Source organism: Heloderma suspectum, chromosome 3 (assembly GCF_057233095.1).
Source record: "Heloderma suspectum isolate Gila_16-S chromosome 3, 16-S_ref, whole genome shotgun sequence".
Taxonomy (NCBI): Eukaryota; Metazoa; Chordata; class Lepidosauria; order Squamata; family Helodermatidae; genus Heloderma; species Heloderma suspectum.
The window spans coordinates 269,547,265-270,700,697 of record NC_139460.1 but is presented as its reverse complement, the minus strand read 5'-3'; the positions used below and the strand labels follow the sequence as shown (position 1 = coordinate 270,700,697).

At 45.6% G+C, this 1,153,433-nt stretch overlaps 5 protein-coding genes and 1 non-coding gene across 26 annotated transcripts; 4 read left to right on the top strand and 2 right to left on the bottom strand.

Annotated features, from left to right (window-relative positions):
- Positions 1–21,224: 21,224 nt before the first annotated feature.
- Positions 21,225–30,589, bottom strand: ANAPC13 (anaphase promoting complex subunit 13). Its single transcript, XM_084846945.1, has 3 exons — positions 30,553–30,589; positions 27,343–27,451; positions 21,225–23,221 (listed from the first exon to the last, which is right to left on the bottom strand). The coding sequence occupies exons 2-3, from the start codon at positions 27,439–27,441 to the stop codon at positions 23,096–23,098; spliced, it is 225 nt and encodes a 74-aa protein (XP_084703071.1). The 5' UTR covers positions 27,442–27,451; positions 30,553–30,589; the 3' UTR covers positions 21,225–23,095.
- A 13-nt stretch (positions 30,590–30,602) lies between these two features.
- On the top strand, positions 30,603–110,805 carry CEP63 (centrosomal protein 63). Of its 21 annotated transcripts, XM_084846935.1 has the most exons (17): positions 30,777–31,132; positions 34,768–34,873; positions 42,309–42,377; positions 51,278–51,458; positions 53,076–53,171; positions 56,338–56,460; positions 61,949–62,062; positions 64,096–64,329; positions 64,622–64,767; positions 70,095–70,214; positions 70,686–70,800; positions 72,759–72,956; positions 73,287–73,352; positions 75,435–75,640; positions 76,141–76,426; positions 79,312–79,371; positions 110,404–110,520. In XM_084846935.1, exons 3-17 carry the CDS (start codon positions 42,334–42,336, stop codon positions 110,452–110,454), a joined length of 2,040 nt encoding a protein of 679 aa, XP_084703061.1. In that variant the 5' UTR covers positions 30,777–31,132; positions 34,768–34,873; positions 42,309–42,333; the 3' UTR covers positions 110,455–110,520. The 21 variants fall into 21 exon arrangements, with proteins under 21 accessions (XP_084703064.1, XP_084703063.1, XP_084703048.1 ...); XM_084846921.1 differs by lacking the exons at positions 30,777–31,132; positions 110,404–110,520 and adding an exon at positions 30,642–30,754 and having other exon boundaries at positions 79,312–80,874; XM_084846929.1 differs by lacking the exons at positions 30,777–31,132; positions 110,404–110,520 and adding an exon at positions 30,657–30,754 and having other exon boundaries at positions 56,338–56,433; positions 79,312–79,867.
- KY (kyphoscoliosis peptidase) lies at positions 89,554–130,102 on the bottom strand. Its single transcript, XM_084846944.1, has 11 exons — positions 129,887–130,102; positions 122,035–122,097; positions 116,047–116,094; positions 112,975–113,049; positions 110,492–110,548; positions 106,272–106,354; positions 103,621–103,729; positions 101,401–101,518; positions 95,696–95,884; positions 92,754–92,944; positions 89,554–91,080 (listed from the first exon to the last, which is right to left on the bottom strand). Exons 1-11 carry the CDS (start codon positions 130,026–130,028, stop codon positions 90,176–90,178), a joined length of 1,980 nt encoding a protein of 659 aa, XP_084703070.1. The 5' UTR covers positions 130,029–130,102; the 3' UTR covers positions 89,554–90,175.
- A 125,309-nt stretch (positions 130,103–255,411) lies between these two features.
- Positions 255,412–807,770, top strand: EPHB1 (EPH receptor B1). Its single transcript, XM_084846918.1, has 17 exons — positions 255,412–255,484; positions 438,942–439,006; positions 474,678–475,359; positions 659,203–659,358; positions 691,242–691,577; positions 711,954–712,135; positions 716,613–716,775; positions 723,405–723,513; positions 725,634–725,698; positions 741,557–741,679; positions 744,943–745,190; positions 746,821–747,036; positions 759,457–759,606; positions 765,158–765,351; positions 766,933–767,088; positions 768,239–769,488; positions 807,363–807,770. Exons 1-16 carry the CDS (start codon positions 255,412–255,414, stop codon positions 768,345–768,347), a joined length of 3,027 nt encoding a protein of 1,008 aa, XP_084703044.1. The 3' UTR covers positions 768,348–769,488; positions 807,363–807,770.
- Positions 807,771–992,173: 184,403 nt separating this feature from the next.
- On the top strand, positions 992,174–1,034,632 carry LOC146351249 (uncharacterized). Its single transcript, XM_084842011.1, has 4 exons — positions 992,174–992,309; positions 1,011,966–1,012,117; positions 1,029,077–1,029,130; positions 1,034,393–1,034,632. Exons 1-4 carry the CDS (start codon positions 992,204–992,206, stop codon positions 1,034,501–1,034,503), a joined length of 423 nt encoding a protein of 140 aa, XP_084698137.1. The 5' UTR covers positions 992,174–992,203; the 3' UTR covers positions 1,034,504–1,034,632.
- Positions 1,034,633–1,058,531: 23,899 nt separating this feature from the next.
- LOC146351248 (U6 spliceosomal RNA) lies at positions 1,058,532–1,058,634 on the top strand. The gene has a single exon (XR_014789781.1). It is a non-coding gene; the product is annotated as a U6 spliceosomal RNA (small nuclear RNA).
- The last annotated feature ends 94,799 nt before the right edge of the window (positions 1,058,635–1,153,433 follow it).

Genomic DNA, 1,153,433 nt, shown 5'->3' with positions numbered 1-1,153,433 from the left:
GAGAGGCCATGTATCTGCTAGCCTCTCTGTCCCAGCCCCCCGCCCCTTGCCGGAAAGTAAGCAAGCTAGATGGGCTAGGAGGCCCATTCAGTTCAAGATAACACAAATGAGAAAAGGGAGGTGAAAATGCCTCTGTTGTTCCTCCCACTCTGCCTGGCTGTTGCTGTTGGAGCCAATCTGCAGCATCCTCTCTCTCGGCTAATGCTCTGCCACGAAGAAGGAAGAATCCCATCTCATACTGACTTTAATGGGCTTTTCTCTATAGATAGGTTGAATGATATATTTATATGCCCCTTTTGTCCCATGGCAGTCCCCATACCTCACTGCATCCACCTCTTTGTTGCAGAGATTATGGTAGTTTTAGAAGGCATTCATAGTATTCTGTGACAATTAAACTTGGGTTTAAACTGGTTCTGAAGGTCCACTTCTTACATTTGGAGGAATCGCTCAGTGTGCTGTGCAGCTTGAGGTTCACATGAAAAGCATGGGGTGAAAGCAGTAACAAGGGCTTCTTCTCTCCGTTGTTGGTAAGAATAAACTCTGCTTTGTCTTCATAACATTCCGAAGCAGTAACCTGAATGTGAGAGATGCAGGGAATGTACCCAGAGAGGCTGTTTACTCCCTCTGGACATGACCAGTCCATATTTTGGAAAACATTTACACATTAGAAATGAGCTGTGAAGCTGCTTAGAAATGAAGCTGTGAATATTGTGCCGAACATAACAGACTGTGTGTAGCTTTCATCTGATATCCATCTGTTTTTTTGTGGGAAAGGGCACCCTAGTGTGGCATAAGTCCAGTGGTGAACACATTTGTATGCCTATTAGGGCTGTCCACCAATTAAATAATTTTGGTTGCTTAACCATTTGCCTTTTAATTGGTAAACTAAATTTTAATGAATATCTATATCTATATATCTCATATGACCAAAGCAATGCCTTTTTGAGATATTTTAAGAACTTGTACTCTCTAATCATAATCAGAACATAAGAAGAGCCATGCTGGATCAGACCAAGGGCCTATCTAGTCCAGCATTCTGTTCTCACAGTGACACCAGGTGCCTATGGGAAGCCCACAAGCACAATATGAGTGCAGTAGCACCAACCCAGTCATGTTACCTCAGTATTAGAGAGGCATACTTCCTCTGATGCTGGAGGTAATATATAGCCATCATGACCAGCAGCCATTGATATCCTTATCCTCTGTGAATTTGTCTAATCCCCTTTTAAAGCCATCCAGGTTGGGGGCCATCACTACATCTTGTGGTAGTGAATTCCATAGTTTAACTATGTGATATGTGAAGTGCTTCCTTTTATCCATCCTGAACCTCCCACTTCATTGGATGACCCCAGGTTCTAGTATTATGAGGGAGTGAGAAAAACATCTCCCTATCCAGTTTCTGTTCCGCCTTTCCAAAAATGAGAAGGTTCAAGAGCAACTTTTTGAAGTGCCTTTTTCAATAAGCTGTTTGTTGACAAGTGTGCAAGTTGAGCAGGTGGCAATAGGTTTGAGGCCTTTTCAGGAAACAATTCTCTCCCCCTACATCATGAAAAAAGAGCCCCCATTTCAAGCAATCTTTCAGCAGGGAACAATCAAACAGGGGCAAAAATATTCACCTCATTTACAGCACTAAGAGCTGCGTAACCCATCCACCCACTCTGGCCAACAGAGATGCCGCATTGGGCTCTATGCACTGTTGAGGATTATTAGCCCCTCTTAAAAGTGGCTGTTGGGAGCCAATCTGCAGCATCCTCTCTCTTGGCCAATGTATTGCCAAAAAGAAGGAAGGATCCCATCTCATTGTCATGACAAAAGGTGATTCCCCCCACCCCCACTGGGAAACTCAGATCTGTCAAATAAAACTTTGTGTTCCCCAAAATGGAAAAGATCCTCACAAAAAATTCAGCCCTAACAGGCAGTGCTAGCCTCAAAGTAGCATCAGGACTGCTTCTGCTAATCAGCTCCAGACACCTTGAACTGAACTGCATTCTTTTTCTGGCCATATTAAAACCACTTAAAAAAAAAAAAATCCTTCTCCTGATACTTAAACTTTTGCAGTCTTACTCAATCCGAGGAAATTCTATACAGTTACCTGGGAGTAAGACCCACTGAACTCATCAGGGCTTACGTCTGAGTAGACATGTATAGGATTGCACTGCAAATATGTTTCACAGCCTAATCCAATGCTGCAGATGGGTGTTGCTTCCAGTAACTTCCACAATAGGCTATAGATAAGATTAGCCTGATGGGCCATTGGTGGCCATTGAGGAAATCTAGGGTGCTTAGGTGTTTACTGTGGAATTGTCTGCATCTTCTTCACTCAAATTTTATGGGGGGCCCACACCTCCTGTGTTCTCCCATGCTGCTTCTGTTCCCCCCACCCTGTTACTGCATAGTCTAACTTCTCTGAAAAGGATGGAAGAGTAATGACATCTCCATAGGTATAGACGCCCTTAGTACTATTCTTGTGTTTTTAAGGGGGCACCTGAACCTATTGCAGCTTGGCAGATGTTCACTATAGCCTTTGCAATGGGCCCCATTTTATAACCTTGCTAAGATAGATAGATAGATGTGTGTGTGCTAAAATGCCTTTCCAGCTATAATTTTAAAAATATTAGTGGAATACTGCATAATTTAAAGAGTATTTTAGTGTTAAAGCACTATAGTGTTACATTTTAAAGTAAAGAACAAATATTTTTGGTTGCTGCCATTTTAGCAACATTTTTCTTTCCCTAATTAAACACTTCTGACACTATTGTTCCAAAACAAACATTAAACACTTTGGTTTTTTTAAAAAAATATTTCATAGGTAGTTATGGGCAATCATGCTTAGATTAATGGGTGTTTAGTGCTAAATAAATACTTGTACTTTTTTTTAAGGTTCGCTCAGAATTTGTTTTCTACAAATGGCCATTCAGGTGAACTGGACCTTCCCAACCCACAGTGGCTGTGTCAAGCCTATTGGTACAGATGGAGCTTAATAGAACAAACATACAGAAGAAATGCAATTTCCCTGATAGTGTGGAAAGTGAATTGCAATTCCGCTTGTAACTTACAGTGGAAGAACACTGTTTTATTAGCGCTAGGAGCCACACATCTGGAAGCAGCCCTATTATTCATCAACAGCAGACTATACAACAACCAATAAAGAAGTGTAACTCTTGCTCTCCCCTTGGCATGACCAAATAGCACCGTTAGACTAATTCACAATCCCATTGCTAGACTCATTCACAATCCCTAGTTAAAATCAGAGCTTCCTATCACACCCTCATGCTTTTCTATAAGATGAGAGAATGTCTCTAACCTCTGATTAAGTTTATAGCCCATGCTAATCCATCCTGTCTTTAAATTCTTCCTTTTGTGTCTGTCAGAAGCAGATATGAGCACTTTTTGGAAGAAAGTGGTATGTGTCAACACAAAGCCATTAAAGGAGGTTCAAACAGGGGCAGAAAAGTTAAGTAAGGCACCAGAGTTACAGTTCTTAAAGAACACCAATATAAGGCTGAAGAATAGATGAAGTCAGATAGTGAGCACCTTAGGGATTTGTGTAATGTCCAGCCGCTCTGTCCAAATTTACTGATGTATAACAGATCTTTCTGAGAAACCCCATATTATTACTTTAAAATCCTCATGGATCTCCCCCAGCTCCAATGAGGAGCGTAACAAGGAAGTCCATGAGGATATATTTGGACCACTGCTGCTGTTGATACTTGACCCCAGCTCTTGCTCCAGTTCCACAATTCTGACCATTAAAATTAATTTAACACTTCATCCTCCCACCTCCCAGACTCTAGATCAGAGGTAGAGCAACTTGTGGCCCTCCAGATGTTGTAGCCTACAACTCCCATCAGCCCTAGTCAGCATAGCCAATGGGATGATGGGAATAGTAGGCCACAGCATTTGGAGGGCCGCAGGTTGCCCATCTCTGCTGTAGCTCTAAAGAGAACACAGCTGTTCCCCAGTTCTGAGGAACAGGGCCATCACTGGTGATGCAGGATCGCTGTTCAAATAAGATTGGAGATATATATATTAGTTGGATCGGAAACTGGTTACTCTGTTTCAGCCCCGGGAGCTGTAGCACTGGAACATGAATAAGAGGGAAAATACTACCTCAAAATCTTGGATTATCTGGAGTTGGAGCTTAACTAGGGCAGGGGTCTAAGCTAGGCAACCTGATTGTTCCTCCTCCACCCACTCCATCCCTTTTTGGCTTTAACAACTATGCAGCTTCCTCAGCCTTCTTTCATTTTGCCCAGTGGAGGCTGGTGGCTCCGATTTGGCTGGGGATGTGAATCCATTCTGGGTTTGTCAGAACCAGCCAAAACTCTAAAGGAGCTACCCAGGTGCTAAACCCACCGAAATCAGAGCCACCGGCCTTCACTGATTTTGCCCAGTAATAAAGAGAAGTGGGCAGTAAAGATTCGTAAGGCTCAGTCTTCACAGGAGAATTGACTCCCCCTACAGCAGTAGTCCTCCAACGGTAGGGCAGGCTGCCCCTGGGAGTACCTGGCAAAGATCCAAGAAGAGTTAGGGTCCCGAGTCAGGTGGAGCCTTCCTACCCTTACACCCAAGACATGGGTGAGTTAAATGCCCTCCAGCAGAAGTCCATCATTGATTCAGATTGGATTGGTAAAAGAGGCCAGCTCTCCCACTTGCTCCATCACCCCAAACTTTGGGCAGAGCTACTATTTTTCTACTGATGTTCTCCTGTGTGAGCGGTTGCAGGAGGAGTCAGAAATGCCTTGTTCTGTTCTCCCTCTGTAATGTCAATGTTGGATTACTGTTCTCTGCCACAAATCAATGCACACAGCAGCAGGCTCATGTATACATGGCCAAGGAGAAGGATCTGTGCAACCACTGCTGTGGAACAGATGGCTGGAGCTGGGTTTGAGGGGCCCAGAAGGCAAAATAACTTTAGAAGAGGGTACCAAGCTCAAGAAGTCTGAGAAACACTGCCCCACAGCAACACTGTACTTACCAATTCCACCCTCTCCATGCTTCAGTCCTTATCGCCTCATTTCCCCTTTCCCATTCTGTTCTTCCTTTGATCTCTTAACACCCTCTCAAATTGTAGCCTTTCAGCTAGTTAAAGAGCCCTTCCTCTGATATTCCCTTTCCTGTTTCCTACTCCCCCCACTACCTTTATTTCAAAATGATCAATCACTTGCACCTCACTGCTTCCTTCAGTACTGCCCTCAGACAGCCAACAAATCCTGTCAGAGAGAAAACACACATACATGCTAACTTCACTTAGCCTCAAACTACCCATGATGGCAACAGGCCCATTTGTGTAAATTCCCAATCTTGTATGGAGCAGGGGGTGGGCTCTGATTTTTGAGAGCAGACGGGGCACATGGGCGAAGAGATCTGAACCCAACTCATACCCACCATTCATTCCCCACCCCATAGTCTCTCTCCCCACCAGGCTCACTTCTGGTTTCAGAGCTGTGCAGAGATGGCGCTGCAGCCAAGGCTGAGGGAAAATAAACAAACTGGTCAGGATTCGTCATGGGGCAGGCTCCAAGTAGTTACGTTTCAGGGCTCCAGGAGAACCAGCTGTTAGCCCAGTAGCCCAAGAACAAGTAGCGTGGTCCAGGAGAGGCAAGGGCTAAGTTCTGAAAGCGGCAATGTAAGATCAGAAGGTCTGGAAACAGGTAATGTAACCCGAGGCAGATAATTCTGAACCATGAGGGAGGGGGTGCAGATGCGTAGCCTGGCAAAATCCTCTTTCAGCAAAACAAATTGTTTAGACTAGCATTAGTGGGCAACTTGTGGCACTCCAAATGTTCCCACCAACCCTAGCCAATGGTGAGGGATGGTGGGAGTTTTGTGGCCCTCCAGGGGTTTTGGCCTACAGCTCCCATCAGCCCTAGACCATATAGCCAATGGCAAAGGATCATGAGAGTTGTAGGCAAAACATCTGGAGGGCCACAAGTTGCCCACTCCTGGACTAAAGGGAAAGCTCTGAAGGTAGAGCTTTATAGGGCCTGGTGGAGCTGGATTGCTTCTTGGAGTCAGCTGACAGAGAGCTCAGTCAGGTAGGTGGGGTTTGTATTGAAGTGTACATGACTCCCTTGGGGAACACAGCTCAGTCTGTAAAGTAGGGGTGGGGAACATAAGAGAAGCCATGCTGGATGGACTAAGGGTCCATTTGTGGGGCATTCTGTTCACACAGTGGCCAACCAGCTGCCTGTGGGAGGATGTGGTGCTCTAGATGTTATGAGACTGCAACTTCTATCTCCCCCAGCAGACATAGCCAATGGTGAGGGATGTTGGGAGCTGAAGTTGAACAATATCTGGAGGGCCATGTGTTTTCCCACCCCTGCTATAAAGCATGCAGCAAAAAACAGGGTCCTGGTGGTGGTGCATGAGGCAAGTCGCTGAAGCCTGGCTCAAGACACACACATACCAGTCCTTACAGAAACAAGGGCTGGATCTACTCTTACCACCTTTTTTTGCTTCCAATGAGGTTTCACCACCCGCCTTTCAAACTACACAGCACCCGCCTTGAATTGGAACCGGAATTTCCCACTTCCGTGCTCCTGCTTTCAATACCTGAATATCCCAGTATTTCCTCTTAATGTGCTCTGATTTTCCGCCTTTGCTACCATATCCGGTCGTAGTCCCCTCCCTCGCCTGTCCATATACGGCAGTGTTTGTATTTCCCTCCTGTCCAATCACAGCTCTCGACGGCCCCATGTCTTCTTCCGGCTACTGATCGCACAGCTTCCTCAGCAGCCCCCATTTCCTCAGCAACAAGCAAAGGGCTGGATGTGTGCACGCTTGTCTGATCTCGGAAGCTAAGCGGGGTCGGCCCTGGTCAGTAGTTGGGTGGGCGACTGCCTGAGAATCAGGCTTGCTGCACTGAGCAGGGGGTTGTTCTATCCCTTCAAATGAGATTAAGTTTTACCCCCTCCTGTCCCCAGCTCTGGATTTTTTTTTTAAATTAAGGCGTTATCCTCGCAGAATCGGGGCTTCTTTGGGATTTTTTTTTCTAATTGAGGCATGATCTTCGAAGATTCGAAGTTATGAATGCCCATAAGTGGGCATTGGCTGGTAATCTATATTTCTGAGAGGCTGGAAGCAGGCAAAATTAGGAGCTCTTTCCCACAACCCTTTCTCCTACGTTATTAAAGAAGTATAGGGCCTTGCAGGTAGTGACTTGTCCAGACTCTACCATTCCTCTCTTCATTGCGTAACTGATCAAATGTCCATTTGGTGGTTCATGCACAGATGTAGCAACATGAGCCTCTAGGGATGCAGTGTATGTGGATGATTCTGTATTGGGTCATTTTAATATTTCCATCTGCCAACATTGCCAGTGAGATCAACAGCAACAAAACATGAACAACTCAATAATGGAGGTCATCAATTATTTGGGTGGGCCTGATGTTACAAGGTATCTTGTCTGATTACATTAAGTTTACATGGGTTCCAACTTCCTCTCCACTGAGTGACATGTCTTCCCACTTGTCCCTCTGTATCATCAAATAAAAAGCAATTAGCAAAAATATTTAAAATGCTCAAGATTAAACTACATTCCTACATAGTAAAATCCAACCTAAGGAGATAGATATGTCACTGTTGCATGAAGGTCAACAAACAAGGACTCCGTCAGACATTTCCTGCTTTTTTATTGTGAAGAAAAATATGAAAACCTGACCACAGAATGAACTCTAAACATTCAGAAAGCAGAAGACATTTAAAAACACACAAACACACCCAAGCCCTCTATTCCTCAGGTAGAATGAAGCTGGCAAACCACTCCTCTGGTTAGCTTTGAATTAAGGTGGTTGTGGGAACAATGGCTTGGATCCAACATCCTCTGTTCTCCTCTGCAGCCTCTCAATGCACCCTTCAGATCTGCTCCGAAGGGTTTCCCAAACCTCCAGAGCAGATTTGGGGGCACACAGGGGCTTCAGGGGGGAGGGGAAATCCATTCTGTGAGTGGTTCCCCTCCACTGGTGGAATGATGACATTAGATCCAAGCCAAGCTCAGAGTGATGGAGCAGAAAGAAACTGGGGGAAGAGACCAAAAGCAAGCTAGACATATGAACATCTTTTGTGTGTGTGTGTGTGTGTGTGTGTGTCTAAGAGTCTGGCATCTGTTGCTACAGGCACTTTTCTCCTTTCCAGGTTCACTTCTGGTATTGGTCTTGGAGCCAGAAAGACAGAGTTACGATGCAGGAGGGGAGAAGGTTGGCTACCCTCTCCCATGCACTCCTTTTACCATTAAAGTAATATACACACCCCTCTACATATTATTGGGGTAGACATATGAATGACAGTCTTGTCACGTCTAGGTCTACCCTCGGTCCCTCACTCTTGATTATGAAAGGGGGATCAGCCCATTAAAAGACAATTTTACTAGGTGAGTGGGAAGCGTTTGTTTTTACAGGCATGTGTAAAACACACGCACACAGTAGGAAATGCAAACATTCCAAACATTCCAAAGGATCCATGGGATTATCGTTCTCCAAACAGCTCAGAGAAAAATATTTCCAGCATATGGAAGCTCAGAGAGAGAGAGAGAGAGAGAGAAATAAAAAGGATTTGATTGTCTTACTCATGGTTGGACATGAATGCTGGTAAGGAGAGCTTGAACTGCATGTGAAAAATTACCTGGGAAGAAAAAAATGACCCACATCCCTTTGATGCCCAAGGAATTGCTGTTCGTGTCATATTAAGGCCCCACATTTTTCTGGCTAATTTGATGGGAATTTCTATTGCCTCAGTTCCTTAATGACTCAATGGGTGGTCACTGTTGTGTAAGCCTTAAGGCTCTTCTAAAGCCTATTGATGTCAGTGAAAACATCAATGTTTTTTGCACTAGGACATCATTCCAATTCTGTGCAGATGGCCGGGCACTTGCTACTGCATTCACTGTCACCTCCATCACAGAGAGTGAAACCCTGGCTGTGGTAAGGGACAAGAATTCCGCACAAGTCCTGCACAGTCAGCCCAACAATACTGGTTTTCGCTTGCATTAATACCTTGTCAGCAATTAGGATTGGCAACTTTTTGTGGGAAGAGCTCCTGTGTGTTTAACAGCTGCCTGACACACAGAAGCTTATCAGGTGAAGCTTTCTCCATTACTATATTTCCATGTCAGAACAAGGATCAACATCATCAATCCTACTGGCAACATTTATGACATAAGTAGAAGGCATCTGGGATTGCAAACAGCCTCTGCTCTAGTGTATCTTTTATTCTTAAGAAAGGGTGTTTTTTTTTTTTAATTATACTGAAGAGGCTGAGAGCGGGATCACGCAGTCCACTCTCTGAGACAATGGCAGATGGTGCTCATTGGGGCTGGTGGGCAGTGGGCAGGGATACTCAATATTCTACTGAGATTGTTGGAGGAAGACAGGAGAAGATAATGCGTGGCAATTGGCAACTACATGCCATGTATTGGAGCAAACGTACCAGGTTGTGGGGGGATTTTTCTGCCACTAGTGGGTGGGGGAGAGGCAGAGGGTCGCTGGCCTATTTGCCCCCAAATACAGAGCCACCTCTCCTTTGAGCAGATTTCAGGCTTACATGATCTACTTTGTTTTTTACTAGAACCACGAGGTCCACCAACTGGAGCCTGGTGCAAAATCGTGGGTCAGACAGGTGGACATATGCTCAGAGTTAAGCAACAGGGTGCCTTGGAGCACATGCCCAGCCCAAGAATATGTGATCAGTAGCAGAACTAAGACCGGAAGTCCTTTTACACACAAATCCTGTTTCTCCCCAAGTGTTCTTTTTCAACAACCTAATTTAGGGGCGCGGGGGACGGACGGACAGACACTTTTTAGTTGTTGCTATTGTTAGTCAGTTGGAAGTCAGAAGCCTTTGCTGATCTACTACAAAACACCCAGTCATCTACCATCCAATCCCAATACCTTCTGCCCACTCTGGGTTGAAGCGTTGTGCTAGGGCTGGGGAAATCCAGGTACAAATCCCCACTCAGCCACGAAACTTGCAATCTCTCAGCATAACCTATTCCACAGAGTTGTTGCGAGGATAAAATGATGGGGAAGACCTTGTATGTTGCCCTGAGCTCCCTTGAGGAAGAATGGGATTAACATATAATACTCCAAGCAGTTTTGGATGAAACTGATTATTTAGATCCATTCCAATCAGGCCTGGTTATGGGACGGAAACAGCCCTGGTTGCCCTGGTTGATGACTTATGCTGGGGAATGGACAGGGGGAGTGCAACCCTGTTGGTTCTTCTGGTCCTCTCAGTGCTTTCTATACCATTGACCATGGTATCCTTCTGGAGTGTTTATCTGGAGTGGGCTTGGGAGGCACAGTTTTAAAGTGGTTCTGGTCCTTTCTGGAGGAGCGGTTTCAGAAGGTGGTGCCGGGGGATTTTGGTTCAACCCCATGGCCATTAGCCCGTGGGGTGCCACAAGATTCTATCTTGTCCCCAATGCTTTTTAACATCTACATGAAACTGCTGGGGGAAGTCATCAGGAGGTTTGGGCTGAAATTAGGGATGGCGGAATAACTGGAGTCCGTGGCGGAACAGAGCACTTACCTCCACCTCCCTCCGGAATCCTCTTTGGCCGGATCCTACTTGTGGCGATCCTGTGGAGCTGCCGGCCGGCTCTGGAGCACCAGTGATATGGCTGCCATTGCCATATCGCTTGCTGAGGGGGACTGTCTCCGGATGCAAATGGCATCCAGTATGCCATTTGCGGCCATAAAGGTCTTAGATTAAGGTAAATGCAGCCGTAAATGGCGTACTGCAGCCATTTACAGCTGCATTTACCTTAAACTAAGTCCTTTATGGCCGCAAATGGCGTACTGGACACCATTTGTGTCCGCGGTCAATCCCCCTCAGCCAGTGATACGGCAATGGCAGCTGTATTGCTGGCGCTTAGGAGCTGGCTGGCAGCTCCGCGGAATCGCCACGAAGTGGAGCTGGCTGGCCAGGATTCCGGGGGGAGGAACGGATTGCCTCCCCCCCATGAGTGGATTCCCTCCGGAGCAGCAGGTAGGGAATTCACCCATCCCTAGCTGAAATGTCATCAGTATGCAGATGATACCCAGCTCTACCTCTCGTTTCCATCTGCACATCCCAGGGAGGCTGTGGAACTCTTGAACCAGTGTCTGGAGGCTGTTTTGGGACGGATGAGGGTGAACAAGCTGAAACTTAATCCACACAAGACAGAGGTACTGAGGGTTGGGAAACCAACTACTTCAGATGGATGTTTACAACTGTCAGGGATGCTCTGACTTGGATTCCTGCATTGAGCCGGGGGTTGGACTTGATGGCCTTGTAGGCCCCTTCCAACCCTACTATTCTATGATTCTATGATTAACTGGTCTCAGATGGGGTTGCACTCCCCCTGAAAGACCAAGTGCACAGTTTGGGAGTCCTGTGAGCTAACTGCGGAAGCCCAGGTGGCTGCAGTGTCCAGGAGTGCTTTTTACCAGCTTAGGCTGGTACGCCAACTGCGGCCCTATCTGGAGAGGATAGAACTTGCCTCAGTTATCTACGCACTAGTCACGTCCAGGCTGGACTACTGTAATGCGCTATACATGGGGCTGCCTTTGAAGATGGTTCAGAAACTCCAGCTTGTGCAGAATGCAGCTGCCTGAGTAATGGTGGGGGTGAGGAGATTCGATCATACGACGCCCATACTGCGCCAGTTGCACTGGTTACCAGTGCATTTCCAAGCCCAATTCAAAGTGCTGGTTTTGACCTTTAAAGCCTTAAACAGTTTGGGACCAAGTTACTTGAAGGAGTGCCTACACCTATACCAGCCTGCCCACACTTTTAAGATCAGAAAGAGAGGCCCTTCTCATTTGCCCACTCGTGAAAGCAGTGAGGTGGGTGACCACACATGAAAGGGCCTTCTCTGCAGTGGCCCCACACCTTTGGAACAAGCTGCCATCGGAGGTCTGCCATGCCCCGTCATTGCAGACTTTTAAGAAGGCCTTGAAAACATATTATTTTACCTTGGCCTTCTCTTGAGATGACTACTATTGTTTCTGTTATTGCTGTTAACATTGCTGTTGCTGCTTTTAACATTGTTGTTGGTTTTATCGTTGGCTTTTATTGTTGCTTTATTGTTTTTATATTTTTATCACTTTTAATATTTTAATTAGTTTTATGTATTTTATTGTTGTAAGCTGCCTTGGGAGGGCTTCTGCCCTGAAAAGGGGCCAAGAAATATTTTAAATAAATAAATAAAATAATAATAAAGAAAACAAATAAAAAGAAAGGAACTGTTCCTGAAACACAACGGGGCATTGCTGTGGTGAAGTGGATGCTGTTGCTTTCTTTTAAGAGGGCTACATGATCACTCATGAAGATAAGCGGATATGCACACCTCCATCATAATATATCAGCACAATCTAATGACTTAATAATCAGAAGCATGCCCTATTGAGTTCATTGGGGCTGACTTCCAGGTAAGTGGGTATAGAACTGCAGCCTCTAAAAACTTTACAAATGTTGGGACGAGGGTACAGAATGTTACTCATCATCAGTGCCTGTCTAAGGCAATAGGTGTCCATGAAAGCCACATGTACATCTATTACAACAATGCTGGGAGCTAGATTTGGCTTTTCCCCCAATCGTACCTGAAACACTATCAAAAACTGCAAAACTAGTTTGAACTGAGACCATGGTGAGAAAGAAAAACTTGAATCTGCCCTGTGGACAATTATGGCTCTACAATACCATCATCTACTACAATACCCTCCTGTGTGTTCTCCTCTGCTACTGGGGATTCCCAGTGGCATGAAGCAAGTATGTATGTGCCACCATTTTGCCACTGCGATTTTTGTGGGGTGGGTTATTTTGACCACCTGTGATTGTTTGGTATAGTTAGGGGCCTCTAATGTAGGGGATCTCTACCTCTCCTACCCTGCTCTGTGGATAGTGGGCTCCAAAAGGCTCTTTCTTATTTGCAACCACAAGGTGGCACTGACTTTAGTTATATCTGGGTGGAGTCAAGAACTTCCATGTTGCTATTCTGTTCTTTTTAAAAGGAGACAATAAAGCTCTTGTGTAACTTCCTGACTATTATGTCCTCTAAGCCTTCCATGATCCCTATCAACTCTGCCCCTGACAGTTGCTACCTCCTGCACTGCATGTAGATGTCTGAGGTCAGGAACAGATACGTAATGTCCCTACCACTAATGCTTTCGCCTACTTATAAATCTCCGCCAACATCACAATGTCACCTGACCCCACTCAGTGTAAACCTTAACTTTTCATTAAAGATGTATTAATATGGACTAAATGGGGTTAAAATAATAATATAAAGGGTTTTTCTGGAGCCGCAAGATTTTGATCCCAGACAAGAGTCAGTCTCACTTTAAGGGTGCAATCCTATGCATGTTTAGACAGAGAAAAGGCCTACAACTCCCAGCATTCCCCAGTCAGCCTTGCTGGCTGAGGAATGCTGGGAGTTGTAGGCTTTCCTCTGTCTAAACATGCATAAGATTGCACCCTAAATCACTCTGTAGGATGGTCCTTAGGTCATCTGACACAACCTCTCTACAGACAGGCATGTTTAAGCTAGGGGTTCCTGGAAGAAAAAGAGCAAGAACCTTCCATCCGTATTACACTGCATTTAAGTGATTTTGCTTAGTAGTGCTTCTGCCCCCTATGTGTTCATTGGACAAGCTTTTATTTTTCTTCATTTTTAAAAGAGAACTTTTCTTGTTCCAGTGAGGCCTGGCTGGCAATGCTGAAATTCCTTTGCCTCTGTTTGTTGCTCTCCTCGTGGCCAGTTTCCATGGTGACCCAGATTCCATGCGAGCTGGCTGCAGGCCTAGCAAAATCCCATACCTCAAGGTCTCCTTGGAAAAATACCTCCCCCATTCCTTCCAAAGAAAGCGCGGGGAAGGGAGAAGAGAATAAATACATATCCTCGCCTTCCCCACTAACATACAAACACTGTCATCTTTTTTAGTTTGTCTGCCTGGAGTAACATAGTATGTTGGTTGCTGTTATGTTTTAGGGCAACAAGTACCAACAGCTCACTCCCCTGTTCCCTGGCGTACACTTCAAAATTACCACATCATGCTAATATTTCAACATTAGCAAATACTCCAGATGGTCCACATTAAAATTCCAGTACTGTCTCATTTGCTGACAACAGCTTGCTCCTTAAATTATCTCCCCAAATAAAAACCATACCTAAGCATTTAGCAACGTTTGGTGTGTGTGCGCGCGCGCATGCAAATTTTCACTGTACAGTGGGCAGAAATTAGGGGTACTTGAGTACCACAAAGCTTCATGGGAATTGTCTCTGCAGAGGGTGAACAATAGCCATGTATCAGGATTCTAGCACAACTGGAATTCGTAACCACACTGGAATCAATTTTGAGGGGCAGGCATACTTCAGGCATGTAGGATCGACTTTGTTTTTTTGCTAGAACCCTGAGATCTACTAACCAGAGCCAGGTGCAAAACAGTGGCTCAGGTGGTTGGACATAAAGCTAAAAATTAAGGAACAGGGTGCCTCTGAGCATGTGCTCAGTCCAGAATCTGTGATAATGTACTAGAAGCAAGCTCACAAGTCCTCTTACACACAAATCCAATCCTGGTTTCCCCCCAGGTGTTCTTTTTCAACAACATAATTTAGGGAAAACACTTTTTATTGTTGCTATTGTTAGACAATCTGGAATCAGAAACCCTTGCTGATCTATTGCAAATCAACCAGAGATTTATCAGTGGTAGAGTGGCCACTTAGGCATCACTTAGGCATCAGCAAAAAAGAGGACAAAAGAGGACACAGATTTGCATAATGTTTGAATATGCTAATTTATATTTATAGATGCAAATTTAGACAAAAAATCTATAACTTAAAATAGAAATACAATACATCTGACCATAGTGAGGAAGGCTGTGACTAGGTGACTGTTGTGCCTCCTCAGGCAGCTGTTGTCCAGGTATTTACTGGGTTGGTTTGCCCGATCACCACTGCCCACCATGGGTTATTTAAGCCATGGTGTATTGCAGTGTGTGTGGGCGGCCATTTTGAATATTCAGCTCCCTGAGGGGGTTGCCCTGGTTTGTTGTGTCATCTGAACCTGGGCGGCAGGGGTTGTTGGAGGAGGAAGCAATCCTCAAATAACCCTACAATAGACCATGGGTTATTTGAGGGTTGTTTAACCTTCAAACAACTCCTGCTGCCCAGGTTCGGACAACACGACAAGACACAGATGGTTTTTGAATAGGCAATCTGGCGCCCATGAGCACCACATCTCATTGTGGCTTAAATAAGCTGTGGTGATCGTGTGAACCAGGTCCGCCTCAATGGGTGACTTCAAGGCCCCATTCATTCCCTGCCCCTCCTGTCTTATGCTTCTTTATCTTTAAACAGGCTTTGGACTGGGCAGCCCTTCAAATAGAGGACTGTCCTGCACAGCCCTTCAAATAGATCACTGCCCTCTGTAAAGTAGGAACATGGCCATCCAAAGTAGATTGAAATCTACCTTCCGCCTGCCCCTGATATATAAATATTTTAAATAAAAAAATGTCCTCCTTTAGTCTGAAAACAGAAGGAGAGTCCCAGAATATATATTCGAATTGCACCTCTTTTATAGTTAAGGTGTCTGCTTTCTCACTATGTACATTGTAAAGCACCTCTGCTCACACAAAGCAGGGTACCCTGTTTTAGCTAATCCCTCCACCTACTGCAGCACCCCGCGCCCTCCAGAAAACTGTTCCTGAGGGTTGGAGGACCCTCTAGAACCATATGGAAAATGGTGTGGAAGGCTTCAGTTAGGGAGTATCAGTGAAAATTACATCTCCTGACTTGCTTTCCTCTAGTGCCAAGCCACCATTGGATACAACCCATTGTTGGTATGATGCACACCATATAAATGTACCCAGTGCTAAAACACAAATTTCTGACACTGACATGTGAAAATGTATTTTCAAGATTGAAAGGGAGTGTATAATTTGGTGGGGCTTCCCTCTCCGCCCACCCCCACATGGAAGTGGCTTGCTCAATTTGAAGATTCATATCCATACAATGAATCTTTAGTCTATCTAATGTAGAACAAGTTTGCCTGTTTTCCTCTGCCAAATATTGGAGGATATGGAATATATGCATTGCTTTTCCTATGTCTTAGACAAGAGAGCCAAACTAATTTTGATATTGATAACCTCCTGTTTTGCTGCGTGTTTTGGTAGCTAGAAGTGACTATTCCTTTCTCTCCCCCTGAAGTTCCCCTTCTGCAATACTGCCTTGATGAACCGCTGTGGTACTACCACTATGATTGTGAAATATGACTAGCTGGGAAGGGAATCATTTTAGAAGAGCTGTATGGAGGGAGAGAAACACTTTAAGGATTTACATGGGAAGTGTGACACTTTCTTTAGCATCTGCTTCTCTAGAATCTAGGAAATGATACGAGTGATTATATCACAGGTAGTTATTACTCAGCTGTTGTAACACCTCTGTCTCTCCCTTCCATCCATAACTTGGCTTTGAATCTTAAAGAAGCCGACAACATCAGCAGGAACAAATGGACATCTCATTTAAAAAAAAATAAATAAAGAGGTGGTGTGCACTACCTCACAATTGCCTTTCTCAGCTGAGATGGGAAGCCAGATTGGTTCCAGTTCCAACCTTACAGAAGAAAATAAGTTGTTATTGAAACATCTTTCATAGCTTTTTTTTTTTTTTGCTAGGAAGACATTTGATCATAATGCACAACCTGCTGCCTGGAATACAAATCAAAAGAACAAAACCAGAGCAGCAACATTGAAAGAGAATATGTTGCTACCTTGATGATTTAACAATGGAATGTTATTTCCTACACTTGCCATGTAAAAAGCAACCCAGAGCATTAGGAAGATAGCCAGGGGAGCTGGAGCCATTTTTTTTCCAATTCAGCAACCTCTCTTAATTTTGCGCATCCGCTAAAATGCTAAGAGCTTATGTCTAGGATCCTACATGATATAATTGATATAAATTATCTACATTTCTCATTTCCTTAAGAGTGGGTCAGTTCAGATGGAATGCCAGATCACGTTTTGGCAGTGCACGAACAAGCCACCTTCTCCTTCCTCCCATCATCATTCTTATTTTCCTTCTCCCTTCAGATTTAGTGGCATAGTTCACCACTACATCCAAACGAGGTAAATGATGGTTTCCCACTAAATCTGAAAGAAAATAACAGCATTTGAGGCAGGGGAAGGAATGTGCAAGCACAGGGCAAATTAGTGCCAAACCATTGTTTGGTGTTATGTCTGAACAGATCCAGTGTCTTTATTTAGGTATTTATTTATTACATTTCTATTCCACCCAATAGCTGAAGCTCTCTGGGTGGTTCACATACCTAAGCATTTAGCAATAAATCTTACAGATTTCACAACAGTTTGTGTGAGAAAAGTCCTATAGACTTCAAAGGTACATAAACTGTCACCAAGGCCTCATGTGTGCAATCATAAAAGTGGTAATAGCTGTTATGTTTATGAAATTTTATACACTGGGTTGGATCCAAAGTTGACCGTCACAAGTGCTGCTGATTGCCCCTCCCCATTCCAGTGCGCCATCTCCCACATTGTTCTGGAGGATACCTCTACCCTCCAGAGCAGTTTTATGTGAAGTAAAGGGAGGAGCAGGGGGAAGGAGGAATCAGTGAGAATTGCCTCATTCCTTTCTTCCAGCAGGAGTGTCTGGTGAGGAACCTTGGATCCAACACACCATTTTTGCATAACTTTTACAATTATGAATAAATTAGAAAATAGCTTATAAAAGAAGTTTGAACAGATCTCTGTTGATAATCAGTATGCTAGAGCTGCTCCCTTTCCTCTTTCCTTCATGCCACATTATCAGTGGTTACACACTCCAAACTCCCAGAGACAGAAAAGGATAAAACCTTACTTTGGGCCACTTCACAAATCACATTGTAGCAAACACAAATTGATCACATTTACATGCAGCAGGATGCTACTGACACCCTCATAGAATCATAAGGGTTGGAAGAAGCCACTTAGGCCATTGGGTCCAACCCCCCTACTCAGTGTAGGAATCCAGTTTAAAGCATCCCTGACAGATGGCTGTCCAGTCTTTGCTTAAATACTTCCAGTGAAGGATGGTGAGCCGACCACCTCCCTAGGCACTTGGTTTCATTGTCTGACTGCTCTGACCATTACGAAGTTTTTCCTGATGTTCAACTGAAATCTGCCTTCCTGTAAATTAAGCTCATTATTGTGTGTCCTACAATGTTGGCTGATAGAGAACAGGTTGTGGTCCTCTTCTGTGTGACCACCCTTTAGGTACTTGAGACATGCTATCATATCCCCCCTCAGTCTTCTCTCCTCAAGGCTAAACATACCCAGTTCCTTCAACCTTTCCTCGTAGGACTTACTTCTAATCCCCTGATCATCTTTGTTGCCCTTCTCTGAACTTGTTCCAGTTGAGCTGAATCCTTCTTAAAGTATGGTGTCCAGAACTGGACACAGTATTCAAAGTGAGGCCTGACCAGAGTAGAGTGGAAGTATTACTTCCTGTGATTTAGAAACTATACTCCTACTAATGCAACCTAAAATTGCATTTGCCTTTTTTGCAGACACATCACAGTGCCAACTCATATTTAGCTTGTAATCGACAACTGCAAGATCCCTTTTATGCGTATTATTGTCAAGCCAGGTATCCTCCACCTTTTACCTGTGCATTTCATTTCTCTTTCCTAAATGAAGTATTTAGCACTTGCCCGTGTTAAATTCCATTATTCTTTGCCCAGTTTTCTAACCTATCAAGATTGTTTTGAATTTTGTTTGTTTCTTCTGAGATATTAGGTATCCCACCTACTTTTGTGTTATCTCCAAATGTGGTAAGCACAACTCCCACCTCTTCTTCCAAGTCATTAATACAAATGTTGAAAGGCCCCAGGACTGAGCCCTGAGACATCTGACTTGTTAACTCTCTCCAATTTGATGAGGAACCGTTAACAAGCACTTTTAAAGTATATTATACTACACACAAATCTGGCTTCTGTGCATGCATTATATTATTTTGCATACTTGCAGGACATTTTGTTTGTACATTTCAATATGTAATGTGGCCCACAGCTGCCTGTTGGAGATGATCAACAGAAAGATGGGAAGAATTCACAAAGAAATACTTCCCTCCTCACTCTTGGCCACGAACACAGAAACTGCTAAAGGTGGTATCACTAAACCAAGACAACAACCCCCCTCCAGAATTATGCTTTAAAGGTGCCTTCCAATTTTAAATGCTAAAAATTTTGAAAACATGTATTGTGAAATAATACAGCAGAAAGCATTTTAATGGGGAACTGGCCAGAGGCATCCACTGTTTCTGACAACTTTCCTGGACCTTCTAAGCTGTCCATGAATCTGAGACTTGTATCTAACCATTCCCACATTAGTAAGACTTCTGTACTTGATGAATTTCTAACCACATCCATATACATGATCTCAAAATGTGAGTTAGGAAATCTCATTTGGCACAAGCAGCCCATCAATCTTTTCTTTGCATCAGTCCCTGCATTACATGGGTCACTTCACTAGTTATGCACTAAGCCCCTAGAAGCAACACCTGTTCACATTGATAAAATCACACTGCCTCAGCCATAAATAGGCTGTTGCTTCCAAATTCACAATTTGTTATACTTCTAAATTTATACAATAAAATATTACTCCTTATTAGGAAAAAATGTCTTTATATCTTCAGTGTGTAACTGAGAGGTGCAATATGGCATAAAAGTTGCATATGTTTTATAATGCAATGATTTCTAATTTGCATAATAGCACTGAGAATGTAATACTTGTAATTATCAACAATTTTGTATATCCAGATTGTTGATTATATGGCATAACTAATTAGTCCTTTTGCTTAATAGATGCTGGTTTGGAAGCCAAGTCTTGCACTGCCACTGACTCTCAATGCCTTTTTCTCCCTCTAGTGAGGAAAGAGCTTGCATGAAGTTAGCAACATTTGTGCACACTTCATTAATTAGATGCATACAGTTGAATTCTATTTTGCAGTTACTGAAATACAGTTGTAAGTAGAAGACAGTTTAGGCTGCTGTGCTGTCACCATGGAAATTCTTTTTTAGAAATATACTTAGAGGCACACATTACAAGAAACATTAGAAAATTCAGTGCTATCTACCCACAAATCTTATGTTTCAGGAAACCAATGGCAAATGCCAGCTAGTTCTTACAATTCTGAATCTCAAGGCATTCAAGCCCCTCTGGTAAATGCGCAATTTTCATTCTCATTTCCATCACTTATTGATAGATAGCATTTACCAAGGCTACATTGTAAATGTCCAAAATAATTGAGTAGGTGGACTGGTGGGTAGATTTGTCAGCCTGTTGCTTGAATTGTGAAACTAGATGTTTACTGACAGGTAGATTTGTTTATAGATAGGCACAGTAGAAAACTGCTTGAAATGCCAGACTGGGGTGCTTATGTGTGGGATGTGATTACTAGGGGTAAGCATTCCAGCATGTAACTTGAGCTTTCGTGTTGAGGGGCTTATATACATGTGCCTGTCTACTGCTTGAAACACTAGACCAGGGGTGGGCAACATGCAGGCCATATGCACCTCCCTGGCCTTTTGGGGGGCACCCCACTGCCCCATCACCAAATCTGTTGCGGGCACAGTGACAAGGAAAAATAGCCTGCTTTTAACAGCCAAATGTGTGGGGTAGAAGTGGCAAATATGGAGTGTCTTAAACAAACTAGCTCCTTCTTCCTGCTGCACTACCAAAATTTGATGGCGAACTGCACACTTGGCTTCTATTTCTCCTTGCAGCAGGGGCAGGAGTGCAGCCCCCAGTGGGGTCCCCACCCCCCAACTCCTGGAAGTTGCCCATTCATGCACTAGACTGTAGCACTCATTTGTGCACTGATTGGAATAGAGCCTCAGAAGTGGATCTCTGGAGGAAGAACCTTCCTACTAAATCTTGTTATCTCATTAGGGGGGCTGAGGAAGATCTGGGATTGTTCCACACCTGGCCTTTTTCTTATGGTCTTCAAATATATATCCCTCAGGAAAAAGGCTGTAAGAGTGAAGGGAAGAAGGCTATTTCCATGCTTCACCTCCTGCATTGTACTGTCTTCACCATTTTTTCTGAATTAGGGTATGAATGCCTCCAGGAACTCATGTTGCCTTGGACTGCCTCAGAGCAGGAAGCATGTTGGATGTACTGCAACGTTTACAACAAACCCAAGGTTTTTTTTAAAGTAAGACTACAGAACATTTTTCTTAAAATAAGGGAAGTCCTGGGAAGAAAGTGGTTTATTAAAATTGCACGCAAATTTCAGTCCAACCAAGCACACATTAATACTTTCCAATATTATGTAAAGGGCAAAGTATGTTGCATACTTAAACACAGAAGCCACAAATCCCGTGAGCCCCTTTAGGCATGTGGACGGCTTGTATGTGCCCAGCAGGCCTTTCAACTATTTTCCTTCACAGCTACTCCCCAGTGACATAAAGCAAACTATTTTTGAAGTTCCTCAGAGTTGGAAAGAACAGCATGTAATATGGAGCTGAGAGGCTGCTATTAGGGAGAAAAATTTAAGAAGCCTTGCTAGTGGTTCTGAACTAGTTGTACAGATTGTGGCCTTACGTGCCAAGGTTTCACGCACTGTCCTGTGGGCCCTCAGTGGAATTAGTGCCCAACATATTCTGCACTTGGTTTTCAACAAGCAGAATCTTTGCAGTCAGTTACAAAAGCCAGGTACCTATGGAGCACATTGTGTGCAGAACCTTTCACACCTCTTAACTCTATAGAAAGCTCACCCTATGACAATTACAAGTGTCCCCACAGGGCAGTTGAAAATGGGTTATCTGAAGGCAGAGCTACATGACACATACTAATATGTGTGATAACACTCTGATGGCTGCTTCTAATAGGCAGATGTGCTTTGGGAAGGGCAATATGCACCAAAAGGAGAGTGGAGGGTACTTAACCCCCTTCCCCTGCAACTCCCGGCCACTAATCTGTTCCCTGCTAATGCGGTTCCAGATGAATGCATAAGGTAAACATGCACCTGGAACTTCATGGAGGGGGGTGGGGAAGAATTTGGGGTGAGTTGCAACAGAAAATCAGTGGGTGGGGAAAGGGTTAAGCATCCCTCCTGCTTCTCTGGTGCAAAATCTCCTCCTCCTAAAGCTGCTTTTCTCTAGAAGCAGCAGCCATCGAGTTTTATTATGCACATTGATGTGGAACATGTAACACCCAACTAAAGGGCTTTGACCCAGCAAACATCCTTGACTTCCCATGAAAGCAAATTCACAGTCCTATGAATTCACTGGTAAGGAGAAAAACAACAGGTAACTCCCAACACATAAGAGTTCATACAATATGATTTTGTAAGCTTACCAAAAGGCTGCCTCATAGCCACTGTTCTACTTTTGCGACCTCTGCTGGATAGTTCAAGGAAGTGTTTAGCACTTGAGTAGCAAGAATTACAAAGGTTGTGTGAAACAATTGCACAGCACCCCCTGCTGTATTTTAAGGTACTGCTCTGGCTAAGCTTAAACCCTTTTCTTATTTATTAGTCCAAACTCTCAGATCAAGAGAGTAACAGGCCAGATCTATTTTTTGAGCCTGCTATCTGAAATTGGTAGTAGATCCACCTGAATCCAAACTGGAGCTCGTCTCTTCAGAAATGGTTCAACCTCATTAAAGCATATCTCTTTCAGAAGCACTCTTCCTGAAGGACAGATTCATTAGAGACAGTAAAGGGAAGTTCAGACTGCTTTTCTCTTCTACTTTGATCACCAAGCCCAATATAATATAGCATGATTAATTTGGCAACCAAGTGCCAAACTGTGGCTGACATTAACCATACGGTTAGGTCAATGTTTACTACTATTGCGACAGATTTCACAGAAACTAATATTGAGACATTATTTAAAAAACACTGATACTTGAACTATATTTTAAGAAATTGTCACTTAACACATGTTGACTGTATGTAGATGTTATGTGCGGATATATCTTCAGGGATCCAACCAGTGACCTAGGGCTAGATTTTTTACAAATGTTTTCTTTCCATCTTGAAACAGGTTGATATAAGCTGATGAAGAGCTGCCAGAAACATCTTTGCAGAGAAATTACTCCATCAAGTATCACTGAAAGACTAGTTTCCTGTTGGAGGAATATTCTCATGAAGATACTGCAAAGCCAGGTCAGTCCATTTCATTTCTTGTTCTTTTACTGATTCTGTTGTTCCACCATTGTCTTGTTCTGGTTCAGGAAGTTCATTCTGAGAACAGAAAATATATTGAATCCTTCAAAGTGTCAAAAAAGCAATAGGTTAGAAATACCTAACACCGATGAACGTAGGGACCAATACATATGAAATAGGAAAGGAAGAACAGCAAACCTGCTATGCATTGAGTTTACGTAATATGCCAAATAACTTACTTTCAAGTAAGCATGCTTAGAATGCAGCTGTAGTGGCTTACTGGTTCAAACACTGTACACATAAGGAAAGAAGTTTCCCAATTAAGGTTGCAATTCTACGTAGACTTACTAGTGAGTATGCCCCATTGATCTTGGGGGGTTTATTTCTGAGTAAATATGTACAGGATTGTGCTGTAAGATTGTAATCCCATGCACACACACTTGGAAATAAGCCTCACTACAGAATGTGCTGAGCAAACATGCATAGGATGATCCTTCCAGTTAAAAGTCGTATTATATTCAATGGGACTTTCTTGCTGATACTCATGCTTATGATTGCTGTCTAAATATGAAAAAATACACATATGTATTATATTCTACTTAAGTTAAAAATGCTTATGACAACCAGTTTCTTGTACAGCACAGGTATACCAGTCCAAAAGATGTGCATAGATACAATGGCACATAACATGGCTCTTGACAGTGCAGCTACAGCAATTCTTGTAAGCCAATTCTGACCTATTTAATTATAGCTACATATACAGTATATATACGTAGCCAAGTCCCTTCTCAGCATGTGTAGATCTAGCTATACAGTACATTTAAATATGCTTGCTGTGGCATTACCTAGTAAATTAGGTAAGAGGGACAGGGGGAGTGCAACCCTGTTAATTCTGCTTGATCTCTCATCAGCTTTTGATACCATCGACCATGGTATCCTCCTGGATCGACTCTGTGGGATGGGTATCGGAGGCACTGTGCTACAGTGGTTCCAGTCCTACCTATGGGGCTGATTTCAGAGAGTAACATCGGGTGACTATTCCTCAGCCCCTTGGTAACTGAGCTATGGGGAGCTGCAGGGTACCCTCTTGCCCCTAAGGTTGTTTAACATCTATATGAAGCCGCTGGGAGCAGGCATTAGGGGATTTCGAGCTAAATGCCATCAGTATGCTGATGACATGCAGCTGTATCTCCCTGTGACATCTGAATCAGGAGAGGCTGTGCAAGTCCTGAATCAGTGCCTAAACTCAGTAATGGGATGGATGAGGGCCAATAAACTGAAGCTGAATCCTGGCAAGACGGAAGCCCTGTGGGTGAGTGGTTCCCGGGTCTGGGAGATAGGCTCACTGCCTGTTCTGGATGCACTCCCTCTGAAAGATCAGGTCCATAGTCTGGGGATACTCCTAGATCCATCATTGTCGCTGGAGACCCAAGTGGTCGCAGCGACTTGAAATGCCTTTTACCAGCTTCGGCTGGCTCACCAGCTATGGCCTCTCCTGGACAGGGATAGCTTGACCACGGTGGTACAGGCATTAGTAACCTCAAGACTGGATTACTGCAATGTGCTCTATGTGGGGCTGCCCTTAAGGCTGGTCCAGAAGCTGGAGCTAGCGCAGAATGCAGCAACCTGGCTGTTGTCAGGAGCTGCCCCCTTTCAGCATGTAACTCCTCTGCTGAGGGAACTGCACTGGCTGCCTATTCGCTACCGGGCCATGTTTAAGGTATTTGTACTAGTGTACAAAGCCCTAAACAACTTGGGACCAGGATACCTGAGAGAGCGCCTCCTTCCTTACCAACCTGCCTTGTCACTGAGGTCATCAGAGGGCATGTTCCTGGTGGCTCCACATGGACCCATGGCCTGGTTGGAATCCACCAGGAAAAGAGTCTTCAGTGTGGTGGCCTCCTTCCTGTGGAACACCCTGCCTTTAGGGGTCAGGCAGGCGCCAACATTGTGTTCCTTCCGGCGCCTCCTGAAGATGTTATTTCAAGAGGCCTTCCTTGCATGACCAGCTGTGGTTTTTTAAATTCCGCTTTGTTGGGGTTTGTCTTTTTTTTTTTTTTTTTTAAGTTTTAACTCTTTTAACCTGTTGTTTTATTCTTTTACCATGTTGTTTACCGCTCCAAAATCTTCTGATGTGGAGTGGTATATAAATATTGTAAATAAATAAATAACTCATTTTACCATTACGAGGCAATTATTTGGTTGCGAGTCCTACTGTTGCCATTTCACCCATAGCCACAGGGCATTTCATCTGACAGAGTTGTTTATAGGATTGTGTGCATACTGCTGAATGTACTGAACTCCCCTAGTATAAAATGGCTGACAGCAGTGAGCTTGGACAATATCAATCACCTGATGAGGAAGAAGGTGGACAGGAATCAGTCCCTTTCCTCAACCAGATTGGCACTGTGAAAGCTGACACTGGCAGCCATGTGGTTAGTGATGTATGCAGGATGCATGACCTTCGTGCATGTACTCCCTTAGATACTGGATGCAGGACCCTACCCTAGTGCATGCAAGCAATCCAGAAGAGCAATCTGTCCATGGATGCATGTATTTTCATGCACTGACTATCCTTGCTCAACAGAGGTAAATATGTAAGAAAGTACACTGAAGTGGAGCTATTGAAGCTATTACCTCCTTAACTGTGCAAACCTATACATGTCTATTCAGAAGCAAGTCCGATTGAGATCAATGAGGTAAGCAGAATAGTAGGTATAGTAAATAGGTATAGGATTACAGTCTAAACTATTTATGTTAGTAGGCTTTTTTTTTTTTTACTAGCCTGCTAAGAGGATAGAACTCTGTGTTTCCACATGTGTCAGAGAGGTAGAAGAGTAGTATATTTTTTGCAGGTTAGGAGGTGATCTCATGCATGTTAGGAGGCAATCCTGTACAGCCATGCTGGAAAGGGAATGCTGGGAGTTAGAAGACTTTTTTTCTCTCTAAACATGCAGAAGTTTGTACCCTTAGTATCTACTGTGGGTTTATTTTACAAGGCTGATTTAAGGGCCGTATAGATACACACACAATGGATTTCTAAAGTCCATGAAAGAGATGAGAGATTCTAGATCGGGGTGGTGACCGTGTGGCCCTCCAGATGCTGTTGGATGGCAACTCCCACCAGCCCTCATGTGAGAAGTCATTGGGGTCACTGTGCAATCCTCCAGATGTCCCTGGTTGCCCAACAACAGTAGTAAGCCATAGTTAAGACTGGGAATAAGGACAACAGCCTTTTAAATGGCTCAAGGACTCCAACCAAGGAGGAGGAGGCAAGGCAGAAGCACAGCATAAAAGCCTGAATGCTGGAAGCTCAAAAGAGAGAAGGTATAACAAGGAGTAGTGGAAAAGGGAAAAGAGCATTAGTAGGCCAAAGAGCTGAAGCAGAGGTTAAAGCAGAGGAGTGGCCACTAGGAAAGATAGGAGAGGCATTCCAGTGCAGTCAACAGCAATCAGGAAAGCATAAAGATAAGGCTACAAGAAAACCTGCTCAATTCCATAGCAATCTCAGTACCAGATCATCCTGATTCTACAACGAATCTATGCCTGGCATCACTACATAGGCATTCCCATTGACCCTGCAGCTACTTATCTCACTCTGCAAGAACCCATCCTGGTCCTGCAGCCGCTTACCAGTATTGTTCTGGTGGTTTTCCATCTTATCCTGCAGCAACTTACTGTGATCCTTAAAAAGTGAGTCTGATCCTTTAACTACTGACATGAGTGACCTTGTGGTGTAACAAAGATTAATAGTCCATAGCTGTTGCATTTACATGGTCCCATTATTTCTTTGGCATGAAAACTGTAGAAAGTGACATTTCCCCTGTGGGAGGGGGCACCCTTGTGACATCTAGTCAGTATAGTCAATAGTGAGGGATGATAGGGAATTGCTGTTTAACCTCTGAAGGGTGTTGGACATGTTCCCCATCCCTGCTCTAAGTAACACACACACATGTGGCATCTATGAGCTACCCATTTGATTATGCATCTGTAGTGCTATGTTTTTATTTGTTAAGTTCTATTAAGTTTTTGGAATGCTACTTCTTGACTGAATTTATATTCGATTCTTACTGTACTAAGCTACACTGAGATCTTCTTGACACTGAATGGTGGGATAAATGGTTTTAAGTAAATAAAAGGAACATAAGTGCCTGACATAGGGAAACCAATCCAGGGTCATTCTTGGAGCAGTTACTTACCAATGGTATTGCCACATCTTCATATGGTAACTTATCTTCCCTCCATGCATCATCAATCAAATCTAGGATCCTCCCATCCCTCTGTACTTCGCTGTCCATCTTTGTATAGCTTAGAGAGAATGAAGTGTGTGACACAAATAAACCATTAGAATACACTTCTTCAAATCTCACATCCCACTCCTAAATATATTTCCTTGAAATGAGGTACCATATATGTCAATGGAACTTACTTCTAAAGTAAGGGGGTTAGGATCACACTCTCTGATCCTCTCATATGGGGTGGAAAAATAATTTCAGCCCAAGGACTGAATTCCAATCTGACAAGGGTCTTGGGGGTGGGGTGCATTTCATCTGCAGTCTAGCCAAAATGTGATTGTTACTGATTTAAAGCATACTCAGAATTAAGCACAAGCCTCTGCATGCCTACTCAGAAGTAAGCAAGACAGAATCACTCTAGAGCACTTTCAACTTGCATCCCAAACACCAAGCCTTTGCATGTCTACTCAGAAGTAAGCAGGACAAGCCTCAGAAATGAGCAGGACTAAATTACTTAGTAGCTCCTTCCCCAGGCCCTGCCCCCTCACTTCAGCAGGTAAAAGGGCTTATCACTGATCAGCTGCTGATCAGAGCTTTTCCCTGCAGAGAGGACAGTGCCTGGGGAAGAAGCTGGTGAGCCAGATGGGGAACACCTGTGAGTCAGAGGTTCCCCATGCCTGCTCTAGTACTTAATACAAAGTTTACTCAGGCAGAATTTAGTTTTCAGCATTGTTAATTCTTGCTATTTTTCAACTGGAGGGTCAGAAATTAGACAGTGAAACCATGGGAATTCTTAACCTAGATTGAAAGAAAACTGCCCTGCATAGCTATATTCAAGCAACAACAAAAAAACATATATTCCTCACCCCCTGTTTTTGTTTTTAATACAGTTTCAGTTAGGGGCATTAACAGTACAATCCTATACATGTCTACTCAGAAGTAAGTCTCATTGAGTTCAACTGGGCTTTCAGGTAAGAGTGTTTTGCATCTTAGGAAGTCGGAGGCAACTGCCTATCCAATGCAGGGCAGGAGAAGCATGGAGGGGATTGTTCCCTCTGCGCTTCTCCTGCCCTGCATTTCCAGCTAGACAGCTGATTTTAGCTATCTAGCTGCAGGAAGGCGGAGCTGGGGAGGAGGCTTCTGGACGACACATTTTGTTGTTCAGTCGTGTCCGACTCTTCATGACCCCATGGACCATAGCACGCCAGGCCTTCCTGTCCTGTGCTCTCTCCCGGAGCGTGCTCAAGTTCATATTCATTGCATCCGTGATGCTATCTAGCCATCTCATCCTCTGCCGTCCCCTTCTCCTTTTGCCTTCAGTCTTTCCCAGCATCAGGGTCTTTTCCAGGGAGTTTTCTCTTCGCAAGGACGACACATAGGATGTGTCATACTGGCATTTCAACCTTCCCCGCCCCAGAATGCTCCATTTTGGCTGCTTTGCGCTGCTCTTCCGAGCATGGGGCCATTCCACGCTGCCTGTGAGCAGCGTGGAAGGAGGGGAAGGTTGGTTCCCAGAAACCCACATATCCTATGGCCATCTAGCTGACTAGCGGCCATTGGATTGCTCCCTAAGTTAAATATCCTCTGTGTGGAAAGGAGACTCTCTTTTCTCTCTCCCAAATCTATTACCAGTCAATTTTACTGGGGGAATCTGAATTCTAGTACTATAGGAGAAGGAGAAAAAAATATGTTCACTTTCTCCATGCCATGTGTAATTTTATAAACCTGTATCATGCCCCACTTTAGAGGGGTTTCCCCCCTAAATTAAAAAAGCCCCAAATGTTTTATTCTTTTTTCATAATGAAGGTGCTCTTAACCCTTGATAATTTGAATTGCCTTTTCCTGTATCTTTTCTGGTGTTAAAATAATACTTTTGACACAGAGTGACCAAAACTGTAATGTGGCCACGCCATAAGTTTATATAAAGGCATTACAGTACTTGCCATCTTATTTTCAATCCTTTTCCTAATAATTGCTATCACGGAATTTAACCTTTTCACTGCTGTCTCAAGCTGTTGACATTTTACTGAACTATCTACTATGGTGCCAAGATCCCTCTGCTGCTAGTTCACAGCCAATCATCTTTTACACATAGCTGAGGCTCCACCCCCTTCCAACTTTACACTTACATGTAAGTGTACACAGTAACGTACACAATTTGCTTTCCTATGTTACCCATTCAGCCAGTTTAGAGAGATTGTTTGGGAGCTCTTTGTAGTTTGTTTGGGTTTTCACCATCCTGCATAATTTAGGGCACAATCTTATGCATGCTTACACAGAAAAAACTCCTACAACTCCCGCCATCCCCTAGTCAGCATGGCTGGCTGGGGAAGGATGGGAGCTGTAGGACTTTTTTCTGTCTAAACATGCATAGGATCGCACCCTTAGTGTGATCTGCAAATTTGGTGGCCTAACTTCACTCCTAATTTTAACTTACTTAAATAGCACCAGTCCTTGGGCACCCTCAGCAGGTCCTTTGCCACCCTCAACACTTACTTCCTCCCATTTCAACAAGCATTCATACATCCCCTGTTTCCTTTTCTTTATCCAGTCACAAATCTATAAAAGCATCTGTCCTATTATCCCCTATCTGTTAAATTTATTTAGCATCGCTAGTGGGGGCATTTACCAAGAACTTCTTGGAAAAATGGGCCTTTAATGCAGCCTTTCCCAACTTTGTGCTCTCCGGATGTTTTGAACCTCAACACAACCCATGATCAGGAATGCTGGGAGTTATAGTCCAAAATATCTGGAGGTCACACCAGGTTGGGAAAGGTTGCTTCAATGTTTTCAGACATACAATGTCTTCATTCAGTAAGCATTTATGGGAACGTTAACAATACAATGATAATAATGCCAATTTACTGTACACAGAGTTGCTTATAAGGATTAATTAGATAAGGCTTATGAAGCACTGTGAACACTTGGAAGAGTTATTATTATAATAATATATTATTATTTAAAGAATCGTTTAGGACCGCTTAACAGCCCCAAGCAAAACTGGGCAAGAGATGGGATCCTATCAACTTCTCTACCCTTATCACGTCTGCTGCGTCCTCCTGCCCCCTCTCCCCATATACGAAGCTTACCAAGCTACCCTCCCGTCATTTGCACTCTGAAAAGGGCAAACAGGTGAGGACAGCACCTCCCATCTCTCCCGCCCTCTACTCTCACCTGAGGCGCCCAAGTTCCACCGGCTATTTTCCGCTCTAGGTCGGAAGCGGAGGATGTGACGTCACAGGCGGCTGCTCTAGTCAGTGGGCGTAAACCATAGAGATGATCGTGATGGGCGGGCGGGAGAGGAGGGGGCTTTGCAAGTCTTCCCCCAACAGCGCGGGCGGGAGTCCCAAACCGGGAAACGACTTCCAACTCTGAGGTAACGGTTGAAGCCCGGGGGCGGGGCTAATTGGCTGGCGTGGGAGAGAGTGGCAGCAGCGTGAAGCGCTTCAGCGGGTGTGAGGAACTTGACTCTTCGTTTGCCGTCCCTTACCCTGGCGCGGCGTTTATCGGCCGGGCTTCTTTTCTGTTTAAAGTATATTCGAGGTTGGCGCGGCGTCTCCTCCTTCCCCGTCCAGACCCTGAGCCGGCCGTGGCCGCGGGAGCCGGACCCCGCTTGTCGTGGCGCCCTGTTCCTCGACGTCGATGGCGCGTTGTGCGGAGACTCTGTAATATACGCCGGGAAGCTCGGTGACAAGCGTGTGTGAAATCGTTGCCTCTTCCCCGCCCGGCCGGCCGGCCGCTGCTGCTCTAGGCGGTGGGGCCGCTTTGCTCTTCGGACCTTCTCCGCAATCCTTCCTCACAGTTTGTGTTTCCTCAGGGCTCGGGCCGCCGATCGACTTTCCAAGCGGCCCCTGGAAAGCGGTGCCTTTAAGGGCACAATCCTATGCATGTTTAGACAGAAAAAAGCCCCACAGCTCCCGGCATTCCCCGACCATAGCCCGATTTGCACAGTTTGCTTTTTCTGCTGGTGATTCAGCTGTGATGAGCGGGAGGGGGCACAGGGCTAAGGTGTAATAATGGCTAGTTGGCATGCAACGCACCACTGATAATTGGGGCACAACCCAAACAGCTTGCATTTATTAAAAATGTTTCGTTGAGCTTCTGAAGTAGCAATGCATACCTACATGTTTCAAAGCAAATTTATTTATTTTTAGGCTGCCTTTCAGGGCAAGTCCTCTCAAGGTGGCTCGCAAGTGTTTAAAATGGTAAAATACAATTTCAACAACTAATCAAACAAGTGGCAGGAGTATGTGACCAATAACATTTTTGATGTATGATTCAGGAGGTGCCCACATTGCAACCTGGTTCAGATGTGTGATGTGCCCCATATAATCATTTGCAGGAGTCTGTGTTGGTCCTGCCAGATTCATGACACAGCTGCAGTTGCATAGTGGCTCCAAGTGCATGAATTGGCATGACCATGTAGTTGTTGAATCTCTTTCAGCCTGAGGAGCAAATTCAATCATGGGGAGGTGCTAAGCATGTTTCAGCTTAAAGTTCTTACTACCAGTAACTAAGCCTTAAGAGAAGCATTTTAGCCTTTTTAGAATGTGTGAAAAAACCACGCAAAAGCCAGAAAACCACCAAATGATCAAGGTGGCAGTGGGGAGGGTGTGTGACCCTTCGGGTAACCCAGGATTTGGCCTGCAGGCCTGAAGTTCTGCATCCTTGATGTTAGAGCCTATGTGTGCAGCCACCAATTCATAAGTGCGAGTGTTCACTCTTGACAATCTTGGGGACAATACATGTTATTTGTGTGAGGATCTTTACAGGATCTAGCAAATGCTGTTCTGTAGTCTCCAAAGACAACTGATACATGCTTCAAATTAATCTCATTGCAGCATTTTTTACTTGTCACCTATGCTCCATATATAGAAATTTCCTTCATTTCTTTGCATGATTGCCTCATTATTTAGTGCATCTGGCTTGCATGCACACTTCTCTTGCATGCTGCAGTTCTCTCCGTGTCTTCCTAATCTGGGCAAACTGCAGTAATATTCGAATTGGGAAAACGATGGTTTTCCACAGAAGCAGAATTGGAAACCATCTTCAAACCATGGCTTCCAGTTCTGCTTTGCCCAACATTATAGCAAACTATGGTTGGTTAAATAAAGAGAAATGGGAGGGCTTAGGAGCATGCGAAACTAAGGAAAGTTACATTAGCTACCAGCCAAACTATGGTTTGCCTGTTAACTTGTGAATGTCTGGGTACTCATTGGCAAGCTGTCATGTGTTATCAGCTTCCTGATGCATAAAAACACTTGCATTGCCACTGGCATATTTAAAAAAAGTGTTTTTCTGTGCTGGAAGAGTCATGAATTATGCCTCATACATGTGAATATGATCAAGAGGTAGATGAAAGCAAAACTAACTCGTGAGCCTTTTTCACCCTTTACTATTCATGAAAAGTTCTGGCTATGGTGCATCTTAAATCATTCTAATGATCTTAATACACTACAGCTTAAAATAGGATAGCTGTTTATATACCAGCTAGTTTGCAGGTGATGGAAGACCTAGTACCATTTGATTTTAGTCACTAAGGTCAAAATCTTATACTCAAGATCTGAGGAACAACAGGATTTGGTGTAACCCCTGCTATACTGATAGAATTCAAGATACCACTAGCACAAAAGATATGCCAGCAAAATGAGATGGAATTGTGAGTAGCACAGGGGAGGAGCACGCTTTACCTATCTTTCGACCCATAGCTATGTCTCCATCAGTGGGGCAACTCATCAGGCCCAGGCCTGGCACAATGAATTTCCCCCCTCCCGCTGAAGTCAATGGGAGTAGAGGAAATTCAATAGCTGCCTCTGTGTTAACAATTGCTTGGCTGATGTTGCCATGACAGAAGATAAGATGTGGTGCAATTCAGCACCCAACCACAGAAACCACTACCAGTATATAAATCCCACATAGGGAGACCATAACTCCGATGACATGGCACACGGCATGGGGCTACATCTCTTTGGCTCCCTGTCTTAGAGTCCACAAGGGAGAATATTGGGGATGGGAAACTGGAGAAAGGGCAATTTGCAAAAAAACAGCCTGGCCCTGCTACACACAGGGGAACATGAGCATATTGCTAACATTTTTGTAGTTAAACTAGGGATAGGCTACTTGTGGCTTTCCATGTGTTTTGGCCTTCCACTCCAATCAGCCCTTGCCAGCATAGCCAATGGTGGTTGATGGAAGTTGTAGGCCAAAACGTCTGGAGGAACATAAGTTGCCCACCACTGGCTTAAACCTTGGTGGGTCTCAAATACCCATCTGCTGCTTCTCAGTCCTCTGCAATGAGCCACTGAAGGTTGCTGCTGTCAGTGTGTGTATGTGGTTGCCCTTGGTGCGTATCCTGGCCCTTGCCATTGCCTGATTATCAACAGTATCTTTCCCTTCATGGGTGTTTCTTTGTTCTAGAAGGGCTATATGTGTTTGTCCTAGAAGGGCTGTATGTGCTCTCTGCAGGTACCCTGCTCAGGGTACTGTCTTTTGTGGATTTTCTTTCCTCCCATTTGTGTATCGTGTTCAAAAACAGAGGTTGTGAGGAAAATAAGGGGCTCTGAATCCTTTCCTGTTGGGGTGTCTAGAGACTTGCAGTAGGAGATTTGTTGCTGGCTGTGCCACTGGATTTAATAGATTGGAGTCCTCTAGCATCATCTTATCAATATGGTTATGCAGGGTATGTACTGAGGGTGTGTTTCTGTCTTGGTGAGTTTGTTGGCTGCCTCTGTCTGTGTGGGGCATGTGGGTGTTGCTGCCCGCACAATTACTGATTAGTGGGCCGTGATGCTGTTTCCAGGACACTCTGGGTGTGTTGGTTTTTTTTTTAACATTGCTCTTGTATTTTCAAGCTGTGTGTTTTTCCCCTTCTGTGATGAACATGTATTGTATATAGTGGCTTTTCTACGGGCATAGCAGCAGCATATCTCTCCTCTGATGTAATGTAATGTAGGATTTCTCTGAAAGTCATAAAGTTTATGGAAGCAGAATTGGCAATTGCAAGGACTTGCTATATCCTGGGTCTTATCGGAACTAGAATGGATCGACATTCAGTATTCTCCACAGTCTTCACAGGGACCTAGTCAGAGTATAAACATAGCCTGCAAAATGCCCTTTCTGCCAAGGTGATGTCTTTTCGTATGCACACTATAGTGATGCAGCCAAAGTTGGCAGTTTACAGGGGAAGACTGCTTTCAGACAGGTCACCAATGAGTACTGGATTTTATCAGATTATTCTTGGGTTTTGGTGGAAGCATGAGAAAACAAATATGAACAATATATTAGCAAAAAGGATTAAAATATTTAGCTATTGAACTCTTAAAAGAAATAGGTTCAAGTTCATACTCTTTCTTATTGTTATATGCTATTATTATATTTCTACCTTAACAGAAATGAAACTTAATCGCTACTGCACAAGAAAAAAAACTGAGCAAAAGTGAAATGATGCCTCTGTTTTGGACTGCCTAAGTATTAAAAGCTAGAAGGCAGCATTCAGGTAACTTCTGAATTTGTGATTCTTTATTAAGCAGTGAATATTTAGTGTTCAGGTTTGACAAATTAATAACAGGTTTACTTCTAAGCAACTCAGGGCTGATTCATATGTGACTGGCTAAGGAGTGCTATTCTGTTGGAAGAAGCAGACATGCAAGATCCTTCCCACAGTGTGTATATGGCTGTGAGCAGAGCACTCTAGGTCCAGGTTTATGTATGCTTGAGTTGTGTGATGTTTTCATAGAATCATAGAATCATAGAATCATAGAATAGTAGGGTTGGAAGGGGCCTACAAGGCCATCGAGTCCAACCCCCTGCTCAATGCAGGAATCCAAGTCAGAGCATCCCTGACAAATGGCTGTCCAGCCTCGTCTTGAAGGCCTCCAGTGTGGGAGAGCCCACCACCTCCCCAGGTAATTGGTTCCATTGCCGTATTGCTCTGACACTCAGGAAGTTTTTCCTGATGTTCAGTCGGAATCTGGCTTCCTGTAACTTGAGCCCATTATTCCGTGTCCTGCACTCTGGGATGATCAAGAAGAGATCCTGGCCTTCTTCTCTGTGACAACCTTTCAAGTACTTGAAGAGCGCTATCATATCTCCCCTCAGTCTTCTCTTCTCAAGGCTAAACATGCCCAGTTCTTTCAGTCTCTCTTCATAGGGCTTTGTTTCCAGTCCCCTGATCATCTTTGTTGCCCTCCTTTGAACCCTCTCCAGCTTGTCTGCATCCTTCTTAAAGTGTGGTGCCCAGAACTGGACACAGTACTCCAGATGAGGCCTAACCAGTGCTGAGTAGAGGGGAACTAGTACTTCCCGGGATTTGGAAGCGATGCTTCTATGAATGCAGCCCAAAATAGCATTTGCCTTTTTTGCAGCCACATCACATTGTTGGCTCATATTCAGCTTGTGATCGACGACAATTCCAAGATCCTTCTCGCTCGTAGTGTGGTTGAGCCACGTATCCCCCATCTTGTAACTGTGCATTTGGTTTCTTTTTCCTAGGTGCAGAACTTGGCATTTGTCCCTATTAAATGCCATTCTGTTGTTTTCTGCCCAGCACTCCAGTCTATCCAGATCACTTTGAATTTTGTTTCTGTCTTCCAAAGTATTAGCTATCCCTCCCAATTTTGTGTCATCTGCAAATTTGATCAGCATTCCCTGCACCTCCTCCTCCAAGTCATTAATAAAAATATTGAAGAGCACTGGGCCCAGGACTGAGCCCTGCGGTACCCCACTCGTTACCTCTCCCCAGCTTGAGAAGGTCCCATTGATAAGCACTCTTTGAGTCCGATTCTGTAGCCAACTGTGGATCCACTGGATCGTTGTTTCATCTAGCCCACTTCGAGCTAGTTTGCTCATCAGGATATCATGGGGCACTTTGTCGAAAGCTTTGCTGAAGTCGAGGTATATGATGTCTACAGCATTCCCACGGTCTACAAGGGAGGTGACTTGATCAAAAAATGAGATCAGATTTGTCTGGCAGGACTTGTTTTTGACAAATCCATGTTGGCTTCGAGTAATCACTGCATTGTTGTCAAGGTGCTTCCAGATGGATTGCTTTATGATCTGCTCCAGAATTTTCCCAGGGATTGATGTCAGACTGACTGGTCTGTAGTTCCCAGGTTCCTCCTTTTTACCCTTTTTGAAGATAGGGACAACGTTAGCCCTCCTCCAGTCATCTGGCACTTCCCCGGTCCTCCATGATTTCTCAAAGAGAATAGACAGCGGTTCTGAGAGCTCTTCTGCCAGTTCCTTTATGACTCTAGGATGCAGTTCATCTGGCCCTGGAGATTTGAACTCATTCAAAGTAATGAGGTGTTCCTTGACCATATGCCTGTCGATCTCAAGCTGCAATCCTGCCCCTTCAGCCTGTACTTCGCCTTTGCCAGGGGGGTCATAGACCCTCTTTTGGGAGAAGACTGAGCCAAAGTAGGAATTGAGCACCTCTGCCTTTTCTATGTCCTCTGTTATCATTTTGCCATCCTTATTTAATAGCTGAACAACCATTTCTTTCCTCTGCCTTTTACTATGCACGTAGCTGAAGAAAGCCTTTTTGTTGTTTTTAGCATCCCTCGCTAACCTCACCTCGTTCTCCGCTTTAGCCTTCCTGACGCCATCCCTGCAATTCTGTGCTACCTGCCTGTACTCTTCCTTTGTTACTTGGCCTTCTTTCCACTTCCTATATGTGTCCTTTTTTGTTTTCAGGTCATCCCTAAGCTTTTTGTGAAGCCACATTGGCTTCTTCTGTTGTCTTCCACCTTTTCTTCTTGTTGGAATTGTTTGTGATTGTGCCTTGAGAATTTCCTTTTTTAAAAGTTCCCACCCATCTTGGACTCCTTTTCTCGCTAGCATTGCTTGCCATGGGACCTTACTGATCATTGTTCTGAGTTTATTAAAATCAGCTTTCCTAAAATCCAGGGTACGCGTTTGAGTACACTCGGCTTTTGCTTCCCTTAGAACCAAGAACTCAAGTACAACATGGTCGCTTTCCCCCAGAGTTCCTGTAACTGCTACTTTATCCACTAAGTCATCTCTGTTGGTTAGGATCAAGTCAAGGATAGCCGATCCTCTAGTTCCTTCCTCTACTTTCTGTAGGAGGAAGTTATCCGCCACACAAGTCAGGAATTTCCTGGAGGGGCCATGTTTTGCAGAATTTGTCTCCCAACAAATATCGGGGAAATTGAAGTCCCCCATTACTACTACATCATGCTTCCTTAAAACATTGGCTATTTGCTTTTCAAAAGTTTCATCCTTGGCTTCTCCTTGATTGGGTGGCCGGTAGTAGACTCCGACCACCAGGTTCCTTTTATTCTTTGCTCCATTTATTTCAACCCAGATGCTCTCGATGGGGCTACCAAGCTCCTCCTCCTGTATTTCTGTGCAGAGATATGTATTTTTCACATACAGTGCAACCCCGCCTCCCTTTCTGTTCCTCCTGTTCTTTTTGAACAAGTTATATCCTTCAACTGCTGTATTCCAGTCATGAGAGTCATCCCACCAAGTCTCAGTTATACCTATCAAGTCATAATTTCCCTCCTGTATTAAGAGTTCAAGTTCGTTCTGTTTGTTTCCCATACTCTGGGCATTAGTATATAGACATCGAAGACTATGTGCTTCATAGTCTGGCTTTCTTCCTACATGTGTCTGAAGACTATTATTGGGCGCTATCAGCGCTGTTCTCTCCATTGCAGTGCATGCGCCTACGTCCATTGTTACCCCCAACATTACATCTCCCTTCCCCGTAGGATTCAGTTTAAAGCCCTCCTGATGAAGTTCTTCATGCTGTGGCCAAACACGTTCTTCCCAGCCTTTGTGAGGTGCAACCCATCCCTAGCCAACAGCCCATCTTCCAGGAAGTATAGCCCGTGGTCCCAGAATCCAAATCTCTCTTGTCGGCACCACCTTCGTAGCCAGTCATTCACCCGGAGTATTTTTCGTTCCCTTTCTATCCCTCTTCTAACTACTGGAAGGATGGATGAGAAAACTATCTGGGCCCCAAAGTTCTTGAGTTTCCTTCCCAAAGCTTCAAAGTCTGACGTGATCTCTTCGTAGCTCCGCTTGGCGGTATCATTTGTTCCCACATGGATGAGAAGAAAGGGATACCTGTCAGTGGGCTTTATGAGTGCAGGCAACCTTTCAGTCACGTCTCTAATCTGTCCTCCCGGGAGACAACATACCTGGCGAGTCCATGGGTCTTCGCGACATACTTGGGTCTCGATCCCACGCAGCAAGGAGTCTCCCACTACTACCACTCTTCTCTTCTTCTTCTTGTAGGCCTGGGTTTCATCGCCTCTGTTTGACTGACCTTTAGCCTCTTGCTCACTCTCATGCAGGTTCCCCTGTGATTCTTCCTCTGCAGGCTGTCCTCCAGTCTCATCTGCAAGTACCTGGAATCGGTTCCACAGCTCCACCGCTTCCACTGGTGCAGAGTGGTGTCTAGTTCTTCTTCTCCTAACTGTCACCCTTTTCCAAGGAGTATCCTCTACTCCATTTTTCTTCACCTCAGCATTTCCCACTGCCTCATCTTGCTGTTGCTCTTCAAGCTTCTGGTCTGCCCTTTGCTGCTGTAGTTCCCCCATTCTGTTCAAGAACTCTTCGTGTTCTCTTATTCCCCGGAGGGTTGACAGTCGCCGCTCCAGTCCACTTACTTTTTCCTCCAGCAGCGTGATCAACTTGCACTTGTTGCAGGTGTAGGCCATGTTGTTCTCAGGCAAGAAAACAAACATTGCACACACCTTGCAGGTCACCACCACTGGAGAGTCTTGTCCTTCCATTGCCTCTTTTCCCTTTTTGTGTCTAGCTTTGTGATTGTTCTAGACTAGCCTGTGCCTGCTCCTCTACTCAGTAGAGGTTAAAAGCAGAGTCCCACTGGTGTGGAAGTGTGTGTTACAAGACAAATAAATGGAAAAAAGTTAGTAAAGAAAAATAAAAAAAAAATGTTAGGGGCCTCCCCCTTGACCTCCCCTGCCGAACTCCCCTGGCCAACTCCTGTTTGCTCCCCCTGAAATGTTTTCCGCATTTAATGTGGAGCAAGGATTGTCTGAAATGGGCTCGTACAGGTATAGACCTATGTGGGGCTCCATTGACAATGCGATGGGGAGAAGTATATCTTATTTCTCATTTCTTCACCATGGTTGCTGAACCTTGACCAGGTGAACCAGCTCCTAGCATTGTCAATCCTGACTAGTAGCGGCCTAGCTCTGTTACCTGAGATCCTTGTAATCCCCTCATTTGTACTTAACAGCTTGATCTTCCCAACAAAGGCTATTATTCTGGAAAATTGTGTCACATTGAAATGTTTTTTTAATTACAAAGACTATAAAAATATTATATATATGATGTAGTGTTTTAGCCCGCATTCTTAAATCATCCTATTAAGACAGGCATATGGAATGTACATCAGGCGATGCAACCAGACAATACGAGATGCAAAAGAAGAGCATATCACTAATAATATCAAGGCCAACAATAAAGAATTCTTTAAATATATCAGGAGCAGGAAACCAGCTAGGGAAGAAGTTGGACCATGGGATGACATTGGAATTAAAGGAGTACTGAAGGAGGACCAGGAGATTGCAGAGAAGCTGAATGAATTCTTTTCATCTATCTTCACTGCAGAAGTTGTAGGACAGATACCTGTGCCTGAACTGATGTTTTCAGGAAGGGAGTCTGAGGAACTGAGGCAAAAAGCAGTGACAAAAGATGAAGTTCTCAGTCTTATTCATAAATTGAAAGCAAATAAATCACCAGGCCCAGATAGTATCCATCCCAGAGTTCTCAAAGAACTCAAATATGAAACTGCTGATCTCCTAGCCAAAATATGCAACATGTCTGTAAGATCAGCCTCTATACCAGAGGGCTGGAAGATGGCCAATGTAACACCAATTTTCAAAAAGGGATCCAGGGGGGAATTGGGAAATTACAGGCCGGTTAGTTTAATGTCTGTTCCAGGTAAATTGGTTGAAGGCATTATTAAAGATAAAATTAGTAAGCATATAGAAGGACAAGCCCTGCTGAAAAAGAATCAACACGGCTTCCGCAAAGGTAAGTCCTGTCTTACTAACCTTTTAGAGTTGAGAGTGTCAATAAACATGTAGACAGGGGTGATCTGGTAGACACTGTTTACTTGGACTTCCAAAAGGCTTTTGACAATGTCCCTCACCAAAGACTCCTGAGCAAACTTAGCCATCATGGAATAAAAGGACAGGTCCTGTTATGAATCAATCACTGGTTAAAGAATAGAAAGCAGAAAGTAGGAATAAATGGTGAATCCTCCCAATGGAGGGAAGTAAATAGTGGAGTCCGACAGGGATCTGTATTAGGACTAATGCTTTTCAACCTGTTCGTAAATGATCTGGAATTAGGAGTGAACAGTGAAGTGGCCAAGTTTGCTAATGATACCAAATTATTTAGGGTGGTTAAAACAAAAAGATTGTGAAGAGCTCCGAAAGGCTCTCTCCAAACTGGGAGAATGGGCATCTAAATGGCAAATGCTGTTTAATGTAAGCAAGTGTAAAGTGATGCACGTTGGGGCAAAAAATCCCAACTTCAGATATAATCTGATGGGATCTGAGCTAGCCGTGTTTGGCCAAGAAAGAGATCTTGGGGTTGTGGTGGACAGCTCGATGAAAATTTCAACCCACTGTGCAGCTGCTGTGAAAAAGGCAAATTCCATGTTAGGCAGAAGTAGAAAAGGAATTGAGAATAAAACTGCCAATATCATACTGCCCCTAAAGCAATCTATGGTGAGACCACACTTGGAATACTGTGTACAGTTCTGGTCACCACACCTAAAAGAAGATATTGTAGGGCTAGAAAAAGTGCAGAAAAGGGCAATTGAAATGATCAAGGGGCTGGAGCATCTCCCCTATGAGAGAAGGTTACAAGAGCTGGGATAGTTTAGCTTGGAAAAAAGGAGGGCAATGGGAGACAGGACAGAGGTGTACAAAACGATGCATGGTGTGCAGAATGTGGACAGGGAGACATTTTTCTCCCTCTCTCAAAATACTAGAACCCGGGGTCATCCCATGAAGCTGATTGGTGGGAGGTTCAGGATGGATAAAAGAAAGTACTACTTCACACAGTGCATAGTTAAACTACGGAATTCGCTACCATAGGATGTAGTGATGGCCACCAATTTGGATGGCTTTAAAAGGGGGTTAGACAAATTCCTGGAGGAGAAGGCTATCAATGGCTACTAGTCTTGATGGCTATGTGCCACCTCCAGTACCAGAGGCAGTGAGCCTATGTACACCAGTTGCTGTGGAGCATGGGTGGGAGGGTGCTGTTGCATTCATGTCCTGCTTGTGGGTTCCTAGTTGACAGCTGGTTGGCCACTGTGTGAACAGAATGCTGGACTAGATGGACCCTTGGTCTGATCCAGTATAGTTCTTCTTACGTTCTTATCAGAATCTCTTGTATTAGTTGGATTTCTTCTTCTTCTTCTCTAAAGTGGTCTTGTGATTTTTTTCTTGACTACTTGCATTAGTTCTGTTTTAAGACCAGCCCATTAGTGCCTAGACGGGACATGCCTCACAGGGAGAGAGCAGGACACAAACATAGCAAAATAATTGTGAGTGGTCCCATATAGTTGGCACTGGCACTCCTGATTTTGGAATGCTGTGGCCATGTAATATCCCCCATCTTTTTGTTCTGAAACAGTGCATAGAATTAACTGAAGTGCTAGCAAATTCTGGTGTTAAGTGAACACTGTTCTGTTATCTTGTGATTTTTTTAATGTATAACCTGTCCAACATTTGGCCTGTAAATTTATTGAAGTGACAGCTATTCCCTCCTTCTATACTATAAATTTTGTAATTCTTCACCCTTTCTTTCCTTTCACAGTTGTCAGACACATCTCACACATTTGCAGTTACCTAGAGAGGGATTGGATATAATGATGAATTGCCATAGCATAACCTTTGCTTTGTTTGCTTTCTCAGCTGCCCCGAAGGATGTGATTTCAGGATGGAGGCATTGCTAGAAAGAATGAAAAAGCAAGGACAAGGCAGGTATGTGTATACTATTTTTAATTTTGTTAAAACACAAAGTTGTTTTGCATGTGGGCTTCAGATATCAGCCACTTCCCCTCCACCCCCAGCATGATGTCTTGCTTCCACATTATTGTGCTCAGATCTCCTCCTTTGCTGGCATTATCTGAAACCATGATACTGTCTTTCAAATGTGTACTCTTTCTGGTGGGTGTTGCCATTCTGACAGAAAAATAACAGCAGCAGCTTCCAGAATGTTCTTACGAAGCTGCTCTTCTTTATGTGAAACCCTCCAGAAATTGGATTCCTCTTTAATAAATTAGTCCCAATTTATTAATTGTTTTGATACTATTGTTTTAATTATGGCTTAAACCTGTACTCTAATTTAGTGGCAGCTCAGTCTCTGCAGTATTTTCCTGCAATGGCCCCTGGTACTTTTCTTTGCCTTCTAATTCCTGCATATCAAACCTTTTGTTAAAGGTACAGCTGCAAGAGTTGGTTGAAAATTTGGTGGCACTGTGAATTACAAAGCTGCTCTGAAAAAGAGATCAGTTTGATTATAGGGAAACTTTTGCAGTCCAGTCTTATGCATGCTATATTTAATTAACCTTATTCCAAGTAAGTATGCTTAGAAGTGCGGCCTTACAGACTTCCTCTTTCCTTAAATAGTAATTATGTTACGTCATTCTGATGGTTGGCATATCTGCACTCCACTGCCCAATGTATGAAGATGTTTATCTTGTTGAGTTTGATAGTTAATCTGGTTGGTCTAATTTCAGTAACAATGCAAGAATAAGTCCTTACTCTCTACAAACATCATGAATTTTTCTTCAGTTGTGGAAGGAGATGAGGAGAGAGAATGAGAGGAATTGGTCTTATGTTACCAAAGCACTCCCAATACAATTTGGAGGATACAAAGCTATAGTTCAGTGGAAGAGATTGTGCTTTGCATGCGGAAGGTCCCTGGTTCAATCATCAGCATTTCCAGACAGGGCTAGGAAAGTATCCAACTTGAAACCCTTTCGTATCGATGTTACTGGCCTCAATGGACCAATGGTCTTGCTCAGTATAAATCCTATGTTCTGTACAACAGGACAATACAGTGTGTGCATATTTATGTTCACTGACAGTGGTGGAGGTAGATAATTTTAGATCCTGGACTTAATGGTTTTACAGGCTCCCACCTCTAGATGCCCATGTGTATTACTTCAGTGGTGAAGCACACAGCTAATGTTTATCTTCTCTCCTCCCCACCCACCGCCATTCTATGCTTTACAACTGCTTCTGCATTCCTGAGGTGTTTGAATAAAAACACAATAAAAAAACTCCTTTCCAACCCTGAATAAAAAATAATAATACTTTGAGCATGTGCAGCTTTGCATTTTGAACTCAAATCATAGCACCATCACGACTCCAGATATAAAATGAAGTTTGTTCTTGCTGCTCTGATACTTAACACATTTACTGGATATAAGCACCATTTTGTTATAGAAACGGATAATGTATTTTTTAAAAAAAGAACAACGTGAATATCTAACCATGTACTTGCCTGGTCAGCTGCCCTCTGACTATGAAATGTTTTTTAAAGGAAAGACACTGTGGCATGCTAGCCCAGGTACTGGAACTGGAGCTGTTTGCTGCTGTCTCCATCACCTGCCACTCTCTGGGAGATCATTTGGTGGACGGTGGACTTCGGTCTCATGGTCCAGACCTAGCTGCACCACTGTTCACTGTGCATGTAACAATTTGTTTTGGCTTTTAAAATATTAATCAAGCAGAGACTGCAAAGATTTAGCCAAGGTTTTCAGGAGATTGGGACACTGTCCAGCTTCAACTTGAATAGCTTCAGTTTTTTCTTCCCCTCACTTAAGTCTCATTCCCATTTATCCACTACTAATCTGCCTGGCAGACCGCCAGTCCCTGCAGGACCAGGCCCCCAGGTACCGAGCCAGCTGTGCTGCTCCACCTGCCCTCCCTGGAGGGGCTACATAAGCTGGCTGGCTGAGGTGGCCTGGGAGAGCCAGGGCCTGCAGGAGAGGCCACCACCACCACCGGGGAAGAGGCGTGCCTGCTGCTGCTGGGCCTGCTGTTGCTGGGCCTGCTGCTGCTGCTGCTGCTGCCGCCACCACCACCACCACCTGGCCTTCCCTGTGGACTCCGGCCTGGCGTTATTTTTAAGGGGATTTTTAATTGTTTTTTGTGTGTGTGTGTGTGTGTGTTTTTCCTGGGGGATTTTGTTGTGGTTTTAGGGGTGGGTAGCCTGCCTGATAGGCGGGAGCAAGGGGGCATGTGTCCACCTGATGGAGGCAGTGGGGGGAGTGTTGGGGGCCAGAAGATACCGAGGCTGGGCGGCAGGCGCTGGTGGAGCGCTAGGGGCAGGCCATGCCAGGTAAGGGGAACAAGGGAGAGATGTGTAGTATCTGTCCCCTGCTCTGGGCCTGTCCAGAGCCAAAGGATGGCTGGGGGAGGCGTGACCCCATCTTCTGGTCTTCATTTCCTGCTCTGCAGTGCCAGGTCTGTTACCCAGAAAACCTCCCTCATCCATGACATGATCCTGGACGAGGGTGCAGACCAGGCATGTATTACGGAGACCTGGCTGGCCGAGGCTGCTGCTCCAACCCTTGCAGCCATGTGTCCAGCTGGATTTTCATATGCACAGCAGCTGAGGGCTGGGGATCGGGGAGGGGGAGTGGCTGTTATCTACCGAGAGTCCTTGGTCTTCACCAGACCCCCTCTCCTGGAGACCAAGGTTGCTGAGTGCATGTACTGGAGGTTGGGCCCGAAGGGCAGTCTGGGGATTCTGCTCGTGTACCGTCCACCCCGCTGCACGACTGACTCCCTGGCCGAGGTGCTTGAGGTGGTCTCTGATATGCGTGTACAGTCCCCTAACTTACTGGTGTTGGGGGACTTCAACGTACATTCGGAGGCCATCCTCACAGGAGCACCTCGGGACTTCATGGAGACCATAGCCTCCTGGGAGTTGCACCATATTCTAACTGGGCCCACCCATGTAGCTGGTCATGCACTAGACCTTGTATTTGTTTCTGGAGAAGTGGGGAGTGATCTGGAAGTCGGGGGTATATCCACCACCCCCTTGTCATGGTCAGATCACTATCTGGTGACGTTGGACTTCTCGGTTCCACATCCCCTCCGCAGGGGTGGAGGACCCATTAAAATGGTCCGCCCCAGGCGTCTTATGGATCCAAATGGATTCCTGAACGCACTTGGGGATTCTCTGGGGCATGCCAACGGCCACTCGGTCGAGACCCTGGTGGGTGGCTGGAATGCCGCAATCACTGGGGCATTAGATCAGGTGGCTCCGAAACGCCCTCTCCCCCTGAACAGGGCTTGGACTGCACCGTGGTTCTATCCGCGGTTACGAGCTCTGAAACAGGAGGTGAGATGGATAGAGCGCCGGTGGCGGAAGTCTCGCTCCAAAGACGATCAGACACGGGCTAGAGCTGTATCTTCAGCCTATCACGTGGCGGTGAAGGCAGCAAAAAAGGAATATTATGCTGCCTCCATGACGTCTGCAGAGTGCTGTCCCAGGAGGCTGTTCCAAGTGGTCCGGAGCCTGGTCGGTCCTGTGGCTCCGGAACCACTGGAGCATTCTAAGGCCTCCTGTGAGGCCTTGGCAAGGCACTTTGCAGATAAAATTGATCAGATTAGGTGTGTTACTCTGCACGCTGTGGATACAGTTAGTGAGCAAGAGGCGGCCTGTGGCAAACCGGTTTTGTGGGATCGGTTCCAGCTTCTTCCTCCTGATGAAGTGGACAAGGTGCTTTCATCGGTACGGCCAACCACCTGCTTACTTGATCCTTGCCCATCTTGGCTCATTATGAGCTGCAGAGAGAGACTGGGTGAGGGGATCAGGGCGGTGGTGAACGCCTCCCTTGAGGAGGGAGTGATGCCATCAGCCCTCAAGGAGGCAGTGATAAGACCGCTCTTAAAGAAGCCCTCCTTGGATCCTCAAGTTCTGAACAACTTTCGCCCAGTCTCAAATCTGCCATTTTTGGGCAAGGTGATTGAGCGGGTGGTGGCGGTTCAGTTGAAGGCACACTTGGAAGAAACTGATTATCTAGACCCATTTCAGTCGGGCTTCAGGCCTGGGCATGGGACAGAAATGGCCTTGGTCGCCTTGGTAGATGATATGAGGAGGGCTCTGGATAGGGGTGAATGCTCCGTCCTTATTCTCCTCGACCTCTCAGCGGCTTTCGATACCGTTGACCACGGTATCCTCCTGGACCGCCTGGAGGGGTTGGGCATTGGGGACATCGTATTGCAGTGGTTCTGGTCCTTCCTCTCCAGCAGGTACCAGAGGGTAGCACTGGGAGAGGAGGTTTCTGACCCGTGGCCACTTGTGGGGTGCCACAGGGTTCCATCCTCTCCCCGATGCTATTTAACATCTATGTGAAGCTGCTGGTGGCTATCATCAGGAGGTTTGGGGTGCAGTGTCATCAATATGTGGATGACACGCAGCTCTACCTCCCGTTTAAATCTTCACCAAGGTTGGCCATAGAATCCCTGCCAAATGTCTGGAGATGGTGAGTGGCTGGATGGGGAGGAATAGGTTGAAGCTGAACCCTGACAAGACCGAGGCACTTTTGGTGGGAGACAAGAGGAGGCTGGGGGATGTTGACCTGGTGTTGAATGGGGTACAGTTACCCTTGAAAGACCAGGTCCGCAGCCTGGGGGTCATTTTGGACTCCCAGCTGTCCATGGAGGCTCAGGTGTCAGCTGTGAGCCAGACAGCGCTGTATCAACTCCATCTGATACGGTGGCTGCGCCCCTTCCTTCCCGACCATCTGCTCCCATCGGTAGTACATGCCCTGGTCTCCTCTCGTTTAGACTACTGTAATGCGCTCTACGTGGGGTTACCCTTGAAGATGGTTTGGAAACTGCAGCTGGTACGGAACGCGGCGGCTCTCCTGATTAAAGGCAGCCGCCGGCGAGATCACATCACTCCAGTGCTGAAGGAGTTGCACTGGTTACCAGTTGTTTTCCGGGCCAAATTCAAGGTGTTGGTTTTGACCTTTAAAACCCTATATGGTTCCGGCCCAGCCTATCTTAAGGAGCGCCTCCAGCAGCACCAGACAGGCCGCTTAACAAGATCAGCCTCGGATGGCCTTCTCTCTGTCCCATCAGCCAGGACAGCTAGACTGGTGGGGACGAGGGAGAGGGTCTTTTCTGTGGTGGCCCCCACTCTGTGGAACTCCCTCCCTAGGGAACTCCATCATGCCCCCTCTTTAATGAGCTTCCGTCGTGCATTAAAAACGTCGTTGTTCAGGCAGGCATTTGGGGTGGGTTAGGGTATTTTAGAAAATGTTTTTATTGTAGAATTTTATTGTTTTAAACTGTTTTTATTGTATGTTGTACATTGCCCAGAGTGGCTGGGTGACCAGCCAGATGGGCGATTAATAAATTTAATAATAAATAAATAAAATCAAATCTGGTCTTCACCAAAAACTTCAAAAGACTCTGAAAGGCCACCCCTTAGAAACAGATCAAAATATGAAAAATAAATATGGAAAGGTTCATGATCTATGTCATATAACAAATATGATTATTGTTTTTAGTGCCCTTAACATAAACATTGAAATCATTAGTATCTAGTGTGAAATCTTTACTCCGAGTTAGGGTGAATACAGTGGATCTTACAGTGTGATCTGCAAATTGAAAGACACTACCCTTTGTTAACATATTTGTCATATCTGAGATAAAAAAGCAGATCTACAATAAAAAAACAAAGTAAAATACCGAGTACTTTGCATAATGTGTTAACCGTGTATGAAAAGTGATTGCCAAGTTCTAAACATTGGTATGCTCTAAACATGTTTGTCCTGGCACGCCTCAGAACTTGAATGTGAATTATGTAACCACATTTTGGGGGAGGCGTTATTGCTTAGTGCCTATGGGTGTCAGGTTGCATATGCAACCCCTGCTTGGGGGTTGTCGTGTCATGCAAACCTGGCAAGCGTGGGTTATGCAAGGCTTAAAATAGACAGAGACTGCATTTGCACAATACACTAACCTTCACCCAGTGGTTGAGTGTGGGTTGTTGTTGAACCATGGGTTAGCGTGTTGTCTGAACCCAGGACATTTTCCACAGGGTGGCTTGTTAACCATGTAGTGTGGCTTATTTTTCTTCAAACAAGCTGAGAACCCATGGTTTGTTGTTGGGTTGTTCAGGGTGGTTAACAAGCCATGCTACATAGTTAACAAGCCATCCTGTGGAAGATGTCCTGGGTTTAGACAACATGCTAACTCATGGTTCAACAACAACCCGCACTCAACCACTGGGTTATGTGAGGGTTGTTTACCCCTCGCATAATCCACATTTGCATAATCCATGCCCAAATGGGGGTTGTATATTCAAAGTGGCTGCTGCTTGCATTGCACCCTCACTTTGGGTTCAATAACCAAAAGTGAGCTGTTGTGTCATGCAAACAGCCCCACTCTCTGCACTTGAACTCCCACACCCACTTCCTGATTAGATTTTACCAGCATCTCCAGCTAAAGGGTTGAATGTAGCGGTTCTGGGAGAGGCCTCTGCAGAGACTTGGGAGAACCGTTGTCAGTTATCATTGACAAATAGTTGGCCAAACAGATTAAGTATAAAGCTGCTTCTTGTATCTGAAACTGAAACGCCCAGTTTTGAGCATGATTGTAGCTTGTTCTTAAGTCCTCTGGCACAACAGAGTAAAGTTAGCTTCTTTAAAAGTATTTTTCCTTGTAGAAAATTTGTCAAGTTGTAAAAGTATTATGGACACTATGGGGACAATGAGGAATTTCAGTCTCTTAACCTGTTGATTTCCATTTCTTTTTAGACTTTTGTATTTGACAGGCAAATTAAAAAGGTAAAGATCAGCAAGAGCTTCTTTTCTGCAGGGCTCTATCTTGCAATTCTGAGTGTTGTCCCTGGTCTAGCAACTTGCATAGTTCCAGAGAAGTTAGCAGAGCAACTTTAACTGATTACTGTACCAGAGTGGAATCTCCAAAGCTCTAAGTTGCCAACCCTTGCTGGCAATTTAGAGCAAATGATTGCAAATGTATTTTGTCCCATTATTACATTGTCATCCTTGCTGCTGTATTTAAGAACTTGTCAGCATATATGTTTTAAACCCCTGTTTGCAAAATTGATAACTGGGCTGTACACTGTCTCTTGTGTATTAAACTTGGTGTAACCCCTTCCCCTTTGTGCTAGAGGTTTTGTATAGAAACATTAAAAACCTCCTCAGTTAACTTGGAAATGGTAAGTTTCCAGACAGTATTTATGGTTGTATTTATGATCTTAGGTACTAATTTAGCTAATAACGTTTCCATTTCATTAAGCAAACTTTTGCCTTCAATGAAGCATTCTGCTTTAGTTCCTGTCAAAATCAATTGGAAAACTTCCATTGACAGTGGTAACATCCTATTTTATGTAGAATCCGAGTGTTCTTGTTTAGCTGCAAAATCTTACATATGGGTTGTATTTAAGTGTCCTGCTAGGTGAACCCACACTGCAGGTGGATTGGATTTCTCCTCCCCCCTGCGGTCCCCTGTGTGTGCCCCACATCTTTTAGAGGGTTGGGGCCCCTCTGGAGGAGATTTGAGGGGCAAGTGGGGGTAGGAAGGGAAGAGAAACTCCCATTGCATGAGCAGAAGTCAGCTTGCATGACATTGGATTTAGCCCAGTGTTTTATTGGTTCAGGATGCTGAAAGGTGTAACATGGTCTTCTGAAGAATAGCATGGAGTTGCTGGTAAAAACTGAATTCTGCCCTGACACACCTCTCCCTGAAATCACTGTTTCTGGCTTGTACTTTAGGGTAGGGGTGAAGAGGGAAGGAATGTCATCTTATTTTAAGATTTATATTTGGAAGTATTTTGTTTTCTCAGGGCAGAGATCTTAAACCTTGAAAACAGCACAGGTCCATATAGTCTTGGTCTCTTGTCTTTTAATTGTAGTTACACTTTTTAAGAGGCTGAGGATGCAATCCTGTGTATATTTAGACAGAAAAAAAGTCCTACAACTCCCAGCATTGCCCAGCTAGCCATGCTTGCTGGGGAATGCTGGGAGTTGTAGGACTTTTTTCTCTGTGTGCATAGGATTGCACCTTAAAACACAGAATGGTCATAAACATGTTTACTCAGAAGTCACTTCCAGTTAATCAGAGGGCTTTACTTCCAAGTTTAGGATATGGAAAGGAAAATAAAGTTGGCACTCTTGGATTAGATAAATTCAAATTAACTGATGCCTTCAGGTCATTTTTATTTTCTTTATTTAAACTTTAAAAAATGTTTTAATGTTTATATAGAATGGGTTAAACCCAACTTCCATTAGCACGCCCTTTTCCCCCTTTGCAACTCTCCATGCTGCCTGAAAATTTCCTACAGATGGTTTTCCTTTCCCCCTCCCGGTTCTAAGGGGGTGTGTGTGTGTTTATATATTTGATTGGCATTTGTTTTAGCCATGGCTTTTATGTCGGGGTTGGATTTTATTTTTACTTACATTTTTATTGTTTTGATTTTGTTTTATATTTGATTGTGTGAGTTGCTTAGAGAATATATTTTATAAATTAATGAACAAATACAACAAACAAAATAAATGATGTTTGGTGCTGTGCCGGTTTCCTAGCTTTATCCTTGTGCATGTGTGTATCTGTTGTACCAAATCCACAGTATGCTCAAATTATATCACATTGCCCTGTCACATGTTTTTTCTGAGTGCTGTCCTTACTGCTTTTGGCTGAAGAAACCCATCTCTTACCATTGAAATTAAGGGATCCTGGTAAGGGATGGTCAAGGAAGCATTACTATTACCCAGAGTGTGGTTATGGTGTTTAGGAAAAAGAGAGACTGACAGACAGAAAATGTTGCTTACCTAGCATCTCTATTCTGGTATCTACTGTATGGTCCAAATAGGCTCTTTTCTTGACAGCAGAGGCTTCCTGACTTCATGTGAGGCTGAACTGCAGGAGCTGATGAAGCAGATAGATATCATGGTGGCTCATAAGAGAGCAGAATGGGAAAGCCAAACTCAGGCACTGGAGTCCTGTTTGGATATCCGAGAGCAGGAGTTGTCCACTCTCAGGAATGCGTTGGATGAGAAACGCAAAGAGGTACTTTTATGGGTTTTGTGTTACATTCATTTGGCTCAAATTCCTTTCTCTATAAAATTTCAGTATAGACATTGACCCTGCATAAAATTGTACCCTCGTAACATTGCCAAATGCCTGTATCAGCATTTTTACAAATGCAGAGTAATTTGAGGGGGGCAACTTCTAAATAAGAATACTGTAAAAGAAATGCAACGTATCTACTAGCTGTAGTTTGGCAGTTGTGCAAATGATATGCAAATCATATTCATTTTACATTGGCAAAATTGGCAGATGAGCTGTGGCTTATGCTTGTAATGGGCTGGTAGGTATGCTTGTAATGGGTCTGGTAGTTGTCACAATCCCCAGGCTCCAGGAAGGACTTTAGTAGTGGCCTCACAACAAATTGCCCCTGCCTACACTGACTAATCACAGTATCTAGAATTGGGAAAGAAATTTCACTCTGGTTATATTGGGTAATGGTTCCAGTAATTGGCTTAGTTGTTGCTTTTCCCATTAGGGTATGACACAGCATTTGTTCTACATACTGCATTTGTTTCATTATCACTGTGTATAGCTGGCATAGACAGTACATTATTTTCCCCTGTTCTTTATTTGTGATAGCCCCCTGTGTCTATCTTGAGAGGGAGAGTATAAACTGTGTTCCCTTCTTCTGGCTCCCAAACAGTAACTGGATTTGCCTGACACACTGCGGCTCGTCATGGCTTACTTAAGCCATGATGAGCCATGGTGCCCACAGGGGCCATCTTGAATATTCAACCCCTGACCATGAATTGTTGTGTTGTGCAAACTTGGCCAGCGGGGCTTAACATGGGCTGCTGTGCCTCCTCCTCAGTTGTGTAGATTTTTGGTGCTGTGGTTGGACGGTGTAGCAATTTTTCCTTTTTTTTTTGCGTATTTTTTTTTACTCCTCTGTCCTTGTGTTGGGAGCCTTAAAGTGCATCACGGGCCAAAGATACTTTTGTTCCATCCTGTTTCAGTGATCAGCCAGATCAGTCTTCCAGCTCAGTTGTCGTTTGTTTTCTTTGTTTCACCTGGGGAGTCTCAAACCCTTCAGCTATTTGAGGTGGAGCAGCCACTGTAGCAGGGTTTGGGTTAACTTCTGAGGAAAATGATGTGTAGAAAGTCCTACAACCCCCAAACAGCAGCCCTTGGCTTAATTGCATGCAGGTGTGGGGAGACAAGAGACAAAGAAGGACGGCTGGAGGGAAGAAACGGTGGTGGTGGGGAAACAGACAGAGCAGTGGGAAGGGGGAAGTGGAAGAAAGACCTATGCAAGTGATGAGTTCTGACCTCTGGCAAGACCGGTCTGTCTTTCCCCCAGCAATCTGCTGGGTGGAGAGGAAGTGGGTGGAGACAAAAGGAGTTATCCTGCTCACTATTGACTCTGGCCCTGCCCATGGCTCCGACAGATAACCCCTGAGGAAAAGCGACCCTTGGCAGAAAAAAAACCATTCTCCACTCCTAGAGTGTAGAAGATCCTGCCTTGTTTGTACAGAACAGGATGATTTTCACATCTTCAGTTCTCTTTTTCTGTCTCTTTTTCCCCCACTATCCACTGAACATTTGCCAGTAGGGATTTTCTATACTGTAATGCTAATGTGTTCTGATTTCTTTCAGATTGAGAGGTTGTGCCAGAGACTGGAAGGGATGGAACAACTGAATCATGACATGACTATGGAATATGAACAGCAGTTAACAAAAGTCCAGGAAGAGGTGAGCCTCCCCAAGCCCAGCTTTATACTGTTCGATATTTGCCTTTTAATGTAATTTTTAAATATTTCCATATCTGTAATGTTGACATTGATTGTGTGTGTGTGTTTATGTATATATGTATATATATGCGCTACTGACAAAAGCAGTAAAATGAGAACTTGTTGGAGACAAAAAATGCACATTTCACAACACTTGTCAATTTTTCCTAAAACTTACACTCGTAAATTGTCGGAGAACTTGAAACAATTATTTTAAATGGTTTCAATGTTTTGTGGTTATATCATTGCATTGCAGTGGGCACAAGGAGGTACCATTCCTTTACTGCACAATCACTGTGAGGTTTAAGGTAGCCTTGTTTATATATCAACAGTCTACTACATGAAATAGTTGCAGTCTTTTCCCTGTGTAATGTAGTTATATATCTTGGTACAGAAGAAAAGTTAAACTGAAACCAAAAATTGTGTATTGTTTTCAGATCAACAAAGGCAAATGGTATTAACAAGAGCAAATACAGCCGACATGTAGCAGAGTGTATTGATTCATTTTTGAGAAAATATAGATGGTATATGTATTTCACTTTAAAGAAATGTGTCCCTTGACTTATTCCTTGCTTTATTCTGTTAGTAGAGAAGGAAAGCTCTTTAGGGTGCAATCCTGTACATGTTTAGACAGAAAAGTCTTACAACTCCGAGGCTTGCTGGGGAATCCTGGGAGTTGTAGGACTTTTTTCTGTCTAAACGTGCATAGGATTGCCCCCTTAAGATCCTCCAACAATAGAACCCAGCCTTGGATGTGAAATCCAATGCATTTACAGCAGATGGACTCTACACATATTAAGACCTCATGAAAAAGAATGTTTTCCTACCATTTTCACAATCTGCTTTAGAACTTAACTTTTCCTTCAGGATCTGGTAACTAATCACATTCAGTCTAAGAGGTGAGCCTTTGGTTTAGTAAACTTCATTGTTAGTAGCCTGAAGCCCAGATTCATTATGTTCTCTCTTCTAGCTAATAAGATACAGCACTTTGCATCTCCACTCCTATTTGGTGGTGCTTGTATGTCATTCGAAATGGCTGCTAAGTTGCCTTTGCAAAGTCGGTAGTTTCAGATCTCTTGTCTACGTAATGGATTAAGCATGGATTCTGCTTTCCCTTAGGCTAGTGTTCCCTATAGCTGGAAGTGGTTGGCTGCTTATACCACAGCAGTTCTCTGTGTATTCTTTACATGAGGAACTTATGTATATTCTCCTTGTGGGCATGATAATATGGCATTCTTAGAACACAGGGGGCCTGATCGTATACACATTTATTTGGAAGTAAGGCCTGTGTTCATTGAAGCTTGTCCCCAAGTAAATGTGCATAGAATTGCAGCCTAAATGTGTTTAAAAAAATATTCATTAAGAAAATTAGAAACAGACAGACTTGATGTACTGCAACTATTTAATTGTAAGGTCTCAGATGCTGTGACAGCATTTCATGTTTGGCCTTCACTTTTTGTCCTCCCTCCTCCTCGCTTGTCAGCTGTGTGAAGTTAAATGCCATCAGAGACTAGTAATGCATTAACCTTTTCTCTCTGGAGAGTTGGTTCAAGTCCTGCTTACTGTAGGCCATAAACAAAATTAATTTTGTGCTCTTTTGCAAGCTAGGGGCATCTATCTACATCTTAAGTCTTTTCATTTCAGCATGAGTAATGGTTCTTGTTTAGGAGGTGCTGCCACAGGGATAGTAAAATTCTGCCATGTAAAACTGAGGTGCTGTGGCAGATCTTTGAGAAGATTGGACGCTGGAGTGGCAGCACTATGGGACAGTCAGGAAGGCTGAGGAGCATCAGCAACTCAGGAAATATCATAGCAGGGCAGTCTCCAAGTATATTAGTTCTAGTGTGCTGTGTCGTAATTCCTGCTCTAGCTTGGTCCCTTTTTCAGAGTAGCGAAATAGATAATAGCAAAATAGTAGATAATTCTGTCTGAATTTCCCAAGTTAGAGTTCTAGAATTACTGATATTTATAGAACTTTGTTCACAATTAAAAACAAAGTTGCATATGCAACGTGCACTTTTCTCCAATCTGCTTCAGGGGTGTACAACATTTTTGGCCCTTCAGGGTGCCTGCTGGGGTGCTAGGGGCTATGCACAAATGCTCATATGCTCAGACAGTCATGCACATCCCCCAACAGGGCTTTCCCTTGATAGCGTTAGTAAGGGAAACCATTTCCTTATCTCTGAGGAGAGAGAAAGGAGATACTGGAGATAAGAGAAAGGGTTCCCTTGCCAGTGATAGTGCTGCCAAGGGAAATCCCAGGCTTTCCTTAGCCAGCGCTAGCAAGGGAAAGTCTGGGCGGGATCTCCACAGTTCCATGAGCCACACTAGAAGTGGCCAAGGCGCCATGGGTTGTACACCTCTTCATCCCTCTCCATTCTTGTTGCAGCAAAGAAGTGTGACTCTTGATAGCAGACTAGATCGTTCTAAATCAAATTTCACATTTTCAAATATATATATAGTTTTTAAGTTTTAATTGTAAGTTGCCTTGGGTACCCTATCTGGGCCTAAAGGCGACTCATAAATTTATAAATAAAAATAATACTAACCGGTTGCTATAACAATTAAAACATATTGATAATTCATATTTGCCTGCCATTTCCCTCTCCTCTTCTGTCTGTTTGGGCTTTGTCCTAATCATTCTTCTATTTCTGTTCTATCTATTCTCCATTTTCTCTTCCCCTTCTTAATTTATTAGTTTGCATTTGGTTTGTTGGGAGGATGGGGGTTTATGGGGAATATTTTTGTGTTGTGTTTCCAGTGAGAGGTGGTTAACATTTTTTCATTTCTTATGATGAAGAATATTCATTAAACCTTCCAAATAAAAACAGAAATTCTATAATAAAAACATATCATCTGTAAACTGACAGCTCCTAAACACAATTACAAGACTGTGAGAAAAATGTTCCTATCATTCCTGAACTGAGTTTTGACCCTGACCCTAATTAAACCATTTTAGGGATTCGGTCAACTAAATTTTTCATCATTTGTGGTATATAGTTCTTCTTGCACTTGATGTGTAAAATATAGATTTTTTGGATTGCTAAATGCTAACATTTGATTTTTAGGGAACCATTGTCCCTCTGCTTCAGCACTTACTGACAGAAATCTCATTGCTTTTCTTTCAGCTAGCCAGACTGAAAAGAAGCTATGAGAAATTACTGAAGAAACAACTTAAAGAAGCTAGGCAATCTTCTAAGAGCCAAGAGGAGGATCAGACTGAAGTAAGCATCCTGACCAAGAGGTTAGAGGTAGGTGGGTAAAATGCAGTCCTGGTCAGGATTTTATAACCTTGTGTAGCCCTGAATAGTTGACAGGATTGGAGAAAATTCAAGATGGATTACTTGCTTGCACTTAAATATATGAGAGACTTACCTGGGAATAAGTCATGTGAAATTAATAGGATCTGCTTCTGAGTAGACCTGTATAGGACTCCTCTGCAAAGCAAGTCAACAACAACAAAGTTTACTACCAGTATTTTCTGTTTTCAAGTGCTTCCTGAGCAAAAGTGTTGTCAACTCTCCTTCTGTGTATGTGTTTTTATATATAAATATATATATATACACAGACACACACACAGTCAGGGCCAGAAAGATAACTGTTTTGGCATTTGGCCTCTGTACACCACCACATTGAAGTTGAAAGGAAACACACCCAGATGGGAGCGAAGTCAGGACTTTCAGCTGTAATTCAATGGGTTTGACAAAAGTGGGGCACTAACCATTCAGGAAGGACAGCCAGTGGCACCCCCCCCCCCATCGTTGGTGGCTCATAAGTAATGGAACAAATGGCTGACAAGTAGCTGCATGCCCAGGTGTGGCCTGTTTCCTGGGTACCCCATGACCAATCAAGCAGATAAAAGCCTGGAGGTGGTTCTGAGTGTTACATTTGCATTTGATAGCTGTTCACTGGAACTCCCAACATGAGGTCCAAAGAGGTGTCCATACGAGTGAAGGAGACCATCATTAGGCTGAGGAAACAAAATAAACCCATCAGAGAGATAGCAAAAACAGTGGGAGTGGCCAACACAACAGTTTGGAACATCCTGAAAAAGAAGGAATGAACTGGCAAGCTCAGCAATAGCAAAAGGCCTGGAAGACCACGGGCAACAACTAAAGTGGATGACCGCAGAATTCTACTCATGGTAAAGAGGAACCCTTTCACAACATCTAGCCATGTCAAGAACACTCTTGAGGAGGTAGGCATGTCATTGTCAACATCTACAGTCAAGAGACGGCTTTATGAATGTAAATATAGAGGCTTCACAACAAGGTGCAAACCACTGGTAACGCTCAAGAACCGAAAGGCCAGATTAGCCTTTGCCAGCAAACACCTAAAAAAGCCTGCCCGGTTCTGGAATAAGATTCTTTGGACTGAAGAAACCAAGATTAACTTGTACCAGAATGATGGGAAGAGAAAAGTATGGAGAAGAAAAGGAACAGCTCATGATCCAAAGCATACCACATCATCTGTCAAACATGGTGGAGGCAGTGTTATGGCATGGGCATGTATGGCTGCCAATGGAACTGGTTCACTGGTGTTTATTGATGACCTGACTGCTGATAAAAGCAGCAGGATGAATTCTGAAGTGTGTAGGACTATACTTTCTGCTCAGATTCAGCCGAATGCTGCCAAACTGATAGGAAGCTGCTTCATATTGCAGATGGATAACGACCCAAAACATACAGCAAAAGCTACCCAAGAGTTTCTGAAGGCAAAGAAGTGGGATGTTGTTCAATGGCCAAGTCAGTTGCCTGATCTCAACCCAATAGAGCATGCTTTTCACTTATTGAAGTCAAGACTGAAGGCAGAAAGACCCACAAACAAGCAGCAGCTGAAGGCAGCTGCAGTAAAGGCCTGGCAAAGCATCTTGAGGGAGGAAACTCAGCATTTGGTCATATCCATGGGTTCCAGACTTCAGGCATTCATTGACTGCAAAGGATTTTCATCCAGGTGTCAAAGTTGATCCTTAAGTTTGAAATGATGTTGGTTTGTTCCATTACTTCTGAGCCACCAACGAAGGGTGTGTGTGTATGCCACTGGCTGTACTTCCTGAATGGTTAGTGCCCCACTTTTGTCACACCCCTTGAATTACAGCTGAAAGTCCTGACTTTGCTCCCATCTGGGTGTATTTCCTTTCAACTTCAATGTGGTGGTGTACAGAGGCCAATGCCAAAACAGTTATCCTTGTACCAATATTTCTGGCCCTGACTGCGTGCACGTGTGTGTGTATGTGTGTGTGTGTGTGTGTGTATATATATATATATATATTCAAAAAATATAAAAAAAATATTCACGTGCATGGCTTCTTTGGAGTCAGACCTACAAGCATTGGCAAGTATAGTATTCAATAAGATTTCAAAGAATGTTTAGAAGAATGTTTTCTTTTGATTCAGTTTGCTATAGGATTGCTCTGTAAACCAGTGATTTAAATTGTCAGGTTTTAGATCACATATGGCAACCCATGGGCTGCATGTGACCCTTGCCCACTCTCTGTGCTTCCTGTGGAACCTTGCCCACTTTACGCATTGCCCAGCTGACAAGCTATTAGCTGAGGGTGGGGAACAGATTGCTGCTTACCTTCTGCTAATGGCAGTGGGAAACAGTGATCAGGATTGCTGCTGGTGGAGGGAGGCTTTAACCCCCCCCCCAAGATCCAATCCTTTGATCTGTGATTCCCGATCCACCACCTGGCACTCCATGCTGCCCTTGGGGCCAAAAAGGTTGCCCACTCCTTGCTTAGATCAGTCCACCCTGCCTGATAGTCCCTAGTGTTATGCCATCCCTTCACAATAGACATGGAGGAGCTTAGGATACAATCCTGATTTCAAGGTACTTGATATTTGGATGAACTGCTCCTAGGTTGTGATTAATGAAACACTGGTTTTAAGGCAAGGTAGGGCCTGTTCACACATCATGACAGCTCAGCGTGACTTAATTTACCCACGGGGGCTGTTGCATTATGCGGGGCACCTGCAGGTGCCATTTTTGCATGGTGGCTGCCTGGCTTGCCATGGCTTGTCACATTGTGTAAATTCAGGCGGCAGGGGTTGTTTAAGGGTTACACAACCCTCAGATACCCCTAAAACAAGCCAGAGGTTCACATGACATTGCAAGCCTGGGTTCACCTGATATTACAAGCTTGGCACTTGGAGATGCTCGGCACACTGTGACAGGGGCTGTGTGTCATGCGATCCAGGTCGTCATATACACATTTTCCCCTTCTACACTGATAACTGGTATGAGAGTGAACTGCACTTTTGATCACTTATCTGATTTCATCAAGGCTCATTTTGAAAGTCCTGTTTTAAAATAACTTTTGATTGCTTATGAAAACTGCATAAATGTGTTGGTTTTGTTTATAAATGACTGGCTTTATTAATGAACTACTTCAAGATATGTAATAAGTCACAAACACTTTTCAGAGCATTTGTCAGTTACCAGTGTATTACTGCAACACTTAATAGAGGGTGTGTGTGTGTGTGTGTGTATTTCTCTCTCTCTCTCTCTCTCTCTCTCTCTCTCTCTCAATAAGCAAGAATAATATGCATGGAGTGGTCTCTACTAAGGGTATGTCTGCACCAGCCTCCGCGCCCCTCATCACATTTCATTTGCATTTCATCCTTTGCCTTAGTACTGCATTTTACATATTTCCAGTACATACATGATGCTTAGGGGCTTTGTTTAAAAATAATAATGGTGAATTAGCACAGTTACAGGTGTGCACCCTTTTTTCCATACATGAAAATAACACAGATGCTGTGTATAAGAAATGTGTGTAAAATAATCTCTAGTAATGGAGAAGCAGAGACAGAATGAGGGATATTGTAATACAATATCACAGTTTACCAGACTGATCAGGGAGGCATAGTACCTCTTTACTTGAGGTACCAGTTGTCATGTGATGAAACCAGGAAGTTGAGAGCTAATTATGAATAGTTTGGGGGTGTTCTTGGACCCAGAACTGTCACTTGAGGCTCAGGTGAACTCAGTGGCATTGAGCACTTTTTATCAGCTTAGGCTGGTATACCAACTATGCCCTTACCTGGACAGAGATAGCCTAGCTACAGTTATCCATGTTCTGATAACTTCTCGTCTGGATTACTGCAATGCATTATGCGAGGGGCTGCCTTTGAAAATGGTCCTGAATCTTCAGCTAGTCCAAAATAGGGCAGCAAGATTGTTAACATGGACTGGCCTACGAGATCACATTATGCCAGTACGTTTCCAGCTGCACTGGCTGCCAGTCCATTTCTGGGCCCGATTCAAAGTGCTGGTATTAGCATTCAAAGCCCTTAATGGCTTGGGGCCAGGTTATATGAAGGATCACCTCCTATATGTGCCTTACCGGACCATAAGATTATCCTCAGCGGTCCTTATCTGTTAGCCCCTGCCAAAGGAAGTGAGGCGGGTGGCTACCAGGAAGAGAGCCTTTTCTGCTGTGGCAACCCGGCTGTGGAAAGAGCTCCCTAGAAAGGGTCACCTGGTACCTACATTGCATTTCTTCCGGCGCCAGGTAAAGACCTTTTATTCTCCCAGGCATTTTAGCATTTTAGCTTCCTAGTCTTTTAGCCCGGCACACTGTGACAGGGGCGTGTGTCTTTTAGCTTGGTGTTTTAAATCTGTATTTTAAATCTCTGCATTACTGCTAGGTTTTATTCTGTTTGTTTTAATGCTTTTATATTTTTATTGTTTTATCCTGTACTTTTTGGTTTTAAGTTTTTGAACTGCCCAGATAACTTCAGCTATTGGGCAGTATAGAAAGAAAATAAATAAAAAAATAAAAAAGAACATGGGATGAGGTATCTCTTGATTGTGCCAAATCCTTGCCCTATTTTTTGTGATAGACTACACAAAAATGAGCTGGTAAAGGTATATCCACTGGATCACAGCCCCACTGCTAATTATATTGCAAGCAGTATTTAAGCAGCCGACGGCACACAGCCACACTTCACAGATAATAGGAATGAACAGAGCACTTATGAGGTGTTGCAGATTTCTAGGTACAAAACTTCGTACATGGAGCACTTAGACAATGTGATATACTTGCGACAAAAGCACTACCTTGGGGGAAGATGTATGAATTGTGCACAGCACATGAGGAAGCATACATATTTATATATGAAATGCTCCTTGTATGGAAAGACCTGTAGCAGATTATACTGAAGTGTGAGATAAATAGAGCTTCAGCTATTGTGTGGTATAGAAATGTAAGTAAATAAATAACTAAATAAACATGGATAAATACATAACGGTAGAAAATTCAAAGAGCTGGGGGCTGCTTCCTTCCAATAATTTACTACCAACTACGGGAAGCAATTTGTGGTGTTTTCCAAGATCACCATATTCTCAGTCTTCCTGCCATAATTAATTCAGCAGTGTCTGATATCTGGATCTTTCCTTATTGCAACAGTAGACAAAGTACATGATTTTGTAGCAGACTCTTTGGAAAGCAGAACTCTTAATCTCTGTAAAGTCAGCCATGGGTCTCTTAGTGTTCAGCATCCATGCAAGCAGTAATTGACATGAACATTTTAACTCGGGAGGGGAAGTCAAAATAAAATACTGTTCTTCTGAGCGGTAGCATTAGATGCCTGGTTAAGTGATGTACCTGCCATGGATAAAAGTATGCAAGGTAATAGGGATGGAGTAGGAATAGGGAAAAGGCAAAAAATACCACATTTGAAATAGAGGACACTTTTCAACCAGATGGATAGTGAAAAGCAATTGTTCTTACAGGAGTTCCGCCAAAAATCTTTAGACTGGGAGAAGCAGCGCTCGCACTACCAACAGCATGTGGCATCACTGGAAGCACAGAGGAAGGCTTTGGCTGAGCAGTCTGAGCTTGTTCAGGTAGAGTAAATGGATGATGAGTTGTTTGCCTTGGAAGGAGAAAGGACTTATGGCAATCTCCTGGTTCTTAGTACAATTCAGGCTACCATTGAAATGACCTTGAATCTCCTGATGGAATAACCCTGTCCTGTCCAATATGTACACATGTCTGGGAAATCTGTTCAGTGGCTGGAAGGCAAATGCTCCCCTTTGTTCTTAAGTGCCAGTATTGGAAAGGCCATAAAATGATTCTTGTAGGGGAAGAGCATGGTGTGAAATTTCTAAAATATATTTTGTTAAAGGCTGTGTAGCTGCCAGGTGCCAGACAACATGCCACAAAGTGTGCACGATAGGTTTAAACAGTGCTTTTCAAAAATTGTGCATTTCCTACAAAATGTGCATGTGGCAAGATAACCAAAGCAGTGTAAATTCATAGCTCTGCTGTTTGTGTCTCTTGAAGCAAAAGCATAATGCCTCTGCTGTTTCTGAAAAAATTAATCTGTTCATTGAGTTAGTGTTGCTGTGGCTTAGTTTAACCGACCAGGTGCCAGCTGTGAAGAAGCTTGCTCTGACACAATCACAGCAGACACTGATAAGAAGCTCTTGCTGGGAGCTTTGCACTTAATGGACTCCAGAGTTGCCACTGAGTGGAAGTTCTGCATGGCAGAATTTGGTAGTGATGGGATTGAAGCTGACACTGATGGCGGTTTGTAAAAGGATTTGCTTGAACAAAGTGTGAGCCTTCTTGAGACAAATGCCTTGCTGCAGCTGTGCCTGTGTTCTTGATGGCTCAGCCTTCTGAAAGCAAACTGTCTTGGGGCCTTGGCTGGCGTACTGTCAGTGAGAGGGCAATAGAAAAACAGGCAATAGGATAGGATTTTGAAAGCTATCAAAGAGTTTCTAACTGTAGATATGCAGTTACCCTATGTGTGTTGATTTCGAAGGATTGCTCCTTTCCCCTCAAAGCACTAACTAACACTACAATTGGACAAAAGTAAAACTCAGCACATCTCATTTATGCTCATCTGCATGCCTCCAATAATGTTTGTGTCCTTTGCTCCATCTTGTGAGGGTTCCCACATTCACTCTTGCCAAAATGGTGATGTTACCTTATTGGCTGCCACAGCTATGTCAGTTTTTTTGCAGCTTCCTCTGAAGCCCTGGAATGTTGTCATCCTCAGTTTTCTTTTTAAGCTAATAGGTGAACAGTGTGAGGAAAAACTGTGAATTTGTGAACAAGCAATGACAAATAATGACTGTGACATGTAATATTTCCATGTCTTTTAGAAGAAATACTCTTTACAAAGAGATTCTAATCCGAATTTCTGAAATGCTAATAGCTGACAATCTAGCTTGTGTCACGGTAACTTTTATTTTTAAATTCTGAATTTGTATCTATTTAGTGGGTGAAGCCTTTCTTATGAGTTTTATTAGAAGATGAACCTACTGGTCTGTGGTAGTCCAGGGATCTAGAAATTTTGGCAGGCCTTGGTAGCCAGTCAGAACTTGAGCCTGTTCTCAACTCTGCCCCTCTCCTGAAGGGGGAGGAGTGGGTTATTGTCTCTGATGTCACCCTGTGTGCTGTTGAAGCCCAGCACTACAGTGATAAACCCCCTCCCTAGCTCTAAGGTGTTGAGGAAAGCAGAGATTCATCCTTGTTTTGTTCAGCTTTGGAGGCACTTCTGAAGCCCTGCTCAACTGCGGGGAGGAGAGCAAGGGCTGCCCCCTGCAAACACTCCACACCTCTGGCACTGACCCTGGAATTTCCAAATTTCCCTCTGAAGGACCTAAACTATGAATAGCAGATGATAGCCTAAACGGATATGATTTTAGTCTTGGACATGGACAGGCAATGATCTGGCCCAGTCATACACAAGCTGGGTGGCCCTGAGAAGGTGTTTCACCCATGTCTCATTATCTCTACAATTGAAGTAAACTCTGGAAAAGTTATCTATTATAATGGAAAATATGGTTATGAAGGTCTTAAGTTCTGAATCCAGCTTCGTTTTTGCTCTTGTGGCATATTGCTAATTTTAATTGGAACTATGTTACAGACTCAACTGTCTAGTCGGAAACAAATGTTTGAGTCTGTGGAGCTGGCAAGCCAATCTGAAATCCATCATTTAACCAGCAAGCTAGAAAGGGCCAATGACACTATCTGTGCCAATGAATTGGAAGTGGAGAGGCTGAATATGAGAGTGGATGATTTGACAGATACCAACCGGAAGATTCTGGATGAACAACAAAGACTCCTAGATGAGCTGAAACTTTCCCGAAACTCACTGGAGGTCTGTGAGTGAATTGCTTGGAAGCAGTGAAATGTGCTGCTTGTAATGGTAGTGGGCTGGCAAATTTCTATTTAAAGAGGCTTTCTCTCAGCTTTATGCTGAGCCTCTTGGTGCAAAGATGCTCCTGATTGAGAAACAATGTCTGGTAGGGGAAGGGGCTGTTCCAAGTTGTCCTCCACTTGGGGTGTATGCACACACAGGCACAATTAATAGTTTTCTTAAATGTAAGGTTGTTACCTTAATCCCTTTCATTGTGTCTCTGCGCCAGTAATTTCTATCTTCTCTTCTGAAGGTCCTACATGATGAAAAGATGGAACTCAGAGCCACTCTATTGTCTCAGGAGGAGTTCCTTAACAGCTTACAGTTTCATAATGAACAGTTACAAAAGGAGGTGTCCAAACTAACTGAGACTCTGCACACCAAAGAAGCTCTCATCAGGTATGGTTCTTGACATCAAAGCCTACCCAAATTATTACACTTTGCCTGAAATTTAGATGTTGTACCCTACCAAGGAAGACTCTGTAGTGCATTTATTTTTCCATCCCACATCAAGAATACGTGCCCAACCCTCCTTAAATGTAAAACAGAGATTAGAATGTAGTGTTTGGTAAATATATTCTCCAAAAAAGAAAGAGGAGATTATATAGGATTATATGGGCCCTCCACATGATTTTATTGATTGACTGATTGATTTGATTTGAACCCTGCCTTTCTACCAAGAAAAATCACACTCAAGGCAGCTTACAGTCATAAATGAAACTCAATTAAAACAATAATAAAACAAATGCATTAAAACACAAATTTTAAGTTTTTAAAAAAACGTTTTAGTGAGAGAACAAATGCATTCTCCATCAATCAGTAAGAATAATCAACAGAACTGTGGCCTCTCTAGGAGGGTCTTGGTGAAGCATCAGACTTCTGTCTCCTATGGGAAGTCCACCCCTCTCTTCTGAGAATTCTTCTGGTAGCAAAAGTGTAATTGTGTATAAGGATAATGTTTAAAAACAATGTTATATTATGTCTCTGGTTATTTATTCTCAGCATCATTAATCCTACATCCCTGGGTTTAAAATTCCCAATTCAGCAGGTTTATGCATTTTGAATCACATTTTTTGAAAATACATTTTCGCTGGATAGGATTTTGTACTGTGGTCCAGTGAAATGCATCAAAATTCAACTGAATTTATTTTCCCCTCTAGTGTTGTTGAATGTCTCATTCGTCCCTTTACTGCAGGGATCCACAAATTTTGTCTGGCCTTAATAGACCGCTTGCCACTGACACTATCCCTCACCTGAGGGAGGATAGGTGAGGTGTTGTCTCTGACATCATGTTGAGCTTGAGGTGCTTGGAGAGCACCTGAAGCCCAGTGCAAATGTGGGGATCAGCTTCCCCTCCTTTGCTTCGGAGGCAGGGAGGGGGTCAAAGGTTCATCCCTGTTTCCCACACACCAAATTGGGGCACAGATGTCTGCCAGAGCAACTCTGGCAAACAAATTTATGGACTGCTGCTATATTGTATGACCTAATTTGTAATAGAAGTCACAGCATAGTTAAGAAAATCCAGCTTTTTGTTCTTAGTAATTCTCACTCACTTTATGGCACAATTTGTTGTTGTTCAGTCGTTCAGTCGTGTCCGACTCTTCGTGACCCCATGGACCATAGCACGCCAGGCCTTCCTGTCCTGCGCTCTCTCCCGGAGCGTGCTCAAGTTCATATTCATTGCATCCGTGATGCTATCTAGCCATCTCATCCTCTGCCGTCCCCTTCTCCTTTTTCCTTCAGTCTTTCCCAGCATCAGGGTCTTTTCCAGGGAGTTTTCTCTTCGCATTAGGTGGCCAAAATATTTGAGCTTCAGCTTCATTATCTGTTCTTCCAATGAGCAGTCAGGGTTGATTTCCTTTAGGATGGACTGATTTGACCTCCTTGCAGTCCAGGGGACTCGTAAGAGTCTTCTCCAGCACCACAATTTGAAAGCATCAGTTCTTCGGCGCTCAGCCTTCCTTATAGTCCAGCTCTCACAGCCATACATTACTATTGGGAAAACCATAGCTTTGATTAGACGGACCTTTGTCGGCAAGGTGATGTCTCTGCTTCTTACTATGCTGTCTAGGTTTGCCATAGCTTTCCTCCCAAGGAGCAAGCGTCTTTTAATTTCATGGCTACAGTCACCGTCTGCGGTGATCTTGGAGCCTAAGAAAGTAAAATCTGTCACTGCTTCCATTTCTTCCCCTTCTATATGCCAGGAAGTGATGGGGCCAGATGCCATGATCTTCGTTTTTTTAATGTTGAGTTTCAAACCAGCTTTTGCACTCTCCTCTTTCACCCTCAACAAGAGGCTCTTGAGATCCGCTTCGCTTTCTGCCATTAGGGTGGTATCGTCTGCATATCGGAGGTTGTTGATAATTCTCCCAGCAATCTTAATTCCGACCTCTGATTCATCCAACCCGGCATTTCTCATGATGTACTCTGCATATAAGTTAAATAAGCAGGGTGACAATATGCAGCCTTGTCGTACTCCTTTCCCAATTTTGAACCAATCGGTTGTTCCATGTCTGGTTCTTACTGTTGCTTCTTGACCCTCGTACAGGTTTCTCAGGAGACAGGTAAGGTGGTCTGGTACTCCCATCACTTTCAGAATTTGCCACAGTTTGTTGTGATCCACACAATCAAAGGCTTTAGCGTAGTCAATGAAGCAGAAATAGACGTTTTTCTGGAATTCTCTTGCTTTCTCCATGATGCAGCGAATGTTGGCGATTTGATCTCTAGTTCCTCTGCCTCTTCGAAACCCAGCTTGTACTTCCGGTAGTTCTCGGTTCGCATACTGCTGAAGCCTAGCTTGTAGGATTTTGAGCATCACCTTGCTGGCATGTGAAATGAGCGCAATGGTGCGGTAGTTTGAACACTCTTTGGCATTGCCCTTCTTTGGAATTGGAATGTAAACTGACCTTTTCCAGTCTTGTGGCCACTGTTGAGTGTTCCAGATTTGTTGGCATATTGAATGCAGCACTTTAACAGCATCGTCTTTTAGGATTTTAAATAGCTCGGCTGGAATACTGTCATCTCCGCTAGCTTTGTTGTTACTAATGCTTCCTAAGGCCCACTTGACTTCACTCTCGAGGATGTCCGGCTCAAGTTCAGTGACCGCACTATCATGGCTATCAGGGACATTCAGATCTTTCCTGTATAGTTCTTCTGTGTATTCTTGCCACCTCTTCTTAATCTCATCTGCTTCTGTTAGGTCCCTGCCTTCTTTGTCCTTTATCATGCCCGTCTTTGCACAAAACGTTCCCTTGAGATCTCCAATTTTCTTGAAGAGATCTCTAGTCTTTCCCATTCTGTTGTTTTCCTCGATTTCTTTGCATTGTTCATTGAAGAAGGCCTTCTTGTCTCTCCTTGCTATTCTCTGGAACTCTGCATTCAGTTGGGTATATCTTCCCCTTTCTCCCTTGCTTTTCGCTTCCCTTCTTTCGTGAGCTACTTGTAAAGCCTCATCAGACAGCCACTTGGCTTTCTTGCATTTTTTTTTCTTTGGGACGGATTTCGTTGCTGCCTCCTGAACAATGTTACGGACCTCCGTCCATAGTTCCTCAGGCACTCTGTCTATCAGGTCTAATCCCTGAAATCTATTCCTCACCTCCACTGTATATTCAGAAGGGATATGATTTAGGTCATACCTGAACGGTTTAGTGGTTTTCTTGACATTCTTCAATTTAAGCCAAAATTTTGCAAGAAGCAGCTCATGATCTGAGCCACAGTCAGCTCCAGGTCTTGTTTTTACTGACTGTATGGAGCTTCTCCATCTTCGGCTGCAAAGGACATAATCAATCTGATTTCGATATTGACCATCTGGTGACGTCCATGTGTAGAGTCGCCTCTTGTGCTGTTGGAAAAGAGTGTTTGCTATGATCAGCATGTTCTCTTGGCAAAACTCTATTAGCTTTCGTCCTGCTTCATTTTGTACACCAAGGCCATGCCTGCCTGTTGTCCCGGTGATTTCTTGACTTCCTACTTTAGCATTCCAATCCCCTATGATGAAGAGGACATCTTTTTTTGGTGTTAGTTCTAGAAGGTGTTGTAGGTCTTCATAGAACCGATCAACCTCAGCTTCTTCGGCCTCAGTGGTTGGGGCATAGACTTGAATTACTGTGATGTTGAATGGTTTGCCTTGGATTCGTACTGAGATCATTCTATCATTTTTAAGATTGTACCCCAGTACTGCTTTTCCCACCCTTTTGTTGACTATGAGTGCTACTCCATTTCTTCTAAGGGATTCTTGCCCACAATAGTAGATATGATGGTCACCTGAATTAAATTCGCCCATGCCTGTCCATTTTAGTTCGCTGATTCCCAAGATGTCGATGTTCAATCTTGCCATCTCATGTTTGACCACCTCCAGCTTACCTTGATTCATTGATCTGACATTCCAGGTTCCTAAACAATATTGTTCTTTACAGCATCGGATTTTCTTTTCACCACCAGACACATCCACAGCTGAGTGTCCTTTCGGGTTTGGCCCAGCCGCTTCACTCTTTCTGGCGCTACTTGGAAATACCCTCTGCTCTTCCCCAGTAGCATATTGGACACCTTCCGACCTGAGGGGCTCATCTTCCGGCGTCATATCTTTTAGCCTTGTGATACGTTCCATGGGGTTTTCTTGGCAAGAATACTGGAGTGGGTTGCCATTTCCTTCTCCAGTGGACCACATTTTGTCAGAACTCTCTGCCATGACCTGTCCGTCTTGGGTGGCCCTGCATGGCATAGCTTATGGCTTCACTGAGTTACGCAAGCCCCTTCGCACAATAGAGCCATCATAAAATGCTTGCATTTGTTTTTGGTGATGTACAGCTACTTGGAATATCACACATACATCTACTTTCAAACCCTTTAAGATGGTGAACTCTTCTTGGATGTGGGTCTTTTTGAAAGCTGAGCACTTTTCTTTTGGCAGAAACTATATGAGGTGGATGATAACACTGGCATTGAGCCATGATTTTCATTCTGTTTCCTTGCTGATCAACACCTAGAACTTAGTTTTAAACAAGGGGTGGAAACTTTTTTTCTTCTGTTGAGGGTTAAATTCCCACGGGGATAATATGTTGCAGACTGCATGCTGGCAGTGGTTTGAACCAGAGCCAAGACTGGGTGGAGACACCCTTTCTCTTTTTCTGCCACCCCCTTCCCTTATGCTTTTGTTCCCTTTCTGTCCAAGAGGATGCTGGAGGAGGGACAGATTGCTCTTGCCAGAGGTCTGAAATTATCCCATGTAGAGGGTTTCACCCCCTTCCATCGCTCTATCCATTTCAGCTTCCCATCACATATTTTCCCCTTCCCACCCTCCCCTCCCTTTGGGTTCCCCACACTTTCATAAAATTAGGTCAAGAACCCAGCACCTAGACTCCTAGTAAGATGCCTTGAATCACTGTTCTAAGATTAGGAAAGTCAGTAACAACGCATTGTCAGAAATGCTAAGACAGAGCTCAAAGTGGGCAATGCAAAGACTTGTGCTGTTGCCTTCCTCAATTGCAAGGCTGATAGGGAGAAAAGTAGTTTGCCACTGTTGTTTCATTGACTGACAACTTCTATTCATAGCTGTGTTAAAAGTACTTTTGTTGTTAATCATATATTTGGCACTTTGGAAACGCAAACGATATTGTAGTGTCATGTGTCCACCTACACTTATGCCTCAGAATAGAACTCGTGTGGCAGATGTTATTTGGCTGTTGTGAGACTAAAATCTTCAGGGGCTGATCTGTGTTCCTGTACAGGTCACTGGAACAGCGGCTGCAGAGCAGTGAGGGAACCAAAGGAATCTACCACAATGGGGCAGAATTGGACCATATACGCCTGCAGCTAGATCATCCTGAGGTGACTCATCTTGAGGGCAGGTAAGTGATCATCTAAATTTTTTTCCATCTTTAGAAAAGACTACGTAGGAAACAAGATCTGCATCTTTAATGTGTCTGGATGCTGTGGTGGTGGTTTTAGAAATATTTACACCTTTTAAGCCATTTCCTTTGGGTCTTGAAAATGTGATCTTCCTTAGAGATAGCTAATTAGGGTATTTTTATATCCTACTAAGGTCCAAGAATTGTATTAAGGTCCACTGTGGACTTGTTACAGTGACCAAAATTATAACTGCTTTTTTCCCTTCTGTTCATTTGTTGAGCTAATGATAAGGTAAAGTCTCCATATCTTGGACATTGCTGGGTAGGATTTGTGCATCAAAATTATTTGGAGCTCAAGTAAAATAGTAGGGAAGCAAAAAAGCTGCCCAGTTCTTTGAGCTCTGTATTATGCTGTTACAATAACTTACCAAATATTTTGTTAACTTCTGCCTATATGTTTTGGGGCTCTAGCCTAGGATCTGCAAACACAAAGGGCATCCAGCCATGTGAGGAGCTAACTAAGAAGTGTCAGGAGCTGCAGCTGGCTGAAGAACATCTCTGCCAGGCCAAGGCTGAAATTAAAAAGGTGAGGGCCTCTTGTCGAAATAAATAGAAACTGTAGGCTGGTATATAATAAAATAGATTTGGGCACTGTGGGAATATATTGTTACTGAAACTTAAATACAGGGCCTCAGTAGGTGAGGTACAAAGTAATAAGCTACAGAATGTATAGATATAGACTGCCACCTGCTTGGTATCATGGGTTGTTTTCCTAAGATTGTCCACTTGAAAAATACTGTCTATAGAAACTGGAGGGACTTGCCTGAATGTAATATGTGTTAGTATCAGAAAGTCAGCAAAATTTACAAAACTCCAAAAGAATAACTGAATGCAAAGAACTGTGGGGTGGGGTACTAATCTGGCATTGACATTAGAAGAGGAACAGAACAGGTCCCCACTCATAAAACCACGCAAAGTGAAATATGAATAGGACCAGGTGATGGGCCAGGTGGAGGACCTGTCATGCTTGCATATCCATATGTGGATCAATGTTAGGGGACGTACGGAGAGCACAGGCATATCTACCAAATATTTATTATGTAGCCCTTACCAACACGACTCTCTCTTTCTCTTCCCCTCCAAGACTAAGAGAAATTTTGAATAATTTGTGGGTTTTCCATAGAAGAGACAGGGACAAGTTTGTGAATGTGAGCAAGTTTAGGAAAAAAAAAATAGCAACAGAAAGAGGCTTCCATTTACTTTGAAGAGAAATTAGATCTCTAATCTTCCATGAGTGAAGTCTTTAAATGTAGCCCCCTCTCCCATAATGTCAGTTGGGGATCTTTGTGTCTCCTTTCATCTAGTGACACAAGAGCTCAGGCGCTCTCCCTCATTTACTTCCTTTGCAAACCTGCCTCCAGAGGAGACTTCCGGGTGTCTTAAGCCATAGTTTCCCAGTTTGGATGTCGTAGGATTCCATGGTTTAAGAAACAGGAAGTCTCTGCAGTTGGGTGCGTGAGAGGAGAAGGAAATTTTAAGCTTGTCCCTTGCTCATGCTCAACAAAGTGGTTTGTTAGTGTGGTCTCATTACATCTAAACCAGGCCTATGTTACCCACTTACACTTGTAAATGCTAGTCCAATAAATGTCTTACATTCTCCTTAGCAGTCCATATAAAATGTCTAGCTTACAAAAAGAGCCCAGTCTGGGTGGGAGATACTTAGGTTTGGTCTTCTCAACTCTAACATTCTTCTGAAGTATTCTGGCAGTGGTTCTGAAAATGTGGGGTCAGTTTCCCTTAGGGGGCATGGAATATTGGGAGGGAGTAGGGTGTTGGGTTCTAGGGATGGATAGGATACTGAGATTGGTAGAGCCTTCCTCCCCTTGCCAGCCAGGACGCGGGGTGAGTTGCATGCCCTTAGCGGAAAATTCTCAATTGACCTGCACTGGAGTTTTAAGGATGACGGCTCTTCCACTGGGCCCAACATCCTAGCCTGATTAGGAAGAGCTGTTGTTTTGTTCCACTGATGTTCCGCTGTGTGTGGTTTTAGGAGGGGGTTCTGTTCTTATCCTCTAATGCCAATGTTAGATTTATGCCCCAACCCAAAGACATTTAGGAATGCAAAGCATTTTCTAAATGTAGTTTGTGTTGTCTTATTTACACCTTTTTTATGGCAGTGTGTGATAGAAACCCAGGAGTAGTCAAATGGCAGTTCTGTGTTGCTGTTATAACTGTGAGGACATAAATAATGCGATTTGCCAGTCAATTTGTAGGTAATTTGCTAATCCATTATGAATGAGTCTCTGATTCCACTGCGCACAACTACCCCAGAATGCAGAAGATAAAAACATATAAACTGAGGTCAGACAGGACTATTATATCAAATAAATTCTGAAACTGTGTTTCAGACTAGGATTCAGTAGGGAACTGGGAAAAGGTATCCTTCCAGAGACCCTGCTATCAGCCTCTTCGGAGGTTCACCTCAGCTACTTTCTGAACATCATTGAAATGTTAACCTGCAATTTCATATACATTTCTGCCCAGCTCAAGGAGCAGCTGTCCCACAAGGAACAAAGTCATAGCAGCGAGTTGGAAGGAATGAAGCAGGAGGTTACCCAATTAACACAGGAACTGCACCAACGTGACATAACAATTGCCTCATCCAGTGGTTCTTCCTTGGGCTTGGAACAGCAACTAAGAATAGAAATTGAAAAAGCAGAGCGAAAGGCAGTGGAGCACAGGGTAAAATGGCTGTTGTACCTTGAAATGGTTTGATGTATAGATCTGTAAACCATGAGATTAACAGTAACGATGTGGGACTTTTCGTTGGTTGTGTGCCTGTTCGAGACCCTTTAGCACTGCTGGCATCACACTTTCAGATCTAGTTATGAGGGTTAGTAACGTGCTAAAATGAAAGTTGGGATTCTGACATTTGGACTTATTTATGGACTGAATAACACTTGTCTTTGTGGGAGGCACGTGGCCAAAGGACTATATAGTTCCTGCATCTGATTTATACTACTTGTTAGAAGAATCTGTTGGTAACTTTTGTTTTTAAACCTATCTCTTAAGGCTATCCTGTCTCAGTTGGAAGCTCTCAGGCAAGAAAACCACCATCTCTCAGAAATGCTGCAAAAGGTAGAGTCTGGTGTGACTGGGATGTGTTATTTCCAGTGTTGTGTGTTTGTAGCCTCTTGATAACACTTGACTATTGTGTGTGTTGTGCAGACAAGTGCATTTTTCATATATTTATACAAAACTGAAAGCTGGTCTGATATTTTTCTACTGAAGTTTGCAGGTGAAGGCACTGTGTGTGTGTGTTTAAGTGCTCAGTGGTGTTTAAGTGAAATTGGTGGGGCTTACTTCTCAGTAAACCTCCTAACAACTGGGATAAAAAAAGACATGGACAAAGTAAAATATGTATGCATTTTATTTGATGTGAACACTAGGTGTCAGTGCAAGTTGTCTTAGTGAATGTTAGCGAAGAAGATTATAAGGAGGAAACATTGCAATAAAGGGGGCATTCTAAGCCTGCTGACACAATGCTTTGGTTAAACTGCTATACACTGTCACTTTGAAGAATAACATTTGGTTTGTCTCTACTTTTTATAATCAAATGAGATAATGCGGCTGTCCAGACATTATATGATCCTTTCTACACATGGTGAGACCAAGAGTGGGCTTTTGGCTTTTGTGCTTCCTCCTACCTCATCCCCTACTTCTGTCACCAGATACAGAAGTGAGCTCCCAAACTGATCCTATGTTTGTTTGAATGGAGGATCTCCCTGGACTTAAGCAGGATCATCCAGTTCAAGTGTTCACATATGCATCTGGTGGGGAGCAGGGAGGAAGCTCACAAGTATCCAGTGGCCCTTTCTCAGTCTCTGCATAGAAGAGAGGGAATCATGTCCAAACATCCTCCATGTGTATGCTTGTGTCTAGGGTTTCCCTTTTCGGTTTACAAATGTATCATATCTGAGTTGAAATGAACCTAGACTGAACCATATTACCATACCTTTATTAGGCCATCTCAAAGATCACAAAATACTGTGTAAGCTTTTGAGTCTTCGGAACTCTTCTTGGGGCAAGATGGTAAGCAAAGCAGATAAAAGGTGTGCAGGGGAAGGAAAAAAAGTGGCTGATGCTAAAGCCATGGAGTCTGCATTTGGTTACAGTCTTAAGATGGAAAGTAAAAGGAGACTAAAGTCATACAAATCAGGCGCTGCCAGTGCTGAGATGGTTTCAGCTCAGTAAATAGCTGGATTTTATAAAATACATATTATTATGTCTTTCTTCTTCCCAGCTACCCTTGGGAAGGTCCCAGGTATAAGTTGAAACCATCTCAGTATCTGGTAGAGCCTAATTTGAATGTCATTAGTCCCTTCCCACTTGCCATCTTAAGACTGTAACCAAATGCAGATTCCATGGCATTAACATCATCCTTTTTTCCCCCCTTTCCCAGAACCCCCTCTTTTTTGGTTTGTTTAACATTTTGCTTGATGAAGAGTTCTGAAGAACTCAGAGATACGTTATGACCCTTGAGTTGGCCTAATAAGGATATTACGCTAATATGGATTTTAGCATTTTTCTTTTATACTTTTCCTAACTTACCTTTGAAACCTTGAGTAAAAAATTGGAAGTGGCATTTCAAAAATGGGTATTTTTGCTCAAGGTCTCTGAGCTGACATTAGTCATGCTTTGATTTGTGTTTGCATGTGTGGTTAGTTTTGTCTGTAATAGAATCTTGGACTCATTGCTCAAGAATGGTCAGTCTCAGCTGGTTATTTAAGCTTTTCTCTGCAGCTGGCAAATACACTAATCACACAGGAGTTTCAAATGAATGGAGTGTCAGGAGGTTTTGAGTATACCCAACTATAAGCTGGCAGTCCCATTGGCTTGGATGTAAATGGTGAGCTGTACAGCTGGAACACATTTAATGGGACTGACGTTTAAGTGATCACAAATTGGTCTTGAAGTTCACACCCAATTGAGACGAATGAGGGAAGCTTGTACCTCTGTAGGTTTGATTAGTTCAGTCTGTCTAGATGTAGACTCATTCAGACAGTTCGTGATTGATTTACCCTCTGAAGGGATTTTTTTCCTATTAGGAGGCTTGGAAATTTTACGTCTTAAATTTGCAATACAGAAGCAAACTTTAGGGAGACTTAGGCTTATGAACATACAAGGCAGCACTGACTAAAGCATTTCTGTCATCCTAAGGCAAAAAGCACCCCTGTAACAGAACTCCAGGAAAGTTATGCCAAGGCCCTAAATAAAGTGGAGTCTGAGAACAAACGACTACAGAAAGAATTAGCAGAAACTAGAGCAAGCTTGGAAGCCTCATCTTGGGTCTCTCAGGATAAATATGAGAGTATTGTGCAGCAGATGCAGAATCAGGTGACAGAGATAACGAATACAGAGAACAGGTAAGAGTCTACAAAGCTTTGGAAATGGAGGACAGTAACTAACAAATATTTAGGCTTATAGCACTACTGGTTTTAGGGACTCGTAAATGCTAAAGCATTCTAAAACAACTTGAGTCCTTTTATTATCTCTAGCCATTTCCCAGATTGTTATCCTTTAACTGTAGGTGAGCCCTGATTAATTCTCTTTGTGTGTTGCCACTATTGTCAAAGCAGATTAAGAGGAACATTGAAAGGGGATGCCTGCTTTAAACCAGTTTTTCTCTTTTTTCTTCTTCCTGGATTTTCTGATGCCAGAGGTAGCGGTAGTATAGTTCTTATTGTACCACAGGTGGTCATTTCACTATTACACTTAGAATTTTCTGTTGACTCTATGACCTCCATGAATTTTCTGCTTGGAACATGTAGAGCACTGACAGCATAGGTTCCCTAAACATTCTTGTGTATTTGCAGCTGAAAAGAGCTGGTCTGTCTTTCTAACATAGTTTCTAATCAATGCCCAGGAGGTTGCAAGAGCTACAATGCAAGCATGAGGAAGAAATGAGAGCACTTAAGGCTAGATTTGACAGGACTATTCAGCACTATGAAGAGGAAATCCAGAAAGTGCAACATTTGTCAACCAGAATGGTCCCTGTTTCTAGTACAGTTGCTGGATTGTCATCTCGGATCAGCAGGAGCAACTCTGTGGAGTCTTTGTCTTATGATCAGAGATCAGAACCCTTACCATGTGGAAACAAGGAAATTCGTTATGATGTGTCAAGAGAGTGTGAGAGAGAATTTTTGCATTTGGTAAGCATAATAAATGAATGAATTATATGACACCAAAGTGAGTATGCTAAGATTTGTATTGTCTCTTGAGTAACGTATTTGAAAGGGTTTCACTCCCTGGTGCCGCAAAACTTCCTTTCAAATTAAGACTGCAAAGTTTCTATAGTATGACACTTGGTGGCAGCAGCTTGCTGACACGAGGGCAAGGGTTAGTATTAACAACTAGCAAGCGTAGCATAGCAAAGCATAGCAAAGTGCTGGTATTAACATTTAAAGCCTTTAACGGCTTGGGGCCAGGTTATCTGAAGGATCGCCTCCTCCCATATTTGCCTGACCAGACCGTAAGATTATCCTCAGTGGCCCTTCTCCGTGAGCCCCTGCCAAAGGAAGTGAAGCGGGTGGCCACTAGGAGGAGGGCTTTTTCTGATGTAGCACCCGGGCTGTGGAATGAGCTCCCTAGTGAGGTTTGCCTGGCACCTACATTGTATTCCTTTCGGCGCCAGGTGAAGCCCTTTTTATTTTCCCAGGCATTTTAGCTTTCTAGACTTTTAGCTTTGCTGTTTTAAATCTGTATTTTAAATTCCTGCACTGCTGCTAGGTTTTATTGTGGCTGTATTGTTATATTGTGGTTTTAATGTTCTATATATTTTATATTGTTTTATTGTGTGCCATTTGGGCGGTTCACAAAAATTGAAACCAGAGAGCTTTGGCTATTGGGCAGTATAGAAATAAATAAATAAGGGTTGTCCCAACTTCAACTGACTGCTCCTTGCCTGAATGCAGGCCAGAGACGCATTGCCATTCAGGTGATGGCAGTAGAGGACTGGGCTCATGTCTTATCAAATCCAGGGCTGTTAATTTTAGATGGGTGAAAACATAGGAGAGCAGGGAAGACTTGCTCATAGAGATGAACTGATCAAGCTTTACATTGAGGGACAGAGTGGGGCGGCGGGGGGAACAACTACGCGTTTCCCCTGTTTGGGGATGGGAGACAAGAGAAACTGGGTGAAGGGTGGAAACATGCAATACTTTATCAAACCTAAACTTGTTTTACTTCTTTAACAACATAAAATGCATCACTGATAACTTTTCTACAAGCAGAATTGTGAACATACCCAATACTAGATAGAGGAAGCAAGCTGCAAACTAATGCACCCTGTGCTACCTAAACACATGCATTTTAGCTTTTGCCATCTGAGGAGTATAGGGGGAAAGTTGAAATAGAAACCACACATTTGGTAATAAACAAAGAGGTGTATTATTTAAAAGAAACAGTTTTATGCCATCACAAACTTAAGGGCTAGCAGAATATCTGGATATCAAATTTTGTAACATTGAAAACACTGAACTCTACAGTATCAGTACACAGGAATGGTAATTTTCTAGTGCTGTTGATTGTCTTACATAAAAAACTACATACCACACATTTTGAGTGAGTAAGAACTTGTCTTAAAAAGCATTTCACTCATTCTAAAAGAGAAGTATGTCACTCGAGGCATTTGTCAGTGTTCCCCAAATCTCCAATGTTTCTGTTGAAAATACCCCCCCTTTTTCCTCTGGGCTTCATATCTTTACTCTTAAGTCCTCCTTCTCAAACATTTCTACTCAGCTACTGGTGCTTTCTTTTATAGGGGTTTGCATGCATGCATATGCTGTGCTGAGATACGCCAGTACAGCACCCTGCTGTATACCGTGGATGAGCAGGCTCCTCCAAGGGAGGATCCAGATACTGTAATGGTAGCTCTTGCAGTAGAGCATCACATGGATGTGGACACAGGAAGGGCAGGTGGAATTTGAGGAGCCTCCCACAATATATAGTATTATGAAAATAACAATATGGATAAGGTGTTCCCCTACACTGAGGGACAAGAGTTTTAAAATGAATGCAGGTTTGTGATCACATGGACTAATTATTTTGTCTTCAGCAGGAGGGCAGGATGCAGGAATCAGTCTTGTGCTGAAACTAAATGTTTATACCAAGAGTTTTGACATGAATTTGATGGCTTTCTTTGCTACTATACTGGGTTATTAACACATTCACATGCAATGTAAATCTCTCTAGTAGTTCCAAAAGTGGCAGAATGTGTCCCCTTACTCTTCTGCACTTTACATGGGTTGTGTATGAACTTTTAATACGATCTTGCACTTCTTAGACTTGATTTTCACAAGGTGTGCCTTCTAGACTATATGGCTGCTGAGGTATACTGATGAGGGAAGTGAAAGGCTTGCAGCCCAATCCTGACCGTGTTGTTTTGGAAGTCAGTCCCATTGATTTCAGTGAGACTTTCAATCCCAGGAGCATTTACCTAGGAAGCCAAATGATCATCATTACTGTTTTCAGTTATGATTTCCAATATGTAACATCCTCGCATCCAATTTTAACATCAAAGTTTTTCAAAAGATGCAAACTTATACTTAGAAGCAAAGTCTAGTGAAATCAATGAGATTTGCTTTCAGTGAGATTTATTTCCAAGTAAACATGTTTGGATAATGGTAAAAACTATACATTCCATCATTTTTCACACTTTAACAGGGCTAAATATTTTTTTTCTGAAACAAAGTGTAAAGCGTAAAACCAAAATTGTCTTGCTATTGGTGCATCAGATGAAATACAAGTTTGAAATGTTCTTTATTATCTAAAAAGAAAATGTTCCTTTTCAAACTTAGTAAAAACAGATTGATTTTTAAAAAAATAATTGTAGCTATGGTTGTAGTTAGCATTGGTAATAGGAATTTCATTTGTATTTTAAGTATTAAATGCTAAAATGAAGCTTTACCTTTTAGATTTCTATCAATATACTGTAAAGTGGTGTTGATAGTGTAATGCATTCTTTAGAAAAACTTAGCATTAGGTCAGAAGTCTCCTTCTATTTCAGAGTCCTATTCAACATATCTTTTCTTTTTAGAACCCCCTGCCTACTACAAACATTGGTGCGATTGCTGCTAAGTTCCTGGAAGAGGAAGAAGTAAGATCCCACCATATTTTGGAACGCTTAGATGCACATATTGAAGAGTTGAAACAGGAGAGTGAAAAGACAGTGCAGCAGTTCACACACCAAAAGTAACATTGCTTCAAGGTCCAGGGATTGAAGAGGTGGCTTATTTAAATACTTCAAGTAATGGGTAGGGAGTGCCTGTGACCCAAAGACTCTCAGGAGCTAGCAAGGGGCTTCCCTTCTTATTTGTCATAAGCTGTTCAGCAATGGTGAAACCAAAGGAATGAAGTTGGTCTGGAGCAAAATATTCTGTCTGGTGGCAATAATTGCACTACTACAGATAATCTTTTTGGCTGCCTTAATTGTGTCCTGCTGCCCCAGAGCACGCAGTGACTTTCAGAAGGGAATGATGTAGCCTGCTGTACAAGGAAAATGTAAAGCTTATTTTATGTATAAATGTAAAAAAATAAAACGACACATACCCCATCATCTTCCTTTCATATCAATACAAACCATGCTGCTGACCATCTTGAGTGTCAGATAACCCTCTCCTTCTAAATTTGCTTGCTCTCTATTCCATAAAACATGTTCAACAGCCTTAGAAAGCAAGAAAAAGATTTGCAGTTTTGCTTCTTTTCTAGTCAACCTGTAATGTTGGTGAGTATTTCCTCTATTGGTCTCACTTGCATCCAAACACCAAATTAATGATTGGGTAGTGGTCCCATTGGGATTCAGTTTTATTACTGTATTGCTTTCATAGCTGTATATGAAAAATGGGCAAATAGCTATTGCTTGAAAAGAGAGGGTTATAGAAAATGTTGGGTCAGAAAGTGAATTCAATGCAAGTAATAAACACCTATACATGAGATCAGTTGTACATAGACAACAGCTGCCTTATGAAGTACTAAAGCAGCTGTTCATAGCCATAAGAGCAGATTTAGGAGGGTAGTTGGTGTGCCAGACAGCTTTTAAAAAGTTGTTTAGCTTCAGCAGGGAACACAGAACTTTAAAAAGTATGTCCTTGGGCAAAAACCAAGAAGCCAGGTGTTGTCCTTTCATACTCCCAACTTATCCTTTCTGCCTAGTGCTCTTTGGTAACTCACTTTGAATTACTAGTATGATTTCAAGCTTTTGAATGAATCTTATTTTCAGTGAAATTTCAGAAATGTGGAGACTTGTGCCACCTGAATCTTTGAAATAATTTCATTGTTCAGCTAAATTCATAATTCCTAGCTTTTCCTTTTCAAACATGTCTTTTAATCTGCAACATGGTCTAATATATACAACTTATGTTGCGTTTCTTCCACAAAATGCCCTTGTATGTGACCAATAATTCCCCTCCCCCACCGCCTTTCATAATGTATGACCTGACCTGAAGTCTCTTCCCTACCATAAACATAATATTATTCATAATCATTTTGCTCTGCTGGATAGTGATCTAGATAATATGTCATCTTGAGAAAGTGAACCACCCAGAGAGCTTCAGCTATGGGGTGGTATAGAAATATAATAAATGGAAATGAAATGAAAGTGAGGGATGTCTATATTTCTAGATGCAGTGAATCTTGGTGCCAAGTCCTGGGGATATTACAGCTGCTGGAGTGCTGGGCATTGCTTGGAGTTGTGCTCCAAGAGTATGACTTAACGTATGTCTTCAACTTATAGGTAAATCTCTATAGATCACTATCCTCTTTCCAGCTTACTGATGTGTGTGTGTTGTTTACTATGTTTGTTTTTTATGGCTTCTTGCCACTCTTCACCAACACTTTAGCCTGACACTGATATACAACATGAAATCAACCGCAGCATGAAGACATGCCAAAAGAATAACGTAAATTTTGATTTATACTATTCTGCAGGGATGGTAAATAATGCCTGTCATAGCACACACAGCATTTTATTTGGTTGAAAACTGTTTGTTTTCCACCTGCAACAAAATGAATGTGCTCTACCATTTCTTGTGTGAGAGTACCGTGTTAAATTTTGTGTAGAGAGACTGAAAGAACAGGAAACGTGTGCCTCTTGTCTCAAGCAGCTATGATTCCACTCTGTGGAAGGCAGGACGGGCAGGGAGAAGACTGCATTTTGAGCAAGACACTTCTGCTATAGATCCAGAATCTGAATGTACACAGTGGAATTAACATTTCCTACACCCAGCAGGTGAAGTCCATGAGAGTGACCAGCATACAAGTAACAATTTCCAGAGGGGTAGCCATGTTAGTATGTTGCCGCAAACACAACAGTCCTATCCCACCTTTAAAAACAAACATATTCATTATGGGATAAGCTTTTGTGGACCAGAGTTGCATCTGAGTGAGCTCTGGTCCATAAAACCTTATGCCTTAATAAGTTTGTTCATGTTTAAGGTGCCACCAGGCTTTGTTGTTTCAACACACAAGTTATGGATTCCTTCTAGCAGCAGTTTCAAAGGCAGAATTCTGTTGTTGTTGTTCAGTTGTTCAGTCGTGTCCGACTCTTCGTGACCCCATGGACCATAGCACGCCAGGCCTTCCTGTCCTGCGCTCTCTCCCGGAGCGTGCTCAAGTTCATATTCATTGCATCCGTGATGCTATCTAGCCATCTCATCCTCTGCCGTCCCCTTCTCCTTTTGCCTTCAGTCTTTCCCAGCATCAGGGTCTTTTCCAGGGAGTTTTCTCTTCGCATTAGGTGGCCAAAATATTGGAGCTTCAGCTTCATTATCTGTCCTTCCAATGAGCACTCAGGGTTGATTTCCTTTAGGATGGACTGATTTGACCTCCTTGCAGTCCAGGGGACTCGTAAGTCTTCTCCAGCACCACAGTTCGAAAGCATCAATTCTTCGGCGCTCAGCCTTCCTTATAGTCCAGCTCTCACAGCCATACATTACTACTGGGAAAACCATAGCTTTGATTAGACGGACCTTTGTCGGCAAGGTGATGTCTCTGCTTCTTACTATGCTGTCTAGGTTTGCCATAGCTTTCCTCCCAAGGAGCAAGCGTCTTTTAATTTCATGGCTACAGTCACCGTCTGTGGTGATCTTGGAGCCCAAGAAAGTAAAATCTGTCACTGCTTCCATTTCTTCCCCTTCTATATGCCAGGAAGTGATAGGGCCAGATGACATGATCTTAGTTTTTTTAATGTTGAGTTTCAAACCAGCTTTTGCACTCTCCTCTTTCACCCTCAACAAGAGGCTCTTGAGATCCTCTTCGCTTTCTGCCATTAGGGTGGTATCATCTGCATATCGGAGGTTGTTGATAATTCTCCCAGCACTCTCAATTCCGACCTCTGATTCATCCAACCCGGCATTTCTCATGATGTACTCTGCATATAAGTTAAATAAGCAGGGTGACAATATGCAGCCTTGTCGTACTCCTTTCCCAATTTTGAACCAATCGGTTGTTCCATCTCTGGTTCTTACTGTTGCTTCTTGACCCTCGTACAGGTTTCTCAGGAGACAGGTAAGGTGGTCTGGTACTCCCATCACTTTCAGAATTTGCCACAGTTTGTTGTGATCCACACAATCAAAGGCTTTAGCGTAGTCAATGAAGCAGAAATAGACGTTTTTCTGGAATTCTCTTGCTTTCTCCATGATGCAGCGAATGTTGGCGATTTGATCTCTAGTTCCTCTGCCTCTTCGAAACCCAGCTTGTACTTCCGGTAGTTCACGGTTCGCATACTGCTGAAGCCTAGCTTGTAGGATTTTGAGCATCACCTTGCTGGCATGTGAAATGAGCGCAATGGTGCGGTAGTTTGAACACTCTTTGGCGTTGCCCTTCTTTGGAATTGGAATGTAAACTGACCTTTTCCAGTCTTGTGGCCACTGTTGAGTGTTCCAGATTTGTTGGCATATTGAATGCAGCACTTTAACAGCATCATCTTTTAGGATTTTAAATAGCTCGGCTGGAATACTGTCATCTCCGCTAGCTTTGTTGTTACTAATGCTTCCTAAGGCCCACTTGACTTCACTCTCGAGGATGTCCGGCTCAAGTTCAGTGACCGCACTATCATGGCTATCAGGGACATTCAGATCTTTCCTGTATAGTTCTTCTGTGTATTCTTGCCACCTCTTCTTAATCTCATCTGCTTCTGTTAGGTCCCTGCCTTCTTTGTCCTTTATCATGCCCGTCTTTGCACAAAACGTTCCCTTGAGATCTCCAATTTTCTTGAAGAGATCTCTAGTCTTTCCCATTCTGTTGTTTTCCTCGATTTCTTTGCATTGTTCATTGAAGAAGGCCTTCTTGTCTCTCCTTGCTATTCTCTGGAACTCTGCATTCAGTTGGGTATATCTTCCCCTTTCTCCCTTGCTTTTCGCTTCCCTTCTTTCGTGAGCTACTTGTAAAGCCTCATCAGACAGCCACTTGGCTTTCTTGCATTTCTTTTTCTTTGGGACGGATTTCGTTGCTGCCTCCTGAACAATGTTACGGACCTCCGTCCATAGTTCCTCAGGCACTCTGTCTATCAGGTCTAATCCCTGAAATCTATTCCTCACCTCCACTGTATATTCAGAAGGGATATGATTTAGGTCATACCTGAATGGTTTAGTGGTTTTCCCGACGTTCTTCAATTTAAGCCGAAATTTTGCAAGAAGCAGCTCATGATCTGAGCCACAGTCAGCTCCAGGTCTTGTTTTTACTGACTGTATGGAGCTTCTCCATCTTTGGCTACAAAGGACATAATCAATCTGATTTCGATATTGACCATCTGGTGACGTCCATGTGTAGAGTCGCCTCTTGTGCTGTTGGAAAAGAGTGTTTGCTATGATCAGCATGTTCTCTTGGCAAAACTCTATTAGCTTTTGTCCTGCTTCATTTTGTACACCAAGGCCATGCCTGCCTGTTATCCCGGTGATTTCTTGACTTCCTACTTTAGCATTCCAATCCCCTATGATGAAGAGGACATCTTTTTTTTTGGTGTTAGTTCTAGAAGGTGTTGTAGGTCTTCATAGAACCGATCAACCTCAGCTTCTTCGGCCTCAGTGGGAATTCTGTAGTGATTTGCTATTGTGAAGCCCAAGACTTCAGAGCAGAAAATATACTTTTTTGTTAGTACCACGTAGACAAGATAAAAATTTTAAATTAAGTAATGAGAGACATGATGAGAGGTAGAGTGGCCACCTTTCTTTGCTACAACTTCTGTGACTTGTGAGTCAGGAGGTCAAACACTTTCTATGCCAAAGGGAATTCAGCAGCCATGGCACATGTATGATGTGTTCTGCTTGGCAGAGTTTGCTGTTTGAATGGAGTATAGCTATGACTGCTATAGTAGCCTCACCCACTCCTGGTTGTAAGTTCTGAAGTGTAGGAGGCCATCGCGTTTATCTCAGTGAGGCTAACAGTGAGAGCTGTGCCCTTCCATTTTCATCACCGGGTTGTTCCCCACATTGCATGAGGCAATTGTATCCTGTTGGGTAGAGGCGCCGTCAAGGCAGCATTGATGTCAAGCTGCAAGTCAACTAATTTCCTATGTGTATGTATGGTGTTCTTTAAGTTAAGTCCTGTATGTAATGGGTAGAAATCATGTGGAACCAATGGATACTGCACATTGTACAATGGCAGCTGTTTTTACCTACATTAGATGGAAGCAGCATATGTGTGTGGAACATTATCAACCAGAAGAAAAAAAGTTTAATTCGTAATAATTTGATTTGAAATATAAAATACACCTCCTTACACGCATGGAAGCAAGCATGTAAACTAAGACTGTTTACATGATTTAACTGGAGAGGAAAAAGTTGTGGAGCTGCAAACCCATGGTTGCTGAATTCCCTTTGGCATGGAAAATGTTTGACTTCCTGACCCACAAGTCACAGAAGTTGTAGCAAAGAAAGGTAGCCACTGTACTTCTCATAATGTCTCATTACTTAATTTTGAATTTTTATCTGGCTAAATCCAGAAAAAATGTCAAGTATGCAACCATAGAGTTCAACATAATTTCCTTTGTAGCATTCATAACTAGTCAAAGATGATAGTGCCTAAGCATCCCTCTTATAAATTGATCTTGAGCAAATTTAGCTATCCCTTGCACATGCTGGGAATCTCTTGTGATCCTAAAGAGGTACAAAAATATATATATTTTAAATCTTCCCTGCCTTGTGCCACTTCATGTATTTGCCAACAGTAACAGAGTTAGTCGCTGTTCTTTGATTCTGGGGAAACAGTAGTTCTTTCTTGGAAAGAGAGTTGTAATAACAGGTGCCAAGAACCTGAGACAGTTCTGTACTTTGGCAAGGCAATCTCATAGTCCCAAAATGGACAGCAATCTGAGATGAGCAAATTGCACAAGGCGGTTGGAATTCCTGTTCTTTGCTTCCCCACATATGTGGGATACAGAAAATGCTTGATAGAATTGATTGGTTAAGGATAATAAATAAACTCGGAAATATGTGTGGCTCATGGTCTACATCTTCAAAATCTCTCTTTAGTGGACTTAAATATGTGTTGAGACTGTAAATATGCATGTTTTGGAGTGGAGGATGGTTGTTTATCCTGGAGGGTGATGGCAAAGCTAGTGCAAATTTCTGAGGCACTTTTATCTGTGGCTGCAGGGTTTCTATACATTCATCCATGCCTTCAGAATTTTGAGCATCCCTTTGGAATAATCAGTTGGTCTTAACAGTTTTATAATTAATGAAGCTGGAGGGGAGTTTTGTCTTTGAACTGAGCCTTTTAATAATACCAAAGAGTTTCCTTTTTGCTTGCAAGGCTGAGCCAGATGTGCATCTTCTATTTACATACTTAAAAAAAATATTTTGGAAATCAACTTGCAGTATTTTGGTAGATTTAATTGGTAATCTGAACTATGAGCTCAGAGAAAGTTTAAGGATTGCACTCTGGCTAGTATTCAATATTACCTGCCCTCATCAGATATAGATGTTATCCAGCAGCCTGGCTTCGTTGTCCATTAAAATCATTAGAGACAAGCCTGCATCAAGTACCATCTTTGCGCTTCATACGATCTATTAGAGCCCAGAATAGGATCTTTTAGTATCGTGGTCCCTATTGTTAAACCCAGGAGGCCTAGCTGCCTGGATGTGGTAACGGGCTGGATGAAGACCAATATACTGAAGTTGAATCCTAACAAGACGGAGGTGCTCTGGGTACTTGTTCTCAGGTCTGGGAAATGTTTCTCCTGTTTGGGACTGGGTTGCATGTCCCCCTGAAAGAAGAGATGTGTGTTTTGGAGGTATTCTTAGATCTGGGTTTGCCTCTAGACTCAGAGGCCTTGGTGGTACAGAGTGTCTTTTGCTTGCTTCAGCTGGTTCACCAGCTGACGCCATTCCTGAACAGAAATAGTTTGGCCATGGTTATCTACGCTCCAGTAATCTTCTGGTTAGATTGCTGCAATGCGTCATACATGGGGCAGCCCTTGAAGATTACTCAGAAGCTTCCATTAGTGCATAATAGAGCTGCCAGCAGCTTGACTGGAAGGGCCAGGTTCATCATACATATTATGCCAACTCTGAAAGAATTTCATTGGCTGTCTATTTGCTTCTGGCCCAATTCAAGGTGCTAGTACTTGCCTTTAAATCCCTAAATGGCTTGGGCAGAGTGCCTCTTCCCATTGCTTTAAGATCTGCTGAGGCCTTCGTCCAGATGCCTTGTTTGTTGGAGATATGCTATATATCATTCAAGGAAAGGACTTTCTCAGTAGTGGCATCCCACCTGTGGAATGTCTTCCCTGAAAGAGGCTCATATAGCACCTATGTTGGCATCTTTTTGGTGGCAGACAAAAACATTCTTACTCATCTAGGCTTTTTAACTTGCAAACTTTTTAACTGTTAAGGATTTAAATGGTTTTCTAATATAAGTGAATGTACATTGCCCTGAAATCTTGATAGGATGAGGGGTGGTATATACATGTTTTTAATTAACTGAGCCCTAGATCATAAGCCAATAATGTTAATATTGGACTGCACTGTTGGAGAAATAATGTTGGACTAGATGGGGTTTGGTCTGATTTAGCAAGGCAATTCTTAAGTACTTTTGACTATTCTGATAGATTTTTTTCTACTGTTTTGAGCCATCTACATTCAGTACTTGAGGAAGGGAACAGTCCACCCTGAAGCAATTTCAATTGCTAGGGCATCTTCTGTCCCAATTATAGAGCTGGTTTTGCCAGCTAATGAGTTCTCACTGGCAGTGTTTAGAGGACACGATATGGTATATGGTATAATCCAATTTTAAGGATGATGGTCCTTCATTTAGAAGAGTGCACTGAATGGAAAATCCTTGGTGAGACCGCTGGAAATACATAACATTTTCCCTAGGGTGTATAGGTGGTACTTTTCGGTACTGGTCATAGTCAAGTCCAGTGAAGTCCACATTGTTGCTTGTTAACTAATTGTAACAATTGGGGCTTCCTAATAGAATCATAGAATAATAGGGTTGGAAGGGGCCTACAAGGCCATTGAGTCCAACCCCCTGCTCAATGCAGGTGAATCCAACCTACCAATACTAATGGTATGTATTAATACTAATACTGGTAAAAATCAAAGTGTGGTTGTTTCATCCAAAACACACATTTTGTAGCTCATTCTCCAAATAGGTTAGGGTGGTATACATTTTAATGCATGTTAAGTGGGCATACTTTAGTTTTAAAGCCAATCCAAGCTCCCTGCAGCATATTTCTGGGGTGTACATTCTGTGGTAAAAGGCATGTAACTGCCTTACAAGTTGTGTGGTGGAGGTACGCTGTGTAAGTGTGTGTGTGTGTGTATACTGTGTGTGTATAATTAATATAATATAAACTTGTATCTGCTGCTGCAAGGTATGAAGCAACCCCTTAGATGCTGTTCTCCAATGAATGCCTGAAGTTCTTAATACTTGTCCATATCTATGTTATCATTTTGGGAAAGCAAGAAAAAAGGGCAATTGTCACTCATTTGTTGGGGAAGTTATTTCTGTGGCCAGCAAGATTGTGCTTCTGTTGCTGTGCTGTCCCACCATTCCCAATACTGAAAACTCACCTTGGTTGCTAGGAAACTGCAGTTCTTTGAGCCCTTCTCCCTGCAAAATACGGTATCTAATGTAACTACAGCATGGAATGTGGATGCACAATGTATAAAAGTGAAACAGGCACATATTGGAGAGTTGTGACTCTTGAGAGAGCCGAAATGTTCCTTGTGCATCATTAAAAAAAAACACGTTTCCTTATTACTTACTCTTTAAAAACAATTCTTTGCTAGATGAGTGCTGTCCTTCTTTACAGCTGCTGAAAGCTCATCTTGCAATGTGGTTTAAATTATATATATATGGTCTCAGTTATGCTGCTCCACTATGTAGCTCCATCACTCTTCAGACCCAGTCAGGTATTGCAGCTGAAGTCTTTCCCTGAACTTCCTCCACTGGTTATGTACACAGCAGTACAGTTTAAAGTGGGTGGGTGGGGAGGGAGGGGCTTGTTTGAACAGCAGCACAGCCTTGCTGTGGGGAGATGCCAATCTTCCACTCTGCTCCCAAGCCTGCATAACAAGGATTGCAAATGGGAACTACTAGCTTACTCATGCAAGTTGCTATGGGGAACAGCAGTTGGGCATGTATCACTTGATCATCTGTATTAATACTTAAACTGGTGTCTATTAGTGACATCCAAGCAACGGAGCAGGAAGAACTAGTTATTTGAAAAGATCTTTTTTTTGGTGAGAATCTACAGTCCTGAAAAAGCTGCAGTAAAACAAACTATTTAATACTATGGTATTCTGGAAAGTGAATTGCTGATTTTTTTTGGCTGCGGCAAGAAATCCATACTGTTCAATAAATGTATGAAATGTATAATCAAAAATTAATGTTGTAGCACTGGAAAGACCTTCAGGGCTATCAAGTCAACTCCCTGCATATTTAATTTGATATACTTAAAAAAAGCAAAAAGCAAAATGTAGTCTATTTGATCACACAGTAGATTATATAGATTATAACTTCTATTTGAAAGACATTTATTTTCTCTCTCAGTAAAACCATAGATCGTTGGGGGATTTTTAACCTTCCATGTTTAATTTAAAGGATTCTCTATATAAATAGGGCACCTATTTCAATTATAGGTTTCTTTCTGTGGTGGTCACCAGAATTTGCTTTGGGCATCGTATTGCTCCAAGTCTTGAAAGCTACACTTTTTGAAGTGATATTTCCCAGAGCAAGCAATCTTTTGTGTACATTAGGTAGAATTAAATTGTCCTTTCCCCCAAAAAATGTTTCTTCAGCTTGATACTATTTATTTTAAAAAACACCATGGCCCAATGAGATAAAAACTAGTATTTAATTTCATTTAAGATCTGGTGTAAAAACTTATTTCGCAGTATCATTTCGTATTTATAAGACAATGAAGTGCACACAAGAAAGCTTTCACTTAGGATCTAAGTCTTAGATGATCCTGTAGCCACTCTCGCATTGATGCTCAGAATGCATGGTCCTTCACTTTTTCTGGCCCAGAATGAGTTATAGAATGCCCCCTTGTTGTTCGCGATAACATTTTTATTGAACATACCCATTCAGAAATCAGCAGTTATGTCCCAAAATGGTGGCTGGGTGAGTAGGCAGATGTGCATAATTGCCTCTTTAATGTGCTAGGCACATAGCACATAAATCACTATATTGAAATTAGTTATATGAAAAACCTTGTTTGACTTTACATGGGTAAGGAAGCTACATTTGCTATAAACTTCACTCAATATATAATACCAGTGAAAGGCCATAAAGGGAGTTTTGATCAAATTACACTGTTTTGCTGCTGCTGCTGCTTCAGAAGAGTGAGCATTGTCACCAAACTTTAGGGTGAAAGGAGTTGCTCAGTGTGGTATGGATTGTGGATATATCAAATACTGCTGCTCATGTGGGCAGATGAGAAGAATAGGAGTGGCCTCTTACTGTGGTTCTACTTCATATTTCAAAATGTGTGAGTAGAACTTGTGGTTAGCATTCTCCAGCACCATCACATACACTTCTGTGCAGCCAGAAGTGCTACAAGATCCCTCCCAGTAACCATCCTTATTCAGAGATAAGGGGTAGGTTTTTTCACATTGAACAAATGCCTTGGCAATGCTATGAAGCCTGAGTTTAAACTTGATGTTGCGGTTGGCTGGCAGCAATCCAGCTAGAGGCTCCACTAGTTCATAGCCTTCTGCCCACTTGCTATAATTTTGGGGGAAGACTGGCCACTTTACCTTGGTGTTTGGGCAACAGATGAGGTAGTTGAAGACATAGTTATAATTGCCCAGATCGGACTTCTTCTTAGCAAAAATTTTGAAAGCAAAATTCCCAGCGTGGGGAAGATGGATCTTAAAGTCTACCTGATTCCCTTGACAAACTTGCAAGATATGCCGTCTTCTTGTGTCCTCACTGGAACTTGTGTTGTCTGAATGAAGTGAGGCTAAAACACTCAAGTCTTTACTGAGGATGAAGCTGAGGTCACAGCGCCCTTCGCTGGTATGAATAATTGGGCCTTTTTGTGAGGGCTTGAGGAACCCTTGCCTCTCTGTGAACCAGCTGGGTCCAACAGGCTGATGGAGTTCCTTTGGAAAGCAAGCATTCCTGTCTACAGAGCTGCATTCTATGGTGTATTCAAGCACACAGTTGTAGACTTCATCTGATCCTGTGGATGGTTTGGCATAGATCTGTAGCTTATGACTCCCTGTTTTCTGCGGATAGAGCTCCAGATTCATCCCACTCCTCTTCAGAGTCATCAAGCTATACTCCTTCGCCCCTTTCAACTCAAACATGAACAGCAGCGGGGAACGGCTCTCCACCTCTACTGTTACTTTCCCATTTACTGTGACATGCAAATAAAGAAGGCTGGTTAGGATGTTTCCCACTATTTACTAAAAAACACAAATCAATCAAAAGGCCTGTAGAAAATTACCTGGAAAATGGAATATCCTGCTGTACTGTCAATCATTTTGTCAGTGAAAGGAGAATATTATGGTTGGCTGGCTAGAATTTGTCAAGCTTCTGTCAAATCCAAATTCACTCAGCAGAAATAGCAAGAGGGCTGAGGGTGGGGAGGTTTCAGTTTGGGGTACTTGTTGGCTGCTAATTTATTACAAATGCAATAGAACTGCTCATCTTTCTGGGAAAAGATGAAAGCATATATGGCTTTCAGTTACAGCTCTCAAGTTGCTTGCACTTTTGACTACAACTCCTTAGAAGCTGTCAGTATACAGAGTAGGGTTGGCGGAGAATTTCTCCCTGAAACTTTGGGGGGCCGAGCGCCAACGTGTTCGGCCCCCCGAACAAGTTTCAGGGAGAAATCCTCCGAACCCCCCCCCCGCACCCCCCCCGGGACAGGACTTACCTTCGCCGAATGTCCCTCCCGGCGGTGGGTCCGGCGGGCGGGAGCGGCAGCCGGTCTTTTGACCGGCTGCCGCCGCCGCCGCCATTGCAATAAAAGAAAAAAAACAAACGCCCCCTGATAGGCTATGTAACGATTAACGTAGCCTATCACAGCTAGATTTGCAAAGTCAGCTGTGATAGGCTACGTCAATCGTCACGTAGCCTATCACGGGTGACTTAAAAAAAAAAAAAAGTGTACGGATTATGGCGGCCCCCATAGGGAGCCGCCATTCCCGTTCCTTATTTGGTCGCTGTAGTCTACGTAAACATTTACGTAGACTACAGCGACTAAATAAGGAACGCGAATGGCGGCTCCCTATGGGGGCCGCCACTAGCGTACGCGCGCTTTTTTTTTTTTAAGTCACCCGTGATAGGCTACGTGACGATTGACGTAGCCTATCATGGCTGACTTTGCAGATCTAGCCGTGATAGGCTACGTTAATCGTCACGTAGCCTATCGGGGCGTGTTTTTTTTTTTTTAACTTTCGCGTTCGCAGCCGGGTGAGGCGGGAAGCCTCCTCCCCGGCCTGAATTTCGGCCGGGGCGAGGCGGGAAGCCTCCCCCCCGGCCTGAATTTCGGCCGGGGCGAGGCGGGAAGCCTCCCCCCCGGCCTGAACTTCACGGGGGGAGCAGCGAAGCGCCTCCCCCCCACCGCGAACGTCCTTCGAGGACAGGTAAGGGACTTTCATCCACCCCTAATACAGAGAAAGCCAAGAGAGTTCAAAAGAGAAGATTCCAAAATTAGGTTCTTCACTCTATAGTTAGGTTCTGAATGACACCAAAGGGAGTAAGTAACTGGGAGGTTCTGAAACCCAATGTACTTCTATGCACCCACATAAGGCTCTGAGTCTCAGATCCCCATTTTCTGAAACATTTTTGGAGTACTGCTTTGGATTTCACACAAATTGGGATTCCAAAGGTGAAAGTGATTATGCCCAAGAATTGCTGCAGAATTCTGACCCCTTGGTTTAGTCCCACTGAGATAATCTTTTAAAAGTAATAAAGCACCAGCCTAAATCCTAACCTTTCTTACTTTATTTTTTTTTCCTGCTAAAAGCTGGAACTGTTCCTCACGATAATATCGGTGTGTGGCAAGAGCCTTTACGACTGTACCTGTTTGAATAATTGGTGTTTCTGGACGTGCTGCCAGCAATCCCATCTTGTAAAAGTCACTCTTGTATAACATGTTGCGCTCAAACTGTTTTAATGTCACTGTTGGTTTGAGTAGCTGCCAGTTGCTGTTGTCTGGGAAATGATTATTAATAAATAGGGCGGGGTGGGTGAGGAAGTAAAATTCATTGTATCTGGAACAAAAAGGGAGAGGTTAATATATCATTGGCAAGGTACACAATTTTCTTAACTATTCAGCCTTGCACCAAAGCTAACTGAGTCTACAGTCCTAAGCATTTATCTGGAAATAAGCTTCACTGTGAAATCAATGGCGTTTGCTTCCAAGTATACATAGGGTTGGACCGTAAGAAGCACAGCAGAGTCCTAGAATGCAATAGCAAGAGAAGAGATGTGTAGAATTGAGGTTAGATCAATTTGGGTAAGAATACTGTAGAGTAGCCGGTGTAGGTGAGCTAGGTGATCTATTATAGTGTAATTTATTGATGGTCCAGATCAAACATAAATGTTACTGGCTTAATAATAGTTTGCATACTGGCTTCAAGACTTCAGTCCTAGTCTTTGGAAAGTAGAGTTTCCCATTATGTTTGAAATGGGAACTTTAGTTTAATGTCAGTTTACTAACCAGGATCTTAACATTAAGCTGCAGTTCCCCATTCTGGATGCAATGGGAAATTCTGGTCTAAACAGATGGGGATTGATGTGCTGAAGCTGGTGCACCAAAGGAGGTGGCAAGGGGCAACGCATGGGCCTGACACACATTCCGGGCTTAATAAACTATGTTTTACTATGGCAGGAAGGTTACACCCCAAAATGCCCACATTAGCTTGGCTTCCTTCCTGTTCTGGCTTCTTAAGAATTTTCTACAGGCCAGAATATGGTGGCAGTTTCTGCCTCAGATTCAGCCTAGCAATTGCTACTTCTGGAGAGGTTTGAATCACAGGCAGATTACCCTCTATGGAAGCCACAACAACTAGAGCCCCATTCAAGCATTGTTTTCTTGTGTAAAATTGACGCATGAGGTGGGTGAGAGCAGTGATGAGAATGCTAGCTCTGCCCCCTTCCGTCGCCATCCTTGCCGCCCTCTGCAGCTTGGAGGCAAATGTCAGCAGCAGAGAGCCTTCTCTACTCATGTAGGTAGGTTTCCCATATGATGTAGGCACCTGATTTTCCAGGGTTCTGAATCATGTGGGAAGCCTACATGAGTTACCAAGGTGTCCTGCGTCAGAGATTATTCCTCCGACTTGTGGAGCGTGATGGAGATGGAGGGGCGGGGCCAGCTTTCTCATCCACGCTCCCCTCCCTCAGTGTATTGATTCTACCCAAAAGAACAACACCTGAATGAGGATTATGTGCTCTGTAGTGCAGTTGATTTGAGGAGTGGGAAGACAGCAGAAGAGTGCATGCTTTTGTAGAACTACTTCCCTGTACTTGTATACAGGAGGAGCGACTGAGTCACAGACTTCATGCAAACAAAAGTCTGGTTATGCAATGGGACTTCCCAGTCCTCTCCTCCCTGCTGCAGCCCCCTGTGTGTGCCCCAAATCTACACTGGAGGGTCCCCCAATCTTCCAGAGGAGAGTTGGGGGAGCTGCAGGGGGGGAGGGGAAATGGCTCCTACAGCAGCTCCCTTCCATTGGTGGAATGACTCCATCAAGTACAACTCTAGGGCAACCTTCCCTAAACAGAAGCCCTCCAGCTGTTTTGGACTACAGCTCCCAGCATTCCCGAACATTGGCCATGCTGGCTTGGGCTGATGGGAGTTGAAGTCCAAAACATCTAGAGAGCATCAGGTCGAGGAAAGCTGGATTAGGGCCTTAGGATGTTAGTCCTTGTGTACTCCAGTTACGTGCTATCATATTCTATGGGTTTACCAGATTAGTAATTATACAGAATAGCAGGGGCAGTATTAAGGGTTCCAGCAGGGATTTAGGCTAAAAAGGTGGTTCAAGGACTCCGGTCTAGACAGAAAAAATAAATCTGTTGCTAACAAAATCCAACCTTTGGAATCTCTGTGATTCCAAGCATGCAAATTTGCTTCCACTTTCGATCTTATTTTGTATAATTCAAATTCTACTTCAGTAATTCATGGGGGACATGGAGGGAACTGCAACCCTTATCCTCCCAACTTCTCAGATTTCACCAGGTGTTGCCCACACACACTTACAAGCTTACCTTTGCAGCCTTGAGGGCTAGAAGCTTGATTTTTAGAAACAAAAGCTGGATGGAATTCTAAGGTTGTGGATTCTGCTCCGAATGACCTTTTAAAATGCAGCACAAGGGGGATGGGGAGAGAAGGCACTGTCCCTAGGCGCTGGGGAGTTAACTTTTCAGAAATATGGAACTGAGGAACTTAGGTGGTCAAGTCACCATTCATTCATGTTGATATACCCTCAATTTTTAACGGACTGCACCAAATCTAAGTGGCATGATATCTGAATTAATTTTCAGCAGAATCTAGTGAAAATATGTTTTGAAGCCAAAGCTTTCCTTAACTGTCTCATTCCCACAACCATTAAAATAAAAAGTAAATGCATTTTACCTGATATTTTATCTGTCACTGCAGTATCAGGAAAAACAAGAACACCAAAACACACTTTCTATAGATCCAAATTTCTTTTAAAAAAAAAAAATGGTTCTTTGGCCTTTAACACTTAAGTGTTCAAGACACATAACTTGGAATAGTGAAGTAAGTGCTCATCATGACTGAATAATGAAGACTGTCTCCCCCCCCCCCCCCAACATTTGTATATTTAAAAAATCTGAAACATGGCATGGATTTTCTTTTTTAAATAGACAAATATATGTGAAACAAACGAATCAAGTATTGCATCTTGGGCATTAAGGTGAATAAAAAGAGTTCACCTCTTTGCATGATCCAACCTTTATGCCCCAGAGCTATTGATAAGGGGGAAAGAGAACTGTACCTGAAGGTAAATTTGCTGAAGCAGTCATCAATGGAGCCACTGCCCCACGTGCTGTCCACCAAGTGCCACCTTCCATCAAGGTAAACGGCATTCCAGGCATGGTCATACTCTCCTGTAAAGGTCTGCCCAGTCTTGTAGCCATGGCCTTTGGAATAGCCAGATAAATTCATGCACTGCACTCCTGCAATGCTGAGGAGGAGAAAGGAAAGAAAGAACGCAGAAAACAGCATTTCATTTCAGAAGGGCTGCCTTTCTATCATTCAAAAATCACACATTTTGGAGTGCTTGGGTCTTTCATGCTCATTGCAGACTTCCATGAAGCACTCTCCAAAGGATGGCTATTTTCCTACATTACTATCTTTATGCAATAATAATCCTAATAAATATGTGTGCATCAACTTTTGCTTGTTGTGCTTGCCGATGTGTATTGCATAGGGTGTTACTTTAGGAAGAGACCGTTTATTAGCAGGTTGCAAACTATTTGGTGGATGATCGACTGCTGAAAACAGCAGCCTCAGTTTCGTGAAGAAAAGCAGGAGGGTCAAGATGTTTTCAAAGGTCCAAGTGGAAAGAAGGAAGTGGTCTGACTTTCCTCTCGGGGGGTTGGACTCGGTGGTCTTATAGGACCCTTCCAACCCCACTACTGTTCTATGATTCTCCCTATTCTGGAGCAATGGCTGTGGCAGTTCCATCTGCATGTTTCCCACCAGCCTCCAGCAGTCAGTCAGGATAATGCTGTAGTTATCTCCTTTTTTTCCTTCCTGCCCTCAAAGGAGGATGTAATATAAGCTGGAGCTGCTTGCAGTGATTCAGCACCTACATTCATAGCCTCTAGCAGGCAGTCCCAGCAATTGACCTATGTACTACAATGGACGCTAGCCTTAACCAGCTCGGAGGAACTTGTACAAATGCCATGAGCAAAGATATGCTGCCTAAAGCTCTTGGTACAAGTACCATGTACTGGTTTGTATTTGCCACTCCAGATTAGATTACCATAATTCGCGTTACATGGGTCTCCCCTTGAAGACAGTCTGGAAGTGACAACTGGTCCAGAACATGGCTGTGAGGGTTCGGATGGAAGCTGCTTGTCCAGATCATACTATACCTATCCAGCTTCACTGGTTTGCTTCCACACTCAACTCAAGTGTTGGCTTCGACCTTTTAAATAGGGATGTACAAAAGTCCCTTACTTGATCCTGAAGCTTGATTCGCGGTGGGGGAGAGGCGCTCCATCCCTCCCCCTGAAATTCTGGCCGGGGGGGGAGGCGCCCCGTCCCTCCCCCCTGAAATTCTGGCCGGGGGGGAGGCACCCTGTCCCTCCGGCTGCGAATCCTCCTGTCCTGCCGGGACGCAAATGGCGGCGGCTGTAGCCGCCGCCGTTTGCATCCCTGCAGTCAGCCGTGATAGGCTATGTAAATGTTTACATAGCCTATCATGGCTGAGTGAAAAAAAAACGCGCGTATGCAAATGGTGGCGCCCATGGGCGCCGCCATTTGCGTTCCTTATTTTGGCAAGTGTAGTCTACGTAAACATTTACGTAGACTATGGCGAAAATAAGGGGAACACTATTTGTGTTCCCCTTATTTTCGCCGTAGTCTACATAAATGTTTACGTAGACTACACGTGCCAAAATAAGGAACGCAAATTTGCGTACGCGCGGTTTTTCCCCCCCACTCAGCCGTGATAGGCTATGTAAACATTTACGTAGCCTACCACGGTGGTTTTTAAAAATCTAGCCGTGATAGGCTACGTAAATCTTTACGTAGCCTATCACGTTCGTTGTTGTTGTTGTTTTTAACTTGGAAATGGCGGCAGCGGCAGCCGGTCGGAAGACCGGCCACCGCACAGCCACCGCCGCCGGAGTCGCCGCCGCCAGGGACATTCGCACAAGGTAAGTCCCGTCCCGGGGGGGGGGTGCGGGGGGGGCAGACCGTTTCTCCACCAATTTGGGGGGCCGAATCTGTTGGCATTCAGCCTCCCCGAGATTCGTGGAGAAATTCTCTGACATCCCTACTTTTAAAGCCCTAAATAATTTGGGACCAGAATGAACGAATGAAATGAAATCACAGGAACCACATCCTTCCGTGTGCTCCTGCCTGGGACCCTCATTCCAGGTCCCAAGGCCATCTAAGATAAGGCGCATGGGTATCCAAGGAGAGGGACTTTTCAGCAGTGGCACCCAGGAACGGCTTCCTGAGAGAAGTGTATTTGGCTTCCTCACTGCTTGCCTTCAGGTGGGTAGTAAAGATGATTTTATTATAAGTGGGCTTTTGGAAGATTCTGATTTTATCATGCACCTTTTCTTCTATTTCTGCTGTTCACGTGTAAGTGCCATTGATTATGTAGGCAAAACAGCATCACCCATGTTCAGGAGGAAACTCAAGCTTGGGGTTTCCACAAGGATTGCAGAAGTACAAAAACACTTGAGGAAAATACCCTAAAGGGCAGGGGGACCCTAAAACAGCCCACTGAGGACTGAGCATGCTCAGTGGCCACAGAATGCCAGCTGACTGTTGGAGGGGAAAAATGGAAAGCCAGGGAGATGGGATGGAATGGACTGCCCTGGAAAGGGGTATGGCTGGCACACTGAACAGAAGCATGCCACAGTGTAACATTTTATCGCAGATCTCACTGTTTTATATTGCTGTGTTTGTTATTTTGAAAATGTGTTGTTTTTAGGTGACAATTCTCTCTTTTTTGGTATTTATATCGATAACTTTGTAAACAGCCTTACGTATTCTGGTTTAAGAAAAGACAATATAAATCCATCAGTAATAATAATAATGGACAATACTATATGGTGTACAGATGATCTAACCAGGTTCTTCTCTTTACTGTTAACAACTCATCAATAAGAAGCAAGTGGCTAGCAGAGGAATGGGAAGAGCTCCCTCGGCACTTAACAGAGTCAGTAGCTTGAACAGTGCGATGGTAGATGAAATTAAAGTTGTGGCAACATGGATTGAATGAAACAATTGGAATTGATTGCCGACGCTGATACAATCATTGCAGACAGTTCAGCGAAAGCATCTGCTCAGTGCATGGAGATGATTAAAAGCAAATAAGATGTTAGCCTGTGTTTCAAAAGGGAATAGAAAATAGGCTGGAAAACGTTACAAATTACAATGGTACTCTGTGAATGGCATGACCTTCCCTTCAACGCTGTAGACTGATTTGGTCACTTCAGTGTGAATAAAGGGAGTTGAAAGAAAAAGAACAAAAACAGGAAGGGCTTGGGGAAGGGGCATGAGGGAAGAGACTTACTTCAGCAAAGCATGTGGAGAAATGAGATAATTGTCTGTGATAAAGGGTATGGCTGGAGATGAGGCAAATCAATATAATCAATGAAAGAAGAAAATGGCCACTCAATTGGCTGGCTGGTTCTTTCCCAAAATGTCTCGTTGGGTCAACACTGATTTTTTTTTATTATTATTAAACTGCTGAAATCTAAATGTTTCTGCTTGTTGCCATTTTCCCCTGCCAAGCTGGTGTTTTGTTCGCCCAGTTAGAGCCGCCCTTAGTCAATTAATGCTGTTGTTGCAAATTGTGGGGTTGCCAACCCAGACAGCTGCCCAAGTCAGCAAGGCTCTGGAATTTGGGGCAGGTTTTGCCTCAATATGCCAAACTGGCAGTTCAGCATCATTTTAACAAATGTATTTAATGAGATGGGGCGGGGTTGATAATACTATTTATGTCAACAATAGAGATTGATGCTGTCTTGTCAAATCCATTTGTTTCTGAGACTATTTTTGTGTTAACAATTGAGAGGGGCAAGGGGGGATTTGTACTGTTCAATTCTTTCAGAGAATTTATTATCCTCCCTGAACATCCTTCATCTCCCAACTGTAATCAGCTCCTTGCCAGGCCTGCCAAGTAAAGCAGCTGTCGGAGCAGGCACACCACCATCACGTCAGTGCTCTTGGACTCTACTCAAGTGCTGAGGCAAAAACGTATCTGAGATTTGAACTCTGGATCATGTTAGAGGGTGCAACAGTCTTAGGGATAACGAGCCAATCTCAGGGCCTGGCACTGAAAATCCATTTCCCTAAAACCACTTAGATCAGAAATGTGATGCTCTCCATCCACCGTCATGGAGATGAATGGCTTGGAGGAAAATGTCACCATTGCTCAGATCAGGGGTGAGCAGACTTCAGGCTTGCTGGATCTACTTTATTTTTTACTGGAATGGCAAGATCCCCCAGCCAGAACCAAGTGCAAAGGGGCATACGCTTAGAATTAAAGAATAGGGTGCCTGTGAGCACATGCTGAGCCTAGGAATTTGTTTTCAGCACCTGAAGAACTGAACTCAACTTGGAGCCCTTTTACACAACCATGCACATGGGATTACCCCATATTTCTTAATTTCAGCAGCCTAATTTAGGTGAGAAAAGTTGTTCTGTTAGTGCTGTTAAATAACTGGGAGTCAGAAAGCCTTGCCAATCTATAGCAAATCACCCTATGGCAGTAGATCCTAACCTACTTTCTTCCCGACCCTAGCTTTGATGCATAGTGAGACAGTTATGAAAGGCTGGGAGAAGACCTTTTTGCTACATCAAAATTATCTCCCAGATCATTAGAATAGCAATTGTAGACCATTATTATGGTTAGCTTGCTCTTGCCAAGCTAATGTGCTCTTATTTTACAACCACTACATGTGATCACCCTCGAGGCTTCTGATCCAGAATGTGTCTCAATTCACAAAAGTCTCAATGCTTGCAGGGCATGCAAAAACCTAGCCAAGAGTACATTAGCTTCACCTCATGCCTTCATGCTTTTGGTTGGGAGACATAGTACAATTTTGGAGTTCAGTTTCAACTGGCCATTTGTCACTGTTTGCCATGGGAAAAAATAACAAAGGAAGTTGGGGTGTTCATTTCATTAAAAATAATTTAGACTGGATAACTATGTGAAGGCAGAACTCAGTACTGCCTTGATCCAATGGGAAATGGCCTTTTTTTCTATACAAGCCCTAATTCATAAAACCAAGTTCACAGGAAAGTTCTACTTTTGGAGGAGTTAGTTGGATGTTGACTGCCTTTATTTCATGAGCGGTCGGATAGAAGTTCTTCTGGCTGAACATCAGGAAAAGCTTCCTGACTATTACAGCAATACGACGATGGAACCCATTCCCTAGGGAGGTCATGGGCTCTCCCATACTGGAGGCATTCAAGACGAGGCTGGACAGCCATCTGTCAGGGATGCTCTGACTTGGATTCCTGCACTGAGCAGGGGGTTGGACTCGACGGTCTTATAGGCCCCTTCCAACCCTACTATTCTTTGATTCTAATAACAGGGCTTGCACAGCCAAATCATATGCCTGTAATTTATGAGTGAGAGTGCTCTCACTTGAGGCGCTCCCCATTTTTTGCTTGGGATGGGCTGTGTAGGACTGACTATAGTCTTCTGGGCTGCTGTCCTTTTAACCTTCAGATACTCCAGGAAAAACACAGCTTCTAACTAAATTATCCCCATGTACTCATCTGCCATTATGTTAATGCGATGTGAGCCTCAGCAGATGGCGCAAAGTAAATTGTGTTGGGGGTGGTGGAGCAAAATTGACCTTTCTAGGACTTGCTGCAATTCAACAGTACAGCTTCAAAATGATGTTCAAAATCCTACTTGGTGTAAACGGAGACAGAATTAGTACTCGGGTGACATGGCAATTGAATCTTTCTGTAGGTTTGATCATTCTGCTCTTAATGTACCTGCACATTTGTTCAAAAAGTCCGGCATATCCTTCGCAAATGCTCTTTCCACTCTGAAGGACATCCTTGGGCTTGAACGACTGCTGGTCTTTGTTAAAGAAGCCCACGATATCATATTCTGGGAAAAGAAAGGTGAAAGTTCAACCACACATGTAAAGCAAAACAAGCTATGGGAAGTCACAAAATTTGCTGTACCCTGGGGTATCTCCAACTACCAGGATCCAGTCAGTACAGGGCATGCCGACCTGGGCTGAGTAACAACAAAGTGTTCAAACGACATGCTTCCTCTATAATTGTCTGCCTTTTGAACCTTATCATATTTAAGGATGGATTAACTTTCAGCTTCAGTTTCTCTCAGTTGTTTATTAAATCTTAAATTCATTCTGTCCTCTTTTCTGCACTGGTTTGCGGAATAATTTTTTGAAAAAAAGTCCACACAAAATTTTGTATGCATTTTTTGCATATATCCCCTAATGCAGGCATTTTTCTATGCAATTTTTCTTAATATAATGCATTTTTGTACATTGTTTTCACAAACATATGCATTTCTGTGCACACTTCTCCCTATTCCCCCTAATATATATATATATATATATATATATATATATATATATACACACACACACACACACACACACACACACATACACACACACACACACACACACACACATATTTCTATGCATGTTTTGATCAGAGAACTGCATCACAAAATTCAGGGAAGTGTGAATACTGAAAGAAACTGCATTTCGGTTTGCTAATTGGTTCAGTAAGTGTGAACTAGATAGGTTTGTATTAAGAAACAAACTGGACAAATTTCTCTCCTATCCCTAATCATATGTCAAGATTTACTTTGGGAACAGATTTCTAAAGTCCCCAGTAATTTCTGCCTGCTAAACTTTCCTACTCTTTTCTGTCAGGGTCTTAAGTGTAGATATTATCTTTACAAATCTCCCCTTAAATTTGCAAACTTGGATTCTCTGTGCTGTCAGACTTCAACAGTTGTCCTCTAGGGCAATGTAGGATTTTCCAGAGCTCAGTGGAATTTTCTAGAACGGACATAGCAAGATCTAGCATTATTTGAGGGAATTGTGAAATAAATATGGTGCTGGTGCTGGGTTAAGAGGTGGTGCACCAAAATGCTAAAATATTATTGGTGGCTGGAGCACCAAGTAAGTTTTTTATTTATTTATTCTTTATTACATTTATATCTCACCTTTCTTCCATTGTGGAACTCAAGGCAGCCACATGGGGTTCCCTTTCTAAGCACTGACTAGACCTAGACCTGCTTAGCTTCAGCAACATCTCATGTGCCTTCAGACTATGCCTCAAGACCAACTTTTTGCATCTCCAAAAACATAAGGATACAGATTTGAAAGTATTCCTTCAAGCCCTTCTCTGCAATTGTGAAGGCTAGAAATTTGCTCTTTATTTCTGATATGAAGTCTAGGATTCTCATGACCACCATAAATGGTGTGATCCCCCTGCCCGCCCAGCTCTTACAAAGTCTCTAAAACTGCAGGAATTGACACCAGTGATAATAAACTATCCAGGTATACCCTTGCTGCTGAGTTTCAGGTGTCTAGCTGATGACAAGATGCAGGATTTCAGTCTATACCCATGCTGAGGCCCAAAATAGATATGCATGCTGTTGAATGTACCTTTCCAGTTACTTTTTTTAATAACCAAAAGCAATTATAGGAGGCTGAGAGTTTGCACAGAGGAGTGAGGAGACAGGAACTGTCTAACCCTTTCCCCTTTGGCCAGTTTCCACCTAAATTGCTACCCCAACTGTTTTTCTCTCTGCAGGGGAAAACGTATAGATACCAATACAAATTCAATAACCTGGCCGGACTCTTTAGTATGATGTCAGCTGTTGCTGAAGGGTGCTGTCTTCACGGCCAAATTTGGGTTGGGATATGAGATTCACGATGGCTCAAAGGAAGACAATATTTTACGTACGCGGTTCCTGGGAATGGACAATTCTTGGAATGGCAAATGAACATGTAGATGACTGAGTGGAGAACATTTCTTTTTTTCTTTCTTTGCTGGTTAAAAATATTTTACAGTTTCTCAGAATGCAGATTTTCCAGGCTTGCAGGCACCTTTCCTTCACATGCTCCCTCCCTATAATACCCACACCACGTGTTCAGTAAAATTTTAGAACCACCGTTCAGCATTCCCCACAGGTTCCACAGAGTGCAAGAGTTCTCTGCTTACCTATATGGTGGCATATCCACGTCCAAATGGCCCTAACTTTTTCCAGGTCAGTACGTGCTACACGGAGCAAGGTTTTCACCAGCTCCTCTATGCTGCTCTTGGCAGTTACCTGTATCATAAGGAGCAAAAAGATGGCTGGTTTCAAATTAGACAATACTATGCAGCCAGCAGGTTAACTTCCTTGCCTTCCTTCTAAATTCAGAGGAGTCCATACCAGTGGAGGCTGGTGGCTGTGATGTTAGTGGGTCTGTGAATCCCCTCTGGGTTCTAGTCAGAACCAGTCAGAACTTTAAAGGAGCTCTCCAAGGTGCTGATCCCTGTCACCAAAATGAGTCAAACACCTTGGAGAGCTCCTTGAGAGTTTTGACTGGTTCTGACTGAAATCCACTTCCCCACTGACATCGGATCCACCAGCCTCCACTGGTCCAGACATACATCTTGGTTTCTGTTACCTAGCAGAACCACTGGGTTGGCCAACAAAGTTCTTGCTATTTTTCACAAAAATGCATTTGCTTACACAAGTCTTCCCCAACCTGGCCCCTCCAGATGTTTTGGATGACAACTCCAATAATTCCTGACCATCGGCCATGCTGGCTGGGGCTGGCTGGAGTTAAAAGTCCAAAACATCTGGAGGGCACCAGGTTAGGGAAGACTCTGTCAGTGAATGGATTTTCTGTGAAAAATAGACCTTTTTTGGCCAAACTGCTGGATAGCGTTAGGAGCCAACATACTTTGTTTAGGAGCCTAATTTATTAGTCACCAGGTTGGTTGGAGCAGGGCTTTCCTCGGCTGTGTCGTGCTGCTCTTGGCAGCTACCTCTCCTTTAGGAAGCAAGTCTTTTACAAGCTTCAAAGATACTGTCGGGTAGGATTACTCTCTCCTGTTCTGCCTGTGCCCTTTGGATACGTTCAGGCACTAACTAGTCATAACTAGATTCTATTTAAACTGTTTCCTTTCACATGGTATGATTGTTGGCAGCCAGACATGCTCAACCCTCAGGCCAAAGATGAGATTTTATGACAGTACCATTTCCTCTGCCAGCCAATGAATTATTTGTTCTGAAGATTGGGAAGCCCATCTCATCCTGGACTCCTGCTTTTGTAAGAAATATTTAGCAAGTTGTTTTCAGATCAGAGTTGCCCGTGAAATCTGGCATAAAAAGGAAGCAGGTTCTGGAGTTTCTCCTGAAGTTCAACTTTGAGGGTGCGGGGGACATTTTGGTAAGGCTTATGAGGTTTCTCAAGAGGATTCAGCAGCTCCTTAGGGTGCAATCCTATGCAGATAGGCAGTTGCCTCTGAATTCGGAGGTGACCGCCTATCCAATGCAGGGCAGGAGAAGCACAGAAGGGATCGTTCCCTCTGTGCTCCTCCTGCCCTGCATTTTCAGCTAGACAGCCGCTTTCAGCTGTCTAGCCGTGGAAGGGCAGAGCAGGGGAGGAGGCTGCCATAGATGTGTCGAACAGGCATTTCCACCCTCCCTGCCCCAGAACGCCCCTTGGAATGCCCTGTTTGGGCCGCTCCGCGCTCCTCTTGTGAGCGTGGAGCATGGGGCTTCTCTGCGCTGTCTGTGCGGCAGTGCGGAAGGAGGGAGGCCAGTTCTCCAGGAACCGACCTCGGAGCACGGGCTCCAAGGTTGGTTCCTGGAAAGCAAGATATCCTATGGCCATCTAGCCGTTGACTAGCAGCCACAGGATTGCTCCCTTAGATTGTCATCAGATAGGAATTTCTAGGGGAAACAGGAATGGGAAGCCATTCCTGTTGCTCACTGCTCACTACATTGCTCACTGCAGACAGAAGTTGCCAGATTCAATCACCGCATCTCCCATTAAAAGGATCAGGGCAGGCTGAGAGATGCTACCAGTCAGAGCAGGCAATCCTGTGCTAGATGGACATCTGCTATAAGGCAGCTTCTTATATCCCTACATAGAGTTTCAATAAGACTAGTAAAATTTCTTGGGGAGGGGGTGGCACTTGTTTAATTAAGGTTGCAATCCCAAACACACTTACAAGGAAGTAAGATCCATTAAACACTGTGTGACTTACTTCCAAGTCAACCCCCATAGGATTGCACTCTAAGCTAACCTTTCCCTGCAGCCTGTATCTCTCTGGAAATCCTGTTTCCACTTGGCTGTCACATCACATTTAGAATTATGAAGATTTTGGATTGCTCTTCTCCTATAAGAGGGAATGGCCCTGTTAAGATAATTGTTAAGGGATATATTCGATATAAAATCTGAGATGCAACATGGGAGCACACAGATTAAGCTCAATGTAAAGATGGATGACTTCTGTTGTGAATGCTGTTCAAGTGGAACAGGTTGTCTGAAGGAGTCAATGAGCAATGGACACTGCTGCCATAAGACTTAGCAAATTATATTTTAGAACTTGTCAAATGTCTGGTGACTGCAGAGTCTGTTTTGTATGGATCACTCCATCAACAACCCAATTTCCAGGATCCCCAACACATAAATTTATGCCAAAGGCCAATTCCAACAATCTTTCTTCAGAGTAGGTTGCTTTAATATATATATTTAAATTGACACCATGCAGTGGGATAGACAATAATACATATCTGGTGCAGGAGTTCTAGAGCTGGTGGAAGCTCAATTTGAGCTCATGATGTAATGACCTTCGTTATATATATTTTTTACCTTTGTTGCATATGCATCCAGTTTCTCAAATTGCTTCAGGTCAAAAGGCATGGATTTCAAGCAAGACTTGTCCCATGGGTAAACTGGAAACAAACATGCAATCAGGAATAATTAGGGTGGCCAAATGCATCAGACCAAAGGTTAGGATGGTCAGATGCAAAAGAGGACAGGGCTTCTACAACTTTAATAGTTGTATAGAAGAGGGAATTTCAGCAGGTATAGCTTGCATTTCTGCTTCTATTCAACTATTAAAGGTACAGGAGTCTTGTCCTCTTTTGCATCTCCCCGCCCCCCCACACACATACAACTCAGGGGTGAGCAGAAGGCAGATTTGCATCTACTGGTACATCTCTGTCTGATTTGCAGTAGACCAGCCAGGATGCCTCATTCCCAATTGTTTAACAATAGCAGCCACTAAATGACTCCTCCCTGCCCTCAATTATACTGCTGAAATGAATAAAGCTTGGAATAACCAGGAGTGGATTTTTATGTGGAAGGTTTGGGAACTCAGGTCGGGTCTGGTATTCAAAACAAATTCCTGAGCTCAGAATTCTTTAATTCTAAATGTATGCCTTTTGCACCAGGCTCCGTTTGGTGGATCTCAGGACTCTTGTAAAAAAACGAAGTAGATCCCACAAGCCTGAAGTCTGCCCACCCCTGCCCTAACATTTGGTCTGATCTACCAGGGCTCTTCTTATGTTCATATATTCCTATAGATCTGCAGAGACTCAAATCTGGAGATCACTATTATATTCGCTGCTCATAGATGCCCAACTCATGCACACCATGGGTGCCATGTTGTCAGTCAGCTATAAATCAACTGATGCACATCTGAGCTCAATGATCTGTCTTGCAAGTGGTGTCTTCATGAAGCCAGGAACAATTCCTGGAGTTGTCTAACTGTCATACCATTCCTAATTTTAAAGCCAGGTAGCACACAATTCCTTCTCCCACTCTCTTCTGTGTCTGAGTCTGAGCTTACAGGGAAAGGGCAGGCACAGCTGAAGAAAACCCAAGTGCCAGAAGCCCATGTATCAGAATTCCTCAGGTTTGGTTCAGAAAACTCATTTCCAGATTGTGATTAGTGAAGGAGCAACCATAGACAAGGGGTGGGGGGCTGTCACCTAATGTGCTGGGTAGCCATCTGTCTGTCTCAAACTAGCACTCAAACACATGGCATCTATCTCTTTAAAAGGCTTGTTTGTTTATCTGGCCTTTCGCTGAAGAGAGCTATTACAGTGACCTAAAGAGAACTAAAGCAGATTTACGCACTTAAAAGGTTCCTGCTCCATATAGCTTAGAAAATTACTTTTTGCCATTTGGGAGCCAGGCAGTTTCTTCAAATTGGTGATCAGTTTTAGTCTTTTGTCAGGCTATAACTGAAAAGGCTCCCTACAGCTGCAGAATTCACAATAACTTACAGTCATATACTGTTACCATTAGCGGCTTGAATCGTGTACCAGGCTGCAGGTAGGCTGCATTCACTTGAGCATGGTCATCATATTTAAACATGTCTGACACTGGCAAGTCCTGACAGTCCTGATTTCAAATGCTTAATTGGAGATCTGTCTTAAAAGTGGCATACTCTGCTGAAACTCTTGCCCACTTACAAAGGAATCTTCCTCTTGAAGACAGGTGCCGGATTATATCTGATTATCAGACAGATTATCATAATGAACATCTCCCTACCAGCTAATTAAGGAGTGGACAGCGGTAGATCACATTTCCACCACGGTTGTTGTATTTGATACCCTTAGTCACTTATAAATGGCTGTACCCGTGACCAGGAAAAGTGACGGTCAAGGACAGGGAAAAGGGCATGATGGTGTAATCTGGCTTTGCAAATAAACCAACAAAAGCTACTAGTCTGCAAAATATTTTACTAGCCTGCTAATAAGCTGGTAGGCTGTGTTTCCATGCTGGTTGCAGAGGAGGAGAAGCCCCTACTTCATGGCTAGCATGGAAATGCAGGCTATTAGCCTCTTAGGCAAGTAGCACAAATTGCCTTCTCTCAAGTGGACTGGTGGAAGAGGGATGGAGCGATCTACCTCCTCTGCCCTCTTCCAGTCTACTGCACTTCCATGCTGGTTGTGGAGGAAGAGGCATTCTTTCTTCTGGAGCTAGGCTGGAAAGCAAACAGACTGGCAGAGGAGGCATGGAGCAATCTATCTCCTCCACTAGCCCGCTCACTCGCCTGCATGGAATTCCTGGTCACCCATGGCTGCCAGGCAGGTAGTTAAATACAAGACTGATATAACTGAAGAGCAAGATTTCCCCATCAGCCAAAATGGAACGCATGCTGCTGACATGCCATGGCAATGATAGCATTTTCAAAATACAAATTTGCCCCCCTGGAATTCATAATTCTCCTGAATACCAAAATAAAAGAATAAAATCATACAATACTCCTTGCTTTGTGAGGCATTAGACAAGGCACTGCCCTGATACAGATGTCCTGGTAGGCAGCAGTTGGCTGCATGGAGGCCACTGCTCATGAAGGCTTCCCCACTAAACAGACAGTAAATGCTGTTGCCTAAGGTCACTGATCATCTACCCTTCAGGAGTGGGGAGGTGCAAGGGGAATTCAGGATTCTGTTCCTCCGACCCCCTCCAAACAGGTGTTCAGAGCTGCCGACTCTACAAAACTGTTTAGCAGGGCACACATGGAAAGGAGCACACAACTCATGGGCAAATTTATCTGCCAAGAACTCAGTTTGTTCTGTGTGCACAACCCAATAGGGTAGGGTGATCAGTGGGAAGACATCTATTTCCACACACATATTGTCCTTGCATTCATTTTTCACACTTGGAAATGGAGACTATATAAGTATATATCAGGGTAAAATTAAAATCTCAAGGAGACCAGGCCTCCTAACTCAATGAAGACTAGTTGGTAATTCTTGGAGCACTTATTTGCAGCTAAACTGATATTTATTCAGACACTTCAATAAACAGGAAGATTCTTGCCTGCAGAGTCATATTTTGTTTCCTGAACTATCGAAGTAGATGGATTAATTACAGGAAAAAACATCTCTAGTATGTGTGTGTGTGTGTGTGTGTGTATATATATATATATATATATATATATATATTTGGAAGAGTGAGAATACTCAACATATTTATGTTGCTGAAGAAGCAGCATAAATGGTCAAAATATGTCCAGCAAATTGTAATTCAAATATTCAATATTGTCAGCTCTGCTCTGTGCAGCCAGCATGCTTGTAAGCAATATGCCCAGTGCTGATACACAGCAGGAGTGCTGAATTGCTTTTGGTCTGAGGGCTGGATTCCATTTCATAGAAGCTTTGGGGGGCTGCATTGCAGGGCTGAAGGCAAAAGGGGTGGAGGCCAAAGTACCAGAATATTTTAGCTTTAGGAACTTGCTCCCAGTAACTAATCCTTAGGAGAGGCATTTCCGCCTTTTAGAATGAGGAAAAATGGCACACTAGCTAGGAAACCACCAACTGATCAGGCGTGTGGTCAGGAGAAGGGTGTGTGGCCATCAGGGGAATCCCAGAAGGCAAAATTTGGGACCCCAAGAGGGCTGGATTTAGCTTCCAGGCCTGAGGTTCTGCACCCCTGATATATAGGGTTGTATCCAATGCTGTTCTTTCATTCGCAGAAGGTTCTTTGGTTCAGCAGAGGTTTTCATCAATGAAAAGGGAAGGCAGGGGATTTCTGCGCATTCCCCATTTCTCCTGTAGCCTCCTATGCCACCTCCCTTGCTGTTTTGGAAAGTTCCCCAGCTTTCTGGAGCAGATTTGGGAGGCGGAATTTGTGAAAATCAAAACCACCTCCCTTCCCCTTTTGTTCATGGAAGCTTCCACTGGATCAAAGAGGCATCTGTGAATGGAAGGGGCTATGTTGGATACAGCCCATGGTTTCTTGGGTTATGATCATCTTTGACTATGACTGAACAGGATCCCCACAATTCCAGAATTCACAAGAACTAATGCACCATTCATCACCATCACCATCGTCATCATAATCATTTTAAACGCGTATATGTCACCACCTGTAGGTAAAAACTCCCAGCACAGCTAGCTGTTATGACATAATATACTTAAATGTAAGTTTGTCATATTCTGCCATGTGATACATAAGTGCTTTTTTTCTTTCCTTTTCTTAACAGGATGCTTCTGGTTCTGAATACTGTGTTCCCTCTGTGAAGACTGCACTGTAGGACTGGGACAGATGGTATAGCACAGCTTTGTAGTTACCGTGCTGGTCTTTCAAGCCAGGTGGACGGGGTCTGCGTTTTCCATTCTCTTGAAAACCTACGAAATTGTGGGGGAAAAGTGAGATAGGTGGACAGACAGAGAGAAAATGAATGGCTCTGTAACTGTTTGCTTAGCTTTGCCCAGCATGAAGATTGGACAATCACATTAATGCATGATCTGGCCCATTTTGCATCAGTCTTCGATGGTCTTCTTGACAGGTCTTTGATGGAATGATTTGCTGTTGACTATAGCTGTAATCAATCTCTATATTCCTGAAATGGGAGGCCAGCCGTGTTGTCAGACATGACCATGAGGTGAGCGGTGTACATTCATTCCTGTCCTGTAAAAGGGCACTACTTTTTCCCCACCCCATACTATCCTTTTGTTCACACCATACATTTGGTGAATTAGGGCTCTCTCTGTAGCCCTGGCACAAGCTCTCTTGCTGCCTAAGGCAGAAGAGAACATGTTCTGCCACCACAACATCATGCCCCCCCCCACCTTTGCTGCCACCTCTGTTTGCCTTGGTGTGTGAAGAGCCACGCAGCTAGAAAAAATGGTTGCGGGACCCCCCGTGGGATCCTTAACAGCTGCTTCTTCTGGCTGTGCGGCTCTCCATGCAACAAGGCAAACAGAGGGCAGGCTGTTGCTCTAGAGAGCCCCCCCAGCTACTCTCTCACTGCGGCAAATGCCAGGGCGGGAGAGTGGCTTGCATGGCTCTCCAGAGCACCTACGAAAGGCAGTTGGGGAGCAGTGGTGGTGGCGGGCCCTCCCGGGGGTGGGGGCAGGGAGAGAGAGAGGCGCAATTTGCTGCTCCTTCTGCTTTGCTGCCTGATGCGGGTGCCTCACCCTGTTTCATAGGAAGGCCAGCCCTGTCTTTCTGTGCACCGCAAAGCACATGGCCAGGTGTGAGGGGGTGGCAAAGCCCCAATAATCTGTTTTGGCAGTGTGTATTTAGGGCTGGGCCTTGGGGACAGAGTTCAAGGCCCTGCAGCCCAGGATGGCGGGGGGGCAGGGAATGACGACCCAGAGAGTGGCAACTGATAGGGCATCAAGGTAGCAGAAGCAAACTCCATTTTATTATTGTAGTTGTAGTGGTGCTGTCATTTAAGTGAGCTTAAAATGCAAATCTGCATTTGCTCAGCATATTTTTTTTTTAAATCAGGGTTGGCAAACATTGTAACATAAAAGGACTGTAGAAGCAGCTGTAAAGCATGGAATGGTGGTTGGGCGGCGGGGAGAAGAGAAATGTTAGTTGTGTGCTTCACAACTCTAGTAACAGAGTAATAGAGTGGCAGGGTGACCGGCCAGATGGGCAATTAAGAAATTTAATAAATAAAAATAAATAAATAATAGCATGTAAACCACTTAGAGATTTTGTTATATCAAGTGGTATACAAGTAGTATAAATAAACAGCCTGTCTAAAAGTGACCCCCATGAGACGATTAAGTCCAGGGTCTAAAACTCCCTAGCTGCACGCTTGTGTTTTGGGCCTGGGAACACTGAGTGGAGGCACACTTTGTCTCCAATGGATGATCCATGCTGAGACTGTCTGTTTAGTGGAGGCATCTTGGCAGTGGAGCTTGCGTTCAGCCTGTTGCTGTACACCACAAACTTTGGATCTGGCAATAGCCCAGAAACAGCCCCTTTCCTGCCTGTTCTGCAATGCCACTTATGTTAGTGTTATTAACAACTTCTACGGCACTTTCAAGTGTTCAGAGTGCTTCATATGCTTTATCTAGTTGTAATCCTTACAACAACCCTGTAAGGTAAGACAGTATTATTATCCTCCATATTGCAGATGGGGGGACTGAGGCTGGGAGAAAACAACTTCTCTGACGCCACCAGGTGAATTTGTGGCAAAGGTGAGATTTGAACTGGGAACTTCCTGATTCATAGCTCAGTGTGCAATCCTATGCATGTTTAGGGAGCAATCCTATGCATATTTAAGGAGCAATCCTATGACTTCTAGTCAGCAGCTAGACGGCCATAGGATACGTTGGTTTCCGGGAAGTGACCTTCTTCCCCTCCGCACTCAGAAGAGGAGTGCGGAGCGGTAAAAACGGGGCGTTCCGGGGCGGGGAAGGCGGAAATGCTGATATGACACATCCAACGTGTTGTCCGGCAACTGCTTCTCCCACTCTTGCCTTCCTGCGGCTGGACAGCTGAAATCAGCTGTCTAGCCGCAAATGTGGGGCGGCTGAAGCACGGAGGGGATGATCCCCTCCGCGCTTCTCTTGCCCCGCACTGGATAAGTGGTCGCCTCTGAGTTTGGAGGTGGTCGCCTACCCCGGTAGGATTGCACCCTTAGACAGAAAGAAGACCCACAGCTACTGGGAGTTGTAAGCCTTTCCTGCGTAAACTTGCATAGGATTGCATCCTTAACCACTACGCTACACCAGCTCTCTACTACAATTTGATATAATTTAATCTAATACAATTTACCTTTTAAAAAATTCTTGCTTTTATAAAAGCTACATACCTTTCCCAAAGGAGAGTTTCTTGAATAACTGTGGGGTGGAATTTCTAGCATGTACTTCCACTGTCACATGGGTTCCTATAACAAAGAACAATTTTGAAGATGGTCGATCCTGGGAAAAATAATTCAATATATAAGCATATATTGGGCTGTATATAAGCTTACTGGGTTGTATCTGCAAGGGCACAGACACTTCAACCTCTCTACTGCAGCCTCCCGTGTGCCCCAAAGGGATCAGTGAACTGGGGAAGACCTGGGAGGTGGGGAAGAGAGCTGCAGTGGGAGGCGGGGCTTGCCGGAAATTGGGCGGCAGCAGCAGCTTGTGTGAGCAACTTCCTGTTCAAGCGAGCTGCCTCTGTCCAATTGTTGGTGATTTCCTCCTTCCACTGCAGCTTTCTATGCCCCATTCAAGGACTTCAAGAGACAAAGGAGGTTACAGTGGGCCTAGTCTGACCATATGTCATACTGTATAGAGGATAGTCCTCTATTTGCAGACCGGTCAGAGGACAGTGCTCTATTTGAAGGGTTGTCCACTCCAAGCCCAGTTTAAAGATAAAGAACCATAAAAAGGAAGAGGAAGGGCCTTGAAGTTATACCTGGATAGCAGGCCGAGCAGGTACACAGGTCACCTGGTCACAGTGTTCCCCACTATGGTGAGATTTAGTGTATTTCTTTAAATTTAATAATGATTTCTAAATATGTAGAGATATAGATATAGATATAGATATCGATATAGATATATATTAATAACCAAAGACTGATGTAAATCTGCCCTCTTTTTTGGTGATGAGTAAGCAGCCATCCTATTCCATACACACACACACACACACGGAGAACACAATTTCTCCAAGTCACAATTTTATTTCTTAATATTCACTTTTTGTTAAACAGACCAAAACCTCAGACCATCTCTTTCTTCCCCCATCCTCATTGTTTATTCTCCTGCCCATCACTTTAGTATTAAAAGAGACAGAATTACCTTTTATGAGCCGATTTCCCATATAAATATGCTACCTTTATGCATGCTTTCAGGATAAGCTATTCAAAGATTTAGGATGTGCCTCTATCTTAAGCCAATGCACATTTCTCAAACTATCTCAGAAAGGGGCCACGAGAGACTCAGTGCCTTCCGCAAGTCAAGACATGTTATTATGACAGCTGTCCCCACGCCCCTACCCCTTTGTGCTTGATATCACCTCATCAAACAGGGAAATTTGCCTGGGAGCTGCTGGGCACTTGCAAATGTACTTCACAATTTTCTGTAGTCTTTTGGCAGGCAATGAAGTCAAGTAATTGCTCTGTCAGTCCTTCATTTTTCCTCCTTCCATTTAAAGAAGCAAATGCTGTTCTTTTTGTTTTCATTTAGGAATTCTTTCTAATCTTTCTCTGCAAGGCATGGTTTACAATCATGCCTATAATACTACTACTTTGAGAAAAAGGTTTGCAGCAAAATGCCACGGGATCGCTGAAGTTTTGCAGGCCCATCAACAAACAGGAAACAGAATAAAAGCCAGCCACCAAATTTTGTCTTCATGACTTGAAAATCATGTCAGGAAGCTGCCTAATACCAAGTCAGCCCATTGGTCCATCTAGCACAGTATTATCCACAGCAGCCTTTCTCAAAATTGCACCACCCACATGTGTTCGATTACAACTCCCATCACCCTCAACCAACACTGCCATTGGCCAGGTTGGTTGGGGATGATGGGAGCTGCAGTCCCAACACATCTGAAGGATGCCTTGTTTGGGAAGGTTGGTCTTTTGTGACTGGCAGGAGCTCTCCAGACTTTAGACATGAGTCTTTCTCAGGCCGACCTGGAGATTCCAGGGATGGAACTTGGGACCTTTTGCATGCAGTGCAAGTCTTGTACCACTGAGCTATGGCCCTTCTGTCTCCATCATGCTCTGCTTCCCAGGGACATCTGGTAAACCTCTTATGGATACAGAGTGTTGGACTAGCTGGCTCTTTGTTCTGGTCCAACTAAACAATTCTCATGTTCCCATGAATATTGTGAAGGGAAGATTCATGGTGGACATCTGGAATGGGAGAATTCATTTAATGGAAGGTAGATTCCAGATGTGTTTACCTTGGGTGCTCTAACAATCTGCCTCTATTTGAAAGTCATTATATCTTTATAAATGTCATCCCTGGATAGAATATGCATTTGTTTTCATTAAGGATCTCAGGTATCAGTATAAATTAGTGGTCATCACTTTGCAGACCAGTATGTTGTACGTCACCTCTAAATATTAAGAGCCAGTTTACACGTAATTATTGCTTGGTGTGATAAAGTAAATGCAACAGTACTGTGGTTAGGGAAGCGTTAATATTTATAGGAGAGGGCAATCTGCCTCCCCAGAGGCACCGTGGGAAGGAGAACCCCTGTTGTTGTTACTGTTAAAATGGATGACTATAGTTAGAGGCTCTAAGCCTCAGTTGTGTTTTGAACGTAAATGGTTTACATTAATTCATAAAAAGCTGTGCCTGTCCTTGGTGGATGTCAGTCTCTCACACTGCTGAATTACTATTACGTTTGGAAGCCACTCAGAACAGCCTCTGTGTGGCAACCGCACCATATGACAACCATGACTGGTTCCATTGCAGATGTGGAAATTAATAACCATGAACGTTGCTGAAATATGTCCCAGGTTATCTTCATTTTATAGTCTGAACATTTTCATTAATGAATGAAATTCTTTAATTCTGAATCCTTAAATGTTTGTTATATTAACAGGTCATATGAGAAAAAAAATGCAGCTTATAATGCTTCTGAGATTGCATTACATAGCTCTCTATCCCATCTTTGGGACTATCTAGATTAGCAGCTAAGATTTTCCCTTCTGCCTTCCCACGTAATGCAGTGTGTGTGTGTATATATATATATATATATATATATATATATTACAACCAGAGATGACATGGTGACTTTCCAAAATACCTTGCTGTTTTCAACTTATTAAATCATCTCCAAGTGCATTACAGTTCTTATAATATTCTGTGGTAAGGCTTTTTTCAGAAAAAGTTGCAACACCAGCATAGGAAGCTATCAAATAATTCATCCCTTTACCACATACCTTGGGCTGAGCAGGATGTAATGACTTGCTTCATCTGAGTTGCACAGCCTGGTGATAGAAAGGAAGCATTGCAGTGAGAAGGGGGCTATGAAACTGTGGTGACTGGATCTGTCCTTGCAAATGTAGGTTAAATATTAGAAGAAACAAATCTCCTCAACTCCCAGCAGGGCTAGTTCTTGCATGTATATATGTATGTATTTTGTTTCTATACTGCCCAATAGCCGAAGCTCTCTGGGTCAAACAGAGGCTGAAGGTCAGTCAAACAGAGGCGATGAAACCCAGGCCTACAACTAGGGCTGTATGAAACCCCGCTTACCTGGCTCCACTGGGTTCCGCAGGTGGGGGGAGGCGATCTGTTCCTCCCCCTGGAATCCTTGACAGCGGGGAGGCGATCCCTTCCTCCCCCCCGGAATCCTGCCCTGCTGGCTCCGCTCCGCAGCCAGGCCAACCTACAGCGGGGCCTCCAGCCGCTGCCGGGCTGGTGCGGACGCAAATGGCGTCCTGTGTAGGGGACACCATTTGCGTCCCTACGCCGGCCTGTGATAGGCTACGAAAATATTTACGTAGCCTATCACAGCTTCCGCAGGGATGCAAATGGCGTCCCTGCGTTAGCTGTGATAGGCTACGTAAGTATTTACGTAGCCTATCACGGCTATATGGAAGAAGCAAAGGCGGTCGCAGACGCGGCTGCCATTCGCAATGCAGTGCAGATGGCAGCAGGTAGATGCTCCGTTCCGGGCCCATTTCACGGGGTGGAGGGGTGGGGTGGGGCTTCGTTCCGCCATGGATTTCGGGGGGCCGAATGCACTGGCATTCGGCCTCACCAAGATCCGTGCCGGAATTCTCCGCCATGCCTACCTACAACAAGAAGAAGAGAAGAGTGGTGGTAGTGGGAGACTCCTTGCTGTGTGGGATCGAGACCCAAGTATGTCGCGAAGACCCGTGGACTCGCCAGGTATGTTGTCTCCCAGGAGGATGGATTAGAGACGTGACTGAAGGGTTGCCTGCATTCATAAAGCCCACTGACAGGTATCCCTTTCTTCTCATCCATGTGGGAACAAATGATACCGCCAAGCGGAGCTACAAAGAAATCATGTCAGACTTTGAAGATTTGGGAAGGAAACTCAAGAACTTTGGGGCCCAGAGAGTTTTCTCATCCATCCTTCCAGTAGTCAGAAGAGGGACAGAAAGGGAATGAAAAATACTCCGGGTGAATGACTGGCTACGAAGGTGGTGCCGACGTGAGAGATTTGGATTCTGGGACCACAGGCTGTACTTCCTGGAAGATGGGCTGTGTGCAAGGGACGGGTTGCACTTCACAAAGGCTGGGAAGAATGTGTTTGGCCACAGCATGAAGAACTTCATCAGGAGGGCTTTAAACTGAATCCTATGGGGAAGGGAGATGTAAAGTTGGGGGTAACAATGGACGTAGGCTCATGCACTGCAACGGAGAGAACAGCTCTAATAGCGCCCAATAATAGTCTTCAGACACATATAGGAAGAAAGCCAGACTATGAAGCACATGGTCTTCGATGTCTATATACTAATGCCCAGAGTATGGGAAACAAACAGAATGAACTTGAACTCTTAATACAAGAGGGAAATTATGACTTGATAGGTGTAACTGAGACTTGGTGGGATGACTCTCATGACTGGAATACAGCAATTGAAGGATATAACTTGTTCAAAAGAACAGGAGGAACAGAAAGGGAGGTGGGGTTGCACTGTATGTGAAAAATACATATCTCTGCACAGAAATACAGGAGGAGGAGCTTGGTAGCCCCATCGAGAGCATCTGGATCAAAATAAATGGAGCAAAGAATAAAAGGAACCTGGTGGTCGGAGTCTACTACCGGCCACCCAATCAAGGAGAAGACAAGGATGAAACTTTTGAAAAGCAAATAGCCAATGTTTTAAGGAAGCATGATGTAGTAGTAATGGGGGACTTCAATTTCCCTGGTATTTGTTGGGAGACAAATTCTGCAAAACATGGCCCCTCCAGGAAATTCCTGACTTGAGTGGCGGGTAACTTCCTCCTACAGAAAGTAGAGGAAGGAACTAGAGGATCGGCTATCCTTGACTTGATCCTAACCAACAGAGATGACTTAGTGGATAAAGTAGCAGTTACAGGAACTCTGGGGGAAAGCGACCATGTTGTACTTGAGTACTTGGTTCTAAGGGAAGCAAAAGCTGAGTGTAGTCAAATGCGTACCCTGGATTTTCAGAAAGCTGATTTTAATAAACTCAGAACAATGATCAGTAAGGTCCCATGGCAAGCGACGCTAACGAGAAAAGGAGTCCAAGATGGGTGGGAGCTTTTAAAAAGGGAAATTCTCAGGGCACAATTACAAACAATTCCAACAAGAAGAAAAGGTGGAAGACAACAGAAGAAGCCAATGTGGCTTCACAAAAAGCTTAGGGATGACCTGAAAACAAAAAAGGACACATATAGGAAGTGGAAAGAAGGCCAAGCTACAAAGGAAGAGTACAGGCAGGTAGTACAGAATTGCAGGGATGGCGTCAGGAAGGCTAAAGCTGAGAACGAGCTGAGGGATGCTAAAAACAACAAAAAGGCTTTCTTCAGCTACATGCATAGTAAAAGACAGAGGAAAGACATGGTGGTTCAGCTATTAAATAAGGATGGCAAAACGATAACAGATGACAAAGAAAAGGCAGAGGTGCTCAGTTCCTACTTTGGCTTAGTCTTCTCCCAAAAGAGGGTCTATGACCCCCCTGGCATTCCCTGCACCTCCTCCTCCAAGTCATTAATAGAAATGTTGACGAGCACTGGGCCCAGGACTGAGCCCTGCGGTACCCCACTTGTTACCTCTCCCCAGTTTGAGAAGGTCCCATTGAAAAGCACTCTTTGAGTCCGATTCTGTAGCCAACTGTGGGTCCACCTGATAGTTGTTTCATCTAGCCCACTTTGAGCTAGTTTGCTCATCAGGATATCATGGGGCACTTTGTCGAAAGCTTTGCTGAAGTCGAGGTATATGATGTCTACAGCATTCCCACGGTCTACAAGGGAGGTGACTTGATCAAAAAATGAGATCAGATTTGTCTGGCAGGACTTGTTTTTGAGAAATCCATGTTGGCTTCGAGTAATCATGGCATTGTTTTCAAGGTGCTTACAAATGGATTGCTTTATCATCTGCTCCAGAATTTTCCCTGGGATTGATGTCAGACTGACTGGTCTGTAGTTCCCAGGTTCCTCCTTTTTACCCTTTTTGAAGATAGGGACAACATTAGCCCTCTTCCAGTCATCTGGCACTTCCCCTGTCCTCCATGATTTCTCAAAGAGAATAGAATAGTTCTCTCAGTGTGATCAGAAATCCTGTGAAAAGTAGGGTCCATGAACATATGTGTAGTTGTATAAGGGCTTCTGCACACGGGGCTTTTATCCTAGTATTGAGATTGGTTACTTATTGGAAGTTTGCAGGTTCTTTACATGATATCATCAACTTCCAGTGCGTCTCCCGTGCTAAGTGACCTTTATCCCATTTTTTAAAAGATCAGAGATAATGAGCTATCAGACTATAACGTGTTGCGTTCCCTCGTGAAAAGAGGAAATCTTGCAATAAGAGGAGCTAGACCACATCACCATCTAGTGGCTGTGTAATGAAACATATAGAAAAACACAGATAAGGGGGGAAAGGGTGTGGGGGAAGGGAAGCGCATGTAAAGGGAACCCGTCATGATCCTGCATTTAAAATGGAAGCAGAAAGCCCCAGTAAATTTGTGGGATTTTAGCCTGGTGTAGAAATGCAGTAAAAGTAGACTCTGTTGTTCAGACTTCAGATGAATGCATGCAAGTTGGTCCAGGAGACAGCAGGCATAATCCCGATTCCCCTTCCATTCATTTGCAGAACACTTGTAAAGCAGGGGAGGGTAGAAGGTAGATCTCCAGATGTTCTGGGCTTCAATTCCCAGAAATCCCTGTCAGCATGGCCAATGGTCAAGAAACCTTGGGAGTTGAAGTCCAAAAGATCTGGAGAATTACTTTCTGCCCACCCCTGTTGTAAAAAGGGCCAGTTGCTCCAGCTGTTGTTTGTTTAGCCTTATATTTTAACATATACATTATTCTAGATCTGATTTTGATTTAAAATGGTTGTCAAACCTCACTTCCACTCCCCGAGCGCTCAAGATGAATTGGTCTACATAAATGAATACCTCAGGTTGTACTCATACTCTTTCAAAGATCTGTATATTGACAGTCACCAGAGAGAAGCTGCAGCATTTCAGAAATGCATTTGCCATTCTGGGTCCCACATATCTTATGGCTGGCATGGCTCAGACCCATGAATGATGAGATATCACTGCAATGTGTGTGATGGCCATGTGTTTGTTTTAATATGGCTCAATCTGCAATTACATCATAGCATTCAGAAATACTGTAGGACAACCGGCTGCTTCATTGTGTCAGACTTCACAAGTACAGTAATCCAGCCACAGTGCCTGAAATTGATTTGTTGACACCTCTGTGCTTGGTGCAGGAAGTTTTTTGGCGATTCATTATGCAAATGGAGATCAGCAGCTGATAATCTGAGAGGCGGTGGAAGCTGCTGTGTAAACTCAAGTCAGATTCAGTGGTAAAGCCAAACAGCTGTTTTCCCTTTCTGATCTGAAAATGTCACACCCGGACTCCTGGGTAATAGCAAGGTAATTGCTTCGCTAGGATCCCCACTCAGTCACTGCTTGCATAGAAGCAGGCAAAAGATACCTGTCGCCTGTACTGTGGTTTAAGATTAGCAGAATGGGAGCGTCTGTTACATGATAGGGTTGCGTGCGAGGCCTAATATTTGGTTTTTACATTCTGGTTGCTAATATCTGAAATTGGTTGTTTCTGTACTCAGGGCTTTGGGAGTCCTCTCCCTGAAACTGACACCCCTGCCCCCCCGGACAAAAATTGCTGGCTCTGCCAGTGCCCTGGGACCTGCTCCTGTCAGTCCTGAAGAATTCTGCCACTGCTTGCTCTCTGCTATGTTTTTTCTTTTTTTTTAATGTGCATGCATGATACCCAAAGGTGCTGCAGCCATCATGTTGCTGTGCATATCAGGGCCAGCAATACCATTAGGCAGGATGAGCACAGATTTTGCAGTGCCATTGAAGGTTAGCAGATTGTCAGTTATTTAGTTTATGATTATATTGTTACCACTCTCTGGGAGGAGAGGCAGCATTTGCACGAGAAAATGGTCAAACCTCACTTAACATAGTACAATTACATCTCTAACCCAGGAGTGTCGAATCTCATTCAGCCTAGTGGCCAAATTCAATTTTGGGGAAACTGTCAGGGGCTCCATTCCAACTGTGGGTAGGGCCAGAGGCAAAAGGCCAAAATACCAGCATATTTTAGCTTAAAGATCTTACTTTCAGTAACTAAGGGCTTTTCTACAGGAGGCTTTTAGCCCACCACTTTACCGAGGCTTCTACTTCTAGATTATTTGTGGGATTAAGCTTGGCTTTTTCCAGGGGTTTTCTTTCTCTGCCTTTCTATGTGTTCCATTATGCAACCACTAGGTGGTGCTCTGGTATAGCAGAATTGTGCAAAAACAGGAGGGTTTCATGCCACCATTCACAGAAATACCAGACATTCCTCGTTAGAGCCCCCCTCCCCCCGTAATGCTTCCAAAGAATGGGAGAGGCCCGGGAGAAGGATGACGTCATGTAAAGCACCCACAAACTATTGTGAGGAATCGTGGGCGCACAATAAATGCTTCGTATAGAGAGGCCTTACGAGAGGCATTTCAACCTTTTAGAATGGGGGAGGAACTCCACAAAAGCCAGGAAACCACGAAATGATTGTCCCTTGGGCACAAGGGGGTATGGCCCTCTGGGGAACCCAGAAGGTCAAATTGGGAACCTTGGTGGGCTGGATTTGGCCCATACGCCTCAGTTTCAACACCCTGGCCCTTACCAATATTAGAATATAGTGTGACAAGGACTGCATTTCTCACATGAAAAGCCAAAGGCTGTGAGAAAGTGACATACCATGAAGGTCCTTTCCTTGGTATTGTTCTAGTTTGTTGTTTCCATTGCCATCCCCTTGAAAACCTAGAAAATAGTAAATAATAGCATGAGAGTCTAAGAGCCCATTCAAGTGTGCAGAAACAGCATGTGGTTCAGTCCATCCTGGCTTCTAACAACTTCAGAATGCAGGTGAGTGATTGCATACTTGAGTGCCATTATACAGTGCAATCCTGTACATGACTACTCCAAAGTAAATCCCACTGAGTTCAATGATGTTTATACCTAAGTGGGTATAGGATTGTAGCTGTAAATCCCCACCTGCTGCATAGTGCCCATGGAAAGCTAGCATATCAGTGAGAAAGATTTTAGCTTAGCTTTCTTGCTGGTAACTGTACTAAAATTTCATCCCCATACCAGGGTCAGCCCAAGACATTTTGCTGCCCAGGGCAAAGGATAAGACCCCTCCCCAGCAGGTTACCTTAGGGGTCGCAGAGTGGGCCATGTGGCAGACACAGCTCTGCCTCCGACACTTCACTACCCCCCAGCATCTGCCACTGGAGGCAGTTGCCTCACTCTGCGTAATGGTAGGACCGGCCCTGTCCCAGATGAAACTTTTGACATAGCTTTTCATGTTGGGCCACCTTCTGAGATATGGCTTATGCTGATTTTTTATTTACTGTTAAGAACTCTGAAATTTACTTTTAAGTGCAATTGCCAGGTAATTTGAACATCAGTCATGTCACACTGATGTAATGGATAACCCAGGTGATTTGGCCTTTGATTCCTACAGAAAACAGCAGCCAATGCTTAGAGTTTGTTTCCTTTGCTATTTTTGAAGATATTCTTGTTCCTTAAAACCTGTTCCTTCTTTTTGCTCCCACAATTAAAACTATAGTCATGCCCTTCAAGTCCAGCCCGACAACTGAAACTATATACTCTGAGGTAATATCGATTATGTTTTCAGAATAAAAACATGCAGACAAACTTGCAGACACATTTGGAATATATAAAAACAGCAAGCTTTTGAATATTTTGGAAAGCACAGAGGTGGTAGAAAGTGGAGAAAGATGAGGAAGAGTAGGAGATAGGAACAGCAGTTAAGGAAGACATGTTCACAACTAATGGAATCTCTTCTCAAAACTCTCTTGGCTTTTAGAAACTTCTGCAGATAATACATAATCATGAGGATGATGAAAATGCTTTTAACAAATGAACAAGCTTTACATTCTGCAATAGTTCCTGGTTTCCATATATTGCATGCAGCACGAACACTTACACTGCCATGGGATTTAGATATCAGAGACTGGTTTGGTGATAGTCCTCGGACTCACAAAGGGTGACACAGAACAGCATCTCTAGACTCAGTTCCCCATTTATAAAAAGGAAACTGCCTCACCGGGTGGTTGTTAAGAGGACTGAGATGAAAATGTGAAGTATTTTTTAGATAGAAAAACTATATAAATTATTAAAGGTAGTCACCTACTTACAGACATTTTTGCTGGTCAACTGTATGAGTTTAAAGGCACAATCCTATCTGGATAGTCGATAGTTGGCAGCCTCTGAAATTGAAGGCTGCCAACTATCCCATGCAGGGTGGCTGGAGCACGGAAGGGTCCTCTCCTCTGTGCTCTCACTGCCCTGCATTTTTGCCTAGGCATGACTTTGGGGAGGGGGAGGGAAGGGGCCTGGAGACCCAATAGGAAGCTGCATAAAGCAGGTTCCATAGTCTCCTCCCCTCCCCCAGGACCGCCCCCTTTCCCTTGTCTCCATGCTCTGTGTCTGAGCATGGAGACATAGCAGGCTCGGAAAGAACTGCAGCCGCTACGAGGGGGAGGCGAGCGCGATTCCCAGAAACTGAACAATCCTGTGACTCTCTAGACAGTGTCTAGTGGCCACAGTATAGCTCCCTCCGTTGCTGAAATCAATTAACTTATTTAATCTGCATACATTTGCACATGAGAAAAAAACAGTTATAAACAGCAAAGAAAAGTGTATTTTGTTTTTAAATGATGCACGCCTGTGTTACACCAGATATCATTTTAGAAGAAGCATTCCCTAATCTCTCTCACAAACAAGGGAATGCCCTAAAATGGCATTTGCCATTCACAATTTTCATAACTACATGCATTAAATGTAATTAAAATTGTTTTGAAGTCTGCCGACTGATTAAGCGAGGGCACCTTTCTTGTCAGCAAAATGTTTCTAATCAATTAAATGTTGCAGCTTTAATTAAAAGCAATATTTCATATTTTGGATTAATAAACTAACAAGCTAACCAAACTGCTTAGAAATCCAAGCCTGAAGAATGCTAGGCTACTGTAATGGATTCCCCACAGCCCAGGGAACTCAGTCTTGGACATGCAAAATCCATGTTTGCTACCTCTGTGCAGACATCCCAGAGTAAGCAGGCTCTGTACATATAATCTACTATTAGGACTTGCTCCTCAAGCATGCTTGCAAAAGCTCACTCTTCTCAATATGTGGATGCTTGAATGAAGTCAGAGATACATTTTCAACCTGGCTGTGTTTACTGTTTTTAAAAAAGATTGTGCCAAGGAAATTGAATAATTTGCCTTGTCTTGAATCATTTACTACATGCAAAGGACAATGCAGGCAATGAAGCACTGTTTTATATTCAGTGAAGTCCTGCTCAGCTCTTTGTTTTTTTTCCTCTTTTCCTCTTTTTTTAATGTACATTGTGGTGGCCTATGGCTTTAAGCAATAATCTATCTATCTATCTATCTATCTATCTATCTATCTATCTATGTCTGAACTCTGAGATTTCACTAAGAAATCTCTTTGCAGCTGTAAAGGTGTGATCCCAAGATCATGACACAGCCCAGCTTGTAGAACTGGTGATAAATGCTTGACTAAAGAGCCAACAGTGTTTGGAGAGTTTGGAGATCTCGGCCCATAACTGGCCATTTATTTCCATACAAGATGCTTTCTAAAAACTGTGTTTCTAAAATGCTAGGGCTGTTCTGTTCTGTGTTATCTATACAGCTGGTAATTTAAATCATATACACCTCCATCTGAAAGGAAAGAATGCGTGACTGTTTGGCCAGAAACAAGAACAAATATCTGCAGGGTAACTTCTGAAATATGTTAGCTCAAGGGAAAATTGCTTTCTGTATTTGGTTCCTGAACCCATTCCTGTCACTCTTCCTTGTTTGGCAACAAACACACAGCCCAGCTTGCTTTGATTGATTCATCCTGCTGCAGCTGACCAGGGCAGAACCCTGGGAGCAATGAGTGAACAGGCTGCTGAAGGGACATTGGAATGGTTTGATACTGCAAATGAAGCATTTCCATTTCAAATAATGGCCACTAACCAACACAGAACCGGCCTTTTAATATATTGCCCCCCTTTAATGCAATGTCCAAATCTGCCCCAGGCAGGAGATGGAGATCCAGTTTAATGAGCACTTAGGTGAGGGGGTCTGAGCCGTCCCTGCACTTTCTGCTTACCTCCCTACAGCCCCTCTCTCCAGACATTGCTGCAGTCAGGGAAGGATTTTGGGGAAGAAGTCCAGGACCCCACTCTGAGGAATGAGCTGGAAGGGCCCCAAACACAGCAGATCTGGCTTACCACATTTAGAAATATGAGAAGTAAAACACATTGCCATCTAAAGTCCCTTGCACGCACGCATGCACACACACGTGCACACACACACACACACACACAGAGCACAATCCTAGGCATGTTTAGACAGAAAAAAGTCCTACATGCAGCCAGCATGGTTGGGTGGGAAATGCTGGGAATTGTAGGGCTTTTTTTCTGTCTAAGCATGCATAGGATTGCACCTTGAGGTCATTATTTCCAGTGTCTAAAATTGCCCAGCTACACCACTGTCTTAGAGTGTAGGACTGGGAGCCGGGAGAACCGGGTTCTAGTCCCCACTCGGCCATGGAAACTCACTGGGTGACTTTGGGCCAGTCACAGACTCTCAGCCCAACCTACCTCACAGGGCTGTTGTTGTGAGGATAAAATGGAGGAGGATAATGTAAGCCGCCTTGGGTTCCTTGCAAGAGGAAAAAGGCGGGATAGAAATGCAATAAATAAATAAATGAATAAATAATCATACATTAAGTTGGGAGTTCCATGTTTGCGGGCTTCTCTACATGAAGCTGCTTCTGGATTCCTTGTAGGGTTACAATCGGCTTCTTTCCACATGTTTTTTTCCCTTTTTCTTTCTTTCTGGGCAAGTTCTATATGTTTCATTATAAAGCCATTAGGTGGTGCTGTGATATTGCTGCAATAAAGCGCCAATTCATCAATACACCATAGATTTACCACAGTTCATAGCAGGAGGAGGGAAAATGCTGGACTTTCGTCGTCATGAAAAAAGATGCAGTAAAGGTTGGAAAGAGTGGGAGGTGCCCTGGAGGATGATGATGTTGTGTATAGGACCCTTGAAGTTCTATGGGTGACCAGTCACAAGCACACAATGAATGCCTCGTGTACAAACAGCCTGGAGCTCTCGACTTCATTCTCTTTGTAAATACCGTTGCTGAGCCCCCAGAGTTTGATCGAGGCTAGATCTACACTAGTGGTTTTTAACGGTATTGAAGTGCACTGATACTGTCGGGGCACATTCTGCATTGCGTATACTGCTTTTTTAGCATTATTTCTCACTTTTTATTCCGTATCTAAAATACTGCAACAGATGTCATTGTGTGTACTATGAGGTATAAATGTGCAAGGGGGATATTGCATCATCATGATGGGATTGTATCGATATGACACGAAGTATAGATCTGGCCTGGGGCTGAGGAGTCAGAGGATCTAACCCTTTCCCCCTGCATCACAGCTCTGATCCAGATGCTTCTCCACCTCCAGAGATGCTATTAGACATTAATAAACATTAAGCTGGGATGACTTCTGGTATTAAGAGTCCAGCTGTGGGAAAAGTGACACCAGGGGGTAGAATATCCAGGGAAGTAAGTCATGGGAGGGGAAAGGGTTCTACACCTCTTACCTACATGCACCCTGTTTTCTACATGATTGAGACAGATCTGGGTTTACACACAGGGACCTGCCATTTTCAGATGTAGTTTAAGCTCCACTTGAGAGGTAACAGTGAAGTCCCTGGTAGTGTTTAGACTACAGCCACACTGGAATAAATGATGTCTCCCCTGCTCTTGTGCAGACCAATCCTATGCAAATTTACTCAAAAGTAAACCTCAGAGTTCAATGGGGCTTGCTCCAAAGTGTGCGTAGGATTACAGTGTGGCTGTCCTGAATGGAGCTTAGCTGCAGAAACTCTCCATAAACTCTTTATCTGGAATCCATACAGTGTAATATCTTTATGAGGCCAACTCAAAAATAACAAAAAATGTGCAAGGTCTCCAGATCTCTTCATCAGGCTAGATCTTGAGAGCTTGCACCTTTTTTGTGGTCTTTGAATTGGCCTAATAAAGGCATTAGACTATATGGATTTTGATTTTTTCTTATGGCCAACACAGCTGTTTTTGCTTTTTATGTTCCTTATCTAGAGTAACCCCACAGAGACCAATGGGGCTATTTAAAAGTAAATAGTTTTAAGAATTGCAGTTTAAATTACTGTTGGATCACAATGCTAGTGTTTGCCAGTTCTTTTACCCAGCAATTAAAAATGTTTTGTCTGCTCTTAGGTCCCATGAGCCCCTCCCTCTCCATCAGTTCCCCAAAGGTTACTTGAGGTGAATGACGGGGTGGGAGGCAGCAAACTGCAAATAACAGTAGCAACTCCCTTATCATTATCCCATATGTGAGCATAAGCCTCTATAAATATTGCTCCTGATTAGTCAGATTTGTACTTGCCTGATTTAATTTGGATATCCCTGGTGTTAAAGTGACTAAGAGTGTAGTCTTATATAGTACATTTCAGCATAAACAGTGGGTTGTGTACATTATCTTGGAAATCCTTACTACCACCCCAAAAGGTAGGCTAATATTATCCCCTTGTTACAGGTGAGGGGCTGATTATTATATTTATTATTATAAATATAATAATATTTATGTATTATTTAAATACATAAATGGTGTATTTATGCCCACGTAGTAAGCCACCTAGTAGAAATACTAGTATTAATTCACTATTAGTAGTGCAGTATGCAAAATTACAGGTTCTCCTCAGGTGTAATTTTGGGATGAAAATGGGGGGGGAGATTTAACACACACACACCGGATCACAGTTGTCCCAATCCAAATTGGGGCCATGCTTACACTGGAGTAAAGAACCCTATCATACACAGCTTCACTCTGTGTGATTAGAAGAACTTTTAGTCTGGCCCTCCGTCACTTGCTTTAAATCCTTCAATAGCTCAGCTGATAGAGCAGAGGACTGCAGAATACTCAGCAACCCAGCTGACACGTAACATCCAACCACGTGCTAATTAAACCACGGTTGATTGGGGTTGCGTGGGAGCAAGCCCACTGTCTCCCACCCATTCGCCGCCTTCACTTTTATCTGGTTTAGAAAACAACCCAGGCACACAGCATTCTTGGGTTGTTTGGCATGATGTGGGAACCCAGAACTCTGGGTTGTTGAGGGGGAAACAACCCAAGAGTTTTAACCCAACAAGAAATCATGGCTTCAAAGTCTGATGCAGAGTGGAAGCAGCAGGTGGGCAGGAGGCAGTGCACTCACTCAGTTGTCCAAAGCCTTGACAACCCATGGGTTAAACAAACCATGGGTTGTTGTTACATGCAAAGTAGGTCAGTGAGTCATCCTTAAGTTGGTGATTCAATTCTGCCTCAATTTTGAGAGCCTGTATGGTATTAGAATGTTGGACTAGGACTGGGCTGACTCCAGTTCAAATCCCTGCTCAACCATGAAGCTTGCTGGGTGGACCAGTTGCTTCCTTTCAGCCTAACCTAACTCACAGGGTTGTTGTGAAGGTAAAAGTGTGTGTGTGTGTGTGTGTGTGTGAGAGAGAGAGAGAGAGAGAGAGCGCGAGAGAGAGAGAGAGCGCCACATAAGCCGTGTGAGCTCATTGCGGGATGGTGTTAGGGCAGGATATAAATGCAATTAATACATTGCTGTTATGCACTAGCAAATGGAAATGCCTGTTCTGCCACTTCCAAGATCAAGTATCTTAACCTCTATTATTGTTGTTGTTATTTGTTGTTGTTGTCGTTCCCTGAGGTCACCTGTTTCACTGTTTTCTGTATAGTGAAAGAAGGGTACTTAAGTCTCCATTACAATTGTGTCCTCTGCAAAATATGATTCAGGCTTTTTGTTCGACTGTAGCTATAAATGGCTCATTCTGATGTTCCTTTTATTAATCGCACACATGCAGGCTAACACACACATGTGGACGCACACACACAGACCCGCAAGCATTTGTTCCCTTTGTTTATGATGGCAACAGACTGGGGATTGAATTACAGCATCACTGTCCCTTTCAGCCTACTCCCACACTGGCTGTGTCTGCAGATGGACCTTTTCTGAATGAGACTTTGCAGGTTTCTCACACTGCAAAACCTCACGTTGAGATAGGACAGTGTGCACATATTACCCACGTAACCACCATACACTTCCTTGTGCTTATTCTTTATGTTCTGCTGCAAGGGTTTGCCCTCAACTATGTGCCACACAGAGATGCCTCGTGCTGCTTTACATGCTGTTCAGTACACAAACAGCATTCACCTCGTCAACTTTTTTTCCTTGAAGGTTGGCCAGAGGAACTAAGCCAAAAGTTTGCAGAAGGAACTAAGAGAAAGGGATGTTCCAAGTTTGATTAAATTAAATTATTGTTTGTGGGGGTGTATGTGCAAAAATTGCTGCCTCCTTTCCCTTGTCACCCCCCCCCCCCCGCTATGTTTGCTACTGAATTTGCATGCACTGCCCATCCCGGCACACTACCCAGTCAATACAGATTTCTTTACCTTGACTTTGGTGTGAAGCATGGCTCTCTGTCTGTGTGTCTATCTGCAACCTCTGCACCATCTTCCTCTTCTCAGGCTGGACTATGAGAAGCATTTCTAGAGCTACTGCACTGGAGTCCTTTTGAAACTCCATAGTACCCATCAGAGCATTGCCTCTCCTCCTTTCCTCCCAGAGTGCTTATTGCTGTTACTGCTGCTGTTGCCGCTGCCAAGTGCTGTAGGTATTCCCCCACCCCCGTTTGAAAAGCAAGTGCTTCCCCTCACTCAAATTGCACACACACATACAGACCTGCACGCAAACACACACACACAGCTTTTGGCTGGCCCTGCCAAAGATGCTGTTTGTGGGTGCCCTGCAGAAATCTGCCCTAACGAGAAGGTTACAAGTCACCTCTGAAAGGAAATCCCAGCAGGGATCCGTTTCCTAAACTTGAGGAAGGAGACACATTTCACAAAGTGAGAGAGAAGGGTCTAGTTTCAGAACATGTTCTCTTTGGAACCCCCCTCCCTTTCTGGCTGCCCTTTCAGCATTAAGCCCTTGCCCACATGTAAATCCTGCTAACACCACCGTTGCGGAGAATTTGCTTTGTGAAGCTTCTACATCCCCTAAAAGGACTTCTCCTCGATTGCCAAACCCAATCTGGAAACTTAAAACAAGAGCTGAGCAGGAGTGGGGGGTGGGAGGTGGAATCAATTATTTTAAAAACAGCAAAAAAGGGCAGCACTCATAGGAGACGCACTTGTGATGGAAAGTTCTTGGTGTCACACCATGGGATAAAATGGGCAATCCCCATCATTTTTAGAAGCCACCTCGTTTTTAAACCATAAGGATCATATCTTTGCACATCAAAAACACACATGCTGTTTCTCCAACAGTGCACTGTTTCTGCAATGACTTGTACACTTGATTCCGTTTTTGTTGGAGACACAGGCTGGGAACGTGGAAAAGCTGGAAATATCAACCATTTTCACTTTCCCCGGTCCAACAATCCAGGTCCAAGAAGGAACACAAGCAGTATGGTTTAGCAATTATGAGCGACCTACCAGCAACTGTAATGGGGAAAGTACACTGGCTTAAGAATCCTTTCTAAATATATCCTGGGCCTCCATCCTGTCACAGTCCGAGCTGGCAGTTGAGTGATCTTTGGCTCGTGGTCTCAGGGGGGTGCGCGAGGGGGGGGATTTGGAACACCTGTGGGTTGAAGGACTATGAAACACAACTATCCAGTTGTTTGAACTTTTGCAGCACTCATTCATCGACTGCATGCGAGCCCTTGTTGCTGTTCGGAAATTACCCAGGCTTTACCTTCTACTAGTCTGGAGTCCTCATGTACCAGTTGCTGCTGGAGTTTGGGACAATGACTGTTTGCATGTGTAAGTTCTGTCTTCTGTGTGCTTCTTAGAAGCTCATAAGGAGGACATGAAGGTAATAACCCTCAGCCATTGTTGCTTCCAGGAACTGGTACTCATTCAGAGACATAGGGCCTGCCTCTGAACCTTGCATATAGCCATCACGATTAGGAGAGGATCTACACTAAGGTTACTTTTTTTTTTTTTAAGGTTACTTTTTTTTTAAGGTTACTTTTTTTGCATATTTCTGTAAAAAGGATTAATTGGTGTGGTGACACATGCTAGTGAATACAGTGCAGTATCCACCATGTTTGTAACACAATCAAGTGTCACACATAAATGCAATTGCAGGAGAAGTGGTAGGAGGTTTGGGGGGTTATTTTACTCAGCTGACCACATGCACGCCTTTGATGGTGCACAGAAACAGAAGTTTAAAAATAACAATTCAGAGCTCTGCTCCACTGTATGTGTGTAGTCAGAAGTAGCCGCAAAAATAAAATAACTGAGGAGGATGAGAAAGATGGGTGATGGTGGTTTTGTTGAGCTACTTCAGCCTCCTCCTCTTCCTCCTGATCTCATGCCTTCAGCATGCCAACTGGCAAGGAACCCGCCACTCAGCCCCAATTTCCTCTTCTTTTCTCATCAGCTCCTGTGCAGCAACACCCAGCAAAATGGCCTGTTGCCACTACTGGCAACCCAACCCCCATGTCTCTCTCCTCCTCCTCTTGTTCCCTGCTCTTTCCTCAGTGACGGCAGCAACAAGGGGCCATTTTGCTGGGCAGCCATGCAAGAACTGCCCATTGAGCTTCGGCTATTGGGCGGCATAGAAATGAAATGAATGAATGAATGAATAAATAAGAGCAAGTGAGAAAGGAAGAGGACATGGATAGGGTTTTCCTGCCCACAAATCTCATTAAAATCAGGGTGAGGAAAGAGCAGGGAAAAAGAAGAGTAGGAGAAAGACAGGGATGGGGTGGGGAAAGCTTCACAGCCATTCCTACCAGTAATACTTGTAATTTATTTATTTATTTATTTCATTTCTATACCACCCAATAGCCGAAGCTCTCTGGGCGGTTCACAAAAACTAAAACCAAACAACACACAATAAAACAATTTAAAATATATAGAACATTAAAACCACAATATAACAATACAACCACAATAAAACCTAGCAGCAGTACAGGAGTTTAAAATACAGATTTAAAACAGCAAAGATAAAAATTTAGAAAGCTAAAATGCCTGGGAAAATAAAAAGGTCTTCACCTGGCGCCGAAAGGAGTACAATGTAGGCGCCAGGCGAACCTCACTAGGGAGCTCATTCCAGAGCTGGGGTGCCACAACAGAAAAAGCCCTCCTCCTAGTAGCCACCTGCCTTACTTCCTTCGGCAGGGGCTCATGGAGAAGGGCCACTGATGATGATCTTAAGGTCCGGGCAGACACATATGGGAGGAGGCGATCCTTCAGGTAACCTGGCCCCAAGCCGTTAAGGGCTTTGAATGTTAACACCAGCACTTTGAATCGGGCCCGGAAATGGACTGGCAGCCAGTGCAGCTGGAAAAGTACTGGTGTAATATGAGCTCGCAGGCCAGTCCATGTTAACAATCTTGCTGCCCTATTTTGGACCAGCTGAAGTTTCCGGACCGTTTTCAAAGGCAGCTCCACGTATAACGCATTGCAGTAATCCAGACGAGAAGTTATCAGAGCATGGATAACTGTAGCTAGGCTATCTCTGTCCAGATAAGGTCGTAGTTGGTATACCAGCCTAAGCTGATAAAAAGTGCTCCGTGCCACTGAGTTCACCTGTGCCTCAAGTGACAGTTCTGGATCCAAGAGCACCCCCAAACTACGAACCTGATCCTTTAGGGGGAGTGCAACCCCCTCCAGAACAGGTTGAATATCACCTAGCCGGGCAGACGAACCACCCACTAACAGTACCTCCGTCTTGTCTGGATTGAGTTTCAGTTTATTAGCCCTCATCCAGTCCATTACCGTGCCCAGGCACTGGTTCAGAACAGCCACTGCCTCACCTGGTTTTGATGAGAAAGAGAGGTAGAGCTGGGTGTCATCCGCATATTGATGGCACCGCAGCCCACACCTCCGGATAACCTCCCCCAGCGGTTTCATGTAGATGTTAAACAGCATGGGGGATAGAATAGAGCCCTGTGGAACCCCATGGCACAATTGCCATGGCACAGAGCAATAATCCCCCAGCACCACCTTCTGGAATCGGCCATCCAAGTAGGAGCGGAACCACTGTAGTGTAGTGCCTCCAACTCCCAACCCAGACAACCTATCCAGAAGGATACCATGGTCGATGGTATCGAAAGCCGCTGAGAGGTCCAGGAGAATCAACAGGGTCGCACTCCCCCTGTCCCTCTCCCGGCAGAGGTCATCCCACAGGGCGACCAAGGCAGTTTCCATTCCAAAACCAGGCCTGAAGCCCGATTGAAATGGATCTAGATAATCCGTTTCATTCAAGAGTGCCTGGAGCTGTCCTACAACCACCCGCTCAAGCACCTTGCCCAGGAAGGGGATGTTGGCCACTGGCCTATAATTGTTAACATCCTCTGGGTCCAGGTTAGGCTTTTTCAGGAGTGGTCTAATTACTGCCTCTTTTAAAGCAGCAGGCACCACTCCCTCTCTCAAGGAGGAATTTACAACCTCCTGGACCCAGCCGGACAACCCCTCCTTGTTTGATTTAATAAGCCATGAAGGGCAAGGGTCAAGCACACAAGTGGTCGATCGGACTTGGCCAAGCACCTTGTCCGCATCCTCAGGCCTCAGTAACTGAAACTCATCCAATAAAACTGGACCAGACGGTGCTCTGAACGCCTCTACCAATGGAACTGCATTAATGGTTGTGTCCAATTCATGACGAATCTGAGCGACTTTATCCTCAAAGTGCCGCGCAAACTCGTCACAGCGTGCTACCGAGGGTTCCACCATCTCTCTCCCTGGCCCAGAATGTAACAGGCCGCGAACCACTATAATACTGCTTGATTGGAACTAAGGATGTCTGTTGCCAGAAAATCTGGCCCTTTTAGGGCCCGACAGATTCCTCAGTTACTTTTGTGATCCTAGTGGGGATTTGTTCCTGAAATATGGGAACTTTCCCTACTTTTGCGGAACTGCGTTCTGCAAATTACAGCTGTAATTTGTGCAAAGGATGGCCACAATTTGCACAAATTAGGCAAATTTGGTGTGTAAGTGGGTTTGCTGGGTTGGCTGCTGTTCTTATTCGGTTGTTACTGTGTTTTCATTGTATCATAATGCATTTTTTAATTCTTTTAATCTAGTTTTATTTATGAGTGTAAGCTGCCTTGAGTGCTGTATCTCTTGGCATAAATACATACATAAATAAAAATAAACCTTGATTATGTTGTTCCCCCACCACTACCTTCCTGCCCTGTAGTTGCCTTTTTTTCTCAACTAAAGTCATACGGATGATTCTGCTGAGAATTTTGGTTGCCTTTTTCTGCACCTTTTCTGTTTCGACTTCTAGAATATTTTCTCGAGATGTCAACTGGAGCTGTACTGCACACAGTCTTCCAAAGGTGGCTGCTGCATTAATTTATTTAAAGGTATTATGATACTGAGAATTTTATTTTCACTCCCTATCCTACTACTCCTTAGTATAGTGTGACAAACCACTACTTCTGATGTAGATCCACGGTGCCCCCTAGAGCATCTGGTCAGCTTGCACCCTGCTGAGCAACCTGAACAGTTTTATCTAGCCTTGTATCTCATGTCTTTGTTCTCCAAAATGTGAACAAAGCCTTAGGGTGCAATCCTATGGGGATAGGCAACCACCTCCGAACTTGGAGGCGACCGCCTATCCAATGCAGGGCAGGAGAAGCATGGAGGGGATCATTCCCTCCATGCTTCTCCTGCCTAGGGGTATACGGAACTCATCTCCAAGTCCGCCGGGGGGTCCGCGGGGGGGAGGCGATCTGTTCCCCCCTCCCCCCGGAATCCTGCCCACCTGGCTCCGCTATGCGGTGAGTCTGCACAGCCTCCGGCCGGGTCTGTCCACTGCCACCCTGCCTGTCTTCGGACGCAAATGGCATCTGGCGTAGTGGATGCCATTTGCGTCCCTGCCATTTGCCGTGATAAGCTACATAAATCTTTAAGTCTTTGCGTCCCTGCTCTTTGCCGTGCTCTTTGCGTCCCTGCTGTGTGCCATGATAGGCTACGTAAATCTTTACGTAGCCTATCACGGCACACGGCAGGGACGCAAATGGCGTCCGCTACGCCGGATGCAATTTGTGTCCAAAGACAGGCAGGAGCACATGGGACAGGCGGCAGCGGACAGCCGGCAGCAGGTAGGATCCGGCCCCGTGCGGATTCCCCCGGGTGGTGGAAGTGAGTCTTTCATTCCACTGCAGACTCCGGGGGGGGGGGGGCGGATTCTTAGAACCCGGCCTCATTGGAGTCTGTGGCGGAATTCTCCATCATCCCTACTCCTGCCCTGCATTTGCAGCTAGACAGCTGATTTCAGAGCAGGGGAGGAGGCTGCTGGATGACACATAGGATGTGTGGTACTGACACTTCTGCCTTCCCCACCCTGAAACACCCCCCCAGAATGCCCCATTTTGGCCACTCCACACTCCTCTTCCGAGTGTGGAGTGCGGGGCTGTTCTACACTGCCTGTGAGGCAGTGCGGAAGTGGGGGGAGGTCAGTTCTCCAGGAACCGACCTTGGAGCACGGGGTCCGAGGTTGGTTCCTGGAAACCCACATATCCTATGGCCGTCTAGCTGCTGACTAATGGCCATAGGATTGCTCCCTCCATCACTTTTCTTGAACAGGCTGACTAGTGCCAACCACCTTGGGCTTTTGAGCTGGAAGTTACCCTCGTTAAGAAGGTGGGTCCAGCCACTAGGTAATTTTCGGATTTGCTGGCTAGACCACTAACATCAGAAATGGAGGCTATCATGTTATTGGACAGACCAGCCATCAGTCTTTGCAAAGGGGCTGGCTTTTACTGAGCAGAGATCCCTATAAAAAGGATCCCCTCAGTCCTTCTAGAGCTTTTCCTATATACCATCTAACTGGAACCCAGATGTGCTCTGTCTCTCAGACTGTCCTCTCAGCAATAAACTCAGCTCTGGGACCCAAGACTGTACTCAAGTAGATAATGTGATTAGAGATGTTAGACTGATTTTTTTAAATTTTATTTGGAATTCTATGCATGTGTGTGATTGTTACCTACCTTGATTTCCCCCCTCCCTCCGCCTGCATTTGTTCTTTGACTCCTTTCCCCCCTAAATAAGCTCCTTTTTACATTGGACATTCAGCTGTGTTGTTTTAAAAGGGATTTCTCACTGAACTCTTCCCCACATGAAAGGCTGCATGGTTACAATGCTACTGCTTGTATTTTAAGATTTTCAGAAGGGTTTTGGAAAGTTTTCTGTTTCTGGGCTTGGGGAAGGAAAGTCCAAAGCACCTTTCTTTTTCTTCTTTCCTAGGTCTGGGCTGAAGGAAGAGATCCTTGGCAGTAGGGCTCAGAAATTCCCCAAGCAGCTGGACAGAATAGGGTATGTCAGGAAGGTCATCCTGACTGGTGGCAGCCTATCAGATTCTTTTCCTGGGGAACCCATATAAAGAAGGGGTCAACCCAGAGGAAAAGTTATCTCCCCTCCCAGTATCGTAACATATGGATTTTGCCTTTTTCACTGCTGGCACCACATGCTGGTGTTCCTTCCACACTACAACCCTTTGGTGCTGCTGAGGCATTGCTTTTCCAGGTCTTTTCCAGTGTTAATTAAAAGTTTCCTGTTCACAGGTCCTACCTGTTCTATTGCTTCCTGTTGGCTGGGGATGGCCACTTTTGCATCACCAAAAAAGAGGAAATGCATCATCAAAAAAAAAGAGGACAAAAGAGGATACAGATGTGCATGAAATTTGCATGGGCTAATTTATATGTATAGATGCAAATATAGAAATAATTACTATAATTTAAATAGAAATATAGGACATCCCACCATTGTGGGGAAGACTGTGATCTCAACTGCTGTTCAGGTGCTAACTGTTGATGGGCAACTTCAAGGCTTGGCTCTTCCTTCTGATGGTTTTTTATCTTTAAACTGGACTTGGATTGGACAGTGCTTCATATAGAGGGTTGTCCTCTGTAAAGTAGGACATATGGCAACCCTACAGGGGAATGATTGATGATTTGACTCGTCATTGCCCTTTGAACTAGATTCAATTGCCTCAATGCCAGTTTCTGTTCCGACAGAGGTAGGGGGTGGTTTAATTACTGGTTCCCTTGCATTGTTTTTCTTTTCTTTTCATTGTTTAATGTGAAATAGCATTATTTAACTATACAAACATAAAAATAATGAGAGGAAATTGGTAATAAACTGATCAGTAATCAGTTCTCCTCCTTGCAGAACAGAAATTGACATTAGGGCAATTAAGAGAGGATATTCAAGGGACAAATATGATGCTATTCATCATCACTAATCTCCAGCCACAGTCAACAGGAAACAATAAGCAGGCAGAATCTGAAAGACAGGAAACATTTATTTAAAAGCACAGGAGCCCTAAAAAGCCTCAGTATTTGCCTGTTCACAATGGACAGTTTAGTGCTACAGTTGCATTGTAATGCAACCTCCCTTCCCCCAAACAGGAGGGTAACACCGAAAACACTGGACTGTAATGATTTGACAGTCATAACATGAGTGATCAAAGGATGGCTGTTCCAAAGAAAAGGGAATTTGGAAGAAAGCTTTGAGCTATCCATTATGCCACCAAGATCTTCTTCCTGATTAGTCATCACCAGTTCAGACCCATCAGTGTATATGTTAGGATTATTATTTTTTTGGCCCAGTGGCCATCGCTTTATGCTTATTTACACTGAATCTCATTTGCCATTTCGTTATGCATTCACACAATTTGGAGGGATCCTTTTAGGGATCTTCACAATCCACTTGGGCTTTCATCATCCTGAATAATTTGGTGTCATCCACAAATTTAGCCATTTCGCTGCTCACTCCTGACCCGAGGTCATTTATGAGTATATATTCTACTTGTGCTGCTGTTATTGTGTTTCAAAGAACCCCCAAGCATGCTGGAAAGATCTGATGCTCTTGGCTCTCCCTTTCAACTTCCTTTTAACTAATCCCCTCACTAAAATGGATTTACTTCCTTTCCTGCTCAAACACATCATAGCTTGCTTCTATTGACACCACTATTTTGGTAGGAATGGCAACAGCTATCCCAAGATTCTAACATTCTCCCGGTTGTGGTCCTTTTGCTTTCCACAGCAGATGAATGGATAAAAACTGCATATCAGTTACAAACTTTTGATGCATCATGGAATAGTGATCCCTTGGAGGACAAAGAAGTGGGAGGTACCAATGAGGTTAGAGGGAAACTATTACATACTTCCTCCTGTCACAGAAGACAGGGAAGTTATAATATTGGGGATGGTACTTCTGGTATATGTGTATATGTCACTTCTCATGCTAAGTATGTCCACAACGCAGATCTCCAGGGATGTGTGAAATTGTACCTCTCTCTGGATATCCAGGAGGCAGTGTGAGGCATGTGCTGACTGTGAACCACAGCTTCCTTTTTCCTTCTTGAATATCTGATGCTTTTGCACATGGCAAAACATTTCTTTACTCAAAGGGAGAACGACGATATGAAGAGATGTGACAAATCTGTATAGTGTTCATTTAATGTATGTGACTTAGGTTTGTTGTGAAACTCAGATCAAATTTATTGCATGCCCTAGGTCAGCCCACACATCTGGAGGGCATCAGGTAGGGGAAGGCTGCACTAGCTAATTTGGAGTTCTGCCTCTGTAAAAACTGCTTGTGTGTGTTAATTATGAATGCAGTCTAATGTACTCTGGGTCAAAATCCTAGTCCAGGCAATCATGCATATGGTCATTGATAATTGTGGAGATTTTCCCTGAATTAATGAATCCAGGAAGGAAGAACTCAGCAGTAGACATCCTTAGATAACAGGACTGTGAAGGCCAGTTTAGACATCCTGTAAAAATGGGATCCTGTCATGGAAACATTTGCTAGTACTGTGGCAAGCATGAGAGGGAAGGATGTAGCCGTTTATAAAAGTCTGACAAACAGGTATTTCAGCTATCTAGGGTGCAATCCTATACATGTCTAGACAAGAATTCCTACAACTCTCAGCATTCTCCAGCCAGCAGGCTTGTATCCCTAGTCAGTTTATAACCATCCCCCATATAACCTCAAAAAAGAAAGAAAGTAGGGTCTTGCTATCAAGCCAGTGGAGACTGGATCCCTGAAAAAGGCAATTGAATATAAGAACATTGGAAGAACCATGCTGGATCAGGCCAAAGGTCCATCAAGTCTAGCATCCTGTTTCCCACAGCGGTCAACATGATGGCTCCAGCCAGAAATGAAGGGAACAGTCCTCTTGCATTGCTGCTCCCCAGCTGCTGATATACTGAGGTACACTGCCTCTGAGCATGGAGGTTCCATATAGCCATCCTGATAACCAGATATCAATAGGCTTATATCCTCAATGGAATTTGTTTAACACCCTTTTAAAGCCATCTCAGCTAGGGGCATCACCTCAACTTGTGGCAGCAAATCGATAAATCAAGTGTTGTGTGAAGAAGTACTTCCTTTGTCTATCCTGAATCTACCGGAGAAAGAAGCAAAATAGGTGTAAGGAAGCTGTAAAGCATACAAAATATAACTGCGATAAAAAAGATTTTAATACAATGACTAATATACCATACAAAGGCTGCCTTTACATTAAAGAAAAAATCCGCAGACCTACCATTGTGGAGCCTTTCCACCTTTACAGTGGGCTCCCAGACAGGGACCACATGATTGCTGAGAGGGGAAGTTTTTTCAAGGTTCTATAGAACTCCATGAAACAGCACCATCTAGTGGCTGTTTTAATAGCACAACAATCTGACATATTTTAATTCTTCTTTATTTCCAGATCTATTTAACATGGAATAACCAGGGAATACCTCTGGATGTGCCCTGGAGGTTGACAATGTCATGAAAAGGACCCACAAACATCCATGAGTGAGCAATCTCAATAGCAGGATAAAACCTCCATGTGAAGAAGCCCAAAGTTTCAATAATTCTTTTAAAACTTTGTATGATATATTAGTCACTGTATTAGAATCTATTGTGGTTATATTTTTTATTCGTTAAAGCTTCCTTATGCGTGTTTTGCTTCTCTGTTAAGTTTGGTTAAGGACAGAACCATTATTGGTAATTATCCTGAATCTATTTCCAGTCCATTTCATTACTCTTGAGTTCTGGTATTTGAGAGGGAGAAAAACCTCTATCCACTTTCTCCACACTGTGCGTAATTTTATAAAACTCTACTGTGGTATCTTTTTTCTTACCCTGGTTCTATATTTTTCTAAACTAAAAAGCCCCAAGCTTGTTAGCTTTGCTTTATAGTGACAGTGTTCTAACACTTTGATTATTTTGGTTGTCCTTTGGGAGGCAGCGGAGTACTTTCCCAGCTGTACAATATCCTTTTTGAGATGGGGCAAACAAAACTGTACTCAGTATTTCAAGTGTGTGGCACTTGAAATACTTTATATTCTATATAAACTGTAGATTTATATACAGGTGTTATGACACTGGCAGTTTTATTTTCAGTCCCTTTCCTAATCATCTCTAGCATAGAATTTGCCTTTTTCCTTGTTGCCACACATTCGCTCCTTTCACAAGTGACTTTGAACATGCATGCAAGGGGTAGAAGGGTTGCACCAGCTTGAAACCATTGGTCCCATCCCATATGTGCATTTGGGCTAAGGTGTGAAAGGGATAACCTTCCCTGCCCTGGAGTCTGGATCCCATGGATCAAGCCTTCTTCAGCCTCTTTTTATAAAGGGACAAGGCCAGTCTCAGCACATTTTTGAATGACATCTTGAAGTTGCTTCTAATTTGACCTTCAGTTGGCATTTTCATTAAGTTATGGAGCACAACACAAAGATCTTTTTCTGAATGTGTCATGGCCAGTTCAGACCTCATTAGTAAATATGTGAAGATAAGACCCACCTCCCCATGTGACCACTTTACACTAACTTACATTGAACCTCATTTGCCACTTTGTGGCCAGTTCACCCACTTTGGGGTAAGGATGTGCGAATCAGTAAAAGCCAAGCTCACTGAAGTTCTCCAGATTCTATCCTGAAGCTTGTTCTGACTCAAGTCCATACCAGATTGAGAGCTGGGGGGGGGGGGGTTTAGCATGAAAATCCATGGTTTTTAGCATGAAAATCCAGTGACTAATTTCCAAATGTACGCATCAGTTGTGCGCATCTTTCAGACGTACACATTCTTCTCCCACTGATTAAAGTGTATTTGTGAGCATTTTTCAAAGGTGCACATTTTTTTGTGCACATTTTTCAAATGTATGAATGCTTCTTTTTTTTTGGTCCACAAATTGCACTGCAAGCTCCGAAATGCACAGACTTCGACTGCAGATTGCATCTGAGTTCCCTGTTGGATCTGGAAGGCGTGAACTGGGTAAAACCTGATCAAAAACCAACTGAAACAAACTTCTTATACACCCCTACTTCGGGGGGATCATTTTGGAACTCACCACAGTACACTCAGGTTTTCACCATCCTGAATAATTTGATGCCATCCATAAACATGGCCACTTTACTACTCACCCCTAACAAATTAAACTGCACTGAACTATACTTGAGAGTCTCCAGCAACCATGGCTAACCCTTGTCCTCTGGCACTATGTCATCACAAGAGCTTTTCAAACCCAAGAACACGTGATTGGCTAAGTATGATCATCTGAGCAGTTACTGGCTACTAGATATAGTCAACCCCTTCATGGATCACTGCCTTGTTGTGGCGAAGGGGCTTGCGTAACTCAGTGAAGCCATAAGCTATGCCGTGCAGGGCCACCCAAGATGGACAGGTCATGGCAGAGAGTTCTGACAAAATGTGGTCCACTGGAGAAGGAAATGGCAATCCACTCCAGTATTCTTGCCAAGAAAACCCCATGGAACATATCACAAGGCTAAAAGAGATGACGCCGGAAGATGAGCCCCTCAGGTCAGAAGGTGTCCAATATGCTACTGGGGAAGAGCAGAGGGTATTTCCAAGTAGCGCCAGAAAGAGTGAAGCGGCTGGGCCAAAGCCGAAAGGACACTCACCTGTGGATGTGTCTGGTGGTGAAAAGAAAATCCGATGCTGTAAAGAACAATATTGTTTAGGAACCTGGAATGTCAGATCAATGAATCAAGGTAAGCTGGAGGTGGTCAAACATGAGATGGCAAGATTGAACATCGACATCTTGGGAATCAGCGAACTAAAATGGACAGGCATGGGCGAATTTAATTCAGGTGACCATCATATCTACTATTGTGGGCAAGAATCCCTTAGAAGAAATGGAGTAGCACTCATAGTCAACAAAAGGGTGGGAAAAGCAGTACTGGGGTACAATCTTAAAAATGATAGAATGATCTCAGTATGAATCCAAGGCAAACCATTCAACATCACAGTAATTCAAGTCTATGCCCCAACCACTGAGGCCGAAGAAGCTGAGGTTGATCAGTTCTATGAAGACCTACAACACCTTCTAGAACTAACACCAAAAAAAATGTCCTCTTCATCATAGGGGATTGGAATGCTAAAGTAGGAAGTCAAGAAATCACCGGGATAACAGGCAGGCATGGCCTTGGTGTACAAAATGAAGCAGGACAAAAGCTAATAGAGTTTTGCCAAGAGAACATGCTGATCATAGCAAACACTCTTTTCCAACAGCACAAGAGGCGACTCTACACATGGACGTCACCAGATGGTCAATATCGAAATCAGATTGATTATGTCCTTTGCAGCCAAAGATGGAGAAGCTCCATACAGTCAGTCAAAACAAGACCTGGAGCTGACTGTGGCTCAGATCATGAGCTGCTTCTTGCAAAATTTCGGCTTAAATTGAAGAACGTCGGGAAAACCACTAAACCGTTCAGGTATGACCTAAATCATATCCCTGATGAATATACAGTGGAGGTGAGGAATAGATTTCAGGGATTAGACCTGATAGACAGAGTGCCTGAGGAACTATGGACGGAGGTCCGTAACATTGTTCAGGAGGCAGCAACGAAATCCATCCCAAAGAAAAAGAAATGCAAGAAAGCCAAGTGGCTGTCTGATGAGGCTTTACAAGTAGCTGAGGAAAGAAGGGAAGCGAAAAGCAAGGGAGAAAGGGGAAGATATACCCAACTGAATGCAGAGTTCCAGAGAATAGCAAGGAGAGACAAGAAGGCCTTCTTAAATGAACAATGCAAAGAAATCGAGGAAAACAACAGAATGGGAAAGACTAGAGATCTCTTCAAGAAAATTGGAGATCTCAAGGGAACGTTTTGTGCAAAGACGGGCATGATAAAGGACAAAGAAGGCAGGGACCTAACAGAAGCAGATGAGATTAAGAAGAGGTGGCAAGAATACACAGAAGAACTATACAGGAAAGATCTGAATGTCCCTGATAGCCATGATAGTGCGGTCACTGAACTTGAGCCGGACATCCTAGAGAGTGAAGTCAAGTGGGCCTTAGGAAGCATTAGTAACAACAAAGCTAGTGGAGATGACAGTATTCCAGCCGAGTTATTTAAAATCCTAAAAGATGATGCTGTTAAAGTGCTGCATTCAATATGCCAACAAATCTGGAACACTCAACAGTGGCCACAAGACTGGAAAAGGTCAGTTTACATTCCAATTCCAAAGAAGGGCAACGCCAAAGAGTGTTCAAACTACCGCACAATTGCACTCATTTCACATGCCAGCAAGGTGATGCTCAAAATCCTACAAGCTAGGCTTCAGCAGTATGCGAACCGAGAACTACCGGAAGTACAAGCTGGGTTTCGAAGAGGCAGAGGAACTAGAGATCAGATCGCCAACATTCGCTGCATCATGGAGAAAGCAAGAGAATTCCAGAAAAACGTCTATTTCTGCTTCATTGACTATGCTAAAGCCTTTGATTGTGTGGATCACAACAAACTGTGGCAAATTCTGAAAGTGATGGGAGTACCAGACCACCTTACCTGTCTCCTGAGAAACCTGTACGAGGGTCAAGAAGCAAAAGTAAGAATCAGACATGGAACAACCGATTGGTTCAAAATTGGGAAAGGAGTACGACAAGGCTGCATATTGTCACCCTGCTTATTTAACTTATATGCAGAGTACATCATGAAAAATGCCGGGTTGGATGAATCAGAGGTCGGAATTAAGATTGCTGGGAGAATTATCAACAACCTCTGATATGCAGACGATACCACCCTAATGGCAGAAAGCGAAGAGGATCTCAAGAGCCTCTTGTTGAGGGTGAAAGAGGAGAGTGCAAAAGCTGGTTTGAAACTCAACATTAAAAAAACGAAGATCATGGCATCTGGCCCCATCACTTCCTGGCATATAGAAGGAGAAGAAATGGAAGCAGTGACAGATTTTACTTTCTTGGGCTCCAAGATCACCGCAGACGGTGACTGTAGCCATGAAATTAAAAGACGCTTGCTCCTTGGGAGGAAAGCTATGGCCAACCTAGACAGCATAGTAAGAAGCAGAGACATCACCTTGCCGACAAAGGTCCGTCTAATCAAAGCTATGGTTTTCCCAGTAGTAATGTATGGCTGTGAGAGCTGGACTATAAGGAAGGCTGAGCGCCGAAGAATTGATGCTTTCGAACTGTGGTGCTGGAGAAGACTCTTACGAGTCCCCTGGACTGCAAGGAGGTCAAATCAGTCCATCCTAAAGGAAATCAACCCTAAGTGCTCATTGGAAGGACAGATAATGAAGCTGAAGCTCCAATATTTTGGCCACCTAATGCGAAGAGAAAACTCCCTGGAAAAGACCCTGATGCTGGGAAAGACTGAAGGCCAAAGGAGAAGGGGACGGCAGAGGATGAGATGGCTAGATAGCATCACGGATGCAATGAATATGAACTTGAGCACGCTCTGGGAGAGAGCGCAGGACAGGAAGGCCTGGCGTGCTATGGTCCATGGGGTCACGAAGAGTCGGACACGACTGAACGACTGAACAACAACAACAGATATAGTCAAAGGTAGTTTCCTAGCACCTGCATATGCAACAAACAACCTGCATCAGTGGGGTCAGGTATGTGATTTTTGTTCCACCTCTGCACAGAGCCAGGTCCTCCAGCTCATATCTACCTTACCTTTTCTAGCTTTCTAGTATTCATTCTTGCTCTATCATGAAACTGATTTATTTATTTATTAAATTTGTTAATCGCCCATCTGGCTGGTCACCCAGCCACTCTGGGCGATGTACAGAGTATACAATAAATCAGTTTTAAACAATAAAATCCCACAGTAAAAACAACACATTTCTAAAAATACCCTAACCCACCCCAAATGCTTGCCTGAACAACCACGTTTTTAATGCGCGGCGGAAGCTCATTAAAGAGGGGGCATGGCAGAGTTCCCTAGGAACAAGTCTACCTATCTTCTACAAGCCTACCACTAGTTTCTCATCAAGACTGATAGTTTTAGATATCTGTCTGTTTTACTCTTCTTTTTGTTTCACTTGATTTGTCTTCCTATGATCCTTTGGCTTGAATCACTGTACCTGCCCTGTGAATTAGAAGTGCTGTAACCTTAAGGAAGCAGTCCTAGGTCCCCTAGACAGCATCTGGGGGACATAGGATTTTTTGGTTTCTTGGAGCCCAGAGACCATGCTCCCCACCCCCTCCTCCTCATACCCAATGTGGTTCTCTCTGCACGAGCTACATCTCCACACTCGGAAACAGAGTGCAGAGTTGGGGAAAATAGGGCAGTCGTGGGGGCCAGGAGGGAGTAGACCACGGAAACCACATTATTCTGCTTCCTATGTGCTGCATGACCTCCCCACCATTCTGAAGGTGAGGATTGCCTCCGTGCTCCAGCTGCAGTGCATTGGATAGTTGTCAGCATCCGAGTTAAGAGGCTGACGGCTATCTCTATAGGATTGCGCCCTAAATTTAGTTTAACAGAGCAATCCTACCTGCTGCATCCGGGAGATCTGAAAGTGGATGAACAACCTCATCCAGATCCCTTCTGGGCTTGCATTGGAAGGGAAGAAGGATGGGGGAGAAATGAATTAGGTTTGTATTTTTAATGCATACATATCTAAGTTTGCACATCTGAACCAAAACTCAGTTATCCTTCAAAATTCACACTTTTCCAGATTTTGCAATGAAGTTCTCCAATCCAGAGGCCATACAATGCATACATTGGTGAAAATAACATTAAAATGCATTAAATTAGGCAAATTGCTTGCAAAAATGTGTATATTAGACAAAGTTGCATACAAAGTTAGGAGAAAAGTCCACAAAATGCATAAGGATTTTCATGCACCTTTAAAAAAATCTCATTTAAGATTGGAAAAATGGGAAATGCAGAGAAACCAAAATAGGCATTTTCATCCATCCCTACGGGGGAGTGAGATGGTGTTTTCCTCCCTCCCTCCCTCCCTGTTCGGGGCTTCCCCACCCCTTATTTGTTCCCTCCCATTGGTTGCAAAGGGAAAGAAATTAGGTATGCCAGCTCCAGGGCTAACATACATGTAACATACATACATGTCTTGATCTGCTCCTTTTTTGCCTCTACTGATATTGGAGCTCTGACATTGGAAAGGCAAGCACTGTGAAGGTTTCTGAGGGGGCTGGGAGGAGGGTACAAGGTTGGATCTCCCCCTCCGGGGGGTTGGAAGATCCAAACTATGCTATGGTCACTGGGATGCTTTCCCAGGGACTACTGGATTGCAGCCTAAATGAATGTAACTACTGGTCAGTTAAGACCTTGGTGCTTCTGCCTCATTCCTGGTTCTCAAGATCAACTTCCTGGGAGCTAAACTACATGCAGATGCATGCACCCTGAACCCACGTATAAACAAGATTATACCTCTATCTTCCCTCCAGACATGATTTTGACCTGAAAAAGCAGGAAGTTCAGAGGCAGTGCATGCTGATTTTGTCTTTGCAAACAGAGAGTCACAAAACTCCATGTTGTTTGAACCTTAGCCCTGTCCTAAGCATGTTTACTTGGAAGAAGTAAGTTCCACCAGGTTTAATGGGACTTACATTTTTAGTAACTATGCTTAGGATTGCAGCCATGGGCCTCTACCATTATGACAAATTAATTTATATGTAGAAGAAGTTGATTTGGTGCTGAATTCTGACCTTCTGGGGTTCAGACTGAATTTTTAAGGTAGAATTTAACATCCAAATGAAGGGGAGGAAGAAATTTTTCTTGAAGTTGCTTGGGGGCTTGATATTCCAAGTAAGAAGTCCCAGGGAGATGGATTAGTGAGTAGGGGAGGCTATCAGGGCACACGATAAATACATTTATCTCATAGCAGTATCATATTTATATACTGATGTCTGAGAGAGTAAGTGAATGAGAAAGGGGGAAACTAAATTTTTTAAAATCCAGAAGGAATGGAAGAAAAGTTTGTGGAACTACTATGTTTTGGAGAAGAAAAAAGGCCAGTTTATTAGGCCTTCACTGTTAAACAAGCCCCCATGATTTGTAACAGTACCATCCTGCAGCATGGTATGAAGGATTAGCCCAGAAAACTAGGGTTGTATGGTGGCTTACGGAGTTGTGAACTAGAAGGTCTTGGATTCAAATCTCTCCACTGCCATGAACTTTATGGGCTGATTTGGGTGTAATTCTAAACCATGGTTGTTTAGATAAACTATACTTTGTTTATATGTCTGAATACAATCCAGCTCATTAGTCATGGTTTGGGATTAACAAACCAAGATCTTAAACCATGGTTTGAAGTTGGTTTGTGACCCTCAACTTGCCCTAACTGTGGTTTTCATGATGTCCAAACCTGGACAACTTGAGGTCTTAGGCAAACCACTCTCCCTCAGCCTCCCATCTGCAATATGGGGATAATAATAGTGACTTATTTTATAGGGTTGAGATGCTGGGAAAGACTGAAGGCACAAGGAGAAGGGGACGGCAGAGGATGAGATGGCTAGATAGCATCAGCGATGCAATGAATATGAACTTGAGCACGCTCTGGGAGAGAGCGCAGGACAGGAAGGACTGGCGTGCTATGGTCCATGGGGTCACGAAGAGTCGGACACGACTGAACAACTGAACAACAACAAAGGATTATTGATGGGAAACACTTTGAACCCTCTAAAGCACCACATAAATATTTAAGCGTTATTATCACAAGATGGTGGACTATCACAGGCTGTGGCATTGATACCCAGGAGAACAACTGAATTTTCATTTTCACGCTTAGACCACCATCTTGAAAGACAATCAGGTCTACATCAATTTCGAAGTCCCCATCAAGAAACACTTTAAAGGTACACAGCTGTAAAAAGGTGAACACCTGTCTGTCTCTCATGCCCCAGGCTGTATGAAAACTAAGAATGATTAGTCGCTAGTTCAGAGGTGAAAGATATCCCTGAACCACTGTAAAAAAAAAGTAGGCCAAGGTCAGTTCATGGGAAGTTAAAACCAGGAATGTGGTCAGATAAACACGGGGGGGGGGGATGTTGTACTCCTAAGTGATCTCTTGCTTCCTTCTTTTTATCCAAAGATACTGAAGAAAGGGAGAAAGAGAACTGCACCTAACTACCAGTAACATTATGTTCCATAACTTTGGGAATGTATTGAATCTATTACTGATAGCTTGGCAGGCTTCAGTTGCATGGCTTGTGGTGGGAAGGGGCAAGAAGGGTACAGGATAGAGACATCCAGGCTCACCTGGGGCTAGGGATATTGCAGAGCCAGGAAAATAGGATCACACATAAATGGACTTTGCAGTGTTCTTCACAAAAGCCCACTGATTGCTTTCTGTTTTTTTATAACCATCAGTCAGCCAGCAGGAGGTACAAAGCAGACTGGAGAAGAGCTGAGAGAGAATTCCCTTACAGGTAATGATCAACATTCCTATCCTGAATTCTCCATGGTCCAGGTTGTAATTTTGTGAAGCAGCATGCTGCCTTATACAAAACTGGAACCTTCAGTGGCCTTCAGACTAGGCCCTCAGAAAGGAGACATTTCTCTCCCTGCTCCCCAAAGTTACTAATCATGGCTAAAGTGTTCAGACTTTTACTGGGTAAATTCAACAGCTCAGCCAAATGCTAGAAAACTATTTCATTTGAGCATCCACAGGTTACTTTTTATTTTGCTAACTTTTATGAGTCCATTGGAATTTTTCCGCTTCCTTCACTGTATAGCTCAGCCTTCCTCAACCTGATGCCCTCCAGGTGTGTTGGACTACCACTCCCATCATCCCTAGCCAGCATTGGCCATGCTCAGCCTCATACTGAAAAATGAATGAGTGAATTTATTTTCCAGCCAGAGGACCTTACTGTATGGAGTTCTCCTATGCCTACTCATTTTGGAACCATCTTCAGGTCACTAGCTATATCTTATGATCTCAGACAACATCAGAACTTTCCATTGAGCTATAAACCCATGTCTTCCATTTCCTGGTATCCATTCCTGGCATTTAAGTGATGGGTGGGACAAAAGAGAATGAGGCATATTTAGATCTAGGAGACAATGAAATCTCATTATGTACCTCGGGCTAAATAAAAATGCCCCCCAAACTGTAGGTTTACTGCATGAGAAACAAATTAGTGTGTATGTGTATTTGTGAGGGAGAGAGAGAGAGAGATTGGGGTGGCATTTGCCAACTGTCCAATACATGTTCATCATTTCATATGATGAATGTGTATTGGACAGCACCAAACAATACTGAATGTGTGGAATGGCCACAACATATTAATGACCACAGTCAGAGTTTTCACAGCAGAGGCCAAAACAGGAGTGGGAGGGAGGAAAGTACCTAAAATGCTGGCACAGAGATTACTGGCCTCTTGCATCCTAGATGTATCTGGGATGGCCATATGTCCTTTGTAAAAGAGGACACATGGCCAGCTCTTTGAAGAGCTGCCAGAAGGCTGTTTTCTATTTGAAGGTGTCCTCTCTTTGAAGGGCTGTCCTGTTCAATTCCAGTTTAAAGATAAAGGACCATAACAACAGTTGCCCATCAACACCGAACACCTGAACAGCAGACTGAACAGGCAGGCACACAGGTCATAGTCTTCCTCACTATGGTAAGATATACTGTATTTTTTTATTTAAATCATAATAATTATTTCTAAATGTGCATCTATACATATGCAAATGTTATTCAAATCTGTGCCTTCTTTTGCCCTCTTTTTTTTGGTGATGCATTTCTTCTTTTTTTGACTATTCATAAGTGGCCACCTTAGCTGTACCCTCCATCTTCATCAGCAGCAACTTATAGCAGCCAAGGGGAGAAAACTCTTGCTGCTACTCAAGCTGCTGGTGGCCAGGTCAAGTCTCTGGAGATTCTGTCCTTCCAGCTGCAGAAACATCTCTAAAATTTATTCCTTCCTATAGCCAGATTGATTCCTCCCCACTCCCTGAAGAAGTAGCTATCAGGGACCTCTGGGTCAAAGAAAAAGGAAGTCTTTCATTAAACAGAAGCAGGGAGAGCCTTAAAAAAAAAAAAAAAAAGGACAGAAGAGTAGTTCTAGGAATTTCCAAAATTCCACAAATTTTCCCCATAGACTAAAGCAGGGGTGACTTAAATTGTGCACATTTTGAGAAAGATGCACATTTTTCAAGCACACATTTTGTGAATGTGAAGGCATGTTCGGGAATTCGTAAAGATTTTTGGAGAAAAAGTGCTCCTGTTCTCGTTTGGGATTGCGAATGGGGCATTTTTTCAAGTGATTTGCGGACTGAAATGAAATTCTCATACAACTCTAACTAGACGCCTCTGAGCCAAGATGGGCGATACAGTGGGCATAATGGAAACCTGGTGGAATGGAGAGAACCGGTGGGATATAGTCGTTTCTAGGTACAAACTATAAGAAGAACAGGAAAGGGTGTACGGAAGTGGTATTGCTCTGTACATCAAAGAGGCCACAGAGTCAAACAAACTCCAAATCTCAAAGGGGGCCAACTCCTCTACAGAATCATAGTGAGTGACAATACCAGGCCCCAAAGGTAATTTAGTACTGGGGACATGTTATGCTGCCCTGACCAAAGTGCTCATGATGATCTTAAGATGGAGAACGAAAGTAAGGCATTCGAAAGATAAAGTGTGCAGTAATGGGTGATTTCAATCACCTTCACATAGACCGGATAAATGCATGTTCTGGTTATGACAAAGAGACTTTCTAGATATTCTAAATGATTGTGCCCTAGAACAGTTGGTTATGGAACTGACTAGGGGAGGAGGTGACCCTGGGTTTAATCCTAAGTGACATCCTGGGCCTAGTGTGAGATGTTGAACTGACTGGAAATAATGGCCACAGTCCTATGAAATTTAATTTATCAGTGGAACATTGCCACGGAATTCCAATGCAGTCACATTGGACTTCTTACAAGGAAAGGTCTAAAAAATGAGGGAACTGGTAAAAAAGTTAAAATAGAAAGTCAAGAGTGTTAAATCTGTCCAGAACAATTGGGACTTGGTGTCAGGGTGGAAACTGAGCCCAGAGAGCCCCAGAGCAGTTCTGATTTTGAGGAGGAACAGCAATCCATGGGAGTGGAGCCAGCTCATCCCTCACAGGCTCAGCACCTGGCAGAGATTCCTCCTCCCGGCATTCCAGAGATACTTAGTGACCCGGGTAGTGAGGGAGTACGGGAGGGGGACTTCTTAGATGCTTGACGCAGACGCAAAGAGCGACGAGTGATGGAGGGCGCGGAAAGGAGGCGTAGCGCCCATTTGGCGCGCAAGCAACGGCCGCCTCCCACGGACCCAAGGGAAAGAGGGAGGATCTCTCCCTAGCCCATAAGTTCTGGGTCTTCAAGTGACTCCCTTTCAAACAGGGATCAACTACTTGCCTGAAGCTTAGGCCACGCTCCTGTCCCTTGCTCTAGCTGCTGGTGATTAGCATCTGAAAGAGTCATTAAGCTGTAATGGGATTAAAGCTTTGAAAATAATTCCCTTTCGTCTGTGTCTTGAGTTGGCTATTGGGATCTACTGGGGGAGGCCGCCAAGGTATTCCTGACACTTATTCAATAATAGCTCATCTGGAATATATATTGCAGGTCAGGGATGATACCACCAAGTCCAAGAGGTCATTGGTGTAGTTAACCCGCAATCTCAATGAAGCTATTAGAGAAAATAAAGCTTCCTTTAGAAGATGAAAGTCATGAGGGGAGCAAATGGGAACACAAACGTGCACTAAAGAAATGCAAGCCCTCCCAGTTTTCCCACCATGTCTTCTGTCTTTCCACAAAATTTTTTGGAATTTGTTTTCCCTCTCTGAGGGGAGGGGAATACAGAATAGCTGCACATTCCCGGTTGATTGATAGCACTAGAAGCCATCTGTCTGGAAGCGCTGTGAGACTCTTGAATGTTTTCCAAGGAACAGGTCACTATATCATGCATCTATGATATAGGAAAGCAGCCAGTGCTCTTGCTAAAAAAACAAAACGAAGTCCTACTACCCCTGTTTCTGCTTTAGCATGTCACTTCTCCTGTTCAAACTGGTCACCTGAATTTACTTAGAAGATCCTTGGAGAGAGCAATCTTATGGTCCCCGGGTGACTGTCCCAGGGACCACAGGATATAGCTTGGGAAACGTTTCCAAGGTCAAAGTGCCCAAAGCGCCCTTGCTAGATGGGCTAAAAAGCCCATCTAGCAAAAATACAGGAGATCAAAGGATGGGGAGGTGAAGATTGCCTCCGCTGTTCCTCCCACCCTGCTGGCTTCAGCCTAGCAGGGCATAGGAATCTCAAAAGCTTCCAAGCAAGGGGCTTCCAAGTGGTGAGGGTGCAGTGTGTGTGCATGTGCGTGCGTACGTGTGTGATAGACTGAATATGTGAGAGAATATACTTTGTGCCACTCCTATGCTGCTTATAGATGCCAGGTTAACCATGGAGCCAAGCAATGATGGGTGTGTAGTATTCCAGTGATACTGCCCATCCATTTGTTGTCACTTGGTTAATTCTTTTAACCTTGGAAAAAGGTTAAAAGGTGATGGATGCTCTGTAATGGATGTAAACTGAAATGCATGCTGTAAAAACTTTGTAGATATACATTCCACCCGTTATTACCACAAGCTAGGTCATACTGTTTCCATAGATAATACAGGTTATCACACTGCCATCTCATTTAGTTATGCTGCCAGTGCCATAGGTTTAAGTCATGGCAGGTCATCTGTCCCAAGCAGGAAAGCATGCACTTTACATCTTAATACAGAGAAATAGTGTCCTATTCCTGGTTGCCCTTCCAATGTGCAATTCACAGCATAATATTCATCCTGTGCCCTGCCTCATAGTGATGGACAGGACAATCAGACCTTAAAGCATTTCAGCAAGGCAGCCAGTTCAAGTAAAATTGCCTTGTTAAGTCAGCAGGTCACCAATTAAATGTGCTGGGAAGGGAAACCATTTCCCCCTCTGTTTAAATATGCTCTCTAAATTAACTGCAGTTCACCCGCTGAGCTTCAACTCTACAAAGACTAGCTGAGGACAGAGGAGTGTGTAACATGAGCTTGGAAGAGTCTATTAAAGCAAGCTTTAACTCCTGTCTTCTGACTGGCTGCACTTTCTCTTCTCTTTATGGATACAAAAGCAGTTTCCAGCTTGCTTCCCTGACTTCCTGTTGAAGACTTCTGACATCCCTAAGATCTTTGCTGGGGTTTGCCTTCACTTTCTTGGGCATCCACTGTGACTAGTCTGACTTTCTCAAGGCCTTATCCTCTTGTACTAGGAACTGGAGGAGATACATGGGGAGGATACCTGAAAGATCATCTCCCCCTGTATAGCCAGATCACTACAAAGAGTGCCAGTTCCAGGCTTTTGAGGGCCCTGGGGCATGACACCCCCCATGGGCTCCCTCCCTCAGTGAGGCTACCTTCTCACAGACCTTGTTACCAGCTGCTTTTGGTCTTCATCTTCTTTTTCATTACTGCTACCATTAGCTGGCTTGACAGGCAGGTGAGCCAGATAGCAAGTAGGCAGTAGCATCTATTGCTCCTCCTTCTCACCACCTGGGCCAGACCCGGGGCCGATCTACATTGCGCCCGCCATCGCAATGAATTCGGTGTCCTGTCGGGTTAAACGCTCTCACGTTAAAACGTGATTATTCACACTCACCCATTTCCCCCGTTGCAGTGCTTCATCGAATGCGCAAGCCCGGTTCACACTCGAGCGCTGTGCTGTTTTCCTGCATGCACTTGTCTGATCTTGGATGCTAAGCAGGATCGGCCCCGGTCAGTAGTTGGATGGGCGACCGCCTGGGAATCAGGCTTCCTGCATTGAGCAGGGGGTTGTTCTATCCCTTCAAATGAGATTAAGTTTTACCCCCTCCTCTCCCCCGCTCCGGATGTTTTTTAAAATTAAGGCGTTATCCTCGCAGAATCGGGGCTTCTCCGTGATGTTTTTTTTTTCTAATTCAGGCATGATCTTCGAAGATTCGATGGCTGGGGAATGCTGGGAATTGTAGGACTTTTTTCTGTCTCAACATGCATAGGATTGCACCCTAAGTTGTTTTATGCCTTAAGAACATAAGAAGAGCCTTGCTATTTGTAATACAGCTGTGTTTCATAGTGCTTTATTATTTTATCAGTTGTTGTAAACCGCTTCAGGCTTTTTAGAAATGGGAACCAGTATATAAATACTGTAAAATTTAAAAACTTTGAATACATACCGCTTGTGCACAGTCCTGAAGTAAGAGGCAACTGTTAAGGCTCCATATCTGAAAAATGTTTGGCCCATATCTTACATCACCCTCAGCAGCTCCTGGTAAGGTGGTGCTATGGGAAGGAAGGAATAGCAAGAGGACACCACCACTACTGAACAGTGACTGATGGAGAGGTGAGGACTTCCTGGGGAGAGATGCAAGGTAGAGCTAGAAGCAAGAAGTGTCTGGATTTGGCACGAATCGGGTGCATGATTCCTGACTGGCTAGGAGCACAAAGAAGCCTCTTCCTACTCCTGTCTACCTATCATGCTACCTCGCTGGTTGCCACTGTTCACCCCTACAGTTAAACTTAGAACAATTACAAGAGATGAAACCGTGACATTCTATTTATGGTACATGCCCTATGACTGTCCGAAGACAGTCTTTTGTTACTGAGCAGAGAGAAAACAAAGTTCATTGCCCAAAGGCATGTTTAAACCCAAGGGCTGATGAACAGCTGGTGCTCTCAACTTTGCCGTTTGTTGACATGTCTTTTTTCTGGTATTTGTGAGCGCATTTAGAGGCACACATTTAAACTGGATGGCGTGTGAAACAACAGAGTAATGCCATTAGAAGCAGTTGTTAATTCTGGCAAGCGTCATCCAGCTGAGTGGTGCAATCTTATTACCCTTGCCCCGTTCAAATGACAGAATCTTTATTCTGGGCAGAGAATGGGGGAAATCCAACAAAATGGTCATATGGTTCCCAACTGGCAGGCTGTGAGCATGAACTTCACAAAGGATCCTGAATGAGCTAACGGGGGAAACAGAGGGCATATCTACTACAGCACACTGGTGCACTGGTCATTCCCTCTCCCCAGGGAACCTTGGGAGCTGTTGTTTTGTGTGAGGAACCAGGGATCTTAAACGGAGCATTCTCAGAGCTTCATAGGGTACTTTTGAATGTTAAAAAATTCTGCTACTTGAGCTGGGCCAGGGGTGGAGCCTGAGACAGGTCAGGCAGTGGTGCAGCTAGGTAATTTTAGACCCTGGACTTAATGGTCTTATGGGGCACCCCTTTAGAAGGTCATGTTTTCTGTTATGAGTTGCGATACTGATTCAATCTTTGCTAGTGTCTGGGTCTGATTTAATTATTTATTTAATCGTAAGTGTGCTGCCTTCTTAGAATCAAATCTTCACAAGGTGTGTGCGTGGGTGTGCATGCGCGCGCGCACGCACACACACACACACACATCTTTGGATCCACGCTCTGCCTTCCATAGACAGAAGGGTTCTGGTCATGTAATGTGTCTCTGCCTGATTTTGAGGGTTTCCTCACGCGCTGCAGCTCACTGAAGGGAATTAGGCAGGTGGTTGCAGCAGAGAGGGCCTTCTCAAGTTGTGTCACCCCGTTTACCTGGCACCCACACTGTTATCTTTTTGGTGCCAGGTGAATACTTTTCTTTTCTGCCAGGCATTTTAGACTTTAGTTTTTTTTAGATTGTATCGCTATTTGATATAGTTTATATTTCTCCCTGTACTGTTTGTTGTTTTGTATAGTATTTGATTATTTTAGCTGTTTGTAATCTGTCTAGAGAGCATCTGTTATTGGGCAGATCAGAAATACAAAGAAGCAAACAAATAACATATTTAGATGCAAACTTGGAAATAATTCCTATAATTCAAAGAGGAAAACAGCACATCACACCATAATGGCGATGACTGTGACTGGGTGACTTGTGTGCCTTGATGTCCAACTTCAAGGTCCTTCCTCCTTATAGCTCCTTATCTTTAAACTGGATTTGGACTGAACAGTCTTTCAACAGCAGATGTCTTAAAAAAAAAAAAAAAGAGCACGGTCCTCTGACAGCCCTTGAAATAGAGGACTGTCCTCTGTAAAGTAGGACGTATGGCCACTCTATGGGTTGGTGAGTGGGGGGATGACAGGGCTGGGGAGGGAATGGGCAGAAAACCCAAAGCTCCATATCTCCTGCTGTGTTGGGAAATTTAAAGGTGTATGAATATTCTCTGGCTTTCAGTTTGGCAACCCTGGGACCGAGAGAGGGTGAGTGGGAGAGTGCTTTCTACCACACTAACTGACAGGGGTACTGTGACATATAACAGGCTTTCCCTGATGTGTAATTGTACTGCTCTGTTTTACTGTTTCTGTAATGTTTTTAATGTATTTATTATTTTAATTTTTATATTGACTTTATGTTGTATTTTATGTATTTCTTATGTACACCACTTAGGGAGCAATCCTATGGCCCCCTAGACAGCATCTGAAGGGCCATAGGATACTTTGGATTCCCTGCTCCGAGGCTGGAGACAGCGCTCCGACCTCAGATGGCAGAATTGTAGTTTCGCCCCCTCCCCCTCACAGCTGGCATGGAAAGAACTGGTGCTGGCTGCTCTCCATGGTCGGGAACTCGACCTCAGAGATGGGGAGAAGGGGGCATTCCAGCGGTCGGTTCGGGGAGGAGACTGGAGAGGCCGGGATATGAGCTATCCTGAGGTCTCTCCAGCCTCCTTCCCTCCCCCTCCAAAGTGCCCCAGCTAGATGGGCAAAAAAGCCCGTCTAGTGCAAAAAAGCAGGGCAGGATGATGGGGAGGCGAAGATTGCCTCTGCCACTCCTTCTGCTCCATGTGGGATGACGGTATGCCTCCGAATTCAGAGGATTACAATCAACACAATAGGATTGCGCCCTTAGAGGTCTGATGATATCAACCGATGTATAAGTAGCTAAATAAATAACTGGTGAAAATGCGTATTAACTAAAATGGGAGAAAATTCCTGAGTAATTATTCAAGCACTTGAAAATTAGCATGTGATTTCGGCCCTATCTGCTGCTGTTTGACCCCCTCCCCCCACCTCCTCAGACTTCCACAGAGCATACACTTGAATCTTCTCCCCTTTCGGAAATGCACAAAACCCCCAGTCGTGCCAGGGTGGAGACGTCAACACTGCCTCATTGCATTAGCCCCTTGTTAACCCCACCCCTTTCCAAGAAACAACAACAACAACAACAGTCTTTTATATCCATCACACCACCTAGATCAGAATGCTACATAACCTTTAGGAACTGGACCAGGCACATGTCTTGTGGTGCCGTAGTCACGGAGGACGGCCTGGACAGTAATTTTGTATGCATGCAGCAAAGCACTTCGCACTCCCCAGGTGGCATTTTTAAAATCATGTGAGACAGGGGGATCGGTGGTGACAGCTCTTCTCAGCCAAGTCATTATGACCATCTGCTCTCAGCTGAACTGAGCCAACAGCTTCTATAAAGAGAAGGCATGCCACAGGATGTTGGGGCTCTGGCAGTAACAGGATCTCTGGAACTTTAGAGAGGAGCTGACTCTGTCTTTTCTAGTTATGGGTTTTGGACTTATCTAATTTTCTAGATTGGAATTGTATATAGAGAGGTATTAAGCTTGCTCCTTAGCCAGGCAGGGTAGCTGAGGACCAGTTCAGAGGTTGAACCATTCTGCTAGGTATGCTATAGAAGAGGGACAATTCCAAATTGCAACACTTATAGTAGTATAATTATTTGAGGACAATTTTGTGGAGGGTGGGCCTATTTTCTGTACTCTGCTGAATTTCCTGCAGCTTGTAATACTGTAGCTAATATTCCTTCATCATGTGAAAGGAACAGTATAGGCTTTCCCAGGGGTGAAATTTTAGAATACTCATAGCCTGCTAGACATAAAGAACAGAATAATTATGCGCTTTCCACCATGGCAGTTTTCCAGTACTTATTTATTACACTTCTATACTGTCTAATAGCCAGAGTTCCCTGGGTGGCTCACAACACATATATCAGGACAGAGAAAGAGCATCTAGCTTGCTATGTGCATGACTGACTCTGCGTTCCTGTGTGTGGATAGGCAGAGGAAATAACGTGGCATGCAGTCTTCTTGCAAATGTTTATTTTATTGTATTCTCCTATGGTGGGTTGCAGATATTGTTAACATTGTACTGTTGTTTTTATGTTGTTACTTTTGTGAGACACCTTGAATGTGATGGATGAGGCAGGATATACGTTACTTAATTAATAATACAGATCACACAGGTGTGTGGGTTCCTAAATATAGTTCCATCTCTTAATAGTGGTGACATTTAGAGATTAGTTGTTTAGCAGCTAAATGCCATCATTAAAATAAGCAGGATGTGTGTGTGGAGGCAAGAAGGCCTGTATATTCCAGGACCTCACTGGGTGAGGGAGTTCAGTGTATCTCCACATCTCTTGTAAATAGATACCTCATTGAGTTCCTGTCTGTGAAGGCCAGGCCATCCATTGCTTTGTATCCAGCAGTGGCTTTTGCTTTGTGAAAAGCACTTCTGCTTGCACAAGTTGGGCTGCTCAAATGTTTGTCATTTCCCCCCACTCACTGATATCTGATCCCTATAATGCTGTTTCTGAGGGTTGGGGGACCCTCTGGAACTGAATGGGATATGGCACAGAGGACTTGCAGTAGGTAAGGGGGATCAGTGAAAATTGTATGTGCCAGCTTAAGTGAATGAAAGCACTTCCTGCTAAGGAAAAACCACCACTGGATACAACTCATTGTCTCGGGTAGTGGGCACATTTTGCTCCCATGCAACATTGCTAGCCTACCAAAAATGTTACTAGCCCACTTGCTACATTGCTAGCACTCTGTGGCACATCAACAGCCTGAAAGCAAAGAAGAACCAACTGTTATTTCATAGTTCCATGAAGACACTAGATGAGATAGCCAGTCATTTTGGAGTGTGGTGTCATCAGCATGTTAATGACACCCAACTCTTCTTTCTCGTGACACTCCAAAGTGGCAGTCACTTCTCTACACTAGTATCTGAATGTTCTTCTAGGCTGGATAAAGGTAAACAGGCTGAAACTTGATCAAGGTAAGACTGACATGCTGGTGGTTCACAGCCTGTGTGATTTGGGTGAGGTGACTACATTTGTTCTTGATGAGGTCACACTCCCCTTGCAGGAGCAGGCTTGCAGCCTGGGAGTTTTCCTAGACATGGCCTTCCTTCTGCCTGTGGAAGAGAGTACTTTTTATTAAGTTACACCAGCTGTGATCTCCTCAACAACAAGGATTTATAGAGCAATCCTATACTCGCGTTCAGTGGTGTAGCGGAGGCAGAGCTCACTGCAGCACCAACCAGCATATATTTATTAGCAGAGATGCTGACCTCATCTGCCGCCCTGCTCAGAACTCCCTGTTCCCTCTGAACTTAGCTGCAACCCTCGCAATCCAGCAGCTGTGGGCGGGGGGCATGGCAAGAAGAATTTTTCCAGCAACAGTATATTGTTCCTTGTTGTATCTAGAGTATTGTGGGCTGGCTTGGACGTGAATGGGAAATCGAGACCCATTAGCTTTACAAACCACCAGCTCCTGGTGAGGATGAAAATGGCTAGAAATGGTTTGTTGATTTGAGTGAACACAGCCAAACCGCCTGCAATTTTTGGACTCTCCTTGGGGGCGTGGCTGTGTCATGACTGTCATGATGAGCACCTGCACTTCAAAACTGACCACTACATCACTGCTCACATTACACTGCTGGAACCAGAGATAGTCTGTCACTATACTGGTAGAACAGCTGCTGTGTCCCGTGTGTGCTCAGCTTGGCAGGGGAGGGGAAAAATGCACTACTAGAAAACACAAAAGTAACATTAAAATGACAGGAATGGCTCTCATGTCCTTGGATACACTACCACAGCTTACCAATCAGTGTCTGTGCCGGTGATTATGCCGATATGCCGCCCTGCCCCCCCCCACACACATACAGGAAGCCAGTGAACTTAAAATGACGGGGAAACATCTCCAGCAGTCACCCCTGTGGGGAGGGAGCGGGACACAATGATTCTACAGGACCACCAGTCTATCAGCCTCAGCGGCACAGCTAGCAAAGATGCTACTACTGCTATTCCACAGGCATCCCTTCAGGCAGGGGTTCAAATTCACTGATGCTCCTCACAACCACCATTTAAAAATTATTATTATTAACAGTTATATCCCACCTTTTCCTCCAAGGAGCCCAAGGCAGCATACATGAGCCTCCTCCCCCTTCTCTCCATTTCATCTTCACAAACAACCCTGTGAGATAGGTTAGGGTGAGAGTCAGTGACTGGCCCAAAGTCACCCAGTGAGCTCCATGGCACGTAGGGACTAGAACGTGGATCTCCCGAGGCCCAGTCCAATACACCACACTGGCTCTCACCATTTTGGAACACCACCCAAAAAGGGGAGGAAGGATTGCCCATACAAGACAGCACCCACACAGCTCCCTGAGCAGGACTTTGCAGAGAGCCACACAGCCCTCTTGGGACAACAATTAAAGCCACTCCCTCCAGGGAACAGAAACTGGCTGACTCAGGGCAATTGAGGATTTCATTTGCTACAGCCGTAACAGCAAGCAAGAAATTAGCCATTTTAAAATGGCAAGAAGGAAGCTACTAATCAGGGGACAGCTGCAGGGTGAAGTAGGACCTTGCATAAATGGGACTTCCTTCTGATTAAAAGATATAGTGGGATCTTGCCCATGAAGACAACAAGTCTTGCCAGATTTCATTGGGAAAAATAGTGCTGCATTCACCATTTTAATTCTGCTTCCAGCTGACTGTGGAAAAGCAATGCCTCTGCAGAAAGCTAAAAGGTCCTCCTAGTTTGGAAGCAACCCTTCTCATCCTGTCCCCTCTTTGTCAGCCCATGGAGGCCACCTGCCTGTCAGGTCTTCAGCTAATAATACAAAGAAGTGGGGGGATTAAAAAAAAGAATGACTGTAACAATCCGGAGAGAAAAGGAAGCACAAAAAACCCAGCAAAGATTGGTAAATCCCCAATGCATTATGAACGTGTCTTTATCAAGGGGTGGTTTTCATATTTGCTCCTTCATGAAAACTGCTCAAAAAGGATACATGCTACAGTTGCCTGAAGCAGGTCTGTCTTTTTGCATTTTCTTTGTGGCTCCTTCCAGAGTCAGCAGCAAGGGTAGGCACGGCTGGGCACTTGCAGAGTGCCCACTACAAGTCCCCTGGAATTGCTGTTCTTCTTTACCATTGCAACCTGCTTGTTCATTTAAATAGGGATGTACGGAATGTGTAAAATCCATTCCGTCTGTTTTTCACAGACTGTCAGGCGCCTTGTGTTCCATCGTCTGCCTGTCAACGGAATTGGAGTTTTTTTAGTTGCTGATTTTTTTGCGCAATTTAACACATGCAGAAATGCACAAATCCCACCCAAATACTCATTTTCCCGCTTTAGCCAATGGGGGAAATGCACATTTTTGCCCTGGGGGGGGGGCGTATTTTGTATGATGAAAGTTAGAAAACCAGTCCTCAAGTCTGTGGACTCCGCCCCACAGGGGGAAAGCCCATCTGCTGTGGAATCCGCAGGTCAGATTCATAAAATCCAAACTAATTTGGTTCCATTGTGGATTTCCCCAACATCCCTACATCTGAATCTTGCCCTTGCCTAGATAATGGTGGTGGTGAGAAGGAAGAGCAGCAGATGCTCCTGCCTACTTGCTCGCTGGCTCTCGGTCTGTCAGGCAAGCGAGCGATAGCAATGATGAGAAAGAGGAGGAGGAGCAAAAGCAGCTGGTCGCAATGGTGGTGAAAAGGTGGTCTCACAGAGGGAGGGGGCCCATGGAGGGTGTCTTGCCCAAGGGCCCCCAACAACCAGGAGCTGGCACTGGCCCCTTCAGTTCCCCATCCTACTGTCCAGGTGATCAGGTATGCTATGTTCTCCCGTGGCATTGGTGTTAGGAGCTGATCATAAGAGACCTCATAGCCACACCCCCATGGAAAATCCACACTCATGCTCCCAGGATGGAAATATAAATATATCTATATCTATCTATATGTACACTGCTTTTCTATTACACTCAGAGGAGCTAACACTCTGGTTAAGGGCATCCAAAACAAACAAACACACACACACACACACACACACAAACAAACACATCACCAATAAAATCTCCCTCCATGACACCAAAGGGCAAGAATCTCCTCCTTGCTGCAGCAATCAAACATGGCTACTCTTCACTGCAAAGTACCCTAGAGCAGTGATCCCAACAGTTTGCTAGAAAGTGGTTGCATGTGGATTGCTTTACAGCCTTTCGTGGAAGAAATCTATTTCCAAAAATAACTAGCACAAAGCAGGAAAGTGTCACAGCAATGACAGCAAAGGATATGAAAGTTAGACTAGCAAAAGCCATAAAACATACTTCATGTTTTACAAAATACAACAATAACCCTGTAGCTTTAAGGCACAAACAGGAGAATAGTTCAGCACTGGAAAACAGCCGGAAGGCCAGAAACGCTTCTTGTTGCAGTTCTTATTAAGCCATCCTGATGGAAAGAGAGGGGGAAAAGACGGGGAGACCTGCACCAGCCACCAGAATTAGAATATTGGCAGAAAAGCTGAGGAGGACTCCTTATAGCCAGCCCCCTGGTGGTCTAGAGAAATAATCAAGGTTTTTGTTCTATAAACTGTAACAATTTTGACATACATTTCAGAAAAATCGGAGCCAATCCAGACAAACTTAATTTAAGGATAAAGCATTATTCAAGCAACTTAATATTCATTAATTTGAAATATAAGCCCGAAAAATGCAACAACAACAACAAAACAACAACAATAAAAGGTTATTAATATGGCATCAACCCAGGGCAGAATCACAGCATTTAAAGAATTTAGAGTAAGTTGGGCTCAGTAACAGATTATTTGGATAAAGTGCATGCATGGAATTGAAACTGGCCATATCTCGCCTTGGCCTTGTTGCATCCTCTCCATCTGTCTGCTGAAGGCTCATCTCTGACTCCTTCCTCCCTTCCAGGTTGCCCCCTTTCCCCCTGGATAGAAGTTTTGTGCTTCCAACAGCTTCCTGACAAGCAGAAACCCAACAGGTGCATCTTTTCCTCACCACTATTCCATGCAAGGAAATGGCACACTGGTTGAATTTATGCCTATCCTACTGCGGTTAAAGGCAAGGTGTGGGGGAGGTAGCAACGTACATTCAGCATCTCCACATACTGATTTTGCTCCTACAGCTTCCGTTCCAACATGTGGGTTTCGCTTTCCGCCTTCATGTTTTAAATATGGAAAAGAGAATGCTTTCTAAAAGTGCTCCTGGTGCCATACATGGTCAATAGTTGCATTTGAGAAACACTGCATAAGGCAGCCATGTTTGGTTTTTGCTACAATTATGCGGAGTAACTTTTTTAAAATTGAAAAGCTTACCGCTCCAGCAGCTATCCCAATTGCCCAGATAAACTGTTCATTTACTTTCCTATGATGACTTGGGATATTGCATGTTGCATTATATTATCCTTTCCATCTTTCTCTACCTGCTGCTGGCCACAGTTACAGCCAAAACAGATGTGACATTAAATGCATGAATGAATGTGTTTAATGTATCTGTTGGTTTTCCTTTAACAACAGCAGCAATGCTATTTTTAAAGGGGCCTGAACAGGACTGGGATCATTGGAAGTAGGATGGTGGGTGAACTCCCTCCCCCATGCCACAAAAAATCCCCCCCATTGCTATTAGCCCCAGGAAGGAAGCTTCCATTGGCTTCATTGGGAGCTTTCCTCCCAGAGCTAATAGCAGATTGTGGAGGGGGTGGCGAGGATTTTTGGCAGGACTGCAGTGAGAGGGAAATAGTTAAACCCCACCAACTGCATGCTGCAGTCCCAATCCTGGTCCATCTCATGGTTTGCATTGTTAAAGGAAAAATCAGACACATTAAATACATTCATGCACTTGACATCATGTCTGTTTTGGCCATCATCATCTTATTTATATACCGCCTTTCCTCTCAAGGGAACCCAGGGTGGTACACAACATAATTTTTAAAAATCAATTTTACATAATTAAAAACACTATAAAATACATCAGTTATACATGATTAAAACATCAACCATAAAGCTAAACATCAAATACACATTGGCCTGGTTCGCATGTAAGAACAACCCATGGATTGTTTAAACCATAGGCTGTTAGGGCTGAGTGTGGGTGAGCGCATGTGCTGCCTCCTGCACTTGCAACTTCTGCTTTGCATCCGCTTTGCTAAACAAGCCAGGAACACCCCATTCTTGGGTTGTTAATCGTGTCGTCCAAACCCAACAAACACTCTGGGTTGTTGAAGGTTAAACAACTCAGAGTTTGAACCTATGGTTTGTTGTTGGGTTAAAACTCTGGGTTGTTTAACCCAGAGTGTTGGGTTTGGATGACATGATTAACACAACTGTTTTGGAAAGCGGATGCAAAGTGGAAGTGGCGAGCAGGTGGGAGGCAGTGTACTCGCTCACTCCCATGTGGTCCAGCCAATTCATGGGTTGTTTAACCCATGAATTGGCGTTACATGCAAACCAGGTCACTATCTTAAAGCATTAAGTTCCCAGGGCCAAGTTACTTAGTATAATGAAAGATACTAACTAAATTATATTGAAGCTCTGACTGACCTTGTGTTGAAATCATGGCTCAAATACTGAACTTTGCTGGTAGCCTTGTAATAAATAGGGACTGAATGGATGCCTTAAGTGTAAATGTTGAATAGTACCCTTCCCCATGCACATGCAGTGGGGAAATCTAAGGTGATCCATAGTCTTCCAGATCAGTTAAATGCTCTGCATTAGCCAATGGTGAAGGAGGGGTAGACTTATAAAGCCTGATGATAAAAATTGCTACATAAATTAATTCTGTAGTAAAAGCATCATTGATCAATTTAGTTATTTAGTACCGCATCTAAAAGGGTGATGATTTGAATTAACTGGTCACAGACAAGTCACCAAGACATCTAACCTCTTGACTGTTCGGATACATTTCTAGCACAGCATAGCAGAGAAGTACCAGGAGGGGTTCTGCACCAATTGCTTGCACTGTGCATACTGAAAGCCACTGCAATTAATCCTTTATCTTGGTAAACCCCTAATTAACTCCCATGCTTTTAGTTAAATGAAACAACACAGCAATCTGCCACCAGTGAACAATGAGATAATGCTGATGTCACCAGCTAATGTTTCAAGCGGTAATGTCATACTTAGGGTGCCCATTGTTTCACCACGCAATGAATTTGTTACTGGAACAGTCGGTGACAGTGTCATCCTCCCCAGGGCTGCTTTTGCAAATGTTCACACAAGAACTCCAGTAATGCACAGGGAAGAAGCAAAAGGACTTTTCCTTTGAAGCCTGAGTCACAAGAAGTGACTTGCATGGATTTTTGCCAGCCTGGCTGAGCTATGCAAAATTCATAAAGGCAATGTCCTATAGACATGGTCAGCAGCTAACTCTCCTGGAGGGTCATCTTGATGATGGGGAGAGATGGATGGGCCATTTGCCCTTCTATTACTCCTTGAAGTAGGTTGCTGGCAAGTCCCCACATTGCAGCCACCACTGCCTCCATACCTCTTGCCTCTGGACTGACTCTAAGGGGCCAGATGGCACCCCTCAACGGGCTGGATTTGGCCAAGAACTTCCAGTTGCTGAACTCTATCCTATAATTGACTGGGATGGTGAGTGAGAACCAATGTGATCATGATCATAGAATCTCTTGGACTTTGTTTATTTTGTTTTATTGCAGAGATTTATGCCCTGCCTTTTAATTTGTTAAAATTCCCACGGCACCTTCCAAATCAAGAACAAGAATATTAAACACAATATTAAAACACCAACATTTAAAAATACAAGCAGCAGCTGCTGCAGCAGCAGCTCTTCTTTGTAGGTGGTGAGTTCTTTGGATCTGGGACCACATCTAAAAGTGACAGGCCTTGCTTTGGCTGTGACTCTGCATTTAAATTCCCTATTGAAACAAGAGACAAGGCAGCTGTGGTCCCAATTTTGCCATTCCTTTCTTGGCCCTAGCATTTGTCCCCCTGTTTTATGAGTGGCTTAGCATAAAGAGCTTTTGCCCTGCGGGCTTCCTTTTGCACTTATCCCCACTCCCCTTAGAATGCCTGGAGTCTCTTGCACAAGGTCTTTCGTGGCGGCAGTAAGGGAGAAAACGGTGGCTGCATCATGATGAAGAAGTGCAGGGAGATGTCCGTACATTTTGCCATCCTCCAGGCTGCTGCTAGTTGACAAATGTATGTCCACTCATGGATCCTAGCCAGGACTTTTGTACCCCCTGCTGCTGGTGTTGCAGACATTTTAAATTTCTTTCTGCCTCTGCTGGTGCTGCATATGACTCTCTTTTCTTTGCAGCTTCCAGTGAGAAGCAGTGGCAACGAAGGAAAAGGCAGGGAGGAAAGGCAGCACTGGCGATGTTCTTTCCATTCCTCTTACAACCAGTACACCAAAGACATCACCACCTGGACTCAGCCACTGTAGTTGATACGCCACTTTGTCCTTTGTGGATGGATAAGGAGACCTTGTTAATCCTTGAATGATGCGGACTTCTAGGTTGCTCCTTTTTCCCATTGACAAAACAGAGGAAGAACTATGTCAACAGATGAAGAGGAAGTGTTTGTTCATAATTACGACTTCCATTTGCCCCCTAACCAGATCAAGGATATCACCACTGCTCTAGTCTAGACTTTCAACCTCATAGAATGGGCGGGGGGGGGGGGAATGGACAAAAGCCAGAAACCACCAAACAGACAATGGTTGGGGAAAGGAATTGGGACCAGGGAAAGGGTCTGTGGCTACCTGGGGAAGCCTGACGGGCTGGATTGCGAGCCCAAGAGGGTCAGATTTGCCCCCCTGGCCTGAGATAATAGAATCATAAAATAGTAGGGTTGGAAGGGGCCTACAAGACCATTGAGTCTAACCCCCTGCTCAATGCAGGAATCTAAGTCAAAGCATTCCTGACAGATGGCTGTCCAGCCTCATCTTGAATGCCTCCAGTGTGGGAGAGCCCACTACCTCCCTAGGTAACTGGTTCCATTGTCATATTGTTCTAACAGTCAGGAATGTTTTCCTGATGTTCAGCAGGAATCTGGCTTCCTGTAACTTGAGCCCATTATTCCGTGTCCTGCACTCTGGGATGATCGAGAAGAGATCCTGGCCTTCCTCTCTGTGACAGCCTTTCGAGTACTTGAAGAGCACTATCCTATCTCTCCTCAATCTTCTCTTCTCAAGGCTAAACATGCCCAGTTCTTTCAGTCTCTCCTCATAGGGCTTTGTTTCCAGTCCCCTGATCATCTTTGTTGCCCTCCTCTGAACCGTCTCCAGCTGGTCTGCATCCTTCTTAAAGTGCGGTTCCCAGAACTGGACACAGTACTCCAGATGAGGCCTAACCAGTGCTGAGTAGAGGGGAACTAGTACTTCCTGGGATTTGGAAGCTATACTTCTGTTAATGCAGCTCAAAATAGCATTTGCCTTTTTTGCAGCCACATCACATTGTTGGCTCATATTCAGTTTGTGATCTACAACAATTCCAAGACTGTTCTTGCTTGTAGTGTTGTTGAGCCACGTATCCCCCATCTTGTAACTGTACATTGTTGTAGGTGGTAAACATTTGTGGGAAATGACTGTGTCCAAAGTAACGGCCTTTGTCTCAATCGGATTCCATGTGCTTTACTCAGATAGGTAGATCATAATACCTGTTTTACTGTGTTTAAAACCTCAACTTGCTTTGAGACATGTAACACTTTGGAGTTGCCAGCAACAGCAATTTCATTCTATCCCTTTCAATGTGAGCTGCTGCTGACATTCCCTTTGAAACTGGTGTGGCGTAGCCTGAAGATACTCTTCACAGGAGAAGGAACAGGACGTTTGGAGTGATTTTTTTTTTTCCCAGTTGTGAGTTGTGAGCCAGATTAGAAATTCAAAGTCATCTCATCTCACCAACTCTGCTACTACTTGCAGCATGTCTTCCAGCAATCCTAGGGCTTTTGTTCTGAAGAATGCAGCCTGCTCCTTAGTGCCTGTTTTGCTACTATAAAATGGAGGATGCAGTGTTTTTTAAGGCCTGGAGCATGCTGAGATTTCCAGAACCTCTCAGTGAGGGGGCTTTCTTTGTTCTTGTACCTTTTTTTGATAAGATACTGGACTTTCTGCGGGTGTTTCCCATTTGGCTAAAGATGCAAAGATGTAGCCTTGGGCTCCTAGCCATTTCTGGAACATATCTCATCTTTGCTTTTAGGTTGCTAGAAGCACTTTGTAAAAAAAAAAAAAAAAAACATATGCAAATAGGAGAGTGCTTAAAAACAAGTTGATCTTTATGGTCTAATCAATCCACATTCACTCCAGCATTGTTGTGGGAGGTAATGTGAGCAAATCTGTTTAGGTAGCCAGGTTTTCTGTAGAGGCCTTGCTGATTTTTCTTGTAATTCTCACTCACAGCTCACTCAGCTACTCTTCTTGTGTTCACACAGAACAGGCAGGCAGCATAGCCAATATATTTAGAGTCAGTGCAACACTAAGTATTCACAATGGTCCCTAAGATAACAAAGCTATTACAGTACGTACGTCTAAAATAGAGTGGCCACTTATGAATTGTGGCAAAAAAGAGGACAATTTTTTTTACATGTGTTAATTTATATGTACAGTTACAAATTTAGAAATAATTACTGTAATTTAAGTAGAAATACAGTATATTTCACCATGGTGGGGGAGACTGTGATCAGGTGATTTGTGTGCCTGCACAACCTGTTGTCCAGATTCTATTGATGGGCATCTTCAAGGCCCAGCTCTTCCTTCTGATGGTTCTTTATCTTTTAATCAGACTTGGACTGGACAGCCCTTCAAATAGAGGACTGCCCTCAGTGAACAGGACCCATGATCACCTGAAAAATTGGCTTGTTGGGATGAACTAAGGTCCATGTAGTCCTGATTTTTTTCCCCCAACAGTGTGTGTATATGTGTGTTTGTGTGGTGTGTGTGTGTGTGTAGAAAACTGGCTACAGTTCTTACAGTTTGGAATTGAGGGAGAGGGGCAAAGTCAGAGCTGGGAGGAGAACTCTCTATATGCTGGACTCTATAGTTGCATTTGGATGAACATAGCTTAATAACCCTTGTAGCTGCACAAAAAGCCCCTTCACTCCATTTGCATAAGCCATCAAACAAATGATAAGTAAAGTTCCACGGCAAGGGACTCTAATGAGAAAAGGAGTCCAAGATGGGTGGGAGTTTTTTAAAAAAGGAAATTCTAAAGGCACAATTAAAACAATTCCGACAAGAAAAAAAGGAGGAAGACAACAGAAGACGCCAATGTGGCTTCACAAAAAGCTTAGAGATGACCTGAAAACAAAAAAAGACACGTACAGGAAGTGGAAAGAAGGCCAAGTAACAAAGGAAGAGTACAGGCAGGTAGCACAGAATTGCAGGGATGGCATCAGGAAAGCTAAAGCTGAGAACGAGCTGAGGTTAGCGAGGGATGCTAAAAGCAACAAAAAGGCTTTCTTCAGATACATTCATAGTAAAAGACAGAGGAAAGAAAGGTGGTTCAGTTATTCAATAAAGATGGCAAAATGGTAACAGATGACAAGGAAAAGGCAGAAGTGCTCAATTCCTACTTTGGCTCAGTCTTCTCTGGAAAGAGGGTCTATGAGCCCCTGGCAAAGGTGAAGTACAGGCTAAAGGGGCAGGATTGCAGCTTGAGATCGATAGGCATATGGTCAAGGAACACCTAATCACTTTGAATGAGTTCAAGTCTCCAGGGCCAGATGAACTGCATCCTAGAGTAATAAAGGAACTGGCAGAAGAACACTCTGAACTACTGTCTATTATGTTTGAGAAATCATGGAGGACGGGGGAAGTGCCAGATGATTGGAGGAGGGCTAATGTTGTCCCTATCTTCAGAAAGGGCAAAAAGGAGGAACCTGGGAACTATAGACCTGTCAGTCTGACATCAGTCTCTGGGAAAATTCTGGAGCAGATGATAAAGCAATCCGTCTGTAAGCACCTTGAAAACAATCAGTGATTACTCGAAGCCAACATGGATTTGTCAAGAACAGATACTGCCAGACTACTCTGCTCTCATTTTTTGATCAGGTAACCTCCCTTGTGGACTGTGGGAATGCTGTGGACATAATATACCTCGACTTCAGCAAAGCTTTCGACAAAGTGCCCCATGATATCCTGATTAGCAAACTAGCTTAAAGTGGGCTAGATGAAACAACTATGTGGTGGATCCACAGTTAGCTACAGAATCAAACTCAAGGAGTGCTTATCAATGGGATCTGCTCAAACTCGGGAGAGGTAACGATGGGGTACTGCAAGGCACAGTCTTGGGCCCAGTGCTCCTCAACATTTTTATTGATGACTTGGATGAGGAGGTTCAGGGAATGCTGATCATATTTGCAGATGACACAAAATTGGGCAGGATAACTAATACCCTGGAAGACAGAAACAAAATTTAAAGTGACCTTGATAGGCTGGAGTTCTGGGCAGAAAACAACAGAATGAAATTTAATAGGGATAAATACCAAGTTCTGCACCTAAGAAAAAGAAACCAAATGCACAGTTACAAGATGGGGGATACGTGGCTCAACAACACTACAAGCGAGAAGGATCTTGGAATTCTTGTAGATCACAAGCTGAATACGAGCCAATAATGTGAAGTGGCTGCAAAAAAGGCAAATGCTATTTTGGGCTGCATTAACAAATATAGTTTCCAAATCATGTGAAGTACTAGTTCCCCTCTACTCAGCACTGGTTAGGCCTCACCTGGAGTACTGTGTCCAGTTCTGGGCACCACATTTTAAGAAGGATGCAGACAAACTGGAGAGGGTTCAGAGGAGGGCAACAAAGATGATCAGGGGACTGGAAACAAAGCCCTCTGAAGAGAAACTGAAAGAACTGGGCATGTTTAGCCTTGAGAAGAGAAGACTGAGGGGAGATATGATAGCGCTCTTCAAGTACTTGAAATGCTGTCACAGAGAGGAAGGCCAGGATCTCTTCTCGATCATCCCAGGGTGCAGGACATGGAATAATGGGCTCAAGTTACAGGAAGCCTGATTCCTGCTGAACATCAGGAAAAATGTCCTGACTGTTAGAGCAATACTACAATGGAACCAATTACCTAGGGAGGTAGTGGGCTCTCCCACACTGGAGGCATTCAAGATGAGGCTGGACAGCCATCTGTCAGGAATGCTTTGACTTAGATTCCTGCATTGAGCAGGGGGTTGGGCTCGATGGTCTTATAGGCCCCTTCCAACCCTACTATTCTATGATTTTATGAAATAAGGAAGTCTTTTATTAATTATAGTTAACTGTACTTTCCTGTTTCATCTGAATCAGGAAACTATGATTAACAGCTTCAGAACAAGCCAGGATATTAAGCCAGCATCAAACCATGGCTTCATATCCTGGCTTATGCCAAAGCCATTAACCATAGGTTCCCAGTGGGAAGTTCCAGACTTCCTGGCTTGTTCACTTGCTTATATGAGGGGAGGAGTGAAGGGGCTGTGCGCATAGCCAAAGAGATTGTTTATATCTCGGAAAATTGAGCTAAATTATGATTATCTGAATGTGGCCGATATCATAACCAGGCTTATCAATCCTCCTGCTCCTTTCCAAGCGTGCCATAAACTTCAGTTGCTTATTCAATTTGTGGTACCTGCACCTCAACTTGGCCACGTTTGTATAGAGCTAAATGCCACTGAATATGTTTGATTTTTTTTTTTACATAGAGTAGCAGCCTCACTGAAGACAAGCTGACCATTGTGTGCGTGCGTGCGTGCATGTGTGCACACACACTTAGCCCTATTACAAATGTTGGTGTGCAAGGGCCTGAAGACTAACAGCACACAATACAAGCTGTGTTTATCGGCCGTAGCCTCCCACCTTCCCCCTTCTCAGAGTATTATTCGATTCTATCATATCACCAGTCAAGGCTGGGTGGGGGCTAAAAGATTGCTGGCGAACGTCAGCCGGCTCTTGCTGTGTCTGCTCAAGCACTCTCAAAGCTTGGCTAAAATCAGAGTATAAACTCATCTTCTTTGGACCAGGGAATGTAAACTAAATTAAAAGAGCTTCCTGTTCCTTAGGATTATAATTATCTTTAACATCTTGATAAATTATTAGCACCTGCAGAAAAGCGATGAACAGAAACATTTACTGGCTTTCCTGTTCCTGTACCTGTTGTGCAACTCTGGGTGCACTCTGGTTAAAACAGGCACAATTTAGCATGTAAATAGTCAAACAAACTCTGACATCATACTTCTGTACAGCAGCCATATTGTCTCCAGTTCATTAGGTTTGAGAATACATTTTGTCGTTCAAGGGCAATGGGAACCTATTACTGAATGTCATGTCAAGTAGGTAGGATTAACAGAACTACTCTGGATAAAACAACACTACATCACCTCCTAGGACGCTGGGAATATGCCTTCATTCCTCAGTTAATAAAGATGCGGGGCTGTCAGAGGCTAAGGTATAATACTGAGCGATGCCAGAGCAACCCGATGAATTAAAGCACAGCAAATTATCAGACTTGGATCTTATACACCTACACATTTTCAAGGACCAGCAGAAAGGGATCTCATTAAAACCAGCAGCTAGGTTGATAAATGATGCATCTGGTTTTTGTTTCCAGAGGAGTTTGAAGCAAGGCCAGCTTGGTGGCACAAGAATATGGTTGCTTGGGGCGGCAATATTTTAGGTATGCCAGTGGAACACTTCATGAGAGGTGTGAACACACATGAAGTTACATTATAATGGACTTAACTCAGACCCCCCTTCATGGATCACTGCCTTGTTGTGGCGAAGGGGCTTGCGTAACTCAGTGAAGCTATAAGCTATGCCGTGCAGGGCCACCCAAGACGGACAGGTCATGGCAGAGAGTTCCGACAAAATGTGGTCCACTGGAGAAGGAAATGGCAACCTACTCCAGTATTCTTGCCAAGAAAACCCCATGGAACATATCACAAGGCTAAAAGATATGACGTCGGAAGATGAGCCCCTCAGGTCGGAAGGTGTCCAATATGCTACTGGGGAAGAGCAGAGGGTATTTCCAAGTAGCGCCAGAAAGAGTGAAGCAGCTGGGCCAAACCCGAAAGGTCACTCAGCTGTGGATGTGTCTGGTGGTGAAAAGAAAATCCGATGCTGTAAAGAACAATATCGTTTAGGAACCTGGAATGTCAGATCAATGAATCAAGGTAAGCTGGAGGTGGTCAAACATGAGATGGCAAGATTGAACATCGACATCTTGGGAATCAGCGAACTCAAATGGACAGGCATGGGCGAATTTAATTCAGGTGACCATCATATCTACTATTGTGGGCAAGAATCCCTTAGAAGAAATGGAGTAGCACTCATAGTCAACAAAAGGGTGGGAAAAGCAGTACTGGGGTACAATCTTAAAAATGATAGAATGATCTCAGTACGAATTCAAGGCAAACCATTCAACATCACAGTAATTCAAGTCTATGCCCCAACCACTGATGCCGAAGAAGCTGAGGTTGATCGGTTCTATGAAGACCTACAACACCTTCTAGAACTAACACCCAAAAAAGATGTCCTCTTCATCATAGGGGATTGGAACGCTAAAGTAGGAAGTCAAGAAATCACCGGGATAACAGGCAGGCATGGCCTTGGTGTACAAAATGAAGCAGGACAAAGGCTAATAGAGTTTTGCCAAGAGAACATGCTGATCATAGCAAACACTCTTTTCCAACAGCACAAGAGGCGACTCTACACATGGACATCACCAAATGGTCAATATCGAAATCAGATTGATTATGTCCTTTGCAGCCAAAGATGGAGAAGCTCCATACAGTCAGTAAAAACAAGACCTGGAGCTGACTGTGGCTCAGATCATGAGCTGCTTCTTGCAAAATTTCGGCTTAAATTGAAGAACGTCGGGAAAACCACTAAACCGTTCAGGTATGACCTAAATCATATCCCTGATGAATATACAGTGGAGGTGAGGAATAGATTTCAGGGATTAGACCTGATAGACAGAGTGCCTGAGGAACTATGGACGGAGGTCCGTAACATTGTTCAGGAGGCAGCAACGAAATCCATCCCAAAGAAAAAGAAATGCAAGAAAGCCAAGTGGCTGTCTGATGAGGCTTTACAAGTAGCTGAGGAAAGAAGGGAAGCGAAAAGCAAGGGAGAAAGGGGAAGATATACCCAACTGAATGCAGAGTTCCAGAGAAGAGCAAGGAGAGACAAGAAGGCCTTCTTAAATGAACAATGCAAAGAAATCGAGGAAAACAACAGAATGGGAAAGACTAGAGATCTCTTCAAGAAAATTGGAGATCTCAAGGGAACGTTTTGTGCAAAGACGGGCATGATAAAGGACAAAGAAGGCAGGGAACTAACAGAAGCAGATGAGATTAAGAAGAGGTGGAAAGAATACACAGAAGAACTATACAGGAAAGATCTGAATGTCCCTGATAGCCATGATAATGTGGTCACTGAACTTGAGCCGGACATCCTAGAGAGTGAAGTCAAGTGGGCCTTAGGAAGCATTAGTAACAACAAAGCTAGCGGAGATGACAGTATTCCAGCCGAGCTATTTAAAATCCTAAAAGATGATGCTGTTAAAGTGCTGCATTCAATATGCCAACAAATCTGGAACACTCAACAGTGGCCACAAGACTGGAAAAGGTCAGTTTACATTCCAATTCCAAAGAAGGGCAACGCCAAAGAGTGTTCAAACTACCGCACAATTGCGCTCATTTCACATGCCAGCAAGGTGATGCTCAAAATCCTACAAGCTAGGCTTCAGCAGTATGCGAACCGTGAACTACCGGAAGTACAAGCTGGGTTTAGAAGAGGCAGAGGAACTAGAGATCAGATCGCCAACATTCGCTGCATCATGGAGAAAGCAAGAGAATTCCAGAAAAACGTCTATTTCTGCTTCATTGACTACGCTAAAGCCTTTGATTGTGTGGATCACAACAAACTGTGGCAAATTCTGAAAGTGATGGGAGTACCAGACCACCTTACCTGTCTCCTGAGAAACCTGTACGAGGGTTGAAGAAGCAACAGTAAGAACCAGAGATGGAACAACCGATTGGTTCAAAATTGGGAAAGGAGTACGACAAGGCTGCATATTGTCACCCTGCTTATTTAACTTATATGCAGAGTATATCATGAGAAATGCCGGGTTGGATGAATCAGAGGTCGGAATTAAGATTGCCGGGAGAATTATCAACAACCTCCGATATGCAGACGATACCACCCTAATGGCAGAAAGTGAAGAGGATCTAAAGAGCCTCTTATTGAGGGTGAAAGAGGAGAGTGCAAAAGCTGGTTTGAAACTCAACATTAAAAAAACGAAGATCATGGCATCTGGCCCTATCACTTCCTGGCATATAGAAGGGGAAGAAATGGAAACAGTGACAGATTTTACTTTCTTGGGCTCCAAGATCACAGCAGACGTTGACTGTAGCCATGAAATTAAGAGACGCTTGCTCCTTGGGAGGAAAGCTATGGCCAACCTAGACAGCATAGTAAGAAGCAGAGACATCACCTTGCCGACAAAGGTCCGTCTAATCAAAGCTATGGTTTTCCCAGTAGTAATGTATGGCTGTGAGAGCTGGACCATAAGGAAGGCTGAGCGCCGAAGAATCGATGCTTTCGAACTGTGGTGCTGGAGAAGACTCTTAGGAGTCCCCTGGACTGCAAGGAGGTCAAATCAGGGTCTATAGTCCATCCTAAAGGAAATCAACCCTGAGTGCTCATTGGAAGGACAGATACTGAAGCTGAAGCTGAAATATTTTGGCCACCTAATGCGAAGAGAAAACTCCCTGGAAAAGACCCTGATGCTGGGAAAGACTGAAGGCAAAAGGAGAAGGGGACGGCAGAGGATGAGATGGCTAGATAGCATCACCGATGCAATGAATATGAACTAGAGCACGCTCCGGGAGAGGGCGGAGGACAGGAAGGCCTGGCGTGCTATGGTCCATGGGGTCACGAAGAGTCGGACTGAACGACTGAACAACAACAACAACAACAACTCAGACCACTGCTCCACCTATCCCAGTATTGCCTATGCAGGCTGAGACCAGCTCTCCAAGGATTCAGAGAGGGATTTTCCCAGCTCTTCTACCTGAGACCTTTTAAAGTGGAGGTATCAGACTGAACAACAAATCAGGAACTGAAACTCAGAACTTCTGGGTGCAAAACGTGTGCTCCATCGCTGAGCTACAGCTAAGGATGGATGAATCTGTCAGGCTCACTTTTCACTTAGTTTCTCATTTTTTTCACAACAGTTTGCAATTTTTTTAAAAAAGAAGTCAGCATGAAAATGTGCACATGTTTTCATGTGCATTTCTTAAAAAATGCACATTTTTGTACACAATTCCCAAAATACACACTTTTGTGCACACTTTCCCGTAACGTCCAGATCTTTGTATGTACTTTATATTTGTGAACTGGATCACAACATTCTGAAATGTGCAAATATTGCCGTATAACTGCGTTTTGGTGTGTGTGGAGGTTCGGGAAGTGTGAATTTGGTAAGTTCACACTGAAATAGAAACTGAATGAACTTCTCACCCATCTCTACCTACAGCCCCTTTACCTACAGCTCCTATGTTGCAGACAATGTTGGAGCACCATTCTGGAGCATGCTGTATGCCCTGGGTCAGCATGGCCACCCCCATTGTGAACTTGTTTAAATATTGATTAATCAGCTTTTGTTGGTATCCTTTTCTTATGAGAATGACTAACAGTATGTTGTAATGTGAGTATGACTGTAGTTTTCCCTGTCCCATTAATCCCACTCCTGTAGTCATCCGTATCTTTGAGATATTCCTGAAAACATTGCATATTTGTTGCATACTTGTATTTTCCCTAACATTCTTCTGGCAACCCTTCAAACAGAGAGCCACCCTCTATAAAAGAGGTCGCATGACCACCCTAGATTCCTAGATTCAAATTCTGTCACCACCATTAACCTTCGGAATAGTACTGGGCAGCTCACTATCTCTAAAATTTAAAAACAGGAGAGTGATGTGCCTTACAGTTCTGGTGTAAGAATAAAAGTGAAACAATGGAATATTGTTATCTGTCCTAAGCCCTAGGGATGTGGGCGAGTGCAACCCTACATTAATTGGGAGGATACATTTAAATTGGGGAGCTTGAGCACAATGCTGTAAGTTCTAAAAATATGAAAAAAAATTGAAAAAAAAAAGAAATAATGGGTTGGATTCAGGCTTAGTCATACTTAGAGTTAGTGACTGGGTTCATACAACACAAAAACTCACATTCAGTGGTTGAGTTTGGGTTGTTTGTTGAACCGTGGGGTTAGCGTGTTGTCTGAACCCAGGATATTTTCTGCAGGGTGGCTTGTTAACCATGTTGCGTGGCATATTTTTCTTGAACAAGACACCTCAAAAGCCGATGGTTTATTGTTGTGGATAACAAGCCACACTGCATGGTTAACAAGCCACCTTGCAGAAAATGTCCTGGGTTTAGACAACATGCTAACATATGGTTCAACAAACAACCCATGGTTCAACAACAACCCACACTCAACCACTGAATGTGGGTTAGCATGTTGTGTGAACAGTGTGACCAACTATGGACCCAACTCATTATATTTGGGGCATGCATTTTATTACAATCACATTTTGAAAACCAATATTATATAGCAATGTTATATGTGGGAAGTGGCAGTTTACCACACAGTGAGATTCTACCAAGACAAGAAGTTAATTAAAATAATTCTTTGAACACCACACAGTAGTATACAGAGGATAAAGCACCATATGGCAGAATCCTCAGATGGTTTAAGGATTATAGTGCCTAAAAGGAAAATTCTTTGGCTAGAGCAGTCATAACATCAGGGATCTGTCTGCTAGTAAAAATGCTATTTGTTCCAAGAAACATAGCCTTCATAACATCGTCAAGTTAGAAATTATTGACAAGTTAAAACAATTTGCAGTCTGGATTCATTATGTAGCTGTAGCTGCCAATATGGATAGATATTGTTCTGCAATTTAAATAAAACTACAGACTTGAACAAGATTACTGACAGAATATTACTGAAGTGGTAACAATTCTCAGGAATACTTGGACTATTAGATCCTTGAAGTTTCTGGAAAGCATCGTTAGAGACAGGATTTAATTTTTTCCCCAGATATCACAAAACCATACCAGTTAACTATTCACCATACTAACCTTGGAGCAGCTGATAGTTTTTGCACACATAACCTGGAGTAAATGTCCGGAACTATCTTAGTATAGTAGTTATTTGATTATCAATGAGCAAGGAATTAATTTTTGTGAACCGCCCAGAGAGCTTCGGCTACTGGGCGGTATAGAAATGAAATAAATAAATAAATAAATAAGGAATTTCAAACATCAGCAAACTGCCTCAGAGCAGCCCTTTGCTTACTAAGGGTGCAATCCTATGGAGATAGTCAGAGGCTGATGACTAATCAATGCAGGGCGGCCAGAGCATGGAGCCAATCCCCACCTCTGTGCTCTGGCTGCCCTGCATTTTTGACTAGACAAGTGATTTTGCCTGTCTAGCCGGAGAGCTTCAGAGTGGGATGGAAGGAGGCACATAGGAACCTCCCTGCCCCAGGACTGCCCCCTTTTTGCTGTCTCCATGCTCCATTTCTGAGCGCGGAGACATAGCCGACATGGAGAGAACTGTGCTGGCTATGAGGGGAAGGCGGTGGGCAGCGAGGTTTCTGAGAACTGTGGTTGGAGCCGTGGCTCCGACCTTGGTTCCCAGAAACTGAAAAAGCCTATGGCTCTCTAGACAGTGTCTAGTGGCTGTAGGATTGCTCCCTCTGGGGATGTGGTCTGAAAGGGTGCCTAGGCTCTATAACAAGCTATACCAGGAATTCTAAAAAACATATTACACTGAGTCCTCCCAATACAAGAAGAGAACTGTTCTAGCTTTGTGAAGGATTTTGGGGAAAAATTCACAAAGTCTGGACTGCAAATAGATAGCATGCAATGAGAGGAAGGAACAGGGCAACTTGGCCCTAGATTTTTGACAAACGGATCTTGAGGGCTGCAGCTTTAGTGTAGATTTTTGGGCTCACTGTAAGGTTTATTTTCACTGAAGGACATGCGTGGATGAATGCCTCCCATAACCTTGGCAATACAGATGCTAAGTTCGAACTTTGACCCACAGGCATACCTCAAGGTGCTGGGAATGCCAGATCATCTCTTGGATACCAATCTGGTTTGCCTCACCCCTTGCCACTTGTTTAGGCCTCAGGATAGACCTCTGGGGAGCCAATGATTTCTTTTATAGGCATCTTATAAATATAATACACCAAAAGAGGGCTTAAAAACACTTCTAAATTATTTTACTCCTCACCTCAGCCCTTGAGAAGGTCATTAGACTTCAAAATTATGTCATGCTAGCTTTGCTTTTATTCAATGGATAGAGATTATAATAACCATGGGAGCGGCTTCATCCCAGACTGCAGGACACGGAATAATGGGCTCAAGTTACAGGAAGCCAGTTTCCGGGTGAACATCAGGAAAAACTTCCTGTTAGAGCAATACAACAATGGAACCAATTACCTAGGGAAGTAGTGGGCTCTGCCACACTGGAGGCATTCAAGATGAGGCTGGAGAGCCATCTGTCAGGGATGCTCTGACCTGGATTCCTGCACTGAGCAGTGGGTTGGACTCAATGGCCTTGTAGGCCCTTTCCAACCCTACGATTCTATGATTCTATGGTTTCTTTCCTGTTCTTCAGGGGTGAAAAGTGCTGCATTTCTATAGGAGGCCCAAAGACTAACATTTGAACATAGGTACATAGGATTCTGCTTTATAACAAGTCAGACTGTTTGTCCACCTAGTCCAGTATTGGGGCCGGCCCTACCATTAGGCAGACTCAGATGCTGGGGTGGGGGCACAGAGCAGCGGCAAGGTGCTGGAGGACAAAACTGTGTGTGTCACATAGCTTGCCCTGCACCCTTTAAACTAGCCGGCTGCCTTCAGATACAGTGGATGATGCTGTACCGTCACCTTGTTGAAGTCAGATTCAACTGCCAGTCCAGCCAGCTTCTGTGTGTGGAATGGGGGGTGGGGGTAGTATCTTGTCCTTTGCCTCAGGCACCAAAATGTTTTGGATTGGCCCTGTCAGTATTGCCTACGCTGACTGGCAGCAGCTCTCCAGGGTCTCAGGCAGAGGTCTTTTCCATCACATGATCCTTTTAACTGGAGATGCCAGGCCTGGCCAATGCATAGGTTTCATACTGCCTGCAAATCACAGCAAACATAGGATGCGGGCTTCATATTGAGGCAGGCCATTGGTCTATCTACCTCAGTATTGTCTACTCTGACTGACAGGGCTGCTCTCCAGGGTTTCAGGCAAGAGTCTTTCCTAGGCCTACCTGGAAATGTCAGGGATTGAACTGGGGATCTTCTGTATACAAAGCATGTGCTCTGTCATAAAACAAATTGGCATTGCTATACATTTAGATGGGCTAATCATGAGAGAGAGGGAGAGGGAGGGAGGGAGGGAGAGGGAGGGATGACAAACACACCACGGTACTCATGGACTATTTTAAAATAGAAAATTATTTGCTGAAACAGTTACTTTATTTGCTGTGCAATTATCCTTCACTAACTGCTCCCTTAAGGTAATATCTTGTGAGGTTTAATGTCCAGCGTAACAGTTATTGCACCCGTACCGGTGCTACATACTTTGCATTTTTAAACTGAGGTAGACTAAAGAGTTAACATTTTAAAGGACAGTACTAAAAAGGAGTTCCTTACATAATTGCAGGGGCAATATTTTAACATTTATCTACAACAGTATGTCCAGTGTTATTTATGCATTTATTTCTGAGGTAACTGGAGACAAGAAGAGTAGCACACATTGCACGTAACGAACCCTTGAATGTGTGCAAAAGGCACGTACTGTTGCTTCAGAAATGTGCTCTCTAGGCTCACTCTCATGGCATGTTGGAGGAGGGCCTATACATGACTTCTAGTGAACTGTCAATCCAAGTGTACCTTTTGGTTTTATAAAATGAATGACATCTTCTGTTGCATTTACAGAATAAGTCATATTTTTTTGAAATGGACTTCACAAAGAATGCAGGCAACACAAACTATATTGAAAAGCTCTTCAGGGAGCAATACTATGGTCTCAAGACATTGCCTGCGGGGCCATAGGATACTGGGGATTCCTCACTCCAAGGTTGGAGAGTGTACTCTAACCTTAGAAGGGGGAGTTGGAGATCCAACCCCCCCTCCCCCGCCCCCTTGCAGCCATCGCAGAAAGAATCACACAGGCTGGTCTCCAAGGTCAGAAAAGTGACCTCGGAAAGGGGGAAAAGGCGGTGTTTTGGTTGGCACGAAGGGGAGGAGACAGGCCAGGATATGAGCTATCCTGAGGCTTCTCCAGCCTCCTTCCCTCCCCCTCTGAAGTGCCCTCACTAGACAGGAGAAAAAACCTGTCAAGTGAAAAATGAAGGGCAGGAGGACAGGGAGGTGAAGATTGCCTCCACTGTTGCTCCTGCCCTGCATTTGATGATCGGAACCCTCCGAGTTCAGGGGCTTCCAGTCATTGAGGGCTCAACTGATAGGATTCTGCCCTTATAAAGTGAGGATTACTTTGATGATAACGAGAGAGAGAGAGAGAGAGAGAGAGAGAGAGAGAGACAATACAATATGGGCTTTGGGGGCTATTAACATGTATAGCAAATAGTAAGTTATTTCTTGCTGAAATCATGCAGCCATAGTTATGTCTCAGTGGTACAGCATGTGGTTTGCTTGGGCAAGGTTCCCAGTTCAATCCCTTGTAGTTCCAGTTAAACTAACTTAAATATCAGGGTAGGGAAAGCAAAACCATCAAGAGCAGCTGCTTACCAGGATAAATGTACTCGGTACAAGGCAGTTCCATAGGGGTGTGTGTGTGTGTTGTGTTTTGATTTATTGAAATCAAATCTGCTCAGAGTCTCTGGGATAATGTGGGCTAAAATTCCCAATAAACAACTAAATAAACACATTCATATGTGGGCACAATCCTGTGGATGGAAACCCCAAGAGGGAAGTATATTCTTTATCAGGGAAGGATAATTTCCACCCTGTTCCCTGGGCTGGTGGTGTCTGTGGGAGTCTTGCATTTCAGGGGGTGGGAAGTTCACTAAGTCCAATTCTGCACCATCCCTGCATTAAACAGACAGCAAAGTGATGGAATTAATTTGGACAGTGGAGCGTATTCTTAAAACTCTTTGGTCTCTTGATTATATTCTAAACTTTCACCTGCAGTGCTTGACCAATTCATATTTGTTTCTAGGTGTGGGCAGCAGCACTGCATTAAATGGCCTGTAATGAATATTCATAGCAAATCATCTGCATACATTGTTCATGTGGCCTTATTTAAGCTACTCCGTGCTTCTTAAAGGAACAGGAGCAAACAGCCTCTGGAAGACTTTGCCCTCATGGCACACATTATTAAATTTTGAGTGAAAGTTGACAGCACTGAACATAAATTTAGCACTGATAAATAAAAGCAAGAAAGTAAAGAAAGCTTTCCTGGACTCTCTGCAAGATGAGACAGATATTTGTTTTCAAAGTATCCAAGCTGAGAAATTACATGTATGTTAAGATTTTTATTGTTATTTTAACAATATGTTTAATTAGGAAATGTAAGGTTTTGTAAGAAGATACTGATTCAGACATAACTCAAACCATAGTTTATCATTAGGAGAATGGACCTAGCCTCCCTCACCTGGGCTCTTGCACTCCCACCCCCTCCTCTGGTGTTGCCGCAAGGAGTTTGGAGGCTTTTGCTTCAACTTCTGATTAACTGCAGCATGCCAGACACATTGTGATTAATCTTAACTATGGTTAGTGGAAACAAGCCAACTTCAAACTACAGTTTATGAAGCAGGGTTGTTTTCATTAGCCATAGTTAAGATTAACCACAGTTTAGGGTTCAGATGACATGCTGAACTCAGTTCATCTAAAACAGAAGGAGAAGTTTTTGATCTCTTCATGGCTGCACTGAAGGAAGAGGAGGGAGCTAGTCTCATTCTTGTAAGACTAAATCATGGTTTATGTCTGAATGCAGCCAATATCTCATGGGGAAAAAAAAACCTCTTGAGTTATTCATTCATTCATTCATTCATTCATTTAGTAAATGTGTATTCTGCCCTCCAGCATTGCCACTCCCACAGGCAGCTTACAAAAAACCTGGTGTGCTCCAGCTGTTTTGGACTATAACTCCCAGCATTCCCAACCATTCACCATGCTGGTGGGGGCTGATGGGAGTTGAACTCCAAAACATCTGGAGCGCAACAGGCTGGGGAAGGCTGCATTAAACCATAGTTTTGTGTGATGTCTGAACCAGATCAGTGTGTAAACACTGACACAGGATGTTGTTATAAATATAGCGGTGATAATTAGCTATGCACTGGGATCTTCACAGAGTACTCTTTCCTAGCTGATGAGATGAGAATACAGCCTGCGTAGGCTGACACCCCCCTTCCCTTTAATTTGCTTTGCTCCTGTAGAATGAATGTATAGTTTAAAATCTGACAGTGAACTACGAGCACACAACTGAGGATTTTTATTCACACATTGATGCTTGCAGAGATGTTTACCTTTATTTGTTTTGAAGCAAATACCAGGTTTGCTTTCTACGTCCTGCATTTTGCATACCTGTTAAAGTCAGGGTCACCACCTGGCTGGTGTTTTAACAGATTGCCTGTCTGGGGTTTCTCAGTCCTGATCAGCCCTTCTGTTTTGCTTTTAGTTCAGCCTTAATGTTAGTAACACAGGCCATTTTATAAGTTCATGCCTCCATTTAAATGCATCAAGATACACGGGAAGAAATAGCTTTTCCTCTCCTCTGGGAATGCAGTGAGACTGTATTGTGGCAACATTAATATTGTCGCTATACTTGGAAATGAGGTTTCTGCTGAAAAGAATAAAATAAAAATAAATCCAAAGTTCTTTATTCACTTTCCTTGCATTAACAGGAGAAAGGGCAGAGCAGCCTTCGAAAATTCTTTGGCCAGTATAGATATTTACACTCCCTGCCCCTTTCTGCCAAATGCTGAAGTCAGACAAATGGCTCAGATTCATTCCAGCTACAGTTGCTCACCCTGGGATTAGCACGAAGCTGTGTTCAAAAACACACAGTGGAGAGTTACTGTGGCCTTTTCTCTCTTACTGCTCTGGCTACAGATTGCAGTTGTTTGTGCAAGAAGTACATTTGGAATACAGCTTTGGCTTTGCAAGTAGTTTTGCAACCTTTCTTCCACTTTTACAGATGACCTTCTGGTTCAAAATAGCAACTCCCTCAGTCACATTCTCTGCCCCGTACTACAGATTATGTATGTGTATATATATATATATTCCAGTAAAATGGAAGACGAACAGAATCAAATTCAAACATTTACATTCTTTTTTTTCTTTTGTCAATCTTTCATTTTTTAAATTTTAAAATGTATCTGGGCTCTCTTGGAGAAAGTAGGAATAGTCTTCAAAGTTTACTCCTGCTAGGGGTATTGCTAGGCCTGGGCCCATGTATCCCTGGGTGCCCAGACTGATTCCATAGTGTCTTTTTCTGCAAATGGAAAGGTGGTGGTGGGGGTTTATGCATAGCTCAATTGCCATGCAGAGGGTGATTTTCAAGGGGGATTGCAGTTAGAGAGGTAAGGGTTAACTCTCCCCCACACATTGCACCCCCTCCCCAAATCCCTCTCCCTGCATGGCAATTAAGCTTTAAAAACTCTTTTCCATTGGTTTGGGATGATCTGGGGCAGGGTGCAAATTAATTGAAGATTTTATTTTATTTGAGATAATTTGGATGAGAAATGAATTGGCTGGCATTGCATCCTGTAAAATTTAAATAAATCCCAGTAATTATTTCTAAATTTGCATATATAGATATAAAATAGCATATGCCAGTTTTATGCAGATTTGTGTCCTATGGGCCTGGCCCTGAATCTTTTAAGTGTCTAGTGATGCCCCTGAGTGTGATCATATCAAAGTGTGAAAATACATATTTACTTTAAGGGCACTTTCATGCACAGTCGTAGGATGGCGTATAGCCTTGGCATTACTCAGTGGTTCAGCCTGGCTCATTCGAACGAGTTAACCTGAGTAATTTTCATTTCAGTTATTCATTTCAACATGCACAATCCTCTGCATGTTTACTCAGACGTAAATACAGCTCTGTCCAGTGGGGACTTACTCCCTAGAGCTTGAGCTCCCAGAGACAGCCAATGCCAAGGAGCCACCTCTGTCAGGAGATCAAATTTATCAAATTGCCAAATTTACCCACAGTTCAAAAAGGTTGCCTGCCCTTGATCTGAAGCAAGCTTCCCCAACCTGGTGCCCTCCAGGTGTGTTGGATTAAAACTCCCACCATTTCCAGCAATCATGGTCCATGGCCATCTGGCTGAGGGTGAAGGGAGTTGTAGACCAACAGATCTAGAAGGCATCAGGTTGAGGAAGGCTGATTTAAAGTAATGCCCCCCCTCCACCTTATAGGGATGAGTATGTACAGAAAACATGGTGTATGAGTTGAAATCATTCAGTGTGCGGATGAATGTCACAGGAAAATCCATGAGCAGGTGTTGCCTCAAGGTGTTTATTGTGGTAGGCCTGGTGCCTGTTTCCTTATTCAAACAATACAGCCACAAAGCACTCCTATCTAAATTTGGGGCCAAACTAGTCCTTTATTCTTTCCCTTTGCATAAAAGCAACAATGAGGGGGAGGGATTTTAATCAGCATGCTCCTGCTGGGGGAGGGGAAGCGAATTCTTGTCTCTGCATCATTTTCTCAACTTAAATTTCCCCAGTGAAACCACTATTCACTGCAGAGGGGGGAAAGAGGTAACAATAAAGACACTTGACTCTTTCCTTCTGTGCCACTAATGACAATTTATTTATTTATTTATTGCAATTATACCCCACCTTTTTTCCTCTTGCAAGGAACCCAAGGCGGCTTACGTTATCCCCCCCCTCTCCCTTTTATCCTCACAACAACAACCCTGTGAGGTGGGTTGGGCTGAGAGTGTGTGACTGGCCCAAAGTCACCCAGTGAGCTTCCATGGCCGAGTGGGGACTAGAACCCGCATCTCCCAGCTCCTAGTCCAACACTCTTGCCACTACACCACAATGTCAGGGAAACTGCGCAGAAGAGCCTAAAATTCCTTCCTCGGTTACTGCAGTTTCAATACAAATCCCACCATCCTCTACAGTTGCCTTTAAATTAAACAAAAAACCTCAGCAGATCCTACTGATGGGTCTTCCTCATTACATCTAGTTTGGCCTTGAGTCAAGGCAAGTAGACATTTATCAGCTAATGACAAATCTCCCAGAAGCTAATGTCCCAGCCTATCAGTTAAGTGACCACAGAGTTAGTAAAGCTGAGAGGATAATCTTGGGCACCAAAGCTCCCATCAGGATGACTAGTTTTGTTTCAGAGTCTCAGGGACTGTTCTGCTCATTAGAATGCAGAGTTAAAAGACGGACAAACTCTTTTATACTAGTATGTCTTCTGAACTAGTAATTTTCTACTGTTCACCCTAATTGGTCAGTTCCAACCCTTCCCCTTTATATACTCAGGCTGCAATCCTACACTCACGTGCCTGAGAGTCCCATTGAATTCAGGGAGCACACCAGATGAGAGGCTGCAGAATGAAGGCAAAATGCCTGTCTTCAAGCCAGAGGGTTTGTCCTTGAAGAATCTGCAATTCTCCAAGAAAAGGGGCAGAGCATCGGAGAGGGGGACTGGAGGCTCAAAAGGCCTCAGTGTTTATTAGAGCAGGTTGTTAGCTTTGAGCTATCTGGGATCCTGCAACCACACCATGGCCTTGTGCCTTCTTGCTGGGACCAGGACAGGACAAACATGTATATCTGTATACACATGGGGCCCCCTTCAAACTGATACTGATTGCATATTGGCCAGGGGCATGGCTGCAAGAGCAGCTGGTGGATCCAATTTCAGGGGGGCGGAGATTCCATTCTGGGTTTTAGATACAACCAGTCTGAAGGAGCTATCCAAAGTGCTCAACCCTAGCCCCAAATAAATCCAGCACCTTGGATAGCTCCTCTAGACTATTGGCTGGTTGTAACTAACAGCCAGAATGGAATCTTTGCCCCACGGAAATGGGATCCACCAGCCTTCCCTGCATGGCAGATGCACATGCTGGCACTTAGGGGATGGGACTAGCTAGTGTTCTCAGTAGGGGTGTGTGAGTCAACAAAATTGTAGCTTGCTGAGTTTCTCCAAATTCTTGCTTGACACTTGTTCTGACTCGTGTCCATATCCGATTGTGAGCTTTGTTTTTCTTTTTGCATGTGTGCATATTTCCGTGCACACTTCTCCAAATGTATGCATCAGTTGTGTGCATTTTGGAAATGTGCACAAACATGCTTTATCAACAGGAGAAAATGTGGACATTTTTCAAACATATGTATTCTTTCATATGCATTTTCCAAATGAATGTATTTTTCAAACACATTTTTTTTGTTCCACAGATTGCATCACAAATTAGAGACGTATGGACTTCAGTCGCAGATTGCATTTGGGTCTGCATTCGGTTCCAGGAGGTGCAAACTGGGTAAATTCTGGTCAAAAATGAACTGAAATGAATCTCTCATGCATCTCTCATTCTCAGAAGCCCTTTCATGTGTTCACTACCCATGGGTACTAAATATCTAAAAAAGGTTCAAGGGTCTTAATGATGGAGAGAGAGATCCTCTGTAATTCAGCTGCTGTGAACAGCATATTTTCATGTTTTGATCAGAGTGACAGTTTCAGTTTGTCTGGGATGTGAGCTGGGCTGGCAAACATTTTCTGTGGTGGGCTACATGCTGAAGATAGCGCCCCCTCTTTTTCTCTAAGAATCTGTTATTTGTTGCAGGCCGATGTTTAACGGAGGCAAGAATAGTACTAAATGGATTCGGAATCTATTGTGCTAACTACTTTGTATGCCAAGGGTGTTGAACCTCCTTCAGCCTACTTTCACTTCAGAGAAGCTCGGGGGAGGGGGGGCATTCCAGTGATGCGCAGGGCTAAAGGCAAAAGGGGTGGCAGCCAGAATACCAGCATTTTAGCTTATAGCTCTTATTGGCAGCACCTAAGCTTTAGGAGATGCATTCCAACCTTTTAAAATGGGGGACAAAACTGCAGAGAAGCTGGGAAACTGGCAAATGATAGGTGGTCAGGGAAAATGGGTGAAACCAAGGGAAAGGGGCATGGCCATTTGGGGAGCCCAGGCAGGTCAGATTTGGCTCCTGGGCCTGAGGTTCTACACCCCTGCTGTAAGCTTTAATTTGCCAGATAGTTGAGATACAAGGGTTCACAGCACATTTTGAGGCTACATAAGTTACTAGTCTCCTGCTTGGGTATCTTTCCTGCAAAATTTGTGTGGGTTTTTATCATTACGGTGTGCACTTTCCCCATGTACATCAGCCTTAGGAGGGGGAAAAATCCTACATTGGAATCAGATCCTAAGAGTACTGACCAGAGCAAGGCACAGATGAAGCAAACACAGTTTTAATGGAAGCCCCCATGGCTCCCTTGTGTCCTATCACTGAATATGCCAATCATGCTTAATTGTCTTCAACTGTGCTGTGGTTTGTGTTAGAGACAACTATCCATTAGGGGACAGACCGAGACTGCTCCATTAATTTCACTTGTGTCTGCAGTAACATTGAACGTGGGTCTCTAAAACCCAAAGGCTAATGCATTGGCCTTTTACACCACTATTCACTTCCTTGCTCCCAAGATAGCCATTTATGTTTTATTTATGAAATTGTCTTAGCTGACTTGATTTATGAAGGCAAATTTACCAATACAGTATTTGAAAAAGGAATGATACAAGACAGAAAAGCCAATAGCAAATACTCAGGGCTTGTCTTGAGATACCTTTTAATTGGCATCATGCCATTGATTTCCAAAGAGCAAAGCCAAGTTGTATTAGACCTGGCCCTAAGAATTCTTTACAATCAATCCAAAACTCTGGAAAATCTCCAGAAAGCTTAATATATCATATATCCCAATATCCTACATTCTGTTTATATTAACAATATGACTGGTATTCAAATGCTATTGTATTTATAGAAAGATGTGTGGTATTAATCCTGACTACAAAACCAAACTGGCTGCCCCATACAACGTGAACTGTGTGTTGTTGTGGAGCTTGCATTTTGACACAATTGTTTTGCTGGGATGTGGACTGGGTTCAAGACAACACATCGCCATTTTTTGCTGTTGTTGCCTAACTTTAAAAAAGCAGGAGGGTAAATGAAATACCAGATACGAAGAAGGTCAGGATTCCTGTGCTTCAATATACTTTTAATCTCTAATAGTAGCAGAGGTGATTTTAGCAGGTGCAGCTTTACTCAACCCTGCATATCAAAATGAACCAACTGGAAATCCCTCAGCAGTCAGTCAAAACTTCGGGAATCTTGTACTCCATCTGATCATGCTGGAGAGGAAAAGAGAAAGGTGGACCTGTGCAATGATATGTTTTTAATTGGATGGGTCCCATATGGCAGGCTGGTTCATGGATCTGATAAAGTCTGATGAAGCTGAAGACTGCTGGTCTAGCAACTACCACACATATCTTGAAGATTTTCTTTATCTCTGTTTGCCGCAAACAGTGTTTAGATGGGTGGAATCTATGCCACTTTTATAACGCTCAGCCAAATTATACAAGCAAATAAGTTTAAAAGCAATTAAAAAGTAACATCCTGCAGTCAAACACTGATAAAGAAAGATTCCAGATAGAAGTACAAATAAATGATATACCATTTACTTTTTCCTCTCACTGAACACCCAGCTATATTTCTATTTCTGCTAAGTTTATCTTCACCAAAGGAAACATGGTCATATCAAAGTATAATATCCCATTAACCAAAGAAATAATGCAAACCAATTAAACATGGATTTCCTTACAACAATTTTTAAACAGCATAATGAGATTTAGAGTTGATGTGAATGACCTTTCAGGGTTCCCTTACAGCCTAGTGACTCTTGGGTATAAAAGATTCTGGATTAGTGGGAGGCTAAAATGAGCTGAGCAACTTTAGCGAGGTAGATCTGCATTGTGTTAGGCCAATGGCTCTTAAATGGGTGTTAAAGGCCAACAAATATTGGAAGACATGCCTCTTCCCCAACCTTCTCCTCTCTCCTTTAAGGAATGTTCTAATTAAGTGAGCATCTGTGAAAATGCAAGCAGTTTTTTGGAGTGGAAGAGACACAGAGAAAGCTGAATTACCTTCTGCAAGAGGTGGCTTCCCTAGAAATCTGATGGGGGAGCAGTGTCTGTTGGAGTGGGTTTAAGCTGTCAGCACAAATATGTGTAATTAAACAATACATCACAAAATGCCAGTCAGTCCCCAGTAATTTCATTCCAAGGAAACCAAAAACTGGGTAAAATTATTGCATCCCTGGGGTTCTTACCAGGAGAACTGGATTGCAAGGGCATAACAATATTCTCTCCCACTCCCTCCCACATGCACTTGGATGTCCATGTCCTCTGAACATGGTGATGAATGATCTCTCTGCTTTTCCATGTTCATAAGCTGTGGATTGCATGGATCCTCCCCACGCTCTTCTTGTTCTTCCTCTTCTCTTTTTCACAAGCTAACCTAGGCATTGCCTTACAAAAGCTGGGCTAGAAGTAAGATGAACAGATGTGCACCAAGAGTCTTGTGCATTAGCACACAGACTTGGGGCTGAGCTCCTCAGCACAGTGTTGGTATAACATGCCATTTCTCGTAGAACAGCAGTGCTGCCCACATTGGCCCAGCATTGCACAGAATTCTCATGAGCAAAGAGTCAGCATTGATGTCACTGGGATGCAGACTGCACCCTCGCTCAAACTCCTCATAAATAAGACTCAACAAACCAGTCCTCAACATGTTCTCAAAAAATATAGCTGTCACAACCAACATACCTTTAAACCAGGGGTGGGCAACTTTGGGAAGGCTGGGAGCTATTTTTACACACACACCTTGTGGGCCACCCCCCTGCAGGGGTGCCCAAAAAGGGCATCTGGAGTGGCTACGGAGTTAATTTTTGGCACTCCAAAGCCATGATGGATGCCATATTTTTTCTAAAAAAAGAGACATTTGGGACGCAATGGAGGCAGCAGTTGGGGGTGGGACCACATGTGACCTGTGGGCCACATGTTGCCCACGCCTGCCTTAAACACTCTGAAGATCAAGTATACACTTGTGGCCAATTTGCCATCTATGTTTCTCATGTCAGTGATTAAAGGAGCAATCCTGTGGCTGCTGGTCAGTGGCTAGACAGCCATAGGGTATGTCAGTTTCCGGGAACAGACCTCGGAGCCTGCACTCTGAGATTGGTTCCCTGACAACCGACCTCCCCCCTCCCGTGCTGCCTCAGGCAGCTTGGAACAGCCCCACACTTGGCTCTTGGAAGAAGAGTGTGGGGTGGCAAAAACGGAGCATTTCTGCGGGCTTTCCGGTGTGGGGAAGGTGGAAATGCTGGTACGACACATTCAACGTGTTGTCCGGCAGCCGCTTCCCCCGCTCCGCCTTCCTGTGGCTAGACAGCTGAAATTGACTGTCTAGCTGCAAATGCAGGGCAGCTGAAGTGCATAGGGGATGATCCCCTCTGCGCCTCTCTGGCCCTGCATTGGATAGGTGGTCGCCTCCAAGTTTGGAGGCGGCCACCTATCCCGATAGGATTGCACCCTAAAAGAACAATCCTGTGATCCCTAGACAGTGTCTCAGAGGCCATAAGATTTTTCGGAGTCCCCCCCGCCCCCCGAGGTCAGAGACAGTGCTCGGGTCTTGGAAGGGGAAGTCAGAGATCTGATCCCGCCTTCCCCACCCCCTTGCAGCTGATGCAGAAAAAACTACACTGGCTGGCCTCCAAGATCAGACAAGCAAACTCGGAGAGGGGGGAAAAGGGGTGTTTTGGTGGGGAGGTGGCTGGAGAGGCTAGGATACAAGCTATCCTGATGCGTTTCCAGCTTTCTTCTCCCTCCCCCCCAAGCGGGGAAGAAAAATGCAGGGTGGAGATGCAGATCGCCTCTGCCACTCCTCCCAGCCTGTATAAGATGATCATAAGCCTCTGAGTTTGGGGGCTTATGATCATTGAGGGTGGAATTCATTGACATTAAACCATGCCTCTGGAACAGCAGAAACTCCCTTATTTTGATTCTGTTTTTCCCTCCACTCCTCATATGCAGTCTTGGAATTCTTTCTAAAACAAACCCCAAATAAAACAATGACTACCATCCAGATACTTTAGGCATGAACAAACCTGTGCAACGACATCAAGCGGGCACAGCGTATTTACATTCTGTAACAGTTGTCAAGGCATCACAAAACATATACATTTTTAAAACTAAAGATAATACCTTAAGACCTAATTTTTAATGTGCCAATTAAATTCAAACACATTTCCTCCTACACACCACCTTCTTTTCCCCATATTAAAACATTTAGATCTATTTTCTTTCCTTTAATCAACATACACATTCAGCTCTACCTTCAACAGTCGAAAATGTGTCAAACACATTAACTATATTCTTTACTGGCTACAATTATAATATAGCCACATTAAATTCTCCATCCATCCTTACGAAGCCTAGCCCCAGGCTTTTGACACTTTAGCAGAGGTTCCTGCACATCTTTTGCTTCCAAGGTCTGAACATGGACATCCTGCCAGGTGAGAGAGAGAGAGAGAGAGAGCCGCACCTGTGGCTGCCGAGTGACTTCAGGTCCTTCTCCATGCCCGGTCTTAATGGCCCTGGCCCTATAGGTAGCATCTAGAAAAGTAGCAAAGGCTCAAGGGCAACTTCAGCTTCGGGAACATCCTATGGAGCTAATTGGTGGGAGATTCAGGACAGATAAAAGGAAGGACTTCTTCACACAGTGCACAGTTAAACTATGGAATTCGCTACCACAGGATGTAGTGATGGCCACCAGTTAGGATGGCTTTAAAGGGAGGTTGGACAAGTTCCTGGAGGAAAAGGCTGTCAATGGCTACTAGTCCTGATGGCTATGTGCTACCTCCAGTACCAGACACAGTGAGCCTATGTAGACCAGTTGCTGGGGAACATGGGTGGGAGGGTGCTGTTGTGTGTGTGTCCTGCTTGTGGGTTCCTGGCTGACAGCTGGTTGGCCATTGTGTGAACAGAATGCTGGACTAGATGGACCCTTGGTCTGATACAGCATGGCTCTTCTTATGTTCTTTCATGTGCATCATTTGCCCTCTGGCTAGGTTGGCTTTCTTCATACTTCAATAGAATCACAGACTCATAGAATGGTAGGGTTGGAAGGGGCCTATAAGACCATCGAGTCCAACCCCCTGCTCAATGCAGGAATCCAAGTCAGAGCATCCCTGACAGATGGCTGTCCAGCTTCATCTTGAATGCCTCCAGTGTGGGAGAGCCCACGACCTCCCTAGGTAATTGGTTCCAGAAGTTTTTCCTGATGTTCAGCTGGAATCTGGCTTCCTGTAACTTGAGCCCATTATTCTGTGTCCTGCATTCTGGGATGTTGGAGAAGAGATCCTGGCCTTCCTCTCTGTGACAACCTTTCAACAGTGCTATCCTATCTCCTCTCAGTCTTCTCTTCTTAAGGCTAAACATGCCCAGTTCTTTCAGTCTCGCTTCATAGGGCTTTGTCAATCAGTCCCCTGATCATCTTTGTTGCCCTCCTCTGAACCATCTCCAGCCTGTCTGCATCCTTCTTAAAGTGCGGTGCCCAGAACTGGACACAGTACTCCAGATGAGGCCTAACCAGTGCTGAGTAGAGGGGAATGAGTACTTCACATGATTTGGAAGCTATACTTCTGTTAATGCAGCCCAAAATAGCATTTGCCTTTTTTGCAGCCACATCACATTGTTGGCTCATATTCAGCTTGTGATCTACAACAATCCCAAGATCCTTCTTGCTTGTTGAGCCACATATCCCCCATCATGTAAGTGCACTCTGGGATGATCAAGAACAGATCCTGGCCTTCCTCTCACAATAGCTCATTATATTTATACCTCACTGCAATCTGCTTAAAAAACAAACAAACCACAAAGTTAGTGCACTGCTGATCAGGATGCTTTGGAATCAACTATATTGTTATGAATGCTGGCAGTGTAGAGCCAGCCATATCCTTTGTTAGGGAAATTGCAGCTTAATGGCTTAGCATAGCTGGATGATGTTTCCCCAATAGGAATAAATGGTTCAGATATACAGGGATCATCCCTGGAATGTGAAATGTATAAGAACCTGAAAGGTTACTCATCCTTTTCCCCCAAGAGTGAATCTGTGTGCAGGAAGATGTCAGTTTGCGGGGGGGGGGGCAACTTTCTTCTTGCGGGCTGCATGAGGGCCCCCATGGCCATTTCTGTGGGCCCCACTGTGTTCCCCTGCCACTGCATTTGCTGCAACACTGGCAGTGGCAATCATCACAGCACTTTTGCAGGGAAATGAGGCATGTGGAAAGTGTGTGCCTTGTTGGCAAGAAGAATCATACTCCTGGAAGCCACCCGGAAGCATGATTCTGCTTGGAAACAAGGCATGTGCGCCTCACATGCTTTGTTTCCCTGCAAAATCATGGTGATATTTGCTGCTGCTGTGGCAAATTCAGCAGCAGGGGTGGGATGTGGCCCGCATTGGGTTCTGGAGGGCAATGCATCCCCTGACTCCTAGACATTGCCCATCCCTGGCCTAGAGAGCAGAGAGGCTGAGACACACAAAGTGAGACAGGAACTGAAGCAGAGAGTGAGATCTTTAAGAAAAAAGTATCTTGGGGTGCAGGTACCTCTTTGGGGATCTGATGTGGGGTCGGGGCTGGCCCTACCATTAGGCAGAGTGAGGCATCTGCCTCAGGTGGCAGATTTTGGGAGGCAGAGGTGCCAGACCCTGGCCATTCCCTTTTGTTGGAGGACAGAGTTGTGTGTGCCACATGCCCTGTCCTGCACCCCCTAAACTAGCCTGGTGCCCTCAAGTGTGATGCAGAACACTATGTCATCCCCGGTATCCAAGTGCCAGTATAGGCAGCATCTGTATGTTGTATGGGGCAAGGTACCATCTTGTCTTTCACCCCAGGTAGCAAAATGCCCTGGGCTGGCCCATTGTACCATAGCAGGTTTGCTGCATGCTAGGAGTGCTTATGCTGCTTGCCTTCATTTATTATCTACTTGAATAATTCTAAATGAATATTATGAATTCTAAATGAAATATTACAGAACTGCCTTCATTTTCCAGTGATCTCGCCTCCAAAAGGAAGCCAAACCCTGAAAGCACCCACCTTCTCACCCTGTGAAGAGGGGAGGAGTGTATAACAGTATGGTTGAGCAAGAAACGTGCACATGCCCTCCCTGAATGGTTGTTGCACTTCAGTTTGCTTTCTATATCTCTGTAAGTTTGGTGTTGTATTGTTGTATGAATGCTTCCAGCCTGATTGAGTTGGTTGTCTGTGCAAGAGGGTCAATATAGCACAGACTGTAGTGGCTTACAGTCGTTTTGGTCTTTCTGGGAGACTGCAGCTTTCTCTCTGCAGTTTTTGCCCCTCCTCCCTGCAAACTCTACAATGGCAGAGGGGAAGCCTGAGTGAAGGGATGGGATGTTAGGAATCTTTCACAAGCAATGCAAGGTATTTTATTCTAGAATTAAATATATTGCAGTTTATGGGTTCTCAGCCAGTTATGGTTGTTGACTTGCCACAGATGGCAAGTGGAGTGATGACTCTCTTTTTCTTTCAGTGTCTGTTCTTCCTTGTTCTGTGGAAGGGCATAATAGATACTCCTCTTTCCCCAGTACCCAAAGCCACAGTGACTGTTCTGTTCTGCCGGAGCTTGAGGCTTGCGGAGGGAGTGGAAGTGATCAGGCTGAGTCTCCTCTGAGAAGGTCATGTCAGGCAGGGCAGGTCCATTCATCCAAAGTCAAGTCTCTCTAAGCAGAGATCAGGGGATTCAGGACTGTGGACAGCTCCCCAGTGCCAGGTGAAGGCCTCCCTGCTGCTTGGAGCTCTCCCGCTGTTGCCACCATGTAGGGATGTTGTCTCATTAGAGAGCTGAAGCCATCTGAAGTCTTATGTAGACTGACAAGGCTTGCATTGTAGTTGGCCATCCTCCCTGGAGGAGCTGCTATGTCCTTTGAAGGGTTAAAGGGCCCTTGCCTGATGTTGTATCAATTGGCTCCTGCTAGGTTGGGAAACTCATCTTCTGAGGACAATGAGGGCCACATCTGCTAGTAGGTGGAGGATGGGAAAGAATACTGGGTGGAGCAGCCTAAACCTTGTTCACATCTGGGTCTTTCTCAGGGTGCTGCAAGACCTTGGGGCTGGCAGGTCATGACAGTGACTCCCCTTCACTTTAGCAAATTAGGCTGTGAAGGAAAGTATACCCTGCCTTTGGCATTTCTTTGGTTTTCTCAGGGTAAATGACACCTGACTCATACATTAGTTCTGATAAGCTGCCCTTCTACATAAAGGTAAAAGAAAAGGGAAGGGAAGCAAATTAGAAGATTTTCCAGCTTGTTACATTTTGGGTTTCCGTTTGCTGAAATGAGCGGAAGCAAAGTCTAACTTTCTGGTGAGAACAAATAGCATCCCTACAACTTGATGTCTTCCTTTTAGGGGCATCGTCCAACATTTCAGAGTAGTAGCATTTGCTGGCTGATCCAAACCTTCCCCCATCCATCACCTTTCCTGAAATTCCTGCTTTTTGTGAATCTACCTAATTCAAAAGCAACAATAGAGAGAAAGGGAGTGTGTGCATGTATGAAAGAGAGTGAGAGTGGGAGCAGAGCCAAATTCCACTTGGGCTAAATTTGCTGTATATTAAAGAGATGTTGATGGATTGGAGCAGTTACTGTGATCAGTGACAGCCCCGCTGTTGGTTAATCAAAGCACCCTGCAGTCAGCACCAGGCGATGTCGAAGGCTTGTAGCAGTTAGGGCTGGAATTATAAACAGGTGCATTTCACACCCTATCAACCTTTTCTAATTTCACAGCCTTCACTTGCAGAGAGCACCCTATATTGTGTGGAGCTAGAGTAACAGCCAGAGAGAGGGAGGAGGTGCTGTCCTCACAGCTTTTGTGCTATAGGAATATACATGCACAAAACTATTTGAGATTGAGGTGATGGAAGAACCAGGGCCCTGATCAGCATGGCACACACTCACACGTTATGAAGATAAAACCACTGTCATTGTCCTGCTTACGCATATTGGTCGGGGTTGACATCCTTTTTGCCTCTCAGAGTTCCCCTTGCTATGTCCAAAGATTTGTCTGTTCCCTCAAAGCCTGCTGAACATCTGGTATTCTTTAGCCATCACCTGCAGGAAACACTAGGACAGTTGTTGTTATTATTGGCTGGTCCAGCTATCCTTAACTGTTACTAAGGGTCAAGCAAGTTGCCTTCCTAGGAGCCAATGTACTGGAATGTCATAGCTGACTTATGCCAGGTTAGCAGACTACCGACTGAAGTGACTTTACACATTTCCTGCATCCTCAACATGTTTATTCCGAAGTAAGTCCCAGTAAATTCAGTGGGGTTTACTACTTAGTAAATGTGCTGAGAGGATTGCAGCCTTTGATTTAGATCTACATGTAAACCATCATATGGTCTGTGGCAGCAGCTTAGACATGGGATCAGATCTCCACCCTGACTGCTGAGGTTTGCCACCAGTGCTCTCTGGTGACTTAATTAGTATGGGAGCTCACGCTGAGTAGTCTGTGCTGCTCAGTATTCATTCTAATCGTGCAAGAAGATTAAAGTGGAAAATAGCCAGCCCGCCTCTCTCCCCGCCAACCCCAGTTTCACCCTGCAGTGAGAAAAGGCTACTAGGGAGCGGGGAGTGATACATCACAGAGGATGGGTGCCAGGCAAGAAAAGCACCTTGCACTGAGGATCTCATTAGTGCCATTAAAATGTAAGCCGCTGGAATACAGATGGGTGTTCAGCATGTGCCTCTGGCCTGAACTTGTTGTTTTGTCCTTTTGAAACTCCTTTCTTGAAGCTACTTATGTTCCCATTTGGATGGTAGGTTGGCCCTGCTATGTTACTCATAGCCCAAGAGCCTGTGTCAAAATACTTATGTCATAAGCTACAAAAGGTTTCCACTATCTGGACATCTTACGAAGGCTGTGGCATCTCCAAAGCTGCCAGTCTTATGAGCAGAAATCTTATGCTAGGGTGTTTAGTGGGTGGCCACCCCCCCACCTCTTTTTGAGGTCAATAATTACATCATAAAGTACATGGATGAAACAAACAGCAACTATTGGAGAATAGCGTACATTGTCCCAGACTGTTCAAGCTGACTGACTTTGTTGCGGCATACTCTCTTTCTGACCCCTCCCCAAAGGGGAAACTTAATTACATCAAAAGGTAGATAGCCAAAACTGGTATTATTTGATGGAGATCATCTTCTTGTATCATAAAATATCTGATCTGACTGATTTAAGTGGGGCCAACCAAAAATCAGAGCATTTCATATGATCAGAGTCATAACAATTTCCAATATACGTACTTGGAACTATTATTGGTTCCATGGGGCTGTCTCAACGTGTCATTGGCCCAACATATGTAAGAGGACACACATTTGATTTGGTTTTCCTGACTGGGCAGGAAGATGGTAATCTGAAACTGGGGGAATTAACAATTGTCCCATTATCATGGTTGGATCACCTCTTATTGAAGTTTAGACTCTCAGCACCCTTTTCCCTTTGCAAGGGCAGGGGACTTACCACCCACTAAACCTACTAAAATGGTCCACCCAAGTAGGCTAATGGATTCCAGAGGGCTCTGTGGGATTCTCTTACTGGTCTGGCTGGTGCTCCTGTTGAAGCCCAGGTCACTCTGTGGAATGCAGGGATGACTCGGGCAGTTGACATGATCATGTCCACATGCCCTCTCCCTCTGAGCAGAGCCCGGCTAGCTCCTTGGTATACACCTGAGCTGAGAGCAATGAAGCAAGAGGGAAGATGGCTAGAATGTAGGTGAAGAAAAACCTGTGCAGAGTCTGACCTAGGGATGTCAGAGGAATCCATGTGGGGGATGGAGCTCAGTGAGCTTTTGCCGGCATGGCCCCCCCGGACTCTGAATTGACATCCACCAGCTGGCCCACCTCAATCCTCACCGAGTCGGGCCAGCTTGCGGATTTTTGGCCTTTGCATGGCAGAGAGAAAAGGTTGATGGTTGTGTGTTGCAGTGGTGGAAGAATAGGAGGGGAGCGTTTCCCTCCCACTCTGCCACCACTACCGCAGCAGTCCCTCCATCCCTGGCAGGGATGGAGGGAACATTGCACTGCACCAGTGCAGCAGCAGAAGAGCAAGAGGGGAGCATTTCCCTCCTGTTCTTCCTCCGTGCTGCCCCTGCCCCCTCCATCTCCTAGCAGGGACGGAGGGAACATTGCTGCCACAGGGGCAGTGCAGGGGGAGTATTCCCCTCCCACTCCTCTGCTGCACCACTGCTGCTCCCACCACCATGGCCACAATGTTTCCTCTATCCCTGCCAGGGATGGCGCGAATGTTGTGTTGTGCCTCCATGGCAGAAGAGCAGGAGGAGGAGTGTTCCCCTCCTGCTCTTCCACCGTGTTGTTGTGCCAGCGGCTGCCATGGCCACAACACTCCCTCCGGCAGGGTGGTTGTGCTGCTGCAGAAACTTGGGGAGTTTTTTCTTCCTGTGTGCACATTCCAGGTTGGGGGTGGGGAGAAAAGAAAACCCAGGCAAATTCCCAGATTTTGCAGGCAGAAGGGCATGCTGAGCTGGAGGCTGTGCGGGAATCCAATGGGCCATAAAAGGGCTGGATTCCTGTGTGACAGACATCCCTAGTCTGACCAGACACAGGTTAGAGCTCGTTATCAAGCCTACTTCGGGGCAGCGATGGTGGGAAAAAGGGAATTCTTTTCTATTACATTGGATCTTCTCAGTTTCATCCACTGGAGCTTTTCTGAGTGGTTCATGGCCCGCTACAGTCTGCACCACGGAGAGAAAGGGTGGAAACTTCAGTAGCATGCTGTGGCAAGTTGGTGTGGCATTTTGAAGATAAAATCGCTCAATTCCATCATGAATTGGGCACCACAATTAATGCAGTTCTATTGGTAGAGGCGTCCAGAACACCGTTTGGTCCACTTTTATTGCATGAGTTTCAGTTATTGAGGCCCGAGGATGTGGACAAGGTGCTTGGCCAAGTCTGGCTGACCACCTGCGTGCTTGACCCTTGCCCTTCATGGCTTATCACATAAAACAAGGAAGGGATATCCAGCTGGATCCAGGAGGTTGTAAACTCCTCCTTGAAAGAGGGAGTAGTGCAGGGCTCTTTAAAGGGGGTGGTAATTAGGCCACTCCTAAAAAAGCCAAACCTGGACCCGGATGATGTTAACAACTATAGGCCAGTAGCCAACATTCCCTTCCTGGGCAAGGTGCTTGAGTGGGTGGATGTTGGCCAACTCCAGGAACTCTTGAATTAAACTGATTATTTAGACCCTTTTAAATCAGGCTTCAGGCCTGGTTTTGGAACAGAAACTGTGTTGGTCTGTGGGATGACCTTTGCTGAGAGAGGGACAGGGGGAGTGCAACCCAGTCGATTATCTTGGACCTCTCAGTGGCGTTCGATACCATCAATCATGGTATCCTTCTGGATAGGTTGTCTGGGTTGGGAGTTGGAGGCACTGCGCTGCAGTGGTTCCGCTCCTACTTGGTCCAAGGTGGCTTACATTACCCTCCTCTTCTCCATTTTATCCTCACAACAACAACCCTGTGAGGTAGGTTGGGCTGAGAGTCTGTGACGGGCCGAAAGTCACCCAGTGAGCTTCCATGGACTGGGGACTAGAACCCAGATCTCCCGGCTCCCAGTCCAACACATTCACCACTACACCACACTGGCTCCTGCATATCTACTTGAAACCGCTGGGTGAGGTTATCTGGAAGTGTGGGCTGAGGTGTCATCAATATGTGGATGATACCCAGCTCTCTCTTTCTCATCAAAACCAGGTGAGGCAGTGGCTGTTCTGAATCAGTGTCTAGGCATGGTAATGGACTGGATGAGGGCCAATAAACTGAGACTCAAACCAGACAAGACAGAGGTATTGTTAGTGGATGGTTTGTATGCCTGGCTGAGTGATGTTCAATCTGTTCTGGAGGGGATTACACTTCCCCTAAAGGATCAGGTTCATAGTTTGGGGGTGTTCTTGGATCCAGCATTGACACTAGAGGCACAGGTGGACTCTGTGGCATGGAGCACCTTTTATCAGCTTTGGCTGATATACCAATTATGCCCTTATCTGGACAGAGATAGCCTAGCTACAGTTATCCACGTTCTAGTAATCTCTCATCTGGATTACTGTAATGTGTTATAAATGTGGCTGCCTTTAAAAATGGTTCAGAAACTTCAGCTGATTCAAAATAGGGCAGCACCATACCTTTCCATCCACAGTGGCTGCTAGTCCATGGCAGAGCCCAATTCAAAGTGCTGGTATTGATATTTAAAGCCCTAAACTGCTTGGGGCCAGGTTACCTGAAGGATCATCTCCTCCCACGTATACCTGTCTGCGCCCTAAGATCATCTTCAGTGGTCCTTCTCTGAGAGCCCCCACCTAAGGAAGTGAGGTGGGTGGCTACTAAGAAGAGAGCCTTTTCTGCTGTGGTACCCTGGTTGTGGAATGGGCTTCCCAGGGAGGCTCACCTAGCACCTACATTGTGCTCTTTCCAGTGCCAGGTGAAGGCCTTATTTATTTCCCCAGGCATTTTAGTCTTGCACTTTCTGCTTGAAATCTATTACTGTATTTTAAATCTTCGCATTGCTGCTAGGTTTTATTTTGGTTCTGAGCTTTATTTTATACTGTAGTTTTAAACATTTATATTGTGTCTTACTTTGTATTTTACAGTTTTCATTGTTGTGAAATGCCCAGAGAGCTTCAGCTATTGGGCGGTATAGAAATGTAATAAATAAATATTTAATAGATTTATATACCACTGAACATATTTAAAAATATCTCTAAGTGGTTCACATAAATACATTATAATATACGTTGAAATACAATTGAAATACATAAAACTTGCTAAAACATTAATAAAAGTTTTAATGTTATAAAGCTGCCTTGAGTCCCAGTTGGGAAAAAGATGGGATGATGATGATAATAATAGCATTAAAATCAATTAAAACCAACACAACACCAGAACTATAATCAAATAGACTAGGCAGCACATTCACTCAGGGAAGGCCTGGGTAAAGAAATGGGCCTTTATTTGGTACCTAAAGCATGATACAGTTGGTGCCTCCTGAATACGAGGGGGGAAGATAATTGCATAAACTGGGCATCACCATAGAGAAAGCCCGCTTCCTGGTTGCTGCAAGAAGGCAGCAACCGGCAGGTTGTAGTACAACTAAAAAGACCTTCACCAATTATCTTAATGTTCACACAGGTCTGCACTGGGGAAGGCGATCTGCTAGGCAACCTGGTCCCAAGCGTTCAGGCTATATATGCCAACAGCAAGACCTTGTACTTAGATCGCTAGCTAATAGGTAGCCAGTGCAGTTGCTTTAACACTGGTGTAATGTGTTCACAGCCAGGCACTCCACTCAGCATCCTGGCTGCCTCATTCTGCACCAGCTGCAGCTTCCTGACCAAGTATGAGGGCAGCCCCGCATAAAGTGCATTACAGTAATCTAAACATGAGGTCACCGATGCATGGACTAAAGTGGCCAGGCTATCCCTGTCCAGGAAAGGGCGTAGCTGATATACCAGCCTAAGTTGGTAATAGGCACTCCTTGCCACAGAAGTCACTTGGGCCTGTAACCACAATGACGACGTCAGCAGCACTCCCAAACGATGTGCCTGTTCTTTCTGAGGGAGTGCAACTCCATTTAGAACAGGCAAACACCCCACTTGCTGTTCCTTGGAACTAGGGATGGACAGACTCATCTCTGTCCAGTCCTGTTGGGTGATTGATGAGCCACTGTTGCTGCCTGCCCAGATGAGCCACGCCATGGGAACTAATGGGATGGCTTGGCGACCGCCCAGGAAATGATGCGGGGCCATCCATCGCCTTACCAAGTTGCTATTTTTCCTTATCAAGTTGCTGTTGCACGCAGAAATCACGGCTCAGTTACCTTCGCAACTCTAATATTGTGTCTATGGCTGCCTTAAAGGGGTGATGACTCAACATTACAGGAATAAAGGGCTCTTTATGCCTGTAATGTTGAGTCATTGCCGCTTTAAGGCAGCCATAGATGCAATATTAGATTTGTGGAAGTAACTGAGCATAATGAGCACATTTCTGTGCACAGTGGAGACTTGGTTAGGCTACTGATGGCCTCACAGCACTTCCCACCATTCGCTGAGCATGCACGCAAGCCCCACAGGCCCGGTAGTCAAGTGTGTGTGTGTGTGTGTGTGTGGGTTGTTGGATACCCCCTCTCCTTGGACTCTAGCACCATCCTTATTTGGAACCACCCACCCATAGAAGCTCCATTCAGTGTCAGTTTCTTGGTCCTCATCCAGAACCAACTATGCACATTGGTTCTGAAATTATGAACTATTTTAGCAGTAAAGTCAAAGTAAAGTATTATTTTTGCTACAAGAATACTTTTGTGTTTATTTAGTTCAGTTATGAAAACACAGAACTATTAACTTGCAACCCCCAGAAAAAGCCCAACATAAACTCCCTATTCTCCCCTCATACTCCAGCTCCAAAGCCCTAATGAAAAAAAAGTGGCTGCATTCTCATTGATGTCCAGAATCTTCCCCTTTCTTGAAAAAGCTGCTGTGTAGTCACATCCTGTGAAGCAGTGAAATCCAGGTAGGGATTTGCACGTTGATGATCCTAATGAGTCTGCTACCTTTCTCACACCTGTGTCCTTCAAATTGTTCTTTGACTGCAGGCCAAACTTCCATCTAAACATTTACTTCATCATTTAAGTGTGAAATGTTTCTCAGAAGAACGATCAACCCATCTGTTCTATTGTGGTGTATGATAATGTTACTTGGTGAAGTACATGACATTGTGAAGCGGTAGATCAGTTGGGAATCTGCCTTTTCATGGGTGCACATGAAAGAACTCTCTTCACTGCACTGCGTACTGCAATCCACAGTATGATAAATATCTTTTCTTTTAGGATTCCATGCAATAGCTTTGGACAAATAATTATGTAATCATCAGACCTTCATGCTTTCGCTAGAAACAGCACCAGAACCTCTTTCAAGTTATTGTTCCTTAGTGCACCAATGAAATCAGAAGGTCATCTAATTTCTACTCCAGAAACTGCATTCTGCTGGTCGCAGCAGCTAATGGTGGCTCTTCTGTCTCATTTAGGGACTTCCATGGGGTCACGAAGAGACGGACACGACTGAACGACTGAACAACAACAACAACAATTGATGGAATAAATATCCTGTCCAGTTTTGATATATGCCAGGCAGATGTGAAGTCTACCATACATTAGGAACAACTGGTCAAACTTAGGAATTTTATCTGCTTTTATTATAAGTGAAGTTTCGCAATAGCCAAATTGTATGTTACAATAAAATGCCTTTATTGGCACTTCTCAGCTATTTTGTGGGACCCTTTAATTGTTTCTGCCACAACTTTCAGTGAGGTTGGGTACTGGTTGATTTGCGGGAAATACTTGTCTTTCTGTTGTGAATGTTTATCCATTGAAACTTTGGAATTCTAACTTGTCCACATTGGAGTTCCCTCTGCCTTAAACACCAGTGACATCATCCACATAGTGACAAGTGCAATGAAATCATCATAATTACCCAGAATCACATGTCTTTTGCCATCATCAAATGATACAAATCTTAATAGTTCTGGGATGCTACCAGCCAAGGCTTTTATTGTGAATCACTCTGCATAATTTATGGACTTTTATAGGGGGTTTGGATGTCATCACCTTCTACTTGTAGCCCTCCCATGTATTCCCACCATTTCTTCCACCTTTTTTCTTCCCACAATAAATCCATAAGGAGAAAAGACAGAATAGCTGCACAATATGTTTTGACTGGTAGTGCTAGTAGCCCTCTGTCTGGAAGCACCCTTGGTCTATTCCTGTATGGTTCCAGTTCCAAAGCAGAAGTTGTGAGAGGTCTTCTCTTCCTTTTCCTATTGAGGGCTTTGGTAAAGTGTCAACAGTTTCTTCTTCTCAGGGTTACCTTACAACATTTTGAAAACATGCCATCTCTGTCATAGAGAATCCCCTTTTAATCATAGTGTTAACGCTATGCATCATATCCCAGGCAACTACTGCTATTAACTTTGGCGATAATTTCATTCCTTCTGGGGTGGCCCACTGATGATCAAGTGATGCAAATGTTAATTCAGTCCCTATCTTTTCAACAAAGGGTTAAAAAGGAGGAACCTGGGAACTACAGAGCAGTCAGTCTGACATCAATCCCTGGGAAAATTCTGGAGCAGATTATAAAGCAATCCATCTGTAAGCACCTTGAAAACAATGCAGTGATTACTCGAAGCCAACATGGATTTGTCATGAACAAATCCTGCCAGACTAATCTGATCTCATTTTTTGATCAGGTAACCTCCCTTGTGGACTGTGGGAATACTGTGGACATAATATACCTCGACTTCAGCAAAGCTTTCGACAAAGTGCCCCATGATATCCTGATTAGCAAACTAGCTTAAAGTGGGCTAGATGAAACAACTATATGGTGGATCCACAGTTGGCTACAGAATCGGACTCAAAGAATGCTTATCAATGGGATCTTTTCGAAGGTGTGAATTAGTTACTTCTGAACAGTGGAGAATTGCAGCTTTGAGACAGTGCTTTACAGCCTTTAGGGAATTAGTGCTTTAAAATGTGCTATTTTGATTGAGGGGGGATCTCTGTAAATTCCGAAGTGCGCATTCAGGGGACAAGCCTCATTGACCACAATGGGAGTTACTTCTGAGAAGACACTAATTGGTTCATGCCGGGAAACACAGGGACAGGAAACACCCCTTGACCAGGGTCACAGTGAAAGGCACACCCTTGGGCAGGGCTAGCATACCTGAGGCAAATGCAGGGTTTGGGACACACAACAACTGTACTGAGGAGAACCCAACTTAAGGAAAAGGATCAGACTTAAAGCAGCCTCAGGAAATCTGGTTTTTCCACAAAAAGCTCCAGGGTGGCTGCAGGATGGCCACGACATCAGGTGCTCCGAACAACCTCGAAATGGAGCCAGCTCACAGCAAATGGACTGTGGAGACACCCCCCCCCCCGGACTGTTTTACAATTACATAGAGCCTATAGCTTCTGACCATCAGCTATATGGTTTCTGAAGAGTGTAACCATTAAGCTTTTGCTGTGGGATTTCCTGCAATAAAGAAATCTCACTGATCTAGGTATCCGGTGTCAGAATGCCTGAGCATCATGTGTGCTGTAGGGATCGGGAAACCTGACAGATAGATGCCAAGCACCATATCTTGCAGAAAACAAAACACCCCAAAACAAAATGAACACCATGAGCATAGGTTTGAACATGGACATCCAAATCCAACACTCTGTCCACTACGTTCCACTAGTTGAGATTTAACTTTTATCCCAAAATGTATTGTTTGTTTTAACTGGCAAAATGTACTCTACATTGTGGAGGTGTAGAGTAGAGTAGTAGAGTCTCTCTTTATGAGAGATGTTAATTCTAACTAACCTCCATCTTGGTTGACAACTCAGAAAGAGAAAACAGAAGATCTGAGTGGATCCTTGCAAAATCATCAGAGTGTAGTGTATACCGCCGTAGTTGACTTCCTTTCCCTTGAGGCTTTGCAAAGAGGTACAGGAATTTCTAATTTAGGTAAATCAAGTTGTCTTTTCAGTACTACAATTTTAAATGAAGACTGTTATCATGGTTCATGATAGACACCCCAACATTTTTTCCTCAAAGGAACTGTATTGAGACTGTTTTTTTCAGCTGGAAGAACAGTCATCGCCAGCTGATGATCTCTCCTATGTATTATGCGAAAGGCTTTGTCCCTGGGCAATTGTAATTATTCATCTTGCTAAAGAAATCTTCAGTCTTTTGTGTGATAACACATTTTTAACATAGCCAGTATTTCCAGTCGCTTATGTCTGGGGTTCATGAATATTTATCTGGGTATTAATGCATAAATGCAGGTTTGGCGAATGCAGTATGATCTGGCTGAGGTCTGCTTAGACTTTTCTAGAAAGAAAATCTATCATTATGCTTCTGTAATGCCTGGAGGATTAGGCCCCATGTTTGTGTGCCAAGTCTGCAGGCGAGACATTTTTGCCCTTGGATGCAGTCATCCATGTAATTATCTCATGAGTGATAGGAAAGGGGCAAAATCACATTATCGTTATGATAGCAAGAACAAGGCCATTGATCAAGGTGACAATAAGAAATTAATCATAGAATGGAAGGAAGGAAAAAGAGGAAGGGGAAGATGTAATTGATTCAGAAGGCAGCCAATCCAAGCTAGCCTTCTTGCCATGGCACGAGCCACATAGGAAACCATCTGAAAGAAAAGCAGGCCAGAAAAGTAGGCAACACGGTGGTGCATGTGTGTCTTCATCCTAATATCACACTGCCTCCTTAGATGCAACTCTTAAAAATATGTCATTTTTATAACAGACAACTCTATGACTTGAAGAAATGTCAGGTTGACCAGAGCTGAATGCTTTAAAATATATCATGAGAGACTCCTGGGATTGATTCAGAAACTTTTTTAAAAATTATATTTTTCTACCAGAGAAGGAACTGTTCGTGGAGAAAACCATATGGGTTCAATCCAGACTTAGTTATACTGGGTTAGATCCAATGCTGGTCATCTGCTGGCGGAATGGAAACCACTAGTATAATGGATTCCCTTCCTCCTTGCAACTCCCCCATGCCCTCCTAATTTGCTCTGGAGGGTTTGGGGACAGATATGGGGCTGTAGGGGAAGGAGAAGAGGACGGGGAAGTCCCACTGCACCAGCAGAAATCATGTTGTGTGTGTAGAAGTAAACTCATGTGACAGTGGATTCAACCCACTTAGACTAACTTGTTCCATTGGTTTCAGTGGGTTTCCTCTAAGTATGCCTAAGTTGGGATCCAACCCTATTTTTTTTTAGGGCTTTTGCTTTTGGAAATGAGAAGGAAGTCCAGTTTTTCTGTTAAATCTTGACTTAGAATGTACTTCTGTTGAGCTGTTGCTTTCTTTGCTTTGGAAACTCTGACTACACCCAACCAACAAATTTGTCGACATCAAATGTTTCTTTCATTACTTCTTTCACTACTTACTTTTAGCCCTTCCATAAAATGTAAGCTTGAGATACAAATATTTTTTTTAATGTGAAGGAAATGTAGGTTGAAGCCAGATTAGGGGAGAAAGCCGTATGTTTCCAGAGGAAGTAGGTTTCATATTTACACCTGCATTTAATAATCCTTTATCTTCAAAGAGAACAAAAGATTTTTACCTTTATCAACAGGAAAAAAGCAAAACCAACCATTCAGAGATGAACTCAGCTGCAGAGTGGTATGATAATCATATGACCGAGGCATCCAATGGGAAACGTTAGTCATTACAGGAAAAATGTCACTGGTTGCTAATTATAGAGGGAAGCTGGAACATGTACTTTGGCTAGTACATAATGTTATTTTTGTTTTGGTTCATGGGATAAAACTTTCTGTAGTAGGTAGCCTAAGGAACAGACAGAATGATATCTTTTATTTAGGTCTGTCTACTGATTAATATTTTTCTTAGGTAACTAACCATTCAATTAAACACACACACACAAACACACCTTTTATGTGCAATACACTAGAGGGCTTTTTTAATTTGCGTTCACAGCTGTGGAGCAAAAAAAATCCTCATGGCCTAAGGAGAACAGCCATCACAGTTGGGACTTGGAACACATTTTGTGCTTAAGGGAGCATCCAGATGTTTGAGTCCAGGAAAAAACGTGGGTTTTTTTGGATGAAAGCCCTACAGTTTATACATACACAGCGCAACCCCATGCATACTTGGGCCTTCTTCACACAGAGCTTTTATCCTGCTATTGAGATTGCTCACTCATGGAAGTTTGTGGGCCCTTTAGATGACATCATCCACCTCCAGGGCATCTCCTGCACTAAATGACCTTTATTCCGTTTTTAAATAGATTGGAGATAATGAGCTATCAAATTACCCCACTTGTGTTCTGCTTGAGTTCCCTCCATGAAAAAAGGAAAAGCTGCCAGAAGGAATGCTAGACCACAGCGACATCTAGTGGCTGTATAATGAAACATATGGAAGACTCAGATCAGGGGACAAGTGGGGGGGGGGAGGGAGTCTGTTGTGATCCTGCATTTAAAATAGAAGCAAAAAGCCCCATTTTAAACGCAGGATTTTAGGCTGGTGTAGAGATGCTCTTGGAGATAAGCCCCATTGAGTTCAGTAGGACTTCCTTTCAGGTAAGTGTGGATTGCAGCCACATTCTCCCTGTAGTGCGTGGGGTGGGGGTGGGGGTGGGGGTGGGGGGAGAGACAGTCCTCAGAACCAGGATCCCAGTCTGGCCCCCCTGGGCTCCCAATCTAACCCTCTGAAGTTCCCCAGATGGCCACACCCCCTTTCCCCCAATCATTTGGTGGTTTCCTGGTGTTGGCGCATGTTTTCCTCATTCTAAAAGGTTGAAATGCCGCTCCTGTGGCTTAATTCCTGACAGTAAGGGCTTTAAGCTATAATAACACTGGTATTTGTAGTTTCTATTTCCCTCTGACCCCATTTGCCTTTGGCCCTGCCCACCATTGGAATGCACCCCCCAAAGAGCTGCTATGAAACTGAATTCAGCCCTCAGGCTGAGTTTCCCCACCCTTACTGTAGGGCCTTCATGACTGGGTCATTATGTCAGCACCCCCTCCCATTATCATAAACTTAAATAATGTTTCAGTAATAAATAGGTCCATGATGCTAGAAAGTAGACCCAGCCACCCCCTTCCCGGCCTCTAATATGAAGAAACTGAGCAGGTGAAATTGAGTATCTTTCTAGCTTGACGATAGAAGTGATAACAAAAGTTTGACTCACAAAATGTCTGCATGTCAGCTCACTGTTGAAGGTACAGGAACCCTACTAGAAAATAAAGCTGGCATTCCCACTGGGATGATTTCATGCCATGCTTTACAGTGGTATAGACTCTTGTACCATGAGTAGCTCTGTTGACTTGGGGCACGGAGTGCTTTTCCAGACCCCTGTGAAAGCATAGCACTGGAGTGCTAGTGGAGGGCAATAGTGCACTTGTGCAGACTAAAGGGGAGAAAAGCTCTCTGAGCCAACGGGACTGATAGCAAGTCAGCAACACTAGCTAAGCTGATCAGAAATGATGGAACATGCAGGATTCTCAGCTGCTCTCCAACTAGCTTCCATGACTGTCCCCTGCCCCTGCAATCCAATATGAGTTTGATACTTACGTGGTTGTCAGTTTTATTTGCTTGCTTTCTGCAATCCAAAGGGAGGCAGCTTCCTGGAGGGTTCGGGAAACCAATATCTGCAGCATGGCAACTGAGTTTTGCTATATTGAGGCTGGATCTACACTTCACAACCTTGAAGCTTCGAAGATCATGCCTCAATTAGAAAAAAAAACATTGCGGAGAAGCCCCGATTCTGCGAGGATAACGCCTTAATTTTTTTAAAAAAAACATCGGGAGCGGGGGATAGGAGGGGGTAAAACTTAGTCTCATTTGAAGGGATACAACAACCCCCTGCTCAGTGCAGTAAGCCTGATTCCCAGGCGGTCGCCCATCCAACTACTAACCAGGGCTGACTCTGCTTAGCGTCCGAGATCAGACAAGTGCGCGCAGGAAAACAGCACAGCGCTCGAGTGTGAACCGAGCTCGCGCATTCGATGAAGTACTGCAAGGGGGAAAATGGGTGAGCGTGAATAATCACGTTTTAATGCGAGAGCATTTAACCCGATGGGACACCGAATTCATTGCAATGGCAGGTGCAATGTAGATCGGCCCTGAGTTGCATGGGGATGGTCTGAAAACACTTACAACAACATGCAAATGTGCCCCCCAAAGGAAGGTATCTATTTATTTATAGATTTCTTTTAAAATATATATATCCCACATTTCTCTCTCAATGAGGCTCCACCGCATAGCATAAAACGAATGTTCCTAACTTCAGTTCAGAAAGTGGTGACCTCCAGATGCATTGGACTATATTTCCCAGCACTCCTCTTTCCCCACCAGGCCTAAAGTGTAGAAAAGTTGCCCAGCTGCTTTTCTAGGCCATCTGTCCCAACCCTGGTACAGTCCCTTCCCACTAGTCATGTCCTGATGTCAGAGTGGCAGGACCCATGTGCACGGCAGGCACCAGACTTCAGGGTGCCCCTGGACAGAGTGCTGCCAAGGAGCCCCCATTGCCAGATTAGTGCCCCATCCATACTAGTGGGCTGTCTCCCATCTCCCTGCCTGCCACCACCACCAGCCCAGCAATCACTCACCTCACTGGATGTCAATGGGGCTGTTCACACACCATGACAGGGAATTGTGGGTTAATTAATCCACAATTTGCTGTGGTGCGTGCCAGGCGCATTCCACAGCCTTTTTGAATATTCAGCGCCCACCTGGCCTGATAGGGGGTTGCTACGTGATGTCTGAACCTGAACACTAAAGGCTTATTGTGGGTTAAACAACCCACAGTTCACTTAACTACTAATTGTAGGTTAACTGTGGGTTGTTTAACCCACAATTAACCTATAGTGTCGGCCCAACCAGGGGTTGAATATTCAAAATGGCCACAGCATGCACCCGGCATGTACTGTAGCAAATTGTGGGGTAATTAACCCAAGATTTGCTGCCACTGCATGCAAACTGGGTCAGTGTGTTTTCTCAGCGGGTGACACCAGCACTTTTGTATGGGAGCCTCTGCTGGTTGCCTGCCGTGTGAAATTACTCCCAGATGCAATGCTTGGCCTGATGTTGATGTCAGGTCAGGCATTGCATTTGGGGTAATTTATCATGGCAGGCAGACTCTGCAGGTGGGAGCCAACTGCACCAACTTGGTTCCCAGGCAAAAGCTCTGCTGCCTGCCAAGAAACTTCACTTGCGGGGTTATGAACATAGGAAGCTGCCTTAGGCTGAGTCTGACCATCTAGCCCAGTCTTGTTGACACTGACTAGCGGCATCTTTCCAGGGTTTCTGGCAGGCTTTTTTTCCAGGCCTACCTGGAGATGACAGGGATTGAGCCTGGGACCGTCTACATGCAAAGAGGTGATCTACCCCTGAACCATAGCCCCTCCCCCATTCAGCTGGGTTGAGGATGGGCCCTTATGAGCCCATGGGCCCTTGGCAGCTGCCTGTACATGCCAACCCCTGAGGCTGGCCCTGTTCACTTGGCTGACTCCAATTGATAAGTACTCTAGTATTTCTTTGGCAACGAAGACTGTAGAGGGGTAAACACATGAATTGTAGGTCCCCCACTTCCCAAGTCTGCAAGTGCTAGTGGGATGCTTTTCACTGATTTTTTAAACCACTATTTCTTCTTTGTAGAACTGTGGTGGGAAATTAACTACACCAGCCATGTGAGGGGAGCAAGGGGCCTTTGGATCAAATAGAGCCAAGGTCGCCCCAACATATTCTGTTTCACTTCCTACCGCCGGCAGGAAGAGCAGTGGCATGGCTCCTACACCCACGGAGCTTCTCACGGGCATACCTGGGCCTCCAGCGCAGGAGTGCCCTTCGGCTGGCAGAGCTGCACTTCCTCCCCATCCTAGCCCCCTTTGGCTGGCCTTCAACAGAGGTCAGGGCTGTTCTGCAAGTGATGCTTTCAGCCTTAATTTCAACTTCAGTTGTTCGATTGTACAAGCGATTAAGCTTCACTGAGCAGCAGCACATTTTCAGGTGCCGCCTATTGCGGAGCTGACATGGTTTCTCTTTGTGTGCTAGCTGCCTGGATCTTCTTGTTTCCATGAAAGACAGGTTCATCTATGCTCTTCAGGAGTGACAGCAATGAAGAGGCTTTTTGTACCTGGTGTAAATGGGCAGATATATGGAAGGTCTGTATCTGTTACCTGGCTTGACGGTTTCGGCTCAGCTGCGCTACTTTGCAGAGTTGTTTTTACCAATCAAATAAAGTGCTAATGTGTGCCAAAGTTTCAAAAAAACTTCAAAGCTCTTATCTCCACATCTCTTCCGCATCTGCACTTGGCCCCTCAAGCACATTGTTACAAAGAAGGAGGGGTTCTCCCTTTATCTTTATTTTCACTGTCAAAGGGGCAAAGTTCCTCAGTTATTGTTCTAACAGAATTTCTCTTTACGAAGGGAATTATTGGATTTTCCTCCATCCTAGATTCTACTCTTTCTCTTTGTCTACTTGCCAAATTAACCTTCATCTCACCTAGTTTTCTTTCGTGCTGCTTTTCAATTTAGTCTCCAAATTGTTCAGGCACCAAGTAATTGTCCTCCGAAGCTGCCCCTTTCGCCAAGATAAGGCATTTGATCTCCTCCAACAGCAGTGAGTGAGGTTAGCCCTCCTATTCCAAGCCCATATGTCACCCTGAGGCTGTTTCTGTCTGGAGTATCTTTAGCAATTAACAGACCAGCCTGTGAAACCACAATGCCTTCTTGGCAATACACTTAAATTACAAGCACTAATTAGTATTAATATCATAATTTATCAACTGAGGTTCTAAATATTGGCTTGTGGGAAATGACAGTCTAATTTAACACAAAGCCAACTGTGTAGAGAAAGAGAGTTGATTTGGGGTGGTTATTCCCTTCCCAATTCAGGAAAATGGGATTTTCTTCAAATGCTCATACAGTATTCCAAACTGACCCCAGCTGCCTAGGTCTTCACTGTCCTTCTTTTATTACTTTTAAAAAATATATGACATTTTATTTTGCTTCCCAATTTAATAATCTCAAACCAATTACAATACTTCAACTTAACACACATAGTGCCTGTTTGCACATCACTACAGTCCATCATGGCTTAATTTACCCATGGGGGTTGTTGCGCTGGGCCGAGTGCGCAAGGGTGCGTGGATTGCTGTGGCTTGTTGTGTCGACCCAGGTGGCAGGGGTTGTTTGAGGGTTAGGCAACCCTCAAATAGCCCTACAACAAACCATGGCTTATTCAAGGGTTGTCTAACCCTCAAACAACCACCGTCATCTGGGTTTGCACAACATGACAAGCCATGGCAAGCTGGGTGCCATGCAAAAATGGTGCCCACAGGTGCCCAGTATGACACAACAACCCCCGCAGGTAAATTAAGTTATGTTGGGCTGTCGTATAATGCAAACCAGGGGGTGTTTCCACCAGTGATTTACTCCAAACTGGCTGCGTGAGGATCTCATTAGGGATAGATGATATCATGGCCATCCAGCAGATACCCAGGAGCTTATCAGGGAAAAAACCAGATTTCCTGAGACTGCTTAAAGTCCAATTATTTTCCTCAAGTTGGGTTCTCCCTGGTATAGTTGCTGTGTCCCCCAATCCCCACATTGACCTTGGGTATGCTAGCCCTGCCCAAGGGTGTGCTTTTCAAGCAGTGTTTCCACCCATTGTGCTGAATGAGGCTTGCCCTCTTAACGCCCACAGAACTCACAGAGAAGTAAGTAAATAAATGTCCCCTCAATTGACAAGGCACAGTGAGATCTTGAGGCTCCAATTCTTCCTTGTTTGGTTTATTGCCTTAGGAAGAAACTTCGACCCTTCGTTACAGAGATCCTGCGGGCTAAAATGTGGGCTGGTTTCCGTCTTTGTGTTTACTGCTGTCTTTCCCACAACAAACGCATTAGTGTCTCCTCAGAAGTAACTCCTATTGTGCTGAATGAGGCTTGCCCTCTGAATGCCCACAGAATTTTCAGCGATCCCTCTAAATTGACATGGCACAGTTTAAAGCCCAAATTCTCTAAGTGCGGCAAAGCGTGATGTCAAGGCTCCGATTCTCCTTTGTTTGGTTTATTGCATTAGGAAGAAACTACTTCCACCCTTTGTTATAGAGATCCTGTGGGTTCAAATGGGGGCTGGTTTCCATCTATGTGTTTACTGCTCTCTTTCCCAGCACAAGCATAGGTGTGTCTACTCGGAAGTAACTCCCACTGTGGTCAATGAGGCTTGCTCCTGAAATGCCAGTGCATTTGGACTTTCAGAGGAGGGGGGGGGAAGCCTCTTTTGCTTGTTGAGCAGCCCCTGCCAGTCAGATGATGTTTACTCCAACCCCCAACCCCACCAGGAAGTATATTCTGTGAAGCTTTTTTACTGCTCCGGAGAACCTGCTCGTGGAGCCCTGCTCACAGCAAAGCTGATTCCTTTAAAAAAGTCTGGTACTCCTCCATTAGCTTCTCCTCCCATTGTCATGGAAATATGGCCCAGGTCATAAAGTATATCTAAGGCTGCTAGATCACTTGGCCTCAACCTATTTCAATTGATAAACACTATCCAGCATTTTGAGAAAGTCTGGATGAAATATATTATTCCCTTATTACAGGTATTGTCTTCATCCAGAAGCAAAAAATGCTTGCATTGTGATCCTGCCCATCCTCCAAGGAGATTAGGATTCTGTACACGTTTTGCCTCTGCACATTTTGTTATCAAAATGACCACTCTGTGCTTCTCTCTGCATGGAGAATGGGGGTGGTTGACATCAGAAGGTGGGGCATCAGAGAAGGGGTGGGGTTTCAAGAGAAAGGCTTCCGCCCTGACATGATTGACCCTCCTAGATTGGTCCTGGAAGGCAATCCAGCCCTGGGGACCAATCCAATTCCCCACCCCTAAAGTATCCTGGGTGAAAACAAACAAGCTGCTGAAATATAATGCCCAATGAATAACAGATTTCCTTAGCACTGGTCCCATCGATGGGCATGATGGGTGCACTCCCATTTCACTCAGCAAATATTGTTACAATTAGTAGAGCAAATGATCAGTTTTGATTTAAGAATAGGAAGGCACAATAAGATTGCCTTCCTATTCAGTCTGGGACTATGACTCTACACATAGGATTTTGGTGGTTTAGAGAGCAATCCTGTGGCCGTTAGACAGCTTCTGCCAACCTAGCAGTTCGAAAGCAAGAAATTGCAAGTAGATAAATAGGCACCGCCTCGGCGGGAAAGGTACCTTGGTGTTCAGTCATGCCGGCCACATGACCACGGAAGCGTCTTCGGACAGCGCTGGCTCTTCGGCTGAGAAATGGAGATGAGCACCACACCCTAGAGTCAGACACGACTGGTTGGGGACACCTTTACCTTTTTTTTTAGAGGGCCATAGGATATGCTCATTTCCGGGAACTGACCTTGGAGTGCAGGCTCCGAGGTTGGTTCCCGGAAAACCAACCACCCCCCTCATCTGTGGAGCAAATGAAAAGGGGCGGGGCTGGGGGGCGTTCCAAGGCAGGGAGAGCAGAGCTGCGCGTACGATGCATCTGAAAACGGCTGTCTAGTGGAAAGTAGCAAGGCAGCAGAGGCACGGAGGGAACAATCACCCCTTGACTCTCCTGCCCTGCTTTGGATAGGCGGTCGCCTCCGAGGCTGGAGACGGCCGCCTATCTAGTTAGGATTGTGCCCTTAACCACTCAGTCTTCATTTCTGACCAAAACCAAGCCTAAATAAAGATGTATTTACATTTGTTTTCCGATCATCCTTGCCTCTCCCCTTCCTTCACTCCTCCCCTCTCTCTAAATTTAGATTGTAAACTTTTGGGGGCAAGGTCTTGCCTTTTGCCTTTGTCATTTGTAAAATAACTTGAACATTGATGGCACTATATTAATCATCATCAACATGTTCTGGACAGGGATGTACGAAACACCTACCTGGTTCCATGCTGGGGCATCCGTGGTGGGGGGGAGGCGCTCCGTCCCTCCCCCCGGAATCCTCCCCGGCCGGCTCTGCTCTGCGGCAGGTCTGCGGAGCCGCCGGCCGGGGCCAGCCACAGCCGGAGTTCTGGCCGCGGCTGGGCTGCTGTGGCCGCCATTTGCGTCCTTCCAGGCTGCCATGATAGGCTACGTAAGTATTTACGTAGCCTATCACGGCAAAGGGCAGGGACGCAAATGGCAGCTGCTATGCCGTTTGCACTCCAGCTCTTTGCCGTGATAGGCTACGTAAGTATTTACGTAGCCTATCACGGTAAAGGCAGTTATGCAAACGGCAGCCACTACCATTTGCGTGGCTACCTTTACTGTTTAAGGCAGCTGCTACGACGGCCGCTGTTTGCGGCCGCAGCAGCTGGCCGAGAGACCAGCTGCCGCCTCCACCTCCACCCCAGGTAAGCTTCATCCCGGGGGGGTTCCGTGGGGTGGTGAGGGGTGGGAGGCCATTTTCGGGGGGCTGAATGCCAGTGCATTCGGCCTCACTGAAATCCGTGGTGGAATTCTCCGCCATCCCTAGTTTTGGAGGCAATGGGACATGTTCCAACAAAGAAGGGAACAATATCTCACTCCTCTCTGGCCAGAAAGAACAGAAAAATGACTGTGGGCTTCCAGACTAAGGGCTCCTATCGCTAACCATCAAAAGGCATTGTACAGCTATTTGCCTTTTCTCCCTTAAATGATTTTTTTCTGGTAGGAAAATTTATGGAAGTGGTGGGAAAATATAGGATGATGACAAATGGAAGACAACATCATTTGGACTTCCCCCCTGTAAAATTCTGTAAATGAAGCAGTGTAATTGCACAATAAAAGCACATTTGTGAACAGCTTCAGATTGGGAAGGAGGTGAGCATGGGATTGTTACAGCCCTTGGAATTCTGGGTCAAATGAAATTATTCTACTATTTAAGAGCTGCTTGTGGAGTTTGGAATAGTAAGATAATTGACCTTGATTATCCATTGCAAATGAAATGGTTCAGAGAAGCGTTCTTGTGGGCACAAAACAATTTCTCAAGCATTCTTAGGCCAGTTTGATATTCCCACTTTGGAAAGAGACAGCTGGTATATTACTAGGTTAGGTCTCTTCTGCAGAAAGTATCCTGTAGTACAGAGGGCAAGCAAAGGCTGAGGAGCTCACATGAATGTCATGAACTGTATCATTATTGCCTGCAGGTAATTAAAATGGATTTCCAGGAGCAAATGCTCCCTGCAGCATGTATTAACACTTCACATTTCCTTTCATCAGGTGTCCATATCTTAATCCTCTGGAAATGGCTTGGCATCACTTAAAATGTCATCACAGAGCAAAAGCAAATCTATTAAGACAGAGCTGGTTTTGACATTAAACCACTGCTGTCTCAGTTTGCTGACCTTTGTTTGGAGTCACAAATGTACAAGTCTTCTCTACAATGTTGCCTGGGTTACTAAAAGTGGATGGAATTGTGAGGCCATTCCTGGAGAAAATTGGTACAACTTACAATGCATTGCTGAAAGACCCAAAGACCTAAAATGTTACAAAGGCAACCCTTATCACCAAATTATACCAACATTCAGTAGAATCTTTTCCATCTGATATGAGGAAATCACTGTCTGGAGCAGTTATCAAAAGCTTTTATTTTCTATTTTCTTTATATTCCATTTATATCATTAAAAAAAAACCCAAGATGGGATAGCATCAGCACTCAAATATCCAACAATAAAATAATAAAAACAAATAAAGCTCTAATAAAACCAATTAGTCAGGAGCAGAGTTAAACACTCATAAATGATCAGGTAAATAAATGGACTTAGCCTGGTGCAGAAATGATAGTAAGGGTGGCACAAGGTGTACCTTTTCGGGGAGGGCATTCCAAAGTCGAAGTGCTACCATGGAGAAGGCTCTATCTTGTCTCACCACCTGATATATTTCCCACTGTGGTGGGCCAACAAGATGACCCCCCCCCTCACCGATCTGAGAGCACAGACAGGCTGGGTGAGACAGAGGTGTTCTTTCAGATTCCTGGGTCCCAAGTCATTTAGGGCTTTGTAGGTCAACACCAGCATTGTGAACTCAGCCCAGAAACAAATAGGCAACCAATGCAAGCCCTATTCAGGTGTTCTGGACCTGAATAGGGAAAACACATCAGGAGAAGGTGCGCTCTATCCCTGCCCCTCTCCTTTATCACATTTGTTACCCTATACTTGTGAATGGTGTCTGAAGGGCAGAGCCTCCTCTATCTCTGGAGGCTCTCCGTGTGAGCAAGAATGCTGATTTTCCAGCATTCTCGCTCATGTGAAGAGCCTCCATGGATAGAGGAGGCTCTCCTGTTCAGATAGTCACCCTCCACCAGTTCAGAATTCCTGAACAGGGCAGCAGCCCCTTCCAGATCAGTGTTCTATAATCCCTGACAGCTGTCCTTGTCAGCATCTGGTGAAATGTAACTTCTGTATCGTCTTCAAGGGCAGCCCCATGTTGTAAGCATGCTACAACAATCCAAACGCAAATCTCTCCACACTACTTGTGAACAACCCTATCTTACAATGTATATTCCCCCCAGGGTCGTGAGAAAGATCTGGGCCTATGAATATTTATCCTGGCCTTTGCACCCGTTTGGATGACCATGGGTGCTTCCAGACAGAGGGCTCCAAGCGCTAGCAATCAGGTGGCTTTGTGCAGTGCTTCCATCTTTTCCTTCTTGATAGATTTTTTTTGTGGTAAGAGAAAAAATGGAAGAAATGATGGAAAAACATGGGAGGATTACAAGTGGAAGATAACATCATCTGGACCCCTGTTAAAATTCCATGAATGATGCAGTGCAATCGTGTCATAAAAGCCTCATCTGGAAGCACCCAAGAGTTCAAATATTAAATTCAAATATTAAAAGTTGGGAAGTGTGTAAAGATTGTTGGCATCAGTGATGCTATCTAGCCATCTCATCCTCTGCCATCCCCTTCTCCTTTTGCCCTCAGGGAGTCTTTCCCAGCATCAGCGTCTTTTCCAGAGAGTTTTCTCTTCGCATTAGGTGGCCAAAATATTTGAGCTTCAGCTTCATATCTGTCCTTCCAATGAGCACTCAGGGTTGATTTCCTTTAGGATTGACTGATTTGACCTCCTTGCAGTCCAAGGGACTCGTAAGAGTCTTCTCCAGCACCACAGTTGGAAAGCATCAATTCTTCGGCGCTCAGCCTTCCTTATAGTACAGCTCTCACAGCCATATGTTGCTACTGGGAAAACCATAGCTTTGATTAGACGGACCTTTGTCAGCAAGGTGATGTCTCTGCTTCTTACTATGCTGTCTAGGTGTGCCATAGCTTTCCTCCCAAGGAGCAAGTGTCTTTTAATTTCATGGCTACAGTCACCGTCTGCGGTGATCTTGGAGCCCAAGAAAGTAAAATCTGTCACTGCTTCCATTTCTTCCCCTTCTATATGCCAGGAAGTGATGGGGCCAGATGCCATGATCCTAGTTTTTGTAATGTTGAGTTTCAAACCAGCTTTTGCACTCTCCTCTTTCACCCTCAACAAGAGGCTCTTTAGATCCTCTTCGCTTTCTGTCATTAGGGTGGTATCATCTGCGTATCTGAGGTTGTTGATAATTCTCCCAGCAATCTTAATTCCAACCTGTGATTCATCTAACCCAGCGTTTCTCATGATGTAATCTGCATATAAGTTAAATAAGCGGGGCGACAATATGCAGCCTTGTCGTACTCCTTTCCCAATTTTGAACCAATCGGTTGTTCCATGTCTGGTTCTTACTGTTGCTCCTTCAACCCTCGTACAGGTTTCTCAGGAGACAGGTAAGGTGGTCTGGTACCCCCATCTTTTTCAGAATTTGCCACAGTTTGTTGTGATCCACACAATCAAAGGCTTTAGCGTAGTCAATGAAGCAGAAATAGACATTTTTCTGGAATTCTCTTGCTTTCTCCATGATCCAGCGAATGTTGGCGATTTGATCTCTAGTTCCTCTGCCTCTTCGAAACCCAGCTTGTACTTCCAGTAGTTCTTGGTTCGCATACTGCTGAAGCCTAGCTTGTAGGATTTTGAGCACAACCTTGCTGGCATGTGAAATGAGTGCAATTGTACGGTAGTTTGAACACTCTTTGGCATTGCCCTTCTTTGGGATTGGAATGTAAACTGACCTTTTCCAGTCTTGTGGCCACTGTTGAGTGTTCCAAATTTGTTGGCATATTGAGTGCAGCACTTTAACAGCATCATCTTTTAGGATTTTAAATAGCTCAGCTGGAATACTGTCATCTCCGCTAGCTTTGTTGTTACTAATGCTTCCTAAGGCCCACTTGACTTCACTCTCTAGGATGTCCGGCTCAAGTTCAGTAACCGCACTATCATGGCTATCAGGGACATTCAGATCTTTCCTGTATAGTTCTTCTGTGTATTCTTTCCACCTCTTCTTAATCTCCTCTGCTTCTGTTAGGTCCCTGCCTTCTTTGTCCTTTATCATGCCCGTCTTTGCACAAAACGTTCCCTTGATATCTCCGATTTTCTTGAAGAGATCTCTAGTCTTTCCCATTCTGTTGTTTTCCTCGATTTCTTTGCATTGTTCATTTAAGAAGGCCTTCTTGTCTCTCCTTGCTATTCTCTGGAACTCTGCATTCAGTTGGATATATCTTCCCCTTTCTCCCTTGCTTTTCACTTCCCTTCTTTCCTCAGCTACTTGTAAAGCCTCATTAGACAGCCATTTGGCTTTCTTGCATTTCTTTTTCTTTGGGATGGATTTCGTTGCTGCCTCCTGAACAATGTTACGGACCTCCGTCCATAGTTCCTCAGGCACTCTGTCTATCAGGTCTAATCCCTTAAATCTATTCCTCACCTCCACTGTATATTCATAAGGGATATGATTTAGGTCATACCTGAATGGTTTATTTATTTATTTATTTATTACATTTATATCCCGCCTTTTTTCCTCCTTAAGGAACCCAAGGCAGCTTACACAATCCTCCTCCTCCATTTTATCCTCACAACAACAACCCTGTGAGGTGGGTTGGGCTGAGAGTCTGTGACTGGCCCAAAGTCACCCAGTGAGCTTCCATGGCCGAGCGGGGACTAGAACCCGGATCTCCTGACTCCTAGTCCAACACTCTAGCCACTACACCACACTGGCACTAAACCACTGGTTTAGTGGTTTTCCCTACGTTCTTCAATTTAAGCTGAAGTTTTGCAACAAGCAGTTCATGATCTGAGCCACAGCCAGCTCCAGGTCTTGTTTTTACTGACTGTATAGAGCTTCTCCATCTTTGGCTGCAAAGGACATAATCCATCTGATTTCTATATTGACCATTTGGTGATGTCCATGTGTAGAGTCGCCTCTTGTGCTATTGGAAAAGAGTGTTTGCTATGATCAGCGTGTTCTCTTGGCAAAACTCTATTAGCCTTTGTCCTGCTTCATTTTGTACACCAAGGCCATGCTTGCCTGTTATCCCGGTGATTTCTTGACTTCCTACTTTAGCATTCCAATCCCCTATGATCAAGAGGACATCTTTTTTGGTGTTAGTTCTAGAAGGTGTTGTAGGTCTTCATAGAACTGATCAACCTCAGCTTCTTCAGCATCAGTGGTGGGGCATAGACTTGAATTACTGTGATGTTGAATGGTTTGCCTTGGATTCGTACTGAGATCATTCTATCATTTTTGAGATTGTACCCCAGTACTGCTTTTCCCACCCTTTTGTTGACTATGAGTGCTACTCCATTTCTTCTAAGGGATTCTTGCCCACAGTAGTAGATATGATGGTCACCTGAATTAAATTCGCCCATGCCTGTCCATTTTAGTTGGCTGATTCCCAAGATGTCGATGTTCAATCTTGCCATCTCATGCTTGACCACCTCCAGCTTACCTTGATTCACTGATCTGACATTCCAGGTTCCTAAACAATATTGTTCTTTACAGCATCGGATTTTCTTTTCACCACCAGACACATCCACAGCTGAGTGTCCTTTCGGGTTTGGCCCAGCCGCTTCACTCTTTCTGGCGCTACTTGGAAATACCCTCTGCTCTTCCCCAGTAGTATATTGGACACCTTCTGACCTGAGGGGCTCATCTTCCGGCATCATCTCTTTTAGCCTTGTGATAGGTTCCATGGGGTTTTCTTGGCAAGAATACTGGAGTGGGTTGCCATTTCCTTCTCCAGTGGACCACATTTTGTCATAACTCTCTGCCTTGACCTGTCCGCCTTGGGTGGCCCTGCACGGCATAGCTTATGGCTTCACTGAGTTACGCAAACCCCTTCGCCACAACAAGGCAGTGATCCATGAAGGGGTGTAAAGATTACACACACACAAATAAATAGTGGTCTTGAAAAGCAGCTTGAGGTTTCTTTTCATTTCCTTCTGGTTGCATTCTCAGTTTGAAACTTATTATTGTATCCTTCTCAAGCTTTGATCTATTTAACTAGTTTAACTGGTAGCATTTGGGAATATATATTATCTGTTAAGATGTTACTGGCCCTCATACAGTGAAGGCTTGCTCCTATTTCAGTGGGGCAATGAATCTGCTCTGGGTTTCAGTCAGAACTCTAAAGGAGCTATCCAGGGTGCTGAACCCATTTGGGGGATAGAGTTGAGGACTTCAGATAGCTCCTTTAGAGTTCTGACTGGTTCTGACTGAAACCCACAGCAGGTTCCACAGCCCCACTGAGTAGGAGCCACCAGCCTCCACTGCCCTCAACTCATTCCTCATTTTCATATTATCTCAGGTATGGTGTTTCAGGAGATTCTCAAACTATAGCACCAAGCAACTGGGGAAGTCTGTCTAACATAAGTTAACAAAGAACAGCTTTTAAGACATCAGTGAATCTGCAGGTGAAGGGAGAGCTACAGGAGGGCCCATCCAGCGATCCTCTGCGATAAGGAGACAGATGCGTGCAAGTGTTTGCTATGTGGCTATCTAGCCAGCTCCTATTTGACAGGCAAAGCATGTGAAGGCCTAGGTAAATCCATTGAGTTAAGCCATTGCAAATCTGCTTTGCATATATACTTGTATGAGTTTAACCCTTAGTAGTGTAACAACAGGGGATTCACTGATGAAAGATGGCATGACTTAAATATTGTTCCATCCTATAATTGCTTTGCAAAAAGGGAATAATTAAAGCATTTTCAAAAGATGAGGGAAAAATCTGTTCTTCAGCTGTGTGAGAGAGAGCAAGAGAGAGTGCAAGAGCGAGTGAGAGCACATAGCAATGTTAAAAAAGAAGCTACTGATTAGCTTGCTTATTTATTTATTTATTTATTTAACCTACATTTCTCTTTCTAGCATGCTTTTTTGGGGGGACATATGTACAAAAACAGCACAATGTATACCAGCTGTAATGGAAGTCACTTTATCTCTTTATTCTTATCTCTTTACTCCTCCCTTTTTTCTTTTTTTCTAAGAACAAAAGGGAGCTGAACTTTTAAAGTGTTAACACCAGTCTCACCATTATCCCATTTCCTGTGGACAGACTACATAATCCTGCTGTGCTATTTGTTTCTTACATGGAGTCCTATCCCTAGATCTAGGAGGTCAAAATGATTTACACAGGGTTTCCACTGCACAAGTACCAGTGTTTTACCTTATGAGGCAAATATAGGCGCTTCAGAATGGGTGCTATTCAGATAGGAAAAATGGTGCTCAAAGAAAGAATTAAACTCTCTCTCCAGCATCACAGTCCTGATCTGAACTGGCCCCTTCCCCCTGCAGCTTCACTTACCTTTAAAAACACTCCTTTGGTAGGTTAACCATGTGCCCTACTTTACTGAGGACAGCTCTCTATTTGAAGGCATCCTCTATTTGAGGGACTGGCTAATCCAAGTTCAGCTGAAAGATAAAGAACCATAAGAAGGGGAGAGCAGAAGCCTTAAAGTTGCCCATCAACTGTTGGCACTGGGCAGCAGACTGAGCAGGCACACAGGTCACTTGGCCAGAGTTTTGCCCAACCTTGTGAGATGTATTTATATTTAAAATATGATTATATCCAAATCTACATCTATACATATAATTTAATGTATGCACTTTTAATGCAAATCCATGTCTTTTTTGTTGTTCTTGATAATGTGGTCACCTAACCTTTGGAGATCTTTTAATTTATATCCCACTGTCTTGTTTGGCCTTTCCCAGGTTTAGATCTGCTGGACTTCATAAAGAGCACTACATCTTCAGACCATTCTCTGGATGTGTCAGAGGAGCAACTTCACCCTCCCTTTCTGGCCTTTTGTAGGCCTTGGTTTCCATTATCTCCCAGAGACTTGTGCCATGACATCAGGTTATACAAAAGCCATGTCACAGTGGCTGAATATTCACTGTGATGTCATAAAGTCCTGTCCCTTGGCAACTAGACATAAAGACAGGGATACTGAACTGGCCAGCTCAGGGAGATCAGCCGTGGTCTAATCCTGATAACTTCACCAACTGAGCTTCATTCCCACCTTCTAAAAGACTCTGTTTCTGAGGCGAGGGGGAGAGAATATTTACAATTTTTCGAATTGATCCCTGTTCTATAGGCTAAGGAATTAGAAGGGGCTGTTGCTTTGGGTTGCAAGGGAACTTCCAGAGGAGACATAAGTAACCCTGAAGATACAGGGATGTCGTAGACCTCTGGCGCTCAGCTACCAAGTCGGCAGTCGCAGTGCTCCTTTTTATTATTACAGTTCGTGAAGAGAAGGCCTTCTAGCAGATGATTTTTTTAAAACACAGCCAACATTATTTGTATACTCCAAAGGACTAGAATTTTGAATAAAATGTCTGATGGGTGAGTCTTCAAGTCTGGTTTACAGACCATGTATATTTGTAGTCTTCTTTTTAGGAACACTGTTATTCAGCTCTCAGTTCACTGTCTGTGTTTGAGAGACTGATGTGCCTGTGCAGCCAATGAATAAGATTCTCAGTAATATAGCTGAGCTGAGCTGTGTTTCCATGGTCAGTCGGTGGAATCACTTCTATACATCATCATCAACAACTTCACAAAGTACAAGAGGACTGGGCCCTGCCCCAAAGAACCTACAATCTAAAATAGCCTTCCCCAACCTGGTGCCCTCTAGATGGGTTGGACTGCAACTTCCATCATTCCCAGCCATGCTGACTGGGAATGATGGGGGTTGCAGTCCAACACAGCTGGAGGCACTAAGTTTGGGAAGGCTGATAATTTGACATGGGGGGGACAACAGAGGAAGGGAAGGGAAATGGAGGTGGGAGTAAACAGAGGAAGAATATTGATTTATTTCAGATACACCTATACAAGCTTAGTTACTGTATGAGACAGGGACATAAAAAGCACAATGTTTAGATCTTAAATATCATATTCACTATAGCACAGCAATGACAGACCTAACTAGGAATGTGCTGTTACTAATAAAATCCAGCAGCAGAATTTTATAAGGCAGCAAAGCAGCCAGTCTTGAATGTGTACAGGGGTTTCCACATTTGCTGTTGTCATTTAGGAAAAGCAATACTTGCCCAAATGTCTTCCCCGAGAAGAAAGAAGGTGTTGTGGCCTCCTTGTACAGATGGAGATCTTTGATATTGCAGTCCTTGAGTAGACATGCATAGCTCTACGGCTGCAATCCTATGCATACGTTATTATCAATATACCCTGTTGAACGTAGAGGGACTTACTGTCAAGTAAACATGGATAGGATCATGCTTTTACTGTAGTCTATAACTTAGTTGTATTTATCTGAAATATGGGAGTAATACTGACCTACCTTAAAGAGTTGTTGTAAGGATTGTTTAGATAAAGCATATGAAATGTACTGATCACTCAAACAGTGCTGTATAAAGACTAAGGAAGATGATTGGGATTTGAACTGATCAGGTCCCATTGGCTTCACCAACGCACTGCAGATTTGAGCCGTATGTGAGGAGCACAGCTCAGAATTGTAGCTTTGTCGTTCTGAGTTTTATTACCAAACTACCCTGCTAATTCTGCTACAGTGTCTTAACAGCTGTTTAATTTCCCAAGGAAAGTGTGAAATCCTTCTCTAGTGACTGATCTAAAGTCTCTGTCATGTCATGGATGTTTGAAAAGGAGATTTGATTGCTTTTAATTGTAAACATTGGCACATTTCAAAGGTTTATTTACAGGAAAAATGGGAACATTTTGCAGATGCAATCCAGTACAGAATTAGGCATATTCAAGTCATGGTGATTTCATGAGTCTTTAACTGTGCATTGGATTGCACCCTGGGCTTCTGAGGTGACTTGTTCTCTTTTTCTAGGATCTGAACAATTTCCCATAAAAAATAAGAGTTTTGAGTTGCCAAATAATGTTCCCTTTTATGACGTGGTTGATTGCCAAAAGACAAAAAGCCATTCATAGAGTTGGAGAGAGTAGGGATGGACAAAAGTCCCTTACCTGATCCTGCAGCTTGCTTCGCGGTGGGGGGAGGTGCCCCATCCCTCCAGCCGAAATTCTGGCTGGGGGGAGGCGCCCCGTCCCTCTGGCCGCGAAACCTCCTCTCCTGGCGGGATGCAAATGGCGGCGGCCGTAGCCGCCGCCGTTTGCATCCCTGCAGTCAGCCGTGATAGGTTACGTAAATGTTTATGTAGCCTATCATGGCTGACTTTGGGGGGGGGGGAAGCGCGTACGCAAATGGCGGCGCCCATGGGCACCGCCATTTGCGTTCCTTATTTGGGCACGTGTAGTCTACGTAAACATTTATGTAGACTACGGTGAAAATAAGGGCAATGCAAATAGTGTTGCCCTTATTTCGCTGTAGTCTACGTAAATGTTTACGTAGACTACACGTGCCAAAATAAGGAACGCAAATGGCGGCACCCATGGGCGCTGCCATTTGCGTACGCACTTTTTTTTTTTTCAAAGTCAGCCATGATAGGCTACGTAAACATTTACGTAGCCTATCACGGTGTTTTTAAAAAATCTAGCCATGATAGGCTACGTAAATCTTTACATAGCCTATCACATTTTGTTTTGTTTTTTTACTTGGAAAATGGCGGTGGCGGCAGCCGGTCGGAAGACTGGCCGCTGCCGCCGCCGAACCGCCACTGGGAGCCGCCGCCAGGGACGTTCGCACAAGGTAAGTCCCATCCCGGGGGGGCGGGCGGGGGGGCAGACCATTTCTCCACCAATTTCGGGGGGCCAAATGCATTGGCATTCGGCCTCCCCGAGATTCATGGAGAAATTCTCTGACATCCCTAGGAGAGAGTCCAAAGGCCACCGAGTGTCACTCCATGATAGGGGGCAGGACCATCCATCAACAGCCATGCACAGATCAACACACACAATCCACATTTGGGTGTCACAATCAGATATACTGCAGAAGCTGCCCTCAGACCAACTATCTTCAAATGTGCATATCAAATGAGGAGGGGCCGTGGCGCAGTAGTAGAGCACATGCTTTGCATGCCAGAAGGTCCCAGGTTTGATCCCCGGCATCTCCAGGAAGGGTTGGAAAATCCTGGCCTGAAACCCTGGAGAGCTGCTGTCAGTCAGTGTTGATAATACTGGACTAGATGGACCAGTGGTCTCACCAGGGGTGTAGTGAGACAATTTTCATTGGGTGAGCAGAGACAAAAATTGGGAGGGGGGAGGGTTGGGGCAGCGGTCACTATAAAAGAGGTTTCTGGAGAAAAAAGTGTTCATAGGTGATGGCAAAAATAAAGTCCAATTTTATGTGGAACTATGACTTGTGAGGTTTACAAAAAAGCAAACAATTTAAAATACAATATTTTCCACATGCAAAATAGTTGTGTAAACTAAATAACAGTGACTAGGAAGTAAATGTATATTGTGCAAGTCATCCTATCATAATGATCTGAACGGTTAATAAAGTCTAATGTGCCATGATTTCTCTGCAAACTTGCGGAGGAACTGTTCACTCAGAATTCCTTCAAATATGTTACTTTCAGAAGCTGAGATTACAAAATTTGCTGATGAAGCATTGAACGCCTGTATGGTGTCAGCACGTGTTGAAGTTGAAAATGAATTTTCACACACAGCTGTATATGCACCAAAGGTAAGTCCTGCAGCATATAAAGTGTACGTTCGTGGAAAGGCTTGCTCATATAGGTACAATGTTTTACTAAGCTAGTGAAGTCTTGGGGTTTTGGACACGACTGAACGACTGAACAACAACAGCAATAAAAGCCATATCCTTGTACTTCCTCAGTTGATATGTTTGAAGTTTCTCGATTTCTGGAGCGCATCTGGAAAGTTCACACAGTAGTGTAAGCGTGCTTGGGTCAAGAAAGTTACCTGTGTCTATGTTCTTTAGAGCTCGTATGGCAGCTGAAATGTGTATATTCCTTTCACAAAATCAAGCTGCCATTTCACCTTTCACTGTATCAATTGCACTGAAATATATTCTCTTAAAAGTCTCATCATCTGTGGAATGGTTCTCACTCACAGCCTGGACAACGTTGCCTTTGTACATCAGCATATTTTGTAGGCAAGAAAGAGCTAGATGTACAAACCCTCTTTGGCACCGGTTTTATTTCATTTGCCTGATCTGATTGGTCTCCTTCATCTATAGTCTTCAGTCTCGCTTCTTCAAGAATGCTTTGAAAACTGCCATTTTGCAGTGATGTAATTTCTTCTGAAACTGCTGCTATGACATCAAGTGCTTGGGAAATCCACTGAAAATGACTGCAGAATAGCATTTAACAATTTAAATGAAATTAATTTTTAGTTTTAAAAAGGAACAGCCCACATGATCATTCCATATAGTCCTGTATTCTGTTGCCATCAGTGCAAGTACAACACACGCAACAATCTGCCTCTGTGGAAAGACTCTGTAAGGTGGAATTTGTGAACAATGCACATTCTGGCTGTTTTCTACTAGGCATTAACTGCCCCACAACTGTGAGTTCACAGTTCAGTTCTCCTGAGGCAGCTGCTTCCCAGAACTAACTACCCATGTCTCTTTTGCCATGCCAGGGAAACAGCTAAGAAGTTTCACTTTAAAATTAATACCTACAAACATCACTTTTCATAAGGAAATGCTTGACAGCATGTTACATAGGAACTATATGCCTCTCCAAACTACAGGTGCTAGAATTAACTGTATAAGCACACAATCTCTGTTCTACATAAAGGTCCTGGGCCAGCCAGCTAACACTGGCTCACTAGCAAATCTCACACACCCTATTTTAGTAGCACATAAGTTCACATGAGAAAAGTTAGATAAGGTGAATTATAATGATCATTTGCACAATTGGGTGGAGGTCTAAAACTGTTGCAACAAAGGCTCTAGCCACTTTATATTCTTTAAAACCATTTTGAAATGGAACCAGCTTGAAAGGATATATTATTTTTCAACTTTTTTTTTTTTTTTAACATACTAGGGAAGAAATCCCCCCGCCCCCATATTCCAGCTCCCCATTGCCTGGTCTAAGTTAGTAAGGTTCTCATTAGGCTTCCTGGGCCTTGGAGAGCCAGCTCACTCAACCCTCTGCGTCTTCTCAGGTCCTGCCCTCGACTATGCTAGGCTGCTGCACAGTGGAGGCCCGAAAGCCTAGGCTCACCCACCAGATTCACTAATAATACCCACCACCTACAGAGGCTGGCTGAGCACTGCAGGGGAGGGGGGAGATGCTCTGCAGTGCATAACAATATTATCCTTCTCACCTTTCCTCCCTCCAATTGCAAACTCCACTCCATCAAGATTTGTGTTCCCTTCACACCTATTCATCTGAATGGGCCAAATTAATTCCAGTCTCATCTCTTCATTTCCTGCTGTCTTTCTGTAGTAATGGTCCAGTTTGTTTTTCTGCCCCAACTTTGGGTGCATGGATTGATCTTATTTCTCTGAACTTACATATTCCTACTTCATTTTACAGTTTCTTACATGTAATTCTCATTGTACTGTGTTGTAACTAAAGACCATCTCATACAGACACCAAATATTTGCTGTGTTTGCATTCCCTTGGAAACTTTGCCCTGCCACCTCTCTTTGGATGCCTCAACTGTAAACGCTCAACTGAAGTTAAAGTTACTGCAATGCTAGAAATTTGGGGACTGAAAGAAAATTTCATTTTGGGGAGGGGGCAGAATAATCATTGGGGGGGGCAATGCCCTCATTTCCCTCCCCCCTCTGGTCACTACACCCCTGGGTCTCACTCCGTATAAGGCAGCTTCCTATGTTCCTATGACATGAAGCAAGCCAAGCCAAGCCTGTGCTATAAGGGAAGGCAACAGAACCCATACCCCTGGACAGAATTATTTCCTGATCCCATAGAGGGTGATCTATCTGACCCTGAGCATAAAGAAGACCTACTCATTACACACACACACACACACATGTAAGAAAATCCCACGGGCCCACTTCTTCACTGAAAAGCAGCATTGAGAGGCAACAGTTGTCAGAGGAGAAGCAGAGGAGAAGCACTGCTGGGGAGGTGCTAAACCAGCCTTCTCCAGCCCGGTGCCCTGCAAATGTGTTGTGCCAGAAAACCAATCATCTGCAGTGAGCTGTTGGCTGGGGATGATGGGAATTGAAGTCCAGCACTTCTGGGAGGCACTGGGTTGGGGAAGATTGTGCTAAAACCTTGTTGCAATTGCTCAAACCCGTCTCCACCTCTCCCAGTAGCTTTTCCCTATACAGGGTTCTAAACATGTGATTTCCCTTGCAAACTCACATGACATGGAGCGTGGCCCTTATCTCCTTAGTCTCCCCATAAGAAATGTTATTGAGGCAGCTACTGCCCTACCTCTGCTCTTCTATCAAATATCAAACCCCTACATAAGGAAGTCATTGGTGCCCTACAAAATTGGTATTTCAAAATCAATATTTTTGGATTTTTTTTAACACAAAGGGAATAATCATGCTAATTTTGGGGTATGAAAATATATTTTAAGACTAAAAATCGTATCTCAGGACAAGCATAGACCAGTTTAGATTGGACACAACAATGGGATTGCCTGATTACTACATCTGCTTAAGTATTTTAAACATATATTCCATTGTTTATATTCTTGCAAATGTCTTATGAAAATTGTAGGGCTGGGATAGCATGTTATTAGTTGCCTTAGCCCTTGGTGGCCCTTAGATGACAAGTACTGTGCAAAGCAAATGATTGTTTTTATTATCCCAGCTGCTACACTGGGGCCAGGAAGGACCTGTCATTATGATTTTTTTTAAAGCAACACAGTATTTCTCTCCAAATAACTGAGTTGCATGGGCAGTAACTGCAGTCCTGCAATTGTGCTAAATATTAAATCACAAAAGACCCACTTTCTTCTAATACTAGAGAAGAAAATCTCTGTGAAAAGTATTTCTGTGGACTTACGCTAAAGTTCAGTTTCTCTGAAAATCACAACTTAATAAGTAAAAACCTGTAATAATCCAGCTACTCTTTGATCAGTGCAATTCTTTGATTCTTGCTGGCAGCTTAGTCCTGCATGAAAAGGATTGGTGCATTGGGGGATTGACCTATTCAGCACTGTATGTGCATCTTCCAAGATGCTAACACAAGCCCCTGGGCTATCGGGGTAGAGACTGGCAAGTGGCAAGGTAAACGAAAATGTCTGTAGCAGCCAGGAGACAAGATCCATTTGCAAAAGCAAGGTGACCATCTGGTTGCATGGAGAAGCATAGAACAAGGAACTTAGGCTTCTTGGTCAACTTGGGAGCAGATTCAGATGAACATCTGGAGCCTCTCAGCTTGTCATCAGCTTGCAAGGCCTTGTATTTCTAGTGTACTGCTTATGTAAGTGGTATAATGCTTATATATACCACTACTTTCCTGAAAGCCCGGGGAGGGGGCAGCGATGTGTCCAGCTCCAGAAACAAGGTGGAGCTAGTGCTGTGCCAAAATCTGTCCTCCAATTTCCTGAAAGTTTTCTTCCCCCATGAAAGAGGCTTCCATTTTTCTGCCTCATTCTCAAGGCATTTAATAATTTCTTGTGGTGGCGTTTTTGAGCATGCCTAAGCACTGTGAGGTGGCCAAGGGTGCTGTGTGTGTGTGTGTGATCTTTCTATTATAAATCTCTCCATTGCTCTGCATCCTCTCAGGCGGACTGTCCTTCCTGATCTGAAAAAGCCCTGTGGGAGGAATTCCCTCATGCTGTCTTCCCCTGGGCTTTAACTGAAGTGTGGGAAGCAGAGGAGGCTACAGGCTGCCAGAGAGATGATTGTACAATGAAAGACAAGACACTCACACATGCTTCTCAGCCACCTCATAAGTAAGGTAAGCACAAGAACCCTTAACCCAGCCCATGAGAATTTCTCTGACATTTTCTTCTCCTTTGAATTTCTTTTCAAAAGCAATTTCTTTTCTATCAAATTGAATGAGAATGGTTGAAAAAATTATGGGAGAAATTTTCGGCACAGCACTACCAAAAATCACTGTGAGCTTTGCAATGAATGGGCTATGAATTGCACCCTGTGTGTACTTGCTCTGGAAAATCTGTACTTGACTAGCCTAGTAAAGACACTTGGTCTGTAGTGGCTGACACCATGGAACTTGGTATGTATTGGGCCTTCTCAGTGGTGGTACCCACCCTCTGGAACACCTTCCAGTACGTGGTTTGGGAGGCAGAAAATGTGGTGAGTCTTAAACGCTTCCTGAAAATATGCAAACTTTCCCTGGCTTGTAATGGATCATCATGACACTGCTCCATTTGACGGTTTCTTTTTTATTTTATCTTTGTTATTATAAGGTATAATTGTTTGGTGTTATACTGTATTATATACTATTTTAACAGTGATTTTTAAATTTTGTGTGTAAACAGCTTAGTGATTTTATTATATGAAGTGGTGTACAACTACTATGAACTTGAGCACACTCCGGGAGAGAGCGCAGGACAGGAAGGCCTGGCATGCTATGGTCCATGGGGTCATGAAGAGTCGGACACAACTTAATGACTGAACAACAACAACAATACAACTACTACTAATGAAGTAAAATAAATATTGACAACTTTCAGGGTAAGTTTTCCCCATAGCCAAGGAAAGTCAGGGATCATATGAAAAAGTTTTGCAGTTGCCTGGCTAGCTCAGCAAAGGCTGCCTGTGCTTGGGCACAAGAACATCAGCATAGGCATGAGTGGATTTTGACCAGAGATAGCACATGGGAAATGTGCCTTTAAAAGCACACACACACCGGATGTGGGACAGGAAAATCCCGTTCGCACAGTGTACAGCTGGGCTGCAGAACCTCTGTCCTGGGTGCCAAATCCAGCCCTCTTGGAGTCCCAAATGGGCCATGCAGGATCACCAGGTGGCCCCTTTCCCCTGACCACCAATCATTTAGTTTTGTGCAGTTTTTCCCCCATTCAAAAAGGTTGAAATGCCTCTCCTAAGGTTAGCTGCTGGCAGTAAGGGCTTTAGGGCAGGGGTCCCCAACCCCCGGGCTGCGGACCGGTCCCAGTCCCAGTCCGTGGCCTGTTAGGGACCGGGCCACAGTAGGGGTGTGGGAACCCCCCTTACCTTGGGTCTGCAGGGGGGGGAGGCGCTCCGTCACTGTCCCCCCGGAATCCTCACCGGCCCTGGCCAGCTCCACTCCACAGCGAGTCCACAGAGCTGCTGTCCGGCTCTGGCCCTGTTCTTTGCAGTAATAGCCTATTACTGCAAAGAACAGGGATGCAAATGGCGACCACTGTGCGGACGCCATTTGTGTCCCAGCAGCCGGAAGTCCTCCCCCGGCTGGAGCTGGCCGGCAGCTCTGTGGACTTGCCACGGAGCGGAGCTGGCCAGGGCTGGCGAGGATTCCGAGCGGGGAGGGACGGATCCCCCCCCCATGGACCCAAGGTAAGGGGGGTTCCCACACTCCTACTGCGGCCTGGTCCCATCTCCCCCCCGGTCCGTGGAAAAATTGTCTTCCACAGACCGGTCCCTGGTCCCAAAAAGGTTGGGGACTGCTGCTTTAGGGCACAATCTTATACATGTTTAGACAGAGAAAAGCCCTAAAACTTCCAGCATTCCCCAGCCAGCCATGCTGGCTGGGGAATGCTGGGAGTTGTAGGACTTTTTTCTGTCTAAACATGCATAGGATTGTGCCCTAAAGCTACAATATGCTGGTATTTTTGGTATTTTGGCACTGACCCTTTTGCCTTTCACCCCACCCACCACTGGAATGCAGCCCTGAGACCTTCTCCAAAATGGAATTCGGCCCTTGAGATGAAAGAGGTTCAACACCCTGACTCACAGAAAGGCATGCACATAGCATTCGCTCTTCTAACCCCTCTGCCTGAAGTGCCAACAGGCAAGGAAGCAATGGGGGCTGTGCAGAGGTGTCTGAATTTTGAGGGAAGATGGCATGAATTCCTCTCCCTACATAAAACCTTCATGCAGATACATCCTAACAGGAGAATCAGGCCTGCCTGAGGCTGCATTCTTTTATGGGTTTTAAGATGTAGAACCAGCCCAAAGTTTTCAACAGGAAACTCTTTGCTTGACGGTTATTAGTATTAACATTACCAAGGCTGAATCTTTAGGGTCCAGCCTTGAATCAGGGTTACACTGGATTTTGTCATCTTGGCCAGAACATTCCAGAATCAACTGCAGCAGTAAAGAGACAAAGGTCCAAAAGGACAGATACAAATTTAAGGTACTACTGCCTGTTTCGGCCCAAGGTTTCCTGCATGAAGGGAGGTTCCAGTCTCTTTATTTGGATAGTATACCACAGGGGTACCTGTCAAGTTTTCCCTGAAACTCAAGGCAGCATCACAGACATCCCCCAGTGCAACACTGGGAACAATTGTCAGAACATAACTGAGATGTCCTGGTGCATGCATACAAACCCTTACATGTGTGTAAAAAAGGATTAGGCAACGTGGTGCCCATGGGCCCCAATGTGCCCCCAGACACTTTTCTTGGTGCCCATCGAGACACCCTACTCCTTCCAATTTTTATTTAAATTTTTTTTTTTTTCGTACTGGCAGCTGGGCTTGCTTCAAAGTGAAGTGGGAGCCTTTAGTTGCTGCCATCTTAATTTCCCATGAATGCCTTGTGTGTGCAGGTTACATTACATGTCCTTTCTGACTAGCTGTGCCTACCCAGGGCAGTTTCTCAAATTTCCAAATGTACCCCCAGGCCCACAAGGTTGTCTACCCCTGGCCTTAAAGGACTCTTTGTGTTTTACCTAATATCTTTATATGGCCAGGTTAGGAAAATTGTTATGGACTGTTACAAAATGACACATTATTCATCCCTGTACTTCTGTTTAGCTGTGGTGAAACTATCTTTGACTGTACCTAACAGCCTTTCCTTTGAAGCATGTGTCAGCCAAGAGATAAACTGTCAGACTGTAATAGGCTGTGGCATAAAGCTAGGAAATATGTTATATTAGAAATAGGATGATCTGTATTTTAATCTCAAATCTCTCTTTACCAAAGGGGACTCATGATGTCTGTTTCGCATCAAGTGAAAGCATCCCTTTGTTCTCCCTGACCTGTTCCTGGCAGGCCAAACCACGCCAGCCACAACTGCCATTTGTTTCTGAAGGTCTTTCCCCTGATCAAAGCCCTCCAGTCATACAGATAAAATGTCTGCTAAATTCCTTTCTTCCTGACCAGATGATTATGGCCCATCAAGCCTCAAGTACTGCCTATTTATTTGCCATTGCTGGCAGATAACCTCCAACAGGAAGGAATGTCTATTCCTTGCTGCCTTATCTTAACTCCATTGTTGTGGAAACTCCTGTCACTTGGTAACCACATGGTGTCTATACGGAAAGTGCTAGGATTTGCCCCAATTTGCATGAGAAGGATGGGGGGGTAGCTTTCTGGGGAACTCTGGAAAGTCAGATTGGGACCCCAGGAGGGCCAGATTTGGCTGCAGGCCTTGGGTTCTGCACCCCTGGTTTAAAGTGTAACCTTAAAGCAGTATTTGCCACCATTGCAGTAAAGTGTTGTACTCCTGGGGGACACTTTGCCAACAATGCTTTGCTCTGAGAAAGGACCCCTTCCTCAGAGCATGGCATTGTTGAAGTGTCCCCAGGGATTCCTTCCTCAGAGCGAGGCATTGTGGGTGAAGTGTCCCCAGGGACTCCTTCCTCAGAGCGAGACATTGTGGGTGAAGTGTCCCCAGGGACCCTTTCCTCAGAGCGAGGCACTGCAGGGGAGAGAAGGGCCTGGAAATCCTGGGACTGACAGCAGTGCCACAAGTAGTGCATGGGGAATAATTAAGAAGGCAAGGGGGGAGGTGGCGGCGGCAGAGGGCTCCTTGCCCCATGTGGCCCAATACCTTCCACCAGCCCTTCGTGTTACAAACGAAATTGAAAACATCTGTAAAAGTGGCCACGGTCTCCCTGAAGCTGATTTTCAGTTACTTCAGTTCAAGGTAACCAGCCATTTCAAGGGCTCCGGCAATATTGCACTGGGGAAAAGGATCTGCTTATCTTGCAAATGCAATGAGAAATAGTGAGATGGTTAGTGTGTGTCGTCCCCCCGACACACACATCTTCAGGGCTGGCTCACTCCCGCTCTCCAAAATCACATAAAGACAGGGATGCTCAAACATGTAATTTAATGATTTTTCAAAATTATTATTTCTCTTGATGGTGTGGAGAAAGGATTTCTTTCTCTTTTTCCAGCCACGACAGCACAAGAGCAATCAAAGAATGAAATAGTCAGGTGTCCCTGCCCGCCTGCCGGCATTCATAAGCAAATATCCTGGCTCTTCCTGTGCCAATGGTTGGAAATGGGCTCAGCAGAGTTTTCTGAAGACAAGCCTTCTGATGGGACTCAGACTGTGTCCAATGATTTTTGGATGGCTTGAGATCTTGAGCCATTTTGCACGACAAGGGAAAACAGCTTGGGCTTCAGATGCAATTCTCGGATCAGCCCTGGCCAACTGCTTTGATGCAGTGCTTGTCTCTTTCTTTGGGAGTGAAACTGGTGATGCCCTTCTGCAAGACAAATGAAATCTTTTGATGCCAAACAGATGGTCCTTGCTCTGTGGCCACATGTATTGGCCTGGAATACATTGCTTGGATTAGCTTCCCTTTCTGGGCATGGGAAGGCTAAATAGACTGATGTCAAATGCTCTGGCAGTCGCAGGCAACAATAATGGCTTGCTATGGAAGACTGTTTGTTGGGGTGGGGAGGTTGAACTTTACATGCATGACAGTTGTTTGGGAAAAGAAATTGGCCAGGAATCCTTAGTGCTTCTATTAATTTAATTTAATTTAAAGTATGTATGTATGTATTTCATTTCTATGCTGCCCAATAGCCGAAGTTCTCTGGGTAATTCACAAAAATTTAAACCAAAAAGCACAGGATAAAACAATATAAAATATAAAAGCATTAAAACCACAATATAACAATACAACCAGAATAAAACCTAGCAGCAATGCATAGATTTAAAATACAGATTTAAAACACCAAAGCTAAAAGACTAGGAAGCTAAAATGCTAAAATGCCTGGGAGAATAAAAAGGTCTTCACCTGGCACCAGAAGGAATACAATGTAGGTGCCAGGCGAACCTCTCTAGGGAACTCATTCCACAGCCAGGGTGTCACAGCAGAAAAGGCCCTGTTCCTGGTAGCCACCTTCACTTCCTTTGGCAAGGCTCATGGAGAAGGACCGCTGAGGATGATCTTAGGGTTCGGTAGGGATGTACGAAAGTCACTTACCATTTTGCGGATCTGCTTTGCGGTGGGGGGCAGGCGCTCCGTCCCTCCCCCCCGGAATCCTCGACCGGAGCAGCCGGCCAGGCCCAGGCCAGAGCCGTCCGCAGCTGGATTTCCGGCCGCGGAGGGCTCTGGGTAAAAAAACAAACCGCGTACGCAAATGGCGGTGGCTATGGCCACCGCCATTTGCATTCCTTATTTTTGGCCGTCTTAGTCTACATAAATATTTAGGTAGACTATTACGGCGAAAATAAAGGGGAATGCAAATAGCGCCTGCTACGCTATTTGCATTCCAATTTATTTTGGCCATAATAGTCTACGTAAATATTTACGTAGACTAAGACAGCGAAAAATAAGGAACGCAAATGGCGGTGGCTGTAGCCGCCGCCATTTGCGTACGCGTTTTATTTTTTTTTTTGCCTGCCGTGATAGGCTATGTAAATACTTACGTAGCCTGCCATGGCCTCTGCAGGGACACAAAAGGCGTCCCTGTGTTAGCCGTGATAGGCTACGTATGTATTTATGTAGCCTATCACGGCATGAAACAGGAAGTGAATGGCGGCCGCAGGGCGGCCGCCATTTGCAAATTGGCGCTGACGGGAGCAGGTAAGTGCTCCATTTCGCGCTATTTTCGTGGGGTGGGGGCTTTGTGCTGCCCGACTTTCGTGGGTTGGGGGAGGCGGGGGCTTCATTCCGTGATGGATTTCGGGGGGCCAAATGCACTTGCATTTGGCCTCACCGAGATGTGTCATGGAATTCTCTGACATCCCTAGGGCTTGGGCAGGCACATATGGGAGGAGGCGATCCTTCAGATAACCTGGCCCCAAGCTGTTAAGGGCTTTGAATCTTAATACCAGCACTTTGAATTGGGCCTGGAAATGGACTGGCAGCCAGTGTAGCTGGAAAAGTGCTGGTGTAATGTGAACTTGTTGGCCAGTCCCTGTTAACATTCTTGCTGCCCTATTTTGGATCAGTTGAAGTTTCTGGACCATTTTCCAAGGCAGTGTCAGGGTGGAAACTGAGCCCATAGAGCCCCCGAGCAGTTCTGATTCTGAGGAAAAGCAACAACCCATGGGAGAGGAGCTCGCTCATTGCTCACAGGCACAGCGGCTGGGAGAGATTCCTCCTGCCTGCATTCCTGAGAGATAGTGACCCTGGCAGCGAGAGAGCGGGGCATGGGGCCTTGCTGGATGCTTGGTGCAGACGCAGGGAGCGGCGCCAGATGGAGGGTGCCGAAAGGAGGCGCTTTGCCCGCTTGGCGCTAAAACAACGGTCACATCCTGAGGACCTACTGTAAGAGGGAGGACCTCTCCATAGCCCATAAGTTCAGAGGTTTCCCACTCTTCTCCGGCAAACAGGGACCAACTGCCTTACCTGGAGCTTAGGCTACTCTGCTAACTACCCCAGTGCAGTTCCTTGCTTAGTCGCTGGTGATTAGCATCTGAAAGAGTCATTAAGTTGTAAAGGAATAAAGCCTTGGAAAGAATCCTCTTCGTCTGTGTCTTGAGTTGGCTATTGGAGGGGACTGTAAGAGGCAGCTAGGGCGCTCCTGACAGCTTGGTCCCCATTCCTCTTTTTTCTCTCTCTGCTCCTACTGCCTCTGGACGGTGCCAAGGACTCAGTTTCCAGCTATGCAACGACTTTTCGCTTGCTGATGCAGGATTTACAGTGGTTTGATGCAGCGCTGGTGGCTCAGTTTTTGGACAGTTTGAACGATGAGATCTTGGATGAGTTGGCACGCATGCCTAGCCCACCTACGTTGGAGGACCTCATCCAGGCTGCCTCCAGATCGATAGTCGGCTGGAGGGGCACCGGCAGACCCGGTGGGGCGCCAGGGGCCGAGATTTCCCTCCTCCCATTCCCCCACGTTTCCTGCCCCCTCCCCCACCCCTGCGGTGGGGGTGAAGGAGACCCTGATGCAACTGGGAGCTACCCGAGCTCTGCTGCCGCCACAGGAACTAGAGCGGCGGCACGCGGAGTGCCGATGTTTTCGGTGTGGAAAGCTGGGACATTTCACCAAAACCTGCCGCACCAGACCGGCAGCCCCACTGCCTCCTCCTCCTCTCCTTCCCCCTCCTCCTCCTCCTCATCCCCAGGCCTGACTAGGCTGCCCCCCAAGCCTGTTGGGAGTCTCCAGTGTGGGGGTTGGCTCCCCACCAGGCAGGTGCCTTCCACAACCCCCCCACTCTCCCATCTGCTATTGCAGGTTCACCTCCGCTCCTCCCAGTGGGGTGGGGTGGAGACCCTGGCTTTAGTGGACTCTGGGGCTACGACCAGTTTCATGGATGAAACGTTCGCTCACCTCCACAAGATTCCTACCCTACCTCTTCCTGCCCCCTTGGCAGTGGAGACCATTGATGGGCGTCCTCTTTCTTCAGGTGCGGTGACCCGGATTACAGCTCCGCTCACTCTGCGTGCCCAGTCCCACGTTGAGCAGATTCAGTTTCACTTGGCCAAGGTTCCACAATACCCAATCGTGCTGGGTGTTTCCTGGTTCTCTAAGCATGATCCTCAGATTTCTTGGGGGCTTCAGCAAGTGGAGTTCTCATCTCCCTACTGCCAGCAGCATTGCCTCCCAACCGAGGCACCGGTCCCAGCCCAGGCCTTAACCCTTTCCTCCCCCTCCTCATCTGTTTCTGGAAGTTCTTCAGCTACCGTGATCCTCCCAGAAAAGTATGTGGCTTTTCGGGATGTTTTCAACAAGGAGGAGGCCGACCAGCTCCCCCTTCACTGCCTTTTTGACTGTGCCATTAACCTGATTCCCAGGGCTACCATCCCCACTGGCTGGCTGTAGTCGATGTCAGAGCCAGAACTTCGAGCTCTGCGGGATTTTTTGGACATAAACCTCAGCTGCGGCTTCATTCGCCCTTCCTCCTCCCCCGCCTGTGCCCCTACCATGTTTGTTCACAAAAAGATGGGAGAATTCTGCCCGGTGCACGACTTCAGAGTGCTGAATTTGGTCTCGATCCCTGACAAGTACCCCCTCCCCCTCATACCGGAGATGCTGGAGCGCCTGGGGTGAGCCAAGATTTTTACCAAGTTGGACCTGTGTGGCACCTACAACCTGATTCGCTTCGGGGAGGGGGATGAGTGGAAGACCTGTTTCGGCACCCAGCACGGAGCGTATGAATACCTAGTGATGCTGTTTGGGCTCGCCTGCGCCCCCCCACGTTTTCGCTTTTTATGAATGCCATCTTTCAGGACTATTTGGACACTTTCATCATTGTTTATCTTGATGATTTACTTATATTTTCTGAGGACCCCCACGACCATCAGCACCATGTCTCCGCCGTCCTCCAGCGCCTCCACGAGCACCATCTTTATTTATTTATTTATTTTATTTATTGCATTTATACCCCGCCTTTCTCCCTCTCGCAAGGAACTCAAGGCGGCTTACATTATCCTCCTCCTCACCGTTGTATCCTCACAACAACAACCCTGTGAGGTAGGTTGGGCTGAGAGTCTGTGACTGGCCCAAAGTCACCCATTGAGCTTCCATGGCCAATTGGGGACTAGAACCCAGATCTCCCGGCTCCCAATCCGTCACTCTCACCACTACACTACACTGGCTCTCTAATGCCAAGCTGGAGAAATGTGCATTTGACCTAACATCTTTGGACTATCTCGGCTACATTATCTCAGCTGATGGTATCAGGATGGACCCTGCAATGGTCCAGGCTGCCCTCCCCTGGCAGGCTCCTTCCACCAACAAGGACTTGCAATGTTTTCTGGGCTTTGCAAATTTCTGCAGAAAGTTCCTGCCCAGCTTTGCTTGGCTGACATCTCCTCTCATGGACCTCCTTAAGGGCAAGAAATCTCCTTTTCATTGGACGGCATCTACCCAACAGGCTTTCGAGGAACTTAAGAAGATTTTTAGTTCTGAGCCGATGCTGTTACATCCCGACCTGAGGAAGCCTTTTGTAGTGCAAAGTGATGCCTCTGACTTTGCGGTGGGGGCTGTGCTTTTTCAGCCAGATCAGGCGGGTGGCGGGTTGCAACCCTGCACCTACCATTCCAGCAAGCTGAATGTGTCTGAGAGGAATTATACCATCTGGGAGAAGGAACTGTTAGCCATCAAGTCTGCTTTGGAGACCTGGTGTCATCTTCTGGAGGGGGCACAGCACCCAGTCGAAGTCAGAACTGACCATCGCAACCTGGAACATCTTCAGACAGCCCGTGCCTTAAACCAGTGGCAGATTAGGTGGTCACTTCCCCCCCCCCCGGTTCCACCTTAAGATTTTCCATGTGAAAGCCTCCGACAACCTACAAGCAGATGCTCTTTCTTGTAAGCTGGACCTCCAGCCAGGGGGTTAGGACAGTCCTTCCCCATCTCTGATTCTCCCCCCCCCCGAGTCTGGTGGCGGCTGTGGTTCCTCACTCTTGGGAGGAGCTCCTTCACTCTGAACAGGCTCAGGATGCTTTTGTCCGCACAAAGGTGGAGGAATTAGGGCTAGCCTCTGCCCCCCCAGTCTACCCCCTTCTCTCTGCGAGGTGGCCTGCTTTACCATTCTGGACAGGTCTATGTGCCTTCTACACCCCTCCATGAGAAAGTCCTCCATCAGTGCCACAACTCCCCCACTGCTGGGCATTTTGGCTTCACCAAGACCCTGCACAGAGTGACGCGGGATTTTTGGTGGCCTCATGTATGTCGGGACGTCAAGACCTATGTCGCCTCCTGCCCAACCTGCCAGCGGGCAAAAACCCTATGGGGGCCGCCATTAGCCGTACGTGCTTTTTTTTTTTTTTTTAAGTCACCCATGATAGGCTACGTGACGATTTACGTAGCCTATCACGGCTGACTTTGCAAATCTAGCCATGATAGGCTACGTTAATCGTCATGTAGCCTATCATGGGGGCGTTTGTTTTTTTTTTACTTTTATTGGAATGGCGGCGGCGGCAGCCGGTTGAAAGACTGGCTGCCGCCTCTGCCCCTGTCGAAGACCTGCCGAACCGCTGCTGGGAACCGCCGCCGGGAGGGACATTCGGGAAAGGTAAGTCCCATCCCGGGGGGGGGGGGTGCGGGGTGCGGGGGGGTGCGGAGAATTTCTCCCTGAAACTACTTTGGGGGGCCGAACACGTTGGCGCTCGGCCCCCCAAAGTTTCGGGGAGAAATTCTCCCCCATCCCTAGTTTTCCTGCACCTGCATTCTAGCCTTCTCTCCTCTTGCTTCATTGCCCTCAGCTCAGGTGTATACCAAGGAGCTGGCCAGGCTCTTCTCAGAGGGAGAGGGCGCTTGGGCGCAATCATGTCAACTGCCCGAGTCATCTCTGCATTCTACAGAGCGACCTGGGCCTTGATAGCAGGAAAATCCCCCAGAGCCCTCTGGAATCCATCGGAATCCATTAGCCTCCTGGGGTGGACCATTTTAATAGGTCCCCCACCTGTGTAGAGGAGAAAGGCTGCCAAGAGTCTAAACCTCAGCAGGAAGTGATCTGACCATGACAAGGGGGCAGATGTTAATTCCCCCACTTTCAGATCACCATCCTCCTGTCCAGTCAAGAAAACCAGAGCAAGGATGTGTCCTTTTACATGTGTTGGGCCGATGACATGTTGGGACAGCCCCATGGTAGCACTTTAGGCAGCAAAATGTCTTGGGCCAGCCCTGACTGAATTGCACAATAAGACAAACATTTTTTAGCATCTGAGTGTTACTACGATACATTCTGAGGTGTGGGAAGAATGGGTGAGTCCTTGGCTGGGCCCAGGTTGAAAGTCTGAGGGAAGGGTAGTTGTGGTCAAGTAGCAAATAGAATTGGGATTATCCTTCATTTGAAGTTTTGGAGTTCTGAACAGTCTTAACAATCTTGGTTGTTCCAACTGGGACTTTTTTTTTGGGGGGGGGCTTTTTTATACTGAAGTTTTGCTTAGTAACAGAAAGGAGAATAAACCTTAAGGAATAGGCAACATCAGAAAGGCAATAACCCTTTTATAAGGGCTGTAACTTTTGCTTCCCCTTGGAAATGCAAAGTGCTGGCATGTTTATCTCTCTGTGTGTTTATGCCTCAAGGGCTTCTTAGTTGCAAGGGGGATAATTATAAAATGGACATCCTGATAAGCTTTTGGGATACATGGTGTTCTTCTGCAACATACATGATGCCAAACTGTGGTCTCCCAACCAGCGTGTTTTCAGCAGGTCTTCATTTTAACAGGGTGCATCCTCCTGTGAATGATGGGAAATCAGGCAGCCACCCTTTTTTCCTGACAGAACCTCTGTGCCTTTATTTATTATTTATTTATTTGATTGATACCCTGCCTTTTAACCAAAAATGGCACTCAACGCAATTTACAAAACAATGTAAAATAGATTAAAATAATAAAACATATTAAAATATCATAAAAACATAATGATTACAGAATAAAGACCTCATCCAACCCACAAACCCACTTCCAGGCCAAAGGCCTTTTTAAATAAAGTGGTCTTTGCCTTCAGTTGGAAGGACAGCAGAGAGGGAGCGAACTTAGCCTCCCTTGGGAGGGAGTTCCACAGTGTGGGAGCATTAATGCTGTTAATGCATTAATAGCATTTGGTGCAGCTTGACTCAGCATAGTGGCATGATGGGAAAAACTACCTTTGAAGTTTTGCCTGTCATGCAGCCAGTAAACACAGAGACTCAGTAGCAATTGATAGCCTTATTCTCCATGAATTTGTCTAATCTCCTTTTAAAGCTATTTCAGTTAGCGCCCTTCACATCTTGTGACAGTTAATTCAAAAGTTTAACTATGCACTGTGCGAAGAAGTTATTTGTTTTATCTGCCCTGAATTGCTCACCATTTAGTTTCATGGGATGACTCTGGGAGATGTTTTTCTCCCTATCCACTTTCTTCATTCTCATGCATAATTTTATATACCTCTCTCCTGTTCCCTCTTACTCTCCCTGGGATATTTATTTATTTATTTTACAATATTTGTATAGCACTCCATATCTAAAACAGATTTTGGAGCAGTGAACACAAAAGATAAAACAGTAAAAGAATAATAATAAAAAAGCCACCTTGAAATCATGCTTTTAAAAAAACAACAGAATGCCAATAGAAACCGTGACTGGTCAATTAAGGAATGCCTCCTGGAACAGTGCTGTTACTTTTCAGGAGGTGCTGGAAGCAACACAGTGTTGTTGCCTGCCTGACCTCCAGGTGCAGGGAGCTCCAAAGAAGGGAGCCACCACACTGAAGGCTCTTCTCCTGGTGGACTCCAATTGGGCCATAGGTCTATGTGGGACCACCAGGAGCAACCCCTCTGATGACCCCAACGACCAGGCAGGTTGGTAAGGGAGAAGACACTCTCTCAGGTATCCTGGTCCCAAGTTGTTTAGGGCTTTGTACACTAGTACTAAAACCTTAAAGCTGGCCCAGTTGCGGATAGGCAGCCAGTACAGTTCCCTCAGCAAAGGAGTTACATGCTGAAAAGGGGCAGCTCCCAACAACAGCCGAGCTGCTGCGTTCTGCACTAGCTCCAGCTTCCAGAGCAGCCTGAAGGGCAACTCCGCATAGAGTACATTGCAGTAATCCAGTCTTGAGGTTACTAGCATCTGTACCACTGTGCCCAAGCTCTCCCTGCCCAGGAGAGGCTGTAGTTGCCGAACCAGCCGAAGCTGGCAAAAGGCACTCTGAGCTGGCATGGCCACTTGGGCCTCCAGCAACAGTGATGGATCTAGGAGTACCCCCAAACTATGGACCTGATCTTTCAGAGGGAGTGCAACCCCATCCAGAACAGGCAATGAGCCTATCTCCCAGGCCTGGGAACCACTCACCCAAACGATGTGCCTTTTCATCAGCATGTGGTTGTCAATAGCCTCAGAAAACTTTATGCCAGACAATCTGTAGGGGTCCTGGATACCTGGAATATGTGAGCTAATGCCATAACACACTGAACGCTCTATGCATGTTTAGGCAGAAAAAGGTCCTACAACTGCCAACATCCTACAAATCCTAAACATGCATAGGATTGCACCCTAAGACATTTTCATGCACAGACTATTGGCAGAAACTGTATTGCATCATAAAATGCCACTGATTTCCCTCTGTGTGGGCTGCGGACCATAAAGCTTAACTATCCTTATTTGAAAATTCAGGAAGTACATGTAGAATCTTTACTGTGATACCCGAAGACTTAGTCATAATCTCAAATAAATCCAACAGAACTAGGTGAGGTACTTTCAGGCTGAATCTATGGCCTCTCTGTGCCACGCAGCTACAATGCCAGTGTTTTTCTGGCACAGTGTTTTTCTGGCACAGTGTTTTTCTGGCACAAAATCTCTCTGGTAGAGAGATTCAAAAGCACAAGAATAACCATAGAAATAAAAGCTAGTGTAGCAATGCCTGCAGAATCTATGACAATTTTGTCACCAGCCACTGATCATGATGCCCCAATATTACCCATGCATAGAAATCAGAATGCAGTAACTGCAGGGGTGATGCGATGTCATCATGGAATCCATCCTGCACACATTTTTTTTTTTTTTACATATCTATATCCCATCTTTCTTTCATCATGTAACTCAAGGTGGCATAGATAAGGTTCCCACATGATCTCCCACTCAGGCCCTGAGAAAGCTTGTTTAGCTTCAGCAAGACTGCGGTATCATGTACACAAGATGCACAAGTACACTCCAGGAGGAGACCACAGTGTCCACTCTGCTGGCGTAATGTATTCTTCTGCCAGCATAAGATTTAGTAGCAATCCCAACCCACTCAGCAGGTGTAACTTGTGGACAGGGTCACACTGTTTGCTCTTTGCATTCATTTAGATTATGTTTCTAAAGTTATTGTAACAGCAAAAACTTTATGACTCCTACTGTCGCTTCTTTGAGAATAAACCTGTAGATTTAAGACTCCTTTTTCAGCTGATCTCTTGCAATCCTCACTTTGTCCTGGTCAGTTTCTCTGTTGCTGTTGTTATGTTAATTTTTAGCTCAGCCTTGGCAAATGCGCTAAACTATCTTAATTGCAGTTTACACACAAGAGATCTTTTTTACAACAGTAAACACTTGGTGGCAGAGATAACAGCTCATTTGCCAAGTTTGGAACAGCACAATAACTGTGTCTCGTTGCTTTCTCTTTTTGTCCTAGCCTGTTTCTTCCATACTCAGGGATAGCACACAGGACAGAGCACCTACAGGATGAAACAGTTAATGGAAGCATCATTAAATGGCTCCCTGTCCTGTCTCCCACTGGTGAGCTATTCCGTTTTCACCACGTCACTACAGCCTCCATCCCCTATAGCCTATACCATGTTTTGTAGATCTCGTGTAGCATGGAGAAAACAATTCCAATCTGTGTGCATAATTATGCACATGAATCAGTGCGCATCGTTCCGATCTGTACGCGTAACCTTATGGAGACCTCCCCCATGGGAAGCAGTTCAAAACATCCTTCACCAGCCCTGCCCCTAATGGCCGAGGCCTATCATGGCTTCACGTGTCTTTCTAGTATGAGTGAGTGTGACTTCCTTCCAGCTATATACCTGCTGTGCTTTGCCATGCTTCCTGATGTGGGTATGAGTCAGGCTCTTACCTGATAATGACATCCCGTGGGAACATCTGGGTCTGTAGGCCAGGCTTTGAGTGAGACACCAACGGAGGAGGCAGAAATGTGGTGGAAGGCTGTGTGTGTGCACAGTTGCAGAGGGTGAGATATCGACATGGAAGGCAATCAGGAGCAGGGAGAGAAGAGGGCGAGCACAAGTTGTGCTGGCTACTTTTGAGCAGGAAGATACTCCTGCCTGCTGCCCAGAGCCTGACCAGTGGAGCTCCTAAAGGTGGCTGTCCAAGGTGCTGAACCTATTTTAAGGCTAGGGTTCAGCACCTTAGAGCCTCGTGTGGCGCAGAGTGGTAGGCGGCAGTATTGCAACCGAAACTCTCCCCACGACCTGAGTTCGATCCCAGCGGAAGCTGGGTCCCGGGTAGCCGGCTCAGGTCGACTCAGCCCTCCATCCTTCCAAGGTTGGTAAAATGAGCACCCAGCTTGCTGGGGGAAAGGTGGTCACGACTGGGGAAGGCAATGGCAAACCACCCCGCTATAGTCTGCCATGAAAACGCCAGCGCAAGCAGGCGCCCCTCTAGGGGTCAGTAATGGCCCGGTGCTTGCACAGGAGGAACCTTTCCTTTCCCTTTCAGCACCTTGGATAGCTCTGTTAGAGTTCTGGCTGGTTCTGACTGAAACCCGGAATGGATTTACAGCCCCACCAAAATTGGAGCCACCGGCTTCCAATGAGCTTGACCCTAAGCCGTTCCGGATAAGGAATGCCCACTTCCAGAGCCTGACTGCAAGGGGCTTCCAGAAGAGGCTTTTATTGCACCATCACCCTGCCTCATGCATGGACTTTTGCAGGGGCCCAGGTGACGTCATCTTCCACTCATAATACCCTTCTCGCATTTTCCCACTGCTTCTTCCATCTTTTTTCCCCTTACAGCAGAAAATCCATTAAGGAAGAAAAGATGGCCTTCTGATTGCACAATGCCTTCCTATCAGTAGTGCCAGGAGCCCTGTCTGGAAGCACCCCCAGTTGGCTTCCCTCCCTTGTGGGTGATGAAAGCTGGGAAACTAAGGCAAGGGAGATGAGGCTGGGGGGTTGTTGGAATAGGGGAAACCCTCCTCTGCTTCATATATTCTGCCTGCTCTAGGGATGCAACTAGGGTTGAGGTCAGTGAGCTGCACAGAACCCAAGACAACATTCAACACTGTAGCCCTGCTCACCTGCGCTGTTGTACGTAGGGAGGTGGGACCACACACCCCTCCCAGCCAAATCCAAGGAAGTGGCTCTGCCACATGAGGAGGGCAGAAGATTTAAAGGCCTCCAGAGGTGAACTGAGCTTGGTGCTGGTGGGAGTTGGGCTCTTACTGTGTGCTGCTTTTTATTTATGCATTTTGATTGAACAGAAAGCATCTAATGTCTCTCTATCATCATAAAACACATGTAGAGACATAAAATATCCCCACTCTGTTCAGCAGCAGCTGATTTAGTGGCACCCTTTCCCTTCTTCTCTTGGGAGGGGCATGGAAATCAAGGCACACCACACACATATTAATAAGGAGCTTGCAATCTGTCACCCCCAAACTCGCATCCTTGGTCAGGCTGTCCTCTAGACAGAGAAAAACCCACTTTGCTCCATGTTTGGTGAATCCTAGAGCTAAGTTGTTTCTTCCCACTGTAGATGCAAGTGAGGCTGCAACCCTCTATACACTTACCTGGGAGTAAGGACCAAGCTACATGCTACTTTTGTTCTTACTCTAAAGTAAGTACAGGGGTACTGATCTGCCTTGGGACTGTAACGTGTGTGTGTGTGGGGAGCTTGAACCCTTTTGTTTCAATGGATCACTTTTGGGCAATGAAAACTACAGGTGCAGGCCCTCCAATCTGGATCAAGACCACAGTGGAGAGCAAAAGGTTAACTCTGCCCCCATGCAGTGGTCCAGACTGGGTCCCCTGCACTAACTTTAAAGTAAGAACGCTAGTTACACCTTCAAAGTCATGTGTAGATTGAGTCTAAGTCCCACTGAACTCAGTAGGGCTTACTTCTGAGTAGGCATGTATAGGATTGCACTGCACATGACTTCTGCATATTTTGGCTCAGTAGTACCAATGGAACACAGGCAGCTCTGACCTCTCTCAAGTTAGCATAAAGAGAAAGAGCCTCAGCAGTGAGAAAATAGATGGGGTGTGGTGTCTAGAGCAGCCTCCCCCCAGTCTGTACCCTCCAGATGTTGGGCTGCAACTCTCAACATTCCAGTATCTGGAGGGCACCAGGTTGAGGAATGCTGCTTTGGAGTGTTGCACCTGAAGCACCCCCAGCTAGGGTGCAAATTGTGTGGCCTGGAAAAGCCATGCTCTGCTTGGCAGGCTTGTGAGGATAAGACACGGCTTTGAACTGCATGAAGGAGTCATTCATAAAGTATGCCACAGATCAAGGGGTTGCGGGGGTGGATTGTAAAATTGTATGGAGCGAGCTCCATAGGCAGAGAAGCTGGCAGGGGATTGGCTGATGCTCCGAAGCAGGGCGTGGATTGCGATCCTAGCGCGTGGGTCAGTGGACTGGCTCACACGATCGCCGTAGCCCACCGTGACTTATTTAATAACCTATGGTCTGTTGCAGAGTTATTTGAGGGTTGTTTCTCCATCCGACAACCCCTGCCTGGGTTCAGACAACACAGCAAACCATGGCAACCCTGCTGGGGGTTGAATATCCAAAATGGCCGCTGGCACATGCCACAACCCACCGTGGCTTAAATAAGCCATGGTAGGCTGTGGTGATCATGTGCACCGGGTCACAGACCACACTACAGGGGAAGGGAGGGGGGTCCCCAGACCAGGGGAGGACCACGTGAGTGCTGCCCACCATCTGAAGGGTCTGGTGGGCATAAAGGTGAAGAAACTGCCCCAACCTGGCAAGTAGGCAGGCTGTGTAGGGTTGGGAGAGGATGAGAAAGACATAATATGCCCACCTTGTTGCGCTCTGAGCTTTGGTCAAAAGGGCAAGAGCTGAGCAGGTTCTTTCTGTGGCTGTTGGAGAGAGGTGTGTGGTGTGTGGGGAAAAACAGATAACCCAGGACTGGCATTTCTGCTTAGCTGGCTGCCCCGCCCCGCCCCGCCCCAGCAGTGTGAGAACATAGCAGCTAAGGCCCGTTCCTTCACCTCAGATATGAAAGTGAACCTGGGAAGGTTCTGCACAACCACATCAGATTAATAGGAAATTAATCTAAGTTGCTGCAGTGCCGTCATGTTGGACCTTGATTAGCGGGAGCTGGTGCCTGGATACCTGTAAGGGTTGCAGGAAGAGAAGCATCAGTAATGTCTTCTTTTTTATGTGTGTTCAGCTGATAGGCTGTTTTGTCCAAAATGCTCCCTTTGGGTGCGAACACAGGAAGCTGCCTTCTGCTGAGTCAGACCCTTGGTCCATCTAGCGTAGTACTGTTGACGCTGACTGGCAGTGGCTCTCCAGGGTTTCAGGCAGGGGTTCCTTCCTAGCCCTAACTGGGGATCGAAATGGGAACCTTCTGCATGCAAAGCAGGTGGGCTATCACACTGAGCTGCAGCCTCTCCCAGAATGCCCTTTCTCCATAGATCCCATCACTAGAGTTCTCCCTTGTCTGCTCTAAGAGCCAAACTACACGTTATGCTAAATGCGTAGCATGTAGCTGAAGGTTAGCTTTTTCTTTATTCTAGTGTAAGCACACTCAGCTCTGATTTGCATCAGGACCACCATGCACTGGGAGGGGAGGATTAAACCTCCCACCCACCATTTTTTCCTAAAATCCCCTCATGGAGGGGGGGGGGATTGTGTAAAAAAAAGTGGGGGGGGGAGCCTCCATTGGCAGTTTGAGCCATCTCCACATGTGATGGAGACCTTCATTCTATAATACCGTCATTTATGTGACTTTAATTATGATGTCACACACTCCAGAACATCTCAAAACCAATCAGGTGCTGGAAGACAAATGGGTAAGTGGGCCTACATTTCATTTTTGAACCAACCATTTTAAAAAGCAAACAATAAAACAATGGATACATGGTGGCATTGTCCATTGTCCAATCCCCCAGGGGTCACCTACCATCTGAGGTAAGGCAGGTGGTGACCAAAGAGAAAGTTTTCTCAGTGGAGGCGCCCCATTTGTGGAACTCCCTCACCAGGCACCAACATTGTTAACCGTTCAGTAACAGGAAAAGGGCTGTGAGAGCTGGATTATAAGGAAGGCTGAGCACTGAAGAATTGATGCTTTCGAACTGTGGTGCTGGAGAAGACTCTTACGAGTGCCCTGGACTGCAAGGAGGTCAAATCAGTCAAGCCTAAAGGAAATCAACCCTGAGTGCTCATTGGAAGGACAGATACTGAAGCAGAAGCTCAAATGTTTTGGCCACCTAATGTGAAGAGAAAACTCCCTGGAAAAGACCCTGATGCTGGGAAAGACTGAAGGCAAAAGGAGAAGGGGACGGCAGAGGATGAGATGGCTAGATAGCATCACCGATGCAATGAATATGAACTTGAGCACACTTCGGGAGAGTGCAGGACAGGAAGGCCTGGCGTGCTACGGTCCAGGGGGTCACAAAGAGTCGGACACGACTGAACGACTGAACAACAACAACAACAGGAAAAGTTATTTTCATTCTCTTTTCAAATGCATTTAGTAGGACAGTCCTATTATATGGGGGGACGGGGAAGATTACATGATGGAGCAACCACCATGAAAGCCCTGCTGCCTTGCTATAGGTGGAGCACAAGTTGGAGGGGGTGACATCTTCCTTTCCCCCACTTTTTTCCTCCTATTGCCTCTAGTGGGAGGTAATTCACTACGCTGAGTTGAGGTCACTTTGGGGGGAGCATATCTGTGGAACAAGTAGGCCTTCTGTGGATCCAAGAGCGTCCCTGTTCTACCTCCAACACGACTTGTTTTGGGCCTTGCTGCTGGCAAATACTGTCCAGGGCTGGTAGAGCACCACTTGTGCCACTTCCTATTGCCCCTCAGGTAAACTTTGGTCAGCTTTAAAATTACAGCCTTAGGGTGCAATCCTATGCATGCTTAGCCTGGCCTGGGAATGCTGGGGCCTGTAGGGCTTTTTTTGATGTCTAAACATGCATAGGATTGTACCCTTAGGGTGCAATCGTAAGTCGATAGGCAGCCGCCTCTGACCTTGGAGGTGAAAGCTTCCAAAGCAAGAAAGGAGAGGCATGGGGGGGGGATTGTTCCCTCTGCGCCTCTCCCGCCTTGCTCTTTTTTGCTAGACAGCTGTTTTTGGCTGTCTAGCGGCGGGGAGCCGACCGAGAGAGGAAGCTGCCGTACGACACATTGGACGTGTTGTTTGTGCAGCACCACTCTCCCCACCCTGGCTGGAATGCCCCCCAGAACGCCCTTCGTCAGTCGCTCCTTGCTCCTCTTCCGAGTGTGGAGGATGGGGCTTCTCTGCGCTGCCTCTGAGGCAGCATGGACAAGGGAAGAGGTTGGCTTTCCGGGAACCAACCTCAGAGTGCTCCGAGGTCGGTTGCCGTAATAGAGCATATCCTATGGCCTTCTAGACAGTGTCTAGTGGCCATAGGATTGCTCCCTTGATGTCTTCCCCCCTTTTCTATTTGTGTATTTTAGCTTTTTTTAATAAACTACCCTAGAAGCTCCACCAAAGGGTTTGGTGACTGAGATCTTTTGTAGTACAGTCCTATACATGTCGACTCTGAAGTAAGTCCCAATCACTTCAGTTGGACTTACCTGCCAGGTAAGCGGGAATGGAATTGCAGCTGAAAATAAACAAATACATACAAGGTACTATTTAACTCAGGTGGACAGTAGCTGGCTCCAAGGCTTCAATAGAAAGAGCCGGATTAAAATGGTGAAATAAATAAATAGATAAATAGATAACAAGCAGCTCTCCCTGTATGCCATAGTTGGCTAGAGTCGGAAATGTTGTTTTGTGATTCCCCAAATGCAAAAATGAGTAGTGCCCACCCCAATTGTAAATTAAAATGAGTGTTGGTTTTAAAGAGACATTTGATCCCAGGAGTTATTTGTGGGATTAAAATGGTCCAGAGAGGCAAGGAGCAACAACAACAGCAGGTTCAGGAAATCTCTGGGCCCTGGAGACCAGGACTAGGCAAAGCCTGCCGATGGTCTTGATATTATTTAGCATGCAAGTTCCGTCTTCATGTTGGACAGGTCATGTGTACTTGGGCTGAATTATAACTCTGTAATTCCTCCCCCCCCCCTTTTTTTTTCTCACCAGTAAAAGAAAAACCTTCATTCAGGGAACAAGACATCTCGCAAGACAAGGAAACACGCTGTAAATAAAAGCAGAACCCGAAGACAGAAATAGGTGGATTCTCGTTAAGGAAAAGGCGAGGCCTGCTTTTGCGTACAGTGACCTGAATTAATGCTGTATCAGGGAGAAAAAAGGGAGCGGTGTCGCCGAAGAGTCACTAGGGGGCGCTCCTTCCCTTTCTTGCGCGCGCTCCCTTCGCCCTCGTCCTCTCTCCCCGCGGTTTACAGCAAAAGTTTTTCTTAAAACTAACAATACCAGTGTAAGGGACTGCTCGCCGCTGATTGGCCGAGGGATTTTGGTGGGTTTGGTTCCTTGATTGGACAGGAGCTGCTGGGGGTGGGAAGAGTGTTGATGGTGCGCGCGGGGGGGGGGACACCCTCTCTCTCCCCCCTCCCTCCAGCTTCAGTGGCTGGTCTTGTTCTCACTGTACACTTTACTACGGCTTGCAATGTGACACTAAAATATAGACTCACTCTCTCGCTCACACACACACATCACACCTCATACACACACACACGCACGCACACAGACACAGGCACATACCTACACACACACGCACACACACACAGACACGCATGCACGCACGCACACACGGACCCACGCGGAGGACTGGGTAATCCGGAGTGGAGTTCTAAAGGATATTATATTGTGAAAGAAAGGAAGAAGAAGAAGAAGAAGAAAAACAAGGCGTCGAGAAAGGAACTAAATCTGGTCCAACGAGGAACTATTTTTTTTTATTACTATTACTATCCATCCCTCTTTCTGCATCATGTTTGGGGCTCCCATGGCACTGGATTTTGTAGTGCTTTTCTGCTTGGCATCCGCAATCGCAGCTGTGGAAGGTAACAAAATGCGAACAGAAGAATGGGGCGGGGGGAGGAAGCAAACTTTTGGTGGTTGGGGAAATGGATCGCTCCGTGCGTGGCTGATGCTTCGGCGGGTGCGCGTCAGCGAGCGGGTGCGCGACCCGTGCCGTGTCCTGCCCGGCTGTCCCCGCTTCGCTGGGAGAAAGGCGGCACGGTCGCAGGGGCGGCGGGGGCTGGCTCAGAAGGCGCCGGCGAGCCCTGACCCCGACGCGCCGCCGAGCGGGGCCCCCCCTCCAGCCCGGCTGCAGTGCAGCTCGCCCAGCCCGGGATCCGCGGCGCGCGGGAGGGGGAAGCGATGCCCGGGCAGAGCCCTTCCCGCTTGGGAGGCTGGGGCGGCTGCGTGGGGCGCCCAGCTCGCGCGTGTTGGGCTCCCGGCGCCGCGGCCGGCGGCCCGCCTGCCCCTCGGGCGCCGCTGCCCTCCTCGCACGCGCGGCCGCGAGCCTGAGCCGCGACAGCCGCGGGAAGGCGGGGGCCGCCTCGGCCTCCGGGCCGGTGGGCGGCGGGCGTGTGCGCGCCGCGCGAGCCGGGTCGCGCAGCGGGCTTGGCTGCAGCCGGCGCTCCCGTCCCGGAGCCGGGAGCGACGCGGCTGCCTTGGGCTGCCGCGGGCGGTGGGCGGGAGCGCCTCGCGAAGGGAGGCGTGTGGACGGGCGGGCGAGCTCGGTCGCGAGCGAGAGACGGGAGCAGCCAGGGCAGAGCGACGATTCCATCACCTCGCCCGCCCCCTCTAAGGCGCAGGGCAGCCTCCCCCGACCTGGGGCCCTCCGGATGTTTTGGGCTACAACTCCCAGTATTCCTGACCGTTGGCTATGCTGGCTGGGGCTCATGGGAGTTGAAACCCCAACACATCTGGAGGGCACCAGCTTAGGGAAGGCTGACAGTTGGGGTTGCGCGTGGATTGGCCACAAACCCGGGGTGTGCAGATCGGGACCGGTTTCTCTCTCTCTCTCTCTCTCTCTCTCTCTCTCGGTGTGTCCACTTACTGGGAAGTAGTAAATAAATACATAAATAAATAAATGGGGGGGGGAATCTTGTGATTGCTTTTAGCTTTGAAATATTCCAGATGTGTAACTCGCAGTCCCGCGATGCCTCCTTGGCGTGTAATTCCGTCGCGCTCTCCATAGCGGATCGCTATATATCACCAGACCAGACTGGAGCCGAAGCGTTTATTGTCGCAAATATATCATCGTGATCTGAAGTCCGCCCCCCCCCCCCGCTCTAGTCTTTTCCTTCCTCCTCGTGTTTGAGGCTGGAAAGAGAGGGAGGGAGAGAAGAAAACCTGCCCCGGCCTTCTCTCGTGCGTGCATCAAGACTTAAGTCACATTTTTGGCTTTTCTCTTCTCCGCTGCCTAGAGTGTGGCTGGGGGTTGCTTTCTCTCTTTCTCTCAGAATGGCGTTATTATCGTGCAGATCAAAGAGGCACCAGCGAAAGAAACTTTCTCGTTTACACAAAGGAGGAAAGGGTGGGGCGGGGGTGTCACTTCACCAGCCTAAATGAACGGGGAGGGGCACAATCATGAATCGCTCTGAGTCTTCACGTTAAGATGCTCCTGTTTAGTTGGGAGAATCTCTATAAAGAGTCACGTCTGCATCCACAGGAAGAAAACGAAAAGAGGAGGAGGAAATGGTGTCAGTCCTGCTTTGATGATGAATGACGAACGTGACCATTCCAAAGATGTTCACCCGGTGCAATTAAATAGAACCGCGAAACCGCTTAGCGGCTTGCTGCCTAGATGCAACAGGGTCGTGAAACTTCTGAAACCTATAAATCTAATCCCTGCCTCCTCAAACCCCAGGAACCCTGTTATTCTGGCGACTGGGGCCGTCTTCTAAGAATAGCACGGTGATAGTCAGAATCCTTCTCCTTTTTGTTTAGGGCTGCGGGGGTCCACCTTTCAGTCCCTCTCCCCTGCTTTATCCGTGATGTAACCGAGGGATGAGATTAGCTGGGAGAAAGCATTTACCATCTTTCCCTCCCTCCTCTTTTTCTTTTCCAAAGGCGATTTTCTTCTTCTTCTAGTGATCTTCTCCCAGCTGGTTGTCTTTGCAGGGGCTCATTATTATTATTATTGTTATTATTAAAAAAGCTAGATGGAAGGGCGGAGTCTTGCTGCTGCCCACTGAAAGCAGAAGCGGAGCTTCTCTGAATGTTGCTGGACTCTTTACTGCTGATAATTAGGTGGCTGTAGGAACAGGGGTGATGATTCTAAGCAGGCACTAGCAATTGAATCCTTAGCTATTGGTATCACTTTTGCTAATCCCAAAAGAAAACAAGGAAATTGATGACGGGCTTTTGGCAACATGCAAATTCTGCACGGGGGCGGGCGGGGGAGTAAAGACTATCTCTTTAAGAGTATAGGACAATAGCTGCTTAATTTGTGCAACTTCTCTCACTTTGCAATTACTGTTTTGAATCTGGTGGACCTGAGAGAGAGTGATTTACATGGCTGGGATTTTATTGATTTTATTCCATCTTGGACTTGTTCAAGAGGAGGTAGAATGCTTTTAAAAGATGTCCACGCATATACAGTTTGATTGGGAAAACAGTTATAAGATCATGCCACTTCCATGGAGAATGCACAAAGGATCTGTCATGTTTCATATGAGAAACCGTCCTTCAAATTTTGCCCTACAATCTTTGGAAGCACTGTTTTGGAGTCATGTTCCTTCCCATTATATACCAAATACCATCTATGGTTAGAAGGTGGGTTGGGTGGGTATATACACTTTCTGGCTGCATTTTCTAAATGCATGTAGTCAATTCATAAAAGGCCCAAGTAGGTATGTATAAGAGATTTCCAGAAAGCTTCCTTAAAATTGCATTAAAAAAAAATTCATTCAGTGAACCATTGAAACAACTTGCTGTCGAAGCAGTAAAGCCACCATTCATGTACCCTTTCTCCCTAGTGGCATTGTGCCACACATAAAACTGACCACAGTCTGGCAGTCTTGTTATCTGTATGGAAAGCAGACATATGAATCAACCTGTACTTCAGTGCCAAATTATGAAGGATTGCAGCTGATGTATTTTCCCTTTAACCCCCCCTCCCCTCTTTTTGTTCTGAAAATCTCAGGAGTGTAGAATTAAGCTAACACCAGGACAAACAACTTTGCTTACCCAGCTAATTCCTAGTAACCACGCTGAAAAATGTCTTAAATCTTGGCAAAGCAAAAAATGGCAATAGCTGGGAGTGGCACAGGCTGGATGTGCAGAAAGGTTTTCACAACACCAGCACCATTGCTTGGGACTGGGATGGCTTTAGGATTATGGCATAGACTGGAATGGTATTGTAAGGAGAGAGGGCGTGAGACCATTGAAGGAATGAATGCTGATGATACAATATTACATTGGCATGACTGAGCATGTGGCAGAATAGTATCGGTTAGTATTTGTAGAAAACACCGGGGGGGGGGGGGGAAGCATGGCACTAGATATTATCAAGCCAGGCTGTGATGTCTTCATATTTCCAGGACCTGATCCACCCAGACCATTGCAATTAATGGGAAAATTTTTGAGAGGTGCTGTGAAAGCTTTTCCTGTTACAGGATAGGCAACTTGGCACCCTCCAGATGTTTTGGACTACAACTCTCACAATCCCTCATTATTGGCCATGCTGGCTGGGGCTTCTGGGAGTTGTAGTCCAAAACATCTGGAGGGCATCAGGTTGTCTACCCCTGGCATAGGGGATGAGGAGGGAGGAGCAGGGGCTTTGCTAGGCCTGGGCCTAAGGGGGCCCGGCCCCAAATCTATTTCCTAGGGCTCCGGACCTCTTACCTAGAACCCTGTGGATCCATTCTTGCCAATGGAAGTTTTTTTGTTTAGCTTAATTGCTAGGCAGGGGGTGATTTCAAAGGGGTGATTTTCATTGGTGCCAATGGAAGGTTTTTTTGTTTTTGCTTAATTGCCCAGCGGGGGGTGATTTTCAAGGGGGATTGTAGCTGGAGAGGGAAAAGTTAACTCTCCCCCACATGTTGCAACCCTCCCAATCCCTCCCTTTCTTCATGGCAAGTAAGCTTAGGAAGAAAAACCCTTTTCCATTGGTTTGGGATGAGCTGGGGCAAGGTGCAAATTAAGTGAAGCATTTCTTTTATTTGAGATGACTTGGATGAGTTACTACCTAGCATCTGAATGCCAGTAGGGTGGGGGCAGGGAGTTCCATAGGCTGGGTGCCCCAACCAGTGCTTCCCTGCTGTCAGTGTGTTGCCTTCCCTCTCACCCCATTGCTGCAGCCGCCTGCCCTCTGGCTCACCCTGAGGATCCTCTCAGTGGGCTCTCTGGAGCCAGGGGGTGGGCTGGGGAATACTCCTGGGACACCCCTCCTCCAATGCCTGGGTCTGAGGAAGGGTCCCCGCAGAGCCAGGCAGTTTGAACCTGGCTGTCAGGAGGTTGCCCCTGCCACCTTCTGAAATCCTCAGGTAGCCAGAATCAACACGGAGACAATAGGGCTCTTTTCCAAGGCTTTATTCCCATTCAGCCTAATGATGCTTACAGATGCTAGTTGCTTGATCTTATGAGTGAGACTTAAGAGACCTGCCTACTCGGGGGTTCTAACCTTAGGCATCAGTTGATCTCCATTTGGAGGGGAAGGCAGGAAACCTCTGAACTTATGGGCTAGGAGGAGAGAGTCCACCCCTTTCCTGTGGGGCATCGGGATGCTGCTGTTGCTGTCGCACCAAGCGGGCTGAGCACCTCCTCTCAGCGCCCGCCATCTCCCGCTTGACGCTGTGTTGGCGTCTAGCATCCAGAAACTGCTGTTGCGCCTCCCTCTCCCTGCCAGGATCGCTATCATCATCACTTTCAGGAATGTGTACCAGGACAGACTCTCCCCCTGGCTGCTCCTCTGAACAGCGTGCGTGTTCCTCTCCTGCGGTTTCTATCTCTTTCTCAGAAATGGAACTGCTTTGGGGCTCTCTGAGGTCTGATCCAACCCTGACACTGGCCTGCTCTCTGAAGAGCCACGCCAGACGCTTTCTCTGGCCGATGCAGCTCCCCAGGGAGCCCGCAGAAGATTCTTAGTGTGTGCCAGAGGGCAGGGGACTGAGTGCAGCTGCCTGGCCTCTGTTTTGCTCTGCAGACCTTGCCCCCCCCGGAGTGAGCTGAGGGGGTCCTCAGAGCAAAACAGCGCAGGTGGCTGCTCCAGAAAGCCCCCCCGCCCCTAGCTTCTCTCTCAATGCAGCATATGCCACGGTGGGAAAATGGGAATGGTGGGGTTCTCTGGAGCACCTGCTGTAATGCTGCTGGGTGGGCAGCTACCCCAGAGAGACCCACCAGCCCTGCTGTCTCGCGGTGGCAAATGTCATGGCAGGAGAGCAGCTGGCGGGGCTCTCCAGAGCACCTGCTGCAGTGCTGCCTTGCTGAAGCAAGTGGGTGGCCCCTTCGAGCGGAGGGGTGTGTGTGTACAATTTGCTGCTTTCCCCGCTCCACCACCTGAGGTGTGGGATTCATCCTGGCTCATGGGAGGGCCGGCCCTGGCCACAGTGAGAAGGCTCTGTCTTGTGCACCAACTAGCTGCACCTCTGTTGTGCTGGGATCCAGAGAAGGGCCTTTACGCCTTTGAAGAGTGGACTCAGAGGGCAGGTTTGAATTGTGCTTGCAAGCAGACCAGAAGCCAACAAGGGCGGTACAATATCAAGAATCCCATACTCCAACAGGCGTACCTTGATCAGAACTAAGGCTACAGCAGTTACTAGACCCCTTTTACAGACTTTACCAAATGATCCAGAGGAGTGTTTCTGAACCTGTCATATAAAACAATTTTTGTGAATTGGAAGTTTAATTGATGGTACCTATCTGACATTTTATTTCTTTTTTCCTAGTACTATTTTACCTATACCTTTTATTCCCCCCCCCATAAATAGTACACTACACTGGCAGTATTTTCTTTGATTCTATATTATTTTTCTGCATCCATGTTTGTACATACCATTATTTTGTTTGGCTTTTTGTACTGGAAAAAGAAAATCTGAAAAAGATCAAAATTAAAACTTGTTTATTCTTTGTTAAGGGAAAGCATTTCATTTGAAGTGATATGGAAGTTGGGTCTGTGGTGCTTGATCGGTACTGGTCCATTCACACATGCAATCCATCCCTTGGTGTTAGAATCATCAAGTTTTGAACATGTCTGTATGAAGCCCATGGGAAAATTCTTATTAGGTCCTTTAGTCCAACACCCTCATTTAAAAGAGGACACTCCTTCCTTAACAGTTTCCTGTCCAGCATGTCCTTGAAAAGATGCAGGAAAGAAGAGTGCACAACCTCTTTAGGTGGCCTATTCCATGGAATCCCATTTCACCAAGCCATATGGGTTACTGTTGCAGTCCACACTTGTAGATCATTCTCACACACTGTTTGGCTGTAATGTGCTTCTGCTGTATTCTGCCAAGATCAAAATGACTGGGCCCTGAGGTTGACCTGAAGCGCTCTGGGTTGGTTTGTGTGTGATGTTTTGGTTCCTTTGGTGATGCCTGGAAAATGTTAATCTCTCAAAAAATGGAATATTAGCACCTTGGACTGTTACTGGAATCCCATTGGGCTCTTGTGTGGCTGGGTCTCATCTGCTGTATTTCTGCAAATGCAGCCCTGTAAGAAGGGGGAATTAATAATAGTTGAGCAGCCCAAAGGATTGATGGATGAATTCACCTTTGTTGTTCAGTCGTTTAGTCGTGTCCGACTCTTCGTGACCCCATGGACCATAGCACGCCAGGCCTTCCTGTCCTGCGCTCTCTCCCGGAGTGTGCTCAAGTTCATATTCACTGCATCGGCGATGCTATCTAGCCATCTCATCCTCTGCCGTCCCCTTCTCCTTTTGCCTTCAGTCTTTCCCAGCATCAGGGTCTTTTCCAGAGAGTTTTCTCTTCACATTAGGTGACCAAAATATTTGAGCTTCAGCTTCAGTATCTGTCCTTCCAATGAGCACTCAGGATGGACTGATTTGACCTCCTTGCATTCCAGGGGACTCGTAAGAGTCTTCTCCAGCACCACAGTTCGAAAGCATCAATTCTTCAGCGCTCAGCCTTCCTTATAGTCCAGCTCTCACAGCCATACATTACTACTGGGAAAACCATAGCTTTGATTAGATGGACCTTTGTCGGCAAGGTGATGTCTCTGCTTCTTACTGTGCTGTCTAGATTTGCCATAGCTTTCCTCCCAAGGAGCAAGCGTCTTTTAATTTCATGGCTACAGTCACCGTCTGCGGTGATCTTGGAGCCCAAGAGAGTAAAATCTGTCACTGCTTCCATTTCTTCCCCTTCTATATGCCAGGAAGTGATGGGGCCAGATGCCATGATCTTCGTTTTTTTAATGTTGAGTTTCAAACCAGCTTTTGCACTCTCCTCTTTCACCCTCAACAAGAGGCTCTTTAGATCCTCTTCACTTTCTGCCATTAGGGTGGTATCGTCTGCATATCGGAGGTTGTTGATAATTCTCCTGGCAATCTTAATTCCGACCTGCGATTCATCCAACCTGGCGTTTCTCATGATGTACTCTGCATATAAGTTAAATAAGCAGGGTGACAATATGCAGCCTTGTCGTACTCCTTTCCCAATTTTGAACCACTCGGTTGTTCCATGTCTGGTTCTTACTGTTGCTTCTTGACCCTCGTACAGGTTTCTCAGGAGACAGATAAGGTGGTCTGGTACTCCCATCACTTTAAGAATTTGCCACAGTTTGTTGTGATCCACACAATCAAAGGCTTTAGCGTAGTCAATGAAGCAGAAATAGACGTTTTTCTGGAATTCTCTTGCTTTCTCCATGATCCAGCGAATGTTGGCGATTTGATCTCTAGTTCCTCTGCCTCTTCGAAACCCAGCTTGTACTTCTGGTAGTTCTCGGTTCGCATACTGCTGAAGCCTAGCTTGTAGGATTTTGAGCATCACCTTGATGGCATGTGAATTGAGCGCAATTGTGCGGTAGTTTGAACACTCTTTGGCATTGCCTTTCTTTGGAACTGGAATGTAAACTGACCTTTTCCAGTCTTGCGGCCATTGTTGAGTGTTCCAAATTTGTTTGCATATTGAATGCAGCGCTTTAACAGCATCATCTTTTAGGATTTTAAATAGCTCAGCTGGAATACTGTCATCTCTGCTAGCTTTGTTGTTACTAATGCTGCCTAAGGCCCACTTGACTTCACTCTCTAGGATGTCCGGCTCAAGTTCAGTGACCGCACTATCATGGCTATCAGGGACATTCAGATCTTTCCTGTATAGTTCTTCTGTGTATTCTTTCCACCTCTTCTTAATCTCATCTGCTTCTGTTAGGTCCCTGCCTTCTTTGTCCTTTATCATGCCCGTCTTTGCACAAAACGTTCCCTTGAGATCTCCAATTTTCTTGAAGAGATCTCTAGTCTTTCCCATTCTGTTGTTTTCCTCGATTTCTTTGCATTGTTCATTTAAGAAGGCCTTCTTGTCTCTCCTTGCTCTTCTCTGGAACTCTGCATTCAGTTGGCTATATCTTCCCCTTTCTCCCTTGCTTTTCGCTTCCCTTCTTTCCTCAGCTACTTGTAAAGCCTCATCAGACAGCCACTTTGCTTTCTTGCATTTCTTTTTCTTTGGGATGGATTTCTTTGCTGCCTCCTGAACAGTTTTACGGACCTCCGTCCATAGTTCCTCAGGCACTCTGTCTATCAGGTCTAATCCCTGAAATCTATTCCTCACCTCCAGTGTATATTCATAAGGGATATGATTTAGGTCATACCTGAATGGTTTAGTGGTTTTCCCTACGTTCTTCAATTTAAGCCGAAATTTTGCAACAAGAAGCTCATGATCTGAGCCACAGTCAGCTCCAGGTCTTGTTTTTACTGACTGTATAGAGCTTCTCCATCTTTGGCTGCAAAGGACATAATCAATCTGATTTCGATATTGACCATTTGGTGATGTCCATGTGTAGAGTCGCCTCTTGTGCTGTTGGAAAAGAGTGTTTGCTATGATCAGCGTGTTCTCTTGGCAAAACTCTATTAGCTTTTGTCCTGCTTCATTTTGTACACCAAGGCCATGCCTGCCTGTTATCCCAGTGATTTCTTGACTTCCTACTTTAGCATTCCAATCCCCTATGATGAAGAGGACATCTTTTTTGGGTGTTAGTTCTAGAAGGTGTTGTAGGTCTTCATAGAACCGATCAACCTCAGCTTCTTCGGCCTCAGTGGTTGGGGCATAGACTTGAATTACTGTGATGTTGAATGGTTTGCCTTGGATTCGTACTGAGATCATTCTATCGTTTTTAAGATTGTACCCCAGTACTGCTTTTCCCACCCTTTTGTTGACTATGAGTGCTACTCCATTTCTTCTAAGGGATTCTTGCCCACAGTAGTAGATATGATGGTCACCTGAATTAAATTCGCCCATGCCTGTCCATTTTAGTTCGCTGATTCCCAAGATGTCAATGTTCAATCTTGCCATCTCATGTTTGACCACCTCCAGCTTACTTTGATTCACTGATCTGACATTCCAGGTTCCTAAACAATATTGTTCTTTACAGCATCGGATTTTCTTTTCACCACCAGACACATCCACAGCTGAGTGTCCTTTCGGGTTTGGCCCAGCCGCTTCACTCTTTCTGGTGCTACTTGGAAATACCCTCTGCTCTTCCCCAGTAGTATATTGGACACCTTCCGACCTGAGGGGCTCATCTTCTGGCGTCATCTCTTTTAGCCTTGTGATATGTTTCATGGGGTTTTCTTGGCAAGAATACTGGAGTGGGTTGCCATTTCCTTCTCCAGTGGACCACATTTTGTCAGAACTCTCTGCCATGACCTGTCCGTCTTGGGTGGCCCTGCACGGCATAGCTTATGGCTTCACTGAGTTACGCAAGCCCCTTCGCCACAACAAGGCAGTGATCCATGAAGGGGGAATTCACCTTAGCTTGCCTCAAAAAACACCCTCGACACACACAAATGTTCCTTGAGAATACTCCACCCCCCCAAATGTTCCCTCTACCTTGAGTATTCCCTAGGAGTGCTAAAAGACATAAAAGGACAAAGCATAAAAGTTGGTAAAGTGGCCAACTTCCTCCTCCTCCCAATCAAAAACCAACAAAACCCCTTGCCTTTGAGAAGGGGAAGGGAATAAATGGCAAAGGAGAGGGCTCATTTAGAGACAGGAGAAGCCTTAGCACAGGGGTGGGCAACTTGTGCCCTTCCGGCTGTTTTGGCCTTCAACTCTCGTCATCCCTGGCCAGCATAGCCAGTGATGAGAAATCGTGGGAGTGGTAGGCCAAAACATATGGAGGGCCACAAGTTGCCCACCCATGCCTTAGCAGCCCTTCCATAACTGGAAAGCATACTTGTGAGAATGCTCAGGAACATGGTTTCCTGATAGGGAGCATGGGATCTGCAGTTTCCTCTGCCTCTCAGATTGAATTGGGAAGCAAGGAAAACTACAGTCTCATGCTTCCCAGCAGGAAGCGATGCTCCTATGAATGCCCGGGAGCATTGCTTCCAGTTTGAAGAGGCTGGGAAGGTCTCTCCTGTCTCTAGTGTGCCCTCCCTGTCACAGGTTATATCCTCCCTCTTCTCAGTGGTAAAGGCTTTTTTGATTGGGAAGTGGGGGGCTGTCTAGGGACAAGGGGGTCTGGCAATGAACAGGGGTGAGGGTGACTCCTATTCTGAGCCAAATCCAAATTCAAATTGATCTGGTCCCAATCTCCAAAGGACAGGGCTTTTCAAATTGGGAATTCATCGTCTGAATTCTCACATTTGGAAATACATCCCCATCACTAGTCTGAATTCACATACATCAGGAGGACCAGGATACTTAAGAGATGGCTTGGCCCTCTACCTACCTGTTTGGTTGTTGTGCTCATCAGGAGATACCCTCCCAGTGGTGCCAAGATTTCGGCAGTCTGGTCTGTCATGGCTTGGAATAGGGCCTTCAGTATCATAGCTCCCACTCTCTGGAAGTCCCTACCACTATAAATTATACAGGTGCCAATGCTCCTGGGTTTTCAGCACCTACTGAAAACATACTTTTTCCAACAAGCATTACTAGGAAGGTAATCTTGTCTTCCATATATAGTAATATACAGAATTTAATTATGGTCTTATACTGTATTCCTGTACATCACTTAGACATTTATTTTAATGGAAGCAATTCATAAATAATTGTTAAATAAATAACATTTTCCTCTCAATTGTGTCAACTGATTTGATAGTGTCAACCATGAATAATCTGTATTTCACTATAGTATACTTAGTGTTGCCCTATTCATCAGTTCATACTCATGTGTTCCCCATCACGTGAAAGGAGAGGGCAGGGCTCTGCTCGCTGGCCACACTCCCTCTATCGTGTCCCCCCCCCCGCTGCCTTCCACGTGTTGGAGGGGGAAGTTCTGAAGTGGGGATCCTGCTCTGTGGGTGTAGACTCTCCACATGATTTAGAACCCAGCACGATCAGAGTTCTAAATTGCACTGGGAGCCTGCATGTGCAGGCAAAAATACTGTTATTCAGACTGGCTTTTGGCATCTAAACTGATGTGCTGTTGAAGCAGCTTTTAATCTGGTGGGTGCTGTTTTCCTTGTTGATGATGTGTTTTTAGTCTATGATTTTATTGGGATGTGTTTTTATCAGATGAGTTTTAACATGTGTGTGTGTGGGGGGGGGGGGTTGGTAAATATTTTACTTTAAATTTTGAAGTATACAAACCAACTATCAAACACAAACAGCCTGTTCAGATGATCAAACAGCCCACTGTGACTTATTTAAGCTACGGTGGGTGGTGGTGCATTCTGGCGGCCATAACCCTAAAACAGGCCATGGGTTCTGCAAGGATTGTGTAACCATTGCACAACCCACCCCTGCTGGGTTTGGATGACATGACAAGCTACAGTAGTGGCTTGAATTTTCAGGATGGTGACTGAGAGTGCTGTGGCTCGCCATGTTTTAAATAAACCATAGCAAGCTGCACCAATTGTGTGAACCCTGAAATGGTCCCCAACAGTGGAGCATTTTAGAGAGCCAGTTTCACCAGACTGATCAATTGGCATTGCCAAATAAGTCTCTCCACACATTTCCATGAGGCTGAGGGTTGCTTGTCCCTTCTATTGGTGTTGGCAAATATGATAAATGCATTTAGGGTAGAAGTATTAATTATATATTTGTTATTGTATTTGTATGTTACAGGTAGCTAGCTTGGGCACTAATTTTAGCAGAGAAATGGGGTATAAATTTAATAAACAACCCAGCAGTATCTCCATGTCAGAACTTCCACACAAACATGTGGATGGAGGGGGGTGGGACCGGTTGGGGACATGATGGTGGGGATGGGGCTAGCACATGAGGTCCCATGCTCCCCCCTCATGCAATGTGGGGTGCAAGAGTAGGAATGCATGAACAGAGTATGTAATTTAATAAAGGAAAAACAGGGCTACGAGTACTTTCACCTGTCTTGAAATGAGCACAATTCCATTCCATTTGAAAAGCGTGGTTAAGAAACAAGCACAGGGAATGATGGAGAATGGTTGGTTGATGGATGAGTTAAAAGGGTTTGTGGCTGGAACAGTAGAAGCTTCTTCTACTGTATGGAGAGTTAGACTTAATGCAGGACTTGAATGCCCCTTCTCCTCCTCTGTTGATGCGTCCATTACTTGGCTGGCCCAATGCAATCCAATTGCTATGGCAATGCTGATGAAACTTAAAGCTTGTAGTTTTTTGCTTTTTAACATATACTTACCACCATTACATTCTAGGCAGAAAGTGGAAGCCAACTGGGATAAACTGGAACAATACTTTATTATAATGGAATCTCATCAGCCTTCAGCTCATTTAACTTTTGTTAGTGATCTTAATGCAAGGAATGGTTCAGATAATCATAGATTATATTCTTCTAAATACTGGCATTTTAGGGATTTGAATGGCTATCCAAGGAACTCTACCAGATTTTTTAAGGATCAAAAAAATGAATTAGTTGGGTTCCTGTTTAGCTCATTTTATTAGATGTACAGGTCTGATACTTTTAAATGGTAATCAGCAGATTGATAAAAGAGGAGAATATACTTATATTTCTAGTAGAGGAAGTAGTTTGTTGTTTATTCGGTCAGTTGTTTCCGACTCTTCGTGACTTCATGGACCAGCCCACTCCAGAGCTTCCCACATAGTTAAAGAGGAAGTAGCACAGTTGATTATGTGATAGTTTCAGGATCAGTGTTTGATTTCTGTAAAAAAAATTGAAATGGGTGATCAGCTTCATCGTGATCATTTGCCACTGATTACTAATTTGGCTATCCCTTCGTCCATTTATTTAGCTTCAAATCAGTGTTCTTATTCTGGATTATTTTTTTAAGGAATTAAATTTATTATTTATATTTATTTTATTCCTTAAATTTATATCCCACCTTTTTTCCTCCTTAAGGAACCCAAGGTGGTGTACATAATCCTCCTCTTCCTCCTCTCCATTTTATCCTCACAACAGCAACCCTGTGAGGTAGGCTGGGCTGAGAGTCTGTGACTGGCCCAAAGTCACCCAGTGAGCTTCCATGGCCGAGCAGGGACTAGAACCTGGATTTCCCGACTCCCAGTCTAACACTATAGCCACTACACCACATGGGCTCTCTTAAATGGGACTTAAAACTGGAAGAGAAAATGTCATTATTACTTAATTCCTCTGAGTACATAGTCCTGGCCAGCAATTATATCTCCAGATAGCGATGTTAACATGCTACAATCTTTTGATCATTTAATGCTTGTTCTTCAGAAGAATATTACTGCTGATAGGGTCCAACCAAAGAGAAGCCCAGTATTTCCAAATAACTGGTGGTTTGATCAGGAATGTGCCCATATGAAAAAAACTACTGAACAAAGTCTATTGACAGTAGAAAAAAGACAACGTTAGAATCTTACCAAATTCCTTCTTCCAACTAAAGAAGTATAAGTCCCTAATCGCTTAGAAGAAACAACTGACAACGCAGGAATCATGGAAGTTATTGATAGCTGCCTCCTCCAATAAAGATAGTAAAGTATTCTGAGAAATGGTTTCAGGTAGGCTGAGAGGCCCATCTGGAATTCCTGACTATTGTATTCCCTCATGTGTCTGGGAACAACATTTCTATAAGATCTGTAAAGACATGAACACCCTCTTTATTGACCAAAGAGTAGCAAATGTATCTGTGCTCCCTGAATGGGCTCCATTCAGGAAGTTAGGGATTGGATCTTAAACCTGAAACCAGGGAAAGTGCCTGGTCCTGAGCTTATTTTCCCCCACCCCCCATTACTTAAGGTCATTTTGAATTGGTGGGCCCACTCTTGTCTGCTCTTTTTACCTTTAGTAACAAAACTGACTGTATATCTGAAATTTGGTGATAATTATTCCAATTCACAAAAAGGGGTGTAAATCTGACCCCTGTAACTACAGACCAATAAGCCTGCTAACTGTCATTGGAAAACTACGTGCCAGCTTTCTTTATACTAAATATGAGGCTTGACTTGTGACAGAAAACATCTTAGGCGAGGAGCAGGCAGGATTTAGAAAAGGTGGTTCTACTATCAATCACTGCTTATTCTATTTCTGCCAATAAGAGGCTATTTGTAGCCTCTGTGGATCTTAAATTGGCCTTTGATCTAATACCCTAAGAGCAGCTGTGGGCTAAGTTAAAGACTACATCAATTGACAAAAGGTTGCTTTATCTTACAAAGCAATTATATTTGGAAACTTTCATGCATGTTCGAGCTGGAGTTGGTGGCCATCTTTCAATTCTATAATGTCATCCAGAGGAGTGCATTTTATCTCCCCTTCTGTTTAATCTTTACAACAGTGAACTCGCTTCTTGTCTTAACTCCTCTGAATTTCATACACTGAAACTTGCAGAAACACAGGTACCTTTATGCAAATGATGCAGCTGTTCTTTCTTAAACTCAAATTGTTTTAAAATGTTTATTAAAGAAATCCTCCAATTATTGTAAGAATGAGGCTCTTTCAATCAACTGTGATAAGACCATGGTTAGTATTTTCTAAAGGTAGCAAAAATATAGTTGGTCTCTAAATGGACACCCACTTGAACAAGTCTCAGCATTTAAATATTTAGGAATTTGCTTCCATTCTTATTTATCTTGGACATTTCATAAGGATTATGCTATTCATAATGCACATAACAGTATGTTTGCCATTCAGCATTTCTTCTGCTCTAAAAGGGGCTGTCATATCCCCTCAGTCTTGCAAGTTTTCACTGCCAAATCACTTGCTAAGCTCCAATACGATGCTCAAATTTGTTTTTTAAGCTACAATTCAAATGATGAAAAAGTCCAAACAGCTTTCTTAATTTTTGGTGTCCCCAAATGTGTGGCATTTGTGCTCTGAGACTTGAGGCAGGCCTGGACTCTATAGAAGCCATGCTTCGTCTCCAGCTCTGAAACTTTGGCTTTGCTGAAAGTTTCCTGTTCCTTTATCCAATTACGTAACATTAATTCACTTAGATCAGCATGTAATTTTTGGGTGAAGATGCTAAATGATAAAGTATATAGTCTAAGGTTTTCACCATCACTGCTTTTCTCATATGGCCCCAATAAGGCTAGATCGTATATAATCTAGGATATTCAAAATATAGATTTTCCAGATTCACTTGCAGCAGCAAATAAGAACTGCTCTCCCTTGGCATCTGGCATTCATCTGGCTTCTGTTAATTCTCAAGCCAAATACTTGCAAGTACTCAGCATCTCAAAGGATAGGAAGGTGTTTACTCTTGCATATTTTAATGCAATATTCTTAGCCCTTTTGGATGGGGGATTTAGGGCGATACTGTATTTCAACAGACTATGTCCTTGTGGCTCAAAAGAAATTGAAACAGTAAGCCATGTTTTTCTTTTCTGTAATTTTACCGAGATCTCTGTAATGCATTACTCAAACCACTAATCTATTTGTATCCTGGAAAATCATCTGAATACTATGTTCTTATTTTTTACACAAAAGTGTCTGTTGCAGAAATTGTGGCTAAATATTTGTTGAGTGCAATGAGCATACGGTCTAAAATATTATCTAACTAGACTAATTTTTCCGCTTGTTTGTTTTCTGGCGGGTTTTTTTTTTGTACTAATGGTGTTATTTGATCTGTGTTTTAGGATTTTACTTCTTTAAGTCAAGCAATGGCTTTGTTTTTATTTTCCCATGTCTATTATTGTATAGGTCTTATTGTGAAGTCTGCTGACTGGATCAATAAACGGATGGATGGATGGATGATTGACTGACTGCTCAGTCCTATGTACATTTACTGGGATGTAGGTCCCCCTGTGTTCAATAGGTGTTACTCCCGGGTAAGTGTGCATAGGACTGCAGCCTCAGTTTATTTGTGAAAAAAGTGCCTTTGTGGAGCTGATGGTCCCCTTCGTTACTTAGTAAAGTACCTGTTATTATATCCTGTTTCGGACCATTCAAATAAGCTAAATCTGGCATCACGCTTGTTTAGCGCCAGGCATCTTGCTGATTCTGCAGGTTGTATGCATGCGCTGACACCTGGGATATGTAGACCAGGTGCCTCTTTGCGAACTGATGGGATGACAACTTCGAGGCGGCCGTCTGTTTGGAATAAAAAACAACTGTCAACTCTGGTGTATCTATAAGTTAGAAGGCATGAATGGGAGAAGCTGCAGGATAAATATGCAGAGAACCCACCATGCCAAGTAGTATGTTGTGAAGTAGTGGTTCTCAGGTGGTGATTCAGAAATCACTGAAGGACTTCTGGAGACTTGTGGCCGGGACAGAGTCAGGTTGTCAGCTATGGCTACTGGTCTCCGGTTTTATATGCAGGGAGAAGGGAAATTAGGACTTCTGGATCGACAAACTGGACCAACAGTTTGGTCAGACAATGTTTAAAATTCCATCACTTGTTCCCCATAAGCTTGAGAAATACTGTCGTGAAAATTTTGTGCCCTGTTTGGTGATGTTGCTGTTTCAGTCCCAATGATAGAAATGGGTACATCCCCATTCATAAAACTAGTGAAAGCTTGGCAAGACTCGGTAGTTATATCCCTTTCCCCTCTACTTTTCTGTCTTTGCACTTTTTTTTGTTTCTCTTTGATTTCCCCTCCCCCTTTCTGAAATGCATTTATTTTAATTGCCAGGGTCTAAATTCTGCCAACTTAATTTAGGTAAATGAGCCCTTACTAAAACAAACAGCCCTGTTGGCTTCAGTGTTGCTAATTAGTGCTCACCAAAGTGAGTAAGGATTATGCATGCTCTCCCTAGAAGACACAGCCTTATTTGCACGTGCAGAGGACAACAGGCTCATAAGATACCCTTGAAAGTCAACTTAAGAAAAAGCTTGAAATTGTATCATGTATGAAGTGGTGGTGATGATGATATAAGTTGCATTTTCTGTAAGATTCCCAGCATGCATTAGGGTACTTCTGTCTTTGGTTATTAGTCATGACTTAGGTTTAAAGAGAAGTATGTTCAGGCTGCAATTCTGTACAAACTAGAGGTGCAATCCTGTGCATGTTTAAACAAAAAAAGGTCCTACAATTCCCATCATTCTGGAATGCTGGGAGTTGTAGGGCTTTTTTCTTTTAAACTTGCATAGAATTGCACTCTTAACCTGGGAGTAAGTCTCATTGAAACCAATGGGACTTACTTCTGAATAAACATGTATAGGATTGCTCTGTTAATATGTTATATATGAGGAACACATTCTATCCTTCACAGAATAAAATAGTTTGGGGAGAACTTTTGAACCACAGCAGAAACATGGGGTGAATTAAAAAATGTGATGATTTAAAATAAAAATGAAAGGGTTTCTTTCTTTTCTTTTTTTTTTACATTTCTGTTAGAATTTGTCCCCTTTTAAAAATCTAAATTGTAATACAAACATGTTAAAGTGTATACAAATAATGATCTCAGGTGGAAACCCTGTCCCTGCATGAGACAAGTGAAGTTAAAGCCTGCTTTGTATGTAAAAGAAAGAACCTGGGAATAATTACTGACTTCTGAGGGTAAGGCATTAGGACACAATATGACAGAACAGTATTGCATTTATAAGTGTGGCCTTTCTAACAAGGGAACCCTGGTGCCCTCCAGATGTGTTAGACTACAACTCCTAGGGATAATGAGAGTTGTAGTCCAACACATCTGGAGGGCACCAGGTTGGGGGAGGCTATCTTAGTGCATGAGCTCAGCAAGATGTGGATTCTGGTCCCACATCCATGCAGTGGGAGCTGGTGGCTCCAATTCTTGTGGGGCTGTGAATCCATTCCAGGTTTCAGTCAGAACCAGCCAGAACTCTAAAGGAGCTATCCAAGGTGCTGAACCCATTTTGGGGATAGGGTTCTTTAAAGGATAGCTCATTTAATGTTCTAGCTGGTTCTGACTGAAACCTGAATGGATGCACAGCCCCACCAAAATTGGAGCCACCAGCCTCCACTGCACCCACATATCCTGCCTCCCCCCGCCCCCCGTGCTTTCTTGGGTTTGTAATGGATGTGGCAAGCAGCAACACTGGGAGGGCTATTTTGGTCCAGGGGCCACTAGCTGCTGGCCACTATCATAGAATATTTTAAAAGAGGTTCATGGGTCGTCCCAAATCTACCACCCTAAGGTATCCTGTACACAGGAAGGTGCCTTCTATGGAGGCAGACCATTGGTCCATCTTGCTCTGTACTGTCTACATTGACAGGCAGCCCCCCACCCAGGGTTTGAGAGTGAGACAGGGGTCTTTCCCTCGCTATCTGGAGATGCCAAGGACTGGGATCTTCTACATGCAAAGCATGTGCTTTGCCACTGAGCTGCAGTCCTTTCCCCCAATAACACAGCCCCCGCAATACTGCCCCCGCTGTCTTTGGAAAACCTCCAACAAAGGAGATTTCACAGTTGCCCTCGATGTCTTACTCCATGCCTAAACTGCTTGTTTGGAGCAACTAAAATCGGAGCACACAAATGGTGCAAGGGCTGTGCAGTTGCGCAGCTGGATTTACAGAGGGCTTTGGTTTTTCAGGATCTGCAAGATGTGTTTAGAGGAGCCCACTTCCCCTGTTTTGTGAAGCAGCTTTGGAAATAGTAAAGGGGGATGAGGAGGGGGGGGCAGATGGATGAATCTTCAGTAGCATCTGGGCTCTTTCTTTATAGCCAGAAGAAATAGTGGAGCAGCTGAGCATGAGTGAAGTCGTCAGACTCGCTTGGTTGCCATTGATTTCTGATAGAATTAGGTTCCCAAATGGTGCTTTTGTTGAGTTTAAAGGCAAGATTGTAGGAGGATTCTGTGTTCCTATAAACATTAGCGCAGCATTTCTTAAACCTTTGCTACCTAGGGCACAATTCCCATCCTACTTCCCAGATTAAAATGGGAGATGCGCTTCATTCTTGCACCAAAAAAGATACATCTATATCTTCTCAATCAACTCTCAGAATGATGAGCTGGCATCCACCTTGCAAGTGTGCGATAACCCAGGGAATATTGCCTCCTGGTGTCCTCCCCTGTCCTTTGCTCCATCAGATCAGTTGGGGATCAGGGATGGGTCCATATTATCATACTGGGCCATGCCGATGCCGTGACTCAGCCTCTGTGACTGACGGTCTGTGAACAGCAGTAGTGTGGCCACTAAGGCATCTCCAAAAATGAGGAAATCTATCATCAAAAAAAGAGGACACATTTGCATCAAATGTGCATATGCTAATGTCTATGTATGGGCACACATTTCGAAATAATTACTATAATTTAAATCAGGGGTGCAAAAAGTGCAGGCATGAAGTCAATTTTGGCAGTCTGCCAGTCCTGCCCTCCCTGCATCTGCCCCCCCCCTTTGCTGCTCCTATTCAGAGCAGTTATTGCTGCGGTTTCTGTGCTTCAGTGGATGTGTGCAAATCTCTCTGACAGTTAAAAAAAAAATCCTGAGAAGGCAGCTGCATGGGACAGAGAGAATGGGGCCCCATTAGTGGTGGGTGTAAGTACTGCTGGTGCAAGCACCCCATTTGCTCCATCCCGTCCAGCCATCCTCTAACTGTTGGGAATATTTGTGCAAATTTAAAGGCTGCAAAGTAAATGTAGGGGAAAATTGCTCAAATTTAAGCGCTGGGAAGTACATGGGGGGAAATTTGTGCACCTGCAGTAATTACAAAAAGTGGGGGGAGTTAGTATCTCCCCTCTCTGGATTAGCTGGAGACTCAGGGAAGTGCCGAATAGTTGGCAGACACTGAGAACTGTCAGTTCACACTTAAAAGTGAGAGGATCGCATTGCCAAGGGGGAGATATTGTGCCCCACCACCTTTGGTGTACTTGCTCTGTTCGCCTCCCCCTACCTATTTTTGGTGCTTCTGAATTGCACTACTGGGTCCCTCCTTCTCAATTGTGTGCAAATTAGTAGATATATAGCCTTGTCTTGTCAGTTTCCTTGTATGTTACCTACTGCACTTTGGTGTTCCCATTGACTGCTGCAATATACAAGGACATTGACAAGGCAAGATACTGGACAGGGGAAAGTGCGCTCTTGCACACTTTTGAAAGAATGGGGAGGAAATACTTTAAAAATTACAAACACATTTGCATACACCTGAAGTAGCAAAAAAGAAAAAGTGGCAAACAAAAAAGGGTAGTGCTTGGAGAGGGGATGGTGCTGGGGCAAGGAGACAAGACAGGTTCTGCAGCAGAGGCACCTGGGATACATGCCTGAACTGGCTGGAGGCCTGAGGGGGAAGAAAGGGGAGAACAAGACACAGCAAGCCATATCGTCTGTTGGGTGTAGCATGGGTTGTTCAGTGAACAACCAACCCACCGTGGCTTATTTGCAGGGTTGCTTAGTGTGAAACGTGAACCTGCCCACTGAGGAAAAATGCCCAATGTGGCCCAATTGCAGGCCTTCTTCCAGGGGAGAATAATTTTCTGTGTTTTCCTATGCCAATGAAGTATTCTCTCCTAAATTTTATTTTTGGAAACTAACAGAGCAAGAGAGAGAGAGAGAGAGAGAAGGGGGATGTGTAGGCCATTCTGTGTCTGGCTGGGTTCTACAGCCTTTTTTTTTTATCCTGAGTCTCATAAATACAGAGCTAGTGGTGGTAGCCAGGAAGGTTGGGCAGCTGCCAAGGCCTACAATGCCCCTGCAGGGCCCATCAGTACTGCTGTTTGGCCACCCCTTGGCTACAGGCTTATGGCAGGATATGGCATCATCCAAGAGCATTGCATGGAAGCTAAAATTTAAAATGGTGAGTGGCTTCCCAGACTCAGCTGCTGCCACCAGGCAAACGCGTGGCCAGGGGAATGAGCAGGTGACCTGGTGAGCAGCTGACTGGGTGAGCAAGCAGGGGGCAGGCCTATTAGCATAAGGAGGGGAATCCCCCCAGGGCAATTAGCCAGGGACCCTTTCTGGCCTGGAGCCAGCCTTGCATAAATATGACAATAGCTCTCCAGAAAGCTGATGCATTTTGATGGAGGCCTATAAACCAATTAAGCAACTTTTGATCAAGTTCGTAAGTGGGACTAAAATGAGTTTAGGTCAAATACTCTCATTTAGAGTTATAATTTATAATTGACTGTCTTGCTTGTACCTTTATCAAGGGGTTTTTAACACAACCTTCAAACAGCAATTCTTACTGCAACACAGTTAGATGCTTTAACAGTTTCTCTTTGTTGAGCACATGCTACAATCTTTCATGCTCCATGTGAAACAGTTGTGTCTACATTCCCTTGTCACCTGCTGGTTCCTTTGTCTAGGATCCGGAGTCATGGGGCCTTTAAATTAGTTCCAGAAGCTTCTTTATGCCCGCCTGCACTGTGTAGTCCCTGTTAGGCTCTTGACAAGTTTAATCGTAACCTTCCCAAACTTGACAAAGTAGAGTGTTGTTATTTCTACTCTATTGAGGAAATTACTTTGATAGTAAAGTAATATCCTGGGAGAGATTTCCAACTGAAAGGGAAATTTTGGATGAAGTATGCCTGAGGTATGATATAGCAATTAATTCCATCTGATCTGATTTGAAGTCAAAGTGAGTGTTTCCCTCCCAGGTCCTATAAAGAAAACACCACTTTAGGATACTTATTTAATTCTTTTAAATTTTCCTTGACTCAGGAAATTTTCCTACTTACTCAGTAAAGGATTCAGTTAAGGCTGTAGGGGACTGTGTCAGAAAACTCCATGATTTGCCCATTTATTTTTAAGAATATAAGAACATAAGAAGAGCCCTGCTGGATCTGACCAAGGGTCCATCTAGTCCAGCATTCTGTTCACACAGTGGCCAACCAGCTGCCCACAGGAAACCCACAAGCAGAACATGACTGCAATAGCACCCTCCTACCCATGTTCCCCATCAACTGGTGTACATAGGCATACTGCCTCTGATACTGGAGGTAGCATATAGCCAACCGGGACAAGTAGCTATTGATAGCCATCTCCTCCATGAATTTGTCCAGTCCCCTTCTAAAGCCATCAAAATTGGTCACCATCAGTACATCTTGTGGAAGTGAATTAGTTTAACTGTGCGCTGTGTGAAGAAGTACTTCCAGGTTAGTTTACTGCAATGTGGTAGCAAATTCTATAGTTTAACTACGTGCTGTGTGAAGAAGTGCTTCCTTTTATCTGTCCTGAATCTGCCACCAATCAGCTTCATGTGATGACCCCGGGTTCTAGTATTGTGCGAGAGGGGGAAAAATGTTTCCCTATCCATTTTCTCCACACCATGCATGATTTTGTACACCACAGACAGAGATGAATAACCAAAGTGCAACCATCTTTGCCTCATTTTACAGTACCACCAAGTGGTAGGTTTGCTGTTAATTCTCCTGCAGTGGTGGAGCTTGGCCTGGACTTTGGGGTTCCAAAGTCTAGGGGCCCACAGCCCAACCGCCACCAAATAACCATCCAGAGCCCTGCAGGTAATGCATCAGGGCAGCAGAAGCAAAATCTGTTTCATTCTGTAGTTATAATGGTGCTATGATTTAAGTGACTTTGTAATGTGAAACTGCACCAACTCAGAGCATTTTTTTAAAAAATTAGGGTTGACAAATAGGGTAAAATCCAACATAAGTTCTACTTAGAGTAGAACCATTGAAATGAATGGGATTTAAGTTAGAGCATTTCTACACGAGGCTTTTATTGTGCACTCATGATTGCTGACTCATGTTTTTTTGCGGGCCCTTTACACAATCGTATCAACCTCCAGGGCCCTACCCAACCTTTCTGGTGATTGTTGTTGTTGTTGTTGTTCAGTCGTTCAGTCGTGTCCAACTCTTCGTGACCCCATGGACCATAGCACGCCAGGCCTTCCTGTCCTTTTCTGGTGATTATAGCAGCTTAATTCTCTGCAGGGGAAAATGTGATAAGGGGCTTCAAAGCACGATAAATTTCTGGTGAAATTCTGGCGTTGTGCTATATTGCAGCACCATCTAGTGACTGAATAATGAAACATATAGAAGTTGCCCAGAAAGAAAAAAATACAACAGATGAAGCCACATGAGAAGGAGCCAAACTTAATCCCGCAAGGAATCTGGAAGCAGAAGCTGCCCCAGTAAGGGTGCGGGATTTTAGCCTGCTGTAGAAAAGCTCTTAGTCATGATGAACTGAAGTACCATACATTTCAACGGGTCTACTCTAAGTAGGACTTAAGTTGGATTGTATCTATAGTTTTGTTGTTCTAACGTATCAGGAATGTTGAAACAGTTGTAAAGCATGGAATTGCAGTCTGTGCATCAGAAAGTACATAAATGTTGTGTGCCACATAGCTAAAGTAATGCACATGATCTCTAAAGGGAGCCTCCATAAGAACAGTAAGTCGAGAGCCTAATATTACCTAGCTGCCCCACTGCTTTCCTGGACTGGGCTGGTTATCTAGCATCATTTGGGGGGATTGTATGTTTGAATGCTCCCTCCCTCACAAAACAAAACAAAAATCCCAGTACATAAAACAACTGGCATGTGGGGAAGAAGGTTCTAGGATAGTCTTCTCGGTCTCTTACTTGTTTACTATATGCAGAGAGACAGGTTTGGATTTCCCCACTCTAGGTGGGGGGAGCATTCAGTCATGCAGTTCCCCATCTGCATCCCAATATGGTACATTCCAAGGAAAGCACATTGTGATTCAGAAGCATGTGTCCATCAGCTGTTGCTTCTAAATGTTTTATGTTCCATTATTGGTTCTTGTTCTACTTCCTGTACTAAATAAATGAGTCTCAATATCAAGACTTCCTCCCACTATGTCACAGTCAAGATGAAATAATCTGTTAACTATTTTTCATAGCAAAAAAGGTTGTATTGGATAGATCTTCCGCTAGGAGACATGTCTTCTCACCTTGTAACCATTCTTGTATCTCTTTTCCTTCAAAGCTTCCCAGGTTTCTTCTTCTTTTATAAAATATGGATGCCTGTTTGTGTAGCAGTTAAAGGCTCAATCCTATGGCCGCTAGTCAGTGGCTAGACAGCCATACGATAGGTTGGTTCCCAGGAAAAGACCTCAGAACCTATGCTCTGAGGTCAGTTCCCTGAGAACCGACCTCTACAAGGCAGTGCGGAATGGCCCTGCGCAATGTGCTCGGAAGTGCGGAGTGGTGAAAACGGGGAGTTCTTGGGGGCGTGCCGGGGCGGGGTGGGTGGAAGTGCTGTTCTGACACTTCCTATGTGTCGGCCGACATCAGCCCACCCCGCTCCAACTTCCCATAGCTAGACAGCTGAAATCGGCTGTCTAGCTGCAAATGCAGGGTGGTTGAATTGAGGAGGGGATGAACCCCTCTGTGCTTCTCCTGACCTGCATTGGATAGGCAGTTGCCTCCAAGTTCAGAGGTGGCTGCCTATCCTGGTAGGATTGTGCCCCCCGAGTGCTAACAAAAGGCTGAACTGCATAGTTATTTTTTCACCAAGTAACCATTATGAATGGACAGCTTTCTTTTCTTTTCTTTTCTTTTCTTTTCTTTTCTTTTCTTTTCTCTTTTCTTTTCTCTTTTATTTTATTTTCTTTTCTTTTCTCTTTCTTTCTTTCTTTCTTTCTTTTCTTTTCTCTTTCTTTCTTTCTTTTCTTTTCTTTTCTTTTCTCTTTCTTTCTTTCTTTCTTTCTTTTCTTTTCTTTTCTTTTCTCTTTCTTTCTTTCTTTCTTTTCTTTTCTCTTTCTTTCTTTCTTTCTTTTCTTTTCTCTTTCTTTCTTTCTTTCTTTCTTTTCTTTTCTCTTTCTTTCTTTCTTTCTTTTCTTTTCTCTTTCTTTCTTTTCTTTTCTTTTCTCTTCTTTTCTTTTCTCTTTCTTTCTTTCTTTTCTTTTCTCTTTCTTTCTTTCTTTCTTTTCTTTTCTCTTTCTTTCTTTTCTTTTCTTTTCTTTTCTCTTTCTTTCTTTCTTTTCTTTTCTTTTCTTTTCTCTTTCTTTCTTTTCTTTTCTTTTCTTTTTTCTTTCTTTCTTTCTTTCTTTTCTCTTTCTTTCTTTCTTTTCTTTTCTTTTCTCTTTCTTTCTTTCTTTTCTTTTCTTTTCTCTTTCTTTTCTTTTCTTTTCTTTTCTCTTTCTTTCTTTTCTTTTCTCTTTCTTTCTTTCTTTCTTTTCTCTTTCTTTTCTCTCTTTCTTTCTTTCTTTCTTTTCTCTTTTCTTTCTTTCTTTCTTTCTTTCTTTCTTTCTTTCTATGTTTTGTGGTATGTTTCCAACACTGACTCACCATCTTCTGGTTGAACTCCCATTTCCAAACTTGTTAAAGAAAGTGGTAATCTCAGCAACTGTCATAGATGTGTAGGAGCATTCACAAAAACAGTCATCATGCTGAATGAGTCAGCTTGTGATGATGGTCTTGCTATGTAACCACAATCTAGAAATGGTTGTGAGAATTGCCCACACTGAGCATAGCTGAAGCTTCTGAGATTTGCAGCAGTTACGGACACTTCTTTATTGTTTTGGGACTGGTGCCCGCCTATCCCAGTGTTCACTCACCTGATTCTCCTCTCCCCACTATCTGATTGCATTCCTCCTTTTCCCCTCCTTATGCCAACATGCGGCTGAGGTAGTATTGCAACTGTTTCTGTTCTGCACATTGTCCACGAACAGCAGTACAGGGCTGTCCCTAGGGATGTATGGATTTTGTTAACTCCATCCCATCTGTGTTTCATGGATTGGCAGTCATTCTGTCATCTGATCATTAATGGAATCAGATTTTTTTTTTTTTTAACCAGAATGTCTTTCTACTTGAGCTAATTTGCATGAGCGCCAATGTGCACTTGCAGACTTGGTCTGTGCTGATTTAAAAACACACCCTCACACACAAATGTGCTAATCTGCATTAGTTAATGTGAATTAGTGTTAATCTGCATTAGCTATGCAAAACATGGCCCCTCTAGGAAATTCCTGACTTGTGTGGAAGATAACTTCCTCCTACAGTAAGTAGAGGAAGGAACTAGAGGATCGGCTATCCTTGACTTGATCCTAACCAGCAGAGATGACTTAGTGGATGAAGCAGCAGTTACAGGAACTCTGGGAGAAAGCGACCATGTTGTACTTGAGTTCTTGGTTCTAAGGGAAGCAAAAGCTGAGTGTAGTCAAACGCGTACCCTGGATTTTAGGAAAGCTGATTTTAATAAACTCAGAACAATGATCAGTAAGGTCCCATGGCAAGCAACACTAACGAGAAAAGGATTCCAAGATGGGTGGGAGCTTTTAAAAAAGGAAATTCTCAAGGCACAATTACAAACAATTCCCACAAGAAGAAAAGGTGGTAGACAACAGAAGAAGCCAATGTGGCTTCACAAAAAGCTTAGAGATGACCTGAAAACAAAAAAGGACACATATAGGAAGTGGAAAGAAGGCCAAGCAACAAAGGAAGAGTACAGGCAGGTAGCACAGAATTGCAGGGATGGCGTCAGGAAGGCTAAAGCTGAGAACGAGCTGAGGGATGCTAAAAGCAACAAAAATCCTTTCTTCAGCTATGTGCATAGTAAAAGGCAGAGGAAAGAAATGGTTGTTCAGCTATTAAATAAGGATGGCAAAACGATAACAGATGACAAAGAAAAGGCAGAGGTGCTCAATTCCTACTTTGGCTCAGTCTTCTCCCAAAAGAGGGTCTATGAGCCCCTGGCAAAGGCAAAGTACAGAGGATTGCAGCTTGAGATCGATAGGCATATGGTCAAGGAACACCTAATTACTTTGAATGAGTTCAAATCTCCAGGGCCAGGTGAACTGCTTCCTAGAGTAATAAAGGAACTGGCAGAAGAACTCTCAGAACCGCTGTCTATTCTCTTTGAGAAATCATGGAGGACGGGTGAAGTGCCAGATGACTGGAGGAGGGCTAATGTTGTCCCTATCTTCAAAAAGGGTAAAAAGGAGGAACCTGGGAACTACAGACCAGTCAGTCTGACAGAAATCCCTGGGAAAATTCTGGAGCAGATGATAAAGCAATCCATCTGGAAGCACCTTGACAACAATGCAGTGATTACTTGAAGCCAACATGGATTTGTCAAGAACAAGTCCTGCCAGATGAATCCGATCTCATTTTTTGATCAAGTCACCTCCCTTGTGGACCGTGGGAATGCTGTAGACAATATACCTTGACTTCAGCAAAGCTTTCGACAAAGTGCCCCATGATATCCTGATGAGCAAACTAGCTCAAAGTGGGCTAGATGAAACAACGATCCGGTGGATCCACAGTTGGCTACAGAATCGGACTCAAAGAGTGTTTATCAATGGGCTCTTCTCAAACTGGGGAGAGGTAATGAGTGGGGTACCGCAGGGCTCTGTCCTGGGCCCAATGCTCTTCAACATTTTTATTAATGACTTGGAGGAGGAGGTGTAGGAAATGCTGATCAAATTTGCAGATGACACAAAATTGGGCGGGATAGCTAATACTTTGGAAGACAGAAACAAAATTCAAAGTGATCTGGATAGACTGGAGCGCTGGGCAGAAAACAACAGAATGACATTTAATAGGGATAAATGCCAAGTTCTGCACCTAGGAAAAAGAAACCAAATGCACAGTTACAAGATGGGGGATACGTGGCTCAACAACACTACGAGCGAGAAGGATCTTGGAATTGTTGTCGATCACAAGCTGAATATGAGCCAACAATGTGATGTGGCTGCAAAGAAGTCAAATGCTCTTTTGGGCTGCATTCATAGAAGCACAGCTTCCAAATCCCAAGAAGTACTAGTTCCCCTCTACTCAGCACTGGTTAGGCCTCATCTGGAGTACTGTGTCCAGTTCTGGGCACCACACTTTAAGAAGGATGCAGACAAACTGGAGGGGGTTCAGAGGAGGGCAACAAAGATGATCAGGGGACTAAAAACAAAGCCCTATGAAGAGAGACTGACAGAACTGAGCATGTTTAACCTTGAGAAGAGAAGACTGAGGGGAGATAAGATAGCACTGATCAAGTACTTGAAAGGTTGTCTCAGAGAGGGAGGCCAGGATCTCTTCTCGATCATCCCAGAGTGCAGGACATGGAATAATGGGCTCAAGTTACAGGACTCGATGGCCTTGTAGGCCCCTTCCACCCCTACTATGCTATGATTCTATGATTCTAAGTGCATTTGCACAAAGTGCACAAGTGTACATTAATGCAAATCACCCCCAGAAGACAAAAACGCAAATCTGCGGAATCCATTTGACTTGGAAAGAGCTGGTTCACTGCAGAATCCACAGGTCAGATTCATAGAAATCTGTTAAATCTGTTGCAGATTTCTCCAGCTTCCTTAGCTGTCTCTGCAGTTGCTTGCTGCCAGCCTTAAATGACAGGGAGCTGTGATAGCCCTACATTACTGCTTCTAGTCAGGGGCAAGAATACTGTAATGGTGGACGTGTGGGTTCTGGCTGCAATGATATTTCCTCTGGCTGGAAGAGCATGTGGGTGGGCAGGGGTACAATTTGCCACTTAGATGTTTGTCCCAGGTGAGTAGGTGACAAACTGCACTTCCCAAATAGTATCACTTTCATGGCTACTACTAATGCAACGTTTTTCCTGCACAATAAGTACTTCCACATAGCAAGAAGCATGCAAACCACATACAGATTACCACGTATGATTGTTTTGCACACATCCGTTTTGGAGTGTGTGCACAGACCAAATAGCATGGATGTGATACATATGCTCATCACTTGTGACAATTTACACATGGTTTACCTAATTCTTCCCGCATGAAAGTAGTATCTGTAGTATCGGAAAGACATAGTGTTCAAACTAGACGGAGCATTTATTATGTGCAACGAAAACCTGATTTCACTTAACAAGCCACTTTTAACCAGAACACCTCACTTCAAGATTGTGTGTGTGTGCGTGTGCATGTGCATTGTGTCTGTCAGTGTGGGCATTTTCCCAGCCACATTTAAAATTGCTTAACTTTCTCTGCTTCAGCACTTAGATCATAAAAAGGTAAGAAGGATATTCCTATGGGTGGTCCTTATTCCATTGCAACCAAATACTCCTTGTGCGTATGTTTAAATCAGCAAAGGCCAAGTCTGCACATTAGGCGCAGCAAATTAAGGTAGGCTATAATATAAAATGTAGTGCAACTTCTACAAGGCAACTGAGATGGCTTTCACCACAATTAATTATAGTCTCCCTCCCCACTGCCTTAAACAAAGGGCAAAGAACACAAAACGCTCTGCCAGTTTCTGAGCACCTCCTGAAATTATAACACCCCCACTTCTTGTAAACTTTAGTGGGACTTGGATATTTTGTGCATTTTTTCAGCAATTAATTCCTGAGTGATCTAAGTACAAGCCTGAGGGTCTCTTTCAGTTGTCACATAGCACTCTTGGCGGGAGCCCTCTGTTTTTGCCATGAGTCATATGTATGTATATCTGTATGTATGTATATCCTAAGTTAGCAAGATACAAAGAGATCTGCTGAGCACAGCAATAGCTTTGAAGTAAATCCAAGGGGATCTCACATTGCAAATTCTAGGTGATACATCCAGTGCCTGAGGAAATAGTGCAGCTGGCATCTTGAACAATTCCCTGTCTAAAAAAGCTTCTGAATTGCTATTGTATATCGAGCCTGGGCTATTTATATTGTTTCCATTTCCAGCCTAACATTGTTAAGTATTTGTAGCTGGGAATGAGAAGGCAGCTTAGTATGTGTCCCTAGAACGAAGCGTGTGATCACGTTTTATTTGGAGGGATGGGGAGGAAAGGATGATCAAACAGGCAAGGTGATTTCACCTGGTACTTGAACGTGTGGCCCAAAGAAGCACTCGGATGCAGTGGTGCTAGTCTGCTCTGGTACGAAAGAGGAGAAATGCAACGGTGCTTCTCTAAGCTACGGATGACCCTGGTGACTCATTCTGTGTACAGTGTTATTAAATATTGCAAAGGCCTCATCTGGAGTACTGTGTCCAGTTCTGGGCACCACAGTTTAAGAAGGATGCAGACAAGCTGGAGAGGGTTCAGAGGAGGGCAACAAAGATGATCAGGGGACTGGAAACAAAGCCCTATGAAGAGAGACTGAAAGAACTGGGCATGTTTAGCCTTGAGAAGAGAAGAGTGAGGGGAGATAGGATAGCGCTCTTCAAGTACTTGAAAGGTTGTCGCACAGAGGAAGGCCAGGATCTCTTCCTGATCATCCCAGAGAGCAGGACATGGAATAATGGGCTCAAGTTACAGGAAGCCAGATTTGTGCTGAACATCAGGAAAAACTTCCTGGCTGTTAGAGCAATACAACAAGGGAACCAGTTACCTATGGAGGTGGTCAGCTCTCCCACACTGGAAGCATTCAAGACGAGGCTGGAGAGCCATCTGTCAGGGATGCTCTGACTTGAATTCCTGCATTGAGCAGGGGGTTGGACTCAATGGCCTTGTAGGCCCCTAGTATTCTATGATTTTATGATTCTGTGAAGCATCTTGTTCTGACATTCAGAAATCAAGAGTCAATTTGATGCAGGGATGGCCTTGATGCAGCCATCGGTGAAAGAGTGGCAAATTCATATGCAGATATCTGTTCTCTTGATATTGCCCCTGATGGTGTAGCAGAGAGGGAACATAAGGGAGTGCAGGTCCAGGACCTTTTTCCAAGCAGGAGTGATGAATCCTCTGTTGGAGTCAGTGCTGGCTCCAGGTTTTTGAGGGCCCCTGGGCAAGACACCCTCCATGGGCCGCCTCCCTCAGTGAGTCCACCTTCCCACCGCCATTGTTACCTGCTGCTATTGCTCCTCCTCCTCTTTCTCATCACTGCTAGCACTCACTTGCCTGACAGGCAGAGAGCCAGGGAGCAAGCAGGCATGGGCATCTCCTGCTCCTCCTTCTCACCACCACCATTGTCTGGGCCAGAGCAAGAGGCAGGCAAACAAGCAGGATGCAGTGGTGAAGAGGAAAAGCAGGTCCCGGGGGCTCATATCAGCGGGCCCGTGCTGGGGTGTGGGCCCTCGGCAGGTGTTCTACAGACCTACCCTTGACATTGGCCCTGGTTGGAGTGTCAAGGTAATGGACAGACTCTCCTTGCTCTGGCAAGTTAATGAGATGATAACAAGGCTTTCAAGTTTTACTATTATTTGTGGCAGATTAGCATATAGGAAGTCAGAGAATGAGGACAATATCTAAGCGGAGGCTAGATATTTCTTTTCTTTCAGGGGGTTCTTACTTTACTGTAGCAGTTTAAATGGTAATACGTCTTTGCCCGATAGTTCACATTTCTAATTAAAAGCTGAAGGTTGCATTTCAGTGGGCTGAAGATCAAGCTCAATCTGTTTTACAAGTTAAACCTATACAGTCAGATGTAAGCACCACTGAGTTCAATGGAGCTTACTCCCTGGTAATTATGCATAGGATTGCAACCATGCTGATCCTAATAAATTGGGTATTGTACTATGTACTGCTGCCCTTTGGTGTGTGTGTGTGTATGTGTGTGTGTGTGTTTTGGGGGGTATACATACTGTCATTATGAGCTTCTGCACTTAAGTATTCACCACTACCCCACTGGTTGCCATGTACAACTGACACGGCTGGCTAATGCCAGCTCAAGTGCAGATAATGTTTAGACTCCCTTCCATGGCACTGGCTGATTAATGGGATTGTTACTTCACCATACTCAGTAAATTCCATTGGTGACTTGGGCAGCTATTGGATTCCCATGTTTTCCCCACAAAGGTGAACGGTTTAATTGAAAAGCTGCGTTATGCTTGCAATCTTGTTGACTTGCGGAATGAGCACATTAAAGATTTAAAACCAACGTCAGGTGTAATTGCTCTCCTGTCCCTCATGCAAATTGCGGTGAGTGACATGACTTGAAGGTGCAACCTTCTCTTGGTCTCTCTCAGCTCATACTATCAGAACACTGGACCTGCCTTGCGGGATCTACATGGAAAAAAGGGGAAGACATCCTAAGAATTGGATGCATTCTTTGCCTCAGGAATGATCCTACAATAAGAGCCCTGGCTGGAACTCATTTCAGCCTGCAGTTCATTTATAAGTTCATGAGGTGTATCAAGATGATAAAGCTGAAAGAGAATCAACTGTCCTTGGCAGGATGTGATACTCCTGACTTCCCATTCTAGAAATGATAACTTATCCTAGTTGATAAAAGCAACAGCAGTGTTGTTCTCTCTGGCTCACCGTTCCCTAGAGGGGAAAAAAGTGTCCTCTGAATGACCTAAGAAGAATAACAAGGGTGTGTGGTAGAAACATGCGGGAATTCCTTGTTTGTGTAAACACAAGTTGTCCGAAGAGTATCAAACCTGGGAGATAATGGGTTGTGATGAAGGACAGTGGGGGTGGGGTTGGCTAACCTTTTACTGCATATCTCCTCAGCATCAATTACTGTCACCTTCAGAAGCCTCTGGAGAATTTCCTCCAACCCCTGCAACCCTGTGTGCACAGTGGAGTATGCTTGTATGATGGCACAGTACCTTTCCTCTGGACTTGTTGGTCATGACAAAAGCTGGTGTCTTGTACTGGCTAAGAGTGTGACCCAGGAAGTCAGTAAATCTCACCCCAATTAAGAATTCACTAGGTAGATGTAGCAAGCCACTATTCTCTCAGCCTGACCTTTAGATATTAGTCTAGAGGAGAACGGAAATATAAAAACAAGCAGAAGTAGAGAGAGAAGCAGCAGCAGCAGGATGGGAGCATTGTCACATTCTGTCAAAGCCCCCTCGCCAGCCTCCAGAAGGTCTGGTGGGCCTTCACCCTGTAATAGGGCTAGGGAGGACCTCAAGAGGCTCCACCCCTGGTGAGGCACTACCTGTCACTGCTCTTCCACCTGCTTAAATGCATTGATGGGGATATGGATTGAGGTCTAGCGCTCAGTCAGACCTCCCCTGCTGCAGTTCTGGTCAGTGTTTGTCTTGTAACTGGTTCTTCTAGCTCTATTACAGGCCCAGGCCCACCAGACCTGCAACAAGATGTGTGTGTCGTATTTTAAGTATACTTAGGGTGCTTCAAGACAGAGAGTTCCTAGCACTACCGATGCAAAGGAATTGTGCAGCACTTTTGTCTTTTCTTTCTTAACAGATTTTCTGTGGTAAGAATAAGATAGAAGAAATGATGGAAGAACACAGGAGGGTTGTGAATGGAAGTTATAGTAGTCTGGACCACCTGTAAAATTCCATGAATGAGAGGCAGGGCAATGGCATGATAAAAGCCTCTTCTGGATGTGTCCTTATTCTGAGCAACTGAGATCCAAGATGATGTGCAACTGATATTTTTAAGACTTAAACTGAGGCTGATACTTGAAATGTTGCGCATCTGCACAAGGGAAGGGTGCAGTGAATTCATGAGAACTGGAGTGCAGTGACATATATAAAGAGGTACGGTATTTGATAGAAGATGGACATAGTGCCATAATTTAGAGGAATGTGAAATGAAGGAGTTCTGTAGGGTATTAAGCAGGCATATTTTGTGAAGAGAAAAATAATTGAAAGAAAGAGTAGTATGATGTGGTATGTGTGTGTATGTGTCTGAGAGAGAGAGAGAATGACAGTACAGTGCCTAAGCAAAATGGAAATGATGGGCTCAAAAAACCAACGATTCGTAAATAATCTGGAGATAAGAGAACTGAAAATGGAAGGCCATAAAGCTATTCTAGACATTAGATATATAGCAGAACACTAATTTCATTAAGAAGAGATATTTTGGAAAAAGTGGAAAAGCAAACAAATAATTGACCTATCAAATAAGAGAAGAAAGTTTTTAAAGACAATACCAATTTAAACAAAAAATCAGAAGGGAATATGCCATAGAAAATAACAGACAAAATATTTGAATCCAGAAATTATTGTAAAAATTATAGTCAAGAAACAGTCTGAGGTCAGAAGAAATCAAGGAATGCTTAAGTTCCAATCTCAAAATATAAGATCAAGATAAGCAACATGTTTTTATTGTTATTGTACACTTCCTGGATATGTTGTACATGACAGGCAGTATAGAACTATTTTGAAATAAAACTTTTAGGAAAACCAATAACAGGGGAAAAAGTAGTAAAAAGTGAGTTAATCACCAGATGAAGTTATATGACAGTTATGTATTATAAGACATTTATAGTGGGATCCTATACATGTCTAGTCAAAAGTATGTCCCATTGAGTTCAATGGGGCTTACTCCTACGAAAGTGTGTCTAGGATTGCACTGTTAAGAAAGTGCCTGCTAAGCCATTAACTGCTTTAATGAATGAGTGTTTATATAGTGGAAGCATCCGAAAGTACTGGAGAGAAGCCAAAATTTGAGCATTATCAAAAACAAATAAGGGTCCATCAGTCATTTCCTCTTGCAGGCTTATATCACTATTGAATAATTATTACAAAATATTTACTGTTCATTGCTTTAATCTTGTCTTGTTTTGATAACAGATTAAACTAATTCCTAATTACATACATAAAGAGACCAAGCAGGTTTTTATCCAGTCAAAAACTGAATGACAATATTTAGAAAAAAATATAAATCTTATGAGCCATGCACAATATAACAATGTAAAAATTACATCGCAAAGTTCCTAGATTTATTTATTTCGTATCCAGATCAAACTTTGCTCTGCCAACATGTAGCCACTGCCACAGCTTTGTCATTAGCTTGCTGCAGATCATCAACAGTACAAGACTCCGGCAGTAATCGACACACCATCAGATGTGCTGGGTCTTGGATTTCTCCACATTCACTTAATATATTGTTGTCAGCCAACAGCCCCCACTTAAATAAATTCGTCTTCCTAGATGTTCCTAGATGCTGAAAAGGCATTTGACAATGTAGAGTAGCCTCTCCTGCATAAAGCCCTCTTGAAGCTTTTAATTTTGGTACCCACTTCAAAAGCAGGATGAAAGCTATATATGCCCAGCATGAAGCAAGCTTCACTGCAACTCTTTTGTGTTGTCAAAGGGACTGCATAAGGCTGTCAGCACTCTTATTTGTTTTATGCCTAGAGCCATCAGCAGTTAAAATATGAAATGATGAAAACATAAAAGGATGTAAGATTATGGATAAAACATTCAAGCTAAGCATATATGTTGATGATACTGCGCTATCCCTGGTCTGTTAGAATAGCTGAAAAGGATTCACTATGTTTTTTCTGAACAGCCTATCTGGAACCAAAATAAAATTAAAATAAGACAGAATTTCTAAATATAGGAATCAAAACTACAAGAAAATATGTGATTAAAGGGAGGTCATGGCTACCACTGGAAGAATTATGTATGTTGGTAATATGTGTGAAGTAGTAGTTGGAGTGTGAGAGTAGGGCTGGAGAGACCCAGGTTCAAATCTCCACATCTATGAAGCTCATTGGGTGACCTTTGGCCAGTCATGGACTCTTAGCCTAATCTACCTCATAGGGTTGTTGTGAGGATACATTGGTGTTTTGGGGGATGCGGGAGAAACCCATATAAGCCACCTTGAGCTTATTGAAGGAAGGGTAGGGAATAATAATAATAATGCTGAACTGTACAAACACAATTCTGGAAAGATTTGTCACAAAACAGTGATCACTGTAGCCTGATTTAGCCCTACTTGGAAGTGTGTCGTTTAAACGTGAGGAAGGGGAGTGCTCCAACCCCCCCCTCCATCGTCACTCTGTACAAATGGAGGGTGACTGAAGAGGAGAGCCTCCTCTATCCGTGGAGATGTTCCATGCAATCCGGAATGGTGGGACAGGACTGGAGTGCTCCCGCTCCTCACATGTTTAAACAACAAGCTTCCAGGAATGCCTGAATAGGGCTACTGAGAGTGTCTTATCAAGATTTCCTGATTATGCTGAGACTTCTACTCACGTTCAAGTGAACACAAGTATAACTCCCTTTCAAACCTTGCCGGGACAACATAGCAAGGTCTAAACTGAAGGGGGCGAGGCCAGTGCACACAGAGACATAGGGGGTGTGGCCGGCGTCCCAGTGCCCACTTTGAGCCCTCATGCCTTTCAGGCTTTCATTCTTTACCAAACAAGCACACACCCTGACTTTCCATAGCATTGGCTCCCAGTCAATAATACAAATATTTGGAGTATTGTTTTACCTAGGAACATAGGACAAATGGCCTCATATCAGGTCAGACTATTTGTCCACCAGTGGCTCTCCAGGCCCCTTCATGGATCACTGCCTTGTTGTGGCGAAGGGGCTTGCGTAACTCAGTGAAGCCATAAGCTATGCCGTGCAGGGCCACCCAAGACGGACAGGTCATGGCAGAGAGTTCTGACAAAATGTGGTCTTTCCCATCACCTGCTCCGGATCATCTTTAAATGGAGATATCCGGGACTGGGACCTTCTGCATGTGCAACCACTGAACTATACTCCCTCCAGTGCTCTGGTATGAGCATTAACTCCTGTGAATGTGAGCTGCCTTGAGCATCCTGAAAGATGGGATACAACTATTTGTAATAAATAGATGATGCTGTCCTGATATTTCAGACTAGAACTCCCAGCATTCCTGGCTACTGGTTGAAGTCCAAAACATCTGGAGGACACCAGCTTGGCGAAGGCTGGTGTGTTGTATCTAAGTTCCAACTTGGGAGCCTTTCCTTCCGGCCCGCATTTCTGTCTGTCTATGTCCTCCAGCCTGGACTGGGACTGAGGGAGGTGGATTCCAGCTCTATAGGCTGTGTGGCTGAGAGTGCCCCAAGGTTGGAAGGATCGGTGGCAGTGGAGGCTGGTGGCTCCAATGTCAGTGAGGCAGTGAATTTGCTCTGGGTTTCAGTCAGAATTCTAAAGGAGCTATTCAAGGTGCTAGGTTCACCTTGAATGGCTCCTTTAGAGTTCTGACTGGTTCTGACCAAAACCCAGAGCGGATTCACTGCCCCACTGACATCGGAGCCACCAGCCTCCACTGATTGGTGGCTGTTTGTGTGAGATGTGCAGAAGGCCTGGGTTTGTGGCTGAACCTGGATGGGTGTGGTGGATGAATCTACTGATCGAGTGCACCAGAAGGATCTGATCTGGCCCAATAATGTTGAGACGATTGGGCCAACCTGATTAATTAGGCACTCATTGCATAGTTTTCTCTCATCTTTCAGCGGAATTAGCCTGAGCAGGCTTGAAACAAACCCTGCCCATGGGCTAGCAGTGGCATATCATTTCATGGAAGACATTTCATTCCCCTGCAGAGCTCTGCATCTGTTTCTGATTGCGGCAAGACCCATCAGTCCACCAAATGGGAACAAACATAGGCACCCTGTCCTGCTTGCCAAGCAAACTTTGGTAGCTTCCAGCCATGACTGATTGCAACTTTCAGCACGGCCAATTTCCCAGGAATATACATAATGAGAAATGGTAAGGAAAAATGGTACAAGCATGAAAGGGCTTTGGCTTTTTTATTTTATATTTATGAATTATTAAAGAGCACTGGATCGAGATTAACTTCCTTTGTTCAGTATTTATTGCTGTTTCATTTCCCTGGAAGTGGGAAACTCTATGGGTTCTGATAGATAGCACTGCATTTCCATGATAGTCAATTCAAATACCAGCCTATCCGTGGCTGAAAAGCTAATTTCTAATTTCCTATACAGTATTGCCACTTTGTGAATGCGCTGCAATGATACACTTGGGTCTTCCTTGCCCCCTCATTTGCCTGCACTTAAAAAAAAAAAAATTGTGGAGAATTCATGCCACATTCTCATTGGAGCAATTTGGAAACTGTCAATTTGTCTTGCCATTAAATTGTCAATCTAATAACAAAAATCCAGAAAGCATATGGACAAGCACCCCCCTCCCCGTTGCAACACACTCTTGTGTTGGAAAGTTTCCATGTCCTCGGAGCATGTGTCTTCAAAATGGGTGGATAACATTGGCCATGCTGGCTCGGGATGATGGGAGTTGTAGTCTAACACATCTGGAGGGCACCAGGTTGGGAAAGGCTATAGGAGGTGGTGGCAAGGCTCTATATTCTGCTGTTTCCATGCTCAGCAAACCACCAGAACTGAAGCTTGATAGGGGATCTGATCACAATCTCTTGCTTCCTAGATTCTTTTCCTCACTGGCTAGCATCCTTGTGGCAAAGGCAGAACACACTGCTTGAACGTATGGTAGGTCAGCCTCCCCCAACTTGGTGCCCTCCAGATGTTTTGGACTACAACTTCCAGGATTCCTGACCATTGGCCTTGCTGGCTGGGGATGGGAGTTGAAGTCTGGAGAGCACCAGGTCGGGGAAGGCTGTGATAGATATGCTGTTGCTGGAACGCCTAGGATCCTGATTAAGGATTTCACGAATACAGCTGCAAAACCACTAGCTCTGCTTCTATCCAAAGATCCAGTGCTGGCACAGCAGTTAGCACATAATGGTAGATTGCACAGCACTGTCAGAGGTGTGGAGGCAGGTAGGTCCACTTTGACCATGTACAGAACGACTTCGAGAGTCTTTTGGCACCTCTGGACTGGCAGAACAATCCGAGTGTTCTAGGCATTGTTCTGTATTCCCAACCGTGGTGCCTGAAGCAGAAAGAGCTAGTGGGTGAATGATCATAAGACCATACGAAGCTGCCTTGTACTGAGTCAGACCACTGGTATCCATCGAGCTTACCGCTGTCTGCACCAGGCGTGTTGCACCTTTCAGCACAAGGGCCAAGCCACGTGGGACAAGCTCTCGGGAGCGACGTACCCGTGGTGGATGGGGCCAAGGGCAAAAGGGGCTGGACAAAAGGCAAAAGAGGAAGGGCCAAAATGCAAAAGATGCCAGCATATTTTAGCTTAACACTCTTCCTATCAGTAACTAAGCCTTAGGGGAGGCATTTCAACCTTTGAGAATGGGGGCTGGGGGAACTGCGCAAAAGCCAGGATGCCAGCAAACTATCAGTGGGCGGGGAGGGGGTCATGGCCATCTGGGGAAGCCAAGAGGGCCAGATTGGGATGGCAGGAGGGCCCCCAGGCCTGAAGCTCTGCACCTGGGCCTGGTCTCCACTGAGTGGCAGGGGCTCTCCAGGATTTCAGATGGGAGTCTTTCCTAGCCCTTCCTCGGATGCCAGGGATTGAACCTGGGGCCTTTGGCATGCAAAGCAGGCACTCGACCACTGAGCTACGGGCCCTTCCCCAGTGTACATAGTGTTTTCCTTCTTGGCTGCTGCATGAAGGAGGTAACCCCAGTGTTGACCTCTGGATGGGTGCAAACTTTCTTCTCAGCGGTAAATAAAAGACCTCAAGGTAAGTGAGGATATATCAAAGGATAAGTAATGAGAGTAATGCTCATTTATCCTGTGGCCAAGGCTGCAGGAAATGTAATATCTTTGCACAAGTCCCACGGAAAGATGACGCCCTCTGTAAAAAGAGAAAAGGCCTCACATCACTGAATGCGCAGTGTTTGGCATGCTGCTATCAGAGCCTTGTGCAACAGGGTGTGGGGCCTGACTGCTGCGGTAGGCTACTGCTGAGGGCTTCTGAAGTGCTGCTACCGAGACCTGTAACTCTCAGCTTCTTGCTGCTTGGAGGCCTGTTTTGCTGAAAGTAATATAATATTCATGGGAGTCTTGAGGCGAAATCTCTGTGCATCATAATGAAAACATGCCAGTTAGTGTCAATTTGCGCCTGCCAATAAAACACAAAGAGAAAAGCATCTGTTCAGCTGAAGAAAGGACTAATGATAAACAAAATTGTTATCCTTGCCTTGAATAATTGAACAAGAACACCATTGAATATTTCATTTTGATAATATTTAGTTAGCATGAGCCCCAACCTTCTTTCAAATGCAGGATAATCGGTACAAAGGGGAGGCGGTGGAGGGGGGGGGGGAGAGAAAGAAACCTCCTAGAAGAAGATAATTTCATTGTAGCCTACTGTGGATTTTTATTAATCAGTTTTTAGCTAAAATTGGTTAATGAGCTGAGCTCAATTAAGAAGCACAGACACTGGAAACTTGATGTGGCTAAATAATTATTGCTTTTGTCTACAAAGCCGGTAACCCCAGGTGACCCAATTATTATGAGAATTCATGTGCTCTCTTCCTATTTTTATAATTTGGCTGAGAAAAACTCTTTAGTTAAAAAGTCTTGGAGTGGGTGGTTATTTTTTGGATAACAGAATACAGAGTCCTGGATTTTCTCTTTGTAGGATCATTATTTGGAGTGCACACCTTTTTCTTTTCTCTCTCTCATACGCACATGCACGCGCACACAGACACACCTGCACACACTGAGTTCTGGCACTAACCAACGGGAAAAAAATAAACTGACAAGAACAACATAATATTTGGGTGAAATATTCTACAGGGGTAAATTGTGTGTTTTGGCAGAAATAACATGGAAATATTATTTTGGGTTGCTTGTGCAAGTTTCAGCAGACTTACTATCTGCATAGGGTAGCAAATGGGGCATCTGCTAACTGGACTAATAGAGCACACGGTTTGCAAACCTACTTCTCAGTCTTTAGTTCATCAACAGTCTGGGAGACCTTGGGAATCATGACTGGGAAGGACATTCGTAATGGCTAAACCATGCCTTTGCCATCATGACTGTGCATCAGTTTTGAATGCTTTCTCCTCCCCCGCATTCCCTTGCATGTTTCAATTCCCCCCCTCACTTCCTGGTTCAGGCTTGCATGGAGAGCCTCTGCAGATAGAGGAGGCTCTTATCTTCCTACTGTTATCCTCCATGAATTCAGGGCGACAGAAACACCCAAGGAGGAGTGCAGGGCAAGGCAGGGCTGGAGCACGTCCTCTTCTGTATTCGGGCACAGAACACCTGAATAGGGCTATAGCCTACTGCTATATTCAAATCAGGAAACTGTCGTTTGCCTTCATGCCAGGACTGGAAATCCAGTTTGTTGGGGGCAAACTATGGCTTGCTTGATTTGAGTGTAATGATAAACTATGGTTTGCCCAAACCAGGAAGTGAGAGGGAGGGGATTAATGCTTGTAAAGGGAGGAAGGAATATGTGAACTGGAGGCACACTCATGATGGGCAAACTATGGTTTGGATGTTACATGTTTACTGCGCTCATCTGAATAGAAAGGCTGGTTTAGATGGGCCAATGGTGGGCTCCTGTATTCAGGGCTCTGTATACATGTGCTCTAAATAATCAAAATTCCAAGGTAATCCATATTCAGTCTATATCAAGAAAAGTTGATTTTATTTGCTAAATGACATATAATCTGCTTTCATTAAGTATGGAACGGGTCAAGCCCTGGTATGGGCCCCACAGATTTATTTATTTATTTAAAATATTTCTAGGCTGTCATTCAGGGCAGAAATCCTCCCATAACAAAACTGTTACTTAGAAACTTATACAGCGGAGATTTCAAAGTTCTGAATTCTGTGTTTAATCCCAGATTTCATATTTGTGCAACACAGCTGCAGAATATATACAGCTTAGCCAATAATGACTATACATTGCAAAGGTAAAACCAGGTCACAGTGCCAAGTGATTTCTGCCTAATTTCTCTTAATGAGACTGTGTGAGCTTTCAAGCAGGGGTGGGCAACTTGTGGCCCTCTAGATATTTTAGCCTACACTCCTATGACCCCTCACCACTGGCTATACTGGCTAGGCCAGGAGGGAATTGCAGGCCAAAATCTGGTGGGTCATAAGTTGCCCACCCCTGATTTAAAGCCTGAAGAAGAGCTCTGTGAAACCTGAAAGCTTGCATACTTTCCCCAGCTGAATTTGGGTAATGAATCACAACTCCATCTCTACTTTGAATCTTCTTTGGAAGAGAAAGAAAAACAAAGCGAGACACCTTGGCATTCTGCCAGCACAAATTCTTACCAGGTTCCACAGCCACCCCCTTCCTGAGAACCAAAATAATTTATCTTTCAGTGAGAGAAGTGTCATTCTTAATACGTGTGCTGCTCTGAAGACAGGTGGAGAGCTAAAAAAAAGTGTGAAGGGAGGGGATGAGGAGCAGTTTCAGATAATGACAGTAATTTGTTTATCTTCTTTGACAATCATACCCCTAATAAGCAGGTGTCTCCCTTTCAAAGATTTTGCTGTGAGAAAAAAAGAGAGAGTATTAAATTTATTTTGCTTTTTCCGTCCCTCATTGTGCAATTGAATGGCAAATCGATATAAGGAAGAACTGCTTCTCTTATTTTGCTAGCTAGGATTGTGCATATAGTGTTTAATATCTGAGCACCATCCAGGTGTTATATCTGGCATATGAAGCCAAAGATACTACAACACATTGGTAAAATGGGGGCGTTGGGGATTGGGAGTAAGATCAGGGTTGCTAGGCCACATCTGAGAGAAACCATCCTGTCTCTTTTACAGCCCCGGAGCTGCAAAGGAAAATGGAACAATCTCCCCAATAAGTGCTTTTCAGATGTATCCTTGGATATCTAGTGACAAGAAACATAATTTTCCTTCCAGTTTTAATTATGGCATTTGGGGGTTCCTGGATACTTCTGGCCTTTTAGCGTGGAGTATCCATTCTGCTTTGCATCATATATTTCCCTATGTCCATTCATTCTTCTCATCTCTAAAATATTTAAGGACTTTTCCTTCTTGGGTTTTTACAGAACCTTCTTTTTATTATGCCTCCCTCTCTCTCCCCCCCCCCTCACTCACACACACACACTCGACTTGTTTTGGTTCTGCTATACATTCCACCTTTCAGATGGAGGCTGGAACAGAATACAGTGCTCCAGGTCAGGCTGTACCAGTTGGCTTGTAAAATGGCACACCTTTGTACCAGTTACCATCATAAGCAGAAACACGTTTCAGCCTGTTTTTCATAAAAGTCTAGCACCACATTTCTTCTAGTTTTAGAGCAACATTGTTTTGGGAACATTCATGGGTATTTCAGAATCCAGTAGAACACACTTGCTGTTACTTGCAATCAAATTATTCATACAGAGATGACTTAGAGGATAAAGTAGCAGTTACAGGAACTCTGGGGGAAAGCGACCATGTTGTACTTGAGTTCTTGGTTCCAAGAGAAGCAAAAGCTGAGTGTAGTCAAACATGTACCCTGGATTTTAGGAAAGCTGATTTTAATAAACTCAGTACAATTATCAGTAAGGTCCCATGGCAAACGACTCTAACGAGAAAAGGAGTCCAAGATGGGTGGGAGCTTTTAAAAAAGGAAATTCTCAAGGCACAATTACAAACAATTCCCACAAGAAGAAAAGGTGGAAGACAACAGAAGAAGCCAATGTGGCTTCACAAAAAGCTTAGAGATGATCTGAAAACAAAAAAGGTCACATATAGGAAGTGGAAAGAAGGCCAAGTAACAACGGAAGAGTACAGGCTGGTAGCACAGAATTGCAGGGATGGCGTCAGGAAGGCTAAAGCTGAGAACGAGCTGAAGTTAGCGAGGGATGCTAAAAGCAACAAAAAGGCTTACTTCAGCTACGTGCATAGTAAAAGGCAGAGGAAAGAAATGGTGGTTCAGCTATTAAATAAGGATGGCAAAATGATAACAGATGACAAAGAAAAGGTAGAGGTACTCAATTCCTACTTTGGCTGAGTCTTCTCCCAAAAGAGGGTCTATGACCCCCTGGCAAAGGCGAAGTACAGGCTGAAGAGGCACGATTGCAGCTTGAGATCGATAGGCATATGGTCAAGGAACACCTAATTACTTTGAATGAGTTCAAATCTCCAGGGCCAGGTGAACTGCTTCCTAGAGTAATAAAGGAACTGGCAGAAGAACTCTCAGAACCGCTGTCTATTCTCTTTGAGAAATCATGGAGGACGGGTGAAGTGCCAGATGACTGGAGGAGGGCTAATGTTGTCCCTATCTTCAAAAAGGGTAAAAAGGAGGAACCTGGGAACTACAGACCAGTCAGTCTGACATCAATCCCTGGGAAAATTCTGGAGCAGATGATAAAGCAATCCATCTGGAAGCACCTTGACAACAATGCAGTGATTACTCGAAGCCAACATGGATTTGTCAAGAACAAGTCCTGCCAGACAAATCTGATCTCATTTTTTGATCAAGTAACCTCCCTGGTAGACCGTGGGAATGCTGTAGACATCATATACCTCGACTTCAGCAAAGCTTTCGACAAAGTGCCCCATGATATCCTGATGAGCAAACTAGCTCAAAGTGGGCTAGATGAAACAACGATCCGGTGGATCCACAGTTGGCTACAGAATCGGACTCAAAGAGTGCTTATCAATGGGATCTTCCCAAACTGGGGAGAGGTAACGAGTGGGGTACTGCAGGGCTCAGTCCTGGGCCCAGTGCTCTTCAGCATTTTTATTAATGACTTGGAGGAGGAGGTGCAGGGAATGCTGATCAAATTTGCAGATGACACAAAATTGTCATCTATCTAATACTTTGGAAGACAGAAACAACTTTGTTTCTGTCTTCCAAAAAACTTTGGAAGAGAAAAAAAACTTTGGAGTGAAAAACTTTGAAGTTTGCTTGTTTGTGTCTTTATTTATACATTTATAATAAATAGTTGTCACAAATCACCAAACTCACTAAGAGCCAAACTTAAACAGCTGCTTGTTTCTTTCCCCTGACTTTAAAATAAAAATAAACCTTGGAATTATAGAATAGTAGGGTTGGAAGGGGCCTACAAGACAATAGAGCCTAACCCCCTGCTCAATGCAGGAATCCAAGTCAGAGCATCCCTGACAGATGGCTATCCAGCCTCATCTTGAATTCCTCATGTGGGAGAGCCCACTACCTCCCTAGGTAATTGGTTCCATTGTCATATTGCTCAAACAGTCAGGAAGTTTTTCCTGATGTTCAGCCGGAATCTGGCTTCCTGTAACTTGAGCCCATTATTCTGTGTCCTGCATACTGGGATGATCAAGAAGAGATCCTGGCCTTCCTCTCTGTGACAACCTTTCATGTACTTGAAGAGCCTTATCGTCTCTCCCCTCAGTCTTCCCTTCTTAAGGCTAAACATGCTCAGTTCTTTCAGTCCTCATAGGGCTTTGTTTCCAGTCCCCTGATCATCTTTGTTGCCCTCCTCTGAACCCTCTCCAGCTTGTCTGCATCCTTCTTAGAGTATGGTGCCCAGAACTGCACACAGTGCTCCAGATGAGGCCTAACCAGTGCTGAGTAGAGGGCAACTAGTACTTCCTGGGATTTCGAAGCTATGCTTCTGTTAATGCAGCTCAAAATAGCATTTGCCTTTTTTGCAGCCACATCACGTTGTTGGCTGATATTCAGCTTGTGGTCTACAACAATTCCAAGATCCTTCCCGCTTGTCGTGTTGTTGAGCCAAGTATCCCCCATCTTGTAACTGTGCATTTGGTTTCTTTTCCCTAGGTGCAGAACATGGCGTTTATCCCTATTAAATGTCATTCTGTTGTTTTCTGCCCAGCGCTCCAGTCTATCAAGATCACTTTGAATTTTGTTTCTGTCTCACAAGGTATTAGCTATCCTGCCCAATTTTGTGTCATCTGCAGATTTGATCAGCACTCCCTGCACCTCCTCCTCCAAGTCATTAATAAAAATGTTGAAGAGCACTGGGCCCAGGACTGGGCACTGCAGTACCCCGCTCGTTACCTCTCCCCAGTTTGAGAAGATCCCATTGATAAGCACTCTGAGTCCGATTCTGTAGCCAACTACAACCCACTTCCACCTGATAGTTGTTTAATCTAGCCCACTTTTAGCTAGTGTACTAATCAGGATATCATGGGACACTTTGTTGAAAGCTTTGCCCTGTGTAGCTGCCATCAGTAAAACCTGTGTGGCTGCCAGCCGTAGTGGAAGAGCGGCGGCACCAGCGGAGGGGAGTGGCTGCTCTTTCCCTTCCTTCTCATTGTCTTCTCAAAACCACCCTCACCCCAACAGATTTCCCACCTATTGATTGTATCCAATGACTTGTATTCAATGTTAGTTTAACTAAAGTCCCATTCATTTCAGTCTACTCTAAGGTGGGAAGGGAAAGCAGCTGAAGGGGGCAAATGGCCAGAAGGGAAAGGGTGAAACAGTATCCAAGGCTTGGCATCTGCCACGTCTGGGGGTCTTCGGCTTGGGGGTTTCTGGCTCAAGGTGTTGGTTTTGGGGGTCATGTTCAGAGTCAGGACTCAGGCCTAGCACCTCCGCAATTTGCATCCCTGGCCTTGACTCAGCCGGCCACTCACCTTTGTGTCTGTGGCTGGTCATAACAGGTCCTAAGGATCGGCCCTGGTAAATCTGGCTTCACACTTGAGCCCTGTGATGAAGCATGTGGCAATATGTGCACTGATGATGCCACAAAAAAGAATAACACAAAATAGATAATGGCTGCCTGACGCAATCCAACATTTCTTAGGGCACTGATTCTGTCTGATGCTCCAGCCCTGGGATCAGCAGTAACACATTTGCTTTACTAATTGCAAGCCTGGGGTGGGGTGGGGTGGTTATGGCCTATTTTATACATCTTTTGCCTTTGTTGGGGTTCTATTAGGATTAATAAATAAATAAATTACATTTTATATACTTCCCTGGTACCATAAGAAGAAGGGTGGTATATAAATATTTTAAATAAAAATATTTTTTTTAAATGCAAGAAAACCTCACCGTCTACATCAGGGCTTGCCAACTGTTGCACAGGCTGCTTCTGGTCCCCACCCTGGGTGCCACTGGCACATTTCCCTCAGCCAGGCTGCGAGGAGGGGGGAGGACAAGGTACACCGCTGTTTTAAACTTGGCAGGCACCTCTGTTGTTTTCTTGCAGGAGGGGCTCCTATTAGGGAGTGGCAATTGTACCTGCAATTCTCTCCTCTCTAAAGCAGCCTTCCCCAGCCTGGTACCTTCCAGTTGTGTGGGAGCACAACTCCCAGCAGCCCCAGCCAGGTGTGTGGGACTGCAACTCCCAGGCTGCTGCTCTAGAGGAAAACGCGACAATGCATCTTGTGGAATTGGCATAAGCTATCCAGAGAAGGTGCCCAGGATTAGCGTGAGATGTCTCCACATGTACTTCTGCTGGATATGAAGGCCTGGACGGTATTTGGGTGGTCTCAAATAGTTTGGTTCATTTCATTTCACATATTTCAACTGCCCCATAGCTGAAGCTCTCTGGATGGCTCACAAAAACATCCTCTGGTTAAATCCCCTGCTCTGCTACAGCCTCCTCCTGTAATCTGGGACAGACCATTCAGTTTTCCTAGGCCTCAGTTAGCCAGGCCTTGTCCAGCACAGGTGTGATGCAAGACAACAGGAGAGTTCACACAGACCTGTTTAGTATTCAGTGGCTGCAGGATAAATCCTTTACATGTGTGAACAAGCCATCACAGCTCAGCCATCGCAGACAGAGCTTTTGTATCACCTGACATGACCTCAAACGGTGCCTGTCAGTAGAAGCAGTAAAGAACATAAGATGAGCCCTGTGCTGGATCAGGCCAAAGGCCTGATCCTGTCCAGCGTTCTTTTTCTCATATTGGCCAAGCAGATGCCTCTTGAGAAGTCCACAAGCAGGACAGGGAGGTGAGAGACCTCCCATACTGTTGTTCCCCACCAACGGGTATTCAGAGGCAGCATGCTTTGGAACCTGCCATCATGACTAGCAGCTTGTTGTTGTTCAGTCGTTCAGTCGTGTCCGACTCTTCGTGACTCCATGGACCATAGCACGCCAGGCCTTCCTGTCCTGCACTCTCTCCCGGAGCGTGCTCAAGTTCATATTCATTGCATCCGTGATGCTATCTAGCCATCTCATCCTCTGCCGTCCCCTTCTCCTTTTGCCTTCAGTCTTTCCAGGCATCAGGGTCTTTTCCAGAGAGTTTTCTCTTCGCATTAGGTGGCCAAAATATTTGAGCTTCAGCTTCAGTATCTGTCCTTCCAATGAGCACTCAGGGTTGATTTCCTTTAGGATGGATTGATTGGACCTCCTTGCAGTCCAGGAGACTCGTAAGAGTCTTCTCCAGCACCACAGTTCGAAAGCATCAATTCTTCAGCGCTCAGCCTTCCTTATAGTCCAGCTCTCACAGCCATACATTACTACTGGGAAAACCATAGCTTTGATTAGACGGACCTTTGTCGGCAAGGTGATGTCTCTGCTTCTTACTATGCTGTCTAGGTTGGCCATAGCTTTCCTCCCAAGGAGCAAGCGTCTTTTAATTTCATGGCTACAGTCCCCGTCTGCGGTGATCTTGGAGACCAAGAAAGTAAAATCTGTCACTGCTTCCATTTCTTCCCCTTCTATATGCCAGGAAGTGATGGGGCCAGATGCCATGATCTTCGTTTTTTTAATGTTGAGTTTCAAACCAGCTTTTGCACTCTCCTCTTTCACCCTCAACAAGAGGCTCTTTAGATCCTCTTTGCTTTCTGCCATCAGGGTGGTATCATCTGCATATCGGAGGTTGTTGATAATTCTCCCAGCAATCTTAATTCCGACCTCTGATTCATCCAACCCGGCGTTTCTCATGATGTACTCTTCATATAAGTTAAATAAGCAGGGTGAAAATATGCAGCCTTGTCGTACTCCTTTCCCAATTTTGAACCACTCGGTTGTTCCATGTCTGGTTCTTACTGTTGCTTCTTGACCCTCGTACAGGTTTCTCAGGAGACAGGTAAGGTGGTCTGGTACTCCCATCACTTTAAGAATTTGCCACAGTTTGTTGTGATCCACACAATCAAAGGCTTTAGCGTAGTCAATGAAGCAGAAATAGACGTTTTTCTGGAATTCTCTTGCTTTCTCCATGATCCAGCGAATGTTGGCGTTTTCATCTCTAGTTCCTCTGCCTCTTCGAAACCCAGCTTGTACTTCCGGTAGTTCTCGGTTCGCATACTACTAGCTTGTAGGATTTTGAGCATCACCTTGCTGGCATGTGAAATGAGCGCAATTGTGCGGTAGTTTGAACACTCTTTGGTGTTGCCCTTCTTTGGAATTGGAATGTAAACTGACCTTTTCCAGTCTTGTGGCCATTGTTGAGTGTTCCAAATTTGTTGGCATATTGAATGCAGCACTTTAACAGCATCATCTTTTAGGATTTTAAATAGCTCAGCTGGAATACTGTAATCTCCACTAGCTTTGTTGTTAGTAATGCTTCCTAAGGCCCACTTGACTTCACTCTCTAGGATGTCCGGCTCAAGTTCAGTGACTGCACTATCATGGCTATCAGGGACATTCAGATCTTTCCTGTATAGTTCTTCTGTGTATTCTTTCCACCTCTTCTTAATCTCATCTGCATCTGTTAGGTCCCTGCCTTCTTTGTCCTTTATCATGCCCATCTTTGCACAAAACGTTCCCTTGAGATCTCCAATTTTCTTGAAGAGATCTCTAGTCTTTCCCATTCTGTTGTTTTCCTCGATTTCTTTGCATTGTTCATTTAAGAAGGCCTTCTTGTCTGTCCTTGCTATTCTCTGGAACTCTGCATTCAGTTGGCTATATCTTCCCCTTTCTCCCTTGCTTTTCGCTTCCCTTCTTTCGTGAGCTACTTGTAAAGCCTCATCAGACAGCCACTTGGCTTTCTTGCATTTCTTTTTCTTTGGGATGGATTTCGTTGCTGCTTCCTGAACAATGTTACGGACCTCCATCCATAGTTCCTCAGGCACTCTGTCTATCAGGTCTAATCCCTGAAATCTATTCCTCACCTCCACGGTATATTCATAAGGGATATGATTTAGGTCATACCTGAATGGTTTAGTGGTTTTCCCTACGTTCTTCAATTTAAGCCGAAATTTTGCAACAAGAAGCTCATGATCTGAGCCACAGTCAGCTCCAGGTCTTGTCTGTATAGAGCTTCTCCATCTTTGGCTGCAAAGGACATAATCAATCTGATTTCGATATTGGCCATTTGGTGATGTCCATGTATAGAGTCGTCTCTTGTGCTGTTGGAAAAGAGTGTTTGCTATGATCAGCGTGTTCTCTTGGCAAAACTCTATTAGCTTTTGTCCTGCTTCATTTTGTACACCAAGGCCATGCCTGCCTGTTATCCCAGTGATTTCTTACTTTAGCATTACAATCCCCTATGATGAAGAGGACATCTTTTTTTGGTGTTAGTTCTAGAAGGTGTTGTAGGTCTTCATAGAACCGATCAACCTCAGCTTCTTCGGCATCAGTGGTTGGGGCATAGACCTGAATTACTGTGATGTTGAATGGTTTGCCTTGGATTCGTACTGAGATCATTCTATCATTTTTGATATTGTACCCCAGTACTGTTTTCCCCACCCTTTTGTTGACTATGAGTGCTACTCCATTTCTTCTAAGGGATTCTTGCCCACAATAGTAGATATGATGGTCACCTGAATTAAATTCGCCCATGCCTGTCCATTTGAGTTCACTGATTCCCAAGATGTCGATGTTCAATCTTGCCATCTCATGTTTGACCACCTCCAGCTTACCTTGATTCATTGATCTGACATTCCAGGTTCTAAACAATATTGTTCTTTACAGCATCAGATTTTCTTTTCACCACCAGACACATCCACAGCTGAGTGTCCTTTCGGGTTTGGCCCAGCCGCTTCACTCTTTCTGGCGCTACTTGGAAATACCCTCTGCTCTTCCCCAGTAGTATATTGGACACCTTCCGACCTGAGGGTCTCATCTTCCGGCGTCATCTCTTTTAGCCTTGTGATACGTTCCATGGGGTTTTCTTGGCAAGAATACTGGAGTGGGTTGCCATTTCCTTCTCCAGTGGACCACATTTTGTCAGAACTCACTGCCATGACCTGTCCGTCTTGGGGGGCCCTGCACGGCATAGCTTATGGCTTCACTGAGTTACGCAAGCCCCTTCGCCACAACAAGGCAGTGATCCATGAAGGGGTGACTAGCAGCTACTGACAGCCTAACCTTCTGAGAATGTGTTTAATGCCAATTCAGTCCCAGTTCTCATGTTCAGTGGTGAATTATTAATTGCTGAGTGAATGACTGATATATATTGATGTGTGAATCTCACCCAAAGGCTGTCTGTTTGTCTGTCTGTCTATCTATTGAGTGGCGATATGTCCTATTTTACAGAGGATAATCCTCTATTTGAAGGTGTCCCTTATTTGAAGGGCTGTTGGCAGCCCAAGTCCTATTTAAAGGAGGAAGAGCAGGGGCCCTGAAGTTGCCCATTGACAGTTAGCACCTGGGTCTTTCCCACTATGTGAGATACACTGGGTTTCTATTAAATTGTAATCATTATTTCCAGATTAGCCTCTATATGTATAAATTAGCATTTATCCTCTTTTATGGCGACACATTTCCTCTTTTGGGGCAATGCATATATTGCCTACCTATCTGCCTATCTATCTACACACGTAACCACTGCTAAGCTAATAAAAATGTCTTTAATTCCAAGGCAGTGGACAGCACTTGTCTCATTCATGTTAGTATTGAATTCTAGCTTGGATACAGCTGGAGCCTTAGAAGAGAAAGGAAAGGGATTGCTGCGACGGAGAACAGCAGCTTTTCATGGGATCAGAAGCAGGGGGACAGACTTCCTTTGATTATTAAAGGCCTGCACTTGGTCAAGCCACTCTCTTGAAATGCTTAGCTGCAGGGACTAAAATGCCTCATTATCATTCTCACTGGAGTCCTGTTGATGCAAGGATAATTGCTTTTGTTCAGAAGACTAAAATCACCACAGTGGATTTGGACTGGTGCAAATTGCTCACCTCTTCATCCCCTTGCAAACAGAGAGCTCAAGGGAAGAGCTATAAATAGAATGTTGCACCTGAGCGCTGAGGTTTGTAAGGCTTGGGATGCCGGAGGGACTTATGCTTGGCATGGCTCCCCTCCCCCCGCCATAAGCACTTAGAATGACAGAGCTGAAGGGGGCTTTGTAGGCCATCTAGTTTAACCGCCTGCTCGATGCAGGAAATTCAGAGCTAGGCCATCCTCAACCGATAGCTGTCCAACCTCTGCTTGAAGATTTCCAGTGAGGGAGAGCCCAACACTTCCCTACATAATTGGTTCCATTGCAAATGGTCAAGAGGTTTCTCCTAACATCCAGCCAAAATCTACCCTCCTGTAACTTAAACCCATTAGATCTCGTTCTGCCCTGAGCAGTAGCAGAGAACAGTTGCTTGCCTTCTTTAGTGTAACAGCCCTTCAGGTATGTAAAGAGTGCTATTGTGCATCCCCTCCCCCTTGCCCTTCTAGATTTGCAGTTATGTTTTGGCCCTTGTAGATGAACTAACTAGTCTTAAATGTATTTCAGGGGTAGGTCTTAGTATGTCTGTGGTCCAGTAGCCAAATTCTAGGCCTGGTTAACCCTAGCTGAATACGCCAAGCATGTGCAACTACAGCAGCTGAATAAGAACACCAGAATCAGATGTGGCTAGGAACAACAGAGGAAGGAGGGAATACATGTGTCCTGCAGGACGCTAGCTGATCTCTGAGGGCAGCTTATCACCACTGCCTTGTCATGGTAGCCACTGCTCGTGCTGATTTCTACCTGCTGGTGCCACACATGAGAGCACTTGCACAGAACTCGGTGCACATTTTTAACACGCCACTGAGAGCCCCCGGTAAGCCCTGTTTGGAGCGGAGTGCTAAAAAACTTTGCATGCAGAGAGAGATCAGCTGACTGCGTGTCTATCACATTTTGGAATAGCTTTTCCAGCACCATTCAAAGTGTTCAGAGCTACTTGCCACTGACTCATGCTGGTGGCCTGCAGAAAATTGTAATTTGCCTTGCCTTTGGAGCATCGTGCACACCATTTGTACACATGGTGGACACATGCGCAGTCATTCTGTATGTCAAGTTGCGCTCCGTTGGCGCACCGTTGGAGGATGCCCATGTGCAGTGTGTGTAGCTTTCGAAGCAGCATCCAGGGATGATTCTCATGACTACCCCTCGTTTGGCAGCTGCTGGTAGCAGTACTAGGGCTGCAGGTAGTCTTCCCGTATGTGTAAATGCTGCAAAACAGGTTGTGGGTCTGTGTATGCATGTGAGATCATTACACATGAGAGCACTATCCTTGAAGGAAATGTGCAGGCCCTGTGCCAGGGCTTGGCACTGCTGGACTAACAGGCAGCTTCCAGGGTCCCTGGCCGACTGGCCCTCTCTCGATTGCTCTTGACAAGCAGTGCCAGCAGCTGCTGTTGCTCCTCCTCCTCATCACCAGTAAGGGAGAGGACTCAAAGAGGGGGTGGGGCTAAAACACACCCCGCCTCCACATATTTAAGCTTAAAGCTCTGACTGCCAGTAACTAAGCCTTTCAACCTTTAAGAATTGTGTGTGTGTGTGTGTGAGTGGGGACTACACCAAACCTGGGAAGCCACAAAACATTTGGTGGCAAGGGGGTGTGCCGGGGGTGGGCTGGGATTGATGGGATTATTTGGTATTGCTGCCTCCTCTTAAAAAGGCAGAGAAAGACAAAAGGCAGGACAGAACAAGTATTTACCAGTCCCACATGCACACAAAGGCTAAAAAAAGGTGGCCACGCCGGTGCTTTGGTGCAGAAAAGGTAAAATGGTTTACTCACCAGTATTCTTTCACCTACAAATGTAGGCACGGTGTAGGGTTTCGAAAAGGAGTTTGTTCCGTCCGTTTCGTGTTGCATTACACAAGCAGGAGACAGAGCGCGTGCAAGCCACATGCTCCCAGCGATGGTGGAAGGCAGAGAGGCACAGGGGAAAGGGAGGGGAGGAGCAGGAAGCCACACTGTAGGCTATGGAGATGCTAAGGCTAGCTATGCCCGTGCATTGACTAACTAACTGCAACACTGCCCCCTCCCTGTAACTTGTGGACAAGGCTGCAATATTCCCAGCAAGGGGAAGGGGGTGTAACCTTCTGGGGAACCCCAGAGGGCCAGATTGGGACCCCAGGAAGGCTGGATGTGGCCCATGGGCCTGAGGCCCCCCACCCCTGCTCAAGGCCTAATGTGGAGCAGCAGCGGCTACTCTTCAGTTTCCTGGCAACAGGGTGGATGCTCTTGCTCATCCTTGCTCTTGTCCCATTGGGCCTAGAGGTTGGCAACACTGGGGAGGAGGGAGTACTTGCTGCTGTGATGCTTGCCACCATCACCCATCCAGTAAGTGAGCCCCAATTCTTCTTGCCTAGCTGCCCCTATGTGAGTATGTGCAAGGAAGGATGAGGATTACTGTCCCCATCCAAGCACATGCCCCCAAAAGGCTTCAGCTGTTTTCCACATCCCTCCCCAGCCTTGCAAGACCAACATGTTTTGTGATAGTGCTTGAAAGTATCCTCGATACACATAAAAGCAATCCCCCATCAGCACAGCAATGGAGCTGGAGCCAAGGTGTGCTATTTTGCCCAGCCTTGCTGCTGCCAGGGTAACTCAGTTGTCACTCTGATAGAGAGGCCATGTGTCCTACTTTGCAGAGGACAGTCCTCTATTTGAAGGGTTATGAAAGGACAATCCTCCATTTGAAGACATCCTCTATTTCAGCCTTCCCCAACCTGGTGCCCTCCTGATGTGTTGGACTACAACTAACAGCATGGCTGGCTGGGGGATTCTGGGAGTTGTAGTCCAACACCTAGAGCTTCTCCACATGAGGTTAAAATCCTGCAGCCTTATCAGGGCTTCTGCTTCTGGATTCCTTGCAGGATTAAGATTGCCTCCTTTACATGTGGTTGTTTTCAGGTTTTATTCTTTCTGGTAGGGATGGCGTAGAATTCCGCCACGGATTTCAGTGAGGCCTGAAATCCGTGGGAATCCGCCACGGATTCCCCTGAAATCCGTGGTGGAATGGCCTGCCCCCCCCGCCTCCCCGTGCATTCCCCCCAGGACGAGGCTTACCTGGGGCGGATGTTCCGGACGGTGGCAAGTCCAGCAGTGGGTCCGGCAGCGAGTCTTTCGACCGGTTGCTGCGGCCGCCATTTGCATCATGGTCTTTGCCGTGATAGGCTACGTAAGTATTTACGTAGCCTATCATGGCAAGCCAATCAAAATTTTAAAAAAAGTGTACGCAAATGGTGGCTATGGCGGCCGCCATTTGCGTTCCCTATTTTTCGCCATTTTAGTCTACGTAAATATTTACGTAAGCTATTACGGCGAAAAAAAGGGAACGCAAATAGCGCCCACTACGCTATTTGCGTTGCCCTTTTTTTTCGCCATAATAGCCTACATAAATATTTACGTAGACTAAAACGGTGAAAAATAGGGAACGCAAATGGCGGCCGCCGTAGCTGCCGCCATTTGCGTACGCCATTTTTTTTTATTGGTTTGCTGTGATAGGCTACGTAAATACTTATGTAGCCTATCACGGCAGCCTGGCTGGACGCAAATGGCGACCGCTACGGTGGCCACCATTTGCATCCGCACCAGCCAGTCCGTAGCCGGAACTCCGGCAGCGGCCGGTCCTGGCCAGCTGCTCCGCGGAGCTGCCGCGAAGTGGAGCCAGCCGGCAAGATTCCGGGGGGAGGACCAGATCGCCTCCCCCTGTCAAGGATTCTGGGGGGAGGGATGGAGCGCCTCCCCCCCACCGCAAACACAATCCGTGAAAAGGTAAGTGACTTTCGTACATCCCTACTTTCTGGGCAAATTCTATATGTTTCATTATACGGCCACTAGATGCTGCTGCGATAAAGTAGGATTCTGGAAGTTCACCAGAAATTTATCACACTTCAGAGCGTGATAAAATCTCTGATTGCATTCTCCCCATTGAGAATTACACTGCTATAATGGCAAGACAAATAATGAATGCACAATAAAAGCCCAGTGTAGAAATGCCCATAGGGAGGACACCAGATTGGGAAAGGCTGCTCTGTTTGAAGATCTCCCCAATCCAAGTCTGTGTGAAAAATAAAGGACCATAAGAAAGGAGGAAGAGGCAGGAGCCCTGAAGCTGCCCATCAATACTTAGCATTTGGACAGCAGGTTGAGCAGGAGGGGTCATAGCTCAGTGTGGTAGATCCCATCTTTTGCATACAGAAGGTCCCAGATTCAATCCCTGGCATCTCCAGGTGGGGCTAGGAAAGAATCCTGCCTGGAGCCCTGGAGAGCTGCTGCCAGTCAGTGTTGACAATTCTGGGCTAGATGATGGACCAATGGTCTGACCCAATATAAGGCAGCTTCCGATGTTCACACAGGCCACTGGATTGCCCACATGTCTTCCCCACTATGGTGAAATGTATTGCATTTTTATTTCAGTTATAATAATTATTTCTCAATTTACAGCTAAACTTATAAATTAGCATATGCAAATGTTATGCAGATCTTTGCCCTCTTTTTTGGCAACACATTTCCGCTTTGTTTGGCAAAGCAGAAGTGGCCACCAAACACGGGTAACTGAGCTGGCATCTTCCTCTCCACTCCCCTCCAATAGCTGCTGCTTGCCCTTGTGAAGCTCCCTGGGAGTGGTGGCCTGTTCCTGCACAGCATCTGTGTGTGTATGCATCTATGGAGAAGAGGGGGTTAACTGCAGATCCCCTGCCCAGGGCCCACAATAACCTGGGACCAGCCTGTTTGCAAAGTATGAAGCAGCCCTGATAGGGAAGTGGGTCTGAAGCAAGAATGATAGGATGGGGGGAAAAAAAAACACTCACCCTTCCAATGGTTCTGCAAAACATTTCCCCTCCAAGAAATTCCTGACTTGTGTTGCTGATAACTTCCTCCTACAGAACATAGAGGGAGGAACTAGAGGATCTGCTATCCTTGACTTGATCCTAACCAACAGAGATGACTTAGTGGATAAAGTAGCAATTACGGGAACTCTGGGGGAAAGTGATCATGTTATACTTGAGTTCTTGGTTCTAAAGGAAGCAAAAGCCGAGTGTAGCCAAATGCGTACCCTGGATTTTAGGAAAGCCAATTTTAGTAAACTCAGAACAATCATCAGTAAGGTCCCATGGCAAGCGATTCTAACGAGAAAAGGAGTCCAAGATGGGTGGGAGTTTTTTTTAAAAAGGGCACAATTACAAACAATTCCAACAAGAAAACAAGGTGGAAGACAACAGAAGAAGCCAATGTGGCTTCACAAAAAGCTTAGAGATGACCTGAAAACAAAAAAGGACACACGTAGGAAATAGAAGGAAGGTCAAGCTACGAAGGAAGAGTACAGGCTGGTAGCACAGAATTGCAGGGATGGCGTCAGGAAGGCTAAATCTGAGAACGAGCTGAGGTTAGCGAGGGATGCTAAAAGCAACAAAAAGGCTTTCTTCAGATACATGCATAGTAAAAGATAGAGGAAAGAAAGGTGGTTCAGCTATTAAATAAGGATGGCAAAATGATAACAGATGACAAGGAAAAGGCAGAAGTGCTCAATTCCTACTTTGGCTCAGTCTTCTCTGGAAAGAGGGTCTATGAACCCCTGGCAAAGGTGAAGTACAGGCTGAAGGGGCAGGATTGCAGCTTGAGATCGATAGGCATATGGTCAAGGAACACCTAATTACTTTGAATGAGTTGAAATCTCCAGGGCCAGATGAACTGCATCCTAGAGTAATAAAGGAACTGGCAGAAGAACTCTGAGAACCACTGTCTGTTATCTTTGAGAAATCATGGAGGATGGGTGAAGTGCCAGATGACTGGAGGAGGGCTCATGTTGTCCCTATCTTCAAAAAGGGCAAAAAGGAGGAACCTGGGAACTACAGACCAGTCAGTCTGACATCAATTCCTGGGGAAATTCTGGAGCAGATTATAAAGCGATCAGTCTGTAAGAACCTTGAAAACAATGCAGTGATTACTCGAAGCCAACATGGGTTTGTCAAGAACAAGTCCTGCCAGATGAATCTGATCTCATTTTTTGATCAGGTAATCTCCCTTGTGGACTGTGGGAATGCTGTGGACATAATATATCACGACTTCAGCAAAGCTTTCTACAAAGTGCCCCATGATATCCTCATTAGCAAACTAGCTCAAAGTGGGCTATCAGGTGGACCTACAGTTGGCTACAGAATCGGACTCAAAGAGTGCTTATCAATGGGCTCTTCTCAAACTGGGGAGAGGTAATGAGCGGGGTACCGCAGGGCTCAGTCCTGGGCCCAGTGCTCTTCGACATTTTTATTAATGACTTGGAGGAGGAGGTGCAGGGAATGCTGATCAAACTTGCAGTTGACACAAAATTGGGCAGGCTAGCTAATACCTTAAAGACAAACAAAATTGAAAGTGATCTTGACAGACTGGAGTGCTGGGCAGAAAACAACAGAATGACATTTAATAGGGATAAATGCCAAGTTCTGCACCTAGGAAAAAGAAACCAAATGCACAGTTACAAGATGGGGGATATTTGGCTCAACAATACTACAAGCAAGAAGGATCTTGGAATTGTTGTAGATCACAAGCTGAATATGAGCCAACAATGTGATGTGGCTGCAAAAAAGGGAAATGGTATTTTGGGCTGCGTTAATAGAAGCATAGCTTCCAAAACCCGGGAAGTACTAGTTCCCCTCTACTCAGCACTGGTTAGGCCTCATCTGGAGTACTGTGTCCAGTTCTGGGCACCACAGTTTAAGAAGGATGCAGACAAGCTGGAGAGGGTTCAGAGGAGGGCAACAAGGATGATCAGGGGACTGGAAACAAAGCCCTATGAAGAGAGACTGACAGAACTAGGCATGTTTAGCCTTGAGAAGAGAAGACTGAGGGGAGATATGATAGTGTTCTTCAAGTACTTGAAAGGTTGTCACAGAGAGGAAGGCCAGGATCTCTTTCCCATCATCCCAGAGTGCAGGACACGGAATAATGGGTTCAAGTTACAGGAAGCCAGATTCCGGCTGAACATCAGGAAAAACTTCCTGACTGTTAGAGCAATACGACAATGGAACCAATTACCTAGGGAGGTAGTGGGCTCTCCATTTTGAATGCCTCCAGTGTGGAAGCTGTACAGACATCTGTCAGGGATGCTTTGACTTGGATTCCTGCACTGAGCAGGGCATTAGGCTCGATGGTCTTGTAGGCCTTCGATGGTCTTGTAGACCCCTTCCAAGCCTACTATTCTATGATTCTTTAACACTTGGGTCAGAGGATTTGACCCAAGTGTCAAATCCTCTGGATGCCATTGACTCAGCTCCTCCATGTGGGACAACCTGTGGGCTCACAGGGAAGTTTGGTCTAGACAGCTGGGTGCTTTGGGGACAATGGCGTAATCTTTAAATGTACGTTCGGAGGTGCAGAAGCGATATTTGCTAAATTGTATGGCACAGACATACATTCCTGCCAAAGGCTTTCAAATGATACCTTGGTAGTGCAAATTGTTTGAGTGGGTTCAGAAGCTTTTAAGGAAACAGGACGTTATTCTCTTGCCAATGCAATACTATCATTACCGTGTTCATCCATGGTGTGTCAGCATGTAATGTATATTTGCTCTTCTTGGAAAGTCTGTCCACAGAAGTGGCTGCAGAGGGACTGAGAGCCTTAGTATTATTATCATAACATTTTGTGATAGGATCTCTGGTCTTGGCAGTCACGTGCCAGTAGGGCTTCTTAGTGGGGTTTTGAAGCAGGAATCTCCCAACCTATTATTTTAGTGAATGATACTTAAGAGGTGTATTAAGGAGAAGCAGTGGAATGCGATGGCCTTCCAGGCCAGGTTTCAAAACGATTGCAATTACTTTTTCAAAGCAGCTGAAATAAAAATAAATATTTTGCAAAGAGAGTTAACGGGCACTGATTTCTGCCCAGTGCTGCTGCTGCTTAATTATTTATTTTTTCTGGGAAAAGCCAGAATATAAAAGCAGTGTAAAAAGTGAAGATAAATAAAAGACAATTTTTGATAGAAAAGCCAAAAATTGCAAACAAAAATTAAGAGATTTTAGTCTTACATTAAGCATCCCAGAACATAAGAAATGGCTTCCATCTTGATTGGAAATGGTCCAAAGTTTGGCTCCCTTTGCAAACCCTTATACAATAAGTCAGCTTCATTTTTTTGGCAACATCCCATATCTTGTAAAGCCATTTATTAATTCCTTGTGTCTTATTGTTCCTCCAATATTGTGCAGTTAAAATGTTTGCTGCTATCAGTAAATTTATTGTCATTTCCTGTTGTTCCTTAGAAACAGCATCTTTAACATAACCAAACAGTAGTATAATTGGATCCCCTGGTAAATTAATTCCCATTATCCTATTTATAAAAACAAGAGCTTTGTTCCAGATGTCCACAAGACTGCTATATATGCAAAAAGCTCCCTTTCCAGCCAATAAAAGTTCAGGTTCTTGCTAATTTAGTGGATCTTTGAAGAGCAAAGGTATCACTGAACTATCTTAAAAGTTTTAGTATCTATAAAGTGCAAATATATATCTTGAGGTTCAGATTTAATACCACAGTTCCATGAACAATTGCTCACCTGGATTTCTGTTTTGATCTCTGGTAAAAGTAGATAACATTTCCCACTTATCCTTAAAGGAGTTTGTCAAATTGGGTTAATATCCCATTTTCATATTTTCTTGACTGACTTGGCCTCAATATACCTCCCCTGAAAGTGCATGTGAAATGGTGATGTCTCACCAAACTTTTGAAAAATTTCAAAACAAAGTGTCTTGTGGCACCTTAACGACTAACACATGTCATCATACCTCCATATCTTATTACATCCTTCTTCGACCATGCCAAAACACTCCCAATCTATCACCTCGGTTAAAGTCTTGTTGAAACAAATATACTGCTTAGAGTGATTTCTTTGGACTTAAGAAACCCCCAATAATGGGGAAATTACAGAACTATTGGAAAATACACATTGTCAGTTCTTCTTATTAATCTATAATAGATAGTCTAGAAGTGTCTTAAGAGCTCATGTACATTTTCTTTCATTTTACCCCACTTAGACACTTCAGAATGGCCATAAAGTGGGAGTCAATTACATTCTGAAGCCCTTTAATGATGCCCATATGGCCTTATTAGAAATGGTCCACATGTGTTCCACATGCATACATGAAACAGATTTTTTTTTAAATCAGCGCTGGTGGGAAAGGGCCACAAAATTGGGTGTATGTATATATACTGATATCATGTTCTTCAACATTTAATAAAGGAAAAGTATACTAGTTTTACTTGTACACATTTTAAGAGAACAGGAGGTTCGCATGTAGTAAGTAGCTGAGTGACTGAGTGAGTGAGAGAGAGGGCATTTGCTAATTCTGGATGTTGGTATGGCTACCCCTTTGCACAGAGCAGCCAGGTGTAGTTGTAAAAGCAGCAGAAACTGTTTCCACATTTGGAATGCTTTCTCTGGATTGAGGCCTCTCACAGTTTTACAGGAGATCTTGTGAGCTTGTATTTAAATGTCTCAACTGCAGGAATGATTAAAATACCAGAGTTGTTTTTTTTAATTGTCTAATCCTCATTGTTAAAGAGAACATGTGGAGGAAATTAGCCTCAGAATTTTAGCATGCTTTCCTGTTTCAGGACAATCGGATGGGCCCTATTGTCCTTTCTTTTGCATTTGGGGCAGTGTATTCATATTGGATGGCAGGTCCAGACCAGGCTCAGCCCAAGGGTTGTTGACACCTCAAGCAAGTGGGAGTGCTGCTGCCCGTCCATCTGCCTCCTCAGGCTGGCGGCCACCACCCACCTTGTGCATCCACTCACCCAACCTGCTTGGCCAGCCAGCCAGCCAGCCAGCCAACCTGGCTCTCCACTCGCTCCTGCCTGCCCAGCTGCCACTCCCCCTTTGTACCCCAGCTGCAGGGTTCTTGGAGGAGGTCACCTGAACTACTGCAGGAGGTCATGTTGCCCAGCCTGTTCAGGAGCCCTGAGGCTGGGGCACAAGGCAGGACTGGCAGCTTGGTGGGCAGGAGAAACCGGCCAGCTGGGTTGATTGCACGGCTGGCCGGCCAAGTGGGCAGGGTAGGCCGCCAGCCGCCACCAGATTTGTGGTGACAGTCAGAAGAAGTGGTGGGCCTTCTGGGCCGGGGGGGGGCAGAGCGGAGCAACTTGCCGCTCTTCTAGTGCTCCGCTGCCTGATGCAGACACGTCAGGTTGGCTAATGACAGGGCCAGCCCTGCTCCAGACGTTTTGCTACCTGAAGTGTTGGGTAAGGCTGTCATAATGTAAAAACCTCATCAGGTATACTCACTCAGTTTCTATCCTTGTTGCTTCTTCTCCCTCTGTTCATCTGTCTGTCACTGTCTGTCTGTCTGTCTGTTTCTCTCTCTCTGTCTCTCTCTCATACACTCACACCTCAGTGTTTTACCTTTGTGTCCATCTCTAACCCCAGCACCTGCACTATTTATCAGGTTCCTGTGACACTTCCTCTCCATCATGTGATACGGGGCCTTTTTAACAAGGGTTATTTCATACCAATTTCAGCACAGTTTTAAGGTATTGAGAAGGATGGGCAGAGGATGTGTGGGAACTTTTGGCTGTCGCAGTCTAGCTTGATCAGACTGGTGGACTCTCAAGACTTTTGTCTGCCATGCTAGTGCTAACATTGGCATAGTGTCCTAAGAACAGTGACACATCTGTTCTCCATTGTCAGGTTTTACTCCCTTCGGTGTTTTCAGTCATATTTTGCTGTTATGTTCTTAAGAACCAGAATGCAGACCTGTATGCACTGGAGATACTATTCTGGGTCCCATTGGAAGGCTACTGCATCAAGCCTGGGTGATGTCAGTAAACAAAAATTTGAATGAAAGGCTTGTTGGTCCCCCCCTCCCCAAGGCCTTTGCTTTCCTTAAAGGGGTGCCAGATTTTGGCTGCATAGTATCTGTAGAGTGGGGAGAAGCATCGCAAATTCTCAGCACAAAATCACATGATCTGTGCTCATGAGCCATTGAGTACCTTTGCATAACGGGTTTAATGAACTATTTAACAATGAGTACATTTCCACTACATGTAAAAGGAGCCAAATACGCTCAATATGCTTGAGATAGAATTACCTTTCAATTTTTTTATTGCTTAATGGAAGAAAAGCTCAGGTAGGCAGGATCCCACCCCCACAGTATGAAAAAACATGCTGAAATATTGGTCTAGAATACTGGGACTAGCTCCTGAAGGGTGTCTTTCAAAGAAACCTGCTCAGTGCTTCCATTCCTTATTTGCATTTCCCCTACCTAGGGTGTGTATAGGCCTTTGCATTCCACCTTAGACTTATACCAAAGGCTTGGTACAAACTTTGTCATCTGCCATGTCATCTTGCCCCAGCAGGGAACCAGTTGCCATGTGGAAACTGGATGATTGCATAGTGCACCTAGATGGATGAGGCTCCAGATGGATGGTGATGGTGCAACCTTGGCTTCCACTCTTGCTATATGTCTCCCTTGATGTCTTCTTCTCTTCCAACACAGTTTCCCACTCGCAATGGGAAAAGCCACTTTGCTGCTCATGACCAGTGAGATTCTTTTTCAGGTTCTCGGGGGTTTTCTTTGGAGCGGAGGCAAAACATTCCTAAAACATTTTGGATGTTGGTGCTGTTTCCATTAAAGACAAGGTGACCGTAAAACATTGATTCTGTCTTTGGTTCATTTGTTCTTTCAAAAAAAGCTTTGCAGCTGCTTCGAATGACAGTGTTCCTGGGACAAAGCGCCCCATGGGAATGGTGCTACATCATGGCCAGTGAAGGTAGCTATTTTCTCCTCTCACCCCCTTCAAGAATGCCCCTGATAATGTAGTTACATCATGGCATAGTGTGATTCCCACTGGGGCATTCTGTGCCAGGAACATTGCTGGCCTGCTAAGGGCAGCCAAGCAACTGCTTAAAGGGGTAGTGAGGTTTACGGACATAAGAAGAACCCTGCTAAATCAGACTAGAGGCCTATCTAATCCAGCATTCTGTTCACACAGTGGACAACCAGCTGCCTGTGGGAATCCTACAAACAGGAAATGAGTCCAAGAGCACTCCCCTGTCAGGGCAGGCTCCTCAGCAACTGGCGTACAGAGGCACTGATTTTGCAGGGTAGAAAAAGAAGAAACAGAAACAGAAAACCCCAAGCCACCTCATCTTTAAGAGTAAGACTCTGAAAATTCTTAGAATTCGCCCACCCCTGAGATTCATTACATATCCCCCCACACTCTTCATGGGGGATGCATGGTCCCACAAAAAGGGGGGTGGGGTGGATATTTAGCCCAGTCTTAATTGAAACCAACCACGGTAATATATATAGCTTCTTAATTCATGAGAAATGGACAACTTGCTGTCTTTACATAGTTCAGGAAATGTTAATGGATTTAATGGTGAATGCAACTTCAAGTGCAGATGGAAAATGAAGGTATTTTATGGTTTACACATGAAAGGCTGCTTTCAGAAGGTACAGCCCACTAGACAGAGTTATGTGAGACTACAGTCTCCTAACGCTGGCTTCTAAAAATTTCTCTTGATTGACACAGCTTTAATTACACATGCCTTTTGAATATAAGCTATACTTTTGGCAAGATCCCCAATTTAATTCAGGGATTCTAATGATCAATTGATTTAAACTCAGTGCACTGGGGTGGGGATTTGCATATTAACAGTATGTAAAATCTGACATCCATAAGTTTGCTTGTTTGCTTGCTTGCTTGCTTGCTTGCTTGTTTATTTATTTATTTATTTATAGAATGTATATACCGCTCCACATCTAACAGATTTATCCACAACATACATGCAAAGGAGTTATGGTTATTCCCAGTATCATGGCTGTGGATACCAGCATTGCATTAAAAAACAATCTGTATGTGTGGTAAAGGAACACCATATATAACAAGCAGACTGGCAGATAGATAGACATTGGCACATAGCATACAAATGTAGCCATAACTGGAGAGGCTAAGAAACGGCAGCGGTCTTTTAATTCTCCTTTAAAAATGTTGGTGGGATTTTGGAGCAATTTTATTGGCACAGTAACATTCTTTCAGATGTTATAAGCTCACTTGGTCCTGAATTGAGGGCTTGGATCACAGAGTGCTACAGTATTTAATTGTATGCTATATTTAAACCTATTAGAAAAGCAATTTCCTTGCTTGTGTGTTTAAAATTCAGTGGATATTTGATGTAGGACCAAGTCATTCAAAGAGGTGCACATGGCAGTGTCCTAGAGCAGCCTTCTCCAACTTGGCGCCCTCCAGCTGTGCTTTACTACAACTCCCATCATCCCCAGCCAGCAAGACCACTGAGGATGATGGGAATGTTGTCCTAGAATATTTATTATATTTTTAAACTACATAATAACAGATGTTCTCTAGGCAGACCACAAAGAGGAGCATAAAATACAATACAAATAGATAAAAAATACAATACAAAATAACAAACAGCATAGGAATATATAAAGATAAAGATATGTAAGAACAGCCATAAAATCTAAAAATTTCATCTCTAAATGCCTGGGAGAAAAGAAAGTTTTTTGGCATTGAAAAGTTAACATAGGTGCCAGGCAAGTCTCCTTGGGAAGGGCATTCCATAAGGCGGGGTGCCACCACTGAGAAGGCCCTCTCCTTTGTAGCCACCCGCCTGTCCTTTGGTCGGGGCACCCAGAGGAGGGCTTCCCAAGATGATTGAAGGGTTGGAATATATGGGAGGAGGCGTTTCTTTAGATACTGTGGTCCCAACCATTTAGGGCTTTAAAGGGCAGTTCCAACACTTTGCATTGGGTTCTGAAATGGACTGGAAGCCAGTGCAACATAATGATATGTGATGGTGACAGTCGCTTTGTTTATGCCTAGTCTGCCCCAACCACATATAAAATGCATGTCTGTGTGAGACGTTTGACTTTCAGAGCAAAATGGATGCATGGAGGAGGAGAACCGCACCCTCCCTATGACCAATACTTACATCTCCATAGCTTCTCCTCCAACTGCTTTTCTCCCAGACAGGCTTACTTCTGGAACTGAAGACCAGCTATGGGAAAAGGGACATTGGGTGAGAGGAAAGCTTAGCATCTCCCTCCCCATGCACTCAGTTTGCTTTAAAATGGCTCTCTCAGTCACTGCTTTATTCGTAGTGGGGGCAAAGGAGCCAGGCTGAAGCAAACAGGGCTGCTGCTGTCACGTGGTGTTGGGCCCCCACAAACTTCAGAGGGTGAGTTTGTGCCACACCTTGTGCTTGAGGATTTTCAGTAAACGGTTGCATGTCCCCGTCCTCCATTGCTTCAGCTTCTCAATTTCGCACTACTTAGAACAAGTGGAACAGAAATTGTCACAGCCACGTGACAAGCCATTGTGATGTTAAAATGGATGTACAATGCCTGTGAGTTTGCCCAGTAGCATTATAGTGGGGGTGTTCGGACGATCGTGGGGGGAAAAGAAGCCATCGTGGCTTCTTCCCCGGCTTCTGTGCTAGCTGTGCGCATGCCCGTTGTTTGCATCATTACCCATGCTGCAGTGTGGGTTGATTGGTGTGTCGTGCAACCCCGGTGCATAGTGCGGTTGCTTTGTACGCACTCTACAACCCCTACTGCACATCGTGCATTGTAGGATGGGCATGAATCCACCCCTGCAGCACCATGTGCTGGGTTGGCATGACCCGCTGACCTGCTCTGCAGCATGGGTAGTTATTTAAACAACCGGCACATGTGTCGCATACACGGGGTGAGGGAAGAAGCCACAATGGCTTCTCCCCCCCCCCCCCGGTGATCATCTGACCCTGTACAGTGTCTTCAGACTCTTGGAAGTCTGAAGTAGACCTTTACTTTTTGAAACCTGATAATCCACCTTTACCCACCCTTAGTCCAAACATGAAATACAGGACTCATTTTTTATCCAACGCTCCCACCCCATATATGGGTATCGTGGCATCACCACTGGTACAGCCCACCTTAGGACAGGCTGTGACTGAGCTGCAGCTTTAAACGATAAAGTCCAATGACTTTATCCATTAAAGCCCTAACTGATTTGAGACCAGGCTATTTGAAGGATCTCCTGCTTTCATATGAATGGGCCCAGGCTTTAAGAGCAGCCTCAAATGCCCTGCTCACTAGCTCACCATCAAAGTCCATCAGACATGTGCACTAGAAACATGGTCTTTTCTGTGGTGGCCCCTTATCTTTGGAACTCTCTCCCAAAAGAAGTGTGCATGGCCCCACCTATGTCAATTTTTAAATATTCAAAAACATTTATGTTTCAGTCTGTGCTTTATTTCTTATGTGCTGGGTTGTTAGACTGCTGCCTTTTAATTGGATTGTTTTTATATATTTAATGTGTCATTTTAATCAGTTTTTTAAAGCCATTTTGGGAGGTGCCATATACATTTCTTAAGTAAATAAGGGCACAATCCTATCTAGACAGGCAGCCGCCTCTGAACTCAGAGGCGACTGCCTATCCAAAGCAGGGCAGGAGAAACAGAGAGGGGATCATTCCCTCTGCACTTCTCCTGCCCTGCTTTTTCTGCGAGACAGCTGAGCTGATTGTGGCTGTCTAGCCGCAGGAGCACGGAGTGGGGAAGGAGGCTGCTGTACGACCCATTGGATGTGTCGTCCAAGCAGCTACGATCTCTCCAGCCCAGAACGCCCCCCAGCCATGCCCCTTTTCCGGCCCCTCTGCGCTCCTCTTGTAAGCACGGAGGATGGGGCTGTTCCACGCTGTCTCTGAGGCAACACGGAAGTTGGGGGAGGTCAGTGTTTCAGGAACCGACCTTGGAGCATGGGCTCTGAGGTCAGTTCCTGGAAAACAGCATATCCTATGGCCTTCTAGCTGCTGTCTAGTGGTCATAGGATTGCTCCCTAAGATGGTCAGTGATGTATCTGTACACAAGCTGGTGTGGGAGCAGAAAATCATATTTCAAAGCCAGTCATTCTGGAATAACTTTTTAAATAAATTGTTCTATTGGATAATTGAAGGTAAAATGAAGAAAAGTTGAGAAGGGCCCTTGAGGAGCTTTTCTCATTTACCTTGCAACATTCTCACATTTGTTTCACCGTTTGGGATCCTGAGGAGTACAGAAAATATTTTAAGAGTTCACCTTGAAATATATCTTCAGTCTTGAAGGACCAGAAGAGGGATTTTATTAAGTTAGGAGAGTCAGAAAATAATAATAAAACACGGTTTATGAAGTTGGCGAGAAATTTAGAAATGAGATGACGTTTTATAGCTGATGAAATTGATATAAGTTGTAAATTTGAATTCCCAGATGACTCCTTTCGATGTGGTCTTTATTACATGAAGTAACATTTTCCACATTTAATAGTTTGTCTCTGCACACTGAACAGGGAGTTCTGCCCTTCTCAAAGGGCTGTTTTAAGATTTCTGTAACTGAACATTCACCTTCCTTTTAAGGCTCTGTTGATTACTTTCATTGGAAAAGCCCAGTCCCTTTTTGATTACTGACAAATATCTATTACCTGATGGAGGACACAGTCCTATAGATGGCACCCTTGCTGCTTGGAAGCCCCCAAACTCGGAGGGTTCCAAGATTCCTATGCCCTGCCAGATGCCAGACTGAAGCTGGCAGGGCAGGAGGAGTGACAGAGGCGATCTTTGCCTCCCTGTCCTCTGATCTCCTATATTTTCTCTAGATGGGTTTTTAAGCCCATTTAGCAAGGGTGTTTGGAAAGGGGAGGGAAGGGGGCTGGAGGAGGGTCCTCCCCTTTCTGCCCACTGGAATGCCAAGTTTTCTCCCTCTCCGAGGTCGATTTTCAGATTGGCATGGTTCTATTTGCATTGGCTGCAAGAGGTCGGGGTGAGGGGTCAGATCTCCAACTCCCCATTCCAAGGCCAGAGCACCATCTCTGACCTCGGAAGGGTTTTCCGAGCCATCCTAGGGTCCCTGGGACACTCACTCAGGGACCATAGGATTGGTCTCTTATTGGTGTGGAGGTTATAGAAGCAACATGGGATGTGAGACACTAATGCAATCCTAGTAGGTTTCAGATAACTCCTTTTATTGTTGTCTTTCCATTTCTACTGGTCACATTTAGGTCAAACAGGAGGATTAATGTTTCCAGGGTCGAGATATATTTTGCACATTGTCCATCATAAAAAATATTCCCCTAGGAACCTATTAAACGTTTCAGTTGGAATATGCCTGGAAGAGTAATCTCCATAATGAAATGCCCTGAGTGGTGTCGTGAAACAACATTGAATTATTGGCTTGCAGTAATAGCATTTCATTCCACTAGTAAGGAGTTCTTGCAGAACAGCCTCCTTCAATCTGGTGCCCTCCAGTTGGACTGTGTCTGCCTGGCTGGGAATGATGGGAGTTGCAGGCCAACATAACTGGAGGGCACCAAGTTGGAGAAGGCTGTTGCAGAGGCATAGTTTTGGGGAAAGTGCTAGCAGCAGTGGTGACAATATGTGATGGTGATTTCTCCCTTTTTTCCTGTTGAGGATATGGAAGGAACTGTAAACCCAGATCATAACATCAGTTCAATTTTTAAAATTTTATTGGCTCATTTAATTTAAAGGAAAAGCATATCATAAGACTTATTGCCCACCCCCTAACCTTGCTGTGAGAAAATGTATTATCATTCATTCTGTATTTTTCTATTCCAGTGTACCATTTCCATTAAAATTTTCCCCTACCCTAATAAAGTTCATAAATTTGACCATGCCCACAACATGCCACACATAAGATAACCACTCTTTTTGCTATAGAATGCCAGTTTTCCTCCTGATGTTGGCAACTCAAATCCTTCTAATGTCAATATGTTTAAGACAAGTTAAGCATCAGAGGGTGATATGCAATGCTGTCTGAGTGTACTTCTGCTCACACAACACAACTTCCTCTCCTCCCATTGGAGCCCCTCATCTGGCCTCTGGAGCAGGGCTGCACTGGGGAGGTGGAATCCAGGCCAGAATCTTTAACTTTTGCCTGAATAAGTCAAAGAAAAACAGGTACCATGTCCAATGGGTTTACTCCTAATCCAGATACGATTTTAATAATGTGTAAGACCCAAAGCACACATTACTTTAAAGATGTAGCAAGCAGCTACATCTTTTTTTTTTCTTGTTTACTCTAGACCAAGTGCAGGGCTTCTAATCCAGATTGGGGCCACAGCAGGGGGGGGAAAGGTTAAAGCCCCTTGCATTTATTCTAGATGAAAAAAAGGAAAAGATGTAGCACCTTGCTACATTTTTAAAGTAATGTGCAGTTTGGAACTCAAGACAACTCTAAATGCTTAATAATTGGTTGCCAGTTCTCAACCCAGAGCTGGTACCTGGCTCTTTAAAAGCTCTGCAGCATATAGAGACTGTGTAGCTGCTTTACTGCCTCTCTGCTCCTCCATTCCCTTTGCAGGGTTAATCCTCTCCCACTTGTTGTGCACCTAAGCTGGAACCTTGTGGTGTGATCTGTCTGTGGAGGAGCGGGAGTGGGATGGTACAGCAGCTGCAAGTTTTCTTGGAGTCATGCATGGAGTTTTTAAAGAAACAGGCAGCATCTCCAGTTTGAGATCTGGCTACCCTGCTGAAAGGCAACAATATTCAAATGCGGAAGAGAGACTTGTAAGGTGGTTTCCAGTCTCTTTGTTTTATACCCATCTCATCAGTAACCATGAGGACTTCTACGTCCGTCTCTCTCTGCCTCTTCTTTCAGTAACACATAAAAGGCATTTACTAAGGGCATAATCAACCAAAACGAAGCATTTCTTAGCCTCATTGATTTCAGTGGGAAAACTTTCCCACTGCAATCAGTGAAGTTTAATAGTGCTTGACAGTGGTTGGCTTGTTCTGTAAGGCTGGTTCCAAAGAAGGGAAGAGAACAGTGTGCACAGTTGAAGCTCTACTTCACTTTATGCTGGAGACTTCCTACAGCTGGAGAGACAAGCCACTATTTGCTTTAAAGTGGCTTCTCTCTTTGGCGATGGGAACCTCTACAGTGAAGAGTAAAAACAAAGGACTGGCTGCTCATATGGCTTTCTTCCTCTTATACATACCACTTCTTTGCACCCCTAGCCTTCAGTTTAAAGAAAGCTGGACAAGAAAGATAGGAGATGCACAGAGAGATGAATGGTGAGTTAAATTTTTCGTTATGATGCTTCTGTTGCCTTGCCTGTATGCGTACATACCAAAAATCAAAGTCAGTGTGCAATGTATTTGTAGCAATATAATAAAAGAAGTATTTGTAGCAATATAATAATTTTTTTATTATATTTGTAGCAATATAATAAAAATGTAATAAAAAGCAAGAGCAGAAAGTAAAAGTCTTTGGTAAAAAAATAAATAAATTTGAACTCATACAATAGCCAACGAGAACAAGTGCTTATTTAACTGTCCAAATGATTAACTGATTCATCATACATTCCTTCTGAAGATGACGTTCTTATTCAACATATTTCCACAAATGCATTATTCCTTGGTTCTTCTGGGACGTATATACAAGCAGCAAGTATATGTGTACGTATTTGGGTTCTAATGAAGCTTTTAGAGTAGGAGCATTGTCAGAAAATTGAAACCAGACAAGCAGCTGTGTTGTTCAGACATTTCCTACAAGGCTGTATCTCTTTGTGCCACCTTAAAGTTGACCTCAAAGGAAAATAAAATTGGATTTGTCCTTTTATGTCTGTTTGTTTCTTTATGAAGTGTATTAAAAGAGGCCTGCTTGTGTTCATTCTCTCTCTCTCTCTCTCTCTCTCTCTCTCTCCAAATATATATATATATATATATATATATATATATATATATATATGAACATCCCCATTGTACAGAGATTAGAAAATTATTGTGAAATGGAGGCTCCACAGGTGCTGAGAAACTGAGCATGGGACTGAAAACAGAATGGATCAGAGCTTTAGACCCCCATCAGCCTTCAGTCTGTCTTTAGTCCAGAGAAACTCTTCCCAAGGGTGGAGGCAGCCCTGTGCCAAGTTCCCCCCCTCGCTGTAATGTTTAGTCCAGAGGTGGGGCAACCTGTAACCCAAGGGCCACATGCACCCCTTAGCCTAATTTCTTGTGGCCCTCAACCTAGTCTGAAAAGCCCTCTTCATGAGATCAGTTCAGGTCTCTGGCAAGAGTGATCTGTCCCTTCCTGGTCAGCCCACAGCATGGGAAGGAAGAGGGAGAGAGAAAAGAGAGTGGCAGAAAGAGGAAAGGGGTGACCCACCCACTTTTGGCTTTGGCCCTGCCCACTTCTGGCATTGGTCTCTCACTGCTGACATGGGGCCCCCAACAGATTACCTATGAAGGAATGCAGCCCTTAATAGAGACAAGGTTGCCAACCCTGATGTAGGCACAGTTTCTGGTCTTGTGATACTGTCATTAGGGCTGTGCAGGGACCCCCCCCCTCCAGAGGCCAATTTGGAGCCTCCAAATCGGCCCTGACCCACCTCAGAGCTGGGTCAACCCACTTTGGCCTCCAGATCCAAAGCACGATCCAGACAGCCAAAGTATTGCCCCCCGCACAGCCGCAAGAGCCCCGCGCTTGCACCCACCCCCTGCCCAGCCACACGAACCCCCTGCTCCTTCTTACCTGGATGTGTGGGGAGCACCTGCAGCTGCTGCCGTCTTGGAGGGAGTCGCCATTTTCTTTTTCAATGGCAGCTCTTTTTCTTCCGGTAAGTAAATGGTGCGTAGATTGCAGCCATAAAGGGTCCATCTACACGATATTACAGGCGTAAATGGCCCATTTATGCCTGTGATATTGTGTAGATGGCCCTTTTACAGCTGCAGTCTATGCACCATTTACTTAGCAGAAGAAGAAGAGTCACCATGGCGACTCCCTCCAAGACGACAGTGGTTGTGGGTACTCCCCACTTATCTAGGTAAAGGGCAGGAAGCTTGTGCAGCTGGGTGGGCAGCTGCCCAGATTGGGCCAAAGTGGCCCAAAATGCTTCAGGAGTAGTCCAACCCACTTTGGGCTGCTCCCACCCGCTCCAGAACTGGGTCGCTTCAGCCCGAATCACCCCGATCTGCTTAGGGATTCAGGCTGAAGCAGTGCACAGCTCTAGCTGTCATATTGTGCATTTTTCCATCTCTACTAGTGGCAAACTATTGATGTGGTGTGTCATGTGACTGTGACAAAGAAATGTGACACAATAGCATCAGAACACAACTAAAGGTGCTTCCAGACAAATAGGCTACTGATCAAATGGCTTTATTTATTTATTACATTTATATCCCACCTTTTTTCTCCTCAAGGAACTCAAGATGGCGTACATAATCTTCTTCCTCCTCCTCCTCCTCCATTTTATCCTCACAACAACAACCCTGTGAGGTGGGTCGAGCTGAGAGTCTGTGACTGGCCCAAAGCCACCCAGTGAGCTTCCATGGCCGAGTGGGGCCTAGAACCCAGATCTCCTGACTCCCAGTCCAACACTCTAGCCGCTACACCACACATTTTGCAGCTGTTCTGTCGTTCTCTCCTTAACGGATTTTTTGTCGAAAGAAAAGAAGATGGAAGAAGCAGGGGGGAAATATGGGAGGGATACAAATGAAGGATGACATTGACTGGGCTCCTGTAAAAATCTATAAATGAAGCAGGGCAACTGCACGATAGAAGCCTCATCTGAAAGCACCCTAAGAGTTACAAAATGTTGCCGTTGCTTTTCTTTTTGTTGTTTGGCTTCCAGAGGGCTAGCCATGCAAAAATAACCAAGGTTCTTGTAGCACCATAAAAACTAACGTGTTTATGATGGCACAAGCTTTCATGGACTGGAGTCCACTTCATCAGATGCACTTCATTTCATTTATTACATTTTATACCACCCAATAGACAAAGCTCTCTGGGCAGTTTACAAAGATTAAAAACTCTAAAAATACCAGTATTATACATAATATCAAAACAAGCTACAAACATATAAACAGAGCACACACACACACACACACACATATCCAGACAATATCCCATGACCTATTTGAAAACCTATCCTATGCTTCCAAATGCCTGGGAGTAGAGGCAGGTCTTAATCTGGTGCCAAAAACATAACAATGATGGCACCAGATGGGCCTCGCTGGGGAGTTCATTCCAAAATTGGGGGGACGCCACTGAGAAAACTCCCATGTTGCCAGCTTCTGAGCCTCCCTCGGAGGAGGCACCTAGAGGAGGGCCTTAGGTGATGAATGTAGGTTCATGTATGATGCATGGCATGTTATCCTGAGTTACATGGTGGTGGGGAATTGTAAACAGTGAGATCAGAAAGAAATCCAGGAAGTACAGACAGTGATAATGTTTAACAGTGGCTGTTTCAGTCATTCAAAGTACATTCCACGAATGCACATGGGGGTGGGATGGCAGGTTCTGACCCGAGCCTATGTGCATTCATTGAACACTTGAAAACACATCCCCGTATATACATCAGTATGCATGGGTGCTCTGTTCACGTGTTAAATAAATGCTCATAGGTTGAGTGTGGTGGAGCCTGCCACTGTGGTATGGGGCTGCCCATGTGTTTATTGAACATGTGTTGAATGTCTGGATGGCGCTCTTATTATCTAATTCTCCTGTAAGTCAATGAAACTATAATACACTGATTACTTAAAATGGTCGTAAATTTTCCCAAGCTGCTTAAAAATCCCTCTGTGAATGTATATGATTATGCTCACGGCTGTTTCCCTTCTTTATCTATTGAAAAGGGTTAGAGAAATCACCTGGGGGGGGAAACTCCACAGCGACGGGTTTAGTTCGCTCTCCATTTTGCTGCACTTATTACTGGAGTTGAATCTGCTCTGTCTGGGGACATGGTGCTTGAAGCCTGGATTATTCCAAAGCTAGCTTGAGGCAGGTCACACGGCAATTTACTGGAAATTGTTTGGGTGGCAGCTGGGTGGAGTCTTGTCCATGTCATCATTTAGAGAGCCTGTCCCCTCTCTCCCACTCTCACCTTGGTCCACCCCTTCTGCTTTCTCTGGCCAGTGTGTGTGTTAGCACCCCCACCCTCCCTCTCCTATGTCCGACCCTCCCCAGTACCACCCAATTTTTAAAGCAATTATTTTCCCTCTAAAACTGCAATAGCAACAGGACTAAATGCACAGACCCATTGCTTTAATTTTACTTGGGGTGTTGGAACCATCAGGTGAAGTAGTTCTTTCCCGGGGGATTTTGCCCATTCCTTCTTGTTTCCCCAATGGAAGTAGTTTTTCCCATTCCCATTGAGAAAATCCCCAGGAACGCAGCAGTGACCCTTCACATTACCACAGTAGTGGGGACACTCAATCACTTTAGGTAATCTGGTTTCATTCTTTAACACACGCCCCTTCTGTGCATGTTTATTCAGAAGTAAGAAATAGAAATAAATCTTGCTCCTCTGCAGTGAAAGGGTTAAAGGTTAACTTTAGTAACTTGTCCTAAAGTGCACTTTCACTTCTCCGATGCTGTCTTAGATTGCTATTGTGATGTTGTGCTTCTTTGATGTTCTGTAGTTTCTCTGTTGTTATGTAAAGTCCCTTCTCCACTTTATCAGAGTAACTATCTTTCCTTCTCATTGCAAGCAGGGGGAAGGAGAAAGGGAGAAAGAGGGGTGGGGGTTGGAAGCAGTAGGCAAAAGTGCACTCATGGGGAAAAATGTGGTGGGGAGCAAAAACTCCACAGCAGATTGCTGAGATGCAGTGAAATTGGGGTGGGGGCTCTTAGGAGCCTTCAGATGCTGCATTGGAGGACTAGGGATGTTAGTTTCTTCAGGGAAGTCTGCACACATGGGGAAAATTATTTGCTTTCCATTCATAATGTAGTAGCAGTGGAGAGCCTGCCAGCAGGGGGAAGGAGAAAGGGAGCAGTGCCCCTCGCATTACCACAGTAGTGGGGACACTTAATCACTTTAGGTAGCCTGCTTTCACTCTTTAACATACCCCCCTTCTGTGCATGTTCACTCAGAAGTAAGAAATAAATCTTGCTCCCCTGCAGTGAAAAGGTTAAAGGCTAACTTTAATAACTAGTCCTAAAGTGCTCTTTCACTTCTCTGATGCTCTCTTAAGTCGCTATTGCGATGTTGTGCTTCTTTGATGTTCTGTAGTTTCTCAGTTATGTGAAATCACTTCTCTGCTTTATCGTTTTATTGCAGAAACTTCTCATTGTGAGCTGGGGGAAGGAGAAAGGGTGGTGGTGGAAGAAATAGGCAATAGTGCACATATGGGGAAAAAATAGGGTGGGAAACAAGCCTCACCCATTGGTCTCCCCACTTCTTTTACTCTATGTCCACCCACCCCGTACCCCAACTCCACTCCCCCCACCTGGCAGCTGTGGTTGGTGAAACTGGAGTGCCTACTTCAGGTTCACAATGCAGTGGCAATGAGCTATTTTGACATTGTGCTTTTATGCAGTATCGATTTAAGAGGACTTTTTAAAAAGGTAGAGACTGCCGAGCAGAGCATACTTGTATTTTTGAGGGGATGGCTGCCAGAGGTTAGTGGTAGGCAAGGTGAAGTAAATACCATGAGGTAGCTCAGAACTCCTGAACAGCCAGCTGCAAAATGGCAGAAACATCAGGGAAACACAGTAAGGGGAAACACTGGGGGAACACTCCTTGACTGGGGTCAGTGAGGTCACGGCCAGGTGAAAGACACACCCCTGGGCAGGGCTATCATGGTGAAGTAATGTGGAGGGTTGGTACACACTGCAACAGAAGTGCAGACAAGCCAAATTAAGCAAAAGAATCGGACTAAAAGTAGTCTCAGAAAAACCATTTTTTCCATGAAAATCTCTAGGATGGCTGTGGGATGGCCACAATGTCATGTGCCCCGAATGACCTCTAAATGCAGCCAACTCGCAGCAAATGTCCCATGGAGACAACCCCCCTGGAAAACTAATGCTCCTTTACAAATCTGAAATCTTCATTCAGAGTCATGCAGCCCTGGTACTTAAAACTGCTGTCTGTGGGTTTCATTCACTAGAATATGTTTGTTACTATGCTCTCCATTGTACTATATATGATGATTCAAGAGAAAGAGATGCTGGAAACCTTTTATCTGATTTGATAATAGTGTTGATCTTTATAAAACGGTTTGCTGTCCAATTACGATAAATTACTTTTAAGTTCCCCTTCATGGATCACTGCCTTGTTGTGGCGAAGGGGCTTGCGTAACTCAGTGAAGCCATAAGCTATGCCGTGCAGGGCCACCCAAGACGGACAGGTCATGGCAGAGAGTTCTGACAAAATGTGGTCCACTGGAGAAGGAAATGGCAACCCACTCCAGTATTCTTGCCAAGAAAACCCCATGGAACGTATCACAAGGCTAAAAGAGATGACGCCAGAAGATGAGCCCCTCAGGTCGGAAGGTGTCCAATATACTACTGGGGAAGAGCAGAGGGTATTTCCAAGTAGCGCCAGAAAGAGTGAAGCGGCTGGGCCAAAGCCGAAAGGACACTCAGCTGTGGATGTGTCTGGTGGTGAAAAGAAAATCCGATGCTGTAAAGAACTATATTGTTTAGGAACCTGGAATGTCAGATCAATGAATCAAGGTAAGCTGGAGGTGGTCAAACATGAGATGGCAAGACTGAACATCGACATCTTGGGAATCAGCCAACTAAAATGGACAGGCATGGGCGAATTTAATTCAGGTGACCATCATATCTACTACTGTGGGCAAGAATCCCTTAGAAGAAATGGAGTAGCACTCATAGTCAACAAAAGGGTGGGAAAAGCAGTACTGGGGTACAATCTCAAAAACGATAGAATGATCTCAGTACGAATCCAAGGCAAACCATTCAACATCACATTAATTCAGGTCTATGCCCCAACCACTGATGCTGAAGAAGCTGAGGTTGATCGATGCTATGAAGACTAGGGATGCACGAAAGTCACTGACCTGGTCTTGCAGCTTGCTTGGCGGTGGGGGGGAGGTGCTTCGCTGCTCCCCCCGAAGTTCAGGCCGGGGGGGAGGCTTCCCGCCTCGCCCGGCTGAAATTCAGGCCGGGGAGAAGCGCCCCGTCTCCCCGGCCGCGAACTTCAAAAGAAAAAACAACAACAACGCCCCTGTGATAGGCTACGTAACGATTAACGTAGCCTATCACGGCTAGATCTGCAGAGTTAGCCGTGATAGGCTACGTTAATCGTCACGTAGCCTATCACGGGTGACTTTGAAAAAAAAAAAAAGCACGTACACAAATGGCGGCCCCATAGGGAGCCGCCATTCGCGTTCCTTATTTGGTCCCTGTAGTCTACGTAAAGATTTACGAAGACTACGGCGAAAATAAGGGCAACGCTATTTGCGTTGCCCTTATTTTCGCCGTAGTCTACGTAAATCTTTACGTAGACTACAGGGACCAAATAAGGAACGCGAATGGTGGCTCCCTATGGGGGCCGCCATTAGCTGTACGCGCTTTTTTTTTTCAAAGTCACCCGTGATAGGCTACGTGACGATTAACGTAGCCTATCACGGCTAACTCTGCAGATCTAGCCGTGATAGGCTACGTTAATCGTTACGTAGCCTATCACAGGGGCGTTGTTTTTTTTTTTTTACTTTTCTTGTAATGGCGGCAGCGGCAGCCGGTCGAAAGACCGGCTGCCGCCCCTGCCCCTGCCGAAGACCTGCCGAACCACCGCCAGGACCTGCCACTGGGAGGGACATTCGTGAAAGGTAAGTCCCATCCCGGGGGGGGCGGGGAGGGCGGAGAATTTCTCCCCCAACAACCTTCGGAGGACCGAATGCGTTGGCACTCGGCCCCCCAAAGTTTCGGGGAGAAATTCTCCCCCATCCCTAATGAAGACCTACAACACCTTCTAGAACTAACACCAAAAAAAGATGTCCTCTTCATCATAGGGGATTGGAATGCTAAAGTAGGAAGTCAAGAAATCACCGGGATAACAGGCAGGCATGGCCTTGGTGTACAAAATGAAGCAGGACAAAGGCTAATAGAGTTTTGCCAAGAGAACATGCTGATCATAGCAAACACTCTTTTCCAACAGCACAAGAGACAACTCTACACATGGACATCACCAGATGGTCAATATCGAAATCAGATTGATTATGTCCTTTGCAGCCAAAGATGGAGAAGCTCTATACGGTCAGTAGAAACAAGACCTGGAGCTGACTGTGGCTCAGATCATGAGCTTCTTGTTGCAAAATTTCAGCTTAAATTGAAGAACGTAGGGAAAACCACTAAACCATTCAGGTATGACCTAAATCATATCCCTTATGAATATACCGTGGAGGTGAGGAATAGGTTTCAGGGATTAGACCTGATAGACAGAGTGCCTGAGGAACTTTGGACGGAGGTACGTAACATTGTTCAGGAGGCAGCAACTCAATCTATCCCAAAGAAAAAGAAATGCAAGAAAGCCAAGTGGCTGTCTGATGAGGCTTTACAAGTAGCTGAAGAAAGAAGGGAAGTGAAAAGCAAGGGAGAAAGGGGAAGATATATCCAACTGAATGCAGAGTTCATCCTTCTTAAATGAACAATGCAAAGAAATCGAGGAAAACAACAGAATGGGAAAGACTAGAGATCTCTTCAAGAAAATTGGAGATCTCAAGGGAACGTTTTGTGCAAAGACAGGCATGATAAAGGACAAAGAAGGCAGGGAACTAACAGAAGCAGATGAGATTAAGAAGAGGTGGCAAGAATACACAGAAGAACTATACAGGAAAGATCTGAATGTCCCTGATAGCCATGATAGTGCGGTCACTGAACTTGAGCTGGACATCCTAGAAAGTGAAGTCAAGTGGGCCTTAGGAAGCATTGCTAACAACAAAGCTAGCGGAGATGACAGTATTCCAGCTGAGCTATTTAAAATCCTAAAAGATGATGCTGTTAAAGTGCTGCATTCAATATGCCAACAAATCTGGAACACTCAACAGTGGCCACAAGACTGGAAAAGGTCAGTTTACATTCCAATTCCAAAGAAGGGCAACGCCAAAGAGTGTTCAAACTACTGCACAATTGCGCTCATTTCACATGCCAGCAAGGTGATGCTCAAAATCCTACAAGCTAGGCTTCAGCAGTATGCGAACTGAGAACTACCGGAAGTACAAGCTGGGTTTCAAAGAGGCAGAGGAACTAGAGATCAAATCGCCAACATTCGCTGGATCATGGAGAAAGCAAGAGAATTCCAGAAAAACGTCTATTTCTGCTTCATTGACTACGCTAAAGCCTTTGATTGTGTGGATCACAACAAACTGTGGCAAATTCTGAAAGAGATGGGAGTACCAGACTACCTTATCTGTCTCCTGAGAAACCTGTACGAGGGTCAAGAAGCAACAGTAAGAACCAGACATGGAACAACCGAGTGGTTCAAAATTGGGAAAGCAAGGCTGCATATTGTCACCCTGCTTATTTAACTTATATGCACAGTACATCATGAGAAACGCCGGGTAGGATGAATCACAGGTCGGAATTAAGATTGCCGGGAGAATTATCAACAACCTCCGATATGCAGACGATACCACCCTAATGGCAGAAAGTGAAGAGGATCTAAAGAGCCTCTTGTTGAGGGTGAAAGAGGAGAGTGCAAAAGCTAGTTTGAAACTCAACATTAAAAAAATGAAGATCATGGCATCTGGCCCCATCACTTCCTGGCATATAGAAGGAGAAGAAATGGAAGCAGTGACAGATTTTACTTTCTTGGGCTCCAAGATCACCACAGACGGGGACTGTAGCCATGAAATTAAAAGACGCTTGCTCCTTGGGAGGAAAGCTATGGCAAACCTAGACAGCATAGTAAGAAGCAGAGACATCACCTTGCCGACAAAGGTCCGTCTAATCAAAGCTATGGTTTTCCCAGTAGCAACGTATGGCTGTGAGAGCTGGACTATAAGGAAGGCTGAGCGCTGAAGAATTGATGCTTTCGAACTGTGGTGCTGGAGAAGACTCTTACGAGTCCCCTGGACTGCAAGGAGGTCAAATCAGTCCATCCTAAAGGAAATCAACCCTGAGTGCTCATTGGAAGGACAGATACTGAAGCTGAAGCTCAAATATTTTGGCCACCTAATGCGAAGAGAAAACTCTCTGGAAAAGACCCTGATGCCTGGAAAGACTGAAGGCCAAAGGAGAAGGGGACGGCAGAGGATGAGATGGCTAGATAGCATCACGGATGCAATGAATATGAACTTGAGCACGCTCCGGGAGAGAGCGCAGGACAGGAAGGCCTGGCGTGCTATGGTCCATGGGGTCACGAAGAGTCGGACATGACTGAACGACTGAACAACAACAACAACTTTTAAAGTTGTGAAATGTGCTGCAGCAGCATAGAAACGGATGATGTATTTTGTAGCAATTTATGCAGTTAATTGTAATGACCTATATATTTTCCTTTATAATTTTTTTGGTCTGATCTGTAAAATGTTACTGTTTTGAACAGTAATTGGCTGCAGCAGTACTGCACTGTCTTTGTTCTAATATTTGGACAGAGCTTTGCAATGACCCAAGTCGAAAAATAACACTTCACTGGTTGAATGACTGGCCTAAAACTCTAAATCTAGCTTTTGGGAACTGGAAAATGTCTTCTTCTTCTTCTTCTTCTTCTTCTTCTTCTTCTTCTTCTTCTTCTTCTTCTTCTTCTTCTTCTTCTTCTTCCCATCCTTGCTATTGAATATTTGGTGTTACAAATTGGCAGTGAGCTCAGGATAGGAAAAGAGCTGATCCCAAAATATATGGCCTTCCTTGAATGAATCTTAAATTTTGACAGATTATAATCTTAGCAGTTGACGGCAATATTCGAACAAATCTCAGGAATGCTAGCGATCATCTCTGAGAATTCTTGGGAGACTATTGAAGTTCTAGTAGATTTGTGAAGGGCAAATGGTCCCTAATCCTTAAAAAGAAAAGAAAAAAAAGAACAGGAATATGTAAGCCCATTCGTTAAAGCTGCCGTCCCTGGAAATTATTTAAAATAATTATAAATCTATTTCTAGAAGATCTTGGCTTTAGCATTTTTGCTCTTTCCTGCTGCTATTCATCGTGGTACTGGGCCAAGAAAGCAAATTTTGGAATCTTCCCTCGCTAGAGAGATGTTCCATATTTTCTCAATAGTGATATGCAGCCTTGTTTTTAGGATGGCTGCATCGACATCATCAAACAAGAGGAAATGCATACCCCTCCCCCCCAGAGGCCCAAAGAAGACACCAATTTCCATAGCAAGTTTGGAAATAATTACTATAATTTAAATAGAAATACAATATATCTCAACATAGTGGAGAAGACTGTCTGGTTCTTTGACTTTAAACCAGAGTTGGACCAAACCACCCATCAAATAGAGGACAATTTCAAATATGTAGGATAGCTGGCCACCCTATGTCCTACTCAAAAGCAAGTCTCACTGTGTTCAGTGGGGCATACTCACAAGTGAGTATGATAAATGTGCAGCTTTAGGGTATTTTCACATAAGGTTTAGGCTGTTTTCTGACATACATAGCTTCAGTGATGAGCCTACTTGAAGTATATAGATTGTAGAGACCACATCTATGGCTGTCTTGCCTAGATTGGGCTCAGCAGAAACTTGCTCTAGTTTTTAGAAAACCTGGATTTGTACAGCAGTGATTGGCTGTCCCTTGTATCAATCATGAAGCTACCTTGACCCTTTTCAGAGTAGGACTGTGCACAGAGCTAATTGGTCAGGCCTTATGTAAGTCATGAAGCCAACATCCTCCTGCTACAAACAGTTTGAAGCCTTTAAAATAGTATTAACACCTTTAAAAATCTTCTTTAAAAGCACCAAATAAATATGTGATTGGACTAATGTGTTGAACATGAAGAAAACTCAGATCATAAGAAAAAATCCAAGATGGACAACCTGGCTGTCAGCATGGGAAGAAAGTAAATAGGAAGAGGGAGTTCAGATTCAATCCAGAGGTTGCATGTCTATACACCTGAGGTGGGCAGGAGGTAGATATCTGGGCAATTTGCAGTAGATCATAGAATAGTAGGGTTGGAAGGGGCCTACAAGACCATGGAGTCCAACCGCCTGCTCATTGTAGGAATCCATGTCAGAGCATCCCTGACAGATGGCTGTCCAGCTTCATCTTGAATGCTCACCACCCCCCTAGGTAATTGTTAGAGCAATACAACAACGGAACTAATCAGGAAGTTTTTTCCTGATGTTCAGACGGAATCTGGTTTCCTGTAACTTAAGCCCATTATTCCATGTCTTGCACTCTGGGATGATCGAGAAGAGATCCCGGCCTTCCTCTCTGTGACAACCTTTCAGGTACTTGAAGAGCGCTATCATATCTCCCCTTCTCAATGCTGAACATGCCCAGATCAGCCAGGGTTTTAGTCTCCCAATCACTGTTACAATAGCAACAACAAAAAACTGACTTTTTTGGAGGGTCTTCAATTGGGCTGCTGAAACCAAGAAAGTTCTGGCAGAAACCAGGAGTGGATTTTGGTGTAAAATGGCTGTGAGTTCAGTTCTGGAACTAAAAACAACACATCTGGTCAGAGGCATATTGTTCCCTACTTCTAAGTATGTATCTGCTTTTTCTCTCACACACCCCCATCACTATTTTGACCTGGCTTTGTTTGGGCCTTGGGGTTCTAGTAAAAACCAAAGTAGACCCCAGAATCCTGGGGTCTGCCCATCCCTGCTTTAGAAGAGTGAATACAGGGGAAGGAGATGTCACACCAGGGTCAAAACCCCCTATATCCATTCTCTAAGCCCTATTGAAATGCAAAGGTGAAACTGCTTTGGCTGGACTGCTCATTTATATTACAGATGCCTCTCTTCTGCTTTCTTTTCCCCTTTAATAAGGATTAGACTATAACATAAAGAGCACACAAGGGGCAGAAAGGTGGTTTAAAATCTCCTGTGTGGAAATGCTCTTGCTTGAGGAAGTGGTGGCATTGCTCATATGTGCAAGTGACATGAATCTAGAAGGAACTGATGAATGCATAAATAAAAATAAAGAAGATTGGCTAAGCTCTATGCCCACTAAGTACCACCTAGGGGGCTATATTGGATTGCAGTCTGACAGCAGTGTGAGGCTATTGTGAAAAGGCATGTGGCATTTTGCCTTCTATTAACAGAAGCAATGGTACTTAATACTAGTTAGGAGGAGATGACTGGAGCCTTGTGGCCAGAAGTAAACACACATTGGAGAGGATTCCAAGAAGAACAAAGGTGATAAAGAGTTTGGAATGCAGAATGTTCATGGAAGGACTGAATGTCTGGTGGTGACATGAAGGAGATTCTCATGTAGCAGAAAGGCTCAAGAAGAGCAGCTGTTTACTCGAGGTACACATAGAAAGGCAAGATAGATGGATAATAGAAAGTTTATGGTGTAGACCAGACTTAGGCTAGATATCAGGGAAATGTTCTTTTATGCAAAAATAGCAGGAGAATGAAATGCTCTAGGGAATTGTGAAATCTCCTTTCTTTGATGGCTTTTCAGGAGGTAGGATGAGCATCTGTCAGGGATCTCCCTCCCTCCCCCCTCCCTCCCTCTAGTTTAAGGAAACCTGACATCTCAGAAGGCTGGACTGGATAGTGCTTAAGGTATCTTCCTAATTTATGATTCTGATGTGTAGCCGAGCTGGCACCAAGACAAGTGTAGAATGATTTCCTTTGTGGGCTAGAAGAAGATACCTGGCAACTGGATGTTTGATGTATTTGCCGTGCTATAAAATCAGATGGTGAAGGGGGCACCATTTCCCTCCATTCATCTAATCTTCAGGCTGCCCCCACCTTAGAAGTTGCTCTGACTTGGTTTCCTGCACTCTAGGTTGAGCCACATCACACAGGCTCTTTCCCTGACTCTGAGTGATGATTTTGTGAAAACAGTCTGTTTGCTCAGCACTGATAGATGATTCACAGGGGCCATCCTGGGTTATGTTTTTTCCCTTCCTGTAGCTAGAGCATACACACCACCTCCTTCAGTTAGTGCATGAGCAAGAGGGATATAATCCTCTTCTAGCACAACCTGGGAAGGCCAGAGCTGGAATTTCTCATTTCACTTTTAAATTAAATTAACAAAGGATTTTAATGAATGAAAACAAGTGTACCTGCTAATCTGCCATAAAGGGATGATAGAAAGTAAGGAACTAGCCAGCTTTCTGCAGCCCATTACAACAGGCAGGTTGTGCAGGCATGAAAGCTATTGAGTTTCAGTGCCTTGATTTCCTTGTGATTTTTCCATATGTTTCCTTTTTGTGGTCAGGAGTGTGTTTGTTTGGATGTGTAGGGCAGGTCAGTAGATTCCATAACCCACTCTGCTAAAAAACCCAAGGGTTATACGAATTACACAAAGTGCAGAAAAGGGCAACTAAAATGATCAAGGGGCTAGAGCAACTCTCCTATGAGGGGAAGTTACAACAGCTGGGATTGTTTAGCTTGGGAAAAAGGCGAGTAAGGGGATACATGATAGAAGTGTACAAAATTATGCATGGTGTGGAGAATGTGGATAGGGAGACATTTTTCTCCCTCTCTTATAATACTAGAATCCGGGGTCATCATCCTGTGAAGCTGACTGGCGGGAGATTCAGGACAGGTAAAAGGAAGTACTTCTTCACACAGCACATAGTTCAACTATGGAATTCACTACCACATGACATTGTGATGGCCACCCATTTGGATGGCTTTAAAAGGGGGTTAGACAAATTCTTGGAGGAGAAGTCTAACAATGGCTACTAGTCCTGATGGTTATGTGCTACCTCCAGTACCAGATGCAGTGAGCCTACATACATTAGTTTCTGCTTTCTGGGGGACACAGGCGGGAGGGTGCTGTTGCACTTGTGTCCTGCTTGTGGGTTCCCAGTCGACAGCTGGTTGACCACTGTGTGAACAGAATGCTGGACTGGATGGATCCTTGGTCTGATCCAGAAGGGCTCTTCTTATGTTCTTATGTACAGTAGTATGGACTTAGAAGCGAGTTTACTATCTCTCTTGAAGTCTTAGGGTGCTTCCAGATTAAAGTTTTATTGTGCAGTTGCCCCACCTCAGTCATGGAATTTTACAGGGGGTCCAGACATACATTTGTAACCCACCTGTGTTTTCCCACCACTGCTTCCGTTAGGGATGTCAGAGAATTCTGCCACGGAACTCGGTGAGTCTGAATGCCAGTGCATTCAGCCCCCTGAAATCCATGGCAGAATGAAGCCCCCGCCCCCCAACCCACAAAAGGCGCGCGAAACAGAGCACTTACCTGCCGCCGCCGTCCGCGCTGACTTGCGATTGGCGGCCGCCCTGCGGCCACCATTGGCTTCTTCATCATAGCCGTGATAGGCTACGTAAATACTTACGTAGCCTATCACGGCTAATGCAGGGACGCCTTTTGCATCCCTGCAGAGGCTGTGATAGGCTACGTAAGTATTTACGTAGCCTATCACAGCAAGCCAAAAAAAACACCAGCGTACGCAAATGGCGGCGGCTACAGCGGCCGCCATTTGCGTTCCCTATTTTTAGCCATTTTAGCCTACGTTAATATTTATGTAGGCTATTACGGCGAAAACAAGGGGAACGCAAATAGCGTAGTGGGCGCTATTTGCGTTCCGTTTTTTTTGTCGTAATAGCCTATGTAAATATTTACATAGGCTAAAACAGCTAAAAATAGGGAACGCAAATGGCGGCCGCTGTAGCCGCTGCCATTTGCGTACGCTGTGTTTTTTTTTGGCTTGCCATGATAGGCTTCGTAAATACTTACGTAGCCTATCACGGCAGCCTAGCAGGACGCAAATGGCAGCTGCTTTGGCAACCGCCATTTCCGTCCACAGCAGCCCGTCTGCAGCTGGAACTCTGGCTGCGGACGGCCCTGGCTGGTGGCTCTGCAGAGCTGCCGCGGAGCAGAGCCGGCCCAGGGAGGATTCTGGGGGGAGGGACGGAGCACTTCCCCCCCACCGCAAATCCAAGCTCCGCAAAGGTAAGTGACTTTCATACATCCCTAGCTTCCATATTTTTTCTTACCACAGAAAATCCAGTATGGAGAGAAAGGTGGAATAGCTACACAATGCCTTTTGACTGGCAGTACTAGGAGCGAGGGATGTCAGAGGAACCCGTCCAGGGGTGAGCTCCCCAAGCTTTCATCAGCTCGGACCTCTGGACTTTGGCTCATTTTCTCATGAGCTGGCCCAACTTGATGTGCATCGAGTCGGGCCAGTTTGTAGATTTTTGGTTTTTAAAAATTTGTGTAAACAGCAATTTGTGGAAATTGCAGGTGCAACTTGTGTAATTTGTGCAAATTTCAGCCAAAATTTGCTTGAATTGCTATTGTCAGGAGCATCCTAGCTGCCTCTTGCAGTCCCCACCAATAGCCAACTCAGGACACAGACGACGAGGAATTCTTTCCAAGACTTTATTCCTTTATTACTTAATGACTCTTACAGATACTAATCACTAGCGACTAAGCAAGGAACAGCACTGGGGTAGATAGCAGGGTAGCCTAAGCTCCAGGTAAGGCAGTTGGTCCCCATTTGAAGGAGAATCTCGGGAAGACTCTGAACTTATGGGCTATGGAGAGATCCTCCCTCTTTCCCTTGGGTCCTTGGGACATGACTGTTGCTTGCACACCAAACAAGTGCTACGCCTCCGTTCTGTGCCCTCCATGTGTCGTCGCTCCCTGTGTCTGTGCCGAGCCTCCAGCCAGCCCCCCTCCAGCACTCTCTCACTGCCAGGGTCACTATCTATCCCAGGAATGCTGGCAGGAGGAATCTCTGCCAGCTGCTGTGCTTGTGAGAGATGAGCGAGCTCCTCTCCCATGGATTTCTGTTATTCCTCAGAATCAGAACTGCTCTGGGGCTGTATGGGCTCAGTTTCCACCCTGACATCTATTTACACAAATTTTAAAGACCACTGAACAAGTTTGTGGATTTTGGGTGGAAACCTGTGGCTCAACTCACAAATGCAAGCTGAGTTGGGGGCACCACGGAAATCTGGAGATCCCCCAAAGGGCCAGATTTCCCAGCGATGGACATCCCTACTAGGAACTCTCAGTTTGGAAGCACCTTTATACAAACAATGTTGTTGTCATATATTTTTAAGCTCAGCAAAATGAGAATGAAAAAATTGTGTGAGTGCACTCAAAGTATGTGTGGATGCAAACCACGGGTGGGAAACCTCAGGCCCAGGGTCCCAAGCCAGCCCTCCAGGGTTCTCGAGCTCACCATGCCCCCTTCCTGTGGATCCACCCCTTTTCCCCAACCACTGACTGCTTGCTGGTTTCCCAGCTTTTCTGTAGTTTTCCCCCATTCTAAAAGGCTGAAATGCCTCTTTTAATGCTTACTCATTGGTAGTAAGACTGTTAAGCTACAATATGCTGGGCTTTTTTTGTAATTTGTGTGTGTGCTGCCCCACCCCTTTTGCGTTTGGCCCCACCCACCACTGAAATGTGGCCTCTAAGAGCTTCTCTGAAAAGTAATTTAGCCCTCAGACGGAACAAGGTTTCCCCACCCCTGAGGGAGACACTCGCACAATGTGGTGACTGTTGTCTTCCATAGCTCAATATTCAGTTATACAGCAGATTCCCCATTAGATTATGGACCCAGGCAGTTGTGTTACAAGAACAAGGCATTAGAAGTAGGGCTATGCACTGCTTGGGTCCGAAGCGTGAATAATGAGGCGAAGCGGGCTGATTCAGAAATGCCTCATCGTGCTACAAGGCAGATTGGAACAGCACCAAGGTATCCCAAAGTGAAGCAGGTCACCTACAAGGTGCCTCGGTCCTCCTTGTATATTCGGAGCTCTTCTTATGTCTTCTGAGCAGCCCAGACAGGCTGTCTCCAAAATGTATCAACTTGTGAAACATCATGCAGAAGGTGAGGAGGAGGGAGGGGGAAGGGGAGAGGAGGTGGAGGCATCACATGTATCAATTTGAGAGAGATTCAGCCACTGGGAGGGGCAGAAGATGAGGAGGGAGGGGGGAGGGAAGAGGAGGTGGAGGAGGAAGGAGTGAGCTTTGCTGTGAGTCAGCCTCAGTTTGCTCATTGTGAGAGAGGTGGTGTTACTGGAGAGGAGAGGATTAGAAGTTAGAGCAGTGGTCTCCAAAGTTGGGTGTACTCACCCCAGGGGGGTGCACAAGACGATCCATTGGGGTGCATGAGCTGTCTGATAATTGAGCTGCCTGCCACTGCCCTGATGAGCTGCCATTGTGGGTGGTGGCGGTGGCGGCAGCAGGATGGAATGGGAGCCGAGATGGGAGCTCCATGGCATTTCTGTCCTTCCCAGTCCTATCCTGCCTCTGCTGCGGGCACTGAGAGTAACTGCGCCAGTCTCTGCCAGGCCTTAACCCTTCCCACTCTCCTTTGGCAGAATGAAGCTGAGAAGAAAGCGCATGCTATGACAGCTATGGTAGTGTTTTCCCACCCCACCCTTCTGTAATAGGTTCGCCATTCATTTTTGTTGTTTGTTCATTTAAAAATCCAGAACATTTCACTGTAGTTGCCCCCCCTTTTCAATTCTCTCTCAACCATTAGTTTGCCTTTACTTTGATTCTGTATGTGTGTGTGTATAAATCTATCGTCTGTCTGTCTGTCTGTCTGTCTGTCTATCTATCTATCATCATCATCATCATCCATCCTTTCCTTGTTCTTGGCTCCCCTCCACCTCCCCTTCTCATTTCCTGTATTCTTTCCCTTCCCATTTTTGCTCTCTTTTTACATATATATGTGTGTGCATGTGTGCGCAATCCCTTTCTCTTCTGTTAGGATTATAGCTATCCCCCCCACCCCTTGCTTGTAGTTTATTATTTGCTTTTCTTTTGCTCGTGTGTGTGTGTGTGTGTGCACGCGCACTTGTGCTATGTGGACAAGCAAGCAGTGTGTGTCAAAGGAGGACGCACAGTCCACATTTCCAAAAACAGTTGGCAAAGGACTAGGGATGTACGAAAGTCACTTACCTGTAACGAAATTTGATTCGCGGTGGGGGGGAGGCGCTCCGTCCCTCCCCCCGAAACTCTGGCCAGGGGGGGAGGCGCTCCGTTCCTCCACCCCCAAATCCTGGCCGGCCAGGCTGCAAATGGCGGCGGCCGTAGCTGCCGCCGTTTGCGTCCCTGCAGTCAGCCGTGATAGGCTACGTAAATCTTTACGTAGCCTATCACGTTCCACCCCCTGGAAATGGTGGCGGCAGCCGGTTGGAAGACCGGCCGCTGCCAAACCGCCACCGGAGCCGCCGCCGCCAGGAGGATTCGCCCAAGGTAAGTCCCGTCTCGGGGGGTGGAGCGGGGAGTGGCAGACCATTTCGCCACCAATTTTGGGGGGCCGAATGCGCTGGCATTCAGCCTCCCTGAGATTCGTGGTGAAATTCTCTGACATCCCTAAGGACTACACACATTAACTGACATTATTTAAATAATATAATACTACCCTGTGTGTTGCAAAGCAAGCAAGCCCAGTATTAGGGGTCTTCGGGGTCTTGGCAGGGGCAGAGGTGGGCGAGGTGCTGCTGTGCCCTCCTGGCATGGTTGCTGTGTTGCTTCCTTCCTCTGTCAGTCCAGCAGACAACTGTTGTTTCTCTTTGTTCAAGTCAATGTGCCTACCTGGCAGGGTTGCAGTCTTTGTTTTCTTCTTGCCTACCAGCCAATGTTTTCCCAGGCAATTCAGCCAAAGAGACCATGAGGTCTCTTTGCAAGTGACTGTAATGAGAAAAGGAATCCAAGGTGGGTGGGAGTTTTTAAAAAAGGAAATTCTCAAGGCACAATTACAAACAATTCCAACAAGAAAAAAAGATGGAAGACAACAGAAGAAGCCAATGTGGCTTCACAAAAAAGCTTAGAGATGACCTGAAAACAAAAAAGGACACATATAGGAAGCAGAGGGAAGGACAAGCAACAAAGGAAGAGTACAGGCAGGTAGCACAGAATTGCAGATGGCGTCAGGAAGGCTAAAGCTGAGAATGAGCTGAGGTTAGCAAGGGATGCTAAAAGCAACAAAATGGCTTTCTTCAGCTATGTGCATAGTAAAAGACAGAGGAAAGAAATGGTGGTTCAGTTATTCAATAAGGATGGCAAAATGATAACAGATGACAAAGAAAAGGCAGAAGTGTTCAATTCCTACTTTGGCTCAGTCTTCTCCCAAAAGCAGGTCTATGACCCCCTGGCAACGGCGAAGTACAGGCTGGAGCAGGATTGCAGCTTGAGATCAATAGGCATATGGTCAAGGAACACCTAATTACTTTGAATGAGTTCAAATCTCCAGGGCCAGATGAACTGCATCCTAGAGTAATAAAGGAACTGGCAGAAGAACTCTCAGAACCGCTGTCTATTATCTTAGAGAAACCATGGAAGACGGGGGAAGTGCCAGATGACTGGAGGAGGGCTAATGTTGTCCCTATCTTGAAAAAGGATAAAAAGGAGGAACCTGGGAACTACAGACCAGTCAGTCTGACATCAATCCCTGGGAAAATTCTGGAGCAGATTATAAAGCGATCAGTCTGTAAGCACCATGAAAACAATGCAGTGATTACTCGAAGCCAACATGGATTTGTCAAAAACAAATCCTGCCAGACGAATCTGATCTCATTTTTTTTTTTATCAAGTAACCTTCCTTGTGGACTGTGGGAATGCTGTGGACATCATATACCTCGACTTCAGTAAAGCTTTCGACAAGTGCCCCATGATATCCTGATGAGCAAACTAGCTCAAAGTGGGCTAGATGAAACAACCATCAGATGGAACCACAGTTGGCTACAGAATTGGACTCCAAGAGTGCTTATCAATGGGATCTTCTCAAACTGGGGAGAGGTAATGAGCAGGGTACCACAGGGCTCCGTCCTGGGCCCAGTGCTGTTCAACATTTTTATTAATGACTTGGAGGAGAAGGTGGAGGGAATGCTGATCAAATTTGCAGATGACACAAAATTGGGCAGGATAGCTAATACTTTGGAAGACAGAAACAAAATTCAAAGTGAACTTGACAGACTGGAGTTCTGGGCAGAAAACAGCAGAATGACATTTAATAGGGATAAATGCCAAGTTCTGCACCTAGGAAAAAGAAACCAAATGCACAGTTACAAGATGGGGGATACGTGGCTCAACCACACTGCAAGCGAGAAAGATCTTAGAATTGTCGATCACAAGCTGAATATGAGCCAACAATGTGATGTGGCTGCAAAAACGGCAAATGGTATTTTGGGCTGCGTTAATAGAAGCATAGCTTCCAAAACCCGGGAAGTACTAGTTCCCCTCTACTCAGCACTGGCTAGGCCTCATTTGGAGTACTGTGTCGAGTTCTGGGCACCACACTTTAAGGAGGATACAGACAAGCTGGAGAGGGTTCAGAGGAGGGCAACGAGGATGATCAGGGGACTGGAAACAAAGCCCTATGGAGAGCGACTGAAAGAACTGGGCATGTTTAGCCTTGAGAAGAGAAGACTGAGGAGAGATATGATAGTGCCCTTCAAATATTTGAAAGTTTGTCACAGAGAGGAAGGCCAGGATGTCATCTCAGTCATCCCAGAATTCAGGACACAGAATAATGGGCTCAAGTTAGAGGAAGCCGGATTCCGGCTGAACATCAGGAAAAACTTCCTGACCATTTGAGCAATACGACAATGGAGCCAATTACCTAGGGAGGTAGTGGGCTCTCCTACACTGGAGGCATTCAAGAAGAGGCTGGACAGCCATCTGTCAAGGATGCTCAGACTTGGATTCCTGCACTGAGCAGGGGGTTAGACTCGATGGTCTTGTAGGCCCCTTCCAACCCTACTATTCTAAGATTATATGACTCTAGGTTATTGACTATGAATAGGAAAACAGTTCTAGGGGAAAGGGGTTATTTGCACTTCAAAGAAACCTACAGCACCTTCTCACTGCTTCAACACCGAACTTGATTATCTGTTTATGAACTTTGGTTTGAGTTTCTGAGAACAGTACATTTTACCTGCACTTTGCACAAAAACTAGTGGGCCAAACTGTCTGAGAATTGGCAGGTGGGATGCCCTCCAGGGGGGCTCTGCATTCCACAACATTCATGCACTTCTGTGCAAGCAGTGAAAAGTTATAGCTCTTTGCTTTGAGAGATATCCTTGAAAAAATCAGATTTCACCAGCACCTAGCATAAAAACTACTTGGGCCAAATTGCCTGAAACTTGGCAGGTGGACACCTCTCCAGGGGGGCTGAGAATTCCCCAAATTCCATGTACTAGGGATGTTGTGGGTGCCGATGTATTTCGCAAATCTGCCAAACTGCTGGCGCCCGCGCTCCCTGAGCTGTGCCCTTTGAACCCCCCCCCCCAGCTCGCTGGGCTCTAGTCTACCCACCCCCTGTGTTCGGTGACCGGCTCAAGGCTTACGTGGACCCGTTCGCCTCCCCGCCGATTGCCATGTTTTTAAAAAGTGTTTCCCTCTTGCCTTTCTCCTCTTGTCAAGCTCTTGCCCGCATGTAGCTGGCCCGGGATGCAGCAGGGCAGGGGGGAGAGACTGTTTTCACGTAGCTGGGACGAGAGGAGGAGAGTGGATCGTTCCACTCTCCTCCACCCATCCTGGGCCAGCTACGTAAATGCAGCTGCTTGACAGGAGGAGGCAGGTGAGAAGAAAGCACCTCCTGCCTTCCTCCTCCTGTCAAGCAGCTGCATTCATGTAGCTGGGATGAGCAGAGGAGAGTGGATCGTTCCACTCTCCCCCCCTTGCGTCCCAGGCCAGCTACATGTGGGTAGGAGCTTGACAAGAGAAGGAAGGCAAGAGGGAAATGCCTCTTGCCTTTCTCCTCTTGTCAAGCTGCTGCCCCTGCGTAGCTGGCCTGGAATGGGAAGGGGAGACTGGAATGATCTATGGACACATAGACTTATACGCAAGATTCACGGCTCTATTCTGCGTATAAGTCTATGGGCACATACTGCTGATCGCCACATTTTTAAAAAACATGGCGATTGGTGGGGAGGCGAATGGGTTCGGTAAAGCCTCAAGCCAGTCGCTGAGTGCAGGAGGGCTCGACTTGGAGCCCGGGGGCTGGTGAGCAGGGGCAGGGGCTGGGTGGGTGCTCAGAGAACATGAACAGGGGCATGCCTGCACATCCCTACCATGTACGTATCTTGAAAAGTGAAAAAGTTATGGCTGTTTGTGTTTTCTCATGCAAGTCAATGGGAAAATGCCAAAAACAAGTGATTTGGATGTCCAAATCTCACTTCGGATTCTGATCTGAGTCAAAGTGTGGTCTGAATTGGGTTGAAGTGAAGCAGAGCTGCTTCGGAAGGTCCAAAGTGGCATCCGGAGCGAAGCGGGGGTCCATGCACAGCCCCAATTAGAATGTGTTTCACCAGTTTGCAGTTATGTGAAATGGCCTCACATGCAGGGATCGATGAATCTGTCAATTTTGGTTTCACTTTTCATTTTTCCGTAAGTTCAGTTTGTGCCATTTCTGCAAGAGTTTGTGAACAGCACATTTCTCCAATATATGCCTTTTTGTATGCACTGGTTCCTAATATGTACATTTTTTGCAAGCAATCTTACTCAACATAATGTGTTTTTGTATGCTGTTTTCATGAACATATGCATTTTCCCCATGTTCTTTTATGCACTAATACACACATTTTCGTATGTATTCTTTTGATTGGAGAATGACAGTATAAAATTCAGAAAAGTGCGATGATCAAAATATAACTGTTTCCCTACTCACAAGACCTTATGCTGAAGGATGTGCGAACTCACCTGAGTCCGCCCCGCAACCTGCTCACTGGATCCCTGCCCACTGCCTGCCTCGGCTTGGGATGCGAGCCGGCTGGTGGTTCGCAGGAGCCCGGTGAGCACTGTCACTGCCCCCGCTGAGAGCAACTGCATCCCTCTCTGCCGAGCACCAGCAGAGAGGGGCACAGTTGCTCTCATCGGCAGCAGCAGAGGCAGCAGGATGGGAACCGAGAGAGGAACGCATGGTACTTCCCCCTCACTTCCCATCCTGCTGCCGCCGCTGAGAGCAACTGCATCTATCTCTGCTGAGCACGGGCAGAGAGGGGCGCAGTTGCTCTCAGTGGTGGCAGCAATGGCAGGATAGGAACTGAAAGGGATCTCAGCACCCATCCTGCCGAGAGCAACATTCGGGCAAGGAGCAGGGGCTGCCGTGCTTGCCTGACTTGGCATGTGCCGAGATGGGCAAGAGCAGGGGTTCGTGGACTGGCGTCTGGGGGGCTGAACTGGCAGGAACCCATCGAGCTCAAGCCCCAAAATGGACATTTGCAACATCCCTACTTAGGCTATCCTGCATGCCTGGAGATCTCTTCTCTAGTACCCCTGCATCACCAGGGGCCCTGAAAGGGAGGAGAGAGCAGGCCATATCCAGGGCTGATGGGGCCATATGGAATGGTCAGAGAGGAAGCTGGTGAATAAGGAACAGAAGAGATATGTCATGGAAGTCCCATGATTAGGAGATCTAGTGTCTTTTTCTTTGCTTGCGGGAGAGAATTTGGATTGGAGCCATGGCATTGGGGGAGGGGGTTAACCCTTCTCTCCCCTCCCTGTGCCATTTCCTTGATTTAAATTGCCCCTTAAGATGATATTAGCTGTCAAGGGGAATAAACGTAGATACAGTACAGGTACCCATCTGTCCATTCCCTTGACCATGGCTAATGGCAGCATTGGGAGGGGAATGATTTAAATGTAAGGAACCTGGTGGTGGAGCAGATTAATGCCCCCTCCCCCAGTCTGATCCAAATTCTACCACATCCATGGCTACTTTTATGAAAAGAAAAAGACATTAGGAGTTCAATGATCAGATCCATGATCAGATCAGTTCCATGATCCAACGTCTAGTTTGGACCTTAGATACTTCACTTTTTTTTGGTAAGAAATGTTGGGACTAACCGCAATGAAGTTCTGAGCTACTCATTCCTACGCTCAGACTAGCACCTCTCTGTAATCACTAGTTTTTGGACAGCAACCAACAGTGATATGTCTTTGTACCTCTTTCCTACTGTCAGGGTGGAAACTGAGCCCATAGAGCCCCAGAACAGTTCTGATTCTGGGGAGGAACAGCAATCCGTGGGAGAGGAGCTCGCTCATCTCTCACAAGCACAGCAGCTGGCAGAGATTCCTCCTGCCAGCATTCCTGGGATAGATAGTGACCCTGGCAGTGAGAGAGCACTGGAGGGGGGCTTGCTGGACGCTTGGTGCAGACACAGGGAGCGACGACAGATGGAGGGCGCCGAAAGGAGGCGCTCCGCTCGTTTGGTGCTAAAACAACGGTCGCATCCCAAGGACCCAAGGGAAAGAGGGAGGATCTCTCCCTAGCCCATAAGTTCAGGGTCTTCCTGCGGTTCTCCTTCAAATGGGGACCAACTGCCTTGCCTGGAGCTTAGGCTACTCTGCTATCTATCCCCAGTGCAGTTCCTTGCTCGGTTGCTAGTGATTAGTATCTGTAAGAGTCATAAAGGAATAAAGGAATAAAGCCTTGGAAAGAATCCTCATCGTCTGTGTCCTGAGTTGGCTATTGGAGGGGACTGCAAGAGGCAGCTAGGGCGCTCCTGACACCTACTTACTTGCTGTGGGCCTAGAGTTATTTCCTCTCCCTCTGATCATCAAAGGCAGGGAAGACTGGGGGCCATTTTCACTCTTTGAGCTCCCAGCGTAAGCTACAGTCTGTGGGGCACCCCCAAAAACAAACAAAAAAGTGCAGAAATTGATGGTTTGCCACCAAAATTCACTACACAGCACTGCAGTTGTTACATTTAGCTTGCAAACAAGCTAAATTTGGCCTCTCCATAGCCAGTTTGGATGCCATTTTTAAAAAAATCTTTTAACTTTTTTTTTGGGGGGGGGACATGTGTTGCCCACCCCTGACCAAAGGCAGGTGAACCAACAGTCTTTTCTCTCTGGGTAACATGCAAGGCATAATTTGATTGACTGGAATGATAAGACAGTGGGCGTTTACAACTGATACAAGGTGGTATGTGAAAGCTTCTGTGGGAGCAAGTATGGGTCTTCCAGTTTATGCCAGAATCAGTAGAGTTGTCATCAGCTACTCTTGGGAAAGTATTCCCTGCAATTAGATCAGATTTGGTTGTCAGAAAGTGATGTAATTGAGCAAAAGTGTCATTTTTTTTTAACTCATTGTTACATTCATGAGATCCGGTGAAAATGTAATGATCAGGGCCGGCCCAAGATATTTTGCTACCTGAGGTGAAGGACAAGGAGGCCCTTGTCCTGACCCAGGGGAAGCAGACTGCAACATGGTGCTCATGGACTGTTCTTGGGTCACATGAGGGGCAAAGCAGATATCAGGACCTTGGATAGCACACTGCAGGAGGTGCTGGCTGGAGAATTCTCTCAAAAGGACCTGTTGTCCCAGCAAATGACAGCAAGTCAGCTGAGCCCTAAAGAAGACTGGAGAGCCTGCTGGTTCTGTGGCTCTAGCCCTGCTGGATGCTGACTGCAGTTCTTAAAGGACTGTTGTCTGCTTCTGCAGTCTCATGCTCCTGCATAGCTGAGGGACAGGAGAAGCTGCAGGGGAGTCACCCTTAGAGTTGGACATTGACTGGAGATCCATGTTGTCAAGCCAGGAAAGCATAGAAAGGCTCCTCCTGAAGTGGGGCGATCTGTGACCCATCTGAATCTGAGTTCTCCTCAAGGTAATGTGGAGCCCTAGAATTTGGGGACCCTGGGTTCAGCACCTTGGATGGCTCCTTTAGAGTTCTGACTGGTTCTGACTGAGGCCCAGAGCAGATTCACTGCCCCACTGATATCGAAGCCACCAACCTCCACTGCACCCCTTTCTTCCATGTATGGAAACTGCCCAGATTCGCAGCTGAATCTTTCTTTTGCACTGGCGATGGAACAGCGTCCTCCATCCCACTTGACATCCCACATTGACAGCAGTCATGGGCCAGGTCACATAGGGGTTCAGGGCAGGCCGCCTGGCACACACAGCTTTGTCCTCCAGCCCCTTTCCCCCTGCTCCCAACATCTGTCAGGGTTGCCTCTGAGCATATAGGGTGCCAGAGAAGTTCAGATTCTGAGGAGCTGCAACATGTGGGGGAGGAACTTTCCCGGGCTTCAGAGGCACAGCTGGACAGATAGGCCCTCCCTTCACACTCCCCTGTGAGTGATCGTGAATGGGGGGAGGCGAGGGAAGGACCACCTGAACTCTTAGATGCAAGGCGCAGATGCAGGCACAAGCGGGAAATTGCAGGGGCTGAACTTAGGCGCTCTGCCTCATTAGGGATGTCAGAGAATTCCGCAATGGATCTCAGTGAGGCTGAATGCCAGTGCATTCGGCCCCCCGAAATCCATTGCGGAATGAAGCCTCCGCACCCCCAACCCATGAAAGGCACGCAGGGCGAAGTCCCCGCCGCCCCCACCCGACAAAAGGCGCATGAAACGGAGCACTTACCTGCTTCCATCCGTGCTGCTTTGCGAATGGCGGCCGTCCTGCGGCCGCCATTCGCTTCCTCCTCTTCAAGCCGTGATAGGCTACGTAAATACTTACGTAGCCTATCATGGCTAACGCAGGGATACCATTTGTGTCCCTGTGGAGGCCGTGATAGGCTACATAACTATTTACGTAGCCTATCACGGCGGGGGGGGGGGAACCCAGCATACGCAAATGGTGGCAGCTACCACCATTTGCGTATGCTGGGGTTTTTCCCCCTGCTGTGATAGGCTACGTAAATATTTATGTAGCCTATCACGGCTCAATACAGGGACACAAATGGCGGCGGCTACGACAACTGCCATTTGCGTCCCTGCAGGGCTGCCCAGCGGCTGGCTGTCCGGCTGCGAGCAGCCAGAGCCGGCCGGCGGCTCCACGGCTTGGCTGCAGAGCGGAGCTGGCCAGGCAGGATTCTGGGGGGAGGGACGGAGCGCCTCCCCCCCGGTCGAGGATTCTGGGGGGAGGGACGGAGCGCCTTCCCCCCCGGTCGAGGATTCTGGGGGGAGGGACAGAGCGCCTCCCCCCCACCGCAGATTGCCCGGCGCGGAGCCAGGTTGGTGTTTCGTACATCTCTATGCCTGATTGGCTCGGCATCAACAGCTGCGCCTAGAGGTGTCACGGGAAAGGGGGAGAATTTCCCCTCCCACCCCTTAAGTTGAGAGAGTTTGCCGCCCTTTCCCAAACAGAGACCAACTTTCGTAGCTCCCCTTTGAACTCTTTTGAAAGCTTTTCCTTTGTAGTCTGTGAGCCTCTAGCAATTTGCATCTATATGTCTCATTAGGGTAAATGGACTTAAAACCTTGGAAATGCAGCCTCTTGTCTGAGTGTTGATTTTGGCTATTGGGGTTTTCAGCAGGGCAAAAGGGGAATCCTGTCAGCATCTGTTTCTTGAGGCAGGTGCCTCACTCTGCCTGATGGAAGGCTTGGCCTTGCATATGATGATTTCATCTTGTTTGAAAATTACTTTTTAAAATATGGAATTTGAAAAATTAAACTTTATCGTTCATAAAATTATAAGACAAACCCAGATGACAATCCTGAAAAATTAATATTTTATATTTCATCTTGTAAAGTAATAATCAGTCTTTTGTATCTGACTGTCAAATATCTGGAAAAAATAGCGTTTGAGATTTTTTTAATTATCCCTTTTAAAATGTACAACAATCTTAACACTTGAACCTTGGATTTTTGCTAAATATTTGTCTCAAAATCAATCTAGTTGTTCTCTTTCTTCTGATGCCAAGTGCGCAATTCAGACAAAGCAGGTCACTTTTGAAACAAGGTTGCTCTCATGTTTTATTTTCTCTTCTTAGTCTGAATTTATTTAAGAGGCACAAGATGGGGACTGGAGATGGTCTGCAGGACTGAATATGTTTTTTAGAAATTGAAATTCAAAGCCATCTGGGTATTTATATCGCTAAATCTTCCAGATGAAGAATAGGCCAAGGTAGTCCCATAGCTGGGGCCAACATGAAACAAAAGAATCCATTTATTATTCCGGCAGGAAATTTGTTCTTCTCAATGTTGTAGCTGCAGACATAATGATTTCATTTCCTTCAGTTTACTCAGATTAATTGCTGTTGTGTGTGTATGTGTGTGTGTGTGTGTGTGTATGCCTACACTCATATTTCTAAGTATTTTCCACCTAGGTGTACTTACAAACTCTTAAAAGGTATATTCTGAAGATGCGCTTAGACATCTTCAGAATATATTTGTGTGAGAGGCCTTCTGATTTTACAGACGTCTGCTTTGGACTCCTCTCATACACTTACAGTGGGAGATGAGTCCTAAACATGCATACCTACCTGAGGATATCAAAACAATGAAGAGAAAACAACAGAAAAGCTATAGCTAAGCTTTGGCAAATCTAAACCACATCAGAGGATAGTGATGAAAACCCATCAAAGTCTGGATCGGGAGAAATGTACTATAGAAGAGTGCTAGGAGCTCTCTGTTGTGCATGCAGTGCTCCTGCGCAAGAAGGTGGATGAGACTGGGAATCAGATCAATGAAGGGACCCAATCTGAACACACAGAGGAATGCTCGCACAGCTCAGTTTCATGGGAATCACTGCTCTAACCCATAATTGGCCACAGACTTTAACCCATGCATAGGGGTTGGGTAGTGTTTTACACACATCTGCCATGGTTTTGTCTGGCCTTAATAAATTATCTGAACACATTTTTCATAATACAGGGTTTCAGTAATGAAGTCTCTTGTGGTTTCTCTGAAATCTGTGCTTTCCCTGCTCAGTTCAGTTATAGGGAATCTCTGTGGCATAACATTTGTTTTTTTGTGAATTACCACGGCCTCAGAGCAGTTGTGGTCTCAGTGGAAATAGGGGAAATGGAGACATGCATAAACTGACGTTGAGGTTGTGAGGTTTTCTGTGTGTGAGCAGAGGGCTGCTGGCAGAGGAGTTAACATAGCGGCATCTTGGCTCCAAAACCCATCTTACAAACTGTTCAGTTGTGTATTTATTTTAACTTTTTACAGGGAAAAGGATAGTCTTTTCAAACACGGTAATAAGCTGTCAGTGCACCCACTCGTTGCTTTTAGTCTGCTGAAACTAAACTTTCCTGCAGCTACACTAACATTTACACAATTCTCTTTGAAACTAAGTATATTTCCCCAGATACTCCTAAGGGGAACAGAGGTGCAATTTGGGAATGGAGAGTGCAGAGTTTTGTTGCCACCTTTTCCCCAGAGATAAGGTGAGGAAGAGAAAAGGTTGTGCACAGGGTGTGTCTGCCTTTAGCGTGGCAAATGTCCCACTTCCCCAACAGTGAGAAGGTCTGGGGTGATGCTGCTCTGCTTTGGTTTATCAGGGGCCCCATCTACATGGGTGATTTAGTGCAGAGTGAGAGCATATCAGGGTCGTTTATGACAGATGCTGCTGTGGCCAGTCTGCAGCAACCTTGCAGCTTCCCTCTGGGAAAGGTCACCTTCCCCAAGCTCTGATGGCTTTCCCATTCAAAACTCTAGAGAGATCTGAACCATGAGCTCCAATTGAACCAAGCTTCAGTTTGGTTCAACCAAGCTTCCTGGTGCATTAACAAGCAATCCTCCTGACAAAGGAACAGCTGGTTGCAGCTCTAACACCATGGTGCTGTACATCAGGGATGAGCAGAAGGGAGCTCAGGGTCTACTGGCAGATCTTATGCAGTGTGTTTCTGACCTCCAATTGTTTAACAATAACAATAGATTCTCCTCCCCGCCCCCATTACATTCCTGAAAAAGAACACTTAGGGGGAAACCAGGAGAAGATTTTGTGAACTTTGTTCTAGCATTGATCATAACATCCTGGGTTGAGTATGTGCTCATAGAATCATAGAATCATAGAATAGTAGGGTTGGAAGGGGCCTACAAGGCCATCGAGTCCAACCCCCTGCTCAATGCAGGAATCCAAGTCAGAGCATCCCTGTCAAATGGCTGTCCAGCCTCGTCTTGAAGGCCTCCAGTGTGGGAGAGCCCACCACCTCCCCAGGTAATTGGTTCCATTGTCGTATTGCTCTTACAGTCAGGACGTTTTTCCTCATGTTCAGCCGGAATCTGGCTTCCTGTAACTTGAGCCCATTATTCCGTGTCCTGCACTCTGGGATGATCAAGAAGAGATCCTGGCCTTCTTCTCTGTGACAACCTTTCAAGTACTTGAAGAGTGCTATCATATCTCCCCTCAGTCTTCTCTTCTCAAGGCTAAACATGCCCAGTTCTTTCAGTCTCTCTTCATAGGGCTTTGTTTCCAGTCCCCTGATCATCTTTGTTGCCCTCCTCTGAACCCTCTCCAGTTTGTCTGCATCCTTCTTAAAGTGTGGTGCCCAGAACTGGACACAGTACTCCAGATGAGGCCTAACCAGTGCTGAGTAGAGGGGAACTAGTACTTCCCGGGATTTGGAAGCGATGCTTCTATGAATGCAGCCCAAAATAGCATTTGCCTTTTTTGCAGCCACATCACATTGTTGGCTCATATTCAGCTTGTGATCGACAACAATTCCAAGATCTTTCTCGCTTGTAGTGTGGTTGAGCCACGTATCCCAAATCTTGTAACCGTGCATTTGGTTTCTTTTTCCTAGGTGCAGAACTTGGCATTTATCCCTATTAAATGTCATTCTGTTGTTTTCTGCCCAGCGCTCCAGTCTATCCAGATCACTTTGAATTTTGTTTCTGTCTTCCAAAGTATTAGCTATCCCGCCCAATTTTGTGTCATCTGCAAATTTGATCAGCATTCCCTGCACCTCCTCCTCCAAGTCATTCATAAAAATGTTGAAGAGCACTGGGCCCAGGACTGAGCCCTGCGGTACCCCACTCGTTACCTCTCCCCAGTTTGAGAAGGTCCCATTGATAAGCACTCTTTGAGTCCGATTCTGTAGCCAACTGTGGATCCACCGGATCGTTGTTTCATCTAGCCCACTTTGAGCTAGTTTGCTCATCAGGATATCATGGGGCACTTTGTCGAAAGCTTTGCTGAAGTCGAGGTATATGATGTCTACAGCATTCCCACGGTCTACCAGGGAGGTTACTTGATCAAAAAATGAGATCAGATTTGTCTGGCAGGACTTGTTTTTGACAAATCCATGTTGGCTTCGAGTAATCACGGCATTGTTGTCAAGGTGCTTCCAGATGGATTCCTTTATCATCTGCTCCAGAATTTTCCCAGGGATTGATGTCAGACTGACTGGTCTGTAGTTCCCAGGTTCCTCCTTTTTACCCTTTTTGAAGATAGGGACAACGTTAGCCCTCCTCCAGTCATCTGGCACTTTCCCCGTCCTCCATGGTTTCTCTAAGATAATAGACAGCGGTTCTGAGAGTTCTTCTGCCAGTTGCTTTATGAGTCTAGAATGCAGTTCATCTGGCCCTGGAGATTTGAACTCATTCAAAGTAATTAGGAGTTCCTTGACCATATGCCTGTCGATCTCAAGCTGCAATCCTGCCTCTTCAGTCTGTACTTCGCCTTTGCCAGGGGGCTCAAAGACCCTCTTTTGGGAGAAGACTGAGCCAAAGTAGGAATTGAGCACCTCTGCCTTTTCTTTGTCATCTGTTATTGTTTTGCCATCCTTATTTAATAGCTGAACCACCATTTCTTTCCTCTGCCTTTTACTATGCACGTAGCTGAAGAAAGCCTTTTTGTTGTTTTTAACATCCCTTGCTAACCTCAGCTCATTCTCAGCTTTAGCCTTCCTGACGCCATCCCTGCAATTCTGTGCTATCTGCCTGTACTCTTCCTTTGTTGCTTGGCCTTCTTTCCACTTCCTATATGTGTCCTTTTTTGTTTTCAGGTCATCCCTAAGCTTTTTGTGAAGCCACACTGGCTTCTTCTGTTGTCTTCCACCTTTTCTTCTTGTTGGAATTGCTTGTGATTGTGCCTTGAGAATTTCCTTTTTTAAAAGCTCCCACCCATCTTGGACTCCTTTTCTCGCTAGCATTGCTTGCCATGGGACCTTACTGATCATTGTTCTGAGTTTATGAAAATCAGCTTTCCTAAAATCCAGGGTACGTGTTTGACTACACTCAGCTTTTGCTTCCCTTAGAACCAAGAACTCAAGTACAACATGGTCGCTTTCCCCCAGAGTTCCTGTAACTCCTACTTTATCCACTAAGTCATCTCTGTTGATTAGGATCAAGTCAAGGATAGCCGATCCTCTAGTTCCTTCCTGTACTTTCTGTAGGAGGAAGTTATCCGCCGCACAAGTCAGGAATTTCCTGGAGGGGCCATGTTTTGCAGAATTTGTCTCCCAACAAATATCGGGGAAATTGAAGTCCCCCATTACTACTACATCATGCTTCCTTAAAACATTGGCTATTTGCTTTTCAAAAGTTTCATCCTTGTCTTCTCCTTGATTGGGTGGCCGGTAGTAGACTCCGACCACCAGGTTCCTTTTATTCTTTGCTCCATTTATTTCAACCCAGATGCTCTCGATGGGGCTACCAAGCTCCTCCTCCTGTATTTCTGTGCAGAGATATGTATTTTTCACATACAGTGAAACCCCACGTGCCTTTCTGTTCCTCTTGTTCTTTTTGAACAAGTTATATCCTTCAATTGCTGTATTCCAGTCATGAGAGTCATCCCACCCAGTCTCAGTTATACCTATCAGGTCATAATTTCCCTCTTGTATTAAGAGTTCAAGTTCGTTCTGTTTGTTTCCCATACTCTGGGCATTAGTATATAGACATCGAAGACCATGTGCTTCATAGTCTGGCTTTCTTCCTACATGTGTCTGAAGACTATTATTGGGCGTTATCAGAGCTGTTCTCTCCATTGCGGTGCATGCGCCTATGTCCATTGTTACCCCCAACATTACATCTCCCTTCCCCGTAGGATTCAGTTTAAAGCCCTCCTGATGAAGTTCTTCATGCTGTGGCCAAACACATTCTTCCCATCCTTTGTGAGGTGCAACCCGTCCCTAGCCAACAGCCCATCTTCCAGGAAGTATAGCCCGTGGTCCCAGAATCCAAATCTCTCTTGTCGGCACCACCTTTGTAGCCAGTCATTCACCCGGAGTATTTTTCGTTCCCTTTCTGTCCCTCTTCTAACTACTGGAAGGATGGATGAGAAAACTATCTGGGCCCCAAAGTTCTTGAGTTTCCTTCCCAAAGCTTCAAAGTCTGACGTGATGTCTTCGTAGCTCCGCTTGGCGGTATCATTTGTTCCCACATGGATGAGAAGAAAGGGATACCTCTCAGTGGGCTTTATGAGTGCAGGCAACCTTTCAGTCACGTCTCTAATCTGTCCTCCCGGGAGACAACATACCTGGCGAGTCCATGGGTCTTCGCGACATACTTGGGTCTCGATCCCATGCAGCAAGGAGTCTCCCACTACTACCACTCTTCTCTTCTTCTTCTTGTAGGCTTGGGTTTCATCGCCTCTGTTTGACTGACCTTTAGCCTCTTGCTCACTCTCATGCAGGTTCCCCTGTGATTCTTCCTCTGCAGGCTGTCCTCCAGTCTCATCCGCAAGTACCTGGAATCGGTTCCACAGCTCCACTGCTTCCACTGGTGCAGAGTGGCGTCTAGTTCTTTTCCTAACTGTCACCCTTTTCCAAGGAGTATCCTCTACTCCATTTTTCTTCACCTCAGCATTTCCCACTGCCTCATCTTGCTGTTGCTCTTCAAGCTTCTGGTCTGCCCTTTGCTGCTGTAGTTCCCCCATTCTGCCAAGAACTCTTCGTGTTCTCTTATTCCCCGGAGGGTCGACAGTCGCCACTCCAGTCCACTTACTTTTTCTTCCAGCAGCGTGATCAACTTGCACTTGTTGCAGGTGTAGGCCATGTTGTTCTCAGGCAAGAAAACAAACATTGCACACACCTTGCAGGTCACCACCACTGGAGAGTCTTGTCCTTCCATAGCCTCTTTTCCCTTTTTGTGTCTAGCTTTGTGATTGTTCTAGACTAGCCTGTGCCTGCTCCTCTACTCAGTAGAGGTTAAAAGCAGAGTCCCACTGGTGTGAAAGTGTGTGTTACAAGACAAATAAATGGAAAAAAGTTAGTTAAAATAAAAAAGAAAAAAAAAAGAAAAAAATGTTAGGGGCCTCCCCCTTGACCTCCCCTTCCGAACTCCCCTGGCCAACTCCTGTTTGCTCCCCCTGTTTGCTTGCTCTGTTCGCTCGCTCTCTGGGAGCTTGCCTGCTTCTGTAGTCCCTGGACCAGCTGGAGCAGCTTGCTCTGCTCTGCTCTGCTCTGCTCTGCTCTGCTCAGCTGGGAGGCAGGAAACAGACTCAGAGGCGCCCTGTTCCTTAATTCTTAGTGTGTGTGTGTCTGTTTGGCTGATACACTGTTTTGTACCTAGTTCTGGTTGGTGAATTTATGCAGGGGACTGAAATGCCTCGAGAAAGTAAACTATGTTGATGTGCTAGCCAGATGCAATGATGCTGAAGACAGGCTACAATTGGAATGTAAATGATTATTCTTGTATATTATATTTATTCATAGCCTATGCTGGTGCTTTAGGTAATGAAGACTATTTTTCAAGCACATTAAATCCTGTTAATTGAAAGAAATCCTGCTATCAGGATTGGAACATTTCTGTTTTTTAATTGCAATGATCATGGCTTGGTTTGTTCCAGCCTTCTGTAGATTCTTTCTTTTTCTTTTCTTTTTTCTGCTCTGTGTCAGCAAGCACGATTATTTTCTGGTATGTGTGTGTTTAACTTTCATAGCCTTTTAACTGTTACATTCAGATAATTAGGGTGCAATCCTATGCAGATAGGCAGCCGCCTCCGAACTCGGAGGCGGCCGCCTATCCAATGCAGGGCAGGAGAAGCATGGAGGGAATCATTCCCCCCATGCTTCTCCTGCCCTGCATGTTCGATTAGACAGCCGTCTAGCTGCAGGAGGGCTGAGCGGGGGAGGAGGCTGCCATACAACTCATTGGATGTGTCCTACAGGCATTTCTGCCCTCCTCAACCTGGAATGACCCCCTGGAACGCCCCAGTTTGGCTGCTCCGCACTCCTCTTGCGAGCGCAGAGCATGGGGCTTTTCCACACTGCCTGTGAGGCAGCGCAGAAGTGGGGGAAGGTCCATTCTCCAGGAACCGACCTCAGACTGCGGGCTCTGAGATCGGTTCCCAGAAAACCAGATATCCTATGGCTGTCTAGCCTCTGACTAGCGGCCATAGGAATGCTCCTTCTGTTACCTTTTCTTTAATAGTTTTCCCCCAGTATCACTTATGATATAAGTAGCAGTACATACTATTATAACACACAGTGTGTCTGTTCACAAAAATAACATCAAGTCTGGGGGTGCAATCTCCCCCCCCCCAGTGTAAGAGCAGTGAGATTTTCTAGGGTCCACATCAGCGGAGGCTGATGGCTCTGATGCCAGTGGGGCAGTGAATCCACTCCAGGTTTCAGTCAGAACCAGTCAGAACTCTAAAGGCGCCATTCAAGGTGCTTTTGCACCTTGGATAGCACCTTCAGAGTTCTGACTGCTTCTGATTGAAACCCGGATTCACTGCTCCACTGACATTGGAGCCACCAGCTTCCACTGGTCCACATAGGAGTGGAGTCCTATGTCCTGACAACTCTATCAATTCAAGTATCAGTTGCTAGGCCCAATATTTTAGTGGCCCTTTCCTCATGGCTGCATCCAGTCTTCCTCACTGCCACATTTCCACATGAGCTTCAAAGAAATGAATGGAAAACCAGTGATTCCTCATAGCCAGGCTTGCAGCCAGCACATGGCATACTTGGGTAAATGTCAGGGCCTTGGTAGGGCCCACCACAGCTGATGCCAGGGTCTTCTGGTACATCTTTTTGTCTGGCACAGAAAAGTTCTCTTTCATTGACTATGATTTCCTAAGGAAACGAGAGGACTAGCTTGCTTGAAATTCAAGTCATCTGCAGATGCTACTGCAGCAGTCATCTCTTCTCTCCCATTATTGCACACATCCCTGGACTATCACATGAATCTTTTTCTTCTCCCTCACATTCACCAGCTACACTCATACTTTTCCTATTTATCGAGGCTAGCACATGTCATAATATCAATTTCCAGTTGGAGCTAGCTGACAGATTGATCTAGTTCTCTGAAGTTGTGATGTCTACTTGTTGAAATTTGAAATATACAGCAATCATGTACAACTTCGTTTGGCTCTTTTTACCTGATACAGCATATTCCTACTTCTTTAATATGTGAACGATGATTGATTCTTTTTTTAAGAAAAGCAGTACAAGGATGGGAAAAACGTTAACTGTTTTTTACATGCTGTAAGTGTTCAGAAACATCCTGTTTGGTTGAATGATTGCAGCAAATGCTCTCTCTTCATAAAATGTCATATATTGCTCCATGTTTAATTTGTATATTTGACTGATTTTGATGGTAATATCTTACCATTCTCGTGCAGAACACACTGATTTAATCCCAGGTATAGCCTGTAGATATGCGGGATGTTAGAATGAATTTGGAAGCTGGAGTATTAGAGGAATTAACATATTCAAGATAAAGCTGCCTTTCTGCTGTGCATAATCTAACAACCCGCCCATATGTGTGCAGAAGAGCTAGTACTATGTTAATGAATCCAGTCATTGCTAGCAGGATTGGGGGCATCTAGGTTTCTGTAGCTGGATTTTAAACAACTTTTCTTTGTAGGTACCTTTTTATGTGGCTGTTTATGATCTCCCTTTTCCAGCACTGAGAAGAGAATTTAATTTGAACTACACAGAGTATTGTTTGACAACTGTAGCAGTCAGACTTGAGCTTGGCTTAGAAAAACTGCTCACCCTGCCAGTTTCTGAAGACAAGAGAGTTTATGACAGTCATAGATCATAGAACAGAATCATAGAATCATAGAATAGTAGGATTGGAAGGGGCCTATAAGACCATCGAGTCCAACCCCCTGCTCAGTGCAGGAATCTAAGTCAAAGCGTCCCTGACAGATGGCTGTCCAGCCTTGTCTTGAATGCCTCCAGTGTGGGCGAGCCCATTACCTCCCTAGGTAATTGGTTCCATTGTCGCATTGCTCTAACCGTCAGGACGTTTTTCCTGATGTTCAGATGGAATCTGGCTTCCTGTAACTTGAGCCCATTATTCCGTGTCCTGCACTCTGGGATGACCGAGAAGAGATCCTGACCTTCCTCCCTGTGACAACCTTTCAAGTACTTGAAGAACACTATCATATCTCCCCTCACTCTTCTCTTCTCAAGGCTGAATATACCCAGTTCTTTCAGTCTCTCCTCATAGGGCTTTGTTTCCAGTCCCCTGATCATCTTTGTTGCCCTCCTCTGAACCCTCTCCAGTTTGTCTGCATCCTTCTTAAAGTGTGGTTCCCAGAAATGGACACAGTACTCCAGATGAGGCCTAACCAGTGCTGAGTAGAGGGGAACTAGTACTTCCCGGGATTTAGAAGCTATACTTCTATTAATGTAGCCCCAAATACCATTTGCCTTTTTTGCAGCCACATCACATTGTTGGCTGATATTCAGCTTGTGATCGACAACAATTCCAAGATCCTTCTTGCTTGTATTGTTGAGCCAAGTATTGCCCATCTTGTAACTGTGCATTTGGTTTCTTTTTCCTAGGTGCAGAACTTGGCACTTATCCCTATTAAATTTCATTCTGTTGTTTTCTGCTCAGTACGCCAGTGGAGAAGACTTTTGGGAAAGTTGGGGATTGCTCTCCCTTGTCCTCTGCTAGCCACCAGTGAGAGCTTTACATTTTGGACTAGAATGCTGATCATGTCTGGGAGCTCAAATAAATTTCAGTGTACTTAAACTCCTTAGAAAACTGATAGAATCATGATTTATACTGGATGGTAACAGTGAGTTACATGTTATATTTATGGTGTAATGTTCACAGTATCTTTACTTCCTTTCTTCAGGTGCTGTCATACGCAAATACATAGTTGTCATGTAGCAATAAAGTGTTTTGCTTTTTTTAAAGAAGAAAAGAAAAGTGGAATACTGTTTGAAGCTAGAATCTCTTCCCATATTTATTGGATTAACTCAGGTGATGATGGATTTAGAATCTGGCCAGTGAGACTGTTGCCTGCTTTCATGCATGATGTTTAAATCAGTTGTTAACTTTCCTGCATTTGTATATAGAATAAATATAAGTATTTCACTGATGGAAGGCAGGAATCTATCTTATACCAAATCAGAACATTGGTCCATCTAGCTCATTATTGGTTACATCAACCTTCCCCAGCCTGGGACTTCCCAGTTGTGTGTGGACTACATCTCCCATCAACCCCAGCCAATGGCTGTGCTGGCTGGCGATGATGAGAGTTGTAGACTAATACATCTGAAGCGTGTCAAGTTGGGGGAGGCTGGTCTACACGGATTGGCAGTGGCTCTCCATGTCTGCCGACAGGAGTCAATCCCAGCCCTACTTGGAGATGCTGGGGTTTGAACCAGGGACCTTCTCCATGTGAGGCACATCTATCCTTGAGCTGCAGCTCTTTCAAAGGGTGGCTCAGGACAAAGTCCAGCACTCTGAGTGGAATTTTTATGGAAGGCATAAAGTTCCCAATTAGAGATGGATGGATTTTGTAAAATCTGTTTCGTCTGCGTTTCATGGAATGTCAGGTGCCTTTTGTTCCATCATCTGCTCATTGATGGAATCAGATTTTTTTCCCATTTCCCAAATTTGTGCAAATTCACAGATGTGAAAATGTGCAAATCCCCCCCCCCCAATGCGCATTTTCATGCTTTAGTCTATGGAGGAAATGCACATTTTCAGCTGGTGTGTTTTTATTTTTTGTATTTTTCTACAACTAAATTTGTATATAATTCTGGACAGTGAAAAAAAAACAGTCTTCAAGTCTGCGGAATCTGTGTGACTCAGGAAAAGCCAGACTGCTGCAGAATCCACAGGTCGGATTCATAGAAATCCGAAGTCATTTGATTCCATCTCAGATTTCTCCAACATCCCTGCTCCCACTGAAAATGACTTCCCATCTGTAACACTTACCTTGGGGAGATTCACCCCCCCCTCCCCATTCACTGTCGTGGGGCCGTGTAGGTTAGCCCGGCTGCTCCTGTCTGCAGTGGCAATGCTTTCCTACTGTCCGTGAGTTCAGCTAGTGTGGGAAAGAGCTCTCTGACTCTGTGCAAAGGGGAAGTTGGCAGCCCTGCCACCCCCCCCCCGCATTCTTTCAGTGCTTGGGGCATGGGGTAGTGGTGGTTCACATGAGCCTCATTCTTGTGTTATGATATTGTGTGTATTGAGTGGCAGCCAATGATGTGTGGAACATTTACAATATCATAATGTCATGACATGGGGTATTACAGCACAGACCAGAGGGGGGAAAGCTACACATGGGGATGCCATTGGTTGTAGAAGCCTACACTTCCATCCTTTATCTGCACTGGTGGCCAGCCAGATGCCCCTGTGAAGCTTACAAGCAGGAGGGCGATGGCCATCCCTTCTTCTTCACCTCCAGCATCTGCTCTCTGAAGGTGGGAAGCTGCACTAAATCCATTCAAAATGGCCCTCTTCCACTTTCTTTATCTCATTAGCAGTGAACATAAGTACCTTAGAGAGGGTTAAAACAGTGCCAATAAATCTGTTAGAGAGCTATGTTAATTGAGTCCAGGTGCCATTCCCATACTGCACAGATGGCCGGCGATGATCAGTATTTGGGGTGGGTTACCTGCCTGCAATTTTTCATCAGATTACACTTTTCAGTCTATGGTGCTGTATGTGATATACTTCTCTCTGTGTAAAGGGCTCTTGCTCTTTGTGGAAGGTGTTTTATCAGGGGCTGGGTGGCATCTGCCAGGGATGCTGTCGCTGTATCCTGCATTGCAAATCCTGCATGGAGCAATGGCGTTGAACTAGCTGACCTCCAAGGGCTCTGTGCTCTCTGACCCTGGAACTACTTCCCAGAACACTGTCATCATACCAGCCTCTCTCTTCAAATCTTTCCTCAAAACACACCTTTTCTATGACGACTTTAGCGTAATCCCTTAATTCTCGTCCCCTCTGTCTTCTTCCTCCTACTGCCTCCACTGTGTAAAATATTAGCCCACAACCCTCTCAGGAAAGGGCTATATTTTAGTTAAGAACATAAGAATGTAAGAAGAGCCCTGCTGGATCAGACCAAACACCTACATAGTCCCACACCCTGAGTCCCACATCCTGTTTCCCACAGTAGGCAATCAGATGGCTAGGGGAAGCCCCAAAGTAGGACAAAGTAGGAGTGTGAAATAGCACACTCCCCCTGTTATTCCCCAGCAGCTGGCATTCAGAGACATGCCACAGACTCTGGTCCCGGAGGCGGCATATGGGCATCATGGCTAGTAGCCATTAATGATAGCCTTACCTTCCATGAGTTTGTCTAATCCCCATTTTAAAGCCATCAAAGTTGGTAGCCATCATAACATCTTGTGGTAGAAAATTCTGTACTTTACCCATGCTCTGTTATACTGTTGTTACCCTGTACACTACCATGCGCATTGTAGCATTAGTCGTAGAGGAACTGCAGCAAAGAAGTGTGGTGGAAACTGAGAAGACTGAGGACATGGCTAAATTAAAAAACATGCTTATCAAAATAGGTTGATCAAAATAGCTTGTTTTAAAATGAGCAGAGCTCTCAGTGTGTAAGGCAGAATAACATTGACTACAAGGCTTTGCTTTCTCCAAACCATCTCTAATTTGCTGTAGATTGTAGAGACAGGCAAGTCCAGGGGTCCATTAGCTCTGGTAATTGGGCTTGTAGATTGCAATAGAACAAGACGCTTTATGTCTAAAGGTGTTCTTCTTGTTGTAGTGCAGGAAAGGTTGCTCACCAGAGGGGAAATCTGAGCCAGCCACCAACTCTAAACTAAATAAGGAACAGCCATATATTATTAAGTAGAATTTCAGAATTTATTCCAGACTTTCCACTGGCTTCACTCCACATAATTTCCCTTTAAAAATAACCCCGGGACAATATCTAAGTGTAAGGATGGCGTCTTCATGCCTGATGGCTATTGGTGTTTTCAGCTACTCCAAAGCCTTGTGAAAAAATTGGCTTTATGGGGGTTCTACTTTGAGGAAGGGGTGGAAGGGAAATGTACTGCCAGCAAGTCCCGCTGGCATAGCCACGGTTCAGTCATCACACCTTGCTGATCTTTGGGTTGGCACCTGCAGATCAGTTTGTGCCAGTGGAGGATGGTGGCTCTGATTCCGATGGGGCTGTGAATCCATTCTGGGTTTCAGTCAGAACCAGCCGGAACTCTAAGGGAGCTACCCAAGGTGGTGAACCATATCCCCAAACTAGGTTTGGCAACTTGGATAGCTCCTTTAGAGTTCTTGTGGTTCTGACTGAAACCTGGAATGGATTCACAGCGCCACTGAATTCAGAGCCACCAGCTTCCACTGGTTTGTACACTCTGGGAACTGGATTCCCAGTCACTAACCCTAGTCTAGATCACAATTTTGGGGCTGGCCTTGGTAGCCAAGCCAAGATTTATGGTCACCAGTCCCCCTGTTCTTGTTCCTGACCTCACACTGTGCTTCTGCACAAGGTCAGGGATAATTCTTTGCTCCCCTCCTCCTCATCTCTGAGTTTGGAGTTGGAGAGGGAGTGGGGTGGAGATCATCCCTGAGTTCCTTCAGGGTTTGGAAGCATGTGGAAAGCCTCAGTAGCGATGCACAACTGCAGGGTCAATCTTTACCTCCCCCAAAACTGGCTCCAGAGTTGGATCTGGGGAGGGGAACAATGGCTTGTTTTGGCCCTGGGCTGCCAAGATGCTTGTAGCACCTCAGACTCAAAATAGCAACTACAGCCTTTTCCCCAGCTTGGAGCTGAACAGAGGGGTGGATGAGACCTTCCCCATAATTGAGCCATGCTTCCAAGCACAGTACAGTGAAGGGGATTACCTCCTTCCCAGCTCCAAGCTGGAGAGAAAGACTGTGGCTCCCCTTTTCATGCTCACCGGAGGAGGATGAAGTAGTCAACGTGGAGAGCACGGTGAGCAAAATCATGGCCCTCTGACTTTTGGCCTTTTCCAATTAGTTTACTCCAATTTTTCATCTATGCATTTTCTTGCATTATAGCGTATGCATGACCGACCTACTGTGGTGTAGCAGCCACCCAGAACCCATGGGCTGCTGTAGGGTTCTGGGTGGCATGGCAACAAGCCACCCTGGCCAGGTTCACATGACATGACAAGCTGCGCTGCCGAGGGTAATTACACAAATCCCCCAGCAGGTGACCAACACATGCAGTGACTGTGGCGGGGTAACTGCAAGCCAATTGTGCAAACCTGGTCACAGTGTTGGCTTTGAATGAAGGAAATCCAGGTTCAAATCCCCCCTCAGCTAGGATGCTCATTGGATGGTCTTGGCAAGTTACTGAGCGGCATTGCATGATCATGGAGGGAAAATAAGCCATGGTGGCTTATTTTCCCTCCCCATGTGTGCCGGCCGCAAACTGCCTAATTAGTATAATTACCCTCGCTGGGTGTGGGTTGTCATGATGTCCAAACCCAGTGAGAGTGGCTGGCTGGGGTGGTTTACAAACCACCCTGAAACTCTAGAAGAAGGCATGGGTTTCAGGGTGGTTTGTAAACCCTAGAATGAGCTATGAGTTTCAGGGTGGTTCGTAAACCACCCCAGCCACCCAGCCACCCCTGCCAAGTTCAGACGTCATGACAACCTGTGCCCAGTGAGAGTAATCATGCTAATTAGGCGGCTTGTGACTGGCACATGTGGGAAGGGAAAATAAGCCACCGTGGCTTATTTTCCCTCCATGTTCATGTGAACCTGGTCTCTATCTCCTAACATATCTTGCCTTACAAGGCTTTTGTTGTGAGAGTATGTGACAATCCTAAACTCCTCAGAGGAAGGGTGGGACAGAAAGGGGAGAAATAAGGCTGGTATTCAAGCAGGCCCACAGGTTGTCTTTTTTTTTGTTTTCAGTGGCAGATCTTCCTGTCTGATAAGATACTGCTTCAAAAGATCCCCGTCCTTTGGGGTGGCTGCTACTGAAACAAGGAGGCTGAAAAGCCCCCAGGCACATGTAGTGGGTCACATTCAGCCCTTTGGGTTCTGGCGGAAGTAAATCAATGTGTGCCTTGGCAAAATTATTGCTGTCAGCTCATGACATCTGTTGCACCCAACGTGTACTGAAACTGTACTGAGCAATTACATCAGAAACAACCTTGCTGCCTTCTAAAAGCAACTCCTGCAAACCACCTTTTATACATGAAAAATTAATAAAAATAAAAGTGGCCTGAACACCCATATTCAGGTGTTTCCATCCTTCAGTGGGTGACTTGGAACCTGAGGACCAACAAAATAAGAACATCAGACTTATTTGTGGCCAGATGCTTTTTAGCCGGCATCCCACAAGGTGTTAGATGTTCAGTAATGCAGCAATCCAGCAGCTAGTTAGGTATGCTTAAACCATATACCCGTCCATGGGACTTTGGCCTGTTTCACACATTGAATATCTGAATTTGTAGGACAGGAATATGTGTGTGTGTATGTGTGTGTGTGTGTGTGTGTGTATATATATATATATATATATATATATATATATAAAACAAAAAGGTGCATGTGACAGTCATTAGGAATCTGGGGTTGTCCCTGGCTTCCCATGGAGGGCCCACAGGGTGACAAGAGTGAAGTGCTGCTGTGTCATGTGTGAAGCAGTCCTGAAGGACAAGTGTCTGTTTGCAGGAGGATTGTATCCACATGCCGTTTTACATCCACAAAGGAAACTCTTCTCACAAATAAAAGAACTGCCTTGGCCCTGGTCCCAGAGTGCAGATGGTTCTCCCCATGCTTGCTCCTTTGGAGTCTTTTTCTAGCTGAGGCTTGCACAGGCGTCTAGGCTGGAGGCAGGAGTGTGCTTTGCAGGAAAGGTGCCAAACATCATGTCCTGCCAGCTTTTTCTTACCAGTTCCCCAAAGATTATGGACAGGAAGGGCTGGTAAGAAGCCAAAGCTGTGTGCGTGGAGTAGGGAGAGGCGATAGTGTGTGTGTGTGTGTGTGTGTGTGTGTGTTGCAGCATGTACGGTGCTCCTCATTTGATCTCTACCATAGTGTTGCTTCTTAAAAATCACTGTGCCAAGGTCCTTCGCAATGTGTTTGCGTTCCACATGCAGATAGTCCTCTTTTTCATCTTCCCAAGCTGTCACAGAGCGCTAGTATAAAATCCACATCGAAATGCCAGATCCCCAAACTAGTCTTGGATTCTCAAATGCCCCCCTTTTGTGTTCAGATGAACAACCTGCAAAGCTCAAGGAACAAAAATAGAAAACCAAGGTTTGGTCTTCAAAGTAGGGTGGCCATGTGTCTTACTTTTCGGAGGACAATCTTCTGTTCGAAGGAAAGGAGGAATTTACTCCTTTTCCCCCCCTTTTTTTTCCTTTTCCTTTTTTATTTTTTTAACTAACTTTTTTCCATTTATTTGTCTTGTAACACACACTTTCACACCAGTGGGACTCTGCTTTTAACCTCTACTGAGTAGAGGAGCAGGCACAGGCTAGTCTAGAACAATCACAAAGCTAGACACAAAAAGGGAAAAGAGGCTATGGAAGGACAAGACTCTCCAGTGGTGGTGACCTGCAAGGTGTGTGCAATGTTTGTTTTCTTGCCTGAGAACAACATGGCATACACCTGCAACAAGTGCAAGTTGATCACGCTGCTGGAAGAAAAAGTAAGTGGACTGGAGTGGCGACTGTCGACCCTCCGGGGAATAAGAGAACACGAAGAGTTCTTGGCAGAATGGGGGAACTACAGCAGCAAAGGGCAGACCAGAAGCTTGAAGAGCAACAGCAAGATGAGGCAGTGGGAAATGCTGAGGTGAAGAAAAATGGAGTAGAGGATACTCCTTGGAAAAGGGTGACAGTTAGGAAAAGAAGAACTAGACGCCACTCTGCACCAGTGGAAGCAGTAGAGCTGTGGAACCGATTCCAGGTACTTGCGGATGAGACTGGAGGACAGCCTGCAGAGGAAGAATCACAGGGGAACCTGCATGAGAGTGAGCAAGAGGCTGAAGGTCAGTCAAACAGAGGTGATGAAACCCAGGCCTACAAGAAGAAGAAGAGAAGAGTGGTAGTAGTGGGAGATTTCTTGCTGCGTGGGATCGAGACCCAAGTATGTCACAAAGACCCGTGGACTCGCCAGGTATGTTGTCTCCTGGGAGGACGGATTAGAGACATGACTGAAAGGTTGCCTGCACTCATAAAGCCCACTGAGAGGTATCCCTTTCTTCTCATCCATGTGGGAACAAATGATACCGCCAAGCGGGGCTATGAAGAGATCACGTCAGACTTTGAAGCTTTGGGAAGGAAACTCAAGAACTTTGGGGCCCAGATAGTTTTCTCATCCATCCTTCCAGTAGTTAGAAGAGGGATAGAAAGGGAACAAAAAATACTCCGGGTGAATGACTGGCTATGAAGGTGGTGCTGACAAGAGAGATTTGGATTCTGGGACTACGGGCTATACTTCCTGGAAGATGGGCTGTTGGCTAGGGATGGGTTGCACGGTGGACCTCACAAAGGATGGGAAGAATGTGTTTGGCCACAGCATGAAGAACTTCATCAGGAGGGCTTTAAACTGAATCCTACGGGGAAGGGAGATGTAATGTTGGGGGTAACAATGGACGTAGGTGCATGCACTGCAACGGAGAGAACAGCTCTGATAGTGCCCAATAATAGTCTTCAGACACATGTAGGAAGAAAGCCAGACTATGAAGCACATGGTCTTCGATGTCTATATACTAATGCCCAGAGTATGGGAAACAAACAGAATGAACTTGAACTCTTAATACAAGAGGGAAATTATGACCTGATAGGTATAACTGAGACTTGGTGGGATGACTCTCATGACTGGAATACAGCAATTGAAGGATATAACTTGTTAGAAAAGAACAGGAGGAACAGAAAGGCAGGTGGGGTTGCACTATATGTGAAAAATACATATCTCTGCACAGAAATACAGGAGGAGGAGCTTGGTAGCCCCATCGAGCGCATCTGGGTTGAAATAAATGGAGCAAAGAATCAAAGGAACCTGGTGGTCAGAGTCTACTACCAGCCACCCAATCAAGGAGAAGACAAGGATGAAACTTTTGAAAAGCAAATAGCCAATGTTTTAAGGAAGCATGATGTAATAGTAATGGGGGACTTCAATTTCCCCGATATTTGCTGGGAGACAAATTCTGCAAAACATGGCCCCTCCAGGAAATTCCTGATTTGTGTGGCGGATAACTTCCTCCTACAGAAAGTAGAGGAAGGAACTAGAGGATCGGCTATCCTTGACTTGATCCTAACCAACAGAGATGACTTAGGGGATAAAGTAGGAGTTACAGGAACTCTGGGGGAAAGCGACCATGTTGTACTTGAGTTCTTGGTTCTAAGGGAAGCAAAAGCCGAGTGTAGTCAAAAGCGTACCCTGGATTTTAGGAAAGCTGATTTTAATAAACTCAGAACAATGATCAGTAAGGTCCCATGGCAAGCGACGCTAACGAGAAAAGGAGTCCAAGATGGGTGGGAGCTTTTAAAAAGGGAAATTCTCAAGGCACAATTACAAAGAATTCCAACAAGAAGAAAAGGTGGAAGACAACAGAAGAAGCCAATGTGGCTTCACAAAAAGCTTAGGGATGACCTGAAAACAAAAAAGGACACATATAGGAAGTGGAAAGAAGGCCAAGCAACAAAGGAAGAGTACAGGCAGATAGCACAGAATTGCAGGGATGGCGTCAGGAAGGCTAAAGCTGAGAATGAGCTGAGGTTAGCAAGGGATGCTAAAAACAAGAAAAAGGCTTTCTTCAGCTACGTGCATAGTAAAAGGCAGAGGAAAGAAATGGTGGTTCAGCTATTAAATAAGGATGGCAAAACAATAACAGATGACAAAGAAAAGGCAGAGGTGCTCAATTCCTACTTTGGCTCAGTCTTCTCCCAAAAGAGGGTCTTTGAGCCCCCTGGCAAAGGCGAAGTACAGACTGAAGGGGCAGGATTGCAGCTTGAGATTGATAGGCATATGGTCAAGGAACACCTCATTAATTTGAATGAGTTCAAATCTCCAGGGCCAGATGAACTGCATTCTAGACTCATAAAGCAACTGGCAGAAGAACTCTCAGAACCGCTGTCTATTCTCTTTGAGAAATCATGGAGGATGGGGGAAGTGCCAGATGACTGGAGGAGGGCTAACGTTGTCCCTATCTTCAAAAAGGGTAAAAAGGAGGAACCTGGGAACTACAGACCAGTCAGTCTGACATCAATCCCTGGGAAAATTCTGGAGCAGATGATAAAGGAATCCATCTGGAAGCACCTTGACAACAATGCCGTGATTCTCGAAGCCAACATGGATTTGTCAAAAACAAACCCTGCCAGACAAATCTGATCTCATTTTTTGATCAAGTAACCACCCTTGTAGACTGTGGGAATGCTGTAGACATCATATACCTCGACTTCAGTAAAGCTTTCAACAAAGTGCCCCATGATATCCTGATGAGCAAACTAGCTCAAAGTGGGCTAGATGAAACAACAATCCGGTGGATCCACAGTTGGCTACAGAATTGGACTCAAAGAGTGCTTATCAATGGGACCTTCTCAAACTGGGGAGAGGTAACGAGTGGGGTACCGCAGGGCTCAGTCCTGGGCCCAGTGCTCTTCAACATTTTTAATAATGACTTGGAGGAGGAGGTGCAGGGAATGCTGATCAAATTTGCAGATGACACAAAATTGGGTGGGATAGCTAATACTTTGGAAGACAGAAACAAAATTCAAAGTGATCTGGATAGACTGGAGCACTGGGCAGAAAACAACAGAATGACATTTAATAGGGATAAATGCCAAGTTCTGCACCTAGGAAAAAGAAACCAAATGCATGGTTACAAGATGGGGGATACGTGGCTCAACCACACTACAAGCAAGAAGGATCTTGGAATTGTTGTCGATCACAAGCTGAATATGAGCCAACAATGTGATGTGGCTGCAAAAAAGGCAAATGCTATTTTGGGCTGCATTCATAGAAGCATCGCTTCCAAATCCCAGGAAGTACTAGTTCTCCTCTACTCAGCACTGGTTAGGCCTCATCTGGAGTACTGTGTCCAGTTCTGGGCACCACACTTTTAAAAAGGATGCAGACAAACAAACTGGAGAGGGTTCAGAGGAGGGCAACAAAGATGATCAGGGGACTGGAAACAAAGCCCTATGAAGAGAGACTGAAAGAACTGGGCATGTTTAGCCTTGAGAAGAGAAGACTGAGGGGAGATATGATAGCGCTCTTCAAGTACTTGAAAGGTTGTCACAGAGAAGAAGGCCAGGATCTCTTCTTGATCATCCCAGAGTGCAGGACACGGAATAATGGGCTCAAGTTACAGGAAGCCAGATTCCGGCTGAACATGAGGAAAAACGTCCTGACTGTAAGAGCAATACGACAATGTAACCAATTACCTGGCGAGGTGGTGGGCTCTCCCACACTGGAGGCCTTCAAGACGAGGCTGGACAGCCATCTGTCAGGGATGCTCTGACTTGGATTCCTGCATTGAGCATGGGGTTGGACTCGATGGCCTTGTAGGCCCTTTCCAACCCTACCATTCTATGATTCTATGATACTCTGGGGATTTCTACACCAGCCTAAAATCCTGCATTTAAAACGGGGCTTTCTGCTTCTGTTTTAAATGCGGGATCCTAGTGACTCCCTTTTTCACATGCTTCCTTTCCCCCCTGCCCTTTCCCCTCACCTTCTCCCCATATCTGAGTCTTCCGTTATCTTTCATTCATCTTGTTCTTCTTCTTGCCGCTTTTACTCTTTTCACAGAGGAAACTGAAGTGGAACACAATGGGGTAATTTGATAGCTCATTACCTGAGATCTATTTAAAAATGGAACAAAGGGCATTTAGTGCAGGAAATGCCCTGGAGGGTTACGGTGTCATGTAAAAAGCCCGCAAACGTCCGTCCGTGAAGGAGCAATCTCAATCACAGGATAAAAACTCTGTGTGAAGAAAGCCTAGGACCGAAGCTCCCGAAGTCTTTCTTCCTAAAGGGGCTATTTTCAAAACTAAAACATGCGTTACAGAATAGTTGGAGCACCCAGCAACTGTATTGGCACTATACCTATTAGTCAGAAGCATTATGTCAGAAGTGGGCATCCTGCGGCCCTAAGGCCTAATTAGCCCTTGGCCCAATTTTGAAAGCCCCCTGCAAGTAATGAGTTCAGACTAGGGATGTACGAAAGTGACTTACCTTTCCGCGGATTATGTTGATGTTAGGGGGGAGGTATTCCGTCCTCCCCCCGGAATCCTGGCCGGGGAGGGAGGCGCTCCGTTCCTCCTCCCTGGAATCCTGGCCGGCCGGCTCCGCAGCGATTCTGCGGAGCCGCCAGCCGGCTCCGCCAGCAGCCGGACATCTGGCCGCTGGCTAACAGGGATGCAAATGGCAGTGGCCGTAGCCGCTGCCGTTTGCGTCCCTGCAGTCAGCCGTTATAGGCTACATAAATGTTTACGAAGCCTATCACGGCTGATTTAAACAAAAAACAAAAAACGCGCGTATGCGCCGCCATTTGCGTTCCTTATTTTGGCACGTCTTAGTCTACATAAACATTTACGTAGACTAAGACGGTGAAAATGAGGGGAACGCAAATAGCGTAGACGCTATGCTATTTGCGTTCCCCTTATTTTCGCCGTCTTAGTCTACGTAAATGTTTACGTAGACTAAGACATGCCAAAATAAGGAACGCAAATGGTGGCGCCCATGGGCACCGCCATTTGCGTACGCATGTTTTTTTTTTTTTAATCAGCCATGATAGGCTACGTAAACATTTACGTAGCCTATCACGGTGTTTTTTTAAAATTTAGCCGTGATAGGCTATGTAAATCTTTACGTAGCCTATCACTTTTTTTTTTACTTGGAAATGGCGGTGGCGGCAGCCAGTTGGAAGACCGGCTGCCGCCGCCGCCGCTGCCATACTGCCGCTGGAGCCGCCGCCGCTGCTGCTGCCGCCGCCAGGAAGGTCCGGCCAAGGTAAATCCCATCTCAGGGGGTGTCGGCGGGGGGGTGGCAGGCCGTTCCGCCACCGATTTCGGGGGGCCGAATGTGCTGGCATTCAGCCTCCCCGAGATCCGTGGCGGAACTTTCGTACATCCCTAGTTCAGACCACTGGCAAGAGTGATCTGCCCCCTGGCATCCTGTTGGGCAGGGAAGAAAAGCGGGAGAGAAGGGAGTGGTATAAAGAGAGTGAGAACAAGGGTGGCCCTGACCACTCTTTTCTCTCTGGCCCCACCTGCCTCTGGCTTCTGCTCTGCCCACTGCCGGCATGTGGCTCCTGACAGATTACCCTTGAGGGAATGGAGCCCCCAACAGAAAGGAGGTTCCCCACTCCTGTGTTATGTCAAACATTGGATGAAAATGACATTTTGAACTCAAGGGTGGCATGCAAGGGCTTATGAAAACTTAGTGTTTTGTGAACTTCTCTTTTAAATGCAGGATCACAACTAATTCCCTTTACATGCACTTCTTTCTCTGTAGATGGCCATTCCCATAGTGTTGTTTCTGTGAAGGGGCAGTACACATGCTCCAGGTTCAGCGAAACTTTCTCCTGGGTTCCTGCCCCTTTCCCTCCCCTTGCACATTACTGGCGGATGGGGACTGACATGCGGACAGCCCCCCCACGATCTCCCCGGGCCCTGCCTCCTTCTTCCATGCCTTTGGCCAGTCCCTGCCGCTCAGCCCCTCTGATGCTCCTCCGCTCTGCTGGCCCCTCGCTGCTGCTCTGCTGTTCTGCTGCTCTGCCATTCTGTTTTGAACAGGCGGGCTGAAAATGGTGAGGAGCCAAAATGGCGCAGGAGCGGGAAGGCTGAATGCCCATCAGACCTTTGTCACCACCTTTGACATCATGACCATGCCCCCAGCAACCACACTCAGCGCTTCATTCACGCTAGGGGAGAAATACACGGGGAGGACATGGTGCGCCATTTGCACCATTTGGGAAAATACCCCCGTTTTTCTGTTTGAGGAAAACGTGGGATAGGTGGGAGGAAATAGTGGAATAATGACTGGACAATGATGGTGTAATGTAATAGACCTGTACAATTCAGTGAGTGAGCAACCATGAATGCGCAATAAACTTGAGGTGTACAGATCCCCTCTGAATTAGACTTGGAGGTTAAGATAAGTTAACAGCGCAATCCTGTGCATGGGGTTCATCGCACGGAGCTTTTATCGTGCTACTGAGATGGCTGTCTCTTGGAAGTTTACGGGCTCTTTAGATGACTCCATTACCCTCCAGCCTATCTCATGTTTTTCCCAAATGCAAAAAATGTGGTATTTTTCCCAGCCCATGGAACAGGAGCGCCATGACCTCCCTGTGAAATGTGGGCAGTTGTTTTTGGTTGTTGGGGGCGCAATCAGGATGAGATTTGACAGGAGTGAGGGCAAGAATCGCCTGCCAATTGCATCTCCTGCCTCTGCATTTCTCAACTGGAGGGAGAAGAGGGTAAAATGCTCCCTGCAATGAAGGGAGACACATCCGATCCCCCACTCCACCAAGCTCAGAAGCAATGTCCTTTGTTGTTTCAGAGCACCCTATTGACTTCAATGGGGCTTACTCCCAAGTAAGTGTGCTGAGGGTTGCAGACTTACAGGGTGATCTTATATCTACTCAGAAGTAAGTCCCATTGAGTTCAATGCAGCTTACACCCACAGAAGTGTGTCAAGGGTTGCAGACTTACAGCACAATTTTACATTTTATGTCTACTCAGAAGTGAGTCAGAGGTTTCCTGGGGGCTGTGAGAATACAGCAGAATTTAAGCTATGAAAACAAGACTCCCCCCACCTCCTTTGCACACATGCTAGGGAGGGAGGGAGGCACTCCCTCAGTTCAAACCAGTGGCTGCCGTGTAAAGAAGCCCTTCCTAATCCTGCAAAGAAACCGAAAGCAGGAAGCTCTGGAAAGGATGTGGGTTTTTTGCTTAATGTAGAAACACCCTATGTCTACTTGGAAGAAATCTCAATTGAGTTGAGTGGGTTATATCCAGGAAAGAGTGTACAGGATTACAGTCTTTTCACAGAAGGAAAACGTTGTGTACCCCACTCCTCCCAGCAACCTCCCCATGTTCCATCCTGTGTTGTTCAGGAGGGCCCCCGAACCTGTGAGACAGGCTTTTAGGGAGTGCAGATGGCTGCGGGGGGTGGGGGAGAGAAGGGGATGGGAAAGTTTCCTTCCATGAACTTCCTGAAGTTAACAATGGCTTGGATCCTAAGTTAATTTCTTTCTGCAAACCTTTTAAACAGCTGTGCAGTTTTTATAATTGAGTGTGTTTCGTCATAGCTTAGTTTTGAGGTTCATATTAGAAATGTAATAGCCCAAGGACAATGACTGGGCAAATAAAAGAAAGGAAAAGTCTGCAAAACCTGATACCTCTAATGGTTGTACATTGGCACTGGGATCACTGATTTCCAAATGACAGAAACACAGACATATTTGGATCTGTGGGATAAGGCCATCAGCTCTACACTGGGGCCCATGACCCTTCTGCTATGGGGTGGGTCACAATTCTTTCTGAAACTAATATTTTGGGGTCATAGACTCCTTTTTCTGCATCTGAAAACTGCCATGAAACAAAATAGGAGATATCTGTTCAGATGACAATGGTATTTGTCAGATACTGAGTTTCCTTCCAGGTGGAATTTAGGAAGTACTAGCTGTTATTCTTTTCCTTAAGAACAGGTTCTTTACAATACTTGCACCATTTTTTTGATTGACCCTTCTCTTGAATGTAAATCCCAGAGTCCCAAACTATTTCAGAAGCTACTTGCGTCTACTTTTTAATATGTTTCGTCAGTTCCAGGGCAATTGCCTTGAATGTAGCTAACACAGAGTTCAATATGAGACAGAGTTTTTGTGCAAAACATTTGCATGGATGGCAGAATTTGGATGGCAGATGTGTTGACATGGCAGTTCACAAAGGAATCCTGCTGCACAGAAATCAGTTCTAGGTTACCACCAGTGGCTTTTATATACACTTCCTTTTCCAAAGATTTGGGCTTGTATATACATGTAATATTGTGGTTTGTGGTTGGGTATTATGTGATATCTAACTATGATCTTGCAGTTTAGGAAAGATAATGGATTATAGCTATTGAAAAGACTCATTGGTGAAGCAGTAACAGGATTTAACCACAACAGATGTTAATTGCAAACCATCACAAATGCAAAATGTGTGGAGACTTCACAGGAGTCATTGCCATCTTTTTTTCTGGAAGAGTTGTGATGAGCTCTTCTACAAACATAAGATATGAGTAAGGCTGTACTTCAGCCTTCCCCAACCTGGTGCCCTCTAGACATGTTGGACTTCAACTCCCATCATTCCCAGCCAGCATGGCCATTGATGGGCAATGATGGGAGTTGCAGCCCAACATGTCTGGAGGGCACCAGGTTGGGGAAGCCTGCTGAACTGCATCAAGGGCCGTGTTTCTGTTTTTATCACCAGGGAGCCCAAGAGGAGAGGTGGTAACCTTTCAGAACATTTTTTTGTAGTCTGCAAATAAGTGATCAGCAGTTGGAAGGAAGCCCATGGACCAAATGCAGTCAATGGTTGACCAGCAGCCAGCCTCTCAGGGTTTTTCTATGTGAGATGTTAAACCTGCATCTTTACCAAAGCTTCTGCTTCTAGATTCTTTGTGGGATTAAGATTGGCGCCTTTACACGTGTTTTATTCCAGGGTTTTCATTCTCTGCCTTTCTATGTGTTCCATTACATAACTACCAGATGGTGCTGTGGTATAGCAGAATTGTGCAGATATACAAGGCTTCTATAATGCCATTGAGAAAAATACCAGACTTTCCTCATTAGGAAAAAAAAGTGCGATAATGGCTGCAAAACTCGGGAGAGTTTCTGGAGGATGATGACATCATATAAAGGAACCGCAAACTACCGTGAGTGAGGAGAGCACAACAAAAGCAGCATATTGAAAGGCTCTCACTCACTTTTATTTTTTGTGGCTAAATGAAGTCTTTTGGCACTAACCAACATCCTAGATTCAGGAGCAGGGGGTGGAGGAATGACAAAAATGTATGCACTTTATGCCATTCGTATCTTTCCCTGAAAACTTTCATCTCCACCTGGGACAGTGTTGTGTTGAGTCTGAGTAAATAAAGAGCAAATCAGAGGAAGAAGGAAGCATCTTGATTCCTCGACTCTTTTGTGTACTCTAGCCTAGCCTAGCCTAGCTGCCAGTCTAGTTTCTCACCACTACCGTATATGCATACACGGTGGGGAATGTGAAATGGGAAGGAGAAAGAAACAAGCATCAGAACATGGACTGCTTGAAGCACAGTTTCAGATTATTTGCCAAAAGCTTGTAAAAGGGAAATTTAATGCCACATCAAATGGACACATTTTCACCAATACGCATGAATCCTGTAACCTTCACATTATCATACAGGCCTCTCTGGCCCATCCCAACCCCCTTCTCTGCAGAAGGCCAATCCTCATGTATTGCCTTGACACTTGTTTACATTGTGTCACTAGCGAAATGGAGGCTGCCGTGATCACTCTCTTTACTGTCTGAGGCTCCTTTGGCAAACAGAAATGGAGATGGCTTGGCAGACCTTGACCACTGTGGAGAGCCATAAACCTGAGCGAATGGGTTGTATAGGGGCTTGAACAGAGGAAATCCCATATTGAGATTTTCCATAAATTGCAATAAAGTATAATCTCCAAGGCTTGGAAACACCTACTATAATAAAAATATGTACCCTGGAAATCTATCTAGAATGGAAACTTCACAGCTAGCAGACAAAATAAAGTTTCACCCCAAAGAAGACCTATAAATAGGCTGACCGTATTTCCTTGAGACAAAAATGGGATATTTGGATGACAAAAACAGGACAGGATTATGTAATATTCCATATTCATGAAAAAGTAAAACGATAACAAAAGTTTTATTAGAGAAAGAATCTCTATGGGGGAAATGTAGGGGTGTACGAAAACCCCACTTACCTGGCTCCGCCGGGTTCTGCTGGGGGGTGGTGGTGCTCTGTCCCTCCCCCCAGAATCCTTGCCGGGGGGGAGGCGATCTGGTCCTCCCCCCTGGAATCCTCGAAAGCCAGCTGTGCTCTGTGGCGGCTCCACGGAGCAGCTGGCCAGGCCCAGGCCAGGGGCGTCCGCAGCCGAATTTCTGGCCGTGGAGGGCTCTGGATAAGGAAAAAAAACAAAAAATGCATACACAAATGGCAGCGGCTACGGCCGCCACCATTTGCGTTCCTTATTTTTCTTCGTCTTAGTCTATGTAAATATTTACGTAGACCAAGACGAAGAAAAATAAGGAATGCAAATGGCGGCGGCTGTAGCCGCCGCCATTTGCATAAGCCTTTTTTTAAAAAAACTCAGACGTTTTAGGCTATGTAAAAACTTACGTAGCCTATCACATCTGGGTAAAAAAACCACGTGTACGCAAATGGCGGTGGCTACGGCCGCCACCATTTGCGTTCCTTATTTTTCTTTGTCTTTTTTTTTACAGAGACGTGATAGGCTATGTAAAAACTTACGTAGCCTATCACGTCTCTGTAAAAGAAAAAAAAAGACAAGACTGCAAATGGCGGCGGTGGCAGCCGGTTGGAAGACCAGCTGCCGGAACATCCGCCCCAGGTAAGTCTTGTACTGGGGGGGATCTGCGGGGGGGGGGGGCAGGTCGTTCCGCTACGGAGTTCGGGGGCCCGAATGCACTGGCATTCGGCCTCACCGAGATCTGTGGCGGAATTCTCTGACATCCCTAGTGGAATGATGGTAGAAATAATTCACCCTCCTGGCTCCCACAGGCTGAATGAGGCTTAGCGACTGCCTCTTGAATTCCCTGCCACTGCAGGCAAGCAAGGGGGCGTCGTCTGATCATCGCTAGCTCAAGACACCTGGCCCTGACTGGATAACGTAAATGGAACTTCTTCTTTCATCACACTAGTAGTTTTGCTGCATGCATTGATTAGCATACAGCCTTATGATAAACGCGTTCAGTTTTTTTACAAAAAATTAAAAATGGGACAAAATTGACATTTATATTAGAATGATGGGATGGTCGGGAAATAAGAAAAAAAATGGTACTGTCCTGTTTAAAACGGTACGTATAGTCAGCCTACCTATAAAATAAGATGGACTTATCTTAGTAAGTTAATTTAATGGGTTTGCTGAGAGGGAAAGGTGTTGTGCTGCACCAACCCATTTAAACGGCAAAGCTACTGTCTTTGCTGCTGCAGTGGCTGCTACCACCCCATCATTTCTTGAGGTTCCAGTGGTCAGGTCCAGGATGTGTTGCAGTCCTGGATCAGTGGCACCATCTAACCACCACCCTTAGAAGTGCCCCACAATGTTGTGGAGCTGAATATAAATGAACAAAAGCAGACAGTTTATTTGAAGTTGTGTACTCTCTCTCCAGGGCACATCTGCCTTTAAAAAAATGGCACCGGGGGGGGGGGAGAGCATTACTGTGTTCTTGGAACAAAGCTATCGCTCCCCCACCCCCCGCATCTGCTACATGTTGGCTGAATAGCCTGCTGCTGCCTATGAACAAGGATTAGTGTTGCAGGGAGTAGCTGTGGTTTGGGCAGCATTTGCTAATTATGAATGCATGTTGTTGTGTGTGTGTGTGTGTGTGTGTGTAAGGATGCAGTGCAGTGCAGTCTGGTGGCTCCGATGTCAGTGGGGTGGTGAATCTGCTCTGGGTCTCAGCCAGAACTCTAAAGGAGCTCTCCAAAGTGCAAAGCACCTTGGAGAGCTCCTTTGTTTGTTTGTTTATTTCATTTCTATACCTCCCAGTAGCTGAAGCTCTCTGGGCAGTTCACAAAAATTAAACCCACAAGGTACAGCACAAAACAATATAAAACTCCTTTAGAGTTCTGGCTGGTTCTGGCTGAAAGCTGGAGTGGATTTACTGCCCCACTGACAGCAGAGCCACCGCCTCTGCTGCTGCAATGGCAAAATGGTGCTCTGTTGAGCCACAGCCGTCTACAGGTGCAATGTACAACTGGGTTCTGCAACAGAACTCTGCTTAAATAAGAGGTGGTGTCTCCTGCTATGCCTTAAAAATATACACCTTTATTTTGCCTTTGTTGTTGATGCACTTTATTTTGTCTGCAACAATTCAGAGTTCTTGGCAGATGTATTATTTACTCAATAAACCAGCTGTCCTATAAATACATACCCAAAGACTACTTCAGTTGACAATAAAAGGTATAGGAAGTGAAGCTGCATAGCACAGCCCTCTAGAGCTCGGGGCCATATTTTCTTCTTTTTTTTAAGAGCAAGTCATAATGTTTCCCACTCTAAAAGGCATCTCATCTCACCTTGTTGAGACCTGTAAAAGAGAAACATGGAACATATAAATTAATTCATGTAAACTCTCTCTAGGCCTTGTAGTTTCCAGCTAAGAGAATCCACCCCCATCCTCCCATCCCTTCAGAAAATACCTGAGTATTTTTCACCTGGTCATCTGCACTGCCTTTTGCCTCCAGGCAAACTAGGAGAAAGCAGGCCAAAAGGCAGCATTTCTGCCCAGGACTTACAGTTCAGGCCTTGGAATTGTGTCCTCGCATCATTTCTGTAGGCCCACTACAAACTTGCAACATGTGGTCTTCTCCTTACCAGACAGGTCTAGTGAAAACTATTTTGAAGATCTGTGTATGGTGGGGAGAGGGCGATCCTAATGGACCATGTGCGTGGCAAAAGGAAGCATTTTGTTGTGCACTCGTTCTTCCAAGCTGCATTGTCTGGGTCTCCTTTCCCTGTCACCATAGTACCCTGAAGCCTGAGAGCAAAGAGTGGGCTTGCAGTGCCTGGAGAGGCCAGAGGGACCTGTGGGTAGGGATTTGTGAACCCATCCCCATCCAGGTTCTCCAGGTGCCCCCCCCAGCCCCTGCCCCCACTTGCTGGTCTCTGGATCGTGCTTGAGCCCCTCCTGCACTCACTGAGCAGCCTGCACTCACCCCAGCGGCTTCATTGAGCTCCGCGGTCGCCATCTTTTGAAAAATAAAATGGTTATCACAAAATGCTCATATTTGCGTATGCGCAAAATGCATATTATTGTGAATGTGCATATTTGTATGTGTGAAAATCTGCATTTTTGCAAAAATGCACATTGCCACGCATACGCAAATATGTGCATTTGCAAAAAAGTGCATTTTTGTGTTATTTTATTTCTCAAAAAAAATGGTGACCGTGAAGCTCCACAAGGCCACCAGGGTGAGTGCAGCCCGTTCGCCAAGCATGGGCAGGGGGTGAGCAGGGGCAGGGGTTTGGCAAGCGTGGCTTGGAGGTGTGGGCAGGGGCAGTTCCGCTGGATTCCCGGACAGAATCAGGTGCCTGCACCATCCCTGCCTGTGGACCACATGGGATGATGTTCCCCACCATTGGCTTAGGAGATCTGCAATGGCTGGGCTGATCTCCAAGATCTTTCTGTCTTCCTTGTCTATAGGAGGACCTGTGGTGGCAGTTCACTATTCAAGCCCTGTTCAGGCATTCTCCACACTTAGAACCTATGTGTGGCGAAGGAGACAGTGGGATTGCACTACTGGCCATGCCCCCCAGACATCCACGCATTGCCACAAATGCCCGCATGCTAGGCTTTCCCTATGAAGATGTTCATGCCAACATGTAGAGGATAGGGATGTCAGAGAATTTCGCCATGAATCTCGGGGAGGCCGAATGCCAGCGCATTCGGCCCCCTGAAATCGGTGGCGAAACGGTCTGCCCCCCGCCCCCCCGGGACGGGACTTACCTTGGGCGAATCCTCCTGGCGGCGGCGGTTTGGCGGTGGTTTGGCGGTGGTTTGGCGGTGGTTTGGCGGTGGTTTGGCGGCGGCCGGTCTTCCGACCGGCCGCCGCCGCCATTTCCAGTAAAACAAACAAAAAAACGTGATAGGCTACATAAACATTTACGTAGCCTATCACGGCTGAGTAAAAAAAAACACACAAAACCGTGCGTACGCAAATGGCAGCGCCCATGGGCGCCGCCATTTGCGTACGTGCGGGTTTTTTTTTTTACTCAGCCGTGATAGGCTATGTAAACATTTACGTAGCCTATCATGGCTGACTGCAGGGACGCAAACGGCGGCGGCTACGGCCGCTGCCATTTGCACACCCGGCCAGCCAGGATTCAGGGGGGGAGGGACGGAGCGCCTCCCCCCCCCGGCCAGAATTTTGTGGGGACGGAGCGCCTCCCCCCCACCGCGAATCAATTTCGTGAGAAGGTAAGTCACTTTCATACATCCCTAATAGAGGATGCACCTGATTTCGTCTGATCTAATAAGCTAAGCAGGGTTGGCCCTGGATAGTACTTGGATGGGAAACCGCCTGGGAATCAGGCTTCCTACATTGAGCAGGGGGTTGGACTTGATGGTCTTGTAGGCCCCTTCCAACCCTACGAGTCTCTGTCTCTGACCAAGGCCATGGTCAGTGGCATGCAGGACACTGGGGTCAGCCAGCACCACGGACTCAGTTCCCCTTTCTTCATATGTAGATTCTATTCACGGAGAACGTCTGAATGTTCAGGATGTTTCTGCTCTGTTCGGACACTGCTTTGGACTGGCTCTGGCAAATCTCACAATATAGAAAACAAATTGGCATGAAGGTGCTTAAGTGTTGTCTATAATTTAGCCTCCATTTTTCCCATATGGTAATCAGCTTGCGCTCAACCCCTCCCAGTCCCCAACCACCAGGTCCAGGTAAATGGTCCACCTTTTCTCTCTCCCCCTTCCTGTTTGGAATGATTTGATTCCTGTTTCAAAAGAGCCCTGAAAAATTATCTGGAGCCAGTATTTGAATATTGGGGTCTGCTGGTGAGGTGAAGTGTGTGTGTGTGTGTGTGTGTGTGTGTTTTCATGTGTAGGTAAAGGTGAATGTTGAAATGTAATTCCTGCTTTAGTGAAAGCCTGTTAACTGGAATGTGCTTTATTTCACTTGCAACCATGTATGAATTATGCTACAAGGGGACATAATTCATACCTTGCAGATGCATACATAATTCACTGCAAGCCAGACTATGTTTACATACAAATATCTAATCATAATTGAATCATATGCTATATCTGCATGCTCCAAAGATCAAAGCAATGCTCTATTTTGTGATGATGTTTTCCCATTGGTCCTAGTTCTACATCCTGTACTCTGCCCTTGCTGCCCCTGAAACCCTGAGACACATGCATGGCTGGGTTTTTGCCAGCAAGGGTATCTTATTAAATAACTGCTGTTGCAGGAGATTCTCATGCTGTGGTTTATGAGCAAAGATTGGTTTGTGGCAAAGCAGTTGTTTTGAATGCTCTGACCCTTTATAGGAACAGCTGGTTCTCCACTGTTCCTGTGGCTAATGGAGGTCTTGCTGGCGGCATGCATGGCCTTGGAAGGTTTGGTAGTCTCTTGCCTCTGTCCCTGTTGAAAGGATGCACAGCTCCCGGTGAAGAGACGAGAGCAACATAGGGATGGTAATGAGTAATGGGCAGCAGCTGCAACAGATGGTTCCTGTGACTGGCTGCTCATTCGTTGTTGAGTAATTGGGAGAGGGTGTTGCTGCCATTTAGGTACTTCCCAGTTCTGTATGCCTTGACCCAGCTATCCCCTCTCCCATTGGTTGTGCACTCAGTTTTCCTGCTTGTTATCTGCATGTGAGAGAATTGGTTACTCTTGGGACAATACTCACCCATCCTTTTGCAGAGATAGAAGCCTGCAGTTCCAGCTTGTTCCATTACTGCAAACCTCTTTGCTCTTCTCTTGTAAAGGAAGAATAAGTCAGAGGTGATTATATGTGGCCAGCGGTACCAATAGCTGGAGTAAAGTGCTTGGTGTTCACCAATAAATGTGGCTGTGCTCCCTAGAGTTCTTTTGAGCGCATGATGATGAGGACTTAGCTGCATTTGAAGGTTTGTGTGCAACAACCCCTGCCCCCCCGGCAAACAGTATATTCATTGTCCTCTCTGTTGGGGACACTACTAGTCCTGGCTGAGTAAGTATAAGTTGATAACTGAGTTCACAGTGGGAGACCCTCTGCAGCCATGGGTGGTTGAAGATGCCGCCTCCTGTCTCTTCCTTGGAAAAACAATGGAGGAGATGAAAGGTCCTGCTTTGAGGATGCAACAGTCTCTAGTATTAGGTATATTTACAATTTGTGTGCACAAAATTAGGGAATTTGATGTTTGGGGCTGCAATCTGATGTGTGTTTATCTAGGATTAAGTTCCACTAAACAGCGTGGGCCTTACTTCTCTGAGTAAACATGCATACGATTCTTCTGTATAAGCCACCATGGGTAGGTTTTTACCATAAAAGGTGGCCTAGAAATACTCAAGCAAATATTCAAACAAACAAATTTCATACAGTTTTATATGCTAAGTTGTAATGATTCACTTTTTTTGTTAAAGCAGTAAAAGAAGTTGAGGTTTGATTAAGAAGTAAATATTACATGTATTTGATTTTTTTCTCAAATTTTCCACCCCCCTCCCATATTTTTCCCCTTTAAGGCTTCAGAATTTCCAGAAATGTTACATCTCTAGGGAACCCTCTGATCCTTGCTACTGCACCCCAGTTCTGCCCCCCTTTATGCTGTCATAGTTAACGCCAGGAAAGCACATACACTAACTTAGGGAGCAACTAGACAGCGTCTGGGGGACACAGAATTTTTCAGTTTCTGGGTGCTGAGGTTGGAACTAGGGCTCTGACTTCAGAGACCAGAAACTGCATTCCCCACCCCCTCATAGCCAGCATGGTTTTCTCCACACCAGCTACATCTCCATGCTTGGAAACAGAGCACAGAGACAGGGAAAAGGGGACAGTCCTGGGGGTGGGGAGGGGAGGAGACTGTGGAAGCTGCATTACTCAGCTTCCTATGCAGCGCATACCCCCCCCCCCTTGCTTGGAACTTCCCTGGCTAGACAGGTGAAGTTGCTGGAGCTCAGAGGCGAGGATCGCCTCTGTGCTTTGGCCGCTGTGCATTGGCTAGTCATTGGCCTCCGAGTTCCGAGGCTGATGACTACCTCCATAGGGTTGCTCCCTTAAAGTTATAATGGCTCTCAGTGGCTTTCAGTACTATTAACCATGGTATCTTTCTGGATTGTTTATCTGGATTGGGCCTCGGAGACATGGTTTTAAAGTGGTTCTGGTCCTTCCTGGAGGAGTGGTCTCAGAAGGTAGTGCTGGGGAACGTTTATTTCACCCCATGGCCATTAACTTGTGGGGTGCTGCAAGGTCCCATCCTGTCCCCCATGCTTTTTAACATCTACATGAAGCTGCTGGGGGAAGTCATCAGGAGGTTTGGGTAGAAGTGTCATCAGTATGTGGATGATACTCAGCTCTACCTCTCATTTCCATCTACACATTTCAGGGAGGCTGTCGAACTCATGAACCAGTGCCTGGAGGCTGTTTTGGGGTGGATGAGGGTAAACAAGCTGCAGCTTAATCCAGACAAGATGCAGGTATTGTGGGCTGCGAAACCAACTACTCTGGATGGAGGTTTAAAACTGATCTTAGATGGGGCCTATGCACAGTTTGCAGGAAACTGTGTTTTAGGGCAGTATTTTTTAAAATGATTGTAGAAGGTATACATGCGGCTGTTAGTTATAGCAGGCATTTTGCCCACTTGCTGCCACATCATGAAATGACGATCTTCTTTGTGGAACCTAATTTCACCTGCTGAATGAAATACTGGAAAATATATTAGAAAACATAAATTTTCCTGGAAAAGTTAACCTTACAAACATTAGTCAATCTCTGACAAATTGGCTAGTTGGTTTTCACATTGTGTGGTGATGCACAGTTGGCTGATGTCACTGGAACTGTGTTTTGGCTTAGTTGTGCATTGGTTGCATACTGATATGCAACAAAGCCAAGAAAATGTGCATATTTATTAGTTATATCGCACCTTTCCACTCAAAATCCGTGTTCAAGGTGGCTAACAATAAAACACAAATAAAAACCAATTTATAATTCAAACATTATCACTCGTCAAATAAAAACACATCCCAATAAAAGCACAAAATAAAATAAATCAATATGAAGGAACCCCCCCCCCCCAGTACCCACCAGATTAAAACCTACTTCAGAACACATCCGCTTAGGGTGCAATCCTATGCGTGTTTACACAGACAAAAGTCCTACAACTCCCAGCATGCCCCAGCTAGCCCTTAGATGATCATCAGTACATCAGCCAAAAACCTGCCTAGATAAAAACGTGCACTAGATGGACAATAGAATTGGAGTTAGCCTGGCTTCCCTTGGCAGGGAGCATCAGAGCCTGAGAGCAGCCACCAAGAAGGTCCTCTCCCATGTTCCGATAAATGTACCTCTGATGGTGGCAGGATTGAGAGAAGGGCCTCTGTTGAGGATCTTAAAACACAAGCAGACTTGTATGGAAGAATGTGGTCCATCAAATAGCCTGGTTCCAAGTCATATACATAGCACATACATGGTAGGTCTCACCTCTCCAGGCATCCTGGCCACATTCTCAGGCAGTACAAATGGAAAAGTATCCATTATAACTGGACAATCAGAGGCCAAAGTTACATCCACTGGAACAGTATTAGCTATGGCATTGTTCTTCACTGAAAGGCCTGCGGGCCACTGACGGTTCCCAAACACAAGTCCCTCCACACCCAGATCACCCTCTTCCCACCTAGTACAGAAGACCAGGTCCAAAGTGTGCTCTGCAGAATGAATGGGGCAAGTTACCAGCCCATGGTTGCCATGGAGGCCAGGAAGTCTGAGCCACTCCAGACAGGGCGGTTTCTGCATGCATGTTGAAGTCCCCCAGCAAAACAAACCAGGGGGACTCCAGCACCACTCCAGAACATTTTGACAAGCTCAGAAAGGGAGACTGTTGGGCAGTGGGGTGGGTTGTACACCAGCAGAATCTGTATTCTATCTTGAACACCCACCGTCAGATGCACACACTCAAAATTGGAAGATTGTGGGATGGAGCACCTGGTCAGGGTATAGAGTCACTGCCTCCTAGCCCTTGCCTGCTGCTGCACAGAGAATCAAAGTGGGTAAAGCTGGGAGAGATTCACCCTCATCCAGCCAGGTCTCCATGACACAACCCAGGTCAGCAGGCTTAAGTCTTGGATGGCTGTTCTTTTCCCATTCACTGTCTTGGCATCCAGCAGCAGTTCCTTCAACCCAGGAGGTTGGAAATGCAAGCTCTTGATGCATGGACTAGCCGTGCATCTGACAACAACAAAGATGTGCAAGTTCCCCTTAAAAGGTTGCCCCCTAAAAAGCGCCACCAGGAGACTGCAGAAGCAACTGCGCATTGGTGCTTCTCCAGTTACGTTTGAAGTGCTCTGGTTGCTAAGCATTTAGGTGATACTGCCATAGATTTTGGTACTTCAGTCAAGTGCAGATAGTGGTGTGGTTGCTGGCTGTGCCAGTATCTGCATCCCACCAAAAGCACTGTTGGGACTGGGCCCTCCCTTGCCATATTGTTCCTCTTTTAAGAAATATAGAGCATTGTGCAATGAAGGACACCTTATACCCATTCTACTTCTTACACTTTCAAGCTTTTACTGCTGAATTTACAGTGGAGATGCTGCCTTAGATATGCCTCCTGTTCTCTTCTTTCCCTCCAGGTTCCAGGTTTGAGGTGACCCCTGGCAAGATGGACCACCTTCCACATTGCTGAGTCTCTGGCTGCCATTTTAAGCTCCCACAATGTTCCGGAGCATCACTACATAGGGAAACGCTACCTCAGGACGTTGTGGGAAATTTAAAATGGCAGGTGGTTCTTGGAGAACAGAGCCCAGCATGGAGGGACTAAAGCTGGCATTAGTGGGGGGCTCTGCTGGGGCCTTGGTAACTGCCCAAGGAATCCAGGTGGTGATGTTGGACCTAGTTTTAGAGACCACTATGAACAGACATGGGAAAAGGTGTGTGTGTGTGTGTATAGTATTTTGTTTTCCAGTAAAATACTGAATTTGTAAAGCCTTTAAAAAACCCAGTACACTTAAAATGCATATACCTTTTCCTGTTTGGATGCTGCTGAGCTGAGGCATTTCTCTTCGTTGCAGCTCTTCTGGCCTTGGATGCAGTCCGTTTTCTTTGTTCAAGGCCTCAGTCACTCCCCCCCCTTTAATCCCCTGTTCTGCAGGTTCTGATTTGTGCTCAGCAATCATGGAATGTCAGGGAGGGAGAGCTCCGAGGGCTCATGTTTCATTAGCTAGGCGTCAGGGAGAATTCCTTCACTTTGAACGGTTGCAGCCTTTTCCCCTTTCTCTTGCTCTCCTCTTTGTTCCTTTCAGATGCAGGCTATGCCAATATTCTCCCTTCATCCCCCACCCATCTGGATTTTCATTCTTGTTGGTTACTCTCAGTTTCACTTTCTGCATAGGGCCACACATTCACTCATTTGTTTGTTTAAGCAATTCTAGAAACAGAGAGCGAAGCAGCCTCTCTTTGTACGTGCACACCATTCCCATACAAACCTAGCAGTGGGAGGGTGTACCAAAGGGTCATCTAGACCAACTTATCTGCCCACAGGTACCTGCAATAATGCAACCCGCTCCTGCAATTTCATTCATGGATGTGATCCAGATTTCAGCATTCTACTAGCAGGGAAGTAGTAAGAGGCACAGAGCTGTAGTTCCAGATGACATGTACTGCAAGGGAGGGACCCCCCCCCCCAGTAGTTGCTCTCTCTGAGCTGGGAGAAAATGCTTTCCTAATTCCAAATAAAGCAATCAGTCATCCTTGAGGATGAGTAAAACGCATCTGCTGGATCATCCTGGGAAACTGTATTGGGAACAACCACTGAATATCCTGCCTCTAGTTGTAGCAGGGAAATGTCTTGGATAGTATCCAGATTTGCCAGGCTGCTGACACCTGCCAGTTCCCTCTGTTCATGGCCTTGCTACCTTAGGGCTTCAATCTTATGCACATGGGAATAAGCCCCATTGAATGCAGTGGGAGTAAACATGAACACAGTTGCATTGCACACAGAGTTATGAAGACTGGGCGTGGCAGAACATGCAGGCTGTGCTAAAACCAGCCTTGGTTATGGATCTGTCCTTCCAATATTTCACATAAGGTGATAGCTACGGCTCCTGTTTTATGCATGGTGAACAACACTGCTGTAATCTCTGTGCTGAGGAAGCCAAATGAGTGAGCCTTGTCCACACAGTCTGGTGATGGGCCGCACTAAGGACTTTGGGGATGGTTGACTTCAGAAGACCTTTTCCTAGAATCCAGATAGTACTTTTAAACACTTAAGTATTATAAGCTGATATGAATTTTACTCCTCCAAATGGCCAGTGTTCCAGCATGTCTGAACCCAAGGCAGTCAGGCCCAGTTTGTGTGACCCAAACAAGAGACAATATTGGCAGGAAATGTTTGGTGTGCAATAGCAATCTCTCCCGCACACCTACATCTCCAATTGAAAGAATGAGAAAGGAGATACTGTTCCTAGAGCCAACATTGAGAGCTAATGTGGTGTAGTGGTTAGAGTAGGGGTTTGTTGTTGCTTATTCGGTCATTCGCTTCCGACTCTTCGTGACTTCATGGACCAGCCCACGCCAGAGCTTCCTGTCGGCTGTCACCACCCCCAGCTCCCCCAAGGTTGAGTCCGTCACCTCCAGAATATCATCCATCCACCTTGCCCTTGGTTGGCCCCTCTTCCTTTTGCCTTCCACTTTCCCTAGCATCAGCATCTTCTCCAGGGTATCCTGTCTTCTCAAGTAGAGTAGGGGTGGGGGATCTTTTTTCTGTGAGGGCCACGTTCCCAGGAGGGTAATCTGTCGGACCACATGCCAGTGGTGGGTGGGTGGTTTCCAGACCCAAAAGTGAGTGAGACCACCTCTTTCCTCCCTGCCTGCCTCCCTCCCTGCCCACCAGGCTACTGGGGGAAGGACAGATCACTTTTGCCAGAGGCCTGAACTGATCACTTGCCAAAGGCTGCATGAAATTAAGCCAAGGGTGCACATTGCCCACCCTGGGCTAGAGTGTCTTCTGAACAGGCCTCACTCCTCCATGAAGCCTGGTGACTTTGACCAGTCACTTTCTTTCAACCTACCTCAGAGGGTAGATGATAAAACGGTGAGGGGGAGAGAACCATGCATTCCACACTGAGATCTTTGGAGGAAAAGCGGGATAAAAAATTATACTAAATAGGTAATAAGTTATTTAATATGTACATTTGGAGGATATGAACAGAATCTCAAGAGGGGGAAAACAAGGAAAATGGAGGCACAGAAGAAGCTTCCATAAGGCTCTGCTGTCCCTTCTGTTGCTGCTGGGTTTCACACAGCAGATAGTAGTAAGTGCTGGGCCTTGTTGTCATCACGCTACCAGGACAGATTTATTTCTCATTGCTTCTCATGCTCCTTGCCTCATTTGCACTCTCGCACTCGCTCCATATGGTACAGAGATTGAAAGATGTTTGGAATGCTCGCCAACTTGCAGGAACTGATAAAGCAAAAATGGCGCAGATAACGGAGACAGGGAGCCTGTTCGCTCCAGGATCTTGATGAAACTGCACAGCTCTTTCTGTTTCATTGTTTTTGTTGCTGCTGCAGCATTTCTGTTTCTCACTGTCCTTCCATTTCAAAGTTTCATCTCTTATTACTTGAAGGCACGCATCACGTCATGCAAGGTGCTGGGTCCTTCTGGTGGGTGTGTGGACAGGAAGTAGTATTTAGCTACTTCTTCAGCTGTAACTTGATTAAGGAAATCCTAGTTGATTAGTATGAGTTTAAGTTGATTAGTCAGTTAATGAAATTTTTATTTATTTTATTTATTAATTAAATGTATTAATTGCCCATCTGGCTGGTCACCCAGCCACTCTGGGCGATGTACAACATGTAATAAAACAGTTTAAAACAATAAAATTCTACAATAAAAACATTTTCTAAAATACCCTAACCCACCCCAAATGCCTGCCTGAACAACCACATTTTTAATGCACGGCAGAAGCTCGTTAAAGAGGGGGCATAACGGAGTTCCCTAGGGAGGGAGTTCCACAGAGTGGGGGCCACCACAGAAAAGGCCCTCTCCCTCGTAGCTGTCCTGGCTGATGGGACAGAGAGAAGGCCATCCGAGGCTGATCTTGTTAAGTGGTCTGTCTGGTGTTGCTGGAGGCACTCCTTAAGATAGGCTGGACTGGAACCATATACGGTTTTAAAGGTCAAAACCAACACCTTGAATTTGGCCAGGAAAACAACTGGTAACCAGTGCAACTCCTTCAGCACTGGAGTGATGTGATCTTGCCGGCGGCTGCCTTTAATCAGGCGTGCCGCCGCGTGCTGTACCAGCTGCAGCTTCCGAACCGTCTTCAAGGGTAACCCCACGTAGAGCGCATTACAGTAGTCTAAATGAGAGGAGACCAGGGCATGTACTACCAATGGGAGCAGATGGTCGGGAAGGAAGGGGCGCAGCTGCCATATCAGATGGAGTTGATACAGCGCTGTCCGGCTCACAGCATGTCCTCCATGGACAGCTGGGAGTCCAAAATGACCTCCAGGCTGCGGACCTGGTCTTTCAAGGGTAGCCATAACCCATTTAACACTAGGTCAACATCCCCCAACCTCCTCTTGTCTCCCACCAAAAGTACCTCGGTCTTGTCAGGGTTCAACTTCAGCTTATTCCTCCCCATCCAGGCAGCCACTCACCATCTCCAGACATTTGGGATTCTACAGCCAACCTTGGTGAAGATTTGAACGAGAGGGAGAGCTGAGTGTCATCTGCACACTGATGACACTGCACCCCAAACCTCCTGATGATAGCCCCCAGCGGCTTCACATAGATGTTAAATAGCATCGGGGAGAGGATGGAACCCTGTGGCACCCCACAAGTGAGTGGCCACAGGTCTGAAACCTCCTCCCCCAGTGGTACCCTCTGGTACCTGCTGGAGAGGAAGGACCGGAATCACTGCAATATGGTGTCTCCAATGCCCAACCCCTCCAGGCGGTCCAGGAGGATACCATGGTCAACGGTATCAAAAGCCGCTGAGAGGTCGAGGAGAACAAGGAAGGAGCATTCACCCCTATCCAGAGCCCTCCTCATATCATCCACCAAAGCGACCAAGGGCGTTTCTGTCCCATGCCCAAGCCTGAAGCCCGGCTGAAATGGGTCTAGATAATCGGTTTCTTCCAAGTGTGCCTTCAACTGCATTGCCACCACCCGCTCAATCACTTTGCCCCAAAATGGCAGATTTGAAACTGGGTGAAAGTTGTTCAGAACTTGGGGATCCAAGGAGGGCTTCTTTAAGAGCGGTCTTATCACTGCCTCCTTGAGGGCTGATGGCATCACTCCCTCCTCAAGGGAGGCATCCACCACCGCCCTGATCCCCTCACCCAGTCTCTCTCTGCAGCCCATAATGAGCCAAGATGGGCAAGGATCCAGTAAGCAGGTGGTCAGCCTTACAGATGAAAGCACCTTGTCCACTTCATCAGAAGGAAGAAGCTGGAACCGATCCCACAAAACCGGTTTGCCACAGGCTGCCTCTTGCTCACTAACTGTATCCACAGCATGTGGAATAACACTCCTTATCTGATCAATTTTATCTGCAAAGTGCATTGCCAAGGCCTCACAGGAGGCCCTAGAATGCTCCAGTGGTTCCGGAGCCACAGGACCGACCAGGCTCCGGACCACTTGGAACAGTCTCCTGGGACAGCACTCTGCAGATGCGATAGAGGCAGCATAATATTCCTTTTTTGCTGCCTTCACCACCACATGATAGGCTGAAGATACAGCTCTAGCCCGTGTCTGATCGTCTTTGGAGCGAGACTTCCGCCACTGGCGCTCTAGTCGTCTCACCTCCTGTTTCAGAGCTTGTAACTGCGGATTGAATCATGGTGCAGTCCGAGCCCTGTTCAGGAGAGGGCATTTCGGAGCCACCCGATCTAATGCCCCAGTGATTGCAGCTTTCCAGCCACCCACCAGGGTCTCGACCAAGTGGCTGTTGGCGTGCTCCAGAGAATCCCCAAGCGCATTCAGGAATCCATTTGGATCCATCAGACGCCTGGGGCGGACCATTTTAATGGGTCCTCCACCCCTGCGGAGGGGTGTGGAACCGAGAAGTCCAACGTCACCAGATAGTGATCTGACCATGACAAGGGGGTGGTGGATATACCCCCAGCTTCCAGATCACTCCCCGCTTCTCCACAAACAAACACAAGGTCTAGTGCATGACCAGCTACATGGGTGGGCCCAGTTAGAATATGGTGCAGCTCCCAGGAAGCCATGGTCTCCATGAAGTCCCGAGGTGCTCCTGTGAGGATGGCTTCCGAATGTACATTGAAGTCCCCCAACACCAATAAGTTAGGGGACTGTACACGCACATCAGAGACCACCTCTAGCACCTCGGCCAGGGAGTCAGTCATGCAGCAGGGTGGACGGTACACGAGCAGAATCCCCAGACTGCCCTTCGGGCCCAACCTCCAGTACATGCACTCAGCAACCTTGGTCTCCCAAAGAGGGGGTCTGGTGAAGACCAAGGACTCTCGGTAGATAGCAGCCACTCCCCCTCCCCAATCCCCAGTGCTCAGCTGCTGTGCATACGAAAATCCAGCTAGACACATGGCCACAAGAGTTGGAGCAGCAGCCTTGGGCAGCCAGGTCTCCGTAATACATGCCAGGTCTGCACCCTCGTCCAGGATCATGTCATGGATGAGGGAGGTTTTCTGGGCAACAGACCTGGCATTGCAGAGCAGGAAATGAAGACCAGAAGATGGAGTCATGCCTCCCCCAGCCATCCTTTGGCTCTGGACAGGCCCGGAGCATAGGACAGATACTACACATCTCTCCCTTGTTCCCCTTACCTGGCATGGCCTGCCCCTAGCGCTCCGCCAGTGCCTGACACCCAGCCTCGGTATGTTCTGGCCCCCAACACTCCCCCCACTGCCTCCATCAGGTGGACACATGCCCCCTCGCTCCCTCCTATCAGGCAGGCTACCCACCCCTAAAAAACACAACAGAATCCCCCAGAAATTAAAAAACAACAACTAAAAAATCCCCTTAAAAATAATGCCAGGCAGAAGTCTGCGGGGAAGGCCTGGTGGTGGTGGTGGTGGTGGTGGTGGTGGTGGTGGTGGTGGTGGCGGCGGCGGCGGCGGCCCCGGCACACCTCTTCCCCCGTGGTAGTGGCTTCTCCTGCAGGCCCTGGCTCTCCCAGGCCACCTCAGCCAGCCAGCTTATGTAGCCCCTCCAGGGAGGGGCAGGTGGAAGCAGCACAGCTGGCTTGGTATCTGGGGGCCTGGTCCTGCAGGGACTGGCGGTCTGCCAGGCAGAAGTCCGCGGGGAAGGCCTTGTGTTGGTGGTGGCAGCAAATTATGAAATTTGCATAAATCTGCATTTGCATAAAAATTATGAAACAAAAGGCTTAGTTTTGTATTTGTTCTTAGATGATGCACAAGTGTGTCACAATAGTCATCATCTTGGAAGCAGCATTCCCACCTGCTTATGAGAGAGGAGGAATGCCTTTTTAAGACACGTGCAGGTTTCTTTTTACAAGTATTTGTGCTAAAAATAATAATTTTATCTATAAAATAAATTCTGTCCCCCAGAATTTTCAGTTAATCAAAAGTAGTTTTAATTCCTTAATTTACCAATTAATTGATGAAATGCTGCCCTATTTACTTGCCAATTACTTACTCTTGCAATGCAGTCTTACACATCTTTACTTGGAAGCAAGACCTGTTGAGTTCAATGCTACACACTCCCTAAAGCTGTTACCTCATACGTTGTATTAGTAGGGAAGGAGGTGCTAGTGTGATTTCACTAGGAATGTAGAAAATTGTGTTCCTGTTTGCAAATCATGCAAACATGCCCCATTTGCGACCCTGAACACAAATGCAATCAAGAACGTAATTGTTGGGAAATGTTTGCAATTTTCCAAGCTTGCCTTTGCATTTGAAAATGTGCACCCCCCAACCCCCCTGCATATGGGGGAATTGTGCACTTGAGATGCATGCTTTGAAACGTGTGCAATTTTTGTGTTAAAATATGAACACTTTTCCTGATCAAAAAAGAAGAAAAAAGGATGCTCACATGTGGGAGTGAGAATGAAGTGAGATGAGCATCAAGGTGGAAAACAGCGACCCTTGACAAGCTTGAATATCACTCATTCTCCCATCCCTAGGGTTGACTTAGTGATTCTTAAACTTTTGCACAATAAGTACTCCTCTTCATAGCTATCATGATTTGAGGAAGTATCTCACTTTACTTCATCAAAAAGCTTCTTTTGTTTTGGTAGCAGTTCAGAAGGGCCCCCCCCCCCCCCCCGGTACTTTTACTGGTAGTGGTTGTAGTGTTAGTAGTGGTTCCCTATGATGTTAATGACAGACACTCTGCACTCCTGCAGCCATAATTCCTTAAAATCAATGAGATTGCTTCAGAGCAAGGGCCACGTCACATGATGGTGCTTGATGATGCAAATCTACCAATATGGCTGTGTGTCACAAGGAGCTGTGACCATTCGGAAGCTCCTGCATCAACTCCGTATTTTGAAACACATTACATTGTCACTTTACATTGCTAGGATGTGTGGCATAGATGAGCCTTCCTCAGCCTGATGCCCCCCAGATGTCTTGGACTATAACTCCCATCATTAAGCTGCTGTAAGTGACTGAGGCCCCATGGATTTCTCTGGAGTAAGTGACTGTGGGTCAACTGCTTAATCAATCACAAGGAAAAAATCTGGAAAGGTTTGTTAGGTTTGCTGCCCTGCACTTGGACAACATAAAAAATGTAGATGTTTCCCCAGGGCTAACTTTTGGAAGGGACCAATATTGTGTTAGAAAATATCAGAGAGGGGAGTGGTTGAATAGCCTTTGTTGCTTGGAGCCTCAAGACGTTATCTGGCTGGAGATGAAAATTTAATGAGGGCATGAGAATGTTTCTGCTGACAATAAATCTCTAAAACACCATGTGTATGCTGTACTTGTACTGATCTTAAATATTGTATATACAGTAAATGCTTCATGCTCTATTAACACCAGTTCTTGAGACTCTTTTTGATCATTGTATTTACAAGTTTCAGGGGTTATACAGTACTGCTGATGAAATCACCAAATGCTGCCCAATCATGATGAGAGGAAAACCATCTGTGTGCCACCACTTGCATAAGGAGAGCCTGATATTATATGCATATGTATGTATATATGTGTGTGTGTGTGTGTGTGTGTGCGCGCGCACGCGTGTGTGTGTGTGTATATATATATATATATAGTGTTTGTGCGTGTGCATGCATGCTGCATATCTGTGCACTGTGCAATGCAGCTTTTGGACTATAGAGCCTCCTGTGATGCTGACAGTCTCAGCTTTTTGTTGTTTTTATTTCACTTTAGGCTGTGTTGTTATAATAGAGAGAAGGAATGAGAGGAGCAAGAGGAAAACCCAGATAAATATATAAAGCAGATTAGAACAGGGAGAGAAAAGGGTAAAAACAATTGCTGACTTGCAAAAATTTGCTCCAGATAGAAAAGTATAGAGAGTTGTCCGAAACCAATTTACAAGCTGGACCCTAAAGAGAAAGAGAGGAGTTGTAGAGAAGAGTTTGACCATGTAGGCTGGGTTTGTGGTCTCTGGGCCAGGTTTCAGGCTATGCCATTATTGCAGTCATGAAATTTGGGTCTTCTAATTGATGTTAGTGTATGAATTGCACTGCATTCTTACGTAGATTCTTTGGTGAGCTATGGGTGCATGTAGTTATCACAATAAAACTGATCACCTCTATAGACACAGCATATCTGAAAGGTGTAGAAAGAATGGGTTATCTGGTAGGGCTGTGCATCACTTCAGTGCCAAATCTGAATACTGAAGCTAATCGGGCTGCTTCAGGGGTGCCTCGGTGAGATCCAAAGTGGATCAGACCAGCACCGAGGCCATCTGAAGCGTCACCGCCAAAGCACCTCAGTCTGTCTCAGAGATTTGGAGCTATTCTGATGCCTTTTGAAGCCCAGACAGCCTGTCTCCAAAATGTTTCAACTTGAGAAAGATCAGGGAGGTGGTGTGAAGAAGGATGGAAGGGGAAAGGGGGGAGGAGGAGGGAGGGAGTTTTGGTGAATGGCAACTCCAGCTGCCAAATTAGGGCTGAACTTAACCCAGCAGTCTCCAATCAGTGTCAATGGTGACGGTGGGGGGAATATTGTACATATTGGAGATCAGCCTGCATTTGTTTCATTGTGTGCGAGAGAGCTGGTTAGAATTTGGTTAGTTAGCTAGATCTGTGCGTTGTGTGTGTTGTGTTGTGTGTGTGTTGTACTGCAGCTTTGTCCTTTTTCTTCTTTCCTATCCAGCCCTTCTCAATTCAACTATTCCCTTTCTTTCTTTTCTAGATTCTTTAATTAAAAAAACCAAAAACATTTAAAAAGTACCTTAGTTTTCTCCTTTCCTTGCCTTGTCCTTTGCCTGCCCACCACCCTTCTCATTTCAACTATTTCTTCATAGTTTCCTTTCTTTCTTTCTTTCTTTCTTTCTTTCTTTCTTTCTTTCTTTCTTTCTTTCTTGATCTTTTATAAACCTGCCATACTCTCTCTCTCTCTCTCTCTCTCTCTATCACACACACACTCACACACACACACACACACACACACGTATATAAAAAAGAAGTACTTTCCTTTCCTTGATCCTGGCTCCTCCCCCCCGCCTTCTCAGTTCCCGTATTCCTTCCCTTCCAAGTTTTGAACTCTTTATCTTTTCCCAAAATAAAATAAAATAAAATACCCTTTTCTTTGCTTGCAGGTAATTCTGTATTTGCTTTTCGTGTGTGTGTGTGTGTGTGTGTGTGTGGGGCAAAGGACTACACACAAGTCCATATTTCAAAATACAGTGGGCAAAGCACTATACACGTTAACATATTATTTAAATTTAATACTACACTGTATGGCAAAGCAAGCCCAATATGAGGCTTCTTCAGGGTCTTGGCAGGGGTAGAGGTGGGGGAGGTGCTTCTGGGACCCGTCTGTGCAAACAGTGAAAAGCTATAGCTCTTTGCTTGGAGAGTTTTTGTTGAAAAAAGCACATAGCACAAAAACTACTCTGCCAGCCTGCCTGCCAGCCTGTTTTTCCAGGTAATTTCTATTCCATTCAGCCAAAGAGAGCCTGAGGTCATCCACTGTGAAGCTGAATAGGAAAGTAGTACTAGGGGAGAGGGGTTATTTGCACGTCAAAGAAACGTACAGCAGAGATTAGGGAGAGTGACCTCCTCCTACTCACGGCTTAAACACCTAACTTCTCTGATTATCCCTTTATGACCTTTGGTTTGATTTTCTGAGAACAGCACATTTTACCTGCACCTAGCACAAAAACTACTGGGACAAACTGCCTGAAATTTGGCTGGTGGAATCACCTCCACGGGGGCTGAGAGGTCCCCACATTTAATGTATTTATCATGAAAATTGAAGAAGGCATGGCTGTTTCTGTTTTCCAATGCAAGGGAAAAGTTAAATCCAAATAATTTGGATATCCGAATCTCAGTTTGGATCTGAATCCAAAAGGTTCGAATCAGTCTGAAGCAAAGCAGGGCTGCTTGGGAAGGTCTGAAGTGAAGCAGGGGATCTGGGCGCAGCCCTGTTATCTAGTCCATACAGGAGTCTTCCTCAGCCTGGTGCCCTCCAGATGTGTTGGACTACAACTCCCAGAATCCCCCAGGTCAGCTAGGAATGTGTGTGCAGTCCTTTTCAGTCAGAGGCTGGAACAGGTGTATTCAGCATCAACCTATAGCTCAGTGGGAGAGGAAATGTTTTGCATTCAAAAGGTCCCAAGTCGAATCTCCTGGCAGGGCAGGAAAAATTCCTGCCTGTGAAACCCTGGAGATCTAGCAATCTTTTTTCCTTTTATAAATGTCATCCAGAGAAGTAAACACACTGTAGCTTTGCCCCCCCCCCAATTGTACCCTTTTCTCTCTCTACCCCCACCCATTTGTATTCTCTTTTTTGTCTTCATGACTGCCAGTATGTTTTTTTTCCCTCTGAGGCTAATAGCCCCAGCATGTAAGTAATGGCACAGAAGTGTTTGTGTGTGGAGGAGGGTGGAAAGAGTAACCCCTTTCCTTGCAACTCTCATCCAAATCCTCACACACAATTGCTTGTAGGAGACAAAAGTGATATTGAGAGATCCATTCATGGATCTCCCAGATTGTATGTAGTTTGGCCCCAAGTGATAAAGAGTAGCTAGATGGTGTTTGCAATAAAAAGTTGTGATTCAAAGTCTAGGGGCAGAAATGGTTCAGGCTTTGATCTGTTGGAATTATGAGTGCAGCCCTCCTGCTGCCTCCCCAGTAAAATTCAGATCGTATTTCAAGACAGCAGTGGAACTTTCAGAAAGGGGAATGAGAATCACCAGTTGGCAGCTAAGCTCTTCGAAGCCTGCACAATGCTGCCAACGCACTACAAGAAGGCTATAAACTGCAATAAGCTGGCTGAACATTTTTGCGCCAAATAAAGAGGATACAAAATCTTTGTTAGTGTAGTCCATTGTAGGTAATGGAATTACCTTTCATTTGCATGCTGCAAGGTTAAGCACAGGTTAAGCACAAATGGAGACAACAACTGATTTTAACATTTAAAAATGTGGTTTGTGACCATGTTAAAGGCACAATCCTACACATGTTTAGACAGGAAAAAAAGCCTACATCTCCCCACGTAGGGAGGTTGTAGGGCTTTTTTTTCTGTCTAAATATGCATAGGATTGCACCCCAAATGCGTTAAACTGCCGTTCTAGCCATGTGCTGTTTTAACTGAACAGCAAGAAAAGAAATTTCAACCCACTGCACTGGAGAGTGCGGCCCCAATCCAGAAAAGGTGATTCCTGGTGAGAAGCAGGAGAAGCAGGCTTCCACTCAAGAGGTCCCTTTCTGGATCACGTTCTGCTGACAGAAAAGCAGACTGCACTTGGGGTTGCTGTTGCTGGCTCCCTGCTTACCCCCACACCATGCTGTTATGAGCTTGCATAGCACTGGACAAGCTGAGTGGTCAAGTTGGACAATTGTGGTTATCTGTTTGGGAGGAGATGGTTTCTTTTGAATATTGGTTTTCTTCTTTTTGATAATCATATCTAGATGAACATATTTGAAAGCCACCTTCCGTTAAGAAAAAAGTTGATTGCTTAAATTGATGCCATTTCCCAGAGGAGTGGCCATATTAGTCTGCTGCAGCAAAAACAACAGAGTCTAGTGACACCTTAAACATTAACAAATTTATCTGAGCATGGGCTAGCCTTCCCCAACCTCCACATATTTTGGACATTCTTTACCATTGGCCATGCTGATTGGGGCTGATAGGAGTTGAACTCCCAAACATCTGGAGGACATCGGGTTGAAGAAAGCTGGTATAGACTGACATGGGCACCATCTCCTTCATCAGATTAACCTCAAGTTGGCAGATTTATATCTAATGCACTAGTAATGTTTGCTGTGAGTACATATTTGTTAGACTGATGTTTTCCCACAGCAAAGACATAAAGTGTGCATGACAGGAGTGCATAAACACCCAGATACACATGTGCACATTTACACAGGCATTTTTAAGAATGCACATCTGTCATTCGCATAGTACATGTTTTCTGTGGTGCATCACCAGTGTACCTGTGGCAAACACCATTGCCATATACAATGTAAAAGAGCCAGTCTTGGATACAAGGACTATATGTTTTGGTTACGCACTTTCGTTTATTTGTAGGATCACACTACCCACTTGGATTGAAGCAACACTTAGTTGCGGGCATGCCCTATGAGCAATTTTTTTCTCTGCATTTTGTCCCCCTTTCTGTGGTGTAGCACTGACAATAGTGCGTGTGTGTCTGTGTATATGTAGGGGGAGGTACCCGTTTCTGAAGACACCGTGGAGCCTTTCTAGACAAAATGGTGCAAGAAAATGAATCATTCTGAATTGCTAAGTAAACTGTGAAATGCCAGGAAGCTCCAGATAAATGTTTTGACATCTCTGTACTCCTGACAACCTTCTCTTTGCTGGCACAGGCCAAGAGAGTGCTGCTGGGGGGTGGACGGGAGAGGGAGGGAATGGAATGAGGCTAACATGGTGTAATGGCTAGGGTATTCGCTTTGGGCATGGAGGGACCAGGTTTGTATTTCTGCTGAGTCTTAACAGGTGGAACGTTGTGGGAAACACTGATAAGCTGAGAATTCTAAAATACTTTATACATGGAAAGCACTGTGTTAAATACATTCAAAATAACAAGAAGGCTCCTAATGGCTTTTGTGTGGGGCTCAAAGCCCTTTAAAAGAAGGGAATCCATTACACTGAGGTGTCTTCTTCCTGGTAGAGAACAGACAGAAAAAAAGTAATGTTCTGTAGTTCCTCTACATCGTGGGTGGGCAACTTGTGGCCCTCTAGATGTTTGGCTTAAATTCATATTAGTCCTAGAATCGTAGGTCAAAACATCTGGAGGGCCACAAGTTGCCCACCTCTGCTGTCCATGAAAAGTTGCCTACGGCATACATCCCCATCCTGATTTCCCAGAACTTCTACAGCAGCCTTTTCCAACCTGGTGCCCTCCAGAGTTACAGTTTAACATTTCTGATCATCCCCAGCCAGCAGCCCACTGGGCATTCTGGCTGGGGTAATGGAAGTTGCAGTCGAACACATTTGGAAGGCATCAGTTTGAAGAAGGCTGTTACACAGCATATTGGTTTAATAGTATGAGCTGCAAGAGAAGTCCTTAGTTCAAATCTCAGTTAAGCCATTGGTCTTTCACAAGTGATTTTCTTCCATCTTCTCTGCCTCCCAATCTGCAATAAGATAATAATACTAGCCTGCCATACAGGGCTGTTGTAAGGATTACTGAGATTGTATGTGAAGCACCTAACATAATGGGAGTTACTAAAGAAGTACTGTTTTTTCAAAACCTCTGATAGAGTGCTGTCCATCTTCAGAAGTCAAGATGAAACATACATTGCTCTCTCCCCAGGTGATTTATTGGTTGTTTAGGGAAGGAACACACTGAAATATATTGGGGTGGCGGTTCTTTGCAAAGACAATATATGCCACTAAACCTCCTTTGTAAACAGATGGTTATTGAAAAGGCCACTGAACAGCATCAGCAGGTCCAGAAAAGTCTGCCATTTGAGAGTGTGTTTGAGCTGTGAGTGAGGGCCATTCATGCAATTAAAAATGGTGTGACTGATTTTTAAAAAGTAAATAGCAGGTGCAGGGCCTTGATCCAGATGAGGATCCTGGTGGAGGGGTCCCCACTGTGATCCTGATGCGATCGCTGCTGTTTGTATTGGAAGGAAAGAATCCATTGGTGCAAATGGGAGCTTTCCTTCAACTAAAACAGCAGGAATGCGGGTGGGGGGAGATGTCAGAGAAATCCACAACATTGTCAAATGAGTTTGGATTTCTATGAATCTGGGCCATGGATGCCACACCAGACCAGATTTTTCCAAGTTATGCAGATTCTGAGGACTTGTGGCACTTTTTTTGCTTTCTGGAAATTGTACGCAAATTAAGTCGTACAAAAAATGAAGGAAAAACACTGACCAAAAATGCTCATTCCTCCTTATAGGCTAAAACATGAAAACACGGATTTTGTGGGGGGCATTTGCACATTTTTCATTCCCCCCTCCCACTTAGGGGGAGATTTGCACAAATGTGTTTTAGTGCTAATATGGATTAGTTAATACGAATTAGCACATTTGCACACTTGTGCAAGTGAACGTTAGCACATGTACAATTAGCGCAAGTAGAACAAAATTCTTCTACAAAATAATCCAATTCCATCAGTGAATGGATAATGGAACAAAAGATACCTGACAATCCACAAAACACAGACAGAACAGATTTAACAAAATCTGTACATTCCTAATGGCAGGGGACGCTGGTGGATCCAATTTTGGTGGGTGGAACTTCCATTCTGGGTTTTACTTACAACCAGCCAGGAGTCTAAAGGAGTTGTCCAAGGTGCTGGACCATTTTGGGGGGGATAAGTTCCAGCACCCTGGATAGCTCCTTTTGACTCCTGGCTGGTTTTAAGTAAAACCCAGGATGGAATCTCCACCCCACCGAAATCGGATCCACCAACCTGCCCTGCCTAATGTGGGGAAATCCAGATTGGGACTGCAGCAGGGGCAAAGGGTTAAAGTGCCATATCCTCCCAGCAGGGTCCCAATCTGGATTAGGAACCCCATGTCTGCCATTAAAAAACAACAACCAGACATTAGCAATTACATGAATATGTATGGCTAGAGCTTGAGTTACAGGTAAGAAAAAACATCCCTAAGAAACCAGCATCATTTTAAAAGGGATGTTTAGGAGAGGTTATAGTTGATAAATTTTTATTTTCAAAGATGTCGTCTCCTTGTGTTCCTTATGCTGGGGTGAATAATGGAATTTGTTTTCTATTGATTACATATTCCTGGCTATAGCTTACCCCATCTGTATAACATGGTCTGAAAAACATGAATAGCTCAGCATAGGTCTCTAGTGAGGGATCTTAGATTGCATTTCTTTTACAAGACTCCTCTACCACAACCCTTGAGCTTTTTATCTCCATGAAGATTATTATCTTAGCCCTAATTTAATGGAAAGTGACCTTTTTGTGCCTCAGAGATAGAAAACACCCACTTATTTCAGAATCTATTTCATATTTTACCCATTTTTGATAAATGCCCAAGGTAAAGCAGTATTGGCTGTCTCAAGATAGATTTCTTTAAGCTGTTGCAATGTAACTTGCACTAGTAGAGGCAGTCATTTATTATTTTTTTTCCAGGCAACGGACATTGTCCATTCATGGAAGTAGAAAATAATTCGAAGTCAGAAGTCCTCTGTATCACCAGCATTATATATGGTTTGTCCCCCTTTGTGCAGTCACGTTACCATGGGATCCATTTTAGAGCTTTCTCTAAAGGGGTACTTTGCAAGATAGACTTCCATATGTGGAAATAGTGGACCCCTTTTGATGCATCTGTGGAATTTCACCATATTGTCTTCATGTGATGGGAAAAGCTGTCCACTAAGAAAGTGGAGCACAGAAGGTAGATCTTCAGATGTTTTGGACTTCAACTCCCATTAACCCCTGTCAGTGTGACCAGTGGTCAGGAATGCTAGGAGTTGAAGTCCAAAACATCTGGAGATCTACCTTCTGCTCACCCCTGCTCTAAGACCACTCTTAGTATAGAATATAACATGAATTAAACAGTATTCTCTGAATGGTTCATATTTTGGTTTGAAGCATCCTCCTCCATTTCTCTGTGGTATTTTTTTTGAACTGTTCTTCATCTCCCTTTTTCTCCCAAGATGCATTGTTTCTCAATTTTCTTTCTTCAGTTTTCCTGCTGTTCTCTTATCACCCCCTGTCTCCAACACCTCTCTTTGTAATTTGTTTGTGGGCAGGTTGTCTCTTTGATTTACTGTGTCTTTTCTCAATAGGATTATGATAAATGGATTGCTTTGCTCAGCGAGAACTAGACCAACACTATTTACTCAGGCTAGGTCAAGCCCATGTGAAGAGACGAAAGGCAGTCATCCTACTGTATACCTGTAATTTGCTCCCATTTTCCTATGATGAGCTGAGCTCCCATTGTAAGGTACTGTAGCTCCCCAGCTGCCATCATATACAGAATCCTGAATATCACACAGGTTCGGACCTTTATGAACAGAACCTTATACATGTTGCATAGTGCATCCCCCTATGGAGAGAGATAAACATGGTCTAACTTCAAACAAAATGTTACCTTATGGCACTGGATAAACATCATGCTCTTACAATTCTGGGTCATCATGGGAGTACCTATGTATGAAGATCAGCCTTGACTAAAGCAAAACCCAAATTAATGTAACCAAGTACATATAATTGGAATATGATGGTTTGGAGCAGTTTATCAGTTCCAAAGGTATGAAATCCAGATGATTTCCCATTCCCCTGGCACCCAAAACAAAAATGTGCCTACATGTAGGGTTATCTTTTCCTCAAACCAAACTCACTGTTGTGAACTCACATTGGAAAAAATCTCCCTCTCTGGGCACAGCAGTATGGTTCAACTAAGATGGCTACCACTACGGCAGAGCGGATGCTGTGACATAGTTTGTCAGTATCCTCTGCTCCCCCAGGGACCCACTGCCTCCGAATTTAGAGGTTCCATTTTAGCTATTGCATCTAATACCCACTGCTTAACCCAGACTTCCCCAAACTGGCATGCTCCAGAGGTGCTGGGCTACAACTAGGGATGGTGGAGAAATCCGCCATGGACTCCAATGAAGCCTGATTCTTTAGAATCCAACCCCCTGGAGTCCGCGGTGGAACGGACTGCTCCCCCTGCCACCCTGCAAAGGCCAGTCAGGACTGACCCTACCTGACAGCGGCTGGTCTGGGTCCGTTGTCTTCGTTCCGCAGCCATCTGCTGCCGGGCTTCAGACACAAATGGCGTCCGACGTAGCAGACGCCATTTGCGTCCCTGCCCTTGGCCGTGATAGGCTACGTAAATATTTCCATAGCCTATCACGGCCAACGGCAGGGACACAAATGGTGTCCACTACACTGGACACCATTTGTTTGGCAGCAGCCAGAAGTCCAGCTGCGGACGGGCCTGGCCAGCAGCTCCAGAGACTCACCGCAGAGCAGAGCTGGCCAGGGAAGATTCCGGGGGGAGGGATGTATCGCTTCCCCCCCACCCGCGGACCTCTTCAGCAGACAGGTAAGTAGGTTTCATACACCCCTAGCTACAACTCCTATCATCCCCACCCAGCATAGCCACTCTTTCTCCTGCATTGGCTGTAGCAGTCTCAGTGACAGGGCTGACCACAAGGCCAAGTAGTAAACCAGGCCAATGTTCCAGCAGCTAGGTTTCAGTTCAAGGGAGTAGTGATCAAGGTAACAGGCACAGGGTCAAAGCACAGGCAATCCGTCCAGGATAGGGAGTCAGGCAAAGCAGGAGTGGTCAAACAGGCAGCAGCCCAACGCAGTCAGATACATACACCGTCCAGTGGCAGAGTCAAGCAGGAGTCCAAGGTCTGCAGCAGAGAGGTTCAATCACAAGGCAGGGCCAAGAGAGCCTGCAGGAGGCGCTGGTGAGATATTCTTTCCAGCAGCTGGAGTGGAAAGCTCCTCTGACTGAAGGGTTACACAAAGGCTGCTGAGCCCCACCCAGGCTCAGCTGCTGTCCATTAGAGCTCTCTGGTCAGAGCCCTACTCAAGAGGAGTCACTTTCTCCCAAGGAAACTGTCTTTGTAAGGGAGCACTCCTTTTTACAGGAGGCCTACTGGCTTGTCACTTGAGGCGACGGCGCTGCTCGGGGTCAGGGGGTTGCTCAGCATCTGCTCCAGAGTCAGAGTCTCCTCCCCCTGACAGGGATGGACCTGCAGCGGTCTCCCCCGAAGGCCTGGGCTCCTCCTGGCCTGGTGCCAGCGACCGATCTCGTGTGCCCTTGGTTTCTGGAGGCTCTAGTTCTTCCTCTGAGGAGGATTCCTCTAGTGAGGGCATGACATTTAACCTATTCTTCTTTAACCTATTCTCCTTTAAGCTAATAGTCATCATTGGGTTGTATCCAGTGGCAGTCTAACTTCAGCCCCATTCATTTCAGTGGGTCTATTCTAAGTAGGATTAACATTGGATACAACTCATTGCACCCTATGGGCTGTGCAGAGAATCCCACAAGTTAACCACATGCTATGTGAAGATGTACTTTGCTCCATCTCTCCTGAGCCCACTGTTAAGGATTAGATGTCTCCACCTTCAGGTATTTTGAGGGATGTTGAAAAGCTTATTTCTACCTGCTTTCTTCACAGTGTGTTCTTAATTTTGTTAACCTCTTGCACGTCTGCTCTTAGTTCTCTTTTTATAACCTCAAAAAGCCACAATTAACTTCACTTTAGTCTTTGCTCAGAGGCAAGATACTCCACTCCTATGACTTGTTTTTCTTCCTCTTTTCTCTACTGTTTCTCCCCCTCCATGTTCTGTGAGCTCATGTGTAAGGGATCATAGTCCACGCAACTCAGACCAGTGTATTAGGGCACAATCCTATGCATGTTTAGACAGACAAAAGGCCTACAACTCCCAGCATGCCCCAGCCAGCCATGGCTGGGGCATGCTGGGAGTTGTAGGCCTTTTGTCTGTCTAAACATGCATAGGATTGTGCCCTTAATGATGCAATCATAGCCTCTCATCCTGCTCTTTAGAAGAGAACCGATAATAGATCCACAGTAAATATGAGATGTTAGAAGATTCCTGATGCATTTCTAAAGGCTAATGAAAACAGTTAGTGATGGTGGGTAGAGGTGTTTGAAGCTTTTGCCATCACTCTCTGAACTTGTTTGACTATTCCGGGGATAATTCTTGATCATAAGGAATCCACAGGAGATTGATGGGGATGGCATCGTTATGTACTTGCTGAGTTGTTCTGCAGTCATTCTGGAGCAGGAAAATGCGCCATTAAAGGCAAAGAGCCATGGGAATGATGGGCCGTAATTAGTTGTTGCCGTAATAGTTTTGATTGAATGCGTATAGATATTGTAAGCAGCTCTTTTGGGCACGGGTGCTCTCAGGGAACTATTAAGCAGAGCGGTGCTTAGCAAATGAAAAAGGGTCATCCTGCTCTTACCCAGCCTGCCTCTCCAGAGCCATAATTAAAATGTCTGGCAGTTACAGGAGAGCTCTGGAAAAATCATGTCAAAGTGCTCAAAACATGCTATTCTTTAGGAGAGGATGGCTCATTCAGAATGCAAGAGATGGGTTGCCGATCGCACAGCTGCACTCACTCTTCCTCCAAATTAGGACAGAGGGGAAAAAAACCTCACCACTGTCTTTTCTGCTGGAAACATTCTTTCTGCTGGTCCAGAGATCTGAAAGTCTGGGGGGGCTTTTCCTGGGGGGAAAATGTATTTTTTCCCCTTTTTTTCTGAGGATTAAAAACAACAACAACACAGTTCCGATGGAACATAAAAACACACACACCAACCTCTTATGAAATGTTTTCTGTTTTGGAATGAATGAGGGTGCAATCCTATGCATGCTGGCTGGGGAATGCTGGGAGTTGTAAGCCTTTTCTCTGTCTAAACATGCATAGGATTGTGCCCTGAGATGCTTTTTTTATGACAAGGTGTTTACTCACTCAAAATGTGTAGCATGAAGGTTTTTATGTAAGATGGTCCTACAGCAACCTTCACCAACCAGTTGCCCTCCAGATGTGTTGTACTGAAAGTCCCATCCTGCCTAGCCAGCAGGATGGGAGTTGGAGTCCAACTCATCTGGAGGGCACCAGGTTGGAGAAGGTTGATCTACAGCACCATAGAATGATAACACTCTATTGACGCGTTCAGTGTGTTCAATGGCATTATCAAAATTAAACTTGATATTCAAACATGCTGCTAATCTTTAATATTGTGATTGTATGAGACTATTTCTAAATAAATAATACACTTCTTGTTTACTACAAAATCTGAGGTTTCTGTTTTCAGCTTTTATTTTTTTCCTCCTTTCCTGATGGCAAAAGCTCAGATATATGTGCTTAGGTAGTGTAGGGGTCTGCAGCCCACTCTCTAAGTACTGGGAATAGTCACACGTTTGCTTGTACAAAACTAAGACATTTGTACTTTTGAGGCTACAGTTCTAGCTCCTGGGAGTGAGATCCATGAAACAGAGTGAATCTTACTTCTGAGTAAATGTGAACAGAATTCTTTTATGGAAGCCAATTTGGGAGGGTTTATACCTGAAAAGTTGGCTTAAAACCAGGTAAATAAATAAAACTGCTCTGAAAAGTAAATATGCCAAATAGTATAATTTTCTATGCTAACTAAATTCTAAATAATGATTTAATGATTTTAAAGCAGTAAATAAGTTTAGATTTGATAAGAAAGTAAATATTGCATATGTTTCAGTTTTCCCCCAAATTTCCATCTCTGTGGAACAACAACCAGAAAAAACTTATTCCCCCCGGCTTCAATTTTGTGTGTGGAAAGTGTACATCTCTGTGCAGGTAAGATGTATCTTCATGGATACCTGGCATCCCTTGTAGTGACACATAGATGATTGGTCCATCTGGATTTATTAATTTTCTCTTATCTGTCTTAGGACGCAATTCTGTGGCTGCTAGTCAGAGGCTACATGGCCATAGGATAGGTTGGTTTCCGGGATCTGACCTCGGAGCCCATGCCCTGAGGTCAGTTCCCAGAGAACTGACCCTCACCCCCTCCCACACCACCTTGTAGGCAGTGTGGATTGTCCCCGCGCTCCACACTCGTAAGAGCAGCACAGACAGGCAAAAATGGGGCATTCCCGGGGGTGGGCCAAGGCGGGGAGGCCGGAAATGCCAGTATGATGCATCCTATGTGTCATCCGGGTGCCGCTTCCCGTGCTCCGAGGTCCTGCGGCTATACAGCTGAAATCAGCTGTCTAGCCGCAAAAGCAGGGTGGGAGAAGCAAGGAGGAGATCCGCTCCTCACCACTCCTCCCACCCTGCACTGGATAGGCAGTTGACCCCGGGCTCGGAGGTGACCGCCGATCCAGATAGGATTGCTCCCTCCTTTTTTTTTTTTTTTTTAAATGTATGTGCTGCCTTTCTTCAAAACGTTCCTGAGGTGGGGTGTCCAAACTGCCTACTGGTTTGCATATATGTTATATCTCCAAGTCTGTTAGAGATCAGGCTGAACTGAGGGAAAGAATTTGAGGCTCAAATGTTTTGCACCCCTTTTTAGCTAAGAAAAGGTGAAGCCCAGCTGACACTAAGATGAACTGTGGTGATAACATCAGTTGTGTTGAGAACTATATTTTATTTTGATCTATTCACTTTTTATTGGTGTCGTGCTACATTTAGTGCTCCTATGTCCCCCTCCCCCATTGTCATTCAGTTTGATAGAAAAGAAATTGGTTCTGAAAATAAATTCAAAGGAGAAGAAAAGTTTGGAGAAATTCTCATGGGATGGGTTCAGGGTTCTTGTGCTTACTTATGAGGTTGCCAAGGAGTGTGTGATTGTCCTGTCTTTCATTGTATAATCATCTCTCCAGCAATCTGTCAGCTCCTCAGCTTCCCACATTTCAGTTAAAGCCCAGAGGAAGACATCATGAGGTAATTCATCTCATAGGGCTTTTTTCAGATCAGAAAGTACAGTGTGGAAGCAGCCTGGGAGGCTGCAGAGCAACGGAGAGCCATGTAATAGAAAGAAGAAAAAACAGCACTCTCAGCCACCTTGCAGTGGTTAAGTAAGCTTAAAAAAACACACCACCAAAACAAATTCAAACTAAATAATAACATAACATGTCCTGAGAATGAGGCAGAAAAATGGAAGCCTCTTTCAAGGGGGAAGAAAACTTTCAGGAAGTTGGGGGACAGAGTTTGGTACAGCAATACCTCCACCTCTTCCCTGGGCCTGGACACAACACTGCCCCCTCACACCTGCTACAGGGCTTTCAGGGAAGTATTGGTAATATAAGCATATGTATTACAGACAAGACATATCCACAGTTACCCCTCAGAAATTTAAGACCCCAGGAAATGTGCTGAACCCTGAAGAATTACAACCAGAGCTGAGATGAAATTTCATAGAAGACATTTTTCTCAGAAAAGTTCAGAGATTTTCCTTTTCTTTCCACCCCCCTAGATATAAAAGTCTACTTTTCAGAATTTTCTCCAAATTTTCTTCACCTGGGGGGGGGGGGGATGGCAGTTTTTACCCTCACCATAACACTGTCATCAAATGCAGTTCTTTACTTTTCCCCATAGGATTGAATGGCAACCATTTACCTAGGTGGGAGAAAGTAAAACAGTGTGGTTGGGGATGCCACTGGGATGGGAGCTAATTACTTGCTTCTTCCGTACCCTTGGTGACTACAGCTATTAAGTGTCAAGTCTGGTTCTAACTGTAAAACCTCCTTCTGGTCATTTGAGAGCAGCCTTCCCCAACGTGGTACCCTCCAGATGTTTTGGACTGCAATTCTCATCAGCCCAAGCCAGCATGGCCAACGGTTGACAGTGATGGGAGCTGCAGTCCCAAACACCTAGAGAACATTCACCATGTTGGGGAAAGGTGTGAGTGTGGTGGAATACTGGAACAGTAAGGTGGAATGGGGTAGTGGGGCCGTATCCAACACTGCCCTTGGGACCCACCACTACTGCAACGGGAAGCTACCGGATCCTTAAGCAAATGGAAATGAGTTTTAACACTCATTTATAGAATGGGGCAAGTCAGCAGAGCTCTCAGAAGCGAGCTCCACTGAGCTGTCCCATTCCAGAAATGAGTATTGCTTTAGGATTGCTTTGGGAAGTGCTACCTTCCTGTTGTGCTAGCGGTGGGTCTCACTGGTGCAAGAGAAGCCGCAGGAGGCCCCTGGTGTTTAAAGTACTTCATTTGATAGCTTAAGGGAAGTGTAAGATTATGCCCTTCCCACACACACACTTGTGAGCTGAGGGCAATTACAAAGCTCATGGGAACCATTTGCACTGGGGTTCGGCTGCAGCATCTCTTCTTGTTGCCACTTTGAGGTGCCAGAGAGAAGGACAGTCCACAAGATACCCTGTGTCTTGGAAAGAAAAAATAGTGCTGGCATCATTTAGTGGAGAGACTCCCCTTGACAGGGAGACTGGCCAGTGCCATCTTGGAGGTGGAAAATGTCTTCTAGAGATATTGCTTACCCCTCTGAAAGAGGTGGTAAGACCTCTCCTGAAAAAGCCATTCCTAGATCTTTTATAGGGAATTTATAGGCCGGTCTCCATCTTGCCATTCTTGGGTATTTCTCCCACACTTTTTTCGACCATTCTCATTCAAGTGAACCTTCTTTCTTGCTATCCTCAGTGACTCACCACATGGGGAGCAGAGGGCTGGATGTGCGTGATCTCATCTGATCTCGGAAGCTAAGCAGGGTCAGCCCTGGTTAGTACTTGGATGGGAGACCGCCTGGGAATCAGGCTTCCTGCACTGAGCAGGGGGTTGGACTCAATGGTCTTGTAGGCCCCTTCCAACTCTATGAGTCTATGATTTTGATAGAAGAGAAATTGCTTTAGAAAAGAAATTAAATGATAGAGAAATTCTCATGGGATGGGTTTGGGTTTCTTGGGCTTACCTTACTTAAGAGGTGGCTGAGCACAAGGGTCCTGTTTTTTATTGTGCAGTTATCTCTCTGGCAGCCTGTAGCCTCCTCAGCTTCCCACACTTCAAGTAAAGCCCAGTTTAAGGCACCATGAGGTAACTCCTCCCATAGAGCTTTTTCAGATCAGGATGTGCAGGCAGCTTGGGAGGCTAGCTGTGATTAGGGAAGCTCAGAAACACAAAAATAAATTATAAAACATCCTGAATGAGGCAGAACAATGGAAGCCTCTTTCATGGGGGGGAAAACATTCAGGAAATTGGAGGACAGATTTTGGCAGAGCACTAACTCCACCTCATCCCTGGAGCTAGACACAACACTGCCCCAACCTGCAACACATTGGATGCAAACTGGGGCCGTGCCTGCCAAGGCAGTTGATGCTGTTCCAGCATGAAAAACCCCCAAACCCTTACCAAAAAAGAAAGAAGCTGTGCTACAAGCCTTGCCAATGGGGAGCTCTACCTGGGAGAAACTGTTGAGACTTTCTCCTCCCCCTAAGGAAATCCGATGAAATTGTCTCCCAAATTTCTCTGCCCACAAGTAAGGTGGAGAATTTCATGTGGCCATTTGTGCACAGCTCTGCTTTGTAGTAATGATGTCACGGAATTTTGTCATTAGTTGGCTCATTGGTCGAAACTTGTGTGTTCATAATGTTCACATTTGTAGCAAGCTGGGATTGCTGTCTTACAAATTTGTTATTAATTTTAGAATAGATTGTGAACTTCAGAGCATGTGCAGTCTGCATCTCAACTACAGCATTTCTGTGCATGCACTGAGTTGGTTGGTTTAACGCTTTTCTTTCAGGAGGAAATGTGATGATGTCACTTTAACCCTTTAGGGAAAGGTTCACATTTGAACCCTTTCCACAATCTAGTCATGTTCAGTCATATACACCTCCATATACTGATCCATCTCTCTGTCCTCCATATAGCCATTACATAGAAACACCACATGGAAACAACCAATCAGAAAAGGGTACATAATGTGGTGATGCATGATGTTATAAGGCATCAAGTGTTTCCAAACTATAGTTCCCAAGATGCAGTTTAATCTTGCACATGCACAAAAACTTGTTTACACAGAATGAGAACTTGAATTAAAGGAGAACTCTCACCTGAGATTACATGGGTGAAGTTGTTACTTTCTGAGGAAATAACACATTCATTTGGGGTTAGTTCACCCATTGCTACTTTTTAGTGGTTCTGCCCCTATCTGGGCAGAAGGTGGTGTTGGGAGACTACTACTAGACCTTATCCTTTGGGATAGTGGAGGGGGTCCATGTTGGCTTCCATGCTGTTTGACATCTATATGAAACCACTGGGTGAGATTGTGAGGGGATTTATTGTTATGGCATATCGATTTTACTGTAGGCCATCATGCAGGATATGTCTGCACTGAAAGGCAGGGTACAAATTGCTTAAATGACAACAACAACAATGGCGATGATAGTAATATTATTCTAGCCATCCTGCAGACTTTCTGTAATTAAAGAAAATATATTTTTAAAATTGCTTTTCTTAAAAAAAAGCAAAGAGAAAAGAGACATATTTGAGTTCAAAATCCATTCACAATGTTTTCATTGACTGAGGGCGCAATCCTATGCATGTTTAGACAGAAAAAAGTCCTACAACTTGTAGCATTCCCTAGCCAACATGGCTGGCTGGGGAATGCTGGGAGTTGTGGGCCTTTTCTCTGTCTGAGCATGCATAGGATTGCACCCTTAGAAGCCAATTACATTTGTGTAACTTTTTAAAGTGGACTAATCTTCCTGTCGTTTGTAGGTCTTAAGTTTTAGCTACACTCCCCCACTTTAGCCCTTGTATCCTATCCTAGCATCTCAGCCTCTTATTCTGGCAGTTATGTTCCTTTAAAATTAAGGACTTTCTGTTATCTAAGTCTTCATCATGATTGCTCTAGGTTTTTTTTTTAAGTGCTGTGAAAATGGAAATGTTTTTGAATTTCTTTTTTAAAAAACTTTTTTGAGTTCAACTGAAATTTTGAATTGTTCAGACACATTGATATATTTACTAGACCGTTGAAGAATGAATCATTACTCTAATAAAATGTGATGCAAAAAACATGATACAACTCACAGCGTTAGAAAAACTATTCTTAGAGTTTTCAAAAATCATTATTCTTTACTTCATTATTAAATTTATGCAAGTGTGGTCTGCAGTTCTTTCCAGAATACATCCTATATAGTGCAGTAAGAGTTCCCCACCCTCCCCCAGTCCTTCCCCAACCTGAGGATGCTTACTATAGACTGTTAAGGGCAGGAGAAGGCCAATTTCTTTTTCTCTCCCCTCACCACACTTGCAGTTTCCCTTTTTTCCATAAAGGACAGCCCAACATTCTGGAACCTCACAGGCCATTGTCAGGCCATTTGAGTTTCTTAACATTCATTTTCTTTGAATTTGTAACTTTTGCATAACCCTGAGTATGTAGGAACCGGTACCTTATTTTTGGGTGGCCCTTTTCTTTCCAAAACTGTTAGGCATTCAGACCACCAAGTTCACTATTAGAGGGAATGATCCTGTCTTTCTGTTATGGAATGTAAGATGACATACATGGGGTTCCCAGGCAGTCTCCCATCCAGGCTCAAAACTTCTGACCAGACTCAGGCCAGCTTTGCTTTGTTATGTGTGCTGTATCATCTGCCTTCAAACCATGCTCTGGACCCCAAAATTGAATCTATAAGATGTGTCATTTTGTTGTTGTTGTTGTCCAAAAGTGTATGACCCACTTAAATGATCAAAGGCTGTTGAAACACCCACAGATTATGAATTCTTGTCTTGTGTATGCATAAGTGGAACGCTATTGTCAAAAATTAGTATTAATTAGTATCAGCCACATTTTAGCTGATATCAGCCAAGTCACACACAATTACATTTTCCATGCCTCTTTTCTCCTGATGTTTACTCAAAGGTCTATGGATCACTGCTTCTTTTTTTCTTCTTGGACTCTGTTGTCTGTCAAATTCCAAAGTGTTCATGACATTGTCGTGCTCCATTATTCTCCCATCTGCAGTTACAATCCATTCCTTCCCTGTAACTGCCAAACTCAGTCTAAATGAGGGAAACCTGAAATATAGATTTAGGCTGCAATCCTATACCCCCCTACCAGGGAGTAAGGCCCATTAAACATAATAGGGTTTACTTCAGGGTTGATGGGTATAGGATTGTACTGTTAGATATGCAGTCCTTGGAGTGGGCCATAGCGTATTATCTCCATTTCATTGCAGTTCCTCAAGGAAAACATACATCCTAGCAAGATTGCTAGTTGACAAAAGAAGAGGTAAGATAAAGCAGGCTTTGCTTTAGCTGTTGTATACTACATGATTTGTACCAACCGGCTCTATTTGGCATTTGGCAATTCTTTGCTATTCCTGCTGACATCTCTTCATTCACCTGTGTGTGTGTGTTACACCTCTGTACCCTCCATGACCTTGACGTATTGACTGCAGTAGTAAGAATTTTCACAAGAGCCCAGCCAAGCTTAGCAGAACTATGAGAAAAGGACGCTACTTTGAGGAAGTCATGCAAGTTGGCGAAAAGCTTTATTCCTCTTGGGAATGAAGCGATCCCCCCACCAACACTTCCCCCCAACACCCTGCCTCCCTCCCTCCCAAACTGATTTGTGTCTGGAACGTGAGAATAACATCACAGATGGATATTCTGCTCCTCAAAGAGTATGTTCGTGCATTTTAATTGCCGGCATCTTTACTTGTTACTGGTGTAATTGTGAGTAGACTTTGTTTTTGTATTGATAATTAGGGAGTAGAACAGATGGCGAAGGCTTAGTTTAAAGTAATGTGTCCATTAAAGAAAATCTACTGTATGCAGCTGAACAGTCTTCACTCTAGCAGAACCTAGCTGCTTCTAACGGCATTCGTATCCCTGGCAGAACGGCTCGAGATAGGCAAAGGGTGGAATCTGTTCCTCCCCAGTGAACGTGATATGTAATCTCAAGGGACTGGATACTTGGAATAAGGGGAATGGGCCATTTATCCCCCTGCATTTACTGCAGGAGGCCAAAGCTTATGTAGGGGCTCAGAGGCAGGCGGGCATCTGTAACTAGTTTCTTTAAAGGGATTGGTTTTATGTACCACATGTAGCAATGGCATGCAGCCTGGCACAGAAAGCACAGAATCAAGCATAGAGAGAAAAGGACTGTCCGTTCCAATTTTTCTGAGTTCCCCAAGTGAAAACTATATTTACACATATGCAGAAGTTTAATGGAGTGCTCTCTTGTTCATCGTCCTTCGTCAAATCCTATGTTTGTTGCAGTGCTCCAGATCAGAACAGCTCAAGATGTACCCCATCATTATGTCAATGAAGTCTGGATCATCCACAACCCCCACAGTTGTCTAAAGCAGAGGCTACTGCAAACCAGCCAGAGCCACAAGCAGCCACATGGAGATCATAACCACCCAAGCATGAGGTAGAATTGCTAGGGAGGATAACAAAACAGAAAACCACACTCCAGATCTCCAGAAAGCACTGGGTAAACTCTCTTCAATTTGGGCTATGACGTAAAGAACGGGTTTAGTTTCTGCATTTGCCACTTTGCTTAGGGTACCCTGGTATTTCCTCAGTGGCTGCATATTTTACAACATCTGGGAGGTAGGAAAAAACATCCAGAAGAATTGCAAAGGATACTAAGATACCAGTCCCCTGCCCCATGCTCTGATGGTCTTGTTTTTTCAAAGCAATTCATGCCCTGATCAAGTTACCAGGAGTGGGAGTCTGAAGGCAGAGAAAAAGGAGGGCTGTAAGCTGTTTCTGTGATGTGGCAGACTACAGAGAAACTCTGAATAATCACTTTTGCCTTCTGGGCTGCTCCATTCAGCAGAACCTCTGAATTGTAGAGGAGGAAGGAGAAGAGAGATCACAGTCTATTTCCAGGGGCATCTCTACACCAGCCTAAAATCCTGCATTTAAAACAGGGCTTTCTGCTTCTGTTTTAAATGCAGGATCACAATGACTCCCTTTTGCAAGTACTCCCCCCCCCCCCGGCCCTTTCCCCCTCTTTCTCCCCATATCTAAGTCTTCCATTATCTTTCATTTATCTTGCTCCTCTACTTGCTGCTTTTACTCTTTTCATGGAGGAAACTGAAGTGGAACACAACGGGGTAATTTGATAGCTCATTACCTGAGATCTATTTAAAAATGGAACAAAGGGCATTTAGTGCAGGAGACGCCCTGGAGGATCATGGTGTCATGTAAAAATCACAGGATAAAAGCTCCGTGTGAAGAAAGCCTAGAACCGAAGCTCCCAAAGTCTTTCTTCCTAAAGGGGCTATTTTCAGAACTAAAACTTGCATTATAGAATAGTCGGAGCACCCAGTAAGTGTATTGGCACTATACCTATTAGTCAGAAGCATTATGTCAGAAGTGGGCATCCTGCGGCCCTAAGGCCTAAGTAGCCCTTGGCCCAATTTTGAAAGCTTTCTGCAAGTAATGAGTTCAGACCACTGGCAAGAGTGATCTGCTCCCTGGCATCCTGTTGGGCAGGGAAGAAAAGCAGGAGAGAAGGGAGTGGTATAAAGAGAGCAAGAACAAGGGTGGCCCTGACCACTCTTTTCTCTGGCCCCACCTGCCTCTGGCTTCCGCTCTGCCCACTGCCGGCATGTGGCTCCTGACAGATTACCTTTGAGGGAATGGAGCCCCCAACAGAAAGGAGGTTTCCCCACTCCTGTGTTATGTCAAACATTGGATGAAAATGACATTTTGAACTCAAGGGTGGCATGCAAGGGCTTATGAAAACTTAGTGTTTTGTGAACCTTCTTTGGAGTTATAATTAATGACCCATCTACATCGAAGCATTGCTGTTGGTTGTGGTCAGCACGACAGGGTACTTCAGTATCTGTCTCATACAGTGCAATTCTGTGCATGTTTTCTCAGAAGTAGGCCTGGCTGTGTTTTGTGGGGCGTACTCCCAGGTAAGTGTGCATAGGACTGCAGCCTCAGTTTAGTGTTAAATGTCTTAGGGCACAATCCTATGCAGGTTTAGACAAAAAAAAGTCTTACAACTCCCAGTATTCCCCAGCCAGCTATACTGTAGGGCTTTTTTCTGTCTAAGCCTGCATAGGATTGTGCCCTTAAACATATTTAAGAGCGTCTTCACAAATCACACTAATAGTGCCTTTGAGCCCCCTTATGCTGCTTGTGTGCATGCGTGAATATTGTTAAAATGAGATAGGAAGCGGAAGAGAGACATTTTTATATCTCTTGTGTATTCTCTAGCTTTTCGTACATTTTATGTTTGTGCTACAGATGCAGGAAATGGAAATGCCCTTGGCTTGCTAACATATGTTGTTTCATCAGTAAACGGCCCAAGCTGCTAGTGCACAACAATAGCAAGCTTTCTTTTTAATGTTGTGGAAAAGGAGGATCATGTGGGAGAGTGTGCGTGGATGATTTTGGGGGGTGGCCATTCAGATTTGCTGTAGGATACACCTGTATCGTTCCCTCTATTTATGGACGTGGGTGGCTGAGAGCCGAAGGTAGTGGCTTCTAGTAAACAGGGGACTCCCTAGGTATGCAGAGGGATCTGTGTTTGCAGATTAGTAGCATTATGGGGTTGGGGTTGGTCTGAATGATCTTTCAGGGATCTCTTACAGCCCAGTGCCTTGGATTGTAAAGAAATTCAGGATCCCTTCCAAACAGAGCAAGACTTCTGAGTGTATGCTGTTTTTTGTCTTCTCCCCAACTCAAGCTCCCTCCCCTTCCTCCGAGAGCCGGGAACAGCAGTACAAGGCACCTGTTCCAGGCTGGCTGTACTTCTGAACAGAAACACTCCTCCTAGGGCAGGAGTGCACAACCTTTTCAGCCCCAAGGGCCACATCAAGCATCTGCCAGGATGCTAGGGGCCACACAGGTGTGCATTCACACATGTATTCGCACATGCATGCACACACATTCATTTATATCCCGTCCCACCTCCCTCCCCCGCACACACATATACTCTTCCCCCACGATCTCTCGTCTCCTACCCCTCTGCCCCAGACAGGGCTTTCCTTTGCTAACTCTAGCAAGGGGAATAGTTTTCTCATCTCTGATCTCTCAGGAAACATTGGAGATAAGGGAGGAATTTCCCCTGTTGGCACTAGCGCTGACAAAGGAAATCCCAGGCTTCCCTTCACTTTCCCGTGCTGGTGCTAACAAGATAAACTCTGGGTGGGGTCCCTATGCTCTCTGCGGGCTGCACTGGAGCAGGCTGAGGGCCTCATGTGGCCCATGGGTTGTATAGCCCTACCCTAGGGTTTGTGGATGCACTGCAGGTCCCACTTGGTTTACATTTGAACAGCATGTGGGTGATTCTCACGCAAATCTGTGTATGGATTATGTAGTTTCAAAGCTTGTTTCCGGTTGTTCTGCATCTTTCTTCCTTCTTGTTCCTTCCCCAAGCTGGTGCCTCCAGATGTGTTGGACTGCAGCTCCCATCTTTCCCAGCCAATGAAGCCCATGTTAGTAAAGTCGCCATGTGTTGGTACATGGTGGGCTAATGACTTCTATTAACCCTGCTCTGCTGCAATAGGTAGCAAATCCCCCCAAGGGTTTAGCCAGTTACTCAGACAATTTGCCACTTTGGGAATAATCGCATTGTTTTTCATCTTGGCTTTCGCTGTGTTTGTATTCCGAATAGCATAGTAATCTCTGGCACCACTTTCAGTATAGCAGACATTTTACAGAACAGGGAGATCTGCTGAGCTAGTGATTGTGCAAGCATTTTAGTGCTCTCATGTTGGTGCTTGGAGTTGTCCTTTGAAAAGCAGCTTCCTCTACATCAACCAATCCATGATTCCTATCTAAGGGAGCAGCACCTTTTTGGCTGAATGTCTAATATACATCACACAAGCAGAACATCTTGTCTGCCAGCCATTCGGGCCTTTAAGTTTGCTAACTAGTTTCCAATTGTCTCTGTTTAGTGGAGGGCAAGCTTTTTGCCTCTCGAGGGCTGTCTGTGGGGATGGGCAGTGGGCTGGTGGCTGCACCTGTGTGTACGCATCCACACATGCATACACAGTCTTCCCTGCTGCCCCCCCCCACATGCACACACACACCCAAGCGTGCACACCCTCCCATCTCAGCATGCAGTGATGCAGAAGTCTGAATCTCCCCTTCCTGCATGCTGCAGTCACTTTGCACCTGTCCCCCCAGCACCAATCAGTTACACGGTAGTGGTGGGAAGATGTGCAATTTAAATGGGGCAGACTGCACATTGCTTTCCCCGCATGCCTACTTCTCCACTGATATTGTGTCCCCATCAGCCTGCCAGCCAGCTGTTTGGGGGACTGTCAGGAATGTGTTTTTGCCAGGGAAGACAGAGCACAAGCAGAGTCATCGCTCTCTGCTCCATTTTGAAATCATGCCCCTGAAAGCTGCAGAAGGCAGTGCACTGGGATGACTGGCCCTGGGATGATTCTCCTTGTGTGCCGTCTCCACAGCAAAATTGTAGGCACAGCACGTGGAAGCAAACTTGGCAGTGGGAGTGGTGGCAGCTTGGGCAGCTGGAGCGGGCCCCACAGAAAGCCTCTGAGGGCCAGATGCGGCCTACGGGTTGCCCATATATGGTTTAATGGCTACAGTTCCCATACAGAATGTCTGCTTAATGCTGAACCTTATATGCCAGCTATGCCTATTGGACTGCTACAGCTTTGTCCACCCTGGGAAATGGATCTTCTGATCACTTTGCTAGTGTGTGCTGAATGTTGATTTATAATATGTGATGTACAAATAAATGGCTACACACCCATTTTTCCTATACTAAAACCAAAAATGTTTTTTAAAATCCTTTTTTTAAACTGCTCCAAGCATTGTGTGTGTGTATGTGTGTCTGTGCATGACTTGTCTCAGATGGTTTTGTTTATTTAAAGTATTTATATCCCACCTTTTGAACTAATAAGATCTTCAAGGAAGCTCACACATTTTAAAAACCCAAATACATATTAAAACAATCAATAAAACAAAATTCCAAAGTGAAACTGAAGCACCAACTAGCAGCAGATTTTCTCAAACTCCGAAGGCCCCAACGGCCCCCTGAAAAAGCACAGCCTGTCCTCAGCAACTGCACAACAACACAGAGTGAGTGGAGAAAACCTCCCTAAGGAGAAAGTATTCCTCAGCTCTGGGCCCATCCAATAGGTTGCCTGTGACAGCCATGCACGCTTTACTTGCAGTTATGCTGATCATGCTCCTGGGAGCTAGTATTGGCATACAAGGCAGTGGGAAGGGGGGGAGGACCCCCCTTTTATGTACATCCTTGGCTAAATTAGCTGCTACCATGAAAGGGGGAAAAATTTCGGAAAGGATTTTTTGTGAGACCATCCGGCCATGGCATCCCGTCAACAAATCAGCAAATGTGTTAGAGATTTTAATTAAAGAGTTAGAAAACAGACTATGAGAAAAGGCATAGAATAGACGGGATGCAGAAAAGCTGGATGGAAATTGGGGGTGCACGGGCGGGGGGAGGCAGTGAAACATCTGACAGCAACAAAGCAGATGAAAGAGCTACTGAGAGTGAAAGAGCAAAACATAGAAGGAGACTGGAGATGGCTCTGAAGCTCCTTGTCTGATTAATGATGCTCAGGCTGTGCTCCATTGTAATCCCCTCATTAGCAAGCTGAGAAAAGTAATTTTACACTGGCCCCTGACCACCTTTCCCACTGCTCTTCTCCCCCGCCAGTGATTGATTGTCCTTGTGAGCTCTTTGTTGTCCAGATGCACACATGGCCAAGTGGCCCTTTAGGTGGGGCAGAATGTGGTTTCTCCCCTGGAAAAGTGCCGAGATTTAGGTCAGCTCATTGTCCACTGTTTGGGGACTTTGAAATTACTGGATGTGTGTAGCAGGACCCAGCATTGGAGATGGTGTGTTTACCCAATTGATTGTGCGCTGCATCTTCCACCCAAGTATGCGGCACTCTGGGCAGCTCATGACAAATAATATAAGAGAGTAATACATAATGCACACAGCAGCAACGACATAAGAAAACATAAAAATGGCGGCCAGAAAGAAAACTGGCCCGCGTAAAGTCCCATAAAATTGATATTCACACAGCACTGCTTTCACCTGCCATCTGAATGCACTGAAGGAGGGAGCTAGCCAGGTATCTCTGGGCAATCAACAATCTGGGTGCTGCTGTGGAAAAGGGCTGATCACATTTCCCCACCTCCTGGGCAGAGGGAGGTTCAACAAGGCCTCCTCAATAGACCACAGTATGAATGCAGGCTCTTGCAGGGGGAGCCCATCCTTCAGATACCTAGGTTCCAAAACGTTTAGGGTTTAAAAAGTAAATGACCTTGAACTGGACCCAGAAACAAATTATCCATCAGTGCGGCTGAACACGTAATACCTGTGTAATAAGATCAGAAGCCCAAGCTCCTGTCAGCAGCATTGTTGCCGCATTTTGCACCAATGGCAGTATCCAGATGTGTTTGAAGGGCAGCCCTATGTAAATCATTTTGCAGTAATCAGCATGCTCAGGCAAGATCATGAGGCAAGATCTGCCTACTCAGTGACAACACACCAGCGGAAGTTATGCAAAGCGCTCCTGGTTGCGGACGCCACCTGTCTATCCAATAGCAAAACTAGGTCCAGAACTGTACACCCAAATGGTATACCTGCTGCTTCAGGATACAACACTACCCAGAGCAGGTTGAGTATCTCTTCCCGGATTGTCCTTTCCTCCTGCCATCAGTGCTTCTGTCTTGCCTGGATTAAGTGTCTGTTTGTTAGCCGCATCTAGTCCTCCACTGATCTCAGATACTGATTTGGAGACTTTCACAACTTCCTTGGAACTGGATGGAAAGAAGAGATAGGGCTGGATGAATGATGTAGTGGAGTCAGGGCTCACAGGGACGCAGCACCGGCACTTATTTATTAGCAGGGATGCTGATGTCATCTGCTACCTTGCTCAGCATCCCCTGTTCTCTCTGAGCTGAGTTGTAAGTTGTGGGGGAAAATGGATTTTCCGAGCAGCAGTATATTGTCCCCTGCTGTAATGCAAATTATTTTGGGGTGGGGTCTTGGGGTCTTGACGGGGCAGCTAAGATCCATTAGCTTTCATAGAATCATAGAATCGTAGGATTGGAAGGGGCCTATAAGACCATTGAGTCCAACCCCCTGCTCAATGCAGGTATCCAAGTCAGAGCATCCCTGACAGGTATGCTTTACAGATGTCCTGCTCCTGAAGGAGCTGAAAACTGCTCGAAGTGGTTTGTTGATAAGGATCAACACAGTTGCCATTGCATTTTTATACTCTCCTTGGGTGTGTGGCTATGGGACTGTTAAGACAAACACTTGCACTTTAACATTTACCACTACACCACTGGCTGGGTGTTCGTAGTGTGCTGAGGGCACCACCCCCCAAAATGCCAGATGAATTCTTCCAGCAGGTTCATGTAGATGTTGCACAGGGAAACACAGAATCCTGTGGGACTCCTATAGGTTAGTGACTGACCACAGGGTCAAACAGTGGCCCCTTGGCACCACCTTCTGGAACCTGCCCTCTAGGTAGGAACAGAACCACCCAAAACAGTGCCCCTAAGCCTCATTCCAGAGCCAGGTAATCTAGAAGGATCCCATGGTCAGTGACATCAAAAGCTGCTTCGAGGTGCAGCAGAAACAACAGTGACACACTTCTCTTATCTAGCTCTGCCCCCAAACCAGACTGAAAACATGTTAAAAAGATCTAAATCATCAGTATCACCCTGAATCCCTGGAGTTGTAAGGTAACCACACACTCCAGTACTTTAGCCCCAAAATGTCATATTTGAGATGAATAGTTAGCTACATTGGTGGCATCCACTGAAGTATTTTTCCAGTAGAGGCTTTGGTACCGCTGAGTGGTGAGGCATTAACTACCTCTGCCACCCAGTCTGCCAAGCCTCCTCAGGCTGCTTTTATCAGTCATGACATGCATTGCATGGGTCACATACATACGTGGCAGTCCTCACCTCTCTAAGGATCCTCTTAATGTCCTGAGGCTGCGCAAATGGAAAAGTATCTAAGAGTACCCACCCATGCAGAAAAAGGCAACTAAAACGATCAAGGGGCTGGAGCATCTCTCCTATGAGGGAAGGTTACAACAGCTGGGATTGTTGATCTTGGAAAAAAGGAGGGTAAGGGGAGACATGATAGAGGTGTACAAATTATGCATGGTGTGGAGAATGTGGATAGGGAGACATTTTTCTCCCTCTCTCATAATACTAGAACCCGGGGTCCTCCTATGAAGCTGATTGGTGGGAAATTCAGGACAGATAAAAGGAAGGACGTCTTCACACAGCGCATAAACTATCGAATTCGCTACCACAGAATGTAGTGATGGCCACCCATTTGGATGGCTTTAAAAGGGGGTTAGACAAATTCCTGGAGGAGAAGGCTATCAATGGCAACTAGTCCTGATGGCTATGTGCTACCTCCAGTACCAGACGCAGTGAGCCTATGGACACCAGATGCTGGGGAACATGGGCGGGAAGGTGCTGTTGCACTCTTGTCTTGCTTGTGGGTTCCTGGTTGACAGCTGGTGTCTGTCAACCACTGTGTGAACAGAATGCTGGACTAGATGGACCCTTGGTCTGATCCAGCATGGCTCTTCTTATGTTCTTATGTTCATTAAACACTGTCAGGTTGGAACCATGGTGTGAACCCAAAGCATTCTTGCATTCCATGCCCGGATGGCAGAGCTGGCTGAAGACATTTTGCTGCCAGTATGGAGCAGTCAATAGCACCCCCACCAAGTCAAGATGTATAGTACCCAAGGCTAGCCAAGTTCTTTTGGCCCCTAAGGTAGAAAATCCTGCAAGCACCTCTCCCCATTCCAGGCAGTAAAAATACAATAATAACTAGTTAAATAACCTACCATTTGCTATGCTTTCATAACACCTAAAGCGTGCGCCTGAGGTGACCACCTCACTCTACCAGCCATGCTGGATGGCCCCCTGTTGGGGGTGCTGCAGTAGTGGATTTCCTGGGTTAGCAAGGGGCTAGACTAGATGACCCTTGAGGTCCCTCTATGAAGCTCCCCTCATTTCTTTTTTCTTCACACAGCAAGAAAAGCTTCACCTGCTCAATTTTTGCATTTTGAGCGGCTTTTATAGGCATGGCAGCAGGGCCAGTAAAAGAATTGGCGATGCTGTTTGTGTCTCTTTAAAAATAAATAAAAGAAAAAGCCAAAAAGAGAGGACCTTCCTTCACAATGAAGTTCAGTTCACTGGGAGATAAACCCCCAGCCTAATGCTGTACAGATGTTCTGTGTGGCGCCCTGGAGCAAAGGGCACTTTAATTGACTACAGGTGTGACCTGTGACCAGGTAACATCCTTCCCTGCCTTGGAGAGGCTTACCAGAGGTCAGGTTCTAATCCACTCTCTTCAGAAGCTTTTATCCATCATAAATGAATGGGCCTGAGGAGGCTGAACAGACGAAAGGGAAGAAGAAAAGAAGAAAACCGTGCAGTAATAGAACCAAGCGTTCATTTGTCATGTTAGAGCAAAGCTGTGTGACAAGCTGTGGCTGCTAACACTAATCCCCCTGTGTATTACAGTCATGCACCATGGCACAGATAAGGAAGCGAGCTCTGAAGAAGGCAACATCAACCTTCCCCCTCTTCATGGCGGGGGATGATGGGGGAAAAACACACACACACATTTCTTCAGCAGGGATGGTTCCCCCCCCCTCTGTTTTTCTGCCTGAACCGCACGAGTCGATGGTTTCAAAGAACACCAGACTCCTGCCAAAATCGAGAGTCTGCAAAGCCCGGCGTGCGGAGGAAGCACCTTGCCGGCTGGCTGAAGTTTATCATAAGTACATTCCTGTGTCAGTGCTAAGCCAGAAAAAAGCCCTCTAGGGAAGCAAGTCAGAAGTGTGCTGAACGGCTGGACAGGAAGGGAAGGCGGAGGAGGGAAAATCCTTTCGACATAAACAATTGTTGTTGAAGAAGAAGAGCCCAGCTGGTAACTGGACTGGACACAGTTGATTGACTTTAAAAAATAAATAGGAAAAAGATGATGGGTAAATAAAACAGATTCACTGGTATAGAATCACCACCTCTTAGGCTGTGTCTGTGCCAGTGGATTTCTATCTTTCTTTTCCCCAGAAGATTCTTGTGCTGGTCTCTGTGCACCTACAGTTCATAGGTATAAAGAACAACACAGGAATTGCTTCTGTGTTACTGCTCAGGCTTGCTGTGTCAAGTGGCGAGCAGGCGTGCTTGCTTATTCGATCAGATGCCGCTCGTATGGAAGGTTCCAGCGGTGACTTCCCTGCTAGCAGATCCAGCCGAAAGGGAGTATCGTTGCCTGTGTCTTGGGCAGACTGAAGCGCTTGTATGTCTTCCTGGTCCGGAAACCAGCTTGTTGTTTGGCACTGCAGGAGGACAGCCTGGTTCATCAGTTGCTTTAGTTGCAAGGAGGTGCTCTCTAGCCCACTGTTTTTGTCCACAAACTTTCAAGGCACAAAGAGGAAATTTGGGGACACCCCCCCCCCACTAGTAGAATACTAATCAGGGGCAGAACATGGGATAATGTATAGACTGTACCATTTGTTTCCAGGATCAATCCTGAGTAAAATGGCTTGTGACAGAACATGCAGGAATACAGCTGATATGAACACATGGTAGTCCATAGCAATAGAGCATATTAGGGAGAGCAGGTTGGGGAAGTCAGAACTGGCACTGGATGGGGCTGTGTGAAGGGCCTACTTATCTGGAAGGCTGTACCAGGAAGCAGTTCAGGGAGGTAACTTCCCCTCCCAGGCCCACTCCCATGTCTCCATGCCCTGGGAACCCACCCACCTTGCTGATTGGTTGCCAGAGGAGCCACCAGCATGCTGTGCAGCTGTGCTGCCTGTTGGGCATCCAGGGAATGGGGTCACAGGTAAGCAGGGACCTGGGTTCATAAGTACATTAATTAAGAACATTCCTGCAGTCTGTTCCCACAGTGGCCAACCCGATGCCTATGGGAAGCTAACAAGCAGGACATGAGTGCGATATCACCCTCCCACTTCTGTTCCCTAGGAACTGGAATTCAGAGGCATACTGTCTCTCATACTGAGGGTGATGTATAACCATCGTGACTAGTAGCTATTGAGAGCTGTATCCTCCATGAATCTGTCTAACCCCCTTTTAAAACCACCCAGGTTGATGGCTATTGCTACATCTCATGGTGGTGAATTTCATAATTTCACTATGTGCTGTTCAGTGCATCCAATCCCTGCAAGCGAGACGTCACCCTGGGACAATTTGGCACAGATCCCTCACTTGTCTGCATTGTGTTACCTTCTCTTTCTCTCTCTTGCATATACTGTTTCCTGCACTTCTGTTCGTGAGTAGATGTTTACAGCCAGGAGCTTCAGAAACTACTGATAAGGCTTGGGTCTTAAGATAGGCTCCTCTACATCTAATGCATTCCTGGCAGGTTATTGTGAAGTCTTTTCTTGTAAATCTCCAAGGAAAGAGGTTCTATGCCCTTTCGAGGCAGCTTGATCCATTGCAGCTGTTGGCTTTGCTGATTCAGCAGTCCTGTAACCCACTCAGTGTTGAGCTGTGCTCAGAGAACATCCATCACGGTCATTGTTCATCCCTTTCCATTATCTCTTAAGTATTTGAAAAAGTCAACATTCCTCATTGATATAAAAAGCCAGGTGGGGCAGTCATATGCTGGTCAGGTAGCAACCCTCTATCTACTGGTAACATGAACAGTTAAGAGCTCAGAGCTTTCCAAATTTGAGGCTCAGCCTCAATGGGATTACTAAAAAAGAGGAGTGGTATGGCAACTGCCACAGGCCTGGATACTCATGGCTAGAAGAATGCATTGAAGCCTGGGTTGGGGTGGGTGGAGGGCACAGATGGTTTTGGGGAAGGAGATAGGCAGGGGCACAGGTGGTTTGGGGGCAGGAGATAGGCAGAGGGCCTAAGCACTATATGGTGCATCTAGCAGCCAGTCCAGTGGGAAAGATGTAGCATGGGAGGATAGTGAAGCTGGATCATCGGGACCAGCCCCACCATTAAGTAACATGAAGCAACTGCCTCAGGCAACATATTTGTGTGTGTGTGTGGGGGGGGGATGTTCCCTGGCAGTTCCCTGGCCATTCATTTTGAGCTTCTAGCCATTCACCTCTGTTGGAGGACAGAGTTGTGTGTGTTACGTGGCCTGTCCTGCATTCCGTAAACTAGTCTGCTTTCCTCAGGGCCACAGCTCAGTGGTAGAGCATGTGTTTTGCATGCAGAAGATCCCAGCTTCAATCCATGGCACTTCCAGGTAGGGCAGGAAAAATTCCTGCCTGAAAGCCAGGTGAACCACTTCTAGTCAGTGGGCCAGTTCGCACAATCGCCACAGCCTACTGTGGCTTATTTAAGCCATGGTGGGTTGAGGCCTATGGTGACGGCCATTTTGAATATTCAGGCTATGGCAGGCAGGCACTCTGGCTTATCACGTCATCCAAACCCAGTGAGAGTGGGTTGCTGGCATGGTTAGCAAACTACCCACAACTCTAAAACAGCCCAATAAACCACCCACAACTCTAAAACAGAAGCCACAGTGGGCTGTGGTGGTTGTGCGAACTGAGTCATTGTTGACTAGGGGTGTACGAAACCCTTACCTGGACTCTGTGGGGGTCCGCGGGGGGGGGGGAGGCAATCCGTCCCATCCCCCCGGAATCCTCACCGGCTGGCTCCGCTCTTTGGCAAGTTCACGGAGCCATCGGCTGGCCCTGAAGTGCCAGTGATATGGCCGCCATTGCCATATCGCTGGTGGACCGGAAATGCATTTTCGCTGGTGGGCCGGAAATGCATTTGGGTGGGCCGGAAATGCATTTGGCTGCATTTACCTTAAACTCAGGCCTTTACGGCCACAAATGGCATTCTGGATGCCATTTGCGGCCGCAGTCAATCCGGCCCATCAGCGATACGGCAATGGCGGCTGTATTGCTGGCACTTTGGAGTCAGCCGGCAGGGAGGATCCGGCTGGCGAGGATTCCTCGTGGAGGCAGAGGTAAGTCTTCTGATCCTCCACGGACTCCGGGGGGCTGGATTCTTTTGAATCCGGCCTCACTGGGGTCCGTAGAGGATTTCTCTCCCATCCCTATTGTTGACACACTAAGCTAGATGGACCAATGGCCTGACTGAGTATAAGACGGCTTCCCAAGTTCCTAAGTAAAATTCACCTTCCAGTCCAGTTTCCTTCTGTGCATGGAATTGCAGTGGGGTACCATCTTTGTCCTTTGCCTCATGTAGCAAACTATGTTGGGCTGGCCCTGTGGATTGTTTCTGGATGGAGGGAAATGGTGTACTACTGAAGATGTTAGGGATGGGTGGGTGCCCCCCTGTCTGGGTTCTCCAGGCACCTATCCAGCCCCTGCCACTGCTCAAGTGTCCCCGGACCTACTCTTGAGCTCCTTGCTGCTCACCGAGCTTCCCGCACTCAGTCAGGTGGCCTCATTGAGCTCTGCACAGGCATTTTTTGAAAGATAATATGGTGATCATGAAAATATGCATATTTGTGTTTATGCAAAATGGTGTTGTGAATTGTTGGTATATGCAAGATCACAGGCATTTACTTGTCTGAAATCTTGTGTATATGGGCCATTCATGCCCCCATTTTGCATATATGCAAATGTGCAGATTTGCAAAAATGTGAATATTTACATATGTTTGAATATGCACATTTTTACAAATGCTCATTTTTGCGTATATGCAAAATGGGGCTGTGAATAGCCCATATATGAACAATTACAGGCAAGCAAATGCCTGTAATCTTGCCTATATGGGATATTCACGGCCCCATTTTGTGTATATGCAAATATGTGTTTTTTCATGATTGTGATTTTTTCCTGAAAAATGGCGATCACGGAGCTCACTGCTGCTGCCAATTGAGTGTGGGCAGCTTGATGAGCAGGGGCAGGGGGCGAATGGGGGCAGGGGCTTGGCGAGTGTGGCTCGGGGGCACAGGCGGGTTGTGTGTGTTTTCCACCATATTCCTGGATGGAATTGGGCATCTGCACCATCCCTAGAAGACGTAGTACCCTGAGAAAGCTGTTGCTGATTTCACAAAGTTTGAAACTCTGTCTTGAGACAAAAAATGGGGACGTTGAAGCTGTCAAGTCTCCCTTAGCCCCCACTTCACTTCAGTGCCAAAAGATACACAGACGAGAGGCTTCAGTCTACAGCTTTTAATCCATTACTTCATGGGGTCATACAGATGCAAATTCTCAGAGAAACTCTCCGTCTACAAGGAATGCCTTCAGGGGATCCAAATGGAATTTACGAGAGTTGCCGGCTGTTTGAAGAGGGATGCGGTCTCGCTAGCCTAATTTAAGGGGGGGTCCCTCTCTTGTTGTGAGGCCTCTAAGTGCAGCTTCTCACACAAGGCCAATCAGGTAGACCGCCTAAGTTCCTCCCACCTTCTCTCTTTTTGCTCTGCGCCTGCGCCTGGCATCTATTAGGTCAACCTCCTGTTCGCCGCCTCTCACGGGGGGGGGGGGAGGTTGGGTTTAGGAGGGACCCTCAAGCTCAGCCATCTGCACGTTTGTAACCTGAGAAGCAGGCCTACTTGTATCTAGACTACCCTAGGAAAACACCTCCCCCATGTCTGATAGTTCTCCTTCAAAAATCTGAACTGCTATCTCACTCCCTGCACTCAGAAACACCCCTGACAAAAACACAGAACCATCTGAGCTTTAAGGAGGAAACAAAAAACAAAAACAAAGTGTCCAGAAAGAAGAAACAGGGAGCTGCTTGACCAGACATTAGTGACAAATGTAATTTCTTTTCCCAGCGTTTGATGGAATCGCAGCAGACAAGCAACTTAATATGTTGAAAACAAACAAATAAAAACCTGGAGGATTTCCCTCCCCCATCTGTCTGTCTGTGTTTTTGTTGCTATTATTGTTACTCAAAAAAAGAGAGACTGGGAAAATATTAACAGTATTACAGCTCTTCCCTGCTTTCAACAACAACAGCAACAACCCTCCCTTTAAAAAAAATCATAATTTGGAGAACACATTCTTATAGTATTGTTTAGCATTCATTCTTCTGATTTTTGCTAGCTTGGGTAACATATTAAGGGCACAATCCTATGCATGTTTAGACAGAGAAAAGTTGTACAATTCCCAGCACACCCCAGCCAGCTGTGCTGACTACAGGGATGCTGGGAACTGTAGGACTTTTCTCTCTCTCTCAACATGCATAGAATTGTGCCCTTAAGCAACAAATCAATATATCTAGCAGATGCCACTGTAGACAATAGAAAAAAAAATAATATTACTGATTTGCTCAGGCAGCTACCAACTACTCATGGAAAAGCCAATAACTGGCCACATTCATCCTTTTCACTGCTGGGCAAAACTATGCAATTTGTAGGCAGAGCTGCAGCAGCTGACATATTTATAGCCTCTCTTCTGGCATTTTGAATTCATTAGACTTGCCTCATGTATCTATTAAAGTGCTAGAGGTGTGGCAATAGAGATACAGGCGTAAGATAATTGGGGATCTGATTCACTTACCTCAGCCTACCTCAGCCCCCCCCATGTGCTAGACTACAAGTCCCATCATAGTTAGCCAGCTTGCTAAAATGCAGTCCAACACATCTGGAGGGCACCAGGTTGGGGAAGTCTGCTTTACCTGGGTCACATTTTCAAAAGGGCTTTGGATGTTAAGTTCTGGTTGAAATCTGACAAGTATTTAGGTGCCTCATAGACCAAATCTAGAACCCTCTTAAAATGGAAGTACTAGAATTTAGTAGGGATGTACAAAAGTCACTTACCTTTCTGCGGATTATGTTGATGGTGGTGGGGGGAGGCGTTCCGTCCCTCCCCCCAGAATCCTCGATGGGGGGGAGGCGATCCGTTCCCCCCCTGGAATCCTCCACGGCCGGCTGTGCTCCACGGCAGCTCCGTGGAGCAGCCGGCCAGGCCCAGGCCAGAGCTGTCCATAGCCAGATTTCCGGCCGCGGAGGGCTCTGGGTAAAAAACAACAACAACAAAAAAACGGCTACGGCCGCCGCCATTTGCGTTCCTTATTTTTGGCCGTCTTAATCTACGTAAATATTTACATAGACTATGACGGCGAAAATAAATGGGAACGCAAATAGCGTAGTGGGCGCTATTTGTGTCCCTTTTTGATTCACCCTTTTAGCCTACGTAAATATTTATGTAGGCTAAAACGGCGAATCAAAAAAGGACGCAAATAGCGCCCGCTGTGCTATTTGCATTCCCCTTTATTTTCACCATCATAGTCTATGTAAATATTTACGTAGACTAAGACGGCCAAAAATAAGGAACACAAATGGCAGCGGCTGTAGCCGCCGCCATTTGCGTATGCGGTTTTTTTTTTTTAACCCAGCTATGATAGGCTACGTAAATCTTTACGTAGCCTATCACGTCGTTTTTTGTTTTTTTTACAAGACAAGACTGCAAATGGTGGTGGCAGCAGCCGGTCGGAAGACCAGGCGCTGCCGGAGCCGCCGCTGCCCGGAACATCCGCCCCATGTAAGTCTCGTCCCGGGGGGAATCCGTGGGGGGGCGGCAGGCCGTTCCGCCACGGAGTTTGGGGGGCTGAATGCACTGGCATTCGGCCTCACTGAGATCCGTGGTGGAATTCTCTGACATCCCTAGAATTTAGAACCATTGATTTTTGGGGAGGGCGGAGCATCTTAAACCCAGGTATTTCATCTCTCTGCATCAAATTAATCCTACGAAGATGTATGACAGTTGCTCTGCATTTATGGAACTACCTTTCTGTGGAGGGATTGACTAAAGCCCCAGCCCTTAGGCTCAGGTCGTACAGGGCCCAATCTACATGGAAACAGAATGAGAAGTGCTTTCTGGTTCTATCTTGATTTTCATGAAATCGCTTTAGTCCATCAGGGTCACACAAGGCAAGAAAATCAGCGTATACACTACCTAAACCCCCACTTTCATGGGTCACACAGCATTTGAAACCCCCATACTTCAGGGTTGCATGGGCGGAGTAGAACTGAAGATCATCAACCCTGTAGGTTCTGCTCAGTGAATGAGAGAGGCTTGTTCCCCACCCCTGTCCATGCTCCCCTGCTCAGGGAAGTTTACTGGAAGCACTGAATTAAGCCCCTGTAGTTTACCCCACACCTCTCCCCTCTTATCCACCATTGAGATATTCTGAAAGATTAAAAGATACTGTGCTATTGGGAATGGGGAAAACAGGCTACATAATTTTGAATGGGTGAAGCAGCTACTGCGCTATTGTGAATGCTTGAAACAGCGCTACTATGCTATTATGAATGGGAAAAACAGGCTACATACTGTGAATGGGTAAAGCAGCTATTGGGCTATTGTGAATGCTTGAAACAGTGCTACTGTCAATGGGGAAAACGGGCTACATACTGTGAGTGGGTAAAGTGGCTACTGCACTTTTCTGAGTGATCAAAACAGTGCTACTGCACTATTATGAATGGGAAAAAGAGGCTGCATACTGTGAGTGGTGCTACTGCGCTAGGCTACATATTGCGAATGGGCTGGAAAACAGCACTACGGAGATATAGTGAAAAGATGAAACAGCATGAAGTAGTATTAAGTGGGAAAGAAAGCCTGTGTCCAAAAGCTCCCTACTGTGAATAGGAAAAAGAGGGAATGGGAGGGAGGGGGGAAGGGGTGGCCCCACCTCTTGGCAACATCACTGCCAGGTCACAGAGGTCCAGGATTTAATGCAGGGGGACAGGGCACACTATAGCAGAACCGCATGGGAGCCATGTTTAAGGAAAAAAGACGCACTAAAAGGACTTCCTGAAAATGCGCCTTTTCCAGAGGAAGCTGCGGGTTTGCTGCGGATTGGTAACAGTGTCATCGGCACTAAATAGGCTGTGTAGGTTGCTCCCATATGAGGCAGCCTTTTGCGTTTGGGATCTTGAGTAGAAAGCTCAGTGTGAATTCAGCCTTATAGACATAAAGTCCACAATGACTGGTAGCCATTTCGGGGCCAACTGGGATCATCAGTTGGGGTTGAGCAGATACTAAGTATTTATGTACAGTGTTTCATTTTCTGCAGGCTGGATCCAGCCCTTAAATTGACTTTACCTGGCTGCTTGATGAACCTACCAAATTTTAATCAAGTTGCAGCAGAAGATAGGTTGGATTCAGACCAAGCTGAACTTGGGTCCCATTGAAAGCAGTAGGATAAGTTAGCCATGGTTTAATTCCAATTGATTTCAATAGGAACTAAGTCCAACTTGGTCTGGATCTAAGCTGTGGTTCATAGTTTTACTTAAAAGGAAAAAAAGCAGTGAGCTTCCAAGTATATATATTTTTAAAGACCCTTATTATACTGTTGTCTCTTGTGCATTCTAGAAGGGCAACAACAACAACTCACTGCTGATCTATGACTTGTTGGGATCTTTCAAGAAACAGTAGATCTTCAGCACCTTTTTCTTATCAGATGACCTTGTACCATCTGAGCATGGGTGCACTGTATTTGTAAAACCCTTACTGCTGGGAGATGGCAACTTTATTATAGAACCTAAGCATCCTTAGCTATTGCCTGGAACATAGACTGGACCTTGAAAACAAATAAATCGTTGATCAAAAGGAATGTGTGCATTGTGCATCAACTTCTAGATAGGTAGCCCTATTAGTGTGTTGCAGCAAAAGGAAGAGAGTCTTGTTGCGCCTTAAAGAACACATTTACTATGGCGTACACTTTTCTGGAACAGAGTCCACTTCATTAGATATGTCTGAGGAAGTAAGGGTCTAGCCCACAATAGGTTATACATAATAAACTTGTTGTTCTTTAAGGTGCTACAAAACACGTTGCTATTACGTATTGAGAGACACATAGCCAAGCTTCCAAACCACAGTGAGTGCTTATTGAATTAATTCATTTATTAAATTTATATTCCGGCCTTTCCACTAGGCTGAAGACAGCTAATAATAAAATACAAATAAAATACCAAAGCTGTAATTAAACATTAAAACTCATCAAATAAAAACACATCCTTTGGGCACAATTGTGTGGAAAAGCGGCATACAAATAAATAGATGATGATGGCATCCCAATAAAAATCCCAATAAAAACTGAAAATAAAAATAAAAATGTCAATAAAAATTCAAACAGTTAATTTTTTTTATGGATTTTGAGTGGACACAGATTATCTCCAGATACACTTTGTAGTATCCTTGCAGTTTTGTTCAGACTCCTGATTTGCTTAGTAATTCATGTTTTATTTTTATTTTTGTGAACACTCAGAAACCCTAATGGATACTCGGACAGCCACAGCTGAACTTGGATGGACAGCAAACCCACCTTCAGGGGTAAGTGGATGTCAAATACTTGACACACCATTTTGTATGTTAATCGGTTTTTTGGAATTGGAGTGGGGATTGTCCTTATTTTTTATTCAAGTGGCTAATTTGTGTGGACGTGTCTGTGCGTGCGTGTTTGTGCGTGTGTGTGAAATCTGCTTCAGCCTGATTAAAACAACACTTCACTAATTTATCTTTTTTGATGTTGACTCAAACAATGGCAAAACTGGCATGCTTAATTTTATGGAAACAAAATTATGTATCTTTTCCCAACAGGAGGACAGCTATCATGGCGAGGGTGGGCTGGGGAGCGCTTTTCTTTCTCTTTCCTTCCAGTGAGCTATGCATTTAAAAAACAAACAAGCAACCTTATAATTTGGGGATTGGTTCATGATTTTTTTTTCTCTGAAAAAGAAGAAACTGGAGGCTCTTGATGATATTAAAACATTCCAAGTGGTGGATATGATGGAAACCTGACTCATGGCTCACAGTCATTGGGAGTGTAAACATTGTTGTGTGTGTGTGTTTTCTATGTTGAAAAAAGTTGAAAATGGAAGGAAAAGGCCATTTGCTCTGTGGATTTCAAGGCAATAACAGGAAGTGCCTCCCTTGGCAGGTTCTCTGGCTTCATATAGCAGCATGATATGGCAAGACATGTCACTATGATAGCCTTGACTGTTGCACGGTGCCGTTGCCCCGAGAGTGATGGTGCTCTGGCAGGTGTGTGCCGCCCCCTTTTCATGCCTGCTTCTTGACACAGCAGAGGCAGACTGGGCACTGCCTATTATGTTCTCAGGCAACACCAACACAGTGATCTTTCTGTGATGTAGGAAGTCAGCCATGCAAAGCATTTGGTTTCCCCCTGCGTGGCTGTTTTGCCTGCTCGCGCTCAGATGGCAGGCAGCCCCCATGGATCCCACTTTCTGCTGATGCACTGTGTGCGGCTGGGGAGAGGCGGGGCTGTGCCAGCAGTTGCTTGGGAGATGATTTGGACTCCTTTTCCACACCACTGTTTGTGTTTATATACTCCAAATTGTGTTTGGAGTGAGCCAGCCCCTGCCTGGGTCTCTTAACCATGCAGGGAAGTATCAGTTAGAAGGAGAGCAGAAACAGGGAGAATGGGAAATGGGGAGCCATGTTTGCAGTCAGGGCTGGCCATATCATTAGGCACTGTGAGGCAGCAGACGCAGGGTGGTAGTGGCAGGGGGCAATGAAGTGTTGGGGGCTGTGTGTCGCACAGCGTTCCTGGCAAACCCTCACCTAGCCTGCTGCCCTCTGGTCCACTGGAGAAAACTGTCCCCTTGCTCGTGCTCTACTGCCGGCCTCATTGGCTTCTCTACGTGGAATGGGGATGGGTGCCATCTTGTCCTTCGACTCAGGTAGCAAAATGTCTTGGGCTGTTTTTGTTTGCTGTGGAAAATGTGGGATACACAAAGGCTTGTGACCATGGGACTGAAGATCGTTGGGAGGAGGAAGCTAGTAAGATGGGAAATGGAGGGAGGGAGCCAGGAGCATGAACAAGGTGGAAAATAGCATCTTCCTCAGCACAAGCCACCTGGTGCCCTCCAGATCTGTTGGTTTCTCCTTTCCACCTCTCCTCCCTGGTAGAAGTGGGGCTTAGAGATGGGTTAGGGCCTGTGGGGCTGGGGCATGGCCATGCAGACTGGGAATGATGGGGGTTGAAGTCCAACGTATCTGGAGAGCACCTGGGTGGGGAAGGCTGCTCTAAACACTGCACCACACTGGCATTCTGCTGCTGCTGATACGATGTGAGATGTTTTTAACTGATCTTGGTCAGTAAAAACTGCCTATGGTAGCACTGTCAATTATAGCAGATGGGAGGAGAGGGTAGGCAGGTGGATCTAAGATATTCTTACAATAGTAATTGTAAGGGGTGGTGCCATATGACATGCAAGATGGTGTTGTACCTGAAACATCCATTCTAGGAACATCTTAGATTGTCCTCTTTCCTGCTCCTGGGGCGTTGATGCTGTCAAAGGCTCCTTGGAGGCCTCTCTCAGTCTAATCAAGTAGCCAAGTCCAGACACAGACAAAGGGATTCTTTTCAAAGCTTTATTCCTCTTTTACAACTTAACAACTCTACTGTTAGCAACTAGATATGAGCAGCAGAGTACCTATGCCCTAAGTTGGAACAGTTGGTCCCCATTTGAAAGGGAATTATTGGCAGACCCCTGAACTTAAGGACTAGGGAGAGTCCCTCCCCTTTTCCCTTGGATCCTCTGGGCGCAGCCGTTGTTTGCGCGCCAACTGGGCACTACGCCTCCTTTTTGCACCCTCCATTTGGTGCTAGGGATGGCGGAGAATTTCTCCACGAATCTCCGGGAGGCCGAATGCCAACGCATTCCCCCCCCCGGAATGGGACTTACCTCTGTCGAATGTCCCTGGCGGCTCCCGGCGGCGGTTTGGCGGCGGCGGCGGCGGCCGGTCTTCCGACTGGCTACCGCCGCCGCCATTTCCCAGTACAAAAAAAACAACAACAGCAAACGTGATAGGCTACGTAAATCCTTACGTAGCCTATCACGGCTGACTTTGGGGAAAAAAAAAAAGCGCGTACGCAAATGGCGGCGCCCATGGGTGCCACCATTTGCGTACACACTTTTTCCCCCCCCCAAAGTCAGCCGTGATAGGCTACGTAAGGATTTACGTAGCCTATCACGCAGCTGACTGCAGGGACGCAAACGGCGGTGGCTATGGCCGCCACCATTTGCGTCCTGGCTGGCCAGGAGGATTCGCGGCCGGAGGGACGGGGTGCCTCCCCCCCAGCCAGAATTTTGGCCGGAGGGATGGGGCGCCTCCCCCCCCCCGGCCAGAATTTCGACAGGGAGGAACGGAGCACCTCCCCCCCACCGTGAAGCAAGCTGCGGGACCAGGTAAGTGACTTTCGTCCATCCCAATTTGGCACCGCTCTCTGTGTCGGCGTCGTGCGTCCATCAAGTCTGCTTCTTGTGCTCTGTCACCCCCAGGACTGCTATCTAAGCTAGGAATGCTGGTGGGAGGAATCTCCGTCAGCTGTTGGCCCTGGGAAAGAGGAGTGCACTCCTCTCCCAGGAGCAACTCTTCTTCCTCAGAATCAGAACTACTCTGGGATTCTATGGGCTCAGTGTCCACCCTGACATCATCCCCGCTCCCATGAGGCCCCCCCTCGTGCTCCTCCCATGGGGCCCCGGGTTTGTGGGGGTACAGCTGGTGGAAGCGCCTCAGCAGCAACGGAGCATGCACATTTTCCGTGGGTTCCCAGGATCGCTCATCAGGCCCGTACCCCTTCCAGTCCACCAGATATTGCAAGAGGCCATGAGAAAGGCGGGAGTCCAGAATCTCCGCGACCTCAAACTCCTCCTCCCCCTCCACCAGCACTGGTGGCAGCGGGGGGGAGCTGACTGAGCGATGAGGGTTGCCAGAAACCAGGGGGGAGAGCAAGGACCGATGAAAAACAGGATGGATCTTCATGGAGGGCGGGAGAGCCAGGCGAAAAGTAACAGAGTTAATCTGGGCCATGCGGCAAGGTGCGAGCTTCCTTGCGGGCGAGTGAGAGGGGAGGTATTGAGTGGACAACCAGACCCAGTCCCCCGGTTGCAGAGACGGACCCGGCTGGCGCCGCCGGTCTGCAGAGGCCTTGTAGGCTGTCTTGGCTTGCTCGAGGGAGTCCTGTAAGAGGTGGTGTACCGCTCGCAACTCCTCTAAAAAGTCCTGGGCCGCTGGCACTGAAAAGGGAGCTAGGGTGGACGGGAAAGCCTTGGGGTGGTAACCAAAATTCGCAAAAAATGGAGTTTGGCAGGTGGAAGCATGGCAGGCATTGTTATAAGCAAATTCTGCGAGAGGCAGCAAGGAAAACCAGTCATCCTGCTGGTAACAGCGCAGATATTTATTTATTTATTTATTTATTTCATTTCTATACCGCCCAATAGCCGAAGCTCTCTGGGCGGTTCACAAAAATTAAATCCAAGCAACACACAATAAAACAATTTAAAATATACAGAACATTAAAACAACAATATAACAATACAACCACAATAAAACCTAGCAGCAGTGCAGGAGTTTAAAATACAGATTTAAAACAGCAAAGATAAAAATTTAGAAAGCTAAAATGCTAAAATGCCTGGGAATATAAAAAGGTCTTCACCTGGCGCCGAAAGGAATACAATGTAGGTGCCAGGGGAACCTCACTAGGGAGCTCATTCCAGAGCCGGGGTGCCACAGCAGAAAAAGCCCTCCTCCTAGTAGCCACCTGCCTCACTTCCTTTGGCAGGGGCTCACGGAGAAGGGCCGCTGATGATGATCTTAAGGTCCGGGCAGGCACATATGGGAGGAGGCGATCCTTCAGGTAACCTGGCCCCAAGCCATTAAGGGCTTTGAATGTTAACACCAGCACTTTGAATCGGGCCCGGAAATGGACTGGCAGCCAGTGCAGCTGGAAAAGTACTGGTGTAATATGAGCTCGCAGGCCAGTCCCTGTTAACAATCTTGCTGCCCTATTTTGGACAAGCTGAAGTTTCCGGACCGTTTTCAAAGGCAGCCCCACGTATAAAGCATTGCAGTAATCCAGATGAGAAGTTATCAGAGCATGGATAACTGTAGCAAGGCTATCTCTGTCCAGATAAGGGCGTAGTTGGTATACCAGCCTAAGCTGATAAACAGTGCTCCGTGCCACTGAGTTCACCTGTGCCTCAAGTGACAGTTCTGGATCCAAGAGCACCCCCAAACTATGAACCTGATCCTTTAGGGGGAGTGCAACCCCCTCCAGAACAGGTTGAATATCACCTAGACGGGCAGATGAACCACCCACTAACAGTACCTCCGTCTTGTCTGGATTGAGTTTCAGTTTATTAGCCCTCATCCAGTCCATTACCGTGCCCAGGCACTGATTCAGAACAGTCACTGCCTCACCTGGTTTTGATGTAAAAGAGAGGTAGAGCTGGGTGTCATCTGCATATTGATGGCACCTCAGCCCACACCTCCGGATAACCTCCCCCAGCGGTTTCATGTAGATGTTAAACAGCATGGGGGATAAAATAGAGTCCTGTGGAACCCCATGGCACAATTGCCATGGCACAGAGCAGTAATCCCCCAGCACCACCTTCTGGAATCGGCCATTCAAGTAGGAGCGGAACCACTGTAGTGCAGTGCCTCCTACTCCCAACCCAGACAACCTATCCAGAAGGATACCATGGTCGATGGTATCGAAAGTCGCTGAGAGGTCCAGGAGAATCAACAGGGTCGCACTCCCCCTGTCCCTCTCCCGGCAGAGGTCATCCCACAGGGCGACCAAGGCAGTTTTCGGTCCAAAACCGGGCCTGAAGCCTGATTGAAATGGATCTAGATAATCCGTTTTCATATTCCTTCAGAGTCGCATTGGTGCGCTTGGTCTGACCGTCCATCTGTGGATGGTGGGCGGAGGAAAGACGGAGCGTCACATGGAGCAACGCAAGTAGCTCCCTCCAGAAATGTGCAGTGAATTGGGTCCCCCTATCCGAAATGAGACCCTCGGGCCATCTGTGGAAGTGGAAAACATGCGCCACGAACAGCTCTGCCATCTCCCTGGCTGTGGGCAACCCCGAGCAGGGGATGAAATGGGCCATCTTAGAAAACAAATCCACCACCACCAGAATAGTGGTCTTACCGTGTGAGCAAGGCAAGTCAGTGATGAAGTCAAGGGAGAGCAGTTTCCAAGGTCCTGAGGGGTAGGCAGGGGGTAAATCAAGCCTGTGGGCTTGCCTGAGGGAGCCTTCGCCCACTGGCAGGTTGGGCAGGAGGCGACATAGGACTTGACGTCCTGACACACACGACGCCACCAAAAATCCCTCGTCACTCCCTGCAGGGTCTTGGCGACGCCAAAATGCCCAGCTGTGGGGGAGTTGTGGCACTGATGGAGGACCTTCTCGTGGAGGGGTGTAGAAGGCACATAGACCCATAGGCCGGAATGGTAAAGCAGGCCACCTCGCAAAGAGAAGGGGGTAGAGTGGGGGGGCAGAGGCTAGCCCCTATTCCTCCACCTTTGTGCGAACAAAAGCATCCTGAGCCTGTGCAGAGAGAAGGAGCTCCTCCCAAGAATGAGGCACCACAGCTGCTGCCAGGCCTTGGGGGGGGGGAAGAATCAGAGGGGGGGGATTTTCCTCAATCCCTGGCTGGAGGTCAGGCTTACGAGAAAGAGCATCCACTTGTAGGTTGTCTGAGGCTTTCACATGGGAAATCTTAAGGTGGAACCGAGAAAAAAAAGCGACCACTTAATGTGCCGCTGGTTTAAGGCACGGGCTGTCTGAAGATGTTCGAGGTTGCGATGGTCGGTTCTAACTTCGACTGGGTGCTGCGCCCCCTCCAGGATATGACACCAGGTCTCCAAAGCGGACTTGATGGCCAACAGTTCCTTCTCCCAGATGGTATAATTCCTCTCAGACATGGTCAGTTTCCTGGAGTGGTAGGCGCAGGGTTGCAGCCCACCGCCCTCCCGATCTGGCTGAAAGTGCACCTCCCCCACTGTGAAGTCAGAGGCATTGGTCTGCACTACAAAAGGCTTCCTTGGGTCAGGATGTAACAGGATCGGCTCAGAACTGAAAAGCTTCTTAAGTTCCTTGAAAGCCTGTTGGGCAGATGCCGTCCAATGAAAAGGAGATTTCTTGCCCTTAAGGAGGTCCGTGAGAATAGAAGTCAGCCGAGCAAAACTGGGCAGGAACTTTCTGTAAAAATTAGCAAAACCCAGAAAATGTTGCAAGTCCTTCTTGGTGGATGGAGCCTGCCAGGAGAGGACAGCCTGGACCTTTGCAGGATCCATCCTGATACCGTCAGGCGAAATAATGTAGCTAAGAAAGTCCAAAGAGGTTAGGTCAAACACACATTTCTCCAGCTTGGCATAAAGATGGTTCTCGTGGAGGCACTGGAGGACGGCAGAGACATGAAGCTGATGGGCATGGGGGTCCTCAGAAAATATAAGTAAATCGTCGAGATAAACAATGAGGAAAGTGTCCAAATAGTCCCGGAAGATGGCATTCATAAAATGTGAAAAAGTGGGGGGGGGGGGCGCAGGCGAGCCCAAAGGGCATTACTAGGTATTCATACACTCCATACCTGGTCCTGAAACAGGTCTTCCACTCATCCCCCTCCCGGATGCGAATGAGATTGTATGCGTTACGCAGGTCCAACTTTGTGAAAATCTTGGCTCGCCCCAGGCGCTCCAGCATCTCCAGTATGACGGGGAGGGGGTACTTGTCAGGAATGGAGACCAAATTTAGATTTCTGAAATCGTGCACCAGGCGGAGCTCTCCAGATCGTTTGGCCACAAAGAAAGTAGGAGCACAGGCGGGGGAGGAAGATGGGTGAATGAAACCGCGTTTGAGATTCTTGTCCAAAAACTCCCGCAGAGCTCAAAGTTCCGGCTCCGACATCGAATACAGCTGGCCAGCGGGGATGGTCACCCCCGGAATGAGGTTAATGGCACAGTCAAAAGAGCGGTGGGGGGGAAGCTGGTCAGCCTCCTTCTTGTCAAACACATCCCGAAAAGCTGCATACTTCTCTGGGAGGATGACGGTAGCTGAAGGACTGCCAGAAGCAGACAAGAAGGGGGAGGAAAGGGTTAATGCCTGGGCTGGGACTGGCTCCTCCTCCAGGAGGCAATGCTCCCAGCAGTAGGGAGACGCAAACTCCACTTGCTGAAGCCCCCAAGAAATCTGAAGGTTGTGCTTAGAGAGCCAGGAAACACCCAGCACGATTGGGTATAAGGGAACCTTGGCTAAGTGAAACTGAATCTGCTCAATGTGGGACTGGGTGCGCAGAGTGAGCGGAACTGTAATACGGGTCACCACAGCTGAAGAGAGAGGACGCCCATCAATGGTCTCCACTGCCAAGGGGGCAGGAAGGGGCAGGGTAGGAATCTTGTGGAAGTGAGCGAACGTTTCATCCATGAAACTGGTCATAGCCCCCGAGTCCACTAAAGCTAGGGCCTCCACCCCACTCCACTGAGAGGAGTGGAGGTGAACATGCAACAGCAGATGGGAGGGTGGGTGGGGGTTGGGGAAGGCACCCACCTGGTGGGGAACTGACCCCCACACTGGAGGCCCCCAACAAGCTTGGGGGACAGTCTAGTCAGGCCTGGGGACGAGGAGGAGGAGGGGGAAGGAGAGGAGAGGAGGCAGTGGAGCTGTGGATTTAACTTGGCAGGTCTTGGTGAAATGCCCCAGCTTTCCACATCTAAAACATTGGCGCTCAGCACGCCGGCGCTCAAGCTCCTCTGGCGGCTGTGAGGCTCGGGTAGCTCCCAGCTGCATCGGGGTCTCCTCCACCCCCAGTGCCGGAGCGGGGGGTGGGGGAGGAGGCAGGAAACGTGGGGGAATGGGAGGAGGGAAATCCCGGCCCCAGGCACCCCGCCGGGTCTGCCAGCGCCCCTCCAGCCAACTATCTATCTGAAGGCAGGTCTGGATGAGGTCCTCCAAAGTAGGCGGGCTGGGCGTGCGCGCCAACTCATCTAAGATCTCGTCGTTCAAACCATCCAAAAACTGAGCCACTAGCGTGGCATCATTCCACTGTAAATCCTGCATCAGCAAGCGAAAGGTTGTCGTGTAGCTGGAAACTGAGTCCTTGCCCTGCCGGAGGCGGCGAATCTCCTGAGAAGCCATCTGCGTGCACAGGGGGTCACCGAAAAAACGGGCCATTGCTGTCATGAAACCTTGATAGTCCCTGAGCCGGGGGTCATTAGCGAGCAGGAGCCCCGAAGCCCATCTAGCTGCCATGCCTGACAGTAGGTTAATGATGAAACCCACACGAATCTGTTCCATCTGGAAATCCTCAGGCCTAAGATGCATGTACAGCTCTGATTGGGCCCTGAAAATCTGAAAAAGTCCTTTCTCACCAGAAAACTTCTCTGGCAAGGCCACCAGGCACTTGCAGCGGGGGGGAATTGGAAGTGGAGGGGGTTGAACCACAGCCTGTAGATTCTGCACGGCAGCCGTCAGTTGAGCCATCTGATCACGGAGCATCTGGTTCTCTTGTGCTAGAGCTTGCACCGCTGGGTCCCCGGCACCCTCCATAAGGCAATAGGAGAAGAGAGAGAGAGGAAAAAAAAAAAGAGGAATGGGGACCAAGCTGTCAAGGGCTCCTTGGAGGCCTCTCTCAGTCTAATCCAGTAGCCAAGTCCAGACACAGACAAAGGGATTCTTTTCAAAGCTTTATTCCTCTTTTACAACTTAACAACTCTACTGTTAGCAACTAGATATGAGCAGCAGAGTACCTATGCCCTAAGTTGGAACAGTTGGTCCCCGTTTGAAAGGGAATTACTGGCAGACCCCTGAACTTAAGGACTAGGGAGAGTCCCTCCCCTTTTCTCTTGGATCCTCTGGGCGCAGCCATTGTTTGCGCGCCAGCCGGGCACTACGCCTCCTTTCTGCCCTCCATTTGGCGCCGCTCTCTGCGTCGGCGTCGCGCGTCCATCAAGTCTGCTTCTCGCGCTCTCTCATTCCCAGGACTGCTATCTAAGCTAGGAATGCTGGTGGGAGGAATCTCCGTCAGCTGTTGGCCCTGGGAAAGAGGAGCGCGCTCCTCTCCCAGGAGCGACTCCTCTTCCTCAGAATCAGAACTACTCTGGGATTCTATGGGCTCAGTGTCCACCCTGACAGATGCATGCCAAGGGGGGTCAGCTTCTGGGCAGGAATTTAAACATTCGTCCGATGGTTGACTGGGCAATGCCCCTCTCAGGGGTATTTTTCTACATCCCCAGATAATCTCTTATATGGCTGTCTTGTATTACTCAATATGACAGACTGGCTATAAACCAAATGTTGTTGTCGTCGTTGTTTCTCCTATGCTTTTTGTTCAGGCACATTTGCCTTGACTGATCACTTGCTTTATCAGGTAGCTGTCCATGTGGAAAGGATTCATGCTCTTCTGCAGTTTGCCATGTGTCTTTGGCACAATATATTGGTATCAGCAGCATGGTATCAATTGGCTCAACATGTCAATATCAATTTCACAGAGGCCTGCTGCCTTTCAAAAGGAAATAGCCAAGGCCTCCCCACATCTTCGGAGAGATGGACAAATTTGTCCGTTTCATTTTCCCCTGCATTTGACTTTTAAAATCTCATTTTCCCCCAATTTTGTAACTGAAAAAAAGAGTGAATCTTGGTACTTTCGTATAAAAATGAACCAAAACGAAATCCTCTCCCATCTGCCCTGGCCAACTTCAATAGGCACAGCTATTCCCAACTCAGGGAGGACTAAGTTGTACTTGCCTGCCATTTAGCTGTTAAAGATGAGGAGGCTGTCAGAAAAAAGCCCTGTTCCTGGTTGGACAGAGCTGTCAGTTTTGCTTTCTGCCACATTTATTTGTTTTAAAATCTCAAGTTCTTTCCCTCCCATTTAGGAAGAAATTTGCAAGTTTGGGGAAGTTCTTATAAAAAATAATAATGAACCAAATGAAATGCTCACCTATCCCTACTTGTTCCTCCCTGGCTGTTTTATCATCTTATAGTCCAGCCTTCCCCAACCTGGTGCCCTTCAGATGTGTTGGACTACAATGCCCATCATTCCCAACTGTTGCAGACCAACGCATCTGGAGGGCTCCAGGTTGGGGAAGGCAGCTCCAGGTGAACTAAGCAGGCATATGTCAGGCATTCCCTCTTCCTTCCTTGTCTTCCTTGTTCTCACTCTACCTAAAGGCTCATAATTAGGAAACATTAGCAGGCTCAAAGCAGCTTTCGTACCTGAACACCATTCATAATTGCACTCAGCAGTGCTCTTGTCTGGCTATTAATGTCACTTCTGTGAAGTAATGAGGAACAAACCACCTTCAGGCACTTAAAACATCTTCTTTGTACAATAGGAGTATTTGACGAATGGGAGCATAAAATAACCCAACTCGCATTCCCTTGACAGAGAAAGTGATCAACAAAGACTGGGACAGGTGCATGAGAAAAAGATCACTTAGAAAGATGGTTGGTGGTTTAATAGGTAGGTTTAAACAGTTGATAGAAGACTAGCTAGTTAGGGAGAGAGACAGAGAGATGCCGCACTGGAGAAGATGGTTTTATCAAGCCATGGAAAGACCAGTGGGACAGTTAGCCATGTCAAAGCAACAAAGATAACTGAGGACTCGTAGTCAAAAGGAAAACAAATAATTTGTGTTAATTGATCTTTGTCAAGGTTTTCTTTTCCCTATATAGTTTTGAAACACCTTGAAGGCTATGGCTTATGGTTCTTGCAACCATGCTTCATTTTTCTGCAATGCTTCACCCTTTTGGGCCAGCTGGGATGCAGTTCCTCCACAGGAGTGCTTTGGAATTGTTCTCGTGGAGAGAAACACACCTGGAGAATGCTAGATGAGAATGGAAAACCCACATGGATTTTGCTGGAAAGTTCCACATTGGCTGGAAACAGGATTCTGTGTTTCTCTCTGCAGGAATCGCCCACCAGTGAACTCTGGTGAAGGAATGCTGTCATGCTTGAATCAAACCATTCATTTATGTATGTATTTGTTTGTTTGTTTCAAAACATTTATTTCTGTCCAAAAGAGTTCAGAGTGGTGTGCATGAAAAACAGTATTTAAAAAGTATAAACAAGCAATACTAATCAAGGAAACTCACAGCAGCCAAAATATTTAGGAGGTATCAACAGCCTGATTAAAAAGAAAAGTTTTGATTGCCCACCTAAATGGAAGCAGTGAAGGAGCCATGCAGATCTCCCAGAGGACAGAGGTGGGGGGCCAGCAGAGAAAAAGGTCTGTGTGGAAGATCTCCGTTTCTGAGCAGGTTTATATGGAGGGAGGCCATCCTTCAGGTAACCTGCCCCCAAGCTGTTTAGAGCTTTATTGTTCAAAACTGGCAATTTGAATTGTGCTTGGAAACAAATAGGCAGCCAAGGCAGTTGATATAAAATGGGGGGGGGGAATAAGCCCTATATCCCACCCCCATATGAAGCCTGGTTGTAGCATTCTGAACTGGTTTAATTTGCTGAAAGGCCTTCAGAGGCAACTCCATGTAGAGTGCATTACAGTAATCAAGTTGACATAAAGCAAGTGGACAAAACACACACACATCAAGAGGCATTGCCTCGAATCAAATAAGCCCACTTGGATGAGCATGTTATTTCATTTTGCTTGTTTTAAGGAAGAGAAATTACTCCCATTCAGACTGTGTAGCTATGCACCTTAAGGAAAGCCAAGGTGAAAGTTTGTTGTTGGGACTCATGGAGAAAAAGATAATCCATGAAACACTGGTTTCCTTAGTCAATAGAATTCACAACAAAGGATGTTCCATGGGAATACCGAAAGAAGTGTTAACACCATACTCAAGATTTGGGGCACCAATCTATACAAAATAGGTTTATTCAAAGTCTCAGTTTACTGAGCTGGTTTGCATGTAATGCCAAACCATGGTTTAGTGTAATGAGAATGAGCCACAGCCAGCCTCAGGCTCTTTCCCTCCCCTTCTTCCTCCAGTGAGGTTAATCTAAAATGGAAGCAGACATTTCTGATCTCCCCACAATCCTGCTGGAGGAGGAGAGGGGAGGGGGGAAGCATGCAAGACAAAGACTCACTGTGGCTTGTCCCCATAATGCTAAACCATGGTTGAGTGTGATATGCAACTCCCATTATATTAATCATCCCTTAAAGTACAGAATATCTATTAAATACAGTGTTGCATGTACAAATAACAACAACAACAATAATCTGAATAAGCTTTGACTTGTTAGCCTACAGTTCTGTAGATGCAAGAGTAACGAAGCAGACATTTATCAATTTGCAAGCAAATACAAATAGAATTGTCAGTGTACAATGTAATTTGCTATATTATATTGAATAGATTTTTCTTTGAAGGGGTGTTTTCAGTAATCTCTTACAACTTGGAATAAACTTATTTTGTATAACTGTGTTCCTAAATCAATCGACCTTCAAAGCTATTTCAGTGTGTCAGAGTGTAAATAAGCTTTGAATCTGAACACTGGGGTGAGTTTTTTTAAAAAAGGTTTTCTCCAAAGATTCAAAAATAAGAGGCTTTCCACAGTCTTTCTTCCTGTCACTTTTAACTCTACTAATTATTTTAAAAGCACCATTAATACATGAGATAAGATTCACAGGATGTAGGTAGCAGAGATTAGGGATGTCGGAGAAATTTGCATGGATTCAAATGAGTTTGGGTTTCTATGAATCTGACTTGTGGGTTCTGCAGCAGACCAGCTTTTCCTGAGTTGCACAGATTCCACAAATTTGTGGACCAGTTTTTCACTTTCAGGGGGATTTGTACTAGCTTGTATTAGTGCTAATTTGTATTCACTAATGCACATTAGCGCATTTGCATATGTGTGCATTAGCGCTAATGTGAAGTAGTGCAAGTAGAATAAAATTCTGATTTAAAAAATCAGATTCTGTCAATGAGTGGATGATGGAATGAAAGACCCCTGACAATATGCGAAACACAGACAGAATGGATTTAACAAAATTCATACACCCATAGCAGAGATTCTCCTTATCTTGAGATCCACATAAAGTTCAGGGTTTTTAAATTAGGTAAAATCTTTGACTCATCAAGTTCTAGCATAAGAGAAGAAGACACAGTCATTTAAAATGAAAGGGATAAAATATGAAATAAATGCGACTAAACGCTTCCCCTTGCTCAATCATTTGAAATTCATGCATTCTGAAAACATCCTGAAAATTAGCAGAGAGTTGCATAGTTGTACATTGCATGAGAAAATGTCTAGTTCTGTTTGTTTTAAGAGCCAAATTATACATTTGGCAGAGACATGGGTCTGAGCACCAGTCTCCACCAAATATCTAAAAAGCGGTAGCAGGAGGGTGCATTTACAGGCAGTGGCATTGCTAAGGCTGGACCTCCAGGGTAGAGGTTGAGGGCCCCACAACTTGGAGGGCACGGAAATGTATTCTCCCCCCACATGCTCACTTACTGTCCCTCCCCCCACACTCTGCTCTCTTCCCCCTACTAGCATTCCACTTACTCTCCTTCACCAGATTGGCACTGTTTTCTCTTCCTTGCCCTGTCTTCCCCTCAGGAGGAGGCATTGCAAAGGAAGCTGCAGCCTTTTCATTTACCAGATGGCCCTTAGATGTCCACCTGGGCCCAAAGGCATGCTGGGGAAATAAATGTGCTGGGCACCCAGCAGCTTTGTGCTGCAGTGTGCCTGATCTCTTCTAAAAGTTGAAAAGGGTGTGTGGTAAGAGGGGTGGGGGAGGATAGTGAGTGGGAAGAGCAAGTGCTGTGGGGGTGGGGAGAGAAAGAGCAGAAGGGGGTGGGGAGAGCACTGTATGGTGTTGGGGGAGAGCCTCCTAGGAGTGTGCTTGTGGGCCCCTGGAGGCCATTTTGCCCAGGGCTCCCTCAGTCCTGGCAGAGCCACTGTTTAGAGGGGAGAAGCAGTGGGGGCAAAGGGTGTTTAGCCATTTCCCTGCCCACTGCTTCTCCCCTGCAGTTCTCCACCAGCCATTTTGATTCCAAATGCTGCAAAGTTGTGTTTGAGAACCCCAGCTGTGAAAAAGCAGCCATAGAAGGGAGTACAGGAGAAAGGCAAAGGGCACTTGCGCTTTCTCTCCTGCAAATCCGCTCCACCCAACTTTTTAGATATTTGGCAGAGACTCGCGTTCACTTTCTAGAAGTGTTCCTTCTCCCTGCATATGCTGTTCCTATAGGGAACTAACATTACTTCCTTTGCCCATTACTTGGGGTGGGGGTGGGGGTGGGGAAGCTATTAGTGATATGAAACAGAATTTGTTTGTTGCTGTCTCAAAGACCGAGATTGCCAGGAAAATACATAGTCAACTGCGTGGCAAAGAGAGAGATGTAAATGCAGACAAAAGACAGAGCAGGTGGATAGATAAATATGGTATCTAGCAACAAACATATGGATAGGCAGACAGATCCTATACACAGTCAGAGGCTGCAGAGGGAGAGAGGAAAGACAGCTCGAAGGCAGATGGATGATATGCGAAAAGGGGACAGGTAGAGAAGGGGGAAGACAGCAAAGAACAGAAGGGGAGATGGAGAGAGAAAATGCAGCATCCCTATCCTTCCCTTTCTTGTGTACTTCATTTGGATGCATAGATGTTAGTAGTCCCAGTGACACTGGCATTGTTGGAAGTTTGGTGAGGCCCACACCCCAGCAATGGGCTCACCACCACTGCGCCTTCCTCCGTCACTGCAGTTCACCTTCACTTCCTCTCCCTCGCTTCCCAGTCCCAGCTGTTGCTGACTGCAGGCAGTGCAGCACCCTTCATGTAGCACCTCTAATCTAATTGGCCAAGGATGGGCAAGGAAGTGCTGGCACCTGGTAGCAGTGGTGGCTTAGGCACTCAGCACCAGTTGGGATTGGGACGTTAAGGAATGAGAAGGGAAAAGAGGAGGTGGTGGTGTTGGAGGAAGAGGCGGCAAGACTAAGATGTTACTTCATAAAGAGATTAGTCATCTACCATTCCTAGGCTTCAGGTGACTTGGAAGCTTCACGTGTCAAGTGATACCTGTCTTAGCTTAGGGCCAGCTAATTATGATTAAGATGCAAAGATGGAGCCCAGCACCACAGGATCTTCTTTGCCAAAGACTAAGAAGCTGGTCCCATTTCTTTTCCCCCTCCTTTGTTCATTCTCCCAGTGCTCCCATTCCACCCACCAATTCCATCTCTTAGCTTGGCCAACTGCAACTTTGTGTTTTTTTCTTTTTTCCCAGTGGAGCATCACCAGAGGCTAGAGGAAAAATAGCATTTCAGTCTGTCCTGCTAGTCACGGGAGCTGAGGAAAACCCATCTTGTGCTTGGTGTCAGTTGTGTTTTCATGTTGTATTGTTCGCTGATGAAGTAATTTTTTTTAAAAAAATGTAAAGAGCAAGTCCTCTGAAAACCCAGTGAAGACATTAGTTTCAATTTATGAATGGTAGGAAGCCACTTCATATGGAATCCTGAGCAAGGAATGATGTCACTGCTGTTTTACCATCTCATCAACTTTGGACCTCTTCTGAGTTTCCACATCTCTCCCACTGTTGCCCCGATTAGAAGTTTTCCTCTCACCTTTTCAAATAATACATGGGGAGACATTCCCACTGGCTCCATCACAGACCTTCATGTGTTGAGTCCAAAGGTCTAAAGGGGGATTCTTCATATGTTCAGGTGATTGCATTTGGAATCCTTCACATGATCAGAAGGATTGTGTGAAGGATTCTTCCTATGTTCAGGTGAACACCTGAAGAATTCCCATTCAGACCTTTGGCCTCAATACACTGGGTGAAGCTGGTGGGGATGAGAATGTTGTGGGCAGGGCTAGCATGCAGGAAAACCTCTGAGAGGAGCTACAGGCACTGTAAAATTGAAGCTATAGAGGGATGAGGAATATCCCTACGCAAAAAAGCCTGATGAGGTGGCGGATGATAATTGCTTTTAATGATTGTGGTGTTTGCTGCAGTTCCCAATCTACTCCAAAGAGGTTCCTCTGGATTGCAGTCTCAGGGAAATATCTCCAAACCTGTTCACCCAGATTATGCTGAGCACTAAGATCTCATTTTCATGACCACTTTAAAGATGTATAGTCTTGATATACAAGGAGCAGCAGAGGGGCATGTTCTCTAGGTCAGGAGTGGGCAGAATGCAGATCTTCAGATTTCTGGACTTCAAGTCCCAGAAGCCCCTGTCAGCATGGCCAATGGTCAGGAATGCTGGGAGTTGAAGTCCAAAACACGTAGAGATCTACTTTCTGCCCGCCTTTGCTCTAGGTCATGTGGAACGTTTACAAGAAGGTAAAAAAAACCATCCCTAACTCATGGTGCTCCCCTGTTATAGGTGCAGTTGTAGGCAGGGTCAGAAGAGTAGTGCGAAAATTCAAGCAAAGGAGCAGGACCCTGGACTGGAGCAGGACCCAGGGCTTTTAAGCAAGGCTGGAAAAGGACTGTGGGAATACAGGCAAGAAGCAGGACCTTGGAGAGCTCCAAGCAAAGCCATGTGTAGTTCCAAGCTGGACCCAAGCAGAGCAGACCCAAGTGTTGTTCCAGCAAAGTTCTGGAGCTTATTGAGGATTGATAAAGGCAGCTACCTAGTCAGGATGGTCAGCTCCACGTACCCCAAGCCCCCACGGGGAACCTCCTATGGCTTAAAGGGGCACAGTGTGATTTTTCAAGTATTGTTTCTCTGGCACCACTTAGGGAAAATGGAACTGTCAGCAGAATCCAAGCAAGAAGGCGAAGTGACCTCCTCAGGCTGTGAAGGTGGTGGTGGGATGGTCTTCTGGTGTTCTTCTAGTGCAGGGGTTCATGGTGCAGGGAGGCCTCCTGGAGGGAACTATTCCTCCAATCCCTCCTACCATATGTCAACCAGTAATGGATGTTTCAGCCAGTTTATCTTAGTACACATATGTGCCTGTGCACTGAATTAAATCATTACCAGAGATAATGAGGTCAGAGAACCTTCTTTCTGTTTGCATGTGTTCAGAAAGGACCACAAAAAACTGCATTAAGATGGGAAACCTAGTGATCTGAAATGCCAGAACAATCTATCCTTAAATTTTGGCAATGGGGTGTTGTGACAATGGTAAATTTGCAAGTTTGGATTCACAATTCCATGTTTTCCAGCAATGCTCAGGTTGTGGTAATGTTATTTGACCATGGGGTAGTGGTGGAGGAGGGGAAGATATCACAACAGTATGTCAGGTGAAAACTGTATATGAAGTATCACATCAAAAGTGACCCTGAGATCTCACCTTAGAATGTCATTAAGGGAGCAATGCTATGGCTGATAGACAGCGGCTAGACGGCCATAGGATATGTTGTTTTCCAGAGAACTGACCTCCCCCCACTTCTACTCTGCCTTGGAGGCAGCATGGAACAGTCCCGTCCTCTGTGCTCGCAAGAGGAGCATGGAGCAGCCGAAAAGGGGAGTGGCTGGGGGCGTTCCAGGGCAGGGAAAGTGTAACTGCCTGTGCAACACATCCCATGCACAGCAGCCTCCTTCCCTGCTCCATCCTCCCACGGCTAGACAGCCAGTCTAGCTGAAAAAGCAGGGCAGGAGAAGCGTGGAGGGAATGATCCACTCTGCGCTTCTCTGCCCTGCTTTGGGTAGGTGGTCGCCTCTGAGTTCAGAAGTGGCTGCCTATCTAGAGAGGATTGCTCCCTAACCCAACTTAAGCTGTTGCACGGATAGAGGGTTAAGTGTACGGGTTAAAAATGCTAACCACAGGGATCCATTTTTGAAAATATTGTCTATTATTGTGCAAAAGCCAGATCCACCTGTTATTTGGTTATGCTGCTGCAGAGAGAAATGGTTTACGATTGGGACAAGCATTCTGTAGGGTAATCTTATTTGAAATAGTCTTTAATTATCTAGGGGAAGAAGTCCAGCTTTTTCTTACATGACATTAATGATCATAAAATGGTCTGGACTGCAGGAGGAATCTAATTGGTCAATAATGACATGGAGCATAGCTGCCTAGGTAAGGACTCGATAACTAGATTATGTGTGTTTATCAAAAGAGAGACAAAAATAATAACTCATCAATCCTCCTATCAATGAAGTGTGTCTTGCTTGTGGACATGACGTGCTGGCCTCCATAGTAGGTGCAGGAAGCGAACTGCCATGGGTCCCAACCCAACGGAAAGGGGCCCCAAGGTATTGCAAGAAAATGTTGTGTTTTGAGATTAGGCCCCCAGCTTCCCCCAAGCTCCCAGAATGTGAAAAATTGGCTGAACATGTGCATTTGAAAGGAGCAGTGGTGGCTAAGGGCAGGTGTAAGATGAGGGTTCATTGAACATCTATAAAATGGTTTGCCTGAGTAAGAAGCTGAGAGAGAGAGAGAGAGAGAGAGAGATCGTACAGTGTCAGTGGGGCAAACAGGAAAGCTGAGGAGAAACCAAACAAAGTCTACCCACACTCCTGAAAGTTGCCTCCTCACCCCAAAAATGCAAACGTTCTCTTTTGCCCCTGAAACTGCCCACCACCCATTTGGCCAACAGTTCTCATTAGAGAACTTTTCAGGCCCATCCCTAGGAAATGGAAGTTTTACTTTCCTTTTTGCTTTTGTTGTTAATAAAAAAGCACCTCTGTATTTTGGTATCCTTTTGATTGCTCCCCTCAAAATTTAGTCATTGAATTCCTGGAAGCTAAAGCAGGTATTTTTTTGTTTTGTTTTTAATAAAGTTCCATAGAATTACGCAGTCCTTAAATGTTCCCCAGGGCACTGCTCAGAGAAGCTCCAAGCCTTGGGAACAAAGGAGTGTGGGAAACTCCCCATCCTGACTGAACTAAAGCTTCAGGCAAGTCCCTTTATATGCTGTATTTAAGCCTTTCCCACCCAGACCCTGCCACAGACAGTAGCCTCTCTCCCACCCTGCTTCCTGTCACATAGGCTGAGGGATGTTTTACAGAGAGTGCATAAAGAGACTCTGCCTAGGTCTTAGTTCAGGGGGGTTGGGGAGCTTTCCCAAGCTTGGTCAGACAAGCACAGGGATTATGCAGTTCCCTTGTTCCCAAATCTCAGAGGCTTTCCTGAGCTGTGCTTAGTTTGCAAGCTCAGAGACTGTACAGTTCCCCAGAGCCTTATAATCGGCCTTTGAAAGCTTTTGCACAGCTTCATCTGAGCTGCTTTTAGTGTCCAGGGCTTGGGCAAAAAGTGAAGAAATGGTTTCAATTTTTGATGAAAAAAGAAGTTCCCCCTCATCATATTTTGACATGAAGATGAAAACTCACACCAATGGGCTTAGCTGTAGAAAATAGAACACATGATAAGAAAGACAGGAGTGCACATGCCCGAATTTATGAACATAGGAACATAGGTCTAGCAGCATCACTCAAAAGGCCTTCTTGCTGTGGGATCCACCAGAGGACAGCTTCTGAAGCAGTTCTTTCAGGCAAGTTCATATGAGAGGATGCAGTCCTTCCATTATGCAGGTCTCATGCCATTCAGGGCTTTAATGGTCAGAATCAGGATCATCAAGAGGTACAGGAGAATCAACAGAGTCAAAGAAGAACCCCAATCTATTTCTTAATGTAGGTCATCAGCCAGAGGGACACAGAAAGCTGCCTGATACTGTTTGTATGTGATACTGTTTGTCCATCTCACCCAGTATTGTCCCCTCTCCAGGGTCACAGCTCGAGGTGTTCCCCCTTACCTGCTACCTGAGCCTTTTTAAAAATAACACCAACCCGGAGATGCCAAAGATATGGGACCTTCTGCATGCAAAGCATATGTCAGAGATCCCAAACCTTTTCAGGTCGGGGGGCACATTTGGAATTTTGAGGGTGTTGTGGGTGCTGTCACAAAATGGATGCCATGGAGGAGCTTGCCCATTCATAAAACGGGCAAGCTCATGGTGGGCATGGCCAGTCACAAAACATTCAGTGGGGTCTGAGCTCAAAAACACAAAAACTGTTTTGAACCAAAATAAAGATGGCACTGGAGGACAGCACTTTGCTTTGCAGCATGTCTGCCTCTCAGTTTTTTTTAAAGGGAGGTTTGAATAAAAAAAAAACCCTTAAGAAAAAAATAAAAACCAAGAGGGGTAGAGCGCCTGTGGGGCGCCACGCTGGAGACTCCTGCTGTATGCTCTTACCACTGAGCTATTGTCCCTCCCCAACCAGTGTGAGCAAGGCAGATTCTGTTTGAAAAATTACATCATTGTTTCAACTTTGGGATATCTTAATATGAGGGCATCATTTGGGCAGTTCAATGGCACGAGAATCCAGTAAATGCAAGGTGAGAAATCGTACCTCTTTCCCACCACCCAGGAACCACCTGACCTCCAAGAATACTAAATACATGCTCAAGAAACACAGGCTGAATCAGTCCAGAGATTAATGTGTGACATATGCAGGACATTAACTGTCTGGCTGCTTTTCATGCCTGTGCTCTTTACACAAGGTTGCCAGAGAGGCCTATTAAGAGCCTTTCTGAACGGCTTCTTGCAATACTGGTGTCTGTGTAACCTGGATTGGTGGCAGACCTTAATTCCCAGATAGGGTGTGAAGATTAGTTTTCCATAGGTTGTAACACTTTTACAGCTGCATTGTGGCTGATGTGTGCCTGCTTTATGTGGTAATATATTACTGGGTTCTCCGTGCTGTGGACCATCACCATTCTGATTGAGCAAACCTAATGCAGCCTACTGAGACTATAATAGGAATTAACATCTGTGTCTTTAAAGTGAAGCACAGCAGCAACACCTAGCCTTAGGAAATAATTATTCTCTTTAAAAATAATAAAAGCCAGTCAGATCAGCATAACCATCTGCTAAAGGAGAAACCGTCTCTGAAGGGTTAGATTCTCAAGTGGTACAAATGAATAGCAGAAGGAAGAACTTGCTTAGGGGAGGGTTTGATGCTTGCATTTGAGGGAGATGACTGGCATCAGGGTTCCCTCTATACTGTTCTGTGGTGCTCTTGACTTGCTCAAAGGCACAGGTTGTTTTCATTCCCACAAGCTGTTTCATATACCTGTATCTTTCACCTCATACCTGTAGCTCTTTGGACGAGTCTCCTTTGCCACTGAAAAGCAAACATGGGTTAAGGCCTTTATAGGGCATCTTTATGTGCATAATGCATCTCTCGCTTGCTTTAGGTTCATCCCCATTTACAAGATGGGAAACTGACACTAAGAGACAACAACTAGTCCAAGCCCTTTCCCAGGGCGTCTATCGCTGAGCAAGTTATTTGAATCCATGTCCAACTCCCAATGCAACAACCCTGTTAACCAAAAAAGAGATTTACAGGGTGTGGGGAGAGGAAATCTAATGCATGTTCTATGTAGAGTCAAGACCTTTAAGGATCTGCTATTGATGGTGAGAGTTGGATGCGTATTTGTAGTGAGAGGATCAGGCTTAGTTCAAGACAGGTATAAATCACAAGGGAGGGCACAGGTAGTTGATCTGGATCCCAAGGTGTAAGTATTAAAGTTGGGTAATCAAGCAAGACTGATGGCTGCTTCATGCATGATAATTTTCCTAGGCGGCATACATGCATACAGTAAAAGAAATATGTATCTGAAAAATAATATGAGTGTCTGTTTTGCAACATGCACACACGATGAAAATTTCTAACAAATTATTGTTTCCCAATACATGTGTGTGCTGCAAATCAAACTCTTGCACAACTTTCACGCCTACACCTCTATGGAGAAAATGTCATGTGTACGGTGATGTACATTTTGACTTTGAAATGATTCGAGACTTCATCTTTCCGTGGATTGCTTGCACTAGATGAGTTCTGTGAAACTGAAGATATGCAAAGCTCCCAAGGCATTTGTCACTGAAACATTTTGGATCCTGGCTGCCTTTCATGAAATTAATGTTGCTAATCCTTCAAAGATTCCATTTGTAGCCATGTGTGCATGCGTGTGTGCGTGTATGTGCGCGCGTGTACACACACACACATATAATGTGTTTGGGTACTAAGATGTTCTGTTAGTGCAACACCTTCTAGTCCTCCCCTTATTTTGTTTTTCTTCAATCTTGAAGGACAAGAATGATAGACAGCATTTATCTGATGGCTTAGATAATGACATGTATGAACCTTTGAAATAATGACAGCTGAATAGCATGGCTGATATTTCCATGGTTACCAGCCAAGCTTTCTACCCCCACACCCTCCCCCCAATAATTCTCCTTCTCCCCCTCTGAAATTTCCTGTGTATGTTATTGTTTAGTGGGCTTTTGTGGGGTGGGGAGCCAGAAGGTGGAACAGTCCATTATAGTCTTTTAAATCTCCCAGCTGGAAGTGTTTTAAATCTCAACAGAGACAGAGAAAAACACTGTCTTAATCCCCAGCTCCCCGTGAATTATTTAAAGGGATCTTGTCGGAACAATGAATTTGTCACTGTTAGAGTGTCAACAGCAGAGGCAGCTGTCGGAATGTCTGTAGGTTTTTGTCACAGGTAGGACCTGCTGGTTGGAGGAGGGCATTTGCAGGCCTTGTGGAAGAGACGTGGGATTGTTGAGGTCTATAGGCTTCTTCAGATTGCTTCTTTGGAAACAAACACATATTCTCTGCCCCAGGAATATGCTTTCGCTGTATGGCTTGCCTTGCCATTCGCCTAGGGAGGCCTAGGCTGTACCTTCACCAGTGGCTGTGTTGATGGAATCAGAGGAAAAAGTACCTCATGGCAGAATGGAAAGAGAAAGAACATGGTACAAGCAAACCCAGCACATTCCTGATGCATTGTGCATGCAGATATGTGCTGCATCCATTGGCACTCTAGATTGTACAGGCTAGTTTTGCACTTAACATGCAGCCAATCCATAGACCAGCCTTCCTCAACCTGCTTCCCTTCTGATGTTTTGAACTGTATCTCCCAGCATCCCGCAGTCAGCATGGCAGACTAGGTATGCTGGGAGTTGTAGTCCATCCATCACATCTGGAGGGCATCAGGTTGGGGAAGGCTACCACAGAACAGTGCTGGTACCTTGGGATGGATGCACAGTGGTATACATGAGATGTGTTGTTTAATTGACCTCTGGATTTACAAGTAGGTATCAGCTCTTTCCTCATTGCAAAATTCAGGGCCTCTTCATTCCTCAAAAATGATCTTCTCCCACTCCAACTGTTATCATGACTCTCTCTTTCTCTCATCTCCCCAAGTTCCATGAAGTGAGTAGCCTGCATTTGATGTTGCATTTTCTTTTTGACTCTTTTCTTGGTTCTCTTCAATTTGGATTCTGTCCTCTCCACTTTACTCAGGCAGCAGTACAAAAGTTACTGACAATCTCCCTGTTACGCAGCCTAAGGTTGTTTATTTTGTTCCTATTTTACGTGGCCATGTTTTTATTCACTCTTACTTTTCCAGCCTTTGTCAGGGGCAGCATTTTCCAGATTGCTATTCAGAGTTCGCCCCTATACCGTTGCTTAACATTCACTGGAATATCTCAAGAACAATTACTATAAAAGGATGGAAAAATCCAAAATTGTACAGAAATGAATTGCTTTTCAGACATTTTCTTGCACTTATTATGAGTTCTCCAAGGGCTAAATTACACATCACCCTAATCACACATTTAAAAAAAGCATGCTTAACACTGCCACTTTTATTTTGAGGAAAAGTAGCTGTGATGCCACTAACCAGTGCCACTTTCCTAATCAGTATTGGGGTCCAGTGATAATTTCTTGCCAAAAATTCACCCCTACCTGCTATTTGCTCCTAAAGCTGAAGTTCATATAAAGAAGGCCTTTGAGGACAAATTACAGTGGGGAAGAGGTTTGGTGGGAAACAGGCATAGGTCCTTAATCTGGATCACAGCACCAGATCAGGGCCATCTGGCAACTTTTCCTTTAAAATAAAAGTGGCAGCATTAAGCATGCTTTAAAAAGGAAAAGCTTGGTTAATGTAATATGCAGCTTAAAGTAATTGTAGATACGTGTATTTATTCCAGAAAACCAGTGGCATTTGCAAAGGAAGTTGCAGGGATAATTGAGGGACAAGAGATGAAACAAGAGACTTACTTATTTTGGGTGGCCTTTTTGAGATTTTAATGTGGCTGGTTTTTAAGGACTGAGTTGTCTTAAAAATGATTTTAATGCTGCTGTTTTATTAATGACTTATTAAAACCATAGTCTATCTGGCCTATGTTAATTTCTATGCTGCCATTTTAAAACTGTTCGATTCTTTAGGTTTTAATGTTGTTGTTGTTGTTGTTGTTATTATATTGTAAGCCATCTTGTGTGGACTATGCCCCAAAAGGCATAATATAAATACATTTTTAAAAATGGAAGGGACCATTGAGGTATGCAAGAAAATGCTGCCCCCCCCCCCCAGTCCTCAAAAACCAACTGGGATTGAGGGGTGGAACAATACATGGTGGAAGCCCTCCTCTGCAAGAGTTGGATGAAGGGAAACAGTTTTTTTGTTACTTGCTTCCCATCAGCTCTGAGGCCTAAAGTGAGGGGAATTGTATCTGAAGAACGTACATTGCCAGGCACACATTATCTGAGCTCAATTCTTCCTCCACAAAAGACCCTTTAATCTGTTAACAGTTCTGGCTCCAGGTTTTTGATGGCCCTTGGGCAAGATACCCTCATGGGGCTCCCTCCCCCAGTGATTCTACCTTCTCACCACCACCATTGTCACCAGCTGCTATTGCTCCTCATCTGTCAGGGATGAGTCCAAGCCCCTTGAGATGTCTGACAGCTCTGATTCTGAATCAGAGTTGGAACAGCTAGATCAGAACCCAAGGGAGGAACCTTCCCTAGAGCCCCAAGACACTGAGAGAGATTCCTCCGAAAGCCATGACAAACAGATGGCCCAGGCTGAGTTGCTGCCTCCTTCCTCCACCGTCATAACTCAAATTTCCGAGGAGGAGGAGGAGGAAGAGGGGCATGACTTGACAGACATTAGGGTGCATTGCAAAACAAAGCAGGAAAAGTTAGGGACAGGGCTCAAATGCTCTGCCAGGATAGCCACTCTTAGAAGCCAATGTAGGAGGGAGCCACCCTAAAGGAGGGGCATCACTGCAAAGCAAATTTGGCTGTGAGGTTCATGGGCAAACTGTCAGCAACTTCACTAGCCTCCAGTTTGTCTTCTCTGATTAGAGATCGTAGAGTAGTTGTTTAGGGCCTGGGGCAGTCTTGAGAGCTTTCTTGAATCTGCATTTGTAGAAAGGCTAGTCTTTAGCAACATAAAATTGTAGCAGCCTGAAGCTTTGATTCTCTGTGGTATTGACTGCGAAGGGGGAGGCTGATCTATTCCTGACATCATCCTCTTTTTCATCACTTGCTTGCTTGACAGGCAGATAGCCAGTGAGCAAGTAGGCAGTAGCATCTACTGCTCCTTCTCAGCACCGTCATTGCCTGGGCCAGAGCAAGAGGCTGGTGAACAAACAGGTTGTGATGGTGAAGAGGAGGAGCAAATATATGGGGCTGTTGTCAGTAGGCCCCTGCTGGGATGTAGGTCCTCAGCAGGTGCTCAACCATACCTACCCTTGATGCTGGCCCTTCCTATGAGGGGGAAACAGTCATGTGTGCATTCTCTGGGCTCAACGACATTTTAAACTGTGAGGAGTAATACCTTGTTGCAGTTTAAAGAGCCACCTGGAAAATCAGAAACATATCCACAGGAACATCTGAGTGCAAATGCAGTCTATCTGTACCGTATTGCTTTCAATGGTATGTACATTCAGATGTGTGCATTGCAATGTGGATGGGGATGTGTATTGGAGGGGCCATACTTAGCTTAGTGGTAGAGCACATGTTTTGCATGCAGAAGGCCCCAGGTTCAATCCCTGGCATCTCCAGGTAGGGCTACGAAAGAAATCCAGCCTGAAACCCTAGAGACTTGCTGCCAGTCGCTGTTGACAATACTGGGCTAGATGGGCCAGTGGCCTGATTTCAGTATAAGGCAGATTCCTATATTCCTATGACATTTTCCTCCTACCTGTAAAAGCACTAGGCTGGAGTAAAATACACAAACTGTGAAAGTTTGCCTGGACTCTATACTTGTTCTTGTTTAATTTGGTCATCTCAACAACTGATTGAGGTAGGTTAAGCCAAGAGACAGTGCCTGCTGAATGGTCCTCATACCTAATCTGAACCTGCTCCTGAACTCACATTTCAATCCACCATAACTAAGGTAAATGAAACCCAAGTTATTATCAAAGTGATAAATCCATATTATGAAAATGTCATAGCTGCCAGTGTTTCATTATGATTCGAACAAAATCAAATCAGCTCTGTCAGACTTCTGTGCTGGTATTCCCATCTGATTGCCCAATGGAAAAAAATCACAACTGCCTTTGAAATGCTAATTGCAACAGAAGTTTGCACAGCACAAATGTACCAAAGCATAAACCCCAACCTTTTTGAAAAAGTCTGTATGTTAGTATCAGTATTCCCAAATAAATGAAGTTAGTCCTTAGTGTAGCAGTGTGTCTTCATTCTTCTGCTATTTTTGCATTTAACTGTTTGGTCCTCAAGTTGCCCCTCTGAGGCCAGATAAACTGAAGTGGTGCTTAACATGAAGATGCATATAATTATCCATTAGACACGTCTTCCATTTGAAGAGGTAGATTCACTTGCCAGGTCTCTGGTGTTTTCTGTCCTTGCCACCATGAAATCTAGAGATAGTATTGCTGCAGTTATCCATGCTCTTATAAGAACATAAGAAGAGCCCTGCTGGATCTCACTAAGGGTCCATCTAGTCCAACATTCTGTTCACACAGTGGCCAACCAGCTGCCCATGAGACACCCACAAGCAGGACATGAGTGCAACAGCACCCTCCTGCCCATGTTCCCCAGCAACTGGCTTACATAGGCATACTGCTTCTGATACTGGAGGTAGCATATAGCCAGTCAGGACTAGTAGCTACTGATAGCCATCTCCTCCATGAATTCGTCCAATCCCCTTTTAAAGCCATCCAAATAGGTAGCCATCACTACATCTGTGGTAGTGCATTCCATAGTGCATTCCATAACTATGAACTGTGTGAAGATGTACTTCCAGGTTAGATTACTGCAATGTGTTATACCTGGGTATAACAGAAGAATGAGCGGAGGAATGATCGGCAGGAGGGGCCAGAATAGGATGATGGGTGGAGTGTCAGTTGGAAAAGTTGAGGGCACCATTACTTGCAGAAGCTTGTTTCTCAGGCACGTGTGAAAGGGCTTTCTCCTGTGTTGCCCTCAAACTATGGAATGTGAAGAACTCTGATTGGCCTTAACTCCCTTGGCCTTTAGAAAGGGCGTTGTCAAGTTTCCACTTATGATTTGGACCCCCTGAGCAACCCCTTAAGGATCTCTTGCCTCCTTAAGAGTCCCACCTTCCTTCTTTTAAACTTCCCCTTCCCAGTAACACGGGGTTTAGGCTATAGACATGGGGTGACTGACACTTTATACACAGGGTTTAACCACAACAATTTACTAGTAATTTTAAAACCAGCAAATTACAACCAAAGGTATTTACACAATAGAGCTGAATGATACAAAAGGCATTAAAAGAACATAAAAGTTGCAAAATGCAAGTTCCTTTACCCTAGTTGTCCTTAGACTTTTCTAGGATGCTTCTTCCTTCTCACTTTTCAGACTCTGCTCTCATTTCCAGCTCTGGCTGTCTCTGCTTTTACTGGCTCTCTTGCTGTCTTTATATACTCTCCTCCCTCAAAGCCTTCTAGGGAAAGTCTCGACTCAGTGACTTCTAGGGTCCAGGGCCATATAGGGGACCCCTAGATACATCAGAGTCAGATTGCCCTTGAGTAGACTGTTCAGAAACCTCAGCTGGGGCAGCGTAGTTCCCCTGGTTTAAGAGTTTCATTGGCTCACACTGTTTTTTTGGGCACAGGTCAAGGTCCTCTTTTTGACTGATTAAAGCCCTGAATGGCTTGAGATGTGAATAATGGAAGGACTGCATTCTCTCATATGAACCCACCTGAAATCTAAGATCTGATCCAGAAACTCTCCTCTGTGGCCCCCGCCTTCAGAGACCTGGTGAGCCACCACCAGGGAGGGGGCCTTTTGAACGATGGTGCTAGGCCTTGTGTCAGCAGAGTGTTCCTTGGGCCCACCATGGATGGCAATGCTACCAAGCCCCCTTCTCTGGTGTTCTTTGAATGAATGCTTCGTGGTTGCCATTGTAATTTCCTACAATGCCCAGAGTGACACTGTGTAGCTTGTTCTTGGTAAGGCCTACCCATTCAATCCTATGGCCAGGGCCGGCCCTACCATTAGGCAGGGTGAAGTGCTCACCAAAGGCAGCAGATATGGAGGAGCGGAAAATGGCAAAGAGGCATTGGAGGACAGAGCTATGTATGCTACTCAGCGTGTCCGTTGTCCCTAAGCTAGCTTTCCACTCTCAGGTGTGATGAAGGACGCTATTGATTGCTAGTGTTGAAGTAAGATTCAACTGCGAGTCCAGTCCAGTCGGCTTCTGTACATGGAAATGGGGGGCACTATCTTGTTCTTCGCTTCAGTCAACAAAATATCTTGTGCCAGCCTTGCGTATGGCCAGCAGAAATAAGTAGAAAAGGGCAGGAGAGAGACAAGACTGGACTTCCTGCTGCCTACATCAGTGAGGGAAGGCACCACCAACGTGGGGGACATGCCAAGGGGCCTTCAGCCTTGGAGCTGGCACTTTGGTGGTACCCTCGTTAGAGACTACCCTCCCCAGGCAGGTGTAGGAGGTGCTAACACTTTTATTTTTCAGATAACAGGTCTAAGACTTTTTAAAAAATCCTCCAAGGATTTTAATAAATGATCTGTGGCTGCTGTTGCTCCATTGGGAGTTTTCCTCCCTAATTGCATTTGATTTTAGACATCATCTTTGGTAATTTTTATTACTTGCCTGGCACATTCTCTGAGGTCAGTTTGGTACCTAGCAAAGATCTTTTTTTATTTTTCCAGGCTTTTAATATGTGAATTTTTATTCCCTTGCGACTGGTTTTCATGCTGCTCTTCTTATCTTCTGCATTTAGATGTTACTGTTTGAATGTATTATTGCTTTTATTTTTGCAAGTTGCTGCTGGAAAAAAAGTTTTTTGAGGGGTGGGATAGAAAACTTTAAAAATAAAATTTTAAAAATTGAATAAAACATTGCTGTTTTAAAAGATGATACATTTTTAAAAAAGGTGTACATCATTTTGGATATTTTTAGCAGAAAAGCAGTATATACATATTTGGGAATAAATAATTAATAATTCTAAGTGATGTTACAATTCATGCCATCTATTTTTAGAAGAACTGCTGAAATATCTGGGTTTATTTGAGGTAGATTCAGTTTAGTGATAGACTTTAGTGTCTGTATTAATCTGCCTTGAAGAACCTGTGGTGAGAGGCAAGGTATAAATGTTTTAAATACATTGATTGATAAATATAATTCTTAAGTTAACTTAGAAATTCTTTGGATTTCTGATGGCAATGGGGGTCTATGTGTGATCTGCCTGTTTCCTGTTGCACACAGAAATAAGATGGAGCCCAGATTACCTACCCAATGATCTGTGACTAGGCCAGGAGGATAAACTGCGATCCACACAGAAGTGTTACTATCATCATTATCATCCTTACCTTATTTTAATGGGACTTTATTGTAATAATTTTCATCATATTTGATCTGCCGGTTGGAAAATTGCAAGTCCCTTTACAAGCAGGTCATAACTGTAAGAGAGGCCTGGGCAGATGTATAACGTTTTTAGAACCAGATTTTTTTAAGGAAACCTCTTTGGACAAGTCAATGCAGAGCCAAGCTAAAGAAAACAGGAATAAGAGTGGATAGGTTGTGACTTCAGCATTTTCACAGCTAGGGCCAGCTACCCAGCTATTTACCCTGGGTTGTATCCAGTGGTTGTGCGAATGGAAGGCAATTTGTACAACTGATCTTTCTCTTTCCCTTGCATTCCCCCTATAGTTCTCTGCCAGAGGATCAGGGAACCCTCCTGAACAGTGGAGGCTGTCACCTTGGGGGATCAGTGCAAGGGGGGGGGGATCACTCTAAATTGGATGGAGGAATCTTGCTGCCACCATTTTTGCCCTCAGCCCAATCTTAGCAAAGATGTCAGGGAAGGAATATTTTGCCAGATCCCTATCTCACCCCCAAGGCTGGCTAAAGATCAGATGATAATCAGAAATTATTTGAATTACAGTCCATTGGATTTAATAATAATAATAATAATAATAATAATAATAATAATATAAAATAATGATGATGATAATAGCAGCTTCTGCATGTGATAAACAGTCAGAAAAGAAAACAGTTTTTGGGGACACATTCCAGTGGTGGATGGAGCTGAAGCCAAAGGGCTAAAGACAAAAGGGGTGTGGCCAAAGATTCATAAAAATGCCAGGATCTTTTAGTTTAAGGGTGCAATCCTACGCATGTTTAAACAGAAAAGAGTCCAACGACTCCTAGCATTCCCCAGCTAACATGGCTGGCTGGGGAATGCTTGGAGTTGTAGGACTTTTTTTTCCTGTCTAAACGTGCATAGGATTGTACTTGTACCCTAAAGCTCTGACTGCCAGGAACTAAGACTTAGGAGATGCATTTCATCCTTTCAGAATAGGGAAAAAATGGCACAAAAGCTGGAAAAACATGAAATGCTTGGTAATTGGGGGAAAGGGGGTTGGGCCAGGGGCACTGGGTGTGACCATTTGGGGAACCTCAGAGAGCTGGATTTGGCCCCGAAGACAGAGGTTCCCCACCCCTGACCTAAATTCCGCCTTAGGTGGTGATTGTTGTTGTTGTTGTTGTTGTTGTTTTTAAGGGACATGCAGTGCAACCCTAAGCCTGTTTACTCCAAAGTAAGTCCAACTGTGTTGCAGGGGCTGCATTGGGGGGAGGGGCAGGGTGGTAGGGGCCATGCCTACCCCCAGTTTAAATTGTAGTAATTACTTATAAGTTTGCATCTATACATATAAATTAGCATATGCCATTTTTAAGCAAATCTGTATCCTCCTTTGTGATCTTTTTGGCCAACATGTAGGTGGCCTCCCTGGTGACAGGCACTTTCTTAGATGGCTTTAAAAGTGGATTAGACAAATCCATGGAGGATAAGTCTATCTACAGAAGTTAGCAGCAATAGCTATTTGGAAGCACTGAGTTCAGAACACTGTGCACTGTGCACTGGTTCGCACAACACAAGTGTGATTAACAAGCCACTGTGACTTGTGAACCCCCCTGCATGTACCGGTTGCGTGCCGCACAGTTTACATAATTACCCTTGCCAGACACTGCTTGTTGTGATGTTTGAACCCAGTAAGGGTAGATGGTTAACAAGCCACCAGAAACCATGTGACTTCTGAATCTTTGCCAGGTTCGGATGTCATAACAAGCTGTATCTGGCGAGGATGGTTATGTCAGTCAGGTGGCGCATGACATGCAGGGTAGTTAACAAGCCACTGCAGCTTATTAACCACCCTATGATCGTATGAACCAGGTCTGTGCCTCTGAATGCCAGACGGCAGCAAATCATGAAGGAAGACAGTTGTCTCAATGCTCTGCTTGCAGTGGGGCCGTTAGATAATTTTAGACTCTGGACTTAATTGTCTTACCTCCCCTCTCTGGAGTTAATGGTCTTACTGCCCCTGCCCCCAGAGATAATGGTTTTGCATAGTGCCCCCGTTTAGATGGCAATGCGTACAGTTCAAAATGTGGTAAGCCAGCCTTGCTGTATTTGGGCACTCTCCTGTGATCATTCTGCTGAGTGGGTCCCTGGATTTCTAATGGCCCCACTGCCTGCTTGTGGGCTTCCCCAAGGTATCTGGCTGGCCACTGTTGGAAACAAGGTTCTGGTAGGTGGACCCTTGGTCTGATCCAGCCATGCTTTTCTTATATTTATGCGTGCAATTCCTGGGGGCATCTGGCTGTATGCTGGACTAGTTTGACTCTTGTCTGATACATCTGGGCTATTCTCACGTTCTTAAACTGTGAATGATACCTACTTCCAGGAAAGAAAACGCAACGAATTAAAACAAAAAAAATCCTTTATTTAGTCAGAGCCTGGCACATCTTTGGCATCCTTTTCTTGAAATCGTACTGATGGGTAATTTGTATGTATGCAGAGAAGAGAAAGAGATAATTCGTGTAATAGCCCCATCCTCTCACCTTAATACCTCTGCAGTTTTAGCTGGCAAATAATTGATTTCTTCTTTCCTGCTTAAAAGTTGTGCTGATCCCAAATGCCTGCAAAAATAGAGGTTGCATTTCAGTGTGGGAAGGTGTATGCTTCCCAATAATACACCTCTGTAAAGTACTCAAGTTCTTTCTTTTGAATGAATGATAAACTATATATAAATAAGTTATTGCAGTGGCTGGAAAGAATGCCCTTATCAGCAGATGCACTTCCCAGAGAATCCAGCATAAATGTATGTGTATAAATGTACATGCTTCTGAAACAGTTTTGTGTTGTTCCACATATAGGCAGAGATAGTACCTGTTAATGGTACTGTTGTTATCATCACCCAGGAAGGAAGTAAATGGTTGATTGGTAGCTATGTTACAGTTTTGTGAGCCTTTGCCATTGCTCAGCATTTTATACTAGAGCTGCAATTTTGCAGGGAAAATACCGTGTTGACTTTTTAAGTGGAGTAATAGAAGAACTTAGAAAATTCTTCAAGTGACTTGTGGTTTCAGACATGCGCATTCTCATGTATAATAATCTTCTGCTCCCATGTCACCCTGTGTTCATCTTCAGTTCATCTGCAAGGCAGTCTCATATTTTACACCATACAGTTTTGCTTACATATGTAATACTCTCATCTCCATAAAAAGAAATATTAAAATCCTCCTGATAACGTGCTGCGATACAGCCATTTAATTCATGCTTCAGTGGCACTGGAGCACCTTAGAATTATGCATCACATCCAGAGCAGCACTTAAAGATGGCTGAATGAATAATGTGGTTGCAAACAATCAGCCTGTAAACACAGAGCTATTTGGATGGCTTATAAATTGGGCAGTGATACTCTAATGCCATCATAGGCACAGGCACACTTTGTTCCTGCCCCTTAATTGCCACAGTAGCCAACATTACGTTAATTCCCTTTCATTAATTCACCTGCAAATTGGCACACTCTCTCTGCCAGTTTTGATGGATGTGCTGCTCATAAAAGTGAGACATGGAGAGACCTGCCTGGAGCAAGTTTTCTCACACTCCCCCTCCCCCACTTCCCCCGAACCACATGTGGGCCACAGTTTTGTTTGCCATTTCCACTTTTCACACGTGACTGCACAGATGACCTTTCCCCACAATTCCTGATCATATAACACCCACTCAGTGCAGTCATTACTTGGGGAAAGACATTTGTGTTTTAGCATGTTAGCAGATGGAGACCAGGAGGGGAGGACTCCTGAATTGCTGGCATGGTATTTAACAGATGTGATCTTCTGTTTGAAACTGGCTTGCTATAGCTTAAAGCCCTTCAGGTATGACTTTTCCACAAATAGCTATAACTTGAGTGAAGTGGTTTCTCTCCCCTCTCCCCACTGAAGTATGCTGGTTCAGATCAGTTTATTCACCACTTCCAAGGGGTAGCCATGTTAGTCTCTTGCAGCAAAGAAGAAAGACTTGTGTGACACCTTAAAGCAGAAGGGTTTTTTGTTGTTGTTTCTTTGGAGAAGGGAAAGTAGAGGTTGAGGCACTCCAGAGGTGTGAACAGAGTCGAGATGGGTCCCCAAGTCTTGTCAGGTTTTACTGACAAGACTTTGACCAGCGGTTCTTGTATATTTGAGCATCCATACTTCTACATCTCACCCCAACCTTAAAAAGAATAATACTACAATATCCCCTTAATCCTTGATCCCCATCCTTCCAATCATAAACCACCCTAGTCCTCTTATCCTTCCTCATACCTTCATCCACTCATGCGTACACAGGCAAAAGTACACACAGTACATATAACCTGTCACTTCACATGCTGGCGCAGATCCATTTTGGACTGTTGATATGAGATTGTAGGAAAATTATGTTTTTCCAGCGCATCTTTAACCTACACAACAAGTCCCTTCTTGGCTTTTAAAACAGAGCTGGGCAGACTGTTGCAGAGAAAATTAATCCAATGTGCAGTTGGGGCAGGTGCTGGTGAGACTGGGTTGGGTGATAATCCTAGGCATAAGTATGAGGATGTAAAAAATATTTCCCAAGGTTTATCTGAAATGTTGGACGTCATGGACGTTTATCTGACACCATCATTACTATGTTTTAGACATCATGTTTGCACAGGCAATAGCGGGTTTATAATGTCTGTGGAGAAGAACCTGAACACGTTCAATGAGATTTACTCCCAGATAAGTGGCTACAGAATTGCAGCCCAAATGTTTTGTCCTTAAGTTTCTGTTTTGGATGCCACTGTTCTTTTTCTGGTATTCACTGCTAGTATAGTATTGATTTATTTGTATTTATAGATTATGTTGTTTTTATTGCCATTATTATGAGCCACTTTGGGAGCATGAAGTTGAAAGGTGAGGTATAAATGTTTCAAATAAATAAATCTAATGAATAACATTTTCCTTATTTGGAAGTATTTTTTCCTGGTTGATACCCCCCCCCCCCGGCACTCCCAATAGCAACTTTAGGCTGAGGCACTTTCCTTTCATTTAAAGGAAACACACATTATGTGACTTGGAAGGAATTATTGGGTCACCACTTAGTTTTCAATAATTTGGATTAGACCAACCTGTTAATTTTACTGAATTTAAGTCTGGCTCAATATTTTGTTTTTGTTGTGTTGTTTTTAAAATGAAACAGCATCCTGATATTTGCCAGCTCCGTCCAAGATAAATGTTTCTCAGGAAACTGCCAAGCTTACAGTGGCTCTGCCAATTAGGGGTCAAAAGAGGTTACACTACCAGAAGACCAGAAACCTGTTGATTTCGATTAGCTTTGTCACAGAACCTGAAAGACATGAGATGGTTCAGAGTTGCATTGGTTTGAAGAAATGGGTTAGCATGTGAGGAAAAACTAAATGCGTATGCCATTTTGGCGGCTCCAAGCAGACCGGTGTTTCTGTGCGTGTGTGCGTGTGTGCGTGCATGTAACTGGGCCAAGAGCTTTTAGCTTCTTGGCATTGTTTTTCTGTTGGCTGATTCCATGCTCATGTGTATTGGAACAGACCCTAACATTAGGGATGTTTCTCACATTTTCAGAACTGAAAATAAAGCACACTAATTCTCTAAGTCTCTGTATCCCAACCTAGCTTATTGTGATTAATGGCCCCCTGATTTAAAGTGCCATCCTTGTGTTTCTTTTTCTTCATCCCTTTTAATTGCCTGATTCCCCCCCCCTTTTTAATTTGTTCTATACAGTGGGAAGAAGTCAGTGGCTATGATGAGAACCTCAACACAATCCGTACTTATCAAGTCTGCAATGTCTTTGAGCCCAACCAGAATAACTGGCTTCTCACTACATTCATCAACCGACGGGGCGCCCATCGCATTTACACGGAGATGCGCTTCACTGTGCGGGACTGTAGCAGCCTTCCCAACGTCCCAGGTTCCTGCAAGGAGACTTTCAACCTGTATTACTATGAGACAGACTCTGTCATTGCCACCAAGAAGTCAGCCTTCTGGACGGAGGCCCCCTACCTCAAGGTGGACACCATTGCTGCAGATGAGAGTTTCTCTCAGGTGGACTTTGGCGGCCGGTTGATGAAGGTGAACACCGAGGTGAGGAGCTTTGGGCCCCTCAACCGCAATGGCTTTTACCTGGCCTTTCAGGATTATGGGGCATGCATGTCACTGCTGTCAGTGAGGGTGTTCTTTAAGAAATGCCCGAGTGTGGTGCAGAATTTTGCCATCTTCCCAGAGACTATGACAGGAGCAGAAAGCACCTCTCTAGTTATTGCACGGGGCACATGCATTCCCAATGCTGAGGAGGTGGATGTGCCCATCAAACTGTACTGCAATGGTGATGGGGAGTGGATGGTTCCCATTGGCCGCTGTACCTGCAAGGCCGGATATGAGCCCGAGAACAATGTGGCCTGCAAAGGTAAGGAGATGGTTTGCTGAGATATTGTTTTGATGGCCAACTAAAGAACTGTCTAGACGTCCTTGAGATGGAACACCTGAGCTCATGAAAAGGGTCTGACTCTAAACCAGTTTCAGCCAGTAACACATTAGAACCTTGAACCTGCACTAAAACCAGTATGGTTGGGATTACCTGGGGAATTATGAATGCCATAAGTTTTTTAAACTCTGAGCTGGGTCCTCTCCGTGTCTGCTCCTCTTACAACAAAGGTTGCTAAGGCTTATCCTCAAACTGTATTTGCCTTAACCTAAATTAGGCAGCAAATATGGTGGAACTTAATTAGTGAGACAAAGATAGAGACAATGCATAGCTGTGGCTATGATTTCCTTGTAGTGGTGGTGGTTAATATTGCTGTTGTTGTTGTTGTTTCTATCGCTATTACTACTAAAACTACTGCTATTACTATTATTGTTGTTTTATTGAAACATGTTGAACTGCACTTCAGTCCTTGTGGATACAAGGGCCGTGTAGAAAAGTATGACTATGATCCCGCAAAATACAACACTGAAACAACATGATCATAATCAACTGATCATAAACTGAACAGAAAGATCATATCAACCAATTAAAATCAAAATGCCTGGGCATACAAAAACGGTTTAGCTTGCATTGAAATGATTGCAATGTGGAGCAAATGGGACGGTGACAATAACTGTGTCTACAGATCTCTCTTTGGGTTTTCATAAGGCTCAAACGTGACCTCAGCTCAGCTCCACCCAGAGGGAACTTAACCTGGCTGAAATCTCTCCATCAACTTTTGGACGTATCTTTACTGAGTATCTCACAAAGTCAGACCCAGGGTGACCCATGTTGGGCTGACCCAGTGATATTGTTGTGACATGTAAACATACCTGTTGTGTCAGGAAAGTTCACCTGGCTGCCTGCTTCACAGACTCGGTGAGAATGTGAAGAACATCATTAACCATTCCGTGGATATGCTTATGGCCTTTTGGTTTCTTGCTCAAGGAAAAGAAGAAAAGAACCCACCTCTCCTGCTCTCAAAATCTGGACTTCAGATACTAAGAACATAAGAAAAGCAATGCTGGACCAGACCAAGAGTCTATCTAGTCCAGCATTTTGTCCACATGGTGGCCAACCAGCTGTCTGTGGGAAACCCACAAGTAGGACATGAGTGCAATAGCTTGTGTTCTGCTTGTGTTCCCTAGCATGCTTCCTCTGATACTTGAGATAGTATATGATAGTATACGGACATCATGACTAGTAGCTACTGATCCTCCATGAATTTGTCTAAACCAAATTGGTGGCCATCACTTCACCAATCAGTTTCGTGAGATGACCCTGGTTTCTAGTGTTATGAGAGAGGGAGAAATTTGTCTTCCCAATCACTTTCTCCATACCATGCATAATTTTGCTGGGAAGGAGCCTGTGGGAAGGAGGACCAACCAGCTGTACCAGGTGGATCCTGAGCCAGCTTCTGCCCCCGCCAAACAGGTTCTTAAGGCGGGGCTGCCAGAGGCAGTGCCTCGGCTTCACGCCAAGTGCGACGCTAAGTGCGCACTTAGCATCACACTTGGAGTCGCATGGAACAGCACCTGAAGACCCACCCACCTGCCTGTCCAGAGACACCAGCAGCCACAGATACCAGCAGCAAATAGCAGCAGCAGAGGGTAGCAGCTTTAAAGACCAGGGAGAAAGGGGCAAACGTAGATTTTATCTGCTCCTTCTTAGCTGCTGTTCTCTTTTATCTTTTATATTCTTTTATACTGTTGTATATTTTATATCTTAACATTTTAACATGTGCCTGGGAGGACTATTTAGCAACTCAGGGAGTTGGGGAGGTGCCACCATAACTGTGGTCACGGGCAGGGGGAGGTATGGTGTTGGGGGATTAACAGCCAAGCTGAGAAGAAGAGGGGCTAGACACCTTACAGCTGTCCCCTCTTCTGGTTCTTCCCCCAACCTGATGGTTCCTGGCAGCCTTACCAGTCTGCCCTCGGGCCTGGTGCTGCTGCTGCTGAATGCCAGGTTGGCCCAAAATAAAATCTCCCTCATGCCTCATCCATGATTTGATTGTGGATGAGGGGGCTGACCTGGTATGTATTACTGAGACCTGGGTGGGGGAACTAGGAGGGGTCACTCTCTCCTGGCTGTGCCCTCCTGGGTACTCGGTGCAGCACCAACACCGAGTTGAGGGTCGGGGAGGGGGGGTTGCCGTGGTCTATAGGAATTCAATCTCCCTCTCTAGGCTCCCTGCTCATTCGAGTGCAGATCTTGAGTGTTTGTACCTTGTGTTGGGTACCCGGGACAGATTAGGGATTCTGTTGGTGTACTGCCCACCCCGCTGCCCATCAGACTCCCTGCCTGAGCTGATGGAGGTGGTCTCAGACTTGGTGTTGAGGATCCCTAGGATGATGGTCCTGGGGGATCTCAACTTCCATGCTGAGGCTGTGTATCCGGGGCGGCTCAGGGCTTCATGGCCACCATGACAACCATCGGGCTGTCCCAACATGTCATCGGCCCAACGCATATAAAAGGACACACACTTGATCTGGTTTTCTCCACTGGGCAGGAGGATGGTGATCTGAAAGTGGAAGAATTAACATCTGTCCCTTTGTCATGGTCAGATCACTTCCTGCTGAGGTTTAGACTCCTGGCAGCCTTCCCCCTCTGCAAGGATGGGGGACCTATTAAAATGGTCCACCTCCAGAGGCTAATGGATTCCGATGGATTCCAGAGGGCTCTGGGGGATTTTCCTGCTGGTATGGCTGGTGCTGCTGTTGAAGCCCAGGTCACTCTGTGGAATGCAGAGATGACTCGGGCAGTTGACACGATCGCGCCCAAGCGCCCTCTCCCTCTGAGCAGAGCCTGGCCAGCTCCTTGGTATACACCTGAGCTGAGGGCAATGAAGCAAGAGGGGAGACGGCTAGAACGCAGGTGGAGGAAAACTCGTGCTGAGTCTGACCGAACACAGGTAAGAGCCCACTATCAAGTGCACTCTGTGGCGGTGAGGGTGGCAAAGAGACAGTTCTTTTCCACCAGCATTGCATCTTCTCAGCGTCGTCCAGCGGAGATTTTCTGAGTGGATCACAGCCTGTTACATCCTGGGCCAGGGAGAGAGACGGTGGAACCCTCGGTGGCATGCTGTGATAAGTTTGCAAGGCACTTTGAAGATAAAGTCGCTTAGATTTGTCATGAATTGGACACCACGATTAATGCAGTTCCATTGGTAGAGGCGTTCAGAGCACCGTCTAGTCCAGTTTTATTGGATGAGTTTCAGTTACTGAGGCCTGAGGATGTGGACAAGGTGCTTGGCCAAGTCCGATCGACCACTTGTGTGCTTGACCCTTGCCCTTCATGGCTTATTAAATCAAACAAAGAGGAGATTCCGGCTGGGTCCAGGAGGTTGTAAATTCCTCCTTGAGAGAGGGAGTGGTGCCTGCTGCTTTAAAAGAGGCGGTAATTAGAACACTCCTGAAAAAGCCTAACCTGGATCCAGAGGATGTTAACAATTATAGGCTAGTGGCCAACATCCCCTTCCTGGGCAAGGTGCTTGAGTGGGTGGTTGTAGGACAGCTCCAGGCACTGTTGAATGAAACAGATTATGTAGATCCATTTCAATCAGACTTCAGGCCTGGTTTTGGAATGGAAACTGCCTTGGTCGCCCTGTGGGATGACCTCTGCCGGGAGAGGGACAGGGGGAGTGCGACCCTGTTGATTCTGCTGGACCTCTCAGCAGCTTTCGATACCATCGACCATGGTATCCTTCTGGATAGGTTGTCTGGGTTGGGTGTTGGAGGCACTGCACTGCAGTGGTTCCGCTCCTACTTGGATGGCCGATTCCAGAAGGTGGTGCTGGGGGATTATTGCTCTGTGCCATGGCAATTGTGCCATGGGGCTCCACAGGGCTCTATTTTATCCCCTATGCTGTTTAACATCTACATGAAACCGCTGGGGGATGTTATCCGGAGGTGTGGGCTGAGGTGCCATCAATATGCGGATGACACCCAGCTCTACCTCTCTTTCTCATCAAAACCAGGTGAGGCAGTGGCTGTTCTGAATCAGGGCGTGGGCATGGTAATGGACTGGATGAGGGCCAATAAACTGAAACTCAATCCAGACAAGACGGAGGTACTGTTAATGGGTGGTTCGTCTGTCCAGCTAGGTGATATTCAATGTGTTCTGGAGGGGGTTGCACTCCCCCTAAGGGATCAGGTTCATAGTTTGGGGGTGCTCTTGGATCCAGAACTGTCACTTGAGGCACAGGTGAACTCAGTGGCACGGAGCACTTTTTATCAGCTTAGGCTGGTATACCAACTACACCCTTATCTGGACAGAGATAGCCTAGCTACAGTTATCCATGCTCTGATAACTTCTCATCTGGATTACTGCAATCAATGCGTTATACAGTCAGGGCCAGAAATATTGGAACAAGGATAACTGTTTTGGCAGTTGGCCTCCGTACACCACCACACTGAAGTTGAAAAGAAACACACCCAGATGGGAGCGAAGTCAGGACTTTCAGCTGTAATTCAAGGGGTTTGACAAAAGTGGGGCACTAACCATTCAGGAAGGACAGCCAGTGGCATACACCCCCCCATCATTAATGGCTCACAAATAATGGAACGAATGGCTGACAAGCAGCTGCATGGCCAGGTGTGGCCTGTTTTCTGGGTACCCCATGACCAGTCAAGCAGATAAAAGGCCTGGAGGGAATTCTGAGTGTTACATTTGCATTTGGTAGCTGTTCACTGGAACTCCCAACATGAGGTCCAAAGAGGTGTCCAGGCGAGTGAAAGAGGCCATCATTAGGCTGAGGAAACAACATAAACCCATCAGAGCGATAGCAAAAACAGTGGGAGTGGCCAACACAACAGTTTGGAACATCCTGGAAAAGAAGGAATTAACTGGCAAGCTCAGCAACAGCAAAAGGCCTGGAAGACCATGGAAGACAACTAAAGTGGATGACCACAGAATTCTGCTCATGGTGAAGAGGAAACCTTTCACAACATCTAGCCAGGTCAAGAACACTCTTGCGGAGGTAGGCATGTCATTGTCAACATCTATAGTCAAGAGACGGCTTTATGAATGTAAATACAGAGGCTTCACAACAAGGTGCAAACCACTGGTAATGCTCAAGAACCGAAAAGCCAGATTAGCCTTTGCCAGCAAACACCTAAAAAAGCCTGCCTGGTTCTGGAATAAGATTCTTTGGACTGATGATGAAACCAAGATTAACTTGTACCAGAATGATGGGAAGAGAAAAGTATGGAGAAGGAAAGGAACAGCTCATGATCCAAAGCATGCCACATCATCTGTCAAACATGGTGGAGGCAGTGTTATGGCATGGGCATATATGGCTGCCAGTGGAACCGGGTCACTGGTGTTTATTGATGACCTGCCTGCTGATAAAAGCAGCAGGATGAATTCTGAAGTGTATAGAGCTATGCTTTCTGCTCAGATTCAGTCGAATGCTGCCAAACTGATAGGACGCCGCTTCATATTGCAGATGGAGAATGACCCAAAACATACAGCAAAAGCTACCCAAGAGTTTCTCAAGGCAAAGAAGTGGCCAAGTCAGTCTCCTGATCTCAACCCAATAGAGCATGCTTTTCACTTACTGAAAACAAGACTGAAGGCAGAAAGACCCACAAACAAGCAGCAGCTGAAGGCAGCTGCAGTAAAGGCCTGGCAAAGCATCTCGAGGGAGGACACTCAGCATTTGGTCATGTCCATGGGTTCCAGACCAGGCAGTCATTGACTGCAAAGGATTTTCATCCAGGTATTAAAGGCGATCCTTAAGTTTGAAATGATGTTGGTTTGTTCCATTACTTATGAGCCACCAACGATGGGTGTGTGTGTATGCCACTGGCTGTCCTTCCTGAATGGTTAGTGCCCCACTTTTGTCAAACCCCTTGAATTACAGCTGAAAGTCCTGACTTCGCTCCCATCTAGGTGTGTTTCCTTTCAACTTCAATGTGGTGGTGTATAGAGGCCAACTGCCAAAACAGTTATCCTTGTTCCAATATTTCTGGCCCTGACTATATGTGGGGCTGCCTTTGAAAACGGTCTGGAAACTTCAGCTGGTCCAAAATAGGGCAGCAAGATTGTTAACAGGGTCTGGCCTGCGAGTTCATATTATGCCAGTACTTTTTCTGCTGCACTGGCTGCCAGTCCATTTCCGGGCCCAATTCAAAGTGCTGGTATTAACATTTAAAGCCCTTAACAGCTTGGGGCCAGGTTATCTAAAGGATCACCTCCTCCCATATGTGTCTGCCCGGACCTTAAGATCATCGTCAGTGGCCCTTCTCCGTGAGCCCCTGCCAAAGGAAGTGAGGTGGGTGGCTACTAGGAGGGGGGCTTTTTCTGCTGTGGCATTCTGTGCTCTGGAATGAGTTCCCTAGTGAGGTTCGCCTGGCACCTACATTGTATTCCTTTCAGCGCCAGGTGAAGACCTTTTTATTTTCCCAGGCATTTTAGCATTTTAGCTTTCTAGACTTTTAGCTTTGCTGTTTAGAATCTGTATTTTAAACTCCTGCACTGCTGCTAGGTTTTATTGTGGTTGTATTGTCATATTGTGGTTTTAATGTTCTATATATTTTAAATTGTTTTATTGTGTGCTGTTTGGTTTTAATTTTTGTGAACCGCCTAGAAAGCTTCGGCTACTGGGCAGTATAGAAATGAAATGAAATAAATAAATAATAAATAAATAATTTTGTGCGCCTCTATCATGCCCCACTTATGCACACTTAGGGCGCAATCCTATTCAGATATATGGCTGCCTCTGAACTCGGAGGCGACTGCCTGTCCAATGCAGGGCAGGGGAAGCACGGAGGGGATCATTCCCTCCGTGCTTCTCCTGCCCTGCATTTTCAGCTAGAGGGCTGAGTGGGGGAGGAGGCTGCTGTACGACACATTGGATGTGTCGTACAGGCATTTCCGCCCTTCCCGGACTGGAACCCCCCCCCCCGAACACCCCTTTTTGGCCACTCCACACTCCTCTTGCGAGCATGGAACATGGAGCTGTTCCGTGCTGCCTCCAAGGGAGCGTGGGAGTGGGGGGAGGTTGGTTCTCCTGGAACTGACTTCGGAGTGCGGGCTCCAAGGTTGGTTCCTGGAAAACCAGATATCCTATGGCTGTCTAGCTGCTGACTAGCAGCCTAGGATTGGTCCCTCCTTTGCTTTTTTTCTAAGCTAAATAGTCCCAGACATTGTAACCTCTTCTCATAAGTTGCTCTAGCTCCTTGATCATTTTGGTTGCCCTTTTCTGCAACTACTCAGATTTAGTGCATTATTCTCCCATTATAGATGGTGTGTACTTTGGCTAAACTGAAACAAATGTGGTTGTGCTACTGTTTTAAATGGCATGCATGGCCTTTGCCCCTCTATATGAAGTGAGCCTCAAATGCTATTTAGAGAGTTAGCTTCTCCAGACCGGACAGAAATCTGAGATGGATAAGATAGATTATGTTGGAAATGCATGCTGTTTCCTCCATTGGTGTTGAAGGTGCTCTACAGAGCTGGGGAGATGATAAAGCATGGACCATGCGTTGGGGAAGTGTCAGCATCTAAGCCACATGGTGCAGTCTGGCTTTGGGAGGTGCAAGGCCACAGGCTGGGGATCTTTCCTTATGGAATGAGTGCTGTGCATGAAGATAAGCGTATGTCACAATGTCAAGCCTAAAGTGGATTAGAATATGCCAATGGCCATGTGCCCAGCGCAGCGCATTTGGAATACTCCTTTCACAGAATGTTTGCAGTGTATGCAGGGAAACCCTGAGAGCACTGCCTGCAAATGTTTAGTAAATACATCAAGTAACACAAGACTCTTATATACAACGCACTGTGTAAAAAGTGACTGACCTTATTTTCTCATTCACACTTCTACATTCTCTCTAAAACATTCTCTCTCCTGCCAACACAATCTAATATTAGAAATTATACTGCGTTGCTTTTAGTATGTTTTCTAAAAGATATTTAACAGCTTGTGTCATTTTTAAAAAGGTGAAAATAGTATCTGAGGAAATTGAATCTAACAGCTAAAGCAGATATGATGCAGTATATCTGTGTTTGTGTTTCCAATGTTTTTTTTTTTTAACTTTAAAGCATCCAAGGGTGTGTGTGTCCAAGGGCTTTTCTACATGAGGCATTTATCATGCACTTGTCATTCCCTACTCATGGTTGTTTAGAGGTTCTTTAGACGATTACATGACCCTCCAGTTTTGTCTAACCAGCACTTTCGATGAGGTTGGGGGGGGGGAGGGAGGAGGGAAAATGTGGCATTTAATTGTGAAAGCGAAAGAAAGCATGATTTCCTCTTGTGTATTTCTACTATTCCACTATACCACAGTGCCACCTAGAGGTTATGTAGCAGAAAAGCAGGAAAGGAAATGCACTTTGTGTAGTGCTCTGATCTCAGTTCTGCCATGATACTGAAAGCAGATACAATGGATTAACAGCCAGTTAACAGCCTCATGTAGAAAAGCTCCAAATTTAGGAACAGTAGTGCTGGGGGAGAGTATGAGCGCTTCCAGATGAGAGTTTTGTTGTGCAATTGCCCGGCCTGATTCATGGAAAACAGGGGGTCCAAACATCACTATCTTCCTTTTGTAACCCTACTGTATTTTCCAACCACTTCTTCCATCTTTTTTCTTACCACAGAAAACCTGTTAAAGGGGGAAAGCCAGAATACCTGCACAATGTCTTTTGATAGATAGTGCTAGGATCTGTCTGTGTGGAAGTACCCCTGTTTTGTTTTGTTTTAAATCCCTGCATTGTTTTCCCAATTTAAATTCCCTCCCAGCTACTGAAGTCATAGGAAAACAAATTTTGCCTTGATAATCTGGGGGTGGGGTGGGGAATCCAGGCATGTTAGAGCAGGCTGTATTTTTGCACATCACAGCTAATGGCAGGTTGTGGGTGGGGAGATTTAGATCACGAAAATGGCATGGGGGAAGTGTTCAATACCCTTTCATCTAGTGCTGCTATTTCAATCAAACGCTGAGCTCCTTGCAGCTGCTTTATAACTAAAATTTAAAATCAATCAATCAATCAATCAATCAGGACATCTGATTATAGATTTCCCATATCAGGTTTATTTTGACCCTAATACGAGCAGCATTGTCATTTGCTTTCTGACTGAGGAAGGCCTGAGTGCCATAGGATAACTGAAAGAACTGAAGATTCCTACTTTTTTGATTACATGACCAGTGTGACTGAAATTTACAATGGCCTCTTCATGGCTTCCCTTTGCTTCTCTAGCATTGTTGTAAACGGTGGTAGTCTTTCTGTGAAGTCAGAGGAATACAAAGGTTGCCTTGATAACCAGGCCCAAAACATCCCTACTCCCAGCACTACAACAGCATCCTCCAGCAGCAGTTAGACAGGTGCTCCAGGAAGCTCACAAACAGGATATGAATGGAGATATTATCCTATGGATTGTCCCCAGCATCTGGTAACAAGAGAACCCAATGGATCATATTTATATGGCTCTCCAAGTTCCCCAAAGGCAGGATACTTCTCCCGATTGCAGAGCTTTAGTATACTCTGTGTTAAGAAGGAAATGGAGGCTGTTTACATTGCTGAAGCACCAACAGTGTTTATTGGGTTTAATAACTGAAGTTCAAGATCTCTAGCAAGATAAGGTGCACTGAAAGAAAAAATGTAAAATAACAGTGATAGTTCGCCATATATCTGATGCAATGTTATGTAATACAGTCATAAAGGACAAACGCAATAATTAATGACCATATCATACTCATCATCTAGTGGTATAATGAACAGAGGCTTAAATAATTTGAAAACAAATTATAACATACAAAGATTAATTATGAACAATGGCGAGGAGTTAAGCTGATGGAGGAGAAAGGGAGAGGAAGGATTTTTGTCCTTGGAAGACGCTAGCATTGAGCTAGGGTTTTGAAAAATGGCTTTAATTAGCTTCCATCAGTCCAGAATGGAATGACCCGAGCCTCTGAAGTCTAAATGGCAGCTACTTGGCAGGGACTATCTTCTTTGTTCATTGATTGTAAGCCGCTCCAGGAGCCTTTTTTGGCTGAGGAGCAGGATAAAAATACAATAAATAAATAAATAAATAAATATGCTGGAATGTGGTCTACTTTCACACATCACGTCAAGAAAATGTGCTTTTCCATATGAACTGTAGGAAGCCATCGTTAAATGTACATTCCCTCCATCTTGCCTGTGATTTGGAATATAAACTTTCCATTTTTGCAGGCACAACACAAGTAGTACACACTTTTAAAATGTTAATCCTGAAATGGTCTTCGGCTCGTCATGTAACTTGCCAGCAAGCAGGATTTTGCATGCCTTTGAAGAACTTTCTCATGGGATTCTCTCTGGAGCAGCTCAAAATTTTGACATAGCTCAGTAGTGGAGAACCTGCTTTGCCTGAAGAAGGTCCCAGGTTCAATTCCTGGCATGTCCCAGTAGGGCTGGAAAAACTCCTGCCTGAAAGCCTTGAGAGCCTCTGCCAATCAGTGTCGACAGTACTGGGCCAGATGGACCAATGATCTGTCTCAGTACAAGGCAGCTTCCTAACTTTTCCTTATGTTTGTGCTCATGAAATAACAAAAGGAAGAGGTAATCCTGGCAAATGTTGCAAAAGGACTGGCACTAGCTCTTTTCCTTATCCAAAGGAGAGTGGCCATCTGGGTTCATAGCCTGCCCTGAAGATTCTTGGGTATGGTCTCAATGGGAAAACAAAGACCTTATCAAAAATAACATTGACCCTTTGACTGCTAATGTTGACAAGTAGTAGAAAAGAATGGGAAATGGAGTCTATTTGGGGCTGATCTACATTGCACCCGCCATCGCAATGAATTTGGTGTCCCGTCAGGTTAAACGCTCTTGCATTAAAACATGATTATTCACACTCACCCATTTTCCCCGTTGTGGTGCTTCATCGAATGCGCGAGCTCGATTTACACTTGAGCGCTGTGCTGTTTTCTTGCTGTTTTCCTCCATGCGCTTGTCTGATCTCAGATGCTAAGCGGGGTTGGCCCCAGTTGGATGGGCGACCCCCTGGGAATCAGGCTTGCTGCACTGAGCAGGGGGTTGTTCTATCCCTTCAAATGAGACTTAAGTTTTACCCCCTCCTATCCCCTCCTCTGGATGTTTTTTTTTTTTTAATTAAGGCATTATCCTCGCAGAATCGGGGCTTCTCCGCAATGTTTTTTTTCTAATTGAGGCATGATCTTCGAAGCTTCAAAGTTGTGAAGCCCCAACTCTGCAAGGATAACGCCTTAATTAAAAACACACACATCCAGAGCAGGGGATAGGAGTGGGTAAAACTTAATCTCATTTGATGGGATACAACAACCCCTTGTTCTGTGCAGGAAGCCTGATTCCCAGGTCTCCCATCCAAGTACTGACCAGGACCAACACCGCTTAGCTTCCGAGATCAGACAAGTGCGTGCACATCCAGCCCTTTGCTTGTTGCTGAGGAAGTGGGGGCTGCTGAGGAAGCGATGCGATCAGTAGCCGGAAGAAGACATGGGGCCGTCGAGAGCTGTGATTGGACTGAAGGGAAATAAAATTTTATTGTTTTAAACTGTTTTTATTGTATGTTGTACATCGCCCAGAGTGGCTGGGTGACCAGCCAGATGGGCGATTAATAAATTTAATAATAAATAAAAAATAAAAATACAAACACTGCTGCATATGGACAGGTGGGGGAGGGGACTATGACTGGATATGGTAGCGAAGGTGTAAAATCAGAGCACATTAAGGGGAAATGCCAGGATATTAGGGTATTAAAAGCGGGAGCACGGAAGTGGAAAATTCCGGTTCCAATTCGAGGCGGCTACTGCGTAGTGTGAAAGGCAGGCGGTGAAACCTCATTGGAAGCGAAAAATGGCGGTAAGTGTAGATCCAGCCTTGGTTGTACTGATCAGGAGAAGAGGAGAACTGGCACCCTGAATTGGGGTGTGGGGGAGGGCTAATCCACCAGTAGCAGATGGTGATCAGGATTCTGAAGGGCCAGGAGCTGCAGCTGGTAAACCAGGGGTGCACAAGCTTTTTGGCCCCAAGGGCTGTCGGTGATTCTGGCTCAGAGGTCAGGGGCTGCTTGCACATGCACACACACGTGCACACTCATGCACCCATGTACACTTAGATGCACACAGATGCACCCCCCCCCCCAGCAATTATGATACAGAGAGCTCTTTGCTCAGTGCTAGCAGGGGGAAATTTGGCCTGTATAAGGATCTCTGAGGCAGGGAGTGGGGAGTAGAGGTGGTGGTGGGGAATTGGCAGTGGGGGATTTGGCAATAGTTTAGGGGCATCAGGGTACCCTTTGGGAGCCTCAGAAAAGGCCTGGGAGGGCTCTATGTGGCCTCCCAGGTTGTGCACCCACTGGTATTGGAGTACCAGCTGTTGTAACTTGCCATTCCACTGTGGATTCTTTTGAGACATCCCTTTTCAACAGTCTCCTTTCATTTCCCATTGCTTCAAAATCCCTGATTAAACAGAGATGGAGGGTGGAGACACACAGTGAGTTTCCTCCTGTGTGGGACGCTGGCTGAGGAATGCTGGGAGTTGTAGGACTTTTCTCTGTCTAAACTTGCATAGGATTGCGCCTGTAGTTCAAAAGGGTGCAACACACATTTAAATGGCTTTAAGTTCATAAAGCAAGAAGTAAAGGCTGGTAATGTGAAATAATGTACGGCTCCTCCCCCCTTGGATAGAGTTTTAAATGTTTGGATAGGTATTTGTGAAGATACTCGCAAATATCTTTCTGTGGCCCAAGCCTAAACACATTCTCTGAGTTTGCTGCTTTACCTTTTTCCTGCCCTCCTTTGACTCCAGTTACTTGCCACTTCCTTCTCTTCTTGTACCCCATGAATCTCTGGAATTTGCATGAGCTTATGAAATGGTCACGAATGTAATGGAAAAAATGCATTGTAAGGCAAGAGATGGCAAAATACCAATGGCTTCTAAACTCTAGGGCCTTTATGATACCAAGAACAGAAACAATAATGGGATGGGTGAGAATTTTGTTCCATTTGTTTGTTTTAATAAGAACTTACCAGAACTTGCAAATTTCTTTCTAAACAGGATGGAAAGAACTTGAGTTTTTAGAAAAATTAATATGGGAGAAAGTGAAACTGACAGATTTGTCCATCCAGGCAGAGGGGTTTGAGCACAGAACTCTTAAAAGTCTTGGTTTGAATCCTTGTGTATTCACTTACGTTGGAGGTGCTGAATTAGGGTTACCACCTCTTTTTTTCATTCATTCATGTATTATATTTCTATATTATCCAATAGCCAAAGCTCTCTGGGCAGTTTACAAAGAGTAAAAACTATTGAAAATACATTATAAAAACCATTTACATACAAACCTATAAACAAACACCACACACAAGAGACACGCATATATCTCAAACAATTTTAAAAAGTCAACAATAAGAAACACCCAGAACCTGTTTAAAACCTCGTCATATGCTGCCAAATGCCTGAGAGAAAAAGAAGGTCTTAACCTGGTGCTGAAAAGACTGCAATGTTGGTGCTAGGTGGGCATCATCCAGGAGATAATTCCATAATGGGGGGGGGCACCACTGAGAAGGCCCTCTCCCTTATTGCCGCCTTCTGAGCCTCTTTTCTGACAGATTCCTCATGTTTAACAGCTATTGGCATGCAGGTACAGCATGATCCTCTCCATGTTGGGAATAGTTGTACCTATTGAATTTGGTGACATGCAAATGGGTGAGAATTTCATTTGGTTCATTTTTTTATAAGAAGTTAGTGTCAAGGGCTCCTTGGAGGGCTCTCAGTCTAATCCAGTAGCCAACTCCAGACACAGACAAAGGGATTCTTTTCAGAGCTTTATTCTTCTTTTACAACTTAACAGCTCTACAGGTAGCAACTAGATCTGAGCAGCAGCATCCCTATGCCCTAAGTTGGAACAGTTGGTCCCCGTTTGAAGGGCAATTACTGGCAGACCCCTGAATATAAGGACTAGGGAGAATCCCTCCCCTTTTCCCTTGGATCCTCTGGGCGCAACCATTCTTTGAGCGCAAACCATTTGGCGCCGCTTTCTGCGTCGGCGCCGCGCATCCCCCCCAGTCTGCTATCTGTGCTGAGTCACTCCCTGGACTGCTTTCTAAACTAGGAATGTGGCTGGGAGGAATCTCCGTCAGCTGTTGGTCCTGGGAAAAAAGGAGTGCGCTCCTCTCCCGAAGGAGCAACTGCTCTTCCTCAGCATCAGAACTACTCTGGGATTCTATGTGCTCAGTGTCCACCCTGACATCTAGCAAAATTCACACATTTCTTCATAAACAGAATGTAAACAGATGGAAAGGCCTTGAAGTTTTTTTTTAAATGAATGTGGGAGAAAGCAAAACTGACAGATTCATCTATCCTTAGATGAGGTACACGGTGAATACAGCTATAATAATAATCCTGAGACACATATGAACATAACTTCAGCTGCCCTTAGAAATTAAACCAATTTGGGGCCTATCTCAAAGTGCAGGCTGTATATGTGGCTAGGGATGTACGTCTGTGTTTTGTGGATTTTCAGGCATCTTTTGTTCCATCGTCCACTCACAGACGGATGCAATTTTTTTTTGTCATGAGGAAAAATATGCAAATAATTACATAAGAGGTTCTCTAACAATTTACATAATTTACCTTAGTACGTAACATTTAACGTATTGTCCCCCATTCCATTAAACTTCTCCTCAGCAGAAACTTGTGTATTTTCCTACAAATAAATATGCGTACATTTTGGGAAAGTAAAAAAATAAATCAATCCAAAACTCCACAGACTCTGCGCAGCCTGAAGAAGGGGTTGTTCCGCAGTGAATTCCGCAGATTGGATTCGTAGAAATCTGAGCTCCTTTTAGAATCATAGAATCATATCATAGTAGGGTTGGGGCGTATAAGACCGTTGAGTCCATCCTCCTGCTCAGTGCAGGAATACAAGTCAGAACATCCCTGACAGGTGGCTGTACAGCCTTGTCTTGAACGCCTCCAGTGTGGGAGAGCCCACCACCTCCCCAGGTAATTGGTTCCAGTGTTGTATTGCTCTAACAGTCAGGAAGTTTCTCCTGATGTTCAGCCAGAATCTGGCTTCCTGTAACTTGAGTCCATTATTCCGTGTCCTGCACTCTGGGATGATCGAGAAGAGATCCTGGCCTTCCTCTCTGTGACAACCTTTCAAGTACTTGAAGAGCGCTATCCTATCTCCCCTCAGTCTTCTCTTTTCAAGGCTAAACATGCCCAGTTCTTTCAGTCTCTCTTCATAGGGCTTTGTTTCCAGTGCCCTGATCATCTTCATTGCCCTCCTCTGAACCCTGTCCAGTTTGTCTGCATCCTTCTTAAAGTGTGGTGCCCAGAACTGGACTCAGTACTCAAGATGAGGCCTAACCAGTGCTGAGTAGTAGAGGGGATTTGAATCTGTGTTGAATTTCTCCAGCATCCCTCTTTGTGTCCTGACCAATGTTGATGCTCCTCCATCAAAAGGCTGTGGATTTTCCCTTCCTGCTTGAAAACCCATTGCCCATGCAGCCCAGCCTTGATTGTTTGTCAGCACTAAGGTGCAGGAGCTACAGTAAAGAAAAATCAAACCTCAGAAGGCCATGCAACAGCTGCTACATAAACACAAAAGTCTCCAAAGCGATATTTGTGATTTCCTGGCTTCAAAGGATCGTGCATGGCTGCCTTGGCTGGCTGGGCCTCTTTCATCTTTCTCATTATTTCCTGAGCGAAGCTGCAGGAATCAGAACAAGGCTTGATTGGTTCTGATTTAAATGGAACTCCAGGAACGACACTCTGATTCTTTCTCTTAATTGGAACTTTTCTCTCTCTCGTTTTGGGCTTTGCCATGCGTGCTGTCAATTTGATTCCGCCTGCTGGAATTGTCAGAGGGGTTGGATGTATAAATATGGAAATTATGTGATTTCTTCTTTTCTGTCACTGCTTTCTGAGTTTATATTAACATTGCTCAAATTTCTCTTAATGCCTAGTGGCTTTACTTACACTTTTTGTCTTTTAAAATAACATTTCAGTTTAAACAGACAGTTCAAATTTGCCAGTAGACAAGGCAAACGTGTGTTTTGGAGTTCTGGATGTGGTGACACTCAGACACTACTGAGGGCAGCTTTCAAACAGTAATAGTCAAAATCTCACTACTGGCCTGCTAATATCTGAATTCTATATAAAGACTAATCTCCAAAAGTTCTGATTACATGAGAATCCTCTCTCTCTCTCTCTCTCTCTCTCTCTCTCTCTCTCTCTCTCTCATGTTTGTAGATCAGTTGGTTGCAGAAATTGCTTCAAAGTACAACTTGCAAGTTTCCCCAAGGAAAGCATTTCCAGTATTTGAAGCATATCACTTCTAGCAGAGCAAGAAGTATCTTTGGATACTATAGTTTGCTTACACTATATAGAGTCACTATTAGTGCCACAGATAGAAGGATCAATTTCAGATTTAATTTTTGAACATCAATTTGTAGGCCTTATAAATATTTCAGAACATTGGATTTAGTGGCTGCAATGTGCCCTAAAATTAACAAGAACATTTTATTACTTTGATGTTCTAACCACCTGATCTTAGATGGATAGATGACAGATTTTCTTCCAAGGTATAGCTTTCTCCTTTTCACTTAACAGCAGAGTTCCTTGGCTAAATCTCCACAAATATTACCCATTTTAGATAAAAATGTAAGTTTTATTTTGTTTTGATTACAAGCGGGGGTGTTGATACCTTGTAAACAAGATTGCAGTATGACATTCAGTCACTAGATGTCTCTGTGTGCTCTGTGGAGTTAAATAGAGGGTGTGTCCTTTGTAGACAAAGAAGAGTAAGACACAGCTCAAGGTGTGTGGAAGCCTTTTTTGTTTACAGGTAAATCTGATTATCAGAGACTTCCATGCCTTACACAATGATTCGTCCAAGACTTGGGCAGACTTGCATCCCTAAAAGCTTGAATCTAACAGAACATCAGCAGTCTGTGTTTGTATTTAGTAAAGGATGGAAGGTATTATCCAGTATATTTAATTATACAATCAATATACCAAACAAGTGTGATTCTGTGCACATATATACATTTCTTATAGGCCCCTTCCAACCCTACTATTCTATGATTCTATGATTTCCAAGATCTTCCAGTCTCCAGGGAACAAGGCAAGGCGTGAAAGTATAATCTTCTTAAAAGATTTATTTCTGTTTCACAAAGAAGACTAAGGGTGTAAAAACTGACAAAAGGGCCCTACTGCAGCTCATCTTCTGGCTTTCTTTCCATCTGTCTGCACTTATCCCATGTCAATGACCACACAGCCTCAGCATGCTACTCACAGCAGCGCAATTACACTTTACTGCACATTTGCACAAAACTAATGACATTTTCACCAGTTTAATCCAGGGCAAAAGGTTCTTCTTATAATAGAGAATAGCAAAAAGGGTTAAATTGCTCATCCTGGACAATTACCTCTTTTAGTATAAATAGTGTATGAAATATGTCATTTATCTATAGCAGATTGTTTGTTTTAAGTTGCAAAAGGTTTTACCCCTTTGGGGTAAAGAACTAAAATGGATTTTTTTTAATAAAAGCATTTTTGGAGTGGTGGCACAATTTTGCAAATGTTTGCTAATAATTACTTTCAATGATGTAGCCCCCAAAAGCTGTTGCTGTGTATTATACCTGCATGACGGTATGGCATATGGATTCATCCAATCCACTTTACTTTCCTCCCTCTCCTGCCTTGGCTGACATTAATGGGCATTAATAGAAGGAAAACATTGACATAGTTTGCAAATAAAAAGCAAAGGCAGCCAACTTAAAAACCTCCAGCTCATGTTTCCAAACAACTGGTATTCAGAAGCATACATGCTTCCCCTGATACTGGAGGTAATATATAGCTCTCATGACTAGTAGCCATTGATAGCCTTATCTTCTTTGAATTTATCTAATCCCCTTTTATAGCTGTCCACATTGGTAGCCTACATATCATGGCAGCAAATTCCAAAATTTACCTGTGCACTGTATGAAGAATTACTTGTTTTATGTGTCCCAAATCTCCCACCATTTCGCTTCATTGAATGACCCCAGGTTCTAGTATTAGGAGAGAGTCAGAAAACTGTCTTCCTGTCCACCTTCTCCACACAATACAGAATTTTATACACCTTGATCACATCCCCCCAATGCACCTTTTTTTTCTGAGCTAAAAAGCCCCAGATGTAACCTTTCCTCATATGGGAGTTGCTCCAGCTCCTTGATCTTTTTGGTTGCCCTTCCCTGCACCTTTCTACAATATCCTTTTTGAGGTGCAGTGATCAGACTTTTGTACAAGTGTTGTTGCACCAGAGATTCGTATAAAGGGATAGGGATGGACGAAAGTCCCTTACCTGGTCCTGCAGCTTGCTTCGCGGTGGGGGGGAGGCGCTTCGGTTCTCCCCCCGAAATTCTTGGTGGGGGGGAGGCGCCGCGCCCCTCCTGGCCGAAATTCAGGCCGGGGGGGGAGGTGCCCCATCTGTCGCTGCCGAAATTCTGGCCGGGGGGGAGCACCCCGTCTCCCCGGCCGCGAAATAAAAAAGTAATGGGGGAAAAAAAACACGTGATAGGCGGCTACGTAACGATTTACGTAGCCTATCACGGCTAGATTTTCAAAGTCAGCCGTGATAGGCTACGTAAATCGTTACGTAGCCTATCACGGGTGACTTTGGAAAAAAAAATGCGTACGCAAATGGCGGCGCCCATGGGCGCCGCCATTTGCGTTCCTTATTTGGGCACGGGTAGTCTACATAAAGATTTACGTAGACTTCCCGTGCCCAAATAAGGAACGCAAATGGCGGCGCCCATGGGTGCCGCCATTTGCGTACGTGCTATTTTTTTTTTTAAGTCAGCCATGATAGGCTACGTAAAGATTTATGTAGCCTATCACGGCTGACTTTGAAAATCTAGCCGTGATAGGCTACATAAATTGTTACGTAGCCTATCACGTGTTTTTTTTTTTTTTAACTTTACGGGGAAATGGTGGCGGCGGCAGCTGGTCGGAAGACCGGCCACCGCCCCTGCCTCCACCGAAACGCCGCCGAAACGCCGCCGGGACCCACTGCCGAGAGGGACATTCGACAGAGGTAAGTTCCATCCGGGGTGGTGGTGGCGGGGGGGGTGGCGGAGAAATTCACCACCAATTTCGGGAGATTCGTGGAGAAATTCTCCACCATCCCTAAGTGTGATATTGGCACAGGGGTGGCCCTAGACTAGCTGCCAGCAACTAGTGCCCTAGGCGAGCCATGCAATCGTGCCCCCACCCCCAAATCCCAAGGGCAGATTTAGGCTGAGGTTTTTTGTAAACTGGGAAACATTTTGCCCCATTTTCTGTTTAATGTGTTTTAGGCATATTTATTTAAACAGAATCATAATTATTCCTTTTTCCATCTGTCCAAACAGTGTTTCTGAGATTAGATAAAATAGAGACACAAAATTTTCATTTTTATTTGTCTTTTTAAAATTCATACTCTTTTCCTTGGATTTGGCATGCACTTAACTTGGTGCCCTAGGTGACCACATAGTTCACCTGTATGGATGGGCTGCCCCTGTATTGGCATGAGAGAAGCTACAAAAACCTCAGGTGGGCAATACCTTATTAGGACCAACTGAAATGTCACAAACAATGCACAAGCTTTTGAGCTTTCTAGAACTCTTCAGTAGGTTGGATGGTACAAACATATGCATGAGGGGAGGGGGGAAAGCTAAACAACAACAAAACAAAGTACAAAAATTTGGCCAGATGTTGTAGCCATGAGGACTCAGTCTCAAAATGAAGACTGCGGACTGACTGACTGGATAATTTGTCTCTAGCTTTAGCAAAATACATGGATTCCTAGTTACAGAGAGAAGAAATAAGGAGAAACATTACAGACTTTATATTAGCATAGCCAGAGATTAATCCTGGGTAATCTACTTGGTAAAAAGAAAGAAAAAAGTCAGTTGAAGCCAAATTGTGTAGTATTCCCTCATGGTCGGAGGGAACAGAACCCTCTGTTTCTTTTCTTGTCTGAATTCTTTTTACACCAATTGCAAATCATAAATACACAGGGTCCTCAGATTACAAGAATACAGAAAACACAAAGTGGAAATAGAGGTTGCATTTACTGTTCGCAAGGCCACGATCCTGTATTCTGGATCTGTGATAAGAGTTCTGTGAAACTGATTCCCACTGTCTTTTCTAAATAATTTTTATTTGTTTTAGAAGCTGATATTAGTTGGTGACTAATCAGCTGCAATATGCAGCTTGTAGTAAATTGTATTTATTTATTTATTTATTTATTTATTTATGTAGGTAGCGCTCTGGATTGTGCTTTACACAGTATAAGAGAACAGGTCCCTGCCCTGAGGAGCTTACAGTCTAAAATTTGACACGGAAACCAGCAGGGGAGGGAACTGGAAGCAGGGGTAAACAGTGAAGTGTTATGCCATTGTTTTAGTTACATGTGCTTAGGATAGCTATCCTAAGAAAAAAGGGCTATCCTAAGATGGCTCAGAAAACCTCTCCAAGGTTGGAGACAGTGCTCTGACCTTGGAAGGGGGAATCAGACATCCGACGCCAGACTGCTCCCCCTCGCAGTCAGTGCAGAGGGAACTGCACCAGCTGTCTCTCCGAGGTTGGAAAAGCGACCTTGGAGGAGGAGGAAAGGGGGTGTTCTTATGGGCGTGGAGGGGAGGAGACCAGAGAGGCCAGGATGTGAGATATCCTGAGCCTCCTCCAGCCTCTCTCTCTTTCTCCCCACCCCCACCCCAGTGCCCTCATTAGACAGGCTGAAAAGGCCATCTAGCGAAAAGTACCAAAGGTGGAGGACGGGGTGGTGAAGATTGCCTCTGCTGCTCCTCCCCCTCTGCCAACTTCAGCCCAGCAGGGCATAGGAATCTTGGAAGCCTTCGAGTTCAAGGGCTTCTGAGCAGGTTTACCTAGGTTTAGGTAAAGGCTGAGTTACAGTCAGGCATGGGAGCTAAGGGATTGTGCCAAAGGCTTCATGGAAAAGATGGGTTTTGAGGAGGGATTTTGAATGAATTCAGAGAGACGGAATCCCATCGATGTGCCTCCTGGTTCACAAGCAAGGACGAGTGGCTTCCCAAACTGTGTTCTCAAGGGAGCCTTGTTGCCAGCTTTTTCTGATGTGTTGATAGCCACTGTCTGATTCCAGCTTCGACCATAGACACTGAAAATGACAATGTGCAAAAAGGGTACAGATCAATGAAGGTCTGGTGGCCATTTCTCGTAAGACCACTGTAAACAGCTGGGGGCAGAGGAACAAAAATGATTCAAAGTGGAAGAGGATGGTGTGTGTGTTCTCTGAGCGCCAAAGCTAAGGGTGCATTTAAAGGGTGCCCTCAGAAAAGCAGAGTGCCCTTTAAACATCTGCTCACATTGGCACAGGAGGCTTGCTCCCGTGGATTGTACTTGTTCGTTTCATTCTGCCAGGACTTGGAAGTGAATCCAAAGTTCTCACAGTATGGGCCATGGATCCTTATCCTGCTGACAGGTGGGGGCATGGTAAGATTCAGCAGTCACAGCAGATGGGTCACACCTTGGATAATTTTCTGGCCAAGGACTTTTACAGATGAATGGATTGCGTGAGCTGTGCCAAAAAGAAACCCTTGCTTGCTTCCTTTATTACAGGGCGGGGGTGGGGAATGACACCTCCACAGCAACCCTCTGAGAGCAAAGTCTGAAAAGGAAAAAATCAAGCCATTTATGTAATATTCTCCTGGCTTTGCAAAAAGCTCCTGATGTCATGACATCATTTAGTGGGCAGATTTCTCTCCCCACTTTTACCTTGGCTTTAGAGTCACATGCATTAAAATGATGTTTAGCAAAGAGAACGATAACTGATTTCTCGCAATATTGCACAAAGCTGCATTGAAAAAAGTAACTTAAGTGAACATTTCATATGATCCGTTCCTGATCAGAGGCAAACTATTTTCCCCTTTGAGCAAACTGTGCTTAGTTGGCTCCCATGTGTGTCTCCAGGGCAGCCTAGGAATATAAAATTGCAACACTTGTGTCCGCTGAAGTAGATTTCCCCCTTGGTATTATTAGCCCTTCCTTGCCAGCTGACGTATTTGAAGTGTTGCAGTGGGCATTTATCTTTCTTTTGAGTTAATTGACAATACCCATGATTTCATCATGACTCTTGCAGATTCTGTTTAAAAAGAGCAAACCCCAAAATGTCTAGATCATTTTGACAGGCGCAATAATAACATAAATGTCTATAGGGTAAAAGCCAAAGTCCCTGAAAGCAAGAGACCAATGAGAAGTAAACCTACATGTCTCACTTTAATTAGAAATGGCATTTTTTTAAGATGGGTTATGAACGTTTTGACTTGTTGGCCACTGTGCAGGGGCAGGAGGATACAAAATTTCTAAATGAACTCTGGTAACGTCATTCGACTGTTGGATGTACTTCCTCTGGTCAATTCAGTCTTGGGGCAGTATCCTATTGTGTCCATGTGCCAGCAGGAGCAACTGCTGGTGCGGTGGGATTTTGTGGTTGTACAAGTAATCTGGAACAAGCAGAAATGTTCATTTCCAGATTGGGGCAGGTCAGCAGAGCCTGCAGAAGGGAGCTCTGCTGATCTGCCCCTATCTGGAAATGAGCATTTCCACTCATTTCCAGGGTTATGTTTAGAACACCCAAATCCCCATTGTATGAGCGGATGCTGCTGCTGGCACAAAATAAATACTGACTGCACAGCAGTGGTATCGGATACTAGGGATGTACGAAAGTGACTTACCTTTTCGTGGATTCTGTTCATGGCAGGGGGGAGGCGTTCCGTCCTTCCCCCCGGAATCTTCGATGGGGGAGGAGGCGATCCGGTCCTCCCCCCCAGAATCCTCGACAGCCGGCTGTGCTCCGCAGCGGCTCCACGGAGCAGCCGGACAGGCCCAGGCTAGGGCCACCCGCAGCCGGATTTCTGGCCGCGGAGGGCTCTGGGTAAAAACAAACAAACAAACGCTTATGCAAATGGCAGTGGCTATGGCCGCTGCCATTTGCATTCCTTATTTTTCGCCGTCTTAGTCTACGTAAATATTTACGTAGACTATTACAGTGAAAATGAAGGCGAACGCAAATAGTGTAGCTGCCGCCATTTGCGTATTTTTTTTTTTTTTAAACCGGGATGTGATAGGCTATGTAAGTCTTTACGTAGCCTATCACATCTCTGTAAAAAAAAAAAAAACCCAAAATGACAACACTGCAAATGGCAGCGGTGGCAGCCGGTCAGAAGACCAGCTGCCGAAGCCGCCGCTGCCGAAGCCACCGCCAGAGCCGCCGCCGCCCGGAACATCCGCCCCAGGTAAGTCTCGTCCCGGGAGGGGATCCGCAGGGGGGCAGGCGGGTGGCAGGCCATTCCGCCACAGATTTCGGGGGGCCAAATGCACTGGCATTCGGCCTCACCGAGATCTGTGGTGGAATTTTCTGACATCCCTATCGGATATTGCTCTTGGTCTGTGCTTACTGGGTTCTCTTCCCAGGTGACTGGAAACAGCGTGGTTTCTTTATAGGAGTCTGCTTCTGGTCTGGCACATTGGCTTCTGCACACTGATTGTGTCTCGCCCGCTATCACAGTCTTCCCCAACCTGTTGCCCTCCAGATATTTTGCACTAAATATCCCATCATCCCTGACCATTGGCCATGCTGTTTGGAGCTGATGGGAGTTGTAGTACAAGAAAATCTCAAGGATGTTTCAGACAGGCAGTTTTCAGATGGAAAATGGCATACAGATTATTACTTTATGGGCAGAGCAATCCTATGATCCCTGAAAGAGTGTCCCAGGGACAATGGGATATTTTGGATTCCCTTTCCCATGGCTGTAGACACTCCTGATTCAACCTTGGGAGGGGGAATCAGACAGTGAATCTCACCCCCTGCCTCGTAGCTGCTTTCTGAACTTGCACAGCAACCTCAGACAACTTTGTAGGTGGGTGATGGTGGAGGAGAGGCCAGGATCTGCAGAATTCTAGGGTCTCTCCATTGCCCATCTCTGCCCACTGCTGGTAAGTGAGCTAGATGGGCTCAGAGGCCCGCCTAGCTGGTTTTTGTTTTGTTTTGAGGAGGAAAAACGGGAGGTGAAATCACCTCCATCCTCTGTCTGCCCTGCTGGCAAGAGTCTGGCAGGGCATAGGATTGTCAGATGCTTCCGAGCTCAGAGGTTTCCATCCAACAGACAGCAATCCCATAGGATTATGCCATTAATTGGTAAAACACTGGGTTTTTTTTGGTAAATTGCATGTCTATTTCAAACAGCTCTTGTGAGTTTCAGTGAGAGTGAGGGAGTAGCTATGAAATCTTCTATGCATGCACCTACCAAAGCAGGTGATCCATTCACATACATACAGTCAGGGCCAGAAATATTGGAACAAGGATAACTGTTTTGGCAGTTGGCCTCTGTACACCACCACATTGAAGTTGAAAGGAAACACAACCAGATGGGAGCGAAGTCGGGACTTTCAGCTGTAATTCAAGGGGTTTGACAAAAGTGGGGCACTCACCATTCAGGAAGTACAGCCAGTGCATATACCCCCGCCCATCGTTGGTGGCTCATAAGTAATGGAACAAACCAACATCATTTCAAACTTAAGGATCGCCTTTAATACCTGGATTAGGGGTGGACGAAAGTCACTTACCTGTCCTCGAAGCTTTTCGCAGTGGGGGGAAGGCGCTTCGCTGCTCCCCCCGCGAAGTTCAGGCCGGGGGGGGGGAGGCTTCCCGCCTCGCCCGGCCGAAATTCAGGCCGGGGAGGAGGCGCCTCACCTCTCCCGGCCGCGAACTAAAAAGGTTTTTTTTTTTTTTAAACGCCCCTGTGATAGGCTACGTGACGATTAACGTAGCCTATAACGGCTAGATCTGCAAAGTCAGCCGTGATAGGCTACATTAATCGTCACGTAGCCTATCACGGGTGACTTAAAAAAAAAAAAAAAAGCGTGTACGCAAATGGCGGCCCCCATAGGGAGCCGCCATTCGCGTTCCTTATTTGGTCACTGTAGTCTACGTAAATCTTTACGTAGACTACGGAGAAAATAAGGGCAACACAAATAGCGTTGCCCTTATTTTCGCCGTAGTCTACGTAAATCTTTATGTAGACTACAGCGACCAAATAAGGAACGGGAATGGCGGCTCCCTATGGGGGCCGCCATTATCCGTATGCGTTATTTTTTTTTTTTAAAGTCACCCGTGATAGGCTACGTGACGATTTACGTAGCCTATCATGGCTGACTTTGCAAATCTAGCCATGATAGGCTACGTTAATCGTCACGTAGCCTATCTAGGGATGGCGGAGAATTTCTCCCCGAAACTTCGGGGGGCCGAGTGCCAACGTGTTCGGCCCCCCGAACAAGTTTCGGGGAGAAATTCTCTGCACCCCCCCACACCCCGCACCCCCCCCGGGACGGGACTTACCTTTGCCGAATGTCCCTCCCGGCGGCGGGTCCGGCCGGCGGTTCGGCGGGTGTTCGTGCGGGGCGGGAGCGGCAGCCGGTCTTTCGACCGGCTGCCGCCACCGCCATTCCAATCAAAGAAAAAAAAAAATGCCCCCGTGATAGGCTACGTGACGATTAACGTAGCCTATCACGGCTAGATTTGCAAAGTCAGCCATGATAGGCTACGTAAATTGTCACGTAGCCTATCACGGGTGACTTAAAAAAAAAAAATGCACGTACGGATAATGGCGGCCCCCATAGGGAGCCGCCATTCCCATTCCTTATTTGGTTGCTGTAGTCTATGTAAAGATTTACGTAGACTACAGCGACCAAATAAGGAACGCGAATGGCGGCTCCCTATGGGGGCCGCCATTTGCGTACGCGCTTTTTTTTTTTTTAAAGTCACCCGTGATAGGCTACGTGACGATTAACGTAGCCTATCATGGCTGACTTTGCAGATCTAGCTGTGATAGGCTACATTAATCGTCACGTAGCCTATCACGGGGGCGTTTTTTTTTTTTAAACTTTCGAGTTCGCGGCTGGGCAAGGCGGGAAGCCTCCCCCCCAGCCTGAACTTCGCGGGGGGAGCAGCGAAGCGCCTCCCCCCCACCGCGAACAACCTTCGAGGACAGGTAAGAGACTTTCGTCCACCCCTATGCTCTATTGGGTTGAGATCAGGTGACTGACTTGGCCATTGAAGAACATCCCACTTCTTTGCCTTGAGAAACTCTTGGGTAGCTTTTGCTGTATGTTTTGGGTCATTCTCCATCTGCAATATGAAGCGGCGTCCTATCAGTTTGGCAGCATTCGGCTGAATCTGAGCAGAAAGCATAGTCCTATACACTTCAGAATTCACCCTGCTGCTTTTATCAGCAGTCAGGTCATCAGTAAACACCAGTGACCCGGTTCCACTGGCAGCCATACATGCCCATGCCATAACACTGCCTCCACCATGTTTGACAGATGATGTGGTATGCTTTGGATCATGAGCTGTTCCTTTCCTTCTCCATACCTTCCTCTTCCCATCATTCTGGTATGAGTTAATCTTGGTTTTATCAGTCCAAAGAATCTTATTCCAGAACTGGGCAGGCTTTTTCAGGTGTTTGCTGGCAAAGGCTAATCTTGCCTTTCTGTTCTTGAGCATTACCAGTGGTTTGCACCTTGTTGTGAAGCCTCTGTATTTACATTCATAAAGCCGTCTCTTGACTGTAGATGTTGATGATGACATGCCTACCTCCGCAAGAGTGTTCTTGACCTGGCTAGATGTTGTGAAAGGTTTCCTCTTCACCATGAGCAGAATTCTGTAGTCATCCACTTTAGTTGTCTTCTGTGGTGTTCCAGGCCTTTTGCTGTTGCTGAGCTTGCCAGTTAATTCCTTCTTTTCCAGGATGTTCCAAACTGTTGTGTTGGCCACTCCCACTGTTTTTGCGATCTCTCTGATGGGTTTATTTTGTTTCCTCAGCCTAATGATGGCCTCCTTCACTCACATGCACACCTCTTTGGACCTCATGTTGGGAGTTCCAGTGAACAGCTACCAAATGCAAATGTAACACTCAGAACCCTCTCCAGGCCTTTTATCTGCTTGATTGGTTATGGGGTACCCAGGAAACAGGCCACACCTGGCCATGCAGCTGCTTGTCAGCCATTCGTTCCATTATTTGTGAGCCACCAATGATGGGGGTGTGCGTATGCCACTGGCTGTCCTTCTTGAATGGTTAGTGCCCCACTTTCGTCAAACCCCTTGAATTACAGCTGAAAGTCCTGACTTCGCTCCCATCTGGGTGTGTTTCCTTTCAACTTCAGTGTGGCGGTGTACAGAGGCCAACTGCCAGAACAGTTATCTTTGTTCCAATATTTCTGGCCCTGACTCTAGCAGCCTGGTAACTATTACAGGCAGCCGGGGGATTCTGGAGGTTCCTACTTCACTCATTGTCAATGCATTATAAGTGGCACCAATCTATTTTCTAGACTAGATCATTATGGGATCCAGCACCATCACTACTATCCATCCCTGGCCCAAGGCTTCTCAAACTTGTCAGAGATAACCTTGCTAAGGCATGAAAATTAATTTTTGAAACTTCCCAGGTGTAATTAATCATTGATTCACATAACCACTTGAATGTGATGAGATAGGAAATAGATGACTGCACTATTGATACCATGTCAGTGATGATTAGAAGATGGGAAGGGGCACAGAGCTCTTGTATGTTACAGTCGGGAAGGGCTTGGGACGGCTGGATTCTCTGTTTACATGAAGACGTGCACATACTGGACCACATTTCAGGCTGTATATCCAGACAGCACCTTCTTCCGTTATCAGCAGAATGCTGTAGTGTGCAACTGAGTGTGTGAGAAAGAAGGTACCTTTTTCCTGGAGACAACCCACTTTCTCCATCCCCCACTCTAGCAAGCTGGAAATGCAAGCTATGAGCTAGTACTTGTTCTTGCCAGCTCCTATAGAGCAGGACAGGCTGACGCAACCTATCCATCTGAGCAGTGGAAGTCAGATCAGCTGGAACTGGTCAATCTGGTACCTAAGGTTCCAATGGACAAACTCTAGATGGGCCGATCACAACAACCAGCGCTATCGGGTTAAGAGTGTGGTTAAAGGCTGGCGTGTTTCAGCTTGTTCTTCACTGATTAGCGATAAGCTAAGGTGTATGGCAACACTGAGAAGCATGTAGATCTTGGCTTGCTTTGATACTGGGCGAGTAGCACAGAGTCTGCAAATTAGTTTCATCAACGGGGCTGTGTGGACTGCTTTGGAGATGCTCCTCTTTCCCAGCAAGGGCAGAATCCACCTTGTGCATTAAGTCGGCACATTCAACCCCTCCCTTCCACAAGCTCCCAAGAGACGCACATGGTCTGACATCTGTTCAAAGCCATCATCAACCTGAACAGCTGAGATGAGCCACTTAATAAGCCTGGGGGAATTGTCACTAAAAAAAAATCCTGGTATATGAAGGCTGAGAAAATAGGCCTAATTCCACTGCTGGGGGAAAAAAAAAATAGGCCTGCATTGTTTAGCTCTCACTCTCTTCCTGTTTCCCCCCAACCCTAGAACAAAAGCAGCAGATATCATGGTGCTATTAGACCAGAGCGCTTCATGCTGACAGCCAAACTCAGGGGGCACTTAGGGAGCCATTAATACCAGCTTTTATCGGCACTTAGCTGTTCACTCAGAGCCCCAAAGAGAAAAGCAGAGGGAGAGCGCAATCTTCATCAGAGGTATTTTTCAAATCCCTGGGAGATTTGCTGTGTGACTTTGGGTTGGAGTGACCAGAGCCATTACCATGATGGCCCTAGAAAGAGAACTTGTGTATCGTTTTATTTTTCCCTCCTCTTGTTTATATTTTGTATTTGTCCATCTCGCTAAGGTGGCTGGTTTTAGATTTTATGATATAAAGGGTGGGTGGTCTTCAAACTTCTTAGATCTTCATTGTTCTTTGCTAGAACCCTAAAATCCACCAACCAGAGCCTGATGCAAAAGACAAACATTTAGAATTAAAGAACAGAGTGTCTTGGATCACATCCTGATCCTATTATAATTCTTTTTTTTCAGTCCCAGAACTGAACTGAGCAGACAGTCCTTTCACACAAAAGTCTACTCCTGGTTACCCCAAGCTCCCTTCATTCCAGCAGCCCAATTTAGGTGGGGGAAAAGTAATTTTGTTGCTGCTTTGGCTAAAGGATTGAGAATCAGAAGCCTTTGCTGATCTACCACAAATCATCCTGACATCTATTAGTAGATCCTAATCTATTTTCTACTCACCTTTGGTATAAGCACTCCTGGTATCTTTCTTTCTTTCTTTCTTTCTTTCTTTCTTTCTTTCTCTCTCTCTCTCTCTCTCTCTCTCTCTTTCTTTCTTTCTTTCTTCTTCCTGAAGTTCATAGCTTGTGGATCCTGTCAGTCAGGAATTTAAGAAGTGCTAAGCATGCTTTTGAAACATATAACTTTGTGATGGCCCAAAATGGATTATAAAGGTTTCTCTATGAGCAAATCAAAGCAGTGTCCCCAAACCAACCAACCATGCTTCAGGCTGATTGGCATTCTCCTCTTGGTCTTCTAAGCATAGCATAAATAAGGACCATGATGTGCCACTTCCCCTTTGAATGTTTGAATGCCTGGCTAGGTACAGTTGCAGCTATAGGATTAAATGACATGTTATACAGAGATCTTGGTTTAAACCCCCCAACTTTTTTTTTTTAAATGGAAATGTAGCTGAAGGGGGTTGTCAGTTGTTTTGGAGAAGTGGGGTGGTATTATTGTTCATCCTTTTCTTCCTGCCCCATGTGGCCTCTAAGTGGAGAAAACTTGGATATTGGCATTTCCCCCCAGCAGGACATGCAACAGCAGGAGCGGGGTGATTTTGGTCAGGAAAACAGCCTCCCACCACTTTTTGAATAAACTGCCAGCCCCTTGCTAGTTGCATTTTAGTAAAAACAAACAAACAAACAAACAACAACAACAACGAAGGAGGAGGAGACCCAATCATGAATCTCCTACATCATTGATGGGTAGAAAGTAGATTAGGATTGACTGGTAGATCTCTGGGTGTGGTAGATTGGCAAGAGGTTCTGAGTCCCAATAGTTTAACAGCAAGTAAAATTGAAAGTTTCTTTTTCTTTTTCCTTTAAACCCTTTGCCACGGTGGGTCTTGTGCCAATAGCTTATCTCTTGGCTCAGTGTTCCTCACCTGTAAAACGGGTGTATTAATAGGTTGCCATTGACCAGGCCTTGTGCAGTTCTGCAGGCCACTTTGAGAGTTTTGTGTTAGAATCCTTGATCTTTAATAACTCATATGTAGTTTTGTATTTGAATATGCAGTGAATGCCTCATGGAGTGCAGTAGATGACTGACAGTCAATTTCTTTCCTTCTTCCCTACCACTATTTTGGATCTTTCTCTGATTAGTAGATTTCAGGGTTCTATTAAAAAACCAAAAACAAAGTAGAGTCCACAAGCCCAATGTTTGCCCACCCCTGTCCTGCATAACATAGAACACTGTGACACCTTAAAGACTAACAAATTTGCGATGGCTTAAGCATTTGTAGACATGTAGTCAGGATCTAACATTGTAGTGTAAAGGGTTGATGCAGTCACAGGAACAAATTGATACAATGTCCATAGGTTTTGTACAATGCTATCCTATGCAAGTTTGCTTGGAAGTAAGTACTGCTATGTTCAGTGGGGCTTAATCAGAGGTAAGAGTGTATAGGGCCACATTTTTATCACCGTTATTGTCCTCTGGATTGTAATTTGTGAGCATTAAAAGTGATAAAAAGGATAGTCTAAGGCAGGATTGGTACCAACATCATCTGATCTCCCTGTAAAAAGTGAGTGAATGAAGGACAGCAGTTCTGGGCTGAACAGGTAGTGTGGAACCAGGCTAATGTGATGACTAACATTCAAGGCAACTTTTTACTTCAGCCTTCCCCAGCCTGATGCCCTCCAGATGTCCTGGACTACAATACCCCTCACCCTTGGCCATGCTGGCTGGTGCTGATAGGAGTAGGAGTCCAACATATCTGGAGAGCACCAGGTTGGGAAAGACTGGTTTAAGGCAATGTTGGATAAGTTATCATTAGAAGAAGATATTGTATTAAACTGAAAATTGAGGTTCAGTGACTGCTGAACTTCAAATGAGAAACAGAACCCAGGCTGCATTTCACGCACTGTTTATTTTGATATAAAAGTTGTTTTATTTTGCTCTGGAACTTGCTGTCATATTTGAGGTTTGGAGTTTGTTTGCCTTTTGAAATTCATTGATACATTTTGCATGTGCTGAAACTCAATTTGCATTTGGACTTTGAGAGACTGTCATGGGTAATCTCACAAAATGCCTGCTCTGGTTGGCATGCCTGGTCACAAAACACTCATTTCCCAGAAGGCAAACTGGTGATACTAAAAGAAAAGTAACTTCCCTTGTAATTAGGTTCTTGGGCAGCGGTGTTTTGTGCAAAACACAAAAACACTCTTTGGAACCCAAATAAGGATGGCACTGGAGGGCAACACTGCTTTGCAGCATGCAAGCTTTGCATTAAAAAAAAGTTTTCATTTGAAAAATCCTAATAAAGAAAATTAAAATCAGGAGGGGCAGGGAGCCTGGTGGGCACCCAGAGAGATGTCCTTGGGCACATTGGTTCCCATGGGCACCACATTGGAGACCCAAAACCTAAAGTACAAAGTGGTGGACAAGATCAGGGGTTGCGGCTCCCTGGTGTGTATTTGTTGAATGTTCAGAGAGATGCATGTCTCTCTTTCACATTGCACTTGTTTACCACAACACAGCAAACATAATTGCTGCATGAAATATGAAACAATTTTTAGTTTGCTGTTTTGAGCGCAAAAAGAAAAGGCAGAGAATGAGAGGGCGGGCTCTCCCCCTGACGCCCACTTCTGATTAATTCTTGTTGTGACACACGGAAGGACTTTTGAATGATAAACCGCAGAGTAGAAGATAGATTTTGCTGCCCAACACAGCTGGGTGTTTAAATCAATGGGGTCAGTAAATTGAAAAAAGTGTGCTACTGATCTGGTCTGATTCCACTCGGAGCAAGCAGGTGATTCTGTTCTTTTCCTGCTGCCTCAGGGTGTACCCTGAAGCAGACATTTTCCAGTGCTTGCCTTTAACATAAGAACAGGAGGGACACCTTCTTTATCTCTACAGGTGTAAGTCAAAGTCATTCTGATTGCTGTTCAATCCTTATTGTTTGGCTGTCTATAAATAACATTATTTCCCCCCTTTATTAATCTCATGTGATTCATATGCAACACCCCTTCTCCTTCTCCAACAAGGGCTTTTATTTCATCACTTGAGATTCAAAGCGCACAGCATCATGCTGTAGAATAATTGGCTATTTTCAGTGGCTTAGGGTTATTATTAGCAGTAGTCTGGAACCAAAGTGGCATTTCCAAATCTTCCCCTCTACTTTCTCCACACCCCAGGTTTTAGTACTGTTTGAGGCCTGACTGATGATCTTTGAATATGTCACGGGAAGCCAGGCTGGTGGTGTTTAGGGAAAAGCTCTGTTGTTCTGCCACAGTTCTCTCCATTTAGCTCCAGACAGCATGCTCAGCATCTACTGCTAATTTTAGTAACTGGCCAATTCTAGGAGGTGGGTTCATGTGCACCTTTAGCATGTTAGAAGCCATGGCTCCCTATGCTGTGCATATGGCCACACATCCAAAGCAGTAATTTCTTGCTCCTTCCAGCAACACATGTGAAGATGCCACATGTCACTGAAAAGCAGTTGGGTGACTGCTTTTTAATTTTATTTATTTACTAATTACATTCATATCCCACCTTTATTCCTCCTTAAGGAACCCAAGGCGGTGTACATAATCCCCCTCCTCCTCCATTTTATCCTCACAACAACAACCCTGTGAGGTGAGTTGGGCTGAGAGTCTGTGACTGGCCCAAAGCCACCCAGTGAGCTTCCATGGCTGAGTGGGGACTAGAACCCAGATCTCCCCACTCCCAGTCCGGCACTGCCGCCACTACACCACACTGGCTCTCTTATTAATGCCATAGTATCCTGATGCAGATAGCTGTGAGACCACCAAAACTGCAAGGGCTCCTGCTTTTCCGATGGGTTTAGATACCCACTGTGAAAGTTAGGTTAAAACCTTTAGAACTGAACAACAAATATAATGTTAACCCCAAAGTGCTTTGCGGTCATCTGAATTTCACCTAGTCCTGGTGGAATGTGAATAGTTGAGTGGTTGATACTTTTTTCTCCATACCTTGGATCAGAAAGTTGTATGATGCTGCATCTACACTTAGTCATATTCCTCTGCTTTGGGGTTTAAATTCTTTATTATTTTATAAGCTTGTTTCATCAAATTTGAGAATGTGATTGCATTCTACTTCTACATGGACAGGCATTCACAGCAGCTGCTGTTGGATCATGAGCTCTTCTCACTGCTGAAGACAAGTATTAGTCAATTAAGGCTGCTATCCTATGTTTACCTTGGAGAAAGCCCCACTGAATTCAGTAGGACATACCTCTGCATTGACATCCATAGGATTACTCTATAAATGGCCTTGTGGGCTGCCTCTCACCCTCCAATCATGGTAAGAAAACATGGCACTCAGGATTAGGCATGGACAATTCTGTCTATTTCCACTCTGTGTCACCTTCACATGTGTTTACTCACATGTGTTTCCTTCACATTTCTGCCTTAATCTGTGATTTTTTAAAAAAATCCAAAAGAAAATATGCATTTAAATAAGTTTTGAAACATGGAGGCCTAGTTTGCCTGTCACAGCAACCCAGGTTTTAAGCCCTGGGTTGTTGGGAATGAACAAGTGTGCTCATGCACACTGTCTGGTTGTGCCCGCTACAAGCAGGAGTGGTTAATGCTCCATCCCTGGGTTGTTTCGCATTGCATCCAAACTCTGACTTCCGGCTTGTTGGGGGAGAGACAAGCCAGAGAAACAATCCTTCAACAAACCATGGGTTATTTCTTTGGCTTCTCTTTCCCCTGAAGAGCCAGAGGTTTGAGATCAGACACAATGCTAAACAACCCAAGGATGGAGCATCCTTGGGTTGTTTGGATGCTCCAGCTCACAGTGGGAGCAACAAGCCAGATTTTAAACAAACCCTGGGATGTTGTTGTGTGCGATCCAAGTCACTTTCTCTCCCATCCAAGTACTAACCAGGCCCGATCTTGCTCATGATCTCCTGATTCTGGCTGCCAATGGGGTGGGGGGAGGAAGAATCCTTTTTACTAAATTACAGAAGGAAGACAAGTTTCATACGATTTGGCATGATTTCTTGGAATTACGTATATGCAGAAGAACTTGAGTTGGGCTGACAAGCAATAGGGACACATTGCATAAATATGGACAACAAGTGCGTTCCTTTTTATTTTCCCCATTTAAAATTTAGTGTTTTCTTATTTCATGTTTCTCTTCTTTGTTTTCTCCCCCCTCTTTCATTGTAGTTGCATTTGTTGTTGGGGAAGAGGAGGCAGGACAGGGGTTATTTGAGGTAGGAAAAGAGGGGATTATTGGGGAAACTTTGTGTAAAAGTTTTTTTTTTAATTGAAGTAAATTATTAATAATTTTAAAGCATATTTTTCTCTAAGAATATGTATTTATTTATTTGTTACATTTATATCCCATTTTCTTCTCCAAAGAGCCCAAGGCTCTCCTCCTCCTCTCCATTTTAACCTCACAACAACCCTGGGAGGTAGGTTAGGCTAAGAGTCAATGCCTGCCCAAAGTCACCCAGTGAGTTTCATGGCTCAGTGGGGATTTGAACCCAGGCCCCCCTGCCCCAGTCCAACACTCTAACCACTACACTACAATGGCTCTCTGATATATAAAATATGTATTTTAAAAACATATTCTGCTACTTCTTTGGAGCTGACAACCACACCAATGGATTTTGAAAGTGCAAAAGCTGGTGGATAGCTAAGTTCCTATCTGCACATTTGTTCAGGAGTTTTGGATCAGGTTAGCTCATATTGGAACTCACAAAGATCAGATCCCTACTTAGATCTGATGTACTTAGAGCAGCAGATAGTGGGGCAGTGCAGTGGTGATAGGAGAGGTACAGGCTTGGTACCTCACTTGATATGGCTTGCTGAGGAATAATTCTGGAAGGCTAGATGAAAATGGCCCAGATGGCTGTAGGCAACAGTGCCCTTCCTCCTCTTCCTCCTCATTGTTGTTGGGGAGGATGCAGAGCTCATCCATGAGCTATGTGTTGTCTCTTGAATGTTTTAACCTGGAAAACAGCTTTTCCCTTCCTTTTTCCAAGGGACAGACGACCATACCTACAAGGGGTGATTGTGTAGGTTCGTGTCAGGCTTCATCATGCCCCCGCTTGACAGCACAATTTTGATTTGAAACATTCCCCTTCTTTTGCTGAGCTGCAAATTGGGAAAAGAAATGTCTTTCCTGATGATGGTCAGTGGGAGGTGCTTGGAAGTGTGTTCTTGACCAGGTTTCCATCCCCTTGTGAAAACAGTGTGGGCTCCAATGTACTCTAACTTGACGCCAAGTGATAACAAGCTCATCTCATTTTGCTTACCTCTGCCATTTTTTCTTCTCCTAACCATGATCTCATTCCTGTCCATAGAAGTGAACGGACCCCACTCCACCCCACCTGAGTTTGGCTGTACAAAAACACATCCATAACTTTCAGTTGGCCAAATTTGGGGAGCATATTAAACCATCACCACCACTCCCATCTATTCTACCATCACAAAAGTTATATTAAGTTGCATCTTAATCGCCTTGGCACATTTCCCATCCCCTTGTTCTTTAGCATTGGCTGTAGTGTGCTTTCTCTTTGCCCTTCTAGGTTTCATGTTAACTGTCTCCCTTTCTGCATTTTTGCAGTGTGACTCTTCTCTCTCTCTCTCCCCGCCCCCCATTCATCCCCCAATGGCTTTGCTGTCTTTGTCTCCCCTTCTCATTTGTCTTTTTCTCTAGCCTGTCTCTGGTTCACTCCCAAGGCCAGATTCATGAAAGGGATAACGGGACAACATTTTCCGTTGGCAGAATGTTAATGACAGGGTGGCCACATTCCTAGCCTATCACTTCCCCCTCCCCAACATGCTCAGGAATGGTGCTGGTGATGACTGATTTCCTACATTTATAGCTCACAGGTGGACAGAAACAATAAGAAGGGTAATAGTTAAAAAGTGGCCCTTTGAATTTGCTACAGTAAAGATTAAGGATGACTGAGGATTTTGTTCAGTCTGCATTTCAAAGCAAACTAACCTGATCCTCACCTCCCAGACTCATGTGCAGATCAGACCACAGTAATCCTTCAGATTTTGCACTTCTCTGGATTTTGTGTTCCAGTTCCCAGCTCAATACTGTGTATGACAATGCATATTTTAGGATTAAATATATTTAGGGCACAATCCAAGATGGAAGCCTCCGAGACTGGAGGCTTCCAAGTATCCAATACTGTTGTCAGTATGACATGAGGAGTAATGGAGGCGTTTTAGCCTCTGCCCTCCTTTCTGGTATTTTCTGCTGGACAGGCCACTGGGTCCTTCTAGCCAATGCGTGCATGTGGGGATGGGAGCTGAGAGGCTTGTGGATCTGGTGGATCACCTCACTTACGCACCCCTAATATGGATCCCCCCACCCTTGGGATGTCACCACTTACCCACCTGTCTCCCCCTACTTAACCACCCCTAAGATGTCTGTCTCCTCCCATCCTGCGGTTGCAACACCAACCTCTGGATAGGAAGCTGCCTTGGAAGTTTTTGTGGTGGCTGGGAGGGGTGGGGGGAAAGGGGGGAATCCCCACTCAGCTTCTCTCCCCCCCCCAGTTGTAGCATTTTCTATGGCCTGGGTGGGGAATCTTCAGCATCCCATGACCCCTCAGGTGCTGTCTAGGGGCCACAGGATTGCTCCCTTAGAAGTGCATGCTTCGGGTGAAAGTAGAAATGTGTATCTTGTGATATTCATATTTAAATACAATTGTGTATGTTGATATTCTTTAAAAAAGAGAGCAAATTAATGTGAAACAGGCTTATGAATGCCCACGTGTAAAACTGACACAGACCTGAAATAGCCTGAGCCATCCATCCCTAGTAAAGACGGATATTCTGTACTTGTCAAGGGAGCAGTTTGTTATTAGCTGAAAGGAGAAAATCATGTCTTTACTTCAGGGCATGCAGTCTGAAACTCAAGGCTGGCTTCCCAACTTTTCTTCGTTGTGGCTGAATTTCTCCTTCCCATTTTCCATTTGATTGGGGTTTGAGTGTGTCTGTGGTTCTGCATCGAACTGAAAGCTCAGGCACGCCTCTTATGAGGAGTGGCAAATGATTCAGAATCTTAGCCAGTTTCATATGCTTCCCCTTGGTGGAATCATGCTGGCCAGGGTTGCATAATAGCCCCGTTACCTTGCTTTCGGCATAGAGTTGAATCATGCCAGCATGCTTCTGTTATAGTTCTCAGTGTTTTATTTCTTAGCATATTGCTCAATATTGTCTCCATACATCAGTATATTTCTTGTGCCTCCAGGAACCTTACATATTGTGCTGTGGCTGACAGTACATATTAAATCCCCCTTCCCATAATCATTATGTTGCTCTTTGCAATTTGTAGGTGGTGAGCTTTAATTAAAACAATCAAAACATTGCCATACATCAGCAGCAGGGAACTGATTTTTCTATCAAGGGTCACAGCCCCTCAGGGATAATCTGTTGGGGGCTGTAGCCAGGGATAGCGGGGGCCAGAGTAAAAAGTGGGCAGGGCCATCCTTAGTCATTAATTTTCTGATACTCCCTTCTTTGTCTCTCTCCCCATTCCTTCTGCCCTACATTGCCTGTAACAGTCTCAGTGATAGGGCTGTCCACAAGGCCAAGTAATAAACCAGGTTTCTCACCTCAAGGCCAAGTAGTAAAACAGTGTTCAAGCAGACAGGTTTCAGTTCAAAGGAGTTCAGGCAAAGGCAGAAGTGATCGAGGTAACAGGCACAGGGTCAAAGCACGGGCAATCCATCCAGGATAGGGAGTCAGGCAAAGCAGGGGTGGTCAAACAGGCAACAGTCCAACGCAGTCAGATACATACACCGTCCAGTGGCAAAGTCAAGCAGGAGTCCAAGGTCTGCAGCACAGCGGTTCAATCACAAGGCAGGGCCAAGACAGCCCGCAGGAGGTGTTGGTGAGACATTGTTTCCAGCAGCTGGCAAGCTCTGACTGAAGGGGTTTAAAACACAAAGGCTGCTGAGTAGGGCTGTGCACTGCTTTGGCCCAATGCCTGAGCTCCGAGTCTAAGCAGGGTGCTTCAGGAGACTTCAGGCTGGCTCTGAGGCAAAGCAGAGGGGGCACAGAGTGGCCTGAAGCGAAGCGGGTCGCTCTGAAGTGCTTCGGTGTGCTTTGGAGTGATCCAGCCACCACAGCTGCTGCCCAGCCCTCTGCTCCTTACCTGGGTCCTCTGGTTGCACCCCAGCAGCCATCTTCTTGTTCTGGAGGGTGGGAGCCATTTTTAAAATGGGGAGTCCCTGTGTTTCCAGAAATACAAGGAGTCACCATTTTAAAAATGGCTCCCCCTCCAGAACAACAAGATGGCTGCCGGCGTGTGTCCAGAGGGCCGAGAAGCTGGTGGTGGCAGCAGCTCCCCAGTAGCACCGGCAGTGGCAGCTCCCCTGGCAGCCCCGGTGCCAGCTCCCCTAGCAGCACTGGCAGCAGATCCCCTGGCGGTGGTGGCTCCCCCTGGTGGTGGCAGCTCCCCCAGCAGCAACTCCCCCATGGTGGCGGCCTCCCTTGCATGGAACAAGGGCCCAGGTAAGGAGCAGGGGAATGGGTGGCATGTTGGGAGGGGGTGAAGCAGGATTCAGATGTCCAAATCCCACTTCAGTTTCATAGGCCGAAGCAAGTTGCCTCCCCCCCCCCGAATCAGCCCGAGTTGAATCAGGCCCACCTCAGAAGCCCCAAAGTAGCCTCCAAGCTGGATCAGGTGGTCTATGCACAGCCCTACTACTAGGGATGTACGAAATTGGCCTTACCTGGCTGTGCCGGGTTCCGCTGGGGGGGGGGAGGTGCTCTGTGCCTCCCCTCCTGGAATCCTGGCCAGCCGGCTGCGCTCTGCGGGGATTCCGCGGAGCCGCTGGCCGGCTCCGCCAGCAGCTGGACATCCGGCCGCTGGCTAGCAGAGACGCAAATGGCGGCGGCTGTAGCCGCCGCCGTTTGCGTCCCTGTAGTCAGCCGTGAAAGGCTATGTAAATCTTTATGTAGCCTATCACGTCTTTATGTAGCCTATCATGTAGCCACCCGTGTATAAATATACACCCCCCTGTATAAATATATTCCCTGTGGAATTTTATTTGGTTTTGAAATAAAGTTAAAAATACAGGCAGCAAAAAAGAATGCACATAATAATATGAGAACTCAAAAGAAGTAAAGGAACGCACTGGGTCGTATCCAATGTTAGTCGGACTTAGAGTAGACCCATTGAAATGAAATAGACTTAAGTTAGTCATGACAACCCATTCATTTCAATGGGTCTATTCTATGTTGGACTAACATTGGATACTACCTACTGATTATAATCCTTAGTATATCATGAAAATTATTCTGGGACAACTAGAGTAAAGCAGCCTAAGAAGAAGATCAATATCTAATGAAACATTGGATAGATACATATAGATATGGATATGGATATAGATCTATCTCATGTATAAGGGTGCGTGTGCGTGTGTGTGTGTGTATATCATCATGATCATGATTTCATAGCCAGAACAAATACATAGAGGCCTCTGTAGGTGATTAGAATTTGATCAGAAGTTTGAAGGGCTGCCATATAATACATGGAAACCATGGTGCCATAATATCTCATTAAAAAATCAGATTCCTTTCTTGCTGAACTTGATAAATAAGTATGTACATAATCATTGTCTCCCAAATGGTATCAGTCCACTGCTGTTTAGAGGGTTGCTTTGGAAGCTTCCAATCACATGCCATATATGACAGTGCCACTGTATACACTTGCTTGCTTGGGGAAAGGTAGTCATGACTGGGGAAGGCAATGGCAAACCACCCCGCTATAGTATGGATGCACGAAACTCACTTACCTTTTTGCGGATTGATTCGCGGTTGGGGGGGGGAGGTGCTCTGTCCCTCCCCCTGGAATCCTCGATGGGGGGGGCGATCCGGTCCTCCCCCCTGGAATCCTGCCTGGCTGGCTCCGCTCTGTGGTGCAGAACAGCAAAAAAAAAAAAAAAAAAAAAATAGTGCCCACTACGCTATTTATGTTCCCCTTTTTTTTGCCATAACAGCCTACGTAAATATTTACATGGGCTAGAATGGCGAAAAATAGGGAATGCAAGTGGCGGCCGCTGTAGCCGCTGCCATTTGCGTATGCTGGTTTTTTTGGGGGGGTGTTAGCCGTGACAGGCTACATAAATACTTACGTAGCCTATCACAGCTGCAAGGACGGCAATGGCGGCTGCAGCAGCCCGCCCGCGGCTGGCCAGGAGACCAGCTGCCGGAGCCACCGCCACCGCCGCTGGAGCCTCCGCCACCGGAACTGCTGCCGCCGAATCCGCCACATCTGCCCCAGGTAAGTTCCATCCCCGGGGGATTCTGCGGGGGGTTGGGGGGCAGGAGGCCATTCTGCCACGGATTCCGTGGTGGAATTCTCTGCCATCCCTACGCTATAGTCTGCCATGAAAAGTCCCCTCACCCCGCGGCTGGCTTTCCTGGCCACGGGGGGGGGGATGTTGTGGGTGGAGGGGGAAGGGCGAGATGAGATTGAAGGCCATTTCTCGACGTCCAGGTGCACCAGGGGCTGAGCTGGCCGATATTTAGGCCGCCCCGCCCCCTTTTCTCATTCATTCCGGCTTTTCTGGCTCCCCCCCTCCTGCCCAACATGCAGTGTGGGTTGTACTGGTTGCCCTATTGGGGGCCGAGTAGGAATTTTGCTCTTAGCCAGATTGGCTGGGCTACTTCATACTGCAGGTGGGATAGGGAGTAATGTAGGCTAATTGGTATCATCCGATTGCTGTTTTTATCTGGTCACATAACTGTACTGGCGGTTCTGGGCGGGCACTCCACTGGGGGGAGGACAGGTGAGCATTTGTGGGCACCATTTCAGGTGACTGGTAAGGCCTGAGGCTCTCAGCTCCGGGTTTTGTGGCCCCAAGTTGGGAGATACGGCTTACCTCTGAGGCCGACCCTCCTCACCCACTCAGGTTCCGTGGCTCGAGGGGTGGTGACAAGGGAAGGTCTCCCAGCCCAGAATTGGGTGGATTGATCTGCAGGGTGGCTATGGTGGACGCAATGCCTCAGACGACGAATGCCTCACTCGATAGTTCTCATGATTACTTGTTTTCTATGTGCCCACTGGTGCTTCCTTTGCAGATTGTAATATGTCAATAAATGTGGCCCAGTTTTATCCCAACTCTATTTGTGTCATCTCGTCATTTCTCCCCCCCCCCCATGCACCTGCAACGCCAGCGTAAGCAGGCGTCCCTCTAGGGGTCAGTAATGACCCGGTGCTAGCACAGGAGGAACCTTTCCTAAGAAGGCCTTTATGCAGAAATCAAGGGTCATTCATTTCAAAATGACGAGGAAGCATAGCTTTAGGAGTTATTAGTGGTCTAATGTGGAGAAATTCCTCACATGTTCCAGTGACCATGTCACTGCCTGCCACATATTCCTGTTATATTTTCAAACTGTCTATATTGTGGCTCCAGGGCTGGCCACAGAATTAAAGATTTAAGCACAGATTTCAAGTATTTTCAAGCAAAATCACAAATGGAAATATTGTTTATTTATTCAATGTATGACTCACCCTATAACTGACATATGAAAACATGCAAGTGGGTGCAGGTTTTTCTGTTTTGTTTTGGTAAACTGCTTTGGTAGCCTTGCTGAGAAGCTGTCTAAAACTGATTGATTGAATGAAAACATATATTCATACAGCATTTTGTATTTATTTTTTGTGCACATTTCTCCTAAGATATGCATTTTTATGTATTTTTGCCTAGTATATGAACTTGCCGCAAACAGTTGTCCCTTTATAAGAATTTTTTGTATTTTTTTTATCATGCATATATGCATTTTTGTGCACAGGTTGCTCTAATATATTCTCTAATTTCATTTGCTGTGCATTTTTTTGTTTGGAGAACTACATTTCAAAATTCTGAGAAGTGCAACTAGCAAAGGATAACTGTATTCCATTTGCATATTCATTTGGGAAGTACCAATTTTGTAAATTCTTATCAAAACGCCAACTGAACAAAATTCTCCACCTTTCGGGTTTTTCACAGATTGTCAGGCACCTTTCATTTCATCATCTGTCCATCACCAGAATTTGATTTTTTTGTTTCCAAATTTGTGCAAATTTGCATTTGCATGAATGTACATTTGCACAATTTTGCACATGTGAAAATGTGCAAATTCCACCCAGATGTACATTGTCACAGTTTAGCCTATGGGGGAAATGTGCATTTTTGGTTTGTTTTTTTAAATGTGTATTTTTCAACAATGCAATTTGCACAAAATTTGGTACAGTTAGAAAACCAGTCTGCAAGTCTGTGGAATCCACCAGACAGGGGGAAAGCCTGTCCGCTGCGGAATATGCGATTCATGAAAATCCACTTGGTTCCGTTGCAGGTTTCTCGGACGTCCCTATCCACCATCCCTAGCCTCCAAAGCAGCTCTGACTGTGATATAGAATCACAGAATCATAGAATAGTAGGGTTGGAAGGGTCTTATAAGACCATCGAGTCCAACCCCCTGATCAGTGCAGGAATCCAAGTCAGAGCATCCCTGACAGATGGCTGTCCAGCCTCATCTTGAATGCCTCCAGTGTATTCTTGCCATCTTTTCTTTATCTCTTCTGCTTCTGTTAGGTCCTTGCCTTCTTTGTTTTTGATCATACCCATTTTTGCCTGGAATTTACCTCCGATGTTTCTAATTTTCTGGAAGAGGTCCCTTGTCCTTCCTGTTCTATTATCTTCTTCCACTTCCGCGCATTGCTTGTTTAAAAATAATTCCTTATCTCTTCTAGCTAACCTCTGGAATTTTGCATTTAATTGGGCATATCTCCCCCTATCACTGTTGCCTTTTGCTTTCCTTCTTTCTTGGGCTACTTCCAGTGTCTCAGCACACAGCAAATAGCTGAGGACCACACACATTTTGTGGGGGGAGAAATTGTGTGGGAAATCCCTGCTTGCAATTGTCATCTCAGAAGCTACCTCCCTTACTTTAGAGGAGAATGGTGGGCCCAGCCTCCCTTCATCCCCATTGCAACGGTTAGTGTTGCAGAGTTGACTTCCATATAACATAAAGATCAGTAATATCAAAAGCCTGGATTTGTTTTCCTCTTTCACCACAGAAATGCAGAATCTGGCTTGTGCAGTGCAACCCTATGCATGTTTGCTTGGAAGTAAGTCCCATTGTTTTGAATGGACCTAAGGGCACAAGCCTATGCATGTTTAGACAGAAAAAAAGTCCTACAACTCCCTGCATTCCCCAGCCAGCATAGGATTGTAGTCATAGAATCAGAGAATCAGAGAATAGTAGGGTTGGAAGGGGCCTACAAGGCATCCAGTACAACCCCCTGCTCAATGCAGGAATCCAAGTCAGAGCATCCCTGACAGATGGCTGTCCAGCCTCGTCTTGAACGCCTCCAGTGTGGGAGAGCCCACCACCTCCCCAGGTAATTGGTTCCATTGTTGTATTGCTCTAACAGTCAGGAAGTTTTTCCTGATATTCAGCAGGAATCTGGCTTCCTGTAACTTGAGCCCATTATTCCGTGTCCTGCACTCTGGGATGACTGAGAAGAAATCCTGGCCTTCCTCTCTGTCACAACCTTTCAAGTACTTGAAGAGTGCTATCATATCTCCCCTCAGTCTTCTCTTCTCAAGGCTACACATGCCCAGTTCTTTCAGTCTCTCTTCATAGGGCTTTGTTTCCAGTCCCCTGATCATCTTTGTTGCCCTCCTCTGAACCCTCTCCAGTTTGTCAGCATCCTTCTTCAAGTGTGGTGCCCAGAACTGGACACAGTACTCCAGATGAGGCCTAACCAGTGCTGAGTAGAGGGGAACTAGTACTTCTCAGGATTTGGAAGCTATGCTTCTATGAATGCAGCCCAAAATAGCATTTGCCTTTTTTGCAGCCACATCACATTGTTGGCTCATATTCAGCTTGTGATCGACAACAATTCCAAGATCTTTCTCGCTTGTAGTGTTGTTGAGCCAAGTATCCCCATCTTGTAACTGTGCATTTGGTTTCTTTTGCCTAGGTGCAGAACATGGCATTTATCCCTATTAAATGTCATTCTGTTGTTTTCTGCCCAGTGCTCCAGTCTATCCAGATCACTTTGAATTTTGTTTCTGTCTTCCACAGTATTAGCTATCCTGCCCAATTTTGTGTCATCTGCAAATCTGATCAGCATTCCCTGCACCTCCTCCTCCAAGTCATTCATAAAAATGTTGAAGAGCACTGGGCCCAGGACTGAGCCCTGCGGTACCCCACTCGTTACCTCTCCCCAGTTTGAGAAGGTCCCATTGATAAGCACTCTTTGAGTCCGATTCTGTAGCCAACTGTGGATCCACAGGATCGTTGTTTTATCTAGCCCACTTTGAGCTAGTTTGCTCATCAGGATATCATGGGGCACTTTGTCGAAAGCTTTGCTGAAGTCGAGGTATATGATATCTACAGCATTCCCACGGTCCACAAGGGAGGTGACTTGATCAAAAAAAGAGATCGGATTCATCTGGCAGGACTTGTTCTTGACAAATCCATGTTGGCTTCGAGTAATCACGGCATTGTTGTCAAGGTGCTTCCAGATGGATTGCTTTATCATCTGCTCCAGAATTTTCTCAGGGATTGATGTCAGACTGACTGGTCTGTAGTTCCCAGGTTCCTCTTTTTTACCCTTTTTGAAGATAGGGACAACATGAGCCCTCCTCCAGTCATCTGGCACTTCCCCTGTCCTCCATGATTTCTCAAAGAGAATAGACAGTGGTTCTGAGAGTTCTTCTGCCAGTTCCTTTATTACTCCAGGATGCAGTTCATCTGGCCCTGGAGATTTGAACTCATTCAAAGTAATTAGGTGTTCCTTGACCATATGCCTATCGATCTCAAGCTGCAATCCTGCCCCTTCAGCCTGTACTTCGTCTTTGCCAGTGGGCTCATAGACCCTCTTTTGGGAGAAGACAGAGCCAAAGTAGGAATTGAGCTCTTCTGCCTTTTCTTTGTCATCAGTTATCATATTGCCATCCTTATTTAATAGCTGAACCACCATTTTTTTCCTCTATCTTTTACTATGCACGTATCTGAAGAAAGCCTTTTTGTTGCTTTTAGCATCCCTCGCTAAGCTCAGCTCGTTCTCAGCTTTAGCCTTCCTGATGCCATCCCTGCAATTCTGTGCTACTTGCCTGTACTCTTCCTCCGCTGCTTGTCCTTCCTTCCACTTCCTATATGTGTGCTTTTTTGTTTTAAGGTCATCTCTAAGCTTTTTGTGAAGCCACATTGGCTTCTTCTGCTGTGTCTTCCACCTTTATTTTTTGTTGGAATTGTTTGTAATTGTGCCTTGAGAATTTCCTTTTTTAAAACCTCCCATCCATCTTGGACTCCCTTTCTCATTAGAGTCGCTTGCCATGGGACCTTACTGATCATTGTCCTGAGTTTATTAAAATTGGCTTTCCTAAAATTCAGGGTATGCATTTGACTACACGCGGCTTTTGCTTCCCTTAGAACCAAGAACTCAAGTACAACATGTTCGCTTTCCCCCAGAGTTCCTGTAACTGCTACTTTATCCACTAAGTCATCACTGTTGGTTATTTTATTTATTTATTTATTTATTTCTATACCGCCCAATAGCCAAAGCTCTCTGGGCGGTTCACAAAAATTAAAACCAAACAACACACAATAAAACAATTTAAAATATATAGAACATTAAAACCACAATATAACAATACAACCACAATAAAACCTAGCAGCAGTGCAGGAGTTTAAAATACAGATTTAAAACAACAAAGATAAAAATTTAGAAAGCTAAAATGCTAAAATGCCTGGGAAAATAAAAAGGTCTTCACCTGGCGCCGAAAAGAATACAATGTAGGTGCCAGGCGAACCTCACTAGGGAGCTCATTCCAGAGCCGGGGTGCCACAGCAGAGAAAGCCCTCCTCCTAGTAGCCACCCGCCTCACTTCCTTTGGCAGGGGCTCATGGAGAAGGGCCGCTGATGATGATCTTAAGGTCCGGGCAGGCACATATGGGAGGAGGCGATCCTTCAGGTAACCTGGCCCCAAGCTGTTAAGGGCTTTGAATATTAACACCAGCACTTTGAATTGGGCCCGGAAATGGACTGGCAGCCAGTGCAGCTGGAAAAGTACTGGTGTAATATGAGCTCGCAGGCCAGTCCCTGTTAACAATCTTGCTGCCCTATTTTGGACCAGCTGAAGTTTCCGGACCATTTTCAAAGGCAGCCCGATGTATAACACATTGCAGTAATCCAGACGAGAAGTTATCAGAGCATGGAGGGGCCATGTTTTGCAGAATTTGTCTCCCAACAAATATTGGGGAAATTGAAGTCCCCCATTACTACTACATCACACTTCCTTCAAACATTGGCTATTTGCTTTTCAAAAGTTTCATCCTTGTCTTCTCCTTGATTGGGCGGCCGGTAGTAGACTGCGACCACCATGTTCCTTTTATTCATTGCTCCATTTATTTTAACCCAGATGCTCTCGATGGGGCTACCAAGCTCCTCCTCCTGTATTTCTCTGCAGATACGTATTTTTATCATATAGTGCAACCCCACCTCCCTTTCTGTTCCTCCTGTTCTTTTTGAACAGGTTATATCCTTCAGTTGCTGTATTCCAGTCATGAGAGTCATCCCGCCAAGTCTCAGTTACACTTATCAAGTCATAATTTCCCTCCTGTATTAAGAGATCAAGTTTGTTCTGTTTGTTTCCCATACTTTGGGCATTAGTATATAGACATCGAAGACCATGTGCTTCATGGTCTGGCTTTTTTCCTACCTGTTCGTGAAGACTATTATTGGGTGCTATCAGAGCTGTTCTTTCCGTTGCAGTGTGTGAGCCTTCGTCCATTGTTACCCCCAACGTTATGTCTCCCTTCCCCATAGGATTCAGTTTAAAGCCCTCCTGATGAAGTTCCTCATGCTGTGGCCATACACATGTAGGGATGGCACATAGGTTTCTTGTCTCTGATGTTCCAGGGCTATCTACTCTTCATTGTTTCCTGGGAACCTGTTGTGCTTTCCTTGGAAATTGTTGATACAGACTGGTTGCTTCTGCCTGTTCCTCTTTCATATAATGAACTTGGACATAACAGACTTCACCATAGAATGATTTGACTTCTAGGAAATAACTATGACATGATACCATGTACTCATGCCACAGGACTCGAGAGTCTGTAAAGGTGATTTGTTAACAACTGAATGAAGTGGCTTCTTTACTGGCTGAAATCCACACTTCAGCCAATACTCTGATTTTTATTGTAAAGTTAAAGAATGTTTTCCACCCTTTGTGTAGAATGTGGTGACCAATTCCACATGGTATTTTTAGTTCCTCAACATTCTTTTGGGAGCCTCAAGGAATCCTCCTGAATTTCATTTTCTTCCACAATTTTCCTCCTGTCAGTTGAAATGAGGTCTGCTGTCAGCGTCTCCATCTAGTTTTGCCAGCAGGCCATTTCGATAAAGGAAGCGGTGGGGCAATGAAAAGGTCATCCTGCCAAAACCTTTTGTCCCAGATGCTCTTCATCCATACCGCTGTTGTCTCTGTATGATGGCAATTGTGTGATGGCAGGTTGGGAGAAAGAGGCGGCATCATTCAGGGAGGTTGGGGCCTACTGGTTGCTGACCTCCCCTGTCAGTGTAGGCTGGTGGCTCCGATGTCAGTGGAGTGGTGAATCTGTTTTGGGTTTCAGAGAGAACCAGTCAAAACTCTAAAGGAGCTATCCATGGTGCCTCACACTTTTTGTGTTCTGACTGGTTCTGACTGAAACCTGGAGCAGATTCACTGCCCCACTGACATTGGAGCCACCACCCTACACTGACTGTCCACTGTAGAGACTAGGGAGGACAGTTAAATAGCAAGAAGCAACGAAGCAGCTACAGTATGCAGTAATGCTGGCTCACCATCCCAACCGTAGTTGAGTCCATGACCAAACATGTAGAGGCAAGGTCATCCATTCACTATTTAGGACACTTGGTTAAACATAGTTTAAAAGATGTACCTGTACATGTAACCCAAAGCTGTTGCTGCTGGGGGATACCACAGTTTACCGAGGGAGTTTAGGACCCACAAGGAACACAGTCTATGTCCACAGCTATAGGTTTATTTTGAAGGGTGCCCTGGGCCTCTGCTTTTGTGCTGGTGACCCACTTCTTCAGAGGCAGCTGAGGAGCAACTCTGTTTTCAGGCCCCCTCCCCATCCCCTCCCCATCCCCTCCATTCATTCCTCCCTTTCCATGTCTCCCCATCATAGCTTTTCATTTTCCCTCCTGCTTTTGCCGCCTGAGCGGTGCACAGCCCACCCCAGTCCTGCTCGCCATTGCTGCGCTGTGATCTTTAGATAGACATTGTACATTATTTGCCAACAGGATGGCTCAGGCGCAAAGGGGAGCTTAAGAAGACACCATCTGCCTCTGTCTTTCACACACATTCTCTGCTCTTTCTCTCTGGTTGTGTGTGTGTGTGTGTGTACATCCATACAGAAAAGCAATTGCTAATTAGAGCGAGAGAAAGAGGGAGTGGAGAACAGAAAGAGGGGACCTGGGAGTAATTCTGGCTCCATGCAAATCAATCCGTCTTTAAAGGCAGAGGAGAGAATAATGGGGTGCAGGCCTTTCTTCCAAAGGAGTGGGAGTGGGGTATTTTGACAAAACAAGTGACAGAGGTCTTTCTTATGTGAAAAGATGGCTTTAAGAACAAGTTTTCACCATAAAAAGGGGGAAGGGATAAAAAAGAAGCAGCAGCAAAAGAGAGTGTTCCTTAGAAACTCCCACTGTTAAACTCTCTCAATGGGTCCATTCTGCAATTGTCTCTATTAAAGGGACTGTAAAGTGTGTCATTTTCCGGAATGCTTTGTGAGTACATGTTATATGTGTGTGGATGCCCCCTCCCATCCACTCCCAAAACCTGGCTGCAAATTTGAATAAGAGAGGAAGTGTAGAGAGCCCCCAAATATCAGATCTACCAAGATGCTGAGAACTGGCTGAAATCCCAGCACAGAATATTTGTTCAGCTCTTTCTAAAACAAAATTTGGCTGGTGGCTCCTGCTCCATATTTTCTTCATAACAGTAGCATTCTTTGCATCTGGTGCTGGGCCGCAGGTGTCCACAACACCTCCTTCCATTGCCATCGTGATCTTAGCAGGAGACTGCAGTGTTAGTACTCTTTGCTTGGAGCGGAGCTGAAAAACCTTGCCTCCACATTTGATGCATTTCTAATTAAGTTTGTGAGCCTTTGTGACTTGAGATAAGGACTACTGTCATCCATTGGGTTCCACCTCCTCTCATCATGAAATCCTGGCGTCCTCGGTGATCTGTCATTCTACATGGCTGTTCTCATAGCAGGTCTGTATTTTGCCAGCTCTCATGTTTCCATTTCGGAGCAAGCGGCAGGTGCTCATGCCTTCAGTATCAAGGCTGGAATACTGAAATGCACTATATCTAGTGCTGCCCTTGATGGCTTCATAGAAGCTTCAGGTGATGCTGAATGTGGTGACTTGTCTCCTCATAGGTTTAAGTCACTGGGAGGATGCCCGTATTCCAGTTACTGCTCTCCTGTTTTGTCCATCCTGAATCTAAGGTGTTGGCTGTAATTGAACAATGCCTTGGGCCCTGCATACCTTAGAGATTGCCTCTTTATCTTTGTATCATTTTGTTCCTATATCTGCAGAGAATGTATAGGTCTGCTGAGAACACCCTCTCTGGTATTTCACACATCGTATTTGGGCAGCGTGTCGGAGCTGAATTGAGTTTATTGTTTAGCTGCAAGACCTTAACAATTTTGAACAGCATGTGGAGAGGTGTTCTCATTGGCTGACACACAACCTGTAACTCCTCTGCTTCTTATCTTGAAGGCCATTTGCACAGTTTGTAGATTAAGCTTCACTAACCATTTACCACCCCAATGGTCATGTTGTTATCTGTTGAATACATATATTCTTGGGTCAGTCCAGGGCACCATTTTGGATGTGAAATCACTTGCCCTTTGATAAAGAAGAGACTACTTAATGGGTCTGAGCAGTCCTTCCACATTTTTCAGAGTGACTACGAAGCACCCTATGAGTAGCCACGGTGTGTTTATAAGAATGTAAATAATCCAGGCATCACTAGTCAGCTCCCTGTTTAGTCAGGGTGTAGTCAACGTGACATTTCCCTTGGGCGATCTCTTGTTGGAACAATCAGGAACTGCTTACATCACATCTTCAGCACCCCCAAATCAGCCATAATAATGTCCATCTTGAAGTAAGAGGTAGCTAACGAAGGTAATAATAATACAATGTAGCATTTGAGTAGTAGATTGTAGTGTATAAAAGATCGTAGTTGTAGTTGATACACCAATCTTGTGTTGGTAATGTCAGTGTTATTATCCCCAGTGTTGTGGGAAGTGAGGCTGAGAGAGAATGGCTCATGAGCTCATGTCAGATGAGAATTGAATTGGAGAGTTCCCAATTCGTAGCTCAAGCTTTGACCCAAGGGTGCAGAACTTCTTTCAGCCCACAGACTATATTCCATTTTGGAGAAGCTTTCGGGGGTCGCATCATAGTGGAAGGGGGGGGTCCAAATACACAAGGGGTGGGGTCAAAATACCCCCAATAGCAGCATATTTTAGCTAAAAGGAGCAACCCTATGCATGTATAGACAGGAAAAAAGCCCTACAACCCCCAGCATTCCCCAGCCAGCCATGCTGCCTGAAGAATGCTGGGAGTTGTAGGACATTTTCCTGTCTAAAATATGCATAGGGTTGCACCCTAACGCTCTTACTGCCAGTAACTGAGCCTTAGGAGAGACATTTCAACCTTTTAGGATAGGGGAAAAACTGCACAAAAGACAGGAAACCACCAAATGTGGGTGGCCATCTGCAGAACTATGGAAGGCTGGATTGGGACCCGAGCTGGGATGGATTTGGTTCTCTGGACCTGAGGTTCCCCACCACTGTTCTAAACCATTATGCTATGATTTAATTATTAGAGGCAGTTACTAGATTTCTGAAACTAGCCCCATTGTGGTTGCAAACCTATACATAATTATCTGGGAGTTTTACTGAATCCATTGGAACTGTCTTCTAAATAAAAGGGCACAGGGTTTTACCGCATGTATATTTTAGCCTGGGCTGAATTTTAACTCCACTTTAAACCAAATGATACTAATTTCCTAATCTTTAGAGGTTAGCTACCGTTAAAGCAACATCCATGGAGACCACATTTTGACTTGTTTTTGCCTGCATTGTTTTACCACATCCTCTTTGACTCCATATATCATTTCCAAAAGATGAACCTTTTTTTCCTGTCTCCTCCAGGATCCTATGCTAATCCTGACATAAGGCTTTTTGTTTGGATGGTCCTTTGCATGTTATCTTCATGTGATTCCAGGAAAGAAGAGGAAATGGCCTAGTTGTCACACTGTCGTCTCTGTTGGAGGCACTGCTGTAAAATTATTTGACTATGAAGAATGGTAATGACAAGCCTTAAATCTCCTGATAACCTTCACTGTTGTCCCTTTTTCATGCAATGTTTGCCCATTTTCACCACTGGGTGGAACAGGCAAACCACTTTTCCTGGCTGTCTTTCAAGTTTCAGTGAGATTTAGGTAGTGGATGACTTTGAGGCACCATATTCCAACCAAAGTAAAAAAAAAACAACGCATTCACAAAAACCCACAGTTGTAATTCTTCTTAAATGATGCCTTAATGAACACATCCATTAACACGTAATAATTTCATGAGGAAAATGGCCAGGAAAACCTAGTTACCATTTTTACTAATGAGTACAAAGAGTTTTAATGGGGGTCTTAATTGGACATTATTAGCACAAATGTTACACTAGTGATTTGAGGCCTTTTCCCATCCTGTCCTTGGAAATGTATGGTGCACACCTTGAAAGATTTAGTTCATGGAGATACTTACTGCTGTCTTTATTAGTATGGCACTGAATGGAAAGTGTGCTTCTGGTATCCCTTAACACTCAGAGCATGAGAATTAGGGCTGTGCAGGGACCCCGCAATCCGACTCAGAAGCTGCTTCATGGCTTCGAAGGTGGTCCCGATTCGGCTCGAGATAATTCGGGGGGCGGGACCCAACTTGGCCTTAACCTGAAGCGGGATTGGGATGCCAAACCCCGCTTCAGGTCCCCCCGACACCCCCGTGCACCCCCCCAGCTCCTTACCTTGCCCTCCTCCTCCTCCAGCGCCGCCGCCTCTGTCACCGCTTTCTCCACCACTGCCTTCGCTGCCTTCGCCACCGCCTTCTCCGGCTTCTCCACCTTCTTCGCTTTCACCGCTGCCGCCTCCTCCTCCTCCACTGCCACCGCCTTCTCCGCTGCCACCACCACTCACTGCCGTCATTGCTGCCACCAGCTCCCTGTCAAGGGCTCCTTGGAGGTCTCTCTCTGTCTAAACCAGTAGCCAAGTCCAGACACAGACAAAGGAATTCCTTTCAAAGCTTTATTCTTCTTTTACAACTTAACAACTATACCGATTGCAACTAGATCTGAGCAGCACAGTACCTATGCCCTAAGTTGGAACAGTTGGTCCCCGTTTGAAAGGGAATTACTGGCAGACCCCTGAACTTAAGGACTAGGGAGAGTCCCTCCCCTTTTCCCTTGGAGCCTCTGGGTGCAGCCGCTGTTTGCGCGCCAACCTGGCACTTCGCCTCCTTTCCGCGCCCTCCATCTGGCGCCACTCTCTGCGTCTGCGTCGCGCATCCACCAAGTCTGCTATCTCTGCTTGGTCACTCCCTGGACTGCTAACTAAACTAGGAATGCTGGTGGGAGGAATCTCCATCAGCTGTTGGTCCTGGGAAAGAGGAGCGCGCTCCTCTCCCAGGAGCGACTGCTCTTCCTCAGAATCAGAACTACTCTGGGATTCTATGGGCTCAGTGTCCACCCTGACACACCCGAGGCTTGGATGTGTGCTGACTCTTATTGCAGGGAGTCGCCATTTTTAAAATGGCAACCTCCTGGAAGTTGCCATTTTTAAAATGGTGACTCCCTGCGATAAGAGTCGGCACGCATCCAGGCCTCAAGACCCGGCGGCGGCAGCAATGACGGTGGCAGCGGTGGTGGCGGTGATGACGGAGGTAGAAGTAGAGGAGGTGGGTGGCTCAGGTAAGGACCTGGAGGCACCGGCGTGGCTGGGCCAGGGGTGCCGAAGCTCCGAAGCACACTGAGTGCTTCAGAGAGCCCTGACCCACTCCAGGTCACTTCGTGCCCCCTCCGCTTTGCCTTGGAAGGGGTTCAGAGTGGCCTGAAGCAGCCCATTTTGACTCGGAGTCTGGGCCTCAGGCCGAAGTGCACAGCTCTAATGAGAATAGAAGACAAGGAATGTGAGGCAAACTTAAAACAAATTGTGTTCTTATGTACTTATTTGCAAGCCTGCAACATAATGCCCTAATGAGGCAAATGGTTTACTTCAGAGAGATAATGGCCATGTTACTTTTACATTTTCAATTGGCTTCTTTTTGGTGCCCTGTTCCATAAGCATCCCAACCACCCAGAGGACCAAATAGGTGGCTCGTATTTCAGAGCACTGGTCCAGAATGCTGCAGCCAGACTGTTGACCAGAATTGGATACAGGGAGCATGTTACTCCCTGGTTGAAACCATTTCACTGGCTACCAGTCTGTTTCCAGGAACAATTCGAAGTGCTAGTTCTGACCTATAAAGCCCTTATATGGCTTGGGACCAGGCTACTTGAAAGACTGCTGTCTCCCATATGATCCTACCCTGTATTTTCAGGGGAAGTCCCTCCCTTGGTACTGCCACCATCAGAGGCATGTTTGGTGGGGATGTGAGAGAGGGCCTTCTTGGTGGCTGCTCCCAGGCTTTGGAATATGCTTCTGGGGGAGGCTAGGTTGGCTCCCCCTCTGCTGTCTTTCTGCCAGCAGGCAAATCCATTTTTATTCAAGCAGGCCTCTGGCATGTAAGCTGGTCTGTTGGCTTGGGTGGTATTTTTGTTTTTTTATTGTTGTCTTTTTAATTGTATTTTTAAGATACTAGATGTATGATTGTTTAAAATTTTTATCTAAATTTCTGGTTTTTAATCTTGTTAGCCACCTGGAACACCATTTCCTGGCACAAAGGGGTGTGTGGGGGGTATTAAATAAATAAATAAATAAATGCTACAGTTCCAGTGAAGACCACTGAGGAGATAGCAGATTTCTGAAGCCTCCCTTCTGTGTCGCTGCCTGCATATAATGCCGGTGCCTGCAAAATCTGCTTACATTCACCATCTCCTCGGTGGAAGTAGGGATGTCAGAGAATTCCACCACGGATCTCGGTGAGGCTGAATGCCAGTGCATTTGGCCCCCTGACATCTGTGGCGGAACGAAGCCCCCGCCCCCCAACTCACGAAAGGCGCGCGAAACGCAGCACTTACCTGTTGCCGTCTGCACTGACTTGGAATGGCGGCCGCCCTGAGGCCGCCATTCGCTTCTTCATCATAGCCATGATAGGCTACGTAAGTATTTACATAGCCTATCACGGCAAGCCAAAAAACCCAAAACAAAACAGCATACGCAAATGGTGGCAGCTACGGCGGCCGCCATTTGAGTTCCCTATTTTTAGCCGTTTTAGCTTATGTAACTATTTACGTAGGCTATTATGGTGAAAAAAAGGGGAATGCAAATGGCGTAGTGGACACCATTTGCATTCCTTTTTTCCCCGCCATTTTAGCTTATGTAAATACTTACGTAAGCTATTATGGCGAAAATAAAGGAACGGAAATAGTGCCCACTACGCTATTTGCGTTCCCCTTTTTTTCGCCGTAATAGCCTACGTAAATATTTACGTAGGCTAAAATGGCTAAAAATAGGGAACGCAGATGGCAGCCGCCATGGAGTGGAGCCGGCCCAGGGAGGATTCTGGGGGGAGGGACGGAGCGCCTCCCCCCATCGTGAATCCAAGCTGCGAAAAGGTAAGTGACTTTCATACATCCCTAGGTGGAAGACCGAATAAAGGCGCAGTCCTACGGCTGCTAGTCAGCAGCTAGACAGCCATGGGATAGGTTGGTTCCCAGAGAACCGATCCCTATCCCCTCCTGTGCTGCCTCACAGGCAGCATGGATTGGTTCCGCACTCTGTGCTTGTAAGAGCAGCATAGAGCGGTGAAAATGGGATGTTCCTAGCAGCATGCCGGGCTGGGGAGGTCAGAAATGCTGGTACGACACATCCTATGTGTTGTCCGGCCACCGCTTCCTGTGCTGTCTAGCCGCGAAAGCAGGGCAGGGGGAGCAAGGAGGAGATCCGCTCCTCACTACTCCTCCCGCTCTGCACTGGATAGGTGTTTGCCCCCGTGCTCAGAGGCGACTGTTGATCCAGATAGGATTGCTCCCTTATTGTATTAACAATGTCTCAAGCTGCCATCAGGTGTGGCTTCAGCAAATCTCCCTTTATTAAGCAAACCTGCCTGTTCTACACTGCCAGTGCCAGCATGGCAAACTCCAGTGTAAGAGAATATGAGAGTTTGTATAGGCTTCCATAATGGTGGCATACCCAGCTGGGTTATTCTTGAAACCTCACCCTCTTTTGAGTAGTAGTGCCTGGTATCAAAGTGCATGTCCCTTTCCCACTTAGATACAGGGGCCTAAAGGTCCCACCATGATGCCTTTCTTTGTTGGTCGTATATGTGCCATGCAGAGTACATTATGGGAGTAGGTTTCTTCTCTTGCTTAACTCATAGTGCTTTACTATGCAACACAGTGGGCTTAAACTGGGTATGGTTTGGACACAGGATACAGCAGTACATTCAGTGTTGTTGGTTGTAGACACCTCTCATCCCCCCCCTTGCATCCTAATCTTTGGTTCTGAACTTCCTTTTCTGCCCTTGTATCCCAAAATAGGTCATCACAGTTCAAACGACTGAGCATAGAATTCTCCATCTGCCAGGGCTGTAGGTGGGACTGTGCATTACAATAAAATAAAATAGTGGGGCTGCTGCTGAAAACAACATCCCAATATCAAGTTCTTTCCCTCCCCTTCTGCAACAGGTAATATCACTTCTCTCATGTCATGATGACTTAGTGCATCTACCCACTGAATTGTTAAGGTATAGCATCCGTGTATTATTCATAACTTGTAGTTTAGGCCAGCACGATTGCCATTTGCTCTTAATATAATCCTTATTTAAAGTGGTCACCACATCCCAGGAGCAACCTGGAGATGTTCCCGTAACTCTGCCTTCGAGTCCAAGCTTTGTCAAGATCAAGGTGTGTGTGTGTGTTGTGGGGGAAGGGATGCTCTAAGTTGTCCTTGGTTTTTAAGCTAAAACCTGAAACAAACAGTCTAAGCAGAGTAGTCTCTTTCATGTTGCAAAGCTTAAAAGGGGAATTCCACAAGGCAGCCAGTCCTGGGTGCAGAAGCACGTGTTTTGAGTCGAGCCAGTGCTATAACGTGGGCGCCTTTGATCATAAATGTGTCTGTCTGCTTTGAAGAAGTGAAATCAATGGTAAGACGTTGCGGAGCAAAATAGTCTCAAAGTTTTTATGTTGCTTTTGCAAAATTTTATTTTGTCCCTGTGAGTCAGAAGGATGACCTGAAAGGTGGCTTTACAGCTCCCCACCCCCACCCCCTGGTGCTCTTCTCAGTGGAGCAAAAGACTGTGGGGGCTTTTCTCTTGTTTTAATGAGAACGTTTGAATGTCATATTGATTTCTAGCCTTAAAAAGGCTTGTATTGATTTTTTTTTCCAGGGGACTTTTCACGAGCTTATTTTAAAAATGGTGGGATAAAGCTGTTTCAAAACGGTTGACTTTGTTCTATTGAGTCAGCAGTAGACATAAACTTTTTTCTGTGGTAGTTTAAGTGGTTAGGGGAACTTTCTTACCTTTTCTAATACTGTTTGAATTGCGGTTCAGGTCTTGGACAAAAGTTGCTAGCGACTTGTGTGCTGACATAAGCTAGTCATCAAAGGAGGCATCTAGCAAAAAAACAAAGCCTACCTGAAAGTCATAGTTGTCTCTTTGGAATTTATTAAAATATAAGAAGCATAACCTTGTGGGCAGGTTGGTTCCATGCTTGCTGGGGATTGTTGGGGTTGCAGTCCAACATATCTGGAAGGTGCCAGGTTGGCATGAAACAAAGGTTTTGTGAATAAGACCCAGCCTAAGATCCATAGACACAACAGGTAGATTCCAAAGTGTTTCTCAAATTCCCAAATGTGCCTACAGGTCCAAGAAGGTTGGGGACTCCTGCTGTATTTGGTGCAGAGGTTTCTTACTGCCTGCCCATCAATGAGGACAGTGTTGGGAGTTTCTGCTTTGGCTGGATCTGAAGAAAGCTCTGAGCCTTGATCACATATGGTCCTAGATGCCTAGGGCTTGGACTTCTGGCAGCTTATTTTTTCATCTCTGTTTAAAGTTAAATATGCTGCTGCAGTGCTGTTTTCATTTTTTATTTATTGTTTTACTCCCCTCTCTGCCCACATACACACTGTTTTATTTGTTCACTATATTTAAAACAACAACAGCTCCTTTGTAAGCCACTCTGTGTCCCATGGGAACTGAAGAGCAGGATAGCAAATAATCCAATAAATAAAGAAATACTACATCATAGTTTTGGTTGCAGGCCTGTTACCCCCCTGATAGGAAGGCCCAGTGTACTGCTTGTATTTGTGATTTATTTAGCATCAAAATCATGTGAAGTATAGCCAAAACATTGTTGGTTAGCTGGCTGCTTACAGTCTTTTAGTCTTGACTGGATGAGTGTGAGCACTAGGTAGTCTGAAGGATCTATTCCACCCTTCCCCAACTTGGTGCCCTCCAGATACGTTGGGACTGCAACTCCCATCACTCCCAGCCAGTATGGGCATTGGCTATACTGGCTGGGGATGATGGGGGTTGTGGTCCCAACATATCTGTAGGGCATTAGATTGGAGAAGGCTGGTCTATTCCATTATTTAGTCAGTATGCATTCCTCTTTTGCAGATTTGTCCATCCTAGGGAATGTAAACCTTCCTCCTTTTTAATCCAAATGTCTCGACATGTAAGGTTCTGATATCTGTTTTTGTTAAGATGTTTGCTTACTTGAAAAGCTCCTTTCCATTTCATTCTTCTTGTACCTTCCCTATGACAGAAATCAAGCAAGCAAGATCAGGGTGATTTTCTGAGCCTGTTATCCAATATTCCTGTATTAGATGGGCTACCAAAGTTTTCAGGGACAGGAACGTCAAGAGGCAAGAGTGAGAATACCAAGAACCCCAAGGAGATGTGACCATAGACTCCGAGTTCTTGATCATTTGGCAGAATGGAGCTCTCAGTATTTTGTTTTCAGTAATTACAGAAATTTAAGCTGGTGCTTCCTTTACTCATACAGCCTCATTTATGGCCAGAGTATAAAAGCAACAGCATTTCCAGCTGCGATTAAGCAACAAAGTGAATGGATGTGAGCTGGGATCTGTTAATGGGCTCTGCCACTGCTGATAAAACACCAAGCAGAAGCGCTGAGACATTGGCATTTTGATGCAGTCATAGCCTGTAATTGGACCAGAAACTCAGGTTCTATTAGCATGATTCCCATTATACCAACACTAATCGAGGGTGGTGGTGGTGGGGGAATGGACCTTTTGTATATTTCAAAGCAGCTGCCAAGCATCATTCTGAATGAGGAATGATTCCACACAGTGGGTTATGGGGCAATCTGCAGATCCCATTCTGAAGCACGCTTATGGCTTCATTTTGGCTTTACAAACAATGTTTAAGCATTAGAGTCATGCAATTTTTGGTGGCAGGCTGAAGGCATTCATATCCTTTTCATTGTCTTCAACTGACACTTCCCTATCACAAAGAAAAGCCCACCACAGGTTAACTTGGAATTCTGCAGAGCAGGCTGGGGAACCTGTGACGCTCTAGATGCTGTTAGACCAGTTCCTTACCAGCCAGACCAGTGGTGAGGGATGATGCAAGTAGTAGTGCATCAACATCTGGAGGGATTCAGGTTCCCCAGCCCTGTTATAGACCATCTCCTGGGCTATCTGTTGGGAATTCTCCCTTATAACAAGTGTGATACTTATCAGCATGGGAGGCTTTCAAAGGCTGTTTGATATGATGCTAGTTCAGCCTTCCCCAATCTAGTGTCCTCCCAATGTGTTGGACTACAACACCCATCATTCTGAGCCGGCATGGGCATTGGCTAGGGATGATAGGGGGATATAACACAACACTCTGGAGGGCACAAGGTTGGGGAAGGTTGTGCTGGTTGCATGCCCAGCACAGGGGAGGGTGGGTCAGAGGTAACATTTCCATGTCAGCTGTCATTTTTAGAAATCAAAATCCATTTCTTCAATGCTCAAATGCATTAAGGTGTGCAATAAAAAGACATGGGAAATGGGATAGGCGTGAGGTTGTTTTAGATGTACAAAATCTGAAAGTTTGGTTACAGTTAAAACATCTCGGTCCATGGTAGAGCTCCAGAAGGGAGTTCCAGGATTAAGAATCTGCCACTGAGAACAATTCTCTGCATGCATATCTCCATTTGTGGTGGTTGCGCTGGCAGCAGTACTGAGAGACAGCTGGCAACAGCCTGCAGAGATGACAATGGGATATAGGAGAAGAGGTGGGGGCATATGGTGTCAGGCACTGGGTTGTGCCCTGGTTGGTGCTGGCCAAAAGGCTGCCCAAAGGCCCCGCCCCCCAATATGGAGCAAGTCCTGCTCCCAAAGCCATCTTTCTATCATGAAATGTGGAAGATGAAATGAGTGCCACTGATTACATCAAGCTGTCTTCTGTGTTTTTAAAGGAAGATTTGAGGTGCTGTGGAGGTGGTGCTGGGAAAACCTGAGACTTTCAGTTGGGGGAATTATATTTTAGTATACAACGTTTAATTAAGGTTTTCTCCAAAAGGCAAACTGTTTCTCTTTGGTTTCCAAAATGAAGGTGCTAAACAAGAATCCTGCTTATCTGGTGGGTATGTCCACAGTTCCCTCGAGAGTACATTCAAGGAGACAATAATTAAACAAAAGGGATGTTGAACAGGGTGTAACGCAAAGTAAATAACTGAACTGCAATGTCAAGCCGAGGACTTAGCATTCCACTTGGAGCATGAGAGCAGTGTTTGCAGTGTGTAAATAGTTATTGGAAGACAGGGCCAGTTGTCATGCTTCTGGGAAAATACATGTTTGAGAGACAAGGAAGAGGAGCTTTAAAGCTGCCAGCTCCTTTGTTTTAAAGATATTCTTTCTGACTCTGGGGGTGATGACATAGGGTAGTTTCAGTAATAAGCTATTGTTGATTGATTTCATGCATTGCTGATGTTGGCCAGCCAGATGCAATTTCTCTCTTCATTTGCTTATTCACCCCCCCTGCCCGCCTTCTACAATTTGAAGGACACATTTTAAAAATCAATGAGCCAATAAGGGTTCAGTGAACACTGTTTTATTGGAGGGGGGGTTGACATATTTGCAACAGCATGCAGAAAAGGAAAATGTGATTTAATGTGCCCAAGTCCAGCAGATCCAGATAATGCAACAGAGTGCTTCCCACAGCGGTGACAGGTTGCAACAGAATGGCTGTGCTTAAAATGCAGCCTGCCAAGTCTCACTGCAGCAGGGGAGTTCAATGTGATCTGATGGGGCCGGCTGCAAGGAGATGTCATGCTGCCATCTTATCTGAAATGCTTGCCAAAATGCAATCTGATGGGCTTTGCTGCAGGGGTATTTGTCATTGTGAAACAACCTGACGGAAACAGCTTGTGTCATTGCTTAAATCTTGTTCAGTCAGTTAAAATTGTGACGAAATGAAATGCTTTGGTTGAGATGGCTAACATTGTTATGCCATACAATCATGACTATGTGCAAGATTCTGTCGTATGGTCAGATTGTCCGCCACCGGGGGGTGGGGTAGGCAACATTTTGCCCCTGGACAGGGCCAGCCCTACAATGAAGCAGAATGAGGCAGTTGCCTCAGGCAGCACAGCAGACTTTGGCTATCATAAGAGCAGCAAATGGTTAGCAATTTAATTTGTTATTATATTTTATTGCCAAGGATGGGGTGAGGTGCTTATGGGCTTTTCTGCCTCATCTGCCAAAATAACTTGGCCAGCTTTGGACACTATGCACCTTGACTTGGGTGGCTGGGAGGCGCCATTTGCTGCTTTGCTTCAGGCAGAAAATGCCTTGGTCTGGCCCTGCCCCCAGACTCTTTTCTTGTCAACTGCAAAGGTGCCCTACCCCTCCCACTTTAAAAATAACAACACATTTTCTTACTGGCTGCCGGGATCACCATGAAATAGGTTTCCGTTGGTGCTAAACTGGGTTCAAAGTTTTGTTTACTGTGTTATGGCTCAGACCCCACTTCTGCCTTGCATTCAGTCTTTTGGGCTGGTTACTTCTCCTTTGCTGTGCATCCCAAGGCAGCTATTTTGTGGTGGTGCCCAGGACAGTTTCTCAAATTGTCAAATGTGCCCATAGCCCCAAATGTTTGCCTATCCCTGGTCTACCACTTTAGGGAACTGCTGGCTGTGTATTCCTGGACAAGACATTGGTATAGTTCAGCATGGAACAGGACTCTGAAACACTAAGGGCTGCATCACACAGGCGGAGAATTCCATATCAATGCCCGTTCTTTCCCCATCCAGTATCATTGCAGGACTGGCTGTTCACTTTAGATGGCTGTCCCCTTCATGCTATTTCTTGTGTGTGTATGTATGTATGTATGTATGTATTCATTACATTTATATCCCACCTTTTTTCCTCTTGCAAGGAACCGAAGGTGGCGTACATAATCCTCCTCCTCTCCATTTTACCCTCACAACAACAACCCTGCGAGGTAGGCTGGGCTGAGAGTCTGTGACTGGCCCAAAGTCACCCAGTGAGCTTCCATGGCTGAGTGGGGACTAGAACCCGGATCTCCAGACTCCCAGTCCAACACTCTAGCCACTACACCACAGTGATTTCTTTCCTTCTCACAGGGATGGTGATGCCACTCAGAGGCATCACCACCTTTCCTCAAAAAGCATTACACCTGCTTGGGGTGTGGCGACACACAGCTCCTCCCTGGTTCCTGCCCCTTTCCCTCCCCTGGCATGTTACTGGTGGATGGGGACTGACATGCAGGCTGTCCCCCCACCGATCTCCCTGCCCCCCCACCTCCCTGTTCAGCGTTTTTGACAATTTCCGCCATTTACTCTGCCGTTTACTCACTGGGAATGCACAGCGGGGGGGGGGGGAGCATCCCAGCAGGTCGGAATGGTGCTCTGCCGACCTGCCACTCGGCTAACCTGCCTGCTGCTCTGCCGCTCTGCCGCCTTGTTCAGAACGCTGCAGGCCAAAAATAGCAAGGACCCAAAGTGGTGCAGGCACGGGGAGGCAACATGCCCCACGGCTCATCATCGTCACCTTCACCACCATGACCGCACCCCCAACAAACCAAAGCAACTGCCCACAGCCACCAACACACAGCAGTTCATTTGTGCTCGGGGAGAAATACACAGGGAGGTCATGGCGCTCCATTTGCACGTATACATATTTGGAAAAATACCACATTTTTTCCGTGTGAAGAAAACATGGGATCGGTGGGTGGAAATGCTGGGATAATGACTGGACGATGACGACGTCATGTAATGGACCTGCACAATTCAGTGAGTGGCCAGTCATGAATGTGCAATAAACTGGAGGTGTAGAGACACCCTAAGTAGTCCAGGGAAAAGGAAGAGAGTGGAGCTAATATGAGTTCTGCTGTTTTTGGAGGGATATAGCATGGTGAAAGCTACGCGATACTCAGTGGCAACATCATTGCTGTCCGTTTAGTATTATCTAGGAGGGAGAATGTGAGCAGATTCCTCTTTGGCTTTCAGCGCTGCTACGGCTGCGGAAGACCAAACTGCACCAGTCAATATTCTCCCTGTGATACAGCAGGGCACAAAGGACCTGGCCGGTGCCAATTATGGCAAGTTCCCAAATGGCAAATCGCACAAGAAATCCTGGAACTCATTTAAGCATCTGGGAAATGACATATGCATCTCATCCTTGGGAGGCTCATTGCAAATCCCCCACTGCCTCCCATAAGGATATTCTCACCTGCAATTAGGTTCTGCTTTTTCCACAGAGGGTTCCAGGGTGGCAGCAGAAAGGAAGTCCAGTGCCTTTGACCTCTCCACGCATGAATCAACAACACAGTGGTGGCTATGGGAGGTTGTTTTACTATTTGGCATATTCTCCTTGCCCTCTGTGCCCCCTTTCCCAGTCTCTTGAAAAGATGCCTGCCTGCCTGCCTGCCTGCCTGCCTTTCTTCTCTTCCCTTTCCTGGGATACAGCCCAAATCCAGTTATTTTCTGCCTCTGAGCTCCATTTATTTACTGGGTCCCTGGAATGCACAGCCCTTCCTGTCTAAAGCACCAGTGGGCATGGTGCAACTTGGAGGTGCAGTGTGACTGTACAACTCTCAAACCTCACAGCCGACAATCACATTTCTTTTTGCGGGGAGTTCCTTTAGAGATTTCGTAGTGGATCAGCCTGCTGTGTCTGAACCGTTTGGCAAGGTAGTCTATACCAAGATATTCCCAGGGGCCCTTTACAGTTTCTCTCCAGGATCATTGCATTCAAGCTGCGTCTGTATAAAACGTGCACAGCCCACTGCTAGGTCCCACATCCTCAACTCGGTGGGGAACTTGCACTATTCAAACATGCAGTTGTATTCACAGTATATAATAACGCTGCTTGTGGGGAGTCTGTGCTTTACTTGCATGTAAATGTAATTGTGATTTGTTGGAAATCACTTGATATGCTGTGCTTTGATCTCCTCCCCCCACCCTTCCCAATTACTAAAGGAGAAATCTCTGTGAGTGTGTGTTTAATTTCTCCTTTGTTATAAATTCCTGGTTTAAAAGACAGCCAAAAGTGCCACAACCAACTGCTGTGACAAAATGCACAGAACAAAAAAAAGGAGGCTATTATACATTATATTTTTACATTGACAATGCAGAGAAGGGGTGGGAGGAATGGGTGTATAATACATAGTTAGCTTGATTGGCTCCCCCTTAGGTCCCATATCCATCAGGTAGTACCAGAGATGGTAAGGAAATAAACTTCTCACCTTGGCTATTCTTCCTTGTCAGCTTATTAATCAGAGATAGGCAACATAAGGCATGTGGGATACATCCACCCATCAAGAATGCTCCACCAGCTGTCTTCCCTTCCCAGAGTGACCAACCTGGAAGTAAATAGCCACACACCAGCAGAGGACCATGGCATAGGCAGAGGACCATGGCATAGGCAGAAGAAAGGCCTTGATGGAACAGATTGGGCTGGTGCGATTTTATGTTGTCTATACCTGGCATATAAAATAATGCTTGTTCTGTGAGCATGTTTAACTGTGCTTGCAGTGTTATGACCTTGCTTGGTCACAGAAAGACTCCTGGCAGGTGCCATTCAGTATTGACGTTTGGCGTGTGCAAGACTGACAAAGCAGTATCTTTTATTAAACAATTCCTTTCCACACTGGCGTGTGTAGACTTCAGTGATATAAAGAAACCTTCATCTAGAATAGGGGTGGACACACATGGCCTGTGGGCTGCATGCCCCCCCAGCCTTTTTTGCACCCCCTGCCATGCCCCCCCCCCAGTTGCCACTGAATTTTGGAAGCGAGGTGGCAAAAAATCTGCATTTTCATTTTAAATCAAGGCCTTCTTTAATGCACATTCATGCTCCCTGGGCAATTCAACAAGTGGCTTTTTTTGTTCTTTTTTTGCCACTGCAGAATTGCTGTTGAATTTCAGCGGAAATTTAGTGGTGGTGGTGATTTCAGTGGCAGTGGTGTATAGCCCCCAGTGGGTTCCAGGTGTGGGAAATTGGCCTCTGGATCCTCTGAAGTTGCCCTCTCCTGTCCTGATCTAGAGGAATGGAAAGATTTTATGTCTTGGGTATATTAAAAAGCCTGGTTAAAATGTACCTGTTTTCAGCCACTCACTTAAGCCAGGTTTATCACCTGCCACACCACACAGAGTGCTGTGGGTAATGTGGATACGGAATATGAATATTAAGCAATGGGGACATAATTGGTTTTGAAAATGTTTGCATATTGCTGGATAGCACCTTCTAGACCTGTAGTTCTAAACTGTGTTCTGAGGAACCCTGGCATTGAAGCTCATGAGGATCCCTCAGTTCAAAGGCGAATGATGGTGGAAACCGTCCCTGAAGGATAGGTGCATCATGTTGTGAGCATTTGAGCAAGATCAAGGCAAGTACAGCCCTGCTCACAGGACAGTGGTCCCCTTAATCCTGCAAGTTGATGCCCCCCTCTTTCCCAGGGCCCAGAATTTGGCTTAGGGCAGAGAGAGGTAGTAGGAGAGGGTGCTCTCATTCCCCAGTGGAGAGTCTTTCCCCACTGGAGATTCCGAGACGTCTAGCACTAGTCCAGGTCTCAGAATCTACACTGGAAAAATACTCTCTACTAGGGCCTCAGAACACCCTCTGCTACTACCTCTCTCTGTCCTAAGATACATGTCTGCTGGGCCTTGGGAAAGGGGGAGGTGCCCACTTCCAGGATTGAGGGTAGCAACAGCCCTGTGAGCAGGCTTGTACTCCCCTCGATCCTCCTCAAATGCTCACAACACACCTATCCTTCAGGGAAGGTTTCCGCCATCATTCACCTTCAAATTGAGGAACCTCTCTGGAGAAGACACAGAGTGCTCGCTGCTGCCTCCAACAATGCTTTTCCCTGCGAACTGAGCAGACACCATAGAATATGCCCCAGGAGCCTCTGCAGTATGCAGGGTTTCCATGGCAGACATACAGGGGTTACTTGGAAGAAAGGTCAAGGTGGAGAATGTTCCATCAAGGTAGAAAGTTCAATAACCACTGCTCAACTCAGGAAAAACTTCCTGACTGTTAGAGCAATACGACAATGGAACCAATTACCTGGGGAGGTGGTGGGCTCTCCCACACTGGAGGCCTTCAAGACGAGGCTGGACAGCCATTTGACAGGGATGCTCTGACTTGGATTCCTGCATTGAGCAGGGGGTTGGACTCGATGGCCTTGTAGGCCCCTTCCAACCCTACTATTCTATGATTCTATGATTCTATGACTCCAGTGGAGGCTGGTGGCTCCTATTTCAGAGGGACTGTGAATCCGCTCTGGGTTTCAGTCAGAACCAGACAGAACTCAGTACCTCAGATAGCTGCTTTAGAGTTCTGACTGGTTCTGAATGAAACCCAGAGTGGATTCACAGCCCCACTGAAACAGGAGCCAACAGCTTCCACAGTTGTATACCAAATATATCATCTGTACTCAGCTCTTTTTGCATAGGACAGAACATGACCCATATTTATGAGAATATTCTCCCTCATCAAAAAATGTTCTCTCTCAACCTAATCTAATTGGAGAACTTGTTTTTAAACCAGTTTAATCTTGTTAATGCAAGTGAGACTAAAACTAAACCAACTTAAATTTGAGTATCCTCCTGGCTTTATTGGCTTGTGCGGTGAGGCTATAAGATTTCCTAACTGTATGATTTTGTTTTTGTTTTAAATAGTTCTTAGCAAGCAAGCTCAAAATGCAAGTTACATTTCACAACTAAGAATGGGTTGCAGAGCTGCCTGTGTGTACTAAATCCCCAAAATCTCATATGGCTTTATCACATGGGCAGCAGATGATAAATGAGAGCAGAATCCACCCCCCCCCCATATTGCCAAGCAGAGCCAGTTTGCTTTCCAATCCTCCTCAGAAAGAACATGACTGGAAATACTCAGGTACTGCTGTTACTGACATTTGCACACCGGACAGGTCTATTACATTTTGGTGTCCGTGTTAAATATTAGAAAGGCTATCCAGTCTTCATGCTGTTTCCTGAAGATTATGCTAAGAAATGACAATTGATATGTTGTGTATGCATAGGAAGGGAATCACATTAATGCAGAAAGAGCCATTCATACTATGTTAAGCAGAGAGAAAATGTTCTTAATCCTTCTGTAAACTTGCTGATATATGCTTTGCCCTTGCAGTTATATACTCCTGTGGGTCTACCCAGTTAAGTATCACCTATAAAAACCACTAATGTATTCTTGGTGTGCAATGGTCTATGCTATGTTTAAATATTCTCAGGGGCAAGTAGATTTCTTCTGTATATATACCTGGCTTGGCTTCAGATTTCAATGTCAGGGAGACTGTAGTTGTCTTCAGGCATTCTCTTTTGCATGCATGAAGGTGCCAGCAGGAATGTGCAGGGCCTCTGCCCCCTCAATGACTCTGCATGCACCAGCAATGCTCCCAAACTGATGTACAATTGGCTGAGTGTGAATGGAGCCACCTTCATCACACATAGAATTTTCACCATGAGGACTGGAACCTTGATTGGCCATGGATCCCATCCCCAGGGTTAAAACCCTGCATGCAATGAAGGTGGCCCCTTTTAGACACAGCCAATTATGCATCAGCTCAGGAGTATTGCTGGTACATGCAGGCTCATTAAGGGGGTGGATCTAGCCTCACACATCCCAGCAGTCCCCTTCACACATTCAGAAGTGAATGCCTGGAGAGGGCTTTTAAGGCTCTTGTATCTAGGGATGGATGAAAGTCACTTACGTGATCCTGAAGCTTGCTTCGCGGTGGGAGGGAGGCGCCCCATCCCTCCCCGCCGAAATTCTGGCCGGCGGGGAGCGCCCCGTCTCTCCGGCCGCGAATCCTGTTGTCCTGCTGGGATGCAAATGGCGGTGGCTGTTGCCGTCGCCGTTTGCGTCCCTGGCCTGCAGTCAGCCGTGACAGGCTACGTAAATCTTTACATAGCCTATCACGGCTGACTTTGAAAAAAGAAAAAAAAAAGCACATACGCAAGTGGCGGTGCCCATGGGCGCCGCCATTTGCGTTCCTTATTTTGGCATGGGTAGTCTACATAAATATTTACATAGACTACAGCGAAAATAAGGGCAACGCAAATAGCATTGCCCTTATTTTCGCCATAGTCTACATAAATATTTACGTAGACTACCCGTGCCAAAATAAGGAATGCAAATGGCGGTGCCCATGGGCGCCGCCATTTGCGTATTCGCTTTCCCCCCCCCAAAGTCAGCCGTGATAAGCTACATAAAGATTTACGTAGCCTATCATGGTGTTTTTTGAAAATCTAGCCGTGACAGGCTACATAAATCTTTACGTAGCCTATCACGTTTGTTGTTTTGTTTTGTTTTTTTTTACTTGGAAATGGCGGTGGCAGCAGCCGGTCAGAAGACCGGCCGCCGCCGCACCACCGCCGGGAGCCGCCGCCGCAAGGGACATTCGCCAAAGGTAAGTCCCATCCCAGGGAGTGGCGGGGGGGTGGCGGTGGACCGTTTCTCCACCAATTTCGGGGGGCCGAATGCATTGGCATTCAGCCTCCCGGAGATTCGTGGAGAAATTCTCTGACATCCCTACTTAGGGATGTATGAAAGGGACTTACCTTGTCCCGCAGCTTTTTTCGCGGTGGGGGGAGGCGCTTCGCTTCTCCCCCTGAAGTTCATGCGAGGGGGGGGAGGCTTCCCACCTCGCCCGGCCGAAATTCAGGCCGGGCGGGAGGCGCCCCATCCCTCGCCAGCGAAAGTCAGGCCGGGTAGAAGTGCCCCGTCTACCCGGCCATGAAAAAAAGAAAACAAAAAACCACCCCCGTGATAGGCTACGTAACGATTAACGTAGCCTATCACGGCTAGATTTGCAAAGTCAGCCGTGATAGGCTACGTTAATCGTCACGTAGTCTATCACGGGTGACTCTGAAAAAAAACAAAAAAAGCACGTACGCAAATGGCGGCCCCCATAGGGAGCCGCCATTTGCGTTCCTTATTTGGTCCTTGTAGTCTACGTAAAGATTTACGTAGACTACGGCGAAAATAAGGGCAACGCTATTTGCAACGTTAATTGTTACGTAGCCTATCACAGGGGTGGTTCTTTTTTTTTAACTTTCCTTGTAATGGCGGCGGCGGCAGCATTACCCCCGCCCCTGACAAAGACCCGACGAACTGCTGCCGGGACCCGCCGCCAGGAGGGACATTCATGAAAGGTAAGTCCCATCTCGGGGGGTGGCGGGGGGGTGGCGGAGAATTTCACCGCCAATTTTGGGGGGCCGAATGCGTTGGTGCTTGCCAACCCCGAAGTTTCGGGGAGAAATTCTCCCCCACCCCTAGATCTATTTAAAAATGGAACAAAGGGCATTTGGTGCAGGAGATGCCCTGGAGATTCACAGCGTCATGTAAAGAGCCTACAAACTTCCATGAAGCAGCAGGATAAAATTGCAGGATAAAAGCTCAGTGTGAAGAAAAGCTGTAGTTGTTCCACCAAGTGGACAAGGAAGGTAAGAATATACATGGAGAAAAGTTTAGCTTAAGTACAAACTTAGATCCATCATCATTATAAAATGAAAATAGGAATGAGAATGTTCATGACAATAAAATCAGAAAGTGACATTAGAAACCATTAAAAGCTTGATGGAACCATATAGTCTTCATGCCCATCTAAAGTATTAGAGTGAGCTAGTCTGACCTCCCTAGGGAGGGGGGAGTTCCATAATTGGGGTGCTGCTGCAAAAAAGTCCCTGTCTCAAATGCCCACCAGCCTAACCTCTCTAGGACAGTGGTGGGGCATTTACAGGGCCTCCAATTACAATAGCAAATTATGGACCGGTTCGTAAGGGAGTGTGACCTTAAATTGCAGTTTTCCCCAACCTTCCCTGAAACTTTCTTGGATATTAATCATATTGTGTGTCTCATTAGAAAGAACTCTTTCGCCTATCTGCTTATTTCTGTTTTAACAGAAACAGGGTTAACACTCCTATTTCTTTCTCTCTCAATTTTTTAACAGATAGCTGGTAAAAAAATATTAGCAATTAGTAAGCTTTCTTTCAATAGATTTGGCAGACAATTAGTCCTTACTTGGAACACAAGGTATAATTTTGAATTTAGAGCTCTCTAGTAGGAACACAATTATTTGCTGACAGAATAACTAAGAGTGCGGGCAGTGTGCATAATGTTAGTCGTAGGACCCAGTCTGTGCTCTGCTCGTTCACAGCTCTCATTCATTTCATGTGCTGGAGAGTTCCCTGGTGGATCATGCCTGTACTTAGTGCTCTCTTAGACTGAAATCCTATGCGTGTTTACTAAACTCAGTAAGGTCCCATGGCAAGCGATGCTAACAAGAAAAGGAGTCCAAGATGGGAGGGAGCTTTTAAAAAAGGAAATTCTCAAGGCACAATCACAAACAATTCCAACAAGAAGAAAAGGTGGAAGACAACAGAAGAAGCCAATGTGGTTTCACAAAAAGCTTAGAGATGATCTGAAAACAAAAAAGGACACATATAGGAAGTGGAAAGAAGGCCAAGTAACAAAGGAAGAGTACAGGCAGGTAGCACAGAATTGCAGGGATGGCGTCAGGAAGGCTAAAGCTGAGAACGAGCTGAGCTTAGCGAGGGATGCTAAAAGCAACAAAAAAGCTTTCTTCAGCTATGTGCATAGTAAAAGGCAGAGGAAAGAAATTGTGGTTCAGCTATTAAATAAGGATGGCAAAACGATAACAGATGACAAAGAAAAGGCAGAGGTGCTCAATTCCTACTTTGGCTCAGTCTTCTCGCAAAAGAGGGTCTATGACCCCCCCTGGCAAAGGCAAAGTACAGGCTGAAGGGGCAGGATTGCAGCTTGAGATCGATAGGCATATGGTCAAGGAACACCTAATGACTTTGAATGAGTTCAAATCTCCAGGGCCAGATGAACTGCATCCTAGAGTAATAAAGGAACTGGCAGAAGAACTCTCAGAACCACTGTCTATTCTCTTTGAGAAATCGTGGAGGATGGGGGAAGTGCCAGATGACTGGAGGAGGGCTAATGTTGTGTCCCTATCTTCAAAAAGGGTAAGAAAGAGGAACCTGGGAACTACAGACCAGTCAGTCTGACATCAATCCCTGGGAAAATTCTGGAGCAGATGATAAAGCAATCCATCTGCAAGCACCTTGAAAACAATGCCATGATTACTCGAAGCCAACATGGATTTGTCAAAAACAAGTCCTGCCAGACAAATCTGATCTCATTTTTTGATCAAGTCACCTCCCTTGTAGACCGTGGGAATGCTGTAGATATCATATACCTCAACTTCAGCAAAGCTTTCGACAAAGTGCCCCATGATATCCTGATGAGCAAACTAGCTCAAAGTGGGCTAGATGAAACAATGATCCGGTGGATCCACAGTTGGCTACAGAATCGGACTCAAAGAGTGCTTATCAATGGGATCTTCCCAAACTGGGGAGAGGTAACGTGTGGGGTACTGCAGGGCTCAGTCCTGGGCCCAGTGCTCTTCAACATTTTTATTAATTACTTGGAGGAGGAGGTGCAGGGAATGCTGATCAGATTTGCAGATGACACAAAATTGGGCGGGATAGCTAATACTTTGGAAGACAGAAACAAAATTCAAAGTGATCTGGATAGACTGGATAGACTGGAGCACTGGGCAGAAAACAACAGAATGACATTTAATAGGGATAAATGCCAAGTTCTGCACCTAGGCAAAAGAAACCAAATGCACAGTTACAAGATGGGGATACTTGGCTCAACAACACTACAAGCGAGAAAGATCTTGAAATTGTTGTCGATCGCAAGCTGAATATGAGCCAACAATGTGATGTGGCTGCAAAAAAGGCAAATGCTATTTTGGGCTGCATTCATAGAAGCATAGCTTCCAAATCCCGAGAAGTACTAGTTCCCCTCTACTCAGCACTGGTTAGGCCTCATCTGGAGTACTATGTCCAGTTCTGGGCACCACACTTTAAGAAGGATGCAGACAAGCTGGGGTGGGTTCAGAGGAGGGCAACAAAGATGATCAGGGGACTGGAAACAAAGCCCCATGAAGAGAGACTGAAAGAACTGGGCATGTGTAGCCTTGAGAAGAGAAGACTGAGGGGAGATATGATAGCACTCTTCAAGTACTTGAAAGGTTGTGACAGAGAGGAAGGCCAGGATCTCTTCTTGATCATCCCAGAGTGCAGGACACGGAATAATGGGCTCAAGTTACAGGAAGCCAGATTCCTGCTGAACATCAGGAAAAACTTCCTGACTGTTAGAGCAATACGACAATGGAACCAATTACCTTGGGAGGTGGTGGGCTCTCCCACACTGGAGGCGTTCAAGACGAGGCTGGACAGCCATCTGTCAGGGATGCTCTGACTTGGATTAAGCAGGGGGTTGTACTTGATGCCTTGTAGGCCCCTTCCAACCCTACTATTCTCTGATTCTCTGATTCTATGACTACAATCCTATGCTGGCTGGGGAATGCAGGGAGTTGTAGGACTTTTTTTCTGTCTAAACATGCATAGGCTTGTGCCCTTAGGTCCATTCAAAACAATGGGACTTACTTCCAAGCAAACATGCATAGGGTTGCACTGCACAAGCCAGATTCTGCATTTCTGTGGTGAAAGAGGAAAACAAAACAAATCCAGGCATTTGATATTACTGATCTTTATGTTATATGGAAGTCAACTCTGCAACACTAACCGTTGCAATGGGGATGAAGGGAGGCTGGGCCCACCATTCTCCTCTAAAGTAAGGGAGGTAGCTTCTGAGATGACAATTGCCAAGGAGGGATTTCCCCCACAATTTCTCCCCCCACAAAATGTGTGTGGTCCTCAGCTATTTGCTGTGTGCTGAGACACTGGAAGTAGCCCAAGAAAGAAGGAAAGCAAAAGGCAACAGTGATAGGGGGAGATATGCCCAATTAAATGCAAAATTCCAGAGGTTAGCCAGAAGAGATAAGGAATTATTTTTAAACAAGCAATGCGCGGAAGCGGAAGAAAATAGAACAGGAAGGACAAGGGACCTCTTCCAGAAAATTAGAAACATCGGAGGTAAATTCTAGGCAAAAATGGGTATGATCAAAAACAAAGAAGGCAAGGACCTAACAGAAGCAGAGGAGATAAAGAAAAGAAGGCAAGAATATACAGAAGATCTGTATAGGAAGGATAATAATATCAGGGATAGATTTGACGGTGTGGTCAGTGAGTTAGAGCCAGACATCCTGAAGAGTGAGGTTGAATGGGCCTTTAGGGATGTACGAAATGTACTTACCTTTCCGCGGATTATGTTTATGGTGGGGGGGAGGCGTTCCGTCCCTCCCGCCGGAATCCTTGACGGGGGGGAGGCGCTCCGTTCCTCCCCCCCGGAATCCTCGATGGCTGGCTCTGCTCGGCGGCGGCTCCGCGGAGCAGCCGGCCAGGCCCAGGCCAGAGCTGTCCGCAGCCGGATTTCCGGCTGTGGAGGGCTCTGGGTAAAAAAACAAAACAAAAAACCGCGTATGCAAATGGCGGTGGCTATGGCCGCCGCCATTTGCGTTCCTTATTTTTGGGCATCTTAGTCTACGTAAATATTTATTTAGACTATGATGGCGAAAATAAAGGGGAACGCAAATAGCGTAGCGGGCGCCATTTGGGTCCCTTTTTGATTTGCCGTTTTAGCCTACGTAAATATTTACATAGGCTAAAATGGCAAATCAAAAAGGGACGCAAATAGCGCCCGCTACGCTATTTGCGTTCCCCTTATTTTTGCCATCTTAGTCTATGTAAATATTTACATAGATTAAGACACCAACATTTATGTAGACTACGGCGAAAATAACGGGAACGCAGATAGCGTAGATGCTACGCTATTTGCGTTCCCCTTATTTTCGCCATCTTAGTCTACGTAAATGTTTACATAGACTAAGATGTGCCAAAATAAGGGGAACGCAAATGGCGGTTGCCCATGGGCACCGCCATTTATGTACGCGCTTCTTTTTTTTTTTTTAATCAGCCATGATAGGCTACGTAAAGATTTACGTAGCCTATCACGGCTGACTGCAGGGATGCAAACGGCGGCGGCTACGGCTGCCACCATTTGCATTCCTGCTAGCCAGCGGCTGGATGACCGGCCGCTGGCGGAGCCGGCCGGCGGCTCCGCAGAATGCCTGAGGAGCAGAGCCGGCCAGCCAGGATTCGGGGGGGGGGGAGGGACGGAGCGCCTCCCCCCCAGCATCAGCATAATCTGCGAACAGGGAAGTGACTTTTGTACATCCCTACTGACAACAAAGGTCCGCATAGTTAAAGCAGTGGTAACCCCGTAGCAACCTATGGCTGCGAGAGCTGGACCATAAGGAAGGCTGAGCAAAGGAAGATAGATGCTTTTGAACTGTGGTTTTGGAGGAAAATTCTGAGAGTGCTTTGGACTGGAAGAAGATCAAAGCAGTCCATACTCCAGGAAATAAAGCCAGACTGCTCACTTGAGAGAATGATATTAAAGGCAAAACTGAAGTACTTTGACCACATAATGAGAAGACAGGACACCCTGGAGAAGATGCTGATGCTAGGGAAAGTGGAAAGCAAAAGGAAGAGGGGCCGACCAAGGGCAAGGTGGATGGATGATGTTCTGGAGGTGACAGACTCGACCTTGGGGGAGCTGGGGGTGGCGACGGCTGACTGAATGCTCTGGCGTGGGCTGGTCCATGAAGTCATGAAGATTCGGAAGCGACTGACCAAATAAACAACAACAAAGCCCAGTGGGATGAAAACATCTGGGACTAATTTGTAATGATGAAGGTATACAAAATTTCAGTGGCCATTGCTGTGCCTAGTTTTGCTGTGTGTTTATTCCCCCTTTTCCTTTTCAGTATGGGCTCCTGCTGACCATAGCGGGTGGGCGAGTGTGGAAGACTGAGGCTGGTGGTGCTCCATCTATAGAACCTCTGATCATATAAAAATAGTGGCTTTGTCATTTGGACAAGAACTTGGCAGCCCAAGCTAGGCTTCAGGACCCAATTCATGCAAGTGAAAATTGGCCCTTGTTGCCTTATGGGGCCAGTGCATATTACAGCTGGGATCATAGCCAAGCACTCTTCTGCTGGTGCCTTTTTCTTGTGGTCTGATGCTTTTCAGTTTACGGTGAAGTAACGTCTTCCATATATCACAGGCTAAAACCCAACCTGGCCAAGGGAAATAGAACAATCAGAGGGCCACTTGGCCAAGCAGCCAAAGCAAATTATTTTTCAGTTGTAGGAATCAGACTTGAGGGAAAAGAGAATGTAAGGAGAAAGGGTTGTTGTTGTGAGGATAAAATGGGGAGGAGGAGGATTATGTACACCACCTTGGGTTTCTTAAAGAGGATAAATGGCGGGATATAAATGTAATAAATAAATAAATAAATAAATAAATAAATAAAGGGGAGCATGTACAAAAGCTGGGAACCCCCCCCCCCATTGATTGGCAGATGGGGGAAAGAGGATGGGGCAAGCGGGAGGGGATATGGCCATCTGGGATACCAGGGAGGGCTAGATTTGGCCCCCCGGGGCTGAGGTTTTACACCTGTGCTGTATGGGGGAAACTCCTGGGGATTTCTACACCAACCTAAAATCCTGCATTTAAAACGGGTTTTCTGCTTCTGTTTTAAATGCAGGATCACAACTGATTCCCTTTACACGCGCTTCTTTCTGTGTAGATGGCCATTCCCATAGTGTTATGTTTCTGTGAAGGGGCAGTACACACGCTCCAGGTTCAGTGATACTTTCTCCTGAGTTCCTGCCCCTTTCCCTCCCCTTGCACATTACTGGCAGATGGGGACTGACATGTAGACAGTCCCCCACTGATCTCCCCGGGCCCCTCCTCCCTCTTCCATGCTTTTGGCCAGTCCCTGCTGCTCAGCCCCTCTGCCTCTCATCCACTCTGCCACCCCCCTCGCTGCTGCTCTGCCACTCTGCCGCTCTGTTTTGAACAGGTAGGCTGAAAATGGCGAAGAGCCAAAATGGTGCAGGAGCGGGAAGACTGAACGCCCATCAGACCTTCATCACCATCTTCGACATCATGACCACGCCCCCAACAACCACACTCAGTGCTTCATTGATGCTAGGGGAGAAATACATGGAGAGGACATGGCGCTCCATTTGTGCATATCTGGAAAAATACCCCATTTTTTCCGTTTGAGGAAAACACGGGATAGGTGGGAGGAAATAGTGGAATAATGACTGGACAACGATGATGTCATGTAATGGATCCACACCATTCAGTGAGTGAGCAATCATGAATGCGCAATAAACTTGAGATGTAGAGATCCCCCCTGAAAGTAGAAAAATAGCACAGCAGGAAGTGGGCTGGGATAGAATCTTTATTCTTGAAGTGCTAGGTTGTTGTTGTTTTTCTTGCAACAAAGGGCAGTTTGTTAAATGGGGGAGTATTCAATATGGCAACCTTTGACTTTATTTGAAAGTGGGCACATCCACTGTACAACCTCAGGGTTTCCCCATTTCATTTGGGCTGCATGGATAGTTACAGGGCTGAAAAATGGGAGATGAAGGGGCTGGACAAAAGACCATCATGCTAGCGGGAACTAGAAGGCATAGAGTGGTAGGTTTCCAGCTTGGAAAATGGAGACACACCTCCAGTTCTGCCCCAGGACCTGAGCTGCTGAATTCTTTGTTTACAAAGAATAGGCAGAGAAATTTCCTGTGTGGTGAACTGGGGAGCTTAAAGGGCAGGCCAGATGGACTGCAGATAATCTGGAGAAAGGGAATGATATTCATTGGTGCTGAGTGACATTAATGCCATCTACTGTACTGAGGGGGCGAAATAGCCTGAGAAGGAAAACGTTGATAAAACCTGCCACAAGAGTTAATTATTAAAGTTAGGAAGCAACCAAGAAACTCTTCTTTTTTCAGCTGTGGTGCCCACTATTAGTTTGCACAGCAATAATTTTCAAAGGTCTGTCTCTAAACTTGGAAACAGAGGCTGCCTGCCAAGGAAACACAATAAAAATATAATGAAATATAGGAAGAGCAGCATGAATAAACTCAATTAAATGTGGTAACTTAAGGGTCTCCCTGAATGAGGGAAATGACCCTATTCAAGGATCCTGTCAGTGGAGTTGGCTACAAGCTTAGCTTTGTTGAAAATCTGTCTACATGTTTTGAAGCCAAAAGATAAAATAAAATCTCTACGTATTGGCTTCCAAGCTTAGGATAGTTGTGTAAAAGTAAGTTTTTTTCTGAAAATAAAGTTGAGATATGGTGCTGGTGGTATACTCCATTCCGTTCTTCCTTTCCATAACAGGAGAATGATTGACAGCAGGGGATTGATCTGGGATGATGGGTAGCATCAGAGTGGATGACAGACAGACAGAGAGTTGTGAAGGTCATTTCCAAGGGAAGAGTGAGAGAGACTGGAGGAGAGAGGAGGACTAGTAAAACGGCTGGGAGTTAGGATAGCTGTTAAAGAGGGGAGTCTATATTAGGTTAGGGCAGCCTCCAGATGTGTTGGACTACAACCCCCACAATCCCCAGCCATCATGGGGATGATGGGACTTGTAGACCAACACATCTGGAGGCTGGTTTACTCTATTCTTTTCTGGCTTTCTGCCCCAACCCTTTCAAAGACAGCATACATTGTGTTCACATGCCAGGGAGGGAGGCTCCAAAGTCAACAATGCCATTGGGACCTTAGGGTTAAATTTCTCAACTATATTACCACCCCCACCCCGGCCTGGGATAACGTGTTCCCACATACCCATATTGTATTTTGTCACACCACTGCAAAGCTTCCAAAAGTGGCCTTGAGCAAGAGTGCACCAAACCATCTTCTGAGCCTCTTGCACCAGGAGTACAATGCAAAAGAACTGTAACCTGGGTGGGGGAGGGTAGAGGGGAGAATCACATGGTAATAAGGGTGAAGATCAGCCTTCCCCAACCTGGTACCCTCCAGATGTTTTGGACTATAGCTTCCATCAGCCACAGCCATTATGCCAAATGGTTAGGGATGACGGGAGTTGTAGCCCCAAACATCTGGAGGGTACCAGGTTGGGGGAGGCTGGTGTAGATGAGTAAGAGTACTTATAGGCATGGGAGACAGGTGAATAAGTTGGAGCATCCCACAGTTGAAGAAGTAGTAGAGAGGGAGGGGAAGAAGTTCCAAACTGGCCACAGGAGAGAGGAAGACCTCCTTTGCTGGATGCAGTTGTTGTAAGTATGCACTTGCCTACATGCCCATCATTGCCATGAAGCAATGATGATATTGCAATGTGCTGGGTGATTATAGGCTTGTGTGCATGAGCAGCTTCAAAGAATGGGGTATGTGTGCAAAGACTGTTGCCTCCCTTCAAACCCCTTCAAATGGCCAGTGAAAAGGGGTATAGACCAGTTGTGCAAGAAAAGGTATTAGGGTTTGGAGAGACAACCCACCAGTGACATTTCCTGTATTGCCATTTGTCTTGTCTGCTTAGCTTAATATGCTTGTGCTACTCACTAGCTATGATGGCACTGGGATATAGGATGCCCTATTTCAGAGCTTCAGGTTGACCTAGGTGAGCCACTGGGCACCTTCTTATGAATCTCTTATTCTGTCTAAAAAGGGCATGAGTTGCCCATTGCCTGTTTATTTCCTAACTTGAACATGGCAGTTACTTTTGTCTCATTAAGAAGAAGCACATACCACACACTTCCCAAGGCTGTATCTGACCTGACACCCCAAGCCAAGACTGGCATTTTAGGGTGCAATCCCATGCATGTTTAGACAGATGAAAGTCCTACAACTCCCAACATTCCCCAGCCGGCTATCCTGGGAGATGTAGGACTTTTTTCTGCCTAAACATGCATAGGATTGCACCTTTAGTGTCTTGCATCTTAGTGTCACCTACAGAACTCTTAGGATCTTAAGAATCCTTTTAAAATGATTGTTCAAGATGCTTCCCATGCTTGTCCAGTAGTCAAACATTTCTTAGGAACAATCTGCTTGGGAATTTCTATTGAGTTTTAGTACTAAACTGGAGGTTTGAGAATGGTTCTCCAATAGATGTAGAAGTAGGCATGAAATAACACTGGAGTACTCCTCCAACTTTGCATATTTGAATATGTGTCCAGAATAGCCACACTTGCTACAGTACCTTTGTTGGGCTGTGCAGATGGATGGATGACCAGCGTGAGTTCAGCTCAGGGTGCATACAGGGCTCAGGTGCCTTTAGTAGATGTGCTCCCTATATCACAGCCTTTTGGCTCAGCTTCTCTCTCTAGAAGGAGCTTCAGATAAAACTACAGTTATAGTGACATAAATGCTAAAGGAGAAATTTCCTGGCTGGTGGATGTATCTTTCACATTATGATAATTATATCTTTTAAAGTTAGTAAGGTGGAGACATGGCCAACAGCTTAATGGGCAAAGGTCCCTGTGAGTGAACTATCTTGGCACTGAAATGTCTCTCCCCTGGCAAGAAAGCCTACTGTTGCTTAATGCAAAACCAAGGTGACTCAATGGCAGCCTTTGAAGGACAGGGACAGGAGACAAGGTTGGGAAGAGAATAGTGTGGCCTAATTTAAGAACAGAACCTCCTGTTAAATAACTCTGTGGATGCTTTTCTTCCTGCCCTTGTCCCCCCCCCCCACCATATCTTTCTTTTCCATTCAGTTTCTCTGTATTTTGCTCACTGTCTCTCAAGTTTGGCTGACCTATGTAATCTCCTGATCTTAAAAAAATAAATAAAATAAAATACATGTCTGTAGTGCCATTAGCTTTGCTCAGTGCTGGTGCAGAGAGGGAAAAAGTCCTGACCCATGCCCCATAGGTAGTACCTTTGAAGGGGAATAGCATGCTTCTAGTGCAACCACTTCAGTCCTGAAGAAGAGAGCATTTCTCCCAGGGAAGCTTACATGCAGTGACATTCTTTGAACAATTAAATGTATAATTAAATGTCCAGTAAGTGTGGGTTATTCTTATTACTGAAACAGTGGAAACTGGTGTGGGGCATCCTTAAGTGTCTCCATCACCCTTGGCATCTGTTTTCAAGCTGAGAAATCTGAGATCTGGGTTTCCTGCAGGGACCATTAGATGGGGAGGGGGTGGTTGCAACAGCAGTAGGGATGTACAAGAATTTTGTTCCTGTTTGCATATTATGCAGACATGTCCTGTTCACAATCCTGAATGCAAATGCAAGCAGGAATGCAATTCTTGGGATTTTTTTTGCAATTTGCCAAATTCACATTCATGCTTGAAAGTGCACATATGCACAAGTGCACACTTCCGAAAACGCCCATTTGCACATGTGCCCACTTGCACACGTGTGCAAATCCCCTCCAAACTCACATTTTCACACACTAACCTACGTGGGGAATGTGCATTTTCCATCAGGAAAGATGCAAATTTTCCCCGATGGGGGAAAAAAAGTGCTGCTCATGCTTGGGAGCACAAATCTGGTGAAACAAGCTTTGAGGAAGAATTTGGAGAACTTCAATGAGTTTGAACGTTTCATATTTGCCCATCCCTAAGTTGCAGGTGAACCTCATCATGTGTGTCCCCCACACTTCTAAACCTGAGGTGCTGCATCCCACCTCACTTCCCCTGCCACTTTGGGTAACCTTTTCTTAATGTATCTGAAGTTGACCAGCATTTTAGCCCTCTGCTTTTAGCTTATTGCCTGTAGTCTGGGAGTACTTATAGGAAAGTGACTGGTCAGGTTGTCATAAAGCTGAGCTAAAAACTTAGTTATGGCAAGAATCCTAAAGGAGTGCAAAATGCTTTTTTACATGCTGGCCAGAGAGGGCCTTGAGCCAGAAATCCCTGAAAGAATGTTGTTGACCTTGATAGAGGAGAGCGAAGTGTGACAAATCCCATCCTCCGTAGAGGCAAGCTAGAAGCACTTTAGTTTATGGGCCCTGGTAATGGAGAAGGAATAGAGCACTAAGAAGCGGGATGCAATTGGAAGAAGATTCTATCCTCTTTTTGCTGAGAAACGTACATGCATGTTGGGTCCAGCCACCATGCTGTGTTAATCACTACTGCTAAGTATGTAGTAGAGTAGGGTGCTCCTATGTACTTCCACAATTCAGAAAACAGTGAAACCTCTTGCTTCACAGTGTGACAGGGGAGCAAATGATGGGCTTAACTGCAGAGCTTCATATAAAGTAGCAACATGGATGAGAGTGGCTCTGATCATGTATGGAATGCTTTTCACTTACCATTGACTAAACACCCCCAGCTAAGACTAGGGGGCCAGGGCTTTCAGCACTGGCGGTGTGGCTTTCAGGTGAGCTTGAGCTTTGGCTGTACTCTGCTCTTTTCAGAAATGAAGCACCAGGGAAAATGCAAATACTGGATTCCTGAAAACTGGATTGGGGAGGAAGGTTTTGCAAGCACTGTAGTTGTTTCATTGGTATTAGTCCTGGTCCCAAGATATTGTTCTGTCTTGGTACAAAGTGTTAGCATTCCCTTCTACTCCAGTTTCCACAATTTTTGCTTCCTCAGTAGTATCCATCAAGGTAAGCCACACCTAAGCTGAAAGCTTTGACCCATAAATACACATACGTAGAAATCTGAGGCATGATCTTCGAAGCTTCGAAGTTGTGAAGCTTCACAACTCCAAATCTTCGAAGATCATGCCTGAATTAGAAAAAAAAACATCGCGGAGAAGCCCCTATTCTGCAAGGATAACGCCTTAATTAAAAAATACAAAACAGGAGTGGGGGATAGGAGGGGGTAAAACTTAGTCTCATTTGAAGGGATAGAACAAACAACCCCCTGCTCAGTGCAGGAGGCCTGATTCCCAGGCGGTCGCCCATCCAACTACTGACCGGGGCCGACCCTACTTAGCATCTGAGATCAGACAAACGCACGCAGGAAAACAGCAGGAAAACAGCACAGTGATCGAGTGTGAACCGAGCTCGCGCATTCGATGAAGCACTGCAACGGGGAAAATGGGTGAGTGTGACTAATCATGTTTTAATGCAAGAGCGTTTAACCCGACGGGACACCGAATTCATTGCGATAGCGGGCACAATGTAGATCGGCCCATGGTGAGTTCTGGCTCAAAGTGAGCCCTGTTGGTGAAGCTGACATGCAAACGTGTCTACTGTTACTTAAGAGAGGCTCCTTCTATGATTATAACACCATTTTATGTGACTCTGAAAATAATATTTCACAATAATTGCTGGCAAGATATAAAAGGGGAAGAGGGAGGTATGGGTGAATTTGTCAAGCTTAATTTCACTCTGGTTTTAACTTTTCCACTACTAAATTTGTTCCATCTCATTTCCACATCAGATTGCTGTTTTGTTTAGTCCATATGAACATACATATGTATTTGCATGCACATTTTAATGTGTTTTTTTCAAATATCTGCATGTTTGCAAGCAATCTTTCCATTGTATAAAATGTTCTGTGTGCAAATATACGCATTTCTTGCAAACGTGTGTGTTTTTTTACTCATTTTTGTGTGTGTGAGCTGCATTCCAAACTTTGAAAAAGTACAGATTCGAAGTTTGTGTTTCAGTTTGGGAAGTGAGAATTGGGTAAGTTTGCACTGAAAGGCAAACCAAACGAGTGTATCATCCCTAGGAAGTGGTGCAGAGTCACTCAGGGCAAATTCCTTAATGCTGCTATGTAGCAAGTCCCAGATAGGCAGGAATTGTGTCTCAGTGCTTTGAAGGATCACATTGACCCTTCTAGTTTTGCTTATTTCCTGTTTTGCTCTACAGTTGGAGCAGGTTTACACATACTTTTTTTATAAGCTGAAAGAAGGTACGCATAAGATATGCTGAAAGTAGAGAGAAGAAGGTGGAAGCTGCAGAAATTGTTTTTATGTATTTCCAGGTTTAGCACCTAGTTGTTCCTGAGATTAAGGTTGATAATAGCTTCTCCATGGGAATAACTGAAATCAATGGAAGTGGCCACCAGGCAAGTTCCATTTACCTGCTTAGCAGAGAAAACATTATTTAAAAAAGGGACAAATTACACAAAATCTATATAAGTGATGTTCATATGTGGAAATAACAGGGGGAGAATAAATTGTACACAGTTGCATGAAATAAGGCATCATTTTTTTTCTGGAATCATGGAAAACAAGATATCAAATCATGCAGACAATTTTAAGAGTTCTGCACGTATCTCTAAAACAACAAAAATACAGCTTCATATTGTGTTCATATCGAGATAATTTATCATGCTTAATACTGATGGGTAAAATAAAAGCATTAATGACTGCATGTAAGAGAAATATGAGCCATGTAAATCTCACGAAGAGAATTCTACGTTTCCAAGTAAACCTATGGATGATGGATGGATGGTTGCATAGATAATTGCTTGGATAGGCAGTTTCCACAGATACTATGCCACAATGTTTCAGGAACTAAATAGGTGGCGTTAAACATTGGTGAGATCTAAGGAAGATGCCTTTGTTGTGAAGATAATGGGTAGAATTAAATTGAAATGGGGGCTGGTTTTTGTGAACATTTTGCACCCACAGAAAAGCAGCCCACCTTTTGGCAATTTTTCAGGAAAAGGAGGTGGAAAGAGCATGGAAGACAAATGGCCCAATGCTCCCTGCTTTGTTTTGCTGTACTGAACCCGCCACAGTGCAGTACACCAAAGCAAAAGGCAAAGGCCTGTGTTTTTTTCAGTAAGAGGAATGAATTCCCTTTACCCCCATTTAGAGTGAGAACACAGTGATTTGCTTCAGGGCACAATCCTAAGCAGATAGGCGGCCGCCTCCGACCTCGGAGGCGACCGCCTATCCACAGCAAGGCAGGAGAGGCACGGGGGGATCGTTCCTTCTGCACCTTTCCTGCCTTGCTCTTTTTTGTTAGATAGCCATTTTTGGCTGTCTAGTGGCGGGGGGGGGGGGCTGACCAGGAGAGGAAGCTGCCGTATGACACATGGGATGTGTCGTATGTGCAGCTCCACTCTCCCCACCCCGGAATGCCCCCCAACCCCACCCCTTTTCAGTTGCTCTGCGCTTGTCTTCTGAGTGCAGAGGATGGGGCTTCTTTGTGCTGCCTCTGAGGCAGCGCAGACGAGTGGGGAGGTCGGATTTCCAGGAACCGACCTCGGAGCGTGGGCTCCGAGGTCAATTCCCAGAATAGAGCATATTCTGTGGCCCTCTAGACAGTGTCTAGTGGCCATAGGATTGCTCCCTCATTTGCCCTTGCTGATGGCATCACCTAGCCAGATCTGATTGACCATGTGTTACCCATGACATCATCATGTTTCCATGATTCGTAATTGACTGGGATCATGTGAAGAAGAAAGAAGAAACTTTATCAAGTTAAAATAATGGTGCTGAGGCAAAAGCAGAGCAAGCAAGTAACAAAAAAGAAAGAAGAAAAAAAGAATTATCTGCTCATGCTAATTTTTTGAACATGGGACACACTTATAACAGGAGATGGCAGTAGTGGGTTTCTCTGCTCAGTAGATGGAAGTTCACTTTGGGCTTGTCTATAAGAGCTGTTAATCTGCTGTATCTACTTTTGGTTTCGTCGCGGAATTGAGATCCAAGCACTACACAAATAGCGTTTCCTTTCTTGCTTATCTGCTACATAACCTCTAGGTGGCACCATGGTATAGCAGAATAATGCAAATACACAAATGGAAAAAATAGTTTCCTTTCACTTTCACAAATAATACCACAATTTCCCTGCTCTAAAAAAAGTTGCCGAAAGTGTTCTTTATAAACAGAAGTGAAACTGGAGGCTCACAATATCTTTTAAAGATGTTGTAAACAACCATGAGAAAGGAATCACGAGTGCACAATAAATGCCTTGTGTAGGAAAGCTTTCTGATACTGGAATATTGGAAAGTGCTTTAGTTTAATCCTGTTCACAGGATCGTTGCAGTCTTTGTACAAGTTGTATGCACCAGGATCTCAATTTTTGGGTGCTTTTTCTAAGACCACTCCAGTTATTCACCCTTTCCAACAATTGTGGTGCTTTGCTTGGGGGTGTGTGTGTGACTGGCATCCTGGACACTTACAAGCTAAATGTCAGCTGTGCCACTCTCCATGCTGATTGCTGCTAGTCCCAATGTACTAGCTAGAGCTGGATGAATCTGTCAGTTTCACTTTTTCCTTCCTTCAGCTTTTTTAACATCTCAAGTTCTTCCTGTTTTGAATATAAAGGAATTGGCACATTTCTGTAAATTCTTATAAAAAATAAAACAAAACAAAAGTCTCACCCATCTGCACTAGCCAATTTTCGATAGGTTCAGCATGGAAAGAACAGCATGGAGAGAACAGCATGGAGAGAACCACCTTGTACCTGCCTGCCATATAGCAGTTAAAGATGAGGAACTTGTCAGGAAAAAGAGGTGGCAACCCTAATTCAGCATCAGAAACATGGTTGAATAAACAGGGACTTCAAACCCAGGCTTTTAAGATGCCAGTACTGAAAGCCCTGGGCCTGGATGGATGAATCTGACCTTTACAGTTTCTCCCACATTCAGTTTTTTAAATCTCAAGTTCCTTCCATCCTAAATATGAATTAATTTGCAAATTTGGGTAATTCTTATAAAAAACCATCTGGAACAAAATTCGCATCCTTGGTACTAGCAGGATCAGCTCAGATGGAACAGCAATGGTTGTGCAAAACCAGGTATGTTAGTTCCAGCCCCCTGTTATCATAACAGGCACCTCTCCTATGTGGTACTTCCTGTTTCACTTCTAGGTTTGTATTTACTGCTGCTGGTGAAGCTGTCATCTAAAAGCACCCTAAACGTCACTTGACTCAGCTACAGGAGCACGGGACAAGCTCAGAACTCTTTGTTTTCTATTTCCACTGGTGACGTTGCCTATTCCAAATAATAACTTTGTAACTGTTTGATACTTTCAAATATACGGGCTCACAAGGCTGCTTGTGATGAGTCAGTGGACATTTATAAATGTTAAGCATTCAGAAAAAAAAAAATTATAATATACAATGTGCTTCTGTTAACTGAGGCTTGCCAAAGTTAAATTCCTTGCCCTGGGACACACAAATGGGCAGTCTAGTATTATAAAACCATTATAGCTGCCATGGAACAACCAGTGACCAGTTTTTCATGATCACTGCAGTGCACTGTGGCTTATTTAAGCCATGGTGGGTTGCAGTGCATGTCGGACACCCTTTTGAATATTCAAGCTGCAGCAGGCAGGCACTGTGGCTTATCGTGTCAGGCGAACCAAGCGAGTATGGCTCATGCAAGGGTTAGACAAAACACTTTGTATATTATCATATTTTTCCAAAATGCTTAACATTTGTAATGTCTGCTGTCTCATCACAAGCAGCCTTGTGAGGGTTAAACAACCCTCACATAACCCTAAAACAGCCCATGGGTTTAACCCTCAGATAAACCACCCTTGCCAGGTTCCCATGACATAAGAAATCAAATCACAGTGACTGCCTGCTGAGGCTTGAATATTCAAAAGGGCAGCCGGCATGCCATGAGACCCACTGTGGCTTAAATAAGTCATGGTGGGCTGCAGCCTGCAGCGACTGTGGGAACTGGCTCAGTGGTTTGCTTTGCAGTAGCTAAAGTACCATCCTATGCTTGGCAAGGAGTTGAAACAATTTAGGTGATGCAAAAAATCACCCCCCTCCACCCCCAATGACAGCCCTCTGTAGAAGAGAAAGCCGGGTGTGGAGTTACATCAAGAAATGAGCATCTAGGCTTCTCAAATTGCTCTTAGGATGCCACATGTTAGGGCTGCCTCCAGCATCGCCTCCACCAATGCTACATGCAGATCTTGTGTGTCAATGTTTTATGTTGTCTTGGAGCACACCAGCTGAGCAAGGCTGATGCACCAATGCCATTGACTGCAGGTGTCTTCACTGTGCCTTTGCACTCCAGCACATTTATCCTGCTCCTTCAAGATGGTGCACATGGAATCATTCATAAGATTGGGTTGTCCAAGCAAAAAGTATTGAAAGTGACAGGGCATTGCAGGTTATCAAAGGTTGCCTGAATGTTACTATTCTGAATATATTTGAGAATGAGATATTGCAACATCATGTGCTGAGCTAGCTCTATGGTGGCCAAAAGGTCCTTAGCGTAGTGTGCAAATCCCACCTGTGCCCATTCCATCGCTCCCCTCTCAGTCTCTTTTTATACTGCATAATTACATTGTGTGCTGCGTAATGGTGATTGTGGGTGCTGCTGTCACTGTAGCATCGGCTTGAGTTGCTGCTTTGGTGTAACATCGTGGCTGCCTTGCAACGTTCCTACACCACCGTATGCTGTTACATAGTTCATCTGGAAGGTGCAACAGTTCTTGAACCCAGTCTTCTTAGCCAATGCTTCTCTACACAGAAGCAAATGCAATCTACATGTGCAGTGCTGTAGCACTGAGCCGCCTAATTCCTTCGTTGGCTGGAAGTGAGATCACTGTGCCTCCTGCACCGACCTCTTCTCGTGAGGGAGGCGATGGGGATTCCCACTTGCCTGACTTGCAGCCTGTCCACTCCACAATACTTCTGTTTATGCCAAAGCTAGATGGGAGTGCTGCATTTGTTACGTGCTTTTTGTTCGCTTGGAGTTTTTTTCTTTTCTTTTGAAAGAGTTTTGCAATAAACACACTGTGAATGCATCAGTCCTAACCTGAGGGCAACAGAAACTTCCCTGCACTGAGAGCCTTGAGATGTCCATTTTGTACATGGACTCCATCCAAAAGCACTGATGCTGCCTGGTGAGGAACAGCTCAACAGCTCCTTCCTCTGCTTTCCCTTAGTAGCCTCAGGCTGTGCATATGGTTTAGGCTTGCCACTGTAATAATGAGAAACAGCAGCTTTTTCAGCACCATAGTGTTTCTTAACTTTTTTCAGGCCAAGCCCAGCTGAACCCTCAAGTCACTCTGCACAGGCATTTTCAGTGTTGTGTCATCTGACTTTGCACATGTTTGTATGATCTGATGGTTTGAAAAAAAGTGTCCATGCTAAGCTAAATTAGAGCTTCCAGCAGCAGTGGCAGCCTGTGATAAATGGGTTGCGCATGCAAGTGAATAAATTACAGAGCAATAATAGTCATTTTGCTGCTCTGATCACTCGATTAGCTCGACATTCCCCCCTTCTGCCCCCTCCTTAAAAAAAAAAACCTCCACCAAGTTGTTCCATGTAATAACAATTATGGCTTTTTCCATTATTAATATTCATGGGGGAACGTTTCTTAATTATTTTAAAATTAATTACATAGACGGGGCCTTGTGGGAAGGGTGAAAAATGTGGGAGAGTGATTATATCCCAGATGATTAGTTCCAGCCCTGGTGAATTAATCCTGTCTTTAAAATCCTCAGCAGTGTGCTGGCAATAAAGGCAGATATTGCAGCCCAGTTGTTGGTGATCTAAAATGGAGAAAGGCAGCACCATTCCAAATCTTGCAGGAGCTCCTGAAACATTGCTCCCCACAAAGATTTGTGCTGCGGCCAGTGTGTACCATGTACCTTCCCTTAACTGGCCTGTTTAGGCCTCTGTCAAACTCCCAGAGGCAGGGCAGAGCAAGGCGAAGCCAGTGAGACAAAGATAATAGTTTTAATGCATGAGAGCAGGAGCAAGAGCTTGAGATTCCATCATTTGGAAATAAACATGGCAAGCTACGGTATCTGAGACTTAACCAGCCATCACTGAAATTACTAGCCACGAGAAGGCCATGGTGGATGCTTGTAAGTATATGCTGTCTGACTGATTTGTAATGGACTGTTTACAGTCTGTCAGCTGCTCAGTGGATTGAATGCTCAGTGTCTTTCAGAATGAAACATAAGAACATAAGAAGAGCCATGCTGGATCAGATCAGAGTCTAGCATATTGTTCCCACAGGGACCAACTAGATGCCTATGGGAAGCCCACAAACAGGACATGCATGCAATCATGGCACCCTCCTACTCATGTTTCCTAGCAACTGGAATTGAGAGGCATCTTCCCTCTGATACTGAAGGTAATATACAGCCATTATGACTAGTAGCCATTGGTAGCCTTGTCCTCCTTGAATTTGTCTAATCCTCCTTTAAAGCCACCAAAGTTAGTAGTCACCACTACAATTCTGGTAGTGAATCCCATAGTTTAACTATGTGCTGTGTGAAGAGGTACTTCCTTTTATCCATCCTGAATCTCCCACCATTCATCTTCATTGGATGACTCTGGGTGTAGTAGAATGAGTGGAAGAAAAACGTTTTCCTATCCATTTTTTCCACATCATGCATAATTGTATACACTTCCATCACGTCCCCCCCTTATGTGCCTGTTTTCTAAGCTAAAAAGCCCCAAACATTTTAACCTTTCCTTGAAGGGGAGTTGCTCCAGCTCCTTGATAATTTTGGTTGCCCTTTTCTGCACCTTTTCCTGCTCTACAATATGCATATCCCATATGAGGTAGGGTTGAGTTGACGCTACTTGTTTCATATTCTGGTCAAAAAGTCTTTGCCGATTTCAGCACTTGTGCTGAACACATTTTACTTGCTTTGATGCTGTGTTTTGTGTGTGTGTGTGTGGCATGCAGGATTTCTTCCTCCTCTTCCTCCTCTTCTTCCGCTTCTTCACCATCACTGGACTTGGCTTCATCTGTGCATGCTGACACTGCTATTTAAATATCATTGTTTGTGGCAACCCATGTTGTTTTTTTGTTGATGACGTCACAATCCTGCTTCTGACATAATGATATCAGGAATAGTCATAAATTAAATCACATGGATTCCCACAGCCAATCAGATTAAACAGCAGTGTGGGCAAATGAGGTCAAGGGGCAGAATCCAATGCTACCCTTGTGCATGCGGCCAGCCCCGCCAATTCCGGAGCTTGCATAAGGGAGTGCAGCTGACCTGCCCCTTCCAGAAATGAGTGTTTCCAGGCTTGCACCCAGAAGCACTAATTTGCCATTGCGCAAGTGGTGGGGGCCGCTCATGCAATGGAATTGGCAGGGCTGACCATGCATAGACCAGGATCAGTGGCCAGCTCTGCTAATGGCAGCAATGGATTCTTGAGGAGATGAAAGTTGGTGCAGGAAGATGGTGCAGAGAAGCAGCAGCAGCCAGGAGGAACAAAACAGTGTCAAAAAGTATCATAACATTGCAAATATTTGTCATTAGAGGTGTTCCCCCCTAATACGTTGCTCAACACAATTGAACAATGACACTGAGCATTCACTTCAAAGTGAATATCAAAATTAGATAGTATTTGATGCAGCCCTCGTTGGAGATGAAGAGATAAACTTTGTGAAAACCAAAACCTTCAGAATGAAATATAAAAACTGAATCTCATTTCAAGTGAGATAGCACTTGGGTTGTCACTGGAGCAAAATAGCTCATATGGACAACTGTACCAGGCTTAAACTGCTAAGAAATGGTGAGTTTCAGAGTGTGGTTTTTCCAGAACATTTACCTCATCTTGACCTTCAGATGGAGGAAGACTTCTTAAGGGAATGGAATTACTTGACCCATCTCCAATGAGTTTTTCTTCATTACATTACTCTCCTAGTAGACCCTCAACTGTTTATGGCAGCATTACATTACAATGCTTTGTTATCTTTTACCAGCTTATCCTGCCCCCCCTTTTTAGGAAACTCCTGTACACAAGGGCTTGATATCAGAGCATACATACAGTTCCAAGTTGCAGCATTCTATTATTTTACCATCACAAGCAGATTTTATTAAAACACATTTCTACTTGGGAAGAAAAATGATATATAATATATTCAGAGAAACCAAGGTAATCACTCTTTGCAATTTCTGTGGCAAACTTCTACAAGTAAAAAGATGTTCCCTCTCACCTGCCAGCACAGCTAGGAATCTGGAGTCAGACACAATAATGCACTGCTAATGCTCTTTCTGCCCTGATCAGCACACTTGTGGACTAGAGCAAACAGATGTCCCTTCTCAATCTCTCTCTCTAAGAAAATAAATAAATCCTTATTTCAAAGGCAACCCTTTCTATTTCCAGATCATCTTAGTACCATATAACATCATGCAGCCTTTCCCAAGTTGGTGCCCTACAAATGTGTTGGGCTGCAACTCCCATCATTCCTAGCCAGCTGGGAAAGGGCCACATTGTCAGTGCTTTTTTTGAAATTCCCTCTGTTTGAGGGATGCATGAAAATTCATGCGGAAAGGTCTGCATGAAAATTCATTTGCATGTTTGTCTGCATTTCCTCCAATGCATACATTAAGAGAAATGCATACAAAATGCATACTTCGGGAGAAATGCATATTAAAATTCATTCATTAGGAGAAATGCATATATTTTTGCACCCATTGCTCTTAATGAATGCATTATTGTGCACTATTTCCCCTAATATAAACAATTTTGTATACATTTTTTGATTGGAGAATTGCATCACAAAATTTGGAGAAGTGTGAAAACTAGGGATGGGTGAGCCCCCCATTGTTTGGTCCAGCCACCATTAGCCTATTGCATCTTTTTGAAAGCTGGAGAGGTGCCCTGCAGGACCTCCTGTGGGTGCGGAGGTGAGTGCGGCCGGTCCACTGCAGACTCCAGATGTCGGATTCTTTGGAATCCAGCCCCATTTGAGTCTGTGGTGGATTTGTCCAGCATCCCTAGTGAAAACTGAAGGATAATTGCATTCCATTTTGCATATTAGTTTGGGAAGTACAAATTAAGTCAGTTCATATTAGAATGCGAACCAAATGAATTTCTCCCTCATCCCTATCCATCTACTGCTTCATGAAGTACTACTGCTGCATCTGCTGCTTGCAGTAGACGGTGTTGCACATTTGCTGCAGGGGACTGTATATGACCAACTCTGCATATGCAAACTCTGGTTGTTAGCAATTTAGTTGATGATGTGCAAAGCACAAAGACAATCCAAGCTCTCTCTCCTAGAACTCGGCAGGGTCTGCAGTGCTGACAGGGGGAAAGGGGAGTCAAACCATACATTTTTCACCATCGTCAGCAGATCTGGCCAAATCCATAGAGGGAGTCAAGGTGACGAGTATGACTCGGCCAGCTGTGCAGGCCATCTTTCCCCATACAAAAGCCATACTCTGCACTTGTGCATATAAGAAGGGTTTCCCCTCCCCAGCCAATTGCTGGCCTATGAACAACTTCGTCCTCCTCCCCATCCAATATTTATATACTGCCTGTAATACGCAAGGCTTTTACCAGGCAAAACATAAAGAAGACCTTGCCCGCAGGCTCACAATTTAACTTAAAAACACAAGACAGTAGGGAAGGGCATCTGGAGGGAATCTTAGCTGAGCAAAGTGAAAAGAAGGATAGAACCGGTATAGCAAGTAAGGAAATAGAAAATAATGCATTAAATTAGCATGCCTTGAAATGAATTAGCATATGAATTTAATTGCCATGCATTTAAATGAATTAGCAAAGGGGAGAGTGCAGTTGTAGTGCCGGTGACTCCAGTTAGTTAGGTATCTGCCAGCTTACAGAAGTAGGGGACACAACTACAGATCTAGATTGCCAGGAAGAGAAGGAGCCCAGAAACAACACTTTCCCAGCTCTTGTGCATGGGCAAAGATCTTTGGTATTCTGTCATTTTCATCTTTCACACTTTTGGGGACATGGGGCTTTTCCAACCATGGAATCTGCCTCAGCGCACATTCATCCCTCTCTAGCTGGTTTATTTTCTTTCAACAGGCATCAAAATCATGTGCATGTCAATTATTAGTTTTAAAAAGTATATGAAAATCAAGATTTCTGTGTCATCACATGACAGCATGAGCAGAGCCTTTTAAAATGGAATGATCCTCAAATTGAAAGTATGAGACTTGAAGAAATGAGTATGTGTATTTCCAGGAGATTGATCCTGCGATAAAATATTAAACTCAAACTCAGTTGGAAGGATCTCAGCATGGAGACAGGGAGAAATGCAGAGCCTGATCTTGACACCTTGTATTGCCATAATAATGGTATGAGTTTATTAAGCATTCGTTAAGATTGTTATAAAAATAAGGAAGGGCTTTAGCACTGCAAGCAGTTGATTGTAATTCTGCATGGAGGTTCTGACGTGCTGCCCGGATAATTATACATCTCAAGTAGAACATGACTAATCTCTAAACCTGATAATTATAAAGGAGACACCTGGTGGTCTCACTCTACTTCTCAGTGAAGGTTTGGTAAAACTGTGTAGTGATGGGATTTCATGGTTCCCATGCTTTCCCCCTCTCTCAGTACATTATCTCTGGCACATCATTTTAGCTGTGTGCTGCAAGTAGATCTGCAGAGTATATTGCGTAATGTAGCTTCCTTGATTTCTTTAGTGATGGGTGAGTTTCCCCCCGTTCTATTTGGAACAGGCTCAGCCTTTATGAATTCTGTTGGTAAGCATTCAGAAAAGCTTGTCAGCTCGCCCCCAATTCTTTCCCAGCTTGTCCTGATGGTGCATGTGTGTTGATGGTGCTGCACATATGCACATCAGTGTATCATTCATTCCCTGGGAATTGTGTGCCTTCATCTGCCCTGCACCAGCTTTAACCAGCCACAGCAGGGAGCTCCTTGGAAATTTAGGGCAGTATCCTATTCAACACTACCACTAACATAGATTTAATTTTTGAGAACCGCCCAGAGAGCTTCAGCTATTGGGTGGGATACAAACAAACAAACAAACAAACAAATAAAATTGTGCTAACTTAAGCAACCTCTAGCACAATGCCAATAATGTTTGCTGGCACAACAGGTTTTCTGAGGAAACCCATTGCACCAGCAAATGCTATTGGTGTTGCACTAGAGGTGACTTATACTAGTGCAACGTAATTTATGTTAGCAGTAGTATCAAATAGGTTACTTGTCTCATTTCCCTCTTTTTGTTGTTGTTGTTCAGTCGTTCAGTCGTGTCCGACTCTTCGTGACCCCATGGACCAGAGCACGCCAGGCCTTCCTGTCTCATTTCCCTCTTTTATGTATGTATTAATTATTATCACAAGTATATCCCGCCTTTTTTCCCTCTTGCAAGGAACCCAAGGTGGCTTACATGGTCCTCCTCCGTTTTATCCTCGCAACAACCCTATGAGCTGTTGAGAGTTAGGCTGAGAGTTAGTGACTGGCCCAAAGTCACCCAGTGAGCTGAGCTTCATGTCTGCATGGGGACTAGAACCCAGATCTCCTGAGTCCCAGTCCAACTCCCTAACCACTCCACCACACTGGCTTTCCATTCAAAAACAAAAAAGCCCCACACAAACACGCTTTGCTGGGAGAGCAGCAACTATACAGTCACATTGGCAATAAATGATTAACAGAACCGTTCCGTATAGAAAAGATATTCACCGACAAAAAGCTCCTTAGTGAGGTGGTCTGGCTACATAGTTATTAGCAGTGGGGAGTCTTGACTATTTGTGTACGCTCCTGTCCTGACATGATTCAGAATCCTGGAAAATCAGGGTTCTAAGGTATGTGGGAAGCCTGCACAGATAGGAAAGGAGTTTGTTTATTAAACACTGTACAGATTTGTTTATTACCTTTGTATAGCACCTTCCTTCCATCGTGGAACTCAAGCTGGCTACATGTGGTTCTGAGGTGGTCTCTCCTCCAAGCACTGAACAGACCCAGACAATGGTGAGCTTCAGCAAGGCGGCTGTCTCATGTGCCTTCAGATCAGGCCCTGGGAGGTGATCCGTCAACATGTGGGGGCTGACGAGAACTGTGACGGAAGGGGCTGGCAGAGCTCGCATGCTTGTCTTCGCTCTTGCCCCTCATGTGTTCATAGTACCCAAAACCAGAGCACCTGAATAGGGCTAAATTTGTATCAGGAACAACCATTTCAGTGCCTGCCATCAGTATTTGTTAATGTGTTTTGTTTCCTTCACAACATGAAGAAAGCCTTGGTGAATTTTCAAAAATTTCTGTGAGTTGGTGGGATTATATATTTTACTGGAGGCATCAGCACAGGCAACAGCTTTTAATACCATAACCCATGATCCAGTTTACTTTTGTTTTACATCTGTCCAAGACCATTGATCTAGTTCCAAAAGTTGTTTATGGAGAGGGCAAATGTGTGCATAGCCTTGGCAAGGAGCTGAAGACTCTTGCTCTCCTCATTTGGAATGTATAAGCTGGTGCACACTTTTAGCTTTCTGCTGATTGCCTGGAGTGCTGACATCCTTCCTTACTAACTCTGATCCAATGGGCCTATTGTTTCATGCAAGGTAGAGGGAGGGACTGCAACCTGTGTTCACAACAGCATAATGAATTCTGTGGTGCTGAGCTTCAGCTGCCCACTTTTACTAGCCTGCACAAACTGGGTTTGAGCTGTGATTTATATTCATTCATTCATTCCATTCCATTCCATTCCATTTCTATACTGCCCAATAGCCGAAGCTCTCTGGGCGGTTCACAAAAATTAAAACCAAAGATCACACAATAAAACAATACAAAATATATAAAACATTAAAATCACAGTAAACAATACAACCAGAATAAAACCTAGCAGCAGTGCAGGGATTTCAAATACAGATTTAAAACAGCAAAGCTAAAAGTCTAAAGAGCTAAAATGCTAAAATGCCTGGGAAAGTATCTCATGAGATTTCTCTCATGTCAGGGCTAACAGGAGCTGCTGAGCTCTTTTGCCTAAATGCATGTCTGAAGAGATCAGACAGGTGAGGAAGAGAAGCTGGTTTGGAGCAGTGGAGGCTGGTGGCTCCAATGTCAGTGGGGCGGTGAATCTGCTCCGGGTTTCAGTCAGAACTCTAAAGGAGCTCTCCATGTGTGAAGCTCCTTGGATAGCTCCTTTAGAGTTCTGACTGGTTTTGTCTGAAACCCAGAGCGGATTCACTGCCCCACTGACATGAGAGCAACCACCCTCCACTGGTTCAGAGCACGTGTAGAGTGCTGCCCTGTGGACCTTTGCTGTGCAAGTTTTGAAAAGGACATTCAGGGGGTCATTCCTCAGACTCTGTTTGACCCTTGTGGTTTCTGCTTTGCTATTTGGTGTTTTCTGTAACTCGGAGCAGCAACTGTTGTCAGGAGCTGCCCCTTTTCAGCATGTAACACCTTTGCTGAGGGAACTGCCCTGGCTGCCTATTTGCTACCAGGCCAGGTTTAAAGTATTAGTACTAGTGTACAAAGCCCTAAACAACCTGAAACTAGGATTCCTGAGAGAGTGTCTTCTTCTTTACCAACCTGCCTAGTCACTGGTGTCATCAGAGGGCATGTCCCTGGTGGTTCCACATGGACCCATGGCCCGGCTGGAGTCCATCAGGAACAGAGCCTTCCCCATGGTGGCCCCCTTCCTGAGGAATTCCCTGCCTTTGGAGATCAGGCAGGTGCCAGTGTTGTGTGTTGCTTTCGGCACCTCCTGAAGACATTGTTATTTCGAGAGGCCTTCCTTGAGTGACCAGCCATGGTTTATATGGTATTTTATTCTTTTATCCTTGTTGTTCACTGGTCCGAAATCTTTTGATGTGGAGCGGTATAGAAATATTGTAAATAAATAAAAATAAATAAATAAATAAATAAACTTCAGAGTAAGAAGACAGCCAAGCAGCCTCCTATTTGGGGGCTAGATTGGGGTGGCACCATTTCTTCCCCTGCATCAGTCCTTGATCATAGGGCTTAATGAATGGACCGTTCTGCACCTGGAGTGAAATGACCTGCTTACTGTATGGCTGTTTGCCTCTATTGATATTTTGTGACTTCTCAGGCAACACAAAAGAAAGAACTTTGACAGATTGATATGGATAGAGTCCATGAACTGCCACTACAGCCAGGCACCCACCCAGCTAGCGATTAATAGTCACGGCAGACACCGAAATTCCATCCACAGATGCATAGGGTTGGCTGGTCCCAGCACTAAGGTGAAGACATACAGATGGACTGATGGATGGCACTAGGAGATGTAGATTGATTGGGAAGCAGCGAAATAGACCAGTGAGCAGAGACAGATTTATGGATAGCTTTTAAGTAGATAGATGAATCATTGTAGTCTGACAGAGATAGAGTCACTGAGCAATTCAGCCCTCTCCAGTGTCTGCCAAAGCCACCATACTACATAAAGCGGAGGCCAACCCCATGTACCTGCTCTTCACTCAGGCTTGGAGAATGAAAAAACAAACATGGCCTGCTGTCAGACATTCAGTGCAAAGGAGCTCCATTTCTCTGATGTAAGGTGATATGAGTCAATAGGCAAGAATGGTTGTGTGAACTGCCCAAGGTCATGAAGCTATAGCAGTGGCAGAATGGAAAGTAGAGAGCATGATATTCTCCAGCCCTGTCCCCTTGTGTCTTTTTAAAAAAATACTTTTTATTCTATTTTTTATATTTATAAATGAAATAAACAGTACCAACAACCTAGTCATTATCTACAGTTTCCAACAATACAGTATTCTTAGGAGGACACAGCAATTTCGAAAAAGAAAAACAGAAGGAGGAAAAGGAAGAAGAAAGCAAGAAAGAAAAAGAAAAAATATATAAAAACGTTACTTAAAAAGATTAAATTTAAACTCCATTACACCCTGTCCCCTCGTGTCTTGATCATGCTGACTTCATGAAGGACTTATTTATGGATGGTTAGTGTGATGATTTGGCTCAACTGTGTGGCCATCTACTTGTCTGAAATGCACAATCATGTTGAATCCTATCCTGTTTCACCACTCTGATCTTACAATTGGTGTTCAAGTTGTGATATGGAGACTCCCATCGGTAAACCAGACCCAACAAAGAACAGGTCAAAAGGTAGTTTTCAGTGTTAGTCCTACATAGAGTCCTACATACTCATGAGTAACTTAAGTCTCATTCATTTCAATGGGTCTACTTTATGTAGGACTAACATTAGATACTACCCAGCAGCAAAGCTTACTCATGTTCATTTCCCACCCTGTGAATGAGATGTTATAAGGCAGCCTTCCCCAACCTGGTGCCCTCCAGATGTGTTGCACTGTGAGTCCCATCATCCCTTGACCAGCATGGCCATGTCGACAAGGGATGATGGGGCTTGTAGTCCAACACATCTGGAGGGTGTCAGGTTGGGGAAGGCTGCCCCAAGGCATCGAGCATCTTGACTTAGGGTTTATGGAGGAAATAAACTACACCCTTCCAATCATACTGGGAGGAAATGAGCACATGCTACCCATTTTCCACTCCCACAAGAGAAGATTCAATGAGGCAATGCAGTGTTGCCATGTGTGTGTGTGTGTGTGTGTGTGTGTGTGTGTTTAATCAGTAACAACACTGACTGAACAGGGAGGACAGTGTCCCATGAGCAGCTGGGGAATGGCTAGCTATCACTCATCTTTAATGAAGATTTGCCACTGAGTGAAGCATATGTAGTTATGGATGTGTGTTTTTAAAACAGCATGTTTCAAATCAGCATGCACTGGCTCAGGAGATGTGTCTGTGCAAACATGAACTTAGGGCGACCTGGATGAAAGGGAAAACCTGAAGTGAGGGCAATGAAGCAATTTAGTAGTTGTAATTGTTGCTGTAATTAGTAGTTGTAATAGCTCTTTTTGATATCTATCCATATATTAATATGAACCTGAGAGCCTTTGTTTGGACATTACTATAATGACTGCATTAGCTTTATGCAGTCATTTGCCTGCATGTGCTAGGGCTAAAACAGTGTAGAGGGGTGGGGGTGCACATGGAAGCCCTGCCTCCAGTATCCCCAGATGCATGGGTTCCTCTAAAGATCTTTGCACCTTCAGTGCTAAGGTCTGAAGGTGACTTGTAGGGAGGTTTGGTTGAACGCACTAATCATGGGGTGGTTTCTAAGTGCATTCAGCTTAGCTAATTGCATGAAGTTCTTTAGAGGAATCCACCACACACCTAGGGACATTGGGGGCAGGTCTTGCATGAGCTATATTGTCATAGAAATTCTATGGGGGTCCATAGCTCAGGGGTAGAACACATGCTTTCTGTGTTTAAGAGCCCAGGCTCAATCCCTGCCTGGCCTGGCATGCCCAGCTAAAAGGATCCTAGGAGCAGAGCTGGGAAAGACGTCTACTTGATAGTGGTGAATGCTGCTACCAGCTGGAATAGAAAAGACCAGGTCAAATGGACCAGTGGACTGGCTCAGCATAGGTCATTTTCACATGATCATAGAAGGAAGTATATTTGGAGCATGGTTTCAGGTCAGGATTTGGCAACCTCAGAGGTTGGCGCTAAACATGGTTCCCCCCTCTTCCAACTGAGAATGAGCTAGTCTTTGAATTGACATGAATTAGTCCTTGGAATTATGCCTCATTCGGCAGAGAACTACCAGCCTTTGCGGGAATACCTTTCTTGCATCTGGTGGATGCAACATGCATGGAAATACTGGAGAAGGGTGTACATGGGATTATGGCCTTGATTTGGAAAATGCTGACCCAGAAGACTTGGGCAGTGGCTGACATTTATTGCAGCAGGGAATCCTCCTGCTTTTTGTTTCCTTAACAACCTCACTTGTAATCCCTTTGTTTCACAAACATTCCTTGCCTTTAGGGTTTACTACATGGGACATTAAAAATCTGGCATTGTGTACAAGGTGTGAGTGAGCTTTTCCATTTGAGGCTACCAAGGGAAATACCAGATGCTAGTAAATTTCCATGACCATGAAAGAATAATAAGGGTGAGGAAATGTGTCTCCCTCCAGTCTGAACGAGAGAGAACTATTTGTTGGCTTTTACCATGACTAATGAATACTCAGGAGAACAAAGGTGTGAGACTCCAGGTGAAGCTCTATATCAGTCTTCCCCAACTTGGTGCCCTCCAGATGTGTTGGACTGCAACTCCCATCATTTCTAGCCAGGTTGGGGAAGGCAGCTCTGTCTACTTCCCTGTTACCATATTTCTGCTCAGGCTAGTCCCGTGTAGGAAGGCAGGGTCCTGGCAGGTTCGTGGAGAGGAGGGATGGGAGGAGGGAAGATAAGAATGACAGTTCAGACAATCTGAAGAAGGAGAATGGTTGTATGAATCCAAGCAGGCACTCTTTTCAGGAGTTTGCTGTGGAAACTAAGGAAGACTTTGAGCAGAGAAAAAGGGAGGAGGAGGAGACTTGGAGCAGAGGCAGAGGGTGCAATCCTATGCTAGCCAGATAGTGTCTGGGGGACATAGGATATTTCAGATTTCTGGATCCAAGGCCAGAGACAGCACCCTGGCCTTGGAGCCAGGAAACCGAGCTCCCCACCCTTGCCTTTTTGCAGCCGGCAGGAAGTGATAAGGGTACACACACACACACACACACACACACACACACTTTTGATGAACTTCACTGGCCTTTAGATATTCCCAGAAAGGAGTGAGAAAGGACCAGAAACTGCCAGTATTTGGAATTCCCCTAGGAGGCAAGCCTTGTGTTGCACAAGCTTGGTTCAGACTTTATATATGTTTGCAGGCAAACATCGCTATTGGCCGGAAGTGTTAAAAACCCACTGAAGAACTTTCTGTACAATGTATAGGTGAGTTGTGGCTCAGAAATGATGGGCGGGCAGGATGCTGAGTCTATCATTAAATGGAGCATCACAGGCTTTGGGGAGGGGGTATTTCTTCAGCTGCAATGCATAGTTTGACATGGAAATAGCTCTCAGGGATGTCCAGAACTATGAGAAGAGATTAGACAAATAGCTTAACAATACTGTGAGGAAGAATGACCTACTGAATGAATTGCATAATGAGAGAGAGAGAGAGAGAGAGAGAGGAGGCTAAAAGATGATGTACTGAAGAAGAGGTGCAGAATCTCTTTTAGCCCGAGGTCCAAATTCCATTTTGGAGAAGCTCTCAGGGGGCCACATTCCAGTGGTGGGCAGGCCAAGTGTGAAAAGGACAAGGCCCCAAATCCCAGCATATTGTAGCTTAAAGCTCTTACAGTCTTAGGAGCCTTAGGAGAGATATGTCAACACTGTAGAATGGAAAAAAAAACTGCAGAAAAGCCAGGAAACCACCAAATGATGGTTGGTTGGGGCATGTGCGTGGATCCAAGGGGAGGGTGTGTGGCCATCTGGGGAATCTCTGAAGACTGGATTGGGATCCCCCAGAGGGCTGGATTTGGTCCCTGGTCTTGAGGTTCTGCATCCTGTATTAAAGGAAATAGTAGACACGGATATTAAAAATAATGATCTTTGTAGGAAGCAGAAAAGGCTATATCTCTGGACCAAGTGCCTCCCTCCCATTGTAGTCACTGGAATGTTGGGTTTGCTCATTTGCTTTGTGTGATGATGTATGTGTTGCTTCCCCTTTGACACATTGCCAGCCACCTTAAAATTACAGGCTTCTCTTGAGTATCACCTTAGATGTGTGAAGACTGTTAGTTAGAACTTTTAAAATCCAAAATGCAGGAAGTTTTATTCCCAGCATTTTTCCATTAGAAAACATAATTTTCAAGATAAATTCTTCCAACCACCCCTAATTGTACCTCACCACTAGATGGGATCATGCAAAATACCCCTTTTGTCTGTTTTTAAAAACTGGAACTTTTCCAGGGCTACCACGTGTCCTGGCCTTTAGCAAGGAACTTCTTATTTTGAAGTTTTGAAAGTATATCTATACTTTCTTAATTTATGATTTGTAAAAATCCCCAATATTGACACTAATCATTTTAAAAACAAACAAAACAACCCCCCAGACCATAAAGATAACCTTGAACACATGAGTGCATTATATCTGAATTGCTCAGGAGCCAAATTTACCCCCCCCACACACACACACACACTGTAATTCAAAACTGGACTGGAGAATGACAACTAATCAACATAAGAAGTGATTTCCTGAACCCGTCCCTGGGTGATGTCACTGGTGTGAAAGTGCTGTCTGGTAATAGCAGACCAATGAGTTAGCTTTAGCTAATCACCTGTTTTGGACTCAGTGTACAGTTCCCCTTCCTTAGTGCTATTAATCACAGGCATAGGATTGATTCATCGCCTTCCAATCCATTTGAATATGACTATATGCAGAGCAAACAGCAGGACGCTCAAAACGGCTACACCAGCAGAGGGGTTTCCTCTTCAATCTGAGCATTAATGGACAAAGCATCAGAGTTATGGGTTTTAATTATGGAGGGGTGCCGTATATTATCTGCCTTTTCCACCTGCAAATTAATCTTTTTTCTAGTTCTTTATCATCATCACACTGGAGCTGAAGGAGCTTTGTCAGTCCTGTGCTTTTGGTGGCAGTAGTTGCAATTTAAGGCTGCCTGCAAAGCAATGCATTTACTGTCCCAAGTTAACATCAACTTGGTAGGATACGTTCTGAATATGCATACTTAGAATTCAGCTGCATGAGTCTTTTGGCAGCTGGGCCACAAGGCACCATATAGTTGACTGAAAAAGAGAATGTGGTCAGGCTCACCTAGTCACATGGTGACAGACACAAGACTTGAATGCATACTAGTATCTTCCAAGCAAGGCCTCCATAATCCCTGCAATGACTCTGTCAAAAAGTAGAAGGAGAATGGAATCTAGCTGTGCTGCTGAGCACCCCTTTCCTACACCCATCCTTGCAACCACAAATATGGGAGCTCTCCCTGTATACCAGCATCCTTCACAAGGATATGAGAGGAACATAGTCCCTGATGATGAGGATATGCACTGGTCACTGAAGATGACTGCCTCTGTATTGTTTGTCCCAGCCCTGCTCCTCTGCTAATTCCTAAGGGCACCCAGCCAGCCCAAGACATTTTGCTGCCTGAGGCGAAGGACAAGATGGTGACCCCTCCTATTCCATGTACAAAAGCTGACTGGACTGGCAGATGAATCGGTCTTTTACTTCAACACTAACAATGGGACAATGTTCTCCACTGAACCTGAAGGCAGCAGGCTAACTTGGGGGATGCAGAGTAGGCTGCAACGCACACAGTTTTCTCCTTGAACACCTTGCTACTGCCTCCCACTTTCTGCCACCTGAGGTGACTGCCTCATGCTGCATAATGGTGGGGCTGGCCCTGTGACCCAGCTCACAAGCCCCTCCCCCTTCTCAGCTGCTGCTGAAAGGCCGTGGCCAGGTGCATTGCAACCCCCTTCTCTCATATTCTGCTATCATTTTGCTTCGCTGTGTGAAACGATGGCCTCCTGCGCTGCATAAGCCCACCACATTTCCAGGCCACTTTGTGTCTTTGGCTGTCGCTCAGCCTTCTCCAGCTTGGTGCCCTCCGGATGCGTTAGACTGCAACTAAAACACCCATGCTGGTTGGATATGATTGGGGTTGTAGTGCCATGTAATTGGAGGGCACTGGGTTGGAAAAGGCTGCTGCAGCTTATTAAAGTTCATGGCCAATTGAATGTGTTAGTCTTAACATGCCACAGGGTCTTTTGCCATTTTCCCCAGCACTCATTTTCTGCCGGTAAGAGGGGGAGAGGACCAGAGGAGCTGGATCTCCTGTGTTGCATGGGCCTCTCCTTCGTCTCACTATGCAGAACATTCACCAGATCTGTTAATGCTGACTGATGGGAGGGTGACTGTTTCTTCTGCACTCTCTGACCTCCCTCTTGGCCACATTAAAAGGGTCAGAGAGTAGAGGTGCAGGGCAGGGCCAGTGGCAGCACAGCCGTGCAGCTGAGAGTAGGGATGTATGAAAGTGACTTACCTTTTCATGGATTCTGTTCATGGTGGGGGGGGAGGCGTTCTGTCCCTTCCCCCGGAATCCTCGACGGCCGGCTGTGCTCCGCTGTGGCTCTGCGGAGCAGCCGGCCAGGCCCAGGCCAGGGCTGTCCGCAGCCGGATTTCTGGCCGTGGAGGGCTCTGGGTAACAAAAACAACACGCGTACGCAAATGGCGGCTACGGCCGCTGCCATTTGCGTTCCTTATTTTTCTCCATCTTAGTCTATGTCAATATTTACATAGACTAAGACAAAGAAAAGAAAGGGGAACGCAAATAGTGTAGTGGGCGCTATTTGCGTTCCCCTTTCTTTTCTTCGTCTTAGTCTACGTAAATATTGACATAGACTAAGACGGCGAAAAATAAGGAACGCAAATGGCAGCGGCTGTAGCCACCGCCATTTGTGTACGCGTTTTTTTTTTTTAAACCCAGATGTGATAGGCTATGTAAGTCTTTACGTAGCCTATCATGTCTATGGGGGAAAAAAAAAGACATTGACTGCAAATGGCAGCGGCAGCAGCCGTTCGGAAGACCAGCCGCCGCCGCTGAAGCTGCCACTGGAGCCGCCGCCATCCAGAACATCCGCCCCAGGTAAGTCTCGTCCTGGGGGGGGGATCCGTGGGGGGTGGCAGGCCCTTCCGCAATGGATTTCGGGGGGCCGAATGCACTGGCATTCGGCCTCACCGAGATCCGTCGCGGAATTCTCTGACATCCCTAGCTGGGAGATTGGGAGCGCTTGGTGGCGTCCTCATGCACATCTGGCAGAGGCTCTGGGGATGAAGGTATGACTTCTGGCAGATGCGTGACCTCCCTGGCTTTTGTTCTGACTGCCTCTGTGTAAAAAGGTGAAAAAGGGGACTCAGCAGGTACCAGTCTAACCTTCCACATACTGTTGCTGATTGGTTTCTCTTAGCACACTTGCAGTATGTGTGCAGATACACTTATGTGTTGTGTAGGCATGCAGTCTCAGAGGGCAAAGGTGTCAAGGAGCAAACATCTGAGCTTCAATCCTGCATCCAAATACACATATTTAAGTCCTATTAATACTGGCAAGACCGAAGAACTTCTAACTGGGTGAAGGATAGAACCCTGAACATATGAAGCTGCCTTATACTGAATCAGGCCATTGGCATCTACTATGGCTGGTAACAGCTCTCGGGCATAAGTATTTCACATCACCTGCTCCCTGATCCTTGTAACTGGAGATGTCAGGGATTGAACCTTCTAAATATAAAGCATGTGCTCCACCACTAAGCTGTGACCCCTTCTTAAGCTCTGCTCTATGGGAAATACAACTAACTGTGCTGGCTCTAGGTTTTTGAGAGCCCTTAGGCAAGTCACCCCCAATGGGCTCCCTCCCTCAGTGAGTCTGCCTTCTCACTACCATTGTCAAACAGCTTCTATTGCTCCTCATCCTCTTTCTTACCATTGCTACCACTTGCTTGCTTGACAGGTGGAGAACCAATGAGGAAGTAGGCAGAGGCATCTCCGGCTCCTCCTTCTCCCCAACATTGTTGCCTAGGCCAGGGAAGAGGCAGGTGAACAAGCAGGTTGCTTGCAAGGGTGAAGAGGAGGAGTAAGTCCGGGGGGGGGGGGGGGCTCTTGTCAATGGACCCCTGCTGAGGTGTGGGCCCTTGGTAGGTGCCCGACCATGCCTACCCTAGACACTGGTCCTGAAGACTAATAACCAGCATGGGTGAGGGATGTGTCTGGAAGTATGTAAATGCACAAAAATTACTTTGGGACATGTTTTCCTAAGAGACAAGACTAGAGGTTCGCTTCTCAGCTCCCAGCAGAGCTGGCATTAGTATGAAGCAACATGTAGCTGTTCACTGTGGGAGCCAGGTTCTAGACAGGTGCCATTTTCCTGCTTGCCAACTACTGTGTCACTTTAAAAAAAATCTAGGCCAGAGCCAGTGGAGGCTGGTGGCTCCAATATCAGTGGGGGAGTGAATCCACTCCGGGTTTCAGTCAGAACCAGTCAGCACTCTAGAGTGCTGACTGGTTCTGACTGAAACTGTCAGGGGTGCCTCTGAGCATAGGCAATGGCAGAGTAGCTCAGAGTCCGAAGAGGAGCCCTAGAACATGGGGGAGAAACTTTCCCAGACTCTTCCAGACAGGGAGAGACAGAATCCTCAGGTTTCAATAGTCTAGCTGGATGGAGAGAGCCTCTCTTCACACACCCCCATGATAGTGAACAGGGAGAGGTGGGGCTTGGACAGCCTGAATTCTTAGATGCCAGGCGCAGACACAGGGCCAAGAGAGAGATGGCAGGGGCGGAGCTTAGGTGATTTGCCCGATTGGCCCAGCAGGAACAGCTGTGCGCAGATACCTCACGAGACAGAGGGAGACCCCCCCCTTAAGTTAGGGAAGCGTGCCCGCCTTTTCTGAAATGGTAGGCAACTTTCTACCTCCCTGGTTTCCCTTTGAACTCCCTGAAGGCTTTTCCTTTGTAGACTTTGAGTTATTGACAATTAGCATCTGTATGACCCATTGAAGTAAAAGGATTAAAGAGTCGTGGATAGAAACCTCTTGTCTGTGTTTTGATTTTGCTATTGGAGCTCAGTGGGGACAAAAGGGAAACCCGACAGCAACCTGGAGTGGATTCACTCCCCCGCTGACAGTGGAGCCACCAGCCTCCACTGGCCAGAGCAGCGGATACCATTTTGAGATCTCACTTCAGGCCAAGGATATCACCAGTTCCATTCCACTCTAGGTTCTGTACTCTCTTATGCAGAAGGAAAAGAAGAGTAGCCTGGAATGTTGAGAAAAAGGAAGATGGACGATACATGGGAAGCAATATAGAAGGGAAGGCCTTCGTATCTGATTAAGGAGCAGGGCTGTGGTGTCTCTTCATGGAATAATATATTCTACTTGCTTCTGTCTGTCCTGATGCTTCTCTGGGCTCATTTACCTTCTATAGAGTTCATAAAGGGAGATTAGCTGACCCTCATCCTTCATCAAAAGCTCATACCTCACCCTCCTTCCTTGCTCTGAATGCTGATCGCTTTTATCATCCTGGCTCTTCACAGCTACAATGAGCTATTGCTACAGTCCCTCCTTGGTCAATATTTACCCAGCAGTCATTGTGCATGAGTGAAGATGAAGTCATGGCAGCCGGGCTTCACTGAGTGATAGTTTTTTTACTGCAGTAACAGCACTGCCACAATTCTTCCCTGTTTCATCTTACCCCGTTCTTTCTGGTAATACCTCAACTCTTTGCTTTCTTTTTTATATACTTTTTATATCACTACATTTCCCTCTATTTACATTGATCTGGTTCACGTGACATGACAGCCCACCATGGTTTAATTTACCTGCAGGGGCTGTTGCACCATGCCGGGCACCCAAGGGGACCATTTTTGCATGATGCCCGTGAGCACCTGGCTTGCTGTGGGTGTTGTGTCATGCAAACTCAGGTGACAGGGATGTCTAACCCTCAAACAATCCCTGCTGCCTGGGTCTGCATGGCACAACAATCCATGGCAAGCCAGTCATCTGCGGGCGCCATGCAAGAATGGTGCCCATGGGTGCCCGGCACAACACGACAGCCCCTGCAGGTCAATTAAACCATGGTAGGTTGTCACGCGAACCAGTTCATTATGTCTCTACATTTCCCACACATACATGGTCATCTTTTCTGGGTGATGACCCTGCAGATCTGTGGGATCAATTTCTCCATCTCTGTGTCTCTCTTCCTACCACTCTAAATAGCACCGCCACCACAGCAATTCCCTCTGTAGTGTAGTGCAGCTTCTCATGCTCGCGTATACATGCTACACAATCCTTCTTGTAATCTTTTGCAAGAGGGAGTTAGCTGAAGCCAGGAGTGTGGATGAGCAGGATAAGGACTTCGTGTCTCTTTCTGCCCAAGAGATTCACCAGCCACTTCCTGAACACCCAGCCTTCTATTTCAGAATCTCTGCTGATAGCACAGAGCTCTGCAAAACTAGTGCTAGGAAAACGGTCCAATTTCTAGGTAGAGTGGCCACTTATGCATTGCCAGAAAAGGGGAAATATTTCACCAAAAAAGAGGACACCTATTTGCACATTTGCATAGGCTAATTTATGTATATAGATGCAAATTTAGAAATGATTACCATAAATTTAAATAGAAACGCAATACATCTCAACATATCAGGGAAGACTGTGACCAGGTGAATTGTGGGGATGGGCAAATCTGTCTGTTTCCCTTTCTCCTGCATTCAGCCTTTTTAAATCTCAAGTTCTTTCTCTCCCAAATATGAAGAACTCAGCAAATTTTGGTAAATTCCTATACAAATGCACTGAAACTAAATTCTCATCCACAACAGCCAGATTCAATACATACAGCTATTCCCAGCATGGAAAGGATGTTCCTGCCTGCCATTTGGCCATTCAAGATGAGGATCCTGTCAGAAAAAAAGGTGGTAGCCCTATTTAAGCATGATTCAGTACCCTAACATGGTTGAATTCACAGGGATTCAGACCCAGACATTTAAAAGCAAAGCACTCAAAGCCCTGAGCCTGGATGGATGAATCTCTCAGTTTCAGGTTCTCCACATTCAAATGTTTTAAATCCCGAGTTGTTTCCATCCCAAATATGGAGAACTTTGTGAATTTTGGTAAATTCTTATCAACACCAAACTGAAATGAAGTTCTCACTTACCATGAGTAACCTGCATGCCTGCTCAATCTATTGTCCACATGCTAATTCTTGATGGGCTTGCTGCTCATTTTGTTCAAGCTAAAATGTGTGTGTGTGTGTGTTTGTTTGTGGGGGGGAACTTTGTAACGGATACCTGTCAGAGCCCCCATCCATGCAAACACCATAATATTCATTATGTTGTTTTTTATTTTATTTATGTTTTATTTATTAAATTTCTTAATCGCCTATCTGGACAATCACCCGGCCACTTTGGGCAATGTACAATAATACAACAGTTGAAAACAATAAAATTCCACATTAAAACATCATATTTCTAAAAGTACCCTAACCCACCCCAAATGCATGCCTGAACAGCCATGTTTTTAATGCATGGTGGAAGTTTATTAAAGAGGGGGCATGGCGGAGTTCCCTAGGGAGGGAGTTCCACAGAGTGGGGGCCACCACAGAGAAGGCCCTCTCCCTTGTCCTCGCCAGCCTAGCTGTCCTTGCTGATGGGACAGAGAAGGCCGTCTGAGGCTGATCTTGTTAAGCGGCCTGTCTGGTGTTGCTGGAGGCACTCCTTAAGACAGGCTGGGCCAGAACCATATAGTGTTTTAAAGGGCAAAACCAACACCTTGAATTTGGCCCAGAAAACAACTGGTAACCAGTGCAACTCCTTCAGCACTGGAGTAATGTGATCACACCGGCGGCTGCCTTTAATCAGGCAAGCTGCTGCGTTCTGCACCAGCTGCAGCTTCTGAACTGTCTTCAAGGGTAACCCCACATAGAGTGCATTACAGTAGTCTAAATGAGAGGAGACCAGGGCATGTACTACTGATGGGAGCAGATGGTTGGGAAGGTAGGGGTGCAGCCACCGTATCAGATGAAGTTGGTACAGCGCTGTCCAGCTCACAGCTGATACCTGAGCCTCCATGGACAGCTGGGACCCCCTAAAATGACCCCCAGGCTGTGGACCTGGTCTTTCAAGGGTAGCCGTATCCCATTCAACACCAGGTCAACATCCCCCAACCTCCTCTTGTCTCCCACCAAAAGTACCTCGGTCTTGTCAGGGTTCAGCTTATTCCTCCCCATCCAGCCACTCACCATCTCCAGACATTTGGACAGGGATTCTATGGCCAACCTTGGTGAAGATTTGAATAGGGATGGCAGGGAATTCCGCCACGGAGCTCGGGGAGGCTGAATGCCAGTGCATTCAGCCCCCCGAAATCTGTGGCGGAATGGCCTGCCACCCCCCCGCGGATCCTCCCGGGATGAGACTTACCTGGGGCGGATCTTCCGGGCGGCGGTGGCTGCAGCGGTGGCTGCGGTGGCTGGTGTTCCGACTGGCTGCTGCCGCCGCCGCCATTTGCAGTTGTTTTTTTTTTATCACACACACGTGATAGGCTACATAAGTTTTTACATAGCCTAAAACGTCTGGGTAAAAAAAAAGAAAAAAAAGGCATACGCAAATGGCGGCGGCTACGGCCACTGCCATTTGAGTTCCTTATTTTTGCTGTCTTAATCTATGCAAATATTTATGTAGACTAAGATGGTGAAAATAAGGGGAACGCAAATAGCATAGCGGATGCTATTTGCGTTCCCCTTATTTTCGCTGTCTTAGTCTATGTAAATATTTACGTAGATTAAGACGGCAAAAATAAGGAACGGAAATGGCGGCGGCCATAGCTGCCACCATTTGCGTATGCAGTTCCCCCCCCCAGAGCCCTCCGCGGCCGGAAATCCGGCTGCGGATGGCTCTGGCCTGGCTGGGCCTAGCTGGCTGCTCCGCGGAGCTGCCGCGGAGCACAGCCAGCCACGGAGGATTCCAGGGGGGAGGAACGGAGCACCTCCCCCCACATCCAGGATTCCGGGGGAGGGATGGAACGCCTCCCCCCCATAAACATAATCCGCAAACAGGTAAGTGATTTTTGTACGTCCCTAGATTTGAATGAGAGGTAGAGCTGCATGTCATCCACATATTGATGACACTGCACCCCAAACCTCCTGATGATACCCCCCAGCAGAGAATTCTGCCACGGACTCCAATGAGGCCAGATTCTAAAGAATCCAGCCCCCCAGAGTCCATGGCAGAACCGAACACTTACTTCCGCCTCCCCGCGGAATCCTCTTTGGCCGGATCCCCCAGCTTTGAATTTCCAGCGATACGGCTGCCATGCCGTATCGCTGGTTGAAGGGGACTGACTGCGGATGCAAATGGTGCCCTGGATGCCATTTGAGGCCCTGTTTATTCATGTGATATGCTACACAAATATTTGTGTAGCCTATCACGTGAATGAAAAGCACGGACGCAAATGGCATCCAGGATGCCATTTGCGGCCGTAACGGCCTTAGTTTAAGCTAAATGCAGCCATTTATGGATACATTTACCTTAAACTAATGCCCTTACAGCTGTAAATGGCGTCCTGGCTGGACGCCATTTGCATCCACAGTCAGTCAAGTCCCCTTCAGCCAGTGATACAGCATGGCGGCTGTATCACTGGTGCTTCGGAGCTGGCCGGTGGCTCCATGGAATTGCCATGGAGCAGAGCCAGCTGAAGAGGATTCCGGGGGGAGGAACAGATCGCCTCCCCCTGCGGGCGGATTCCCCACAGACCGGAAGGTAGGGATCCACCCATCCCTAGTGGTCGGCTTTACAGATGAAAGCACCTTGTCCACTTCATCAGAAGGAAGAAGCTGGAACCGATCCCACAAAACCGGTTTGCCACAGGCTGCCTCTTGCTCACTAACTGTATCCAAGGTACATGGGATAACACTCCTAATCTGATCAATTTTATCTGCAAAGTGCCTTGCCAAGGCCTCACAGGAGGCCTTAGAATGCTCCAGCGGTTCTGGAGCAACTGGACTGACCAGGCTCTGGACCACTTGGAACAACCTCCTGGGACAGCACTCTGTGGATGCGATAAGAGGCAGCGTAATATTGCTTTTTTGCTGCCTTCATTGACATGTGATAGGCTGAAGACACAGCTCTAGCCCGTGTCTGATTGTCTTTGGAGCGAGACATCCTCCACTGGCACTCTAGCTGTCTCACCTCCTGTTTCAGAGCTCGGAACCATGGATTGAACCATGGTGCAGTCTGAACCCTGTTCATGGGGAGAGGGCGTTTCGGAGCCACCCAATCTAATGCCTCAGTGATTGCGGCATTCCACCCACCCACCAAGGTCTTGACTGAGTGGCCATTTGCATGCTCCAGAGAATCCCCAGGCACGTTCAGGAATCCATTGGGATCCATAAGATACCTGGGGAGGACCATTTTAATGGGTCCTCCACCCCTGTGGAGGGGTTGTGGAACTGAGGAGTCCAACATCACCAGATAGTGATCTGACCATGACAAGGGGGTGGTGGATATACCCCCGACTTCCAGATCACTCCCCGCTTCTCCAGAAACAAACACAAGGTCTAGCGCATGAACGGCTATGTGGGTGGGCCCAGTTGGAATAGGGTACAGCTTCCAGGAAACCATGGTCTCCATGACGTCCTGAGGTTCCCCTGTGAGGACAGCCTCTGAATGTACATTGAAGTCCCCCAACACTAGGGATGGTGGAGAATTTCTCCCCGAATCTTCAGGAGGCCGAGCGCCAACGCATTCGCCCCCCCGAAGTTGGTTGGGAATAGGGATGTACGAAAGGGACTTACCTTGTCCCGCAGCTTTTTTCGCAGTGGGGGGGGAGGCACTTCGCTTCTCCTCCCAAAGTTCATGCGAGGGGGGGGAGGCTTCCCGCCTCGCCCGGCCGAAATTCAGGCCGGGCGGGAGGCACCCCATCCCTCGCTGGTGAAAGTCAGGCCGGGTAGAAGCGCCCTGTCTACCCGGCCGCGAAAAAGAAAACAAAAAAACCCAACCCCCGTGATAGGTTACGTAACAATTAACGTAGCCTATCACGGCTAGATTTCCAAAGTCAGCAGTGATAGGCTACGTTAATCGTCACGTAGCCTATCACGGGTGACTTTGAAAAAAAAAAAAAGCACGTACGCAAATGGTGGCCCCCATAGGGAGCCGCCATTTGCGTTCCTTATTTGGTCCCTGTAGTCTACGTAAAGATTTATGTAGACTAAGGCGAAAATAAGGGCAAATATTTGCGTTGCCCTTATTTTCGTCGTAGTCTACATAAATCTTTACGTAGACTAGACGTGCCAAAATAAGGAACGCAAATTTCCGTACACACTTTTTTTCCCCCCCCAAAGTCACCCGTGATAGGCTATGTGACGATTTACGTAGCCTATCACGGCTGGCTTTGGAAATCTAGCCGTGATAGGCTACGTAAATCATCACGTAGCCTATCACGGGGTCTTTTTTTTTTCTTTTCACTTTTTGTTTCGCGGCCGGGGAGATGGGGCGCTTCTCCCCGGCCTGAATTTCGGCTGGGCGAGGCGGGGCGCCTCCCCCCCCTCGCCTGAACTTCGGGGGGAAAAGCGAAGCACCTCCCCCCCACCGCGAAGCCAGGCTGCGAAAAGGTAAGTGACTTTCGTACATCCCTACCCAACACCAATAAGTTAGGGGACTGTACACGGACATCAGAGACCACCTCAAGCACCTCGGCCAGGGAGTCAGTCATGCAGCGGGGTGGGTGGTACATGAGCAGAATCCCCAGACTGCCCTTTGGGCCCAACCTCCAGTACATGCACTCAGCAACCTTGGTCTCCCAGAGAGGAGGTCTGGTGAAGACCAAGGACTCCCTGTACATAACAGCCACTCTCCCTCCCTAATCCCCAGCCGTTGGCTGCTGTGCATACGAAAATCCAGCTGGGCACATGGCCGCCAGAATTGGAGCAATGACCTCAGCCAGCCAGGTCTCCATAATTAGAGATGTCAGAGAATTCCGCTACAGATCTCGGTGAGGCTGAATGCCAGTGCATTCGGCCCCCTGAAATCCGTCGCGGAATGAAGTCCCCTCTGCCCCCGACCCACCAAAGGCGCGCGAAACGGAGCACTTACCTGCTCCCACCCACACTGCTTTGTGAATGGTGGCCGTCCTGTGGCCACCATTCGCTTCCTCCTCTTCATAGCCGTGATAGGCTATGTAAATACTTACGTAGCCTATCACGGCTAACGCAGGGATGCCATTTACATCCCTGCAGAGGCCGTGATAGGCCACGTAAGTATTTACGTAGCCTATCATGGCAGGGGGAAAAAAACCCAGCATACACAAATGGCTGTAGCCGCCGCCATTTGCATACACTGGGTTCCCCCCCCCCCCGTGATAGGCTACGTAAATACTTACGTAGCCTATCACGGCCTCTGCAGGGACGCAAATGGCGGCTGCTACGACAGCTGCCATTTGCATCCCTGCAGGGCTGCCCAGCGGCCGGATGTCCGGCTGCAGGCGGCTGCGGGCGGCTGGAGCCGGCCGGAGTCAGCCGGCGGCTCCGCGGCTTGGCCACAGAGCGGAGCCGGCCGGGCAGGATTCTGGGGCGGGGAGGACCGGATCACCTCCCCCCCGTCGAGGATTCCAGGGGGAGGGATGGAGTGCCTCCCCCCCACTGCAGATTGCCGAGCGCGGAGCCAGATAGGTGTTTCGTACATCCCTATCCATAATACATGCCAGGTCTGCACCCTCATCCCAGATCATGTTATGGATGAGGGATGTTTTCTGGGTAACAGACCTGGCATTGCAGAACAGCAGACGAAGGCCAGAAGATGGAGTCATGCCTCCCCCAGCCATCCTTTGGCTCTGGGCAGGCCTGGAACAGGGGACAGCTATTACACATCTCTCCCTTGTTCCCCTGACCTGGCAGGGCCTGCCCTTAATGCTCCGCCCATGCCTGCCACCCTGCCTCTGTATATTCTGACCCCCAACACTCCCCCCACTGCCTCCGTCAGGTGGACACATGCCCCCTTGCTCCTGCCTACTAGGCAGGCTACCCACCCCTAAAAACACAACAGAATCCCCCCCCCCAAAACCACCCCCCACCAACAATTAAACAAAAATCAAAACAATACATCTCTCTCACAAATACTGCCAGGCAGAAGTCCACAGAGGGAGGGACTCCCTCTTCCCTGGGTAGTGGCATCTCCTGCAAATCCTGGCTCTCCCAGACCACCTCAGCTAGCCAGCTTATATAGCTCTTCCAAGAATGGACAGGTGGAGGTGGTCAGCACAGCTGGCTCAGTACCTGGGGGCCTGGTCCTGCAGGGAATGGCAGTCTGCCAGGCAGAAGCCCACAGGGAGAGCAGCGGTGATGATAGTGGCACCAGCAGCAGCAGCAGGCACGCCCTCTTCTCTGGGTGGTGGCTTCTCCTGCAGATACTGGCTCTCCAGTCCAGTCCAAACAGCAAAGGCTGCAGCATAAAAATTATTCTTACATTCTTTCACACGAAGAAGCAAAGGGCAGGCAGTGGGAATGCAGAGCACACCACCTACTTTGTCTTTTAAAAAAGAAGAAGGAGGAGTGGCTTTTGCAAATCTAGGCACATCTGAAATAAATCCCAGATTCTGCAGAAAACCCAGCAATGTAAATGGGAGAAACATCAAAAAATTGCCCAGGGAATCCCACTTGTGCTTAAGAAATCACAAGTTATTTGTATGTGATAGCAGGTACATTCACTGTGAGACTTACCACTGAAAGCTGGCGATGCAAGACTGATGCTCCAGTACGTTTCAGGCCTCGGCCGTCAAAATAACAAATAAATAAAAATCATTCTCTGTGTGGGGCTTGTCTTGCTGCTGAGCATGGAAATATAGGCCCCATGATGGATGCACTTCTGATTGAGCTGGATGTACATTGCAGGATCTCAATTTCGTCTTGCTTTTAGACACAATCATATTGTATGCAGCACTTCAAACACTATTGTACTTAAATGGCAACATCATCCTGAGTAGACAGGCATGCACGGGTACAATTGCTCTGAAACGTGAAGCCTTGCTAAGACATAAAATAAAAAACCCACACACACATTGTGCTCGCTTTCCTTAACCTTCCAGGCCATGCTGATTGACCGCTTTTATAACAGGACACCCCCTCTGTTGAGATGAAGAACAGCATTTCAACTACTGGCTCATCTTCGTTCAGTCTGGCAAGCTTCTGATGACCGCCAAATCCTGCCCATGTGCATTGCATCCAAGGCAGCCCTCATTCTCAGCTGATTGCAAAGGTTGTTTCATTGGGACAACAGGAAGTGAGGAGGATTTTAAAAAAAGACTCCTTGCCTGTGAAGGAGCTTACTTTCACAACAATTGGGTCAATATGCTTGTTCCTTACATGTTCATCTATCATCAGCAAAACTGAGCTCCCTGATTGCTGCTCATGCTGCAAAATGTGCAGGGATTTGATGAGCTTATGGGATGCCAGGTAATCCTTTTCTCTTCTGAAGGTCTTTTTGATGTTCCATTTGCACCTAACCCCTGGGACCTACTTTTTTTTTTTTTTTAGTTTTAGAGATGCTTCCTTCCCTGCATCATAGAGACTTTTGGCATCATGGCTTTTGTAGTCCTAAGGTTGCATAAGCAGACCTTTGTGTGCATATGGGTTTTGTTCATGAGAAGAACAAAGTTTTGTTCTTTTGGGGTGAAAGGGGAAAATATTCAAACATTGGGTTAAGAAGTTTAAAATATTGTTCAAATATTATGCCAGGAAAAGGCTGAAATATCACAACCAAGTATTAATATGATTTTAGTTATCATACTAATAGATAATGATAGTTCATGGAAACATGAATTTTAAGTGGATTGGTTGAAACCATGATGGAGTTCAAAAGGGATTCCACAATTTCCAGATCAGGATTTAGAGGTGATAGAACCACAAGTTTTCACATTTTTAAAAAAAATCTGTGGTAAATCTAGCTAGAGCCCCCAACTGTCCAACTGAATCTAAGTCCCAGAATTTGGTGACAAAGGGTCGCACAACTCTTCTGAATGATACTTAGTTGTCTAGAGGAAGGGGTTCCATTTTGGTAGGGCAGCAGGCAGAAATACATCTTTATTTCCCCAATTGTCTTGACTTGGTGCACATATGGTAATGAAGAAGCACAATTTTCTTGAAGATTATGATGGAATGTGAAGAGTAGGCAATTTCATAATGATTTTATACTTGGGTTATACCCAAATATAAAATACATGCATAAGTTATGAAGGACACATCAGTATATAAACATACAGATTTTCCTTCTAAATAACAAACAGTAAAAAACTAGGTTCCCACTCACATGCATTTAGAAGAGAATTGCTACCATTTGTGCATATATTCCGTCATACCTGATGCAAAGCATGTGAATTATCTACTTGGATGTTGGAACCTAAGTACAAAACGTCACATTAAGAAGTGGCCATTAGATAAGTTAGTACTCGGTTCGCTTGTTGAAGAATACATTAGAATACCCAAAAGGTAATGGGGCAGGATTGTCAGCTGCTGCAAATCTACTATGGTAGGCAACCTTTTTGGCTTGTGGGCACATTTGGAAATTTAGGAAACTGTCCTGGGCACTATCACAAAATGGCTGCTATGGTAGGCATGACAAAGGACAAATACCCTGCCTGAAAGAAAGACTGAGTACAAGGCAAAGGTGGGGGCTGAGCGCCAACACACTAAAGAACTCCATTGAACTCATAGTTTTGAGCATCAACAGAAACCTATTTCACTGTAATCCCAGCTGCCAGTAAGAAAATGTATTATTATTTTTTAAGTGAGAGGGGCAGGGCACCTTGGTGGGCACCAAAAAGAGTGACTGGTGGCACATTGGTGCCCACAGGCACTATGCTGCCTCCCTCTGGTGTGGAAAATAGAAAGCTGCCTTATACTGAGTCAGACCGTTGGGCCATCTAGTGTAGCTTTGTCAACACTGACTGGTAATGGCTCTCCAGGGTCGGAGGCAGAGGTCCTTCCCATCTCTTGCTACCTTAGGGATGTTGGAGGAATCTGTTTGGGGGGGTTTAGCTTGATGAGCTTTTGTTGTCTCAGCCTCCTAGATTTCATTCCATTTCCCACTAACTGGCCTGACTCGGTCTGCAATGAGTCAGAACATTTAGTGGATTTTCCATATTTTGCTATTTGTGCAAATTGCAGCTGCAATTTGTGCATGTTGGTGTAATTTGTGCAAATCTTGGCCACAATCTGTGCAAATCTCTATTTGCACAAATTGTGGGCTGACCAAAAAAACCCCTGCAAAATGTCCCCAGAGTTTGGGGAAAATCTGGGGACTTTCCGCAGCTTGGCTTGTGAATGCAAGCCAAGTTGGGTGGGCAGCAGGAATCCATTGAGCCCCAAAAGGGGCGGATTTCCAAATGACAGACATCCCTATGCTACCTCCATTTAAATTGGAGATGCCAAAGATTGAACCTGGTACCATTTTCATGTAAAGCAGTTATCTCTACCACTGAGTTACAGCCCTTGCCAAGATTGCTTGTTTACATTACTGGCACCAGAGTGTTATTGGGCTTGACGAATCAACCTTGCACCTCTGGCACCACTGAGCCAGTCAAGATGGCCATAGGCAGCTCAGTCCATCAGAGTGTGAAGGATTAATGCTCAGTGAATGCTGTTCCTTCATTTTATGAGGACGGTTCACAGAATGAGGGGCTGACGATCTTGTATAATTGGGAATAGCCATTAGAAGCCAGAGGAGGCCATACTATTCTGCTGAGCTGGGCTGATTAAGTATATATTACAGAACGAGAAGGTTAAGTGCCCCAAAATTGTCTCTGAGAACTTCATCACTTGTCCTTTGTTGATTCAGATTAATAAACCTGGTCAGTATTAGAGCAGTTAGCAAAAGCAGATGGTAATCATTGCTGTTGCTAAGCAGCAGCCATTTATTAAGCTAGGAGACAGGCTGCAGAATTGCACTGAATTATATAGCATTTAATCAATGAAGCTGGATGCTGTAAAGAGTCCAGCACCTCCCTGTTTCCTAAAACACTGTGTGTATATTCTGGTATCTGCTCCCTTATGGAATGTATCTAAATGTGCAAAGCAATAATAGTCTAGCATCATAATTATTTATGACTGAACTGGATTAAAACTGCTAACCAACCAACAAACCAACCAACCAACCAACCCTGTTTTAGTAGATTCAACAAACCTGTAGTCCTACAAAGCACATTTTCGTTCAAGAACAGCTTTCTTCAATTGATCAGGCATATTACAGAGATAGTAGCTAGTGAACTGATGCCTAACAGTGCAATCCTATATATGTCTACTCATAGAAAATAAGGGGAAAATAAGTCCCACTGGCCCTTTTCACAGGTAGTGGCAGCAAATCGTGGGTTAATTAACCCATGATTTGCCAGGTCACATGCCCAGTGCTTGCAACTGTGCTTTTCATAATCCACCACTGATGGGCCTGATCCGAGGTTTTCATGACATGCAAACCCAGACACTATGGGGTTATTCGAGGATTAAACAACCCACAGTTAACCTAAGAACTAATTGTAGTTCTTAACCCATGATTTGCTGCTGTTATATGTGAACTAGGTCACTGAGTTCAATGAGACTTACTCTCAGGTAAATCGGTATAGGACTGTAGCCTACTACTCTGATCCTATGAGGAATTTTGCAATTCATCTGCTAGCATTTGTCGGCCTTGCATATTGGCATTCTCACATGAGAAGCTTAAAATGTGCCCCTAAGCTTCAATGGTGCCATTTCTGGCATGTGCAGGTTTGAGAAGAACATTTATTGCTTTTAATCAAAATGTGCATGCACAACAGGGGAGATTCGTTTTCCTTTTTTGTCAGACCGCTATGCAAATTATTTGAAAATCGAAACTCTTTCACTCCCTCTGTGTTGTCCAAATTTGGGATGCAAGTTATTGCTCACAGTTAGGGATGTACGAAAGTCACTTACCTTTTAGCGAAATTGATTCGAGGTGGGGGGGGGAGGTGCTCCGTCCCTCCCCCCCGAAATTCTGGCCAGCCGGCTCCGCTCCGCCGGGACATCCGGCCGCTGGCTATCAGGGACGCAAATGGCGGCGGCCGTAGCCACCGCCGTTTGCATCCCTGCAGTCAGCCGTGATAGGCTACGTAAATGTTTACGTAGCCTATCACAGCTGATTTAAAAGAAAAAAAACACGCGCGTACGCAAATGGCGGCGCCCATGGGCACTGCCATTTGCATTCCTTATTTTGGCACATCTTAGTCTATGTAAACATTTACGTAGACTAAGACGGCGAAAATAAGGGGAACGCAAATAGCGTAGACGCTACGCTATCTGCGTTCCCCTTATTTTCGCTGTCTTAGTCTATGTAAACGTTTACGTAGACTAAGACGTTCCAAAATAAGGAATGCAAATGGCGGCGCCCATGGGCGCCACCATTTGCATACGGGCATTTGTTTTTTTTTTCCTTTTAAATCAGCCGTGATAAGCTACGTAAACATTTACGTAGCCTATCATGTTTTTTTGTTTTTGTTTTTTTTTAACTGGAAATGGTGGCAGCGGCAGCCGGTCGGAAGACCAGCTGCTGCAGCCGCCACCGCTGAACCACCGCCGGAGCCGCTGCCGCCAGGAAGATCCGCCCAAGGTAAGTCCCGTCCCGGGGGTGGCGGGGGGGTGGCAGACTGTTTCTCCACCGATTTCGGGGGGCCGAATGCGCTGGCATTTGGCCTCCCTGAGATTCGTGGCAAAATTCTCTGACATCCCTACTCACAGCAGAAAGGTCTGGGTAAGGCTTGAAGGACCTGGGCAGTTCCTGACATAGTTTGTAAGGACTAAAGATGCACTTAACCTGCCTGTTCCTTTTCTGACTGGCAGTAGTATCAAGAGTGCCTCAGAATTCTATCCCATTTCAGTTACTAGGTCCTTTCTTTTTAAAAGCAAACCCTAATGTTACTGAGCATCCAAGTTCAGGCACATTTCTTATCAATCCTTGCCCCTGACTCCAGATTTGCTGGACCCACTTGCTGCTGGCATTCACTGAAGAAATTTCAGTGAATGCCACTGAACTTCAGACTTTGAAGCTTTGGGAAGGAAACTCAAGAACTTTGGGGCCCAGATAGTTTTCTCATCCATCCTTCCAGGAGTTAGAAGAGGGATAGAAAGGGAACGAAAAATACTCTGGGTGAATGACTGGCTATGAAGGTGGTGCCGACGAGAGAGATTTGGATTCTGGGACCATGGGCTATACTTGCTGGAAGATGAGCTGTTGGCAAGGGATGGGTTGCACCTCACAAAGGATGGGAAGAATGTGTTTGGCCACAGCATGAAGAACTTCATCAGGAGGGCTTTAAACTGAATCCTAAGCGGAAGGGAGATATAATGTTGGGGTTAACAATGGACGTAGGCACATGCACTGCATCAGAGAGAACAGCTCTGATAGCACCCAATAATAGTCTTCAGACACATGTAGGAAGAAAGCCAGACTATGAAGCACATGGTCTTCGATGTCTATATACTAATGCCCAGAGTATGGGAAACAAACAGAACGAACTTGAACTCTTAATACAGGAGGGAGATTATGACTTGATAGGTATAACTGAGACTTGGTTGGATGACTCTCATGACTGGAATACAGCAATTGAAGGATATAACTTGTTCAAAAAGAACAGGAGGAACAGAAAGGGAGGTGGGGTTGCACTGTATGTGAAAAATACGTATCTCTGCACAGAAATACAGGAGGATGAGCTTGGTAGCCCCATCGAGAGCATCTAGATCAAAATAAATGGAGCAAAGAATAAAAGGAACCTAGTGGTTGGAGTCTACTACTGGCCACCCAATCAAGGAGAAGACAAGGATGAAACTTTTGAAAAGCAAATAGCCAATGTTTTAAGGAAGCATGATGTAGTAGTAATGGGGGACTTCAATTTCCCTGATATTTGTTGGGAGACAAATTCTGCAAAACATTGTCCCTCCAGGAAATTCCTGACTTGTGTGGTGGATAACTTCCTCCTACAGAAAGTAGAGGAAGGAACTAGAGGATCGGCTATCCTTGACTTGATCCTAACCAACAGAGATGACTTAGTGGATAAAGTAGCAGTTACAGGAACTCTGGGGGAAAGCGACCATGTTGTACTTGAGTTCTTGGTTCTAAGGGAAGCAAAAGCCGCGTGTAGTCAAATGCATACCCTGGATTTTAGGAAAGCTGATTTTAATAAACTCAGAACAATGATCAGTAAGGTCCCATGGCAAGCGATTCTAACGAGAAAAGGAGTCCAAGATGGGTGGGAGCTTTTAAAAAAGGAAATTCTCAAGGCACAATTACAAACAATTCCCACAAGAAGAAAAGGTGGAATACAACAGAAGAAGCCAATGTGGCTTCGCAAAAAGCTTAGGGATGACCTGAAAACAAAAAAGGACACATATAGGAAGTGGAAAGAAGGCCAAGTAACAAAGGAAGAGTACAGGCAGGTAGCACATAATTGCAGGGATTGTGTCAGGAAGGCTAAAGCTGAGAACGAGCTAAAGTTAGCGAGGGATGCTAAAAACAACAAAAAGGCTTTCTTCAGCTACGTGCATAGTAAAAGGCAGAGGAAAGAAATTGTGGTTCAGCTATTAAATAAGGATGGCAAAATGATAACAGATGACAAAGAAAAGGCAGAGGTGCTCAATTCCTACTGTGGCTCAGTCTTCTCCCAAAAGAGGGTCTATGAGCCCCCTGGCAAAGGCGAAGTACAGGCTGAAGGGGCAGGATTGCAGCTTGAGATCGATAGGCATATGGTCAAGGAACACCTAATGACTTTGAATGAGTTCAAATCTCCAGGGCCAGATGAACTGCATCCTAGAGTCATAAAGGAACTGGCAGAAGAACTCTCAGAACCGCTGTCTATTCTCTTTGAGAAAACATGGAGGACGGGGGAAGTGCCAGATGACTGGAGGAGGGCTCATGTTGTCCCTATCTTCAAAAAGGGTAAAAAGGAGGAACCTGGGAACTACAGACCAGTCAGTCTGACATCAATCCCTGGGAAAATTCTGGAGCAGATGATAAAGCAATCCTTCTGAAAGCACCTTGAAAACAATGCAGGGATTACTCAAAGCCAACATGGATTTGTCAAAAACAAGTCCTGCCAGATGAATCTGATCTCATTTTTTGATCAAGTCACCTCCCTTGTGGACTGTGGGAATGCTGTAGACATCATATACCTCAACTTCAGCAAAGCTTTCGACAAAGTGCCCCATGATATCCTAATGAGCAAACTAGCTCAAAGTGGGCTAGATGAAACAACAATCCGGTGGATCCACAGTTGGCTACAGAATCGGACTCAAAGAGTGCTTATCAATGGGACCTTCTCAAACTGGAGAGAGGTAATGAGTGGGGTGCCTCAGGGCTCAGTCCTGGGCCCAGTGCTCTTCAACATTTTTATTAATGACTTGGAGGAGGAGGTGCAGAGAATGCTGATCAAATTTGCAGATGACACAAAATTGGGCGGGATAGCTAATACTTTGGAAGACAGAAACAAAATTCAAAGTGATCTTGATAGACTGGAGTTCTGGCAGAAAACAACAGAATGACATTTAATAGGGATAAATGCCAAGTTCTGCACCTAGGCAAAAGAAACCAAATGCACAGTTACAAGATGGGGGATACGTGGTTCAACAATACTACAAGCGAGAAGGATCTTGGAATTGCTGTCGATCACAAGCTGATGTGATGTGGCTGCAAAAAAGGCAAATGCTCTTTTGGGCTGCATTAATAGAAACATAGCTTCCAAATCCCGGGAAGTACTAGTTCCCCTCTACTCAGCACTGGTTAGGCCTAGGGATGGACGAAAGGGACTTACCTTGTCCCGCAGCTTGCTTCGCGGTGGGGGGGAGGCGCTTTGGTTCTCCCTTTGAAGTTCAGGCGAGGGGGGGAAGCGCCCTGCCTCGCCCAGCCGAAATTCAGGCTGGGGGGGGAGGCGCCCCATCCCTCGCCGGCGAAATTCAGGCCAGGGAGGAGCGCCCCGTCTCCCCGGCTGCGAAAAAAAGTAAAACAAAAACAAAAACACACACACACGTGATAGGCTACATAACGATTTGCGTAGCCTATCACGGCTAGATTTCCAAAGTCAGCCGTGATAGGCTACGTAAATCGTCACGTAGCCTATCACGGGTGACTTTGGAAAAAAAAAAAAGCGCGTATGCAAATGGGGCGCTGCCATTTGCGTTCCTTATTTTGGCACGTCTAATCTACATAAAGATTTACATAGACTACGGCGAAAATAAGGGCAACGCAAATAGCATTTGCGTACGCACTTTTTTTTTCCCCCCCAAAGTCACCCGTGATAGGCTACGTGATGATTTACGTAGCCTATCACGGCTGACTTTGGAAATCTAGCCGTGATAGGCTACGTAAATCGTTACGTAGCCTATCACGTGTTGTTTTGGGTTTTTTTACTTTGTTTTGTAATGGTGGTGGCGGCAGCCGGTTGGGAGACCGGCTGCCGCCCCCGCCCCCGCCGAACTGCTGCCGAACCGCCGCCGGGACCCGCCGCCGAGAGGGACATTCGCCGAAAGTAAGTCCCATCCTGGGGGGGGGGCAGGGGGCTGGCGGAGAATTTCCCCAACACTTTCGGGGGGCCGAATGTGTTGGCACTCGGCCTCCCGAAGATTTGTGGAGAAATTCTCCGCCATCCCTAGTTAGGCCTCATCTGGAGTACTGTGTCCAGTTCTGGGCACCACACTTGAAGAAGGATGCAGACAAACTGGAGAGGGTTCAGAGGAGGGCAACAAAGATGATCAGGGGACTGGAAACAAAGTCCTATGAAGAGAGACTGAAAGAACTGGGCATGTTTAGCCTTTAGAAGAGAAGACTGAGGGGAGATATGATAGTACTCTTCAAGTACTTGAAATCTTGTCACAGAGAGTAAAGCCAGGATCTCTTCTTGATCATGCCAGAGTGCAGGACACGGAATAATGGGCTCAAGTTACAGGAAGCCAGATTGCTGCTGAACATCAGGAAAAACTTCCTGACTGTAAGAGCAATACGACAATGGAACCAATTACCTGGGGAGGTGGTGGGCTCTCCCACACTGGAGGCCTTCAAGACGAGGCTGGACAGCCATCTGCCAGGGATGCTCTGACTTGGATTCCTGCACTGAGCAGGGGGTTGGACTCGATGGCCTTGTAGGCCCCTTCCAGCCCTACTATTCTATGGATCTATGAAATGCAGTCTGCACATTCTCAGAAGTTCTAGAAATAGTGTTGAGATGGTTTCTTCTTGCTTTGCAGTCATTCCCCAGAGCGCTTTTAGTTTGGGTACCCTTGGCCTAGTCCTGCTACGCCCAGATCCGAGTGCTTACTATGAGGTTCTGTTGGCATTTGTGGGCTGTGACCAGAAGAAAGTCATTTATTATTTATTTATTACATTCATATCCTGCCTTTTTTCCTCTTTCAAGGAACCCAAGGCAGCTTACATGGTCCTCTTCCTCTTCATTTTATCATCACAACAACCCTCTGAGGTAGGCTAGACTGGGAGTTAGTGACTGCCCTCCAAACCACCCATTGAGCTTCATGGCTGACTGGGGAGTAGAACTCAGATCTCCTGAGTTCCAGTCCAACACTTCACGACACTGGCTCTTGTGACATCCATCCCTGATCAAAAAATCTTGCAGCAGTCCTGTGCTTTAACAGCTGCATGGGAAACAGAAATTTGGCATGTGAAGCTTTTCCCGGTAGCTAACAGCAAGTTATAGGAAAGTTTACCTGTTGAATTGCTTCCTTTTAAAGGCACAAAGGGCATACATTCAGGAGGGTTTAATGCAGCCTTCCCCAATCTAGTGCCCTCCAGATATTTTTGACTACAACTCCCAGGATTCCTGACCATTTACCATTCTGGCTGGGGCTCATGAGAGTCCAAAACATCTGAAGGGCACCAGGTGTTGGGGAAGGCTGGTTGAATTGCTGAAAAGAAACCTTCTACCTTGGAAATTGCATTTTCTGAAATAAATGTCTTGATTAGTAAAATAATATAGCTCAGTGGAATGGCCATAGAGTGAAGAAGAGAGTCTGGAAAGAGTTAAAGTAACATTGCCAACATGTTTTCTAGAAAGGCTCCTTTGCCTTCGATAGTGGTGTGTGAGACAAGAAATCAATGGGTGCCTTATTTATGGTATTTTTCTCCCCCCCGCCAAGATGGTCTGAACCATATTGTAAAGAAATGGGACAGTGATTCCTCTCCCCATCTCTCACCCACTATAGATATAGATTGTTTTCAGTCAATTAATAGTGGATATACATAACTTCCTTGAGGAATTTTGCTAATCTTATCATCATTGAGCTTACCTCAAACGTACATACACATTTTGCCCAAGGAGGAACCTCCAGTTTTGTTCTGAATTCTGCTTTGTGCAAAGTTCTGTAGCAATACCGGAGGCCCAAGTTCACAAAAGCTGCCCTACCCACCTGTGCAAAAGCTTGGCCAATCTCCCTTTATGCCAGGGGTGGTCAACTTGTGGCCCTCCAGATGTTGTTCACCTACAACTCCCATTATCCATCCCCATTGGCTATACTGACTAAGGTGGGAGGGAGTTGTCATCCAACAACATCTTGGAGGGCCACTGCTTGCCCTCCTCTGCTTTATATTCTCTGTGTAAGCCTTCATCCAGCCTGTGCACTCCTATGTGACTTAGCTCAGAGACTGTAAAACTTCCTGGAATAGAAGAGAAAGGAGATGAATCATCTCTTCCTCCTCCTCTCTTGTGACTTATTAAAGAAGACATGGAGAAAAAATATGCTTTTGATGATAAAATCAAAACTGCATTGATAGTTTGGGCTTAGTCCTAGCCCAATATTGCTGAATATTGTTAATGTAGGACAGGAGGAAGAAAATAAATCACTTGTACATTGTAACCAAAGTAGGCTACACTGATGTTACTGACCAATTCAAACCAAAACTAAACTACTGTAAGCTCCATGTGCAAAACACCTTCTATGATATTTGGAAATGGCTGCAAATCCATGATTGACACACTCCAGGCTTTGCAGCCACTAACTTGTCTCTCTGACAGAGATTGATAGGTTTGCTGACATGTGAAAAAGAAGAACAACCTGAACTGGCTCATTGAGTCCTTTCTACCTTATGCTCTTCGAGATTATTCTTTTGATTATGATTCCAGTGGCTTTGAATGATAATCAGACTTTAGAGAGCATTTATATAGTGCTTCTACTGTTCAAAGTAATTTATGTACATTATCTTAGTAAGGATTGCTCTGTAAGGGAGGCCAGTGTTGTTATACCCACATTGCACATTGTGACCCACATTGTAACCATCTTGGGTGCTCTTGGCTGTTGGCACTGTTGGGATGGTGAACTCTTTGCTGCTCTTGGGGCCCTAATACATGTCTAGTCTCACCACCATCTTCTGGAGCTAGCCCTAAAATTAACCCAAATCATGTTGACATTGTTACAAAACTGCTTATGGCTTAAGGAAGGTGATAGGTTGCTTCCACACTAGAGATTCTTAGCTGGAAGTGAATTTAAAAGTTTGCTTTACACTAGCACTTAAGATAGCACTATTCTCCAGAAAATGTCCTTCCCATGGCAAAGAGCCTCCTACACTGTTTACTCAGAAATAGGTCCTGAGAACCTTCAGCAAAGGTTCCCTGCATTAATTTAAAAAATTGCTACTTATAAGTTCAGCCCAATTTATTGCTTCCTGTTGGGAATGGGTAGGGGATTAGTTGCCCCTTGAAAAACTTCTCTTAATTGCCCCAATGTCAGTTTCTGTTCCAGTCTGGCTGGCTGTATGTGTGATGGTGGCAGTTTAAATTACTAATTTCTTATCTTTTTTACTTTCTACTTTTTAAAATAGCACTATTTCACCTTTTTTTAAAATCTTTTAAAAAAAATGCTGGCAGTCACCTTCCCATTCCAGGGAGTTGCTGCTGCTGCCTCCGCTGTCACCAGCTCCTGGGCCCTCGGAACGTGTGCCAGTAGCCTTCTTCCTGTTCCAGGGAGTTGCCATTTTAAAAATGGTGACTCCCTGGAACAGGAAGAAGGCTGCCTGCGCTCATCCGGAGGGCCCAGTAAGGAGCTGGGGGTTGGGCAGTGGCAAAGCTGGGCTTCCGGATCACTCTGAAGCACCACTGAAGCAGAATGACCCAACCTGCTTTGTGCCCCCTCTGCCTTGCTTTGGAAGTGGCACACAGTGGCCCAAAGTGTCCCGCTTTGTCTTGGAACTCGGGCTTTTAGCCAAAGTGATGCACAGCCCTGTGGGGTACCCCTTTCAGCCTAAAAGCCAAATACCATTTCAGAGAAGCTCTTTGGGGCCACATTCCAGTGGTGGTTGGGGCTAAAGGGGAAGGCCCAAAATGCCAGCACACTTTAGCTTTAAGCTCTTATGGTCAGTAACTAGGCCTTAGGAAGCATTTGAGAATGAGGGAAAAAATGGTACAAAACCCAGGAAATCACCAGATGATGGGTAGTGAAAGGAATCAGGTCATGGACAGATTATGTCATGCCTCCCTTGGACTGCTCTGAGGATGAAGGGGAATGGTAGGCTCCAGACCCAGGGGAAGGGGCCAGCACAGAAGGAGCCTGAGCCCCCTCACCTCCTGTAGATGTTCCTTGCCCAGCTGCAGCCTCTCCAGAGGGTTCAGTGGGTGAAATGCCACCGACCCCAGCAGAGCAAAGGCAGTGTCAAGGGCTCCTTGGAGGCCTCTCTCAGTCTAATCCAGTAGCCAAGTCCAGACACAGACAAAGGGATTCCTTTCAAAGCTTTATTCTTCTTTTACAACTTAACAACTCTACTGTTTGCAACTAGATCTGAGCAGCACAGTACCTATGCCCTAAGTTGGAACAGTTGGTCCCCATTTGAAAGGGAATTACTGGCAGACCCCTGAACTTAAGGACTAGGGAGAGTCCCTCCCCTTTTCCCTTGGATCCTCTGGGCGCAGCCGTTGTTTGTGCACCAACCGGGCACTACGCCTCCTTTCTGCGCCCTCCATTTGGCGCCACTCTCTGCGTCGGCATCGCACGTCCACCAAGTCTGCTATCCGTGCTCTGTCACTCCCTGGACTGCTATCTAAGCTAGGAATGCTGGTGGGAGGAATCTCCATCAGCTGTTGGCCCTGGGAAAGAGGAGCGTGCTCCTCTCCCAGGAGCGACTGCTCTTCCTAAGAATCAGAACTACTCTGGGATTCTATGGGCTCAGTGTCCACCCTGACAGGTGGCTGCATATAAAGAACCGTGTAGGCAGGCCTCTGTCCATTTAAGACAGAGAGGCTCTCAGAACCAAGAAGACTGATTATATGCAGCTGCTTCAGGGTGCTGCAGTTAAAAGCAGGAAGCAGGCAGGGGCAAGGCTGCTGGAGAACAATGTTGGTTTCACATGCTGGATCATGTCAGCTTTGCCTTGACCCTGAAGCTGAACCTCAGCTGTGCTTGTGTTTGCTTGTGTGTTGGACTTGGGGCTGGAAAATGGACTGCTCTTTGCCACATTGCCTTGGATTGGAATGAACTGGTAAAGTTTCCTGCTTCAGCCTCCTTTCCCCTCTTTCAGCCTTGGACAGGTTTACGACCCTGTTATCAGCTAGTGAGTCAGTGCTGCCAGCTGGAAATAACTGACAGATTAGGACTCCTGGAGAGCCAGATTTGTTTCCCAGGCCTGAGATTCTGCACCCCTGCTATAAACAGTGATTGAACAAAGACAGCAATTCCAGAACAAATGGCTAGTATGGAAGCAACCACAGGCCTGTAAAACAATGTTAGCTATCTCTATATCTAACCTAGGCTAGATGTGTACATATATCAGTAAGTGAATGAACAATCTCTGAGTGTCTTACATTTACTGTAACAATGCACCAATATATGTACACATGCAAATGAAGTGCTCAGTCTGGCAGGTGCTGAATGCTTTTACTGCCACTGAAGTCAGTGAGAATAGTAGGTGCTCAGTACTGTGGCTGAGTCAGCGCATTACTCTTGATTTAAAGCCTTTTATAGTCTTACAAATTATACTACAGTCCGCTTACACATGTGCTATGGAAGTGTTATCATTAATAATTGAAATTGCTTTTGTCAAAATAAATGAACAATGTACTCTTCCCCGATGCAGTGGCTTAAAAATATGCAGACCCAAGGAACTGTAGGGAGATTGTAAATGGCACGCAAGTATTTGTTCCATTGTCTATTTCCCCTTACCCCACCCATGCTTAAGTGTTCCCTTCTGCCCCTCACAAAATTGAACAAATAAGTGTTAACACAGCATCTAGACCTTAAGATGGAGGGCTCAAAAACTAGGGATGGGGGAGAATTTCTCCCCGAAACTTCGGGGGGCCGAGTGCCAATGTGTTTGGCCCCCCGAAGTAGTTTCGGGGAGAAATTCTCCTCCCCCCGCAACGGGACTTACCTTTCCCGAATGTCCCTCCTGGCGGCGGGTCCCGGCGGCGGTTCGTCAGGTCTTCGACAGGGGCAGAGGCGGCAGCCGGTCTTTCAACCGGCTGCCGCTGCCACCATTCCAATAAAAGTTAAAAAAAACAAATGCCCCCGTGATAGGCTACGTGACGATTAACGTAGCCTATCATGGCTAGATTTGCAAAGTCAGCCGTGATAGGCTACGTAAATCGTCATGTAGCCTATCACGGGTGACTTAAAAAAAAAAGAAAAAAGCACGTACGGCTAATGGCGGCCCCCATAGGGACCAGCCATTCGCGTTCCTTATTTGGTCACCGTAGTCTACGTAAAGATTTACGTAGACTACAGAGACCAAATAAGGAACGCGAATGGCGGCTCCCTATGGGGGCCGCCATTTGCGTACGCGCTTTTTTTTTTTAAAGTCACCCGTGATAGGCTACATGACGATTAACGTAGCCTATCATGGATGACTTTGCAGATCTAGCCATGATAGGCTACGTTAATTGTCACGTAGCCTATCATGGGGGCGTGTTTTTTTTTTTAACTTTTTATTTCACGGCCGGGCGAGGCGAGGCGCCTCCTCCCTGGCCTGAATTTCGGCTGGGCGAGGCGGGAAGCCTCCCCCCCGGCCTGAACTTCGGTGGGAGCAGCGAAGCACCTCCCCCCCACCATGAAGCAAGCTGCGGGACCAGGTAAGTGGCTTTCGTGCACTCCTATCGAAAACATAATGGCATTCAATTAGCTAAGGTTGATGTGGTGGGTAGTGAAAGACCTTGGTATGTTAAAATTCATTTGGTATCTTTAAACTCTGTTTCCTTTTCCTATATTATCTGTGATGCTAATTTCCCCCACAAACTCTGCCCAATCTGTTGTACCAGAAGAGGAAACTATGGAATAACATGTTCATGGGGGTGCTTGGATCCTACAGCATTATCTTATGAGCTGCTACACTTCACTGTACTTGCAGATTACTGTCTGGTTGACTAGAGTCCAACTAATAATACCTAGATTCTTTGGAAAACAGCAAGGGTGTAATCCTATGCATGATTAGACAGAAAAAAATGCTACAACTCCCAGCATTCCGGGAGTTGTAGGACTTTTTTTGTCTAGATATGCATAGGATTGTGCCCTTAGTGACCTATCAGGGTTGGCCAAGTGAGGCAGAGTGAGGTGGTTACCCGAGATGGTGGATGCTGGGTGGGAGCAGGAAGGGATGGCAAGGTGATGGATAGAACTATGTGCCACGTGGCCTGCCCCATAACCTCTAAGCTATCCTAGTGCACACGGGTGTGATGGAGGATGCTGTCCTGTTGCCAGTGTTGAAGATTCAACAACCCAACTAGTCAGCTTCTCTACACAGAATGGAGAGGCGCCATCTAGTCCTTTGCCTGAGGTTGCAAATGTCTTGGGCCAGCTCTGTGTTTCATGGAATGGCTCTTAACCTATCTTCAGGGGGAAGTACTCCAGTGGCGTACTGAGGTATCCATTGAAGTTAATGTGGGGCAGAGCAGAAGCTTTGAGGAGTGGGTCCTGATGACCCAGTGGTAAACAAACAGACCTTCTGTAGGCTTCATCACCTAACACAGCTGTCTTATATTTCTCAAAATGCCACCCAAAAGCTTCTTAAATGAACTGCACATGCTTTGAAATAGGAGAAATGTAGAAAATTCTGCTTGGATGGTTAGATTTTATACATGAAAAAGCATGTATGGGAGACTGAGCTGAGAAGCCTATTGAATTCACTTGTAACTCAAGGCGGAATTGAGCCTATTTTTCTAAAGGGGACATGGCTGATTTAATTAACCCACTGTGTGACTTAGGGCAGGACCTCTTCTTCCTTTTTATATCTTTGATAAATATATGCCATACCCTGTAGGGGACAAAACCAGATGCTCTAAGACTCATGTTTATCTTAGGAGTTTCTGTGTATATCTTTTCAAAATATGGAAACAAAAAAAAATATGCCATGAATGAGTACTGTTTGCAATTATATGTCAAATAGCTTTTTGTTCCAAATTTGCAAATGGCTCCTGGTAATCAGCTTAGCCTAAAATAGTTTGATGTAGTGCTAAGTTATATGTTTCGTATGGCAAGTTTTCCATGACATAAAACTAGAACATCACATATAATGTGTTTTTAAACTGCTGTAGGTCTCAGATGGCAGCTGTCCAAAGGGACCACACATGGCAGGAGATCACCGAATGTCAGTTCCCCAAATGTAATACTAGGCCTTTTTCTCTTTGTCCCTTTATTGTTTGTATACTAAATTTACACCAGGAGTAGATTTGTATGATTAAATTGACCAGTGGACTATAGCCAAGACCACAGTTTCTCTCTCTCTCTCTCTCTCTCTCTCTCTCTCTCTCTCTCTCTCTCTCTCCACACACACACACACACACACACACACACACGTGATGTGGGGAGATACTTCAACATACCTCTGACATAGCTGACATGCTTCATTAGGAGTGGGGGAGAAACTTTTTCCCTCTCCCTGCTCTTGAAAAAGCCTTGCATTACTTCTGGGTGAAAAACACATTAATTATAATAATATTTAGCCCTTTGTCACAGATGTGGGGAGCAAACCACAGAAATTGGATTGGGTGATGGAATGTTGGGACAAAAAAGGGTAAGGTGGGAGTTTAAACCCTCTTCTCCCAAAGTGCCATGGTCCCAATCCAAATCAGGTACATGTGCACTTACAGGAGAGTAGGGAAAACAATCATGCATAGCTCCACTATGTGTGATTAGGACAATGTTTAGTTTGGCCCTCACAAGTAAGCATGGGGGGCCTTAATCTGGAATGAGACCACCGTGCACAGGTAGGGGAGGTTTAAACCTCCCCTCCCCCACACAGAGCTTGTTTTTCCAAATTAGCTCCCCCCCCCCCCCGACACACACATGGAGGCTAAAAAAAGAAGAAAATCTTTTGTGCCAATGGAGGGTTTTTTCCTTTATTTTCAGCCCCCACATGGTGGTGGGATGGTGGTAGTGGGGAAAGAACTTTGGAAAATAAGCAGCTGGCGAGGGAGGATTTAAATCTCCCCTACCTGTGTGTAGCAGTTTCATTCCAGATTGGGACTCCATGTGCTTACTTGTGAATAAAAAACAAAGGGAGGGTCAGCTGCACAGTACAATTTTAACATAACATGTAGTTTGACCCTGAGTGATGCTGTTACAGCAGCTTTGGAAGATGATAAAATTAGTAATGAACTCTCTTGGTTTAGGTTTGGATCTTTCTTGTAAAGCTGATAGTGTATTCATGAGAACAACCACTGGATTGCCAGAGTCATATTCGAGTCAAAGTAATGAAAGGGCAGTGACAGTCACATAAGAGGTTGCAAAGGGCTGAACTCCAAGGCAATGACAACAACAGCTCCCTAATCCTTATCACATTTGCTTGAAATGAAGCCCTGCTGTTTATGCATTGATTTCCCTCTCCTGTTCCTGATCTGTTTTAAATGCTAAATATTCCATCTATTTCTGTTAGCTATACACAGGGTTGCTCTGCAGGGAGGAATATTTCAGAGTTGCTTTCTTGAGGTCTTGGCATGGTTGCCCATTGCAACCGAAGCCTGACAAATCTTGCAATCTCCATCCTGTTATCTCTGCTAGCAGTGTGTGGTGCAGCATTGTCAGTCCTGATGGACTTGGGAGTAGGCAGGCAGTAGTTGGCCAGAAATGAAAGGGAATCAAATAATTAAAAGGTTGTTTTAAAAGAAATGTAATTGTGAGGAACCAGAGCAGTGCCTTCCTAGAGTTCCAATTAAATCCTCTCCAATCAGGTCCCTCAGTTCACTTCTCCTATTCTGTTGGAAAAATAATGAGAGAGATGAAAAAGACCCAGGCAAGTGAAGTCTTTCTGCTGCCCTTTGAAGATGGGGAAATGGCAAACATTGCCTGGGAGAAGTTCTACTTATCTGACAGCTGCTCCTGGCTCTTTAACACCAAGGGAACTTGATGGAAGGATCTAGATGGCTTGCTTCTAGAACTCTTCCAAATAAAGGCATCCTCAGTAACTGGAGTCTAAAAGTGCATCTTGAGTCACTCACAAAGTTACATTTTAGCAAGGAAAGCTCAGTTCCTGTAAATATGACTAAACTAACAGGATTTGCTTGGCTCCCCATACCTAATGGTGAGGTCATCCAGAAAAGCTTTGATTTGTGCTGTTGTGTCACTCTGGGCAGAGATTTAAAGTTCAGGTGGGCAGACTTCAGGCTTGTTGGATCTAGGGAGGGATGGGTTTGTCAGTTTTGCTTTCTCATGCATTTGAAATTTTAGAAATCCCAAGTTTGTTCCATTCTGTAATCTGTATACAAAGACGTTTGTAAATGTTGGTGAATTGTTATCAGAAATGAACCAACATGAAATTCTCAGCCATCGGCACTGGCTAAATTCAATAGGTACAACTATTCCCAACATGGAGAGGACCATCCTGTATTGGGCTGCCATACACCTGTTGAAGTTAGACGCCTGCTAGAAGAAAGAAGTGGCGACTCTAACTCGCCACCACAAACACAACTGAACACCACAGGGATTCAAACCTAGACTTTTAAGAGCCAAGCACTCAATGACATGGGCATAGTTGGATGAATCTCTCAGTTTTGTTTCTCCCACATTCCAAATGTTTCAAGCTCAAGTTTTTTTCTGTCCTTTTTATGGAGAAATGTGTGAATTTTGGTAGGTTCTTATAAAAAAACAAACCAAACAAAATTCTCATCCATCTCTACTTGAATCTACCCTTTTTGTTTGTCTGTTTGTTTTACTAGAACCCCAAGAGCCACCAACCAGAGTCAGGTGCAAAAGTCATATGATTTACAATTAAAGAACAGGGTGCCTCTGAGTGTGTTCTGACTCCTGAGCCTAAATTTTCTTTTCAGTAACAAAACTGAACTGAGTTCACCGTAGTTTCACACAAAAATCCATGCCTGGTTACCCCAAGGTTTCTTTATTTCCACAACCCAATTGAGGTGGGAAAAGTCATTTTGATGTTGCTGCTGCTGCTAAACAAATGGGAGTCAGAAATTCTTGCTGATCTAGTGCAAATTATCCAGAGATCCATTAATGGATCCCACTCTACCAACAGTCCTACCCTAATTTAGAGCACAATCCTAAGGGATTGATGCTCTATACATGGAGAGCTCCATTAAAGTAGAAATGGAAGGTGGGGAGAACTGTGAGGGAAAGCAGGTGTGGGATGCACCCTGCATTTTTGGAAGACTCTCTCTTGCTCTTTGTGGGCGTGCATGACTGTTGTGGGCGTGCATGACACAGGGATGGAATGTGCTTTGGATGCACTCTATGCTCTAGCCACTTTATGTTTTATATGTAATTACGGATGCCAGGAAAGCAAAAAAAAAAATTATTTTAATTTAATGCGTGAGCATGCCCATGCTCATGATCAAGGTATGGTTTCTTAGAGAGCAATCCTATGTCCCCTAGACAGCATCTGGGGGAGATAGGATTTTTCAGTTTCCCAGCTCCGAGCTCATAGACAGCACTATGAGCTTGTAGCCAGGAAACTGTGCTCCCCGCCCCCTCCACCTCCCCCTCTTTGCCAAGGCAGAGAGAACTGCAGTGGCTGCCCTTTGTGTCTGTACGTGCTCATAACACAGAGCATGGACAGGACGAAAAGGGTGTGTTCTCGGGGGCAGGGAAGAGAGGAGACTGCAGAAGCTGTTTTAGACAGCTTCCTATATGGTCTCCAGCCCCATTCCTGCCCCCTCCCCGAAGCTGCACTTAGATGCCTAAAATCGGGTGTCTAAGGCAAACTGCAGGGCAACCAGAGCACCGAAGGAATCCACTCCTCCATGCTTCAGCCGCCCTGCATTGGATAGGTTTCAGAGGAAGTCGGAGGTGACTGTCTATCTCAGTAGGACTGTGTCCTTAGTAACTCCTAAGGATCTGCTTGTGTTGCAACTTTTATATCGAATACAAATTTAACATTTCAAAGTGTAGCAAATGCAACTTGGGGCCTTCATGGCAGGAGGGATTGTGGGGGAGGAGAAATTGCATGGTAAGAAATAATTAAAGTGAAGACTAGTGATCAGTTTAGAAACTAGCTTATGATTTGGTCATTATAATTTCTGTTATTCAACATACATCCCCCCATGGGGTGTGGTGTGTTAATTTGTATGAGTTAGCATGGGGTGAATTTGACTTCACAGTTAGGGATGGCGGAGAATTCCACCACGGATCTCGGTGAGGCCAAATGTCAGTGCATTCGGCCCCCCAAAACCCATGGTGGAACGAAGCCCCCCCCCCCCCCGCAAGAGGCGTGCGAAATGGAGCACTCACCTGCTACCGTTCGCGCTGCTCTGCGAATGGCAGCTGCGTCTGCGGCCGCCATTTGCTTCACCATTTTAGCCATGATAGGCTATGTAAATACTTATGTAGCCTATCACGGCTAATGCAGGGACGTCATTTGCATCCCTGTGGAGGCGGTGATAGGCTACGTAAATATTTACGTAGCCTATCACAGCAAAAAAAGGGACGCAAATGGCAGCTATGGCGGCCACCATTTGTGTTCCTGCACAGCCCAGCAGTGGCTGGATGTCGCTGTGGGCTGCCCCGGCTGGTGGCTCTGCGGAGTCGCTGCGGAGCAGAGCCGGCCATCAAAGAATTTTGGGGGGAGGGACAGAGCGCCTCCCCCCCCCACCATGGATGTATGAAACAAAACAGGTAAGTCATTTCATAATATCCCTATTCACAGTCCTTTGGGGATTTGCACCGTTTGCATGCAAGTTTTCCCAAATGACTGTCACTTATAATTATTGGTCTAGCATTTTAGGTATTCACAATTTCTTAATTCATGAATTTACTACTTATCACTCAGTGCAAATCTCTCACTCGCTTGATTAAAGGTGACTGAACGTTACTAGATATTAGAAAATGCATGCAAACCAACTGGAGTTTATAAATGTCTTTGTGAACTATGCAAGCATATGGTAATGGATTAGATGTGCATTCTTCTGAATAATTACAAGATTTGAATGGACTCAATTTCATAATAAACACTTCAGAAAATTTTCAGTCAGTGCAACTCTTGTTGACACGAACATATTCTGTAATGTTTCTGAGTCTAAATAAACTAATATGCATTCATCAGCTGCAAATGGTATGAATCATCCTCCAAATCCAGTTGAATTATTATTAAATAATTGGTTACCTACTAAGTGCTTTATAAATGCATGGGGTACATTGATGTTGTATGCCCCTTTTTCTATCCCTTTCTGAAGTGTACCTTCATAGCCTCTGTGAGTTCCCTTTGTTTCGGCTTCCAGATAGAGTGGGAGAGGGTGTGCAGCAGACCTGGGTTCCGTAATGTACCCAGAAGGAAAACTTTGTTTGTGCCAGTTTGTGTAGTCCAGTCCTGTGAATTGGCTTTGGGCTGTGGCAGTAAGGGGTATTTTCACTGCAGGTTCGCTTGCCCAAACCTGGCAAGTAGGGCAGGTACATTATCACATTATTAATGCTAGGAAGTAGCCTGGCTCTGCAGCCATTCATTCCCAAGAAAGCTTCACCAGCCCTTCTCCATCATGGTTGTATAACATGGTGCAGCACAAGTGCACCCTAAGTGAAATAATGCTTAGTGCCACATAAACGTTGGACAAAAACAGCATAACGTGAAATAACACTTGGTTTGGCTCCTTCTGGTGCTGGGGCCTATATGCCTGATCTTTGAGCAGCAGCTCATAAAATTGTGCTATCAGGCTAGGGATGGCTGAATTGGTAAAGCTTGATTTTGCTTGGGTTCTCATTTTTCACTTTTAAGTTCTGTCCCGTTTCCACACTGGATTGTGAATTTTTAAAGTCCGCACAAAAATTTGCACACATTTTTATTTATGGCATTTCTATACTATTTCTATGGCATTTGCCCAATAGCCAAAGCTCTCTGAGCAGTTCACAACAATTAAAACCATACAATACAAGATGATAAATGCAATGTACAAGTTTAAAACTGCAGTATAAAAATAATAACCAAATAGCAGTAGTGCAAAGATTTAAAACACAGTATGAGATTTAAAACAGAAACTGAAAAACAGAAATGCCTGGGAAAATAAAAAGGTCTTCACCCGGCGGCGAAAAGAGTAGGTGCCAAGGAAGCCTCTCTGGGAAGATCATTCCACAACCAGGGTGCCACAACAGAAAAGCCCCTCTTCTTTGTAACCACCCACCTCACTTCCTTTGGTGGGGGCTCCCAGAGAAGGATTGCTGAAGATGATCTTAGGGTCCAGGCAGGTCTATACAGGAGGAGATGATCCTTCAAGTAACCTGAGCCCAAGCCGTTTAGGGCTTTGAGTGTTAATACCAGCACGTTGAATCAGAAATGGACTGTCAGCCAGTGTAGGTGGAAAAGTACTGGCATAATATGGTCACATTAGCCAATCTCCATTAACAATCTTGCTGCCCCATTCTGGACCAGCTGAAGTTTCTGGACCATTTTCAAAGGCATCCCCATGTAGAACTCATTGCAGTAACCCAGATGAGAGGTTATGAGAGCATGGATAACAGTAGCTAGGCTATAACTGTCTAGGATAGGCTATCTCTGTCCCAGGAGCTCTGGGACACTGAATCCACCTGTGCCTCTAGTGACAATGCTGGATCCAACAGTACCACAAAACTATGAACCTGATCCTTTAGGGAGAGTGCAACCCCTTCCAGAACAGGTTGAACATCACTTAAGTTAGCTGGGCAGACAAACCATCCACTAACAGTACCTCCTTCTTGTCTAGATTGGCAGTTTACTGTCCCTTATCAAGTCCATTACCACACCCAAGCACTGGTTCAGAACACGTAGGGATTGCATGGGCACCCAATTCAGCTCGGGAATCTGGTGGACCTGCTGCTGCCCGCACCCCCGAGCCCCACTTGCTGAGCCCTGCCCCTGCTTGGTGAATGGCCTGCACTCATCCCGGCAGCCTTGTTGAGCTTCGCGGTCGCCATTTTCTGAGAAATAAAATGGCGATCGCAAAAATGCGCATATTTGCACACACGCAAAAATTTTGCGAATGTGCATGTTTGCATATGTGTGAAAATGCGTATTTTATAAAAAATGCACATTTTTGTACACACTAATGTGTGCCTTTGCAAAAATGTGCATTTCACACATGAGAATATGAGCATTCACAAAAATGTGCATTTTTGCACGTACAACAACATGCCCGTTTTTGCGATCGCCATTTTTTATTTTTTAGAAATGTTGACTGCAGAGCTTGACGAGACCACTGGGGTGAGTGAGGGCTGCTTGCTGAGAGTGGGAGGGGCTCGAGGGCAGTCTGGGGACCAGTGAGTGGGGGCAGGGGATGGGCAGGGGTCTGGAGAACCTGGATGGGGGTGAGTTCGCACATTCCTAAGAACACCCAATGCCTCACCTGGGTTTGATGAAAAGGAGAGATAGAACTGGGTGTTATCTCCATAACTCTGGAAAAGCTCGCCCAGCAGTTTCATGTAGATGTTGAACAGCATGGGAGATAACAGAGTCCTGTCACACCCCATAGCTTAACTGCCAAGGAACACAGCAATAATCCCCCAGCACCACCTTCTGGAATCAGCCATCTAAGTAGAAGTGGAAGCACTGCAGTGCAGTACCACCAGTTCCCAGCCCAGATAGCCTATCCAGAAGGATACCATGGTTGATGGTATTGAAAGCCGCTGAGTGGTCCAAGAGAATCAACAGAATCACACTCCCCCTATCCATCTCCTGGGAAAAGTCATTCCACAGGGTGACCAAGGCAGTTTCCATCCCAAAGCCAGGCCCGCAGGCTGATTTAAATGGATCTAATCAGTTTAATTCAAGAGTTCCTAGAGTTGGCGAGCCACCATCTGCTCAAGCACCTTGCCCAGGAAAGGGATATTAGCAACCAGCCTACAGGTGTTAATATCTTCCAAGTCCATGTTAGGCTTTTGCAGGAATGGCCTAATAACTGCCTTCTTCAAAGTAGCCAGCAATACTCCCTCTCTCAAGGAGGAGTTGATAACCTCCTGGACCCAGCCGGACATCCCCTCCCTATTAGATGCAATAAGCCCTGAAGGGCAAGGGTCAAGCACACAGGTGGTTGGCCGGACTTGGCCAAGGACCTTGTTCTCATCCTTGGGCCTCAACAACTGAAACTTATCCAATAAAACTGAACCAGATGGTGCTCTGGACACCTGTACTAATGGAACTGCATTAACTATAGTGTCCAAGTTGTGACAAATGTGAATGACTTTATGTTCAAAGTGTTGTGCAAACTCATCACAGCGTGCTACTAAAGTGTCTGCCATTTCTCTCCCTGGCCCAGATTGCAAAAGGCCATGAACCACTCAGAAAAGTTCTACTGGATGACGCTGAGAAGATGCAGTGCTGGTGGAAAAGAACTGTCTCTTTGCCACTCTCACTGCCACAGAGCAAGCTCGATAATGAGCTCTAGTCTGCGCTCAGTCGGACTCGGCACAAGTCTTCCTCCTAGGGATGTACGAAAGTGACTTACCTTTCGCGGATTATGTTGATGGTGGTGGGGGGAGGCGTTCCATCCTTCCCCCCGGAATCCTGGCCGGGGGGGAGGCGCTCCGTTCCTCCCCCCGGAATCCTTGAATGGCCGGCTGTGTTCTGTGGCAGCTTCGCAGAGCAGCTGGTCAGGCCCGGCCTGGCCAGGCCAGAGCCATCCGCAGCCAGATTTCCGGCCATGGAGGGCTCTGGGTAAAAAACAAAAAACCCACCGCGTATGCAAATGGCGGCAGCTATGGCCGCTGCCATTTGCATTCCTTCTTTTTGGCCATCTTAATTTACGTAAATATTTACGTAGACTATGACGGCGAAAATAAAGGGGAACGCAAATAGTGTAGCGGGAGCTATTTGCGTCCCCTTTTCATTCACCATTTTAGCCTACGTAAATCTTTACGTAGGCTAAAACGGCGGATCAAAAGGGGACGCAAATAGCGGCCGCTATGCTATTTGCGTTCCCCTTTATTTTTGCCATCATAGTCTACGTAAATATTTACATAGATTAAGGTGGTAAAAAGAAGGAACGCAAATGGCGGCGGCTGTAGCCACTGCCATTTGCGTACGGGTTTTTTTTTAACCCACCCCCAACCGTAGGCTATGTAAAGATTTACGTAGCCTATCATGTCTTTCCCCCACACACACACAAGCCTGGAAATGGCGGCTGCGGCAGCCGGTCGGAAGACTGGCCGCCACTGCCGCCGGAGCTGCCACCGCCCGGAAGATCCGCCCCAGGTAAGTCTCGTCCCGGGGGGATCCGCGGGGGGGCGGGGGGGGCGGCAGGCCATTCTGCCACAGATTTCAGGGGGCCGAATGCACTGGCATTCGGCCTCACCGAGATCCGTGGTGGAATTCTCTGACATCCCTACTTCCTCCTCCTGTGTTCTAACAGTCTTCCCTTTTGCTTCATTGCCCTCAGCTGAGGGGTATACCAAGGAACTGCCTGGGCTCTGGTCAGAGGGAGAGAGTGCCTGGGAGTGATTGTCTCAACTGCCCTAGTCATCTCTGCATTCCACAAATTAACCAGGGCTTTGACAGGACCGCCAGCCATACATGCAGGAAAATTCTCCAGAGCCCTCTGGAATCCATCAGAATCTATTAGCCTTTCAGGGTAGACCATTTTAATGGGTCTCCCACCCTTACAGAGGGGAAAGCCTGCTCACAGTCTAAATCTCAGTAGGCTTTTTCTGTGCATTACACACACACACCACTTTTGTATGCATTTTTTAAAAACAATTCTGCATATTTTGGTGAAAAAGTTTGCAACTGTATGAATTTTCAAGGAATTTTTCAATGAATAAAGTGATGTTTATACAGTATACAATTTTTGAAATGTATACCTTTTTATGTGCATTTTTTGAAATGTACACCTTTTTTTGGCAAACTTCATTGCAAACTTTGGAAATGCACAGATTTCTGCAACAAACTTTGTTCCAGTTCATGTTTAGGTTAGGGAGTTTGCATTTGGTAAGTCTGCAAATCTAAAAGAATTCTCACCTGTCCCTATATCAGGCATACATCATTCCAGAAATACTTTGTGCAGTCACCACAGGCTGGTCTTTGCAGATGTTCTCCATAGGGAAAGATCCATTTAAAACAGCTGGAATTGTGTAATGAGAATCATGATTAAGAACCTTTCCCCCCCTGTAAAGTTATAATTTTAAGCAACACATCTTGAGATTCTCCCCACCCCCCATGCATTATATTTGACTGTCCCTATTCCAGGAATAGGTTCTAATTTTTCCAGGCAACACAACACAGTCATTACGCTGGCACATTGGAGGTTTTAGGACAGGGTGGGCACCTTGTGGTGCTCCAGATGTTTTGGTCTACAACTCCCATCAGCCCTAGCCAGCATAGGAAATGGTGAGGGATCATGGGATTTGTAGGCCAAAACATTTGTAGGCCACAAGTAACCTAGCCCTGTTTTAGGGGATTGAAGTTGAAAATAAGGTGACTCAATGCTAACTTTGATAAACAGATTTTAAAGGGGTTGGGTGGGGGGAGTTTTCAAAACAAAGCAAAACTCTGACATTTATGGGTTGTGCTTTTTATTTTTTATGAAGATAGAAATGCAGCCTGAGCAAAAGCAGCCCATCTCAGGCTTGCAAGAGGTTGGCTGCTTCCAAATCCTGATGAAACTCCCCTAGAACACCATGCTTTTATCCTGATAACAAATCCAAGATTTACGGAGCTGGCTACCTAGGTAGGAGTGCAAGGGTGGCTGTTACTCTAATCAGCGCTTTGGTTTTGCGGCAAGACAGATGGTTTTACCATAGCAATCTGGCTTCCCTCTAGTATGTTGTGTTCAGAAGGCCATTGCTCATGCCCCACCACTGTGATTTACCTGCTCTCACTGCTGCAGTAAGTGACTGAGAGCATTACCTCAGCCCTCCAGCCGTTGAGCCACAATAATATTTGTCAGGCATGAGAGGCGGGTGTGAGGGATGGAACCAGCAGGGCAGGGGGCACACTTTTCTTTCCTGTGCAGGAGTTTGCAGTAAGGGGAAAACTCAAAAAGAATATTGTGCTGTACCCTGTAGGTCAATAGCTGCCTCATTGTTGCAGAGCACATTTTCCTTTCTGGACCCCAGTTTTCATGGAATGATGCGATGTATTTGATCAGAGAACAAGGGGAAACCAAATAGGTTGCCTGTGATATAAGGTAGGTAAGTGCAATGACAGCTCTGGATCTGCAGGACCTGAGAAATAAATAAACCGGGAGCATCAGCAAAACAAAAGAGGGAGGCTGAACAGAGGAGAATGAAAGTGTCATGTCCTTACATATGAGTAGCAATGCAGGCCTGGTTTATACGTCTAGCATAATGAGATGGTACCATACTCATGTGGTAGAATGTACTGCACTACTTCAGGTTGCCAGTAGGAAGCACTGTTTTGAGTGCTTTTCTGTGTGGAAACTCCCTGAAGGTATAAATCAACACATCAGGATGAAAGCTGTCTCCCTGCTGTGCTACGTTTTCTACTTTCATTTTACTTTCTACTTTTATTCGTATTTCATTTTTGGGGGGTATGCGCGTGTGCATGTGTTTTTCCATAGGGGAACATTCAGAAATGTCATTCCCCACATTTGGAGTAGGGCTGGGGATGCTCAGAAGTTATAGAGCACAATAGAAGTGCAAAACTCCAGACATAATTAGGGCTGTATGGATTTTGTTAGTTCCGTTCCATTTGTGTTTCGTGGATGTAGGAGAATTTTGTTCCACTTGCACTAATGCACATTAGCACTAATTAGGGATGTGTGGATTGTGTAAAATCCATTCTGGCTGTGTTTCATGGACTGTCAAGTGTCTTTGATTCTGTCATCCACTTATCAATGGAATTGGTGTTTTTTTTTAGTTTCTGAATTTGCACAAATTTGCACTTGCAAAGATGCACAAATTCCTCCCCCCAAATGCGCAAATTCCCCAAACATGTGCATTTTCACGCTTTAGCCTATGGGGGAAATGTGCATTTTTGAACATTAAAAATTTTTTTTGTGTATTTTTCTATGACTAAATTTGCGCAAAATACCCAAAGGTTAGAAAAACAGTCTGCAAGCCCATGGAATCCGCCTGACAGGGGAAAAGCTGGTCTGCTGCGGAAACCGCGGGTTGGATTAATAAAAATCCAAACTCATTTGAAACTGTTGCAGATTTCTCCAACATCCCTGGACGTAAGCACGGCCCCTTTAAACCCTGTTCACTCACTACCGAGGAGCAAGTCTTGGAACCTGCCTTCAGATATAAGGCTTTAGTTTTGCTCTCACTCAGCCTTTCCCAACCTGGTACCCTTCAAGTGTGTTGGACTACAACTCCCATCATGCCCAGCTAGCATGGCCAAGATGTCTTCTGCCCCTTGGAGCTGTTCAAGGTCTAAAAGATTCTACATCTGACTAGAGTAACTTTTCTCAACCTGGTGTCCTCTAGATGTTTTGGCTTTCAACTCCCATCAGCTTCAGCCAGTGTAGCTAGTGGCCAGGAATGCTGGGAGTAGTAGTCCAAAACAGTTGGAGGGCACCAGGTTGGGGAAGTTTGGGGAAGAGGCTATGTCGTAATTCTCAGCAAGGTGGTAAACCTATGCCTGTGCAGGATGACTTCAGACTTCAGATGGAGGCTCACTTGAATGATTCTCTATACAAACATTCTTTAATATTCCCTGTGCATGTCAAGTAAATGTGAAGAAGAAGGCTAAGTTACAGCCCTTCTTCTTGACATCTAGTTTTCTATTTGGAAGGAGTATTGTAGTAGTATGCAAGGGCATAAGCTCCCACCTGCAATCTGAAGCTAGGGATGTACGAAACTCACCTTTTTGCGGAATTTTTCACAGTGGGGGGGGAGGTGCTCCGTCCCTCCCCCCAGAATCCTCGATGGGGGGCAGGCGATCTGGTCCTCCCCCCGGGAATCCTGCCCGGCCGGCTCTGCTCTGTGGTGGCTCCGCGGAGCAGCTGGCCAGGGCCGTCCGCAGCCGGAGTTCCGGCCATGGACGGGCTGCTGCGGATGCAAATGGCAGCTGCCGTAGTGGACGCCATTTGCATCCAGCCAGGCTGCCATGATAGGCTACATAAGTATTTATGTAGCCTATCACAGCAACCCCCCCAAAAACAAAAAACACGGCATACGCAAATGGCGGCGGCTACAGCGGCCGCCATTTGCGTTCCCTATTTTTCGCCATTCTAGCCTACGTAAATATTTATATAGGCTATTACAACAACAAAAAAGGGGAATGCAAATAGTGTAGTGGGTACTGTTTGCGTTCCTTTTTTCCCCACTGTTCTAGCCTACGTAAATATTTACGTAGGCTAGAACGGCGAAAAATAGGGAATGCAAATGGCGGCCGCTGTAGCCACCGCCATTTGCATACACTGGTTTTTTTTGGGGGGGTAGCTGTGATAGGCTATGTAAATACTTACATAGCCTATCACAGCTGCAAGGACGCCAATGGCGGTTGCAGCAGCCTGGCTGCGGCCGGCCAGGAGACCAGCCGCCGCCGGCGGAACTGCCACCGCCGCATCCGCCGCAGGTAAGTTCTGTCCCAGGGGGATTCTGCGGGGGTGGGGGGGGGCAGGAGGCCGTTCCTCCATGGATTCCGGTCTCACTGGAATCCATGGCGGAATTCTCTGCCATCCCTATCTGAAGCGGTACAGTGCGGACACAGCTTTACTACCTCAGGGAGAACAAGTCCCAGGTCTTTCTGTTCTTCTCAAACTCTGCCTATAGCCTGCTCAGCAGCTACCAGATACATGCTCCAGTTACTAACTGCTGGGCTCCTCCCCACATGCCCAGTCAAGCCCAGTATCTGTCAGTGTCTATGCTCAGTACGAGCAGGGCCCAAGCAGCCTAAACAGAACAGGAAGGAGAAACAGGAAGAGCAGAGATAAAAGATGGTGGCCACAGAGAAGAACAAAACATCTTGTCACCAATTTCTTCCTTGGTGCTGAAGAAAAGTGTAGTTCATAAACTGGCTAATGGTACATATACCTCCCATATAGCATTAGGAGAAGACTATCAATGGTTACTTGTCATGATGGCTATATATAACCTCCAGTATCAAAGGGAATATGCCTCTGTATACCAGTTGTTGGGGAACATGAGCAGGAGGTTGGTATTATGCTCGTGTCCTTGTGGGATTCCCACAGGTAGCTGGTTGAACATGGTGTGAACAGAATGCTGGACTAGATAGGCCCTTTGGTCTAATTCAGCATGGCTCTTCTTATGTTCCCTACCTCTCTCCTCTTGTGAGCTAAGCAGCACAAAGCCTTCCTCATATGAACCTCAGGCAATGCACAGAGCATTGATAAAGTGTGATAAGATCATACGCTGGGTTGTTGTCAAATTCTGGCAACAACACCCAAAATTCATCAGCAGATTTAGGGTTCCAGCTGGATGGAACCTGTCACAGAATGCACTCTTGGGTTCCTTCTAGATCATACCCCCCATTGAGCTAGAGTTCCTCTGAGCCTTGGTGTACACAGATGACATTCCTTGGGCCAGGTCTGTCAGTTCACCAGACTAGTAGAAATCTGGAAGAAATAATTAAATAAGCCTGAACTAAAACCGGATCAGTCAGAGTGATCACATTTTACTCTTTTGTCATCTTATTGCTGTTAGGTTAGAATGAGAAAACCACTAAGCTAGGGGTGCAAAAGCTCAGGTCTGGGGGCCACATCTGGTCCTCCAAGGGTCCCAGTCTGGCCTTCCAAGGTTCCCAGATAGCCACACCCCTTCCCCTGGCCCAACCCCCTTTCCTTCAAATACCAATAATTTGGTGGTTTCCCAGCTTTTGTGCAGTCCCCCCCTCCACATTCTAAAAGGTTGAAATGCCTCTCCTAAGGCTTTGGTTACTGGCAGTTAGGGATGCTGGAGGATTCCAAAGAATCTGACCTCCGGAGTTCATGGTGGAGCAGCTGCACTTACCTCCAGGTCTGGAGGACTTCACGCGGGGTGGCTCTCCAGCTCCCTATAAGACACGATATGCTAATGGCGGCTGCCATTAGCTTATCACAGGAAAGTTACAGCTGTAAATGGCATATTGTATGCCATTTGCAGCTGTAAAGCAGTTACTTTGACCTAAAGAGAGCTGTAAACACCTGCAGTGTAGGTCACAGTCAGTGCTTTATGGCCACAAATGGCATACAATACGCCATTTATGACTGTATTTTTCCTGTGATAGGCTAATGACAGGTGCCATTAGTGTATTGCACCTTATAGGGAGCCAGAGAGCCACTCTGCTAACTCCGGTGGATGCGGCTGGGCTCTGGAGGATTCTGCATGGCACTGAGCGGCCTGAATTGCCCCTCCCCGGACTCCCCCCTCCGACCGGATGGTGGTGGTGGGGTTGTACATCCCTACTGGCGGTAAGAGAGGTAAGTTACAACATGTTGGTATTTTTTGTATTTTGGCCCTGCCTGTTTTGGTTTTGGCCCTGCCCGTCCCTGGAACACGGCCCCTGACATCTTCTCTGAAATGGAAGTAGGTATGCAGGCTGAAGGAGGCTCCGCAGTCCTGCACTAAGCATGTAGTAGCCTATCCTGTTGTGGCTTTAACCACATGAAGGGGCACTTGGGCTAAGCCCAATATTACCATGCTGCTGCAGCTGCTAAAAAACTGTGGAAGCTGGGGTGGTGGGAGAGCAGCACTGGGCTTGTAGCCAGGAGCTGCAGACATCCACACAGTAAGATGTTTTAAAGAGCTGGACATCATCCCACTCTACCCTTAGTGGTTCCAAGAGGGAAAGAGGCTGGTGTTGAGTAGCACGGGAAAAGCCCACAGAAACAAAAGGAAACTATAAAAGTTTTAATGGCTTCTCTGAGGCTCGTCAGATCTGAAGGGGAAATGTGTTTTTGTGGGTCAGTGTCAGATGGCATCGTTCTTCCTGCATGATTCAATCCATGTGGCTACAACTGGCACTGTGGGGATATTAGACCTGTGAAAATTGCAAACTGCTAGACAGGCTTTATTGGTTTCATCACAGCAAGGGACAGGGGATGGGACCTCGAAGATGGGGTGTGGAATTGCCAGAGCAAGCAAAGCCTTTTCCACAATACATTTCTGTTTTAGAAGCTGACAAGATAAGATACCACTCCGTCCTCCCTAGAGAATATTATAGAGACATTATATTGATGTGGTGGGGTAGGAATGGGGTGAGGTCTCTCCTTTGTAAAGCATCCCTGTGAGATTAACAAAAGTTACAAAGGAAGATTCCTTTTGAAAAATACGGAAGTTTGATTTGCTGAAGAGTTCCATTCTCTGTTCACTGCCCTAGAAAAACAAATCCAACTCCCTCTCTGGGAACTGTCCTGAAAGTTCAAAAATGCATTATATTAGGAAATTAGCTTGCAAAAAAAAGTGTATATTAGACAAAATTGTGTACAAAAATACATGAATTTGGAGAAATGTGCACAAGACTGCATACACATTTTCATGTGAACTTTTTTTAAAAAACTGCTCAATGTTTGGGATGAACTAAATTTATGATTGTAAAACTGAGAAACTGACAGACACCTAAATTGACAAATTTGTCCATCTGTACATTATAGGCTAGTTTAAGGAAACACTGCTTTAAATCTCATGGGTGAATATGCTTTCTGCACCTAGGAGAGCAATCCTATGGCTGCTAGGCAGTGTCTGGGATGCCATAGGATGCTGGGAATCTCCTCCACCATGCCAGTAGACAGATCTATGAGCATGGAGAAAGAGATCTGATTGTGGACCTTCCCTCCCTTACCCCCACCCAGCTGCTGCAGAAAGCTTCTCTTATGAGGTCACAACTGCAACCTTGAAAGAGAAGTTGGAGAGGGAGAAAAGGAGGTGTACTGGTGGGTGGGGAGGGGACAGGCCAGGATCCCCTCCCCGCCCACTGAAAGATAAAGTCAGCTAGATGGGCTCGGAAGCCTATCTAGTCACTTTTTGTACTTTAAATGGGGGTGAAATTGCCTCCATCTTGCCCTGCTTGGCTCTTGCTGGCAGGACACAGAATAGGTGGAGAGCTCTGAACTTGGAGCCTTCTGTCAATCAGGGACGCAACCCATAGGATTGTGCTCTAGGGGTGCAATCCTATGCATGTTTAGACAGAAAAAAGTCCTACAGCTCCCAACATTTCTCAGCCAGCCATGCTGACTGGGGCATGCTGGGAGTTGTAGGACTTTTTTTCTGTCTAAACTTGCATAGGGTTGCAGCCTAAGTCATATTTCTTGACATGTGTGTTGGTGTCTAAAGAGGATATATACCATTTTTAAACCCTAAAAGCTTCTACTGGTGGATAACCTGTTCACAAGTATGCCATAAGTCAGGTTCAAAGTATGAGATTACTAGTCTAGAATGCCCAACACTACTCATCCCCCACACCACTCCCTTGGTGGTGTTTTGGGCTGGGCTCTAGTCCACTGAACTGGAGTTCAGGCCTGGCCTGGTGGCAATGCCAGGCTTACAAATCTTTCTGCTCCTGTTTAGGTTTGCCACAGCCTCCTGCAGTCTGTACTATAGGTTGGCCACCCATAGGCTGTGCAATAGGTTGACCACCCACCTATAGCTGTCAAGTCAAAAAGTTGAAGATGTAAATCCAAATTTGTGTACAAAATGTGTGTATTTAATACTATGGCAATGGCCACGTTGTGTCCTGCGTTCAGTTGCGTTTGTTGTTGTTGTTCAGTCGTTCAGTCGTGTCTGACTCTTCGTGACCCCATGGACCATAGCACGCCAGGCCTTCCTGTCCTGTGCTCTCTCCCGGAGTATGCTCAAGTTCATATTCATTGCATCGGTGATGCTATCTACCCATCTCATCCTCTGTCGTCCCCTTCTCCTTTTGCCTTCAGCCTTTCCCAGCATCAGGGTCTTTTCCAGAGAGTTTTCTCTTCACATTAGGTGGCCAAAATATTTGAGCTTCAGCTTCAGCATCTGTCCTTCCAATGAGCACTCAGGGTTGATTTCCTTTAGGATTGACTGATTTGACCTCCTTAAAGTCCAGGGGACTCGTAAGACTCTTCTCCAGCACCACTGTTCGAAAGCATCAATTCTTCCGCGCTCAGCCTTCCTTATAGTCCAGCTCTCACAGCCATACATTACTACTGGGAAAACCATAGCTTTGATTAGACGGACCTTTGTCGGCAAGGTGATGTCTCTGCTTCTTACTATGTTTAGCTGAGTGTCTCCCACTGGTTTTTGGTTTTACTTTAATGCAGGCTTAGCAGGGAGCAAGCCATATTTAACTTAGCGAGGCTTCTTGTTGTTGTTGTTCAGTCGTGTCTGACTCCTCATGACCCCATGGACCATAGCATGCCAGGCCTTCCTGTCCTGCGCTCTCTCCTGGAGTGTGCTCAAGTTCATATTCATTGCATCGGTGATGCTATCTAGCCATCTCATCCTCTGCCGTCCCCTTCTCCTTGTGCCTTCAGTTTTTCCCAGCATCACGGTCTTTTCCAGAGAGTTTCCTCTTCGCATTAGGTGGCCAAAATATTTCAGCTTCAGCTTCAGCATCTGACCTTCCAATGAGCACTCAGGTTTGATTTCCTTTAGGATTGACTGATTTGACCTCCTTGCAATCCAGGGCACTCGTAAGAGTCTTCTCCAGCACCACAGTTCGAAAGCATCAATTCTCCAGCGTTCAGCCTTCCTTATAGTCCAGCTCTCACAGCCATACATTACTACTGGGAAAACCATAGCTTTGATTAGATGGACCTTTGTCGGCAAGGTGATGTCTCTGCTTCTTACTACGCTGTCTAGGTTTGCCATAGCTTTCCTCCCAAGGAGCAAGCGTCTTTTAATTTCATGGCTACAGTCACCATCTGCGGTGATCTTGGAGCCCAAGAAAGTAAAATCTGTCACTGCTTCCATTCCTTCCCCTTCTATATGCCAGGAAGTGATGGGGCCAGATGCCATGATCTTTGTTTTTTTAATGTTGAGTTTCAAACCAGCTTTTGCACTCTCCTCTTTCACCCTCAACAAGAGGCTCTTGAGATCCTCTTCGCTTTCTGCCATTAGGGTGGTATCGTCTGCATATTGGAGGTTGTTGATAATTCCCCCAGCAATCTTAATTCCAACCTGTGATTCATCCAACCCGGCGTTTCTCATGATGTACTCTGCATATAAGTTAAACAAGCAGGGTGACAATATGCAGCCTTGTCGTACTCTTTTCCCAATTTTGAACCACTCAGTTGTTCCATGTCTGGTTCTTACTGTTGCTTCTTGACCCTCGCACAGGTTTCTCAGGAGACAGGTAAGGTGGTCTGGTATTCCCATCACTTTAAGAATTTGCCACATTTTGTTGTGATCCACACAATCAAAGGCTTTAGCATAGTCAATGAAGCAGAAATAGACGTTTTTCTGGAATTCTCTTGCTTTCTCCATGATCCAGCGAACATTGGCGATTTGATCTCTAGTTCCTCTGCCTCTTCAAAACCCAGCTTGTACTTCCGGTAGTTCTCAGTTCACATGCTGCTGAAGCCTAGCTTGTAGGATTTTGAGCATCACCTTGCTGGCATGTGAAATGAGCGCAATTGTGCAGTAGTTTGAACACTCTTTGGCATTGCCTTTCTTTGGAATTGGAATGTAAACTGACCTTTTCCAGTCTTGTGGCCATTGTTGAGTGTTCCAAATTTGTTGGCATATTGAATGCAGCACTTCATCTTTTAGGATTTTAAATAGCTCAGCTGGAATACTGTCATCTCCGCTAGCTTTGTTGTTACTAATACTTCCTAAGGCCCACTTGACTTCACTCTCGAGGATGTCCGGCTCAAGTTCAGTGACCGCACTATCATGGCTATCAGGGACATTAAGATCTTTCCTGTATAGTTCTACTGTGTATTCTTTCCACCTCTTCTTAATCTCATCTGCTTCTGTTAGATCCCTGCCTTCTTTGTCCTTTATCATGCCCGTCTTTGCACAAAATGTTCCCTTGAGATCTCCAATCTTCTTGAAGAGATCTCTAGTCTTTCCTATTCTGTTGTTTTCCTCGATTTCTTTGCATTGTTCATTTAAGAAGGCCTTCTTGTCTCTCCTTGCTATACTCTGGAACTCTGCATTCAGCTGGATATATCTTCCCCTTTCTCCCTTGCTTTTCGCTTCCATTCTTTCCTCAGCTACTTGTAAAGCCTTATCAGACAGCCACTTGGCTTTCTTGCATTTCTTTTTCTTTGGGATAGATTGAGTTGCTGCCTCCTGAACAATGTTACGGACCTCCGTCCATAGTTCCTCAGGCACTCTGTCTATCAGGTCTAATCCCTGAAATCTATTCCTCACCTCCACTGTATATTCATAAGGGATATGATTGAGGTCATACCTGAATGGTTTAGTGGTTTTCCCTACATTCTTCAATTTAAGCTGAAATTTTGCAACAAGAAGCTCATGATCTGAGCCACAGTCAGCTCCAGGTCTTGTTTTTACTGACTGTATAGAGCTTCTCCATCTTTAGCTGCAAAGGACATAATCAATCTGATTTCTATGTTGACCATCTGGTGATGTCCATGTGTAGAGTCGTCTCTTGTGCTGTTGGAAAAGAGTGTTTGCTATGATCAGCGTGTTCTCTTGGCAAAACTCTATTAGCTTTTGTCCTGCTTGATTTTGTACACCAAGGCCATGCCTGCCTGTTATCCCGGTGATTTCTTGACTTCCTACTTTAGCATTTCAATCCCCTATGATGAAGAGGACATCTTTTTTTGGTGTTAGTTCTAGAAGGTGTTGTAGGTCTTCACAGAACCGATCAACCTCAGCTTCTTCGGCATCAGTGGTTGGGGCATAGACTTGAATTACTGTGATGTTGAATGGCTTGCCTTGGATTCGTACTGAGATCATTCTATCGTTTATAAGATTGTACCCCAGTACTGCTTTTCCCACCCTTTTGTTGACTATGCATGCTATTCCATTTCTTCTAAGGGATTCTTGCCCATAGTAGTAGATATGATGGTCACCTGAATTAAATTCGCCCATGCCTGTCCATTTTAGTTCGCTGATTCCCAAGATGTCGATGTTCAATCTTGCCATCTCATGCTTGACCACCTCCAGCTTACCTTGATTCATTGATCTTACCAGGTTCCTAAACAATATTGTTCTTTACAGCATCGGATTTTCTTTTCACCACCAGACACATCCACAGCTGAGTGTCCTTTCGGCTTTGGCCCAGCTGCTTCACTCTTTCTGGCGCTACTTGGAAATACCCTCTGCTCTTCCCCAGTAGTATATTGGACACCTTCCGACCTGAGGGGCTTATCTTCCGGCATCATCTCTTTTAGCCTTGTGATACGTTCCATGGGGTTTTCTTGGCAAGAATACTGGAGTGGGTTGCCATTTCCTTCTCCAGTGGACCACATTTTGTCAGAACTCTCTGCCATGACCTGTCCGTCTTGGGTGGCCCTGCACGGCATAGCTTATGGCTTCACTGAGTTACGCAAGCCCCTTCGCCACAACAAGGCAGTGATCCATGAAGGGGTCAGTGGGTTTACATCCCAGTAAATGTATAGAGGATAGGAAGCAGTATACAGAAAGCAATACCAGCTGAAAGGAAGTACAATGTGACCATGGAGCCATTTGTTTTTGGTATGACCGCATCACTTCCCAACTGTCAGATGGGCAGTATGAAATCTCCCTGGACTCTGCATGGGGGATGTATGGCTTGTTGAGACTTGGGTGTGCTGAATAAGCTGATACTTATGCACACACTAATTAGTAGCACTTAGAATGTGGTTTGGAAGGTAGGAGACACAAATGTATATTGCCTAAACACCAGGTGGGAAACTGATGTTGTAGCAGCACCGGGGGAACCACTTTTCTGTGAGTTAGACCAACGTGACTGCTGTAACATTAAAAGGTGACTGCAGTGGCTACCCGGAGCTGATAGAAAACGTGAAGAAAGAGTGCTCAGGGGTGGGGGTATAAGCAGGGGCTAAGGTGGAGCGAATATAGAGTAAAATGTGCTTCAACGCTTTTATTGTGTAATCCTTCTGCCGCATTCACGGAATTTGATGAGGAGTCCAGATGACATTGAGCATCTCTACACCAGCCTAAAATCCTGCATTTAAAATGGGGCTTTCTGCTTCTGTTTTAAATGCAGGATCATGACGACTCCCTCTTTCACGTGCTTCCTTCTCCTCCTCCTTCTCCCCGTATCTGAGTCTTCCATTACCTTTCATTGATCTCGCTCCTCTTCTTGCCGCTTTTCCTCTTTTCACAGAGGGAACTGAAGCAGAACACAATGGGGTAATTTGATAGCTCATTATCTGTGATCTATTTAAAACTAGAGCAAAGGACACTTAGTGCAGGAGACACTTTGGAGGTTCATGGCTTCATGTAAAGAGCCTGCAAACTTCCATGAAGGAGCAATCTCAATTGCAGGATAAAAGCTCTGTGTGAAGAAAGCCATTGCCTTTCACTTGTAACTGTCCCATATATTCCCAATGCTTCTCCCTTCCTTTTTCTTTCTACAAAAAATGTGTTGAGGAGAAAAGGATGGAATAGTCGCACAGTGTCTTTTGATTGGTAGGAGCCATCCATCTGGAAGCACCCATACTTGAATGTGCCCAAGGGGAAGGGGGCTGAGCTACAGATTTACAAATGGAGCAGGAGGTGTATGGATGGGTTAGAAGTACTATAGTGTAATAGATGTAAGCTACTAGAATATTTTTAGTAGTATTGTAAAGTAATTTCCATCATATTTGCAAGACTAACTTCTGTAAGAGCTACTTGGAAAATAGGAAGTTGCCTTATATCAAATCAGACTATTGGACTGTTTAGTATATCTTCAGCAGCCTTCCCCAACCTGGAGCCTTCCAGATGTTTGGGACTTCAGTCCCCATCAGCTCCAGCCAGCATAGCCAATGGTCAGGAATCCTGGGAGTTGTAGTAAAAAACATTTGGAGGGCACCAGGTTGGGGAAGGATGTCCTACATCAACTGGCAGTGGCTCTCCAAGCTTTCAACACAGGAGCTTTTCCCAGCTCTACCCAAAGATGCTTGGGATTGAAGGGGGGGGGGACACCTTTGGCATGCAAAGCATCTGCTCTACCACTGAGCTATACAGCCCACCTCATGAGTTTTGTTACGACAAAATGGAAGTGTTCAAAGCACTTCCAATACATTGTCTCAGTAAACCTTACAACAATCCTGCAAGACTGGTCAGGATTGTTGCCCCCATATTGCAGAGACAGAGCTGAGGCCAAGAGATGATGGCTTGCCGAAGGCCACCTGGTGAATTCATGGCTGAGGTAAGATATGAACCTGGCAGTTCTTGACTGATAACCACTTGTGCTAATCTAGCTGCGAGGAATTCTTCAGTTGGCTTTGCGCTTTTTTAATGCCAACTGAAACTGGTGGGGGGGGGGAGATGGGAGGGAGAGAAAGGAAATGTGTCAAGCACTTTATCTTGCATTTGTTTCCACATCTGGATATATGAAACTGTTGTTAAAAGATGAGTTACCCCCAAGAGTAAATTTTACCTGCCAAGATTTCCCCTATGGCAGAATAGTAATTGCTATGCAAAGGCCTCCTTGCACCTTTTAACAAGCTCTTGTATCCCCAGATTTATAGAGACCTCACAACACTGAATCACCCTGACAAATATTTCAGAGGCTCTTGATAGTTAAGGCTGGTGGTAAGTTAAAGAGGACATATCACTGCTTGTTGGCTGTGGCTGCAGCTGGCTTCCATTATAAATCTTAGCACTGGTGAGAAAGTTTCTAGAGAAGCTGGATTGCTCATCTCACTATCCCCGCTGCCGGCAAGGGGCTATTCCATTAAAATACAAACGTGTATTTCATGCTTCTTTAGCCTTCTCTGGCAGAAAATACTTTGCTCTTTCTCTCTTTCTCTAGGGAACTTAAACTTCTTTTGCAACACTCATTAGTTACATGGAAATTTACTGGAGAAAGTGAATTCCCAATTCCAGTTCACACATTCCCTCCACCCAATAATACTTTAACAGTGCAATCCTATACATTCAGCCTAAGTGGGGGAGTAGAAGTCCCCCTCTCCACTTAAAAGGATCCAATGGTAATGGAGAAATGGAATTGCAATTGTCCTGGGCTTCCCTTTAGCCACCCAAACTTCCAGCTGCAGCTGGCTGAGAACTAGCAAATGTGAGCTGGGTTTTTTTTCTCTAGCTGCCAGGAATATTGTTTGGCAGTGTGCATACACAGCTATTGGCTCCTGCCAGTTTGGGGGCCTTGGGGAAGGCAGGCGTCAGACTTGTAATTGGATGTCCTGCAGTTTTAAAAAATTCCCTAGAAGCTCCAGGAGAGGCAGTGGGTCAGTTGAGGACTGCGGTGCTGGAGGAGAGGGGCTTAACCCTCTCCCCTGTGTTGTATTTCTGATAAAAATCAGCCCCTTAATCTATTCACCTCACAGGGTGAAACTTTCTGGGACCATACTTGTGCCTGCAAGTTTCTCCACACAGGGCAAATAGAAGCTTCAGATGGGTGATTTTTCATTGAGAAATTGGCTCAGGGGAAAAGATAAAGCTCTCCCAACACTGGGGGTTCCAATCCAAATTGCCCCTATTTGCAGACATCTGTGCCTAGCAGAGGGAACAGTGTGAGAGAAGGTCTCTACCAAAGGTAGAATAAGGGCACAGCTCAACATATCTGTCATTTTTTAGTTGGATAGCAGCCACTTTAGAGGTAGCAAACCCAAGAGGAGAGGGACACAGGGCTACCAGAGCTATGAAAGTCAGAAGCACTTTCCCAGGCAGCATTTGTAGCCTGCTCATGAGTAAAGGCCTACACATATGAAAGGACCTACTGGCAAGTGAAGTCCTATGTGTGAATATTATTTATTACATTTCTATACTGCCCAATAGCTGAAGCTCTATTAAGGGTAGGGGGTGGGGAAGACAAGCAATCAGAGCTGCCAATAAAAGGCAGGAGGAGAGAGAGGCTGAGGAGGAAAAAAAAGATCTCCCTAGCTTCTCTTCAGAGAAAGCCTCATGATGAGGAGAAGGAAGGTGGGTGTTTTCCAACCCCCTTCCTTACTTCTGTGGATGTCGGCAACTGACTGGTTTGGTCAGAAAGGCCAGTCTAAGGGTTCTCTTCACCCCACACATGTAAAACTGATTTACTTCCATAGTATTTCTGGCAAGGAAGAGCAACTCTGCTGTTTCGCAGCGCTTATGGTTAAGTCTTACTGACAAGTGGAATGCGTTTGGAAAATTTTGAATACATTGAGAGAATTAAAAGACTTTCAGGTAACTCCTTTCTGAAATGTTGTCAGAGTGTCTAATGCTTCTTTGTGTCCTTCTGACTTACAAACAAAATCACATTACTCTACAGGATTTGATGCACAGATAGATTCTGACACTAATTCATGCAAGAGGTAGTTTTCAAGGGCAGAAATGGTAAGCTGCTTAAGAAATTGCCATTAGTTGAAAACTAGACCCAATTTTCTATCATTGAGGCTGATAGAAGAGAAGGACACCCCCCCTACACACACACACACACACACACACACACACTGCAGCAAAAAAATTACATTAACACTCTCCAGTGGAACTTTGGCCATGTTTTAAAAGAAAAAGGAAACACACATGTCTGGTGAAAGAGGCACATCAAAGTGAACAGTACATATTTTGTGTAGTTGTAGCCTTTGTGTAGGGACAGTCATGGCTTAACTCAGCTGTGACTGGGCGCACCTTTGGTGGTGACTCAGCAGTGCTGCTGTGCACAATGACAATCCACTATAATATGACAAAGAAAATCCCATACCAAGAACATAGTTTAAGGGTGCGATCCTTTGCATGTTTAGACAGAAAAAGTCCTAGAACTCCTAGCATGCCCCAGCCAGATTGCACTCTAACTTTCTGGACTCATATAAGGGACTAGGCCAGCCATCTCCAACCTGATGCCCTCAGATATATTGTTCTACAACTCCCATCACCTCTAGGGATGATGGGGGATATAGTCCAACACATCTGCAGCCCACCAAGATGGAGAAGCTGACCTAGGATGTTGGCTGTAGATTTGGAGACTTTGAAAAACGTGTATCAAATCATTTTTTGCTCATCTCCTTCCTCTTGATCTACCAAGTGCTTCAAGCAACGAAGCATCGCAAGTGTGTGCTTCCCCAGCATTGTGGATTGGCTGTTCTGGGGGTCAGTCCTATGTAAGTGCATTTTTCATGGAAAATGCCCCTTGACCATAAAGCAGGGGCGGGCAAATTGTGGCCCTCCTAATGTTTTGGCCTACAACTCCCATCATCCCTCACCATTGGCTATGCTGGCTAGGGCTGATGGGAGTTGTAGGCCAATAATCTGGAGAGCTGCAAGTTGCCTACCTTTCCCATAAAGCAACCCATGTGACCCTTTTGCTTCCCCCCATCCCAGGGTTTACCCTGCTTGGGGTAGGCTGGGTTAACCTGGTGTTGCAGAGGATCAAATTACTTGTTTCTTGACCGGGGGGGGGGGGAGGTGTTCCACCATGATAATGTTTGACATTTTCAAACAACCATTTCAGTGGTTTTAATCTATTGCTTCTATTTGTTTTATATTGTTTTTGTTTGTATTTTATTCTTTTAATTTTTTTATTGTATGCCTTCTTGAAGCTGCTTTGAAAACTGGCAGGGTATAAAGGCCATTCAGTAACGAAATAAACAATGAAATAAAATGTCTGAGAACCCCTGAAATATTCTCAAACCTGTATCTAGGCAGGTGGAGTCACCTAGCAATTCCTAAAGAAAGGAAGTTTCTCACACCACATTTTGAAAAAATGAAACCAGGGTGACTGTTCTTAAGCACTTATTCTAAATTTCCAAGTGCACACTTTGCTTCCCATCTATGCCAAACTGTGTGGGTTTTCTAGTGTTTTAAGTGCAAACAACAACTTGCTACATTTTCTATTACATCTTTGTTATCCAAATAAATAATGGTTAACCAAAGAAAGACGTGTGAAATCTCAAACATGTCATTATTTGGATATCTTAAAAAGTTTCTTCACTGACTTTACTAGCTTCATTTTTGTCTTGATGGGCCCTTATGTATACATCTACTGTTGGTATGGTAGGCTCTGCGTAGTTTTATCACATAGCTGAGACACTTCAGCATGGAAAAGGTTACACTTCATGTAAACATAAAGAGGTTAAAGACCAATAAAAGATACAGCTGTATGTGTTTGTGTACACACACACACACACAGTGAGTTTGATCCGGGTTTGTTTGATCTAACTGCAGTTGGAATGAGCCACTGTATCTCAGCTTTGTACATAACAGTTATAGGGATGTATGGGAATTTCATTTGTTTGCACATCATCTGAAAATGTCATGTTCACAATCCTAAACATGACCACACGCAGTAGAATGTTTTTCAATAAATGTTTGCAAAGTTATGAAAATTGTGATCACATTAAAAAGGGGGACTTTTTCAAAAATGCACATTTTTATGTGTTAGTCTATGTGGAAAAATTATGCACTTCTGATAAATATGCGCAGAAATATGCATTTTTTCCCATTCAAAATGCACACTTTTCCTGTATGAACAAGCCAAAAAATAGATCAAAGGTGAAAATGGGAGCCAGATGAAACAAGCTTGAAATTGTATTTTGGAGAATTTTTGTGAGCTCAAAAATAGCTGGTTCTTCCATCCTTTAAACAGGAAAGTTCAGCTTGTTCAAAGCTTTTGATATCCTGTGAAGGTGGAAGAGTGGGATGGGGGAAGCGTGCAAGCCCTACGTCCAAACCAGGCCTTGGGGGTATCTCCACAGGCCTGAGATTTGGTTCAGATGCTGCTTCCCACTATACAAACCAATGTGTTAAATTTAGGACACAATCCTATGCATGTTTAGACTGCAAAAGTCCTACATCTCCCAGCATTCCCCAGCCAGCTATGTAGGACTTTTTTCAGTCTAAACATACTTAGGATTGCGCCCTTAAGGAAGCAAATATATTTACTAGCCTGCTGTCCCCCCCACCTGCAAATGTGTTATTAAGTGCTGAATATTTATAGAAAATGGTTGCACATATTTAAAAGTCTCCTAGTTGTAGACAGGCTTGCCAAAAAAACCCACCCCTCTTTAAATTGCCAATGAATTGCTAGATGTGAGTAAGGCTGATTTAGCTTTTTTTGGTTAAAGCACACTGTCTTTAGGGATTAAAGGATTTTTCCTCCCACCCACAAGTCCTAATAAAAATAGAAAATCAGAGGCCTTTGTTTGTGGTGAGAATATTTTCTATAAGTAAAGCATCACTGATTAATTTGCATTTTATATTTTGTCCCACAAAAGGGACCTTCTCTTCGCACGAGTATACGTGGCAATTGTACACACCGGGCAGGGTTTTCAGTCAGGTTTTCCCGTAGCAGTTGTGTGATGGTCATTGTGCAGATGCTGCTTTTAACATCACAGTGTTGTTTCCATAGCATAAGTGATTATGTGACACTCACTGTCAGCTTGCAGCAGCCCTTCATGCTTAAGCCATTTCGTTTGATGGTGTTTAGATGGCTGGTTAACCTTTTTGGATGTCAGGAGCTTTCTTTTGCTGTTTTTGTGTTTAGCATATTGAAATTCCAGACTACACAGAAACATATTTTGAAGGTTGGGGCAGGGGAGGGAGGGAGGGAGTAAGCAATGACACTGATGTTGAAAAGAAAGGCAACATGTTATGTTCCACTAGCTGTGACATATCTCTGACTTACGGAAGTGGTTTCTTTATGGGTGTATTCATGAAACCGTTTCTCCATACTTTTCAATACAGGTGAACAAAGCAGTGAAGAAGGACCCTTTAAAACACTAAAATATAACTCATAAAACAGCACATAGCAGCATATAGTAACAGTTAAGAGCAGCAGTAAAACCACAGGAGCCATTAAAACCACGCAATGTGCACAGGATTGTGCTGTTAGGTCGCAACTCTGCACCCCACGTGAGCAGAGCAGGGTGGTGAATCCCCACCCCCCACCCCCACACAAGAAGCCAGTGAAACCTCCCCACTCCCATTAGGACACTCCTGAGCTTAGTGCACCATCAGCACACCAGACTGTCTGTCTCTCTTGGCTGTCCCATCCCTCTAGATCAGTGGTTCCCAACCTCAGGTCCCCAGATGCCACTAGACCACAACTCCCAACCAGGGATGTTTGAGAGATCAACAACTGAATCAAATGAGTTCAGATGTCTGTGAATCCAACCCGCAGATTCCACAGCAGGCTGGCATTTCCTGAGTCACATAGATTCTGTGGACTTGCAGACCAGTTTTTTTTTTTTTTTACTTTCTGAAGTTTTATGCAAATGTAGTCATAGAGAAATATGTAATTTTTAAAAGAAACACTTTTGAAAATGCACATTTTCCCCATAGGCTAAAGCATGAAAATGCACATTTGGGGTGATTTACACATTTTCACAAGTGTGAATTTGGGGAAATGCAAATTTGTGCATATTTGGGAAATTGGGAAAAAAAGTTTCTGCCAACGAGTGAAAGATGGAACAAAAGTCACCTAACAATCCATGAAATGCAGACAGAACAGGTTTTACAAAATCCCTACATCCCCACTCCCACCGTCCCTGACCACTGGGTCACCAATCCATTCAAAGTTAGGACTTGGATCCAGAGTTAGTCATGTTTGGCCTTGACCCACTGAAATTAATGGGACTTAAGATAGTCATGACTAACTTAAGTCCCATTGATTTCCATGGGTCTAGTCTAATTAAATCTGGATCCAACCCTAGGGAAATAAAATGGTTTGGGCACCTCAAAACCATCAGATTAGTTGCCAAGCAAATAGCAAAGGGAAGGGAGTTCCACAGCTGAGGAATGAAGATCCTAATTTTTAGCTCACCTTGAAAGGTGGAGGGCCCTTCAGTGGCAGCTTGTGTGGCAGGCCAAAAATCTTTCTGTTTTGCTGTCATTGCAGGCTGAGGGTGCAACGCTATCAGGATAGTTGGCCGCCTCCGAACTCGGTGCCGTCTGACTATCCAATGCAGGATGGGTGGGGCACGGAGCCTGCATTTGCGGCTGGATAGCTGATTTTGGCTGTCTGGCTGGGGACCTTGGAGTGTAAGAGGAGAGGCCACATGGCACATAGGAAGCATAGCAATATACACTTCCATGGTCTCCTCCCCTCCGCACCCCCGGGAACGCCCGGAAGCTGAAAAATCCTATGGCCATGTAGACACTGCCTAGCAGCCATACGATTGCTCTCTTAGGGTGCAATCCTATGCATGTTTAGACAGAGAAAAGGCCTGCAACTCCCAGCATGCCTCAGCCAAGGCATTTTCTCTGTCTAAACATGCATAGGATTGTACCCTTAATCATTTATTGTACAGACTGCAATATACACTGTATAGGGAAAGGAAATGACCTCTCTCTGAAGACAGATGAAGCAACAGACGGCGAAGAGCGAAGTTTGCAAAAGGAGTAGCAGGATTAGAAGAGGCAATGGTGGGTTTAGCATGAAGACTAAATCAGATGCTCCCATGTAAGAGAATGTGAAGGCTCTTCCTGTCACATGGAGCTTTATGGAAGAAAGGGGAACCCAGGTGGAACAACAGCAGGTGGAAAAATAAAGATGAGAATGGTATGAGATGACGTAAAAGTATGGGAGTGAAGGAGAGAACTCTCATTTCCCTACAGGTTTGGGCTACCTGTGCTCCTCCAGATGTTGCTGGACTACAACTCTCATCTTCTCTGTCCATGATGGCTGGGGCTGATGGGAGTGGGAGTCCAGCAATATCTGGAAGGCCATAGGTTGCCCATCCATGCTCTAAGGTTTTATTTTTCTCAGAGAGGAACATTCTTCTCAGATTTTGTGTCTGACTGACATTCAGCCCTCTTCATCTTATGATGCAAGCTCCATGGATGAGGCAGAGTTAGGGATGGGCGAACGAGCGATGTTCGAGATGGCAACGTTCTCTGAATGACCTGGGAAAGTTGTGCAAATCGAACCCAAGCACATGTCTGGCCATTTTCATTGTCGGTGCACATGCACTCACAATCACATTTGGGGCTTCAAAGGGGGCACCCTCATTTTTGTGAGCAAAAACGAAATTGCCATACACCCCTAGGCAGAGGGCATGGAGGCAACAGGAATAGCTGCAATAGTAATATGGAAACAGTGGAACTAGTGAGTGGCTGTGAGTTCCATCTGCTGTGGAAGTCCTTTGAGCAGAGTGAGCTGGCCAGAAAAGATGACTGGTTCCAGAGAAGGAAGCAGAGGTAGGCTAAAGAGCAGGGATGGGGAACCTCGGCCCTCCAGAGCTTGCTAGACTCATTCATTCCATTCCATTCCTACACCATCCAATAGTCAAAGCTGTCTGGACAGTTCAGAGCAATTACAAAATATAATATAATAAAAATATAATATGACATCTTCAGCATATTGAATGTTGAAACAATTTAAAACAGCTAAAAAGCAGTTCTAATGAGATAAAACAACTGACATTAAAAGCCCCATCATATGCCATCAAATTCCAGCGAATAGAGGGAAGTCTTAACCTGGCACCAGGCAGACCTCAGTGGGGAGAGCATTCCACAAGTAGGGTGGGGGTAGGGGGGTGGCCACTGACAAGGTCCCTGCCCTTGTTGCCATTCTCCAAGCCCCCTGCAGGGGAGGGCCTCAGATATTGATCGTGGTGTCTCAGTAGGTTTATATCAGATGCTCCATGAGCTATTACAGTCCCAAGCCATGTAAGGTTTTATAAGTTAAAACCAGCACCTTGAATTGGGCTCAGAAAGGTGCAGGCAGCCAGTCCAAGTGGGCCAGAATGTGAGTTATATGCTTAGACCTTCTAGTCCCTGCTATCAATTTGGCTGCCAGTTTGCACAAGCTGCAGCTTCCGAACAGTCTTCAAGGGCAGCCCCACATAGAGTGCATGGAAGTAATCTAACTTGGACTCAAACTCCCATCAGCCCCAGCCAGCATGGCAAATGGTCCTGGATGATGGGACCTGTACTACAACAATATCTGGAGGGCCACCACTGCTATTGAAACAGTGAAAGACGGAAGAAGGGTAAAGGAAGCTAATGGGCAGAGTGGGGGCAGGGCTTGTATTACATCCACATGTTGGCAAGGAGTGGAACCCACTTTGTAATGGAAAAATTTCCCAGAGATCTGATTGCCATTTTAGATGGCATTGGTCTCTTTGATTTTTCTCATGTTTACTGCATAATTCTTCTCTTCTCCTCTGTGTTCTGATAATGATTTGAAATGCTGCTTGTAAAGAAAACCACTCATTTATCATTTTCCCATTTCTGCAAGAATGACATAAACAAGACACCTAAGACACTTCCTGGAATTCTGGAGATGAGGTTTTGGCTCAAAAAACCCAGCATTTTTTCTAGGGCCTAACACTACTTTTGGCCACAATCCATTGGGAATGTCTTCTGTGCAAGCCCGTTTGACATGAGTGCAAAGAGTCAGTGATGTCCTAAAATAACAATTAATTTGAATAAGGTCTGTGTGGGAGAATGTCCAGCAACAACCAATACTGAATTAATTCTATACTCAGAGACTTGGGTCCCATGTTCTGTTTGTGGACATGTTCTGAAAACGTGAAAAACTGAGCTTCCCTTTTTCAGATGGATGCAACAGTCAAACACTGTGTTCATATTACAAGGAGACAATTAGGTTACTTTGATTCAGCCCCCAAAGACAAGAGTTACAGTTGTTTTTCAATTTGTGATAGATATTTGATTGATTGATTGATTGCATTTTTCTCAAACTGTACCTCCATTTCCTTTTCTTTTTTCTTTTTGGTTTCTTTCCCTGTGCTTGATTTTGTGTTATAAACTCCTCAGGGCAGGAATCTGTACTCTGTAAAGCACCATGTACATTGTGGCGCTATATAAACAATCACCACCACCACCACCACCATTCTACTACTTATCTCTGCTATTATTCTCCTTTACCCAGTTCTTACAATTCTTGTGACTGTGTCCAGGCAGTCCGCCGTCTCTATTCTCCCCCCTCCCCATATTCACTACATGGTCTGCTCTCTGGTGAGAGCCTTAGGTAACTTCTGTCTTCTACATGGTATTTTGCACAATTGGCACATGGTTTAGGTTGGAGTAATACAACTCTACGTTGACCAGTTTTGTCACCTCTCTCCAGCACCTTTCCGGCAGGTTTTACAGTACTCTCATATGAGCAGGTAATTTACCTGTCAGTAGTTACCTGGCTGGAAAGGTGCTGGAGACAGGGACATTCTTCATCAAGGCAAAAAGTCATTCTTTGTCATGAAAGGGAGCTAACCATGCTAGGTTTTTACCACCTTACCCTTTCATATTGAACAGAAACATTATCATTGGCTTAATGGGAGTTGAATGTAAGGGCTTTGACAGCCCTCTGCAGCAATATCAAGCAATTTAGGACAGGAAGTGAAAGATGATGTACTCAGCTGAAACTACACTGGAATGTAGGCAGACAGACTGTAATTATCGGATAGAGATGCTAATTTGTAATAATAACTAAGCAGCACGTTGCAGATTGCAGAAATGTGCAAATGAGCAAGTTAAGTAGTAAAAGAAACCCATGCATTGTGTAGCACAAAGTGTACTTTTGTTGGTTTATTTTGACAAGAATCATTCAGATTAATTGTCATTAAGAATAAACAAGCGCAACCCGTTAACGAAGCCACCAAGTAGTCCATATGGCAAATCAGGTGGCTCAGTGTAGCCCTGTTGTCCTTCCCACCACGCCTCTTCCTTCATTGTTTGCCATCTAAATTTAACCACCACACTCTGGACTAAGGGAATCTTTTGTCTTTCTCTCCACCCAGCTTATTTTCACAAGTGTCTTGTCCTGGACTATTCTGAGTACTTTTCAAAGATGAAATAAGGATAATTTAATTTTGCAGAAATTATGAAGCTACTCAGCAAACGACAATGCAAACTGCTGCATATCTAGGCTTTGATCCTGAGAACCAGAAGTGGAAGGACGCTTGCAGAAGGGGATCCCTCTACAGCTCCTGAAAAGTCTCTTTGGAGTTTTTGAGAAACCCTCCTGCACAGAATCGGATGGGCTGCAGTTGGAAGGAGGAATTGCCCAAATTGGGTGGAATTGACCTGCATGAGCAGCACTCTGCTCACACAAGATGTCTCTGCCCAGTTTGGTCAGATTCATCCATCAGCCCCCTGTGCTGCATCCCATGTCAGGATGGTCTCCCAGCCCTTCAGAGATGATTTATCAAGGGCTGCAGAGGGGAGCAGAGGATGGAAGAAGAAGGGATGGGAAAGTTTCCTTCCACTCAGTCCCCCTTCAACTCCCCCTTTCAAAGCATGAATGGAAGGAGACCAAGCCCCTGAGCATAGAGTGGAAAGTTTAGAAGGAGGAACCACATATGTTTAGCTGAGTGTCTCCCACTGGTTTTTGGTTTTACTTTAATGCAGGCTTAGCAGGGAGCAAGCCATATTTAACTTAGCGAGGCTTGTTGTTGTTGTTGTTCAGTCGTGTCCGACTCCTCATGACCCCATGGACCATAGCATGCCAGGCCTTCCTGTCCTGCGCTCTCTCCTGGAGTGTGCTCAAGTTCATATTCATTGCATCGGTGATGCTATCTAGCCATCTCATCCTCTGCCGTCCCCTTCTCCTTGTGCCTTCAGTTTTTCCCAGCATCACGGTCTTTTCCAGAGAGTTTTCTCTTCGCATTAGGTGGCCAAAATATTTCAGCTTCAGCTTCAGCATCTGTCCTTCCAATGAGCACTCAGGTTTGATTTCCTTTAGGATTGACTGATTTGACCTCCTTGCAGTCCAGGGCACTCGTAAGAGTCTTCTCCAGCACCACAGTTCGAAAGCATCAATTCTCCAGCGCTCAGCCTTCCTTATAGTCCAGCTCTCACAGCCATACATTACTACTGGGAGAACCATAGCTTTGATTAGATGGACCTTTGTCGGCAAGGTGATGTCTCTGCTTCTTACTACGCTGTCTAGGTTTGCCATAGCTTTCCTCCCAAGGAGCAAGTGTCTTTTAATTTCATGGCTACAGTCACCATCTGCAGTGATCTTGGAGCCCAAGAAAGTAAAATCTGTCACTGCTTCCATTTCTTCCCCTTCTATATGCCAGGAAGTGATGGGGCCAGATGCCATGATCTTTGTTTTTTTAATGTTGAGTTTCAAACCAGCTTTTGCACTCTCCTCTTTCACCCTCAACAAGAGGCTCTTGAGATCCTCTTCGCTTTCTGCCATTAGGGTGGTATCGTCTGCATATCGGAGGTTGTTGATAATTCCCCCAGCAATCTTAATTCCAACCTGTGATTCATCCAACCCGGCGTTTCTCATGATGTACTCTGCATATAAGTTAAACAAGCAGGGTGACAATATGCAGCCTTGTCGTACTCTTTTCCCAATTTTGAACCACTCAGTTGTTCCATGTCTGGTTCTTACTGTTGCTTCTTGACCCTCGTACAGGTTTCTCAGGAGACAGGTAAGGTGGTCTGGTACTCCCATCACTTTAAGAATTTGCCAGAGTTTGTTGTGATCCACACAATCAAAGGCTTTAGCGTAGTCAATGAAGCAGAAATAGACGTTTTTCTGGAATTCTCTTGCTTTCTCCATGATCCAGCGAACATTGGCGATTTGATCTCTAGTTCCTCTGCCTCTTCGAAACCCAGCTTGTACTTCCGGTAGTTCTCGGTTTGCATACTGCTGAAGCCTAGCTTGTAGGATTTTGAGCATCACCTTGCTGGCATGTGAAATGAGCGCAATTGTGCGGTAGTTTGAACACACTTTGGCGTTGCCCTTCTTTGGAATTGGAATGTAAACTGACCTTTTCCAGTCTTGCGGCCATTGTTGAGTGTTCCAAATTTGTTGGCATATTGAATGCAGCACTTTAACAGCATCATCTTTTAGGATTTTAAATAGCTCAGCTGGAAGACTGTCATCTCCGCTAGCTTTGTTGTTAGTAATGCTTCCTAAGGCCCACTTGACTTCACTCTCTAGGATGTCCGGCTCAAGTTCAGTGACCACACTGTCATGGCTATCAGGGACTTTCAGATCTTTCCTGTATAGTTCTTCTGTGTATTCTTTCCACCTCTTCTTAATCTCATCTGCTTCTGTTAGATCCCTGCCTTCTTTGTCCTTTATCATGCCCGTCCCTTGAGATCTCCAATTTTCTTGAAGAGATCTCTAGTCATTCCCATTCTGTTGTTTTCCTCAATTTCTTTGCATTGTTCATTTAAGAAGGCCTTCTTGTCTCTCCTTGCTATACTCTGGAACTCTGCATTCAGTTGGATATATCTTCCCCTTTCTCCCTTGCTTTTCGCTTCCCTTCTTTTCTCAGCTACTTGTAAAGCCTCATCAGACAGCCACTTGGCTTTCTTGCATTTCTTTTTCTTTGGGATGGATTCAGTTGCTGCCTTCTGAACAATGTTACAGACCTCCATCCATAGTTCCTCAGGCACTCTGTCTATCAGGTCTAATCCCTGAAATCTATTCCTCACCTCCACTGTATATTCATAAGGGATATGATTGAGGTCATACCTGAATAGTTTAGTGGTTTTCCCTACGTTCTTCAATTTAAGCCGAAATTTTGCAACAAGAAGCTCATGATCTGAGCCACAGTCAGCTCCAGGTCTTGTTTTTACTGACTGTATAGAGCTTCTCCATCTTTGGCTGTAAAGGACATAATCAATCTGACTTCTATATTGACCATCTGGTGATGTCCATGTGTAGAGTCGCCTCTTGTGCTGTTGGAAAAGAGTGTTTGCTATGATCAGCGTGTTCTCTTGGCAAAACTCTATTAGCTTTTGTCCTGCTTGATTTTGTACACCAAGGCCATGCCTGCCTGTTATCCCGGTGATTTCTTGACTTCCTACCTTAGCATTCCAATCCCCTATGATGAAGAGGACATCTTTTTTTGGTGTTAGTTCTAGAAGGTGTTGTAGGTCTGCACAGAACCGATCAACCTCAGCTTCTTCGGCCTCAGTGGTTGGGGCATAGACTTGAATTCCTGTGATGTTGAATGGCTTGCCTTGGATTCGTACTGAGATCATTCTATCGTTTTTGAGATTGTACCCCAGTACTGCTTTTCCCACCCTTTTGTTGACTATGAGTGCTACTCCATTTCTTCTAAGGGATTCTTGCCCACAGTAGTAGATATGATGGTCACCTGAATTAAATTCGCCCATGCCTGTCCATTTTAGTTCGCTGATTCCCAAGATGTCGATGTTCAATCTTGCCATCTCATGTTTGACCACCTCCAGGTTACCTTGATTCATTGATCTGACATTCCAGGTTCCTAAACAATATTGTTCTTTACAGCATCGGATTTTCTTTTCACCACCAGACACATCCACAGCTGAGTGTCCTTTCGGCTTTGGCCCAGCTGCTTCACTCTTTCTGGCGCTACTTGGAAATACCCTCTGCTCTTCCCCAGTAGTATATTGGACACCTTCCGACCTGAGGGGCTTATCTTCCGGCATCATCTCTTTTAGCCTTGTGATACGTTCCATGGGGTTTTCTTGGCAAGAATACTGGAGTGGGTTGCCATTTCCTTCTCCAGTGGACCACATTTTGTCAGAACTCTCTGCCATGACCTGTCCGTCTTGGGTGGCCCTGCACGGCATAGCTTATGGCTTCACTGAGTTACGCAAGCCCCTTCGCCACAACAAGGCAGTGATCCACGAAGGGGCAGCGAGGCTTACTTCTCGTAAATAGGTTTAGAGTCATGCTGCACACAACCTTCAACAAACCCACTTGCCAGCAGGCTGGGGCAAGAATGCTCAAGAAGGGAGGTTGTATTACAGCAACTCGGGAGGTTGTATTACAGCAGCTCGGTAAATAATCTGATTTATTTATTTAGTACCCTACCTTTCTACCAAAACATGCCACTCCAGGGGGTGCACAAAGCCTTCTCTGTGGGCCATTTTCCTGATCAAAATCACAACCTCACAAGCAGCTTGTGAAGGAAATGGTACATAGACCCAGTATCTTTTCAGTAGAAGTTCAACAATAATAAAATGAACAAATGGCGGCCGGGGGGGGGGGAGCAGCATTGTGGTGGTATGCTCTTCCCCAGTCCAGTGGGTGTGTTCATGAGAACAGCTGTATGTACATAGGGACCTCAGCTCATGATCAAGAAATTGGCCTTTGCTGGGTTCCCAATTGTGCAAATACATGTGTGCAAAACCTCTGGGTTCCCCCCTTCCCACTTTCTACTGTGGGAAGTGGGAGTATGTGTGAGAGAAGCCAGTTGCAAGTGGGGCTGGGGAACGGAGAAAGGCTGTAGAACTGGAGATACAGAGGGAATAAGGGTGCAATCCTATGCATATTTAGACTGAAAGAAGTGCTAAAACTCTCAGTTTTAGGGGTTGTAGGTCTTTTTTTTCTGTCTCAACATGCTAAGGATTGTGCCTTAAAGCAGACACTAAGCTACTGAGGAAGGAAAAAGGGAAGTCTGAAATTGTCCTCTGTCTTCTCCCATGTAGTTAGTTGAACAATTATCAAAGCAAACTTCTTGCTGTTCTTAAAAAGAAAAAGAAAAAGAAAAAGTCACCTTGGAATTAGAGTGATGTGTCAGGGGCTTGTTGGCTGAGATGCTGTTTCAGGAGGAGGATAATGCAGTGGGGAGGGAAGCAAAAGAGACTATGTAGGGCAGCTCCAGATGGTTTGGCCTACAACTCAACTTCCATATTCTCTCACTATTGGCTATGTTGGTGAGGGCCGATGGGAGCTGTAGGCCAAAGCATCTGGAGGGCGACAAGTTGCCCACCCTTGGTGTATGGGAAGGGCAACTTTGCCCTTTGCATGTGGAGATGGAAAGAAACCAAAACACAATATTGAGCAGCACCAGAGAGAGACTGAAAATGCAAGATTCCCAGAAACCACCAGATCTGCAGTATTCCCAGAAAGAGAATGGAGAGGAAAGGGAATGGAAGAAACCCTTGCCATCAAGAACTGGAGAACAGACTCTCTCAAATTCTGCTCCAGGTTTTTCTGGCAACTTAACCAAGCTGCTGTAATACACCCTCCCTTCTTGAACATTCTTGCCCCAGCCTGGCACGTGGGTTTGTTGAAGGTTGTGTGCAGCATGACTCTAAACCTATTTACAGAGAAGTAAGCTAAGTTGCTAAGTTAAATATGGCTTGCTCCCTGCTAAGCGTGCTGAGCATTGCATCTTAAGAATACCTGTGTGTCAGTATTGTTTCTTCTGAATGTATATTTGTTAGAATGACTTTTGAAACACTCCATTTAGCATTTGACAGAAATTAATAGCAAATATATATTTGTTACCTATAATAATATAATTGTCAGTATGGTATAAAACGGACAAAAAAGACACTTGCTTCTGCAGTTCATGGGTGACTGTGTTCTGTGTTCGGTTTTTGAAACCGAATCGGCAGATACTTGAAACATGAGGGTTGGAGTAGTCTGACCAGTGACACATTGATTGCCCTAAATATCCTCATTGATTGCTATAATCGTAGCCACTTGTTGCAGCATTAGTTACATTGCACTGTTCCTTGCCTGCCATTAGAATAGCAGCCGAAATAAATAAAATGCAATAGTCATAAAAGCAAAAAATTCCACAGTGTAAAAGGCAAATGGAATAAATGGTTTTGGCTGGTATTTGACTCTGGATTGCTAACAAAAGAAACAATGTGGGGAACAAATGGCAGTTTCATGCAAAATAGGTGCCTTTGTTACTCGTCCTGCAGGTTCTTTCACACTTTGCCAGAAAATAGCTATGGTTAGTAATGTCTAGCAACATGGAGACTCTATTAAAAAAGACACTGTTAGATTTTGTTGGCTGTTGCAGGAATGTGGTGGTGGTGGAGGAGGGGAGGAGACTAGTCAAATACTAAGTCTCAGGGGATTTGTGGCAGGGACCTGTCCTTTGCTTATATTAAAAGCACCATGTACACTGGTGGTGCATTGTCACTATGGTTATTATTCAGCCATTGCTCGTATAAGCAACAATAATTGGTGGATAGATTTGGTGCCTAACCAACCCCACCCCCCTTAGAATAGCCATCCCCAACTTGGCACTTGTAGGCCCCTTCCAACCCTACTGTTCTATACTGTTCTATGATTCACCCTCTGGATATGTTGCACAGCAACTTCCACAGTTCCATCCAGAAAGACGTCCAACTTCTGGAGGTGGCACCTGGTTGGGGAAGGAGGCCTTAGAAGAGTGTTCACTACATCGGGATCCAAGCCCTCATAAGCCTTCATTCTAGATGGCTCTCTTTCTGGCCTTCAGCTGTGCTGCTGTCATTAGGATGGCCATGTGTCCTCTATCCCAAGGGTTGTCAGAGGACAGTCCTCTGCTTGAAGGTGTCATCTATCTGAAGGACTGTCCAGTCCCAGGCCAGTTTAAAGATAAAGACCTGTACAGAGGAGGTGCAGGAGCCCTGGAGTTACCCAGCAACAGTTAGTATCTGGACTGCAGACTGCATAGGCACACAGGTTACCTCATCAGAGGTGGGAGGAATTCCTATTTAAATAAAATGAATTATTTATAAATTTGTGTCTATGTATATCAATGCGCCTCTTTTGTTCTCATTCTCTCTTTTTGGTCTTCCATTTCCTTTTCTTTGGCAATGTGGAAGTGGCCATCCTCACGGTCATTTCTTCCTAGATAAGGAGATGTCTGAAATGCCTCTCAGATGAACCTAACCCAAGGGCACTTGGATCAGATTTTATGACCTGTATATTAAGTGCACATGTGACAAAATAGCATTTAGGTGAAGGAAGGCTAATGGATGAGCCTGTTTGCAAACAAAAACCTAGAAGAAATTTATTTATCCATTGGCCAAGTACCATTGGATTGTTATCTTCCTATATAAATACTGAGTATACATGCTGCTAAATCTAGCCCATTTCCCCCTTGTTAGAGCAATCTGGGACATATTTTGCGACACCCACAAGTTCCATCTGAGCTGCTGCTGCTGCCGCCGTCTGTTTCAATTGCCTTACAGCAAAGCTACGCAAAAGAGACCTTAGGCCTCTACCAAAGCTTGTGAGAACTAGCGTAGCATTGCGGCTAAGTCTGTATGAGCTGTGTAGCTGAAAGTCCCTTGTTCGAATGTCACCTCAGCCATGAACTCATGAAGCAGTCCTAGCCAAGAATTATTTATTTCTATTTTCTTTAGGATACTTGATATACTGTATCACTCTTCAATCTCAAAGGGGATTCCCTGGGTGCCTAAAAAAAAGAATTAAAAAAAATGGCAAATGATTCCCCCCCCCCCCCGTACACAAGTAATGAGGATAAAAAAGGATACAACTACAGGATTTACAGAATGACAGTGGAGATTAAGAATAACATGTCAGAGATCTTTAAAAAGCCAAGACAAATTAAAAGATTTTCACCTGCTTCCAAAAATACATCAGACTCTGCACCCAGCAAACCTCACTTGCGAGAGCATTCCAAAGCTGGGGTGCCACAACTGAAAAGGCCCTCTCCCCAGCTATCATCTGCCTTGATTTCAAAAGCAGGGTAAGTAGAAATGGGCCTCTGAGAGAGATTTTAATACTCAGGCAGGTTCATGTGGGAGCAGGTGAACCCTAGGGCTGCAGTGCCATGTATCTGGGAGTAAGTCCCACTGAAAAAGGGACTTACTTCTGAGTAGGCACATAGGATTATGCTGTGAGATACCCATGACCCCAAGCCATTCATTTATTTATTTAATCGATTTTTTTCATGTTCATGTATGTAATTGATTTTCTTCTGAGACCATATGCCAGCCTTCCCCAGCCTGCTTTGGACTACAGCTTTCTTCAACTTGGACCACTGGTTGTGCTGACTGGGAGTGATGGGAGTTGTAGTCCAAAACATTTCCAGGGCACTATGTTGGGGAAGGCTGGTGTATACAAAGCAGTTATAAAAAAAGATTATATTATATTTAGTCCCCTGCCTGTGATGTGGGTTAAGAGCAACTTACAGCAATTTTTTTGGTTGTTTTGGCCACAACATAATTTTTTCCCCATTTCTTTTCACCTCCCTCTCCCAATTCTGAGACCAGAAATGCGTAAGAAAAAGAGGATAAATAAATGCATGTAACAATATATATTTTAAATGTATATTTTAATCTTTGTAAACCACCTAGACAGCTTCAGCTATGGGGCAGTGTAGAAATGTTGATGATAATAATAACAATAATAATTAAAATAGGAATTCTAGAATTCCCTCACCACCCTCACTTCTTAGAAAGGGGTATTTGGTTCTTTAACAGCCTGGTATGAAAGGGAGGGGCCCAGTACAGCAAAAAGGGACATTTTGCTTTGAAAGTTACAACCATCCCTTTGAATTTAAGGCTTAGAAACAGACCGGAAGCCAGCATAGTTGTTTTAAAACCAGCAAGATATGTTCCATATGCCTGGCCCCAGTCAGTAATCTGGCTGCTGTATTTTGAAGCAGGTGGAGTGTCTAAGCAATTGTGAAGGGTGGCCTACATACAAATGCAATGCAATTTTCCACATGGAGTTATAGCCAATGTTGGTCCTACTTAAGAGTAGACCCATTAAATGAATGGGACTTAAGTTAGACTAACATTCGATCCAACCCAGTGGATGTTATCAGGGCATGGATAACCACGGTCAAGCTATCTTTGACTGGGACAGGCCACATGGTTGGAGTGCAAGCTTCTGTTCTCTCAGCCTCAGCCCCTTGTCTGCAATAGCACTGTGCTGAATTTTTTAACCTATTTATTTTTGTCCACTCATTGGCATGAGGCGAGGGGTGAAAAGAAACTGCACCTGCAAATTGTGGGAAGGGGTGAGAATTTTGAGAAATTTCTCAGGGTGCAGGGCTTCAGTGCTTATCTTACTGTAAGAAGGTGGCTGAGGGGTGAGTGTGCTCTCTCTCTTTTTACATTTTCCTCCCGTTCTGTCCTTGCAGCGTCCCAGGTTGCTTGAACTTCATGGAATGGCCCCCAGAGGACTTAATCAGGACTTCTTTGTTGTTGTTAAAAGGACTTTGGGAGGAGGAATAATGGGAGTTGTAGGCCAAAACATATTGAGGGCCACAAGTTGCCCACCCATGAATATGAATATGTTTCCCGGAGCAAATATGGAGTTGATTATTTTGTTTTGTTTGAGGGGTATATATACACCACACCCTTTACTAAATTTCCCATAGTGGCTCACAAAATTTTAAAAACACAATGATGCACCAGACTTTATGGAATGCGCTAGGCATATAAGAAGCTACTATATCACTGTGTGCCCCCAATAATGCCAGTTAGAAAGAACCCCATTAATAGCTGTAGTGAGAACTTGGTCTGTTCTTCTCCATGAGCCTTGTGCCCACCTTTTGGTGAATTTTGTACCCACCTTATGACAGATGGTTTGTATCCTTTTATCACCTGAAAGAACTGGGAAAGCCAGAGACCTGTGTGTGTTTTGAATTAGAGGTTAAAGGACTCCAATAAAGATTAGTTGGCCTGCTATCTCCCAAGGAAATTGCATCAAAGTGGATGCTCCAGCTTGCTCCTGTTAATTTCCTCCCCTTGGCTGTGAGGAGATGCCTCATATCCTGATGCAGCAGGCAGGGGATAAGAGGCACTTTCCATTATCTCAATCACTGCACTGTTTATGAGACACTTAATACGTTTCTTTACAGAGTAATGTGACTGTGGGTGATGGATTCTGTGTGGGTGAAAGAATGTGTGTGTGTGAGGTGGGGCCATGGGAGAGTGCTAGAAAAAGTAGCACTGATGGCGTCTTGAAGTGAAGGGTTGTACAGAATACATTAAAAATAAAGACGCCGTCTGTGTATTTTGCTCCTACTTTTTTTGTTAGATCCCACCACCCCTTTGTGTTTTTCTCTGTACATTAAACACAACATCTATTTGGTTTTAAATATTGCTTTTAAAACTATAATTTGTTGGTTACCCTTCATACATTTCTTTTTGTATATATATAGAATTCTTTTTTTTTTTTTTGGTAAATTATCTATTTTGTATTGAAGACTTTGGAAATATTCCAAACTTTTAAAAGTAGAGTATATTCAAGCATTAGTGCAGCAGGTGTGTACTTATTTCTTATTTCCTTTCTGAAAAATACCCATCTTCCTTTAAAGTTACTGTTATCTTCCTCCAATGGCTCTAGTTACCTTTCTAGTGAATGAAACGGAATACTGTCAAGTTCAGGTTGATGCTTCCTGAAATCTGAATAACGAACAGCCTCCGTTTTTGTATGTTTCCAGCATCTTGTTGAGAAAATCTTTTCTGTTGTTTATTTACCCTTGTCTTTGCCAAGTGCATCGTGCATTACATCTGCCTTTTCTGTTTATTGAAAACAGCATAATCAATATATAGGTCCATACTAATTTATGTTTTTAAATTAATAATAGTTGTTGTTATTATTATTATTCCAATAATATTGTTTGCATACTCCCTCCAGGAATGGTACATTACATTTCCTGGTTCTTGTAGATAGTAATGTTCTGTTTTATGTTTTTCGTCCTTTTGTTTTCTCTTTTTTTAAATCTCTTTTTTATTGTTTTGGGGTTTCCCCCATCACCTTTATCCATATTTAGTAATGCATATTATGACTTTGCTATCTTTCCTCATTCATACATTTAAATTTATTAAGATATTTTGTATTTTAAAGTGACAAAATCTTCAAGTTATGTTATCAGAGAAGAGTCTGGGCTTCTTCACACAGAACTTTTATCCTGCTATTGAAATTGGTTACTCATGGAAGTTGGCGGGTCCTTTAGATGGCATCGTTAACCTCCAGGGCATCTCCTGCACTAACTGACCTTTATTCCATTTGTAAAGAGATCGGACATAATGAGCTATCAAATTACAGCGTTGGAGTTCCCTTGGTGAAAGAGGAAAACCCGCAATAAGAGGAGCTAGACCACAGTGCTATCTAGTGGCTGTATAATGAAACATATGGAAGAATCAGATAAGGGGGGAAAGGACGGGAGCGGGGAGTGCATGTAAAAGGAGTCCATCATGATCCTGCATTTAAAACGGAAGCAGAAAGCCCCATTTTAAATGCGGGATTTTACTAGGCTGGTGTAGAGATACTCTCTGACTCACATAAACTACAGCTCCAGGGACTGGCTTGCTTCATAGACTTGGGGTTTGAGCAGAATGCTTCCTCGCTTATATTCCATGTGATCCTTCCACTACTAGCCATCTCCACTCTCCATGCACCTGTAAACAACTTTCAACTGCTGTCATTCCTTGTCTTAATCATCCAGCTGCCCATGCGCAGCCCAATCAGGAAAACCCTTCCTGGTTTTATTTAACAACAAAGGACACTTCTGATGTGGGTGGTGGGTGGGAAGAGAATTCTCTTGCAAACCTCCATCTCCTTCTGTCCGCACACACACATCTGTACACAAGTCACCTCCTTTACTAACAGGGCAATGATTTGTTCAGGCCCAGGAATGAATTCCCCAGGGAATTCAGTGTTAATGCATCCCAGCTCTCACCTTCTACTTCTTAAACGCCAGCCTGCCTCTCTCCCTTGATCTCTAGGCACTCTGCCCATGCTGACTTTCTCCACTCTTGGGATCTTCAGGAGAAAAGACTGAAAAAGAAGCAAACAGGTAGATCTTAATGACTAGGAACATAATTATACATTGTGAAATCTCTGGCTCAAGTGTCAGCTGAAGCAGGGATACACTGGGTGGCCTGAGGCAAGTCATTAAGTCCCAGTTTCATGAATACATACACGCACATGCACATGCACACACACACACCCCGCATGCACGCACACAGACTCACACTATGTGGGGAGGATTATTCCTGCCTATTGCACAGGTGTAATGATTCCTGCCCAGGATTCTTACATTTTATGTTGGGCACCTCTGTGAGTGTTGGGGCAGAGAGAAGTGAGTGCCTGGAATCTCAGAGTAATCCATACACCAGTTCCTGGGGAACATGAGTGGGAGGGTGCTGTTGCATTCATGTCCTGCTTGTGGATTTCCCTTCTGCAGCTGGTTGGCCACTGTGTGAACAGAATACTGCACTAGATGGACCCTTGGTCTGATCCAGCATGGCTCATCTTAAGGAAACACTTCTCTTTATGGAGTGGTGAGGCAGCTGTGATGCCATCATTATTTTATTTTACTTTACTTTATTTATCAATACCTTATAAATAAATTTCTCTAGCCACTGTACAAAACATAATAACATCAGTGATACAAATACCATCCCATTAAAAAGAATCAGCAATATAAAGCTAATAAACCTACCAATGCAACTAAAATGACCATCAGATAGAAAAGTTAAAACCACATTGCAGGGCTTAAATAATAAAATTTAATCCCTGCAAAAAGAGAAGTGTTTGCTTAAGAAGAGCCATGCTGGATCAGACCGAGGGTCCATCTAGTGCAGCATTCTGCCTACTCAGTAACCAACCAGCCACCCACAGCAAACCCAGAAGCAGGACATGACTGCAACAGCACCCTCCTGCTCATGTTCCTCAGGAACTGGTGTACATGGGCATACTGCCTCTGACACTGGAAGTAGCACATAGCCATCAGGACTAGTAGCCATGGTTAGCCTTCTCCTCCATGAATTTGTCCAGTCCCCCTTTGAAGCCATCAAAATTGGTGACCATCACTACATCTTGTGGTAGCAAATTCCATAGTTTAACTACATACTGTGTGAAGAAGCGCTACCTTTTATCTGTACTGAATCTTCCATCAATCAGCTTCATGGGATGACCCTGGGATCTAGTATTATGAGAAAGGAAGAAAAATGTCTCCCTATCCACTTCCCGCATGCCATGCATAATTTTGTACACCACTATCATATGCCCCTTCACTCACCTTTTCTCTACGCTAACCTGTCCCAGGTATTGTATGATCCATGGTTCTCTAAGCGTAACTTGAAGGGCATCTAATGCATAAATAGCTCCACAAATGTGCCCTATATGTTTTCAAATTTATCTGGGTTCCCCAGCCTTGCAAAAGCCATTTGTTCCAAGGCTGCCTGCTCTAGCATCTCCACCACCCATTTCTTATGGTCAGGACTGGCTCTACCATGAGGCAAACTTAGCATCTTGTCTCAGGCAGCAGGTAGGGAGGGATGGCAGAGTGAGACCCCATGCTTGCCCAAGCCCCTGCCATGGCACTGGAACAAACAATTCCCCTCCAGTTACTGCCACACCACTCACTCCCCATGCACCTGGTGTTGGACTCGATGGTCTTATATGCCCCTTCCAACCCTATGATTCCCCTGCCACCAGCAGCTATGCCCCAGCAGCTGGCCAGGTCATGGAGTACTACGGGTGGGTTGTCGCTTTCTGTTTTGGCTGGCACCTGGCCACTCTGGTACCTGGCCAGGCCATGAAGCACTATGGAAGGGTTGCTTTCTCTTTTGTTTTGAAGTGCAGCAGCCACCACACTTGAAACAAAAGATTAAGGCATGTGGTGGCAGCTACCCAAGCAGACACTCCATGCCTGCTGGCATGCAGCTAGGCTGGCTAGCAGCTGGAGTCTTGGACCAGGCAGTAGCTGCCCACAGAGGGAGGCTGTGCCACATGGGGAAAGGCCTTATATAGGCCTCACCTGCCTACGTCTCATGAGTATTCACAAAGTCTTGAGCCTCAAGGAATGTGGGGCTGTGGTGTCATGGCACCTGTGGTAAGTCGTGTCTGCCAGCAGTGCAGGTTGGGGGTGTGGTGTGTGGAAGATGCTTTCTCAGACAGCAAAATGGCTTGGGCCAGCCCTGCTTGTGGTGTGGTGTAGATTGCTTTTCATTTTTTTTAAAAAACTCTAGGCTTTGTTGCATGTGTAGATAAGGATATGAAGGATGTGTAGATAAGGTCCGACTTTCTTTCCTCCCTTCTCAATTCCATTCCATTATAGACCTCCAAGTTTCTTATTGAAGAATAAAGGGGAACGCAAATAGCGCCCGCTACGCTATTTGCGTTCCCCCTTATTTTCGCCGTCTTAGTCTACAAAAATATTTACATAGACTAAGACGGCGAAAAATAAGGAACGCAAATGGCGGCGGCCGTAGCCACCGCCATTTGCCTACGCGTTTTTTTTTTAACCTTTAAAAAGTCTGTACATAGTAAAGTCTTTACGTAGATAGTCATTTTATCTTTACGTAAAGATAGTCTTTACATAGCCTATCACTGCTGAATACAGGGACGCAAATGGCGGCAGCTACGGCAGCCGCCATTTGCGTCCCTGTTAGCCAGCGGCCGGATGTCCGGCTGCTGGTGGAGCTGGCTGGTGGCTCTGCGGAATCCCCATGGAGTGGAGCTGGCCATCGAGGATTCCTGAGGGGAGGGACGGAGCACCTCCCCCGCTGTCGAGGATTCCGGGGGGAGGGACGGAGCGCCTCCCCCCCCAGCGGGTGCCCCAACTGGAACAGGTAAGTGATTCGTACATCCCTAGTGCGGGGGCAGGGGGAGAAGAAGGCACGATGGCTTCTTTTACCCCGTGATCATCTGAACCCAGTCAATGTATGGGAAGTGCTTTGGATGCTAAATAAAGGGTTACATGTTTATTTATTTATTTTATTTATTAAATGTATTAATCACCCATCTGAGCAACCAGTTCCATGTTCCTGATTGACCATGACTTGGGGGTTGCTGCATTTGCTTCTAAAGGTGCTGCCAAATGAGGTTTGTATTGTACAATTGCATTGCCTCATTCATGGGATTTTACAGAGTGTCCAGATGCCATCATTTTCTACTTGTAACCTTCCCATGTTTTCCCACCACTTCTTCCATCATTTCTCTTACCACAAAAATAATAAATAAATAAATAAATAAATAAATAAAAGATCCATTAAGGGGGGAAAGGTGGAATAGCTGCCTAATGCCTTTTGACTGGTAGAGCTCAGAGACATCTTTCCGGAAGCACTCTAATTTCTATGATCCGTAGAGCACCCCAAGATATACTGGGAAGTCAAAGTGTGGCGAGGAACAGCTGAAGTCACCTTGTATAATTTCTGTCTGTAGTGTCCTAAAGGTCACTTTAGTTTGCCTAGCAGCCCTTGAACCGTTGAATAGCTTGGGGCTCCTCTGGGTAAGGTTTGAAGGATGTGTAGATAAGGTCCGACTTTCTTTCCTCCCTTCTCAATTCCATTCCATTATAGACCTCCAAGTTTCTTATTGAAGAAGCACATAGACACTCAGTCAGATTCCTTCTGTTCTCGTCTCACTTACTCAGCAGAATCTTTCTGTTTTCTCTCCTACTGAGTTACACATGTAGTTAAAAATGTAACTCTGAGACCTATCCTACAGCACCCTCAGTCCCTTGTTTTTCATTCATGTCAGGGAAGACTTTTGGGAGCAGAGATAGAACTAATTCAGCTTTGGGCTGTATGTCTTCCATGTATGTTGGAGCAAGCGATTCTCTGTCAGTACACTGATACGTTGTATATAGGATCACAAGCCATGCAGAGCTGGTTGATTAATGATTCCTCACACTGGCAAGGATTAAAGGATTATTATCGCTCTAGTTGGAGGGGGCTTCCTATTTATGAATTAATTGCTAGCTTCTGGTTGAATGAACTTTGAGGCGATGGCCTAGAAATGCATTAGCCCTGGGTATAGTTTGCAGGGAGATTATCAAAAGATGCTTCAGGTTGTTGTCGTGAGAGTACAGGCACTCTAAATGAATGATGAAAATGTATTAAAAAAGTGATGTGTGAAGTGAGTTCTTTGAACAGCTGAAGGCTGAATGTAAGTAGCATCCCTCCAGTTATAGTCTTGCCTCTCTTTTCTCACCCTCCTCCTATACCTTCCTGTCATGATAGGGGTTGGGAAACCTCATCAGCCATCTTGGTTGCTGTCATGGCTCAGATGTTCTGCATGCAAGGGCATATTACTGTTCAGTGATTATGCAAATCAGACATCCACAGCCAATCAGAGTGAAGAGAATTGTGTAAGTGAGAGTAAGCTGTATGATTTTCTTCCTTTAATGGCGCACCATCCATCATTATGATTAGATGAGACAATTCTATGTCAAGCTAATGCTTCTTAACTTTGTTTTAGCTTTATACATTTATTTCAGCTTCTAAACTTCCCACCCTTAGACTGCTGCATAAACAACTAGCTATTATGCAAAGATTTCATACTGGACTCATGTCAAGAGACCATTTCAGCTCACCCGTCTCATTAAGACAAATAACCTGGCTGCCTCAGCCCACTCTATATCATTCCACATTAGCATGTTAGAGTTAGAAGCCTAGAAGCAGCCTTCTCAGAAAACTGAGTCCCAGCGGCTTGGTTAAATTTTGCCCACAAAAATATGCTCCTGTACCAACGGTTCCAATTAGACTGCAAAGAGCCCTGGTGTTTATGATACAGTCAACTGCGTGAGAAGAACTGGACTGAGGCTACCCATTGATATGCCAGGCCACTTGAACCGTGACGGCTGGTAATCCTTCCCAGTTATTGCCAAGGATAATTGGTGAAATATTATGGCCTAAAACTCTACTGCAATGTGACATTTTTTTAAAAAAATAATCCATTTATTACTCAACCTCCTGTCCTGAAGGTTTAGGGCTGATAACAGTAATTTTGCATAGATGTTATGGATACCTGAATCTAAAGGAAGAGAGAAAGAAGTAACAAATGAGTCCCAATGAACACAAACAGGGAATGCTGTTTAGTAGGCAACTAGGCAACTGTTTGAGGGCATCGATCTGCCCATAGGGAAGGGCCTTAGCTCAGTGTGATAGAGCACATGCTTTGCATGCAGAAGGTTTCAGGTTTGATCCCTGGCTTCTCCAGTTAAGTAAGGTTCCTGCCTGAAACCCTGGAGAGCGGCTGCCAGCCAGTGTCGACAATACTGGGCTAGATGGACCAGTGGTCTGACTCAGCATAAGGCAGCTTCCGATGTTTCTATAGTTAAACACAAGCAATTTTTATTAGCCTTTGAGGTTAGTACAAAATGTTTAGCAACCTATACATTTTATGTATGGACATGTCATAGAACAACCTGATCAGTGGGTCTGGCCAGCAGCAGCAGCAGTCTTAGGGTGCAATCCTATGGCCACTAGACAGCAGCTAGATGGCCATAGGATTGGTTAGTTCCCAGAGAACTGCCTCCCCACCCCTCCCCCGCTGCCTTGTAGGTGGCACGGAATTTGTCCCCGGGCTCTGGGCTTGTAAGAGCAGCACGGAGTGGGGCAAAAAGCGGCACTCCCAGGGGCAAGGAGTGCAGAAGTGACGACAAGATGCATCCTATGCGTCGTCCGGCCTCTCCCCACCCCCCCTCCAAGGTCCCACAGCCAGACAGCCAAAATCGGCCATCTAGCTGTGAATGCAGGGTGGCTGGAGCGCAGAAGAGAAGATCTCTCCCATGCCCTGCCTGCCTTGCATTGGATAGGCGGTCGCCTCTGAGTTCGGCGGCAGCTGCCTGTCTCAATAGGATTGCTCCCTTACTTTGCAATAAGTACCAAATGTTATGAACTTGAGCACACTCCAGGAGGGAGTGGGGGACGGGAAGGCCTGGCATGCTATGGTCCACGGGGTCATGAAAAGTTGGACACGACTTAACGACTGAACAACAACAAACCAAATGTTACCAACCTGCCTGCACATTCCAGTGTGTCAGGGGGCATCTTGAATTGTAATTCTAGCATGGCATCAGAATGGGAATAATTCATTATAATTTTGGAAATTCTCTTAGACCAGGAGTCTTCCAACTCTAGGTTAACTGGCTCCCTTTCGGAGCTAGGCATTGGTGCGCAGTGTTGCTGTCCGCAGATGTGGTTTGCAGAATGTTACAGTGATAAAATGAATGGAAGTTGTACTGGAGCAATGCTTGAAGAATTACAGGCTGCCCCACTGAGTTGATCAGACAACTGTCTTCAATATTACGAGGCTGGAAGAATTACCAAGGGGAGATAGCCCCCGAATTATTACTCACAAACCATCACAGCAAAAAGCACTAGAGAGAGTCGGAGCCACTCCAGAGTAGACTTACGACTGCTACATGCATGGTGCTTTCTGTTGATCCCTCTTCTAGCGTCTGTGTTACTTACTGCTTCTTCAATAATAACTATGTACGCCGTCTTTGTAACAGTGCTGCTCTGTTCTAAACACAGGCCAGGCTATGGAGGCTTGCAGACATCACTTTGGCCCTACAGCAGGGGTAGTTTGCTGACTGGTGTTCACATGGGGACAGTCGCAACTTACTAGAAGTGAACAAACAAGTGGTGAATTTCAGCAGGGCTGTAGTGACCTGTATAGACATGTTACCTCACCAAACAGCTGTGAAACAGGTAGCCTGTACATTTACACAAACCCCACCATCTCTGCAAATGATTCATGCTCAGTCCAGTAATTCACACTTAAGTCCTTTAGGGCACAATCCAATCGATTGTGCCCTCAGTGATCATAAGCCCCCAAACTTGGAGGCTTACTATCATCCTATGCAAGTCTTCCCGCCCTGCAGATGGGCTTTTTTGCCCATCTAGCTGGGGGCACTTCAGAGGGGGAGGGAAGGAGGCTGGAGAGGCCTCAGGATAGCTCCTATCTTGGCCTCTCCAGTCTCCTCCCTTCCTGCCCACCAGAATGCCTCCCTTTCCCCCCTCTCCAAGATTGTTTTTCCAACCTTGGAGAGCAGCCGGCATGGTTCTTTCCATGCCAGCTGCAAGGGGGGAGGGGAAGGGGTCAGATTTCTGACTCTCCTTTCTGAGGTGAGAGCATTGTCTCTGACTTCGGGGGGGGGCGCTCTGAACAATCCTGTGACCCCTCAGATGCTGTCTAGGGGCCACAGGCTTTCTCCCTTAATTAATTGTGTCTATTCTCTTGTCTGGCTTTGTAGAACTTGCTTTTGCTTCCTGACATGCTTTGTCTGTAGAAGGATGCTAAATGCTACATTATTATTGACCATAGGACTGTAATACTGTCTCGGTTAAATGCAAAAAACTGAGGTTAATTCACTCCCTTGCTTGATAAAAACTAAACACCTCTTCTTTCCTTCTCTCCTATGTTGTTCCAGCTTGCCCAGCAGGGATGTTCAAGGCAAACCAGGGTGCAGGGGTTTGCACACAGTGCCCCTCCAACAGTCGCTCTACATCAGAAGCTGCCCCCATCTGCACTTGTCGCAATGGTTACTATCGTGCCGACTTTGATCCATCGGACGTGGCTTGCACCAGTAAGCAATTACATTTACTGCTGAAAATACATAGGCCTCAAAACTCAGCTTGAGAATTTGTTCTCTGAGGGACTGTTAATAAAGATTTAGAATGAGTCTTCAAAATAATGTCTGTGTGGGATGTTGCCTCAGTGGATCCATTCTTACTAAGTGGACCTGATGGACATCATTCAGAAATTGTCTACACTGATATTATGTGGCACCAAATTATATCAGTTACGACATCACCTCCTTTTATTGTCATGAAAATGCCCCAACATGTTAATCTGTAGTCTCCAGGTCAACACATGAGCTAGGTGTTCTTTGTAGCAGCATACAAAGGCAAGATACCCCACTCAAGAAAAATCATTCTTTGACATACTCCAACAAGAAAAAGAAAACTCAACAAATTGAATGTGCCACCATAAAAAACAGAGCCATTTACTGTATTATTAGTCCCAAGGAGCAGACCTGAGAATATAGGATTCTCGTGACAAACCATCCTATTCACAATTTAGGGCACTGCTGGAAGATATTAACCCTTAATGCTGATGATAGTCTGAGATACATTTATATAATAGAGGAAGAGTGGAGATTTTTGAGTCCTCTGGCTAACTGCCACTCATGCTAATGGCAAGTGTTCCATATCCCAAGTGTCCACATGATGATACATTCATGTGCAACTATAATGACAAACGGGGAGAAATCTGTCCTGGGGTCCATTATGTGTCTAGACACCAGGACAGATTTCTCCCCATTTGCCATTATAGTTGCACATGAATATATCATCATATGGACACTTGGGTTGTTGTTGTTCAGTCGTTAAGTCGTGTCCGACTCTTGGTGACCCCACGGACCATAGCATGCCAGGCCTTCCCATCCTCCACTCTCTCCCAGAGTGTGCTCAAGTTCATATTCATTGCATCAGTGATGCTATCTAGCCATCTCATCCTCTGCCGTCCCCTTCTCCTTTTGCCTTCAATCTTTCCCAGCATCAGGGTCTTTTCCTGGGAGTTTTCTCTTTGCATTAGGTGGCCAAAATATTTGAGCTTCAGCTTCAGTATCTGTCCTTCCAATGAGCAGTCAGGGTTGATTTCCTTTAGGATGGACTGATTTGACCTCCTTGCAGTCCAGGGGACTCGTAAGAGTCTTCTCCAGCACCACAATTTGAAAGCATCAATTCTTCTGCGCTCAGCCTTCCCTATAATCCAGTTCTCACAGCCATACATTACTACTGGGAAAACCATAGCTTTGATTATACGAACCTTTGTCAGCAAGGTGATGTCTCTGCTTCTTACTATGCTGTCTAGGTTTGCCATAGCTTTCCTCCCAAGGAGCAAGCGTCTTTTAATTTCATGGCTACAGTCACTGTCTGCGGTGATCTTGGAGCCCAACAAAATAAAATCTGTCACTGCTTCCATTTCTTCCCCTTCTATATGCCAGGAAGTGATGGGGCCAGATGCCATGATCTTAGTTTTGTTAATGTTGAGTTTCAAACCAGCTTTTGCACTCTCCACTTTCACCCTCAACAAGAGGCTCTTTAGATCCTCTTCACTTTCTGCCATTAGGGTGGTATCGTCTGCATATCGGAGGTTGTTGATAATTCTCCCGGCAATCTTAATTCCGACCTGTGATTCATCCAACCTGGCATTTCTCATGATGTAATCTGCATATAAGTTAAATAAGCAGGGCGACAATATACATCCCTGTCATACTCCTTTCCCAATTTTGAACCAATCGGTTGTTCCGTGTCCAGTTCTTACTATTGCTTCTTGACCCTCGTACAGGTTTCTCAGGAGACAGGTAAGGTGGTCTGGTACTCCCATCTCTTTAAGAATTTGCCACAGTTTGTTGTGATCCACACAATCAAAGGCTTTAGCGTAGTCAATGAAGCAGAAATAGATGTTTTTCTGGAATTCTCCTGCTTTCTCCATGATCCAGCGAATGTTGGCGATTTGATCTCTAGTTCCTCTGCCCCATCGAAACCCAGCTTGTTCTTCTGGTAGTTCTCGGTTCACATACTGCTGAAGCCTAGCTTGTAGGATTTTGAGCATAACCTTGCTGGCATGTGAAATGAGCACAATTGTACAGTAGTTTGTACACACTTTGGCGTTGCCCTTCTTTGGAATTGGAATGTAAACTGACCTTTTCCAGTCTTGTGGCCACTGTTGAGTGTTCCAAATTTGTTGGCATATTGAGTGCAGCACTTTAACAGCATCATCTTTTAGGATCTTAAATATCTCAGCTGGAAGACTGTCATCTCCGCTAGCTTTGTTGTTAGTAATGCTTCCTAAGGCCCACTTGACTTCACTCTCTAGGATGTCCGGCTCAAGTTCAGTGACTGCACTATCATGGCTATCAGGGACATTCAGATATTTCCTGTATAGTTCTTCTGTGTATTCTTTCCACCTCTTCTTAATCTCATCTGCTTCTGTTAGGTCCCTGTCTTCTTTGTCCTTTATCATGCCCATCTTTGCACAAAATGTTCCTTGATATCTCCGATTTTCTTGAAAAGATCTCTAGTCTTTCCCATTCTGTTGTTTTCCTCAATGTCTTTGCATTGTTCTTTTATGAAGGCCTTCTTGTCTCTCCCTGCTATTCTCTGGAACTCTGCATTCAGTTGGGTATATCTTCCCCTTTCTCCCTTGCTTTTCGCTTCCATTCTTTCCTCAGCTACTTGTAAAGCCTCATCAGACAGCCACTTTGCTTTCTTGCATTTCTTTTTCTTTGGGATGGATTTCGTTGCTGCGTCCTGAACAACGTTACAGACCCCCGTCCATAGTTCCTCAGGCACTCTGTCTATTAGGTCTAATCCCTTAAATCTATTCATCACCTCCAGTGTATATTCATAAGGGATATGATTTAGGTCATACCTGAATGGTTTAGTGGTTTTCCCTACGTTCTTCAATTTAAGCCAAAATTTTGCAATAAGAAGCTCATGATCTGAACCAGTCAGCTCCAAGTCTTGTTTTTACTGACTGTATAGAGGTTCTCCATCTTTGGCTGTAAAGGACATAATCAATCTGACTTCTATATTGACCATCTGGTGATGTCCATGTGTAGAGTCGCCTCTTGTGCTGTTGGAAAAGAGTGTTTGCTATGATCAGCGTGTTCTCTTGGCAAAACTCTATTAGCCTTTGTCCTGCTTGATTTTGTACACCGAGGCCATGCTTGCCTGTTATCCTGGTTATTTCTTGACTTCCTACTTTAGCCTTCCAATCCCCTATGATGAAGAGGACATCTTTTTTGGGTGTTAGTTCTAGAAGGTGTTGTAGGTCTTCATAGAACCGATCAACCTCAGCTTCTTCGGCCTCAGTGGTTGGGGCATAGACTTGAATTACTGTGATGTTGAATGGTTTGCCTTGGATTCATACTGAGATCATTCTATCGTTTTTAAGATTGTACCCCAATACTGCTTTTCCCACCCTTTTATTGACTATGAGTGCTACTCCATTTCTTCTAAGGGATTCTTGCTCACAGTAGTAGATATAATGGTCACCTGAATTAAATTCGCCCATGCTTGTCCATTTTAGTACGCTGATTCCCAAGATGTTGATGTTCAATCTTGCCATCTCATGTTTGACCACCTCCAGCTTACCTTGATTCATTGATCTTACATTCCACTCCAGGTTCCTAAACAATATTGTTCTTTACAGCATCAGACTTTCTTTTCACCACCAGAGACACATCCACAGCTGAGTGTCCTTTCGGCTTTGGCCCAGACACTTCACTCTTTCTGGCGCTACTTGGAAATTCCCTCTGCTCTTCCCCAGTAGTATATTGGACACCTTCTGACCTGAGGGGCTCATCTTCCGGCGTCATCTCTTTGAGCCTTGTGATACGTGCTATGGGGTTTTCTTGGCAAGAATACTGGAGTGGGTTGCCATTTCCTTCTCCAGTGGACCACATTTTGTCAGAACTCTCCGCCATGACCTGTCTGTCTTGGGTGGCCCTGGACGGCACAGCTTATGGCTTCACTGAGTTACGCAAGCCCCTTCGCCACAACAAGGCAGTGATCCATGAAGGGGGGACACTTGGGACATGAACACAATCTCTTTATAAATGATGTATCAATAACTTTAATCGTAGAAACTCAGTTCTACTTGCTTTCCTATGTTAGAAACTTGGGATCTTGATATATCTTGAATATGCACACAGCTGGACCCTGCCAAATATATGGTATGGGCTGATAAGATATAGGAAGTGCATTCTCTGCCAGGTTATATTGGGATGATTGTGGGGAGCTGGACCTGATATGTGGAGGATCCTATGTTGCGAGAAGAGCTGGACTATGTAGCTGTCTCAGCTTTTCAGTGAGGGTGGAAAGGTGGAGAAGTAAAAACAGTCAACTTCCTTATGTTTCATGATTATCCCAGATATTGTATTTGACATTTCATTTATAATTTGGGGAGCAATTGGGAGTAAATAAGAATGATTTTTTAAAAAGAATACCTGGTTGGTTTTACAGAATAACATTTTCCAAAATTGTGTTTTTCCTGTGGTGTGGTTACTTGGCTACCCTGCGCAGCTCCAAGGGTGGAGGCTGGCCTCTCTATTCCTTATGACTTCAACTGCAGCTTGCCTGCATAGGAGGGCTACGTATATTAGCATATTGCTTTCTGCAGTTATGCTTTTGTAGGTAACTATGCATATATTGTTATGAGAAGTCTAATGTGTGTCTGGAATAAGAGATTAATTTCCATATTCTGCCTGATCACTGGTAGCGGGAAGTGTAGTAGTAAATAAATCTGTTTTTATTGCCTCTTGTTATATAGCTGATTTACAGTATGTCTCACCATAGGAGTACTGTATAAAAAAGTCAATTTGTTGATTTTTATTTCTTCTCGTTAAGGCTTAATTTTAAAATGTTCTAATTTGAGGTGCCAGCTGTTCCATTTCCAAGTTGTTACATGTCATAGGAATAAATAAATTTAGTATTGTATATCTGTGGGTGCCTGCCGTTCCCTGGTGTAATAGAAACATGTATTTGCCTTTCCAATGCATATTTCCTGCTAGGTAGAGCTTTTCAGCTGTGCATTAATGAAGTCCCTACAGTTGGCACAATGTACACAATTTTCATTTAACTTCTGTACATTACACAGGAAAGTTACTCAAAAGCAATAGTGACAGTTTAACAGATACTATTTTATGTGTGTTTGATGTGATATTGAAGGATTTGCACAGATTGCTCTGATCTTGTGAATGGTCCAGTGCCTGTCTAGATAAAAGCCCTTCTCTCTCACCTTCATCTCTGCATTCACAAAACAATTATGCTCACTTGGCCACACTCTTCACTTCCACTGATTCAGCAGAAGGTGTCAACAGGACTCTGCCTGTACACCTGAGTGCATGATTGGAACAGTTGTGTGAAGTGAGAATAGGGCTACTGACACATGAAAAGTCTTTGAAAAAGAGGTTGATCCCAGATGGAAAAGAAGATGGACCCAGATGTATAAAACCAATCATGAGACCAGTCGAATATGTGCAAGTTCACAGAAAAAGCCAACTTATATTGACTTCAGTTTCATTGACTAACATATAGATCTCATACATCACCCTTCCCAAATTTTGTACCCTTCAGATGTGTTGGACTACACATTGGCCATGTTGGTTGTGGATGATGGGAATTGAAGTCCAACATATCTGGAGGGCACCTGGTTGAGGAAGCCTATCTTACACAATTCTATATGGAAGTGCACTCTCTATACAGGCATTTTTAAATGTGTGAATTGGTCCCATATATATTGTATTATTAGCAGCAACTTGGCTATTTGCACCCCATGGAATGAAGACACTGGAGACATGGATGGGATAAAGAGCCACAACTTTATTGAACATAAGGAAAATCTACAATGAGGCAAACCAGAAAATCAGGTGAAGTGTGGGCACCATCTCCTTAGGGAGGCCTTAATAAACATCCAAGCCTCACAAGGAGCGATTCTACCCCGGCTTGAAACACTGGTAAGCTCTGAAGGCTGTCCAAGCTTCTCATTACCTGTTCGCCTATGATTGCCCCCACCCATCACCACTGGCCAGCAGTCGATGACCATGAACCTGCATGTGCCAAGGGCAGCTTCCAACCCAGTGCACTCTTGAGCTGAATGGCAATGAAAGGTAGGTTGAGCCAGCATCCCCTCACCTTTCAGATGCCACAGGGGACTCACCAGGATAGCATCCCTCACCTCCTTTTGTGCCCACTCCACCCACCATGAGGGAGTCAACTGAAAGCTTGGCTCACCTTCCCCACCAACCAGGTAGGTCACACAAGCCTCACTGCAGACCCTCAAGGAAAGCTGCACATCCCTCAACAATGCACCCCATCATCACGATAAAGCCGTGGCTGATCATGCCGAATGGGTGGGTGTGGGAGGTAGACTCCCCCATTTGCAAACAGCCAATTCTTTATGTCATGGTTTACCCTTCGCCTGGCCCTATCCACTCTATTGGGATGAAGAGCTCCTTGCCACACTCTTCTCTCCAGCATCTCTGACCAGACCAGGATCACACCTGGTCCTGAAGTTTTAAGCTCCTGGAGATCTTGCCTTACTCTGAAACTAAGGGCCAAACCCATGGATCATTTTCACCCAAATGAATAACCAACACTACCAGGCAGCATAGGCATGCTAACAATTTGGACCAGTGTATTCCATGCTGCCCCACCCACTGGATAGAAGCCACAGCTAGGGACAGCTGTGATCCAAAGCTGGATCTGAAAGCCTTCTTCCGAGCCCAGAAGATGATGGAATGACCGCAGACGACTACTCTAACCTGGGCAGGCTGAGGTCCCCGATCTAATGTAAAAGAACAACCATTAACAAGTGCTGTAACACACTGTACAACCCACAGGGTGCAAGTTGCTGACCCTTAATGGATACAACATCTAAACCCAGTCACCCGCCAATGTGCTTTATCTCCACCTCACCAAAACCTGACTGAGCCACCGCTGAGGCTGCGCTGAAGTGGACAGAGTAGGAGCCAAAGACCCAGTAATCCAGGCCTGCTGCTGCTAATGATGAACATATCACAGGCAAAAACTGAAATTGCGTCAATAGGTGGCCATCCTGATGGTGAAACAGAGGGCTGGAAGGGGGCCCATACAACACCAAATATTGCCTAAGGGCTCTAGCTGGACAAAGGGCAGGGGTTGAGCGTTTTGCAGGTTGTCAACATCCTGCTGATGGGTTTTAGAACTCTGAATCCTAATCCGATTCCTGACCCTGTCTGGGGAAAGGTTAACATCTCTGACTGCCAGAGCCTTGCCAGAACTGTCCTGCCAAGACTTCACCAACAGCTCACTATACCGTAGTGCAGTGAAAAATGCCAGCAATGCTGAAGCTGAAAACAAAACTGTTTCAAAATGGGAAGGACAAATCTTAGTGAAATGCTATGACATTGGTAACAGGATGTCCAGAGTAAAAGGGTGTCTTTTATCAGGTGAAGGTGGGGAAATCTATGTTCAGCCCTCCAACATTTTTCTAAGTCTATCTGTTCTTGAAGCTGGTGCAAGGTGATCATCTTGGCCACGGAAACAGCTGTCAGCTTTGCCACAAGACCATGACCTTCTCCGTTGGGAGCCGACATGACTGAGCAGTGGTGTCAAGCTCAACTCCCAAGAAAGTAATCTCAGAGGCCGGTCCCTCAGTCTTCTCAGGAGCCAAAAGTACCCTCACGAAATCAGACAGACCTTGGAAATGCTGCATAAGCTGAGAACACTGGGGAGATCTGGCTGAGCCTGCAAAAAGGAAGCCATCTAAGTAATGGGCAAAGCCTCCTGACCCTGTTGCATCCTTAAAGGCCCGTTCTAGAAAACTGCTAAAAGCCTCAAATGCTGCACAGGAGATTGAGCAGCCCATAGGCAATGCTTTATCAACATAATATTTCCCGTGGAACATGAAGCCGAGTAAGTCAAAACCCTGAGGATGTATAGACAGCAAGTGAAAGGTGGCTTTGATATTGTGTTTACCCATCAAGGCCCCTCTGCCACAGGACCTGACTATGCCGACAGCTGTGTCAAATCAGGTATACCGGATAGAACAAAGCTCTTCTGGGATTGCCATCACTGACTGACGCCTCCTTTGGGTAAGGCAGGTTGTGAAGCCCCCCCCCCCCCCCGGCCTTTCTTTGGCATTATTCCAAGAGTGGAAATTGTAGCATTGGGATAGGCAAAGAGTCAAAAGGACCAGCCACTCTCCCTGAGATAACCTCCTTATGGATCTTAGGAGGCACCACCTGTTCAAAACCCCAAATAGACTGTTGTTTCCTTGCCAACATATGCAGCTGTGGGCTTTCAGAGGGGATCTTGAAACTCTCCAAGAAACCATGCCACAAATAACTTTCTGTCCCTCTGTCCGGGTACTAGGCCAGGAGTACAGAGAGAGGTCCCAGCCTAACTGGGCTGGGTCCCTTGCTGCAAAGCACTGGGGCCAGAACCCCCCCCCCTCCTTGGAGTACTTGTATCTCAGAAGGGTCTGAACTGCTTGCTCTTGGGGCATGAAGCACTGGGATGCGATCCCCCGCATACGGCACAAGCGTGCTGGAACTTGCAGGGACAGTGTGAACTGTGCCCGCTGCTGTTATAGTCCCAGCACATGAGGTGGGGCTGAACCCACTGAGACCTAGCTGCTTGCTGAGCCATGCTACTTTGAGTTTTTGAAACAAGATAGCCACTCTTGGTCCCATTGCCCGAAATGGGCCTAGCTGGGGTCATACATTGGAGCCAGAGGCCTGGATGCTCCCTATCCCAAGGCAAGGAGGGGTCGGATGCATTTCTTATACAAAATGTTTTGTTGTAGCACAGCCACGCCGACCCTGCGAAGTCCACAAACGCTCGTTGGATTAAAATATTTCACTAAGGCAGGGGCCCTGTTAGGATATACCTGAAGTATAACCCCCATGTAGACTGTAAAAGCAGACAGCCAATTGGCCTGATTTTTGTCCACCTTTTTCTTCTTCAACTCCTCTTTATCCTTGCCCTCCTCCCCTGCTTTGGGTTTTACTTCCGTCTCCCTAAATAGCAAGGAGGCACCGGGCATGGACGTGACTCCTGCAGGATCTCCCACCGAAGAAGAGGCCAGTTGCCATGGCAATACCACCTGCACTGGCCACTGAGGAAAAGATGACGTACTAGGCCCACAGAACACATTTACGGGGGGCGGGGGACATTGGAGCCCCACCTCCAAAGTGGGAGGGAACCTCTGCCTTTGTTAGCAAACCCTGTTGAGTTGCAGGATGTCTCCCCACACACTCCCCCGCCTGTGAAAAATTAAATAGTCTGGAAGTGGGGGTCACCACTGTGGCTGGAGATGCCAACTCTGATCCAGTCTGTGAGGTGCCTCCACTCCCCACAATCTCACCTGTCGTTGCTGCTTCATCCTTCACTAATGCTGGAGCCTCCTCAGGTGGCAGCAGTCCTGAAGGGCCTGGCTGCTCCAAGGAGACAGATTTCCCGAGTGCCTGCAGGCGAGTGGTAACAGATTTTAAAACATTAGCTCCTGAGGCCTTTGCAGATGGTTTAGGAATCTTCTTCTGAGGAGCCTCCTGCAAACCAAGCCCTCCTTTCCCTTGCCTGAAGCCTAGTCAGCAAGGCCTGCACACCAGATACCTGAGCCTCCTCAAGTGAGGAATCAATAGGGTGCTGTTGTTTGGGGCACAGCTGGGCACTTTTCCACATCAATTCTGCACGACCTTTGGGGGCCCATGATTCTCACACCTGGCTAAACAATTAAACAAATGTGGTGGTGGGAATTTGCCCAACCAAACACACACTCCTTACCCTGGTCGCTCATAGACAGAAAAAAAGCGCGGGGGGGGGGGGGGCAGAAGCACAATGCAAGCAAAAAAGGTAGGGGAAGGGTTTTGCACCAGTTGGCAAAACCCACCCCTAAAATGGGCCCTATCTTGGACCCAACTATCCTCCCCCCACCTGTGCACCACCACTCAAACCAGGCCCAAAGGGCTGTAGAAGCAACCCTCGCCTCTGTAGGATCTTTGCTGCACTTTGTGCCACCATGGAATCCTGTCAAGCCCTGGCACATTCCCTGCTGCTCCAATGCTGTAGAGATTGGGTGCTCACCAAGCTGCTGCCATCCCTGCAACCCGCTCTCTGCTGCCCCTGAGTTGGCTGGCGCCAAACCACTCAGCAGCCACTCCTCTGGGTCAGCTAACATGTGGCCTGCTCAGATTAAAAACGGCTAAACAAACGGCCGCTCAGAAGAGATGCTCCAAACTCCTCAGCTGCTTATTTGAAACAAAGAGTCCATTAGTATTGGCGGGAACGCCTTATAAAGGCACCCTGGTGCTTCCACTTCCCCCCTCAAATGCCCACATGGACCTCGGTTCAAAAAATCCTGTGTGCTTTCATTCCTGCCCATTTGGGCGGGAAGGGGAAATCCTCCCGCAGCTAAGTCTGGAGGAGCGGCGTTAGTCTAGTCGCTGGCCTGCTTTACACAGAACCACCCCCCGTAATTATTTAATCATTTATTATTTCAATGTATGTACCGCTTTTCTACCTAACAACACAACACAATTTGTAAAAGTCAATAACAACGTTTTTTTTTTTAAAGTCAATACCAATTAAATAAAATTAAACATCAGAGATAAACCCAATCAAAAACATCAGAGCAACCACATTATAACATATTAAGGAAAGCTGTAAATAAAAAAAGACAAGTCAGCTCGAAGCTACAAGGGCTGGTGCGTGTAATTAAAAAAAAGTATTTGCCTGACAGCAGAATGACATCAGAGAGAAGCCAAGGAGGTTTCATAGCCTGGGCCTAGGCACTGAGAAGGCCCTTCCTTGAGGCCCTACCAAATGTGCCTCAGACGGTGGTGGCACAGGGAGAAGAATGTCGCCAGGAGATCTCAGAACTCTTGTATAGGAAATGGTAGCCCTTAATAACCTGGTCCCAACCCAAGCCATTTGGGGCGTAGAAGGTCATAATCAGCACTTTACATTGTGCCTGGAAATGAACACGATGTTCATTGTAACGTTAGGGGAAGGGCTGTAGCTCAGTGGTAAAGCACATGATTTGTATGCCTGAGGTCCCAGGTTTAGGCAGCAGCATCTTCAGGCAGGGCTGGGAAAGTATTCTGCTTGAAATCCTGGACAGCTGCTGCCAGTCAGTGTCGATAATACTGGGCCAGATGGACTGGTGGTCTGACTCAAGTAGAAGACAGCTTCCTATGTTCCTAGGGTCACTCTTGTGTTCTCTGTAACTGGCCCCAATCAACAGTCTGGCTGCAGCATTCTGAACCAGCTGAAGTGTCCAAACACTCTTCAAAGGCTGCCCCATGTACGGATGTACGAAAGTCACTTACCTTTTTGAAGGGTGACATTCGCGGTGGGGGGGAGGTGCTCCGTCCCTCCCCCCGAAATTCTCCCTGGCTGGCTCCGCTCTGCGGTGACTTCGCGGAGCCGCCGCCCAGGGCCGCCCGCAGCAGGACATCCGGCCTTTGGGCAGCCTGCACAGGGATGCAAATGGCGGCCGCCGTAGCCGCCGCCATTTGCGTCCCTGTATTTTGCCATGATAGGCTACGTAAATATTTACGTAGCCTATCACGAAAAAAAAGGAAATGCAAATGGCGGCGGCTACGGCGGCCACCATTTGCGTTCCCCCCCCTTTTTTTTTTGCCGTGATAGGCTATGTAACTATTTATGTAGCCTCTCACGGCCTCCGCAGGGATGCAAATGGTGTCCCTGCATTAGCCGTGATAGGCTACATAAGTAGGGATGGCGGAGAATTCTGCCACGGATTTCAGTGAGGCCGAATTCACTGGCATTCGGCCCCCTGAAACCCGTGGCGGAATGGCTTCCCACCCCCTGCCACCCTGAGGAATCCCCCCCAGGACAAAGCTTACCTGGAGCGGTTGTTCCGGCAGCGGTGGCAGCTGGTCTCTTGGCCGGCTGCTGCGGCTGCAAATGGCGGCCGCCGTAGCGGCCGCCATTTGCATCCTGCCAGGCTGCCATGATAGGCTACCTAAGTATTTACGTAGCCTATCACGGCAAAGAGCAGGGGCGCAAACGGCGTAGCGGCTGCCATTTGCGCCCCTGCTCTTTGCCGTGATAGGCTACCTAAGTATTTACGTAGCCTATCACAGCAGCCTGGCAGGACGCAAATGGTGGCCACTACGCCATTTGCGTAGCTGCCTTTACCATGATAAGCTACGTAAATACTTACGCAGGCTATCACAGAAAGAGCAGTGGTGCAAACGGCGTAGCAGCCGCCGTTTGCACCCCTGCTCTTTGCTGTGATAGGCTACATAAATGCTTACGTAGCCTATCACGGCAACCTGGCAGGACGCAAATGGTAGCCGCTACGGTGGCCGCCATTTGCGGCCACAGCAGCCAGCCGAGGCCAGAAGTCCGGCTGCGGATGGCCCTGGCCAGCAGCTCCGTGGAGCAGCCATGGAGCAGAGCGCCTCTCCCCCACTGCGAATCAAAGCTGCGAAAAGGTAAGTGACTTTTGTACATCCCTATACATAAGAATTTACATAGCCTATCACGGCTATAATTAAGAAGTGAATGGTGGCCGCAGACGCGGCTGCCGTTCACAAAGCAGTACGAATGGCAGCAGGTAAGTGCTCCGTTTTGCATGACTTTCGTGGGCCAGGGGGGCGGGGGGCTTCGTTCTGCCACAGATTTCGGGGGGCCAAATGCACTGGCATTCGGCCTCACCGAGATCTGTGGTGGAATTCTCTGACATCCCTAGTCCCAGGTAGAATGTATTTGTAGACCAAACAAGATGTAAATAATGGCCCTTGGCCAGATCAGACAGCTCTAGGAACAGGCGCAGTTGGTGTACCAACCTGAGCTAAGCAAAGGCACTTCTGGCTAGGGATGGACGACGGACACATCTCTGTCCATCTCTGCTGGCTGCTTGCCGAACTGATGCCACTGCCCATGCCTGCTTGCCATGCGCAAGCTGCTGAACAACCCAATGAACACCCGGTGCCTGCCCATCCCCTCACCGAGCCTCCATTTTGCGAAAAAATGGCAGCTTGGGTTTTCTGTAAAAGTAATGTTGTGGAAATGGCAGCTGTAAAGGGACCATTTATGCAACATTACAGGCCCTTTACAGTGGCCATTGACGCCATGTTACTTTTAAGGAGAACCCCGAGCCACTTTTTTTTTTTTTTTTTGCAAAATGGTTGTTCGGTGAGGAGATGGGTGGCTGCTGGGCAGCCACAGACTACACAGCACTTGGCGAACAGCCTGGTAAGTGCAGTGACAGCTCAGCGGGTGAGTCTGGGAGGCTGAGCAGGGGGGAGTCCGCCAGATGCCACCCCCCTCTCAGACTCCTGTGACATCCTTACTTCCAGCCTCTGCAAAGACCTGGATATCCAGTCTTGCATGTCCCCCCCCCTTCCTTTGCACAAAAGGGGAGTATATTTAAAGTTTTCATTCCTCATTGAGAAGAAATTATGCTTATTTATTTATTTATTTCATTTCTATACTGCCCAATAGCTGAAGTTCTCTGGGCTTTGCTGTTGCATGCAAATTCAGCATGTTTGCTCAAACCACAGTTTAAGAAGTCAGGATGAACAAATTGCCATTTGATGAGTTCACATGCAACAAATAAACAGTTGTTTCTTCTAAACCAGGAATGGAAGCTTTAAATATTCTCCCCTCATTTACTAAAGGGAGGGGGGAGCGAACAAACTCAAGGCTTGTGCCATGCTGTTATGGACATGAGCTGGCAAAGGCTTGGGTTTACATGCTCCCCGCTCCCTTCCCCTTCATGTGTGAGGAGAGAATATTTTGATGGACTGAACCAATTATGTATGTACATACATACCTATATATATTTGCAGAAGGGCAAACTACATGGCTCCAACATTGAAAGGGAGTGATCCATTTACATTTTAAAAGTTGCAGGGCTTCAATGTGCCTGAAAGCTCCGATCCGGAAGCCCTTTCTGTTTATCTCAAGTGTGCGCACATCTGTGTTTTCGAGTGCAGGGCTGTGGTTGCTCCATGATGCACCATGTGCTCAGAAGCCTTGCAGTCATAATTTCAGATGTCTCAGAGCTGAGACTTCATACTGAAAACAGATTCTAGGGCTGAGCCTTTTCGCTTGCATTCAAGGCTGTGATTCCACCTGGTTTAAATCTTGCATAATGCTCCTCAGAAGGCTTTCAGTGTTTCTGAGAGATGGCTGTCCTCTCCTTGGCCACATTTTACCATTGTGCTGACATACGCTGGGCAACATTCCACCAGTAATTCAGTGGGAAATTGCAGGTGAGGATGACAATAATGTGCTGTAAAAACCCTCTGGTAAAATCAGTTGTATTTGTTACTTTTTTTCTGTGGTTCCAGGCATGAGTGCTGCAGATAAACTGAACAGTGTCAGGAACTCTGCTATAAAATATGTTCCTACACCCTAGGGCATTCTCTTTCAAGTAGTGTCATTTGCTCTGGGCTACATTGGTATGTAATTGTTCCCTGTTTGGTAGATAGTAGAGAGAAGGATTTGAAAAACATCATGGTTAAGGTCTTCCCCCATCCAACCCCAGCCAGTTGCCAGGCAGGAGCTTAATCCTGTGGACCAGCCTTTCCCAACATGGCACCCTCCAGATGTGTTGGACTACAACTCCCAAGTCCCTAGTCTAACACATCTGGAGGGTTCTAGGTTGGAGAAGGCTGCTTCTCACACTTTGACAAATGTTTCATTGTAGCTGTCAAATTCAAGAGATGGGCAAATACCTTGGGAAGAAGACAGACTGGCAGACTGAAGGCTTGAGGTTGATGGCTGTTGATGTGGTTGAGATTTCAGGTGATGGAAAAGATCTCTGCCTGAGACATTGAGAATTGCTGCCAGTCAGTCTGGACAGTACTAGGCTAGATGGACAAATGACTGGACCTGATATGAGGCAGCTTCTTATGTTCCTTCACAGGACAAACGTGTGTGATCTGCAATGGCATGTTGCAGCGTGGAGTGCTCCTGTTCAGAGATCCAGGAAGCCATGCCCTCTTCCAGGATACGCCAGACCACAGAGCATTCTGTGGCCACCGAACCTTCTCAGTCCTCATTAGGGTGTGGACTCACCTTCCCTTAGGGTTTTTTTTCCTAACAGTTTTTGTACTTCTGCAAACCTTGGGGTTCCCCTGAGCATGATACCTCCCTCTTTCTTCTCAGTGGCCCCGTTTTGGCTACAGTCCTGTCTGCACTGAACAGCTGAGTTTCCTATTAAAAGGAGTGATTGGTAGTGGCTGTGCAAAGAAATAACCTGGTCATCTGCCTCAGCAACATTGCCTAGATCAGGGGTGGGCAACTTGTGGCCCTCCAGACCTTTTAGCCTACAAGTTACCCATCCCTGGTCCCAGTTGAAGGGAAAGCACATCAGCTCTGGGAGCTTTATATCAGCCAGTAAAACTAGTCTGGCTTTCTCATGCCACCTGACTTCCCAGGCCAGGAGGATTATGGGCTGTGATGTGAATGCTCCTGCTGGAGTTGCCCATAATGCCCCCCTCTGACTAGCAGCCCCATTAGTACAGGGGCAGAATGCCAAGGCCTGATCCGCAGGGCTCTCAGTTTGAGCCTGGCTTCACCTAACAATAGCAAGAGATTCCCCATCTCCTCTGGACTCGCTGTTTGAAAGATACATGACACACCATTTGAATCCTTTTTATTACGTAGGAAATCAGAGCTTATTGACCAGTATCAGAAATACAATATATCTACCCCTTGGATTTTATATTCATAGTTATTGTCAAGGAAGGCAATGGAACTATAATGTCTATTGCTCAGCTGTCTGCCACTGGAACCCTCAAATAAGTTGATAAAAGGCTCTGCCTTTTGATTAATGGCATTATGTTAAAATAAGTCTGTCTCAGATCAAATCTCTGAAACCAGGCAAGAGGCTAGTGCGATACACAATCAAGCCTTGAAGGCACAGGCCATAGTGGTGCAACAAGAAGTAGCTCAGCACCACCAGCTTCCTTCTGGCCATTGGCTAACCTGGTTTGGATGTCACAAAAGGCCAGAGATGAGGATGTGGAGACTGGGAAAAGGCTGAAAAGCAAAGGGCTCTGATGATATTACATTATATTATATTAGGTTAACATTCATTAGCGCAAGGCTGAGTATTCACCATAAACTTCCTCAGTTATATATTTGGGAGGGGGAGGGCTAAAGAAAACATCATTGTTATTCAGTGGGAAGACAAAATCTGTACATTTTCCAGGGCAGGAACTTTACAAGTTTGAGAGGAAGTAGCAGGAGGCTTCACATTTCTTTCAGCCACTTAACTAAAAAATGCTCTGTCTGTGTCAATGCTTCAAGTGGCAGCAGATGCCCTCTGCCTCTCAAAACAGTAAAATCCTGACCCCTCAAAAACGTATAGATTTTTCCCTCCCCCATGAAAACTGCCAAGAACGCCCCCCAGCCTCTATGAAATTTGAGGGGAGTTTAACGCCCCCCCCCCCTTGGCTGAGAGTTAAGCTTTGGCTGTTGGGGAGTAGAGAAATGTAATAAATAGATACGTAAAGAAATAGATAAAATATGTACCATTCTTCATCATATTAGATTTCAGGATGGTATACAAAGCATAAAACAAAGAATTCAATAAAGCACAGAGCAAAGATAAAAGCAACAGATAAAGCCTCAAACCAAACTAATAACATCTGTAAAACTCACTCCTGGCTGAAGTTCATATGGCTCCATCATTATCATTTAAAAAACCAAAAATGTCTTTATTTCAATCTGTATTTTATAAACTCCTGTCCTAAGGATTTTTACTACTGTTCATTTTAAGAGCTGTATGTATTTATACTTTTAGGAAAGGCAGTTTTTGCATATTTGCATTACTCCTGTTGTTGTTGTGTTTTAGTTACCATTTGTATAGTGCCTTTTGGGGGATTTTAAGTCCTGAAACACAGTTTAGAAATCTGTTAATTAATAAATTAAAATAAAATAAATTATATTTATTTTAAAATGGGTATTTAAACCAGTGTTTAAACCTGGCACCTAAAGAATAGCACTGTTGGCACCAAAGGAGAGCATTCTATTGTTGGGCCTCTGGAATTGGGCTCAGAAGTGGACAGGTAACCAGTGTTGCTATTTTGGAACTGTATATTACAAATAAGATGATACATACAAGTCAGAATTCTGGCCATGGTATTTTATCATGTACCATAGATGTTAATGACAAAAGATGATCTGATGAACAGGTGGAGGAACAGGTGGAGGAACAAGGAGTTTGGTTACATTTTAACAGAGCCTCCACACATCATGTGTATGCTATTGTTGAAATGGTGTGTGTGTGTATCTGTGACACACACATGGTAACACTTTTAAGTGCAGCATCAGTTTAGTACATCACATTTGGTACATCACCTTTCCACTGTGTACAAAGCAAAGCTTTTGCTGCTAGATGGTTCATGACAAATACTTTAACTGTGCTGACAGGGAAAAAAAATTAAATGAAATAGAATTTTCGTTAAAGGATAGCATTTTTCCAGCAATTTTAACAAAATGCTTTCATCTGCAGTAACCATGGCAACAGATCAGAGAAGCTCTCTCAAAGTGCCTCTCTGAATGTAATTATGAAAAAAAAGGGGAGAGAGAGAAGGGAAGCGGGGAGTTTGGAATGGGGACAGCAGCTGAAAAACCCTCAAGGGCTTGTGCAGAGGTAGGTTGTGACAGATTCAGCAGAACTGCCTTGGATTCATTTTCTTCCAAGTGAGGTGCTGAACCTCTTGCCTCTTAATTATATTCCCTGATCCCAGCAGTCTGGCCAGTGTACATCTCTGCCATCATTGCAGCAGCACATTGTGCTCCAGCAGAGCTGTTCCAAGTGTTGTGGGGATTGTCACGTGCTAGTTCCCAAAGCAATGAGGAGAAATCCTAGGTAGTCCACTGTGACCAGTTGGTTTGTAGAGCACTTTGCCAATACAGTCGCTCTCATCCATTCCAGCTTAGACTCCACATTGAGAGAAGAATCTCTTGGCTGTGGCTGAGGCATCTGCTTGTCCTATTTTGATGGATACGTTTCAATTTCTTCAGGCTGAGGATGTGGGCAAGTTGCTTGGAAGATTGAGGCCGACCAATTGCTCATTAGATCCATGCCCGTGCTGCCTGATCTATGGTGCCAGAGGGGAACCAGCTACGTAGGTAGTTAAGATTGTAAATAGTTCCTTGGAAGAGGGTTGTTCCTGTGTTATTAAAGGAAGCAGTGATGAGACTCTTGAGAAAAAAAATGACTTGACCCTGCTATCTTGGATAATTATCCACCTGGCTCCAATGTACCTTTTGTGAGTAAGGTATTAGAGTTCATCTCCAGGCTTTCTTAAAATAAACTGATTATTTAGATCCTTTCTACTCTGGGTTCTGTGGTGTGGTGTGGTGTTGTGTTCTGTGTTGTGATGGCTCCAGTCCTATATGGTTCCCCAGACGAGGGTGCTGGGGGGTTGCTGCTTGGCCATTTGACTGTGGGATTCCTCAAGGCTTGATCTTGTCCTGCATGCTATTAAACATGAAGCTGATGGGAGAATTCATCTGGTGTTTTGGGACTGGGGGTCATCAATATGCTGATGACTCCAGACTCTATTTCTCCTTTTCCACTGGTGTCAAGGAAGCTGTGGAGATCCTTAATGATACTTTGGGCAATAGTGGATTGGATGTGCACTAAGAAGCTGAGGTTTAATCCATTCAAGACAGATATACTGATGATCAATAGACAACTTGATCCAGGATTGGGAGTACAGTCTGTGCTGGAAGGGGTTGCACTCCCTCTGAAGACTGGGGATGCTCCTGGGCCCAGCGGTGCACCTGGATGCCCATGTGGCCACTGTGGCTAGGAGTGCCTTTGCCCAGTTTCATCTGAAGCACCAGCTGCACCCTTTCCTGGGCAAGATGGACCTAGCCACAGTTACACATGCCTTTGTCATAACCAGATTAGATTACTCAGTGCACTGTATGTGGAGCTGCCCTTGAAGAGTGTTCAGAAATTGCAGCTGGCACAAAATCTGGCAGACAGAATACTTACCAGTGCTCAGTTTTCAGATCATATTACACTATATAGCCCTAACAGCTTGGGACCAGAATATCTAATGGACTGCCTCCTCCCACATGAATCTACCTATTAATTCAAGTCAAATTTGGAGGTCTTACTCCATGCCCTACCACTGAGAGGTGTGGCTGGCATGAACATGAGATAGGGCCTTCTCAGTGGAAGTGCCCTGGCTGTGGAACTCTCTACAAAGAAAGATTAGACTGGTTCCTTCTTTTATGCTTTTTCGGTGGCAGTCAAAACATTTTTATTTTACTAGGCATTTAAAGTATTTTAAAGTATTCTGGATTTTTAAATGCTTTTGAAGTTTAGTATACCAAGTTTTTTATTGGTAACTTGGGGGCTTTTCACAGTGAAAATGTTTCTATAAATAAAGTTTGATGGATATGCGTTCCTCAAGGAACTAAATAGGCATGCCAGTTTGCTTTTAGATGATACGTTATTTCAGGAATGTGTCTGTCTGTCTGTCTGATTTATGAAATCATGCCCTCTGCCTAGTAGGTGGTTGGGGAAATGTACAATAAAAACATTAAAAACTTGACATAAAACCCAAGGAATAAGGGAAGAAAGCCATATTGGAGGTGTCATGCAGCTTCTTAAAGGAAATGTTATATGCAGCCAGTAAAGGAGTGGCAATATATTTAAAACAGATCGAGGAATTTTGGATGATGAAATAGGCTAGAAGATGGCTGGAATGACTCATCATGAGGGTGACCAAACATGCATGAGAGCACGTAACTGTGCCTGCTGCATGGCAGTGAAGAAGGCTTGCTTTGCCACTTCCAGTGTGTGTCCTAAAATAACCATCCAGCTGAGTTCTTCCAAGTGGTTCAGGGGTTGGTTTCATCTACACTAGTGAATTCAGTGCTGGAGCCCTTGGAGGCCCACTGTGATGAGTTCGCCAAACATTTAGAGGATAAAATCTCTCACCTTCATGCCAACATGAATGCCACAGTAGATGCAGTGTCTGTTGGGTGTCCAGTGCATTGTCTAGTCCTGTATTTTGGGACCAGTTTCAGCTCTTGAAGCCTGAGGAGGTGGACAAGACACTTGCATTGGTGTGAGCCACCACATGCTCTCTTGACCTTTGCCCATCATGGCTTCTTCAAGCTAGCTACTAAAAAGCCAGTGTGGTGTAGTGGCTAGAAGAGTGTTGGACTGGGACTCAGGAGATCTGGGTTCTAGTCCCCACTTGGCCATGAAGCTCACTGGGTGACTTTGGGCCAGTCACTGACTCTCAGCCTAACCTATCTCACAGGATTGTTGTGAGGATAAAATGGAGTGGAGGAGGAGGAATAGGTAAGCTGCCTTGGGTTCTTTGCAAGATGAAAAAAGGTGGAATATAAATGTAACAAATAAAATAAAATCAATATGGGGGACTGACTGGCTGGACTGGGGAGTGGTGAATACATCATTGCATGATGGTGTGGTTCCCACTGCCTTGAAGGTGGTGGTGGTGTGACCACTCCTGAAAAAAACCCCTCCTGAAAAAAAACCCTGGATCTCCCTTGATCCAGAGATTTATACTAACTAGTGGCTGGTCACCAATATCCCCTTTTTAGGTAACATGCTTGAGAGAGTGGTGGTATCTCAACTGCAGATGCTCTTGGATGAAACTGATTTTCTTGATCCATTCCAGGCAGGGTTCAGGCTTGGTTTCAGGATGGAATTGGCCTTAGTTGCCCTGATGGATTACCTTCTTCAGGAGAGGGACTGTGGGAATGTGACCCTGTTAATTCTGAATCTTTCAGTGGCTTTGATACTGCTGACCATAGTATCCTCCTGGGCCAGCTCCATGAATTGGGAGTTGGAGGTACTGTTCTGTGGTGGTTCGACTCTTCCTTATGGGGTTGATTCTAGAGAATAACATTGGGTGACTATGCCTTGGCCCCCTGGCAGTTGAACTGGAGTGCCACTGGAGTGGGTGTTTCCAGGGCACTCTTCTGTCCCCAGTGCTGTTTAGCATTTATATGAAACTAGGGCTGGCCCTATCATGAAGCAGAGTGAGGTAGTTGCTGCAGACAGCAGATTTTGAGTGTCATAAAAAGGCAGCACATTTTTTTATCATTTAGTTTGTTGTTATTGTATTTCTACCACCAGGCATGGGGAGAGGTGACTGTGGGATTTTCTGCCTCACGTACCAAAATAACTTGGCTGGCTTTGGATACTATGCACCTTGACTTGGGTGTGCGGGGTGTGTGTGTGTGTGTGTGTGTGTGCACTCGCATGCCATTTGTTGCTCTGCTTCTGGCAGCAAAATGGCCAGCCCTGTATGAAGACATTGGGAGCAGTTATTAGGAGATTTGGGGCAAGGTGCCATCAGTAAGCTGAAGACACTCTCAGCTCTATTTCTCTATAACATCTGAATTGGGAGAGGCAGTGCACACAAACACACAATCCCAACACATGTGCACATGCATGCACGCACACACACACACTTCATGTTTTTCTTACCTGAAAATTAGTCAGTCATGGTTTCACCAAATATGAGCCATGACAAGCTGCAATCCTTACCTTCCATCTCCTCTACTCCATTATGTGTTTACCCAGAACCCATCACCCAGGTGGGATCCCCAACTCCATGTGGATGGGAAGGCACCAAATGCATTTGGAGGGGGGATAAATTTTTTTAGTTGGCATTTAACATAACTAGTATTGTACCATTGAATCAATACACGAACCAAAACTCAGTTATCCTTCAAAATTTGCAGTCCTCTGAATTTTGCAGTGTTCTCTGATCAAAAGAAATACATACAAAAGTGTGTGTATTAGGGGAACATGTACACAAAAATGTGTGAATTAGTGAAAATAGTGTTAAAATGCATTATATTAGTGAAAATTGCATGCAAAATGAATATATTAGGAGAAATGCACACAAAAATGTGTACGAAATTTCATGTGAACTTTAAAAAGAGATCTCAAAGGTTGGGATGAATTGAACTATAGATTGGAAAACATTAGAAAGTGAGAGAAAACAAAATAGAGAGATCTGTCAATCCCTAAACATGCAGGAAATGAAATGGAAGGAGACTTCAAAGGTGTACAGAAGACATTTTTTATTTCTTCTTGAAGAGTTGCCCCGCTGGAAGAGTTCTAACGCTCAAAATGCATTTGGCAATAAACAATCTTCTGTCCATTTTTGAGGTCTCCTCCTCCTCCTCCCCCCTGTTAAAAAAGGCCTCAGTCTAACTGTGTGAATCCCTTCAGAAGCCTTTTTATTTTCAGTTCCAGTTTCTTCTGCCCAAAGTATTTCTTAGCAGAAATCCTTCAGTCACTATTAAACCATCATTTTTTTTATTGTTTACAGTAATACAAAGTCCCATTTTTGTTTTGCACACAGTTCATTTGAGAGGTTTGTAGTTTTACAGTTCTGTACACATACAGTCATTTTCATGCAAGTCTTTTCACTCCAGGTCACACACTGCACAATTGGACGGATAGTTTTAAAACTTCAAAAATTACTGAATCATTCTCAGATAAGCACATATCATGGTATCAGGCAAAGGGATATCTCAGGATTTGGTGAAATTATGAGAGATGAATTGGCCCAGGTGTGTTAAAATATTATGCAAATGTAAATGGTTTGGAGCATATAGATTAAAATATTGCCAAAATGTAAATTTTGCAATAATGTGTAATCCTCGTGGATGTAGTCATGACAACCATGAAAACTGTCTTGTCCAGGATCTGTTGAAAGCGTGATGGATTTCATAATACCAGAATTTGGAATTGGAATTGCCAGAAACTGCAATATTTGGTCTCAGTTTTAGCTTTGAGAATTTTGATGGCAAGTTTGCACTAGCCTGAGCTCTGTTCTCTGGCTTAGGAAACAGTAGCACTGCTCAGACTGAATCACTATTGTGCTTGTTTAATAGAGCTTGTCCCATTATGCTGTTTGCTTTACCTGCAGTTTGGCCACACTGTGGACTCATTTTATTGGTCATTCTTTGTAGCCCAGAGATGTGGCACAATGGCCTGCTCAGAGTTCATGTTATATATGTGTGCCTGTGACTAATCTTTCCAACATGATCCACACTGTATTTGTTCGTACTGAATTTCCATTAATTGATTCCTGCCCCATTTCCTCAGCATATAAAAACAGTATTGCACTTAATTCTTTCCCTGCAAAGCGCTTGCAGTCACTCCCAGAATGGTGCTGCCTACAGATTTGATATATGTACTCTGAACTCTGGTGTCCATGTTGCTAATAAATAATAACTGCATAGAGAGTAGACACAGAAGGAGACCCTGATAGGACCTCACTAAATACCCATCTTTTCAGCCTGACATATTGAACCATTAATAACTGTTCTCTGCTTCTGGCATTTTCTGCTAGTCTGTGTCTGTTTTTACAGCATGTAGGCTTTTCTAATCCTAACGATATGTTCCATGGAGTTTTTTTTTTTAATGTACTGTGTCACTTCTGTTTTATTTGTCCAAGATGAAATGATTTGTGCAGATTGGATTTGGCTTTCAGTGGAATGTGGTTGTGTAGGAGACTTCCAGCAGTATACGCTTGCAGTTTGAATTCTCATCACAGCTTAGAGTGTAGTGTTAACAACACAGATTGGCTGAGGACGAGTTGATATAGCAATGTAAACAGACCAGATTTCTTCTGTTCACATGATGTCAAAATTGAGATGGGGGCAGTGCTTGGAAACACCAGAAATGAAAGACTCCAGTTATTATTCTACTAGAAGGTTTTGAGTGGGCAGAGAGTGTTAAATTTGCCCACTGTGAATTGCCTTTGTCAGATCTTTCATTTTCTGTATTTGATTTGCTCTTCAAAGTCTTATAGTACATGTCCCTCAACCTAGGATTCTGAGGTGAGGGGTAGTGCAGCACAAATGACAAAACAATGACCCAGACACAATTTATTGTGAAATCAAGGATACAATACTGGTTACTGATATTTGTTTTCCATGTCAAACAGTGGACATTTATAAAAACTAGAATATAAGAGGGTATTTGGGGTGCTTCCAGATGGGTGGCTCCTAGCTGTACCAATCACAAAACATTGTGCAGCTCTTCCATCTTTCCATCCTTAATAAATTTTCTGTGGAAAGAAAAAAAGATGGAAGAAGCAGCTGGAAAACATGGGAGGATTACAAAGACAGGATGTTATTGTTTATACCCCTATAAAATTCTGTGAATGAGGCAGGGTGATTGCAACATTTGGGGTTCTAGCTTAGAAAAAAGGTGAAAAAGGGGGACATGACAGAGGTGTATAAAATTATGCCTGGTGCGAAGGGAGTGGATAGGGAGTAGTTTCTCTCCCACTCTCGTAATACTAGAACTTGGGGTCATCCAATAAAAATGAATGGTGGGAGGTTCAGGACAAATAAAAGGAAGTACTTCTTAATATAGCACATAGCTACAGTATGGAATTTGCTGCCACAAGATGTAGTGACGGCCACCAACTGGGACAGATTTAAAAGGGGATTAGACCAATTCACGAAGGATAAAGCTATCACTGACTACTAGTTATGATGGCTATATATTAGGGCTGTGCACCACCTTGTTACAAAGCCTGAATAACAAGGCAAAGCCTCCTCATGATAGGAAGAGGCTTAGAGCAGAACCAAGGCACCCTGAGGTGAAGTGCCTCCTCCATGAAGCGCCTCCTCTGCCTCGTATATTCAGACCTCTTCTGAGCAGTCCAGACGAGCTGTTTGTATCCAAAATGTATCAGGTTCTGTAAGCTCATGCAGAGGGGCAAGAGGAGGAGGGAGGGGGAAGGCAAGTGGATGCAGGGGGAGGTGCGGGGGCAGGAAGACGAGCGAGGGAGGAGGAGGGAGTGTGCTTTCATGAATGGGAACTCTCAGGCTGTACCTACACCAGCAGTCTCCAATCGGAGAGAGTGGTGGAGGAGGGGGGTAATTCAGTGAAAGGCTGTGGGTTTGTGTGTGCAAGCTGTTTCTTTCGGAGAGGGCTGGTGTGTGGTTAGATCTGGTGTGTGTGTGTGTGTGTGTGTGTGTGTGCGCGCGTGCGCACAGTCATTGCAATTCTCTCTAAGATTCCTTCGTTAGTTCTCCATTGCTATAAGACTTTCCTAGATTTTTAAAAGCAAGCAACTAGCTTGCTGTAGGATGATTCCTTCGCTCCTTGTGTGAGCAGTCCTTCTGGGACTGTTTGTTTTTTGGGGACCCATTAAAGCTTTCTTCCTTTGAGTCATTCATTCCGTGTATTCATGCCACTCTGTCTTTTCAAGATTTTTTCAAAGAAATATAGCTTTTCTTCACTACGTTGCTACGCTCCCCCCCGCACCTTTCCATTGCACATTGGTCAAGTCGCTCATTTGGGGACTCTGGAAAAGGCTCTGTTTGTTTTTAAGTTCAGCCGTCACTACTGCTCGCTGTAGTCCTTGTCGTTTTTTCATTCAACTCTGTCTTGTCTTGATTTTTAAGAACCCAGTCTTATTTTGATTTTTAAAAACAAACAATGACTTCTGGACATGTTTCTCTCCCCCCCCCCCCACACACACTTTTTAATTAATATTCAACCATTTAGTTTCTTTCTTTCTTAATTCTTAAATAAAGGCATATTATAACAGCCTAAGTGTTTAGTGTTTGGCTCCCCCCCCCCATTCTGAAGTGAACCGTCTGTTTCTTTTCTGTCTCGATCCTCCCAAAACAGAAATTAAAGAAGGGTTTTTTTTTTCCTATTCTTTGCTTGCTCTTGGCTGTTATCTTATCACCTTTGCCATTCTCCTGTATTTCTTGAACTTTACTTTTGTGAACCGCCCAGAGAGCTTCGGCTATTGGTTGGTATAGAAACAAACAAACAAACAAATAAATAAACAAACAAACCTGCCTCCCCTAAAAGAAAACTAAATATAAAACAATACATAAAAACCCTTTTATTTGCTTAGGTAGTTCTGCTTTTCCTTTGGTTATCTGTGTGTGTGTGTGTGTGTGTGTGTGTGTGTATACGTCCTTTTGCTGCTTTGTTTGACAAAGTAATACATTCACATCACAAGAAAGTGGTGAAAGCACTACAGACATAGTATTTATTAGGGATGTATGAAAGTCACTTACCTTTCGCGGATTCTGTTTATGGTTGCGGGGAAGGCGTTCCATCCCTCCCCCTGGAATCCTTGCCGGAGGGGGAGGCGCTCCCCCCCCCCGGAATCCTAGCCGGCCGGCTGTGCTCTGCAGAGATTCTGCGGAGCCGCCGGCCGGCTCCGCTGGCAGCTGGACATCCAGCCGCTGGCTAGCAGGGATGCAAATGGCGGCGGCCGTAGCCACCGCCGTTTGCGTCCCTGCAGTCAGCCGTGATAGGCTACGTAAATGTTTTTCTACATAAGTGATAGGCTACATAAATGTTTTTCTATGTGATAGGCTACGTAAATGTAAATGCAGTCAGCCGTGATAGGCTACGTAAAAAGCTGGACGCTACGCTATTTGTGTTCCCCTTATTTTCGCCGTCTTAGTCTACGTAAATGTTTATGTAGACTAAGACGTGCCAAAATAAGGAACGCAAATGGCAGCAGCCATGGCCGCTGCCATTTGCGTACGTGCGTTTTTTTTGTTTTTTTTAAAAGTCAGACATGATAGGCTATGTAAAGATTTACGTAGCCTATCATGTTTTTTTTAAAAAACCTAGCCGTGATAGGCTACGTAAATCTTTACGTAGCCTATCACGTCTTTTTTTTTAAAACTGGAAATGGCGGCGGTGGCAGCCGGTCGGAAGACCGGCCGCTGCAGCCGCCGCCGCTGAACCGCTGCTGGAGCTGGAGCTGGAGCTGCCGCTGCCGCCAGGAAGATCCGCCCCAGGTAAGTCTCGTCCCGAGGGGGGGAGGCCGTTCCGCCACTGATTTCAGGGGGCCGAATGCGCTGGCATTCGGCCTCCCCGAGATCCATGGCGGAATTTTCATACATCTCTAGTATTTATATTAATTAACTTCTTATTCCCATAACACTTCATTGTGTGGCAAAATAAGCCAGCCCGATATGAGGCACCTTCGGGGTGTTGGCAGGGGCAGAGGTGGGTGATGAGTGATGCGCTGTTACTCCCTTCCCCCCCCCACCGGCCTGTTGGGACTTTTCTTTCTGTATCTGTCTTTCATTTGCTGTTGCTGTTAGCCCAGGGCAGAAGAGCCACAGTCTCCCCCCTTGGTGGGCTTGACTTGGTTTGTTTCTGTCTTTCTGGCTCTTCCCTAGAAAATATGTCCTGGGGTTTTCTGGTTTGCGGCCCCAGGCCGCTCTTCCCAACACAATATGCCCTAGTGGGCAAGGCATTGCACTTTGGTCCATTCACTCCTCCTTCTTTCTTTCTTTCTTTCTTTCTTTCTTTCTTTCTTTCTTTCTTTTTTAGATCCTTCATTTAGAAAACCTGTGTAACTAGTCCCAAGGTCCATGGCCGTTCCCCAGGTAGCTCTTCCCTATAGAGGTGCTTGTTGGCATGTAGTAGCTGTAGAACTACCACAGGTCCTGCCTGGCAGAGTTGGTCTGTCTTCCTGCCTCTGTCAGAAGACCACTGAGAGCCTGAGGTCATAGGAGATCACCAACTGCATAAACTGGAAAATTATGTGCACTTGCTACACTATCAGTTGTAGGGATGTTAGAGAATTCCACCACAGATCCCAGGGAGGCCGAATTCCAGTGAATTCAGCCCCCCAGAATCTGTGGCAGAACGGAGCAACCCGCCCCACCACCCTGCGAAAGCCCCGCGAAACGGTGCTGCAGCTCCGGCGGCGGCTCCGGCGGCGGTGGCAGCTCCAGCTGCTGCTGGGCTGTGGCCGCAAATGGTGGCCGCTATGCTGGCCACCATTTGCGTGTCTGGCAAGCCGTGATAGGCTATGTAAGTATCTACGTAGCCTATCACGGCTCAGGGCAGGGACGCAAATGGCGTAGCCACCGCCATTTGTGTCCGTGTCTTTAGCCGTGATAGTAAATATATACGTAGCCTATCACAGCAAAAGACAGGGGCGCAAATGGCATAGCTATGGCAGCCACCATTTGCATTCTTCCCTATTGCCGTGATAGGCTATGTGTATATTTATGTAGCCTATTATGGCAAAAGATGGGCGCAAATGGCGGTGGCTACGGCAGCTGCCATTTGCGTCCCTGTGCAGTCCAGCGGCCGGATGTCTGGCTGTGGGAGGCCCCGGCTGTCGGCTCCATGGAGTCGCTGCAGAGCAGAGCTGGCCAGAGAGGATTCCGGGGGAGGGACGGAGCACCTCCCCCCCCACTGTGGATTGCCCGGCATGGAGCCAGGTAGGTGTTTCATACATCCCTAATCAGTTGCCTCAGTTCCCTAGAATCAGGTTTTTAATTAAAACCTGTTTGAATTTTGGCAGGAGTGATGTGGCCAACCCCCGCTACCCAAACATTAAAATATAACATACATTCAAAATACTCATTTAGTGTGTGCTAGAAATAAACAAAAGCAGATTTAAAAAAGGACCTCTTCCAGCCTCCCTTCCAGGTAATGTATGTATTCAGCCATAGAGAGGCTGAGCCAGTGATTCTTCTGAATAAGGGATGTTTTGCATTTCAAAAAAACCTGCAGCAGAAATTAGGGATAGTGACCTCCACTTCAACAAACTATCCCTTCTAAGTTTGGTCAGAGTTTCTGGGAACATCAAATTTCACCTGGGCCTAGCACACAAGGCAGTGGGCCAAACTGCCTGGACTTTGGTGAGTGGGATGCCCTCGAGGGGGGCTGGGAGAGCCCAAGGTTTCATGCACATCTGTGGACACAGGGGAAAGTTATAACTGTTTGCTTTGAGAGTTTTTGTGGAAAACATCAGGTTTTAACTCTGCCTAGCACAAAAGCCACTGGGCCAAAGTGTCTGAAATTTATAGGTGGAGTCCCCTCCAGGGGGGGCTGAGATGTCTCCAAATTTCATGTCTGTATCATAAAAACTGAAAAAGTCATGACTGTTCATGTTTTCCCATGCAAGTCAATGGGAAAATGCCCCAAACAGGCAATCCGGATATCTGAATCTCACTTTGGATTCAGATCCGAGTCGAAGTGGATGGGGTCCAAATGAGTCCGAGCCAGAGTGGGGTCACTAAGGAGTATCCGAAGCAACATCTGAAGTGGAGCAGAGGGTCCATGCACAGCCCTACTATATATTACCTCCAGTTGCTAGGGTACATAAGCAGGAGGATGCTGTTGTACACATGTCCTGTTTGTGAGCTGCGTGTAGGCATATCTGCTTTGCCACTGTCAGAGCAGAATGCTGAATTAGTTAGGCCTTTGGTCTTATCCAGCCTTGCTCTTCTTAACATTCTTGTGTTCACAGTAAAAGCCATGTCTGAAAGCGCCCATCGATTTTGGTAAAATATGTTGAGTGATTCCGGGTGTTGCAATAATCTCTTTGTGTAGTGTTTGCATAACAAAGTCTTCATGTGATCAAGGCTGGGCCTGCACAAGATATTGCGCTGCCTGAGAAGTGGCCTCCCCCCCCATTAGTTTACAATAGTTTTTGCTGCTGCATTAGTGGTGTCAGTGCAGGTGCTCCCATAATTTCCTAGGCCATGTCACCCCTCAGTGCTGCACTCTTTAGGGTGAGGCACTGTGGGTGAGATGGCCCTAGATAGCACCTGTACCACTTTGCTTCAATGGCAGCAAATACTGTTCCAAGTTCGTTGAAAGTATTTTAAAGTTGAACACATTTTAAACAGTACTTGCCCCTGTCACGACAAAGCTGTAGCAGTGCAGGTGCTCTCGGGGGCCACTTGGCCCACAGCACATTGCTCCGAGGATGGACACCTTCTTCAGTGTGAAGTATGGGCCCATGCTTGAGAGAGCCCCGTAGAAGTCTCTCTGGCTGCTTTCCTGCAACAAGAACAGCATTGGTGATGCTCTAAGCCTTGCTGGTAAGCTGGCTGGCTGGCAGGTGTGTGGGTGGCAGCAGGAGTAGCTGCTAGGGGGTGTCGTGGTAATGGCAGCAGTGAGCAGCCCTGTGGGTGGCAGATAGAGAACACGATTCCCTGTCCCTCCTGATCTGCTGCCTGAGCCACGTGACTCACCATGGTTGATTGTAGGGCTGACTCTGGGTCAAGAGTTAGAAAGCACAGAGTCCATGTCTCCCCCCACCCCCGAAATCTTCTTTGTAGCATCCATCTCATTTTCCCCACCGGCAGCCATTCTGCAGTTCTGTCTTCTCGCCTCCTCCTTTGTCTCACTCTTACTAGTTGTCCCAGTAGTAGAGTTTGCTGCCATTTGCCTTCTCACATTTTGAAGCATACAGTACTCATCCTTCTTTGAGCCTAGACATAGCTGGGAGCAGAGCTGGGGAAAGGGCAAAAGGGCAGCTTTTGGACTCCCAAGTGTAAACTCTTATTTCCTTCCATATTCCTCCCTTCAGAAAGGGTATTATGGCCATTTTAACTGTATTTTGTTTCCAGTTAAGAATGTAAGAACAGCTATGCTGGATCAGACCATGGGTCCATCTAGTCCAGCATTCTGTTCACACAGAGGCTAACCAGCTGTTGACTGGGAACCCACAAGCAGGGCATGAGTGCAACAGCACCCTCCCATCCATGTTCCCCAGCAACTGGGGTACATAGGCTCACTGCCTCTGGTTATGGAGGTAGCACATAGCCATCAGGACTAGTAGTCATCGATAGCCTTCTCCTCCATGAATATGTCCAACCCCCTTTTAAAGCCATCCAAATTGGTGACCATGACTACATCTTGTGGTAGCGAATTCCATAGTTTTAACTATGCGCTGTGTGAAGAAGTGCTTCCTTTTATCTGTCCTGAATCTCCCACCAATCAGCTTCATAGGATGACCCTGGGTTCTAGTATTTTGAGAGAGGGAAAAAATTTCTCCCTATCCACATTCTCCACAGTTGCTTGAATATGTGGTGCTGGTGCCGGGGTGGCTGCCGCTGATGGAGCTTAGGAGCCTCATCCTGGCCAGCCATGTGTGTGCGTGTGCACACAAACATGGTTTATATGGAGGAAATCAGAAGCATTTGGGGAATATAGAGATGTGAGTTGGGAGTATCTCTGTCAGACTGACCATTAAAAAGAACCAAGGATCTCTTAGAGTTGAGACGGTGGTGCTGTATGACTTGAGAGCCTCTAGCAACCACAGCCAAATCCAACAGCCCATAAACTTTTAGTGAACTGGTGGGGCCTATAAAGCTAAGGAGGGAAAGTGTAACAGCTTTGAAAATGTGCAAGATACCTTTCACAGAGCAGGACCAGCTGAGTGGTATAATTTGATAGAATCACAGTAGAAGGGACCAAAGGCCATTTAATTTAACCTCACGCTCATGCCCAGAATGAAGCAATCTAAATAACTTAGGCCAAAGCAAGCTGAAGGCATAGAGCAAGCGCTCAAGAGATGAAGGTGTCTGCAGGACAAATAGCTCTTGGTGATCCAAACAGGTGAGCCAAGGTAAGGAGGAAGGCAACATTCCTACTGTTCTGTCCACACACATAATCATTATCCTAAGTAAACAGGAAAAAAACAAAAACTTTCAAATGTGGCAGATTGGTATGTGCAGATACCAAATAGCTGAAGATAACTCAAACAAATTACCCAAGCCACTCTACAAAAGAAGGCAAAACTCTCCTAAGACCTTTACTAGCTAATCTGACCTGGAGGAAATTATTTTACAGTTAAGGTGATCAATGAGATTCTATGTGAGTTAAACATGTCCATCCAGTCTTCTAACTGGAACTTTTGGGAGAGGGCACAAGTGGGAGAAATGCTCAAGATTATTAGGAGAGCAGGAAAGCCTTCTTGATCCTGGTGGTCCTCAACAGGAGCACCACAGTAGAAAATCACAAGAGATATTTCTTAATTTATCCATAACTGATGGAGTTGAGTCCCTGTTTTCTAATCTTTGCAGCATCTCAGCAGAGATATACATTGTATCACAAACAGACATTTACTTGCATAACATTTTCCTGCAAATTGTGTTTTAACAGGTGTTCCTTCAGGGCCCCGCAATGTGATCTCTATTGTTAATGAGACATCGATTATACTAGAATGGCATCCGCCTCGGGAGACAGGAGGCCGTGATGATGTGACCTACAACATTGTCTGCAAGAAATGTCGGTCGGATCGACGTAGTTGCTCCCGCTGTGATGACAACGTGGAGTTTGTACCAAGGCAGCTGGGCCTTACAGAAACCCGGGTCTTCATCAGCAACTTGTGGGCCCACACACCATATACCTTTGAGATCCAGGCTGTCAACGGAGTTTCCAACAAAAGTCCATTCCCGCCACAGCATGTGTCAGTGAACATCACCACCAACCAAGCTGGTAAGTGCCACAATAATAGCTCAACAGCTGTGTGATTTTCTTCATGGTAGAAGAAAAGGAAGCTTGAGATTGCTTTAAGACAGGGGTGGGGAACTGCAGCCCTGGGGACCAAATCTGGCCCACTTGGGGTCACAGTCCAGCCCTCCGGGGTTCCCCAGATGGCCATACCCCCTGGAGAGTGGATGCAAATCCACATGAGTAGCTCCAAGTTTCTTTAAGCTGCAATAAATTAAAAAGTGACATGATCAGAAGCCCAAGAAGTGCTATTCTGCCATGCTGTGTGCTCTTTGCACTAACGAAATGTGTTCTTTAAGAGCACACTAATTTGAATGGTCTTTTAGGTTAGCTTTTTGCAACCAAGTGTGATAATCTTGCATATAAAATAAAGTCTTTTTAAAGGTACTGTTAGAATTAAATTGTCTCAGAAATATGGATAGTCATTTCCCCTAAAGGCTTAGAGTGGGAATGGAAATGTGACTGCTCTGCTCTAGGCCTTTTCATTTCTGCTGAGAATTTGGGCTCTGGACTGATGTCACTAAGGATCCATTCTAAGTGTATTCTCAGTACCATAGGATAGCTAAGCAGCATGGCCATACCTGAAAAATGTAAAAGTGGGGAGGGCTTGTGCTATGCCCCACTAGTGATTATGCAGGAGCTTTTCCATTCTGGCTCACTCACACAGCCACATTACACTCAGCTGGGGGAAGAATCCCATCTTCCCAGATAACAAAATTCTGTTGTTTGAGTGCTGGGACTATGAAATTCCCACAGCAGAAGCACTACCTTCAGGGATGACATCTGGATCTACATTACAACTGTGTAACAATGGTGTAGTTAGTGCACTAAACAACAACACCAACGAAATCATATAGAAAGGCCCATAATTTCTTTCAGAGTGTGTCTCTCTCTCACAGATTCATTTTTAATAACCAGGAGGAATCCCGAATAAATGTATTGCTGAGTGTGACCTGCCTTGGCAAAGCAAAGGAGGGGAGGTATAGGGGAGGTGGAGTGGGTAGCCAGATGGTGGCAGATCTGTGAAAAGCATGAGCACGTGTGCATGCGTTCGATATGAGAGGTGGGGAAGGCACAGCTACCAGGTGGTGACCCTGGCCTAAAGCTTAATGAAGGGAAGAATTGACAGTAGACAGCAACAATAGAGGACAATCTGTTTTGGTTTGGTTACAGAAGGGGGGAGGTAATTTCTGCTTTGTATGATACATGTAAAATGGGAAGTGTTTGCTAATTCCACACCCATGGGAGCATTTGCAACAAAAACCTGGCGTAAATATTTTAGCGTCCCATCTACAGGGAATAAGAACGCTGTCAGGTTGTCATGTTCGGTTTGTGCCTGGATGTCATTTCCATCTCTAACCAAGTACAATCCAACCTACTCCTTGTATCTTTGCTCTGTTGTCTGTCCTCCTGCCTGCTTACTCTTCTCCCTCCGTTTTGACATCTACCCACCTGCCCATCTGCTGCTCCATTCATCTGTAGCTGCCTCCCCTCAGAAAGCAAGGGGCCTCAGGGTGGCCTCAACATGAACAGGTCGAACACCCCTTTGGTCTACTGTCTGAGCTTGCATTCCCCAGAGCACTATCTAGCCCTGCTCTGCCCATCCTTCTCTTTCTGCACAGATCCTTTGCTTTGTTATCCCTTTAGGTGTTGTTCCCTCTGCTCCTTTTTGTGCCTGCCTGTCAGTCAGTCTATTCCCCATCTGTCCATCGACTCTTTTCTCCTTCCCTATTTCTGCCACAAAGCCATGATGATTATTAAGAGCTGGTATGTTTGCATTCTATTTGGACTTGCTCTGTAATCATCCAGCAGAAGCACGTTTGCTCTCAGTGCATTAAGGATGTGAACAATCTTTGAAAGGCTGCAAAGAGAAAATACATATTTGGCAGTTAGATATGAGGTGTTAGCATTCAGCACTTGTTTAAGCAGGTTGAAATCGGGTGCCAGCCACTGGAGGCATTTAAAGCGAGGTTAATGGGAATGCACAGGTGGAATAGATTGTGCAGATTTGGTGCCAACTCAGACGCTGATGCTTAACAATGTAGTTTTGCTGGCCTCCCTTCATTGTTCTGTCGCTGACCTAAAAATGCAATATGTTTCTACCTGCAAGAGTTACTGCCTAAGCAGACAATAACAGGAAAACCATGTTATTATAGGCAGCTGTATCTGCATACACTGTCTTTCAATGGGAGTGTGCATTGTGAATCTGCATGGGGCTTTATTAAAAGCATGCATGAAAGGAAAGAGAAAAAAGCAGATTCCAAGTAATGACAAATGATGGAGAAAATTGCATGCTCTGAGTTCAGACAAAAAATAGTATTTATGTCAATTCTCTTCTCTTTAATTAGTCTAATTAAGCATTTTTTAACAGAAACAAACTTGGATGCCTTTCTCAGGTTCATAAGAAGTGATCAGTACCCTCATCTTAGCCATCTGTCTGCCCATTCACCCATACATCCGTCTCCACACTACTTCTCTTTTCATCCCTCTATAGCAGCTATCTCCCCATCTGTCCATCTCGCCATCCAAATAACCCTCCACCCAATGAGTTTCTATTTAATTGCTTGTATCTTCAGGGCTCTCTTCTGCTTCCTCCCCGCCCAACTTTTGTTGGTATGCCTGGGTGCCTCTTTAAACAGTCTTGAGAACTTCGGCATCACTCACAGTTTTGCCCACTCGCCTGAAAGGTTATTGCTGTATGAAATGTTGCTAACTGGGTCTATTCCCAGAGCAACGGGGCTGTAAAATACAAGAACAGCACATTGAATTTCCTTTGTGAGCGAGTTGTAATCATGGGTGCAAATGAACACAAGGTGGCCTTGTTGGCGATGTTTTGTTCTGTGCGTGTGTGTGTGTGCGTGTGTGTGCGTGTGCACGCGTTTGGCTATCTCTGGCTATTGGTCTCTCTGATATAGAGACTGCTGTCGCTCACGTCCAGTAATGCTGTCTGGATTTTGGCATCCAAGCAAAAAAGCGATTTTTCATTTCCTCCAATTATTTTGCAGATCTCACCTGGGCCAGTGGGCATTTGTCACACCTTGCCATTTCAGACAAACGGCAGTTTTGATATTTTGCTGAAAGATTCGCACCCGCCACATGCACACACTGCTACCACCACCACATTTTGGTACTTGAACATATTGGTTTCATATGGTAGGGTTTTCCAACATGCTCAGTACTGACTTCATTCTACCCTTGTGGCAGTCATGTGGTTATCTATTATAGAGCAGCCTTCCCCAACCTGGTGCCCTCCAGATAGTTTTGGATTTCAACTCCTAGCATGACCAATGGTCAGGAATTCTTGGAGTTGTAGTCCAATACATCTGGAGGGCAAAGGGGGGCTAGGTGTCCTGTTTTTCAGAGGGCTGTCCTCTATTTTGGAGAGCTGGCAGAGGACAGTCCTCTATTTGAAGGGGTCCTCTATTTGAAGGGCTGTCCAGTCCAAGTCTGGTATGAAGTCAAAGAACTATCAAGAGGGGGAGCAAGAGCCTTGGAGTTGCCTATCAACAATTATCACCTGGACAGCAGACTGAACAGACTGATGGGTCACTTTGTCTGTCTTTTCCACTATGGTGACATGTCTTATATTTTTATTTAAATTATAGTTATTATTTCTAAATTTGCACCTATACTTATACATTTGCACAAGCAAATGTCATGCAAATTAGTATCCTTTTTCATCCTCTTTTGGGGTGATGCATTTCCTCTTAGTTTTTTGGTGATGTATAAGTGGCCACCCTAGGCGAGCACCTGGTTGGGAAAGCTTGTTATAGAGCTTGAGGGCTCAGCCCAGCTTTAAAACAATAATCTAGTCCATAGCCCTTTATTTTGGCAAAGGAAGGCCCAGGCTAATGCAGTGTTTTGGGTGCATTGACTACAACATCCTTCCCCAACCTGGTGCCCCCCTTGCAGATGTATTGGACTACAACTCCCATGCTGGCTGGGGACAATTTGTAACTGTCCAACACATCTGAAGGGCACCAGGTTGGGGAAGGTGCACGTTTGTTGACAATTCCTTCAATTCAACCCCAGCAGCCCTGAGTTGTCATGCCAATTCTGCTGCCCTGCCCTTCTTTATCTATTTTATTTAGTTATTGCAATTATTTATATCCTACCTTTCAGAAAGGAAACAAGTAAGATAATAAGGTCATTGCGGACTATATTTTTAAGAAGCCTCATATGAATCCATTCGCTAGGGCATCTAATGGTAGAAGGGAAAGGGAGGGACAGTACAGCTGGTGTAGGGCCTTGCATTCCTGGCCTTTGCTTGGGATCCTTGAGCAATCTGGCTAGTTTACAACATGCAAAAGCTGATGGTAGAAGATGGTACTGTCAAACTGGAAGGTTCTTTTTCCGTTTTGGTAGGATGGAATCCTGAGAGACAGTTTGAAAGACTGTGAGCTCGATCTGCTTACCCATTTAATACTTTTTTTTTTTTTAATAAACATTGCTGGTCTTACTTGCTTAATATTCATCCTGCTGGCAAAGCGGTTCACACACGTGTAGACACACACACACACACACATTCGAGCACATCTCTACACAGAGTTGTATGTAATCAAATGCAAAAACACAAAAGGAGATTGTTCTGCTCATCCACACTAAAGTATACAGTGTCATTGGAATGGTTATTGGTCATTCTGTTTGGTTTTGGTAGTGGATTATAGGGCTATGCGTAAACCTGGATCTGACTCAGAGTCAGAAGCTGCTTCAGGGCTTCTGAGGTGGGCCTGATTTGGCTCAGGCTGATTTGGGGGTGGGGGACCCATCTCAGCCTACGAATCTGAAGTGGGATTTAGACATTCGAATCCCGCTTCGCCTACTCAACACACCGCGCAGCCCCCAGCTCCTTACCTGGGCCCTTATTCCATGTGTGTGTGTGGGGGGGGTGTCACCGCCGGGGGAGCCGCCACTGCCAGGGTAGCTGCTGGGGAAGGTGCTGCTGGGGAAACCTTGGAAGGAGGGGAGGGCACCTGGTTGGAGGCCAACTTCTGTCTCTGCTCAAGCCTTCATGGGTTCCTTGCTTGCAAGGAGCCCGTGAAGGCTTGAGTGAGGCCAGTGACGGCAGCTTTCAATGAGGGCGGGCCGCCGCTGGGGGAGCCACTGCTGCCACCAGCTCCTAGGCCCTCTGGATGCACACTGGCAGCCATCTTGTTCTGGGGAATGGGGGGAGCCATTTTTAAAATGGTGACTCCCTGCATTTCCGGAAATACAGGGAGTTGCCATTTTTAAAAATGGCTCCCCCCATTCCCTGGAACGAGATGGCTGTTGGTGCACGTCCAGAGGACCAGGTAAGGAACTGGGGGCTGGGCAGTAGCAGCAGTGTGGCAGCTGGGCCTCCGTATCACTTTGGAGTGCACCGAAGTGCTTTGGAGCAACCTGATCCACTTTGGGCCGCTTTGTGTCCCCTCCGCCTTGACTTGAGGTGACCTAAAGTGGCCCGAGTCACCCCACTTTGACTTGGAGTTCGGGCTTCGGGCTGAAGCAGTGCACAGCCCTAGTGGATTATGTAACACTATTTCAAGGCTGGTTTGGGGAACCCCAGTCGTGAAATACATAGAAGGAACACCTATGTATGAAGTGAAGATTATATTAAAAGGATCTTACCATTTCCAGGACTATAAAAGCAATTGCTAATGTTTGGGTTCCCCTTATATTTTACAAAAAATGGCCATGTCCATTTACTGTGCCTTCCTGCCCATTAACTTATTTGTTGCTATCTGAAACATGTTCATGCCAGTGTTTTCTCTCTTTCCTTCCTACCATCGTTGTTCTTAATGTTCAGACAGGCCTTGCCAGTTATTGTCTGTACCAGGTTGAATAGGACAGAATGTTTCTGCCAATACGGTCATTTACAATTTCCTTTTGTAGCCAGAAACGGTCCATAACAAGGATTTTTGGAATTGTCCCCTTTAAGCATTGAGCTGGTCAGAGCTCAGAGTTTTCATATCTCAGATCAGGTCACTAGGATTTTATTCAATTTTCCCCAGTATCCATACATTCCAATAGAAGGTAGAATCTGGTCTTTTCAATGTTGATAATTACAATTTGCCTTGCCTTGCTAAAACAAAATCTGTCCTTATACCTAGATAGTATTATAATGGATAATTTATTATCCTCATTGACGGTTGCCACAAATTGCTGCTTTGAAGAATAAAATGAAGAAATTTGATGGCTAAAGTACCCTACTTTTAAAACTACTTAGACATGCCTGTCTGATTTCCTTTGCCTTGAAGACCACTCAACCAATATTCACTCACAAGGTATCATTAAACGAGCCATATTTGAGAAGGCTTAATGTTCCTCTCAGCATTAAGCTACCTCAACCAAGCTTGACCAAGAACCACTGAGACGTTAGAGCAGGATGCCCCCCTGGTCCCCAGTGGGGCTGCATCTCTGTCCCCACTTGCCCTGCTGCTGCTGCACCACCAAAATTTGGCAACATGGTGGCAGGGGAAAACAGCCCCTTTGAAAAAGCTATTTTGCTTTCAAATAGTACCTTTTTGCTGCTGCCATGCTACCAAAACTCAGTGGCAAACCACCAATGTTCCTTTTAAAGGATCCCCCCCCCCCATTGCCATGTTGACAAATTTCAATGGCACAGGAAGGAAAGTGGGTGCTGGGGGGGAAAAAAAAAAGCTATGGCAGGGGGCATGTGGCTCACAGGCAATATGTTGCCAACCCCTGCTTTAAAGCAACTGAGATAAGGGCACTGAGACAGGGTGTGACATCAGAAGGCCTTATGTAGCAGCAGGTAATTGACTTGCAAGAATAACAGGCAATTACATCAAGAGAGGCAGAGAGAGTAGGCATAGAGATCGGGGACTCAGAAGAAGATAACAAGAGTATGTGATTTCTTACTTGTGTTTTGGGCTGTGGCATGTATTGGCTTAAGTCCATCCAATTATTTTGAGGAGCTGCCAGTATTAGAGGAAATAGAAGTACTAGATTCAAGCCAGAAAATCTGTGTTAGTTTTAACATTTCTTCGAGGGTGTTTTTTTTTTTTTTTTTTGTGGTTCTAACTTAGTGTAACCAATAGATTATGATGCTGATAGCCTGTGGGGAGAGATTTTCCATGTTGTTTGTGCGATTTAGAAGCTTAACCGTCCAGTCTTCAATGAAGTTAAACCATAACACTTAGATTTCAGATGACATAGTTAGTTGGCTTCAGTTTGAGTTCACTGAGATTAAATTGGCCTAAATCCAAGGACTTAAGTGAATTTGTGCATAAAGCTGCACATCCCATTTTATCAAGTAATGCAAACCTTTGGGCTGGAGTCTTCCAAATGTTTACTCTGGAACAGTCAAGGGAACATTCTAAACTAGATGGAGGGACAGGTAAATTAACAGGACTATGAATTCATAGGAAAATGAAATCCATATCATGCCTAAGACAAAGGCCATGATAGACAAAAGCATGTGTGTGTCAGATCCCTATGCAGTAGGGGTGTTGAACCTCTTTCAATCCAAGGGCCATATTATATTTCAGAGAAGCATTCCAGTGGTGGGTGTGGCCAAAGGCAAAAAGGGGTGGAGCCAAACTACCAGTGTACTTTAGCTTAAAGCTCTTACTGCCTGCAATTAAGCCTTAGAAGAGACAGTTCAACCTTTTAGGATGGTGAAAATGTGCAAATGCTGGGAAACTACCAAATTATGGGTTGGCAGGGGGAAAGGCGGTGGGAGAGTGGCACATGGCCAACTGGGGAACCCTGGAGGACTGGATTGGGACCCCAGGTGAATTGGCTTTGGCCTGAGACTACACCCCTGCTTCACAGGGAGTGTCAGCCCCTCCCCACACCACACTTTGGAACATGCCTTTCCACCCTGTTTCACATCTCAACTTTTTAATATGGTGGGAAACTTTCAACAGAGGCTTGTGGTAGGAAAAGGTAAGGTGCTCTCCCCCCCCCCCCCAGGCAAGTGGGTGGGATTGGATTAACATCCGGATATTTACTTAAAATCCTGCAATAAAAATACCTCAGCTGGCTGGGCTGGCATGAGGAGATCAGTACGTTGTCAGACATCTGCTGTGGTCCAAACTCCAGTAGGGGACCAAGTGCTGCTTCTTGGAGACGCCTGGTCCTGCCGCTCCCTCCTTGCTTCTACTATGTGTTCACCTGCTTTCTCCAATTGCCCAAGGAATGAGAGGAACAAGGAGAAGGGGCAGTAAGCTCCACAGCCTTATCCTTTCCCTCTGGAACTTGGTGCAGATTCGACCCAGAAGGAGAGACTAAAGAAAGGAAGGAGTGCAAGGGATTTGCCAACAGAGAGCTTACGTGTGTGTGTGTGTGGGGGGGTAGTGGTGGTGGGGGTGCTGCTGCTGCTGAGTGCCTCCCTCTGTGTGGAGGATATTGCTTCCCACTGCTGAGGGGAGGAGAAGAGTGTTAGAGCAATACAGTTCAGACAGGAGACAGTATTCACTTATGTTTCCCCTTCCCTTCCTTACCTGCTGTGTGGGGTTCTCTGTCCTGGCACTCCTAGTTGCTGGAGTGGAGTTTGGTGGTGTGTGGTTGTGTCTGGGAGCAAGGTACTTGTTAGGGCTCTAGGCTGAGAAGAGTTAGCAATGTGCTCAAGTTCTCATGTGTGTCATCTGGCCAGGCTCTTTTGTGCAATGTGCTCCTTTTGTGTGCAAGATGCCCTTTCTCCATCCTTTCCCATCACTAGAGGTCCTCCTTGTGAGCTCATAATTGTGTGTTGGGGCCAGAGAGACACAGCCCCACACCTTGTCATTTGAGGGATGGTCTCTCTGTGTGGGGTTTATATAGTGGTGCTGGTTTGGCAGTGATTGGATGCTGAGTTACACCATATCCTATATTCTGTTGTGGTAATATGGGCAGGGCAGTTGATGCAGCATGGCTATTTTGGGATCCCCCCTCCCACTGAAGTCAATGGAAGGTACATTTCCTGTGCTAGGTCTGGGACTGGTGTAAAGTTGCACCGTCAACAGGGGTGCAGTCCTGGTCTGGAGGAGTATGGGATATGGTGTAAGGGTGCTCCTGCCCTGTGCTGCCCACATTCCCTCTATGACTCCATCCCATTCAGGCATTCTGCCAGTGTATCATTGCTGGAGGAAGCGCTTTGCCAGCAGTGTGTTTGCCAGCATGTCTGAGATGTTCCACTTGCGTCTTTTTCATGGCAGTGGGGTATCTCATATTCTTCCAGTGTAATGGGAATTCTGCTGAATCCTACAGATCCTCAGCCACTGGATCTTCAGTACAGGATTGAATTCTTTTGCACCTGAAGCTGTAATGGTTTGCAGCTTTGCAACTTACATCACTGTTGCTGAAACATAATTCTGTGTCACGGAGCAGGGGTAGAGCTGGCAGGTTCTGTTCTCCTTCCTGAGGGCCAAACTAGACATGACTTTTAACATGTGATTTAGCCATACATGGTTGACTACAAATAGCTGATCCTGCCCCCCCCCCCCCGGAGTCAGATTGGGAGCACGACATAAAGGGGACTTTCCTTCTGTTGCAAATAGGAAGCATGGTGAGGGGGTCTGATTCCAAATGGGACCATAGCACGGCACTCCCACATTCTGTGGTCCTAATCTGGTTTGTCATCCCTATCCACTTGCTTTGTTAGATTCTGGCTGTTTTGCCTCCTATTAGGTCAAAAGGTGATGCTGTGCTAGAGGTGGAAGGTCATCTAGACCCCAATGGTCCAGGAACTAGAACAGAAGCACTGGTATAACACTGCCAAAGACCTCTGCCTTCCTGGGGCCAAGAGCAGTTCTCAGTGAGGTACAAGGGAACAAGAACCGTCTGCTGGGGAATGCACCAAATTTTAGGTGTAGGATCAGACTGTTAAGCTGGGAAGTCACTAACAAAATAATGTTTCTGTTATATACCACAGAGACAATTGCCCAAGCTGAGGCCAACCCAGGTTCGTTTCATACTGCAGTGAAGGCTAATCGTAAGATGTCCCCATGTTTAAGCAAACTGAGTGATGTGTGGGAATGTAAGTGTAGGGGGCCTTGCCAGGCCTTCCCAGAATAGCAACCCTTGGCTTGCAGGATTCAAGCACAATATATCCCAGTGTTAGAGAGGTTAGACATTTCTTCCCCCCGATTCCTGTTTTGAGCTTGCATCTCTGTGTGTTTTTGTTTCGTTTTTTAAAGTAATTCCCACTTCAGTTTAATTCTTTCCCTTTGTGCAATGGTGCTGGGCAATCCATCTGAATGAGAAAGGATGAGGAGGCCTCAGCACTACCACCCGTCCACCTGCGCACCAATTTGACGCCGATCATCTTTGCAGCATTATCCATGTTAAACAGGCAGGAGCACCAGGGGGGGTTGTGAATGTGGCAATTAACAAAACAGCAATCAAGCTAAGTGTTTAATTTCAGAAAATTATCATCTTCTCTGAGCGGATGTGGAAAGATTAAAAAAAAAAGTAAAAACCCATGATTAAATGTGCTGTGTAAACAAAGGCTGTGCTGGACTGTCAACATCACCCACCGGAAAGAATAAACAGCCACCTCACTAAGCATATTTCTGAACACCCTCTGGCTGCCTGACCCCAAGCAGGAAGAGGAGCATAAATATAAGATTCAAACCATATACATCCAGTCTGAGGATTCGCCCCGCTCCGCATACACACCCTATAATTTGTACGAAATAATATACATGGTTTTGTTACATACTGGCAGCTCTAATGTGGTGTAGTGTCTACAGCTGCCTTTCCCAACCTGGTGCCCTCCAAATGTGGTATACTATAATGTCCATCATCCCAAGCCAGCATGAGCATGGATGGTTGTTGTACTCCAGCACATCTGGAGGGCACCAGGTTGGAGAAGGCGTACCTAGAGTGAGAGACTTAGGGTGCAACTTGAGGTCACGGAGATCTGAGATTATTATTTCCTGTTCTTGAGGAGAAGGAGGTAATAGCAGCTGTGAGGGATATTGTTATCATCATTGTTGTTACGGCATTTGTATGTTGTTTTTCTCCCACAGTGACCCTCAAAGTGGCTGGCAATCAATAAAATACCAAACAATTAAATAAATATAAATGCCCTTCCTGTTGAATGCTGCAAAGATGACTGGTGACAAATCTATGTGCAGGTGGATGCATGGAAGTACTGAGGCTTTCTCAGCCTTACCCATTCAGATTGCCCAGAATCATCACCCCCTGCCCCAACACATGCACAGAGTGGAATTACGGTGCTGAGGGAGGAGGAGTTTGTCACTTTCTACAATGTCATGTTCCTGATCACATTTCCCCAAAGCTGTTATTTACTACCACAGGGGAAAACATATAGATATCCTCAGATGTGTACCTGCAACTTTTTCTCCATGGAGCGAACAAATAGCAGCTTGAGGGGAATTTTTATTGGGAAAATGGCATGGGGGAGGGGGTGTTAACCCTCCCCTCCCCAGTATCAAGAGGTGTTGATCTGATTTCCATCCATCCCACCAAGGGTTGCTATGAATAGTAATAATAAAAAGTTACCAGAGATCCTTATCATGGTGGACTGTTACACCAGGGAGATCTGAGTTCAAATCTTCACTCAATCATGAGTGTGTCTGGAGACAGTTTTAAATGAGTTGAGGGTGGCTTGAAAGAGCCAATGTTGCCTGTGGTCTGCACACTCATCCCTCTTGACCCAGTGTTGTCTCTGCTTAAGTACATTTTGCAATTACTTGCAAAATCTGTGAACAGAGATGATAGTGGGATGAATGTGCATATCAGAGACAACTGTTCATGTATTTATTATAAAAGCATTTGTGCCCCATCTTTCCATATGCTCAAGGCAACTTTCAATAATATAAAAAATAGTTTGAAGGAACCTAATGATAAAATAACACACTCTGGTAACAGAAAAACTATGTCATGAGGGAAAAAGACAATCCAGCAATTTTGAATTTATACCGCCTTCAATTATCTCCAATACAAAGCAATGTATAAAACATGGTTTTTCAATCTGCCAGGAATTAGGTTTTCACATTAAAAAAAAAACAGCACAGAGAAACTGATCGTAAGAAAGGAATGTTTCTGATATCATTATTTCCAGTTTTTGCAGGGCAGCAGGGGGAAAAGAAAATGTGTCATGCCAATCGTAGGGTAGTAGTGATGGGCAGATTCCACTCAGCTTGATTCAGAATCAGGGTAACAGCATGAATTTCTAACTGAGTCATAATGTGGGTTGCTCTGTACCACATTGCCCTAAAATTCCATTTCCTTTTTGTCCAAGTACTGAACACTAATCAATGAATCTGTCTGTTTTGGTTTCTTTAACTTTCAAACTTTTTGAAGCACAAGTTGATTCCATCCCATTTTCACATCAGTTGTGAATTTGGGGTGGGGGAAAGGTCAACATGAATATTTATATGTATTTTGTGTGCATTAATCCTAATGTGTGCATTTTTGTGTGCAATTTCCTCTAATGTATGCACTTTTATACATTTTTTTTTATCAGAAAACTGTATTGCAAAATTTAGTGGTGTCAGATCTGATGGATAATTGCATTCTGGTCTGCATATTAGTATGAGAAGTGCAAATTAGTTTGGGAAATGTGAATTAGCTCAGTTTGTATTAAAATCAGAAATAAATGAAGTTCGCCCCCATCCTTACTAATTGCAAAGAGTATACATGCAAGGGCATCAAAGCTCAAATCCAGCTGTATCTATAAGGGGGATTTTTAAGGCTGAAAACAGCTGTGGCTGGGTCCAGGAAAGCTCTAGAGAATTGAAATACTGTGCAGTCCCTGAGCTTACCCAGACAAGCTCTCGGAAGCTTCCCCAACCCAAATTGTATATAGATTATGCAAATATGTTTCATGCATTCTCTATTAGCATTCCCTTAGTGTATATTTTCTTCATCTTTTAGCTTATGGTGAGCTTTCCTCCCAGAAGCCTCAGTGTTACATGTAAATTAGATAATTGGCAGTTACCAAACCAGCTAATTTCGAAGTTCAGCAACATAATTAATTTCAAGTTGAAAAGTAGTGGGAGGGTTTGCTGTACCTTTCTTCAAAGCCCTTTCCCCCAGTTGTTACTCTCCAGGCTTATTTTTGGTCTTGGAACCTGACCCAGAGAAAAGCAGCTATGGGAGAGGTTGTAGGCTGCAAAATAACAGATGGGGTCTCAACCTGTTGCCCACCACTTCTCTGCCTGAAATCCTCCCCACCACTTTATAGCTAGTTGATGCAACCTGTGTTTGAAGACACAAGTGCGCTGCTATAACATGTGGTTAAACTCTCACTTTAATTTGCATGTTTGATTGCAAAGAGTGATATGGATGAATCTGTCAGTTTTGCTTTCTCCCACATTCATTTTTTAAAAATCTCAAGTCCTTTCAATCCCACATATGAAGAAATTTGCAATTTTTGGTAAATTCTTATCAAAACTGAACAGAAACAAAAACTATCACCCATCTGCACTGGCCAAAATCAATAGATATAGCTATTCTGGGCATGCCATGGAGATGACCATATTGTATCTGCCTGCAATATAGCCATTCAAGATGAGGAGCCTGTCCAAAATAAGTGTTGGCAACTCTAACATGGCTGAATACACAGGGATACACAGCCATGGTAAACGGAATGGGCACATACTTAATTCACAGTGCACTACTAAACTTCAGGTGTATATGTAATACCATACTAGTCTTGGGTATTTGTTTGCTTTCCATGTTTGAAGAATCAACATTCACTTGTAGGTTCAGCAATTTATAACGGCAAAGGTATGATTAAAAATGGGGTGAGTTCCAAAGACATGCATGGAGGAGAGCATTTAGGAGACTCTGAGGATTCATCCCTACAGAGCCCTCAGCACATGCTTCAGTGGGCTTTAAAATGAGACACTTTGATGTCTCTGGAGGACCAGACAGGAAATTAACTTGTTTAATGAAGCGCACATTATATTGCCTTGGTTTTGTGTGGACTCCCATCCCCAGCAGAGGTTTCAAAAATAAATGCAGGAGGCAGATTCAAAGATGACGTCAGTGATTCCCCAGGAGACTGACTCAGAGCAGTACACTGTCCTTTCTGGCACACATGGTGCAACTAGTGATTCCTTCTTCACCACTGCTGGGTGGTAAGCTTGTATTGAAATAGAAGTATAATCTCTGCTGTCTTCCAAACAACTGTTTGTACTCAAACCAACCCCCCCGCCAACCCCAAGCAAAACACACACCACCCCTAACACTTGCAGTGAAAGAAGTGGCTAGGGATGTCTGTTGTTGGGAAATCTGGCCCTTTGGGGGCTCACCAGACTTCCACGGCATGCCTGGCTTGGCTTGCTTTTGTGAGCCGTGCCGTGCAGTTTCCCTGAGTTCTGGGGACTTTGAATGCATATTTTTTCTTGGCTGTAATTTATGCAAATAGTGATTTCCTCAAATTTCTGTTGCAAATCACGTAAATGTGCATAATTTGTGCAAATTCCAGCCAAAATTTGCACATTTTTATGCTAAAAATTACGGAAATTCTGCCAGTGGGCCTGAATCATTGCACACTGTGTCAGGCCGGCTGGAGGAAGACAGACTGGAGTCTGGGGGGCTAAGCTGACAAAAGTTAATCAAGCTCCTCCCACAGATTCCTCTGACATCCCTAGAAGTGGTTAGTGCTGAGCCAAAACAGGGTCCCCCTTTTTACTGCACTCATCTGCAGTGTAATCCTTGCTTGACAAGTGCTTTGCCAAGGGTGGAGGAGGATTATATTGCTCACAGCTGCAGATTGCCTCCTTCAAAGTTGCTACAACAGCCATGTTAAAAGGAGACAATATGCATATCATGCTTCTCCTTCTCTTCTGCTGGAGAGGAGGAGGATTGTCTGTGTGGATTGTCCCTTTGGCTCACCTCTTGGCAACAAATACTTTGAAGGAGGCCATCTGCAGGGTGATGGCCAGCGCAAATCCTTCCCCTGTCTTGGTATGTGATTCTTTTCCTAGGGGAGCATTGATTTTTCAGAGAAAACCTTGGGTGCTTTTCTCTGCGAAAAATGAAACCCATGAACAATTCTATGCAGCCCTAAGAGTAGCTTTGTTCTCTTTGAAGGATAGTGTGATGGTCAGGTGAAGGGGAATGAATTGCACTAGCTTCACAGTGGGTGAAAAACCTTCTCCTGAATTTGCTTATTCATCTGCAGATGGGCCTGTATGGCTTCCCGTTGATAAAGAGTCCCCAGGAATTTTAATTTCTAATTAAAAATAACTGGCGTTTTAAATATTAAAACTATATTATTTACAGACTGTTCCCATTTCATTCCTCTTGCTGCAATAATGTTCTTCAAACAGCAATTAAATATGAGGAAACTTGATTACAGTGGCAAAAGGGAGGACAGCTCTGCCGTAAAACCTAGATCCATTGTAGGCAGTCTGGCTAAATAGAGATGCTGGTGACACTCTTGAGAGACTCTCCAAGATCAAATAATCTGACCTTGGAACACATGTTACTGCTGAAGTCATTTCCCAGAGAATGATCTGCACAGCCTGAGTTGTAAAGAAAGATCAACCAGCCCTTGTTCATTGATTGACTGATTATAGGGATGTCAGAGAATTCCGCCACAGATCTCAGTGAGGCCGAATGCCAGTGCATTCAGCCCCCCGAAATCCATGGCGGAACGAAGCCCCGCCCCACGTAAGGTGTGCGAAACAGCACTTACCTGCTGCCATCCATGCTGACTTGCGAATGGCGGCCACGTCTGCGGCCACCATTCGCTTCCTCATTATAGCCGTGATAGGCGATGTAAATAATTATGTAGCCTATTACGACTAACGCAGGGACACCATTTGCATCCCTGCGGAGGCCGTGATAGGCTACGTAAGTATTTCCGTAGCCTATCACGGCAAAACACACACACAAAAACAGCGAACACAAATGGCGGCTATGGCGGCTGCCATTTGCGTTCTCTCTTTTTTTTTTTTGCCGTTTTAGCCTATGTCAATATTTATGCAGGCTATTACAGCAAAAAAAAAAAGGGAATGCAAATGGCAGCCACTATGCCATTTACATTCCTTTTTTTTTTTTTTTGCCGTAATAGCCTACGTAAATATTTATGTAGGCTAAAATGGCAAAAAAAGAGAAAAAACGAATGCAAATGGCGGCTACCGTAGCCGCCGCCATTTGCGTTCACTGTTTGTTTTTGTTTTTTTTCCATGATAGGCTACGTAAATACCTACGTAGCCTATCACGGCAAAATTTGTTGTTGTTCAGTCATTCAGTCACGTCCGACTCTTCGTGACCCCATGGACCATAGCACCCCAGGCCTTCCTGTCCTGCGCTCTCTCCTGGAGCATGCTCAAGTCCATATTCATTGCAACAGTGATGCTATCTAGCCATCTCATCCTCTGCCGTCCCCTTCTCCGTTTGCCTTCAGTCTTTCCCAACATCAGGGTCTTTTCCAGAGAGTTTCCTCTTCGCATTAGGTGGCCAAAATATTTGAGCTTCAGCTTCAGTATCTGTCCTTCCAATGAGCACTCAGGGTTGATTTCCTTTAGGATGGACTGATTTGACCTCCTTGCAGTCCAGGGGACTCGTAAGAGTCTTCTCCAGCACCACAATTTGAAAGCATCAATTCTTCAGCACTCAGGCTTCCTTATAGTCCAGCTCTCACAGCCATACATTACTACTGGGAAAACCATAGCTTTGATTAGACGGACCTTTGTCGGCAAGGTGATGTCTCTGCTTCTTACTATGCTGTCTAGGTTTGCCATAGCTTTCCTCCCAAGGACCAAGCGTCATTTAATTTCATGGCTACAGTCACCGTCTGCGGTGATCTTGGAGCCCAAGAAAATAAAATCTGTCACTGCTTCCATTTCTTCCCCTTCTATATGCCAGGAAGTGATGGGGCCAGATGCCATGATCTTAGTTTTTTGAATGTTGAGTTTCAAACCAGCTTTTGCCCTCTCCTCCTTCACCCTCAACAAGAGGCTCTTGAGATCCTCTTCGCTTTCTGCCATTAGTGTGGTATCATCTGCATATCGGAGGTTGTTGATAATTCTCCCAGCAATCTTAATTCCAACCTGTGAGTCATCCAACCCGGCGTTTCTCATGATGTACTCTGCATATAAGTTAAATAAGCAGGGCGACAATATGCAGCCTTGTCATACTCCTTTCCCAATTTTGAACCAATCGGTTGTTCTATGTCTGGTTCTTACTGTTGCTTCTTGACCCTCGTACAGGTTTCTCAGGAGACAGGTAAGGTGGTCTGGTACTCCCATCTCTTTAAGAATTTGCCACAGTTTGTTGTGATCCACACAATCAAAGGCTTTAGCGTAGTCAATGAAGCAGAAATAGACGTTTTTCTGGAATTCTCTTGCTTTCTCCATGATCCAGCGAATGTTGGCGATTTGATCTCTAGTTCCTCTGCCTCTTGGGAACCCAGCTTGTACTTCCGGTAGTTCTCGGTTCGCATACTGCTGAAGCCTAGCTTGTAGGATTTTGAGCATCACCTTGCTGGCATGTGAAATGAGGGCAATTGTGTGGTAGTTTGCACACTCTTTGGCATTGCCCTTCTTTGGAATTGGAATGTAAACTGACCTTTTCCAGTCTTGTGGCCACTGTTGAGTGTTCCAAATTTGTTGGCATATTGAGTGCAGCACTTTAACAGCATCATCTTTTAGGATCTTAAATATCTCAGCTGGGAGACTGTCACCTCCGCTAGCTTTGTTGTTAGTAATGCTTCCTAAGGCCCACTTGACTTCACTCTCGAGGATGTCCGGCTCAAGTTCAGTGACCGCACTGTCATGGCTATCAGGGACTTTCAGATCTTTCCTGTATAGTTCTTCTGTGTATTCTTTCCACCGCTTCTTAATCTCATCTGCTTCTGTTAGGTCCCTGCCTTCTTTGTCCTTTATCATGTCCGTCTTTGCACAAAATGTTCCCTTGATATCTCCGATTTTCTTGAAGAGATCTCTAGTCTTTCCCATTCTGTTGTTTTCCTCGATTTCTTTGCATTGTTCATTTAAGAAGGCCTTCTTGTCTCTCCTTGCTATTCTCTGGAACTCTGCATTCAGTTGGATATATCTTCCCCTTTCTCCCTTGCTTTTCGCTTCCCTTCTTTCCTCAGCTACTTGTAAAGCCTCATCAGACAGCCACTTGGCTTTCTTGCATTTCTTTTTCTTTGGGATGGATTGAGTTGCTGCCTCCTGAACAGTGTTACAGACCTCCGTCCATAGTTCCTCAGGTGCTCTGTCTATCAGGTCTAATCCCTGAAATCTATTCCTCACCTCCACTGTATATTCATAAGAGATATGACTTAGGTCATACCTGAATGGTTTAGTGGTTTTCCCTATGTTCTTCAATTTCAGCCGAAATTTGCAACAAGAAGCTCATGATCTGAGCCACAGTCAGCTCCAGGTCTTGTTTTTACTGACTGTATAGAGCTTCTCTATCTTTGGCTGCAAAGGACATAATCAATCTGATCTCTATATTGACCATCTGGTGATGTCCATGTGTAGAGTCGCCTCTTGTGCTGTTGGAAAAGAGTGTTTGCTATGATCAGCGTGTTCTCTTGGCAAAACTCTATTAGCCTTTGTCCTGCTTCATTTTGTACACCAAGGCCATGCCTGCCTGTTATCCCGGTGATTTCTTGACTTCCTACTTTAGTATAGGGGTGCACGAAAGTCACTTACCCGGTCTCGCAGCTTGCCTCGCGGTGGGGGGGAGGCGCTTTGCTGCTCCCCCCAAAGTTCAGGCCGGGGGGGGAGGCTTCCCTCCTCGCCCGGCCGAAATTCAAGCCGGGGAGGAGGCGCCTCGCCTCGCCCGGCCGCGAAATAAAAAGTAAAAAAAAAAAACGCCCTCGTGATAGGCTATGTGACGATTTACGTAGCCTATCACGGCTATATCTGCAAAGTCAGCCGTGATAGGCTACGTTAATCGTCACGTAGCCTATCACGGGTGACTTAAAAAAAAAAAGCGCATATGCAAATGGCGGCCCCCATAGGGAGCCGCCATTCGCGTTCCTTATTTGGTCGCTGTAGTCTATGTAAATCTTTACGTAGACTACAGTGACCAAATAAGGAACGCGAATGGCGGCTCCCTATGGGGGCCGCCATTAGCCGTATGTGCTTTTTTTTTTTTAAGTCACCTGTGATAGGCTACGTGACGATTTACGTACCCTATCATGGCTGACTTCGCAAATCTAGCCACGATAGGCTATGTTAATCGTTACGTAGCCTATCATGGGGGCGTTTTTTTTTTTTTTTTACTTTTCTTGGAATTTTCTTGGAATTTTCTCCACAAATTTTTCTTCTTCTGGGAGCTGCCTGCCACTCCATCTCAGTGGGACTTTCATAGAAGGCATTTTGGCCCGAAGTGTTTGGAGGGCCTCTGACAATAATAATGATCTTTGCTTCATTTATATGCCACTTTCCCACACAATTATGCCCAGTTGCTTACAAAATATTAAGTGAACAATAAGAGCAAGAAATATAACAGCCTATTACTTCTGCCTACTGTAGGAGTGCAGAACCTGCGACCAGTCCAGATGGCCCCACTCCCTTTCCCCTGACCACCAGTCACTTGGTGGTTTCTTGACTTTTGTGCATTTTTTCCAGTTCATAAAGGTTGCAAAGCCTCTCTTGTGCTTTCATTACTGACAGTAAGAGTAGGGGTGTCCATCACTGGGAAATCCAGTTCTTTTTTGACTTGACAGAGTTCCGTGGTGTGTACTGCTTGGTTTATGTTTGCGAGCCAAACTGTGGACTTTCCCCTGAACTCCAGGAACATTTTTTGCACTTTTTCCCCATAGGTTCTGCAATTTGTGCAAATTTCTGAGTAATATGTGCAAATTACAGCTCAATTTGCACAAATTACAGCTGAATTTGCACAAATTGCTCAGAAATCTGCGCAAATTTTGGAACCTGTGGGAAAAATATGCGCAAAATGCCCAGAAAATCTGCAAACTGGCCCAACTCAACTGCAGACTGAGTAGAGTGCTTCAGCAGGAACTGAAACAAAGTCCGGGGGGGGGGGCAAAACTAGGAAAACTCAGCAAACTCCACCCCCAAACAGTTTTCTTTGACATCCCCAAGTAAGAGCTTTAAGCTAAAATATGCCAGCATTTTGGTCCCATCCCTTTTGCCTTTGGCCGCACCCACCACTAGAATGCTGCTCTTAGACTGAAAGTGGTTCTGCACCCTTGGCCTACTGCTTATTTATTGGCCTTTTTGTGTAGGTCAACAAGGAACTTGTTCAGGTACAGAGATATTTGTTCTTGTATATTGAAATACTGTATGCTATTGTATTGAACTATATTATTTTATATAATATCCATTCTCCCCCTTCACCATCACTGACCCTCATCTCCCTGCTCCCACCCTGATGTTTTATTTTTACCACACTCTCATAATGCTGTTATTCTCCTTCCCCTAGGTTAATTTTCAATTTTCTTGCACTTCCTTTGCCTTCCTTTCTCCATAGCTCCTTCCACAGTTCCTATCATGCACCAGGTAAGTGCCACCATGAGGAGCATCACACTGTCGTGGCCTCAGCCGGAACAGCCCAATGGCATCATCCTGGACTATGAGATCCGTTACTATGAGAAGGTGAGCCGGATCTGCATCCCCGAGATTAGCAGCACTATGGGCTCAAGACCAGCCACCGTAAGCCTGAATGTATTTGAGGGAAGGGAGTTGGGCTGGGCCATTAATGAGTGGAAGGGGGTGTATGTCTGAAACTCCCTGCTATTTTTTCCCCATGTTGTGGAATGTTCAGTATTGGCCTGATCCAAAGCCTTGTTGAAGTCAATGGGGAGACACCCTGTGATATCAGTGAGATGTGAGGCAGGCTCTTTCTTTTGAAAGATCTATACCAGTTAGGCTTGTAGCCCAATCCTGAGCTGGGTAAAACAGGTTTATCTGTTGTTCACATTGCCCTTCTACACCATGATTTCAGCATCATGGTATTCTCTACATTCCAGCACCAGTTTGCCACCCTGTGGGATCCTTCCTATTTGCTCTACCTTGAGATTTTTATTTTTTTTACTGAGTACTGATCCTGTCAATGTGAAGGCCCATTTTTCTAAAGATAAAACTCTCTCCTGTGAGCTGTCTCCTGCAGGGATCCATTCTACCTAGCCATAAGGGGTGCATGGGACACAGTTCCCTTGGGACATTCTTCCACAGCCTGCTAGGGACCTTTCCATGGCCAGCCTTCATGCACTTGCTTTAGTTCCAAGATCATCCACACCCCACCAGTGTGACCTGCTTAGCTTGATCCATGTTACCTGCTGTTTGCCTGAGCCATAACATAGTGGCAAAGTGGGAATTCCTCTCCCAGGCTTCACTAAGCCAGTCAGTCACACTGTTGCAGAATAGTCTTTGAAATGTTAGTTAACTGAAGCCAGGGACTCCCCATTGGTTCCTGCTTGCCTGCTGTGTATACTTGTGTCATTTCCTCATATTCTTGAATGATGATTGTTTTTGGCATCTCATAGCTTGCTAGGAGTGGCAGTCTCTGCACTGAACAAACTTTGATGATGTATAGTGAATACTTTGCCCAGTCTATGCCACTCCCCTGTGCTAGTATTATCCTCCTAAAGCTCTTTCTTAAGCCCCTGCTTTCCAGAGATAACACCTGTTTTATTACTTTGTAAGAGTTGGATAGGTAGAACCCAACACAGATTGCCGTAGATTGGACTATGAAATAGTTCTGCCCCTGAGTCCCTGGGGGACAGTGAATGTTATCAAATGCCAGATTGTGAGGAAGCCAGTGTCAATTGCAGTGCTACTACACAGATCTGCCAACCATGCTTGGTATTGTTTATGACTACAGGTCTACCTGAGCAGACATGGGAGGCAGCAGCAGCATTGTACCTCTTCGCATTGCCACAGTTGTATTAGACCCTTCTGCTTCAGTCTTTGAATATTCAGGGGAAAGTGAAATAGTCCAGAGAAAAGGGAGACACAGAACAAGTGTGTGTGTGTGTGTGTGTGTGTGTGCGCGTGTATAGTAACAGGCGACACAAATGATCTCCAGTAAAAGGAAAGATTTGGAATGTAAATGGCCATATAAATAGAAAATTCTGTAGCAACATGGGGTTTTGATAGTGCAATTCATTGTCAAGCTGAGAGGATGTGGACATCAAGGAGTCCCAAATTCATGGAACCCAGTACCATAGTAGCCATGGGCAACTCACTGCTTTTCACTTTCTGTTTGCTACCTGTCAAATGAATATCTGGGACTTGAAGCATAAGAAATAGTTTATGACATTGATGGGCCATTTGTGGCCCTCTGATGTTTAGCTTACAACTCCCATCAGCCCTAGCCAGCATAGTCAGTGGTGAAGGATGATGAGAGTTGTAGACCAAAACATCTGAAGGACCATGTTGCCCTTCCTTGTTTTATGACAATTTCCAGGTCCAAAAATTGGTTAGAGTGGCATTGTTTTCTTCAGGCCTCATCGTCACTGAGACATAGGATAGAGAAGGCCCCTTTGCCTGATGCACAAACCAGTTGCATAACTCACTCTGTGAATACCTTAGAGTGAGCTGTTTAACTGGAATCTTATTTAGGCCATGGCACCCACACTACAGCACAGCTAGGACAGAGACTAGAGACTAAAAGGAGAATTTGATAAAAGGCTGACATTAATTTTTGAGTCAGAAGCTAAATTTTTGGCAATATTTTATGAAACTCTAATAGCCAAACAAGGTATTTTAAAATATGGGTCATGTCACCATTTTCAAGAGAGGAATAGGACATTTGTTGATAGGGTTCAGAGATAAAATAATATAAGATTTAGGACTCAGACACAACCCCCAAATCAGTACTTGAGTTCTGATATTGAAATTCAGTTCCAAGTAGAGGCTGAATTTGCAAAGTACACCTCTGAGATTGCAAGCAACTTTTGAGAGTGACGGACTTTCACATATGCTTGTAAAGCTGGTCACCAACATAAAACTTGACTCACAGCTGAAGGTGCACATTGCATAGTCTGAAATGTGTTATGTTTGTGGTGTTAGTTGATGTGAAAGCCCTGTTTGATGGCTGAAAGTCACTACTGAATATTCATAACGTATGAAATAGGGGAACATGCATGTATAAATTCAGCTAGAATTTCTCATATGCTACTCATTTAGGAAAGGTGATAGGCTAGCCAGAATAGTTAGGTACTGGATACTGAGCTAGTTACTCAAGAAGAGGAGTACACAGCCTTTTCAGCCTCAAGGAGGGATGTCAGAGGAATCTGGTTTGCGGGTGGAGCTTGGCGATTTTTCGCCAGCTTGGCCCCCTGAATGCCAGCTCGTGGATCCTCGAGCTTGCCCAACTTGGTATGCACTGACTCAGCAAGTTTGGGTTTCCCACTTGATCACAAGCGGCCATTTTGCGCAGAAGTGGTGGCAAGCTATTTACAGAAATTCTGATTTTGCGCAAAGTTGCGTCCATAAATAGTGGGATTTGTGTAAAATTGCCGGTGTAAATGGTCTAATAAGACCATTTATGCCTGTAATTTTGTGCAAAATCACGATTTTCATAAATAGCTTACCTGCGATTTTGCGCTAAATTGCAGCTTGCAACCAAGTGGAAACCACCATGAGCTCTTGCTGGACCATTGGGTGGTTTGTTCCGCACACCCGCCATGGTAAGACAAATGGTAGGAGTCCGGCAAGCACCCCACAAACAGGCTGCGGGGGAGTTCACCCATGCCTAGCCCCGGGGGCCACATCAGGTGCCTACCGGGGTGTCAGGCCAAACATATGCATGCTCAGGCATGCATGCACACATAAACATGCCAACACATTCACACCCTCAGAGACGCACATGCACTCACATTCATACACACATGCATGCATGCACACACACGCACATACTTCCCCTCCACAAACACACACTCTCCCCACTCGCCCCAGACAAGTTTTTCCCTGCCCAGTGCTAGCAAGAGAAGCAGTTTCCTTATCTCTGATCTCTCAGAAGTTCAGAGGTAAGGGAAGAGCTTCCCTCATTAGCACTAGCACAGGAAGGGTTTCCTTTGATAGCCTTAGTGTTAACACTGGCAAGGGAAATCACTGGTGCTTTGGCTAAAAAGGGAAATTCTAGGTGGGGTTGGCACAGCTCTGAGGGCCACATGTGGGCCAGGGATTGTGCACCCCTGCTCTAGTGCAAAACCTTTTCTACATGGTCAGATTTTTGCACAATAAATGTATACTTATTACTCATTTGTTGTACACAGCATGCACATCTTCATTCTATGTTGCACTTCTGTTGCAAGAGTATCTCATTCTCTGAATATTGACTCACTGTACTCTCTTTTGTACCTTCCCCAACAGAGGACATTCATTGCATGAGCAGAAATGTAGTTGCACAACTGTCACAGGCACCTATTGGCTATGTTTTGGGATAGGGTCAATGACCTGTGATATAACTCTCTCCCTTGTAGGTCTGCATTATTTAATGAATTCTTAACTAAGGTTTATTACATCTTAAACTGTTGTCATTGTATCAAAGTCTGGGCACTCCCCCCCCCCCACACACACACATACACCACGGAACACCAGCACAGAATGAAGCATCTAGTTACTTCTTTATTTTGAATGTGGAACACACTGTACTACTGTGCACTCCATAACTTTTTTAAATTATTATTCTTAAGAGGTTGGAACTTACATTAGTCTGTACAGTAGTGCTCATTTAGTTGTTTTTAATGGGGGCCAACAACAACAAGGCTATCTGGCTTTTTGATGACATGTAAATGATATAATATTGTTGTTGGAAAAGGGTATGTGAGAATAAAAATATCTTGGGGACACTCTTTGGTTATCTATAAAGACCCAGTTCAATCAGCCCTTGCCCCCCAATGGCCCAAATGCAGAATCCTTGCAGCACTGGTTAGGTGATTTAAAAGAATATTAACCATCATCACCATCGCACTGCATCCCATGGACCAGGCCAGATGGGAAGCTTGCAAAATGTCATTGCTTGCATGTTCCTTGGCCCTCTTGACGGGAAATGCAAGGAAGAAATTTAATGTTGTTTTTCATTGCCACTATAACTTTGATGATTTATCAGCACCAAAGTCATTCCTGGAAATATGTTGCTTCTTCCCTTTTATGAATTCCTTTTCTTTGCTGTTCCCCAAAGGATCACAGTGAGTACAACTCCTCCATGGCCAAGAGCCAGACCAACACAGCGCGAATTGATGGGCTGCGACCAGGGATGGTATACGTGGTACAGGTGCGAGCCCGAACTGTGGCCGGCTATGGGAAATACAGTGGGAAAATGTGCTTCCAAACCCTGACAGATGGTGAGTGTAACAGAAAAGGGGGGGGGGAAGAGGAGGGGGAAAGGGAGCTGAGGAAGGGGGGTGAGGAAGGGAAGGAGATTGCACTCTTTGTCAAACCTCCAAGCTGTAATTGGATTAAATCAACTTGTCTCTCCAAACCCTTGCCTCCCAGAGGGGCGGCGTGGTGAGAGCCAGGTGATTTACAGAGATGTTTGATTAATTGCCATCTGGAGGACTAATCTGGCTGAAATCTCTTATCTCTGTTTTTGACCTGACCATGTAAGAGTGTGCGTGTGTATTTTGCTTTCTGCATGTGAACGGGCTCTGAATATTTGCGTGCAAGCTAGGGAGACATAAGAATACCCTCTCTATGTCAGAGCAGTTGTCCACTTACGTTCTTCCTTCAGCAGTGGCTAGTGCATTATGTTACAGAAAATTTGTATATGAACATAGTGTAGTGTGTCATTCCTAGTGGTTCATGCCTGACATATGATAAACGATTGTTTAGGCAGTTTAGAAAGGCACCAGAGATCAACATTCAGGGCCTGGTCATCTTTACTAATGTCTTTCGATTGTAACACTGCAGCATCTTCCTTGGGCTAATCACAAGTTCACAACACTCATAGCTTCTTTTTGGATTCCAGACAAAACAGAAACAGACCCATGTACACTGGTTTATGATTTTGTGAATGCGATCCATTTATTTAAGCACAACAGCCTAGCAACAAACAACTAGCAAAAGTGCATAAAAGAAATCTTAGTTAGCTGAGGTACCTATATACTAGGGATGGACTAAGCTGTCTTTTTTGCTTTTTACAACTTCAAGATTGTTTTCGGGCACAAGTTCATTCTGACGTATTTCCCCATCAGCTGGACAAGTTTCGGTTAAAAGTCTGCACAAAAATACATATGCATTTTTTTTGTATGCTTTTCTCTTTAAAAAACACATTCTGAACACATTTCTACTAATAAATGTGTTGTAATGCAATTTTTGCTAATACACCAATTGCTTTTGCAAGCAGTTTCCCCTAATGTATTCATCTTTGTTCACAATTTTCCCTAATGTATGCCTTTTTGTAAGCAATTTCCCCTAATGTACGCATTTTTAAAGCATATTTTGATGGGAGAACTGCATCGTGAAATTCGAAGTGTGAAAACCAAAGGATAATTCTGTTCCTGTTCGCATACTAGTTTGGGAAGTGCAAATTAGGCCAGTTTGTATTAAAATATGAACCAGTTTTCTCCCTCATCCCTAAATACTCTTTAATTTACTCACATAGTCCTTTCAACTTCAGAAGTAGAGAAAGATGAAGCCAGGCACTCACAGTTGTGCCTGTGTCTTCATTCGTCAGTGGTGGAGACCTCAAAGATTTGCTGTGAACTGCTGCCCAGAGACCTTTGGCTACTGGGTGGTATTAGCAATGTAATAAAATAAATAAAAATATACAGTCATAGCTTCTTTTTGCATTCCAGACAAAACAGAGACATACCCATGTACAGTTGTTTATGGTTGCACTTATGGTTTGAGAGTGGTATTTCTCACCGAGCTTTTCTGCTCCTGTATACTTCTGGGCTTCTTCCAGCCTCTTTTTTTTTGGGGGGGGGGCAGGGGGGGAGGTAAGTCCAATACAGTCCAGTGTGACTCTGGCTGATGTTCAGTGAGAACATCTCCCCCTCTAATCAGCTATGTGAATTATCTGAGCAAGGTATCTGAGCAGGTCCAGCCATCCTGGTTTCATCAGACATGACCTTTGGAACACCTCTTTGTTGTGCCAAGTATTCTGTGCATGCTAACCTATAAGAAGTAGACAGCATTTAACATTTAGGGATTTTGCTAACTCGCCTTACCTAGAATGGACTCTTTATCACATAAGGCAGTGATCAGAAATGGTGTGATCCTACCTACAAACTGTGAGAAACAGGAGGTGAGCTCTGAGGTCCTGTACTTGACTCCTCTTACCCTTCTAGGTTAGAATGGGCATTTCAGTTAAAGATTTCCACAGTAGACAGGTGCTTGTGGTTGGTTCATCAGGGTTAAATCCAGGGCTGCTGCAAGGGGGACGGAGGCGATTTCCCCCAGGCATCAACTGTTGCTGCCTTTGAATTCTTACACTCTCTTCTCTTCAGCCAGGAGCCAATGAGCACTGAGCCAGCTCTACCTGCTTCCACCTCACTTTCTTCCACTGCTGCCCCCGCCCCCCATCACCATCCACTTGTCACATTCCCCAACTCACAGGGGATGAGAGGAAGTAGCTAGGATGCCAGCCAGCTGTGGTATATCCTCCCTCATCCCACCTGCATCATTAAGGGCTAGCAGTGGAAGAGCCATGAGCAAGTTGCACTTTTTGCTGCAGGTAACCTTGCACCGTAAAGGAAGAAGAACTCAGAGGTGAAGTGGGTGGCAGCAGCCTCCACATCTTCGCCCTTTGCTTGAGAGACCCCCCACTTCAGAACAGTGCTGCCTGTGGAGTGCCTGTGCCCATGAAGTATGGGGGGCAGGGGGGAGAGAGAGAGGGAGGGAGAGAGGGGGGGGGCAATAGCAGCAGTGGGGCAAGAAGCACTCAGTTTGTTCCCGATGTCTTTTTCTGCTCTCTGACAGCAAATACATTTCTTCTGTCTCTTTTTTCTAGTCGTCCTCTGCCCTTTCCTAAGGCATGTGTTGTTCAGACACCAAGCCATAGGAATCTCTGGGGTCCTAAAGAGCTGTTCGCTTTCCTCTCCCCTTTTGTCCTCCTTTCTCCTGGCACTGGATGGAGGGGATAGGAAGAGGCAGAAATGCCAGTGGCGCAGCCAAACTTGTCTTCTGTCTTTCTCTGCTTTTACTCTCTAGGCAGCAAAGACTTTTCTTCTCTGCTTCTGTCTCATTTGCAAGTCCTTGGAATCTCCCTAGGCCTAAAGAACTATCTGTTCTTCCTGCCCCTCCCTCCCTTCCTCCCTTCCTTTCTCCTGGCAATCAGACTATGTCTCTCTTGTTGTGGGTTCATCTGAGATCAGACACTCCTGGTTCTATGGATTGTACACAGTGAGTGGGGCCTGGAACATAGGTGGGTGGATGCTAAAGAATTCCATCCTATTGCAGATGCAAAACTTGTGAAAACTTTGCAAAGCGGCTTAGACTGTGTGCAGGAACTACAGACCCTGTTCCCCCAGGCATGAGCCCTCACCCTCAGGCTTCTGTCCCCAGCATGAATTAGGCCTTGGAGGGGCAATATCTTGTGATTATGGTGTTCTTCTGCGCAAACCCAATGTGTTGGGGGTGGGTTGGAGTAGCCCCATTTATATAATTTCCCCCCTTTAAGATAAACCTTCCCACAGTACCTACAATTGCATTCAGCCACTTGTATTGGGTGGCATCATTTTGGGATCGATGCATGCAATGTGGTGGGGATGTTATCTCTACACTGCTGCTAGCTGATGTGTCTCCATGTTTAGTTGTGTTGCAATGTCACTTCAGTGCTCAAGGCCAGAAAGAATGTGTCCCCATAAGCAACTTCAACAGCAACAAGCTGTGCAGTGGAGGCACTTTATTTACCACGCTGGCAGTAGTATTTCGTCTTGGGCAAACAGCCACATCTGGTCAATATGTCACCCAGTGCTGCTGACTAGTGTGCAGTGGCATCCACCTATCTGTATGCAAGCAACTACCGAGTACCGACACATTTTAAAAAATGCATACATTCTGTTTCTGTCTAAGAAATAATAGACAGCTGTTGCATGGTACTTTGCATGAAGAGGTGGTGGGAAGAGCGACCAGGCTGCTTTTGATCAGCACAATAATTTGATGATACTGGAACACATACTAGCCACAGAGAAAGCTTCTAAAAGCTCTTCAGTTGCCAGTGATACACCTTCTTTGACCGCCACTTGTGCCCAACTTCCCTGCTACCAGACTTTGTAGCTTCTCCAGCCTTCTGAATTGTGGCTGGTGCCTGGCATTCCAGGGTGAGCCACAGCAGATGTGTCCTCCTGCCACTTCTGGTGTACTGGTAGGCAGACACTGGAAGGTGCTGGCAAGCTGTGAACTCCTCACACCCAGCTACTATGGTCCACTCCTGTCTACCACAGACTTCTTCTGACCACCACTTGTGCCCAACTTCCCTGCCCCCAGACTTTTAGCCTGCCAGTTTTCATAGCCGCTGTACACTCCAGATGACAAGGAAAATGCAGAAATGCTCTGTGGGGAAACCTTCTCTTACATCTCCAGTGTTGATAAGCACCAGGGTCTCCACACACCCCTTTGTGCTCTTACATCTGTGGTGCAATCCTTGTGGAGAGAGTGAAGCAGAAGGGGGGCACCAAGGACATGCCTTAAAAACTTCCCTAACAAAACCTGTGATATCAGTAGCAAAACCTACAGCGGTTCATGAGTTATGGTTGGAGTGAACACACAAAAGCTGGGAAATCATTTTTTCAACCATAATGCCAGCCCCCTATCAAGCCACAATGTGCCTTGGCAAAGGGACCAGCACAGACTAGGGGGTGGTGGAACAAATGGGAAGTGGAGGTGGAGGTTATGGGTGCCAAACTGTTTACCACAATTCTCCTGGCTTTCCCTCAGCTGTTTTCACTCAGGCATGGGGGGGCAACTCTGACTTGGCATGCATAGTATCTTACAAGTCCAAGCACTCAGGCTGTTGAGGGATAGGTCCCAGAGCCCTGTGGTTCAATGGCCATGGGTGCATCCCAATGGGCTCCTGCCCTTCATCACTTGCCATGCATGTGCTGGTCCCTTTGCCCAAGGCATGTTGTGGTTTGAAAGGATTCAAGAGTTCTAATTTAATAAGGAAATGGGGAGCATGCACATGCACCATATTTCTGAATAGATGGACGTCCTTTATAACAGGTTTTCCTAATACTTACAATTAGATAGGCAAGGAGAATACTATGTCTGAAATATAAGCAGCTAATTGAAACTTAATAAGAATGGATATTGTGTATTATTAAATAATAATTGATTGTTAGATGAGAAATTGCTTAGGATTTAAGCATCAGGCAGGAGATGAAGCAGGTTGCCGGTAATTAGCTGCAAATGACAATAAGAAAATTAAACAGAGGTGTGAAATATTTCTATTTGTATGAATTTATTTTAAGCTGTTAGGTATTAGTGGCAGAATTATCTGAAGATGAGCAATAAAGTTAATACAATTCAATTGTTAACTGATGTTGTCTACAGGTCCATTGTGGTAAAGACTGTACAAACTATAAGTTTGCCAGTTTGGTTGTAATGGCAATCTAATTTTGGTTAGCCGAAAACCAATAAGCATGTAATTACTCTGAGAGTGTGAGGAGGCAGACAGAATATGTGAGCCTGAGGGTCTTTCCAGATTTGTTCTTATAGTGCCAAACCATGATTTCGTGTTTCATGCATATCAAGCAGCCATCGTTAAATGTTTCTCCCTACCACACAACTTGTTAAGCTTCAGTTCCTTCCAGGCAAGATTTGGCTCTTAGGGACAGTATGATAGTGGATGGAAGTTTAGACAGGATCAGGAAACAACAGGTTAATATCCCTATTTGGCCATGAAATTCATTGTGTGGCCTAGAAAAACCTTTAGCTTACCTCATTTCATAAATTGTCAGATAAAATGGGACAACCTAGGTGTGTTATTGGGCTCCATCACATGGGGGCAGAAATCCGCAACAATCGCAGTGCTTCCCTCATCTGGTTTCATTGTGGGATTGGGTTGTGGTCCATTATATGGATGTCCCCATCTCGCCATGTTCCATGTTTTACCTTTTCATGGGTGGTGGGAAGTCGCTCATAAAGACTGCTCCTTTTCTGCTATGATTCATTACACGTGCTGGAGCTATGGCAAAAATTTCTCCCTGGTTTCTGCCCTGTTCCTTCCTCCCCTTGGACATTATTACTGGTGGTTGGCTTATGAGTGACACACGGAGAGTCCCCCTCACACACACATACACACATACACACACTGGTTTTCCAGCAAGTTGCTGGATTCCTTTCATGTGCTCAAGCTGTCTGCCATTTACCCCTCCCCCCCAAGCCTTCACTGGCTTCTTGAAAGCAAGGAGCCTGTGAAAGCTTGAGCAGAGGCAGGAGTTGTCCTCCAACCGTGTGCCCTCCCCTCCTTGCAAGGAAGGGAGAGAGTGCAGTTCGCAGTCGACTCCTACTTCTGCCACTTGACAGCCGGCGCCTCCCCCCTGTTCTTCCCTCCTTGCCAAGAGGATCCCCACTCAGGATCTCCCGGTTGCAACAAGCCCCACAGCCCATCCTCAGTGCCTTCATCATCCTGACCGCGCCCCCAACAACCAAAAACAAAGGCCTACAGCCACCCAAAGACAGTGGTTTCTTCCTGCTATTGGAGAATTTCATGGGGAGGTCATAACGCTCCTGTTCCATGGGCTGGAAAAAATACCACATTTTTTGAGTTTGGGGAAAACATCGGATAGGCTGGGGAAAATGGCAGGAGATGTCCTGGAGGTTAATGACACCATCTAAAGGGCCTGCAAACTTTTGTGAGTGAGCAATTTCAATAGCAGGATAAAAGCTCCGTGTGAAGAAGCCCATTGTGAACTCCTGGGAGGAATGGTGGGATACTAATGTGATCAATGAATAACAGAGATTTATTATTAGCCATGAAGGCTTGTATGAGTAGGCAGGAAGATTACAAAACTCTTTTCTTTTCCAGATGACTACAAGTCAGAACTGAGAGAACAGCTGCCTTTGATTGCTGGGTCTGCAGCAGCAGGGGTTGTCTTCATTGTCTCCTTAGTGGCTATTTCAATTGTTTGCAGCAGGTACCATTTGATACATTTTAAATTTAGCTTTCCCTTTTCATTCCAAAGACTGGATGTCCTTGGAAGAGATTGGTCAGTGGTCAGGATTGGCCCAAGGCGTTTTGCTGTCTGAGGCAAAAGACAAAATGGCACCCCTCCCCATCCCATGTACAGAACCTGGCTGGACTGGCAGTTGAAACTTACTCCAACACTTGCAATGAGATCATGTCCTCCAGCACATCTGAGGCAGCAGGCTAATTTAGAGGGCGCTGTCTGGTGGAGGACACACAGCTCTGTCCTCCACAGAAGGGAACAGCTATGGAATTCAGGAGGAACAGCCAGGAGGTTGCTACTGCTGTCCCCCAGTAACTGCCACCTGAGGCGATCACCGCACTCTGCCTAATGGTAGGGCTGGCCCTATCTGTGGTTGTTACACAGAACACATCCTGTGGATCATTGTATGTGCCGATGGAAATATGGTTTGCATTATTTAAATTGTGTGTTCTTTAAGAAGGGCAAATGTTTTGGCTAGAAAACACACCCAGATACTGGGGACAGAGTTTTGTATGTAGTCTCCTCTTATGAAGTATGCCCAGCAACAACAACAACAACATGAGCCATGGCAATCTCTGCATTTGATGAGCTTTGCTCAGGGAGTATCTCCATTTGATGGGCCAGCCCTACCAGTAGTCAGATTGAGGCAGTTGCCTCAGGTGGCAGGTTTTGGTTGTCATGAAAGGGCAGAAAATGCTTGGTTATTTAATTTGTCATTATTGTATTTTTACTACTGGGGATGATGTGAGGTTTTTGTGGGATGTTTTGCCTCATGTGCCAAAATCACTTACATGGTTTTGGGTGCTGTGCACCTTGACTTCAGAGTGGAGGAGATGGGCAGGCACCATTTGCTGCTCCAGCTCAGGCTGCAAAATGTCTTGGGCCAGCCCTGACCTGCTGCCTTTCAGTATTGGTCCTGCACTTGATCCACACTGGCCTACCAAAAATTTTATCTCCAGCATTTCTTGTTGACTGAATTTATGGTATGTTAATCCTATACTCAGCCATCATGGTACAATGAATTGGGCCAGAGTACTCTGTCTTTTCACTCTTCATTGTTTTTCTCCCTCCTGGCCTTGCTGCTTCCACCTTACACAAAAAGCTTGCATGTTTGGGGTGTTTAAAACCTAATGTGAATGCTGTATTTCACTCCCACCTCGCTCCTTAAACAGCTGCAGAAATATGTACCCTTAATTCGACCACTTGCTCATGGCAAATGTGCACTTCTTGGTGAGATGTTCTAAACAATTGAAAAGGATGGTGGTGGAAAAGCAAAAGTTCATCACTGAAGCTCAGAAAGCAAATCACCCTGACAGTTTCTGGCAGAGTGCATTTCCCATGGAAGGCTCCCTTTTCATTTGGCATCAGTTGAAGGTTTTAGGCTGCTGTTCTAAACATACTAGTGAGCAAACCCCATGGAACCTAGTGGGACGTACTTCTGAGAAAAGAGGTATAGGACGGCACCGTTAGTCAGGTGCTAAGCAGTAAAACACCAAAACTCTGTGAGCCAATATCATATAGGTTTCGGCTACAGTGTTGATAAGGGTGTGTAAAAGTGAACCAAGTGCCACTGAGAGGCTGGACTTCCTGCCTCCCAGGAGGAGCAACATCACAAGGAGGAAACCAACCTGGTCCCATACATCAGCCAGAGAGGGAAGAGCCGCAGGGAGCTTACTCCACCCCTCCCTGCTAGAAAGAACATGCAGCTCCAACTGACTGTTCCCTGGGACTGCAGACTCTGGCCTCATCCATCAGCCAGAGAAGCAAGGGCCCCTGGGAGGCTGCACTCCCTATCTCCCAGAAAGTGCATTATGGGAAGGGGGAGACCAACCTAGCCCAATATATCAGTCAGAGATGTAATTGGTTGCTTTCCCCTCCTCCCTCCCAATCCCTTTTCCTTTTGTGTCATGTGTTTTAGATTGTAAGCCTGAGGGCAGGGACTGTATTAATATTAACCTTTGTAAGCCACTTTGGGAGCCTTTTTCGGCTGAAGAGTGGGGTAAAAACGCTATGAATGAATGAATGAATGAATGAATGTGTATTACTTGGGCATTAATTGAACTAGCTTTGACTTTTTGTTTTCCTAGGAAGCGAGCGTACAGCAAAGAGGCAGTGTACAGTGATAAGCTACAGCACTACAGCACTGGTAGAGGTGAGTGTGGAAGACGCCCCAGAAAAGTTGAGGACGGGCCAGGAAAGTTGTAAGAACTGTGCCTAAGTGTTTTCTGTTGGGCAGGTTTGAGATCCATAATATTGTTTATAGTCTAATTTAGAGGTGACACAAAGCCAAGGAGACTGAATTCAGAGGTATGAATGGAGGACAAGTTGGGAAAAGGGGCAGGGGAAATGGACAAGAGAAGTGAGATAATTTGGGTTGGGGAATAAGGGTTATTTCTAGGAAGTTGTAGACAATTGTTTTGACTTCAGAAGCTCCCTGTAAATTATGGCCTGGAAAAAGTGGAACATAGAGAAAGATGCTTATGAGCATACTGGCAGAGAGCAAGCATAGTTTGAGCAGAAGTTTAAGCTTGTATGGCAGCCAGGATTTCCTTCAGAGACACTCAGAAGAGTGAAACAAGAACAGAGAGCAAGGAAACTGGGAGAATGTAAAGATTCGCAAAGCACTGAAGGAAATCCTCAGCCTCTGATCATTGTGCCTCCTGGCTTTTGTGTAGCCAGATGTTTAAACAAATTTTTGGAATGTATTTTACCAATACATATTTTAGGAAAAATGAGAAGCCAGGATAGATGGCACTTGTTTGTCATCTGCTCCTCAGCTGGTTATGTATTTGCAGTATGGGGCTTGTCGTCAGCCTTTCTGCAAATGCCCCTGAGAAACGGGTCTGCACACAGACCACAGCTAACCAAAAATGGGAGTTTGTCACAGACTACAGTAAAGAGTAACTGCCTTTGTGCCTGCCATAGTTTGACTAGCAAGCAAAGACAAGGTCTTGGAAGGAATCCATAGGCGAACATTTTTATTTTCTTTGATCTATAAAGTCCCTCCACTTTTTTTTAAACTTCCTCCTTTAAAAATCTATAGATGGCTTTTCATCAGCTGTTTAGTAAACATATCATATTCAGATCCTTCCCAGAATGCAAACTGAGCTTGTGAGAGGCAGCAAATGAGCGTTTATAACCTGTATTAGGAAAGTTAATAGGATAATAAAATAGCAAGGCAGCAATCTTGGCCAGTGAGTAATCACTGACCACCTACCCTTCTATGCCTGCGCCTACACATACTTTACATGCTCACTGTGTATGCAGAACCAGCTGCAAACAATTATATTCGACAGTTCCCAGGTGTTTCAGGGGAAATCTCCAATACATATGCACATAGCTCTTTAGGGCTCTTCAGATTACAGCCAGCAGCAATACCCAAGTAAACCACACAGCCAAAGCAGGAAATGAGGTAGGGGGAAGAAAACCAAATTGAGAGCAGCTGAAATCCAATTTGCACTTTTAGAAGAGAAGCCTCCCAGACTTTCTCTTTCTTTAAAAAGAAAATGTGAGTCTAAGGTCTCAAGGAGGAGGTACTCATTATTATTTGGATGAATGTGCAATCATGGGATTTAAGATTAACCAAAAACATTCTACAAATGGACAGAACTAAAGTTTCATGCTAAAGCTATAGTTGCAGAACTTCCTGATCTTCCAATGCGTTGCTGTGCACCCCTGAGATTTTTAACTTTTTAACTTCTAACTTTTGGATGAAATGTCTCTGCATCTCTTCTTATTTTAAAAAGAAGCAAATTCAGCTGAAAACACAGAAACCAATGCAGACTGATGCTGAAGTCTAATGACTGTAAAGAAATTTAAAGCAGCACAGTAAGACCAATATGAATATAGATGATGGGATGCTTAGTCTAGAAAGTGTCTAAGATCTACTATTTTGGGTCAGAAAATAGTGACCACATATCTTTTTCAGGCTGTTTAAAGGAATGTATGATCAGATCACTTAAATTTTTTAGCACAGTGCAAAAATATGTCCCTGTTTGGACTAAACTATATAGACAATTGTTAAAATTGCCAAAAATGTATAACCCAGTATTACAGCTGTATACATTGTTATATCAGTTTTTAAACTATCACACTGGTATTTTGAGTACACTGAGCACAAAGGTCTTTTATAGACCATGTTTTATTTTTATCTGACTTTTTAAAAACTAAACAGTAAAGGACAGTATCTATTATATAGCTAGCTGTTCTTACAGTAATGCATGCATATACTTATGAATGGAAATGTGAGAGAGTTTGGAACTTAGCATTCAGACACTGACAATTTTGAGGGTCCCGTTTGTGGAACTGTAACCCTTGGAGCTGAGGGGAAAAATATGAACACGTGGTGCTAAAATTGTACCAGCAAATGTCATGAAGGGAACTGTGACAAGCAGACTTCGAGGCTCTGAAATAGTCTAAGAAACATTCTGGTTAGAGAGGCAAATCAAGGGACTGCTCATCTGAGATTCCCTGAATCCATGAGACTTCTCGAAAATGTGATCATGGAGTCTTGTATCACATGCATTTTTCAGTAGAGTGATTTGTTTTGATAAGGTGTCCCCTGGCTCAACCTCAGTAGAGAAATCATCAAGCGAGACTCAGTGGGCTGGACAACTGGCCTTGTTATCATCTGCTGCCAGCATTACATTGTCCTGCTTGGGGCCAAGGTACATGTGATCTGGGAAATCTGTGATTAACTCTTATGTTGTCTCTTTCTTTTGCTAAAAGCTACAGTGGGGGGATTTTTACTGGGGCTGCAGCATAGAGTGGGGGGAGTTAACCCTCCCTACCCCCCAATTCCAATTCCCCAATGCAATACCCAACTGCTAGTTCTCACAGAGGGTGACACATATAGGCACAATATGAGTGTCTGTATGTTTCCTCCTACGTGGCTTATACTGTGTGTGTGTGTGCGCTCACGTGTATGAAAGAGAGAGGTTTACGTCAAGGAATCAGTGTGTGTCTGGGTGGTGGAAAACATTAACTCTTCCTCCCTCCACACTTGGGCCCTAACGGAAAACGCCCAGTCTCCTGTGTCATGTGTACGCTGGCTTTCATGTTTAATTTGTTTTGCTTTTAAAAAGACTGTAGAGGGGAGCAGAAAATAGCCAAAGACAGTTATCATCACCATGTCAAAAGGGTCAGGCATTAGCTATAAAAACCAAGGTGTAGAGCAGTAGTGGGCAATCTGGTGCACGCCAGATGTTTTTGACTACAATTCCTTTAAGAGACAGTGGTGTAGTGGTTAGACTATCTGACTGGACTCAGGAAATCCAAATTCTAGTCTCCACTTGGCCATGAAGCTCACTCACTGGGTGACTTTGGGTCAGTCACTGACGCTCAGCCTAACCTACCTCACAGACTTGTTGTGAGGAGAAAATAGAGAGGAGGAGAATTATGTGTACACCGCCTTGGGCTCCTTGGAGAAAAGGTGGGATATAAATGTAATAAATAAATAACACAACCCCCAGCCAGCATGGCCAACTAAGAAATTATGGGAATTGTAGTCCCAAACACTTGAGGGGCACCAGTTTGCCTACTGCTGATTTACCGCATGGGGTGGGCAGCCTTCCATGCTTCAGATGTTGTTGGTCTCCAGGTCCAGTCAGCTCTAGGTGTGGTGTGGCCAGTGGCAATGGATGATGGGAGCTGAAGTCCAACAACATCCAGAGGTTACCCACCCATGTCTAGAGAATGATTTGATGGGGCAGATGATAAAGAGCAGCTGGCAGATGTTCACCTCAGTTCTAAAGCTGCTCCATTCTGAGCAGTTTTCTACTTTGAAGGTAAGGAAGGTGAGGCCTAGCCAGGACGTGGTTGGGAAATTATCTGAAAACCCCACATCCCTTGTTATGAGATCTTTGTAGGAAGGGTAGGATACACATATTGTACCAAATGAATGTGTGAGCCCAGCTCTTCTCAAAGCTCCTAAAATGTCTTCAATGTATAGAGATTTATGACTTTAGAAGGACATGGATTTCAGGCTTTATTTTAACATGTATTTTAAAAAGTGAACAGGAATGTGGCCTTAGGTCACACAGCATGGAAGAAATTGACTCAGATTGTTAGTGGTTCTGAGATGCACATGAATTGAGAAAAGTTGGTCCCGACACATAGTGCATGTTGCCCTTCCCTGTCTTAGGGTGCAATCCTATGCATGTTTAGATGGAAAAAAGTCCTACAACTCCCAGCATTCCCCAGTCAGCTCTGCTGGCTGGGGAATGCTGGGAGTTGTAGGATCCCCCCTCCAAACATGCATAGGATTGGGCCTTTCTTGGATAGAACGGTGTAACTACAGCAGCAAAGTGAAGAACAGAAGCTGGAAGAGCAACAGCAAACTGAGGCAGAAGAGGAAAATGCTGAGGTAAGGAAAAATGAAGTAGAGGATACTCCTTGGAAAAAGGGTGACAGTTAGGAGCAGAAGAAGCCACCCTACACCAGTGGAAGCAGTGGAAATATGGAACCATTTCCAGGTACTTGAGGATGAGACTGGAAGATAGCCTGCAGAGAAAGAATTACAGGGAAACCTGCATGAGAGCATGCAAGAGGCTGAAGGCCAGTCAAGCAGAGGCAATGAAACCAAGGCCTACAACAACAAGAAGAGTAGTAGTAGTGGTAGACTCCTTGCTGCATGGGATTGAAACCCAAGTATGTCACAAAGACCCATGGACTCACCAGGTATGCTGTCTCCCAGGAGGATGGATTAGAGACATGACTGAAGGGTTGCCTGCACTCATAAAGCCCACTGACAGGTATCCCTTTCTTCTCATCCATGTGGGAACAAATGATTCCGCCAAGCGGAGCTACGAAGAAATCAGGTCAGACTTTGAAGCTTTAGGAAGGAAACTCAAGAACTTTGGGGCCCAGATAGTTTTCTCATCCATCCTTCCAGTAGTTAGAAGAGGGATAGAAAGGGAAAGAAAAATACTCCGGGTGAATGACTGGCTATGAAGGTGGAGCCGGTGCGAGAGATTTGGGTTCTGGGACCATGGGCTGTACTTCCTGGAGGATGGGCTGTTGACAAGGGACGGGTTGCACCTCACAAAGGATGGGAAGAATGTGTTTGGCCACAGCATGAAGAACTTCATCAGGAGGTTTAAACTGAATCCTACGGGGGAGGGAGACGTAAAGTTGGGGGTAACAACAGATGAAGGCTCATGTACCACAATGGAAAGAACAGCTCTAATAATGCCCAATAATAGTCTTCAGAAACATGTAGAAAGAAAGCCAGACTATGAAGCATATAGTCTTTGATGTCTGTATACTAATGCCCAGAGTACAGGAAACAAGCAGAACAAACTGTTAATACAGGAGGGAAATTATGACTTGATAGGTGTAACTGAAACTTGGTGGGATGACTCCCATGACTGGAATACAGCAATTGAGGATCTAACTTGTTCAAAAAGAACAGGAGGAACAGAAAGGGAGGTGGAGTTGCACTACATGATAAAAATATATATCTCTGCACAGAAATACAGGAGGATGAGCTTGAAGCCCCATCAAGAGCATCTGGGTTAAAAATGGAGCAAAGAATGAAAGGAACCTGGTGGTCAGAGTGTACTACCGGCCACCCAATCAAGGAGAAGATGAGGATGAAACTTTTGAAAAGCAAATTGCCTATGTTTCAAGGAAGCATGATGTAGTGGTAATGGGGGACTTCAATTTCCCCGATACTTGTTGGGAGACAAATTCTGCAAAACATGGTCCCTCCTGAATTCCTGACTTGTGTTGCTGATAACTTCCTCCTACAGAAAGTTGAGAACTAGATTGGCTATCCTTGACTTGATCCTAACCAACAGAGATGACTTAGTGGATAAAGTTACCACTTACTTGTGGCCACTTACTTGTGGGGTGCCACAGGATTCCATCCTCTCCCCAATGCTATTTAACATCTATGTGAAGCCACTGGGGGCTATCATCAGGAGGTTTGGGGTGCAGTGTTATCAGTATGCGGATGACACGCAGCTCTACCTCTCATTCAAATCTTCACCAAGGTTGGCCGTAGAATCCCTGTCCAAATGTCTGGAGACGGTGAGTGGCTGGATGGGGAGGAATAAGCTGAAGCTGAACCCTGACAAGACCAAGGTACTTTTGGTGGGAGACAAGAGGAGGCTGGGGGATGTTGACCTGGTGTTAAATAGGGTACAGCTACCCTTGAAAGACCAGGTCCACAGCCTGGGGGTCATTTTGGACTCCCAGCTGTCCATGGAGGCTCAGGTGTCAGCTGTGAGCCGGACAGCGCTGTATCAACTCCATCTGATACGGCGGCTGCGCCCCTTCCTTCCTGACCATCTGCTCCCATCGGTAGTACATGCCCTGGTCTCCTCTCGAATAGACTACTGTAATGCGCTCTATGTGGGGTTACCCTTGAAGACGGTTCGGAAGCTGCAGCTGGTACAGAATGCGGCAGCTTGCCTGATTAAAGGCAGCCGCCGGCAAGATCACATCACTCCAGTGCTGAAGGAGTTGCACTGGTTACCAGTTGTTTTCCGGGCCAAATTCAAGGTGTTGGTTTTGACCTTTAAAACCCTATATGGTTCCGGCCCAGCCTATCTTAAGGAGCGCCTCCAGCAACACCAGACAGGCCGCTTAACAAGATCAGCCTCGGATGGCCTTCTCTCTGTCCCATCAGCCAGGACAGCTAGACTGGTGGGGACTAGGGAGAGGGCCTTTTCTGTGGTGGCCCCTAGGGAACTCCGTCATGCCCCCTCTTTAATGAGCTTCCATCGTGCATTAAAAACGTGGTTGTTCAGGCAGGCATTTGGGGTGGGTTAGGGTATTTAAAAAAAAAACGTTTATGGTAAAATTTTATTGTTTTAAATTGTTTATGGTGGGTTGTACATCGCCCAGAGTGGCTGGGTGACCAGTCAGATGGGTGATTAATAAATTTAATAAATAAATAAATAAATAAATAAATAAGTAAGTAGCAGTTATGGGAACTCTGGGGGAAAGTGACCATGTTATATTACGAGAAAAGGAGTTCAAAATGGGTGGGAGCTTTTTAAAAAGGAAATTCTCAAGGCACAATTACAAACAATTCCATCAAGAAGAAAAGGCGGAAGACAACAGAAGAAGCCAATGTGGCTTCACAAAAAGCTTAGAGATGACCTGAAAACAAAAAAGGACACATATAGGAAGTGGAAGGATGACCAAGCTACAAAGGAAGTAGGGATGTCAGAGAATTTCGCCACGAATCTCGGGGAGGCCGAATGCCAGAGCATTCGCCCCCCTGAAATCAGTGGCAAAACGGTCATCCACCCCCCCGCCCCCCCTGGGACGGGACTTACCTTGGGCGAATCTCCCTGGCGGCAGCGGCGGCTCCGGCGGCGGTGCGGCAGCGGCTGTGGCAACCGGTCTTCCAACCGGCCGCCACCGCCACTGTTTCCAGTTAAAAAACAAAACACGTGATAGGCTACGTAAAGATTTACGTAGCCTATCACGGCTAGATTTTTTAAAAATACCGTGATAGGCTACGTAAATGTTTACGTAGCCTATCACGGCTGAGTAAAAAAAACACAACCCCGCACGTATGCAAATGGCGGCGCCCATGGGCGCCGCCTTTTGCGTTCCTTATTTTGGCATGTCTAGTCTACGTAAACGTTTACGTAGACTACGGTGAAAATAAGGGGAACGCAAATAGCGTAGCATCTACGCTATTTGGGTTCCCCTTATTTTCGCCATAGTCTACGTAAATGTTTACGTAGACTAGACATGCCAAAATAAGGAACGCAAATGGCGGCGCCCATGGGCGCCGCCATTTGCATACGTGCGGGGTTTTTTTTTTTTACTCAGCCGTGATAGGCTACGTAAACATTTACGTAGCCTATCACGGCTGACTGCAGGGACGCAAACGGCGGCAGCTACGGCCGCCGCCATTTGCAGACCCGGCCGGCCAGGATTTGCGGCGGGAGGGACGGGGCGCCTCCCCCCCGGCCAGAATTTCGGGAGGGAGGGATGGGGCGCCTCCCCCCCCACCTCGAATCACATTTCGTCAAAAGCTAAGTGACTTTCGTACATCCCTAGAATACAGGCAGGTAGCACAGAATTGCAGGGGTGGTGTCAGGGAGGCTGAGAATGAGCTGAAGTTAGTGAGGGATGCTAAAAGCAACAAAAAGGCTTTCTTCAGATATGTGCATAGTAAAAGACGGAGGAAAGAAATGGTGGTTCAACTATTAAGTAAGGATGGCAAAATGATAACAGCTGACAAAGAAAAGGCAGAAGTGCTCAATTCCTACTTTGGCTCAGTCTTTTCCCGAAAGAGGGTCTATGAGCCCCCTGGCAAAGGCAAAATACAGGCTGAAGGGGCAGGAACACCTGCATATGGTCAAGGAACACCTAATTACTTTGAATGAGTTCAAATCTCCAGGGCCGGATGAACTGCTTCCTAAAGGAACTGGCAGAAGAGCTCTCAGAACCACTGTATTATCTTTGGGAAATCATGGAGGACAGGTGAAGTGCCAGATGATTGGAGGAGGGCTAATGTTGTCCCTATCTTCAAAAAGGGCAAGAAGGAGGAACCTGGGAAAAGGTTCCTGTCAGTCTGATATCAGTCCCTGGGAAAATTCTGGAGCAGATGATAAAGCAATCAGTCTGTAAGCACCTTGAAAACAATGCAGTGATTACTTGAAGCCAACATGGATTTGTCAAGAACAAATCCTGCCAGATTAATCTGATCACCTTTTTTGATCAGGTCACCTCCCTTGTGGAATGTGGGAATGCTGTGGACATAATATATCTCGACTTCAGCAACACTTTTGACAAAGTGCCCCATGATATCCTGATGAGCAAACTAGCTCAAAGTGGGCTAGATGAATCAACTCTCAAGTGGATCCACAGTTGCCTACAGAATCGGACTCAAAGAGTGCTTATTAGTGGGGGGAGGCTACGAACGGGGTACTGCAGGGCTCAGTCCTGGGCCCAGTGCTCTTCAACGTTTTTATTAATGACCTGGATGAGGAAGTGCAGGGAATGTTATCAGATTTGCAGCTGACACAAAATTGGGTGGGATAACTAATACCCTAGAAGACAGAAACAGAATTCAAAGTGACAGAATGAAATTTAATGTAGATAAATGTTAAGTTCTGCACCTAGGAAAAAGAAACCAAATGCACAGTTACGAGATGGGCGATACTTAGGTCAACAGTACTACAAGCGAGAAAGATCTTGGAATTGTTGTCGATCACAAGCTGAATATGAGCCAACAATGTGATCTGGCTGCAAAAAAGGCAAATGCTATTTTGGGCTGCATTCATAGAAGTATAGCTTCCAAATCATGAAGTACTAGTTTGCCTCTACTCAGCACTGGTTAGGCCTCATCTGGAGTACTGTGTCCAGTTCTGGGCACCACACTTGAAGAAGGATGCAGACAAACTGGAGAGGGTTCAGAAGAGGGCAACAAAGATGATCAGGGGACTGGAAACAAAGCCCTATAAGGAGAGACTGAAAGAACTGGGCATGTTTAGCCTTGAGAAGAGAAGACTGAGGGGAGATAGGGTAGTGCTCTTCAAGTACTTGAAAGGCTGTCACACAGAGGAAGGCCAGGATCTCTTCTTGATCATCCCAGAGTGCAGGACACGGAATAATGGGCTCAAGTTACAGGAAGCCAGATTCTGGCTGAACATCAGGAAAAACTTCCTGACGTTAGAGCAATATGACAATGGAACCAATTACCTAGGGAGGTAGTGGGCTCTCCCACACTGCAGGCATTCAAGATGAGGCTGGACAGCCACCTGTCAGGGATGCTTTGACTTGTATTCCTGCATTGAGCAGGGGGTTGGATTCAGTGGTCTTATAGGCCCCTTCCAACCCTACTATTCTATGATTTTAGTGTGTGTGTTTTTGTAGTGAAGGCCAAGACTTGAGATTAAAGTGCCTGCAGCCCCCCATGGTTGTGCAGCAAGTTATCTTTCTCTATCATGACAGTTGGATGGATTTTGTTTTTTTACTTTTCTGAGCTATCTACAGGAGACGCTCCGGTCTGACCTTGCCACCCCTGTAGCCAACAAATCTTTTAGCAAACGTATTTGCTGCTCTCTGAATAACTTTGGACTGTTTGTGTAGATGATAAGCCTTTTCTCACTTGCCATAGCACTGTGGGGTTTTTTGGGGGTGGTGGTGGGGTTGCATTTCTGAACTTTTAATGCCAGTTAGCTTTGTTCCATGAGCCATTACGGTATGTCTCCATATGTCCTTGGTCCTCTGATGTATTCCCAAAAGGAGCGCTTCGCTACATTGTCAGACAGCGAAAGTTTTTGATGTTGTTATTTATGGCAAGAATGATTTCCTATAACACAAAAGCAAACACACAGCTCTGTGCAGGAACATTGTCAGGGCAGCTCTATCAGGACAATTCTGAAACAGCTAGCATAAAGAGAGGCCAAAATATGTAGGTAGGATAACACATAACTTTTGGCCTCATTCCTTCTGAGACAACAACAAAGGTTTCTGCAGGCATGTGATTTGTTGTTGTTGTTTGCACTGATTTGTAGGGTACTATGCCTTGAATGAATTCAGCCAACAAATTTCCTTCTTCATTTTCAAGTCTTGCCAGCCTTATGTTAAGAAAGTGACTCTTAAGGCCGGTTTAAAGATTACAGCCCCCACATGGAGCCACTGAAAAATGCTTACATGTGGCAAGGGTCCACATGACAGGAGTACTATTTAAAGGCCGTTTACAGCATTGTGCATCAGCCCAAATGCTCAAGAGTAGCAGTATCCATCCCGGGACACTGGCTCAAGCATAGCAGTGTCCATCCCAGGTGACCACTGGGTGCGGGCATGGAGGAGAAAGTTGCACACATTCAAGCATTAAGCACCTTTTGGCAACCGCCATGCAAGGCTTGTCATCTTCAAATCAGCCCCTAAATGCACCAAAATGAAGGCAATTGGCCTGGAATCTTTGAACATTTACATACAATAGTTCTGAGTATGGTGATGGGGCGGGGGGGAAGAAAGAGGAAAAGATTCTGCTGAGGCTACAGTGTCTTCTCGTGAAAGCCACATGAGCAAAGATGTTTAAAAAGGACAGGCAGGAAATTTGGGGAGAATGCAGAAGCTGGAGCAAGCAAGCAATTTGTGTAGGAGAACAACATCCTCACCTAATTTCACATTGTCCAGCTGATTTGAGTGGGAAGTTCAAGTGGGAGAGGGTGGTCAAGAGTGCCTGGAGTGTGTACAGAATGCAGGGTCCAGAGAATGATTGTTGTCTGACGATGCTGAAAGCCTTCTGCATGCAAAAGGTTTTCAGGGTTACTCAGTATAAGGGATTTGACTAACTATAGGAGGATTGGTTAAGGAGGGCATGGAGGTTGAGAGACAGAGAGAGAATAAAATCTTTATCATCCTAATCTTGGAAGAATGGTGAGGCAAGGTCCAATCTTGCTGGTCTGCAAAGAGAAAGCCCTCCTCTTTGCCACTGCAAACTACTAGTAAGAGCAAACCATCCAGTCCTTTCTGTTTTGCCTGCTTAGATAAAGGTGAGGGCAAGGTAAAAGCAGTGAGTTTCCATTCAGTTACAGCACAACACAGTGCAGTGCCAATGCTGTGTTTTATCACCACAATGGTAAAAGAACAGAACTCTTTCTTTCTTTCTTTCTTTCTTTCTTTCTTTCTTTCTTTCTTTCTTTCATCTATCTATCTATCTATCTATCTATCTATCATCTATCATCTATCTATCTATCTATCTATCTATCTATCTATCATCAATCAAATATCCGTGCTAGGCTGTCTAATTACTCTTCTAACTGTTCAAACCATTTTCAAATCATTCTCCAGGTATCGAATACTTGGATTTAAATTAACTGGAAGCACTGAGCAGCCATACACAAACACAGCAGCCCCATTTGGCAATTCTGCAAAGTAGCATTACCCTGGAACACAAAAATTGCTTGCTGTTGCTTGCTAGGTATATTTAGTCCAGCATTCTGTTTCCAACTGTGTCCAAACAGATCTACTAGCTGCTCACAAACAAGACACATAGACAAGTGCTATGCACTCTTGTTATTGACATCACCTGGTGTTTACATACAGAGGTATACTGCTTCTGTAGATGGAGGTTCTATTTAGCTATTATGGCTAATAGCTATTAACAAACTGATCCGACCTCTTATTTGTAATTCTAAAAATTAATTACTCATTCTGGGTGCTAGGAAGAGCTGTGTGCACATGCTAATCCTATGTATATATGCACATAGCCAGGGGATTTGCACTGGATTCATGTTTTCAGTTATTGTTTGGGAAAGTATCTATGCAACCAGGACATGTGCCCTTGAAAACTATGAATCACAGAATTGGAAAGACGTTTCTTTATTTTTGGGTCATCATCTGTTGGTGGTGCAAAAGTGTACAGCTTTTGAGCTACAGAAATGTTTTCCCCTAGGTGGAATGCAGAGGTTGCTAATTCTCAGCAAGAGAAGAGAACCAACATGTTACTAAAAATCTGAATAATTCTACACTGCATCATAAGTACTGAATCCATGTTGTTGCAGGTAGCATATAAAGCGTTATTGATATTGATGTTTGGATGTGCTCATTGCACTCTGATTTTTTTCCCTTTCAGCAGTGCTGTTCCAGATCTGTCAAACCACCTTTATCCATAGTCTGGTTCCAAACCCTGGCAAATTCCCTCATGCTTGTAGTGAGTGCAGAGCCATTTGTCAGCAGCATACACACCTTCTAGCTGGCCATGGGCATTGTGTATTGCTGCTGGAAATTTAGAAGCCATGTTACACTGGCAGAGAGGGTAGTAACAGTCTAAGTTACAAGGTCACTGTGCCCCCAACTTGATCCTCCTGTGTTATATGTTTGTTTTGGTTTTCTAATCTTTAATCCAGCCTTGGTTATGATCTTGTAAATTCCTTTGTAATCCTGCTAGAGCATCAGCTACACTTGTAAAAGGATTTATGGAACAGTAAAAGTGTATGTGATGAAGCTGTAAAAAGATTTATGAACTGGGCAAAGCACAAAAGACCTCATAGGATATTTCGCTATTGGCAATGGAGGGATAGAACGTGGTTCCAGTGTGTGCCTAAGGCTTTGTCCAGACAGCTGGCTTTCCTTGGCAGATTTAGTGCTGTAACTGGAAGTGAAGGAAAGATACTGCAAGGAAGAGAGATCAGCTAGCATAGCGGTGTTGTGGATGATGCCAGTCATACCCATTCTGCTAGACTTGGTCCACCATTCAGATGAGCAGCAATGAGCATGGGGGTCTGCACAGCTTCCACTGAATTACCGTTCCAGACACTCAGAGTAGGATTGTCATCTCTCATAGGGTCTAGAGCTGTTGATTACATGCACTGTGTGGTCACTGAACATTGTTAGTTAAAATTCTGTTGACCTGAAGGCTGCAAAGCTAAGCACTCTTGTCTGGAACACATGCTTAAGATCAGAGTGTCAGTAATTGCTCCCTGGGTTAATGGGCTAGTCAGGTTTCTCTATTTAAAGCACAAGGGAACATGAACTGTCATATGCAGCATATCAGCACTGGAAACATGGTTGTTGGGTTTGTTTGTTTGTTTGTAGTTCCTCACACTTAAGGTACTTCTGCATGAGGCTTGTATTGTGCAATTGCGCGAACGTGGAATTTTACGGGGGGTCCAGATCATATTGTCTTGCATTTGTTACCCTCCCATGTTTTCTGACAGCTTCTTCTGTCCTTTTTCTTACCACAAAACAATCTGGTAAGAAGGGAAAGATGGAATAGCTTCACATAGCCTCTTGATTGAATAGCCTCTTGATTAGTAGCCCTAAGAACTGTCCATCTGGAAGTACCTTCATTTCCTCACTGATAACTATGTTAAAACAAATAACAAAGAGCAGAAACAAAGGCATGGACTGAAGATGGCTGTTCTATGTTCATGTAGCTGTTGCTAGTCAAATGAGGCTTATGTGATGACCTGTAAAGTCACTTGAGCAGTCTAACAAAGGATATCTAGTATAAACAGTGGACATGGTGGGAGTGGTAGATAAATATGTGAAGTAGATAAGTAGATCTCCAGATGTTTTGGACGTCAACTCCAAGCATTCCTTGTCTTGGCAAGGCTGGCAAGGGCTTCTGGGCATTGAAGTCCAAAACCTCTGGAGATTTAACTTCTGACTCTTGCTCCCCAACTCTCTCCCCCCTCCCCAGCCCGCAGTTTACAGTGTATTCAATGTTTACATACTGAGATTATCCAGAATATCTCAGACAGTCCTTTCAGGTATATATTTTGGCCACATGACAAAACTTAGTATAGGTACTCCCCCCAAGTAGTTCGCAAAGACGAAAAGGGAGTTGAACAAGAAATGGAAGGAAAAGTGGGTACAGATTAGGGAAGGAACAATTTGATAGTTCCCCAGCAATCAATGGATGAGCAAAAAATACAAGCTTGTTCTTCTGACATCCAACCCTTGGGTTACTTTCCCTATTTGGTAAACCCTTCTTCACTTTCAGAAGAATGGAGGTTGCAGCTGGAGCCCATTGGGCCTCACAGTCGTAGCTACATCAACACCCTTCTGGGTACTACAAGCAGAGTAATATGACAAGGTCGTGGAGAATAGCATAAAAGGCCCTAGAGGGCTATATTATACTTTGGGAGGTGGTGGTGGTCTCATTTCCCTTCACGAGCACCTGGCTACGAACAAGGGACATGCCTGTCATGTTTTTAACAGGTGGTCCCACATGTGTGTGTGTGTGTGTGTGTTCAGGGTTATAGAGTTTTAAAAGCTTCGTTGAACAATTCTTGACTAGCCTTTGGTTAGACTCATGTGTTCCACTATTTAATATACACCAGATGGGAGGAAGTGCCTTCTCCAATACGATTTGTGCTCCTGAGTGTGAGATCTCTCTTAAAATTTAATGAGTGAAATAATGAGGTTTCTATCAAGGTTTTCTCCTGTAGGCAACCTCCAACATCCTCCAACACCCTACAAATTCCCAGCCATGTCTGGTAGAGCTTTGACAATCTGCTATAAGGGACCTTGTGAGGCTAAAGGAAACCCTGAGAGTATTTATTATGGAGGCTGTATTTTATTTTTAGGATGTTCAGTTGTTTGTAATTGCTGCATTCTATCATTTTAGTAGCAGCCACAAAACTATCAAAGGTATGTTGAGTAAATAAAATGGCTTAAATTATGCATGAATAGTAGCATCATAAACCTGCTGCCAACTTTGCCATAAAACCAGCAAATGAGTTTTGGTTTGTAACTTCACTCTTGTGGGTTAAATGTACACAGTCTAAACAAGAGAGGATTTGTAAGGAGGCATTTAATTCCAAACTGTGGAGTTGGTTGGTCTGAATCAACTGGAAAGTGCCTAGAATGACATACTGGCTGAAAAATGACTTTCCCCCCACAGTCTTCAGTCCTTCATGTGTCTGTATACGCCTCCTCTTTTAGAAGGGCGCTGTGAATGGTCTTCTTTTACTGTGATTGAATCCTCTTGATTTGTCTGTTCCTTTGTTGTTTTTTCCTTTTCTTTTGTTTTTCATTTCTGAGGTGATTTTTTCCAAAGTGATTTCCCCCTTTCTTCCCTCTGTCCCCTTTCCTACTCCTTCTCGCTCATTTCTCCTCCCAGCTTGTTGCTTTATACTCTTTGATTTTTTGCTCTGCATTTGCTGCTATACCACAGCCATCTGGCATAACCCTTGCAATCAGACCAACACAGAAAAGGTGTCAGATTGATAAATATTGATCTCTACCTGCAGTTCTTTCCTTGGCTTTCCTGCTAATGGATTTGGTACTGCTTCAATAAATAACAGTGTGCACCCACTTCCTGGGTGCAACCCATGGCCTGCTCCCAATCTGCCAGTTATAACTAATATGTTCTAAATTTCAAGGAGAACAGCAAGAGAAAAGAGAATGTAGGGGAAGTAGAGAACAATATAAGAGGAGGAATAGAACAAGAAGGGCAGTGAATGGGGAAGAGAAGAGAAAGATAATTGTAAAAATAGTCAGGGAAAGAAGAAGGGTTTAGGGAGACATGCTGTTAATCCCTCTCTCCCTCTTTTGTCCTGCTCTTCTCTAAACTGAGAAGGCTCCCCAGGAATGAAGATCTACATTGACCCCTTTACGTATGAGGACCCCAATGAAGCTGTCCGTGAGTTTGCCAAGGAAATTGACGTGTCTTTCGTGAAGATCGAAGAAGTCATTGGAGCAGGTGTGACTCATTCCCCATCGGGCAGGTGTTCAGTGCCATTCCTCCCCCTTCTTCCTTCCCTTCAATTTCCTTCCTTCCCTCCTCCGCTGTGGATGCTCAGCCTCAGTCAGCTTAATTAACAGTGGACTGGCACTTTTCTCCTGGAAGCCTAACTGAATCTTCTTCTGTGATTTAAGAGACTGTGCTTAATTAATTGACTCACTTTAATACATTGTTGTGCTCCCTGGTTTAATTAACAATAAATAGGTAGGGCAATCACTCCCTAGTTTATGGCATCTTTCTATCTGCTATTGCAGGAATCTTATCTCTTTTGTGCTGTTAGCTAATTTCAGTGGGGAAAGCTTTTTTTTTTTAACCACTTCTACTTATTCAAACCAGTAGTTTACATAAAATGACTGTGTGAAATCCCAGCATTTATGAGCTCGATAGTCTTGTTTAATGCAAATCACTGGCTCTTTGTTGTCTTGGAATCTTCTGAGTGATAATCTTACCCAGAACCAGTACTCACTCACAATGATCCCTGCACATTTTTCACATCTGCACCTATTCCCATAGTGAACCACACCTCCAAACAGTGCTAACCTTGTGAGTATTGCTTACTCACTATACAGCATCAAATTACCCAGGAAGTGCAGTTCAGTGGCAGGAGGTGTAGGGTGCAGCGTTTTCTTTTCCCCTCTGCAGACTGAGCAACATGGCTGTGGCTTTAGCAAAGTAGCCATTGAGAGAAAACTCAGCAGGGGTGGTGGGTGGTGAAGTGGACTATAGGCAGGCATCCCAAAGTCCATCGTTTCAAAGGGAAAAAAATACTGTCAGCTGAAGACACAATATTTCATGTCTGCCACACCAGGGGAGGGCTGATCTACTCGCCCTGCCCAATTTCCATGGACTTTCAATATGTTTTCAATTTACAAAGTAAGAATGCATACATAGGATCTCTTCACAGTTATGGTATAACTAATCCTGAATAGGCAGTCTTGCTTAAGAATATAGGATGTGCCTTGGTGAATCAGGCTAGGGCCAACCTAGTTCAGCATTCTTTTAAAGAATCCTTGTACTACATGGTCCACCAGAAATTGGCCACCGGGCCACCAAGGAGTCTACTTTTTGCCCATTCCTTTGTGACACCAATTTATGTGGTACCTGGATCGGCCTCAAAAAGGTTTAGATAGATATTACTTTTTGACTTGTAATTTTCCCTATCTCCAATGTGTCTGAGCTTTCCATTACTTGTCATTGCTGTTCTTTTTTTCCTTCATCCTTCTTACATTCAATTGCTTATAATCTGTAGCAACCCTTTGTTTGCATTCATTGCTTGCTTTTTTGCCTTTGATTTGCTCCCTTTCCCTTTAAAGATGCTTCCAGATGGAGCTGTTTGTGAGCATTGGATGTGCTGGATTGGCATACTTAACACCTGCAAACAGTTTTCTATTCTAATCACTACCAGTTCAAATGGATGAGCAGCACCACCCTGGTTTGGCACAGCAGTAATAGCAGCGACTGGGAAGTACCTCTGTTTTGAGGAGCTTCTGGAGCTGGCATTGTTCTCATTGGAGGAGCTGTTGTCTGGAAGCGTTCTTCATTCTCTCTCTCCCTTTCCACCTTTCTGTCCCTATATCAGGCCCCCTCAACAGCCTCCTCCCTTCCACTTTCTGAGAGAACATGAAAGAACGTAGTAGCACACAAAGACATTGTAGGAGAGGTCAGACAGCAAGCCTTCTCTTTTCTCTGCTTCTACTGCTTCCACTGCAAACGTTCCTGTCTGCTTCAGTATAGCACAGGGGTGTTGAACCTCTGGCCTGTGGGCCAAATCTGGCCAGCCTGGGGACCAAATCCGGCCCTCTGGGGATTTCCCAGATGGCCCCACCCCTTCCCTGGCCCCACCTCCTTTTCCCCAACTACTGTTTGTTTGGTGGTTTCCTGGCTCCTGCATGGTGTCCCCCCCCCCGCCCCCGCCATTTGAAAAGGTAGCAATTCCTCTCCTAAGGCTTAGTTACTGGCAGTAAGAACTTTATGCTAAACTATGCTAGTATTGGGGCTCTTTGGGCCTTTGGCCCTGCTTGCCCTTGGTATGTGGCCCCCGAGAGCTTCTCTGAAGTTGAATTTGGCCCTCAGGCTGAAAGAGGTTTGACACACACAGCCCCGCCCCGGTATAGCATGCAAATTAAAAAAACAAAAAGCCTCAGTCTTTTCTGTCCTCTTAATGTGTTAACATTGATGTTCTCTTTGAGGTTCTCAGTCTTTCACTATCTGGGATGGATAAATTTATCTTGCCTGCCTTGCAGCCTGACCCTAAGCATGCTCTTTGAAGTGAGCCCCATGAATCCAGTGGGCCTGACTGATCTCCTGGTACATATACTTAGGACCCCAGTTTTAGGCTACAATCCTTATATCCACTTTCCTGGGAATAAGCCCCATTACAATCACTGGTGTTTACTCCTGAGTAGACATTTAGAGGACTGTGCTGCTTGTATGGATGTCTTCAAACATCATCAAATGGTTGTGTTGGAAGGGACCTGGGAGGCCACCTAGTCCAACCTCTTGTTCATGCAGGCTCAGCAGTGCAGGATGCAGGTACAGTGTCCCTGGCAGCTGGCCATCCTGTCTCATTTTAAATGCCTCTAGCAAAGAAGACCCTCCACCTCCCGGGGCAGTCTGTTCCACTGTCGAACAGCTCTTAAGGTTTTGAAGTTTCTCTTAAATGAAACAGAGTACACCATAAAAACTATTTGCTATTGAATTCATTTCTGATTGACTACAGTGCAAAAGGTGACTGAGCTGACATGAATGAACTACTAAGTATTTTTTAAAAAAATAAACTTAGAGTTTGTTATTAATATAGATGTCTGTCAGTGTAGCAGCTTGACAATAAAGGCCTACAATATTTGTAGTGACAAGGGTATGGATGGGCTAACTGAACAGAAGCTTCTGAATCTTTCATAGTTGTGAAGAAGAGGGCAAATACAGGTTGTCATGTAAGAATGCTGTGAGAAAGGCTGGCAAAATCTCCCTCTTTTACACAATCATTAAAGGTGCAAGAGCTCGGTTACTTCTCCTCAATGTAGGGCTGGTTTTTAGATGCATGTGTTTTCCTGTCATTGACCTTTCAAAACAATATTTGGGATATCTTAGGAAAAAAAATCATGTAATCACACCTTGTTTGCAGTCACCCAGGAGGAGAAGCTCCTGGGTAGTTATTTCTTTTCCCTTTGAAATGCCAGGATGAGCAGAGGTGGTTTTAAGTTATATCTGTTCCATATCAGGGGAGTTTGGTGAAGTCTACAAAGGGCGGCTGAAACTGCCTGGCAAGAGAGAAATCTATGTGGCTATTAAGACATTAAAGGCTGGCTACTCGGAGAAGCAGCGGCGGGATTTCCTGAGCGAGGCCAGCATCATGGGTCAGTTTGATCATCCCAACATCATTCGGCTGGAGGGAGTGGTCACCAAAAGCCGGCCAGTGATGATTATCACAGAGTTTATGGAGAATGGAGCGCTGGATTCCTTTCTGCGCGTAAGTGCAACCACCTTTTTTTTTTTTTTAATGATCATGGGATGGAGCCATTTAATGAGATCAGTTGTGGTGCTATTGTCTCTGCAAATCAGAACTTGCATAAGCAAACCCATACCCCTTTTCTCCAAATTAATTAATCCAAAACAATTATGAGACCCTGGTGTCCTCATTCTCATAATTGCTAACCCTGATTACAAATCACCCATAAGCATGCACTGAAAGACTCCAGACTTTTACTGTATTTTAGCCACCCCAACTGTGAGTATAAAAACTCTCATTCTAGGAATTATGGGTGCTTCCGGACATGGATTTTGTTGTGCAATCACCTTTTCTCATTCATGGAATTTTCTGTAAGGGGCTCAGACATCATCATCATCCAATTGTAATCCTCCCATGTTTTCCCACCACATCTTCTGCCTTTTTTCTTACCAGAAACAAAAACAACACCCTGTTAACAAAGAAAAGATGGAATAGCTGCATGATGCCTTTTGATTGGTTGCATTAGAAGCCTCCCATCTGGAAATACTTTGTCTTTCCTCAGTCCTCTTCTGCTACCTATACACAACTTCTCCTTCCTTTAGGGTCTAAGGCTTAGGCAACAGGAGCTTTTCCTGCAGATCCCCTCCATTGGCTCTTCTTTTCTTCAACACCTTATGTCCTCAGCTATTCTTTTCCTCAGCGTTCTGGCCAGTGGAGGCTGGTGGCTCTGATTTTAGTGGGGCTGTGAATCCATTCAGGGTTCAGTCAGAACCAGCCAGAATTCTAAAGGTGATATTTTGGTGATAGGGTTCAGCACTTTGGATAGCTCATTTAGCATTCTGGCTGGTTCTGACTGAGACCCAGAATGGATTTACAGCCCCACCAAAATCAGAGCCGCCAGCCTCCACTGATTCTGCCTCTTCCACCTGTTCTTTCCTCAGGTTCCTGTTTCTCAGCCTGCTGCTTGTATTATCCTCTTCTTTCACTTACTGCCTCTGAGCTTCTCTGCCTCCTAGGAATTAGGAATGGATGAATCTGTCAGTTTTGAGTTCTATAACATTTGCTTTTTATAAAGCTTAATTTTGGTGTGTCCTATTTCCACATTAATTTGCAATTTTTAAAAAAGTCCACATGGATATTTGTATGCTTTTTCATCTAACATATACATTTTTTTGGAAACACTTTCCCCTAATATATCCCTTTTCATACACAATCTGTATGTACAATCATCTGTGTACACATTTTTGTATGGAATTTCCCCTGATGTATGCACTTTCGTACATATTTTTTTAATCAGAGCACTGCAAAATATTTATTTATTTATTTATTTAGTGGATTTTTACCCTGCCTTTCTACCAAAAATGGCACTCAAAACCAAAGGATAATGGATTCTGGTTCTCATATTAGTTCAGGAAGTGAGAATTTGGTTGCTTCACATTAAAATTAGAACCCAACTGATTTCTCTCCCATCCCTACTATTTCCTGCAATCTCTTCCAGCTCAGTTTTCCAAAAATCAGCCTTCCTATCTGCCCAAATAAGTCTTCTTTTCCTTAGGCCTTTATTGTGGGCTACTATTCCCAGCCTCGGGTTTAACTTCACTCTGAATGAACAGGGAATGCTAACTCTGGTGCTTAACTTTTTATAATACAGCAAAATGATGGGCAGTTCACTGTCATCCAGTTGGTGGGGATGCTACGAGGGATTGCAGCTGGCATGAAGTACCTTGCAGAAATGAATTACGTCCATAGAGATCTCGCAGCCAGGAATATCCTGGTGAACAGCAACCTGGTCTGCAAAGTGTCTGACTTTGGCCTCTCACGCTACTTGCAAGATGACACCTCAGACCCAACTTATACCAGCTCTTTGGTAGGTACCTGCTTCCCATAGCATGCACATAAAACCTGGAGGTAGGATTAGCTTTGTTAATTTTATTTCATTTTTTACATTTCTATACCACCCAATAGCTGAAGCTGTCTGGTAGTTATAATAATTGCAGTAATACATTGGCCCTCAGGTTCTAATGATTTTCATACCAAAGGTCTGACTTGAATATGCATTCTAATTGTTATTACATTTATAATCTGTGGGGTGGAAATAATAAGGGCCAAAGGCCAATTGCAGACATATTACAACAAGGACAGTCCTGGGTCCAAATACATAAGCCGAGAGTGGCAGGGAGAGAAAAGAGGAAGGGAGGAGAGAACAAGTGTCTGCTCAAAGGGTCTAGGAACGAAGCTGTTGCCATGAGCAAACAGGTGATTATAGCAGATGGCAAATCCAAGGGAACAGCAAAATAGTACTTATCATTAGGACTTGTGATAGGCTCAGCACAGCAGCCACCTCACAGCCATTCAGTTAAAAATGAAATTTGTGAAGACAGTGGAAATGTGCTCCTTCTGAAGCTTATGTTTTTGCTGAAAGAGCACACTGCTTCTTCTATCACATCTCAGATTGCCAACAGCTCATTAAATCCAGGTTCTCATATTGCAATATACGTTGAGTCCCTGTGGTACTGCAGCAGGAGCTGTGACTGTGAAGTCAGTCACCACTAAGTGCATGTAGGGGTTTTACTGTGTGGTTTAGACAGTGGACTCCTGCTCTTTGATGAAGGAAGGAAATCTTCCATTGATGGGAAAGTCTGTCAAACAGGGTTCCAAATGCTTGACCAAAGTTGTAACAGCACAGCAGGATTCCACTGTTCTCCATTTAAAATATGATTTTCAGTCAATTCGCTTGTCTTAGTAAAGCTTGGTGGTTTTTCTTGGCAAGAGACCACATCAGGTCATGATGGTTTTAGCCGGCCTCAACATCATTTGAAATCTTAGCTGACCTTTGAGACTCCACATTCACAGTTCACTCAAATGGCTTCTACGGGTGTCTTGCTAAGACTTGGAGATCGGTACCTAGTGTCTGTAAACATTACCGGTATTGATGACCAGCAGCTACTCGTCGTCATTAGGAAATTTGCTCATTGGCCAGCAACCCTCAGTGTGCTCTATTTTCCTTGCTAGAATTACAGAAAATAGAGCTAAAAAGAATCTGCTGGACCATCTAAGGTTTTTTTTTTACTTTATTTTATTATTTATTGTACTTTTAAACCACCAAATAAACAAAGTTATCTGTGTGGTGTACAATGCATTAAAAACATAACAAACATTAAAGGAGCATTCCTATGGCCCTTAGTCAGTTTCTGAGGAGCCATAGGATATTTCGGATTCCCTGATCTGATCTGAGGTCGGAGACATTGCTCCAACTTTGGAGACAGCACTCTGATCTCGGAAGGGGGAATTGGAGCTCCGACCCCCCTCCCCCTCACAGCCAGCATGGACAGAATAGTGCCGGCTGCTCTCCAAGATCAGGAACTTGACCTCAGAGAACAGGAGAAGGGGGCATTTCGGCAGGGGGGAGACTGGAGAAGCCAGGATGCTAGCTATCCATAGCATCCAAATGCTCCATATCAAAATGCTCCAGCTAGATGGGCAGAAAAGCCCATCTAGCAAAAAAAAATGCACAGCAGAACAGGGAGGCATAGATTGCCTCCCCTACTCCTCCTGCCCTGGAAGCTCATAAGGCTTGGACACTCCATAGGATTGCTCTCTGAACAAAGAATAAAAACAGCGTAGAATAAAACTGAGATAAAACCAGCAGCAGAGAATAAAACCATTCCAGCGCATAAAACCAAATTAAAACCAGCAGCAGAATAAAGTACTAAAAGCACTAGAAACAGTTCTTACAATGCCTGGTAGAATAAAAAGGTCCACTTGGCACCGAAAAGAGATGTAGATGCCAAGTGAACCTCTCTGGAGAAGGCATTCCACAAACAGGTTGCCACTACTGAAAAGGCCCTCTCTCTCATAGCCACCTGCTTTGCTTCATTTGGTGGGGGCACCTAGAGGAGGGCCTCAGATGATTATCTTAATGTCCAGGTAGGCGAATTTGAACCTCTTGGCTTGGTGTCAGAATATCCTATATCTAAAACATCCCTGATTGATGCCTGTCGAACCATTTTGTTGTTGTTTTGAACCTCTCAAGATTCTAGCACTTTCCCAGGAAGCTTATTCCAGCACTGAATTGTCTTTCCCTTTCCCAAGTGTTTAACTTAAAATCTGCCTGTCTTCTTATAACATAAACTTGTTTCTTCCTGATCCATCTTGGCTAGTAGCTCATTTTTAAAAATCTTCCAGCTTGTCAAACAGAACTGGACACAGCGTTCTATGTGGCATCACACAAAGCATAGTTAGTGTGGGAAGGGGCCCAGCAGACCATCAAGCCCAGGAGCTTTTCCAGATGTGCATTTGTCTTCCACTGAGCCAGACTGCCCATCCATCAAAATTTCTAGGGAGCAGGGAAGACAGGCTGGTCTAGGGGCTCCCCTAGTGTGCAAAATGGATGAGAGAGAAAGGCAGTCTGCGTATCAAATGCCCAGAGAAGCCCATTGTCAGCTTCACTTCACTTTATGCAGCATGTTGTCACCTCTTCTACTAACTGTGGCTCTTTCATGTGTCTCCTGCTTACCTACAGTCTGCACTCTCTCACCCTAGAATCTATGGAGGCTCTGCACGCTGCCTTTCCTATACTGAAGTTACATCTAACCAGCGTCTCTGTCTCTCTGTCTCTGTCTCTGTCTCTCTCTCTCTCTCTCTCACACACACACACACACACACGCACACACAAAGAGGGCAAACAGCCAATCTGTCACCTGTATCAAGGTTATCTTCCCTCACTATAGATATTTCCTCTCCCATCTGTTGGATGTGGATGGAATACCATGCTGTTATCTCTTATCCCTGGATCAAGGTTTTTATCAGGGCCAGCCCTACCATTCAGCAGGGTGAGGCAATTGCTCAGGCAGCAGATGCTAGGAGGCAGCAGCAAGGTTTTCAAGGAGAGAGCTGTGTGCCATGTGGAATACTCTGCGCTCCCTTTGTTAGCCTGCTTCGAGTTTAGTGGAGAACATTGTCCCATCATTAGTGTTGAAGACAGATTCACCTGCCAGTCCAGTCAGCTTTTGTACATGAAATAGGATGGAGTGCCATGTTGTCCTTCGCCTCAGGCAGCAAAATGTCTTGGGCCAGCCCTGGCTTTTATTTATGTCCTCCGTTGATATCTTGCACTGAGCAGAGGGTCGAACTAGAGAGAAGCCTATGAGGTCCCCTCCAGCACTATGACTCTGTGATTAGGGATGGCGTGGGTGCCCAATTGGGTCCAGGAGCCCTGCAGACTCACCCCCACCCATGCCCCCAAGCCATCCTCGCCATGCCCCTGCTCGCCCCCCTGCACTTGCCGAGCCACTGGCACTCATCCGGGACTAGTCTGCAAGCACTGCAATCACCATTTTGCCAAAAAAAAAAAAAAATGTGGCGCTCGTGAATATGTGTACATCTAGTTGTACACAAAATGGTGCCATGAATGGCCCATATATGTAAGATTACAGGTGTAAATGGCCCATTTACAGGGCTATTTACGAGCGTGGGTCCCAAGGCACACAAGAGGGGGCAGGAGCTGGGTGGGCGCTTGGAGAACCCAGACTGAGGAGGGGGGTGCCTGTCCATCCCTATCTGTGATATCCTACCTTTCTTCCACAGAGCTCAAAGTGGCGTTCTTCCTACCTCCATTTTGCCCTTAAATCAACTCTGTGAGGTAGGTCAGGTTGAGAAATGGTGACTGGCCCAAGTTTCCCCGGTGAGCTTTGCAGTTGAGTGGGGATTTGAACCCAGATCTCCCCATTCCTAGTCCAACTTTCTAACCACTACACTGACTTTTAGGAGTATCCCACAACAGATAAAATATATCTGGGACACTTTAATAGATTGTGTATAAAACCATTTAATTTGTCGTTGAGAAGGTGCAGCTGAAAGGGCACGAGCTGTCCCAGAATTCTTAACCCTCCTCATCCTCTGTGTGAACAGAATGCTGGACTAGATGGACACTCGGTCTGATCCAGGATTGCTCTTCATATGTGCTTATGTTCTTATCATGGCCATGCTGGCTGGGAATTATGGGAGTTGCAGTCCAAGACATCTAGAGGGTACCAGGTTGGGAAAGGTGAGCTTAGCTCATCAAATCCTTAGTTCATCTGGATGAACTGCAAGACACATGTTTTTAACCAGTTCAGTCAGTCGATAACAAAGTTCCTTGCTTTGAGAGGTTAAGGAACTTGACTGTGGTATTTATCCTTGGCATTCGATTGATTGAAATTGAAGTCAGTGACTGATATCAGTGTGCACTTGCAGAGTAAATGCCAGCAACTGAAACAGAAAGCCAGAAAACAAAGAGAAGTCAGCTGGCATAGGTTGGTATAAATTTCACTGGGCCCAAAAAGCCGGTTTCCTCTGGATGCAAATCAGCAGAGTTGGTGCCCTTGCAGTTGTTGGAGTGATGTCGCTTTACACCAACTGAGAATCTGAGCAGCGATCTTTGAATCAGCCATCCATGACTTCACTGGGAGTTCTGTTCCTTCTCCCGGCTGCATATTGCAGCCCATTTAAATAAATCAATGTGAGTTTAAACTGTCCAGTGCTGGCTGCCTGGATTGAGCATGAAGTGGCCTCTCCCACCTCTGGAGAAAAAGCAGATTTTCTCATCTGTATTTTTATCATTAATTTATGCCCCAAATGGCCTTCCCAGCAGCTGGGAAATGATGCACTGCCTGCAATTACATCACTGCCTCCCACGGCAGGTTTGTAGCTCTGCTCTGGGGAAAAGGTAGGAGAAAACAACCTTCAAGCAAATTTCTCCTTTTTTGGTTTTTTAAATAGAGTTTTTATTACAAAGACTAAATCTGTTTTGCCATCCATCTTTGAAAAGCAGCTGAAAACAAGAGCAAACAATTCTGCCCAGAGTCAGCGTCTTACTTTATCTGTGTTTCTCTTCATCTCCACATTAATTTTAATTATGGCATGAATCATTTATATGTAAACAAGATCATTGTTTTCTAACAGTTCATAGGTCCTGGCTACTGCTTATTTCTCCCTGGTGTCCTCTCTCCAAGTGACATGGTGGTCCTTGCCCCTCAATGATGATGTCACAAAGATGATGTCACAAAGCAGAGTTAAGCCTCCTGTTGGGCAGTAATTGGGAGTGAATAAACATCACAAGAGTCAAGTGTGCCTCTTATCTGAGCTAAGTGCCAGGTTTTCCCATCATCTTTCCCCATTGAAAATATGCTTTGGCTAAGAAGATTTCCCACGTCTAATAGATTTCTTATGAATAGGTGAGATACCTTTTCTTCCCAGGTAGCAAGTGTAGGGCATTGGACAGGTAGGAGTATATTGTCCCAGTCACCTGTCTTTGGGTAGGTGTAGGCAGCTCATGGACTAATTTCAAATGCCTTCTGCAAGGATCAGTTCAGACCTCTATCAAGATTGATCTGTCTCTACCCCACTAGTCTGCTGGGTGGGGAGGAAGAGTGTGTGTGAGAGAAGGGGGTGGCAGAGAGGGGGGGGGTGACCTACCCTTGGCTCTGGCCCCAGCATATTACCCTTGAGGGCCTTCAACAGAAAAACAATTCCCCACCATTTGATTGCCCACCATAAGGTAACTACATCCTCAGTGTTCATATTAGGGATGTTAATAAAATTTGTCTGAACTGGGCTTGATAATGAATTTCAGGTACTTGAAAACTCCACTGCAAAGGTGATCTAGAGAAGAGTTCCCCTCAGCTTCTGAACCACTCCCCCTACTGTCTTCCCCTGTCCCCAGAAATCCTCCCCTCTAACTCCCTAACTCCTAAAACACTCCCCTTCCCTTCCCTTCCCTTCCCTTCCCTTCCCTTCCCTTCCCTTCCCTTCCCTTCCCTTCCCTTCCCTTCCCTTCCAATGTAAATGGAGATAAATGCAGTAGAGCAGGCAGTGGCAGGAGAGAGAGAGAGAGAGAAAGAAAGAAAAAGAAAGAGATGGAGGTTTGTCCTTCCCTCTCTTCTCTGATGTACTGATTGACTGATGGGGTATTGATGGGGTTTGTAGTTCTCCTGAAGGTTAAGGGTTTTTTTTTGTTTTTTTTTTGCAGCCCCTTAGATTGAAAAATTATCTGATTTTTCCTAGTACAGGGGTAGGGGAGTCAGATAATTAATGAGTCGATCCCTGGTGATTTTCAAAGAGCTCACTCATCCCTAGTTCCTATCAGTGTCACCCAAGTGGTGCCCAGGAGTAGGAACTCTCAGGCAGTGCTAATGGTTTGGGGCATCTCTTCCTTTCCTCTGCCTTCTACTGCTGCTCAGTTCCCCCTGCACTTTCTTCCCCAACAGCACAGTTTAGTTTCAGGGGAGGCTGGTGGCTCCAATTTTGATGGGGGATTGATTGACTGATTGATTGCATTTATACCCTGCCTTTTTTCCTCTTGCAAGGAACCCAAGGCGGCTTACATTATCCTCCTCCTCTCCATTTTATCCTCACAACAACAACCCTGTGAGGTGGGTTGGGCTGAGAGTCTGTGACTGGCCCAAAGTCACCCAGTGAGCTTCCATGGCCGAGTGGGGACTAGAACCTGGATCTCCCAGCTCTTAGTCCAACACTCTTGCCACTACACCACACTGGTTCTCATTTTGATGGGGGAAAGATTTCATTCTGGTTTTTAGTTAAAAACTAAAAGGACCCATCCCCAAAATGGGTCCAGCACCTTGGACAGCTCCTTTAAACTTTTGGCTGGCTGTAACTGAAACCCAGAATGCAATCTCTGCCCCACCAAATTGGAGCCACCCGCATCCCCTGCTCCTTCACTTGTTTGATTATCTAGATGCCTTGGATACATGTTCAATGATATTCAAATGAGTATGAACAGTACCTTGTTCATACTCATTGCCTTGGACTCATAATGCCAATTTCTGCACTTGCTGAGGGAAGTTGATTAAGCTGTATGAAACCAACAAGGCTGGTAGGAATCCATGGTTCACAAAATCCCTTCCTGTTCATAGAATCCCCCACCATTGCTGTAGGAACCATTATGGCATCACAAGTGCTTTCTCAGTCTTCTGTATTTCAAGAGGTTCTTTCTAGCAGTAGGTGTCGTGTTCTTCTTTTGTAACCCTGATGGGATGGGCTCACTCAGACATGCATGCTTGGAGGCATGCTCTGTAACGTAATGAAAAGGAACCCACATCAGCCACCTCCTAGCTATAATTTTAGATTGAGAGCAACCAAAATGCTTGTTGCTCCTCATCTGGCATGCTCAGTTCCTCATGATGAGCTGTCATCTCTGTGCCAAAAGCAACCCCACTTCCTTGCCCTTCCCTTGCCATCTTTCTTAGGGGAACAGGCCTGACGCAAAGGAGGTTTGTGTGTTTCACAGTGCAAAACAGCCAAGGGTGAAAAGTGTCACTCAGGATAAAACCCTGAAGACCATTGTTTCTACTTGATATGCAAAGAGGTGCAGGGGAACAGCTGTTGCTGTCAGCTTTTGACATCTGCTTTTGGGCTAGGAAGTGTGAGAGCACCTATATATTGTCGGTAAGAAACATACTGTCCTTTCCAAAACACTTGCATGCTCATTGGCATTCATGGGAATGAGATTTTGTTAGTTTTGCAAGTGTTTACCTTTAGACACCACAGCTGGAACAAATGTCATAACATTACTTTTCTCAACACAAACAGTTCGTGCAGGAGATACCTATGTCTCCTGTATCAAGGTGTATGTGCAGGAACTAGGAAAGCTAGAGCCGTGGGCCAAGGGCTATTGTTGTGAATATCTGTGTCATAAACCTAAACCAGTTTGAAGTGCTTTGTCTCAGTCCACGGAACTCTGGGAATTATAGTTCTAAGAAGGGATAGGGAACGTGCAGCACCTACACAATGCTGCAATTTCTAGGTTCCGTTGTGGAGAATATGAACGTAAGAAGAGCTGTGCTGGATCAGACCAAAGGCCTATCTAGTCCAGCATTCTGTTCTTACAATGGCCAACCAAATGCCTATGGGGGAAGCCCACAAGCAGGGCATGGGTGTGATACCACCCTCCTGCTCATGTTCTATAGCTGCTGGTATAGAGAGAAATACCACTTCTGATACTGGAGGTAGCCATCATGGTTTGTAGCCACTGATAGCCTTATCTTCCATTAAATTGTCTAAACCTCCTTTAAAACTGTGGCTGTTGGTGGCCATCATGACACAGTGAACAGAATGATCATAATGCCTCTAGTATTGCACCTACTAAGCTTTCCCGGTCCGGCATTTAAATATGTGTATTTTCAAAGCTGCCTTTTTTGCCCAGAAAACAAGGTAGGAAAATGGCAGGTGCTCACCGGACAGGATCGCGGTGAGTCAGGGAGGGCACGAGTGGGTGCGAGTAGGAGGCGAGTGAGGACAGCAACTCGGTGGGTGCAGTCCAAGGGTTGTGAGCAGGGGTTGGGACAGACTCCCAGACCCAGTCGGGCACCCGCAACGTCCCTACCTTGGCTCCATCGCTTTTCCACTCTGACCCTACATTTCTCCATCCCTGTAACAGGGACAATAATAACCGTGGCTTTGTTAAGACCACTGACACTTGCTCCAAAAGTCCAAGGGTGCAATCCTATGCATGTTTAGACAGAAAAAAGTCCAGTGAAAGGATTGCACCTTTAATTGGTGAGAGCACATTTTCTTTGGTGGAATGAAGTTAACACCATTTATATTTGAAGCTTTTAATGTCTGGCTGGGGAATGGTGAGAGTTGCAGGACTTTTTTTCTGTCTAACATGAATAGAATTGCACCCTAAATCACTCTCCACCTCCTCCTCCTCCTCCAGCACCACCAGTGCTTTTCATGTATCAGCCAGTTTGGCTAAAAGAATGATTCACTCCTACATTTTGCCTTTTGTGATTTTTACTGACCTTAACAGCATCTGCCTGGATTTGCAGTTGAACCAAAGGCATTAGGATAAATCCTGGGCTTTCCTTTTTTTACTATCAATCAAGTGTTAAAAAAAGTAAAAAATTAAGATCAAGAATAGCCAGCTTGTATTCTTGAGAGTAGGGGTGGGTGAATTCAGTGGAGCCTGCCTCGTGTGCCATTTGCCAGGCCCCCACCAGCCATCTGCCCCTATTCAGTGCACCACGCGAACTGCTGGACAGTCCATGGACACCTGGCAAGCAGCTCCCCGCATCCCATGAGCCATCATTTTGCATAAAAATGGCTGCTTCACTATTTGTGTAAGTTTCCATTTACATAAAATGGCAGCCATAAATAGCCCCATTCATGCAAACGTACAGGCGTAAATGGTCTAATTAGACCATTTACGCCTGTAATTTTGCATCATGGGGCTATTTATGGCTGCCATTTTATGCAAATGGCGACTTATGTAAATAGTGGAGCTGTCATTTTTATGCAAAATGGCAGTTCGCAGACAGATGGGGATCCCCGTGCTTGCCCAAATTGGTGTGCGCCGTGTTGGGCAAATGTGTGGATCTGTGGACTGGCATCCAGGGGGCCAAGCCGGTGAGAAATTGCTGCGCCTCAAGCCCCAGCTGGCCTCTCATGACATCCCTACTTGAGGGCCACTCTATTCCCCAGGTACCAATGAGACTGCATAAAGCTTGATGCTAGTATGAGTTCATTGTTATATTTGCTATTGGGAATCATGTTTCCATAGCATGAAGGGCAAGCACGTGGAGCAGGATATGCATCACTCAACTGTGATCTGCTGCATTAGGATATCTGTCTAAAACCAGGGCTTGAAGATAAATCATGACATTGAATTACCTGCCTGAATTGAAATCCTTAGATCCCTGTTATAACAGGCAGAAAAGACAAGGCAGCAGCAATAAGACCTGTCTTTGTTGGCTTTCGCCTTGACCCCCAAGGCCTTTATCTCCACTGTCTGAATTTCCCTTTATAATTCTGACATATAGAACTGAATACAAAGGGCCTGTATGTTCATGCACTGGTACCCCAGAAGGGCAACAACTAAAATGGGTTTTGGCTTAAAGCAGGCATGGGGAACTTAAAGGAACTTGGGAGGTATTGACTTCGCAGTGTCTTTTGCCTCATATGATACAATTGTTTTATTTGCACACGTGAAACATTTTGCATGTAAGCATAAAAATGTCAGGTATACACATGACAAATATATGTCTACAAACATGGACAGCAATCAAATATACATGTACTAGGGAGCCATTGAATAACGTGTGATGCAAGCATAGAACATGATCAGATGGCAGTTTCCCAGAATATTGTACTAAACTCAGAAATGCAGGAAGTCATGCTGGCAAAATAAGGTTCAAAGTTGGGGATGGGGGGCTGCACAATCATCTCTTCAAAATCATTCACTGCGACTGGGCTACCTGTGCTCACTCCAGTAATCCCCCAAGCGTTGACATGATCCCAGTTAGGGATGTACGAAAGTCACTTACCTTTCCGCAGATTATGTTGATGGTGGGGAGGGGGAGGCGTTCCATTCCTCCCCCCTGGAATCCTCCACGGCCGGCTGTGCTCCGCTGCAGCTCTGTGGAGCAGCCGGCCAGGCCCAGGCCAGAGCCATCCGCAGCTGGATTTCCAGCCACGGAGGGCTCTGGGTAAAACAAAAAACAAAAAACCCCGCATATGCAAATGGTGGCGGCTACGGCCACAGCCATTTGCGTACACGTTTTTTTTTTTTTAACCCAGCCATGATAGGCTACGTAAATCTTTACATATCCTATCACATCTTGTAAAAAAACAAAACAACCCCCCCAGACAAGACTGCAAACGGCGGCGGCGGCAGCCGGTCGGAAGACCAGCTGCCGCCGCTACAGCCACCACCGGAGCCGCTGCCACCCGGAACATCCGCCCCAGGTAAGTCTCGTTCCGGGAGGGATCCGCAGGGGGGTGGGGGGGTGGCAGGCCATTCCGCCACGGAGTTCGGGGGGCTGAATGCACTGGCATTCGGCCTCACCAAGATCCATGGCGGAATTCTCTGATATCCCTAATCCCAGTGTAACTTGTAGGGATGGCAGAGAATTCCACCATGGATCTCGGTGAGGCCGAATGCCAGTGCATTCGGCCCCCCGAAATCTGTAGCGGAATGGCCTGCCACCCCCCCATGGATCCCCCCGGGACGAGACTTACCTGGGGCGGATCTTCCGGGCGGTGGCGGCTCCGGCGGTGGCGGCAGCAGCAGCTGGTCTTCTGACTGGCTGCCGCCGCTGCCATTTGCAGGTTGTTTTTTTTACAGAGACGTGATAGGCTACGTAAGTTTTTACGTAGCCTAAAACGACTGGGTAAAAAAAAAAAAAGGTGTACACAAATGGCGGTGGCTATGGCCGCTGCCATTTGCGTTCCTTATTTTGGGCCTTAGTCCACGTAAATATTTACGTAGACTAAGACGGTGAAAATAAGGAATGCAAATGGCGGAGGCCGTAGCCGCCGCCATTTGCGTACACGGTTTTTGTTTTTGTTTTCCCCAGAGCCCTCCGCGGCCGGAAATCCAGCTGCGGACGGCTCTGGCCTGGCTGGGCCTGGCCAGCTGCTCCGTGGAGCTGCCGCAGAGCACAGCTGGCCGTGGAGGATTCCAGGGGGGAGGAACGGAGCGCTTCCCCCCCATCGAGGATTCCGGGGGGAGGGACGGAACACCTCCCCCCCCATCAACATAATCCGCGAAAGGTACGTGACTTTCGTACATCCCTAGTAACTTGTGAGTCTTAGTGAATCACTGACATGCAAGAGGAAGAGAATTCAGGGTTCCCGTCTCCATCTGTATTTCTTGCCAGCTGAGCAGGATGTGCCCACAAATGCATCCCAGAAGTGAGTTACTTTCCTTCTGGAGGTTTGAACTAGGGATGGATGAATCTGTCACCTCTCTGATTTTCATTTTTCTAATCCTAAATTTTGGTTTGTCTTTAACATTGATAATTTTTCCACTCTTAAATTCTGTTCATTCCAAACTGTGAGGTTTTTTAAAAGTCTGTATGAAAACTCATAGGAATTTTTGTTCACATGTCTCGAAATGCATGCATTTTGTATGCATTTTGCCTAATGCATACATTTTTGCAAGCAATTTTTCTAATACAAAGCATTTTTAATATCATTTTCCCTAATATACACATTTGTGTAAGAAGTACATTGGTGAACTCCACTGCAAAATTTGGAGAATATCTGAGTTCCGCTTTGGATGTGCGAAATTAGGTAAGTTCACATTAAAATACAAACTGAATTAATTTCTTCTCCATCTCGAGTTCAAACTGAGCTAGTATTGATAATGAAGAGAGTGCCTCTGAATGTATTAGGAGGTTGTAATAGATTCAATATGTCATGTACCTGTTACATAAGCTGTACCTTGTACAGGGAGGTATCGGTACACTCAGCTGCCCACAGTTAACACCTGCCTTTCCTTTTCCTTCAGGGTGGGAAGATCCCGGTGAGGTGGACAGCCCCAGAGGCCATCGCCTACCGCAAATTCACCTCTGCCAGTGATGTATGGAGTTATGGTATTGTCATGTGGGAAGTGATGTCGTTTGGGGAAAGACCCTACTGGGACATGTCCAACCAAGATGTGAGTTTTGTGAATCCTCTTTTAAAATTCAGTAATCGTTTCCTTGTATTTTTGCCACAAGAGGAAAGACTCAATGCCCACAATTACAATTGTGAAGCAAGGATTGCATAACGGTATTCACATGCTATCTCATTAAGCCTTCTCTATATGAAATATTCTCCCTTTGTAGCTTTTCCTTTAGGAGAAAGTCTTCCCTTTCATCATAGGGAGTGGCCTTATTGGCTGAACAGATGCACTTGTACAGTGCTCTTCCTTTCCCAGAAATAATCAGAAGTAATGGCTGGTAGTATTCTTATTTACATGGGGCCTCCCAGGTTAGTGCAGCCCTCACGTGAAGCAATATAAGAAGACCTCTGTTGAAAAACTCTAGGAGTCTATTTAATTCGGTAACCTGTTCAAATGTCTTCAGGATGCCCACCAGAATTGCATAAAAAGCAAGAGCCCTCTGTTCTCCATGATATGTCCCCCCCAGTTATTGTTCAGAGACTTACTACTTCTGAACATGGAGGTTCTGTTTAGCTATTATGGCTAACAGGTCTAGAAAGATCTAACCTCCATGAGTTAGTCTAACTCTTAATGCCATGTAAGCTTGTGGCTATCACCACATCCCGTGGTTTGCAAACTCTAGGGGTGTAGGCTCTGCCGGGTTCCGCTGCGGGGAGGAGGCGTTCCGTCCCTCCCCCCAGAATCCTCGCTGGGGGGGGGAGGTGCTCCGTGCCTCCTCCCGGAATCTCGGCCAGCTGGCTCCGCTCCGTGGGGATTCTGCGGAGCCACCGGCCAGCTCCGCCAGCAGCCGGACATCCAGCCGCTGGCTAGCAGGGACGCAAATGGTGGCGGCTGTAGCTGCCGCTGTTTGCGTCCCTGTATTCAGCCGTGATAGGCTACATAAAGACTTACGTAGCCTATCACGTCTGAGTTAAAAACAACAACAACGCGTATGCAAATGGCAGCGGCTATGGCCGCCGCCATTTGCATTCCTCATTTTTGGCCGTGTTAGTCTATGTAAATATTTACGTAGACTAAGATGGCGAAAGTAAGGGGGAACGCAAATAGCGTAGCGGACGCTATTTGTGTTCCCCCTTATTTTCGCCGTCTTAGTCTACGTAAATATTTATGTAGACTAAGACGGCCAAAAATAAGGAACGCAAATGGTGGCAGCCATAGCCGTCACCATTTGCGTACGCGTTTTTTTTTTTTAACCCAGACGTGATAGGCTACGTAAGTAGGGATGTCAGAGAATTCCGCCACGGATCTCAGGGAGGCCGAATGCCAGCGCATTCGGCCCCCAGAAATTGGTGGCGGAACGGTCTGCCCCCCCGCCCCCCCCCTGGGACAAGACTTATCTTGGGCGGATCTTCCTGGCTGCGGCGGTGGCAGCTGCGGCGGCGGTTCGGCTGCGGCGGCCAGTCTTCTGACCGGCTGCCGCCGCCGCCATTTCCAGTTTTAAAAAAAAAAGACATGATAGGCTGTGTAAAGATTTACGTAGCCTATCACATCTGACTTAAAAAAAACAAAACCAAACCGCGCGTACGCAAATGGCGGCGGCCATGGCCGGCGCCATTTGCATTCCTTATTTTGCCACGTCTTAGTCTACGTCAAGATTTACATAGACAAAGACAGCGAAAATAAGGGGAACGCAAATAGCGTAGCATCCGCTACGCTATTTGCGTTGCCCTTATTTTTGCCATCTTTGTCTACGTAAATCTTGATGTAGACTAAGACATGCCAAAATAAGGAATGCAAATGGCGGCGGCCGTGGCCGCCGCCATTTGCGTACGCATGTTGTTCTTGTTGTTTTAAAGTCAGACGTGATAGGCTACATAAACATTTACGTAGCCTATCATGGCTGACTGCAGGGATGCAAATGGTGGCGGCTATGGCCGCCGCCATTTGCGTCCCTGCTAGCCAGCGGCCGGATGTCTGGCTGCTGGCGGAGCCGGCTGGCGGCTCCGCAGAATCCCTGCGGAGCACAGCCAGCTGGCCAGGATTCCGGCGTGGAGGAACGGAGTGCCGCCCCCCCCATCCAGGATTCCGGGGGGAGGGATGGAGCGCCTCCCCCCCACCATCAACATAATCCGTGAAAGGTAAGTGACTTCCGTACATCCCTATAAGTAAGTCTTTACGTAGCCTATCACGAATGGGGGGAAAAAACAACAACAACAGACTAGAAATGGCAGTGGCGGCAGCAGCCGGTTGGAAGACCAGCCGCCTCCGCCGAAGCCGCCACTGGAGCCGCCGCCATCTGGAACATCCGCCCCAGGTAAGTCTCATCCTGGGGGGGATTCGTGGGGGGCGGGGTGTGTGGCAGGCCGTTCCGCGATGGAGTTCGGGGGGCCGAATGCACTGGCATTCGGCCTCACCGAGATCCGTGGCGGAATTCTCTGACATCCCTAGTGAACTCTATACGTTAACTATGCTTGGAGAAAGTGGTACTTCCTTTTGTCTGTTCTGCACCTATTGCCAGTCATTCAGTACTAGACCTCCCTCCCCCTCCCCCTCCCCCAGTTCTGGTCTAAATTGAGAGAGGAAGAATACATATCTCTGCATTCTCTCCATGCAATGTGCTATAAACTTCTGTCATGTTAATTGAGCTTTATCTTCTAAACAGGGTATGTGTGGCAGTTTTGCAACCCTAGGGCTGTTCAGTCAGCTCTTTCTGTTGAGGACTGAATGGCCCAGCTTTGCCTCTGAGGCTGTGCAGAAACAGCTAACATCCATTAGCCCTTGCATAGTAGGCAGTGTACCAGGGTTTGGAATGAAGAAGGATGTTTATTAGCAGTGTAAACAATGGCACATTACAACATAACTGTAGATTGCACAGTACTGTATAGAAAAAAAACAAGTCTCTCCTTAATACCTGAGCCACACTTGAGCTAGGCGCCACATTTGTGTTTGAAGATTGGGGGCTCTCTGCTTTATCTACTGGTGGTTTTCAGCCAGAAACGTTAGAGTTGCTTCCAGCCTTAACTCATGCTGAGCTCTGGAGAAAGACTTGGAAATGCTAACTGTGAGGTGCAGACCCCAGCTTGCCACTTCCTCTTGTTTTCCCCCTTGAACCTCTGCTGTAAGAAAGAGTTTCTAGGATGAAAGAAGCTGAGAAGGGGAGAGGAACTGGGAAGAACAAGCCAGCCAGTGTGATGGTAATTGGACACTGGCAGGCCTTTGAAAATGTTCAGAGGGTTTATGAGCCAGGCACAGGGACATGATGAACTCCTGCGCTATGGCACGATAGGCAGAGATAATGAGAGTGGTGGCTGCTAACAGGGAAGAGACTACCTTTGTCTTGAGGCCTCAGCAGAGAAATTAACCTCTGAGTGCCCTGCTTCCTTCAGAGCCAGGAATGTTTCCGCTGCACCTTGTGCACTGGGCAAGTGGCTTCCTTTGCTCTGCTATCTGTACTATTAGTGTGCTGAACGTTGTGGCTTGGGAAGGGTTCCATGTGGTGTAGAAAAGTATGCACAGGAGGGATGGTGGCTCAGAAGATCAACTGGTTGAATTCCGTGCTGAGTTCACTGCATCCAAACTATCCAAGAGCTTAAACCATATATCCAAAATAGTAGAGATACTTATCACACCTTTATTTTAGTTCTTCACTAGCAGAGAGGTACAGGAGCACCAGTTGGGTATAAGACCTGGGGTAAATTAGTAAGATGACTCAAATAAGCAAGCTGTGTCCTCATCAGCAAAAACAGGTAAATCCCTCCTCCTCCTGCTATTTCACTAGCCAACCTGGGAAATTTTTTTAGGGATGTATGGTAATTTTGTTTTGGATTAGTATTTGACCAGAACTTGCTCCATTTGCACTCTGAACTCGAGTGCATTTTTTGGACGAAGCTTGCATATTCTCATGCTTGCCATCACATTCACAAAATGTGTTTGATAGAAAAATGTGCACTTTAAAAACACACATTTTAAAAATTTAAACAACAGAGCATTTTCACACTTTAGGCAATGAGGGGAAGTCACACATTTGGGTGTGCACATAAAAAAAAAAAAAGTGCTCCTGAATGTGCACTTTTTCTGTTCAAACAACAAAAGCTCACACCTGGGAGCAGGAACAGGGTGGATGGAGCTTCGAGGTGGAACTTGGAAAAAGCTCACTGAGCTCGAGCCTCCCTGATTCTCCAATTCCTAATGAAATTAAACACGAAGGGTCATCCTAGCTGCAACATGAATCTCATGGTTAGCCCTTGTATGATTGTTTTTTCTTTACTAAACAACAGGCATGGGGGGCAATCTGGATTAGGATCAGGGCAGGGGGAAGGGGTCTGCTTCTGGATCACCCCTCCTCCCCCACATAGCTGCTGTTTTCAGCTAGAGGAAGGATCCTATTGGCAATGGGAGCTTTTTTGTACAAGCAAATAGGAGAAGTGATATAGATCAGGACATAGGCAGGGGTCAAGAGTTAACACCCCCCTTCTCCCCACACCATGGTCCAGATCCACATTGCTCCACCATTCCAGTGTCTGCTATTTAGTAAAGAAAACAAACAAACAAACATACAAAGGCCAATTGTGTGATTCATGTTATGTCTCATTTGGCTCTGACAGTGCAAGCCAAAAAATAGCGGGTAGATAAAGCATGCCAAAGTTGTTCACATGTAAAAATGTGACAACCTCACCAATATTTGTATGGTAGATTTGCATGTGCATGCTCACCCCCCACCCCAATACACACTTTTGACCAAGACACTTGCTACTTTGCTTCCTTCCTTTGGCTTGGGCTTCAGCTCAGGGGTGGTGGTGGTGGTGGTAGCAAGCTGGAAGGCAATTGTCCCTCACCTCACTTATAGAGGGGGCCAAATCCACAGTAATGAACAGTACACCCTAACTGAGGGGAAGCTCAAATGAACATTCAGCTCCTGGGCTTTTAGAATCTGAAAGATCTGAGTATGGCCAGTTGTAGAGGAAATAGGGATTTGTGTACAAGCAAAACTAGAGTTTGTCGACGTTCTCCAAGTTCCACTTCAAAGCTCATTCCATCTCGTGTCCGTATCCGATTTAAATCTTCATTTTTTTTCTTTTTTGCATGAAGATTTGTGCATATTTTTGTGTGTATTTTTCCAAATGCACACATGTGCATCTTTGAAACATACACATTCTTATCTCATGGATTAAAGTGCATTTGGGCACGTTATTCAAACATACACTTTTTTCATGCACATTTTTCAAATGTGTACACTTGCTGCCAAATCACCCTGCAAGCTCAAAAATGCATGGACTTTGGCTGCAAACTGCATTCCATTCCATGGTCAGACTGAAAGGTGCAAACTGGGGAAATCCTGATCAAATTGACTGAAACAAATTTCTAATGCATCCCTAAGAGGAAGAAGAATAGATGCCTACCCAGAACTGAATAAATATAAAAGCTTTCACCATTGTTCCTGTTGATACTGTTCATGCACATCCAGCAAAAGTCTAGGAGGTTTTTCTCCAAGTTAAATTATGAATTTGCCCTTTAAAACAAATAGACACTCTCATGACATTCTGAATTGTTTTTCTCAACATCTGTACTTCTCTCTTTAACACAACAGAACACTTTTATTTCATAGGTAATTAATGCAATTGAGCAAGACTATCGGCTCCCTCCTCCGATGGACTGCCCAGCTGCCCTTCATCAACTTATGTTAGACTGCTGGCAGAAAGACCGCAACACCCGGCCGCGCTTTGCTGAAATAGTTAACACCCTAGATAAAATGATCCGAAATCCGGCAAGCCTCAAAACTGTGGCTACCATCACCGCTGTGTAAGTTTTCAGCTGCCTTATTATGCTCTGGATGAGGCCCTGAAAGCCAGATTTGGGATTGCAAGTAAAGCAATTAAAGAATGCTTCATTGATCAATCATCTCTCTTTAGTTTTAACTGATTAATTAATCAATTTCATTTAAATGAATGTGCACATTACCAAACCCTCAATACAGGTCCCCTTTTAAGAAAGAAGCATGAGATAATTTACCATTTTAATTAACAAAAGCTTCTAGTTAGTATTGGAAGGAATGGTCAGCTTTTAACGTTTTCTAATAGTACAAAACATTCAAATCCTCAAAATTTATATGAATGTGTTGTTAACTTTATCTCACAAATGAAAATTTGATCTCACCAACTAAAGGCGCAATCTAATGCATGTTTAGACAGGAAAAAGTCCTCTGTGTAATGAGCCTCAGGGCACAATCCTGTGCATATTTAGACAGAAAAGAGTCCTGCAACTCTCAGCATACCCAAGCCAACATGGCTGGCTAGGGAATGCTGGGAGTTGTAGGGCTTTGTTCTGTCTAAACCTGCAAAGAATTGCTCCCTAAAACTATTTAATTAACTCGAGCTTAGTTTAGAAGACATCAGGTTGTAGTTCCAAGCCAAAAGCAAAAAGAAGCAGTGAGGCCTGAATTGTGTGCAGTTCATTATTTTATGAGTTTTGTTTTGTTTTCAGACAGGGCTTATGGTTTCTTACTGCCCTCCCTGCTCTTCTCAGAGGGGAAGGGGATGGTACGAACAGCCTAATACAGGCTCTGAGCCATGCAAGCTCGTGGGCGTAGGTCGTACAGTTTTCATGCTGTTGTGTCACTATCCAGGTGCTCCATGCTCAACACAGATAGCTCCCTACCCCGATTCCCTTGATAATGGGGGCAGGGAATGCCCATCTCTGTCACTCTGGCTGCAACCTGTGCAAATGCCCCGGATTCTCCCAAGTGTAGGGAGCCCACCTCCATGATGCGAAATTATTTGATATGGGCAGAAACATCCAGGACCTCTGTGTTAACTGCAGACAGTATGGCACAAACTGGTCCCTCTCCACCACTTCCACCCCTGCCCCCAGTTGGGGAGTCATGGGGGGTGGCGGTCTAGGGATAGCCTCATTTGCATCAATCAGGCTATGGTCAACACTGAAACACTTGCTGCACATTCAAAACTAACCTATTGGGGATACATTTCTAAGTTGACTTCCTTGACATATTGGTTTTGAAAGTATATGGATGTTTGTTTACAAGTTGGAACATCCAGACATTTTGCTCCTCACCCTGTAGTCTGAGGTGGTCCAGTCTGGCAACAGCATCAGGGGATCCTGGCATTCCTTGTTTTGCCTAATTGAAACTTGGGAAGGAAGGCGACAACAACGTGACTGGAACCTCTGGTTGAATGGGATGGAAAGGAAGACTGAAGGAAGTCCTGCTGGAGTTCAACCAGTCACAGGACCCAGGAAGAGTCAGTGAGAGGAGTCTGAAAGGAGCTCAGTAACTCCACTTTTGTTGATGCTGCTTCTCTGTTTTTCTAACCATAGTTAACAGCAAGAGATTCTCCTCCCTGACGCATTGCTTGTCTCATGTTCTAGGCCTTCTCAGCCACTGTTGGATCGCTCCATCCCAGACTTCACTGCCTTTACCTCAGTAGAAGATTGGCTCAGTGCCATCAAAATGAACCAGTACAGAGACAGTTTTCTGACCGCTGGATTCACATCCCTTCAGTTAGTTGCACAAATGACATCAGAGTAAGTGGCACCTTCTCATTCTCAGTTCAGAGTGTTATTTACCTCAGCGATGGGAGAAGATGAGGTCGGACCTTTCTTTTAAGGCTTCAAGTGGACTCTAGATCACAGTAGAACTTCAGACCCGGGAACATGCTAACTTTCCCCAAACAGGCAAAAATTGTATTGTTTTGGGTGGTCTTTGAAAATTAACTGATTTCTTTTCTGGCTCTTATATAGATTCTGCTGCTGTGCTGATTCTTTTTTTGCTTGTTTTTATTGTTTGGTTGATTTAGATTATATTATTTTATGGATGTTTTATTGTTTATTTGTTTTTTAGTTTGTGAACTGCTTCTGAAATATATATGAAGAAGTGATTTATAAAGGTTTTAAATAAATAAACCTATACAAAAGGAAAGTAGTTAATAACTTGCAAAGCAAAGTGTCTCCACACACAGGCCCTTTGCCACTCTGCCTTCTCTTGACAGACTCATTTGCTCCCAGAATTCCCTAGTGCTCGAGAAATTGTCACATGTTCCTTGCATCCACCATCCCTTCATCAGTTTCATGCATCCCCACAGGCTCTTTAACCAGCACCCTTTCTTTCCTATATTCACCCACTTGCTGCCATTGTCCCATTAGCTCTCTCTTCCTAGAGATCAATACTGAATCCATATAGTGTGGGATGTCTTCCATAGTCCCCCTCATTCAGACGCTGCAGCAGCTCCACAATCTTGAATGATAGAATGAAGCCTATCATTGAGCATGAGGTCAGTCAGTTTATAGTCAGGGATTCCTCTCCCGAAGTTCCATATAGTATTCCCTACTCAGAATATCCTCTCTTGCAATCATAGAGTAATTTATCTTATCAAGGTACCTGGGAAGATAGCATCTTCAAGGAAGGAAAATAGACTTCCTAATCCTTTTGTATTCAAGCATCCATTTGTTCTGGGTTTGAGGACAATATTAATTTTGAATCATGCACATATGCAGTCACCTTCATTCCAGATTTTTTATTAGTACTTATATTGCTCATCTTGGGTCACCAGCCTACAGTTTCCGCTACTGCATTTTGAATTTGCCAGCTCATGTATGATGTCCAGATACTCAAAGGAGACATTTGGGACAAGGGCCTCTGTTGTATGAGCATGATCTTGTCTCTTGTGTTTTGCAGAGATCTTCTAAGAATAGGGGTGACCTTAGCCGGACACCAGAAGAAGATCTTGAACAGTGTCCAGTCTATGAGAGTGCAGATGAGCCAGTCACCAACTTCGATGGCATGATGCTTCGTGTCTTCTGACAAGAATGGGAAAAGAGAGGGGAGGACAGAGGAGGGTTGGATGTGGGAGGGGAGGGTCAGCTGACAAGACAGTGAGGCATTTGCAGAGGTTGGATTATTGTCTGAGAACTTTTTATGAGCTGCAGACAAAGAGTACACGGGACTTACTTCCGTTTCTCGCCAACAGAAGCACACTTACTGATGCCATGGGAAACAGCATATAAATAAGTATAAATATGTACAAATCATATATTTAAAAAACAATGAAGACAAACCAATGTGTGTTGGGAGAAAAAGAGACTTAAATCCCACCACCAGTGAGCAGTAGTCAAGGGGCCATTGGGGAGGAGAGAGATGCAACCCAGAGCAACCATCTTCAGCAATCACATTCCTTTCTTTCTCTTCTTTAGTTCTCCTCCCAGAGCCCTTCTGACCCACCAATTTCCCCTCTTTTGCTCATAAACTGTGGGGAATTTTCTTCAACAGTATCTAAACAGCTACCTACTAGAATATCATGACATTGCTCCATCAGTTACCAAAGGACTTCACTGACCACTGCATGGGGGATCCAGACCAATCCAGTTAATGTCTTCATATTGAAGAAGAGATGTACCTTCAATAGAAAACCTTGTTTTTTTTTTTTCTTTTGCTTGCATTTTTTTGCAAAAAGGGAAAAAATCCTCATGGGAAAAAAAGAAAGAAAGAAAAGGTGTTCCCGCGAGTGTCTGCGTGTGCGTCTGTATGTTGTCAACTTAACTGTGGAGTCACTCACTGCTTGTCCATAGCAGAAAAACAACAAAGTGGGACTGACAGATGATAAATCCAGGGAAATTGGGGATTCAATGGGGGATAGGAGTGATATGCTTTGCTTTCGGTCTAGATCAACTGCACATGGAATGTGTAATGGGAAACGAAACAAGAAAGCAAATGAATTCATAGGAGGAAGGAAGCAGAAGAGTGGACTATGGAACAAGGGTTTCATGTAGAACTGTTATAGGATGCACAACAGTAGAGGCAACTGGACAACAGAATGCTTAGTCCTCCAGCATCCAGGGACCAGCAGAGGATGGCTCGGGGATCTTTAGTTCCATTGTATGGACCTAAGGATTTTGACATATATTGGTTTTGGTTTCGTGGCATCAGAGGTAGGTTCCTGCATTTTTTCTATTCATTCATCCATCCATCCCTTCCTTACCATTTGTCTCTTCTTATGTCTTCAGCAATATGTCTTCCCTTCAGTCCTTCTTTTTCTAAATTTGACTTTACTGTTCAATTAGGGCTCAACCCTATGCATGTGTAGACAGAAAAAAGTCCTACAGCTCCCAGTATGCCTAAGCGACAGCCAGCCATGCTGGCTGGGGTATGCTGGGAGTTGTAGGAGTTTTTTTTCCTGTCAGCACATGCATAGGATTGCATCCTTAGCTACCAGTGTCATTGCTCATCTAAATTAGACAACTTACATTAGCACCTCTCTATTTATATCAGAGTGTTTTAAAGAAAGAACAGTGGTCCCCACCCCACTTAATGGAGTATGTGGAGAGTTTATGCAAATGAATTGTCACCTGGTGAGGCTTTTACCTAGACTGTATGTGTTGTAACTGTATGCTGCCATTATCTAAGTGACATTACCATCTGTCAGCTTCCACTTCATACTGGCAGCATAAAGAATAGGGGCAATGGGCCATTTTCCAAAGCATACCTAGAAATGTAGTTGGCTTTCAGAATCAGAGAAGACCAAGCAGGACATCTGGGGCAACCCCTGCCTTAAAGCAGGATCTTCTAAACTTAAAGTATCTCCAGTCAATGCCTGTCTGAAAAAAAATTAAACTTCAAAGGGAAATGACTCCACTACTTTACTAGACATCTGGTCTAAGTGGGCACATTACCCATACATTCAGTGTATTGACTCATACCCTTGCATGATGTGCTTCAGTTATAAATATAGTTGCAATCCCATGGTAGAATGTACCATTGATAGTGCTGTCCATACTAGATTTGTTTTTGTTTTCTTAAAGGAGCTCAGGAGCCGTTTTATAGGGATGGACAGAACCATCTCCATATGGGGCACGGGGGAAGCCCAACAAGCTGCCCCCCCCCCACTCATGCAGCCCGGACCAGCTCAGCAAGCCTCCCTAGTTGCCCTGCCCGCCGGCTGAGCCGCCCCTCCTCTCCATGCCAAGGACTCCGGCAGTCAAGCCCTTGTGCTTTATGCATGCAAGGGCTTGACTGCTGGAGTACTCGGCAAGGCCAGCCCCCAGTGCTCTCACGCTGGCCTCCTCCCAAGGGCTTTCTTGACAGCCGGCAGAGGCTGGCCAGGCCCCGGCATGGCCAGGCCCCAGCGTTCTTGCCCTGGCCTCCTCCTGAAGAGGTCAGGGTGAGAGCACTGGGGTGCCGTGGCACTCCCAGCCACTCGCTGAGCTCTGGGGCACTCAGTGGCTGCGTCCATCAGCACCCCAAGGCTCGGCGAGCGGGGTCTGAGAGGCCAGATGGTACAGGGGGAATCCATTGGACTCCATCCCCTCTTTGGACTCCCATGCCATCCCTACTTTACCCATCTTCCCTGCCACAACCCTAACTCTAATCCTTGAGAGCAGTGTGTGTGTGTGTGTGTGTGTGCGCGCGCACGCCACATACACATGTGCCTATTTTTGCATATTGATCACCAATGCATATAGGACAAATGTGTGCAGAATCATCAGATATTGCCGTGGGAAATGCTATTCCACAGACAAGCAAAGCTCCCCAAAAGAAGCATTTGACAGCCACTGATGATTAGGTAGAACTTAGAAGCATTACAGAAGGAAAGCTGAGGAGATTTACTTCTCCTCCTTGGCCAAATTTGGAAGCATATCTCCCACATCACCCTCGCTTGCTACATCCATGTCATAATTGCAATGGTAGATTTGGGGAGGAGGGTCTGGGGTGTGGGTGAATATACATTAAATAGAATTGTGTTAGAAAGATGTCTCAGCACCTCCATGCAGAACTTTCCACTTATACCTTGCATGTCTTCTTACATCAGGGCACTGCATAGCTTCTTTTTGAACACTAAGGGATTCACACGGCAGCCACTGTCAGCACAATCACTCCACCCTCATTTCTGATGAGAGCTGAGTAATGTTGTGGAGGTTATCTCAATATTTTTCACTCTGGTGCTTCAGCAGCAGTCCAGTTGGGATCCTTCCAACTCTGATCTTGCTGGTTTTGTGCCCCCTTCCTCTGGGTCATCAGGGACCATGACAAGATAGATAGAGAATGTTGGGTGGAATAGATCTTTTGCCCAGTAACGTTTGTCGCGGGGATCTTCTGTGGCTGACAGCGCATTAACTAAGAGCTTCACATGGGCGTTTTTTCGTGAGATTGTCAACCTCCATTCACGGTATTTCCTGCTTGCAATACACAACATCGTTGTCCTTCAGCAGCTTTCCCACGCCTTCCCCCTGTTTTCCCTGTGAAATTCCATGATATTTATATAAGGGGAAAATGCAGTATTTTTTCAGGTCATGCCATCAAACTGCCACCACCTGCCCATGTACTTCTGCTGTGGCACAACAAGCTGCTTTGTGTGGGCAGTTGCTGGGGGTGCAGTTGTGATGATGATTCCAGTGACAATGATGGGGTCGGCATGTCACCCCACCTCTTTGCCATTCCCACTTAATCTCCTCTCCCAGTGTATAGTCAAATGAGAAAAGTGTTACTGCTTGCTTTTATAAGGGCAATACTGACTTGCACATGTGGGGGTGGGGGGGGGGAGAGCCCTCCAGCTACAGCCCTCACTGATCCAGTCGAGGCTGGCTTCTGGATGAACAGGCAGAGGCAGGAAAGGACATGCCATTGAATTCAATGGGCTTTCCGTCCAGGTAGCTGGGAGGCTGCAGGGCAACCTTAGAGAGCCTGATTACTTGGGAGTAATTCTTGCTGAGTTCAAGGGGCTTAATCCCTAGGAAATCCTATTGTCTCAGCCATGGTGGCCACCTTTACATGGAAGAAAGCGAAGTAGGGATCGGAGCAGTAGTGAAAAGGGGAGGCAAAGAGGTTGAAATGGAAAAGTTCTATTTCATGCTGAGAGTGGGGAGGGGCTACGCCAGAGTGGATGTACAGAGGGCATACAATGCTGCTGACATCTGATAACATCCTGCCAGGCTCCACCCACCAGTGTAAATGGGAGGTAGCATTATGCAGTAAAAGAAAAACCAGCTGTGTAAAGAACCAATTTAAATTCCGCAAAGTATCTAGAAGTAGAAGCCCAGTAAATTGCAGGATAAAAAGCCTGGTGTGGTGAAGCCCTGAAAATCAGGAGTTGACAGATCACCATATTTGGAGTTTGGAAGAATTTTTCCCTTATTAGATTTGCTAATGACATATGAATGTATTAAAATGCCTTATACTGAGTCAGACTGTTTGGTCCATCTAGCTCAGTACCTTCTATTTTGACTGGTAGCACTCTCTGAAGTCTCAAGCAGAGGTCTTATCCAGCCTTGGGACCTTCTACATGCAAGTGAGGTTTTCTGTTCCTGAGATATGTTTCCTCCCCACAGGAATGACCCTGGAGAAGGGAGGAGGCAGCATTACCTTCCCTGGTGGTATGTGGCTTGGCTCACTTGTTTGAGCCATCTGGACCTATTTATTCAGCAGACACCTCACTCTGTAGTCCTAGAACTCTGAGTGGTCAGAATCAGATTGTGTTAAACTGTAGAGAACTAATGAATGAATTACTGTAACCTATGGAAGGTGGTTGGCCTAGGTGATCTTTCTATTGCTTATCAGTGGTATAACACTCTGAAAATGGGTGGCATCAATGGAGGCTGGTGGCTCCAATATCAGTGGGGCGGTAAATCCGTTCCAGGTTTCAGTCAGAACTCTAAGGGAGCTATCGAAGGCGCTGAGCCCTACCCCCAAAATGGGTTTAACACTTTGGATAGCTCCTTCAGAGTTCTGACTGGTTCTGACTGAAACCCAGAAGAGATTTACAACCCCACTGACATCAGAGCCACCAGCCTTCACTGTGTGGCACAGAGAAGAGGAGTGGTGGAAAGCAAAAAGAGCAAAGAGTGATCGGACACCAGCAAGTTCTGGAAAATTACCAGAAAAAAGGGGACCGGAAGGCTTCTTTATATCACTTGCATGTGGCTATGTCAGGCTGCAGCCCAGGCTAGAAACGGATGCTAAAAAATGCAAAAGAATGATGTTTTACCTTGCAGATCCTCTCTGGACCGTCCGAGAAAAAAACGCCCCTTGTTTAACAACACAAGGGGGTGTTCTTTGCCCTGTCTGATAGCCAGTCATGAATCCCTTTTGGAGTATTAAGCACAAAAATCTGTATTCAAGTATGTTGTCAAACCAAATACAACATTCATAGAAAAGGTGTATTCTGAATATTAATCCTTCATACCATTCCATTGATATTCACACAAGGTGGGTCAGAGGAGCCTTTGTGCTCATTTCATATGACTTTTGCTCTTATTAGGATAAATCCAAAGGCATGAAAACATGACAGTGATGACTCCTGGCTATAATATAGCCTACCTATCTGGCAACACTGCTGCTAATTTAACAGAGTATGTACTATTTGTCCATAGCTCTGCAGGCTTACTTGGTACCATTTGTGAAATTTATTAGCCTTGCAGAGACATCCAAACAACCCCCCGAAAGTCTATTTTTGGCAGCACCGGGCTGTGAAAGGAAAATGCCTGCCTGTTTTGGTTTCTGGGCTGTAGCTCAGTGTGACAGAGCACATGCTTTGCATGCAGAAGATCCCAGGTTCAATCCGTGATGTCTCCAGATAGGGCTGGAAAAACACCTACCTGAGGCCCTGGAGAGCGGCTGCCAGTCAGTGTCGACAATACTGGGCTAGATGGACCAAGAGTCTGACTCAGTATAAAGGGGCTTCCGATGTTCCTTTGTGAGCTAGTTGTGTGCACCTGCCACCAAATACCAGGATCCAGCTTTCAATACCCTTTGGGAAGCATAATTTCCCCTCCACTTCCAACTGTGGGCCAAAAGGCAAATTCAGTATGTAGTGGTGGCAGTTCACAAACTTGAATGTAAAAAAAGTCATTTGTGTATAAGTACAGTTTTACTCATGTATTTTGCACTGCTTTGTAGCATTTCTGTTAGTGGTATGCCAGATATGTAGATTATTTCATTTTCAGCAATTCATAGGGGAAATGAAAGTGAAAGAGGCTGGGGAGCAAGAGCTTTTCATGGGATTTTCTCATTGGGGCAGGGGCTCCATTTACCTTTTTAAGTGTAGGAGGTGGCCAAGGAGACTTCTTTTTATTTTCTATTTTAAAAAAAAATATCCTGTGTGCTGTTGCAGCATCATAGGGCTCTTTACACAGAGCCCAGCAACAGTTCTTGAATGCCTATGGAACTCGCAACCTCACATGGTGTCATGGGTAGGGACGCTGGAGAAATTCGAGATGGACTAAAATGAGTTCGGATTTCTAAGAATTCAAACTTCGGAATCTGCTGCAGACCTGCCTCCCAGGCCACGCAGAGTCCATGGGCTTTCAGATCTTTTTTTTAAAAAAACTTTCCTGAAATTTACTCAAATTTATTCATAAGAACATACTCATGTTTCTGCTGAGACATATGCCATGTTGGAAAATATACACAGGAAAAGTTGAATGGAGTGGGGGACAATATGCTAAATGCTACGTATAATGTAAATCATGTAAATTGTTGCAAACTCTCTTACAGAATTATTTGCATATTTTTCTGCATAGCAGGAAAAAAAATCAATTCCGTCTGTGAATGGACAATGGAACAAACCACACCACACCATCCACGAAACACACATGGGACAGATTTCACAAAATCTGGACATCCCTAATTATGGGCATTCAGGAAGAGCTGCCGGGCTGACAGCCTCTTTGCAAAGAGTCTCAGGGCACAATGCTATGCATGTTTAGACAGAAAAAATGGCTGGCTGGGGAATGCTGGGAGTGTAGGACCTTTTTCTGTCTAAACATGCATACGATTGCACCCTCACGCTGCTGCAAGCAAAATGGTCTCACCCCCGCCCCAATCTCTAAAAGCCCCATTCTTGCCTGCAGCAGCATGGGGCTCTTTGCAAATATTGCATCATCTCACACAACTTAGAAAAAAATCATTGTCCCCATAGCTACCACATAAGGCAGAAGTAAAAAGAATAGGCCCTGACTTAGACAGGAAGTCTTATACAGGTTCTGAATTAAGGAGTGGCTTAGAAAAAAGAAACACCCCTGAGCCTTCCAGTGTTGCAGTTGTTCCATGTGGCTTAACTACACTAATTGCTGAATTTGTATGTTTCCCCGATAGATGGCCTTTGCACTCTTTCCCATCTCTGCCACATTACTCACACTTCCAAGTGAGTTCTGTGTTGCATTTTTATATTGTGCTTTGAACACTACATGTGTTCAATTCTCTAAACAGGAAAGAAGGTAGGCCCAGATCGCCACTGGGATGGGTGCCACAATGCCCCCAGTATATGGCCCAATGCTCCAAGCTGCAAGGCACCCAGTAGCCAATATCATTCAGGTCTTCTGTCTCCATATGTAATGAAAAGAGATGTGTCCGGTCAGTTTCTATTAAATCAAATTCTCTGAATCTCCAACTCACCTCACCTCTCTATTTACTTGTTTAAATATATACACCTTGCTCTATTAGCGATAGCCAGAACTCAGTTATCCATGCTCTGGTGACCTCCAGGTTAGACTATTGGAATGTGCTATATGTGGGGCTGCCTTTGAACACTACTTGGAAACTGCAGTTAATTCAGAATGGGACAGCTAGGGTACTAACTGTGCTGAGGCAACTGCACTAGCTCCCAGTCTGTTTCTGGGCCCAATTGAAAGTGCTGCTTTGACCTTTAAGGCCATTCATGGCTTACAACCAAGGTACTTATTTCCATATGCAACTATCCATACATTATGCTCTTCAGTGGACGGTCTCCTGTATGTGCCCCGCCATCTATGCTGAGATGGGTGCCTGTCAGAGACAGGGCCTTCTCAGTTCTGGTGCCCCGGTTGTGTAATGCAGTTGTGCAGAGAAGGTCACCTGGTACCTACTTTATTGTCCATTCAGTGTCAGGCAAAAAGTTTTTATTTTTCTGGGGTTTTTAGATGCAATTTTAACCCTGCTGATTGTTCTGTGCTACTTTTATGATTTTGTAGCTTTTAGGATTTGAGGGTGGGGTGGGGATTGCATTTACATTTTCATTGCCCTTTTTGTACAATTTAATTGCACTTTTTGAAAACTTCCCTAGGTATATGACTCAAGAGTGGAATAAAATGCTTATAATAAACGAATAAATATTACTTGCAGTTTTTCAGAACATCCTACCTTCAAAATAATTTCCTCTATGAGGTCATTGTGTGGGTTGGGCACTCAGCTAAATATTTTGGGTGTGTCAGCATCTGAATATATATTATGGGAAAACAGTATATTTGGGAAGATGCAACTTATAGGGCCAACTTGACTTGTGTGAATATGTTGGTTTAATATTTATCTCAATAAACATATAGTGGTTATTATACAAGAACAAAAAATACCATAGATACTCTGCTTGTTCATACTTTATTTTAAAGCCCAACCTGCCATATAACTTCCTGGGAAACAGGAGCTCCTGGGTGGTCACACTATTTCTGCATACCCTGAGCAGGTGTGCTATACTTGTTATGTCTGGGAAGGAAACATTTTCATGTAGTAGCTTCATGGATTCTTCTACTGCTCAGTGTGTCTTGCTGTTGGAGCGAGGACACTGGAATCTACAATGCTTACTGGCCTCTATCACACATTACTTTCAGGCATAGCTAGAAGTTACACCTTTCCCCCCTTTTTTTACTCTAGAGACAGCACTTGTGCTATTGCTTTAATGGATCACTATTGAGCCATATAAATCAGAGGCATGGGAGCCTGATCCAGATTAAGACTGCGGTGTGTGTGGGGGGAAGAGTTAAAAGTACCCTGCCCCCAAGCTAGGGTCCTAATGTAGATAATGAACCCTGTGCTTACTGTAGAGTATCTGTCTATCTATCTATCCATCAGTCATCTATTGCTAAAATTATGATCTCAAATAATTATAATTATATAAATATATAAATTATATAAATATGAATAATTATATAAATAATATAATCATATTATTAATAAAATTATTATCTAAACTTATTTCTAGAGTAAAAAAGAAAAAAAGGCATATTTGCTAGCTACATCTTAAGTAAAGTGTGCTTTGGGTCTGAGATTTTTTTTGCCTCTCGGACATTAGCCTAGTTCACTGAACTGGTACTTCCTTCATGCCGAAAAGATCTTGTGCAGGTTTTTTTACTTTCCTAGCTCACGATACAATCTCAGCTGAAGTTGGGGACCCAGCTGCTGCAGCGTAGTGATATTTATTTGTTGTAAGTGTTTTATGACATCCTTTGATCATATCTCCAGGAAATGCTTAATCCCTGGTATCACTTATAGGGACAGGCTAATGAGCAATGTTCAGGATCACCAGGATGCTCTGAACTTTGTCTTGCTACTCGTCTTGTGCCTGATTCCCATTCACGTTTGTGCGAATGGGAAACTTGTACACATCGAGCAGTAATCAAATGGGAGATTTGCACACGTTTCCCTAAATTTGCACAAGCCTCCTAAGTTGCGCAAATTTCTTCCATAGGCTAAAGCAGGGCTGATTCATTCTGTGAAAGAAATTTGTGCAAAATAGGACAAATCAAACTGGGAATTGGGACTGAGACTAACACAAGCACTTGTTCGACAATTTGCCATTGTTTTCGGTGGACACACATTCACGCCTCATTTGGATCTTTAACAGGGCTTGCTCCCATGTTTTGTGAGCAAAAATGAAATTTCATACATCCCTATCATTGATGGTTGCTGTCCACCACCATGGAGATCTGATCACTGTTATCTATCGGTAGTCCTCGGATTTGTTATGGTGACTTTCTCTGTCTTGCCATTCTTGTTTCTAGTTTGTCATTCTTCTCCCTGGTTTCCACAGTCAAACCTGTTCATTTCTCTGGCTGGATCTTTCTCCGCTTGTGTTTATCAATTTATCTATTTTGTCGGTCTCACCTTTCTCTTTATTTCCTTTGACTGGATCAGTCTTGTTCTGCCTTGTTCTCAGTCATGTCTTTAAATCTATGAAGTGGTTTCCAATTGTCAGCTTCATTTCTACATTTCTATGGCAACAGCAAATTCCCATCCTACTCTTCTCTCCCCAGCCCCCAGCCCCACCCCCACCCTGTCCATCCCTCCTCCCATACAGTGGATATGCTGTGAGAATACTGACAAGCTGTAACACCAGGTAATTTATCTCTGAAAACAGACAGCTGTGGCAAAAGAGGAAGAGAAAGAGGGGCAGAGAGGTTGGGAAGGAGGGAGGGGGGCACAAGGGGGTTGCACTGCAGAGATGGGGGCAGAAGGAAGGTCATAGCTCAAAGGTTTGCTAGGGCTGGGACTTCTGTACAAGTAAGGATAAAAACTGCTCTGAGAAGCTAGGAAAGGTGCAAAAACACCCCTTACAGATATGGACAGATGGTGCTGTGTTTGTCAAATGGCTGCTTACAATTCCGTTGAGCACGGCAAAGCCATCATCGCAGCTCAGGAAGGAGTACAAGGGACAGACCTAGCAGGCTGGGTGCATTGTGACACGCAGAGTGGTACACCGGGGGCATGGAGTGGAATGTACTAAATGGTGCTGGAGGCTGGAGCACCTGGTCCCTTTGGTTTTTGGCGACAAGCACGCACCTGAGTTGCAGGGTTTCTCCTTCCTTCAGAGTGCCCTGGCCAACGTGTCGGCTACTCCAGTGTTTTATCTTTCTCCGTATTTATCTTTGTGCACTGCAATCCAGGCAAGGCCAAGCGGTGGAAGGGTTACAAAGTGGGCTGGGAGGGGCGGGGAGCTTTGTGCTAACAGTAATTCAAATGGGATGACAGAGTGCATTGCTGGTAGCCAAGGGAAGTCAATCGCTTTCATACTGGAGATAATAAATGCTGCAGGAACTGAGAGAGGAGTCCATATGCATAGCATTATTGTGCGCCTCTTTATAAATAAAGGAAATATATTTTATGCTCTTTAATGACCTTCAAATTAACAGCTCTTTGAAAGCACTTATGTATATTTAATTTGAAATGGTGCTGAAAGCCTGAGTGGTGATCGCAGCGAAAGCAGCAGGCAGCCGGTTTTTAAATAAGAGTAAACTCGAGCCATTATTTCTCAGCCTGTCAGCTTTCCCTGGATTTAATGTACCAATTTTTAAAAGAGAAAACCTTTTCTTTCCTCTTTTGTGCTTTAAAGCTCTCCAGGATCCTTCTTTGTAAGCAACAGCAGCAGCCTTGGACTGTATTTAATTGTTTTCCCTTTTTCTTTTTGCTTTGTATCACATCACTAACAGCTTTTACTGATGGGTCACTCTTAAGCATACAAAGGATTAAGTTCCCAATGACTTGGATAGCATGTGCTAGTTTATGATTACTGCTGCATCATCATGGGATTATTTCCTGCCACAGGTTGTACATCTAGGTTGGCACATGACATCCATAAGGCACTTTGTGCTGTGGATTTTCATATCAGTTTGTCCTTGCTGTAGGCAGAGGGAGGGATCCAGAGCATCATGCATCCAAGGGCTTGGATTTCGGATCTATGATTGGAAATGCTCTTTACATGTTTAGGCATTTCTCACTGTTTCCATACAGCATTTCTTCTCACAGGTAAAATCAGGAAGCCCTTGCATGAACAAGACTCTGAATAAAGACAAGAAAACTCCAGCAAAAAGGATAGAGTAACTTGTGAATGAAAAGGGGGAGATATAATTTTATGCACAGCTCCCTTTTTTACCTTCTGAAAAAAGACCTTTTCTTAACAGGTATACACATGGGGTGAGAAATTGTTATTTAACTTTTGTGGAGCTCCTCCCCCAGCACTGATATTTTCAAACGTAAACATCCAGGTGTTTCACCATAGCAACAAACCCCAAGCCCACAGCAGTGATTCCGTGGCCCCATGAAGTCAGATCCTGATTTATGTCAAAATAATTAAGAAGCAAAGCAAATAAATTTCTGCAGGGGGGAAAAGCCCAACCTTTGAAGCAGATGTCCCTTCCTTCCTCACGGAGTGGTTTCCACCAAATATCTGGGCTGAAATAAAGAGGTGGGATTTGGGGAAGAGCTTTGTCCTAGTGTAAGTGGCTTTTCCTTTATGTTAACTATAGCCCTGAAGCCAAAGGTTGATTGAATCAATGTGAACTTCAGATCTCCTCACTTTATCATTTTCCATCCTTCTCTCTGTTCTGCCTTTAGTGACTCCTTTCCCATCATCTCTCATTTCCTTCCTCCTTTCAAACCCTTATGGGATCATCGAGTTGAAAGGGACCTTGGAGCTATCTACTCCAAGAGTCAGTGTGGTTTAATGGCTAAAGTGTTGGACTGGGAGTTGGGAGATCTGAGTTCTAGACCCCACGCAGCCATGGAAGCTCACTGGGTGACTTTGGGCCAGTCACAGACTCTCAGCCCAGCTTACCTCACAGGATTGTTGCTGTGAGGATATAATGGAGAGGAAGAGGATAATGTAAGCTGCCTTGGGTTCCTTGTAAGAGGAAAAATGGTGGGATATAAATGCAATAAACAAACAATTCAGTTCATAAAACTGAAGTTCTATTCTTCTCAACCAACAAAGTAGTTAACGTTAAGGTTTTATAGTTACTTATTTAGCAGGCATGGTTTGCAGAGCTTAGATAATCGTATTTGTCTCTTTTCCCCAGAATCTTTCTGCTACCCAGATCAGACTCTTGCTTTTTTTAACAACTATGTTGAAGACCGCATCCTAAGTTTTGGACCTGGTCAAACTACTACCCTTAATTTTACTGCCACCTCTAAGAGGGCTGCTTCTCAATGCAGCCAGGCTTACTATTGACTTCAGAAGCACTTTAATGAAATTATCCCTCTTAAGCCAAGCAGCTTTTCACTTCTAATAATTAACAAACTCACTTGTGGCAAGTTTGTTTTTTGCCCCAGTTCTTTTTTTTTAAATATATTTTTATGTATTTTTTATTTTATATGAATGAAATAAACAGTACCAAAATTAACAACCACCTCATCAATGCTTCAATTTCCCAGCAATACAATATTCTGATGAGGACACCACAATAACAAAAAGAGAAGAAAAAAGAAAGAGAAAAAGATAAAGGGAAAAGGGAGGAGGAAAGGAAGTGAAGAAAAAAGAAGAAGATTCCTTCCCCCTCACTCCCCCTCCTTCTCCCTCCCCCCTAACGAATTGAATTTAAGCTTCAACACCCCCTGGTCTCCAATGTCGTTCTATTTTAAAGACTATATCTATAACCTTAACAATCTTACAATTTAATAAACAATCTTACATTTCTATATCATATCATCAATCTTATGTCAAAAAAGGGGTCTAGAATTCATTCTCAAAAGCCTAGTATTATTAGTAATTTTATATATATGTATGTATGTATATATATATATATATATATATATATATATAGGCTTTTGGGAATAAAACTTAATATAATTTTTAATAAAACTTAATATAAACCTTCAACATTCAGTAATATATTTTATACTAGATATATTATCTATTTTAAGATAAAAGCAAGAAAAAACAAGAAAAAATAAGAAATGAAAGAAAGTAAGCAAATATATATATGTGTGTGTGTGTGTGTGTATATATATATATATATATATATAATCATTTATCTTCTGAGTTAGCCTGGATCATATAGGCTAAATAGAAACAATTAACAAAGCTTGTTTAAAGATTCCAGTTCATGGGGTTGTAACAAAGTTCTCATGCTTTTTTACGTTCAGACAAGCCTCCGCCATTTCATGATATTTATTTATTTATTTATTTATTTATTTCATTTCTATACCTCCCAATAGCCGAAGCTCTCTGGGTGGTTCACAAAAATTAAAACCAAACAACACACAATAAAACAATTTAAAATATATAGAACATTAAAACCACAATATAACAATACAATCACAATAAAACCTAGCAGCAGTGCAAGAGTTTAAAATACAGATTTAAAACAGCAAAGATAAAAATTTAGAAAGCTAAAATACTAAAATGCCTGGGAAAATAAAAAGGTCTTCACCTGGCACCGAAAGAAATACAACGTAGGCACCAGGCGAACCTCACTAGGGAGCTCATTCCAGAGCCGGGGTGCCACAGCAGAAAAAGCCCTCCTCCTAGTAGCCACCTGCCTCACTTCCTTTGGCAGGGGCTCACGGAGAAGGGCCGCTGATGATGATCTTAAGGTCCGGGCAGGCACATATGGGAGGAGGCGATCCTTCAGGTAACCTGGCCCCAAGCTGTTAAGGGCTTTGAATGATTTTGAAACTTCTTCTTCTGACCTTCAGTCACAATACAAAGAGTAGCAGGATATTTTAAGTAGTATTGTAAATTCATTTGTTTTGCCAAGTTCTTTGCTTTGATAAATTGCCTTCTTTCATTCGCCACTTCTTTAATGTAGTCTGGAAACAACATAACTTTATCTTGTTTCCAGGAAAGGCTTCGAGCCTACCTAGCCAGATGCAGGATAAAATTCTTTGTGGAGACTTTTGCAAATTGAGCTATGATGAATCAGTCCCTTTAGCATTTGGCACACGAAATGCCTGCTCAATATCAAGTAAATAATCAGATGGAATAGAGAGTATTTCATGCAAAAGTTTATCCACAAAAACAAGCAATTTTACATCATTAGGAAAATTTTTAATTCCCAAAATACCTACATTGGATCTCTTCGTGAAGGCCTCCAGCTGAGAAATTCTGTCAGAGGTGTTTTTAAAGTAAAGTTGTGTCGTGGTTTCGTTTCCAGCTACACGGTCTTCAAGCTCATTAATTTTCGACTCCATTTTTTACCGTGATGCATTAATCAAATCTACAGCTCCTTGCAGAGCGGTGATGGAATTTTGGATTAAATCCAACCTCTTGACTTGCTCTGTAAATTGTGAAGATAAGGACTTTATTAGCGTAAATAATTCACCTATATCTTCTCTTCTTGACACTTTTGACACAGAAGGTTTGGGGGGAGTAGATGCGAGCTCCTTCTCCTCGGCGCAGACATGTTTCTCTCAAGCAGATCTCACAGGTCCTCAGTTGTTCTCAAATATTGTTAAAATCATCCCTCAATGGTTGCTGATATTTCTTAAAGCATATATTATATGGAACACACCAGCCCTGTTTTCTCTAAAATAGGAGTCTCAGAAAAGCTCTGGGGAGATAATCCTGGAATCCAGCCCCCCCACTATCGTGTGGGAGTTACCTTTCTCCAAGACGTTGTCCAGAGCTGTTGCCTTGCCCCCCCCCCATTTCCATTCCAGGAGGGAGATGAAAAGGTTTTTCAACCTTTTAAAAAGCTGTTTGAGAAAGCTCCCATGGAGTCCTGTGGGAAGCTACCAGAGTGACATCGGTCCCAACCGGAAGTCTGTTTTTTGCCCCAGTTCTAAGAACACCTTTTTGTACTTAAAAGCTAGCTTATAGCATACATAACTAATCACTCTATTACTGATCACTTATAGTTAGCATACACAGATTATTGTGAATAGCACCCCTCTGGAATACAATGAATTCTTGTCAACAATACACTTTACATTCATACTTTGTAACACACCCATTGGTCCTAGTCCTACCACTGGGAGAAACAGAGAACAAGTCTGCTCCATCTTCTGCCTGATGGTGCTTCAGTTATTTGAAGACTATAATCATGTCTCCCCTTAGCCTACTTTTCTCTTGTTTTTATTTATTTTATGTATTATTACATTTCTATACCGCCCAATAGCTGAAGCTATCTGGGCAGTTTACAACAGTTCAGACAATTAAATACAGCAACTTGATGAAACATAGTATAAAACTTTTAAAAGTTTAAAACTACAGTATAAAACCAAAGGAAAAACCTGCAGCAGTGTAAGGATCTAAAAATATAGTAGCAGTCCTAAAACAATAAAAATGGAAGAACTTAAAATGCCTGGGAGAATAAAAAGGTCTTCACCTGGTGCCCAAAAGACTGTCACGGAGGTGGCAGGTGAGCCTCTCTGGAGAGGGCATTCCACAACCAAAGCGCCCTAGTTGACAAAAGCCCTCTCCTTAGTATCCACCCACCCCACTTCATTTGGTGGGGGCACCCGGAGGAGGGCCTCCGAGCGTAAGTAAACATGGGAGGAGATGGTCCTTTGGACAACCTGGCCCCAAGCCATTTAGGGCTTTGAAAGTCAATACCAGGACTTTGAATTGGGCTCAGAAACAGTGCAGATCACAAAGCACTGGTGTAATATGTTTAGCGACCTGAGCCTGTTAACAATATTGCTGCCCTGTTTTGGGCCAGCTGAAGTTTCTGGACTGTTTTCAAGGGGAGCCCCATGTACACATTGTTGTTGTTCAGTCGTGTCCGACTCTTCGTGACCCCATGTACCATAGCACGCCAGGCCTTCCTGTCCTGCGCTCTCTCCCGGAGCGTGCTCAAGTCCATCATGTACACATACCCAGCTCTTTCAACCCTCCTCATAGGACTTGGTTTCTAGCCCTCTCATCATCCTGGTCACCCTCCTCTGGACACCCTCTCATCTGTCTTTCTCCCATCCCTCTGGACCTCTCCTGCTCCTGTCTTTTTATTAGCTAAGCTTTCCTTGGCCCTCTGCCTACTCAGCTTCTGCATCCTCTGCTCCCCCTTCACTGAAGAACTATATGATACCAGAACAGCTCATTTATACTTAACTTATGAAGGATTCAACAAGGCAAAAGGCTGCACCATCATGGGTAATTTTAATACACTGTTCTAGCTAAGCAAGTGCTGCCAGGAATAGTCTGAGATTATCACCTTTCTCCTGGAGCTCCAAGGGCTGCAGGTGCAGATCTGTATATACGTATAACTGAGATCCTGCATTCTTGGAGCTGGAAGCACTCAGGAGCAGTTCTCTGGGACTCCTAGCACTAGCTGTAGTGGCTGATGCTCCCTTTTCATTTCTTCATACCCTTTAAATGTGTATCAAGACTGTGTGCCAAGCCATCTCAAGAATTGAAAGAAAGTAACCTTGAAAGTGCTGCACCTATATCCACACAGCACGGGAAAGGGAGAACAAAGCAATTGTTACATTCCCAATAGTTTTCCTTATGAGCAAAGTCCGGCAGTGGTGAAAGGTTGGGGAGTTAGCATGTTGAAATCCCATCAGAAGTCTTGCTCTTATGTTTGTAAGTGCAAATAGTTCTTCTTACAGGATCACGAGAACGCTGCCTGCAAGAGACAGATGCACAGCCTCTTTCCTGTTGTCACAAGGTATAATCCAGCAGACTTCCCTCTATTTGTAGGAACAATGTTTGCAATACAATGAGTTGGCAGAGAAACTGGAGGCTGTAGTAGCTGATTCTGATGCTGTAGGAGTTTTCCAGCTGGCAGGGATGGGGAACACAGAGCATCATTTATGCATTATGGTTTGGTGCGAATTACTATGATTACTGCCACTGATTTGCAACTGCAAGCTACACATTTGCAATTTGAGAATGCAAGGTAGATTTTCCCCTTTGATCTGTAAATGTTCCTAATAAGTTTTAACTACAATGTGTTCACTTGGAAAGCTGTCAAATCGGTGGCTTTCGTTTTTAGAATTCATTTTCAAACTGTAGCGAATGAATCTTAATGTGAACCGGCTCCGCGCTCTGGGCCTATCTGTGTGTTTCAGTAGCAGGCAAATCAATTTGTAAAATGTAAAAGGCTTTGCTTTTCTGATCAGAGGTTAACTCTGGACTTGTACACTTCCACTTGGCATTTTGCATCTGGTTCCCCTTTAAAGCTCTGAGTGAGCAAAAAGAAGAAGATCTACATAAATGTTATTAATTTGCATGTCATAATCTGATATGGGGACTCTCTTTCACAAGATCTTGCCAAAATGGAAAGTTTCCAGTAACGGGCTGGCAGTCTTTCAAATTATTTTGAAAGAAGCTGAAAACCGCCAGAAGTCTCCCTGGAACTTCAAAGAGAAAACTTGTTGTAAGAAATGTCCAAAAATAGTTTAAAGGGGGGGGGATAGTTCCTGTCCCAACTTCATGCCATAATTAAATGCTTCTTGTACCCAACAGGAGAAAACAGGCCTTCTGCTAGGAGATAAATGATCAAACATAAGAAAGAGGACAGAAAGACATTCCCCAAACCAATGGTAAACGAGTAAGGAATCACGGCACTCAGGGTTTTCTTGTCACCACTTCAGTTTCCTTAGGTATTTTCTTTCATTACGCAAGATACTTTTAGCTGCCTGCCAGTGATGGTGTCAGATCTGCACCTTGGGTCCACCACACAGGGCCCTACAGCCTCGGGGGCCCCAAATGACCACTCAGAGAGTGGCAGGTGATGAGGGAATCAGGGCAGCAGAAGCAAACTCCATTTCATTCCTGTAGTCATGATAGTGCTGTTATTGAAGGGCAGTATCATATACTGTCTGTGTGCTAGTGAGACTCATTGCTAGCACAACAGGAAGTTAATGGTTCCTGAAGCATCCGGAAAGAGCGGAAATGCTAGTTTCCAGAACAGGCAAGTCAGCAGTGCTTGCAGAAGTGAACTCCGCTGACCTGTCCCAGTCTGGAAACAACTGTTTTCACTTGTTCCTGGGATTGCTTTTGGAAGCTCTCGAGACCCATGGGTGCAGCAGAACTAGTGGAGGTGCAACGGCAGTGTAGGGCACTGCCCAAAGTGAGTTTAAAATGCAAAACTGCACATGCAGAGTATTTTTTACAAGGAGGGCTGGCCGAGAGTTTTGTTGTTCGAACATATCAGGAATATAGAATCAGTTGTAAGTAGGGGTGTACAAAATCTTGCTTACCTGGCTCCGCCAGGTTCCGCAGGTGGGGGGAGGCAATCCGTTCCTCCCCCCCGGAATCCTGCCCGGCCGGCTCCGCTCTGCAGCCAGGCTGCAGAGCTGCTGGCCAGGCCAACCCACAGTGGGGCCTCCAGCCGCTGCCAGGCTGCTGCAGATGCAAATGACATCCTGCGTAGGGGACACCATTTGCATCCCTACGCAAGCCCGTAATAGGCTACATAAATATTTATGTAGCCTATCACAGCTAAAGCGGGAATGCAAATGGCGTAGGGGACGCCATTTGTGTCCCTGCTTTAGCCATGATAGGCTACGTAAATATATATGTCATAGCCTATCATGGGCCAGCATAGGGACGCAAATGGCGGCTGCAGCAGCCTGGCAGTGGCCAGAGCTGCCGGAGCCGCAGCCAGGTAGGCTCCGTTTCGCAGGGCTTTCGCGGGGTGGTGGGGTGGGGGGCTCCGTTCCGCCACAGATTCTGGGGGGCTGAATTCACTGGAATTCGGCCCCCCTGGGATCCATGGCAGAATTCTCTAATATCCCTATTGTAAAGCATGGAATGGCAGTGGGGGCAAAGAGAAGAGAAATGTTAGTTGCCTAATGCACATGGCTGTCTAAACCCCCCACTGCTGATCATCATCAGGGTCCAAAATTACCTAGCTGCACCACTGGCAGCATTGTACCTCATACGCCCTCCTTCCTCATTAGCTTGGGTTTGTTTCACATGGGCATACTTAGAGCCTACCCATGCTCATTTTAATAAATGGAAGTGTGCAAGAACGCAGTGCAGTTTCAGAGGGATCTGTCACATCACTGAGAGCCTGGCTACATGTTTCACTCATCATGTGAGAAGAATGCAGATTCTGATGGCTGAGAACTCTGAGGGTGTCCTCTAGACAGTTAACACTCAAGGAAAGCATGGAGGTGTTTGCCTTAACATTAAGCTAAGTGAGGAGGAGGCACTGTATTTCACTCAGCTAATTTCTCCTGCTTCTCATCTCAACTGTTAGGAGAAATCAGCTGGATGAGATACAGTGCTTCCATATGGAGGGCTCCTAGCACTAGCAAGAAGAAAGCATTGTGCAGCTCTTCCATTTTCTCTCCTCAATGATTTTCCGCATTAAGTGAAAAGGCAGAAGAAGCAGTAAGAAAACATGGGAGGGTCATGAGTAGATTTCATCATCTCAACACTCCCCCGTGTAAATCTCCATGAATGAGGCAGGGCGAGAGTGCCATAAAAGCTTCATCTGGAAACACCCATAATGAAAAGTAAAAGCTTGTTGCCCAGCAGTGTCTCCTGTCTCTGCATGACATGGAGGGAAATACCTCCAAGCTTTCCTTGAGCACTTACTGCCAAGAGGATACCCTTAGAATTCTCCATCGTTGCAACCTGACTGTTTCTTGTGACTGTCATGTGTAACCCAGCTCTGAACCTCACCTTCTGGTGTGAAGGTTAAAAATGCATTCGGAAATTAGACAGCATCCCCTTATCATCATAAATAAAATTGTCTGTACTTCCCCCCCCCCCCAATAAAGCTAGATGTGCTGTTTGCAGTGAGTTGGAGAAACCTGATTTTGAATACATGAACATTTCTTTCATTTGCATTCCAAATATCAATGTGACAAGCAGAGGTCCAGTGGCCAGATTAGTGGTAGAACTACAAAGAGCCACTAAACCTCCCCTCTTCAGGCTGTGCTCCTGCATGTTATGCCAAGTCACCTCTTTTATGGCTTTAAAATACAATTTCCCCCCTTTCTTTAATTTTTGTTTCTCTCTCCCACAGGCACACAATGTCCATATTTTTTGCTTCCGTTAGAACTATTTCACTCTGGGAGTAATAGCACTGAAGTTAGCCAGTCTACACCATGAATAGATTTGTCCCTTGCCTTTCTGATTATCCTCAGGGGTCTCATTAGGCAACCAAACCCTTGTTTTGAAGGTGGGGGGAAAGATGAAAATGATGGTTAACATCAGTGCAATTCTCCATGCTAATTAGCAATGAGTGGAACTGACAGCATGAAATACAGCCCATGCCAAGAGCTGTGTTGCAGAAGGAGGATGCCTGGAGAGTATCATATCTAAAATGCAAATTGTGCTTTCCAAAGGGTATCAGAGAGATGAGGAACTGGTACAAAACACTCTCACCTCATCCTGAAATGAATAATAGTATTCTCCGAATTTTATTAAAAGTCTGGCATGAACTTATTAGAAAGGACCTCATACAACATAATGTTGGTAGGGATGGCCGAACTCACTGCACCCCACTCATTGGACCCCTGCCAGCCTCCTGACCCTGTTCACTGTGAGGTGCACAGGCAAGCACATGCGGCCACCTGCTTCCCCGCCAAGTCGCCTTTTTGCATAAAAATGGCGTCTCGGACTTTTTCATAAATAACCATGCATGCAAATGGAAGCCATAAAAGGGCCATTTATGCAACATCAGGGGTGTGAATGTTCTATTTACGTTGAGCCAGGCAAGCACAGGGATCTGCAGACTGATGTCCAGGGAGCCAAGCCAGCAAGAAATTGCTGAACTTCAAGCCCCAACCAGCTGCCGGCACCATCCCTAAATGTTCATTTTCAACATATTTTTATACTGATTTTCTCCCCTGTGGGCTAAAGGCACTAATTTAGTGTCAAGAGGGTCAGATATCCCAATGTTTAGCACAGCCTTCCCAGCCTTGTGCCCTCCAGATGTGTTGGAATGCAACCGCCATCATTCTCATTAGCCATTCTGGCTGGGAATTATGGGAGTCCCAGTCTAGCACATCTGGAACTGGAAGTCACCTGTTTGGGGAAGGCTGGTTTAGCATTACATTTCATTTTGTTTCATTACATTTCTATACTGCCCAGTGGCCAAAGCTCCCTGGCTGGTTCGCAACATGACAGAAAGTAATAGAAAACCTTTAACATACAAAAATGTGAACAGTTTAAAATAGTTAAAAACAATTAACAGTAAAATTACCAGGACCCAATTAAAATACTAACACTAAAAAGTCCCGTAATATGCAGTCAAATGGCTGGCTGTAGACAAAAGTTTTAATCTGTTGCACAAAAGATGACAATGTTGCTGCCAGGTGGACCTCACTGGGGAGAGTGTTCCACAGTCGGGGGGCCACCACCAAGAAGGTCCTCTCTCTCTTTGCCATCCTCTAAACCTCTTTAGAGGAGGCACTCAGAGTAGGGCCTCAGATGTTGATAGTAGTGTATGAGTAGGTTCGTATCAGGAGAGATGCTCCATCAGGTGTTGTGACCTTGAGCCATGTAAGGGTTTATAGGTCAAAACCAGCACCTTGAATTGGGCTTGGAAACAGACAGGAAGCCAGTGCAAGTAGTCCAGAATTGGTGTTATATGGTCCGACCTTCTGGTCTCACTAACAATCTGGCTGCTACATTTTGCACAAGCTGCAGCTTCTGAACCATCTTCAAAGATAGCCCCACGTAGAGTACACTGCAGTAGTGTATTGAAGCCAGATTATCCTTATCCAGGCATGGATGTAGCTGGGCAGCCAGCCAAAGGTGAGAGAAGGCACTTCATGCCACTGAGGCTCAAGCAACAATGATGACTCCAGAAGAACCCCCAAGCTACAAACCTCCTCCTTCAGAGCGACTGCAACCCCATCTAGAACAGGATGAACACCCTCCATCCAGTCAGAGGACCCACCCACTAACAGCATATCGGTCTTGTCTGGATGGAGTTTCAGTATATTAGCTCTCACCCAGTTCATTGTTGCAGCCAGGCACTGATCTAGCACATCCCCATTACGGGGGAGCTCAGATCATCAGCATGCCTTGCTTGGAATATGTGCCAAATGCAATTGGAATACAGTGGGTTAGTATGATAATATGCTCCAATGAACATTTCCCTCCCCTCCCATATGCTCTGAGTTTGGGAACTGGCTAGGAGCCTCATAGCAAGGCCACCTGCCTGTTCTCCTCCCATGCTGTGTGTGTAGAAGCGTTGACTAGATAGTTCTGTCCAGGTCATTCTCCAATGTGTTGCCATGTTGCAGTGCCACTTCTAATGCTCTCTGGCCTGCTCTGCCATTGTTCTCACCTCCATTCTGCTTCCTAGGTTCCCCACTCTCTCATTTGAGCCCTGCATGCGCATCCAGGGGTTGACTGAAGTGCCAACATAAACTATGCTTGTCTGCTGCTGGACTTCCAGCTGAGGGGAAAGGGGGTGTGGTAGTGATGAGGCAGTGGATGGCATCCTGTGAAGAAGAGAATGACAATCACAATGTCTACTAAGATCTTCCATTGATCTAACTGAGAGGAAATCACAGGCAGGAACTGCTGTGTTTCCAGAGGTGGTGGGAAGCAAAGGAGAAGGGATGGAAAATGAGTGTGCATGTACATCTTGTCAAATCATCCATAGACTGACTGGATCTACCATCAAGAGGCATGGTTCTGGAAAACAAAGGTTGACTAAGGAAGTATCGAAGCGCCACCATGTTATGGCCTGGGATAAAATTGCTGCCTTAGTTTGAAGGAGGTGGGGGAGGAAGGAAACCTCCAGATGCACAAGGCAATTTTTTTAGATCGAGTTCTTCCATAGGGGCAGTTTTGAAAAGCCAGTTTCAATCCTGCTCTCTTTGCACTGGTTTGAAATTATTTTCAGGATTAAGAATTGGTTGTTCATGAGTACCCTGAGGAAGAATTCCATTCAGAATGTGTTGGGCTCAATAATGTTTTTTAATTGCGCACCTGGAGGTTTCTTCCCTTCCTTTTCTGTTGGCCCCTTCCTGCTTTTTCTTTTTAGTTTGAAGGGGGCAAGAGATCCCAGTGCTTAGCATTAGTGGAGAGATCAGATCATCTGGTTATCAGCATATCCTTATTTTGGAGTATGCTCCAAACACAAGTGGAACATAGTTGCTATTATTTTGGTAAAATAATTGATTTCTAAGAAAAGAGCTTATGACTCTGTTACAGAATTGGTGCAGAGTGGTCTTTTAGCTATACTGAAACCCCCAGAGCACTTGTTTGAAATGTTGCTTTCCCTTTTAGCAGGGGCGGGCAACCACTTTTGGTCCAGGGGCCAGATTATACCCCCGGACCAAGCCAGTGGGCCGGATGATGTCAGGGGCAGGGGCTTGCCCCCAAAGCCCCTCCCTCTCCCATGACACCTTCCATCCCCGCCCTGCCCATTAAAAATAAATAAATCCCTTCTCTGCACAGAGAAAGGGACTCAGCAGAGGTTTGCAAGGGCCCACTCCTGCAAGCCCCGATTAGCACAAGAAGGGATTTGTCCAAGACTTACAGGAGCTGACTCCCCCAGGTGCCTGCCGAGTTGGGCTACTCCTTCCCGTGCTGCTTGCACCTGATCAGGATGTCAACAGTGTGGGAAGGGGCTTGGCTGGGACTTTCAGGAGTTGGTTCCTGCAAGCCCCAGCCGATTTGAGCTCCTCCTCCTCATGCTGCTCGCATTCCAATCAGGGCGCAAATGGTCCAGGAAGTGCAGCAGGGGAATACCCAGCTTACCTCCTATCTGTCTAATTGGAGATAAGAAAGGGATTATTCCCCTTTGTGCTGCTTGCCCCTGGGGACTGGGGCTTTGGGAGGGGAGGGGCTTAGGGAGGGCAGGGAGTGGCCTCTGAGGAGGGTGCTCAACCCTCCACAGGCCAGAGGTTGCCCTCCCCTGCCTTTTAGGAAAAAACAACAGCTTTAGCATTTGTTCACCAGTGGACTCTATCATTTCTTTCTTTTGCATGGTTGTGGAGTATTGAAGACATTTACCATAACATCCTGCTAGTTCCAGGAACTGTGTGGTTTAGGGTGCAATCCTATGCATGTTGACTTGGAAGCAAGTCCTGCTGTATCAAATAGTGCTTACTCCCAGGTAAATGTGCATAGGATTGTAGGATTAGTATCTTCAACTTGATCCAGACAGACCTGAGTCTGTTTAGGTCCCATAGGACTTCAAAGACCCTAAGCATACACCTAAACTTTGAAGTCCCATTCATTGCAATGGGAGTTAAAACACACTAATCTTTTTGGGTGTTGTACCCTAAGCCTGAAGTGCAATCCTGTAACACTCATTGACTACAGAGGGCTACTTGGCTCGGCCTTCTGCCAAGAGATATGTCTTCAGAACACCAACATCTCATTTATTTGTGTACTCCCAACATTTCTGATAGTGCTAGTTACTTTCCTTAGGTTTCCTGGGTTTACTGAAAACAAACCATAAACCATCATTAGGTCAAAGTGAGCTCAGTAACTATGAAACATACACCGAAAAGACTCCATGGCTTCTTAGAAGTTTTAACTCTATTGAGATGAGTTTTTTTTTTTTAAAGTAACAAGAATAATTTGCCAAGTCCTTTCATCATGTCTATGGTTGATTACTATTAAATCTCCTAGACTCTCCAAACATTAAGCAATCTGAAGCACGAGGAACTCATCACATCAAGAGTGGCTGTTTACTTACTGAAAATTTCTGGAGGAGCGAAGGAAAAAATCTGGTTCCTGTACCAAACCTTAAGGATTCTTCATTCATTGCTAGCTTCCTTAGCAATCCTGCGTTATATCATTATTTGCGTCTAGCATTAAGCTGCCTCCTATCAGTTTTGAGGGAGGAATTGCAGAGGTACCTAGTTTAGTGCATACAGCAGGGATGGCCCTTCAGATGTTGGACTGCAACTCCCATGATCCCTCACCATTGGCTATGCTTACTAGGCCTGATGGGAGTTGCAGTCCAGCAACATCTGGAGGGCCACATATTGCCCCACCCCTGGCATACAGAATGCTTCTTAAGGTTTCTGTGATTTATTTAGGGGAGAAAATGAAACCCAAGGTAATACACAGCCCAGGGGCCCATCTACACCCAGCTTTTACTCCGGGGTGGGTGTGAGCCAAGGTTCCTCATGATGATGCAGTCACGACTTTGCACCCATCCATTGCTTTCGTCTGGAAAATGCAGCATTCCAAGGAGTCGTTTTACTGCTATGTTTTTCGTTTGCTACAGGTTTCCCCGTGCTTGTGAGCTGTCTGTCCCTTCCCCAAACTGACTTCGCATTTTGCAGTGGGCGTGTTTTAGGCGTACATAGTGCCTGCATCACTTTGTGATGCCCCTTTACTCCCTGCATCCCTTCGCAGCTGCGCAGTTACAGAGGCACGTTTTCATATTTAATCACACTTTTGCACATTTTTGCAGCGTAGTATCTTCACAATGGTTGCTTTTGCACTCAGCACCCAAGGGCTGGGGATGGTCTTGGGAGAGGAACGGCAGCGCTCCAGGTGCCATTTCAGAAAGATGGCTAGGCACGTAGTGCTCACGCTTGTGAGCGCGAACCATCGTGAGAGTCTCAGGCTGGGGAACTGACAAACTGATGGTGTGGAAATGAAGAAGCACAAAACACCCAATTTTTACCTAAAACAGGATCAGAAAGACACAGCAGAGGTCCTCAAGTATAAAACAGCCACTGAAGTGTTGCACCCCCACACTCATGGGATTGCACAGCTGCGCATTTCTGTATAATGGCAAAAAAAGGACATGGCGAGTCTCTTAGGGAAGCGCGTAGTACGTCACAAGTGTACCGCAGGGGATGCTAGTTCGAATTGCTGCGCAGTTGCAACAGGGTGGAGGGTCAAAGCGGTGCCATAGATGGGGCCCAGCCAGGTGGCTTAGGCTCCTGATGACTAATGAAATGTAAATTTGGAGACTATAGTGTAAATCTCATAATGTGGCCAAAGAACTCCTAAGGGCAGAACCCTGTGTTCCACCCCCATGTTTCTTCATAGCCTAGATACTTCTCTTCTGCAAGGAGAGTTGTGATTTACATCAGAGAGGAAGTAGGTACTTGACCCTGCCCACTGGTTTCCTCCACCAACTTTCCTTGATCTGCTTTCTCCCAGGAACCGGGGTCCAGATCAGTATTCCCATTGTAAACATGAATCTGGCGCTTGAGCTGTGTGTGTGTGTGTGTGTGTGTGTGTGTGTGAGGTGGGTGGGTGGGTGGGGGCGTTGCACAGGGGAAAGCAGCTGGTGGGTGAAAGAGCATTTCAGGGGAGATGTGGCAGGTGAGAAAAGTGTTTGCTCTGAGAACTGCTATGGTCCCAGACAATTGGAGTTGGGGTCTGATCTAGAAAACATGGGTTCAAATCTCACCTCTCCCATGGACTCATCATCATTTGCTATCAGCCTCTGTTCCTTCACTGTTAAAGGGAAATTACCTGCTATGACTGTGAGGGCCAAGGACAACCAGGATTGAAAAGTACTTTGCTGAACTCCTCTCCCCCCACACACAAGTATTATAAATTTTGGAGAACAAACACACACAATTCCAAATAATTTATATTTTTTTCTCCAAATAATTTATAACATTTAAACAAATATTCTGCAAAGTACTTTTCAGTCTTTATTGTTCTTGACCCTCACAGTATGTATATCTATCATCTATCTCACAGTATTGGCCCTCACAGTGTGTGTGTGTGTGTGTGTGTGTGTGTGTAGAGGTTGGTACCTGAGATTTTTGTGGACTTGCAAGGCCTCCTGACACAAATTTTGTATCTGAGCCTCAAGAAGGTCTTACTTGAGCCACATGCTGTCAGGGTACATTGAACATATGGAAGGAGAGTGGGATCATCATGGTAGGCCTTGAACTCCACATTGTGATGATCTCTGTGCGCAAATGAGCTTGTGTGCAAACAAGTTGCATGTGTGACCTGGAACTCTGGACTTTGCAGGGCATCAGACAGATTGCACAGAAAGAATGAGCCTTCATCCCTGTAGCTTGTATGCATGCATGGGGTCTGGGCGCAAAGCACAATCTATGTGTGGAGAGTGGAGGAAAGGCCTGCAGTCCTGCTGCCCTGGCCCCTATGCATTCAGCGTATCCTGATCACAGCCATCTGCCAGAGCTTGTGCAGCCTGCCTTTTATGGGAAGGATTCACAGCATCATGTGGCCATCTAAGCTCATGTCAGATCTTTTACTATCCCACTACTTCTATTCTTCCTCGTCTTCTTGCCTGTATTCCTCTTGGTCCGCTTTTGTCTGTGAGGATGGAGTTGATCCTCTGCTAAATACCTGCTCAGCATTTCCTGAAATGTTGGATTTTGCTCAGCATCTGTTATAGCAAAATGCTCTGTGCTGCCATTTCCTTTGTGTCTGGTGTCTTTATATCCCTCTTTTCTCTGTATCCCCACTCTCAAGTACTTCTGGAAATTAACAAGCTTTGTCTCATACACACCTGGCAGGGGAGCAGTGTTAACAGTATGCTTTAACTTTTAACTATATGATGGCCTCCCTTCGGAGAATCAAAGCCCCATTTGAGTTAATTGTGGCTGTCAAATTATCCTCCCTGTTAAGTGTGAAACTGCACTCTGCTGACTATTGGGATTCCCCAGGGAGAAGACATTGTTAAGGCAACTAGCCAGGGAGTCCTCGTGTGAACAATTAGAGGCAACAGTGGCTGCTTTGCCTTCCTCCCCTCCCCGCTCCTTCAGCTTACCTCTCTTTCACCACCATTCCTCCATATTTGCAGTCGTCATTGTTGAATCTATATGCCTGTGTTTCCATCCTTCCATTGTAATTTGCTGTGGCATAGAAGCCACATTGACTTTATGCTGGAGCTGGGTAACGTAACATCTGTGTGCCATTCTGCAAAGCCGCTGCACGAGATGTGATGCGGAGGATGCTGTATGGCCTAGATATTATACAACGTGTCAACAATGCTTTGTACTTTTATCAGGCCATTTAATTTCAAATAAATCTTAGTGACATGTTTTTATTACTCTTAGCTGTATTGCAGTCTCTCCAGAAACACTGTTGTCCAGGCTGCAGGTTTGAGCTCAAGTTCAGATTTAATTATTATAATCTTAATAATAAGATTATACCTGTCTGCTTCTGCTGGGGGAAGGGGTGTGGCCTTCTGGGGAACCCCAGAGGACTCGATTTGGCCCCCAGGCTTAAGGTTTCCCACCCCTAGCCTACAATCTGGCATCTGCATATCACTGAAACTGCCCTCACCAAATTCACCACTGTTCTCCTCACTGCCACATCCAATAGCCTCCCTCTCTCTGTTCTGGTTCCTCAGGGATCTGTTCTTGGTCCTCTGCTATTCTCCCTTTACACCCTGTCCCTGAGTTACATTACATTCCATGGCTTCCATTACCACCTTCATGCTGATGACATCTAGCGGTACCTCGCTTGTGAGTCTTGTCAGAATTTTCTCCCTGCCTCCAGTCCTGCATCTCCAATTGGCTGTTATCTATTTCTGCTTGAATCCTACATTGTTGTCTCAAACTCAATGTGTCCAAAACCAGATTTCACATTTTCCCTCCCAAGCCTTCCTGTCCTAACATTTTCTGTATCTATTTACAGTATCACCATCCACCCTGTTGATTGGGCACATGGCTTTGGCTTCACCTTTGACTCCTCTCTCTCCTTTGACTCCTCTCTCTCTTATCTTTCTTCAGTTGTCCTTGCTGTGTTGATTTTTAAATTGCAAGGTGTTTGGGGCAAAGACCTATCTCTTATACTTTGCAAAGCACTATGCACATTGATGGCACTATAGAAATAATAATAAATAATAATCATTGATTCTTATTGGGTCTTAAGAACTAGGTTGTAATTTGGGATGTAGTCGGGGGAAGCCTTTCTTGCTCTAGACACTGGGATCACCAGAGGCAGGGGATGGAATTAACCTTTAGTTGATAGTTGCTTCAGTTCAAATTCATCATCTTTTGGAATCAAATCATTTAGCACAGCTTTCTCCCTCTAAGAGAATGGATGCCATCCATTTGGGGGGGGGGGGGGTTGCATGTGGACATCATTGAAATGACGGAGGAGCAACATTTATCCCCTGCCTCTAATGCCTTTCTAACAGGATTATGGTGGGGCACATCTCTGGGCACTGAGTAAATCAAGATACATCATACCTTCTGAGGTTACTGCATTATGCAGCTCCTAGTGATAAATGTTTCATACATAGTTGATTAGGGCTGCAATCCTGTGCACACATATTTGGGAGTAAATCCCACTGAACACAATGGTACATAGTTTCCAATAAACACGTATAGGCTTGGGCTGTAAAACTCAGTTCTGGTCTTGTGATATGTGTGCCTCTGCTATTCCTTTCTGCGCAGTGTACTCCCTGTAACTACCCTCTGATTACGCTCTTCTCTTCCTTTCACCCTGCTCCTAAACACTGGAAGTAAATCACATTTATTTCAGTTAAGCTTTCTTTCATGTTAAATATGCTTAGGATTACAGTGTTGTATGCATAACCTTGTCATACACACACATATATTTCTATCAGATAATTTCTACTTCTGCCTCCTTGTTCTGCATTTTCTCTCCATCTGATTTTGACCCTCCCTTCTTCTCTCTTTTTTTCCCCCCTGGTGAATTCCAGATTACTAAATAAAAGTTTCATTACTACCTAGGTTTGAAAAAATGATTTGATTCCAAAAGATGATGAATTTTAACTGAAGCAAAATGTCAGGCACAGCAGGGACATTTTTTAAGCTTCAGTAAGTTAGGATGGTGGAACACAAGCCCCAGTATAATTGTGTTGGCAGCCTTATAGTTATCAGGAGCTAGGCAAGGGGACACAGCGGTCAATTGCTTTGCTATTTAATGTGGCGGCTTTATGTTTCCAAGGTGCAATTGTATATTAAAAGCATATTTGCCCCCCTGACGTGGCTAAATAATGGGATTTTGCTGCTGGGTTGCACTTCTCTGTTACGGCATGGGTAACAGGCATTCCCTGTGCTGCTCTTTTCGGGATTGAATACTTCCTAGCTTCCACCATAAGTGGATGCAACGCCATTTCTCACTTTAAGAGACAGCCTCCATCAGTGCAGGAGACTCCTTAGCATAGCTACTTGTTCTGCCTGTTTTCAGCACTTTGATCTAATTCATCTTCTAGGAAGCTGCCTTATAGTGAGCCAGACCTTTGGTCCATATAGCTCAGTAATGTCTGCAGTGACCGGCAGCAGCTCTCCAGGGTTTCAGACAGGAGTCTCTCCCAGCCCTGTCTGGTGATGCCAGGAATCAGACCTGGGGGTGGGACCTTTCACCTGAAAAACATGTGTTCTGCTACGGAGCTATGGGCCTTCCCTAAGGCCAGTATGTATGTATTTGTTCATTACATTAGCAGCTAATGAAATAACAGACTAAGACTCAGCTGCATTTGTTCCTGCAAGGGAATCAGTAGAGGTGCAGACTACATTGATCACTGTGAACCCCTTACACATGGGATCTTGAGTGCTGATAGATAGGCTGGATAACATAATGCACTGTGAGTAACTGTAAAGGAAATTCTTGCTCCATAGCTTGCTCCACAGTTTGCTTCATAGCTTAGAGCAGTGTAGTGCACAGTGCTATATTTGGGAAATGTCCTGAGTTCAGTGGGAAAGAACCATCACTCGGCTTTTAAGCACGTATGTTGGATGAAAAAGGTTTCAGGTTCAATCCCAGCATCTTCAGTTAAAAGGATCAGGTAGCAGGTGATAGGAAAGATGGCCTCTGCCTGAGACCCTGCGAGCCATTACTAGTTGGAGTAGACAGAAGTGGGATAGATGGACAAATAGTCTGACTTGGTATAAGGCAGCTTCCTGTTTTCCTCTGGTGCAAGAGATGTAGCTGTGAGCCAGTCCCTAACTCTAAGCTGCTGTTTCCTAGTGCACCTGAAAAATAGGACTTTCAGGAACCTGATTCACACCAGCTGTGGAATGAATAAGATAAGGATTGTAAAGTGAACATTCAAGAACCCTTTTAACTACCCTTTCATACTTGCGGTTTGGGTGGCAAATCCATGGTGTTCCTGCCACAGGGTGAATACTTCTTCTGTAAGGCCTTTCCCACAGCAGGCAACACCTTCCACCACACACACAGTAATGCTGCCACCAGGACTTTTTCCTCAGGTCCAACAGCTGTACTTCTCAAGATGTGAGGATGCATTGGCTTTTTATTATTCTCTTTAACTCTTTTGCCCTTTGGGAGTCACAAGCATACGATTTTGAAAAGCAGAGAAATATTTATTACTTACAGAATTAAGGTGTAAACAGTAAATAACCACTTTACTCTCCTCCTGCACATAAATGAGTTACAGTAATAAGTCCCTTTAAAACCTTCTATATATCCTCTCTCTCACACACACTCAATCACTACTCTAATCCTATAAACACAGATCCTAAGCAATACCTATCTCCTCACAAGCCCTATCTGTCTCTTCCTTATCTGTTCTCTATCTACCTCTTCCCTATCTTGGTGGTTAAAAAGTGAGAAAATACAAGAAGTGGGGGCTCTAATTGGATTAGGGATATTTATTTATTTATTAAATTTCTCACTCGCCCATCTGGCTGGTCACATGGCCACTCTGGGCGATGTACAGCAATACAAACAGTTTTAAAACAATAAAATTCTACATTAAGACATCAAATTTCTAAAAATACCCTAACCCACCTCAAATGCCTGCCTGAACAACCACATTTTTAATGCGTGGCAGAAGCTCATTAAAGAGGGGGCCTGGTGGAGTTCCCTAGGGAGGGAGTTCCACAGAGTGGGGGCCACCACAGAGAAGGCCCTCTCCCTCATCCTCACCAGCCTAGCCGTCCTGGCTGATGGGCTGATCAAGAGGCTGATCTTGTTAAGCGGCCTGTCTGGTGTTGCTGGAGGCACTCCTTAAGATAGGCTGGGCCGGAGCCATATAGGGTTTTAAAGGTCAAAACCAACACCTTAAATTTGGTTTGGAAAACAACTGGTAACCAGTGCAACTCCTTCAGCACTGGAGTGATGTGATCACACCGGCGGCTGCCTTTAATCAGGCAAGCTGCTGCGTTCTGCACCAGCTGCAGCTTCTGAACTGCCTTCAAGTGTAACCCCACATAGAGCACATTACAATAGTCTAGATGAGAGGAGACCAGGGCATGTACTACCGATGGGAGCAGATGGTCGGGAAGGTAGGGGTGCAGCCGCTGTATCAGATGGAGTTGGTACAATACTGTCCGGCTCACAGCTGACACCTGAGCCTCCATGGACAGCTGGGAGTCTAAAACGACCCCCAGGCTGCAGACCTGGTCTTTCAAGGGTAGCCATACCTCATTCAACATCAGGTCAACATCCCCCAACCTCCTCTTGTCTCCCACCAAAAGTACCTCAGTCTTGTCAGGGTTCAGCTTCAGCTTATTCCTCCCCATTCAGCCTCTCACCGTCTCCAGACATGTGGACAGGGATTCCATGGCCAACCCTGGTGAAGATTTGAACAAGAGGTAGAGCTGTGTGTCATCCACATATTGATGACACCGCACCCCAAACCTCCTGATGATAGCTCCCAGCGGCTTCACATAGATGTTAAATAGCATCGGGGAGAGGATGGAACCCTGTGGCACTGCACAAGTGAGCAGCCACAGGTCCGAAACCTCCTCTCCCAGTGCTAGGCTGTGGTACCTGCCCTAGAGGAAGGACCAGAAGCACTGTAATACGGTGTCTCCAATGCCCAACCCCTCCAGGCAGATACTGTGGCCAATGGTATCAGAAGCTACTGAGAGGTCGAGGAGAACAAGGAAGGAGCATTCACCCCTATCCAAAGCCCTCCTGATATCATCCACCAAGGCGACCAAACCGTTTCTGTCCCATGCCCAGGCCTGAAGCCCGACTGAAATGGATCTAGATTGTGTAGTGAAACAGGGATGGCAACTATTCTAGATCAGATACTGTGGTTAAAATTGTGCAATCCTGTGTAAGTAGCACAAAAGTGATGGAGATTATACATGATTCTATTGGGTAAACTCCATCCACAGTATGGATGTCCTCACTTTTGCCCCAGGACTATTTCCTGCCTTCCTGCTTGTTGAATGGAGTGTGTGTTAGCCTTGAAAGGTGACTCTTGTTCAGGCCAGGGCAAATTGTGGCCCACCAAGCCAAACATGGTCTTATGGCCTGCCATGTGCCTGACAACCTCTCCCAATCCTATTTTGTTTTATTTCCACCCCCATCCCCAGGTAGGTAGTAAAAACTGGTTTATCAAATGCCTGGTGAGGCAACATACAATGTTGGTGCACGGCACTTAGCTTGGTGGGCCACAAGTTGTACAACATTGCTCTTTCTGGTCCTTGGACAGCCCTTAATTTTGGTTTTTGTGTCATCTTTTCTCTACTGTGTTCTTGACATAGTGATTGTTCCATACCTCTTTAATGCAGAAGTCAAGGCCATGTGGGGACTCATGATTTTCAAGACCTGTGTGAATATGTGTTTGCATTTCCTAAACTATTTTTTAACATTTATTTACTCTTAAGTCCCACCATGAGCTTGAAACTGAGTGGTAGGCAGAATCGAAGGCTATGCAGAGCTTTTAGTAAAAGGCAGGCATTTTGAGCCATTTGTGGGAGAACTATAAAAGGGAAGGAGGCAACCTTTGGACAGGGGTTATTACTGCTGCAACATTAAGCAAGCCCTGTTTTATTAAAGTTATGGCTCATGCTGGCATTAGGGCAATAGAGGTGTCAATTCTCCTGTTATTAACTCTACTGCCTAGGGGCATAGATTTCAGCAAAAATATCCAAGAACCAGAGCTAATCTCAAGCTCAAAGTGGAGGCCAGGGGTAATTACCTTGGCCCCACATAAGGACAAAGGAGGGGAAGTCATGCAAAACTATAGCACTTCCAAAGAGAAAAAGAAAAGGAAAAAAATAATGACAAAGAATATTTACCTCCTAGATTTCCTAGGAATGAAACATTAAGAAAATCAGTATAGCCAAGGGATAAGTATGTTGCTTCTGCATTATTATTTACTCTTTATATATTACTTTAATAGCACAATCCTGGATAAGTCATCCAGGGCAGGTAAGGATGACATAAGGAGCTTCTCACCTTCACTGCTTTGTTTCAAATGGATAACAAAGTAGAGAATGGGGACAGGGGATGGGTGAATGTGAAGGGAAGCTAGTTTCTCTTACATGAGTGGCCAGGGTTTGGCACCAGCTCTCCATATTATACTAGCAAAAATAGTAACAGGATTTCAGGCTAAAAAGAGTGGTGTCAAGAAGACACATGTGTTAGAATCTGCTCTAAACTTCGGTCTCAGATAACATTTTTAATGGCATTTGGATCAGGCATTTGGACCTTAAGTCCTTGATGAGTCCTCACATAATAAGAACATAAGAAGAGCCATGTTGGATCAGACCAAGGGTCTATCTAGTCCACCTTTCTGTTCACACAGTGGCCACCCAGCTGTCGACCAGGAACCCACAAGCAGGGCATGAGCACAACAGCACCCTCCCACCCATGTTCCCCAGCAACTGGTGTACATAGGCTCACTGCCTCTGGTGCTAGAGGTAGCACATAGCTATCAAGACTAGTAGCCACTGATAGCCTTTTCCTCCAGGAATTTGTCCAACCCACTTTTAAAGCCATCCAAATTGGTGGCCATCACGACATCCTCTGGTAATTTTATCCATGAAAAATGAAAAGGTAGATTACGGTAGAACAGGATTGTTTAGATGGTAAGATGCAGAGCAGGAGGTCATGTAAGTCTGAAGGCTTAAGTGTGCGTGTGTGTTGGAATATATGTATGTATATATGCATGAATATTAAGTGTATTTGTATGTATTTATACATATTGCTCCACTAATACACATGTTAGCTACTGCTGGTGCAGGATCTTGCCAGCCATTCGGGAATTCAAGGTCAGCAGGATGTGGAAATGCTCTAAAGACCCCGAAGCCTTAGAAGTTTAGATTCCCAATGTGACTGTATTGCAGCATTTCCAGAATCCATTAAACCACAGCTCTCCTGAGAAGTCAGTTCAAGGTGTTTGGTTCTATGTTACATGCTGCCAGGTTGATGTAATCTCTTAGAGAAGGGCTCCAAATAATTGTGCGTGTTCTAGCCCAGCCATGGAGTATATCTTTTATGGTTCCAGGTGAGAAGGCTCCGGTGCAAAGTCTGGAAGCCCTAAATATTTTGCATGTGTGCACACACAAATGTGTGATGTATCTGATGCCACAGGTGGGACTTGGGTTGGGAGTATGGATTCTGGGCACCCTTAGGCTGATGTTGCACATTCATCCACCTTGTCTACATATTAGTGCAATGACATAATACTATCATTGTTTACCCAGTTTCTCTCCTATTCTTCCTGATCACCATATCTTCCTGTTAGATTTTGTTCAATTTAGGCTGGCCTCATATGGGCCTAATATAGTGTGGGTGCAAAGTCTGATCAGGATCTTGGCCATGTGTCCCATCCACATCACTGTTGATGATCACTGTGGAGACCCAGGCTTTACTGGTTATTTCTGGGGGTGTATGCATGCTGCAGTTGGGCCAAATGTTTTGCCCAGGTGAATTCCATGGCTTTTGCAGGTCTTTCTGCTGGGTGAAAACACTCCAAAAGTTCAGGAGAGGGGACATTTTTGTATGTGTTGGGGGAATGTTTAGGTGTGGGGAAGGTAGTACTACTTGCAATTCATTACAAGGTAGTCCAAAGACTTCTTGATATGTTTAAAGTCATATTAATTACTTCCAGAATTACTATAAAGAAAGGAACCAAAACAACAGAGGGTATCTAAAATTTACACAAAAATATAAACTTAAGGTTTCCATAAATTAAGACTTGGCGAATACATACAGGATACTGCCAGTAACTTAAAAGTCACAGTTTATTGGTGTGCAATCAGAATGGCAGCCATCTTTTTCCTGTACAATATGCGGGATTGACACAAAGTCAACACGGAGCATCTTTCCTGGGACATTTGTGGCCTCACTTCTAAAGTGTGTGAGCTATGCTGTCAGGAGGTGCTCAGCCAAGCTACAGCAGAACTTTTAAAGGCTAGGAAAAAGGGGGGAATAAAGAAACCCTTGGAGCACTTTGTAATGCATTTGTACTAATTCCCCCTCCCACCCAAAAGTCCTGAGAATTTCTCCACTGTCCAAAGAATGTCTCTGAATCTCCCCACTCTACCTTTGTTGGAAAGAAAGGTATGACAAAGGTTGGGCGGGGGTGGGGGGACTTTGCCCAGCTGTTCTGCATGAACTGGGTAAAGAGTTCATGCAGAACTTGAGACTCTGGGAACTTGAGACTTTAAAAGGATATAAACTGGGCTCAGTTTCATGGATGATATTTGTCTAGGAAGATTGCTGCCAGAGCTTTGTGAGGCCTTCTCCCTACCCTGAGGTACACTGTGAGGACAGTAGCAGCACTCCACCCCCTGGCTTGGGCATCCTCTGCTAGGAACCTTCTCTTTTCAAGACTTCTCCAGTAATATACAGTCAGTCCTTAGATATTTCTTTGTATTAATCTTGTGTGGGAATGGATGAGAAATTTGTTTGCACCTCCTGACCTGCACATGAACTGGAACAGAGTTATAAAGTGATATCTGCACTTTTGCGAATTTTGCAATGCAGTTTGCAAATGAAAAAGTGTGCAAAATGTGTATAATAAGGAAAAGTGCATACAGAAATGCATTATATAGGGGGAATTGCTTAGAAAAAGGGAGATTTGGAAAAGTGTGTACAAAAATGTGATTATTAGGAGAAATGCACACAAAAATCCAAATTTTCATGCAGATTTTTTTTAAAAAAAAATCTCAAAGTCATGTGGGAACAGGTTGGAATGAATGTAATGCTGGAAATATGAAAACTGAGTGGAAGCGAACTTGACAGATCTGTCCATCCCTAGTCCTGTGGTCTGACCCCTAGACTTAGGAAAGCCATGCTCCCCTCTGGCAAGAGAATAGGCTTTAAGAACCTCCCTGATATTTCTGCCCTTCTGGGGCTAAAACAACAGCTTGGTTGTGAAGGATAGTAGCCACCTACAGCCCAACCACTTTGTTATAAGTTTTAAAGCCTAGGCAGTCCTAGCTGTCATCATATCTATGTTCAGTCTGGCACCTAGTACACCTTTGGCACTAAAGAAGTGTGTAACAGAAGCCATGGTAGATAGATGCTAGCCTAAAAAACTAAATTAGAATCTCTCATTAGTTGTGGCTGGGGGCATATCAATGCAACCCATGTAACAGGAGAAGGAATGAAGGAAGAGATTCTGGTAGAATTGTACCAAAACACGCACACATAGTGCATAGTGGGTAGCTGCACTGAGTAGTATTCCTTTAGATACAGCCTAAGGAGCAACAAGGTGACCATGTGCCCTTGCAACTGTTGGCCTATAGAAACAACATCTTGTTGTGCTAATAGCTATTTCTAGATAGAACTGCCACCTGAATAAAGAAATCCTAGGTGATTAATTACATAATTTTAATTGATAAATTAATCAATTCAATCTGCATGAATTTGCATATGAATGAAACCACTGCTGTGGAAAAAGTAGCTTCTTTTGGGATGATACATCACCTTAGGTTTAAACTACACATTATGTTAAATACATAGCATACACTTCTGTAGGTTTTGTTATTATTGTTTACTGAAAAGTAAGTGTGGAGGCCAGATCCAAATCAGAACTCCAGTATGAGGGGAGGGTTAATCTTTCTTCCCCTGCCATGATCCTACCCACTGCCCACTCCCTGCATGCCAAACAGCAATAGTAAAAAAAGATCTTATTCCCATCACACTTACTTTTAAGTAAACAAAAAACCGATACAGAGCTGCACAGTATGTATTTAACATGAGTAGTCTGACACTCAGAAGAGGCATTCCCTCCAATCTGTGAGAGATGGGTGAATGCCTCTTCTAAGATGGTCCCTATCATCTGCAGTTTCTACAGATACTTACATTGAACACACACACACATGCACCACCATCACCACCACCAGCATCTTTTTAGTCAGTCAAAAGTTATTTTAATCAATTAAATTAACTGATTAATAAATGAAAATGTTGCAGCCTTGTGTAGAACTGATAGCATGGCTGGCCCTACCCTTAGGTAGAGTGAGGTGGCCATCTCAGGTAGCTGATTTTGCATCATGGAAGAGCAGTAAATTGTTAATTAACTAAATTATTATTACTACTATTACTCGGCATTGGCATGCATCATAGTAGTAGTACCTGGGTGGGGGAAAGGTACTTGTGACATTTTCTGCCTCAGATGCCTAAAGAATGTGGCTGGCCTTGGAGACTCTGCGCCTTCATTTAGGCGGGTGTGGGCACCATTTGTTGCTCTGTCTCACAGAGCAACATGCCTTGGGCCAGCCCTGTTCAATCTTCCACTCTCCTGAAATGTGGCTGTATTAGCAATAAAAAGTTTGTGTGATTTAAGAAACAAAATAAACTTACTTTGTTCTTCTGTTTCTACCCTTTCTCATTTAGGGACACTTTTATACCACTATTTGATGCCAGAAGGACATGGAAAGAGTCCAGTCCTGACAGTCGAGCTTACCACCGCAACCCCCTCCTCTTTTTCCACTGGCAAGGTAGCCATGCCCTGCAGATGAGCTGTGATCTCCTCGGGGCGATGTCAGGCTCTCGTGTCAAGGACATGCTGTGTCCGAATGAGCAGAAACCCCAGGAGCCCTACTGCAGCCACATGCGCTGTCCCAGCCAACACAGGACCCGCCATGTACATAGCTAATGCGATGTCTATAAAGGATGCACCCTCTTGTACATTTCCCCCCTTCCCGTTCAACTCGTTGATTGTGTCAAAATTGTCAGAGTTTGTAATAGTAACTTTCAGAAAATATTGTACTAAAAAGAAAATTGCACTCAATAAAAATTATGAAATAAGCTTGGTGATTTTTTTAAAAAAATTAGTAGTTGAGGTTGAAGAATACTATCAAAAGGCAAGAGGGCAAGGTTATGAATATGGTGTGTTACATATTAGCACCAGGTACCAATCCGTATGAGTAAGAACATCAAAATAGTTCACTCTTAACAGTGCACATCTATACATGTCTGCTTGGAAGTGAATCCCTTTGAATGTATGCAGTATTTTGTATTTGGGTAAAGATACCCAATTACAAATTACTTTCTATTATGAAGGGTGCATGCACATTTCAAAAACGTATTTTCTATTTAAATATATATGAAAGAATATGACATTTGCTTCCATCTATGACAAATCAAACCCATATATGAAACATATGCATTCTCCATAACTAGAGTGGTGGTAATAGCTATATTGTACTTTCTTGGGTATTGCATATCATCTAAGAGTGTACTGTGTTTAGAGATAATGTGCATGTGTACCTCAGATATGTACTTCAGATATACATATCTGTACTTAAACACACACACACACACACACACACACTTACAGTGAATCAGGGATGCATAAGAGATAGCTGACTTTAAAGAACATTCTGTACCAAACTACTTTTTCTTAGGAGTCAAGAAAAGAGCAGGGAGAAGTTCACAACATACTAGAACTGATTAAAAGAGGGAGGAATTCTAGCAGCTGCATCTGGATGCAAAAGAAAAAGTGAGTGGCGTGTGGATTAAGTCTGTTCCTATGTGCATTTACCTAGAAATCATAAATTGTACTTAATTTCAGTAGAAACGTACTCCCTGGGAAGTGTGCATAGGATGGCAGCTTTGATTACTTAATTACTGCATATATATGAAATTATATTAAAGAAAAAATACTGAATCAGTCTTATCCACTAAGGCTAGTGACATTCCAGATAAAGAAAGTGACGTGTATGAAGCACATGAAATATGTCTCTGTTTTGTTGTTGAGAAGAAATCAGAGGATTTTAGGAGATGAATGCCCAGATCCAATTAGATGTTATATTTTTAACTTTAGAGGTTATATTTTCAAAATAATGGGAGAAGCCACTATATTTATTTCTTTGCCTTCCTTTGTGAGACGTAGGCTACACAGTGTTAAGGGTGGTTAGCTCTCAGGTTTGCTACTGTGACAATGTTGCTTCCATGTTCAGTGTTACTGTTCCTCATGCGCATGAATAGCATTAGTTTACATGTGGGGGAGAAAGTAAAGGGCTGTACTTAGGGACACCATTGGGTTTGGGGTGAGCTAACCCTGTTTCTTGCCACTGAGTAATTGTGTGAGTAATTAATTTGAGTAATTAACAAAATTCCAATTGTTAAGAATCAAGCCTGTTCCTATCCACAATGTAACCTATCTTGGTTACAGAGAATTCTGCAAACAGGCAGAAATGTACTCTCTTGACATCTAACAGGGAAAAGAGCAACTAACTTCCCTCTAACATCTTTACCTCAAACACCCAAGTTATGAAAAAAATAACAGTTTGAGAGGCCTAGTTCTGAGGTGGTAAATCTGTGTTTGGGTTGTAGTACCACCTCAGATTACAGGTTAGGGCTCACATGACAGAATGCTCCTGAATGCAAACAAGGAAAGAAAACTCCCTCTACATAGATGTCTAGATGTGAAGGAAAAAGACTGTAGCCTAGTTCCTCCCTAACAGACTTATATGTGTATTAATATTTTGTGTGTGTGTGTGTGTGTGTGTGTGTTGAGGGGGGGATTCCATCACATGTGCGCCCACCAGTAGTCTGAAATGATACAATCCAGATACCAGTTTACCACCTCAGTGAGAGCCAGCCCTGAGTGAGCTAATGGTGACTGGGGTGAAGAATTTCCTGGCATTTAGGCTGCATGTATAAGATTGTACTGTTAGTCTCTCTCTTTTCTTTTTTTAACCTTCATGCCTGTCACATCAGGAATGGTAAAGCAATACAAGATACTTCACGATTTGTACTTAACATACTACTTGTACTGTATTTCTTGGCAATGGCCACTTGGGAGGAGCTTTAAGAACGCATGAAACATTTGCACATCAAATCCCCAGGCTTTGCTTTCACAGTATTACTTTGAAATAACATCCCTCAACTGCTATGCCAGATTTGAGATTACTCTTTACAAAATAGAACATGCCGCCTTGTGGCGTTAGTTTTCTTTGTACACTCTGACCTGAAGCATTTTCTCATATGTCACTTCTACCTAAAGATTTGCACAGACTTCCAATTCCCTCAGCCCTTGGGTAGTGTTTAGTCCCTCAGCAAAGCCCTGGGACCATACAGACTGTCACAACAATTTAATGTTGGGTAAAATCTCATTGGAAGCTAGACCACAACCAATTCAGTAATAACCTAACGGAAATCCCAGAATTCTGCTTTGCAACATAACAGTCCCAGAATTATTAGTGTGTGTGTGTGTGTATGTTCTATACCTGCTTTCACGAAAATCACAACTAGGGTACTTACAGATGGAGAGCTTCTAGTGCTACCAATTAGAAGGCACAGTGTAGCTATTCTGTCTTCTTAATGGATTTTCTGTGGAAAGAAAAAGCCGAAGATGTGGTGGATATAGGGATGTATGGACTGTGTAAAATCTGCTCTGTCTGTATTTTGCAGATTGTCAGGACCCTTATGTTCTGTCATCCACTCACAAACGGATGTGAATATTTTTTTTCCGTCATACGGAAAAATACTCAAATAATAATTACGTAAGTATTTATGTAACTATTTAAGCATTTGCATAATTTGCCTTAGTACATAACTTTTAGTGTATTATCCCTCATTCCATTTAACATTTCCTCAGATGATACTTATGTGTTTTTCTACAAATTTATATGTGTAAATTTCAGGAAAGTTAAAAAAAAAAATCATCTGAAAGCCCACGGACTCAGCATAGGGATGTACGAAAGTCACTTACCTTTTCGCAGGGGTGATTCGCGGTGGGGGGGAGGCACTTCGCTTCTCCCCCTGAAGTTCAGACGAAATTCAGGCCGGGGAGAAGCGCCCTGTCTCCCCGGCCGTGAAAGAAAAAGTAAAAAAAACACAAAAAACCCATGATAGGCTACGTAACAATTAATGTAGCCTATCACGGCTAGATTTTCAAAGTCAGCCGTGACAGGCTACGTTAATCGTCACGTAGCCTATCATGGGTGACATTGGGAAAAAAAAAAAAAGCGCGTACGCAAATGGCGGCCCATGGGCGCTGCCATTTGCGTTCCTTATTTTGGCACGTCTAGTCTACGTAAAGATTTACGTAGACTACGGCGAAAGTAAGGGAACGCTATTTGCGTTGCCCTTATTTTCGCTGTAGTCTACATAAATCTTTACGTAGACTAGATGTGCCAAAATAAGGAACGCAAATGGCGGCGCCTATGGGCCGCCGCCATTTGCGTACGCATTTTTTTTTTCTTCCAAAGTCACCCGTGATAGGCTACGTGACGATTTACGTAGCCTAACATGGCTGACTTTGGAAATCTAGCTGTGATAGGCTACGTAAATCATCACGTAGCCTATCATGGGTGTGTGGTGTTTTTTTTTTTTTTACTTTTTTATTTTGTAATGGCGGCGGCAGCCGGTCGGGAGACCAGCCGCTGCCCCCACCCCCCACGAAACGCCGCCGAAACACCACCGGGACCCGCCGCCAAGAGGGACATTCGCTGAAGGGAAGTCCCATCCCGGGGGGGGGGGGCGGCGGAGAATTTCCTCAACACTTTCGGGTGGCCGAATGCCTTGGCGCTCGGCCTCCCGAAAATTCGTGGAGAAATTCTCCGCCATCCCTAACTCCGCGCGGCCTGAGGGGGTCGCTCTGCAGCAGATTCCGCAGGTCGGATTCTTAGAAATCTGAGCTCATTGTAGTCCGTCTCAAATTTCTCCAGCATCCTTAGGTGGATCGTCATCATCTGAATGAGGCACGGTGGTGGCATGACAAAAGCTCCATCTGGAATGGTGCTTGGTGAAGTAGGGAGGAAATGGCCAGTTTTGGCTTGCAGGAAGTGATGTAATCATGGGAGGAGTTTGAGTATCTGATGCATTCCATTACAGTTATTTCACAACACACACACAACTAATCACTTCTACACAATACAATACATTCTTATCAATGTCACTCACTGTAATACATATTCTGCTACACAGAGACCTGTCCTGTTATACATAGGTGGGCAACCTCTGGCCTGTGAGCCTAATACAGCTTGTGGAGGTTGCCCATCTGGCCTGTGGAAGTTTGAGATCCCTCCATAGGCTCTTCCCCATCCCCAAGCCACACCCCTGGGGCTTTGGGAGAAGGTGGGGAGAGGAATATTCCTGTTATCTCTAACCTATCACTGGAGATAACAAGGGGATTCCTCTGGGGGAACAGTGGCTGTGCACTTGTCCAGGACTTGTAGGAGCTCCTGCAAGTGCTGAATGAGTGGGCTTTGCTAGGGATGGACAAACTCACTTCTGTCAGTGCCACTGGGTGCTCACCGAACCCCCACAAGCAGGCCACCCCTGTTTGACACTGTGGACGAGTTGCTATGCAGTCTGTGGGTGTCCCGCAAGCACCCGGCAGCCACCGATCCCTCAGTGAGCCGCCATTTTGTGACAAAAATTGGTGGCTTGGGTTTTTTTAATAAATGTAATTTTGCTAGGGGTGCACGAAACCCACTTACCTGGTCTCGCAGCTTTTCGCGGTGGGGCGGGAGGTGCTTCGCTGCTCTCCCCCGAAGTTCAGGCCGGGGGGGGGGAGGCTTCCCGCCTCGCCCGGCCGCGAAATTAAAAGTTAAAAAAAAAAATGCCCCCGTGATAGGCTACGTGACGATTAACGTAGCCTATCACGGCTAGATCTGCAAAGTCAGCCATGATAGGCTACGTAAATCGTCACGTAGCCTATCACGGGTGACTTAAAAAAAAAAAAAGCACGTACGCAAATGGCGGCCCCCATAGGGAGCCGCCATTCGCGTTCCTTATTTGGTCGCTGTAGTCTACGTAAATCTTTACGTAGACTACGGCGAAAATAAGGGCAACGCAAATAGCGTTAATCGTCACGTAGCCTATCACGGGGGCGTTGTGTTTTTTTTAGTTTTATTGGAATGGCGGCGGCGACAGCCGGTCGAAAGATCGGCTGCCGCCCCCGCCCCTGACAAAGACCTGACGAACCGCCGCCGGGACCCGCCGCTGGGAGGGACATTAGGCAAAGGTAAGTTCCGTCCCGGGGGGGTGCGGGGTGCGGGGTGCGGGGGGGTGCGGAGAATTTCTCCCCGAAGCTTGTTCGGGGGTCCGAACATGTTGGCGCTTGGCCCCCCGAAGTTTCGGGGAGAAATTATCCGCCAACCCTAAATTTTGCATAAATGGTGGCTGTAAAAGGCGTACAAAAAATTACGCAACTTTACAGGCATAAATGGACTATTTTCACCTGTAACGTTGCATAAATGGCCCCTTTATGACTGCCGTTCACATAACATTACATTTACAAAAAAGCCCAAGCTGCCATTTTTTTTTGCAAAATGGTGGTTCACTGAGGGAACGCTCATGGACCACACAGCGGCTCGGAAAATGGAGCCTGGCAAGTGCAGCAGTACATGGACTGGTGTCCACAAGACCAAACAGGGGGCGGAGTCCACCGGACTCCACCCATCTCTCAGACTTCCAAAACATCCCTCGGCTTCACCCAACCCTCTGCTTTCCCTAAGAGACAAGCTTTGCCTACTGTGTAAAGTACTATGTGCACTAATTGTGCCATAGCCCATATATAATCTGGCAGCTACTTTAAACTACCTAAAGCCTACTCAGGCCCTCTGTTGAGGCTTCAGAAGGAGGCTGTATGTTTTCTGAGTAGCTTGATGGATCAATATGGGAACCCTCCTCCATTAAAAGAAAAGAAAACAGAACTGTTAAAGGGGTATGTGCAGACTTTGGCAGCTGTAATAATGTCTCATGTAACTTAAATGCCATGTAGATACTCCACAGTTTTCCTCATAGGTTTTGATGCACAGGTATATCTTGGAGGTGTTTTTCTATTTGAATAGAAATAGGCAGATGTGTATAGATATATTGGCTAAGACAGAGACAGGAGAAACATCCTCTATTATTTCTGTCTGGCACTGAACTAGCTGAGACATTTGAAACCACTGCTAAATCAAAATCAAATAAGGAGTAACAGTATTACTTACTAGCCCTGCTTACCAGTAGAAAAATGCCCTGCACATCAGTACTGTAATCTGATGGTACTGTAGACATTGCAGTGGCTGCCTTTGAAGTGTGCCATTGTCAGTTACTTCTCTAATAGTTGTTTTATTCCTCCCAATCTACAAAATCAGCAAACAAATAACAGGCTTGCAAGGCAGAATTGCAGGGAGGTGACTGTGGAGAATGAGACCTTAAGGCTGCAATCCTATACCTAGGGATGGCAAAGAATTCCGCCACGGATTCCAGTGAGGCCAGATTCTAAAGAATCCGTGGCAGAACGGCCTCCTGCCCCCACCCCCCCGTGGAATCCCCCCAGGATGGAACTTACCTGGGGCGGATGTGGCGGATGCGGCGGCGGCAGTTCTGGTGGCGGCGGCAGCTCCGGTGGCGGCGGCGGCGGCTCCAGCGGCTGGTCTCCTGGCCTGCCGCGGCCGGGTTGCTGCGGCCGCCATTGGCGTCCTTGCAGCTGTGATAGGCTATGTAAGTATTTACGTAGCCTATCATGGCTAACCCCTCCCAAAACAAAAAAACAAACCAGCGTACGCAAATGTAGGGATGTACGAAAGTCACTTACCTTTCCGCGGATTATGTTGATGGTGGGGGGGAGGCATTCCGTCCCTCCCCCCAGAATCCTCGATGGGGGGGGGAGGTGATCTGTTCCTCCCCCCCGGAATCCTCGACGGCCAGCTGTGCTCCACGGCAGCTCTGTGGAGCAGCTGGCCAGGCCCAGCCAGGCCAGAGCCATCCGCAGCCGGATTTCCGGCTGCGGAGGGCTCTGGGGAGAAAACAAAAACCGCGTACGCAAATGGCGCCGGTACAGCCGCCGCCATTTGCGTTTCTTATTTTTGGCCGTCTTAATCTACTTAAATATTTATGTAGACTATGACGGCAAAAATAAAGGGGAACGCAAATAGCGTAGTGGGCGCTATTTGCGTCCCTTTTTGATTCACCGTTTTAGCCTATGTAAATATTTATCTGAACAAGCCTGCTGTGTCAGACCATTGGTCCATCGGGTACAGTATTGTCAACACTGATTGGCAGTGGCTCTCCAAGGTTTCAGGCATGAATTTTTGCAGCCCTACTTGAAGATGCTGGGGACTGAATTTAGGACTGTGGGACTGTCTGCATACAAAGCATGTAATACTGAGCCATGGCCCTTCCCTTCTGCTAGGAAGGTGCAAGACAACCGTTAGCATTCTGTTTGGATTTTTGGCTACCTGATCTGCAACTGGGAGGCTAATTCTATAACTAAGTTAAGGGAAGGAGTAACAGTGAAAAACAGAGAGATAACATTCAACCTTAGCTGGTATCAATAGAATGCTGAGACAGACAGATCAAGGAACACATAATACATCAACAAGATAAGGACAAGAAGATGATCAGATGCTTCCAAAGGCAACAGAATAGCAAAGTCAAACAGACTATACCATCAGTAGAGACGCCAGCAGATGTATGGATGACCTTCATTTTGAATAATAATAATAAAAAAACTTGAAGTCTTGTATACATCTTTCAGATATCTACCATTACAGAGGCGAAATGGAGCCTTGTGATTGTTCTTTGCCTGCAATCTCAGTAGCAGCAATGAAGGGCACACACACCCAGGTACAATTCATAATTGTACCCAGTGTGGTGTAGTGGCTAGAGCACTGGACTGGGAGTTGGGTGATCCGGGTTCTAGTCCCCACTGGGCCATGGAAGCTCACTGGGTGACTTTGGGCCAGTCACAGAATCTCAGCCCAACCTACCTCACAGGGTTGTGAGGCTAAAATGGAGAGGAGAAGGGTAATGTAAGCCGCCTTGGGTTCCTTGCAAGAGGAAAAAGGCAGGATATAAATTCAATCAATCAATCAATCAGAATTGTATAGCTCAGCCCTCCCCAACCTGGTGCCCTCCAGATGTTTTGATGTACAACTCCCAGAATTCTTCATAATTGGCCATGTGGATGACGGGAGTTGAGGTCTAAAACACTTGGAAGGCACCAGGTTGGGGAAGTCTAGTCTAGCCAAGCCATTTCCCTAAAAATCTGGAAAATAGGCGGAGTTATTGCCATGTCCATTTATGTGTTAAATAAGTTCCAGTTCTTCTCTTAATGGCATCAGGCATGTTACAGTGTTCAATCCCTCACCTCCTAATCTCTTTACCTGCCAGAGCTGCTTCTGCTCTGGAGGCAGAAGGGAGGTGTCTCTGTGTTTCCTTCCCCCTTGGCATGTTGTTACAGCTGTGGGCCAGGTGCCAGGAGGTCTGGGAACTTAATTTTCCCAGGGCCCTTGATGTTTGTCAGGCATACTGGAAAATTTCATTTCCCAGGACTTCTGATCACTGCCATAACAGTGGTCCAGGGAGTGGGGAGATAGCAACACCTCCCTCCTGGCCAGAATAGCAGCCAAGTAAGTGGGAGGGAGTTCTTCTCCAACTCAAATTAAAATCTGAGCTGGAGAAGAACTCAGGGAGTCATAATACTTGGTTTTAAGGTAAGCTATGGAAATCCAATAACCAATTCCAATTCCAAGCCAAGGAATTATAAAATGGTGACAAATCTACTCAGAAACCAAAGAAGTTGCTAAATACCATTTCCATTAAGCAGAGAGTAGGGCTGCTGTGTCTTGTAAATACTGTAGCTCTCCTGATGACTAGCTGAAACAAAATAGATTGTGTAAAACTGTAAAAAAAAAAAAAAAAAAGTACCCCAGGATAAAATAGTTATAAAAATGCAGAATAACTTATGAAACATGAGGGAAACCATGCAAATGTGCTTAAGTATATTTTATAAGGGGTGCAGAATATAGCTTTTCTTGTCATAGAACCAACTTTTTGTTGTCCCACCAACTGGAAAGGATTCCAGAAGAGAGAGAGGGGCACAGGCAGGCAAAGACCACCTCAGAGCTTGCTCCAGCTAGACTGTCCCTCCAAGCTTCCACAGGGCCTCTACCATAAAGTGCCCTGTGGGAGAGATCCTTATGAGTTGTCATATTTTAAATATTGTTTATATTTATTTTAGTCATGCATCTTTTTTATCTTGCTTGTAAGCAGCTATGGAAGGATTTTTATCTTGAAAGGAGGATTATCTATCTATCTATCTATCTATCTATCTATCTATCTATCTATCATCTATCTACTGTATCTATGGGTTACCTTAGCACACAGAACAGGCAGTGTTGCTTATAGCTAGATAACAGCAGCTGTATGAGATAGTTTTGTTTGCCAGTTGGCAATCAGCAGTGGCAGCCCCAACTGAGGGTCTACACAGCAGAAGAGTAAAAAGGACAGGGATCAGTTTGCTAGCTGTAACATAGAATCATAGAATAGTAGGGTTGGAAGGGGCCTACAAGGCCATCGAGTCCAACTCCCTGCTCAATGCAGGAATCTAAGTCAGAGCATCCCTGACAGATGGCTGTCCAGCCTCGTCTTGAACGCCTCCAGTGTGGGAGAGCCCACCACCTCCCCAGGTAATCGGTTCCATTGTCATATTGCTCTTACAGTCAGGAAGTTTTTCCTGATGTTCAGCAGCAATCTGGCTTCCTGTGACTTGAGCCCATTATTCCGTGTCCTGCACTCTGGGATGATCAAGAAGAGATCCTGGCCTTCCTCTCTGTGACAACCTTTCAAGTACTTGAAGAGCGCTATCATATCTCCCCTCAGTGTTCTCTTCTCAAGGCTAAACATTAGGGATGGCGGAGAATTTCTCCCCGAAACTTCGGGGGGCCAAGCGCCAACGTGTTCGGCCCCCCGAACAAGTTTCGGGGAGAAATCCTCCGCCCCCCCGCCCCCTCCCCCGGGACGGGACTTACCTTCCCTGAATGTCCCTCCCGGCGGCGGGTCCGGGTGGCGGTTCGTCCGGTGTTCGAGCGGGGTGGGAGCGGCAGCCGGTCTTTCGACCGGCTGCCGCCCCCGCCATTGCAATGAAAGAAAAAAAAAAAAAAGTCCCCTGATAGGCTACGTGACGATTCACGTAGCCTATCACGGCAAGATTTGCAAAGTCAGCCGTGATAGGCTACGTGAATCGTCACGTAGCCTATCACGGGTGACTTTAAAAAAAAAAAAAAAGTGTGTACGGATAATGGCGGCCCCCATAGGGAGCCGCCATTCCCCTTCCTTATTTGGTTGCTGTAGTCTACGTCAATGTTTACATAGACTACGGCGAAAATAAGGGCAACGCTATTTGCGTTGCCCTTATTTTCGCCGTCGTCTACGTAAACATTGACGTAGACTACAGCAACTAAATAAGGAACGCGAATGGCGGCTCCCTATGGGGGCCGCCATTCGCGTACGTGCTTTTTTTTTTTTTTTAAAGTCACCCGTGATAGGCTACATGACGATTCACGTAGCCTATCATGGCTGACTTTCCAGATCTAGCCGTGATAGGCTACGTGAATCGTCACGTAGCCTATCAGGGGACGTGTTTTTTTTTTTTACTTTCGTGTTCGCGGCCGGGCGAGGCGGGAAGCCTCCTCCCCGGCCTGAATTTCGGCCGGGCGAGGCGGGAAGCCTCCCCCCCCAGCCTGAATTTCGGCCGGGCAAGGCGGGAAGCCTCCCCCCCCCGGCCTGAACTTCGCGGGGGGAGCAGCGAAGCGCTCCCCCCCACCGCGAAAAAGCTGCGAGAAAAGGTAAGTGACTTTCGTTCACCCCTACTAAACATGCCCAGTTCTTTCAGTCTCTTCTCATCGGGCTTTGTTTCCAGTCCTCTGATCATCCTTGTTGCCCTCCTCTGAACCCTCTCCAGTTTGTCTGCATCCTTCTTCAAGTGTGGTGCCCAGAATTGAACACAGTACTCCAGATGAGGCCTAACCAGTGCTGAGTAGAGGGGAACTAGTACTTCCCAGGATTTTGAAGCTATCCTTCTATGAATGCAGCCCAAAATGACATTTGCCTTCTTTGCAGCCACATCACATTGTTGGCTCATATTCAGCTTCTGATCGACAACAATTCCAAGATCCTTCTCACTTGTAGTGTTGTTGAGCCATGTACCCCCCATCTTGTAACTGTGCATTTGGTTTGTTTGTCCTAGGTGCAGAACTTGGCATTTATCCCTATTAAATGTCATTATGTTGTTTTCTGCCCAGCGCTGCAGTCGATCAAGATCATAGAATCATAGAATCATAGAATAATAGAATAGTAGTGTTGGAAGGGGCCTACAAGGCCATCGAGTCCAACCCCCTGCTCAATGCAGGAATCCAAGTCAGAGCATCCCTGATAAATGGCTGTCCAGCCTCGTCTTGAAGGCCTCCAGTGTGGGAGAGCCCACCACCTCCCCAGGTAATTGGTTCCATTGTCGTATTGCTCTTACAGTCAGGAAGTTTTTCCTGATGTTCAGCAGCAATCTGGCTTCCTGTAACTTGAGCCCATTATTCCGTGTCCTGCACTCTGGGATGATCAAGAAGAGATCCTGGCCTTCCTCTCTGTGACAACCTTTCAAGTACTTGAAGAACACTATCATATCTCCCCTCAGTCTTCTCTTCTCAAGGCTAAACATGCCCAGTTCTTTCACTCTCTGAAATCACATTGTTGGCTCATATTCAGCTTGTGATCGACAACAATTCCAAGATCCTTCTCGCTTGTAGTGTGTGGTTGAGCCATGTATCCCCCATCTTGTAACTGTGCATTTGGTTTCTTTTTCCTAGGTGCAGAACTTGGCATTTATCCCTATTAAATGTCATTCTGTTGTTTTCTGCCCAGCACTCCAGTCTATCCAGATCACTTTGAATTTTGTTTCTGTCTTCCAGAGTATTAGCTATCCCGCCCAATTTTGTGTCATCTGCAAATTTGATCAGCATTCCCTGCACCTCCTCCTCCAAGTCATTAATAAAAATGTTGAAGAGCACTGGGCCCAGGACTGAGCCCTGTGGTACCCCACTCGTTACCTCTCCCCAGTTTGAGAAGGTCCCATTGATAAGCCTCTTTGAGTCCGATTCTGTAGCCAACTGTGGATCCACCGGATCGTTGTTTCATCTAGCCCACTTTGAGCTAGTTTGCTCATCAGGATATCATGGGGCACTTTGTCGAAAGCTTTGCTGAAGTCGAGGTGTATGATGTCTACAGCATTCCCACGGTCTACAAGGGAGGTTACTTGATCAAAAAATGAGATCAGATTTGTCTGGCAGGACTTGTTTTTGACAAATCCATGTTGGCTTCGAGTAATCACGGCATTGTTGTCAAGGTGCTTCCAGATGGATTCCTTTATCATCTGCTCCAGAATTTTCCCAGGGATTGATGTCAGACTGACTGGTCTGTAGTTCCCAGGTTCCTCCTTTTTACCCTTTTTGAAGATAGGGACAATGTTAGCCCTTCTCCAGTCATCTGGCACTTCCCCCATCCTCCATGATTTCTCAAAGAGAATAGACAGCGGTTCTGAGAGTTCTTCTGCCAGTTCCTTTATTACTGTAGGATGCAGTTCATCTGGCCCTGGAGATTTGAACTCATTCAAAGTAATTAGGTGTTCCTTGACCATATGCCTATCGATCTCAAGCTGCAATCCTGCCCCTTCAGCCTGTACTTCGCCTTTGCCAGGGGGTCATAGACCCTCTTTTGGGAGAAGACTGAGCCACAGTAGGAATTGAGCACCTCTGCCTTTTCTTTGTCATCTGTTATTGTTTTGCCATCCTTATTTAATAGCTGAACCACCATTTCTTTCCTCTGCCTTTTACTATGCATGTAGCTGAAGAAAGCCTTTTTGTTGTTTTTAGCATCCCTTGCTAACCCTGGTTACTTGATCAAAAAATGAGATCAGATTCATCTAGGAATGTCAGAGAATTCCGCGACGGATCTCGGTGAGGCCGAATGCTAGTGCATTCGGCCCACCGAAACTCATCGCGGAACGAAGGCCCTGCCCCCCCAACCCACGAAAGGCGTGCAGGACGAAGTGCCCACCGCCCCCACCCCATGAAAGGCACGCGAAACGGAGCACTTACCTGCTCCCATCTGCGCTGCTGTGCGAATGGCGGCCATCTTGCGGCCGCCATTCGCTTGCTCCACTTCAGCCGTGATAGGCTACATAAATACTTACGTAGCCTATCACAGTTAACGCAGGGATGCCATTTGCATCCCTGTGGAGGCCGTGATGGGCTACATAAATATTTACGTAGCCTATCACGGCGGGGGGGGGGAACCCGAGCGTACGCAAATGGTGGTAGCTGCCGCCATTTGTGTATGCTGGGTTTTCCCCCCCCTGCCGTGATAGGCTATGTAAGTATTTATGTAGCCTATCACGGCAGGGGGAAAAAAAACCCAGCGTATGCAAATGGCAGCAGTTACCGCCATTTGCGTACGCCTGGGTTTTCCCCCTGCTGTGATAGGCTACGTAAATTTTTACATAGCCTATCACGGCGAAAGAAAGGGACACAAATGATGGCGGCTATGACAGCTGCCATTTGCGTGCCTGCAGGGCTGCCCAGCAGCTGGATGTCCGGCTGCGGGTGGCAGGCCAGGATTCCAGAGTGCCTCCCCCGCAGGTGAGGATTCTGGGAGGAGAGACGGAGCGCCTCCCCCCCCAGCAGAACCCGGCGGAGCCAGGTAAGCGGGGTTTCGTACACCCCTAGATTCATCTTGCAGGATTTGTTCTTGACAAATTCATGTTGGCTTTGAGTAATCACTGCATTGTTTTCAAGGTGCTTAGAGGTGGATTACTTTATAATCTGCTCCAGAATTTTCCCAGGGTTTGATGTCAGACTGACTGGTCTCTAGTTCCCAGGTTCCTCCTTTTTACTCTTTTTCAAGATTAAGGATGTACAAAAGTCACTTACCTTTTTGCAGATCTGCTTTGCGGTGGGGGGGGAAGGCGCTCTGTCCCTCCTCCCAGAGTCCTGCCCGGCCGGCTCCACTCTGCGGGGATTCCACGGAGCTACCGGCCAGCTCCGCCAGCAGCCGGACATCCGGCCACTGGGTAGCAGGGACGCAAGTGGTGGCTGCTGTCGCCGTTTGCATCCCTGTATTCAAACCTGGTAGGCTACGTAAAGACTTATGTAGCCTATCACGTCTGGGTAAAAAAAAAAAAAATGCTTACGCAAATGGCGGCGGCTATGGCTGCCGCCATTTGTGTTCCTTATTTTTCGCCGGCTTAGTCTATGTAAATATTTACGTAGTCTATTACGGCAAAAATAAAGGGGAACACAAATAGCGTAGTGGGCGCTATTTGCATTTCTTTTTGATTCCCCATTTTAGCCTACATAAATATTTACGTACACGTCTATGTAAAAAACCCCACACAAATGACCAGACTGCAAATGGCAGCGGTGGCGGCAGCCGGTTGGAAGACCAGCTGCCGCCGCCGAACCTACCGCCGTCCGGAACTTCCACCCCAGGTAAGTTTTGTCCCGGGGGGATCCGTGGGGGGGGCAGGCCATTCTGCCATGGATTTTGGGGGGCTGAATGCACTGGCATTCGGCTTCACCGAGATCCGTGGCGGAATTCTCTGACATCCCTATGCTAGGGATGGATGAAAGTCCCTTACCTCATCCCACAGCTTGCTTTGCGGTGAGGGGGAGGCGCTCCGTCCCTCCCCCTGAAATTCTGGGCGGGGGGGAGGCGCCCCATCCCTCCCCACCAAAATTCTGGCTGGGGGGGAGGCGCCCCATCCCTCTGGCCGAAATGCTGGCCGGGGCGGAGGCGCCCCGTCCCTCCGGCTGCGAATCCTCCTGGACAGCTGGGACGCAAATGGCAGCGGCCGTAGCCGCTGCCGTTTGCGTCCCTGCAGTCAGCCGTGATAGGCGACGTAAATCCTTACGTAGCCTATCATGGCTGACTTTGGGGGGGAAAAAAAGGCACGTACGCAAATGGCACCTGGGGGGGTGCGAGAGGGGGTGGACCGTTTCTCCACTAATTTCGGGGGGCTGAATGCGTTGGCATTTGGCCTCCCGGAGATTCGTGGAGAAATTCCCCGACATCCCTAGCCTCAGCTCATTCTCAGCTTTAGCCTTCCTGACGCCATCCCTGCAATTCTGTGCTACCTGCCTGTACTCTTCCTTTGCTTCTTGGCCTTCTTTCCACTTCCTATATGTATCCTTTTTTGTTTTCAGGTCATCTCTAAGCTTCTTGTGAAGCCACATTGGCTTCTTCTGTTGTCTTCCACCTTTTCTTCTTGTGGGAATTGTTTGTAATTGTGCCTTGAGAATTTCCTTTTTTAAAAGCTCCCACCCATCTTGAACTCCTTTTCTCGTTAGAGTCGCTTGCCATGGGACCTTACTGATCATTGTTCTGAGTTTATTAAAATCAGCTTTCCTAAAATCCAGGGTACGCCTTTGACTACACTCGGCTTTTGCTTCCCTTAGAACCAAGAACTCAAGTATAACATGGTCGCTTTCCCCCAGAGTTCCTGTAACTGCTACTTTATCCACTAAGTCATCTCTGTTGGTTAGGATCAAGTCAAGGATAGCCGATCCTCTAGTTCCTTCCTCTACTTTCTGTAGGAGGAAATTATCCGCCACACAAGTCAGGAATTTCCTGGAGGGGCCATGTTTTGAGGAAGGAGAGACCCACAAAATGTGAATCCTTCAATGAACAGGAACTCCCTGGAGGGCAAGAACTACAAACCCTAAAGAAGACCTGAATCACCTTATTTTGATTTTTTAAAAGTAAAGAAAAAAAACATTCTCCCCTAAGTGGCTCAGCTTCATGGGAAAACCAGTCATGCCAGGGCAGCAGTCTCAGCAATGGTCCGAAGCCGGTGTGTTTGGAGAATTAAAGAGTCCAAAAACCATCTGTGAACTCTGAAGAAGTTTAGCTAGAATTGCCCATAATCCTTTCTCTACTCAGGCATTTGGTTCCATTGCATTTGCCAGACAAGCAAACTGCTCCACAGGGGAAAAAAAAAGTTAATGAAAAGAAGCAAGCCGATTCTGGGTGAGAGAAAATATTTACATGTCCCTTCTCACCATATCTCACAAACCCACACATACAGAACACACATGTGTGTACCCAGTAGGGCCATTGGCTAGGTTGTAATTAGAACAATATGGCCCAATGATAAAGCTATGTGCCAATTTGCATAAAAGGGAAGCATCCACTTGGATTACTTGAGGTGTTCCACTAGTAATTAAAATAGCTTTCTTCCTCAGAGAAGAAAGCATGTAGAGGTAGGTGTGTGTGTGTGTGTGTAGCAGAGCTGAGCTGAAGCTGCTTAAGAGTTTTTTGAACAGCACTTCCCCTTTGGTAATTTCTCAGCACTTCTTGCAATAATGATTGGATTGCACGGACTTGCCTCAGTGACATCATCACACAGCCAAATCTGATGGACTGCAAAGTGTTGTGACATCATCTTGTTCACCTGATCCCTGACAGGTGACTAATTCAGGATGAAAGAACCAGCAGAAGCCAAGGCAGAAAATGGCAGTAAGGAAGCAATAGTCAGAGGAAACACTGGTGCTAAATAGTATCTGGAAGAAAAAGGTGAATATTCGCAAAATCGAAGGGTATTTGGGGGAGGAGGAATTCTGCCCCATCAGAATGGATGGTATCTACTGAAAGATTGGAACTGACACCATTTAGCTCACCACTTGCGTATATGCTATAGCCAGGGTCCCACAGGCTTTCGCCTTGTTCCTTATGTTATTAACATCTCCATGAAACCACTGAATGGGGCTATCCAGAGTTTGAGGGTTGGGTGTATGCACATATGCACATGACACTCAACTCTATCTCATTCTCCCTGGATTCGGCTGAGGTGATGGAATAGCTAAATCATTGCCTAGAGGCAGTGATTTACTGGACTAGGGCCAACAAACTGAAACTCAATCCAAACAAGATGAAGAGACCATTGGTAGGTGGTTGATTTATTCAAGCTGTGTTCAACCACTTCTGAATGAGGGGAAGTGCTACCCCAAGGATCAGGTTAGCAGTCTGCAGATGCTCACGGCTCTAGCTGTGTCATGAGCCCTAAGTGACCTCAGTGGCACTTAGTGCCTTTCACTAGCTAATGCTGGGATGCAGCTGTGACCACTCCTGGATAGATCTAGCCTGACTATAGTTAAGTATGCTCCAGTAACCTCCAAGTTAGACTACTGCAATGTGTTGTAGATGGGGCTGCCTTTGAAGACTGCTTGGAAACTGCTGTAAGTCCAAAACACATCTACTAGGCTATTACCTAGGATCTGGAGTTGGGAAACACATCTCCCCAGTGCTGAGAAAGCTCCACTCGCATCCAGTCCATTTCTAAGTGCAATTCACTTATTCACTTTCTTACTTACTTACAGTTGTATACCACCCCATATCATAAATTTCTGTGTGTGGCTTACAATAAACAAACAAAAATCCAAAAGCAATGTAAAATATACCAACCAAACAAGACTCAGAGCACCGCCCAAAATAAACATATTGCTTTTAAAACTGGAAGCCCTAGACTACATGAATTATTTCCTTGCCTTTAAAGCCCTACACGATTTTGGACTTGCACACTCAAGGGAACATCTTCTCCCACATCAGCCTTCCCATATATTAAGGTCTTTGGAGGACCTCCTTCGTGTACATCTATCATTCAGTGTGAGGTAGATGATAACTGGGGAGAGGGTCTTCTCCACAGTGGCACTCTACTTGTGAAACTGTCTCACCAGGGAGGGTTGCCTGGTACCTGTGCTCAGGCTGGTGTCAAAAGTAGGCATGCTTGGGCACCTGCCCACAGGGGCCCACTGATAAGAGCTCCCTGGGGCTGCTCCTCCTCTTCACCACTGCAACCTGCTTCTTCAGCTGCCTTCTACTCTGGCCCAGACAACAGTGGTGGTGAGAAGGAGGAGCAGCAGATGCCACTGCCTACTTGCTGACTGGATCCCAGCCTGTCAGGTAAGTGAGTGCTAGCAATGCTAAGAAAGAGGATGAGGAACAATAGCAGCTGGTGACAATGCTGGTGGGAAGGTGGACTCACGAGAGAGGGGGCCCATTGGGGGTCTCTTGCCCAAGGGCCTTCAAAAACCTGGAGCTGGCACTAGCTATGCTAATGTCTATTAGGCCCCAGGCAAAGATCTTGTTTTTAAATTCCCCTAGTCTTTTAGTTTTGCTGCAATTGTCTTTAGCATTGCATTTTACCATTAGCAAGTTGTTTTATATCTGTTATGGCCTATTGTAAACTGCCCTAGAAATGGGTAATTAAAGGACAGTACAGAAATGTTTTAAATAAAATACAATAAAAATAGTCAACATTTGAGTAATTTAAATGCTAGGATGATGCTAAAATATTGATATTGTAAATATTTTCCTATGCTCCCCTCCCAGGAATCATCAATGTCAGGTACAGAAGGTCTTAATGAAGGTCATTTCACACATTGCCTTTGTTGCCATGACCTTTCAATCAATGTATCTTGGGTAAACACATATTTATGCCATCCTTCAACTGTTACAAAGCACACAGAGGGATCCCCCACCCCAACACTCCAATTTATTTCTGTGTCAAAAGGTATATGTGAAGCAGCCCCAACTTTCAGACAGATGTGTTTAAATATCTATTGGAAATCAATAGGATTTAAGTACCTAAATGTGCATTCAAGTCCTATTGATCCCAACAAGTTTTAGGTACACTGTATTCACTGTGTTCCCTGGGTTGCAACCAATATGCCTGTTCTTCTGATTCATACATGGGGATCTCAGCACACTCATGGATCTATGATATAAGATGCTATAACTGTTGTGAATTGGGGCTAGAAGCAGAGGTCAGATTTCCATTACATAATTAAGCATACTTTGGCACACTTACCTCTGTGTGCCTGACAGTATGGTTTTTTTTCTTTCTTTCTAGAGTCGAAAGAAATTTGCTCCCACTAATGAACAGGTTTTGCATGGTTTCTGGTGCCTGAAAAATCTGCAAAATCTGTTTGACCAGAAATGGCAGTCAGAGGAAAGGAATATGGTCACACTAAATTATCTATCTATCCTAATTATGCCTGCACTGACAGGCAGTTGCTCTTGAAGGTCTCAGGCTGGACTGTTTCCCAGCTGTTCTACTTGAAATCATTTTAGTTGGAGATGCCAGCTGAACACACACACTTTGTAACTGATTATGGCTGGCTTTGGCACATTCTTACGTGGTCTCTAACCAGTAGGGGGACCATGGGTCCTACCTTATAGGGGACAGTCCTCTATTTGAAGGGCTGCCAGAGGAGAGCCCTCTATTTGAAGCTGTATTCTATTTGCAGGGTTGTCCAGTCCAAGTCCAGTCTGAAGACAAAGGACCCTAAGGAGGGAGAGCAGCAGGGGCCTTGAAGTTGCCCATCAGCAGTTAACTTTGGACACCAGACTGAGCAGGCACACAGGCCCCTGGTCACAGTCTTTCCACTATGGTAAGATGCATTAAAATTCTAGTAATGCTTTCTACATTTGCATCAATACACATAAATTAGCATATTAAGATTTTTATGCAAATGTGTCCTTTTTTTAGGTGATGCTTTTCATTTCATTTCATTTTTTACATTTCTATACTGCCCAATGGCTGGGCAGTTTGCAAAGTTTAAAACCTTAAAAATACATTATAAAAACCATTTACATACGAACATATAAACAGTGTGTGTGTGTGCGTGTGTGTGCATGAGTGCACACACACATATATAAACAATAAAAAATAAGGGAAAAAAAAACAGGATTTGATTAAAAGTTTGTCCAGGTTATCTGAAAGACCGTTATCCTCCCTTATGACCTGCCTGTGTCCTGAGATCTTCTGGGGAGGCCCTTCTCTCAGTCCCACCACTGACACCGGCACGTTTGGTGGGAACCCGGGAGAAGGCCTTCTTGGTGACTGCCCCATGGCTGTGGAACACCCTTTCCAAGGAGGCTAGGATGGCTCCCTCCTTGATGTGTTTCCGGAGGCAGACTAACATTCTTGTTCCAGCAGGCCTTGGAACATAGTTGGAACCTGGGGGTTAGCTGCTAAAATGCTGTTTTAAAATGCTGTTTTAATGTTTTAATATAATTTTAATTGTATTGTTGTTTAATTTATATTTTAACTTTTGTATATTTTCATATGTTTTAACTGTATATGTTTTAATTTTTGTAAGCCGCCTTGTGTCCCAGTACTGGGAAAAAGGCAGGGTATAAATAAATATGAACTTGAGCACACTCCGGGAGAGAGCGCAGGACAGGAAGGCCTGGCGTGCTATGGTCCATGGGGTCACGAAGAGTCGGACACGACTGAACAACATAAATAAATACAACAACAACAACAATATTGCTACCAAATGTCTGAGGGAAGAGGAAGGTCTTAACCTGGCACTGAAAAGATAATAATGTTGGCATCAGGTGGGCCTCATTGGGGAGACAATTGGGGGCCACCACCAAGAAGGCACTCTCCCTTGTTTCTGCCTTCTGAGCTTCCCTCAGAGGAGGCACCTGGAGGTGGGCCTTAGATGATGAACGTACTGCAAGGGGTCAGCTCATGCCAGGAGAGGTGCTCTATCAGGTATTGCAGTCCTGAACTGTGTAAGGCTTTATAGGTCAAATCCAGCACCTTGAATCAGGCTCGAAAACATTCAGATACCCAGTGCAAGGGGGCTAGAATTGGTGTTATAAGTTCAGACTCCTTGTCCATGTTATCAATATGGCTGCAGCATTTTGCATGAGCTGTAGCTTCTGAACCATCTTCAAAGGCAGCCCCACATAGACCGCATTGCAGTGATCTAACTTGGAGGTTACCAGCACATAGACAAGTGAAGCCAGGTTATTCCTGTCCAGATAGCGGTGTAGCTAGACCACCAACCAAAGATGGTAGAAGGCAGTCCATGACACCGAGGCCACCTGAGCCAGAAGTGACAAAGAAGGCTCCAGGAGAACCCCCAAGCTATGAAACCCCCAAGCTATGACCCTGCTCCTTCAGGGGGAGGGCAACCCCATCCAGAATATTATTGTTGTTGTTGTTGTTGTTGTTGTTATTATTATTTACAATATTTATATACTGCTCCTCATCAGAAGATTTCAGAGTGGTGAACAACATGATATGAATAAAACAATGGTTAAAAGAGTTTAAAAAGTTAAAACATTTTTAAAAATACAAATCCCAACCAAGTGGAGTTCAACAAACCATGGCTGGTCATGCAAGGAAGGCCTCTTGAAAGAACAACATCTTCAGGAGGCACCAGAAAGAACACAATGTTGGTGCCTGCCTGACTTCTAAAGGCAGGGAATTCCACAGGAAAGGGGCCACCACACTGAAGGCTCTTCTTCTGGTGGACTCCAACTGGGCCATAGGTCCATGTGGAACCACCAGGAACATGCCCTCTGATGACCTCAGTGACCGGGCAGGTTGGTAAGGAAGGAGGCGCTCTCTCAGGTATCCTGGTCCCAAGTTGTTTAGGGCTTTGTACACTAGTACTAATACCTTAAACCTGGCCTGGTAGCGAATAGGCAGCCAGTGCAGTTCCCTCAGCAAAGGAGTTACATGCTGAAAAAGGGCAGCTCCTGACAACAGCCAAGTTGCTGCATTCTGCACTAGCTCCAGCTTCTGGACCAGCCTTAAGGGCAGCCCAACATAGAGCGCATTGCAGTAATCCAGTCTTGAGGTTACTAATGCCTGTACCACCGTGGTCAAGCTATCCCTGTCCAGGAGAGACCATAGCTGGTGAACCAGCCAAAGCTGGTAAAAGGCATTCCAAGCCACTGTGACCACTTGGGCCTCCGGCGACAATGATGGATCTAGGAGTACCCCCAGACTATGGACCTGATCTTTCAGAGGGAGTGCAACCCCATCCAGAACAGGCAAAGAGCCTATCTCCCAGACCCGGGAACCACTCACCCACAGGGCTTCCATCTTGCCAGAATTCAGCTTCAGTTTATTGGCCCTCATCCAGCCTATTACTGAGTCTAGGCACTGATTCAGGACTTGCGCAGCCTCTCCTGATTCAGATGTCACAGGGAGATAGAGCTGCGTGTCATCAGTGATGAGCCAGTGAGCCAGTGTGGTGTAGTGGCAAGAGTGTTGGACTAGGAGCTGGGAGATCCGGGTTCTAGTCCCCACTCGGCCATGGAAGCTCACTGGGTGACTTTGGGCCAGTCACAGACTCTCAGCCCAACTCACCTCACAGGGTTGTTGTTGTGAGGATAAGATGGAGAGGAGGAGGATAATGTAAGCCGCCTTGGGTTCCTTGCGAGAGGAAGAAAGGCGGGGTATAAATGCAATAAATAAATAAATAAATCAGCATACTGATAGCATTTAGCTCCAAATCTCCTAATGCCCGCTCCCAGCGGCTTCATATAGATGTTAAACAACATTGGGGACAGGATGGTACCCTGTGGCACCCCATAGCTCAATTGCCAAGGGGCCAAGGAATAGTTACCCAATGTTACTTTCTGAAATCGGCCCGGTAGGTAGGACTGGAACCACTGTAGCACAGTGCCTCCAATACCCATCCCATGGAGTCGATCCAGGAGGATACCATGGTCGATAGTATCAAAAGCCGATGTGAGATCGAGCAGAATTAACAGGGTTGCACTCCCCCTGTCCCTCTCTTGATGAAGGTCATCCATCAGGGTGACCAAGGCTGATTCAGTCCCGTAACCAGGATGAAACCCAGACTGAAATGCGTCTAGATAATCAGTATCCTCCAAGAGTGCCTGCAATTGGTTCGCCATGACCCTCTCAAGTACCTTCCCTAGAAAAGGGGTATTTGCAACTGGGCAGTAGTTGTCTAATACTGTTGGGTCCAGGGTGGGCTTCTTCCACACTACCTCCTCCATTTATCACTCCCTGGACCCACCCAGTCATACCCCTTCAGCTAGCTTTTATTAGCCAGATGGGACAGGGATCAAGAGGGCATGTGGTTGGTTGCATTATTGCAAGCATCTTGTCCACATCATCAGGCTGTAACAACTCTGCAGAGGTGGAGGACCCATTAAAATGGTCTGCCCCAGGTGTCTTATGGATCCGAATGGATTCCTGAACGCGCTTGGGGATTCTCTGGAGCATGCCAACAGCCACTTGGTCGAGACCCTGGTGGGTGGCTGGAATGCTGCAATCACTGGGGCATTAGATCGTGTGGCTCCAAAACATGCTCTCCTCCTGAACAGGGCTCGGACTGCACCATAGTTCAATCCGCAGTTACGAGCTCTGAAACAGGAGGTGAGACGGCTGGAGCACCGGTGGCGGAAGTCTCGTTCCAAAGGCGATCAGACACGGGCTAGAGCTGTATCTTCAGCCTATCATGTGGTGGTGAAGGCAGCAAAAAAAGAATATTATGCCTTCTGCAGAGTGCTGTCCCATGAGGCTGTCCCAAGTGGTCCAGAGCCTGGTCGGTCCAGTGGCTCTGGAACCACTGGAGCATTCTAAGGCCTCCTGTGAGGCCTTGGCAAGGCACTTTGCAGATAAAATTGATTGGATTAGGAGTGTTACTTTGTGTGCTGTGGATACAGTTAGCGAGCAAGAGGCGGCCTGTGGCAAACGGGTTTTGTGGGATCGGTTCCAGCTTCTTCCTTCTGATGAAGTGGACAAGGTGCTTTCATCTGTAAGGCCGACCACCTGCTTACTTGATCCTTGCCCATCTTGGCTCATTACGGGCTGCAGAGAGAGACTGGGTGAGGGGATCAGGGCGGTGGTGAATGCCTCCCTTGAGGAGGGAGTGATGCCATCAGCCCTCAAGGAAGCAGTAATAAGACCGCTCTTAAAGAAGCCCTCCATGGATCCCGAAGTTCTGAACAACTTTCGCCCAGTTTCGAATCTGCTATTTTTGGGCAAGGTGACTGAGCAGGTGGTGGTGATGCAGTTGAAGGCACACTTGGAAGAAACCGATTATCTAGACCCATTTCAGTCAGGCTTCAGGCTTGGGCATGGGACAGAAACGGCCTTGGTAGCCTTGGTGGATGATATGAGGAGGGCTCTGGATAGGGGTGAATGCTCCTTCCTTGTTCTCCTCGACCTCTCAGCGGCTTCTGATACCATTGACCATGGTATCCTCCTGGACTGCCTCAAGGGGTTGGGCATTGGAAACACTGTATTGCGGTGGTTCTGGTCCTTCCTCTAAGGCAGGTACCAGAGGGTAGCACTGGGAGAGGAGGTTTCGGACCCATGGCCACTCACTTGTGGGGTGCCACAGGGTTCCATCCTCTCCCCGAAGCGATTTAACATCTATGTGAAGCCTCTGGGGGCTATCATCAGGAGGTTGGCGTGCGATGTCATCCATATGTGGATGACACGCAGCTCTACCTCTCGTTCAAATCTTCACCAAGGTTGGCCGTAGAATCCCTGTCCAAATGTCTGGAGATGGTGAGTGGCTGGATGGGGAGGAATAAGCTGAAGCTGAACCCTGACAAGACCGAGGTACTTTTGGTGGGAGACAAGAGGAGGCTGGGGGATGTTGACCTGGTGTTGAATGGGGTATGGCTACCCTTGAAAGACCAGGTCCGCAGCCTGGGGGTCATTTTGTCCATGGAGGCTCAGGTGTCAGCTGTGAGCTGGACAGCGCTGTACCAACTCCATCTGCTACGGCGGCTATGCCTCTACCTTCCCGACCATCTGCTCCCATCGGTAGTACATGCCCTGGTCTCCTCTCATTTAGACTACTGTGCTCTACATGGGGTTACCCTCCAAGATGGTTCGGAAGCTGCAGCTGGTACAGAACACGGCGGCTCGCCTGATTAAAGGCAGCCGCCAGCGAGATCACATCACTCCAGTGCTGAAGGAGTTGCACCGGTTACCATTTGTTTTCCAGGCCAAATTTAAGGTGTTGGTTTTGACCTTTAAAAGCCTATATGGTTCCGGCCCAGCCTATCTTAAGGAGCGCCTCCAGCAACACCAGACAGGCCGCTTAACAAGATCAGCCTCGGATGGCCTTCTCTCTGACCCATCAGCCAGGACAGCTAGACTGGTGAGGATGAGGGAGAGGACCTTTTCTGTGGTGGCCCCCACTCTGTGGAACTCCCTCCCCAGGGAACTCCGCCATGCCCCCTCTTTAATGAGCTTCCGCCGTGCATTAAAAACGTGGTTGTTTGGGCAGGGATTTGGGGTGGGTTAGGGTATTTTACAAAATGTTTTTATTGTAGAATTTTATTGTTTTAAACTGTTTTATTATATGCTTATAATAAAACCAGCCAGATGGGCGATTAATAAATTAAATAAATAAACAAACCAACAAATAAATAAATTGGAACTGATCCCACAAAATTGGGCAGATGGTTGCATCAGACACCTCGACTGGTACTGCACTAACAATAACATCAAGGTTGCTGCGGAGACAAGCGATTTTGTCCTCAAAGTGCGATGCAAAAAGGTCACAGCGGGTCCTCGATGGGGCCAGGGCCCCATTTACTGGGGAAGATGTTAACAACTGCTGGACCACCCAGAAGAGCTCCACTGGACAGCTACTTGAGGATGCAATGGAGGCAGCAAAATAAACCTTCTTTGCTGCCTGCACTTCCACGCAATAGGCACAATTATGCTCTCTAGAGCATGCTCCCTCATCTTCACTTTGAGTCTTGCGCCATTTGCACTCCAGCCGACGTCCAGCTTGATTCATTGACCATAGCTCCCCAGTATACCAGGGAGCAGAATGGGCTCCACAGTGCCAGAGAGGGCATTCAGGTGCGATCATGTCGATGGCCCTCCGCATCTCACTGTTCCACAGTGAGGCTAGGGCCTCGGCTGGATCACCAGCTCTCTCCACTGGAAAATCCCCAAGAGCATTCAGAATTCCATTGGATTCCATCAGTCTCCTAGGGTGAACCATCCGAATAGGTCCCCCAGCCCCGTGGGAGGTGAGTAATACCGTAAGTTCAAATCTCACCAGGAAATGGTCTGACCACGACAATGCGGTTACTTGGAGCATTGGAGAATTCTACATTGGAGAATAGGTTGAGCACCCTCCATCTGGTCAGAAGAACCACTCACTAACAACATCTCAGGCAGGCTTGCCTGGACTGAGTTTCAATTTACTAGCCCTCATCCAGTCCATTGTCACATTCAGGCACCCGTCTAGCACATCCACAGGTTCACCTGATGAAGACGAAAAGGAGAAATTGAACTGTGTGTCATCAGCATACTGATGACAGTGCACTCCAAAACTCTGGATGACCCCTCTCAATGGGTTCATGTAGATGTTGAATAGCATGGGGGACAAGACCAATCTCTGCAGAATCCCATACTGGAGAATCCACAGCACCGAGCAATATTCCCTAAGCACCACCTTCTGGAGCCGTCTATCCAAGTAGGAGTGAAACCATTGCAATGCAACCCTTTTCACTGCTGCCGACTCATCTTGGGAGTGGGAGGCACATTTTATCTTTTTCAGTGATGAATTAGTGGCCACCCTACTAACCAATCAACTGTAGTTTTGTCTGTCTTCCAGACCAGAAACAGCCATGGGAATAGAGCTTCTGAATTTAATTTGACAGATGTCTAAAGCACACTTTCTTCCATTCTGCATTTTTATCTGGCATGCACAAACACACAGACACACACTTTGAGCTCCTTAGCAGGATCAGTCACTTTGACCATATGTAAGCTAGGCAGAAGACATTCTTGACTGTCTCCAGATGCTTATGAGATGAGAGCCTTGGAAAGTGGTGGTAGCTCCGTCCCTGGAATCAGCATGTCCTTTTCTGGGATTGTGTGCGGCCAAGCAGTTATATTGACTCCATTGTTGTGAATTGGTTTTCAATTACCATCTTAATGAAAGGATGCCCAGGTGACATGCTGCTGTTTGGCTGCCCCCATAGTCAACAGCTGTTTTCAGAGTCTGGACACCCAGGGGGCTTATTTGCTTGCCTCAGGTGGAACACCTTGATCCAATTACTTTCTCTCTCATCACAGAGCTGGAGGCTGGCATAGCAGCAGCTGATATTTGATCAGCGCTCCAAATGAGTCGTCTGTATTATATGCACCCCTTGGCATTAAACAGGATAAGCAAAAACAAGACCCAGCAATGGCTTCGACATGTAAAGTATCTACTCCTGACAAGATGTCTCCAGGCACCTTAGGAAAGATGTACAGTAGAACACAATAAATGTTACACTAACAAGGGAAGCAGCTAGAAGGAGGGAGGCATACTTCTGCTTTCATTTCAGAAGGAGAATTCATTGTGATTTTAGCTGCCTTTTCCATTATTCAACTCAGGACCAGGATACATAAAGAAAAGTCTCCTCCTATGCCAACCTCATGGTGCATTGGGATCTTCAGGGGAGGCCATATTGCCCATGCCATGGACTTGGGATTTCCATTTGGTGGCAACATGGAGATGAGCCATCTCTGCAGTGGCATCTGCCCTGTGGAATGATCTCCCCTCTCAGGTACATCAGGCCTCAACACTGCCATATTTTAGGAATTTACTGAAAACGTATATGTTTACTTTGGCTTTTCCCCATCTGTGAGCTATCTTTGAACCAACTTCTAATAAAATACTTCAGTGCATTTTTTTTTGTATTCCTTAGTAACCCAAATTGGGATTTGTTCAATGAGAAGCAGTATATAAATATTTCTCAACATCATCATCATTATCATTATCATCATCATCGTTGTCATTGTCATTGTCATTGTCATCATCAAAATCATCATCATCAGAAGTCCACTGGCTTGATGTGCATTTTATTTTCTTCCCAGCTGGGCAAAGCAGAGAAAACATGGGCATCTGATCAGGTTTCTGCGATGGGCATCATGTCTCCCCTCCACACACACACATTCCATCCTCCATGGTGCTTCTTTAGTTGGTTCAAGCAGGGGACATATTTTGGTGGCAGAAGTATAAAACTCCTGAAGACCAGTTCAAGTGGATAATCAAGAACACAGTGGCCCTAAACATGAGCTTTTTCTGTGTTCATAATAGCAGCTTCATTAAAAAGACTCGGTAACTATTCTTATCGTCTTTTCTTTTCTTTTTTCACTGCTTGTCGAAATCATCTTCCCACTATGTTCTTCAATGTTGATGTGGACTCCAAATTAGTCTTGTAATGTACTTAGTATTCAGCAGCCAACAAGGCTATCATTTGGGCCTTTGACCCAGTATTACCACTCTTGAGTCACTGTAGAAATTATCCTTCCTGTTGGATCCAGCCCACAGGTTGATGGGTCACTTACCTTGTCTGCTTTAGTATTATTGGATGGGGTGAAACAGGACCTCTCCACTCTAGCTTCCAGGGAAATGAATGATTTCATACAGCAACATTGGGACAATGGTCTGCTCCCCCATATTCTACATCTAGTCTTGTATGAGAAGAAAACTGTGATGTGAGCGAACCCATCAACAGCGGCACCAGTGGTATTGACATGGTACAGATGTTCACACATTGGGATTGCACCTACAGCAAACAGTTCCTGTCTGTCATATAGGTTATGCTTGCTGCTTTGGAGGTGATGTGCTACTGATCAAAAGTACAATACAGATTTCATAGACCTGTTGGTATGCTCCATAGCTCCCATGTCTGCTGTAGAACTGACCAGCAGATGTGTGCCAATGAAGTCACAGGGACGAAGCTGATTTGGACATTCTCCAAAGTAGCCTTCCCCAACCTGGTGCCCTCCAGATGGGTTGGGTACAACTCCATTGTAGTGTCATTGGCTATACTGGCTGAGGGTTGATGGGGGTTGTATATCAACACATCTGGAGGGCACCAAGTTGGGGAAGGCTGTTTTAAAGTGGCCTTTGCCATTCTTTCCCTGGCAAAGGGGCACTCTGTGACACTGCACCCCAGAAAATTGCCTGGAAGGTTCTAACCATAATGGAAAGGAAACACCCCCCCCCCGAACTGTTCCTTAATAAGTGAATGCAAAGTTCTCATAAGGAGATAGATTATCACAACGTGTACAGTAAGCATAGGGATCTCCAGGGGATGGCTGCACTGTCAATATTCACATTCAGATTGGACTTTTGTGGTACCACTGATGGCCATTGGCTTGTCTCACCCTTGCACCCTTGGGCCAGGAAGCTTCTTCTTACTTCAAGCATCTGTGCTACTTCTTTTTCATTCGGAGCCCTTCCAGAAAAGGGGAAATATAGAGGAAAGACTTGTTCTTTTTCAGAGCTCTACTGACAGGCTTCTGACTAGAATGGGGAGAGAGATGCTCCCACAGCCCTCCTGCACTTAAACAACCATATTTTTAGAAGACCGTTTTTATTATTAGCTGCAAGTACAGACGCCATCTTCAACTAATAATGAGAACCTTTGGAAGGAGCTTTCCTCCCACTGGGACAGCCTACTCTTTTGTCTGTTCCTCCCTCCTCTTGCTTCTTGTCAGCTCTTTGGGGACACAGCCTGCCTTTCTTGCTTTTGTATAAGGGAGTACATCACACAGAGGCCAGGTGGAGTTCTGTTGCTACTGCAAGATGGGCTGTGGCACAGGAGACTATCCAGTGAAACAAGGGTTAAAGCCCGAAGAGATAATTTTAGAAAAGCTGTTACTTGGGGGGGGGGGGAGGAAAGGAACATTTTTTGCCATAGTTTCTAGGCGCTCCCCACCCTGCATCTTCTTTTCATCATCATAGTCCTTTTGTGAGTGAAAATGCGAGCCTTGGCATATGTCTTATCGAGTCCAATGAGTCTGTAGGTGGCTAATAATAAGCTCAGTCTGTGCCCCAAATGTCCTCCTTCTTTTCTGGCAGATGAATCAGAATCACTCTGACAGTGCTTTCTGGTCTCCTGGTTCATGTTTCTTGGGAAATGTCACCATCATTGGCAAAGAGGAGTCCCTATGTATAGCTGTGACAAACGGCAATTACCGTACTGCCAAAATAAAAAGTGGGAGCTGTTTTGCAAACATTTTTGAAGTCCTACTACTGTGGGAGAAGTAGGTATAATTACATATGAACATGTATCTTCCTTAATAGTCTTTTAATTATCTACTCAGGTGAACTATAATTTGAGGGAGGATATATTAAATCTACTCTTTTAATAAAAGCATGGATGCTTAAGGATGTGATTTTATGTAATTGAGTGATGGCAGGATGTAGCCAGATTGCTGCTCTGTGTCACAAAAACTGACTAGGGATAACAAGGTTTATCATGGGACTTTGGGGAAATCCATTCATTCATTCATGCATTCATTCATGCATTCATTCAGGGATTCCCCCCCTCCCTTTCCCCCATTTCTTTTTTTGATTTTTTTTAAAAATATACATACATACATTTGTATATTTCCATAGTAATGGATACATATGAAATACATATTTATGAACAAAACCCCAACTTACTAGCAATTATACATAAGTTTCAACTAGGGATGTACGAAATTGCCCTCACCTGGCTCCGCCGGGTTCCGCTGGGAGGGGAGGCACTCCGTCCCTCCCCCCGGAATCCTGGCCGGCCGGCTTCGCTTCGCGGGGACATCCGGCCGCTGGCTAGCAGGGACGCAAATGGCAGCGGCCATAGCCTCTGTTTGCGTCCCTGTAGTCAGCCGTGATAGGCTACATAAATCTTTATGTAGCCTATCACGTCTGACTTAAAAAAAAACAAAAAACGCGCATACGCAAATGGTGGCGGCTACGGTGAAAATAAGGGGAACGCAAATAGCGTAGCGGACGCTACTTGCATTCCCCCTTATTTTCGCCGTCTTACTCTACGTAAATATTTACATAGACTAAGATGGCCCAAAATAAGGAACGCAAATGGCGGCGCCCGTAGCTGCCGTCATTTGCGTACGCGCGTTTGTTTGTTTTTTAAAGTCAGACGTGATAGGCTATGTAAAGATTTACGTAGCCTATCACGTCTTTTTTTTTTCAACCCTGGAAATGGCGGTGGCGGCAGCCGGTCGGAAGATCTGCCCCAGGTAAGTCTCGTCCCGGGGGGGATCCGCGGGGTGGTGGTGGGGTGGCAGGCTGTTCCGCCACAGAGTTCGGGGGGGCAAATGCACTGGCATTTGGCCTCACGAGATCCGTGGCGGAATTCTCTGACATCCCCAGTTTCAACAAAAGTAGAATATAGATCCAAATAAATATCCAATTGAAGGTAGCGTCTAATCGATTCATTCAGTATGCTATCCCTCCTTCATCTAGGTCTTCTCCACACAGAGCTTTTATACTGCTATTATTGACATTGGTTACTCATGGAAGTTTGTGGGTCCTTTAGATGATGTCATCAACCTCCAGGCCATCTCCTGCACTAAATGACCTTTATTCATTTTTTTTAAAGATTGGAGATAATGATATCAAATTATTGTTATCAATAATTTGATATCATTATCAACTATTGTTATCAATAATTTGATATCATTATCAACAATTATTAACTATTGTTAATAGTTATCAAATTATTGAGTTCCGCTTGAGTCCCCTCATGAAAAAGGAAATGCCTAGGGATGTACGAAAGGCACTTACCTTTCGCGGATTATGTTTATGGTTGGGGGGGAGGCATTCCATCCCTCTCCCTGGAATCCTCGCTGGGGGGGGGAGGCGCTCCGTTCCTCCCCCCCCAGAATCCTGGCCAGCCGGCTGTGCTCCGCAGGGATTCTGCGGAGCCGCTGGCCAGCTCCGCCAGCAGCCGGACATCCGGCCACTGGCTAGCAGGGACGCAAATGGCGGCAGCCATAGCCGCCACCGTTTGCGTCCCTGCAGTCAGCTGTGATAGGCTATGTAAATGTTTACATAGCCTATCACGGCTGTCTTAAAAAAAACAAAACGCTACGCTAACTGACTTTAAAAAACACACACTACATAGTAGACGCTACGCTATTTGCGTTCCCCTTATTTTCGCCGTCTTAGTCTATGTAAATGTTTATGTAGACTAAGACATGCCAAAATAAGTATGCAAATTTGTGTACGCGCGTTGTTTTTTTTTAAAGTCAGCCATGATAGGCTACGTAAACATTTATGTAGCCTATCACGTTTTTTTTTTTTTCAAAACCTAGCGTTGATATTTACGTAGCCTATCATTTTTATTTTTTTTTTAACTGGAAATGGCGGCGGTGGCGGCAGCCGGTCGGAAGACTGGGCACCGCAGCTGTCGCCGCCAAACCGCCGCCGGAGCCGCCGCCAGGAAGATCCGCCCAAGGTAAGTCTCATCCTGGGGGGGCGCGGGGGGGCAGGCTGTTCCGCCACCGATTTCAGGGGGCCGAATGCGCTGGCATTTGGCCTCCCCGAGATCCGTGGTGGAATAAGAGGAGCTAGACCATAGCGCCATCTAGTGGCTGCATAATGAAACAAATGGAAGACTCAGATAAGGGGGGAAAGGAGGGGGAAGGGGGGAGGAAGCGCATGTAAAGGGAGTCCATTGTGATCCTGCATTTAAAAAGGAAGCAGAAAGCCCCATTTTAAATGTGAGATTTTAGGATGGTGTAGAGATGCTCCTAGTTCACCTGAAATGCTTTTACTTACCCCACCACCCCTCAGAGTGTTGCAGTGGAGAGACTGATGCTGGACGTAGGAGATCCGAAAGAATCCCGCGGCAGCCACAAACTCATTTAGGCAAAGCTCCATTGTTTAGGCTTTTTTCTCCTTGGTTACATGAAAATGATAGTGACCTACTTCAAAAGCTGTTATAACAACAAGATAAAGAGTGTGAATCAGTCTTTGCACTTTAAAAAAAAGCTCTCTATATACATTATAATTAATAAGAAGAAATTATCTCAGTTTATCCCAGCTCTTTCCGCCCTGCACAGGGTGCTTTCAGCTACCACCCACTTCTTGCCAGTTATACTAATACCTACTTGGCTTAAGTCTGTTCCTATTGCATAATTCTTGGTGCTTTGGGAACATGCAATGTGAGACTTTTTCAGTTCATAAAGCACAATTCAGACATCAATTAACCCTTTGAAAATCATTCAGGTTTCCATCTACCTCCCTTAAGAGCTTCTTTTTGTTTTGCATGAAGGCAAAAGGAGAAGGGGATGGCAGAGGATGAGATGGCTAGATAGCATCACCGATGCAATGAATATGAACTTGAGCACACTACGGGAGAGAGCGCAGGACAGGAAGGCCTGGCGTGCTATGGTCCATGGGGTCACGAAGAGTAGGGATGGCGGAGAATTTCTCCCCGAAACTTCGGGGGGCCGAGCGCCAACGTGTTCGGCCCCCCGAACAAGTTTCGGGGAGAAATTCTCCACCCCCCCACCCCCCGCACCCCCCCGGGACGGGACTTACCTTTGGCGAATGTCCCTCCCGGCGGTGGGTCCGGCCGGCGGTTCATCGGGTCTTTGTCCAGGGCGGGAGCGGCAGCCGGTCTTTCGACCGGCTGCCGCCGCTGCCATTCCAATAAAAGAAAAAAAAAAACGCCCCCGTGATAGGCTACGTGATGATTAACTTAGGCTATCACGGCTAGATTTGCAAAGTCAGCTGTGATAGGCTACGTAAATCGTCACGTAGCCTATCACGGGTGACTTAAAAAAAAAAAAAAAGCGCGTACGGATAATGGCGGCCCCCATAGGGAGCCGCCATTCCCGTTCCTTATTTGGTCGCTGTAGTCTACGTAAAGATTTACGTAGACTACAGCGACCAAATAAGGAACGGGAATGGCGGCTCCCTATGGGGGCCGCCATTATCCGTACGCGCTTTTTTTTTTTCAAAGTCACCCGTGACAGGCTCCGTGACCATTACGTAGCCTATCACGGCTGACTTTGCAGATCTAGCCGTGATAGGCTACGTTAATCGTCACGTAGCCTATCACGGGGGTGGGTTTTTTTTTTACTTTTAATTTTGCGGCCGGGCAAGGCGAGGCGCCTCCTCCCCGGCCTGAATTTCGGCCGGGCGAGGCGGGAAGCCTCCCCCCGGCCTGAATTTCGGCCGGGCGAGGCGGGAAGCCTCCCCCCACGGCCTGAACTTCGCGGGGGGAGCAGCAAAGTGCCTCCCCCCCACCACGAAAAGCTGCGAGACCAGGTAAGTGACTTTCGTGCACCCCTAACGAAGAGTCGGACACAACTTAACGACTGAACAACAATAACATTTTGGTTTAGCCTTGTATTTTATTGTTATTGTTTTGCTTTCTTCGTTGCATCTTGTTCTTTTTCTGTTCTCAAATATGAAAGTGTTGAAAAAGCTTCCTGCAGCTCCCACATTAAATCAATGAAAGATCATCCTCTGGATGATTATATACCTCAGGAGTGGGAAATCTGTGGCTCTCCAGATCGTATTAGACTCAACACTCCCATCAGCCCTAGCCAGCATGGCCAATAGTCAGGCTCAGGCATAATGGGAATTGTAGTCCAATTACATTTGTACAGCCACCCCAAACCCTAAGGTGCCTGAATGATCACTCAAACTCTGTATGGGTGTCACAACCCTGGTTTCAGTTATACAGTTCAGCTGCAAAATGGGAGATGTGGGGTATTAACACATTTAATACCTCACATCTGAAGAGCCAGTGTGGTGTAGTGGTGAGTGTGTTGGACTGGGAGCTGGGAGATCAGTGTTCTGGTTCCCAGTTAGTCATGGAAGCTCACTGGGTGACTTTGGGCCCATCACAGACTCTCAACCCAACCTTCCTCATGGGGTGGTTGTTGTGAGGATAAAATGGAGAGGGGGAGGATAATGTAAGCTGCCTTGGGCTCCTTGAAAGAGGAAAAAAGGTGGGATATAAATGCAACAAATAAAGAAAGATACATATAAATTAGCATATGCAATTGTTATGTTAATATGTGTTCCCTTTTTTTGACAATGTGGAAGGGGCCACCTTACATGGCCCCTAAACAAGATACAGGGGCTGCAGTCATCCATACCCTCCTAGCCTCACACAATCCTGTTCCATTATTTTTTGTGCTTTGCTGCTGCATTTTGCTGCATATGGTTGATTCTGTAAGGCTGTTACATAATGCCGCGTCTTCCCCTACTATTCCATTTCATGCCTACTGGAGTCTAACTAGCAACATAGTTTTGTGTACTGTACACATAATTCAGATCCACAGATTTCATCTTAGCTCTATGACACAAGCCCTAACATTTGACCATAGAATCAGAGCAGCTTTCTTCAAGGTCCAAAAACGACACACACTGGGACAATAGAGTCATTGTATGTCTGTTCTGTTCTGTTCTGTTCTGTTAATTCACCCCATTGTGAATTAAACACCTTTCATTATCTTCTGATAATGGAACACCGTTTGGGAAATATGGCCTAAAGTTTCCATATAGAGAGGGTTCATTTCACAACCACTACATGTGATCACCCTCAAGGCTTCTGATCCAGAATGTGTGTCTCAATTGACAAAGTCTCAGTGCTTGCAAGGCATGCACAAACCTAGCCAAGAATATGTTAGCTTCACTTCATGGCTTCATGCTTTTGGTTGGGGGACACAGTACAGTTTGGAATTCAGTTTCAACTGGCCATTTTTTTTGGCCAGTTTGGATTTCCACTACTTTGAACTGTAAAGAACTTCTACAAAAGACAGCACTCCAAAGAATGCATTCGGGATGTTTGGATAAGAAGAAGAAAGTGCAAGATAGAGTGTCTGTGTGGTTGCAGAGCACAAGAAAGAAAGCAGGATACAAAAGCATTCAAAGCACAGAGGTGATCTATAAAACAGGAGATTCCCTTTTATCAGAAATTGTATGAATAACCACTATGACTACATTAATATAATCAACTGGTCATATATTTGAGTAGAGCAGTTTGCAAACTGAGGGCTTGTACTTATTCCAACCACAAGTCAAGAGGCTATGGGTAACAAAGACCCCTGTCTTTGTGTGTGTGTTGGGGGGGGGGTCTATGTTGCATATGGCAAGAAAGCACTTTGCTGATGTGGGCCTTACATATAGGGTTGGGTCCAGATTGACCCTGGATCAACTGTGAGGATGGAAGTGTACTTCCCCACCCCCTCCTTCCCACAGTTGCCCTGAAGCCCCCTGAAAATGCTACACAGAGAGTCAGGAGATCCTGCTGAATGGGGTGAGCTGTGGTGTGTGTGAGGAGGCCATCAGGCAGAGGGACCATCTGTGAGTGCATTCCTTGCTCTCATGGAAGGTCCTTTCTTGTCACAGAAGGCAGATCATGAATCTAAGCCCAGCTCTTGAGATCCCCCTCTCACACGCTGGGAGGCTATGGAGGATCAAGCTCCTCTCCATAATGCCTTCCATCTTCCATCTTTTCCATCTCTCCTCCTTTCTGATTCTCTGCAATTTCATTATTCAACCAAATGGTGTTATAAAATCTATGATGCTGTCAAAACAATGGCTCAGTGCTTCAGTGTGTTGTTGCTGGAAGCCGATAATAGATGAGGAGGTGGGCTGTCATTATCAGCCCATTGGAAAGATAATATATTTACTCTACCAATGCTATTCGAATGGTACAGGAATGGACTTCACATTTTTGTCCCAAGAACAGAGAACTAAAATATCCAATTACTGGGCTAGTTATGGCTTCTAGAGGTTCCATTGACTCAGGTGGCAATCCTATATACACTTACCTGGGAGCAAGTCCTAGTGAATTCAGTGGAGCTTACTTCTGAGTAGACATGCATAGGATTGGACTGCATACTCTCAAAAGCCATGCCCATATGTGATGCCACATTATGTTATAGTGTGAAACTTTCAATATGCTCCTTATTGAGTGACGATCTAAGAATAGGGAGGTCCAATTCACATGTCTAAATTTCTCTGTGTCATTGTGTATTGAGTACCCAACCATGGGAAGGAAGGTTAATGTGAGCCTGCTGATAAATGTGGTGAGCTGGCAGCCATCTCCATGTATGCAGCTGCTGAGAAAAGTGCAACCGCCATCGTGAGAATGGTTGCTGGCAGGGATGTCCATTGCTGGGAAATCCAGTTCTTTTTTGGCTCAATGAAGTTCCACAGCATGTACAACTTGCTTTGCATCTGTTAGCCAAGCTGAAGTTCTGCCATTTGTGCAAATGTCTGAGCGATCTGTGCAAATGTCTGAGCAATTTGTGCAAATCACAGTTGAATGTGTGTAATGCGCACAAATCCAGCCAGGACTTGTGCAAATTTGGCTGTAATTCACAAAAATTGCTCAGAAATTTGTGCAAGTTGCAGAACCTTCCAAAAAGACAGAATGCTCGACATCCCTGGTAAATCCCCCAACTGGCGCAATTGCTACAGATTGGGTCAGGTGCCACAGTGGGAACCGAACTGGAGTCTAGGTGCCAAGCCTAGGAAAACCCGTTGAACTCCACCTGCCTCCAACAGATTTCTCCTACATCCCACGTTGCTGGTTTGCCATGGGTACTGCCCAGTTCCCAATTATTTTTCCCAAGACCTTTTGACTGGGAAGCAGTATGATGAGTCTGGATTGCCTTAGATTAGATATAAATACTCGTACAAGGGTAGTCAACTTAGCACCCTCCAGATATTTTGGACTGTTCTGTCTAGGGCTTATGGGAGTTGTGTAGTCCAAAACATCTGGAAGGCACCAGGTTACCTTTCCTGTACTACTATCATCAACAGAGCAGAATGTCCTGCCGCTTAACCTTCTGGCTCCGATTCAGTTTATGCCTGAACCCCTGCCCTGGTTCTAGGTCAAACCTTCAGCTCCCGAGTGCAGAGAATCTAGGTATCAGAACACACATTCTTCTGACAGCTGCTGGAAGCTTGGGCACAACCCTGACACACACCCCTTCCACAGTACGTACTGGATTTGCTTCCTTTTTTAAAAAAAGGACAGTAAAAATTGTTGCAATAAAAACAAACTAAAACAAGAGATCAAATAGCAGGAGAGAAGCTCACTGACACCCTTAAAATCAGCTCTATTCACCAAAGGACAATTTAAAAAGGGTGGGCCTTTCACTTTTTCCAAAATGGCCTTGGGGCTTCAATAGAAAAAGCTGCGATCCTCTCCTCCTTAGCTGATCTAACTTTGTTTGCTGCTCGGACCTGCTGATCTTAAAAAGCCAGGGAGTTCATACGATCTAATGGATTTGCGAACTGAATAAAGAACAAGACAGGGTAAGGGTGCCACAGTGAGAGAAACAAGGTTAAACAAAATCACCCGCAGTTAAATCAGAAGTCATGGGCAAAACCAATCTCTTGTTTTTCACGTTGCTCCTCTTGCTTTACGAGAAGTGGAACAAGCTACAGAATGCAAGCAGGGTTACAAATACTTTTCACATCAGGAAGGGGGTCTATATCATCAAATCTTCTGCAATAATGAAAGCTAAGTGCTTTGCAAACAGAAGAGTTAAATGTCAGATCAAGTCCTGACAAGTCTCTGCTCTAAATTGAATTATCGGCCATGCTCTTGTCTTGTACTGTTCTCATTCTCTCAAATGATAAACAGCATCCATCATATCATCATGTCTGGAAGCCAAACAGAAGCCTGTTTGCATTGCTAGCCAGGAAAAAAAAAGCATCTGTCTACTTCTCTGTATGTCTTAAACACCTTCGGGCCTGATTCATACTGGAGGTAAACTAGCTTTGTCACATTGGAGTTAATGATGTAGGCCCCCAAATGGTTTATACCACACAAGTAAAAGACTTGCCACATAGGTCTTCACACTTAGTACTTGCTAAAATTTGCTAGGTTAGAAGAATAGCATTTTAATATACAGGTTTGATGTATATGGTGTTTTTTGTTTTGTTTATTTTTTGCCAAATCACGCAGTCTCTTGACATTTGATCCATGTTTTGACAATTACTTTTCTATGGCTCTCTATACCATCACAATCTTCGATGCATGCCGATGACTGGTGATTTCCGGTCTAGGGATGGGGGAGAATTTCTCCCCGAAACTTCAGGGGGCCGAGCGCCAACGCATTCGGTCCTCCGAAGGTTGTTCGGGGAGAAATTCTCCGCCCCCCCGCCCCCCCCGGGATGGGACTTACCTTTCACAAATGTCCCTCCCGGCGGCGGGTCCCGGCGGCGGTTCGGCAGGTCTTCGTCAGGGGCGGGGGCGGCAGCTGGTCTTTCAACCGGCTGCCGCCGCCGCCATTACAAGCAAAGTAAAAAAAAAAAAAACGCCCCTGTGACAGGCTACGTAACGATTAACGTAGCCTATCATGGCTAGATTTGCAAAGTCAGCCGTGATAGGCTACGTTAATCGTCACGTAGCCTATCACGGGTGACTTAAAAAAAAAACCAACAGTGAGTACGGCTAATGGCGGCCCCCATAGGGAGCCGCCATTCGCGTTCCTTATTTGGTCGCTGTAGTCTACGTAAAGATTTACGTAGACTACGGCGAAAATAAGGACAACGCAAATAGCGTTGCCCTTATTTTCGCCGTAGTCTACATAAATCTTTACGTAGACTACAGCGACCAAATAAGGAACGCGAATGGCGGCTCCCTATGGGGGCCGCCATTTGCGTACGCGCTTTTTTTTTTTTCAAAGTCACCCGTGATAGGCTACGTGACGATTAATGTAGCCTATCATGGCTGACTTTGCTGATCTAGCCATGATAGGCTACGTTAATCGTTACGTAGCCTATCACAGGGGCGTTTTTTTTTTCTTTTGAAGTTCGCGGCCGGGGAGACGGGGCGCTTCTCCCCAGCCTGAATTTCGGCCGGGCGAGGCGGGAAGCCTCCCCCCCGGCCTGAACTTTGGGGGGAGCAGCGAAGCACCTCCCCCCCACCATGAAGCAAGCTGCGAGACCAGGTAAGTGGCTTTCGTGCACCCCTATTCCGGTCAGAGCCAATGTCGCCCTTGCAGCATTCCGTGGAGCATCTGCGGGATGCTCACTCAAACAGCTCTTTAAAAGGTTGAAAAACCTTTTCATCTCCCCCCTGAAATTAAAAGGGGGGGGCAAGGCAGCAGCTGGATGAGATCTTGGAGAAAAGTACTCTCCATGAAGAAGCGGAGTGTGTGTGTGTGTGTGTGTGTGTGTGTGTGGATTCCGAGACTACCCTCCCAGAGCGTAAACATCACAAAAAGCTGTTTTGAAACTCCTATCTAATAGGAGAAGACAGAGCTGGTGTGTTCCATTGTAATATATGGATTAAGAAATATCAACAACATCTGAGGGATGGTTTAAGAAATATCAACAATATTTGAGAATATCTGAGGACCTGAAAGATTTGTTTGAAGAGAAACATGGCTACAGTGAGGAGAAAGAAAGGAACTGCATCACCTCCCACTCCCCTTGTACCTCCATTGGCAAAGCCTCCAAGAACCGGAGATATAGGGGAATTATTTACTTTGATAAAAACTTTATATTCGCAATTTGCTGAGCAATCCAAGAGGTTGGATTCAATCCAGAATTCCATCACTGCCCTGCAAGGAGCTGTGGTTTTAATCAACACTTATTGGCAAAAAATGGAGGTGAAGGTTAATGAGCTGCAAGATAGGCTGATAATGAACAAAACTATGACACAAGCTTTTTTCAAAAATTTCTCTGTCAGAATTTCCCAACTGGAGGCCTTCACGTGCAGATCCAATGTACGTATTATTGGTATTAAAAATCTGCCTGGAGATGTAAATTTGCTAGGGATGTACGAAAGGGACTTACCTTGTCCCGCAGCTTTTTTTGTGGTGGGGGGGAGGCGCTTCGCTTCTCCCCCCGAAGTTCATGTGAGGGGGGGAGGCTTCCCGCCTCGCCCGGCTGAAATTCAGGCTGGGGGGGAGGCGCCCCATCCCTCGCTGGCGAAAGTCAGGCCGGGTAGAAGCGCCCCGTCTACCTGGCCACGAAAAAAAAAACAACCACCCCCGTGATAGGCTATGTAACGATTAACGTAGCCTATCACGGCTAGATTTGCAAAGTCAGCCATGATAGGCTACGTTAATCGTCACTTAGCCTATCACGGGTGACTTTGAAAAAAAAAAAAAAAGTGCGTACGCAAATGGCGGCCCCCATAGGGAGCCGCCATTTGCGTTCCTTATTTGGTCCCTGTAGTCTATGTAAAGATTTACGTAGACTACGGCGAAAATAAGGGCAACGCTATATAGCCTATCATGGGGGTGGTTTTTTTTTTTAACTTTCCTTGTAATGGCGGTGGCGGCAGCTGGTCGAAAGACTGGCTGTCACCCCTGCCCCTGACAAAGACCCGATGAACCGCCGCCGGGACCCGCCGCCAGGAGGGACATTCGTGAAAGGTAAGTCCCATCTCGAGGGGGGGGCAGGGGGGCAGAGAACTTCACCACCGATTTCGGGGGGCCGAATGCATTGGCACTCGGCCCCCCAAAGTTTTGGGGAGAAATTCTCTCCCATCCCTAAAATTTGCCTACCTTTGTAGACAAGTTTTTGCATGAGATACTTGCTGTGCCATCCGGTTATTTATTTGTAATTGAGCAGGCATTTCATGTGCCAAATGCTAAAGGGACTGGCTATATGATTATAGTCCAATTTGCAAGAATCGCCACAAAGAATTATTTCCTGCGTTTGGCAAGAGAGGGTGGAAATCTTTTTTGGAAACAAGATAAAGTTATGTTATTTCCAGATTACATCAAAGAGGTGGCTGATAAAAGAAGGCAATTCATCAAGGCAAAAAATATGCCAAAACAAATGAACTTACAATATCACTTAAACTATCCTGCTACATTTTGCATTGTTTCTGAAGGTCAGATGAAGAAGTTCCTACATCATGAAATGGCGGAAGCATGGCTGAACGTAAAAATGCATGAGACTTATTCATTCATTCATTCATTCATTCATTCATTCCATTTCTATACCGCCCAATAGCCGAAGCTCTCTGGGCAGTTCACAAAAATTAAAACCAAACAACACACAATAAAACAATTTAAAATATATAGAACATTAAAACCACAATATAACAATTAAACCACAATAAAACCTAGCAGCAGTGCAGGAATTTAAAATACAGATTTAAAACAGCAAAGCTAAAAATTTAGAAAGTTAAAATGCTAAAATGTCTGGGAAAATAAAAAGGTCTTCACCTGGCGCCAAAAGGAATACAATGTAGGTGCCAGGCGAACCTCACTAGGCAGCTCATTCCAGAGCCGGGTTGCCACAGCAGAAAAAGCCCTCCTCCTAGTAGCCACCTGCCTCACTTCCTTAGGGGCTCATGGAGAAGGGCCACTGATGATGATCTTAAGGTCCGGGCAGGCACATATGGGAGGAGGCAATCCTTCAGGTAACCTGGCCCCAAGCCGTTAAGGGCTTTGAATGTTAACACCAACACTTTGAATCGGGCCTGGAAATGGACTGGCAGCCAGTGCAGCTGGAAAAGTACTGGCGTAATATGAGCTCGCAGGTCAGTCCCTGTTAACAATCTTGCTGCCCTATTTTGGACCAGCTGAAGTTTCTGGACCGTTTTCAAAGGCAGCCCCATGTATAATGCACTGCAGTAATCCAGACGAGAAGTTATCAGAGCATGGATCACTGTAGCTAGGCTATCTCTGTCCAGATAAGGGCGTAATTGGTATACCAGCCTAAGCTGATAAAAAGTGCTCCGTGCCACTGAGTTCACCAGTGCCTCAAGTGACAGTTCTGGATCCAAGAGCACCCCCAAACTACGAACCTGATCCTTTAGGGGGAGTGCAACCCACTCCAGAACAGGTTGAATATCACCTAGCCGGGCAGACAAACCACCCACTAACAGTACCTCCGTCTTGTCTGGATTGAGTTTCAGTTTATTAGCCCTCATCCAGTCCATTACCGTGCTCAGGCACTGATTCAGAACAGCCATTGCCTCACCTGGTTTTGATGAGAAAGAGAGGTAGAGCTGGGTGTCATCCGCATATTGATGGCACCTCAGCCCACACCTCCGGATAACCTCCCCCAGCGGTTTCATGTAGATGTTAAACAGCTTGGGGGATAAAATAGAGCCCTGTGGAACCCCATGGCACAATTGCCATGGCACAGAGCAATAATCCCCCAGCACCACCTTCTGGAATTGGCCATCCAAGTAGGAGTGGAACCACTGCAGTGCAGTGCGTCCAACTCCCAGCCCAGACAACCTATCCAGAAGGATACCATGGTCGATGGTATTGAAAGCCGCTGAGAGGTCCAGGAGAATCAACAGGGTTGCACTCCCCCTGTCCCTCTCCCGGCAGAGGTCATCCCACAGGGCGACCAAGGCAGTTTCCATTCCAAAACCAGGCCTGAAGCCTGATTGAAATGGATCTAGATAATCCGTTTCATTCAAGAGTGCCTGGAGCTGTCCTACAACCACCCGCTCAAGCACCTTGCCCAGGAAGGGGATGTTGGCCACTGGCCTATAATTGTTAACATCCTCTGGGTCCAGGTTAGGCTTTTTCAGGAGTGGTCTAATTACCACCTCTTTTAAAGCGGCAGGCACCACTCCCTCTTTCAAGGAGGAATTTACAACCTCCTGGACCCAGCCAGACATCCCCTCCTTGTTTGATTTAATAAGCCATGAAGGGCAAGGGTCAAGCACACAAGTGGTCGATCGGACTTGGCCAAGCACCTTGTCCGCATCCTCAGGCCTCAGTAACTCAAACTCATCCAATAAAACTGGACCAGACGGTGCCCTGAATGCCTCTACCAATGGAACTGCATTAATGGTGGTGTCCAATTCATGACGAATCTGAGCGACTTTATCTTCAAAGTGCCGTGCAAACTCGTCACAGCGTGCTACGAGGGTTCCACCATCTTTATCCCTGGCCCAGAATGTAACAGGCCATGAACCACTTGGAAAATCTCCACTGGACGACACTGCGAAGATGCAATGCTGGTGGAAAAGAACTGTCTCTTTTCCACCCTCACCGCCACAGAAGTAGGCTTGATAGTGGGCTCTTACCTGTGTTCGGTCAGACTCAGCACAAGTTTTCCTCCACCTGCGTTCTAGCCATCTCCCCTCTTGCTTCATTGCCCTCAGCTCAGGTGTATACCAAGGAGCTGGCTGGGCTCTGCTCAGAGGGAGAGGGCGCTTGGGTGCGATCGTGTCAACCGCCCAAGTCATCTCTGCATTCCACAGAGCGACCTGGGCTTTGACAGCAGCACCAGCCATACCAGCAGGAAAATCCCCCAGAGCCCTCTGGAATCCATTAGTCTCCGGGGGTGGACCATTTTAATAGGTCCCCCACCCTTGCAGAGGGGGAAGGCTGCCAGGAGTCTAAACCTCAGCAGGAAGTGATCTGTCCATGACAAAGGGACAGATCTTAATTCCTCCACTTTCAGATCACCATCCTCCTGCCCAGTCGAGAAAACCAGATCAAGCGTGTGTCCTTTTATATGCGTTGGGCCGATAACATGTTGGGACAGCCCCATGGTTGTCATGGTGGCCATGAAGTCCTGAGCTGCCCCGGATACAGCGGCCTTGGCATGGAAGTTGAGATCCCCCAGGACCATCATCCTAGGGGTCCTCAACACCAAATCCAAGACCACCTCCGTCAGCTCAGGCAGGGAGTCTGATGGGCAGCGGGGTGGGCAGTACACCAACAGAATCCCTAATCTGTCCCGGGTACCCAACACAAGATACAAACACTCAAGATCTGCACTCGAATGAGCAGGAAGCCTGGAGAGGGAGATTGAATTCCTATAGACCACGGCAACCCCCCCCTCCCCGACCCTCAACTCGGTGTTGGTGCTGCACCGAGTACCCAGGAGGTCACAGCCGGGAGAGAGTGACCCCTCCCAGTTCCTCCACCCAGGTCTCAGTAATACATATCAGGTCAGCCCCCTCATCCACAATCAAATCATGGATGAGGGAGATTTTATTTTGGGCTGACCTGGCATTCAGCAGCAGCACCACCAGACCCGAGGGCAGACTGGTAAGGCTGCCAGGAACCATCAGGTTGGGGGAAGAACCAGAAGAGGGGACAGCTGTAAGGTGTCTAGCCCCCCTTCTCCTCAGCTGGCCTGTTAATCCCCCAACACCATACCTCCCCTTGCCTGTGACCACAATTATAGTGGCACCTCCCCAACCCCCTGAGTTGCCCAATAGTCCTCCCAGGCACATATGAAAATGTTAGGGTATAAAATGTTCAACAGTATAAAAGAATATAAAAGATAAAAGAGATAAAAGAGAAGAGCAGCCAAGAAGGAGCAGATAAAGTCCACGTTTGCCCCTTTCTCCCTCGTCTTTAGAGCTGCTGCCCTCTGCTGCTGCTATTTGCTGCTGGTATCTGTGGCTGCTGGTGTCTCTGGACAGGCAGGTGGGTGGGTCTTCAGGTCCTGTTCTACGCGACTCCAAGTGCGACGCTAAGTGCGCACTTAGCGTCGCACTTGGTGCGACGCCGAGGCGCTGCCTCTGGCAGCCCCGCCTTAAGTACCTGTTTGGCGGGGGCAGAAGCAGGCTCAGGATCCGCCTGGTGCAGCTGCTGGCTGGTCCTCCTTCCCCCAGGCTCCTTCCCAAGCAGCCTCTGGCAGCCCCGCCTTAAGTACCCGTTGGCAGGGGCAGAAGCAGGCTCAGGATCCGCCTGGAGACTTCTGTTCCAACCCCATGAACTGGAATCTTTAAGCAAGTTTTGTTAACTGTTTATGCTTAGTCTGCATGATTCAGGCTAAGTCAGAGGTAACTGATTATATATACATTTGTTTGCTTTCTTTCATTCTTTTTTTTATTTTTCTTTAAATTCTCATTCTCTAAAATGCATATGATATGGTGTATTTAAATATTGTTTGAGGGTGTATTGTGCACACTCATTTATATATCTAGTATAAAAGATATTACTGACTGTTGTGTTGAAAAGTTGCTTTCAAGCATTATTATTATATAACATAATTTCTTTTTTGCTGTTGTTATTATTATTATTACTATTATTATCATTACTATAAGACTACTAAGTAAGATTTGTGGTTGGTTAAACTGTTAAGCTTTATTATTACTATTATATTCTAACTTAAGGGCAATATATGGTTTCTGGGGAATGAATTGTAGGCCTGCTTCCTTGCTATAAGACTGATGATATTATATTAAAATGTAAGGTTGATTATTAAATTGTAATATTGCTAATGTTTTAGGTATAGTTTCTAAATTAGAATGGGATCTGAAGCCCGTGTGTTTTGGAGTTTAAATTTAACCCTTTAAAAAAGAAGGGGAAAAAGGTTCTTCCTTTTTTTCCCTTTTTCCTCTCTCCCCCCCCCTTTTTCTTTTCAGTATTGTTGTGTCCTCCTAAGAATATTGTACTGTTAGGAAATTGTAGTTATTGATCAGGTTGTTGGTATTGTTTATTTCATTTATAAAGACAAAAATAAATAAAAAGTATTCTAAAAAATAAAAATAAAATCTTCCATGCATGCCCAAGCACATTCTATTAATTTGCACCCAAACTGATCCACAAACTACTTGGGTAAGCTATATCTATGCTGTTCCTCCTCTCTCTTTAGTTTTTGCTTGCACAGGTACTCATCTTTAGGGATGTACGAAAGTCACTTACCTTTTCGATGGGGTGATTCGCGGTGGGGGGGAGGCGCTCCGCACCTCCCCCCAAAATCCTGATATGGTTGGCTCCACTCCGCAGAGATTCTGCGGAGCTGCCAGCCGGGGCCGCCCGCAGCCGGACATCCAGCCATTGGGCAGCCTTCTGGGAACCCCCCCCCCCGTGTACGCAAATGGTGGCGGCTACGGCGGCCACCATTTGCGTTCCCTTTTTTTCGCTGTTTTAGACTACGTAAATATTTACGTAAGCTATTACGGCGAAAAAAAGGGGAACGCAAATAGCGCTTTTGTTGTTGTTGTTGTTGTTGCTGTGATAGGCTACGTAAGTATTTACGTAGCCTATCACGGCAAAGGCAGCTACGCAAATGGCATGGTGGCTGCCATTTGCGTGGCTGCCTTTGCCGTGCCTTTGCCTTTGCTGTGATAGGCTACATAAATACTTACGTAGCCTATTACGGCAGCATGGCTGGATGCAAATGGTGGCCGCTACAGCGGCTGCCATTTGAGTCTGCAGCAGCCGGCCGAGAGACCAGCTGCCCCCGCCGCTGGAACCGTCGCTGCCGGAACATCCACCCCAGCTAAGCTTCATCCCGGGGGGGATTCTGTGGGGGGGAGGCTGTTCCGCCACAGGTTTTGGGGGGCCAAATGCCAGTGCATTTGGCCTCACTGAAATCCGTGGCAGAATTCTCCGCCATCCCTACTCATCTTGCCTGCCTGTATTCTTGATCCAGGGTGGTTAATTCTTTGATGTTGGGATTCATCTATGCTTGGACCTCAACTTTGCTATCAGCTTTTGTTTTGAACTTTCAGTCTGAGGCCAGATCTACACCTTGTGTCGTATCATTACAATTCCATCATGGTAACGCTATATCCCTCTTGCACATTTGTACCTTGACGTTTGTTGTGGTATATTGGTTAATGTGGAATAAAAAGCAGGAAATAACCCTACAAAAGTGGTATCGAATGTGTCATGTGCCTAACAGCAGTTATCAGTGCACTTCAATACTGCTATAAAGCAGTAGCATAGCGTAAATCTAGCCTGAGGGACTCATGTGTTTGGTGCAGGCCTTTGGAATGGAATTTGATTGGATTTAGCTTGCGTTAACTCCAGTCCTGATTCAACTCTCTCTCAGAACCTGATATCATAAAGGCACATACAACCTGGTCACTTGTTACATAGACTGACATTCTATAAGAACCATTGGCCTGGGCACAGATGCAGATGGTGACTTGGTGAGACATCTGTTTGAAGGCTGTTTTATGCAATATAAACAAGGCAGTTGCTGGAAAAGAACAGTCCATTTCCCTTCCAGTGGGGTGCCTTTGGTTAAAAGCCACACCACAAAGTCCCAAATATCAGCAGGGCAGGCAACAAAACAAAGCCAAAACCTATTTTCCCTGCATGGCCAATAAACTACACTTAGATTTTTGTGTTCACTGAACTCTCGACCCAAAATGCTCTCATCATGCATGTGTATCATGATGAATGTCGGTGAGTGTTCTGTCTCAACTGGGATGTGAGGTAATCAAATTGTTTGGGAGCAGAAGGGCGGATTTAGGGGCTAAACTAATATATTCAATTTGAATCCCGCCCCCTCTCACTCAGTGTACACAGTGTGGCAGGTAGCTTTCTGTGTGTGTCATGTGTGTGCATGCGCGCATGTGCATTTGTGTGTGCACGCATGTGCATTTGCATGTGCATTTTCTCAGACCCAAGTGCTGTGGTTTACTTCGCTGTTGCAAATTGACAGCAGTCATATTCGCCCTCCATATAACCCGGGGAGTTCAGAACTGAGCTTTTTGTTGCTGTTGTTGCTGTTAGCATAATTGCTCTTCCCACAGTGCCTGCTGCACAGTTTGTAAGCTCATTTTGAGCTTGACTGTGGGGATTAGTGATAACACTCCCTATTGTACTGTATGCCTTATTATTTAAAACCCCAAAGAGAACAAAGGCAGTGTGGTTCCTCTTCAGTACCTCATGGACAGAATAATATTTTATAAGAATAGTTGCTGAAAAGTCCCCACCCTCCCTTTCCACTGGTTATTTGTTCTGTTGGCTTTACATGGCCAACGGAGGGCACAGGCAATGCTGAGATTACAAATCATGATAATTTATGCTCCATATTCCACCTGCCCCTTAAAGAGTCCTGTGACATCAAGGTGCTCAATGTGGTAGTGATTTTTAAAGGACAACAGGGAGATGTCATCGGAGACAATGTAACCCAGGCAACATTCAGTTTGCATTATTATTACAGGCGAGATTTATTTAGTTAAGGAAGGAATGACAGACAATTAACCAACATTTTTCATGCTAAATGATCCTTTTGCCCATCTGAATCAAGCTTTGGCAAACTGTATGCATATACATACAAAACGTTTCGTGGGAAATTCTTGCTGAAATCAACCCCAGGTAAATTCAAACAGACATGGAGAGAGTGAAGGGGGAGGCCAAGATTCAAGAAGCAACATCTGCTATGGTCAAGATGTAGCACAATGGTACATCTGTGGGTGAGCATTTGCCCAGATATTGTATTCAGCCATATTGCAATAATGCATACAAAAAAATTCATAGCCTCATCCCAGATTAAACCATGACTGATCTTGCATTTGTTAACAACCTGCCCTGAACAGCAGCAGCAACAGAATGGACCAGTGAGGGGGGGGGAATTACCGGTCCAGTCACATCACTGGACATCCTGAGACAGAGAAGATGTGGGAAAGACACACAAATGTCATTTAGGTTTCCATTGAAAGAATGTCAGAAAACATTTTTTGGTACTAAAAGGGTGCTTTTCTCCATCTAACCCCTTGCTCATCTCTTTCATTCACTGCCCAGTTAGCAGATGCTTGGGCGCAATTTAAAAAAACAAACAAAAAACCTCTCCATCCTTCCTGGCTAAGGGATCCCCAGCCAATGAGGAGATGTTATAGCTAGCATGATGCCATCATGTAGCCAATCTTAACTGACTATTGGATGATATCACAAAGCCAATTCAGAGTGCAGGCAGGAATCATTGCCCTTCCACTGAATGGATGAAACCCTTTCCCTCTGTTCTCTCTGTCTTTCTCTCCCTCTCTCACATACACCCACCAAATTGCTGAAAGGGGAGTATGGTTTTTTTTTTTGCTGCTTGGGAAATGTATGTGAAAACTAACCACTGTTTCAGTTGGTTCAGCATCAGTTTCATCTGTCTTCCTCTATAGCTGCATTAATATTTTCTCCTCTTCCAGTCAGAACCCCAGTAGGCTCCCTTCCCCTTCCCCCCCTGGGGCCACTGTTCCTTCCAAACTGGGTGTGCATGCAGGTGGACCAAGCATGGTACAAAAGGAACAGATGAAGAGCCCCATCTTAGGCATAATTGAGGAATTTAATTTTTCTGAATTGAATTCCTATATGAAATGTCTTGATTCACACCTCTCAGACTAATGTACAGAATAGAACTTAGCTATCCATTGGATTTTGCACTTCTCTGAATGTTACAACATAGTTATTTATTTATTTATTTATTGCATTTATACCCCGCCTTTCTCCCTCTCGCAAGGAACTCAAGGCGGCTTACATTATCCTCCTCCTCACCGTTGTATCCTCACAACAACCCTGTGAGGTAGGTTGGGCTGAGAGTCTGTGACTGGCCCAAAGTCACCCAGTGAGCTTCCATGGCCAAGTGGGGACTAGAACCCGGATCTCCCAGCTCCCAGTCCGTCACTCTCACCACTACACTGGCTCTCAGAATGGCTACACTGGCTCTCAGTTCTTCAGAATGTAATTGTGTAGATTTAAATATGCATTTTAAATAGGTATTTCTTGAGAATGTAATTGTATTGAAATTTAAATATGTATTTTAAGAGAAAACATGCATTAAATTAATATTTTTTAGAGAAAGATGCATTTAAATATGCATTTAAACAGTTTTATTTATTTATTTACTCACTCACTCACGATATTTATATAGCTGCCCCATAACATAAGTTCTCTGGGTGGCTCACAAAACAAATACAGCATTAAAATAAAACAATCATAAAAACAATTAAGGGAGCAATCCTATCGAGATAGGTGGCTGTTCCTGAACTGACCGCCTATCCAAAGCAGGGCAGCAGAAGTACAGAGGGGATTGTTCCCTCCATGCTTCTCCTGCCCTGCTTTTTCAGCTAGACAGCCAATTGCAGCTGTCTAGCTGCGGGAGGACAGAGCGGGGAAGGAGGCTGCTGTGTGACACATAGGATGTGTCACACAGGCAGCTACGCTCTCCCCACCCCAGAACGCCCCCAGCCATGCCCCTTTCCGGCTGCTCCACGCTCCTCCTGCAAGTGTGGAGGATGGGGCTGTTCTGCTCTGCCTCCAAGGCAGCATGGAAGTGAAGGGCGGTCAGTTCTCCAGGAACCAACCTCAGAACGCAGGTCTGAGGTCGGTTCCCAGAAAACACCATATCGTATGGCCATCTAGCCGCCATAGGATTGCTCCCTTAAAACTAAAATAGTTAAAAGTCAGATTTTAAGCTGAGAGGCCCAGACTATCAGAAGCAAGTTATTTAAATGGCCTGGATGAATAAAAAGGTCTGCACCTGGTGCTGAAAAGACTATAAAGTTTGCACCACATAAACTTCACTGGAAAGGCTGTACAATAACCGGTTGTCACTACCAAAAAGACCCTTTCCATAGTGATTCCCTGTCACACTTCATTTGGTGGGTCCACTTGGAGCAAGGCCTTTGAAGAAGATCTGAAGGTTTAGGTATGTACATATGATATGGGAGAAGGCAGTCTTTAAAAAAGTTGCTGATCAGTGTAGAAATAGAATGGAACAGACTTATGGATAAGAACATGTGAAAGAGACTAAAAATAGACTAACTTGTTCATCCCTACCCACCCCACCCTTCATTCTCATATGAGAGTCCCATCCCACTACCTACCCCTAGAAACACCTGGAGACACTGGTAACTCTTCAACTTTCCCTCCTCAACCCCCTTGGCTAGCCAAGCCCTCTTACATGTCATTTGGATAATTTAATGTCACTCTTCACACAATGACTATTCTTTGTAACCAAATAACAGCTGAAGATCAGGGCCCCAAATCATAAGGGAAAAGGCTAGACCCAAACAAAGCTAGCAAATGGGATGTCAAATAGCGGGCACGTACTCTGTATTTATCACCAGGAGGGGCAAATGAGTTGGATGACATTTGGACTGCAACCTCTGGGCACTGGTATTATGTTACCAGTTTCACTTCTGAAAAAGAAGAGCTGTAGTATGACTTCCACTCTCATCTCCTCACCTTAAATCTCTTTTACTTTATGTTAGTTCATACTCACACCCTGCTGGGTTTTGATTGAAGCCAACAAATGCCTGAAGAGTAAACAAGAGGATCTCCTGTCCAATGCTTTGATCTGGGCAAGTGGGGTGGCCAGGTGTCCTACTTTACAGAGGACAGTCCTCTGTTTTGGAGAGGGGGCAGAGTGCAGTCCTCTCCTTGAAGCAGTCCTCTATTTGAAAAGGTGTCCAGTCCAAGCCTGGTTTAAAGTCAAAGAACCATAAGGAGGGAGAGCAGCAGGGGCCTTGAAGTTGCCCACCAACAGTTAGAATCTGGGCTGCATACCGAGCAGGCACATAGGTCACCTAGTCAGTCTTCTCCACTATGGTGAGATGTCTTCTATTTTTATTTAGATTATAGTTAGTATTTCTAAATGTGCACCTATACATATGCATTTGCATATGCAAATGTTAGGCAGATTGGTGGCCTCTCTTGGGGTGATGCATTTCCTCCTTTTTGGTGATGTGTAAGTGGCCACCTTATGAGCAGGGCACCTAAATTGTAGACAGATGTTGTAAAAACAAAGACATGGTGTGTTTGGTGCTCAAGAGCAATTGATTTTATTGTCATTTCCATCCTAACTGCCATGGCTGGCCTACAGTGTTTCTGGAGAGTCAACACAATTCTGAAAGTAATCTAAGGGACATCGGAAAACACCCTGCCATTCTGTTCCAATTCCGAGGAAAGGGAAGACATTGTTATTATTCCTGCCATGGAGTTGTACCATCCCCAGAGCCTTCTGCTGAAGCAATATGCCCTCTTTATCACCCTCCCACTTCCCTAATCTGTCTCAAGCGGCATCATTCAACAGCCTGTCATCTCCACACCTGATTCCTGTGGTATTACATGGGGGTTGTTCAATATGGCCCTCTGCTCTTCTGAGGCAATAATGGGCCTGTACGCTTCATTAAAAGGGTCTTTTGGCTTAAGTCTAATGCCTCCTCCCCCTTTTAATCCTAATATTGAAAGGATCTCAGCAAAGGAGGAGGAGCGATGGGGCAGGGGGAGATAGAACTCTGAATACACAAAAGCTAGAGGAATGGCAAGCGGCAGTAACCTAGCAACAGTGTCTCAGGATTTGAATGTAATTATCCCTCCAATGTGATAAATACTCTGAAGGACTCCTTATGTGGAGATCATACTAAACAAGTCTTTGAAATTACCCTCATCAAATATTGATCAAGGGAGAGGTTTCAGAAAGAAAGAAAGACCCAGCAAAATCCAGTAAGTCCATGTACGGTGGTTTAATGGGACAACACTGATTCATTAACATACAGCAATAGTACCAATAGCCTCATCTGGCAACAAAAGGAACAGTCAAAAGTACAGTCATCAGGAAAGGCCCGTCATATTGATTCCCCTTTTGTTTTATGTCCAGCATACAAAGCAGCCATCACAATAAACAGGATTTATCTCACCCAGCTGAACTGATGAAAGTTTAATTGTCGTGGAAGGTGAAAGGGTGTTTCCCAAAGGAAAGCATGAGTAGGAAGAGGCTAGGATGGGAGTGCATCTCTACTCATTAATAATCAGAAAGACTGTGTCCCCATAGTGTGTGTGTGTGTGTGTGTTCAATCCCACAATCACCTCAAATATCTGTTATTAACAGATAACACCTGACTGGAAAAGCACTGATTTTGCTTGAGTGTAAGGGGAAAGGATTTATTGTCTTTCATGTCACTGCATCAGAGCTTGTTGGGAAAGAATGTTATAGTAAAAATAACTGCAGAAAGTCCAACTGATCAAGAAGATCATGGTGGTCTTGGTCTAAAGACATTAGGCACAGTTGAGTGAAGATAATGGGACACAGGCTGCAATCCTATATACATTTAGCTGGGAGTAATTCCCATTGATTTAGTAGGACTTAGTTTACATCTGAATACATCTGCCTAGGATTGCATTGTAAGAATCTCATAAGACACATCTATCTATCTATCTATCTATCTATCTATCTATCTATCTATCCATCCATCCATCCATCTACCTATCTATCATCTATCTGTGTTTTATCTCACTTTTTGTCCACCAACGGCTCTCGAGGTGGCTCACAACTGAAAAGCAATAAATAATACAATACAAAGAACCATTAACAATGGTACTATACCTGCTTAAAATAGCAGTAAAAACACACATCACAATTATTATATCTGCTTTGGGCTTTTCTAAAGAAAAGGCAGGATATAAACGTGTTTAACAAATAAACAATTAACATGGTCTCCCATTTCAGTCTTGAACACTAAGGCACCGTGCCAAGGCATGGCTTGCCAATGAGAACCAGTGAGGCAGGGATGAGGAACCTTTTTTAAAAATTATTTATTTATTTCATTTCTATACCGCCCAATAGCCGAAGCTCTCTGGGCGGTTCACAAAAATTAAAAGCATAGAGCACACAATAAAACAGTATAATATATATAAAACATTAAAACTACAGTATAACAATACAACCAGACTAAAACCAGAATAAAACCTAGCAGCAGTGCAGGGATTTAAAATACAGATTTAAAACAGCAAAGCTAAAAGTCTAGAAAGTTAAAATGCTAAAATGCCTGGGAAAATAAAAAGGTCTTCACCTGGTGCTGGAAAGAATACAGTGTAGGGGCCATAGAGGGCTACATGCCCTCAGGGGAAGTATCTCAGAGGCTGCACATCTCTCTCTCTCTCTCTCTCTCTCTCTCTCCATCCCCTTTTCTTTCTCTCTTTCTCTCTTTCTCTCTTTCTCTCTTTTTCTACCCTCTCTCTCCCTTTCTCTCACCCTTCTGTTTCTCCTTCCTCTCACCCTCTCCCTCTCTCTGAGGGTTCAGAGGAGGGCAACAAAGATGATCTGGGGACTGGAAACAAAGCCCTATGAAGAGAGACTGACAGAACTAGGCATGTTTAGCCTTGAGAAGAGAAGACTGAGGGGAGATAGGATAGCGCTCTTCAAGTACTTGAAAGGTTGTCAGAGAGAGGGAGGCCAGGATCTCTTCTCTATCATCCCAGAGTGCAGGACACGGAATAATGGGCTCAAGTTACAGGAAGCCAGATTCCAGCTGAACAACATCAGGAGAAACTTCCTGACTGTTAGAGCAATATGACAATGGAACTCATTCCCTAGGGAGGTGGTGGGCTCTCCCACACTGGAGGCATTCAAGATGAGGCTGGACAGCCATCTGTCAGGGATGCTCTGACTTGGATTCCTGCCCTGAGCAGGGGGTTGGACTCGATGGCCTCGTAGGCCCCTTCCAACCCTACTATTCTATGATTCTTTGTTTCCCCCCCAATCTCCTGTAGCTTTTTTCTAAGCGTAATTGTTGCATGGAGGGATGTGGGGGGGGATGCATGGGGAGGGGAAGGCTAACCCTTCCTCGCCCAGCTGCCACCGCCTTGAAAATCTTCCCTGCACACACAAAAGGTCCCATTTACAGAAATGGGAGATTTTCTGGAAAGCCTGATTGCCAACAGTGGGGTGGGGTGGGATGGGGAGGCCATGGGCTGGATCCAAAGGCATTGTGGGCAGTTGTAGTCTCCCCATTGCAGCAGGGGTGGACAACACATACCCCATGGGCCACATGTACCCCTGTCCTTTTTTGCCACCCCCACATGACTGTGCCACGCCACCAAATTGCTGGTGCATTTTGGTGGTGTGCTCATGCCTCATTTTCAAGGCTTTGGGAGTATGATTTTGCATTCAAAAAAGGCACACACTCCCTGCTTGCCATATTTTAAAGCAGAAATGCAGCCCCCCCCCCCAATCACTGACAAATGTCTATTGAAATTGAGCAGCAATTCAGCAGTTGAGATTTTGAAGTGCCCCAGGTTTGCGAAGGCTGTTCTTAAGGTAAGGTCTGTGGTATTTGATCCACTGCTTCACACATTCAAATAATCACTTAATGGCCCAGTCACTGGATGATGAGCATGCATGTATAATAAACCCATGCTATGATCAGCTCAGGCTGATGGGACTTCTTTAAAAGATAAGGAGCTGGGGATTTGCTGATCCCAAAACACATATTTTTCTGATTTTAGGATAGGCCAACCTTCTCCAACCTGGTGCTTTACAGATGTTTTAGCCTTCAACTCCGATCAGCCCTAGCCAGCATGGTCAATGGTCAGGAATGCTGGGAGTTGTAGTCCAAAGCATTTCGAGGGCATCAGGTTGAGGAAAGCTGGGATAAGTCACAGATTTTTCAGATGCTACACTGCACACACACACACATGTGTGCGTGTGTGTGTGTGAGACTGTGTGTTTAGTGGGGAAGGCCTACATCTACGTATGTAAATGGCAGAGTTCCCAGTTGCGTCGAGACAGCCCTGCATTCAAGCAGTTGTGTGCACATGAGCTCTCTTCAGACCTTCAAAAGTGCATGGATAGACTGGCAGCATCAACAGCATGTTATCCCTCTCCCTTTCCCTTCCCTCCACCCACCCCTCACCCAGTGTTCACTATCTGAAAAGAGGTAGTGTCATGCAACAAATTAAGGTAGAACTGCTGGATCATCTTTCTCATAATGACCACAGAACTTAAAAAAGAAAAACAGTGTAAGCTGGTTAGAATATCAGGAAGCCCAACCCAAAACAATATGCAAGGTGGGCTACAACCCATGGCCAGTTAGCTGGAGGAGTAGCATTTGTACTAATTTTTCTTAAGAGTTCCATTACCACTATGCTAGCCTCTAATTATATAGGCCTCCTATAGTCAAATCATAGGGCTGTAGGACAGATTGTTGCTGATTTGTGGATAGCCATTTGGCCTAGGCTTTAGCCTAGGAATGTGCAAACCTAAGTTAATAGCCGGTGACTTCCAAGAATACCGTCAGCATTGAGGCCTCCTGGAAACAAGTGAAGGTAACTTTACAGCCGGGCCTAAAGTAATAGCAGTGACATAAGGCTGTAATTTGAAACAGTGACCTCTCATTCCCCTTGGGTGAGTAAGAAGGAAATGTTAACTGAGATTAAAATGATGATTAATTTTTTTCTTAGGGAGAGTATTGTGCGTAAGTATGAGATAAATGCTAAAGCTGAGGCAGATGATCCCATAACCCTGGGTAAAATCCAGAACTCTAGAAAGTACCCTGGGCTGATGACACTGAACATTAAAAAAAGAAGTTAATGTTCATTTGAAAAGCTGATGAATCCTGGCACACTCTGACTATTGCCGGATTTCCCTTTTCAGTGTTTTTTTTTTAATGTTAAAATGTGTCCTAATTAATTTCTCTACAAACCTAATATTGCCTCCCAAGGTGGAGGCACAAAGAAGGAACACTACTGGAGCAAATAGTAACCTATATTCCACCTCCTTCTGCTCCGAGGTGGCAGAATAAAAGAGCTCCTGCAGTAATCTTTTTCTAAGAGTTGCATTGTTAAAACCATCCTTAGGGAAATTCAAGCAGCATAATTGCTCTAGTCTGACTCTCTGTGCTAAGCTGCTTGAATTAAGTGGGTGTTTTGGAATCCTGAGCAAAGCCTCCTGGGAAGTGACCTTTGACCCACACCGCTGCACTCCTCAACCAGCTGCTAATTAGGATGGAGAGAGTCCCCCCTTTGTTTTCAAATACTAGTTTACCTCTGTCTTAACTTTCTGTTGGGAGCTGACCGTGGTGACTTAGTGCATAATGAACAGGGCACAGCAGATGGTAACACACCAGCACGCCTCTGCCAGGAAACAAAACTTTTAAGCGTTGCAATGCAAAGAGGCCAGGCTTTGAGTTGTTTGTTGAGCCTCTACACAGCAAAGCTATTCATTAGCCACACAGCTCATAGCCCTGGAGGTAATGCCTGGGAATGTGGCTTTGTTTTTTTTTTTAATATATAATTCCCCTTCTCATTCAGTGTTGGCAAATGTTTTCTGTGGGAGGCTAGAAAGTGAGGTGGGTTGTGGGGAGCTTTCAGGAGGAGAGGAGACACTTGCCTGGTACAACAAATGCAAAGGCCACTGGAGACTCTGAAAGCCTCCTGTGCTGGGCTAGGCCTGAATAATCTCATGCGGGGTCAGATGGAAGGTCAGAGCCACTTCTCCCATTCTGCTCATTCTAAGGCCTTGAACAGACAAGGCATTTGCCATGTAGCCATGTCTTCTGGGCTTGTCTTTGTCTTTTTATGAAACAAGTGGGACCTGCAACAAAATGTTGCAGTGTTGATTGCACTTGTTCAGGGTGCCAGCCAACCAGTCATGCCCTTTTCCTGGAGACTCCATTTCATCCCCCCTTCAACAGTCAGCCAACATTTCATAGCCATTGAGCATGCTCAGATCTCATTAGGCTGTTTTGCCTACCTCCTTTAGGGTTTTCCCCATTTTTTTTTAACTTTGGCAAATCTTGAGGCCCCTTGTTATTCTTCAAGCTGGCTGATACCTCCTTCTTGTGCCAGAGGGGTAGGAATCTGGTTTGGCACATGAGGGGTGTGTGACTCTTCCCCTGTGCCGTTTTCCCACTGAGCAGCTCTTTGCACTTGAAGGTGCCATTCGCTACAATAGCTCCTTTGAGAAAAAATAGCAGATGGGGATGTCGGACATTACAGTGGAAAAATAGCATACAGGGAAGGGCCAACCCACCTCCTCACTGTTCCAATCCAGATTACCCCCCCCCATGTTTCTTAAAAAAAAAAAAAAAGACCAGGAGAAATGAACTTGTGGTAAATGTATCATCTACTTGCAGCATCATTCTGATCAAGGTCTATCATCATCATCATCACCATCATCACCACCATCATTTCTATACTGCCCTGGGCAGTTTACAAAGATTTAAAGCCATTAAAATACAGTATACAGAGTTTTAAAACCATTTACATAAAAACACACAAGGCATGAGGAAGAAATGTGGTGGTGGTAGGCCTAAAGGAACCCTGGAAAACCCAGTGTGAAACTGCATGTATATAAATACGCATTTTTGCCTTCCCCCCCTTTTTTTTTCTCTTTTCCCACCTTTTTTTTTTTTTTTAAAGAAGTGCCATCTGCTAATCAGTCACCATCCCAATCCCTTTCAACTCAACACCTAGAATATTGGAAGCTGGGAGCAGCTTTATTTCTAAACTGAACTAGATTACATTTCACCTTGTTTGTTGTTTATTTGCTCAGTCGCTTCCGACTCTTCATGACTTCATGGACCAGCCCACGCCAGAACGTTCTTTCGACCGTTGCCACTGCCAGCTCCTCCAAGGTCGAGTCCATCACCTCCAGAATATCATCCATCCATCTTGCCCTTGGTCGGCCCCTCTTCCTTTTGCCTTTCACTTTCCTTAGCATCAGGCTCAGCATCTTCTCCAGGGTATCCTGTCTTCTCATTTTGTGGCTAAAGTACTTCAGTTTTGCCTTTAATATCATTCCCTGAAGTGAGCAGTCTGGCTTTATTTCCTGGAGTATGGACTGGTTTGTTCTTCTTGCAGTCCAAGGCACTCTCCGAATTTTCCTCCAACACCACATTTCACCTTACCTCTCCAAAACTAAAAGGGTTAGTGATTCCTATTTTTAAAAAATGAAATATTAAAATGGGAAGATGCCTGAGATATCACACACACACACACACACACACCAGTAGCCCCCACCCTGCTTAAACAACCTACAACCCTGCTACTGTCCAACAGCTACAACACTGCTTGGGTGCTCTGCAGTAAATACAACAAACAGATCCTGCATTCCTGTGCCCCTGAGAACCCAGTTATCAGTCTGAGCATGAAAAATTATGGCATTCAAGATTAATGGGCACTGGGGACCACTCATATACATGTAGCAGACACAACTCCAGAAGTCTGCAGCCTAATGCAATGTCATCAGAGCCCAGGGAATCCATTTTACAGATGATAATGCCTCCAATATGGCCATCCCCATATCTTTTCTTCTCTTTCACATGGAAAAACCTGTGACAAAACATGGTCCAAGGGAGCCTTTCCATGCCCTCAAGAAGAATCGTAAGAGACCAGGTTTCCAGAATAGAGACCTATGAGATACTCTTCTGAGGAACATCAGAGCAGCCACCACTTTCCTAAAGGCATGGAAACCCTAAGTCAGGTGACTTCTACTTCTCTGGTCACTGCTGGGGCTGTAGCAGTTGTGGTAAATACAGTAAGAGTGTGCATTAAATATATTACCTAGGAGAATGCTCCTCTCCCTCTTTCCAGGAGCACCATGCCTTAATACTGACTGCCTTTGGACACTGGATTGCACCAATGTCTCCTGTGTCACCACCAGCCTTGCACTTCCAAGCAGGAGAAAATGTGGAAGTTCTACTTTGGATATTACAAAGACACTCTGGGATGCTTGAGGCATGTACACCTCCTCTTTATTCTGTATCTCTGAATGTCAAAAGACACCATCTGTCCCAGCTGCTTGCTTCTTTGTTCATTTAAAGCATTTATTCCCTGCTCTTCCATCTTGCGTGAGCTGCCCAAACTGGCTTACAACTTAAAATATTAAGGGAACAATCCTATGGCCGCTAGTCAGTGGCTAGGTGGCCATAGGATATGTGGGTTTCCGGTAGGGATGGACGAAAGTCCCATACCTGATCCCGCAGCTTGCTTCGTGGTGGGGGGGAGGCGCTCCATCCCTCCCCCCGAAATTCTGGGCTGGGAGGAGGCGCCCCATCCCTCCCCGCCGAAATTCTGGCCGGGGGGGAGGCGCCCCATCCCTCCGGCTGCGAAACCTCTTTTCCTGCTGGGACGCAAATGGCGGCGGCCGTAGCCGCCGCCGTTTGCGTCCCTGCAGTCAGCCGTGATAGGCTACATAAATGTTTACGTAGCCTATCATGGCTGACTTTGGAAAAAAAAAAAAGCGCGTACGCAAATGGCGGCACCCATGGGCGCCACCATTTGCGTACGCGCTTCCCCCCCCCCAGAGTCAGCCATGATAGGCTACGTAAAGATTTACATAGCCTATCACGGTGTTTTTGAAAATCTAGCTGTGATAGGCTACGTAAATCTTTACGTAGCCTATCACGTATGTTGTTGTTTTTTTTTACTTGGAAATGGTGGCGGCGGCAGCCAGTCGGAAGATCGGCCGCTGCCGCCACCGCTGAACCGCCGCTGCACCGCTGCCGGGAGCCGCCACCGCCAGGGACATTCGACAAAGGTAAGTCCCATTCCGGGGGGGGGGTGGCGGACCGTTTCTCCACCAATTTCGGGAGGCTGAATGCATTGGCATTCGGCCTCCCGGAGATTCATGGAGAAATTCTCCGACATCCCTACAAACGAACCGACCTCAGAGCCCACGCTCTGAGGTTGGTTCCTGGAGAACCTACCTTCCCCCCCTCCCATGCTGCCTCATAGGCAGCTTGGAATAGCCCTGTGCTCTGCATTTGGAAGAGGAGTGTGGAGCGGCAAAAACAGGGTGTGCTGGGGGGCATTTCAGGGAGGGGAAGGCGGAAATCCTATGTGTTGTCTGGCCACCGCCGCCCCCTGCTCTGACTTCCCATGGCTAGACAGACGAAATTGGCTGTCTAGCCACAAATGCAGGGTGGCTGAGAAGCATGGGGGGGGCAATGCATTGGATGCATTGGAGGCCCTGCATTGGATAGGTAGTCGCCTCTGAGTTCAGCGGCCACCACCTGTCCCCATAGGATTACGCCCTAAGTTAGTCAAATACAATAATAAGAAAATGCAAATGATAGGCAACATAGCAGATAAAACAATCCAGAGAGAGAAGGATAAAGCAAGGGGGCAAAATGATAAATAAAACACTATCCAGTCTACAGGCCTGTTACATAAATAAAATGGGTTTTCAGGCATTGTCAAAACACTGCCAGGGTAGGAACCAAGCAGATCTCCAGGGGCACTAAGCTAGGCTCTGCTACAAAGAAGTCTGCAACTCTTCTGTGTCACCACCAACTAAGACTCTGATTGTGGTAGAACAAAGAGACGGATATATCCCAATGATCTAAGAGGATGGGCAGATTCCTGTCCTACGCTGGCTCTGTCTGTAAGCAAGAGATGTGAATAAACTGATCTATCACCATTTCCATTTTAAAAACTTAAGAATCTTTAATAGAAGGTTTAATCCAGGCTTCCCTAACTTGGCACTCTCCAGATGTGCTGGACTGCAACTCCCATAACCCCTACTCCACCATAGTATGATATGGCTGGGGATTATGGGAGTTGTAGTCCAACACATAGGACAGGAAGGCCTGGCGTGCTATGGTCCATGGGGTCACGAAGAGTCGGACACGACTGAACGACTGAACAACAACAACAACAACAGTCCAACACATCTGGAGGGCACCAGGTTGGGGAACCCTGGATGAAACATTCCACTAAACGTTCTTAAGTTTTAAAAGTGGGAATGGTGGTGGTTTACTCACAAGCCTTGCTTCAGAGCCAATGTAGGGAGAAGACATTGCAAAGTCCATGAATACAGTGTCCACCAGGCAGAGAAGAGCCTTCAGCAATGTGTAGAAGTGTGTGTGGTCAGAGAATGATCTTGGGTGTGAGAACAGGGTATTAGAAATTTCACCTGTGAAATGTTGGAAGCTATGCAAGGGTATAAGGCCACTTCTTTTGGTGTTTTGGCCCACAGTAAATTCCCTTCTTCCCTTTCTGGGGTTATTTTGAGCAGATGACCATCTTTCCCATATGCAGTGAGATCAGGCTTACCTCAGAGCAGAATGGCAGCTTCAGAGCACAATTCTGTGTAAAGGGGAAACTGATTCAGGGTTCTCAGCCATGTTAGATTTTCATTGCTTCTGCTCCTTTAATGAGAACCTGCATAAATTCAGATGGGGGAAGAATCAATTAAGGGCTGAGGAACGAAAGGCGGCTGGTGACTTATGGACAGGAGAGGGACTCAACTAGCATGACAACTGGGAAAAATCCATCAAGAATGCCTGAGTAAACCCGCTGTCTGCGCTGGCAAGGAAAGAAAACAGTCCAGCCTTAATTTGTGGCTAGCAGCCAGTACACGCTGCCTATTAAATATCCATCAATTTGCACATCACACTCTGTGCTTGTGTACCCAGAGCCAGCAGTGCACCGAATTACAGCACTGCAGGTTTACCAAATGGGTGCTGTCAATTGACAGGGCAAGGGACCCTGGAGCAATTTCACTCACTCTTGATTCATGACTTGTCAGAATGCTAACCAAATATTCCATTTTCACCCGCAGGCTGCCTTTCTCACTGCTGACTTGCATCACCAGCAAATGCTCAGCTCCCCTTATTCTCTCCACCGCCCCACCGCCCCCCAAGGACCATCCCAAGGGAAGAGGGGTTCTTAAATAACTCTCTGAATTCCTATGGAGAAAAGGTTCAAGGATGGAGGCAAATGTACTAGCAAGCAACATGCAGACCTTATCACAGGGATTTTTATTGTCTTTCTTTTGTTCTTTCATTTTTTTCATTTTTCATTTTATTATATTTATTTATATGCCACCCCTCCATTCCAAGGAGCACAGGGTGACTACGTAGCTCTATCTCCCCAATCCTTTTATCCTCACAACAACCCTGTATGGCAGGTTAGGCTGAGAGTGTGTGATTGGCCAAAGATCACCCAGGGAGCTTCTTGGCTGAGTGGTCCTAGTCCAACACTTTAACCACTATGTCACACTAGCTTTCTTAAGAAACAACAACAACCCATACATTCAAGAGACCTTTTTTTGAATTCACGCTTAAGTCATATAGGTAGTCTGGCTGCTTTTTTTATACCTCTTTTTTTTTAACCTCTAGGCTTTCCCCGTGCAAATGTACAAATCTGTATGGATGAATATGGTAGTTTGGGTTTCCCTCAGTTTCTCACTTTTTCAGTCTTAAATTTGGTTCATTCAAAACTTTCAGAATTTTCTTTCAAAATTCATAGGCATTTTTGTGCCCATGTCTCCTAATACATGCATTTTTGTCTGCAATTTTGCCTGATGTGCACATTTTTGCAAACAATTTTCCTAATATAATGCACTGTTAACATAATTTCCACTAATATACACATTTTTGTATACATTTTTTTGATTGGACAACTCCATTGCAAAATTGAGAGAAGCGTGAATTTCAAAGGATACCTGAGTTTCAGTTCACATATTGGTGTGAAAATGCACAATTAGGTAAATTTGCATTAAAATGTGAGCTGAACTAATTTCTCCCTCATCCTGTCCCTACTCCCCGCTCTCTCCCTTACAGGTTCTGTAGTGAGAGATTGCTTTGGAGTAAATCGCTTCATGTCCATGATGAACTCATCACTGTTCTAATCTGGAAGGTATGATGTTCAGCTCTTTCCTTTGATAGCTCCTAATGCTTTGGTCATATGGGTTCTTAACTCATGAGGATCTGCAGTTATTTGCTGGCTAGGAAGTGTGCACTTCCATCAAATAGAATGAAATAAAAGACACAGTGAAAGCAATGTCATGAGCAGGAATACTCTTGATTATGTGAGCTTGAAGACAGTGAACATGCAACAGATCCCATGCCCCAGCCTTGCTAATGTACTGATATCAGGCATCTTTTCCCCTTCCTGCATTATGTTGCAAGTCCATACATATTCATGCATGTATGGGGCCCATTCTGATTGGAGGTGAGGATGAAAAATTAGCAACTGTGAGATGCCATTCCCTAGTGTTTCTTCTTCTGCTTCTTCTAATCCAGGAAGTGGGCCTCCCCTGAGTGTATGGGACACCAGTGAGAAAAAATAGGAAAATGACCTTTTTCCAGACATCACATTGTTGGTTATACACTTACGAACAGTTTGCTCCAGGTTTACCAAAGTGTAGGTCATTCTTTCAGTAAAGGAATACAGTTATGCATCATACTCAACTACTTCAGGTAGAAGCATGTAGCAGTGTGTGGAGACTGGATATGCAGGAGCCAGAGGGGATAGGTGGGAAAGACTAGCTGTGGTTGTAAATATCAGACTAGAGCTGTGCACAAATGGCTTCTCAAAATTCTCCAGACTATTTGAGGGCAGAGAAACTGGGGGGGACAATTTCACCAAATTTCTCCTAGGGGAGGAGAAATTCTCGAATGGTTTCTCACAGATAGGGCTCACTATTGGCAGGGGTTGTAGCACAGGTTCTTTCTTTTTTTCCTAAGGGTTTTTGGTTTATTGCACTGCTTTTGTACGTAGAAACAGCATCAATTGTGTTGAAGCTTCCACTTTTTAAGGCAGAATTTTGAATTTCTTTTAGTGGTATTTTTGAGCTTAACTAATCGCTGCGAGGTGGCCAAGGGTGCCATGTATGTTTTCTCTCTCTATTACACATCTTTCCATTGCTCTGCAGGTTCCCAGCACACCTGCACTTTCTGAACTGAAAAAGCCCCATGGCAGGAATTGACTTATGATGCCTTCCTCACGGTGGCTTTAACTGAAGTGTGGGAAACTGTAGGGCTGTACGAAAGGTACTTACCTTTTGCGGATTATGTTTATGGTTGGGGGGGAAGCACTCCGTCCCTCCCCCCGGAATTCTCGCCAGGGGAGAGGCGCTCCGTTCCTCCCCCCCCCTGAATCCTGGCCGGCCGGCTGTGCTCCTCAGGGATTCTGTGGAGCTGCTGGCCGGCTCTGCCAGCAGCCGGACATCCTGCCCCTGGTTAGCAGGGATGCAAATGGCGGCGGCCATAGCCGCTGCCGTTTGTGTCCCTGCAGTCAGCCGTGATAGGCTACGTAAATGTTTACGTAGCCTATCACGGCTGACTAAAAAAACAAACAAAAAAAATGCGCATACGCAAATGGCGGCGGCCATGGCCGCTGCCATTTGCGTTCCTTATTTTGGCATGTCTTAGTCTATGTAAACATTTACGTAGACTAAGACAGTGAAAATAAGGGGAACGCAAATAGCGTAGAATAAGACGTGCCAAAATAAGGAACGCAAATGGCGGTGGCCATGGCCGCCGCCATTTGCGTATGCGTTTTTTTTTTTTTTTTAAAGTCAACCGTGATAGGCTACGTAAACATTTATGTAGCCTATCACGGTTTTTTTTTTTAAACCTAGCCGTTATAGGCTACGTAAATCTTTACATAGCCTATCAGGTTTTTTTTTTTTTAAACTGGAAATGGCGGCGGCGGCAGCCGGAGCTGCCAGGAAGATCCGCCTAAGGTAAGTCTCGTCCCGGGGAGGGGGGTGGGGTGGGGGGGCAGGCCGTTCCGCCACCGATTTTGGCGGGCTGAATGTGCTGGCATTTGGCCTCCCCGAGATCCGTGGTGGAATTTTCGTACATCCCTAGGAAACTGAGGAGGCTACAGGCTGCCACAGAGATTACTGTACAATGACAGACAGAACAGTCATAAGGTAAGACACTTACCTCATAATTAAGGTAAGCACAAGAACCCCAAACCCAGCCCAAGATAATTTCTTTGAAATTTCTCCTCCTTTGAATTTCTTTTCAAAAGCAATTTCTTTTCTATAGGGATGTACGAAAGTCCCTTACCTGATCCTGAAGCTTGATTCGCAGTGGGGGGGAGGCGCTCCGTCCCTCCCCCCCAAATTTTGGCTGGGGGGAAGGCGCCCCGTCCCTCCCCCCAGAAATTCTGGCCGGGGGGGAGGTGCCCCATCCCTCCCCCCAGAAATTCTGGCCGGGGGGGAGGCGCCCCGTCCCTCCGGCCGCGAATCCTCCTGTCTTGCCGGGACGCAAATGGTGGCGGCCATAGCCGCCGCCGTTTGCGTCCCTGCAGTCGGCCGTGATAGGCTATGTAAATGTTTATGTAGCCTATCACGGCTGAGTGGAAAAAACAAAGCAAAACCGCGTGTATACAAATGGCGGCGCCCATGGGCGCCGCCATTTGCGTACGCGCGATTATTATTTTTTTCCCACTCAGCCGTGATAGGCTACGTAAACATTTATGTAGCCTATCATGGTGTTTTTTTAAAAATCTAGCTGTGATAGGCTACGTAAACCTTTACATAGCCTATCACATTTTTTTTTTTAACTTGGAAATGGCGGCGGCGGCAGCCAGTCGGAAGACCGGCCGCCGCAGCCGCAGCCGCCGAACCACCGCCGGAACCGCCGCCAGCATGGACATTCGCACAAGGTACGTCCCGTCCTGGGGGGGGGGCGGGGGGCAGACAGTTCCTCCACGAATTTTGGGGGGCCGAATGTGCTGGCATTCGGCCTCCCCGAGATTTGTGGAGAAATTCTCTGACATCCCTACTTTTCTATCAAATGGAATGAGAATGGTCGAAAAACATGTGGGATAATTTTTTGACACAACACTATATCAGACTGAGGGACAAACTACATGATACATTAAGTACGACGCATGCAGCTGACCCTCTGTTTTACTTGCAAGTAAACATGTGGGGCCCTGATCTGGATTGGGACCCCCACACATGGGTAGGGGAGATTTAAACTTCCTTTCCCTTCTTTCTTGTTAAGAAAATAAATGCCTCCATTGGGACCAATGGAGCTCTTTTTCTATTTTTAGACCTCCCCCCCCCAACTGCAGGGGGCAATTGAGGAAAACAAGCAAATTGGGGGGAGGTTTAAATCTCCCCTACTTGCATGCTGTGGTCCTGATCCCTATTGGGGGCCCATGTGCTTACTGGTGAATAAAGCAGAGAGGGTCAGCTGCACATTATGCATTTAACATATCATCTGGTTTGATTCTGAGGGTGTGTGTGAAATGGGAGGTGTACACAGGACACTGGTGTGGGACTGTGTGTGGGGGTGACACAAGGGGCCAGGAGCAAGGTGGGTATGTCTGAGGGGTTCTCTGGTGGAGGCAGGCATAGTTGATCCAAGAAGGATGAAATGTCCTAATGTTTGCAGAAGCATGGGAATGTATTTTTCTGCAAGTATGACAGGTGGTTTTCAAACAAGTCCCACATGTTCTTCCTGGTAAACAGCAGTGAGGATCTCTAGATTGGTGCATGCTTGTTTAAAATATTTAATATCCACCCCCACCCCTTCAGTTAAAAACGAACCTAGTACTCCTTGTAGTTAAGGTTAAGCATTAGGGGCAGCCTTCCCCCACATTGCACCCTCCAGATATGTTGGACTATAACTCCCATCATCCTCAGCCAGCATGACTGACTCATCCGGGGAGTGCCAAGATGGGGAAGGCTGGGTTAAGAGTAGTACACATGTATGGTGAAAATAGGGACAGAAGCACCTTGCAGAAGCTTTTCTTTCTCACCAACATGCTTCTTATCTTCCCTACCATGAGCTGACTTCCCTGTTGCTGGAGGCAGGTAAGTCAGCTCCCGCTTATGGTGCTCACACTGATAGTGGGTAGCTTTAGTAATGCAAAGTAAACCTCTATTTTCCTGTAAACCAGCACAATCCTCCCAGTGATCCTTGCTGTGCTCTGGCAGACAAGCAAAAATCCCACTGCTACAGTTTCCCTTTTTTGTTGGCTAGCAATGTTCAGATTTCTAGGACACTTCCCATTGTTGCTGCTAGGAACAGCAGTAGTGGGAAGGCAGTCCTTGAAACCTAAAGTATCACTTTCACGAGATACTTTCTGTTTTATGGTGTCTGTGAGCTATCATTGCTGTTTTAAGTGTGAGTACAGCCTTCCATGTATTCATAGAAATTCATAGGAACAGGCATTACTTTTATTTCTTTGATGTAATGGTGTGGTTTGTGGTTGAACAGCACACTGAGGTAGGGATGTCAGAGAATTCCACCACAGATCTCAGTGAGGCCGAATGCCAGGGCATTCGGCCCCTCGAACTCCGTGGCGGAACGGCCTGCCCCCCCCGCCCCCCGCCACGCGGAGCCCCCTGGGACGAGACTTACCTGGGGCGGATCTTCCGGGTGGTGGCGGTGGCTGAGGCGGCGGCTTCGGCGGTGGCAGCGGTGGCGGCTGGTCTTTTGACAGGCCACCGCCGCTGCCATTTGCAGTCTTGTAAAAACAACAACAACAAAACGACGTGATAGGCTACGTAAATATTTACGTAGCCTATCATGGCTGGGTTTAAAAAACAAAACAAAACCGTGTACGCAAATGGCAGTGGCTACGGCCGCCGCCATTTGCGTTCCTTATTTTTGGCCGTCTTAGTCTACGTAAATATTTATGTAGACTATGATGGTGAAAATAAAGGGGAACGCAAATAGCATAGCAGGCGCTATTTGTGTCCCTTTTTGATTCGCCGTTTTAGCCTACGTAAATATTTATGTAGGCTAAAACGGCGAATCAAAAAGGGACGCAAATAGTGCCCGCTACGCTATTTGCGTTCCCCTTTATTTTCGCCATCATAGTCTACGTAGGGATGGCGGAGAATTTCTCCCCGAAACTTCGGGGGGCCGAGCGCCAACGTGTTCGGCCCCCCGAACAAGTTTCGTGGATAAATCCTCCGCACCCCCCCACCCCCTTGGGACGGGACTTACCTTTGCCGAATGTCCCTCCCGGCGGCGGGTCCGGCCGGCAGTTCGGCGGGTCTTCGTCAGGGGTGGGGGCGGCAGCCGATCTTTCGACCGGCTGCCGCCGCCGCCATTGCAATAAAAGAAAAAAAAAAAACGCCCCCGTGATAGGCTACGTGACGATTAATGTAGCCTATCACGGCTAGATTTGCAAAGTCAGCCGTGATAGGCTACGTAAATCGTCACTTAGCCTATCACGGGTGACTTAAAAAAAAAAGCGCGTACGGATAATGGCGGCCCCCATAGGGAGCCGCCATTCCCATTACTTATTTGGTCACTGTAGTCTACGTAAAGATTTACGTAGACTACAGCGACCAAATAAGGAACGCAAATGGCGGCTCCCTATGGGGGCCGTCATTTGCGTACGCGCTTTTTTTTTTTAAGTCACCTGTGACAGGCTACATGGCGATTTACGTAGCCTATCGCGGCTGACTCTGCAGATCTAGCCGTGATAGGCTACGTTAATCGTCACGTAGCCTATCACGGGGGCGTTTTTTTTTTTAACTGTTTAGTTCGCGGCCGGGCGAGGTGAGGCGCCTCCTCCCCGGCCTGAATTTCAGCCAGGTGAGGCGGGAAGCCTCCCCCCTGGCCTGAATTTTGGCCGGGCGAGGCAGGAAGCCTCCCCCCCGGCCTGAACTTCGCGGGGGGAGCAACGAAGCGCCTCCCCCCCACCGCGGGAAATCTTCGAGGACAGGTACGTGACTTTCGTCCACCCCTAAGTCTACGTAAATATTTACGTAGATTAAGACGGCCAAAAATAAGTAACGCAAATGGCATTTGCATACGCGTTCCCCCCCCCCGGGCCCTCCGCAGCCGGAAATCCAGCTGCGGATGGCTCTGGGCTGGGCTGGGCCTGGCCAGCTGCTCCGCGGAGCTGCCATGGAGCACAGCTGGCCATGGAGGATTCCAGGGGGGAGGAACGGATCGCCTCCCCCCCATCGAGGATTCTGGGGGGAGGGACGGAACGCCTCTCCCCCACCATCAACATAATCCGCGGAAAGGTAAGTGACTTTTGTACATCTCTACACTGAGGGCTTCTTCACATGGAGCTTTTATCCTGCTCTTGAGATTGATTACTCATGAAGGTTTGTGGGTCCTTTATATGATGTTGTCAACCTTCAGAGTGCACTAAATGACCTTCATTCCATTTTTTAAAGGATTGGACATAATGAGCTATCAAATTACAGCGCTTGAATTCTGCTTGAGTTCCCTTGTGAAAAGAGGAAAGCCCGTAATAAGAGGAGCTAGACCACAGCACCATCTAGTGGCTGTATAATGAAACATATGGAAGATGCCAATAAGGAGGAAAAGGAGGGGAAAGGGGGGAAGGGGGGGGAAGGAAGCACATATAAAAGGATCTTGCGTTTAGAAGGTCCGTCGTGATCCTGCGTTTAGAAGGGAAGCAAAAAGCCCCATTTTAAGTGCAGGATTTTAGGCTGGTGTAGAGATGCTCTGAATCAGCACACCATTGTACTGCAAAAAGTTGAAATCTGGAAGTGCCTCTAGACCATTCACTGGTTCCACAATGCCTAGTTCTCATGGGTCATCACATTTCTAGATTTGTAGATAGGAAAGATGTAACTTTGGTTTCTTGTGGTGTTAGATCTTAACAACCAATCAAGCAGTGAATATGATGCATAGACTTGAGCATTTCTAAAGCCATGCCTACCAATAGAGTTGTGTAATCTCAAGGTTTATCCAGTAATCTAATCCATGCCTACCAAGAGAGTTGTGTAGTCTCAAGATTTATCCAGTAATCTAAGCAATCTCCTCCATGCTGTAGACCTGTCTTCAGCCTGTGCTGGGGATATGTTAACTGTGGTGTTGGTAGGCAGAACAGGATATGCTGGGAATGGAACAGGATATGCTGGGAATGGAACAGGATATGCTGGGAATGGTATCAATACTGACATAATTGCAGGCATATCCTAATTTGTTCTTTCCTTTTCTAGGTCCTCAGGGGAGTACAGAGCTGTAGATGCTGAGCATTCTGACCCCAGACAGACACATTTTTCACACAGGAGGAGTACCCTCAGACATTTTGCTACCTCTGACAGTTTTCCCACTGGTGCCAATAGCACTTTCTGTGGTCACCAGCCTTGAAACTGAATTGTTTCCCACGTATTTGTTTATAACATATACAGTAGCTATTCTGTATTTTAAAGTCATAAGCAGCACTGAATTCCATAAAATAATGACATGTGTGAATAAATAATTTGTTTTGTCTGCCCTGAATTTACTGCCAATTATTTTCACTGGGGTGACTCACTCCTAATTCTAGTATTATGAGTGAGGGAGGACAATCTATCTGCCTGCCTGCCTGCCTGCCTGCCTGCCTATCTATCTATCTATCTATCTATCTATCTATCTATCTATCTATCTATCTACCTACCTACCTATCATCTATCTATCTATCTATCTATCTACCTACCTATCATCTATCTATCTATCTATCTATCTATCTATCTATCTATCATCTATCTATCTATCATCTATCTATCTATCTACCTACCTACCTATCATCTATCTATCTATCTATCTACCTACCTATCATCTATCTATCTATCTATCTATCTATCTACCTACCTACCTACCTATCATCTATCTATCTATCTATCTATCTATCATCATCATCATCTATCTATCTATCTATCTACCTACCTACCTACCTACCTACCTATCATCTATCTATCTATCTACCTACCTATCATCTATCTATCTACCTACCTACCTACCTACCTACCTATCATCTATCTATCTATCTATCTATCTATCTACCTACCTATCATCTATCTATCTATCTATCTATCTATCTATCTATCTATCTATCTATCTATCATCTATCTATCTTTTCACTTGCTTCATGCCATACACCATTTTAGGAAGCTCTTTTGACTCCTCCTGCTTAGTTGTCCTTTTGCTAAATGAAAGAGCACGAACACTTTGGTCTATGCATGCATTTTCAGGGTGTCCAGCTGTCCCTTTTTACAGAGGACAGTCCTCTGTTTGGAACATGCAAACACAGGAAATTGCCGTATACTTAGTCAGACCACTGGTGCATCTAGTCTAGGATTGTTGACACGGACTGGCAGTGGCTTTCCAGGATTTCAGGCAATTTTCCAACCCTGCCTAGAGATACCGCATGCAGAGCAGATGCTCTGCGCCTGAGCTATGGCCCTGCCCCTCCTGCCAAAGGACTGTCCTCTGTTTGAAGGGCTGTTCTGTCCAAATCCAGTTTAAAGATAATAAACCGTAAGAGCTGTTGCCCATCAGCAAGTTGGCACTTGGGCAGCAGGCTGAACAGGCAGGCACTCAGGTCACTTGGTCACAGCCTTCCACAGTATGGTGAGATGTACTGTATTTCTGTTGATATTATAATAGCAATTTCTAAATTTGCATCTCTCTGTATAAATAAGCATATACAAATGATATGCAAATCACTGTCCTCTTTTGTGCTCTTTTCTGGTGATGCATTTCCTCTTTTGGGTGATTCAGAAAAGGCCACCCTAATGGCAGCCTTTAGCAGCTAAGACATGGCAGCTAAGACTGTAGCAGGCAGCCGTGAGCGGCAGGACTAAGAGAAGCAAAGACGGCGAGGGATGATGCCAACCTTCCTCATTGCGGTGCCCTCCAGATCTGTTGGACTATATCTCCCATCATCCTCAGTCAGTGTGGCCATTGTAGCCCAACACATCTGGAGGACCCCAGGTCGGGGGAGGCTGGATGCTATCTGCTGCCACTGTAAGCAGAAATCTTCAGCTCTTGGTGTCAAGCGAGGGTGGGCTGAACAGTTGGCTTGTTTGTGAACTAGTATTAGTTTTAAATTTGTGCTCATGATCAGTTAGGGGGATTAAAAAGCTGTGTGCAGAGACTACCTAAGAAGTTTTTATCATGAAAATACTGCTCCTTAGCAGCTCAGTGTCTCTCTCCCTGTGTTTTAATTGGATTATCGGTGAGGAAAGCCTGAGGCCTAATTTATGGGTCTCAACCTGGAGCATCTGAAATGCTGATCGTGGTGAATGCTGAAGGCATTCAAAACACACAAGGGAAGACAGCAGACACCCCCCTGCCCCAGGCATTGTTTCTGGATTTTTAATAAGAATGTGTATTCTTAAATCCTACCTCACATCTGTGCTGAACTGTTTTCTAATCCATGCAGTGGGTTCCGGAGGGTTCTGAAATGATTGTTCTTATACACAGAGACTTCCATGCTAATTCTTGTTTAATCTAAAAATGAGTAGAATTGGAAACATAAATAAGAGATGACACCTAACCACCCTTGGGGTTCAGCAGATATTTTGGATTCCCAAACAGTATCTCTAGTTTTTTGAAGTTTTCACACACATGTAGCCTTCCTAGCAAAATTTCTGAAGGATTTCAAAAAGCTGGACAGCCATCATGTTCAAACACCTCCCCCTTCCAGTTGGTATTTACTATTTATTGCCTTTCAGACACAGAGATCAGTACTCTACTGATGGCAAGACCTTCCATGCTTTGCCTAAAAGAGGGAGGGAATGTGGGAGCAGAGGGTGGGTGGGTGGGTGAGGGCTTGGCCCTGGTCTATGTGTGATATGACAAAAGTGTGCATGAAACAAAGCTATCCATCCCATTTATTTTGTGAATTAATTTCAGTTTGCATAATTGGCATTGTGGCCTGGTTAAAATTTTGTGGCATCTCTAGTCTAGTAAGAATAGTCCACCCCCCCCCAAACCCCCATGGCCCCCAGCCACACACACACACACACACACACACACAGGCATATAATGTGATCATATTTGATTTACTCTTTGTCTCCTGGAAAAAAAAAGCCAAAATCTGAATTAAATGTTTTGTTTGCTTTGGTAAATATATATATGTATGTGACAGCAAATATGATTAATGATGGAACTAATTTTTAAAGCATTTTCATTAAAAGACTTAAATTATGGGCATTTTAATAGCAGGATTAGATGTTATGAGATACACCAAGCTGCCACTGCTGCATGTCTCCTCCCCGCTTGTCTGCACAACACAATATATGATGTGATCATGCTGTGCATGGCCCCATTACACCACCAACAGCCAATATATATGAGGAGGGGGTGGCCAATTCTCAGTGTGATGACATCACATTATACATTGTGTTGAATTAGGCCAGCCTCCCCCAACATGGTGACCTCCAGATGTGTTGGGCTGCAACTCCCATAATTCCAGTGGCCACGCTGGCTGGGAATTATGGGAGTTGCAGTTCAACACATTCAGAGGGCACCATGTTGGTGGAGACTGAACCAGTGGTGGTGACAGTGACCCCACTCCGGGTTTCAGTCAGAACCAGTTGGGACTCTAAAGGAGCTATCCAAGGTTCTGAACCCATTTTGGGGATAGCACTTTGGATAGCTCCTTTAGAGTTCTGACTGGTTCTGACTGAAACCCAGAGTGGATTATCTGCCCCACCAAAATAGGAGCCACCAGCCTCCATTGGACTGAACAAGACATTAAAAGTAGATGGAGGACATAGACACAGAGCAGTGGCAGCTCCATGTCTCCTCTTATCACATTTCATTCCACTGTAAGAAACTACTTTACAGACTGAACCTGTACTCCTGTCTGCACTTCACATTTGGTTTTTTTGGTCACCTTACTCTCAAGAAAAAATTTCTTTTCTCATATTGCTAGGTTTCTGGGCCTGTAAGGTAGACAACATGGTGGAATGATTTTATTTATGTATTAATTATAAATAATAAATGCAATATATTTTTAGATAGCATTTTATGAGACCATATGTAAAGTGGCTTACAAAAAGATGATATTATACCTCTCTCTATCCCACAGGCTTAGGACAGCTTACAGCAATTTTATTGGTGTCCATCTCTGCTCCCAAAAGGCTCATGATCTAATATACAGTTTGAAATGGCTTGAGGAAACAAAGGTGGGCAAACTGCAAATAATTACTTCTGTTTGCTCCCTATTATTTCTCCTTGCTGTTCTTCCCCTTATCCCAAAATAAGTCTCTCTCACACAACACAAACCTTGTTCAACTTCTGTTCACCCCGCTACCCATTCTGAGACCTCAAATACCCCTCTGAAAGTCAATAAATGAATTAATATGAGAATTTAAAAATACAATGCCCCTGTCCAGCTGATGGAGTAGAAGAGGTAGGTAGACAGATGGTGATGGTGACAATGGGCCTTGTTTACTTCTCCTTCTCCTGCTCACAGGGCAATTGGCTGTAAATGCTCTCCGTGAGCAGAACTAGGGCCCATTCTCTGCTTGGGAAGGAGCTATAGGTGGAGACAGTGATGGCGTCAGCTCATCCCCACCTGTGGTTCATGCCCATGACACTGATGTTACTGGGAGGATGGGGAGCGATGGAATGGGGCCAATTCCATAAAGTATGGCCTATGTTTTGCCAGTATCTCTCCTGCCCTCCTCCCTACTTACAGAAGGGATGGGGAGAGATGCCAGCCCTGACATGAGCGAGATCCAGCCTGGAGGCCGTGGGAACCTGCTGGGGCACGGTGGAGGGAGAGATCAACCCAGAGAGGAGGGTGCCCAAGGCAGGGAGCCAGGAAGGGGGTTGATGGCTGGGGAATAGGGAGAAGGTTTTCATCTGTCTCTCATAATACTAGAACCAAGTGGGGATGCCATGAAGCTGAAGAGTGAGAGACTCAGACAGATGAAAGTTTTTTGTTGGCCACTGCATGTGTGACGAGAATGGCAGGCCCTGGCGCAGCTGAGCAGGGTGCTCGCTTCTTCTTTCTCCTCCTCCATGTTTTCTTCTGGCCCTCTAGGTAGCTGAGAATCTAGCTAGGCCCATGGACATGGTGGGAATGAGCTTGAAGTTGCCTAGCTACTTGCGGACTCCATAATCTTCTGTCTCCTTGCAGACTTAAGGTTGTGTACATGCATGCAGCCCATCTTGCTACAGTGGCCTTAAGCTTCTCCTGTGTCAGTGCAGACTTAATGAAATCTTAAAGGTGGGAGGGGGCATGTGGGGTGTTGGGGGCTGATGCCATGGTGGGGGGAAAAAGTCAGGTTCCAACCCCAGAAACAAGAATTCTGGAGGTCAGGTCAACCTGCAGGGAAACTCTCATGGCTCAGCAGATTTTCCCCAGTGCCCCTGGCACATCCTCTGGATTTTGCACACTTTTTTTTTCTCTTTAAATAGGACAAGATATGCCAATTGTGGCCGCATTTAGTGTATCTTGGACAAATTACAGCCACAATTAGCGCATTTTACACCATTTGCAGCTGTAAAGTATTTATTTATTTATTTATTATTATTATTATTATTTATTATTAAATTTATTAATCGCCCATCTGGCTGGTCTCCCAGCCACTCTGGGCAATGTACAGCATACAATAAAACAGTTTAAAACAATAAAATTCTACAATAAAAACATTTTCTAAAATACCCTAACCCACCCCAAATGCCTGCCTGAACAACCATGTTTTTAATGCACGGCAAGGAACCCAAGGCAGCTTACATTATCCTCCTCCTCTCCATTTTATCCTCACAACAACAACTCTGTGAGGTAGGTTGGGCTGAGACTGAGAGTCTGTGACTTGCCCAAAGTCACCCAGTGAGCTTCCATGGCCTAGTGGGGACTAGAACTCGGATCTCCCGGCTCCCAGTCTGTCACTCTCACCACTACACTACACTGGCTCTCATTATACATAAATTGCCACCCTAATTATCATATTTTACAGCATTTGAGGCTGTAAAGTGCTTTGTAATTTGTACTTTACTTTGTAAAGTAATTTACATACGTAAATTACTGCTGCGGAAAATATGCTAATTATGGCTGTAATTTGCCAAAGATACACGAACTGAGGCCACAAAAAAAGCCACGTGAAATCTGGAGGATGTGCCGGCAGGGTGTGCTGGCCCACTGCAGTCTCCGCAGGTCTGATTCCCAGGAATCCGGCCCCGTTCTGGTCTGTGATGGATTTCTCCAGCATCCCTAATTTTATCTAGTTTTTTTAAAACATGGCAGGCAACTGCATCCTACACGGTTTTCTGTGGCATTTTTAGAATGTGGGCAGATGTAGGAAGCCTGCTGGCAGTGCAGTGTTTTCATTCAGTACTAGTCTATGCATTCTCAGGCCATGGTGATGCTTTGCCAGGATGCCACCTGGGCCAGCTTGTTGGCTGCCTGAGTTGTTTGCCTCCCAGATGCAGTAGCAAGTACTAAGCCTTGGTTAGAAGCGCAGAGTTGGCAATTTTTGATATTGCTGAAACATAATCAGCTTTTGCTTCTGCAGCAATTAGCATATTATTACCCATAATGTTTTGCATGGCAATTTTGTTGTAAACAGTTGTACTAATTCACCATAACCTAATTATTTTTATGATGCATAATTATGGAATATTTTCCAAGAAGGGATGTTTTCTATTTTCTAGCAATGTAATGCTTTTCGAGAAAAACCAGATAATTCCACTGCTGTCCCACCCCCCACATCTCTCCTTCCAAATCTTTGTTCGTTCACCAAATTCCCTGTATCTTCTGAGCTACTAAGAAAGCAACCCTTCTCCCATGGAATTTTGAGGGATGTTAGGGAAAGAGATCAGAATCAACAAGGTCCAACAGATAACGTGTTGGGTTTGTACCTTCAAGATTTGGGGTCAAATCTTTACTCTTTCTGGGCCTGTTTCTTGCCCATTGTTCAAGCTGTCATCATGACTTAAAGACACAGGTAGCCAAGTGGGCAACAATTGTGTTGGTACCTTCATTTGGAAGGCTGTACCAGGAAGACTATGGACTCACTACTGGGCTTGACAAGTCACAGCTTTCAGAATCAATTCTCAATATTGGGAATGTGAGAGTGAAAATCTTTACCTGATAAGGTAAGCCTTACAAGGCTATCATAAAAACAGGGGTGGTGGGAAATTCAAAGCAAGTAAACAAACAATCCTGTAAAGTGCCACCCTTTAGTAGCATTTTCATGGCTATGGCTGCTCATTGCCTCTGGAATCATCTAAAAAGTGAGCATGTTTATGTTCATACTTCACAGTATTTCTTCAGTGCAGTGCTTTCCTGAAATATTCAATAGATCCATTACCTAAGCATAGACCCTGGTAATGCTTCACATGCTTGCACTATAACAAGACTTCTTTGTTGGTTTGTTTGCAGGACAGTGAAAGTACATTGGTAACATGGAAAAAAATGACAAGGGAAGGTGCCTGTGGGGACACCTCATACTGATAATGGGTGATGGATCAATGCCAACCACTCACATACATATCATGCCAATAATACAGATTGGTGCTGCTGATGGAAGTTTCCCTCCTGGGGGTAATAGTGGCATTGGGGGGGATTTTCACCAGGACCTTGGGACAAGGGGAGAAGGATTAAACCCTCTCCTCATGCACTGCTATCCTGATTTGGCTGCCAATCCCACAGCTGTTTTTTAGAAGAAAAAACCTATGTTAAATGCAATCATATCATGTCTAGTTTAGCCCTTTGCCATGCATGGGAACATCACAGAAATACGACACTAGGACATGTTTTCAGCGATATGAAGAAAACCAGTACATGGAGTGCTATTCTGTGAAAATTAGGCTAAGAGGCAGGGGCTGAAATTTACAATTTTCAGGAGATCATAGAATCATAGAGTTGGAATGACCTTGAAGATCATTTAGTCCACCGCCCTGTTCAGTGCATGCTCTGCAATGCAGGATACAGCTACAGCATCTTAACAGATGGCCATCCAGCTTCAGCTTAAATGCCTCCAGCAAAGGAGAACTCTCCACCTCCCAAGTAGGGATGTATGAGAAATTCATTTCAGTTAAATTTTTAACAGGATTTCACCCAGTTCAAACCCAAACATGGACTCGGACACCATCTGCATTCGAAGTCCGCACATTTCCGAGCATGCAGTGTGATTTGCAGACCAAATAAGATGTGTTCAACAGCATGTGTACTTTTGAAAAACGTACACAAATACATTTTAATCAATGGCAGAAGACTGCGTACATTTCAAAGATGTGCACAGTTGATGTGTACATTTAGAAAAATGTGCATGAAAATGCACATGGATTTTCATGTGAAAAGAAAAAAATTGCAAAGCTTGCAATGTGATACGGACTCGAGTTGGAACGAGCTTTGGAATGGAATTTGGAGAACTTCGGTGAGCTCGAATTTTGCCTGCTTCACACATTCCTATTCCCAATGCAGCCTATTCCACTGCTGAACAGCACTCACTGTTAGGAAGTTTCTCCTAATGTTTAGCCCAAATCTGCTTCCCTGCAATTTACACCCATTGGTTCTAGTCCTGTCCTCTGGAGTAAGAAGGAACAAGTCTGCTCCATCTTCAGCATGACAGCCTTTCAGATATTTGAAGACCTCTGCCATAACATTCTCTTTTCCAGGCTAAATATACCCAGCTCTTTCACCCGTTCTTCATAGGACTTGGTTTCCAGACCCCTCACCATCCTGATAACTGAGTGCATAATATGGAAAGCAGCCAAATGCAGACACCCACTCTCACAGGATTCATTCTTCAGTCCTCACAGCCCCATATTCATGAAGGACAGGCAGGGAGGAAGCACCCCCCCCCCGCCATGACTTGGGTAGGAAGTTAAAAGGAGAGGATCTTCATGTCATTTGTAGGGTTGGCGGAGAATTTCTCCACGAATCTTCGGGAGGCCGAGCGCCGACGCATTCGGCCCCCCGAAAGTGTTGGGGAAATTCTCTGCCGTCTCCCCCCCCGGGATGGGACTTACCTTCGGTGAATCCCTCTCAGCGGCGGGTCCCGGTGGCGTTTCGGCGGGGGCGGGGGCGGCGGCCGGTCTCCCGACCGGCTGCCGCCGCCGCCATTGCAAAAAAAAAAAAAGTAAAAAACACATACACACACCCGTGATAGGCTACGTAACGATTTACGTAGCCTATCACGGCTAGATTTCCAAAGTCAGCCGTGATAGGCTACGTAAATCGTCACGTAGCCTATCACGGGTGACTTTGGAAAAAAAAAAGCGTGTATGCAAATGGTGGCGCCCATGGGACGCCACCATTTGCGTTCCTTATTTTGGCACATCTAGTCTACGTAAAGATTTACGTAGACTATGGTGAAAATAAGGGAACGCTAAATCTTTACGTAGACTAGACGTGCCAAAATAAGGAACGCAAATGGTGGTCCCCATGGGAGCCACCATTTGCGTACGCGCTTTTTTTTTTTTCCCCAAAGTCACCCGTGATAGGCTACGTGACGATTTACATAGCCTATCACGGCTGACTTTGGAAATCTAGCCGTGATAGGCTACGTAAATCATTACATAGCCTATAATGGGTGTGTGTGTGTGTGTGTGTTTAGTTTTTTTTTCGCGGCCGGGTAGACAGGGCACTCCTACCTGGCCTGAATTTCGCTGGCGAGGGATGGGGTGCCTCCCCCCCGGCCTGAATTTCGGCTGGGCGAGGCGGGGCACCTCCCCCCCCTCGCCTGAACTTCAGGGGGAGAACCAAAGCGCCTCCCTCCCACCGCAAAGCAAGCTTTGAGAACAGGTAAGGGACTTTCATCCATCCCTAGGATGGGGCGCCTCCCCCCGGCCTGAATTTCAGCTGGGCAAGGCGGGGCGCCTCCCCCCCCTCGCCTGAACTTCGGGGGGAGAACCAAAGCACCTCCCCCCCACTGTGAAGCAAGCTTCAAGAACAGGTAAGGGACTTTCGTCCATCCCTAGTCATTTGTGATGACCTCACTAGGGATGTACGGACTCACCCCAGCCCACCTTGTGCACCACTTGCCGGACCCCCACTGGCTGCCCAACTCTGCTCGTTGCTGTGCACAGTGAGCTGCTGGGTGGTCTGCAGGCACCTAGCAAGCAGTGAACAGCCTCCCTGTCTCTTGCAAGCTTCCAGGCATCAATGGTCTATTTAGCCTATTTATGCCTGTAATTTTGTGTAAATGGGCCACTTTACAGCCACCATTTGCATAAAATGGCCCTTTACATAAAAGCCCAAGCCACCATTTTGTGGCTAGGCGAGGGAGCAGAGATCCCCACACTTGCCTGACTCAGCATGCACTGAATCGGGGAAGTGTGGGGATCCATGGACTGGTGTCTGGGGAAGCCGAGCCGGTGAGAAATCTCCAGGCCTTGAGCTCCAACCGGATGCCCATGACATTCCTAGACATCGTACCAGCTGCTCTCCACCTAGACCTGCATTCTGTCTCTCTATTTGACCCTTTCTCCCAATGAAAGAAATAGCCAGAACCCCATTGTCAATGAAACTGCCCAATCATGCCCTCCGGTGTTTCAGAGGAATGAAAAGAAATGAATTTGTAACCACAGTTGCAACTATAAAACTACCACAGTGTTTCTGGCCAGGTGTGCAAAGAGGAAATCCCTCCCTAGGTGATCGACTTACACACTGAAGCGTGGCGTTTGATTAGCCCTGTAATGTTTTATAAGCTTGCATAGCTGCAATGTTATTAATGCTCATAAAGTTTATCCAGGCCTTTAAAACTCTATTGGGTCAGTTCAGGTCTCGCTGGTTTCCTGGGGCAATACATTCCAGGGGTGAGCTGGTGGCATAGAGAGGCATGTTTCTCTTTAATTTCTCTAAGGTGAACTGCCTCTTATTTTCAGAGTTTCCTTTGTTTTGTGTTCCATCAATATATGATTGGTGGGTTGGGTGGCAGTGGGGAGGTAACATGCTTGCTGATGTTTGTATGGTTGCTGGATAGCACAAGGAGTGAGTAGGGATACTGGAGAAATTTGGGATGGACTAAAATGAGCTCAGATTTCTAAGAATCTGACCTGTGGAATCCGCTCTGGATCGATCTCCTCAGGCCACATGGAGCCCATGGACTTTTGGATCTTTTTTTTACTTTCCCGAAATGTACACAAATTTATTCATGGGAAAATATGCACGTTTCTGCTGAAGGAAAGTTGAATGGAATGGGGGACAATAAGCTAAATGTTACATACTAAGGTACATTATGTAAATTGTTATGAAACCTCTTATGTAATTATTTGCGTATTTTTCCACATGACGAAAAAAATTTGCATCCATCTGTGAGTGGACAATGGAGCAAAAGGCACCTGACAATCCATGAAACACAGATGGAGTGGAGTTTACATAGTCTATACATCCCTAGGAGTGAGTCAAGAGTAGGGATGTATGAGAAATTCATTTCAGTTCATTTTTACCCAGTTCTCACCTTCTGGATTGAACTGGACTTGGAAGCAATCTGGAGTCAGAATCTATACATTTCCAAGCTTGCAGTGTGATAAAAAAACTGTATTCGACAGCATGTGTACATTTGAAAAAACGTGCATGAAAAAAATGCATAATTTTGAGAAATGCACAGAAATACGTTTTAATAAATGGGAAAGAATGCATACATTTAAAAGATGTGCACAATTGATGCGTACATTTGGAAAAAATATGCACGAAAATATGGATCGATTTCCATGCGAAAAGAAAAAAATAGGTGTGTACGAAACCCCGCTTACCTGGCTCTGCCAGGTTCCGCAGGTGGGGGGAGGCAATCCGTTCCTCCCCCCCGGAATCCTGCCCAGCTGTCTCTGCTCCACGGCCAGGCCGCAGAGCCACCGGCTGGGCCAACCCGCAGCGGGGCCTCCAGCTGCTGCCAGGCTGGTGCAGATGCAAATGGCGTCCTGCGTAGGGGACGTCATTTGCATCCCTATGCAAGCCCGTGATAAGCTACGTAAATATATATGTAGCCTATCACAGGGCTGGCGCAGGGACGCAAATGGCGGCCACTACAATGGCCGCCATTTGAATCCGCAGCAGCCCGGCAGCAGCCGCCGCTGCTGCTGCCGCTGCTGCTGCCACTGCCAGAGCTGAAACTGCAGCCGCAGCCGCAGCCAGGTAGGCTCCGTTTTGCGAGGCTTTTGCGGGGTGGAGGTGGGGGGACTCCATTCCGCCACGGATTCCGGGGGGCCGAATTCACTGGAATTTGGCCCCCCTGGGATCCGTGGCAGAATTCTCTAACATCCCTAGAAAAAAAGGACCTTTGCAATGTGATATGGAGTCAGGTTGGAACGAGCTTCGAGGCTGAATTCGAAGAACTTTGTTCGAGTTTTGCTGATTCATACACCCTTAGTCAAGAGCCCCTGATTTTGTCAGTGGTTCTTTGTTCTCCTCAGCTTCTGAGAACCCCTTCACACATTATGGAGGCAGGGAAGCACAATCCCCCTCCCCCCATGCCCCCAATAAGACCATATGCTAAAGGGAGTCACCACCAGCTATATGTTCTCCGCACCATGTAGCTGACTGACTATTGGTATGAAAAGTACTTCAATGGTGCATTGTTCATTGCAGAAAAGAAGGATAAACTTGGTTGACTTCTTATCAAACAGTGCCCATTTGTATGTGTGTGTGTAAACAGTACTTGCAACATACATTTTAAAAGGTCAATTGTATGGATATATGCATATGTTAAAAGTGTAACTAGGGATGTATGAAAATCACTTACCTTTCTGTGGATTATGTTGATGGTGGGGGGGGAGGCGTTCCATCCCTCCCCCCAGAATCCTCGATGGGGGGGGAGGCAATCCGTTCCTCCCCTCCAGAATCCTCCACGGCCGGCTGTGCTCTGCGGCAGCTCCGCAGAGCAGCCGGCCAGGCCCAGCCCAGCCCAGAGCCATCCGCAGCAGGATTTCCAGCCACGGAGGGCTCTGGGGAAAAACAAAACAAAAGAAAACCCGCGTACGCAAATGGCGGTGGCTACGGCTGCCACCATTTGCGTTCCTTATTTTTGGCTGTCTTAATTTACGTAAATATTTACATAGACTATGATGGCAAAAATAAAGGGGAACGCAAATAGCGTAGTGGGCGCTATTTGCGTCCCTTTTTGATTCCCCGTTTTAGCCTACGTAAATCTTTACGTAGGCTAAAACGGCGAAACAAAAAGGGACGCAAATAGCGCCCGCTACGCTATTCGCGTTCCCCTTTATTTTGCCGTTATAGTCTACGTAAATATATATGTAGACTAAGACAGCAAAAAATAAGGAATGCAAATGGCGGCGACCGTAGCCGCCGCCATTTGCGTACGCGTTTTTTTTTTTTAACCCAGCCATGATAGGCTACGTAAATTTTTACGTAGCCTATCATGTTGTTGTTTTTTTATTTAACCCAGCCATGATAGGCTACGTAAATCTTTATGTAGCCTATCACGTCGTTTTTTTGTTTGTTTGTTTTTTTACAAGACAAATGGTGGTGGTGGCAGCCGGTCGGAAGACCAGCCGCCGCCGGCGGAGCTGCCACCGCCTGGAACATCCGCCCCAGGTAAGTCTCGTCCCAGGGGGGATCTGTGTGGGGGGAGGGGGTGGCAGGCCATTCCGCCACAGATTTTGGGGGACCGAATGCACTGGCATTCGGCCTCACCGAGATCCGTGGCGGAATTCTCTGACATCCCTACATATGAAGCAGCCCTGACTGAAATGAGTAGGGGTGGACGAAAGGCACTTACCTTTCGTCAAAGCTTGTTCGCGTTCGAGGGGAGGCGCTTCGCGGTTCCCCCTGCGAAGTTCAGGCCGGGGAGGAGGCTTCCCGCCTCATCCACCCGCGAACTCCATTGTTTTTTTGTTTTTTTTAAAAAAAACGCCCCCGTGATAGGCTACGTGACGATTAACGTAGCCTATCACGGCTAGATTTGCAAAGTCAGCCGTGATACGCTACGTTAATCGTCACGTAGCCTATCACGGGGGTGTTTTTTTTTTCTTTTATTGGAATGGCGGCGGCGGCAGCTGGTCGAAAGACCGGCTGCTGCTCCCGCCCCGGACGAACACGCGCCGAACCGCCGGCCGGACCCGCTGCCGGGAGGGACATTCGGCGAAGGTAAGTCCCGTCCCGGGGGGGGGGTGCGGGGTGTGGGGGGGTGCAGAGGATTTCTCCCCGAAACTTGTTCGGGGGGCTGAACACGTTGGCACTCGGCCCCCCGAATTTTCGGGGAGAAATTCTCCGCCATCCCTAGAAATGAGAGGGCAAAATACTCAGGGTTTATCTCAAGATAAGAGGATCGTGTCAACAAGCCTTTGTGAAGCCTTCCCCAACTTGGTGGCCCTTGGATGTGTTGAACTACAATTCCCACTCTTCTCAGCCAGCATGGCCATTGGGAACAATGGAAGTTGCAGTACTACACATCTGGAGGGCACCAGGTTGGGGAAGGCTGCCCTGGCGTCTTCCGAGACTTCAGAGGGGGATGGCCAAGCTAAGCATGACAATGGCAGGCCTGTATGTCTAAAGCCAGATCTATCTCAGCTGAATGGAAAAGGGTCAAATGTGAATAGCAAAAGGGGTGCCTGGGCCGGGGGCACTGAACTTTTCCCTGCCTGTGGCTTACCTCCACACAGTTTGTCCTCCAAGAGCATTTCTCTTCAGCAAAGTTCAGATTTGGGAAGTGATTTCAGCTGGAACAAGAGCATATGGAGGGTGGGGATGGCTTCGTGAGCAGAAGCAGAGGGTGCAAAGAAGACACCGTTCTTGTGTGGATAGTGTCATTATGTAGTTTAATCACTACGTGGCACTGGACTTAATTGTATTTGGGTGGAGTCGAGCATTTCCCCTTGCTGTTCTGTTCTTGGAGAGAAGCTATAAAGTACTTGTCTAGCTTCCTGATTGGTGTATCCTCTAAGCTACAATTGGGAAATGTTTTTAGTCACATTCACTTTTGGGGAACCTTGTGTGTGTGTGTGTGTGTGGGGGGGGTTGCACGCCTAAGGTGGGTGTTTCCCCTGCAAAAAGTGGGTGGGTTAAAATTAAAGTGTGCAGGGCCACCCCCCTCTCTCTTACACACACACACACACACACACACACTCACGTAACATACACATAACACACCCCTAGTCATTTATTTACACCCATACCTCCCTTTTCACACACACTGCTATTCACACATACCATCCTCCCACCAAAAAACCCCCCTCCCATGGCAATCAGTCTTTTAGAAAGCCTCCATTGACACAAGTGGAGGCTTTTTAGAAGCCTAATTGCAGCATGCTTTGGGGGTCAGAGGGGACAGGGAGACCCCATGGGCCGGAGGTTCTCTGCTCCCTAACCTAAGCCTTCCATGACAGTTGCACTCACCAATGTGCATCTTTTGCTCCCACCTCATGTGTGATTTGGGCAGACCCAGATTTAAGTAAAGAAGCCACCTATCATCACTTCTAGCTCAACTATACTAAGAAGAGCCATTAGAAGATCTTCTAGGTTATATCCAAATCTAGGAAATGTTATGGTTCTGCATTAAGAAAATCAAAGATAATCCTCAGAATCCATCTAAGCAAGACATTGGGCTGAATCCAGATTTAGGCACATGCAACAGGACTGGCAGAAGTAGATGTCCTAACCCCCCTCCTCCCCACAGCAGCCCCTCCAGCACCCCGAAAATGCTACACCAGGGGTGCTAAACCTCTTCTTGCCCAAGGGCCACATTCCATTTCAGGGAAGTTCTCAGGGGAACAGCATTCCAGTGGTGGGTGGGGCCAGAGGCAAAGGGGGTGGGCCCCAAATAGCAGCATATTCTAGCTTGAAGCTCTTGCTGCCTGGAACTATGCCTTAGGAGAGGCATTTCAACCTTTTTGAATCAGGAAAAACTGCACAAAAGACAGGAAACCATGGGGGAAAGGGGGATGGTGCCAGGGGAAAAAGGCGTGGCCATCTGGGGTCCCCAGAAGGGCCATATCTGGCCTGCAGACCTATGGTTCTGCACCCCTGTGCTTCACAGAGGGTCAAGGGACCTTGCTGAAGGGGTGAGCTGAGGTGCAATGGGGAAGGAGAACTCTGAAAATTTGGCAGAGGCATCTACTGTGAGCAGAAAAAAAACCTTCCATTCAGGGGAGGCAGATCCTGGATACAACCCAAAGTGTACAATAACCTTACATGAATCCATTTGAGAACCTAATGAAGAATTATCAAATAACAGGTTGCTAGCACAATGAGGGTTGCCAATACATGGATTGAGAGGATGCCCCTGTACCAAACATCATGCTCCTATGACTTCACTTTCGTGGTGGCAATGCAAGAATGGTAAGTTGCACTGCCACAGCTAGAGCTGACCGTTGTCCTGTAGTGATATCCGTTGCTGGGACATCCAGTTCTTTTTTGACTTGATGGAATTCCATGGTGTGTGCAGCTCAATTTGTATTTATGAGTTGACCTGTGAGCTTGGCTATCTGGTTTTGCCCTGCTTGATAAGCAAGCTCCCCCTCCCACCCACTACTTGAGGTTAACACAGAGTGGTGGCTACCTCACTGGATCCGACTGAGATGACAGTCACAGAGGGCAAATGGGCCTGTTCTCCTTTGACCCTACAAAGTGTCAGGCACTCCTTCAGTGGCACCTGGCACAGGCTTGTTTCCCATTGTCAGTTCAACTCCACCAGTTTGCTGGTGTCAGGCTCTCAGAGCCCAGTCTTAGGTGCTGCAGAGATGGGAGCACCATCTTATAGGAATGGGTGCTAAGTGATGGGGGGAAGCTCTGCATGTTTGGCTTCTTCTATCAAGCATCACTGTTGCTTGCCATGTGACATGTACCTGTGAATCTGTGCCATTGAACAATTTAAGGGTCAGGAAGCTCTGAAGGGTCAGGATTTGCCAACCCTAAGTGTAATATGAATGTCTTGGCATCATTTTAAGTAGAGATGGTTGTCGTCGGCATGCCCAACTCAGCTTGCGTTTGCAGCATGCCTGACTTGGCTTGTGTTGGAGAGCCAAGACACACGTTTTCCCAGAATTCTAGGGACTTCTTCTGTATTTTTTTTTTAAAAATTGTGGAAATAGACATTTGTGCAATGTTCCGCTGCAACTTGTGTAATTTGTGCAAATTTTGGCTGCAATTTGCTCAAGTGTCTATTTTTGCAAATTAAAAAAAATACAGAAAATCTGCTAGCTGTCCCAACTCGCTGTGGACCAAGTCCAGCCAGCTAGCAGAAGATGATCCGAAGTCCTAGGGGGCGGGGGGGGGGGAGCCAATGAAAGATAATCTAGCTCCACCCCCCAGCTGGATTTCTCCAACATCCTTAAGTTCAGGACAGTGACTTTTGTAATACATGGAAATGCCTCATGGGTCCTGAAACAGTAACATTGCTAAAAACAAATATTCCATCAAAAAGACTGTCAGATTGTTCCATAAACTCTGGAAATGGAAGATTCACATTGGGCTGACACAAGCGTATATAATATGGTTGATAATATGCCATTTCCCTTGTGGGTTTTTTAAATCACATATTTAAAGCCATGGCAAATATATGATTTAGCAAAACTAATAATAAAGAAAACAACTTCCTGGCCTGGCTATCAGATTTGGAACATTCTCAAAAGGATTTTAACTACCTTTCAGAGAAGCAGTCATATAAAGCATGACATCATACCATTTGTGCCAGCCATGCCTCCAGTTTATAGAGCTGGGGAGTGGGCATGAAGGAATGTGAACACTGGTTCCATAAACTAAATTTGAGATTACTGGGGGAGTGGGAGGGGGCTAAAGCATCCCAATTGGGGGGATTTGGCAGCAGGGGGTTTGCAGGGGGCTGCACAAAAGGCCATGGGTTATGCATATGGCTGTGGGTCGTGCCTCCCTAAACTTAAAGCATGAAGTAAAAAAAAAAAAGTGTGATAACATGCTTCCCATGATGACTCTGGATATCAAGAAGCCCCACAGAGCAACTCCACTTTTGAGAACTTTTGAATTGGCACAGCTGTGTTAGGTGGCATCCAGACCGTAGCTTTCCCCTTACTATTTCAGCGTCATAATGTTAAACTGGAAGTGGGGGGAAAGGTGCCTCTAGGAAAAGATCCCAGTGAATGCTAGCTGGGCAGCTCCTGCTAATTTTTGGTCTGCCACTCTGACTACCAGCTATCAGTGCAGGGACTGGGCTAGAAACTGCCTAGGTTCTGGATGTCAGGGGTGCTGTTGCTTCACTATGCCCTCCATCTGGAAGCACGCCCAGAGCTTGTTGTAGTGGATATTTGGAAGAGACAGCAAAACAAGGAGATGGGTTCACGTTCGTCAGGTCTAATGATCTCCATCTCAGAACGTGATGTGGCGGCTAGGGTGTTATTCATCTGACTAGCCAAAGGGACTAGGAGACTTATTGAGCCAAACTGGAGTTGAAATGTTGCTTCTTGCATGATCTCAGCCCTGATTAGTTCCTGCTTGCTTGCTTGCTTGCTTGATTTATTTTTTCCAGTAGCGGTATGGTTAAAAGCTGAGCCATAGGTGAAAATACAGATAGCTCTTGGGACTGTTTCCTGGTTGTCAGACTTCAGCCTGAGGGTGTGGAAGTGGAATTAAGGGGCTATGCTGCAAGTTTCCCATGCTTCTTTGGAATCCTAGTATTAGCATGAATTAATAGCCCCTTGTGCACAACCAAACGAAGGAGAGCCTGCCAGAGTTAATAACGACTCCAGCCATTCAGTTAACACCAGGCAGAGAGGTGACTGGAGCTGTCTCTAGCAGCTGCCTCACAGCCTTGCCTGCTGCCGCCGCCGCCTTGTGAAATGAGAAATTCACATGGCATGGCTGTGCGCTCTGAGCTGTGAAGGCTCCTGATTCCAGACCCGGCTATGCGGTCCTGGAGGGGTGCTCCAGTTCATGAAAATAGCCACCTGCCGTGCCCTAGATTACGAAACTGAATGCTGAGTGCTGGAGTCTATATTTCATTTAGCATCTCCTCTCATCTTGGCTAAGCTGCCAAGCTCCCACCTTTTACCACATGGCATCTTGCACGCTTGCAAGAGAAGAGAACTGGATTCATCAAAGGCAAGGAAGCTGCTTTATCTTCTGAATGACAATGATGATGAGATGCTCCCATTTTCTCTCTGTTTGTTTTGGAATATCTGCAAATAGTTCTAGCAGCAAATGCATTTCAAATGGATTGGAGAGTAGGGCAAGAGTCACAGTTCAGGCAGCCCCACTTGATCAAGCCTCCTGTCCCACAGTCCTTGCTTAGGAGCCTATCCATGCTTAAAGCCGCATGAGCCTACATACAAGCATGTGCCAATGTCTAGGTTGTTTGTAGGCATGCCTGTCACTGGGAAATCCATTCTTTTTTGACTCGATAGAGTTCCATGCCATGTACAACTTAATTTGCATTTGCAAGTCGAGTTGCAGACATTTCCCCAAACTCCAGGAACTTTTTTAATGCATGTTTTTCACAGGTTCCGCAATTTGCACAAATGCAGTCATAATTTATGCAAATTTCTAAATAATTTGTAAAAATTCAGCCATAATTTGCACAAATTGCTCAGAAGTGTGCACAAATTATGGCTGAATTTGTGCAAATTATGGCCAAATTTGCACAAATTGCAGAACCTATGAAAAACTGCGTAAAGGCCTGGAAAAAATTGTAAACTGGCACGACTAGCTGCAGATGGAGTCAAGACTGGCAGTGGGAACTGGAACAAAGTCTGGGAGTCTGAATCTAGGAAAACGTGTCAAACTCACCCCTGAAATGGATTTCTCCAACATCCCTAATTGGTTGTTGTTATTGTTTGTTGTTTGAGCAAAGAGTTGCCTGCTAGTTCCTTTTTGGTTTTTTTGGTAGCTACAATGATCAGACATTACAATGCTATAGCTAGGAATGTGTGAGAATTTCATTTATGTTTGAAACCCTGAACATGAGGGGGAGAGCATGTTCTCTGAAAATGCTTTCAACTTACTAAACTTGCATTTGCATTAAAAATGTGCATTTTTATGGAGGAAAGTGTGTATCTTTGCTGTGCTTTTTTAAAAAAATGTGCATTTCCCCATCTGAAACACACACTTTTCTCATTCAAATGAAATGGAGAAGGAGCGCAAATGAACATGGCAAATGAGGCAAACTGAGCTTCAAGATGGTGTCTGGTGAATCTGGTCGAAGACCAAAATTGCTTGTTTGTCCATCCCTAGCTCTAACACTGATGGTCACTGAGCCTGTTGTTCAAGTAACTGTGGTTGCTCAATTGACATTGATGAGAAGGCCTGGGAACTTCCTGCAATTTGTGAAAGATGGATCAAAAACCTGTGTATAGTATTGAGAGCCATGTGGCTCTCCACTTAGGCTTTGGTATGGCTTGGTCATAGGGGACATGAAGCTGACAGCTTTTCTTCTTCTAGAACAGTGTTCCCCAACCTGGTGCCCTCAAGATATTTTGGACTTCAACTCCCATCAGCCCCAGCCAGCATGGCCAATAGTCAGGAATCCTGTGAGTTGTAGACCAAAACATCTGGAGGGCACCAGGTTGGGGAAGGTTGATTTGGAATGTGATCCATACCCATTTGCCAAATGACCTGGCAGACATTTTTGTTTAGTCTGGAGTCCCTGTGTGAGATTGGGTGACCAGATGAAAGGGAGGACAGGATTTATGTACTTTGATAATTGTGTAGATGACAAGGCATCTTGGCAGGTGCTGGCTGTTGTGCAGGGAGAGAACAGCTGTATCTGCCAAATTCCTCCTTCCATGTGACTATTAAAGGAACAGGAGCATCTGTTTACCCTAAAAGAGAGCTCAAAAGCAGGAGTTATAGATCTGGGTGGTAGAGATCTGACTTAGATTCAGGGTAACATGGCTGATGTCATCTTGTGGCTCAGAGTGCTTTCCTAGGTGCATGCTTCTACACGTTGGTAATGCTTGCTCAACATTTGTAAATAAACAAATACAAAGACACCCAAGATAGGAATGTACAGATTTTGTGAAATCTGTTCTGTCTGCGTTTCATGGATTGTCAGGTGTCTTTTGTTCCATCATCTGTTCATTGATGGAATCAGATTTTTTTTAGGGATGTACATGAATTTTGTTCCACTTGCACAAGTGCACATTAATGCTAATATGCATTGGCACAGGTGCACATTAGTGCAAGTGAGAATTTGTACCCCTCCAAGTAATAAAACAAACAAACCTGTGCTAGTCCGTGGAATCCGCACATATCTGAAGTCATTTGAATACTTTGCAGATGTCTTCTTCTTTCTTCTTGTAAAGGCTAGGGAGAACTTCCCACAGTTCAGGGGAATGTGGACACTATACTATGTTCTGGAATGCTGCAGAATTATTGCATTAGATCAGCAGTTCTCAAGACTTTTTTTTTAATGGACCACTTGAAAATTGTCTGGGGCTTTTGTGGACCACTTAATAAACTTTGTTGTTTTATGAATCAAAGCACATACATAATTCATATTTTAATATCATTTTTCTTCACTGCTGGCATAGTAAAAACCAGTGCCATATTATGAAAATGATGAGACCAAGCCAAGAGATTTGTGAGTCTGTTCAGTAATCCGGCCCCAGTCAAAATCAGATCAATTTCCATCAATAGGAAAATCAATCAATCAATCAATCAATCAATCAATCAAGTGCAGGGCCAAGTACATACATTCGAGACAGTTCTGCAACTACATTCTAAACAGTTCTGGATGGACCACCTGAATGGAGCTCATAGACCACAGCTGGAGAACGTCTGCATTAGATTATACTGTATATACGTATGGCACGACGAAAACAAATTTGCACATGTATCTAAATGTAAAGGTATGCCTTTTATAGATGGGAGGGAAACTAGGTAACAGAATCATAGAATTATAGAGATGGGAGGTCATCTAATCCAGCAATGTGATGTGGCTGCAAAAAAGGCAAATGCTATTTTGGGATGCATTAATAGAAGTATAGCTTCTAAATCATGTGAAGTACTAGTTCCCCTCTACTCAGCACTGGTTAGGCCTCATCTTGAGTGCTGTGTCCAGTTCTGGGCACCACATGTTAAGAAGGATGGAGACAAACTGGAAAAAGTTCAGAGGAGGGCAACGAAGATGATCAGGGGACTGGAAACAAAGCCCCATGAGGAGAGACTGACAGAACTGAGAAGAGAAGATTGAGAGGAGATAGGATAGCGCTCTTCAAGTACTTGAAAGGTTGTCACAGAGAGGAAGGCCAGGATCTCTCCTCGATCATCCCAGAGTGCAGGACACAGAATAATGGGCTCAAGTTACAGGAAGCCAGATTCCGGCTGAACATCAGAAAAAACTTCCTGACTGTTAGAGCAATACGACAGCGGAACCAATTACCTGGGGAGGTAGTGGGCTCTCCCACACTGGAGGCATTCAACATGAGGCTGGACAGCCACCTGTCAGGGATGCTCTGACTTGGATTCCTGCATCAAGCAGGGGGTTGGACTCGATGGTCTTATGGGCTCCTTATGGCCCCACTATTCTATGATTCTATGAACCCCCTGCTCAATGCTGGAACAAGAGTGCTGGGTGCAACTACATCATCCCTGACAGTTGGCAGTGTGGCCTGTGCTTAAATACCTGCAGCAAAAGAGAGCCCACTTCCGGAAGCAGTTTGTTCTACTGTTGAGCACTCAAGCCATTAGAAAGGGTCTCCTAGTGTTTAGCTGAAATTTGCTTCTCTGCAATTTCCACCCATTGGTTCTAATCCTGTTCTCTGGAGCAACAGAGATCAAATCTGGTCTATATTCTGCATGACAGCTTTTCACATATTTGAAGACAGCTATCATGTCTCCCCTTAGTCTCAAAAAGTAAAAATACTTTTGAAAGTTCATATTTCCATAATTCCTTAATGAATTATGCCACCACAAATTTACGTGGCCCAAGTATGCCTATTTTCATTGCACTTGTTGGAGGGGAAGTCTTGATCAATGGAAGGGAAGACAGAATTTAACACTTTCACAATGTTTAAATTGGTCTGATCCTGTTTGTGTATATGAGTCCAATTTAATGGCTTACACTGAATCCTCAATTTCACTTCTTTCCTCCCTTTAAATCTGGATCCTGATGTTTGCAAGTAGAAATTTCTATTTGTGCACTGATTTAGGGTTATAGTTGAAATAAAATTAGTAATGCTAATTGCTGTAATTAGATTTCTTTAGTCTACATATGAATTTTACAGCTCTTATCACACACAGGACAGAAGAAAGGCTTTCCCAGGAGAGATGGAATTAACTGGTACAGCAATAAAATCCCTCGCTTATTAGCAGGTGAGGCAAGAATGTGCTAATGTAGCATCTCCGTCACCATCTGCCTGGTAGATGGTGGTATATTTTCAAAGAAGGGAGCTTTGAAACTATAGCTGGGGATGCTGTCCTGTAAAATTTTGGATATGAAAGAAGCAAAGAGGTATCTTTGTCTGGGCCAGTTTTTTTCATATACAAAACACATTATTTGAATTGTATTCACTTTTGTACTCTACCCTAGAATCCTGACATGCCTCACAGACACAAACAACCAAATAAAGATGCATAGTACCCAAAGCCAGGTACTTTATTTTGGTACTTGGAGCAGAAAATCCCACAAGCACCTCTCTCCCTCCCTGGCAGTAAAAACACAATAATAATGAATTAAATAATTAATGATGTTCTGCCCTTTCATGCCACCCCAAATCTGCTGCCAAATGATAGGGCTGGCCATGAGAGAAAGAGAGAGAATACAGAATTTCATCAAGCAGAAAAAGGAATGGCAGCCAAGTCTTGGGTACACAAGATTCATTATATTTTTAGTCACTTACTGCAAATTGTAATTTAATCACAATACTTTGAGCTTTCAAATACAAACTGAGAAGCAGGAATTTGCCAATCATAAACATGATGAAGCTTCAGAAATGGCATCATTTGGCCATAGCCTTAGTTAAGGTAGAGTTTATCTGAAAGAAAATACATTGGAGCATGTCATTTGTAGAACTCATGAGACAACATATGTTATGAGGAGCATTTCTTGGCTCTCCAAGGGACTCAGCCACAGTGGCTCAATTCAGACATCATGCTGATATTGGATTGTATCCAATGTTGTAGCTCAAACAAAAAAGGAAGCAGTTGGTGGAACCTATTTCCCCTCCCCCTTGCAGCTCCCCATAGCCTCCCCAATCTGCTCCAGAGTGTTGGGGGACCCTCCCAAACAGATTTTGAGGTGTGTGTGGGGGTCTACAGGATGGAGAGGATGGAGTGGTCCCCTTGTGCAAGTGGAAGTCCTGTTGCATGAGCAAACGTCTGCTCAAGTGACCCTTGGATCCAACTCTGTGTACTACCATGCTTAGTTCCCAAAGAATCAGGCAGATGGCAGGCTGTTTTCATTGCTCATCTGGTCAGCATCCTTACCCCTAGGTCCAGTGGCTTCTGGAGGCAGAGTAATAGCCGTAACTGTATGCTCAGGCAATTGAGGAAATATGACAAACTACAGACAGCACAAGCCATGGTTTTCAACTACCCCCCCAAAATGGTTTCTTATTCTGATTTGCCAATTCAGTCATCATTCTAAGTCATAGTTAAGTTTCCTTCATCATGGTGTGCTTACATGTCAGAAATGAGCCATTGTTCTTCTTATGATCTTACCCATCCACTAGGAAAACAAGAACAGCTGGAGTGGTTGTGGGAAGGAACTAAGTGTAGACTCCTGAGGCTCTGACTAAGAGTGGAAAGGCTGGCTGGGACCTTATTTGGCTATCAAGAGACCATTCCCCCCCCCCCCGCCTTCTGCTCCATGCTGCAAAGGAACAGTTCCTTGGTCAAGGAATGGGAAGCAGTTCCTGACTCATCAATAACATACCAGCTGGGGTCTCCTGTAGGAGGTTATTCTAATTGTGAGCATCTCCTTCCCTACTCTCCCTAATTTATAATTTAGAGGCACTCCCTTTTTGGGCACAACACTTTCTTAAAAGCTGAAAATTTGTGGACATGTGCTAATGTCACATGGGACTGTTGAAACAGAGATAGGCCTGAGATTACCATACAAACTGTTGATGGCCTCAGGCCTCTACATCTTAAAATTGTATTTTCAGTTATTCTATGATTTCATGGCCCCTAAATTATTACACCACCTGTCTACTGGGTTGTGGGGTAGAGGAGTAATATTGGGAGAAAACTCTACAAATATGTCTTTCCCAAGCCCCAAAGCACTCTCCTTTACCTGAGATGTCTGAGGAGCTGTTTCATTAACCCTGTTACTGACTTGCAGTAAATTAACTTTCCTCATGGATGATGTCATACAAACATCTTATAGAGATCATTTCACTCCTTCCTGAGATAGCTTGAGTAAGTCCAACCTTTGTCATGACAGAGGTCTGTGGATAGATTTACATATTTATCCTAAATATGGGAGAGTCACATGGTGTGCTGGGCTGTACCCATTCAAACTCCTGGTGAGCAACTGGATGTTGGAATTAGGGTTGAAAGAATCCCCCCCGCCCGCCCCAAATTGTATTTCATTAATGTTTCATGGACATGGCTGTGCATTGCACGCTGCTCTGCCTGCCTTTCAGTTTAACATGGAAAATTTCTGCAATTAATTTTGGAATTACCATGTATGTAGTTCGCTGCGGTTTTCAGTTCTTCTTCCCCCCCCACTTTGACAGGACTGCGTATGTACATTGAGTGCTAAAGGAGGTTTATCTTGGGTTGGAGGCTTCTTCCTAGCCATCTTTTCCTCTATATGTTTAGTTTGCCCTGCTGCATGGTGAAGGGACTCCCTCTTTGAGGTGCTAAGGTGAAAATTCATCAGAGGTGAAATAGGCCAGAAGGTTCTTGACAGGGATGTTTGAGAATTTCATTTCAGTTCACAAATCACTCAAAAACGCTCCATTCACAACCACCAATGCAAATGGGAGCGCATGTGCTCCAGAAATGTCCACAAATGTCTGCACTTGCATTTGCATCAGCAAAATGTCCACTTTAAAAAAATGTGCACTTTAAAAAATGTGCACTTTAAAAACACGTGCACTTTAAAAACATGCACAACTTTTAAAATGCACAATTTTAAATCTGCCTTTTTAAAGTTGTGCAATTTAAGATGTGCATTATTAAACTGTGCATTTTCACACTTTAGTCAATGGGGGGAATGGGCTCACTTTTGAAAAATGTGCACGTTTTCCATCTGAATGAACCCCAAAACCCAGTTTGCAAATGAGAATGGGAGAGAGGCAAACAGAGCTTTGAAGTAATGCTTGGAGAATTTCAGCAAGCTTGAGCATCCCAGGTTCTCCCATACTTAGTTTTCCTTGAAGAGAAATAATGTTGAAAACACAGCTGAATCTCACTTTGCCTACAAACTGTAAAGAGTTCAGAACTGAGTATTAGGCGCATAAAGAACTTTGTTAGTACCTGGACAGCTGCCCACGTGACTGCTTGGAGAGGCAACACAGAACATTTGGGTCTCATGGTTGTGGAGATGGATTTTAAAATATGATGGAAATAAATGCAGAAGGCTCAGGATCTAGAAGGCACAGAAAAAGAACCCCCTAATTCTGCCTCTGTGTGATTTAACGTAATGGCTTAAAACCACTGTCATGGTTTTGAGAGGCCGCTTTGAGAGGGTGTTTACATATCTTGTAATTAATGGACTGGTTCATACAGCCAGTGTGGCAAGGATGTCAGATGCTTGCCTTCCCAGCCATTCACTTTCCTTCATGATATGGAAAACAAAGAAGAAAGTAAAGAAGTTAGGGGAATGCAAAGGACAGTTTTAAAAGTAAGTCTTTATTGGATTTCAGCTTTGAAATTCTCATGCTTCCAGACTAGCTTCTCCCATCATGTGGGAATTCTAATTGAATACAGGCTACAGGAGAAATGTAGATAACCTCTACCTGTATGGGAAAGGAAGGAAAGCAAAGATAAGTTTAAAAGAAAGAAAGAAAGAAAGAAAGAAAGAAAGAAAGAAAGACAGGCAGGGAGGCAGAAAGGCTAGAGTGTGAAAGCCTGCTTCACCAGACAATTTCCATATCAGCTGAAACAGTGTATAAGAAAGAAATACGAAGTTTGCACAGTTTCTGATAAGGGAAGTCTTAAAAGAAAAGACCCCCCACACACACACACACACAGGGTCCAAGGAGGGAACTCAACAAATGAATGGCTCTTTTAAAATGAGCTTCCTCCTTATGCAATGGATTATTTTTAACTCCGTGGTAATTTACATGCCAGTCAATTTGCATATATTAACCCAAGTCCTGCCCCTGCTCACTGTGTACCTACCTTCCCTTTCCGAGTCACATCTCATTATAGCTCTTCTGGGACCAGGCAAATCAAGGCTCTAGAGGCTACATTAATTTATCCAATGCATGCTGTGCAGGGTTTTTATTTTTTTTAATGACTTGCTGGATATTGGACCTGGTATCTCTGAAGCTGTTCACTTGCCTCAGCCTTATGTTCCAAGCAGTATAGAAAGGAGGGACAAGGGTGGGAGGAAGGAGAAAGAGGATGCTGAAGTGATGTATAATGAGAGGAATGAGATTGTTTTCCCTAGGAACAGTTAGACGGAGCAGCAGAGGAACAGGAAGGGCAAGGGAAGAGATGCACCAAGACATTTTGTTGCTTGAGACAAAGGACAAAATGGTGCCCCACCATTCCATGTACAGAACTGACTGGCCTGGCAGATGAATGTTCCTTCAGCAGTGGAGAGTGTCCTTCAGAGCACTGGAAGGCAGCAGGCTTAGGGAGTGCAGGCAAGGCCCCCTCCCTCTGTGAGTAAACCTTCTCACCACCGTTTTCACCAGCTGCTATTGCTCCTCATCCTCTTTCTCATTATTACTACCACTTGCTTGCTTGACAGGCATAGAGCCAGTGAGCAAGAAGAGAGTGGCATCTACTCCTCCTCCTCCTCCTCACCACCATGGTTGCCTGGACCAGAGCGAGAGGCAGGTGAACAATCAGGCTGCAATGGTGAAGAGGAGAAGCAACTCTAGGGAGCTCTTGTTAGTGGGCCCCTGCTGGGGTGTGGGCCCTATGCGGGTTCCCAACCATGCCAACCCTTGATGCCTGCGCTGCCCCCAGCGTCTGCTGCCTGAGGTGGTTGCCTCACTTTGTCTGTTGGTCAAACCTGCCAGAAAAGCTAAAAGCAATGGGGTTGTCTACCCTTTGCTTTTGGCTTTCTAGCATTCCTTGTGGGGTTCCATTTTATTTGGCTGTTGATTGGGCCTACCTTGGGCAAGGAAATCAGCCATTTTCAGATTTCACACCTCTGTGTCGCATAGACAAGATGCTTATATTGTTTTATCAGGGATGTAAGTGCCACTGCCAGTGAAGCTTTGCAAGATCAATTTTTCCTCCTGAAGCTTTGGAAGTACCCAGATTCTCTTTGGAACAATTTGAAGGACCTTTGCCTTGCTTCAGATGAATCTCAAATCTGCCCATATCAGCCTGATTCAGTTCAGGATTTGTCAGAATCCAAATCATACCCCTAATATCTAGCTTCCAGGTCTTTTATGAAAATAAGCTTAAAGACATGAAGGCCATAAGTGCTGGTGGTTCACCATCCAAAAGGCGGATTAAAAAAAATCTTTGTGTACTTGAAACATCAGAGCTTAAAACTTATATGTTTTTGTTGGCCTTCCCGTGAGTGTGTTTTATTGAAATGTTTATTGGATTTTACTTGCAATTATATTTTAGGATTTAGTACTGACTGAGCTGGTTGTTTTTATTGTTGGTATTGTGTTGATTTTATTAATCTTTGCTGCTTTTTATGGTATGGAAATTAATTGTACGGGATTTTATTATGGAAGCTGCCTTGGGAGGGTTTTGCCCTTAAAGATGGCCTAGAAATATGTTAAATACATACACACATCCATAAATAAATAAAATCAATGTCACAGTTTTTGAGAGACTGACTCAAGGGATCCATTTATGCATTGTGTTCTTAATGGGCCCACTCACACTTTGCAAGTAGGTGATTTGATTCGAACACTTTCATACAGAATTAAGCATGTGTAAATAAACCATTTCGGTGGGCTTAATTGAAACCAACTCTGCATTGGACTGTGACCAATTACTTTTGACATGTGATTACTACATACTTGGACCTGATTCATGCATGTATGATTATCACTTGATGACTGCAACATCAAGGGATAAAAGGCCCATCATGGAGGCCATTGAGAGTGCACCTGCTCTCTCCACCCACCTCAGCATGCCTACTCCATCCACACAATGGCATACTGTTCAAATATGGCCTGCACATGTAAAACTGACACACATATGTCTATTTTAAGCAGTTGAATTGCCAGCTAAAGTCCAAGCATCAACCATGAAGGTTGGGCCTATGGGCCTGGCATATGCCCTATATAAAAGTTACAACCCTGTGTGGACATCCAGGTGAGGCAGGCATGATAAGTGGGGTAGGTAGGCAAGCTCTGATTCACCTTCATGCATATGGGCTGGATAAGAAAGGAGTCTCATTTGATCTAGCCCACAGGCCTTTCATATGACCTCACATTACCTTGAACGCCATGCGTTCTTACAATAAACATTCATCTTCTAATTATCAAAGGCTCGTTCACACATGCATACTCATCCCTTGATTATTGTACATTTCAGTCATACTTTGCATGTGTGCCTCGGCTGTCCAGATCTTATACCATGGACAAAACTCTCTCATTGCCTCAGACACAGTGCTTTGCAAAAGGAGTAAAATGCACACATTCAAATGCCAGTGAACAACAGTGCTTTAATCAAATGCAGAGAAATGAGTGATATTCATGCATGTGTGCATCACCAGCCTTGATGGCAAACACCTGAAAGGGTGAACTAACTTCATTTTTAAAAACAAATTGCACTGGGCGTGATATTTAAGTTCTATCTATGATAGAACCTCTGATGTACAAATCTCACAGGCATGTGAATGCAGAAGTCCCCCCTGTGTTCAATGGAACATTAACGATGGCCTTGTAGGCCCCTTCCAACCCTACTATTCCATGAACTAGGAAGTGTGTTTAGGATCACAGCCTTAAAGCTGCAAAGTTACTAACCCACAAAACATTTACCAAGGCCCAAACGCTGATATACTTAGCACCTATATTGTTTGAAAGCTCAGAGTTTATGGATTTGCAGGAAAATTGCACCAGGACCCAAACTGGAATCCATATTAAATAAATCCCCACCCCCACCCTACCTGAATATGCCTCAATCCAATCACTGAGCTCCACAGGGTATGGCATAGAATCCATAACCATAACGAGTGACCACAGGAGGGCATGGAAAAGTGGAGGAAGAAATGCAATGAGCGGAAGCATTTGGTTTTTAATAGAATATTAAGGTGTGGAATTGTTGACTTCTGAGATAAAACGTCTGATGTATATATGATCATCCTGTGCTGTTGTCTCCATCTTCAGTCTCTATTCAGCCTCTATTTTCCATCTCAGTACTGAAGCGTACGCTCACATTGCTATTTACATTTTTTCCAAATGTCAGGACCTTTCATTTAGATTGCACAGGAAAGCTTTTACCTTATTTGCCTTTGATCTCTGTTTAACATAAAATTTGCAGACTTCTACAGCTTTATCTCAGGTACATAATGCTTTGCAGGTGCCTTTATTTAACAAATAACAGTTTGAAAATGCCAGGTTTAAGGTTTGTTTTTTTAACTGAATTCTGCTTCAAACCAGATGGAGCTTGGCACACATTGCAGGTTAAAAAATGATTTAATAAGGAAGAAATATATTTCTATGCGTATCCAAAGCATGGAGAAATGAAGGGCATGAATAAACTTATATTAGGCTATATAGTGGCTTTATGAAATGGGTGGAATGAAAACTCTCTTACCTTTTGGTTAGCAACTAGAACTGCTCTATACACAGGCTGTAAAATACAAAAATCAATGTGTTTTAATGGTTATTAACAAGGAAGAAGGTACACTTTGGGGATGGAGCAAATAAGAGAAGGGGTTTTTTTTTTGGTGTGGGGGGTAATCATTTACTTGAGCTATTTTGCTCTGCTTTAAATGCTGATTGTAGTCCAAGTGTAATATAAAATGCCAGGCTGATGCCAGAAAGCAGCTCATCTGGGATAAGCGATGTTTCAAGGGAATAATTCATTTCATTGTAACAACTTAAGAGTTGACCTCAAGCCCAGCACTGACACAGCAGCAGAACTTAGGTAAGTTCTAAGAAGCTCTTCTTGTTGTAGAAGCACCGTGATCCTTTTTTTGCCAGTACTGACACAACAAGGGGACATTGTGAAGCCGGGTCATTGGAAGCCACCCTGCTATAGAGGAGTTGCTGAGTGAAGTATCCGGGCCCCTTGGATGGAACTCATTTCCAGCCGGAGAGAACAATAGCCCTTCTTCGAGCCAAGATCCATTTATTATTACTCTCAGCATTTCATATATGCCTCTTTAGGGAGGAAAAGAAGCAAAGGGAAATATATATCTTTCCCCCTCTTTTTTTACTGCATGCCCAGGACTGTTCCATCACATTGTGTAATAATTATCGCAGCTTGCAGGAAGGGAGAGGAGGGAGCACTTGGAAGAAGTGCCAGTTCCGTGCTCCAAACTAAACAGTCATGAATTTTTCTAGCATCTTTTTCTCAAAATAAAATGGGCAATTAATTCATAAGGAAAGTTAATTGTTAATTGCTGTTTCTCTCCTTGCTTCCTCTCTCCCTCTGTTTATGTTAAACACGGAGATGCGACTGTGGCTGAATCGTAAAACAGTGCCTGTCAGCTTTTATTGCCTGCCTGCCTGCTTGCCTCTTTCCTTTCTGCTTTTCTTCAGGACTTTTGAGGTCAGAGGTGTTTCCTGGTTCACTCCTTTGTCCCTGCATGAAAATTATTAGGGCCAGGGCCTGCACTGGCGTGAATCAGTATTGCTGTGCTGATTTATCCCACTTGGGAACTGGCCCTTGCTTCTTTAGGTGCTTCCAGATAGATGGCTCCAAGCACTATCCATCAAAAGTCATTGTGCAGCTATTTTGTTTCTTCCTCCTTAGCAGATATTTTGTGGAAAGAAAAAAGATGAAGCGGTGCAAAAACATGGGAGGTTTACAAGTAAGGATGGATAAATCTGCAACTTTTGATTTATCTCAAGTTTGTCATTTTTTTCCCCATCTTAAGTTTGGCTCATCCTGAACTTTAAGAGTTTGTTTAAAAGTTTGCATGAAAGGTTGTATGCATTTTTGTATGCATTTCCCCTAATTAGGGATTTAGGAGGAATCCGTCCAGGGGGTGAAGTTTGCCAAGCTTTCAGCAGCTTGGCTCCCAAACTCCAGCTAACTTACCTGCAAGCTGGCCTGACTGTCTGTAGTGAGTTGGGCCAGTTCGTGGATTTTTGTTTTTTGTTTTTCTTAAAATTGCCATTTATGCAAACTGCAACTGCCATGTGCATAATTTATGCACATTTTTGCCAGAATTTGCATAACCATGCAAATTGCAGCCATAATATATTTAATTTGAGCAAATTGCTCCTGCAATTTACACAAAATCAAACATATTACAACTACAATTTGTGCAAATTGCAGCCAAAATGCACACAAATGGCGATTTTAAGGAGGAAAAAACCAAGGAAGTTCCTAGATTTCAGGAAAAATCTCACAGCTCACCTCACAAATGCAGGCTGAGCTGGGGGCTCCAGGGAAATCCAGCAAGCCCCCGAAGGGTCAGATTTCCCTGCGACAGCCATCCTTATCACAATACATTTTTGTGTACATTTTGCCTAAAATACGCAATTTGTGCAAGCATGTAATACATTTTTCATTTTATTTTCATTGATATATGCATTTCTGTCTTCATCTTTCTGAAATGCAAACTTTTGTATGCATGTTTGATTGGCGAACTCCATCACAACATTTGGACAAGTACAATTTTCAAAAGATAACAGTTTCGTTTCACATATTGGTTTGAAAGTGCAAAACTAGACAGGTTTGCATTAAAATGCAAACCAAATGAACTTCTCCCCCATCCATAGTTGCAAGTTGAAGACAATGTTATCTGGGCACCTTGTAGAATTCTGTGCATGAGGCAAGGCGATTGCATGATAAAGACCTCAACTGGAAGCACCCTTACATTCCTTTTAGCTGCCAAATAATAAGAGAAGAGAAACAGTTCCCCAAAGCATATGTCTTGTGAGTAGGGGAAAGCCCACTTGAAAAGTTTAGCATTGATGGTGGTAACTGCTGTAGCAGAGTGGTTAAGCTGAAAATTGTGCACATTGCGTTAAAAGTATGAAACTTGGAACACTTAAATACTGGCCCATTCTAAACATTGTTTTGATATGGATCCCAGTAAGCATTTCCCCCGTGTCCCCAGGGAGGGCATGAGACAGACTGATGTGTTATTATGTCCACAAGCCAGGGCAAAAAGTCTTACCATATGTGATGAATAATGCTGAATGTGACTTTCAGCAAGGCCTACACTGCAAAAGATGGAGAACAGGTGGCAGAGCTGCAGCAATTGTGGTTTTGTGTAAAATCACGATGTATACAAATCTTACCCAGAACTGGCCCTGGCAAGGTGAAAAACCTGCTTAAGGGCACTTTGGCAGGACAGGGGTGGGTGGGTGGTGGGATACAAGACCCAGAGTGCTTTCTATGGCCACCCACACCTCCTTTATGAGTTGTCACAGCATTGCTTCTGGACCCATGCTTTGGTCTGGGCACCAGACACTTCAAACGTACTGCCCCATACCAATAATAGCCAAAACACATACAAAATAATAATGAATGGGGGATGTGCACCCAAAATTAAGCTTTGGGCCACCCTAAATCATGGATCCAGACCTGAAGGAGAGTAGCTTCTACAAGATGCCACAGGCCTCATATCCCTCCCAACATATCTTTGGGACACTGCAGGAAAGACACTGTTAAGTATGGTAGCCCCATGCCAATGATACCCAATGTACTAAAAATGAATAAAGGACATGGGGTATGCACCCCACAATAAGCTTTGTGCCACTCCGATTTACACACCCAACCTCCAGAGGAGTGGCTTTAACAAGATGCAACAGCAACACATTCAGCCCAATTCTTCATTTGGGTGCCAGGTACTTTCCATATGGCCCCCCCATACCAATAATACCCAGTGTATTAAAAAAAATTGATAAGGAACTGTGGTGTGTATACCCCATGTCAAATAATGTATCCAAATGTCAGGGAGAGTGGGCTCTAGGAGATGCCACATTGCCTCCAGCCCAATGCTTTGTTAGACCACAAGACACTGTCAAGCATGGCAACCACATGCTAATAATATGCTGAAATGAATATAGATCTGAAGATATGCACCCCAGAATAAGCTTTGGGTCACCCCAAATCATACATCCAAACTTCCAGGAGAGTGTCCTCTTTGAATGGCATACTGCCTGGCCCAGCTCGTTGTTTGCACACACAGGACACTGTCAAGTGCAAGGGATCATGCCCACTGGATGCCAGATGAACTCATTTGTGGGTCGGAAAGGCAAAATGTTAGATTGGGACACATGGAACATATTTCCAGAAGTCACAGCTGCATTTCTGATTCTGACACTGGCAGAAACCAAACATAACCCCCTGAGAATATCATGGTGCTACTTGCAAGGTTTGTAGTACTTCTGTATGATCGAAACAGTGCAACGAGGCAGAGCAGCAACTGTTTCCAAGAGAAGGTCACGATCGCTGGGAAGTATTGCACCAACACACAATGTGCACCATTTATGATGAAGGATATGCCTGGGGAAAGCATTTCCCAGAGACCCCATACCTGCAGACTGGGATTGAGGGGAAAGGTGGATGTCAGTGGCAGCCAAAGAGGACAAATCTTGGCCAAGCCAAGAGGATGTGGGACCGGGCTCCAGGTGTTCATCCACTGCTAATGAGGCCGTTTCTCTGCATCCTAGATAGTCTAAAGTGAGCAACCTGAGTGATTCTAGCATGGGGCGGCGTGGGATTACAGGATGTTTGCCTTCTTTGTGACATGAGGCTGAAGGTTGGTCAGGGTACTCTCACTTCAGCCATATTTGATCGACTCCTTCACCTACCAAAGCTCCAGTGCCAAATCTAAATTTGATACTTTCCCAGGGAGAAAGTCAGGATAGAAATTATTTTAAGACCTGCAGGGGAGCCTCTTCTCAATTAATAGAAGGTCCTTTTACTCACCGTACGACCATTGGGGAATGAGCCTTCTCTCCTGTGGCATCCCGTTTGTGGCTAGGGATGTACGAAAATCACTTACCTGTTTGCAGATTATGCTGATGGTAGGGGGGGAGGCATTCCGTCCCTCCCCCCGGAATGCTGGATGGGGGGGAGGTGCTCTGTCCCTCCCCCTGGAATCCTGGATAGGGGGGAGGTGCTCCATTCCTCCCCGCCCCGGAATCCTCCTTGGCCAGCTGTGCTCCGCGGCGGCTCTGCGGAGCAGCCGGCCAGGCCCAGCCAGGCCAGAGCCATCCGCAGCCAGATTTCCGGCTGTGGAGGGCTCTGGGAAAAACAAACAAACAAACAAACCGCATACGCAAATGGTGGTGGCTACGGCCGCCGCCATTTGCATTCCTTATTTTTGATGTCTTAATCTACGTAAATATTTTCGTAGACTAAGACGGCGAAAATAAGGGGAACGCAAATAGCGTAGTGGACGCTATTTGCATTCCCCTTAATTTCGCCGTCTTAGTCTACGTAATTATTTACTTAGACTAAGATGGCCCAAAATAAGGAACACAAATGGCAGCGGCTGTAGCTGCCGCCATTTGCATACGCTTATTTTTTTTTTTAACCCAGTCGTTTTAGGTTATGTAAAAACTTACGTAGCCTATCACGTGGGTGTAAAAAAAAGAAAAGAAAAACCTGCAAATGGCGGCAGCGGCAGCTGGTCGGAAGACCAGCCGCCGCCACCGCTGGAGCTGCCGCCGCCCGGAAGATCCACCCCAGTTAAGTCTCGTCCCGGGGGGGATCCGCGGGGGGGTGGGGGGTTGGCAAGCCATTCTGCCAAGGAGTTCGGGGGGCCAAATTCACTGGCATTCGGCCTCACCAAGATCTGTGGCGGAATTCTCTGACATCCCTATTCGTGGTACACGCTCCCCATGGAGTAGGGATGGCGGAGAATTTCTCCCTGAATCTTCGGGGGGCTGAGCGCCAATGCATTCGGTCCCCTGAAATCGGCGGTGAAATTCTCCGCTCCCCCCGGGATGGGACTTACCTTTGGCGAATGTCCCTCCCGGCGGCGGGTCCCGGTGGTGGTTCGTCGGCCTTTTGTCGGGGGCAGGGGCGGCAGCCGGTCTTCCGACTACGGTGTAGTCTACGTAAATCTTTACGTAGACTACCGGGACCAAATAAGGAACGCAAATGGTGGCACCCTATGGGCGCCGCCATTTGCGTACGTGCTTTTTGTTTTTTTTTCAAAGTCACCTGTGATAGGCTACGTAACGATTAATGTAGCCTATCACGGCTGACTTTGGAAATCTAGCCGTGATAGGCTACGTTAATCGTTACGTAGCCTATCACAGGTTTTTTTTTTTTACACTCTGTTTCGCGGCCGGGGAGACGGGGTGCTTCTCCCCGGGCTGAATTTTGGCCGGGCGAGGCGGGAAGCCTCCCCCCCCAGCCTGAATTTTGTCCGGGCGAGGCAGGACGGCTCCCCCCCTCGCCTGTACTTCGGGGGGAGAAGCGAAGCGCCTCCCCCCCACCGCGAAGCACCCCTTCGAAAAGGTAAGTGACTTTCGTACATCCCTACCATGGAGGTGTCTCGGATGCTGATCTTGCAATCATTTTGGCACCAGGTCAAAACATTTCTGTGTGCCTGAGCCTTTTAACCTTGTCAGGCTGTTTTATGGTTTTTGACTACCTTTTATGGTTTGGTTTTATGACTGTGTTTTATTATTTTTATTACATATGGATTGTTCACTGCCCCGATATCATTCGATAAGGGGTAGTTTATCAATATCCAAATAAATAAATAAATAAATAAATAACAAACCAAACCAACACACCAAACATGGGAGATATGCAAAATGCAAGATACAGGGATATTATTCACAACATAAACTTTAAAAGCTGTGGCGCTGCTGCCTTTAACTCTCTTTAGTTTTATGATATATATTGAGGAGAATATATGGAACTTTCCCCCCGCCCCAATAACAATGGAAAAGTGCCAGGCTTGGGGGAAGTAGAGTAGTACTAGGTGGGTGGCATTTTTCACACTGTCAGGCATTGGAAACGTGTAGTATTGGCAAGGGAGACCTACAAGGGAGTCTGGATTTTCTCATGTGAGTTCTCTTTTGCCTTATGGTGTTTACCCTCTCTCTCCTCCCAGTGCTCATAAAATTGAGCAAATATTCCACAGGAGGAGAAAGGCTTGGTTACTGAGGGGACGTTGGTCAGACAAACCACACATCTCCCATTAGATTGAATGCCCCTCCATTGGTTTATCATACTTCCTTGGAAGGGTGGTACAGGAATTTAAGAGTTTCACTTCCACTAAAAGCCAGTTACAACCACATGAGAACCCCACACAAGTTTGGAAAATTTGGAGGCTTTGTGCAACATTAGGAGGGCTGGAAATAAATTCAAACATAGAACCAGAGTAGCTAGCTTTAAAAACAAAAACCTCTCTCCAAGCACATAAGCCTCAAAAGGCTCTTGTGCAGCTTTCTCCAACCTGCGCCTTCCAGATGTGTTGGACTACAAGTCCCATAATCACCAGGCAGCAAGACCACTGACTGAGGATGATGTTAGTTGTAATCCAACACACCTGGAGGGCGCCAGGTCATGGGAAAGCTGTTTTAAAGTATTCCTTGCCTAGTGTCATGCTGCAAGAAGGCCCTTTGCTAGGCTGATGTAGGCAGGAATGGCACAGTTTTGTAAAAGGTGCTGCTCCCTTTGATTAAAAACAGATTTAGTGTTCTCTCTCTCTCTGAGGATTTGCCCCCCCCCACACAGAATACAACAAAAGCAAACAATGATCTTGTGAGCATTCTTTCATTCAGATTGGTTTCACTGAACTCGTTGTTTGGTATCCTGAGATCTAAGATGCTTAAGCGGAGCAAACTTGGGAGTTTATATAGCTCATTGCAAGTGCTTCACCTCTATCTTCTTACTTATCTTTCCAATAGCCCAGGGTCAGTTACGGACTGTTTGAGCTCACCGTCAGCCATAATGGCATGGGGTTAGGGATGTCAGAGAATTCTGCCACGGATCTCAGAGAGGCCGAATGCCAGTGCATTCGCCCCCCTGAAATCCTTGGCGGAACGGCCTGTCACCCCCCTGCCCCCCCCCGCAGATCCCCCCTGAGACGAGACTTACCTGGGGCGGATGTTCTGGGCAGCGGCGGCTTCGGCGGCTTTGGCGGCTGGTCTTCCGACTGGCTGCCGCCGCAGCCATTTGCAGTGAAATGAAATGGTTGTTTGGGTTTTTTTTTTTTTTACAGAGTTAAAAAAAAAAGTATACGCAAAAATAAGGAACGCAAATGGCGGCCATTCATTCCCACATTGTACCTTGCAGCCTTACCGGTATTTTAAAAGCAACCATGATTCCCCTTGTGCCACCATAAAACAGAGGAGGTTGGTGACTCCAATGTCAGTGGGGCAGTAAATCCGCTCCGGGTTTCAGTTAGAGCCAGTCAGAACTCTACAGGATAGCTCTTTTAGAGTTCTGACTGGTTCTGACTGAAACCCAGAGTGTTTTCAGTCAGAACCTGGGACTCAAAGTCTGTCAAGAAATCATCAGCTCAGCCCCCTGGACGTCAGTCCGCAGACTCCAGCACTTTCCTGACTAGGGGCATGCTGAGTCGGGCAAGTACGTGGGCACCCTGGCCCTCAGCAAGCTGCTTGTGATGTGAGGGGGAGAATGGAGCCCCTCTCCTCTCCTCCGCCAACCCCTGCTACAGCTACAGTGTTAGCAGCGGTGGTGGCAGGGACAGGCCAGTCGTTTTATGTAAGTGTAAGGGACTTACGTAAAACAACCAGCCTGCTGCTGCAGCTGCCTCTGTAGCAGGGATCAGAGGGGAAGAAGGGAGCCCCTCTCATCTCCTCCTCCCGCTGACCCTGCTACAGCAGCTCCCACTGAGCTGCAGGGCACTCCCGGACTGTTCACCAAGCCCTCCAGGGCTCTCTCAGCCCAGCTCGCAGGACCGGGCTGCAACAGCAACTTGGTGAGCACCCATGTTTGGCAGGTGCAAGCCAGTCCATCCATCCCTACTCATGGCACCTGTTCACCCACAAGCCGCCATTTTGTGAAAAACTGCAGGTAAGCGTTTATGGTAATCACAGTTTTATGCACCTTGGCAGATGTAAATAGGCCATTTATGCAAAACTGCAGGCATAAATGGTCCATCTGCAATTCTGCATAAATGTCCTATTTATGGCCATCATTTTCCTTAAAATGGTGATTTATGTAAGAAGCTTACCTGTGTTTTTTTGCATAATGGTGGCTTGTGGGTAAGCAGGGATCCCCGAGCTTGCCTGACTTGGTACACTGTCTGCCAGACTCCATCCCCTTCCCAGGTTTCCACAGCATCCCTATCCAGGGCTACTTGGAATCATGAAATGAAATGGATTGGTAGTAGATTCAGGACAAACAGGAAGCATACAGTTCATAATTAATGTATGGAATTTGCATCCAGAAGATGTGGTGATGGCTACTTACTATCTTAGATGGCTTTAAAGGAGGATTAGACACATTCTTGGAGAATAAGACTATCAATGGCTACTAGTCATGATGGCTATATATATATGTGTGTGTCCTCCATCAGTCCCAAACCTGATGTCCTCCAGATGTTCTGGACCTCAACTCCCATCAACCCCAACCAGCATGGCCAAGGGCCAGGAATACTTTGAGGTGTAGTCCAAAACATCTGGAGGGCACTAGACTGGGGAAGGTAGTATGCCACTGAAAACCAGCTGCTGGGAAGAAATGCCTTCAAGTCCTGCTAATCAGCTTTTTATTGGCATCTGGCTGGCCAGTGTGGAAAGCAGCATCCCGAACTAGATGGACCTTTGGCCTGATCCAGCAGAGTTCTTACATTGTGTCCTTCATACCCCATGCCATTCTGACTGATGGCTAGGGATGTACGAAAGTCACTTACCTTTTCGCAGCTTGGCTTCGCGGTGGGGGGGAGGTGCTTCGCTTTCCCCCCCGAAGTTCAGGCGAAGGGGGGGAGGCTTCCTGCCTCGCCCGGCCGAAATTCAGGCTGGGGGGGAGGCTTCCCGCCTCGCCAGGCCGAAATTCAGGGGAGAACCACCCCGTCTCCCCGGCCACGAAACAAAAAGTAAAAAAAAAAAAGACCCCGTGATAGGTTACGTAACGATTTATGTAGCCTATCATGGCTAGATTTCCAAAGTCAGCCGTGATAGGCTATGTAAATCGTCACGTAGCTTATCACGGGTGACTTTGAAGAAAAAAAAAGCGCGTATGCAAATGACGGCGGCCCATGGGCGCCGCCATTTGCGTTCCTTATTTTGGCACGTCTAGTCTATGTAAAGATTTACGTAGACTACGGCGAAAATAAGGGCAACGCAAATAGTGTGCCCTTATTTTCGCCGTAGTCTACGTAAATCTTTACGTAGACTAGACGTGCCAAAATAAGGAACGCAAATGGCGGCGCCCATGGGCCGCCGCCATTTGCGTACGTGCTTTTTTTTTTTTTTCAAAGTCACCCGTGGTAGGCTACATGACGATTTACGTAGCCTATCACGGCTGTCTTTGGAAATCTAGCCATGATAGGCTACGTAAATCATTACGTAGCCTATCAAGGGGTTGTTGTTTTTTTTTTCTTCAGCTGTAATGGTGGCGGCAGCAGCCGGTTGAAAGACCGGCTGCCGCCCCCACCCCCGCCGAAAGCCCGCCGAACCGCCGCCGGGACCCGCCGCCGGGAGGGACATTCGGCTATGGTAAGTCCCATCCCGGGGGGGTGGCAGGGTGGTGGTGGGGGGGTGGCGGAGAATTTCACTGCCGATTTCGGGGGGCCAAATGTGTTGGCACTCGGTCCCCCGAAGGTTCGGGAAGAAATTCTCCGCCATCCCTACTGATGGCTAATTCCAACAGCACAGGGCCGGCACTGACTGGCCACACAAATGAGAGCAGTGTGCTTTCCACTCCAGTTGACTGTGTGGCCAGTTGGTTATCTGACTCCATCTTCAGTCCATAGTGAAGTATGTGGACAAAAGTGTTCACCTCGCATGCAGCAAATCAATCTGGCCGTGTAATGAAGGAAGCAATGACGTCAGTCTGCTTCAGCTGAAACATGCCGAACTCTCCACCTGTCTGGGACTAATGTGCAATTCACTCCAATTGAGAAAATCTATTAAAAACAGAGTTTCGATGTACTTTGTGACTAAAAGAGTTGGATGAAAAGTCCAGGAACAGACTTACTTTGTTAAACCTTTTGGAAGTTCAGTGAAGTTTAGTGTCTCTGTGAATCCTATTTTGAAAAGTGCAGAGTCTTGCATTTCCTAGTTCAGGTTGGGTCCAGCAGCCAGGATACTATGATCTTGCACTATCAGCAGTTTTCAAGGAATTTCTGACCCACTGGAAACCTCAAAGTGCTTTAAATCTTAATCTTATGACTATTAAACACTGTGCTCCTGTATGCTTTCCAAATGTATTTCTAGAAAAAAATAAAGATGGTTTCATAATTTAAGCTCAGCTTGTTTTTGTTTTTTTTTACAGTCAGAGAATGCCGGTCTTTACAGTCTTGTAGTTTCCCAATCTGCTGTCCATAAGCCCTGGTTCTTCTCTGCCTGTGGAGAGGCAACTCTGCTTTTTTCCTAACCCCCCTTGGACAGCTGTTTTTTTTGGGGGGGCACAGGTAGAATTGTTCTGCCCCTAACTAATAAATAAAATGTTACCACACATCAGATGAAAGTGTGTGTGGTAGAATGTGTAGTTAACTGGTTATCTCTGTTCACTTTTACATTAGCTTTGTCCCATTGCTCTTGTTATATACTTTTATTCTGGGTGTACCTTGTATTGGTGTGACATTTGACTTAATGGTTCTTCTGATCTGGCAATGATGTGTGTCCTGATTCTTAGGACCTAAGACACTCTGAATTTTTATATGAATTTCTATATGAATTTCTGAATGTGTAGAATTTTTATAAGGAAATAAGAATAACCCTGCTGAAGCAGACCAAAGGCCCATCTCATCCAGCATCTTATTTGTGGTGGTTGACAGCCATATGCTTTCAGGAAGCCCACTTGCAAGTCATGAGGGTCACAGTCGTCCTCCACTGTTGCCCCTTAGTCACTGGAATTCAGTTGAACTGCCTTTGAGGATGGATTTTCCATGTAGCTATCAGGGCTTATTGCAACTGGTAGATTATGGTACCCCTCCAAACATTTGCTTTGCTCTCATGATCTTTAAGTGCACTTGTGTACCTCAGTTTGCCCTTTCTGTGCAATGGGTTCCTGCTCTGGAGCAGACCCTTTGGCTCTGCCTATTGTGACCCCTTGGCTCCGCCTATCATCCACTGGGCTGCCCTCTGCTCCGCTAGCCCCAGTGGGCACCAGCTGCCACCGCTTTTACATCCATCTAAACCAGTGGCCATCACCACGTCTTTGGTGTGATTAACTTCTGTTGAGCTCAGTGCCAAATGTTCCATACCATCTCCCTTTCTAGGAACTCTGTCCAGGGCGTACAGTCTTTGCTGAGGTTGCTGATGCAACAGCCATATCAAGTCGATTATTATTGTTGCCATCTTATGTATGGGACAGAGAAAGAGGGGAGTATGTTCAAGGCCCACAATGAGTTAATGGCAGAGATGAGACTTGAAGGCAGGTCTCCCAGAGCCAAAGCTAATTTTGTCTACTGGATGACACTAGCCCCGTGCAGGTGTTCAGCCTGCATACAAGAAGGTTAAACATGTGGTGGGGCAGGAGTGTGCACACAAGCCCTGCCCTCAATGGCCACATGCACCAGTCTCCTCTCTAGACCTTTACTCATTTAGCACAAAGGTCTGTAGGGGGTGTGAAAGTGCATTTGGCTGAATGCACTGATGAACTTCCCTGCTATCGGGGAAGTGGCGAAGATAGTCAGGGTCCTAGAAACCAAGTCCTATGATTGCAGCTGGGTGTCAGGGTGGAAACTGAGCCCATAGAGCCCCAGAGCAGTTCTGATTCTGAGGAAGAGCAACAACCCGTGGGAGAGGAGCTCACTCATCGCTCACAGGCACAGCGGCAGGGAGAGATTCCTCCTGCCTGCATTCCTGAGAGAGATAGTGACTCTGGCAGCGAGAGAGCGGGGGATGGGGCCTTGCTGGATGCTCGGCACAGATGCAGGGAGCGGCGCCAGATGGAGGGCGCCGAGAGGAGATGCTCTGCTCACTTGGCGCTAAAACAACAGTTGCGTCCTGAGGACCTATGGGTAAGAGGGAGGACCTCTCCATAGCCCATAAGTTCAGAGGTTTCCCGCTCTTCTCCTTCAAATGGAGACCAACTGCCTTACCTGGAGCTTAGGCTACTCTGCTAACTACCCCAGTGCAGTTCCTTGCTTAGTCGCTGGTGATTAGCATCTGAAAGAGTCATTAAGTTGTAAAGGAATAAAGCCTTGGAAAGAATCCTCTTCATCTGTGTCTTGAGTTGGCTATTGGAGGGGACTGTAAGAGGCAGCTAGGGTGCTCCTGACAGCGGGTATGTTTAGCATGGAGAAAAGAAGATTAAGGGGAGACATGACAGCTGCCTTCAAATATCTGAAAGGCTGCCATGCAAAAGATGGAGGAGACTTGTTCTCTGTTGCTCCAGAGGGCAGGATTAGAACCAATAGGTGGAAATTGCAGGGATGAATTGAATTTCATATTCAAACCCAGATTTGGGTTTGAATATGAACCTGAGCACACTCCAGGAGAGTGCGCAGGACAGGAAGGCCTGGCGTGCTATGGTCCATGGGGTCACGAAGAGACGGACACAACTGAATGACTGAACAACAACAACAACAGATTTGGGTTAAACATGAGGGGTAACTTCCCAATGGTGAGAGTTGTTAAGCATTGAAACAGACTGGGCAGTATCCAACTGTGTCATTCTGCTAGCACAAATGATGTTGCACCAGCGAAAACTAAGTTCCAAACTATGTGCAGACAGAAGAAGAATGCAACTAAACTTAAGTTTGCACAAGCGTGTTTGCACAAGCAGTAGTACATTATGCTTGTGCAACCCATTGTACAACCCATTATGCAAGTGGTTGCACATTACGTGTGTGCAAGTAGTTGTGCAAGTGGTTGGACAATGGGTTGTGCAAGTGTAATGCGCAACTGCTTACACAAGGGAAAGATTCAGCAGAACTCCACTAGTGCTATTTGGGTTTGCAGATATTGCCCACCATGTTGGTTGGTGGTGAGCTCTCCTTCACTGGAGGTATTTAAGTAGAGGCTGGACAACCATTTTTCAAGGATGCTGTAACTGCATCCTGCACTGAGCAGCAGATGCAACTAGGGATGGCGGAGAATTTCTCCCCGAAACTTCAGGGGGCCGAGCGCCAATGTGTTCGGCCCCCCGAACAAGTTTCGGGGAGAAATCCTCCGCACCCCCCTGCACCCCGCACCCCCCCCGGGACGGGACTTACCTTCCCTGAATGTCCCTCCCAGTGGCGGGTCCGGCTGGTGGTTCGTCCAGTGTTCGAGCGGGACGGGAGCGGCAGCCGGTCTTTCGACCGGCTGCCGCCCCCGCCATTGCAATCAAAGAAAAAAAAAAAAGTCCCCTGATAGGCTACGTGACGATTCACGTAGCCTATCACGGCTAGATTTGCAAAGTCAGCCGTGATAGGCTACGTGAATCGTCACGTAGCCTATCACGGGTGACTTTAAAAAAAAAAGTGTGTACGGATAATGGCGGCCCCCATAGGGAGCCGCCATTCCCGTTCCTTATTTGGTTGCTGTAGTCTACGTAAATGTTTACGTAGACTACGGCGAAAATAAGGGCAACACTATTTGCGTTGCCCTTATTTTCGCCGTAGTCTACGTAAACATTGACGTAGACTACAGTAACTAAATAAGGAACGCGAATGGCGGCTCCCTATGGGGGCCGCCATTCGCGTACGCACTTTTTTTTTTTAAAGTCACCCGTGATAGGCTACGTGATGATTCACGTAGCCTATCACGGCTGACTTTCCAGATCTAGCCATGATAGGCTACGTGAATCGTCACGTAGCCTATCAGGGGACTTTTTTTTTTTTTTTTACTTTCGTGTTCGCGGCCGGGCGAGGCGGGAAGCCTCCTCCCCGGCCTGAATTTCGGCCGGGCGAGGCGGGAAGCCTCCCCCCCCGGCCTGAACTTCACGGGGGGAGCAGCGAAGCGCTCCCCCCCACCGCGAACAAGCTGCGAGAAAAGGTAAGTGACTTTCGTCCACCCCTAGATGCAACCAGATGATCTTCAAGGTTCCTTCCACCCAGCGAAGCTGATGGCTCCAATGTCAGTGGGGTGGTGAATCCACTCCAGGTTTCCATCAGAACTCTAAAGGAGCTATCCAAGATGCTTCTGCTTCTTGGATAGCTCCTTCAGAGTTCTGACGGAAATCCGGAGCGGATTCACTGCCCCACTGATACTGGAGCCTCCACTGCTTCCGCTTCTGTGATTCTCTGGATCTAGTCTACCACTAAACTTTAGTCCTTAATTCTGTCTATGATCTCTGCAATCTGGGCTTATGCCCTGCTGGGCTTCATATTCTTTATAGATTCTATTCTTCCTTTCCATTCCAGCTGGCAAATCAGCAGTTTCATATCACTTCATGGCTCTCAGTAATTTGCTCCATATTAAAGGTTTGCTGTGCAGACAAAAACTGACAACAGCCTCTGAAATGGAGCATAATGCACTGCACTAACCAATAACCTACTGTAGAGGGTTCAGCTAAAGCTGACCCTTCATCTGGAAGCAGATTTTCTCTGTTTCTGTCTCTTTCTTCTTCTCAATGCCACCTTGTTAGAAGAACTTCACAGCCTTCGACTTGACACAGAAAAGGATACCTTCAGCCAATTAAAAACATAATACTGAGAAGAGGGAAACAAGCTGGGAGCTTCCTGCATGGGAAGAATTCATTGTCACTCAGTTCCTCATGCTGCTGGGAGGATTAAAGTGCACAGGGGCAGACCATGTCAGACTTAATGTTAAGCTCCTGAGCCAAAGTTACATTCTTCAGAGCATAGAGACAATAATTCATTACTGATGAGGATGGAAGGATTACTAGTTTAATTTGCTTATTGATCTCTCTCCCCCTTTCTTTCTTTCTTTCTTTCTTTCTTTCTTTCTTTCTTTCTTTCTTTCTTGCGTGCACGTTCACACACACACACACACACGCACACTTGACTGGTCCTTTACTCCTGTTCCTCCAATGATTGACATACTTTCCTGCTAGTTTCTTGGGAATTGTCATATGTAGTACAGTGTTGGTGCATCTGCCTTACAAATATTTATTCGTTTGTTTATTTGTTACATTTATATCCTGCCTTTTCCTCCAAGAAGATCAAGGTGGCATACACATAACCCTCTTCTTCCTCTCTATTTTATCCTCACAACAACCCTGTGAGGTAGGTTAGGCTGAGAGTCAGTGACAGACCCAAGTCACCCAGTGAGTTTCATGGGCGAGTGAGGAATAGAACTCAGGTCTCCCAAGTCCCAGTCTAACACTCTAACTACTGCACCACACTGGCATTGTTATACCACTTTAACTCTCATTGTTCTTGTTGTTGTTCAGTCGTTCAGTCGTGTCCGACTCTTCGTGACCCCACGGACCAGAGCACGCCAGGCCTTCCTGTCCTGCGCTCTCTCCCGGAGCGTGCTCAAGTCCATATTCATTGCATCGGTGATGCTATCTAACCATCTCATCCTCTGCCGTCCCCTTCTCCTTTTGCCTTCGGTCTTTCCCAGCATCAGGGTCTTTTCCAGTGAGTTTTCTCTTCGCATTAGGTGGCCAAAATATTTGAATTTCAGCTTCAGTATCTGTCCTTCCAATGAGCAGTCAGGGTTGATTTCCTTTAGGATGGACTGATTTGACCTCCTCGCAGTGATCTTGGAGCCCAAGAAAATAAAATCTGTCACTGCTTCCATTTCTTCCCCTTCTATATGCCAGGAAGTGATGGGGCCAGATGCCATGATCTTTGTTTTTTTAATGTTGAGTTTCAAACCAGCTTTTGCACTCTCCACTTTCACCCTCAACAGGAGGCTCTTTAGATCCTCTTTGCTTTCTGCCATTAGGGTGGTATCATCTGTGTATCTTAACTCTCATGGCTTCCCTCAAATAATCCTGAGAATTTTAGTTTGGTCAGGGTACAGGAAGGTACATTCTAATCCCTCCTCATAGCACTACAGTTCCTTGGGGAGAGGAAATTGCAGTTGCCCCAGTTTAGGCCTATGATGTAGTGATGCCCTTTCATCCTTCCCCCTTCCTTCCTGTTTCACACGTCTGCTGAAGAGCATTCTTGTACAGCTCCCTTTCATTGCAATGGGCTGTATAGTGGAGAACCTCTCTCTGGTTTATAGTACCCCTGGACACTCTTCATTGCTCTGCCATTGAGCAAGAGTTTATCTTTTCCTCTGTTCAGCTTTATTCTCAACTGTCCGTTTACAAGAAAAAACATACACCACAGAACAGACCATGTATAGCACTGAGCTAGGATGGTAATTGACTTTAATGTTACGATCATCCTGCCTCAACATACTATTGCATGTTGTGCTGACCAGAAGATTAACCCCTGTGTTGCCACAACCTCCACCTTGTCCTCTAGATTGGTTATCCATAAAGTAAGGGCCAGAATTGGGAGGGGAATTTCTTTTGTGGGGGTGGGGGAGAGGGAGTGCTGGCCCAGGCCCAATAGTGATTGTCAGAATGTTAGTAGTGTGCTTTTCAGACCAAATAATAGCACAAATGGGCCAGTTAAATAAATTCACATGGTTTCATCTGCACTGCAAACTGGGAGAGGCTGAAGTGAGTTTACTGCAAGAGAGAACAAGGTTGGGTGAACCTTTTCACTTGTTTTCAGGGTTATTGTAAAGGCTGTCTGAACATGTAATAATATCACCTACCAGATTGATTTGCTATATAGCCCAAGCAGCGTTCAGTGTTTGTTCCCTTTCATTTTAGTTTTCAGAAAAATCAAGAAAGCAATTACAGGGCTGAATCATTAATTACTGGCTACTGGACAATTTTGGAAGGAGTGCATGGAGAGCCCGAGGCAGCTATTAAAAGCGGCTCTAATGCTATTGATCTATTTGTGTTTATCATTACATTTCTCAGCTATTATGGCATTTTATTGAGCACACCGCTAGGGGAGTGGAAGCAGAGCATGGTGCCCTTTGCCCTCTCCTCCTGAGCTAGATTTCCTCCTGAGGCGTAAGCCTATTCAAGCCAACAAAAAGGTGCTGGGGCTCAAATCTATTGAAATCATGGCTTTTGACTCACCAAGCCTGCCCCTAATTTTAGATGCATTTGGAGAAGAGGGAACTGGCTGTCACCCTTAGTGATGAATGACATTCTGCATGTGCTCAGAGGCATACTCAGGTCAGTTTGTCAGTGCAGGGAAACCAGTGCTTGCTAATATGTGATATGGGAAATGTAGTTTCTGGGCTCCCAAACTGGATGTCTGAAATTGATTATGACACTAGTGAGGTCAGTGAAAATAACTTGATGCTGGTTATTATACTATTGTTCTAACATTATATGCAACAGCTATGCCCAACTGCTGGATGTTCCTCTTCCCCTTCTTCCTCTTCCTCTGTTAGTATTCCTGTATATTAGGGAGTAAGTCCAATTGAACAGATTGGCACTTACTTCCAAGTAAAAATGAATAGTGCTGTAAGAAGAGTGATGCTGAGACATTGTCCCTCTTCCACAAGAGACACCAATACCTATACACATATACATGTCTTATCTTACATAGCTTGCAGCAAAACTTGGCATGGAATATAGGTTCCGGGGTTGAACGCTGGCTTAACTTTAGCCTGGACATCACTTCATAGCAAACTGGTGTGATTGACGCTCTCATAACCTCAAATGTTTTTCTCTGTTCAAAAGGAGCTGAGTCATGCAAACCTTTCTGGTGCTTCCACGATGTTAAACAAATAGAGAATGGGTAAGATGGGAGGCATAGGCAGAAATGATCAAGAGGGGAAGTGTGTACTGTATATTCACCCAGCCAGTTAATGTCAGTGCTGGAAATGGAAGCCAAGTGTCTTGACTTTCAGAATCAGTGACCTCCTAGAATGTACTCCATGCATCAAATAATCCAGAACCCTAAGCCACAATTTTGAACAAACAGAAATACAAATTCTGCAAAGTATGCATACTGAGGAAACCTTTCTAGTTTACACTGTTTGTATAATGTGGGCTGCAGATGTTGTATTGTCATGGATATATATGAAGGAGGGTCTAGTACTGGAAAGCATAGGGAAGAATAATGTTGACAGTGAAATAGTAAGATCTTACTGTAACAGGATCAAATATTGCTGGGTACTGAGAAGTTCTGGGGGGCGGGAAGTGCTGCTGGAGTAGCAAGTGGTTCTAATGATCTAACTCCTGGTGTTCCAAGTTTAGAATTTTGTACTGAGTTGGTTTTTTTTTGGGGGGGGGCATATGTTCTGAGACAGGTGGCAACTTTGGCAAAACTTTCAGCCTTTGGAAGATCCATGGTCCCCTTCAATAAAGTATTCCTTTTAAACCATTTCTATAATTTGAATTCATTTACCAAATGTACAAACATTTTATGCCGCTTCTGTCAGAAATATTTTTGTACCATTTCTCTGTATTATTGTATTATTTATTCCTTTTTACCATTTCACACCATTGCAGACCACGATCCAGGGAAATATTAAGTTTTTGCCAAGAAATTACATGCCCCAACCTCCAGCTAGGGATGTACGGACTGTGTAAAATCCACTCCATCTGTGTTTTGCGGATTGTCAGGAGCCTTTTGTTCCATTGTCCGCTCACAGGCAGATGTGAACTGTTTGTTGTTGTTTTTTTGTCATGCGGAAACATACGCCAATAATTACATAAGACGTTTCGTAACAATTTACATAATTCACCTTAGTAGGTAACATTTAGTGTATTGTCCCCCATTCCATTCAACTTTTCCTCAGGAGAAATTTGCATATTTTTCTATGAATAAATATGTGAAAAATTTCAGGAAAGTAAAAAAAAATCTGAAAGTCCATGGACTCCACGTGGCCTGAGAGAGTCACTCCGCAGCGGATTCTGCAGGTTGGATTCTTAGAAATCTGAGCTCATTTTAGTTCATCTTGAATTTCTCTGGCATCCCTAACTCCAGGTGACACAAATCAGTGCACCAACACACTACCATCTTCCCAACAGATTCCTGGACAGTACAATGACCAGGGCTGGCTGAAAGCATTTTGCTGCCTGAAGCAAAGAACAAGATGCCACCTCCTAAATCCATATATCAATTCATATATAAATCCATATATAAAAGCTGACCAGACTGGCAATTGAATCTTAATTCAATATTGGTGACAGGACAGTGTCATCCACGGCATCTGAAGGCAGCAGGGTAGCTTATGGGCCACTGAGCAGGTCACATGCTGCATACAACTCTATCCATTCTGTGTCACTCACCAATCTGCTGCCTGAAGCATCTGCCTCACTCTGCCTAATGGTAGGACTGGCCCTGGCATTGAACAAGCATCCTCTCAATGCTACAGGAAGAAGAATTCTGGATGGACCGCCACCCCCCAATGGTGGCAACCCTGAATTGGATTTCCATATAGAGTGTTTCCAGTGCCATGCCCAAGCTAAGGGAATCAGCAAAACCCATTGATTACCACACAATCTCAGCCATGAAGAATGTGATGTTTTTAGGGATGTTCGTTACTCAGAACTCCATGTCTTGTATTGGCTCAATAGTGTTCTGTGGTGTGTATGACTCATTTTGGATCTGCAAGCTGAGCTGCATGCTGTTCCCCAATGTCCAGGAACTTTTTGTGCATTTTTGGGAAGGTTCTGCAACTGGTGGAAATTCCCGAGCAATTTGTGGAAATTACAGCCCAATTTGTGCAAGCTACTCAAATTCGGCCCCAATCGGCATAAATTTGGCTGTATTTGGTGCGAATTCGGCAGCTTTTTGTGCATGATCAGCCACAATTTGTGCAAATTGCTCAGAAATTTGTACAAATTGCAGAACCTTAAAAAAGTCTCAAAATCCCCGGAAAATCTGCGGCGGTGCCCAACTCGCTGCAGGTTGAGTCAGCCACCACAGTGGGATCCGAAATGAAGTCCTGAGGTGCTGAGGCTAGGAAATCTCATTGAACTCCAGCCCCAAATGGATTTCTCTGAAATCCCTAGATGTAATCTATAGCCTCGAAAGCAATGAATTAAAAAGGCCAAAAAAGGAGGCACTATAGTTATTATGAACACATTGGGCTACATAAAAGAGGCTGAGAAGCAACTCTCCAATGCCACATTTTGCAGGCCCCTACACTCAGATGCCACTGAGAAATACCAGAAAGAAGTACACAACCTCATGATTTCAATACTCCAAGCTTGGTGGGATACCACTAACTTCCTCAGGAAACTACAATCCATTGACAATCTCCAAGGAAAACACCATTCCTCGCTACCGTAGATGTTGAGGTCCTTTACACCAAATTCCCTCACAAAGATGAACCACAAGCCCTTAGGAATATCATCCCAGATAGGGCCTCAGTGTATCTAGCCACCAAACTCTGAAAGTTTGTACTTACCAACAATTATTTCAGTGTGTTGGTTAGGGATGGCATGGGTGCTAAGCTGAGTCCAGGAGTCCAACAAACTCCCTCCCCCCCCCCATGCCTCTGGGCTGTGCCTGCTGAGCTGCTGCCCTGCTCCCAAACTCATTGGGTCACTGGCACCTACCTGGAGCCATTCTCCATCATTCCCGTGGTCGCCATTTCCCCCCGCAACTTCCGTAAATGTAATATTGAGCACATAGCAGCCATAAAAGCTCTATCTATGCAATATTACAGACATAAATGGGCCATTTACAGCTGTAATATTGTGTAGATAGGGCCTTTATGGATGCTATGCATGTAATATTACAGTTCCCAATTCACTATTTTGAGGAAAAAAAAAAGGTGACTGCAGGAACGATTGGTGCTCGGGAACAGCTCCAGGTAGGTGCCGGTAGCTAGGTGACCACGGGGGAGGGGGCATGAGCAGGTCTGGAGTGCATGAGCAGAGGTAGTGGCTGGGCAGGTGCCCAGAGGACCTGGAAAGGGGGGCATCCATCCAGCCCTAGTTTTGGGGAGAACATGTATATTCAGATCAATGGCATGGCCACAGGCACTCACATGACCCAACAGTATGCCAACATCTTCATGACTGACTTAGAACAACACTTTCTCAGTTCCTGTTGCCAAATCCTCTTCTCTACATGAGGTTCATTGATTACATCTTTATTATCTGGACTCACAGACAGGAGGCCCTGACAAAGTTCTACCAGGACTTCAATAACTTTCACCCCACATTTCACAACCTGAGCCTTGACCAGTCCATACAGTAGGTTCACTTTCTACACATGCCTGTGCAACTACATAATGAAATATAAGCACTACCTTGTAGCAGAAACCTACTGACCACCATAAATACTTACTTGCTTCCAGTTTCCACCCAGAACACACCACCCAACCCATTGTCTACAGCCAAGCCCTATGATACAACTGTATCTGCTCAAGTTCCTTGGAGAAAGATTCACAATTTAAGGATTTAAATTAGGCATTCCTCAGATTACAATATGAACTTCAGCACACTCGGGGAGAGAGCGCAGGTCAGGAAGGCCTGGCGTGCTATGGTCCATGGGGTCACGAAGAGTTGGACACGACTTAACGACTGAACAACAACAACAACGGATTACAATGCCCACCCAATGCAATGCGGGAAAAAACACAGATTGACAAGGCCAGATTGGTACCCAGTTTGGACAGACTGAGAAGAAAAAACAACAGAAAACCACTTGTAGCCTTGAGTTACCAGCTAAAAGCACTCCAATGTATCATTAATGTTCTACAGCCCATCCTGGACAATGACACTTATATCTCACAGGCCTGTACTTGCTTATACACAGCCCCACCCCAACCTAAAACAGCTACTCACTAGCAACAACAGGCCATATAACAACCATACTAACACAGGACCAGACCCTGCAACAAACCCAGCTACGGGTCCCCATATCTATTCTGGAACTACTATTATAGGACCTAATAATGTCACCTACAACTTTAGGGGCTCATTCATTTGTTCATCTTCCAATGTGATATATGCCAACTTCTGGTAGCAGTATTCTGTATTCTACATAGGGCAAACAGGCCAGTCTCAATAGCGTTGGCATGGGTGGGCAACATGTGCCTCACAGGTTGCAAGTGGCCCCTGCCACCCCCAGTTCCACCAATGAGTAGATGGTGGAAGGAAAGGCATCCGCAATCCACAAAATGCAGACGGAATGCGTTTTATAAAATCTGTACATCCCTAATGGCAATCCAAACAATTCTGCTGGTGAAGTACTGAAGTGAAAGAACTGACTATGGAGATGAAACATGCCACATGTATTATTTATATTTATTTATTGCATTTATAGGCTTCCCAATAACAAAAAGTTCTCCTTTTTGGCTCACAAGGTTTTACACTCTGTAAAACCTATTAATATGTGTGCAGATTCTTGAACACCATAATCACTGATGAAATGAACCTATGGTAACCACAAAGGCTTTGACTTGAATGGGATTAGGGATGGATGCATCTGTCAGTTTCACTTTCTCCTGCACTTGAATAGTTTGAGTTTCAAGTTCTTTCCATCTCAGTTATGAAGACATTTGAAAATTTTGCTAAGTTCTTATCAAAAAAATGAACTGAATGAAATTCTCACCCATCTGTCTGTAGGGATGGTGCAGGAGACTGAGGAAGGGGTGGAGTCTGATGGACTCCCCCCCCCCATCCAGCATCTTTGATCCTGCTTGCCAAGCTGTGAGGCACTGACAGACCTGGTGGATGCCGAATCCCCTGGAACTTGGCGAGTGGCTGGGAGTGGCACCAAGGACTTGTCTTGCCTGCCTCTGCCAGCTGTCAAGGAAGCCCTTGACAACTGGCGGGGGCAGGTGCTGAAGGGCTCTAGCACTGTCCTCTTTGGGAGGAGGACAAGGCTAGAGCTCGGGGGGCGGGGACGCTGTGCCGGGACTTGTCTTGCCTCCACCAGCTGTCAAGGAAGCCCTTGACAGCTAGTGCAGGCAGGAGAGGCCTTGCAGCACCCCAGCACTAGCCTCTGTCCTCTGAGGACAGGGCTAGAGCGCTGGAGCGCGTGCGTGCCCTGTGCTGAGCACTCCGACAGTCAAGCCCTTGTGCACATAAAGCACAAGAGCTTGACTGCTGGTATCCTTGGTGCAGAGAGGAGGGTCAGCTCACGTGGCCCAGAGTGCCGGCGGGGCAAGCAAGGAGGCTTGCCAAGCAGGTCCAGGCCGTGTGAGTGGGACAGGCAGCTTATCAAGCTCCCCCATGTCCTGGATGGAGATGAGTGCATCCATCCCTATCTGTTTGGAGCTGAGTTTAATAGGTACAGCTAGTTTCATCATGGGGAGGTTCATGTTGTATCTGCTCGCCATGCAGCTGCTAATGATGAGGAGTGAATAAGACTGAATACGCTGCGATTCAGACAGAGACTTTTAAGACTGAAGCTCAAAGCCCTCTGCCTGGATGGATGAATCTGTCAGTTTTACTTTCTCCCACATTCTTCTTCTTCTTTTTTTTTTCTAATGTCAGTTTCTTTCCATCCTGTTTATGAAGAAATCTACAAATTTTGGTAAGTTCTTATTAAAAAAAATGAACTGAACAAAATGCTCAGCCATTCTTAAATGGAAACGAACTTCTCTTAGGGATGTTTGCTTGTTATTCAAGTGGGTTTTGCTATCAGCAGAGCAGCCCCAACAGATCTGAATAACTTATACAAGACCTTTAGAAGCTTTACTCCTAGGTTCAAATGGACAGTTCTCATTCAGTTGAACCAGCTTCTTGCCTCTACAAGTAGTGTTCATTCCAACAAGTGAGTTTAGAGAAGTGTTGGGAGTCTGTAGTTCAGAGGGTGAAAGGTCAGATTACACCAACTTCCTCTTTTATTCTGATAAGCAACTAAAGAAAGAGCTGATATAATTTCACGGCGCAGAATGAACATGTTCAATAACACTCTCTCATTCTTGCCTCACTATCTGGCATGCTGTGTCCAAGAGCTCCCTTGTTCCTCAGCCAGTCAGGAAGGCAGCCCTCAGATCCTGATAAGACAATTCAGATGATGCTCAAGAGATGGAAACCTTCATGAGCCAAGCTCTGAATCAGTCCCATGGGCAGAGGTTTGTCAGTGCTTTTCCTTGTAGCTGTTAAGTCATGTGTGTTACCTTTTCTTGCAGATTGGCTGAACTAAAAGGGCAGAAGGTCTGGATCTGTATTCTTCAGCTATCCTGGGCCCTCTGTTTTGCAATCGCTGTAGTCAGAATTAGGGATGTCTCAGCAAAATAGATTCAAATAAGATCGGATTTCTCTGAATATGGCCCTCGGATTCTGCAGCAAACTGGCTTTTTCAGAGTCACACAGATTCTGTGGACTTCCAGACCATTTTTTACATTTATTTTGGGGGACAGGATCTGTGCAAATGTGCATTAGCACTAGTGCACATTGGTGCCAATGCACACTTGTGCTAATGTGCACCTCCTTGCAGTTCATCAAAGCCATGAGGGAGAATACAGAGTGGGTACAGCAGACACATTGACCATCTGTGTGGTGATCTTATGCGTATTTATTTAGCCCAAAGTGCTAATGGGGAAAATAAAACACCTTCATAAATCACTACCCTATTCCTAAAAAGGAACAGCAGGTTCCTCATGTCTCCCCACCCCATCTACATCCATTTTTCTTTCCTCCTCCTGAAATGCTCTTTAGTAATGACTGATCAGAAAGACACTTTCCCATTTTTTAAAATGTTCATATGGGCACTGAGTCTTCTTACCATGGGAGGACAGCTGCACTGTTTATCCCTGTACTTGTTCTGTTCTCTTAGCACCTGTTAGCAGTCTTGGTTAGCAGGTCATCTAGAGACAGACTGGGGCCAGTCCTTAAATGTCTGTGTACTGAGAGCTTGAAGAAAGCAGTGGCACACCTGGATAGCTGTATACCTGCAGTCCAGCCATGCAGGCTGATTCGTCGTATGCTGTCCCTCCACATTGGCCCACATGGGAACCAGAATGAGCTCTGGAGTCCCAACTAGGGCCAGGATATGCCACCTGGATGTGTCTTAAGAATCCCTCCTTCCCTTCTGCCTAGGTTTCCCATGCTTGGCCAGTACTACTACTCCCTATTTGCTTGATGGAACACAAAATGCTGTGACTCTTAGAATGGGTAGGGTACAGGGAAGGGGGAAACATTACCCTCTTGATCTTCTGAGAGGCAAAATCCTTTCTACTCAGGGGAAAGGAGGGATTGCTGTCATCACAACTGTAATTTTTTTCAGAAATTTTGAGGCCATGGGGGGGGGGATCCATCTTTTTCCCAACCCTCGCCCCTCAGACATTTTGGAAACATTGAAAAATAAGCAATAGGGTTGTTTTTTTTAGCACACTTCACAGATCAAAAGTCACTTTATTGCTTTAAGGCTCAGCCTTCTCCAACCTGGTGCCCTCCAGATATTTTGGACTTCATCTCCCATCAGCCTCAGGCAGCATGGCCAATGGTCAGGAATGTTGGGCGCTATAGTCCAAAACATCTGGAGGTCTTGGGGAGTGCTGCTTTAGGAACATAAAGCAGCCTTTCTGTTCCTAAAGTTATATGTAACTTAGTTTGCTCATAACATTATCATTATATTTTAAAACTTTTTAAAGTAAACCTGGTTAGTAAATTTGTAATTATTGTATGAATAATTACAAGTACATTAAAAGACTGCTCTAGCTTCAGAAACACAGGACTCTATAGAACAAAACCCAAGGTGTTAAGAATGCACATTTACTGTCAAGAATGCACAATGGTGACTCTACTGACATGTTGGAAAACTGAGCATAAATGTTAATCAGTAAAATATACTTTAGATCAATAACTTTAATAAGGAATGAAAGAAATAACTATGTTGGAAATCTTACAGAGACATTTCCCCCCCACATGGCTTCATTATTTCGAGACATTTCACATCTCTAGTTTTTCTATAAAAGTGTTCTTTCTTATTACATAGTTTTTGATTATTATGTAGTTTTTGCTTGATTTTTCTATCACTAAATCTGCATAAAATTCCAGAAAGTGAAAAAAAATGGTCCACAAGTCCATGGAATCTGTGTGTAACACACTGATATATTTTTCTTTAAGAATTCTGAGAATATTTCTGCACATGCTCAGTAAAGGAGTGAGATAGGGAGTGGCCACTATTTTAGGCAGTTACTAAAATTGTGGTGTGGAAGAAGCTTGCTTTCTCCTCCCTTTAAGATCCTGAACCCTTGAGACAGGGCTGCTTGCAAAGTTTGCTCCTTTGTTATTGGACTTACACACCTTGAGAAGATTGCTGTGGAGCTGGATTGAACTGAATAGAGACTGTTTTGTTTCTTCAGCCAGCAGTTTTATTTATATTTTTGTTGTGGATTCAAGCTGAAAGACAGAACTTCGGGAGGGCTGTGCTCTGTTTTATTAGTGATAAGTTTATTGTTATGTATGTAAAATTATTACATGTGCATTATTATTGTTTTTAATTAAGAAATTAAAATGATATATGTTCACTGTGCTGTACAAGGCCTTTGCTATGAGTCGCTCTAGAGACCCTGAAGAAAGTGTTACACGTGCAACTCAGGAAAAGTGGGTCTGCAGCAGAATGTGCAGGTTAGTTGCATAGAGATCCAAACTCATTTGATTCCATTGTGGATTTCTCTGACATCCCTACTCCTGAGGACTCAGTCCAGCCCTCCACAGTTCTCCAGATGGCCACACCTCCTTTCCCTTGACCATCAATCAATTGATGGCTTCTCAGCCTTTCTGCCGTATTTTCCCTATTCTAAAAGGCGGAAATGCCTCTCCTAAGGCTTGGTATTTGGGGTATTTTGGCCTTGTCCTTTTAACCTTTGACCTCACCCCCTTCACCTTCAGTCCCATCCACATTGGAATGTGGCCCCTGAAAGCTTCTGAAAAATGCAACTCAGCCCTCAGGCTGAAAGAGGTTCAACACCCTTGGTTTACATCCCTCCATTATGCAAGATTTTGACACCTGTTTCAGGTATGTTTTAATGTTCCTGTTCTGTTTTAATGCCTCCTGTGCCATGAACATAAAACTGATAAGCTCCATGTCTGGATGGAGTGTGTGTGTAGATTAAATTTCAGCATCAAGGTTATCCATAAGGGTAGTAATTATGGCACAAATCCATTATCTCCAGCTGTTTTAAAAAAATCAATTCACATCCTCAATGTTAATCTGAACACAGCATTTCTTTACTCCACAGTGCCCAGTATGTTTTCCCCATGATGCTGATCTTTACAGTACACATTTTTTCACTAAGGAGGTTCATAATGATTTTCTCATTGCTGGTTGCATGCCCCTGTATCTTGTTCCCTTGGAGAGAGAGAGAGAGAGAGAGAGAGAGAGAGAGAGAGAGAGAACCCCACCCTCCTCCTCTGAGCTAGGCAAATCATCCTGCTCCCACAGGCTTCCTTTGAGAAAGGCAGATCAAACAGAACAATTAATTCAGCAAACAATGCAATTAAGCCATGATCCCAGCCTAGTTTCCAGCCTGAAACAAAACAAATAGCCCTGGCAGCATGGATAAATAAGATCACAGATGGAGGGATTTCACAAGCAGCTAACTTTTCCTGCTCTGAGACTTTGAGAACATAAAAATGTTGAACACAAGGCCTCTTTCCTGAATCTGATCAGCCCTTTGGCACAGAGCTTGTGAGCCTGCTGAGAGACACCATATTGGAATCCAGCACCCCTGGGATCCTCCGATCACCAGCTCCAAAGGGATAATTATGCCAGAAAAACACATGCAAAACAACTGGCACTACAGCGGCATTTTCAGCATCTCCCACTGGGCTGGCCTCTGTCACCATCTCGACACATAGCACAAAATGATAAAGCTGAGCAGAAGACATCTGCTTCGCACACGGCGAGGTTTGCTGGCTGCTCCAGGAGTTTATAGAAATTCCAATCTCTGGGCAAGTATGAAACATGCCTACTTCTTAGTGGAAACATGAAATGTGTGTAGAATACTGAGGTAAGACATGAAGGCGTCCGGAGGAGGAGGAGGAGGACATAGGAAACTTCCTTCCACTGAGTCCGATCATAAATCCATCGAGCCCAGGACTGTCGATACTGACTGGCAGTGGCTGTTCGGGGTTTCAGACAAGAAGTTTTCCCATTTTCCCTATTTGCAGATGCTGGGGACTGGACATGGCACCTTTTGCATGCAAAGCAGGTGCTCTACCACTGAGCTCTGGTCCTTCCAAGGAGAAGGGTACAATTCAGCTTTGCCCAGCCTGGAGCTCTCCAGATGTTTTGGGCTACATCTCCCAGCATTCCTGAGCATAAACCATGCTGGCTGAGGCTGATGGGAGTTGACATTCAAAACATCTGGAGGGCACCAGGTTTGGGAAAGCTGGTTTAACTGTTCATTCCGACAGGGTGGGAGTTATACTGGCTGACTCTGATATGCTGAGGATGCGCCCACCTTGCTTGCTTTTTAGAAGGGTTGTGCACGGACCTCCTCCGGCTTCGCTTCGGATGCCACTTTAAGGATGGCGGAGAATTTCTCCACGAATCTTCGGGAGGCCGAGCGCTGAGGCATTCGGCCCCCCAAAAGTGTTGGGGAAATTCTCCGCCAGCCCCCCGCCCCCCCCGGGATGGGACTTACCATGGCCGAATGTCCCTCTTGGTGGCGGGTCCCGGCGGCATTTCGGCAGTGTTTCATCGGGGGCGGGGGCCACGGCCAGTCTCCTGACCGGCTGCCACCGCCACCATTACAAAATAAAAAACTAAAACACACACACACACCCGTGATAGGCTACGTGACGATTTACGTAGCCTATCACGGCTAGATTTCCAAAGTCAGCTGTGATAGGCTACGTAAATCGTCACGTAGCCTATCACGGGTGACTTTTGAAAAAAAAAAAAAAGCGCGTACGCAAATGGCGGTGGCCCATGGGCACCGCCATTTGTGTTCCTTATTTTGGCACATCTAGTCTACGTAAAGATTTATGTAGACTACGGCGAAAATAAGGGCAACGCAAATAGCGTTCCCTTATTTTCGCCGTAGTCTACGTAAATCTTTCTGTAGAGTAGACATGCCAAAATAAGGAACACAAATGGTGGCACCCATGGGCCGCCGCCATTTGCGTACGCGCTTTTTTTTTCTTCCCCAAAGTCACCCATGATAGGCTACGTGACAATTAACGTAGCCTATCACGGCTGACTTTGGAAATCTAGCCATGATAGGCTACGTAATGATTAACATAGCCTATCACGGGTTTTTTTTCCCCACTTTTTCTTTCGCGGCTGGGGAGAAGGGGTGCTTCTCCCCGGCCTGAATTTCGGCCGGGTGAGGCAGGGCGCCTCCCCCCCATCGCTTGAACTTCGGGGGGAGAAGCGAAGCACCTCCCCCCACCACGAATCACCCCTGCGAAAAGGTAAGTGACTTTCGTACATCCCTACTGTGGACCCTCCAAATCAGCCTTGCATTAACTTGGACTGATTTGGACTCCCTTCACTTTGACTTGCTTCCAGATCCAAAGTGAGATTCGGATATTCAGGTCACTCAGTTTGGGCGTTTTCCCATTGACCTGCATGGGAAAACACAAATGACCATAACATTTTCAGTTTTCATGATAAATACATGAAACTTGGGCTCCTCTCTGTTGACATGGAGGGGATCTCACCTGCCAAATTTCAGACAGTTTGGCCCAGTATGTTTTTGCTAGGTTTAGCTAGGGATGTACGAAAGTCACTTACCTTTTCAAAGGGTGACATCTGTGGTGCTGTGGAGGCGCTTTGTCCCTCCCCCCCAAATTCTCTCCGACCAGCTCCGCTCCGTGGAGATTCCACAGAGCTGCCAGCCAGGGCTGCCCGCAGCCAGACATCCAGCCACTGGGCAGTCTGCAGGGATACAAATGGCAGCTGCCATAGCCGCCGCCATTTGCATCCTTGTATTTTGCCATGATAGGCTATGTAAATATTTACGTAGGCTATTATGGCAAAAGAGGGGCACAAATGGCATAGTGGCCGCCATTTGTGTTCCCTTTTTTTTGCCGTGATAGGCTACGTAAATACTTACGCAGCCTAGCACAGCTTCTGCAGGGATGCAAATGGCGTAAATACGTAAATACTAGGTAAGTATTTACGTAGCCTATCACGGCTATAGTGATAAAGCAAATGGCAGCCGCGAATGCGGCCACCATTTGCAAGTCAGAGCGAATGGCAGCAGGTAGGTGTCCTGTTTCACACGCCTTTCGCGGGGTGGGGGGTGGGGGGCTTTGTTCTGCCACGGATTTCGGGGGGCCGAATGCACTGGCATTCAGCCTCACCAAGATCTGTGGCGGAATTCTCTGACATCCCTAGGTGCAGCTGAACTTTGATTTTTTTCCACAAAAACTGTCAAAGCAAAGAGCTCTACCATTCAGCCACATGCCACCCCCTCCTCCTGCCTGTTCAGCTGTCAATGGCCATGTTTCCATGACAACAGAAGGAGAAGCCAATGGAAGAGTACTGGATTTTTAAAAAGGAGTCAGCTTTGCTGCAATGTGGTCCATGCAGGGCTCTACGAGCAGGTTCTCCGGGGTAGTTAAAATCACTTCACAGGATGTACTGTCTGGTGGGGGTGGGGGTTGAGTGAACATCATCTGACTGGCAGGGGCTGCTCAACCAATAAGAGAGGCTTCCCCCCTTTCTCCTTCCTTCTGAAAATCTAGATGCACCTGCATTTCAGGAGCAAGCCTAATTTATCACAATGGGAGTTACTTCTGAGTAGACACACATATGCTTGTGCTGGGAAAGAGGGCAGTAAACACAAAGACAGAAACCAGTCCCCATTTGAACCCACATGATCCTTATAACAAAGGGTTGAAGTTTCTTCCTAAGGCAATAAACCAAACAAAGGAGAATAAGAGCCCTGAGAGAGCACTATGCCTTCTAAATTGAGGGAATTCTCTGTAAATTCTGTGGGCATTAGAGGACAAGCCTCATTCAGCACAATGGGAGTTACTTCTGAGGAGACACTAATGGGTTTGTTGTGGGAAAGAGAGCAGTAAACACAAAGATGGAAACCAGCCCCCATTTTAACCTGCAGGATATCTATAATGAAGGGTCAAAGTTTCTTCCTAAGGCAATAAACCAAACAAAGGAGAATCAGAGCCTCAACATTGCACTGTGCCTTGTCAATTGGGGGAGGGGGGAATCAATGGTGGAAACACTCCCCAAGACTGCTAGCCATCTCCTGCTTGCAAGGAGGAGACTGTCAGGAGCGCCTTAGCTGCCTCTTACAGTCCCCTCCAATAGCCAACTCAAAACACAGACGAAAAGGATTCTTTCCAAGGCTTTATTCCTTTTACAACATAATGACTCTTTCAGATGCTAATCACCAATGACTAAGCAAGGAACTGCACTGGGGTAGTTAGTAGAGTAGCCTAAGCTCCAGGTAAGGCAGTTGGTCCCCATTTGAAGGAGAAGGGTGGGAAGATTCTGAACATATGGGCTATGGAGAGGTCCTCCCTCTTACCCTTGGGTCCTTGGGACACGACCGTTATTTTAGTGCCAAGCAAGCAGAGCACCCCTCTCGGTACCCTCCATTTGGCACCACTCCCTGCATCTGCACCAAGCGTCCAGCAAGGCCCCATCCCCCACTCTCTCGCTGCCAGGGTCACTATCTCTTTCAGGAATGCAGGCAGGAGGAATCTCTCCCTGCCGCTGTGCCTGTGAGCGATGAACGAGCTCCTCTCCCATGGGTTGTTGCTCTTCCTCAGAATCAGAACTGCTCTGGGGCTCTATGGGCTCAGTTTCCACCCTGACAGAGACAGCAAGCAAGTGGCAGGGACATGTCCCATGCCTCCTCCTCCTCCTGCCTGGGTGATTCACAGTGTTCTTTGCATATAAGTCTATGTGCACATAGACTTCCAATTGCCATGTTTTTTAAAATCATGGTGATTGTGGCAGAGGCGGAGAGACAGGCAAGTGGAGCAGGGTTGGGTGGGTGGGGGGCATCTGGGGAACCTGGATGGGGGTAGGGATGTCAGAGAATTCCGTGACGGATCTCGATGAGGCCGAATGCCAGTGCATTTGGCCCCCTGAAATCCGTCGCGAAACGAAGCCCTCCCCATGAAAGGCGCATGGGACAAAGTCCCCGCCGCCCCCACCCCACAAAAGGCGTGCAAAACAGAGCACTTACCTGCTCCCATCCGCGCTGCTTTGCGAATGGTGACCGTCCTGCGGCCACCATTCGCTTCCTCCTGTTCAAGCCGTGATAGGCTACGTAAATACTTACGTACCCTATCACGGCTAATGAAGGGATGCCATTTGCATCCCTGTGGAGGCTGTGATAGGCTACGTAAGTATTTACGTAGCCTATCACGGTGTGGGGGGGAACCCAGCGTACGCGAATGTACCCCAGTGTATGCAAATGGCGGTAGCCGCCACCATTCGCATATGCTGGGGCTTCCCCACCGCTGCCGTGATAGGTTACATAAATATTTCTGTAGCCTATCATGGCTCAATACAGGGACGCAAAAGGCGGCAGCTACGACAGCCGCCATTTGTGTCCCTGCAGGGCTGCCTAGCGGCCGGATGTCCAGCTGCAGGCGGCCGGAGCTGGCCGGCGGCTCCGTAGCTTGGCCGCGGAGCAGAGACGGCTGGGCAGGATTCTGGGGGGAGGGACGGAGCGCCTCCCCCCAACGCAGATGCCCCTCAGTGGAGCAAGGTAAGGGATTCGTACATCCCTAGATGGGGGTGGGTTCTCACATCCCTAAGTAACACCCCCAGAATGATCTCTGTCTCTGAAACCCAGCTGTATTTCTCCAGTTATTCAATCTTCCCCCCTCCTCCACCACTGTCACTGATTGGAGGTTGCTGGGTTACGTTCAGCCCTGATTTGGCAACTAGAGTTTCCATTCGCCAAAGCTCCCTCCCTCCCTCCTTCTCCTCCTCCTCCCCCCTCCCTCCTCCTCTACCCCTTGCTGAACTTACTCAGGTTGATACTTTTGGTGCCAGGCTGTCTGGGTTGCTCAGAATAAATCACTGAGTTGGATGAAGCACTTCGTATACAAGCTGCTGCACTTTGGGGTGCCTCGTTGCTATTTTGCTCTGCTTCGCATCACACAGAAGCACCTCCAAAGCAGGTTGCTTTGACTTGTTATTCAGGCTTTGGACTGAGGAGGTGCACAGTCCTACTTTTTAGAGGTGTTATATACCCACCTTTTTCAATGAAGGTCAATCTGGAAATGCTGACTGTGGGAATGGTATTTACAATATGTGCATGTAGTTAAGCATATTCAGAGAAACAGCAACCTTGGTCATCATAAGCAGTCATATATAGTGCTTATTCTAACTGTTCAAAGTGCTTTGTACACATTTTCTCAACAGTTGCTTACAGTACGCTTCCAAGATAGTCTAATATTATGTCTGATGGGTAGTGGCTTGCCTATGGCCATCTAGTGCACCCTTCCCCATCCTGGTACCTCCCAGATGTTTTGAACTGCAATTCCCAGCATTCTTGATCATGGTGCATGTGGACTGGGGCTGACGGGAATTGAAGTCCAAAATAACTGGAGTGTACCAGGTTGGGAAAGGCTGATCTAGTGGCTTTGTGGCTGAGGTGAGATTTACCCAGAGCCCTTCCAGCTCCCCGCCCATTTTCTTAACTGTTACACTGTGACTGCACTAGGATGACTGGGAAATGCAGCAACCCTTTCCCTCCTTCTCATGTCACCACTTTTTGGACTTGATTCAAAGCTGCTTTACACATTATGCCACCATGAGCAGCAAGACAAAGTAAAGTGCTAGCAAATGTGAACAGTCACCTATTGTATCTATTGGATGACAAATTTACACTACTGTAAAGGGCAGCAGCCAGTCAGTAGCTATCATGTGCTTGTCTTGTAGATAATCAGCTCAGTCCTCCAAACACAAGTCACTTGTGGCAGCAGATTTGCACATGAAGGTCTTTTGAACTGCGTGCACCATAGGGGTGCACGAAAGTCACTTACCTGGTCTCGCAGCTTTTCGCGGTGGGGGGGAGGCGCTTCGCTGCTCTCCCCGCGAAGTTCAGGCCGGGGGGGAGGCTTCCCGCCTCGCCCGGCCGAAATTCAGGCCGGGGGGGAGGCTTTCCGCCTCGCCCGGCCGAAATTCAGGCCAGGGGGGAGGCGCCTCGCCTCGCCCAGCCGAGAAATTAAAAGTTAAAAAAAAACAAAAAACGCCCCCGTGATAGGCTACGTGACGATTAACGTAGCCTATCACGGCTAGATCTGCAAAGTCAGCCATGATAGGCTATGTAAATCGTCATGTAGCCTATCATGGGTGACTTAAAAAAAAAAAAAAGCACGTACGCAAATGGCGGCCCCCATAGGGAGCCGCCATTCGCGTTCCTTATTTGGTCGCTTTAGTCTACGTAAATCTTTACGTAGACTTAGGGGTGCACAAAAGTGACTTACCTGTCCTCGAAGCTTTTCGCGGTGGGGGGAGGCGCTTCACTGCTCCCCCCGCGAAGTTCAGGCCAGGGGGGGGAGGCATCCTGCCTCGCCCGGCTGAAATTCAGGCCAGGGAGGAGACGCCTCGCTTCGTCCGGCCGCAAACTAAAAAGTTAAAAAAAACAACAAACACTCCCGTGATAGGCTACGTGACGATTAACGTGGCCTATCACAGCTAGATTTGCAAAGTCAGCCATGATAGGCTACGTAAATCGTCACGTAGCCTATCACGGGGGACTTAAAAAAAAAAGCGCGTACGCAAATGGCGGCCCCCATAGGGAGCCGCCATTCGCGTTCCTTATTTGGTCGCTGCAGTCTACGTAAATCTTTATGTAGACTACGGCGAAAATAAGGGCAATGCAAATAGCGTTGCCCTTATTTTCGCCGTAGTCTACGTAAAGATTTACGTAGACTAGAGCGACCAAATAAGGAACGGGAATGGTGGCTCCCTATGGGGGCCGCCATTATCCATACGCGCTTTTTTTTTTTTAAGTCACCCGTGATAGGCTACGTGACGATTTACGTAGCCTATCACGGCTGACTTTGCAAATCTAGCCATGATAGGCTACGTGAATCGTCACGTAGCCTATCACGGGGGCGTTTTTTTTTCTTTTATTGGAATGGCGGCGGCGGCAGGCGGTCGAAAGAACGGCTGCCGCTCCCGCCCCGGACGAAGACCCGCCGAACCGCCGGCCGGACCCGCCGCCGGGAGGGACATTCGCCAAAGGTAAGTCCCGTACCGGTGGGGGTGTGGGGTGCGGGGGGTGTGTGCAGGGAATTTCTCCCCAAAACTTGTTCGGGGGGCCGAACACATTGGCGCTCAGCCCCCCGAAGTTTCGGGGAGAAATTCTCCGCCAACCCTATGCAGACTACGGCAAAAATAAGGGCAACGCAAATAGCGTTGCCCTTATTTTCGCCGTAGTCTATGTAATCTTTACGTAGACTACAGCGACCAAATAAGGAACGTGAATGGCGGCTCCCTATGGGGGCCGCCATTAGCCGTACACGCTTTTTTTTTTTTTAAAGTCACCCGTGATAGGCTACGTGACGATTTACATAGCCTATCATGGCTGACTTTTCAAATCTAGCCGTGATAGGCTACGTTAATAATCACATAGCCTATCACGGGGGCGTTTTTTTTCTTTTATTGGAATGGTGGCAGTGGCAGCCGGTCAAAAGACCGGCTGCCGCTCCCGCCCCTGACGAAGACCCGACGAACCATCGCCAGGACCCGCCACCGGGAGGGACATTCGGGAAAGGTAAGTCCCGTCCCGGGGGGGGGGGCGGGGGGCGGGGGGGATGCAGAGAATTTCTCCCTGAAACTTCTTCGGGGGGCCGAACACGTTGGCGCTCGGCCCCCCGAAGTTTCGGGGAGAAATTCTCCGCCATCCCTAGTGCACCAGAGCTTCTTTGTACGAACAATCACCGATTTGATAACCCAGTGGTTTTCAGGCAATGTCCTGGGGAACTCTAAGGTGCCATGGAAATTTACCAAGCATTCTTCATTGAGAAGATCAGTGGTGATGGACATATTTTCCAGAAAGACAGCTCACCTGCGAGTCCTGTTCTCTCCCTATAATCCGTAGCTGTAGAATAGTCTTAGGTGTGTCCCAAGGGACAAAATCAATGAACACAGGGCAAGTGAGTCTCCAAAGTCCTGGCGAGTTTCCACATGAGGCCTTAAATAGGCTACAAAAGCCTCAGTAGCATAAAGCATTTCCATGGTGTATACTTAGAGGTTTCTCCACAGGCAAGTCAATGTAGAATGGTTCCCGTAAAGTTCAGGGGTTTGAAAATTGCTGAAATAACCTCTCCGCAACACCATGTGCTATTCCATTCACATCCCCATGTTCATCCTGCACACAGCTTTGGACACTAGCCACTGTGTATCTGCAGGTGTAGCAACATGCATGCATCATTCTACAGTTTTCATTGTACTAGGGATGGATGAAAGGGACTTACCTTGTCCCGCAGCTTGCTTCGCGTTCTCCCCCCGAAGTTCAGGCGAGGGGGGGAGGCACCCCGCCTCGTCTGGCTGAAATTCAGGCCGGGGGGGAGGCGCCCCATCCCTCACTGGCGAAATTCCGGCCGGGGAGGAGCACCCCGTCTCCCCGGCCATGAAAAAAAAAGTAAAAAAACAAAACAAAACACACACCCGTGATAGGCTACGTAACGATTTGCGTAGCCTATCACGGCTAGATTTCCAAAGTCAGCCGTGATAGGCTACGTAAATCGTCACGTAGCCTATCACGGGTGACTTTGGAAAAAAAAAGCGCGTACGCAAATGGCGGCACCCCATGGGCACCGCCATTTGCGTTCCTTATTTTGGCATGTCTAGTCTACGTAAAGATTTACATAGACTTCAGCGAAAATAAGGGCAACGCAAATAGCGTTCCCTTATTTTCACCGTAGTCTACGTAAATCTTTACGTAGACTACCCCTGTCCAAATAAGGAATGCAAATGGCGGCGCCCATGGGGCGCCGCCATTTGTGTACATGCTTCCCCCCCCCAAAGTCACCTGTGATAGGCTACGTGACGATTTACGTAGCCTATCACGGCTGACTTTGGAAATCTAGCCATGATAGGCTACGTTAATCGTCACGTAGCCTATCACGGGTGTGTGTTGTTGTTTTTTTACTGTACTTTTTATTTTGTAATGGCAGTGGCGGCAGCCGGTCGGGAGACCGGCCGCCGCCCCCGCCCTCGCCGAAACGCCGCCAAACTGCCGCCGGGACCCGCCGCTGGGCCCGCCGCCGGGACCCGCCGCCGGGAGGGACATTTGCTGAAGGTAAGTCCCATCCCGGGGGGGGCAGGGGCCGGCAGAGAATTTCCCCAACACTTTCGGGGGGCTGAATGCATCAGCCTCCCGAAGATTCGTGGAGAAATTCTCCGCCATACCTGCATTGTACGTATGAACGGTCAATGTGGATTACAGCAATCAAATGACAAGAAGGCATACAGGTTTTTAGCCTAGAGACACCTTCATATGTGTAAATTCATCAGGTATGGTGCTCTGCTTCCCTTGTCCCAGCTTGCTTTGTTTGACCTCTCCAAATTGAACTTTTGGATTGCTGGTGTTTCAGGGGGAATAACACAAGTATTTATTGAAGCAGCTCTTGGTGGGCCTTTAGCTCAGCCGAGTGTGATGGGCATCATAGTGCCATATTTGTCCAGGTATTCTACCTGCATGGAAGAAGAATCACTTTGTCCAAAGCTCCTTGTAATATGGTGCTACAGCTAATCCTACATGGAAGATCTGATCACCCAACAAGCCTGTCTTTCTGGGGTGTGTCAGAGTCTCCTTCCATTGTGTTACGTTGCACTGACATAGCTCTGAGCCCTGACTGATTACTCCCTGTTGGCTGCTATTATTGGAGCCCATCCATCTCTAGTCAGATTACACCCAGCAGACTCAGTGCTATGACAACCTGATGTACCTGCCAGGTGTGCCTTGATTAACAGGCCAAACACGTTCCTCAGTAGAACAGTATTTTCTGTTCCCAGATAGCTACCTGTTTCTAATACAGAACCAGCCTTTTTTCCTCCTGAAGAGCCCACCTTGCCAGATTTTTATTTATTTATTTATTTATTTATTATTAAATTTATTAATCACCCATCTGGCTGGTCACCCAGCCACTCTGGGCGATGTACAGCATATCATAAAACAGTTTAAAACAATAAAATTCTACAATAAAAACGTTTTCTAAAATACCCTAACCCACCCCAAATGCCTGCCTGAACTACCACGTTTTTAATGCACAATGGAAGCTCATTAAAGAGGGGGCATGGCAGAGTTCCCTAGGGAGGGAGTTCCACAGAGTGGGGGCCACCACAGAGGGCCATCCCTTTCACTCCCTTCCTGCCCCTCTTTATTCACCTCTTGCTTTGTTTTAAACACTTCATTCCTCCCAGCCTTTCCTCTAGCCATGCTTCCCCCATCGTCACTGGGGTGTGTCCAATTTTTGTCTTACTTAGAGCAGACCCACTGAAATTAATAGGACTTAAGTTAGACTAACATACATTAGATACAACCCATTGGATACAACTCACTCTCCCCTTCTATGATACTCCTCACCCTTCGAAGTATCTCACCTTGGCCTCCTTTCACTGCTCATATTCACTTTCACATTTTGGCCTCCACTGTACTTCCACCGCATCCCACTCTTCCTCCCCTCTCTATTCCCTTTCTATTCCCTTTCTATTATACATCTAAGCCCGTGCAGAAACTAATTATTTATGAAGGAGTGTAATTTACGATGTATTCTTAATGCCTTGGAAGACACAGATAATTTATTTAATGAGTAAGGACATGATAATTCACAGAAGATGATTCCAGTCAGAAAATTAGTTTCATTAATTTGCTGTAAATTCTTTGCCTTGATTTAGTACAGCAGGAGCTCCTGTAGCCCATGCAAATCATTGCCAGAGTGTTTTTGTCATCCCAGAATCGGAATGCAGGTGTTCTTTTCATCTTTCATTTTCCCATCTCCACTTCCCTTCCTGCATATGCAGCATGCTGTCATGTTGAGAGTCCATCTTCCTTGTCTCTACCCAGTGGCACCCTGAAAGCAAAGGGGGCATTTTTAAAAAAATCAGGAGAGTAGCTGGGGGTAGACTGGGGGGGGGGGCTCACTCAGTGATAGAGCATATGGTTTGCAGGCAGAAGGTCCCAGATTCAATCCTCTGCATCTCCCTCCAGATGGGGCGAGGAAGGACTCTTGCCTGAAACCCTGGAGAGCCACTACCAGTCATTACCGACAATACTGGTCTGGATTCTCAAGGCACCTGCCCATCCCCTGCCACCATGCTCTTTGACCCATGCTCAAGCTCCCCACCACTCACTGAGCCACCCACCCGCACCTGGGACCCATTTTTGTGTGGGAAAAAAAGTGGCAACTGTGATATGCTCACATCTACTAGCTGTATGCAAAATGGCACCATGAATAGCCAATATATGCAAGATTACAGGTGTAAATGGGCCATTTACACCCGTAATCTTGTGTATATGGAGTATTCATGGTGCCATTTTGCATACAACTAGATGTGTGCATATTGCGATCATCATTGTTTTCTTCAAAATGGAGATTGTGGTGCTAGACAGCAGGTCCTGGGTGAGTGCGGGTGGCTTGGCGAGTGCAGAGGGTCGAGTGGGGACATGGGCTTGGTTGGCATGGCTCAGGGGTGCAGGGGGGCCAGTCCACCAGACTCCCACAACGAATTGGGCGCCCACACCATCCCTACTGACAGGTTAGCCCACTACAGGGGTCATGCCAGAGGGCCCACTGCTGGACATTAGAGAAGGCTCCTTCAAGCTGGGAGCCAGCCTTGAGCTGATCCCATAGATCAATACTTCATAAGATTTAAGATACAAAGCTCCGTATGTTATGACTGAGAAAACAGTAACATGGAAATTCAAGGATCCTTTTAACGCACGGGTTTATATCACGCATACCCTTTGTTGCCAGGGAGAGAAGGGCAACAAGGATACACAGCCTCCAAGCTGACACCAACTCGGATAATCACTACTCGCTAAGTAGCCATTCTGGGAAAGTTAATGGTGAACGTGCTGCAGCTGACAAGACAAAGGCAGAGGGCAAGATCACTGGAGGTGGGGGCAGAATATGAGGCTACATATCACATTGCTCCTGGGGTGGTTTCTGTCACAGCTGCATGCTACCCTGTCGTTGTCTCTCCCTTCCAGTGTGTGTGTGTGTGTGTGTGTGTGTGTGTGTGTGAGAGAGACAGTCTTTCTAGAATCCACATATATTTGTCCCTTTTGCCTTCACCCAAGATCTGCTGGTAGATTTGCAGAGCGATAAACCAGAGGGTACATAGCACACAGTTCTGAAAATATGACTAGTACTCATTACCGACTGGCCCTGAGTACTTAGGACTGCCAATCTATAGCTTTGGGAGAGCTAAACTTTTATTTCACTGCCTCCACCACCCTGCCACACTCCCCAACAAATTGCTTCCTGGCGGTGGTTAATCTCTGCCAGCAAACCCAAACATTTATACGAACTCTGCTGCAGTTGCTCACATCCCCGATGCCTTCTTTGTTCAGCAAGCGACAAGAGTTGGCAAAGCCCACTTATATTCATTGTGGTTTCACTGCTCCAGACATAATGAGGTAAAATGAAAACAACTCCTCCCGCCACAGCTATGTGAGCTGGGAACTCATAAAGGCTAAAAAGCTTTTAATTACGAGCTTGTTCCGATTATGCCCAGCCTCTCTGCTTCCTCCCAAAGAGCAGACAAGCACTCAGGGGTCAAGTTGAACTTCAATTACTAAACTTCTGGCAAATGCTGCTTGGAAACCTGGAGAGTTTCTCCTTCCTTAGAGCAGGCACCTGGATCGTGTGATCTAGCGCTCCCCAAGGTGCCATTCTCTTGACTGTAATGCTGCTGAAAGCAGAACAAACACATTCTTTTCTGAACCAAACTAAGGCATATCCCCCCCCCCTTCTTCTCCACATGCTCTGCTACAGCTTACCAGGCCCCTGGCAGATGCTGCACCTGCAGGTGCCCAGGGCCTCCTCCCCAAAGTAGGGGCCTCTCTGATCAGAGCTGTAGACTTCACTTGCAGCTCACCAAGAATCAAGTTCTCCATTTGCCAAACAAAACCAAAGGGTGGAATTCTTATTTCAGGTTTGCTGCACAACCCCCCCCCCACCCCCAAATCTGTCTCCAGGCATTACTCAGGCAGGGCTAGCCTCAACAGCTTCCATGTCAATGTGGTGGAAAAAATGTGCCTTTTTTTGTCAAAGAGTGTGGTAAAAATGCTTTAAAGCAGGAGTGGGCAACACGCAGCCCCTGCCACCCTTATTCTGGCCCCTGTAGGCCCCTGGTCCCCCCCCCCAATTTAAACCATTTTTTTTAAATGGTGCCTGTAGCAGCTATAGAGCACCCAAACAGCCAAATGTAACTTGTCTGGAAACTAAACCTGGCCCTTTTTGTGCTCTGTCACTAGGGATGGCGGAGAATTCTGCCACGGATTTCAGTGAGGCTGAATGCACTGGCATTTGGCCCCCCAAAACCTATGGCGGAACAGCCTCCCACCCCCCCGCCACCCCACAGAATCTCCCCGGGATGAAGCTTACCTGGGGCGGAGGAGGCTCCAGTGGTGGCTCCGGCGGCAGTTGTCGGTCTCTTGGCCAGCTTCTGCAGCCACAAATGGTGGCCGTTGTAGTGGCCGCCATTTGTGTCCTGCCAGGCTGCCGTGATAGGCTACATAAGTATTTACGTAACCTATCATGGCAAAAAGCAGGGACGCAAATGGCGGCCACTACACTGATTGTGCCCCTGCTCTTTCCATGATAGGCTATGTAAGTATTTACGTAGCCTATCGCGGTAAAGGCAGCCACGCAAACGGCGTAGCAGCCGCCATTTGTGTCCCTGCTTTTTCCATGATAGGCTAAATAAATACTTACGTAGCCTATCACGGCAGCCTGGCAGGATGCAAATGGCGGCTGCTACAACGGCCACCATTTGTGGCTGCAGCAGCCCGGCTGCGTCTGGAACTTCGACTGCGGATGGCTCTGGCCGGTGGCTCTGTGGAGCTGTTGCAGAGCGTAGCCGGCCAGGGAGGATTCTGGGGGGAGGGATGGAGCACCTCCCCCCCCATGGATGCCCCTGTGCGGTGCCAGGTAAGGGATTCATACATTCCTATCTGTCACCACACCAAATGGGGGCCGATCTACATTGCGCCCACCATCGCAATGAATTCGGTGTCCTGTCAGGTTAAACACCCTCACATTAAAACGTGATTATCCACACTCACCCATTTTCCCTGTTGCGGTGCTTCATTGAATGTGTGAGCTCGGTTCACATTTGAGTGCTGTGCTGTTTTCCTGCTCTTAAAGACGGAGGCTCTCATTGGAGGATCAGAAACTCTTCCTGTTTCTGCTGATTCCATGCCCACCATGCTCACTGCTCTCGACGGCCCCATGTCGTCCTCCGGCTACCGATTGCATAGCTTCCTCAGCACTCCATGTTTCATGGACAACAGCAACAAGCAAAGGGCTGGATGTGCATACACTTGTCTGATCTTGGAAGCTAAGCAGGGTCAGCCCCGGTCAGTAGTTGGATGGGCAACCGCCTGGGAATCAGGCTTCCTGAGCTGAGCAGGGGGTTGTTCTATCCCTTCAAATGGGACTAAGTTCTACCCCCTCCTATCCCTCGCTTCAGATTTTTTTTTAAATTAAAGTGTTATCTTCGAAGAATTGTGGCTTCTCTGCGATGTTTTTTTCCCCTTAATTCAGGCATGGTCTTCGAAGTTTCGAATCTTTGAAGATTTGAAGCTTTAAATTTGCATAAAAATGGTATGTGCTCATTTATGCAAATTTAGAAAAAAATACTATTATTTAAATGGAAATATAAGATATCTCACCATAGTGAGGAAGATTGTGGCTGGGTGACCAGTGTGCGTGCTCAGTCTGCTGTCCAGGTGTTCATTGCTGATGGACAACTCCATGGCCTTTGCTCTCCTTTCTTATGTGTCTTTTTCTTTAAATTGTGTTGGTGTCCTCAAATAGAAGACTGTGCTCTGTAAAATATGTCACGTGGGCACCCTAACAGTAGTGGGGGAAATGCAAAACTTCTCAGAATTGGGGTGACCAGATACTCCAAACAAAGTAAGAGACTGAAAGCTCATTTGTATTGTATAATCTTACAAGGTTGTATAATTTCAGAAGGGGGCATGGCTGTGAGGGGGCATGGCTGTGACTATCATGAAGGGACCCTGCACTTCTGAATTTGCTACTACACCACCGCTAGTATATTATGACTACACTGTGGTTATGTATCATGCCCTGGAGCCAGAGTCTGTAACCCCTTCTTGTAGCTAGCAACAGCAAAGTCCATTGGTATGTACTGGATTTACTAGATTATGGCCTTCTTTATAAGATCTTTCCATGTACAAAGTGCTTTTCAATTCTTATCTCATTTATCCTTACAACGACCCTGCAAGGTAGCTTAAGCTACATGATACTGACTTTTTCAAGGTGCTCAAGTAAGTCTCCTGATGATTGTTGCATTTGAGATCAGATCCCTGGTGTCCAAAGAAACCCACTATATCAACTGTACCACAATGGCTCATGGCTGTCATCATTGTTATTAAATTGCCATGATAATTGTTACAAATCTGCTTTTCACAGATCATATGCCAAATGCTCCTGGGGTAATCACTTTTAGTTTTTGTTTAAACGAACGCTTAAACCAGAGATCTGAAAAACAACAGCCTCTGTAAATTGTTTCTCAGAAACCACTCCCTAGTTAGCCTTAAATAATCACATATAATTTACCTGTACATTTCTGTTATGTGCATTTGAGACCTTTCTTTATTTTTCAGAAGCAATTGGAAAGAGTGTCAACATTAGAGGCTCCTGAGAAATATCCTGGAGGTCCAAACATTGATTCTTGGTTTGATTTTTTGTTATGAGAAGGGAAAGCAAAGAAGTGAGAAGTTGGCAATATGTTAGTATATTTCCATTCTTTTAAAATATTCATACCACTAGCAAGTGGATATTTTCTTGTAAAAAATGTCCAGAGGCTATTTTGCCAGCTTTCTAAATAGAATTCTGATCAGGAATCTCCTGTTTTTGAAGACATAACAACAATGAAGGTCACCATGAAAACAATGAAAAGAGATCCCCCCCCAGATTTTTGTCTGTCATCCTCAAACATCCTCCTCCCACTTTCCCCAAGTTTTCATCAGCCAACACCCTCCTCCTCCCTCCCGCCAGATTTAATTAAAAAAATGGGGAAAAAATCTTGGCCTTTCAGCTCTGTGGAACATGCAGACAAATAAATTAAAAAGTGGGAGAAGTGGAACTAACCCAATAATCCGTGAAAACCTAATTTCCCTCACCAGCGTTGCTGACGCAAGCATGTCCCGTCTCTCTTCCCCATCTCCAGTTCTGGGGCAGTGATTGGAGAAATTGGCTAACAAGATCAGAAAATTTAATTACTGTTATGCTTCCCCTTCTCCAGAAATTGGATGTCACAGTTCCTTGTTGCCTGTTTTAGAGATGTGCTATAACGGATTTTCATGAGGCCGGATTCCTCCTCTCTCTCAGCATTGCAAATGAGACTGAAGTTCAGCCTTAGGGGGACAAAGGAGAGGTCAGAGTGCCAATTCATGGGCAATCAGAGAGAAGACGTGGCCCTGACCTCCACGTGTTTGATTTTTCTTGTTCCAAAATCCTTAACAGGCATGTGGCCTAAAATCACTTACAGAGGATGTGTAGGTTAAGGGAGCAGGGTCACTCATAATTTTCATTATAACCAAGTCAAGTTCAAGACCAGCAGTTGCTGTATAATGGACATATCCATAGTGAGATTTATTGATTTGAAAATGTACAAACATTTGAAGAAAAACTAGTCTAAAATGTCACCTATGGTCAGTAACTCCTGGCAGCAGGAAGAGACTTTACAGCCCATCCGTCAGACATGGCTGGAAATGGTATCTTTGTGGCGAGTTCTCAGTCACCCCTTTGTAAATGCTGGGAACACTCATCATATGACAAGGTATTATCACATTGTACAGTTCTCTGTCCCCATTGCACATCATTGGCTGGCACTAAGGAGAAGGTGGGACTCTCAACTAGGGATGTCCAGATTGTGTAAAATCCATCCCACCTGCGTTTTGCAGATTGTCAGGCACCTTTCATTCTATCATTCACTCATTGATGGGACTGGATTTTTTTGTTTCTGAATTTGCACAAATTTGCACGTGCGGAAATGCACAAATTCCTCCTAGACGCGCATTTTCAAGCTTTAACCTATTGGGGGAAATGCACATTTTTTGTCAGTTTTTTTTTTAAAAACCCTCTGTATTTTTCTATGAGGAAATTTGCACAAAATTTGGGAAAGCTAGAAAAATGACCCACAAATCTGCAGAATCCACCCGACATGGGGAACATCAGTCTGCTGTGGAATCTGCAGGTGGGATTCATGAAAATCCAAACTTATTTGGTTCCATTGCAGATTTCTCTGAAATCCCTACTCACAACATAATGATGCTGCATCATATAGGGGAGGGTATTCCTAAATTATAAGGTGCGGGCGGGAATTTGCCAGAGGGCTGCTGTTTTCAGCAGAATCCTCAGGATATGTGTAATGTCTAGGGATGGGGGAGAATTTCTCCCCGAAACTTCGGGGGGCCGAGTGCCAACGTGTTCGGCCCCCCGAAGTAGTTTTGGGGAGAAATTCTCTGCCCTCCCCCCCGCCCCCCCCCAGGACGGGACTTACCTTTCCCGAATGTCCCTCCTGGCAGCGGGTCCCGGCAGCAGTTCGTCAGGTCTTCGTCAGGGGCGGGGGCGGCAGCCGGTCTTTTGACCAGCTGCCGCCGCCGCCATTCCAATAAAAGTAAAAAAACAAACAAACGCCCCCGTGATAGGCTACGTGACGATTAACGTAGCCTATCACGGCTAGATTTGCAAAGTCAGCCGTGATAGGCTACGTAAATCGTCACATAGCCTATCACGGGTGACTTTAAAAAAAAAAAGCATGTACGGCTAATGGCGGCCCCCATAGGGAGCCGCCATTCACGTTCCTTATTTGGTCGCTGTAGTCTACGTAAAGATTACGTAGACTATGGCGAAAATAAGGGCAACGCTATTTGCGTTGCCCTTATTTTCACCGTAGTCTACGTAAAGACTACGTATGGGACACAATGGATTTATGGATGAACTTGTGTGAAAATGACATAAACTGAAAATAAACTATGTGGGTGGTGGTGATATCATAGAATCATAGAATAGTAGGGTTGGAAGGGGCCTATGAGACCATCAAGTCCAACCCCCTGCTCAATGCAGGAATCCAAGTCAGAGCATCCCTGACAGATGGTTGTCCAGCTTAATCTTGAATGCCTCCAGTGTGGGAGAGCCCAGTACCTCCATAGGGAATTGGTTCCATTGTTGTATAGCTCTAACAGTCAGGATGTTTTTCCGGATGTTCAGCCAGAATCTGGCTTCCTGTAACTTGAACCCATTATTCTGTGTCCTGCACTCTGGGATGATTGAGAAGGGATCCTGGCCTTCCTCTCTGTGACAACCTTTCAAGTACTTGAACAGTGCTATTCTATCTCCCCTCAGTCTTCTCTTCTCAAGGCTAAACATGCCCAGTTGTTTCAGTCTCTCCTCATAGGCCTTTGTTTCCAGTCCCCTGATCATCTTTGTTGCCCTCCTCGGAACTAGGGATGGGGGAGAATTTCTCCCCGAAACTTCGGGGGGCTGAGTACCAATGCATTCGGCCCCCCAAAATCGGTGGTGAAATTCTCCGCCACCCCCCCCGGGATGGGACTTACCTTTCACGAATGTCCCTCCTAGCGGCGGGTCCCGGCGGCGGTTCGTCGGGTCTTCGTCAGGGGCGGGGGCGGCAGCCGGTCTTTCGACCGGCTGCCGCCGCCGCCATTACAACTGCAGCAAAAAACAAAACAAAACCCCATGATAGGCTACGTAATGATTAATGTAGCCTATCATGGCTAGATCTCCAAAGTCAGCCGTGATAGGCTATGTTAATCGTCACGTAGCCTATCATGGGTGACTTTGGAAAAAAAAAAAGCGCGTACGTAAATGGCGGCCCCCATAGGGAGCCGCCATTTGCGTTCCTTATTTGGTCCTTGTAGTCTACGCAAAGATTTACGTAGACTACGGCGAAAATAAGGGAATGCTATTTGTGTTGCCCTTATTTCCACTGTAATCTACGTAAATCTTTACGTAGACTACAGGGACCAAATAAGGAACGCAAATGGCGGCTCCCTATGGGGGCCGCCATTTGCGTACGCACTTTTTTTTTTTCCAAAGTCACCCATGATAGGCTACATAACGATTTACGTAGTCTATCACGGCTGACTTTGGAAATCTAGCCATGATAGGCTATGTTAATTGTTACGTAGCCTATCACGTTTTTTTTTTCCCACGGCCGGGTAGACGGGGCGCTTCTACCTGGCCTGAATTTCGCCGGCGAGGGATGGGGCGCCTCCCGCCCGGCCTGAATTTTGGCTGGGCGAGGCGGGGCACCTCCCCCTCCTCGCATGAACTTCGAGGGTAGAAGCGAAGCGCCTCCCCCCCACCATGAAGCAAGCTTCGAGGACAGGTAAGGGACTTTCGTCCAACCCTACTCGGAACCCTCTCCAGCTTGTCTGCATCCTTCTTAATGCGTGGCACCCAGAACTAGGGATGTCAGAGAATTCCGCCATGAAATCGGTGGCAGAACGGTCTGCCCCCCCGCCCCCCCTGGGACGGGACTTACCTTGGGCAGATCTTCCTGGCGGCGGCGGCTCCGGCGGCGGATGCGGCGGCGGTTCGGCTGCAGCGGCTGCGGCGGCCGGTCTGCCGACTGGCTGCCACCACCGCCATTTCCAGTTAAAAAAACAAAACAAAACAAAAAAGTGATAGGCTACGTAAAGATTTACTTAGCTTATCATGGCTAGATTTTTAAAAAACACCGTGAAAGGCTATGTAAGTGTTTACGTAGCCTATCACGGCTGATTTAAAAGAAAAAACACACGCGTGCGTACGCAAATGGCAGCACCTATGGGCGCTGCCATTTGCGTACGCACATTTTTTTCCTTTTAAATCAGCCGTGATAGGCTACGTAAACATTTACGTAGCCTATCACGGCTGACTGCAGGGATGCAAACGGCGGCGGCTATGGCCGCTGCCATTTGCATCCCTGCTAGCCAGCGGCTGGATGTCTGGCTGTTGGCGGAGCTGGCCGGTGGCTCTGCAGAATCCCTGTGGAGCGGAGCCGGCCGGCCAGGATTCGGGGGGGAGGGACGGAGCGCCTCCCCCCCAGGCAGAATTTCAGGGGGAGGGACGAAGTGCCTCCCCCCCACCACGAATGTCACCCTTCGAAAAGATAATTGACTTTCGTACATCCCCACCCAGAACTGGACACTCAAGATGAGACCTAACTAGTGTTGCCTTTAATCATGTCTTTGGTGTTGGTTCTTGGCTGTCTAGTTTTTCTATCTCTTTGTTCTACTTATCCCCATCTGCAGGTGATGTCAGGAGGCAGGCTGAATGTAGCACTGTGCTGAAAATTTCTTCCACACTTTTTTCGCCCACTGTCATTCACTTTGATAGAACAGAAATTCTTCTGAAAAGAAATTATGGGGTGAAGAAATTTTGGAGATATTCTCATGGGTTGGATTTGGGTTTTGTGGGCTTACCTTACCTAGGTGGCTGAGGAGTGATCACAAGTGTCTGGTTTTTCACTGTACCATCATCTCTCTGGCTGCCTGTAGCCTCCTCTACACTTCAAGTAAAGCCGAGTTTAAGGCACCGTGAGGTAATTCCTCCCATGGGGCTTTTTCAGATCGGGATGTGCAGGCAGCCTGGGAGGCTAGCTGTGATTAGGGAAGCTCAAAAACACACACACAAATAAATGATAAAACATCCTGAATGAGGCAGAACAACGGAAGCCTCTTTCATGGGGGGAAAAACATTCAAGAAATTGGAGAACAGATTTTGGCAGAGCACTAATTACATTTTGTCCCTGGAGTTGGAGACAACACTGCCCCTACCTGCACTGTGGTGCTTGCAAACTGGGGGCCTGCCTGCCAAGGCAGCTGATGCTGTCACAACACAAAGACCCCCCAAACCCTCACACACACAAAAAGAAGAGAGGCTATGCTGCAAGCCCTGCCAATGGGGAGCCCTGCCTGGGAGAAACTGTTGAGACTTTCTCCTCCCCCTGGAGAAATTCGGTGAAATTGTCTCCCAGATTTCTCTGCCCACAAATAAGTTGGAGAATTTCAAGAGGCCAGCTGCACACAGCTCTGGTTGAATGCCTGTGCAAGTAGCCTTCAGAAACCAGTGCAGGGCTGCCTCCGCTCCAGCACTGCCACCCTGTTGTGTAGAAGCTTTTGGGGGCGTCCTGCTTAGCAGCGTTAACTGAGCCATGCAGCCTGCCCCTCCCTCCTCCACACCACCACTGGAGAAAGTGCAGCCCATGCAGCAGGCGGGGAGGGTGTGGCTGCAGCAAGAGGAACAGACTACTGGAAGAGCATCAAGAGGAAGAGATTGTCTGGGGTGGAGGACTCCTATGTAGGTGGAGGACTCCTATCTGGCACCTAAAGCAGGGGCAGGGAGTCTCTTTTTTCTGTTGACAGATGCAGTAAAAATAAAAATAAATTCCCCTGGGGAGAACCTGTCAGGAGTTGCATGCCAATGGTGTATGGGACCAGAGCCAAAGTGGACTGGGCCGGGCAGGGGGCACCCATTTTCTCTCTTTTTATGCCACCTCGTTTGTCTCTGTCTCTGACTTTCTGCCACCCCTCCTCTCTCTCCATCACTCCCTCTTCTTCCCCACCCAGCAGGCTACCAGGGGAGGGACATGTTCAGTGGAGGCTGGTGGCTCCGATTTCGGTGGGGCTGTGTGAATCCATTCCAGGTTTCAGCCAGAACCAGCCAGAATTCTAAAGCAGCGATTCAAGATGCTTCACCCTATCCCCCAAATAGGTTCTGCACCTTGGATAGCTCCTTTAGAGTTCTGCCTGGTTCTGACTGAAACCCAGAATGGATTCACAGCCCCACCCAAGTTGGAGCCCCCAGCCCTCACTGGACATGTTGCTTTTGCCAGAGGTCTGAACTGATTGCTTGCAGAGAGCTTTTGAAATTAGCTCAAAGGCTCCATCTGGCCCTTGGGCTGAAGGTTGCCCATTCCTGATGAAGGAACTAGTACAGCCAACTAGTTTGCAGCATGTGGGAGGGACAGTGTGAATGTTTTTCTTACTGACTGACTGGCTTTGATTCTCAGCTTTAATTAGGGATGGTGGAGAATTCTGCCACAGATTTCAGTGAGGCTGAATGCACTGGCATTCAGTTTCAGCCCCCCGAAATCTGTGGTGGAATGGCCTGCCCCCCCGCTCCCCCGCGGATTCCCCCCAGGACGAGGCTTACCTGGGGCGGATGTTCTGGACAGCGGCGGCTCTGGTGGTGGCTCTGGTGGCTGGTCTTTCAACCGGCTGCTGCGGCCGACATTATCATCTGCCCTTTGCCGTGATAGGCTACATATGTATTTACGTAGCCTATCACAGCAAGCCAAGAAAAAGCAGAACAAAACTAGGGATGGCGGAGAATTTCTCCACGAATCTTCGGAAGGCCGAATGCCAATGCATTTGGCCCCCCGAAATTGGTGGGGAAATTCTCTGCCGGCCCCCTGCCCCCCTGGTATGGGACTTTGGAAAAAAAAAAAAGCGCGTATGCAAATGGTGGTGGCCCATGGGTGCCGCCATTTGCGTTCCTTATTTTGGCATGTCTAGTCTACGTAAAGATTTACGTAGACTACAACTAAAATAAGGGAATGCTATTTGCCCTTATTTTCGCCGTAGTCTACGTAAATCTTTACGTAGACTAGACGTGTCAAAATAAGGAACGCAAATGGTGGTCCCCATGGGAGCCGCCATTTGCGTACGCGCTTTTTTTCCCCCAAAGTCACCCGTGATAGGCTACGTGATGATTTACATAGCCTATCATGGCTGACTTTGGAAATCTAGCCATGATAGGCTACGTAAATCATTACGTAGCCTATCACGGGTGTGTGTGTGTGTGTTTTTACTCTTATTTCATGGCCGGCTAGATGGGGCGCTCCTACCTGGCCTGAATTTCACCGGCGAGCGATGGGGCGCCTCCCCCCCGGCCTGAATTTCGGCTGAGCGAGGTGGGGCGCCTCCCCCCCCTCGCCTGAACTTCGGGGGAAGAACCGAAGCGCCTCCCTTCCACCGCAAAGCAAGCTTTGAGAACAGGTAAGGGACTTTCGTCCATCCCTAAACAAAACCCGTGTACGCAAATGGTGGTGGCTACAGCGGCCGCCATTTGCGTTCCCTTTTTTTCACAGTTTTAGCCTACGTAAATATTTATGTAAGCTATTATGGTGAAAAAAGGGCAACGCAAATGGCATAGTGGGCGCCATTTGTATTCCTTTTATTCCCGCCATAATAGCTTACGTAAATATTTACGTAGGTTAAAACGGCAAAAAAAAGGAACTACACCCACTATGCCATTTGCGTTGCCCTTTTTTCCGCCGTAATAGCTTATGTAAATATTTATGTAGGCTAAAATGATGAAAAAAAGGGAACGCAAATGGTGGCCGCCATAGCTGCCGCCATTTGCGTATGCGGGTTTTTTTTTTCTTCTGGAAGGAAGGCTGCCCAGCGCCTGGATTTCCGGCTGCAGGCGGCCCGGGCTGGCGGCTCTGCGGAATCTCTGCGGAGCGGAGCTGGCCAGAGAAGGATTTTGGGGGGAGGTGCAGAGTGCCTCCCCCCCCACTGCGAATCGCCTTGTTGAAAAGGTAAGTGATTTTTGTACATCCGTAGCTTTAATTTCTTTTCTTTAAAAACATCTAACTTTAAAAAAAATCAATGTTTTTATTGGTTTTCCTTTGTTATTACAATTTCAACAAAGATAACACATCATTAAAATACAATTATGGTTGGTTTGTCAGCCAGTGTTATCCTCTTCATGTTCCACCTTTTCTTTTTAGTATTAATGGTTTTGCATAATACATTATGAATGAATGTATTTCCAGAAAGATAAGTGAGATGATGGTGAGAATGGAGTCCCAGCCCTTTTGTGGACCTATGATCTAAATGCTGCTGTTCTCGTGTGTGTGTGTTTATGGGGGGAGTTAAAGAGCCCTTTGCTTAGCTCATGCAAGCATGGCCTGATCTGCTTTTAGGGATTTACAGGTTTTGTCAAATCTGTTCCAGCTGCATTTTGCAGATTGTCAGGTGCCTTTCATTCCATTGTCTGCTCATTGGCAGAATTGGCTTTTTTCTAATTTTCTGAATTTGTGCAAATTTGCACAAAATTCACACTTACGAAATTTCACGAATCCTCCCCCAAATGCACAAATCCACCCCATGTGCATTTTCATGCTTTAGCCTATGAGGGAAATGTACATTTTCAGCTGGTGTGTGTGGTTTTTTTTTAGTTGTACATATTTTTCTATGACTAACTTTGCGTAAAATGCCAGAAAGTAAAAGAAAATGGTCTGCAAGTCTGCAGAATCCATGCAAATTGGGAAAAGCCTCCTGCTGTGGAATCCATGGGATGAATTCATAGAAATCTGAACTCATCTGATTCCACTGTGGATTTCTTCGACCTCCCTACTGCTCATGCAGCAAAATGCAGTAGCAGCATGCTGAGATGCTAGAGTGGACTGCAGGTGGAGTGGGAATAAAATTTTTTTTAAATATTCCCTATATTTAAAAAACAAAACAAAACAAAAACACTTTGCAAAGAGAAACCCAACAGCAGGCAGAGGGCTGGTCTAGAACCATTCTCCCCAGTGTGTTTTCAGTTTACAGGAGATTTTTTAGGGGTTTACGAACCCCACTTACCATTCCACTCCGGGATCCCCCGGGGGGGGAGGTGATCCATCCCTCCCCCCGGAATCTTCCCCGGCCGGTTCCGCTCTGTGGTGAGCCTGTGGAGCTGCCGGCCGGGGCCACCCACAGCCAGACTTCTGTACCCTGCCAGGCTGTGGCTGCAAATGGCTTCCGACATAGGGGACACCATTTGCGTCCCTGCCCTTGGCCGTGATGGGCTACATAAATATTTATGTAGCCAACCACAAAAAGAGCAGGGATGCAAATGGTGTCTGCTATGCCATTTGCATCCCTGCTCTTTGCCATGATAGACTATGTAAATATTTACATAGCCAATCATGGCCAAGGGCAGGGATACAAATGGCATCCCCTATGCCGGATGCCATTTGCGGCTGCAGCCAGGCAGCAGCCAGCTGTGGAAGGAAGAGGACAGACCCAGACCAGCTGGTGCCAGGTAGGTTCCACACCAACTGGGTTTTGCGGGGTGGCATGGGGGCAGTCCATTCTGCCATGGACTCTGGAGGGGCAGATTTTAAGGAATCCAGCCTCATTGGAGTCTGTGGTGGATTTCTCCGCCATCCCTAAGATTTTTACATGGGGAAAGTGGTATCCCTCTCCCATGCTACAATCCACTCTGCCACCTTGTTCTACTGGATATTTAGACCCAGCCCATGAGTCCATGGCTGGAGCCCACACTGCTGTCCCTCCATCCTATGCTCACAAGTGGAGGGATGAGAGTGTTGGCTTCAGTCCCTAACTCAGAATATTGTCCCTGTTAAAAAAGAAGAGTTGTTGATCAGGGTGTGGTTAAGTTGAAGAGGGAATAATGGAACACTTGTTATGTCCTTGTTACTTCTTTTCACCTTCTTTGGTTCAGGGTTCCAGGAAATGGAGCTTGCCACCCAGATTTGGGGTGCCATTAGAGCCCTGTGATAAACTCACAGTCTTACTAGTAGGCACAGCTCAGCCATCAACAGTACCTGGTCATTTATATTCTCCCTGTGCTGCATTTCCCATAACCATAAGCCTCACTTAAAATGCAGTACAGGCCTCAGATCAGATAAAGAATAATGATTTATTGAACGTATTGGTAAACAGCCCAGATAAGAGAGGAATGTAGTTCAGAATCGCAGAAACAGTTATAAGAACATATCCTGAACTGCAAGTCAGCTTTCTTCCACCAGCTTTCTTGCCATGAGCAAGAATACATTCTTTGCCTCTCTCTCTCTCTCTCTCTCTCTCTCTCTCCCTCTCTCTCCCTCTCTCTCTCTCTCTCTCATCTGTCTGTCTCTCAAACACACACACACACACACACACACACACACATCAAAGGACAAACAGGCACCTAATACGTGAGTTCTTAATGATAACCGAGGAATGTGTTTGTGCTCTTATAAAATATTCATTCAGCCTTGCTGTTAAAATGACATTTTTTGGCTAGAATCAGCTGAACATATTTTTGTTTCACATTTATAGTCCACCTTTCCTCCAAGGAATTCAAGATGGTGCACATGGTCCCCTGAACCCTAGGCTTTATCCTCACAACATCCCTATGAGGTAGGTTGGTCTGAGAGAGAGGGGGAGAGAGAGAGAGAGAGAGAGAGAGAGAGAGAGAGATTGGCCCAAGGTCACCCAGTGAGCTTCATGGCTGAATGAGGATTTGAACCTGAGTCTCCTCCTAATCTGAGAATCTAACCACTACACCACACTGCCTTATACTGGATCAGAGACCACTGATCCATCTAGCTCTGTATGTTCTATTATGATTGCCGGTGACTGTCCAGCAAGGAGAGCTCAAACAAGGGTCTTTTCCAGCCCTGATGCGAGATATTTATAAGGTGAGGTGCTAGCGATTGAACCTGGGACCTCCTTCATGGGAAACATGCACTCTGTCACTAATCTATGGCCTCTTCCATGTGCATATATCTTATTAATGATGCATATACACATATATCATCAATGGCTCATGTGGACACTGACATACATTGAAACACAGGTCTCCATGCACAGACCAAAAAACATATCTGCATATAAAAAAGCATGTCACAAAAATAACTTTTAGTCGGTTTATGAGTGCATACATTTGTGTGCAGCTGAGAGTTGTTTTTCTGTTTAGATTTGTATCCTGTATCTAGTCTCACTTTCTTGAACACTGCTTAAGCCACTATATGCCTCTTTCTTCAGATCTTTGTCTTAAGTTTATATCTGTTGTCAAAAGAAAAGCAGACAGCCACTTGGGGTGTCTTCCAGGCCATAGTTGGTGACTTATTGATTTTTTTAAAAGAACCCCCCCCCCCCAACACACAAAGATGATAAGAACCTCAAGGAACAGCCAGTAATATTTAATGGTTATGTGCTGCTGCATCTTCGGGCCATCTCTGGTATTATATTTCCCTATCTGCCATTTTAAAGGAATGTGTGCAATCGAGCAGCCAGAATAGTGCTGGAGTGGATACACATTTTGGTAACCATCTCATGCTCCCCCCTTCAGCTGCCTGCTGCCTGCTTCCCTCGTGTGCGCTTAAAAAGGGAGAAAGGAAAGTAACACTAGAAGCAACACTTGACACTTACCCTTCACAGCCGATGTCATGCACTAGCCATGGTGCTGAATATGAATCCCTTCATGCAACAACATAGTATGACAATGGACCAAAATGTTCTAGAGAATCCTTTCCCAACCTGGTACCCTCCAGATGTGTTAGACTACAACTCCCATCACCCAAAGACAACACAGCCATGCTGAAGGACATTAGGGGGAGGATCCAATGGGGGCCTTCTGAGTGTGGCCAGACCCTTTAGTTCTGTGCACAAACAGCCCCTGCCAGTAAAGTGTGCTTCTGCTCCTTTCTGGGCTTGTCCCCAGAAGTACTACATCATGGCCACCAGTGGTACAGGCTGTGCATGCACTAGGGCTGTCAAGGCCAGCCGCACATGGAAGGCCCTGCTGCCACAGGTTGGGGAAGGCTATTCTACAGTTTATTTCTATTTAAACTAGACATGTCAATCATATGACACTGGTATAGCAATTACTAGTGGTGAGCTGGGATGGGGTGGCAGTCATCCAGAACCCATTTAAACTTTCCTAAGAACTATCAAAGGTTATGTTACATGTAGGGATGCTGGAGAAATTCGAGATGGACTAAAATGAGCTCAGATTTCTAAGAATCCAACCTGTGGAATCCACTGTGGAGTGACCCCTCCATGCTGCATGGAGTCCATGGACTTTTGGATGTTTTTTTTTTAACTTTCCTGAAATTTATGCATATTTATTTGTAGGAAAATATGCAAGTTTCTGCTGAGGAAAATTATTATTATTATTATTATTATTATTATTATTATTATTATTATTATTATTTCTATACCACCCCATAGCCAAAGCTCTCTGGGTGGTTTACACAAATTAAAACATTAAATACAATATTAAAAAGTTTCAAAGCCATTTACATGAAAGCACACAGACAATATATACAAACAACATATAACTAAAAATAACTTTGAACAGTCATAACTAAAGACACATCCAGGACCAATTAAAACTCATCATGTGCTGCCAAATGCCTGGGAAAAGAGATAGGTCTTAACCTGGTGCCAAAAAGATAACAATATTGGTGCCAGGCAGATCTCATTGCAGAGCTTGTTCCACAGATGGGGGGCCACAACTGAAAAGGCCCTCTCCCTCATTGCCACCTTCCAAGCTTCCCTTGGAAGTTGAATGGAATGGGGGACAATACGTGAAATGTTATGTACTAAGGTACATTATGTAAAGTGTAACGAAACCTCTTACATAATTATTTGCGTATTTTTCCACATGATGAAAAAAAATCAAATCTGTCTGAGCAGACAATGGAACAAAAGGCACCTGACAATCTGCAAAACACAGACAGAGCAGATTTTACACAGCCCCGTACATCTCTAGTTACATGTGGCTTCACTGGCACTGATCAATGTACATCCCCATTCTAATGCAGGGATGCTAAAAGAAAGGGGAAGGATGGAACCACATGAACCTATGACATTTTCTCAGTTCTGTAGGAGAGGATTTCAAGAGAAACCAAAAAGCTTATGAAAAACAGTGGTCACATTGTTGGACTCAGACATGGTTCATTTTTGATGGTAAGGTCCTCAGCTGCACACATTGCAGTTGAGAGCCAGCACATGGCAGTAACTAGAAAGGATGGGGAACAAATCAGTACTTGCTTCCTTGCAAAAAGCAAGACATGCAAGAGCAAGCTTGTCTACCGTATCTCCTGATGGAGGACTGCTTCAGACTATGAGCACCATGGAGCTAGCAGTATACACAAACAAGAAGCTAGGATGCTCCGTAACAGAACCATACTTCTCCTAGTTTCCAAAGTTTGTGTGTGTGTGTGTGTGTGGGGGGGTGTTCCCCAGTTGAATGAGGATAATACAGCAGTGATTTGTGGGCTATAGGTAATTTTACACACTTACATTTAATAGGCCAGATTCTTTCAGGAAATAGCAAGTGCAATGTTCACCTTTGAAGATTTGGTTATGTTAACCATATTCTTTCCTGAAAGACTGTAGTATGTTCACTACCTTGGGATTTAGTGCAGATGGAATTTTCATTCTGGAGCACTTTGCTTGAATGTAATTGTGTCAATGGCAGAACTATTTACTACTCGTATCAGGAAAAAGTTAAGCTTTGGAGTTTATTCCTGTTTCTTCCTCTTCCTCTTCCTCCTCCTCCTATTATTGTTATTGTTATCATTATCATTATCATTATCATTATCATTGCTGTTAGTAGACTACATGTGTATGTGTGTGCACATGTGTGTTTGTGTGCTAGCAGGAGGTCTGGCACTGTATAAATGTAACATTCTGAATCTGAAGTCTCAGTAATAATGTAAGAAGGGCCCTGTTGGATCAGATCAAACGTCCTCCCAGTAGAACATCCTGCCTCCCACAGTGGCCAGCCAGATGCTGCCAAGGAGCCCACAAACAGGGCTTGGAGGCAATAGCTCTCTCCCACTGTGGCTCCCACAACTGGTACTCATTGACATGCTCTCTGAATGTGCTGCAGCCATAATAACTAATAGTCATTGGAAGGACCTGTCTTTCATGAATTACCTATAAGTATAACTGAATACTGCAGTTGAGATGGGAAGAGCAATCCTATCTGTGCTGGGGAGATATAAAGGTGGATGAACTGCTGTATCCAAAGCCCTACTGGCTTCATGCTGGCAGAGAGCAGAAGGGAGGGAACAGCATCAGCCATTTCTTCCCTTTCTTCCTGTTCCATTTTTTGGCTATGATTTCCCTCCCATTGCAACCTAAGGGAGGACAATTATGCATACGAGCTCCAGGACTAGTGGATGCCACACCCCTCATGATGGAGAGTTCAGGTATGGGGACCAGGAGGGTTTTTTTATCTTGCATCTCTAAATCCTCCACTGATCTACCCATGAAGTGGCCAAGTTTCCCGATGACACCAAATTATTAGGGTGGTTAAAACAACAAAAAAGGGATTGTGGCTCTAAAAGGATCTCTCCAAACTGGGAGAATAGGCATCCAAATGGCAAATGCAGTTCAATGTAAGCATGTGTAAAGTGATGCATGTTGGGGCACAATATCCCAACTTCAAATATAACTTGATGGGATCTGAGATAGCAGTGACCAATCAAGAAAGAGATCTTGAGGTTGTGGTGGACAGCTCGATGAAAATGTCAACCCACTGTCAACCCACTGTTGCACTCATGTCCTTCTTGTGGGTTTCCCATGGGCAGCTAGTTGGCCACTGCGTGAACGGAATGCTGTACTAGATGGACCCTTGGTCTGATCCAGCATGGCTTTTCTTATGTTCTTATGACATGCCCCCCTTTTGCCTCTATTGTAATTGGACCTCCAAGGTTGGAGATGTGAGGTTCTTCTGCAGAGGTTTCTGTGGGACCTGGGAGGGGACATCCAAGGTTGGATCCCCTGCTCCAAGGGTGGGCCTGTCTATCCACCCTTGGAGTGGGAGATCCAAATTATCCAAAGCACTAGGGATTCTCTCCCAGAAACAATGGGAGTGCAAGCTAAGGTTACAACAAACCTAAATCCATTTATTTGGATGAAAAATGCCATTTATATTGGTGCCAATTAGGCATATGGTCTAATTCTAAGTGTTACCAAGTCCATGCTACACTACACTCCTCTTACTCTGCTTGATCCACTGTGGACTTGCTATCTCTGAGAAGTAAAACACTTAAAGGAAGGCACAAATAAGTGCATGGGCACCTAAATTAGAATGTGGAGGCCCAACTTTAAATCTCTAGGATTCAGGAACATAATCCCCACCTTTTCCAGATTTGCTGCCTTGGCTGGTTGCTCATATAATAGATAATTCCAGCATTCAGCTTTTGCTGTCTAGAATTGAATTTCACTGCAAGTAGAGAGAGAGAGAATAAGAGTGAGGCTGACTGTCACATTCATATTTGAAAGATTAAGGCAGAATCTAATGAGCTCATTAATTTCATTTCATTAACCAAACAGCACTGTGGAGAACTGCAAATATTTAAAGAAGCCCCACAGGGTCAGAGATGCATTTAATTAATATTGTCACATGATGCCAAGAACTCAAAAAAGAAAAGAAAAAAATTGTTGTGTTGCTACATTGTTAAAAAATAATCTTTATGTCAGGGTGACATCTTTATTGTTAAAAGGTTACATGGTCAGTAAAGACTTCCCTGGATTTGGAAAACACCCTTTAATATCAAATGCACCAATTGCTGTATTTTAACTTTGAGTGACTTGCTCTGTGTTATGTTCTATATTTAAGGCAGTTTGTCTTTTGCCTTATGCTATGGATGATTTTGCCATGAAGGCTTGTGCAGAATTTGGATTCCCGAGAAGCCCTTCTCATGTGCCCCTCCCTGCATAGGGCTAATTTGTAGAGATGTATGAGAAATTCATTTCAGTTCAGTTTTCATTAGAATTTACCCAGCTTGCACCTCCTTAAACTGAACACAGACCTGAATGCAATCTGAGGTTGAAGTCTGTACATTTCTGTGTTTGTGTGATGCAATTCACAGAACAAAAGAAAAGTGTTTGAGGAATGTGTACATTTGAAAATACACATGAAAGAATTAATACTTTTGAAAAATGCACACAAACATGCTTTAATCAATGGGAGAAAATGTATACATTTCTGAAATGTGCGCAATGGATGTGTGCATTTGGACAAACTGTGCATAAAAGTATGCATGAATTTTAATGCAGAAAAACAGCGACAAAGCTCACAGTCTGGTACTGACATGAGTTGGAATGAGCTTTGAGGTAGAATTCAGAGAACCTTGACATGCTCAACTTCTGCTGATTCACACTTCCCTCCTATGCATGGAGGAGAAAATGGGATTGTGGCCCCTGATCTTGTGCTTGACATTGCACACCACGTTGGCCCCATCCCCTCAGTGTCCATCCACTGAGCACAGATGTCTGTGAAGTAACTGCTCATGCACAGGCACATCACATAACCAGGACTCCCATTCATTCAAGGGCCCCAATCCATTCAAGGGCCCCAATCAAAGGCCCCAATCTACTTTTCAAAGAATTTGTTAACTTCATCCTCCACTTCAGCACTTCAAGTGAAAGTGGGGTTGGAATTGACCAGTTCTTTGTTGTTGTTGTCCGACTCTTCGTGACCCCATGGACCATAGCACGCCAGGCCTTCCTGTCCGCTGCTCTCTCCCTGAGTGTGCTCAAGTTCATATTCATTGCATCGGTGATGCTATCTAGTCATCTCATCCTCTGCCATCCCTTTCTCCTTTTGCCTTCAATCTTTCCCAGCATCAGGGTCTTTTCCAGTGACTTTTCTCATATGGCTCTGCTGGGCTAAACAAGGTAGTGTGTGGAGAGGATGAAACTGACAAGGATATTTACAAGAGGGGAATATGCCTCTGTGGGGCTACATAGCAGACAGGCGGCCTTGCAAATGTGCGCACTTGTGCAAGAACACCAATAACTATGTGTGTGTTTGTGTGTGCATGTGTGTATAATTACACCATTTGCGCAAATTTCAAGCCCCTCATTTTTTTGAACAAATTCCTGCCATAAAAATACAAGAATCTGCCAATTGGTTTGATTCACTATAGATAGAGTCTACTCCAGCAACTGGAAAAAATCCATTGAGTTTTCACCCCCCCCAATGGAATTCTCATACATCCCTACTCTGCATTAGATGGTTCATCACTGTCTATAGTGTAGACACTGGGGTAGGGGATCCTTGTTCAGAAAGCTCACAATTTTATGTGAAGAAACATGCACCAAAAGGATATCACAAGAAGAAAGTACAACCACAGTTAAAGGCAGCACTGTTAGGAATGGTACAATAATCAGACGTTGCAATTCACCAGCTGCTAAATTGCTATCAGATGCTTTATTGGCAGTATAGTACAGGTGGGCTTTCAGGAGAGAGAGTTTAAATATGCAAACATTTACTGCAGAAATAGAAGTTCAGTTCAGTGGCTTGATTCAAGCATTTTCTAGAAGTCAGTAGGGAAGGAAGTCCTTTTCTGTACATGCTGCTCCTGATGATGAAAATACTTCATTCTGTTACAGTCAAGTAATATTGGCACCCACAGATGCCATTGAAAGGAAAAGTTGCTCATCCATTTTTACATCCTCTTCTGAACTCAACACATGGACCTAGAGGATTGGCTCCATCTCAGGCAGAGATCTTCCCAATCCCTGCAACCTGCACCTCAACCTGCCAGGGGTTCAATCTGAGACTTTATGCATGCACATCATATGTATGCACTTCATCACTGAGCTGTGGGCCCAATGCAATTCTTAATATGCCTAAATCTAAAGGTTATGGCAAGGGAAGAGGGGTAAACCAGGGTAATCACTTTTGCTGATATACTGATCTGACCCTAGAGTAGTCTTTCCTAACTGTCGGTCCCCAAAAGTTGTTTTTACTCTTATCCCCAACCACTACTACTATGCTGGACACAACAGGAGATAGTGATGACTGGCAGTGTGGCTAACCTGAGGGCTATAAATATATTCTGAGCATAAATGCCAGCACAAGAATTGAGAGTAGGGATGGCTGTTGAGGGGAAATCCAGCCCTTTTTGTGCTTGCTGGATTTCCTGGAGCTCTCAGCTCGGCTTGCATTTGTAAGCTGAGCCACGTTTTTTACCCTCAAATCTGGGAACTTCCTCAGATTTATTTTTATTGCCATTTACACAAATTGTGGCTGTAATTTGTGTAATTTACACCAATTACCACTGTAATATGCGCAATTTGCACAAATTTTACCCACAATTTGTGTAAATTTCAGGCACAACTTGCACAAATTAAGCACATTATGGCCGCAATTTGTGCAAATTAAGAAAATTACAGCCCCACTTTGTGTAAATTACACAAATTGCAGCTGCAATTTGTGTGAATGGCAACTTTAGAAGAGACAAACAAACCTGAAAATCTGAAGCTGGACCGACTTGATACAGATCGAGTCGGGCCAGCTCGTGAGTTAGCGAGCCAGAGCATGGGGGGCCGAGCTGCTGAAAGCTCAGTGAACTCCACCCCCCCAGGCAGATTCCGCCACTATCCTTAACTGAGAGAGAGTTTGAGAGAGAGAGAGTTCTGGGATTATAGGGAATGAGGGCTACTGAGATGCCAGGGAAAAATGAAGGTCTAAATGTAAAGGGATCTTCAGTAAGGAAGTGAGGGTCAGGTAGGGATGTCAGAGAAATCTGCGACGGATTCAAATGAGAATCTGGCCAAAGAATCTGGCCTCAGGAATCTGCAGCAGATTGGGACCACTTACCTCTGCTCCAGGAAGACTGGAGGTGGAATGGCACTTGGCTGCTTCTTGCTAGCCAGAGCCGGTCGCCTCCTCCCTGTCCCTGCCGATTGCCATGTCTTTTCTTTTTTTAAAAGAAAAAAAAATGCTGATTGGCAGGGTGCACCCATAGACTTAGACGCAAATAGAGTCATGAATCTTGCATCTAAGTCAATGTGTCCATAGGCTTATACGCAAGATTCACGGCTCTATTTTGCATATAAGTCTATGAGCACATCCTGCTGATCGCCATTTTTTAATTTTTTTAAAAAATAGTCTTAAAACAAATGGCAATCAGCAGGATGTGCCCATAGACATATACACAAAATAGAGCCGTGAATCTTGCATATATGCCTATGGACACATAGACTTAGAAGCAAGATTCATGATTTTATTTGCATCTAAGTCTATGGCCACATCCTGCCGATTGCCTTTTTCTTTTTTAAAGACATGGCAATCAGCAGGGACAGGAGGAGGCGAATGGCTCTGGGTGGCTGGAGGGAAGGTAAGCATCCCCCAAGCCAGTCCCCCCCCCCATGGAATCCTCGTGGAGCGGAGCTGCTCTGGAGGATTCTGGAGGGGGGGAGGAACAGGTCGCCTTCCCCGCCACGGAGTCCCCACCGGAACAGACAGTGGGGAATCCGTACACCCCTACTGTCAGGTTACAAATCACATTGATGTGGGAAGTAGAACACTGGCTAAGAACAGGGATAGATGAACAAGTGAGATCACTAGGATTCTCTGAACATTATCTTGCCACTTGTCTCATACTCGATTCCCATTCACACTTGTGATCACTGCTCGCTTTGTGTGAACAGGAGATTTGCACAAAGTGAGCAGTGATCAAATGGGAGATTTGTGTAAATCTCCTGAAATTTACACAAATCTCCCCAAATGTGTGCTAATTTTCTCCATAGACTAAAGCGGGGCTTATTTAGTCTAGTGGGGAAATTTACACAAATTAGGAAATCTGTGCAAATTGAACTTGGAATTGAGATGAGATGAGTGCAAGCACATGTTCATTGATTTGCAAACATTTTTTGGTGGACATGTGCTCACATTCGGTGCTTTGAATGGGCCATGCTTGCATGTTTTTGTGAGCAAAAAGGAAATTCTCATACATCCTATGCCAAGAAGGTCTGCCCTGGGTGGATGTAGAAGTCCTGAGATAATAAGACTCAGATATGTTCTGGCCAAGGAAACAGCATTAGAAATCAATGGCCTCACTTGCCATAGAATAGTTCAGTATGATTTAGGGTCCTCAAAGACATGGTTGGACTATGACTGCTGCAAAGGAAAGACACTAAGGGACTCAGAGTGGTTGGCTTTTGAAGAGAGTTTATGCATTTGCCATACTGGGGAAAGAGTGTGGCAGGGGAAGAGATCTGGGCCAAAGACTTCATGGTGTGCATACCAGGAGAGATGCCAGTACAGCTTGATCCTGAGGCGAGCACTCCTCACTTTGTATGGCCAATCCTGTAACTTAAAAACTAGCCCTCAACATCTTCTGTCCTGAGCAGAAAGAACTGTGGACAAGTATACCATTGGTTGATGAGGTCATTGAACTTTGAAAATTACCATCTTTGCCCTTATCATTGGGCACATACTTTCCAAGGACTGCTGACTAGCACCTGAGAAGCAATTGAAATGTTACACTACGGTCACAGATTTAAAAAAGCCCTGTTCACTCTTTCTCCTCTGAAAGGTGCTCTCAGGGAGGTGGTGATTTTCACTGAAGAAGGGATGGGAGGAAGGGAGAGCTTAAGTATTTCCCATCCAGTCACTTTCCCCTTACAACTCCCCTCACCACCAGCTGCTTTTATCCACATAGGGCTTCAAGCCCATATTTGGGAAGTAAACACATAAAAGCAGTGTGGAGGAAATTTCAGAGAAAATACATGGCTGGGGAAGTGTTAAATATCCTCTTCCTTCCCTCCATTGTGAATTAAACCCTCCTGGTGGCACTTTGCCGTGCAGAAGAGGCTACTGAGGTTTCATATTAATAACATTTGGCTGCAGTGTAATGTAGTTTGCAGCCTTCCTTCTGAATCTAGCTGTTGCGCTTTAGTTTGTACCTGAAATATCAAGTGCTATCCTTTTGTGGGATAAAAACAACAGCAACACACAGCTGTGCTTTCAGCAGCTTGTTTATGGGGAGACTGAATTCTCCCCCAGCCCCATCTGAGTGCCTAGGCCAAGGGATTGTGGAATTGATCTAAGGCCACATTTCTCTGAAGCTCTACAGATCCAAGCAGCACCTCCCTGTAGCAGCCCATCTCCCCCACAAAGCACGTTTACACCCAGGACCCAACATGTTGACCATTGACCTGGAAGTACCCAGTGGGATGCTTTGGTGAATGCAGGGCATAGAGAAAAGGTGTGGTGATTCTGAAACAATAAAAGGGGAAATATCTCTCATTTTGCTTCATGAGAGAAATCAGTTTGAAAGGGCAGAAAATGCCCTCTGTGGATTAAAGTTACTTTAGAGCTTCTATTTTGGTGTGTAGCAGTCAGCTGGGGTGAAAGGTTAGCCAAATAAAGCTTGTGGGTGGGTATGCACTTTCCGCTCTGCAAGAAGCTCACTGACAAAGGCTTCAGCTCAGGATGCTTGCATACAGGTCTGTGCCTGCAGCCTCTTTTTGCACACTGAAGGGATAGAAATGTTTTATGTTCTAACCAAATTCTGAGGGAAAGCGAAGAAGAAACCCTTCCTTGCAGAAAATGTCACAAAAGGAAGTGAAGCTGAAACCATAAAGGGTGATTTCTAGAATTCAAAACTTATAACAGTGTAGAAGTTATAGTGTAGAAGTTAACAGTGTAGAAGTTATATGTGTGCAAGGGTCCTTGCACACATTCATATGGGGCTAAAGCAGTCTTTTCCAACATGGTGTCTTCCAGCTGTGTTGGGCTACAACTCCCAGCGTGCTGGGGGGCACCAGTTTGGCAAAGTCTAGGCTAGACTAGAGAGCAATATTTCTACTATCCCTTAACAGTGAATATGTATGCAGGAAATATTGTGCACAGATGTGCTCCAGTGATTAGAATGCATGCTTTTCTGCAGGTGTCTTAACTGCAATCAGCATAATATCTGAACTGATGTAAGTGGTGCTGCGGAGGGGGGAGCATTAGAAGATACTGTCTCTTTTCTCCTGAAGGGGATTGTCTGATGTAACATTTCTATCTCCATGTCCTACTGTAATGTGCCATTAGAGTTATGTAAGCAAGGATTAACTGTCTTGCAGCCAAACTTAGCAAAAACTAGAGTTTTGTTCAAATAGTGTGGTCCACTTACTTCTGAATCCCAAATTGCGGTGTCTGTTCCCGAATCTGCTGTGTTCACATGAATGCGGACTGCATGTCTGTTTTCCTGTGGGCTGGCTGCAGGGGCAGGCCAAGGGAGGCTGCCTCTTTGGGTTGCTTCTTCTGGTTGGGGACAAGGGCAAGAAGTCACCCTCTTTTGTCAGAGACCCCAGGGGATTTCTGGGTAGGTGGGGATATGTGTGCCATTGTCCTCTGAGGGAATACTGAAGGAGTGGCTAAAGGTCAGTTTGGGATGGAATGACGTATTTATAAGTGAGAGCTGAGTGAGATCGCTCTCCTACAACCAGGTTGCCTCTCTCCTACTCTGCCTCTGAGAAGTGGAGAGGGATAGCTAGAGGGTAGTGTCATGTCCCCTGGTTCTGGGGCTCCGCATTGCCCTGAGGAGGATTCAGATGGGTTGCCCCGCTTCAGGGAGAGCTACACCAGAGCATGAGACTGTAGAAACAGACAGTGGCCCTTTAAGAACCACAGTCAGCATCCAGCAGGGGTGGAGCCACTGAAAGACCAGGTTCTGCCACTCTTCTTAAAACCTCAGTTGACTGAAGTCCTTTGCTGGGATAACAGAGCCACATAGTGTGCTTTCCAGTGTTGTGATAGGATCTAGACAGTGGATGTGATGTTGTAGTCTGCTTCCCTTAGGCCTTATGCCCAGTCTGAACAAGTGGTCTGGGAGAAAGACTAAGCCTTGTTAGTAGGAACTGAGTGAGACAAATCAGCTGCTTCCTACTCGCTCTGCTAATCTCTTGGACTGTTATGTGTTGGGAGAGAGGAGGGGGTCACCATTAGGATTGTAAGGACCAACGGGTACTATGGTGGTGGGAGGTAAAGGGAGGGTGAGTTTTTAACATCTATGCATTTTCTTTGCTTCCACCCTGTCTCCCAGTCTCAATAACTCTGGTGGCTTGCCTGTAGTCCCCTTGGGCCTTAAGGTGCTGCTGGTGAATGTCAGGTTGGCCAATAGAAAGGTGATGTCAATCTATGACTGAATCCAGGAAGAATGTGCTGACCTGGTATGTGTAACTGAAACCTGGTTGGAAGAAGGGGGAGCTGTAAGTGTCTCCCAGATGTGTTTATCCTTTATTATGTATGTTGCCCTGACAGCTTCAGCTATATGGTGATTAATAAATGAAGTTTGATTAATTAATCAGTCAAATGCTTCAATTTGGGGGTGGGGTGGGGTGGGGAGTAATGTCAAATTTGTTGAATTGAAAGTAAAACAAACACGTCTGCTTCTCGGCCAAAGAATATCCAATAGTTGTAGCCAATACTTCTCAGGTGCCATTAAGTATAATGGAGCAATCCAAAGGAGAAGTGAGTTGGATCTCTGAGTAGCAGGCCTAATCACAGGCCCTACTGTCTAGACTTTCCTCAAGTACAGAAGCAATTTAGAACCAGTTGTCTGGAAGGGATGGACCCTCCCAATGTCTCTAAATTGCTGTCTTGAGAAAGCTCTTAAGAATAGGTTAATTCACAAAACTGCAGCATTGGGAGTAGGCTACACTTGGAGGCACTAGCCTAAATGGAATATTGCTCTGTTAACTTTCATGTGATCGCACTGGGGTTATGCTTTTTGGGCTTTTTTTTTTTAATGCTCTTATCTGGAACAGTAACTGAGAAATGTGGATGTTATCTGCCAATTTGGGCTGCCCATGCTCAGCATGGAAGTAAAACAAACAAGCCAAGGACGCTGGACTAGATATAGACAGGCTTTTTGTCCGATCCAGTTTCGCTTTTCTTATGTTCTTAAGCCAACAGGCTTTTGATACAAAGTGTTATTGATATTGTTCCCAATATTACAAAATAATTCCAAACATGCTTTGACACTGCCTTCATCAGGCGAACTTCCATCTAACATTTTGCAAAAGGAACTTCAGTTGGACATGCTGCTTCTCTTGCCAATAGTGGGTGGAAGTTTTAAGAATATAAGAACATAAAAAGAGCCATGCTGGATCAGACCAAAGGTCCTTCTGGTCCAGTGTTTTGTTCACACAGTTGCTAAACAGCTATCTATGGGAAGCCTACAAGCAGGACACAAGTGCAACAGCACCCTCCTGCCCACGTTCCCCAGCAATTGGTATACACAGGCATCCTGCCTTTGATACTGGAGGTAGCACATAGCCATCAAGACTAGTAGCCATGGATAGCCTTTTCTTCCAGGAATTTGTCTAACTCCCTTTTAAAGCCATCCAAATCAGTGGCCATCACTACAGCTTGTGGTAGGGAATTCCATAGTTCATGTGCTGTGTGAAGTCCCTCCTTTTATCTGTCCCGAATCTCCCACCAATCAGCATCAAGGGATGTCACCGGGTTCTAGTATTACAAGAGAGGGAGAAAAATGTCTCCTGATCCATCTTCTCCACATCAGTTTTCCCTTATGAAGGCAAAACCAGAAGGAATGGGGAAGTATAGAAGTACTGAACAGTACTGAAACACAGTCGTGTGCAGCTAGCAGCTCAGCTTTTTTGTTTTATTTCTATATATTGAGTGTGGGCCTCTTTTTCTTCTTCAAGCACAGCTAGGGATGGGATAACTAGCAAAGTTCAAGATTGTTGAGGTCCTCTGAGTTCCGCCTTGAAGTCTCACCCCCGTTTTCGATTATGATGTTTTTCTTTTCATTCAAAGAGGAAAAGTATACATTTTGGAACACATTTTTTTTTTAAAGTCTGCACCCAAAGGTGCACTTTCCCCATAGACTAAAGCATGAAAAATCTTCATATGTTTGTTTGTTTTTTAAATGCACATTTTAAAAAGATACTTTTAAAGTGCGCATTTTTGAATATGAATGCAAGTTTGGGAACATGTGTGCTCCCCTGCCCCCCAAATGTGCTCATGTTCATGTTTGCATTCAGAGGTGCGAATGGGAAAAAATGGGAGTAAAAACCAAAGTGAAACAAATTCTTCTGATGTCCTATATGCACAGCATGGTAATCCTAAGAGCAAGTGGCTCACCTCCATAGGCCAATCTGCCTGCACATCTAATGGCTGTCTGTGTCCCTCCCTAGAGATCTCTGAAAAGGGGGAGGTGAACATGTGGTGCTGCTGCTGCCTGTCATACTTGATCAGCAGGTTCTCCCCTAGGACTGAATTCCCAGTTGGTATCTGTCAGCTTGGGCTCTCCTCTGGTGAAAGCTGCACCTGTATACCCAAGGGAGCTTAGCAGGGAGGGAAGCCGAGCCACTCTTTGACTAATGCATGGATCTCCTCCTCAGCAGCTTGGTGCAACAGCTCCTCCCTTCCTCTTCTGGTAGATGATGTCTTCATTCAGCAATAAATAATATCTCTCATCTTATTTATTATTTATCAGCTGTTTAATAATTAAGCGTGGCCAGTCATTAAAATCAAGCGGTCTGCAACAACTGCTTTTTGAAAAGCCAGAATCCCTGGGCCAGTTTGGCAAGAGATCTGGAAGGGGGGAGAAGGGCTGAGTCACTCTCAGGTGGTGAGTTAGTATATATTTGTGTGTGTGTGTATCCTACCTATCCTGGCATAGTTTTGCAGCAGTACACCTTTTCTGCACTTGGCACAGCTTTTGATGAAAGGTCAGAGGGATTCCAGTTACCCTACGTTAGGGATGATGGAGATATCTGCAATGGATTGAAACGTGCTTGGATTTCTAGGAATCTGACCTGTGGATTCTGTACCAGACTGGCTTTTTCCAAGTCACACAAATTCCATGGACTTCTAGGGATGGAAACGCCCCCCCTCCCGCCTGGTGTTCGGTCCCGTTGGAGGGGTTCCACGGCAGGAAAATCTGGGCTGTTTAGAGCCCATGGATTTCCCTGGAGCCCTGGTGTGTCCACCCGATTTTCATGGTGGCTCTCTGGCTTTATAAAAGGTGCAGATGGGAATTTACAGCCATAATTGGCATATTTTATGCCATTTGCAGCCATGAAACACTTCTACCTAAATTGCAGCCATTTACAGCCACAATTTTCCCGTGATAGGCTAATAACAGCCACCAGTAGCCTTTCTCACCTTTTATAGTGTTGCACCTCCTGATCTGCATTTAGGCTAGATGGGCAATTTTGCCCATCTAGCGGAGGCTTCAGGGAGGGGGAGGGAAGGAGGCTGGGGTGGCCATAGGATATGTCATACGGCTGCTACCACAGTCTCCTACCCGCCCCAGGGAACGCCCCTTTTCCCTGTCTCCACACTCCTTTTTTTCAAGCACGGAGAGGTAGCCAGTATGGTGCTCTCCATGCCAGCTACAAGGAGGAGGGGAGTGCAGTTTCCTGGCGCTGAGGTTGGAGCCCTGTTTCTGACCTTGGAGACAGGAAACTGAAATATCCTATGTCTCCCAGGCACTGTCTTAGGGGACATAGGGTTGCTTCCTCCATGCATTTTTAAGTAGTTTAGCATTATTTTGAACTTGTCAAGATTGTCTGTCTAAAATGCCATTGGCTCTTTTTTGTTTGTTTGCCTTTTGTTACTGATTTTTGAAATGTTTGTGAGCTGCCTTGTAATTTCTTTTCTTTTTTTTATTGAGAGGTGGGATAGAAATATTTTAAACAAGCAAATTTGATGACAACAGTCCAGCATGGAAAGGATTTCCAGATTGAAAATAGCATTCAACCTATACGTCGAATTATGTCATGATGATATACATGTGGGTGGCCCATTCTTTCCTACATTTTTATGTTGTAAATGTGTAACATCTGAAGCAAGCAACCCTGAGCTGTTGCATTTTTCAAGGGCCCAGTATGTGGTGCTCAGAATTGTATCAGTGCAATGGAAACTGCCTTAGATCAGGCAGCAAAACTGATGCTCCTGCGGTAGCTGTACCCAGCTTTCTTCTCATTTAAAATAATTAAATCAATTGATGTGATGAGAAAAACAACCACCCACCCTCCAACAATGGGGAGAAAATGTCAGACAGCTCGCCTTGGGTGGCCTCCTTGCTACTTTTGCCTCTCCACACAATGCAGCCTTTGAAAAATCACCCTTTTTTGTTTTATTTATGAATAAATAATTGCCTTTGTGAAGAATACATCAAATTGCTCTCAGTGAGGTGACACTTTAAGTGAGCTTGTTACTTCTGCCTTTATCCAGCATTGATTGATGTTTGCTAGAGTTAGCAGCTCCTTCTTCCTTTCTCCTTTTCCTCCTCACATTGTTCTCCACACTGACTGGCTGCAGTCTCTGACTTCCTTTTAATCCCCTGCTTTCAGCCAGAGTTCAGGCCACACATGCGAACTGTCTGGAGCATCAGCCAAGAGCAGGGACAGAATGAGGATCAGTTTTGATGCTGTCTTGAGGCTGGGTTCCATGGGAGACCTTTCACCCCTGCATGGAGGGTTTCCTTGTCTCCTGCTGAACCAGGATGCAATCCTTAACACACCTGTGGAGCACATCTCCCTGTGGCTAGGTGAGATTTGAAGGCAGAGGAACCATGTCATCCAAAGCCTTGCAGGGCTCATGGGGGCAGGGCAGAAGGAAAGAAGAGCTGTTGTTGTTGATGTTGTTGTCCCCCACCCTTTTTTTCTTTAACAGATTCCCTCCTACTGATTCCAATGTGAGGAAAATGAACTATGCCAGTGTCAAGGTTCCACTTATGACCTGGACCCCCTAAGTGACTCCTTAAGGATCTCTTGCCTCCTTAAGAGTCCACCTTCCTTCTTTTAAGCTTCCCCTTTCCAGTAACGCGGAGTTTAGTCTATAGACGTGAGTAGCGATGGCGGAGAATTCCGCCATGGATTCCAGTGAGGCCGGATTCTGTAGAATCTGGCTCCCCGGAATCCGTGGTGGAACGGCCTCCTGCCCCCTGCCCCCCCCCCGCGGAATCCCCTGGGACGGCACTTACCTGGGGCGGATGCGGCGGATTTGGCTCAGGCAGCGGCGGATTCAGTGGCGGCGGGTGTGGCGGCGGGTGTGGCGGTGGGTGCGGCGGCGGCTGGTCTCCTGGCTGGCCACGGCCAGGGGCAGTGTACACAAGTGGTGGCAGCTATGGTGGCCGCCATTTGCGTTCGCTATTTTTCGCCGTTCTAGCCTATGTAAATATTTAAGTACAGGGACGCAAACGGCGGCAGCTACGGCCGCCCCTATTTGAGACCCTGCTTCCCAGCGGCCAGATGTCCGGCTGCGGGCGGAGCCGGCCGGCGACTCCGCGGAATCCACGTGGAGTGGAGCCGGCTGGGCAGGACTCCGGGGGGAGGGACGGAGCGCCTCCCCCCCCCACTGCGAAGCAGATCCACGAAACGGTAAGTGACTTTCGTACATCCCTAGATGTGGGGTGACTGACACTCTAGACACAAGGTTTAACCACAACAGTTTACTAGTAGATTTAAAGCCAACAAATTACAACTAAAGTTATGTACACAATAGAGATGAGTGATACAGAAGGCATTAAAAGAAAATAAAGGTTGCAAAACACAAATTCCTTTACCCTAGCTGTCCTTAGACATTTCTAGGCTGCTTCTTCCTGCTCACTCTTTGCTCTCACTTCAGGCTCTGGCTGTCTCTCTCTTTATATAACCTCCCCCCTCAACACTGAAAGTACTGCTTCAAACCAGAAGAAATGAAACTTACAGGGGAATTGAAACAGAAACTTAACCGGAGAAATGAAACTACTGTCAGGGTACCCCTCCCAACAGAAAACTCCAGTCCTCTAAGCCTGACCTTTCCCCCCTTGCCTCTGCAGGCCTCAAACCTTCACAGCCAGATTCAGGGCTGGCATAGTTTTTCCCCTCCTGGGTCCCCAGCCTCTTCTGGCATGTCCAGGAAGACCTTTGGAATCTTTCCTTAGTGTGCTTTCTGAGGATCAAACTACATGTTATGTTCATTGTGTAGCATGTAGCTGAGCCTGATAGTTGTATTTACTTTAGTGAAACTGCGTGTGGTCCCAATTCAGATCAGGACCAGCATGCACCAAGGGGGAGGATTAAGCCTTCCTCACACCCATTTCCCCCTGAAATTCCACCCCTACCACCCCATGGGGTGGTAAAAAAGTAAATGGAGGATTTTTTTTCTTTTTTAATGGCAAGGTGGTGGTGGAATTTCAGGGGTGGAAGGGGTGGAAGGAGATTTGATCCTCCCGTCATGGTGTATGCTGGTCTTGATCCAAATTGGGACTGTGTACAGTTACCTAAAGTAAATAAAACTATTGAGCTCAGCAACATGCAACATAATTAACATAACATGTACTTTGGCCCTGACATCAGAGTTCAGATGTCAGAGAAGCACTGGCTGCAAACCTTTCTTGCAGAGCCTTGCTTGAAGAGGAAGGTCTGATTTCTCCCTTCACTCTCAGAGAGGCAGATCCAAAAAATCATATTTTATGTACTACATGTCTGTACATCCCAATAGCCAAAGTTTTCTGGGCAGTTCACAAAAGTCAAAATCCATCCAATATGATAAAAGAGAAAACCTTTAAAAGTTTAAAAGAGAATGAAACCAAAGTAAAAACCAGCCTAACAGCCAGCAGCAGCCTAAAGGTGGTCTAAAAACACAACACCATGTTTGAAAACAAAACGGAAGGACTAAATAGCCTGGGCAAATAAAAAGGGTTTCACCTGATGCGGAAAACACCACAATGTGGGCACCAAATGAGTCTCTCAGGAGGGCATTCCACAACTGGGGCACCACCACTGAAAAAGGCCCTCTCCTTAGTTGCTGCTACTAGCCTCATCTCTTAGCCTTACTATGGAGTAAGCACCACTGAATGCAGTGGGACTTTGTTGGGAGTCAGCATGCATAGTATTGTGCTGACAATTTCATTAGCTTGATATTTGTGCTCACAATTTAGGAATACATCTTGGTTTATCTTTGGTCTCTCCAGCTCACAGAGACTGGAGGGGCCCTTGATACACCCACACGAATTATAAGTGTTCTGCTGACCAGGGGCATCTCTACACCAGCCTAAAATGCTGCATTTAAAATGGGGCTTTCTGCTTCTGTTTTAAATGCAGGATTACAACAACTCCCATTTTCACGTGCTTCCTGTTCCCCCACCCCCTTCCCCCTTCTTCTCCCAGTATCTGAGTCTTCTGTTATCTCTCATTGATCTCGCTCCTCTTCTTGCCGCTTTTACTCTTTTCACGGAGGAAACTCAAGTGGAACACAATGGGGTAATTTGATAGCTCATTACCTGAGATCTATTTAAAAATGGAACAAAGGGCATTTAGTGCAGGAGATGCCTTGAATGATCATGGCATCATGTAAAGAGCCCACAAACTTCCATGAAGGAGCAATCACAATCACAGTATAAAAGCTCTGTGTGAAGGAGCCCTAGATGTTAGCCAGTGCTAGGCTAGAATAGCATCTTTCCTTCTAGGCTGACACATAAAATTCTACCTCCTTTGGGAATATGTGAATATTCTTCATGACACTAAGTAAGCTTTCTATGTAATGTTTCTCACATTTTGGAAGGTGACAACTATCCCATTTTCATTTTTGGATCAGAAAAAAAGAACCTGGTACAAGTGAAAAGGGAAGGATAGCTTACTTTCAAATGACAACCTCACACTTTTTTCCCTTCCAACTTTCAGTTTCCAAAATGTTATTGAGAAATGAAGATTGAGTTTAAATCTCGATGTGTTTTGACACAAATCGGCCAAGCTTCACCAGAAATATTACATGATGCAACATTTCTCATCTGTGAAATATTTAACACTGAAATTGCAAATATTTTGTCATGAACAGTTGCTTCCACTCTCGTTTGCAGCTGTCCTCCTTGTTGGGAACTCACTGGATTGTACAGTGATGGGGAAGGAATTGCTTTTGCTATGCATCTATAGAATCGAGTAGAATGGTACCTTTGGGAGAAAGACCCATCTCTAGGGACATAATCTTTATACTGGGGGAGAATGCTTACCCTGAGCACTTGGCTGGAGAGAGTAATCAGAGGAGGCAATACTGAACTAGATGGACAAATAGTATGAACCAGCACAAGGTAGCTTCCTATGCAGCCAGGTGGCTTTGTGCTGAGCTCTGCATGTTGGGGGAGAGGATATAGGTACATGATTTTTTCCCCTCAGAATGGCTAACTGCAGTTTTGAGGAAAGACAAGGCTATGCAGGTCAAGAAATCAGACTTCCCACCTGTTGCACAGCAGCTTCATTAAAAAAACCAAAAAAGTTAGGAAATCTGATCATGAATCTCCTTCAGCATACCTGCTTAAGCCCTCAGTCATAGGCAACTGTTATCCCTGGTCATGCCTTTCCTTTTTGCTCCAGAGATTCACCAGAAAGTCCCTGGCATATTTTCATACTTGAAGAAAAACAGGTCTGGGCTTATCTAATACCTAGAGAACAGTAGGGCAGCTGTGGAAAACATGTGGCCACCCAGATGTGGTTGCACCACAACTCCCATCATCCTCAACTACTATCCATGCTGGGTGCTAATGGGAGTTGGAGTCCAACAATAGAATGCTCCCCTTGTGTACTTTTCTAAACTCCTGATGGCTAGATCGCATCACCAATGCAATGAATATGAACTTGAGCACACTCCAGGAGAGAGCGGAGGACAGGAAGGCCTGGCGTGCTATGGTCCATGGGGTCACGAAGAGTCGAACATGACTTAACAACTGAACAACAACAACTATTTGGGCAGGAGTAGGAGAGGCTAGGGTAATGAGAATCTAGTCTAGTAGTCAAATTGCATGTGTATTCTAATAGCCAGGGCCAGGTTTTTGGCCATCTGGGTCCTCCCTCTCTGCAAGGTGTGCTTCTGCCACTGTCACAGGGGTGGCTCTTCTCCCTACCTGCTCCATCCCCCACACCCAAATTAGTCTGATGCTGCTAATCACCCACCTCAGCAGGCTGGCAACCATCTTGAAGTTGAAGTGAAAGTTAAAAGTTCTTGATCTCAGGGCAGAACAAAAGAAGCAGCTCCAGCCTCTTGTTCCCACTTCAAGTTGTTGCTGACACTAAGGGATGGGTAAGAAATTTGTTCACATTTCAGTGTGAACTCACCAAATCTTGCACCTTCCAAACCTAAAAACAAAGCAAAATTCAGACTGCAGAGAAAGTCATGCATTTCAGACATTTGCAATATAATTAGCAAAAAGTGTGCATTTGAAAAGTACATTTCAAAAGACTAATATATTTGCAAAGATGCTCACAGAAACACTTTATTCAGTGTGTGTGTGTGTGTGTGTGTGTGGGGAGGGGGTGAAATTGTGTACATTTGCACACAAAAATATGAATATTTGAAATGATGCATCCAAAAATGCAGATTTTAAAAAAATGTTCATGTAATTTTCATGTCGACTAAAATCTCTCTCTCTCTCTCTCTCTCTCTCTCTCTCTATCTATCAGAATTGGGGTGGAATGAACTTAGCATTGTAAAACTGAGAACCCAAGTGAAATTGAACCCGAGAGATCCTAGCTGACACTAGTGTGTGCATGCCTATCATCCACAACACTTGGTAGTTTTTCAGAGTTTAAACAAAAATGCTATTGGGTCTTAATGTGTCCAGATTTGGTGGCCTTATCACTTGGCTGCTCTGAGAACAAAGGATTACTTTGACCAAGGTAATTAGATTGCTGTTTGTTTGGCCTTGCTAAGGGAATGGAGAGCAACAGCAGAGTTATTATATTTTCTTCATTGCAATGTACTTAAAAGGCTGATACTGGGATCTGAAGCCATTTCTCAAGGCCTAACAGAATGCCCATTCAGTGTGTGTAATTTACAGCTGTCTGGCAACACAGGGATAAATCTTGGTCTTATTGTTCAATTAACAGCATGTACAGTGGTCATCTGATGTAACAAATGGGATGCCCAACCCCATCAAATACATCTTTGTTTCTAAATGTATGCTTTGTCAAAGTATTAGTTCTTGGGCACTTAATCCAGGTTTAATAGCCTCTGTATTGGCCTTACTCTCCTACTTCTTGCAAGAACAGAAAAGTTTAAGATATTGTAGCAGCAGCAGGGTGTGTGGCCAGGTGTCTGTGGGAAGAATGCTTCTTGGAATAGAAGATAAATTTCCACATTATAGTTTGATATAATACAGAAGTCATGTGTCATCTTGTGTACATTTGGCATCTTCTCTCTTTTTCCTGTATTCCTGGGTCTTTGTTTAGCCCTCTCCTTCTAAATCACTACTCGTAGCAGTACACCAATAGGGTGCGTATATATAGTCAAGATTCACTGTGGTGCAGCAGGGAAGGGATGGATGAATCTGTAAGTCTATATTTTCCCCACATTCAGTCTGTTAAATCTCAAGGATGCTTTTATCCCACTTATGAATAAACTGGCCAATTTTGGAAAGGTTTTATCAAGAATGAAACCAAAAGAAAATTCTCACACATCTGCATTGACCAAATTCAATAGGTACAGCTACTCTCAGCATGGAAAGAACCATGTAGTGCCTGCCTGCCCTGTAGCTGTTAAGGATTAGGAGCCTGTCAGAAATAAAGAGTTGGCAATACTAATTCAGCACCACAAATAAGGTTGAATACACAGGGATTCAAAGCCACACTAAGAGTTAATCCCTCAAAGCCCTAACTCTGCCTGGATGGATCCATCAGTTTTGCTTTCCCTCACATTTAAATGTTGATAACTGCACATTTTGGTAAGCTCTCATCAAAAAACAAATGGAATGAAATTCTCATCCATCCCTGGGGTGGGGTGGGGTGGGGTAGGGTTGTTGTTCAGTCGTTCAGTCGTGTCCGACTCTTCGTGACCCCATGGACCATAGCACGCCAGGCCTTCCTGTCCTGCGCTCTCTCCCGGAGCGTGCTCAAGTTCATATTCATTGCATCCGTGATGCTATCTAGCCATCTCATCCTCTGCCGTCCCCTTCTCCTTTGGCCTTCAGTCTTTCCCAGCATCAGGGTCTTTTCCAGGGAGTTTTCTCTTCGCATTAGGTGGCCAAAATATTGGAGCTTCAGCTTCATTATCTGTCCTTCCAATGAGCACTCAGGGTTGATTTCCTTTAGGATGGACTGATTTGACCTCCTTGCAGTCCAGGGGACTCGTAAGAGTCTTCTCCAGCACCACAGTTCGAAAGCATCAATTCTTCGGTGCTCAGCCTTCCTTATAGTCCAGCTCTCACAGCCATACATTACTACTGGGAAAACCATCGCTTTGATTAGACGGACCATTGTCGGCAAGGTGATGTCTCTGCTTCTTACTATGCTGTCTAGGTTGGCCATAGCTTTCCTCCCAAGGAGCAAGCGTCTTTTAATTTCATGGCTACAGTCACCGTCTGCAGTGATCTTGGAGCCCAAGAAAGTAAAATCTGTCACTGCTTCCATTTCTTCCCCTTCTATATGCCAGGAAGTGATAGGGCCAGATGACATGATCTTAGTTTTTTTAATGTTGAGTTTCAAACCAGCTTTTGCACTCTCCTCTTTCACCCTCAACAAGAGGCTCTTGAGATCCTCTTCGCTTTCTGCCATTAGGGTGGTATCGTCTGCATATCGGAGGTTGTTGATAATTCTCCCGGCAATCTTAATTCCGACCTCTGATTCATCCAACCCGGCATTTCTCAAGATGTACTCTGCATATAAGTTAAATAAGCAGGGTGACAATATGCAGCCTTGTCGTACTCCTTTCCCAATTTTGAACCAATCGGTTGTTCCATGTCTGGTTCTGACTGTTGCTTCTTGACCCTCGTACAGGTTTCTCAGGAGACAGGTAAGGTGGTCTGGTACTCCCATCACTTTAAGAATTTGCCACAGTTTGTTGTGATCCACACAATCAAAGGCTTTAGCGTAGTCAATGAAGCAGAAATAGACGTTTTTCTGGAATTCTCTTGCTTTCTCCATGATGCAGCGAATGTTGGCGATTTGATCTCTAGTTCCTCTGCCTCTTCGAAACCCAGCTTGTACTTCCGGTAGTTCTCGGTTCGCATACTGATGAAGCCTAGCTTGTAGGATTTTGAGCATCACCTTGCTGGCATGTGAAATGAGCGCAATTGTGCGGTAGTTTGAACACTCTTTGGCGTTGCCCTTCTTTGGAATTGGAATGTAAACTGACCTTTTCCAGTCTTGTGGCCACTGTTGAGTGTTCCAGATTTGTTGGCATATTGAATGCAGCACTTTAACAGCATCATCTTTTAGGATTTTAAATAGCTCGGCTGGAATACTGTCATCTCCGCTAGCTTTGTTGTTACTAATGCTTCCTAAGGCCCACTTGACTTCACTCTCGAGGATGTCCGGCTCAAGTTCAGTGACCGCACTATCATGGCTATCAGGGACATTCAGATCTTTCCTGTATAGTTCTTCTGTGTATTCTTGCCACCTCTTCTTAATCTCATCTGCTTCTGTTAGGTCCCTGCCTTCTTTGTCCTTTATCATGCCCGTCTTTGCACAAAACGTTCCCTTGAGATCTCCAATTTTCTTGAAGAGATCTCTAGTCTTTCCCATTCTGTTGTTTTCCTCGATTTCTTTGCATTGTTCATTTAAGAAGGCTTTCTTGTCTCTCCTTGCTATTCTCTGGAACTCTGCATTCAGTTGGGTATATCTTCCCCTTTCTCCTTTGCTTTTCGTGTCCCTTCTTTCGTGAGCTACTTGTAAAGCCTCATCAGACAGCCACTTGGCTTTCTTGCATTTCTTTTTCTTTGGGACGGATTTCGTTGCTGCCTCCTGAACAATGTTACAGACCTCCGTCCATAGTTCCTCAGGCACTCTGTCTATCAGGTCTAATCCCTGAAATCTTTTCCTCACCTCCACTGTATATTCATCAGGGATATGATTTAGGTCATACCTGAAAGGTTTAGTGGTTTTATTTCCCAGATAAAAATGTTTGTGAAAAATGATGGGGGAGAAGGGTGGTTACTACTATTCAGGTTGGTGTGGTTCTTCTGAAGGTGGTTGCTACTGTTTAGGTGAGGTTGTTCTGATGTAGCACCCAGGGAACATAAGAATTTATTTATTTATTTACTTACTTACTTACTTACTTACTTACTTACTTACTTACTTACAATATTTGTATACCACTCCACATCTAAAACAGATTTTGGAGAAGTGAACATAAAAGGTAAATAGTAAAAAAAAGAAAAAGAAAAAAAAAGATTTAAACACCATATTAAAATTATGCTTTTATAAAGAATGCCAATAAAAACCATGGCTGGTCAGTTAAAGAATGCCTCCTGGATCAGTGCTGTTTTTAGGAGGTGCCAGAAATAATGAAGTGTTGGTGCCTGCCTTACCTCCAGGGTCAGGGAGCTCCAAAGAAAGGGGGCCACAACACTGAAGGGTCTTCTCCTGGTGGACTCCAGTCAGGCCATAGACCCATGTGGAACCACCAGGAGAGATGACCTCAATGACCGGGCAGGTTGGTAAGGGAGAAAGCACTTTCTCAGGTATCCTGGTGCTTCAGTTATAAGGTGCTATAGTTACAGTCTTAGAAGACACATGGAAAATACTAGAGATAGAAGTGCAACTAGAGATAGAAGTGCAACTATAAATTCATGAGGAATGTGGGCTAAAGTCATGGAACCCATTGAGATGCCTTGGCTTTTGCGTTTGCTAATGTATTTTGGATAAGTGATTTATCACTAATGAGAGTGGAGATTTAGATGAAATTTGAGCTGAAATAACAAATCAGTTGCCTTCATTCTAACCTATGGTCCTGTTCCAAGGAAATCTTTTCTAAATATGATGTAACTTGCTGCTTCAGCTAGTAGCTCTAATTTCCAGAAAGACTTGATGGTAATTGGGGAATTGTGATCAGGTTGTAGAAGGAGGCAAGCTATCTAAACCAGCCATGGGATAATGATTTCACAAAAAATCTTGCTGAGGAACAATGTTCTACTGTAAAAAATATGATCTATTCAAAGACTTGTAGGATTGATTTATGTCAGTGATCTGCTAAGAGTTAATCAATAAAATAACAGTTACCTCCTTACTGCGATGAACTAGCTGATTAGAAACTTGATGAATAGGGCAATTTTTCAGAGCTACAATTAAAATACTGCATGGCTTTTCATTTAATTAATATTTAACGTTTTCACGGAAAGCTGGTCATCCACCAAAAAATAAATAAAAATCCCCCCTTACTTATTCACTTAAAGGTTCACAGGGTTGCTGGTGCCAGGAAGACCATCTGGCCATCTGAAAGCATGTCAGAAAACAAGGCATAGAAAGGAAGATGAAGAGGCCTCTCTGTCAGTGAGGAGCTTACCCTTAATCACTTTCCATACATTCCTAGATTTTCGGGCAGAACAGAATGTGCTCCTATATACCATTTTGTCTGAACAGTACTTGAACCATAAAGATCAATACTTCCTAACTCTCTTGTGTTCTTTAGAAGTCTACCACTTGGAATTGGTTGAACTTTGAATTCCGCACCTTTACTTTCCTCCTCCTGATAAGGACTATGAAAGCTTCAGTTTTCCTTACTGTGTGCCTTTCGCATTCTTTCTTTACATTTGGTTATGAGGAATTGTGGGAACCAACTTTGATTGGCATTTTCAAGAGAACAAGTCAGGAGAAAAGTCCACCTGTTCCTTTGATGCTCAGCTTCACTGTGATGAGACATCTCCACCCAGCTGGAGGCCAGATGTGGAAGAGAGGTCTGTAGGCAGAGAGGCAGCCAGTGGAGGTGGCAGTGTCTTAGTTTAATGCTCCCAAATGTTAAGAACATATGAAGGGACCTGGTGGATCAGACCAAATGCCCATCCAGTCCAGCATCCCGCAGTGGCCAGCCATATGCCTAGGTGAAGTCCATCACCTATGTGACAGCCCTTCAATTAGTTGAAGATAGCTATCATAACCACATCTTAATTGTCTCTTCTCTACATGTAAGCTACCCAGTTCCCTCAATCTTTCCTAATTGGACTTGGTCTCCAGGGAGGGATGTGTGAGACATTCACTCCATCAAGTTGTGTGTGTGTGTGTTTTTCTCATGGATTTTCCTGTTTTGCATCTCACAAACCAAATCCAATTTGCAGTCAGAAATCCATACATTTCTGAGCTTGCAATGCATTCCACAACAACAACAGTAATGCATATGGTGACATGCGCACATTTGGGGCAGTATCCAGTGGTAGAATTCTACAAACTCAAATAGCACTAGCAGAGCTCTGCTGAAACTTTCCATTGCACAAGTGGTTGCACAAGCACTTGCAAAACCAGTTGCATAATGGTTGCACAAGAGTAATGAGCAACCCATTGCACAAATACCAGTGTCACCCATACTGTAGTTGTGCATCTGATTCTTCCCGCCTAAATGCAGAACTTTCCATTTATCTCTGTTAGAAATTATTTTGATAGTTTGGGCCCAATCCTCCATCATGTCAAGATCATCTTGACTCCTGTTTTTCTCCTCTAGGGTATTAGCTACCTTGTCCAGTTGAGGAGCACCCCCTTTACTCCTTCATCCAAGTCATATATAAATACATTAAACATCACAGGCCCCAGGACAGGATTCTGTGGCATCTCACTTGTCACTTCTCTCTAGGTTGATGACAAGCTCTTTGGGTATGTTCCATCACCCAGCTACAAATCCATCTAACAGTAGCATTGTCTAACCCACATATTACCAGCTTCAGGTTGCTAACGAGAATATCGTGGAGGATATTCAAAAGGCTTTCTGAAATCAAAATATTTTATGTCCATAACATTCTCCTGATCTAGCTGGCTAGTAACTCCATAAAAAATAGAATTGTGTTAGTCTGGCATGACTTGTTCTTGAGAAATTCATGCTGGCTCTTTGTGATCCTGGCTTTTTTTCCTAAATGCTTACAGACTGACTCTTTAACGATCTGTTCTAGAATCTTTCCAGATATCAGCATCAAGCTGACCAGATGGTAGTTACACGGATGTTCTCTCTGCCTCCCTTTTTTGAAGATAGCATCAACATTTGCCCACCTCCAGTCTTGTGGCACTTTACCTGTTCCTCAAGAATTTTCAAATATTGTAGACTGAGGTGCTGACCTCTGAAATGGGATTTCCACATGGGCTGTAATGTCATCACGAGCTCACTATGTGATTCTATTGTGTAGAATGTCTCCACACCCATTCCAATGTAAAATATGAATATCTTTAGGATTTCACAGTGCAAATAGTGCAGCGCTTGCATACAGCTACAGTGACTGAGTCTCTCTAGTCTATTGGCCTTGACTTGCTCTCCTTCACCTTCTTTGCACATTCCAGCTGCTAAGGGCCCACACAAAGAGCTGCAGATGTTCTATTCTGCAGGCAGTACTGGAAAAATCAGAAAAGTCACTTGTACATTATTTAAATATGTTTCTCTTCTGCATCTGCAAGCAACGGATATTGTGCTCAGAGGTGAGTGGTAAAAAGTTAAATTGTTTTTATTGCATTGTCTATTGAATATACAGCATGCCTGCTTCAAGTCCCTGGAGATTTACAAAAGACCTGTGCAGCATGACAAAACCTGCGGACGCAAATAGAAATGGATGCAAATACCAGATGTGTAGTAAATATACAGATGCAGTGCTGTCGAAGGGTGGATTTTAATGCCCTATGCTTCTTGAAAAATGTTGTTCTTGGGTATATTGGGTCGGATCCAGATTCAGTTAGTCATGCTTTAGTTCTATTGAAATTTCAAGTTAATCTTGATTAATTTAAGCATAACTAACTTTGTCTGGATCCAACCAACCATGTGCCAGCTGCTGAAGGCTATTGGGAAAGCATGAGTGGAAGAAGAACATAACCTGAATGACAAGTAATTTAGGAAAGTTAAGATGTTGGCACTAGAGGTATGGATGCAGGCATATTATCAACAGTTGTCTCTGGGATTCAAGCATTTGGATGGGTGAGCAGTAAAAGAGAAACGGGGTATGAAAAAGGGAAAAATGGGTGAGCAGTAAACGAGAAAAGTCTTACCATATTGTTCCCAGTTGGTATGGTCTGGGATCCAAAAGAATAAGAAAACCTTTTTGAATTTTAGCAGGAAGGCTGATATTCTCCCATTAAAATAAATGAGATTAAAAAGAGCAAAACACTTGCTGCATTATACCACAAGAGGTTTTTTTTTTTTTTTAACCATCATTAATTTATACCTTAATTTATATACTGGACTAAAGAGTCCATTCCCTTGTAACTGTTCCAGAGATATGAATTACCTAAACAATTGACCTCAAGTTTCATGCAGATAATAGTTTGTTAACCAGACATGAGTTCAAAGGTTTAGGGAGTTTACACAGGGTTCGGAATTACAAAGAAAGGAAATGACACAAGCTCTTTAAAAGTTTCATCTTTGCAAACTCTAATAAACAAGCATGTGTTATTTAGGTCTGGAATGGATAGTGCCCTCAGACAGAAGGGTTAGGAAGAGACATTTGTTTGGATCCCTTTAAAAACAACTATCCCTTTTGTTTAAGTCCTTTTAAATTACATACAATGCATACAACAAATGCAGCAAATAAAAAAACAGTAACAGCCCAAACCCTGTAATCTAAAAACCACAAGAATACTCATCAATTCTTATTTTGTTTAAGTACCTACATTTTTAAAAAAGGCAAAACCACCACCCAGAAAGAAAGACAGGCGGATGAGACATACATCAGCTCCCACCACAAGTAATTGTTTGTATCTTTGAAGATCAGAAGTTGCATAGTTACTGCTGCAATCCTAAGCACTCTTACTAAGGAGTAAACCTCACTGCATTGCACACATCTCTTCTTGAGAGGAGGCTTTCTGGTACACATTTAATCCATATCTGACACATGCTGCAGACTTCTAATTCTTCAGACTCAATGTCTTGCACCTTAAGCTGGCATTTTCCCCTTTTTGAAAAGTCTGTGAAACAGGACCATTCATCTCAATGGGTCCTTCACTCTGTAGAAGGTAAGTTACTCCTCAGCTGATGAGTCTTCCCAGATGATCACACAACAAATGCATAGCTGTTATTCATTTGTTAGGTGGGAGCCAGACAATTTTAGTCAAGAAAACCTTTCTATTTGAGAAATAGCTGCTGTTTCACACTGCCATATTGCTGCATGGAAAACGTGATGCCTTTTCCAGCTAGAGGACCACTGGGATTTCAAATGCCTTGTAGAATGATGGTTGCTTGAGTATTGTCGGTATTGTCTCAGATGCTTCCTGCATTGAGCAGGGGGTTGGACTCGATGGTCTTGTAGGCTGCTTCCAATCCTATGATTCTATGAGATCTATGAGATAAGGCTTATGATATCACTGATGAGTATGACACAAGTCTTCACAGCCTATGCCATAGAGTGAACATTTTTCCAAATTTCTTTGTTAAAGTTGGGTTTTTTCAACACACACACACACATGCCCCTTTTTAATCCTTGGTTGAAGTGCTCCTTCACTCTGCACTTCTTCAGCTCAGCAATGGTTGTATTAACCCCCCAGGTAGTGAAATTTACCCACTTCCCTGCCCTTTCAGAAACTTCTGTGAAATTGGCAAGAAAAAGCTTTCATGTGAAACTAATGGAGGGGAAGGGAGGCTTTTAGGAGGAGGAATGCTGCAGTTCCTGGGGCTTTCAATGTAGTTGAATTTTAAAAAATAAAAATAAAAACAGTAACATGGCTACCTTCTGCTGCAGCAAGACTCCTCGCCCGGTTATCATGGTTGCTTGGGACATATGTATCCAACATGTGTTCAAATCTGCTACTGTATTGCTAAAGTAAGCCCCTCAGGAACAATGGATGATTGGGGAATTACTCTGGTACTAGGGAAACCCCTGACCTCTGCAGTACCTGACTCTCTCCCTGTCAGAGGACAGGCTGCTGTCTGTCCAGCAGAGCTGGCCAGAAACTAACACACTTGCCAGATTGACAGATGACCAGCATGGATAGCTTAGGTGGCACATATTTGCCTGCAAGAAAGGCGTACTGAACTCACAGGGACTTACTTCTGAGTAGACTTGCATAGGATTGCCCTGTTAGGAACTTTGGTCTAGACTAGGGGTGGGCAAGTTGTGGCCCTCCAGATATTCTGGCCTGCAACTCCATGATACCTCATCACTGGCCATGCAGGCTAGGGCTGATGGGAGTTGCAGGCAAAAACTTCTGGAGGGTTACAAGCTGTCCAGCTCTGGTCTAGACAGTGGAGCATCTCTGTAAGGTTCCCAAGAGGGAAAACAGAGCTGAAACTTTGGGACCTAATCAGAAGACGAATTTGTTAGCAAATAATGAGAAACAAAATCATCTTAGTGAAAGGGTATGAGTTGCCGAAGGAGAGTGAGGGGCAGTGAGTCAAGGGCAGCTGCACAGCTGACCCTAGATTGGGTGTGTGTGAGAGAGGAGGCAGAGTGAGGGGGGATGAAGATGGGATAGAGGAGGGCAGTGAGCAAAATGATCAGGAGTGAGGAAAGATGGAAGGAGGGAGGGAAAGACGGAACTTTTAATCTATTCTTAGTCTGCAGAGATGAATGGAGGAAAAAGAGGGTGCCTTAGTGGAAGATTAGATCTGAGGCAGGATAGTCAGACATTCCCAAGGCACAGTAGGCTTTCCACTGGGCAAAACATGGAGCAATAGGGTACAAAGGCAGACATCCGGTTGAGGGGTTTGAGAGTGACTGCCAGGAGGACTGTTCTCAAAAATACACTTAGTCCAAGGATCTAAAATGCAATGTTAGCTTTTAGAAGATAAAAACAAGGGTGCCTACTGAAAGAGGGTTTTCTGGGCTACTTTCTGAAAAGCATGTAGCAGACATTTACTGGATGTTTTAGGTCAGGGGTCAGCAGAAAGTAGGTCTCCAGATTGACTTCATCTCCCACCATTCCTGACCATTGTCCATGCTGGCAGGGGCTTCTGGGAGTTGAAGTCCCAAACATCTGGAATACTAACTTCTGCCCACCCCTGTCTTAGGTGCTAGGGAGAAAGTCCCAAAGGCATCCAGGGCTGTTGGTATTTTCAGTGAATGGGTGCTATGATATTGCCATGTTTGCATTACAGCCTTCATCCTTATCAGCCTGCCTGTACTACAGCAACAGAGGCCCTTCTTAGTTGCCCACCACTGAAGGCAGTTATGTGGTTAGGTACACAAGAGGTGGCCTATTCCACAGGGGCCTCATGCCTCTGAAATAGGTTGCCATCAGTGGTCCATCAGGGCCCCAACGTTGCAGGCTTTTAGGAAGGCTCTGCAAACCTACTTGTTTTCTCTGGCCTCCCCCTGATTTGTGTGTGTGTGTGTGTGTTGTGTTTTAGACTGTTGTCTTTATGAAATTGTATGTCTATTGCTGCTTTGGGAGGTTCCTGCCCTGAAAAGTGGCCTTGAAATATTTTAAATAAAACAAAAAACCAAAAACCAGGAGTTGGAATGAAAGGAATCTTTGGTAAATCCAGTTTGATGAGATGTGAACTTCTCAACTGAGGTTTTATGGGCTGCGTGTGAATGATGCATCCTGGGTTTGTTGCATTCAGTATAGCCAGGAGTCCAGTCTCAAAGGACGAAGTCTGCCCCTTGGTTAATCATTGTCTTATTGCTGATGGATATGTGGTAATTTTTAAATTAGCGTTGTAAGTTTATTAATTTCAATGGACTGACAGTATTAGCAGCTGTAAAATGCCCATATTGAAGCGACTAGATATTCGCTCTTATTTAATGAAATGGGTCAGGATTTCTCATTACCATTTTTGCAAAATGCTTTTTGTGGTTCATTAAGAGCATTCCAGAAGGCAAAAGCCATGATTTTATACACAGCTGTCTATGAAAAGTTCCACTTCTGAACTTTATCACGTGTTCATGGGAACATACTGCCAACAATGAGTACATTCAAGAATGTAGCAAACAGGCCCCTGTACACCATAACTTCCCTCTGACAATATTCCCCTTGTGGTCCCAGCTACTGACATGACCCAAACCCTGCTTCTTGTTCTCTGTGTTTGTTTACATCAATAGTCCCCGAAGTGTGAGGTGGGTTTCTCTAAGGAGGTGGTGCAGGCTGTTGCTAGGGAAAATGAGAGCAGAGGTCAAGAATAAAGAGGAAAAAAAGGGGAGGCGGAAGAGACTGGAAGAAAGAAACAATAGGGGAGGGAGGGAGGGAGAGTCTCTTTTTGCAGGCAATCAAATGGTACTTAAATTTGTCACTAGGGTCCTTTTATATTAAAGGTCTCAAAGGTAGTTTGACAGTCCAATCAAACACTTTTTGAAAGGGACATTTGCATCTATTGTATAGCCACACCAGGACTCTTTATTAAGGGAAACACAAAGTAAACAAGTTTCAACATCTTTTTCCCCCTCAGTATTAATCTTATTTAAGAGTTAAATTAGTTGTGATAAAGAATACCATGGTTTGGTCTTGTCTGAGATACACTTTGGGAAACAGGGGTTTCTTCTGAATTTATTAGCACCCCATCCTAAATTCATATGTTGGCATGTATGGCTATGTACAGACATTATGTAGTGTGATTCTAGGGACATTAGAATATCCCTAGAATTATGCTACACTTACCCCTGCAATTAACCCTCTGGGGGTGGGGGACAGGCAGCCACGAGAAAAAATAAAGAATAAACCACTGCTGCAACTGGCAGGAAAAATGCATCTTTTTTTACAGTTTCCAAAAAGAGAGGAAGAAAAAGAGGAAACCAGGGTCACTCGCCACCTCCTGCTTGCCTGGTGAGCATCTCCCTGGAGCCATGCAAAATGTTTCTCCTCCCAAAATGACTAAACTAAACTCCCTGCCCCAATTAGGGATGGATAAATCTAGCAATTTTGATTTCTTTCAGTTTCTAATTTTTCCAGTATTAAGTTTGGTTTGTCCCAAACTTCCTGACATTTTTTAAAAAACAGGTTTCTAATATGTGCATTTTTGTATGCTTTTCTGCCTGATATACAGTTTTTCTAAACAATTTTCTTAATATAATGCTTTTAACATTATTTTCACTAATATACATTTGGGTTCGCACTTTCCCTTAATATATGCATTTTTGTACACACTTTTGGACTGATGAACTCCATTGCAAAATTCAGATAACTCCTAATTTTGAAGGACAATGGAGTTTTGGTTTGCATATTGGTTCAAAAGTACAAAATTAGGTAAATACACATTAAAATGTGACCCAAATCAATTTCTTTCCCATCCCTAGCCCCAGTTGGCCTCTGCAAATTCAGAAGTCTATTTTGTTTCAGCCCTTTTTCTAACATGTGGGCAATGGATAATATATGCAGTTACAGTGCTCCCGGGTACACATATACATAGCTGGAAATGATATTGTTCTCCCCCTTCTACTTTACTTGCATCTTCATTGTGCTGTGTTAGAAGAAGGAATATTCTTAGTATCTGGAAATGCTAGAATTACAGATCAACCCATTCACAGTGCAGGTGTTTACCTTTAAAGCCCTATACAGCTTGGGACATGGGTACCTGAAGGGCTGACTTTTCCCACATTTTATTTATTTATTACATTTATATCCCACCATTCTTCCTCTTTAAGAAACCCAAGGCAGCATACATAATCCTCCTCCTCTCCATTTTATCCTGACAACAACAACCTTGTGAGGTAGGTTGGGCTGAGAGTCTGTGACTGGCCCAAAGTCACCCAGTGACTTCCATGGCTGAGTGGGAACTAGAACCCAGATCTCCCAGCTCCCAGTCCAACACTCTAGCCAGTACACCGCACTGGCATGAACCTGTCCATGCATTAAAGGGACTACTCCCAGCATTCCCCAGGCAGCATAGCTGGCTGGGGAATGCTGGGAGTTGTACGAGTTTTTTCTGTCTAAACATGCATAGGATTGTGCCCTAAGTATTCTTCTCATTGTCTGAAGATAATCAGGTGGCTGGCAACTACTGAGAAGGCCTTCCCCACTGTGGTACCCCCAGTGGTATAGTGGTAACTTTTGAAGTGCAGGGACGTGTCATGCTTTTGACAAAAGATCTTCAGCCAGCTGAAATTCAATTTTTTTAGCTTTTGGTTAAAAACAGAAATGATCATGCAAAGAAGTGTTAGCATTTAAACTAGTGCTGTGCCGAATCCTGCCCCCTATTTTCGGGATTTTTCTCTCTCCCTGCAAAAGAAGCATTGTTTTTCCTGCCTCTCTCACAGGGAGGGGGAGAATTTAGAATTTTGGTTTTCTTCGGGGAGGGTGACTGTGTTTCCACATACCTTTTTACGTTTGGGAGGTAGCTGAAGGATCACATAGATAAGATATATATATGAAAGGCCCCCAACATGAGACTCTTTAGAGACAGGCTTCTCCAGCCTGGCAGCACTTCTTGAACTCCCATGACCTCACCCTCTCCTATAGGCAGGCATTCAGGAAGAACTCCCAGGCTGCAGAAACCTCTTTGCAAAGAGTACTGGGCTGTTGCAAACAAGCACAAATGGGACATTTGGAGCTTCAGGAAAACTCTTATCTTGCTTGCTTTGTGTTGCTGCAAGGAAGAACGTTCAGAACACTTCCTGAATGCCAATAGGAGAAGGTGAGGTGAGGTCATGCGGTTTCCTGGGAGTTCAGAAAAAGCTGCCAGGATAAAGAGTCCTGGGCAGCTACAAGTGCCTGGACAGGATGGGGGGGGGGATTTTTAAAGTAAATAAAATAAAATAAAGTAGAAGGTCCTCAGCCACCGCCTACACTTAACAAGGTATGCAGAAATCCTGTCCTCCTCCCCAAGGAGAAAGTTATTCAACTTTTGCCAGAGTTATTGTTTTGCTTCCCCCTCACCCCATGAAATGTCGAAAATGGAAGAATCCACATATTTGGCACAGAGCTAATTTAAACTGCTAGTGTGAAGTAGGAACACCATCAAGGAGAAGGAAAGAAGTATTCAGCACCTGCTTGATTATTTTCCTCATTCTCTGATTTCCTCTATACTAGTCTGTCACAAACCTTAGTCAAACATGAAAGCGTCATTATCACTTCATTTACTTGCCAAAGCAAGGAGGGCCTGTCAATGAGCCTGGTGCTCCAGCAGATGATATCATCATTCCTACTCTGTAGAACAACGGTGGAGAACCCCTTTAACCCAAGGGCCAAATTGCATCTCAGAGAAGCTCTTGGGAGCCACATTTCAGTGGTGGGTGGGGCCAAAGGCAAAAGGGGTGGGGCAAAAATGACACAAAATATTAATAGTTCTAACATAGTGTAGTTCAAAGCTCTTCCTGCCAGCAGCTAAGCATCAGCTAGGAGCCTAGGGCATTTCAAAATTTTAGAATGGAGAAAAAACTGCCTAAAAGCCAGGAAACCATGGAACACAGTGGTTGGGGGAAAGAGGTTGGGGTCAGGGAAGGGGTCATGGTTATCGGGGGGACCCCAGGTCAGGGTTTCAAGCCCTCCCACTGAATACTGAAGAAACAGACTCTCTGTACAATCCATAAAGTCTTTATTCAGTTAAAACACATCTTCACACCTGTAAAGTAAGGATGGACAAAAGTCCCTTACCTGGTCCAGCAGCTTGCTTCGCGGTGGGGGGGAGGCGCTCTGTCCCTCCCCCTGAAATTCTGGGCGGGGGGGAGGCGCCCCATCCCTCCCCGCTGAAATTCTGGCCGGGGGGGAGGCGCCCCGTCCCTCCAGCCGCGAATCCTCCTGGCCATCCGGGACGCAAATGGCGGCGGCCGTAGCCGCCGCCATTTGCGTCCCTGCAGTCAGCCATGATAGGCTACGTAAATGTTTATGTAGCCTATCACGGCTGACTTTGGGGGGGGAAGCACGTACTCAAATGGCGGCGCCCATGGGCGCCGCCATTTGCATTACTTATTTGGGCACGTGTAGTCTACGTAGACATTTACGTAGACTACGGCAAAAATAAGGGCAATGCTATGTTTATGTTTACGTAGACTACACGTGCCCAAATAAGGAACACAAAGGAACACATTTGCGTACGTGTTTTTTTTTTCCTTCCAAAGTCAGCCGTGATAGGCTACTTAAACATTTACATAGCCTATCATGGTGTTTTTTGAAAATCTAGCCGTGATAGGCTACGTAAATCTTTACGTAGCCTATCGAGTTTGTTGTTGTTGATTTTTTTTTACTTGGAAATGGTGGCAGCGGCGGCTGGTCGGAAGACTGGCCACAGCCGCTGAACCGCCGCCGGGAGCCACCGGGAGCTGCTACCACCAGGGACATTCACGCAAGGTAAGTCCCATCCCGGGGGCGTGGAGGACCGTTTCTCCACCAATTTCGGGGGGCCGAATGCGTTGGCATTCAGCCTCCCAGAGATTCGTGGAGAAATTCTCCGACATCCCTACAAGTGGGTGGGGAGTAGGGATGGACGAAAGTCCCTTACCTGTTCTCGAAGCTTGCTTCGCGGTGGGGGGGAGGCGCTTTGGTTCTCCCCCTGAAGTTCAGGCGAGGGGGGGGAGGCGCCCCGCCTCACCCGGCCAAAAGTCAGGCCGGGTAGGAGCGCCCCGTCTACCCGGCTGCAAAAAAAAAGTAAAAAAACACACACACACACACCCGTGATAGGCTACGTATAGGGATGTACGAAAGTCACTTACCTTTTTGTAGCTTGGCTTCGCGGTGGGGGGGAGGCGCGTCGCTTCTCCCCCCGAAGTTCAGGCGAGGGGGGGAGGCACCCCGCCTCGCCTGGCCGAAATTCAGGCCGGGGAGAAGCGCCCTGTCTCCCCGGCCGCGAAACAAAAAGTAAAAAAAAAAAAAAGACCCCGTGATAGGCTACATGATGATTTACATAGCCTATCATGGCTAGATTTCCAAAGTCAGCCGTGATAGGCTACGTAAATCGTCACGTAGCCTATCATGGGTGTGTGTGTGTGTGTTTTTACTTTACTTTTTTTTTTTGCAATGGCGGCAGCGGCAGCCGGTCGGAAGACCAGCCGCCACCCCCGCCCCCAATGAAACGCCACCGAACCGCCGCCGGGACCCGCCGCCGAGAGGGACATTCACCGAAGGTAAGTCCCATCCTGGGGGGGCGGGGGGCCGGCGGAGAACTTCCCCAAAACTTTCAGGGGGCCGAATGCGTCGGCGCTCAGCCTCCCGAAGATTCGTGGAGAAATTCTCCGCCAACCCTAGTGGGGAGGGTGGGGGAAGATGGTCTCTGAACATGGGCCTCCTGTTCAATAAGCTCCTGGGAAGCATCATCCCTGTGAAGGCTAGGAGCTGTCCACGAAGCCTAATGAGCTAAACAAAGCAAGGCAGTTGCCTATCAACTAAATGGATGGTTTCCTGTTATGCCCGACAGGCTTTTACTGGGATCCTCCTTCAGGGGGGATCCTCTTGACCCAACTTCCGATATGCAGCCAATCTGGTGAACCACCTTCCACCTCTTCTCATCTCTGCTTGCTTAAGCCTGGGGCGGACTCTGGGATCTGTCAATTCTGGTGCTCCCTCCCCCTCTGACAAGGGCTGAGTTCCAGGGAGGGGGGAAGATGGTCTCTGAACCTGGGCCTCCTGTTCAATAAGCTCCTGGGAAGTTTCATTCCTGACTCCTGGAGAATCTGGGGGAATTTCCTCCCCCACTCTCTGTCTCGACTGAGTTTCTTGTAGCTCTCCCTCTGAATCTGACTCAGAATCTGAAACCAAACCAGGGAGCCTGGGTTCCATCTTGACACCCCAGAAGGCCTGAGGGTGACCACACCTGGTGGAAAGACCCTAGAGCTGTGCTCTCTCCCCTCATTCCCCCTCTGTTATACCATGTTTCCCCTTCATTACATTCCACAAACAAGGCATCTTGTTTGCTGAATGCTCTTCCTAGGGAGGTTTGCCTGGTACCTGATCTTATACCCATTTGATGCTACATGAAGGCCTTTTTATTTTCCCAGCCCTTTTAAAATACCAGCTAAATAGGTTTAAGCTGGCTGTTGTTTGTTTCTGCTGTTTTATTCACATCATTGTTACTGATTTGTCATTTAATTGCTTAATTTGTATTTTTATTTAAGGGTAATCTATGCATCGTATGAATCAAGCAGTATCAGGATCTGAGGACCATATATAAAGGAAGACATTTTCAGGGAGGTAACTGTAGGGATGTACGAAAGTCACCTACCTTTTCGAAGGGTGACATTCGCAGTGGGGGGGAGATGCTCCATCCCTCCCCCCGAAATTCTCTGGCCGGTTCCGCTTGGCGGAGATTCTACGGAGCCACTGGCCGGGGCTGCCCACAGCCGGACATCCGGCCGCTTGGCAGCCTGCAGGGACGCAAATGGCAGCGGCCATAGCCGCTGCCATTTGTGTCCCTGTATTTTGCCGTGATAGGCTACATAAGTATTTATGTAGCCTATCACGGCAAAAAAACCCCCAAAACAGCGAACACAAATGGAAGCGTCTACGGCGGCCGCCATTTGCATTCCTTTTTTTTTTGCCGTTTTAGCCTACGTAAATATTTATGTAGGCTATTACGGCAAAAAAAAAAAAAGGAACGCCAATGGCGTAGTGGCCGCCATTTGCGTTCCCTTTTTTTTTTGCCTTAATAGCCTGCGTAAATATTTACGTAGGCTAAAACAGAAAAAAAAGGGAATGCAAATGGCAGCCACCGTAGGTGCCGCCATTTGCGTTCGCTGTTTGTTTGGGTTTTTTGCTGTGATAGGCTAAGTAAATACTTACGTAGCCTATCACAGCTTTCTAGGGATGTACGAAAGTGACTTACCTTCTCACGAAATTGATTCGTGGTGGGGGGGAGGCACTCCGTCCCTCCCCCCGAAATTCTGGCCAGGGGGGAAGCACTCCGTCCCTCCCCCCCCAAATTCTGGCCAGGGGAGAGCTCCATCCCTCCCCCCTGAAATTCTGGCCGTGGGTGAGGCGCTCCGTCCCTCCCCCCCGAATCCTGGCTGGCCGGGTGCGCAAATGGCGGCAGCCATAGCCGCTGCCGTTTGCGTCCCTGCAGTCAGCCGTGATAGGCTACATAAATGTTTACGTAGCCTATCACGGCTGAGTAAAAAAACCAAAACCAAAACCGCACGTATGCTACTTGACGCTACGCTATTTGCGTTCCCCTTATTTTCGCCATAGTCTACGTAAATGTTTACGTAGACTACACATGCCAAAATAAGGAACGCAAATGGCGGTGCCTATGGGCGCCGCCATTTGCATACGGGCGGTTGTTTTTTTCTTTTTTTTACTCAGTCATGATAGGTTACGTAAACATTTACGTAGGCTATCATGGTGTTTTTAAAAATTTAGCTGTGAAAGGCTATGCAAATCTTTATGCAGCCTATCACATTTTTTTTTTTTTAACTTGGAAATGGTGGTGGCGGCAGCCGGTCAGAAGACCCGCCGCCGCCGCTGCCACCGCCGCCAAACCACCGCCGGAGCCGCCGCTGCCAGGAGGATTCGCCCAAGGGAAGTCCCGTCCCGGGGGGGCAGGGGGGCAGACCGTTTCGCCACTGATTTCGAGGGGCCGAATGCGCTGGCATTCGGCCTCCCCGAGATTCATGGCGAAATTCTCTGACATCCCTACAGCTTCTGCAGGGACGCAAATGTAGGGATGGTGAAGAATTTCTCCCCGAATCTTCAGGAGGCCGAGCGCCGATGCATTCAGCCCCCCGAAGTTGGTTGGGAAATTCTCTGCCTGCCCCCCCCCGGACGGGACTTACCTTTGGCGAATGTCCCTCTCGGCGGCGGGTCCCGGCGGTGGTTCAACGGCATTTCGTCGCGGGCGGGGGCGGCGGCCGGTCTCCCGACTGGCTGCCACTGCCGCCATTGCAAAGAAAAAAAAATAAAGTAAAAAAAAAACAAATAAACCACCCGTGATAGGCTACGTAACGATTTACGTAGCCTATCATGGCTAGATTTCCAAAGTCAGCTGTGATAGGCTACGTAAATCGTCACGTAGCCTATCACGGCTGACTTTGGAAAAAAAAAAAAAGCACGTACGCAAATGGCACGTCTAGTCTACATAAAGATTAACGTAGACTACGGCGAAAATAATGGCACATAAAATGTTTAAGTAAAAATGTTTATGTAGACTAGACGTGCCAAAATAAGGAACGCAAATGGCGGCGCCCCATGAGCGCCACCATTTGCATAACCGCTTTCCCCCCCCAAAGTCACCTGTGATGATTTATGTAGACTTTGGAAATCTAGCCGTGATAGGCTACATAAATCGTCACGTAGCCTATCACGGGGTCTTTTTTTTTTAACTTTTTGTTTCGCGGCCGGGGAGATGGGACGCTTCTCCCCGGCCTGAATTTCGGCCGGGCGAGGCGGGGCGCCTCCCCCCCTGGCCTGAATTTCGGCCGGGCGAGGTGGGACGCCTCCCCCCCCTCACCTGAACTTCAGGGGGAGAAGCGAAGCGCCTCCCCCCCACTGCGAAGACAAGCTGCGAAAAGGTAAGTGACTTTTGTACACCCCTACACAAATGGCGTCCCTGCGTTAGCCGTGATAGGTTACGTAATTATTTACGTAGCCTATCACGGATATTATAGCGATGTACAAAAGTGACTTACCTTTAGCAGATTATGTTGATGGTGGGGGGGGAGGCGTTCCATCCTGCCCCCTGGAATCCTCGATGGGGGGGAGGCGATCCGTTCCTCCCCCTCGGAATCCTCGATGGCTGTCTGTGCTGTCTGGAAGCTCTGTCGAGCAGCCGGCCAGGCCCAGCCCAGCCCAGAGATGTCTGCAACTGGATTTCCGGCCGCGGAGGGCTCTGGGAAAAAACAAAACAAAACCGCGTACGCAAATGGCAATGGGTATGGCCGCTGCCATTTGCGTTCCTTATTTTTGGCCGTATGAATCTACGTAAATATTTACATAGACTATGACGGCGAAAATAAAGGGCAACGCAAATAACGTAGTGGGCGCTATTTGCGTCCCTTTTTGATTCACCGTTTTAGCCCACGTAAATCTTTCTGTAGGCTAAAACGGCGAATCAAAAAGGGACGCAAATAGCACCCACTACGCTATTTGCGTTCCCCTTTATTTTCGCTGTCATAGTCTACGTAAATATTTACCTAGACTAAGACAGCCAAAAATAAGGAACGCAAATGGTGGCAGCTGTAGCCGCTGCCATTTGCGTACGTGGTTTTTTTTTTTTAAACCCACCCAGCCATGATAGGCTATGTAAAGATTTACGTAGCCTATCACGTCTTTTTTTTTTTTTAAACAAGACTGGAAATGGTAGCGGCAGCACCGGCAGCTGGTCGGAAGACCAGCCGCCGCAGCCGCCGCAGCCGCCGCAGCCTCCACAGCCACCACAGCTGCCACAGCCGCTGGAGCCGCCGCCGCCCAGAAGATCCACCCCAGGTAAGTTTCGTCCCGGGGGGGGATCCGTGGGGGGCAGGGGTGTGTGGCAGGATGTTCCGCCATGGAGTTCGGGGGGCTGAATGCACTGGCATTCGGCCTCACCGAGATTTGTGGCGGAATTCTCTGACATCCCTACTGGTATAATGAGGAAGCGAATGGCGGCTGCAGACGTGGCCACCATTCTCAAGTCAGTGTGGACGGCAGCAGGTAAGTGCTCCATTTTGCGTGCTTTTTGTGGGGTGGGGGGGCAGGGGCTTCATTCCGCCATGGATTTCGGGGGGCCGAATGCACTGGCATTTGGCCTCACCGAGATCTGTGGCAGACTTCCCTGACATCCCTAGGTAACTGGAAAGATGATGAGCTGATGGGAACACAGAATTTTCTTCTACAAAAGGCTCCCGGGATATAGGAGAACGGCTTTGGAAACATGCCAATTTTTTTTCTTTCCCAGTGGAACAGAAATGTCTGTAAATAAATAAATATGTTAAAGTTAAGATATCAAGGTTAGGGAAGGAAGGTGGGGTCATTTTATTGAAAAGTAGTCTGCATTCATTTTGGTTTGGAATAAAGTAAAAGCTAAGGTGCAACCATATAAACTATTGGGTAATCTATGAAAGATCATAATATAAAAAGGGAGAAAATTATATGTCAGCTGAGAGAAATACTTTGTATGTGCTTTTGACATTTTAACAGTTTTCTTACCCAGTTTTCCTCCACCTTGATATATATGTCATATAATTTGTTCTGTGGCCTTGTGCTTTCCCCTTCCCCTAATGGCTTGCTGACAGTTAGCAGTTCGTTGTTGTTTCATTATTGGCTTCAAGTTTCTTTATTGCTGTAATTATGTTGTTTTACTTACATGCATTGGTTCAGCTAGGTAAATTTAAACCCTGGACCTAGGGTTTATGCATGTTTAGACAAGTTGGCTGGGGAATGCTGGGAGTTGTAGGACTTTCTTTCTGTCTAAACATGCAAAGGATTAATGATCAGTGTGGGGTGGAGCTTTAGACAGCCATGTGCATTACAGTTGTAAAGCACACAACTAACATTTCTCTCTCTACCCACCTTTACCACCATCCACCATTTCGTGCTTTACAACTGCTTCTACAACAGTTTGCCAACTGAATGTGTGTGTGTGTGTATTCTGAGCATGTGCAGTTTGCATTTTAAACTCACTTAAACCACAAAACTACCAGGACTACAGGAATAAAATGAAGTTTACTTCTGCTGCCCTGATCTCCTCATTACTTGCAGCTCTCTGGGTCATTGGGAGGGTGGTGGTGGCTGTGCTGTGGTGTCCTGGACATCACCCCCAAGGTCCAAACCTACCTGAACCACTGCTTATATGGAGGAATTCATCTCTCAATAATAAGTTGTTCAATAAAATTACGTACCAGTTATTTACTTCCATAAATTTTGTATTGAAGGGTATAGGAATTGGCGGGGGGGACGGATGCACATTGACTACCTATTGTGAAAGGTGTAGTAGATGACTATTTCTTCACATTTCCCACAAACCTACTTACTTCCTGTCATTCATGTGGACACTTGGAAGGTGGTTACAGTCACAGATTAGTCTTCCGTGATATTTCGACCTCTTTCTGTTCATGAGGAAAAGTACAAAATATCATGCCTAAGCTATGCTTTACTTAAGGCCTTTATGCCTGTCACATATCTAAGACATTCCCACAACCCTGGGGACAAAGATAGATGCTGTTAGATTCAGAATCTGAATGGGTGGGTTTCAAGTAAACTCCCAGGGATCTGACAGAGGTTTTGAACTGTTTCTCTGATGCAGTCAAAGTTCCTTGATTCTTATTTTGGCAACTTGGGCTGAGGGGCATAAGAGATGACAGAAAACCTCACAGCCATTTTTCTTTTTCCAAAACACCCATTTCCTTAAATGCTTCTAAATTAGCCTCTTTTATTGTGTTTATTCTCCCCCTCGATGTTGTTATTATCCTGTTTACCCAACGTCACTCTGTGAGCGTCTCCAGGCTCCTTCCAGCCAGCACACACAATACGTTATAATTATATAATTACACCATTGTAATCAAATAATTAAGATACATGCTAAACACATATTAGAGCCAACAAAGAAAAACGAGCAGCAGACACAGGCAAGGCATTGAGCAAGACAGAGGAAGGCGGAAGTGGGTTGTTCTTCTAGTGAGCCACGGGCCCTGGGCTTTGGTGACTAACTGAGTGTGAATTCAGGCAGCAGAACAAAAGAAGATAGTTGTGGCTTTGCAATAAAGCCAGTAGATCTGCTTACAGGAGCTTTCTGAGAACTTGTGAATGGCTGCAATCTGACCAATGCCATCCCAAAATTATTTTATCATGCTGTTACTTGTTTATACGTATTTTAACACCCCATTATATTCCCAGGGCCATATATTGCAGCATAAAACAGTTAGCAGGACTAAATTACACCTAAAAAGCTTGGGGAAACAATAAAAGTCAGTGTCTAGAGCTGAAAGATCAATAAGGGAGGCACCAAGTGAAATTGACTGGTGTTCCTCAACTGGGACACTACAGCTAAGATGGTTATGCCAAAGAAGAAGGTAATATGATCAGTTATTGCTAAACAGATCAATGTAGGAGCAGCTTCTGTTAGAGGACTTCTCTCCATCTGCCCCTGGCTCTGCCCCCTTCCTGCAGGGATCATGTCCAAACTCCCCTTCCTATGTTCCCTGTAAGGAAGTGACTCTGTATTACAACAGTCACTCAACCTGGCTCACCTGAGATGGTGGGTGTACCCACAGGAGACCCTCCACGGGAGATCTTAATGTAGCACAAGTAGGTACACATGGAGCCTAGCAGTCCTTCTGAAGGCCCTACTGATTATACAACCTCTAGAGGCTCTGTCTGTACTGGGTGAGGTGCCCAGTCAACTGGTTAAGGAGTATTAATTTAAAGTATTTTTATCCTGCTCCTCAGCCAAAAAGGCACATTGAGCAGCTCACAAACAACAAGTTAAACAATATGGTCCCCTGCCCACAGGCTTAAAATCCCCAAAGACAGGACACAGAAGGAAAAAGGGATGGGTATGGAAGAGGAAACAATGAAGTAGAACAATGAAGCAGGGGTGTTGGAATGGCCCTACTTCTCCTCTCCTCTCCCTCAGTACAGTCTGCTGGGATGGCTGATGGTGGTGACAGATGAGAGAGGAGAAGCCTTCATGGAGGTGGTCTTCAGCAAGACTGGTCGAATGGTCCTTCTTCCTTTCCCATTATGGCCCCTCTGTACAGCCTGCTGGAATAGCTGCTGGTGTGAGTACAGCAGGGATGGGCAACTGCAAGTGGTTCAGGGCTATTTTCACCCCAGAGCCACCCACAAGCCACACTCTGTGGGGCACCAAAAAATAAATAATAATAAATGACATCCATAGCATGGAGGCTAAATTTGATCTCTCTGGATTCCATTTTTTTAATTAAGAAAACATAGGGATGTCAGAGAATTCTGCCATGGATCTCGGTGAGGCCCACCCAAAATCTGTGGTGGAATGAAGCCTCCTGCCCCCCCCCCCCGCAAAATGGGCCCGGAACGGAGCACCTTTCTGCTGCCATCCAGGCTGACTTGTGAATGGCGGCCGCATCTGCGGCCGCCATTCACTTCTTCCATATAGCCGTGCTAGGCTACGTAAGTATTTACGTAGCCTATCACGGCAAAATACAGGGACGCAAATGGCGGTGGCTATGGCAGCCGCCATTTGCATCCCTGCAGGCTGCCCAGTGACCGGATGTCCGGCTGTGGGCGGCCCCAGCTGGCGGCTCTGTGGAATCTCTGCGGAGCGGAGCCAGCTGGAGAGAATTTTTTTGGGGGGGACGGAGCGCCTCCCCCCCCCATGAATGTCACCCTTCAAAAAGGTAAGTGACTTTCGTACATCCCTAAGAAAACACATTTTTCCTGAATTCAGCTGCATTGAAGGTGGCCAATGGGTGGCACAGTGGGGCTGATGGGGGCTGCATGTGCCCTGCAGGCTGCATGTTGTCCATCCCTGGAGTAAAGGCATTTCTCACTTTTGATGATGTGAAATAATGGCCAAACTCCGTAGTTACATAGCTCTGAAGGCTATTTGCACATCTGGTTTGGCCTTAAAACAATTATACACAAATCTCTAGTGCAGGAAATTTGGGGGCTTTGCTTCCTGTAATGAAGTTGCACACCTTGACTGGCAGGAAGAATAAATATACAATTCTATGCATACTTCTGAATACATATGCATAATATTGCGCTCTAAGGTTGCATTCCTATTGATAATTATTTGGGAGCCAGTCCCATTGAAATCAGTGGGACTTACATCTAAGTAAACATGAAATATCCTGCTGTAGGTATTCTACTTCATAAGGCTTCCAATCCTCCCCTCCCCCCACCCTGGGATATGAGACGCAAGATGACCCCCCCCCCGATAATATCATAAAATATCTCTGAAAGAAGATTATGGATCTCTTCAGGAACAGGACAGGTTTTTCTCAGGTTTTAGGGCACAATCCTATGGGGATAGGCAGCTGCTTCCCAACTTGGAGGCGGCCACCTATCCAATGTAGGGCAGGAGAAGCATGGAGGGGATCGTTCCCTCCGTGCTTCTCCTGCCCTGCATTTGTGGCTAGACAGCCGATTTCGACTGTCTAGCCATAGGAAGGCAGAGTGGGGGAAGAGGCTGACAGACGACACATAGGAAGAATCATACCGGCATTTCTGCCTTCCCCACCCTGGAACACCCCTTTTTGGCTGCTTTGTACTTTTCTGAGTGTGGAGCACAGGGCTGTTCCAGAAGGGAGGGAAGGTCAGTTCTCCAGGAACTGACCTTGGAGCATGGGCTCTGAAGTTAGATCCCGGAAAACCACATATCCTATGGCCATCTAGCTGCTGACTAGTGGCCATAGGATTGCTCCCTCCGAGACTTACACAACACCAGCACATTGATTCTTCTGATCTTGGAGTGTCACTTCACATTACAAACATAGACCCACTTGCACATATTATCACACCACTTCCCCTGTGGAGATTTAATTTGAAGGTTTCAGCGCTCTGCCCACTCACTGACAGTAAACCTTGTTGAACTCAATGGGTGGGTATCAGTCTCAGCTGGGATGAATTCCTGGAGTGACCACAGTTGAATTGAGGTGGAGGGTGTGTTTCTAAGATGAAACTCTGGTAGGATGTCGTGAATGCAGTTCAGGGTTCGGGAATTCCTTGAGCAACCCCTGCCTGCGACCCCTGAACTGCGCCCACCGAGACACTGTCCTTGTTTGCTCCCTGCTCGTGCCCGCTTGTGCTCCAAAGTACTCACTGCAAACCCGTTCGGTGAGCGCCACCATTTTTGCACCTTTGAGTTCTGCATAAAACAGGACGTTTAAAAAATGCGCATATTCAAATAGGCACAGTTTGGAGCTGGGAAAGCTAAATATGCGCAATATTAGAGGTAAGTAAATGTGTCCCCAACCAGTCGTGTCCGACTCTAGGGTGTGGTGCTCATCCCCGTTTCTAAGCCAAAGAGCCAGCGCTGTCCAAAGACGCTTCCGTGGTCATGTGGCCGGCATGACTGATCACCGAGGTGCATGGAACGCTGTTACCTTTCACGCCGAAGCGGTACCTATTTATCCACTTGCAATTTCTTGCTTTCGAACTGCTAGGTTGGCAGGAGCTGGGACTGAAGATGGGAGCTCACTCCGTCACGCAGCACTCGGGTCTTGAACTGCTGTCCTGCTGACCTTCCGGTCTGCAGTTCAGCATCTTAACCACTAAGCCACCGCAGCCCCAATATTAGGGGTATAACCCCTCTAATATTGTGCTTATTTAGCTTTCCCAGCTCCAAACTGCGCATATTTGAATATGCACATTTTTTCAACTTCCTGTTTTATGCAGAAATCAAAGGCATGAAAATGGCGGCGCTCACCCAACGGGTTTGCAGTGAGCACTGGGGAATTCACCAAACTCGTGGGTGGCTCGAGCGCAGGTTTCGGGGGGATGCGAGCAGGGACGCTGCTTCGGCGAGTGCCTGGAGAACCCGAACTAGGGTGAGTTCTTGCATCCCTAAACTCTGGCTCTCTCTTGAACATATTTGCTAGGGATGGCTAAGAATTTCCTTTCAGTTAGTTTTTGATGAGAATTTACCAAAATTCGCAAATGTCTTCATACTTGATTGGGATGGTAAGAACTTGCCATTTTCTCTTGTGGGAGAAAGCAAAACTGACATTCATTAATCCCTAACTGAGACCCTCCATGTCAGCATCATCCAAGGAACTCCTAGAATTTGTAGTATGTTGTTGAGGGCCGTGTATCTATGGTGCTTTCCTTGCTTCTCCCTCCTAGTTTGCAGCTCCACCCATGGAATATGCATTGTATTACGACCAGTTCTCTGCTTGCAGCATACTGTAGTCAGAATTATGTGGAGGGCCACTCTGTGGAAGGTCTTGTATTAGGGACAGGGATTGTATGTCATGACTTGGTTCCTTCCAGTCATGAGTCTCCATCATTCTGTTGTTACTCTAATATTCAAAGGCACATCCTATGCATGCTTCTGGGGGGGGCAATTCCTATTTAACTCAGTAGGACTAAGTTCTGAGTAGACCTGTATAGGATCAGGCTCAATCTCCCATAATTCTGTGGTCAGAAATAAACTTACTTCTAAACAACAGAAGAAGAAAACTGACTTCAATAATAATTAAATTGTTTTAAAATCTAAGAAGATTACTCCAGGCTTTTCAGTATGGCAAGAAAACTGCACAGATCAGTGCGTCCTGTAATCATCGCCTTAGGGTCCCTTGTGATCAAGATTACAAGGACTCAAGCAGCTTACCACATTGTGGCTTTTGCAAATGTCTGTCATATCCCCAGGGTTGTGCTTTTAGCAGTTCAATCAACACCCCAATGTTAATAAATCCTATTCAAAATGACTTGGTTAACCAAGGTCCTCAGGGGCTTGGTAGGAAACCCTCCAAGATAGCATTTGAAATGAAGTCACTCCATAGACCATTCTGAACACATGATTTTATTACTTTCTTCCCATGGATTTTTTCCATACCACTTCCATCCAGCAACTAACCCAAAGATTATTTTATTTTCTATATTTAATCAGCTCTTGACTTGATGGAGCTAACACTTAAAGGAAACTGAGCATGTCCTAAAGCAGGAACTGATGATATGAGTTATTTTGCATAGCATATGTCAGAGATTTAATACTGTATGTAAAAGCAAAATGTTTTGCTTTAAGGACAATCCACATTCACTGGTACCTGGGGAGCATATATCTAGGGATGTACAAAAGGCACTTACCTTTCGCGGATTATGTTAATGGTTGGGGGGGAGGCGTTCTGTCCCTCCCCCTGGAATCCTGGCCAGCTGGCTGTGCTCCATAGGGATTCTGCAGAGCTGCCGGCCGGCTCCGCCAGCTGCCGGACATCCGGCCGCTGGCTAGCAGGGACGCAAATGGTGGCGGCCGTAGCTGCCGCCGTTTGCGTCCCTGCAGTCAGCCGTGATAGGCTACGTAAATGTTTATGTAGCCTATCATGGCTGACTTAAAACAAAAACAAAAATGCGCGAATGCAAATGGCAGCGGCCATGGGCGTCGCCATTTGCGTATGCGCATTTTTTATTTTTAAAGTCAGACATGATAGGCTACGTAAACATTTACGTAGCCTATCACGTTTTTTTTTAAAACCTAGCTGTGATAGGCTACATAAATCTTTACGTAGCCTATCACTTTTTTTTTTTTTTAAACTGGAAATGGCAGCGGCGGCAGCTGGTCAGAAGACCAGCCGCCGCCGCCGCAGCCACCAGGAAGATCCGCCCAAGGTAAGTCTTGTCCCGGGGGGGGGATGGGGGGGTGGCAGGCTGTTCCTCCACCAATTTTGGGGGGCCGAATGTGCTGGCATTCGGCCTCCCTGAGATCCGTGGCGGAATTTTCATACATCCCTACATATATCATGCAACCATAGACGTAATAGTGTTGTAAAGCATAAACTTCATTTAACCGATGTATGACAATGCACTATAGCAAGGAGCCATCCATCTCATTGGTCCTGGTTAGAATACAAGAGACTGGAACATGGAAAATAGTAGGGATGGCGGAGAATTTCTCCCCGAAACTTCGGGGGGCCGAGCGCCAACGTGTTCGGCCCCCCGAACAAGTTTCAGGGAGAAATCCTCCGCACCCCCCCGCCCCCCGCACCCCCCCCGGGACGGGACTTACCTTCACCGAATGTCCCTCCCGGTGGCTGGTCCGGCCGGCGGTTCGGCGGGTGTTCGAGCGAGGTGGGAGCGGCAGCCGGTCTTTCGACTGGCTGCCGCCGCCGCCGCCATTGCAATGAAAGGAAAAAAAAAAAAGCCCCCTGATAGGCTACGTGACGATTCACGTAGCCTATAACGGCTAGATTTGCAAAGTCAGCCATGATAGGCTACGTGAATCGTCACGTAGCCTATCACGGGTGAGTTAAAAAAAAAAGAAAAAAAAAAGAGTGTACGGATAATGGCGGCCCCCATAGGGAGCCGCCATTCCCGTTCCTTATTTGGTCACTGTAGTCTACGTAAATGTTTACGTAGACTACGGCGAAAATAAGGGCAACGCTATTTGCGTTGCCCTTATTTTCGCCGTAGTCTACGTAAACATTTACGTAGACTACAGCGACTAAATAAGGAACGCGAATGGCGGCTCCCTATGGGGGCCGCCATTTGCGTACGCGCTTTTTTTTTTTAAAGTCACCCGTGATAGGCTACGTGACGATTCACGTAGCCTATCATGGCTGACTTTGCAGATCTAGCCGTGATAGGCTATGTGAATCGTCACGTAGCCTATCAGGGGGCGTTTTTTTTTTAACTTCTGCGTTCGCGGCCGGGCGAGGCGAGGCGCCTCCTCACCGGCCTGAATTTCGGCCGGGCGAGGTGGGAAGCCTCCCCCTGGCCTGAATTTCGGCTGGGCGAGGCCGGAAGCCTCCCCCCCCAGCCTGAACTTCGCGGGGGGAGCAGCGAAGCGCCTCCCCCCAACCGCGAACGGCCTTCGACGACAGGTAAGTGACTTTCGTCCACCCCTAGAAAATAGTTCTGGGTGTAAGATTGTCCTACATCAAGAACTGGTAGAGTATATCTAATTGATGTAGAAAGAGGCATTTTCTATGGCATGCCCACTCACATTTTTAGGTTCAGTTGATCAATGACATCACTCAACTGGTATCTCACATGCCTGGAAGAGAGATAAAAGTTGCTGTATCATTTGCTCTTTCCCTGAACAGATTATACATTAGAAAGGTTTAACTATTGGGGATGGACGGATCTGTCAATCTTGGTCTTACCAAGATTGTAAATTTGTTGAGATCAAGTTCATTCTGTCCTATTTCTGCATGAGCTCATGATCTTTGTTTTTTTTTAAAACCATACAAAATTTATATGCATTTTTCATAATGTATTAGGGATGTACGAAAGTCACTTACCATTTCGCGGATTCATTCGCGGCAGGGGGGAGGCACTCTATCCTTCCCCCTGGAATCCTCGATGGGGGGGAGGCACTCCGGTCGCCCCCCCGGAATCCTACCCGGCTGGCTCCGCTCTGCGGCGATTCCGTGGAGCCGCCGGCCGGCTCCGCTCACGGCCAGACATCCGGCTGCTGGGCAGTAGGGATGCAAATGGTGGTGGCCGTAGCTGCCGCCACTTGAGTCCCTGTAGTGAGCCGTGATAGGCTACGTAAGTATTTATGTAGCCTATCATGGCAGGCTTAAAAAAAAAGCGTATGCAAATGGTGGCGGCTACGGCAGCCACCATTTGCATTCTGTATTTTTCGCTGTTTTAGCGTAATGTTATTACGTAGGCTACCATATTACGTATGGTAGGTGCCATTTGCGTTCCCCTTTTTTTGGCTGTAATAGCCTACATAAATATATACATAGGCTAAAACAGCGAAAAATACAGACTGCAAATGGCGGCCGCCGTAGCTGCCGCCATTTGTATATGCGTTTTTTTTTTTAAGCCTGCCATGATAGGCTACATAAATACTTACATAGCCTATCACGGCCTCCACAGGGACGCAAAAGGCATCCCTGCATTAGCTGTGATAGGCTACATATGCATTTATGTAGCCTATCACGGCTGTGAAGAAGAAGCAAATGGTGGCCGCCCTGCGGCCGCCATTCACAAATCGGCGCTGATGGGAGCAGGTAAGTGCTCCGTTTCGTGTGACTTTCATGGGGTGGGGGGTGAGGGCTTCGTCCTGCCCAACTTTCGTGGGGGGGTGGGGGCTTTGTTCCATGATGGATTTTGGGGGGCTGAATGCACTTGCATTCAGCCTCACCAAGATCCGTCACGGAATTCTCTGACATCCCTATAATGTATGCACTAATGTACACATTTTTGTGCAATTTTAAAAGTGCACTTTTTTTTATTAATGCACCTATTGATGAATGCATGTTTGTGCACATTTTGGAAATCTGTGCATTTTCTTTGCACGTTTTTCAAATGTGTGCATGTTGCTGTCTTTTGTTTTGAGGAATACATTGCAAGCTCAGAAAGGTATGTTTTTTTGACTGCAAGTTGTGTTCTGGTCCTTGTTCAGGTCTGGGAGGTGCACATTGGGTAAATCTGTAAAATAAATCTTATATAAGAATACGGTAGTGTAAGGCTTATTAATAGAGATCTGCCAGACCAATTTTGCTCATTTTTGTTTTAATCTGAAGCATGAGCAGTGTAGACATGCAGAAATTTTTGAAACTTTGAAAAAGTTGAAAGCTCAAGCTTTGGGCAGCTCAGGAAGGGAGAAAAGAGAGGGATGAGGCAAAGGGGAGGTTAATGCATATGTGCCACACTGTACATGTAATGTAACATGAGACATAGTGTGTGTGTGCACGTGCTTGCTCCTGTGAGCTCTTAGTGTGCTGAGTGAATGAAACGCCAGGCACAGAATGTTGGGAAAGGGACTAAAAAACCGTCAGTTGGTGATAGAGGAGGAGGAAGAGAAGCTGAGGAGAAAGACCTGAAAGGACACCAAAGGAAGAAGAGAGAGAAAAACAAGAGACAAAAACAGACAAGACACCAGAAAGAGGAGGTAAAGTTGACATGAAGCAACAGAATCAACAGACTGGAAGAAACCTGGGTTGTTTTTTCAATTAATTTAATTTTATAGATTTTTTTTTAAACACATGTTCAAATTTTGGAACGTCAAAAAAATTCAAAGCTCAAGCATTAATAGCAAAACAGTACGTTTCTTGGCTCAGTGCCAAAGAGTCTCCTATTTGTCAGTGGTTCAGTGTCAGTATATTATTTGCTCCAGACCAAACAGCATCTGATCTGATACCACATGTCTTTAACCTCAAACTTCAAAAAATGGTAAATGATCTTTTTTAATAATAATATTAATAATAATAATAATAATAATAATAATAATAATAATTTTTGTTTTGTTTTCACCTTTGCTGGTTTATTTGTAGTACATTTATTTTAAAAGGGTAGAATTGTTCCAGTCGCACTGGAAATGGGCAAATATATTTTTATCCAATCATTCTGAGACTACTAGCCCCCATGGTGCCAAGGAAATAAATAAAAGCTTTGATGGAGCAAATTCCTAACACATCCCTATTCCCTTCTGATGTCAGGTATGGAAATATATATCATAGTGGAGGGTGACTTGGGCTAAAAGAGCATTACTTTCTCTATTACCTTACCTGAGCAAAGTAACATGAACAAGGCTATTATTTCAGAATGTTGATCTTGTGATCAACAATACAAGATCCTTATTGAAACAAGGCAGATATGTGCAGATATTTGGTGGGAAGCTTCAGTCTGTTTCCCGCCTCCCAGCTGAGCAGAGCAGAGCAGAGCAGAGTAAGCTGGTCCAGCTGGTCCAGGGACTACAGAAGCAAGCAAGCTCCAAGAGAGTGAGTGACCAGAGCGAGCGAACAGGGGGAGCAAACAGGAGTTGGCCAGGGGAGTTGCAGTGGTAGAAGAGACAAAGGAGACAAAGGAGACAAAGGAGACAGAGGCTAAGAGGTAAGTGGGCTGCAGGAAGCCCAGGGGGCTGCCTTTATCCTTCCGAGTGGCTGTGAGCTCACCAGGTGCTTCTGAGTGCTCCAACTGAATTGGGGATGTGTGGCCTGAGTACTCCCAGCAGCTGAGCGGGTGGGAAGCTTCAGTCTGTTTCCTGCCTCCCAGCTGAGCAGAGCAGAGCAGAGCAAGCTGCTCCAGCTGGTCCAGGGACTACAGAAGCAAGCAAGCTCCCAGAGAGTGAGCGACCAAGGGGAGCAAACAGGAGTTGGCCAGGGGCGTTCGGAAGGGGAGGTCAAGGGGGAGGCCCCTAATTTTTTTTCATTTTTTCATTTCATTTTATTTTTTAACTAACTTTTTTTCATTTATTTGTCTTGTAACACACACTTCCACACCAGTGGGACTCTGCTTTTAACCTCTACTGAGTAGAGGAGCAGGTGCAGGCTAGTCTAGAACAATCACAAAGCTAGACACAAAAAGGGAAAAGAGGCTATGGAAGGACAAGACTCTCCTGTGGTGGTGACCTGCAAGGTGTGTGCCATGTTTGTTTTCTTGCCTGAGAACAACATGGCCTACACCTGCAACAGGTGCAAGTTGATCACGCTGCTGGAAGAAAAAGTAAGTGGACTGGAGCGGAGACTGTCGACCCTCCGGGGAATAAGAGAACACAAAGAGTTCTTGGACAGAATGGGGGAACTACAGCAGCAAAGGGAAGACCAGAAGCTTGAAGAGCAACAGCAAGCTGAGGCAGTGGAAAATGCTGAGGTGAAGAAAAATGGAGTAGAGGATACTGCTGTCAAGGGCTCCTTGGAGGCCTCTCTCAGTCTAATCCAGTAGCTAAGTCCAGACACAGACAAAGGGATTCCTTTCAAAGCTTTATTCTTCTTTTACAACTTAACAACTCTACTGTTTGCAACTAGATCTGAGCAGCACAGTACCTATGCCCTAAGTTGGAACAGTTGGTCCCTGTTCGAAAGGGAATTACTGGCAGACCCCTGAACTTAAGGACTAGGGATAGTCCCTCCCCTTTTCCCTTGGATCCTCTGGGCGCAGCTGTTGTTTGCACACCAACTGGGCACTACGCCTCCTTTCTGCACCCTCCATTTGGCGCCGCTTTCTGCGTTGGTGTCGCGCGTCCACCAAGTCTGCTATCCACGCTCTGTCACACAAATTGAGATGTGACTGAAAGGTTGCCTGCACTCATAAAGCCCACTGATAGGTATCCCTTTCTTCTCATCCATGTGGGAACAAATGATACCGCCAAGTGGAGCTACGAAGAAATCACGTCAGACTTTGAAGCTTTGGGAAGGAAACTCAAGAACTTTGGGGCCCAGATAGTTTTCTCATCCATCCTTACAGGAGTTAGAAGAGGGATAGAAAGGGAACGAAAAATACTCTGGGTGAATGACTGTCTATGAAGGTGGTGCCGACGAGAGAGATGTGGATTCTGGGACCACGGGCTATACTTCCTGGAAGATGAGCTGTTGACAAGGGATGGGTTGCACCTCACAGTGGCTGGGAAGAATGTATTTGGCCACAGCATGAAGAACTTCATCAGGAGGGCTTTAAACTGAATCCTATGGGGAAGGGAGATGTAATGTTGGGGGTAACAATGGACGTAGGCTCATGCACTGCAACGGAGAGAACAGCTCTGATAGCACCCAATAATAGTCTTCAGACACATGTAGGAAGAAAGCCAGACTATGCAGCACATGGTCTTCGATGTCTTAATAGGGATGGACGAAAGTCCCTTACCTTATCCCGCAGCTTGCTTCGCGGTGGGGGGGAGGCGCTCCATCCCTCCCCCCGAAATTCTGGGCGGGGTGGGAGGCGCCCCATCCCTCCCCGCCAAAATTCTGGCCGGGGGGAGGCGCCCCGTCCCTCCGGCTGAAATTCTGGCTGGGGGGGAGGCGCCCCATCCCTCCGGCCACGAATCTCATCTCCTGCCGGGACGCAAATGGCAGTGGCCATAGCCGCCGCCATTTGCGTCCCTGCAGTCAGCCATGATAGGCTACGTAAATCCTTACGTAGCCTATCATGGCTGACTTTGGGGAAAAAAATAAAGCGCATATGCAAATGGCAGTGCCCATGGGTGCTGCCATTTGCGTTCCTTATTTGGGCACGTGAAGTCTACGTAAACATTTACGTAGACTACGGTGAAAATAAGGGCAATGCTATTTGCGTTCCCCTTATTTTCGCCGTAGTCTACATAAATGTTTACGTAGACTACACGTGCCCAAATAAGGAACGCAAATGGCGGCACCCATGGGCGCCACCATTTGCATACGCACTTCCCCCCCCCCAAGTCAGCCGTGATAGGCTACGTAAGGATTTACATAGCCTATCATGGTGTTTTTTGAAAATCTAGCCGTGATAGGCTACGTAAATCGTTACGTAGCCTATCATGTTTGTTGTTGTTGTTTTTTTTTACTGGGAAATGGTGGCGGTGGCGGCAGCGGCCGGTCGGAAGACCAGCCGCCGCCGCCCCGCCGCTGCACTGCCGCCATGAGCCGCCAGCACCAGGGACATTCGCGCAAGGTAAGTCCCATCCCGGGGGGTGGCGGGGGGGGTGCCGGACCATTTCTCCACCAATTTCGGGGGGCCGAATGCGTTGGCATTCGGCCTCCCGGAGTTTCGTGGAGAAATTCTTCGACATCCCTACTATATACTAATGCCCAGAGTATGGGAAACAAACAGTACGAACTTGAACTCTTGTATTGAGGGAAATTATGACTTGATAGGTATAACTGAGACTTGGTGGGATGACTCGCATGACTGGAATACAGCAATTGAAGGATATAACTTGTTCAAAAAGAACAGGAGGAACAGAAAGTGAGGTGGGGTTGCACTGAATGTGAAAAATACATATCTCTGCACAGAAATACAGGAGGATGAGCTTGGTAGCTCTAGGGATGGATGGAACACTTACCTTCCATTCTGTTCTGTTTCCACTGGGGGGGAGGAGGTGCTCTGTCCCTCCCCCCCAGAATCCTGCCTGGCTGGTCCGCTCCACGGCCAAGCCAGGGAGCCGCTGGCTGGCTCCGGCCGCCCGCAGCCGGACATCTGGCCGCTGGGCAGCCTGCAGGGACACAAATGGCGGCTGCCGTAGCTGCCGCCATTTGCATCCCTGTATTTAGCCATGATAGGCTACGTAAGTATTTAGTATTAGTATTTAGTACTAGTATTAGCATTTAGTAAGTATTTACATAGCTTATCACGTCTGGGTAGGTTAAAAAAAAAAAGCGTATGCAAATGGTGGCAGCTACAGCCACCTCCATTTGCGTTCCTTATTTTTCGCTGTCTTAGTCTACGTAAATATTTACGTAGACTATTACAGTGAAAAGAAAGGGGAACTCAAATAGCGTCGTGGGCAAATAGCGTCGTGGGAGGAGGTGCAGGGAATGCTGATCAGATTTGCAGATGACACAAAATTGGGCGGGATAGCTAATACTTTGGAAGACAGAAACAAAATTCAAAGTGATTTGGATAGCCTGGAGCACTGGGCAGAAAACAACAGAATGACACTTAATAGGGATAATGCCAAGTTCTGCACCTAGGCAAAAGAAACCAAATGCACAGTTACAAGATGGGGGATACGTGGCTCAACAACACTACAAGCAAGAAGGATCTTGGAATTGTTGTAGATCACAAGCTGAATATGAGCCAACAATATTTTGTGGCTGCAAAAAAGGCAAATGCTCTTTTGGGCTGCATTCATAGAAGCATAGCTTCCAAATCCCGGGAAGTACTAGTTCCCCTCTACTCAGCACTGGTTAGGCCTCATCTGGAGTACTGTGTCCAGTTCTGGGCACCACACTTTAAGAAGGATGCAGACAAACTGGAGAGGGTTCAGAGGAGGGCAAGAAAGATGATCAGGGGACTGGTAACAAAGCCCTATGAAGAGAAACTGAAAGAACTGGTCATGTTTAGCCTTGAGAAGGGAAGACTGAGGGGAGATATGATAGCGCTCTTCAAGTACTTGAAAGGTTGTCATCACAGAGAAGAAGGCCAGGATCTCTTCTCCATCATCCCAGAGTGCAGGACACGCAATAATGGGCTCAATTTACGGGAAACCAGATTCCAGCTGAACATCAATAAAACCTTCCTGACTGTTAGAGCAAGACGACAATGGAATCAATCCCCTAGGGAGGTGGTGGGCTCTCCCACACTGGAGGCATTCAAGACGAGGCTGGACAGCCATTTGTCAGGGATGCTCTGACTTGGATTCCTGCATTGAGCAGGGGTTGGACTCGATGGCCTTGTAGGCCCCTTCCAGCCCTATTATTCTATGATTCTATGTAGTTTGCCTGCTCCTTGTAAGCTCAGTGTAAGGTGGCGGTATGAGTATCACCACTAGAAATGTTATCTACCCTTATTATCTCACATCTGAGGGGCTAACAAGAGTGTTACTAAGATGTTTACAATCAAAACACATGTGGCTCAAGTGATAAAAGGGAGCAGAGGCATCTGATCTCCAAGGATATGAAGACAATGCAGCCTTGACGAGGAAGAGATGGATCTTATTCTTGAAAACGGTTTGGCAGGCTGGGAATGGGCAAATAAGCCTGGCCAATTGTTCAGATTGTGAGCTCAGGAGGAGAGGGAAAGACAAAATGAAAAGGTGATCATATCAAACCGCACTCTCCAGTGAAAGAGACATTTGTTTCAATAAATCTTTTATGACTCTTCCCCCCACACACACACACTTGAAGATGAAATGTAGCAAGTTGCCAGTGACTGATGGGTCAGGAGAATTTCTGCAAGTAAGCAAGAGCTCCAGGGAGCCTTGGGCCAGGATCTGCACAAAGGCAATTTAAGGAGCTGTGTGGAATTTAAAGACCATTGTTGCCTATGCTACTGAAAAAAGCTCAAGGAGTCCAGCTGAACTGGGCCCCAGTGCCATCCGTCGATTCTAACTCCTGCTTCGTGCTGCCACCCAAGTATCCATGCAGTGGCTCTGAAGCTTGGGCCACAATTGCTCCTGTGTTGTGCCATCTTGGTGTGTCAGACTAATGGTGTGTATCAATTTTTATACATTCATATACATTTTGTTATAGGGATACATGCTGAAAGAGTAACACAGTAGGCAGTGATGCAGCTAAATAATTTCAGAGCCTGGATCTTATCCCCTGCCGCTTTAGATGGGCATGTGCATTACCTCCATTGTAAAGCACACAACAAACATTTCTCTTTCCCTTCACCCCTACCACCATTCCAGATGTAAAAACTTCTTCTGCATCCCTGGATCCTAACAACAACAAAACTGTTTGCCAACCCTGACTTAAAAACAACAACAGCAACAACAACTCTGAGTAGGTGCAGTTTTGTATTTTAAACTCACTTATAAAGTTATCATAACTGCAGGAATAGAATGGAATTGACTGCTGCTGCTGCCTTTTAAGTGGTCATTGAGCGGGGGTGGACTTTGGCCCCACAGCAGGGCACCATGTTTCAGAGTCCATGATGAGTATTTTCCATCAACTAGCTCTCAATACCCACCAGTCCTCTTCTTAAACTTTTTGTAGTTTCTTCTTCCACATGAAATTACACAGGCGAAACAGATTGTTTCCTTCTGCTTAAAGAAAAGTTCTGTTGGTGCATTGTCCATACTTATTTCTTCTTCTTTTGTGAGTTACTGTCCCCAAATACACTACACATATACTTGTTTAGTGCTGTTGCTAAGGAAAGCTGCCCTTCATTTTTTGGTATTTAATTACTTTTTGGATATTATGGGTTTAAGTCGAGGTTGGACTCGATGGTCTTATAGGCCCCTTCCAACCCTACTATTATGTGTGTTATTCTGTGTAAATCTTTGTGTGTGTGTGTGTGTGTGTGTGTGTGCTAGTCAGTTTCAACCAAAAGCTTAACAGAGGTCAAAAGTTTAGTTAGAATGTAGTGGTCCGCAAGTTGTGCTCAGGAAGCCAGGGGATTATAAGGTTCAACAGAAGGTCAGAGAAATTTGGAAAAGTTTTAAATGTGGAAATAGAAACTTAGTTTGCAGAAATGAACAAGAATATCCTCCTGATTGATTGATGTTGGGAAGGAAAACATTTTAATGGATAAAAGGCAAAATTACAGATGGGCAGAGAGGCAGAGAGAGGAAAAGAGAGAGGGAAGGAAGGGAAGAAGCACAGAGTCCTAGAGGAAAGAGTCACACTGGAACTGGAGAACTGATGGAGAGAGTTAGACCAATGACAGTAAGATATTGCTTGGATAAGGGAGCAGGATAAAATAGAGACACAGTTTAGTTATGTTAATTGGATGCATTCATCCCTTGGTGCTTTATTACCTCATTGCTCAAATGTATTCCATTCTGTGTTGTGTGTATCCATTCAAATTTTAAAACTTCTTCCTATTGATATTTTTCGTCAGTAAAATTTAAACCTTGTTATTTGAAATTTTGTGGTCTCCTTTCAGAGGGTTATCCACCACACATAGGGCCATCCCCTACGCTACCATAGGTAGATACCTCAGATCCAAAGAGGGTTTTAAGGGTTGTTTGGTGGAGGTAGCCAGAGGAAAAGATTTCCATCTGGTGGCAGTGAAAAAGGCCACAGGAAGCAAAGAGCAAAAAAAGAGTGCAAGCACCCTGTTTTGCCTGTTTTCCTTTCCACTCGCAGCTCAGGGTGTTCCTGCTCCATGACAGGCAGCCAATAGAGGAGCAAAAGTCATGTTTTCAAGAGGGATGTCCAAGGATGAAAAGGTCCATTTGCTGCATTGAATGTTGTCCTTTGTTTCCTGTGGATGCATCATCAGGTGCTCTAAGCTTTGACTTGTTAGTTCCAGATTCCTTTTGTTGTCAGTGTCATTAAACCCTTTCAATCTTCAACCTACCTGATTGATTCCATATCATAGTTGTTTCCCATTGGTAATCTGTTCTTCATCTGTGGAAAGCAAGCAGGAATTACTCTTCTGCTGCTTATTAAATATAAACTGTGACCATAGCAACACATGCTTCTTTTTAATTGAACCTGTATACCCATCACTTAGTCCCCAAGCCATCTTCATAGTTGACTGCAGGCACATTTCTTATCATATCACCCTGACCTTTATTTCCTGTTCTCATATACATTTAATAATTTTTCTTTTTTCCTTGTAGCATACAGAATTTATTATTCAGCCAAAAAAGAAAAAAAATGAAAGAAAAAAATGAAAGAAAAAAGAAAAGAAAAAGAAAACACCTTCTTTAGCATTGCCCTTAATTAACCACCCTTGCTTTATTTTCTTTTGCTTATCACTTTGGAATCTAAACACACTGAGACAATCTGACAGTCCCTGGTACACCTCTTGCCTTCATCAATGCCAGCCAGGCAGCCAGGCACAACCAGATAAGAAAAAATGGAATTCCTTATCTCTTATAAAAACACACACACAAAAGGTCAAGGTTAACAGGAATAGAGAAGACCCTACAAAACAGCAACAACAACAACAAATATTTTTCAAATCACCATGGCAACAATATAGTGCATCATGGGAGGCCAGGAGAGGAGGGCCTATTCTGTTCTTGCAGCAATCTTTCCACTTCGTTACCCTCTTTATCAAGTATCTCTACATTGGGCTGAGTGTATATATGTGTCATGGAGCAGTGCAGATGATTCAAATACACAATGACCTCTTCAGTGGGAACTGGAGTTCCTTGCAGGAGTTTCAGCATCTCCCCCTCTGCTTGTTTTCCTCTCATCTCCTATTCGCATGACCTCACTGTCCCTGGCTTCCCCATCAAAACCTGTGTAACTGGTGAGCTATGAAGGGTGGATCAAAACTCAGGAAAATATCTACTTCAGCAGTGCTTTGGCAGTCAAGACCCCAGCTGTCAGAGTTGTGTGTCTCTGAGGAAGATGAATGACTATTGTAATATAAAATAAAATACAATACAATAAAAATGGAATGAGGATAAAAAGGGACAGAGACAGGCAGATTGACCTGGCTTTGATCCCTTTTTAATTTCATATAGATGAACAGGTTTGTCCCATGCCATTTTAACAAAAAGCTTATGTTTGGGTAGTCTGACCTTGACAGGAGGGAAGGAAAGGATGAAAGAGAGAGACAGAGATTGTAAAATAAATATTTTAATTATATTCATTAGGTCTTAATAACTGGTCATGATTCTGAAATATGCCTATTGGACAATACAAGAGTGAAATATTAAGTCCACAGAAGTCAATCATAGTCCTCCTTCACTTGAAAAGAATCCTCAATTCATGGCCAGAATGTGGAAAACATCATTCTTTCTGAACCTCTACTCCAGCCTGGGGGCCATCTACATGGGACTGCTTTCAATGTTCACTCCGTCGTAACTACGCAGCATTGCAGCTGCGAATTAGCTTCTGCTGCAGTACATGCACAATTTACTGTGGACTTCTCCAATGGAAAAATCTGCTGTGCCCTGAAACATGGCTGTTAAAGTGAAGTAAACTGTGGCACTTAACTACTCCTTTTTTTAACCATTATATTTAAATGTGCAGCTGCGCAGCCACGTGAGGGTGGGGGTGCGACACTTCAGGTTTCAGTGGCTCTTTGATTCGCCGTTTTAGCCTACGTAAATATTTACGTAGGCTAAAACGGCGAATCAAAAAGGAACATAAATTCCTTTATTTATGGATGTCCGGCTGGATGTCTGGCTGCGGGCAGAGCTGACCAGTGGCTCTGCGGAATCCCCGTGGAGTGGAGCCAGCCGGGCAGGACTCCGGGTGGAGGGACGGAGAGCCTCCCCCCCACCGCGAAGCAGATCCGCGAAACGGTAAGTGACTTTCGTACATCCCTAATATGGACTGGACTCTACCCATTCAAGTGACTTTTCCCATTCAGAGGGAATCACTTGCTAGTGTCACTGGCAGCTGTCTGCTCCACAGGCAACTTTGTATGGGGTGAGGTTGCACCACCTAATTTCTGCTTGTGACTCCATCCATCCATCCATCCATCCATCACATTTGTATTCCATCTTAGGCTAACCAATCAACTTTAAACAATAAATTTGCTAGTGAAATAATTGACATAGTGATAAGACATCATACATAATAATTAACATACACATTACATTTGCAATGATCAAATGCTAAAACAACAGAGTATGAAAAGGAACAGATCTTTGGGTATGAAACTGCCTGCATTCCCTTGCATTTATACAAGTGAGTGTTCTGAATCAGAATAGACTAATTGTGTAGAATTGCAAATGATGAGACTAACACATCCAAAGATTCTTCAGACATTTGTTGCTGTATTCCTGAAGAACCAGAGCAGAGAACTGGGTATGTGGCTTGACATAAGAAGAAAAATGTAATTTCATATTCAGCCAGGGGCTGCAGGCAGCCACATGTCCTGGATCTAGAGAATGAGTAGTGCTGACTAGCGTGATCAAAAGAATACATGTCCTATATTATGTTCATAGTAAAAGCTATTTACACTCATATTGGAACTCTGTGGGCAATGTGCTAGAGTTGAGGCCTCCCTACTTTTATATCCACCATGTTATTTACCATGTTAATAAAGCTTCTATATTTTACTCCCACCATGGTTATTTTATTAAGTAGTCCTGTGGCATCTTCCATGCTGTGCTTGTCAGTGTCACATTGTTTCTCTATGAAAAAAGGTGCACGACGGAAAGAAAATGGGGCCTGGGAGTTGAAACAGGAATCTGACTAATATCTTATCTCCTCTCTCTCTCCCTCTCCCTCTCTCTCTTTCTCTCTCTCCCCCTCTCTCCAGTGTTTTTCACAGGTCAGAAATCAATTAAGGGCATATTTCAATGGGAACACTTTAAACAATGTAATATTTCATTAAATATTACTGCAAGCTCCATCAGACTTGCAGTCCAAGTGTGAATTACACAATTACCCTGATTCTTTTAAAAGGTTTCTCTAAGCTTACAGGCAATATAATGGGGGATGCTCAATGCGTAGCTAATTCTGGGGAGAGTAAATTTATTGAAACTCATATTCATTTGTGCTTATATACTGCTCTGATGTATAATATATGCTTCTCTTCCCCACACAGTGTCCACTTACTACAGCTGCGTGGACTTCCTTGTGACACCATATGTCAATAAAAACAAGGAATGAATGGGTGAAATAATTCCTGGGGACATGGAAATCAGCCAAACACAAGCCTGTCGAGGTTTTCTGAATTTCACATTCCAAACTCAGTTCGTCTTGTGTCTGTATCAGATTGCTACCTTCCCCATCCCCACCCCACTTTTTTTGCATGAAAATCACAAAGTACTTGGGTGTGTACTTGAGTGCACATTCAAAAGTATGCAATCTTCTCCCATTGATTAAAGAGGGTTTGTGCACACATGCATCATTTTTGAATGATGTATACATTTTTGAACACATTTTTCCCTTCACGAACAGCATCATAACCTTGGGAATGTATGAGCTTTGACTGCAAACAGTGCTTGCATTCGGATTTGGGTTCAGCAGGTGCAGAGGGGATAATTGCTGGTCATAAATGAACTGAAACAAATTTCTCATTCATCCCTAGTAATTTCCCGGAACAACAACTTGTTGTATGATCTCATCAAGAGCCTTGGGAGCTTAATGTGATTTGGAATGTGAAATGACGGGGATGCACATTATCACTGATGTGTTATGAAGTCATCAGATATGTGTACCTATGCATTCTGGTGTCAGAAGTTACCCTTTTAGAAGATATGTAATAAATCCACAGCTGATGTGGCCCTGGCTTTAGGCAACAGAAGTGTTATTTTGCTGAGAAATAAGGGCAAATGACCACATTTCAGAAATCAAATGTTTTGGAGTCTATCAAATATGGAGACCCATCAAGATCATTCATTGTGCCCAGACCATGTATTGATATGAATGCTATTTTTCAGGTGGAAAAATATGTCAAATTGGGCCATTTACAATAGTATGTTTGTCATGCACACACACACATATATATATATGCATTATGTTTGTTGATTTTTACAAACCAGATTTATCATTTGTGATTTCTCTGCTTAACCTGCCCTTCAGCTGTCTTCTATCCCTTATCTCTTGTTTTCTCCTATTCAGTTTGGAAAGGAAGTTGCTGGGAAAGTCACTAAGGGAGAACCATCAAGGGTGAAGGTAAACTCTGAGCACCGCTAGGCCTTCAGTTTTGAAAACCAGAATGTAATATCATATTAATGCTAATAAAATACCACCATGTAACCTATTTACTAAGTCTTTAAAACTGATTTCATAAACATTATACCCCTCCCCTCAACACACACATATTCACGGAATGTATAGTGGTGTATAGACATTGTGGGTTAGCCTTGCCTCCCACACAGACATACCCAATGGCCATGCCACCCCTGCCATGCATGAGAATGGGCTCCACATCTGTACCAAAGTATGTGTATAGAGTTCCTCTACATGAGGAGGGATACTTGTCCAATCAGGATCCCCCTGCACATAAAGGATCTCATTCTCTGTGTGTGTACACTGGTACACATATAGAGCCCCTTCTCGTGTGCAAGGAGTATATGGATGGGATGTGTGATCACTGGGCATATCACTGGTCAGGAGCAGAGCTAGCCCATGCAGCCCTGCAACCCCCCCCCCCGCATTCCTTGAATGCATGGGCGGAGGGGTCACCTGAACCATCCCTAATCTCAGCAGGCCTTAAACTACCCTTTAAGATAGACTAGTATTTTGCATTGTTCCCATATTACAGGTAGGGTATTGAAGCTGAGAGATGGTGAATGCCCAAGGCCACCCAATGAATTCATGTCTAGACTGAGATTTGGACTCAGGATTTCCTAGTTAATGTCCTTAACCACTATGCTACACCAGCATAAAATGAGAAAGGAAGAAAATGTTACCTATAAAGAAGGAATCCAGGGTACCATGAGATTAGAGCACTTATCAAGAATAACATGTGATTAAAACTCATGCACACACACAGACACACACACAATGATATACATTCTATGTAAATTGACAGAACATGGACATTCAATTCAAAACTGACAAAAATATTCAAAATTGGATTAACAAAATCAAAATCAAAATCAAAGCAGCAACTGGAACTCTGGGCTGAAGAAAAGGTATAGCCTATGAGGACTATGGATGGAGAAATCAAGGTTTCACTTCCTTCTGCATAGTTTTTTTTTTAAATTCTCAAGTTCTTTTAATCCTGAATATGAAGAGAATTGTGAATTTTGGTAAATTCTTATAAAAAATGAACTGAAATGAAATTGTCACCTGTCTGCACTGGCCAAATTCAATAGGTACAGCTATTCCCAGAATTGGGAAGACCATGTTGTGCCTGCTACCACGTAGGTATTAAAGATGATGATCCTATCAGAAAAAAAGAGGTGGCAAGTATAATTCAGCATCAACATGGATAAATATATGGGGATTCAACCCTGAATAGACAGATACCTTTCACTTTCGGTTCCTCCTACATTCATTTTTTAAAAAAATCTCAAGTTCTTTCTGTACCAAATATGAAGAAATTTGTGAATTTTAATACATTATTATCAAATATGAATTTAATTGAAATTCTCATCCATCCTTGATGAAGAACAGAAGCTGGGGAAATATACTGATGCACCATGTAGGACAACGTTAGCCAAGGATGCATGGGAGATAAGGCTTGTCCCTCAGCAGAGATTGCCAGTCGACCCTGTAAGAACTGAGCACAATGCAGAGGTTAGCAGCCATGTCTTAAGAGAAGCTTCTGGAATCAAAGACAAGCTTGCTGGAAGGAGAGAGAGAAGGGAAGGGACACACACACACACACACACACACACCAGATTATATGGTGAGTGCTTTAGAATGTGTGTGTCCTTTATCATAAGAACACAAGAATTGCCTTGCTAGCTCCAACCAAAGGCCCATCTAATCTCTTTCTTGTAGGGCTGTGCAGGGATCCCCTGATCTGCCTTGAAGGCCACAGGATCTATTTCTAGAAATACAGGGAGTCACCATTTTAAAAATGGCAACTGGAATAGGAAGACAGGTACCATGCATCCCGATGACCCAGTTAAAGAGCTGGGGGCTGGGTGGTGGCGGTGGTGGCGGCAGTGGCATGGCAGGACTACCAGATCACTCGAAGTGTCACTGAAACACTTTGGAGCAACCTGACCAATTTCATGCCACTTTATGCCCCCCCGCCCCGCCTCACCTCAGAAGTGGCATGAAGTATCCCACTTTGGCTTGGAACTTGGGCTTCAGGCCAAAGCAGTGCACAGCCCTAATTTCTAGTCATAGCCCTTCCTCCAAAATGCCCCTGGGATGCTCCCTAGCAGGGTCAGATCATTCCAGACAGGAATATTTGGTTTGTTGATGGTGGAATGAGAAGAAAAGCAGCAGCATAGCTCTCAAGTGCCACCATACAGCTCAGGAGTTGTACAGAAATGTATAACATAATTATGGTGAAGGAAAAACATACAAGTCTAGGAGTCCTGAATCTGCCATCCTATTGCCATGCAAAGGGCAGGAAGATTGAGGCAGTAAGACAGCTGCAGTGCCTTAGTGAAAATGTGAAGGTCAAGCAAGGGTAAGGCGGGTACTTCTCTTCCTTATGGTGATGTTTAAAGTTGTCTGTGCGGTGACCAGGATAGATGGTTTCTGACTGGTTTGCATTTAACAGTATTCTAAGGTGTCTATTGCCCATCTTATTGCTGTCATTTGTCAGTGAAAAATTCTGGCTTCCCACCAGGTTCTTCTAAGAGGGCTCATAGGTTCCTGTGTGTGTCAAGGCCATATAACAGATTTATCTGTTAGAGCACAGTGACCTCCATCTGCTAGCCATCTATCTATCTATCTATCTATCTATCTATCTATCTATCTATCATCTATCTAATCTCCTGTCATATTCCTGACTGCACTGCAAAAGTCCTTAGGTAATTTTGGCTTCAGAGTCTGCACAATTACAGGGGCAGAGGAGCATGTTGGCTGCCTAGAGAAACAACCAGAGAAGTGGCCAAGGTATTCCAACAGAATATTGAGAACTGGAATAAACCTGGAGCTCAGTGGTTAGAAGCTCAGGAGGATTGTACCAGAAGGAATCAATGCAAATAAAAGAATTCATGGAAACAGCTGATTAGTGCTTTGGTGTGGTCAAGGCTTCCATGCGATATAAAACAGAATAGGATTTATTATGACTCTTGAAATCAAACCATTCTTCTTTTGGACCAGTAGCCCCCATGTGAGTGCCTCCAGGTGTATGTATTTATTTTTATTCATTGAGAAATATTTCTTTACCAACTGTCAAGTAAAAAAAAAAAACTTATCCAAGTGTACAACAATAAGTGATACAACTATACAAAAATAACAAAAACATAACCAGTGGCTATCAGCTAAAAGTCAAAATGGCATGCATCACTAATCATTAAATGCTGAGAATATGCAGCATCACCAGTCTTAAAGCCTAACTGGATCATCTGGATGTGTTTAGGGCAGCCATGTGTCCCATTTTACAGAGGACAGTCCTCTGTTTGAAGGGCTGTCTCAGGACGGTTTTTTTTTTAATTATTTGAAGGGCTGTTCAGTCCACATCTAATTTAAAGGCTAAGAACCATAGCAAGGGAGAGCAGGTTGCTCTTTACACCTGGACAACAGACTGAGTAGGCACACAAGTCACCAGGTCCTTCCCCACTATGGTGAGATGCATTGTATTCTATTTCTCTTATAGTCATTATTTCCAGATTTGCATCTATATGTATACATTTATATATGCACATTGTATGCAAATCTGTGTCCTTTTTTGTCCTCCTTTTTGGTGACGCATTTTCTCTTTTGGGGCAATGTGTGAGGGGCCACCATAGAAGTGTTATTTGTATGAGCCAGCACCACCACATGGTTTCAAAAAGTGCCACTGCTTTCACAGAAACTGGAGTGGGTGTTGGATAGACTGCTGATGTGTTAATACCAACTACACCATGTTTCAACCACTGGCCCTGAACCCTTTTGCATTCTAATACTTGTTTGCTAACTCATAATTATGACTCAAAATGGGATTTACATCCTCCTGACCTTGCAGCTGCTAGGTCCTCAATGCCAGACTTTTTTTTCTCCAAGAAAAAAAGTCTTAACATATGGAAAGGGACATGATAACAGGTGGTGAGGAGGGTTCCCTTCTAGGAGAGGCCTTGCAGAGCCTTTTTTGGAAGTGAGCCCCCTGCAGATGTGGTCAAAGCAGCCTCTTTACAGCTTGTTTCGCTCTTGTATGTGTTCACTCATAAGCCTGCTCCCTCTCATTTCCACATTAACCTGCCTTTAAAAAACACACATTTAAAACCATATTTTTAAATATCTTTTCTCCCAAAATATCCATTTCTCAATGTACTTTGATATATCTTTTGTGCTGAGAATTATGTAGGAATATTTAGCAAGCATAAAAGCGGGTGGGTAACTACATTCTCATGAACACATTAGTCCAGGAGCTGTGGATGAGGTCAGTTCATGTCAGAATTCTAGGGATGGATGAATTGGTCAGTTTAATTCAGCTTCTTCCAGTTTTTCATTTTTCCAGTCTTAAATTCAGTTTGCCTTCAACATTGAGAATTTCTCCAGTCTTAAGTTCGGGTTCATCCCAAACTTTGAGAATTTTTTTTAAAATTCACAACATTCACAAACATTATTCTATACATTTCTCTTAATTCATGCATTTTTGCTTGGCATACACATTTTTGCAAGCAATCTTCCTAATATAATGCATTTTTGAACATCATTTCCCCTAATACATGCAGTTTTGTATGCATTTTTTAATTGGAAAACTCCATTGCAAAATTGGGTGATTTTTTAAAAAAAGGATAACTGAATTTTGGTTCACATAGTGGTTCAAAAGTGCAAACTTGGCTATGTTCACATAAAATAAGAACTGAAGACATTTCTCCCCCATCCCTATGGAATTCATAAAGACTGAATTCCCCAAGCATCCTTAGCCCTCCCCGCCACTTCTTACACACACATACACACACACACTCACACTGCAAAGGTAAAGCTTTTGTTTCTGGAGGAAGTGAATGGGGGCTTCAGGAAAGGCAGAGCCATGCCAACCAACTGGGCTTTCCATCTGTTCATATCAAAGACTGCCCCTGCAACCCCTCTCAGGGTTATTTTACTACAGGAAAACTAAAAATCCCCCCCCCATTGGTTTGAGATGAGCCATGATTTCAGTTATTTCTTTTAAATGACTAAAATCCCATCCCAATGAGTCCCCCTCCCCTCCCCAAGCTATGAAAAACCCAGACAGAAATGCAGCTGGCCTAACCCCCTTACAAGCATTAGCCCTTGCTAAAAGTTGACATTTTCACTATCCATTTGCTAAACAATAAATCTCTTTTATGCACAGTCTGATTATCGATTTCCTTTGACCATTGTCTGTCTTACTAGGTGCAGCACTCTACTTCTGATGGCTGCCCACCGTCCAAGGTGAAGCTTCTGAGTCTCCCTCTGGATCCAAGCACTACTTTGGGATGCTTCAATAATGTAAAGCCATCATAAAACCATCATCCACAGCTGTCTAAAGCCAAAGTTATTGCCTTTATTGCTTCTGGAGGGGTGCCGAGAAGCTGGACCATATTGAGGAATGTATTCTGCAAAATAAATTCTGCAAAACATGGCCCCTCCAGGAAATTCCTGACTTGTGTGGTGGATAACTTCCTCCTACAGAAAGTAAAGGAAGGAACTAGAGGACTGGCTATCCTTGACTTTAGCCTAACCAACAGAGAGGACTTAGTGGATAAAGTAGCAGTTACAGGAACTCTGGGGGAAAGTGACCATGTTATACTTGAGTTCTTTGGTTCTAAAGGAAGCAAAAGCTGAGTGTAGTGTGTACCCTGGATTTTAGGAAAGCCAATTTTAATAAACTCAGAACAATGATCAGTAAGGTCCCATGGCAAGTGACTGTAATGAGAAAATGAGTTCAAGATGGGTGGGACTGGGAGTTTTTAAAAAAGGAAATTCTCAAGGCACAATTACAAACAATTCCAACAAGAAGAAAAGGTGGAAGACAACAGAAGAAGCCAATGTGGCTTCACAAAAAGCTTAGAAATGACCTGAAAACAAAAAAGGACACATATAGGAAGTGGAAAGAAGGCCAAGCTACAAAGGAGAGTACAGGCAGGTAGCACAGAATTGCAGGGATGGCGTCAGGAAGGCTAAAGCTGAGAACGAGCTGGGGTTAGGGATGGCGGAGAATTTCTCCACGAATCTCGGGGAAATTGGCGGTGAAATTCTCTGCCACCACCCCGCCACCCTCCTGGTTGGGACTTACCTCCTGTGAATGTCCCTCTAGGCGGCGGGTCCCGGTGGCGGTTCAGCGGCGGTTCGGCGGGGGCGGCGGCCAGTCTTCTGACCGGCTGCTGCTGCCGCCATTACAAAATAAAGGAAAAAAACCCACACACCCGTGATAGGCTATGTAACGATTTACGTAGCCTATCATGGCTAGATTTCCAAAGTCAGCCGTGATAGGCTATGTAAATCGTTACGTAGCCTATCACGGGTGACTTTGGAAAAAAAAAGCGCGTACGCAAATGGCGGTGCCCATGGGTGCCGCCATTTGCATTCCTTATTTGGGCTATTTGCGTTGCCCTTATTTTCGCCGTAGTCTACGTAAATCTTTACGTAGACTACCCGGGCCCAAATAAGGAACGCAAATGGCGGTGCCCATGGGTGCCGCCATTTGCGTACGTGCTTTTTTTTTCCAAAGTCACCTGTGATAGGCTACGTAACGATTTATGTAGCCTATCACGGCTGACTTTGGAAATTTAGCTGTGATAGGCTACGTAAATCGTTATGTAGCCTATCACGGGTGTGTGGTTTTTTTTTTCCACTTTTGTATTTCGCGGCTGGGGAGACGGGGCGCTTCTCCCCGGCCTGAATTTCGGCTGGGCGAGGTGGGGCACCTCCCCCCCCAGCCTGAACTTCGGGGGGAGAACCGAAGTGCCTCCCCCCCACTGCGAAGCAAGCTGCGGGACCAGGTAAGTGCCTTTCGTACATCCCTAGCTGGGGTTAGCGAGGGATGCTAAAAGCAACAAAGAGGCTTTCTTCAGCTATGTGCATAGTAAAAGGCAGAGGAAAGAAATGGTTGTTCAGCTATTAAATAAGGATGGCAAAATGATAACAGATGACAAAGAAAAGGCAGAAGTGCTCAATTCCTACTTTGGCTCTGTCTTCTCCCAAAAGAGGGTCTATGATAGGGATGGCAGAGAATTTCTCCCCAAAACTTCGGGGGGCCGAGCGCCAACGTGTTTGGCCCCCCGAACAAGTTTCAGGGAGAAATCCTCCAACCCCCCCCTGCCCCCCGCACCCCCCCCCCGGGACGGGACTTACCTTCGCCGAATGTCCCTCCCGGCGGCGGGTCCGGCCGGCGGTTCGGCGGGTGTTCGAGCGGGGCAGGAGTGGCAGCCGGTCTTTCGACCGGCTGCCGCCGCCACCATTGCAATAAAAGAAAAAAAAAACCATGCCCCCTGATAGGCTACGTGACGATTCACGTAGCCTATCACGGCTGACTTTGCAAATCTAGCCGTGATAGGCTACGTTAATCGTCACATAGCCTATCAGGGGGCATTTTTTTTTTTTAAACTTTCGCGTTCGCGGCCGGGCGAGGTGGGAAGCCTCCTCCCCGGCCTGAATTTCGGCCAGGGCGAGGCGGGAAGCCTCCCCCCCGGCCTGAATTTCGGCCAGGGCGAGGCGGGAAGCCTCCCCCCCCGGCCTGAACTTCGCGGGGGGAGCAGCGAAGCACCTCCCCCCCACTGCGAACAAGCTTCGGCGAAAGGTAAGGGACTTTTGTCCACCCCTAGTCTATGAGCCTCCTGGGAAAGGCAAAGTACAGGCTGAAGGGGCAGGATTGCAGCTTGAGATCGACAGGCATATGGTCAAGGAACACCTAATGACTTTGAATGAGTTCAAATCTCCAGGGCCAGATGAACTGCATCCTCGAGTAATAAAGGAAGTGGCAGAACTGCTCAGAACCGCTGTCTATTCTCTTTGAGAAATCATGGAGGACGGGGAAGTGCCAGATGACTGGAGGAGGGCTAAAGTTCCCTGTAAATTCAGTCCCGTTTACCTCAGAACCTGCACCAAATGGGTCCAAAGCACCCCAGTGCATAACCAAGCTAACACTTGTAAAGACAGCTGAATTTTTTCCCCTTCTTCAAAGACAGTCCTGCAAAATCTCAGTTAGCATCTCAGTTAGTGAAATAACATCATTTAGCATAGAATCAAACTTCATGGTCTTCTCGCCCAGGGATCAAGAGTCTGGAATATAAAGCTGGTTACGAGTCTGGGGTCTTCTAGGTAGGGATGTCAGAGAATTCCACCATGGACTGAAATGGGATTGAATTCCTTTCAGTCTGTGCCACAGCATCCTCTGTGGAATGGCATCATGAGGTCCTGTGGAGCAAGCACTCATGCGGCTTTTTTTGGTCATCTGTAGGGCTGGCAGAGAATTCCGCCACGGACTCCAGTGAGGCTGGATTCTAAAAAATCCCCCCCCCGAGTCTGTGGTGGAACGGAGCACTCACCTCCGCCTCCCCCCGGAATCTGTCCAGGTCAGATCCCTCTCGACGTCGATCCTGCAGAGCAGGCCACCTGCTCTGCATCACTGGCAAATGTCAGTATGGCCAGCAGCCATTGCCATGCTGTATCGCTGCATAAGTAAGTCTCTGGACTTACTCTGGCACCATTTGCATCCGTAAAGCCGGTAGATTAGCCTAAATACAGTCATTTACAGCTGCATTTAGGTGGATCCACAGTTGACTACAGAATCAGACTTAAAGAGTGCTTATCAATGGGATCTTCTCAAACTGCAGAGAGGTAACAAGCGGGGTACCTCAGGGCTCAGTCCCGGGCCCTGTGCTTTTCAACATTTTTATTAATGACTTGGAGGAGGAGGTGCAGGGAATGCGCTGATCAAATTTGCAGATGACACAAAACTGGGCAGGATAGTTTGGAAGACAGAAACAAAATTCAAAATGATCTTGATAGACTGGAGCACTGGGCAGAAAACAACAGAATGACATTTAATAGGGATAATGCCAAGTTCTGCACCTAGGAAAAAGGAACCAAATGCACAGTTACAAAATGGGGGATAAGTGGCTCAACAACACTACAAGCGACAAGGTTCTTGGAATTGTTGTAGAGCACAAGCTGAGTATGAGCCAACAATGTGATGTGGCTGCAAAAAAAGGCAAATGCTCTTTTGGGCTGCATTCATAGAAGCATAGCTTCCAAATCCCAGGAAGTACTAGTTCCCCTATACTCAGCACTGGTTAGGCTTCATCTTGAGTACTGTGTCCAGTTGTGGGCAGTGGGCACCACACTTTAAGAAGGATGCAGACAAGCTGAGGAGGGTTCAGAGGAGGGCAACAAAGATGATCAGGGGACTGGAAACAAAGCCCTATGAAGAGAGACTGAAAGAACTGGGCATGTTTAGCCTTGAGAAGAGAAGACTGAGGGGTGATAGGGTAGCACTCTTCAAGTACTTGAAAGGCTGTCACAGAGAGGAAGGCCAGGATCTCTTCTGGATCATCCCAGAATGCAGGACACGGAATAATGGGCTCAAGTTACAGGAAGCCAGATTCCAGCTGAACATCAGGAAAAACTTCCTGACTGTCAGAGCAATACGACAATGGAGCCAATTAGCTAGGGCGGTGGTGGGCTCTCCCACACTGAAGTCATTCTAGACAAGGCTGGACAGCCATCTGTCAGGGATGCTCTGACTTAGATTCCTGCATTGAGCAGGGGGTTGGACTCAAGGGCCTTGTAGGCCCCTTCCAACCCTACTATTCTATGTTTCTATGATTCCATGATCCTGCTGCTACAACATCTGGGTAGGGATGTCAGAGAATTCTGCCACGGATCTCGGTGAGGCCGAATGCCAGTGCATTCGGCCCCCTGAATTCCATGGCGGAACGGCCTGCCCCCCCGCCCCCCCGTGGATCCCCCCCGGGATGAGACTCACCTGGGGCGGATCTTCCGGGCAGTGGCGGCTCCGGTGGTGACTCCGGCAGTGGCAGCGGCGGCGGTGGGTCCAGCAGCGGCCGGTCTTCTGACCGGCTGCCGCCGACGCCATTTCCAGGCTTGTGTAAAAAAAAAAAAAAAAAAAAGACGTGATAGGCTACGTAAATCTTTATGTAGCCTATCATGGTTGAGTGGGTTTAAAAAGAAAACAAAACCACGTACGTAAATGGCGGCGGCTACGGCCGCTGCCATTTGCGTTCCTTCTTTTTACTGTCTTAATCTACGTAAATATTTACGTAGACTATGACGGCGAAAATAAAGGGGAATGCAAATAGCATAGCGGGCGCTATTTGCGTCCCCTTTTGATTCGCCGTTTTAGCCTACGTAAAGATTTACGTAGGCTAAAACGGTGAATCACAAAGGGACGCAAATAGCTCCCGTTACACTATTTGCGTTCCCCTTTATTTTCGTTGTCATAGTCTACATAAATATTTACATAGATTAAGATGGCCAAAAAGAAGGGATGCAAATGGTGGCAGCCATAGCTGCCGCCATTTGCGTACGCAGTTGTTGTTTTTTTTTACCCAGAGCCCTCCACAGCCGGAAATCTGGCTGTGGACAGCTCTGGCCTGGCCGGGCTGAGCCTGTCCGGCTGCTCCGCGGAGCTGCTGCAGAGCACAGCCAGCCGTTCGAGGATTCCGGGGGGAGGAACGGAGCGCCTCCCCCCAAGCCAGGATTCTGGGGGGAGGGACGGAAAGCCTCCCCCCCCCCATCAACATAATCCGCGAAATGTAAGTCACTTTTGTACATCCCTACATCTGGGAGACGTACAGGATGAATGGGAACACACACACCCCAAACCATCTGAGAGAGCTTTACAGTCTTAAGACCGAGTTGAGGTACCTGAACAAGCAAAGAAGTGGTCAGGATGAGACAATTAATAATATATTGACTGTGGCTCAGTGAAGATCACCTGCTTTGCATGCAGAGGGTCCCAGGTTCGATCCCTGGCATCTTCAGGTAGGGCTAGAAAAATTCCTGTCTGAAAACCTGGAGAGTTGTTTCCACTCAATGCCAACAAGTGACGTAGATGGGCCGATGGTCTGACTCTGTATGAGGAAGCTTCCTGTCACTGACCTGATTCATCACATTCTGCTGTGGCCTCAAAATCAGGGTTGAGTTGGTCCATTCATTGTGTGCTAGAAGACACTGGTTTCTGGAAGGGCATCCAGTCTCCCTCCTTGGCTTCTGAGCTCCTGTTCAGTACCAGGCCTCCCCTCCCTGGCTGCTCAATTTCTGTTATGCTGCTTGTCTTTGATACTCCTTGGCTCCTGCAGCTCTTGACAAACTGCTTCTCTTGTTGTCTTTGAGACCATATCTGAATTAGCTCCTTCCTGGGCCTCTAGGCCCTGTCTGTTGTACTCTACCTTCCCACATCAGTGATGCACAGAGTCATCTGTGCCAGTGCAATAATCAGTGGCATTAGAAAGTATTATGACATCAGGGTGACCCAGCAATCAGGGTCACAGACAACAGCCACCATTAGCTAAGGTACAGCACAACTTTTCCCAACCTGGTGCCCTCCAGCTACTTTGGACATCAAATCCCATCAGCCCCAGCCAGCATGGCCAATGGTCAGGCATTTGAGGAGTTGCAGTGCAAAACATCTGGATGACACTAGTTTGAGGAAGGCTAGCATAACACAACAGCCTTGTGTAAAGCTGTTTCATGGCATAGAAATGCTTGAAGGTAGGGCACGGCGAGAGCGAGAGGCCAGTTACCCAGGACACTTTTCTGCTTTAGAGGAAAGGCGCACATGAAGCAGTGAGGGAGGCTGCTCTGGAAGTTCCCTTACTGTATATCGACTTTGTGCGGTAGACGCTGGTGGCTCCAATGTCAGTGGGGTGGTGAATCTCCTCCAGGTTTCAGTCAAAAACAGTCAGAAGTGCAAAGCACCTTGGGTAGCTCTGTTAGAGTGCTGACTGGTTCTGACTGAAACCTGGAGTGGATCCACTGCCCCACTGACATTGGAGCCACCAACCTCCACTGAATGTGGGGAACCTCAGGCCCAGGGGCCAAATCTAGCCCTCTTGGGGTCCAAGTCTGGCTCTCCAGGGTTCCCCACATAGCCACACCCCCTTACCCTGGCCCCACTCCCTTTCCTCTGATCTACGGTCATTTGTTGGTTTCCTGGCATGTGTGCAGTCCCCCCGCCCCCCGCCTTCTGAAAGGTTGAAATGCCTCTCCCAAGGCTCAGTTACTGGCAGCAACAGCTTTAAGCTAAACTATGCTGGTATTTTGTTTTGTATTTTTCTCCCCATCCCCTTTCCTCCCCCCACCCTGGAATGCAGCCCCCCAAAATGTCTGTGAAATGGAATTTGGCCCTCAGGCTGAAAGAGGTCCCCCACACCTGTTGTGTTTGGTTCAAAATCTACCTATTCTTCTCCAGTGCCTGAAAAAAGTAGACTCTGGGCTCTTTCACATGGAGCTTTTATCCTGCAATTGAGATTGCTCACTCACAGACGTTTCTGGGTCCTTTAGATGACACCATCAACCTCCAGGACATATGCTGCACTAAATGACCTTTATTCTGTTTTTAAATAGATTGGAGATAATGAGCTATCAAATTACCCCACTTGAGTTCCCTCCTTGAAAAGAGGAAAAGCCCCAAGAAGAAGAGCAAGATCAATGAAACATATGGAAGACTCAGATAAAGGGGAGAAGGAGGGCCGAAAGGGAGGGGGGAAAGGAAGCGTGTGTAAAGGGCGTCTATTGTGATCCTGCATTTAAAATGGAAGCAGAAAGCCCCATTTTAAATGCAGGATTTTAGGCTGAAGTAGAGATGCTGTCTAAAAGTTTCAAGCAGGAGCTGACTGTATGTAGTGCTGCAGATGCCCCCACCATGTAACCAAGATCCTACCCCCAGTCCCTGGAGCAGTGAAGTCTCCTGTTTTTTAATTAATGAAGCAATGAATGAGCAGATAAACTAATGAATGCTGTGAGAGAGGTTTCCCTCTTGCACAGTCTCCATTTATTGACATCTTTCCCTTTGTATCCTTGTTCTTTCTTTTCATTAGCATTCTACTCTTTCCTCAGACCGGGTAACCAATGGTTAACTGCTTCACAGGTGCATCTCTGTTTTATTAATGCACACTGAGATCTGGAGCTGGTGGAGATAATTAAAAAGATTTAATTAGATAGTGAATTTAGATATGTCAGCTTTGTTCTGACATCCTCTCACAACAGTCAGACAACCAGCCCTTTGTTCTTCGTTTGATTCCAGGCTTATATAAGAAAAAGCTGCTGGGTAACTAACATGGGGATGGCATTTGGAAATTAGACGACAGCCTTTGATTGTGCTTGGGAGGCAAATGGGCAAGACGGACCTGCAGTGAAGTTGTCACAGTTTGGGACCTCTGAGAAGCCCCGGTGAAAGGTAACCTCTGTGATTTGGGTGTCATAGGTTTGCTAATGCTTGAGAAAACAATTGGTTTAGAAAGGTATACTGATGTTATGTCCCAGCTATTTCACATGGATTCTCTGCTCCAAGACTCCCGTCCCATGAAGTAGAAGGGGAGGGGGCCATAGCTCAGTGTGAAAGAGCACATGCATGGCATGCAGAAGGTCCAGGTTTGATCCCTGGCTTCTCCAGGTAGGGCAAGGAAAGAATCTGGCCTGAAACCCTGGAGAGCCGCCACCAGTCAGTGTCGACGATACTGGCCTAGATGGACGAATGGTCTGACTCAGCATAAGGCAGATTCCTATGTTCTTAAGGGGGGTGGAACACAGGGGTTATGAGACAGGGTTCACACACTGCTTCACTAACTGAAAAGAAAAGGAACACTAAAGACATGGTGTGAAGAGAGGCCTGCAGTGCAAAAAGTAATATTTCCAAATACAGAAGGGAGACTCATTTGACTGAAGGATTACGTTTCTCCATTCACACAGGTATAGCCCTCCAGGTTGTTTTATTTCCAACATCTCCTTTGCTCAATGGATATTATTTATCATTGGAATTAGCTGCAAAACCCTTGTAGCTTTGAAAGCAATGAAAGCAGCTGTGCCAAATGATTCAACCAGTTCTTTCATGGTTAACATTTCTCTCCTCTACACATTTCTGTTAATCTCTCTCTCTCTCTCTCTCTCTCTCTCTCTCTCTCTTAAAAATAAAATTAAAAAATGGGCTCCTCTCAGCCCCTGAGAAGATAGATTCAGTCTCTCAGTTCTGAGAAATCTTGAGCTCACAGCCTTGTTTCTTCAAATTCCCTTGGGAATGTGCTGAATTCTGCTAAGAGCACTGATGTCCAAAGATAATGAAGTTGTAATTAGAGCTGCACCGTAATTGGAATTTTCTTTTTCTCAAGTCAAATTCTAATCTTTTAATATTAATTTTCATTGCGAGAGCTACCATTTATCTTTTTCTGTGCAAATTAGTTGCTTTGATGTTTCTGGATGCTGGGGAACATAGAATACAATTTTGCACCAGGTCAGACTCATCCACCTAGCCCAGTGTTTACTGCTAGCAGTGTTCGCTGGCAGTGTATCTCCAGGGTCTCAGGTAGAGGTCTCTCTTTCCCTGCTACTAGGGATTGAACCTGAGACCTTCTGCATGCAAAGTTTGTGCTCCACCACTGACACTAGGGATGTGCAACTCAGGAAAACTTGAGACTGCTGAAGTTCTCCAAATTTCACCTTGAAGCTCGTTCTGACCAAGGATGGTGTGGGTGCCCAGTGCAGTCTGGGACAGACTCCCCCCTGCTCGTGCCTCTGGGATTCACCCACTGAGCCACTGCCCCTGCTCCCCCCCCATGCTCACTGAGCTGCCCTCACCTATCCTAAGCTGTCTGCGAGCACCCATTGTTCCCGCAGTCACCATTTTGCAAATAAAATGCTGACTTGGGAACTTCTGTAAATTTAATATTGTGCACATGGTGGCCATAAAGGCTCCATCTACACAATATTACAGGTGTAAATGGCCCTCAGACGCCTGTGATATTGCATAGATGGGGTCTTTATGACCGCTATGTGTGCAATATTAAATGTGTGGAAGTTCCTGAGTCACCATTTGCTTCGCAAAATGGCAAAAGTGGGAACAACAGGTGCTCCTGGATGGCCCAGGGTAGGTGTGGGCAGCTCGGTGAGCACAGGGATCATGTAAGTCGGTCTGGGGGCACATGAGTGGGGGCAACAGCTTTGTGGGCACCTGGAGGACCAAGATGGGTGCGTGTATATCTGTCCTTCCCTAGTTCTGACTCGAGTCTGTATGAGATTGCGTGGTTTGTTTGTTTCTTTTCGCATTAAAACCTGTGTGTATTTTCATGCATATTTTCCTAACGGTACACATCAATTGTGCAGGTCTTTGAAATGTACGCATTCTTCTCCCATTGATTAAAGCATATTTGTGCACATTTTTGAAAAGTATGCATTTTTCATGGACATTTTTTTTTTTAAAATATGCAAATGCTGTTGAGCAGAGGGGTTTTTTGGGGTGTGTGTCTACAAATCACATTGCAAGTTCAGAAATGTACAGACTTCGACCCCAGATTAGGTCTGAGTTCATGTTTGGTATGGAAAGTACGAATTGGGTAAATCTTGATAAAAAAAAAAATGAACTGAAACACATTTGATTTCTCATACATCCCTACCTGATGCGGTGTTTGGATTCTTAATGAGTTATCTGTCTTCTCTGCCCAACACCCCCTCCCTTGGTATAGCAGTCAGTCAGTCAATTTAAGAGTCTTGTTGAAGGTGATATGACAACAGGCATCGTTGCCTGTGGTGCAAATATTTATTTCTTTTGTCCCACTGTTATCTCTGGTCAAAAGGTTTTTGTAGATGTTGGACATGACAGAAAGCTTCAAAACCCATGAGCAGAGATGACAGTGGGATGAACAGGCACACTGGGGAGAATGATAACTTTGGTGTACCACTTTCTAGGGAAAATTCTGTCTGCAGCCCATTTCTGTTTAGGTAAAACTACATTCACCATTGGAGATTGTCTTATCATTGCTGCTTGCTGTGCAACATAAAAGCATCTGTCAGGAATGGTTTAGGTGTAATGAATCATGCCTTGCTACTAAGGGTTGGAGTCACTGACCCTTGAGGTTTCTCCATTTCTATAATACTAGGGATATAATGGTCCTGGAGCAACTATTTATATACAAACCCATTTTGTACATGATGATGTAACAAAATACAGCATTGAGCAATGCTCTAGAGCCTGTCCAGATGATCAATCAAATGCATGCTTCGACCACATTTAACTGATTGCACTATACCTTCTGTAGCATGATATCCAGTCTGCACATGATATATGGACAGGGAGGCAGTAATCTCAGTGCAGGGAATGGGGTATAGCTGTTAGCCATGCTGGTCCTTCTTTTTATAGGAAACCCTGTAGGACTGTATCCTCTGGCATGGAGGATTAGTGGGTAGGGAGCATGTATAAGCTGCTGAAGCTGAGGGTAAGAATGCCCTATATAGCTCATATGAACTGTATGTTGAGCGCTCCTGCCTAAGCCTATGAACTGTAAAACTGCACAAAATGGTGCCAGTGTGTGTGAGAATAATTGAGTTGTTTTGGAATGCATTGCAGATGACACCTCAGTCTATTTTTTCCCCTTATTAATTATACAAGTAACTGTTTAGAGGTGCTTCCAGACAAAGTTTGCATTGTGTAATCGCCCGGCCTCATTCACAGAATTTTTGGGGTGCATTTTGGCATCCAGATGTTGTTGTCTTCCATTTGTTACCCTTATGTGCTTCCCCACTGCTTCTTCCATCTTTTTTCTTACCACAGAAAATCCAGTAATTGCTGCACAGTCCCTTTTGACTGGTTGCTCTAGGAGTTCAGTACCAAATGTAGCTAGGGTTGGTTTTTATTAACTAATGCTGATAAACCTTCTGCATCCCTTCTTGTGACAGTCACCCGGACACTATCATCCATGCCCTTGTAACCTCACAGATTCATTAATGTAATGCACTTTGTATGGGGCTGCCCCTGAAGATGGCCTGAAAACTCCAGCTAGTCCCCAGTGCTGCTACTCGTCACTTCTGCAGAGAAAAAGGGAAGATTGCTGCTCACGATGCAGAAGGAGCAAGGTGAAATGGATACAACTGGTCCTGGCCATTGATTTGTTTAAAACTGGTGCATAGACTTCAGTGTATGAACTGGTCTCATCTGCAGTTCTCTGCTCAAGTATCAAAATGCATTTTAAAATGCATATTTTTGAGATAAAATACTTTTAGAAATGTGTGTATACATATTTACATGCACATTTTTCTGTGCTTTAAAAAAACTCAGATTATTGGAGAAATGGAATGGCCATACAAGTAAACACCTGGACTCCATCTACACAAGCCTTTTATTCCAGGCTGCTTCAGGTCAAGGTCCTTCAGGGCATATGACATAGTCGCTACTTCACAGCCATCCATGGTTTTCTCCTGGAAAATGCTAGGGATGTCAGAGAATATCTCCACGAATCTCAGCGAGGCCGAATGCCAGCGCATTTGGCCCCCCGAAATTGGTGGAGAAATGGTCTGCCCCCCGCGCCCCCCCGGGACGGGACTTACCTTTGGCGAATGTCCCTGGCGGTGGCGGCTCCGGCAGCGGTTCGGTGGCGACGGCCAGTCTTCCAACTGTCTGGCCGCCGCCATTTCCAAGTAAAAACAAAAACGTGAAAGGCTACGTAAAGATTTATGTAGCCTATCACAGCTAGATTTTAAAAAAACACCGTGATAGGCTATGTAAATCTTTACGTAGCCTATCACTGCTGACTTTGGGAAAAAAAAAAAAGTGTGTATGCAAATGGCGGCGCCCATGGGCGCCACCATTTGCTTTCCTTATTTTGGTACATGTAGTCTACGTAAACATTTACGTAGACTACGGCGAAAATAAGGGCAACGCAAATAGCATTGCCCTTATTTTCGCCGTAGTCTACGTAAATGTTTACATAGAGTACACATGCCAAAATAAGGAATGAAAATGGCGGCATCCATGGGCACCACCATTTGTGTATGCACTTCCCCCCCCAAAGTCAGCCGTGATAGGCTACGTAAAGATTCACGTAGCCTATCACGGCTGACTGCAGGGACGCAAACGGTGGCGGCTACAGCCACCGCCATTTGCGTCCCTGCAGGAGACGAGGTTCGCGGCCGGAGGGACGGGGCGCCTCCCCCCCGGCCAGAATTTCGGCGGGGAGGGATGAGGCGCCTCCCCCCCGGCCAGAATTTCAGGGGGAGGGACGGAGCGCATCCCCCCCACCACGAAGCAAGCTTCGGGAACAGGTAAGTGACTTTCGTCCATCCCTAAAAAATGTGGATTTCCAAGGAGGCGTTTTGCTGCGATGTTTTTCATTTGCTGTGGGTTTCCCCATGGTTGCGAGTTGTCCATCCCTTCCCCAAACTGACTTTGCATTTTGTGGTGGGTGTGTTGCAGGTATGAATAGTGCTTGCATCACTGTGTGACACCCCTTTATTCCCCCCCATCCCTTCACAGCTGTGCAGTTATAGAGGCACAGAGAGGTGTTTTCATTTATTTAATCACACTTTTGCACATTTTTGCAGTTCATGTCTTCACAGTGGTTGCTTTTGGCAAGGGCCAGGGGAGGGGGGGTCTTGAGGGAGGACCATCTTTGCTGTGGCCACATTTCGGAGTGATTGGTAGGCACATACCTCTCATGCCTTGGGTGAGTGCGAACCATCGTGAGAGTATCAGGCTGGGGGACTGCCAAACAGTTGGTGTGGAAATGAAGGAGCACAAATCACCCACATTTTACCTAATGTGGGACGGGCAGACACAACAGAACCCCTAAAGTACAAAACAGCCACTGAAGTGTTGCAACCCCATGCTCTTGGGCCTGCACAGCTGCGCATTAAAATATAATGGCAAAAAAAGAGGGCACGGTGGAGTCTGTGGGGGAAGCCAGCAGTAAATCACGAGTGTATCACAGCAGAAGTTAATTCAAAGCTGCCATGCTGCGCAGTTGTGATGGAGTGAAGGGTGAAAGCAGTGCCATGTAGATGTGGTCCTGCAAAAGAGACATCGACCAGAAGTAGACTGATTTGTCCATCCCAAGGTGTGTGGGGCTGTTTTATTTTTCCATTGCTACTTGATGTCTTTTTAATTGTTTTTTTTATTTTGTATTGCTGCTTTAATGTTTTAACTTTTTGTAAAACACAGTCCTAGGACAGAAAAGTGATTAGGAATTTTTATCAGTGAATAATTATGACATTCTGTTAGTATCAATGTATTGCAGTTTGAGGGGCTGGAAAAGTGATATCCTTGACACCTTGGATCTCTTGCAGCAAAAGAGTAATAACTGCATATTTATTGTGTGCAAAAAGATTGTCTGGAAAAACGCCCTACTGAAGCTATCAACAATTTCATATCCAACTCCTCACACTGTACTTATTTAAGAAGTATATGACCTGCTTTCTCATGAGGTTTCTCACCTCACTAGAGGGTGTGTACTGAATTTCTACTTAACAACAGAGCATATCCCACAAATGTCCCTTTCTGTCTGCTTGTATACCAGCTTTCTTGCTTCTGTCACATAATAAAGAAATTTGCTTGCAGACAAAAAACATAGCATTTGGTGTGCTAGATTTCTGTGATACACTGAAGCATATACAGATTCATTGTATCTAAGTGTAAGATTCTGCAGATTCTTCTGTGAATTGTACCTTTGTCAGCCATAGCCTGGCTTTGTTTTAAGTCAAAAACCAAAAAAAAAGAGCAAACTTTTGGCTACCTCGTCAAACTGAAAATACCCCCTCTTCCTACCTGACAGTGCTGCTACTTCCACACCCTGGGGATTTATAAATCTTTGGGCAGGGTTTTTGGAATTGGCATGGAAGGCAGCTGTGGCAATGTATCAACCACATGATAACATTCTTTTAAGGCTTGACCCAGGGTATCCTGATTTTGATAGATATTTCTCCGAAGTTGGTGACAATGCATATGGTCCTTTAAAAAAATCATACTTTTTCTGTTATGGCTGCTACTGCTGTACCTCTAACAGGGATCCCCAAAGGAGGGCAGTTGCCGAAGTCAGCAGCATCTAATTCCCTGAGATTTCAAGGCTAAAACCTGAGATCCAGGGGGTGCACCCTTGGGATGTCATGAAGTGGGCCTTTCAGTAACAATTGCAAAATGGTGTGTGTGTGGGGGGGGGGCGTTCCTGTATGCCATTAAATACACAATACTTCTATTTAAGTAATTATTTTTACAACAATGAACAAACTGAATTTGCAATCTCATAAATATTTACACAGTGCTTAACATTTATACTTGGAATTCAAAATGCATACTCTGTGCCACTGTGGTTGCTGCTTCATATATCTGAAAAAAAATTGGACACAGTTCAGTTCATATTGAATTTAACACAAGGCTCTGCTTTAACCAGAGGAGATAGCATGCACTCCTGTTGTCTGAATGTTTCCCATGTGAGCAAACACTCTTTCTACATGTGCATTACTTGCTGGGATGACAATCGCAGCACTAACAACCTGTCCTAGAGATGCAGACTTGATGTATTTCAGTAACTGTGCCTATTTCTTGTCCAGAGGAAGATTCAGTTTTCTGACATCTGGCAGGAACCTCTGAATTAGGTTGAGCTCATCAAAAGGATCTTCTGGACATTCTCAATGTCCAGAATCTTGGCAACTTTACAGACATGTTCAAGGCATAGCTTCTCTTATCCTAGATCGAGAACAAAAGCTGCAAAGTCCGGTAGAGTGCACTCTCAAAGTCAAACCATTTCTCAAGGTATGATATTGCCTGAATGTCCATTTTGATCACATATGTTTTGAAACATACAAATTGGGAAACAGGTAGCTGTTTTAAACCTGAGAACAAGTTTGCTCCCCAAAATTATTTGTCCCTATGATAAATTAGTTTCTCCCTCCAGTTGCAAATGTGTGCAACTGTTGGCTGATTGCATTCCCCCCCCCCCCGTAATTATAGAGTTGTAGAAAATGTTTATGAAGTGAAGCACAAAAATAGTGTTAGCACTCTGGGAGTGAAATTTGGGAAGTAGTGTTGATGGTTATCTCATCTGCCTGATCACTGATAAACTGCCGTACGGTATCCTGGTCTGCTCTTCCCCAGCTCCAGGAAATGGTAGGCCCCAAGAGCAGTAGCCATTCAACAGCAGGTAAAAGAGAAAGCCATTGAATGTTTCCATGGCTGAAAAGTGTATGGAACTTCATGCCAAGCTCCTCAAAGCATTCCTTGAGTTTCCCCTTTTTTAGGGTGCTCCGGAAGAACTCAGCATAAACTGTATGAACGAGAGCCTCCACGTCATATTTGCTTTTCAAGCAGGCATGTCTGGCAGCATTGTGTGGCACAGCATCTAATTGTGTCCATGCAGAGGATGAAAGCAACAAACCACAGACACCAATTTAAATGGGTTATTAAATTGGCCACAACTTTATTGATTTGAATAGGATTGGTGGAGGCATAGGGTGTGGAGCATCCCCCATTGGGCAGCTCACCTGCTGCCTGATTTTCCTCCCTGGCCCACCTGCCAGGAGCCTTGGTGATAGGTGGAAGGGTCAGAGGCCCACCATGGTGCAGACAGCTAATGTGAACCCTTTCCCTCCACCCTGGACGTGGCACGCTTGCAGCCACCACATTGGCCTGGTCTTGGTGCCACACCCACCCGGATCCCTTAAGGGGATCCCACTGCAGGGAAGCAGGGAGCCCAGTCCCATTCTCCTTTCCAAATAGATCCAGCCCAATGCCTTCCAAATTGATCCAGCCCAATGCCTACCAAATCGATCCAGCCCAATGCCTATCACACTCCACAAAGTTGCAACATAAACAATGCAATTCTACCAAGAGAGCACTCAAATAGTTCAACTTATTCAAACATGGAATACTCTTGCAATGAGGAACTGTAGGGATGTACGAAATGTACTTAAATATTTAAATATGTAAATATTTACGTAGGCTAAAATGGCGAATCAAAAAGGGACGCAAATAGCGCCCGCTACACTATTTACGTTCCTCTTTATTTTCGCCATCATAGTCTACGTAAATATTTACATAGACTAAGACGGCCAAAAATAAGGAACGCAAATGGCGGCCGCCGTAGCCACTGCCATTTGCGTTCGCGGGTTTTTTTTCCTTGGCTTGCTGTGATAGGCTACGTAAATACCTATCACAGCAAAGGGCAGATGGCAATGGCAGCCGCAGTGGCCGGTCGAAAGACATCTGTCCCAGGTAAGCCTCATCCCGAGGGGAACCCACGGGGGGGGCAGGGGGCAGGCCATTCCACCACGGATTTCGGGGGGCCGAATGCCAGTGCATTCAGCCTCACTGAAATCCGTGGTGGAATTCTCCGCCATCCCTACTTCCCAGACCCGTTACTGGCAACTGATTTCTGTCCATTGCAAGATCTACTATTATCAGGTATGGGTAGGTGGGGAAGCCGGCAACAGCAAAGGCGCCTGCCAACACACGAGTTCTTGCTCTTTTATGAGCCCCCCTGGGCAGATGAGAAAGGAAGCTATCTGCCGCTGTTTCTGCCAGTGGAGACAACCAGCCTTTTGACTGGCTCAGCGCTTGCATGGTTGGGAGGGGCTGCTGCCGTTGCTGCCCAGGCTCTTGCCAGCTCCCTTCCTTTCCCTCCACAGGACCTGCACGTGCTCGCACTGGCGGCTCCCCGGTCAGCAGGGAACTGGATCTGTGGAGCACGTGGCAATAACAGTTGGCCTCGAGAAGAGAACTCTTGTCTGTTTTCAGTATCTGGAATACAGACTTCTTTGCCCGATAATTTACAGTGCCATTGTTTGCTGTATGAGGAACCACATTTTCAGTAGATAACCCAAGATAATTTAAAGTCTTAAGAAGGCTGTCACTGATGACAACTGTAGTCTGTGATGGTAACTAATAAAAGTCTAGCAGTTTCTCCTGTACACCAAGGTCAGCATCAAAGTACTGCACAGCCACAGGAATATATTTTATGGTTGCCCTTATTAAAGGCATCAGTGGCAATAGAAACATTATTTTTAAATTAAATGGATGCCCGGTACCTGCATAAAATTTGCAACTGATTTGAAGCACATTTTCAATTATGCTCTCTGCCTTGGTTCTCCCACACTGCTTGGGGTGGGGGCAACCAGACAGTCCACAAACATTGTTGATGCAAGTTTTATTCTGCAGCCTGTACTTAAGTAACTGGGCTGGTGCATGACACTGCCAACTTGTACAGCAGCAATGTTAAGAACCTCTGTACTCTCTGAGTCTTTGGAAAGAAGGAAGTTAAGGCAGGATTCTGCCTCACTGGTCTTGAGTTTTTAATGTGCATTTTGCTTCCCAGATGCTTTCGTAGTACTGCCTTGATGCCATTCTATCTAACTGTAAGTAAATATTACAGTGTCTGTGCTTTGCAGTTGTGGTGTCAATTTTCAAAATCCATTCTTTAAATTCATCATTGTGTCTCCTGTCATCTTGAAATGATGCCAAGTGTCTTTCCTTCTTGGCTGCATGAATCTGTTCCTCACCTTCAGGTTGAATCTGCAGGACAGGGATTGTAGTAGAATGCCCATGTACAATTACGTGTACTGTTCCAACACAATTTTACATCACAGGGTGGGTAAAATCCAAGTATATCTGAGACTGCAGTCCTGTACATATTCACCTGGAAATATGTTCCACTGAATTCAATGGGACTTACTTCAGAATAGACATGGATAGGCTTCAATTGCCAATTACATTTTCAGATAATAATACTGTTTTAAGGATGAAATCAGTTTTTAAACTAACATTTAAACTAAAAGGAACCTCATTCTGGAGAAGTTGACTCATTTTGTTCTCCTTCCAGCTGGAAGGAGGGGGCAAGCTAGGGGTGTGTGTGCGTGTGTGTGTGAAATAACAGAAGCTGAAGTTTTGAGTTAGATGGGGAGAGAGAGAAGTAGGGGAAGAAGAACTAGCTTTGAGCTCTGGGAAAACTAAAGGCATCTTGTGGTGCTGGTTGTTCTTTGGAAATCTTTGATATGGAGAAGTGGATTTTATGTCTGTAGAGGTGTTTGAAAAGCGGGGAGTGAGTAGAAATATTCATGAACTGTGAATTTTTCTACATGAGGCATTTATCATGCACTTGTCATTCCCTATTCACAGTTATTTACAAATTCTATAGATGACATTGTGACTGTCCAGTTTCACTTCTGTTTTTAAACAGCACTTTTGGCAGGGGGGTTTAGAGCAGGGAAAATCTGGTATTATTTGTGAAAGCAAAAGAAAATGCTTGTTCCACTTGTGTAATTGTGCTATTCTGCTATACCACAGAGTGCCATCTAGAGGTTATGTAGCAGAAAAGCAGGAAATGGAATGCTTTTCGTGAAGTGCTTGCATCTCAGTTCTGTGATGAAACAGGAAGTAGGTACAGTGGATTAACAGCCTTGTGTAGAAAGCTCTGTCTTTTTAGTTCAGTTCAGGTCCCATTAGAATTTAATGTTTAATTTTATATTGCATCCATTTACAGCCTGCATTCACCTATTGAAACAGAGCAGGGATATCCTGTAATTGCCCAGTCCTATGCATTTTTATTTACAAGTAAATTGATTGTAGCATTAATATGTATATAATATATTATAATCTGTAAGAAAAATGGATGATTATTTCCAGGACAATGTCTGAAGAAGCTTATGGCTTTATCATTTGCCTATTAATAAGGGGATGTAAAAAAATACACCTGAAAAGTAGGAAACATTCATCATGTCCTGACTAGGGATGGATGGACGCCTCCCCCTCCCCAGGTTCTCTGGGTGCCTGCCCAGCTGCTGCCCCCACTTGCACCATTTACAGCTGTAATATTGCACAAATGGGGCCTTTATGGCTGCCATCTATGCAATATTAAATTTATGGAAGTTCCTAAGGTGCCATTTTTTCCCTCAAAATGGAGACCGCGGGAACAATGGGCACTCACATTCAGCTCAGGGTAGGTGCTGGTGACTTGGTGAGGGGGGGGAGTGGGGGCAGCAACTCACCAAGCACAGCCTGGAGGTGCAAGATGGGGGGAGCCCATTGGACTCTTGGGCTCAGCCGAGTACCTGCACCATCCCTAATCCTGACCACATTCCCCCATCTAAAAACACTTCCAAGGTCCTTGGCTTAGGGATGGATGGATCAGTCAGTATCTGGCCCTTGACATTTTCTCATGTATTCAGTCATCAGTCATTTCTGTCCAATTTCTGCAGCAGTCTGCCATTTACGTTTTTTTAAAAAATGCATGGACATTTTCATTTAATTTGTACACAAGTTTCCCTAATATACATATTTTTGTACAGAATTTTTCTTAATGCACGCACAATTAGGGATGTATGAAAGTCACTTACCTTTTCGAAAGGTGACATTTGCAGTGTGGGGGAGGCACTCTGTCCCTCTCCCCAAAATTCTCTCCAGCCGGCTCCGCTCCACGGAGATTCCGCAGAGCTGCCAACCGGGGCTGCCCGCAGCTGGAGATCTGGCCGCTGGGCAGCCTACAGGGACACAAATGGCTGCTGCTATAGCCACCGCCATTTGCGTCCCTGTATTTTGCCGTGATAGGCTACATAAATATTTATACGTAAATTGTGGCAAGTTCTTGGTGGTATGGGAATACCAAGTCATCTTGTCTGCCTCCTGAGGAATCTGTATAACGACCAAGTAGCAACGGTAAGAACAGACCATGGATCAATGGACTGGTTTAAGATTGGGAAAGGAGTATGGCAGGGTTGTATACTCTCACCCTACATATTCCACCTGTACGCAGAACACATCATGCGACATGCTGGGCTTGATGAAGCCAAGGCTGGAGTTCAAATCGCTGGAAGAAACATTAACAATCTCAGATATGCAGATGATACCACTTTGATGGCTGAAAGCAAGCAAGGAGGAGCCGAGGAACCTTATGATGAAGGCAAAAGAAGAAAGTGCAAAAGCTGGGTTGCAGTTAAGCCTAAAAAAAACCAAGATTATGGCAACCAGCTTGACTGAGAACTGGCAAATAGAGGAAGAAAACGTGGAGGCAGTGACAGACTTTGTCTTTCTAGGCGCAAAGATTACTGCAGACACTGACTGCAGCCAGGAAATCAGAAGGTGTTGGCTTCTTGGGAAGACAGCAATGACAAATCTTGATAAAATATTGAAGAGCAGAGACATTACACTGACAACAAAGCTCTGCATAGTTAAAGCAGTGGTATTCCCCATAGTAACCTATGGCTGCGAGAGCTGGACCATAAGGAAGGCTGAGCGAAGGAAGATAGATGCTTTTGACCTGTGGTGCTGGAGGAAAATTCTGAGAGTGCCTTGGACTGCAAGAAGATCAAAGCAGTCCATAATCCAGGAAATAAAGCCAGACTGCTCACTTGAGGGAAGGATATTAAAGGCAAAACTGAAGTACTTTGGCCACATAATGAGAAGACAGGACACCCTGGAGAAGATGCTGATGCTAGGGAAAGTGGAAGGCAAAAGGAAGAGGGGCCAACCAAAGGCAAGATGGATGGATGATATTCTGGAGGTGACGGACTCGAACTTGGGGGAGCTGGGAGTGGCAACGGCCAAGGAAGCTCTGGCATGGGCTGGTCCATGAAGTCATGAAGAGTCGGAAGCGACTGAATGAATAAACAACAAAAAATCATGGCAAAAAAACACAAAAACCAGTGGACGCAAATGGCGGCGGCTACAGTGGCGGCCATTTGCGTTCGCTGGTTGTTGTGTTTTTTTTGCCGTGATAGGCTAAGTAAATACTTACATAGCCTATCACAGCCTCCGCAGGGAAGCAAATGGCATCCCTGCGTTAGCTGTGATAGGCTACGTAATTATTTACATAGCCTATCACGGCTATAATGAGGAAGCAAATGGCGGCCGCAGATGCGGCCGCCATTCACAAGTCAGTGCGGACGGCCGCAGGTAAGTGCTCCGTTTTGTGCGCCTTTCATAGGGTGGGGGGAGGGGGGCTTCTTTCCACCATGGATTTGGGGGGGGGGGCAAATGCACTGGCATTCGGCCTCACCGAGATCCGTGGCAGAATTCTCTGACATCCCTATGCACAACTTTTGAACCAAGAACGTAATTGCAAAATTTGGAGAAGGCTAACTGTGTTCTTCTGATATTATTCTGCCAAGTGCAAATTATTTCATTTCACCTAAAACTGCAGAACAAATGAAATTCTTTCCCATCCCTACTCTGACCTCTAGTTTCCAGTGCCAAGCGGCTTGGCCCAAGCCCCAGAAGGAGAAAAGGACAACGCGAGAGCAAAATAGTCAGTTATTATTTATCATTGCAAAGGGCCTGGCTTTTGTGGTTTTTCTTTCTCCAGCTTCAGATGGGCCATTGTGCAGAGAATGAGTTGAGATATCCAGTGTGTGTGTACATGTCTGCATGTGTGCACAAGGTAATGCTGAGGTTTGGCTGCACTATGACCTTCATGGACTCTGAGGAAAAGCTGATGAGTTTCCTTTAGTCTCTGCACTGACAGCCATGTTATTAACAGAGCAAAAGAAGAAGTGGTGTTGGGCTGCTGTCTTGTCTCCACCCCTACATCAACTTAAAGGCCAAATAATTGAAAATGAAGGACGGTGGTAGCACTTGGAAGCTGTTCGCTTTATTTTTTTATCAATATTTGCACCATTTTCATTGATGTTTATGCCATGTGTCAGAGAGATGTATGTGCTAGGCTGGGAAGGATTTGCTTGCTGCTCAGAGTTTCCTTCCCCACTTTCTGTGAAAAATATTGTAGACTGGTGGAGATAGACTTATAGCATTGTTCCCACTGGCCTCCTGTTTTACTTAAAAAAAAAAATAAAATCCTGTGGAATTCACTGTCTTAAAGGGCAAGGAGTCAAATACTCTTAGGGAAGGATTTTAGAAAGAACTAGATAATTTTACGAGCAATAATAACATTTGTAATTATACATGCTACTGTAAGATGAAGATAATCAATTCTCATGTTTCAGGTCAAGGGCTGATTGGTACAGGGGTCAGTAAGGAGTTACTTCCTTCCATTTATGGAATTTTTTAATTGGTCAGATGCATTAAGTTTTCTCTTTTTACTGTCCTCTGAGTTATGTGACATCGCCCATTTCCGAGTCAAGCTTCAAGGCTCCTCCAGAGGGCAGACTGAAGGTGCCATAGGTTGTTTTTCCTCCCTGTTTCACAACCAGGAGATAGATAGATAGATAGATAGACAGACAGACAGATATTGTTGCAGACAAAACAGGATTCTGGTGGTTGTAACTGGTTGGGAAATATGCCATGATCATTTCCTCTATTTTTGAAGTGGCCCAAGCAAGTTTGTCAGAGCCCCCAAGTTTGCAGAAGTACCAAAAAATCTTTAGAAAGGAGAACCCTAAGTGTGGGAGGGAACCCCTAAAACAGCCCAATGGGGACTGAGCATGCTCAGTGGTCACAGCATGCTGACTGATTGATGGGGGAGGAACCCAGAAAACCAGGTGGGTGGGGGAATGGAATGGGGGTATTGTGAAGGAGGGCATGGATGACTGACTAGAACAATGAACAGGAGCACTCCACACTGCAATGTTTGGTTGCGCGTACCACCTGTACGAATGCCATGGGTGCTTAATTTTCCATCTCTAAATGGAATTATAGTTGATGGACAAGTACCAAGAAATGAATAGGTGATCCCAGCTAAGGTGAGGGGTTGTTTGCTTTTTTAAACAAACGATATTGGGCTATGCTTCCTTGGAAATCTTAGCAAAAGTGAAGCAGTTTGGCAAAAATGTGCACATATCAAATGGATACATTTGGGAGTCTATTGCTGAAGGTCTGGCACAGTACAAGAAATACCATGCACTGAAATACCCACATTAAATACAATGAAACTTCTTCAGTTTTGGTTAACAACAGCTGCTTTTCTAGTTCTTCCTCATCCTCTTATTATTCTTTAATATAATCCCATGTCATATTTTATGCATATTTCCATTGTACACTCATTCATATTATTATTCCAATCAATTGATAATCATTTGTAATGCCTTACAACTTTACATAGCCTTTCCTCCTTACAATGTTCCCAATAAATCATAAGGTTGCACCTTGTTCTACACTTTATTATTCCAACACATAACAAAAATAGATCATTTTTCAATCAAAGTTTTGTTCCCCTGTCTACGCTTTCCTATTCTAATAATGTTTGAGTTTCAGCATAAATACTGGTACCCAGGCCCTCATCATCCATTCTCTTATTGACTGGATGTCTGTATGCTTCCATTTATAACTGGCTGCAATTCTAATGGCCATTAGCAAATTAATGATCACTTCCTGATCCCTTCGAGGTACCTCATTCTTCACATATCCCAAAAGAACAGTGAATGGATCATAAGTCAGATTATATCCTGTCATTTCATTAATATTTTCTAGTTTTGTTGCCCCAAAGTTCCTAATAGCAGGACAACACCAAAAGATATGCCATATATCTGTTTCCACACATCCAACACGTATCATCTGTATATGGATATATATGACACAGTCTTTTAGGTGTTCAGTTCTGTCTAAAAAGGTATATTTAGATACGCCCCTCTCCTTTAGATTTAAACAATTCTGGGGTAACCTTCCCTCAGAATTGCTTCAGCAACACATATATTAAGTGGAATGATACAGAGGAGATTAGCATGGCCCCTGCACTAGTTTAACTAGTTTGACTAGAGATGGATCCTTAAAGACTAGAATTGCAGCTTTGTAGTCACTATGATTCAAACTAGGGATGGGGGAGAATTCCGCCACGGACCCCAGTGAGGCTGGATTCCAAGAATCCGGCCCCATTGGGGCCCATGGCGGAATGGAGCACTCACCTCCACTTTCCCCCAGAATCCATCTGGGTGAGATCCGTCTCTATGTTGATCCTGTGGAGCTGGCTGCCTGCTCCATATTGCTGGCGATATGGCTGGCAGCCATTGCTGTGCCGTGTCTAGGGGTGAACGAAAGTCACTTACCTTTTCTCGCAGCTTTTTCGCGGTGGGGGGGAGCGCTTCGCTGCTCCCCCCGCGAAGTTCAGGCCGGGGGGGGGGAGGCTTCCCGCCTCGCCCAGCCGAAATTCAGGCCGGGGGGGGGAGGCTTCCCGCCTCGCCCGGCCAAAATTCAGGCAGGGGAGGAGGCTTCCCGCCTCGCCCGGCCGCGAACACGAAAGTAAAAAAAAAAAAAAAAAACGTCCCCTGATAGGCTACGTGACGATTCACGTAGCCTATCACGGCTAGATCTGGAAAGTCAGCCGTGATAGGCTACGTGAATCGTCACGTAGCCTATCACGGGTGACTAAAAAAAAAAAGTGCGTACGCGAATGGTGGCCCCCATAGGGAGCCGCCATTCGCGTTCCTTATTTAGTTGCTGTAGTCTACGTCAATGTTTACGTAGACTACGGCGAAAATAAGGGCAACGCAAATAGCGTTGCCCTTATTTTCGCCGTAGTCTACGTAAACATTGACGTAGACTACAGCGACCAAATAAGGAACGGGAATGGCGGCTCCCTATGGGGGCCGCCATTATCCGTACACACTTTTTTTTTTTTAAGTCACCCGTGATAGGCTACGTGACGATTCACGTAGCCTATCACGGCTGACTTTGCAAATCTTGCCGTGATAGGCTACATGACGATTCACGTAGCCTATCAGGGGACGTGTTTTTTTTTTTCTTTCATTGCAATGGCGGGGGCGGCAGCCGGTCGAAAGACCGGCTGCCACTCCCGCCCCGCTCGAACACCGGACGAACCGCCAGCCGGACCCGCCGCCGGAAGGGACATTCAGGGAAGGTAAGTCCCGTCCCGGGGGGGGCGGGGGGCGGGGGGGCGGAGGATTTCTCCCCGAAACTTGTTCGGGGGGCCGAACACGTTGGCGCTCGGCCCCCCGAAGTTTCGGGGAGAAATTCTCCGCCATCCCTAGCCGTGTCGTTGTGCTAAGTCTCTGGATGAAAATGGTGTAGTGGGCGCCATTTGCAGCCGTAAAACTGGTAGATTAGCCTAAATGCAGCCATTTACGGCTGCATTTAGGTTAATCTACCAACTTTACGGCTGCAAATGGCATCCATTACTCCATTTGCATCCCTGTTTTTTGACATGATAGGCTACGCAAATATTTGCGTAGCCAATTGCATGAAAAAACAGGGACACAAATGGAGTAGTGGATGCCATTTGCAGCCATATTGACATTTGCCAGTGATGCGGAGCTGGCAGCCAGCTCTGCAGGATCAACACGGAGCGGAGCCGGCCTGGACAGATTCCGGGGGGAGAGATGGATCACCTCCCCCCATGGGTGGATTCCCCCCCAGAATGACAGGTAGGGAATCCACCCAACCCTAATTCAGACTATTTAATTTCATCGCATTTTCTGATAGGGTTTGCCTAGGGATGAGCAAGATCAAACAGAGATCATTGTAGGATGAGGCACCCATTTTAAACAGTTAGCTATTGTTTTGAAAAGCAAAACACTGGTTCACTCAGATCTCTCATGAGTTGCCCCCTCAACAAAATGGCTGCTGGTCTCTTCAGAACACTTAATTGTGGCAGAGTAAAGAATTTACCAGGTGAGAGCTGCTTCATACAAAATAAATGTCCTAATCAGAAATTACTGAAGTGCCAGAAATTGCACTGTGTAAAGTGGCTTTGACCTGGGCTGAATCTGTCTGTATGTGTGTTCATGGATAGAAGATGAGATATTATACTATCTTTAGCACTGATTCATAATTTAATGATTTGGCATGATTGCCATTTTCCCAAGGATGGGTTCCATGTTGCTGCAGGAATGTTTGCATATTGGAATCATGTAGGATGGTGGATCACATGAGAACTCAGTTGATCTACCCACCTGTGACAAAAGCCAGCTCCACCTGGCCTTGGAATGTCACCTCTCTGGGTGGACCCATAATAAGCCTCAAAGCCAAGAGTCACGTAGGCAACCAAATTACATTACTATACACTCATAACTCATTAAAATACGCTAACTAGGGGTGCACGAAAGTCACTTACCTGGTCTCGCAGCTTTTCACGGTGGGGGGGAGGCACTTCGCTGCTCTCCCCCTGAAGTTCAGGCCGGGGGGGGGAGGCTTCCCACCTCGCCCGGCCAAAATTCAAGCCAGGGAGGAGGCGCCTCGCCTCGCCCGGCCGCGAAATAAAAAGTTAAAAAAAAAAAGCCCCTGTGATAGGCTACGTGACGATTAACGTAGCCTATCACGGCTAGATCTGCAAAGTCAGCCGTGATAGGCTACATAAATCGTCACGTAGCCTATCACGGGTGACTTAAAAAAAAAAAATGCACGTACGCAAATGGCGGCCCCCATAGGGAGCCGCCATTCGCGTTCCGTATTTGGTCGCTGTAGTCTACGTAAATCTTTACGTAGACTACGGCGAAAATAAGGGCAACGTAAATAGCGTTGCCCTTATTTTCGCCAAAGTCTACGTAATCTTTACGTAGACTACAGCGACCAAATAAGGAACGGGAATGACGGCTCCCTATGGGGGCCGCCATTAGCCGTACGCGCTTTTTTTTTTTTAAAGTCACCCGTGATAGGATACGTGACGATTTACGTAACCTATCACGGCTGACTTTGCAAATCTAGCCGTGATAGGCTACGTTAATCGTCACGTAGCCTATCACGGGGGTGTTTTTTTTTTTTTAGTTTTATTGGAATGGCGGCGGCGGCAGCCGGTCGAAAGATCGGCTGCCGCCCCCGCCCCTGACGGAGACCCAACGAACCGCCGCTGGGACCCACCGCCGGGAGGGACATTCGGGAAAGTTAAGTCCCGTCCTGGGGGGGGGGTGTGGGGTGTGGGGGTGTGTGTGGAGAATTTCTCCCCGAAACTTGTTCGGGGGGCTGAACACATTGGCGCTCGGCCCCCCGAAGTTTCGGGGAGAAATTCTCCACCAACCCGAACTCTAACTAAGATACATGCAGGAAACACCTGGAAAGAGCATGATTCAATTCAGAGACTGCTATTCAGTTGGACCTTTGACTTCCCACTCTTCTCTAAGAATCTCCTCACCCAATAGAAATAATTCTTTAGGAATTTCGCCTTGTTGTTTTGCTGGCTCAGGGGGTCACTGCTTGGCCTCTTCTGCCCATGGAACTCAGGTTTCCCCCAGCTGTAAGCCATTCTGAAATGTAAATTGCTCTAAGTGTTTTAGGTTTCTTGATAAAGCTAGGGATGTCAGAGAATTCTGCCATGGATCTCAGTGAGGCTGAATGCCAGTGCATTCCCCCCCAACCCATGAAAGGCATGCAAAATGGAGCATTTACCTGCTGCCGTCTGCGCTGACTTGCGAATGGCATCCGCCATTTGCTTCTTCATCATAGCCGTGATAGGCTATGTAAATACTTACAGTAGCCTATCGCGGCTAACGCAGGGACGCCTTTTGCATCCCTGTAGAGGCCATGATAGGCTATGTAAGTATTTACGTAGCCTATCACGGCAAGCCCCCCCCCAAAAAAACAGCATACGCAAATGGTGGCGGCTACGGCGGCCACCATTTATGTTCCCTATTTGTAGCCGTTTTAGCCTACGTAAATATTTACGTAGGCTATTATGGTGAAAAACAAGGGGAACGCAAATAGCATAGTGGGCTAAATATTTATGTAGGCTAAAATGGGGGGGGAAGGAACACAAATGGCGTTAAAAAAAAGTTATTTTTTTGTTTTGGCTTGCCGTGATAGGCTAGATAAATACTTACGTAGCCTATCACGGCAGCTTCGCAGGATGCAAATGGCGGCCGCTACGGCAGCCTCCATTTGCGTTCGCAGCATCCCATCCGTGGCCGGAACTCCGGCTGCGAACAGCCCTGGCCGGCGGCTTTGTAGAGCCACCGCGGAGTGGAGCTGGCCCAGGGAGGATTCCGGGGGGAGGGACGGCGTGCCTCCCCCCCACCATGAATCTAATCTCAGCAAAGGTAAGTGACTTTCATACATCCCTAGATAAAGCACTAACTAGTCAATTCTGTGTTTTATTTCCTTTTTTAAAAGCATCTTCCCATCTCTGAACCTCTCTCTGTCTTAGTTCTTCAATAAAATAATAATAATTTGATTTGAGCCTCTGGAGTTGATTAACCTTCTTTGCATAGCCTAAACTGGTCTTACCCACATGTTTTGACCACTTTGCAAATGCTAACCAGGATGTACAAGTTTTCACTGGGTTTAAAGGAAGCCCTGAAAAAAGGTCTGTCCTTTTGTATAAGTGCAAACCATAAGTCTGAATTGCCACAGGTTCAGACTAAGATAGTAATGTGTGGTGGCAGCAGTGAATACCCAGGAGTAAGTAGCGCAAAGAGCATCTTGTATCCTGACCTACCTCGTAGGAGGGTGGGTGTGACTGAGCTCATTGTCACACTACCCGATTTGATCACACTGTTCAGATATTTCTACACTGATAATGTATGAATTGGGCCTCTGAGTGCACTTCTAAAGAGTTCAGTCTCTGCATATCTCTTTTTGCTTATAGGGGCTAGGAATTGGGGATATTTAACTCTCTTAAAACAATTTCATTTTTATTCATAATATGATTTTGATTTGATGGACATTTAGGCTGCACACTTATGCACACTTACCTGGGAGTAAGCCTCACTGAAATCTGTGAGACTTACTTCTGAGTAAACACATATAAGTGTGTGGCTTAGCTGAACTCTTACACCTACTTACCTGGGAGTAAGTCCCATTGAACTCAATGAGGACTGTTCTGAGTAGACATATACAGGATTGTTCATTCATTCATTTATATCCCACACTTTCTATCTGAGGAATGGGACCTCCAAGGCAGCTTGGCCCTAGCCAGCTAATAGACCTGAGAATTCTTTTATGTATATCTTTTATGGCTGAGGTGTTCTCTGCTTACTGATTATTTTTTACATCGTAATCCTATACATGATCTGTATTCAGAATTTACTCCTGTTCAGTTCAGTGGAGCTTACTCCCAGGTGAGTGAGTACAGGATTGCAGCCCTAATGTCGTAGAGCAAATGGCCTGTGTTGCTAACTAAATGGTTCCAAGGATTTAGCTTCTTGATGTTTTTAAGCTAAATATTTGTGTCTACTGGTTTGTGTTTTCACAGATCCAATCCAAGGTGAAAATAATTTGCAGGATTGGATCATGTTAACAGTCGTGGCCTAAAATTCCATCCATTTATTCAGATGTGAAGAGCATAGCTACTCTGAAATTCCATTTTGATTGGCCACATATGTCATAAGGGGCTTTTCCCTATCTCAGACAAGATAAGGCTACTGTTTGATTATTACCTGCATTTGTGAATTCAGAGATTTCCTGAAATGGGCTCTGAATGGTTCATTCCTGACAGTCTGATAGAGGAGATTAAATAAATTAAGCAATTCAAGCCATTTCCCTTGGGACATCATTCCTCAGACTCATAAATATCACTGTCAGGTGGTTTTTCTCCCTTCCTGATATTCAGTGTAAATTTTCCCTTGCCTAATGTCATCCCATTAATCCTAATTACACAGCCTTCTACACCCCTTTTCAGCAATTCCTCCCTCTCTTGGGTACTAAATCCTCAGGCACTAGGAAGCATAATACCATCCCCATTAGATTTTGTTCAGCTTTTGTTTGGCCAGCCCATGCACAGTTATTTCAGCAAGGATTTCTGAAGGTGCCAAAGGAGCATGGCATCTGACTCCCATTGCTGGGCTTGGCCAAATTTTAGGCAAGCACTTTGCAGAAGCAACACTCCTAGCATCAGAGCAGCACTTCCTCGGTGCCTTTGCTGGTCCCCCTCTGCAGCCATGGGGGGTAAAGATGTCATCCAGGACTCCTTGAGGTGCAGAGGTGAGGGAATACACCAGGGACACCATACAATAGGGCCTGTGATGGTGAAGGGAGTTCTGCAGGGGCTCAGCATGCCAGAGAACACAGGAACATAAGAAGCTGCCTTATACTGAGTCAAACCAGTCTTCCGTTTCAATGTTGACATTGACTGGCAGCCGCAGCACTCCAGGGTTGGCAAGGGGTTTTCCTGATGTACCTGGAGATACCAGAGATTGAACCTGAGACCTTCTGCATGCAAAGTGGACAGGGGCTGCCAGCCAGTCCCTGAAGCTTCAAAAGATAGAGTGCAAGAAGAGATAATGAGAGGGCAGCATTTTACATAGTTTTCACACAGTATCAAAATGTTACATACTTGTGGTGGGTTTGGGAGTGGGGGGGTGCATATATTCTCTAAACTCCTCTCATAAGAACAGCCCTGTACTGGATCAGACCAAAGGCCAATCTTGTCCAGCTTCCTGTTTCCCACAGTAGCCAACCAGATGCCTCTTGGGAAATCCACACGCAGGACATGAGTACAATATCCCTCTCCCACTGTTGTTCCTGAACAACTGCTGTTCAGAGACATGCTGTCTTTGATCCTGGAGGTTCCATATAGCTATTGTGCCTGGTAGCCACTGATACAATTGCCTCCATGAATTTTAAAACCATCTAAGTTGTTGGCCATGGTCATAACTTGTGGCAGTACTTTCCATGGTTACCTATTGCTTAGTATGAAGAGGTTCTTATTTTGTCCTGAATCTCCCACCATTCAGCTTCATAGGATGACCCCAGGGTCTAGTATTATGAGAGAGTGGGAGAGGTTCTCTCTGTCCTCTTTCTTTACACCACACATAATTTTATGAATCATGCCCTCTCTTATTCATCTAAATTTAAAAAGTTCCAGAATTGTCTCCTTGCTTTCTCATACCATAGGAGCTTTCAAAATCTCCCTTATGATGTTTTCATACATGAGTCTTAATTCATCTTTGAGTTTTGTTCATGCTGTTTGTATGAATGTGTGATTATTGTTAATATAATCACAGGATCAGAAAAGAGGCTTTTATAATGCAAATGCAAACTGTACATACTCTTATAAGCTGACAATTAAAATTTAAATCCAAATACACAAAAACAGTTCGATACTATTGCCTTCATAATAGCTTCTCCCCATTTTATGGGGAAAAGGGGTTCCTGAATAACTCAGCATCCTGGAACAAGTGACGTGAAAAGCTTTATGCAAGACACATGTATTTTTCAGTAATCTGTAGACTGTACCTCCCCAATAGCAGTTGGGAAGTAGTGGATGAAAAAGAAGCGTCATCTTGGTAGAAATCACAACCACAGTGGGAATAAAGTTATACTATTTTTAGTGGGGTTGTGCATCACTTTGGTGCCTAAGTCACAGATTTAAAAAGCCCCATTGACTCTTTCTCCTCTGCAAGGTGCTCTCAGGGAAGTGGTGATTTTCACTGAAGAAGGGATGGGAGGAAAGGGAGTGTTTAACTAGTTCCCATCCAGTCACTTTCTCCATACAACTCCCCTCACTATCAGCTGCTTTTTTAGGGCTGTGCATCACTTTGGTGCTGAATCCAAATCCCAAACCAAATTGGGGCACTTCGGGGGTTCCTCAGTGTGATCTGAAGCAAATCAGACCAGCACCAAAGTGCTCTGAAGCGAAGCGGGTCACTGCCAAAGCGCTTCAGACCACCTCAGAGATGCGGAACTATTCTGACGCCTTCGGAAGCCCAGACAGTCTGTCTCCATAATGTATCAAGTTGAGAAAAATCATGGAGAGAGAGAGGAGGAAGAGGGAGGGGGGAAGGGGAGAGGAGAGGAGGAGGAGGAGGTAGTGAGCTTTGGTGAATGGCAACTCTAGCTGCCAAATTAGGGCTGAACTTAACCCAGCAGTCTCCAGTCAGTGAGAGTGGTGGAGTGGTGGGGACTGTATATATTGGAGATATTAGCCTGTGTTTGTTTCATTGTGAGAGAGAGTGCTGTTAGAGGTAGTGGTTACAGAGAGCTGAATTTAGGGATGGACGAAAGTCCCTTACCTGGTCCCGCAGCTTGCTTCGCGGTGGGGGGGAGGCACTTTGTCCCTCCCCCCGAAATTCTGGCCGGGGGGAGGCGCCCCATCCCTCCCCGCCAAAATTCTGGCCGGGGGGGAGTGCCCCGCCTCTCCGGCCGCAAAACTTCTTCTCCTGCCGGGACGCAAATGGCGGTGGCCATAGCCACCGCTGTTTGCGTCCCTGGCCTGCAGTCAGCCATGATAGGCTACGTAAATCTTTACGTAGCCTATCATGGCTGACTTTGAAAAAAAAAGAAAAAAGCACGTATGCAAATGGCGGCGCCCATGGGTGCCGCCATTTGCGTACGTGCTTTTTTTTCTTTATTTTTCAAAGTCAGCCATGATAGGCTACGTAAAGATTTATGTAACCTATCACGGTGTTTTTTGAAAATCTAGCTGTGATAGGCTACATAAATCTTTACGTAGCCTATCACTTTTTTTTTTTTTTTACTTGTAAATGGCGGCGGTGGCAGCCGGTCGGAAGACCGGCCGCTGAACCGCCACCGAACCGCCACTGGGAGCCGCCACCACCAGGGACATTCACCGAAGGTAAGTCCCATCCCCGGGGGTGGCGAGGGGGTGGACCGTTTCTCCACCAATTTTGGGGGGCCGAATGCTTTGGCATTCGGCCTCCCGGAGATTCGTGGACAAATTCTCCGCCATCCCTAGCTGAATTGGTTAGTTGGCTAGGTCTGTGGTATGTGTGTGTATTGTACTGCAGCTTTGTTCTTCTTATTCTTTCCCATCCAGCCCTTTCCAATTCAACGATTCCCTTTCTTTCTTTTCTAGATTATTTACTTTAAACCAAAAACATTTAAATAGTACTTTAGTTTCCTCCTTTCCTTGCCTTTAGGGATAGCGCAGGCACCTGATTCCAAACCTAGCCCTGCCTGCACCCCCGAGCCCCACTTGCCAAGCTGCTGCCCCTGCTCTCCCCCTGCCTGTGCTGTGCAAGCAGCCTGCACGCACCCCAGCAGCCTTGTCAAGCTCAGCCATCACCATTTTTTGAAAAATAGAATGGAGGTAGCAAAAATCCACATATTTGTATATGGGCAGAAATGCGCATTTTGTGAATGCATGTATATGCACATATTTGCATATGAGCAAATATGCGCATTCGCAAAATGTACATTTTTGCACACGTGCAAATATGCACATTTTTGCGGTTGCCATTTTATTTTTCAGAAATGGTGACTGTGGAGCTTGACGAGGCTTCCAGGCTGAGTGTAGGCCACTCACCAAGTGCAGGAGGGGCTCGAGCACGGTCTGGGGACCAGTGAGCAGGGACAAGGGCTGGGTGGGTGCACAGAGAACCCAGACGGGGGTGGTTCACAGATCCCTACTTGCCTTGTTCTTTGGTTCGCCTCCCCTTCTGAATTATTCAACCATTCTTATTAGTTTTCCCTTCCTTCCTTCCTTCCTTCCTTCCTTCCTTCCTTCCTTCCTTCCTATTCTTTATTTAAAAAAAAACACAAGAAAAATAATGGAAAAGTAGTCTAGTTTTCTTGCCTTTCCTTGTTCTTGGCTCACCCCCCCACTGCTGCCCTTCTCAATCCCTGTACTCCTTCCCTTCTCATTTTTTGAACTCTATATCTTTTTCCCCAAAACAAAAACAAGCAAACAAAACCCTTTTATTTGCTTGTACGTAGTACTGTATTTGCTTTTCTTTTGCTCTTGTGTGTCTGTGTTGTGTGCTTGTGTTGTGGTCAAGCAAAGCACTACACATGTCCACATTTCAAAACACAGTGGGAAAAACACTACACACATTAACATATATTATTTAAATTTAATATTACACTGTGTGGCAAAGCAAGCCTAATATGAGGCATCTTTGGGGTCTTGGCCCATTGCCCAGATTTCATGCACTTCTGCGGAACCAGTGAAAAGTTATAGCTCTTTGGTTTGGGGGTTTGTGTTGAAAAAAGCACATTTTAGCACAGAAACTACTCTGCAAGCCTGCCCGCCAGCCTGTTTTCCCAGGTAATATCTATTCCATTCAGCCAAAGAGAGCCTGAGGTCATCCACTGTGAAGCTGAATAGGAAAGTAGTTCTAGGGGAGGGGGGTTATTTGCACTATAAAGAAACCTACAGCAAAGATTAGGGATAGTGATCTCCTCCTAATCACCACATAAACACCTAGCTTCTCTGATTATCCCTTTATGACCTTCAGTTTGAGTTTCTGAGAACAGCACATTTTATCTGTGCCCAGCACAACATCTACTTGGCCAAACTGTTTGAATTTTGGCAGGTGGGATCAGCTCCATGGAGGCTGACAGGTCCCCATATTTCACGCAGTTCTGTGCAACCAGTGAAAGGCTATAGCTCTTTGTTTTGAGAGAGTGTGTTGACAAAATCAAATTTTACCTGCACTTAGCACAAAAACTACTGGGCCAGACTTTCTGAAATTTGGCGGGTGAAACACCTGCTATGGGGGCTGCCAGGTCTCCACGTTTCCTGTATTTATCATGGAAACTGAAAAAAATATGGTAGTTTCTCTTTTCCATTGCAAGTCAATGGGAAATAGGGATGGCGGAGAATTCCGCCACGACTTCAGTGAGGCTGGATTCTTTAGAATCCGGCCCCCTGAAGTCTGTGGTGGAATGGAGCAATCCCCCCCCCCACGAAGTCCCCATGGACCAGATCCTACCTGCCTCCAGCAGTCCAGATCCGGCCACTGCTGGCTGCTGCTCCAGTGTGCAGCCGTGAATGGTGTCCTGCACAGGGGATGCCGTTTGCATTGCTGCTTTAGCCGTGATAGGCTACGTAAATATTTACATAGCCTATCATGGCTAAAGCAGGGATGCAAATGGCATCCACTACACCATTTGCGTCCCTGCCCATGATAGGCTACATAAATATTTACGTAACCTACCACGGCTACAGCAGTGACGCAAATGGCATCCCCTATGCAGGACGCCATTTGCTTCCGCAGCAGCCTGGCTGCGGATCAGCCCGGCCGGCAGCTCCACGGATATGCCGTGGAGCGGAGCTGGCCAGGGAGGATTCCAGGAGGGAGGAATGGATCACCTCCCCAGCCCGTCGAGGATTCCAGGGGGAGGACCGGATCGCCTCTGCCTCCCCCGCCGCAGACCTCAGCGGAGCAAGGTAAGTGGGGTTTCATACACCCCTAATGGGAAAACATCAAATCCGAATAATTCAGATATCCAAATCTCACTTTGGATCCAAATCCAGACTGAAGCAGATTGGGTCTGAAGTGGTCTGAAGTGAAGCGGGGCTACTTTGGAAGGTCCAAATCAGGATCCAAAGCGAAGCAGAGGGCGCCATGCACAGCCCTAATTTTTAGGGTTCTAAGTATTTTTCTTTGTTAAACAGTAGCTGTTGCACTGAGGGTCTGACCTCTTCAGATGACATCGATGATACAACACTGCATATTTGAAAATGCTAATTAAAATGTTTCCCCTATGTGAAATCATTGATTTCAGTAAAGTGTTTGAAGTTTCCAACTGGGGAAATCAAGACGAAAAATGTTTCTTCAAATGGACAACTTGAAATTCATGGGCATCTTACTTTTTCAAAAGGTCCAGCTGAAGAAAACTGCCTTAAAATATTTGATTCAACTTTTTTTTCCCTGCTTGCAACAATATTGTTTTGAAGTAAGTGACTTTGTTCTGTTGACAGATTGCGCCTCAACCCACAATCCTATATTTTGAACAACACACATGATGCCTTCTTATACTGTCATGCCACTAGATTCATTTACTCTGATTGGTAGTGGCTCTCTAAGGTCTCAGGCAGAGACCTTTCCCAGCCCGGTTACTTTAGGTTAAACCAGACATGACATGGCAGATCCCTGATTAGGATTTCCTTATTTATTGCTTTGCTAATTAGCAGCCCCATGAGAATGCTTTGAGGATGGGAATGTGGTGACCTGGGAAAGGGTGTTTAACCCATGCCCTTCCTCCAATGTAAATGAGCACCCCTCCCCATGCAATTAGGTCTATAGAGAGGAGGAAGATGGAAACCTACCTGTTTCTTCCACCCAAGATAATTGTTTGAGGGTGGGAGAAATTTAAGGATGGACGAAAGTCCCTTACCTGGTCCCGCAGCTTGCTTCACGGTGGGGGGGAGGCGCTTCGGTTCTCCCCCCGAAGTTCTTGGCGGGGGGGGAGGCACCCCACCCCTTCTGGCCGAAATTCAGGCCGAGGGGGAGGCGCCCCATCTCTCACCGCTGAAATTCAGTCCGGAGGGGAGCGCCCTGTCTCCCTGGCCGCAAAATAAAAAAGTAAAGTAAAAAAACAAAAACAAACATGTGATAGGCTACGTAACAATTTACGTAGCCTATCACGGCTAGATTTTCAAAGTCAGCCGTGATAGGCTACGTAAATCTTTACGCAGCCTATCATGGGTGACTTTGAAAAAAAAAACTGCGTATGCAAATGGCGGCGCCCTTATTTTCTCCATAGTCTACGTAAATCTTTACGTAGACTATCCCTGCCCAAATAAGGAACGCAAATGGCGATGCCCATGGGCGCCGCCATTTGCATACATTCTTTTTTTTTTTTTGAAGTCACCCATGATAGGCTATGTAAAGATTTTCGTAGCCTATCATGGCTGACTTTCAAAATCTAGCCGTGATAGGCTACGTAAATCGTTACATAGCCTATCACGTGTTTTTTTTTAACTTTGCTTTGTAATGGCAGTGGCGGCAGCCTGTTGGAAGACCAGCCCCCGCCCCCGCTGAAACGCCGCTGAAACGCCGCTGGGAGCCGCCTCCGAGAGGGACATTCGAAGGAGGTAAGTCCCATCCTGGGGGGGGGGGTGATGGTGGAGAATTTCACCACCAATCTCGGGGGGCCGAATGCGTTGGCATTCGGCCTCCCCGAGATTCGTGGAGAAATTCTCCGCCATCCCTAGGGATGTACGAAAGTCACCTACCTTTTAGCGAAATTGATTTGAGGTGGGGGGGAGGCGCTCCATCCCTCCCTCCGAAATTCTGGGTGGGAGGGAGGCGCTCCGTCCCTCCCCCCTGAAATTCTGGCTGGGTGGCTCTGTTCCACAGGGATTCTGTGGAGCCGCCGGCCGGCTCCGCCAGCGGCCGGACATCCAGCCGCTGGCTAGCAGGGATGCAAATGGCGGCGGCCATAGCCGCTGCCGTTTGCGTCCCTGCAGTCAGCTGTGATAGGTTATGTAAATGTTTACGAAGCCTATCATGGCTGATTTAAAAGAAAAAAAATGCGCGTATGCAAATGGCGGCACCCATGGGCGCCGCCATTTGCGTATGCGCGTTTTTGTTTTTTTAAAAAATCAGCCGTGATAGGCTACGTAAACATTTACGTAGCCTATCACTTTTTTTTTGTTTTGTTCTTTTTTTAACTGGAAATGGTGGCGGTGGCAGCCGGTTGGAAGACCGGCCACCTCAGCCGCCGCACCGCCACTGCACCGCCGCCTGAGCCACCGCTGCCAGGAAGATCCACCCAAGGTAAGTCCCGTGCTGGGGGGGGGGCAGATTGTTCCGCCACCGATTTCGGGGGGCCGAATGCGCTGGCATTCGGCCCTCCCCGAGATTCATGGCAGAATTCTCTGACATCCCTAGTTGTAGGCCTTTTTCTGTCTACATGCATAGGATTGTGCCCTAAATGCATCATTCTGAGGATAGCTGTTTGCTGTGCATTTTTTTTTGCCCACCCAAATGGGAACAAATTATATAGAGTGGGAATTATTGCTAAGATTAGTTGCAAACATTATACAAATAGCACCCTTCTTTTCACATGTATATAATCACTTATTTGTCACAATCAATTATGCAAAGTCAGTCAATATTCATGGTTTATTCAATGCCTAGTCTACAGATTCATTGACTTTATGTACTTTTCAAGAAATCATTATCCCTGTTGTTTGAAAACAGATTATCCTCTCACCCCTCCCAACCTTATAAATGCAAGTTATGGAAAATACAGCAGAAAATTACAGAGGAAAATGAATATTTAACTGTTTGAAAGTGCTGTCTCTTGTGGCTGCCAGGAAGAGGTGGGATTCAAGAAAGACTTGGAGTGAGTTGCTACTTTGGCAAAGGGCTTTGTATAGCTGAGCACGAGCTGCCAACGATGATATCTAAAAGCATCTATGGAATAGTCTACTAGTTGGAGCTAGCAGCGCCCAAGCATCTCAGAATTTATTTCTAGAGAGTTGTTCAGGATTTGTTTTCTTCTCATTAGGGGTGGCGGAGAATTTCTCCACGAATCTCCAGGAGGCCGAATGCCAACACATTCGGCCCCCCGAAATTGGTGGTGAAATTCTCCACCACCACCCTGCCCCCCCTCGGGATGGGACTTACCTCCTTCGAATGTCCCTCTTGGTGGCGGGTCCTGGCGGCGTTTTGGCAGCGTTTTGGCGGGGGCGGGGGTGGTGGCCGGTCTTCCAACCGGCTGCCGCCGCCGCCATTTCCCAGTGAAGTAAAAAAAAAAAAAAAGTGATAGGCTACGTAACGATTTACGTAGCCTATCATGGCTAGATTTTCAGTCAACCGTGATAGGTTACGTAAATCTTTACGTAGCCTATCACGGCTGACTTTGAAAAAAAAAAAGTGCGTACGCAAATGGCGGTGCCCATGGGCGTTCCTTATTTGGGCACGGGTAGTCTATGTAAAGATTTACTTAGATTACGGCGAAAATAAGGGCAACACAAATAGCGTAGCTCTTATTTTCACCGTAGCCCACGTAAAGATTTACGTAGACTACCCGTGCCCAAATAAGGAATGCAAATGGCAGCACCCATGGGTGCCGCCATTTGCGTATGCCTTTTTTTTTTCAAAGTCAGCCATGATAGGCTACGTAAAGATTTACGTAGCCTATCATGGCTGACTTTGAAAATCTAGCTGTGATAGGCTACATAAATCGTTACGTAGCCTATCACTTTTTTTTTTTTTACAATTTACTTTTTTATTTCGCGGCCGGGGAGACGGGGTGCTCCACCCCAGCCAGAATTTCAGCGGGGAAGGATGGGGTACCTCCCCCCCGGGCAGAATTTCGGCTGGGAGGGGCGGGGCGCCTCTCCTCCACCAAGAATTTCGGGGGGAGAAACGGAGTGCCTCTCCCCCCCACCAAAAACAGGTGCAGGACCAGGTAAGGGACTTTCTTCCATCCTTACTTCTCATAGAGAAAACTGTTCCATGGTTCAAACCTTGAAAAATCAGGACATCTCCGGATGACTGTTTCAAAGCATGACCCTACTGACTAGGGATAAGATGTTGCCTCTGCAAGCTGGCCTGACCATGGCCTTGAGAGATGGGTGGAAGAGTTGTTTGTTGTCAAGGATGTCATGGGCGCTATCTAGGGATATACGAACCCTTACCTGGCTCTGCATAGGGGCATCCATGGTAGGGGGGAGGCACTCCTTCCCTCCCCCTGAAATCCTCCCTGGCCGGCTCCACTCTGTGGCCACAAATGGTGGCCGTCGTAGCAGCCGCCATTTGCATCCTGCCAGGCTGCTGTGATAGGCTACATAAGTATTTACGTAGCCTATCATGGCAAAGAGCAGGGATGCAAACGGCAGCTGCTACGCCATTTGTGCCCCTGCTCTTTCTGTGATAGGCTACATAAATACTTACGTAGCCTATCATGGCAGCCTGGCAGGATGTAAATGGCGGCTGCCATTTGCGTGGCTGCCTTTACTGTGATAGGCTACGTAAATACTTGCATAGCCTATCACGGCAGCCTGGCAGGATGCAAATGGCAGCCGCTACGACGGCCGATAGACCAGCTGCCTCTGCCGGAGCTGCCTCCGCCCCAGGTAAGCTTTGTCCTGGGGGGATTCCGCAGGGTGGCAGGCTGTTCCACCACGGGTTTCAGGGGGCCAAATGCCAGTGCATTCAGCCTCACTGAAACCGTGGTGGAATTTTCTGCCATCCCTAGCACTATCTAGATGTCTGTGTCACTTCTGCAACTGGATTCCAGTCCACACAAAGTAGTCTGAAACAAACTGAAATAACTTTACTAGGTGGAAAAAAGAGAGGGCGTTCTCGGTAGTGGCCCCCAAATTATGGAATGATCTCCCGACCAAGGCCTGCCTGGTGCCAACATTCTTATCTTTTTGGTGCCAGGTTAAGACCTTTCTCTTCTCCCAGGCATTTGGCAGCATAGGATAATTTTTCATCGATCCTGGAATGGCTTACAGGTATGTTTATTTGCTTTGAGACTGCTTGTTTGAAGTCGTTTTAGATATATGTCCTTTTCTGTATGTTGTCTGTTCGTGTTTTTTTTTTATGTAGTTGGCTTTCAAAAACTGTATACTGTATTTTTAATGTTTTTACCTTTGTAAATTGCCCATAGAGCTGTGGCTATTGGGTGGTATAGAAATGTAATAAATAAATGAACAAACAAACAAATAAATAAAATAGCACAGTGGAGGCCAGTGGCTCCTATTTCAGTGGGGCAGGAAATTGACTCTTGGTTTCAGTCAGAACCAGTTTGAACTTCTGAGTCTGAAGGAGTTGTCCAAGGTGCTGAACTTATTTTGGTGATAGGGTTCAGCACCTTGGATAGCTCCTTTAGAGTTCTGACTGAAACCCAGAGCAGATTCACTGCCCCACTAAAATAGGAGCCACCAGCCTCCACCCACTGAAAGAACTAGACTTTTTCCAACGATGATATATTCAGGCTTGAGTGCTAGGAAACTGATATTCCTGAAATAGAAGACATCTTTGCAGGCAGACCCAATGACTAAGTGGCTGGATGTACAACAAACAGCCCTCACACATTGAGAGGGGAAGTGGGGTGGCCCCTATCAGCCCCCCACCCCACCTGCTGACACATGGAGCTTCTCCACGCAAGGTTAAAATCCTGCACCCTTTCCGGGGTTTGTGCTTCTGGACTCCATGCAGGATTAAAATCATCTCCTTTACACTTGGCTGTTTCTGGTTTTTTCTTTCTTTCTGGGCAAGTTCTCCATGTTTCATTATACAGCCACTAGATCATGCTGTGATAAAAGTAGGATTCCAGAAATTCACCAGGAATTGATTGTGCTTCAAGGTGTGATCAAACTAGGGATGGATGGACTCACCTCTGTCTGGGATGCAAGGGAACTTGACAAGCCCCCCCCCCCGGCATGGCCCACACCCGCTCAGCGAGCCTCCCTGCTCGCCCCACCCCTGCCCACTGAGAAGCATAAGCTGCTCCTCCCCTGTGCACTGAGGACTCCGGCAGTCAAGCCCTGGTGCTTTATGCGCACAAGGGCTTGACTGCCAGAGTTCTTGGTGCTGCATGCACCCCAACTGCTCTAGCCACCATCTCCTCACAAGGAGGAGGAGTTAGCGAGAGTTTTGGGGGCATGTGTGGCAAAGCCAACCCTGGGCTACTCCCAGGTGCTTGCCCAGCTCCAGAGCACTTGGCAGCTGGGTCTATCAGTGCCCCGTGGCTAGGCGAGTGGGGTCCAGGGTCCCGGTGCAGGGGAGTCTGTCGGCCTCCCAGATCAACCCGAGCACTTGCAACATCCCTAGATAAAACCCCTTTTCACATTATCCCCATTGAGAATTACACTGCTATGATGTCAAGAAAGTACAGGAGGGGCCCTGGAGGTTGAGGATGTCATATAAAGGACTCACAAAAAAGGTGAGTGACCAATCATGAGCACACAACAAAAGCCTTGTGTAGAAATGCCCATGCACTGGCCACCCCCCTCACTGGCTGTGCATTGGCAGCTGTAGAAAGGGTTCTATACATGTACCAATGGGTCCTGTTTGGCTTAGGGACCCATCTCACATGGAGGAGCCCTACACATGTACATTGGTACACACAACATGCTCACCTGAAGTAAGGCCATTGAGGTCCACGACCAGCGTGTGTGGTGGCAGTGGGGAGAAGGGCTGATAGGTGCAACTTTGCTCCCCCTCTCATTGTTTGAGGGGTCTCGTGTGAATGCCCCTATTGTGTCTGGTTGGAGCCCCAGAATGCACCACACGGTGCTAGCACTGGGGTGGGGGCACTTGAATATGATGTGCAACTTGGCAACTCCTGACTGATTGTAGCAAGTCACATGCTAAATAATGTAACACGGTGAAAGGCCTGCCTGATGCTGGTAGCAACGGCCCATCGCCCCAGCTCCTTCTCATTCCTGTGCAGAAACCTCTTTATCCAGATTGCCATTAGGGACAATCAGTCTGAAGCTGGCCTGCAGGCATCGGATGTCCAAGACTGCCTGGGGTTACAGTGCTCTCAGATACGTCTGTGCTGAACATGATTAGCAGAGGTTTTTGCTAAAATATCACTGACTGCCAAGTGTCAGATAAAACACAGCCGCTGATGATCGGCCCGTCACTTTGGTGAGAAAAAGTTGTTATTAGCATCCCTGGCTCAAAAGTGGAGGAAGCCAGAGGCCAGCTGAGCTGCCTCAGTGGAGACAGAGACACCGACACACTTGAGCTGTGGCAGCAGGCTGAGGCTCCCTTCGCTGGATGCTCATGTGGATCTCGGGGAAAGCTTTCTCCCAGCTCCCATCCCCCTCGAGTGACAAAGCCTCCAGCAAAAGTAAAACTGCAGAGGTAAAATGACCTGAGAGGTGTGGCGCAGGAGGGAGGCACGTTATGCCATGTCATGGCGTGAAAGAAAATGCTCATTTGTGCACGAAGGGAATCAGAATCCAGATAGGGTGGCTGCTGATTCATTGCCCCCAAAGAGGAAATGTATCACAAAAAAGGGAACACGTATTTGCTAGGGATGGCGGAGAATTTCTCCCCGAAACTTCGGGTGGCCGAGCGCCAACGTGTTCGGCCCCCCGAACAAGTTTCAGGGAGAAATCCTCCGAACCCCCCCTGCCCCTGCACCCCCCCCCGGGACGGGACTTACCTTCACCGAATGTCCCTCCCGGTGGTGGGTCCGGCCGGCGGTTCGGCGGGTGTTCGAGCGGGGCGGGAGCGGCAGCTGGTCTTTCGACCGGCTGCTGCCGCCGCCATTGCAATCAAAGAAAAAAACAACAACGCCCCCTGATAGGCTACGTGACGATTCACGTAGCCTATCACGGCTAGATTTGCAAAGTCAGCCGTGATAGGCTATGTCAATCGTCACGTAGCCTATCACGGGTGACTTAAAAAAAAAAAAAATCGCGTACGGATAATGGCGGCCCCCATAGGGAGCCGCCATTCCTGTTCCTTATTTGGTCGCTGTAGTCTACGTAAATGTTTACGTAGACTACGGCGAAAATAAGGGCAATGCTATTTGCGTTGCCCTTATTTTCGCCGTAGTCTACGTAAACATTTACGTAGACTACCGCGACTAAATAAGGAACGCGAATGGTGGCTCCCTATGGGGGCCGCCATTAGCGTACGCGATTTTTTTTTTTAAAGTCACCCGTGATAGGCTACGTGATGATTGACGTAGCCTATCATGGCTGACTTTGCAAATCTAGCCGTGACAGGCTACGTGAATCGTCACGTAGCCTATCAGGGGTTTTTTTTTTTTTTTTAAACTTCCGCGTTCGCGGCCGGGCGAGGCTGGAAGCCTCCTCCCTGGCCTGAATTTCGGCCGGGCCGAGGCGGGAAGCCTCCCCCCCCAGCCAGAACTTCACGGGGGGAGCAGCGAAGCACCTCCCCCCCACCGCGAACGTCCTTCGACGACAGGTAAGCAACTTTCGTGCACCTCTAGTATTTGCATAAAATGTGCATATGCTAGGGATGTACGAAAGTCACTTAGCTTTTTGCGGAATCTTTCGCGGTGGGGGGGAGGTGCTCTGTCCCTCCCCCCAGAATCCTTGATGGGAGGGGAGGTGATCTGCTCCTCCCCTGCTGAATACTCAATGGCTGGCTCTGCTCCACGGCCAGGCCACGGAGCAGCCAGCCAGGGCCATCCGCAGCCGGATTTCCAGCTAGGGATGGGGGAGAATTTCTCCCCGAAACTTCGGGGGGCCAAGTGCCAACGCATTCGGCCCCCCGAAATCGGCGGTGAAATTCTCCGCCCCCCCCTGGGATGGGACTTACCTTTCACGAATGTCCCTCCCGGCGGCGGGTCACGACGGCGGTTCATTGGGTCTTCGTCGGGGCGGGGGCGACAGCCGGTCTTTCGACCGGCTGCCGCCACCGCCATTACAAGGAAAGTAAAAACCAAAACAAAACCCCGTGATAGGCTACGTAACGATTAACGTAGCCTATCACGGCTAGATCTCCAAAGTCAGCCATGATAGGCTACGTTAATCGTCACATAGCCTATCACGGGTGACTTTGAAAAAAAAAAAGCGCGTACGCAAATGGCGGCCCCCATAGGGAGCCGCCATTTGCGTTCCTTATTTGGTCCCTGTAGTCTACGTAAAGATTTACGTAGACTACGGCGAAAATAAGGGAACGCTATTTGCGTTCCCCTTTTTTTCACCGTAGTCTACGTAAATCTTTACGTAGACTACAGGGACCAAATAAGGAACGCAAATGGCAGCTCCCTATGGGGGCCACCATTTGCGTACGCACTTTTTCCCCCCCCAAAGTCACCCGTGATAGGCTACGTAACGATTTACGTAGCCTATCACGGGTGACTTTGGAAATCTAGCCGTGATAGGCTACGTTAATCGTTACGTAGCCTATCATGGGGGTGTTGTTTTTTTTTTTTCTTCGCGGCTGGGTAGACGGGGTGCTTCTACCCGGCCTGAATTTTGCCGGCGAGGGATGGGGCGCCTCCCGCCCGGCCTGAATTTCGGCCGGGTGAGGCGGGGCACCTCCCCCCCCTCGCATGAACTTCGGGGGGAGAAGCGAAGTGCCTCCCCCCCACCGCGAAGCAAGCTTCGAGGACAGGTAAGGGACTTTTGTCCATCCCTATTTCCAGCTGCAGATGGCCTGGTGCAGACGCAAATGGCGGCCACCATAGCGGCCGCCATTTGCATCCAACCAGACAGCCATGATAGGCTACGTAAGAATTTACGTAGCCTATCACAGCTAACCTCAAAAAACCCACAAAAACAACGCAGTGTACGCAAATGGCGGCGGCTAAATATTTATGTAGGCTAGAACAGCGAAAAATAAAGGAACGCAAATAGCGTCCACTACGCTATTTGCATTCCTCTTTTTTTCGCCGTTTTATCTTACGTAAATATTTACATAAGATAAATCGGCGGAAAATAAGGAACGCAAATGGCAGCCGCCATAGCTGCCGCCATTTGCGTACGCTGCGTTGTTGTTTTATTTTTTGAGGTTAGCCGTGATAGGCTACGTAAATTCTTACGTAGCCTATGACGGTCCAAAGACGGCAATGGCGGTGGCAGCAGCCCTGCCGTGGCCAACCAGGAGACCAGCTGCCAGAGCCGCCACCGCCGAAACCGCCACCACTGCCGAATCCACCGCATCCGCCCCAGGTAAGTGCCGTCCCGGGATTCCACGGGGGGGGGGCAGGAGGCCGTTCTGCTACGGATTCCGGGGGGCTGGATTCTAAAGAATCCGACCTCACTGGAATCCATAGCGGAATTCTCCGCCATCCCTAGCATATGCTAACTTGTGCATACAGATGCAAATCTGGAAATAAATAGAAATGCAATGCATCTCACCATAGAGGGGAAGGACTGGGTGACCTGGGTGCCTGCTCAGTCTGCAGCTATTGATAGGCAACATCAAGCCCGCTCCTGCTCTCCCTTCTTGTGGCACTTTCTCTTTAAACCAGACTTGGACTCGGCAGACTTCAAACAGAGGATGCTTCAAACAGAGGACTATGCTCTGTAAAGTAGGACACTTGGCCACTCTAATTCCAGATCCCCATGTGACTGCTGTTACCCACCTGTTAGGACCCTTAAGATATGTTCTTGCTTATTATTGATCAAGAGCTTTATTGATTTATTTCATTTCATTTCATTTCATTTCTATACCGCCCAATAGCTGAAGCTCTCTGGGCAGTTCACAAGAATTAAAACCACAAAGTACAACATAAAACAATATACAATATGAAAGCTTTAAACTGCAGTATAAAAGTACAACCAGAATAAAACCTAGCAGCAATGCAGAGATTTAAAATACAGTAAGGAATTTAAGACAGCAGAGCTAAAAGAATAGAATGCTAGAATGCTAGAATTCCGGGGCGCGGGGAGGTTTTCTCAGCATAGGCACCAGGTGAACCTCTCTAGGGAGCTCATTCCACAACTGAGGTGCCACAACAGAAATGGCCCTCTTCCTGATAGCCACCTGCCTCACTTCCTTTGGCAGGGCCTCCCAGAGCAGGACCACTAAAGATGATCTTAGGGTCTGGGGCTGGGCAGGTATATATGGGAAGAGATGACCCTTCAGGTAACCTGGCCCCAAGCTGTTTAGGGCTTTAAATTTTAATGCCAGCACTCTGAATCGGGCCTGGACATGGACTGGCAGCCAGTGCAGCTGGAAAAGTACTGGCTTAATGTAATCACTAGGGATGGATGGGTGCTCCCCTGTCCGGGTTCTCTGGGCACCCGCCCAGCCCCTGCCCCACTCGCGTGCCCCCAGACCCACACTCCAGCCCCATACCCACTCACCAAGCCACCTGCACTCACCCAGGCCCTGTCCTCCTCCACCGTGATCACCATGTTGTGAAAAACATGGCAATCACAAAAATGCACACAGACTTATATGCAAAATGGTGCTGTGAATCACCCATATACACAAGATTACAGGTGTAAATGGGCCATTTACACCTGTAATCTTATGTATATTGGCCATTCATGAGGTCATTTTGTGCATGATCAAATGTGTACATTTTCATGATTGTCATTTTTTTTGGCAAAATGGTGATTGCAGAGCTCGCCGGATGGGCCTAGGTTGAGTGTGGGTGGCTCAGTGAGTGTGGGAGCAGCTTGAGCGGGTCAGGGAGCTCAGCAGGTGTGGTTTGGGGCAGCAGGCAAGGGGGAGTCTGCTGGACTCCCTGACCTGATCAGGCATCTGGGCCATCCCTAGGCCTCACCAGCATCCCAGAGATGATGAGCCTTTTCTGGTTTAGAGGCAGGACAGAAAGGATGTCCTCTGTTTGCAGGGCTGTCCAATCCAAGTCTGGTTTAAAGCGAAAGAACCATCAGAAGGGAGAGCAGGAGGCTTGGAGTTGCCTATCAACAGTTAACACCTGGATACCAAACTGAGCAGGCACACAGGTTGCCTGGTCTTTCCCCACTATGGTGAGATGCACTGCACTCCTCTTGAAATTAAGGTCATTATTTCCAGATCTGTATCAATATGCAGAAATTAGCATGCACACGTTTAATGCAAATCTGCATCCCTTTTGTCCTCTTTGGGGGCAACACATTTCCTCTTTGGGGGAAATGTCTAAGTGGCCAGTTTAGTTGGAGAAGGTAATCCTTTATGTATCCAGGCCCCAAACCATTCATTTAGAATTATATCATGCGTTTCATTTGTTCAAAACACTTACAACAGCTATGTAAGGCAAACCGGCATGATTATCTCCACATCAGAGATGTGGGGCTGTTGTTCAAAGCATCGTGGCCTGCCTACAGCCACCTGCTGAACCTATGGCCAAGATGAGTGTCCATCTGGGGAATTCCTGGCCCACAGCTCATGCTAGATCCACTCTCACGAAGCTGGCCATGCTCAGCGATCCTGTGTCTCTGCCTATATGAAGAAGCTTCACCAATGTAAGCAGTTTAATTTGAGGCTTATAATAAATAGCCTGTTCTCCAGCTTTTGGTAGAGAGGTCAATGTCACTGTCTGAAAGATGCATGAGTCTGAAGATAAATGGAGGAAGAGGCATCTTGAGAATGAGTTTGATAATGGCATTAATCTTGTTAAGAGAGGCAGGAAGCCGTAGAGCAGAGCAAAGCTGCTGCCTCAGAGCTGCTTTTTGAAAAGCCAGCTTACATTTGCAACAGATGACCCTGGCCAAAATGTGCTATGCAAAACATGCTTTTATTTACAAGAAAACAATAATTAACATTCAAGTGATAGCAACTTCTCAAGCATAGAAGCCTGCCCTGGGGCTCATTCCTGCATTTTGATTATACATAGGGATGTCAGAGAATTCCGTCATGGACTGAAATGGGATCGAATTCCCTTCAGTCCGTGCCACGGAATCCTCTGCGGAACGGCACCATGAGGTCCTGTGGAGCCAGCAATCATGCAGCTTTTTTTTAGGGATGGCGGAGAATTTCTCCCCGAATCTTCGGGAGGCCAAGCGCCGACGCATTTGGCCCCCTGAGGTTGGTTGGGAAATTCTCCACTGCCCCCCCCACGGGATGGGACTTGCCTTTGGCGAATGTCCCTCTCGGCGGCGGGTCCCGGCGGCGTTTCGGCGGCGTTTCGTCGTGGGCGGGGGCGGCGGCTGGTCTCCCAACCGGCTGCCACTGCCGCTGCCATTGCAAAAAAAAAAACCTAAAGTAAAAAAACCCCCAAACACCCGTGATAGGCTACATAATGATTTCCGTAGCCTATCACGGCTAGATTTCCAAAGTCAGCCATGATAGGCTATGTAAATCGTCACGTAGCCTATCACGGGTGACTTTGAAAAAAAAAAAGCGCGTACGCAAATGGCGGCTCCCATGGGGCGCCGCCATTTGCGTTCCTTATTTTGGCACGTCTAGTCTACGTAAAGATTTACGTAGACTACGGCGAAAATAAGGGCACGCTATTTGCATTGCCCTTATTTTCGCCGTAGTCTACGTAAATCTTTACGTAGACTAGACATGCCAAAATAAGGAACGCAAATGGCGGTGCCCCATGGGCTCCGCTATTTGCGTACGCACTTTTTTTTTTCCCCAAAGTCACCCGTGATAGGCTATGTGGCGATTTACGTAGCCTATCATGGCTGACTTTGGAAATCTAGCCATGATAGGCTACGTAAATCGTCACGTAGCCTATCACGGGGTCTTTTTTTTTTTACTTTTTGTTTCGCGGCCGGGGAGACAGGGCGCTTCTCCCCGGCCTGAATTTCGGCCGGGCGAGACGGGACGCCTCCCCCCCTCACCTGAAGTTCGGGGGGAGAAGCGAAGCGCCTCCCCCCCACCGCAAAGCCAAGCTGCGAAAAGGTAAGTGACTATCGTACATCCCTACTTTTTTTTCGTCGTCTGCAAAGAGTTGTGGAATTTTTGTAAATAAAAATGCAGTATAATGTGTAAATCAGAAGGATAGTAATATTACGATAATAAATACATAAGGTTTTTTAAAAAATGAATTGTGCTTGCCGCCTTGTTTGTGGGTGTTCTTTTTAAATTGAAATCCTCTTTCTCCATTGGGGAGTTTACTTTCAGCCAAAACACTTACTCTTCCTTGTAGGGGCTTCCCAAAAGAAGGCTGTCTTAGGTGTGCCTGAGAGAGAAACTATTTGTTTAAAGCAATGCTGTTTTAAAGAAAGAAAAAAACCTTTTAAAATGACCATGCCAGTCCTGGAGCCATGCATCATGGATTATTCTCCCTCCTAAGCTCCAGGACCGGCGTGGTCATTTTTCAGGCACACCTAAGACAGCCTTCTTTTGGGAAGCCCCTACAAGGAAGAGGACGTGTTTTGGCTGAAAGTAATTGCTGCACGGCAGGGGAAGGGAAAAAAATACGTAAACATTCATGAAAAATAGTGATTCTTATGGAAGTTATGCAGACTTACGGAGATGACTGGGTACAAGAATTATGTTTGCCAGTACAGATTTATTTATGTAATTCTTGGAGTGGAAAAAAACGAGGAGAATTCTGGGGGCATGTGGACAGTGGAATGGAGCACTGGACACAAACTTTGGAAGTCAAGAGGAACGGAAGGAGCACAGGTCATACATCCCTAATTATACATGCTGGTCCAGTGGTGTAGTGGTAAATTTTGGAGTGCTGGCCATCATCATGACCACCTCCATAGGAGATTTCAAAAATTCAGATCTCTGTGTTGATCCCTATCAATAAACCAGTTCAGCAGTTTTAACTGGAAGCAGGTAGGGATGGGTGGATTACTAACCCCATTCTGTTCCGGGGCATTCGCAGTGTGGGGGAGGCGATCTGTCCCTCCCCCCGGAATCCTCCCCAGCTGGTTTCACTCTGCAGCAAGTCCGTGGAGCTGCTGGCCAGGCTCGCCCGCAGCTGGACTTCTGTCCGCTGCTCGGCTGCAGACGCAAATGGCGTCTGGCGTAACGGGTGCCATTTGCATCCCTGCGTTAGCCATGATAGGCTATGTATATATTTATGTAGCCTATCATGGCAAAGAGTAGTGATGCAAATGGTGTAGCGGATACCATTTGCATCCCTGCTCTTTGCCGTGATAGGTTACGTAAATACTTACGTAGCCTATCACGGCTATAGTAGGGAGGCAAATGGCGGCAGCAGACCAGGGCAGCCATTTGCAGCCACAGACCAGGGCAGTGGACGGACTGGACTGGCTGATGCCAGGTAGGGTCCATCCTGGAAAAATTTTGTGGGGTGGCGGGGGGGGAGTGCTCCATTCCGCCACGGTCTCTGGGGGGCTGGATTCTAAAGAATCTGGCCTCATTGGAGTCTGTGGAGGAATTCTCTAACATCCCTAGAAGCAGGACTTTTGGAAAGCTAATGGGTCTTAATGGGTCCCACCCCAAAACACTTTGTATTACTGTCAGGAGCGCCCTAGCGGCCTCTTTCAGTACACTCTAATAGCCAACTCAAGACACAGACAAAAGGATTCTTTGAAGGCTTTAATCCTTTTACAACTTAATGACTCTTTCAGGTGCTAATCACCAGCGACTAAGCAATGAACAGCAGAGTAGCCTATGCTCCTGGTAGGCAGTTGGTCCCCATTTAAAGGAGAATCACTTGAAGACCCTGAACTAATGGGCTAGAGAGAGATCCTCCCTCTTTCCCTTGGGTCCATGGGAGGTGGCCGTTGCTTGCACACCAAATAGGCTATGCCTCCTTTCCGCACCCTCCATTGCTTGTCGCTCCCTGTGTCTGCATCAAGCATCTAGCAAGCCCCCCCCTCCTGCACTCTCTCACTGCCAGGGTCACTATCTATCTCAGGAATGCCAGCAGGAGGAATCTCTGCCAGCTGCTGTGCCTGTGAGGGATGAGCTGGCTCCTCTCCCATGGATTGCTGATCCTCCTCAGAATCAGAACTGCTCTGGGGTTCTATCGGCTCAGTTTCCACCCTGTAGGGATGGCAGAGAATTCCGCCAGATTCCAGTGAGGCCAGATTCTAAAGAAGCCATGGCAGAACGGGCTCCTTCCCCCCCCCACCCCCACAGAATCCCCCTGTAACGGCACTTACCTGGGGTGGATGGGGCAGATTTGGCAGCAGCGGTGGCAGCCCTGGTGGTGGCGGTTCTGGCGGCAGCGGCGGCGGCGGCGGCTCCGGCGGTTGGTCTCCTGGCTGGCTGCAGCTGGGCTGCTGCCCCTGCCATTGCCGCCCTTGCAGCCATGATAGGGTACATAAGAATTTACGTAGCTTATCACGGCTGGGCAAACAACAACAACAACACCGAGTGTACACAAATGGCAGCGGCTATGCCGGCCGCCATTTGCGTTCCCTATTTTTTGCCAATTTATCTTATGTAAATATTTATGTAAGATAAAACGGCGAAAAAAAGGGGAACGCAAATAGCGTCCACTACGCGGAGCCACCACGGAGCAAAGCCGGCCATCGAGGATTCCGGGGGGGGGGGGACCGGATCGCCTCCCCTCCCGTCGAGGATTCCGGGGGGAGGGACGGAACGCCTCTCCCCCCACAAACAGAATCCATGAAAAAGTAAGTGACTTTCGTACATCCCTACCACCCTGACAATTACAACAACAGGGAACAATACTATGTTGCTGGGAAAATTCATCTCCCCCCAGCTTCTGTAAGGATTACAGCTAACCTCAGAGAGAACTGGGAATTGGGGGGGGGGGCAAATGACAGCTGCATCCCTGCTTATGAGAAGGTGCTGGCCACTGTCTCTCTTTGAGACCCACTATACCACTGCAATGATAATGACTGACAAAATCTTTGAAGTGGCGTGGCATGGCATGGCATGGCAGCCAACATTTCCTGTGTGATAAAGAGAGGTGCACCTTCTCTTGGTGTTAACTCCCAAAGCAACATCAAGAAGTGATACACCTAAAATACATTGCCCATTCATAATCTGCAGCGGAGGTGTGGGGCAAGCTGTTGGTGTGGGGGGAGGGGAGGGGAGGGGAGGGAGAGGTCTTGGAGAGCAGCACATGACCACATAGACAAATTCTCCTTATGGCATCCCTCAAGGGGTGAAGGGGAAATCTTCCTCACTACTAGAGAAATAGGGCTTGGACAATGCTATGGTGAAAGTGTGGCCTATGCAAGCCAGATTTTAAAGATTTGGCTATCTCAGCCTTCCCCAGCCTGGTGCCCTCCAGATGTTTTGGATCACCACTCCCAGCATTCCTGACTATTGGCCATACTAGCTGAGGCTGATGGGAGTTGAAGCCCAACACATCTGGAAGGCACCAGGCTGGGCTCTCTTAATATTTCTATAGGTATCCACCTACACATTGCCAACAAAGAGGAAAGAGGACAGAAGAGGGCACAGATCTGCATAAAATGTGCATGCCCTCATTTACATATAAATGCAAATTTATATATAAATAAATTACTATAATTTCAACAGAAATGCAATACATTGCACCATTGTGGGTGGGGAAGTCTGTGGCCAGGTGACTTGTGTGTCTGCTCAGTATGCCACCCAGGTGATAACTGCTGATGGGCAGCTTCAATGCCCTTCCTGGCTAGGGATGGACGGAACACTTACCTTCCATTCTGTTCTGTTTCTGCTGGGGGGGAGGTGCTCCGTCCCTCCCCCCAGAATCCTCGAAGGGGGGGAGGCGATCTGGTCCTCCCCCCTGGAATCCTGCCTGGCCGGCTCCGCTCCGCGGCCAAGCCACGGAGCTGCCGGCTGCCTCCGGCCACCCGCAGCATGACATCTGGCCACTGGGCAGCCCTGCAGGGATGCAAATGGCGGCTGTCGTAGCCACCGCCATTTGTGTCCCTGTATTTAGCTGTGATAGGCTACGTAAATATTTACATAGCCTATCACGGCAGGGGGAAAAAAACCCAGCATACGCAAATGGCAGTAGCCGCCGCCATTTGCGTATGCTGGGTTTTCCCCCCCCTGCTGTGATAGGCTACGTAAATACTTACATAGCCTATCACGGCCTCCACAGGGATGCAAATGGTGTCCCTGTGTTAGCCGTGGTAGGCTACGTAAGTATTTACATAGCCTATCACGGCTTGAAGAGGAGGAAGCAAATGGTGGCCGCAGGATGGTCGCCATTCGCAAAGCAGTGCGGACGGGAGCAGGTAAGTGCTCCGTTTCGTGTGCCTTTGTGGGTTGGGGGCAGCGGGGACTTCACCCGCTCACCTTTCGTGGGTTGAGAGGGCTGGGGCTTCGTTCCACGATGAATTTTGGGGGGCTGAATGCACTGGCATTTGGCCTCACCGAGATCCGTTGCGGAATTCTCTGACATCCCTATTCCTGGCTGCCCTCCCTTCTGATGCTTCTTTCTCTTTGCAGCAGAGTTGGCCCAGACAGCCCTTCAAATGGAGGATGCCTTCAGAGGATGGTCCTCCGTCAGCCCTTTAAACAAAGAACTCAAACATAGGACTCATGGGCTGCTCCCTATCTTGCTTGTTTACATTTTAAAAAGACCCAAACCTCCATCTTGCTGGGGCATGCTGGGAGTTGTAGTCCAGCACAGCTGGAAGACACCAGGTTGAGGAAACAAGGCTGCATTAGAAGCACCCACCTGCTTCTTTCTGCCTAGGTTTTGCTGTGCTGGAGCTTGCTTGCTGAGCTTCTTTCTGCGCGGCACCTGTACAACGTCTTAATTACGTGAATGGCAACCTGAGCAACTGGTGCGGAGCCCCAGTATCTGCAACACTGCCTTCTCCCTGGTTCTTTTTACCAGTTCACAAAGCCAGTAAGGCTCGGTGCTATGCTAATAAGTCAGGATTTTTTTTGATTATTTTAATAGGACACTCCAAGCCTTCTCGAGCAGAAGTTTTGAGTGTTGGCCTCTTTTCACAACTGCTGACTAAGTGGAAGCAGGGAAGAGCTCTCTTTCTTCTCCTTCACAATACATAGCATGGAGGAGGCATTTTCCACCATGAAAGCACTTTGCACTTCCTTTAACTAGCAGAAGTGTTCTGCTAGTAAACCTTATTGACTTGGTCTTTGAGGAGGATGTGCAAAAATGGAAGCTGCCTTCTTCCTTTTCTTTTTTTAATAGCAAAAGGTTAAGAAGTGAGAAACATGAACTTTCCTTGGAGCAGAAAGCTCTGATACCGTAGGACAGCTAAGAACTCAGAGGGGAGAGGAACAACGTCTTCGTTCTCAGGAGTGGGGCGGGGGGGGGGCACAATTCTTCAGGTAGCGATCTGGAGGCCAAAAAGTCTAGTTTCCCTTACAAACTGACCCCATTGCTCCTGGCCAGGATCCCTAGGGATGTTGATGCTGTCAGACAGGAAGTGACCTGCAGTGAAGAGCCACATATGCTGAGGCAAAGCACAAATAACACAATTGACATCAGGGATGCAGAATCTCAGGCCCACAGGACAGATACAGGGCTCCTTCACATGGAGCTTTTATCCTGCTATTGAGAGTGCTCAGTGCTCACTCACAGAAGTTTGTGGGCTCTTTAGATGGCGCTGTGCACCTCCAGGGCATCTCCCGCACTAAATGACCTTTATTTTGTTTTTTGGAGATAATGAGCTAGCACATTACCCTGCTTGAGTTCCGCTTGAGTTTCCTCTGTGAAAAGAGGAAAAGCCGAAATAAGAGGATCTAGACCACAGGGCCATCTAGCAGCCGTATAATGAAACATATGGAAGGCTCAGATAAGGGGAGAGAGAGGGTGGTAGGGATGTACGAAAGGGACTTACCTTGCCCCGCAGCTTTTTTCGCGGTGGGGGGGAGACGCTTCGATTCTCCCCCCGAAGTTCATGCGAGCGGGGGGTGTCTTCCCGCCTCGCCCGGCTGAAATTCAGGCCGGGGGGGAGGCTTCCCGCCTCGCCCCAGCCAAAATTCAGGCTGGGGAGAAGCGCCCCGTCTCCCCGGCCGCGAACTTCAACAGAAAAGTAAAAAAAAAAAAATGCCCCGTGATAGGCTACGTAACGATTTACGTAGCCTATCACGGCTAGATCTGCAAAGTCAGCCGTGATAGGGTACGTTAATCGTCACGTAGCCTATCACGGGTGATTTTAAAAAAAAAGCGCGTATGCAAATGGCGGCCCCCATAGGGAACTGCCATTCCCGTTCCTTATTTGGTCGCTGTAGTCTACGTAAAGATTTACGTAGACTACGGTGAAAATAAGGGCAACGCTATTTGCGTTGCCCTTATTTTCGCCGTAGTCTACGTAATCTTTACGTAGACTACAGCGACCATAAAAGGAACGGGAATAGCGGTTCCCTATGGGGGCCGCCATTAGCCGTACGCGCTTTTTTTTTTAAAGTCACCCGTGATAGGCTACGTGACAATTTACGGAGCCTATCACGGCTGACTTTGCAGATCTAGCCGTGATAGGCTATGTTAATCGTCATGTAGCCTATCACGGGGGCATTTTTTTTTTTTTTACTTTTCTTGGAATGGTGGCTGCGGCAGCCGGTCAAAAGACCGGCTGCTGCCCCCGCCCCTGTCGAAGCCCTGCCGAACCGCCGTGGGACCCGCCACCGGGAGTGACATTCGGGAAAGGTAAGTCCCATCCCGGTGGGGGGGCGGGGGGCAGGGGGCGGGGGGGGAGAATTTCTCCCCGAAACTACTTCGGGGGGTCGAATACGTCGGCACTCGGCCCCCTGAAGTTTCGGCGAGAAATTCTCTGACACCCCTAGGGGAAAGGGAAGGGAAAGGCAGTGTGTGTAAAGGGAGTTCGTCATGATCCTGCATTTAAAACAGAAGCAGAAAGCCCCCTTTTAAATGCGGGCATTTAGGCTGGTGTAGAGATGCTCACCATCCTCCGGGGTTCCAACAGAAGGACCCACCCCCTTCCCCTGGCCCCACCCCCTTTTCATTGACCACCAATCATTGGGTGACATCCTGGCTTTTTAGCAATCCCCCCCCCCATGCTGACCCTTTGAAATGCCTCTCCTAAGGCTTTGTTGCTGGCCGGAAGAGCTGTTAGCTAACATCTGCTGGCCATTTTTTGTATGTTAGCACCGCCCCTTTTGCCTTTGGCCCCACCTCTTTTGCCTTCAGTGCCACCCACCATTAGAATGCTCCCCCCCCCCCGCCAGAATGCCTCTGGAATGGAACTTAGCCCTCAGGCTGCAGAGGAGCTTCTTATTTTCATGCCTGGGCATGTCCAGCTGGGCTGGCTTCAGGTCCCGTGGCCTCCTATGAAGCGTAACCTGTGGCGGCGGTGGCGGGAGCAGTGGCAGCTCTTCCTCTCTCATTACATTGTGATCTGTCAGAGGCAGTAGGAAGCTGTTGGCAGTTGCTGCTGCTTGCTACCACCGTGGCCCGATCGGCTGCCTCGGGTAGGGTGGCCACGTGTCCCGTGGAGGCTGGTGGCGTCGATGTCATAGAGTGGCGGACATGCTCTGGGCTTCAGTCAGAACCAGACAGATCTCTAATGGAGCTATCCAAGGTGCTGAACCCTACCCCCCCAAAATAGGCTTGGAGAGCTCCTTTAGAGTTCTGACTAGGGATGGACGAAAGTCCCTTACCTGTTCTCGAAGCTTGCTTCACGGTGGGGGGGAAGCGCTTCGGTTCTCCCCCCGAAGTTCAGGCAAGGGGGGGAGGCGCTCTGCCTCACCCGGCCGAAATTCAGGCCGGGGAGGAGCACCCCGTCTACCCGGCCGCGAAAAAAAAGTAAAAAACAACAACAACATACACACACACCTGTGATAGGCTACGTAACTATTTATGTAGCCTTTCACGGCTAGATTTCCAAAGTCAGCCGTGATAGGCTATGTAAATCGTCACGTAGCCTATCACGGGTGGCTTTGAAAAAAAAAAAGCGCGTACGCAAATGGCGGCTCCCATGGGGACCGCCATTTGCGTTCCTTATTTTGACACGTCTAGTCTGCGTAAAGATTTACGTAGACTACAGCGAAAATAAGGGCAACGCAAATAGCGTTCCCTTATTTTCGCTGTAGTCTACGTAAATGTTTACATAGACTAGACGTGCCAAAATAAGGAACGCAAATGGCGGCGCCCATGGGCCGCCGCCATTTGCGTACGTGCTTTTTTTTTTCAAAGTCACCCGTGATAAGCTACGTGACAATTTATATAGCCTATCACGGCTGACTTTGGAAATCTAGCCATGATAGGCTATGTAAATCATTACGTAACCTATCACAGGTGTGTGTGTGTGTGTTTTAATTTCCTCTTTTTTTTTTGCAATGGCGGCAGTGGCAGCCGGTCGGGAGACCAGCTGCCGCCCCCGCCCCCGCCGAACCGCCGCTGAACCGCTGCCGGGACCCGCCGCCAAGAGGGACATTCGGCCACGGTAAGTCCCATACCAGGGGGGGCGGGGGGCCGGCGGAGAATTTCCCCACCAATTTCAGGGGGCTGAATGCGTTGGCATTCAGCCTCCCGAAGATTCATGGAGAAATTCTCTGTCATCCCTAGTTCTGACTGAAACCCAGAGCAGATTCACCGCCCCACTGACATCGGAGCCACCAGCCTCCACTGCAGGTCCTGCTTTTGAGAGAGCAGGCCTGTATCTGAAGGGCTGTCAAGGACAGTCCTCCATTTGAGGGTGTCCTCTGTCTGATGGGCTGTCCCACCCAAGTCTGTTTTAAAGCCACAGAACCAGAAGAAGGGGCCTTGGAGCTACCCATCCACAGGGAGCCCCTGGCCTGCAGACTGAGCAGGCAGGCACACAGGTCAACCAGTCTGTCTTCTCCGCTATGGTGAGATGCATGTGCATCTATGCATATCAATGAGCACATGCAAATTCTAGGCAAACCATAAAATCCTTTGTCCTTTCTTTTGGTGATTCATTTCCTCTTTTGTGGGCCAGATGTAAGTGGCCACCCTTGCTGCCTGGTGACTGGGTGGTGGTGCGTGCTAGGAGCAACACAAGTGGGGGGGCAGGTGAGGGAGAGCTTCTGGCTGCTCCAGCAGGCACTGGCCTTTCCTCACTTGCTTGCCTGGGTGGGTGGGTGGGCAAGTGGGCGGTAGAGGCAAGCAGGAGCTGCTGCCCAGCACAAAAGAGAGCTCTGCCTGCCCTCTGCCTTTATCTCAGGGAGGAAGGGATGGAAGAGTTACAGCCAATGCGCAGCACAGTGCCAGTGAGTGGTGGTCAAAGCACAGGGAAATGGGGGGGGGGCATTTGTGGCTTGTCTCGCTTCACTATAGCAGGCCAGGGATTGAGCTGAGCCCTCCAAGCGTCCTGTAGCCTCCTTGAGGAGGCTAATCCCTGACATCAATCCTGCACGTTAGCACAAGTGGAAGTATAGGAAGCAGGCACTGCGGAGCAGGGAGGTAATGTTCTGTGAAGGTTCATGCATGCTGTTTCCCCTGTGTGAATTATGTTGTCTACATCTGCACAGTCTGTGTTTCCATGTACTTGCCCTTAACTGTGTGTGTGTGTGTGTGTGTGTGTGTGTGGGCAGTGTGAGTTGTGCCATCTGGCTTTAAGACTTCAATTGTGTTGAATGAGTATGCCTGAACCCCAAGAGGAAGCACCCTGAAACCATCTGTGGATGCACCCTAAAAAGATCTGTAGAAGCACCCTAAAACATGGGTGATTGACACATCTTAAGGGCATCTGTCTTGCGTACAACTGGCCTAGCACCACAGAGAGCAATTGATGAGCAGCAGCACACTCGAGAGGAATCAAGTACTTGCTGCTTACTGGCCATTTTTGTGAAGCCTGCCTGGAATTTCTCTGATCTGGATCCAAAGCAATCGAGGGAGAGGCTAAATATAAGCATTGCACATTCATTCTCATCGTGCATATTTGGCAGAGTCTGTGTGTAGATAATACAATTTGCATATAATTTTTATGAAAGCAGCAAATGCCAAATGACAATTAGAGGATCTGTTGCATTTTCTCTGAAAAATATGTATTCTAACATTGTTACTGTCAAGTGTGTGTCTGTGTATGCAGAAGAGAGTTGAGAAATAAAATGTAGATACCAAAATCATGAGTGTTTGTTTACTTTATTTTTGTTTACTTTGCTTTTGTTGGCTTTGCTTTTGTTTCCAATAATTTTTCCAATTGTTCCAGTCCATTTACTAACATATTTTCCAACCATGTGGATCTGGAACTTAAAAGAAGAAGCAGCTGAAATATTCTGGAATCCAAATAAAACCTGTAGAAAGCACCTCCATGTGTCATTCATGCTCTAGATGGTCTAGACAAGAAGGTTTGATTTGTTTTTCATTTGTCTTTGGTTTGCTGTGGTTAGGTTTTGTAGGCTCCCTGAAGTTTTCTGCATCTCAACTTCCTCCATATGCTTTTCTTGGCAATTCAGGCAGATAGCTAGTGAGAGAGAGAAAAAGTGATTTCCATATCTCTCCAGATTTTGAGCTAACCTTTGTAAACCATGTACATCTGACACCAATTAATTCTATGCACAGAGCCGTGTGTGTGTGTGTGTGTGTGTGTGTGTGTGAGAGAGAGAGAGGGAGAGAGAGAGGGAGAGAGAGAGAGAGGGAGAGAGAGTGGCAGGGGAATCTATCCAGGTATTCAAGAGTTAAATTCTGCTGTTTATATAGGCAGGTTGGCATGTTGCATCATGTTGCTGTGGAAACTAACTTTCAAAACCACTGTGAAGTATAGCAAAGATTTGGGTCGGTGAATAATAAATTCTGTTTAAAAAAGAAACCCCTCCCCCATCTGCTGATGTAAACATCATTATGAGAAATGATGGCTAGGATATGAGGTTTTTTTGTATATATCAATTTCCAAACAAAGAAAATAGCCATTTGGGTGGTGGGTGGTGGGGGAGAAAGAAATCTAGGTAAAAGGAGAGGACAATCTGGAAATCAGAGAGCGCTATAAATAAAATCATTGATGGAGAGGAAACATTAACCACTGATTGGTTTATAGCCTCCAGTGGTTGAATGTCAGCACAAGGTCCCTCTATGGAGCAGTGGCAATGCTGGGATTGGCAGAGAAGGCAGAAAGGGATGCTTTGCTATATGATCCGAAGATCCCATCATGGTGGATTGCCTTCCTCCTGGCTCTTGGTGGATGTCTTCTGAAGGGCCACAAGTTGCTTTCGGAGGGATCAATCCTATGGCCACTAGACCTCGGCTAGACAGCCACAGTACATGCAAGTTTCTGGGAACCAGCCTCGGAGCCTGCGCTCTGAGGTTGGTTGCCGGAAAACCAGCCTCCCCCCACGTCCACGCTGCCTCGGAGTAGGGATGTTGCGGGCGCCCATTTTGGTCCACAAATTTGACGGACTGCTGGTGCCTGTGCCCACTGAGCTGTACCTGCTGAGTTCCCCTCTGCTTGCTGGCCCTCTGGGTGCTCAGTGAGCAGCCTGCAGCTTACCTGGGCCTGTTCGTCTCTGTGCCAATGGCCATGTTTAAAAAAAATAATGGCGATTGGCAGCACTTGCTCATTGACCTATATGCAAAAAGCGCTGTGAATCACCCATAGACTCTAGTTTACAGAGCTAATTTGCGTATAACTCTATGGGCAAGTGCTGCCGATTGCCTTTTTTTTTTTAAACATGGTGATTGGCACAGAGATGAACAGGCCCAGGTAAACTGCGGGCTGCTCATCGAGCACAGAGGGGGCGCTCAACTGCAGCCCGGAGGGCCAGCAAGCAGAGGGAAAGCTTGGGGGCACCCAGAGAACCCGAGCTGGGATGTGTTCTCACATCCCTACCTCGGAGGCAGTGCAGAGAAGCTCCGTCCTCCACGCTTGGAAAAGGAGCTCAGAGTGGCTGAAAGGGGGCGAGGCTGGGGGGCGTTCTGGGGCGGGGAGAGCGGAACTGCCTCTATGACACATCCTATGTGTCATAGAGCAACCTCCTCTTCCACTTGGCACCCCTGCAGCAGAAAAAGCAGGGCAGGAGAGGCACGGAGGGAACAACCCCCCCCCCCGTGCTTCTCCTGCCTTGCTTTGGATAGGCAATCACCTCTGGGTTCGGAGGCAGCCGACTATCTAGATAGGATTGCACCCTCAGTCTCCTGTCTGTCGTCCTTGCTCTGTCTTTACCCTTCCCAAACTCTGTCTTTGTTCTGTGACTGAGTCTCACTGTACTATTGTTCTGATGGTTGTAGTGTAGATGATTTTTCAGCCTGAAATATAGCACCAGCATGGTGCACAGCTATCTCAGGCAGCTCCACTGCTCAGCAAGTGATGGGATGTGAATTGCAGCAGCATCCACCCTGTTGGATCAACTGTTCTCACTAGAGTAAAAGAGGAAAACCAGACCTCTCTGTTGTAACACAATCAAGGATAGCGAAATAACAATGGGGTTAAGTTTGGCCCCATTCACTGGAACATCTGTCTTCAATTATGATGATCCAAATAAATTGTGGGTTGGGTAAAGTCCCATCTGTGGGTTGAAGTTAGGGATGGATGAATCTGTCAATGGATGAATCGGTCTGTTTTCCATTTTCACTAACCTTAAATTTGATTTTCTCAAACTTTGAGAATTTCTCCAGTCTTATGTTTGGTTCATCACAAACGTTGAGATTTTTTTTTTAAAGGTTTGCATGAACGTATCATGCATATTTCTCATAATACATGCATTTTTGTATGCATTTTTGCTTGACATACACTTTTTTGCAGGCAATTTCCTAATATAATGCATTTTTGTACATTATTTCTCCTAATATACACATTTTTGCATGGATATATATATATATATATATATATATATATATATATATATATATAATAGAGAACTCCATTACAAAATTCTGAGAAGTTCGAATTTCAAAGGATTAGTGAGTTTTGGTTCACATTGTGGTTTAAAAAAGGGAGAGAAAAACTTTGCATTAAAATGTGAACTGAATCAATTTTTTGTTTTCCTTCATCCCTGGTTGGCACTGCTGCTGCTGCATGGCTACGACACCCTTTGGAGCCATTGCACCGGGTGTAGGCAACATGGCACCCACAGGCTCCAAGGCAGTTTTGGACACCCATCTTGGTGCCTGCTGTGGTGCTTCCCTTTTATTATTATTTTTAATAATAAAGTTTCTTACTGGCAGCTGGAGTGGCTTCAAAGCAAAGTGAGGGCATCTAGCTGCTCCCAGCGTCTTTTCCCATGAATGCCCCTGGGCCAGGTGGGCTCAGACACATTCTTAGGAAATGAAGATGGCTGCTGGCTGTAGGCTGATGCTTTCATCTGCAGCACACCCATGTTATGGTAGTACCCAGGGCAGTTTCTCAGATTGCCAAATATGTTCAAGGCCTGAAAAAAGGTTGCCTCCTCCTGCGCTCCACGATTGGAATGACTGCTGCTGCAACATGCTTGGGACACTTCGGTGTTACTATAATATTCACATTTTGGGCTCTCCCCAACCTTCAGTGTGGGCCCATTCTAGACAGCCTGCTAGGAGTGGGGCCATTTTGTGCTCTACTCAGAGGGAGGCAGGAACTCGCCATGTTGTGACATCATTGCATCAGGACTATAAGGTAGGGATGTCCATTGCTTGGACATCTGGCCCTTTATGGGCTCACTGGATTGCCACAATGCCTCCAACTCGGCTTGCATTTGCGAGCTGAGCCAAGAGTTTCTTCCCCCAATCCAGGAACTTTTCATTTTTCTTTTTTAAAAAAGGTGCAAAAAGCAATTTGCGCAAATTATGAAAAATTTGCCACAATTTGTGTAATTTGTGCAAATCACTTTTTACAAAAAGAACAAAAATGGAAATCTGTGAACTGGCCCAACTTGACGCTGATTGAGTCTGCCAGGTCATGGGAAAGCAAGCCAAAGTCTAGGGGCTGATTAAAACTTGGTGAGCTTCACCCCCTGACAGATTCCTCCGACATTCCTGCTATTGTGGGGGTGGCATAGGCTACCTAAGGCCCACTCCGCCCTTCCACCAGCAGCCTTTGCTCAGTGCCCACCTGCCCATCATATTGGGTCAGTGCAGGCTATGGCAAGGATTTTTTTTTTTTACCTGCTCCCTGATTGACTGTTGGGGGCAGGGTTCTTTGCGTACCTTGCTTGCACTGATCCAGTTGGAGGAATATGGGGAATTGGCTGGGGTGGTGTTGGTGTCAGTTAGGTTGGCCACAGTGACAGGTAGTGCAAAAAGAAAGATCAGCATGCAACCCGGGGTGAGCACCCTGAGGCAGCTTTACAGAAGGGGGATTTCTCACTTCTCCTGTGGGTTGTGAAACCCAGGGATATGTAAAGGGACACGCTTTGAGGCTTGCCCGGGGCACGCACTCAAAGTCCTGTGGCTTTGTGGTTTGTGAGATGGAAGGTCCTCCTTCAGCTTTAACTGGCTGACTGGAGTCACGTTGTAGGCCTCTGGTGTGGGTCTGGGGCAGGAGTTGGTCAGCCATTGTGGGATGTGAGGAGGAATCATAGAATCATAGAATCATAGAATAGTAGGGTTGGAAGGGGCCTACAAGACCATCGAGTCCAACCCCCTGCTCAATTCAGGAATCCAAGTCAAAGCATCCCTGACAGATGGCTGCCCAGCCTTGTCTTGAATGCCTCCAGTGTGGGAGAGCCCACCACCTCCCCAGGTAATTGGTTCCATTGTCGTCTTGCTCTAACAGTCAGGAAGTTTTTCCTGATGTTCAGCCGGAATCTGGCTTCCTGCAACTTGAGCTCATTATTCCGTGTCCTGCATTCTGGGATGATCGAGAAGAGATCCTGGCCTTCCTCTCTGTGACAACCTTTCAAGTACTTGAAGAGTGCTATCATATCTCCCCTCAGTCTTCTGTTCTCAAAGCTAAACATGCCCAGTTCTTTCAGTCTCTCTTCATAGGGCTTTGTTTCCAGTCCCCTGATCATCTTTGTTGCCCTCCTCTGAACCCTTTCCAGCTTGTCTGCATCCTTCTTAAAATGTGGTGCCCAGAACTGGATACAATACTCAAGACGAGTCCTAACCAGTGCTGACTAGAGGGGAACTAGTACTTCCCGGGATTTGGAAGCTATGCTTTTATGAGTGCAGCCCAAAATAGCATTTGGATTTGCCTTTTTTGCAGCCACATCACATTGTTGGCTCATATTCAGCTGGTGATCTAAACAATTCCAAGATCCTTCTCACTTGTAGTGTTGTTGAGCCAAGTATTGCCCATCTTGTAACTGTGCATTTGGTTTCTTTTTCCTAGGTGCAGAACTTGGCATTTATCCCTATTAAATGTCATTCTGGTGTCTTCTGCCCAGCACTCCAGCTTATCAAGATCACGTTGAATTTTATTTCTGTCTCCCAAGGTATTAGCTATCCCACACAATTTTGTGTCATGTGCAGATTTGATAAGCATTCTCTGCACCTCCTCCTCCAAGTCATTAATAAAAATATTGAAGAGCACTGGGCCCAGGACTGAGCCCTGCGGTACTCTGCTCAACATCTCTCCCCAGTTTGAGAAGGTCCCATTGATAAGCACTCTTTGAGTCCAATTCTGTAGCCAACTGTGGATCCACCGGATCTCCACCGGGTTTCATCCAGCCCACTTTGAGCTACTTTGCTCATCAGGATATCATGGGGTACTTTGTTGAAAGCTTGCTGAAGTCGAGGTATATTATGTCTACAGTATTCCCACAGTCTACAAGGGAGGTTATTTGATCAAAAAAGGAGATCAGATTAGTCTGGCAGGATTTGTTCTTGACAAATCCATGTTGGCTTCGAGTAATCACTGTGTTGTTTTCACGGTGCTTCCAGATGGATTGCTTTATTATCTGCTCCAGAATTTTCCCAGGGATTGATGTCAGACTGACTGGTCTGTCATTCCCAGGTTCCTCCTTTTTACCGTTTGTTGAAGATAGGGACAACTAGGGATGTCGAAGAATTTCTCCATGAATCTCCAGGAGGCTGAATGCCAACGCATTCGGCCCCCCAAAATTGGTGGGGAAATTCTCCGCCCCCCCGCCCCCTCGTGGGATGGAACTTACCTCGTGTGAATGTCCCTCTCGGCGGCGGGTCCCGGCGGCGGTTCGGCGGCGATTCGGCGGCAGCGGCGGCCGGTCTTCCGACCGGCAGCCGCCACCGCCGCCATTTCAAAGTAAAAAAAAACCAAAAAACCAAAACCGTAATAGGCTACGTAAAGATTTACGTAGCCTATCATGGCTAGATTTTCAAAGTCAGCTGTGATAGGCTATGTAAATCTTTACATAGCCTATCATGGCTGACTTAAGAAAAAAAAAAGCGTGTACGCAAATGGCGGCACCCATGGGCGCTGCCATTTGCGTTCCTTATTTGGGCACGGGTAGTCTACGTAAAGATTTACGTAGACTATGGCGAAAATAAGGGCAATGCAAATAGCTATTTGCGTTGCCCTTATTTTTGCCGTAGTCTACGTAAATCTTTACGTAGACTACCTGTGCCCAAATAAGGAACGCAAATGGCAGCGCCCATGGGTGCCGCCATTTGCGTAGACGCTTTTTTTTTTTTAAGTCAGCCATGATAGGCTATGTAAAGATTTACGTAGCCTATCACGGCTGACTGAAAATCTAGCCGTGATAGGCTACGTAAATCTTTATGTAGCCTATCACTTTTTTTTTTTTTTTTACTTTACCTTTTTCTTTCGTGGCTGGAGAGGCGGGGCGCTCCCCTCTGGCCTGAATTTCGGCGGGGAGGGATGGGGCGCCTCCCCCCCGGCCAGAATTTCACCGGGGAGGGATGGCGCGCCTCCCCACCCGCCAAGAATTTTGGGGGGAGTAACGGAGCGCCTCCCCTCCCACCAGAAAAAGCTGCGGGACCAGGTAAGGGTCTTTTGTCCATCCCTAGACAACATTAGCCCTCCTCCAGTCATCTGGCACTTCACCTGTCCTCCATGACTTCTCAAAGATAATAGACAGTGGTTCTGGGAGTTCTTCTGCCAGTTCCTTTATTATTCTAGGATGTGGTTCATCTGGCCCTGGAGATTTGAACTCATTCAAAGTCATCCTGATGGGACTCCTACCTCAGTCCAGGACCCCCGAACAATTGGGAGGCCTTGTTGCGGATTTCATTGTAAATAGTTGTGGTCCTAGTTTACCTAACAGTTGTGCCTCACCTCTTCCAAGCAAGTCTGGAAACACCTCTGCCAGATTTGGCAACCTATCAGGCCTTTTCGTGTTGGGAGCAGTTACAGAGTACCGTGGGCCTGGCAGTTTAGGTAACATCGTGCAGCAGAGATGACAGAAGACAGCTGTGATTACAGTGTTGGACTGGGACTTGGGAGATCCGGGTTCATCCCCACTCACCATGAAGCTCACTAGGTGACTTGAGGCCAGTCACTGGCTCTCAGCCCAATCTACCTTACAGGGTTGTTGTGAGGATAGAATGGAGAGAAGGGGGATTACATAAGCCACCTTGGGCTCGTTGGAGAAGAAAAAAAAAGCAGGATGCAGATATAACAATAAATAAATAAAAATAAGCAGGTTTGGAATTGTGTCCACATCTCATCCAACTGGAAGCAAAGAGTATTAAAAAATATATATCAGGCATCTCTAATGAGTTTTTTTTCCCTTTTTAGTCTTTAAAATACCTATACTTGGGAATGTCATAGAAAAATTAGAGGACAACCAGTCAGGAATGTAGGCAAGAACTTTCATTCTCTCTCTCCAAAAAGAATAGAGCAGTCTCATTGTTATGCTTATAGTCTTCAGCAAAAGTAATGGATTTATAAAGTTCTTTCACCCTAGCAAAACACAGTGAACTTACTTGCAACATTCCTTCCTCCTTGTGGCCAGGCAAAAGTAATTTGATCTTTCCATTCAGGCCATGCCAACTTATTAAACCTGAAGGTTTCTGATGCAGGGAACTGTGCCATTTTCTTTCTCCTGTTAGGAATTTGTGGGTTTAACATAACTTCTGAGACCTGTGTCATCATGATCATGGAAGGCTTAGAGGAGAAGAACTCTCACTATTCTGTTCTTCTCTGTTTTTCATTTTTTAACAGCTCTTCTTATTTATGTAATACATTATTCTGTAAAGAGGTGACATGTTTGCACCTCAGGCTAGTTAGCAACTAGATTAGCAATATGCCACTTCTTCTTTTTTTACTTCTGTAAGCCTGGATTCTGACTGAAGCTGTTTGCTAGTACGTCCAATAAAAGTAAAATGGGCCAGTTTGAGAGCAGACTGATGAACCATAATAGTCATCAATTGGAGGAAAGGCACAGATGGATGGGGCATGCACCATGCTTCTATGCAGATAGATACAGATTTTAAAGTCATAGGCACTCTCTCTGAAACTCAAGGTGGAAATAATAGTTTGAAAGCTATGCAGGACATCTGGACAGCTGAGATTTTGTTTAAAGTTTTGGAAATTTAGCCTTAGCTGTTCCAAAGGAGCAGCAAGAAAAGAAGTGTGAGTGACTTGTGCTTCATATCCTCACACTTCTGGACCTCCACAGAAGATAGAAGATGCACTTGATATTACCAATGAATATGCACATTTCTATCCCACTGTGAAGGAACATTTTTGTATATAGTTTGGGTATTATGCAGTTAAATCCTTTATGTATGTGTGCTGCTCAGTGCCAGCAAAAGATCAAAGGTTTAGCTAATGATTATTGAAATCAGAAGGCCAAGGGTTTGCAGAAAGCCTCACAGTGTCAAAAAGTCTGCACAAGAGGAGTAAATAAAGAACTGGGCAGGTGGTTCAACAGGAGGTCAGGAGAAAGATTCAGGATAGAAATTTAGGACAATGGTGATCATGCAGCTACCCTCCTGATTGGTTGGAGAAGGTGAAGCACAGGCTACCTTTTAATATATAAAAGTCTGAAGCTGAAGGGCAGATTTTCAAAAGAGAGAGAAGAAGGAGAAAATCACATTAAAAAGTTCTGAGGAAGAGAGGAGCTGCTGAATCTGGAGGACAGGAACAGAATGCTAGGCCACTGAGAGTAAGATATGGTTGGTAAGGAACTTGGATAAATTATGGACATGGTTTATTTAGGTTAGCTGGAAGCATTTATCCATAGTTATTTTATTACCCTGTTGTTCATATGAGTGGTGGTGGTGGTAGTGGGGTTTGTTCATGTTGTATGTGTGTATCTGTTCATCTGGCCCTGGAGATGTGAACTCATTCAAAGTCATTAGGTGTTCCTTGACCATATGCCTATGGATCTCAAGCTGCAATCCTGCCCCTTCAGCCTGTACAAATAAGGAATGCGAATAGCGGCTCCCTATGGGGGCCGCCATTTGCTTACGCATTTTTTTTTTAAAGTCACCCGTGATAGGCTACGTGACGATTAACGTAGCCTATCATGGCTGACTTTGCAAATCTAGCCGTGATAGGCTACGTTAATCGTTACGTAGCCTATCACAAGGGCGTTTTTTTTTTTAACTTTTCTTATAATGGCGGCGGCGGCGGCAGCCGGTCAAAAGACCGGCTGCCGCCCCCACCGCTGATGAAGACTTGCTGAACCGCTGCCGGGACCCGCCGCTGGGAGGGACATTCGTGAAAGGTAAGTCCCATCCCGGGGGGGGGGGCGGGGGGGCGGAGAATTTCTCCCCGAACAACCTTCGGAGGACCGAATGCGTTGGCACTAGGCCCCCTGAAGTTTCAGGGAGAAATTCTCCCCCATCCCTCGCCACCCAATCTAGGAGAAGACAAGGATGAAACTTTGGAAAAGCAAATAGCCAATGTTTCAAGGAAGCATGATGTAGTAGTAATGGGGGACTTCAATTTCCCCAATATTTGTTGGGAGACAAATTCTGCAAAACATGGCCCCTCCAGGAAATTCCTGACTTGTGTGGCGGATAACTTCCTCCTACAGAAAGTAGAGGAAGGAACTAGAGGATCGGCTATCCTTGACTTGATGCTAACCAACAGAGATGACTTAGTGGATAAAGTAGCAGTTACATGAACTCTGGGGGAAAGTGACCATGTTGTACTTGAGTTCTTGGTTCTAAGGGAAGCAAAAGCCGCATGTAGTCAAACGCATACCCTGGATTTTAGGAACGCTGATTTTAATAAACTCAGAACAATGATCAGTAAGGTTCCATGGCAAGCGATGCTAACGAGAAAAGGACTCCAAGATGGGTGGGAGCTTTTAAAACAGGAAATTCTCAAGGCACACTTACAAACAATTCCAACAAGAAGAAAAGGTGGAAGATAACAGAAGAAGCCAATGCGGCTTCACAAAAAGCTTAGAGATGACCTGAACACACAAAAAAGGACAAATATAGGAAGTGAAAAGAAGGCCAAGCAACAAAGGAAGAGTACAGGCTGGTAGCACAGAATTGCAGGGATGGCGTCAGGAAGGCTAAAGCTGAGAACGAGCTGGGGTTAGCGAGGGATGTGAAAAACAACAAAAAGGCTTTCTTCAGCTACGTGCATAGTAAAAGGCAGAGGAAAGAAATGGTGGTTCAGCTATTAAATAAGGATGGCAAAATGATAACAGATGACAAAGATAAGGCAGAGGTGCTCAATTCCTACTTTGGCTCAGTCTTCTCCCAAAAGGGGGCCTATGAGCCCCTGGCAAAGGTGAAGTACAGGCTGAAGGGGCAGGATTGCAGCTTGAGATCGATAGGCATATGGTCAAGGAACACCTAATGACTTTGAATGAGTTCAAATCTCCAGGGCCAGATGAACTGCATCCTAGAGTAATAAAGGAAGTGGCAGAAGAACTGTCAGAACCGCTTTCTATTCTCTTTGAGAAATCATGGAGGATGGGGGAAGTGCCAGATGACTGGAGGAGGACTAAAGTTAAAAGGGTAAAAAGGAGGAACCTCAACCTGGGAACTACAGAGCAGTCAGTCTGACATCAATCCCCGGGAAAATTCTGGAGCAGATAATAAAGCAATCCATCTGGAAGCACCTTGAAAACAATGCAGTGATTACTCGACGCCAACATGGATTTGTCAAGAACAAATCCTGCCAGATGAATCTAGGGATGTTATAGGGATGGGGGAGAATTTCTCCCCGAAACTTCGGGGGGCCGAGCAGCAACGCATTCTGTCCTCCGAAGGTTGTTCGGGGAGAAATTCTCTGCCCCCCCACCCCCCGCCCCCCCCAGGATGGGACTTACCTTTCACGAATGTCCCTCCCGGCGGCGGGTCCCGGCGGCGGTTTGTCGGGTCTTCGTCAGGGGCGGGGGCGGCATTACAAGCAAAGTAAAAAAAAAAAAAAGCCCCTGTGAAAAAACGCTATTTGCGTTGCCCTTATTTTCGCCGTAGTCTACGTAAATCTTTACGTAGACTACAGGGACCAAATAAGGAACGCGAATGGCGGCTCCCTATGGGGGCCGCCATTAGCGTACGCGCTTTTTTTTTTTTAAAGTCACCTGTGATAGGCTACATGATGATTAACGTAGCCTATCATGGCTGACTTTGCGAATCTAGCCATGATAGGCTACGTAAATCGTTATGTAGCCTATCACAGGGGCATTTTTTTTTTTTTTTTACTTTTCTTGTAATGGCGGCCGAAAGACCGGCTGCCGCCCCTGCCCCTGACGAAGACCTGCCGAACCGCCGCCGGGACCCACCGCTGGGAGCGACATTCGTGAAAGGTAAGTCCCATCCTGGGGGGGTGTGTGGGGGGGCAGAGAATTTCTCCCCGAACAACCTTTGGAGGACCGAATGCGTTGGCACTCGGCCCCCCGAAGTTTCGGGGAGAAATTCTCCCCCATCCCTAGATGAATCTGATCTCATTTTTTGATCAAGTAACCTCCCTTGTGGACTGTGGGAATGCTGTAGACATAATATACCTCGACTTCAGCAAAGCTTTCAACAAAGTGCCCCATGGTATCCTGATGAGCAAACTAGCTCAAAGTGGGCTAGATGAAACAACGATCCGGTGGATCCACAGTTGGCTACAGAATTGGATTCAAAGAGTGCTTATCAATGGGACCTTCTCAAACTGGGGAGAGGTAATGAGTGGGGTACCGCAGGGCTCAGTCCTGGTCCCAGTGCTCTTCAACATTTTTATTAATGACTTGGAGGAGGAGGCACAGGGAATGCTGATCAAATTTGCAGATGACACAAAATTGGATGGGATAGCTAATACTTTGGAAGACAGAAACAAAATTCAAAGTGATCTTGATAGACTGGAGTGCTGGGCAGAAAACAACAGAATGACATTTAACAGAGATAAATGCCAAGTTCTGCACCTAGGAAAAAGAAACCAAATGCACAGTTACAAGATGGGGGATACGTGGCTCAACAACACTACAAGCGACATGGATCTTGGAATTGTTGTTGATCACAAACTGAATATGAGCCAACAATGTGATGTGGCTGCAAAAAAGGCAAATGCTCTTTTGGGTTGCATTCATAGAAGCATAGCTTCCAAATCCCGGGAAGTACTAGTTCCCCTCCAGTCAGAACTGGTTAGGCCTCATCTGGAGTACTGTGTCCAGTTCTGGGCACCACACTTTAAGAAGGATGCAGACAAACTGGGGAGGTTTCAGAGGAGGGCAACAAAGATGATCAGGGGACTGGAAACAAAGCCCTATGAAGAGAGACTGACAGAAATGGGCATGTTTAGCCTTGAGAAGAGAAGACTGAGGGGAGATATGATAGCGCTCTTCAAGTACTTGAAAGCTTGTCACAGAGAGGAAGGCCAGGATCTCTTCTCAATCATCCCAGAGTGCAGGACACGGAATAATGGGCTCATGTTACAGGAAGCCAGATTCCGGCTGAACATCAGGAAAAACTTCCTGACTGTTAGAGCAAGATGACAATGGAACCAATTATCTAGGTAGGTAGTGGGCTCTCCCACACTGGAGGCATTCAAGACGAGGCTGCACAGCCATGTGTCAGGGATGCTCTGACTTGGATTCCTGCATTGAGCAGGGGGCTGGACTCGATGGCCTTGTAGGCCCCTTCCATCTAGGGGTGTATGAAGCCCCGCTTACGTGGCTCTGCCGGGTTCCGCAGGTGGGGGAGGTGATCCGTTCCTCCCCCCCAGAATCCTGCCTGGCCGGCTCCGCTCTTCGGCCAGGCCGCAGAGCCGCTGCCCGGGCCAACCCGCAGTGGGGCCTCCAGCTGCTGCCGGGCTGGTGCGGACACAAATTGCGTCCTGAGTAGGGGATGCCATTTGCGTCCCTATGGTAGCCCGTGATAGTCTACGTAAATATTTATGTAGCCTATCACGGATAAAACGGGAATGCAAATGGCGTAGGGGACGCCATTTGCATCCCTGCTTTAGCTGTGATAGGCTACGTAAATATTTACGTAGCCTATCATGGGCTACCATAGGGACGCAAATGGCGTCCCCTACTCAGGACGCCATTTGCGTCCGCACCCACCCGGCAGCAGCCAGAGCCGCTGCTGCTGCCGCCGCCGCCACCGGAGCTGAATCCGCAGTCGGAGCTGCAGCCAGGTAGGGTCCGTTTCGTGGGGCTTTCTTGGGGTGGAGGGGCTGGGGGCTTCGTTCTGCCACGGATTCTGGGGGGCCAAATTCACTGGAATTCGGCCCCCCTGGGATCCGTGCTGGAATTCTCTGACATCCCTACTTCCAACCCTACTATTCTATAATTCTATGATTTTCCAGCCTTGCTCCTGATATCCTTTACCTGGGAAGACTCAGTCTGAGACTTTGCACAAGCAAAGTACATGAGCATTTAGCTACAGCCAAAGTTCTCTTTATTGTTATAGCACTCATTGTTCTGAGAATTATCCAGATGATGTGTGATGCCCCAACCACAACTTAGCTCTTGTGCAAGTTCTCATTCAAAGACAACAGAAAGGTATCCAGTCCACACACAGCAGGCCCAATCTGCTTTTGAATGCTTGGGAGAACCTTTTGTATTAGATCTTATTTGGGGTTTGCATTCCTTGGAACACTGTCTCCCTCTGGATTCTGGTCAACTGCTGTGTGCATCTCTTTGTATTCCAGGTCAGGAAACCTTTCAAGCAGGGGACATAGTTAATGCGTAAACCAAGAAAAAGTGTTACTGTCAGTCCAATGTGAACGAGCCATCAGGAATACACACGTAGGTGTCATTGTGATTTATGTGGTAATTAATAAACAATTAAGGTGCCTTAGAGTGTGGTTCAACATTTTATTTCAGCTCTCTACCATGCGCCGATCCAACTTTTTCATGTACTAAGACTGAAAGTAGAAAGGTGGTGCTTGTGCCATACAATGATGCTCTCTGTGTTGCTTTCATTCTGTAGTCTTCCTAAAGTCACCTCTACATACAAAGTTCCTTTTTGCAATGAAGGGACATTGCACAGAATTCCACTATTCAATTCTGCTTTGCTTTCATTCTTTCCTGATTCGTACTGGAAAGCCTTCAAAGGTCAGTCTAAGAAGCAGCAGAATAAATCCATCAAGAGGCGCTGGTAAGTGTACAGCTTAAAAGAAAAAAAAAGAATTGTGAATTAATTTAGTTTGAAATTGAGTCATTACTAATCTTAACTTGAGCTGGGCCTCTGGTGGGGTGCTCTGCATATCCCTTAGTATCCCTATTAGATCAAAGAAAATATTTCAGAGGATTCAGTCACATTTCAATGGAGCCAGGGGCTGGTTCACCCTGCCAGCTCATCATCACTTGATGACTGCAACTTCAAGCGATGCGTGGATGGGCAGCCATCCAAATCTAACATCATAGAGAGAGGACGTTCATATCACCTAATGTCACATCAAGCGGTTTTCAGTAGAGTCAGCTCACAGATTCAGCAAGATGCTCATTCCACATTTATCCAACCTACAAGCACCCTTGCATAGTGCAAGAGTGGGCATTCGCCTCCCTCTAGTGTAGACTGGTGGCTCCGATGTCAGTGGGGTGGTGAATCCGCTTCAGGTTTCAGTCACCACCAGCTGGAGCTCTAAAGGAGCTGTCCAATGTGCTGAACCCTATCCCCCAAAATAGGTTTAGCCGCTTGGATAGCTCCTTTAGAGTTCTGACTGGTTCTGACTGAAACCCAGAGCAGAAACCTGAAACAGATTCACCATCCCATGGACAGCGGAGCTACCAGCCTCCACTGCCTCCCTCCCACCATATGCCTAAGGTAACATGTGGTAAGGTGCTCCATGCAAAGAGTGGCATGCATAGCCAAATAATTAGTGTGACCCTGCCTTCTCAAGGAAGTGGGCAGATCCTGCTTATTGGGCTGAGATGTGTGGGGCAGGGATAGGGATGTTGTGAGCATCTGATATGGAGGTGGAGTCTGACAGACTCGCCCCTCCCCTGGACCCCTGATCGTAGACTGCATGGCACTTACCGGATTTGTTCACTGAGCTCCATGTGGTCCATGAATAGGGGTTGGTTGCCTGCTCCTTCCCCGAGCTGCCATTGTTACTAGGGATGGCGCGGGCGCCTATCTTGGTCTGGGATTCTGGTGGACTGGCTGCACCTGCGCCCTCCGAGCTGCTCCTGCCAAGCCCCTACCCCCACTCGACCCCCTTTTGCACTCGCCAAGCTGCGTGCAACTTACCCAGGCCCTATCTGCCTCCATCACGATCGCCATGTTTTGAAAACAAATGGTGATCGCAATACTGTACCCATCGACCTATACACAAAATGGCTCCATTAATCTTGTGTATATGGGTGATTCATGGTGCCATTTTACGTATGTGTGTATGTGCACATTTTTCGCACATAGACTTATACGCAAAATGGCACCATGAATCACTCATATATGCAAGATTCATGGAGCCATTTTGTGACAGGGCCTGGAAAAGTTTGGGCAGCTTGGTGAGAGGGTGTGGGGCTCAAGTGCGGATCCAGGGACATGCAAGTGGGGGCAGGGGCTGGGCGGGTGCCTGGAGAACCCAGGCCAGGTGTGGGGGGTGCCCGCCCATCCTTAATTGTTATGCAAAATGGTGTCTTAAGTCTTTTTGGAAAACTAATGTTGCATAGATTGCAGGCGTAATGGGCGTGCAACATCTCAAGTGTAGATGACCTGTTTATGCCTGTAATGTTACGTGGACTGGCTGCCAGTCCATTTCTGGGCCCGATTCAAAGTGCTGGTATTAACATTCAAAGCCCCCTAAGTGGCTTGGGGCCAGGTTATGTGAAGGATTGCCTGCTCCCATATATGCCTGCCCAAACCTTAAGATCATCCTCAGCGCCCCTCCCCCATGAGCCCCTGCCAAAGGAAGTGAGGCGGGTGGCTACTAGGAGGAGAGCCTTTTCTTCAGTGGCACCCTGGCTGTGGAATGAGCTCCCTAGTGAGGTTCGCCTGGCACCTACATTGTATTCCTTCCAGTGCCAGATGAAGATCTTTTTATTTGCCTGGGCATTTTAGCATTTTAGCTTTCTAGACTTTTAGCTTTGCTGTTTTAAATCTGTATTTCAAATCTTTACATTGCTGCTAGGTTTTACACTGGTTTTATTCTGGTTGTATGGTTATATTGTGGTTTTAATGTTTTAATATTTTATATTGTTTTGCTGTGTGCTTAATTTTTGTGACCCACCCAGAGAGCTTTGGCTATTGGGCGGTATAGAAATTAGGGATGTTGGAGAAATCCTTCACGGATCCCAATGAGGCCAGATTCTATTCAATCCGGCCCCCTGACGTCCGTGGAGGATTGGATCTCCTACATTGCCTTTCAGCACGAAGTTCTTGCCGGTGGATTCTCCCTGCTGCCGGCTCCGATGACCCAGCGATACGGCCGGCATGGGCATATTGCCAGACTGCGGATGCAAATGGCATCTGCTACGCCATTTGAGTCCCTGCTCTTTAACATGACAGGCTACATAAATCTTTATGTAGCCTATCACAGTAAAGACCAGGGACTCAAATGGCATCCACTACGCCATTTGCGTCCCTGCACTTTACCGTGATAGGCTATGTAAAGATTTGCGTAGGGATGGTGGAGAATTGCTCCATGAATCTCCAGGAGGCCAAATGCCAATGCATTCAGCCCCCCGAAATTGGTGGGGAAATTCTCCGCCAGCCCCCTGCCCCCCCCGGGATGGGACTTACTGTGGCTGAATGTCCCTCTCGGCGGTGGGTCCTGGCGGCGTTTCGTCGGCGTTTCGTTGGGGGCGGGGGCGGCAGCCAGTCTCCCGACTGGCTGCCGCCGCTGCCATTGCAAAAAAAAAAAAGTAAAGTAAAAACACAAACACACACACCCGTGATAGGCTACGTAATGATTTACGTAGCCTATCACGGCTAGATTTCCAAATTCAGCCATGATAGGCTACGTAAATCGTCACGTAGCCTATCATGGGTGACTTTGAAAAAAAGAAAAGAAAGCGCGTACGCAAATGGCAGCAGCCCATGGGCACCGCCATTTGCGTTCCTTATTTTGGCACGTCTAGTCTACGTAAACATTTATGTAGACTACGGCGAAAATAAGGGAACGCTATTTGCGTTGCCCTTATTTTCGCCGTAGTCTACGTAAATCTTTATGTAGACTAGATGTGTCAAAATAAGGAACGCAAATGGCGGTCCCCATGGGAGCCGCCATTTGCGTATGCACTTTTTTTTTTTTCAAAGTAACCCGTGATAGGCTACGTGACGATTTACATAGCCTATCACGGCTGACTTTGGAAATCTAGCCGTGATAGGCTATGTAAATCGTTATGTAGCCTATCACGTGTGTGTGTGTGTGTGTGTGTGTGTGTGTGTGTGTTTTACTTTTTTTTTTGCGGCCGGGTAGATGGGGCGCTCCTCCCCGGCCTGAATTTCGGCGGCAAGGGATGGGGCACCTCCCCCCCGGCCTGAATTTCAGCCGGGCGAGGCAGGGCGCCTCCCCCCCCTCGCCTGAACTTCGAGGGGAGAACCGAAGCGCCTCCCCCCCACTGCGAAGCAAGCTTTGAGAACAGGTAAGGGACTTTCGTCCATCCCTACATTTGCTTAGCCTATCACGGTAAGGTGCAGGACGCAAATGGCATCCCCTATGCCGGAGAACATTTGTGGATGAAGACCAGCCACGGCTGGAAGTCCAGCAGCGGCTAGCCTCGGCTGGCGGCTCCTCAGACTCGCCGCGGAGTGGAGCCGGCTGGGGAAGATTCCGGATGGAGGACCGGATTGCCTCCCCCCTCCACGGACCCCCCAGCGGACCCAGATAAGTGGGGTTCATACACCCCTAATAGAAATGAAATAAAAATTAGATAGATAGATAGATAGATAGATAGATAGATAGATAGATAGATGATAGCCCCTTTATGACTGAAATCTATGCAACATTCATTTTCCAGGGAGAGCCAAGATGCTATTTTGCATAACAATGGCAGCTTGGAGATGGAGCAGGTGGCCCCGCAGTGCTTGCTTGCCCCTCGTTGAGCCATCCAGGGGTTACGTGACCCAACAAGCAGGCAGGGGCAGCGGCAACAGCTTGGCAAGTGACCGGTGTCCCCAGACGGAGGTGAGTCCACCCATCCCTAGGTGGGGGGGTGCTCTTTCCTCCTCCATGAAAAGTTGATTATGGGCTAGAGAAGTGTTGAGTAATTGAGTTATGAGAAACCAAAAGTCCAATTGCCCTGGTATTCTGTTTCTGCTAGCAGCCAGCTCAAAATTATCTCTGACATTCAGCACAACATTTCTGGCTTGTTTGTTTGTTTTTGTAGAGATGAAACAAATATCCATGATTTTTCATTCTCACAGCAAATACTACATATCTGCATATGTGGGAAATTGTCCTGAAGAGGCAGAAGGAGTTGCAAATAGTTTCAAATAGTTCTGCAGATCTCTTGAATAGAGAACAATGTGCAATTAAGCCAGGTCTCTGTGCTTAGAGTTGATGTGAATTGGTTCATAATTACCTCGAATTAGGACTTCGTTCTACTTCCATTTTGCTGATACACATAAGCACTGCTGCAAGAGCTCTGAAGTCCTCTATGGGCTCTACTCCCCCTTCGTAGGAAATTTAACACTTCCCTGTCCCAAATGTAGTTACTGATGTGATGACAAGTTGGGAATGGCAGCCACATTGGCATTAAGAACATAAGAAGAGTCATGCTAGATCAGAAAAAAGGTTCATCTAGTCTAGCATTCTGCTCACACAGTGGCCAATTGGGATGGACCGACACTACTGTGTCCGTCACGTCCAGGCCTGGCTCATGCACATCTTTCCTCTGCCTGTCCTCCTTAGATGCCACCATTTTAACCCAAGGTGGGGGGCTTTTGTTTTTCATAAGTCTATTGCTGCACTCAAAGGTGGCCCTAATGGGCCATCTCTGCAACAATAGACTTATAGAATCATAGAATAGTAGGGTTGGAAAGGGCCTACAAGGCCATCGAGTACAACCCCCTCTTCAATGCAGGAATCCAAGTCAGAGCATCCCTGACACATGGCTGTCCAGCCTCGTCTTGAACGCCTCCAGTGTGGGAGAGCCCACCACCTCCCTAGGTAATTGGTTCCATTGTCATCTTGTTCTAACAGTCAGGAGGTTTTTCCTGATCCTTCTTGCTTGTAGTGTTGTTGAGCCACGTATCCCCCATCTTGTAACTGTGCATTTGGTTTCTTTTTCCTAGGTGCAGAACTTGGCATTTATCCCTATTAAATGTCATTCTGTTGTTTTCTGCCCAGCGCTCCAGTCTATCAGATCACTTTGAATTTTGTTTCTGTCTTCCAAAGTATTAGCTATCCCGCCCAATTTTGTGTCATCTGCAAATTTGATCAGCATTCCCTGCACCTCCTCCTCCAAGTCATTCATAAAAATGTTGAAGAGCACTGGGCCCAGGACTGAGCCCTGCGGTACCCCACTCATTACCTCTCCCCAGTTTGAGAAGGTCCCATTGATAAGCACCTTTGATTCTGACTGTAGCCAACTGTGGATCCACCGGATCGTTGTTTCATCTAGCCCACTGAGCTAGTTTGCTCATCAGGATATCATGGGGCACTTTGTTGAAAGCTTTGCTGAAGTCGAGGTATATTATGTCTACAGCATTTCCACAGTCCACAAGGGAGGTTACTTGATCAAAAAATGAGATCAGATTTGTCTGGCAGGACTTGTTTTTGACAAATCCATGTTGGCTTCGAGTAATCACGGCATTGTTTTCAAGGTGCTTCCAGATGGATTGCTTTATTATCTGCTCCAGAATTTTCCCAGGGATTGATGTCAGACTGACTGCTCTGTAGTTCCCAGGTTCCGCCTTTTTACCCATTTTGAAGATAGGGACAACATGAGCCCTCCGCCAGTCATCTGGCACTTCCCCCATCCTCCATGATTTCTCAAAGAGAATAGACAGCGGTTCTGAGAGTTCTTCTGCCAGTTCCTTTATGACTCTAGGATGCAGTTCATCTGGCCCTGGAGATTTGAACTCATTCAAAGTCATTAGGTGTTCCTTGACCATATGCCTATTGATCTCAAGCTGCAATCCTGCCCCTTCAGCCTGCACTTTGCCTTTGCCAGGGGGTCATAGACCCTCTTTTGGGAGAAGACTGAGCCAAAGTAGGAACTGAGCACCTCTGCCTTTTCTTTGTCATCTGTTATCATTTTGCCATCCTTACTTAATAGCTGAACAACCATTTCTTTCCTCTGCCTTTTACTATGCACGTAGCCAAAGAAAGCCTTTTTGTTGTTTTTAGCAAACTTCAGCTAAATTTTAGCTAACTTCAGCTCGTTCTTAGCTTTAGACTTCCTGATGCCATCCTTGCAATTCTTGTGCTACCTGCCTGTACTCTTCCTTTGTTACTTGGCCTTCTTTCCACTTCCTATATGTGTCTTTTTTTGTTTTCAGGTCATTTCTAAGCTTTTTGTGAAGCCACATTGGCTTCTTCTGTTGTCTTCCACCTTTTCTTCTTGTTGGAATTGTTTGTGATTGTGCCTTGAAAATTTCCTTTTTTAAAAGCTCCCACCCATCTTGGACTCCTTTTCTCATCAGAGTCACTTGCCATGGAACCTTACTGATCATTGTTCTGAGTTTATTAAAATCAGCTTTCCTAAAATCCAGGGTACGCGTTTGACTACACTCGGCTTTTTCTTCCCTTAGAACCAAGAACTCAAGTACAACATGGTCGCTTTCCCCCAGAATTCCTGTAACTCCTACTTTATCCACTAAGTCATCTCTGTTGGTTAGGATGAAGTAGGGACGTCAGAGAATTTCTCCACGAATCTCGGGGAGGCCAAACGCCAGTGCATTCGGCCCCTCGAAATTGGTGGAGAAATGGTCTGCCCCCCCACCCCCCCGGGACGGGACTTACCTTGCTTGAATGTCCCTGGCAGCAGCGACTCCAGCAGTGGTTCAGCGGCGGTTCGGCGGCGGCGGCAGCGGCCGGTCTTCCGACCGGCTGCTGCCGCCGCCATTTCCAAGTAAAAAAAAACAAAAACAAACAAACGTGATAGGCTACCTAAAGATTTGCATAGCCTTTCACGGCTAGATTTAAAAAAAACACCGTGATAGGCTACGTAAATGTTTATGTAGCCTATCATGGCTGACTTAAAAAAAAAAAAAAAAGCGTGTACGCAAATGGCGGCGCCAATGGGAGCCGCCATTTGCATTCCATATTTTGGCACTTGTAGTTTACGTAAACACTTATGTAGACTACGGCGAAAATAAGGGGAACGCAAATAGCGTTGCCCTTATTTTCGCCGTAGTCTACGTAAATGTTTACGTAGACAACACGTGCCAAAATAAGGAATGCAAATGGCGGCGCCCATGGGCGCCGCCATTTGCGTACACACTTTTTTTTATAAAAAAGTCAGCCGTGATAGGCTACGTAAAAATTTATGTAGCCCATCACGGCTGACTGCAGGGACGCAAACGGCAGTGGCTACGGCCGCCACGATTTGCGACCCTGCAGGAGACAAGGTTTCGTGGCTGGAGGGATGGGGCGCCTCCCCCCCGGCCAGAATTTCGGCGGGGAGGGACAGGGCCCCTTCCCCCCTGGCCAGAATTTCGGCGGGGAGGGACGGGGCACCTCCCCCCAGCCAGAATTTTGGGGGAGGGACGGAGCGCCTCTCCCCCACCACGAAGCAAGCGTCGGGATCAGGTAAGGGACTTTCGTCCATCCCTAGGATCAAGTCAAGGATAGCCAATCCTCTAGTTCCTTCCTCTACTTTCTGTAGGAGGAAGTTATTCACCACACAAGTCAGGAATTTCCTGGAGGGGCCATGTTTTGCAGAATGTGTTTCCCAACAAATATTGGGGAAATTGAAGTCCCCCATTACTACTACATCATGCTTCCTTAAAACGTTGGCTATTTGCTTTTCAAAAGTTTCATCCTCATCTTCTCCTTGGTTGGGTGGCCACTAGTTATCTCCGACCACCAGGTTCCTTTTATTCTTTGCTCCATTTACTTCAACCCAGATGCTCTCGATGGGGCTACCAAGCTCCTCCTCCTGTATTTCTGTGCAGAGATATGTATTTTTCACATACAGTGAAATCCCACCTCCCTTTCTGCTCCTCCTGTTCTTTTTGAACAAGTTATATCCTTCAATTGCTGTATTCCAGTCATGAGAGTCATACGTACGTAAATAGCGTTGCCCTTATTTTCGCCGTAGTCTACGTAAATCTTTACGTAGACTACAGCAACCAAATAAGGAATGGGAATGGCGGCTCCCTATGGGGGCCGCCATTATCCGTACGCGCTTTTTTTTTTTTAAAGTCACCCGTGATAGGCTACGTGACGATTGACGTAGCCTATCATGGCTGACTTTGCAAATCTAGCCATGATAGGCTACGTTAATCGTCACGTAGCCTATCACGGGGGCATTTTTGTTTTTTTTTCTTTGATTGGAATGGCAGCGGCGGCGGCAGCCAGTCGAAAGATCGGCTGCCGCCCCCGCCCAGGACGAAGACCCGCCGAACTGCCGGCCGGACCTGCTGCCGGGAGGGACATTCGGCAAAGGTAAGTCCTGTCCCGGGATGTGTGTGCAGGTTCCGGGGGGTGCGGAGAATTTCTCCCCGAAACTTGTTCGGGGGGCCGAACATGTTGGCGCTCGGCCCCCCGAAGTTTCGGGGAGAAATTCTCCGCCATCCCTAGCTCTATCAGAGCTGTTCTCTCTGTTGCAGTGCATGCGCCTACGTCCATTGTTACCCCCAACATTACATCTCCCTTCCCCGTAGGATTCAGTTTAAAGCCCTCCTGATGAAGTTCTTCATGCTGTGGCCAAACACATTCTTCCCATCCTTTGTGAGGTGCAACCCGTCCCTTGCCAACAGCCCATCTTCCAGGAAGTATAGGCGGCTAGGCCGTGGTCCAAGAATCCAAATCTCTCTCATCAGCACCACCTTCGTAGCCAGTCATTCACCCAGAGTATTTTTCGTTCCCTTTCTATCCCTCTTCTAACTACTTGAAGGATGGATGAGAAAACTATCTGGGCCCCAAAGTTCTTGAGTTTCCTTCCCAGAGCTTCAAAGTCTGACATGATTTCTTCATAGCTCTGCTTGGCGGTATCATTTGTTCCCACATGGATGAGAAGAAAAGGATACCTGTCAGTGGGCTTTATGAGTGCAGGCAACCTTTCAGTCACATCTCTAATTCGTCCTCCTGGGAAACAACATACCTGGTGAGTCCACGGGTCTTTGCGACTTACTTGGGTCTCGATCCCACACAGCAAGGAGTCTCCCACTACTACCACTCTTCTCTTCTTCTTGTTGTAGGCCTGGGTTTCATCGCCTCTGTTTGACTGACCTTCAGCCTCTTGCTCACTCTCATGTAGGTTCCCCTGTGATTCTTCCTCTGCAGGCTGTCCTCCAGTCTCATCCGCAAGTACCTGGAATCGGTTCCACAGCTCCACTGCTTCCACTGGTGCAGAGTGGTGTCTAGTTCTTCTTCTCCTAACTGTCACCCTTTTCCAAGGAGTATCCTCTACTCCATTTTTCTTCACTTCAGCATTTCCCACTGCCTCATCTTGCTGTTGCTCTTCAAGCTTCTGGTCTTCTTTTTGCTGCTGTAGTTCCCCCATTCTGTCCAAGAACTCTTCGTGTTCTCTTATTCCCTGGAGGGTCAGCAGTCGCCGCTCCAGTCCACTTACTTTTTCTTCCAGCAGCGTGATCAACTTGCACTTGTTGCAGGTGTAGGCCATGTTGTTCTCAGGCAAGAAAACAAACATGGCACACACCTTGCAGGTCATCACCACTGGAGAGTCTTGTCCTTCCATACCCTCTTTTCCCTTTTTGTGTCTAGCTTCGTGATTGTTCTAGACTAGCCTGTGCCTGCTCCTCTACTCAGTAGAGGTTAAAAGCAGAGTCCCACTGGTGTGGAAGTGTGTGTTACAAGACAAATAAATGGGAAAAAGTTAGTTAAAAATAAAACAAAATAAAAAATGTAAAAAAAAAATGTTAGGGGCCTCCCCCTTGACCTCCCCTGCCGAACTCCCCTGGCCAACTCCTGTTTGCTCCCCCTGTTCGCTTGCTCTGGTCATTCGCTCTCTGGGAGCTTGCCTGCTTCTGTAGTCCCTGGAGCAGCTGGAGCAGCTTGCTCTGCTCTGCTGTGCACTGCTCAGCTGGGAGGCAGGAAACAGACTGAAGCTTCCCACGCACTCAGCTGCTGGGAGTACTCAGGCCACACACCCCCAATTCAGTTGGAGCTCTCAGAAGCACCTGGTGAGCTCACAGCCAATCAGAAAGATAAAGGGCAGCCCCCTGGGCTTCCTGCAACCCACTTATCTCTTAGCCTCTGTCTCCTTTGTCTCTTCAACCACTGCAACTCCCCTGGCCAACTCCTGTTTGCTCCCCCTGTTTGCTCGCTCTGGTCGCTCTCTCTCTGGGAGCTTGCTTGCTTCTGTAGTCCTTGGACCAGCTGGAGCAGCTTGCTCTGCTCAGCTCAGCTGACAATCAAGGCCCCCATCTTGTGTTAAAATGGCGGCCGCTAAGGAGGATGGACAAGAAAGGACGTGTGCGAGCTCATGGGCTGGTAAGTCCTCCTGCCCTGCCAGCACCACTGCCTTCACAGCAGCCAGGATTGGGAGAGGAGGAGAAGAGAGCACCGCTTGCCTCTCCTGTTATCCCCAGCTCAGCTGCCACACTGGCATTGGTGACGCAGGAGGGTGACAAGAGGGAAGCCCCACTGGCACTGCTGCCACCATGGTAACCAAGCTGGGATGGGGGGAAGAAGTAGCGGTGCTGGCAGCAAGGGGCACGCTAACCCCAGTGCTCTGGGGCACTTGGTGGCTGGGTCCATCAGTGCCCAATGGCTCAGCCCAATAGGTCTGGGAGGCCAAGCATGAGGGGAGGGCTGCTGGCCTCCCAGCCCCAGTTGGGCACCTGTGACAACCCTAGTGGCCAACCAGCTCCCCGTGAGAAGCCTACAAGCAGGACATGGTTGCGATAGCACCTCCCAGCTCATGTTCCCCAGCAACTGGTGTACATAGGCATACTGCCTCTGATACTGGAGGTAGCCTATTGGCATTAGAACTGGTAGCCATTGATAGGCTTCTCCTCCAGGGATTTTGTCTAATCCCCTTTTAAATTGGTGGCCATCACTACATCTTGCAGAAGTGGATTCCATAGTTTAACTGCTGTATGTAGTGTGTGAAGAAGTACTTCCTTTTACCTGTTCAGAATCTCCCACCATTCAGCTTCATGGGATGACCCCAGGTTCTAAAATTATGAGAGAGGGAGAAAAATGCATTATCTGTACACTTCTATCATGGCTCCCCTCACTTGCCTTTTTTCTAAGCTCAACAGTCCCAGATGTTGTAATGTTCCCTCATAGGGGAGTTGCTTCAGCTTCGTGATCATGTTAGTTGCCCTTTTCTCCTTTTCAACTCTACAATATTCTTTCTTAGGCACGGTGACCAGAACTGTGCACAGTATTCCAAGTGTGGTCACACCAGAGATTTGGATGAGGGCAATACGATGTTGGCAATTTTATTTTTAAGATTGCCAGGAGAATTATCAACAACCTCAGATACGCAGACGATACCACCCTAATGGCAGAAAGCAAAGAGGATCTAAAGAGGGTGAAAGAGGAGAGTGCAAAAGCTTGGTTTGAAACTCAGCATTAAAAAAATGAAGATCATGGCATCTGGCCCCATCACTTCCTGGCATATAGAAGGGGAAGAAATGGAAGCAGTGACAGATTTTATTTTTTTGGGCTCCAAGATCACCACAGACAGTGACTGTAGCCATGACATTAAAAGACGCTTGCTCCTTGGGAGGAAAGCTATGGCAAACCTAGACAGCATAGTAAGAAGCAGAGACATCACCTTGCCGACAAAGGTCCGTCTAATCAAAGCTGTGGTTTTCCCAGTAGTAATGTATGGCTGTGAGAGCTGGACTATAAGGAAGGCTGAGCGCCGAAGAATCGATGGTTTCAAACTGTGGTGCTGGAGAAGACTTTTACGAGTCCCTTGGACTGCAAGGAGGTCAAATCAGTCAATCCTAAAGGAAATCAACCCTGAGTGCTCATTGGAAGGACAGATACTGAAGCTGAAGCTCAAATATTTTGGCCACCTAATGCAAAGAGAAAAGTCACTGGAAAAGACCCTGATGCTGGGAAAGATTGAAGACAAAAGCAGAAGGGGACGGCAGAGGATGAGATGGCTGAATAGCATCACTGATGCAATGAATATGAACTTGAACACACTCCGGGAGAGAGCGGAGGACAGGAAGGCCTGGCATGCTATGGTCCATGGGGTCACAAAGAGTCGGACACGACTTAACGACTGAACAACAACAATTTTATTTTTGATTCCTTTCCTAATTATACTTAAGGATGTACGAAAGTCACTTACCTGGTCTCGCAGCTTGCTTCGCGGTGGGGGGGAGGCCTCCCGCTTCTCCCCCCGAAGTTCAGGCCGGGGGGGGAGGCTTCCCGCCTTGCCCGGCCGAAATTCAAGCCGGGGAGAAGCGCCTCGTCTCCCCGGCCGCGAACTTCAAAAGAAAAGTAAAAAAAAAAAAAGCCCCGTGATAGGCTACGTAACGATTTACGTAGCCTATCATGGCTAGATCTGCAAAGTCAGCTGTGATAGGCTACGTTAATCGTCACGTAGCCTATCACAGGTGACTTTAAAAAAAAAAAAGCGCGTACGCAAATGGCGGCCCCCGTAGGGAGCCGCCATTCGCGTTCCTTATTTGGTCCCTGTAGTCTACGTAAAGATTTACGTAGACTACGACGAAAATAAGGGCAACGCTATTTGCGTTGCCCTTATTTTCGCCGTAGTCTACATAAATCTTTTACAGGGACCAAATAAGGTACGCGAATGGCGGCTCCCTATGGGGGCCGCCATTAGCATACGCTTTTTTTTAAAAAAAGTCACCCGTGATAGGCTACGTGACGATTAACATAGCCTATCACGGCCGACTTTGGAAATCTAGCCGTGATAGGCTACGTTAATCGTTACGTAGCCTATCACAGGGGCGTTGTTTTTTTTTTACTTTTCTTGTAATGGCGGCGGTGGCAGCCGGTCGAAAGACCAGCTGCCGCCCCCACCCCTGACGAAGACCTGCCAAACCGCCGCTGGGACCCGCCGCCGAGAGCGACATTCGTGAAAGGTAAGTCCCATCCCGGGGGGTGGCAGGGGGTGGTGCGGGGGTGGCGGAGAATTTCTCCCCGAACCTTCGGAGGACCAAATGCGTTGGCACTCGGCCAACCGAACATACCGAACATGACCTTTTGGGGTGGGTGGAAGAACTGTTGAAGAAACCATCCCCTAAGTTTGATAGAATCCTAGCTGAGCCATGACCCTTCCTGGCTTGTCTAAGGCCTCTCAGCCTATCCTGCATTACCAGGTTGTTTTGATAATGAAGTGAAATAAGATTACATAGATTGCCCTGAATTCCTTGCAGGAAGGGCAGGATACAAATGTAAAAAATTAGCAAACCAATAAGAAATGAATATAGTTTATCTCAGTCTAAACTGGTACAATGGTTTCTGGTATTTTAGCATGGTAGAAGTGAGTGTGTGTGCCCTCTTGCTGCAGGCCTACTTACAATTAGGGGTGGGGGAGAATTTCTCCCCGAAACTTCGGGGGGCCAAGTGCCAACGCATTCGGTCCTCCGAAGGTTTTTTGGGGAGAAATTCTCCGCCCCCACCCCCCCGCCCCCCCGGATGGGACTTACCTTAATCATTAATTACGTTAATCATCACGTAGCCTATGACGGGTGACTTAAAAAAAAAAAAGGGCTATTTGCGTTGCCCTTATTTTCGCCGTAGTCTACGAAAATCTTTACGTAGACTAGACGTGCCAAAATAAGGAACGCAAATGGCGGCGCCCATGGGCCGCCACCATTTGCGTACGTGCTTTCCCCCCCCCAAAGTCACCCGTGATAGGCTACGTGACGATTAACGTAACCTATCACGGCTGACTTTGGAAATCTAGCCGTGATAGGCTACATTAATCGTTATGTAGGCTATCACGGGTTTTTTTTTTTCACTTTTTCTTTCGCGGCCGGGGAGACGGGGTGCTTCTCCCTGGTTTGAATTTTGGCCGGGCGAGGTGGGGCACCCCCCCTCGCTTGAACTTTGGGGGGAGAAGCGAAGCGCCTCCCCCCCACCGCGAAGCAAGCTGCGGGACAAGGTAAGTCCCTTTCGTACATCCCTAGTAGACGCTACGCTATTTGCGTTCCCCTTATTTTCACTGTAGTCTACGTAAATGTTTACATAGACTAGACGTGCCAAAATAAGGAACGCAAATGGTGGCGCCCATGGGCGCCACCATTTGCGTATGCGTGGTGTGTGTGTTTTTTTACTCAGCCGTGATAGGCTACATAAACATTTACGTAGCCTATCATGGTATTTTTTAAAAATCTAGTCATGATACGCTACGTAAATCTTTACGTAGCCTATCATGTTTTCTGTTGTTGTTGTTTCTTTACTGGAAATGGCGGCGGCGGCAGCCGGTCGGAAGACCGGCCGCCACCTTCGCCGCCAAACCACCGCTGAACCGCTGCCGGAGCCGCCGCTGCCAGGAGGATTTGCCCAAGGTAAGTCCCGTCCTGGGGGTGGTGGTGGGGGGGTGGCAGACCATTTTGCCACCAATTTCAGGGGGCCAAATGCACTGGCATTTGGCCTACCTGAGATTCGTGGCGAAATTCTCTGACATCCCTAATCCCAGCGATTGGTGGGACCAAAGGCAAAAGGGACAGGACTAAACCAAAAAATGCTAATGAGTTTTAACTTAGATCTCTTACTGCAAGGAATTAAGCCTTAGGAAGAGGCATTTCAGTCTCTTAGAATGTGGGGGGGGGGAAAGCTGTGTAAAAGCTGGGAAACCAGCAAACAATGTACAGACAGTTGGCAGTCAGGGGAAAGAGGTGGGGCCAGGGGAAGGGAGCATAGCCCTCTGGGAAATCCCAGCAGGATGGATTGAGAGTGGCTAATTTGCCCCAAAGCCTTCAGTCCCTCATTCCTGATTTAAGGAATCACCTGAAGCTTCCAGGAATTTGTTTCTATTGACACTAATAGCCATGCTGTTCTAGTCAAGCTTCATGCCTGGGCATGATCCTGAATAGACTGTCCATCCACAGGGCTCTAGCCTTTAGAGGAATTTTCATGAAGAAGCCCTACTGGATAGGTTTGGTTGTAGAGCTTCTGAAATAATCCAGTAGTGGTTCCAGGTCAATCTTCTGTGGCCCTCTGTGATTTGGAAGGAGACCCAGTACTGACCTGGTTTGCATGACATCTCATAGCTCACCTTGGGTTATTTAACCCACAATGAGCTGTGGCACTCTCAGGTGCCGTTTTGCATATGGAACCATCAATTGATGGTTGTTGTGTTGTCCAAACCCATCCATCAGGGGTTATGCAAGGGTCAAACAACCCCAAGGGGGTTGCATATTCAAAATGATGGGTGGCCTGCACCACAGCTCCTCAAGGGTTAATTCATCCATGATGGGCTGTCATGTCATGTGAACCAGCCCATATTCTTCCTAAGGCAACAGACCATTCTGGGGAGCTGTTTGTCTTTTGCAGGGTGGAAAATCAGAGACTGTGATTCCTTTAAACTCCAACTTCCCACATAATTGGATGCACTTCAGAGCTGTGGTTACTCAGGAATGCAATTAGCATGAATTTGCAATGTGGGTCACTTATCAAAAACAATAGCAAGCAGAACAACATCCTTAAGGAAAAAAAATGTTTTGATAGGAAAGAATGATAAAGCTGCCTTTGAATTACAGTGAGGATAATTGTAATACTTTAATAGCCCTTCTGATTGCTCACAAAGTGGTCCTCTGTGCTGTGTTACTATGCATTAGCATTTCTCTTGGAAGAAGGCAAGCCCATGGTGATGCTCAGCTAATAAAACTGGCATCTGCATTGCCAGTCAAGTCCTTAGTGAAAGCCTCCTAGGCTAGGAGGAGACTGCTATAATCAGCTTATCTGGAAACCTTAGAAGGAAAAGCAAGATGCGCTGTGACATTAAGTTCTAACCACACAGAAGTCATTGACAGCTGAGATTTGAAGAGAAGGCCTCTTACCACAAGACCAGAGTTTCTGATGGCTTGCGTTGAAGAATTATCATCATCATCATCATCATCATCATCATCATCATCATCATTTGCCTGGCTCCCCACAATAAGTGGATGTAATTTAAAGGAGATGCTTTAAGTAGTGCTGTGCCAAAATTTCCTCTGACATTTTTTCTGATAATTCTCATTCAATTTGATAGAAAAGAAATTGCTTTCAAAAAATAAATTCAACGGCAAAGAAATTTTGGAGAAATTCAATTTGATAGAAAATACATTGTTTTCAAAAAGTGATTTAATGGTGAAGAAATGTCATAGAAATTCTCATGGGTTGGGTTTGGGTTTGGGTTTCTTTCACTTACCTTACCCAGGAGGTTGCTGAGTTTTTCATTGTACAGCAATCCTCTCTCCAGCAGCCCGCAGCCTCCTCGGCTTCCTGTACTTCAATTAAAGGCCCAACATCATGAGGTATTTCCCCCATAGGGCTTTTTCAGTTCAGGCAGTGCAGGCAGCCTGAGAGGCTGCAGAGCAATGGAGAGATGTATAACAGAAAGAAATCCCACACACAGCACCCTCAGCCACCTTGCAATGTTTCGGAAAGCTCAAAAACATTCAGGTTGTGCTGTGCTTTGGCCCAAAGCCCGACTTGAAGCGGGTTGCTTTGGGGCACTTCGGGCCCCTTCCAAGGTGAAGTGTGGGGGGGCATGAAGTGACCCAAAGCAGACTGGGGGCTCTCCAAAGCACTTTGGTGCACTTCAGCACTTCGGCACCTTAGCCCAGCTGTGCCGGCACCTCCAGCGCCTTACCTGAGCTGCCCATCACCAGTGCCGCTGCCATTACCACCTCTCCCATTGCCACCACCTCTGCCACCACCATCGCCGCTGTTGCATCCACTGCTGCTGCCATCTCTGCTGCCACTGTTTCCACCACACTATCATCAACACTGCTGCCGTCATCGCCGCTGCCAGCTCGTGAGTCCTGGAAGGTGCCATTTTAAAAATGGCGACTGCCTGCAACAAGAGCCGGCACGTGTCCTGCTTGCAACAAGGTGGCAGTGGCAGAGGACAAGGAGGATGCAGTGATGGCCCAGATAAGGAGCTGGGGGCTTGCATGGGGGTGTCAGGGCCCCCGAAGCAACATTTGGTCATCCGAATCCCGATTTGGGGCCGAGTTGAGTCTGGGGGCCCCCAAATCAGCCCGAGCTGAATCGGGCCTGCCTCGGAAGCCATGAACTGGCTTCCAAGTCAGATTGGGGGGTCGCTGCACAGCCCTAAAAACATCACAAAAATGAATGATGAACTACCCTAAGAATGAGGCAGAACAATGGATGCCTCTTTCATGGGGAAAGGAAACTTTCAGGACATTGGAGGACAGATTCTGACACAGCACTAGCTCCATCTCTTCCCTGGAGCTGGACACAACACTACCCCCCTCACACCTGCATTGGTGGATGCAAAATGAGGGCCAGCCTGCCAACGCAGTTGATGGCGTTGCAGCACAAAAGACCCCAAAACAATCAGGACAAAAGAAAGAAACTGTACTACAACCTTTGGCAAAGATGAGCCCTACCTGTGAGAAACTGTTGAGAATTTCTCCTCCCTCTAGTGAGATCCAGTGAAACCATCACCACAATTCCTCTGCCCACAAATAGGGTGGGGAATTTCAAGAGGCCCTTTGCGTACAGCTCTAGCTTTCACTCCTGGTCTATGCAGAGCATGCTTTTGCTTTGTTAGCTGTTGGATGAATTGGGGATGCATTTCCAAACAGGGAGAAACATGGGTGAGGTCGATGGATAAGGTGGGTAAGATTCCACCCTTTCTTCTGGCTTTAAGACAGCGGTGTGGACCCTCAGGCTCATGGGCCAAATATTGCCCACTTGAGGTCCTAATGTGGCCCTTCAGGGTTCACCGATGGCCCCATCCCCTTCCCCTAGCCCCATTTTGTCCATCCATCCATCCATCCATTCATTTCATTTCATTTCTGTACTGCCCAATAGGCAAAACTCTGTGGGTAGCTCACAAAAATTACAACCCTGAAATACAACATAAGAAAAACATAATATAAAAACAAAATAAAACAGCGAAACCAAAGCACAATAAGATACCAGGACCTGATAAATCAACTGACATTAAAATCCCCATGATATGCCATCAAATGCCTGGGAGCACAGTCTTAACCTGGCACAAAAATGCACCAGGTGAACCTCAATGGGGAGAACATTCCACAATTGCGGGGCTCCCACCAAGAAGGCCCTCTTCCTTATTTCCATCCTTCGAGCCTCCTTTCTTTGATGAACTTTCACTGAGCTTTAAAAACCTGGCTGTTCAGGCAAGCATTTGGGATGGGTTAGGGTTTTTTAGAGCAGTGTTGTCTTGTTATTTTTTTTTTGTTCAGTTGATTATGTAAATTTGTTATTAGTATTGTATGCCAACTGGAGTGGCCGGGTAGCCAGCCAGATGGGTGGCAAATAAATAAATAAATAAATAAATTCAGAGGAGGGCCTCAGATGATGAGTGTAGTATATGGGTAGATTCACCATCAGGTACTGCAGTCCTGATCCATGTAAGGCTTTACAGGTCAAAACTAGCACCTTGAATCAGTCTTGGAAACATACAGGCAGATAGTGCAAGTGGGCCAAAATTGCTGTTATATGTTCAGGCCTCCTGGTCCCTGCTATCAGTCTGGCTACTGCATTTTGCATAAGCTGCATTTTCTGAACTGTCTTCAAAGGCAGCCCCAAGTAGAGTGTATTGCAGTAATCTGACTTGGAAATTGCCAGAGTACAGACTACTGAAGCCAGGTTATCCCTGCCCAGATAGGGGCATAGCTGGGCTACCAACTGAAGCTGGTAGAAGGCACTCAGTGCCACTGAGACCACCTGAGCTGATAATGATGACTCCCGCAGAACCCCCAAGCTATGAACCTGCTCCTTCAGGAGAAGTGCAACCCCATCTAGTGCCCCCACACCATTTCCCCTTATCACAAATTGGTGGTAAGAAGGATAGGCTTGGCTGGGCATGGCTAAGCTCTTCCGCTACATGGAAGTTTCCTTCCCTGTATTGCTCATGGTATGGTCTATACCCCAGTTTAATGGAATGCAGTGTTAAGCCGGTGGTCAACAGAAGATTCTTTGTGCCCTTGGCAGCTGTGTTTCTTATTAACATTTGCCTAGGGATGTATGAAAGGTACTTACCTTTCGCAAATTATGTTTATGGTTGGGGGGGAGGCGTTCCATCCCTTCCCCCGGAATCCTGGCTGGGGGGGAGGTGCTCTGTTCCTCCCCCCCCCAGAATCCTGGCCGGCCGGCTGTGCTCCGCAGCGATTCTGCGGAGCCGCCAGCCGGCTCCGCCAGCAGCTGGACATCCGGCCGCTGGCTAGCAGGGACTAGGGATGTACGAAAGTTCTGCCACGGATCTTGGGGAGGCCGAATGCCAGCGCATTCGGCCCCCCGAAATCGGTGGCGGAACGGCCCGCCCCCCCGCCCCACTGGAACGGGACTTACCTTGGGCGGATCTTCCTGGCAGTGGCAGCGGCGGCGGTTCGGCGGCGGCCGGTTTTCCGACCGGCTGCCGCCACCTCCATTTCCAGGTTTAAAAAAAACAAAAACAAAAAAAATGATAGGCTGCCTATCATGGCTAGATTTTTTAAAAAAACACTGTGATAGGCTACGTAAATGTTTACATAGCCTAGCATGGCTGACTTAAAAAACAACAACAACAACGCGCATATGCAAACGGCGGCGGCCATGGCCGCCGCCATTTGCGTTTCTTATTTTGGCACGTCTTAGTCTACATGAACATTTACGTAGACTAAGACGATGAAAATAAGACACTATGCTATTTGTGTTCCCCTTATTTTCGCCGTCTTAGTCTACGTAAATATTTATGTAGACTAAGATGTGCCAAAATAAGGAACGCAAATGGCGGCGGCCATGGCCGCCGCCGTTTGCATATGCGCGTTGTTGTTGTTGTTTTTTAAGTCAGCCATGCTAGGCTATGTAAACATTTACGTAGCCTATCACGTTTTTTTAAAAAAAATCTAGCCGTGATAGGCTATGCAAATCTTTATGTAGCCTATCATTTTTTATTTTTTTAAAAAAAACTGGAAATGTCAGCGGCAGCAGCTGGTCGGAAGACCGGCTGCCGCCGCCGCTGCTGCACCACCGCCGCCGCCGCCGCCAGGAAGATCCACCCAAGGTAAGTCTCGTCCCGGGGGGTGGCGGGGGGGTGGTGGGCTGTTCCGCCACCCATTTCAGGGGGCCAAATGCTCTGGCATTCGGCCCCCCCAAGATCCATGGCGGAACTTTCGTACACCTACATTTGCCACCTTCCATTCACTCTGTCATGAGATAAGCCAATAATCTGCATGCCAACACTATACATTAATGCTGCCTTCCCCAGCCTGGTGCCCTCCAGATGCTTTGGACTGCAACCACCAAGATCCATGATTGGGGAAGGTGGTGCTAGTGGATCCAATCACATTTCACCCAAAGTGAACTCTGAGGTGAATTAGGAGAAAGTCCAAAGAATTTAAAGAGAAGCTAATTTTTTTTTAAAGATTTTTTGAATGACACAAGAGACACTTCTCAGGGTCTCAGGGAGTTCTTTCATGTTCTTAGATTGCCACTTATATAATCTGAAGTTGAATCTGGAGGTCCCTATCCAGCAAAACAGCTGAAAAATTAATGGGAAGTATTTAGATTATTTCAAGTACTTTTCAGAACCTCTAGCTAGCAAGCAAACTTTCAAAGCAGAAAAGTCAAACTGTGCAGGCAGACAGAACAGCTGAGCTAGCACAGAAGGGATGGGCTAAAACTAAAAGTGGCTGTGAGAGGCCTGTCAGTGAGAGCTGCAGGGCAGAATGAGGACTGGGACTAACTTGTTAAGTGGAATTGGTCACAGACAATCACAGATCAAGAGACTGGACTTGTAAGGCAGAGAGCCGGAAAGGACCCAAGGTGTGAAGCTCATCCCTGTGTGCTATTGACCTGTTTGGCAGCAAATTTCATCACCTCTCCCTCTTTCCTACCCCTTCTTTCATAAATCAGCCACTAAAAGCTTATGTAGATCAAAATCAACAGATTTTTACATCTGGGAGTGAGCAAAGGCTAGAAATTTCACACGTTGCCATAGATTAATAAAAACAAAATGGAGACTGAGGCTCACTGGGTAGGTCTGGGACAAAAATAACTGCTAAATTATGCTGATGGACAAAAACACCATTTTCAGAGAGTAGCCTTAGACACATGGGCAAAGCTTTAGAAGGGTTGGAGGTTGGGCTGATCTCTTGCTAAAGTCATCTCATTTTCTGGTCCGTCCCCAAACTACTCCATACTGTGTAGTGTCTCATATAGTGTCTTATTTTCCATATGAAAGTGGAATCCTTATATATCACCATGCCTAGCTTTTTCAGCCTGTATCTGTAGGGATGTACGAAAGTCACTTAACTTTTCGAAGGGTGACATTCGCGGTGGGGGGGAGGCGCTCTGTCCTTCTCCCCGAAATTCTCTCCAGCCGGCTCCACTCTGTGGAGATTCTGTGGAGCCGCCGGCTGGGGCCACCCGCAGCTGGACATCTGGCCGCTGTGCAGCTTGCAGGGACGCAAATGACAGCTGCCGTAGCTGCCGCCATTTGCGTCCCTGTATTTTGCCGTGATAGGCTACATAAATATTTACATAGCCTATCACGGCAAAAAGAAGAAAAAACAGTGGACGCAAATGGTGGAGGCTATGGCGGCTGCCATTTGCGTTCCCTTTTGTTTTTGCCTTTTTAGGCTACGTAAATATTTATGTAGGCTATTACGGCAAAAGAAAAAAGGGAACACAAATGATGGCCACTACGCCATTTGCGTTCCCTTTTTTTTTTTTTTTGCAGTAATAGCCTACGTAAATATTTACGTAGTCTAAAAAGGCAAAAACAAAAGGGAATGCAAATGGCGGCCGCCGTAGCCATCGCCATTTGCGTCCACTGTTTTTTTCTTTTTTTTGCCGTGATAGGCTACATAAATACTTACATAGCCTATCATGGCCTCCGCAGGGACGCAAATGGCATCCCTGCATTAGCCGTGATAGGCTATGTAATTATTTATGTAGCCTATCATGGCTATAATGAGGAAGCGAATGGCAGCCACAGATGCGGCTGCCATTCACAAGTCAGCGCAGATGGCAGCAAGTAAGTGCTCTGTTTCACGTGCCTTTCGTGGGGTGGGGGGGCAGGGGCCTTTGTTCCGCCATGGATTTCGGGGGGCCGAATGCACTGGCATTCAGCCTCACCAAGATCCGTGGCGGAATTCTCTGACATCCCTATGTGTCTGGTAAAATGAAAAGCAGTTCCATGTTGGGATGGTGTCAAATTTGTTCTTATGATGTAATACTTTCATCTGGAACTTAAATTTTCAAGTTCTGTGTATTTTATTTTTCTACATCAGTATACGTTTTTTCTTTAAAGTGTGAAATCTCTCTCTCTCTCTCTCTCTCTCTCTCTCTCTCTCTCTCTCTCTCTCTCTCATAGAGCTATGAATTATGCCAAATTTTCATAATTATCTTACCATGGTCAAAGAAAGCTTAGGAATTGCCCTCCAACCTGATCCCCTCCATGAATCAGACAAGAGAACTGCAAGTGTTGATGGCATTCATCAGGCCACAGACATTTTTTATGAACCTTTCAAAATGTTTGAGTCCAGATTTGAAAACTTGAAATTATTGAGCATCCACATCTTCTTTTGGTCTTGGGAAATGATTCCTGCCTGGTCCATGATCTCCCTGAATGCATGTTGCAATTGCAGTGAACAAGTTATTTGAATGGAATAACAAAATGATGGTTGGTTCCTATCAGCAATATAATTTTCAGGTTTAGGAACATCGGAAGCTGCCTTTTGCTGAATCGGACCATTGGTCCATCAAGCCCGGTACTGTCGACACTGACTGGCAGCGGCTCTCCAAATAGGGATGGTGCAGGTGCCTGATTCAGTCTGGGAATCCAGCGGAGCTGCCCCTGCCCGCACCCCCGCATCCTGCTTGCTGAGCCCCTGCCTGACCCTGCCCATGCTCAGAAAATGGCCTGCACGCACTCCAGTGGCCTCATCGAGCTTTGCGGTTGCCATTTTTTGAGAAATAAAATGGCGATTACAAAAATGCACATATTTGCACACGTGCGAAAATGCACACTTTTGCAAATGTGCATATTTGCATATGCGCAAAATTGCACATTTTTGCAAAGAATGCACATTCTGCGCACACGCAAACATGCGCATTTGCAAAGATGTGCACTTTCGCACATAGGAATATGTGCATTTGCAAAGTGTGCATTTTTGCGCATTTGAAAAATGCGCATTTTTGCGATCGCCATTTTATTTTTTTGAAAAAATGGCGACCGCAGAGGTCGACGAGGACGCTGGGGTGAATCTGGGCTAGGGATGTACAAAAGTCACTTGCCGTTTCGCGGATCTGCTTCGCAGTGGAGGGGGAGGCGCTCCGTCCCTCCCCCTAGAATCCTTGACGGGGGGAGGCGCTCCGTCCCTCCTTCTGGAGTCCTGCCTGGCCAGCTCTACCTGCAGCCAGACATCCGGCCACTGGGCAGCAGGGACACAAATGGCGGCGGCTGTAGCCGCCACTGTTTGCATCCCTGTACTTAACCGTGATAGGCTTCGTAAATATTTACGTAGCCTATCACGGCAAAGTAAAAAACACACGTACGCAAATGGCAGCGGCTACGGCCACCACCATTTGCGTTCACTATTTTTCACCATTCTAGCCTATGTAAATATTTACGTAGGCTAGAACGGCGAAAAATAGGGAATGCAAATGGTGGCTGCCGTAGCCGCTGCCATTTGCGTACGCTGCGCCTGGCCGTGGCTGGCCAGGAGACCAGCCGCTTCACCTGCCGCCACTGCCCCTGCTGCCGCTGCCCCACCGATAATTATTCATTTAAATTAATCAATTTTATTTCTTAATTAAGTTTATATATCACTCTGTGAGCTTTGCTTTAACTTTGTTTTTATTTTTATCTGGAAATGGTTCTGGGTTTTGTTTTTTTGCATCTTTTACAAGTATAGCAAATCATGGTCACAAAAATATGTAGTTATGCTCACATGTGGAGTCTAACACACTCTATTAGTATTTATATAGTACCATGTATGTGCATGAGGATGAAACAAGAGGATGGCATTCATGGTGGGGTATAATGGCAGAGATTATTTTTACGAGTAAGCTTAGAGAACTGAAATGGAAGGAAGTGGAGATGATGGGTAATAAGGGGAGGGGAGGATGGCTAGATACCTTGATAACAAACAAGGGAATTACAGTTGCTGGTAGTGCAGTAGCTTCAACATGTAGATTAATCTTCCTTTGATAGGGTGAAGCCCTCTTTGCAGCTTCCATTCACTTCAGTGGGGTTTACATGACAGCAAGTTTGGAGAATTGTACAGATAATCATGGTGGCGGGAGAAACCATGAGCAGAACTCCCCTCCTCACTCCAGGGCTCATATAGCAACAGATTAAACCATGGGCATTTTTGTACAATCTTTCTTCTGCAGATACACCATGAGATCATTTCAGCACTGCACTGGCTCTTGCACCAAAGGGGCACAGAGTGATCAAATGCTGCACAGATGATTAGAGAAAGCAAAGATACGATCTCCATTATTCAAGCCGATAGAGACGTCAAAGGATTAAAAACCTGCTTAACATAATCTTGTCGGCAAGCATGTGATGGGCGAGTACTATAGCCTCTTGATCAGTAATGCAATAGCAAAGCATGTTGAGAGATACATTAATCTGAGCATTGCTGCAGTAGAATGCTATTTACATTTTGACACTTCCTCAGACAAGTTATCGTGAAACTCTAGGAGACTTTATGCTGAAGGCCAGTAAAATAAATTAGGTGTAGTGGCTAAAAGAATACACACGGTCTAGGGATGGACAAAAGTCCCTTACCTGGTCCTGCAGCTGTTTTCAGGAGGGGGGAGGTGCTCCGTTTCTCCCCCCAAAATTCTTGGCGGGTGGGGAGGCATCCCGTCCCTCCCCGGCGAAATTCTGGCCGGGGGGGAGCACCCCGCATCTCCGGCCATGAAAGAAAAAAGTTATGTAAAAAAAACAAAAACAAAACGTGATGGGCTACGTAGCCTATCACGGCTAGATTTTCAAAGTCAGCTGTGATAGGCTACGTAAATCTTTACATAGCCTATCATGGCTGACTTTGAGGAAGAAAAAAAAAAGCGCGTACGCAAATGGCGGCGCCCATGGGTGCCGCCATTTGCGTTCCTTATTTGGGCACGGGTAGTCTACGTAAAGATTTGCGTAGACTACGGCGAAAATAAGGGCAACGCAAATACCGTTGCCCTTATTTTCGCCGTAGTCTACGTAAATCTTTACGTAGACTACCCGTGCCCAAATAAGGAATGCAAATGACGGTGTCCATGGGCACTGCCATTGCATATGTGCTTTTTTTTTTTCCCCGCCAAAGTCAGCCGTGATAGGCTATGTAAAGATTTACGTAACCTATCACAGCTGACTTCGAAAATCTAGCCGTGATAGGCTACGGAAATCTTTACGTAGCCTATCACGTTTTTTGTTTTGTTTTTTACTTTACTGGGAAATGGTGGCGGCGGCAGCCGGTTGGAAGACCGGCCGCCGCCGCGCTGCCGCACCGCCGCCGCGCCGCCGCTGCTGCTGCGCCGCCGCTGCTGCTGCGCCGCCGGGACCCGCCGCCGGGAGGGACATTTGCACGAGGTAAGTCCCATCCCAGGGGGGCAGGGGGGTGTCGGAGAATTTCCCCACCAATTTCAGGGGGCTGAATGCATCGGCCTCCCGGAGATTCGTGGAAAAATTCTCCAACATCCCTATACCATCCTTTCAACCCTGGATCCTTTTTCTATAGCCAGTACCCAGAGCATCATCAAGGATTTCACATGCCACACTGCCCTAAAAAGCCAGCTATCTTTTCCCTTCACCTGCTAATTTCTTCCCTTTACACTAATGTAATGCGTATTTAGGAACAGCGGCCATCTGTGAATGATGCGGCTGGCATTGCTAAATTTGCTATTGCTTTCTTGCCATGGTTAGATGAGACTCATGGTGCATGGAGAATTTCCCAGGACAGCAGAGGCTCTCTTTGATTACCTTTTTGATTCTCCCAGAAAGAGATTTTTCACAGCACTCCTTTTGCCCCTTCCAACGGCTTCTCAGTTTAACAGGCTTCGAAGGCTCATTAGACAGCATTCTGCTACCTTCATGGAATAAAATGCTGGTTCAGACAGATACCCACCAGTTTTCTCTATAGGAATGTCCAGATCTGCCACCTTTCCTGTGGTTTGTTCTTGGAAAAGTACTGCTTGCTACTTACTTACTGCTTACTACTCCACACTTCCACGTCCAGTCTCAATTAGTGTTCTGTTGCTAGTTTCCTGTAAGTTTCTTTCACCCTTCATCATAGACATCTTATCCATTTCTTCAGCTCTCCCCTACACACACACACACACACACACACACACAAACACACGTAAGAACATAAGAAGAGCCATGCCTGGATCAGACCAAAGGTCATTGAATCATATAGAATACTAGGGTTGGAAGGGGCCTGTAAGACCATCGAGTCCAACCCCTGCTTAATGCAGGAATCCAAGTCAAAGCATCCCTGAAAGATGGCTGTCCAGCTTCATCTTAAATGCCTCCAGTATGGGAGAGCCCACTACCCAGGGATGTACGAAAGACACTTACCTTTCGCGGATTATGTTGATGGTGGTGGGGGAGGTGCTCCGTCCCTCCCCCGGAATCCTGGATGGGGGGGGAGGCGCTCCGTTCCTCCCCCCCCGGAATCCTGGCCGGCCGGCTGTGCTCCGCAGGGATTCTGCAGAGCCGCCAGCCGGCTCCGCCAGCAGCCGGACATCCGGCCGCTGGCTAGCAGCGACACAAATGGCGGCGGCCGTAGCCACCGCCGTTTGCATCCCTGCAGCCAGCCGTGATAGGCTACATAAATGTTTACGTATCCTATCACGGCTGACTTAAAACAACAACAACAACAACAATGCGTATACGCAAATGGCGGCGGCCATGGACGCCGCCATTTGCGTTCCTTATTTTGGCACATCTTAGTCTACATCAAGATTTACGTAGACTAAGACTGCGAAAATAAGGAGAACGCAAATAGTGTAGCAGATGCTACGCTATTTGCATTCCCCTTACTTTCACCGTCTTAGTCTACGTAAATCTTAATGTAGACTAAGATGTGCCAAAATAAGGAATGCAAATGGTGGTGGCCATGGCCGCCGCCATTTGCATATGCGTATTTTTTTTTTTTAAATCAGCCGTGATAGGCTACGTAAACATTTACGTAGCCTATCACTTTTTTTTAAAACTTAGCTGTGATAGGCTACGTAAATCTTTACGTAACCTATCATTTTTTTTTTTTTAAACTGGAAATGGCGGCGGCGGCAGCCGGTCGGAAGACTGGCCGCCGCCACCGCTGCTGCCGAACCGCCGCCGGAGCTGCTGCCGCCAGGAAGATCCGCCCCAGGTAAATCTCGTCCTGGGGGGGCGGGGGGGGACACCGTTCCGCCACCGATTTTGGGGGGTCGAATGCGCTGGCATTCGACTTCCCCGAGATCTGTGGCGGAATTCTCTGACATCCCTACCAGTACCTCCCTAGGTAATTGGTTCAAGATATTTTTCCTGATGTTCAGCTGGAATCTGGCTTCCTGTAACTGGAAGTTACAGGGGACTGGAAACAAAGCCCATTATTTTGTGTCCTGCACTCTGGGATGATGATCGAGAAGAGATCCTGGCCTTCCTCTCTGTGACAACCTTTCAAGTACTTGAACAGCTCTATCCTATGTCCCGTCAGTCTTCTCTTCTCAAGGCTAAACATGCCCAGTTCTTTCAGTCCTTCCTCATAGGGCTTTATTTCCAGTCCCCTGATCATCTTTGTTGCCCTCCTCTGAATCCTCTCCAGTTTGTCTGCATCCTTCTTAAAGTGTGGTGCCCAGAACTGGACACAGTACTCCAGGTGAGGCCTAACCAGTGCTGAGTAGAGGGGAACTAGTACTTCCTGGGCTTTGGAAGCTATGCTTCTATGAATGCAGTCCAAAAGAGCATTTGCCTTTTTTGCAGCCACATCACATTGTTGGCTCATATTCAGCTTGTGATCTACAACAATTCCAAGATCCTTCTCGCTTGTAGTGTTGTTGATCCAGGTATCCCCGATATGGATGTATGAATCCCTTTCCTGGCTCCGCGCAGGGGCATCCGCAGTGGGGGGGAGGCGCTCCCGTTTTAGCCATTGTAGCTCCCATTTGCATTCCCATTTTAGCTGTCATAGGCTACGTAAATATTTACATAGCCTATCACGGATAAAACGGGAACGCAAATGGCATAGGGGACGCCATTTGCGTCCCTGCTTTAGCCGTGATAGGCTATGTAAATATTTATGTAGCCTATCATGGGCTACCATAGGGACGCAAATGGCGTCCCCTACTCAGGACGCCATTTGCGTCCACACCAGCCCGGCAGCGGCTGGAGGCCCCGCTGTGGGTTAGCCCGGCCGGCGGCTCCACAGCCTGGCCACGGAGCGCAGCCAGCCGGGCAGGATTCTGGGGGGAAGGAACGGATCACCTCCCCCCCCCGTCGAGGATTTCAGGGGGAGGGACGAAGCGCCTCCCCCCCACACGCATGTCTCTGGATGAAACCAGGTAAGTGTTTAGTACATCACTAACTGGCGGTAGCATGTAGGCGTCAGGACTAGTAGCCATTGATAGCCTTATACTTGTCCAATCCCCCTTTAAAGCCAAAGAAATTGGTGGCCATCGCTACATCTTGAGGTAGTGAATTCCATACCCTGTGCTCTGTGAAGAAGTGCTTCCTTTTATCTGTCCTGAATCTCCCACCAATCAGCTTCATGGGAGGACCCCATTGAGTTCTAGTAATATGAGAGAGGGAGAAAAATGTCTCCCTATCCACATTCTCCACACCATGGATAATTTTGTAGACCTCTATAATGTCTCCCCTTACCCTCCTTTTTTCCAAGCTAAAGAATCCCAGCAGTTGTAACCGCTCCTCATAGGGGAGTTGCTGTCAGGTTTCCTTTTGCCCCCCCCCCCACTTAACTTCAAACGCTGAAACATACATGCACAAAATGCTTCAGTCTACAGCTTTTAATCCATTACTTCACAAGGTCATACAGATGCAAGTTCTCAGTGACTCTCAGTCTACAAGGAAATGCCTTCAGGGCATTCAAAAGGTAGTTATGAAAGTTGCCCGCCGTTTGAAGAGGAAGGCAGTCTCACTAGCCTAACTTAAGGGTGTGTGTGTCTCTCTCTCTTGTGAGGCTTCTAAGCTCAGCTTTTCATGCAAGGCCAATCGGGTAGACAGTCTAAGTTCCACCCCTGCCTTCTCTCTCTTTGCTCTGCACCTGCGCCTGGCATCTATTAAATCAGACTCCCAAACCCCGCCTCCCTTGTTTGCTGTCTCTCACAGGGGTGTGTGTGAAGAGGGACCCTAATCCTCCACCAGCTGGACCTTTGAAACCTGAGGAGCCTGCCTAGTCATGTCTGGACAAGCCTGGGAAAATACCTCCCCCAGGTCTGGCAGTTCTCCTTCAGAATCTGAACTACTATCCCACCCCCTGTGCTCAGAAACACCCCTGACAGTTGCTCTAGCCCCTTGATTGTTTTAGTTGCATGGTGCTCGCTCCAGGTTTTGGAGGGCCCTTAGGCAAGGCACCCTCAATGTGCCCTCTCCCTCTGTGAGTCTACCTTCTCACTGCCATTATTACCAGCTGCCAATGCTCCTCCACCTCTTTCTCATCATTGCTCCCACTTGCCTTGCTACTGCTGCTTGGTTGACAAGCAGAGAGCCTGTGAGCAAGTAGGCAGTGGCATCTACTGGTCTTCCTTCTCACCATCACCATTGCCTGGGCCAGAGTGAGAGGCAAGTGAACAAGCAGGTTGCAATGGTGAAAAGGAGGAGAAACTCCAGAGGGCTCTTGTCAGTGGGCCTCTGCTGGGGTGTGGGCCCACAGCAGATACCCAACCATGCCTACCCTTGATACTGGCCCTTTGCATGCATGTTATTGGTGATGCAGAGCAGCAAATATCTGAGAACCCTAAGCATCATTGGTATGCAGATTATGATGTATTACAATGGATATCATTCTAATCAGCTATATGGCACTACCTTGGTGGAACTGTTCCAGCATTAAAGTGAGTGTGTGGACTATCCAATCATGTCTGCAGACCTATTCATGGACTTACCAGGAGGCGCTCCGCCTGCATGACAAAAGATGCAGGAAAACTTGACCGAATGTACAAATGATCACGCAAAGCAATGGGAAAACCATATGGATAAAACCATGTTGGAGCCAGGACACTGCAACCCTATATAAATACTTATCTTTTAATTAGCAAAAATGTTCCATCTGGCCCGAAGGCCTTTTATAGGACAATTTGAAGATGCAGTATAATTATTCTTCCCCATTTGCTTTTTATTGGTCCTACGGCTTTATTTGCCTATTGGTTTACAGACAACAGTCTTTTGCTTGGACTAAACAAAACTTTAAGGGAAGACTCACTAAACAGACCTGCTGCCTGCTGTAAATGGATTACTATTCCCTTCTCAAAGAGATAGTGATCTCTTTCCGTTCCTGTACCAGCTGAACTGTCTCCACACAAGCCTGTATATATTCCAGAATGTTAGGGTCACATTTATAATTAGGTAGAGTGGCCATGAGTCCACTTTACAGAGGATAGTCCTCTAATTGAAGGGCCATCCACACCATGTCCAAGAACCATAACAAGCTGAGAAGGCAAGGGCAGGGTTTTTGTGAAATCCACCTTGTGTGTGTTTTGTGGATTGTGCAGTATCATTTGTTTCTGAGTCCATTCACAGACAAATTTGAATATTTTTTTGTTATGTGGAAAAATATGCAAATAATTATGTAACAGGGTTCACAACCATTTACATTATTTATACTAGTACATAACATTTTTGTGCTGTGCTGAAAATTTCAGTTCTTCCATTTTTGGAAGGAGGGGGGACAAAAACTCTGGCAAAAGAGGCTGGGAGAGGTGAGAATTTTGGAGAATTTTCTCCTTGGGGAGGGGGACAGGGTTTCCACATACCTTTTTAATTGTAGGCAATTCTTGAGGGGGCTTTTTTCTATTTTTTTTAAACACCCCCTGCAATTGTAGGATCCCAGACCTCTTCTCTGGCCTGGCAGTTCTTTCTGAGCTCCCAGGAGACCATGTGACCTCTCCCTCTCCAATAGGCATTCAGGAAGACCTCCTGGCTGGAGAAGAGGCCTGGGCTCCTGCAAATGGAGAATCACCTACACTTAAAAAAGGTTTGTGGAAACCCTGTCCCTCTCCCCAAGGAGAAAATTCTCCAAAATTCTCCCCCTCCCTGAAAAAGAGGCAGAAAATCAATGCCTCTTTTGCAGGGAGAGAAAAAAATTCCCCAAAATGGGGGTCAGGATTCAGCACAGCACTATAACATTTAGCATATTGTCCCTCATTCCATTCAACTTTTCCCCATGTAGATTTTACAGTCTCAACAGAAACGTTCATATTTTCCTATGAATATATTTGTGTAATTTTTGGGAAGGTAATATATATATATATATATATATATCTCCATCCAAAAGTCCATGGACCCTGTGCGGCCTGTGGAGGCCAGTCTGCAGCTGATTCTGCAGGTCAGATTCTTAGAAAACTGAAGTCATGTTGGTCCATCTTGAATTTCTCCAGCATCCCTAGTCACTGCCCATCAGCACTGAGCACCTGATCAGCAGATTGATCAGGCACCCAGGTTGCCCAGCCATAGTCTTCCTCATGATGGTGTGATGTATTATATTTCTACTTAAAACTATATTTCTATATTGTATTTCTATTTAATTTATAATTATTTCTAAATTTGCATCTATACATATACACATGCCATTTTAATGCAAATCTGTGTCCCTTTCAGAGGGAGGGAGAATGATGCATTTCTTCTTTTGAGGGTGATACCTTAAGTGGCTGATCGCTCCATGATTGGGCCTGCAGCTGGGAAAATGTAAATGGGGAATGCAAGATCCAAAGTCAGGCCAATACAGTTTCTTGCCCTCACTTCCATTAAAATCAGGATAGTTAAAAACCTTTGAAATAAACCCAGAAACAATATCTGCTATAGATTCACCTAGAATTCTGGATGGGGTTGCACTCTCCCTGAAGGAGCAGGTTCATAGATTGGGGGTCCTCCTGGAGCCATCTTCATCACTTGAGGCTCAAGTAGCTTCAGTGGCATGGAGTGCCTTCTACCAACTTCGGTTGGTAGCCCAGCTACACCCCTATCTGGACAGGGATAGCTTAGCTTCAGTTGTCTATGCTCTAGTAACCTCCAAGTTAGATTACTGCAATGTGCTCTATGTGGGGCTGCCTTTGAAGATGGTTCAGCAGCTGCAGCTTGTACAAAATGCAACAACCAGACTAATAATGGGGACCAGAAGGTCTGAACATATAAAACCCATTCTGGTCTGCTTGCATTGGCTGCCTATATGCTTCCAAGCCCAATTCAAAGTGCTGGTTTTGACCTATGAAGCCCTACATGGCTCAGGACCACAGTACCTGACAGAATGCCTCTCCCAGCATGATCCAACCTGTACATCACGCTCTGCATCTAAGGCCCTCCTCCTCCAGGAGCCTCCTCTGAGGGAGGCTTAGAGGGAAGTAACAAGGGAGAGGGCCTTTTTGGTGGTGGCTCCCCATTTATGGAATAATCTACCTGATGAGGCCCACCTGGCGCCAACATTGTCATCTTTTCAGCACCAGGTTAAAATTGGTCTCTTCTTTCAGGCATTTGGCAGCATATAATGAGTCTCTTGATTGTCTCTAGCTGATTGTTTTAAATTGTTTTAGATCTATGTTGTTCTTGTGTTTGTTTTATGTCATTATGTGAATGGTTTTTATATTTTATATAATGTATTTTAATGGTTTTAATATTTGTGAACTGCCGAGAGAGCTTCGGCTATGGGGCAGTATAGAAATATAATAAATGAAATGTAAATGAATGAATGGTATTCCAGTCCTTAAAGTTTCTGCTAGTTAAAGTTTTAGGTATATGCATTAGATTTTTACCATACACTTTACCCAGATCTAGGGTTGGCGGAGAATTCCCCCCCCCCAAACTTCGGGGGGCCGAGCGCCAACGTGTTCGGTCCCCCGAAAAAGTTTCGGGGAGAAATTCTCCGCCCCCCCGCCCCCCCGGGACGGGACTTACCTTTCCCAAGTGTCCTTCCCGGCGGCGGGTCCCGGCGGCGGTTCGTCGGGTCTTCGTCAGGGGCGGGGGCGGCAGCCGATCTTTCAACCGGCTGCCGCTGCCGCCATTCCAATAAAAGTAAATAAAAAAAACATGCCCCTGTGATAGGCTACGTGATGATTAACGTAGCCTATCACGGCTAGATTTGCAAAGTCAGCTGTGATAGGCTACGTAAATCGTCACGTAGCCTATCACGGGTGACTTTAAAAAAAAAAAAAGCGCGTATGGATAATGGCGGCCCCCATAGGGAGCCGCCATTCACGTTCCTTATTTGGTCGCTGTAGTCTACATAAAGATTACGTAGACTACAGCGAAAATAAGGGCAACGCTATTTGCGTTGCCCTTATTTTCGCCATAGTCTACGTAAAGATTTACGTAGACTACAGCGACCAAATAAGGAATGCGAATGGCGGCTCCCTATGGGGGCCGCCATTTGCGTACGCGCTTTTTTTTTTTAAGTCACCCGTGATAGGCTACGTGATGATTTACGTAGCCTATCACAGCTGACTTTGCAGATTTAGCCGTGATAGGCTACGTTAATCATCACGTAGCCTATCAAGGGGTCATTTTTTTTTTAACTTTTAATTTCGTGGCCGGGCGAGGCAAGGTGCCTCCTCCCCGGCCTGAATTTTGGCCGGGCGAGGCGGGAAGCCTCCCCCCGGCCTGAATTTCGGCTGGGTGAGGCGGGAAGCCTCCCCCCCTGGCCTGACCTTCGGAGGGAGAGCAGCGAAGTGCCTCCCCCCCACCGCGAAAAGCTGCGAGACCAGGTAAGTGACTTTCGTGCACCCCTACCCAGATCTCTCTTCATCTCCTGTGATTACTCTTCCCTACCTTTTTGTACCTCTATTGGCCTTTAAATCCCAAACACCATCCATGGGGCTTTTCTACACAAGGCTGTTAATCCACTGTATCTATTTTTGGTTTTGTTGCAGAACTGAGATCCCAGCACTACATGAAGAGTGCTTTCTGATCTGCTTTTCTGCTACTAACCTCTAGATGGCACTATGGCATAGTGGAATAGCACAAATCTACAGCTGGAAAAAGCCTTTTCTTTCACTTTCATAGATAATACTGCATTTTCCCTGGTCTAAAAACACTCACCGGAAACACTGTTTAAAAACAGAAATTAAACTAGAGGGTCATGACTAGGGATGGACAGACTCACCCATGCCTGGCTTCGTCGGGCACTCCCTGAGCTGCTGCCCCTGCCTGCCCCTGCTCCTGATGCTGTGTGGACATCGTCGTGGCCCGCTGAACCCCCGATGAAACTGTGGAGCTGCCCGTCCTTCCTAGGGAGCCGCCATTTGTGCAACAGTGGTGGCTAGGGTGCTTCTCGGTTGGTAACGTTGCATACTTGGTGGCTGTGAGTGCTCCATTTATGGAAAAACACAGGAGCGTATGCTCCAAAATAGCTCTGCACCTTGGATAGCTCCTTCAGGGTTCCGGCTGGTTCTGACTGAAACCCAGAATGGATTCATAGCCCCACCAAAATGGGAGCCACCAGCCTCCGCTGCTCATGAGTGCATGCAGGTGAGGGGTGGGAGTTGCTGGCAGTGCCAGCATTGTTGCTGCCCATGAGCTTTAGCAGCCGTGGGCACTGAGGGGGTGCAGGCAAGGTGTCAACCCCTTGTGGGCCCTACCAAGGCATGTAGCCCCCAGCAAATGCCCCAAGTTGTGCTGAGACCAGGCCTGGTGCCACCCATGTACATAGCGGTTTAGAAACAGTGAAATGACGGGACCCTGACCTGCGTCGTGGTGGTGGTGGAGGTTTACAATTGAGTAACAGACACAACAGAGCAAGCAGAGGGTCGTGGTAGGGGTGAACGAAAGTCACTTACCTTTTCTCGCAGCTTTTTCGCGGTGGGGGGGAGCGCTTCGCTGCTCCCCCCGTGAAGTTCAGGCCGGGGGGGGGAGGCTTCCCGCCTCGCCCGGCCGAAATTCAGGCCGGGGGGGGAGGCTTCCCGCCTCGCCCGGCCGAAATTCAGGCCGGGGAGGAGGCTTCCCGCCTCGCCCGGCCGCGAACACGAAAGTAAAAAAAAAAACAAAAACGTCCCCTGATAGGCTACGTGACGATTCACGTAGCCTATCACGGCTAGATCTGGAAAGTCAGCCATGATAGGCTACGTGAATCGTCACGTAGCCTATCACGGGTGACTTAAAAAAAAAAAAGTGCGTACGCGAATGGCGGCCCCCATAGGGAGCCGCCATTCGCGTTCCTTATTTAGTTGCTGTAGTCTACGTCAATGTTTACGTAGACTACGGCGAAAATAAGGGCAACGCTATTTGCGTTGCCCTTATTTTCGCCGTAGTCTATGTAAACATTGACGTAGACTACAGCGACCAAATAAGGAACGTGAATGGCGGCTCCCTATGGGGGCCGCCATTATCCGTACACACTTTTTTTTTTTTTTTTAAAGTCACCCGTGATAGGCTACGTGACGATTCACATAGCCTATCACGGCTGACTTTGCAAATCTTGCCGTGATAGGCTACGTGAATCGTCATGTAGCCTATCAGGGGACTTTTTTTTTTTTTTCTTTCATTGCAATGGCGGGGGCGGCAGCCGGTCGAAAGACCGGCTGCCGCTCCCGCCCTGCTCGAACACCAGACGAACCGCCAGCCGGACCCGCCGCCGGGAGGGACATTCAGGGAAGGTAAGTCCCGTCCCGGGGGGGGGGGCGGGGGGCGGGGGGGCGGAGGATTTCTCCCCGAAACTTCTTCGGGGGGCCGAACACGTTGGCGCTCGGCCCCCCGAAGTTTCGGGGAGAAATTCTCCACCATCCCTAGGTCGTGGAGGCAGGCAAACTAGAGAAGAATAACATGTACATAGGCTTAGTACTGGTAGGGTTGTATGGTTTTGGTGAAATCCGTTCTGTCTGCATTTTGCAGAGTGTCAGGTGCCTTCCACTCCATCATCCATTCATTGATGGAATTGGACCCCCCCCCAATTTCCTGAATGCATGCAAATTTGCACTTGCAAAAATGCAAGTTCCCCCCAAAATGCACAAATCCCCCCAATGTTTTCATGCTTTCACCTATGGGGAAATGCACATTTTCAGTCAGTGTTTTTGTTTGTTTGTTTTTAGTTTGAAGTATTTTTCTATTACTAAATTTGTGTAAAATCCCAGAAAGTTAGAAATAAAATAAAAGAACAACAAAAAAGCTGGTCTGTAAGTCCTCGGTATCTGTGTGACTCAGGGAAAGCCAGTCTGCTGTGGAATCCACAGGTCGGCTTCATAGAAATCTGAACTCAATTTGATTCTGTTGCAGACTTCTCTGACATCCCTAAGTACTGGGTCTGGGACCTAGACTCTAGGGGTTTGTTCCAAAGGCTTCAAGGAAAGGTGGGTTTCAAAATGGGATTTGTAGGAAATAGGAGCAGTGCCCTCACAGAGGTCTTCTGGGAGGCAGTTCCAGGCACAAAGGCAAGGGTTGTGGTTTTTTTTCATATCCAGCACAGCCTTATTTTTTAAGATGCCACATAGAATTGGCAGTGAATTTATTTCAGCATGAAGAACATCTGGAGGAATTCTGAGGGATGTAATGATTTTGCTGTGATTATTGAAATGCCTCAGGGTTTTTTTTTTCAGGTTTAGACCTGGTGTAAGATTGGAAGCAAAATTGGAAGCTTTTGTTCAGGCAAAACATCTGCAGGAATTTCAAGAGAAGTTAAGAGAATTCCAACAATACGAGCAGCATTTCTCAGGGGGATTCTGTACATCTCTAGTGCCACAGGAGGATTCTGTTGTTGTAACACAGATAGAATTTGCCCTCCAGCACAGCGTCACAAGCCCTGCCCTTGGCAATGGGTGGAGATGTGGGGGACAGGTTTCCAAGGGGGGCTCCGAAAATGTCAATGGGAAGTTCCCCAGAGGCCCAGGAAGTGGATTAGCACACCGTCTGCTTCAGGCACATCTGTACCATAGCACACGTGGAGTTCTCCAGTTGTCACCATGATTAATGGACATTATGTTTCATTTCCTGCTTTATCAAATACCAATTATGTTTATGATAATTTTAAGAGCTGCGGTTGCTTCTGGATCATTCATTTTTCTCCCCAGGGACACAATGGAGGAAATCTCCCCCCCTCCTCATCCCTGAAATTCCATTTTAATTGCTTCTCTTCAGCATTCATGTGCAGCTTGGTGCTCCAAGAGGGTCGGTGTATCGATCCTGCTTTCTGATAAGGTCACCCGAGTAGTGGGGGCAGAGGGGAGAATGACATTTAGAAGTGATTGCTCCTCTCTGGACAAGAATATGCATCAAAGTTGTGTCTGTGGGGAGTGATCAGGGGGAGGGAGCAGGGTGGGGGAACTGAGCACTGTTACCTATGTTTATTCATCACACCACACTTGAGTCTCAGGGATTACTCTCAAAGCTCTAGATGGTTGCTTGCCTGATGTGATTATAATGGTGAGAACATGAAACCGAACTTGCTCTGGCCATGCATATTAGCTATCATGAATATGGCAATTTGGGCTGCAATCCTATGCTTGCTTCCCTGGGAGTAAACCCCACTGAACTCAGTGGGACTAACTTCTGAGGATTGTGCTATTAAACATGAGTTACAATCCATACCTTATTCACACCCACGACAACAATGAGGAACAGATTGTAGCATTCCATCCAAGGATGACATGGGCTATTGGGTTCCCATTAAGGCCAAATAGTTAGCCAGCAATGCATTTTGCCCAAACTAAAGCTCCTTCTTTAAGCATAGGGTGTTCTTCCAGCGCTTGCAATGAATTTGCTCAAGCTGGAATTTTTAATGGTTTGGGGTATTTGCATTCTTCCAGGACCTGTATGTTCAAATCAGAGGTGGGCAACTTGTGGCCCTCCAGATGTTTTGGCCGACAACTCCCATCATCTCTCACCACTGGCTATACTGGCTGGGGCTGAAGGGAGTTGCAGGCCAAAACGTCTGGAGGGCCACAAGTTGCTCACCCTTTTTAAGTCATCTCTAAGTGGAGGTACTACTTGGATATTTAGCTCTTTTCAGACTTACAAATGTCTGAGTGCCATCATAGTTGGAGCTGCTCTTCAGTAAAATCCTTTCAATCCTGATGCATTCTTTCCTAGAGTGGAGGAGATCTGATGATTAGCATGGTTTTTGATTTCAATGAAAAACAAAACAAGCAGGTGCAAACTGTTAATTCCAAGTGTAATGACTCCCTAGAACCTTGAGACCTCATCTTTGTATTTCTGAGGCCCCCAAACTGCCGGTGCCCCTCAGCCAGGTGTCTGCCTTCTTCTTCTAACATTTTATTTCAGTAGCAGTAACATCAAAAGAATGGGGAATGGACATTTTATATCATTGTTCTCCCAAAGTCTCTGTCTGTCTGCCTGTCTGCCTCTTATTGTGTATTCTTCTTTCTTATTTATCAGGCAGAAAGGTAAGATATAAATATTTTAAATAAATACATTTTAAAAAATAAGTAAAGCAGCTGCGGAGCCCACAGTCTGGAGCAGAAGACCTTTTATCCTCTGACATTCTTCTCACTGAAAAGCAACCCAGGTTGTTCTATCTTTTCCCCTGAAGCATGAAAAATGGATGGGGGGGTAGTTAATCAGAAATAATTAAAAAACACACACAAGAGATTACGAAGCCCCCCGCCCCCACGCCAGGCTTCCACAATGCACATGATATCCCTGTATGTCATTTGCTGACTGCATGCTGTACCCACCCAGCTGTTAGATGAGAATACTTATTTGCTCGGAAAGTAAATTCAGGAATGACGGTGAATTGTTCTGCGGCAAGCATTTAAAGTCTTCTCCCCCCTTCAGAAATACTCTCTAGTACCAGGACTCTTGGCTGCCTTTCTGTTTCCCTCTTGTAGATAAGCAGTTCTTTCCTTTATTTCCTAGGACCCATGTCCTCAGCATGTGGGGAGGGTTGTGCTTTATGTTGCCCAAAGTGGGAGAGTGGCCTGACCAAGTGATGTCATTGGTGAGAATGCCACAGTAATCACCAGGACAACTGACATCACTTTGGCTGGTGATTTCTGCATCAAGGGTGATGTCTTCAAGACCACATTTTCCTACTTCCATTGCTGTTCTGATCTTCCATAGTAGCATTTTCAACAAACACTTTGCAACAGCATTCATGTTATTCTGAGCACTATATTGCCAGTGGCATATTTTCCTACAGTGCCAAGGGAGGACAGTAACGTCAACCATGGAACAAGACAATGAGAAAGAGGAAGTAGCATTCAAGCCAAACAACCAATTCAAATATATGTTCCTAGCATAGACTGAGTAATGGTGAACAAGACCTTTCACTAGGGATGTTGTTGGAGTCCAAAAGGGGGGTGGAATCCATCAGACTCCCCTCTGCCTGGCCTCCCACACTCTAGTCTGTAGACCGCAGTGCTTGCCCAACTCAGTATGTGTTGAGTGGGGCAAGCACAGCGGTCCCTGCTGGTCCACCGAGCTGCCATTTTGTGTAAAACATGGCTGCCCGTTCTAAAGGGCCTTTTATTAAATGGTGGCTATAAGGCAGCCATTTACACAAGATTACAGGAGTAAATGAAACATTTACACCGGTAAGCCTGAGTAAATAGCCACTTTACAGTGGCCATTTGTGTAAAAGGCCCTTTACTTGAAAGAACAAGCTGCCATTTTAATGCAAAATGGCAGCGTGACAAGGAGGGGCAGGCAGCTGGCAGGGGTCCAGCATGTGGTGCACGAGGTAGACTTGGGTGAGTCCATCCATCTCTACCTTTCACAGACCTCCTCTTGTTACATTGACATGAGTAATGGTCAGCCAGTGATGCTAGGAATGTTGGAGAAATTCACAACAGATTCAAATGAGTTTGGATTTCTATAAATCTGGCTTGTGGATTCTGCAGCGGACCAGGTTTTTCCAAGCTGCATTGATTCTGTGGACTTTTATTGGGGGGGATTTGTGCAGATTTGGACTTGTGCTAATGCACATTAGATGTCAGAACAGATTTAACAAAATCCATACATCCTTAAGTGACACCAGGAAGGAGGCAAAGCAATATTTTGCATACTGTTTAGGAAGGCATCCCTCAAAAAAGGAGGCTGCGAATGGCTTTCTCCAGCATATCTGGGGTGTTCTTGTACAGCCTTCTTCCACAGGATTTTCAGTATGAAACACTCTTGTCACTACCGGGAGTAACCCAGGAAGGTAGGAAAACTGCCAGTTCTGAAGAACTCAGATGCTATGCATTTGCACATATACCACAATTAATTGCCTGGAGTTCAATATGTGGCAACCTGAAAAAGGTCATTCTTGATACAGGGACCACAGCTGTGAAACTCCCTCTCCTCTCATATAGGGTCAGTGCCAAATCTTACAAGCTTTTGGCACCAACCAAAGGCCTATTTGCTCACCAAGGCAGTGAGCCAGTGCCCCCTCCATTGTATAAACTTATTTATTTGTGCTATTGTTCTTCTTTGCTTGGTTGGTTTTTCTGGTCCATGTTGCATTATTTTATTGTTTTTCATTGGTTGTACCTCACATTGTGATTATTATATAATGAAAAGTGGGTCATAACTTTTGTAAACATCAATTAATCAATAGACTAATGTTGCAACATTTTTTTAAAAGTTGTCCAACTGTGAGGCAAAATATATCTGGTTAGGATAGCTAAAAGTTGTCAAAAGATCCCCACCTTAATCCTGAGATGTTATTTTGTTTTAAGTCCTTCTTTCTAACAGGTGGAGGTGGGATTGGAATGGTTTAACCCAGCCAGAGAAGAGCCAAAAAGAATTTAGAAAGATTCCTGAGTAGTGACATTGTTCAGCTGAGGAGAAATGAAGCGTACCCAACTCTTCAGAGTTTCTAGTGGTATCTGGATGCTTGGGGACAACCCTGACAGAGGGAAAGGCAGCTGCATTTAATCAACAGAATCTCACCAAGGCCCTGAGGAACTAAGAGCTGCAATTGAAATCATTTCCAGTATAAAAGTTTTGGCTTTAACATGGCTGTGCTTAATGTTTACTTGCGGAGAGGCTAAGAGTCAGCATCATGTGCTGGCCTCTTTAAAAATATAGAATGGGGCCTTTCATGCTTTCATTAGATAGGCTCCTGTGTGAATCCCAAAAGAGCATTTCAGATTTCACACATAAATGGGAAAATGGCATAGAGTCACTCGATTCTACACCATTAGAAGAAATGTTTGCCTATCTCAAAGGGAAGGTTTACTGTGGCAATAAACCCTTTATTGTAGCAACTCATTACGGTTCCCATCAAAGCTGGCTAGGGTGAGGGCCGTAGGCTGCTGGTCCTTGCTGGATGATCAATAAAGGATCACTGTGACAAGCAGAAGCACTTAATGGCTCACCATTTTGTAAAGGAAAAAAACCCCTCAAGCTAAGATACAGGGCTGCCTGCTGGGTGCCAACCCTTTCCTGATGCAAGAGGCGTTAATGAATTCATTAATCAGTTAATGGCAAGGACAGCCTTTGGGGACCAGCAAAGCTGTTAATGGCTCCCGGAAGGGAGACTCTGGTTGTCATTGATCTAACCGTCCACAACCATTGATTCACAGTTGGTTACCCTTGCTGGAGATCTCTTGGGAATGAACAAGGATTTCAAAGCATTAAGCATCATTGTCAATATTGCAGTGATGTCTGCTAGCCCATCCTCATCGCCAATGTGATGGATGCTGTTCATAGAGCCCCCCCTTCCCCCCAAGCATCAGACTAAAAGAAAGGATCATTAATCACATTTAACAGATGGGCAGTTGATGTCCAATAAGATGATAGGATTTGCACAAGCTGACATTTAAAATGTACTGCAGAGCATTGGACCTACAATGAGATGATATTGTTGCAAATCTTATAAGAACAAAAGAAGAGCCATCCAGGATCAGACCAAGGGTCCATCTAGTCCAGCAATCTTTTCACATATAGGCCAACCAGCTGACTACCAGGAAAGCACAAGCAGGACATGAGTGCAACAGCACCCTCCTGCCCATATTCCCCAGCAACTGATGTACATAGGCATACTACCTCCAGTACTGGAGATAGCACATAGCCTTCAAGCCTAGTAGCCATTGATAGACTTCTCCAGGAATTTGTCTAACCCCCTTTTAAAGCCATCCAAGTTGGTGGCCATCAGTACATCTTGTTGTAGTGAATTCCATAGTTTATGCACTGTGTGAAGTAGTTCCTTTTATCTGTCCTGAATCTCCCACCAATAAGCTTCATGGGATGACCCCAGGTTCTAGTATTATGAGAGAAGGAGAAAAATTTCTCCCTATCCACATTCTCCACACCATGCTAGGGGTGTTGGAGAATTCTGCCACAGACTCCAGTGAAGCTGGATTCTATAGAAACCTTCCCCTCTGGAGTCTGTGGCGGAATGGGGCAATCCCCCCTGCCACCCCACAGAATCCTCCCGGGACGGAGCCTACCTGGTGGTGGCGGCAGCTCCGGTGGTGGTGGCGGCTCCAGGCAGTCTTCTGGCCGCTGCCGGGCTGCAGCCGCAAAGGGCGGCTGTTACGCCGGCCGCCATTTGCATCCCTGTCAAGCTGTGATAAGCTATGTAAGTATCTACATAGCCTATCACGGCTAGCGCATGGACGTCATTTGCACCCCTGTCTTTTGCCGTGATAGGCTATGTAAATACATACGTAGCCTATCACGGCTATGGCAGGGACACAAATGGCAGCTGCTATGGTGGCTGCCATTTGCAGCCGCAGCCCAGCAGCGGACGGTGGTTCGGCTGCCAGTGGCCCCAGCTGGCAGCTCTGCAGAATCTCGGCAGAGCGTAGGGATGTCAGAGAATTCCACCACGGACTCCAGTGAGGCTAGATTCCTTAGAATCCGGCCTCCCGGAATCTGTGGGGGAACAGCCTCCCCCTCACTACCCTGTGGAATCCCCCTGGGACGGAGCTTACCTGGAGGCAGATGCGGCGGTGGCGGCTCCAGCGGTGGTGGCGGATGCGGCTCCGGCGGCAGCAGTGGCAGTGGCTCCTGTTGGTCCCTTGGCCACTGCCAGGTTGCTGTGGCCGCAAATGGCGGCCGGCATAGCAGCCGCCATTTGCATGGCTGCCTTTTGCCGTGATAGGCTACGTAAATACTTACGTAGCCTATCATGGTTTGACAGCCACGCAAATGGCGGCCGGCGTAGTGGCCACCATTTGCGGCCACAGCAGCCCGGCTGCAGCCGGAATTCCGGCTGCGGCCGGCCTTGGCCTGCGGCTCTGTGGCGTCACTGTGGAGTGGAGCTGGCCGGGGAGGATTCCGGGGGGAGGGATGGAGCACCTTCCCACCACCGCCGATGCCCCGGAACAGATTGGTGAGTGAGATTTGTACATCCCCAGAGGAGCGGAGCCAGCCGGGGAGGATTCCGGGGGGAGGGGAACGGAGTTCCTCCCCCCCACCACAGATGGCCCCAGCGGAACATGGTAAGTGTTTCGTACAGCCCTACACCATGCATAATTTTGTACACCTCTTGTCTCCCCTTATTCGTCTTTTTTCCAAGCTAAACAAAACCAGCTGTTGTAATCTTCCTTCCTAGGGGAGATGCTCTAACTCTGTGATCATTTTAGTTGCCCTTTTCTGCACTTTTTCCAGCTTGACAATATCTGTTTTTTAGGTCTGGTGACCAGAACTATACACAGTATTCCAAGTGTGGTTGTGCCATAGATTTGTATAGGGGCAGTATGATATTGGCAGTTCTATTCTCAATTCCTTTCCTAATTATGCCTAACATGAAGTTTGCCTTTTTTACAGCAGCCGCACACTGGGTTGACATTTTCATCAAGCTGTCCACCACAATCCCAAGATCTCTTTCTTGATCAGTCACCGGTTGCTCAGATCTGATCAGGTTATACTTGAAGTTGGGATTTTTTCCCCCCAACGTGCATCACTTTACACTTGCTTACATTGAACTGCATTTGTCATTTGGATACCTGTTCTCCCAGTTTGGAGAGATCATTTTGGATCTCCTCACAATAGGGGTGGACGAAAGTCCCTTACCTTTCGCCGAAGCTTGTTCGCGGTGGGGGGGAGGCGCTTCGCTGCTCCCCCCGCGAAGTTCAGGCCGGGGGGGGAGGCTTCCCACCTCACCCCGGCCGAAATTCAGGCCGGGGGGGAGGCTTTCTGCCTCGCCCCGGCCGCAAACTCGAAAGTTAAAAAAAAAAAAACGCCCCCGTGATAGGCTACGTGACGATTAACGTAGCCTATCATGGCTAGATCTGCAAAGTCAGCCATGATAGGCTACGTTAATCGTCACGTAGCCTATCACGGGTGATTTAAAAAAAAAAAGCGCGTACGCTAATGGCGGCCCCCATAGGGAGCCGCCATTCGCGTTCCTTATTTGGTCGCTGTAGTCTACGTAAATCTTTACGTAGACTACAGCGACCAAATAAGGAACAGGAATGGCGGCTCCCTATGGGGGCCGCCATTATCCGTACGCGCTTTTTTTTTTTTTAAAAAAGTCACCCGTGATAGGCTACGTGACGATTGACGTAGCCTATCACGGCTGACTTTGCAAATCTAGCCGTGATAGGCTATGTTAATCGTCACGTAGCCTATCACATGGGCATTTGTTTTGTTTTTTCTTTTGTTGGAATGGCGGCGGCGGCAGCCAGTTGAAAAACTGGCTGCCGCTCCCGCCCCGCACGAACAGCTGCCGAACCGCCGGCCGGAGCCGCCGCCGGGAGGGACATTCGGCGAAGGTAAGTCCTGTCCCGGGGGTGTGTGTGGGGTGCGGGGGGGGTGCGGAGGATTTCTCCCCGAAACTTGTTCGGGGGGCTGAACACGTTGGCGCTCGGCCCCCCGAAGTTTCGGGGAGAAATTCTCCGCCATCCCTACCTCACAATCCTTTTTTTGTTTGTTTTAACCACCCTTAATAATTTGGTGTCATTGGCAAACTTGTTCACTTCACTACTCACTCCTAATTCTGGATCATTTATGAACAAGTGGAAAAGCATTGGTCCTAATACAGGGCCGTGAGGGACCCCACTATTTCCCTCCATTGGGAGAATTTACCATTGATTCCTACTCTCTGCATTCTGTTCTTTAACCAGTTACTGATCCATAAGAGGACCTCTCCTCTTATTCCACAAGTGCTAAGTTTGCTCAGGATTCTTTGGAGAGGGACTTTGTCAAAAGCCTTTTAGAAGTCCAACTAAACAATGTCTACCAGATCACCCCTGTCTACACGTCTATTGACACTCTCAAAAAACTCTAAAAGGTTAGTGAGACAGGACTTACCTTTGCAGAAGCCATGTTGATTCTTTTTCAACATTGCTTGTCCTTCTATATGCTTAATAATTTCATCTTTAATAATTCTTTCAACCAATTTACCTAGAACAGATGTTAAACTAAGTGGCCTGTA

Coding starts and splice junctions, on each gene's coding strand:
- CEP63 (XM_084846922.1), top strand. CDS start 42,334: ATGGAGGCATTGCTAGAAAGAATGAAAAAGCAAGGACAAGGCAG. Junction 64,330..64,621: donor TTTCCCGAAACTCACTGGAG/GTCTGTGAGTGA, acceptor TCTCTTCTGAAG/GTCCTACATGATGAAAAGAT. Junction 73,353..75,434: donor TCTCAGAAATGCTGCAAAAG/GTAGAGTCTGGT, acceptor TGTCATCCTAAG/GCAAAAAGCACCCCTGTAAC.
- LOC146351249 (XM_084842011.1), top strand. CDS start 992,204: ATGTTCTATTCTGCAGGCAGTACTGGAAAAATCAGAAAAGTCACTTGT. Junction 992,310..1,011,965: donor AACGGATATTGTGCTCAGAG/GTGAGTGGTAAA, acceptor TGTTTTATGCAG/AAATCAAAGGCATGAAAATG. Junction 1,029,131..1,034,392: donor GAGAACCATCAAGGGTGAAG/GTAAACTCTGAG, acceptor CTGTCTTACTAG/GTGCAGCACTCTACTTCTGA.
- ANAPC13 (XM_084846945.1), bottom strand. CDS start 27,441: ATGGACAGCGAAGTACAGAGGGATGGGAGGATCCTAGATTTGATTGAT. Junction 23,222..27,342: donor AAGATGTGGCAATACCATTG/GTAAGTAACTGC, acceptor TTCTGTTCTCAG/AATGAACTTCCTGAACCAGA.
- EPHB1 (XM_084846918.1), top strand. CDS start 255,412: ATGTTTGGGGCTCCCATGGCACTGGATTTTGTAGTGCTTTTCTGCTTG. Junction 659,359..691,241: donor ATCGGACGTGGCTTGCACCA/GTAAGCAATTAC, acceptor GTGTTTTAACAG/GTGTTCCTTCAGGGCCCCGC. Junction 759,607..765,157: donor GGGACATGTCCAACCAAGAT/GTGAGTTTTGTG, acceptor TTTATTTCATAG/GTAATTAATGCAATTGAGCA.
- KY (XM_084846944.1), bottom strand. CDS start 130,028: ATGGGTACTATGGAGTTTCAAAAGGACTCCAGTGCAGTAGCTCTAGAA. Junction 113,050..116,046: donor TACATCCTGCTCAGCCCAAG/GTATGTGGTAAA, acceptor TCTTTGTTATAG/GAACCCATGTGACAGTGGAA. Junction 110,549..112,974: donor GAAACTCTCCTTTGGGAAAG/GTATGTAGCTTT, acceptor ACAATTTCGTAG/GTTTTCAAGAGAATGGAAAA.